General features: G+C 42.5%; 15 protein-coding genes, 1 long non-coding RNA gene, 4 other non-coding genes and 6 pseudogenes across 47 annotated transcripts; 12 read left to right on the forward strand and 14 right to left on the reverse strand.

Moving 5' to 3' along the window:
* Positions 1 to 42843: 42843 nt before the first annotated feature.
* Positions 42844 to 43713, forward strand: LOC101426459 (14-3-3 protein zeta/delta pseudogene; annotated as a pseudogene).
* A 10844-nt stretch (positions 43714 to 54557) lies between these two features.
* CIAO2A (cytosolic iron-sulfur assembly component 2A) lies at positions 54558 to 129292 on the reverse strand. 2 transcript variants are annotated; one of them, XM_004466659.5, is made up of 5 exons: positions 126678 to 129292; positions 94716 to 94880; positions 81299 to 81348; positions 72824 to 72869; positions 54558 to 55033 (listed from the first exon to the last, which is right to left on the reverse strand). In XM_004466659.5, exons 1-5 carry the CDS (start codon positions 126799 to 126801, stop codon positions 54936 to 54938), a joined length of 483 nt encoding a protein of 160 aa, XP_004466716.1. In that variant the 5' UTR covers positions 126802 to 129292; the 3' UTR covers positions 54558 to 54935. The 2 variants fall into 2 exon arrangements, with proteins under 2 accessions (XP_004466716.1, XP_058150308.1); XM_058294325.1 differs by lacking the exons at positions 72824 to 72869; positions 81299 to 81348 and having other exon boundaries at positions 126678 to 127002.
* Positions 129142 to 177521, forward strand: SNX1 (sorting nexin 1). Its single transcript, XM_004466657.5, has 15 exons — positions 129142 to 129388; positions 143538 to 143649; positions 150675 to 150802; positions 151311 to 151377; positions 156903 to 156946; positions 159712 to 159853; positions 160495 to 160573; positions 161342 to 161417; positions 165668 to 165781; positions 165981 to 166074; positions 167015 to 167220; positions 169520 to 169663; positions 170264 to 170344; positions 170794 to 170865; positions 171551 to 177521. Exons 1-15 carry the CDS (start codon positions 129230 to 129232, stop codon positions 171599 to 171601), a joined length of 1569 nt encoding a protein of 522 aa, XP_004466714.1. The 5' UTR covers positions 129142 to 129229; the 3' UTR covers positions 171602 to 177521.
* Positions 177522 to 182428: 4907 nt separating this feature from the next.
* On the forward strand, positions 182429 to 188257 carry SNX22 (sorting nexin 22). The gene is made up of 6 exons (XM_058294333.2): positions 182429 to 182592; positions 182932 to 183015; positions 183369 to 183473; positions 183969 to 184063; positions 185132 to 185199; positions 185620 to 188257. The coding sequence occupies exons 1-6, from the start codon at positions 182518 to 182520 to the stop codon at positions 185739 to 185741; spliced, it is 549 nt and encodes a 182-aa protein (XP_058150316.1). The 5' UTR covers positions 182429 to 182517; the 3' UTR covers positions 185742 to 188257.
* On the reverse strand, positions 185970 to 192156 carry PPIB (peptidylprolyl isomerase B). Its single transcript, XM_004466656.4, has 5 exons — positions 191977 to 192156; positions 191185 to 191298; positions 190383 to 190476; positions 187237 to 187421; positions 185970 to 186598 (listed from the first exon to the last, which is right to left on the reverse strand). Exons 1-5 carry the CDS (start codon positions 192109 to 192111, stop codon positions 186476 to 186478), a joined length of 651 nt encoding a protein of 216 aa, XP_004466713.1. The 5' UTR covers positions 192112 to 192156; the 3' UTR covers positions 185970 to 186475.
* Positions 192157 to 195375: 3219 nt separating this feature from the next.
* On the reverse strand, positions 195376 to 388736 carry CSNK1G1 (casein kinase 1 gamma 1). Of its 11 annotated transcripts, XM_058294326.2 has the most exons (16): positions 388528 to 388722; positions 341331 to 341379; positions 336396 to 336531; positions 325341 to 325738; positions 294688 to 294728; positions 287729 to 287798; positions 256222 to 256373; positions 254912 to 255146; positions 249392 to 249477; positions 247499 to 247583; positions 247091 to 247239; positions 246343 to 246450; positions 235613 to 235723; positions 214414 to 214520; positions 210664 to 210687; positions 195376 to 201325 (listed from the first exon to the last, which is right to left on the reverse strand). In XM_058294326.2, the coding sequence occupies exons 4-16, from the start codon at positions 325516 to 325518 to the stop codon at positions 201271 to 201273; spliced, it is 1401 nt and encodes a 466-aa protein (XP_058150309.1). In that variant the 5' UTR covers positions 325519 to 325738; positions 336396 to 336531; positions 341331 to 341379; positions 388528 to 388722; the 3' UTR covers positions 195376 to 201270. The 11 variants fall into 11 exon arrangements, 10 of the variants coding, with proteins under 10 accessions (XP_058150309.1, XP_012383761.1, XP_012383762.1 ...); XM_012528307.4 differs by lacking the exon at positions 336396 to 336531; XR_011648439.1 differs by lacking the exons at positions 210664 to 210687; positions 336396 to 336531; positions 341331 to 341379 and adding an exon at positions 236579 to 236718.
* On the reverse strand, positions 288299 to 288406 carry LOC111766107 (U6 spliceosomal RNA). Its single transcript, XR_002798245.1, has one exon. It is a non-coding gene; the product is annotated as a U6 spliceosomal RNA (small nuclear RNA).
* Positions 353947 to 377707, reverse strand: LOC101434789 (histone-lysine N-methyltransferase SUV39H2-like; annotated as a pseudogene).
* On the forward strand, positions 363709 to 363824 carry LOC111766109 (small nucleolar RNA SNORA44; annotated as a pseudogene).
* A 2727-nt stretch (positions 388737 to 391463) lies between the features above and the next one.
* On the reverse strand, positions 391464 to 401480 carry PCLAF (PCNA clamp associated factor). 2 transcript variants are annotated; one of them, XM_004466653.3, is made up of 4 exons: positions 401318 to 401480; positions 400920 to 401000; positions 397521 to 397683; positions 391464 to 392425 (listed from the first exon to the last, which is right to left on the reverse strand). In XM_004466653.3, exons 1-4 carry the CDS (start codon positions 401361 to 401363, stop codon positions 392380 to 392382), a joined length of 336 nt encoding a protein of 111 aa, XP_004466710.1. In that variant the 5' UTR covers positions 401364 to 401480; the 3' UTR covers positions 391464 to 392379. The 2 variants fall into 2 exon arrangements, with proteins under 2 accessions (XP_004466710.1, XP_004466708.1); XM_004466651.4 differs by having other exon boundaries at positions 391464 to 396133.
* A 3889-nt stretch (positions 401481 to 405369) lies between these two features.
* TRIP4 (thyroid hormone receptor interactor 4) lies at positions 405370 to 512061 on the forward strand. Of its 3 annotated transcripts, XR_011648440.1 has the most exons (14): positions 405382 to 405516; positions 411786 to 411955; positions 413023 to 413156; positions 416457 to 416669; positions 418258 to 418336; positions 420377 to 420506; positions 424212 to 424427; positions 437458 to 437584; positions 441713 to 441900; positions 456730 to 456854; positions 459077 to 459168; positions 467715 to 468062; positions 493595 to 493697; positions 508767 to 509070. XR_011648440.1 is itself a non-coding variant. In XM_004466649.4 (13 exons), exons 1-13 carry the CDS (start codon positions 405416 to 405418, stop codon positions 508832 to 508834), a joined length of 1746 nt encoding a protein of 581 aa, XP_004466706.1. In that variant the 5' UTR covers positions 405370 to 405415; the 3' UTR covers positions 508835 to 512061. The 3 variants fall into 3 exon arrangements, 2 of the variants coding, with proteins under 2 accessions (XP_004466706.1, XP_071070339.1); XM_004466649.4 differs by lacking the exon at positions 467715 to 468062 and having other exon boundaries at positions 405370 to 405516; positions 508767 to 512061; XM_071214238.1 differs by lacking the exons at positions 456730 to 456854; positions 459077 to 459168; positions 467715 to 468062 and having other exon boundaries at positions 508767 to 512061.
* Positions 464677 to 464783, reverse strand: LOC111766106 (U6 spliceosomal RNA). Its single transcript, XR_002798244.1, has one exon. It is a non-coding gene; the product is annotated as a U6 spliceosomal RNA (small nuclear RNA).
* A 2314-nt stretch (positions 512062 to 514375) lies between the features above and the next one.
* Positions 514376 to 788883, forward strand: ZNF609 (zinc finger protein 609). Of its 3 annotated transcripts, none has more exons than XM_004466646.4 (10): positions 514376 to 514495; positions 550293 to 551166; positions 697699 to 697924; positions 770997 to 771084; positions 777442 to 779779; positions 780903 to 781269; positions 783046 to 783221; positions 783460 to 783676; positions 784169 to 784247; positions 784560 to 788883. In XM_004466646.4, the coding sequence occupies exons 2-9, from the start codon at positions 550420 to 550422 to the stop codon at positions 784240 to 784242; spliced, it is 4233 nt and encodes a 1410-aa protein (XP_004466703.1). In that variant the 5' UTR covers positions 514376 to 514495; positions 550293 to 550419; the 3' UTR covers positions 784243 to 784247; positions 784560 to 788883. The 3 variants fall into 3 exon arrangements, with proteins under 3 accessions (XP_004466703.1, XP_004466705.1, XP_071070340.1); XM_004466648.5 differs by having other exon boundaries at positions 784184 to 784247; XM_071214239.1 differs by lacking the exon at positions 550293 to 551166 and having other exon boundaries at positions 514400 to 514495.
* Positions 666436 to 667248, reverse strand: LOC101418953 (protein C1orf43 pseudogene; annotated as a pseudogene).
* Positions 740605 to 740711, forward strand: LOC111766105 (U6 spliceosomal RNA). The gene has a single exon (XR_002798243.1). It is a non-coding gene; the product is annotated as a U6 spliceosomal RNA (small nuclear RNA).
* LOC131278021 (RAF proto-oncogene serine/threonine-protein kinase pseudogene) lies at positions 750246 to 752640 on the forward strand (annotated as a pseudogene).
* On the forward strand, positions 752416 to 753102 carry LOC139438211 (RAF proto-oncogene serine/threonine-protein kinase pseudogene; annotated as a pseudogene).
* Positions 788884 to 789894: 1011 nt separating the features above from the next.
* OAZ2 (ornithine decarboxylase antizyme 2) lies at positions 789895 to 803038 on the reverse strand. The gene is given in 5 exon segments (NM_001290034.1): positions 789895 to 791154; positions 791396 to 791481; positions 792348 to 792523; positions 793840 to 793997; positions 802838 to 803038. Coding segments are annotated over 5 exon segments (570 nt in total). The 5' UTR covers positions 802858 to 803038; the 3' UTR covers positions 789895 to 791023.
* Positions 803039 to 825647: 22609 nt separating this feature from the next.
* Positions 825648 to 851931, reverse strand: RBPMS2 (RNA binding protein, mRNA processing factor 2). Of its 2 annotated transcripts, none has more exons than XM_058294337.2 (8): positions 851561 to 851931; positions 836651 to 836728; positions 836073 to 836111; positions 834294 to 834356; positions 833833 to 833983; positions 833244 to 833395; positions 827032 to 827101; positions 825648 to 826172 (listed from the first exon to the last, which is right to left on the reverse strand). In XM_058294337.2, exons 1-7 carry the CDS (start codon positions 851639 to 851641, stop codon positions 827039 to 827041), a joined length of 627 nt encoding a protein of 208 aa, XP_058150320.1. In that variant the 5' UTR covers positions 851642 to 851931; the 3' UTR covers positions 825648 to 826172; positions 827032 to 827038. The 2 variants fall into 2 exon arrangements, with proteins under 2 accessions (XP_058150320.1, XP_058150319.1); XM_058294336.2 differs by having other exon boundaries at positions 825648 to 826756.
* On the forward strand, positions 851546 to 869227 carry LOC105746908 (uncharacterized). Of its 2 annotated transcripts, XR_009185121.1 has the most exons (4): positions 851546 to 851632; positions 852995 to 853165; positions 855143 to 855570; positions 866489 to 869227. It is a non-coding gene; the product is annotated as an uncharacterized lncRNA (long non-coding RNA). The 2 variants fall into 2 exon arrangements; XR_001119134.3 differs by lacking the exons at positions 851546 to 851632; positions 866489 to 869227 and adding an exon at positions 852078 to 852380 and having other exon boundaries at positions 855143 to 858470.
* A 269-nt stretch (positions 869228 to 869496) lies between these two features.
* LOC111766108 (U6 spliceosomal RNA) lies at positions 869497 to 869600 on the reverse strand. The gene has a single exon (XR_002798246.1). It is a non-coding gene; the product is annotated as a U6 spliceosomal RNA (small nuclear RNA).
* A 14977-nt stretch (positions 869601 to 884577) lies between these two features.
* Positions 884578 to 893443, reverse strand: PIF1 (PIF1 5'-to-3' DNA helicase). 2 transcript variants are annotated; one of them, XM_004466645.3, is made up of 13 exons: positions 893150 to 893443; positions 892014 to 892584; positions 891260 to 891392; positions 891049 to 891174; positions 890773 to 890926; positions 890567 to 890681; positions 890369 to 890475; positions 888973 to 889112; positions 888504 to 888610; positions 887649 to 887736; positions 886344 to 886489; positions 885536 to 885727; positions 884578 to 885328 (listed from the first exon to the last, which is right to left on the reverse strand). In XM_004466645.3, exons 2-13 carry the CDS (start codon positions 892563 to 892565, stop codon positions 885272 to 885274), a joined length of 1917 nt encoding a protein of 638 aa, XP_004466702.1. In that variant the 5' UTR covers positions 892566 to 892584; positions 893150 to 893443; the 3' UTR covers positions 884578 to 885271. The 2 variants fall into 2 exon arrangements, with proteins under 2 accessions (XP_004466702.1, XP_023446957.1); XM_023591189.2 differs by having other exon boundaries at positions 892014 to 893443.
* Positions 893444 to 905357: 11914 nt separating this feature from the next.
* PLEKHO2 (pleckstrin homology domain containing O2) lies at positions 905358 to 931902 on the forward strand. The gene is made up of 6 exons (XM_058294338.2): positions 905358 to 905496; positions 912859 to 913008; positions 917082 to 917198; positions 925247 to 925351; positions 926847 to 926945; positions 929038 to 931902. The coding sequence occupies exons 1-6, from the start codon at positions 905485 to 905487 to the stop codon at positions 930028 to 930030; spliced, it is 1476 nt and encodes a 491-aa protein (XP_058150321.1). The 5' UTR covers positions 905358 to 905484; the 3' UTR covers positions 930031 to 931902.
* Positions 931903 to 982561: 50659 nt separating this feature from the next.
* ANKDD1A (ankyrin repeat and death domain containing 1A) lies at positions 982562 to 1041563 on the forward strand. Of its 8 annotated transcripts, none has more exons than XM_058294343.2 (15): positions 982562 to 982620; positions 987602 to 987705; positions 991624 to 991722; positions 994906 to 995004; positions 1020977 to 1021081; positions 1021755 to 1021853; positions 1024356 to 1024454; positions 1024971 to 1025069; positions 1027761 to 1027859; positions 1032888 to 1032983; positions 1034051 to 1034149; positions 1034995 to 1035090; positions 1037027 to 1037228; positions 1037857 to 1037988; positions 1038990 to 1041563. In XM_058294343.2, the coding sequence occupies exons 1-15, from the start codon at positions 982587 to 982589 to the stop codon at positions 1039049 to 1039051; spliced, it is 1524 nt and encodes a 507-aa protein (XP_058150326.1). In that variant the 5' UTR covers positions 982562 to 982586; the 3' UTR covers positions 1039052 to 1041563. The 8 variants fall into 8 exon arrangements, with proteins under 8 accessions (XP_058150326.1, XP_071070343.1, XP_058150324.1 ...); XM_058294341.2 differs by having other exon boundaries at positions 982563 to 982620; positions 991624 to 991752; positions 1032885 to 1032983; positions 1038990 to 1040894; XM_071214241.1 differs by lacking the exon at positions 982562 to 982620 and adding an exon at positions 982876 to 983234.
* A 1796-nt stretch (positions 1041564 to 1043359) lies between these two features.
* On the reverse strand, positions 1043360 to 1069543 carry SPG21 (SPG21 abhydrolase domain containing, maspardin). 2 transcript variants are annotated; one of them, XM_004455492.5, is made up of 9 exons: positions 1069317 to 1069543; positions 1065516 to 1065602; positions 1062643 to 1062804; positions 1059380 to 1059460; positions 1049536 to 1049681; positions 1047633 to 1047741; positions 1046805 to 1046912; positions 1045777 to 1045917; positions 1043360 to 1044065 (listed from the first exon to the last, which is right to left on the reverse strand). In XM_004455492.5, exons 2-9 carry the CDS (start codon positions 1065576 to 1065578, stop codon positions 1043949 to 1043951), a joined length of 927 nt encoding a protein of 308 aa, XP_004455549.1. In that variant the 5' UTR covers positions 1065579 to 1065602; positions 1069317 to 1069543; the 3' UTR covers positions 1043360 to 1043948. The 2 variants fall into 2 exon arrangements, with proteins under 2 accessions (XP_004455549.1, XP_058150328.1); XM_058294345.1 differs by lacking the exon at positions 1069317 to 1069543 and adding an exon at positions 1067613 to 1067803.
* A 14708-nt stretch (positions 1069544 to 1084251) lies between these two features.
* Positions 1084252 to 1109847, reverse strand: MTFMT (mitochondrial methionyl-tRNA formyltransferase). The gene is made up of 8 exons (XM_058294346.2): positions 1109569 to 1109847; positions 1107210 to 1107419; positions 1105006 to 1105128; positions 1103625 to 1103727; positions 1102294 to 1102369; positions 1098403 to 1098494; positions 1089137 to 1089215; positions 1084252 to 1087107 (listed from the first exon to the last, which is right to left on the reverse strand). Exons 1-8 carry the CDS (start codon positions 1109787 to 1109789, stop codon positions 1087103 to 1087105), a joined length of 909 nt encoding a protein of 302 aa, XP_058150329.1. The 5' UTR covers positions 1109790 to 1109847; the 3' UTR covers positions 1084252 to 1087102.
* Between the last annotated feature and the right edge of the window lie 19226 nt (positions 1109848 to 1129073).

Below are 1129073 nucleotides of genomic sequence, written 5' to 3' on the forward strand. Positions count from 1 at the left end.
CCATTTCAGTTGTTCTGTCTTCTATATCACTTAATTCTTCCATCATTTTGAGCCTTTTCTTGTATGCCTCTAGTGAGTTTTTTTTTTAATTTTTATCTCACCTATTTTATCTTTCATTCCCATAAACTGTTATTTTTCTATTCAAGTTTTCATATTCTTTGTGCTTGCCCAGTGTCTTCTTTTTTAAAAAGTATCTTTTTATTAGAGAGGTTGTGAACAATCATGAACATGTGTGGAGTTCCCATATACCACCCCTCCACCAACACACTTCATTGTTGTGGAACATGTGTTACAGATTATGAGATAATATCATCAGATTATTGCCATTGACTCTGGTCTACAGTGTACATTTGGTATATTCTTCCCAGGCTCCCCATTATTAAAACAGTACATCTTTGGCATTGATACAAGAATATTACAGTATTGCTGTTAACTATAGTGTATAGGTTATATTGATTGCATTTTTCCCATGCTTCCCACATTCTTGCCACCTTGTAATAGTTATTTACTGTTGTTCTATCTAATGGTTCATAGAAAGACATTCTTGTATTTGTAGAATTAACCACAATTCTCATCCACTGCTGGGTTCGCTATGTTATTTGGTTCCCAGACTTTCTTTCAGTTGACATTTACATCCCTAGAATACCCTTTTCAGTCACAATCCCATTTATAAACCAGCTGAGTTAGTTTTCCTCACTCTGTTACCATCAACTCTATACATTTCTACACTTTCACAGTCATGTTAATTAAAACTTTCACATACATTAAGCATCAGTGCACCTTCTCAGCCTTCACCTTATCTCCTAATAACTTTTACTCTAGGTTTTAACTCCATGCATTCATTCTTCATATTTAGTTCATATTAGTGAGACCATGCAATATTTGTCCTTTTGTGTCTGGCTTATTTCACTTAACATAATGTCTTCAAGGTTCATTCATGTTTTTATATGTGTCCCAATTTCATTTCTTCTTACAGCCGCGTAGTATTCCATCATATGTATATACCACATGTTGTTTATCCAGCATTGGTTGATGGACATTTGGGTTGTTGTCATCTTTCGGCAATTGTGAATAATGCTCCTATGAACATTGGTATGCAAATATCTTTTCAAGTCCTTGTTTTCAGTTCTTCTGGATATATTCCTAGTAGAGGATTGCTGGATCATATGGCAGTTCTATATTTAGCTTCCTAAGGAACTGCCAAACTGTCTTCCAAGAGGTTGCACCATTTTACACAACCACCAACAGTGAAGGAGTGTTCTTCTTTCTCCACATCCTCTCCAGCAATTTATTGTTTTCTGTCATTTTAATAATGGCCATTCTACAAGATATGAGATGATATCTCATTGCCATTTTGATTTGCAATTGCCTAATAGCTAGTGATATTGAACATATTTTTCATGTGCTTTTTGGCCATTTGTATTTCTCCTTTGGAAAAACGTCCATTTAGGCCTTTTGCCCATTTTTTTAATTGGATTGCTTGCTCTTTTATTGTTGAATTGTATGAAGTCTTTACATAGAATGGAACTCAAACTCTTATCAGATATATGGTTTCCAAATATTTTTTCCCATTGAAGAGGCTGCCTTTTCACCTTCTTGGCAAAGCCCTTTGAATCACAAAAGTGTTTAAGTTTGAGGATGCCCCATTTATCCATGTTTTCTTTCATTGCTTGTGGCTTTAGTGTAAGGTTTAAAAATCCACCACCTACTACTAGGTCTTGAAGATGTTTCCCTACATTCTCCTTTAGGAGCTTTATGCTCATAGATTTTATAGTTAGATCTTTGTTTCATTTTGAGTTAATTTTTGTATAAGGTGTGAGATAGGGGTCCTCTTTCTTTTGTTTATGGATATCCAGTTTCTCAGTATCATTTGTTGAACATACTGTTATGCCCCAGCTGGGGGGATTTGTCAACCTTGTCAAAAAACACCTGACCTTAGCTGTGAGGGTCTGTTTCTGAACCATCAATTTAATCCATTTGTCTATGTGTCTATCTTCATGCCAGTACATGTTGTTTTTACCACTGTAGCTAGGTAATATGATTTAAAGTCTAAAGCGAGAGTCCTCCAACTTGGTTGCTCACAGTGTCTTCTTGATGTTCTTTATCTCTTTAGCCATATTGTTTTTTATTTCACTGGTTTGATTCAGGAATTTTGTATGAAAATTTTTGATTAGTTGTTTCAAATCCTGTGTCTCAATCTGGGGCTTAGACATATTCCTTTGCTTCGGCCATTTCTTTCATTTTCTTAGTCTGGCTTATAAATTTTTGCTGATGTCTAGCCATCTGATCATGGGGGTGAGTTTACTCTAGCACTCAATTTCTCTCCTGTGTAGGGATTTAGTGACAGGAGACTGTTTCGGCTGTTGTTTGATTCTTGGGGTTCAGCCTGTTCTAGGTCTTTTGGATTGTCCCTGTTAGTTGCTCAAATCTGGCCATGGACCCAGTAACGGGTTGCAGGCTCACTTCCAAGGGCCTTGTAGAAGGAGGCTGTAAAGGCTAGAAAAAGCCTTCTTACTGATTTACTTTTTAAATTTCCTCACATGCACTTCTTTGGTCTGCCAGCAGATGGCGGGCATAGGCAGCCTTCTCAGTTCAAAACCTGGTCAGAGTGTGTTCCCTGCAACACTGACTGCAACAATGTGACCAAGGATGTTGCCTGGAGGCTAAGAGCCTAGCAATTCAAACTTTCTCAGAGGCTGTTCTCCAACCTCTGCTGGGTAAGAAATAATTCCACTCCCTTCCACGTTCAACAAACAGTCCACATCAGTAGGGCAGGATGATTTAGTTCCATGCCAGTTCCCAGGAAAAACAATGCCATGGTCCCTCCTGGCCTGGAAGGGCTTATTGGACATAGGAGGCCAAATTTGTTGGCCAAAAGCTGCACCAGCTTTAGGCTGCATCCCTCTCTCTCCTGTTTTCTGGAGAACAGGGGAGGTGGATCCCTGTGACTTCTTTTGTCTGTAATTGCCTGCCAGAAGCCAGAGAATTCAAAAGGGTCATCTTGTAGGACTGGGGAAAAGTGCTAGTGGCCACAGCTGCAGCTTCTACTCAAGGTCTTTCCATCAAGATTTTTTCCGGTGTCCAGCCTTCCCTTGTGTGGAAGAGGGGACTAGGAGAAAGGATAACTAAAACAGTAAAAAAAAAAAAAAAAGAAGATGAAAATAAGATATGACATAATTGAATGGATTTAGCTGAATCAAAAGATATAGGCTGATAGAATGGACAAAAAAAAAAAAAAAAAAAAACAACAACGACAAGGCAAAACCATGAGCCCATCCATTAGGTGCCTACAAGAGACTCATCTTAGATCCAGGGATATAAAAAGGACTGAAAATAAAAGGTTGGAAAAAGATACTTCATGCAAACAGTAACCAAATAAGAGCAGGGGTAGCTATACTAATATCTAACAAAATAGACTTTAAATGCAAAAAAGTTATAAGAGATACAAGGCCATTTCATATTAACAAAAGGGACAACCCACCAGGAAGAAATAACAGTCATAAATATCTATACACCTAACTAAGGTGCCCCAAAATATGTGAGCAAACTCTGGCAAAACTGAAGGGAGAAATAGATATCTCTACAATGATTATTTAAGACTTCAGCACCCCACTCACATCATTAGATAGAACAACCAGACAGAAGATCAACAATGAAACAGAGAAATTGAGGTGAATGAAAATGAGAACATAATTTATCAAAACTTATACAATACAGTGATAACAGTGCTAAGAGGGAAATATATAGCCCTAACTCCTATATTAAAAAGAAGAAAGAGTTAAAATCAAAGATCTAACTGAACAACTGGAAGAAACTAGAATAACAACAGCAAAACAATCCCAAAGCAAACAGAAGGAATGAAACAATAGATATCAGAGCAGAAATAAATGAAATTGAGAACAAAAAAACAAGAGAAAATTAACAAAACCAAAATTGGGTTCTTTGAGAAGATCAATAAAATTGACAAACCAGGGAGGAGGCAAGATGGCGGCTGAGTGAACTTCCCGGTTACTAGCTCCTGGAGGGAATCGGCTGGGAGGCGTCGGAGACTCTTTGGGACCGGGCTGTTTTGGGATTTTTCCTGGTCCCAAGGTGTTTGGACATCGATTTGGAGGGAAGGTAACAGAGAGGATCCGTCTGTGAAATATACACGGAGATCCCAGCTACGTGTGGAGGATTCCCTCCTTGGGTAGGCAGAGCCGAGGCAGCTAGCACCGCGCCGAGCCCCGGCGGGCGGCGGCCAGGGTAGCCTAGCTGGGCCGCGGTGGGCAGCGGGCGGGGGATCCGAGGCACGCCGCGGTGGGCGGCGGGTGGGAGAGCCGAGCCGCGCTGTGCCGCGGCGGGCGGCGGGCGAGGGAGCCGAGCCCAGCCGAGCTGCGGCAGGCGGCGGGCGGCGGGCGGGAGAGCCGAGCCGCGCTGTGCCCCGGCGGGCGGCGGGCAAGGGAGACGAGCCCAGCCGAGCCTAGCCGCGCCGCGGCGGGCGGCAGGCGGGGAAGCCGAGCCCAGCCGAGCACAGCTGAGCCACGGAGGGCGAGGGGGCCGAGCCCAGCCGAGCTCAGTCGAGCCCAGCCGCGCCGCGGAGGGCGGCGAGCGGGAGAGCCGAGTCGCGCTGCGCCGTGGCAGGTGGCGGGCACGGAAGCCGAGCCCAGCCGGGCCCAGCCGAGCCCAGCCGAGCCGCGGCGGGCGAGGGAGCCGAGCCCAGACGAGCTTGGCCGAGCCCAGCCGCGCCGCGCCGGGCGGGAGAGCCGAGCCGCGCTGCGCCGCAGTGGGGGGCGGGCGGGAAAGCTGAGCCCAGCCGAGCCCAGCCGAGCCGCGACGGGCGGGGGACCCGAGCCCAGCCGAGCCTAGCCAAGCCCAGCCGAGCCGCGGAGGGCGGTGGACCGGAGCCCAGCCGAGCCCAACCGAGCCTGGCGGCGGGGTTTCTGTTCTTTGTTTTTTGTTTTGTTTTTTGTTTTTTTTAAATTTAATTTAATTTTATTTATTTTTTTGTTGTTGTTGTTTTTAATCCTCTCTTTCCTGTCCCCATTATTCTTCTTATACTATTTTATCTTAACAGTACAATAGGTCCTACAGGAAATACCTCACATTTACTGGGTTTCCTCACCCTCCACTGCCTCATTTCTCTGTGAATAGATTTAACCTATCTACAATATCCCCTTTCCCCTACAACTTGATATCCTCCACCATCTGCTATCTCTCCTATATTCCATCTCCCTTTCTTTGATCCACAAACTGTCTAACTCTTAATTTCTAATACCTTTGTTTAGTTTTCCATCTGGTATTCGTCCCTGAAACTATTACCTTTCTTTTCTCTTTCCCTCTCTCACGAAAACAATAGCCTCTTAGTACGTACCACATTCCTCCCATATTCAGTCATCTACCTCATTATAGGTACTTTCCTACTACTATAACTCTACACAATTTACATGATCTAACTTCCATCCTCCCAGAACTCACATTGTTGCTTTGTTAACATATATCACCAATACTACTTCACACTTTTTCCTCCCTTACACAATTGCCTTTCCCCAGCACTAATACTTTCCTTTAAAGTGAGCTTAACTAGCAATAAGAAATTGGAATAAGAAGAACAAAGTGACAAAGAGAAGATATAACACTTACGCAAAAACAACAGCTAATTAATCTCCAAGACTAGACAAAGAAGCTAAGGAACTGATTAAACCCGTCAAGAAAAAATGTTGACAAGACAGCAACAAAAATCTACAAACCAAACCAGTAATCAGGAAAACATGGCTGAATCCAATCAGGAAGGGGGGCAGGACTTCGCACAAGCAATGAAAGATCTCAGAACATTTATCACCGACAAATTTTGATGAAGTAATGAAAGAGGTTAACAGCATGAAGACAACACTTGGAGGGGAAATTGCAGACATGCGCAAAAAAATAACAGATATGATGGAAATGAACACCACAATTCAAGAAATCAAAAATACACTTGCAGCAAATATCAGCAGACTAGAAGAGGCAGAGCAGAGAATTAGTGATGTGGAAGACAGTGCATTGGAAATCAAACAGATAGTAGAAGTGGTCAATAAAAAGGTAGAAAAAATCCAGATAGGACTTAGGGACCTGAATGATAATGCAAAACGCTCAAACATACGTATTATAGGCATTCCAGAAGGAGAAGAGACGGGAAAGGGGTCAGAAGGAGTGTTGCAGGAAATAATGAATGAAAACTTCCCAAATCTACTGAAAGAGACAGATGTACATATCCAAGAAGCACAGCGCACTCCACTGGTCATAAACCCCAACAGGCCCACCCCAAGACATATACTTGTCAAATTATCCAATGCTCAAGACAAAGAAAAAATTCTAAAAGCAGCAAGAGAAAAGAAAACCATCACATACAAGGGAAACTCCATAAGATTAAGTGCTGATTTCTCATCTGAAACGATGGAGGCAAGAAGGCAGTGGTATGATATAGTCAAGGTACTAAAGGAAAAAAATTTCCAACCAAGAACACTCTATCCAGCTAAACTAGCATTCAAAAATGATGGAGAGTTCAAAATATTCACAGATAAACAGAAACTGAAAGAGTATATCAACAAGAAACCTCCCCTTCAAGAAATTCTTAAGGGAGTTCTGCAGGAAGAAAGGAAAAAACAGGACAGTCAGAGATGGAGAAGAGTGTAAAAGCAACAAGAAAGACAAAAATAGAAGGGGAAAATAAAATAATTAACAAAATATAACAAACACAAATCCAACCAAAATATGGCTACCATAAATAACTCTCTAAACGTAATAACACTGAATGTCAACGGACTAAACTCACCTATCAAAAGATTCAGACTGGGACACTGGATAAGGAAATACGACCCATCTATATGCTGCCTACAAGAGACACATCTTAGACCCAGAGACTCATGGAGGTTGAAAGTGAATGGCTGGAAAACAATCATACAAGCAAACAACAACCAAAAAAAGGCAGGAGTAGCTATATTAATATCAGACAAAATAGACTTTAAATGCGAAACAATTGTGAGAGACAAAGAAGGATACTATATTTTAGTGAAAGGGACAATCTGTCAAGAAGATTGAACAATCATAAATATTTATGCTCCTAACAAGGGCGCCTCTAAATATGTGAGGCAAACGCTGGAAAAACTAAGTGAAAGAATAGATGCATCTACAATTATAGTGGGGGATTTTAATACACCACTATCAACTCTGGACAGAACATCTCAAAAGAGAATCACTAAAGAAACAAAACATTTGAACAGTATATTAGAAGAGCTGGATCTAATAGACATATATAGATCATTACACCCAAACACAGCAGGATATACATTTTTCTCAAGCGCACATGGAACATTCTCCAAGATTGACCATATGCTAGGCCACAAAGAAAGATTTAATGAATTCAGAAAGATCGAAATCATACAAAACAATATCTCTGACCACAGTGGAGTGAAGCTGGAAATTTGCAAGGGACAGAGACCCAGACTCCACACGACAATTTGGAAATTAAACAGCACACTCTTAGAAAAACAGTGGGTCAAAGAGGAAATCTCAAAAGAAATCAATGACTACCTTGAAACAAATGATAATGATAACACAACATACCAAAATTCATGGGGTGCAGCAAAAGCGGTACTGAGAGGGAAATTTATAGCCATAAATTCATATATCAAAAAAGAAGAAAGAGCAAAAATTGGAGAACTAACTGCACTTTTGACGGAATTAGAAAAACAACAACAAAGTAACCCAACAGGAAGAAGAAGGAAGGAAATAACAAAGATAAGAGCAGAACTAAATGAAATAGAAAATAAGAAAGCACTTGAAAAAATAAACAAGACCAAGAGCTGGTTTTTTGAGAAGATCAACAAAATTGACAAACCTTTAGCGAGACTAACAAAGAAAAAAAGAGAAAAGATGCAAATACACAAAATAAGAAATGAGAAAGGTGATATCACCACTGACCCCACAGAAATAAAGACTATCATAAGAGGATACTTTGAAAAACTATATTCCAACAAAAATGACAATTTAGAGGAAATGGACAAATTCCTAGAAACTCATAAGCAGCCCATACTGACGAAAGAAGAAATTGATGATCTTAACAAACCAATCACAAGCAAAGAGATAGAATCAGTCATTAAAAATCTCCCAACTAAGAAGAGCCCAGGGCCAGATGGCTTCACAGGTGAATTCTACAAAACATTCCGGAAAGAACTAACACCAATCCTATTGAAACTATTCCAAAAAATTGAAACAGAAGGAACACTGCCTAATTCCTTCTATGATGCCAACATTACCCTAGTACCAAAGCCAAACAAAGACACCACAAGAAAGGAAAATTACAGACCAATTTCTCTAATGAACCTAGACGCAAAAATACTTAACAAAATACTTGCTAATCGTATTCAACAACACATTAAACAAATTATACACCATGACCAAGTGGGATTTATTCCAGGTATGCAAGGATGGTTCAACATAAGAAAATCAATCAATGTAATACACCATATAAACAGATTGAGAGAAAAAAACCACATGATTATATCTATAGATGCAGAAAAGGCATTTGACAAAATATAGCACCCCTTCCTGATAAAAACACTCCAAAAGATCGGAATACAAGGAAACTTTTTGAACATGATAAAGAGTATATATGAAAAACCGAAAGCCAACATTGTTTACAATGGCGAAATCCTGAAATCCTTCCCTCTAAACTCAGGAACAAGACAAGGATGCCCATTGTCTCTGCTCTTATTTAACATTTTCTTGGAAGTACTTGCTCGAGCATTGAGACAAGAACCAGATATAAAAGGCATTCAAATTGGAAGGGAAGAAGTCAAAATTTCATTATTTGCAGATGACATGATCCTATATATAGAAAACCCTGAGAGATCTACAACAAAGCTCCTAGAACTCATAAATGAGTTTAGCAAAGTCGCAGGTTATAAGATCAATGCGCAAAAATCAGTAGCATTTCTGTACACCAATAATGAGCAAGATCAGGAGGAAATCAAGAAACAAATACCATTCACAATAGTAAATAAAAAAATCAAATACTTAGGAATAAATTTAACTAAAGAGGTAAAAAACTTATACATAGAGAACTATACAAGATTGTTCAAGGAAATCAAAGAAGACCTAAATAAATGGAAGAATATTCCCTGTTCATGGATAGGAAGACTGAATATTATTAAGATGTCTATCCTACCAAAACTGACCTACACATTCAATGCAATCGCAATAAAAATCAACACAGCCTTCTTTAAGGAACTAGAAAAACTAACTATGAAATTTATTTGGAAAGGAAAGAGGCCCCAAATAGCCAAAGACATATTGAAAAAGAAAAACGAAATAGGAGGAATCACACTTCCTGACTTCAAAACATACTACAAAGCTACAGTAGTGAAAACAGCATGGTTCTGGCATAAGGAGAGACACACAGACCAATGGAATCGAATTGAAAGTTCTGATATAGAACCTCATGTATATAGCCATATAATATTCGATAAAGCCACCAAACCCTCTCAACTGGGAGAGAATGGCCTATTCAACAAATGGTGCCTGGAGAACTGGATAGCCATATGTAGAAGAATGAAAGAGGATTACCATCTCACACCTTATACAAAGATCAACTCAAGATGGATCAAAGACCTAAATATAAGAGCCAAGACCATAAAGACCTTGGAAAGCAGTGTAGGGAAACATCTACAGGACCTTGTAATAGGAAATGGCTTCATGAATATCACACCAAAAGCACGAGCAGCAAAAGAACAAATAGATAAATGGGACTACCTCAGAATTAAAGCCTTCTGCACCTCAAAGGAGTTTGTCAAGAAAGTAAAAAGGGAACCCACACAATGGGAGAAAATATTTGGCAACCATATATCTGATAAGAGACTTATAACTTGCATATATAAAGAACTCATATATCTTGAAAACAAAAAGATAAACAACCCATTTAAAAAATGGGAAAAAGATTTAAACAGACACTTCTCCAAAGAAGAAATACAAATGGCTAAAAAGCACATGAAAAAATGCTCCAAATCTCTAGCTATCAGGGAAATGCAAATCAAAACTACAATGAGATACCATCTTATTCCCATAAGATTGGCAGCCATGAAAAAAACAGTAGAATACAAATGCTGGAGAGGATGTGAAGAAAGGGGAACACTCATCCATTGCTGGTGGGAATGCAGAAGGATCCAACCATTCTGGAGGACAGTTTGGCGGTTTCTCAAAAAATTATCCATAGATTTGCCATATGACCCAGCAATACCACTGCTGGGTAGATACCCATCAGATCTGAAAACAAGGACACAAACCGATATATGTACACCAATGTTCATAGCAGCATTGTTCACTATCGCCAAAAGTTGGAATCAATCCAAATGTCCATCAACAGATGAGTGGATCAATAAAATGTGGTAAATACACACAATGGAATACTACTCAGCTGTAAGAACCAATACACTACAATCGCACGGGATAACATGGATGAACCTTGAGAATCTTATGTTGAGTGAAGCAACCCAGGCATTGAAGGACAAATACTATATGACCTCAATGATATGAAATAAGTTAACTGCCTCAGAGAGCTAGAGTCTGGAAAAGTGGCTTACAGGAAATCGGGGGGTGGAGGAAGGATGTGAGTTAATGTCTGCAGGGGTGGAATCTGTGATGAGCTGGCGGTAAGTATGAGCACAAAGAAGGGACAAAATGGGGGCAAGGGGTTACCTTCAGGTGGGGTTTTCTGGGTTTGAGGGGGGCTGGGGATGGGAAGAGGGGTAATATTGTCCAAGAAATAGGTGGGAGGGAGGGGCAACATACGAATATGGGAGAGTGTCAGAAGTTCGTTGAGAACTAAATGTTGAGCAAAACGTATCAAAGTATAAGTAGGAGGGTTACCTGGTTAGGACGCTCAGGGGGTATGGTCTGATGCATGACGGACTCCGGAGGGAATAGCTGAAGGCTCATTTTGCCAAGGTGGGTTCTACCATTGGGTGGGGTGGACCCATATCCTGGGGAAGACTAATGCCGTTGAATAGAGAGAACTGTATCTCTCGTGAGAAAGGACGGCTCCCAGGGTATTAGATTGCCAGGCGTTGTGGGCCCTAAGGGGAGGGGAAAATGGATGTGGAATGGATGGAACAAAGGTAAATAAGGGGGCAAAAGAGGAGTTATGTGAGAGTACACGAGGATGAATATAAAACAGCTAATATTACACCAAAAACATATAGGGGACGACAGACTAATAATGAAAACCATAAGACAAAACATAGGATAACTAAAAAATTTAGAAAACTGTACAGCCTAAAATATGGACCACATAGTAAGCACAAATGTCACCTTGTTTGAAAACTATAGTGTTGGAATCTGTACATCAGTTTCAGGAAATATGATATGAATAAGTTAAAAGATTATTGCTGTGCAAGGGAAAAGGTTTTATGGTGGATCTGGGGAAATACTGTATATTGTATATATGAATTTCAGTGATCTAAGACTCTTCTGAAGCTGACATTATGTTGGGATTCACTTTACGGGAAGTTTTGGATCACAGAGTGGTTCAACAATGGCAGCGGAGGAATACTGATATGGGATGTTATTGACAGGATATATATGGTTGACAGGGAGTTATACAGGGCATATGCCCAGGGTATATGGTAATGTCTATATATACTCATAGTGGAAACAAAAACAACAGCTGGGGGGGGTACTGGGCTCCTGGCCGGGGGGTCACTGTTGTGGGCCCTGGGAGAGCAGCGGCAATCCTCCAGGTGCAACGGCAAGAACCAGGAAGGAAGGAGGGCCCAACAGTGGGCTCGTGATACTAATGGTTACACTTTTGAGCCTATACACCTGCAATAAGAACAAGGCCTAGAGTAGCATTGTGCCTGGGGGTTTCCTCCTGACAGCCTGCATGTTACTCAAATGTGGCCACTCTCACAGCCAAACTCAGCGTGTAGACGCGATGCATTCCCCCCAGCGTGGGACATGACACCTGGGGATGAGCCTCCCTGGCACCGAGGGATCACTACCACATACCAGCTGAAGAAGCAACTATAAAATGACCTTGAATTAAAGATTCAATGCGGAACAGCAGAATATACCTGTCTACATATAATAACATGACTTCGGGAAGCTGTTTGACCTAATGTAAGGGGGAAATGGAAAGGAGAAATGAGATTATAAGGCTGTGAGTCTCTAAAAAAGAGTCTGGAGGTTGTCAGAAGGAATACCCCTATGTACAACTGAACAGAGTCTAAGAGACAGATAAGGTAGATACAACCCCAGGTATTGGTTCTTTTGAGGGATAAAGAGACCCACGGGTTCTATGGTCATGGCAGAAGGGGTTCACTGCCATGACAGAGAGCCCTTCTTTGGAGCTGGTGTTTCTGCGTGATGGAATTGGACTCAGAGGGGATCTCTTTTCACAAGACTTGCATGCTACTTTATTGGAATTGTAGTCGGTGCTGGGTTTAAGATATATGTAGGGGATCTGAATCTCTGGACTGATAATATGACACCCAGGCCCAGAGCCTCAACAGACTTCAGCTCCTACACTTTGATTTATTGGACTTACTCCACTCAGCTAACATGGAGTTGAAGAAGGTCAACCACCACAACATGGAGCCTAGAGTGTCTACAACTGGAAGCGGGAGGAGTGCATCCAGTACCCATATGGAATCTAAGCCCTCACTTGACATAGATGTGCAATGGACACAACCAATCCAATGTCCACAGAGAAAATGTGGAATGGGTGTGGGAACGGTAGCCATGGTGGCTGCTGGGTGTGGGGAACGGGAGGAAGAGATGAGATGTGGAGACGTTTTTGGGACGTGGAGTTGCCCTGGATAGTGCTTCATGGACAATTACGGGACATTATAGATCCCCCCAGGGCCCACTGGATGGAACGTGAGAGAGTCTGGGCTATGATGTGGACCATTGACTATGGGGTGCAGTGATGCTCAGAGATGAACTTACCAGGTGCAATGGATGTGTCATGATGATGGGAGAGAGTGTTGCTGTGGGGGGCGGGGGCGGTGGGGTTGAATGGGACCTCATATTTTTCATAATGTAATTTTAAAAAATAAATAAATAATTTAAAAAAAAAAAAAAGAAAACATAAATAGGTTACAATGGCTTGATGCTCAGTTGCCCTGTTAGTAAAGAAATGTCCTCCCCCCAATTTCAGTATGAATTAAATTGGGATAACGGGAAATTTGATTTAAAAATACAAAATAAAAATCATTTACATATTAAAGGATTTAAGAAATACAATCAAAAAAAAATTGACAAACCCTTAGCTAGACTAACAAAGAATAAAAGAGAGAAGATGCAAATAAAATCAGAAATGAAAAAGTGGAAGTTGTGACTGACCTCACAGAAATAAAAAGATCATAAGAAGATATGCTAACAAACTAGACAACCTAGATGAAATGGACAAATTACTAGAAATGTGCAAACCACCTACATTGACTCTATAAAAAATACAAGAAATTAACAAACCAATCACATATAAAGAGGTTGATTCAGTCATCAAAGATCTCCCAATAAAGAAAAGTTAGGGTCAGATGACTTCACAGGTGAATTCTACCAAGCATTTTGAGAATTAACACCAATCCTGTTTATACTTTTCAAAAATTTGAAAAGAAGGGAGAATTACCCCACACATTTTATGAAGCCAACATCATGCAAATACCAAGACTAGATAAAGTTACTATAAAAAAAAAAAAAAAAGAAAGAAAGAAAATTACACACCAACCTCTCTCATGAACATAGATGCAAAAATTCTCGAGGGCAGGGCAAGATGGTGGCTGAGTGAGCTTACCTGATAATCTCTCCTGCAAAGAAGCAGCTGGGCAGCGTTGGAGGTTCTTTGGGACCAGGCTGTTTTGGGATTTTTGCAGGGCAGGAGGTGTCTGGACATCGATTTGGTGGGAAGGCGCTGCAGGGAACACCTCACATTTGCTGGGTTTCCTCATCCTCTGCTGCCTCATTTCTGTGTTAATTGATTTTGGCTACCTACACTATCCCCTTTCCCCTACATCTAGATATCCCCCATCATCTACTGTCTCTCATATATCCCACCTCCCTTTCTTTGATCCCCAAAGTGTCTAACTCTTAATTTTTAATACCTTTGTTTTGTTTTCTGTCTTTTATCCACTCTTGAAACTATTGCCTTTCTTTTCTCTTTCCCTCTCTCACGAAAACAATAGCTTTTTAATTCATACCATATTCCTCCCATATTCAGTTGACTACCTCATTATAGGTACTCTACCTACTGCAATAACTCTACACAACTTACATGAATCTAATATCCATCCTCCCAGATCTCATATTGTTGCTCTATTAACATTTATCACCAATACTACTTTACACTTTTTCCTTGCTTACACAATTGCCTTTCCCTGGCCCTAATACTTTCCTTTAAAGTGAACTCAACCAGCAATAAATTAGAATAAGAAGAACAAAGTGACAAAGAGAAGATATAACACTTATGCAAAGACAACAGCTAATTAATCCCCAAGACTAGACAAAGAAGCTAAGGAACTGATTAAACCCATCAAGATAAAATGATGACCAGACAGCAACAAAAATCTACAAACCAAACCAGTAATCAGGAAAACATGACTGAATCCAATGAACAAACTAAAAACCAGGAAAGGGAGCAGAACTTTGCACAAGTAATTAAAGATTTCAGAACATTTATCACCAACAAATTTAATGAAGTAAAGGAAGAGGTTAACAACATGAAGACAACACTTGGAGGAGAAATTGCAGACATACGTAGAAAGATAACAGATATGATGGGAATGAACACCACAGTTCAAGAAATCAAAAATACACTTGCAGCAAATATCAGCAGACTAGAAGAGGCAGAGCAGAGAATTAGTGATGTGAAAGACAGTACATCGGAAATCAAACAGATGGTAGAATTGGTCGATAAAAAGATAGAAAAAATCCAGCTAGGACTTAGGGACCTGAATGACAATGCAAAACACTCAAACATATGTATTACAGGCATCCCAGAAGGAGAAGAGAAGGGAAAGGGGTCAGAAGGAGTGTTGCAGGAAATAATGGCTGAAAACTTCCCAAATCTACTGAAAGAGACCGATGTACATATCCAAGAAGCACAGCACACCCCAATCGTCATAAACCCCAACAGGCCCACCCCAAGACATATACTTGTCAAATTATCCAGTGCTCAAGTCAAAGAGAAAATTCTAAAAGCAGCAAGAGAAAAGAAAACCATCACATACAAGGGAGGCTCCATAAGATTAAGTGCTGATTTCTCATCTGAAACCATGGAGGCAAGAAGGCAGTGGTATGATATAGTTAAGGTACTAAAAGAAAAAAATTTCCAACCAAGAATACTCTATCCAGCTAAACTAGCATTCAAAAATGATGGAGAGTTCAAAATATTCACAGATAAACAGAAACTGAAAGAGTATGCCAACAAGAAACCTTCCCTTCAAGAAATTCTAAAGGGAGTTCTGCAGGAAGAAAGGAAAAAACAGGACAGGCAGAATTGGAGGAGAGTGTAAGAGCAACAAAAAGGACAAAAAGAGAAGGGGGAAAAAAAACAAACAAAATATGACAAACACAAGTCCAATCAAAATATGGCTAACACAAATAATTCCTTGAGAGTAATAACACTGAATGTCAATGGATTAAACTCACCTATCAAAAGATTCAGACTGGGACATTGGATAAGGAAATATGACCCATCTATATGCTGTCTACAAGAGACACATCTTAGACCCAGAGACTCATGGAGGCTGAAAATGAATGGTTGGAAAACAATCATACAAGCAAACAATAACAAAAAAAGGGCAGGAGTAGCTATATTAATATCAGACAAAATAGACTTTAAATGTGAAACAATTGTGACAGACAAAGAAGGATACTACATATTAGTGAAAGGGACAATCTGTCAAGAAGATCAAACAATCATAAATATTTATGCTCCTAACAAGGGCGCCTCTAAGCACATGAGGCAAACGCTGGAAAAACTAAGTGAAAGAATAGATGCATCTACAATTACAGTGGGGGATTTAAATACACCACTATCAACTCTGGACAGAACATCTCAAAAGAGAATCACTAAAGAAATGATATATTTGAACAGTATATTAGAGGAGCTGGATCTAATAGACATATATAGATCATTACACCCAAACACAGCAGGATATACATTCTTCTCAAGTGCACATGGAACATTCTCCAAGATTGACCATATGCTAGGCCACAAAGAAAGATTTAATGAATTCAGAAAGATCAAAATCATACAAAATAATATCTCTGACCACAGTGGAGTGAAGCTGGAAATTTGCAAGGGCCAGAGGCCCAGATTTCACACCATGATTTGGAAATTAAACAGCACACTCTTAGAAAAACAGTGGGTCAAAGAGGAAATCTCAAAAGAAATCAATGACTACCTTGAAACAAATGATAATGATAACACAACATACCAAAATGTATGGGATGCAGCAAAAGCAGTACTGAGAGGGAAATTTATAGCCATAAATTCATATATCAAAAAAGAAGAAAGATAAAAAATTGAAGAACTAACTGCACATTTGGAGGAATTAGAAAAAAACAACAACAAAGTAATCCAACAGGAAGAAGAAGGAAGGAAATAACAAAGATAAGAGCAGAACTAAATGAAATAGAAAATAAGAAAGCACTTGAAAAGATAAAGAAGACCAAGAGCTGGTTTTTTTGAGAAGATCAACAAAATTGACAAACCTTTAGCGAGACTAACAAAGAAAAAAAGAGAGAAGATGCAAATACACAAAATAAGAAATGAGAAAGGAGATATCACCACTGACCCCACAGAAATAAAGACTATCATAAGAGGATACTTTGAAAAACTATATTCCAACAAAAATGACAATTCAGAGGAAATGGACAAATTCCTAGAAACACATAAGCAGCCCATATTGACGAAAGAAGAAATTGATGATCTCAACAAACCAATCACAAGTAAAGAGATAGAATCAGTCATTAAAAACCTCCCAACTAAGAAGAGCCCAGGGCCAGATGGCTTCACAGGTGAATTCTACAAAACACTCCAGAAAGAACTAACACCAATCCTGCTGAAACTATTCCAAAAAATCTAAACAGAAGGAACATTGCCTAACTACTTCTATGATGCCAACATTACCCTAGTACCAAAGCCAAACAAAGACACCACAAGAAAGGAAAATTACAGACCAATTTCTCTAATGAACCTAGACGCAAAAATACTTAACAAAATACTTGCTAATCGTATTCAACAACACATTAAACGAATTATACATCATGACCAAGTGGGATTCATTCCAGGTATGCAAGAATGGTTCAACATAAGAAAACCAATCAATGTAATACACCATATAAACAGATTGAAGGGAAAAAATCACATGATTATATCTATAGATGCAGAAAAAGCATTTGACAAAATACAGCACACTTTCTTGATAAAAACACTCCAAAAGATCGGAATACAAGGGAATTTTTTGAACATGATAAAGAGTATATATGAAAAACCTACAGCCAACATTGTTTACAATGGAGAAATCCTAAAATCCTTCCTTTTAAAATCAGGAACAAGACAAGGATGCCCACTGTCTCCCCTTCTATTTAACATTGTCTTAGAAGTACTTGCTCAAGCACTGAGGCAAGAACCAGATATAAAAGGCATTCAAATTGGAAAGGAAGAAGTCAAAATTTCATTATTTGCAGATGACATGATCCTATACATAGAAAACCCTGAGAGATCTACAACAAAGCTTCTAGAACTCATAAAGGAGTTTAGTAAAGTCGCAGGTTATAAGATCAATGCACAAAAATCAGTAGCATTTCTGTACACCAATAATGAGCAAGATCAGGAGGAAATCAAGAAACAAATACCATTTACAATAGTAAATTAAAAAATCAAATATTTAGGAATAAATTTAACTAAAGATGTAAAAAAACTTATACACTGAGTACTATAAAAAGTCTGTTAAAGGAAATCAAAGAAGACCTAAATAAATGGAAGAATATTCCCTGTTCATGGATAGGAAGACTAAATATTATTAAGATGTCTATCCTACAAAAACTGATCTACACATTCAATGCAATCGCAATAAAAATCAACACAGCCTTCTTTAAGGAACTAGAAAAACTAACTATGAAATTTATTTGGAAAGGAAAGAGGCCCCAAATAGCCAAAGACATATTGAAAAAGAAAAACGAAATAGGAGGAATCACACTTCCTGACTTCAAAACATACTACAAAGCTACAGTAGTGAAAACAGCATGGTATTGGCATAAGGAGAGACACACAGACCAATGGAATCGAATTGAAAGTTCTGATATAGAACCTCATATATATAGCCATATAATATTCGATAAAGCCACCAAACCCTCTCAACTGGGAGAGAATGGCCTATTCAACAAATGGTGCCTGGAGAACTGGATAGCCATATGTAGAAGAATGAAAGAGGATTACCATCTCACACCTTATACAAAGATCAACTCAAGATGGATCAAAGACCTAAATATAAGAGCCAAGACCATAAAGACCTTGGAAAGCAGTGTAGGGAAACATCTACAGGACCTTGTAATAGGAAATGGCTTCATGAATATCACACCAAAAGCACGAGCAGCAAAAGAATAGATAAATGGGACTTCCTCAAAATTAAAGCCTTCTGCACCTCAAAGGAGTTTGTCAAGAAAGTAAAAAGGGAACCCACACAATGGGAGAAAATATTTGGCAACCATATATCTGATAAGAGACTTATAACTTGCATATATAAAGAACTCCTATATCTGGAAAATAAAAAGATAAACAACCCATTTAAAAAATGGGAAAAAGATTTAAACAGACAATTCTCCAAAGAAGAAATACAAATGGCTAAAAAGCACATGAAAAAATGCTCCAAATCTCTAGCTATCAGGGAAATGCAAATCAAAACTACAATGAGATACCATCTTACTCCCATAAGATTGGCAGCTATGAAAAAAACAGAAGAATACAAATGCTGGAGAGGATGTGAAGAAATGGGAACACTCATCCACTGCTGGTGGGAATGCAGAAGGATCCAACCATTCTGGAGGACAGTTTGGCGGTTTCTCAAAAAACTAACCATAGATTTGCCATATGACCCAGCAATACCACTGCTGGGTATATACCCAGCAGAACTGAAAACAAGGACACAAACCGATATATGTACACCAATGTTCATAGCAGTATTGTTCACTATTGCCAAAAGTTGGAATCAACCCAAATGCCCATCAACAGATGAGTGGATCAATAAAATGTGGTATATACATACAATGGAATACTACTCGGCTGTAGGAACAAATACACTACAAACACACGTGATAACATGGATGAATCTTGAGAACCTTATGTTGAGTGAAGCAACCCAGGCATTGAAGGACAAATACTACATGACCTCAATGATATGAAATAAGCAAGCTGCCTCAGAGAGCTAGAGACTGGAAGATAGGCTTACAGGAAATCGGGGGGTGGAGGAAGGATGTGAGCTGACGTCTGCAAGGGTGTAATCTATGATAAGCTGGTGGTAAGTATGAGCACAAAGAAGAGATAAAATGGGGGCAAGGGATTGCCTTTGGGTGGGGCTTTGCAGGTTTGAGGGGGGCTGGGAATGGGCGGAGGGGTAATATTGCCCAAAAAATTGGGGGGAGGGAGGGGCAACATAAGAACATAGGAGAGTGTCAGTTGTTGGTAAAATGCTGAGAAAACCGTATCAAAATATAATTAGGAGGGTCACCTGTTTAGGATGCTCGGAATGGATGGTCTGATGCGGGACGGACTCCTGGGGAATGTCTGAATGCTCATTTTGCCAGGGTGGGTTGTACCATTGGGTAGAGACCCAAGTAGTGAGAGTGGGGGTGGACCCACATCCTGGGGAGGACTAATGCCATCAGATAGAGGGAACTGTATCTCTCAAGAGAAAGGGTGGCTCCCAGGGCATTAGGGCAGTTGAGCAAGTCAGGCCCTGAACACTGTTGCAAGTATCTCTGGACGTGGCTCCTCGGGAAATGGAGATGGTCCCCAAGGGGAGGGGAAAATGGATGTTGAATGGATGGAACCAAGGTAAATGTGGGGGCAAGAGAGGAGTTTTGCGAGAGTACACAAGGATGAATATAAGACATGTAATATTACACCAAAAACATATAGGGGATGACAGACTAATAATGTAAACCATAATGTAAAACATAGGATAACTAAAAATTTAGAAAACTGTATATCCTCAAGTATGGACCACAATGTAAGCACAGATGTCACCTTATTTGAAAGCTATTGTCTCAGAGTCTGTACATCAATTTCAGTAAATATGATATGAATAAGTTAAAAGATTATCATGGTGGAAGGGAAAAGGTTTTATGGTGGGTGTGTGGGAGTACTGTATATTATATATATGAATTACTGTGATCTAGGGCTCCTGTGAAGAGAAGCTCAATAATTAGGAAAAAAGAAAAGAAAAAGATAGGATGTAGAATTTTTCCAAATCAATATGTATTCTATATCTAACCTTTAAACTCATCGCTATATTCCATTTTTCTAGTAAGGGAACCTGACATTATATTGGGCTTCACTTTTCAGGAAGTTTTGGATCACAGAGTGGTTCAACAATGGCAGCGGAGGAATACTGGTATGGGATGTTATGGACAGGCGATATATGGTTGACAGGGAGTTATACAGGGCATATGTCCAGGGGGCATGGAAATGTTTGGATATACTCATAGTGGAAACAATTAAAAACAACAGCTGGGGGGGGGTACTGGGTTACTGGCTGGGGGGGGGGGGGCTCTGTCATGGTCCCTAGGGGAGCAGCGGCAGTCCCCCAGATGCAATGGTAAGGATCAGGAAGGAATGAGGGTCCAACAGTGAGCCCCTGATACTAATGACTATACTTGTGAGCCTATGCACCTGAAATAAGAACAAGGCCTAGAGCAGTACTGTGCCTAGGAGTTCCCTCCTGACAGCCTCCGTGTTACTCAAATGTGGCCAGTCTCGAAGCCAAACTCAGCATGTAAATGCAATGCCTTCCCCCCAGCGTGGGACATGACACCTGGGGATGAGCCTCCCTGGCACTGAGGGATCACTACCAAGTACCAGCTGATGATGCAACTAGAAAATGACCTTGAATTAAAGGTTCATCACAGACCAGCAGAATATCCCTGTCTACATATAATAACAGGAGTTAAAAATGCTGTTTGACCTAAATTAAGGGGGAAATGGAAAGGACAAATGAGTTTATATGGCTATGAGTCTCTAAAAAAAAGTCTGGAGGTTGTCAGAAGGATTGCCCTTATGCACACCTGAGCAGAGTCTCAGAGACAGAAAGAGTAGATACAACTCCAGGTATTGGTCCTTTTGAGGGCTAAAGAGACCCACAGGTTCTATGGTCATGGCAGATGGGGTTCACTGCCATGTCAGTTGGCCCTTCTTTGGAGCTGGTGTTTCTGCATGATGGAGCTGGACTCAGATGGGATCTCTTTTCACAAGACTTTCATGCTACTTTACTGGAATTGTAGTTGGTGCTGGGGCTTAAGATATATCTAGGGGATTTGAGTCTCTGGACTGACAATATGATAGCCAGGCCCTGACCTCAACAGACTTCAGCTCCTACACTCTGATTTATTGGACTTACTCCACTCAGCTAACATGGAGTTGAAGAATGTCAACCACCACACCATGGAGCCTAGAGTGCCTACAACTGAAAGCAGGAGGATTGCATCCAATATCCATGTGGAATCTAAACCCCCTCTTGACATAGATGTGGAATGGACACAACCAAGCCAAGGTCCACAGGAAGGAGGAATACAGTAAGGATCAGAGTGGACTTAATGATATTCTATTCATGAACTATTGTGGTTAATAATCGAGAAAATGTGGCATTGATGTGGAAAAAGTGGCCATGGTGGCTGCTGGGTGTGGGGAATGGGAGGAAGAGAAGAGATGTGGAGGCATTCTCAGGACTTGGAGTTGTCCTGGATGGTGCCCCAGGGACAATTGCTGGATGTTGTATGTCCTTCCATGGCCCACTGGATGGAACATGGGAAAGTGTGGGCTATGGTGTGGAACACGGGACATGGGGTGCAGCAATGCCTGGAGATGTACTCACCAGACGCAATGGATGTGACATGATGATGGGGAGAGTGTTACTGGGGGGGGGGAGTGGTGGGGTAGGGGCGGTGGGAGCGAATGGGACCTCATATTTTTTTAATATAATATCTTTTTAAAAAATGAATAAATTGAGTAGCATTTGAAAAAAAAAAATCTCAACAAATACTTGCGGGAAGTAGACTTGGTCCAGTGGATAGGGCATCCATCTACCACATGGGAGATCCGCGGTTCAAACCCTGGGCCTCCTTGACCCGTGTGGAGCTGGCCCATATGCAATGCTAATGTGCGCAAGGAGTGCTGTGCCACATAGGGGTGCCCCTGCATAGGGGAGCCCCACGTGCAAGGAGTGTGCCCCATAAGGAGAGCCGCCCAGCACGAAAGAAAGTGCGGCCTTCCCAGGAATGGCACTGCACACACGGAGAACTGATGCAGCAAGATGACACAACAAAGAGAGATACAGATTCCCAAGGCACTGACAACAGAAGCGGACAAAAAGAACACGCAGCAAACGGACACAGAGAATAGACAACCGGGACGGGGGGAAAGGGGAGAGAAATAAATAAAATAAATCTTAAAAAAAAAAACACAAATACTTGCAAACAGAATCCACCAGCATATCAAAAGAATTATACACCACAACCAAGTGGTATTTATTCCTGGTATGCAAGGGTGGTTCAACACAAGAAAATCAGTTAACATAATACACCCTTGACAAATTGAAGGGAAAAAACACGATTATGTCAATCAATGCAGAAAAGGCATTTGACAAAATCTAGCATACTTTCTTTTTTCAACTCTAATCCATATTTTATTCCTCCATCCTGTGGATCCTGGGATGGCAATGTCCACTCCACCTCTAAATCAAGAGGGGGCTTAGATTCCACATGGATGCTGGATGCAATTCTCCTGCTTTCAGTTGTAGATTTTCTTGGTTCCCTGGTGTGTTGGTTGACCATCCTCACCTCCCTGTTAGCTGACCTGGATAAGTCCAGTGAACTGGAGAGTAAGTGTTGGCAATTCTGCTGAGGCTCAGAGTCCAGCTGGCATATAGACAGTCCAGAGGTTCAAGTCTCCTGAGCATACACCAACCCCAGTGCCAACCACAGGTTCAGTAAAAGTGACAAAAGAGGCATGTGCAGAGAGGTCATAGCTGAGTCCAACTCCATCACACTCAAGAGCACAAATTCCAAAGTAGGGTCCACTGGCAAGGCACTGAACTCCAGAGCCATCTGCATGACGATAGAACATTTATATCTCTGTAGCCCTCAGGAGCACCAGTACCTGGGATTGTATCTACTTTGTCTGTCTCTGGGATCCTGCTGTTGCATAAGCATGACCCCTCTGATGACCTCCTGACTCATTTTGAAGTCTCTTAGCTATATAAACTCATTTGTCTTTACCATTTCCCCCTCTTGTTCAAGGTCTTTTTCTAGTTCCACCACCAGCTGGTGATTGGCAGTAATCCCTTGGCACCAGGGAGGCTCATCCCTGGGGGTCATGTCCCACACTGGGGAGACCAGCATACTTTATTGATAAAAACATCTTGAAAGATAGAAATAGAAGGAAAATTTCTCAGTAGGATAAAGGGCATAGATGAAAAACCCATAGCCAACATTGTACTCAATGGAGAAAGGTTGAAAGCTTCCCCTTTAAAATCAGGAAAAAGGCAAGGATGCCCACTGTCAACATTGTTATTCAGCTTTGTACTAGAAGTCCCAGCTAGAGCAATTAGGCAAGAAAAAAAGAGGCAACCAAATAAGAAAAGAGGAAGTAAATCTCATTATTCGCAGATGACATGATCCTATATTTAGAAAATTCTGAAACTTCTGCAACAAAGCTAGTTGAGCTAATAAACAGGTTCAGCAAAGTGGCAGGATTCAAGATCAACAAGCAAAAATCAATTATATTTCTCTACAGTAGTATGAGCAATCTGAAGAGGAAATTGGGAAAAAATTCCATTTATAATAGCAAAAAAGAGACTCAAATACCTAGGAATTGATTTAACCAAAGAGGTATAGGACATATATTCAGAAAACTACAAAACAAAGCTAAAAGAAATCAAAGAAGACCTAAACAAATGGAAAGACATTCTGTGTTCATGGATTGGAAAGCTAAATATTGTGAAGATGTCAACCTACCCAAACGGATTTATAGAGTCAATGCAAAACCAATTAAAATTCTAATAGCCTATTTTCAGAAATAAAAAAGGCAGTTACCAATTTTATTTGGAAGAGAAGTGCACTCGAATAACTGAAAGCATCCTAAAAAAAAGAAGAGTGATGTGGGAGGAATCTCACTGCCTCACCTGAAAACATATCCCAAAGCTACAGTGGTCAAAACAGCAAGGTTTTGGCATAAAGATAGATACATTAATCATTGGAATAGAATTGAGAGTCCAGAAATAAACCTTCATCTCTACAGCCATCTCTATGGCCAACTGGCTTTTATTTTTTTTAGGTACCAAGGCCAGGGACTGAACTCAGGACCTCGAATGTGGGAAAGTGGCACTCAACCACTGAGCCTAAGTTAGTTTTAGCATTTATTTTTTGCTTGTTGTTTTCTTTAGGAGGCACCAAAAATCGAACCAGCAACTTCCCATGTGGGAGGCAGGTTCTCAACTGCTTGAACCACCTCCACTCCTGTTTGTTTTTTGTTGTTGTTTCCCCCTGAAATGGCTTCCTTGTCTGCTTGTTGTTTTTGCTCATTGTCTGCTTGCTTTTGCTCATTATCTATTCACTTTTTCTTTGGAGGCACTGGGAAGGGAACCTGGAACCTCCCGTATGGGAAATTGGCACTGAACTGATTGAGCCACATCTGCTCCCCACTCATTTGTTTTTGCTCATTGTTTTTTTGTTTGTACTCATTGTCTGCTCTTTATTTTTTGCCCAATGTCTGCTCATTGTTTGTCTTCTTTAGGAAGTACCAGGAACCTGAGACCTACCATGTGGGAAGCAGGTGCTAAACTGCTTGAGCCACATCTGTTCCCCCCAACTGTTTTTTTTAAAGATTTATTTTATTTATTTCTCTCCCCTTCCCTCCCATTGTCTTCCCTCTTGTGTCCATTCACTGTGTGCTCTTCTGCGTACCCTTGCATTCTTGTCATGTGACAAGAATGGACAAACAGGTACCATTGTGTCTTCTGGTATAACATATAATATCATCTATGTAGTATTTCTTCCAAAAATGTAGAACCTGAATCTAATCATGAGGAAATGATCACATAAATCCAGATAGAGGGCTATTCTACAAAACTACTTCTTCAAAAATATCGACATGAGAGAAAAACATGGCTGGTCTATATTAAAGGAGACTGAAGAAACATGGCAACTCAGTGTGTTGTATGATGAATGACTAGATCCTGGAATTTTAAAAAATAGAAGTAATATTATTGGACAAAATTGTCAATTCAAATATGGACTTTCAATTAGATAGGTATATAAATGTATTTTCTGAGTGTGAGAATTATATTGTGGTTATGTAGGGGAATGATTCTTGAGGCATGCCTGCTGAGATATTTGGGGGAGAAATGGCTATAGTCTACAACTGTTCCTCAAATGGTTCAGAAAAGAAGGATAGATAGCTAGATAGCTAGATAGATAGATAGATAGATAGATAGATAATGTAGAGTGAGAGAAAGTTAAATATGGCAAATGGGTATAAATCTAGGTGCATTCTTACAACTTCTCTGAAAATGTGAAGCTTTTCAGAATCAAAAGTTGGGAAAAATAAAATATATTATAGGAATTAGAAAAACTGAAACTAAAAATTGTCAAAAGAGGTTGTCTTCGAGGAGTAACAGTAGGGTGAGATAAAAGGGAGACTTTGTTTTCATTTTATACTTTCTTTGCTAGTTTCTATATTGCTTCTCTGATTAAAAAGAAAACTAGTTTAAAAAACAAAATGCCTACAACAGAAGCTGCTCTGAGGATAAGAAGCTTATATCCATGGAGGCCTCTTCACTCCAGAAAATAATTAATAAATATCATGGTTAGTGCCCATTAATGCTCTAATGAGCTTTTAGATCTGTTAACGAGTGTTGAAATTCTTAGTGCTTAGTCAGGCTTCCTCAGCCTCATTTCTGCTTAACAACAGCACTTAATAAAGGACATTGCATTCTTTTGCTAAATCTTGCTAATAGAAAAAAAAATGCTAAGAACCATAAACATCACTGATGTGAAGACACATTAAGATGTAATTATACTTCAAAAATTGATGAAAATTACAAAATGAGAGCTCTATCTTGATTTTTATGTCCTATTACATTCTATTTTTTTCACCAAGAGGTTTTCTGTCAATCTAGCTAGCCCCTATTTTCAGTCCACAAAACAATTGTTTCCAGTTCTCCCAGCACCACCTGTTGACTTGGAAAATGTCACATTTTATCCTATCTTTTAATTCACTTTAATCCGTGGAGGAGATTTGACTTGCCCAAATCACACAGCTGACTACTGTCAAGTACTCAACTAGAAACTAGGCCTTTGTCCATACAGCTTAACCTCATAGTCTTGACCCTGATTGTTCCATTTCTTGCCTCAGTTTTCTTATCTAAAAAAAAGTGTAGTAATAGTAAATTAAAATCAAATTAGCCCCGGATTATGTAAAGATGGCATCGGAGTAACAGGTAGAGCTCAATAATCTCACAAAAACAATGGAGAAAGAGCCAAAAGCTGTCCAAGGGACCTGCTTTGGGAGTCAGCAGATCAGGACAGTGCTACACAACTCCTAGGAGGGTGAGGGACAGAGAAACAAGGAACCCAAAATAACAAAAGTTGAGTTACCAAGTCCCCAAGGCGGCTGGGAATGACTTCCCTCCCTCACGCCCAAGATATTAAGCTGAGGTAAAACCTCTGGCTCACTGCAGCTGACTGAGAGGGGAACAGACATCTTCCTCCCCACCAGCTGTTTCAAGGGAAAAGGGAAAGGGAGTTGGGGGCTTTTCTTCAGTGAATTTGGCCAGCAGAGACTGCTTTGAATCTCTGCTCTGGAGAGTCAACACAGGAACACAGGAAAATCCAGATTGAAACACCTCCGTGGACAGGTGTGCTGACAAGTGCCATCTCCTGGCCAGTCTGGAAATTGCATGGACAAAAATTACTAAAGGTACTCTCTGTATCCTACCCTTGGGAGAAAATGTGTCCCATTAGTGAGTCCCTAGCCTGATTTTGATAACTTAAGCCAGGCAATTATAAAGACTTAGAATAAGTTGAACCAAATATTAAAGAAGAGCTGTGGGGGGAAAAAATATATGGGCAAGAGAGAGAAATTGGCCATCAGAGTAAATTCGCCAATTCAGACGTCTAGACATCAGCAAAAAATTACAAGTCATTCTAGGAAACAGGAAGAGATGGCCCAGTCAAATGAATTAACCAGATATCTGGAAAATACACAGAATTTAAGACAATTAATCAGTGATAATCACACAACTCTCCTCAATCACTTCAAAGAATTTAAAGAAAATATGACTAAAGAAATAAAGGATATTAAAAGACACTGGGAGAGCATAAAGAACAATTTGAATGCCTGCAAAGAAAAGTAATAGATGTTATTGGAAAGAAAGACAGGATGGATGAGATTAAAAATACATTAGGAGGGAAGTGGACTTGGCCCAGTAGTTAGGGCATCCGCCTACCACATGGGACGTCCGCAGTTCAAACTCTGGGCCTCCTTGACCCATGTGGAGCTCGCCCAAATGCAGTGCAGACCAGAATTATAAGAGATACTAAAGGGAGTGCTACAGCCTGAAAGGAAAAAACAGGGAGAGAGATTTTGGAGAAAAGTTTAGAAATGAAGATTATTGGAAAGGGTAAACTAAAGGGTAAGAAGACAGATAATAGAATGATGTGATAACAGAGAGCCAAAGGACAAAATGGATGAAGTAATGCCTTTACAGTTATGATATTGAATGTTCATGGATTGAACTTCCCAATCAAATGACATAGACTGATAGAATGGATTTTAAAAATATGAGCCCTCTATATGTTGTCTATAAGAGACCCAACACAGACATAAGGATACAATCATGTTAAAAGAAAAAGGTTGGAGAGCAGATGTGGCTCAGGCAGTTGAGCACCCACCTCCCACATGGGAGGTCCCAGGTTTGGTTCCTGGTGCCTCCTGAAAAAAACAAAAGGAAAAATAAACAACAAACAAAACAAACGAAAAAGTCACTTTAGGAAAGCTAATGTGACTCAGTGGTTGAGCACCAGCTTCCCACATATGAGGTCCCAGGTTCAATCCCTAGCCCCCAGTACCTCAAAAAAAAAAAGTGAAAATTTGGATAAAGGTATTCCATACAAATAGTTACCAAAAAAAGAACTGGAGTAGCGATACTAATATCAGACAAAATAGATTTCAAATACAAAACTGTTATAAGGAATTAAGAAGGTTATTACATATTAATAAAAGGGGCAATTCACCACAAAGAAATAACTTTACTAAATCTTTATGCACCTAACCTGAATGCCCGAAGATACATGAGGCACACACTGGCAAGATGGAAGGGAGAAATAGATATATCTACAATAATAGCTGGAGACTTCAATACACCACTTGAGTACTGGATAGAATATCTGGACAGAGGATAAATAAAGAAACATAGAACTCAAATATATGATAAATGAACAGACCTACCAGATATCTATAGAGCATTGCACCCCAAAACAGCCAGATATACTTTCTTTTCAAGTTCTCATGGATCCTTCTCCAAGATAGACCATATGTTGACTTACAAGACAAGTCTCAATAAATTTTAAAAGATTGAAATTATAGAAAACACTCTCTGATCATAATGGAATGAAGCTGGAGATCAATAATGGGGGGGAGTGGAGGGAAAATTAAATAGCACAGAGATTAAATAACACACTCTTAAACAATCCATGGGTCAAAGAAGCAATTGCAAGAGAATTCAGCAAATATCTTAAGACAAATGAAAATGAGAACACAACATATCAAAATCTATGGGACACTGCAAAGGCAGTGCTGAGAGGGAAATTTATAGCCCTCAATGCTTACATTAAAAAAGAAGAGAGAAGTGGATATGGCTCAAGCAATTGGGCTCCTGTCTACCATATGGGAGGTCCAGGGTTCTAGTCCCAGGGCCTCCTGGTAAAGGTGAGCTGGCCCATATGGTGAGCTGATGCAACAAAAAAGAGACACAGAGGAGGAGACAATTAGAGATAAAAACAAACAAGGGAACTGAGGTGGCTCAAGTGATTGAGTGCCCCTCTCCCATGTCGGAAGTTCCTGGAATTGGTTCCCGGTGTCTCCTATAGAGAAGATGAGAAGAGAAGACAAGCAGACACAGAAGAACATGCAGCAAATGGACACAGAGAGCAGACAGAGAGTGCAACTGGCAAGGGGGAGTAAATTTTTTTTAAAAAAGAAGAAGAAAGAGTCAAAATCAAAGCTCTAACTGCATGCCTAGAGGAACCAGAAAAAGAACAGCAAACCAAACCAAGCCAAAGGAAAGAAAAGTAAAGATCAGAGCAGAAATAAATAAATTGGAGAATGAAAAAGCAATGGAGAGAATCAACAAAACCCAAAGTCGGTTCTTTGAGAAGTTCGACAAAATCAATAAACCCTTAGCTAGACTGACAAAGAAAAAAGAGAGAAGACAGAAATAAATAAAATCAGGAATGAGAGTGGGGACATTACCACTGACTCCACAGAAATCAGAGAAACCATAAGAGGATACTATGAGTGGGGAGTGGGGAGTGGGTTATATGGGAACCTCTTGTGTGTTTTGTTTTTTTATGTTTTTTAATGTAAGATTCCTTGTGATCTATTAATTTAAAAAAATTTTTTTAAAAAGAGGATACTATGAAAACTGTATGCCAAAAAACTAGACAATATAAAGGAGATGGACAAATTCCTAGAAACACACAAACCACCTACACTGACCCTAAAAGAAATAGAAGACCTCGACAAACCAATCACAGGTGAAGATATTGAAATAATCAACAAAAACCTCCCAAAGATGAAAAGTCCAGGACCACATGGCCTCACAGGTGAATTTTACCAATCATTCAAAGATGATCTAATACCAATCTTGGGCAAGCACTTCCAAAGAATTTAACAGGAAAGAATGCTACAAACTCATTTTATGAAGCCAACATCATCCTACTACCAAAACCAGATAAAGATAAAAAAAAAGAAAAAAAAAGAAAATTACAGACCAATATCTCTAATGAATAAAGATGCAAAAATCCTCAACAAAATATTTGTAAACTGAATCCAAAAGAATTATACACCATGATCAAGTGGGTTTTATCCCAGGTATGCAAGGGTGGTTCAACACAAGAAAATCAATTAGTATAATAAACCATATTGATAAATTGGAGAAGAAAAATCACACAATTCTCTCAATGTAGAAAAGGCATTTGACAAAATACAGCATCTTTCTTGATAAAAACACTCCAAAATATAGGAATAGAAGGAAGCTTTCTCAATATGGAAAGTGCAGACATGAAAAACCTACAGCTAGCATTGTACTCAAGGATGGAAGACTGAAAGCTTTCCCACTGAGATCAGGAACAAGACAATGATGCCCACTGTCATCATTGTTATTCAATATTGTGCTAGAGGTTCTAGCTAGACCAATTAGGCAAAATAAAGAAATAAAAGGTACCCAAATAGGAGTGGAAGAAGTGAAACTTTCACTATTCACTGCGGATATGATCCTATATCTAGAAAATCCTGAAAAATCCACAACAAAGCTACTAGAACTAATAGACAAATTCAGCAAAGTGGCAGGATACAAGATTAATATGCAAAAATCAATCATGTTTCTATACACTACTGATGTGGAATCTGAAGAGAAAATCAGAAAAAAAAATCCATTTATAATAGAAACTAAAACAATCAAATATTTAGGAATAAACTTAACCAAGGACATAAAGGACTGTATTCAGAAAACTACAAAACATTGCTAAAAGAAACCAAAGAAGAATTAAATAAATGAAAGGACATTCTGTGTTCATAGATTGGTAGATTAAATATCGTTAAGATGTCAGTTCTACCCAAACTGATTTGCAGATTCAATGAAATCCCAATGAAAATCCCAACAGCTTTTTTGCAGAAAAGGAAAAATCAATTATCAAATTTATTTGGAAGGGTATGGGGCCCCAAATAGCCAAAAACATCTTTAAAAATAATGAACTTGGAGGACCCTCACTTCCAGACTTTAAAGCATATCACTTAGCTACAGAGGTAAAAACAGCATGGTACTGGCTTAAAGACAGACACATTGACCAATGGAACAGAAAAGAGAACTCAGAAATAGACCCTCACATCTACATTCAAGAACTTTTGACAAGGCTGTTAAGCCCTCCCAGCTGAGGGAGAACAGTCTGTTCAGCAAATGGTGCTATATCTATATCTATATCCAAAAGAAAGAAAGAAGTCCCATATCTCACACCTTATAAAAAAATTAACTCAAAATGGATCAAGGACCTAAATATAAAAGCAACAATCATAAAGCTCCTAGAAGAAAATGTAGGAAAACATATTCAAGATCTGTGGTAGGTGGTTATTTCTTAAACCTTACACCCAAAGCACAAGCAACAAAAGAAAAAAGATGTAAATGGGACCTCCTCAAAATTAAACTTTTGTACCTCAAAGGATTTGTCAAAAGGGTGAAAAGGGGGCCTACTCAATGGGAGAAAATATTTGGCAATCACATATCCAATAAGGGTTTAATATCCATGATAAACAAAAAGATCATATAACTCAAAAAAAAAAAAGACAAGCTACTCCATTAAAAAAATGGGCAAAAGACTCAAAAAAAAGACAAGCTACTCCATTAAAAAAATGGGCAAAAGACTTGAAAAGAGACAACTGTCCAAAGAAGAAATAGAAATGGCAAAGGAACACATGAAAAAATGTTCAACATCATTAGCAATTAAGGAAATGCAAATCAAAACTACAGTGAGATATAATTTCATACCTATTAGACTGGCCGCTATTAAAAAGTCAGAAAACTGTAAATGTTGGAGAGGATGTGGAGAGATAGGAACATTTAATCACTGTTGGTGGGAATGTAAAATGGTACAGTCACTGTGGAGGACTGTGGTAGTTCCTGAAGAAATTGAATATAGACTAGCCACGTGACCCAGCAATACCATTATTAGGAATATACCCAAAAGAACTGAGCAGTGACATGAACAGATATCTGCATATCGATGTTCAAAGCGATATTATGCACAATTGCCAAAAGTTGGAAACAACCCATGTGTCCATGGATAACAAATTGTGGTGTAGTCACACGATGGAATATGCGGCTGTAAGAAGAAATGAAGTCGTGAAGCATATGACAGCATGGATGAAATTGGAGGACATTATACTGAGTGAAGCAAGCCAGACACAAAAGGACAAATAGGGAAGCAGACTTGGCCCAGTGGTTAGAGCGTCCATCTACCACATGGGAGGTCCGCGGTTCAAACCCCAGGCCTCCTTGACCCGTGTGGAGCTGGCCCATGTGCAGTGCTGATGTGCGCAAGGAGTGCTGTGCCATGCAGGGGTATCCCCTGCATAAGGGAGCCCCACGCACAAGGAGTGCACCCCTTAAGAAGAGCCGTCCAGCACGAAAGAAAGTGCAGCCTGCCTAAGAATGGTGCTGCCCACATGAGGAGCTGACACAACAAAATGACGCAATAAAAAGAAACAGATTCCCATGCCGCTGACAACAACAGAAGCGGACAAAGAAGAAGATGCAGCAAATAGACACAGAGAACAGACAACCGGGGGAGGGGGGGGGCGGCGGGGAGGGAGGCGAAGAGGAGAGAAATAAATAAATAAATCTTAAAAAAAAAAAAAAAAGGACAAATACTGTATGATTGTGCAATTACGAACTAAATATACTGTGTAAACTCATGGGTTAATAATTAGAATATAGGTCACCAGAAAATAGAAGGAGTATAGAGAATGGAAAGCTAAGGGTTAATCTGTGCAGATTTGGTTAAAAGGTTGTAAGTCTTTGGAAATGAATAGAAATAGTTAAAGCATATTATGGTGTTTGTAACTAACAGTGCTATTGTATGAGTGTTGAAAGGGAAAATCTAAGGTCATGTATACTGCTAGAAGGAAAAATAAAAACTGCAAAATGGAACTGTATAAGATGGTAAAACCTCATGTAAAATTTGAATATGGGTGATATTGCCATATAAGACTTTTTACAAAATATAAATACAAATATTCTAGAGATAAGGAATAAGAATAGCAGCTATGTATGGCAGGGGAAGCATAGATTGAGATGATGAGTTTTGTCTGTGTTTTGTTTATTATTATTATTGGAATAATGAAAGTGCTCGAAGAATGAAGTGATGAATGCATAAATATGTGATTACACCAAATACCATTGATTGTACACTTTGGATGGATTTATTTTTCTTAACAAAATTGATTTGTTAAGGAAAAAAATCAAATTAGCCCCCAAATTCCCTGAAAATAGGTATGTGTTTCAGTTGGAAAACTAAATTTCAGCAAGGCCCTGCAACTGGATAAACTTCACTCTGCAAGGTGACCTTTCGCTTACACACATTCATTTTCTATTCTGACTCATCTGAGAAGACCTCACCTTAATGTAGCCAGAGAACACTGATATGACAGCCTCAGTTGATATGACCCAGTTTAGCTTTAATCAGAATAACAACAAAAACTAAGAACCATAACATTCCTTAAGCACAAACAAAATACTTAGTAAGCTAATAAGCCTTGGTAAAGAGTCATAATCATTTTTAATTCTGCACAAATCAATAGATTAGCAACTGTGGACCAAGCTCAATATTAATCACTCCTGCAGTTGGTAATGATGCTAATAAACTTAAAACCCCCCAAAAAGTAAAAATCTACTGTAGCTTCTAGAAGGTAGAAATTTAAAACCAGAAAGAACCTTCGAGATCATCTTCTACCACCTTCATTTTATAGAAGGAAGAGAAAGGAGCAAAGATGGGAAATGACTTACCCAAGTTACAGTCATCTCGGGCAGAGTCAGGATAGAGGTCAGGCCTCCTGACTCCTACCCCAGTGGACATTCTTAGATGAAATGACAACACCTGAAGCCCTGGTAAAGCCAAATGCACTCATTATGTCCAACGTAAACCTGAAACAATTCAACAAGCAATTTTGGAGAGCCAGTAATGTTGACTTCTTTAAATTTTGATATATTTCCTCCTGGTCACTTTTTTTTTTTTTTTATCTTTATTAGAAAAGTTGTGGATTTACAGAGCAATCATGATAAAATGCAGGATTTCCATAGACCACCCCACCATCGACACTGTGCATTGGTGTGGAGCTTGTTACAACCGATGATAGCACATTTTTATAACTGTACTACTAATTGAAGTCCATGGTTTAACCTAGAGTTCACTGTGTAGTGTATTCCATGAATGTTTAAAATTTTTTTATTCTGTTACCCTAAATACAATCTAACATTTCCCCTTTTTATTATATTCAGATACATATTTCAGTGCTCTCAATTGTGTTCACAATATTGTGCTACCATTATATATATTTTCTTTTGGTCATTTTCTATATGTAAATGCACTCTTGTTTAATTGGTATCACTTGGCACATATTGCTTTGCATTTTGCTTTTCTTGTTATTATATCATGATACATTTCACATAATTAAAGAGCCTTTGAAAACACTAAGATTCCACTAAATGCAGTAAAAATTAATTCTTTAAGTATTGTTAGACACTAAATTGTACATTTTTCATTATAAAAATAATTTTTGTGATCATATGCTTTATAAAGTAGGATGTAAAAATAATGGTTGTGGATAAGATAGACTATTCAACAAATGATGTTAAGACAATAATAAGCCATCTGGATAAAACCCATGTTGGATTCATTCCTCACACTGTACACCATTGTATTAGTCAGCCAAAGGGGTGCTGATGCAAAATACCAGAAACGTTGTTTTTTATAAAGAGTATTTATTTGGGGTAGAAGCTTACAGTTACCAGGCCATAAAGCATAAATGACTTCCCTCACCAAAGTCTATTGCCATGTGTTAGAGCAACATGGCTGCCGATGTCTGCCAGGGTTCAGGCTTCCTGGGTTCCTTTCTTCCTAGGGCTTATTTCTCTCCGGGCTCAGCTCCTCTGTTTTCTCCACAAGGTCAGCTGCAAACTATGAGATTCTCTAGGTTTTGCCTTTCTCTACAAGGCCAGTTTTAGACTATCAGGTGACCGGCTCTGTCTCTCTCCTCAGGGCTTGATTCTCTCAGCTTGATTCAGCTGCTCTGCTCCTCTGTGTGCTTACTTCTCAAGCTCCAGCTCAAAACTCCAGTATCAAAACCCCAACCTCCCTTCTCTGCAGTGTGGTTTCTCTCTGAGTCCCTGCCCACGAAGGGGGCGGGGACTCAATGTCCTACTGATGTGGTCCAATCAAAGCCTTAATCATTATTTAATCAAGTAAAAGTAAAACCTCTGAATCCAATACACTCTAATACACCCAGAGGAAAAGACCAGTTTACAAACATAATCCAATATTTTTTTTTGGAATTCATCAATAACATCAAACTGCTACTCTCTACACTCTGAATTCCAAAAAGACATTACAATATTCAAAAAACCTTATTCAGTAACAATACTAAGTACAAAATCATATCATAATCAGTTTAAAGAAATACAGTTTGTCTTTGGGCAAAATCTCGTCTGATATAGACTTTTGAAACCATTTATCTGCTTCCAATACAAAATGGTCAGACAAAGGAAGAACACTTCCATTATCATAAGGAGTAACTGAGAGAGAAACATGAGTCATGGGTCCTCTACAGTCCAGTAAACCTTTAGGACATACTTCATTAGATGCGAAAATCTGAGAATGATTCTTAAGATGATAGATTCTTCTTCTTGGGGTCTCATGAGGACCCACCCTTTCCACAGGCTTGCCCAACAGTCATTTTCTTAGTTCCACCTCATCAGGCTTCCTGGGTTTCTCTCTTCCTGGGGCCGATTTTTCTCCTGGCTCAGTTCCTCTGTTTTCTCCACAAGGCCAGCTGTAGACTATCAGGCAACCAATTTTGTCTCTTTCCCCAGGGTTGATTCTCTCCAAGCTCAACTGCTCTGCTGCTCTGTGTGTTTACTTCCTGGGCTCCAGCTCAAAATCCCAGCATCAAAACTCCAATCTCCCTTCTCTGTGGTGTGGGTTCTCTTTGAATCCCTGCCCACCAAGGATACTACTATTGATGTGGCCCAGTCAAAGCCTTAATCATTATTTAATCAAGTAAAAGTAAAACCTCTGAATCCAATACACTCTAATACACCCAGAGGAAAAGACCAGTTTACAAACATAATCCAATGTTTTTGGAATTCATCAATAATATCAAACTGCTACAACCATTATAAATTCCAAATGGCTGAAAGATTGAAATGCAAAAATTGGAAATGTAAAATTATTCAAACAAAACATGGAAAAATGTTTTATTACTTTAGAGTGGAGCAGATCATTCTGATAGACACTAAATCCAGGATACATAATATAAAAGATTGATCAACTTAACCAAATAAAAATTTTCAAAACCTTCATAGCAATAAAAAAGGAAAAGTAAAAAACAAATGATAAATTAGAAGAAAAAAAAAACACCTTGCAACACATATCATTGATAAAGGACTAATCTCCCTAATATAAAGACCTTTTACAAATCACTAATAAAAAGACAATGCAAGCTAATAGGAAAATGAACAAATGATATGAACAGTTCACAGAGCAGGAAATACAAATGTTTCTAACTCATAAAAAGATTCTCAGGAAATGGATGTGATTTATGTAGTTGGGCTCCCATTTACCATATAGGAAATAAATAAATCTTTTTTTAAAAAGTTAAAAGATTCTCAATCTCACTCACAATGAAAGAAATACTAAAACTTCTGAGGTATGATTTTTCACCTATGGTTTAATAATATCTGAATGTTTGATGCATTTCTGGAAAGGCCCAGGGAAATAGGCACTCTCACACTGATGATGGAAATGTAAATTAGCATGACTCTATGGAGGGTAATATACCTGGATTTATCTAAATTATAAATGCACAGACCCTTTACCCATTTCTAGGAATTTACTCTAGAGATCCACTTGTACATGTATGACAAAGTTGTTCATGATAGCTTTGTAATAGCAAAATATTGGAAATAACCTAAATGTCCATCAGTGGGAGGCGTGATAAATAATTGTGGTACATAAAATAGAACACTATAAAAAATAATGAGGAAGCTCTTTGTGGACTGATTCGGGAATATCTCAAAAGATAACTCATTAAGTAAAAAATAATAAAGATGCAGAACAGTGTGGATAATATGTTAAAATTTGTGCATATTGTTTTGGTTTTCATGGCATAAAAATTCTCCAGTGCAATCAGTAAGAAATTATTAACCTTTGAAGCCCATTGGGGAAGGGTGAGAACTGGGTAGATATGGCACAGGACTGGGAAGGAGTCTTTTCACCTTCTATACTTTTCAATGTTCGAACCACATGAAGGTATTACTCATTAAAAAATGAAACAATTGTTTAAGATGTCTATGCAAGCAAAACCTAGGAAAGATATTTGTAATATATATGACAGAAAATTTTAATGTCCATATTATATAAATAACTTCTTATGAAAGGGAACATCTCAATGAAAAATGGGAAAGAGAATAAACAGATTTTTTTAAAAGCCCAATAGAAATATTTTTAAATGTTTAAGCTTACCAGTAACCGAACAAATGCAAATAAAAGTTTTGTTTTTTTTAAATCCTTCCTCTTGGCAAAGATTTTTTAAAATAATAATACCTAATAATAGTACCAGAACAGGGACACATGCCCTCGCATACATTCTCGGTAGGGTACTAATTAGTGTAATTTCTCCAATGTGTATTTCAGCAATGTGTATCAAAAGCCTCAAAGTTATTAATAATTTTTGGCAAGTTCCACATCTAAGAAAATCTTCAGTACTAATCACCCCTTGAACGAAGGTGCAGACTGCGACGCTCCCGGGGTGGTAGGCACCAGATAGTGCAGGAGGGGTGGCCACTGTGCCCTCAGGGATCTCTAGGTAGGAGCTGGGAGTACCCAGGGCAGCTGACACTGAACAGCCCTTCCACCTGGTAAGTGGGGATGATCGACAGGAAACCTAAAAAACAGCACTAAGAAACCATGCTTTCCTGCCATCTAGTGTTATCCCAGGTAATGGCACCCAGCCTGGGAGAAAAATTGTTTGCTTCTTATCAAGCAACGTAGTACAAAGGGTTTGTTCCTTTCCTCTAATTTTTTTTCAGTTTTATTTATTTTATTAAATTTGTATCTTTATGATTTTTTGATAGTCTGGCTAAGTTGTCATTTGTGAGACAGACACATCTATAAAATCAAGTTAGTAATATCTATTTCTGTTTGGAGGTGGTTGTGATAAACATGAGGTAATATATTACAAGGCACCTTGAATCGGTTTAAGTGCTGTTCATAAAATAATGGTTTTTTTTGTGTTTTTTTTAAGATTTATTTTTTTAATTTATTTCTCTCCCCTTCCCTCCCCAACCCCCGCATTGTCTGCTCTCTGTGTCCATTCACTGTGTGTTCTTCTGTGACCAATTCCATCCTTATCAGTGGCACCAGGAATCTGTGTTTCTTTTTGTTGCATCATGTTGTGTCAGCTCTCCATGTGTGTGGCACCATTCCTGGGCAGGCTGCACTTTCTTTCACACTGGGTGGCTCTCCTTACAGGGCACACTCCTTGTACTTGGGGCTCTCCTACACAGGGGACACCCTTGTGTGGCAGGGCACTCCTTGCGCCCATCAGCACTGTGCGTGGGCCAGCTGCACAAGGGTCAAGGAGGCCCGGGGTTTGAACCGCGGACCTCCCATGTGGTAGGCGGACGCCCTATCCATTGGGCCAACTCCACTTCCCAAGATAATGTTTCTTAATCAGTGATCTATTTAATAGATATTTTTCAAAATGATTTTATGGCTTCTTTACCAAAATTGACTTAACTGATCTTGCTGATATGTATGTGTGTGGAGAGATACAAAGAGAGAAAGAGAAACAGAGAAAGAGGGAGAGAGAGAGAAAAGTTGAGATAAAAATATTAATATACAACTTTATAAAAAAGAGATCAGAAGTTTAGCATTTTTTATGAGACAAAATAACAAATATTTGATATACTTATTTCTCTTTCCAGAAGGCAAGGCAGTAATGGTGCTTTTCCAAGATATATAAAAATATAACAAAGTAGACTGAATTAACATTGTATGAAAAAAATATAAAACAAGTGTGTGTAACATGAAGTGGACTCTGATATGGAACTAAAATTACAGATTATTGGTGTTTAAAATTGGTGGGCCACAAACTGGAAGTTAAATTACTTTAGCCATTAATAAAAACAGGGAAAAAACAGAAATAAAATTTTTATGAATGAATATTTACACATATATGTTACATGCTTCTTCTAAGCACACCCAAATAAATATGGAGGGAAGCGGACTTGGCCCAATGGGCGTCCATCTACCACATGAGAGGTTCAAATCCCGGGCCTCCTTGACCCATGTGGAGCTGACCCATGCGCAGTGCTGATGCGCACAAGGAATGCTGTGCCACACAGGGGTGTCCCCTGCATAGGAGAGCCCCACGCACAAGGAGTGCGCCCCATAAGGAGAGCCACCCAGTGTGAAAGGAAGTGCAGCCTGCCCAGGAATGGTGCCACACACACGGAGAGCTGACACAACAAGATGACGCAACAAAAAGAAACACAGATTCCGGGTGCCGCTGATAAGGATAGAAGTGGTCACAGAAGAACACACAGGGAATGGACATGGAAAGCAGACAACTGTGGGAGGCGGGGGTTGGCGGGGGAGAAATAAATAAAAATAAATCTTTTTTAAAAATGCACATTTTCAGGAACTAAGATATTCTGCTTAATCTAGAAGCATTCACACTGAGAAAAAAATTGTACGGGTATTTTGTAATTTTAGAAGGGGAGATGATTATTCATTCAGTTCTGGGAGGTATAAAATCTTAATTTTTCTTATATTGCAATGTATATCTGACCTAGTCAACTAAAGAATGAATCTTACAATGACTTGCTGATCCAGCTCAATCTTTATTTTTTTAATTAGAGAAGTTGTGAGTTTACAGAGCAATCATGCATACCATACAGGATTCCCATATTTTGCCTCATAACCAACACTTTGCATTGTTGTGGAACATTTGTTTTAAATGATGAAAGAACATCATCAAAATATTACTGCTAGGCTAAACCAACCTGAGTGGTGTGGAAGTCAGAAAACAGGCTATCATCACAGGAGGAGGGTGAAGGTGGTGACCAAAGGTGCGAGGAGGCTTCTGGAATGTTCTGGAATATTCTGTATCATGACCTGACTATCTGTCTAAGCTCCCTTAGAGATCGTTCATCAAGCTGTACACTTATGATTTTTGAACTTTTGGGTACATTGATTAAATTTTTATTGTTTTAAAAAAAAAAATATTACTGCTAAATAGTCTGTATCTTACAATTTGGTGTATTTCCCCACAAACCACCCTATTAACACCACGTCTTAATAGAGTATGTTCGTTATAGTTCACGAGAGAATGTTCTCACATCTGTACTATTAATCACAGTCCAGCATCCTTCACATGGTTCACTGTGTTATACAGTCCCATGCCTTGTACAATCCATCCAAAATACACACTCAGTGGCTCTCAGTTTTATCACAGAGACGTGCTGTCATCACCTCAGTCAATTTTACATTTTCATTACTCCAAAAGGAAAAATCCCGTATCCCTTTATAGTCCCCTATTGTTGACCTTTAGAATTTATATAGTCTACTTTGCCATTACTGCAAAAATATTACAATATTACTGTTAACTAATAGCCCATAAGTTACATTACTTGTATTTTTCCCATGTATCACCATATTCTTTATAACAGATTATTGTAACAGAAGATTATTCTTGTACTATTAATCACAATCCTCATCCACTGAAATCACTATGTGACACAGTCCCTAAATTATCCTCTAGCTTCCTTTCAATTGATATTTATGTTGCTAGACTACTCTTTCAGCCACGGTCATTTATAAATCAGCAGTGTTAATCATACCCACTATAATGTGTTACCATCAACTCTATCCATTTTCACACATTTAAATAAATTTTATTAAAAATTCTACATTATCAGCTCCCCCTTTTCAATCCGCATTCTATCTCTTAGTAAGCTATACTCTAGAATTTACCTCCATGAGCTAACTCATCATATTTAGTTAATATTAATAGCAAGACCATACAGTATTTGTCCTTTCGTGTCTGGCTTATTTCACTCAGCATAATGTCCTTAAGGTTCATCCATGTTGTCATATGCACCCCAATTTCATTTCTTCTTACAGCTGAATAGTATTCCACTATATTTTATGTTAACCCCAAAATGCTCTTTTGTGAGTAAATGATAGATGTTCAAGAAATACTCACGGGAAACGGACTTTGGCCCAGTGGTTAGGGCGTCCGTCTACCATATGGGAGGTCCGCGGTTCAAACCCCGGACCTCCTCGACCCGTGTGGAGCTGGCCATGCGCAGTGCTGATCCGCGCAAGGAGTGCCGCGCCACGCAGGGTGTCCCCCGCGTAGGGGAGCCCCCACGCGCAAGGAGTGCGCCCGTGAGGAGAGCCGCCCAGCGTGAAAAGAAAGAGCAGCCTGCCCAGGAATGGCGCCGCCCACACTTCCTGTGCCGCTGACGACAACAGAAGCGGACAAAGAAACAAAAGCAGACAAAGAAACAAGACGCAACAAATAGACACCAAGAACAGACAACCAGGGGAGGGGGGGAAATTAAATAAATAATAAATAAATCTTTAAAAAAAAAAAAAAAAAAAAAAAGAAATACCATTAAAAAAAAGGGAAATATTTCCATTTTCAGATTTATTTTTAATTAGTGATAAATACAAATGCTTTCATTCATTGAAAACCTTATTGAATCCATAAGCGTGAGATCATTCATACATAGATGATCAGATGGAAATAAGTTGAAATGAAGCCTTTCACTAGAAGTGGATCCAGAAATAAATGCTTTAGGAAGCACATTTTATTCACCCATTCATCTATTGATGGACACTTGGTTTGCTTTCACCTTTTCGCAATTGTGAATAATGTTGCTATGAACATTGGTGTGCAAATGTCTGTTCATATCCCTGCTTTCAGTTCTTTTGAATATATTCCTAGCGGAGGAATATAATTCAAAAAGGGATTTCATGTGCTTTTTGGCCATTAATATTTCATCTTTGAAAAAATGTCTATTCAAGTCTTCTGCTCATTCGTAAATTGGTTTGCTTTTCTTTTTCTTTTTGAGTTGTATGATCTATTTATAAAGCACGGAAATAAAACTCTTACTGGATATGTGGTATTCAAACATTTACCCTCATTAAGTAGGCTGCTGTTTCACCTTCTTGACAACGTTCTTTGAAGCACAAAAGTATTTAATTTTGGGAAGCGGACTTGGCCCAGTTGTTAGGGCGTCCGTCTACCACATGGGAGGTCCGCGGTTCAAATCCGGGCCTCCTTCACCCGTGTGGAGCTGGCCCATGCGCAGTGCTGATGAGTGCAAGGAGTGCCGTGCCACACAGGTGTGTCCCCTGTGTAGGGGAGCCCCGCACGCAAGGAGTGCACCTGTAAGGAGAGCCGCCCAGCACGAAAGAAAGTGCAGCCTGCCTAAGAATGGTGCTGCACACACGGAGAGGTGACACAATAAGATGACGTGGGAGGGGCCGGGGGCCGCAGAGCAGCTCGGCGGGAGGAGGAAGGCCGGAGCCGAGGTTCCGAGCCCAGGCCCTGCCCGACGGTGCCAGCCAGAACATCCAGTCATGGATAAAAATGAGCTGGTACAGAAGGCCAAACTGGCCGAGCAGGCTGAGCAATATGATGACATGGCAGCCTGCATGAAGTCTGTAACTGAGCAAGGAGCTGAATTATCCAATGAGGAGAGGAATCTTCTCTCCATTGCTTATAAAAATGTTGTAGGAGCTCGTAGGTCATCTTGGAGGGTCGTCTCAAGTATTGAGCAAAAGACGGAAGGTGCTGAGAAAAAACAGCAGATGGCTTGAGAATACAGAGAGAAAATTGAGACCGAGCTAAGAGATATCTGCAATGATGTACTGTCTCTCTTGGAAAAGTTCCTGATCCCCAATGCCTCGCAAGCAGAGAGCAAAGTCTTCTATTTGAAAATGAAAGGAGACTACTATCGTTACTTGGCTGAGGTTGCTGCCGGTGATGACAAGAAAGGGATTGTGGATCAGTCACAACAAGCATACCAAGAAGCATTTGAAATCAGCAAAAAGGAAATGCAACCAACGCATCCTATCAGATTGGGTCTGGCCCTTAATTTTTCTGTGTTCTATTATGAGATTCTGAACTCCCCAGAGAAAGCCTGCTCTCTTGCAAAGACAGCTTTTGATGAAGCCATTGCTGAACTTGATACATTAAGTGATGAGTCATACAAAGACAGCACGCTAATAATGCAATTACTGAGAGACAACTTGACATTGTGGACATCAGATACCCAAGGAGATGAAGCTGAAGCAGGAGAAGGAGGGGAAAATTAACCGACCTTCCAACTTTGTCTGCCTCATTCTAAAATTTACACAGTAGACCATTTGTTATCCATGCTGTCCCACAAATAGTTTTTTGTTTACGATTTATGACAGGTTTATGTTACTTCTATTGGAATTTCTGTATTTCCCATGTGGTTTTTATGTTTAATATTAGGGGAGTAGGGCCAGTTAACATTTAGGGAATTATCTGTTTTCATCTTGAGGTGGCCAATATGGGGATGTGGAATTTTTATACAAGTTACCAATGTTTGGCTTAGTACTTTGGGTACATTGTGGCTTCACAAAGGCCAGTGTTAAAACTGCTTCCATGTCTAAGCAAAGAAAACTGCCTACATATTGGTTTGTCCTGGTGGGGGGTAAAAGGGATAATTCGTTCCAGTCACAATGTAGTTATTGTGGGTACTTTTAAGGTTTGTAGCACTTTCAGGGCTGTGGTAGAAATAGATATCCCATGGATATTACATGTCGAACCATGTGTATCTATGGACTACACAATCTCAGTGTGCACACCTTTGACTACAGCTGCAGAAGTGTTCCTTTTAGACAAAGTTACAACCCAGTTTACTCTGGAGAAGGGCAGGCGGTTCACATTCCATTATTTGTAAAGTTACCTGCTGTTGCTTTCATTATTTTTGCTACACTCATTTTATTTGTATTTAAATGTTTTAGGCAACCTAAGAACAAATGTACAAGTAATGATGCAGTAAAAAATGAGTTGCTTGATATCCATTACTTCATGTGTATCAAGCACAGCGGTAAAACAAAAAAACCCATGTATTTAAACATTTTTTAGGTTTTTTGCTTTTGTGATTTTTTTTTTTTATACTTGCCTAACATGCATGTGCTGTAAAAATAGTTAACAGGGAAATAACTTGATGATGGCTAGCTTTGTTTAATGTCTTATGAAATTTTCATGAACAATCCAAGCATAATTGTTAAGAATACGTGTATTAAGTTGATGTAAGTGGAACGAAAGTTTTATGAATGGACTTTTCAAAAAAAATAAGATGACGCAACAAAAAGAAACACAGATTCCCGGTGCCGCTGACAACAACAGAAGTGGAAAAAGAAGACGCAGCAAATAGACACACAAAATAGACAACCGGGGTGGGTGGGGAGGAGGGAAGATAAATAAATAAATAAATAAATCTTGGGCGGCGGACTTGGCCCAGTGGTTAGGGTGTCCGTCTACCACATGGGAGGTCCGCGGTTCAAACCCTGGGCCTCCTTGACCAGTGTGGAGCTGGCCCATGTGCAGTGTTCATGCGCAAAAGGAGTGCCCTGCCATGCAGGGGTGTCCCCACGTAGGGGAGCCCTATGCACAAGGAGTGTGCCCCGTAAGGAGAGTTGCCCAGTGCGAAAGAAAGTGCAGCCTGCCCAGGAATGGTGCCGCACACACGGAGAGCTGACACAACAAGATGACGCAACAAAAAGAAACAGATTCCCGTGCCACTGACAACAGAAGTGAACAAAGAAGATGCAGCAAATAGACAGAGAGCAGACAACTGAGGTGGGGGGGGGGGAAGGGGAGAGAAATAAATAAATAAATAAATCTTTTTTTAAAAAAAAATAATAAATAAATCTTTTTTTAAAAAAGTATTTAATTTTGAGGAGGTCCCATTGATCTATTTTAATTTTTCTTTTGTTGCTCATGCTTTGGGTGTAAGGCTTAAGAAACCACACCTACCACAAGATCTTGAAGATGTTTCTCCACATTTTCTTCTAGAAGTTCATGGTTCTAGCTTTTATGTTTAGGTCTTTGACCCATTTTTAGTTAATTTTTATATAAGGGGTGATATAGGGGACCTCTTTCATTCTTTTGGTTTTGGATTTCCAGTTTTCCCAGGACCATTTTTTAAATAGACTGTTCTGCCCCAGCTGGGAGAATTTGCCAGCCTTGTAAAAATTAGTTGACCGGGAAGCAGATGTGGCCCAAAGGATAGGGCATCCACCTACCACATGGGAGGTCCAAGGTTCCTCCTGACCCTTGTGATGAGCTGGCCCACCTGCAGTGCTGATGTGCGCAAGGAGTGCCCTACCACACAGGGGTATCCCTCGCGTAGGGGAGCCCCGTGAGCAAGTAGTGCGCCCCTGAAGGAGAGCCGCCCAGGGCAAAAAAAGTGCAGCCTGCCCAGGAATGGCACCGCACACATGGAGAGCTGATGCAGCAAGATGACGCAACAAAAAGAGACATAGATTCCCTGGTGCAGCTGACAAAAATACAAGCGGACACAGAAGAACACACAGTGAATGGACACAGAGAGCAGACAATTGGGGAGAGGGAAGGGGAGAGAAATAAAAATAAATAAATAAATAAGTCTTAAAAAATTAGTTGACCATAGATGCGAGGGTCTATTTCTGAACTCTCAATTTGATTCTATTAGTCAATATGTCTATTGTTGTGTCTGTACTGTGCTGTTTTTATCACTCCAGCTAAGTAATATGCTTTAAAGTCAGGAAGTGAAAATTCTCCAATTTTGTTTTTCCTTTTTATGATGTTTCTGGTTATTCAGGTCCCCTTACACTTTCAAATAAATTTGATAATTAACTTTTCCATTTCTCCAAAAAAGGCTGTTGGAAGTTTTAATTATAATTGCACTGAATCTGTAAATCAATTTGGGTAAAATTGACATCTTAATGATATTCAATCTTCCAATCCATGAACATGGAATGTCCTTCCATATATTCAGGACATCTTTGATTTCTTTTAGCAGTGTTTTGTAGTTTTCTGGATACAGGTCCCTTATGTCCTTGGTTAAGTTTATTACTAAATATTTCATTATTTTAGTTGTTGTTGAAAATGGAATTTTTTTCCTTCCTCCTCAGATTGCTCATTAGTAAAGAAACACTACTAATTTTGCATCTTCTTTCTCGCCACTTTGCTCAACTTGTTTATTAGATCTATTAGCTTTATTGTGGATTTTTCTAAGTATAGGACCATATCATCAGCAAATAGTGCAAGTTTTACTTCTTCCTTTCCTGTTTGGATGCCTTTTATTTATTTTTCTTGCCTAATCGTTCTAGCTAGAACTTCTAGCACAATACTGAATAACAGTGGTGACAATGGGGCATCCTTGTCTTATTCCCAGTGTAGCAGGAAAGCTTTCAGCCTTTCATTGTGAGTAAATGTTAACAGTGGGTTTTTCATATATGCACTTTATGATGTTGAGAAAGTTTCCTTCTATTCCTATCTCCCAGAGTGTTTTTTATCGAGAAAGGATGCTGTATTTTGCCATATGCCTTTTCTGCATCAATCAAGATGATCATATGATTCTTCTTCTATTTATTAATACAGTATATTACACTGATTGATTTTCTTTTGTTGACTACTCTTGCATACCTGGGATAAAATGTAATTGATTGTGATGTTTAATTCTTTTAATGTGCTTTTGGATTCAATTAGCAAGTATATTGTTAAGTATTTTTGCATCTATATTCATTACAGAAACTGTTCTACATTTTTGTGTGCGTGTGGAATTTTTATCTGGCTGCTTTGGTAGTAGGGTGATGATGGCATCACAAAATGAGCTTGGTAGCATTCCCTCTTGTTCAAATTTTTGGAAGAGTTTGAGCAAGACTAGTATTAAATCTTCTCACCTATGAAGACATTTGGTCCTGGGCTTTTCATTTTTGATAGATTCTTGATGACCATTTCAATCTCTTTACTTGTGATTGGTTTGTTGAGATCTGTTTCTTCTAAGGTCAGTGTAGGTTGTGTGTTTCTAGGAATTTGCCCAACTCATCTACATTGTCTAGTTTGGTGGCATACAATTGTTTATAGTATCCCTTTATTTTTTTTTAAGATTTATTTTTTATTTATTTCTCTCCCCTTCCCCACACCCCCCCTCCATCCCATTGTCTGCTCTCTGTGTCCATTTGCTGTTGTCAGCGGCATGGGAATCGGTGTTTCTTTTTGTTGCATCATCTTGTGTGTCAGCTCTCCGTGTGTGGCGCCATTCCTGGGCAGGCTGCTTTCTTTTGCACTGGGCAGCTCTCCTTCTGGGGTGCACTCCTTGCACGTGGGGCTCCCCTACGCAGGGACACCCCTGCGTGGCAGGGCACTCCTTGTGTGCATCAGCACTGCGCATGGGCCACCTCCACACAGGTCAAGGAGGCCCCGGGGGTTGAACTGCAGACCTCCCATGTGGTAGACGATGCCCTATCCACTGGGCCAAGTCTGCCCATAGTATCCTTTTATAATCTCCTTTGTCTTTATGGGGTCAGTAGTAATATACTCCTCTCATTTCTGATTTTATTTGCATTTTCTCTCTCATTTTGTCAGGCTAGCTAAAGGTTTGTCAATTTTGCTAATCTTGAAGAACCAAAGTTTGGTTTTGTTGACTCTATTTTGTTGTTGTTGTTCTCCCTTTCATTTATTTCTGCTCTAATCTTTGTTATTTCTTTCCTTCTGTTTGCTTTGGGATTAAGTTTGTTGTTCTTTTTCTAGTTCCTCCAGTTGTGAATTTAGGTCTTTGACTTTAGCTCTTTTTTCTTTTTTAATGTAAGCATTGGGGTCTGTAAATTTCCCTCTCAGCGCTGCCTTTACAGTATTCCATAGGTTTTAAAATGTTGTGTTCTTGTTTCACTCATCTCAAGATTTTTGCTGATTTCTCTTGCAATTTCTTCTTTTACTCACTTTTTAGAGTGTGGTGTTCAATCTCCATACATATATGAATTTTTCTTTTTTCCACCTGTTATTGCTTTCCATTATGATCAGAGAAAGTGTTTTGTATAATTTCAATCCTTTTAAATTTATTGAGACCTGTTTGTGAACCAATATATGGTCTATCCTGGAGAATGATCCAGAAGCACTTGAGAAGAATGTATATCCTGCCGTTTTGGGGTGTGATGTTCTATATATGTGTTAGGTTTAGTTCATGTATCATATTTTTAAGCTGTTTCCTTATTGATCCTCTTTCCAGATGTTCTATCCAATGATGAGAGTGCTGTGTTCAAGTCTCCAACTATTATTGTAGAGACATCTGTTTCTCCTTTCAGTTTTGCCAATGTGTGCCTCATGTATTTGGGGGCACCTACCTTTCAGGCTCTAGTTCTCCATTTAATTTTTTTTAAGGGTTTATTTTTACTTATTTCTAACCTCCTTGCTGTTTTTGCACTTGCTGTCTGCTCTCTGTGTCTGTTCATTGTGTGCTAGTCTTCTTTTTTTTTTAGGATGCACCAGGAGCCAAATCCAGGACCTCATGTGTGAGAGGGAGGCACCCAATGGCTTGAACCACCTCCACTCCCACTTGTGTCTCTCATTTTGTTTCCTCGATGTGTCTTTTCATTGCATCATCTTGTTGCATTGGCTTGCTGCACCAGTCCATCATGTCAGCTTCCTGTCTTGCTTGTCTTCTTTAGGAGGCACTGGAAACTGATCCTGGGACCTCCCATGTGGTAGGAAGGCACCCAACTGCTTAAGCCACATCTGCTTCCCCAGTTCTTCCTTTAGTATCTTTTGTAAATCCAGTCTCTTGGTGACACACTCAGTTTTTGTTTATCTGTGAAAACTTTAAACTCACCGTCATTTTTAAAGGACAGTTTTGCCCAATAAAGAATTCTTGGCTGGCAGATTTTCTCTTTCAGTACCTTTAATACATCATACTACTGCCTTCTCACCTTCATGGTTTCTTTTTTTCAGATTTATTTATTTCTCCCCACCCCCTCCTTGTTTGCACTTGCTGTGTTTGTTCATCTTCCTTGTTTCTTTAGGAAGCAGACCCGTGACCTCTGATATGAGAGGGAGGTGTCTAATTGCTTGAGACACCTCCTTTCCCTTCTTTGAGTCTCTCATAGTGTTTTTCTTCTTGTGTCTCCTGTTGCATCATCTTGTTGCCTCAGCTTGCCATGCCTGCCCTTCGTGTCAGTTCACTGTCTTGCTTGTCTTCTTTAGGAGGCATTGGGAATCTCTGCTCCCTGCTTTGTTGTGTCTCTCATTGTGTCATCTTGTTGTGTCAGCTTGCCGCACCAGCTGGTAGTGCCAGCTCACTGTTTTCTTTAGGAGGTACTGGAAACCAAACCAGGGACCTCCCATGTAGTAGACAGGAGCCCAATCACTTGAGCCACATCCACATCCTCCTTCATGGTTTCTGAAGAAAAATTGGCAGTCTTGAGTGTCCCTTGTACATGATGAGTTGCTTTTCTCTTGCTTTCAGAATTCTCTCTGTATGCTGTTACTTTCTGCAAGCTTTCAAATTCTTCATGTCACTCAGTGTCTTCTTAATATCCTTTATCTCTTTTGTCATATTTTCCTTCAACTCCTTAATTTGATTTGGGAGATCTGTATCATCAATTAGTTGTCTTAAATCCCATGTCTCATCAGGACATTTTATTTGTTCCTTTGGCTGGGTCCTATATTCCTGTTACTTAGTATGACCTGTAATATTATACTGATATCTAGGCATCTGATTATGTTAGTGAGTTTACTCTGACCAATTTCTCTCTTTTAACTAGTGGTTTTGTTTCACAGCTCTTCTTTGATTTTTGGTTCAACTTATTTTAAAACTTTAAAATTGACCTGTATCAAAACAGGGTCAGTGGGGAAGTGGACTTGGCCCAATGGATAGGGTGTCCGCCTACCACATGGGAGGTCTGCAGTTCAAACTGTGGGCCTCCTTGACCCATGTGGAGCTGGCCCGTGCGCAGTGCTGATGCACGCAAGGAGTGCCCTGCCACGCAGGGGTGTCCCCACGTAGGGGAGCCGCACATGCAAGGAGTGCGCCCTGTAAGGAGAGCCACCCAGCGCAAAGGAAAGTGCAGCCTGCCCAAGAATGGTACCGCACACACAGAGAGCTGACACAGCAAGATGATGCAACAAAAAGAAACAGAGACTCCTGGTGCCGCTGATAAGGATAGAAGCGGTCACAGAAAAACACACAGCAAATGGACAGAGGGAAGAAACTGGGTGAGGGGGGGGGAAGCGGAGAGAAATAAAAAATAAATCTTTAAAAAAACAAACAGGGCCAGGGGCCCTCTAATAGGGTGCAGACCAGATCCAAGTGGGGTCTGGGGATAGGAACAAGAGAGACTCCAAAGTTTTGTTTTCTTTCCCTTTCCAGGCCTGGCAGCATATGGCACTCTTTGGTGAACTGTTCCACGAGGTGATTCTTTAACCTCTCCTGGCATGTGTTTCTGAACCAGTTAGAGCTTTAATTCAAAGTCAGGTCCTGCTGCTTAAACTCGCTGCAGAAAAACCATACTCAGCCTTCTGCTACATCCTCTTCCTGGAAAGGAATATGTCCATTCCTCACTCAGTTGGCTGCTGTCAGTCACAGATTTTATGGAGACTGTTTACCTCAAGGGTATGGGAAGGACACCATTTCCAACCATAGGATCTAGTAATGCAGTTTTCTTTTCCACCTCATTTCTCTCTTCCCACTCCCTCCTGGATGATGTGTGTGGCACTCTCCTGGTCTACAGCTTCCTAAAGCCATTCCTTTTGACAGTTTCTGCCCCTCCTCTTCTGTTTTTGCAAGAGAGCTGAGCCCTGCCTACCTACTCTGATACCATCTTCCCAGGATCCTTCTCCTCTTTTTTTTTTTAATGTGCAGAATGGTTACAAGTTTTTTTTTTTTTAAAGATTTATTTATTTATTTCTCTCCGCTCCTCCCCCACCCCGGTTGTCTGTTCTCTGTGTTCACTTGCTGCGTCTTCTTTGTCCGCTTCTGTTGTTGTCAGCAGTACGGGAATCTGTTTCTTTTTGCTGCGTCATCTTTGTTGTGTCATTTCTCCGTGTGTGCGGTGCCATTCCTGGGCAGGCTGCACTTTTTCGTGCTGGGCAGCTCTCCTTACGGGGAGCACTCCTTGCGTGTGGGGCTCCCCTACGTGGGGGACACCCCTGCGTGGCACAGCATTCCTTGAACACATCAGCATTGCACATGGGCCAGTTCCACACGGGTCAAGGAGGCCTGGGTTTGAACCGCGGACCTCCCATGTGGTAGACAGACACCCTAACCACTGGGCCAAGTCTGCCTCCTCTATTTTTATTTAACAAACACTGATTACTCTGTTTCAGGCATTGTACCCAGCACTCTATAGCATTCCCTCCTTTAATCCTCACAATAGCCCTATGAAGTAGGTGCTTTTATTAACCCCATTTTACAGATGTAGGAACTAAGATAGAGAGTTAATTCCAGGATTTGAAGAAGGTGGCAGTTTGGCACCAGGGTTCATGCTCTAAATCATCTCCTCTCTGAGGATTAGGGGACTATGCAATACCTACAGTACTTGCAGAGACCCTCACAGCCTACACAGCAATGGCCCTCTCTCCCCCACATATGCCCCAAGTAAGTTCACATGGAGATCAAGTTCACCCCTGGCCCAAAGGCCTAACCAGAATCAGTGACAACCCTGGCTCAGACTACAATCAGGGCTTTTTTATTTTTTTAAAGATCTTTTATTTATTTCTCTCCCCTTCGCCGAACCCCATCCCACACACACCAGTTTTCTGCTGTCTGTTCATTCACTGTGTGTTCTCCTGTGTCTGCTGTATTCTTGTCAGCGGCACCCGGAATCTGTGTCTTGTTTTGTTGCATCATCTTGCTGCGTCAGCTCTCCATGTATGGCTCCATGTGGCGCCTTTCCTGGGCAGGCTGTATTTTTTTCATGCTGGATGGCTCTCCTTATGGGGCACACTCCTTGCGCGTGGGGCTCCCCTACACGGGAAGACACTGCTGCATGGCACAGCACTCCTTGCGCACATCAGCACTGCACGTGCACCAGCTCTTCACACAGGTCAGGAAGCCCTGGGTTTGAACCTTGGACCTCCCATGTGGTAGGTGGACGCCCTATCTGTTGGGCCAAATCCACTTCCCAGTCAGGGCTTTTTAAAGATCTTTACTTGTAAAATATTTCATATATACAAAAAGGTACAAGGAACAAACAAAAACTCAGTACCCAGGCTTAAAAAATAGAACATTTACAATTAAGTGATGATTCAGTGACAAATTTCAACCTTCACAGTTCACCAGCTTTTTCCCCACTACCATAACACAGGAGGACCCCAATTTGGCTATGAATGCAACTTTTATAGTAATCCTTCCCCTTCCTAACAAACAGTCCTTCCCTAATTATGATTAGAGATCTCTGCAGTTTTGTTAACAAAGTAGTTGCTTCATAGTGATGCTGAGGAAGTTTCTAGATTATTTGTTATGGTCTAAGAAGGTAGTGGCTCCTGACCAAGTCTGTGCACTTCTGGGATCCTGAGGAGTTATTTCAAGGAATAGGGAGTCCAAATGCTCAGCCAGCATTGTCTGTGGACCAGAGTTATTAATCTGGGTCTATGGACCTCTTGGAGAGTCTATGAATGTCCTGAAGTCATATGCAAAATTTTGTGTGTATGTGCCTTTTTCCCCCCTAGGGAAAAGGTCCACTTCATATCTTTTATCAGATTCTCAAAGGGATCTGAGATCTTCCAAAAAGGTTAAGAAGCATTCCTATATATCAGGGTTTAGCAAATGGCCACAAATCAAATTCAACCCAACACTTGCTTTTGTATGGCCCGTGGCTAAGAATAGATTTTATATTTTTAAATGGTGGAAAAAATCAAAATAATAATAATATTTTATGACATATGAAAATTATATGATGTTCAAATCCATGCCCATAAATGAAGTTTTATTGGAACACAGTCACTCTCAATCATTTACTTAGTCACGGCTGCTTTCGTGCTCCAAGGGCAGAGTTAAATAGTTACATAAAACCTAAACTATTTACTATGGCCCCTTTCCAAAAACGTTTACCCATACCTGCTAGAACTGGGTTAGATAATATATCTTGTAAATATATATACTGTTTTTCACTTGTATTTAGGTACTATCATGACTGATAAAATACAAATTCATTTAAAATATTATTAAATGTAGTAGGTATTAGTCATTTGGATTCTTTACCCCACAACACAGTGGCTATAAATCAACAAAAAACATTATTTCTCACAGTTTCTGTAGGTCAGGAATTTGGGAGTGACTTAACTGGGTAGTTCTGACTCAGGGTCTTACAAGGTTCCAGTCAAGATGTCAGCTAGGGCTGTAGTTATCTGAAGACTGAGGCTGAAGGATCACTTCCAAGGTGGCTCACTTACATGGCTGGCAAATTAATGGTTGTTGGTGGATGGCCTCTGTTCCACAGAGGATTCTCCACAGGGCTGCCTGAGTGTCCTCATGACATTACAGGTGGCTTTCTGCAGAATGTTAGCAATCCAAGAGACCAAGTTACAAGCAGCAAGACCTTTTATGATCTATCCTCAGAAGTCACACACTGCCACTTCTGTCAAACTTTTTTGGTAGCACCAACCAGCTCTGATTCAATATGGAAGAAAACTATACAAGGGAATGAATATCAGGAGGTTAAGGATCACTGGGGGCCATCTTGGAGACTGCCTATCACACCATTACACTTCAAATGATCACTGTCCCTTTAAAAAAACAAACGAAGTACAAATAAAGAACAGATCATATATTTATTTAGACTGCCTTTATCAAAACTTCTTTGGGAGACTTCTTGATCTTCAAATTGGGTATGCCATATGGCCCTCCTGCACCTGATGATTTTTTTTTGAGGCACTGGGGGTGAGTATTAGACCCAGGACCTTGCCTGTGGGAAGCCAACACTCAACCAATGAGCCACGTGGGCTTCCCTGGGATTTTATCATTTGTTTTTGCATATTGTTTGTTTCTATTTCTTCAGGAGGAAAACAAACCTGGGCCTCACATGTGGGAGGTGGGTGCTCAACCACTTGAGCCTGATGATCTCTTAAAGGTCCCTTTTGATTTTCAGATCTCTAATTCTATATATTAATAAGCAAAATTAAAGCTTTAGAAATATTTTTTAGGAATTTACATTCACAGTGAAATTTGTAGTTCAATAAAAATATTCTCAGGTGAATCAATACAAGAATCATCTCTTTTATTTATTTTTACAGAGTAATGATTTAAATTGAATACATTTGGGCACAGTAGATATTTGACATGAAAAGTAGTTGTATCAGAATGGGCTTCAGAAAAATAGCAACTCACCTTTCACATTATAACTAGAAAATATTCCTCTGTCTGAATACCTAAGTGTTACAAATCCTGAGAATGTTGTACATTGAACAAACTAGGTATTACATTATAATTAAATCTTGCTTGGAAATAATCCTTTAAAAAATGCTTTGAGGTACAAATCACCTAGTTATTAAACATGAGTCTTTTACATTTTACAAAGAGTTTAAACAAATATATCAAACAATTACAGTTCAGTATCTCTTAAAACAACTATTAATCAGGTTCAAGGACGCACTGTTCTACGATTTCCCGTAAGTTGGGGTTCTCCATTGCAGCTGCCACTCGCTCTTTGTCATTTATCTGCTTGTTGACTGCAAAACACACAGACAAAAGTTAGCAGCAGAACTATGTCAATATATAGTGATAGTCTTTTCAAGAATTTGAATGAAGCTGGCTTTGGTTAATTACTTATAATGCAATTTCCAACATCTGGAAGGCAGACTTAGAGAAAAAAAATCCCTTAAAATCCTACTACTCTACCACAAATATTTTCATTTCTTTCTTTCCAGTCTTTGTTCATATCTATTTTTTCATATAGTTACATTAGGAACAAATACAATTTTGAAAATTGATGCATTATACCCTTAAGTATATTTTCAAAACTATGGTTATTTAAAATAGGAAAAACTATAAATGTTCTAAATTAATTATGAAGACTATACAACAACAAGGCATATAACCATCTTTTTGGATAAATTCCTGAAAGCGGATGTATTAGTTCAAAGGGATGAGTACTTTTTTTCACAGCTGAATGATAGCTTAGCATCTTTTAAAATTATCAGAGTAGTTGAAGGTTTACAGAAAAATCATGCAGAAAATATACAGTTCTCATATACACCTCCAACAATCATTTTTGACTTTTTTTTTTTTTTAAGATTTATTTCTCTCCCCTTCCCCTGCCCCCAGCCCCAGTTGTCTGTTCCCTATGTCTATTTGCTGCGTGTTCTTTGTCCACTTCTGTTGTTGTCAGCGGCATGGGAATCTTTGTTTCTTTTTGTTGCGTCATCTTGTTGTGTCAGCTCTCCGTGTGTACGGCGCCATTCCTGGGCAGGCTGCGCTTTCTTTCGTGCTGGGCAGCTCTCCTTGCGTATGGGGCTCCCCTACGCGGGGGACACCCCTGCATGGCACGGCACTCCTTGCGTGCATCAGCACTGTGCATGGGCCAGCCCCACACGGGTCAAGGAGGCCTGGGGTTTGAACCGTGGACCTCCCATGTGGTAGACGGACGCCCTAACCACTGGGCCAAGTCTGCTTCCCTCATTTTGGCTATTATTAACGTTTTGCATTAGTGTGGTACCTTTGTTACTTGTAGAAAAAATATTACTATAATTACACTATTAACTATAACCCATTGTCCATGGTTTTACTCTTTGAGTTTTACAGGTTTATGGGTTTTTTAGATATTCTGATAACTTACATACGACCTAAAATTTTGCATTTTATCCACTTTCAAATATACAATTCAGCAGTGTTAATTACATTCAGCAAGTTGTGCCTCCATTACTGCAATCCATTGCCAAATTTTTCTATCACTCCAAAGAGAAACTCTGTACCACTGAAACATTGTGCCTCCTTCCTCACCCCAACCCAGCCGCCATAACCTATATTCTAGTTTCTGACTTTATGAATTTGCATATTCTACTTATTTTGTATAAATGAGATCATACAGTATTGGTCATAATGTCTGGCTTATTTTACTCAACTTGCTGTCTTCAAGGATGTGTGCTCTCAGCATGCATCAAAATTCATTCCTTTTTACAGACAAATAATATTCCACTGAACGTATATACCACTTTTTGTTTATCCATTCATTTGTTGATGTGACACCTGTGCTGCTTTCATCCTAGCAACTGTGAATGATATGGCTAACATCGGTATGCAACTATGTTCAAGTCCTTGCTTTCAATTCTTTTAGATATACACCTGGAGGCAAGAATGCCAGGTCATATGGTAATTCTACACTTAACTTCCCAAGGAACTATCAAACTGTTTTCCACATCAGTTGCACCATTTTACATTCCTACAGACAATGAATGAGAGTTTCTATTTCTCTTCACCCTCTCCAACACTTGTTATTTTCCATTTTTTAATAGCCATTCTAGTGGCTGTGAAATGGTATCACATTCAGATTTTGATTTGCTTTCCTTAATAGCTAATAATGTTGAACATGTGCTTAACTGGCCATGTGAATATCTTCTTTGGAGAAATGCCTATTCAAAACCTGGGTCCATTTTTAAATTGGATTGTCTTTCTGTTGTTGCATTATAGGATTCCACTAGACAGTATGGATTTAAACCCTTACCAGATATGTAATTTCAAAATATTTTCTCCCATTCTATAGATTTTTACATTCATTATGAGTTTTTGATGCACAAAAGTTTTAAATTTAATTAAGTCTCATTTTTCATTTTTTCTTTGTACCTAGTGCTTTCAGTATAAATTCTAAGAAACCACTGCCTAATGCAAAGTCTGGAAGATGTTTCCAAATTTTCTTAAAGCAGTTTTAAAGTTTTGTCCTTTTATTACGTCTTTAATCCATTATGAATTAATTTTTGTATGTGGTATACGGTAGGAGTTCACCTTCATTCTTTTGTATACAGACATCCAGTTCTACCAGCAACATTTTTGAAGAATATTCATTCTACATTGAGTGGGCTTGGCACTTTGGTCAAAAAACAGAAAATGGATGTGGTTCAGGCAGTTGAGCACCTGCTTCCCACATGTAAAGTCCACATGTTCAGTCCCCAGTACCTCCTAAAAACAAACAAGCAAACAGACAAAAAAACCAACTCAGGGGGACTGATGTGGCTCAGCGGTTGAGGGCCAGCTTCCCATATATGAGGTCATGGATTTATTTCCTGGCCCTTATACCTTAAAAAAAAAAAAAATCAACTGACCATAAGGGTGGGGGTTTACTTTTTTAAAAATTATATTTTTTATGGAGAGACTTTAGATATTGTGCTCTCTTTTGGGAAAACCTTTCTAAATATAAGACAGCATTTTTTACTTTTCTTCTTCCTTTTTTTTTAAGCAGAGGAAGGTGAAAATGGGTATAAATTCCTTGAAGGTACAAAATGAACCTCTCTGTTCAAATCATTAATTTTTTTTTTTTTTTGCTTTATGATTTTTTTTATTAGTACATTTTAAAATACTAAGCTGGATATTAATGATCATCACAAAGCATACAATTTCTATAATGGATAAAGTATGGCTACACTGTTTGATGTATGGGGAATACAGATTAGCAATAGTTACTAATCATGTTCCTTGCTATGAAATGAAGATTTCTCCTACAAATTTTGCATTTTAGGCTGTTGGTTCAAGATAAAGGATGAGGTCACAGTTCTGTTTCTGAACATAGTGCTTTTTGTTTTCCTTCCTGAGTGTTCTGCCTGATTCTCTTGTCATTTCTATTATTTTATTGAATTCCTGGTTCTGAATTTGTGAACTAATGCTTTGGTGTGTGAACTTTTCTTTCCCCCAGAGTGTACAATCAATGGCTTTTAGTATAATCACATTGTTGTGCAATCATCCCCCAAATTTTAGAACAATTTAATTACTTCAAAAAGAAAAACTCCACACCCCTTAGCAGTCACCTCTCCACCCCTCTATCCTTCCCTAGCGCGACATAACCACAAATCGAATTCCATCTTTATAAACTGACTTATATCTACATTTTATTTAAATGAAATCATACAATATATAGTCCTTTGTGTATGGTTTCTTTCATGTAGCATAATGGTTTTTCTTTTCTTTTTTGCCTGATATTAACTCTTGTAATATTAACATACATTTTTTCTGTTTCAAAGAAAAACAGGCTTATATGTGCAATATTACACATATTCATATTTCACATGAAGTTTTACTATGCAATAGAGTCCCATGTTACATTCTTTTATCTTTCCTTCTAGTAATATATAAGACCTTAGTCTTCCCTTTCAACCAGTCATACCCATAAAATAGCACTGCTAGTTACAAACACTATGATATGCTTTCACTGTATCATTCTCAAAGATTAAAAAAGAACCATTTTACCAGTTTCTGCACATATTAATCCATAGCTTTCCATTCGCTAACCTCATTCTATTTTCTGGTGACCCATATTCTACTTATTAACTCTATGAGTTTACACATATATTTAGTTCATAAAAGGGCAATCATACAGTATTTGTTCTTTTGTGTCTGACTTGCTTCACTCAACAAGTGAACTTGTCTTCCAGGTTCATCCATGTTCTCGTATGCTTTATGACTTCACTTCTTCTTATAGTTGCGTAACATTCCATTGTGTGAATACATCACAGTCTGTTTATCCATTAATAGGTTGATGGACACCTAGGTTGTTAACATATTTTGTCAACTGTGAATGACACTGCTATGAACATCATTGTTCAGATAGGTTTATGTAACTCGGTTTTTCTGGGTATATACTTAGTAGGGGCATTGCAGGGTCACGTGACAAATCTGTATTCAACTTCTTCAGTAACTTCCGAACAGTCCTCCACAGTGGCTTCACCATTCTACACTCCCACCAACAGTGAATAAGCACTCCTATCTCTCCACATCCTCTCCAACACTTGTAGGTTTTTTTGTCTTTTTTTGTATTAGCCAATCTGATAGGTGTGAAATGTAGCTTTCACATTGTAGCTTTGATTTGCCTTTCTCTAATCGCTAGTATGTTGAACATTTTCTCACGTTTTTTTCATCATTTGTATTTCTTCTTTGGACAAATGTCTATTCAAGCCCTTTGCCCAGTTTTTAACCAAGTCATTTGTCTTTTATTGCTGAGTTGTAGAATCTCTTTATAGTTCATGGATATTAAACCTTTATCGGATATGTGGTTTCCAAATATTTTCTCCCATTGAGTAGGCTGCCTTTTTACCCTATTCACAAATTTCTCTGAGGTATAGAAGTGTTTAATTCTGAGGAAATCCCATTTATCTAGTTTTTTCTTTTGTTGCTTGTGCTCTGAGTGTAAGATCCAAGAAACTACCATCTATCACAAGATGTTGACAATGTTTCCCTACATTTTTTTCTAATAGTTTTATAGTCATGACTTTTATATTTATCCTCTTTCATTCTTATGGTAATGAATATCATTCTCCCAGCACCATTTGTTGAAGAGACTGTTTTGTTTCAGTAATGTGCTCTTGTCAAAATCAGTTGGTTGAGGAGGTGAGGGTTTATTTCTAGACTCTCAATTCTAATCCACTGACCAAGGTGTCTATCTTTAGGCCAATACCATGCTTTTTGACCACTGTAGCTTTGGAATATGTCTCAAGGTCAGGCAGTGAGTCTGACCATATTGGTCTTCTTTTTAAAAATGCTTTTGGCTAGTCAAGTGTACCTTCCCTTCCAAATAAATTTGGTAACTGCCTTTTCTATTTCTGTAAAGTAGGCAGTTGGGATTTCGAACAGTATTGCAATGAATCTATAAATCATTCTGGGTAGGATGGACATCTTCAAAATATTCAGTCTTCCAATCCATGAACACAAAATGTCTTTCCATTTGTTTAGGTCTTCTTTGATATCTTTTAGCATTGTTTTGTAGTTTTCTGCTTATAGGTCCTGTAATTCTTTGGTTAAGTGGAATCCTAGGATTTGAGACTTTTTCTTGCTATTGTAAATGGAGTTTTTTCCAGATTTCCTCTCCAGATTGTTCAATACTAGTGTAAAGAAACATTGCTAATTTTCACGTTGATTTTATATCCTGCCACATTGCTGAACTTATTGATTATCCCAAGAAGTTTTGTTATAGACATTTCAGATTTTCAGAAATATAAGATCATATCATCCATGAATAATGAGAGTTATACTTCCTCTTTTCCTGTTTGGATGCCTCTTTTTTTTTCCTTGCCCCATTGCTCTACCCAGAACTTCTAGCAAGTCCACCAAGACTTGCTTTCATGTCTATATCCCTCCCCAAGATGGCTCCCTTGTCTGTTTATTTGTTGTTTTTGCTTGTTGTCTGTTTTGCTTCTTCTTTAGGAGGCACCAGGCACTGAATGCAAGACCTCCCATGTGGGAGATGGGCACCCAACTGCTTGAGCCACATCTGCTCCCTGCTCGTTTGCTTTTGCTTGCTGTCTGCTCATTGTTTGCTGGCAATCTTGCTTGTTGTTTTTGCTCATTAGTCTGTGTCTGCTCATTGTTTTTGCTCATTTTTTGTTTGTCTTCTTTAGGAGGCACCAGGAACTGAACCCAGATCTCCTATGTGGGAGATGGTCTCCCAACTGCCTAAGCCACATTTGCTTCCCTTTCGTGTGATTTTCTTTCAGGCTGTAAGCCTCCTTTTAATATTTTCATTTCTGTTTGTTTGTGAATGTTTTAAACTCTCCTTCATATGTGAAGGACAATTTTGCCAGACAAAGAAGTCTCAGCTGGCAATTTTTCTCTCTCAGGATCCTAACTGTACATACCACTGTCTTTTCATCTCCATGATTTCAGATGAGAAATCCACACTAACTCTTACTACACATCCATTGTATGTCATGATTTGCATCTCCTTTGCTGTTCTCAGAATTTTCTCTTTATCTTTGATGTCTGACATCTGAGTAGTACAGTATGTATCTTGGCATAGGACTATTCAGATTTATTCTTATCAGGATATGCTGCACTTTCTTGGATATTAAGTTCATTTCTTTCATGACAGTTGGGAAATTAATGACCATTATTTCCTCAAATCCTCTTTCTGCCCCTTTTCCCTTCTCTTCTTTGGAAACCCCATGAAACATATGTTGTTGCATTTTATGTTATCATTCAACTCCCTGACACCCTGCTCAATTTTTTCCAGTTCTCTCCTATCTTCAATTTCAGCTGTTCTGTCTTCTGTATCACTTCTTTCTTCTGTCATTTTGACTCTGCTGTTGTATGCCTCTAATGTGTTTTTTATCTCACCTATCGTTCCTTTCATTTTCCATGAGCTCCATAGCTTTGCTATTCAGGTTTTCAAATTCTTCTTTGTGCTCCTTCACTGTCTTCTTTTTTTTTTTTATTTTTATTTTTTTTTATTTTTATTTTTTAAATTTATTTAATTCCCCTCCCCTCCCCCGGTAGTCTGTTTTTGTGTCTTTTTGCTGTGTCTTGTTTCTTTGTCCGCTTCTGTTGTCGTCAGCGGCATGGGAAGTGTGGGCAGCACCGTTCCTCGGCAGGCTGCTCCCTCCTTCGCGCTGGGCGGCTCTCCTTATGGGTGCACTCCTTGCGCGTGGGGCTCCCCTACGCGGGGGACACCCCTGTGTGGCAGGGCACTCCTTGCGCGCATCAGCACTGCGCATGGGCCAGCTCCACACGGGTCAAGGAGGCCCGGGGCTTGAACCGCGGACCTCCCATGTGGTAGACGGACGCCCTAACCACTGGGCCAAAGTCCGTTTCCCTCACTGTCTTCTTGATGTCCTGTATCTTTGGCTATATTGTCTTTCAACTCATTAATTTGATTTTGGAAATTTGCATGTATCTCAGTGATTAGTTGTTTAAAATCCTGTGTCTCTTCTGGGGCTTTGATATATTTCTTTTCCTGGGCTATTTCTTTCATTTTCTTAGTAGGGTTTGTAATTTTTTGCTGATGTCTAGGCATCTGATTAGGGTGGTGAGCTTACTCAGATGCTCAATTTCTCTCTCTTTCGTAGAGATTTATTAGCAGGAGGCTTTGTGCTACTGTCATACTTTGTTTCTTGGTTCAATTTGTTCTGGCTCTTTAGGATTATCCCTGATAGTTGCTCAAATCTGGGCTTTGGACCTAGTAATGGGTTGCAGACCTGCTTCCTAGGGCCTTGGAGAGTGAGGTTATAAAGGCCAGAAAAAGCCTCTCTTGTTTATTTACTTTTAATTTCCTCACATGTAATTCTTTGGTCTTCCAGGGGACGGTGCTCTTCAGCAGTTCTCTCAGTTCAATGTCTGGTCAGAGTATGTTTGCTGCAACACGGACAAGATCAATGTGACAGAGGTTGCTGCCTGGAGGATGAGTCTTGTAATTTAACTTTCTCAGAGGTTGTTCTCCAATCACTGCTGGCAGTCCCCTCCCTTTTCTTGAGTAAGAAATAATTCCACTCCCCTCTGTGTCCTCAACAATCAGTCCCTGTCGGTAGGAAGGCTGAATGAGAGGGTCGGATCTCTTTAGTCCTGTGCTGGCTCCCAAGGCAAACAATGGTGTGGCCCCACCTGGCCTGGAAGTGATTGTGGGACACAGCAGACCAAACTTGGCTAAAAGCTGAATCAGCCTTAGGCTGCATCCCCCTCTCTACCATTTCCTGGGAAGGTGAATCCCTGTGTCCCCGTCTGTAGTCACCAGTCAGTCATCAGAGAATTCAAAGCTCTCTGCTTGGGGGGGGGGGGGGGGGGGGGATGCCAGTGGCTATAGCTGCAGCTTCTACTCACAGTCTTTCCATCAATATTTTTTTTCCTGTGGCCTTCTGTCTTTTGGGTGGTGTCCAGCCTTCCCCTGGTGTCCTAAACCCTGGAACATTTTTTCTAAGCCGTTTCTGCCTGTCTTCTGTTTTCTGGGGGGAAAAGTGAGTCCTGTGTCTCTCTTATCTGCCATCTTCTTTCAAATCACTCTTTTTCTGAACTCTCAAATTGATTCCATGGGTCTATAGTCTGTCCTTGTACTAGAGTCATGTTGCTTTGATTGCTGTGACTTTGTAATTTGTTTTTAAATCAGAAGGTACAAGTTCTCTTACTCTCCCGCCTCCCCGGTGTGTTTTTGGTTGTTGGCACCCTTTACCCTATGAATGTGATGGTTGGCTTCTCCACGTCTGTGAAAGCTGTTTGAATTTCAATGGGGATTGCACTGAATCTGTAAATCACTTTTGGTAGAACTGACTTCTTAACAATATTTAGTCTTCCAATCTATGAACACGGAATGTCCTTCCATATATTTATGTCTTCTTTATTTTCTCTCTGCAATGTTTTGTACTTTTCCATGTACAAGTCCTTTACATTCTTGGTTAACTTATTCCTAGATCTTGATTCTTTTCATTGCTTTTGTAAATGGAATTGCTTTCTTTTTTTTTTTTAAGATTTATTTATTTAATTAATCCCCCCCTCCCCCGGTTGTCTGTTCTCTGTGTCCATTTGCTGCATCTTGTTTCTTTGTCCACTTCTGTTGTCGTCAGCAGCACGAGAAGTGTGGGTGGCGCCATTCTTGGGCAGGCTGCACTTTTCTTTCGCGCCGGGCGGCTCTCCTTACGGGGCGCACTCCTTGCGCGTGGGGCTCCCCTACGCGGGGGACACCCCTGCGTGGCACAGCACTCCTTGCGCGCATCAGCACTGCGCATGGACCAGCTCCACACGGGTCAAGGAGGCGGGGGTTTGAACCACAGACCTCCCATGTGGTAGACGGACGCCCTAACCACTGGGCGAAGTCCGTTTCCCGGAATTGTTTTCTTGATTTCCTCTTTAGATTGTTCATTATTAGTGTACAGAAACAATATTGATTTTTGCTTGTTGATCTTGTACTCCACCACTCTGCTCAATTCATTTATTAGTTCTAAAAGCTCAGTCATGAATTTTTCAGGACTTTCTGTATATAGGATCGTGTCATCTGCAAACAGGGAAAGTTTTACTTCTTCCTTTCTTTCCAGTTTGGATTCCCTTTATTTTTCTTACCTAGTTGCTCTAGCTAGAACTTCCAGAACAATGTTGAATAACAATGACAACAGTGAGCATCCCTGTATTGTTCCTGATCTTCTGAGAAAAGTTTTTAGTCTTTCACTATTGAGTCTGATGCAAGCTATGGTTTTACATATATATATTCTTGATCATGTTAAGGATATTTCCTAGTTTTTTGAGTGTTTTTACCAAGAAGGGTTGCTGCGTTTTTTCAAGTGTATTTTCTGCCTTTTAGATGATCATGTGGGTTTTATGTCCTTCATTCTATTAATGTGGTGTATTCCATTAATTGATTTTCTATATTGAACCATTCTTACAGTTCTGGGATAAATCCCACCTGATCATAGGGTATAATTCTTTTAATGTGTTGTTGGATTCAGTGTGTTGTTATTTTGCTGATGAATTTTGCATCTATATCGCTCTGTACTTTTTTTCCCTGTGGTTTTTTTATCTGGCTTTGTTGTGAGGGTGATGTTGGCATCATAGAATGAGTTAGGACATGTTCCCTTCTCTTCAATTTTTTGGGAAGCATTTGAGCAGGATTCATGTTAATTCTTCTTAATATGTTTGGACCAGTGAAGCCATCTGGTTCTGGGCTTTTCCTTGGGGAGATTTTTTAAATTACTGATTCAATTTCTTTACAAATTATTGGGCCATTGTGGTATTCTGTTTCTTCTTCAGTCAGTATAGGCAGTTTGTCCATTTCTTTTAGGTATATAATTTGTTGATCTAGAATTGTTCACACTATCCTCTTATAGCCTTTTTTATTTTCTTAGGGTCAGTAGTGTACCTACCTCTTTTCATTACCTCTTTTCATTGTTTGTATCTTCTCTCTTTTTTTCTTTGTCAGTCTAGCTAAAAGTCTGTCAATTTCATTGAATTTTTTTTTAAAGAACCAAATTTTGGTTTTGTTGATTCTCTTGTTTTTTTGTTTTCTATTTCATTTACCTCTACCATATTACTTCCTTCCTTCTATTCACTTTGGGTTTAGTTTGCTCTTCATTTTCTAGTTCTTCCAGTTTTGAGGTTAGGCTTCTGATTTGAAGTCTTTTTTTAAAAATATAAGCATTTAGAGCTACAAATTTCCATCTGGGCATTGCTTTTGTGGCATCCCATAAGTTTTGGTATGCTGCGTTTTTATTTTCATTTGTCTCAAGAAATTTCCTTGTGATTTCTTCTCTAGCCCATTGTTTGTTTAAGATGGTGCTGCTTTATTCCTATAAATTTGTGGATTTTCCAGTTCTACCTCTGTTATTTATATCTAACTTCACTCCATTGTTGTTGGAGAAGATGCTTTGTATAATCTCAATCTTTTTAAACTTAAGGAGACTAGTTTTGTAACCTAATATATAGTCTACCCTGGAGAATAATCCATATGCACTTGAGAATGATGTGTAATCTGCTGTTTTGGGGTTCTAAGTTACGTATATGTCAGTTATATCAAGGTCATTTATAGTACTGTTCATATCTTCTGTTTCCTTATTGATCTTCTGTCTAGTTCTATCCACTGATGAAAGTGGTATAATGACGTCTCCAGTTTTTATTGTGGAGGAATGCACATCTCCCCTCAGCTAACTGTGATTAGGTGCATATATGTAGTTGTTACATCTTGGTAGACTGACACTTTTATTAAAAGATAGCAACCTTCTTTGTCTTTTTAACAGGTTTTGACTTAAAGTCTATTTTATCAAATATTAGTATAGCTACCCCAGCTCTCTTTTGGTTAACGTTTGCATGGAAGATTTTTTTCCATCCTTTCAACCTATTTGTGTCTTTGGGTCTAAAGTAAGTCTACTGTATAAACAAAATATAATTAGATCATGCTTTTTTATCCATTCTGCCTACCTGTATCTTTTTATTGGAGAGTTTAATCCATTTACATTCAGTGTAATTACTGATAAGACAGGACTTACTTCAACTATTGAAGCCTTTGTTTCTTCTATGTACTATATCCTTTTTGTCTCTCCTTTCTTTTATTGCAGCCTTCTCTTATGTATAGTTCATGTTTTGTGATTGATGCCTTTCTCATTTCCATATATATATTTTTTCTCTCCCCTTCCCCCCTGCCCCAGTTGTCTGTTCTCTGTGTCTATTTGCTGCGTGTTCTTCTTTGTCCGCTTCTGTTGTTGACAGCGGCACGGGAATCTGTGTTTCTTTTTGTTGTGTCATCTTGTTGTGTCAGCTCTCCGTGCGTGCGGTGCCATTCCCGGGCAGGCTGAACTTCCTTTCGCCCTGGGCAGTTCTCCTTACGGGGCGCACTCCTTGCACGTGGGGCTCCTCTACACGGGCACACCCCTGCGTGGCACGGGCTCCTCTACACGGGCACACCCCTGCGTGGCACGGCACTCCTTGCGCACATCAGCACTGCACATGGGCCAGCTCCACACGGGTCAAGGAGGCCTGGGGTTTGAACCGCGGACCTCCCATGTGGTAGACGGATGCTCTAACCACTGGGTCAAGTCTGCTTCCCTCCATATATATTTTAAATACTTTCTTTGTAGTTACCTTGGTTTGATTCAAACAATCTAAGCCTATAACCTATTATTTCAAAATGATAGGAACTTAAATTCATTAACATCCACAGCCTTTGCTCTGATACCACTCCCACTCTATTTCTCCTGTTTATGTAGTTTTTGTCACACATTACCTCTTTATATTTTGTGTGTCGATAACATAGAAATGTGATTGTTTCTTATTCAATTATATTCTAAATTTTATACGAAATAAAGAATAGAGTTACTATATTAGTCAGTCAAAGGGATGCTGATGCAAAATACCAGAAGTCTATTGGCTTTTATAAAAAGTATTTATTTGGGGTGGGAACTTACCGATAACAGGCAATAAAGTATAAGTTATTTCCCTCACTAATGTCTATTTTCACGTGTTGAAGCAAGATGGCTGCTGATATCTGCAAGGGTTGAGGCTTCTTGGGTTCCTCTCTTCCCGGTCTTGCTTCTGTCTGGGCTCAGGGTTCCTCTCTTCCCAGGGTTTGTTTCTCTCCAGGCTCAGGATTCCTCTCTTCCTGGGGCTTGCTTCTCTTTTCTCTGTGTGTTTACTTCCTGGGGCTCCAGTATAAGACTTCAGCATCAAACTCCAACATCAAAAACCTCCAACTCTTCCATTTGCCATGCCTTTTATCAAAACCCTACTGATGTTTTTGTGTGATCTACTGACTTTAGAAAAAGATAATTAAAATTAAAAAAAAAAAAAACCCTACTGATGTGACCCAATCAAAGCCCTAATCATAATTTAAATGTGCCAAGGTACAGACCAGTTTACAAACATAATCCAGTATCTATTTTTAGAATTCATAACTATATCAAACTGCTACACTCTACCTTCTGAATTCCAAAAAGACATTACAACATTCAAGAAAACCTTAAATCAGTAACAATGTAAGTACTAAATCATATCACAATAAATTTAAAGAAATACAGTTTGTCTTAAAGCAAAGTCCCACCTGGATGCAGACCTATGAAATCACAAAACAATTTATCTACTTCCAATACACAAATGGACAGAAAAAGGATAAACATTTTCATTACAATAGGAGAAACTGGGAAGGAAACATGAGTCACCGGGTCCTCTACACTTCAGTAAACCTGCAGGGCATCCTCCATTCGATTTCAAAGTCTGAGAGTCATTCTTAAGAAGATGGTTTCTTCTCCTTGGGGTCTTATGGGAACCCACCCTTTCCACGTTTGCCCAATGGTCATTTTCTTGGTTCCACCCTCATCAAGCATCTGGGTGTCAACCAAGCTCCAGATATCACCCTCAAAGAGTGCTGGGGTGATTGCCACTCCTTACCCAATCTTTGGGTTAGAGTCTTAACCCCCCTATTACAGTGACGTGAAGACAACATTCCCCCTAACCTCTGGCATACAGGCTCAACCCTCTGAGAGCAACGAGTTGACCACATGGCCTTTCCTAATCCACAGGGGACAGGCACACCCCTCTCAGACCTATGGGGTGCTGACCTTAACCACTGTAATCCTTGAGAAATGTGCTCTACTCCCTCTGTACCTTGGGTGGGAACATCCACCATCTTCAACTGTTGGTGCAAACTCACCCTCTCTGTACACATGGGTAGGGTTCCTCTCTTGGCCCAAAGCGATGTCTTAACTCTGGATCTCAACTTTCATGGTTTTCCTGTTAAAGCTTTTTCTCCTTCAATCTCTCCTTTTCATGTCCATTTTAGTCCAAGCGGACAGTGGTTTTATTCATACAGCTCTCTCAAAAACCTTGTTGGTTCAGCATGCAAGAAGCAGGGGTCCAAGCCATCAGACAGTAAGACTTTCCACAAGTCTTTCCTAGATAACTGCATCTTCAATCTTGATTTACAAATTCCAAGTTTAGTTAAGTCCTCCAATGGGGCACTATCATTTGGGAGCTTAATTTCCAGAGGCTTGGAATTTCCAGAATCAGTTTCTGTTTTCTTTGTGCCCAAAAGGTCTGTCCTCAGCTTATCTTTCTCATCTAGCATTTTGCTATATGCTGCAAGCAGAGCTAAGCCACTTTCTCCGGGCTTACTTTGGAAAATTTCTTCAGCTAAATGCCCATGCTCACCATTTTCAAATTCTGCCTTCCATACAGCACCAGGGGTTAATCTTGCTAAGTTTCTTTGCAACTTCAAAACACTGATTGCCTTTCCTCGAATTACCAATGATAGGTTCATCATTTACTTCTAAGGCATCATAAAAAGTCTCTTAGCATCCATATTGTTATCAACAGTCTCTTCAAAGCGATCTAGGCCTTTTCCATCAAGCATTTCACAATTTCTCTAAAAAAATACCCATTATTCATTTATAAAACTATTCCAGCATTTTGGTAATAGCAAAAGCACTTCCCCACTCCTCAGTACCAAATTCTATATTAGTTAGACAAAGAGGTGCTGATGCAAAGTACCAGAAATCTCTTGGCTTTTACAAAGGGTATTTATTTGAGGTAGGAGCTTATAATTACCAGACCATAAAGCCTAAGTTACTTCCTGGGCTCAGGGTTCCTGTCTTCCTGGGGCTTGCTTCTCTTTCCTCTGTGTGCTTACTTTCTGGGGCTCCAGCTTAAGACTTCAGCATCAAATTCCAACATCAAAAACCTCCAACTCTGTCCTTTTCCATGACTTTTATCGACACCCTACTGATGTGGCCCAATCATAGTCCTAATCATAATTTAATCACACCCAGGTACAGACCTGTTTACAAACAATCCAGTATCTATTTTTGGAATTCCTAACTATATCAAACTGCTACAGTTACATACCAAGGATATATCACACTGTTGGGTTTTATATTTACCCATGTAGGTATCTTTACTGGAAATCCTCAATTCTTTGTACTACTCCAAGATATTATCTCCTGTTCTTTCCATTCAACCTGAAGAATATCCTTTAGCAATTTTTCATAGGGCACCTCTATTAGTGACAAACTCAGTTTTTATCTGTGCATGTTCCAAACTCTCCCTCATATTTGAAGAACATTTTTGCTGGATATAGAATTCTTACCAGGCAGTTTTTCTCTTCCAATACCTCAAATATGTCATACTACTACCTTCTTGCCTCCAGACTTCCTAATAAGAAGTTGGTACTTAGTCTTATTGAAGATCCCTTCAGTGTGATAAATTCCTTTTTCTTGCTCCTTTTAGAATTCTCCCTTTATCTTTGGCATTTAACATTTTTGATTAGTATATGTCTTGGAGTTGGTAATTAGGGTTTATTCTGTTTCAGATAAATCTGTTGCACTTCTTGGACATATATATTCATGCCTTCCGTCAAATTTGGGAAGTTTTATGCCATTATTTCCTCATGTATTCTTTCTGCCTCTTTTTCCATTTTCTCTCCCTCTGGAACTCCTGTAATGCCTATGCTGGTATGCTTCATCTTGTCCCACAGGTTTCTTTGGTTCTGCTCACCTTTTTCATTTTTTTCTCTTATCTGTTCTTCAGACTGATTTCAATTGTCCCGTCTTCTAGCTCACTGAATCTTTTTTCTTCCTGTTCAAATCTGCTATGGAACATGTCCAGTGTATTTTGAGTGTGTGTGTGTGTGTGTGTGTGTGTGTGTCCAGTGTATTTTTAATCTTCATTTTTTGTTTTTCATCCCCATAAGTTCTGTTTAACTTTGAACTTCCTATTTCTTCTTTTGGTTTACTCATCTTCTTTTTATCCTTTAGTTCAATATCCATATTTTCCTATAGATCACTGAACTGATTTAGGAGATTTGACTGAATGTCTTTTTTTTTTCTTCCCCTCACCCTCCCCTGTCCCCACCCTGCTGTTTTTACTGTCTGTTTCCATTCACTGTGTGATCTTCTGTACCTAGTTCTCTTTTTGTCTTTTCTTCTTGTCTTTCTCCTCTAGGATTCACCAGAATTGGATCCTGGGGACCTCTGATGTGGAGAGAGGTTCCCTTTCAATTACTTCACCTCAGTTCCTGGTCTCGGTTGCACTTCACCTCAACTCTCCCCTTCGTCTCTCTCTATTGTTGCATCATTATCTTGCTGCATGACTCACTTGCGCAGGCACTGGCTCACCATGCAGGCACTCAGCTAACCACATGGGCACTTGGCTTGCCACATGGGCACTCAAGCTTGCTGCATAGGCACTCTGCTTGCCACATGGAAACCCATGCAGGCACTCGGCTTGCTGCATGGGCACTCGGCTCACCAAGAAGGCACTTGGCTCACCAAGTGGGCACTGGCTCTCCGCACTGGCATGCTTTCTCTTCTTTTTCACCAGGAGGCTCCAGGGATCAAACCTGGGTCCTCCCATATAGTAGGCAGAGGCCCTATCACTTGAGCCACATCTGCTTTCCTAAACATCTTTGATTAGGGGTCCCAATGCCTGTGCTATCCTCTGTTGTTTTAGCACAGTCCCTTAAGTGAAGCATCTCTTCCTCTTTCTTTGTATGACTTGTGATTTTCTGTTCATGTGTGGGCATTTGATTATTTTGGTGTGCGAACTCTGGAGGTCAGTTTCTCCCTCTTGCCTAGAGTTTTAGTGTAGATTAGCTATGTATTTATGCTCTTTTTCAATGCTTGGTCCATTTTATACTGAACATTTAGAGCAGCCTGTAGTTAACAATTTGTTTTTTTCTCATATCTTTCTGCGCCTGAGTCTTGCCTGGGGCAAGTCTTGTTCCCCCTCACTTTAGCATTTATAAAGTTGTTATCAAGGCTTGATTGTCCTCCTAGCTTCCAAGAGAGTTGAATCTGCCCTTTTATTTAGCCATCTCTGAGGGGAAACAGGCTCATGGGGATGCCTTGGAATGAGTATTTTTATGGTTTGATTCATATGATTGAATTATTTCCTGAAATTATTTATGGATTAATATCAACAGTAATATACAAGTATATCATTTTTGCAAGTAATATCCATTATTAATAAAAACAAATACATGAGCACATCTAAAACAGAAAGTGAAAAATAGTTCTATATTACTGTTGTAATTTACATTTCCTTGGTTAAAAGTGAGCTAGAACATTTTTCCACATTTATTTATTATTCTTGAGTGAATTTTCTGTTCATCCCTCATCCTATTAATCTACTAGGTCTCTCTCTTTCTTTTTTATCAGTTTGCATGGATTGTAATATAAAAGATACTGATTGACCCATTATCTGTTGTCCATAATTTGCTAACAGACTCTTGATAGGGAAACGGACTTTGGCCCAGTGGTTAGGGCGTCCGTCTACCACATGGGAGGTCCGCGGTTCAAACCCCGGGCCTCCTTGACCCGTGTGGAGCTGGCCCATGCGCAGCGCTGAAGCGCGCAAGGAGTGCCTTGCCACACAAGGGTGTCCCCTGCGTAGGGGAGCCCCACGCGCAAGGAGTGCACCCATAAGGAGAGCCGCCCAGCGCGAAGGAGGGAGCAGCCTGTCGAGGAATGGCGCCGCCCACACTTCCCGTGCCGCTGACGACAAAAGAAGCGGACAAAGAAACAAGATGCAGCAAAAAGACACAGAAAACAGACAACCGGGGGAGGGGAGGGGAATTGAATAAATAAAAATATATCTTTAAAAAAAAACAACAGACTCTTGATAGAAGAGACATATTCATTTTCTTAACATGAACTGACTTTTCTGGGAAGCTGCTAAAATATCTCCTTTAGAAACACATATATCCCTATCTAAACAATTCAATTCATTCAGTTTCTTCCTGCTACAATAGGTTCCACAAGAACCAAGATGTATCTCAAAGGCTAAGCTGTGCCTACACAGAGAAGGCACTCACTAAATACTTACTAAATGAAAACCCAGAATCCTAAGACTTATTACTGTTACTGTTACCAGATCCCATAAATAATTAAGAGAAGTTTCAAAAGGATAGCCTGAGTGGATTAATTCCTTGAAATGCCTAGGTATCTCCACTTGTGAAAGAAGAGCTAGTAACTGGTTTTGTACTTTTCTGAAGTGACCCAGGAGATAGTCGGCTGGCACAAAGACCCCATATCCAGCATCAAGTACTATCTGAGGTTGAATTTTTAATGTCTTAAGGCTTCACTTACTGTCCTCTTCTGTTGAGTGGGTTCCTTCAGAAATGTAGATTTCCAACTAGGAAAAAAAAACATCAAAAGCAAATCATGAAGAGAGCCGGCTCTGGCTTCCGCTTTGTGAAAATTAAATGTAACCCATTCCACACTCTCTGAGGTCCAATCTGAACCCCACTTCTCTCCAAAAGCCTGCCTGTACCTCCCCAGCCAAGGAACGTCCCTGTGCAGTCATCTCTTAACAGCATTTAGAATTTTTTTTTGGCCCCTTCAGGGGGAGAAGTTTTTCTTTTTTTAAAGACTGGAAGATGAGGTTCCCACAGGATAACCAGGCTACCTGGGGGTGGTGAGTTACAAGTGATTTGTGCTTTCATTTTCCATGGTGCGTGTGTGTATCCACCTTTCCTGCACGTTGCATTATTAAATTTAGCTAGAAAAGAATTCCAGATAAATGCTACTGTAAAGAGGACTTTGCTACAGCAAATGTGGCAAAATGCTAAAAGTGGGTGGAGGGTCTGGGTGGGAGTATGTTGGAGTTCTCTGTGTGTGGGGAGGGTTTGTATTGTTTTTGCCACAGTCTGGTAAGTTTCAAATTATTTTAAAACAACAACAACAAAAAAAAACAAATCATGAAAGCATTCTAAAATGGCAGAGTGAGGTGGAATGTACAATAGACCCAAAAGTCTAGGAATGTGAACCAAATCTTGCTTCTAACACCAAAGACTCAGGAACAAATCCCTCACATTCTTCTCTAGAACAAGGACTAAAATGCATAGGATTTTAGTCCCCCGAGAAAGGCCTGTAAGGGACCCCCATTCCCCATGCCATTAATTTTTATATACACACAAATATAATTTTATACAACTGAGATCTCACACACGTTGTTTCACAGATGGGTTCCCTTCCTCCTCCACTTTACCTCTTCTTCCTAAATCAATACCTAAAATCCTTTCTGCTTCAACCCATTCAAAAATTATGGAGACATGTCAAAAATGCCTAAGAGATAGCTTGAAAGGGCGGCTAATGGCCCAAGCTTGGAACAATGTGAGCATAAAAATGAATAACAAATTTGTATAAAACTTACTGAATGAAATAAGAATATTCATGTCTCTATACTGATAATAAACAATAAAATAAATGGGAAAGAAAGGAAAGCTCTTCTTCCCAGTGGAATGCCTACTAAGAAATGTAAAAGGAATAATAAAATTAGGGAAGTATCATTTTACAACCAACATAATAATAACTGATTCATTAATTGATGCTAAAACTAATGGGTAAAAGTGTGGTAAGTACCAGATATTTATATAACCTCAAAGTTTCTCTCCATACTTTGTTTATTAATTATATAGGAAACAATGGCAAATTTCAATGAAAAGTCTTGGTGGATACCACATTAATCAAAAGATTAGTATCACCAATACTGGGACAAACTGACATTACAAGCCTCTTGATGTGATACACTGAAAAGATGCCAAAAATGTATAACTGAAACATAACCTGGAAGTATCAGAAAACTCAATCTGAAGGAAAATCTACCAAATATATGCCTACACCCTTTAAAAATATCAAAATCCTGAAAGAAAAAGGCCAAGGAACAATTCCTGATTAAAGGAGACTAAAGAGATATGACAACAAATGCAGCATAAGATCCTGGGAAGGGGGAGAATCACTATAAAGGATATGTTTGGATAGTAAGAGAAAACTGAATATGCACTATGGACTAGATAACAGTATTGTATTAATATGAAGTTTCCTGGTTTTGATAACTGTACTGTGGTTATGAAAGACCTTGCTTTTAGGAAATACATGTGAAAGTATATAGGAATAAAGGGACATGATGACTGTAAGCAAATGGTTCAGAAAATAGATCTAGAGAGAAAAAGAGAAAAAGAAAGAAAAATAAAGACTGCTGATCACTGCTTTTCAGCAGCTACTTCAGATTTCTGGGAGCCGGCTTTGAGGGGAGCCATTGTTCCAATTGCCCTTGAGGAAAGGCAATGGAGGAGATTTAAAGACAGGAAACTTCAAAACTATAGAAAATGGTTAAAGGGCTACATTAACTGGGCAATCAAGAAAACAGCTTCAAAAGCCATAGAAGAAGCTCATGGCACCCTTGCTGCCCATTCCCTCCACAATGTGAGGTAGAGCCAGCTTGTGCTCACATTGTGGGTTCCTGCCCCTGTTCCAGAGGGAGCAGAGTGGCCCCTGTGTGCATCCTGGGGGCCTGCATTACAGTGCCAGTCTACACCATGGAAGTCAGAGGGACTAGGCCAAGAGTTTGTCCTGAGGGCAAAGAAATGGCTTGTAAACAGCTGGGACAGTGTGAGAAACAATGAAGTCAAAGAGACCTGGGATTGAGAACCACTTGCATTACATCACAGGAGAGAGCACCCAGGAGGGGGTGAAAGTGTTTTTCAAAGGGAGTATAAGGGGCTTTTACTACAATGCCTATAATTGTAACTGGGGAATTTCTGAGGTCATTCTCAAGCACAAGCTCAAGAAAAGAAGCAGGTTCCATCCATGATTTCACATGGAGCTCAGATAAGAAAGACCTTGCTCGCTGCATTTGCCTGAGGTTGATCTTCTTGATAGGAGGGCTAAACTCTGAAGACCACCAGCTAATGCAGAGCCAATTTACAAAAACAGTAGAAGGTGCTTTTTGCAATGGATTGTTGGTTTTGACTAGCTCCTGACATTAAAGAAAATCACTGGCATATCACTAGGTAGATACAAACATTAGGAACAGAAAGCCCAGGTACTAAATACCAAAGTTAACACTTTAAAATATTAAAATGTATAGTGTGCAACAATATATTGCAAGAAAAACAAAGAAACAGGATATGATTGTTTCAATCCATCCCAGACAAAGTCAACTGGGGAGACTTAAAGACTGTAGGCATCCTCAGGGCTGCGGGGGACAAGTTTAAAGGCAGTATTTGCTGGGCAGGGCAAGAAAGCTCATTTTGGGAAGCCATGGAAGAAGTTCCTGGTGCCCTTCCTAATACCCTCCAAAGGGCACTTTGGAGCTGGTCCACACCCCCTTAGTGGGTCCATGGTACTGTTTGGGATGGAAAAGACTGATTTTGGAAACTCCCCTCTGGCATGCCCCTTCCCTCCAATTTGTTCCCTAGGTGAAAACAGCTTGAGACAATGAGAGAAATTATAGATGCAGACAGCCTGGAGCAAAGGCTTGCCTGCTTTAAACACCCTGGAGAGGGAGGTCTGTTTCCTAGGAAGTGGGGGGGGGGGGTGAAGGGGAAAGGGGGATGTATTCAAACTCCTGTAACAGGGGAACTCCAAAACAACTAAGGAGCAGCAGCCCAGTGAGGAGGCGAGTAAGATAGGGAATCAACAGATGGATCTGGACCCTGGCAAGAAGTCCACGTGGACATCAATAATGCCCAAGATGCCTGCTGGAAGACCGTCCCCAAGATTCTGCCACCCAGAAGAAGACTTCCTCTGGAAGCCAGAAGAAGCCCCAGATATTCCCCAAGGACTTTATCATTGGGCCCTCCTGGGAGATTGATGGGAGAAATAAGCAATCAAAATGGTAAACAGCTGGACCTCCTCCCCTGCTGTTAGTAAAAAGAGGTGAGATAATCAACACTTCAAAAAGGCAGGCACAAGGCCTAAGCTCTCTCTTGTGTACCCTCTTGCCTCTGGACCTGGACTCTGGCTGCCTTCTCCCCAGCTTGGATGGCTATGCAAGTAAACCTGGGGATCTAGAACCTATAATGGGGAATTGTAGTCTGTAAATCAGCCCTCTTTACTTTTCAGCCCCTTCCTCTCTACCTGGGCCCCATGATCTGTTATTTTCTCCCATTTCTCATCCCTCCTGATCTGAATAAATGACTGGCTTAACTCACCCAATGCGCTCTTGAAATTCATTTCTGCAGCATAGTTAAGAACCTATTTAAAATCCAGTAACACCAAGACAAGACACAGGCCTTGAAAAGAGAGGAAGGACACAGCACACTGCTTTTGCCTTGGGTAGACCTTCCTATCTAGAGGGCTGAAGCTTAAGAAAATCAATGTCTTATCACCAGCTATTTACAAAATCAAGAAACAGACATAAGAAACAGACATATCAGGAAATAAATCCCAGAATTAACATTCTAAAATATTAGCAGCAAAAGAGTACAAGACAAAGAAACAGGAAATGATTACCCATTAAAAGGAAGAGGATAAAAATCCAGAAAACACCAACAAAGGAGACCAAAAAGCAGACATATCAAAGACTTTTAAAAAGTGATCTTAAAAATGCTCAGGCAAATGAAGGAAAATAAAGAAAAAGAACTAAAGGATATCAGGAAAACAATGAATAAGCAATATGAGAATCTCAGTAAAGAGAAAGAAATTTTATACAGGAATCAAACTGAATACTGGAGTTGAAGAACAGAGCAGCTGAAATGAAAAATTTCCAGGTTTCAAGAGCAAATTTGAATCCCGGTGAATCCTAGAGGAGAAAGACAAGAGAAGACAAAAAAAAAAGAAAAAAAAGAAATACATACAGAAGATCACACAGTGAATGGACACAGACAGCAAAAACAGCAGGGCGGGGGAGGGGAAGAAAAAAAAGGTACCACAAGAAAACTATAAGCCAATATCTCTTATTATTAATAATATAGACATAAAAATTCTTAACAAAATACTAGCAAACTGAATCCAATAGCATATTAAAAGAATTATACACCATGATCAAGTGGAATTTATCACTGGTATGCAAGGTTGGCTCATCATAAGAAAATCAATATTATATACCACATTAACAAAATGAAGGAAAAAAAACGACCATCTCAATTGATGCAGAAAAAGCATTGGACAAAATACAGCATCCTTTCTTGATTAAAAAAAAACACTTAAAACACTAGGAATAGAAGAAAACTTCCTCAGCATGATAAAGGGCATTTATGAAAAGCCCACAGCTAACATTCTTCTTAATAGTGAAAGACTGAAAGCTTTTCCTCTAAGTCAGGAACAAGACAAGGATGCCCACTGTCATCACAGTTATTCAACATTGTACTGGAAGTCTTGCCAGAACAATTATGAAAGAAAAGTAAATAAAAGGCATCCATATTGGAACAAAAAAAGTAAAACTTTCCCTATTTATAGATGACATAATCCTATACACACAAAATATGAAAAATCCACAACAAAGCTCCTAGAGCTAATAAATAAATTCAGCAAAGTGGTGGGGTATAAGATCAACACCCAGAAATCAGTAGTGTTTCTATACACAAGCAATGAACAACCAGAAAAAGATATCAAGAAAAAAAATTCCATTCATAGTAGTAACTAAAATAATCAAGTATCTAGGAGTAAATCGAACCAAGGATATAAAGGACCTGTTCACAAAAAACAACAAACACTGCTAGAACAAATCAAAGATGACCTAAATAAACGGATGAACATTCTGCGTTCATGTATTCAGAGACTATATATCATTAAGATATCAATCCTATCCAAAGCAATTTATATATTCAATATAATCCCAATCAAATTCCAACAGCCTTCTTTGTGGAAATGGAAAAACCAATCATCAGATTTACATGGAAGGGTAGGGGGCACTAATAGCTAAAGCCATCATGAAAAAGAAGAATAAAGTTGGAAGATTCATACTTACCAAACTAAAAATTATTACAAAGCCTAAGTAATCAAAACAGGATGGTCAGAAGCAGATGTGGCTCAACAGATAGAGCGTCTGCCTACCATATAGGAGGTCCAAGGGTTCGATACCCAGGGCTTCCTGGCTCTTCTGGTGAGCTGGCCCACGTGCAGTGCTGCTGTGTACAAGGAGTGCTAGCCCATGCAGGGATGTCCCCACATTAAGGGTGCCCATGCACAAGGAGTAGCACCTGCGCAAGGACAGCCACCCCACATGAAACCGCAGCCCGCCCAGGAGTGATACCACACAGAGAGCTGATGCAACAAAAAGAGACACAGATCCCCATTGCCACCTGATGACAATACAAGAAGAACACAAAGCGAATGGACACAGAGAGCAGACAACAGAGCAGGGGAGTGGGGATAAATAAATGAATCTTAAAAAACAGGATGGTAGCAGCACAAGGACACACATATAGACCAATGGAATCAAATTAAGAGCTCAGACATCAACCCTCACATTTACAGCCAACTGATATTTGAGAGGTGGCAAAAAGCACTCAACTGGGAAAGAAAAGTCTCTTCAATAAATGGTGCTGGGAAAACTGGATCTCCATTTGCAAAAAAAATAAGTTGGAGGACCCCTACCTTATACCAAATTTAAAAAATAACTCATAAAGGATGAAAGACTTAAAAATAAGAGATACAGGGAAACGGACTTTGGCCCAGTGGTTAGGGCGTCCGTCTACCATATGGGAGGTCCGCGGTTCAAACCCCGGGCCTCCTTGACCCGTGTGGAGCTGGCCATGCGCAGTGCTGATGCGCGCAAGGAGTGCCGTGCCACGCAAGGGTGTCCCCCGCGTGGGGGAGCCCCACGCGCAAGGAGTGCGCCCATGAGGAAAGCCGCCCAGCGTGAAAAGAAAGAGCAGCCTGCCCAGGAATGGCGCCGCCCACACTTCCCGTGCCGCTGACCACAACAGAAGCGGACAAAGAAACAAGACGCAGCAAATAGACACCAAGAACAGACAACCAGGGGAGGGGGGGAAATTAAATAAATAAATAAATCTTTAAAAAAAATAAATAAATAAATAAGAGATACAACTATCAAACCCTTAGGAAAAAAACAGGGAAGTATCTTCAGGTCTTGTGTTAAGCAATGGTTTCTTTGGTTTTTACACTCAAAGCATAAGCAACAAAACAAAAAATAGATAATTTGGATCTCAACAAGATTTAAAACTTTTGTTCCTCAAGGAACATTATTATGAAAACAAAAAGACAACCTACACTATGGGAAGAAATATTTGGAAACCAAGTATTGGATAAAGGATTAATATCTAGTATTTATAAAGAAATCCTTCAACTTAACAAGACAAAAACTCAATTAAAAAATGGGCAGAAGACTTGAACAGATATCTCTCCAAAGATATACAAATGGCCAGAAAGTACATGAAAAAATGTTCAACATGATTAGCCACCAGGGAATGGCAAATCAAAACCACAATGAGATGCCATTTCACACCCATAAGAATGACTGCTATTTAAAAAACAGAAAATGGGAAACGGACTTTGGCCCAGTGCTTAGGGCGTCCGTCGACCATATGGGAAGTCCGCGGTTCAAACCCTGGGCCTCCTTGACCCGTGTGGAGCTGGCCATGTGCAGCGCTGATGCGCGCAAGGAGTGCCGTGCCACGCAAGGGTGTCCCCCGCGTGGGGGAGCCCCACGCGCAAGGAGTGCGCCCGTAAGGAGAGCTGCCCAGCGTGAAAAGAAAGAGCAGCCTGCCCAGGAATGGCGCCGCCCACACTTTCCGTGCCGCTGACGACAACAGAAGCGGACAAAGAAACAAGATGCAGCAAATAGACACCAAGAACAGACAACCAGGGGAGGGGGGGAAATTAAATAAATAAATAAATCTTTAAAAATAAATAAATAAATAAAAAATAAAAAACAGAAAATAAGTGTTGGGGAGGATGAGAAAAAATAGGAACACTCATTCAGTGCTAGTGGCAACATAAAATGGTGCAGATGCTGTGGAAGATAGTTTGGCGGTTCCTCAGAAAGCTAAGTATAGAACTACCATATGACTTAGCAATGCCACTACCATGTATATACCCAAAACAATTGAAAGCAGGGATTCGAACAGATATTTGTATACTGATGTTCATAGTGGCATTATGCAAATTGCTGAAAGATGGAAGCAATCCAAGTGTTCATCAACTGATGAATGGTTAAATAAAATGTGGTGTATACATACAACATGATATTATTCAGCTGTAAAATAAATGAAATCCTGATACATGAGATGACTTGAATAAACTTTGAGGACATAATGTTGAGTGAAATAAGCCAGACACAAAAGGACAAATACTGTATGATCTCACTGGTTTGAAACAATTACAATAAGCAAACTCATACAGTCAAAATCTAGAATACAGGATACCAGGGGACAAGGTAGGGATAGTAAATGGGAAGTTAAAGTTTAAATTATACAGGATTTCTATTTGGAATGATGGAACTATTTTGGTAATGGCTAGTAGTGATAGTAGTACAACATTGTGAACGCATTAACAAGACTGAAATATATATGTGAATATGATTAAAAGGGGAAATGCTATATTTTATATGTGATAACAGAATAAAAAATTTTTTAAACATCCATGGAACTACACTACACAAAGAGTAAACCCTAAATTAAACCATGGACTTTAATTACCATTACAATTATAAAAATGTGCTATCAATTGTGAAAAATGTTCCACACAAACTCAAGGTGTTGGTGGTTGAATGGTATGGAAATCCTGTATTTTATACGATTGTTCTATAAATCAATATAACTTCTCTAACAAAGGGGAAACAAAAAAACTAAAAAAACCCTAAACCATCTTCCTTACCTTATGTTTAAATGGTAAACACCGCTGAAGTTTTACTCTTAAGCACAAACCTGTGGAGGGAGAAAAAACAAAACCAAAAAAAGAGCCCGTTATTTCTTCTGGTTGGTTCTTAAAAATCATACAGATATATCTAGGTATCCCCATACAGTAACATAGCTAAAAACAGCTTTGGCTCAATCCAGTGGTATAGGTTTATGTTCCATCTTTCACCGTCGGGTATAGAAGGAGAGTGAGGAGGTTTCCTTGTCGACATAAAGGATATGTCCTAGGCTGGTGACATTGCTATTGACTCCAAAGGAAGAGACAAGAATGAATATTTACTGATGGTCTCCTCTGAGCCTAGGACCATGCTAGGTACTTTAACATGTAGTCTTACTTATTCCTCATGATAATCCAGTGAGACAGTTTTACCAACCTCATAATACGCCCCCGCATTGTCTGCTCTCTGTATCCATTTGCTGTGTGTTCTTCTGTGTCCACTTGCATTTTTGTCAGCGGCCCCAGGAATCTGTGCCTCTCTTTTGTTGCATCATCTTGCTGCGTCAGCTCTCTGTGTGTGTGGTGCCACTCCTGGACATGCTGCAATTTTTTTCGCAGTGTGGCTCTCCTTGCAGGGTGCATTCCTTGCACGTAGGGGTCCCCTATGCAGGGGAAACCCGTGTGGCATGGCACTCCTTGCACGCGTCAGCACTGCATGTTGGCCAGCTCACCACATTGGTCAGGAGGCCCTGGATTTGAACCCTGGACCTCCCATTTGGTAGGCAGATGCTCTATCAGTTGACCCAAATCCACTTCCCTATATTGGTAAGTTGAATGGTGTCCCACAGGTTCCTCAGGCTCTGTTCACTTTTCTTCATTCTTTCCTTTCTGCGACTCAGATGATGATTTCAATTGTCTAATCTTCAAATTCAGTGATTCTTCTGCCAGCTGCACTCTGCTGGTGAACCCCTCTAGGGAATTTTTAATTTCTTACTATGGTTGGTTCCTTTACATAATTTCCATCTCTCTACTGATTTTTCTGTGTGTGTTCTTCTATTATTTTCCTGATTTCCTTTAGTTCTTTGTCCAATGTGACAGTTTGAAGCTGGGTGGACCCCAGAAGATCATGTCCTTAGAGCTAATCCATTCCTGTGCATGTAAAATCTACTGTAAATGGGACTTTTGATGAGATTTAGTTGAGACCTTTCTTTTGATTAGATCAATTCAGTAGAGGAAGGCCCAAGGTGGGTCTTAATCCTCCTACTGGAGTCCTTTATAAATGGAGGAATAAAAAAGACAGATACAGAAAAAAGCTGCAGTGACAGAGAAGAACCCTGAAGAAGGTGGAGACTGGTAAATGCCACCATTGTGCCCTGCCATGTGCCTGATCGCCCATAGCTACAGCTTGGTGAGACAGTATCTTTGATGATGCCTTGATTTGGACACTTTCAGGGCCTCAGGACTGCAAACTGTTAATCTAATAAATTCTTTTTTTTTTAATTTTTACTTTTTATTTATTCCTCTCCCCTTCCCCCCCCCCCCCCAGTTGTCTGCTCTCTGTGTCCATTCGCAATGCGTTCTTCTGTGACTGCTTCTATCTTTATCAGTGGCACTGGGAATCTGTGCTTTTTTTTGTTGTATCATCTTGTGTCAGCTCTCCGTGTGTGTGGCGCCATTCTTGGGCAGGCTGCACTTTCTTTCGCGCTGGGTGGCTCTTCTTACGGGGCGCACTCCTTGCGCATGGAGCTCCCCTGCATAGGGGACACCCCTGCATGACACGGCACTCCTTGCATGCATCAGCACTGTGCATGGGCCCTAATAAATTCTTATTATAAAAGCCAACGCATTTCTGGTATAGTGCTCCCAGCAGCAATTAGCAAATGAAAACACCCATGTTTCCATTTAGCTCTTTAAGCATATTTAGGACCCCGGGTTTTAAAGCCTTTGTTATGTCCAAGGTCTGGTCATCCTCACTGCTGGTTTCTAATGATTTAAAAAATCTTCTCCTTTGCCTGGGCCCTCACTTCCTGTTTCTTTGTATATTTTGTTGAAACCTGGATATCTTGATATTTTAGCATATTATTCCTATAATTTAAGCTCTGAGACATCTGTTTCTGAAGTCTGTATCTAGCTAGTGTTATGGTAGAACTTTCCTTGAACACCAGGAGCTACCAAAAAAAAGATAAGAGGAGTTGAAAGAGTTGAAGAATGAGGAGGAGTTGGAGGAGGAGGAGGAAGAGAAAAGGAGAAAACCTTTCTCAGTCTTTGAAGATCAACCTCTGCAACTGGTCTCCTTCAGGAGACCACACAATCAGTTTACAGAATAGCTCCAGGCCAAAAGATAGGGGTCTCCCTGATCCTTTCTGCACATGCCTCTTCTCGGGCATGCAAGTGTAGCCCTAGAACTCCGCCATTTACACAAATAAAAATGTTCCCTCATACTCCTGCAGCTAGCAATCCCTTACCCAGGCAGCACAACTTGACTGGTCTCCCACAGAGTTCTGTAGAAGGGTTAGGTGGGCTGCTTTCTACATTTACGGCAAGTTCTGTGACAGTGAGTCCCTCAGGCCAACAAACTGGGCCAGGCATACTTGCTCCCAGCATGTATACGAGGGTTACCCTGCTCTCTCTGCAACCAGGACCAGGGATCTGCACTGAGAGTATGGGCTGGCTCTATGTCAAGTCAGTGGGGGGAAAGGGGAGGTGCCAGATAGGGCACCATGAGAGCCTACAACATTTTTTTAGGAGGTACTGGGGACCGAATCCAGGACCTCATACATGGGAAGAAGGCACTCAATCTCTTGAGCTACATCTGCTCACCCTACCACTTTTTAAAAAAAGATTTATTTATTTAATTTTTTAATCCTCCTCCTCCCACCCGAGATGGCTTCCTTGTCTGTCTGCTTATCTTTTCTAGGAGACACCAGGAACCAAACCTGGGACCTACCACATGGGAGGCAGTGCCCAATTGCCTGAGCCACATCTGCTCCCTGCTGGCTAGGTCATCTGCTGGCTGTGCCGTCTGCTAGGTGCAGCATCTGATGGTTGCAGCATCTGCTTTTGTTGCCACATGTGCTGGTTGTGGCTTCTGCTGACTGAGGCATCTGCTTGTTGCAGTGTCTGCTTGTCTTCTTTTGGAGGTACCACAACCCAATCCCAGGACCTCCCATGTAGGAGGCAGTGTCCAACTGCTTGAGCCAAATCCATTGCCCCCCACACCACCACTTTTAAGTAGCCTCTTTCTTCATTTGGTGTGTAACCTGCTACTGCAATCCTTTAAATGTTCTGGAGTTTTTAGAAAGATGTCTCTGACCATTCTTGCTGGTAATTCATAAAGCTTCTAAAGGGGGATGGAGTACTGAAACATCTCACTCTGCCCTCTTAATTGGGATGGCTTCTATGGCTAATTTTTTTAGAAAAGTGTGCTAAGTACTCATAATGGGGAAAGAAGAGTCTCTTCAATTTATGAGGCTGGGAAAACTGGGTATCCACATGCAAAAGTATGAAGTTAGACTCCTACCTCACACCACATACACAAATCGACTCAGAATAGATCAAGGTCCTATATGTAAGAGCTAAAACTATGAAACTCTTAGAAGATAACATAGGAGCAAACATTCATGACCCAGGATTCAACAACGGATTCTTAGAATTGACACCAAAAGCACAAGCAACAAAAGAAACAAAAGATTTGACTTCATCAAAATTAAAAACTTTTGGACATCAAAGGATATTATCAAGAAAATGAAAGACAAGACTACAGAATGAGAAAATAGTTGCAAACCATATATTAGGTAAGGGTTTAATATCCATAATACATAAAGCAATTTTACAATACAAAAGCAAAAAGACAACCCAATTGAAAAATGGGCAAAGGACTTGAATAGACTTCTGCAAAGAAGACATACAAATGGCCAATAAGTATATGAAAAGATGTTCAATATCATTAGCCATTAGGGAAATGCAAATCAAAACCACACTGAGATACCACTTCAGACCACCAAGGATGGCTATTATTGAAAAATGAGAAAGCAACAAGTATTAGAGAGGATGCAAAGAAATTGTTAATCTAATGCAATGTTGGTGACAATACAAAATGGTGTAGTCACTGTGGAAAGCAATATGGAAGTTCCTAAAAAAGTTAAATATAGAATTACCATATGACCCAGCTATTCCACTTCTAGGTATGTACTCAAAGAGAGTAAAACAAGTCTCAACATGTTTGTACATCATTGTTTATAACAGCATTATTCACAATAGTGGAGAAGAAAAAACAACTCAAGTGTTCATTAACACCTGAATGGGTAAACAAGATGTGGTTACACACACACTGTACTATTATTCAGCTGTAGCAAAGAATGGCATATAAGACACCTTGCAATATGGAAAAACCTTGAAAATATTATGCTCAAGGAAACAAGCAAATCAAATGAAGATAAAAATTGTATGATATCATTTATGAGAAATGACTAGAAATAACAAATTTACAGAGATAGATGGTAGATTAGAGGTTACCAAGGAAAGGTGTATGGGGAAGGAGGGTTAGGAGACAGGCGAACTGTTTGTAAAAATCAAAAACAAAAACAACTGGGCTCTATTACACACACTAGTTATATGACACCAGACAAGTTCCTTAGCCTCTCTGAGCTTCAGATTCCATATCTGTAAAATTGGCATTATAATGATACCATCAAATACACAGTTGCTTTGAAGAAATTATTAAGTAACATTTTTAGAACAGTACCTGGCACATAAGTGTCCAATAGTAATAAGCTATTACTATTTTATCATTTTCATTTTACAGCCAGGGAACCAAGATAAGTGACTTGCTCAACTTCACATTACCAAAAAGTAGCAGTAGGGAAGTAGTCATGGCTCAACTGAAAAGCATCCACCTACCATATGGGAGGTCCAGGGTTCAAACCCAGAGCCTCCTGGACCACGCGTGGAGCTGCTGGGCACAAGTAGTGCTGTGCCACGCAGGGGTGTCCCCCACATAGGGGAGCCCCACATGCAAGGAATAAGTCCTGTATTGCTGCCTGGCATGAGAAAAGTGCAGCCAGCCCAAGAGTGGTGCCACACACATGGAGAGCTGATACAGCAAGATGATGCAACCAAAAAGAGACATGGATTCCTGGTGCCACCAAGAATATAAGTGGACACAGAAGAACACACAACAATGGGAGAAGGGGGGGCAGGCGGAAGGGGAGAGAAATAAATCTTTAAAAGAAAAAAGAAGTAGCAGTGCTGAGAGCTGATGCTAGACCTCCTGACTCCAATCTTCTGCCCCTTCCAAAATTTTGTCAACAGGAATGAATATCACTGGCATCCCTGCCTTAACCACTTGTCCCCTTTGAGTTTTCCTAATCTTTGGAATTACTCACCAGGGTACGTGAGTAGGTGACAACTTAAGCAATCAGGGTAGAACTCTTACGCAGGTACCTTTCACTGCCCGGTCTTAGAAGAAATGCTACCCCCCCCCCCCCAAAAAAAAAAGAAGAAGAAAAAAATGCCCCTCCGCACATAGCCAGAAAGAGGGGTCTCTTCATCAAGATTCCCAGTTGGGTCCACTGAACATGATTACTATGATAAATTACTATATTACCTTTTAAAATGTCAAGGATCTTCCTGAAATGCATATCAAAGGCGCCACAAAAGCAACAAAACTTTGTTCACAAGTATACAGGGAAGTGGATGTGGCTCAAGCAATTGAGCACCCACCTACCACATGGGAGGTCCTAGGTTCAGTTCCTGGTGCCTCCTAGAGAAGAAAAATAAGACAGCAAGCTAATGCAACAGGATGAGACAATGAAATCATGCAATGAAGAGACACAATGAAAGACACAACAAGCAGGAGGAGAGTTGGCTCAAGCCATTGGACGCCTCCCTCCCACATGGTAGGTCCCAGGTTCAGTTTCCAGTGCCTCCTAAAAAAAGAAGGCAAGCATACAATGAATGGACACCGAGAGTAGACAGCAAGTGCAAACAATGTGGGGTGGGGAATAAATAAAATAAATCTTAAAAAAAAAAAAAGGATAAATGGGGCTGGGATTATGACCATTAAAAAAAAGAAGAATATAAAACAGCTAATATTATACCAAAAACATATAGGGGACGACAGACTAATAATGAAAACCATAAGACAAAACATAGGATAACTAAAAAATTTAGAAAACTGTACAACCTAAAGTATGGACCACATAGTAAGCACAAATGTTACCTTGTTTGAAAACTATAGTTTCGGAATCTGTACATCAGTTTCAGGAAATATGATATGAATAAGTTAAAAGATTATTGCTGTGCAAGGGAAAAGGTTTTATGGTGGATCTGGGGAAATACTGTATATTGTATATATGAATTTCGGTGATCTAAGACTCTTCTGAAGCTGACATTATGTTGGGATTCACTTTACGGGAAGTTTTGGATCACAGAGTGGTTCAACAATGGCAGCGGAGGAATACTGATATGGGATGTTATTGACAGGATATATATGGTTGACAGGGAGTTATACAGGGCATATGCCCAGGGTATATGGTAATGTCTATATATACTCATAGTGGAAACAATCAAAAAACAACAGCTGAGGGGGTACTGGGCTCCTGGCCGGGGGGTCACTGTTGTGGGCCCTGGGAGAGCAGCGGCAATCCTCCAGGTGCAACGGCAAGAACCAGGAAGGAAGGAGGGCCCAACAGTGGGCTCTTGATACTAATGGCTACACTTTTGAGCCTATGCACCTGCAATAAGAACAAGGCCTAGAGTAGCATTGTGCCTGGGGGTTTCCTCCTGACAGCCTTCATGTTACTCAAATGTGGCCACTCTCACAGCCAAACTCAGCGTGTAGATGTGATGCATTCCCCCCAGCGTGGGACACGACACCCGGGGATGAGCCTCCCTGGCACCAAGGGCTCACTACCACATACCAGCTGAAGAAGCAACTAGAAAATGACCTTGAATTAAAGATTCAATGCAGAACAGCAGAATATACCTGTCTACATATAATAACATGACTTCAGGAAGCGGTTTGACCTAATGTAAGGGGGAAATGGAAAGAAGAAATGAGATTATAAGGCTGTGAGTCTCTAAAAAAGAGTCTGGAGGTTGTCAGAAGGAATACCCCTATGTACAACTGAACAGAGTCTAAGAGACAGATAAGGCAGATACAACCCCAGGTATTGGTTCTTTTGAGGGATAAAGAGACCCACGGGTTCTATGGTCATGGCAGAAGGGGTTCACTGCCATGACAGATGGCCCTTCTTTGGAGCTGGTGTTTCTGCGTGATGGAAATGGACTCAGAGGGGATCTCTTTTCACAAGACTTGCATGCTACTTTATTGAAATTGTAGTTGGTGCTGAGTTTAAGATATATGTAGGGGATTTGAATCTCTGGACTGATAATATGACACCCAGGCCCAGAGCCTCAACAGACTTCAGCTCCTACACTTTGACTTATTGGACTTACTCCACTCAGCTAACATGGAGTTGAAGAAGGTCAACCACCACAACATGGAGCCTAGAGTGTCTACAACTAGAAGCGGGAAGAGTGCATCCAGTACCCATGTGGAATCTAAGCCCTCACTTGACATAGGTGTGCAATGGACACAACCAATCCAATGTCCACAGAGAAAATGTGGAATGGGTGTGGGAACGGTAGCCATGGGGGCTGCTGGGTGTGGGGAACGGGAGGAAGAGATGAGATGTGGAGGCGTTTTCGGGACGTGGAGTTGTCCTGGATAGTGCTTCACGGACAATTACGGGACACTGTAGATCCCCCCAGGGCCCACTGGATGGAACCTGAGAGAGTCTGGGCTATGATGTGGACCATTGACTATGGAGTGCAGTGATGCTCAGAGATGAACTTACCAGGTGCAATGGATGTATCACGATGATGGGAGAGAGTGTTGCTGTGGGGGGAGTGGGGGGCGGGGGCGGTGGGGTTGAATGGGACCTCATATATTTTTTTTAATGTAATTAAAAAATAATAATAATAAATAAATATTTTTTTAAAAAAAAGAAGTGTACAGATCTGAAATAGCAACCATATCCTTACCTTATTATCCATATATCAATTAATTTCATGTTTTCTCTCAATCTTTGTCCACATAAACACAGTTTTTCTATAACTATAATCATTATGCAAATTCTACTTAAAATTCAAGCTTTTTCATATATTTCTCATACAGATACTTTGGTTCCTTAAATTTATAATTTTCAATAATAATATGAAATTCCATAGTATTGGTGCCATTTTCCAATTAATATATACTATAGTTTCTCCCAGGTTTATTATAAATTTACTAAAAACTTTTGTACATATTACTATTTTTTTCCCTGGAGTTATTTCCTTTAATTTCTGGATCACAGAATATCAACTTTTTAAAGATTCTTCACATGTATCAAGAGGATTTTCTAATATGTACACTTAAAAATATTTACAGCATCTGACCCAATAATTCCACTTCTTATCCTGAGGTAATAACTACTGTATAAAAAGATTTATGTTAAAGGTTACCAGCAGATAAGGAAAAGTGGGAGTATATGCTTGGCAGATATAGAGTGTTGGTAAAAAAAATGTATATATGAAGATGTTCATCATAAAATTATTTATAATATGAAAGACTAGAAAAAGTCTAAGTGGTTATATAAATTCTGATAAATCTATGATTAGCATGTAACCTATATGACTAAAAAATTGAAGAATAATATTTAAAGAGAAATAAGAAAACATTCTTCATATATTTAATGCATTCTATAGTACTTAATCCTTACTACTCTGTAACATAGATTATATGTTTTTATTACATTTATTATATTCATTTAAAGATAAGGAAACAGGTTCAAAAATGTTAAATAACTTGCATAAGGTCACAATGTGGCAGAGCTGAAAAGCTGGAATTTTAGCCCAGAGATTTTATTTTTTAATAGAATTTTATTTTTAAAGAGGTTTACAATTACAGAAAAGTTACATTGAAAGTGTAAAGGATTGTCCCCCCACACACACACATCCTCCCCTATTAATAACATCTTACAATTGTGTTGTACATTTGCTACAATTGATGAATAAATATAAAGCATTGCTACTAACAATTGTTTAAATTTAATTCCAAGGCCCTAAAAATTCCACTCTGTTCCATATATTATTCCCCCCAGAACCTCTGGTAAACACTATCTTTATATCAATGTTACATGTTCTTCCGTTACTACAATATTAATAAGTTTACTTTGTCCATGGTTGCATTTCCCCCTTTGTTTGTTCATTCCTTAACCTTGAGGATTTGGGGATGGTGATTCCCACTCTGCCTCAGACTGAGAGGGGGATTAGATCTTATGGGGCAGATGGAAGTAACGGTTTTGCTTGCAGTTGTAGATACTCTGTTTTTGGGGATGGGGATTATCTGTCAACATTTTGTTTATAAGACATTCTTTTATGACAGCTAATTTTTATTTTCTCCTTTTTGCTTTTGCATAAAATTAATCCCAATAAGCATGTTACTTTATAATTTAAAAAACATGGAATAAATAATACTTTCTGAAAAACGAATTTGCTACAGGATCATTAGAGAGTAGTGAATCCCACTTTTTAAAGGATTCTTTTTAATGTCAAGATATTTTAAGAAAATCCCCAGATTTGGAAACTACTGATATCAATTAAGAACTGAAACTGCCATTTAGTAGCAGCCTTGGTGGGGCCATATATAAATAAATAGAGTGGGTAGAAAGAGATCATACAGCTTCAGAAACCAAAACCCAACAAGCACACAAAACCTAACAACTTTCCAGTTCCCAGAGGCCCAGAAGAACTACTTTAGTTTAATTCTGCAATAGTCCCCTATCTTTCCAATAAAATCTCTAATATTTTCCTGTTTCAATATTTTCTATACTTATTTACATTTCAATAGGTAATGTTCCCATAGCTCAAAATTAGAAAATATAAAAAGATATACAGTAGTTTCCCTCCCAGCCTACTATCTGCCCAATTCCTACCACAATTACTCAATTTCAACCATGACAGCTGTTAGATTATTTATGTTTTCCTTATGTATATGCAATCAAATATAAACATATATTTTTGTCTTTCTTATATAAAGAACATCATTGAAATAATGTATTTGTTTTATCTCTTTATTTTACTAGAACAGTTGTAGGTCTGCAGAAAAATAAGGCAGACAGTTCAGAAAGTAGTACATTGAAGCCTATTAAAAATGTGAAAATATTTCTTCAAATATGTCAATATTTGCTTTATATATTTTGGGGTTCTGCTGTTAGGTGCATATATGATTGTTTTGTCTTTTTCTTGAATTGACCCCTTTATCTGTATATAATGACCATCTCTGTCCCTCAAAACACTTTTTGACCTAAAGTCTATTTTATCTGATATTAGTACAACTATGTCAGCTCACTTTTGGTCACTATTTGCATGGAATATTTTTTCCACCCTTTCACTTTAAACCTACTTGTGTCTTGGAATTTAAGGTGAATCTCTTATAAACAATATATACTTGGGTCATGCTTTTTTATCCATTCTGCCAATCTCTGCCTTTTGACTGGAAAATTTAATCCATTTACATTTAAAGTAATGCCTGATAATGCAGGACTTTCTTCTGCCAATTTGCTTTTTGGTGTTTCTAGATTTTGTACCTTGATTCCATTACTGCCTTTTTTCATATTTACTTGATCTTGTGTAGCAAGCCCTTTTGAGATCCTTCTTATAACCTTCTATGTATATTTTCCAGATATTTTCTTTATGGTTACCATGGGGGCTTAAATTTAACATTCTAAATCTATACCAAGCACAACTGATTTGATACAAAATTAACTTCAATAGCATATACAAACTATGTTACTATAACCCTAACTTTTTGTTGTACTTGTTACAAATTATAACTTTAGACATTATATATCCAAAATCATAGATTTGTCATTACCTTTTTAAATTTTTTTTTAGGTACTGTGCCTGGGCATTGAACCTGGGACCTTGTATGTGGGAAGCCAGTGCTCAACCATGGAGCCACATTGGCTCCCTATCATTACTTTTTATATATTTGCATTTTAAAACCTGTAGGAGGGAAGACGACGTGGCTCAACTGATAGAGCATCTGCCTACCGTATGGGAGGTCCAGGGTTCGAACCCAGGGCCTCCTGACTCGTGTGGTGAGCTGGCCCAAGCTCAGTGCTGATGTGCGCAAGGAATGCCGTGCCATGCGGGAGTGTCCCCCATGTAGGGGCGTCCCACACGCAAGAAGTGCACCCTGCATTGAGCCACCCCACACAAAAAAAGTGCAGCCCATCCAGGAGTGGCGCCGCACACACACAGAGAGCTGATGCAGCAAGATGATGCAACAAAAAGAGATACAGATTCCCGGTGCTGACAAGAATGCAAGTGGACAAAGAAGAACACACAGCAAATGGACACAGAGAGCAGACAACAACAGGGGAGGGGGTGAAAGGGAGAGAAATAAATAAAATAAATCTTTAAAAATAAAATAAAACCTGTAGGACGTAAAAGTGGAGTTAGATAGTAAAAATAGATCACAATAGTACTAACATTTATAATTACCCATATTGTTACGTTTATTGGAAAGATCTTTATTTCTTTATACTGCTTCAATCTACTATCTAGTGTCCCTTCCTTTCAATCTGAAGAACCCTCTTTAGCACTGTTTGCAGGGCAAGTGTACTGGTGGAAAACTCCCTCAGCTTTTGCTTATCTGGGAATGCTCTTGATCTCTCTTCCATTTTTGGAAAGTCAGTCTTCCTGGATATAAAATTCATGGTTGGCAATTATTTTCTTTCAGCACTTTAAATATGTCATCCCACTGCTTTCTTGCCTCCATGGTTTCTCATGAGAAATCTGTACTTAACCTTATAGGCACACTCTTGTACTTGACATGTTGTTGCTAATCTTCTAGCTTTCAAAACTCTCTCCTTGTCCTTGGCATGTGTCTGGGCATGATTCTCTTCAAGTTTATCTTGTTTGGGATTTATTGGGCTTCTTCAATGTATATATGCATATCTTTCATTAAAGTTTAGATTTGTTTTGCCATTATTTATTTGAATATTCCTTCTGTCCCTTTCTTCTCCTTCTGGCACTCTTATAATGCATTTATTGGTACACTTGATGGTGTTCTACAGGTTCTCTATCCCTGGCCACTTGATTTGATTGTTTTTTACACTGCTTTAGGTTTCTGTAAGTTGCTTTTGCCTGCAGAGCAAGTTCTGGAGTATCCTGGTTCAGTCCTTCAGGATGCCATCTGAGAAAATGGCACCAACTTACAGGCACTCCAGTATGTGCATAGGAGTTACTTTACTTCCTCTGGAAGAGGGCCAGAGACCCACAATGAAAACATGAGCCAGCTCCACTCTTTGTGAGGGAGGGGTCAGCAAGGGCAACATTAGCTTCTCCTATGGTTTTTATTTTTGGGTTTTTATTTTCAATCCAGGGATTGAACCCAGGACCTCATACATGGGAAGCAGGCACTCAACTACTTGAGATATAGCTGTTCCCTACTCTCCTTTGGCTTTTAAGCTGCCTTTTCTTGATTCAGCACTCACCCTGTTACTGCAACCCTCTATTTTCTGGAGCTCTGAGAAGATTTGCTAGTTGTTCAAAGATTCTGTCAGGGAATGGAACTGAGGAACAGCCTACACTGCCACCTTGGTCAACTGGAAGTCTCTACTTGCTTTTAATATTTAACAGTTTGTTGTAGAGATCTTTTCATGTCAATACATGAAGAACTTCTTTTTTTTATAGCTGTTTAGCATTCCATTGTTTACATATATACCCTTTTATTTAATCAATCACCTACTGAATGGACATTTGCTTTGAAATAAACTCCCTTTAGGTTTTTGTAAGAAAGTAATAAAATCAAAGACATCACTTGTATCGCTATTCCAAAACTGAGAATGTAGCCCCTCAAATGGAAAACTGTAAAAAAATACTTTCCCTCCAGGACTTGTATTCCATACAATGTAGAAACTAACAGAGCAGCTCAAAGGAGATGGTGATGGCAGCAGTACTAGTCTGATACTTGCACCCACTCCCATCTCCAGAACTAAAGAGAAGAGCTGATCTACATCCACTCTCCGTTAATTGTGGGCATGCATACCTAAGAGAAAGAGCATGGTATAACTAAAGGAGAAAGAGATTTGGAGTTAGGAGACCTGAGTGAGAGTTTCAGTTTCATGATTTCCCAGGTATATGATCCTGAGAAAGTCACTAAAACTCTCTGCTTCTCAGGTTCCTCATCTGTAAAATGAAGATAATATTTTAACTCCATCACAACCTAATTTGTGAGGACTACAGAAGATGAATACATGAAAATATTCTATAAACCATGAAGTACAATAAGCAATGCAAGTTATTATTTTGGATTAGTATTAACAAAACATATGTATTCTGCATATATATATATACACACACACACATATATATAAAATCTCACCAATAAGCGTCGCCAAAGAGCAATGAGGTACTGTTGGCGTGAACCTGATAATAACCAAATAGTCTTCTTCATTTATTTCCTGAACTTCTACACAACTTTCCGTCACCACTTCCAGTTCTTCTAAAGTATTGGGTTTCTCCGGGTCCCGGATAGTTCGAATCAAATCTAAGAAATCATTAGAGATAAGTTACCATGTTAAAATATCAATATTCTAAATTAAGATGATTTTGCCAATAGCATTCCAAATACTGATTCTTTGTTTAAGCAAACAGCATAGCAATACCCAAAGTTTCTGACAGGAATTTCTACTATCAATTTATTTTGGAGAAAACAATTTCCTTGGAATACTATTTGTGAAAACAATTTCCCTGGATTACTATTTGTGGTGGTTAGACTACATCCAGTGTCCTGGATTCAACATCGCAGGATTGTCTATTTCAAGACAGAGCGTATGAACAGACAACAAAGTAATGGGAGTACACATCAGGACAATTTCAGCTGGGTATGCTCACCTGGTTAAAATGCATTAAGGAGTCACAGATCAAAGAAGATTCTGGACTCACTCATTTAATAATATTTATTGAAATTATACTACGTATACAAGGTACAAAGGACTGTGAGGGATATCTAGATGAACAAGGCATAGAAATTAATGTTTAGGAAAAGTAAGTATAACACACTGGCCAGGAAGATGGATTCTGAAGACCTACAGAAAAAGGTTCAGATTCTGTTACTTTCAGGCACTATGACCATGGGCAAGGTAGTTTACCTTTCCTATACCTCCGTTTTCTCCTTTATAAAACAAGGACAAAAACTTCTGTTGTGGGGTTGTAAGAGTTAAATAAGATTACACATTTAAAATGCTCTGTATACTCAAACACCTGAAAATAAACATTATAAATTATGATTATTAAATAGCCAAAAATCAAGATAGAATATAATAAATGGAACAAATGCCATGAGCTCATTTATTTATTTATTTATTTATTCATTCATTCCATACAGGATAAATTCTTTATTTCAGCCAACTCTCAAAGAAGGGGCACTAGTACAACACCATTACCTTGGACAAAAAGCATTGGAATATTCTATTTCATTGATTTATATATCTCTTTATATGTTTCTTCATCAATTCCTATCATGGTCACAGTTTCTTCCACATTTCCCAATATCATATTTATTTATTTTTTAGACAATTATTTTATTTATTTACTTATTTTTATTTATTTCTCCCTCCACCCCCATTCCTTGTTGTCTGCTCTCTGTGTCCATTCATTGCGTGTTCTTCTGTGTCTGCTTGTATTCTCATTAGGCAGGTCTGGGAACCGATACTAGGACCTTCTGGAGTAGGAGAGAGGCGATTACTCTCTCGACCCACCTCAGCTCCCTGTTCTGCTATGTCTTATTTTCTGTCCTCTGTGTCTCTTGTGTCATCATGCTGTACCAGCTCTCAGCGTTGGCTGGCACTCCTCCGCAAGGTGGCTTTCCAGCTCAGGGTGCCATTCCCACGCAGGGTGGCACTCCTGCACAGGGCCACATTCCCGCATAGGCTGGCACTCCGTGTGGGCCAGCTCGCCACATGGGACTGCTTGCCCTCACCAGGAGACCCTGGGGATGGAACCCTGGACCTCCTATATGGTAGACAGGAGCCCAGTTGATTGAGCCACATCATTTCCCCCAACAACATATTTAAATGTTGATCGTAAGCATGTAATCTGCCTCAGAGATCTCAGTCGTTTCTCATTTTCATGTAAATTTGCTCTTACAGGCTGAGCCTGATAAGATTCAGGGGCTTTTCCTCTGTGATGGTTGTTTATTGCTGGTCCATGTCCTCTGTCCATCATGATTCAAACCCTGTGCCCCTTTCTCTCCTCTAGTGAGATCATATGTGCACCTTTGCGCCTCCAGAAACGTGAGAAAGCAAAAGGAATAACTTTTAGCTAGTGATAATGTGGAATCAGGTTTTATGGAAGTGGAATTTGAATCAAGACTTTAAAAATTAGGTAATATTTCAATATTTGGCATTTAAGGTAAAGGTAAATAAAGAATAAATAGTTTAGTGTGCCTGGAACCCAGCATAAATGAAGGGGAATAGAAAAAAAGGTTTGGGCCAGACCACCAAAGGCCTTTTACGCCAGGTCACAGGCAATAGGGGACCATAAGAGGTTCTTAACAAGAGAGTAACATGAACAGCATTGTGATGTCAGCCAATAACTCATCCACCAATGCAGTCTCAGAACTAAAGGGCCGGAGCCAGGGATATCAACTGAAAAGTTGAGTCAACAATAGGCACATGCCAGGGGTAATGGAGAAGAGAAGACAGATGATATAATTTTAGAGGCAAATTCAACAGAATTTGACATTGGGTATATAAGGCAAGGAAAGGGAATAAAGATCACTAACATTTTATGTTTCAACGTCTGGGAGAACAGTGACAGAATGAACAAAAACAGAGAACACAAGTAGAAATTTGAGTGAGGGCTGGGATAAATGATTCCAATTTCATATGTAATGATTTTGAGGTGCTTAAGGGATGGAATTTTCCAGGAGCCATTGAACTATTTATAGCACAGGGCTTAAGAGAACATTAAGGGAAGTTTAAGGGAAGTGGACTTGGCCCAGTGGATAGTGCGTCAGTCTACCACATGGGAGGTCCAAGGTCCAAACCCTGGGCCTTCTTGACCCCTGTGGAGCTGGCCCACATGCAGCACTGATGCGTGCAAAGAGTGCCGTGCCATGCAGGCGTGCCCCCCGCATAGGGGAGCCCCACACACAAGGAGTGCACCCCGTAAGGAGAGCCACCCAGCGCGAAAGAATTTCAGCCTGCCCAAGAATGGTGCCACATACACGGAGAGTTGATGCAGCAAGATGACACAAAGAAACACAGATTCCCATGCTGCTGACAACAACAGAAGCAGACAAAAAGAACATGCAGCAAATGGACACAGAGAACAGACAACTGCGGGGGGTGGGGGGAAGAGAAATAAATAAAAATAAATCTTAAAAAAAAAAAAAGAGAGCATTAAGTCTAGGATGATTGTTAATTGTTTGATATTTATAAGGAGGGAGTAGAACAGCTGTTTTCAACCTTGGCTGAATACTGGAATCACTGGGAATGCTTAAAAAAAGAAAAAAACTTATACCTGTGTCCTACCCCAGAGATTCTGATACAATTGATTTGTAGTGTAGACTGGACACTGGGAGCTTTTACAACCCCAAAAGTTATTCTTATGTGCTGCCTAGTATGAAAAACGATTGATGTAAAGAAAAAGAGACCCAAGGATACACATGTGAGACGCATATAATTTAGGACCAAAGGGGGGAAAAAAAGCAAGACGCAGAGACAGAGAAAAGTAGTTAACAACATCAAATGTATAGAAAAATTCAGGCTTATAAGAGCTTTGATTTGTCAACTAGGAGGTCACCAGTAAGAAAGTAGTTTTGATACTGAGGTGAGGGAGAAAACCAGTTAGCAAAAGAGGAAGAGAGAGTTAACTGAAAATGCAGTCCAAGGGCCTTGGAAGGGAAAGGAAGACCAGAGAAAGGACAATAGCTTATAGGAAGCCAGAATAATGATAAAGATAAGGGAAACTTGAGTATGTTTTGTAAATAAAGGAGAGCTTTCAAATAGAAGATGAGGGATTGAAAATATAAGGGGAACATGAGGGAAGACTGGTAAAATAAGCAGAAGGTAATGGGATAAAAAATGTGGGAGGCTAGGCTGGTTTTGGAAAGGATAAGTTTCATTCCTACTCTGAGGTTACAGGAAAAAATGAAGAGAAGGAGAATCATAAAGAGAAATGCTGAGGGAAACGGATGTGGCTCAACCAACTGGGCTTCCATCTCCCATATAGGAGGTCCAGGGTTCAATGCCCAGTGCTTCCTGGTGAGGTTAAGCTGGCATATGCAGCAAGCTGGCCCATGCGGAGTGCCAGCCCATGCTGGAATACTGCCCCACACAGGAGTGCCCCCTTGCGTGGGAACGCTGCCCAGCACAGGAAAGCAGCCCCGTGCAGGAGTGCCGGCTGACGTTGAGAGCTTGTGCAGCAAGATGACACAACAAGAGACACTGGAGAGAAAAGAAGACATAGCAGAACAGGGAGATGAGGTGGCACAAGAGAGTAATCGCCTCTCTCCCACTCCAGAAGGTCCCAGGATTGGTTCCCAGAGCCACCTAATGAGAATACAAGCAGACAAAGAAGATGACACAGTGAATGGACAGAGAGAGCAGACAATGGGGGGAATGGGGACGGGAGAAATAAATAAAATAAATCTTAAGAAAAAGAGAGAAATGTTGAGGTAGAGGGGAGAGAAGCAGAGGAAGTTCATCTAGGGTGGGCTTGATATTCTCAAGCCTGAGGTGTTATTCTATTATTTAAAGAATCCCTTACTCACAGATGCAAAAGGAAGGCCCCACCCTGATCAAGATGGCAAAGTGAGATACTTCAGGGGGACTTCACCACCCCACAGAAGTTTTGAAAAACCAGCAAGAACTGGCAGAAACATCTTTCTTAAAGCTCCAGAAAACAGTTCAAGATCTACAGTAATAGGGCAAAGGTCAAAACAAGAAAATGGCTACTTAAAGGAGGTAGAATCTCAAAGTGCCCTGACTGGCTCCCACCACTCCCCTGACTGGGCACGGAGCTGACCCATGATCCCAGCCCCTACTGCAAGTCATCAGTATGGCTTCCAGAGACAGTAATCTTTGTGCACACGTGACATATATGTGAACATATATCTGGCCCAGTATGTGTGGTAGTGGCCTGAGGGGCTGACTGTCCCAAAGCTTGCCCTGCATATAAAAGGCAGCTCAGTGAGCTCTACTACAGAATCCTATGAGAGAGCAGTCAAGTTGTGCCATTTGGTGCAAGGGATTATTGGCTGTAGGACATTCAGTGGAGTACTTGGGAGCATGGGGAAGCTGTTTCCCAGAGAAGAGGGTCATTTATATCTGTGTAAACAGGGGAATCCTAAAGTCACATGTGCATGCCCAAGATAAGACAGAGCCTGAGCAACCTGTGAGACATCATCAAGCATATTGATACAAGCATTGTGGAAGGCCCAGAAGTAAAAGAGAGAAAGAGGCTGAGGGAATATCAAAGAAATAACAGCAGAAAATTTCCCAAATTTAACAAAGACATGAATATATATACATGCAAGAATCACAATAAATCCCAAATAGGATAAACTCAAGGAGAATCATGCCCAGACACTATAATTGTCATGCCAAGGACAAGGAGAGAATTCTGAAAACTGCAAGAAAAAAGCAATGAGTTACGTACAAGAGAATCCCAATAAGATTAAGTGCTGATTTCTCATCAGAAACCATGGAGGAAGAAGAAAAAAACAAACAAAAATCAAACAAAAACCACACACACAAATAAAAAGAAACCATGGAGGTAAGAAGGGAGTGGTATAAAACTCCTAAAGTGCTGAAAGAAAACAACTGCCAACCAAGAATTTTATATCTAGCAACTTTCTTTCAAAAATGAGGCAGAGATCAACACATTCTCAGTTAAACATAAGCTGAGGGAGTTCATTATCACTAGACATGCTACAAGCAAGCTAAAGGAAGTTTTTCAGACTGAGAGGAAAGGACATAAGACAGTAGATCAAACTGAAATAAAGAAATAAGGACCTGTAGTAAAGTTAACAATGTGGATAATTACAAATGCCAGTACCATTGCATTATATTTTTTGTTCTGTAACTTCACTTCTTACTTCTTAAAGGTGCTAAAATGCAAATGCATAAAAAGTAATGATAGGGAAGCTGATGAGGCTCAATCGACTGGGCGCCCGTCTACCACATGGGATCCTTGTGAAGGCTGTCCGGTGCCCGCCAGTGGAGAGCTGACAGCCCATGCCCCCAGAGAGCTGATGGCCTGTGCCTGCAGAGAGTTGGCACAGCAAGATGATGCAACAAAGGGAGACAAGCAGACACAGAAGAACACACAGCAAATGGACAGAGAGCAGACAGCAAGCAAGCGGCAGAGCGGGGTGGGGATAAATAAAAGAAATCTTTGAAAAAAAAACAGTAATGATAAATCTATGGCTTTGGACACACAATGTACAACGATGTAATTTTTAATGAGTACAAAAAAGTGGGGGGCAGGGGGTAGAGGAATAATGTATGTGTATGCTATTAAACATAAGTTGGTATCAAAGTCAAATATGATTGTTAAAGATTTAGCATAACAAAAATAAATAAATAAATAAAAATATTTAGCATGTTAAATTTTAACTACATGGTAACCCCAAAGAAAGTATATGAAAAACATATTCAGAGAGAAGGGACTCAAAATAGTAAAGTACAAAAAAAATAAAATAAAAAGAACGTAAGCACTAATGGAAGAATTAAAAAATGCATACATAAGACTTACAAAGACTAAATAGCAAAATGGCAGAAGAAAGTCCCTACATTATCAATAGTTACTTTAACTGTAAATGAATTAAACTATCCAGTCAAAAGGTACATATTGGCAAAATGGATAGAACAGTTATGAACCAACTGTATGATGTTTATAAGAGACTCAAATTAAAAGACAAGTAGATTGAAAGTGAAAGGATGGGGAAAAAAACTAGCCTGTAAATAGTAACGATAAGAGAGCTGGGGTAGAAATACTACTATCAGGGAAGCAGATTTGGCTCAATGGACAGAGCACCTGCCTACCACAAGGGAGGTTCAAGGTTCAAACCCAGGGCCTTCTGATCAGTGTGGTGAAGCTGGCCTATATGCATTGCCGATGCCTGCAAAGAGTGCCGTGCCATACAGGGGTATCCCCTGTATAGAAGAACCCCACGCACAAGAAGTGTGCCCCATAAGAAGAGCCGCTCTGCACGAAAAAAAGTGCAGCCTGCCCAGGAGTGGGACCGCACACACGGAGAGCTGATGCAGCAAGATGACTCAACAAAAAGAAAAAGAGACACAGATTCCTGGTGCTGCTGACAAGAATACAAGCGGACATAGAAGAACACACAGGAAATGGACAGAGTGCAGACAACTGGGGGGTGGGGTGAAGGGGAGAGAAACAAATAAAAAATAAATCTTAGGAAAAAAAAAAGAAATACTCAATAGGCTTTAAGTAAAAAACTGTCAAAAGGGACAAAAAAAGGTCATTATATACCGACAAAGGGGACAATTCAACAAGACGACGTAACAATTACAAATATATATGTACCTAACATCAGAGACCCAAAATATACAAAGCAGATATTGACAGATTTCAATATATTACTTTCAGTAATGGATAAAACATGTAGACAGAAGACCAATAAGGAAATAGAAGATTTGAATGATTCTCTAAACCAACCAGACCTAAGAAACATAGATAAAACACTTTACTCAACGGCAGGAGAACATACATTCTTCTCTAGTGCACATGAATCATTATTCAGGATAGACCATATGTTAACTCAAAAAACAAGTCTCGGGAAGCGGACTAGGCCCAGTGGTTAGGGCGTCCGTGTACCACATGGGAGGTTCGCGGTTCAAACCCTAGGCCCCCTGACCTGTATGGAGCTAGACCATGTGCAGTGCTGATGCGCGCAAGGAGTGCCATGCCACACAGGGGAGCCCAGCACACAAGGAGTGCGCCCTGTAAGGAGAGCCGCCCAGTGCAAAAGAAAGTGCAGCCTGCCTAAGAATGGCGCTGCCCACACGGAGAGCTGACATACAAGATGATGCAACAAAAAGAAACATAGATTCCCGTGCACTGACAACAGAAGCGGACAAAGACGACGACGCAGCAAATAGACACAGAGAACAGACAACTGGGGCGGGGGGTGGGGGGGAAGGGGAGAGAAATAAATAAATAAATCTTTAAAAAAAAATTAAAAATTAAAAAAAATTAAAAAGATATAGAAACTTAAAAAAAAAGTCTCAATAAGAAAGTATTGAAATCATACAATGTATATTCTCCAACCACAATGGAAGAAACTAGATATCAATAATAGAGGAAAATTGAAAAATTCACAATATGTGGAAATTAAACAATGTATTCTTTTTTTTTTAAGATTTATATTTTATTTATTTCTCTCCCCTTCCCTCCCTCCCCTATTATCTGCTCTCTTTGTCCATTCGCTGTGTGTTCTGTGTTCACTTGCATTCTTGTCAGCAGCACAAGGAATCTCTGTCTCTTTTTGTTGCGTCATCTTGCTGCGTCAGCTCTCCATGTGTATGGCCCCACTCCTGGGCAGGATGCACTCTTTTCGTGCAGGGCAGCTCTCCTTATGGGGTGCACTCCCTGCGCATGGGGTTCCCATACATGGGGGACACCCCTGCATTGCACGGTACTCCTTGCACAAATCAGCACTGTGTGTGGGCCAGCTCACCACATGGGTCAGGAGGCCTTGGGTTTGAAACCTGGACCTCCCATATGGTAGGTGGATGCTCTATCAGTTGAGCGAAATTTGCTTCCCAACAATGTATTCTTAAAACAACCAATGGGTCAAAGGAGAAACCATAAGGGAAATTAGGAAATATCTTGAATTTGATATTTCCATATCAAAACTTCTGGGATGCAGTAAAGGCAGTGCTGAGGGGGAAATGTATAGCTCTAAATGCTTACATTAAAAAAAGAAGATCTCATTTCAGAGTCCTAACCTCAAAACTAGAGGAACTAGAAAAAGAGGAGCAAAATGAACCCAAAGAGAGCAAAAGGAAGGAAACAGCAAAGATTACAGCAGGGATAAATGAAATAAAGAATTTTAAAAAAACAAAAATCCCCCCAAAACCAGAGAGAACCAATAAAACTAGAAGTGGTTTTGGGAAAAGATAAATGAAATCGACGAACCCTTGGTTAGACTGATAAAAAGAGAGAGGATACAAATAACTAAAATTAGAAATGAAAGAGGACTATAGCAATTCCACAGATATAGAGAAGACTATAAGAGGATATACCTATTATGAACAACTGTATGCCATTAAACTAGATAATCTAGATGAAAAGGACAAATTCCTAGAAATACAGAAACTACATACAATGACTCAAAAAAATAAAATAAAAGATATCACCAAACCAATAACTAGCACAGAGATTGGATCAGTAATGAAAAACCTCCCAACAAAGAAAAGCCCAGGACCTTATGGTTTCTTAGGGGAATTTTACCAAAACTTCCAATAAGTATTAATATTAATCATTCTCAAACTCTTCCAAAAATTGAAATAGGAACACTCCTTAACTCATTCCAGTGGGCCAATATCACCCTCATACCAAAGCCAGATAAAGATACCACAAGAAAACTACAGAGCAATATTCCTTATGAATAAAGATGCAAAAATCCTCAACAAAATATTAGCAATCAGAATCCACTAAAGGAGTCACACAACATGATCAAGTGGAAGTTATTCCAGGTATGCAAGGGTGATTCAACCTAAGAACATCAACTTTTTATGGTTTTTCATTTGAGCTGTTTGTTTTTTTTAGTAGGTACTGAGGATTGAACCCAGAACCTTGTACATGGGGAGCAGGTACACAACCACCGAGCTCCATCTGCTCCCATAAGAAAATCAATTAATATAAAATACCACATTAACTGATAGAAGGAAAAAAGATACACGATCCTCTTAACTGATGCAGAAAAGGCTGTTGACAAAGTCCAATACCCCTTCTTAGTAAAAACACTTAGAAAAGTATGAATAAAAGGAAACTTCCTCAACATGATAAAGGGAATATATGAAAAACCCACAGCTAATATCATACTCAATGGTGAAAGACTGAAAGCTTTCCCTCTAAGATCAGAAACAAGACAAGGATGCCCAATGTCACCACTGTCATTCGATACTGCACTTGAAGTACTAGCTAGACAATTAGGGAAGGGAAAGAAATAAAGGGCATTCAAATTATTGGAAAGGAACAAGTGAAACTTTCCCTATTTGCAGTTAACACGATCCTACATACAGAAAATCCTGAAAAATACAAAGCTACTAGGACTAATAAATAATTTCAGCAAAGAGGTAGGGGATAAGATTAACATGTAAAACTCAGCAGTGTTTCTATACAGAATGAACAAAAGAATGAAGAAATCAAGAAAAAAAGTCCCGTTTACAATAGCAAATAAAAAGATCAAATATCTAGGAATGAATCTAACCAAAAATGTAAAGGATTTGTACAGAGAAAACTATAAAACATTGCTAAAACAAATCAAAGAAGACCTAAATAAATGGAAAGACATTCCATGTTCATGGAATGAAGACTTAATATTGTTAAAATGTCAATACTACCCAAGCAATTTACAGGTTCCAAATAGACAAAAACATCTTGAAAAATAAGAATGAAGTTGGAAGATTCATACTTCCTAATCTTAAAACTTATTACAAAGCCACAGTAATCAAAACACCATGGTATTGGCATAAGGAAAGACACAGGTAATTGGAATTGAATTTAGAGTTCCGAAATCAACTCTCACAATTGATTTTTGACAAGGGTGCCAATCCACTCAATTGGAAAAGAATAGTCTCTTCAACAAATGGTGCTGGCAAAACTGGATGCCCATATACAAAAGAATAGAAGGAAGGTGGCTCCCTATTTTACATCATATACAAATCTCGATTCAAAATGGATCAAAGACCTAAATATAAGAATCAGAAATATAAAATTCCTAGAAAGCATCTTCAGGACCTTGTGGTTAGGCTATGCTTTCCTAGACTTTACTTAGCACAAATAACAAAAGGAAAAAATTGATAAATGGGACCTCATTAAAATAAAAAAAAATTGTACATCAAAGGCTTTATCAGGAAAGTAAATGACAACCTACACAATTGGAAAAACTATTTGGAAATCACATATCTGATAAGAGTTTTTTTGTTTTTTTTAAAGATTTATTTATTTATTTATTTACACCACCATCCCCCACCCCACCCCCAATGTTTTTATATTTGCTGTCTGCTTTCTGTGTCCATTTGCTTTGTGTTCTTCTGTATCTGCTTGTCTTCTCTTTAGGCAGCACGGAGAACCAATCCTGGCACCTTTTGGAGCAGGAGAGGCGCTCAATCTCTTGTGCCACCTCAGCTCCCTGGTCTGCTGCATCTTTATTTTCTCTCCTGTCTCTTTTTGTTGTGGCATCTTCCTGTGCCAGCTCTCTGCACGGGCCAGCACTCCACGTTAGCCCACTCCTGTACAGGTCAGCACTCCACTCAGACCAGGTCTCCACTAGGGCCAGCTCCCCTTCACCAGGAGGTCCCAGGAATCAAACCCTGGACCTTTCATATGGTAGACAGGAGCGCAATACCTTCAGGCACATCCGCTTCCCGCGATGAGAGTTTAATATCAAGAATATACAAAGCAATTCTTCAATTAAAAAAAAAGGCAAATTATGCAATTAAAAAACGGACAAGAGATTTGACTAGACATCTCTCCAAAGAAGATAAACAAATGGCTAAAAAGCAGATGAAACAATGTCCAACATCATTAGTTATTAGAGAAATGCAAATAAAAACTACAATGAGATATTACTTTACACCCCCTAGAATGGCTACTAATAAAAAAATGGAAAATATTGGAGAGAATGTAAAGAAATAGGGATACTCAGTCATTACTGGTGGAATGTAATATGGTGTACCTGCTGTGGAAGACAATTTGGCAGTTCCTCAGAAATTAAGTATTGAATTACCTTATGACCTGGCAATCCCACTTTTAGATATATATCCAAAAGAACTGAAAGTGGGGACTCAAACAGATATTTTCACACTCATGTTCATAGTGGTATTACTCACAATTGTCAAAAGATGGAAGCAACCCAAGTGCCCATCAACCAACGAATGGAAAAACAAAATGGAGTATACAATATGCAATGGAATATTATGCAGCCACAAAAAGGAATCAAGTTCTGATACATGCTACATGGATTAACCTTGAAGATAATATACTGAATGAAATAAGCCAGACACAAAAGGACAAATATTGTATGATTTTATGGATATGATTTCATGGATATGAATAAGCAAATTCACAGTGTCAAAAATTAGAATATATAAGGAGCCAGGGCTTGGGTAGGGAATGGGGATTTAATGCTTAAATTAAAGTTTTATTTAGGTTGATATAAAAGTTGTGGTAATGGATGGCAGTGAAGGCAGAATAGTATTATGAAAGTAATTAACGGCATTGAATTACATATTTGCATGTGATTAAAAGGAGAAATGTAGGCGCTATATATACATATATATATATATATAACTAGAATAAAAATTTAAAGCAAACAGGAATATAGAATACTAACAGTAAACCCTAATATAAACTATGCACTATAGTTAATAGCACAATTACAAAATGTTCTTTCAAGACTTGTAACAAATGTACCACAGTAATGCAAGGTGTCAGTAATATGGTGGTAAATGGAAACTGTTACTTGATCCTTGATTTTACCATAAAACTACAACTTCTTTAATAATTAAAAAAAAATAAAAAATAAAAACATAAAGATAGTTCTGCAGGTTGAAAGGAAATGGCACTAGAGGAGTGACTGAAGCCACATAAAGAAATATATATTTCCAGTAAAGATAATGACACTGGTAAATAGAAATACCACCACTATCGTATTTTTAGTTTTTAACTCCACTTTTTACTTCCTATAGTATCTGTAATGATAAACCAATGGTTTAGGACTCATAGTGTATAAATACATAATTTGTGAGAAGAACTACATAAAGGTAGTGTGACCTTTATATAGGAACACAGGTTACATCTGTTATTGAAGTTGTTAAGTTGATATTAAAGCAAATGAGATTTTTATAGATATAGGATGTTAAATTTAAGCCCCTGATAACCACAAAGAAAATATCAGAGAATAATCAAAGTCACAGAGTATAGGTTAAGGGGTGGGGGGCCTGGGGCAACAGGTAGTTAAAACAAAATGACTATAACAAAGCAGGAGGCAGGGAGATGCTTTCTTAGCCTCTCCAGGCAACTGTAGGTGCTTTCAGCCTACATGGACAAGATTCTTGGGCATTATATCAGTGGCTCTATCCCTGCCCCTCACAGGGCAGGAGGAATGACTGTGCTCCCTCAAGGTCTCCAGAAAACTGCAGCTGATTTCTGCCCACAAGGACTAGACTGCTGGACAAAACTGTGGCTTTAGCTCCACCACTGACAAGGCAGGAGGACAAACAGTGCTTCCTCAGCCTCTCTGGGCAACTGCAGTCACTTTTGGCCTCAACGGACTAGACTGATGGGCATACCAGTAGCTCCATCCTCACCCCTGACTGGGCAGGAGGAGGGACAATGCTCCCTCAAACTCTCTGGGCAACTGTAGCTGTTTTTGGCCTGCATGGACTAGACTGTTGTACATACCTGTGGCTTCATCCTCACCACTAACAGGGCAGGAGGAGGGACAGTGTTCCCTCCGCCTCTCTAGGCAACCGCACTTGCTTTTGGCCTGCATGGACAAGGTTGTTGCATGCACCTGTGGCTCAATCCCTGTCTCTGGCAGGGGAAGAGAAGGGCCGGTAATTTGTCAGTCTATCTGGGCAACCGTGATCAGTTTTGGCCTGCACAACTCAGATTATTGTCCATACATGTGGCTCCATCCCTGCCCCAGGCAGGGGAGGAAGAGGCATGGAGCTTCATCAGTCTCAGTGGGCAACTACAGATGGTCTGAGCCTACACGACTTGGATTACTGCACACAGCTGTGGATCCATTCCTACCCTGGCAAGGGAGAAAGGTAGGTGAAGCTTCATTGGTTCCTGTAGCAATGTGGGACGCTTCAGCCTTGACGGATTACAGTACCAAGTGTGTCTTCCACTACTATTCTGCCACCAGCAAGGGAGAAAGGGTAAGAAACAGATAAACAATGAGATGACAAAATTTAGATTGGCTAAACATGAGCCACTATAAAGTTCCAAAATAAGTTGAACTGCATATCAAAGTGGCGCTGCAGCACAAACCCAATCAAATAGAATCCCTAGACTAAAGAGAGAAACTGAGCCAAGAATAAATACATCAAGTAAATCAGATGCTGAGAAACCAACAAAAAATTACAAGCCATACCAAGAAATAAGAAGATATGGCCAAAAGGAACAAACTAAACCTCCACATGACATACAGGAGTTAAGACAACTAATCACAAAACTGAAAGGAGAAATAGATGTCTCTACAATAATAGTTGGAAACTTCAATACAGCACTATCATCATTGGATAGAACTTCTGGGCAGAGGACCAATAACGAAACAGAGAGCTTGAAAAATATAATACATGAAATAAACCTAATAGACATATATAGAACACTGCACCTCAAATCAGTAAGATATACATTCTTTTCAAGGGTTCATGGATCTTCTCCACAATTGACCATATACTGGATCACAAATCAGATCTCAATAAATTTTAAAAGACTGAAATTAGAAAAAGCATTTTCTCTGATCATAATGGAACGAACCTAGAAATCAACAACAGGCAGAAAAAGGGAAAATCCACAAATACATGGAGATTAAACAACACACTCATAATCAGTTGAAGAAATTGCAAGAGAAATCAGGAAATATCTTGAGATGAATGAAAACAAGAACACAGCATATCAAAACCTATAGGATGGGGAAGCAGATGTGGCTGAAGTAATAGGGCCTCTGCCTACCATATGGGAGGACCCACGTTCAATCCCTGAGGCCTCCTGGTAAAAAACAAAGAGAGAGACGAAAGGGAGAGTCAAGGTGAAGTGCAGCAGAGACCAGGTAGTGCAACTGATAAGGAAACTCCCTCCACATCAGAGGTTCCCAGGATCTAATTCCAGTGAATCCTAGAGGAGAAAGACAAGAGAAGACAAAAATAGAAATAGATATAGAAGATCACACAGCAAATGGATACAGAGAGCAAAAACAGCAGGAAGGGGGGAAGGGGACGGGAAGAAAAAAATACCTATGGGATGGGGGAGTGGGTGTAGCTCAGTGGTTCAGTGCCTGCTTCCCATGTACAAGGTCCTGTGTTCAATCTCTGGTACCTCCTAAAAACAAAAACAAAAACCTATGGGATGCTGCAAAGGTAGTGCTGAGGGGGAAATTTATAGGCTTCAATGCTTACATTAAGAAAGAAGAACTAAAAATCAAAGACCTAAACTATACAGTTGGAGGAAGTAGAAAAAGAACAACAAAGTATTCCCAAATCAAACAAAAGGAATGAAATAACAAAGATCAGAACAGAAATAAGTGAAATTGAGAAAAAAAAAATAGAATTAATAAAACCAAAAGTTGGTTCTCCAAGATCAACAAAATGGACAAATCCTTAGCTAGACTGAAAAAGAAGAACGAGAGATGGAAGTAAAATCTGAAATGAAAATGGGGATATTACTACTGACCCCATAGAGATAAAAGAGATCACAAGACGATACTATGAACAAATGTACACCAAATACATTTATTCATGGTTTAGATAATGTAGACGAAATTTAAAATTCCTAGGAACATACAATCTACACTGCCCCTAGAAGAAATAGAAAACCGCAAAAAACAATCATAAGTAGACAGAAACAGTCATCAAGCAACTCCCCGAAATGAAAAGCCCTAGATCAGATGGCTTCATGGGCAAATTCTACCAAGCATTCAAAGAAGATTTAATGTCAATCTTACTCAAGCTATTCCAAAAAATTGAACAGGAAGGCAGGCTACCAAACTCATTCTATGAAACCAATATCATTCTCATAACAAAACCAGATAAAGATATTACGAAAAAAGAAAACTTACAGGCCCATAAACCTAAGGAACAGAGATCAAAAGTCCTCAAAAAAAGACTCACTAATCAAATCCAACAAGAGCTGAAAAGAACTGTTCACCATAATCAAGAGGGTTTTATCCCAGGAAGCAAGGGTAGTTCAACACAAGAAAATCAATTAGTGTACAAACCACATTAATAAATCAAAGAAAAATAGCATGATCATGTGGATTGACACAGAAAAGGCATTTGACAAAATCCAACATCCTTTCTTGATAAAAACACTCCAAAAGGCAGGAATTGAAAAAAACTTTCTCAACATGATGAAGGGGCTATATGAAAAACCTACAGCTAACATTGTACAAATGGTGAAAGACTAGAAGCTTTCCTATTGAGAATGGGAACAACACAAATGAAGCAGGCTAGTAAAACAGGGAATCAACAGATGGATCTGGAACCCAGCAAGAAGTTCACGTGTCATTCTCTACCCTCTTCCCCCACTGCAAGATGGCTGCTGGAAGACTCATGAAATTCTGCCATTCAGAAGATTTCCTCCGAAAGCCAGGAGAAGCCCCAGGTATTCTTCAGGGGCCTTATCATTGGGTCCTTCCGAGAGATTGATGGGAGGGGTAATCAATCAAAACAGCAAACTGCTAGAAGACCTCCCATTCCCTTTGCAAAGGGGCAGAATAATTAATGGTTTAAAAAGCAAGCACAAAGACATCTTGTTCTCTCACACTCTCTTGCCTTCAGGTGCTGGTCCATGTGCCTATTCCTGCCCTCTGCACCCTGCTCTCACCATTTTTGCTCTGCCATCATGGCCATGCAAATAAACCCTGGGCATTTATATCTATAACGGAAAATTGTAATCTATACATCAGCCCATTTTTATCATTTTTCAGCCCCTTCCTCTCTGCCTGGGACCTATGATCTGTTATTTTCTCCCATTTCTCTTCCCTTCCTACCTGAATAAATTACTGGCCTAAGTAACCTGAGTTGCTCTTGAAATTCTTATCTGTAGCATAGTCAAGAACCTAGACAAAATCTGGTTACACAAAGATGCCCACTGTCACCATGTTTGTTCAATACAGTGCTAGATGTTCTAGATAGAGGAATCAGGCAAAAAAAAAAAAAGAAACAAAAGGCATCCAAATTGGAAAGGAAGAAGAAAACTTTCACTATTTGCAAAGAATATGATCCTATACCTAGAGAATGCTTGAAAATCTACAACAAAGCCACTAGAGCTAAAAAACGAGTTCAGCAGAGTGGCAAGATGTAAGATTAATACATAAAAACCAGTTATGTTTCTAGACTTGCAGGAAGATGGCAGATTAGAAAGACACGGGACTCTCTTCTCTCCCAGAAAAATAACTAGAGGACAGGTAGAAACAGCTTGGAAAAACATCTTCTAGGGTTTATTAGGACAGCAGGGGAAGGCTAGACACCACAAAGAGGAGAGAAGGGCAAAGGAAAAGAATCGTGACAGCTAAACAGTGAGCTAAAAGTCACAGGTACAAATGATGCACCTTCCCCCACCCTACAGACACTTTTGAATCTGGAGGCCTGGCTACAAAGGAGGCCCCAGGGATCCACCTTCCCAGGAAAGGGGAGAGAGAGGGACATAGCCAAAGGGCTGACTCAGCTTTTGACCCACGGATTTGGACTGCTGTGTCCCATGAGCCCTTCCAGGCCGGGTGGCGTTATACCATTGTTTGCCTTGGGAGCCAGCAAGGGACTAAAGAGATCTGACCCTCTCAATCTCTCTCTCTGCTGACCAGGACTGGTTACTGAGGGTGCAGGGAAGTGGAATTATTCCCTACCCGGAATAAGGGAAGGGGCTGTAAGCACAAGTAGGAGAACTGCTTCTGAGAAGGTTTGAATTACAAGGCTCTTAGCCTCCAGGCAGAAACCTCGGTAACAATGATCTGGTCAGTGGGGCAGTGATTTCACTTTCACCAGGCATTGAATTGAGAGGCTGCAGAAGAGCACCATCTTCTGCCAGACCAAGGAAGTGCATATGCAGAAATTAAAAGTAAATAAGTAAGGGAGGCTTTTTCCAGTCTTTTTAGCCTCCCTTGCCATGGTCCCGGAAGTGGGTCTGCAACCCATTACTGGGTTCAGGGCCCAGATTTGAGCAATTAACAGGGACAATCCTAGATATCCAGAACAGCCTGAACCAAGAATCAAAGAACAGCAGTAACACACAACCTCCCGCCACTAAAACCCTACAAAAGAGAATTGAACATCTGAATAAATTCACCACCCTAATCCAATGCATAGACATCAGCAAAAAATTACAAGCCATACTAAGAAAATGGAAGAAATGGCTCAAGAAAAGGAATATATTAAAGCCCAGGAGAGACAAAGGATTTGAGACAACTAATCAACAAGATGCACACAAATTTCCAAAATCAAATTAATGAATTGAGGACAATATGGGAAAGAGATAAAGAACATCAAAGAGACACTGAATGAGCACAAAGAAGAATTTGAAAACCTGAATAAAAAAATAACAGTGCTTATAGGAATGAAAGACATGATAGTTGAGACCAAAAACACATTAGAGGGAGCAGAGGTGGCTCAAACCATTGGGTACCTCCCTCCCACATGGGAGGTCCTGGGTTCAGTTCCTGGTGCCTCCTGAAAAAGAAGATGAGTACACAATGAACAGACATAGAGAGCAGACAGTGAGTGAAAAACCATGGCGGGGGGGGGGGGGGGGAATAAATCTTAAAAAACAAAACAAAACAGATCATTAGAGGAGTGGACTGGCTCAAGCAGTTGAGTGCCTGCCTCCCACATGAGAGGCCCCAGGTTTGGTTCCCAGTGCCTCCTGAAGAAACAAGAACAACAAGCAAAACCAATGAAAAAACCAACTCAGGGAAGGTGATGCAGCTCAGTGGTTGTGCGATGGCTTCCCACATATGAGGTCCTGGGTTCATTCCCTGGCTGCCGGTACCTTAAAATAAAACAAACAAACAAAAAACTTATTAGAGGGGAGTGGCTGTAGCTCAAGTGGTAGAGAGCCTGCTTCCCACTTATGAGGGATCCAAGTTCGATCCCCAGTAACTCCTAAAAACAAAACAATACAAACAAAAAAAACAACTCTCGTAGGGGAGCAGATGTAGCTCAGTGGTTGAGTGCCTGCTTCCCATATACAAGGTCCTGGGTTCATTTCCTGGTACCTCAAAACAAAAACACCAAAAAAAAAAAAAAAACACACACAGAGACATTCAACAGAAGACTTGAAATGACAGGTGATACAGAAATTGAAGAGAGAAAAGAATGGAAAAAAATGAGCAGGGGCTCAAGGAGTTGAATGGTAACACAAAACATAAGAACACACATGTCATGGGAGTTCCAGAAGAGAAGGGAAAAGGGGCAGAAACAGTATTTGAGGAAATAATGGCTAGAAATTTCCCAAATCTCAAGAAAGAAATGAACTTACATGTCCAAGAAGAGCAGCATACCCTAATTAGAATACATGTGAACATACTCTAAAACATATACTACTCAGAATGTTAAACTTTAAAGATTAAAAGAAAATTCTGAAAACAGCAAGGGAGAAGCAAACCATCATATAAAAAGAATGTCTAGAGAGACTTAGTGTGGATTTCTCATCAGAAACCATGGTGATAAGAACAGGGTGATATGTACAATTAGGATATTGAAAGAAAAATTGCCAGCCAAGAATTCTTTATCCAGCAAAACTGTCCTTCAAACATGAAGGTGAGTTTAAAATAGTCACAAATAGGGAGTTGACGTGGCTCAGTGGCTAAGCGCTGGCTTTCCATGTACAAGGTCCCTGGTTCAAAGCCCAGCCCCAGTACCTAAAAAAAAAAAACTTTTTTTAAAATTTCACAGAAAAACAGAAGTTAGGAGAGTCTGTAATAAAGAATCTACCTTTGCAGGAATTATTAAAGGGAGTCTTAACACTCTGAAAGAATAAGACAAGAGGGAGAGACTTGGAGGAGAACACAGAAGACAAAAATGGCAAAAAGAATAACCAAAAGAGTAAACAGATGAAAAAAAGATATGACATATGAAAAACAAAAAACAAAATGGTTACAGTAAATAATGCATTTACAATAATATCATTGAATGTAAACTGATTAAACTCCCCAAAGATACCCCATGAAAATAGTAACAAAAAGAGCAGGGGTAGCTATACTAATATGGGACAAAACAGACTTTAAATGCAAAAAAGTTATGATACAGAAGGTCATTATATATTAATAAAAGGGATAATCCACCAGGAAGAAATGTCATAAATATCTATGCATCTACCTAGAGTATCCCAAAATACATGAGGCAAACTCTGCCGAAACTGAAGGTAGAAATAGACAACTCTACAATAATAGCTGGAGACTTGAACGTACCACTCATATCATTAGATAGAATAACCAGACAGAAGATCAACAAGGAAACAGATAACTTCAATATGATAAATGAACTAGACCTAACACACATACAGAACGTTGCACTCCAACTCAGTGAGTTATACATTCTTCTCAAGTACTCATGATCTTCCTCCAGGATAGACCATATGTTAGGGCACAATGCAGCTCTCAATAAACATAAAAAGACTGAAATGATACAAAGCACCTTCTCAGATCATAATGGAAATTAGAAATCAATAATAGATAGGAAAGACATAAACTAGCAAATATGTGGAGGCTGAACAACAAACTTCTAAATATAATCAGTGGGTCAAAGAATTACAAGTCAAATTGATAAATATATTGAGATGAATGAAAACGAGAATACAACTTACTAAAACTTAAGAATACAGCTAAGGTAGTATTAAGAGGGAGATTTATAGCCCTGAACGCTTACATCAAAAAAGAAGAGCTAAAATCAAAGATCTAACTGAACTGGAGAAAACTGGAATAATAATAGCAAACCAATCCCAAAGCAAGCAGAAGAAAGGAAATAATGATTAGAGCAGAAAGAAACGAAATTGAGAACAACAACAAAATAAAAAGAGAAAAATCAACAAAACCAAAAGCAGGTTGTTTGATATCAATGAAACTGACAACCCCTAGCTAGACAACAAAGAAGATGCAAATACATAAAATCAGAAATGAAAGAGGGAAAGTTCTGACTGACCCCACAGAAATAAAAAGGATCATAAGAGGATATTATGAGAAACTGTAATGCCACAAACTAGACAATCTAGATGAAACGGACAAATTCTTAGAAATAAACAAACAACCCTCACTGACATTACAGGAAATATAAGAACTTAAAAAGCAATCACATTTAAAGAGATTAAATCAGTCATCAAAGATCTCCCAATAAAGAAAAGTTCATAACCAGATGGCTTCACAGGTGAAGTCTAACAAGCATTTCAATAAGAATTAACACCAATCCTGTTTAAACTTTTCCAAATAACTAAAAAGGAGGGAAAACTACCCAAAAAAGTTTATGAAGCCAACATCACCCTAAGACCAAAGCCAGACAAAGAAACTAAAAAAAAAAAAGAAAAGAAAATTAAAGACCAATATCTCTAATGAACAGAGATGCAAAAATTCTCAACAAAATACTTGCAAACAGAATTCAACACTTCAAAAGATTTATACACCATGACCAAGTGGGATTTATTTCTGTTATGTAAGGATGGTTCAACATATGAAAATCAATTAATGTAATATACCACATTAACAAATTGAAGGGAAGACCCCACAAGATCATCTTGATTGATACAGAAAAGGCATTCGACAAGATCTTCTTAATAAAACCATTTAAAAGATAGGCATAGAAGGAAAATTCCTAAATATAATAAAAGGCACATATTGTACTCAATGGGGAAAGGTTGAAAGCTTTCACTCTAATACCAGGAACAAGAAAGAATGCCCACTGTCACCACTGTTATTCAACATTGTACTAGAAGTTCTAGTTAGAGCAATTATTTATTTCTCGTTGTTTGCACTTGCTTTGTCTGTTCGTCTTCCTTGTTTCTTCTTTAGGATGAACTGGGAAATGAGCCTGGGACCTCTGATGTGGAGGGAGGCACCTAATCACTTGAACCATCTCCGTTCCTTGCTTTGTTGTGCCTGTCATTGTGCTTTTTTGTGTGTCTCTTGGCCATGTCTGCCCATTGTGCCACCTCCTTGTCTTCCTCATCCTCTTTAGGAGGCACCAGGAACCTCCACTCCCTGCTTTGTTGGGTCCCTCGTTATGTTTTTCTTCTTGTGTCTTCTGTTGGTCAGCTTGCCACGCCTGCCTGTCATATAGCTCCCTGTCTTCTTTAGGAGGTGCTGGGAACCAAACCAGGAACCTCCCATGTGGTTGGTGGGAGCCCAATAGCTTGAGCCACATCTGCTTCCTTAGCTAGAACTAAACAGGGAGAAAAAAAAAGGGCATCCAAATAGGAAAAAAGGAAGTAAAACTCACTATTTGAAAAAAATGTTCAACATGAGTAGCTATTAGTTGAGATGTAATTCCACACCTATCAGATTGTCCACCATTAAAAAGTAAAAACTACAAGAGTTGGACAGAATGTGGAGAGATAGGAACACATATTCACTGTTGGTGGGAATGTAGAATGTTACAGCTACTGTGGAGGACTGTTTGGCAGTTCCTGAAGAAGCTGAATATCAATTGGCCACATGACCCAGCAATACCACTACCAGGTATATACCCAGAACATCTGAGAGCAGTGACATGACAGACACCTGCACATCAATGTTCATAGCAGTGTTATTCACATTTGCAAAAGTTGGAAACAACTCAGGTATCCATCAACTGATGAATAATACATAAGCTATGGTGTATTCACACATTGGAATATTATGCAGCTGTAAGAAGAAATGAAGCCATAAAGCATACGACAACATGAATGAACCGGAGGACATTATGTTAGAAAAATGAGACAGACACAAAGGACAAATACTGTAGGACTGCACTACTATGAACTAAATATATTGTGTTATCTAATGGAGTTAATAACATGAATATGGGTCACCAGAAAATATAATGAGCTTAGAGAATGAAAAGCTGAGGGCTAACTTGTGCAAAATTGGTAAAAAAGATGTGTGTTAATCTTTGGAAAAGAAAGGGTGAAAGTCCAATATGTTTGTAACTAGCAGTACAATGATGTGGGTTATGAAAGGGAAAGTCTAAGGTCTTGTATAGTACTAAAAGGAAAGCTAAAAAATATAACAGGGAACTGTACAGCACAGTAAAACCACATGTGAAATATGAATAGGGGTAAAACTGCCTATATAAGAAGCTGAACAAATGTATACCCCAAGATGTTAATATCAGACCAAAAAAACCCCATATCATTTAAGTGAAAAAAACCAGACACAAAGTACTACATATTGTATGATTCCATTTATATAAAAAGTAAATATAAATCAATTGATAAAGATGAAATTAGATTAGTGGTTATGTAGGGCTGGGGAAAGACTACTAAGGGGTGTGGAGATTTTCCTTTTGGACTAATGAAATTGTTCTAAAATTTTTTTATAATGAATGCATCACATTGGGATTATTCTAAAAGCCACTGATTATACACTTTGGATAGACTGTATGGTATGAGAATATATTTCAATAAAACTGCTTAATATACAAATATATAATTGTGTAAAAATAGCCAAAAATAACAAGGGAAGCATAGAGAGAATGACAGGTGAAGAACTTTGTCTTTTATGTATTATTATTGAAATAATGAAAATGATCAAAAAATTTAATTTAAATGATCTAATTTAAGTGATGAATGCACAACTATGTGATTATACCAAACACCATTGATTGTACACTTTGGATAAATTGTATGCTTTACTAATACGTATCAATAAAATCGATTTATTTAAAAAACCAGTAATGTTTCTATATACTTGTAATGAGCAAGTTGAGGAGGCAGTCAGGAAAAAAATCCATTTATAATAGTGACTAAAATAATCAAATATTTAGGAATACACTTAATCAAGGATGTAAAGTATCAGTATTCAGAAAGCTACAATGCATTGCTAAAAGAAATCAAAGACCTAAATAAGTGGAAGAACATTCTGGAAGACTAAATTTAATTAAGATATCATTTATACCCAAAATGATACACAGATTCAATACAATCCCAATAAAACTTTCAACAGCCTTTTTTTGCAGACTTGGAAAATCTAATTATCAAATTTATTTGGAAGGGTACGGGGCCCCGGAAAGCCAGAAACATCTTAAAAAGAATAAAGTTGGAGGTCTCTCACTTTCAGAGTTTACATCATATTACCTAGCTAAGTGGTAAAAACAGCATGGTACTGGCATAAAAATAGACATATAGACCAATGGAACCCAATTCATGGATCAGAAACAGACCCTCACATCTATGGTCAAGTGATTTTTGACACGGCAGTCCAGCACAACCAGCTGAGGCAAAACAGTGTGGTCAAGAAACAGTGCTGGGAGAACTGACTATCCATAGCTAAAAGAAAGAAAGAGAACCCATATCTCACATTTTATACAAAAATTAACTCAAAATGGATCAAAGCTCTAAATATAAAAGCTAGAACCATAAAACTTCTAGAAGAAAATGTGGGGAAACATCTTCAAGACCTGGTAGTAGGTGGTGGTTTTTAAACCTTACACCCAAAGCACAAGGAACAAAAGAAAAAAATGAATGAATCAGATCTCCTCAGAGTTAAACACTTTTGTACTTCAAAAGACTTTGTCAAGGTGAAAGGGCAGCCTACTCAAAGGGTAAAAATATTTGGAAACCAGAGATCTGATGAGGTTTGATGTCCACATTTTATAAAGCGATCACACAGTTCATCGATAAAAGGGCAAGCAATCCAATTAAAAAATGGGCAAAATATTTGAATAGACATTTTTCCAAAGGGGAAATACAAATAGCAAAAAAGCACATGAAAAGATATTCTGCATCACTAGTTATTAGGGAAATGGAAATCAAAACAATAATGAGATATCATTTCATACCTCACAGAATGGCCATTATTGAAAAAACAGAAAACTAAAAGTGCTGGAGAGGATGTGGAGAAATAGGTACACTCCTTCACTATTGGTGGGAATGTAGAATGGTGCAGTCTCTGTGAAACACATTTGGTGGTTCCACAGGAAGCTAAATATACATCAGCCATATAATCTGGCAATTCCTCCACTAGAAATATATCCAGAACCAAAAACAAGGACAAGAAGAGACATTTGCACACTGATGTTCATAGTGGCATTATTCACAATTGCCAAAAGATGGAAACAATCCAAACGTCCATCAACTGATGAATAGATAAACAAATATAGTATATACATACGATGGAATATTATGCTACTATAAGAAGAAATGAGGGAAGCGGACTTGGCCCAGTGGTTAGGGCATCCATCTACCACATGGGAGGTTCGTGGTTCAAACCCGGGCCTCCTTGACCCGTGTGGAGCTGGTCCATACACAATACTGATGCACACAAGGAGTGCCGTGCCACGCAGGAGTGCCCCCCTCGTAGGGGAGCCCCACGCGCAAGAAGTGCGCCCTGTAAGGATAGTCGCCCAGTGCAAAAAAAGTACAGCCTGCCCAGGAATGGCACCACACACACGGAAAACTGACACAAGATGATGCAACAAAAAGAAACACAGATTCCCATGCCGCTGACAACAACAGAAGCAGACAAAAAGAACACACAGCAAATGGACACAGAGAACAGACACCTGGGGCAGGGGGAGGGGAAGTGGAGAGAAATAAATCTTAAAAAAAAAAGAAGAAATGAAATAAATAAACCAAGCAGCCTCAGAGAGCTAGAGACTGGATGATAGGTTTAAAGGAATTTGGGGGGTAGAGGAAGATTGTGAGCTGACACCTATCTGGGTGAAATCTATGATAAGCTGGAGGTTAAGTATTTATACAGGGAAGGGATAAAATAGGGGCATAGGGATACCTCTGGGTGGGGCTTTGTGGGCCCCTTTGAGGGGGGCTAGGGATGGGAGGATGGGTAATATTGCCCAAGAAATTGGGGGGAGTGTGGAGGAACATTATGAACATAGGAGATTGTCAGGTATGTGGTTGAGAGTATAATGTTGAGAAAACTTTTTCAAAAATATAATAAGGAAGGTTACCTGTTTAAGATGCTTAAAGGGGAGAATCTGACACAGGACAGGCTTCTAGGGAGTGTGTGAATGCTCATTTTGTCATAGCGGGTTATATCACTGGATGGAGACCTAAACAATGAGAGTGAAGGTACACCCACATCCTGGGGAGGAATGATGTTCTCAAATAGAGGGAATTGTATCCCTCGAGAGAAATGGTGGCTCCCAATGTATTAGGGCAGTCAGCACATCAGCATTGTTCAGCATTGTTGCAAGTGTCTCTGAACATGGCCCTTCAAGCAATAAAGAGTGATTGTCACTGTGGGCCCTGAGGGGAGGGGAAAAGAGGTATTGAATAGGTGGAATGGGTGTAATTGTGGGGCAATGGAAGTGTTCCACAAGATTATGCAAGGATGGATACAGGACATGTTAAATTACACCAAAAATGTATAGGGGCTTATAGGCTAAAACGTAAATCATAATGTAAAATATAAGATAACTAAAAATTTAGAAAATTGTATAGTCTAAAATATAAACCACAATGTAAACCCAAGTGTAACCTTGTTTGAAAGCTATTGTCTCAATATCTGTACATCAGTCACAGTAAATATAGTACGAACATGTAAAAAGATTATTGCTAAAGAAGGGACAAAATGTCTGATGTTGAATATGTGGGAGTACTGTATATTGTATACATGAATTACTGTGGTGTAAAACTTTTGTGAAGACAAGCTTAATAATCAGAAAAAAAAAAGTAAAAGAAAGGACGTAGACACTGAGGAAGAGATAGAAGAAGTTGCCTTGCCAATGTGCATACAGGGCAACACTTACTGCAGTGAAGGAAGGCAAACATCAAAAACAAAGCTTTTTCATTTTTAAATTTTTTGATACCCCAATTTATTTTTACTTTAATTGTTCTAAATTAGTATGTATTCTATATCTAACCTATAAACACATCACTGTATTCCATTTTACTATTAATGGAACCTGGCAATATATTAGGCTTCATTTTCGGGAAGGTTTTGGCCCACAGAGGGGTTCGATGGTGGCAGGGGAGGAATACTGGTGTGGGGTGTTATTGGTGGGGGGCACATGGTTGGGAGGGAGTTCTCCAGGGCATATGTGCGGGGTGCATAAAAATGTTTGGATATTTTCATAGTGGTTAGAGTTGGGAACGACGGCTTGAGGAGTGTTGAGTTCCTGGCCAAGGGAGCTCTGTCACATTCCCTAATGGAAAATAAACAATCCCGAGTGCAATGGCTAAGACCAATAAGGAAGGATGGTCCAACAATGAGCCCTTGATACTAATGACTATGCTTGTGAGCCTATGTGCCTGAAATAAGAACTAGGTCTAGAGCTGCAGGGAGCCTAAGAGTTACCTCCTGGGGGCCTCCATGTTGCTCAAATGTGGCCAGTCTCGAAGCCAAACTCAGAAGGTAAATGCACTGCCTTCCCCCCAGTGTGGGACATGACTCCCAGGGATGAGCTTCCCTGGCACTGAGGGATTACTACTAAGTACCAGCTGATGACGTGGCTGGAGAACAACCTTGAATAAAAGGGTTAACTCAGACCAGCAGAATATCTCAGCCTACATGTAGTATCACGAGTTAAAAATGCTTTTTGACCTTGAATAAAAGGGGGAAATGGAAAGGACAAACGAGTTTATATGGCTATGAGTCTCCAAAAAAGAGCCGGGAGGTCATCACAGGGGTTGCCCTTATGCACACCTCAGCAGAGTCCCAGAGACAGCTAAAGTAGATACAACCCCAGAGACAGCTAAAGTAGATACAACTCTGAGGGCTACAGAGACCCACAGGTTCTATGGTCATGGCAGATGGAGTTCAGTGCCATGTCAGTTGGCCCTACTTTGGAGTTTGTGTTCCTGAATGTGATGGAGTTGGACTCAGATGTGATCTTTGTTCACAAGCCTCTCCTGCTACTTTTACCGGACCTGTGGTTGGTGCTGGGGTTTAATGTATACTCAGGGGACCTGAATCTCTGGACTGTCCATGTGATAGCCAGGCTCTGAGCCTCAACGGACTTGCAACTCCTACCCTCTGGTTTATTGGACTTACCCCAGCCAGCTAACAGGGAGGTGAAGAAGGTTAACCATAACACCAGGGAGCCAAAAGTGCCTACAACTGCAAACAGGAGAATTGCATCCATCATCCAAGTGGAATCTAAGCACTCTCTTGATATAGAGGTGGAGCGGACATAACCATCCCAGGGTCCACAAAATGGAGGAATAGAGTATGGATTAGAGTGGACTTACTGATACTCTGTTCTGGAACTATTATGATCAGTAATGGAAGTAAATGTAGCATTGAGATAGAGAAAATGGCCATGGTAGCTGCTGAGGGTGGGGAGTGGGAAGAAGAGATGTGATGTGGGGGCATTTTCAGGACGTGGAGTTGTCCTGGTTGGTACTGCAGGGACAGTTACTGGACACTGTATGTCCTCCCATGGCCCACTGGGTGGACTGGGGGAGAGTGTAAACTATAATGTGGACCATTGACCATGTGGTGCAGCAGTGCTCAGAGATGTATTCACCAAGTGCAGTGAATGTCCCATGATGATGGAGGAGGTTGCTGTTATGGGAGGAGTGGGGTGAGGGGGGTGGGGGTGGGTATACAGGGACCTCATATTTTTTTAATGTAACATTAAAAATAAATAAATAAATAAATAAAAAGGAAAAAAAGGAAGAAGAAATAAAATTGGGACACATGACAACATGGATGAACCTTGAGGACATTATGCTGGATGAAATAAGCCAGACACAAATGGACAAATATTGTATGGTCTCACTAATATGAAGTAAATACAAAGAATAAACACATGGAGTTAAAATCTAGAGTATTAGATTATTAGGACATAGGAAGAGGCCTGAGAAGCAGTAGTGATGCTTAATATTAATATATGTAGAATTTTTAATTAGCTTGACTGTAAAAGTGTAGAAATGGATAGAGCTGATGGTAACACATTATAGTGAGTATAACTAACACGGCTGGTTTATAAATGGGACTGTGGCTGAAAGATGTAGTTTAGGGACATAAATGTCAATTGAAAATAAGTTAGAAAATAATCGAGGGACTATATAAAATAGTGAACCCAGTGGTAGATAAGGATTGTGGTTAACGGTAAATAAACAAGAATGTTCTATGAACTAGAACAAATGTACCTCATGATTACAAGGTGATAAGAACATGGTGATATATGGGAAAAATACAATTAATGTAACTTATGACTATAATTAACAGCAATATTGTATATTCTTGTGTCAATGTCAAAAAAGTTACTATATCAACACTAAGGATCAAAAATAGGCGAGTATGGGATTATTTTTTGACTAAGGCAAACATCCCCAAATTTACTGAGGCAATGATTGCACAACTCTGTGATGAAAGTGAAAGCCACTGAGTGTACACTTCAGATAGATTGTACAAGGCACTGGACTTCATAACACAGTGAACCATAGGGTAGACGATGGACTATGGTTAATGTGGTAGATGATAGACTAATATGAGAGTGTTCTCTCATGAACTATAACAAATATACAATACATGGTGTTAATAATAGGGAGATGTATGGAAAAAATATACCAGGTGTAAGCTATGGACCATTTTGATGATGTTTTTTCATAATCTGTAACAAATGATCCACAACAATGCAAGATATTGGTGGAAGTGTAATGTATGGGAATTTTGCACTTTATGCATGACTGTTTTGAAGGTTCACAAATTCTCTAATAAAAAAATATATATAATTATGTAAAGGACATTATTAGAACCAAGAAAAAGAAATATAGAATGTAAGCTTTGTATCAATGTTAAATTTCTTGAACTTGGTAACTGCACATAAAGTGATTACTTAAGTGAATATTCTTGTTCATAAGAAATAAACATGGAAGGATTATGTGTTCAAGGAGTATGACAAGTACAACCTACTCTCAAATATTTGGAGAATAGTTAGATGGATAGACTGATATCGCAAAGGCGGCAAAATGTTAAAATTAGTAAATCTGAGTATCTGGGGGATCAAAGTATGTTAGAATTCTTCTGTTTAGGTTCTGTATTATTTTTCCAATTGTTCTGTAATTTTCAAATTAATTCAATGTAAAAATTTAAAAAGAAAAGAAACGCAACTAGGAAAAACAAATCAACAAAAAAAAATTTTTTAGGAGGTACCAGGGATCGAACCCAGGACCTCATATATGTGAAGCAGGAGCTGAACCACTGAGCTACAAGTGCTCTGCTTAACAAAACTTTTTACTTTCTACCCAGCTATCTCCTAGGCTTATCACTTCATTAGAAACAGAATTTGAAAATGTAGGAAGGAAAAAGGGGACATAGCTTCTCTTTCTCAAGACTTTGTTACCATGGGGCTCAGGGAAACAGGGTTTTTGAAAAGGAATTTTCTGTACCTTATCCATGTCTTCTTCCTGTAAGGTTCATTTATTTAAGCTGTATTAAATTTTATAGGTACTACTTAACTCTGAAATTAAATCTCACTCTTTATTAAACATCTATAGTTTTCTAGTGATTAGAGAGCTCTGGATTTATTTCTTTAGAAATAAAGCAATGTTTTTCTCCTTACATTATTCCCCTGACCGAATTTCTTCTATGGCTTTACAGTGATAAACAATTCTTCATTTATATTTGAAATCTTCCAATATCCAATTCCAACCTACTATCTAAAACAGGGGTTCTTAACAAGGGGTCCATGAGCTTATTCTTGCGGGGACGTGTTAGCGTGGCTGTGATATACTTACTAAATAGTACACAGTACAGTGTGGACTTAGTAAGCGGTCTGTGGTTTCCACCTGACTGACAAAGGGGTCTCTGGAACAAAAAAGGTAAAGAACTCCTGACTAAAACAATCTTCCACCACACTTGCTCCTTTAACCACAAACTCTAAACACGCTTTCTCCCCTCCATACTTTTGCTTAGTTTCACCAGCCTATTAAAAGGCCTTTGATCTTCTACTTATCCAGATCTTATGTATTCAAGGCCCAACTCATGTGACTCCTCCTTAAAACCTTTCCAGATCCCCCAGTCAGAGATTAGTACCTCTTCCTACTCTGAATCTCTACATCTCTTATTCAGGCATACTATATTTTTCCAAATATAGGTCTCCCTAATGTAAGGTTAAAGGCAAGAAACAGCTCTTCTCCAAAGTTTTATCCTCAGTGCTCTTCCATTCCTAGATGTTGTAGATAGAGGACTGGCAGGACAGGAATATGTCCAACTGCTTTGTGGAGATCAGGCCATTCATAATTACCATCTGGCTGGGGCTAATTAGGTAAGTCCTAACTCTAGCAAGAGAGAGGTAAACTAGATTAACGCCAAAGGTCTTTCCCATTCCTGGCTTCCTTCTACCGACCTATAATCCTTACCTTAATTATACTTACTTTTTTTTTTTAGATCTTTTACCTATGAACTGCAGGAATCCTTGAATGTCAGATGCAGATTTTCATAAGCCAATTTTCAAAAACAAAACTTATACTACTTCAAAAAAAGAGTTATGAGACAACTGTGAAGTCGTGGAAAGTGCGCTAAGTTTGGAATCACAGAACACGGCTTTATTTTGGCCCCGCTCCTTACTTGCAGTGTGACCCCCAGCTGGTTGTTGAACCATGCTAAATCTTAGTTTCCTCACCTGTACAATGAGGATGGTCACAAGGGTTAATAAAATATTTAATGTAGATGTCATTAAATATATTTACACACACATATTGTATTCAAAGTTCAACGTATGTACTCTATGTTAAGAAAAAGAAATTATAAATTCGAGGCTCTGGAAGAGCAGCCTATCTCGTTCTCCTTTTTTAAGGACCTCTGGCCCTCTGCCTATTGACTTTGCAGCAGAAGAAAGTAGGTGTGACCTTGGGCCACTCCCTAACGCAGTAGCTACCCACCAGTGCCTTCGGCGGTGGCGGGGAGCGGGAAGTTAGTGTCTAGGAGCTTGGAAGAAGGAAGGAAGGAGGTCAAGCTGCGCATTCAGGCATTGGGGAGCAGTTTTACTCCCTAACCAAGCACCGTGAAATCTACGGCTGGGGTGGTCAAGGAGAATGAAGAGTCAAGACCTCCCAGCTCGGCTTTCCCCACATTTGGGAAAAGCCCTGGCGCTGGCAGGACCCACATTCACGCGAGACTTAGAACCCCAGACAAAACGCTTCCCGCTCTCCCCACGAGATTCGGCAAAATTCAGTCTCCATTCCCAGCCCTCAGGCGCGGCCTTTAATCCCACTGCCTCCACAAATAACGCCAAACCCTGCCCGGAGTACAATTAATTACCATAAACCTCTAGCGCTTTCTCTTCCATGATCCGGGGCCGCGGGGCAGCTCTCAGCTCAAAAAAGCCGGAGAGCCACAGGACTCTGTTCAGAGTCCGGGAAAGCAGACCGGACAACCGCTCCATTCTCGCGCTCCGCCATCCCTGGCGACTGTCCCACCCGAGCCACCGTCTCTCAGCAGCCGGTCTCAAGAATTATCTACTTCCTGGTCTTTGGATGGGTTAACAGAAGCCTAAAGGTCCAGGAGAGAAAAAAGTAGGCGGGACGAGACCCAGAAGGGCGGAGGAGTTAGGGAAGGGAGTCGCGTAAACTACAAGCCCCAGAATGCTTTGCTGGGTTTAGGCGGAACAAAAAAAATTCTCTTGGCCTTTGAGGCGCATTGCGTGCTGGCCCGTATGGGACGTTTTACTTCGGAAAACGGAGAGCTGTGTTCTGGGACTTGTATTCTCCACCGGGGCCGGGTTTGTTGCCGTGTTACCAGCAATTGGTTGTCTCATTAAGCGTTCCCATAAGATGAATCCTGAAGAGGTAGGGGAAAGGAGTTCTTGATTTTTAGTGCTGGAAGAGTGTGCACGGACACTTTCCCCTGATATTCCTCCGAGAGAGCCACTTCTAGTCAAATCCTTTTTTACTTCCTGATCGGGCCGGAAGTGAGTTTCCGTTGTGGTGAAGAAGATTTCTTGGAAGCTAAATCAAAGACGGTTAGGTACGGCGAGGGCAGGCGGTTTTGGTTTTCTCTTCTTCTCACAGGACCCCAGTCCAGCACAACTCCTTAAGTGTTGATTTTTTTCTGCTAAGCGCCTTCAAAGACAATTTAGAACATAACTTTCCCTGAAAGGAATAGTAAGTAGCACATCGGAGATTGCCGTCTTAAAAAAGAAGTTCTTTAGCCTTCGGTGTTTTCGGCTGCGTTGGATGCCAATAACAAGTCTGATGGTGTCAGTTGTTTTATCTATATATCTCTCCATTCAAAAATTTGCCAGACGCGGTCTGTAGCGCCGTGGATACAAAGATAAATAAGACACAACCCCAGCTCTAAAGCAGCTTAAGGACCTTTGAAGAAGCCAACCGCTGGTGTAGAGGAATTTGCGGTTGGAAACCAACTAAACCATTTTGTCAAAATTGGTGACGCGCTTCATCTAATCCCTACTGAGAATTAAGCCAGGATTATTTTACAGAGTTATCACACGATGACATCCCATTTATAAACTCTAGTTTTGAACTATTTTTATCCTATTTAGACTTTAAACTCATTGGACAACCAGAGAATATTAAGTCCTAGGAAAATTTTGTTCAGAATTTAATAATTTCTCTGCCATCTCTTCTACTCCATCTATTCCACAACAATTAAGATGATAACCCTAATTTCCTTCTAACCAAATTTAGGACACTTAGGTCTCACCTCCTCTGTGAGGCCTCCTGATTTCCCCAAGCAGAATTAATTATCTCTTTCACAGTGCTCCCACAACACATTATAGCAATAAACATGTTGAATTGTTAGTTACATGCCTGTCTCCCTCATTAAATTTTAAGTGCCAAGTGGCCAAGGAGCCTTTTTCCCCCATTATCTCACGTGCAGAAAGGTGCCAAGCACATAGTAGATGTTTTTGGGCTTTTTTTTAAAGATTTATGTTTTTATTTCTTTCTTTCCTTCCCCCCCCCCCCCCATTGTCTGCTCTGTGTCCATTTGCCATGTGTCTGCTTTGATTCGTCACCAGCAAAGGGAATCTGTGTCTCTTTTTGTTGTGTTATCTTGCTGTGTCAGCTCTGTATGTGTGTGGGGGGCACCATTCCTGGGCAGGCTGCACTTTTTTTCACAAGGGGTGGCTCTCCTTATGGGGTGCACTCCTTGAGCGTGGGGCTCCGCTACACGGGGGACACCCGTGTGGCACAGCACTAATTGCACACATCAGCACTGCGTGAGGGCCAGCTCACCACATGGGTCGGGAGGCCCTGGGTTTGAACCCTGACCTCCCATATGGTAGGCGGATGCTCTATGAGTTGGGCCAACTCCGCTTCCCAGTAGATGTTTAATATATATTTCTTGAGTGAATTAACTCTTTGTTGTCCAAAGAATAAACGGCCAAACTTTGCTGCCATCTATTCAGAGGTCTCAATCGAAACTTATTTATTGAGCCTCTATGAGGGCACTGTGCTTGGCATGGGTAGGTGGCATAGAGTTTTTAAACCTTTTTTTTTTTTTGCCACAGACTCCTTTATTAAAACGAAATCTTAGGAAGCCTGTTAAATAGAGCTCCAGAGCACAAAGAGCCCTAGGAAACTGAGCAGCCCCTAGCTCCTCCTTTTCTTCCTTCTTAGCCCCCTCAAAACTTCACTTTCAGGTGCAGGGCTGAGACTTGCTGGGAAGAAACCGTTGACTCCAGCCTAGGATCCGTCCCCACAGCCTAGGATCCGTCCCCACAGCCTAGGCCCCGCCCCACGGGTCTCACAGGATGGGTCGAGGCGCTCCCACTCCCTCAGCTTGAACGGTTTGCTCGCGGCGCTATCTCTCTATAAAGTTTTTGTTGCGGCTTCCGCCGCGGGTGGAGGAAAATGGCGTCGGTTGGCGGCGGCTGTAGCGCTTCGGAGCGACTCCCTCCGCCCTTCCCGGGCGTAGAGCCGGAGTCCGAGGGGGCGGCCGAGGGGTCAGAACCCGAGGTTGGGGACAGCGACACCGAGGGGGAGGACATTTTCACCGGCACCGCGGCGGCCGTGAGTTCACACCCTTCAGAGCGGGCTGGAGGGCGCCCCAAAAGGGAAGAGAGGGTAGGCGAGGGTCGGGAGGCTGAGCACAGTGGGCCCAGCCAGAGCTCGCGTCAATGACAGCAGTAAGGGATCGGGAGATCCTGGCTGGGCACCGAGCTGCAGGTCCTGGCTTTCCCGGTCCCTGGGCTGACGGTGAGGAGTGAGAGATGTGGATTCTCCCCCGAGGTCCCTGACAGAAAAGAGGCCGCCGCGACCGTAATTTGGCCCTGCTGTGTAGTGACCTCAAACAAAACAAAACCAGCAGGGCTGTTTTGCTGATGGTTTCCGGACCAGGCTGGTTTAATAGGTCAGAATAAGGGGATCGGGTCCAGATCTTCCTTTCTCCTAGAATGAATAATGTTGTCTGGAGAGACCTGGGATATTGACCCGCCCACAAATCCTTAAGTTAGTTCGGCGCTTAGTGATAATTTTTCAAAGGCCCTTTCTGGATTTTAGTTTGTAAGAGTTAGGTTAACTCCTGAACTCTAGAAAAATTCGGCCTTCTCTGGTCGGCTGAGAGAAGGCCCCGGCAGAGAGAACATTATAGACCAGAAAGCTTTGTCTCTTTTAAAGGGATGTGTTAAAGTGCACAGGTACCTTAGTGGGAGCACATTTGTAAATGGGAGAAGGAAATGGTGTTTCCCATAATAATACCCAAATTTCTAATAAGAGTTAAGTATTAGAAAAAACTAATCTATGTGTGTGGAATGTGGCAGTCAGTAATCAGATCGTGGACCAGTGGAGATATTTGGCATTGTTTCGTGAGAATACTGACTCATACAACTTGGTACTGTTCTTTACAAGTTGTAAACTTCTCCAGTGCTGGGTCTGTAAATTCATTTTTCTTTCTATCATGAATAATGCTGCTCTTCTTAGTAGCTTCTCCGTATGTGAGTGATTAAATAAAACAGCTTTAAATTTTTTATGCAGCATGTGCCTGAAAAAATTTGACACTCCTCTCACTTATGTCAGAAGAAGGTTAAGTTTCTCAAAAATATCTTGCTAAAAGCCTTCACTAACTATCGTTAGAATTTTCCTGTTTTGTATTCAGGAACCGAGTCCATAATCCCAGCTCATAAAGTCCTTACTGATGCTAATATAATATCTCAAACTGTCTAATGAAGTCTGTATTATTCTGTAACTCTTAACTGCTAATTTAGATTTTATGTTAGGCTTTCTGTACTCCATTTAAAACAAATCTCTTGTCTATTCCTTTACTAATTCTCCCATGTGCCATGGAGAATAGCTACTGATGGTTAAGAGCTGGTATGGTCGGTATTCAGAGTGAATATCTGAAAATAGAAACCCTGGCATTGAAATAGGCAAATGTAAAAAGCGCCCCAAAGGGTGAGGACTAATTTTCTAGAGTTGTCTAAAGAAATTCATGAGACTGATTTGTTTAATCTTACCCCTCTATTGTAAGATTGTAAATACCCGTTGCCTATTTTCCAGCTAAGGGGACTGGGAGAGAATCAGAATGACACTGTTCTACCACGTAATGCATAAATAATTTTATTTAGATTTTGATCCAGGGTAATTGAGTTAGTGAGGAAAATAAAATGCCACCAGTAAGTCATTTTTCGAGTTGCCTGCCCCACTGTTAATCTTCAGGAAGCCAAAACCCCAAGATTACTCCCTAGTTTAAGCTGTGAATGTCTTCTTAAGCAGCCATTAAGTAAAATTATATTCTAGTAAATGCGTTAGTTGTGAACCAAAGACAATAAGGGATTGCAGTGGTTCTCTATCTTAAGAAACAACATTGAAAAATAAAGTAGGTATGAGTGTGGGCTTTGAAATCTGACTGCATGGTTCTGCTAGTTATGAGTTTAACCTTGGACATGGTACTTGATTATTCTGTACAGTTTCTTACATTATTATGAGGATTAAATTAGAATTCCTAGATAACACTTAGAATGGTGCCTTGCACATAATGACATTTAAAGAGTACTTACTCTTTCAAGGATTTGAGCTGTATTTGTTGATAAGCATTTTTGCAAACTGAAATTAATCTAAGAATAAAAAATCCTACAATACTGAATAATGGATTTTAAAAAGTTAAATTAATAAACCCAGAAAATGGTTAGTATAGCTTATCAAAATCAAAACTAATTAGAAATAAGATTTGATTTGATTAGTTAAAAGCCATTGAAGTAAGTACTTATTGTCTTAAGTAGCATCTTATTGACTTAAGTTTTGTTGCTTTTTGGAAACTGGTGTTGAAGGCAGCAAGGGGCTTTGAAGAATTGTGAAACTGAGGCAAGCAAAATTTAAAACTCATTTATGGTATATATATAATTTCCTGGATCCTGATAACAGCTGTTGCTTTTAATCATCCCACCTGCTCTCTTCTACAGCCCAAGAGCCTTTGTTAATATAGTATGAGAAATATGATTTAAAAAAAAAAATGAATAAAAAAATTTAAAAAAAGAATTAAAAATTTTTTTAAAAAATGGGACCTCATATTTTTTGAATGTAATATTTTTTTAAAAAATGAATTAAAAAATTTAAAAAAAAAGAAATATGATTTGACTTATAATCATGAGATCAGTTTATGATATACAACTCAGAAACTACAAACCAGTTACTTGAATGGGAGAGAATAATGTTAAAGGATTATTAAAACAAATCAAAACCAGCTTGTGAAAGATGTGATTCTTAATATCTAAGACCTTTATCATCTTCCTGTTTCTTTCTTTGTAGGCCTATAAATAACAGTCTAAAAATAAGTTATCTGATTTTTTGGTGTGGAGCTGAATTCAGATACATACTCTTTTTTTTTTTTTTTTTAAAGATTTATTTTTATTTATTTAATCCCCCCCCTCCCCTGGTTGTCTGTTCTCTGTGTCTATTTGCTGCGTCTTGTTTCTTTGCCTCTGTTGTTGTCAGCGGCATGGGAAGTGTGGGCGGGTGCCATTCCTGATCAGGCTGCACTTCCTTTCGCGCTGGGCAGCTCTCCATATGGGGCACACTCCTTGCTCGTGGGGCTCCCCTACGCGGGGGACACCCCTGCGTGGCAGGGCACTCCTTGCGCGCATCAGCACTGCGCATGGGCCAGCTCCACATGGGTCAAGGAGGCCCAGGGTTTGAACCGCGGACCTCCCATTGGTAGACGGATGCCCTAACCACAGGGCCAAGTCCGTTTCCTATATATTCTTTTTAGTTAAAACTTTCTTAGTTCTAAGATAGCATTAACTTTTCACTTTTCTTAATAAAACTGAGAAACTAAATTGGAACCATTCTTTTTTTTTTTTAAAGATCTCTTAATTATTTTTTTAAGATTTTTTTATTTATTTATTTCTCTCTCCTCTCCCCCCAGTTGTCTGTTCTTGTGTCCATTCACTGTGTGTTCTTCTTTGACCGCTTCTATCCTTATCAGCGGCACAGGGAATCTGTGTTTCTTTTTGTTGCATCATCTTGCTTTGTCAGCTCTCCATGTGTGCGGCGCCATTCTTGGACAGGCTGCACTTTCTTTCTCACTGGGCAGCTCTCCTTACGGGCACACTCTTTGTGCGTGGGGCTCCCCTACACAGGGGACACCCTGCACGGCAGGACACTCCTCGCGCATATCAGCACTGCACGTGGGCCAGCTCCACACAGGTCAAGGAGGCCTAGGGTTTGAACCACAGACCTCCCATGTGGTAGACAGACGCCCTATCCATTGGGCCAAGTCCACTTCCCGTTTCTTTCTTTTTTTTTTTTTTTTTAGGACTTATTTTTTTATTTTTCTCCCCTTCCCCCACCTCCCATTGTCTGCTCTCTATGTCCATTTGCTGTGTGTTCTTCTGTGTCCGCTTGCATTCTTGTTAGCACCAGGAATCTGTGTCTTTTTGTTGCGTCATCTTTCTGTGTCAGCTGTCTGTGTGCGGCGCCAGTCCGGGGCAGGCTGCACTTTTCTTGTGCGGGGCAGCTCTCCATATGGGGCACACTCCTTGTGTGTGGGGCTTCCCTACGCGGGGACACCCCTGTATGGCACAGCGCTCCTGCGCACATCAGCACTGTGCGTCGGCCAGCTCACCACACAGGTCAGGAGGCCCTGGGTTTGAACCCTGGACCTCCCATGTGGTAGGCAGACGCTCTATCCGTTGAGTCAAATCCGCTTCCCTGGAACCATTCTTTTCATTCAAATTATCTTGTTAAACGGTGGCATACATATTTTATAAGTGGCATACATATTAATATTTGTATACCTTATTTCACCTCATTGGTCTTATTTACATACTTTTAAATCCAAAAATAGAACTGAAGCAAGTTCTTTTATTTGTCTTCCTGGATGTTCCTATACGCCTATCTCTTTTTAACAGTATGCCCGGACCACAGTTATAGACCTGTCCTCTAAATAAGAGGAAATAACTGAAGACTTTTCTCATGCAGAGAGGAAGGAGGAAAGCCTAGGTAAATGATGATCTTAGTTCAGATTTTGGTCAACTCTGTTAATGTTTTGTTTTGATATTATATCTGACCAGTTAGAATTTTTTCCATTACTCTTATTCTTAAGAATTGGAACCTAGTGATTAAAGAAATGACCAGAAAAAATGAAACAGATAAAGAAGTAATTAGGAAGGGACTTGAAAAGCCTCTTATTGTCTTTGATTAATCAAGAATTATTTACAACGCTAAGTTAAATCATGGACTATAGTTAATAGTATAATTATAAAAATATCCTGTTAGCAATTGTAACATGTTCCACACTGATGCAAGGTGTTAATTATAGGGTGGTATCTGAGAATCCTGTATTTTATGCATGATTGTTCTGTAACCTACAACATCTCTAATAAAAAAAAAATTATTTAACCTATTGGTGTTTAACACTAATGAACAAATAACTTTTATTGGTATTCAGAAGTCTTGGATAGCAATTGGATCCTGACTGACAGTGTTTTAGACCACAGAGAGTTAAAGAAACAAGTTATGTATTAACATTTAGGCAGGATATGACATGGTCTTTTAGGATCCAACCCTAAATCTGTGATCAATATAATCAATATAGCATGTATCATGGGCCTCTTTTTGAGACCAGTTTATTTCCTTTTTAGTGCTTATAGAATAACTTCTTTAGATCTGGAAAGAACTTGGTAGTTTCTTTGAAAGCCATAAGGAGATTGCTAGTTTAACTGGCTCATATTTGAATTCTCTGTTGTGCAAAACATGCATAGTGGCTGTTCTTAAAGGTGTAACCCATCCTCAGTAAATGTCTTGGCACTAGCCCTTCTCTGATCTTAACTAGATATCTGAAAATGCATCTAGATAGCAGTATCTTTGAACAAAGTTTTACTTTTTTTGCTTATTTTTTTTAATTAGATGGTTTAGTTATCTATAACTGATTTAATAAATAGTCGTATGTAAATTTCCCAGTAGTGTGTAGAATTTTCACTCAAACACTTGTTTTTGGAGCTAACATCACATCAGGTGGTTATACTTGGTCAAAAGATTAGAAGTTGAAATTCCACATTTTTCACAGAGGTCTGTTGAAAATGTTTGTGTAAAAATCAGTGACCGGTATTATGTCCATAGATTCATTTTGATGCTAAACTTAAATCATAAACAGTTTATATTTGTAATAACTTTAGATTTTTTTGAAGTACATAGAATCACAGATTTCTTGACTATAGAACTATTCTAGCAATTAACCTAGCTATCAAGGCTATGGAGGAAAATCTAATAAAAGTAGTTCTAAGCAATTTATGGGGAAGGAGGATGAGAGGAGACTTTTAAAGATGACTAATAGGAATCCAACTTAAAATTTATTTAAAATTAGAGTTTGGGGCTTATGAAAGGAGCAACAAAAATTGCATTTGGACTTCTGGTTTCTGTAGGGTTTGCTGCCCCTTTGCTTACTTGTTTTAAGGCAGTTCTGATGTCTTGGCCATTTGTGGTTTGTTAGGTTGGGAGGGGAGAAAGGAAAAAGAGCACTGTAATTTGCCTTGGTTCTCAAAGCTTCTCAGCACTTTTGGCTAACTGTTGGCAAAAATAAAGCATGAGTAGTTGATTAGTTACTAGAGCATAAGTATCTCATCTCCAGGAAGAGCCTGTTGCTCAACTTTTTCTGGCTTATTCTTTTGCTTAGTCAAAGGACAGCTGGGGCTTTATTCTGCTTTCAGAGCAGATTTCATCTGAGTTTGCTTTTTCATTTTAGAAGATAATGCACCCATTAGTACTTTGTTAGGCCCTTCTTTTGTTTTATGGGCCTTCTAAATAATGTTAGTTGAGACCCAAAAATTTTAGTGGGAAATTTCACAGAGCATTCACTAGAATGTAGCTAAATTTTGAAGTCTCTAATGGGCTTGTTCATGTTTTTCCTTCAGTAGCTTAATGGTCAACTTCAAGGTCATTTTCCCAATATTCCAGCTCCCCTTTTCTATTTTTAGTCCCTTTGTATTCTAGCTTAGAGGTTCTTTATCTTTTCGTGCAGTGGACCCATTTGCAGTCCAGAGAAGCCTTATAAATCTGTTTTCAGAATAATTTTTTTAAACGTATAAAGTAAAATATATGATTACATTTGAAACCAGTTATATTGAAATATGGTTATCAATACATTAAAATAATTTTATATTAGTAATGTGCTTTTTAATGCATTAAATAACAAGATCTAGGATTAGACTCAATAACTTACTAATTTTTGTTTTTTTAAAGATTTATTTATTTCCCTCTCCTTCCACCCCCCAACCCCCTGCCCTGGTTGTCTGTTCTCTGTGTCAATTTGCTGCATGTTCTTCTTTGTCCGTTTCTGTTGTTGTCAGCGGCACGGGAGTCTGTGTTTCTTTTTGTTGCGTCATCTTGTGGTGTCAGCTCTCCGTGTGTGTGGCACCATTCCTGGGCAGGCTGCACTTTCTTTCGTGCTGGGTGGCTCTCCTTACGGGGTGCACTCCTTGCGCGTGGGGCTCCCTTACGCAGGGACACCCCAGCGTGGCACAGCACTCCTTGCACGCCTCAGCACTGCACGTGGGCCAGCTCCACACTGGTCAAGGAGGCCCCGGGTTTGAACCGCGGACCCTCCATGTGGTAGGTGGACGCCTTAACCACTGGGCCAAGTCCGCTTCCCATACTTCCTAATGTTTAAACATTAGGAACATAAATGATATTTTGAGCTCTGCAACAACTATAGTTTATAAAAATATCTAATTTCTATTATAGTCTTAGCTACTACATTTACCATTATGGTTTGTTGCCTACCTTAACAATTAAAGAAAATGCTGAATTTCATTTAGAGGTTAGTGAAAATGAAATTTTAATTTTATTCCTGAGTTCATAGATCCCCTGAATTCTATGACCCATGGACCTCAGGATAAGAACCTCTTGTTTCAGCTCCTTAAGCTGTGAAAGAGGGCAATATTATAAAATCATTTGGGTTAATCAAATATTTGATCAGTTTGTCAAGTAAGATGCACCCTTTTCCCAAATTCCGTGGACACTGAATGTCTCTTCTCCCAAGCACAGATGCTTTTAGTGCATCTGTGCCACTTTTGAAACGTGGTGGGAGAAGTTTCACTACCTGGTAGGCAAAACAGTGCCTCCCAAAGATGTCCACATTTTAACCCCTGGAATCTGAATGCTAGGTTACGTGGCAAAGGGGAATTAAGGTTGAAGATGGAGTTAAGGTTGTTGATCAGGTGACCTTAAAGAAGAAAAATTATCCTGCATTATTTCAGTGGGCTCAGTGTAATCCTTAAAAAGGATCCTTAAAAATGAAAGAGAATCAGAGGAAGATGTGACTATGGAAGAAAGGCACAGAGAGATGCAATATTTGAGGATGGAGCCATAAGCCAAGGATTTTATGTAAATTATAAAGGGCAAGGAAATTAATTCTCCCCTACATCCTCCAGAAAGGAACGCAGCTGTGCTGACACCTTGATTTTAGCCCAGAAGACAGAGCTATGTTAAACTTCCGTAACACTCTAAGATAATAAATTTGCCTTATTTAAACATTCACTTTGTGGTAATTTGTTACAGCAGCAATAGAAAACTAGTAAACTGCCCTACCATGCTCATTTCTCCCAAGAAGTAAAGCTGGAAAAAAGAGCTATATTACATGCGAAGGTCTTCCAGGTAATTTTTAAAGACTGTGTGGCTTGCAGGGGTGTCCCCCGCGTAGGGGAGCCTCACATGCAAGGAGTGCGCCCTGTAAGGAGAGCCACCCCATGCAAAGAAAGTGCAGCCTGCCCAGGAGTGGTGCCACACACATGGAGAGGTGATGCAGCAAGATGATGCAACAAAAAAAGACAGATTCCCGGTGCAGCTGACAGGAGTACAAGTGGACACAGAAGAGCACACAGCAGGGAAGCAGACTTGGCGCAATGGATAGGGCGTCCGCCTACCACATGGGAGGTCCAAGGTTCAAACCCCGGGCCTCCTTGACCCGTGTGGAGCTGGCCCATGCGCAGTGCTCATGCACGCAAGGAGTAGTATGGTGCTACAAGGGTGTCCCCCATGTAGGGGAGCCCCACGCACAAGGAGTGCGCTCGTAAGGAGAGCCGGCCAGCGCAAAAGAAAGCACAGCCTGCCCAAGAATGGTGCTGCACACACGGAGAGCTGACTCAACAAGATGACGCAACAAAAAGAAGCACAGATTCCCTGTGCTGCTGATAAGGATAGAGGCAGTCACAGAAGAACACACAGCGAATGGACACAGAGAGCAGACAACTGGGGGGGAGGTGGGGGGGCGGAGAAATAAATTTTTTAAATCTTTTTTTTTTAAAAAACACACAGCGAATAGACACAGAGAACAGACAACTGGGGGGAAGGGGAAAGAAATAGATAAAAAATAAATCTTAAAAAAAAGACTGTGCGACTATCCTGTTATCATCTGGACATAACTCCTGGAGTTGACATATTCCTAATTTTCCTTGCCTTGCTACATTAGTGTGATCACACCACTCCTTAGCTCCACCGTGCTTTTCTAAAGTATAATAATTTTCCCCTCAAAGAATAAGTAGTCTAGTCTTCCAGAAGCAGTATTCCCTTAACATTTAATTTGGAATGCAGTTAAGAGTTTTTAACAATACCTACCCTTTTGAGGCCCCTTGAAAGTAACAAAGAGTTCTGCAATGGAGCAAAGAACAGTTGAGCAACATAGGGAAAAAACACAATGGTTAACCTAAAGGGAAGTTTCCTGTATCACAGTAGGGCTTTCGGTGCTGAATGGCTAAGAAAGCCCATTTCTGTCTTTGTCTGAGCTAAGAAAATTGCCCTGGGCCTCCTGATTTGGGCCTGGCATTTGTACTCTTATTGCTGGCAGAACTTTAAACAGGCTTATCAGTGGAACCACCTGCTACAATTAACAGCCAAAAGGAGTCAGCAAGTATTGGATATCCTAACCTAGAATTCTGTTTTCTAAAAGAAAGAATACTTCCTTTATTTAAAAAAATAAATTTAAAAAGTGTGGTGGGGGGAGGCAAGGGGAAATAGGCAGCACGGTTCTTTGGCTTTATTTGCTATATAGTAAACCTATTTTCATCACAGAAAATAGTATTATCTGTTGCCTAGAAATTTAACCCCTTTTGTACATTGTAAAGCAAGGCCCGTTTTCAGTATTGATTTTGCCACTCGTAATCAGTATGTCTCCTCCCTTCCCCCATTAATAAATGTGTATCCCTAAAATGAGTTCTTCCTAAAACCTTAAGTGTTGATTCAAAATTAGCTCTTTAATATAAATATAAATTATATATCTTATATAAACTATACCTCAATAAAGCTGATTTAAAATTAGCCTTCAAACTTTATGCATAATTAATGTTATAATGTTATAATGTTATAATGTAGTAGCAGAGAGAAGTCGGGTGTACGCAGTATCAAAGGCCAGGACGCGAGAATTCTGAAAAGGAAGATGATTTATTTTGACTGGCCGGACCCGGCGGACTCCTGTCCTGATAAAAACCAAGCCCCAAATAAAATTTTTGGGTCCCTTTTATACAGAGGAAATAAGAGTGGGGAGTCAAACCGTGGGTGTATGCAAAAGGACTTTTTATTAGTTTCTTCAAGTGTTTTATCTGGGTATTAGATAGGTTATTTCCTCCAGGTAAGCTTTTTCCCCCACATTCCAGGTAGGCTTGAGTTGACATATATCCCCTACATTCCAGGTAAGCTTTTAGCACGAACCCCCCACATTCCAGGTAGGCTTGACACATTTGGCTTGCATCCTCCCTAAATATCCAAAGCGTATAGAGTTTATACTTCTCAATTGGCTTTCTAGGCATATTGGATATAAAATAAGTTAGAATTTATGCACAGGCTATATTAATGTTCAGGTGGTATGTATTTTGATGACAGTTGAACTATTATTATAGACTAGTCTCGTGGAAGACTTGCTTTCTATTAACAGTTCAATGTGAATATGGGTTACCATGAGTAGGGTTCCATTTCTTATCCTTAAAAGTGGCTCAGCTCAGAATGTAATTAACAGCACAAAATTGTATAATTGAAAGTGGTTAAGATGAGAAAGGTTATATATATTACTACAATAAAAAATTTTAAAAAGATAAATATCTCAAGCATCAGAACAAAACCCCTCAAGCATAAAAAAAAAAAGTGGTTCTGCTCAGTTTCTTTTGAATCTGATTTTAAGTAAAACTTGAGAATGTTGTTTTGCCTTGAAGAGCAACTATGTGCTGGGTACTCTTTAGCCTAAAGAAATAACTACAGTTTGTCCAATGCCAATCCAAATCAGTCGGCTGAAAGTTTAAGTTAAGATTAAAATTTAAATAAGTATGAAGAGATAAAGTTGGGGAGGGGTACTGTACAATATGCCAGAGAGAGCTTAATGTACTTTTTGTGTAAGTATGTACACCTAACTAATTCAAAGGACATCAAGACAAGTCACAGGTTCAGATAGCCAGGAAACATGTGGAAGACCACTTTTTAACAGTCAGCCTTGCAATTTTTTGAGAGAAAGAGGATACTAAATGTTGCCGGGGTGCAGCACACACTTATACACTGCTTAGGTGGGATGTAAATTGGTAGTCTTTCTGGAATGCAGCTTAGCAGAACCTTTGAAAATTTAAGGTCTAATAATTCTACTCAAGAATCTATCGTGGGAAGCGGACTTGGCCCAGTGGTTAGGGCATCCGTCTACCACATGGGAGGTCCGCGGTTCAAACCCTGGGCCTCCCTGACCCATGTGGAGCTGGCCCATGCTCAGTGCTGATGCCCGCAAGGTGTGCCCTGCCACACAGGGGTGTCCCCGCGTAGGGGAGCCCCATGCGCAAGGAGTGCTCCCTGTAAGGGGAGTCGCCCAGCGCGAAAGAAAGTGCAGCCTGCCCAGGAATGGCGCCACACACCCGGAGAGCTGACGCAGCAAGATGACACAACAAAAAGAAACACATAGTCCCATGCTGCTGACAAAGAAGAACACAGAGCAAATAGACACAGAGAACAGACAACTGGGGAGAGGGGGACAGGGAGAGAAATAAATAAATAATAAAATGCTTTTTAAAAAAAAAAAAAAGAATCTACCGTGAAAATAATCAGATATGGACTTACATGTAGAGATGGCCATCACGGCATTATTTGTTATGGTGAAAACCTGGAAACAGTCTAAATGTCCAACCTTGAATTATTATGTATATCCGTATGATGGAGATTTAAGTCACTGAAAGTGGTATATTTGTAAAACTTTCAATGACCTGAGAAAGTGCTCACAGATGTTGGGGGGGGGGCGGGAAACAGGATACAAAGTTTTGCATATACAAAAGATAAAATTTTGTAAAAGAACAGAGAAAAGATTAGGGTCATAAATATACTAATAATTAATCTAACTATCTTTAGTGCTTAATTTTTTTTCTAATTGTGGAAACAGCTTGGTTGTAACTAAGTGCTCATTAAACTTTATTAGCACAGAAAAGTTCCAGTAGAAGCATTGTTTGCAACTATAAATCTTAATATTGGTTACAGTTTCTTTCCCAGAGGGTGGCTTCAGTTTGGGGATAGGGCTGTTTGCATAGGAAAGGCCTGTCTCCAAGGAACAAACTCCTTCAAATTTACTAACAAAATACATCAGAAAAGGTCAGGTCTTTTAACTGATTTGGCCTTGGGGTCTAACTCCAAAACCCAGCAGAACTCCAGTCATGCCTTTGAAGCCGAATTCCTGGCTTTCTGTTCATGCCGTGCACAATTTGGCTTTGTTCTTTCTGGCACTGTCCTGGGGGGTCCACCCCACCCTTGTTTGCAACAGATCATGAGTTTCTAATAAAGGCCCTGGACTGTCTGTATTTTCACCATGTGCCCACTAGGCCAAGCATGATTGATTTTTATTTTCCTAGCCTGATGAGGAGGTTGGTTAGAGTGTGTTTGTGTGAGTTAAGGATGAAACAAGAAGCTATTCACAAACAGCATTAGATGTAATGTTAGACCTTATTTACCTGTCAGGGGGATCAGTAATAGCCCACAGTTGGGTTCAGTTCACGGTTTAGCCAGTGCCCTAAAGTAAGTAAGGATCAGGGCTTCAATTCTGGTCACTAGAAATATTAAAGGTCATCAACTAAGCAAGAGAAATATATTTGGACAGGTTCTCTTGAAACTTATCTGTATGTACACATATCCATATTGCTATCATGTGCTTTGGAGTAGGACATTCCAGCAAGGATATGGTGTTAGAAAATTAACCCTAAAATGTATGAATTAATTTTGGCTCTGTGTTCCCTTCAACAGCCCTTACATCACTAATAATGGTTTGCTGTGTATGCAGGGGACCAGAGAGTTGAACTGGCTGACCAATGATTCTGTCTTTCCCTAAATACCTATGGGAGTAACTGAAAGATATATTTAAAGTCACTTTCTGGGCACTGGGTTTGTTTTTTTTCTGTTTTTGTTTTTTTGTAAAGTCATGTTTATTGACATCGTACAGTAAAATTTACCCTTTTAAGTGTGTACTAATAGTCATGTAAACCCTTACCCCCCTTTCCCCTCCAATTCCCTTATACCTCTTCATACTCAACAGCTTTCCATCCCTGGGAAACATTGATCATATAAAACCCATAAAAAAAAACTAAGTCTTGAAAAAATATCAGGTACTTTTGACATACCACCAAAATGAAGGTAATGTCACATTTTACTATAGATGTGTGTATATTTTACTTAGTGCAGAGATAAATCCTAGCCAGAATTAAGTCTACCACGGTCATATATATATGCCTCATCAGTAACCTTAAGATACACTGTAAAAGCATAATCTTCAGAATAACCCAAAAAAGGGATTTTAAAAATGTTAACCTAGTTATAAACAAAAGTAATCTAATTAAAACAACTAATCTTAGCCATAGCTTTGTGAAGTATATGAACTAAGATTATGGATTTGACTCTCTTGTTCTTTTGGTATTAATACTGGCTGATGAAAAGAAGTACCGTAAATGGAAATTCTGTTCTCTTTTTTTTTTTTTTTTTTTTTAAAGATTTATTTATTTAATTCCCCCCCCTCCCCCTGGTTGTCTGTTCTTGGTGTCTATTTGCTGCGTCTTGTTTCTTTGTCCGCTTCTGTTGTCGTCAGCGGCACGGGAAGTGTGGGCGGCGCCATTCCTGGGCAGGCTGCTCTTTCTTTTCACGCTGGGCGGCTCTCCTCACGGGCGCACTCCTTGCACGTGGGGCTCCCCCACGCGGGGGACACCCTTGCGTGGCACGGCACTCCTTGCGCGCATCAGCACTGCGCATGGCCAGCTCCACACGGGTCAAGGGGGCCCGGGGCTTGAACCGCGGGCCTCCCATGTGGTAGACGGACGCCCTAACCACTGGGCCAAAGTCCGTTTCCCATCTGTTCTCTTAATATAACATTCTCAGATACAGGTTCCTATTGAGACTGGCTGATGAAAGAAGTACCGTAAATGGAAATTCTGTTCTCTTAATATAACATTCTCAGATACAGGTTCCTACAGATATTTAGGACTTTCAAAATTCACTCCTGCACCACAATGAGGGACAAAGAAAGCAAAACTATTCTGTATGTATCAATAATCTCACATTCAAATACACCTTATCCACTTGAAAAGGCTTCTCTTCATTCTGTCTTTCAAACAGCAGCCCTTAAGTGCCTCAGTAACTTGAACTTGACAGCCCAGTCGCGTGTGGCAGCCAAAAGGGGTACTTGGTTTGTTTTTAATGGTATGGTTTTATCAGAGTATCTCTTTATTTTCAGAGTAAGCCCCAGTCTCCAAAGAGAACTCCTTCCCTTCTTCTCATCAACAGTAGCTCCAAAGAAAATGGGGTCCATGAGGAGCAAGACCAAGAGCCACAGGATCTCTTTGCAGGCAAGTATGGGCTTAAGACTTATACAAGGAACCTTTTAAATAGCTTTGCTATGTTGCTGAATTAAAGTCAAAAAGAAAAGAAGAAAAAAAAGTATTGGGAATATAATTCTTTGTAAGATATTATTGTAGAGGGAGTGGATGTGACTCAAATGGTTAAGCTTGCATCTCCCACATGAGAGGTCCCGGGTTCAGTTCCCCATGCCTCCTGAAAAAACAAAAAGCAAATGAGAAGCAAAATAAATGAGAAAACCAACTCAGGTGAAGCAGATGTGGCTCAGTGGTTGAGCGCCAGCTTCCCACATATGAGGTTCTGGGTTCAATCCTGGCCCCTGGTACCTCAAGAAAAAAAAAGTGAAGGAGATATTATGGTTGAGAATTACAAAAATTGTAAAATACAGTCCCTACCATCTTACAAGTTTAGGAAGTAAGATATAAATATATAGTTGTTTAAGAACATGATTTAAACTATTAAGCAATAATATAAATGTAGCCAAAGGAATGGAAGAAATACTAGGTAATAGGAGCTTATTAGGAGTATGAGATACTGACTAAAGCAGGGGCTTTTAGACGTTTATGACTAAGACTCAGTAAGAAATATGTTTTGGGTCATAAACTAAAATATATATATACTTGTACAAAACTGAAATAAAAGTTTTATTAAATGACCTGCCTTTACTACTTCTGATCAAACTTAAAATTTCTGTTATTTCTCTCTCTCTTTTTTTTTAAGATTTGTTTATTTTGAGCACCCCCCCCCCGCCCCCGTTGTATGCTCTCTTTGTCCATTCGCAGTCTGTGTCCATATTGGATTCTTGTCAGCAACACCTGGAATCTGTGTCTCGCTTTGTTGCATCATCTTGCTGTGTCAGCTCTCGGTGTGTGTGGTGCCATTCCTAGGCAGGCTGCACTTTTTTTTGCACTGGGCGGCTCTCCTTACGGGGTGCAGTTCTTGCGCGTGGGGCTCCCCTACATGGGGGACACCCCTGCGTGGCACGGCACTCCTGATACACATCAGCACTGCGCGTGGGCCAGCTCATTACACAGGTCAGGAGTCCCTGGGTTTGAACCATGGACCTCCCATGTGGTAGGCGGATGCCCTATCCGTTGGGCCAAATCCGCTTCCCTATTTCCCTTTTTTTAATGTTCTTTGCAACCCATTGAATTGATTTCACAGTCCACCATGATCCATACGGGTAGTTTGAAAGATACTAGTCTAGAGCAGGGTTTCTCAACCTTGGCACTGTTACTATTTTTGGCTGTTGTAGGTGACTGCCCTATTCTAAACAGGGGGGCTTTTGTCCCCCAGAAGACATTTAGCAATATATGGGGACATTTTTGGTTGTCATAACTAGGAAGAAAGTGCTGCGAGCATCTAGTGAGTAGAGGCCACAGATACTGCTGAACATTCTGTTTTACTCAAGACAGCCTCTCGCAACAAAGAATTATTCAGCCCAAAACATGAGTAGTGCTGAGGTTGAAAAACCCTGGTATAGAGTGATCCAGAAAGACTACGAGAAAGAAACAGGATTTGTGTAGGAAAAAAGGAGAAAGTGTACAAGTGGTTGGGCTGGAAATACGGTTTGAGGACCAGTGAGTAAGCTTGATGGACCAAATCAGGACTTCTAGAGAAGCCATGGAAAATTTTTTATTGTTTTTGTTGTTTTTGTTTTTATTTCTTTTTCTTGTTTCTTTTCCTTTATTTTGTCTAGAGAAGACATAGAATTTAAGACTGGAAAAGTAGTTTGGAAACAGGTTTAGGTGAATTTTACACATCAATATTTAGAGTTTAAAGTTTCATCCTAGTACTAATTGAGAGCCATTGGCAGTTTTGAATAAGGAAAATGTGGGCAAAGTAATGTTTTGGGAAGAGTGATGTAGTGGAATTATATTAGGTGGATTGCAATGGTAAAGACTAGAGACTTTTCAGAAGGTAATCACAAATTAGTTCAAGAATGAAATGGCAAAGGCCAAAATTAAAGTGAAGAGAAAGATGGAGACTTTTCAAAAGAGAAATCAGCAATATTTGGTGTTAGTGATTGGGTATAGTTAGTGTCCAAAAAATGAGAACTGAAGACAAGATTTCGGTCCAAGGATTGAGAGAAAAATGGTGCTGTTAATAGAATAATATTCTAAAGAAGAAACCAGCTTTGGGGGAAAAGCAAGTTTGGGTTTTAGTTATTTGAAGTTTGAAAGACAGAAAATAGATGCAACTGTGGTATTCCTGTCTGGAGAGAAAGGAAAGAACTGGAGGGTTGGGAATTATCTTCCTAGAGGTGGTAATGGCAAGTGCCATGTGAATGAGATGCTGAAAGAAGAGAATGGTGGGGAAGGGAAGAGACTAGGGGCCGAAGGGTAAGATCTTGGGAGGACTCTTAAATCTGAACTCCGGAGGAAAATTTATGAAAGACATGAAACGGAAGAAGAGGTTAGGAGAAGAGATACAAAGATTTAGAAGATTTTCCAAACCCTTTAATCCCTGAAACTTAAAGTGTACACTATTTGGAAAGCAGATGTGACTCAAGTGATTGGGCTCCCGTCTACTATTTAGGAGGTCCAGGGTTCGATTCCTGGGGCCTCCTAGTGAAGGCAAGCTGGCCTGTGCAGCGGACTGGCCCGAGTGGAATGCTGGCCCACGCACGAGTGCTGGCCCACATTTTAGAGCTGGCCTGTGCAGGAGTACAGGCTTGCATGGAAAGTTGGCAGAGCAAGATGATTTAACAAAAAGAGACACAGAGGAGAGACAAAAAGAGATGCAGCGGACAGGGAGCTGAGGTGGCACAAGAGCTTGAGCACCTCTCTCCCATGCCAGAAAGTCCCAGAATCGGTTCCCGGTGCCACCCAAAAAGAAGACAAGCAGACACAGAAGAACACAAAGCAGATGGACACAGAGAGCAGACAGTGGGGCAGGGGGTGGGGGGAGAAATGAATAAATCTTAAAAATAAAAAAAAAATAAAGTGCACACGATTCATTCTGGTAGTGATTATTTTTTGGATAAAGTTTTTAGAGGAGAAATGCAAATAATGAATTAGTTTTAGGTATATAGCAGGTTGAAAAGAAGGTATGTGTTCTATCTTTGGAACCTTAATTTTTATATAATCTTTTCCTATAAGAAGATCTGAGTGAGAGCTTAGTGTCAGAGTTACACCTGTGATTGGGTTTTATATAGATGAACACATTGAAGATCTTTATTAGGAGCATATTTATTATTAATGAGGATTTTTATTTACTCTGCTACCCTATCAGTTTCATAAGCAGGTAATACATGCCTCACTACTAAGAAAGGAACTTAAGATAGTTTAGGACTTGAGTAGATTTTCAGATGATTTAATATTGATCGTGGAAATTTAATATTCTGATTTTGTTTTCCACATGTTTAGTTAAGCGGTGATCAGAGCATCTGTGATAAAGCCCAAAAGCTTTTCCTTTACTGTTATCAAGAGTTCAAAGATGAATGCACAGCTGTGTGATTATACCAAATACCATTGATTGTACACTTTGGATGAATTGTATGCTTTATTAATATGTATCAATAAAATTGATTTGTTAGGAAGTGGCTGTGGCTCAAGCAATTGAGTTCCCGTTTACCATATGGAGGACCCAGGTTTGTCCTCTGGACCTTCTTGTTAAAAAAAAAAAAAAAAAAAAAAAAGGTGTCTTAGACCTGCGCAGAGAGGTACAGGCCCCCGTGCCGCAAAGCAATATACCAAACTAAACTACAATGTAAAGTATAATCCATGTTGTGTAGCAGTTTTCCTAAGTGTATTCATCAAATGCAGTGAATGTGCCACACTGATGAAAGAGGTTGTTGATGTGGGGGGAGTGGGGGTATGTGGGAACCTCATATTTTTTTAATGTAACCTTTTGTGTGTATGATCTATGTATCTTAAAAAAAAAAAAAAAGATAAAAGGAAAAAAAAATGCAACCAGATTTTTTTTTTTAAGTTCAAAGAAAAAAGCTTTTTAAATGTAAAGTTTTGGCATTTTTGTCAACTGAATTTCAAGAGAAAAGGTACAGCTCTAAAAGGCTTTTAGGGAAGCCACTGTGGCTCAGTTGGGCACTGGCTTCCCACATACAAGGTCCTGGGTTCAATCTCCGGCCCTGGTACCTCTAAGAAAAAAATAAATAAATAAAAAGCTTCAAGTAGCACTCTATTAAGCCAGGATTTTAAATGAGCAGAGTACCTCCTGTTTCATTTCCTAATGCATTTATTAATCTAATTATTTATGTGAAAATTCTAAAGGTATTTCAGTTGTGTGCTTGTTTCAAAGACTCCTAATGTCCTAACTTGTCAATTATATATACTTTTTCTTTTATAGTCTTACACAAGGGATCAGATTATGTTCCTTTCTCTCTCCCTTTCAGATTCTTTTTCTAACAGTGATGCAGTCCTTTCTCAAGTATCACTGTGTTTGTGTCTTGGGTCCATTTTTTCTAGAAAACCATTTTCTAGTTTTCCTCGCTTTTTCTTTTTTTAAAAGACTTATTTTATTTATTTATTTCTTCCCACCCCCTCATTGTTTGCACTTGCTGTGTAAATATGGTTCACTTTTAATGGTCAGAACACTGTTAGGACCCAGTTATGCCTAATAGATTCCACTCTCTGATTTCATCTTACCTTCAAATGAAAATCTAAAAATGAAAAAGAAATAATCTTTCTTTGAATTTCCTAAGGCTAAAATTGAATACCTAAATGGATATTTGTGTTTTCCTTTATTAAAAAGAAAAAGTTTGAGTTGTTCAGATTTTGAAGTTGTAGCTCCATTGCTCCAAGTTCAGAGTGTATTCGTTTTCTTTGCCTTAAAAAAATATAATGCCTAAAAATGGCACATAATGCTATTTAAAAGTTCCCTCTCTGGAACACTTAGGTAATGAGTCACTCTGCTCAATGAGTTTTTCCCAGAGGGACAAATTGTGGCTCTCAAGTGCTATTTTTTCTTTTCGCTGTTTTGATTAGAAAAAAAATTCAGATATTACATGTTCCCTCCCTCCTTGGACAGCATGTATTAAACATAATTTAGTCTTTGCAAGAAGGTCTAAGATCATAACTGTGAACAGTGCTTAAACTGTGCTAAAATAACAGTGCTATCCTTAAGTGTGGGAAATTGTACCCTTTCTCAAGTATCACTGTGTTTGTGTCTTGGGTCCATTTTTTCTAGAAAATCGTTTTCTAGTTTCCCTTACTTTTTTTTTTTTAGGATTTTTAAAACTACTTATTTCTCCCAACCCCCTTGTTGTTTGCACTTGCTGTGTCTGTTCATCTTCCTTGTTTTTTTAGGAGGCACCGGGAACCAAACCCAGGGCCTCTGATGTGGGACAGAGGCACCTAATCTCTTGAGCCACCTCCATTCCCTGCTTTGTTGTGTGTCTCATTATGTTTTTTCTTCTTGTGTCTCTTGTTGCATCAGCTTGTTGTGTCAGCATGCTGCACCTGCCCATTGCTTCAGCTTGCTGTCTTGCTCGTCCTCTTTAGGAGGCACTGGAACCTCTGCTCCCTGTGTTGTTGTGTCTCTCATTATGTTTTTCTTCTTGTGTCTCATCTTGTTTGTCAGCTTGCCATGCCTGCCCATTGCGCCAGCTTGCTGTCTTCCTTAGGAGGCACCAGGAACCAAACCACGTACCTCCCATATAGCAGGTGGGAGCTTAGTCGCTTGAGCCACATCTGCATCCCCCTTTCTTTTCATTTGATTTCACATTTTACTGTCAGTGTCACCTGCCTATTCTATCATATTGGTCTGTAAAAGCGGGTAACCAAACTTTTAAAAAAATTCTAACAAGAATAAATAGTATTCATATACGGTTCTGAAAGACTACTTTTTTTTTTTTTAAGATAGCTTATTTTATTGTTATCTCTGCTGGTAAAATATCTTCTTACATTTAGAAGATTTCCCCACCCCCACCCTTGACACAAGCCTAGAAGGCCTGAGACAGAATTGGAAAGCACAAATCCAAACGTCCATCCATATATTTACATCTTTTCCACTGAGGGCTGTCAAGGCTTTCCTTCCTCTCCTGACCAAGATCCATCTGCACGTTGGGGAAGGCACCCAGGGCTTTCTCTGGCACACACTGGCTCTGGACAAGTCATAGCATCTTGAGGCCTTGGGCCTGGCATGGAGAATGCCGGCTCTCCAAATTCTGGACCATATGCATCAACCACTACCTTGCCTTAGGTGTTCTGACTAAGGTGACACGTGTCTGGCCAGTGGCCATAAACCACTCCTCAAGCTGAATGAAGGTGCAGCTGTGCACCTCAGTGCTGTAGAGGTCAGCATCAGAGTGTCTGAAGATGTGCTATTCCTATTCCTCTTCCATGTAAAATAACAATGGAGGGTTAAAATTTTCAAGCACTGGAAGTGGATGTGGCTTAAGCGATTGGGCTCCACATGGGAGGTCCCAGTTTCATTCCGAATGCCTCCTAGAGATGAGCAAGTTAGTGAGCTGATGCAACAGGCTGGCATGGTGAGCTGACACAGAAAGTTGATGCAACAACAGACAAAAGGAGGAAACATAGTGAGAGATGCAGCAAAGCAGAGAGCAGAGGTGTCTCAGTTGATTAGATGCCTTCCTCCTCATGGGAGGTCCCAGGTTAATTTCCCAGTATCTCCTAAAAGGAAGACAATCACACAATGAACAGACATAGGAAGGGCGAACAACAAGAGGGTAGGGAGAAATAAATAAATCTTTAAAAGAATAAAAAGTAAAAGCATAATTATTTTGACTGCTCAGTCTTTTTGCTTCATCCTAGGTTCTTGCCTGAATTCTAGGTAGGAAAGATAGCCAAGTAGTTGTATTTGGAAAGGCGAGGGCTTGTTATACTAAGTCTGTGCTAGAAGAACATTTCCCTTATTACCCTTCTCTTTTAACCAAGTAAAAGTTTCAATATACTTATTCTCAGAGTCTGAGAAAATCTAAGTATTGAAAGTGCTTACTACTATCATTCTTGTAAATATCTTGGCTTGTAGAACTGAAATTCAGCCAAAGACCCACTATTGACCTTGGTTTTAAAATATTAACTATTTTTAGATGCCACAGTGGAACTATCCCTGGACAGCACACAAAATAATCAGAAGAAGGTGTTGGACAAAACACTCATTTCTCTTCCTCCACAGGAAGGGACAAATTCTTCTAAATCCCAGCTAAGCTATGAGGAGGTAAGAATTTATACTATTACTTTAGTTTCTTTTGTGTTTTTAGGACTGCATGTTCTGAGGGTCAGTTGAATATGAGCCTTGAAAAATTATTTATGACTCTTGAAGAAGACTGTTATGGTTAATACACAGCCAGAATTCAATAAAAGACTCTTTCCTGAGCAGAGTTAACTATTTATGGTTACTAATGATATCTAGTGTCCAAAGCTCCCATATTCAGAGATATGGTTTCTCAGCATTCCCTCCTCAGCCTGAAAGAAACAAGTCTTCCAGAACTCAGTAACTATTCATTGTGATCAAAATAATATTTTAAGGGACTAGATATAACAAAGACCTTTGAGCTGGCACCCAGCTTAAAATCATGGAAGTTGGTTCATTGGGATTGTTCATTTTTGGATTGTTGGTACATAGAAAGGCTCTGTCTTGATTTAATCATATTGATATAAGGTTAATACAAGATAAAATAATCTTTTCTGTATCAACTCTTATGATTTGTCCTTTCTTTAAAAAGCTAGAGGAAGAAGAACAGGAAGACCAATTTGATTTGACAGTTGGTGTAACTGATCCTGAGAAGATAGGTAAGAGCTCTTGAGACTCCTCGTGATGTCATGCTGTGCCTGTGGAAAATGTACTTAGCTGATGTCTGGATTTTTGCCTCCAGATCTGAGCCGGTCAACAAGAAGTACCTCATTATTATCTTTCCTGTAAAGTTATACCCCATGCTGTGATCCTAAGGCCAGAAACAGCAGTTACCCAGTACTTTATTTAGACTTTTCTTGGCTTAAGAAGAAAAATCAGTGACATCAAGCAGGATTAGAATTCCTTTTTAAAAACCTAAACATTTCCTTCTCCTACAGAGTAAATGAGACCATTTTATTCCCTTTTGAGATCATAAATTCCCTTTCAGCAACCTAAAAAACACGTGTTATAAAATTTTGAGAAACTGAACTTACTTTTCCCTCAAGAAATTTGAAGCTCTTTTTTCTTTCTTAAAGATTTATTTTTATTTATTTCTTTCTCCTCCCCGCCCCCAGTTGTCTGCTCTCTGGGTCCATTTGCTGTGTGTATTCTTCTGTGACCACTTCCGTCCTTATCAGCGGCACCAGGAATCTGTGTTTCTTTTTGTTGCGTCATCTTGTGTCAGCTCTCCGTGTGTGCGGCGCCATTCCTGGACAGACTGCACTTTCTTTCATACTGGACGGCTCTCCTTCTGGGGCACACTCCTTGCATGTGGGGCTCCCCTATGCGGGGGATACCCCTGTGTGGCACAGCACTCCTCACACGCATTGGCGCTGCGCATGGGCCAGCTCCACACGGGTCATGGAGGCCTGGGTTTTGAACCGCGGATCTCCCATTTGGTAGGCGGACGCTGTATCCATTGCGCCAAGTCCGCTTCCCTGAAGCTCTTCTTAACTTATCATTTATCATGTACTCTTGCCGTCCCAATGAGGTGGGAAGGTCTGTGTCTCTCTTTTGTAGGTAACAGACTAGTTGACCCAGGTTGAATTTTTTTTTCCCAGATGTTTATTTATTTATTTATTCCCCCCACTTTGTGGTTTGCACCCACTGTCTGCTCTCTGTGTCTGTTTGTTTTGTGTGCTTTTTTGTGTCTGCTTGTCTTTTGGGAAACACTAGGAACCAAACCCAGGACCTCTCGTGTGGTAGGCGGGCACCCAACTGCTCAAGCCACATATGCTCCCCCAGGTTGAATTTTAGTCAAATTAGATTTTCAGAAAAGCACAATTCTTAACTTTGGCCACAACTTGGATTTTTTTTTTTTTTAATTTAAAAAATGTTATTGAAGTATATCATGAACATACATAAATAATAAGTATATAGTAAAAGTAGTAAACTTACAAAACAAACATACATAGCATACAGGACTCACTCATATCACACCACCAATACCTTGCTTGAATGTTGTGGAACATTTGTTATAGATGATGAGAAAGCATCATCAGAATATTACTGCTGGGAAGCAGATGTGCCTGAAGCATTTGGGCATCTGCCTTCCACATGGGGATCCTGGATGCAGTTCCCAGTGCCTCCTAAGGAAGACGAGCAAGACGGTGAGCTGACACAACAAGTTGAAGCAATGAGGAAACAGAAAGAGAGACACAACAAGTAGGAGCAGAGATGGCTCAAGCCATTGGGCACTTCCCTCCCATATGGGAGGTCCTGGCTTCTGTTCCCCGTGCCTCCTAAAAAAAAAAGATGATGAGCACACAATTAAACAGACACAGAGAGCAGATAGGGAATGCAGACAATGAAGGGGGGAGTGGAGAAAGAAAGAAATAAAAATAAATCTTAAAAAAAAAAATTACACAAACTGTAGTCCATATCTTAAATTTGGTGTATTTTCCCCCCTAACCATCCAATTATTAACATTTATATTATATGTTTTTGTATTATGTATTTGTATTTGTATTATATATATATATATTTTTTTTTTTTTTTTAAAGATTTATTTTTATTTATTTAATTCCCCTCCCCTCCCCCGGTTGTCTGTTTTCTGTGTCTTTTTGCTGCGTCTTGTTTCTTGTTTCTTTGTCCGCTTCTGTTGTCGTCAGCGGCACGGGAAGTGTGGGCGGCGCCATTCCTGGGCAGGCTGCTCCCTCCTTCGCGCTGGGCGGCTCTCCTTATGGGTGCACTCCTTGCGCGTGGGGCTCCCCTACGCGGGGGACACCCTGCGTGGCGCGGCACTCCTTGCGCGCATCAGCACTGCGCATGGGCCAGCTCCACACGGGTCAAGGAGGCCCGGGGCTTGAACCGTAGGCCTCCCATGTGGTAGACGGACGCCCTAACCACTGGGCCAAAGTCCGTTTCCCTGCGTCTTGTTTCTTTGTCCGCTTCTGCTGTCGTCAGCAGCACGGGAAGTGTGGGCGGCGCCATTCCTCTGCAGGCTGCTCCCTCCTTCGAGCTGGGTCTCTCCCTATGGGTGCACTCCTTGCGCGTGGGGCTCCCCTACGCGGGGGACACCCCTGCGTGGCAGGGCACTCCTTGCGCGCATCAGCACTGCGCATGGGCCAGCTCCACACAGGTCAAGGAGGCCCGGGGCTTGAACCGCGGACCTCCCATGTGGTAGACCGACGCCCTAACCACTGAGCCAAAGTCGGTTTTCCCTGTATTATATATTTTTATAGTTCATGTGAGAATGTTCTCATATTTGTTCTGTAAACCAGTCTATCACCCACCACAAAATGTGTTATATAGTCCCATGCCTTGTACAATCCATTCAAAGTGTATACTCCGTGGCTTTCATTTGTATCATAGAGTTGTGCTCTCATCACCTCAGTCAATTTTAATGTTTTTATTACTCCAAAAGGAAAAATCGCATACCCCCTCGTACCCTCTTATTGCTGACCCTTAGATTTGATAAACTATCTTCTTTGCCATTGTTGCAAAAATGTTACAATATTACTGCTAATTATCATCCATAAGTTACATTAGTTGTCATTTTCCCATGTATCACCATATTTTTAACACTTTGTAAAAGAACATTCTTATATATATACTGTTAACCACAATCTTCATCCACCACCAGAATCACTATGTTATACAGTTCCTAGATTATCCTCTAGTTTTCCCTATAGCAGAAGCTATGCAGAGCCTTATCGTCCTAAACAGGGATGTTATTTGTAACAAAAAAATATAATTCCCAAGCCTTTCTAGATTCTAAATTAGAAACTAGAAATTATGCAGTCTAATTAGACTGTATGCCAAATGGTTTGTTGTTAAACCATTGATTTTTCCTTACCTAGACTGAAGTAGCTTTCCTGTTCAGGCACAGCATGGTTCATGGTGGAGCCTGGACCAGAACTTTGGATCATTGCATATCTAGGAGTTTTTCTTGCCTTTCTAGTATTTATGAGTATTCTATAAACATTTTGATTTTGAGCAGTTATTAGCTGCTTTAGATCCTTGGTGGAATAAGACAGATAATAAATAATCCTAATTATTTTAATATTTAACAAATCACTATGTTTGAACCAGGAGAGGGAATAGTTAAAACATCCATGGATGTTTATTTAAAAACAAATCACTATTAGGTAATTTTTCTTTGTCTTTATTTGATTTTTTAATGTTACATTAAAAAAATATGAGGTCCCATATACCCCCCAGCCCCCTCCTCCCACTCTCTCCCCCATAACAACAACCTCCTCCATCATCATGAGACAGTCATTGCAACTATTAGGTAATAAGCTTTCATCACACCATAGTCTGGATTTCCAGCTGTGTTGATGCCAAGAAACCAACTACCTAAAGCACTTTCATATTTCAAGGCCTAATCTTGAAAAGAACATGTGCTTTTTTTATTCGGCAAATGCTTATTCTCTCACGCATCTAAATAGATTAGAATGCTACTTCTACCAAGATATCCATTGTAGAGCCTTGGTAATTTGCATATACTGTCTTCAGCTCTCTGGAATTGTTTGGGAAATTTCCATAAACTTCAAGACTGCTGTATTAGACTATTTACAGATGTTGTTTGCTTTGTATATACACGCTAGTGGGTAGTATGTCCCCTTTCACACACATTTGCCTTGATAAACTGACATGCAGACAAAATATCTGAAGATCCTGCTTCACTACTGTTTTATGTATCTTTACACTTAGACTTTTCCATAATTGTGGGCACTTAAATTATGGGATTAACCTTTTGGCCAGTTAATTATGATATTCTAATGCAGGGGTTCTTAACTTTTTTTGTTCCATAGACCCCTTTGCTGGTCAGGTGAAAACCACAGACCCCTTAATAAACCCACACTAGACTGTGTATTATTTAATAAATATATCACACCCACACCAACACGTCCCTACAAGAATAATGTTTTTTTTTGAATTTCAATTCAAGCTCACGGACCCCTTGTTAAGAACCCCTGTTATAATGTGAATGAAATTTTGAATATTAATTTAGGGTTTTTTTCTTTCATCAGTGGTAAACATCTTTAGTAGTATTAGGCAATGTAAGTGGTCTAGGCAATGTAAAGGTGGTAATCAGAAAAAGTAACTTCTAAAATTTAGCTTGTTATTTTCACTTCATACTCTTTTGGTAGGGGTTGGAGAGGTAGAAAAGGCAAGCTAATATATAATCTCTGACTTCTCTTTGTACTTTATATAGCAGTCATTTCCATCCATCTCGTTGAAATCAGGTTGCAATATTTGATCCTGCTGATCCAGTTACTTCCCCTTCTTCCCCTACCTTCTCACCCCAGGACAGTTGAGCTTAGGCATCTGTTATTGTTGACTGGGTTTTCCTGTTTGGTGTGGAGAGGAATATGGGATGGGGAGGTAGAGAACAAAACCAACCATGAAACACTATATCCCAGCACTGGAGGTGAGTCTGTCTAGGTTCCAATGTATGTCTTTTTAGTGTGCAGGGAGTCAATGGTGCCTTTATCTTCCTAAGTGGTCCAGTCAGGACACTACCATGAGAAAAACAATTGCTCAAATCCCAAAGTATTTAACAGTCAAAGCCTTTTTCAGAAAAATAATTCCTTCAGGAAAGGAAGATTTGTGTGACATCAGGCAGCCGAAATGTCTTCCGGCCAGGCCCTTTGGGTGAACATGTTAGATCAGAGAGGTCAGTGTCCCCTAGTACCAAGGGAGGGGACCTCAACTGTATTTCTGAAAGAGCACACTGAGCCCAGAGCTAGCCTAGGGTAGAACCGCTTGTTTCCTTTTACATCAGTTGCTTCCTTCTCCTCATTTTGCTTTATACAGCAAGAGAATTGTTTGGTTTTGGACAGATGTGTGTAACCAGCCCAAATATTGGCGTGGTAACAACTGATGGATTGTCTCTATCCAGTGCTGCTTTATTGAGGATATAAATGGAGCCTGGCTTTGGAACACGGGGCTGACTCTCTTGTCTAACTCAAACTGGGGCCCAGCCAGCATCCGTGGGGGCATGGTACGTGCCACAAAGGCCCTAAGGCAAAGTAGGAACTTAGATTTTAGGATAGCACATAAAATTCGGAAATGAAACAAGTATCCCTTCTTAAACAGGGCTCCTGTGGTTTATGGTTCCTGGTTAAATTTTAGCTAGATTAATACTGCTTTGATTTACAGAGTAATCCTCTCCTGCTTTCTTTTTCTCCCACAGGAGATGGTATGAATGCCTATGTAGCCTACAAAGTTACAACACAGGTGAGTCCAAGTGACCCTGCTGATGACCCATTAATAGACTTGGATGCTCACACCAAGGAGGTCATCATTCACATTACTTTGGGTATCTCTTTAGTTTCTTTGCCAGCATCTTTGTTCATGCTTATTCAAGGTGGAGCAAGCCTCCACCCCCTTGGTAACTTCATCTGGATGTTCTAGACTGAGCCTTTCTAATTTTCTTCAAGGGAGCTAAGACATCACTGTGAAACTATGCATTTTATTAAGACATGTAGTATATTTGATATAGCCCCATCCATTTTAGAACTATGTGACTTAGAGCTAGATTAGTGGATTGTACCAAACTCAGAGTAATCACCTATTTAAAAGTCCTCAATTCTTCTGAGATTTCATCTATAGAACTTCTTTTAATATTTTGTCTAAGATTTTGCCACTCAGACCTGGTCATCCTTTTTTATTTAATGTTAATGTATATGAAATTTATAAAATGTCATATGTAGATTATGAAGCCCCAAACTTACCAGCAGTCTTTTAAAACTTAAAATGGAGAACAAAATTTTAATTTTTTTTTAGAGAAATTGTGGGTTTACAAAACAATCATGCATAAAATATAGGATTCCCATCTATCATGCTATTATTAACACCTTGTATTGATGTGAACATTTGTTACAATTGATGACAGCACATTTTTTTAACAAATCATTTTCATTGATACATATTAATAAAACATGCAATTCATCCAAAGTATCAATCAGTGGTATTTGGTATCATCACATAGTTGTGCATTCATCATTTCAAAAATTGTTAAGAGGGGAAGCGGACTTGACCCAATGGATAGGGCGTCCGCCTACCACATGGGAGGTCTGCGGTTCAAACCCTGGGCCTCCTTGACCCATGTGGAGCTGGCCCATGTGCAGTGCTGATGCACACAAGGAGTGCCGTGCCACCCAGGGGTGTCCCCCGCATAGGAAAGCCCCACACAAAAGGAGTGCGCCCAGTGCGAAAGAAAGTGCAACCTGCCCAAGAATGGCGCCACACACACGGAGAGCTGACACAACAAGATGATGCAACAAAAAGAAACAGATTCCCGGTGCCACTAATAAGGATAGAATTGGTCACAGAAGAACACACAGCGAATGGACACAGAGAGGAGACAACGGAGGGGGGCGGCAGGAAATAAAAATAAATCTTTAAAAAAATTTATTAGAGCATCTTCATTATTTCAATAATACTAATAAAAAACCATTATTTCAATAATACTAATAAAAAACAAACAAGAAAATTCTTCACCTCTCAATCACTCTGTTTCCCCTTCCAGCACATTTTTATAATTGTACTGTTAACTATAGTCTATGGTTTAACTTAGGGTTCACTGTGTAATGCGGTTCTGTGGATTTTTTAAAATTTTCTATTACCATATACACAACTTAACATTTCCCTTTTTTACCACATTCAGATATATATTTCAGTGCTGTTAATTAGATTCACAATGTTGTGCTACCATCATCACCATCTGTTACCAGAACATTTCCATCATTCCGAATAGGAACCCTAATATCGCATCTACCTGTGTGATCCCTTTCGCATCCTCAGCCTCATACCTTAGAGGCAGCCACTTTTTTTGAGTTGTCTCTCATTTCTTTTATTAAAAATCTTCACATATGGATTCTTAAACAATATACTATTTTGCTTAGTTTTTGAGTTTCATAAAAATGGCATTATACTGGAAATAGTGCTTTCTTCACTTAGCATTGTTTCTCAGATCCACCCATGCTCTATATACTTGTAGTTAAGTCTCTTTTGTCAATATACCAATAATATACTCATTTTCCTGTTAGGAACATTTGGCTTATTTCCAGTTTTTGTAATAACATACTTGCACATGTCTCTTAATACACATAGAAGACTTTATCTAGGTTATATGACTAAGAGCAGTTTTCCTTGGGTCACTGATGGTGCAAATGTTGAAATTCCCAAGGAATGCAGACTGTTTTCTAAAGTCTTTGTACCAATTTATACTCCCTTTGGCAGTATGTAAAAGTTCCCATTGATTCACTTCCTTGCCAACACTTGGCAAGGCCAACCTTCTTACATTTTGTCTGTCTGGTGAGTATAAAATAATCTTGTTAAGATATAGGCTAGTCTTAAACTAGAAGTTTCCTTTGTATTGTCTCTCTACCATTTGTTAACCTGTTTCCTATGAGCTCTAGCTCCTGTGACACTTTAGAGCAGCTTAGACATTTCATTTGATCTCCCTATAGAAGCACTGTTTAGTCTGTCTTTGATTTGGCCCCTTTAATTCCAGCAGCTAATACCCTTAATAAGTCAGTACAGAATGAATGGGTTATAGGTAACCATAAAGCTAGAATTCAACATCTGTTTCCTTTAGAACAGGGGTGTGTTGTTTTTTGTGTGTGGAGTTTGTTTGTTTGTTTTTCGTGACTGTTGATGTTTTTTTTGTGTATATGAATTTTTTAGGGTAAAATTTTTAAACCTGGGATTGAAACTATTTGAATTTAATTGGTTGCTTTTGTAATTCCTTGTATTTTATTTAATGCATTTAAAATGATTATTCTGAGAAGGGCACCTTGGGCCTTCCTGGTCTGCCAAAAGGAGTTTTAGCTCAGAAAGGTTTGAGGAGCTCTGCCTTGAGGAAAGTTATTTGTCAAGTGGGTAAAGAGCAGGGATCTGGGAAATGAACTCCTTTGAAGTCAGCTAGATGACTTTCAGGATACTCATTTATCCTTTATTTGGAATGAAATAGCCTTGTGTTTTTTTCTATCCCCAAGACAAGCTTACCAATGTTCAGAAGTAAACAGTTTGCTGTGAAAAGAAGATTTAGTGATTTTCTGGGTCTTTATGAGAAGCTTTCAGAGAAACACTCTCAGAATGGCTTCATTGTCCCTCCTCCACCTGAGAAGAGTCTAATAGGTATGGCTGTGGTCTTTGATTGCACTTAGATTCTTTTCTTTGCATTTTTAAATTTTAATATAATTACTGCCTACTATTTGAGACAACTTCTCTTAACTGTATAGAATCTTGTGATTAGAAAAAAGAGATATCTCCAGTGTTTTCCTATAAATCACTTGATGTCTAGAGAAGTAGTTACCATGTTTTGTCATGTTGTCTCTCCTTAGGTATAGTAGGGAGCTCTGGTTTCAACCTTGAGAGTATTTGAGGTTTTTTAAAAAAATTGGTATCCAGAGTCTTAAATAATTGCTGTCTCCTCTATATTGAAATATACTAAATTAAATAGGATGGGGAGGGGGCTTTCCATCACACTCAATCTCTACTCAAGAGTCCCATGGCATCCATTTAGAATATGGATATTCTGCAAGTCCCAGATTTTATATAGAACCTTCAGCCTTAGAGGCTAGTTAAAAAATGATTCTCATATAAAGAACCTTTTGTTCATGCCTGCCCATGTCATAAAACTGGCCTTAAGCAGTGTTTTATAGTGCTGCCTTTTTTGCCTTTCCTCCTATGGGCTTTTATTTATATATTAATTTTTTTACAGATTTATCCTTCTTATGCTGATTTATGATATTTTTGTTCTTTAAATTTCATTTCAGGAATGACAAAAGTGAAAGTTGGGAAGGAAGATTCTTCTTCTGCAGAATTTCTTGAAAAACGGAGGGCCGCTCTAGAAAGGTAAATTTCATAAAGTACAACCATAAGTGAGAAGCTGAAGCACATTTATTTTATTTTTTATTTTTTATTTTTTTAGGAGGTACTGGGGGTTGAACCCAGGACCTCATACATAGGAAGCAGGTACTCAACCACTGAGCTATACCCACTCGCCAGATTTAATTTTTTTTTTTTTTTTTAATTTTTAATTTATTTTTTATTTTTGTGGTATTGGGGCTGGGGATTGAACCTGGGATCTCCTTTGTGGGAAGCTGGCACTCAACCACTGACCCACACTGGCTCCCAGATTTAATTTTGATATCTTCACTTGAATTAGTAGAGTTGAAACTTGATTCCCATTTGCACAACTATATGATTATACCAGATATCATTGTTTGTATACTTTGGATGGATTGTATGCTTTATTAATATGTATCAATAAAATTGATTTAAAAAATTAAAGATACCCATCTACATATTATCTCTAACCTTTTCCAGTGTTCCAAATTAGGAGCAGATCATCTTTTTTTTCTTTCCCCATTCTGAATGGGCAGTCACATTCCCCATGGTCAATCAAGTATGGGTAGCTCTGAATTCTTTCTCTGATAAGTTATTTTTCTGTCACTTTTTGGAAACATGAAGAATATGAACTCAAATGTGCTTACAAGCAGAGAACTACTTAAGTGCCTTATCTGAGGACATTTTCAAGTAATGAAAGAAACTATGTCCCTATGTATGATGCCCAAACCTTGTGAGACTGTATTAACTAAATAGATTACTGCTTACCTTTAGGTACCTTCAGAGGATTGTGAATCATCCTACCATGTTACAGGACCCTGACGTCAGGGAGTTCTTGGAAAAAGAAGAGGTTAGTATTCTACTAACTGAATTTCATAATTTGTATTTGCCCCTAGTGAAATGAAAATATTTGAGCACTTAACATGTATAGCCTAGTACTAGACTTGCCAAGAGTGACAAGTGTTTTTCAGCCTTGAAATGAAAGAAGTTCCTTGCCTGTAGTCAAAAGTGCCTGGTTGTAGAGGTCAACTTGCAACCTAGTTTTATCTGACTGGAACAACACAGTGATCCATTTGGCAAGTCCTTGGCATGTCTTTTATAGGTTACTGTTTGGCCCAAATGAATGCCTATTTTTGTGCCAGGAGCAAAGGGGCATTGGTTAAAGAACACTTACCACAGACCTCAGAACTGCCATGTAGCAAAAGTGTTATTTAAAGTATTCTTTTTTTACAGGCTATACATAGGTTATTCATTATTGTAAAAAATTAGAGACAAGTCAATTGCTAACAAGTGAGGAATTAAGTAAAATACACCAATACAACTAATAACTCTATTCTTATAAACAGAAAATATACAGAAATGATAGTACATCAAAGCATATATTAAAAGAATTACAAATAGCAAAACATGAAACAACTGTAAGGATATCAGCTATAGCAACATGTAAGTCACCTAGGGTCAAAGATTTAATGGAATAAAACAATGTTTTATCTCATGGGAAAGAAAAATAGAAATTAGTGACAGGATAGGACTATTTTAAAAAATTTTAAATCAGCTTTATTGAGGTATAATTTACATACAATAAAACATATCTGGGAAGTGGACTTGGCCCAGTGAATAGGGTGTCCATCTACCACATGGGAGGTCCGCGGTTCAAACCCCAGGCCTCCTTGACGTGTGTGCAGCTGGCCCACGCGCAGTGCTGATGTGCAAGGAGTGCAGTGCCACGCAGGGGTGTCCCTGCGTAGGGGAACCCCACGCTCAGGGAGTTCGCCCCGTAAGGAGAGCTGCCCAGCGTGAAGGAAAGTGCAGCCTGCCCAAGATGATGCAAAAAAAAGAAACACAGATTCCCGTGCCGCTGACAACAACAGAAGTGGACAAAGAAGAACACGCAGCAAATAGACACAGAGAACAGACAACTGGGGCAGGGGGAAAGGGGAGAGAAATAAAATAAATCTTTAAAAGAAAAGAGCATATCTAAGGCATTCAGCTTGATGCCTTCTGATGACTGTACATACCTGTATGCCCCATGAATTTTTTGTTTTTCCCAAGTATTCTTTTTTAATCAAGTTTATTAAGGTATAATTTACATATAGTAAAATTCCCACTTTTTAGTGAGTTCTATGAATTTCAACAAATACGTGCAGTCAGGTAATTTATAATTTAGGAGTTTCTGAAAGGCATGAAGGAAATAGTTATTTTCTCCCTTGCAGCCACAGAGAAAATCTTACTGCCCCAACACAACCAGTTTTTCTGTGCAGTGGAGATCTTCTCTGAAACAATAACCAAAAAAAAAAAATCTGTTCTTGTGTTACTTTTTAAATAATTTAATTTTAGTTGTGCAAAAATATATAGAACATAAAAATCATTTTAAGTGGAAAATTTTTTTATATTAAGTACAATGACAATAGTGTATACCTTTCACCACTGTTTTCACACTGTTTATTTCATCCTAAAGCAAACTTATACTCATTTAGGAAATAACTCCCCAACCTCTCTCCCCTCATCCCTGGTAACTTCTATTCTGCTTTCTGCCTGTATGAATTTGCTTATCTAAATATGTCATATAAAAGAAATCATAAAATAACTGTCCTTTTGTATCTGACTGATGTCACTCAACATGAAGTCTTCAGGGTTCATCCATATTGTAGCGTGTACCAGCAATTCACTTCTTTTTACAGCTGAATAATATCTGTTGTATGGAATACCATATTTTGTTTATCCATTCATCTGTCAATGGACACGTAGGTTGTGTCCACCTTTTGGCTATTATGAATAATGCTGTGATGGACACTGGTGTACAAATATCTGTCTGAGTCCCTGTTGTCAGTTCCTTCGGATATATTCCTAGGAGTGGAATTGCTGGGTCATATGGTAATTCTATAGTTAACTTTCTGAGGAACCACTAGACTGTTTTCCACAGTAGCTGCACTATTTTACATTCCCACCAACAATGTATTATTCTCTGCATCCTTATCAACACTTGGTATTTTCAGCTTTTTAAACAATAGCCATCCTAGTGGGTATAAAAGATGATACCTCCTTGTAGTTTTAATTTGGATTTTTCTAATGGCTAATGGTATTGAGCATTTTTTCATACATTTATTGGCCATTCATATACCTTCTTTGGAGAAACATCTATTCAAATCCTTGGCTCATTTTTTAATTGAGTTGTTTGTCTTTTTGTCATTGAATTGTAGGAGTTATATATATATTCTAGATATTAAACCTTATCAACTATATGGTTTCCAAATATTTTCTCCCATTCTCTAGGTAATCTTTTCACTTTCTTGAAAATGTCCATTGATGCACAAAAGTTTTTTAATTTTGATGAAGGCCATTTTATCTATTTTTTTCCTTGCTCATGCTTTAATGTAAAGTCTAAAATCCATTCCTACTCCAAGGTCCTGAAGATATTTCCCTTTGTTATAAGAGTGTTATATTAATAGTGCTTATGTTTTAAGTCTTTGATACACTTTAATTTATATATGTATAAGGTAAGAGGTAGGGGGTCCACATTCATTCTTTTGCATGTGGATTTCTAATTGTCCCAGCACCATTTGTTGAAGAGACTATTCTTTCCCCATTGAATGGACTTAGCACCCTTGTCTAAAATCAGCTGGCTTTAGATGTGTGGCTTTATCTCTGGACTCTCAATTCTATTCATTTGGACTGTGTATCTGTCCTTAATGCCAGTACCACACTATAGCTTTGTGGTAAGTTTTTTTAAATCAGGAAGTGTAAGTCCTCCAACTTTGCTCTTCTTTTGTAAGGTTGTTTTGGCTATTTGAGACCCTTCCCAAAGCCATATGAATTTGATGATCGGCTTTTCCATTTCTGCAAAACAGACAAACAAGAAAACTGCTGGAATTTTGATAGGGATTGCATTGAATCTGTACATTGCTTTAGGCAGTATCAATATCTTGACAATATTAAGTATTCCAGTCCATGAACATGGGATGTTTTTCCACTTATTTAGGATTACATTATCTTCTTTAAGCAATGTTTTGTAGTTTTCAGTGTACAAGGCTTTTACTTACTTGTATAAATATATTTCTAGGTATTTTATTATTGTGATACTATTGTAAATGTAATTATTTTCTTGATTGCTCTAATGGAGAAAATGGTACATGTGTGAGTTTTTTTTCTCCAAAATGAAGTTTTTTCATTAAAAATGCTTTGTCAAATGCTTTAAATCTTTTAATTTATCCTCTGCACATTTATAAAACCGTTCCTCTTTTCTATCCCTTTTCCCCTTCCTTGTACCCTGAAAACAGAATTTGTCCACAGAGGCACTATTGCCACTTTGGACTGGATAATTCTTTGTTATAGAAGGCTGGCCTGTGCATTATAGGATGTTCAGTCAAATCAGTGACCTCTACCCATTAGATGCCAGTAGGGTCCCCTCCCCCAAGAAGTTTCCAAACAGTGCTAAATATCTCTTAGCACAGTGTCCTCCATTTGAGAACCATAGCCTTAGAGTATTGAGCACTGAAATCCAGTTTTTCTGTATGGATACTATATAGACTCCTCAGCATTTCTTCCATGCCTTAGGAAAGTAGTGTTAAGGCTGAACCAGTCAATTTGTTTTCAAATATTTGGTGCATTTGGCATGCCTGGGTCATCCCCAAAAGTAGCCTTAATCTGAATAAATAATGCTCCTGTCCTTGGATCTTTGTTCACTGAGGAAAATCATAAAGAAATCACAACACAACTTCAAAGTCAAGCTTATGCAGAGTAGGCTAATTCAAAGAAACTTGGACTTTTAACAGAAGTATGCTTGGTATTTAAGTTCATGCCTGGTGGGCAGAAAATTCTCAACGTGAGGTCACCTGGCCACAAGACACTCACAGTTTACTTTCTTTAAGTGCACAATATCAAAAGCTGAAAATTTTGCTGATTCTGTTTAAGATGGTCCTTTGATCTTTCTTTCTCTACATACTTGTTTGGATTCATCTATCTGCCTTTGAAAACAATAATCTGCCGTTCAAATAATTTGTTTGCCAAATGTTGGGCATGCCATGTAATGGATCCTAATTCTTCTGTACCTAAAATAGAGGCAGCAGATAACTTGGCATCCCCACCTTCTTGGTCTTGTAGCTGCCACGTGCCGTGGGAACCCAGACATTGAGTGGTGCTGGTCTCCTCAAGATGTTCAACAAAGCTACTGATGCAGTTAGCAAAATGACCATCAAGATGAATGAATCAGACATTGTGAGTAGCCCTGTGCCTCTCAGGACTCCCTCACCCCTCAGGCTTATGGGTCACAAGTCCTAAGGTGTCCTGAAATTTCTGAGATTAGAGAATTTTTACCTAATTCAGTCCCCCTTTTTAAAAAAAAACTGCTAAGGAAAATTAAGCTCTTTACCTATAGGAGTAACCTCCATTAACGCTCTGGGCTTGTGTGTTTCAGTGGTTTGAGGAGAAGCTCCAGGAGGTAGAATGTGAGGAGCAGCGCTTACGGAAACTGCATGCTGTTGTAGAAACTCTAGTCAACCATAGGAAAGGTAACAACCTCTGAAATGCACTTGGAGCTGGGGGAAATTGTTGCACATCTCTGGTGAACTAGAGCCGGGAGGGCATGCTGTTCCCAAACATCTTAAGCCATTCAAGTTGAAATTCCCAGCCCACTGGTCCTTGGTGTTCTGACCAAAAGATATGCCTTATATTTCCTGGTAGGAGACATGACTTCAGCCACTAGGGCATTATACTTTCTAGGTGGGAGGGTTTTAGAGAAACCATCATATATACCTCCTAACCTTCTTCATCTTTCTTTGGTGAGATTTGCTTAAGAGCTAGTGAAATTTGCCAAGTTTTCCTGCTCTGCTTTAAATATGCTGATAATCTGAAATCTCTAAACAGGCAGAAGACCAATAGCATGAGGCCAGTACAAATCCGGGCCACATTTGGTCTTAGGGCCTGTTGCCATGACCTAAGAATGATTTTTACATTTTTAAAGAGTTTGCATGGGGATAAAGAAAAGAATAAGTGACAGAGCCCTTATGTGATCTACAAAGCCTAAAATATTTATTGTCTGACCCTTTACAGAAAAAGGTTTGCAAACTCCTGCCCCAGAACATACATTTACTGTTATGCTGACAGGCTCCAGATCATGAGCTTTAGCATATAAATAATAATAATTACTCATCCCCATTTGTATAACGGACCCTTGATTCTCTAAGAATGTTCTGCTGCTTCTTCCAGGTAGGCCTAACCTAGTGAAACTTAAGACACAGGTTCCTCTCCCTTCTGTTCCTTGTGACCACACTACATTCCTTTAGTTTCTGAGTATGGCTTAATGCGGTATGACTGGGTTGCTGAGCCCAGAATTGCCAGTCATACAGATAGGAACATTGTAGATACATGCCATGCGATGCCAGCTGACTTGTCCCATTTCCATTTCCTTGTGAGATCAGAGGAGCCTCTGCTGTCTTTTCCTCCTTCCAGAGCTGGCACTGAACACTGCCCAGTTTGCAAAGAGTCTAGCCATGCTCGGGAGCTCTGAGGATAACACGGCATTGTCGCGGGCACTCTCCCAGCTGGCTGAGGTGGAAGAAAAAATTGAACAGCTCCACCAGGAACAGGCCAACAATGACTTCTTCCTCCTTGCTGAGCTCCTGAGTGACTACATTCGCCTATTGGCCATAGTCCGGGTAAGCTTCTGTTTTCTTCCCTCTTTTTGCTCCTCCCAATTTGTCTTTTCTTTGCTTTCCCTCTTCCCAAGAAAGTTTCATCCGATTACAGCTTGTAAACACAAACGCAGGTCATTGAGAGAAAAGAGAAGGTATCCTGTGATTGAAAGAATACATTTAACTACTAGCTAGTAAACACTGAGCTATTTTGAGGTCCACAGGCATTTTCCTAGAGGCATTTGGAAAAAAGACCACTCTTGAATTTCCAAGTAGGCTCCCCTTATTGTTAAAGCTGAATGGTGCCCTCTGTGCTCCTTTCTTCAAGCAAGGCTTATTATAGAACTGCTGGCTTGGCCCCCTGGAGAAGTGACTTCCTCAGTCCTTTGTTCTTGGCCTCCTTAACAGTAAGCAGTGATTTTGCCCTGGTAAGAGCTCTTCCTGGCTTCCACTTGTCTCTCCAATGTGGTAGTCAGGTAACTACATGGAACTGGCTTGGCATTGCATGGAGGAGTGTCGCCAGGGGGTTGAGAGAGCTCGTTACCAGACCCTTTGTGTGCTGTGCAGACCACACTGGTAACCATATCACAGCCTGCCCCTCCGGTCAAACGCCTCACCTTTTCTTCTGATAGTCAAGGCAGTCTGGTTTTCCATGACTTTTCAGAGCAGCCAAGGAAACTTGACTGGGCAGGATATTAGCTCTCACGTGTCCTCCCTGAGACAGAGGAAAGAGCTAAGAAGAAGCTCGGTGCCTTCCTATAAGGGCCTGAGTTTGCCTCTGATTGGGCTTGGGACTGGGATGTGTGAGCCCCTGAGTTGGAGCAGATTCCATGCCCCGCTAACTCCTCCCCCCCCCCACCCCCTCCACCTCCTACCAGGGAGCTCCTGCATTGTGTCAAGAGCTAAGCGGCTTCCAGGGCTCTCATTTTTCTCCATGGTAGATTGCTCAGTTAACCTGTAAAGTTGTTTATTGTTCTCCCTTTGCTATTTGGTTTGCTGCTAACTCCAGAATGATAAGAGGCTTGAAAAATAACCTGCTCTGGAATTCTTAGAACTGGTCTGCCTACTTGGACTGGAGAGCCATTCCAGAGAGGGGCTTTCCTTGGGAAGCTTTCAGAAAGGAGCATTGTTTGGGGTCTTCTTTGGACAACACAGTTTTTGGATATGACCTCCAGGCAGGATAAGCCTATATGTGCAGGGTTAAGGAAGCCTAGCCTAGAACTGCAAGCTGATCTTTTCTTAGAAACCCTTTACCTTCCCTCCTCAAGATCATAAGCTGACAGTGGGATTGGAGAGATGAGCAGATTTTTTTTTTCTGCTCTTCACTGAAACTGGAGCTGAACCATGTTTAGCCCAGTGGGTTAGGCTTGAGTCTCACTTGGGTACGAGGTCACCTTTTACCTAATCCTTTGGCAGAGAACTTTAGCAAGCTAGAGAAGCATATGGAATAGGGCTGGGAAGCTCTGTAGGTCAGCTTTGAACCAGGCTGCCTCTTGAAACATACAGAGCAGATGGGGAGGAGAGCACCTGGTGGATGGTTTGGTTAGGCCTATAACTGTTCCTCCCTGGAAATGTTGATTGTGGTTGAGGAACAGGGAAAACCAACAGGTAGCTTCTTGGAGGTCTTGATAACATAGAGCAGTTGACTTACGGGTAGGATAAAAGCACTGTGAACCCGTGGTAGTTTTAAGTGTTTATTTAAAGATTTGTTATGTGAACCATGTATGCTATTTGGGTCTTGGTTTAAAGGTTGCTTCCTCAGATTGGCCTTCTCTGACATCTCCCAGGCTAACATTGGTCTCAATTTGAGGTTATATTGCCTGTTTTTTTTTTCTCAATACTCTACACACTTGTAGTTATTTATTTGTAATTGTTAATGTAATGTTGGCCGCCTCTATTAAATTATAAGCACCATGAAAGTGGGACCATGTATGTCTCATTCCCTCCTGTATACTTGCTCCTGGCTCATGGTGGACACTCAGAAAAAAGTGTTCAGTCTCATGGACTGCTTGATCTGAGGGAGGAGGCAGTTTGGAAGCCAGAGTTTTGGGCATTGGCATCAGGCCATTGACTGTGCTCTCAGCCATCCAGCCCTGGGAGTAGCATGAAGCAGCATGGTGCTGGCTAGATGGAAGCTTGGAGAGGAACATTACCCAGGCTTGTGCTTTTAGACATTAAACTTCCCAGCTGGGGACTAACTTGTGGCTGCAGAACCTGCCCTTGCTTTGTCCTTCCCTGGCACAGCTGCTGGGAGAGCCTACCCCTGGGGCAGAGCCAGCAGACCTCCTGAAAGGGCTGGTTGTGCTCTCCCCCAACCCCTCAGGCTGCCTTTGACCAACGCATGAAGACATGGCAGCGTTGGCAGGATGCTCAGACCACACTGCAAAAGAAGCGGGAGGCTGAGGCTCGGCTGCTATGGGCCAACAAGCCTGACAAGCTGCAGCAAGCCAAGGATGAGATCTCAGAGGTGAGTCCCCCAAAACTGTCCAGCATGGGTATTCTACTGGCTCCTGAATGAGCCCAGGTCTCATCCTACCCAGATGCTCCAGAACTCCATAGCAGGTAAGATAACTTATTTAGTCTAAAGAGCTGTGGCTGCTGGGGAGGCCTCTGAGAATGATTCCAGGTCTACTTTGAGGCCTGGCCCTCCTCTCCTTCCCTTACATCCCAGACTTGCCAAATGAGAGTCTCTGGAGGTAGGGTCCTGGCATGGATCTTTGAAAAGGTCTCTAGGGAATTCAGATAAACCCACTGGTGAGAACTAAACTAAGTTCCCTGTGGCTCCTAACCCTGCTGGCTAGTACCTAAACCAGAGGCTGCTTGAGAACCAGGACTTTCTTGGAGACCATGCTTGGCCTGGGGCACACAGCATCTCCATTTAGCCCCTAAAGTAGCTGTTGGGTAGACCCTGACTTAAGTGATGAATCCCACTATAATATTTGATCTCACCCAGATGGACAGACAAAGTTAAAAAATAACTGAGATCTCTTATGTAGAATTGCTGTGCAAATGTAAAGGCTTAATATGGTACCATAATATTAATCGATCCTTTCTTTCCTTTTCTCAGTGGGAGTCTCGAGTGACTCAGTATGAAAGGGATTTTGAAAGAATTTCAGCAATAGTCCGAAAAGAAGTGATACGGTTTGAGGTGAGATAGAAGATCCTACTTCTCTCTTAGTGTGCAGTGCCTTTTTAGTAGTATTGTTCATTTTGTCCAAGTCTATTGGATAGGGAGACAGGCAGAAGTGCCGGTGACTTCGCAGTTATGATCAGGTGAGTGTGTGTGTATGTGCCTGGGGCAGTGGCTCTCCTATACTTATTGTTGGACCAGAATAGTTAGACACAAAACAGAGCTTCTAGCTGCCATACACCCTCCAACCCCCTATTCTTTCCCCTCCCTTCTTCCACCTTGCCCTCCAAGAAAACCTTGTAAGCCTTGGCAGAGGCTATTTGGCTGGAAATTGTAGCCAGCCAGCCAGCTGCTAGTTCTACTTTCTGAGGCCGTATTCAGCCTTGGTCAACATAAACAACACCATCCCATCAAGAAGGGAAGGAGCTATTGTCTGGGTGGTCAGTGTAGAATCCTATCTCCTATAGAAAGAGAAATCCAAGGACTTCAAAAACCACGTGATCAAGTACCTTGAGACACTTCTGTATTCACAGCAGCAGGTATGTAAGTTTGCATGACCTATGTCCTCTAATGCCTGCTCTAAATGCCAGCTGCCTACTTGGGGCTTTGAGGACAGGAGGGCTGGATTTGCATCTGAGGGGCTGGGACCTGCTATAGTCAGTAATTGAAAGTTAGCCCTGTTGTCTAAAATCGAGCGTCCAAGAGGGTCTTTTCCTAAGCAAAGCTCTGCTGTGTGAATCCTATGATGACTTAGTTTTTTAAGACAAACCCTGTCTCTTCTCTCCTGTACTCTTTGCCCTTGATTGGCCTCCCTGTGGTACCACCTAACCCTCTTGAGGCTGAGGGCACAGTCAGTATGTGAAATAGTCATTCCCATTGTGCGGAGCTAAGTGAGCTGGGCAAAGCTGTGGTCTCTACAGGGACATGGTCTCCAGAGTGGAACCAAGACTGTCTTCAGGGACTGCCCTTGCATTTGGGGTTCAGGAACTGATGATTCCCCTCAGTCTGGGAGGGAGGTGAGGGCTGGCTAGCCATTCTGTCACAGGGTCTACTCTCAATTCAGTCATTTCCTCAGTTGCTCTAAGTTTCTGTGTCTACTCAGCAGGCCTTCCTTTGAGTAGCAGAGGTGTTTGGAAAGCACCAGGGCATTGTGCTTGCTCCTGTCCAGACTCAGGCTCTGCCACTAAATGGGGGTGCTTGCTTACTGTCCCCACTTCTTTGCAGCTGGCAAAGTACTGGGAAGCCTTCCTTCCTGAGGCAAAGGCCATCTCCTAACAGACCAAGGATACCAGAGCCCCCCTGCCTGACGCTGCCTTTTTATACATGCCCCTCTCCACCTCTGATGGACCCCAATGATGCATTCTGCCTAACCTGGACTTAATGCCTTCCCCCCTGCCCCCACAACCAACCTGTCCCCAGACTCTTTAACCATATTTGATTTAGCTTCCATATATATTTTCTTACCTAAGAGAATAGTTTCCTGCTTTAAGCAAAAGACCTACAATAGGTGGTGGAATTATGGGTTGGAGTGGGGTATCGATATAAATATATAAATACAAATGTATATTTTTCAGGATGTGGTTTAGGAACTGGGAATAACGTTTTCTGTTACTCCTGCTGTGCCATGAAAAGATTATGTAATAAAATATTTTAAAATCAGGTTACATGACTCAGAATGGTGGTGCTTTTTGCTTTAAGCCTGGGATCATTTGGAAAGCAAGTCTGGAATACTAGCCAAGTTATTGCCCAGGTATAGTAAATTTCTTTCCTCAGGAGTTCACAAGTGTTTGCTGCTGCTTCCCTATGGAACTGGGGCTTTGTTTTCTCTACTTACCTCAGCTACCTGTTGTGAAGGAGTTCTTAATCTGTTTAATTCTTATTCCTACTTCTTTAGGGAAGGAGTCTTAAAGATGCCTCATACAATAATATTATATATGATACATAATATTCTCCTGCAAAGGAGGTAGACTTTTTGTTGTATTCCTACTCTTTTTCCCTAGGCTGCCCAGGGCTCTCTAAGTCTTGCCTTCTGATAGCAAGGTCTGATGTTTTGAACCTCTCTTTGTCACTCATCAAAATGTGTCCTTAGTAGATTGGTTCATGTTAAGGTGTAAAGGACTGATAAGGACCTAATCCCCATAGACATAAGAACCAGACACTCTGCCTCTAGATAGGATAATCTAAGAGCTACTAAACCTCTTGAAGTTCAAAGAAGCTTCCTGTCTGTGCCCAAAGGGAACGTGCTAGCTCGAGTCCCTGAGTGTTGTAAGCACAGCCAAGGGGCCTCGAGCTGATCTCTGAGCGGCTTTGGCCAGGGGAGGCCTGGGTCTCAGATCAGTCATTGCTGAGCTTCCTGCCCCCGCCGTGTCCCACAGCTGCTTAAGCTGCACTGGTTAGAGCAGATTTTGAAGCCCGACCTTGCCGACTGCCTATTGTGGGAAATTTGCTACTCGCAGCGCCACTGCCAGGCTCAGCAACAACAGAACCCACCACCCCCAAAGCTGGCCCTGTCTGAGGTGCTTCTAGGACCTGCTTTATCAGTTCTCTTTGGTGAGTGGTTAAGGTTTGGGGAGAGGCAGCTTGAGGCAAGAGAATGCAGTAAACAGTACTGATTTCCAGTGCACTGACTGTCCTGACACCAGGGAAAGTGCCAGTGCTGACATATATTTTTCAAGTTAATTTTTTTTTGGAAAAAGTCACTTAATCTGTCTCTATGCTTTCCCCACCTCCCCCGGCCATTATCCTTATTATTGCCTTTGATTTATCCTTCCAGGCCTTTTTATATACTCGTTTTTACATCACTGTAACAATAGTTTTTACCCTGCTTTTATTATTCAAAATTGTATATGTTATGAGTATTTTTTTTCTGTATTGTTATATATTTTCACAAAATTTATTTGTAAGGCTATAATTTTAAGGCTCCCATAGAATGACTGTACCATAATTCTAACTTATCCCTTGTTGTTGGATTCTTGATTTTGGGTTTTTTTTTGGGGGGGGACTTTTAAAATTGTAACACAGCTTCAAACTTACAGAAAAGTTGTAGGAATATCACAAATAGCTCCCATAAATCTTTTACCCCACATTTACTAAGTGCCCCATTTATTTTATCATTTGCTTTCTCTCTGTTTTCTTTTTTCTGAATCATTTGAGTATTTACCTAAAAACTTAAGTATGTATTTCCCTCAAGAGCAAAATTATTCTCTTATAATTTATAAACTTACAACCATAAGTTTATAATTGTACCATAAGTACAGTTATCAAAAACAGGACTTTAGCATTCATATAATACTGTTATCTAACCCATGGTCCATATTTCTTTCAATTTGATTAGTTGTTCCTATAATGTCCTTTACAGCTCTTCTTTTTTTCCTGGTAAAGGATCATGTATTACATTTAGTTGACTCTTTGTCTTCATGACTATGGCATTTTTGAAAAATATAGGCCAGTTATTTTTTAGAATATTTATCAGTTCAGATTTGTTTTGATTGTTTCCACATGATTTGATTAGAGTTTTATATCTAGGGCAGGAATATCACAGAAGCGATATATCCTTAGTGCATTTTCATTTGACATATGATGTTGGTTGGTCCCATTAACTTTCACTGCTTGGTTAAGTTGGTGTCTGCCAGGTTTCTCCATTGTATATTTACGGTTTTCCCCTTTGCAATTAACCAGTAACTTGTGAGGAGGGGATACTATGAGAGCATGTAAATATTTTGTTCCTCATTAAACTTTCATCTACTAGTTATTATGTCAGTTGATGATGAGTCTTGCCTGTTATTACTATGAAGTTGACTAATGTGATTTTTCTAACTCTGTAATTCCTTCTATACTTAATGGTTGGCATTCAACTTCTAAAGAGAAGTATCCCTTCTTCCCATTATTAATATACCTGACTCTCAATATTGATGCATGGACTCCTGTTTTACTCAAAGTTACAATCAATTGCTTCACTTAATTTTTAAAATGTCATCTTTTTTGTATTACATCCAATGACGCAAATCTGTTTTTATTGTTTCTTTTGAATGAACTCTCCTCTGGCTTCAAAACTTTCTTCTTAACTTTGTGCATCCCAGAGCCGATAAGACCAGTTGTCTTCAGTGCCTCTACATTTCTGTGTAGAGCTTGTAGATATAGAAACCAAGAGGGCCAATAGGGAAGTAGGGATACTAAGCCAGAAGCTTATAGGGAATAATAGGAGCACAAAAGGAAGAAAGAGGGAAGCGGATGTGGCTCAACTGATAGAGCATCCTCCTATCAATAGGAGGTCCAGGGTTCAAACCCAGGGCCTCCTGGCCCATGTGGTGAGCTGGCCCACGTGCAGTGCTGCCTCATGCAAGGAAGTGCCATGCCACGCAGGGGTGTCCCCTGCATAGGGTACCCCACACGCAAGGAGTGCACCCTGCAAGAAGAGCTGCCCTGCGAAAAAAGTGCAGCATGCCCGTGAATGGCACCACACACACCGAGAGCTGACGCAGCAAGATGAATCAACAAAAAAGAGACACAGATTCCCAGTAATGCCGAGAATGCAAGCAGACACAGAACAGCGCACAGCAAATGAACACAAGACAGCAGACAACGGGGGCGGGGGGGGGGGGGGCAGGAGGGGAGAGAAATAAATAAAATCTTAAAAAAAAAAAGGAAGAAGGAATCCTTCTACCTAGGGACTCAGGAGGGAAAAATTTGTGGCGAATGTGATGCTTTTCCACTCAGTTTTAAGAACTGACTTTTAAAGTATGAATAGGTATTTGGCTCCTTCTTCTGGGACCATTCTGTCTCCCTTGTCTGCCAGACAGTGCAAAGTACACATCTGGGGGAGGTAAGTGGCTCAGTGTGGCCAGAATTAGGTCAGGGAGTTGGATCATGGCAAGTGGTGAGCAGATTGCAGATCACTCGGTGCCTGCTCTGACTTGTGAGGCATTTCGAAGGTTACCCTGTAAGTGTGGAGAGGCCATCAGAAGGACTTAAGAAGGAAATAACATGGTCACATTTGTGATTTAGAAATAGCAGAGGGTGTAAGAATGGAAGCAGGGAGAGCATCCAGGCTCATTGTGGCCATCCTGAGGAGGGCAGCAGTAAGGGGGGTAGAACTGAGGAGAGCTGTTTGGAGGTGAAGATGGAACCACTGTAATCTGGTCACTAATTTGAAGAGAGGGAGAGGAATGGAGCTACTATGGTTTCAGGCTTGGATGTTGGAGTAAACGGTGAAATAGGAAGCAAAATAAGTTTGGAGCAGATGGGAGAGGAAGCGGTAGGGACAGGGAGTATTGACCATGTTGTTCAAGAGCCTCCTCAGAATGGGAAGGAAGGGCAGTGGTTAGAAGTAGGGGAAACAGTATAAAGGTGGCATTGTTTTATTTAAAGGTGGGACGGACTTGAACATGTTAGTAAGATTCGGAAGAGGATAAGGGAATAACCATCAGAGCCATGTCTGGGAGAAAATGCAGTTCAGAGCACAGGAGGATAGAGTTACTGTGATCAGAGATAGCCTCACTGTTGAGGTTGCGGGTCGGTGGAGGGAAGGAAGAAGAGTGAAGAGTTGATAATTAAAATTTTCTGAGTCAAGTGGTTTTGAGAAGAGGTGTGGATATGAGTCTACACTTCTCTGCATCCCCTTGAGATCTTTCCCCAAGAATCTGTGGACTCCATAGCTGTGAAGAAGAGGACTTAGAGCCTGAAGGAACCCCAATATTCAGTGTAAGTATTCTATGAAAATATGAATGAGAGAAGTGAAAATAAGATAGGAAGTGTCACACATAAATACTATAACTTCTCAACTCTTTCCAGAAGATTTTCATTCTGAATTCACTGGTAGAATCCTGAAGAAAATAAAGAATGCCTTTGCAGAAACTCTTTAAAAGGGAGAGAAAATGACAGAAATCTGCAAAAGATGGGCCCAGGATGTTTGAGAGAGAGGATGGTGATTCTGAGCATGCTTAGGACCCACTGAGGTTGAAGACCAAGATTTGGAGTATCATCAAGCCCTAAGTTTGTGGGATTTTTCCTACTGGTACTCAGCAGCAGAGTGGGAAGGAGGGGTAAAAGGGGAAGATGATGGTGATGTATCCTAGAGCAGAGCAGGACTCACCTTTGCTGCAGCTGGCACGTGCCTGAACTGTATGTACACTTTGGAGACACTGGCTAAGATTCTTGGCTCCAGGTTTGCGCAAGGGCAGACCTGAGCTGAGAATAACTCAACCCTGTCTGTTGGGCCCTGGCAATGGTGCATACATCATATGCCAATGTCTTGTGATAGCCATTGTCATTTTATGTTGGTCCTCTCCACAAAACTATCAGCTCTCTGAGCTCTCTGAGGTCAAATGTCTTTCTTAACCCCTGGCAGAGGTTTGAGCTTAGAAAAGATATCTAATCAATAGCTGTTGAATACTTGTTCAGTGATTGTTCTCCAGTTGCAGACTCTGTCACTTGGCATTCACAGCTCTTTATAAGAGGACTGTACATAACCTTTTCTTCTCTATCTCCTAGTCTTTAATGAGAATGTCTGACACCTCACCTTGGAATCTAATTCCAAATATGCTCATTCCTTTCTCACTCCTCTGTGGCCTGAGGAAACTTTGTTAATGCTGGTCTTTGTAAGCACTGTTTCCAGCCCCCATCTCAAAATCTCAATCATCTTCAATCTCAAAATGATACCTTTTTGAAACTGGCATTCTTCCACATTGTGGACAGAAGCATAAGTATAAGGAGGTAGAGATGGAGGGCATTTGCCAGTGTGTCAGAACTTTTACTGAGGATCCCCTTCAGTGCTTCCAGAAACCAAGTCCATGAGGATTACTATCTGGAGATGCCCATCATAGCATTGTTTGCAGTTGCAAAAACTGGAATCAACCTAAATTTCCATCAGGAAGGGATTAAATGAATTATGGTACAACCATACAATCAGATATACAGCCATTGAAGATGGTGTATCGCTGTATTCATTAAGAAGGAGAGCTATTATATATTTTTGAGTGCAAAAAGCAGGTTATAGAATTGCATGTATAATATCCACATTTATATAAAATTATATATATAGGAAGGATGTTGATTGAATTGTTCATTATAGTTGCCTCTAAGGATGGAATTTTGCATTTTTAATTTTTATATCATTTGATATTGCTTGAAATTTCTTGTATTATCTTTACAATCAGAAAATGTAAATAAAGCTATTTTTTGTTATGGGAAAAAAAAATCCAGTGTATCCTTTGAGGCCTACATCATATGTAAATTTTCCAGGAAGCATTCTCTGGTCCACTCCCCACCAGCACCCCTGAATGGGAGCCTCCGGTCCCTCATTGAAATCTCTTGGCTTGTTACTATCTTTGGGTCAAGCAAAACCCCACAGGAAAAAAAAAATCTGAGATAGGATCTTTCCCTAAAGAAATGCGATGATTGTTTTTAAATGACTGCCCCTCTCTAAGCTGCAGCTCTGTCAGCTTCCTCTTTCATTATAAGTGGCAGCAGTGATGACCACAGGGGCCAGATCTCCAGTCAGGGGAACCTCTTAGGCCTCACCAGAAAAAGTGACAAGGTACCTGGCAGGCAGGAGCATGTGCAAGGCTTAGTGATTTATCAAAGTAAGCTGCCTTTTTTTAAATACCTATGCTGTGCCAGGCACTGTGCTCAGGGCTTTAGACATCTCTTATCCAGCACCATGCCCCTGACAGGTGGGTATTAAGCGACTCAGGCTCAGAGAGCTTAAGCAACTTGCTGAGAGCTAAGACTTGAGCCCAATCTGCTTGACTCAGCTTGTCTGGTACACATATCCCACACAGTCCAAACAGGGATGGACAAGAGGAACCTAGACCTGTTAAGGACTTTTGAGCTTTGGCCCCTGTAAGGTACTCTCTCCAGACATACACAGTGGGTTGCCCAGTTGGGCAGTAGAAGCTGAAGACTTCAGTGAAAAGCTGCAGAGCCTTAATGGCAGAGACTAAACCCTCTCCTTGCTGAGAAGCCACAGGTAGCATCCAAGGCTAGAGTGACTCTGGAATACTCCCATTCCTGACCTCAAGGCCTGGGGCTGAGACCCCCTCCTGGTTTCTGGCCTGGCTTTTCTGTTTTCCTCAGTTCTCTCTTGACTCTCATGACTTGTCACAATAAACTGTTACTAAAGTAAAACATACCTAAAGTGTGTCTTGGTTTCTTGAATCCCAGTGCTGGATACATAGGGACCAGTTGGTTGGTCGACTGACATCTCTCTCAGGAGTGTTAAGAGTTGTATCACCAGAAAAATCTCCCTGGAAAGCTGGGATGCTTTTGTGGCTGGGGTGGTCTCTGCCAGTTCCCCTCTGTCCGTCCCCGGGTTGTGTTGTCAAAAGAAGCTGAGCTGGGTGGCATACTTGGCCCAGTGGTTAGAGCGTCTGTCTACCACATGGGAGGTCTGCAGTTCAAACCCCGGGCCTCCTTGACCCGTGTGGAGCTGGCCCATGCGCAGTGCTGATGTGCACAAGGAGTGCCCTGCCACGCAGGGGTGTACCCCGCGTAGGGGAGCCCCACGCGCAAAGAGTGAGCCAGGTAAGGAGAACCGCCCAGTGCGAAAGAAAATGCAACCTGCCCAAGAATGGTGCTGCACACACGGAGAGCTGACACAACAAGATGACGCAACAAAAAGAAACACAGATTCCCGGTGCTGCTGATAAGGATAGAAGTGGTCACAGAAGAACACACGGTGAATGGACACAGCAGACAACTGGTGGGGGGGAGGGGAGAGAAATAAATCTTTAAAAAAGAAAAAAAACAGCAAACTGTTGCAATTCAATCAAACAACAGCTAACATACACCATGTGCCAGGCCCTGTGCTAAACCCTTCTCAAGGGTAACTCAGTTTGGTCCACATAGCATCTCCCCATTTTACAGATAATACACTGAGACTCGGGGGGTTGTCCAGAGCTGGGCCTGGGTGGAACAGTCAAGGCCCATCCTTGCTTAGGCAGACCCAGGAAACTGGCCCACTCCCATGGCAAATCCACCCCTGGCCCTGCCACTGCCAGCTGTGCTGGCCTGAAAAGAATCCAGCCTCTGTGCCAGCTGTCCCTGCTGAGCCATGGCCCAGGGGCTGTTTGTTTTCTTAGAGCATTAACCAAACCTGAGCAGCCTCCGTGGCCCTGCAGAACCTCTGCCAGGGAAAGGGGGCTTTGTGTGACTGCGGTGGAAGGTGAGAGCCAGAGCCAAGGAGGGAGCTGTGGAGGAGCCAGCCTGTGTGCTTGGCTTGGTAAAGGCTACCCAGCCTTTCCTGCCCTCTGTTCTGGGCTGCCCCATGGGCACTTTGTCCTCCTGTCCAGGCAGTGAGCCTCTTGTCTGTACTGTGGGGCGAGTTTGCTCCCAGGGCTTACGTGGGAGTCGAGCCAGTTATCTAACTCTGAAGGTCCAAGGTGGACTTCTGTTGCTTTTCTCCTGCTGTCCCTTCTCCAACCCTTCAGCAATCCCTGTTACCTACTTGCCTTCCTCCTAGGCCTTCCCTCCCCAACCTGGCCATTTCACTCATATGGTCTTCAATCAACAAATGTTTTTTTTTGAGTGCCTGCTACCTGCTAAGCATCATGGAGGCAACCCTAATGACATGGAAACCACCACTAACAAGACAGACCAGGGCCTTGGCCTGATGGAACTCAGAGTCTGGGGCAGAATGGGGGGAACCAAGGAGACACACAGTAAAAAGCTGATAATCACAGATTATAAGTGCATAGATAGGATAATAGGAAGGAGAGCCTCTTTAAGGAGATGAATTTTAGGCTGAGACTTGGAGGATGAGTCCAGTAGTTGAAAAGTCAGGGAAGAGTGTTTTAGGTAGAGGAAACGGCAAGTACAAAGGCCCTGAGGCAGGAAAGAGCCTGTTAGGTTCGAAAACCTGGACGAAGGTCATTATTGCTGGAGCCTGGTGTTGAAGGGGAGGAGATGAGGAGATGGAGGGTGGGCTCAGTCATTTAGACTATGGGAGAGTGGGTTTTAAGTGCAATGAGAAGCCACTGGAGATTTTTAAGCAGATGACTTGACAGTTTGTGCTGCTGTGTGGGGAGGGGAGGAAAGAAGGGAGACCCATTAGGGGACATCAGTTTTCTGGGTGGTAGGGGTGGACAGTCAATAGGATGTGATCAAGAAGTCTAGAAGCCTGGTCAGTAGAAAGTAGGAGATCTGTGGGACTGGTGAGAGCTGGGTCCCTGAATGATGGCATCCTAGCAGAAGGCTCTGGGTTCTGGGTTTCTAGGTTCTTGGTTTATGTCGCATAAAAGAATTTAAGGACATGCCATAAGGTAGGCAAGGTAAAGAATTTATTAAGAAAAAAAGAAAAGAAAAACAGTACACAATCTGAGACATAGATTACAGGCATGCTACAGGAGACGTCCATGTGGGGGCCCCAGATGAGGGCTTTAAAAACCTTTACTCTTCCCCCTTCATAATGCTGGAGAGGGGCCACAGCTGTTCGCTCTTCTGCTTGGTTGCCTTATGATCCCTACCTTTTAGCTCTCAGGCCCAGTGAGGCTTATTTGGGGTTATCCGGGGCTATTCCTTGACCAGGGAAAGAGTTTCAAATGGGATCTCGTCTTGCAGGATCCCTCAGGTTTCCTGGCAGGGTCTCAAGGCCATGTGGTCTGCCGGCCATGTTGTCTGTGTGACAGGACATCTTCCCTATACTAACCTGCTCAGTGCCAGGAAGGAAATGAAACCCCACCACTTCTCATCATGGTGGGTCATTTCCCTTCTAGGGGACCAAACCAGGAAATTTTGGCTTCCTGATTCTGGGGCCTGTGTGGGGTGGAGTTTGGAGGGAAAAAAATGTAGGGGATGATAGCAATGTCAAAAGACTGCCTTGCCCACTTTCGGTGTCATCCTCTCTGGCCCTCTCTGGGGGCAGAGGTGGGAACAGAGATCTGCTCCAACCCAAAAGCACCTCTGCACTATCAGGGGAGGGAGGGAATCAATTGTTCCTCTTCCCTACAACCCCCAAAACAGGCACTTTGCTTCCTCCTTTGGGCCACCCTTCCCACCCCCAGTAAGAATGGGAGGCCTGTCCCCTCCCCTTCCAGGGCCTCTGTAGGGGGAAGTCAGTGAAGAAGCCATCCTGCTGTGGTGCTGCTGAAAGGGTTAGCTCTCCTATGGCTAAAGGGTGGGAGCTAAGAAAGATGATGGGAGCAGAAGTGCTTTCCAGCACATGGGCAGAGAGTTCTGGATTAAAGTCCTGCCACATGTCCAGAAAGATCTTGCCCAGAGGGTGACCAGCCTAGTATCACCTCTTCACAGTCCTCCATCCACTCATCTACCCTCATCCCCAAAACAAGTCCATAATCAAGCTGCCAAGTAACACCCACTCTGCTAAACGTATAACATGGATAATTGCACTCAATTTTCAGTCTCCTGTGGGAGGTGCATTATCCTTATTTTGCAGGTGAGCACAGACAGTTTTCACAGTTCCAGAAATCCAGGCTGTCTGACCTCAAATCAGAGCCTGGGTCCCTAATTGCCTCTTCCCAGAATACTGGGCCTGGAGCAGGTTCAGGCTGAAAAATGAAAAGGGTGGGTGGATGGATGGATGGCAGGAAAGACATGAATGGATGGAAGGGCCTGACGGTATTGGAGAGGTGGGCATCAAGGGCCGGATTGGCGCCTACCTTTTCCCAGGTGTGTCCTTAGCTATGATTTCCCAGAAAGGACCTGGCCCCTGGGGCCAGGCTGGAGGCGGAAGGAAGGAGATGGGGACGGCCCAGCCCTGGGGAAGGGTCTGAGGAAGGCTGGGAACGCCCCTGGTGGGCTCCTAGGGCAGGCGCTGCGCTGCGGAGGACCCTTCCCAGCCGCCGCCCAAGCCTCGTGCCCTCAGGTCCTTAACAGGCGCTCACACGAGGAAATTTGGACTCGCCCGCGTTCCCGGCTGTCATCGGGCACTCGGTAAATATTTGACAAACCGACGACATCAGCCAAAGGATCCCCACCCGCGCTGCAAACTCACTAGGCTCCCGCCACCCAGCGAGCTGCTTAATCTTGTGGGCACAGGCCCGAGCGGCGCAGGGGGCGCCCGGGGAGGGGGGGGGGGGGCCTGCGGGGGCGGGGCCTGCGGGGCGGGGGCGGGGCCTGCCTGCGGGGGCGGGGCCTGTCTGCGGGGGCGGGGCCCGCCGCGCCGAGGTCCGCGCTCGGCGCCCGCGGAGTTGGGACTGGCCTCATCGCGGGTGGACCCGGCGAGGGCGCGGGAAGGGATGCTGGAAGTTCACATCCCGTCGGTGGGGCCTGAGGCCGAGGGGCCCAGGCAGAGTCTGGAGAAGAGCCACATGGTGAGTGGGGCCGGGCGCGGGGGGCGCTGGGACCCGCCCGGGGTCTCCCCGCGCCAGGCGCGATGGGGACCCGGCGTCCAAGCCCTGCGGGCCGGCACGTCCGGGGCAAATCCTGCCGAGGGCTTCGGGGCCCCTGGGGTTCCAGCCTCGCCGGCCGTGGTCTGGGCTCTTGAGGGACCTCGCCGAGCAGAGGGGCGGGGTGGCGAGCGCGGGGGGGGGGGGGTCCCCAGGACGAGGCGGCGCTTCAAGGCCGCTTTGTGCCTTTCGGGTGCGGGAGGGTGGCGCGTGGCCGAGCGCGGGTCGTGCGGGACCTCACGCGACCCCGCCGCCCGCCCCCAGGTGTTCCGCGTGGAGGTGCTGTGCCGCGGGCGCAGACACACGGTGCTGAGGCGCTACAGCGAGTTCCACGCGCTGCACAAGCGGGTGAGGCGGCGCCGACGACACCACCAACGCCCCGGCCCCTCCCCAGCCCCTGGGAGGCGGGTGGACTCCGGCCAGCCTTGGCCAGCCTCGCCCATCCCCAAGATCGCCCAAGTCCCTGGAGGCCGTCCGTCCTGGCCTCACAGGCCCCGCCGGCAAGTGGCAAGGAAGCAGGTCCCCTGCTGACGTGCCCCTGCACGGCCGACCTGCCCTCGAGTGTTCAGAGTGCCTGGGGCCTTCCTCGCCCCTGCCCCAACCGCCAGTCGCCCGGGTCCTTCCCAGGGTAAAGCCCAAAGGTAGGGTGCAGGGAGGGCTTAACCGTGCAGGTGTGACCGCACCACGACAACCTCCAGCAGATCAAGAAACTGTACAAAGTGCCCGATTTCCCTTCAAAACGGCTGCCCCACTGGAGGACTAGAGGCTTGGAACAGCGCCGGCAGAGCTTGGAGACCTACATCCAGGTATGGCTGGGGCCCAGTGGCTTGTCCCCAGCCTGCTGGACCAGCACAGAGTTTCGGGACAAGGGGACAAGGGGAGGCCCACATCGTGGACATGTTAATTATTACCCCATGTTTCAAATTTCTGAACAGTCACAGATCCAAACATCCCTCACTGCAGTATTGAGAGGCCTGAATGAGGTAACCAGGAGGGTGTGTCCTAGTTCAATAAAAGCTAGCTCGCTCCCCCTCTAGGGTGGGGTCCTGTGCTCCCCTCCTGATAGGTATGTAGGGTGGGCACCTTGCCAGCCACAGTGAGGTGGGGTTTCAGGCCCAGCTGGCTTCATGACGTACAACCTGTTCAGTGGCACAGGGCCCAGTGCTCAGAAAGGCCAAGAGCTCGGCTTAATGCTCTGCTCCATCTTGAAACTTTTTGAAAAAGGACCCTGCATTTCATGTTTTGGTGGGCCAAGCAAAGGACCTAGCTGGCTCTGATTACCTTTCTTCTGTTCTCTCCAGGGCATCCTGTACCTGAACCAGGATGTGCCCAAGGAGCTACTGGAATTCCTGAGACTTCGGCACTTCCCCATAGATTCCAAGGCCAGCAGCTGGGGGTGAGCACCTCCAGGGAATGTGACATGACACCGTGCAGGGTCCAGTGTTGGGGGGACAGATGTTCTCAGCAGCAAACAAGTGAAGAAAGGTTTTGAAGGCCCAGCCCCACTTTCTTCTCACATCTGCCAGGCTCTAGCTTAGTTCTTCCTCCTGAGCCATGACCTCTCATCAGCTTTTTTTTTTTAAAGATTTATTTTTATTTATTTATTTATCTCCCCTTCCCCCGCCCCACTCCAGTTGTCTGTTCTGTGTCCATTCGCTGTGCAGTCTTCTGTGTCTGCTTCTGTTCTTGTTAGTGGTACCGGGAATCTGTCTCTTTTTGTTGTGTCACCTTTGCTGTGTCAGCTCTCTGTGTGTGCAGCACTATTCCTGGGCAGGCTGCACTTTCTTCCATACTGGGCAGGTCTCCTTACAGGGCGCACTCCTTGCGCGTGGGGCTCCCCTACATCAGGGACACCCCTGGGTGGCACAGCACTCCTTGTGCGCATCAGCACTGTGCGTGGGCCAACTCCACACGGGTCAGGAGGCCTGGGGTTTGAACCTTGGACCTCCCATGTGGTAGACGGACACCCTATCCATTGAGCCAAGTCCACTTCCCTCATCAGCTTTCTTGACCCTTTGATGTAGGGATTGTTTTCTGGATGGCCTTAGACACCCCAGCTGCCTCTGGAACTGGGCTTGTTACAAAATAAAAGCAGTGGTCTCCTGGGAGAATCTCTGGGCTTCTGAATCTCCACCCCTTCCTTATACTCCCAGGGGCATCCCCAGGTGGCTCACCAGCTTCTCCTTTTCAGCACCCGGGAGGGGGGGGGTCCTGCCCAACAACAGCAAGGCAAGTCAAAGCCCTGCCAGTGCTGAGTGCCTGCTGCCCCCTGGTGGCCTATGCCAGAGGCAGGAAGGCCACCTCTGGCCCCTGTCCATGCCAAGTTTTCCTGTTGTGCCTCCTGAGCCCAGCTCTCCATTCACCTTCTCTTTTGTGGTTCATGGTGACCTCAACTGCTAGCATCCCCCCTACTAGGACACTGCTGTTTCCCTCCTCTCCAGTTCACGACCCTCTTTCCTCCTAGCTCACAGCTGCACCACCGGCCTGTCATCAGCTTCTGCGTGGATCCCTACATCTGCAGCCCCTCTCCAGGTGAGGAGGTGCTTCTGAAGCCATTCCTACCCACAACCCGTATTTAGGGCCCAGGTGTCAGGGTTGGGGAATACTTCCCTATCTCAACCCTCAGGGCTCCTGGGCGGCCTCTCCCTCCTACAGCCCTCCTCTGGGGCCACACCTGCTGTTCCTGGGCCCCTGTAGCCTGCTTTGTATTAGTGAAATAAGCTAAGCTCTAGCTCTCCTGGTCATCATTCCTTGGCAGCCTGGTTTTCACCAAGCTGATGTGAACAGAATGTGGGAATCTGGGAAAGCCAAAGCCTCACTTGGGGTGGTCAGCTGTTACCTGCTTTCTTGACAGAGGCTCCTGCTCCCAAGGGGGCTGAGCCTGTGGGCGGGAGCTCAGGAGCTGCAGGCCTGTCACACACTCCCTCCTCCTGTTTTACTTCCATACCACAGAGCCTCTGCCCAACGTGGTGGTGAATGGTGTGCTTCAGGGCTTCTATGGCTTTAGCATCGGCCCCACCAGGGCCCAGCCAACAGCGGCCTGTCACCCTGCTCCTCTGCCACTGATGCCCTGATCAGCCCAGAGGTTTTTGGGCCACCTGCGAGGACAGTCATGGCCTAAGTCCTGAGTCCCATAGAAGGAACCAAGGCTGGGTCCTCCCTTGGCCCTATCTCCACTTGAGACTCAGAACTCAGCCTGCAGTGGTTGCTGCCGATGGTAGGACTCATGTGCCCTTCGAGCCCAAGGACCAAGGCAGGGACAACAGAAGATAAGGGGAGAAGTCAACTTAAGAGATACCGACTATGAAAACGTACAGGTGTATTTCTTAGTATAGACAAGAAGAAAAATCTAGACCGAAGGGGGTGCAGAGGGGGAGCAATGGTTGAGGCACAGTAGTTCACAAAGTTTAGAAGGAGCCAAGACAAAGCTCCCATCTGACTCTCTGGATAAAAGGTTCAGGCAGGACCCCAGGGAAGGGTTTGGTCTCCACTGCACAGGAGACTCCTGGTCATGTTGGGTTATGTACTTGGGGGTGAGGGTGTGGGTGTGGGTGTGGGTACTGCAGGCCCAAGAACCCAGCCCACGTGCAGGTTATAAAAAACCCACTCCTTTCATTTATTGGTCAGCGTGATAGTTTGTTACAAAATTGGGCCCATGGGCTTGTGGAATGTGGGGGCTGGGTCCGCTCCGCCAGATGCAGCACTGTGGCCAGTGCAGCGTGGAGCCCTTGGCGGGCTATGTTCACCCCCACTGAGGGCAGCAGTGCCCGCAAAGATGGTCACTCACAGGGAAGAGTTCCCTGGGGCCCTACTCCTTGGCGATGGCAAATGGCTTCTCCACCTCGATCTTGCCACAGTCTACAATTGTCACATCCTTCAGGGGCTTGTCCCGACCGTCTGTCTTGGTGCTCTCCACCTTCCGCACTACCTCCTGGGAAGGAAAGCCAGAAATGTGGGGGTGAAGTGGGACAGGAGGCCCACCATTCAGGCGAGCTAGGCCCCAGCATATGGCTCGGGGGGGGGGGGGGGGGGCGGCTGACACCTACTTCTGATAAGTATGTAGACACCGAGACCAAAATTCTAATCAACTCAAAGCAGGGAGAACCCGGTTTGGACAGCAAGGGATGTAGCAGTTTTGTTCCTCAAAAGTAAGACCCGGGTTGGGCCAAGGGTAAGGAGGAGGGAGAAAGAGCTGGCTGAGGAATATGGGACCAGGTGGCTCTCAGGAGCAGCGTGTTCAGCTGTAGCCTTTCAGCGCAGGGGAGGGGCCAGCACCTCGCTGCTGGTGCTGACCACCCACAATGAACAATGAAGTTTCCTGCAGTTGTGCAGCCTCAACAGGGTCTCCAGGCTGGCTATGCCTGGGGTCCAGAAAGATTTAGACTTTTGGGGGCATTGGGATACAGGCTGTTTGTTCTTCACTCCCCCCAGATTCATAAACAGGAGTACAAGCGGTCTGAATCTAGGTTAGATTCTTTAGGGAAAGAAATTTTTTAAAAAATGGACCCTAGCCCCAGTCAGATTCCCAGTGAGGACTGCCCAGGTCTTGCCCCAACTTCCAGAACTTACCATGCCCTCTAGAACTTTGCCAAACACAACGTGCTTGCCGTCTAGCCAGGCTGTCTTGACGGTAGTGATAAAGAACTGAGAGCCGTTGGTGTCTTTGCCTGCATTGGCCATGCTCACCCAGCCAGGTCCATAATGTTTCAGCTTAAAGTTCTCATCAGCGAAGCGTTCCCCATAGATGCTCTTTCCTGGGAGGAGAGAGAGCCTGTAGGTCAGGAGAGCTCAGCCCAAACCAAGCAAACCTCTGGGGTGAGGATGCAAGGGACTCAACCTGTCCTCTTTGCCAGGCCAGGCTTGAGGGGAGTCCAAGGAGAAAATAAACTGTCCCCTTCCTATCCTCTGGCCTTAAGAGCCTAACCATACCTACTGAGGCCAAACAGGCATGAGGCCAGGCTGGTCTAGCGAGCAGCTCACAAGATGGGTTACTTTGAGAGTATAGTTTTATGGCTTTAAATGGGAACACACCAGCTCTACCCTTGGTTATGGTTGAGACCTGCCGTGGAAGAACGCTGGAGAGCAGTGCTGTGCAGGATGGGGTACAAGGGGGAACAAGTGGGAAAGGGGACACTCCAGAAAGCACAGAAGCTGTGCTTAATCAGCTTGTCTTCCTGAGAGCACAAAGATACTGAGGTGGCTGCTAAGTGGAAAGCAGACAGAGATGGGCATGAAGGGACAGGAAGAGGCAAAGAAGAGGGGCTGCCATTTAGGTGCTGCTGGGTTCAGAGCCTCTTGTCAATGATGAACATAAAAGGCAACTATGAATGTGTGCAACATGCCTGTCTACGCAGTGGCCATGGTACAGGACAAAGGGAGCCAACAGCAGATTTCTGTATAACTTCACCCGTTTCCAAAACTGATTTCAGGAGAAACTGAGTGTGACAGATTAAGAGCCTGTGGTCTACAAGTTTGGAAAAACATTACATGCTTCTTTTTCCCTGTCACCTCTTGGAGACTCACACACTGTGCATTGTGGATTAAAGGCCCTGAGATAGTAATAAAGACATTTGTACTTTGTTTTATACAACACCTTTCAAGCTTATTTGCATATGAAACTTTTTTTCTTCCTCAATACATCTGTTTTCATCCTGTGGTTCCCCAGAACATAACCAGGATGGGAGAGTGTCCTAGACTGATGCTCACTAAGGATATAAAAGAGATAGGAGAGTAGATGGGGAGACTGACAAGCAAGAAGTACTAATTAAAGGAGGCATGGGTCCAAGGGATTGTGGGAATGGAGCCCCCTACCCCACCCCAGTTCTTGCTGCCTCATCCTTCCAGGAGGAATTCCATCCAGCCTCGTCAACTTCAGGCCACTTCCCTGGCTGGTGGGATAGGGGTGTCTCAGTCTGTATTCTACCTCCCCCGTTGTGCCATGAATAAATCTTAGCTGGAGGCCTAAAAGCCTCCCCATTTGAGAATTCTCTCTATAAAAACCAACTGCAGGATTTCAATGATTGCTGCTGCTATCCATAAAATCCCAAAATCTATGGACTTAGCTCCAAACCATTTTCTCAAAATACAAGGCGTTCCAAACTTAAATGGACAGTTCTTTACTCAGTGTACTTGGTCATCTTTTGCTCCAGACTTCAGTCATTTGTCCTTTCGTCTTGCTACCCCCACCAACAACCTTTCTACTGCAATACTGCTCATACTTAGTGTTAACAGTGTGTGCCATAGACTGTTTTTACATAAAGAACAAACCACCCAATGAGGCAGAGGCCAATAACCATATTTCACAGATGAAACTGAGGCACAGAGGCACTTCCAGCTAGGAAGTGACAGAGCTGAGATTCAAACCCAGCTGGTCTGTGGCTCCAGGCCTACACCACCCTATCCAGGGGCAGCTGCCCCAATCCCCTCCTCTCCAGGCAGTGTACTCCTGCCTCTTGAATCCTGCTGTTATTTTTCATCAAAAACCTTTGCGAATGGGTCATCCTCCTGCTCAAGTCTTCAGTGGATCCTCTCTCCCTACAGGACAACGCCCAGGTTGCCTGGCCTGGCCACAACCCACCTCTCTGTACTCCTGTGTCTCTCCATTTCCACCCCTCCCCCACAAAGCCCAGCTTCCATCAAGGTGCTGCCACACAACAAAGCTGGGCTCACACCTCAACCCTGCCTCTTTGCCCATTGAAATTCTGCCCATCCAGGACCCAGCTCAAATCTTTCCTCATATTCTAAGGCCTTTTTCTGATCATCCCCTGGCCTGTAGGGATAGATTCTGGCACTTGTTAGCACTTCCACAATGGCCAGCTTTACGGAGAGCCCTTACCATGTGCCAGGCACTTAGCACTCAGAATTTCACTCCTGCCTTATAGGACCCAGACAATTCTCATCACTCTTACTTTACAGAAGAGGAAATTGAAGCTCTGAGAGTTGCAATCCAATCACTTGCTTGAGGTCACAAGGCAGGAAGGTGGCAGACACTGGTTAAAAGGTGTGTCTGACTCAAAGGATACAAGGCCTTGGAATTATAACTTTGTGTCTACTTTGTGCCTTCCCATCCTCACACTGCCTGTAACTGTTACTTAACTCTTGTACTGTTAAGTAGCTCTCATAGTTCTCTCTGCCTAGATGATAAAAGACTTGGAGACAGAGCCTGTCTTAAAAGCTGTATTCTGGTCTGAGTTTTTGGGTACTGGAAGTAAAAGAGAGCTACTGCCTCAATTATCTTGGCACCCACCACAAAGCCTGGCTCACTAAATACTCACTGATGGAGTGAGCTGGTCTGAGCTAAGAGGAGGCTTTATTCTGGAGGACTGAAATCTGTGGTTACCACAGGGTATCTACCTGTCCTATCTGTCCAATACTGCAGATGTGAGACTCAGCCCTTGAAGAGTGGTCTCTGGTGGGAGACTGCCAAGGAAAGCAATTTCTCTACCACCTTGGCCAGGGCTTCCAAAGTGGCCCGCACAGACTGCCTGCCTGGCCTGGAATCAAAAGTATGTCTTCATTTTGTTCCCTTCCCCTGCAAGAGGTTATCAGGAGAAAAGATCAGCAGGCGTGCCCCCGGGAAGATCTTACGTCCACCTCACCCCCCATTAATCCCTCTGCTTTGTACTGGGTTCCCTGTACTAAGAAGAGTCCCGCTGTTCTCCCCCACCCTGGAAACTGCACTGACAGACTCCTCTGCCCCGGGGAACTGAGGTTACCTCCAGTGCCATCTCCCCGGGTGAAGTCTCCGCCCTGGATCATGAAGTCCTTGATCACACGGTGGAATTTGCTGTCCTTGTAGCCAAACCCTTTCTAGAAAAAGGGATGGTAAGGTGAGGAGTAGGCACAAAGCACCAAACAGATATCCCTGCCTGCAGGAACCCAGCCCACAACAACTGCTCTGGGTAGACACAGGACTTAAGGCCAATCATCAGTCAACATGCCATTGAATGGGAAGTTACCACGAGCCAGGCATGCAGCACACAGATCCAGCAAGGCCATGACTCCACATTCCTCTGCCTGCTAACATCCCAGAGTCTGTACAAGTCTTTGGCATATAAGGCCTCGTTCTTCTCACTTCTTCTAATCATAAGAGATATAAGAAAACTGACTGGGAAAAAGGTCATCTGCTCCCCCAGTGAAAGGTTAATATACACACCTTCATAAATGAGGCATGCTTATTTCCTTGAAACCTGGAAAACTTTAGAACCCTTACTCTTAGGAGAAAGCTCTGGTACAAAGGCCACAAACTAGTGTCCACAGTTAGGGTTGATTATGGCAGTATTTAAGAATGTAGAAATATCTCAAGAAAATCCTAGTTTCTGGATTTAAAAAAAAACAAAACTCATTAGAGATGACAATATTGGGTTCCCAGTGCCGGAGGACAACAGTGAGTGAGTACGGGGTGGGGGGTGGGGGGGTGCACTACCACTACAGATGGGCCTACTCGTAAGTTGAGTTTGCTGCCATTGCTACTCGCCAACTTCATTTGAGTTGTCTACCTCCGTTCTAGTCACTTACCTCTCCTGTAGCTAAGGCCACAAAATTATCCACTGTTTTTGGAACAGTCTTTCCAAAGAGACCGATGACCACCTGACCTACATCTTCATCTCCAATTCGTAGTTTAAAGTACACCTGAGGAAAAAGACCATTTCAAACTTAGCCCCTTAAAAGGGACCTAGCTAGGCAAGGGGGTAGGGGGAGCCCAGGGAGCTAACCTGAGGATGGAAGAGAAAACACTGCTTTAGAGCAGTTTGTTTTTGGTGGAGGAAAAAAACCACAAGAATCCAATGAAAGCTACAGACATTCTTTTCTTGGAAAATGTTTGGGTAACAATCTTTGCTCTTAAGAGGGAAATGGCGGAGATTTTAGAGATTAATATAAATTGTAAGGGAGCCCAAGCTCACCAAGCAATTTGCCGTGCTTCGTAACTGAAGTGGCTAAAATTTAGCCTAAGGAAAGAAAGAATTCGGAAGTTGGCAGACATGATCTCTCATCATTTCCCCAGCGCTGAGGAGTAATCGCAATAAGGCCGCTCGGGGGATGAGTGCCGGCTCCTGGCACCCTGAGCGCCAACTCGCCGCGTCAGGGCAGCGCAGAAGGACGTCGGGGAGGGTCCCACGGGATGGCACTCCAAGGCGCCAGGAGGCAAAAGCCGCAGTCTAGGGAGGGGCAGAGCCAAAGCCAAGGACACGCAGGCTCGCGCTCCAGGTCCCTAAATGCCTGGGACACCAGTGACCAGCGGCGCTGAAGCCGGACCCCAGGTGGCGAAGGCGGGCCCCGGCCAGCGGGTCGGGAGAGGGGAGCCCGGACCTTGACGGTGACTTTGGGCCCCTTCTTCTTCTCATCGGCTGCGGAGGGCCCTGGCAGCAGCAGGAAGAAGACAGAGCCCACGATGAGGGCGGCGGCGAGGAGAACCTTCATATTCCGCTCCGAGAGGCGCAGCATCCACCGCGAGAAGGGAGAGCCGCCGGGACAGGCCGGAAGAGGCGGGGGACTCGGCGGCCGGGGCACCGGCGCCGCCACCGAGCGCGGGGCGGGGGGGAAGCCAGGCTCCTCCCGGCCTCCTAGCAGGAGGTTGGCTCCTTTCCCCCCTCTTGGTCGGCGCTGGATAGTAGGTTCCCCTGCGGGGCGGGGCCCGGCTCGGCGTCAGAACCCGCGGAGACGCGGGCTCGTGGGTGGCTGCCACGTTATTGCTGCCTCATTGGACTCCCAGCTCGCTCACTTGCACCAATAGGAAGGGGGTCAGGGGAAGGCGGTGTCCCCTCAAGGAGGACGGTGATTGGGGCTCTAAAGAGACTACAAACCCCAGTATGCAGCGCGGCGGATTCTGTGGCCCTTTCTGCTTTTGGGCACGTTGGTGGCCGGTCCTGTTTGTGGGAAATCATTGTGCCCGGATAGGGGCAAAAGACACTTTGCCATTATCTGTATTGGGCTAGTCAAGCTTTAGTAACCACCAAATTGGGTTTAAGAGTGGTAGCTTCCTTGGCAGTCGGTGTAGCTCAAGTGGTTGAGCGCCGATTTCTCAAATAGGAAGTCCGGGACTCAGTCCTCCAACCGGTACCTAAAAAAGTGGAACCTCCCAAAAACTCAGGGCAGTGTTATTTTTTGTTTGGAGGGTAAACCTTATGCAGTATCTTCTGTTTGTCTTGAAAATCTCGCTTCAAAACCCTTTTTTTTTTTCCTCCAAATTCTACTCAATTTATTCATTTTTTAAAAAGATATTATATTAAAAAATATATATGAGGTCCCCATTCGCCCCCACCACCCCCACCCCACCACTCCCCCCACAATAACACTCTCCCCCATCATCATGTCACATCCATTGCGTCTGGTGAGTACATCTCCGGGCATTGCTGCACCCCATGTCCCGTGTTCCACACCATAGCCCACTCTTTCCCACGTTCCATCCAGTGGGCCATGGGAGGACATACAACATCCGGCAATTGTCCCTGGGGCACCACCCAGGACAACTTCAAGTCCCAAGAATGCCTCCACATCTCTTCTCTACCTCCTATTCCCTGCACCCAGCAACCACCGTGGCCACTTTTTCCACATCAATGCCACATTTTCTCGATTATTAACCACAGTAGTTCATGAATAGAATATCATTAAGTCCACTCTGATCCTTACTGTATTCCTCCTTCCTGTGGACCTTGGCTTGGTTGTGTCCATTCCACATCTATGTCAAGAGGGGGTTTAGATTCCACATGGATATTGGATGCAATCCTCCTGCTTTCAGTTGTAGGCACTCTAGGCTCCATGGTGTGGTGGTTGACATTCTTCAACTCCATGTTAGCTGAGTGGAGTAAGTCCAATAAATCAGAGTGTAGGGGCTGAAGTCTGTTGAGGCTCAGGGCCTGGCTATCATATTGTCAGTCCAGAGATTCAAATCCCCTAGATATATCTTAAGCCGCAGCACCAACTACAATTCTAGTAAAGTAGCATGAAAGTCTTGTGAAAAGAGATCCCATCAGAGTCCAGCTCCATCATGCAGAAACACCAGCACCAAAGAAGGGCCAACTGGCATGGCAGTGAACCCCATCTGTCATAACCATAGAACCTGACCCACCTCCTTTTTAAACTTAGTTCCTGTCACTTTACTACCCACATTTCTCTTCCTTCTCTAATCCTACTCCCTTACTACTGTATGAGTCAGTGCACATTTTATTGCATATTCTGGTTCTTAAATTCCTTTTTTTTTTTTTTTTACCTATTTGTTCTCCTGAGTAGAATACACTTGGTGGTGGGGTGGGGAAGAGACTGTGTTGCACTTATTTTGTATACAGCTCCTTCGGTACTGCCGTACAACAAATGGTTTTGTTTTTAACCCAGCATCCTTTTTTAAAATTTCTCCCCACCCTTCCTTCGCCATTGTCTGCTCTGTGTCCTTTCACTGTGTTCTTTTGTGTTTGTATTCTCATTAGGCAGCTCTGGAAACTGATCCTGGACCTTTCAGAGTGCAAGAGAGGTGATCATTCTCTTGCGCCACCTCAGCAACCTGATCTGCTGCTTATTTCTCCTCTTTTTCCTGCATCATTTTGCTGCACCAGCTCTCTGCGTGAGCCAGCTTGCCTTCACCAGGAGACACTGGGCATTGAACCTTGGACCTCCTATATGGTAGATGGGAGCCCAATTGCTTGAGCCACATTAACTTCCCAGGACAGTTCTTTTATATAAACATGTTATTCCTTCCAATCCTTGCACCTTAATCCAGACAACCTAAATCAGGTGGAGGGTCTTCTAGGCAACATTACTCCATTGGCAAAGATTATCTTCCAAACTCACCCTTCCCCAACTTTTATTTTTGGCCTGCCATGCCTCTTTTCCCATTCCAGCATCTTCCACTACCCATAGCCACTGAGAAAACTGTTAACTAGACCATGTTTATAATATAGCTTCCTGCACAGGAGAAGCTAATGCTAAAATGGCATAAAAGCAGTCTATTTTTTCCCTTCCAATTTGAAGGAAAAATAAGTCAGGTTGATGGATATAATGATCTCATGTGAAGTTTTTCTCCCATGACACTAAAAATGTTTTGTGCTACTTGCTTACCACTGAAAAAATGAATAAAGAGGTAATTGAGATTAGAGGCTACGTAGGGCTGGGGAAGGATAGAGGGATTGAGAGGTGACTGCTAAGGGGTGTGGAGTTTTTTCCGAGTAATGAAATTGTTCTAAAAATTTTTTGTGCTGATGAATGCACAACACTGTGATTATACTAAAAACCACTGATTGTACACTTTGGATAGATTGTATGGTATGTGAATATAGCGCAATAAAACTGCTTTTAATAAAACGGTAATTGAGCGGCCAGAAAAACTTGTTTTGTGGCCATATATCCACTGGTGATTTTATATTGCACAATAAATCATAGCTTTATCTTCTACCCATTTAATGTGGAGCAGAATTAGAAAAGCAGAGCTTGACTTTCTGGTGTTCTACTACCTAAGAACCACAGGGATACAGGAACTAATATGTGAGTGACAATGTCCAAATTCTTTCAGGAGTAATTAAAGTGACCCACAAGAGAAAGCAATATTCAAGTCAAAAGAAATGAAGCAAGAATGCCAGTCTCAGGCATCATTTTTGTTCATGGGAGCCTGAACCACATGATAGTTCTGGCTGGATTTAGTTAAAAACGAGGCAGGGGAGATTAAAACTAACAGATGGACCAGCAGACCAACCAATCAAATAAGCAGAACCAGTCAAGAAAGGTAAGACATTTTATTTTACATACAAAAAGGGTGCAAACTGAGTCCTTTTCTCCCCAAATTGGGGAAGTATACTTAAAGATCACATTTTTATTTTTTAATGATGCCCGAGGAAATGGGCTATTCTGGGATAACATGAGGACCCATTTTCCATTTTTTCCAAAGGCTACTTCCTCTGCAGAGGGGTCTTTCCTAATGGTGCACAAACCTCTCTTCTGGAGGAACTATTTCAAATACAGTTGAAACTGATTCATGTTCAAAAATACTACACGTTTCATTTTCACAGCTGAGCTTTGTGACCAGTGCCAGGGTTTACAAAAACATTACATAGCTAAAAAAAAAAAAGATTAAAAAAACAAACAAACAAAAACAAACAAAAGGCATTTAACAATAATCAGACATAACCACACATCAATTAAAAATGATTTCCACAGCTGATTTATACATTATCTAGTTTTAAAAAAATTGCAATCAACATCCCAACAACTCTTTTTAAAAAGTACAGTGGGCAAAGACAAAATAATAATAACTTAGAGCAAGTAAAATATCCAATGGGAATTGCTGAATCATTATTTTCCCATTGGGAGGGATTTTATTTTTGGTTTCATCTATTTCTTTTCTGCCGTTACTCTTCTGCTCAAGCAAAATGGGGCTCCAACTCAGAGCCAGCTTGCTACTGCACTAATTTGAGAAGCTTGCTTGTCACCTGTTTACTTCCAAGAATACTCTGGAATCCATGGTTCCCAGCGGCCTGGGCTATCTTTATAGAAGTGAAATGCACAAAGATGAGCATATACACACACACACATGCAATCACATACACCCATTTGTAAATATATTTCCCCTCAAAGAAATGGCTCCTCTTTCCTGAGACATTCCTAACAGATTGATAAATCTCCTTAAAAAGGAATTTCGGTGCAAGAGCTGGCCTGGGATTTGAACTAGAACTCATGAAGAGGAACACTGAGAATGTCTCTCGCCTGACTGGGAAGAGGGGGTTGGGTGTCAGGAGAGTTGTCCTCTGTGCGTGTTACTGGGATGACTGCATCCCATTTATTACCACAGATAACCTTCTGTTCGGAGACCCTGAAGGTGGTGATGGCACTGGAAGGGTGATTGTGAGGAGTAAATGAAAAATAATAAAAGAAATTCTGTCCACAGAACTGAGGTTTCCTTATAGCATCAAGTTTGGTAAATCAAACTAGAAACATAGAGTACACGTTCACTTTTTCCTTTATAAGCTGATCTATAAACAAATACTGAAGTGGGTTTCCTGGTTGCTTTTTGAGGAAATATGTCAACTACTACTGCCTATATCCAGGGAACCTACTTACTATTTCAAATACAACAGAGAAACCTATTCTTTTGCAGAGTCACCTGCAAAAGGAAAAAAAAAAATTCTATTTTTAAGACTGCTTAGTTGATCAAAAACTTCCAAGTTTCCTTAATTGTGGCTAAAACACTGCTCAAAACTCTACAAAACCTCAGAAGGGCCATGTTTTTCTCTTCATTTATTAGAACCCACCCCCACCCCAAATAACTAAAACCAAAGTAATCTCATTTGATTCTGATTAACCCATGATGAGGAAGACTGGGAGTTACTGGCCATCAGCCTCTAGATGAACTGTCCTGAAAGCCCTGCAGTCTGCAAAAGCAAGAACCCCAGAGACAAGTGCCTGTCGTCCATATGGCCAGCTGAGATGCAGTACCCAGATATCCTGGCTCCCTGTGGGTCCCTGGAACTCATCTGCCCACCTTGGTGATGGCTGGTAGTGGCCTGGCAAAGACAATGTTGGCTGTATGGCACTGGAAGCTCCCAATCTCAGAAACTCTACTCCTAAGCTGTCTTTAGAGTGGGAGAACAAGTTGCCAGGACAACTCTTAGTAATGGAAAGCTGGTTTAAATATGAAAATGAAGAGGTGGCTGGGAGATTGGAAGCATGCAGGCTTGGGAAAGATACATCACGTCAGAAGAAAGATCAAGTTCCTCTGATAAAATGCCTACTAGGCTGCCATGGAAGTTTTTTTTGTTTTTTGTTTTTTGTTTGCAGGCATTGCTTGTTCACTGGGGTGGGGGGAAACATCTTTTACACTAAAGAGAAAAATTAAGGCTATGCTCTTTAGTAACCATTTTGACATAATATTACCAATGTATTTCTGGCATTAAAAGTGGCTACTAACATTGAGAATCTACACTGAATACACACTAACAGTTGTACATTTCCGCTGCACTAAGTTGGAAGTTACTTCAGAGGCCAGGAACACCTCTTCTGGCTAAGGGGCAATGGCTGTTTCTATGCATTTTGAGTTCATTGCGAATAAATAGGCAATCACCATTTCTAATGGAAACCTTAAGATCTGTCTCCTGTAACCTCTGCATTCCAAAGTAAAATGGACCTTTGAGAGCCGACCAAGTCACCTGGCTAGTACCTTCCTAGACCCTGTTTACTCTGAGACAGACTCAATCAGCAGGAGAATGTTAATTAAGGCAGTCATAAATGCACACTGGCTACTGGGACATTCTGCCCACTCTTGAGGAGCAGCCTGGGATGAGAACCCTGGAAGTGCTAAGGTGTACAGCAACTCATCAACCCTTCTGGGGTTAGACTGCACAGATACAAGCCATGCTATACCATGAGGAGAGGACCCTTAATGCCTCGGGATGGGGATGGAATCCCGGCTGCCTGCCCCAAGTGGCTCAGGATGCAATGCCTGAGGGTCTGCAGGGCTGGGAGGAACTCCTAACGGTATATTAAGATTTTGGTTTTTAAAAATTAACAGATGCTAAATTAGCTCTAAGGAGAAACAATTACATCAGTCCCAAAGAAAAATGATTCTGAAGCATCGTTGCTGCAAAATGTAGAAAGCTAAAAATCTACAGTGTTGACATTGGGAGTGGGGTGGAGTAGCAACCCAAGGATCTGGCTGAGGCATGTAGCTAAGCAACTGTAGGAACTGGGTTGAGGAGGGAGCCCTGATACGTGTGCTGGTGGAGATGGAGCTAATGGTCACATGCTTCTTCATTTCTGTTTATTTTCAAGAAAGATCACAACAGAATCTCCCAGAGGTCCGGGAGCCCTTTGGCGTCCCGATGGTCCTGGAAAAATGACCATTTCCAGCATGCTAAAGATATCTTGGCTCTTCAACTTTGTTATGAAAACCAAGTATCTTTTAAGAGATTTGCGGGGAGTGGAGGGTGAATATAGTACATTAGGAAGGACTCCCCACCCCAAGCCCTAACTATTTAGGTTCATCCCATCAAGAGCTAACTTGAAAAACTTTTAAGACAAAAACCAAAAGAAAAAGAAAAAACACACCAAGTCCAAGGGGGCTTGCCCCATAGCCAAGCTGGTCACTGCCTTTGCTTTTGTGGGGGCGGGAAGAGGCACTTAGTGGAATATGGAGTTATCAGGACACTCCAGGCTTTGCCACCATTTCCCCCTGCCTTCCCATGAGAGGCAAGGCTCTTTCTATACAGAGATGAGGAAGCTGAAGTTTCTGTAGAGTTAGATAAAGAGTTGCTCAGATGCCAATTGAGAAACTACATAAATTTCAGTTATGGGGCCTTAACCATTAGATAATGGCAAGGAAGCAAACCCCAATATTCAAAGTCCTTGTAGGGAAGGAGCGTGACATTGAGCTTTCCCGTCACTCTATTACGTATACAGGAACATTTCTTTCAAAGAAAAGAAAGATTACAATCACCACGTAAGTTAAGCAGGTATGAAGCCAGTGAAGCAATATTCTCTAGCCAAGGTCCAGTGGAACAGGTCAAGTCCAGTAGCTCTGACCCATGCTAATCCTACTTCATGTAAGGTAAATCAAAGGACCTGTCAAGAAATGCCATCTACCAGATAGTATTCCCAAACCCTCTAGTCCAACAGACAGCTTTGCACCTCAAGCCAGAGGGAAAGACTTCTGTGCTCCAAAACCCACCAACTAGGTCAACAGCCACTGTCCTCCATGGTTAGCTTTCACTAGTTCCACTGAAATGTGGGAATGGGAAGGGCAAAAGAGAAGTTTTGGTTTGCTCTTTCTTCTTCTCCCAGATCCAAGATCTCTTCTCCTGATGCAAATAAGCAAATAATCCTTTGTCTTCTATCCCGTCTGGAATAAGGAGTCACTGTTTGAACAATCCACTGAACTCAAATGAAAATCAAACCTGGTAAGAGTACCTCCACATGTTATTGATTTTTCAAGCAGTGAATGAGAAAACACAACCATTTCCAGTAGTATGTTCTGTGAATTCACCATGGGAGGAGCTTTAAAAAGTATATGGGGGAGAACTTATTTCAGATTCATGACCATCTTTCCTCGAAGAAGTCTCTGTCTGATTGAGAGAATAATTTCAGGCCTCTCATTTTAGTCTCCTTTTCCCTGGAATTGTCCAGAACCAACTAATCTTACCCTCTTGTTCACTGTAGCACCTATGCACTCAATCTTAATCCTGTCACCACAGACCCACTGGGAGATGATCTTCATGGGCTTGGTTTCTGATAAGGCAGGCCAACTTAAATACTCTAACTTGGCTACTAGGGCATACTCTGATGCCACACCCTGAGGTTCTTCTGGCAGTTGGAAGGCAGGCTCACTTTTCTACTCTTCTTTGTCCACTAGTGGCAACATGGTGGTGGCTGTTTTATCACTAATTTTGTCCCCCAAGTCATCAGGAAGTCTCATGGCCATCTAGTTGTAAGTCCCTGACAGGAGAGGACACAGATATTTCTGACGTTCCTAATTAAGTATCTGGTTCTCTGGGATGGGTTATCTTCTGGTCATAGTCTGGTTTGGCCTGGCTCATCCCATGTGCTTAAAACCTAGGCTTCTTCAACTGCAAGCTGATTAAGTCATGAGTAATCATTAGGAGGGACAATCTTCAGCAGTTGAGAAGATGATCATTCAAGTATGTTTCCTTGCCAACCTGAGTGCAATGAGCTCAGAATGACATAGGATTTGGCTGATTCCCTTCTGCAGATCAAACCCTTTCCGTTGAGAATGTCTTCTGGACCCACGTTCTCTCTAAATGGCCCTCTTGGCCTCATCTCCCTCAAAAAAGAAAAAGTAAAACCCCAGTATAGTCAGACACAATATGCATCTGCCATGTTTTTTTGTTAAAAAAAAAAAAAAAAAAAAACTCAAAGTGCAAAAAGTCAGATTTTTTTCCTTTGCTTAGAACAATTTGCATCGTCCTACTACTGTCTGAAAAACACAGTTCACTTGTCAAGAAAGCTAAGTACACCAATGCATGGGGACAGCAGACTGCAGATTTCTCACAGCTTGTGTCCAACAGTGTAACTTTCATAGGAGGGAGGGAGGAAGGAACCTGCACCCCGTGGCCAGCTGGGATGGAGGCTGCACAGGCACAGAGGAAGAGAAAGCCATACTACCAGACATGCCTGGTGAGTTGGAAAAATTCTTCTCCAGCCCAAGACTGCCATCTTCCTCCTAACTTCTTGGCCACACCCCAACCTCTTGAACCCCTTCAGCTGGCAAAGCCTTTGCTCACTAGCTTTTATGCTGGAGAGGGTTGAGGGTGGAGCAAGAACAAGGAGTAAACTAGGGGGAAGGAAGAGAATGATAGTCCTTGAGTTTTTGTGAATGACACTTTCACTGTAAACAATGGGAAGGAGAGTCAACCAGGGAGCCCAAAGGGCAAGCAGTGGAGGAGCCTAAGCTCTGGAACCTGCTCAGAGCCTTAGGCAGGAAGGAACAGCCAATGACCCACTGGGTTCAGGCTGGCCACACTGGCTCTTTCTGGGGAATCTGTTTTCTTCTTTTTGGTTTGGATCTCACCCTCCCCCAACAGAGGAGTCCCTTCCAATGAGAAATGGCAGGAGCTGCAGGTACAATCAAGTCAGAGTCCCCAGAGCCTGAGGACTCCAAAGAGGCACTGGTCACTTGTGGCGCTGAGCAGTCTTCTTTCTTTTTCTCTTAAAGAAACAGCAGCACCTGGAGCACAAGGAACATCACAAGTCAGTCTGGGGAGGCCTGCAGCTTCTAGCAGACCTCTGCCTGCTTCTGCTTACTGTAGGGGGTAGAATCCTCACCCCCCTTCCAGGGCCACCCACCATCTACAGTATGCACACCAGAGGCAGTTAACAGTATCTGCCAAGAAAGCCAAGGGAAAGAGCTGTTTCATTTCAATACGCAGCTACTCAACCTAATTACCAAAATTAATTACCAAAATGCTGCAAGCTAGGCAGGACCATGACAGGCATTTCTGGAAGGAAGATGAAGAAGGCTTATCTCCTCATCTAACACCCAACCAAGATAACTCATCTAGTCTAGAACCACAGCTGGAGGTCCTCAGAGATGTCTAAGAACAGCCTGCATTGTCTGCCCTTTGATAAGAGGGAAAAATTAATGCCCATGGCCAGTGAGCAGGGAGGCTAATTTAAGATGAGCAAATCCCATGGAAAGCATGATGTCTGGAACTCCAGGAGGATCTCACTATACTACTGATGAAGGATTAAGGAGCCCTTATTCTTCCACCCCCCACTACCAGGTATAGGCAGAAGCCTTGACTCCAATAGGAGCTGTGATCTCCTGACTGATATCAGCACAACCCAATCATCATTCTGAAGAGGTCATTAGCAAGGCCCAGGAGTGGACTGTCAGAATTCCAGTGGTTGTAAGGGATCCCTCAACTTAGCTTTCTGAGACTGCTGCTGCTGTACCAGACTGGGTTTAGGAATGAACGCTGCTTAGGGTTGAAGTTGGGGCCTTCTCCCTTCATGAGCCTTCCAGAGCTATCTCAGGGGAACAGGCACAGCTCTAGCATATCCCTTGGCCTGAGTGTCATCCCCTCCTCACTGCTGTCATTGGAATAGGGAACATCACTCTTTTTCAGGCAGTGATGACTCCAGAAGGGGTGATGAGGGCTTGGCATGGCTGGTACAAAAGATGTGTCCTTTCCTGGAGCTGACACAATGGAAATGAGAATGTGAGGGGCAAAAGATGGCAGATGAGTCAAAGATACCAGATGATGGATGGGGAGTAAAACTGGAAGTATAACTTCGGGTCCCTTAGGCTCACTGCCTTCAGGTTTAATTCATATGGAAAAAAAGACTTGTTGCTTACCTCCTATACCCCAAAATTCTACACTATAGCTAAGATTTCCTTTTTAGTCACGTGTTTGATATCCTATACCTAATGGATCAGTTAGTAAAAGCACAGTTTCTTAGAATGCAAAAATAAAAATTTGATAGATGATCGGTTTTTACCATATTTGAATGAATCAAACATGGAAATTGCAGATACAGGAGCTTAAAAGGGTTTTATAAAATATTTTTAAAAAATCAATGGCATTTATGATCTTTTTTAATTAGAGAAGTTCTGAGTTTATAGAAAAATCATGTATCAACAGGGTTCCCATATACTATCCTATTATTAACCTTTCATTGGTGTTAATGAAACACCAATTTTTGATAATTGTACTATTAACTACAGTCCATGGACTAATTTAGGGTGCAATGTTTGTGCAGTGCATTTCCATGGATTTTTTTTTTTTTTAAAGGAGGTACAAGAGATTGAATCTAGGACCTTGTACGTGGGAAGCCAGCACTCAACCACTGAGCTATATCCACTCCCCAATGAGAGTTGGTTTTTTTCGTTTGTTTTTTGGAGGTACCAGGGATCAAACCCGAGACCTCAGACATGGCAAGCAGGTGCTCAACCACTTGAGTTACATCTGCTCCCTTCCATGGATTTATTTTTTATTCTAGCAACTTATATTCAACCTAAAATTTCACCCATTTGACCACATTTATTACCCGCCCCCCCACTGCTTGGGCTTGCTCTCTGCTCTTCTGTGTCCATTCACTGTGTGTTCTTCCGTGTCTGCTCGTCTTTTCTTCTCTTTCTTTAAGAGGCACTGGGAACTGATCCTGAGACCTTTGTTGTGGGAGAGAGACACTCACCTGCTTGAGCCACCTCATCTCCCTGTCTCTCTTCTGTGTCTCCCTTTGTTGCATCATCTTGCTGTGCCAGCTCTCTGTAGTGTGGGCCAGCTCGCCCTCACCAGAAGGCCCCAGGGAATCAAACCTAGGACCTCCCATATGGTAGACGGGAGCCCAACTGCTTGAAACACATCCGCTTCCCCTTTTTAACCACATTTAAATATATAATTTGGTGCTGTTAATTACATTCACAATGTTGTACCACCACCAATTACCAAAACTTCTCCATCCCCAAAAGACTAAATTTTAAGCCTTATTTCCCTATTATTCCCTACCCCCACCCCACTCCATGGTAACCTTTATTTTAGATTCTGACTCTGTGAACTTGCTTATTCTAATTATTTCCTATTAGTGACATCAACCCATATTTGTTCTTTTGTGTCTGGATTATTTCACTCAACATGATGTCTCCAAGGTTCATCCATGTTGTCACATGTATCAGGACTTTGTTCCTTTTTATGGCTGAATAATATTCCATTGAGTGTGTATATCACATTTTGCTTATCCATTGGTTGATGGTTACTTGGGTTGCTTCCATCTTTTAGCAACTGTAAATAATGCTATGAACATCGGTGTGTAAATATCTGTTTGAGTCCCTATTTTCAATTCTTTTGAATATATACCTAGAAGTGGGATTGCCAGATCATATGGTAATTCTATACTTAACTTTCTGAGGAACTGCCAAACTGTCTTCCACAGTAGCTGTACCATTTTACATCTCACCAACAATGAATGAGCATTCCATTTCCTTTCCAACACTTGTAATTTTCCCTTTCTTTTGGGGGGGGGGGGTCATTTGTCTTTTTTTTTTTTAAGATTTATTTAACTTAATTTATCCCCCATTCCTCCCCCAGATGGTTCTCTTGTCTGTCTACTCAGACTTCTCACCTTCTCCAGGAGGCACTGCAAACTGAACATGGGACCTCCCACATGGGAGGGGAATGCCCAATAGCCTGAACCACGCCTGCTCCCTGCGGGCTGTGGCATCTGCTGGTTTTGTGGCATCTGTTCATTTAGGCATCTGCTCATTGTTGCAGAGTGCGGCATCTACCTCTTGTGGCAGGGTACAGGCTTCTAGCTCTCATTGCGGCAGATGCAAGTGTCTGCTTGTCTTCTGCTGGAGGCACCGGAACCCAAACCCCAGGACCTCCCATGTGGTAAGTGGGTGTCCAACTGATTGAGCCACATCTGCTTCCCTCATTTGTCTTTTTATTGTTGAGGTGTAGGACCTCTTGTTTTAAAATAAAATTTTATTGAAGTATATCACTGATACATGAACATACAATAAGCAATAAATGTAGAGTAAAATTTGTGAATTTATAAAACAAACATGTGCATCATAATACAAGCTTCCCATGAATCCCCCCACCACCACCTCCTTGAATTGTTGTGAAACATTTGTTACAAACTACGTTAAGAGCATCTTCAAAATATTACTACTGGGGGAACAGATGTGGCTCAAGTGGTTGAGTGCCTGCTTCCCACAAGGGACGTTCCCAGGTTCAGTCCCCAATGCCTCCTAAAAACAAAAACAAAAACAAAAACAAAAAAACGGAAAATAAAATAAATAAAACAACTCAGGGAAGCTAATGTGGCTCAGGGGCTGAGTGCCGGCTTCCCACACATGAAGTCCTGGGTTTAATCCCTGGCCCTGATACCGAAAAAAAAAAAAAAATTACTACAAACTATAGCCCATTATCTTACATTTGGTGTGTTTTTCCCCCAACCCACCGAATTATTAACATCCTATATTGTATTATATATTTCTTATCATTTAGGAGAAAACGTTCTCATATTTGTCCTGTTAACCACAGTCCATCTTCCACCACTGGATCCGCTGTGTTATACAGTCCCATGCTATGAACAATCCATTCAAAGTGGCTCTCATTTTCACCAGCATTTTAAGATTTTAGAATCTCCTCAGTCAATTTTAGAATGGTTTCATTATTCCAGAAGGGAAAATCCCATACTCCCTTATACCACCCTATTGTTGTCCCTTAGTACTGAAAAAATATCTTCTTGCCATTGCTATAAAATCTTACAAAATTACTGTTAAACTATCATCCATAAGTTATATTAACTGTAATAGTGGCCACTCTAGTGGTGTGAAACGGTCTCTCTTGGATTTGATTTGCATTTCCCTAATCCTAATTGTTAATGTTATGTTGATCATGCTCTCTGTGCTTTTTGGTCATTTGTATAACTTCTTTTTTTTTTTTTTTTATTTTCCCCTTCCCCCCCCTCCCCCACCTTGCTGTTTTTGCTGTCTGTGTCCATTCGCTCTGTGATCTTCTGTATTAATTTCTCTTTTTGTCTTCTTGTGTTTCTCCTCTAGGATTCACTGGGATTTGATCCTGGGGACTTCTGATGTAGAGAGAGGTTCCCTGTCAATTGCGCCACCTCAGTTCCTGGTCTCTGCTGTGCTTCACCTTGACTCTCCCCTTCATCTCTCTTTTGATGCGTCATCATCTTGCTGTGTGACTCATTTGTGTGGGCACTGGCTCGCCACACAGACACTTGCACAGGTGGCTCACCATGTGGGCACTTGGCTTGCCATGCAGGCACACTTTCTCTTCTTCTTTTTCACCAGGGGACCCAAGGATTGAACCTGGATCCTTCCATATGGTAGGTGGAGGCCTATCACCTGAGCCACATCTGCTTCCCCATTTGAATATCTTCTTTGGAGAAATGTCTATTCAAGTCTGTTGCCAATTTTTCAATTGGGTTGTCTTTTTGTTAATGAGTTAAAGGATTTCTTCACATATTCTGGATAGTAAACCCTTATCAGATATGTGGATTCCAAATATTTTCTGCCATCATGTAGGCTGTCATTTAACTTTCATGATAAAGTTGTTTCATAAACATTTTTGTTGAAAAGACTTTTCTTTCCCAATTGAGTAGGTTTGCCCCTTGTCAAAGTTCAATTTAGCCATAAATGTGAGGGTCAGTTTCTGAACTTTCCATTGGTCTACACGTCTTTGTGCCAGTAATATGTTGTTTTGATTACTGTGGCTTTGTAATAAGTTTTAGTATTGGGAATTATGTGTCCTCCAACCTCATTTTCTTTCTTTTTGGCTATTCAGGGTCCTTTACCTTTCTTTATGAATTTTATATTTCTGCAAAGAAAGTTGTTGGAATTCTGATTAGAATTGCTTCGAACCTGTAAATTGCTTTGGGGAAGAAAAATGTATTTAGTCTTCCAATCCATGAACATGGAATATCCTTACATTCATTCAGGTCTTCTTTGAGTTTTTAAAAGATTAATTTATTTTTCCCTTCTCCCTCCACTGTTTACTCTCTCTGTCCATTTGCTGTGTTGTTTTTTTAAAGAAAATTTTTAAATTTACTTTTCTCACCTTCCCCCTGCCCTGTTGTCAGCTCTTTGTGTCCATTCACTGTGTGTTCTTCTATGTCCACTTGCATTCTTGCCAATGGCACCGGGAATCTGTGTCTCTTTTTGTTGCATCATCTTGCTGTGTCAGCTCTGTGTGTGTGTGGCGCCACTCCCGGGCAGGCTGTACTTTTTTTCACACAGGGCAGCTCTCCTTGCAGGGTGCACTCCTTGCACGTGGGGATCCACCTACGTGGGGGCACTCCTTGTGCACATCAGCACTGTGCGTGGGCCAGCTCATCATGCAGGTCAGTAGGCCCTGGGTTTGAACCCTGGACCTCCCACGTGGTAGGTGGATGCTCTATCTGTTGAGCCAAATTTGCTTCCCTGATTATAGTTATTTGTGTCCTCTTCCCCTCCCCCGCCATAAGTCTAGCTAAACATTTGTCGATTTTATTGATCTTTTCAAAGAACAACTTTTGGTTTTGTTGATTTCTTCAGGGTTTGTTTTTTTTCATTTCTATTTCATTTGTCTCTCCTCTAAGCTTTTTTATTTCTTTCCTCCTGCTCACTCTGGGTTTAATTTGCTCTTCTTTTTCTAGTTCTTCCAGTTTTAAGTGTAGGTCACTGATTTGAAATCTTTTTTTTTTTAATGTAAGCATTTAGAGCTATAAATTTGCCTCTCAACATTGCCTTTGCTGAACCCCATATATTTTGTTATTTTATTTTCATTTGTCTTAAGATATTTCCTAATTTCCCTTTGTGATTTCCTCTTTGACCCACTGGTTGTTTAAGATTATATTGTTTAATTTTCACATATCTGTGAATTTCACATTTGTCCCTCTGTTATTGATTTCCAGCTTCATTCCTCTGTGTCTGGAGAAGATACGTTGCATGATTTCAGTATTTTTGAATTAATAGAGACTTGTTTTGTGACCAAAGATATGGTTTCTCCTGGGGAATGATTCATATGCACTCAAGAAAAATGTATTCTCCAGCTGTTGGGTGAAGTGTTCTTTATATATCTGTTAGGTCAAGTTGGTTTAGAGTATCGTTCAAGTCTTGTATTTCCTTACTGATCTTCTGTCCAGATGTTCTATATACTACTGAACATTGTTTGGTAAAGTCAAGTCTTCTAATACTAATTAGAATGTCTATTTCTCCCTTCAAATTTCAGTATTTTCTTTATATATTTTGGGGGTTCTGTTAGGTATATTTTGTTAAGTCTTCTTGTTGACCCCTTTTTTAGTACATTATAACCATCTTTGTCCCTCGTAACAGTTTTTAACTTAAAGTCTATTTTATCTGATATGAGTATAGCTACTCTAGCTCTCTTTTGTGGTTACTACTTAGATGGAAAATTTTTTTCTATCTTTTCACTTTCAATCTAATTTTGAATTTAAGGTGAGACTCTTTCAGAGAGTATATAGTTGGGCCATGCTTCTTTATCCTTACCGTTAGTTTCTGTGTTTGGAGAGTTTAATCCATTTACATTTTGCAATGTACTATTAATGAGTATGAATACATCATTAAACAAAGTGTCACATGTATTTGGAGACTAGATACATTCTTTTAAATAATGACCAACAGTTTTGATTATTTAAAACAGTCCTCACTGGAATACCTGTGCAATGATTCATGAAAGAATAGTCTTTTTCTGGACATATGCTTTAGAGAATGGACATTTTAAAGTGGAATATCCTTAAGTTAATATAAAGGAAGGCAAATTAAATCTCATTGGGTAACAATATTTTAGTAGACTTACCTGTTCCCAATCAGTCATGATTTTCAGAGGGATCATTAACATTTAAGTCAATTTCTATTCTTACTCTTTTTGTAGAATGCTAAGGTGATGATTTTGCTTTTCTAAATAAAAGCAATCAAAAAAGTCTGAAATACTGTTTAGGTTCATTTCAAAATATAAAATGACTTCTCTTTTACCTCCCCTGATGCAAGCCATTAATAAGGATTAATGTCTGCTTACAAGCATATCATAACCTGATATGTAAGGCTGAATTTACCTGCCTGGAAGAAAGTGTGAATTGTAGTTTAGAAAACCTGGAATATTTTACATTTAAAGCCCGAGATTAATTTTTTCTAGTGATTGAAGTTAAATCTTTAGCAGTAGCAGAAGCTTTTACCAATTCTCTCTGTAAGGAAGCAACCCTCTGCTCTTCAATTCTTTGGCTTTTGTGGTGACTCCCAGTAATGAGACCTATTAAACTTATTCCTAGACCAAACCTACTGACTCATTTCATACAGCTGGCATACTCTCAAAAAAGAATGACAGCAGATGATGAAGCCCTCTGTGTCTCAGGCTCCCGTCCAGTTGATTCTTTGATTATTTGGATGACCCAAAGTTCTGGACATGCTAGAGTCAGAATTAATCCAGTCTCCCTACTCACAGGCCACGAAGAATTCCTCCCCTGGGTCTCTGGGTCATTGCCATTTTTACAATGTCCTGATTGCTCCCTTACAATGTCCTGATTACTCCCTTTTTAGTGATTCCCTTGCTATATGTTCTCCTTCTTTGCTATACTTGGACATTTGTCCTTTGCTTTGATACCTGGGGTTCAAGTCCTGAAGTATCCATGAAGTCTTTCTTAACCCCTTGCTGTCTACAGTGATCTCTCACACCTTCATCCCCTTGAGGGACAATAACTGTCCAGGAGAATTACTTTTATTTTGTGTATATGTCTTACTTATCCAACTAGATGGTACCTAAACTCTTTGGGGTAGGGCCTGTTGTTGGAAACCCCTAAAGTTCCAAGCACACAGTTAGAGGCGTGCAGAGTAGACTCTTAAGTATTTGATGACTAATCCAGTCAGTCATGTGACTGACACCTCTCAGGAAAAAGCTAGACTGTGACAATGTCCTATTATAAAGACTGCTGAATGAATAGGCCAGAGGTACTCCTTGATGCCTCATGACTATAAAGTTCCATCTTCATAAAGCCCATTTGTTATCCTTACTTCATCCCTGTCCCTAAGGAAACCTCTCGAGGAGATTTGGCTTAGAAAGGTAAGGTTTAGAAAATGGTGTCCAACCCAGTCACTGAAAACAAGTAGAAACAAGGCAGTCATAGAGTCCAGCAGGCTGTTATCACTGTGTGGAATTTGACCCTATGCATTCAAACACTGTGGGAGAGGTACAATTCCAGACTGTACCAGGCCAACAAGCTCATGTGCATCTGCAAGGTCATAGGCTGTATCTAGGAGAAAAGCTGGGGAAGCAAGACTATTTTCTCACTACACATGGATTTTTTAGGGCTTCCTCTTTCACATCCCCCATGTTGTTCCCAAGAATGCATTCAAGGAATCTTTTCCAAAAGTGTAAAAGACAGTGCTCAGCATCTCATTAGGTGAGTTAGCCCTTGGCTCACTATACTCTCTTACAGGGAAAAAAAGACAATAGACAAAAAACAAACAAAAAAAACCCCACAACAACAAAAACAACAATAAAATGTCCATCTCTTCCCCCAAGAACAAGTTCTCTCTTTTTGAGAGACTCATACTTTACACATTGAGGAACCAGCTCAACTGAAAAGAAAAGTCTGTTTCCCAAGCAGCTGATTTCCAGGTTAGAGACCAAGCTGCAGAATGTGAGATTATCTGGCTATAGCACTATCCTTGGGTTGTTAGGAATAATAAAAACAAATGATATAGTAACCTTGTCCTCCTACATCTGTCCCTTTCCTTCTGATAATATGTGATCCTATTAATTTGGGAGAAAATTTACTCAGCTAAAAATAAATAATTTGGGGTGGGACACTCTTTTGGGAGGAGGAGGCAGCAATGAGGTGGGTTTGAAAGAAGGAAAAGATTAATTCCTGGGTATAACCCTGCACCATCCCCACCTTGTGGCTCCAATTCCCCAGTTTTGGGAATAAGGTGGCATATGGAAGCCATCCAATGTTCCTAAGGCATTGTTTGGCCTTGCCAATCCCAGCCTAGTCTGGTCCACAACCCTTGCATGTGGACTAGAGAGAGGGACTCACCACAGGTTGAGCATTTTCAGGCAGCTACAGAGTGTGTAAAGAGAAAAACACAGAAAGGAAGAAAGAGAGAAAGAGAGATATTAGTTCACAGAGGTGAGATGGAAGCGACTCCCTGTGAGCCATGCAAACATGCAGTTATATGTCTGTGTTTAGTTTCGTCGTTGGCCAAGGTGGAGTAAATAGGCCCAGGCTACTTGATCCCCACTCTCAAGTGGGGCAGGTGAAAGCAGAAGCCTAACAGAAGCATCAAGGTGGGAACTGGATATCAGTGAGGGGGAGAGATATCAGTTGGTGGAAGCCCATTCCTGAGCAATTGGCAGGGAGATAGTAGGAGAAAGAGCAAATGACCCTGCCTTTAAGAACCCAGCCAAGTACCAAGGCCAAACCATTTTGGTCCCTACCCAAAGTTTTACTGTATAATGTTAAGCTAACCTTTCAACTATTCTGATGGACAGAGAAGTTCCTAGACCTTCTACCTGGTCACCTTGCCTAACCAAAGCAGCTGGCTATTAGTTCTTCCTCTAAAGAGGGAGAAAAGGCTTATCTAATTAGGAAATGAATCAAAATAACGACGTTTGCTGCTCTGGATTACGTATAACTGCCAAAGAAAAGCCTAAACCCCATTCTTATTATTGCTCCAGAGAAATGAGGCTCTCATTTGCTAAGTTATAGTTAAAAGTTAGTTGATAACCAAAAATTCCTTGCTTTCTTACTACAAGAAAAATTGACCAAAAAATTCCTTGCCCTTCTCACCCTTCCAACAATACTTAATTAAAAGAGGATATGTGTCCAGCAGCTATAGGAAAAGGCAAGACAAAATGTTCATTTTGTACGAAGAATGAAAAAACAAAACCCCATTATTTCTCTCCTCCTTTACACAAAACAAACCAGGTGAAGAACCCAAAATCAAAAACTTGGAAGTGAAGCCCCCACGTTAAATTTCAATAAAGGAGATGGTTCCCTTTCACCCATATGGACAAATGGCATCACAGGTGCGTGCAATGAGGGTCGTTTGGGACATCTTATGCCTCTCTAGCTGTGACTTCTTCCTGTGAAGGTGACCAATGAGGTGCACATACGGCTATCCCCATCCATCCTACCATACACATAGAAGGCCAAAAAAGAGTAACACATGTGTCCTTTTTTTGGGGGGGGGGGGCGCTACAAATTGCATTTTATTCCAGCAATGATTTGTGTAAACAGAACTAAATTCTGTAGAAGCCCGCCAATCCCAACATTTTAAAGGGACGGCAACATTTGAAGAAAAACTTCACTGAGACAACGCTGGGTCCAGGTGCTTTTGATTACAAGATCACATCTTCAAGGACAGAGTATCTTGAAAGTAGAGCCGTGTGCAGGAAATTTTAGCTATTAAGCTGCTGTTGCAATTCTATTGTTTTTGTTCTCTACCAATAATTTTCCTAGCCCAATCTATTGTCGTGATAACCTCTCTTCTGGTGTTTAAAGTGTTAAATTTTAGCATGTCCAGACTATCCACATGATCAGCATCATGGTGTTTTGCTATCAGATGAGCTGTTCTTGCCTGGAAAAGCCAGGTTTTAGCTCCTTCCAGAAGCAGCACAAATTTAGAAGCCACATGTATCCTAATAGTTCCCTGGGCAAGACAGAGTGATAGCTCACAAAAGCATCAGGGGAGTCAGCACACAAAATGTCCCAAGCCATAAGTTTTTAGATAACATTTGGCCCCAACATGGAGCTGGGGACAAAAAGGTACAGTGACCTTTCTTGCTAAATGGGAAGAATTTAAACTCTCTTTACATCCTAGGGCTTATAGTATTCCAGAGCTGAATATATCATATTGAAATCTCTATGTGAATGAACCCCTATCTTACATACAGGACATAAACACCACACTCACATACACAATTAGAGTACACATTTACCAAAATGAAATGAGATGAATGGGTTCATATAAACCTGTGTAGGGCATATTATAAAACGAAAGCCTATTCAAATTTGTATTCAAAATATAAATTTAAATTTAGATTTAAATTCAGAGCTATACTTCTAGGTGAACTGAGATAGGGGTAGTGTGAAATGGGTACAGCTATTGTTCAGAATAAGCCCAGACAATGTTTGGGTGAGACTATCCAGTATAGTGGTTTCCAACCTTGGCTATGCATTAGAATCACCTGAACCTTAAAAAACCCCTGAGGCTTAGGCCACAACCCAGATAAATTAAATCAGAATCTCTAGGGCCAGAACTCAGACATTTGTATTTTCTAAGATGTCCCTGGCAATTCCAAAGTGCAGTCAGGGCTAAGAACCCTAGAAGGTGGGAGGTACCATATTGTTTATTTGGGTGAATGCAGTTTTATCATGGAAACCGAAACACTGAATACCATGAAGAACTCCAGAGTCCCTGAGAATAGGGAGCATGTTTTCTTATTAAAAATGGTCTCCTTCTGGCATAAAACCCCCCTGTTTTCTCTTTTTATATCATCTGTGCCTACATAAACCAGGAGAGGAGCATCTGAAGCTGCCTACAGTCAAAAGGGACATGGCAGAAAGAGTCCAAGTCATCCTTGGTTCCTTTCTATCTACTGTAGGAATCCTTAAGCTTCTGGCTTTACAATAAAAGGACCTTTTAATGGCAAAGTTAGCTCACCAGACAGATGGACAAGAGAGGAAAGGAGTGGGTGAGATAAGCATGGGAAGTACTTCTGGAAGGAAGAAGAATGCAGATCTTGGCTGGCCTCTTACCGTCTTACATCCAGAGACATAAACTTGTTCTGGCTTGTCTTTAGGCTATCTGGAGGCTCAAGAGATCACTTAAGACACAATATTACTATAAATGTTACTTACTTCAGAAAACATGATATTGGGATATCTTGAATATTCTCAAAGGGATTGCAAGGAAAGGTGACCCATATCAGAACTGGTAACGTTTATGGACTCGTTAGGAACCTATCTCCCTACCTGATGTCTCCTTGGAGTTTGAATTTGGCCCTGAATTTGGGACAGGGGGAAACAGGAAAGTAAGTGATAGAAATGCTGTTTTACAGCAGAACCGTCAATTATTTCACAGTCCACCCCAGATTCTAAGGGTTTAAACACAGACCATGCAGAGAGCACCAAGGGATGGGTGGCTGGTGGTATGGGCAGGGCAAGACATACACAAGCAAGAAAAGCAGAAAAGGGAATGAGGACTACTGCCTCATCTTCTTGGGATTAATGTGACTTCCCTTCCTTCCCAAAAACTCTTTCACTCAGAGGTGTAGAATCTTTTTCTTGAGTGACTTAAATAAGTCTCCCTGAGTCCAGAATCATTTGAGAGAAAGAAAAATGGCCCTGAAACCCATGATCCAGGAATATACACTCAGAGTTGTTAGCTAAAGACCAGAAATTGAATGCTGTTAAGCATGGCTTATCTGGTTTACATGAACAGATTTTAATCTGTATTCCATATAGAACAAGAAACTCTAGTGCAGCAAAAAGCTCATGGCTACTATCTGCTTATAACACAATTCTTTTAGTTGACTATGTTTTTTGCCTCAGGTGGACTAGAAAAATATGACCGTTCTCTCAGAATTCACAGCTAAAGAAGGGCAGCAGCAGCCTTAAGGTACCATGCAAAAAAAAAAACAAAACCCAAAAATGGTCAAAGGAAGAAAGCTGTGGACACAAGCACGAGAAATTCAGTCTGACATGGGCAGCACAGAGAGAGGAAGAGACAAAGGAAAGATTTTCAATCCATGACTCAAGAACCCCCTTGAAAGATGAACGTACTTAGCTTCTTCCACTACCTCCACCTCGGCCTGAGCTGTGATTGGTGCATTGGAATGGGCTCCAGTAGGGTCATCGGCATTCAGCTCTCCATTGGTTGAGCTAACCACCTGAAACAGAAAGACAGAGTGTGACAAGTACCATGGCAATAGGAGCCTCCTGCCAGCATCAGGGAGGATCATTATGGGAGCTCTGGCCTCTAACTTAGTACCTAACCATGCAGTATCTAGAATGTTTGTTTTCCTGAGGTGAGAGGCCCGCTATTCTAATTTAGGAAAAGTGTATTACATCGAGGTTTCCAGATCCATTACACAGGAGAACACTAAATTCATTGATGTAATAATATAACGATAATAACGTCCAGATTGAATGCCTGCCCTATGCCAGGAACTCTGCCTACATTGTGTGTGTGTGCGCGTGCGCACACGTGTAAGTTTCATCTTCACAAATCCCGTGAAATAGGTCCTATTATTCCCTTCTTACATGTAGATTCTTTCAGATTGCAAAATGCATATAGTTCTTTATTAAATAAAAAATAACTGCACAGCTGACTTCTAAAGGTTAAAATCACTTTGATACCTTGAACACGATAGGTAATTCTACTTTTCTTAGTTTATGATGCTATAACTCTATAGACACACAGCCTTGATATAAAAAAAAAAACATCTAAAGAGGAAATCAAGGTGTAGTGGATGTAGCTCAGTGGTTGAGTGCGTGTCTCCTGTGTATGAGGTCCAAGGTTCACTCCCTGGCACCTCCTAAAAAAATAAAAAGGAAAAGGAAATCAACAGTGGATACCAGAAACTACAAACAATCACACTTTCCTTTAGAAATCTCTTCATGGCTTTGACCATCGGTTTGAAGTTATTTGAAATAACAAGACTGCCATATCCTCTCTGGTGAGAGGGCAGACGGTAAGGAAACACTATCCCTTGAAAGACCAGTCTTATTTCAACAACCTTTATTTCAGGTTCAGTGTCATGATGGTCCCCGAACTGTAAATGAAGGCTCTCACTCCTGCCATCTGGTTAATGTGGACCCGATCAGGCTTCTCTTGCTTGTGCAGCTGCTTCTGTCACCTGGTTTCATTTCCAGCACATGATTCCTGTTTATGTGGGTGCTGGGGAGTGGGAAAAGGGACCCCGCTGGACAAACCACTCTGCTGTTAAAGACCTTGGCTGAAACATGGGAGAGAACCACAAAATAGGATAAACGGTTCGGATAGAATTGCCCTTGGGTAAGTAACAATCTATTTGAGATGGTTTCTTACAGGCTGATGTGAGAATTATATGAGAAAATGGATGAGATAGCATCTAGTACAATACCTGGTACACAATAATGGAGGAAGCATAGCAAAATAAGTAAGACCTGGGCTCTAGAGTTATATCACCCCTGGGTTTGAACCCCAGCTCCACCACTTACTTGCTGTGGGTCCTTGGGCAAAATCCTCAATCTTTCTGTGCCTGACCTTTCTAATCTGTAAAATGAGGGAGATAAAGGTATTTACCTAATTGGGTATTGTGTGGACAATCCACAGGAAGTGCTTTGCCCAGTGCCTGGCACACTGTAGGCTCAATAAGTGTGTCTATTAGTATTATTCTCCCTCCATAAATATTGTGTATATTCTTATCTTTTTCTAAATCTGAGTCCTCATCAGCAGTTATTTGCAAAAACTTCCAGAACAGTCATGAAAAGGAAAGTGGGAGGAAATATTTAACATGAGATTTTGGGGTACTTACTAAAAGAGACAAGGGCAGGCAGAGTGAACACTAGCTATTAGTAATCTACATCCACCATCATTTCTAGCCTGGAAATATTTATTATTCCTACTAAGTATTTTGTTTTGTTTTTAAACTACAACAATGCTGTACATTTAGGAAAAGTATCCTACAATGTTAAATTTTTATTTGCCCAAGGCAGACCCCAGTTTCTGCTGGTAATCAATTTTAGCATCATTCATTAGTGGAACAACCAGACTTACTGATCTCCTGATAGGATATAATAAGAAGTATTCAATACTATCCATATAGTATTCTTGGCAAAAAATTTTTCTCTGAATCTAATCATGAGGGGAAAAAATCAGATAAATCCAATATGTGGGAAATTCTATAGACAACTAGGTTGGACTCTTCAAAATAAAGACTAAGTCTTAAAAAAATTAAAAAGAGTCAGAGGTGACTATTACATATTTAAAAGAGATTAAAAGAGGCTAAGATTGAAAGAGACTGAAGAGACATAACCAAATGCAATGTATAAACCTTGATTAAATCCTGGATACCATAAAATTAATTTTGGGGATGTCTAGGAGCAATCTGATATGGATTATATGGAATTATGGAATTATTAATAATTTTCTTAGTTATGACAATGGTGGTGGTATTTAAATGAGAGAATGTTTTTGTTCTTAGGAGATGCAGGCTAAAGTGTTTAAAGATGGAAGTGTGATGATGTCTACAACTTATTTTCAAATAGTTTAGCAAAACCATACACACACATATACACATACAATCATACAAAGAGTTAAAGCACATGTGGCAAAATCTTAATTCATTAATCCAGGTTATGAGTATATTGGGGAACACTGCATTATATTTTCAACTTTCCTGGAGACTTGAAAATGTCAAAAGAAAAAGCTGGGGTAAAAAACCCAGCAAAAACAAAAAGTTGAGGAGAGAGGGTTCACAGACTGGAGAACCACGGCTCATTATTTGAATGCTGTCCTGTTAATTTTCTCAGGCCTACAATAGCTCCTTGTAGGCACATTCTGACTACACACTGGTAATAATGATGATAAGTTCATTCTGTGAGCACAGAGGTTAAAGGAGAAATCACAGTAAGTTTCTTCACGAAGAATTCAGGAATTTGTCAAGTGTTATAAAATGCCTTGTCCTCTACTGACATGAACGAGGCAGTACTAAACATCACCACTGAGAATTACCTGGTAACTCTGGGTCATGGTGCCTGCTCACAGCATTTCACATGTCTCAAAACCTCTAATTTCTCCTTGCTATGATTTGCCACTTGGCCCAGAAGCAATGTCCCTGGGCAATCTAAGGAAGAAGAGGTTATACCCATTTTACAGACTAGACAACTTTTCTACATGGATGAGCCTATGGTCTCAAATGAATCAGGCACAAATGGGAATCTTAATATCAGCTGAATATCCTTCACTTAACCATACCTAAAACAAGCCTGAGAATTACTGGCTACTAATCTGGGTATTGAGAGCATCCACTTAAGAACTATTTCAGGTTGTAGGCACAGTTAACTATAGCACTGAAATGCTGTCTGGATGTGCATGGAACAAACACTAGTGTAGGGGACAGAAGAGCTGGATTCCAGGCCTGGTTTGACCATCAACATCTTCTGTGAGCCTTGGTTTCTAATTCTGTAAGAGAAGAGTGAATAACCCTGGTCCTATCTACCTCATAATTATCATGCCAGTTAAGTCCAATGATGTGTAGGAGAGGGATTTGAAAAACTGGATGGTATCCTATGAATGTAATGAGTTAGTAGTATTTTAACAATATCATTTTTCTACTTTTTATATTGATTTTTAGTATAACTTCAATAAAAATAAGTCTTATCTGATTATCTGGAATATTGACGTCTATTTTGCTGTAATCATTATTAAAATTAATCCCACAGGAAAGTGGATGTGGCTCAACCAGTTGAGCACCTGCCTACCACATGGAAGGTCCCAGTGCATCCTAAAGAAGACAAGCAGACATCACACCTGCTGCAACAAGCTAGACGCTGCACCTGCGCAATGAGCAGATGACACAAGACAGCAGGCGCCGCAGCCTGCAAGAAACAGATGTGGCTCAGGCCATTGGGCACTTGCCTCCCATGGGGGAGGTCCCGGGTTCAGCCCGGTACCTCCTGGAGAAGGCCAGCAAACAATGAACAGACAGACGATGGTGGGCATCTGGGGAAGGGTGGGGGGAAAAAAGTAAATAAATCTTTTTAAAAAAAGTAATCCCATATTCCTTTCTCTATATCATATAAGACCACAGTAATTAATATAGTATAGGATTATCCATGAGAAAGACTATTTTGACCTTTAGTCATTTATATTGGTAACATCCCTTTTAGAAGTCTCAAAAATCTTTCAGATGTCACTATAAGGAAAATATAAGAGCTGTGTATCCAAAGAAGCAGTACTTTAGATGATATTCAACATTTCAATCTTACTTCTCACAATTAACATTTGATAATTCTCTGATAAAGCTTCCCTATCTATAAAATGGAAACAATACCGACCTAAGCAAGAGTTATAAATAATTGAAAGTTATAAAGATTTGAAACGAAGTAAATACCAGTTAAATGTTAAATGTTATCCTTAAGTCTTTATACCCTTGCTTTGTTCTGGAGATACCTAGCAATCTCCTATATATTTTTATTTAAATAACTTTAAAATAATCTTTTTGAAAGAGAAAAATATATTCTATTCTATTCTGTAGTTTTAGCTTTCCACAGATGGAAGCTCTATGGAAATACCAGGAGGATGGGAACCATGAGGATCTTTTCCCATTAAATAGGTTGGAATGGGAGTGTCCATGTACCTTATCAAAGCAAATTCTTTTTATCTTGGTTTCCACACTCCCTCCCATAGTCATGGTATTTGCATGGTCTGACTACACTGCCTCTGGGAAGTTAGACAACTCCCAAACATGTGGTTACTGTTGTGTTAGAAAGGTAGTGTTGATGTAGTTTGCAAAAAGCATAGCCTTTATAAATTTACAAAAACTGGGGGTAAAAACAGTAGAAGCTCAAAGAGACTTATACTAATGAGGAGCAGCAGAGTCTACCATAATATTAAGGAAATGGTACAACTGTCTATCCCCTATACAAGTGCCAGGAAAGCTCCTAGAACTTAGTTTATAGCAGGGTTTCTTAATAAGGAGTGTCCATGAGCTTGCCTTGAAACGAAAAAAAAAACCATTATTCTTCTCAGGACATGTTGGTATGGGTGTGATACATTTATTAAATAATATACTCTGTAGGGTAGACTTAGGAAGGGGGTCTGTGGAACAAAAAAGGTTAAGAACCCCTGGTTCATAGGGAGTAGAGGGAGGCTACATTTTTCAAAAGCACTCCTAGGGAAACTTTGATTGGCTCCAATTATAATCTAAAGGCAACCCTTCACACTGAACAGTAGGAAATACCATCTAGCTGAAAACCCCGGAGTTAGGGGAATATAAAGAATCTGTCTATATCTGCGTGACTAACTATGAGTTTTCCTTTTAAAAGTATATTATTTTTTCTAATTACAAATATTGAGAACATTAAAAAGAAAAAAAAAGAAAAAACAGACAACATAAAATGTGCACGTCTCCAGTGACATCATTACATAGAATTGGGTAGTAGAAAATTTCGTATGTGCTCCTCTAGAGCAAAGGTTGACAAAGTATTTCTGGAAAGGGACAGATAAAAATTCTTTTAGGCTTTATGGGGCCAAAGAGACTCTGCTGGGAAGCAAACTTGGCCCAGTGATTAGGGTATCCACCTACCACATGGGAGGTCCATGGTTCAAACCCTGGGCCTCCATGACCCATGTGGAGCTGGCCCATGCACAGTACTGATGCGCAAAAGGAGTGCCGTGCCACGCAGGGGTGTCCCCCGCATAGGGGAGCCCCATGTGCAAGGAGTGCGCCCCATAAGGAGAGCCACCCAGTGCGAAAGAAAGTGCAGCCTGCCCGAGAATGGCGCTGCACATAGGGAGAGCTGACACAGCAAGATGACACAACAACAATAGAAACACAGATTCCCAGTACTGCTGATAAGGACAGAAGTGGACACAGAAGAACACACAGCAAATGGACACAGAGAGAAGACAATTGGGGGGGGCAGGGAAGAGGAGGGAAATAAACAAAAAATAAATCTTTAAAAAAAACAAAAAACAAACACAAAAAAACCCAAAGAGACTCTGCTGAAACTATTCAACTTGCCATTATAGCATGAAATCAGCCATACATAAACAAATGAACATGTCTGTGTTTTAACAAAACTTTATAAGAAAATAGAGGGTGGGGTTTGGCCTACCAGCTATAACTGCTGATCCCTACTCTAGAATGTTTTTTTCCCTCTGTGTATAGGGCATACTAACACACACGCACAAAATATATTAAAACAGAGCTAAATTTTATGTACTATTTTACAACTTATTTTCATAACACAACTTGGACATTTCCCCATTACACCAATATCTCTCAACACTGGCTATATGGAATTATAATAATTGATTATTAATGCTGAATTGATAGAACATTTAGTTGCCTCGATTTTTGCTTTTACAAACAAGCTAGCAGAGAACATTCGAGAATTGCACTGATACAGTAAGCTACTAATTACATGTGGCTATCAAGCACTTGAAATGTGGCTAGTTCAAATAGAGATGTTCTGTAGGGTTCAATGCACACCAGATTTCAGACTTAGTTTACAGAAAATAGGAAAATATCTCATAATTAACTATTCTAGTGGCTCCAAGAAAATTAAAAATTACAAGTAAGGCTCACTTTATATTTCTATTGGACAGCACTGTTCTAGAACAAATATATCTAGGTATCTGTGCATTTCTGAAGGATATTTATCTGCAACTAGATTTGCTGGATAAAAAGATGTTATTTAAAATTTAAATAGAAAATGTCAAATTACCCTCAAAAATAGTTATGCTAACCCCCATTAAAAATGGGCAAAGATGTGAACAGAAATTTCTTAAAAGAAAATATACAAATGGTCAGTAAATATATGAAAAGATAGTCAACATCATTAGACATTAGAGAAATACAGATCAAAACCACATGATAGGGAAACGGACTTTGGCCCAGTGGTTAGGGCGTCCGTCTACCATATGGGAGGTCCGCGGTTCAAACCCCGGGCCTCCTTGACCCGTGTGGAGCTGGCCATGCGCAGTGCTGATGCACGCAAGGAGTGCCGTGCCACGCAAGGATGTCCCCCACGTGGGGGAGCCCCACGCGCAAGGAGTGCGCCCATGAGGAAAGCCGCCCAGCGTGAAAAGAAAGTGCAGCCTGCCCAGGAATGGCACCGCCCACACTTCCCATGCCGCTGACGACAACAGAAGCGGCCAAAGAAACAAGACGCAGCAAATAGACACAGAAAACAGACAACCAGGGAGGGGGGGGGGGGGAATAAATAAATAAATAAATCTTAAAAAAAAAAAAACAAAAAACCACATGATACCACTTCACACCCACATGGATGGTTCTCATTAAAAAAAAAGCAATATGGTACTCCCTCAAAAATTTAAATAAAGAACTACCATACGACCTGGTAATTCCACTTCTAGGTATATACTCAAAGAAAATTAAAATAGGGTTTCAACCAGATACTTGCACACCAATGCTTATAGCAGCATTATTTAAAACAGCCAAAAGCTGGAAGGAACCCAACTGTGCATCTACAAATGAATGGATAAACCCACTGTGGTAAATACACACAATGGAATACTGAATATTATGGCTATAAGAAAGAGTGGAGTTATGAGACATCCTGTAATATGGAAAAACCTTGAAAACATTATGCTCAGTGAAATAAGAATGGTACATTAGGGCAAATATTGTATATCACTTCAAAGAGATGACTAGAAACAGAAAATTTGTAGAGATGGGAGATTAGACGTTACAAGGAACAGGGAGGAGGGAGGGGAAGTATTTATTTGTTTTGAAAGGAAAAAAAAAGATTCTAATTCACATTTCACCAACAGCACATGGATGGGCCAGCCAACTCTGACATTACTAAAGTTTAAAATTTTTGCCAGAGACTTCCAGGAGGATAGCAGACCAGAAAGACACAGGACTCTCTTTCCTTCCAGAAAAATAGCTAGAGAACAGGCTGAAATGGCCTGGAAAAAGAACTTCTAGGATTTAGGACACCAGGTGAAGGCTGGATGCTGCCCAAAAGAGAGAGGGAAAAAGGAGAGGAACCGCGATGACAAAATTCAAACACTCTGACCAGGCATTGAGCTGAGAGGGCTGACAAAGAACACCATCAGCTAGCAAACCAAGGAAGTGCACTTGAGAAAATTAAAAATAAATAAGAGAGGCTTTTTCTGACCTTTATAACCTCCTTCCCCAAGGCCCTAGGAAGGCGGTCTGCAACCCATTACTGGGTCCAAAGCCCAGTATTGAGCAACTAACAGGAAAAATCCTAATGATCAAGGTCAAAATAAGAATCAAAGAACAGAGAAGTGGATGTGGGTCAAGTGATGGAGCTTCTGCCTACCACACGGGAGGACTTGAGTTTGATCCTTGGGGCCTCCTGGTGAAAAGGAAGAAGAGAAAGCATGCCCGTGAGGCAAGGCAGTGCCGGCGCAAGTGCCTGCGTGGTGAGCCAGTGCCCTGCGCAAGTGAGTCATGCAGCAAGATGACGACACATCAAAAGAGAGACAAGGGGAGAGTCAAGGTGAAGTGCAGCAGAAACCAGAAACTGAAGTGGCACAATTGACAGGGAACCTCTCTCCCCATCAGAGGTCTCCAGGATCAAATCCCAGTGAATCCTAGAGGAGAGAAAATGAGAAAAAAACCAACACAGACAGAAAAAACAGCAGGGTGGGAGGAGGGGAAGGGGATAGGGAAGGGGGGAAAATAAATAAATCTTAAAAAAAAAAGAAAAAGAATCGAAAAACAGTAGTAACACACAGCCTCCCTCCATTAAATCCCCAAAAAAGAGAAATTGAACATTGAGTAAACCACCATCTTAATCAGATGCCTAGCCATCAGCAAAATATTATGAGCCATTCTGAGAAAATGGAAGAGATGACTCAAGAAAAAGAGTATAACAAAGCCCCACAGGAGACACTGGATTTGAGAGAATTAATTAACAAGATGCACACAAATTTCCAAAAGCAAATTAATGAATTGAAAGACAATTTTTTTTTTTTGCTGGAACCAGCAAGATGGAGGTGGAGTAAGGAGCTCCTAGAGTCAGCTCCTGCTACAGGGCAGTTAGTAAACACCCAGAGCTCTCTGGACCTAGCTGAAGCACCTGTTTGGAGACTCCAGGAGACCAGAAGAGAAAGATCCCATCTGGAGAGAAGATTCGTAAGTATCTGCATCTGCAGAGAAGATTCGTAAGTAGAGGCTCCACGCCACGGAGGCCAGTACCCATCCTCCATTGGAGGCACAAGCCGCCTCGGGAGCTATTCTGTGGCTGGAATTGAAAGCTCCATTTCCCAAAAAAAGGGGAGGAAGAGAAGGTTGAGCACCAACTTTAGCAACTGATGAGTAAATTCAGCAGGCTAAAGAATAATCCTAAGAACAACTAAAGTTTGAGCCTGTAAAGTCACAAAGAGGCTAGGAGTCGCAATCTTAACTACGTGCCAGCCGCAAGGGGAGGTGGGGTGGACTGAAAATCACAGTGTGGGTAGGAACCGGCTTCCTTACATCCAGATCAGATTGCAGATCTAGCCTAAGCCCCAGTCCCACCTTGGTAAGGAGGAAGCTGGCAAGGAGGAAGCATCAGCCTCTCCAGGTAATTACCAGTCAAGACAAGAGGCCAGGGATTATCCTACTTTGGCAGTGCAAGCTACCCCAGGAGCTATTCTGTGGCTGGAATTTGAAGCTCCATTTCCCCAAATGAGGGAAGGAAGAGATGGTTGGCTACTGATTAATAAATTCGGCTGGCTGAAGTATAACTCTAGGAACAGCTAGGGTGTGAATCTGTTCAAGTTGGAAAAAGGCTGGTAGCTGCCATTTTGACTCCACTCCCAGCCTGAGGGGAAGCCAGGATCAAAAATCACAGTGACGTAGGAACCAGTTTCTTTTACCCAGATTGGTCTGGAACTATAGTCTAAGCTTCAGCCCCACCTCTGGAAGGGAGGAGGCTGGCGGGCCCCCCCGCCCCCCCCCACCCCCGCAATAGCCTATCCAGGTAACTTCAGGTACCTTTGGCTGGCACAAACTGAATAATCGGAAGTCTACTAGGGCAAATGCGGCCATATTGGACATGTACTGCATAGACTGCTGCCCACACCTGCAGCTCCATCCCTGCCCCAGGCAGGGCAGAAAGGGGCATGAAGCCTCATCAGTCTCTCTGGGCAACTACAGTCTAGGCATGCACGACTTGGTTTATTCCACACAGCTGTGACTCTGTCCCTACCCCTGGCAAAGGAGAAAGTTGGAAGAAGCTTCATCAGTCCCTGGGGCAATGAAGGCAGCTTGAGCCTCCACAACCTATAGCACCAACTACATCCTTGGCTCCTACTGCACAACCAGCAAGGGAGAAAGGGCAGGAAGCCCTAAACTAAAGAGAAAAACTACACCCAGAAAAAATAGTCTAGTAGGCCAGATGCTAAGACACGAACAAAAAATTACAATCCACGTCAAGACACAGGAAGCTATGGCCCAGTTAAAGGAACAAGAGAAGCCTTCAGATGACATAAAGGAGTTGAGACAACTAATCAAAGATGTTCAAACAAATCTCCTTAATAATTTCAGTGAGATGGCTAAAGGGATTCAGGATATTAAGAAGACACTGGATGAGCACAAAGAAGAACCTGAAAGTATACATAATTTCAGTGAGATGGCTAAAGAGATTCAGGATATTAAGAAGACATTGGATGAGCACAAAGAAGAATCTGAAAGTATACATAGAAAAAGACCCTCACATGTATGGTCAAGTGATTTTTGACTAGCTCGTCAAACTCACACAGCTAGGGAAGAACAGTCCATTCAACAAATGGTGCTGAAACAACTGGATATCTATAGCTGAAAGAAGGAATGAGGACCCCTATCTCACACCTCATATAAAAATTAACTCAAAATGGATCAAAAACCTAAGCAAGAACTATAAAGCTTCTAAAAGAAATTGTAGGAAAACAGCTTCAAGCCCTTGTGGTAGATGGTGGGTTCTTAAAGGAGATAAGAGGAGGACTGAGATGGACTACTGATGTTTAATGTATGCAGAAGTTTTAATTAGCTTTAATGCAAAAATGTGGAAATGTAAAGAGTGGATGTTAACAAACAGTGAGTAATACCTAGTGTATAAATGGGGATGTGGCTAAAAATGGTAGACTAGGTATGTAAATGCCAATTGACAGAATGCTAGAGAATATTCTAGGAACTGAACAGCACAGTAAACCAAGAGGTGGATGAGAACTGTGGTTGATGGTACAGATGCAAGAGTGTCCTTTGTGAGCTAGAGCAAATGTACATCACTCCTGCAGGGTGACTGTTGGGAATGTGGAGAAGCATGGGGAAAATACAGCTGGAGTGATCTATGGACTGTGGTTAGCAGTAATAATGTAATATGCTTGCATCTATTCCAAAGATGTAATGTGTTGATAATGGGGCAGTATGGAGAATGTGAGCCAAATGTACACTATGGATGTGGTAACAATCAGATGATATTATTTTATGCATAACAAATGTTCCAACACAGTGTGGTGTGTTGATGGAGGGGTGTTGTTTGGAAGTTCTGCACATGTGCATGATTGTTTTATAAATTTACAACTTCTGTCATAAGAAATACATTTGAAAAATAATACTAGGGTGGGTTGGGAGAAAAACACACCAAATATAAGATAAGAACCATAATTAGTAGTAATAATTTGACAATATTCTTTCATAATCTGGAACAAATGTCTCATGACAATGCAAGGTGTTGGTGGAGGGTTGATGTATGGGACGGCTGTATACTGTTACGCATCTTTGCTTTGTAAGTTCAGAACTTTTATAATACACTTATTGTTCATGTATGTGCATATATAAATGATATAAAGATAATAATAGGGTGGGTCGGGGGGAAATACTTTGGTTAATAGTAATATTTTGACAATGCTCTTTAAGCATGAGTTTAAAATGTTTAACAACAATGCAAGGTATTGATGGTAGGGTGAGTTATGAGAGTCCTGTATGATAGTATGTATGTTTGTGTTCACAACTATTACTATACACTTATTATTTATGTATGTTTATGTGTGAGTGATATACATCAATAATTTTTTTTAAATGAAAAAAAAAAAAGACAATATTGCTAAAGACATCAATTGACACCAAAAAGACATTGAGTGAGGGAACAGAGGTGGCTCAAGTGATTAGATGTCTCCCTCCAACATGGGAGGCCCCAGGTTTGGTTCCCCATGCCTCTTAAAAAGAGGAGTGGACAGTGAGCAGGAACAACTGGGGCAGTGGGGGTCAAAATTAATAAAAATAAATGAGTCCTTAAAAAAAAAAAAGACATTGGGTGAAAACACAAAAAAAAGAATTGGAAATCCTGAATAGAAAAGTAACAGAGCTCATAGGAATGAAAGACACAATACGTAAGATTAAAAAAACACATTAGAGGCATACAACAGCAGTCAAAATGATAGAAGAAAGAATAAGTGATACCGAAGACAGAACAGCTGAAATTGAAGAAAAAAAAGAACACAGAAAAGAATGGAAAAAATTGAGCACAGGCTCAGGGAGTTGAATGACAACCCAAAACGCAACAACATGCATGTCATGGGAGTTCCAGAAGGAGAAGAAAGGGGAAAAGGGGCAGAAATAGTACTTAAGGACCTATGAGGGAAACGGACTTGGCCCAGTGGTTAGGCATCCGTCTACCACATGGGAGGTCCGTGGTTCAAACCCCGGGCCTCCTTGACCCGTGTGGAGCTGGCCCATGCGCAGTGCTGATGCACGCAAGGAGTGCCGTGCCACGCAGGGGTGTCCCCCGCGTAGGGGAGTCCCACGCGCAAGGAGTACGCCCCATAAGGAGAGCTGCCCAGTGCGAAAGAAAAGTGCAGCCTGCCCAGGAATGGCGCTGCCCACACTTCCCGTGCTGCTGACAACAACAGAAGCGGACAAAGAAAGAAGACGCAGCAAACAGACACAGAGAACAGACAACCAGGGGAGGGTGGGAATTAAATAAATAAATAAATCTTAAAAAAAAAAAAAAAAAAGGACCTATGAGCTGAGAATTTCCCAACTCTCAAGAAAGAAATGAACTTACATGTCCAAGAAGCACAGTGTATCCCAATCAAAATAAATATGAATAGACCTATTTCAAGACACGTACTACTCAGAATGTCAAATGTCAAAGATAAGGAGAAAATTCAAAGGGCAGTAAGGGAGATATAAACCATCACATACAAGGAAAACTCAGTAAGACTCAGTGCAGATTTCTCATCTGAAACCATGAAGGTGAGAAGACAGTGATGTGTACAATTAGGATACAGAGAGAGAAAAATTCCCAGTTGAGAATTCTTTATCCAGTGAAATTGTTCTAAAATTATGAAGGTACATATCAAATATTCACAAACCAACAGAAACTAAGAGAGTTGTAAAAAAGAATCCATCTCTGCAGGAAAGCTGTTAAAGGAAACCTTACAGCCTAAAAGTAAAAGACAGGAGAGAGAGGCTTAGAGAGTATAGAAGAAAGAATAGCAGAAAGGATAACCAAAAGAGTAAAAAGACAGGTGAAAATACGATATGGCATATTAAAACCAAAGAAGAAAATGGTGGAAGCAAATAATGCACTTACAGTAATATCATTAAATGTGATTGGATTAAATTCCCCAATCAACAGATACAGGCTTATAGAATGGATTGAGAAAACATAAGCCATTCGTGTGTTGCTTACAAGAGACTCACCTTAAACCCATGGATATGAACCGGCTGAAAGTGAAAGGTTAGAGAAAAATACTTCATGCATATAGCAACCAAAAAAGAGCAGGGGTAGCTATACTAATATTGGACAAAATAGAGTTTAAATGCAAAAAAGTTATGAGATACAGAAGGCCATTATATATTAATAAAAAAGATAATTCATCAGGAAGATATAACAGTCATAAATACCTATGCACCTAACCAGGGTGCCCCAAAATAAATGAGACAAACCGGTAAAACTGAAGGGAGAAATAGCTCTATAATGATCACTGGAGACTTCAACACCCTACTCATATCATTAGATAGAACAACTAGACAGAAGATCAAGGAAACAGAGAACTTGAACAATGTCATAAAGGAGTTGGACCTACAAGACATATACAGAATGATGCATCCAAACTCAGTAGGTTAAAACTTCTTCTCAAGAGCCCATGGAAATTTCTCCAGGATGGACCACATGTTAGGGCACAATGCAGCTCTCAATAATTATAACAGAAGCACCTTCTCAGATCATAGTGGAATGAAACTGGAAATTAATAAAAGATGGGAAAGAGGTAAATTCAGAAATGTGTGGAGGCTAAACACACTCCTAGATAATCACTGGGTCAAGGAAAAAACTGCAAGTGAAATCAGTAAATACATTGAGACAAATGAAAACGAGAACACAACTTATTAAAACTTTTGGGAGTAGAATGAAGGTGGTCCTGAGAGGCAAAATTAGAGCCTTAAACGCTTATATTAAAATGAGAATACAAGCAGACACAGAAGAACACACAGCAAATGGAAAGAGAGTGCAAACAACTGGGGGGCTGGGGGGAAGCGGTAGGGAAAGGAAGAGAAATAAATCTTAAAAAAAAAAAAAGAAGGGGTAAGTTCCAACTGACCCCACAGAAATAAAAAGGATCATATGGGGATATTATGAGAAACTGTATGCCAACAAACTAGACAGCCTGGATGAAATGAACAAATTCCTAGAAACACACAAACAAGCTAAACTGACGCTACAAGAAATACAAGAACAAACCAATCCCATTCATTCATAAATGAATCCATCTGTTTATAAATAAACCCATCCATTTATTTATTTTTAAGATTTTTGTTTTTTATTTCTCTCCCCTTCCCAGCCCCTGCTCTCCAGTTGTCTACACTCTGTCCATTTGCTCAGTGTTTTGTGTCCATTTGCATTCTTGCCAGTGGCACTGGGAATCTGTGCCTCTTTTTCTTGAGTCATCTTGCTGTGTCAGCTCTCTGTGTATGTGGCACCACTCCAGGAAAGGCTGCGCTTTTCTCGTGTGGGGCGGGCTCTCCTTGCACGTGGGGTTTCCCAACATTGGGGACACCCCTGTGTGGCACGGCACTCCTTGGGCGCATCAGCACTGCACGTGGGCCAGCTCACCACATGGGTCAGGGGGCCCTGGGTTTGAACTCTGGACCTCCCATGTGGTAGGCAGACGTTCTATCAGTTGAGTCAAATCTGCTTCCCCCAATCCCATTTAAAACATTGGATCTGTCATCAAAATTCTCCAAACAAAGAAAAGTCCAGAACAGATGGTTTCACAGGTGAACTCTACAAAGCATGAGAAGAATAACAACAACCCTACTTATTTTTTATTTTTAGATTTATTTCTTTCTTTCCCCCTCATTGTTTGTGCTCACTGTGTCTGTTCATTGTGTGCTCATCTTGCTTTTTTTAGGAGGCACCAGGAACCAAACCTGGGACCTCCTATGTGGGAGGAAGGTGCCTAAATGCTTGAGCCACTTCTACTCCCTGCTTTGTTTTGTCTCTCATATTGTTTTCCTCCTGTGTCTCTTGTTGTGCCAGCTCATCGTGCCAGCCCGTTGCATCAGCTCTCTTTCTTGCTCGTCATTTTTAGGAAGTACTGGGAACCAAACCTAGGTAGGCAGGAGCTCAACTGCTTCCCAACAATCCTGTTTGAACTCTTCCAAAAACCTGAAGAGGTAGGAAAATTACCCAACACATTTTATGGAGCCAACATCACCCTAATATTGAAGCCAGGTAAAGATAGTACAAGAAGAGAAAATTACAGGGAAGCAGATTTGGCTCAACTGATAGAGCATCCGCCTACCACATAGGAGGTCCAGGGTTCAAACCCAGGGCTTCCTGACCTGTGTGGTAAGCTGGCCTATGCACAGTGCTGGTGCGCGTAAGGAGTGCCATGCCAGGGCTGTCCCTGGCATAGGGGAGCCCCATGCTCAAGGAATGCGCTCTGCAAGGAGAGTTGCCCTGCGTGACAGCAATGAAGCCTGCTTAGGAGTGGCACCGCACACAGAGAGAGCTGACGCAGCAAGATGATGCAACAAATAGAGACACAGATTCTCGGTGCCATTGACAAGAACACACAGCAAATGGACACAGAGAGCAGTCAATGGGGGGAATTAAGTAAAAGATCTTTTTTTAAAAAAAAAGAAAATTACAGACCAAGACACTACGAGAAAATACAGACCAATCTCTCTAAGCTCTAAGGAACATAGATCCAAAATACTCAGCAAAATACTTGGAAATTGAATCAAACAGCCTATCAGAAGATTTATACATCACAACCAAGTGGGATTTATTTCTGGTATTCAATGGTGATTCAATATAAGAAAACCAATTAACATAATACCCACATTAACAAATTAAGGTAAAAATCAAATGGTAATCTTGATCGACGCATAAAAGGCATTCGACAAAATCCAGCATCCTTTTTTAATAAAAACACTTCAAAAGATAGGCACAGGGAAGTGACTGTGTCTCAATCAGATGAGCTCCCGTCTATCATATGGGAGGCCCTCAATTCGCGTCCTGGGACGTCCTTGAAAAGGCAGGTTTGCCACATGCTGCGGAGCACCGCCCAGCCTGCAGACACCATGGAGAGCTGAATCAGCAAGGTGACACAACAAAAAGAAGGGAAGACATGCGAGAACACAGAAGAGCTCGCAGCGAATGGGCACAGAGTATACAGCAAGCAAGCCACAAAGGGGGGAGGGGAAATAAATAAATGCAGATACGGAAGAACGTATCTTTGGACAGAGAGAGCAGACAGCACACAAAAAGCCATGGGGGGGGGGGGATTAAAAAAAAAAAGATAGAAACAGAAGGAAAATTCCTCAATATGATACTTTTAAAGGCATATATGAAAAAAGCCCACAGCCAACATCATACTCAATGGGGAATGGTTGAAAGCTTTTACTCTAAGATTAGGAACAAGAAAAGGATGCCCACTGTCACCACTTTTATTCAACATTGTACCAGAAGTTGTAGCTAAAGCAATTATACAAGAAAAAAAAAAATTAAAGGCAACCAAATAGGATAAGAGGAAGTAAAAATCCTATTTGCAGATGACTTGATCCTTTATCTAGAAAATTCTGAAATGTCTATAACAAAGATACTTGAGCTAATGATTTCAGCAAAGTGGCAGGATACAAGATCAACATACAAAAATCTGTAATGTTTTGCACACTGGTATTGAACAATCTAAGGAGGAAATCAGGGGGAAGATTTCATTTACATTAGCAATAAAAAGACTCAAATACCTAGGAATCAATTTAACCAAAGTAGTACAGGACTTATATGCAGAAAACTACAAAACAATGCCAAATCAATGAATACCTAAACAAATGGAAAGACAATGTGTGTTCATGGAAATGAAGACTAAACATTGTGAAGATATCAATCCTACCCAAACTGATTTATAGAGTCAATGCAATACCAACAAAAATTCTGACAGCCTACTTTACAGAAATAGGCAATTGCCAAATTCATTAGAAATGGAAAGTGCACCCGAATAGCCAAAAGCATTCTAAAAAAGAAGAGCAACGTGGGAGGAATTTCACTGCCTGAACTTGAAACATAAGCTACAGTGGTTAAAACAATATGGTACTAGCATAAAGATACATTGATCAGTAGAATAGAACTAAGAGTCAGAAATAGACCCTCATCTATATGGGCAATTAGTTTTTTAAAAGATTTATTTATTTATTTCCCCCTCGCCCCCGCCATTGTCTGCTCTCTGTGTCCATTCACTGTGTGTTCTTCTGTGTCCGCTTGTATTTTCATCAGGCAGCACTGGAGATCTGTGTCTCTTCTTGTTGTCTCAACTTTTTTTTTTTTAAAATCCAGTTAACATTTATTGACATCAATTGAGGACCAGGCAATATGCAATAATTTTTAAATGGTTTCCACAGCTCCAAGGACTATCAAATTCTTATTATCCTAAACTGTTATCCTTTACATTGTGTCACCTTGCTCCGTTAGCTCTCCATGTGTGTGGAACCACTCCTGGGCCGGTTGCAGTTTTGCATGGGGCAGTTCTCCTTGCACAGGGGGACCCTTACACGGGGGCATCCCTGTGTGCTCTGGCACTCCTTGCGCACAGCAGCACTGCACATGGGCCTCCTCACCACACGACCCAGGAGGCCTGGGTATCAAATCCTTGGATCTCCTATATGGTAGGTGGACGCTCTATCTGTTGAGCCACATCTGCTTCCCGATGGGCAACCAGTTTTTGATAAACCTACCAAGTCCATGTTAATGGGACAAAACAATCTCTTCAACAAATGGTGCTGTGAGAAGTGGATATCTCTAACCAATAGAATGAAAGAGGACCCACCCTTATCCCACTCCCTATATAAGAATCAACTCAAACTGAATCAAAGACCTATCAAAATATAAAAGACCATAAAACTACTAAAAGAAAATGGAAGGAAACATCTTAAAAACCTTGTGGTAGGTGGTGGTTTCTTTCTTTTTTTTTTTAAATACGTATTTTTTATTAAATTCTTTTTTTTTAAGATACATAAATCACAAAAAAACGTTACTTTAAAAAATATAAGAGGTTCCCATATACCCCACACTCCAACTCCCCAAGTGGTGATTTCTTGAACCTTATACCCAAAGGACACGCAACAAAAGAAAAAATAGATAAATGGGACCTCCTCAAAATTAAACAGGTACCTCACAGGAATTTGAAAAAGAGTGAAAAGGCAGCCAACTCAGAGGTAAGAAATATTTGGAAATCACATGTCTGATAAGGGCAAAATATCCATGATAAATAAAGAGATGTTACAATTCAACAATAAAAAGACAAATGATCCAATTTAAAAATGGGCAAAGGACTTGAATAGACATTTGTCCAAAGAAGAAACACAAATGGCAAAAAAACACATGAAAAAAATGTTCATCATTGCTAATGATTAGGGAAATTCAAATCAAAACTACAATGAAACATTATTTCACACCTACCATAATGGCCACTATTGAAAAGACAGAGAACTACAAGCGTTGGAGAGGGTGTGGAGAGATAAGAACATTTATTTCACTATTGGTCGGAATGCAGAATGGTACAGCCACTGTGCAGGACTGTTTGGCAGCTCCTAAAGAAGTTGAATATAGATTTGCCACACATAATACCACTACTGGGTACATATCCAGAAGAAATGAGAGCAGTGATACAAGTAGACGTCTGCACACATATGTTCATAGTGGCATTACACACAATTGACAAAAGTTGGAAACAACCCAGGTGTCCATCAACTGATAAATGGATAAACTAACTGAGATGTGGTCACACAATGGAATATTATACAGCTGTAAGAAGAAATGAAGTTGTAAAGCATATGACAACTTGGATGAACATGGAGGACACTAGGTTGAATGAAGCAAGCCAGACACAACAGGACAAATATTGTATCACTGCATGACTACGAACGAAATATATTGTATAACATATTTTATGATTTCATTGGTATAAAATGTAAATATCAATTTATAAAGATGAAATTTGATTAGTGCTTATGTAGGGCTAGGGAAGGTATGCTAAGGAGTGTGAAGTTTTCCCTTTTGGAGTAATGAAATAACTGTAAAACTTTTTGTGATCATGAATGTACAGCATTTGTGAATGTAAAAGCCATTGACTGTATACTTTGGATATATCGTATGGTATATCCAATGTATCTCAATGAATGTATCTCAATGAAACTGCTTAATAGATAAAATAAGTAATTATGCAAGAATAGCCAGAAATAGCAGCTATGTACAGCAGGGGAAATAGATTGAGAGGTGAAAAATTTTTCTTGTTCATTTGTCTACTTTTCGTTTATTATTATTATTGAAATAATGAAAATGCTCTAATAATGACTGAAGTGATGAATGCACAACGATGTGATTATAACAAATACCACTGATAGTACACTTTGGATGAATGGTCTAATTTATTAATATGTATCAATAAAATTGATTTGTTAAAAATTTTTTTGTCAATATGATAGTCAAAAACTGTCATTTAAAACACTTTTTAGTGTTTATTTTTATTGACACTATATAAGCACATTGTATAAAGAGTCAAATAATTGTACAAAGATTTTTAGGAAAAACAGTAGTCTCTTTCTCCTATTCCTCCTATTTCCTCCTCCTTTATACTTGATTCTTTTGATTTTTTCCTCCATATCTATAAATAACATGCATTTTGATTTTTAAGTTTTAGGCATTATATTCAAAGGTATATCTTTCCACTCTTCACATCTATTTTAGTTTATACTGCAATTTTGGCTAGATCAATTCTTAATGTTTCTGTTTTTATGACTTAAAAGCTATTCATAGCTGAGCTAGGGAGTGTACCATGGTTACCTTTCGTTCCTCTGTATTGTTCTTTGAATTAATGTATCTTTTAAAGGTTATTTTTACTTAGCTTTTTATATATCAATTGTTAATCACTAATCCTACCTAAATTCTGTCATTTAATGAATAGCTTTTCTCAAGATTCTTCAACATGTCAGTATTCTGGCCATTTCATCACTTGGGTAAACTGCTCTCTAAGCCTCCTGACCACCTATGTCTGGGACAGGCTGCCCTCTTCTGGTGTATAGCTGTTGTCATCCTGGGATCTCCTAACTTAGTCATTATACTAGAGATTCGCCTTGCCTCTTTCCTGTGTTGGATATCCTGTTTTCTAGAACCTATATATTCCTCTTGGTTCAGCCACTCATTTTGATCAAAAAAACTTGAGACACAAGATATTCTTAGTACTAAAGAGAGAAAAGAGAAAAGAGATTCATGATAACTCAAGTGAAATCAGAAATCCATACAATTCCAGGGAGAAAGGAAATAAAATTCAACTGAGAAACAGCTGACATGTACCAATTAACATTTTCCTTATCATGCTCTCAGGCACATATCATCACAGAATGAGTACCTATGTAGGCCTATAGTCCTCTATCAAAAATACTGATTTTTGCCTTTTAATATCTTTACAGTTAATAGACTTGGCATAGAATAACATGCTTCGACCTTGATGTTTTTTTATGGCTTATCACTGGGTGGATCTAGACTGTAGAACTAGGTTAATCAGAACTCAGGATCAGAAATCATATGGATGTTTCTTAGTCAATGACACCAACCAGAAATCATCTCAATAAATGACTCTTATGCAAGTCCACCTAGGCAGAAAATTAGCATACAGATATTCAGTTGACTACAGAAGCAACTCACCCTTGCTATAGGTTTCCAATCTAAAGGAACTGGAGTTTCTGAAGCAAGCCAACATTCTACCAGCCAAGCTGGGAAGGCCAGGAAAAGGCAATAAAGGCAATACCTGCACTGATCCCCCATGGCGATCTGCAGCCAAGTGAGACGTCAGGTACGAGGTATTGGTCTGCCGGCTGGGCTGGATTTCCCACTCTCCTCGGCGCTCTGACGATGCAGTCTGCTCAGGCATTAGGAAGCATGAGAGCAAGATATGGAAGGAAAGGTGAAGCCACGGCAAGCAATAACATAATCAAGTATAATAATGTGCCTTAGGGCTTTGTTTTGTTTTGGATTTTGAACTAAGAACTGCTGCAAAGCACTGAGAAAAAGTTAGCGTGGCTACATTCATTTCAGCCTAATCAGCCAATTCATGGCAGCCTGCAGCACACAACCCTCATCCAGAAACAGCAGAACAATGATCACCAAAAGAGGGGGAAACACCAAAAGCCAGAATCCCTTTTAGTTTCCATATTAGTTAAGTTTCAGTAGCTACCAAGCAGATCAAATTCAGAATGTTAAGACTGTTTGACAGAGGAACAATCATACTTACAAATCATTTCGTTTATTTAAAAACCTATCTGAACTGATAGTAGTAAATACAGAAAATTCCTGGCAATAGGAATCAAGATAATTTGCTTTTTATTTAAATAGGGAGCCCTCTACTCTCAACATTAACCTCCATGAGACTTTCCACTGAGCTAAAATGATCAATAGCAGTGTTGAAATAAGCTTTCTTCCCTAATGGAATGAACAAAATATATCTCTTCAAAAGCCAGTTCACTTGTCAAGAATATGAAAAGATGGGAAGGCAAAAAATAAGTCTACAATGTTTTCCTGATTCCTTTAATTAACAGCCTCTAGTTGGGAATTAGAAAAAGATTATTAATTGACTGTTGACTACTATGAAGCATTTTCTTCTAGAAAGCAAAAGGCAGATCCTTTACCAGCAAAAGGAGGACTTTCAATTCAGTATCTCTTTGTGTTCTGCTTTCACCTCTGCTGTTATTCATGGCTCTCTTCATTCCTCCTTTACCTGTTTTTTAGATCTCACACTATTCTGATCTTGCTCATAAGTGATTTTTGTTCTGAAGAATCTGTTTAGGTGCCTCTTCCCCTGTGCCAGATGGCTGAGGTGTTAACATCATGATGCTCAGCTGTAACAGTCCTAAGGTGCTACAAAAATGAAAAATGAGTAATTGGAAAGGCAGCAATGAAAGATTAGTAAATCAAATTTTAATTGCTGCTGATATAAACAGCAGTAGGGGTTAGGATGGGATATTGCTGCTCTGCATGAAAACCAGTTATAGATGCTATAAATCTTAGAAATGTGTATACTTATAAATGTTGTATTCTACAAAAAAGAAAAGGAAGGGTGAGAAAGTAATGGTTTGAGGCTCTATATATTCACTCTTCCCCTTCTGTGTTTCATTGACAAAGGTTGTTTAAAGTCTACCCAGAAGTCACTATAACATGACAAGGCTTTTACCATAAAAAACAGAGCCTCATACACCAGTTACAACTTAACTCATTTTCTTTATTAATGGAATATGAAGTCACATGCATAATAGACTTGGCCATGTTTTCTCTGATATTCCTCAAGGAATGAGGATATTGTATAAGAAGGCAGCTGTATTAATTTCCTATGCAATCTTAGAAAAGAGTGGTTTGGTTTTATACTGCTAGTCACATCAGAGAGAATCAAAGCTTGCCAAAATAATCCCGCCTCTAATTACTTCTGCCAACAGAAGAGGTTTGGATGTTTCATCTTCCAAAATAAGATTGTGATAACATAATCATAACTATTTTATAAACTTATTGACAGTTTCTATATCTGTAGAGTACTCAACAACCAATCTACTTTATTCTCACTATTAGAGATCCAGAGAATAAATCTGGTCTAATTTCAGAAGTAACAACTATAACTAATATCTATTAGCCATAATTTCTTTAGCTCTTTTTTTGTAATATTTATGTAGAATAGGTTCCTAAACTACTATATAGAAACTATCAGTTCTCAAAAAATTCATAAGCTTAAAAAATACTAAGTTATGAGCCACTTAGTGTTCTTTTGAGTTTATGATTCATGTTCAATGCAATTATTTCTCTCATGAATGCTCTCTGTTTTACATTTGTTTTTAAGGCAGATAAAATTGAAAATAGTAGAAAACGCACATACAACACTCATATGCTTTGAAGGTTAAGAAAGCCCTGGACAAGCTGATCAACAATTAATACATTTTACTGAAATACACAGCAGACTCTGATTGATCTACTGCCTGATATATAGAATGGTTTACTTTTTTAATATTCATTCTAGCTAAATAATTTGTTGGTAGAATGAAGACTTCAGATTAAATGAAAATAAAACATTTTTCCAAGGCCCAAAGTCATATTCTATCTCCATACCTGAAACAGTATCTTTTAAAGAGAAAAAAGTTAACTTTCCAAGCTGCATCATAAATGCTTCCTCTGTTACAGAGGAAGAAAACACCACACCATACCACTGCCCTCCAGTGCCTTCTTTCTTTCCTATTTAAAAAAAAAATCATAAAATTTATTGATCCCTCCCCACCCTCTCATTGTTTGCACTTGCTGTGTCTGCTTGTCTTCTCTTTTTTTAAAAAAGATTTTATTTCTTTCCCCTCACCCCCCATTCCTCCATTGTCTGCTCTGCATCCATTCGCTGTGTGTTCTCCTGTGTCTGCTTGTATTCTCATTAGGCAGTCCCGGGAACCAATCCTGGGACATTCCAGAGTGAGAGAGAGGTGATTACTCTCTTGCGCCACCTCAGCTCCCCTGTTCTGCTACATTTTCTTATTTTCCCTCTTCTGTGTATCTTTTTGCGTCATCTTGCTGCACCAGCTCTCTGCGTCAGCTGGCACTCCTGCCCAGAGCCACATTCCTACATGGGCCAGCACTCTGTGTGGGCCAGCTCACCAAGTGGGCAAGCTTGTCCTCACCAGGAGGCCCTGGGCATCAAACCCTGGACCTCCTACATGGTAGACGGGAGCCCAATTGGTTGAGCCATATCTATTTCCTCATTCGTCTTCTTTGTTTCTTTAGGAGGCACCAGGAACCGAACCCAGGACCTCCAACGTGGGAAGGACGCACCTAATGGCTTAAGCCACCTCTGTTTCCCGCTTTGTTGTGTCTCTTGTTGAGTTATCTTACTGAATTAGCTCACTGCATCTGCCCGTCACGCCAGCTTGCCATCCTGCTTGTTTTCTTTAGGAGGCACTGGGAAGCTCTGTTCCCTGCTCTGTTGTATCTTTCATTACGTTTTTCTTCTTGTGTCTCTTGTTGTGTCATTTTGTTGTGTCAGCCTGCTGTGTCTGCCCATCATGCCAGATCACTGTCTTCTTTAGGAGGCACTGGGAACCGAATCATGGACCTCCCATGTGGTAGGCAGGAGCCCAATTGCTTGAGCCACATCGCTTCCCTCCAGTGCTTTCTATATCCACTAAAAGCAGTGGAAACAAGTGACAAAAGTGAACCTGAGGGTTGCTGCTCCACTACTCTGGAAATTACTTTTCATCACAATGGTAAACCCTAAGGCCACTCTTTTCTGGAATTTAAGGGCTTGGAGGTCCAGAGGTTGATGTAGTAGAAAGGCCATTTGCCAATTTTGGAAAGTAACTGTGTGCCTAGGAGCTAAATGACACCACTACTACAGTATTCTGCCCATGTAATTTCCCCTGAAAAGAATGCTAGGCAATGCTACATAAAAGGGGTTATGATTAGGCATGATCAGATGCTGATATTAAGAAGCACAGCAGAGAAGGTAGTTATACGAAGCAAACCAGTAGGGAGATCAGCATGTAAACTCTTCACTCATAAAGATCACTCATGCACACACGTCTATCTAAAAGGCAATCAGGAGCATTCATGGGTACAAGAATCAAACAATCAACAAAATCAATCTCTCTGCATTACTTGAAAGGCAAAGGTCCACATGGAGTGTGTAAGTCCCCAAAGGCAGAAGCAGGAATCTCAAGTAGTGGTAACTCCTTGGGGGAACGCTTTAAAATCTTCAGTTGTGATTGCATTACCTGCATGGAAATGCTTGGTTTACTAGGGAGAAGGTGAATGTGGAAACAAGAATGCAACAATCTAGCAGAGCATACATTAAGGCAAAGCTAACAAAAAACACATAAAAGAATTCATAGGTGACTGATGAAAAAAAGTGAAAACCACCACCTGTCCCTAGGACAGAGGGAACAAATTTCTCCAAGCAATCACTTGGCAGAGATTAATGGACAGTGGTGAGAGCTACACTAATAAGGGGTGAGGAAAATACTTTCTGAAAAAACCTCAGATATTATGGCTTGAAAGTTATTACAAATTCTTATTGGAGGGAAACGGACTTTGGCCCAGTGGTTAGGGCGTCCGTCTACCATATGGGAGGTCCGCGGTTCAAGCCCCGGGCCTCCTTGACCCGTGTGGAGCTGGCCATGCGCAGCGCTGATGCGCGCAAGGAGTGCCATGCCACGCAAGGGTGTCCCCCGCGTGGGGGAGCCCCACGCGCAAGGAGTGCGCCCGTGAGGAGAGCCGCCCAGCGTGAAAAGAAAGTGCAGCCTGCCCAGGAATGGCGCCGCCCACACTTCCCGTGCCGCTGACGACAACAGAAGCGGACAAAAAAACAAGACGCAGCAAATGGACACCAAGAACAGACAACCAGGGGAGGGGGGGAAATTAAATAAATAAATAAATCTTTTTTAAAAAAAAAATTCTTATTGGAGATAAAGCTACTGTTCTGAAGCAAAGAGAAGGCAAATATCTTTTTTTTTTTTTGTTCTAGCAAAAACAAACAAAATACCAAATTCTATTCTTATAGAAAGCTAATTTTGAAAAATTAATTCAACTACATTTACAAAGAACTCTATCACTTCCTTTTATGGCTTCTAAGATACTTTTTAAAAAAGCTAGCAAGATTATCAAAGTGTACTTTAACAAAATAAAAAAGTTCCTTCCATGAAGCTCATGAAATAGAATCAGGTTTTCTGTGCCAGACAGGGGTTATTCCATGCAATCAGTCACATTTGCAAACAATGACTTCCTGTATCCTATAAGCTTGGTCAAATACCAAGGATGCTTAATAATCACTGACAACAGCCTGGCTCAATACTGTGCAGGCCTACAGCACAGTAGTATCAACTCTGCAAAGCTCTCAGAAAGTCACAGGGCTATTCTAGAATGTTGCAATGCTCTGCTCAAATTCTGCTCTATCATCACTCAAAATGGTATAACATTCCCCTAGGGAATGATGATTTTTCTCAACAGAATCAACAAATCTCCTCCAACAAGGAGATATCTCAGAACACAGGGTGTGTTTTGAAATACAAAGAGGACTACAGTGCTCAACCATGTCACTAAGTACTCCTGAGGTCCATTTCATACTTCTCTATAGTTTTCTTCTACGCAAAGGTGAAACAATATCTGACTTTTCTGTAAAGTTAAGGATGTATATGGGAGGCAGAGAACCTTTACACCTGAGGATAAATTATTTCAGCTTAGTAGTAGATGGGAAACAGGGTCAGGAATTTGGGACATGGGAAAAATATTAATTATGTCTACATTTTGGCTAAAAAGGCCTTTAAAATGGGTATATAGGTATACCAGACAATTTCCTTTAAAAGTAAAAAACAAAACAAAACCCATATTATCCATCAACAGATGAATGAATAAAATGTGATATACACAGGCAATGAAATATTATTCAGCCACAAAAAGGAATGAAGTTCTGATATACATTACAACATGGATAAACACAGAACACATGCCGAGTGAAATAAGCCAGGCACAAAAGGACAAATACTATTTGATAGAATAAGCAAATTCAAAGAGACAGAAAGTAGATTATAGGAGAAAATTATCTCTGAGCAAACCTGCCTATCCCTTCAACTAGCATAACCTAAACCTTGCTCAGAACTAAGTGGTATTCTGTAAAGGGAAGGAGAATGGAAAATTCACCAGCTTTTGTTTTTTTAAGGCACATGCTACCAGACTTTATTTATTTTAATAAACACATTGATTATACAAAGCTCTTTGACTACCTTGTCTATTTAACAATCTCACCTAATCGCCCCCCTGTGGAAAAGCTATTGCTCATAAGCTTTATTTAGCAAACATAACAGCTCTAAACCACAACATACTTTTCTAAGGTATGTATACCTTAAATCCATTTCCTTGGAGTCTTGATGCAAATAAATAAATCCAGAACCACTCTTTTACAGGGGGCACATGTTAAGAATTCTTTAAAATATGACTTTTTAAAGTTTTGTTGTTTATCTGCTTACAAGGTACTGAGTTGGTTAAAATACGGTTCTTATAAAAGCCTGAGGTAATGATTAGCTTTAATTATATTTTCCTTCCTATTCAAATTGGAGAAAATGTGCAAGGGAATAAATAGTCCATCCAGGAGAAAGAATAAATTCTTTCCCTTAAACATAGGCTACACATACCAAAATTTAAAAAAAGAATAAGTAATATTTTGGGATTCACTATTATCAGGGTTAAGATACCATGTCTGGTATTATTTAATGGCTTAAGATGGCCAATATGACTCTTTCCATTTGCAAAACAGGATATGTCCTCCCTAAAATTCCAGGCCAAGTAGCCATTCTTCTTCATATGCCCACAGAAAACCTACCAAACAAAAGGGATCAGTGGGAGAAAAGCAAGCACTCTCTATCTAAATGGAACTCTGATAGTGCAGTATGCGTGGCATTTACCAGAATAAGGATTGTCACAAGCTTAGATCTAAAGTTCTGATACAACAGGAAGAGAGTTGCTGCATCCTAGTCAATATTCTGTATTTAGTGTATCCAACAAGCACACTGAATTTACTTGAACAGTAAATTATGCTGCACTCTAATATTAGATCTACGGATACCAACAGGACTTACTTTCTGATTGAATTTGATCAGAGAATGCTAGGGAAGCTCTGCCAGGTAGAAGTAGGTGGAACTATTAAAGTTTTCATCCACCCTTCCTTGTAGATGGTTATGCAGACTTTTTAGAGAGAAATCAGAGCCATGGCAAGACTGACCATCTTTGGAACTGGGAAAGGACAAAAATCAAGGGTAAAAGGATGAAAAAGACCAACCAAGTCAGAATCTTTCTGAATGGATTTAGCTTTCACAAATATTTATTCTACCCAAACTCATGATTTTTCTACCTGAACAAAATAAATGTTCAAAAAATTGTTCTTAAGCATTTGCTATTAGAATAGCTTTACATAGCAGACCAACTGAGATAAGTTTAAACGCACTTCTTTGGGAACCATATTTGGGATCTATTATTACATCTAGGACCAAACAGTATCCAACTGAATATACCTACAATTTAGACAAGCAAAGCAAAATTTGCCCTAAATATAAAATAAAGGAAAATCCAATATGACTGAGTGAACTTTCTTTGCACCAAGAGCCCACTGGGTATTTTTTTTACAGCCCTCGCCTTTAGCAGGCAATCCAACCCGACTCCGGCCACTAAACACAGGCAAAATGGCTCATTGGGGAAACAGAAAATGAGTAAGAAGAAAAGTTTGAGATTTATTTTTTCATGGAAGGTTACACAAAATCTACAATGAAAAAAAAATTCGATCCATCTACATGGCTCATTTAACGGAGTCATTCATTTATTCATTTACGCATTCAATTATTTATCAAGTGTCTACTATATGTTAAACATTGCTTTAGCTGTTAAGGATACAGCAGTGAACAAAGCAGGTAAAAACCTTTGCCCTTATAAGGTTTATATCTGAGAAAACTGAGGTCCAAAAGATTAAATGTCCTACAGCCAATTCTTGGGATAAGTTAAAACCATGTTCCAACCTCCTCTTCTTTCTCCTCCTCTAAAAGGGGACTAAATAGAGTTTATTAATCTCTATACTCATTCCTCTGTCACACAGATAGTTGGTGGGCAGATTTGCTTAGAATAAGAAGGCCATTTATTTACCATCAATGTGAGTTCCATGCCTTGAGGCCCAAATGTCTACTTTTCTTTTGAGAGCCATCCTCTGCCTGCTAGACATCTTCTGCTGGGATACACTGCTAATATTTCAAACTCAAGAAGCTTAAAGTCAAACTCCAAACAAGTGCCTCCCCTCAATGTTCCCATCTCTAGTAACAATACCACCTGCCTTCTAATTATCTAAGCTCAAAATCTCAGCAACAGCTTTGACTCATCCCTTCTCCTTCAACCCTGACATACATGTGGCATTGCCACCTCTGGTAGGTTATATCCCTATATCATTTTTTCAATTCTATTTCCCTTTTATTTCCATGAATACAGTCCCATCTACATCGCTTTTACCTCTCAGGGGAATTAACTTAGGCTTCTTAGTGGTCCCTCTGCGAGGGGTCTGGCTACTACCACCTTCTGTGCCAAGATTCCTAAGCAAAGTTTTCATTATATCACTCACCTCTTCAAAGATCTTTAGTCTCCATTCTTAATGAATATAAATACCAACTATCCAGCCTAGCTTTCCAGGAGTTCCACGAAATGACTCCAACCTACTTTCCTGACCTTGACTCCTAGGAATTCTTTATTCCCACCACATAGTCTAGCAAAATAGGATTAGATAAAACATTTTCTGTTGCTCATGCATCCTTTCTGCTTGGAATGCCTCTTCCATCTCCACTTAATTCTTCCAAGGACATTTCAAATGCAGCCTCTTTCATGAAATTCTATCATGTTCAGACTATATGAAATGCCTCCTTTTTCCAATCTCTGATGATAATAATTTGTAAATTAGGTTCTGCCTTGTGTTATTAGTTATCTGAATATTTGACTTATTTGCTTGTCAGTTCTTTGAGGACTATGACTCCCTTACTTATCTTGGTATCCCTAGCACATTCTTTCACACAGCAGTCCACTGAGTCAACGTGGATGAAAAGAGGTTAGTCAGCCCTAAAGTCAAGTCAATCCCTTTCCATTTCAAGGCAGGTAAGAGAAATTTTATTTTCTTCTTTTGCTGACTTCAAAACTTGAAAAGAATTAGTCATTAAAACTATACTGTTTTAAGTCCTAGAGCCATAAAATGGGCATACTTAGCTGCAACTGAGCTTGGGGGAAAAAAGGCATAAGAAAGCAACCCTGAAGAGAAAACAAAACACTGCGTGAAGGCTGAAATCCATTTATCCACAGTGCAAAAAGAATTCTACTCAGCAAGGACTCAGGATCCTGCTGGGAAAGAGGTACAAAATTTGCATTAATGTTTGCATTAATGTGGGGAATTTCAATCCCTTAGCGGCCATGGGATATTAAAATCCCTAAAAGAAAAAGAAAAAGAAAAAAAAAATCAGCGAGAGATTTTCAAGACTGAACTCTTCAAAAAGAAGCATAGTACCTTGCAGATGAGATATTTCTAAATCATTACATATACTGGTAAAATGACCTTTCATTTGAAAGTACAATGAAATTCACTGCAACTATACCTTTACTCAGATACTAGACATGATCTCCTTTTTACCCTGGCAATGTGGTTTTCAATCATCTCTTTAAGACAAAGGAAACAAATAATTCTTTTTTTTCCCTGAAGTAAATGCATTGTTCTAAAAATGTGACTACTTAAATTATCACTACTTATTTTTTTTCTGCCCATATATTTTCTTAGGCAACTATTATGCATAAAGCATTTAACTAGGAACCAATCAATATCTATGGTTTGTTAACCTCCCCTCCTTTTTTTTTTACCAACCTACTCTCTTTTATCCACTCTTTAATAAATCTTTCCTTCCTTTACACATTTTTTTAACTCATCAAGCCACACATTTTGCCAAGAGTATGTAATTGCAAGTGAATCAATCTATATTTGTATATGTACCTGATTGTACATATACATGTATGGATGTGTATATAAGAGTACTTCTCTATACTATTCTTAACCTATGCAGTTAGCATGTGCATCTGTGAGATGTTATGTATTTTTGTATTTTATTGTAAAAATATCTGTTAATATAAAAAATTAGGGTCAAGGGTAAGGAAGAGCAAGCTCATTTGATAGTGACAATGATATGAATTTTTAAAATCTGTTTATTCTTTGCTTATTTATCTGAGGTCCCAGCTTTTCTTAGCATATATGTGATATAAAAATAAAATCTTTTGCCATATTTACTTTCCAATCAGTTAGTTCTTTTTCTAATGCCAAAATTGTTGATTTTTTTTTTCACAATTGCCTCCTCTCTTTAGGCTAAGAGATGTCCTTCAACCAGACCACTAGTTTCCCAAACAATGAACAATATAAAGGATGACATCAACTTCTTTGGAGTGGCCTAACATGAAACCTTAATTTCAGGTCTATCTCAGATCTTAGCCAGTTCTAGAATTAACCTGGGCACAGGGTCAAGGGGTATGATTGGAGGTTCCAGTTCATGGCCAGGTCAGCTGGAAGTCCAAACTACCCACTCTTCTTAGCCAGCAAAGAAGAACCAGAATCGGCAATAGCTCCAGACTGGACTGCAGATAAGATCCAAAGAGGGCTACCTGGTTCCTTTACATCGGGCAAGTCCTAAGGGCCTATAGAGACTTCCTCGGGACCTAACTTAGAGTCAGTACACCCTTCAGCTAACAGACTCTAGATTCTCTAGAGTGAATGCTCCTTATAATCTGGCCACTTCTCAGTGCTATAATGCATGACTTGAGGGGATGCTAGAATGTGAAAGAACACCAGCAACAAATGGCACACCTTCTGTCTTTCATTTTAATATATATACTTAGGCAGAGAAGCTGAAGAATTTGGGTTTTAACACTAGTCAAGAAGAATGTTTGAAAGAATAGAGGGACAGTGCGTACCTGATTTCGAAGAGGCTGCTGTTGTGATGGTCGCTCCCTGTGTGTGTGGCTTTCTCGAGTTATTGCAGATGCACCAGAATCTACATGAACTGATCCTACTGGAGTAGGCTGGAATAACAAAGCAAAAATTCAAATGGAGAAAACTAGATCCAACTTATACCTCTGTTACAAAGGACAGTGTAATTCTAATTCTAATTCTGACGGAGTAGCAGTAATAATTATTTTCAGTTACCAAGGGCACTTTTTTGTCTTCTTGTCTCCTCAATTTACACATCTGCAAAAGGGAGGCAGCTTGGTGCTCAAGAGGTCATTGGAGAATAGCTTACCTTTAAAAATGAAAAAGCTATCCTAGAATGATATCTATTAGCATGCTCTCAGGGCCTGTGGACCACTGGCCAGAACAGGAATTCCAAAAGTTTCTTATGGTGTTGGGTTCTACTCCACAGGAGCCAAGAACCGTAACACCTTAAATAGCACCAACTTTTAAATCATACAAACAAGGCTTCTTTTAAAACACTAGCTTAAATTCTGGTATCTTAGGACATACAGGTCACAATCTGAAAAACATAAAGGAAGTTACTTCTACTTCCTAACCCTAGTGAGAACAACCTATGGTATCACTAAAGATTGGCAAATATAATGTACAAAGTCAAAGGAATGTTTTTCCAAAGATTTAAGCAGAAACACCATTTGGGTGGGGCAGTGCTGGCCTGAGAAAGGAGGTGACAAGGTAAAAGAGAGTACTTACAATAGGCCTCCCGACCCAATCGTAGGCGTAGTCAAAGGTATAGCCTTTCCTTTCAAAGAGGTCTGTGAAGAGAGTCCGTAAGTATTCGTAGTCAGGCTTTTCAAAGAAGTCTAATCGCCTGACATATCGAAGATAGGTTGCCATCTCCTCTGTTAGAAAAAAGGTGAAAGGCCACACTTATTAGCTGAAAGCTTCCAATGCCGGGAAGGTCTGGATCATACAAGGGATATTTGTACAGACTATTTGATACCAGTGTTTGCTTTGTGAGCCAAATGGAAGTGATAAAATCTACCTTAGTCTATATAGTAATGAAAGGAAATGTAAATTGGTCAGAGAACACCCTTATCTATCAAGAACCTACTTCAAAGCTTCAATCACAATGGCTGGAGTATATTTTTAGCATCCTACCTGGAAAGTTCTCACAGAGAGCTTCAATGGGAGTATTTCTTTTGGTGTCACCAATCTTCTGATATCTCTCCTTTAATGTATCAGCCTGTAGAGAGTAGAGAGAGAAAGTTATTTGGAAAGAGCTGCTAAGTATGGGAGGTTCACTATGTTTGGGAAGAAACATTGATTATTTCAAATCTGCAGGATACATTAGTCTTGACTTTTCTTCTCTCTAACAGTAACAAAAAAGAAATAAAGTGGAGATAATGTACTTAGATATGTGTAAAACATCTATGCTCTAGAAAGCTTTACTTACAAATACATTTCGTAGTCTCAGATAAACAGCACCAAATGTACTGAGATGACTGGTTAGGATAAGAAAATAAAAATATTACATAGCGTGTTCTCAAAACTGAAGAAGCTTGGTAATCCTTCCATTGACACTGGGGTTCAATAATGATTTGGCCTTCTCCCTCTTATCATGGATCAGCTCTATGATAAGAATAAAAGTATTGCAAATCCAAACAGAGGCAGGAATATGGAAAGCTATACTACCTATTCATTGAGAAGTTAAGTAGAAAAAAGAACAAGAAATGGAAAAACACCTTTTAATTATATGTTTCCAGAGGGCAAAAAATTCTCTATGATATAGGCATGGCTAAGAGACAAGTTCGATGTGTGTCAGAGGCTCGAAGCAGCACAAATCTGGGATGCTTGAAATGGTAGAAAGAACTCCTGGACCTTGGACAATCAGCGGGCTCTCAAGGAGTTCTCATAAGGCTCTATGTAGCATGCTGTGTTCAGCTTTAAGCTATGGTGTTCTGAAGTAAGTTGGAGAAATTTTAGAACCAGAACTATCACTAAAATAAATGATTCACGGTCATGAAAAGAGATATTTAGAAGAAAGTTTCTAGCAATTAATAAAGTACTAATGCATTATTTAGCTATATGATGAGTGAATAGTATGTAAAATTCTATTTGAAAGCTGTCAATATGAATGAGAAGCTATCCATATGACTAGGAGAAGACCATGAAGGAGATATTAGGAGAGGAATTCAAGGGGAAAGAAATAAAATCTTCCCAAAGGCAAAGACAGAAGATTTACTTTTCAGAACAATGTCCTATAAAGCACAGCAATATCAATCACTCTGCCTTTCTGAAAGGAGAGTGTGCAGAAATACCTCAAGTTACCGATTAAGTTTCTTTTCATACTTATGAGTTGAAATAAATTATAGCTCACAATTAAGTCCCACCTTCAACTACCTCTTGGGACTTGGGTTAGAAGCTCACTATTTTATAGTCTAATAGCAGAGGCATAGAGTAATTATAATACTTATAATTAATAATTAATTCTTACATGAAGGTGCTGTACTAACACATACCTAGGGAAGGCTATTTAATCCTACCTGTTTCACAAGGATAGCTATTGCCTGAATACGCATTTATTTAATAATGCACTTGAACAGTGATGTTAAGTCTGGGTTTTCATTTTGTTTCGGCTGGGCCCTTAGCCCACATATTTTCCAGTTCTCCTTAGTGGCATACCCATCTCTGCTGGTCTTGCTGGTAAAATGTGTAGCAGCTGCTGTCATCAATCTGTTCCAGAAATTCCCCGACACACTGGGAACATTCCTCCTGCTGCATAATGGCAGTGGAGGAGGAACACTGACAGAGAGAAGCAGCACTGCCAAGGTTGGGAGGGAATGTGAGAAAAGATTATTAAAAACCCCAAAACAAAGAAGGAAGGATAAGAAGGGGAAAAAATCAAATGTGAGCAAAAAGAGCTTTCAAAGCCCAGGGAGCACTGACAATGCGGACTTCCCCTGTGTGCTTGTTATAGAAACCAAGTCAGTAGCACCTTCATTAAAATTGAGCACTGAAACAAAGGCCTTCACTGAGCACTTTCAAGGATACCTTGAGTCCTTGCCAGGGTAGGCTGCCTCGAAGGAAATACATGAACATATGGCCTAGGGCTTCCAAATCATCCCGACGGCTTTGCTCTAAAAGGGAAGACAGATCACACATTATGTTTGCAGTTATTAAAGCAGAAAGGGGTTCAAAACCAATAAGCCCTTTAGGAACCTTTCTGCTTTAGAAAGGTTCCACTTATTAATTTGCTGTAGCTCTGCATGAAGTATTTTAAGATCAAAACCAAAAACACATGTGCTTCCTTTGTCTAGATATATAGCTGACAAGTAAATACCAAATGAAAAGAGTACGTTTTAAACTAAAACCAAGCCAACATCACTGAATGGTGAGCAACAACCCCTCTCACAATGCTGTGACCTTCTTGAAAGTCAGATAATTTAGATGAAGTATTATTTCTTGTAAATGAATTAAAGTTACTAATTACCTTTTGGTCACCATTCTAGCATCAGACTAAGCAGCTCAGCAGTTACAACAGCCCATTCTGACTAGGCCTGCAAAGACACAAGCTGCAGAATGTCTAGTTCACATGCTTAGTGCTTTTATTTATCATAAAAATCCAGCATCAGAGAAGTAAAAATCAATGTAGATGCCCTTGACTCTCATTCCATTTGAATCATGTCCCATAACCAACTTAAGAACCAATTTTAAAATGTATTACTAAGTGCCCTGTATGGACATTCTGGAGCATATTATAAAATATAAGTTGCTGGGGTTTTCTTTCTTTTTTTTTAAATTGGGAAGATGAAGATAAAAACTTCGAAACAATTAATAAAAAATTGCAACTTCACCTAAGAAAACATCCTACACAATCTTTGATTATTAGACTAAGTATACGTAGTGCACGGCTCAGCTACTGATTTGCCAATTATGGCTCATCTCAGATATTTTGTGTGTTTATTTCTTAGAGTCAATTTCAGGGCTTTATCATAGAAATTACAGAGGCAAGACTAAGAGGCTAGACTAAACCTGATTGTGCTTCCTTTGAGCTGAAAGTAAAGCCTAAGAGTCAGGTAGGAATGGAAGCCACTCAGCCACAATACCGAAGCACAACATGTTTGCTGATTCGAGTTATAGAAAATTTGCATGAAAAGAATGAATAGTACTCTGCATGGCAGATACAGAAAGAAAAGGTACTCTTCTAAAAAGCAGTTTGAAAGTAATCTTTGGAAAGGTGGTCATTGATTGGGGGGTGGATGGGCACATATAAATTGTGTAAAATTGAAATAGTCTTAAAAAGAATGAAATAAAACAGCGAGACCATCGAAGCTTTTGTCTACATGGCTTGCCTGAAGTTTGTAAAAATATTACAGATAACTGAGAGCAAAAAGCATTAGACAAAAACAGAATTTGTCAGTAGAAACTATGGATGAACAAAAGAAAAATACAAAGAACAAGCAAGGGTGAATTGAGACCTGCCACAAAACTGGGCAGATAGAGAAACAACACCCATCAGTTTTACCACACTGTATCACACCTACTCACTTCTCCATTTTTATATCCACTTCCGGTAACAAGAGGCCCTTAGTCATAAAAAATTCATGGTACAAATGATTGCAGTTTAGTTAGTTGATCACTAGAGGGCGAAACTCTACACATTATCAAACTGAGCTGGGCTTTAGAGAAAAAGAGCCTGACTACTCTTCACAGCAGAAATCAGTTATAAAATAAGAGAAAAATAAACAAAAAATTTTAAGTCCACTGGGATAACAATAATGTAACTTTCCAAATCTCAGGAACCATGAAAAATAGGTGTGGAATATGGAATAATAGGAAAAACAATGGTTCCTGTGTTAGGTTATGTAATTTTCATCCTATCTTTTCCATTAATTTAATCAATGTGAAATTAACCATGGCCAAGTCACCCATTTCGCCTCAGTTTCCCCATTTGAAAATAAAGTACCAATTTCGATAATCTGTGAAGTTATTTACCAGCTCTAAAATTCTAAAAATAGGGAAACGGACTTTGGCCCAGTGGTTAGGGCGTCCGTCTACCATATGGGAGGTCCGCGGTTCAAACCCCGGGCCTCCTTGACCCGTGTGGAGCTGGCCATGCACAGCGCTGATGCGCGCAAGGAGTGCTGTGCCACACAAGGGTGTCCCCCGCGTGGGGAAGCCCCACGCACAAGGAGTGCGCCCGTGAGGAGAGCCGCCCAGCGTGAAAAGAAAGAGCAGCCTGCCCAGGAATGGCGCCGCCCACACTTCCCGTGCCGCTGACGACAACAGAAGCGGACAAAGAAACAAGACGCAGCAAATAGACACCAAGAACAGACAACCAGGGGAGGGGGGGAAATTAAATAAATAAATAAATCTTAAAAAATAAATAAATAAATAAAAATAAAATTCTAAAAATAATCTGTTAATTTAAGCCTTTAGGGTCTCATAAAAGTGAGAAACAGTTATGCTTTATTTCCATACCTAACACTCCACATTTGTTCAATATTTCCACATGCAGGACATTTTCATTTTCAAAGGAGAAAGGTTTCAATACCAATGAGACCAGGAGGACACAAATTTCTTCAACTATGAAGTCTTGCTTTCAACCAATCAGAAAGGTGGCCTTGGTTTACATAATCACACCCCTGATTTTAGGTCAAATATGTTTTACTGAAGAGAAGGGGCAAGGTGACCCAGTGTCCTCACCCTAATTTCAACCATTAAAAAACTTAAGTTGGGCTGTTTTAATCAGGGCTTAATCAGTGGGAAGGTGGCTAATCTGATATGGTAATATCAGGTTTAGGAGGCTTCTTCCCTTGTCCCTCTGTCTCACAAAATCAATAGGAGATCCTCTCCAAGTCATTTGACGATAACACTTCCCAGATTTTTTTTTCTTCCTAACAATGCAAAGGATGTAACACATTAAAAAAGCAGTATGACTAGAGATCCTATAAAACCTCTCTGGGCAAGTGGACGTGGCTCAACTGAAAGAGTGTCCACATACCACATGGAGGGTCCAGGGTTCGATACCAGGGCCTCCTGACCTGTGTGGTAAGCTGGCGCACGCACACTGCTCCTGCGTACAAGGAGTGCCGTGCTGTGTAGGGGAGCCCCACACACAAGGAGTGCACCCTGCAAGGAGAGCTGCTTCACATGAAAAAAAGTGTAGCCCATCCAGGAGTGCCACTGCACACATGAAGAGGTGAAGCAACAAAAAAGAGATGCAGTTTCCCAGTTGTGCCTGATAATAAAGCGGATGCAGAAGAACACACAGTGAATGGACACAGAGAGCAGACAACAGGGGCGGGCGGGGGGGGGGGGGGGGGGGGGAAACGGACACCCTAAGTGGGGAGAGGGAGGGAGGAAGGAAGGAAGGAAAACAAACCTCTCTAGTTTGAGACCTGGGACAGAATTTAAAGGGCATGCTACAACCACCTATATGCAATCTGTAATGTAGAAAGAACAAATCATGGTGAAAAGATTGGACGTGACCTGAAAAACTCTGGACTTTGATCAGGAAGCCCAACTCTGGAGAAAAATTCAAAGTACCAGCAGGAATGGCAGAACACCAAGAGATGAAGGAAAACAGTCTGGCACACAGTAGATGCTTAACAACATATTCTGTTGAACAAATAATAATGATTTCTATCATATATAGAGTCTTTACTATTATCAGGCACTATGCTAAGCGCTGTATATGCATTATAGTACTATTCTCATACCCATTTCACTGATAAGATAATCGAGGTAAGTTACTGAACCCAAATCACAAAACTACGAAGGAGAGAGCTAGGATCTTCATTCCTTCATTACAATTCAACTTACAGAAACATAACAACCATACCTATCTATCTCTTGTCTGTTCTTGCCTTTTCTAACAAGAACAATAAAATAAGAACAAGAACTGCTAAGCCCACAAAATAGCACTGGAACTGAACTTCCAGAGTTTTTCAGATAAACCAGTTATGACTGTACTATTTAAGACGGTCTGTTTCCCTGTAAAAAGTAACATTACTGTCAGAATGAATGAAAGAGGGAATATCAAGCATTGTATACAAGACCTGTGCTAGGTGCTTTTTTACATATACTATCCAATTGATCCTTAAAAACATCCTTGTGAAGAAATATGCTCATTTTACAGAAGTTTTAGGGAAATTAAGTAGCTTGTCCAAAGTGAAACAGGTATTAAAAGTGGTAGATATTGTAGTCTAATCCTAAAGTATTACATTTAGTTAAGTGAGGATTTCTACATGGTAACAGAAAAACCCTTACAGCATTCATGATTTCAAATCAAGTTGTATACTAATTTAAGTTATTTTTGTTCTTCACCATCATTAGAATCCTCATCTGAATACCTGTGCATTTTACTCAATAAGACGATTTTGTAGATATTTACATTAGTCTTTAAAATATTACTATTTTACAACATTATATAATTAGCTCTAAGAGTCATAATATTCTGTTCACATGTCAACTTGGTATAATGTTTTCAAACATATATTTTTAATCATCTAGAAACTTTTCTTCAAACATAATCATCCATGAAAGCCCAATAATAAAAAAGATAAAAGGGGAGAATTTTTGGAAAAGCTGGTGAGGAGCCCAGAGCTCTGCTTGCTTGGCCTCTCCACTCTTCTTTAGACTTTTCTAACATATACTCTCCCTTGGGCTAGTTCCTCTAACAAGTAAGGTCTTCTGCCGTGATTAGAGCTTTTAACAGTATTTGTGCAAACTGTCTATATCCTGAATACAGGCATACATCGTTTTATTGTGCTTCACCTTATTCACTTTGCAGATTTTTTTTTTCCAAATTGAAGATTGTGGCAACACTGCATCTGAAATGTCTATTGGCACCATTTTTCCAACAGCATGAGCTCACTTTGTATTTGTCTATGTCAAATTTAAATAAGGTATATACATTTTTTAAAAAAGATATAATGTTCTCACACACTTGATAGACTAAAGTATAGTGCAAATGTAATTTTTATACGCATTGGGAAACTAAAATATTCATGTGACTTGCATTATTGCAGTGGTCTGGAACCAAACCTGCAATATCTCTGAGGAACACAAATAAAATGCAGGACTCATGAAAAAGCAAACACCTTTTCACTGAGTAAGTCATAGGTTCTTCCTTGAAGAATTATTTGGACAGAACTGTGAAAAGAAGCCTAGTCCATGTTTAAGTAGAGCATTCTTTCTCAAAGCAGATAAAAGTTTGATGTTCTTTTCAGGACAGTTATTTATGGGGTCATATGTATATAAATACCAAAGTCATTAGTAAACTCACTAAAATGCTATATCACCTTAATACAATAATTCAAGTACCCACACTGCTGAGAAACAAAGCACTTGAAAACATTGTAAAGAATTAAAAATCCTTAGGTAGCCGATAGCAGACGTTAGGAAAGTTACTAACTTACCATCTTAATTTCTCAAATATTAAAATCACTTACCTTGTGAAACTATAAGAACCACAAGTTGTAACACACAACGGGGATAAAAGTGTTACTGGAATAAAACGTTGTTTTAATGGCCTGCCCCCTCTAATGGAGCAGAAAACAAACACACCTTTGCCAAGATGCGTGTTGATAGACATATATCTTGCAGTTCCAGTTAAACTTTTGTGCTCTCTATAAGGTATGTGTTTTTTGGTTTCAGGGTCAATGTATTCCTTGGCCAGTCCAAAGTCTATAATGTGTATAACATGCTCTTTCTTATTGCCTTGTCGGCCAATCAGGAAGTTTTCTGGCTTGACATCTCGGTAAATGAGATTCTTTGAGTGCACATATTCCATTCGAGAAAGCTAAAACAGGACAAAAAAAAAAAACCTGATTGTTTTTATGCTATTTTAGAAAGGAAAGCATTTAGGAGGCAAGAAGTTATTCCCAGGTAGGATAAAAGACTATGTCAGTAGCCTTTGAGACAGGTGCCACTGATATATCTGCCTTCTGCCCTCAGTCAGACAGGACTCCCCAACCCAGCTCTCTTTGTTGTATAAATAAGAGAAGTGAGACCCAGAAGTCACATAGCTAGTTAGCTGCAGAGGCAGGATTGCAGTTTTCACGTTAAAGTAAATATAACCCAAAATAGTGATCATAAACTTATTTCATTTGTCATTAAGTATTTCTATTGACCAAGCTTTTCTACTTATTTAATATAGTAAGGGAAGCTTGGACATTTGAATTTTAGACCAAAAGCCAGGGTCAATTTCTAAGGTTTCAAATTTTTATTGGGCAATGGGTAAAACCATCACCATTTTAAACAAAGATGCATCTGCACCCTTCTCCTGAGGGGCTGGACAAACTCCTCAAAGGAACTGTCTCAAATGCTCCCTAAATTGGTAATTTGGTAGGAGGTAAAGAGAGCTACCTCTTTAGTTGTGTCAGTCTCTGTGAGACATGGAGGCCAGAGAACAAAAGGCAAGTACATGGTCACACAACTTTGGAATCTGAGCATTAGCACAAGGGATTACATCTCCAATCTTTTCTTGGATGCAACAGTGAGGGGAGAGGCAGCACAAAGACAAAACCTACAACTACCTGTTTAAACCCAAGAAATAAAATTTCAAAGAAATTATAGCATTTGGACAACTTCACATAATCATCCTCTTTTTCCTCAGTCTAAAATACATGCTGTATGTTTCAACTTCAATTAAGGCAAGGTATTGCTCCAAAGTACAAATTCTTAGTAGAACAAACTATAGATGCAGCTTGAATTTTCTGGGTTAACCCTTTTTGCCCCAGACAGCTTCCAGAATGCCATCAAGCCTAGGAATAGGCATTTTCTAAGTGTCATCATAGCTAGTGAATCACCAAAAAAGCCCCGGAGGATGTTCTGAGGAACCCGCTTGTTCTTTCAGAGTAGCAGTACCAACTTACCAACTGAATGGCGATCATTAACACCGTCTTCAAAGTAAAACTTCTGTCACAGAGGTCAAACAAATCCTCTAAGCTAGGGCCAAGAAGCTCCAGCACCATGGCATTGTATTTCCCACAAGGTCCAAAGTAATATACCTGTGGGAGACCTTCACCTGAAAGCAGAAGAGAAATGGGACACAGAAGGGGAGACACACACACAAAAATATGAGACAATGCATTAACACAGAATAAATATAAAGAAAATGTACCAAGATTTTAATTTACTTTCACAGTCTTTACTGGAAAACTTAAACTGAGCACAATAGCTTCACTGGAAACTAATAATGGGTAGGAAAGGTTAAGCATTGCACAATATGTTCAAATAAGCAGATATTTAACACCAGAATGCTGAAGGCATTTCTACTGCTATATAAGAAAGAGAATGGTCCCTCATCCATTATAGGATCTGAGTGTAAACTATTCTTCCCAAAGGATGCCCACAAGCTCAATATCATAAAAGGTGCAAAGGATCGTTCACTGAGCTCAAAGGTCAGGCTAACACATCTGCTGGCATTAGCTGGTTTCATTAGCACTCCCTGTGCTTGCTGGCAAAGCCACAAGGAGCTGTTTGCAACTGTTGCTTCATGAAGAACTTAGACTGAAGGGGCCAGGTCACCAAGGGTGTACATGGCCCCAGGCCAACTGGACCTTTTCTCATAGGGACTCTGAAGTTTCCTGTTTCTATAAGCTGGAGAAAAGTCAACAGACACTCAGGGTTTGGTTGTTGATAAGTAAGAAAGGGAAAAAAGGGGGCTGGGGAGGTAGGGGGGCTGGATTTTTCCCAGATTTTAAATTGTTATAACAAGGCAAAATTTTGACTTTCTCGCATAAGTGGCAACTTGTGAATGAATTTTCTCCTTAAAGTGCATTGCAAACATGAGACAGTCAATGTGTGCTAAATGGCACCACATGAACAATGGATACAAATGAATCTATAAAAAACATTGTTCTATTATCTGGTCTCATAGAGATGAAACACTTTCATGTTGCAAATTTGTGTAAACCTCAGTCTACAGGTACTTAGGCTGTAAATTACTGCTTGCTTCTTGCCTCCAAGGCTTTTCGACCACAAACTTCTCTCCATCTTACTGTTCCCTTTTTAACCCAATGTGCCAGTCCTTCTCTCTAGGGCAGGTCTTCTATATCTGGACTTAGTATCATTCATTGCTATGATATGTGTATATTTAACTATTTCACATACTGTTGGGGGAGATGAGAAAGTTTTAGTAATGGAAAGTGGTGAGGGTACTACAATATTGTAAATGTGATTAATCCCATCTAAACCGTGAAGTTTTGTGGTTTTTTTTTAAAGATTTATTTATTTATTTCTCTCCCCTTCCCCCTCCCACCCCGGTTGTCTGTTCTATTTGCAGCGTCTTCTCTGTCCTCTTCTGTTGTTGTCAGCAGCACAGGAATCTGTTTCTTTTTGTTGCGTCATCTTGTTGTGTCAGCTCTCTGTGTGTGCGGTGCCATTCTTGGGCAGGCTGCACTTTCTTTCACACTGGGCGGCTCTCCTTACGGGGCGCACTCCTTGTGCATGGGGCTCCCCTATGTGGGAGACACCCCTGTGTGGCCCGGCTCCCTGCATGCATCAGCACTGCGCATGGGCCAGCACCACACGGGTCAAGGAGGCCCAGGGTTTGAACTGTGGACCTCCCATGTGGTAGACGGACGCCCTAACCACTGGGCCAAGTCTGCCACCATGAAGTTTGTTTTTAAAAATATGTTTATTCCTAGTTCATATCATATAATATAGTAAAACTCCACTACTGCTTGCTCAGTAAATACCCACTGAATTGTCTTGTGGACTCCCCCCCCGCCCCCCTTCCCCGTCAAGCTGGCTGCTTTCTGTGTCCATTCACTGTGTGTTCTTCTGCCTCGGCTTGCATTATCCTGCAGCACTGGGAAACTGTGTCTCTTTTCTGTTGCATCATCTTGCTGCGTCAACTCTCCGTGTGCGCGACGCCATTCCTGGGCTGGCTGGGCTTTTTTCACGGGGGGCAGCTTTTCTTGCAGGGCACAATCCCTGTGCGTGGGGCAACCCTACGCAGGGGCACCCCTGTGTGGCACGGCACTCACTGCACACAGCAGCACTACGTGTGGGCCAGCTTTATCACACAGGTCAGGAAGACCTGGGGATTGAACCCTGGACCCTCCATGTGGTAGACCGACACTCTTACCAGTTGAGCCACATCTGCTTCCCCAGGATTAAATTTGAAGTGTCTTTTTCCCAGTTAATTTGAAGAATGTATTTTTTTAATATATATTTTTTAAATTAAAGTTAATAGATCACAAGGAATGTTACATTAAAAAACATATAAAAACAAAAAATATAAGAGGTTCCCATATATCCCACTCCCCACCCCTCCACCACATCATTTTTGTAAACTGTATTTTTTTGAAGATACATCACAAAAAAAATGTTACATTAAAAAATATAAGACATTCCTGTATACCTCCCATCCCCCCATCCCACTCCTCCCACACCAACAACCTCCCTCATTATTGTGGCACACTCATTGCACTCGGTGAACACATTTTGGGGCACTGCTGCACTACATAGATAATAGTTTATCCTGTAGTTTGCACTCTCCCCAGTATATTCAGTGGGTTATGGCAGGATATATAAAGTCCAGCATCTGACCCTACAATATCATTTAGGACAACTCAAAATCCCAAAAATGCCCCCACATCACATCTCTTCTTCCATCTCCCTGCCCTCAACAACTACTGTGGCCACTTTCTCCACCTCGATGCTAAAATTTCTTCTATTACTCATCACAATAGTTTTATAGTAGAATATCAGTAAGTCCACTCTAGTCCATATTTTATTCCTCCATTTTGTGGACCCTGGGATGGCGATGTCCCCTCCACCTCTAGATCAAGAGAGGGCTTAGATTCCACATGGACAATGGACATAATTCCTCTGTTTGCAGTTGTAGGCACTCTTGATTCCCTGGTGTGGTGGTTGACCATCTTCACCTTGCTGTTAGCTGACCTGGGTATTCTTTAGCTTATTTAAAATATACAAAACCTAACACCTGTTCTGAATGAATAGTTGAGAAATCCAAAGCAGAGTTATAAGGTTGATGCAGTTTGGTGGTCTATTTAATCTCTGTCCTATATAACAGTTTTTATGTTACTAAAATTTGTTTTTCCTAATATAAATATCATACTCCTCAAAGCAAGTAGTGGCAGACTGTTGGTTGCCTTCCCAATATCCATTCTCCCCTTCTTAATAACAGAACCCCTAATTGTAGAGAACAGCAACATGCCCAGTTATAACTTTCCAGTCTCATGTAACAATAGGAATGACAAATAAGATGAAAGCAGAAAATTACTGGGTGGGTTGGTTCTATCAAGGGTGTTGACTCAAGTGGGAAGTGTGCCCCTCTGATGATAGCTGAAGCACCCAAAGCCATAGAGAATCACCAGAAATCTTGAAGACATAAAATAGTGCCAAGAATGGATGCAGAAGGAAGAAAGAAAAATCTGAGATCCTGATGGCGATGAAACAACCATACCAATTTGGACTTCCTTTCCTCCAGAATTCTTTTACTCAAGAGAAAAGTCAATCCTTGTCTTGACTGTTATTTTATTTTTAACTTCTGACTTTTGAAATTGGTTCAAACTTACAGGACAGTTAAAAAAATAATATAAGCACCACACAGAGACCTTCAACATACCCATACTCCCTCCAGATACACCAATTTTAACTTTTTAATACATTTGTGGTGCCATTTATTTTATCTATATATACATTTTCTGAACACTTGCATGCAGGCTGTATAAATATCATGCTCTTTGAACACTTAATACTTCCATGTACATTTCCTAGGAACAAAGGATATACACTTATGTAAATATTTCAAGTACAGTTATCAAGTTAAAACAATTTAACATTGATATAAAGCTTACAATTTACATTCCAATTTTTTCCAATGTCCCAATAATGTCCCTTTGTATCTTTTCTCTTCCCTTGCTAGATCCTATCCAGAATCAAGTATTGCTATTGTCATTGTCTCTTTTTTTTCCTTTCTTTTTTACTTGTGGGAACATACAATATAAACTTTTCTCATGTCAACCATGCTTAATGCTACCATTCAGTGGGATTAATCACATTTACAGTATTGTAATACCCTCACCACCTCCCATTACTAAAACTTCCCCATCTCCCCAAACAAAAATGCTACACTAACCATAAATTAATCCCCCATTGCCCCTGCCTCTGGCAATTGGTACTCTAACTTCTGTCTCAATAAGCTTGCCTATTCTGAAATATTTTCTTTGTAGAAACCATGGGAATTAAATTTAATATTCTAAATCTATAACTATCTTTTATATACAAACTATGTTCTTACACCCCTCCATCTCCCCACCCTTATGTAGTTTAGTCACAAATTACATATTTATACATTATGAGTCCAAAATCACTGATTTATCATTACATTTATGCATTTTGCCTTTTAGATCCTGTAGGAATAAAAAGCAGAGTTACAAACCAAAACTACAAGGAATGGCATTTATATTGACCCATGTCATTACCCTCCTAGAGATCTTTATGTATTCCTGCAGGTTTGAACTACTGTCTAGTGTTCTTCCCTTTCAAACTGCAGAACTCTCTTCAGCATCTCTTATCAGGGCAGTCTAGTGGTGATGAAGTGCTTCAGCTTTTATATATCTGGGAATGTCTTAATCCTTCCCTCATTTTTGCTTTCAGCACTTTAAATGTCATCTCACTGCTTCTTGCTGCCATGGTTTCTGACGAGGAATCTGAACTTAATCTTATGGAGGCTCCCTTGTATGTGACAGGTTGCTTGTGGCTTTGAGAATTCTCTCTTGGTTCTTTCTTCTCCTTCTGGGATCCCACAATGGGTATATTGGTATGTTTAATGGACTCCCACAGATTCCTCAGGATAGGTTCATTTTTCCTCATTCTTTCTTTCTGCTCCTTGGACTGGATGATTTCAATTGTCCAATCTTCAAGTTCACTGATTCTTTCTTCTGCCAGCTCCACTCTGTTGCTGAATCCCTCTCAGGAATTTTTAATTTCTGTTACTTTAGTCTTCAGTCTGTTTGGTTCTTTTTCATAATTTCTATCTCTCATTTGATATTCTTTCTGTGTTGTTCATCTGTCATCTTTCTGATTTCCTTTAGTTCTTTGTCCACGTTTTTCTTTAACTTTTGCACCTTTTATATTTTTTAGTCTTTTTGTCTGGAATGTCCCAGGTCTGGTTTTCCTCACTGATGGTTTCTTTCCTTCTTTCTAATAGCTTTATTTTATTTATTTGTTTATTTTATTTAATTTCTTCCCACCCCATCATTGTTTGCACTTACTCTGTCTGTTCGCTTTCCTTATTTCTTTAGGGGCACTGGTAGCCGAACCCAGGACCTCCAATGTGGGAGGAAGGCATCTAATCACTTGTGCCATCTCCATTCCCTGCTTTGTTGTGTCTCTTATTATGTTTTTCTTCTTGTGCCTCTTGTTGTATCATCTTACTGTGTCAGCTTGCCACACCTACCCATCACATCAGCTTGCTGTCTTGCTTGTCTTCTTTAGGAAGTACCAGGAACCTCCACTCCCTGATTTGTTGGGTCTCTCATTATGTTTTCCTTCTTGTTTTTTGTTGTGTCACCTTGTTGCATCAGCTTGCCATGCCTACCTGTTGCACCACCTTGATATCTCCTGTTGCACCAGGAACTGAATGAGGGACCTCCCATGTGGTAGGTGGGAGCTCAATTGCTTGAGCCACATCACTTCCCACTGAGGGTTTCTAATGCTTTTATCTTCTCCTTTGCCTGGGCCATAGCTTCCTGTTTTTTCACACATTTTGTAGCCTTTTGTTGAAACCTGGACATTTTGATATGTTAATATGTTATTGCTGAAATTTGAACTCTGCAGCATTTGTTCCTTAAGCTTGTATCCAGCTAGTGTTACAACTGAGTTTTACTTGAATGCCAGGAGCTAACCACCCCCCGCCCCCCCCAAAAAAAAAAAAAAATAGAGAGACAGAAAGAAAAGAAGGAAAATAAAAACATACTTCTCCCAGTCCATGCAGATTGGCCTGTGTGCTGTGTGAATGCTCTCCTTCAGGGCTTATCCATAAAACTGGTTGTATTAGAAAAGTTCCAGGCCAAAGAGTAGAGATCTCCCTGATCATTTTTGCACATGTGTTTGGTTTTGTCTTGGGCATCGGCATGCAGCTCTAGGAATTTCCTCATTGACAAGGATGGGAATGCCTCTCTCTCTTCTACTTTTCCACAGGAAATAGTTTTCTCATGCTCCTGAGCACTGCACTGTACATCCTACAGCAAGCAATCCCTTACCCCAGGGAGTGTGACTTAACTACTCTCCCACAGCATTCTATTGGAGAGTTCTGTGAGCCACCTTCTACCCACAAAGCAAGTTCTGGGACAGTGAATCCCTCAGGCTACCACCAGACAGACTGGGCCTGACATACATACTTCTACCATGTACACAAGAGCCACTCCAGCAACCTCTGGAACAAGGACCAGGAATCCATACTGGAAGCATAGGTCAGCTCTGCACCAAGCTGGTAAGGAGATGGGGGCAGGACCATCCAAGGTGCCATAGATCCTATGGCTTTTAAGAAGTCTTAATCTTGATTTGGTGCTTGCCTTGTAACTACAGTCCTTTAATTGCTGTCTGGAGACCCAAGAAAGGTGTTTCTGACAGTTTCTGGCAGTTGTTCAAAGTTTCTGTTGGCAGAAGGAATCTTGAAGCTTCTCTCTCTACCATCTTGAGCTAATGGGCAAAATTCGTAATTTTTTTCCAAGTGAAATATAATCCTAATTAATAGACATATTATTCCCTTATTTGGTTAAATTACAAATGTAGGCTCAATATCCTCCTTTTAAAATACAAGCTTTTAGCCAGGATAACTTAGAAACAAAATATTGGCGTAATATCCTAGACTTGCTGCCAATACTTAAATATCAGTTTAAATGAGACAAATGATAATGTCCTTGACAATCTTTAGTACCAAATCTAGGTGTTTTTTGCCTCAAGTTTCCACATTTATAAAGAAGTTACATTTTGGGTGATGTCAATAATTTCTTACCATAGTGTCATTCATTCTTGCCTAGGAACTTCAAAGAAGCGAGGAGCTCCAGTTTGTTGCAGTATTTGTTTCTATATTAAGTGCCCTCAGACCTTACAATGCCCTGGAAGGCTTTGGGATATGCAAGACAACTTCTAGACCATTGTGTGACTTTGTACCATTTCTGGGAGAGAAGTTAGGTCCAAGATGCTAATGAAGAAAGAGCTCTAGTCAGAGTTTTAGATCTAGTGATTGGTTCTGCCACCAACTCTGGAAAATTCCTTTACTTCTCTGGATTAGCTTTTTGATCTGTAAAAAGGTGAGAGTTGGACTACATCCTTTTAAATCCAGAATTCTGACCATAGCTAGGATTTCCTTTTACTACCCTCTAGCATTCCTCTTTGTAAAGCCACAGAACCAGCAACTCGATTCCATGTAAGGTGGTACTGGTACTCACCTGGAAGCTGAGTCTATTAGAAGCATTTCTAAAAGGTTTTAAAGACAGATAAAGTGATTTCACCTCAGACCAAATGAATCAGAATTTCTGGGAGCGACTGCAAGCCTTGTTCCGAAGGTGATTCTTTATGCTATCTTAGCTGAGAAACACTGTATCTAAACGGTAGAAATAAAAGGTATTTTGCTGTTTTATGACTAATATAGTATGAGTCAGAAACAACCAAAAGGCCAGTCTCTTAGAAGTTATTTCAGACCAGAACAAGTATACTAATCTTTTTTTTTTTAAGATTTATTTTTTATTTATTTCTCTCCCCTTCTCCCCCCACTCCCTACCCCCCCCCAGTTATCTGCTCTTTGTCCATTTGCTGTGGTTCTTCTGTGTCCGCTTGCATTCTTGTCAATGGCACCTGGAATCTGTGTCTCATTTTGCCACGTGTGCGGTGCCATTCCTGGGCAGGTTGCACCTTTTTTGCACTGGGCGGCTCTCCTTACAGGGAGCACTCCTTGTGCGTGGGGCTCCCCTACTCAGGGGACACCCCTGCATGGCATGGTACTCCTTGCACACATCAGCACTATGCGTGGGCCAGCTCATCACAAGGCTCAAGGAGGCCGAGGACTCAAACCCTAGACCTCCCATGTGGTAGGCAGATGCCCTATCCGTTGGGCCAAATCTGCTTCCCTACTCTATATCTTTTTAAGGGAATTTTTTTTTTTAAGGAGATATCAGGGATTGAACCCAGGACTTTGTACCTGGGAAGCAGGTGCTCAACCACTAAGCTAAATCTATTCCCCAAGGGAATTCATTTAAAGGCTAAACACCTTGTCTGTTTAAGGTTTCATAGGTATTACAGAAAAATATACTGCTGGGCATGAAATCTCTTTGGTAGGCAAAGCTCAGAATTTATTAGAACTATCTGTAGAGAAAGATTCCCTTGCAAATTCCATTCTGTGCTTGTTTTTTCCCGTGACTGCCCATGAAGTGGTCAGTGATGCTAGTGAAAGACACAGACACTACCCACTGAGAAAGTCTGCCTCTTTGGTCAGAGATTACCACATAGTAGTGATTTTCTCCCCTGGATTGAATTTAAATGAGAAATCCTGTATACTTCAAGCACAGCCATCCTCAATTCCTTGCCGGAGAAATTTTTAATGAACAATGGGAACCCTTTAAAAGATTGTGGAAATGAGGACAGAGCCTGAATTGCAACACAAGCTACACATGTTGTAAACAAGGTACTTCCTGTACATAATTATGAAGTAATGGAAGTGGGGGAGGAGATTTGGGCAAAGTAGATATGCACTTGATTCTTTGATCCATGGTATATCAGAAAATAAGGGAGTTTTATAACCCCTCAACTGCTCTGGAAATAAAGCACCTTCCCATTAAATTGGTCAACTGCATGAATCCTGAATTTTCCTGTTCTGAAGGATTTCCACAACACATTTCATTATATTTCCTTTAGTCACAAGTTAAATCTCCATAAACCTAACCTGCAAAGTTATATATATACTCAACACATATTATCTTGTATATATTTTTCCTGGGTACTATGAAACAGCTTTTTCATTCAAGATTCATGTATTTTTATAAGCCCTGACAGACATACGGCTCACATATATATCAAGTTGCAAACAACAGGAAGTGGGGGGGTACAACACTACAGCTAATTTTCAGTCTGTTATAAATTCAACTTGTATTAAGCACACCAAATCAAGGATAACGGCTTCTTTACCATCCAAGCTGTTACCTAAAAAGATTCCATAATGAATTATGAACAGTAACTACTCTTAGAAAAGATATTTTTAAATGCATATCAGGTTGAGAACTGAAATAGAACTACCTTGAAGCTTTTAGTAATCTCATCATATTATTGCCTAATAATTAGCCTTTCATTTTCTTTTATAAAACTAAACTATCTGTGAAGCAAAATAAAATTAATATCTGTATTTAAAAATAGTATCTACATTAGTATTTCAACCACAAAAAAAGCATATATTTTGGTCATGACTGTGTTCTAAAGTCAGAGCTGAAGAAAATCTTTAAGGACATAATGCCCTTGACAATACTTTTCTGTTCTTTTATTTGTAGTTTTGTGCTTTTTAAAAAAATTTGTAAGAAAATGGATGGCTTTTCTTCCAAAATTAAACTCTGTTCTTGGTCCCATATATGGTAGTGGCTTTTAACACAACTACTGAATGTTCTGTAGTGTTTGTGAGAGATCAGGAATTAGCAATAAATGGGGTATTATCACCAGGAATACTACTACTACTACCAAACAAGTTCACTTAAGAAGAAAGCAGAAAAGAAACAGGCAGGTAAACTAGGTAATGTTCCATAGGTCGAAGTGAAAGGGAAAATGAAAGCATAGCCTTTAAAACTCAGGAAATAATGCTACAAAAACAGTGCATTATTACAAAGTTATGAAACAGTACATCAACATATAATTTTTAAGGAGCCAACAGAATCACTCCTTGACTCTGAAAAATGCCTCTTTATAATATGAACCAGTTCAACATATGAATTTACTAAAAGACTGGTTTAATAACAGCAACTAGACCTAGAATTAAGGAATCAGGATTATTTTGTCTGTCCTCCAATGGAAAAGGCCTGGTTCACAGGCCTTTTGAGAGCTGGAAAATTGCTAGACACATGCTAATAGGAGCTCAAATGTGAATGGTGAGGAAGAGAAGGTGAGAAGATGCAAGAGCAGAGGAATAAACTCACATTTCTGAGCCAAAGAAGTTAACTTTTATAGCTTGTCTATTAAATACACACAATTATCAAGGCCTTGAGCCTCAAAGCAGATTTAAAGTTTTATCTATCCAAAGGAATCAGAAAAGAAAGCCTAAGATAGGAGGACGAATTTCTTTTGTAGTGGACAGTGTCTAAGATAAAAAAACTTTTAAAAAGTTTGTTGTGCTTGGGGAAAGGAGGGAATCCTTTCTCTTTTTCCAAAAAAGACCTGAGTCTAGGACTGGTACATTTATGCAATTAAAAAACTCAGTCTCGGGAAACGGACTTTGGCCCAGTGGTTAGGGTGTCTGTCTACCCCATGGGAGATCCGCGGTTCATACCCCGGGCCTCCTTGACCCGTGTGGAGCTGGCCCATGCACAGTGCTGATGCGCGCAAGGAGTGCCCTGCCACACAGGGGTGTCCCCCGCGTAGGGCAGCCCCACGTGCAAGGAGTGCACCCGAAAGGAGAGCCACCCAGCGCGAAGGAAAGTGCAGCCTGCCCAGGAATGGCGCCGCCCACACTTCCCGTGGGGCTGACGACAACAGAAGCGGACAAAGAAACAAGACGCAGCAAAAAGACACAGAAAACAGACAACCGGGAGAGGGGAGGGGAATTAAATAAATAAAAATAATTCTTTAAAAAAAACAACAAAAAACTCAGTCTCTGAAATTTTTCCACTTTTCTTAAAGGTGCAATACTGAATTTCAAAGGATGCTCAAAAGCTAAGAGGGAAACAGGTGTTGCTCAGGCAACTGGGCTCCCACCTACTACACAAGAGGTCGCTGGTTCAGATTCTAGTGCCTCCTAAAGAAGACAGCGAGATGGCATGACAAGCAGGTGCAGCGAGCTGATGTGACAAGAGATGTGGGGAGGAAAAACAGAACGAGAGATACAACAAAGCAGGGAGCAGCGGTGGCAAGTGATTAGACATCTCCCTCCCACATCAGAGGTCCTGGGTTCGGCTCTCAGTGCCGCCTAAAGAAACAAGGAAGATGAACAGACTTAGCAAGTGAAAAACAACAACAACAAAAAAACTAAGAAGAGATGCCTGATTCTCAACACACACCTGAAGAGTAACAACTAAAAAGTCAAAGTTCTAGCAAGCAATTAGAAAGACTGAAAAGAAAAAATGGGTTAGCAAAGTACAGTAAGCTCTTCCCAACAATCCTGCCCCACTCCCATTACACTGTCTCTGTCCACATGTCTGTCTTCCCTACTAACTGGAGGTTATTTGAAGGCAGTGATTACCATGTGTTAATTATGTTTGTTATGTCCATTACCTTGCACTTGCCCAAGCACATGGAAGATAAGGGTATAATAAGAAATAGAATGGCACTTGAATTTTCTATTTGGAATGCACAGCGCTTACCTCAAAATGCTAAAATACACACACATTAGAGCAAAACAAATTCAGCAAGATTTTACATGTGTAGGGAATGCTACAGTTTCTCTACAAAATAAGTCTATCCAAGAAAAAGTACAGGGATGTTAATAATTTATTTTTTACTGAGTACTATTTGTTTGAATTTCATGGTAATATTTTTTAAAAATTCTGTTGGGCAAGCCAATAAAATAAAATTGCTTATTTTCTTCCATAATGATCGTATATGATATCTACTGTTTTATCTTGCTATTATTATATGGAGGTGGACAACTATGCAGAACTATTCATTTTAGTTAATAATACAAGGAAAGATACACACAAAAAACATATATAAATGTCTTTCCCTCTCCCAGAACAGCACATTCCCATTCAAATAAACTCTCTATTTTGGTTCTAACTTGGAATTAAGTGGTCTTTTTATTTTTTTAAACATAAGTAGCTCTTTCTCATCTCACTTGAATCTCACAATCATCCTGTGAAGAAAAAAGAGAAAGCAATGGTAACCTCATTTTAGAGATGAGATCAGGGACCCTGATATGTGACCTTCCAAAGGTAACAGAGTTCCCAAATGACAGAACCAGATCTCTCAACTTCAGATGCATTACTCTTTTCCCTAAGCTGCCTAAAGTTTCTGCTTCTGTTGTTCTTCCCTTCCATTTGTGCGGTTGTCAAAATAATTCTCCATGCTTTTGACCCTACCTCTTCTAAACCATGTGCCCTTCTGATTAACATTTTACTTTCCCAGCAAATCTTTTTCACCTTTCCAGGATGTAAGTCAATAGGCATCTTAATCTGTCCTATCCAACTCCTTGGATCCTATTATTTTTATATTAGCTTCATGAATACCTTTTCACATTTCCTAACAGATGTCCATCTCTCTGCAGTTCTCAGGTCTTGCTGATCCCAGTCTCTGGTCTGGAATAGGGGCCAACTGGGACACCACTTTTTTTTTACATTATAAAAGTGATCTATACTCATTTTAAGCAAACATAATAATAAACAAAAAGCCGTAAAGAAATACAAGAAGGAAAAGTAAGCACAAACATAAGGAATAACACACATACAAACGACCATATTACAAGTACTGTTCAGCAACTTCCTTTTTAAAATTTAATACTATACAGTAGATGTTTTTTCTTGTCAGCACATGGATTTACCTCATTCATTTTACTAACTACATAGTATTCCACAATATGATGTATATTTGTTTAACCTTTCTCCTCCATATATTTGCTATTAGAAATATATATATATATATATGGAGTAGCTCTTGCTTTAGCCAGGCCTGGGTCCTTAACCCCTCCTCCTGTTCTTTTTTTTTTTTAAGATTTATTTTTATTTATTTAATTCTCCTTCCCTCCCCCGGTTGTCTGTTCTCTGTGTCTATTTGCTGTATCTTGTTTCTTTGTCCGCTTCTGTTGTCGTCAGCGGCACGGGAAGTGTGGGCGGCGCCATTCCTCGGCAGGCTGCTTCCTCCTTCGCGCTGGGCGGCTCTCCTTATGGGTGCACTCCTTGCGCGTGGGGCTCCCCTACGCCGGGGACACCCCTGTGTGGCACGGCACTCCTTGCGCGCATCAGCACTGCGCATGGGCCAGCTCCACACGGGTCAAGGAGGCCCGGGGTTTGAACCGCGGACCTCCCATGTGGTAGACAGACGCCCTAACCACTGGGCCCTCCTCCTGTTCTTTTGATAACACCATACTCTTGCAGGCGGAAAGTGCCATTTCCTCAGCATTTCTTCATGTGGGTCAAGTAGGGCTGACTTGTTTCCCTCTGACACCCCAAGGATGTGACTCAGGTTAATCAGAGTATTCTATCCCCCTGCCCTGGGGAACTGCATTAGGAATGGGTTCTTGATCCACGTGGGTACAATCAGGGTCACACCGTGGACTTTTTTTTGGGGGGGGGGTAGACAAGGGAGTAAAGAGTTTATTAAGAAACAAGAAGGAAGTGGATTTGGCTCAATGGATAGAGCGTCTGCCTACCACGTGGGAGGCCCAGGGTTCTAAACCAGGGCCTCCTGACCTGTGTGGTGAGCTGGCCCATGCTGCAGCGCTGATGTGCACAAGGAATGCCGTGCCATGCAGGAGTGTTCCCCGCGTAGGGGAGCCCCATGTGCACGGAGTACGCCCCATAAGGAAAGCCGTTCAGCAGGAAGAAAGTGCAGCCTGCCCAGGAGTGGCGCCGCATACACGGAGAGCTGATGCAGCAAGATGACACAACAAAGAGACAGAGATTCCGGGTGCCACTGCAAGAATACAGGCAGACACAGAAGAACACACATGAATGGACACAGAGAACAGACAACTTGGGGGGGGGGTGCGGGAAAGGGGAGAGAAATAAATAAAAAATAAATCTTAAAAAAACAACAGCAAGAAAATGAGAAAAATACATGGTCCAAGGCATGGACCATAGGCAAGCTGCAGAGTGAGATGTCTCATCCCTTGGACCTTTGTGGAACTATAAAAGGGAGGAAGAACTCTTAACCCACTCCAACCCCTTATGGCTACACTGAGAGTAGTTTAACCTGGTGCTGCCAGGAGTGAGTCTACCTGAGAAAGAGGTTAACACAGAGAAAGCAGAACTGGGAAAAACAGACAGACAACTATAACAAATACCTAGAGACCAAACATTGTTGGTTCTGGAACCATCTGGCCTGAGGCAAGAATACTTCTGGACTTCTTAGTCCTATGAGGAAATTATTTTTTTCTTTTACTTAAGTGAGTTTGAACTGGGATTCTTTCATTTGCAAATTAGAGGTTCCAGAAAAATATTCATATAATACTGCAAAAAATTCTGTGCCTATACTTTCAGACATGTATGTATATGTATCTGGATGACAAATTCTATGAAAAAGAAATGCTGGGACATGGACATGCATATTAAACATTTTAGTAGATAGTACCAAATTGCCAGAACTCTAAATCTTTAGTCCCTAGTCTGTCTCCAGTGCTGGACCTATTCTCAACTTTTAGTACTACAGACCCATTACTTGAGTATCCAGTCCCATGGGGTATTTAAAAAAATGCTTTCAGAACCTGCCCTGACCCATTATTTCTAAAGCACAATACTGAAGTTATCTTCTCTCTCATACTTATCCACAATGTGTTTAGAGGCATCTCCTTTTATCCAAATTACCACTGATAAATTAAAGCCAGAAGAATCTTTCATCCCCTATCATTTACTCAATGTTACATATAATTGGAGGATTTCACTCAAAGTATTAACCTATTGCAAAAGTCAATTTGCCATAAATGCTTCTCAGTTTATGAATTTTTTTATATAGGTTCTCTCTTATAATTTAATACTAAGAAGTATGATTTGGTATTACTATTCCCACAAGTGATTTGCTTAAGTCTTAAAATAAACAAGTTGCATAGCAAGAACCTGAACCTCAATTTCCACCTCCAAGTCTCATGCTCTTTTGTTATGCACATGTACCTAAGTTCATGGACACCCAGAAGGGTAGTGTATACTACTGGGTCACATTACTTTGATAGGAACTTAACTGATTTCTTTAAAGGTTTAGAAAATATGGTTACTATATGAATATAATGGACATAAGATATTGATGAAAATCTTGATAGAGATTATCATCAATCAACAATGAACCTGAGCAACAAAGGAACAGTAATATTTTCCCTTATAAAAGCATAGGTAAGATTACATCAGGAGTACACTGGTGATATTTTGTAATACAACTAGCAAGGCGTCAATCTTCAAATGATGCCTAATAAATTAAACACATTATTTAGGAATTCAGAGGGCAACTTGGCATATGCTTAGATTAATTAAAAAAAAAAATTAAACAGCAGATAAGCCTATTTTCATTAACTTTGAGTCCATTTGACAAATAGTTCCCAGAAGTCTCCTGATTGGAAACCAAACAAACAAAACACAAAGGCACACAGTTTAATCGCAGAATGGAGGCAGAGTTGTCACCTATTATTGCACTCTATTAATAATATAACATCTTACCTTAAACATAAAAATAGCCCTGGGAAAACGATGTGCCAAGTGTCACCCTTATTTTCTGAATGGTAAAATAGAGGTTAAGTGGTTTGTTGAAGAACCAGTCAATGGAATAGATGCTACAGCCTGCCATCATTTTGTCATTTGAGCCTTCACCCAAATACTTCTCCAGTCAGAAGAGATGTGACCTCATGAAACAGTCAAGATGACCTCATAATTTTGGTCATGAGGAGGCAAGTGAACTCATTTATCTTGTTGATTTTCTGTTAGTCTGAGGAATAAGTGCTGCAAAGACCCTGCTTCCAGTTGTAAATTCAATTCAATTCAAAGTGTTCGCTAGTCATTAAGTCCATTCATCAAACATCACAAGTAAGAACAGGATGCTACTATGGGAACAATAAAGAGGGAGACCTAACCTTGACTGAAGGGCTAGGGAAGGTTTCACAGTGCAGGAGTCACTGGATAGGTCTTGAAGGATGGTTAAGAACTGAGTAGACTGGGATAGGAAAAGTGTTATCTTGCAGGCTGAGGAAGCAGCAAATATATAGGTCGCTAAAAGCACGGGGACAAAAGGTAATAGTTCTTTGAAATCAGGAAAACTAAGACTATTTTGTTCTCACCTGGAGTTTCTTTTAATTTTGAACCACAAGGTGGTTAAGCAAATATATAAAAATTATGGCAGAAGTCATTAATAAAGTTGAAAGGGCAGAGATATGTGAGTAAATAAGAAGAGGGCCAAAAGAATAAAGAACAAGAAAAATACAGATTTTATCTGAGTACTTTACATGCATATTAATAGCCTTAGCACATCTTTAATATTTTCATAGGAAGCATTTCCTTCTAAGTAAACACAAAGAGCGTACTCTTGCACTACAGCAGCACTGTCCAATAGAAATATAATGTGAGCCACAAATGGAAGCCATGTATTTAATTTTAAATATTCTAGAAGCCACCTTTAAAAAGTAAAAAGAAACAGGTAAGTTTAGCAATATATTTATTTAAAACTTTTCCAAAATATTATCATTTGAATATATAATCAATTTAAAAATTACTGAAATATTTTACATCTCTCTTTTTTTATTTAATCTTCAAAACTCTGTGTATTTTACACTCACAGCACATTTGGATTAGCCACATTTCAAGTGCTCAACAGGCACATGACTAGTGGATACTGTATTGAAAAGCACAACACTATAAGGAGTTATGAAAGATATGTGAGACTGGCTTACGAGCAAAAACAGAGCTGGGAAGAGATTCTATATTTAGAATTCTTCATAACCCAACCCAAGAGCCAACTCTTTCCTTCCTCTGAACTCTCCAGAACTGCTGATTCTGCTCATCTGGAGCCAATTACAGGTTGACACCTTTTTAGAGTATAAGTTAGGGGCTGTGTCTATCTTGTTCACCCTCTATCCCTAGGGCTTAGCTTAGAATAGCACCTAACTCAAGTAGGATGCTTAATGGATACTTCTTTAATAAATGCATGAACAGACAAATAACTGCCTCTGGGCCTTTGCTTACTTGGAAGGCTTTCCTCACTCTTCCATTTCAACATGTCGAAGTAAATCAGATCCTTAAAAAGAAAATTAAGCTCCATAGCTTAATTTCCCTACAGAACTTCTATATCATTTAATATGTACTTTAAAAAAAATTCTAGTTTTACCTTGTGCTATAGTTACTTACATACATTAGTGAGCTCCTTGAGGATAGTACTACAATACCATACCATGAACATACTTGGAAGCTCAGAAAATAATAAAATTTCTTTCACATGAGACTCTAGTCTCCTGAAGGACAGAGACTATCTTACTTATAACTCTGTGACTCTCAAATTACCTAGCACAATATTATGGACAAACATGATCCTCAGTATGTTTTTGTTAGTGAAAACTTCATTATGATTAATGAATTACTAGTAAGAGACTGCCCATAGGCTGATAAAGAATGATAAATTAAAACAGTAGGGAAGCAGATGTGGCTCAAGTGATTGGGTTCCTGCCTACCACGTGGGAGGTCCGTGGTTCAGTTCCCGGTGCCTGCTAAAGAAGACAGCAATCTGGCACGATGGGCAGGCATGACAAGCTGATGTAACTGATGATGCAACAAGAGACACAAGAGGAAAAATAATGAGAGACACGACAAAGCAGGGAGCAGAGGTTCTTAGTGCCTCCTAAAGGAGGACGAGCAGGGTGGCAAGCTGGTGTAACAGGCAGTTGTGGTGAGCTGACATGACAAGATGACACAACAAGAGACACAATAGGAAAAACATAATGAGAGACACAACAAAGCAGGAAATAGAGGTGGCTTAAGCGATTAGGTACCTCCCTCCCACATTGGAGATCCTAGGTTTGGTTCCCAGTGCCTCCTAAAGAAACAAAGATGACAACAGACATGGCAAGTGCAAACAACAAGGGGATAAGAAGAGATAAATAAATAAAATAAATCTTAAAAAAAGACTACTACAAAAAAGCTTTAAAAAAACCACAATATGAAATATAAAGAAAGTGGAAAATGCAGAGGGGAAGTGACACATTAGGCTGTTCAAAGCACAAGAAGAGTACAGAGGTGTATAGAGCTGACAAACTCTTCTTTTAAGTGGGTGGAATATAAATTACTTGCTTAGGAGTAGCAGAGAGGAGATGACAGTATAATTGGTCACAAATGTTAAAAATTGATCTTTCTGTTGGTTTTTGTCTTGAGTATTCTTACAGTTAAGTTATATTCTACACAAATGATAGGGCTTAGCAAAGAAACTGTATTACTATTGTTGATAGCAGTGGCTGGGAGTTATCTATATATAGTCTGTTACTGGAACTTAAGGAAAATATTCTCTCTAATCAATGACATCATTAATAGACACTGGAAAGGAAAGAGTTAAGTTTTTTTACAAGACAGATACATACTTCTACCATCTCATAACCCACAGGAAAAATTTACTTCAATGACTCATCTCTTTCATTCCAAAGTACTCCGTAGCTTTGCTGATGCTAAGTATTACCTCCCTTCTTCATGATTAATGATGACAAACTATGTGATATCAGGGAAGTGACTGAGGGCTGTGGTCAGTCCTATGATGGTAGTTAAGCTTAGTCTAACTCTTAGTTTGGACTGAAACTTCCACTGCCTTTGACCTCCTTAAAGCAATATTTACTAAATCATTCTCAATGTCTGGAGAATGGCTGGGAGGATTTGGAAGGAAAAGAAATATGCAGGGACATAGTAAGAGATGTGAGTAAAGATAGAATAGGAAAGTAAGATCTAGAATTAAGGGGAGAAAATGGCACCAGCATCTTTAAGATCTGTGTCTATTTATAAGTAAACTTCCACTGACAGGCTTCATGATTGACCTTTTCCAAACCTTAGCTTGCATGTTTGCAACTTATGGTAAAAAAGCACTGTACCAATTTCTGGAACTAATCGCAACTCTCCAGCCCTGTCTGCTTATGTATAAATTACTTGGGTCTATTTTTGGAGTCTTTTAAGTTCCTTAAAAGAAAACAAAATCCAAATAAATTCTGCCTTCGCACTGAGCAAATACCTCTAGCAGTTTTGTACTTCACAAAACAATGCACTGAAAAGGTGATAGCACTTTGTGTTACTGTGAGATGTAGAAAGGCCAAAGAATTTCTATAATAAGCCCACAACACTCTATTTGCAATTAAAAGAAATTATTAGCCCAACCTGTCTTCACCAGCAAAATGCTTAAGATAGAAGTGGTCAAGTCAACATTCTTTATCTAAGTTCTTTATCTAACTTTATCCAAGTTCTTTATCCATCCTTTAAACCCATCGCTATATACCATTCCCTAGTAAGGGACCATGACATTATATTGGGCTTCAAATTTCGGGGAGTTCTGGACCACAAAGTGTTTCAACAATGGCAATGGAGGGATACTGGTATGGGATACCAATGACAGGTGATATATGGCTGACAGGGAGCTGTACAGAACATATGTCCAGGGGGCATGGTAATGATTGGATATACTCATAATGGCAACAATTAAAAACCACAGCAGGGGGGGTACTGGGTTCCTGGCCAGTGGTGCTCTGCCGCGGTCCCTAGGGGAGCAGCGACAGTCTCCCAGGTACAGCGGCGGGGACCTGGAGGGAGTGAGGGTTCAACAGTGAGCCCCTGATGCTAATGACTATGCTTGTGAGCTGATAAACCTAAAATAAGAACAAGGCCTAGAGCAACATTGTGCCTGGGAATTTCCTCCTGTCAGCCTTCATGTTACTCAAATGTGGCCAGTCTCGAAGCCAAACTCAGCATGTAAATGCAATGCCTTCCCTCCAGCGTGGGACATGACACCCGGGGACGAGCCTCCCTGGCAACGAGGGACCACTATCAAATACCAACTGATGATGCAACTGGAAAAGGACCTTATACGGAAGGTTCAATGCGGATCAGCAGAATATCCATGTCTACATAAAATAACATGACTTTAAAATGCTGTTTGACCTAAAGTAAGGGGGAAATGGAAAGGAGAAATGAGTTTATATGGCTACGAGTTTCTAAAAAAGAGTCTGGAGGCTGGCAGAAGGTTTGCCCTCATGCACAACTGAGCAGAGTCAGAGAGACAGATAAAGCAGATACAACCCCCAGATATTGGTTCCTTTGAAGGCTAAAGAGACCCATGAGAGTTTTGGCCATGGCCGATGGGGTTAACTACCAGGGCAGATGGCCCCTCTTTGGAAATGGTGTTTATGTGTGATGAATCTGGACTCAGATGGGATCTCCCTTCATAAGACTTTCATGCTAATGTGCTGGAGGTGCAGTTAACGTTGGGATTTAAGATATATTTAGGGGATTTGAATCTCTGGACTGACAATGTGATAGCCAGGTCCTGAACCTCAACAGACTCCAGCACCTACAATCTGATTTATTGGACTTACCGCACTCAGCTAAGATGGAGTTGAAGAAGGACAATCACCACACCATGGAGCCTAGAGTGATTACAACTGAAAATGGGAGGATTGCATCCAGCATCCATGTGGAATTTGAGCCTCCTCTTGACATAGAGGTGCAATGGACACAACCAATCCAATGTCCACATAGAAGAGGTGGTATTGGATTGAGAAAAGTGGACATGGTGGACGATGGGTATGGGGAAAGGCAGGAAGAGATGAGAGGTGGAGGTGTCTTTGGGACATGGAGCTGCCCTGGATGGTGCTTCAGAGGCAATCACCGGACATTGTAAATCCTCACAGGGCCCACTGGATGGAATGGGGGAGAGTATGGGCCATGATGTGGACCATTGACTATGAGGTGCAGAGGTGCCCAAAGATGTACTTACCAAATCCAATGGATGTGTCATGATGATGGGAACGAGTGTTATTGGGGGGGGAGAGGGGGGGTGGGGGAGCAGGGTTGAATGGGACCTCACATATATATTTTTGATATAATATTATTACAAAGTCAATAAAAAAAAAAAACGACCTCAGAAGAAATAAAATAAAATAAAATAAAAAAATAAAAACAAAACCAAAACAAAACAAAAAAAAAAGAAGTGGTCTTCTTTTTACAGAAGGAAAAGGGACAAATTCCCTAAAATTTTATGTATTTAATTAATATGCCTGTTGTGGGTTGCACTGTGCTCCCTATAAGATATGTTGCAGTACTGCCTCCCAGAATACCTGTGATTGTGAGCTTGTTTGGAAACAGGACCTTTGCAGATATAATCAAGTTAAGATGAGATCATACTGGATTAGGGTAGGTTCTAAATCCAATTACTGGTAACCTCCAAAGAAGAGACCCGGAGAACCAGAAAAGACACAGGTAGAAGGTCATGTGAAGATGGAGACAGAGACTGGGGTTATGCTGCAACATGCCAAGGTACACCAAGGATTTCTGGCAACCACCAGAAGTTTGAAGAGTCAAAGGAGTCTCCCTTAGAGCCTTCAGAAGGAACATGGCCCTACTGATACCTTGATTAAGGACTTCTAGCCTCCAAAGCTGTGGAGAATAAATCTCTGTTGTTTTAAGCCATTCAGCTGATGGTAGCCCTAGGAAACTAATACAATGCCTCATGTGACTTGCAGCTCTCTGAGAGTTTTAAGGGGCAAAGAAGGGACATATGGAATTTGGCTCTAGAAGATAAACAAACCTCTTAAATTATACGTGACTTTTTTCCTTACAGAGTACATTATTAGTCAAAATATGAGAATTGCTGTCCAGCTCTAAACTATGGAAAATGTACACAAAGAACACATAACCATAGAATTTATTCTGCTCCAGAAATGTATCTGGACTTCAGAAACGTTAGTTCGCATTTTGACTATTTCTAGAAAAACAGACATTCATAGTACTGTCACTACTAAATTAGCTCCATTAAAGACTAGCAATTTTTAGTACTGAGTATGTGAATTATACCTTTCCAAGCCCAGTAAGTGAAACAACTTTTTCTATTTTTTTCTTCACAAAATTAAGCATTAACTATATTAATGGAAACCATTTACACATCCTTTAAAAGGTTTTCTGGACAATGTAGGCAAATGTGGAAACACACACAAAACCATACCACACTTTTCCTTGTCAGAAATTTGTTCCAAATATATAAGGCAGGGATGCTTTCCATATATTGAGCTCAGGTTCTTGCTAATGAACCGCCAACTCAGGCACATTTTTATATTTAGGTTCTGCTAACAAAGAGGAACAACAGTGATATTGGTGCTGCCCCTTATGAAAAATATGCTCAAAGACTTAGATATTTTCAAAAACTCCCTCACCCTTTACTCAGTGAACAAAATTATAACTTTTAAATTTATTTTTAATATAAGTCTTCTGCTGTTGCTGGAGTATTTATTTACTTACTTCCAACAGGCCACTCCTACTGAAAGGAATAGGTTCTCATAGGGTGAAGTTTGGAAGGCTTTGCTTTAAATCTCAATTCTTCATTTCAGAAACCGTCAAAGAATGAGAAAGGCTGCCTCTTGTAATAGAGGTCATAAACAGATATTTCTCCTAAGATTGTCCTAACAACAGTATGATGAGTGCAATATATACAGGAAAAATCAGTTGTTTTTAAAGGTGCAGTTCTCTCTTACATACATTTGAGAGACATATGCTTTATTCCTCTGTTGAAGTAGAACCATGTTCTTGTTCATTTAACAGTTACCTAGATTCAGAGGTCTTTTTCTGGTACCAACCAGCCCCTCCTGTCTTTTTGACAGCATACAAAACTATTTCCTCCCAGCAATTTCAAAGCTACAGAGCCCAATCAACTCTATTAACACTTTCTTTATTCACAGCATAAAGATTTGAGTGGGTGAAAATGGCTTGCATATAGTAGTTCTAAGCTTCTCAGTTGTATATGAGGTAAACATATTCAACATAAAATGATTCCTTTTCTTTGGGGGAAAAAAGTTTCGAAACCTAGAAAGTGCAAAGTCATCAAAGGTTTTAGAGACAACAAAAAACAGCCTTATAAGTCACGTTATTTGGGGGCACCTTGTGAAATAGTAGATAAAGGATAACGGGTAGAAGGCCCCAGCCATCTGCTGGGTATGTGTGTATACACAAGATTCAGATCTCTATAAAAATATGGGACAAACCTAGCCCAGGTTTGCCTACTGTGTGATTCTGGCAAAATTATTTAAACTTACCTGAACTCAAAAATGGAAAAAACATAAATAACCATATAAAGTGACTACTAGGTAGGTACATCACAGTTCACTTACTTTCTCTGCCCAATAAGAATTTACTAGGCTTTGGTTGCATGTGTAAAGTTTCAATAAGGATTTTGCTGCCTTTTCTTTATTTGGGTATTAGCAACTCCTTTACTAGACAGGCCAAAACAGAATGGTCACCAGAAGATTAGAATAGCTTATTGAAAAGTCAGGCCATGGCAGCCTAGGATTTGATCAGCCATGATACGGTATTTATTCCTACAGTCCTTGAGAGATTTTCCCAGGCAGGTTGCTGGCTGGAAATGGAATTAAGTGTTTAACAACAGCAAGATGAGTACATCCACAATCTTTAGATCTCTAAGTACAATTAAGAAGGCTCCAGAAGCAAAGAGATCATTGTAGCTTCTGTTTCTATTATAGTCAGACCTTCCCCGATGCCAATGAAGTAGTAGATATTTACTATAACCTACTCTAGTCCTTTTACTAAAAATTTCAAAGCTATTGTTTCAAAACAACTATTCCTAAGAAACAGACTGTTAACTCTAAGAACAGAAGGCAACTTTATAGCTCATTAAAAGTTAGAAATCCCACCATATTTTATCAACTTGCTTTCTCATATCTGTTTCTAGATGCCTATTTTCTTACCATTTGCCTCCTATTCTCAATCCTTTTTTCAGTTGTTCCTGCCCTCATTTAATCATATTCATTCCTTCCCTCCCATCAACTCCCCTTTGTCTCACTGTTTCAGCTGCATGCTTGGTCCTGGCTTATTCATCTTTGATAACAAAAATATACTGGGCTCTTACGTGGTCTGCCCATTTCTAGCTACAGATCTTCACCTCATACCATCCCGCCATATGGATATGTTTAGCCCACTGGTTCTTGTATAACTCTGTCCAAAGCCTGTCATATACCAAGTCCTTTTCCTCTGTGTTAGGACACAAGCAAAAGTGGGCGATGTAGTAGATAAAAGATTTGTGGAAAGGGAAATTTATTATTCGCAATACATACACCTCTGCAGGTAAAACGACCTGGGATACATAAAAATATTCCCGTAAAAAGAAAATAAATTTGGTACTTGTCCACAGTACCTATAATACAATTAATACAATATTGATGAAGAAAATGGTAAGAAAATAAGAAAGATGGTTACAACTCACAGGGTGCTTTTTTCTAGTGATTGCAAAGGTTACAGTCTTTAACTACCACAATTAAACAGGGCAGTTCTTTCTCATGAAGCATGCTGGCCCATTGAACCAAATAAATACTGAAGATACCAGGAGGGCAAGCAGGAATTCAAATCAATCTTGAAGTTCTTGACTCCTAATCTTATATACTTAGAACAATCTATAGAAACAACAACTGAAAAGAAAAGCATAACTGTAGTCAATTTCAAAGCTTTCTGAGTCTTAAAAATTCAGAACATGGTGATATAAGAAGGCGTGTGAAAAAACAATAAAAGTGAAGAACCTGTTAGGCTTAGTCACAGGAGAAAACTAAACTTTTTGATTTTCCTAATATGAGGAAAATAATATAATTTTTCATAGTCATTATATATAGTTGCAGAGCTTCACATTAAAAAATTCTTAGTTTTACTTGTAATAAGTTTGGAAATCCTCCAGCAATTTCAGGCTGAATAATATGAACAACATTTTTCAAGTAAAAATTCACCCTGACCCTTGTCATCCCATTATGTGAAAACAAAAGATAATGTTTCCATTTTGTTTCACTGACCATCAGCTGTCCCTGCCAGGGTTGTATTTATTCTGTAATTAATGTCTAAAAAATAAGGTTGTGTCTTCTGAAACTTGAGGAAGTCACCAGGTATAAATATCCGCATAGGAAACATAACCAGGATGTTTCTTGTATAGTAAAACGTGTTCTTAATGAGTTTATCATAGAATCTTAGAATTCAAATTGGCCTTAGAAAGCCAGCTATTCTTTTTTTTAACAAATCAATCTTATTGACACATATTGATAAAACATACAATTCATCCAAAGTATACAATCAGGGGTATTTGGTATAATCACATAGCTGTACATTCATCACTTTGTCACTATTAGAGCATTTTCATTATTTCAAGAACAATAATAAACAAAAAAACAGACAAACAGGAAAATTTTTCACCTCTCAACCACTCTTATTTCCCCTGCTATACATAGCTGCTACTTCTGGATCTTCATGCACAATTATTTATTTACTTATTAAGCAGTTTTATTGAGATGTATTCACACACCATACAATCTATGAAAGTGTATAATCAACAGCTTTTAGTATAATCTCAATGTTGTGCATTCATCATAACAAAGAATTTTAGAATTACTTCACTACTCTAAAAAGAAAAACTTCACACCATTGAGTATGCCTTCCTTAGCCCTACATAACCACTAATCAAATTTTGCCTTTATAAATTGATTTATATTTATATTTTTCGCTATTTTTAAACTCTGTCTTGTACATTTAATAATTGAAAATATAAACAATTGAAAAATGAAAAGAAAATACAGCTGAATAAATATACATTTCACAATTAAATGTACTGGACACATATAAGTTTTTTAAAATTTTGAATCATACAATATATTTAGTTCACAGTAACCCGATCATACAGTATTTGCCCTTTTGTGCCTGGCTTGCTTCACTCAACCAAATGTCCTCCAGGTTCATCCATGTTGTCATATGTTTACGACTTCATTTCTTCTCGCAGTTGCATAATATTCCATCGTGTGACTACATCACAGTTTGTTTATCCATTCATTAGTTAATGGACACTGGGTTGTTCCCAACTTTCGGTGATCGTGGAAAAAGCCACTATGAACACTGGTGTGCAGAAGTCTGTTTATGTCACTGCTCTCAATTCTTAGTGGTATTGCAGAGTCACGTGGCAAATATATATTCAACTTTAGGAACTGCCAAACAGTCCTGCACAGTAGTTGTACCATTCTGCATTCCCACAAACAGTGAATAAGTGTTTCTATCTCTCTATATTGTCTCCAAAACTTATAGTTCTGTCTTTTTAATAGCCATTTTGATAGGTGTGAAAGGATATCTCGTAGTTTTGATTTGCATTTCCCTATTCACGAGTGATGTTGAAAATTTTTTCATGTGCTGTTTTGTCATTTGTATTTCTTCTTTGGACAAATGTCTACTTGTTTGCCCATTTTTTAATTGGATCATTTGTCTTTTTATTGTTGAGTTGTAATACCTCTTTATATATCATGGATATTAAACCTTTATCAGGGAAGCAGACATGGCTCAACTGATAGAGCATCCACCTACCATAAGGGAGGGCCCAGGGTTCGAGACCCAGGGCCTCCTGAACCGTGTGGTGAGCTGGCCCATGCACAGAGTTGCCACACGCAAGGAGGGCTGTGCCACGCAGAGGCACCCCCATGTGGGGGTGCCCCATGTGCAAGGAGTGTGCTCTGCAAGGAGAGATACCCCGTGCAAAAAAAGCACAGCCTGCCCAGGAGTGGCTCCACACACACGGAGAGCTGACACAGCAAGATGACACAACAAAAAAGAGATGCAGTTTCCTAGTGCCGCCGAGGGTGCAAGTAGACACAGACGAACGCAGAGTGAATGGACACAGCAGACATGGGGTAGGGGGAAAGGGAGAGAAATAAATAAAAATAGATCTTTAAAAAAAAAAAAAAACCTCTTATCAGACATGTGATTTCCATATATTTTCTCCCATTGAGTCAGCTGCCTTTTCAAACCTTTTGATAAAGTCCTGTGAGATTCAAGTGTTTAATTTTGAGGAGGTCCCATTTATCTATTTTTTCTTCTGTTGCACATGCTTTGGGTGTAAGGTCCAAGAAATCACCATCTATGATAAGGTTTTTAAGATGTTTTTCTACTTTTTGTTCTAGTAGTTTTATGGTCCTGGCATTTATATTTAGGTCTTTGATCCATTTTGAGTTGATTCTTGTATATGGAGGAGGTAAGGGTCCTCAAAAAGCCATCTATTTAAAATTCTCTATCCAGTGCACAAATCGCCCTCACAACATCTCCCTCACAACATCCCCAATATATAACTGTTTAGGTACAATTCCTCACCTCCCATGAGACAGGAAACCCTAGTGCCTAAGGCAGCATATTCCATTTCCGTTTGCTTTTCTACTTCCGAAAAGGTGTATTGCAAGAAAGGAAATAAGGTATTGCACCACTTTATTATCAATTGTTGAACTTGTGTCTAAAACTATGAACACATGGCTCAGGAAAAACGGGGGGGTTGGGGATAGGAGCAAGTTGACTGGCCTTTTTTTACATTCAGGCTGTGGTAATGGAAGAGGTAGGAGAAGAAAAATAATCAATTTGGGCAGTCTATAAAAAAATTAGTTATCATAAAAAAATACATATTTCTGGGCAAAAATTTTAAGCAACACTGAAGGATATAAAGTGAAAACTTAGAATGCCTCTGCTTCCCATTCTCTTCAAAGTATTTTCTATACTTACGTGAGTATATCTATTAATATTATGTGTGTATTTCTTGTGGTATAAAAATAGGATCATACTATATTATTCTGTAAACCTTTCCACATAAAAAAAATACTGGGACATCTTTCCATATTAATACATACAGCTCTAACTTCTTTTTAATGACTATATAGTATTATATGGTATAAATATACCATCATTTATTTAAGTAGTTCCATAGTGAAGGATACTTAGGTTATTTTTACTCTGTCTAAATGTTATACCAAGACAAAATTTATCTTTCTGTAATTCCAGTTAATAATTCTTGTTCTGGAATCACATGGGATAAGCCTAATTTTTCATTTCACAGCTCGTTAAACATCTGAAAATCACCATCATATACTGTGGCAGTCTGAGATTATTTTATGAATCCCCAAAAGACAAAGATTATGTTTGTAAACTAATCTATTTCTCTGGATGTGAGACCTCTGATTTTATTAAATTCAGTTAAGCGGACCTTGATTAGATTACCTGTTAAGATAGCTTTTAGGGCTTTTTGATTTGACTATGTCAATAAGGTATGACTCAGGTTGAGTCCCTGCCCCCTTGCTGGGTATAATATAAATGGACACTCATATAGACAGACACACACAGGAAGAGAGAGCTCTGTCATTTTTGATCCTGCCATATGACAGAAAGGAGAAGGCTAGAAGAGCTGAGGCCCTGGGATGAGCCATTTTGCCTGATAGCTTACAGCTGACCTTGTGAAGAGAAGGGACAGGCAAGACTGACAAGGGAAGCCCTAAGAGACAAGCCCTGTCAGCCTGCAGCTGAAATCAGGAATAAGCAGAGCAGCTGAGCCTGAGAGAGGAAGCCAGAGGGGAACGCTGAAACCTCGCAGAGATGGCCTGCCATCTTGCTTCAACACATGGCAGCTGACTTTGGTGAGAAAGCACCTCTTACGGTACCTTGAGATGGACTTTCCACAGCCTTGGGACTATAAGCTTTTATTTTTTTTCCTTTATTTTTGGGATTATAAACTTTAACCCCCAATAAATAGTCTTTATGAAAGCCAACAATTTCCAGTACTTTGCACTGGCACCCCTTTGACAGACTAATACATACCCTTTTACACCTGATACTTGCAGAAACTTTCAGCCTTGCACTTATTTGCTCACCAGTAATACCTCATGAGGAAGGCAGGACAGCTAATATTATTTCTATCATGTAGACAAAATCTGAGGCCCAACAAGGTTACACACTATCAGGGTATCACAGTTTAAACTATCCTTATCCTACAATGAACAATGGTCCCTCTCGTTGGTGCTACTTCACTGATGCCCTGTTTAAAGCAAGATATGCCCAGCAAAAAAACACACAAAAATGTCATGGAGTGAGCTAAATTAATAGAAATATTGTTTCCAGTTCAAGGAAGATAATAATCACACTGTCTCATATCTAGAGTTTCTTGTGCTGTTTCAGGAGGCTTGCCTAAGAAGAACATTACAAAATCTAGAGATAATTCACATGTGCGCATATGTGTATGTGAGCGTGTTTATACATGTACATGTATGCCTGCAGGTGGGGAGTACGTTTGTGGAGCAATGATGGTGCAGTATCTGCAAACCATGTTATGCAAAAAGACTGAAAGAACTGAAGACACATAGCTTAAAAAAAAAAGGCCAGAAGGTGGGTGTAGAGGGGGCAGCATATAACAGCTATAGATGAAATCCTCTGAGCTGCCAGAGGGCCCAACTGTGCTCCATGGAAATAAAAGGAAAAAAAAGGCAAAACTATAGCACAAAATGAAGAACTGCTAATACCATGGGCTTTCCAACACTGAATTGCTTTGCAAAGTGGTGAACTCTATGGCTAGAAGTAGTCAAGCAGAGATAGATGACTTAATAAAATCCTAGAAGAATTCTTACACTGAAAGGAAAATTGAGACAGATCTCTAAAGCTCTTCCTTTCTTGGAAACACTTGTGGTTACCTTATTAATTGTAGGCAAGAGTATTAAGAAGATATTCACCAAAGCTATTTCAAGAGCAGGGGGTGATCTCAAGAAACAGAAACAATGAGGCCAGGAAGAACCAAATCACCACTGAACTTGATGTAAGGCCTAGAAGGTTTTGTGACTTTCAGATGATTGTCAGAAAAGTTCCTGGGAGGGAGATCAATGATGGCCAGCCTACCTACGAGCCAACAACTGACCTGGGCACTATAACAGAGCCCTCCTATTCCCACTGATTGCAATGAGGAACACAGTAGTTTCAAAGATTCCAGTTTTTCCTTGCTGCCTAAAGTGAAAGGAAATCCTTAAGTCTGTCTTCCTCCAATGTTCCCCATATTTACTCAGTGCATGGGGAATACCATAATTTCAAGAATCTACATATAATGTTCTCCAGTATTTAGGGAAATTACAAGCCCTTACTTCTACATAACAGGTTCATGAGATTTTTTTGCTCCATATTTAAAAGGGAAGGATTAACCTGATCTTGTGGGTCTATTTGTAAGTGCTTACAAAAGAAATCCTGCAAACTGGCATGGTCACTTCCCCAAGCCCATTCAAATTTCTATTCTAACTAAGGTGGGCTGGATTTAGTATGTGTTTATTTGTGCCTTAGGTTTTTAAGACATATAAAAATTTCATCATAAATGAGCTGTGCATAGTGATCACCCTGAAATGTACAAAACCAGGAGAAATATGATTGTCAACTTTACAGCTTAGTTCTGGGGCAACAGGGTGTTATACACTCAACCTGTTCACTCAGTTGGCAAACTTAAATCCTGTGCCAAAAACACTCCATGATTAAGGATACAGTCAATCAACCAATATATACTCAAACGACTGTGACAAGAATTTATGTTAAAAACAAAGAAAGACAAACCTACTTGGCCTCCTTAGGTTATGACTATGGCTAAATACTGCCATGGTTAGGATATAAGAAGCCCTGAGTAACACCCTAGCTCTTATATAATTCTATATATTCTAAAAACGGAAATTCAAATTCCTTCATTTGTACCATCACTAGTAGTAGTTGAAATAGAAAACATGTTTTAGTAATTCACATAAAACCGTCGCATTGAAGGAAGCATAAAGCAGAAGAATTTCTGCTACTCTCAAATGATAAAAATAGCTCCATAGGATTCTATCTTTGGAGAGAGGTGTCCCTCAAGAACAACCTCCTTTGGGTTGGTAACAATTGCTCAGGCAAGATACTTTTTGGAAACCAGTAAGATAGTTCAGAAATTAAAGCTTTTAGGTAAAAAGCAGGTACGTTTTTAAAAATTGTGAACTTAATTTTTAAAAACTCAAAGGTCACAGAGGTTATTACAATTATGGAAATAGTACTAGCAAATTAATGAGAACAATGGAAAAAATGACAGTATTATGGTATTTTAGCATGTGCATTTGAGAATGTCTTTAAAATAGCTATCTAGTCTCAATGTGGTAAAATACAGCTTGAAAGTTACCAACCTCTCCTTTCTTTTGGAATCCATAAATAAAATGAAGAGAATAAATGAACTACCTAAAGGCAAAACCCCATACCATGTTACATGTTTTCAAGCAGGTAAAAGTATTTCAGGGCTGCTCTGCAGGAAAGATCATGGCATGACTGATCCTAATCAACGTAACTGCCCTTCCACAGGACAGAGAACAAGCAGCTTTTTAGTTGACTATGTTCATTTACCTATTCAGAAAACAGGAAAGATAGACTGATAAATAGGTAAACTAGACAACACAATATGCATAATTTAGGGCTTCCAGCTAAGTTATATGCTAAGTAAATGGAGAGAAAAGATTTGACTTACCTGCACTGCCAAGCTGTTTATAAAACCTGTACTCTAAATGAAGTTGTGGAGCACGTGATTTTATTGGTTCCTGAAACCCAAGAAGAGAAACTGTGGTCAGATTTAGACAAATGGGATTTTTCTATTCCTAAATGTTCAGAGTAAACCAGGGCTAAGAATCCCTTAATGTTTTAGAGATGATATCCATATGCGATTGCATTTGCTTACTATAATTTCTCTTTGAAAGCAGAGCTGGGAAAAGATGAAGCTTGAGTACACACAATTCCTTTCCTGGAAAGTTAAATGAAAATAGGCTGCATGATCTACCATTCAAATAGCTCCCTCGCCATAAAATAATTTCCTAGAAGCCAGATACCAAACCCTTTTGCATACCAGCATGTATTAACTGCTTGTTTTATTATGAATTTTGAGTGGTAAACAGTTTCGTTACTTTTAGAAAAATGATACAAAGTCTGCATAAAAATAATAAAGTACATAAAAATTAAGAATAAAGTAAAAATATCTGAAATACTAACACTCATAGAGTACCACTATTAACAATTTGGTGATGTACTTCCAAATTTTAAATTTTTAAATATAAAATGCTTCATGAATTTGCGTGTCATCTTTGCGCAGGAGCTGTGCTAATTTTCTCTGTATCATTCCAATTTTTAATATATGTGCTGCCAAAGCGAACACTTCACATATTTTTTATACATGTATTTATATATAACACAGGTTCAATAATATTTTTATATAGATGAGATCATACTGTATTTGCTGGTCTGTAATGTGCATTTTTTAAAAAAGATTTATTTATTTTTCTCCCCTCCCCCCTTCCCTGGTTGTCTGTTCTCCGTGTCTATTTGCTGCACCTTCTTCTTTGTCCGCTTCTGTGGTTGTCAGTGGCACGGGAATCTGTTTCTTTTTGTTGCATCATCTTGTTGTGTCAGCTCTCCATGTGGGCGGCGCCATTCTTGAGCAGGCTGCACTTTCTTTCACACTGGGTGGCTCTCCTTACGGGGCGCACTCCTTGTGTGTGGGGCTCCCCTACACAGGAACACCCCTGCATGGCAGGGCACTCCTTGCGCACGTCAGCGCTGCAAGTGGGCCAGCTCCACACAGGTCAAGGAGGCCCGGGGTTTGAACCACGGACCTCCTATGTGGTAGACGGATGCCCTAACCACTGGGCCAAGTCTGCTTCCCTGTAATGTGCATTTTTAAACTTCAACAATGTGATGATGACATCTTTCCAGAGCAGTAACTAGCAATACATACTATTACTATTTTTTTTAAGATTTTTAATTTATTTCTCTCCCCTTCCCCCTGCCTCCCCCCTGCCAGATGTCTGCTTTCTGTGTCCATTTGCTGTGTGTTCTTCTGTGTCTGCTTGGATTCTTGTCAGCAGCACCGGGAATCTGTGTCTCTCTTCTGTTGCATCATCTTGCTGCGTCAGCTCTCCGTGTGTGCGGCACCATACCTGGGCAGGCTGCGCTTTCTTCGCCCAAGGCAGCTTTCCTTACGGGGAACACTCCTTGTATGTGGGGCTCCCCTACATGGGGAACACCCCTGCATGACAAAGCACTCCTTGCGTGCATCAGCACTGCGATGGGCCAGCTCACCACATGGGTCAGGAGGCCCTGGGTTTGAACCCTGGACTTCCTATATGGTAGGCGGACGCTCTGTCAGGTGAGGCAAAACCACTTCCCACATATTATTATTTTTAATGGCTGTAGTATCCCTATGAATACATGCATGTATGTATATACTTGTGTGCTTCACACACACACACCATAATTTTTAGATATGTAGACTGTTTTCAGTTTTAAATATTATGAACAAGTTTTTACAATTAAGAGAATTAAAGACTGCAAATGCAATTAAAATATGTCATTTTAATCAACGTGGTGTTCAAGTTTTCAAAATGGAGTTTTCTAAAGCCCTCAGGGATAAAGCAGACAAGCACATTTGTTGGTTAATTATTCTCAATTGACAGTGTTATCAAACAACTAGCTAACAAGACAACGTAACGTTACACTGTGGGGTCTCCTTAAAGAAACATACTTTTAATTTATAAGAAATAGGGCTAAATCATCACAACCTTATTCTGATTTCTCTTTAGAAATACAGCATCTGAAGTTATCTAAAATTAATTATTGTTACAGTAAAAATCTTTAGAGTAAGGAATCAAGAATGTTTTTCAATGGGTAGCTCATTTACTTTCTGGTTCTACTCTCAGTTCTGTTTTAAGACCTTCCTCTGTAAGGACCACACCAAAAATGGATATAAATAATAATTACAAGTACAAGAGTGACTACATGGTCATTTAATTTATTTCCCTAGTTTTAAGTAGATTAGATGACTATTTATCCTATTTTCAAGACCCCAAACAAAGGCGATCCCACAACCTCCCTCAATAATTCATGCTGGTGTTTTAACAAGTTTCAAAGTTTGGAAGGTCTTTATATTTATTTCAAATCTCCACTGCTAAAACTTAAGCCCATTTCTCTTATATCCTCAGTAGTAAGAAAAAAACAAAAAACAAAAAACACCCAGCTCCTCAATAACCTGTGAATGCTCTAACAGCTTTCTTCAAATAACAGACTATTCAATCATTTCTTAGAATTCCTTTCTTCAGACAATCTCAATTCCTTAACCTTTCCTCATTGGTTCTATTTTTTTACTTCTCTGATCATCTTTAAAGGCTGTCTCCTGAACCTACTTGAAATTTGCTATGCTTTCCTTAAGATATAAAATCCAAATACAGAATTCAGGTTTGCCTGAACTTAGCTACTCTATCACTCTGCTTCTAGGATGGTTTTATATAGCCAAATCAATTTGGGCATCCTGGGGTATTTCATATCACTAAGGAACTCTGTTAAAGAACTCACGTTCTTCTTGATTATAAAATCAGCAATCATTAGAGTTGTACTCCAAGTTTCCCAAGATTCTTGCAGTCAGAAGACATAAGACTATCCATTTGTTGCCTCAGATAGGTAGGGATCACTCAAGCGACTAAACTTGGTTGTAGGTCTTCTGGTAATCACTACCATAACAACCAGTTTAGAATTTATCCTTTAGCAATATCACTAAAAATTCATGAGGAATCAATTAGGAATAATGATGACAAATCAACGTGGAACCAGAGGTTGTTCCAAACACCAGATAGAGGAGTATTCTTTCTAGATAAAGTCTGGATTTTGAAGACCTGAGTAGCAATAAATTTTAAAAAACATAGAACTTTGTTGTGGCAGTTTGAGAATACTTAATGAATCCCAAAAAGAGAAAGATTATATTTGTGGGCTGGTCTACTCCTGTGGGTATGAGACCTTTCTTTCAATTGGACTACCTCAGTGAAAACCTTAATATGAAATACCCATTCTGAATGACTAAGTTAGCTGATTTCAAAAAGGCAAAAACTCTTTAGAGCAGATTCTAACCTTTTTTTATGTTCCACAGACTTCTTTGCCAGTCAGGTGAAAATCACAGACCCCTTACTAAATCTATACTATATTGTGTATTATTTAATAAATACAGCACACCTGCACCAACAAGAGCCCACAATAACAATGCTTTTTTAAATTTTATGGAAATTCAAAGCTCATGGATCCCTTGTTAAGAACACCTGCTTTACAGAATAACCTTCAGACAACCAACCTCTTTAGCACCTGTCAGTAGCTTACTTAGATAATTAAGGCTTCAAAGTGTTGTTGTTTTTTTTTAAGCATAATGAATAGAGGGTGTGGCAAACAGTCCATAGATCATGAGAGGTCAGCAAGATTAGAAACACGCAGAGAATTTTTAAACAATTCTTAGAAAACTTCTCTTAAAAAAAACCCTAGAAATCAGGGTGACCATTAAAGGAGGGGCTCATTGTACTATGTTGTTCACTACGTATACAGATTTGTAAAAAGGACCTTTGAAATCCAAGAAATTAGAATTTGCCATGAAGATTCAAGGAAAGTGGAACTCAAACAGCCATAGTAGGGTTTCCTTGCCTTTTTTGCTTGTTTGTTTTTTGTTTTAGGAGGTACTGGGGATTGAACCCTGGACCTCATACTTGGGAAGCAGACATTCAAACACTGAGCTATACCACCTGCTCCCCAGTGTCCTTGCATTTCTATGCTAATGCCATTCCCATAAAGGTAGCCATTTGCCAGGTTATTCTGGAACACACATGCCTGACTGAAATCCTAGATCTGTATTTTAGGATTGTAATGCTTAAGGCAAAATTTGCTGTTTCAATGAAAAGAGTTCAATCACTCCCCTGCAAGAGAGTAACTAACAGGTAAGACAGATTGTTTCTAATGTGCCTTTAAGACTTATTTGAGGGAAGCGGACTTGGCCCAATGGATAGGGCGTCCGCCTATCACATGGGAGGTCCAAGGTTCAAACCCCGGGCCTCCTTGACCTGTGTGGAGCTGGCCCATGTGCAATGCTGATGTGCGCAAGGAGTGCCCTGCCACACAGGGGTGTCCCCTGCAGAGGGGAGCCCCACGCGCAAGGAGTGCACTCCGGAAGGAAAGCCACCCATAGCGAAAGAAAGTGCAGCCTGCCCAAGAATGGCGCCACACAAATGGAGAGCTGATATAACAAGATGGTGCAACAAAAAGAAACACAGATTCCCAGTGCTGCTGCTGATGATGTAAGTGGTAACAGAAGAACACACAGCGAATGGACACAGAGAGCAGACAACGGAGGGGAGGGAAGGGGAGAAGGGGAAGGGAAGAGAAATAAATAAAAAATAATAATAATAAATTCTTTTTAAAAAAAACTTATTTGAAAGAGAAATGAGGTTGAGACACATCATACCTTTAGATGATGTGAAGTCTACTCTTAATTTTTTTTTTTAGGAGGTACCGGGGACTGAACCTGGTACCTCATACATGGGAAGCAGGCACTTAACCACTTGAGGTACATCTGCTCCCCTTTTAATTTTAGTAATTGGCCATAAAAGTCCAATCAAAGTTTAATAAAATGAAAGTTAAATGAAATGGTCAGTCATATCAACAGTATGTTATGTAATTTATCTATTATGGTTAACTAGTGTGACTCCGACAGAAGAAATGTAGATTGAAAGAACTTCCCATAATAGAAAGCCTCTAAAGAAGTCTTGATCAATAAAGGAAGAATAACAAATATAAAATTTTGAGGCTATTTATTAGAGCAGTTGCAGGTTTACAGAAAAATCATGCAGAAAGTATGAGTTCCCATATATCTCCCCTTTTCCCTATTAACATTTTGCATTAACGATACCTTTGTTAAAATGGATGAAACAATACAATTATACTACTAACAATAGTCCATAGTTTACATTAGGGTTCATTCTTTGTGTTATACAGTTTTATGGTCTGTTTTCCTTTAATTTGTAGCAATAGATTAAAGAGTTTTAGGGGCTGATTTTTCCTGTTATTATTATAGACTCAAATAATCAAAGACTATTTCAACTAACCAGAGTATTTAAAGAGAAAAAGTAAAAAGGCAGATGTACTAGAGAACACTTTTACAGAAAAACCAAATTCCTATAAATAAAAGCATATGGTTAATTCTTTGCTATTCAATCTGAGAAAATCTGCAGTTACATGCATGATTTTTCTTCCTGTTCCCATTTCTCCAACAAGAGTTCCAAGTCAACAAACAAAAGGAAATACACGGCTCCCAAGAAGCTACCTACTCTAAGCCCCACCACTTCATGTCCACCTCTTAAGCCAGTCTGTCAATTCTTCATAAGACAACCCTAACTCCTCCACAAACTGCCAAGCAAATGTAATTCATCAGAAAAAAAGATGATCAGCATTAAGTATGACAACATACTTATTTCAACCTGAACTCCTCTGGTTTCCAACTAACAATGCACAAACTAGCTACAAATCCTGGAAATTTACTAAGATTTGGAAGACAAGTATTTACTCAGTTTCACACAAGTTAGAACTAGAAATGATTTTGTGTCAACCTTAAATATGAAATAAAGATATGTTTCTTCTAAAATTATTACTAGTGATCTTCTAAAAAAATTGGATGCTATTTTCAATAACTAGTTTAGCTATGTGTTAGGTTAGTACTGACATAACCAATTTTTTTCCTCTACATCTTTTTTATTTTAATTTCTCTCCCCTTCCCCTCTCCTTCCCCAGTTGTCTGTTCTTCTGTGTCTATTTGCTGCATGTTCTTCTTTGTCCACTTCTGTTGTTGTCAGCGGCACAGGAATCTGTGTTTCTTTTTGTTGCGCCATCTTGCTGTGTCAGTTCTCCGTGGGTGCGGCGCCATTCCTGGGCAGGCTGTACTTTCTTTCCCGCTGGGTGGCTCTCCTTACGGGGCGCACTCCTTGCGCGTGGGGCTCCCCTATGTGGGGACACCCCTGCATGGCACGGCACTCCTTGCTCATATCAGCACTATGCATGGGCCAGCTCCACACGGGTCAAGGAGGCCTGGGGTTTGAAGCGCGGATCTCCCATGTGATAGACTGACGCCCTAACCACTGGGCCAAGTCCACTTCCCTGACATAACCAATTGAAGTCTCTGCTTCTAATGACCACATGCTGTGTTTTTCACACTTGACAGCTTTTAGATGATCAGATTTGATTCTCTACAACTAAATGTATTAATATCTTACATTTAAGAAATGGATCAGTCATGTTGGAGGAAATTTCATCTTTTAAGATAACACTGTGAAATGCATAGAGTTCACAGAATTACTAGTTCTTCCAGTGATTTTTTTCTCTTTTAGCTATTTTTATCAGCTAGTTTTTGATTCATCATTGTTAACACTAAAGTTAGCATCATCTAACTATACAGTAAACAGTATATAGTGATTCAGTACTGTAAAACTGTAGTTGAAGGAAAATAACTATGTGGGATCAGAGGCAAGGAATAAAACAGCGTTAGTATTTTTGTGAATGGTTAACAACTTTTCCCGTAAAAAGATATGTGAGGAAGGAGGGCACCAATACGTAATTACCACACATATAGATTCTACTCACCAGTTTGATTGCTACATATTCATTGGTGTAGAGATTTTTACCTAGGGGAAAAGCAGAATATATGTTTTAGTTACATTTATTTTGGGAAATGCAATGGAAAATACTAGGTTACGAGGTTATGAGAAAGGTCAGATTCCCAATGCTGCTCACATATATGAAACATGATTTACAAGTGAAAAATAAGACTAGAAGAAAAGCAGCTTGAGAATGTGGAAATTAAAGTTAGAAGATTTGTTTAAAAAGAGAGAAAATTTTTTCACTCCCCCCTCCCCTTTTTCAAAATCACAATTTTGTTATTGAACATTTCTCAACTATTAAACCATGAAGCAAACCAAGAAGGAGAAATGCCAAAACTTTAAAGATGCAGGGACTTGAACTCTTGGCACAGTAAACACAAACCCTTATTCTTCTAACTCACTTACAAAGGGGGATTTTATATATATTTTTTGACCTGGTATTTAGTGTCAACTTCAGGGGGCATAAAGGGCAATGTGAAATAAAACCAATTATTGCCCAATCATCCTTTTGGATACATGTTTACCTGTAAGAACATGATTCAGAAAGATGTTCTGACTGTTCATCAAAACTCTCATCTACTATATTTAGCTACATATAAGAAACAGATCTCCATCGAGACAAAACTTTATCATCTCAAAGTTCTTGAAATGATAACGATTCTCCCTCCCAATTTCCCTATTTCTATAAATCGAATCAACATTCTTGTAGACATCTAGACTAATAATATGGAGCGATTAAGATAATAAGGATAAAAGCAATAAGTATCACTTATTAACTCAAATTACATGCTGAGTTCTTTGCTCCCACAAACTCTCTGCCCCCATTAGTCTTTAAAAGGTTGGACTACCTTTTATATACGCTTGTCCTACCATATCCAGATAGACTACTTATATCCTGAGGGTAATCATTTTATCTAATAGTTTTCTCAATGCCCTATGGTTTTTTAAGACCATGTTCTGAACAGACAAGACACTCAAAACTGACTAAAAGTTTTAAATATGTATGGGCTACTTTTTAAATAATACACACAAGTAAATGTTATATACACACAGACAACTATATGTGCTTGGAAAAGGATATAGAAAGATGTACATTTAAGGTGCAAAGATGGCTTTCTTGGTAGCTTTTTTATGTTTATATAACATACCTTGTTTTTATAATTAAAAAAAGAAACTTCATTTTGGGAACAAAAAGCTGCTTGCAATACAAGTTCTCATTTTTACCAAGCTCTAAACAACAGATGGCCCTTTGCAAACGACATTGTTATACTTTTAATATTGCTATCATATTGCTGAATACCTTTATGAGTCAAAGTCAAATTAGGAATTTAGGAATAATTTTTGTCTATAAATACTATAATAGAGGATTCACATGTTGCCAGTAAAACACCTGAGAAACCATTATAAGATGAACAACTTTCTTGAAGGAGCAAAGCAGAAATGTTTTCAATTTATCTATTAATTGCACTAAGCTTCTAAAAGTTAAATTATGTTTCTAATTAATGTTCTGATAATGAGTAAATATTTATATGTTTGTAGGCAGGCACCCTATCCGTTGTGCCAAATCTGCTTCCCTAGAATGCCATCTTAAAGTTTAAAATGAAAGGTTTTTGAGTAGGATAATGATATGATGAGATCTGTGATTAGGAGTAACCACCTGTAAGGCAGTATAAAAGATTAACTAGAAAATGAAGACAGGAGAGGTAGGGAAAACATTTGAATATTTAATATCCATCGTATGCAGATACCTGCATCTAAGATAAATAACATGCTGTTCTCACCACCCACAGACTGTATTTTAGACATTCACATAGGGTCCTGTACATGGTGCTCAAAAATTTGTTAAATAAATCACATAATGTGATGAGTGTTAACATAGAAACATGAGCAAATCTGCTTGGAAGAGGGAGGGTAGAGAGAAGCATCTGAGCACAAGTAGCACATAAGGTGTGCCTTAAAGGATTATAGAGGAGAGATTAAAGGGCATTCCTGATAAAAATATCAATTTCAACAGTGATGTGAAGACACAACAGAAATATCAGCTTTGATTGGAGCACGGAGAGAAAGGGATATGGAGAGAAACAATAAGATGTAAAGCCAGAAAGATCCTCAAGGAAGTGACTGTGAATAATCTTGAATGCGAACTTTTTACCCTGGGGCATGTGCACCCCAAGGATAACGTGGAGGTGTACCAGAGCATTTGTGAACAAAGATACAGAGTAAATAAGACACATTTTTTTTCTGGTTCTTCATTTTTACTTGAAGATTTGGTGAAAATCTTTCTATATTAAAACAAACTATATGATAGAAATTGTAGATTTTTTTTCTTTGAAGAAAAAATGCAAGAGTTCAAAGAAATCCCAGTACTTATGAACTTGCTTCTTCCAGCCAAGTCTGGGCAGGGGGAGGGGCTGACACCTCACCATATTCAGTATGTAGGCTTTATCTTATTTTCCCATGTTCCACTGGGCCACCCATTTTTCACAGTACCTAGTGGCTTGGAGTTGAGAAACTCTCTAATTCAGATTCAACAGATTGTGACCCTCACATCTCCTATAAGAGTAGAAAAGGGTAAATAACCAGGCCATAGCCTGTTAGGGCGGGGATCTAGGGGTCTACCTGCTTCTTACAGAGATAAAGATTTTCAACAAAGCTTCCTATTTCAGCCCCATCTGCGCCCTAATTTCCTGAAGTTCCTGGTGTCTCCAATTCCTGAGCTTATTTCTTTTATAGTACAAAGGGGCCTACTCTTTAGGCACTCAGCTTTCTCCAGCTTGATAAATCAGTTACCTATTAACTATTTGCTTTCAGCTTCTAAAATTTTACTAACTGCATCTACTTTCATCTATTCTCCCATTTTTTGGTTCCTTGTGTGTTTATGCTTTTGTTTAAAAAAATCCCTTGGAAAATAGATGTGGCTCAAGTAGTTGGGCACCCACCTACTTCATGGGAAGTCTGGGTTCAGTCTGATGCCTACTAAAGAAGATAAGTCAGACGGCGAGCTGATGCAATGGGCTGGTGCAGTGAGGTGACACAAAAAAAGATGATGCAATGAAGAGGCACAATGAGGAAACACAATGACAGACACAACAAGCAGGGAGTCAAGATGGCTCGAGCAATTGGGCACCTACCTCCCACATGGGAGGTCCTGGGATCGGTTGCCAGAACCTCCTAAAAAAGGACCACAAGCATACAATAAACAGACACAGAGAGCAGACAATGAGCACAAACAACAAAAGGAGGGGGAGAAATAAAGTAAATCTTTAAAAAATAGCAGGAAAAAATGCTTGCTGAAGTGAACTAAATTGACTTGATAAGTATAGAAAGTTCTTGTGAGAAAGTTCTAGGGCAAGGAAAAAGGAAGGGTAGTTGGGAATGAGATTATGGATAATGCTTAATGCAAATATTGGAGTGTGGGCTTCATTTTTTAGCTTGCTGTGAAACCAACACAGTTCTTCTGCTAAGAGAAAATGCATAATGGGGAAAGTCATGTTTTTAATATTAATCTGGCTCCAGTGTATATGAAGAGAGGAGGGGAATGACTAGAAAGACGAATAGGAAGTATTAAACTGAATATTTAAAGTATAACATCTTTAGTTATACTAAAGGTAGTTATGAGGATTAAATTAGATAGAATATGTCAAAGTAATTTGTAAAACTACAAAGTGCTAGACAAATCTAATTTTTATTCCTTCTATTATTATTGCAGATATGAGGTCATCATTCCTGGAAGGACTAAAAAAAAAAGGATTTATATGTAAGACATTACATATGACTTATACATAAAAACCTTTGAGTTATATATGTAAATGTGGGGGATAAGGAAAAGGGAAGGGTCAAAAACAATGCTCCGAATTAGAGGTGAAAACTAAAAGAGGGTCAGGAACTCTACCATGATGCTTTCCCACAGTTATCATTAAACTTAAAAGTAATAGACAAATTATGAAATGCCTTCCAGCTTTAATTTTCCTATCTACATTAAAGAATAAAATTGCATAAGTATAAAGAATAAATGAGAAAGCCTACATATCACCAAAAAATGGTGGCTAATAGATCACAAAATGCTGGCTTCCTTGTATTTACTTATTTACTCTGGGGCCACGAAAAGAACATGTCACCCTTTAAGGAGCAAACATCCTTATTCCTGAAAGGCAATTGAGGTGACTGGATAATTTTCCTGAGTTATGTCCTGCTCAAATGAATTCCTTTGCCAGGGGAAAAGGCATCATTAAAAGTGAACAGGGCAATACAAAAGGCAGTCATGTGGAAATCTAGACAACGACTCAGCCACTATTCTCAGTGACATACAATGCTCAGAAATTTTGCTCTGGAAGGATTTAATTTAAAAATTAAGGATTAAAGTCTTTGCTTGTTCAAAATGAATGGCTGCTTCAGCTAAAAATAAATAAATTATAAATGTATATAAATAACTGTGAGAAAGGCAGGCAGCTTAATGGATAGAAAAATATCATTGATGAGATGGCACAATCCCAAGTGCTCAAAGCTCTTATTACCTGTTGCACAAAATCCACACTGCTTCACAATCTTTCCCTGGCCATGGACTCTTTTATTGCTAATGGAAAAGAAACTGCATTACAAAGTGGTTTTTGGAGGTTTACATCTATACTCAGCCCTTTCTAAGTGGAAGTCCTGGATATGATGGACCCATAAAACCCACTGCATGCAGACTTCCTGTTTCAGGAAGTCACCTACAGAAACAACATTTACTGTAAGCTTCATCAGACACAGCATTATTTCAAAAAACCTATAGGTCTCAGTTTTCAGAGTCACACTGATAAAGGACATTATACAGCCTTGGGTTCCCAGTTTAGTTAGATCTCCAGCTGTCACATTTTCTTGCCCTAAGGTGAAAGTACTACATTTATAAATTACTGCCTAGAACTTGTAAGAAAAATCCAGTCAAATAAACTTGAAGCAATTAGTAGTTAAACCAAGAAATCACTTCTATGTAAGTTGAGTTGGTTACCATGTCTACAGAGGGCAAAGAGGATAGGCTGGCCTATTGCCTCCATCATCTACACAGCATCTCTTTAAAGGGAAGATAATTAATGGCATTAGAACTTTAAAGAAAAAAGCCAGAGATCATTTTAATTTTTAATAACTTAAAATTATTAGTGTTTTAGCAAACTATGCTGAAGTACGTCCCAAATGGATAGCAATTAACAGGAAGGATAATTTCTGCTTTTGCCAAGTTTATTCAGGGAATTACTTATCAAATATCAGTAAGTAGTTTAGTATAAAAAACTTGTTAAAGTTTGCTTAACACCACTGGTGATGATACTCAGCATGTTTACTATTAACAAAACAATATTACAATATTTTCTAAACTGCAAGACATGACCCATTAGTGGGGTGTGAAATAAGTAAATAAATAAATTCAGTGGGTTCTAACCAACACTTTTTCTTTAAAGAAAAACAAATAGAGCACATCATACTTAGCAAAGGCAAATACTATTTCATGAAAGTTTTTACTGAATCACAATATAATATTTATTTTTGAGTGTATGCCATGGTCAAAAGAAGAGTAATAGCCATCAATAAAAACCTTCTGGAAAGCAGTTTCAATTATTATTATTATTTTTTATTTTAAAGATTTATTTATTTACTCCTCCCCATCCCCATTGTTTGCACTTACTGTCTGTTCTCTGTCTGTTCGCTGTGTGCTGTGTCTGCTCATCCTCTTTTAGAGGCACCAAGAACCTAACCCAGGACCTCCCATGTGAGAGAGAGGCGCCCAATCATTTGAGGAATATCCACTCCCTGCTTGTTGTCTGTTTCACCCTGTTGTGTCATCTCATTGCAAAATCTCGTTGCACAGCTCATTGCACCAGCCCTTCGTGTCAGCTCACTCTCTTGCTTTTATTCTTTAGGAGACACTGGGGACCGAATCTGAACCTCCTATGTGGGAGGCAGGTGCCCAACTGCTTGAGCCCATCTGCTCCCTCAATTATTATTTTTTGAGATGAAAAGCTTTGGTCAGTGGCAGGCCTATTATACCTTTCCTAAACTACTAAATATTATATTCTGATTAATCTCTTAGTAAGAAAAATGAGGGTGTTTCTAGCAACTGAAGATCTAAAGTAAAGCTATGTGGAATGAGGCAGAAGGTAGTAGAGACTAAGGGAAAGAGAGAAGTCATAAGTCATTTATAAATGTATTAAAGCAAAACCTACATCCCATTTGCAATATCTTTACAAAGCAAATGTGTAAAAGTTTCTATGTAATACTGGTAGGTCTAAAACACGGGCCAAATCAGAACAGAAAGCATGATACCTTCCCATACAAAATTGTTGAAGTACTTTTATTTCTGTAAATTTTATTATGCAAAATTTCAAATGAAGATTATGATTTATACAATCATACCCAATTTCAACAACTCAATTATTTTTAAGTGAATGCAAATATTATATAACTTCATCAGTAAATATTTCACTAAGGGTCTCTAATAGATTTGAGGTAATTTTTCAGAATAGATGACTTCCTTGCTATCTGAAGATCTAAGCAATATCACATGGAAAATTAAAAGATCAAATGGAGAGATACAGTGAAGGCAGTCTTGAGAGGGAAATTTATAGCCCTAAACAGCTATATTAAAAGAGAAGAGCAAAACTCAAAGATTTAATAGAACTAGAGAAACTAGAAAAAGAACAGCAAACCAATCCCAAGGCAAGAAAAAGGAAAGAAATAATAAAGATTAGAGCAGAAATGAATTGAATTGAGAGCAAAAAAACAACAGAGAAAATTAACAAAACCAAAAGCTGATTATTTGTGAAGATCTATAAAACTGACTAACTTCTAACTAGAATAACAACAATAACAACAAAAGATCCAAATAAATACGATCAGAAATGAAAGGGGGGAAGTACAAGTGACACCACAATAAAAAGAATCCTAAGAGGATATGAGGAACTGTATGCCAACAAACTAGACAATCTAGATGAAATGGACAAATTCCTAGAAATGCACAAACAGCTACAATGACCCTACAAGAAATACAAGAACTTAACAAACTAAACACATTTAAAGAGACTGAATCCGTCATCCAAAATCTCCCAGCAAAGAAAAGTCCAGGTCTAGATGGCTTCACAGATTAATTCTACCAAAAATTTAGAAAAGAATTAACAACAATCTTGTTTAAACTTTTCCAAAAAATTGAAGAGGGAAACTTACCCAACACGTTTTATGAGGCCAATATAACCCTAATACCATACCCAGATAAAGACACTACAAAAAAAGAAAACGATAGACCAATCTCTCTAATGAACATAGATGCAAAAATTCTCAGCAAAATACTTGCAAATCAAACCCAAAAGCATATCAAAACAACTATACATCACTACCAAGTGGGATTTATTCCTGGTATGTAAGGCTCTTTCAAGGTAAGAAAATCAATCAACATAATACAGCACATTAACAAATTCAAGGCAAAATATCATATGATTATTTCAATTGATGCGGAAAAGATATTCGACAAAATCCAGCATTCTTTTTCAATAAAAACACTTCAAAAATACAGGAACTGAAGGAAAATTTCTCAATATGATAACAGGCATATATGAAAAGCTCCCAGTCAACATTGTACTCAATGGGAAAAGGTTGAAAGCCTTCCCTCTAAGATCGGGAAAAAGACAAGGATGCCCAATTAGACAAGAAAAAAAAAAAAAATTAAAGCCATCCAAATAGGAAAAGAGGAAGTAAAACTCTATTTAGGGATGATATGACCCTTTATTTAAAAAATTCTGAAGTATCCATGACAAAGCTACTTGAGCAAGTAAAAAGAGTCCAGCAAAGTGGTAGGATAAAAGATCAACATATAAAAATTAGTAATGTTTTTATACAGTAGTACTGAATTATCTGAGGAGGAAATCAGAGGGAAAATCCCATTTACGACAGCAACCAAAAAATCTCAAATACCTAGGAATCAATGTAAACAAAGAAATACAGGACCAATATGCAGAAAAATATAAAACAATGCCAAAAGATATCAAAGAAGACCTAAATAAATGGAAAAACAGTCCGTGTTCATGGACTGGAAGGCAAAATATCATGAAGATGTCAATCCTACCCAAAGTGATTTATAGATTTAATGCAATACCAATCAAAATTCCAACAGCCTACTTTACAGAATTAGAAAAAGCAAATACCAAATTCATTTACAAGTGAAAATGCACCAGAATAGCCAAAAGCATTCTAAAAAAGAAAAGCGAGGTGGGAGGACTTTCACTATGACTTGTAAACATATTACAAAACTACAGTGATCAGAACAGCATGGTACTGGCGAAAAGATAGACACATGGATCAGTGGAATAGAACTGAGAGTCCAGAAATAAAACCTCATCTCTATGACCAAATGGTTTTCAACAAACCTACCAAGATCATGTGAATGGGAAAAAAGAGTCACTTCAACAAATGGTATTGGGAGAACTGGATACCTATAACCAAAAGAATGAAAGAGGACCCCTATCTCACTCCCTATACAAGAATCAACACAAAACGGGTCAAAGATGTAAATTAAAAGACAGGACCATAAACCTACCAGAAGGAAATGTAGGGAAATATCTTCAAGACCTTGTAGTAGGTGATCGTTTCTTGGATCTTACACCCATAGCATGCACAACAAAAGAAAACATAGATAAATGGGACCTCCTCAAAATTAAACACTTTTGCAACTCACAGGACTTTGTTTGTCAAAAGGGTGAAAAGGCAGCTTACTCAATGGGAGAATATATTTGGAAATCACAAGTCTGATAAGGGTTTTATATCCAGGATATATAAAAAGATGTTACAATTCAACAATAAAAAGACAAATGACCCAATTAAAAAATGGGGAAAAGATTTGAATAGACATTTGTCCAAAGAAGAACTACAAATGGCAAAAAAAAAAAAAAAAAAAAGACACACATGAAAAAATGCTCAACATCACTAATGATTAGGGAAATGCAAATCAAAACTACAATGAGATATTTCACACGCATAAGAATGGCCACTATTAAAAAGATGGAGAACTACAAGTGTTGGAGATGATGCAGAGAGATAGAACACTTAATTATTGTTGGTAAGAATGCAGAATGGTATAGTTACTGTGGAGGACTGTTTGGCAATTCCTAAAGAAGTTGAATATACACTTACATATGACCCTGCAATGCCACTACTGGGTATATACCCAGAAGAACTGAGAGTAGTGACACGAAGAGACATCTGCATACCTATGTTCATGGCAGCATTATTCACAATTGCCAAAACTTGGAAACAATCAGGTGTCCATCCACCAACAAAGAGAGAAACAAATTGTGGTATAGTCACACGATGGAATATTATGCAGTTGTAAGAAGAAATGAAGTCATAAAGCATATGACAACATGAATGAACCTGGAATACATTATGCTGAGCGAAGGAAGACAGACACAAAAGGAAAATTACTGTATGATTATGTTACTATGAACCAAATATAGTGTAACATATATTAGATTTTTTAAAATTTCATATGTATCTAGTACATTTAATTGAGAATTGTATGTTTTTATTTTAAAAAAAGATCAAATGGAGTCCCCACGGAAATGGAGAAGGTGACAGTACCAGTGAGACATTTAGGCCATCCAGAAAACTGGCTGTAATTCTGACACAGTAGCATTTGTGCTAATTTCTGGTTGGAAGGGTGACAACATGCTGGAGCAAAGTGCTCACATACTTTAGTTCAAGGAATGGAAGGGTATCCATAAGGATGACAAAGACAGTAGAACCATGCTGCTTAAAGCTCTAGTTTATATCTTCCTACCTATTCTTTCATCTGGCAAGCCCCTGCATCTGCCCTTCCAGGATGTCTACAACATCAGTGGTATTGGGACTGTCCCTATGGGCAGACTAGTGTACCCAAACCGGGCATGGTGGTCAAGTTTGCTCCACCCAACATTACAATGGAAGTGAAATCTGTTGAAATGCACCATGAAATACTGAGTAAAGGACTTCCTGAGGACAATGTGGGCTTCAATATCAAGTACATGTCTGTAAATGATGTTTGTTGTGGCACTGTGGCTGGTGACTGGAAAAATGCCTCACCAATGGAAGAAGACAGCTTTACTGCTCAGATGATTATCCTGGACCATCCAGGCTAAATCAGTACTAGCTATACACCTATGTTGGATTGTCACACAGCTTATATTGCTTGCAAGTTTAGTGAATTGAAGGAGAAGACCGATCACTATTTTGGGAAGAAAATGGAAGATGGCCTCAAATCCTTGAAATGTGGTGTTGCTCCATCATTGATATATTCTTGGGAAGCCCATATTAGCTGAGGGCTTTTCTATCCTCCTCTGAGTTATTTCACTGTTTCTGATATGAGACAAAGTTGCTGTGGGTGTCATTGGGGCAGTGAAGAAGAAAGCTGCTGAAGCTGGCAAGGTCATCAAGTCTGCCCAGACAGATTATTGTTCATACTCCCTGCCATTCCAATTAGTAGCAGAAGAATGGTCTCAGAACTGCTTTTCTTAATTGACCATAGCAAATGACTGGTTAATGATAACAAAAAAATAGTAAAACCTTCAAAGGAAAGAAATGTTTTGTGGACCATTTTTTTTCTTTTGTGTAGCAGGATTAGTTTTTTAAATACTTTAAAAACGGAAACAACTTGATCAAAATTCCATCACAGAATTTTGAGACCAATTAAAAAAAAGTTTAGTGAAGAAAAAAAAAGATAAAATAATTTAAAGTGGATTATAAAGCAGCAAGTTTTCTAAAGAAAATATTGAATCCGGTAGTATGAATAGTTGCACTACACCAACTAAGTGATGCTTTTTATGTAGGGTTATTCTGCCCAGGTGCTCTGGTCTGTGTAGTCTGTCTCTTCGTGCTATCAGTCCTATCAGTAATCACCTCTTGATATATGTAATGCCCTTCTCATTTTATGTTTCTAGAATAAGAAAAAACAAAAAATCATGTTAGAAATATGTATAAAGTAGAAATATACAGGCTTCTCAGAAACTTTTTATTTTTCTTATTTTGGTTTGTTTCCTGGTTCTCAGTTTTCTTCCAGAAATCTGGGACTTGTTAAGACAAATGAAACCATATGAAGTTTTATATGAGCATGGTTAAAAATTTCAGCAAACATATGTGAAATTCCAATTTATATTAATATTAATTCATCCATTATAAATTTCTTGTGGAAAAAAACACCATGTTTAGTGTAGACTATTCTATCTTTTTTATTTTTCAGTAACTAATATAGAACACAAAATTTCCAACTGTAACTACATTCAAGTGTACAGTAGAGTAGTATTAATTATATTTCGAGTGTTGTGTTGCACCATCATCAATATCTACTATTTCTCCCTTCTCATTTCCTCAAATAGAAACTACTCACTAACTAAGCTATTATTCCATCTCCCCTTACCTCCTCCCTAGCCGACTCTGCACCCATCCCTCCCTGCCTCTGGTAATCTACAAACCACTACCTGCCTCTGGAAGGTTTGGTTCTTCTAGGTGTTTCATATAACCAAGACCATATAATGGAAGAACTTCTAGGGAAGATGGTATAGTAGGGAGCTCCAGGACTTACTCCTCCTCCAAGAACAGCTACCGCACAGGCAGAAATTGTCAAGCCAGAGGCACATTGTTCAGCATTGTGGGAAGAGCAAGATGAAGAGACTGAGAAGATGTGGTTAAAAAAAAAAAAAGTAATGTTCTGTGGCAGCAATTGGTGCCTATTCTCCACTCTCAAGGAGAGTTGCCTTGAGTCCAGGCCCTGAGTGGCTGTTGCAGATGGATAGGTAGACACCCTCAACCCCAGCAAAAAGGGTGTGGGGCATGACAGAGAACTGATCATGGCTTTCAATCAGTGAATGAGATCATTGGGTCCCGGTGATGAGCAGTTGTTTTAATCCACCCTGGACAGGAAATGCTGTGGCCATTGTTTCAACCCTACCTCCAAAATGGGTGGAGCCAGTAGAGGTTTAAAGATACACTGCCTCCTTAGGGCTTCCCTTCAGTTTGCTGAAGAGTGCCATCAGCTAGGTAAGCCAGGAAAGCACAGTTCCAGAGAGCCAATGAAAAGACTTTTTGGCATCATTCCTGACCCTCTCTCTCCAGGGTCCTTTGGAAATGGCTGGTGGCCCCTTCATGGGCTTTTTTGACTGGGAAATACTGGCTTGGGAAAGTCTTCTCTGGTTAACTCTTCTCCCAGAATTTGCTCTTCAGCAAAAGCAACTACAGGCAACAAAAAGGGTAGGAGCAGAGATTAGAGACAAAACAAAAACAAAAAGAACAGATTAAGTTTCCCAGAAAAGGAATAGAGGAAAGGAAGCTTTCTACTGGAGATGAAGAAAGGATAAAAATAAGTAAAATCAGAAAGGAGAAGGCGTCATTACTTCTCCCCACAGAAATAAAAGGATCATAACAGGATACCATGAAAACCTGTATGCCAACAAATGAGAAGACTTAGATGAAATGGACAAATTTCTAGAAACCCACAAAAAACCCACATCAACTCTAGAAGAAATAAAAGACCTAAACAGAACAATTAAAAGAAAAGAGACTGATTCAGTCATCAAAAACCTTCCAACAGGGGAGTGGATGTGGCTCAAGCAGTTGAACATCCACCTCCCAAATGGGAGGCCCAGGTTTGTTTCCCAGTGCCTCCTAAAGAAAAAAACAAAAATAGACAACAAGCAAAAACAATGAGCAGGTAGCCACCTGGGGCAGAGGGGGGGTGGGGAACCTTCTGTATTAGTCAGCCAAAAGGATTAGAAACTTACAGTCAGAAGGCCCTAAATAGTCCAACTCAAGGTACCATAAGAGGCAATTTCTCACCCAAAGTCATTTGCCATGTGTTGAAGCAAGATGGCGGATGATGTCTGCAAGGGTTCAGCTTTCCTTCTTCCTCTTAAAGTTCCATAGTCCCAGCCTCTTCCAATCTCAGCTGCAGGCTGGCGAAAGGCTCTTCTCTCAGGGCTTCTCAGCTTCTCTGCTCTCTTCAGCTGCAAATTATCAGGCTCATGTCTCTTCCCGGGGCCTCTGTCCTGTCTGGGGAGCTGTCTCTCTTCCTCTGTTTTCTTCTTCATATATCTCCTTCCATGTTCTTGACTGACCATCTGTTTATACAGCCCAAGGGGGTGGGGACACAACCCTGCACACACTAATGATGCAGTCAAATCAAAACCCTAATCTTCATTTAATAAAGTAAAAATGAAAACTATGAATTTAATACAATCAAAAGGGTATCACGCCAGAGGAACAGACCAGTTTACATAATCAATATCTCCTTTCGGAATTCATAAATAATATCAAACTGTCATACCTTCCAACCAAGAAAAGCCTAGGAGTAGATGGCTCCACAGGTGTCCAATCATTAAAAGAACAATACAAATCTTGCTCAAACTCTTCCAAAAAAATTCAAGAGGATGGTACACTACCTCATTCTATAAAGCCAGTATTACTGTAATACCAAAGCAAGATAAAGATACCACAAGCAAAGAAAATTACATACTAATTTTTGGTGGTGATGAATGCACTGAACTATGATTATACTAGAAGCCACTGATTATACACTTTGAAAAGATAGTATGGTATGAAAATATATCTCAATAAAACTGTTTTTAAAAAGTAAACAGAACCTGGAAAAGAAAAAAATAAGAGGACATTCATATGTGATGTAAGGCAGGGATACAAGCCAAGGAAACCCATGAATCACCAGCAGCCAGGACCACAGAGTTAAAGGCTTTGAGGAGAAAGCATTATCTTGCTGATACTTCTATTTTGGGCTTCTTCTAGCCTCAAAATCATGAGCCAATAAATTCCTATTATTTAAGCAGAAAAGAAAAAAAAAATTACAGCCTCATTTCTCTGACATAGATGCAAAACTCAACAAAATACTTACAAATCGAAATCGAACAGCACATTACAGAATTATACACAAAGTACTTTAAAGTATAGAAGTGTCCAATTTATCTATTTTTTCTTTTGTGGTTCATGCTTTGGGTGTAAGGTTTAAGAAATGCCTATCTACTACAAGATCTTGTATAAGTTTCCGTAAATTATCTTTGAGGAGTTTTATGGTCCTGACTTTTATGTTTAGGTCTTTGATCTATTTTGAGTTGATTCTTGCATAAGGAAATGAGATAGAGGCTCTCTTTCATTCTTTTGGATATGGATATACAGTTCTTCCAGCACCATTTGTTAAAGAAACCATTCTGCAGGCATATAAAAAATCAGGGGAAGCGGATGTGGCTCAAGCAGTTGGGTACCTGCCTACCTCAAGGAGGTCCTGGGTTCGGTTTCCGGTGCCTTCTAAAGAAGATGAGCAGATAGCAAGCTGACACGACAGGCCAAAGTGGTGAACAGACACAACAAAATGATGCAACAAAGAGACACAACAAGGAAACACAATGAAAGACATAACAAGCAAGGAGTGGAGGTGGCTAAAGCCATTGGGCATATCTCTCCCACATAGGATGGCTAGGCTTCACTTCCTACTGCCTCCTAAAAAGAAAACGAGGGAAGCTCATGTGACTCAACCAACTGGGCTCCCATCTACCATATAGGAGGTCCAGGGTTGGGTGCCCAGGGCCTCCTGATGAAGGCAAGTTGGCCTGTGTGATGAGCTAGCCCATGTGGAGTGCTGGCCCATGTGGAGTACTGTCCCACACAGGAGTGCTGGCCCATGTGGAGAGCTGGCACAGCAAGATGACGCAACAAAAAGAGACACAGAGGAAAGAGAATAAGAGATGCAGAACAGGGAGCTGAGGTGGCCAAGAGAATGACTGCCTCTCCCCCACCCCAGAAGGTCCCAGAATTGGTTCCCGGAGCTGCTTAATGGGAATACAAACAGACACAGAAGAACACACAGTGAATGGACACAGGGAACAGACAATGGGGGGAGGGGGGAGATATAAATAAATAAATAGATAAATAAATTAATCAATTAAAAAAAAAAAAAGGCACACAACGAAAAGACACAGGTACCAAGTGCAAACAAGGGTGTTTCTGTGTATGGTACATAAAAAAAATGAAATCTTAAAAAAAAAATCTGTTGACTATAGAAAAGTAAGGGTCTATTTCTGAACTCTCAATCTGAGTCCACTGAACAATGCTGTCTATCTTTAAGACAATACCATGCTGTTTTGACCACTGTAGCTTTAGAATACACTTAAAGATGAGGAAGCATGAGTCCTCCAACTACACTCTTCTCTTTTTGGATGTTTTTGTCTACTCAGGACACCTTTCTCTTCCAAATAAATTGGGTAATTGACTTTTCAACTTCTGTAAAGTAGGCTGTTGGAATTTTGATTGGTATTGCGTTGTATCTATAAATCAGTTTCGGAAGAAGTGACATCTTCATGATGTTTAGTCTTCTAATCCATGAACATGGATGGCATCCTGTCCACTACTTGAAGATTTCTGTTTTTGTTTTTTATAATGGCCATTATGTAAGGCTTGAAATGATATCTCATTTCTGTATTTTCCTAATAGTTAATGATGTTGAGAGCATCTTTTCATGTGCTTTTTGGCCATGTGCATTTCCTCTTTGAAAAATGTCTAGTCAAATCTTTTGCTCATTTTTAAATTCCGTTGTCCTTTTTTTTTTTAAGATTGATTGATTGATTGATTTCCCCTCTCCCCGACACCCCGATTTGTCTGTTTTCTGTGTCTATTTGCTGCATCTTCTTTGTCTGCTTCTGTTGTTGTCAGCGGCACGGGAATCGGTGTTTCTTTTTGTTGCATAATCTTGTGTCAGCGCTCCTTGTGTGTGGCACCATTCCTGGGCAGGCTGCACTTTCTTTCGCGCTGGGCAGCTCTCCTTACGGGGCTCACTCCTTGCGCGTGGGGCTCCCCTACGCGCGGGACACCCCTGCGTGGCACGGCACTCCTTGCGTGCATCAGCACTGTGCATAGGCCAGCTGCACACAGGTCAAGGAGGCCCGGGATTTGAACCGCGGACCTCCCATGTGGTAGACGGATGCCCTAATCACTGAGCCAAGTCTGCCGTCCAATTGTGCTGTCTTTTTATCATTGAGTTGTATTATCTCTTTCTAAAACATGGATATTAAACCACTATCAGACATGTGGTTTCCAAATATTTTCTCCCATTGAGCATGCTACCTTTTTACTTCACAAAGCCTTTTGAAAAGCAAACGTTTTTAATTTTGAAGAGATCCCACATATCTATTTTTCTTCCAGGTGCTTACGATTTCGGTATAAGGTTTAAGAAACTACCATGGGAAGTGGATGTGGCTCAAGCAATTGGGCGTCTCCCTCCCATACAGGAGGGCCAGGCTTCGGTTCCCAGTGTCTCCTAAAAAGAAGATGAGGGAAGTGGATGTGGCTCAACCAATTGGGCTCCGTCTACCATGTGGGAGGTCCAGGGTTCAATTCCAGGGGTTTCCTGGTGGAGGCAAGCTGGTCCACACCGTGAGCTGTCCCATGTGGAGTGCTGGCCCGTGCAGGAGTACTGGCCTGCAAGGAGAGCTGTACAGCAAGATAACTCAATAAAAAGAGACACAGAATAGAGACAATGAGAGATGCAGCAGACCAGGGAACTGAGGTGGCACAGGAGAGTGAGTGCCTCTCTCCTACTCTAGAGGGTCCCAGGATCAGTTCCCGATGCCACCTAAAGAGAAGACAACCAGGTACAGAAGAACACACAGCAAATGGACAGAGAGCAGACAATGGGCAGGGGGGAGGGTGGTGAGGAATAAATATTTTTTTTAAAGAAACTACCATCTACCACAAGATCTTCAACATGTTTACCTACATTTTTTCCCTAGGCATTTTATGGTTCTAGCTTTTATATTTAGGTCCTTGATACATTTTGAGTTAATTTTTGTATAAGATGTGAGATATAGGTCCCCTTTCTTTTAGCTATAGATATCCAGTTCTCCCAGTATCATTTGTTGAATAGACTGTTCTAGCACAGCAGGGTAGACTGGACAGACTTGTAAAAATCACTTGGCTGTATATGCTAGGTTCTATTACTGAACTGATCATTCAGTTTGGTCAATATATCTACTTTTATGTCAGTACCATGCTGTTTTTACCACTGTAGCTAAGCAAAATGCTTTACTACTATTATTATTTTTAGGAGGTCCCTGGTATTGAACCTGGGGCCTCATACATGGGAAGCAGGTGCATAACTACTGAGCTACACCCACTCCCAGAACAATATGCTTTAAAATAAGTAAGTGTGAATTCTCCAACTCCATTCTTCATTTTAAAGATATTTTTGGCTTTTCGGGGCCATTGATCCTTCCAAATAAATTTGATAACGGTCTAGTCCATTTCTGTAAAAAAGGCTGTTAGAACTTTTATTAGGATTGTGTTGAATCTCTAAATCAGTTTACAAAGAACTGACAAATTAACAATATTTAATCTTTCAACCATGTACATGGGATTGTTTTATTTTTAACAATGATTTTTACTTTTCTGAATACAGGTGCTTTGTGTCCTGGGTTAAATTTATTCCTAAATATTTTATTCCCTACCAAAAATGGAACTTTTTCCCTGACTTCCTCCTCAGATTGCTCAATAGCAGTATAGAGCAACACTACTTATTTCTGTGTATTAATCTTGTACCCTACCACTTTGCTGAACTCATCTATTAGTTCTAGTAGCTTTGCTGTGGATTTTTTGAGATTTTTCTAGATACAGGATCATTTCACCAGCGAACAGCTAAAGTTTTACTTATTCCTTTCCTATCTGGGTACATTTTATTTCTGTTTCTTGCTTAATTGCTCCAGCTAGAACTTCTAGCACAATACTGAATAACAGTGGTAACAATGGGCATCCTTGTCTTGTTCCTGAACTCAGCAGGAAAGCTTTCAGTCTTTCACCATCGAAAACAATGTTAGCTGTGGGTTTTTCAAATATGCACTTTACCATGTTGAGAAAATTTCCTTCTATTCCTATCTTTTGGAGTGTTTTTTTTTTTTTAACAAGAAGGGATGCTGTATTTTGTCAAATGCCTTTTCTATGCTAATTGAGAGGATTATGTGAATTTTTCTTTTTCAATTAATTAATGTGGTATATTACACTGATTTTCTTGTGTTGAACCACCTTTGCATACCTAGGATAAAACCCACTTGATCATGGCGTATAATTCTTTTAATGTGCTTTTGGACTTAATTAGCAATTAGCTTGTTAAGGAGTGTTGCATCTATATACATTAGAGAAATTGGTCTGTAATATTCTCTTTTTGTGGTATCTTTATCTGACTTTGGTATTAGGGTAATGTTGGCTTCATAGAATGAGCTTGGTAGCATTCTCTCTTGTTCAATTTTTTGGAAGAGTTTGAGCATGACTAGTATTAAATCTACTTTGAAAAATAGTAGAATTCATATGTGAAGATATCTGGTCCTGGGCTTTTCATTTCTCATGGGCATTTTTTCTTCTGAAAAATACATTTTATTGATATATATTTAAAAAGCATACAATTCAACCAAAGTGTACAATAAATAGTATGTGGCATAATCACATTGTTGTGCCTTTATCACTTCAATCATTATTAGAGCATTTTCATTATTTCAATAATAACAACAATAAACAAAAAAGAAAATTCCTCACCTCTCAATCTCTCTATACTTTCCCTGCAATACACAGCAGTTGTTCACACCATCTTCTTATCATTTCTCTTTCATTTCTGTGGGGTCAGTGGTAATGTAACCTCTCTCACTTTTGATTTTATGTATTTGCATCTTCTCTCTTTTTACCTTTGTCAATCTACCTAAGAGTTTGTGAATTTTGTTTATCTTCTCCAAGAACCAATTTTTGGTTTTGTTAATTGCTGATTCTATTTTTTTTCTCTCAATTTCATTTATTTCTTCTCTCATCTTTGTTATTTTTTTCCTTCTACTTGGTTTAGGATTAGTTTGCTGTTCTTTTTCGAATTCTTCCAGGTGTGCAGTTTGGTCTTCAATTTTAGCTCTTTATATTAAAATGTATTTTTAATTTCATCCATTGTGTGTTTCATTTCCATTAGTTCTGTCCCTCTTCTTTGCAGGCTTTCAAACTGTTGTTTATGCTCACTCAGTGTCTTCTTAATATCCTTTATCTCTTTAGCTATATGTTCCTTCAACCTTGAACTGATGGGAGAATGTATATATATGTGCCTGGGGATGGGGCGTGTGAGAAAACCAATCATCAATATCTAATATGGGAAAGTGGACTTGGCCCAATGGATAGGGCGTCCGCCTACCACGTGGGAGGTCCAAGGTTCAAACCCCGGGCCTCCTTGACCCGTGTGGAGCTAGCCCATGCACAGTGCTGATGCGCGCAAGGAGTGCTGTGCCACACAGGGGTGTCCCCTGTGGAGGGGAGCCCCACGTGCAAGGAGTGCACCCCATAAGGAGAGCCGCCCAGCGCAAAAGAAAGTGCAGCCTGCCCAAGAATGGCACCACACACACGGAGAGCTGACACAAGATGACGCAACAAAAAGAAACACAGATTCCCGGTTCCGTTGATAAGGTCCATTCCACACAGCGAATGGACACAGAGAAGAGACAACTGGTGTGTGGGGGGGTGGGGATAAATAAATAATAAATCTTAAAAAAAAAAAAAAAAAAGGAGACAGATCTGGGTGCTGCTGACAAGAATACAAGTGGACACAGAAGAACACACAGCAAATGGACACAGAGAGGAGACAACTGTGGGGGAAGGGGAGAGAGAAATATATACATATATATATATCTACTATGGAGAGCATGTATGTATGTGATTGTGGATAGTGTGAGAAAATCAGTAAACATTATCTAATATTGAAAAAGAATCAAGAAGTAATGATATTTAGAAGTAAGGAGGGATCTAGAGAGCATGGATAAAAGAGCTGAAATAGGTTACTTGTAGGGATTAGAATCTAAGGGTAAAATAGGACACAAATGTGTTTCATTTTAATTATGTGTTACAGAAGCTTTGGCCTTTACAATCCATGTCATATGGGTTATCTTAATTAAACAAATTATGAAATACATACTTAACATATATCTACATCAACCTTTTGCTCTAGTAACCCTATCTCAGAAAATAATTGGATAATTTGGCTTGACATCATTTGCTTTATGAGAGCCCACTATAGCTAAGAGTAAGCTCCACTTCCTTTGATAAGAGTTTTGCTTTTTTCTAGAACATTATGACCATAAATTCAGATTGTTTTCTCCTTAGGATGTATGGTGATATCAAGGAAATATTGATTCTTAGCTCCTCCTCACAGCCAGATCTTCCTATATACTGCTGTTGCTTATAACCATTCTAGTTTTGTACTGCAGCTCAACAATACCAAACCAGTTCAGCAAGTATGGAAACTTTGTAGTTAAATTCTGATTAACTACCCAACATATCAATGAATAATTCTGCAAGTACCATATATGTGATGTTTCTAAAATTACCATATTAACATATGACACAGACTGTGGATCAGTGAATGTGGTATAAAAACTATTCCCTCATACAGTTTTTTAATGGATTATGCTATTGACAGAAATAAACAATTCCTCAAGATCTGGTAAAGTTGTTTAACCTCAACAAATTTTTCTTGAATTAGAACCAATAGGGTGTTGAAATTTCAGTGCAATTACAAAAATAATTCAAACTACAATACTACTAGGAAAAAGAATTTTACATGCATCTGTGATTGTTCCAAGAAATTTATAATGCGTTTTATCTGGGTTTATAATTTTAAATTTAATTCCTCCACAAAATGCTGTGGAGACAAATCAAAGGCTATGATCTGTCACACATCTGTAAAATGGGAATATAAACATCCTTTACTGAGGGAGAAAAATATATTCTCTCAGATTTGCAACTTACTTTTTTTTTCAAGATTTATTTATTTTTCTCCCTCCCCGCCCCCAACCCCCCTGTTGTCTGCTCTCTGTGTCCATTCGCTGTGTGTTCTTCTGTGACCACTTCTATCCTTACCAGCGGCACTGGGAATCTGTGTTTCTTTTTGCTGCGTCATCTTGTTGTGTCAGCTTTCCATGTGTGTGGTGCCATTCCTGGGCAGGCTGCATTTCCTTTCGTGCTGGGTGGTTCTCCTTACAGGATGCACTCTTTGCACATGGGGCTCCCCTATATGGGGGGACACCCCTGCATAGCAGGGCACTCCTCACACACATCAGTACTGTGCATGGGCCAGCTCCACACGGGTCAAGGAGGCCCGGGGCTTGAACCGCGGACCACCCATGTGGTAGGCAGACACCCTATCCTTGGGACCAAGTCTGCTTCCTGCAACTTACTTTTAAATAGTTCATACTTAAATACGTATCTCAAAAGAGATGATCCATACATGTCAAAATATTAACAACAGGTATATCCAGGAAACAGTATATTATGACTATTCACCACCATTCTATTCTTTTTACTTTTCTGTAACATGGAAAATTTTCCTTACAAAGTTGGGAAAATTAAAACAAAAATTTAAAAACTTATTTACACAAACCAAGAGGCTCACTAAGTATAAAGCACTGAATTAGGTAGTTGTATACATTATTGGAATTATATCTTCATAACAAATATATAAAAAAGGCATTATTATCCTCATCTCACAGAGAAAGAAAATAATGATACGACTTCTAAAATTTGTTATATTTTGTTCTAACCATAGAACTTAAAAGCTATAGTTTTTATTAGGAACTTTAACATTACAAAAGCTGGGTTTTATCTTGCTATTATAGACCCAGTTTCATTAAGTTAAAATGCTAAGTAACATTTGATTGTACAATGCCTTCACTTTTTAACCAGAGGAGAAACATTTCAAAATTTTACATTTCATCTTAAATCCGTAATTTTTTGGATGAATGATTTTCAACTTTTTTTTTTTAAAGCAGCAGAACCATGTCTTTCAACCAAAATCTTACATGAAAACTTGATATATAAAAGAGAGAACATGGAGAGTACTGCCTGACCATTTTTTGTTTCCCATTTCTGTGTAGTGGGAAATAGAGGCTCCAAGGCTTGGTGAGCTATAGTATGAAACCAACTGCTTTTCGTAATCTACGTCTGTAAATCAAGGATCACAGCTGTCAAAAACAGAATTGCCTGGTAGAAGTTAAAGTTACAAATTCCATTTTCAGTTCATGAGTGACAGTTCAGTAATTCAGATAAAGAAAAAATAATATAGGGACCATATGTGGCTCAAGTGGATGAGCTCCTACCTCCCACATGGGAGGTCCTGGGTTTAGTTCCTGATGCCTCCTGAAAAAAAACAAACAACAAGCAAAACAAATTAAAAAACCAGCTCAGGGAAGCAGATGAGGCTCCATGGTTAGGCACCAGCTTCTCACATATGAGGTCTGGGATTCAATCCCTGGTCCCTGGTCCCTAAAATAATAATAATAATAATAATAATAATAATAATAATAATAATAATAGAGAAGTTGTCTTGCACACCCAGCTTTAGTCATAGAAAGAAGTGTCTTATTTTAGAAGCCAGGAAGGAGTGTATCACAGGAGAGGCTGCTACTCTTAGCCAATTTATCATTGTCAGAAACTTCCTTCTGTGCTAATGTAGTTTTGCATATTCCATCAGATACCAAAGAAGGAAAAGTGCAAAGAGGTCAATTCTTGGGCTTCCATTTTCTCGTTTGCAAGTAAAAACATCTTTAACCCTATCCCACTTCATATGGATATTACAAAGATTAAAATTATATGCGGGAAACGGACTTGGCCCAGTGGTTAGGGCGTCCGTCTACCACATGGGAGGTCCGTGGTTCAAACCCCGGGCCTCCTTGACCCATGTGGAGCTGGCCCATGCGCAGTGCTGATGCGAGCAAGGAGTGCTGTGCCACACAAGGGTGTCCCCCGCGTAGCGGAGCCCCACGCGCAAGGAGTGCGCCCATAAGGAGAGCCGCCCAGCGTGAAAAGAAAGTGCAGCCCGCCCAGGAATAGTGCCGCCCACATTTCCCATGTCGCTGACGACAACAGAAGCGGACAAAGAAACAAGACGCAGCAAATAGACACCGAGAACAGACAAGCGGGGGGGGGGGGGGGGGGGGGGATGGGATTAAAATAAATAAAAAAATAAATGAATCTTTAAAAAAAAAAAAATTATATGCAAGCCTCTGTAGTGTAAAAGGTTACCCATAAACATAGGTACATCCCAAATGGATGTGAAAGAAATATCATCTATCCATCTATTCTTCCAACTAAGAAGATAAACACTAACAGTTTTGTAGATTAGGGATATAAATTTTCTTAATTCTGAAGGACTAGAATCATTCCTATTATAACGTTAAGATGATTCTTTCTAGGCCTGATTTCAGCAAAAGGCTTAGAACGCTTTAGAAAAAAAAATCCTCAAAATTTTCCCGTGTTTTTCAATGAATGAAAATCAAATCAAATCTGTTTCTACTCTTAATCATGTTCTCCCACCTTTTATCCATGATCATCCTCCATCAATTTTCCCTTCTCTCTTTGTGGTGGTATGAAGTTGCATGCACTCCAGAAAAACATGTTCTTAAATTTAATCCTTTCCTGAGGTGTGAATATATTAGCAAGTAGGACCTTCTTATGGAGTTACATCAGTTAAGGTGTGTCCCAACTCAATCAGGATGGGTATTAATCCTATTACTGGAGTCCTTTATAAGAGAAAGACATTCAGAAAGAGAAAGAGAGAAAGCCAAAAGAAGCAAGAAGCTGAAATGGAACCCAGAAGAGAAGAAAGAGACCAGGAGATGCTCTTATGTCTTTTGCCATGTGACAGAGGAACCAAGCATCAATGGCAGCAAGCCCCAAAATGCCAGCTTTTCGGGAGAAAGCATTGCCTTGATGATGCTTTGAATTGGACATTTTCCCAGCCTCAAAACAGTGAGCAAATAAATTTCCATCATTCAACCCAACTCAGTTGATGGTATTTGCTTAAGCAGTCTAGGAAACTAAAACACTCTTAAATCTTCAAAATTCCCCTTTCTATTGAAGCAATTATACATAGATAAACCTCCATAGAAATAATCTTTCCATAGAAAATTAGATAAAGGCCACAAAGAAGCAACTCTTAAAACAAAAAATATAAATATGTGAAAAGATCGTTTTCCCTCATCATACTGGCAAAGATGAAATATTCTCAATAATTTTCATGATTTTGTAAAGGTAAGGAAACACACGCATGCAGATTGAGAGCAAACCAAAACCATTCTTTGGAGGACAAGTTGGCAATGTATAACAAAACTGCAAATGTGCATATTCTTTGACTCAGAAAGTACATTTCCACGATTTATTGTAAGAAAATAGCCAAGTATGTAAAGAAGTACCTATAAGGATGTTAACTACCATATTATTTATAATATTAAAAAAACAAAAACTTACATGTGTATTAAGAGATTGGTTAAATTACTGTACAATATGCAGATAGTAAAAATGAAAGAGGGGAGCGGATGTGGCTCAAGCCGTTAAGCGCCTGCTTCCCACATGGGCGGTTCCGGGTTCAGTCCCCGGTGTCTCCTAAAAACAAAAAAACAAACAAACAACAAGCAAACAAACGAAAAAACCAACTCAGGGGAGCCTATGTGGCTCAGTGGCTGAGTAACGGCTTCCCACATATGAGGTCCCAGTACAATTCCTGGCCTCAGTACCTCAAAAAGAAAAAAAAAAAGAAATCTATAAATTAAAATAAGATATTCATGATACATTAAGTGATAAAAACAGGTTTACTGCACAGTTTGATTGCATTTCTAAAATACAATCTGTATAAATTTTAAAATTTTGGAAAATAAACACCTATTGGTTATCTCTGGTAACACAGTAAGTTTTGTTTTTTTAAATGTGCAACAAGAATTTTATTTTCAAAAATTTGTTTTAAGGGATTTTTTTGCTTTTGGCTTTGTTTTTTTCCTGACTGCAAATGCATGTGCTACTTTGCTTTTGGCTTATTGGTTTTTTCCTGATTGAAAACACACTTTTTTAGGAGGTACCAGGGATTGAACACAGGACTGCATACATGGGAAGCATACACTCAACCACTAAGATATAGCCGCTCCCCTGCAAATACATTTTTAAAAAAGGAAACATCTCAGAAATACATAATCAGAAGTGAAAGACCAAAAGCAATTAACTGTCTCCTTCTTATTCTCCTTAGCACCCCACCCCACCCCACTAAAAACTCTTCTCTTTTGGCTTCTTGAACTTTCTGCTCTTTAGACTCTTCTTGCAGCATCCTTTAACTGCATATTCCCTCTCCCACTTATACAAGCTCCACAAAGAATCATTTCATCATCCATGATTGTGGGTTAATTAACAACTATATGGTGATGACTTCTAAATCCATATCTTGAGTTTAAACTTCTAAATCTCAAATACACATTTCTGCATACATGCTGCAAACTCTTCAAAGTCAATATATTCATAAACTCTATCTATCTGCCCTCCCTAACACTCATCTCAGTCCCATATTTCCTGTCACCATTTAAAGACTTCTTCATTGAATTGGCCTCCCACAAGCTGACAAACTCAAGTAATTTCTGATCCTTCCTCTCAGATAACTGGTGACAACCATATCTTGCCTATATTCTACTTTCAAAATGTCACTCCAATTCATCTGTTCTTTTCAATCTCACTGCCATTTTCAGAGCTAAAAGCTGAAGCCATCTTCATTTCTGACCTGGACCATTCAGTCAAGCATTTTTTGAGTACCTTTTACAAGTCACACACAGTGAAACAAGTTAAGGATATGAAGATTAATAAAATAAAGTATTACCTCAAGCTATATCTTGAGGTAGAGAGATGGAGGAAGACAGTACAATGTGATGTGTACCACAGTCAGAGCAAATCCCATAAAACATCCACCTCTTTCTTATTTGATCTAATCTTAAAGCTACCTGAAGTATCTTTCTAGAATATAAACCAGATCATGTCACTCCTCTGTTTAAAACCCTTAATGATTCCACCCACTGCTTACAGGACAAAGTTCAAATACTTCAATACCAGGCAAATACCTCACAATCTGATCCCAACCACCTACAAGCCACTCTATTATTTTTCTTCCACTTCATGCCCTATAACCCATTCATGTGTAACTAATTGCTGCTCTGATTATATGCTGTGCAATTTCACAACACCTTGTGTTTGTACATGCAGCTGCCTCTATCTAGAGTGCCCATCCTGTTTGTGCCCAGTGCAAGTCCTGCCCTACTCTTAATCAAATGATAACCTCTTTCTGAAAGTTTCATTAAGTTTTCCCTTTAAAATAGTCTTTATACAATCTATTATAATACTTAACATGTTTTATTACAATTTTTCACTTTTTACCACTAGACTGTGGGATTCTTGACGACATAAAGTACATCTTGTTATTCTTTGTATCTTTCCCAAAATCTACCATAATAGAATATATCCAACAAATGTTTGTTAAATGGATGATGGGATAGAAACAGACTGGCAGAGAGCCAAACATACTAATCATTAAATTATTTGTTTGGTTCTCTGTCTAGACTGTAGGGATCTACCTAAAAACAAAGACTACTATCTACCAATCCCCTCCACATATACACCTGTAGGCCAAAGGAGTCCATGCTTCTATTTATATTTTCTTCCTATCAATCTAGCTACCTTTCCATTTATCTAACAAAGAACAACAGTAAACAAAACAGATAAAATTACACATCTCACTCCTAAGTTGCTTCCACTATATTTGTTAACAAGAACATGAAAACATCTATAAATATAAAGAGGCTTATATTTATGAAAAGACAATTAACGGGTAAACTAATACATAAGATCACTTCAGACACTGATAAATGCAATGAATTAAAATAAAGCCATTTGATGGGACAGAATGTGGCTAGGGGAGAAATGTACTAATTTAAATGGGGTTGGTGAGTCAGGTCTTTCTGAGAAGGTAACATAAAAGCTGGGGTCTGGAAGATGAGGAGCAAAAAGCTATGTAAAATTTAGGTAAAGAACTTTGCAGGCAGAAGTGTAAAAGCCCTGAAGTGGAAATGTACTTGAGTGTTTAAGGTACAAAAGAGATGTGTAGCTAGAGAAGGAAATGAGTTTGAAAAAAAGTAGGGACTTGTAGGGAAGCAGTTGTGGCTCAATCAGTTGGGCTCCCATCTACCATATGGGAGGCCCTGGATTCACATCCTGGGGTCTACCTGTGAAGGCAGGCTCACCTGCAGGTACCACGGAGAGCCAACTCAGCAAGGTGACACAACAACAACAAAAAAGGGAGACAAGAAAAAGAAAAACCACAGACAAGCACACAGCAAATGGACACAGAGAGCGGACAGCAAGCAAAAAGAAAAGTCGGGAGGGTGGGGGGGAGAAAGGACTTATAAATGGTGGCCATGGTGGAGGCCTACTTGCACCTGTCTTGAGTTTAAAATTTCCCCGTTAACATTAAGCAGTCTGCACAATGGTCTACTCAATAATACCAAAGCAAGAAAATGATGGAATAGGGTATACAGCCCACTCTATTGTTAGGAAGATGCCAAATGATTCTGAAAGTCCCTTTTCTGGTTTTTGCTGGGAAAAAGTCTTCCTTAATATAATGCCATAATGACATGTTTCCAGAGCTAAAAGAAACCTAGTAAGTACATAAGAATGAAACCACTTTAAAAAGGCAGGATGAGTTCTTTCAGCTGACTAAAAGGCAAGTCAAACTGAAAAGTATCCAAACTATCTTAGGTCCATGAGAGGAAATAAAACACAGTACTTTACAACTATGAAAATATTTATGAACTACCCTCCTTTTCAATGAATGGATTTTCCATTCCCACAAAAATTTAAAAGATCATATAAGGCAAGCAGACTTGGCCCAATGGATAGGGCGTCCGCCTACCACATGGGAGGTCCATGATTCAACCCCGGGCCTCCTTGACCTGTATGGAGCTGGCCCATGCACAGTGCTGATGCAGGCAAGGAGTGCTGTGCCATGCAGGGGTGTCCCCCATGTAGGGAAGCTCCACATGCAAGGAGTATGTTCCATAAGGAGAGCCACCCAGCGTGAAATAAAGTGCAGCCTGCCCAGGAATGGCGTCACACACACGGAGAAGTGAGATAACAAGACGATGCAACAAAAAGAGACAGATTTCCGTGCCGCTGATAAGGATAGACGTGGTCACAGAAGAACACACAGCGAATGGACACAGACAGCAGACAACTGCGGGGGGGGAGAAAGAAAGAAAGAAAGAAATCTTAAAAAAAAAAAAAGACCATATCATACAAATCAAGACTTAAGTGATTAAGTAAAAAAGATTTTCAGTTGTCATTGACCAAAGTTTTTTCTATCTATATAGAAATTAAACAAATTTTTGATGTTCTGAGAATGCATGTATTTATATGCATTAGAAGTTGTTTCTCAGCAGTAATTTTTTTTTTTTTTTTTTTTCCCTATTCATATCATATTTACTTAAAGTGATGTACAGAGTCTGAGACATTAGCTTTCTAACAAGGTGACATCTGTGTTTACATTATGGTGCATACTTTAGGATACACAGTTCTTTACATTTTTAGTTATCCTATGTTTTACATTATGGTTTACATTATCAGTCTGTCATCTCCTATATGTTATGGTGTAATATTACATGTTTTATATCCATCCTTGTGTACTCTCAAGAAACTCCTCTCTTACCCCCCATTTACTTTGGTTCCACACATTTAACGTCCATTTTCCCTTCCACCTTGGTGCCCTCAGTGATAGCCAACCTCCGTTTCCTGAGGAGCCACTTCCAGAGATAGATGGAATAGTGTTCAGGGCCTAACTTGCTCAACTGCCCCAATGCCCTGGGAGCCACCCTTTCTCTCGAGGGATACAGTTCCCTCTATTGGATGGCATTAGTCCTCCCCAGGATGTGGGTCCACCCCCACTCTCACTACTTGGGTTTCTACCCCATGGTGTCACCCACTCTGGCAGAATGAGCATTTAGACATTCCCCAGGAGCCCGTCCTGCATCAGACCCTCCCCTCCGAGCATTCTAAACAGGTAACCCTCTTTATTATATTTTGATATGATTTTCTCGGCATTTTACTCTCCACCAACACCTGACCCTCTCCTGGTTCGTATGCTACCCCTCCCTCCCCCCACTTTTGGGCAACGTTACCCACCCGTCCCTCCCCAGCCACCCTCAAACCCGCAAAGCCCCAAGCAAAGGCAACCCCTTGCCCCCCTTTTATCTCTTCTTTGTGTTCATACTTACCACCATCTCGTCTTAAATTCCACCCCTGCAGACATCGGCTCATATCCTTCCTCCACCCTCCGATTTCCTGCAAGCCTATCGTTCAGTCTCTTGCTTCTCAGCAGTAATTTTGTGGATGTTTTTGTCATAATCTACTTAATGCAAGTGCTTATGCGATGTTAGAATAAAGTTAATCCATTACATATATGAATATTCACAAAACTAGTTGCTAAAGCAACTCAGTAGTTGCTAGGAAGTAAAGCAGTGTGAAATTACACATCTCACTCCTATTCTCAGTTGCTTCCTCTAGTTTTGTTAACAAGAACATGAAAACATCTATAAATATAAAGAGCCTTTCATTATTCTAGTCAGGTCTTGAAATTCTAGGTCGCCAGCCTTCCACTGGTAAAAGTAAATTCATTCTAAGCATCCTAAATTCCATGCTGCACCTAATGATCTCAGGCTAATGTAACTCATGTTTTCCAGGGGTTCTCTATGGGAGATTACAGGTAAGACTTTTTCCATTTTCTTTTACAGGACTATTAGTAGTAGGCAGCGGAGGTAACAAACAATAAACATCTAATACCCCCACCTTCCCATTCCTCCAAAGGCCAAAGTCTCTTATAATGGGTCTTAATAAAAACCCAAAGTCTCAAGAGCTATGAAAAAACATACAATTTAAAAAACACTCTAGCCTAAAAAGGAACCCCTTCATATTCTCCAGGCTGATTTCCAACTTCATACATTTTAAAAGTCTTTTATTGTCTCTTCCACCTATACAAGTAGGGAAGGCCATAAGAAAGTATGTAAATGTACAATGTACCTCCTTCACAATCTGACACCTTCAAACTGGGTGATATTTCTCATGTCATCCATGAAGTAATATTTGAAATAGAAAATCCATTTCCTTATTTGTGAAATAAAATTTCACAATTTCTCCCTGGAGTTCAATTCTGATGTCGGGACTTCCAAGAAGAAATACAAACACATTATCTTTTGAATAACCTCTCTAAATAAGATGTATATTCTTATGGACTAATTCTGAGTATTATAAAAAATAATTACCCTCTTTCCTTTTCAGGAACAGAATTTGAATTAAAGCAGGATTTTATTCCTATATCAAAAAGTATGGTTCAAAAGAAAAAAGAGAAAGTATGGTTCAAGGACCAGCAGTATCAGCAACACCTGGGCATTTGTTAAAGATGCAGAATTTAGTGCTCCAGATGAAACCTACTAAAACAGAATCTGTCTTTTATGTCTATCTGTCTGTACATCTCCCTGCATCATAAAACCTCAGAGTTAGTGGAAAACTGAAACACCTATCTATCCAACACAAGGAGATGAAAATCCCCTAACAATTATAATTAATAATGACTGCAGTCCTCCACACAAATTCTTTAGTTCTCACAATAACATGTCTATGAGAAACTTTTCATAAAATTATAAACTGCTTGTCTTGAAACATACCAAAGCTCATCATAGCTATTATTATTGGTATTAGTGGAAGCCACTGACATAACCAAATCCTTACCTAATCTGAGCTCTCCGAAGTTCCCACATCCTATCTTCTTGCCAACCCTGAAGTTGGGTCCCACCATAAGAACCCCAGATGTTGAGGAGCCAGATGGTCGGGAGCAGTGTGCATTTCTTTGAGCCATGGGTTTAGTTGTCCGTTGTCTTTCATCCTTTTCCCTACTAGGATGGTCCATGATCCTACGTGATAGTCTCTGCACAATGAGTAGGTTCAATGTGTATACCTCTCTTCAGTAAAAAAGTATGTTCAAATGAACCATAGTCAGAGAAGGATAAAAAGTTCTTTTGGCACCATATTTATGTTTCTAATGTATCTCCAGAAGATGAAAAATCATTGATTAGTTCCTGTAGGGCATGTAGTCTGAAGGTCTCAAGCATAGGATGATATTTTGCAACCTAGGTGAAAATCAAGAAAACATACAGTTAAAAACTAAATTTTAAAACAAACAGAGAAAATCATCACTAATTAAAAGGGATCCTGGGAAGTGGACCTGGCCCAATGGATAGGGCATCCACCTACCACATGGGAGGTCCACGGTTTAAACCTGACCCATGGGGTGAGCTGGTCCACGTGCAGTGCTGACGTGCGCAATGAGTGCCGTGCCACACAGGGGTGTCCCCTGTGTAGGGGAGCCCCACGTGCAAGGAGTGTGCCCTGTAAGGAGAGCCGCCCAGTGTGAAAAAAAGTGCAGCCTGCCCAGGAATAGGGCTGCACACATGGAGAGCTGACGCAGCAAGATGACGCAAAAAAAAAAGAGACACAGATTTCCAGGTGCCACTGACAAGAATATAGACAGACACAGAAGAAGACACAGTGAATGGACACAGAAAGCAGAAAACTGCTGGGGGGGTGGGGGGCGGGAGGATAAGAATAAATCATTAAAAATTAAAAATTAAAAAAAACACAAGGTGGATACAATCTTAAGGACAGACACCTAAGGGTCGAAATTGCAGCAATAACACTTTAAATACCAAAATGTCCAGGTTTCAACAAAAGATAACAAAATATACAAAGAATCAGAAAGTGACAACCCAGGCAAAAGGGAAGATTAAACACTAGAAACGATCAATGAGGAAGATCAAAGTAAGGACTGATCTCAGTTTAAGATCTAGTTTAAGAACTAAAGAAAACGAAGAAAATGATAGAAAAACATGAAGAGAATATCAATACAGATATGGCAATTATGAAAAGGAATAAATTAGTAAAGACCACAATACTGGAAATTAAAAATTACCTAGACTCTGATCCCAGCTTGCTGCCCCCAGACTTGACCATCAGTGTCCTCCCGCAGCTTGCCCTGGTGTGAGATATGAAAGCCTGTGCTTAAATAACAAATCCGACTTCAATGGAGACATTCGAGCAAAGGTTGGACAACCACTATTCCAGAACAGAGAGGGAACTATGTATCATAGAGGTAACTAATAAACATACTAAAAGAATATGGCTGCACAAATACCAGAATCTGATCAGATAAAAGTTTAAAGAATGTCTTGAAACCTACAACGAACTTACAGAAACCTGCTTTTTGTATTGTGTTAAAGATTTCAGGACAAGAGAATTAAAATCTGAAGAGACTACCTGTTCAGAACATTGCTTACAGAAATACTTAAAAATGACAAAAAGAATATCCACAAGTGCTCGCTTTGGCAGCACATATACTAAGAATATCCACGAGATTTCAGGAATATCATATTCAGCAGAATGAAGCCCTGGCAGCCAAAGCAGGACTCCTTGGCCAACCACGATAGACAAGTCTTGATGGATGGACTGCAATGAAAGACTGCACTGGAAATGAGGATTCATTTAATATAACACCCTGAAAGCAGCAGCCACCACGTTAAACCACCTGTCATGGCATTTGAAAGCCACTGGAAAAACGAAATTACTGTTTTCCAAGAAAAACCAAATTAGAAGGTCTTATTGTTAAATGAAAATAATAAGATACAAAAATGTGTTTAACTTTTAAGATTCAGCAGGTTGGTCATTTGAGTAGAAAAATAAACCATTGTTCAAAATATAAAATAAAAATTACCTAGAGGGGTTCAACACCAGACTGGAGCTTACAGAAGAAGCAATCAGTGAACTTGAAGGTAAATCAATTAAAATTACCCAGTCTAAGGAGAAAAAAGAGGAAAGAACGAAAAAAAAATAAAAACAGCCTAAGGAACTGTGGGACACCATCAAACATATCAATAAATGCATTGTAGGTGTCCCAGAAGGAAAAGAGAGAAAGGAGCAGAAAGAATATTCAAAGAAATAATCACTGAAAACTCCCCAAACTTAACTAAAGACACGAAATTACTCATCTAAGAGCTCAAAGAACTCTATAAACAGGACAAATCCAAATAGACCCAAACTGTACCATGTTATAGCCATGGTGCTGGATGTGAGAGCCTGTGCTTAAGTAACAAATCCAACCTCACTGGAGACATCAAAGCAAGGTTGGACAACCACTTTTCCAGAACAGAAAATAAACTCTGCATCGTAAAGGTAACTAATAAACATAGTAAAAGAATATGGTTGCAGAAATACCAGAATCTGATCAGATAAAACAGTTTAAAGAATTTCTTGAAGCTGGCCCACACAGAGAGCTGGCTGGCCCACATGGAGAGCTGGCACACCAGGATGACGCAACAAAGGAGACACAGTGGAGGAACAATGGGAGATGCAGTAAACCAGGGAGCTGAGGTGGCTTGGGTGACTGAGTGCCTCTCTTCCACATCAAAAGGTCCCAAGATTGGTTCCCAATGCCTTCTAAAGAGAATATAAGAAGAGAAGACAAGCAGACGCACACAGCCACACGGACAATGGACACAGACTGCAGGCAGCAAGTGCAAAAATATAATGGGGGGGAGAGAGGAGGTGATAAATAAATTTTTTAAAAAATTAAATAACAATTTGTTATTGGAAACAATGGAGGAAAGAAAGGAGTGGGATGACATACTTAAAGTACTGAAAACAAAAACTGCCAACCAAGAATTCTCTATTTAGCAAGCAAAAGTTGAAGTATTTTAGTCATCACTAGACCAGTCCTACAAGAGATGCTAAAGAGAGTTCTGCAGATTGAAAGGAAAGGACGCTAGACAATTAACCAAAGACACACGAAGAAATAAAGATAAAAGAAGTCAAGCAGACACTGCCCCTGCCGCAAAACGAGCTATACACTGCCCTTACTGTAACGAGCAGATGCCACAAGCCAGCAGACACCATAGCCTGCAGGGTGCAGACATGGCTCAGGCCATGGGGCACTCGCCTGTCGTGGGAAGTCTCAGGTTCGTTTCCCAGTGCTTCCTGGAGAAAGCAAGCAAACGGAATAGACAAATGAGAGAACCATTGTGGGGAGGGGGATAAATAAAGAAAAATAAAATAAATCTTAAAAAAAAAAAAGACATCATATTAAGAAACAAACATTGCAGCAGCAGATGCTGGTAGATATCCTCCTATACTGAGCAAACAGCAGCCTGCAGAGTACAGCAGCTGTGGACTGCAGCAGTTGTAGACTGAGGGAGTTGAAGGAATCCTCTTTACCAAGAGAGAGGAGAGGAAGGGACACAACCTATAGCAAATTCAGATTTTGGCCAGTAAAAGTGGTCTGCTGCATTGGAAGGGTTCTGCGTTTCCAGGATGCTGGGTCTGGAAGACACCATAGCTACAAAAATAAAAGACATTAAGAGGGGAGGAAATGAGCCTCAAGTGGTTAAGTGCCTGCTGCCTACATACAAGTCAAAGGTTCAATCCCTGTTACCATCTAAACAAACAAACATACAAAAAACAACTGTCATTGGGGAGCAGATGTAGCTCAGTGGTTGATCCACTACTTCCCATGTAAGTCTTGGTACATAGCTAAGAAAAAAATTAAATAAAAATAATCTTTAAAAAAGATATTAAGAGGGAAGCAGCTGTGGCTCAGTCAGCTGGATTCCCATCTACCATATGGGAGGCCCTGGGTTCGCGTCCCGGGGCCTCCTTGCAGAGAGTCATCAGCCCAGGTGCCGCGGAATGCCGCCCAGCCCGCAAGTGCTGCAGAGTGCCACCCGGCCTGCAAGTGCTGCAGAGTGCCATCCGGCCAGCAAGTGCCGCGGAGAGCTGACTCAGCAAGGTGATGCAATAAAAAAGGGAGACAACCAAAAACACAGAAGAGTGCACAGTGAATGGACACAAAGAGCAAACAGCAAGCAAGCCCCAAGGGGGAGGGGAAATAAATGAAGATGAATACAGACACAGAGGAAATGCACAGCGAATGGACACAGAGAGCAGACAGCATGCAAAATGCCACAGAGGGATGAAAAAAAAGACATTAAGACACTGGGTGAGCACAAAGAAAAATTTGAAACTTGCACAGAAAATTAACAGAGCTTATGGGAATGAAATAATAAGTCAAATTAAAAATACAATAGAGGGAAGCAGATGTGGCTCAAGTGATAGGGCTTCTGCCTACCATTTGGGAAGACCCAGGTTCGATCCCTGGAGCCTCTTGGTGAAAAAGAAGAAGAGAAAGCATGCCTGTGTGGTAAACTAGTGCCCACCCAAGTGCCCACGTGGTGAGTCAGAGCCTGTGCGAGTGCCCGCGTGGTGAGCCAGTGCCCACGCAAGTGAGGCACACAAACAAGATGATGATGCATCAAAAGAGAGACAAGGGAGAGTCAAGGTGAAGCACAACAGAAACCAGTAATAGGTTGGCGCAATTGACAGGGAACCTCTCTCCATATCAGAGGTCCCTAGGATCGAATCCTGGTGAATCCTAGAGGAGAGAAAATGAGAAGAGAAGACAACACATACAGCAAAAACAGCAGAGCAGGAGGAGGGTAAGGGGGGGAAATAAATATATCTTTTTTAAAAAAAATTCAGGGAAGAGGATGTGGCTCAACTAATACAGCATCTGCCTACCATATAAGAGTTCCAGGGTTTGGTACCCAAGGCCTTTTGACCTGTGTGGTCAGCTGGTCCACACGCAGTGCTGCTGCACACAAGGAGAGCTGTGCCATGCAGGAGTGCTCCCTGTATAGCAGTGCCCCACACTCAAAGAGTGTGCCCCGAAGGAGAGCTGCCCCGTGCAAAAAAAGCGCAGCCTGTCCAGGAGTGGCACCACACACCAGAGAGAACTGATGCAGCAAGATGTTGCAACAAAAAGAGACACAGATTCCTGATGCCACCTGACAAAAATGCAAGCAGACACAGAAGAACACACAGTGAATGGACACAGAGAGCAGACAACAGTGGTGGGAGGGGAGAGAAATAAATAAAATAAATCTTAAAAAAAACAACAACAATAGAGGCATACAACAACATATTTGAAATCATGGAAGAAAGAACCAGGGACATAGAAGACAGAACAGCTGATACTAAAAAGAGAGGAAATAGAGTGAAAAAGAGAGATCAGAGGGAAAAAAGAATGGAAAAATTTTCCCTTAGAGGCAACAGGGAGCTGTAGATAATTTGCCTTCTTAAACACCTTCCCAATGGCCCTGGAATAGTGGTTGAGGTGGCAAAGGGAGGGTGTGTATGGCCAAGGGAGGAGAACTACTTCTGAGAAAGCTTGTTTGCTAGGCTTGACCCACCCTCAGGATATTGTTTCTGTACTGCCTGACAGGGTGGGGTTACAGTGAATTCATTCCCCACTAGCATCTGTCATCTAAGCTTAGAGGTCTTCAAAAGATCGCCATCTGCTGGCAGACCAGAAAAGTGCTCAAAAAGGGAAAAATAATAAATAAGAGGCAATCAGGTGCCTTTACTGTCCCCCTCTCCAAGGCCCTTGGAAACTGGACTGCACCACATTACTGAGTCCTTAGCCCTGGTTTGAGCAGTTAAAAAGAGGCAATCCTAACTATCTAGAACAAACTGAACCAAGAGTCAAGGAACAGTGGTAGCACACAGCTACATAACAGTAAATCTGTAGGAAAGAGAAACTGAACATCAGAGTAAACTCAGCATCAGAATCAGATTCCTAGACGTCACCAAAAAATTACAAGCCATACTAAAAAACAAGAAAAAGAAAAAGGAAGATATGACTCAGGTAAAGGAAAAAATCAAAGCTCCAGATGACACATAAAATTTGAAACAACTCATCAATAAGATTCATACAAATCTCCTAAATCAAATCATGGAGTTGAAGGACAACATTGCTAAAGGAAGAAAAGATATTAAGTACTAAGTAAGCACAAAGAAAAAGTTGAAAGCTTGGATAGAAAAATAACAGAGCTTAAAGGAATGAAAGAAATAATTGAGATTAAAAATACAACAGAGCCATACAAAAGCAGATTTGAAATCATGGAAGAAAATATCAGTAATGTAGAAGACAGAACAGATGAAACTGAAAAGAAAAGAGAGAAGAATGGGAAAAAAAAAAAAAGGGCAGGGGCACAGGGAGTTGAGAGTCATATCCCACCCTGGGGGGAAGGTAATGCATTTATATACTGAGTTTGGTTTAGACATAGGCCACATTTGAGCAACATGGAAGCTCTCAGGAGGTAACTCTTAGGCCCCCTACAAATCTAGGCTAAGATGCAAATTCAAGAGCAGAAGGCTGGTGGCGGACTTGGCCCAGTGGTTAGGGTGTCCGTCTAACACACGGGAGGTCCACGGTTCAAACCCCAGGCCTCCTTGACTAGGGGAGCCCCACGCGCAAGGAGTGAGCCCTGTAAGGAGAGCCGCCCAGTGTGAAACAAAGTGCAGCCATTCCAGGAATGGTGCTGCACACACGGAGAGCTGACACAAGATGACGCAACAACAACAAAAAAGAAACACAGATTCCCGTGCCACTGACAACAACAGAGGCGGACAAAGAAGACGCAACAAATAGACACAGAACAAACAACTGAGGTGGGGGGAAAGAGTAGAGAAATAAATAAATAAATCTTTAAAAAAAAAAGAATATGATGACACATGGGAAAATTACAACTAATATAACTTATGGACATAGTTAATAGTAATATTGCATATTTCTGCAGCAATGGCAAAAAGAATATTGTATCAACTCTAAAGAGTGGTAAAGATACCCCACATAAGGGGATATAAAGGTGTATGTGATTTTTCCTTTTGGAATATAAAAACATGCTAAAATTGCCTGAAGTGATGCCAGCACAACTTCGTGATGAAAATGAGTGTCCACACAGAATGGACTGTACAAGGCATGGGATTGTGTAACACAGGGAATCCAGTGGTGGAAGATGGACTGTGGTTGACAGCATAAATATGATAACATTTTCTCATGAATAATAACAACAAATAATAATAATATAAGCTGTTAATGATTGTCTGCGTCAGGGGAAAATATACCAAATGTAAGATATGGGCTATAGTTAGTAGTAGCATTTTGACAATACTCTCACAGTTTGGAACAAATGTTTCATAACAATGCGAGGTTTTAGTGTGGGGGGTGTTGCATGGGAGGCTTGCATGATGATATGCAAGCTGTTTGTAAAAGTTCGCAACTTTTACTATATACTTATTGTTTATGTATATTCGTGTATGAACGATATACTTCAATAAGATTTTGCTTAAAAAAGAGAACCCACAACTCAACAATAAAAAGACAAATGACCTGATCAAAAAAATGGGTGAGACACGAATAGATATTTTTGAAAAGAAATACAAATAGCAAAAAAAACACATGAAAAAATGTGAAACATCACTATTTGGGAAACGCAAACTGAAGCTACAATGAGATATCATTTCATACCTAAAACGGCCACTATTAAACAAACAGAAAACTACAAGTGTTGGAGAGGATTTGGAGAGACAGGAACACTTATTTACTGTTGGTGGGAATGTAGAATAGTATAGCCACTATAGAATTCTGTTTGGTGGTTCTTAAGGAAGTTAGATATAGATCTACCATGTAACCTGACAATATCACAACTAGATATATACCCAGAAGAACTGAGAGAGGTGAAATCAACAGACATTTGCAAAATGATGTTCATAATGACATTATTTAGAACTGCCCAAAGATAGAAACAACCCAGGTGTCCATCAGTAGAAGAATGGATAAACAAACTATGGTATGAACACATAATGGAATATAATTAAGCTGTAAGAAGGAAGTTGTGAAGTGTATGACAAAACAATGATGATGGGCATGTCCCATTCAAAAAAATACAAGGAATATCTACAACTGCAAGAAAAACAATTCCTTCAGTTTGCCACACAATATATAAGTCCTCTCTCAGTGGATATCATCCCAAATTCCTCAAGATTGAAGAACATGAACATAAGAGGGGAGTATAACCAAAGACCAAAGATTTGTTGTTGTTGTAGTTATTATAATATTGTGTTAACAGAAGAGCTTATAACATTCATATAAAGGTAGTGGTTTCCAGGGGTTCAGGAGGGAGGGGGAAGGGATCAATAAGTGGAGCACAGGGTATTTTTAGGGAAGTGAAATTTTTCTGTATGATAAGCCAGTGACAAAAACATGACATTTGTCAAAACCTATAAACTGTAAAGCACAAAGTGTAAACCATAATGTAAATTATAGACTTTGGTTAGTAACAATGCTTCCGTGTTGGTTTATCAAGTGTAACAAATGTACCACACTATTGTAATATGGTAATAATACGGGAAATTATGTGTGTGGATGTGTGGATGTGTGTGGCAGGGGAATTATACAGGAATTCCCTATACTTTCAGTGTGATTTTTCTGTAAATCTCCGACTGTGGCAGTTCGATATTATTTATGAATCCCCCAAAAAGGGAAAAATTATGTTTGTAAACTGTTCCTCTGGGTGTGATGCCTTTGTTGTATTAAATTCAAAGGTTTTAAAAAATACTTGATAAAAGATTAGGGCTTTCATTCAACCACATCAGTAGGGTGTGACTCAGGATTGAGTTCCAGCCCCCTTAGTGGGTTGATAAAAATGAACACTTACACAGGGAGAGAGAGCACTCCATAAACGCCAGAGGACAGAAGGCTCAAACAGCTAAAGTCCGGGAAGAGATGAGCCATTTGCATGATTTTCTGCAGCTGAAGAACAGAGCAGCTGAGCAGCTGATAAGGCCTGGAAAGAAACAAGCCCTATGCCCAACTGATACAGGAAGCCCGGAGGGACTAGCCCTATGCCAGCTTACAGCTGAGACAGGAAGAAGCTGGGCCCACAGAGCCTTAAAAGGAAGAAGTAAGGAGAGACCAGGCAGAGATCACCTGCCATCTTGCTTCAACTTGGGGCAAAAGACTTTGATGAGAAAGCAGCCTTGAGCTGGACTCTTTAGGGCCTTGAAACTGTAAGCTTTTACCCCAAATAAATACCCTTTATAAAAGCCAACAGATTCCTAGTACTTTGCATCAGCACTCCTTTGGCTGATTAATGTAACACTTCCCTAAAAATAAAGTTTTTTCATTAAAAAAAAAAAAAACACTACATATTGACATGTGGCTTCCACACTGATAATCATTAAAAAGATGTGTTTTTCTGAATTCAGGAAACCATATATCTTTATTTACAATATATATTCTATTAAGAAAGAAAAATCAGGGTGATGTAAGAGATCAGCAATTTCTGGATTTCCTAGATAAACATTACAAATTTATATTTCTCCTCATTCTTTGTTTCTCTTATTTCCAATGTATTGAATATCCTCTTATACTTGTCTTTTAAAACTTTGGAAAAAAAAGAAAATAAAACCTAAAATGTTTTATTTAGATAGTTCCATCTTAATTTATGGGAGTGTATCTTTATGTGAGAGACCGGCAAGTACACTTTCTTCCCTTTAGTATAAATTGTCTTATGCTTGTGTCTTACACCAAGACAATTTGTGACCATTCAACTAACTCCCAAATTTTCATAAATTAACACGAGTATAATAATCACATTTGTAAACTTTGAAAAATTATACTACCTTGACAACTTCATTTCCTATTTTTCATTTCTGTTCACTCTATCTAACAGATGGAGGCTCTTTTTATAATGCTTATTATTGGCTTTCTCCATTACACTTAAACTCCTGTAACATTAGGTGGAATAATCACACACAGCCCCCGTTACTCATATAAACCTGCACACATGTATGAGAACACTCAGTACCTGCCAGGTAAGAAACCTGGAGAAGAACAAAAATTTTGTTCAGCTAGGAAAAGCATGCCTGTAATACCTGCTTGTGGAACAGAATAATCACTTTTACACCGATTAATATGACAAAGAAACACGTGTCTAATCTATAACTATAAAAGATGAATAATATTCAATACTACTTTAGGTGGCATCTCGTCTAAAAAAATCAAACTAATTGAATAATCCAAACTTTTTAAAATACAAATTTAAAATTCATATTTATCACCAACCACTGTTCAAAACTATTTCCTGGTTCCTAGTTATAAACTCTTTAGCATGTCATTTGAGATCTTCAACACCAACTCCCTATTTAAACTCATGTATTGAAAAGCTACTACATGAACATAATGAATATCCATATCTTAACCCATATTCCTACAACAGCCTCCTAATTATTTTCTCAGCATTTAAGACCTAATTCAGGGAAGCAGATGTGGCTCAACTGATAAGGCCTCCGCCTACCATATGGGAGGACCCAGGTTCAATCCCTGGGACCTCCCGGTGAAAAAGAAGAAAAAGCGTGCCTGTGTGGTGAGCCAGTTCCCATGTGGTGAGTCGAGTGCCCACATGAGTACCCATGTGGTGAGCCAGTGCCTGCGCAAGTGAGTCATGCAGCAAGACTATGACGCAACAAAAGAGAGAAGAAGGGGAGAGTCAAAGTGAAGTGCAGCAGAGACCAGGAACTGAGGTGGCACAATTGACAGGGAACCTCTCTCCACATCAGAGGTTCCCAGGATCGAATCCCTCTGAATCCTAGAGGAGAAAGAAGAGAAGAGAAGACAGGAGAGAAATAGATACAGACGATCACACAGTGAATGGACACAGACAGCAAAAACAGTGGGGGGGTGGGGGGGAGGAGGGGGCGAGGGGGGAATAAATAAATCTTAAAAAAAAAAACAAAAACTAATTCATATCCTATATCTTTTATCTTTTGTGAAACCTTTTATACTCAATTCATCATTAATACTTGAAGCACCACTGTCTACAACACTCATTTGCCACCTACCATGTACCAGATTATATTGAGATGATATTCAATTTCATTATAAGCCTTTGAGGTTAGCGATGTTGTTACATCTCCTGTAGTTTCTTGCCATAGTTGGTATTTAATAAATATTGAGCAATAATTATGATGGTCTTACCTAATTGACAGAAAACAGATTCCCAGTTACCTAATTAAACATTTATAAAGTAATAAAAGTAAATAGAATCCTAATTAACACTAAAAACTCCTAGAATTGATCTAAAGGAAGAAAGTATTATAAATTTAAATTCATTAGTGTTAAGATCTAGGTTAGCTAGGATTTCTATTTGACAAGGATACTGAATGGTTTATTTATAGTCATAAAAGCAAAAGAACAAATATTTAAAGAATAGAGAATTAACAGCTGTGAATCCATCTGTGAAGAAAATAAAGCACTGATTTACTGTCTATTTCTGATTCAAATGACCAAAAAGCACATGAAAAGATGTTCAACATGGTAAGCCATTAAGAAATGCAAATCAAAACCACAATGAGGGAAACGGACTTGGCCCAGCGGATAGGGCGTCCGTCTACCACATGGGAGGTCTGCGGTTCAAACCCCGGGCCTCCTTGACCTGGGTGGAGCTGGCCCACGGGCAGTGCTGATGCGCGCAAGGAGTGCCGTGCCATGCAGGGGTGTCCCCCGTGTAGGGGAGCCCCACGCGCAAGGAGTGCGCCCCGTAAGGAGAGCCGCCCAGCGCAAAAGAAAGTGCAGCCTGCCCAGGAATGGCACCACACACACGGAGAGCTGACACACAAGATGATGCAACAAAAAGAAAACACAGATTCCTGGTGCCACTGATAAGGATAGAAGCGGTCACAGAAGAACACACAGAGAATGGACACAGAGAGCAGACAACTCAGGGTGGGGGGGAAGGGGAGAGAAATTAAAAACAAAAACAAAAAAAACTACAAAGAGATATCATTTCACATCCATCAGAATGGCAACTATTAAAAAGACAGAGGCAAGCAGATGTGGCTCAACTGATAGAGCATCCACCTACCATATAGGCAGTCCAGGATTCGAACCCAGGGTCTCCTGGCCCATGTGGTGAGCTGGCCCACGTGGGGTGCTGCCGCATGCGAGAAGTGCCATGCCATGCAGGGGCACCCCCCAGTATAGAGAAACCCCATGTGCAGGGAGTGCACCCCACAAGGAGAGTCACCCTATGTGAAAGGAGCACAGCCCGCCCAGGAGTGGCACTGCACACATGGAGAGCTGACGCAGCAAGATGACATAACAGAAGGAGACACAGATTCCCAGTGCCGCTGAGAATGCTAGCAGACACAGAGGAACACAAAGCAAATGGACACATGAGAACAGACAAGGGGGGGGAGGGGAGGAAGGAAGAGAAAGAAATTTTAAAATAAATAAATGAATACTTATTCACTGTTGGTGGGAATGCAGAATGGTACAGTCACTGCAGAGGACTGTTTGGCAGTTCCTAAGGAAGTTAAATATAGATTTGTCACGTAACACTGTAATACCACTACTGGGTGTATACCCAGAAGAACTGAGAACAGTGATACGAATATATATCTGAACACTGATGTTCACAGTAGTGTTATTTACGATTTCCAAAAGGTGGAAACAACCCAGGTGTTCATCAACCGATGAATGGATAAACAAACTAGTATAGTAACATAACCGAATATTATGCAGCTGTAAGAAGAAATGAAGTTGTAAAGCATATAACAACACGGATCAACCTGGAGGACATTACATTGAGTGAAGCAAGCCAGACACAAAAGGACAAATACAATATGATTGTGTTACTATGAACTAAATATATTGTGCAACATATTGTATGATTCCATTTATATAAAATGTAAATATAAATCAATTTATAAAGATGAAATTTGATTATTGGTTAGTTAGGACCAGGAAGGCATGCTAAGGGTTATGGAGTTTTTCTTTTTCGAGTAATGAAATAATTCTAAAATTCTTTGTGATGATGAATGGACACTGTAATTATATTAAAAGCCACTGATTGTACACTTTGGACAAACTGTACGGTATGTGACTATCTCAATAAAACTGCTTAATAATTAAATAAATAATTGTGTAATAATAGCCAGAAATAGCAGCTACGTACAGCAGGGGTAACAGAGACTGAGAAGTGAAGAATTTTCTTGTTTGTCTTGTTTTTTATTATTATTATTGAAGTAATGAAAATGCTCTAATAATGACTAAAGTGATGAATGCACAACTGTGATTATATCAAATACCACTGATTGTACATTACAGATGAAATGCATGCTTTAGAAATATATATCAATAAAAATGATTTGTATAAAAAAAAAAGAGAGACAATGACAATTAAAAAGGCCCTAAAGGGAATCATCAAGGCAGAAGAAAAATTTGGAATACAGAATGTTTTATATTGAGAAATGTTAAAATTTTAAAATTTTATAACTACTCAAAATGGATGCCTAAGTGAATAACTGATCAAGAAGCATGATGTGGGAAACAGACTTTGGCCCAGTGGTTAGGGCGTCCGTCTACCACATGGGAGGTCCGCAGTTCAAGCCCCGGGCCTCCTTGACCCGTGTGGAGCTGGCCCATGCGCAGTGCTGATGCGCGCAAGGAGTGCAGTGCCACACAGGGGCGTCCCCCGCGTAGGGGAGCCCCACGCGCAAGGAGTGCACCCATAAGGAGAGCTGCCCAGCGCAAAGGAGGGAGCAGCCTGCCGAGGAATGGTGCCGCCCACACTTCCCGTGCCGCTGACGACAACAGAAGCGGACAAAGAAACAAGACGCAGCAAAAAGACACAGAAAAACAAACAACCGGGGGGAGGGGAGGGGAATTAAATAAATAAAAATAAATCTTAAAAAAAAAAAAAGAGGGCATTAGGGGAAGTGGACTTGGCCCAATGGATAGGGCGTCCGCCTACCACATGGGAGGTCTGCGGGCCTCCTTGACCCATGTGGAGCTGGCCCGTGCATAGTGCTGATGCGTGCAAGGAGTGCCCTGCCACGCAAGGGTGTCCCCCACGTAGGGGAGCCCCATGCGCAAGGAGTGTGCCCCGTAAGGAGACCTGCCCAGAGCAAAAGAAAGCGCAGCCTGCCCAAGAATGGAGCCACACACACAGAGAGCTGACACAGCAAGATGATGCAACAAAAAGAAACACAGATTCCCAGTGCCACTGATAAGGATAGAAGTGGTCACAGAAGAACACACAGCAAATGGACAGAGAGAGCAGACAACTGGGGTGGGGGAAAGGGGAGAGAAATAATTAAATATACAAATCTTTAAAAAAAAAAGAAGAGGGTATTAGAAGGTGAAAACTAATGACCCACAGACTAGTATTCTTTTAAATCCAAATTTGAATGTTCTTAATTGGGAGCTTCTCCGGCATTATCAATATTTAGCCCCTATGCACTTTTAGAGGCTATGCAAAAACAACTTATTTAGCAAATGCACAAAGTTGGTGAGGTAGAAGACCGAGGCTAGACATCTGCTATTTTATTCTTAATATTGCCACCAATTTGCTTCTCTCCATTTGAGTCACCTTCTCCAATGGGAAAAGGGATATACTTGAAACTGTATCTTTTCACTGGAAGAGAAAAAGAGTTTAAAGAACTATTAAAAAAAAAAAAAGGTAGATATACACACACCTTTCATAAATATTATTTCTGCATAAATGAACCATAAGCATTTACTGAAGGATCTGGCATAATTTGCAAAAGATATCTAAAAGAAAATTTACAAGCACCTATATTTATTCAAAGTAGAGTTTCAATTCAATCAACATATATTTAGCAAGTGCCTCCTATGTGCCTAAAACTGAGCTAGTTACTGGGGATAGAACAGTGAACTCAACATATATAGTTCCTATGTTCACACAGCTCAGAGTCTAGACGGGGCATAACATACAAACAAATGTGAAGAAAAAAAAAGAACTACAACCTGTGACCATCCTAAAAGAAAACAAAGACCTGCTGAATAAAGATTATAGGGAAAGGCTGAAGGGAGAGTTTTAGATAAAGGGTGGTTAAGGTTTTTTTATTATAAGTCATATTATTTTTTTTTTAAAGAGTTATTTTATTTATTTCTCTCCCCTTCCCACCCACCGTTGTCTGCTCTCTGTGTTCACTTGCTGTGTGTTCTTTTGTGTCTGCTTGCACCCTTGGTGGCACCGGAAAACTGCGTTTCTTTTTTGTTGTGTCATCTTGCTGCATCAGCTCTCCATATGTTCGGCACCACTCCTGGGCGGGCTGCGCTTTTTTTCATGAGAGGCAGCTCTCCTTGCAGGGCATACTCCTTACGTGGGGGGTACCCCCACGCAGGGGCGCCCCTGCATGGCACGGCACCCCTTGCACGCGGCAGCTCTGTGAGTGGGCCAGCTCACCACATGGGTCAGGAGGCCCTGGGTATTGAACCCTGTACCATTCCATATGGTAGGCGGGAGCTCTATCAGTTGAGCCACATCCGTTTCCCTATAAGTCATATTAATAAATTGTCCTGAAGGGTGAGAAGGAGACAACTCTGTCAAGAGCTAGGGACATAGTCTCCAGACAAAGCGGTCAGCCTATAAAGAAAGGATCTTGGTGAAAGACTACTGAGACTGGGGATTATAATGCACAAGGAGAAGAGGCAGCAGGAATCCATCACTCAGGATTTTACAGGCCATTGATATTGCAAGAAGAAGCCATTTAAGCACTGAAAGCAGGGAGTGACATTTCTATATTTAAAGGCTTTAAGCATATAAAAAATATTTAATTTTTTAAAGATTGACTGACCTATTTAGTAGAGTTAACCTAGACTTATATACCTTAGAAGACAATTATTCCTTTCTAGAGAGGTTAAGATCATTGCCTAGATCACTCAGCCAATCTAGCCAGGAGTCCAAAGCCTGAGTTCTCTCCCATCTACCACCCTTACCAAGGACCCTGCTTGCCCACTCACTTACTCACCCATTCAGTCCCATTGAGTCAAAAGTGAACTGGCCTCACAACTGTCCTCCTGAAACAATAAAAACAAATGTGTGGTGATTTTTAAATGTCCACAAATCCTTTGCAAGGGAGCATAATTCTCCTTCCTTGAGGGAGAATTTCTAAGTGTATGGCCTTCATAACTTAAATGCTATCTACACTTATGACCAGTGTGTGGCAAAATTTCCCTCTGGGATCTCAATGTGCCTGAGTTTTTTTAAACAGCTTTAATGAGATATAGATATAATTTACTTATCATAAAATTCATTTATTTAGAGCACATCACACTGTTTTTGTTTTTTGTATGCCCCTCCCTTGTGGCTTTTTATGTGCTGTCTGCTCTCTGTGTCCATTCGCTGTGCGTTCCTCTGTGTCTGTATTTATTTTATATTGTTTCCCTCCCCCGCTTGCAGCTTGCTTGCTGTCTGCTCTCTATGTCCATTTGCTGTGCACTCTGTTTTTGCTTGTCTCCCCTTTTGGTTGCATCACCTTGCTGAGTCAGGTGGTGCTCCATGGCATGCGGGCGAGCCTGCCTTCACAAGGAGGCCACAGGACATGAACCCAGGGCCTCCCATATGGTAGGCAGAAGTCCAACTGATTGAGCCACAGTTGCTTCCCACATCACACTGTTTTAAAAAAATAATCTTTGAACCAGGAGATTTAAAAGGAGTTTATTAGTTAGCCAAAGGAGAGCTGATGCAAAGTACCAGAAATCTGTTGACTTTTAAAAGGGTATTTATTTGGGATAAAAGATTATAGTTACAAGGTCCTAAAGAGTCCAACTCAAGGTTACTTCCTCCCCAAACTCTGTTGCCACATGTTGAAGCAAGATGGCAGCGATCCTGCAGGAGTTCAGTTTTCCTTTTTCCTCTAAAGCCTCCGTGGACTCAGCTTCTTTTTATCTCAGTTGTAGGCTGGCACAGAGCTCAGCTGCTCTCTTCTCTTCAGCTGTGAACTATCAGGTGAATGGCTCTGCTCTCTCCCAGGCCCCAGGATCAAAGTTCTCTCCTGTTTCATGTCTATGGAGCTCTCTCTATTCCCGTGTATCTTCTTCTGTGTGTCTCTTTACATGGCCGACCGAGGGCGCGGGGACTCAAATTTGAGTTGCCCTAATAATGTGGTCAAATCAAAACCCTAGTCTTTATTTAATCAAGTATATTTTGGAATTTAGTACAGTCAAAGGGTATAATGCCCAGAGGAACAAACCAGTTTACAAACATAATACTTATCTTTTGGGGATTCATAAATAATCTCAAGCTGCCACACTTCACCCTCAGAATGCCAAAAAAGATATTATAATTTTCAAGAAACCTAAATCCTTTCAGTTAGCAAGGCTAAGTATAAAATCACATCACAACCAGTTTATCAAAATACAATTTTTCCTGGGGCAAAGTCCCCTCTGGCTGTAGACATGTGAAACTTACAAAACAATTTATCTGCAACCAAAATACAAAGGTACAGACATAGGATAAACATTTGCATTACCATAGGGAGAACTGGGGGAAGAAAACATGAGTCATGAGTCCCCAACAATTCCAAAGAACTGCAGGGCATACACCATTAGATTTCAAAGTCTGAGAGTCATTCTTAAGATGATGGTTTCTTCTCCCTAGGGCCTCATGGGGGCCTACCCTTTCCACAGGCTTGCCCGATGGCCATTTTTTGGTTCTGCTCTCATTAAGCATCTGAGGGGGCACTGGGGTAATGGCCACACCTTCCCCAATCTCCAGGGTACAGTCTCAACCCTCCTTAATACACTGAGGCAGCAGCAACATTCTCCTAATCTCTGGCATACAGGCTTAACCCTCTCAGAACAGTCAACTGGCGACCTGGCCTTCCCTAATCTATGGGGGACAAGCCCACCCCTCTCAGAGCAAGGGGTTATCAGACTCACTCTTCCCAACCTATGAGGAACAGGTCCACCCCTCTCAGAGCTCTGGGGGTCAATCTCACTCTCCCCAACATCCACCCTTTCAAATGCCAGGGCAAACTCACCCTCTCCATACACATAGGTAGGATTCCTCTCTTGGACCAAGGAGTTGCCTTAATTCTAGACCTCAGCTTCCATGGTTTTCCTCTTAAAGTTGTTTTCCCTTCCATCTCTTTCCTCCATGTCCCTTTTAGTCCAGGCTGACAGTGGTTCTGTTCACACAAGCTCTCTTAAAAAGCTTGTTGGTTTAGAATGCAGGAAGCAGGGGTCCAAGCTATCAAACAGTAAGACTGTCCACAAGTCTTTCCTGGATAACTGCATTTTCAATCCTGACCTACAAGTTACAAGTTGTGTTATTTTCTCAAATGGGAGCACTATCATCTGGGGGCTTGACTTCCAAAGGCTTGGATTTCCAGAATCAGTTTCTGGTTTCTTTGTGTCCAACAATTCACTCATCAGCTTATCTCTTTCCTCTAACATTTTGCTATAAGCTACAAGGAGAAGCCAGGCTGAATTTTCCATATTTAGTTTGGAAATCTCCTTAGTTAAATGTCCAAGTCATAATTTTCAAATTCTGCCTTCCAAATAACATTAGACGTCAATCTTGATAAGTTCTCTGCAACTGTTAAACATAGATTGCCTTTCCTCCAGTTTCCAATAATAGTTCCATCATTTTCCTTCTAAGGCCTTATCAGAATTAACTTTAGGCTCCATATTCTTACCAACAACATCTTCAAAGAAACTGAGGCCTTTTCTATCAAGCATCTCACAATTCCTAAAAAAAAAAAAAAAAAAAAAAAAAAAAAAGGTACTCCATACTCATTTATAAAACAATTCCAGCATTTTGGTAATTGCAAAAGCACCACCCCACTTCTCAGTACCAAAATTTGTATTAGTCAGTAAAGGTGTGCTTATGCAAAGTACCAGAAATCTGTTGACTTTTAAAAGGGTATTTATTTGGGATAAAAGTGTACAGTTACAGTTACTCAAGTTTATGGTCTCACTGAACTCTGTTGCCATGTGTTGAAGCAAGATGGCAAGCGACACCTGCAGGGGTTCAGCTTTCTTCTTTCCTCTTAGGCCTCCATGGACCCAGCTTCTTTTGATCTCAACTGTAGGCTGGCATAGGGCTCAGCTGCTCTGTTCTCTTCAGCTGCAAACCATCAGGCAAATGGCTCAGCTCTCTCCGGAGTGCCAGGATCAAAATTCTTTCCTCTCATTGTCTATGGAGTTCTCTCTATTCCCTTGTATCTTCTTCTGTGTGTCTGTTTACATAGGCCATCAAGGGGGTGGGCACTCAACCCTGAGTCACCCTAATGATGTGGTTGAATCAAAGCCCTAGTCTTGATTTAATCAAGTAAACATAAAACCTTTGAATTTACTACAATCAAAGGGTATCACACGGAAAGGAAAAGTCCAGTTTACAAAAATAATCCTTATCTTTTTGGGATTCATAAATAATCTCAAACTGCCACAAGGTCTATCTTTAGCCAACATTAGTTCAAATGACCTTTCTTAAGTCCATTTATCTGATACATACTTATCAGTTTCTCTTGACTAGTTCATGTCACCACCTGACAGGGAGGGCAGGGAGGGCAGGGAGCTAGGACCTCAAAACAATTGCCATCCAGCTGAAAAAAGGATTTTATGAGACTCAAGTCCTTCCTCCTGCCTTTGGAACTCACCTCTAAATTTTGCCCCTCTAAGTTTGGTGGGGTCTTCTTCCCTGTATAGGTGAGTGAACAAACTGTAATATTAAAAGATATTATCAGAGAGGAGGGAAATATATTTTATATAAATATTTTTACAAATATTATAAATCATATAGTTTCTTTATTGGCATATATAGTTTCTTTATTGCAGTTTCATATATAGTTTCTTTATTGCAGCCTCAACACACAATTAAACCATGTGTCCAACTAACTTTCCCCTTCCTGTGACATGTTAGAGGGGTTTTCAAACTTTTGTTTACATGGTTCTTACAATAGTATATGGTCTTCATGGAAAGGATAGTTGCAACTGATTTTCTTTCCATCTAGTCCAAATTATACTGTTTCTGGAAGACATTCCTTAAAATGTGTGGCATGAAATTGGGCTGTTTTCTGATTTCCTTCCCCTGCTATTTTCTGATTTCCTTTCCCTGATGAACTTTTTCATTTAAGATTTATTTTATTTTATTTCTCTCCCCTCCACCCCTCTCCTCTTGTCTGTGTCCATTCACTGTGTGTTCTTCTGCGTCTGTAAAAGCTCAAGGATGGGAACTAATAAAACATGAAAAAAGTATCCTGTTTACAATTTTTAAAAAGTACTTTGTTCAACCCAGCAATAAAACAGCACTTAATATCAAAAGTGAGAATCTTAATTATAATGCTTTCTCTACAGAGAAGTTCTGAGTATCATGATTAGTATTGTTAACTAAACCTAATTTTCTTAATGGTACCCCATGCTTCTGATTGAAGGGAAAATACCTATTTCTCAATTTCAAATACAAGTAAGAACAATTTACTGTATTATTCTATGGAACTGAGCAGGATTCAAAGTGAAAGTTTATTCCATAATGAGACAATACAAGCATTTATCTGATAAACATTTGGTTTTATAAAGGAAAAAAGCTATAATAAGTCATAACAAATTACCACAAGCCCATGGGATACTGCTTGATGATGAATGTAGCTACTTCTGATATTGAGCTAGGTTAAAGCCATGGGCACAGCAAATTTCATTTAAAAGTTTCTAGTCAAAACCTAACACTAATAATGTTAAAGTCTTCCAGTTATGAAATGACCATATCATTAAACTTTCCTTAAGCAAGCAAGGTAGCAAAATGGCATAGGGAAAGAGAAGCAGGAGCTGGGTTGTGATGATTTGGGACATAAAGCCTGAATTCGCTGCCTATATTTCCTACTAAGTTATTGATATAAGTCACACAAGACAGTAACAGATCTCACAAGAGTGCCTGATATGCCCTAATGAGATCTTATGGAATATTTTATTATATTTTTATTCCTTTTTCTCAACTACATTACCCTAAGTAGTAAATACGTTTCACCTTCTGAAATCTTTATTCTGTAATAAATATTTATTCATTAAACTAGTATTTAATTTAAATATTAAAATTAAATATTAAATATTTTTATTTATGCTCCTTTCTTGGAGCATAAATAATAATTCTCATAATAACATGAATATTACATATAAAGGTTTCTCTGTCCTGGTTTTATGTATGAACTAGACTCAAAGTAATTTGGCTCTCTCTGAAAGGTGCCCACAGCTAAGCCTTTTTCATCTTTAGGTACATACTATACCTTTGCTGGGAACATGCAAACCAAGATTTTGAACTTAGCTACTCCAAAGTTTAAGATAGGGCTCACTTTAATCATAGCAATATAAAATGCATTACAATTTTTATCTTCCTGTTGCTTTTGATATGAGTGAGTTATCACTATTCCACTCTGGGTATTTACTGATAACCTGCTATGGCACTGAATAAAGTACTACTACATTTTAAACTTTTGTCCAGTCTCAAATAATTTATTAATTGTTGATTACTTGTTAACTATTCAAGCAAATACACTTTTATGATTATAATGTTCAAAATTATATTTAGGGGCAGTGGACTTGGCCCAGTGGTTAGGACGTCCATCTACCACATGGGAGGTCCGCGGTTCAAACCCCGGGCCTCCTTGACCCGTGTGGAGCTGGCCCATGCGCAGTGCTGATGGGCGCAAGGAGTGCCCTGCCACGCAGGGGTGTCCCCCGCGTAGGGGAGTCCCACGCGCAAGGAGAGCCGCCCAGCGTGAAAGAAACTGCAGCCTGCCCCAGGAAATGGCGCTGCACACATGGAGAGCTGACACAATAAGATGATGCAACAAAAAGAGACATAGATTCCCATGCTGCTGACAACAACAGAAGCGGACAAAGAAGATGGAGCAAATAGACACAGAGAACAGACAACCGGGGTTGGGGGGAAGGGGAGAGAAATAAATAAATAAATAAATCTTTAAAAAAAAAAAACATTAAAAAAATAAAATATACTTAGGGAAGCGGACTTGGCCCAACGGATAGAGCATCCGCCTACCACATGGGAGGTCTGCAGTTCAAACCCCGGGTTTCCTTGACCCGTGTGGAGCTGGCCCATGCTCAATGCTGATGTGTGCAAGGAGTGCTGTGCCACGCAGGGGTGTCTCTCGCATAGGGGAGCCCCACACCCAAGGAGTGCACCCCATAAGGAGAGCTGCCCAGTGCGAAAGAAATTACAACCTGCCCAGGAGTGGCGCCGCACACATGGAAGGCTGACACAACAAGATGACACAACAAAAAGAAACAGATTCCCAGTGTCACAGAAGAGCGGTCACAGAAGAACACACAGAGAATGGACACAGGGAACAGCCAACCAGGAGGGGGGGGAGAAATAAATAAAAAATAAATCTTTTTAAAAAATAAAAATAAAGTTATATTTATTCCCTGCTTTCCTTAAAAGCATCATTATCTATTTATCATCCCACTTTACAGTTTGCATGGAATGGAAAAGCAAAAGTAATGGATTCCTTGCAGTATTCTTAAAGCTACTTTTTACCTAGCAGATTATATTTATTCTCTGCATATACTTAGAGGACATAATGAAAACTCAAAATAGTTCACCTATATAAAAAACAGTTCACTTTGATAAGGCATCTGTCATACTATAGAACAGTGACATCCACAACAGCCAAAATTTACTGGGCCCTTATATGCCAGGCACTCTTTTAAAGTGCTTTAAAAATGTTGATTCATTAAATTCTTGTACAACCTCATGAGATAGTAATATTTTTACTATTTTCCTCATCTCCCAAATAACCGAGTAAGCTGCCTAAGATCACAAAACTAGGAAACAGTGGAGTCAGGATATTCAGGCAGTCTGGCTCAAGAGCCTGTGATCTACCCACTTTGTTTTATAAACACTATACCTATTACCAAGACTGGAAAAGAACAAATCTGTTCATTATAAATGAACCCCAATAAATTTCTTCAGTGTTTCTCCTTTAAGATTTGTCACTGTGTGCAACAAATGCACTGGTTATTGCAAGAAAATGTATTATTTTTTAGAAATATGAGTACAGAGTACATTTTCAGGTATATGTGAATCCAAGCTTTGTCAATAGCATGCTACTGCATTACTATGTAAGGTAAAATTCATTATTATACACTCCAATGCTCTGTAATGTGTATCACATAGGGTAACTTTTAGAACACATAAGAGCTGTTGAACCAATGAGAACTTTCAGTGGTTTACTACAGGACTCTATGTTTTCAACTTTTGTGATAACAATGAATGCTGTTTTTTTCTGTAATCGTTCTCGACAGCTAGGTAATGATAAAATTAAAAAGTATTCATTTTAAGGAGAATGGAACATGAATTTAAAGAGGTCTTTAATGATATTTTACTTTTAGGAGGATAGGGCTGCAGTTACCTTAACCCACTCAGAAGCAGCACAGCAATTTTCTGTCTGAATTGTAAAAATGTATACAATCAACTGTAAGCTTCACCTTTCATTATTATCAGTAAAGACAGCCCTAAATTCCATTAATTGGAGAAGGTAGAGGAGGGGAGGCAAGCCTAAACAAACAATCCACATATCCTGACAGTGGTTTGAATTGTATTATTCTTACATTATAATTGGCTCTCTCAAACTAAGAAAAAAATCTGTAATCCTAGAATTAGAAAAGATTAACCATTTCTGTGACAAACAACTACAATTGAGGAGAACTAGATTCACAAGTAATTTAAATAAAGGTTTGAAAGCACCATAATTTTAACTACCTTTTTTTTTTTTCAAAGATTCATTTTTTATTTATTTCTCTCCCCTTCTTCCCCCCAGTCGTCTGTTCTCTGTGTCCATTTGCTGCGTGTTCTTGTTTTTGTCCCCTTCTGTTGTTGTCAGCGGCACGGGAATCTGTGTTTCTTTTTGTTGAGTCATCTTGCTGCGTCAACTCTCCATGTGTGCAGCACCATTCCTCAGCAGGCTGTACTTTCTTTCGCGCTGGGCGGTTCTCCTTATGGGGCGCACTCCTTGCATGGCAGGGCACTCCTTGCGCGCATCAGCACTGTGCATGGGCCAGCTCCACACGGGTCAAGGAGGCCCGGGGTTTGAATAGCAGACCTCCCATGTTGTAGATGGATGCCCTATCCACTGGGCCAAGTCCGCTTCCATAACTACCTTTTATCCTCCACAATTTTAGGTTTTAATTCACTGCTCTAAAGTTTTACATTAATAATAGCAAAAATCTTTTGAATGTCTATTGCATATAAGAACGTCACCTGGGTTATGAAGCAGATGCTCACAGCTTGAGTCATATCTACTCCCTGGGTTATCTTTTTTAACAACTGTCCTATTAAGATATAGATTATTATTCTCACTTTACTGATGGAAAAAATAAGGTCTAGAGAAGTTAAATAATCTGCATAAGATTTGCCTAATTCCAAAGCTCTTGCCCACATCCTGTCATGTCTCATATCACATAACATCTCACCTAGTTAAATGTGAATGAAAACATCTACACTTCAGTTTTCACAGTTTAAAGATACAGGTTGAAAAAGTATATGTTTAATATGTCCATGAAAAAAAATTTACTTTTACATTTTATGGTTTAAAGATATGGAAAAATTATCAACCTATAAGTATATTAAACTTCACACAATAAAACCAGTTTTTTTGGATAAACCAATTTATACTAATGTACAGAACTTTAAGAATTTAGTATAATAGCTATTATAGGGCTAGGAAATTCCTCTTTATTTTCAAAAATTATACTTCCAGCTTTAAACATGAGCTAAAATTATCTGGGAAGGGAAGAATAAAGAAATCCCAACATGTACCTCTCACTTGTAAAACAAAAGAGCACTATATTCTAAGAGCATCTCAGCCAAGGAGCTTGAAAGAGGTACTTTTAATTTAAAATAAAAGCAATAAAACCAGCAAAGCTTGAACACTGAAATCTTTTATATACTTTAACAAATGACAGCAGTTAAAACAATTACCAGAATTATCTGATTTTCTCTAACTTAGGATAAGCCTAAAGGCTACAATATTATTTCCATCTTTAATATCCCTAATGGTACTAGGGTGGTTTGAAACTGAATATCCCAGAAAAATATGTCTAAAGTTAATCCATTCATGTGGGTATAAAGCCATTGTAAGTGGACCTTTTGATGACGATTCTTCAGTTAAGGGGTGACCCATCTCATTCAGGATGGGTCACAATACTATTACTAGAGTCCTTTATACACAGAATGAATACAGAGAGAGAGAGAGACTACCATGTAAGCAAGAAGCTGAAATCAGCAAATGAAATCCAGCAGAAGACAGACCAGGAGACATTGCCATGTGCCTTGCCATGTGACAGAGAAGTCAAGGACTGCTAGTAGCCAGTCTTTGAAAAAAAGCCCGGCCTAGATAATGCTTGATTTGGACATCTTCCTGGCCTCAAACTGTAAGCTAATAAATTACCATTGTTTTAGCGAATCCACTGCATGGTATCTCTTTAAGCAGCCTAGGAAACTAAAAAAGGTACTTCCCTCACTTTATCACTACCATATTAAATCAAGATAATGCTACAGTTACCTTACCCCACTGAGAGGCAGCATAGCAGACTTCTATTTAATTCTAAAAGTGCATTGTTTGATTTCTTTTAGCAATATTTAGTAGTTTTCCCATTTTAATTCCTTTACATCCTTGGTTAAATTTATTCTTAGATATTAAATTATTTTAGTTGCAACTGTAAATGTATTTTTTCTTGATTTACTTTTCAGACTGTTAATTACAAGAGTATAAAACTACTCATGACTTCTACATTTTTATTTTGTACCGCACCACATTCTGAATTAGCTCTTGTAGCTTTGTTGTAGATTTTTAAGGACTTTATAAATAAAGGATGATATCGTCTACAAATAAGGAGTTTTACTTTTTCCTTTGCAATTGGATGTTTCCTATCTCCCTCCCTCCACTGCACCCTACCCACTTTTTCTCCTATTGCTTTGGCTAGAACTTCCAGAACAATGTTGAATTATATTAATAGTAGTGACAGTGGGCATATCCTGGTCTTGTTCCTGATCTTAAAGGAAAAGCTTTCAGTCTTTCACCAATAAATATGGTATTAACTGTGGGTTTTTCATATATGCCCTTTATTATGTTTATTCAGCCTCTGTATAATTATTAGCCTGCTGAGATTATATATTTCTTTTAGAATCAATGTAGATAATTTGCGTGCTTATAGGAATTTGCCCATTTCATCTAAGTTTTCTAATTTCTTCATATCATACTCATAATCGCTTTTTTTCCTATGGGGTCTGTAGTTACATCTACTTCAATTCTGATTTTAGCTATTTGTGTCTTTTTTAAAATCTTTGTCAGTCTAGCTAAAGGTTTTTTTAATTTCATTGATCTTTTCAAAGAACCAACTTTTGGTCTTGTAAATTCTCTCAACTGTTTTTTTCATACTCTATTTCATTTATTTCTGCTATAAACTTTATAATTTACTTCTGCTCACTTTGGGTTTAGTTTGCTTTTCTTCTTTCTCTTTCTTTTTATTTATTTCTTCCCCCTTCATTGTTTCCACTTGCTCTCTGCTTGTCTTCTTTTTTTAGGAGAAACCGGGAACCAAATCCAGGGCCTCCCATGTGGGAGGGAGGCACCTAATCACTTAAGCCACCTCCGCTCCCTGTTTGTTGTGTCTCTCATTGTGTGTCTCTTGGTTGTGTCATCTCACTGTGCTATCCTGTTGTGTCAGCTTGCTGTCTTGCTTGTCTTCTTTAGGAGGCACCAGTAACCAAATGCGAGACCTCCCATGTGGTCAAGGAGGAACCCAGCTGCTTGAGCCACATCCACTTCCCTAGTTCACTTTTCATTCACTAGATACTACAGTAGTGAAGTTAGGTGTTATGATGGTTTGAATCTGTATGTACCCCCAGAAAAGTATTGTAAAGTCAATCCATTCCTGTGAGTATACAACCATTGTAAAAAGAATCTTTTGGTCAGTAGGATCTTAAGTTAAGATGTGTCTTAATCTTAGATTAAGATGGATCTTTTTTTTAAAAAGATTTATTTCTCTCTCCTTCCCCACGCCCCCCCTAGTTGTCTGCTCTCTGTGTCCATTTGCTGTGTTCTTCTGTGACCACTTCTATCCTTATCAGCAGCACTGGGAATCTGTGTTTCTTTTTGCTGCGTCATCTTGCTGTGTCAGCTCTCCGTGTACACGACGCCATTCTTGGGCAGGCTGCACTTTCTTTCATGCTGGGTGGCTCCTTACGGGGGCACACTCCTTGTGCGTGGGGCTCCCCTACGCAGGGGACACCCCTGCACGGCAGGGCACTCCTTGGCACATCAGCACTGTGCGTGGGCCAGCTCCACACGGGTCAAGGAGGCCCGGGGTTTGAACCGCGGACCCCCCATGTGGTAGGTGGACGCCCTATCCATCGGGCAAAGTCCGCTTTCCTTAATTTTCTTTTAAAAAAAGTCTTAGCAAATATAAATTTTTTTGTTGGCAATTGTTTACTTTCAACACTTTAAATAACTCATCCCATTGCTGCCTTGCCTCATGGTTTCTGATGAGAAATCAAAACTTAATTTTATTAGGACTCCCTCATACATAACATGTTCTTTTCTCCTGCAGCATTTTGAACTCTACCTGTCCTTGGCAGTTTGATTCCTAGGTGCCTGGGCATGGCTCATTTTGAGTTTATCCTCTTTCAAGTTCCTTGGGCTTCTTGAAAGTAAACATTTTTATCTTTCATTAAATCTGGAAGGTTCAGAGATTAAAACGAAGCATTGGTGGATTGGCCCAGTGGTTAGGGCGTCCATCTACCACATGGGAGATCCGCGGTTCAAACCCCGGGCCTCCTTGACCCATGTGGAGCTGGCCCATGCGCAGTGCTGAAGCGTGCAAAGAGTGTCGTGCCACGCAGGGGTGTCCCCCGCGTAGGGGAGCCCTACGTGCAAGGAGTGCGCCCCGTAAGGAGAGCCGTCCAGCGCGAAACAAAGTTCAGCCTGCCCAGGAAATGGCGCCACACACTCAGAGAGTTGACGCAACAAGATGATGCAACAAAAAGAAACACAGATTCCCATGCTGCTGACAACAACAGAAGCGGCCAAAGAAGATGCAGCAAATAGAAACAGAGAACAGACAACCGGGGTGGGGGGGTGGGGAGGGAGAGAAATAAATAAATAAATAAATCTTAAAAAACAACAACGAAGCATTAATCAGAAATGCACTTGGAGAAAGACCTTAACCAAAAGGGGGAAATATTAAATAAAGAAAAGAAAGGTTTTTATCAAAGTGAGTCAGGAAGTCATACAGGAGGTTACACTTATGCAGGCCTCAGGCAGATTTCACAAACTGCCACAGTAAAGAAATCCTCAAGCAAAAGTGCTCCTGAGGATGTCTACAGCATTTAGACACAGGGAACATAATAAAACCAGTGAAGGAAGGAAGGGAGGGAGGGATGGCGCTCCTAAGGGATCTAGGGATGTCTGGACACCACAGCAAGCCACGCAGCCTCAAGAAATCAACACCCTCAGATGGGTCCTATCTGGGAATATATAAAAATCTATTTCCCCAATATAACATAGTTATACTCATTTATAATTCCCCTAATCATGATTCTTCTACTCCTCTTATTTGAGCCTATAATTTTCAGTGCACCTGCTTAAGTATATTTCTCAGAGACTTAAATCTGACTCTCTTTTTCACTGGGCTGTGGTCAGTAGAATCTGAAGATACATCTCTAGAACCTTTCATTTGGTAATCAAAAGTCAACTCTTCTCCAACATTTATGGTTCTTATGGAAAATAATACTAGTTGGGGAAGAAATATATCAAGATTATCAATGAAAACACTGAATATCAAGATTAGGGTCACAACTGTGATTCACAAAATGAAACATTTCCTTATCATACTGCATCCACTGGAAACTCATCTGATTCAAATACCTCCAGATCAGAGGTATACAATTCCTTTGCTGTCAAATAACTGTCATTATCTTTCAGCTTCTTCACTTGTGATTACCTCTCCAACATATTCCATGATGAGCTCATTCTTTTAATCTTCACAAGGTTTTTATACCCCAGCCACAGCCACTGTTTGAAAGATGAAAGGGAATACTGTGTGCCTTTTTTAACAATCCTACTGGGGAAGCCAAGCCCAGAACACCACCTTGAGTTGCAGTCATAGAAGGTAGTGTCAGGAGGGATTTTAATTTGTTGGTTTATATTATAAGCCAAAAGACGTTCAGCTTCAGCAGGACAATATTTCTCAAAGCAGCAGAGTGTGCAGGAACATCCAAAGGTGACTTCATTTACAAACCTGATTCTAAGAGCTGGCTTGTATTCATTAATGTAGTCTGAAGGCAGGTCCCTCTAAATCAATATTATTTTCAGCAAATATCATTCCTTTTTGACTCTTTCTTCTATTGAGCTCCTCTTGCCATCTCTGCAGAGTTATCCTTTATTTAGTCTTCTTTACAATGTATTCAGCAGTGGCACATTTAAGAGCTTTGTTATTATCTTTCAGTGTTACTCCTTTATCTTTTATTTTTTTACTTTTAAAAAAAAAATTTATCCCCCACATATCCCAGAGGGTTCACTTGCCTGTCTACTCATTGGTTGCTCATCTTCACCAGGAGGCACTGGGAACTGAACCCAGGACCTCCTACATGAGAGGTGAGTGCCCAAAGGACTGAGCCACATCCGCTCCCCATGGGCTACGGTGTCTGAGGACTTTTGGCCTCTGCTTGTTGTGGCAGGGGCAGCGTCTAGCTCTGTTGCAGGAGGTGGCATCTGCTCATCTTCTTTTAGGAGGCACCAGAACCCAAACCCAGGACCTCACATGTGGTAGGCAGGCACCCAAGTGGTTGAGCCACATCAGCTTCCCTTTCTTTACCTAAGATAAATAGTTACAGTTGTCAGAGAATTGCTGAAGTAGTTAACGGACACTTCAGATTTTGCAAAGGTTCCCAAGTATTTGTAGGTTCTTGCCATCCTTACCATTTTATGAGTTTATATGCCATATCCTTAGGATGCCTTGGGCCAGGCTACGACCATCTTGCAGACTCCCATTCAAAATGGTGCAGGTTGTGGATTCACCTGTTTTCACCCCACAGCAGGTTCAGTCAGGAAACTGCCCTACATTTTTTAAATTTTTTATTTTTTATTGATTTTGTAAAAATATTACATTTAAAAAAAAATTATATGAGGTCCCATTCAACCCCACCACCCTCACCCCATCACTCCCCCTCCCCATCAACACTCACTCCCTTCATCATGACACATCCATTGCATTTGATAAGTACATCTCTGGGCATCTCTGCACCTCATGGTCAATGGTCCACATCATGGCCCATACTCTCCCACATTCCATCCAGTGGGCCCTGGGAGGATTTACAATGTCCGGTGATTGCCCCTGAAGCACCATCCAGGGCAACTCCAAGTCCCAAAGGCGCCTCCACATCTCATCTCTTCCTGCCATTCCCCATATCCATCAGCCACCATGTCCACTTTTCCCATTCCAGTGCCACCTTTTCTCTGTGGGCCTTGGATTGGTTGTGTCTGTTGCATCTCCATGTCAGGAGGAGGCTCAGATTCCACATGGATACTGGATGCAATCCTCCTGCTTTCAGTTGTAGGCACTCTATGCCCTACATTTTTTAAGCTTTTTCTTGATTTGGTACATATAATTGGCTTCTGTTATTGCATACAGACTGATAATCCTTGTCTTTTAACTAGAGCATTTAACCCACTTACATTTATTATGATCACTGACATATTTGGTCTTATTTCTACTATATTATTTTGTTCTATCTCTTTGTTCTACCATTTGTTTCTTTCTCCTGTTTTTTGTTTTGTTCTGTTTTTCCCTACTCTATTTTAGGCCCCCTGCCTCCATTTTGCCTTCTGGGTTAAATTTCATTATTTTAAGGGATACTCTGGAAATTTTTAAATTCACATTTAACTTAAAGTACATTAATAAGTTTCTTACTGTCTTCTCAATCATCTACATCTTAAATTCTTATTAGAGGTTGCCTAAATTTCCAATAGCTGTTGCAACAATTATTACAAATTGTGTGGCTTCAAACAAAGCAAATTCATTGTCTTGACCTCCAGAACTGCAACTGGAAAATTATCTTTGGTAATTCTTTGTACTTTGAGGTGATGTTCCCCCAGCAAGGATTTGGACTCATTTCTATCTGATGTCCGGGCATAATACCAAGCTATAATCACTTAAAACAAGTTTCTGCTTGGAGATTTTTTTGAAATCACACAGGTAGTGAGTGGGGTCCCAAACTTCTGTGAAGCCATGTTTTTAATTATCAATGTTCAGCTCTAATTTCTTATTCACTCTATTTACAGCCAAGGCTGAGTGGGATAAGTTTAACTCTCTCTTTTTGCTAGGCTGATTTTGTTCTGGTTCTTCCCTTTGTAGAAGGTATATAAGCCTTTTGGAGGTTCTGATTTTAGGAAGGTATATCTCTGGTCTCACTCCCTGCGTTGCATGGATCCTCTCCTTTGTCTCTGGAGTCCCATGTGTACCTCTTTAAAATTAATTAATTAATTTATTTATTTATTACCCCACCCCACCTTCCCATCACTTACGCTTGCTATCTGCTCTCTGTGTCCATTCCCTGTGTGTTCTTCTGTGTCAGCTTGTCTTTTCTTCTCATCTTCTCTTTAAGAGGCACCAGGAACAAACCGTGGGACCTTCTAACATGGGAAAGAGGCACTCAATCACCTGAGCCACCTAGTTCCCGTGTTTGTTGTGTCTCTCACTGTCTCTCCTCTGTGTCTCTTTTTGTTGTGTCATCTTGTTGTGCCACCTCTCTGTAACATGGAAGCCAGCTTGCTTTTCACCAGGAGGCCCCAGGAATTAAACCCAGGACCCTCCATATGGTAGAGGGAAGCCCAATTGCTTGAGCCACATCGCTTTTGCATGTGTACCTCTTAAACTTGAAACTACAAGTCTTCTAGAATTGGCAGATGCTCTTAGGGCAGCAGTCATTCAGCACTTGCATACCTCTCTGAACTTGGCTCTCTCTCTTTTATTTAGCTTACTTTCTGGCCAGTTCAACTGTGAGTTTTTTTTTTCCCCTTCCATAAATCCATGAATTTTAGATGTTTAAAAGTAGGAAGATTTTGTTTTTCTTTTAAGGATTATCTTGTTTCCCATATCATAAGAAATAAAGTAAACGGCACCAATTCCTAACAGATTATACAAACAAGATTGTTACATGAGTGGTTCTGAAATTATAACTTCCCTATACATTTCATTTCTTTATTCTTCTCTTCATCCACTCCTTCAAAGTTCCTTTTAAAGGGGTATCCTTTACCAAATCTAAATAAAGGATGTCTTTATTTAGATTTGGTAAATAATACTTCCTCTAAATAAGTAGTATTTTCCAGTCTTTGCCACCCATCCTCAAGGTCCGTAAATTTCTCCAATATCTGTAACTTTTATGATGTGGCTTTATAGACTATAAAAATGGACTTACGATATTATTACCAAATAATAAAACTTATATATACTACAGACAAACACAAGTACAAGTAAGAATATATAATAGAAATGATTTATGTGTTAAGGTGGTGAAATTCTCATTCATTTTCTTTTCAATTTTAAATTGTTATTTTCATTATATTACATACACAATAAAATAAAAACTACCACCATTTTTAACTGGCTATCTTCCCTCTCCCATTCTTGTCTGAACAATTATTCAAATATGGCTCCTTAACTCAACCACGTCAACCACTCTCTCATGTTATTGCTTCAGGATGATGGTAAATATCTGTGAATAGCCATGGTATTGTTTCAGGATGTTGGTAAATATCTGTGAGTAGCCAAACAATCACTATAGAGTATGTCACCCTACAGTTTGTATTTCAATAGCTATAGAGGGGAACAGATGTAGCTCAAATGGTTGAGCACCTACTTCCCACATATAAGGTCTCAGGTTCAAACCCTGGTACCTCCTAAAAACAAACAAATGAACTAACAAAAAAAACCAACCCAGGAAAAGCCCAGGTAGCTCAATGACTGAGCATCCGTTTCCTACATATGAGGTTCCAGATTCAATTCAAAGTCCCAGTACCTAAAAAAAAAAAAAAACTACAGAAAGGCAACTCACTTTTTGTGGCTATCGGAAATAAGCCAGAGTATTTATTATGATAAAAACCAAAGTTTTTAATGTAATTAAAAAAATAATAATAAATAAATATTAAAAAAAAACAAAAACCAAAGGAGCTAGGAATTCTAGGTCCTAATATCACAATCTGTCTATGAAGGGAATCAGGCTGAAATCACTAACAGGTAAATGACTATTATTTCAATGCACTTCCTCTTATTAAAGAAGGAAGTCAGAATGGTTTCACAAGATAGAGGATGGAGAAAACACAATGATTCACAGAAGGCTTCAAATGGTAAAGCAATGTATAGAGAATCCAGGGAAATAGTAACCTTTTGACTGCAGTTCAATTTCTTTATTGGCAAAATAAAAATGACCACCACACAAAAACAACAAATCTGGTCTGATAGGATTGTGGGACAATCTTGTAGCTAATACTCTTTCCCTTCATCCTTTTTCTTCCTGTAAGCAGTTTCAAAGCAGTGTGTGGAAAGGAAGAGATAAGTAGGGAAGGAAAATGAATAGACAAGATACCAATAGCCTGGAAAGGCTGTGTCTCCTCATATCCACATGGAAAGCTTAGAAGTTTCTCCTTTACTTCTTGTGCTCAGGCTTGTTTGTCAGTTTAGCTTTATTTGTTACTATTGCAGATAGACTCAGACACCTTTTCTTTTTGTGACTCTTTACAAAATTCACAAGAATTCATTACGTTTTCTGGGTCTGCCCACAGTAATGAAAAAAGGTAAACTGGAAAACAATCCAAAGGAATAAAACAAAAATTATCTGCAAGCTGCTTTTTAGCTGCCAATCTAGATCGCCAAGTACATTAGTTAGAAAGTCTGACTGTGAAATAGCCCTTCAACTGAAAATCCAGTGAAAATATTACGTAGATAATATTTGAGAGAAGATGAGGAGGTTTCCAGCTAACTCTGTATTCAATACCATAACACTAAAATTGAGACTCGCTTATCACTTTCACTTTGAAATTTGAAAAGCACTGAGTAAGTAAAGGGAAGTGGATGTGGCTCAAGCAATTGGGCTCCTGTCTACCATACGGAGAGTCCAGTGTTCAGTTCCCGGGGCCTCCTGGTAAAGGCAAGCTGGCACGCACGACAAGCAGGCCCGAGTAGAGAGCTGGCCCATATGCAGGGCTGGCCCACAGGGAAAGTTGGCACAGCAAGATGATACAACAAAAAGAGACATCGGGGAGAGACAAGAAGAGACCAGGGAGCTGAGGTGGTACAAGAGATTGAGTGCCTTTCTCCCACTCTGGAAGGTCCCCGATCGTCTCCCACTGCCGTCTAAAGAGAAGACAGCAGAGAGAACAACACACAGCAAATGCACACCGAAAACAGACAGAAAGTTCAAAACAAAGATGTGTGTGTGTGTGTGTGTGTAAATAAATAAATACATGGAAAAAGAAGAAAAGAAAAGCACCGAGTAAGAAGGCTGTTTCTTTTTAAAGCCAAGAAAGGCACAATGGGGGTGAGGGGGTGGGAGGGACAACAAAAAACTAATGGGTCCACAATAAAGAAGGAAAAACATTAACTGTATTTTAAAACCACTTTGTAAAGCATTAATTAAAACAACCTTTCTCAAGTAGCTTGCTCAGAAGTCAAACATAAGGGAGGGAGAAAATCTAACATGCCCACAGGATTCCATTACCTGAGCCAAATTTAATTATCAAGACAGTGTAATGAAACTCAATGACTGCATAAAAGTCCATGTGAAAAACAAAGCTTTATAATTCTGAAACAGGAAAAATACTATAATTCAAAAGACAACTAGAGGGAAATGACAACTGTGTTTCACCTGCCCTTTTCCTTCTATAGAACCTTTGTAATCATAAATCATTTTAGTCATCAGCTATATTTTATAAGTTCCATTCTTAAGAACTAGAGGACAATGTCTGATATCGGATATTTTTAAAGAGCTTAGGAAAACGTGACATCATTAAATTTTAAAAAACACAAAACTTTTTTTTTTAAAGATTTATTTACTTATTTTTATTTCTCTGCCCTTCCGCTCCCCCCCCCCAGTTGTCTGTCTCTGTGTCCATTCGCTGTGTGTTCTTCTGTGTCCACTTGTATTCTTATCAGCGACACTGGAAGTCTGTGTCTCTTTTTCTTGTGTCATCTTGCTGCGTCAGCTCTCGGTGTGTGTAGTGCCACTCCAGGGCAGGTTGCACTTTTTTCACGTGGGACGGCTCTCCACACGGCATGCATTCCTTCTGCATGGGACTCCCTTACATGGGGGACACCCCTGTGTGGCATGGCACTCCTTGCACACATCAGTACTGTGCGTGGGCCAGCTCACCACATGGGTCAGGAGGCCCTGGCTTTGAACCCTGGACCTCCCATGTGGTAGGCAGATGCTCTATTCATTGAGCCAAATCTGTTTCCCGCAAAACTTTCTTTTAATGAATATTTCAAGAATAAAATTACTAGCATATCAATCTTCAGACTCATCTTATTTTTTCTTTACCAGTTATTATTCTTATCCACCTTACCTTTCTATAGTTTTCCAGTTAGCCTTTATCTTGTTCTACCTTCTAATCTATTCATGCTTCTAGCAAACACAATTCTAATCAAACAGTTTTTTAAAATACACATGCAGGGAAGCAGATTTGGCTCAGCGGATAAAAGCATCCACCTACCACAGCATTCAAACCCAGGGCCTCCTGACCCATGTGGTGAAGCTGGCCCACGCGCAGTTCTGATGCGCACAGGGAGTGCTGTGCCATGCAGGGGTGTACCCTGCATAGGGGAACTCTACACGCAAGGAGTGCACCCTGTAAGGAGAGCCACCCCATGCGAGAAAAGTGCAGCATGCCCAGGAGTGGGCTGCACTCGGAGAGCTGACGCAGCAAGATGACACAACAAAAAGAGACAAAGAGCCCCAGTGCTGCTGACAAGAATACGAATGGACACAGAAGAACACACAGCAAATGGACACAGAAAGCAGACAACGGGGTGGGGGGGGGGGGTGGGGGGCAGGGAAGGGGAATGAAACAAAAAAACAAAAACAAAAATCTTAAAGAAAAAAATTATGAGTATTCTCACAGAGGTATTTACATATGGTTTAACTATAACTTTTCTATAATGTAAAAAGTTTTTACAATGATCACATATGAAAGTCACCTAAATGTGAAAAAAGAAATAAAAACAAAAACCTTGTCCCTATCCTCAAAAACTGACAAAATACCAAGATATTGCTAAGAAAAAAGGTACTTTTAAACAAGAAAAAACAAATTGTACATAATACATTTTATTTTATAACAACAGAATAAAAAACTGTTAGCATATTTAAGAGAATTTAAAGGAATACACACTAAAATGTGTTAAATGTCTCAATGGAGGTAAAATTACAAACACCTCCACTTTGTTGCAAATTTCTACAATGTTGGTACTTTTTATAATGGATATATTTTACCTCTGTAAACAACTTACAATAATAGAAAGTCTTTTAGTCTGATACCTCAAAAAGTTACCAAATGACCCAGTGATCGTACATTCTATATAAAAACACCAAAAAGAAATGAGATCAGGGAATTAGCCATTTGTACAACAAAGTTCATAGCATTATCTTTTTTTTTAGATTTATTTATTTATTTCTCTCCCTTCCCCCCCCCACGCCGGTTGTCTGTTATCTGTGTCTGATTGCTGCGTCTTCTTTGTCCGCGTCTGTTGTTGTCAGCAGCACGGGAATCTGTGTTTCTTTTTGTTGCGTCATCTTGTCGTGTAAGCTCTCCATGTGTGCGGCGCCATTACTGGGCAGGCTGAACTTTCTTTCACGCTGGGCGGCTCTCCTTACAGGGTGCGCTCCTTGTGCATGAGGCTCCCCCGCGCAGGGACACCCCTGCATGGCAGGGCACTCCTTGCACGCATCAGCACTGCGCATGGGCCAGCTCCACATGGGTCAAGTAGGCCCGGGGTTTGAACTGCGGACCTCCCATGTGGTAGACAGACGCCCTAACCACTGGGCCAAGTCCGCCGCCCATAGCATTATTCACAATAGCCAAAAGGTGGAACTCAAGTGTCCATCAAGAATAAACAAAATGTGGTACCCAATAGAATATAATTCAGCCATAGAAAAAGGCATGAAGTTCTGACACGTGCTACAATGTGGATAAACCCTGAAAACAATTATGTAAAGTGAAATAAGCCAGACGTAGGACAAACATTGTATGATTCCACTTACAGAAAATATTTAGAATAGGCAAATCCATAGAGGCAAAGTAGATTAGAAGTTACCAGGGACTGGGAGGAGAAGAATTGGGTAATTATTGGATAATGGGGTCCCAGAGTTTTTCTTTGGCATGAAGAAAAGGGTTCTGATATGGATGGTAATGGTAGCACAACACTGTAAAAGCAATTAATGCACTGACATATACTTAAAAATAGGTAAAATGGCAAATTTTATGTAACATATGTTACCACAGTAAAAGAAAATAAAAAAAAAAAATATAGTAGTTACTTGTTAGAACACATTATGTCAAAGTTAATGCTATTTTAACTTTTATAGTTGGAGTTCTTAACCTTTTTTGTTTCACAGCTCCCTTTGCCAGTCAGGTGAAAACCACACACCCCTTACTAAGTCCACACTATATTGTGTATTATTTAATAAATATATCACACTCACACCAACACATCCCCACAAGAATAACGTTTTTTAGAATTTCAATTCAAGCTCATGTACCCCTTGTTAAGAACCCCTTAATGTGATATTGCAATTAAAATATACTGAATTCAGAATGCTATAAAACTAATAATCATGTACATGCAGTAGTTCTTAACAACATATTTGATGATTCTGTACATCCAATTCAACACCTTAATATACTTTAGTATCCAAAGAAAACCGCAAGAAAACCAAAGGCACACACAGTGGCAAAAAGGGAAGCATGTAGAGGAACTAAACATAAGAATGGAACTAAGGATTAAAAATTCTGAATTCATGTACAAACCAGCGATCCAAGTCAACATTTATCTCATCTGTCTCAACCACATATTGCTATGAATATTCAAATATAAATGATAAAAGTGAAAACAGAATTAAAACAAAAATTTTGAACCAAAGAAAAAGAATTCATTGTCCAAACCTGGTCTGCAAAGACAAATCCCAATGGCCCTGAAATCAGTACTGGTAAGAGTGACAACTTAAAAGATTTGAAAAGTATGTTTGTGGGAGGTGGTATTTTAATACCAAGGATGAAACCTCAGTTTAATCACAGATGAGTGCATAAAGAGGTTTATGCTGTCAGTACTGGCCTAACAAAAGGGAAGTCAAATTTCAAGCGTGGCCAAAGGATCTCAAACTGCATGCTAGAGCAACCTGGGGAGACTATGAGTCCAAGTCAACATAATACTTACAACTGACACCCAACTTCACTATAATGTGTCAGGACCTAGGCTACAAGCATCTAAGTCCAGGTGTTTCCATCAGCTTCCACAGGGTTAATATGTTCACACTATTATTTTTCTGGTTAGCTCTGAGTTTCCCAGCAGTGTTAACAAGTCTGAAATTACCGGCGTGTTGCTGGGCATATCTGTGTTATCAGTAAAGCTATTTACATCTGTGATTATGGGTCTAGAGCTGGGAGAAGCACTGTGGGAAGAGGCAGGCTAAAAGGCACCTAGCTCATTATCTGCTGGAAGTGAAAGCAGAGACCTTTGCTTTTTTTTTTTTTTAGGAGGTACTGGGGATTGAATCCAGGAACTCGTACATGGGAAGCAGGTGTTGAACCACTGAGCTACATCTGCTCCCTCCAGGGAGCACTGGTTTTTTTTTTTCATCTGATTGTTTTGTTTTTAGGCGGTTCTATGGATCAAACCTGGGATCTCATACATGGGAAGCAGGCACTCAATCACTTGAGCTACATCTGCTCCTTGACCTTTGCTTCTTATTTCCTGCTGAACCCCTAGTATCTTGCATGACAGCAATCAATAAAAGACTACTGGATGAAAAAAATGTTTCTTAAAGAGGATAAAGCACAGCCTTGCCTATGAAGTGATTAAAAATGTGAATTTCAGGATCAAAACATAATGGCTAGGGAAGCAGCTGTGGCTCAATCAATGGGACTCCCGTCTACCATATGGGAGGCCCTGGGTTCGTGTCCCAGGGCCTCCTTGTGAAGGCAAGATGGCCTACACCTGCGGAGAGCTGACAGGCCCCTACCTGTGGAGAGATGACAGCCCGCACCCACGCCCACAGAGAGCTAGTGCAGCAAGATTACGCAACAAAGGGAGTCAAGCAGACACAGAAGAACATGCAGCGAATGGACACAGAGGAGACTGCAAATAAGCCGTAAAAGGGGGGTGGGGCGCGGGAATAAATAAATAAACACATCTTAAAAAAAAAAACATAATGGCTAAAGATGACAGACTAGAAAGACCCATTAGTCAGGCAAAGGGATGCTAATTCAAAATACCAGAAATTGTTGGTTTTTATAAAGGGTATTTATTTGGGGTAGGAACTTACAGATACCAGGCCATGAAGCATAAATTACTTCTTTCACCAAAGTCTATTTGGAGCAAGATGGCTGCTGACGTCTGTGAGGGTTTAGGCTTCCTGGGTTCTTATGTTCCTGGGGTTTTCTTTTCTCTGGGTTCAAGGTTCCTTCCTTCCCGGTGCTGGCTTCTCTTTCCTCTGGGTGCTGACTTCCCGGGGTTCTAGCTTAAGCCCTCAGCATCAACTTCCAACATCAAAACTCCAACATCAGAAAACCCTCAACTCTGTTCTTTGTCATGCCTTTTATCTGTGAATCCCCACCCACCAAAGGGTGGGGACTCAACACCATAATCATAACTGAATCATGCCCAGGTACAGACTAGATTACAAACATAATCCAATATCTATTTTTGGAATTCATAACCATATCAACTGCTATAACCCGGGACTCTGTTTACTCAAAAAAAAAAAAAAACCACCTAGATAGGCAGAAATGGCCTGGAAAAAAATCTTCCAGGGTTTAAGACAAGAGGGGAAGAATGGACATTGCCCAGAAGAGAGAGGGGCATAGGAAAAGAACTGCAACAGCAAAACTGTGCGTTAAAAGCCACAGCTGCCAGCAACCTCCCCTGCCCTATAGGCACTTTTGAATTCTCAGGTCTCAGGGACAGTGGCTACAGACAATGGGGGCCCCAGGGACCCACCCACCTTCCCTGGGAAGGGGAGAGAGAAGAAAATGACCTAAGGCTGACTCAACTTTTGACTCACAAATTTGGTCTGCTGTGCCCCACAAGCCATTCTAGGTCAGGTGGGGCCATGCCATTGTTTGCCTGGAAGCCAGCAAGGGAATGAAGAAATTGGACCCTCTCAATCTTCCTCTTTACTGAGGGCAACTGCTTGTTGAGGACAAAGAAGGGAGTGGAATTATTTCCTACCTGGCAAAAGGAACAATACTGCCACCAAAGGTTGGTGAACTATCCCTGAGAAGTCTGAGTTACCAGGCTCTTAGACTCTAGGCAGGAACCTCTTTCATACTTATCTAGTCCATGTTGCAGCAAGCACACTCCCACCAGGCACTGAACTGACAGGGTTGCCAAAGAGCGCCATCTCCTGGCAGACAAAAGAAGTGCATGAGAGGAACTTAAAAGTAAATAAACATTAGGCTTTTTCTGGCCTTTACAACCTCACCCTCACAGCCCTAGAAAGCAGGTCTGGAACCCACTACTGGGCCCAGGTCCCAGATTGACAAACTAACAGAGACAATTCTAACGACCCAGAACAGGTTGAACCAAGAACCAAAGAACAGTAACATAGAGCCTCCTACCACAAAATTCCTAAGAAAGAGAAAGAAATTGAACATTGAGTGAACTGACCATTATAATCAGATGCATAGACATCAGCCAAAAATTACAACCCATACTAAGAAAATGGAAGAAATAGCTCAAGAAAAGCAATATATCAAAGTCCCAGAAGAAACACAGCATTTTGAGACAAATAATCAAAGAGATGTGCACAAATTCCCAAAATCAAATTGATGAGTTGAAAAACAATTATGGCTGAAGAGATAACAACGGACATCAAGAACACACTGAGGGGGAAGCAGACTTGGCCCGGATGGGAGGTCCGCAGTTCAAACCCTGGGCCTCCTGGACCTGTGTGGAGCTGGCCCATGCACAGTGCTGATGCACTCAAGGAGTGCCCTGCCACACAGGGGTGCCCCCCGTGTAGGGGAGCCCCATGCGCAAGGAGTGTGCCCCGTAAGGAGAGCTGCCCAGCATGAAAGAAAGCTCAGCCTGCCCAGGAATGGTGCCGCACACAAGGAGAACTGACACAGCAAGATGATGCAATAAAAAGAGACCAGATTCCTGTGCTGCTGACAACAACAGAAGTGGACAAAGAAGAACATACAGCAAATGGACACAGAGAACAGACAACTGGGGGGGGGGAAGGGGAGAGAAATAAATAAAAACAAATCTTTGGGGGAAAAAAAAGAACATACTGAGTGGGCACCAAGAATTTGAAAACCTGACTAGAAAGGTAACGGAGCAAGTGTACAGCAAGTGCTTGAGCACCTTCTTTCCATATACACATGGTCCTGGGTTCAATCCCAGGACCAAACCAAACAAATAAACAAAAAAACAATTCTTATTGGGGAGCAGATGTAGTTCAATGGCTGAGAGCCTGCTTCCCACGTGAAAGGTACTGGATTCATTCTTTGGTACCTCCTTAAAAAAAAAAAAAGTAGCAGTGTTCACAAGAATAAAAGACATGGTAGATGAGATGAAAATATCCTAAATGGAGCAGATGTGGCTCAAGCAGTTGAATGCTTGCTTCCTGCGTGGGAGGTTCAGTTCCCAGTGCCTCCTAAACAAAAACCAACAAGCAAAACAAATGAAAAAAACAACTTGGGGGAGCCAATGTGGCTCACTGGTTGAGCACAGGCTTCCCACATTCAAGAACAAACAAACAAACAAAAACCAACCAACCAACAAAAAACCCTAGAGGCATACAACAGCAAACTCAAAATAGGAGAAGTGATAAAGAAGATAGAAGAGCTGAAATTAAAGGTAGAAAAGAACAGAAAGAGAAAAGAATAGAAAAAGTTGACTGAAGGGTAAGGGAGGTGAAAGATAACATGAAGTCCAATAACATATGTCATAGAGAGTTCCAGAAGGAGAATGGAAGGGAAAAGAGGTACAGTATTTGAGGAAATAGACGAAAATTTCCCAACTCTCAAGAAAGAAATGAACTTACATGTCCAAGAAGTACAGCACACCCCAATTAGAATAAATGCAAACAGATCTACATCAAGACACTACTACTCAGAACATCAAATGTCAAAGATAAAGAGAAAATTCTGAGAGCACAAGAGAGAAGCAAACCATCACAAACAAGGGATACCCAGCAAGACTTAGTTCAGATTTCTCATCAGAAACCATGGAGGCAAGTAGACAGCAGTATGATACAATTAGCATACTAGAAGAGAAAAACTGCCAGCTGAGAATTCTTTAGCCAACAAAACTGTCCTTCAAATAGAAGGTGAGTTTAAAAAAACATTCACAAACAGAAACTAAGAGAGTTCATAAAAAAGAATACACCTTTGTAGGAAATATTAAAGGAAGCCTTACAACCAGAAAGAAAAAGACAAGAGAGGGGCTTGGAGGAGAGTACAGAAGAAAGACCACCAGAAAGGGTAACAAAAGAGTAATAAGAAAGATGAAAGTATGATAAGACATATGAAAACCAAAGAATGAATAGTGAAAGTAAATAATGCATTTAAAGTAATATAAATGAAAAAATAAGAATAAAAAATAATGTAAATGAATGTGAATGGATTAAACTCCCAATCAACAGATATAGGCTGACAGAACGGATTTAAAAACATGAGCCATTCATATGCTGGCTCATGAGCCATTCTTGGAAAGAGACTCACCTTAGACCCAGGAATACAAAACAAATGGAAGTGAAAGGATGGAAAAAGATACTCCACCCAAACAGTTACCAAAAAAAAAAACAGAGGTGGCTATACCAATATTGGACAAAACAGACTTTAAATGCAAATTATGTATTAATGTAAAGGACAAACTACCAGAAAGAAATAACAGTCATAAATATCTATGCACCTAACCAGGTTGCCCCAAAATACATAAGACAAACCAACAAAACTGAAAGGAGAAACAGACATCTCTAAATCATAGTTGGAGACTTCAACACACCACTCACATCGTTAGATAGAACAACTAGACAGAAGATCAACAAGGAAACAGAGAACTTGAACAATATGATAAAACTGTTAGGCCTAATAGACATATACAGAATGCTGCATCTAAATTTAGCGATTTCTACATTTTTATGAAGCACACATGGACCTTTCTCCAGGATAGACCTGTTAGGGCACAATGCAGGTCTCAATAAATATAAAAGAATTGAAATTGTACAAAGCACTTTCTCAGAACATAATGGAATGAAACTGGAAATGAACAATAGACAAGAAAGGGGGAAATTCACAAATAAACATCACACTCCTGAACAATCAGTGGGTCAAAGAAGAAACTGTAAATGAAATTAGTGTATATATTAAGACGAAGGTAAAAGAGAACATAACTTATCAAAACTTAGGGGATACAGTGAAGGCAGTCCTGAGAGGGAAATTTATAGCCCTAAATGCTATATTAAAAAAGAAAAAAGAGCTAAAACCAAAGATCAAACTGAACAACAGGAGAAACTAGAAAAAGACCAGAAAAACAATCCAAAACACAAGCAAAGAAATATTAATAATAAATATTAGAACAGAAATAAATTGAGAACAAAAAAACAAGAAAAATCAACAAAACCAAACCTGGTCTTTGAGAAGATCAATAAAATTGACAAGCCCCTAGATAGACTAACAAAGAAAAAAAGAGAGAAGATGCAAATAAATAAGAAATGAAAGGGGCCAAGTTATGACTGACCCAACAGAAATTTAAAAATAAGAGGATATCATGAAAACCTGTATGCCAACAAAACAATCTAGATGAAATGGACAAATTCCTAGAAATGCACAAACAACCTACACAAGAAATACAAGAACTTTACAAAGCAATCACATTGAAAGAGATTGACTCCATCATCAAAAATCTCCCAGCAAGTGGACATGGCTCAACTGATAGAGCATCTGTCTACCATATGGAGGGTCCAGGGTTCAATCCCCAGGGTCTCCTGACCTGTGTGGTAACCTGGCCCACGCAGAGTGCTGCCAAGCACAAGGAGCTCTGTGCCACGTAGGGGTGTCCCCATGTAGGGGTGCCCCACATGCAAGGAATGCGCCCTGCAAGAAGAGCTGCCCCACATGAAAAAAGTACAGCCCACCCAGGAGTGGCACCCCATAAACAGAGAGCTGACACAGAAAGATGATGCAACAAAAAAGAGACAGTTTCCTAGTGCCGCCAGATAATGCAAGTGGACACAGAATAACACACAGCAAATGGACAGAGAGAGCAGACAACAGGGGGGAAGGAGAGAGAAATAAAAAATATATCTTTAAAAAAAAAAAAAAAATCTCCCAGCAAAGAAAAGTCCAGGACTAGATGGCTTCACAGGTGAATTTTACCAAGCATTTTAAGAAGAATTAACACCAACCCTGTTTAAACTCTTAAATTGAAGAGAAGGGAAAATTACCCAACATATTTTATGAAGGCAAAATCACCCTAATACCAAAGCCAGACAAAGACACTACAAGAAGAGAAAATTACAGATCAATCTCTCTAATGAATATAGATGCAAAAAATTCTCAACAAAATACTTGCAATTCGAATCCAACAGCATATCAAAAGACATATATCACAACCAAGTGGAATTTATTCCTGGTTGCAATGGTGGTTCAACATAAGAAAATCAAGTAATGTAATACACCAACAATTTTAAGTAAAAATCACATGATCATTTTGATTGACGCAGAAAAGACATTTGACAAAATCCAGCATCCTTTCTTGATAAAAACACTTCAAGAGATAGGACTAGAAGGAGAATTCCTCAATATGATAAAAAGGCATATATGAAAAACCCAGTCAACATTGTACTCAATGGGGAAAGGTTGAAAGCTTTACCTCTAAGAATGGAAACAAGACAAAAATGCCCATGGTCATCACTTTTATTCAACATTGCCCTAGAAGTTCTAAGTAGAACAATTAAAGGAGAAAAAAATAAAAGGCATCCAAATACAAAAAGAGGAAGCAAAACTTTCACTATTTGTGGATGACATGATCCTATATTTAGAAAATTCTGAAACGTCTAAGACAAAGCTACTTGAGCTAAAAAGAGTTCAGCAAAGTGGCAGGACACAAGATCAACACATAAAAATCAGTAATGTTTCTCTAAACTAGTATTGGGCAATCTGAGGAGGAAATCAGGGGAAAATTCCATTTATAATAGCAACAAAAAGACTCAAATACCTAGGAATCTATTTAACTGAAGAAGTAACAGGCCTATATGTAGAAAACTACAAAACAATACTAAAAGAAATCAGTGAAGACCTAAACAAACGGAAAGACTTTCTGTGTTCATGGATGGGAAAACTAAATACTATGAAGATGTCAATCCTACCCAATCTGATTTATAGATTCAATGCAATACCAGTCAAAATTCCAACAGCCTACTTTATAGAAATATAAAGTTAATTACCAAATTCATTTGGAAGGGAAAGTACACCCGAATAGCCAAAAGCATTCTAAAAAAGAAGAGCAATGTGAGAGGTATTTTACTGCCTGACCTTGAAACATATTATAAAGCTACAATGGTCAGAACAGCATGGTACTGGCATAAAGACAGATACATCAAAGAGTGGGATAGAACTGAGACCAGAGATAAACCTTCACATTTATGGCCAACTGGTTTTCAACAATCCTACCAAAAACCATGTAATGGGACAAAACAGTCCCTTCAACAAATGGTGCTGGGAGAACTGGCTATCCATAACCAAAACATGAAAGAGGACCCCTATCTCACTCCCTATATAAGAATCAACTAAAACTAGATCAAAGACCTAAATTTAAAAAGCCAGGACCATAAAACTACTGGAAGAAAGTGCAGGGAAACATCTTAAAGATTGTTTGTGGTAAGTGGTGGTTTCTTGGACATTATACCCAAAGCATGTGCAAGAAAAGAAATAAACTGGACCTCCTCAAAATTAAACACTTGTGCACTTCACAGGAGTTTGTCAAAAGGGGAAAAAGGCAGCAGACTCAATGAGAGAAAATATTTGGAAATCCCATGTCCAATAAGGGTTTAATATTCAGGATATATAAAGAGATGCTACAAAGCAACAATAAAAAGACAAATGACCTGATTAAAAAATGGAAAAAGGGGCGGCAGACTTGGCCCAGTGGTTAGGGCATCCATCTACCACATGGGAGATCCATGGTTCAAACCCTGGGCCTCCTTGACCCGTGTGGAGCTGGCCCATGTGCAGTGCTGATGCGCACAATGAGTGCCGTGCCACGCAGGGGTGTCCCCGCATAGAGGAGCCCCAAGTGCAAGGCATGTGCCCCATAAGGAGAGCTGCCTAGCGCAAAAGAAAGTGCAGCCTGCCTAAGAATGGTGACGCCCACACAGAGAGCTGACACAAGATGATGCAACAAAAATATACAGATTCCCGTGCTGCTGACAACAACAGAAGCAGACAAAGAAGAAGACGCAGCAAATAGACACAGAGAACAGACAACCGGGGATGTGGGGGGGAAAAGGAAATAAATAAATAAACCTTTTTTTAAAAAAATGGACAAAGGACTTGACAGGCATTTATCCAAAGAAGGAATACAAATGGCAAAAAAACACATAAAAAATGTTCACAGGAAACGGACTTTGGCCCAGTGGTTAGGGCGTCCGTCTACCATATGGGAGGTCCGCGGTTCAAACCCCGGGCCTCCTTGACCCGTGTGGAGCTGGCCATGCGCAGCGCTGATGCGCGCAAGGAGTGCCGTGCCACGCAAGGGTGTCCCCCGCGTGGGGGAGCCCCACGTGCAAGGAGTGCGCCAGTGAGGAAAGCCGCCCAGCGTGAAAAGAAAGTGCAGCCTGCCCAGGAATGGCGCCGCCCACACTTCCCGTGCCGCTGACGACAACAGAAGCGGACAAAGAAACAAGACGCAGCAAATGGACACCAAGAACAGACAACCAGGGGAGGGGGGGAAATTAAATAAATAAATAAATCTTTAAAAAAAAAAAAATGTTCACATCACTAATGATTGGGGAAATTCAAATCAAAACTACAATGAGGTATCATTTCACACCTATTAGAATGGCCACTATTAAAAAGACAGAGAACTACAAGTGTTGGGGAGGATGTGGAGAGATAGAAACACTTATTCACTGTTGGTGGGAATGTAGAATAGTACAGCCACAGTGGAGGACTGTTTGGCAGTTCCTAAAGAAGTTAAATATAGACTTGCACGTGACCCTGCAATACTACTACTGAGTATATACCCAGAAGAACTGAGAGCAGTGACACAAACAGACATCTGCATACTTATGCTCATAGCGGCGTATTTCATGATTGCCAAAAGTTGGAAATAACTCAGATGTCCATCAACCAATGAATGGATAAACTGTGGTGTAGTCATACATTGGAATATTATACAGCTATAAGAAGAAATGAAGTCATAAGGCATATGACAACATGCATGAACCTGGAAGGCATCATGTTGAGCAAAGCAAGCTAGACACAAAAGGACAAATACTGTACGACTATGTTAGTATGAACCAAATATATTGTATAACATATTGTAAGATTTAAAAAAATTTCATATGTATCCAGTACATTTAATTGAGAAATGTATGTTTTTGTTGAAGTATATTTTCTTTTCACTTTTAAATTATTTAGACTTTCAACCATTAAATGAACCAATTAAGCTAAGGGAAAAAAAGAAAACACACCAGAGGAGAGAACTTTGTCATTCTGATCTTGCCATGTGACAGAAAGGAGAAGCTCAAAACAGCTAAAACCCAGGGAGAGATGAGCCATTTGCCTGACAGTTTACAGGTGACCTTGAACTGATATAGAAAGCTTAAAGAAATGAGGCCTATGCCAGGAGTGAGAGGCAGCCCTGAGAGACAAGCCCTATATGTCAGCCTGCAGTAGAGCAAGAAGCCCAGAGGGGAAGGCTGAATCCTCCCAAAAATCAGCAACCGTCTTGCTTCAACATGTACAAGACTTTGGTGAGAAAGCAACCTTGAGTGGGACTCTTTAGGACCTTATAACTGTAAGTTTTTAACCCAAATAAATACCCTTTATAAAAGTCAACAGACTTGTGGTACTTTGCATTGGCACTTTGGCAGACTAATACACCAAGTCACTTGGACCTAAATAAAAAAGCAAATCAGAAAAACTGCCATTGGTTATTCCTCACAATCACTTTTACAAGATAGTTTCAAATGCTCTAAAGACCTGGCCCTACTACCCACTGTAAGCAATATTTCCCTTCTGATAATGCCAGACCCTTGCTCTCTGTCACCTACGATTAAAACTTCTCTTAGTTTTCTCCTTCTCCCTTGTTCTCTAGATGTTACTGTTTCTTCAAAAAAGGCTTTACAGGGAAGTAGACCTGGCTCAACTGATAGAGCGTCCGTCTACCACAGGGAGAGTCCAGGGTTCTACACCCAGGGCCTCCTAACGCATGTACGAACGGGTCCATGCACAGTGCTGCTGAGCACAAGGAGTGCTGTGCCACGCAGGGGTGTCCCCCGCATAGGGGAGCCCCATACGCAAGGAGTGTGCCCTGCACGAAAAAAGCACAGCCTGCGCAGGAGTGGCACTGCACACATGGAGATCTGATGCAGTAAGATGACACAACAAAAAGAGACGCAGTTTCCCGGTGCCGCCTGATAATACAAGCAGACACAGAAGAACACACAGTGAATGGACTGAGAGCAGACAATGGGGGCGGGGGTGGGAAGGGAGAGAAATAAATAAAATAAATCTAAAAAAAAAAAGAGGCTTTACAAGCAGAGATACTTGAGGTTGACATCCTAGTTACACCACTAACCATGGGTGTGGATCTCAGGTAATCTTCCTTTCTGTGCATCATTGCCTTATCTGCAAAATGGGAACAACGACACCTCAGGGTCTCACAGGGGCTTCCTGTGAGAATGAGAGCCGGAGTCCAAAGCATTTAGCTTTTTTTTTAACATATTTTTTATTACATATATACTCAATAAATGTAGCTATTGTCATCACTATTAGTACTATTCTCTGTTCCCATTGCTCCTTCTGGAGAACAGGCCCATCCCAGTGCTAGAGTATGTCCAAACCTGCTCACCTGGCTGCTTTCATTCTTTTATTTTTCTTTACTTTTAAAGAAGCTTTAGATTAGATAAATGTCAAATCAAAAAGATAGGGGATTCCTATATGCCCTACCCCCTCCCCATCCCATACTTTCCCCCATTAACATTTTTCGTTAGTGTGGAACATTTGTTACAATTGATGAACACATATTGAAGCAGTGCTACTAAGCATGGCCTATAGTTTACATTATGTTTTATGCTTTGCACTGCACAATTTTACAGTTTTTGACAAAATGTATCATGGCTTGTATCCATCATTGCAATTACCACACAGAACAATTATGATATCTCAAAAATGCCCCATGTTACACTTATTCTTCCCTCTCCCAACCCTCAGAACCTCTCGTGACCACTGTCTTTATACCAATGTTATAAGGTCTTCCATTACTAGGATAATAGTAAGTCAACTTCAGTCCATAGTTGCATTGCCCCCTCACATTGTTCATTCCTCTATCTTAAGGATTTGGGGGCGGGGGGGTGATGCCCAGTCTGCTTCCGACTGAGAGGGGTTTTTGATGCCATGGGGCAGATGGAAGGAGCTGTCTTGCTTGCAGTTGTAGATACTCTCCATTTTGGGGGATAGGCATTGTCCATCATCATCCTTTAGTTAGTTGTCCTGGGTGAGTCCGATGAACTGGAGAGTAGGTGTTGGCTGCAACTCTGCCCTGACTATAGTGTCTAAATGTCTCTAGAGCCCTCAGGGGCACCCCCACTTGAGGAACTGTTTTAATGTGACAGTCAGTGAGATCCTCCTGAGACAAGCATAAGTGTAATGTCTGGAATGACCTCTGGACTTGCTTTGAAATCTTAGTCATAAAAATTCATTTAATATTTTCCCCTGATGGTCTAAGTCTTTTTCCAAACTCATTGTTAGATGGCACTTGGTATTAATCCCTCAATGCCAGGGAGGCTCATTCCCAGAAGTCATGTCTCATATTGGGGGGGAAGTTATGGATTTTATATGCTGAGTGCTGAGCCTGGCTTGGAGAGAGGCCACATTTAAGCAACAAGGAGGCTTTCTCCTGAAACTCTTAGGCAATATATATTACTAGGCTAAGTTTTGATTTCACAAGAACAAGGTTCAAAAGTACAAGCATCAATACCAAGGGCCTGGCATAATGGTCTGTCCTCCTTTGCTAGGCACTGCTCATGTACTCTAGAGATTCTTGCCACTCTATTAGAGAATGCAGCAGGACTCCCCTAGATGGGAATTCAATATTCCTTCAGTTATTACGTGGGTCTCCACCCACTGAGACAACACCCCATGACCACAGGAACACATTCTATACATAGAGGCGTGCCCCAGGTGCACTCCTCTCCACATATGCCCCTACCACAGATGCAAACCTTCTGCAATCCAAAACCATCCCATAAACAAAGCCAAAACCAAAAATATAATATTTTAAAATTATATATTTTTTTATTTAAAAATAAAAAATACTATTTTTTGCATTGTGCCTTTCATCACCATATTTCTTTTATGTATACTGACAATTTCTTCGGTATATTCCCCCAGTATCCCCTTTTTTCCCCCACTTTATATAAAAGAAGCTTAAGGTTACAAAAAAGTCACAGAGAAAATATAGGGAATTCCCATATACCCCACTCCCCCACTCCACATCCTCCCCTATCAGTAACATCCTACATGAGTATGGTACATTTGTTACAACTGATGAACATATATTGAAGCATTGCTACTAACGACAATAAATGGTTTACATTACAGTTTACCTTTTGTACCATATACTTTCATAAGTTCTGATAAAATGTATAATGACCTGCATCTGTCATTGCAAGATCACAGAGAACAATTTCAAAGCCCCAAAGAGGCCCTATTTCCACTCATTTTTCCCTTTCCTTCCCTTCTTGGAACCCATGGCAACCACTAAGTTCCCATTTTTAAAGAATAAGGTTTATAGTTACATGCGTTAATATTGAGGGCTTGACATAATAGTTTGTTTTCTTTTATTAGGCACTACCTATGTACTCAAAATGTTTTTGCCCCTCTATTTAAGAACGTAGCAGGACTCCCCAGGATGGGAATCTAATATTTTCTTGTTTATTTTGTGTATTAGTCAACCAAAGAGGTGCTGATGCAAAATACCAAAAATGGGTTGATTTTTATAAAGGGTATTTATTTGGGGAAGGAGTTTACAGATACCAAGTCATAAGCATAAGTTACTTCCCTCACCAAAGTCTATTCACGTGTTGTAGCAAGATGGCTGCTGACATCTGCGAGGGTTCAGGCTTCCTGTGTTCCTCCCTTCCAGGGTCTTGCTTCTCTCTGGGTTCAGGGTTCCAGAATCTCTTCCCAGGGCTTGCTTCTTCCTGGGCTCAGGGTTTCTCTCTTCCTGGGGCTTGCTTCTGTTTCCTCTGTGAGCTTACTTCTCAGGATTCCAGCTTAAGGCTTCAGCATCAAACTCAAACATCAAAACTCCAACATCAAAAACTCACAACTCTGTCCTTTGCCCTGCCTTTTACCTGCGAGTTCCCACCCACCAAGGGGTGGGGACTCAATGCCCTAATGCTGTGGCCTAATCAAAGCCCTAATCATACCTTAACCATGCCCAGGTACAGACCAGATTACAAACATAATCCAATATCTATTTTTGGAATTCATAACCATATCAAACTGCTACATTGTGTTATCTCAACCCACTGAGATAACACCCTAAGCCAAGATGAATACACTCATATTCCACAGAAGCATGCCCCAGGTGCACCTTTTTCAACATATCCTCCCACCATCATGCCCTGCACCAATGACCGTCCACTGCCACATTTGCCAAATAAAACCATTCCCACCATTGTATTTCAACCTCAAATCTACAAATACCCAGAGTTCACCAGTTCCTTCATCCAGGCCTCCCCTCAGTTCCATGGATAGTCCAACCCAGTCCTCCCACCCTGCTCACCCTTACATTACAGCACCATCAACTCCACTCACATCCCTGCACCACCATCACCCTCCTCCACTGCCAAACCATCCCCTTCCACCTTATCATGGATTCTGCCCATATTGAGCTTTGTCTCACCCCACTCTACTTACTTCCTGTTAATTGAAAACCTGCCTTCATTCTTATCTTTTAGTAGTCCAGAGGATTCTACACATCACCATCACATTTACCTTTCATAATCACATACTCAGTTTGCTTAAAACACAAACACAAATCTTCTCAAAGTTTAAAAACCATTCTTACTACCATAGGAAATCTAACTTCCTCTGCCTGACTTATATTATCTTCTTTTAAGAGCTGTATTCAAACTTTAGTGTACCTCAGAATTATCTGGAGTTCTTTTTAAAATACAGATGGTTGGGCTTCACCCCCAGTGTTTCAGGAACAGTAGGTCAGGAGCATGGCCTGAGAATCTGCATTTTCAATAAGTTTCCAGGTGATGCTGATGATGCTGGTCCATGAACCACACTGTACTCCTCTAAAATGTGACTCCATTTACCCTCCCTAAACTTATTTCTCCCTACTCCCTAACACACATTGCTTTGTTGGAATTAGTCTTTTCAAAGGCTATGCCTATTTCTCGTTCCCTATTTATCTGTTCTGCCCTAAAACACTATCTTCCCTTAAAACACTATCCAAAACCTACCCATCCTTTAAGTCTGTTATTCTCAACACAGCCTGTACATTAGTCACCTGCGGAAGCTGTTAAAAATATATGTAGATGCTCCACCCCAGAATTTCAGAGTCAACTGATCCTGAATAAGTTTCCGCAAGTGATTCAAATGAATAGCCAGAGTTGAGATCCACTACTTTAACTTCAATCTCCTTCCCAAAGAACCATTAACACCCATCGAAATTTCTTCCATCTAAATTTCTATAATATTCACAGATATCATCAAGTTTGCCCTTAGCTACATATCTGATTGTGTTGCTCTCTACTTTTCATTTTAAGTCTTGTTTCTATTACTGATGGGTAAAGTAGAGGCTGTATCTTCAATTTCTATATTCCTAAAGCACTAGTATGGTGATGAATACACAGTAGGAGCTCTAATTATTTCTTCATTGACTATGAATTAGAATTAGAATTTAGAGCCTTAAAATATTTCTAATTTTTGTGCTTTAATACAGTTCTGCAACAATCTCATTTTGTTATGGTGGGTGAGTCACTTAACTCCATCTTTCCCCAATAAATAAATTGGAAGATATATTAATACATCAAAATGCTGTGGAGAATAAAATGATTAATAACACCATAAACAACTTCACAGCTGCTTTCTTAAGCAAGTGGCCTTTGCTAAATCCATTAAGGAGTGTTTTGAAACAGTTAAAGAGAATCAAAACAGATGTATTTAAAGATGCTAAAGCTCTGAATAGTATGATGATTTGTTTTTCTCAACAGATGTGCATCCTTCAAGCCCTGAATTCACCAGACGCATATTAATCCGTACTTTCAGTTTTTACATAACATTCCACTCTAGTTTTATAAATACACCACCATATGAAAGCAATATTCCATTATTTGCTTTATGGCATTAAATATTGACAGATTATGACCACTGTGCAAAAAAAAAAAAATACATTAAGATTCTTAATAATGCAGCCAAATGTGCACTTGCTAAATATAGACTATAATATAGACTGTAATATCTTCACCATTATTTTTGAATTGGCCAAATTCTATCTACAATGTGGAACATAAAAAAACTTTCTTTAAACTAAAGATCAAGAGACACCTAGTATCTAAAAGAAATACACTAATTTAACACTTTACACATTAACTAGGAATTCAATAAATATTTGAATTCTAAGAAATACTACAGTAGCTTAATAGTCCACCTAAATTTCCTGGAAAATTTACTTCTTATAAAAATCATAATTTCCTTATTAACTAAAATGAAAGAATTAGTGTAGGCATATCAGAAATGGAACTGGACTGGGAGTCAGGAACTGGGTTCAGTGTGTCTCTTTAACTAGCTATACAATCTTGAGCAAGTCACATAGCCTCTTTGGGTTTAGGTATTCTCAGCTGTAAAACAAAAAGGTATAACTAGACTACCTCCGTGTTTTCTTCTAGCTTAACGATTTCATAACCTATGAAACTGAAGAAACATAGTATTAACCAGATGGATCTCACTAACGACAAAGTAAGTTTGTGTATTGATTGATTTGGAGAGCATCTATCTCTGGAGAATGTGAGTACTTTCATACAAACAGTTCCTTGAGGTCTATTATTGTTTAGCTAGGTGAAAAAAAGCAACCAAAACCCACCAAAAACAGTTATTAAACAATTGTTGCATCATACCCTAGGTGACTGGAAAATGGTTACAATGTTTTGGAAAATACAGGGTGTATTAGAAGTCCAGGACAGGATAGTTGTAAAGGCAACTGAAAAAGAGTTCTAGCTAACCATTACTACTGAGTCTATGTGAGAAATATTGTTTCAGGAAAGCATCCTATTATTCTTAGGATCAATATTCCCACCCTAGACAAAACTGGAAATAACCAGACAATTAGAGCAGTCCCAAAGTGTCTCCTCCTATTCAGTCTCTGCCAGTTTAAGCTTCTGGATTTTCTTCAACAAGTTAATGATAAAAATAAGGAGCAAACACTGAAGAGACCCACCAAGAAAACTGTATAGCTAAAACTCTACACAACAAAAAAATGCAAGTGGCAAAGACCTTTAACATTTAGAGACAATTCAAAAATTCTGTTTTTAGATCTATTATTAAACCCTGTTAGTACCTCCAGCTGTACTATGACTGGCACCACATTTAGCTAACACTTCCTAATGTCCTATTACATATCTCAGAATTAAGCAGTTGTCTATTAACATCTAATAACCTATTATCAGGTTTTTTTAATGGGAAACCCAGATTCTGAACAATGCATCTAATTATATCACAAGAATGTTATGAAAATCTCACCTAAATATCACTCCTACAAATTATTTTCATTTTAGTTTCTAAAAATGTCATATTAACACCATTAGAACAGAAAAAAAACCATAAAACTATTAGACATTCATATGGAGCAATATGAATACATAGTCCTTATACCTTTCACAAAAATAAACTCAAAAAAAGGTCTTAGACCTTAATGTAAAATGCAAAACTATAAATAACTTTAGGAAGATATCATAGGAGAAAATCTAAGTGATCCTGGGTTTGGCAATGAGTTTTCATTTTTTTCATTTTTTTAAACATCAAAGTAATCTTTTTTTTTTCCTCTCCCCCTCCCCACGCCCCCATCCCCCAGGTGTCTGTTCTGTGTGTCCATTTGCTGTGTGCTCTTCTGTGTCTGCCTGTATTCTTGTCAGCAGCACCTGGAATCTGTGTCTCATTTTTTTTGTTGTTGTGCCATTTTGCTGTGTCAGCTCTCCGTGTGTGCGGTGCCATTCCTGGGCAGGCTGCACTTTTTTCATGCTGGGCAGCTCTCCTTACAGGGTGCACTCCTTGTGCGTGGGGCTCCCCCATGCAGGGGACACCCCTGCGTAGCACGGCACTCCTTGCACGCATCAGCACTGTGCATGGGCCAAATCATCACACGGGTCAGGAGGCACTGTGTTTGAACCTTGGACCTCCCATGTGGTAGGCGGATGTCCTATCCATTGGGTCAAATCCGCTCCCCGCAATGAATATTTAGATACAACACCAAAAGCACAAACCATGAAAGAAAAAATTGGTAAGACAGTGTTAACAAAATTTAAAGCTTTTGCTATATGAAAGACTGTTAAGAAAATGAAGAGAAAAGTTACAGGCTAGGAGAAAATATTTCCAAAATGCCTATCAGATAAAGGATTTGTATACAAAAAATATAAAGAACTCTTAAAACTCAACCCAAATTAAAAAATAAGAAAACAATCCAATTTAAGAGGAAAAAAATATATAGGCAAAAGATCTGAACAGACATATCACCAAAGAAGATATACAGATGGCAAATAAGCATATGAAAAGATGTTCAACATCCTATATCAGTAGGGAATTGCAAATTAAAACAATGCCCAAGAAGTGGATGTGGCTCAGGCAACAGGGCTCGTGCTTCCACATGGGAGGTAACTGGTTCAGATCCTGGTGTTTTCTAAAGAAAACAGAGAGCTGACACAACAAGATGATGCAACAAGAGATGCAGAGAGGAAAAACATAATGAGAGACACAACAAAGCAGGGAGCAGAGGTGGCTCAAGCAATTAGGCACCTCCCTCCCACATCAGAGGTCCCAGGTTTGGTTTCTGGTGCCTCATAAAGAAATAAGACAAACGGATACAGCAGGTGAAAAACAACAAGGGGTTGGGGAGAAATAAACAAATAAATAAAATAAATCTTAAAACAACAATAACGCCTAACACCACACATCTATTAGTATGGCTAAAATACAAAAGACTGACAATACAAAATGCTGATGAGGATATGGAGGACCAGGAATGTTAATTCATTGCTGGTGGGAATGCAAAATGGTGCAACTACTTTGGAAGACAGTGTGGCAATTTCTTACAAAGCTAAGCGTAGTCCTGCCATACAATCCAGCAATAATGGTCCTAGGTATTTATCCAAAGGAGTTGAAATTTTGTGCCCCCACCACCTGCACACGAATGTTTGTAGCAGTTTTATTCATAATCACCCTAAACTGGAAGCAATCAAGATGTTCTTCAATAGATGAATGGATAAACAAACTAAGGTGCATTTGTACAATGGAATATTATTCAACAATATAAAGAAATGTGCTATTAAGCATGAAAAGACATGGAAACACCTTAAATGCATATTGCTAAGTAAAAGAAGCCAGTCTGAAAAAGCAGCATACTATATGATTCTAACTATACATACACATTTTAGAAAAGGTAAAACTATGAAGACAATAAAAAGATCAGGGGTTGTCCAGGGATTTTCAGAGATTTTACAATGGTAAAACTATTCTACATGAATTGTAATGGTAGATGTAAGTCATTATGCATTTGTCAAAACTTATAGAACTGTACAACACAAAGATTGTAATCTACGAACTATAGCTAACAATAATGTATTGGTATTGGTTTATGAACTGTAATAAACATACCACACTAAGATGTTAAGAATAGGAGAAACTGTGCATGGGGAGGGGTATATGGAACTCTTATGTACCATCTGCTCAATTATTCTGTAAATCTAAAACTATTCTAAAAATAGCCTTCCGACCATTTCGCTAATAAAGAATAAAAGTGAAAAAAAAAATCTTTATTAAAAAAATAAGGGAAGTGAATGTGGCTCAAGTGACTGGGTTCCCATCTACCATATAGGAGGTCCAGCATTTGATTCCCAGGGCCTCCTGGTGAAGCCATGTTGGCCCAAGTAGAGAGGTGGCCCATGCAGAGTGCTGACCGATGAGGTGTGCTGGCCCGCACAGAGAGCTGGCATAGCAAGATGATGCATCAAAAAGAGACACAGAGGAAAGACAATAAGAAATACAGCAGACCAGGTAGCCTAGGTGGCACAAGAGAATGAGTCCCTCTCTCCCACTCTGGAAGGGTTACAGGATCAGTTCCCAAGGCCACCTAAAGAGAAGACAAGCAGACACAGAAGAACACAGAGCGAATGGACAGAGAAAGCAGACAGCGAGCACAAAACAATAGTGGGGGGGGGATAAATAAATCTTTAAAAAATAATAATAGTAATAATATACTCAGGCAACCACAATCTCAGAGTGGATATTGCCACTGGACACAACAGAAATTCTACTAAAGTGAAAATAATTAAGAAACCCTAATACAAAACCATACCTCTTTGCTGGGAATTAACAAAATATGGATATTTTGCATCTATTAGATAACAGGGACAATCCTAAATGAAATACTCATATTTTAAAACTGACTTCCATTACTTGAGGAATGTTAGTTTCTGAATTTTCTATCGCCTTGCCTTTTGCCTAGCATTAGTCATGTCTCTGCTCACCTCCATAAGAGCGTGACCTTCAAGAAATAAAGAAGAAATTCAGCTGGGAATTTAACAATTTGGCCTAAGGAGACTATAATGAGATTTGGTGATTACCATGTACTCTCAAGCAAACATGCACACACACACACAACCATAAATAATTTCATATCATTCAGTAATGCTAAAAGACAAATTAAAGTGTATTTATTAACATATCAAGAAGGACATAACTATATGGTACTTTCATTCCGAGGCCCAAAAGTCCTCAATGTCCCTTTTTCTAGGCTAAGAAGTTAGACTGCAGAAGCAACAGATATCACTGTGGGTTCCAATGCTATTTTTCCCTGATGAATTTATATGGCATTTTTTCTTTTTTTTTAGATTTTATTTTTATTTAATTTACTTTTCTCCCCTTCCCCCTCCCCCCAGCTGTCTGCTCTCTGTGTCCATTCACTGTGTGTTCTTCTGTGACCACTTCTATCCTTATCAGCAGCACCGGGAATCTGTGTTTCTTTTTGTTGCGTCATCTTGCTGTGTCAGTTCTCCATGTGTGCGGTGCCATTCCTGGGCAGGCTGCAATTTCTTTCGCGCTGGGCAGTTAGTTCTCCTTACGGGGTGCACTCCTTGCACGTGGGGCTCCCTGACATGGGGGACACCCCTGCATAGCAGGGCACTCCTTGCACGCATCAGCACTGCGCATGGGCCAGCTCCACACAGGTCAAGGAGGCCCAAGGTTTGAACCACGGACCTCCCATGTGGTAGGCGGACTCCCTATCCACTGGGCCAAGTCCACTTTCCTATATGGCATTTTGATGGAGACATCAAGCTGTAGTGCTTTGACAGGCTTTATCCAGCACAATGCTGTATCAAGTCCTCCTTGGTGGCAACGGCAATAGCTACCTATCCACTCAGGTTCTCTGAGCAAGGCAGAACTCAAGCAAATATCCCTATACCCAGTATGTCCACATCTCCACTGTGATGAGTGAGAGATTACTAAAAAACAGTCTCTGTCCCTGGTACCCCGGATCCTGCCATATATGCACTGCCTACCTAGAGCTTCTGGGTGAGGGAGAGATTACAGCAGTGCAGGGACAGTCCATCTGTCTTCCTCCCTCACCAGAACATTTCTACCACAGGCACAGCATGGTTTTCTTCTACCCAGATGGCTCTACTTTAGGCCATTTCTGGAATACTATACTAAATCTACTTTATAATTTCTCGAAGATGTCTGGCTCTTTCTGATGCATGCGATGTGCCAACTATAATCTGAGCAAGTTATGGTCTTTTTTAGCTCAGAAAACCCAGGTGCCTGTCCTGAGAATTTATTAAGAATCCAAACTAAAAAGTGCCAACTATGTGTCCTATGAACTCTATGGTGCACACACAGATGAAAACTATAGCAACAGGCATATGGGTAAGGCAAAACCCACTGCTGAAAGAGTAAGTTTACACAGGCTTATTACCAAATAAAAAATCCTCAAAAGGTTCTCTTCTGGTTTAGTTTAAGACAGCAAGTGAACAAAATACGTGGATATTTCAAGGATCCATATCCTATTTTTTAAAGCAACTTCCACCAGCAAATGGACTACAGCAAGCACAAATGACAAAAATAGTTTTATTAAGTGAATAAAAACAAAGAAGCATGAAGCTACCTAATGTTCAGTTTCAAATAACAGTTACTTTTAACCAATGTCTTCAGGCATCCTGTGTAAATACAACATAAAAATACAAGTTCTTTAGTTACATGTTCACTGATATAGCTAAAATTATACAACCTAATCTATTGAGGATTTTCATATTTGAAAAATAATCTGATGAGCTCAAAACCACAGAACACGAAGGGGGTGGGGAGAAAAGGAATCTGAAACAGATGGCATCCCTCTAATTTTTTTCTGAGTCCATCTTGAACACAATCCCAATAATGTCAAAATCCAATTTAGCTCTCAAAATAAATAACCTAAAAACTTAAAATGATAATTCTGAAGTAAATGTGTTCCTTTTTTTCTCCTAGATTATCAAAGATTCTATATTATGTAGAAATAAATAGAAGCAAGTTAGATGTTAAAGAGAGAAAAACTATCATTCCAAAAATTCAAAAGTTCTTTTCAGAAAATCTACTTCCACTTACCTAAAACCATTAAAGCAGTTTTCCATAAAGACTGCCTATGATATAAGCATTTTTTTTCTGGACAAAATAATTACTCATCCTTATTAGACACCAAATCATATCTCCATAAAAGAAATACGGTTCAGAAGAGAAACAGACTCTAGAATACTTATTTGTTGTAAGAAAAAAGAAAGCACTGCTTGGATATTTTTTTAACATTTCCACAGTAACTCTTTCACTATCTTTGGCAGTAACCAATAAAATTAACTATTTTATTCATTACATTATTCTAGTATATGGTATATAAGTCTTTTCAATCTTTCCTAAAACTTCCTGACATCATACAAGAGACAGACATTAAAGGAAGGTTTGGCCATTTTTAGATTTCCTGACAAGCAAATTCCATAGCTGACAACAGCAAAGGATCCTTGGAATATGCAAATATTTTGTTTGAGTAGAAGAGGCCATCAAGGAAAAGTATCACCTCTAACAGTCTATATTGGTCAAATCCATTTTAGATAGGCATTTTACTCTAATAGTTAGTGTCCTCTTATACCAGAATAAAAGGTTTATTATAGTTTTGTGAAGATAGAAAGAAAATTATTGTTTCTGATAGCTTTACCAAAGCAAAATAATATGACCTCAATAGCAAAAAGTTTAAATACATATTAAAGATGTTATACTCTCAGAAGAACCATTTAGGAAAGCAGAATACCCTTACCAAAAATTCTACAGCTGTAGTGAAACATAATTTCAACCCTATTTAAAAGGGCCGTGGGGAAGAAATATATTTGAAATTTTCTCTCAAAAGTAGGTACATACCTACAAACTTTTCTAAAAAGTTATACTGAATTACAAACTTTGTATTTATATTTTAATATTGAATTACAAACTTTGCATCCACTTTTCACGCACAAAATTTTTTTTGTTGAAGTAAGTTATTTGATTTTTTGTCCTTTGGGCATAAAGTACATTAAAAAATTAAAATTACTAATAAGTTACATCAAAAAGCAAATGATATTTCCTCAAAAGCTGACAAATAGGTTACATATATATCTGTATCATTTTTTATTTTTATTTTTTTAGGAGGTACTCGGGATTAAATCCAGAACCTAGTACATGTGAAGCACGTGCTTAACCACTGAACTACAGACACTCCACGTAACAATATCATCTTAAACCCACAAAACGAACACAGATTTCACATTTCTTAGACTTATTTTTGTTTTCTCATCATGAAATTCTTCCAGTTTCATTTATTTTAGACTATTACACATATAAGACTTCTATAAGTTTTTCCAATAGTTTAGGTCTAATTAAGATGAGTCATGCTACTGATGTTGATTTTAATCTTAAAATTACAACCACTTTCTATTTTATGTCCAATTTTAATTCTCTTCAAAGAAACATGCTAAGTCTTACATACATACATTTTTCATATTTTTCTTGTTATCATTCCATACTATATACACCACAAATCTCAAAAAAAATCTTTACCATATCTTAGTCATTTCAATAAATGCACATATTCTGCTTTATTGCTAAGAGTTTTAAGAAACCACTAAATTTGAATTTCAGGCTATTTATGACTAATTTCTAGAAGCCATTGAAAGTCCTGTTGTACACCAATGCCTTGGAATATCACAATCCAGTCTCCTCCCTACCTCGAACCTTGTTTCACAAAACTGTGATACCACTGATGATGATAATGACTCATCTTGCAATTCGAAGGGGCTTATATTAAAAACGGCTGTTATTTAAATACATTACTCCCCTTATTAATACTGGTAAGAATTAGAATTCCTCATTTTTCTTATGAGGAAACTGAGGCGCTGGTGGGTTCCATGATTTGCCCAAGGTCAACAACCAGCAAATGGCACAGCCTGGATTCAATCCCAGATTTACCTACCTCAAAGCAAATACATCCACTTGACCACAATTATCTACTTAAAAGATTAAGAAGGAGGCTCAATAGTAGAGAATCTTGTCTCTATGAACATGCACGTATCTATTCTGAGACATCACCACATAGTACCTAGCAATTCAGTCACTGATTGAAATATAACTGAAGAGGATCTTTCTGCTTCATTTAAACTGGCAGGTAAGAAAGAGGTTGGAAAAGGCTTGCCTCAACATGTCTCGCCTAGACCTCTCAGTTCCCCTGGGTCTATTTTTTTTTTTTTAGTATATATAAACACATTTACCATACAATGCTATGACTGACTAGCCTATAGTTTGGTGCTTTTCAGAAATACACTTTTCTAAAATAATTTATACATAAAATCGGATTAGGAAACTGGGCTGAATATGCCATTCCGGGGCTTTCCAAACATTTGAAGAATAATTTAGGGGCAACAACTCCAGTTCCATTCTCTTTCTTTTACGCTGATGACTGCCTACTTGGGGGTCAGTTACTATAGATCGCTGGGGTGAGGGAGCAGTAAAGGAAGAAGCGCACGGAAGTTGGGTGAAAAAAAAAGTCTCCTAAACCACTCTTTTGCCCCAGCTCCGCCAAGGGCGGTTCCCCGCGGTGCCCAGCCGACTCGAACCCTCGCAACCCTTTCAGAGCGAGCCCTTCAGGTAGTAAACGCCCCGTTCGCACCGGCCGAAGTGTTCTGCCTCCGACAAGGACCCTCCTTCGCCAGTCTCAAACCCGTTTCCAAAACCGTTCGCCCGCGGTGTTCCCCAGCCCCTACATTCCGAAGTCGCAACCCTCTACAGACGCACACCGGCCTGCGATCCAGGCGGGATCCAGGCGGGATCCTGGCGTCCCTCCGTCCCTACCCGGCGAAGGGCCCCCTACCAGCTCCCACAGACACACGCGCTCAGACCCTAGCTTCTCGGACCCCGTCGAAGTTGGAGCGAGTACCTGATCCTGTCTTTCTCCAAGGCTCTGGTGCGGCGGGCGCAGCCCCCTCCCGAAGGCGCTGAGTGCTCCTCTAACCCAACCGCAGCGGTGACTTCTCTCTTTCCCAGGAGCGGGAGGCAGGAGAGGCGCCAGAGAGAAGGGGGAGGTGAGGAGTGAAGGGGCGGCAGGAGCCGAACCGGAACCGCTAGCGTTGGTCCCGCCCTCCGCCCGGCGCCCACAGAGCCCCCTAGCGTTCCCAATAGGACAAACCTTGAACAGGCGGGGAGAAATTGACACAAACATTTCCGGGTCATCCTCACTGCTGCCCCTCCTTAGCAACCGCGTGGAGTTGCTAGGCGGAAGTGCCTTCAAAGACGCCCACCTCCACATCTTCGGGAACTACCAGGTTATGTAGGAACGTTGAGCTCAGCATTGGCAATATCTCCTTACCCTCTGTTCCTGGTCTTAGACCACACGCTTCGCTGCTACTGTCATAAAGCCAATCCCATTTTTCCCTTCCGCTGTACCCTTCCCCAAGCTCTAGCAACTATATACACCTGCTCCCTCCCGCCCAGAGCCCAGGGCAGAACCAGTGACTCCCTCCTTAAGGACCTCCGAGTCCCTCGCGTAAGTTTCTTCTGGCGGTTTAGAAAGCATCTCCCTCTGGTGGATTTTCAGATGCGTCTCAACCAGGCTTTTAAAGTCTGTAATGTTGTAAAAGCTTTCTCAGGCACTTCGTTTTTCTTTGACAGCCCCAGAGCCGAATGGTGAGAAAAGCTCTCACCTATCTTTTCTTTTGTAAGAATTGCATATGTGTATGTTCTGGAAATAACCTAGTTAAAAGAAGGGACAAAAAGATTGAACGTAAATAGACAAGAGTGATTTTAATCTTTTTTTTTTTAAAAGCAATGAGAAAAGGTTGAAGGAGGCCCGTATCTAAACTGTGGGCAAACAATTTCGATGAGACGTTATTTATTCTTGGTAGGGTGATTTTGAGTTTGAAAATATTGGGAAAACAATTGTTTGGAGTTAAAAAAAAAAAAAAGACCACAGAAAAACTGCCCATATCATTATGGTAATTGAATATTCAGAGAAATGCAGATAGGAATTCAGAGAAAAATGAGTAAAAGTCTTTGCCTGACTTTCCTATCTTGGAATGGGTCAGCTAAAAACAGTAAAGTTTTTCTTAAGAGTAATTACCGAATTTGTTCTGTATTCCATGGAAGTGAATGTACTTGTAACTGCCCAGGCTTCAATTTTATTAGTCATGATAACCTGAGTCATTGATATTGGACTATTGTCCACCTTAGATGGGGCAGAAAGGAAATGAGCTTTGGTAACTTAATAGCAGGTCTATTGCTTTCCTGTATGCAAAACAGCATTAAGTTAATTCACCCTAGGCAAAAGTTAGTTCAACAAAAATTTTAGGAACTCAGGTGTGCCAGTAGTAGCATGTTTAATAAGTCTAAAACATTTCCACCCCCACCATCAACATGCATCCATGTAGAAGTATAGGCACACAATTCAGTTGGTATCTGAGCACATCCAGAAATTCACTGTTCTTTAAAAACACTGTCTGAAAGTGACAAATGATAAACTTATTATCAAGACAGAGTTCACTAACGCAATTGTCGACAGGCTTAAATATCAAAAGCTTTAAATTAGCAAAATAAATAAAAATATGAGCCCACTAAGCAATAACTTATCTAAAATAATGGTGGACTTAGATGTCCTTTAAAAAGTTAATATGATTATGATAAATCAGTTTGATATAAAGAAATGTTCGATTGAGTAAAGAACATCCATATCCTCTTTCCCTACAGCTTTTTTTTTTAAGATTTATTTATTTCTAACGACCCCCCAACTTCGTTGTTTTCACACTTGCTGTCTACTTTCTGTGTCCATTCGCTGTGTGTTCTTCTGTGTCTGCTTGTCTTCTCTTCAAGCAGCCCCAGGAACCTTCTAGAGTGGAAGAGGGGTGCTCAATCCCTTGTGCCACCTTAGCTCCCTGGTCTGCTGCATCTCTTATTGTCTCTCCTGTGTCTCTTTTTCTTGCATTGTCTTGCTGTGCTAGCTCTCCATGCGGGCCAGCATTCCTGCATTAGCCAGCACACTGTGCAGGTCAGCTTGCCTTTACCAGGAGGCCCCAGGAATCGAAACCTTGTAGAAGGGAGCTCAATTGCTTGAGCCACATCCACTTGCCAGTTTTTTGTTTTAATTCAGTCATTTTTGCATAGATATATGGATAATTACTTAACTCCTGGTCATATGACCTCTATAATTCTATCATTTTAAACATATTCATTCCTTGGAGATCTCTAAAGATGGATTGAACAACCACAACTAATTCTAAATATATGAACTTAACTATATTTTTAGGATTTTGTGAACAGTGTTGGAGGAAACCAAATTCTTAATAAGAACTGTAACTAAGATAGTACTCTCGGATCTAGGCTAAATCTCAAATGGTCTTTATAAATCTTCATCCTCTAGATTACGTGGTACCTCCAGCCTTTTTTTCCTAGGCTCTTATAAGCTACTCACCTAGAATACCTTGGAGTCTGAAAACCAAAAAACATGAACAAAAGAATGTTTAGCCTTAGGAAGGGAAGAATAAAGAGGTAAGAGCTATCTTTAAATATTTGAAGATTGTCATCATGTGGGAGGAATAATTTGTTTTGTTATTTCAAAGGTAAAATCAAGAATAGAAGTAGGGGAGTTACAAAAATATAAATTTTTAACTCATACATTTTCATAGAGTTGCCAAACCACCTATGGTGGTTTGAAGTGGTATGTACCCCAGAAAAAAATGTTCTTAAATCCATTCCTGTGGGTGTAAGGCCACTGTAAATAGGACCTTTTGATGAGGTTACTTCAGTTAAGAAGGTGTGGCCCACCTCAATATCCTATTACCGGTAGGACATCATCTTAGGAAGCAAACAAAAAGACACTGTATCTTGAAAATAAGTACTCATTTATTGCAAACAAATTTCAGTAAAAACATGCCTGTTAAAACATGTTTAATTTTTACAACAGGATGTCAGAGCAAAAAGTGTAATGAGGAAGCAAGTTACCAAGTTACCAAGTCATATTACCTCTTCAATTATACCCCTAGTTATCTTGAAAAGTTTATAAACCTTTGGATTTATGGTATGATTTGCCTTTCATGTTTTATTGACTTATTTCCATCTTTAAACATACAGGCCTAAAGGATAATATCCTATTATATTGAACCAAATGCATACCCTAAGAAAATTCCTTTCTTTAACTGTACTTTATGGAATCTTCCTGCTTCTATGCTAATATTTGATCTTTTTTTAATAAAAAGCTTTGATTAGCAACCAAATTCCCCTTAAATTATCTAAACAAGATACACATCCAGATTTTTTCAACATTGGATCTTTGGTACCCTTTCTTTTGAAAAAGGCTATATAGGTTCAGTTTAATTAATAAATCTTTTCAATGTGCAAAAATCTAACTCTGCTTTTTTAATCAAATAAAAGGGACAAAAATATGGTACCAATCCAATAATCAAATGCCAATAAAAATGGCAACAGTACAAAGATCTAAGCAGATCTAAAATACAGCAGATTTGTAATTAGAACACCTTGTAATGATTTGTTGTTAGCAAGAACGTGAAGCTTAATAACAAGTAAAAAGAGGAAATAAATTTCTGCATTATATTGAATACTAAAGTAGCATATATTAATCTTACAAACTCATAACTACTTGTTTTTGAATAACTAAATGAAAGCCTAATTTTTAAATTAAATGCCCATTCAACAGAACTAATAGGAACAAACATTTATGCAAATTTACTCCTAGAATACCAGAGTAAACAGGAGACATTAGTAAAAGATGAATAAGAAAGTTCTATTCTTTTTCGTCATCTGTGTGATCAGGTTGCAAAGGACAAGTTCTGTGGAAAGAACAAAGAACTTCAGTAGTCACCCAAGTATCAACTGTTTAAAAAACAAAACAAAAATAGTTACAAACCTATATAAATCAAGAGCATTGATTAACAGTACGGTGGGTCTGGTTAATTAAATGACTAGAAATGAGAAAACATTAGACTCCATTAATTGATAAATACAAATTTCAAGTACTAATAAATTTCAAGTACAAATTTCAACAAAATATTTAACAGTTATTTTGCCTGTTAATTTGCAGAATCCGTGTTTCTCCTTTAGGATATATTGCCATTTTTATTAAAAAGGGAATCTCTATTTATATAGCACCTTTCAACATGTTACAAAATAAATTGATAGGGAAGCGGATTTGGCTCAACTGATAAGAGCATCCACCTACCCTATAGGAGGTCCAGGATTCAAACCCAGGGCCTCCTGACCCGTGTGGTGAACTGACCCACGTGCAGTGCTGACACGAGCAAGGAGTGCCCTGCCACGCAGGGGTGTCCCCTGCATAGAGGAGCCCCATGTGCAAGGAGTGCGCCCATCAAGGAGAGGCCACCCTGCATGAAAAATGCGCAGCCTGCCCAGGAGGGGCGCCGCACACTCAGAGAGTTGACGCAACAACAAAAAAAGAGACAAGATTCCCGGTGCCGCTGACAAGAATGCAAGTGGACACAGAAGAATATGCAGTGAATGGACACAGTGCAGACAATGGGGGAGAAGAGGAGAGAAATAAATAAAAAAATAAATCTTTAAAAATAAATAGATAAATTGATAAACAGTATAATCCTTAAGCAAGAACTTTATAACAAAAAGAAAAAAAAATGCAGAGCAGGTATAGTGGTTGAGCACCTGCCTCACATGTATGAGGTCCCAGGTTCAATCCCTAGTACCTCAAAAAAAAAATTTAACCAATCCACCTGAGTAGAATAAACATAAGGTAAAATGTCATTTTTCACACCATACTCTTTTGAACCATAGTAAAACCCTCAAATTGTATTGGTATATGGTAATTATAGCATTTGAAAGATAATATGCATATCCCAAAGCCATTTTACATTCATTATGATTTTTCTAGAAAAGTTAATTAAAACTTTTTTTTTTTTTTAGTTAGGCCAGTAATTTATTCAAGTAGGGAGGGAAGATAAATGGGAGAAAATAACAGAAAATAACAGAGCAGGGGTCCCAGGTAGTGAGGAAGGGGATAAAAAGGGATGAAGAGGGCTAATTAACAAGCTACAATTCCCCAGTATAGATGATAAGTCCCCAGGGTTACTTGTATGGCCACATGGCAGTGGAAAAATGGTGACAGCAGCACACAGAGGACAGGACAGGTCCACCAGCAAAAGTAAGGCAAGAGGAGTTAATTAAAAATCAGATTTTCTTTTTAAAGAGCTATGTAAGTTCTATGAGATCTACTCTAAAATTCTCATGGTTTAAATTACATACTGTTAGCCTGATGATGTTTCTAGGTAGTGAATGAAGAAAACTAAAACATGGATAGTGGGATTTGGAATAAGACTATCATTGACTCACCTATCATTAGATTACAGAGAGGTCTTTATTTAATTTACTGGAAATTAAATAAAATTAACAAATGAATACTGTCAAGACCTAAAGTTCCTTTTTGCAAGGGTTCAATTTACTCTAACATCCTCTTTCTGTTCAATTTAAGGCAGATGGTCTTTCTTGATTCTGACTCTCCCTCATGCAACTGATAAGAGCTTACCCTGCCTTTGAGGGAAAAATAAGGACAAAGGAATAACCATATTACAGAATATGAATTAGGGAGTTTATAGTACACATCCTTCCAATAAACTCACTATTTCAAAAGAGGATAATTACAGCTCTTTAAAACAAAGACAAATCTAAGAAATGGTCCTAAAGAAATAACGTAAAACTCTATTACCTAGTTTTAGGAGAACAGCATTATGTCAAATTTTATTAAACCATAGATTAAAGTTCTTTATGCAAATATATATGTAATCTCCCTATATGATGGAAAGCCTGTAATATAGGTTTTATTCCTGTAATGATCAATGTTATGACCACATTTGGTTGTCTTGCCAAATATTACATATCCTTAATGGAAGCCAAAAATAATTCAAAAGTATTGAAATATATTCTACACTTGATCTTAGTCAAAAGGCCAAAGAGCAATTGAAATAAATTTTAGAACTAATATTGACTATTAGCTTACAACTATTAGGATGAGAAAGAAAAAGGAAAAAAATGGTGCCAGGTAATGAGAGGAAACAAGAAAAGACTGATAGGGTCATGAAAGCAACACTGCTAAATAGCTCTTTCCAAAAATGTCTCCCTTTCATTGTTGCTTATAGTTAAACTAGAAATCAGAATAGAGATGTAGCAACAAGACCTAAGATTTAGTTACTGCTCCAGAGTTTAACATAGCTTTCAAATATCCTTCAAAGATGGAGAAGTAGGTAGCTCAATAAACATTTACCAAGTGTATACTTTTTTAAATTTTACATGCATGAACATCATTACATCTGCCAAATACTTTGTTTTAATGGCTCTTTTAGCCATTTCTTTTTGTTTGTGTTCAATGTAAATCAATCCCATAAGTTTTACAAACAATGTACAATCCAAAACAGATGCACAGTGTTCAGATATGAAGCAAAACATGTCTACAGCTATCACATGTACCATAGTTTGATATCTGTTGAATCTGGTTGTTCCTATGTAGGTTTCTAACATGGCAAATAATTGGTTTATTAAAACTCCTATGGATACTGGAGCATTTAATATTGACTGATATAGAAAGTGTTCCCAATGTGGCTCTTCTGATTCATAAAGCTTATATTTATTAAAGCATTTCCAGAAAAAGCACAAAGGGTTTTTGTGAATTTAATGCAGGCCAGCTTCGTCTTCATTTACTAAAGACCTGACTTACGTTATTTTTGGCTCCTTTACATGCATGCCTTTTAATTGCAAAATATGTCAAATATCCCATCAAATTAGATAAATTTTAAAATAAATATTATTCAACATATTCAGAAATAAAAACCTGCATTTTAAGATGAGTTGAAGTCAGTACACTTCTAAACTTTGGAATCAGGTAGAGTAGTTAAATGAATTTCATACTGTTTTTGGCTGGGAAGGTATGATAGGATATTCCTGCCATTTGACTTTATTAATATATGCTCATTATGTTTGGATTTGGAATAGATTACAATCCATCATTGCCCTGGCGTATATCAGTTACTACATAGAAAGTCAAATGCAAGTCAAATGCAAAGCCCCCGAGGAATTAAATTCCCAAGACAACATTGAAAGCTAAACATTATAAAACTTTATCTAGAGCATATCAGCATTAAATTAGTATTGCTGAAACAAGAGAATACACAGAGGATTTACAGTAACACCTGGAGGTTCCTTCGAATATACATATAAATAGAATCATAGAAGCTTTTTATAATACCTAATTGTTTAATAGCCTTTAATGACCAAAATGAAAACTAAATCTCCATTCCATAGCGCAAGATCAAAGTGAAATCTATTCTTATTTTCAAGAGTTTTAAGTGTCCATATTTCTTAAGCCACATTTAATGAAAACATATCTTTAATTCTTGATGATGTCTCTCTCATCAGTCTTGTACATGAAACTCCAGCACATTTAATATTGGCATTCATCATCTAGTCAAATCCTTCAGATGCTCTTCAAACCAGTCAAATTTGGGGATTCTCAACATTTTCTGTGTTAATAAAATAAGGAGTGGAATTAGTAGATATGATGAACTTTTTCTTTTGCCACACTGGACTTGTAGACGCCATAGAGATTGGGTTTTAGAATATGAATTGAAGAGGTATATATGTTTCTGGGCCTGAGTTTCTTAGCACTGGAGATATAAAAGACAGAGCAAGACCATAAGGAGACTGGCTATAGACTGCAGGGCACTGCTGCCTCCCTTGGTGCTGGGCTTTGTAGTTATGGATCCATCTGCCGTGCTGGATAAAGGAGTGAATGAATAAATCTGTGTAGGTAGGAGCAACGCCAGAAGCAGCAGCCCCACCCGGAGCCTGGCCACATCTCCTTGCAGGTGTGGCATGGGTATCTGTCTCACTGTGTTGCAGGTTTGCGGGCTCCTGGATGTTGAAGGTGTGGTGGCAAGTGCTGCCGGGACTTAAATATAAATGATATCACAAAGACTTACATGAAACTGCCTTTCACCCACCCCACTCAGTCAAATACTTCTTTGTTTTTGAAACTCAATATTTAAAAGTTGTTTTAGGGTTTCGACCCCATTACTTACAAATCTACTTATAAAAAAATCTAATTGTCTTTTTCTCAACTGCCAATTTTTTCCTGATTCTAAGTGAAAGATGTTTGTTGTTTAAAGTTGGTTATTCAAAGTGAGTATGAGATGTTTTTACCCAAAAATAATCACTATTAATACTTGGTATATAATTTTATACAGCACTCATTCATATATTTTACACAATAAAGATTATAATTTCGTATCCAGAACTTTTCCTTAACATTTATCATGAGTGTTTTCCTGTCAATTAAAATTTTTAAAACATGATTTAAATATTTTATTTAAAGGTTGCACACTGTGTATAGCTTTATTCCTATCTTGTTTTAAATATTATGTATTTATAGAGGAATTGCAAAAAAAAAAAAGTATACCATCACCATGATGTTGGTCTTGGTTGTTTCTAGGTAATAAGATTTCTTTATTTTCCATCTTTTCTAGTTGGTTATATAGTCCTTGTGGTGGTTGAACTAGTAGTTTTATGACAGGTGGGGTTGATGGAATTCAAGCTAGAATAAGCCAACATGGAAATTGCTTTTTGAGAGAAAAAAAGTGAAGCAAAAAGACAGTGAAAAAAAAAAATAGAGGAAGATCATGGTTAACTAATATAGCGCTTATGATCTGAATGGGAATCAGTCTTGAATGGATAAAAATAACTTTCACTGATATTTGACATAGGGAGTGACTTATAATAATAAGATTTAATAAAAGTTTTAAAAACCTTTGCTTTATATTTACTAGTTGGCATGAAGAAAAAAATTTAAATTTAACCAATATTCAATATTCTGTTTGGCCTTTACTTCCCAGAATATAAATAAAAACTTACTTTCTCTTTGATTTTCCTATGCCACTGCTTCCTGCCTCTTCAGGAATCTGATTCTCTTTTTCAGAACCTTTAGGGGACAGCCTGAAGAATTCTCCGATTCCTTTTTGCCACTTGGGAGTTGGGCGCACACAAACTGGATTCCCTCCTGCATATTTATTTTCAGCTATAAAACATAAACAAATGAACTAAATAAGAACTAAGAATACAATTGCCATTCCTTGGAGGATAATTTAATTCTTCCTATAACACCAAATTCTGGGAGGGAGAGAGAAGAATAAATGTGACATGGGGTATTTTTAAAACATTGAAAATGTTCTGCATGATATTGCAATGACAGATACCAGCCATTATACATTTTGTCAAAACCTATAAAATTGTGTGATATAAAGTATAATTATAATATAAACTATAGGTCATGCTTAGCAGCAATGCTTCAATGGGTTCTTTAATTATAACAAATGTTCCACACTAATGAAAGATGTTAAAGGGGGAAAGTATGGGAATCCCCTATATTTTCCATGTAACATTTATGTAATCTAAGCCTTAAAAATAAAAGTAGAGGGGAATGGATGTGGCTCAGTGGTTGATTGTCATCTTCCTACATACTAGGTCCCAGGTTCAGTCCTTGGCCCCTGGTACTTAAAAAAATAAATAAATAAATAATAAAAGCAGAACAGGTATAATAAGAGGTCCCAGGTTCCATCCCTCAAACAAACAAACAACAACAATAAAACAATAAAAATTAAACATTTTTTCATTAAAAATATAAAATTCTCAAGGGTCATATGAAATGGTGTTATATCAGTCTTAAAAGAAGTAGAAGTGAAGTGGATGTGGCTCAAGCAATTGTACACCCTCATACCGCATGGGAGGTCCATGGTTCAGTTCCCAGTGCCTCCCTAAAGAAGAAAGAGAGCTGGTACAATGAGCAATTATGGCAACCTGACACAAGATGACTCAACAAGAGACACAAGAAGCAGGGAATGTAGGTGGCTTAATCGATTGTGCACCTCCATCCCACATTGGGGAATGGGTGGGGAGAGAGAAAATAAAATAAATCTTAAAAAAAAAAAGTAGAAAATGTGACAGGATATAGCTGTATTCAGTCAATAAAACTCAGACTGATATCCTTTAGTCTAGAAAAATAGTATTAACAGAATTTTTACAACAGGAAAATACTTTTCATATTTTGTCCACAAGCAAAACTATTTAAATACAACAAATAGGGAAGCGGACTTGGCCCAGTGGTTAGGGCGTCCGTCTACCACATGGGAGGTCTGCGATTCAAACCCCGGGCCTCCTTGACCCATGTGGAGCTGGTCCATGCGCAGTGCTGATGTGCACAAGAAGTGCTGTGCCACACAGGGGTGTCCCCGCGTAGGGGAGCCCCATGCGCAAGGAGTGAGCCCCGTAAGGAGAGCCACCCAGCACAAAAGAAAGTGCAGCCTGCCCAGGAATGGTGCCGCACACACGGAGAGCCGACACAACAAGATGACGCAACAAAAAGAGACACAGATTCCTGAGCCGCGGGCAAAGAAGACATAGCAAATAGACACAGAGAACGAGAACAGACAACTGGGGCAGGAGGTGGGGGGGAAGAGGAGAGAAAGAAATAAATAAATCTTAAAAAAAAAATACAACAAATAAAAAAGTGATCTCCTCAAGGAAACTAATAGGAATGCTCTTACCATTAGAAAGTATACAGCAGTGGCAGATACTTGAACACAGGGTTCAAACCCAGTTCAGCTGATTTTGTTGTGTAACTTTTATCAAGTTATGTAAACTGAACTTAAATTTTGTCATCTTTAAAATGAGGATATTACTAGTTTCATACAGTTGATTAGTGGGGTTAAAAACAGAGCTCTGTCATGGAGGGGATATGGCTCAAGCGGTTGGGTGCCTGCCTCCCACCTTGGAGGTCCTGGGTTAAGTTCCAGCCCCCGGTATCTCCAAAAAAAAAAAAAGGGCAAGAAGCAAACTTGGCCGAGTGGTTAGGGCGTCCGTCTACCACATGGGAGTGGGAGGTCCTCGGTTCAAACCCCGGGCCTCCTTGACCCGTGTGGAGCTGGCCCATGCAAAGTGCTGATGTGTGCAAAGAGTGCCGAGCCACGCAGGGGTGTCCCCCACGTAGGGGAGCCCCACGCCCAAGGAGTGTGCCCCATAAGGAGAGCAGCCCAGCAGGAAAGAAAGTGCAGCCTGCCCAGGAATGGTGCTGCACACACGGAGAACTGACACAGCAAGATGACACAACAAAAAGAATCACAGATTCCCGTGCCACTGACAACAACAAAAGCAGACAAAGAAGAACAGGCAGCAAATAGACACAGAGAACAGACAACTGGGACGGGTGGAGGGGAGAGAAATAAATATAAATAAATAAATCTTTTAAAAAAAACGGGTGGGATCTGTAAAATGCCTTAAATGCTGCCTGACATATATGTCTAACACATACACACTAAGGAGCTATGCAGTAGGCTCTTGTGATTCGACTGTGAATCAGACAGTGGGATGTGCTCCTAATGAAGTTTAATCTAGTGGTATAGGATATGATAGTCTCAATACATTAATCTACTTTTAAAATTTTTGACTATTATTTCCTTTTATCTGAAGAAACTGAATTAGGGGATATTTTCAAATGAAATGTTTAGATTAGGAGGAAATCTGAGGTAATTTAAAAGCTCAGGAAGTTTTAAATGGTGCTCCCATTTATGTTCTTGAATAGATTTTGTGGAATACTCTTCCTGCCTGCTCAACTTCAGAATGAGGCACCAGATGCTGCGGTATTTTCTCATTTCCGCATCCAGAAGCAGCAGCATGAAGCTATTTCCCTTGCCCAGGAAACCTCCTGTCCTGAAAGTAATATCAGGAGCAGCTATTTTGTAAAACACAAGGACTAATAGAAGGAAGGGAGGAAGGGAGGGAGGGAGGGAGGGAGGAAGAAAAACATGCAGAAACAAAAACAGAAACGGTAAGAAGACAATGTGATTAGTACTATGAATCATCATCCTAATTTCTTAATCTAGTGAGAGGGCGCTTAAACAGCTTCTCATAAGAAAAAGCTATCTGTCAATATTAAGGGGGAAAAAATTTTAAAGCTAACTTGAAAAAGAAATATTGGTTTGAAATTAAGCTGTGTTCGTTTCTAACCCCAAGGCTTGAGATTCTTTCAAGCGACTGCAACTTCTATCCCAGCCCTCGAAAAGGCCAAGACCCCCTCATTATGTCAGAGGAAGAAATTCGGGCCTGAGGATCTTTTCCAGGAAAATAAATTCCACGGCGGGTTGGCGGGTTCGCAGGTTAGAGGGGCTCGCAGGTCAGAAAGACTGTGGTGCCAGGCCTGATCTCCTTTGGGGAGGGTTCCTCTTTCTTACTCCAGGAGCTTCCAGGAGCGCATCTTACCTTTCCGCGATGAAGGGGACGTGGAGTTAGTGGCAGAGGTAGAGGAGCCAAGCACCTTCCTGGGGGCTCGAGAAGCCACCACTGCGAAGAGAGGCAAAGGAGGGCTTTCAGAGAGGAACGGGGCGGATCAGACACCGCGCTTGGGAGCCATGTTCTCACCACAGTGCCCGACCCAGTGCCTTGGACAGGAGAGCTCCAAGATCCCGAGCAGCCGCCTAACAACCACCAGCCCTCCCTCCCGCCCCAGCCGCTTCTTCCTTAAGGCAAAGGGGTCGGACTGCTGTTGGCGGGCCCGGCTGGACGAGTTCGGCCCCCAAGGCCCAAGGGAGCCCCTGCCCGTCCCCCGGAGGCCCGGCTGCCCCGAGCCTCGCCCCCTGCTCCGCGCGGCGCCGCCTCACCTTTTCGGTAGGTGCCTGGGACACTGTCTGCTTTAGTCCGCACCATGTTCAAGCCGGAGGGGATCCGAGCAACGAACTGACTTTCCAACCGGTATTTTCTCACAGCACAAGGACCAGAAAACGAATCTCCCGCCACCGTATATATTCGTCCGCTTCCCGCGCTCTCCGCTCGCTCCTCCGACCGCCGCTCCGGTTGGTTCCCCGCCGAACCCCCGAGCCAATCGCGAAGTCCCGCCGTGACAGCCGCGGCGCCCGACGCGGCGCCGCCCCGCCCACCACTTCGCACAAGCCTGTGGCTCCTGCTCGCGCCCAGTGGGTGGTGCCAAGACCCCTCGCAGGGCTCCCGATATGCGGGTGCAGAGGTTCTGTGCTAAAGGAACGGGTTTATTAGAAAAGAAAACCCAGCAGACCAAAACAGCAAATTCCAACATTTCTTCAAAAGTTACCTCAGGGTTAAACCCATACTCCTGGCTGGAAGTAAAACCTGAAATTAAGCGGACTTTTTGATACAAATAAAAATAAAGAGACCTTTCCTTTAATAGCTCAAGCTTGGAATCTCTGTACAGTGTCCATACTAAAAATTCTCTGGAATGGAAGAAAAGAAAGCTAATATAATTTATTGACAGGGATTTTCAGGGTTTTTTAGGATTTCGTGGGGCTGAAGGGGGAAGATGAATTATTTGTAATACACATAAAATGAAATTAATCCCCATGCCGAGATCTGTGTGGTCTCCTTAAATCCTGCCAAATGTGCTAAGGGTATGGACCCACAACCCTGGCACACGGTGAACATAGCTCTACAACAGGAGCTGGTAACTATTTTCTATCCCTACTCCTGTCTTCTGATTACTCACCCTACACCCTGGGAAGTCATTTTCACTTTCTGAACAACATCCATAAAGCAGGATAAGATGAGCTTGTCTTGAAATGTTAAATGCTCACTTGAAAGGCAACCCTGAACGTGTAAGCAGCGCATTGATTCTTTACAGTAAATTATGCTTGAACTTTTAGAAAATAGGCTACTCAGTACTTCACAGAATCAGCCACGTTGTGTCGTGGAATTAAAGGATCTAGACAACAGGTTAACATAATACTAGTAAATGAATTGGAAATTACCTGTAGTTTGTCTAAACCCTAGAGTCTAAGATTATAGCCAATTCTTATCAGAAAAATAATCTACAAACCCCAGGGTATTCCTCAGTTTTTGGCGGGCATGCCCAATCTCAGTGCACATTTGCTCTTTTTAAATTATTATTTCTCTCCCCTTTCCCCTCCTTCAGTGTCTGTTCTGTGTGTTTTTGTTTTTTTGTTTTTTTTTTGTCCGCTTCTTTTGTCAGCTGCACGGGAATCTGTGTCTTTTAGTTGCGTCATCTTGCTGGTTAGTTCTCCCTGTGTGCAGCGCTATTCCTGGGCAGGCTGAACTTTCATTTCGCCCTGGGGAGCTCTCCTTACGGGGAGCACTCCTTGCGCGTGGGGCTCCCCTACGCGGGGGACACCCGTGCGTGGCACGGCACTCCTTGCGCATCAGCACTGCGCATGGGCCAGCTGCACACGGGTCAAGGAGGCCCCGGGTTTGAACTGCGGACCTCCCATGTGGTAGACGGACGCCCTAACCACTGGGCCAAGTCGGCTTTCCACATTTGTTCTTTAAGATACATTTTTTCCTTTACAGTTAAAGGATGCCTACACAGGTCTGAATTACTTAGTTTGAATTTACATCCCAGATCCCTGCAAGTACTAGAACTACAGAGACATCTGCTTGTTTTTTTTTCCTAATTCACATGGGAAGTAAATCACTGGAAAGATTTAAATAAGCCTTTGCACACAGAGGCATTCTACATATTATAGCTGAGTTGGTTTGTTTTTGTTTGTATGTTTGTCTTTTTAATATCGATATGATGAAGGATGCATGATAAAGAAAAACATTAGGAAAATATCAGGGCCGCATTGTAAAAATCCATAATGTTTGCTCTGCAGAAGTGCTTCTCTTTCACAGTTAAATAAAACAGGCAGTTGTGTAGTGTAAGTCTAAAAATTGTGAATGCCTAGGGTATTAAAGAAAAGTTATAGTATGTATAAATGAATGCCTAAAATTGTACCAATATATCTTTAAATCATGCTAATGGATGTACTTGTATTGCTTAGACAGAAATGTGTTTTAATAAATAATGATTGTAAATGATATTTTTTTGTTTTATATGTAAATAATATTTTAACTAGAGATTGCAATCTTTAACATATGCCTCATGAAAAAAGAATGCTTATGTTACTTTTTTTTTTACATTTCAATTTTATTTATTCCTTGAAACTGCCCATATTGCAGATTTTTCATGGATGAAATATGGAACTGAGCAGATTCTTTTTTTTTTCCTACAAAATTATGGTATAAACTTGCTCAATGTTCTGTCTTATTGCTAATAAACCTTACAGGTGCACAGTTTGTAAAATAACCCCTTAAGGACTGAATGTGTAGAGCATGCTGCAAGGTACAAGAAATAAGCTAAAAATGAGCATATAAATCTACATCTGGACCAACACAGTTATGTTACTCTTAAGGACCTAGTCATTTCATCACAATATGCATGATATGCGAAGTCTTCTAGTTAATCTTTCAGTTATTGGGACTGAACAGATGTAGAAACAGGTGAACAATTTGGATACATTATAGTTGTATTAAATGTAGCAGATTTTTATTAAGATACCCACTATTAATGAACATCCACAGTGTGCCTTGTTTAAGTAAAAAAGCCAGAAGGGGATGTGGCTTAAGCAATTGAGTTCCCACCTACCACATGGAAGGTCCTGGGTTGGGCTCCCAGTGCCTCCTAAAGAAGACCAGCAGAACAGCCAACTGACCTGGCCAGCAGGCTCAGCGAGCTGACAGGCAAGCACAGCCAACAAGAGACATGAAGAAAACATAATGGAAGACACAACAAAGCAGGGAGCAGATGTGGCTCAAATGATTAGGCACCTCCCTCCCACATTGGAGGTCCTGGGTTCATTTTCCGGTGCCTCCTCAAAAGACCAGCACTCAACAAGCAGACACAGCAAATGCAGAACAAGAAAGGGATGGGAGAAATAAATAAAATAAATCTTTAAAAAGAAAAAAACCTGGAAAACCATACGTTTTCTTTTTTCAAATTAATGACAACAGACAATTTAAAGTCAATGTAAACATACATTTATATGATTTTGATTATTTATGCCAATGAAAACATGTAAAGGTGAAACAGCATTCAATTTAATATAATTACGTGGTCTAAATAGCCTAATGGGGCTGAGAATTTTTAACCTATAAAGGTAAAGCAAAGCCAGGAGGTTAAATTTATTAGTTAAATGAATCAGAAGACATGCTCTCCAGAAATCTGGCCACATTTTTCCTAGCACATAATACTAGCCTAGTAGAGAGTTGCAGAAGACTCCTAAATCTGGTCTTCGTGGGTTGAAATATCTTAAACTTCTTAAAAGCCACGCGAGAAAATTCATGTGGAAGTTCTTCAGAGCCGTATCTAGTAACTGTTTTATGAATCCCTCCCCCCCCCCCCCCCGCCCCCCCAGCTTGCTAGCCTGTCTTGGGCTCTCCTAAAATGACCTGGCTCAACAAATTAAATGAAAGAGATTTTATCAGACTACAGTGGGTAAGACCAACAACAACCAAAGCAAATATTTACACACTTAGTATAGCTTACAAGTGCTGTTTTAAATGTTTCACATTAAAAAAAAAACAGTTTAAAAGCTCTCCTCCCCTCTTCCCCCTCTCCCTTCCCCCTCCCCCCTCCTCGTTTTTCCTAAACTGTAGTTTTTACGGGTATTTGCACTGTCTTAGCAGAATTCGCAGTGGACTGCCTCGAGTCCTATATGTGACGCTGTAGAAGAATCACTCGTAAATCGAGCTCGGAGACAGGTGTAAACTGGAAAAGAACCCGTAAGGAGAACCGGGCACAGGTGTGAAGGACCGGTACCAGCGACTGCAGGACCACGCGGAATGGTGTAGGCTGACGGAACCCGCGCGAGCGAGATCCGAGTTGCATAGGGGACTAGTCCGGTGTAGGACGCGTGGCTCGTTTTTTGTAGCACAGCTGGTTCCGGCTAGGGAAAATGGCGGTGGCTCGGGCGGCGTCCGGCGAGCAGCTGGTACTCTGGTGCTCCCAGCAGTTACGGAAAACTTTCGGCCTGGATGTCAGCGAGGAGATCATGCAGTGAGACCGCTTTGGGACCTAGGCGGGAAGGAGCTATGGGTTGTGCACTGGCAATGAGAACAGGGGATCGGGAAAGACTGAAAAGTTGAGAGAAAAAACATAAAAAAAGGGACTGCTTTCTCTAGGCGTCGAATTTTGGCCCCCGGATTTATAGTTTAGCTTCTGAAATAGATTGTCGGGATCCAACATCTGTCAGTGGCCTCTTTTCCTAGGAAAACGCCAACTTTCTGTCAATTAGTCTTATGAGACCGCCCAGGAGCTAGTTTCCTTACAAATTGTGAATGTTCTAGTTTGCCTTGTCTGGGTTGCGTGAAATAGGACCTGGAATTTAAATGAGAGGCATGATGTAGCGCATGTCGTTTCTGACTCAGGAGTCCCAGGTTCTATTTTCTATTGTTACCAGCTTTGGAACCTTGGGCAACTTTATTTCCTTCTCTGTATCTTAGTTTCCTCATCTATAAAATGAATCATTAGCGGAGCTTATCTTTAATACTTAGTGGTTTTCGCAAAACAAAATGGAGATGGTGAATATGATTTTATTAATATCTGCTTTGAATTGATTTGTTTAACATTTTTTGAGCTATTACATGCCAAGTACAGGGGCAACAAAGACAGATGATCGAGAAAACTTGGTTCTGTTTTGTTGATGAATTTTCGGGGGGCGGAGAGGTTGTGGGAGTACAGAATAAAGGCCCTTTGCTGAGTTTTGTGCAGCGCGGAAGGTTTCCTGGAAGGATGACATTTCGCTTGAGAACCAAAGGATGGGTAGTTGGAGGTGAAAGGTATGCAGGTGGAGGGAAAGACTTCTTAAAAAATGGAACTTGATTAGGAACCTGAAAGTAGTTCTTTGACATAGCAAACTAAATGGCAATTTTGGGACATTTGTAGGAAGTAAAATGAGTTTCTGAGATTGGGTGAAAATAGATTTGAGAAGGAGAGAATTGAGAGCTTATTTTAAAGGATTTTAATAAATAGTGGAATAGCCTACCAAAAAACACAGCCAAGTCATATAGTTTGGCCTTTTTTTAAAAAAAAAGATTTATTTTATTTATTTCTCCCTCCCATCTTGTTGGTTTTCACTTGCTGAGTCTATTCCTCTTGTTTCTTTAGGAGGCACCGGGACAAACCTAGGACCTCCATGTGGGAGGGAGGTGTCTAATCTCGTGAGCCACCTCTGTCCGGGGCTTTGTTATGTCTCTCATTTTGTTTTTCCTCTCCACATCTCTTGTTGAGTATTTTTGCCAAGGCTGCCTGTCACATGGGCTCACCATCTTCTTTAGAAGGTACAGGGATCAAAATGCGCAAACTCCCATGTGGTAGGTGGGAGCCCAGTTGTCTGAGCCACATCTACTTCCCTAGTTTGGCTTTATTATTGTTTGAGGGTATGATTAAATAGGATAAGTAGTTTCATACATTTTTTTTGAAGAGGTAGAACACTACCAAATGAAAATGAGAATTTGTACTATATAAAGCGGAAAAAGTTTTTTATTAATGTATGTAAATTAAAATTTACCACATTTTTAACTAAACTTCACAGTTAAAAATATAAGGACAGGGGAGTGGAGGTAGCTTAGTGGTTGAGTACCTTCTTCCCATTTATGAGGTCCCAGGTTCAATCCCCAGTACTTCCTAAAAAGTAATAATAATAAAAACTAAGGCCAATTTTGATGATTCAACAATTTGAAAATGGCTGTGGATAGGAGATGCAGTTTTCTCAGTCTCAGAATCCAGTTGTATTTTGTCTCCTTTCCCAGTATCAAGAAAATTCTGATTCTCATGTTTTTTTATCCTGTTCATCAAATATTTTAATAAGCAACATTTAGAAGTGCTATAACAGAGAAGCTTATTAATATATTGCTATATTCTTTCAGGATCACAACAGCTCTAAATTTTTGCTTTGGTAATGTGCAAATGGATTTTTTTTCTTTTTGTTTATTTTTTATTATCTTTTTTTTAAGATAATCACCATATGTTTAAGATAAATCACAAAATGTTACATTAAAAAATGTAGGAGGTTCCCATATACTCCTCCCACATCAACAATTTCTTTCATTAGTGTGGTACATTCACTGCATTTGATGATTTTTTTTGAAAGTACCAGGTTTTTTTGAAGTACCAGGTTCAACCCAGGACCTCGGTCGTGGGAAGCCAGAGCTTAACCACTGAGCCACATCAGCTCCCGAGTTGGTTTTTATTCTTTTGTTTGCTTGTTGTTTGTCTTTGCTTTTAAGAGGCACCTGAACGAACTTGGACCTCCCATATGTGAAGAAGGCACTCAACAACTTGAACCCCTCTGCTTCCCCTCATAGATGCTTAAGTGCTCATTTTGAAGGCTCAGATTCTATTCTGTTACTTATCTACATCTTTGAAAGAGGAGTGATAAGAAATTTGTTTTAAAATTGAATTACTAAGTATGGCTAAACACCTGCTTGCATTTTTTTTTCACATTTTTTTTTGTCTTTATTTTTTTAATGTTACATTAAAAAAATATGAGGTCCCCATATACCCCCCACCCCCCTCACCCCACTCCTCCCCCCATAGCAACAACCTCCTCCATCATCATGAAACCTTCATTGCACTTGGTGAATATATCTCTGAGCACCGCTGCACCTCATGGTCAATGGTCCACACCATAGCCCACACTCTCCCACAGTCCACTCAGTGGGCCATGGGAGGACATACAATGTCCAGTAACTGTCCGTGCAGCACCACCCAGGACAACTCCAACCCCCCAAAATACCCCCACATCACATCTCTTCCACACCCTACCCCCAGCAGCCACCAGGCCACTTTCTCCACACTCATGCCACATTTTCTTCGATTACTAATCACAATAGTTCATGAATAGAATATCAGTAAGTCCACTCTATTCCTCCATCCTGTGGACCTTAGAATGGTTGTGTCCACTCCACATCTATATCAAGAGGGAGCTTAGATTGCACATGGATGCTGGATGCAATCCTCCTGCTTTCAGTTGTAGGCACTCTTAGCTCCCTGGTGTGGTGGTTGACCTTCTTCACCTCCATGTTAGCTGAGTGGAGTAAGTCCAATAAACCAGAGTGTAGGAGTTGCAAGTCTGTTGAGGCTCAGGGCCTGGCTATCACATGGTCAGTCCAGAGATTCAGGTCCCCTGGATATACGCTATTAACTTCCTTTCTTCCTTTCTTCCTTTCTTTCCTTTCTTTCCTTTCTTCCCTTCCTTCCCTTCCTTCCCTTCCTTCCCTTCCTTCCCTTCCTTCCCTTCCTTCCCTTCCTTCCCTTCCTTCCCTTCCTTCCCTTCCTTCCCTTCCTTCCCTTCCTTCCTTTCCTTTCTTTCCTTTCTTTCCTTTCTTTCCTTTCTTTTCTTTCTTTTCTTTCTCTTTCTTTTTCCCCTCCCCTCCCCTGGTTGTCTGTTTTCTGTGTCTTTTTGCTGCGTCTTGTTTCTTTGTCCACTTCTGTTGCCGTCAGCGGCATGGGAAGTGTGGGCGGCGCCATTCTTGGGCAGGCTGCACGTGTGGGCGGCGCCATTCCTGGGCAGGCTGCACTTTTTTTCGCGCTGGGCGGCTCTCCTTATGGGTGCACTCCTTGCGCGTGGGGCTCCCCTTCGCGGGGAACACCCCGATGTGGCACGGCACTCCTTGCGCGCATCAGCACTGAGCATGGGCCAGCTCCACACGGGTCAAGGAGGCCTGGGGTTTGAACCATCGGCCTCCCATGTGGTAGACGGCCGCCCTAACCACTGGGCCAAAGTCCGTTTCCCAACATTCTTTCTTAAGATTTATTTTATTTCTCTCCCCTTTCCTCCTGCTCTCCCCGCCCCCCCCCCCCCCATTGTTTGCTGTGTGTTCTCCTGTGTCCGCTTACATTATCCAGCAGCACTGGGACTCTGTGTCTCTTTTTTGTTCTGTCATCTTGCTGCGTCAGCTCTCTGTGTGTGCGGTGCCACTCCTTGGTGGGCTGTGCTTTTTTCATGTGGGGCAGCTCTCCTTGCGGAGCACTCTCCTTGCACGTGGGGCACCCCTACACAGAGGCACCCCTGCATGGTATGGCACTCCTTGCATGTGGCAGCACTGCATGTAGGCCAACTTACCACACAGGTCAGGAGGCCTGGGGATTGAACCCTTTACCCTCCATATGGTAGACAGACGCTCTTATCAGTTGAGCCACGTCCACTTCCCTGCTTGCATTTTTTAATCATAAATATGTTAGACAAGTGTCCAAGTTTAAAAGAAGCATTAAAGCTACCCGTGATATAATAATACTATTTGAAATAGGTGTTCACTATTTTATGTCTATTTTATGTCAAGATGAAAGTATTTCTGTGTAAATTTTCTGGGCCTTGACTGGCATTTAATTGAGAATTGCCCAGGCGTACTATAACGTTGTACTAACTTAAAAAGATTTTTTATGAGCGGCTTCACTAGGCCCAATTAAACAAAAACAAAAAACACAGACCTACTACCTGACTCATCAATGACACATTTATAAGACAATAAGAGCTGTACGCAGAGTTAATGTAACTTTATTATGTAGTCTGCATAAATTCATGTTTTGGTAGACTCCATTTTGATAAGACTGAGTGTATAACAAATTTGGATAAACATTATTTATTTTATTAAAAAGTTAAAATGAAATTTACTCAAATGTTCCAGGAACTCTAAGTACTTTTCTGTTAGTTTGAAAATTCCAGGATTAAATAATCCCTTGAAGGTTATGTATACCACTGTGAGTTTATGGTGATAATAGTAATCTCTTGGTGAGAGCTGCTAAATTTGGGGCTCAAGTTGATTATAAGGTAAAAGTCCTGAAAAACCACTATTTTTTTTTAATCTGTGGTGGGTTAGAATATACTCTTTTTTGTTTGTTTTTGTTTTTGTTTTTTTAATATATATATATTTAGAATATACTCTTAATGAGGTACAAAGGCAGAGGTTTATTCACCTATATACCTTTACTCTGCACATCTACCACTTAAGCAATGTGACATTCTCATGATTTTTTAAATTTAAAGGATAAAGCATTATTATTATTATTTTGCTTTCCATACCAATGTGTCTGAATTACAGTTTCTTCAGGTCTTATAATGCTTTCAGTATAATTTATAAATAATTTTTATCACTACTTCTCTACTGAAAAAACATGTTCACTTTGGGAAATGAAAAAAAAATCAGAAAAGGATAAAGGAGGAAACAAAATGAGTCCTGTGATAACCACTGTTTCTCTGTGCTTTTTTCTATGGATACTATAATGTAATATATTTTCAAAACTTTCATTGTAGGGGGAAAAAAGGAAACAAATGAATAAAAAATGCCTTTATTCCTACCATTCTGTGGTAACCATTTTGTTGTATAACCATGTAGCCTTTTTTTCTGCACATCAGTGTATATGTACATGTATAGAAATTGTGATCATGTATTATACAATCTATCCCATTAACATTATAATGGACACATTTTCCCAAGTCAATAATAATAATAGACAATTTTCACTTTTAGTGGTGACATAATCTTACATTCCATAAAAATCCAAAAAGCCATTCAGTTTATTTTCCTTTACCCCCATTAATGAATGTTTTCCATTAGTTATTCATTTTTTTGCTTATTCAAATGATGTAATTAACTTTTTTTCCCATGTTTTTCTGCATCTTTTACTTTGTTTAGAATCCTAGAAATGGAATTATTGGATCATTTTTAAGGCTTTTGAGATATATTAGCCATGTATTTCTAGGAAAGTTGTACTGATACCTCCCCACACCATTTCACTTTAAGGAAAAGGAACCCTTTATAACATTTCCTTAAGATCTGCTTGCTTATCATATGATGCTAGCTTGGTTTATAATTTTTAAGTATGTTGAATCAGTAATTGGTTAGATAGTAATATAATTCGTATCTTTAGAAAACTAGAGAAATTTTAGATTTTGCAATATAGAGTTAAATAATTCATATTGTTTCCAAGAGAATATAACGACTGCAGGTGTGTAATTATAGAAAATATTTATATGTAAAGGACAGCCCCATGAGCCTATCTTAACAACATTGATTTGATTCTAGAAATAAAGAGAAATAGTAAATAAATATGTGTAAAGGTTACATTGTGTAACTACTTGAGATCAGGGTACTTGTCCTAATCAAGTTTATGTCCTTCACATCTAGCATAGTATTTGGCTCAAAGTAAATACTTTAATGGGTTAATGAATTAATGGGTTGTACTATCTTGATTTCTGTTATGATTATGGAAAAACTTAGTGAAAGCTAGCTTTGTTTCAATAACTTATGTCTTTGCCTCCTGAGGTATATTTTGTCAATTGAGAGTGCTGAAGAGATACGAGAGTATGTTACTGACCTCCTCCAAGGAAATGAAGGCAAAAAAGGTCAATTCATAGAAGAGCTTATAATCAAATGGCAAAAGAATGACCAGGAATTGATTTCTGATCCTTTGCAACAGTGCTTCAGAAAAGATGGTAAGTTAAGTGGATGTGCTTAAGTATAGGTTGAAATATTATTGGTAAATAGGAAGGTTTATGGGCATGACATTTTGTTACCTTATGTATCTTTATAACTAACTTAAGTGGAATCATATGTGTACTCAATCTATAATTGAATATTGTTCTAGTTCATACTCTTTCAACTTAGAAAATACCATAAGAATATCTGTTTCCAAACATAAAATGTGGCTTCAGAATAATTTGGAAATGTGTACTTACATTAAGGGAACACTTTTCAATTATATATGTACCTGGATGAAAGTAAAATGTTGACAATTATAGCATGAATAGCATTTAGAGGTAACTATTTAGTTAAATAGTATAAAAGATGAATACCAAACTAAATAATTTAACTCATTATCATGCCAGATTTTCATTTAATTTCTTAATCCAAGCCAAGAGTATTTGTTTGAATTTTTTATAATTGAGTATAATCTTGAAAATGATGATTTAAATTTAATTCTGGCTTGAGAGGGAAAGATGATTAATTTTAAAATATGCCTGATTTGATATCTTAGCTCAAAATATTGTGTTGCGTTTTTTTTTAAGATTTATTTATTTATTTATTTCTCTCCTCTCCCCCCAACCCCGATTGTCTGTTCTCTGTGTCTATTCGCTGCATCTTGTTTCTTTGTCCGCTTATGTTGTTGTCAGTGGCACGGGAATTTGTGTCTCTCTTTGTTGAGTCATCTTGTTGTGTCAGTTCTCCATGTGGGTGGCGCCATTCTTAGACAGGCTGCACTTCCTTTCGTGCTAGGTGGCTCTCTTTACGGGGCGCACTCCTTGCATGTGGGGCTCCCCTGCATGGCAGGGCACTCCTTGCGCGCATCAGCAGCATGGGCCAGCTGCTCACGGGTCAAGGAGGCCCGGGGTTTGAACCACGGACCTCCCATGTGGTAGACGGACGCCCTAACCACTGGGCCAAGTCCGTTTTCCCATATTAAGTATTGCCTTCTCTTTATTAGCCATTAGAATTTCACCAATGGATCCTGCTATTATCAATCTATGTACATATGTTTGTATACTTTATTTTTTCTTTAAAGAAATTTTAGATGTGCAGAAATCAGTAGACCAACTAAAGCGGAATAGGCGGAAAGGGAGAAACAGACAGGAAGTTCCTGCATTTGCTGAATCTGACACAACCATAGAGGTTAAAACACCTTTTGATTTGGCCAAGGTGAGTGCTTGTAGAATGAAGTTTTTTTAATGGATGTGATTAATATATTTCAGAGAGCAAAGTGTACCAATTGCATGAATTTTGTGGAGAAAAAAATAACAACATACTGCTTTCAATTTTTTTGGCTGTCCGATTAAATAAATAATGTAAAGGTTTCTTTGTTTAGAGAAGAGTATATATGTTTATTGATATACGCATGTGATAGAAATATTTAAGGAAAGGCACAGGGGCTTCAGTTTCAGCATTTGTTGTATTTTTATACTAACAAAGTGCTCAATTCTAACTGTAATTAGGAGTGTTCCTATTTTGAGCTAGCTTCACACCACCATTATGATGATAATAATTCTTCTGGGAAACAAATGTGGCTCAGGCAACAGGGCTCCCACCTACCACATGGGAGGTTGCTTGTTCAGCTCCCAGTGCCTTGTAAAGAAGACAGCAAGCTGGTGCAACAGGCAGGCACAGCAAGCTGAGACCCAAAAGAAAAATATAAAATTAGAGACACAAACAAAGCAGAGAGCTGAGGTGGCTCAAGCAATTAGGCACCACCCTCCCACATCACAGGTTCCAGGTTTGGCTCCTGGTGCCTCCTAAAAGAAACAACGAAGATAAATAGACAAAGCAAGTGCAAAAAGGGGGTGGGGAGAAATAAAAATAAATCTTTAAAAAATAATAATTCAGCTTTTAGAACGTTTTCACATTCTCTCAGCTCTCACAACAGCCCTGTGGTGTGAACAGAAATATTTATAATCATGACAATTTGACAACTTATATTTCCCAAAAAAAGGAATAGTTAAGCTAAGAAGGAAGAGGAATCACCAAAAAGTTTTGAGTGTGATGACCATCCAAAAAATGTAAAGAATCTAGCACTCTTTTACTGCAGAAATGGAAAAGCCAATCATTAAACTTGGCCTAATGGATAGAGCATCCATCTACAACATGGGAGGTCCGCAGTTCAAACCCCGGACCTCCTTGACCTGTGTGGAGCTGGCCCACGTGCAGTGCTGATGCACACAAGGAGTGCCCTGCCACACAGGGGTGCCCCCCTCATAGGGGAGCCCCACGCACAAGGAGTGTGCCCTGTAAGGAGAGCCCCACAGCATGAAAGAAAGTTCAGCCTGCCCAGGAATGGTGCTGCACACAGAGAGAGCTGACGCAGCAAGATGACACAACAAAAAGAGACAGAGATTCCCGTGCCGCTGACAACAACAGAAGTGGACAAAGAAGAACATGCAGCAAATGGACAAACAGAACAGACAACTGGGGGGGAGGGAAAATAAATAAATAAATCTTAAAAAAAAAAATTCATATGGAATGGCAAGGGGCCCTGAATAGCCAAAACCGTATTAAAAAAGACCAAAGCTGGACGACTCAGACTTCCTGACTTCAAAACGTACTACAAAACAACAGAAATCAAAACAGTGTGATACTAGCAAAAGGACAGGCATATAAATATAAATAGAATTGATAGTCCAGAAATGAACCCATATATATTTATGGCCAGTTGATTATTTCTTTACCCCCTACCCCCACCCCACCCCCATTGTTTTGCACTTGCTGTTTTCTGTATCCATTTGCAGTGTGTTTTTCTGTGCCTTCTTGTCTTTAGGCAGCACCAGAAACTGATCCCAGGACCTTCCCAAGTGGGAGAGAAGTGGTCAATCTCTTATGCCACTTCAGCTCCCTGGTCTGCTGCGTCTCTATTGTCTCTCCTCTTTATCTCTTTTTGTTGGGTCATCTTGCTGCTCCAGCTCTCCATACAGGCCAGCACTCCATGTGATCCAGCTGTCCACACTGGCCAGCTTGCTGCATGGGCCAGCTTGCCTTCATTGGGATGCCCCAGGAATCAAACCCTAGACCTCCTGTGTGGTAGGCAGGAGCCCAATCACTTGAGCCACATCTGCCTCCCAGCCAGTTGACTTTTCACAAGGGTGTTGAGTACATTCAATGTGGAAAGAATAGCCTTTTCAACAAATGTTGATTGGAAAACTGGATGTCCACATGTAAAAGAATGAATGTTGAGCATTTAGGTAGTTTCTGATACCAGTGCTGCAGTAAACATTCTTATGCATGTCTTTTGGTGAATATATTTGCATGTTTCTGTTAGGTATTGTATTAGTCAGGGCTCTCGAGGGAAACAATCAACAAGAGATATCTGGCAATAGTAAGAGATTTTATCAGAGTCTCTCATGTGACCATGGAGATACACAAGTCAAGGTTCTGCAGGCAGGCTGCTACCAGGGGCTCTGATGAAAGTCCATTGAAAATCCTTGATGAGTCCTGGGAGACATTGGCTGTCCAAAGACAAGCTGTGAAATTCTCACTCAATGCTGGATTCAGTGCTTCTTTTCAGGCATTCAACTGGTTGGATAAAGTGTCACTCATTGCTGATGGCAATCTCCCTGACTGATGACATTGTAATCAGCTATCTATGATTTACCACTGCAGTAAAGTCTGTGATGACTAGAGTCCATAAACGCCCTTGTATTACAGTTAGCCCAGTGCTTGCTTGACCAAACAACTAGGCACAATTTCCTGGCTGAGTTGACATATTAGCCTAACTATCACAGGTATATATCTAAAAGTTGAATTGAAGGATCACAGGATATGCATTTATTTAGCTTTAGAAGATAACAGTTTACCTTCCCACCAGCAATAAATGAGTGTTCTATTTGCCCTGTATCCTCTCCAACACTCCATATGGTTTTCTGTCTTTTTCAGTTTAGCCCTTCTGGTTGATGCGTATTGGTATCATATTGTGGTTTTAGTTTGCATTATCTTGATGACTAATGAAGTTGAACACCTTTTCATGTGTATATTGATCATTTGGATATCTTCTTTTATGAAGTGCCTGTTAGGTCTTTTGCTCATTATTTTGTTGTTATCTGTATTTTTCTTAATGTTTTCTTACCAAGTCCATTTTTGTTGATTTTTCTTATTGATTGATCGTATTTACAAATCCATGAATATCATCTGTTTTTAGAGGCATTCTTCATGTCATCTCCAATTTAGCTGTACTTAAAGATATCATATGCACAACGGTTATTGTTATATTTATCTTACCAGCCATAATAGATAGGGAGCAAGAGATATATAAAAGGCACGTTAATTAGCTTTTTTTTTTTGAGCATAAATTTCCTCAGATCTTTAATAATAACTACCTTGTGTTTTCCTACTCCATTCTTACATGGTTCCTGGAGAGTATGTAAGGTATTATTGGACAGAGGTGGAGGTTTCCCCTTGTCTGTTTTCAATGTTTTTAATTATTTGATGTCATTTCTGGTGTCTTCGTACAATTAGGCACAAGAGAACAGCAGCTCCATAAAGAAGAAGACGAAGTTTGTCAATTTATATACAAAAGAGGGACAGGACAGGCTTGCAGTCCTGCTCCCTGGACGCCACCCTTGTGATTGCCTGGGCCAGAAGCACAAGCTCATCAATAACTGTCTTATCTGTGGGCGTATTGTTTGTGAACAAGAGGGCTCTGGCCCCTGCTTATTCTGTGGCTCTCTGGTAAATTGTTTTATTTTCTATTTTATTTTATTTTGCTTTTGTGTTACTATATAGAGCCATTCAGATCTCTAGTAATGTCTCTTTTCCTTAGTAAATTTCTTCCTTAAGATGTCCATTGAACTCTTGTAGCAAGGATTTGATTAGTCAGAAATTCAAGGTTGTATCCTAGTACCGAGAGGCCTGTCAGTGGGCATGTTTTGAGAATGTACATTATTGAGAGATCCAAGTCTTGCATCAAATTAACTTCAGTTCAAGAAAGGTTTAGGGCTTAAAATGTCAAAACATGTTTTAGTGAAGGTTTTCAGTTGTGGTTCATATCTCTTGGAGAACAGAGTCCATATGACATGATCTTCAACTCATTATAGTTTCTCTTTCCAGGACACTTCTTGTTATAGTTCTGCTTTGTCTTAGAGAACAACCTCAAGAATGTAGCACTAATGAGCTGTCTAGAAAGTTTATTCTGCCAGTTGACCCTCCTGGCAGAAGCAGTGGCCCTTGGTATTGGTGAAGGCATCTATTTTATATTGTTTTACTTTCCCTTCTTTGATGATCCTTAATTTTTTCCATATACTTAGAGGATACACTGATAGATAATGGATGACCTGCAAGATGTAGTGTCTACCAATAAAAGTGTTCATGAAATGATATTATATTTCCTCCCATATGGGGCTTTTTCTAGAGAAATTCTCTATAGCTGCTGGCAGAAACTCTATGCCATTGAGGCAGTTGCTAGGAAGTATACTGTCTTCCTTCAGTTCAAGAAGCTAGTTAATGTAGAACAGATTAGCTCAGTTTGATTTGTTTTTAAGTAGCCCTTCTCAGCTTCCTTCTTATAATTGCAGTGATTTTTGTATAATATATTAATTTTTTAATAAATAGGTAATATTCAAAGGCAAAGAAACAAAATGTATAGTATAAAAGCCATACTAGTTCTCAATGGTGGAATTTTAATTTCTTTTTCTGGTCCTTCTAATAAGGCAGCTGTTTGTAATTTCTCTTATTAAACTAGGGTTTCAAGATTAGAAACTGGAAGGCTTTTTTAAAAAAAAAGTTTTATATGTTTTTTCAGTATTTTCTCAGTGGTGACAAACCCTTGTCCTTTGAGAATAGGCTAGATTTTTTTAATATACAGCCAAGTTATTCCAGGGATACTTGCAGTGAGATCATTTTTGTACAGTTTATAAAAGAAAGGAAAAATGGAAAGAGACCTAGGGAAAAACTGATTTGGATATGTATTTTTTGGTGTGTTTTTCTGAATTGATGAAAACATATGTAATGTGTAATTTTAGATTAATTTTTTTTTTTGAGGGGATGAGAATTGAACCCAGGACCTTGTAAGTGGGAAGCCAGTGCTCAACCACTGAGCCACATCGGCTCCCCTAAGTTGGTTTTTCCATTTGTTTTCTTTTTTATTTTGTTGTATCTTGTTTATTTTTGTTGTTTCTAGTTTAGGAAGAACCAGAAACCAAACCCAGGACCTCCCATGTGAGAAGCAGGCACTCAACTGCTTGAACCACATCCACTCCAGGTTACTCTTTAGGTACATCAAGCAAACAATATAATTTAACTTTTTCTTATTACCTTACAGGTATGTACTCATGAGGAACAGGATATTTTGCAGCGTGACTCAAACAAGAGCCAGAAACTGCTGAAGAAACTCATGTTAGGTAAGCAGCAGTCTTACTGGATCGCTGTGATGATGGGTACATTTTATTTTGTCTGTGTTTCTTTTTGCTGTTACGCAAAATGTAGTTCATATATCTTTTGTTTCATTTCCTTAACACCTTGGATTAGTATGGTATATTTGTTACAATTTATGAAAGCACATTATTTTTGTAATTATGTTATTAACTATAGTCCATAGTTTAACTTATTCACTGTATTGTGCAGTTCCATGGCTTTTTTAAAATTTTTATTCTAGAACCATTTATACAACCTAACATTGCCACTTTTAATCACATTTAGATACATATTTCAGTGCTGCTAGTTATGTTCACACCATCACCGCCTTTCAGTACCAGAACTTTTCCGTCACCTCAAATAGAAACTATGTTTCAAAACTTAACTTCTTATTCTCTACCTCTACCGCATTCCTTGGTAACCTGTATTCTAGATTCTGACTCTATGAGTTTGCTTATTCTGATTATGTAATATCAATGAGATTATATAATAATATTTATCCTTTTGTTTCTGACATTTCACTCAGTGTGGTATCTTCAAGGTTCGTCCACATTGTTGCGTGTATCAGAACTTCATTCATTTTTACGGCTGAATAGTATTCCATTGTGTGTACATACCGTGCTTTCTTTATCCATTCATTAGTTGACAGACATTTAGTTTGCTTCCATTCTTTCAGGCTTGGAGTTTTAGATGAAGAGAAAGGTCAGCCTTCATTACAGCCAAGTTGTTTCTTTAACACAATTTGGATGTTGGTTTTACGTAACCTGTGACTCTTTCCTGTGATATATATTTATGATATGCTGTTATAAAGGAAGTAGCATGTGGGTGGTAGGAAGACTGTAGAGTTTAGAGTCACACAGATCTGAGTTCAGATTTCACTTCTATTTTCTAATTTCTGGGTGAATTCAGAAAATTATTACCATCTCCAAATTTGCTTATCTGTAAAACCAAGATAGTTAAGAACTTTCTTACCAGGTATATTAGTCAGCCAAAGGGGTGCTGATGCGAAATACCAGAAACTGGTGGTTTTTATAAAGGATATTTATTTGGGGGAGAAGCTTACAGATACCAGGCCATAAAGCATAAATTAATTCCCTCACCAAAGTCTATTTTCATGATTTGGAGCAAGATGGCTGCCAATGGCTGCAAGGGTTTAGGCTTCTAGGGTTCCTCCCTTACAGGGTCTTGCTTCTCTCTGGGTTCAAGGTTCCTTTCTTCCCAGGGTTTGCTTCTTCCTGGGCTCAGCGTTCCTCTCTTCTTGGGGCTGGCTTCTCTTTCCTCTGTGAGCTTACTTTTGAGGCCTCCAGTTTAAGGCTTTAGCATCAAACTCCAACAGCAAAATTCCAACAGCAAAACCCTTGCATCAAAACCTCCAACTCTGTCCTTTGCCATGCCTTTTATCTTGGTGGGTAGGGACTCAATGCACTAATGACGTGGCCCAATCAAATCCCTAATCATAACTCAGTCATGCCCAAAAATAGACCAGATTACAAACATAATCCAATATCTATTTTTGGAATTCATAACCATATCAAACCACTACACTATGTTATTGTTAGAACTAATATAACACATATTAAGTGCATAGTTTCTAATAGGTTCTCATTAATAAGTTCTGCCCCTTTCTTGAAATTTCTTCTTCCTTCTATTATTCAGTTTTTAGTTTTGATATATGAAAGTATATTTAAATGTGATAGCCAGTCCTGTACTCAGTAAATTTTTTTTATTTATAAGATACTTTTGTATTGTATTGTCAAACAGTTTGTTACCATTATTGATCCAAATTTCTAAAGTGGAAAAAAGGACATTAATGTTTATTGAGAATGCATTTATACATCAAACACTGCTTGATGCTTTACAGTAAAGCCTGGTCTGTATACTTGTTTGTTTTCCGTTGAAATGAAGGCTCTGGTCACTAGAGCAGAAGTAGATTTTCTGGTGCTTTATTCTTTGCTTCACAGTGATACAACTAAGTTTGTATTATAAACCATTTTATTTTCTTATTCAATTTCCTTATTGAATTTCAGGGACAGAGAATTCTGGAAAGGTGGACATTTCCACCAAGGATCTCCTTCCTCATCAGGAATCTCGAATTAAGTCTGGACTGGAAAAAGCTGTCAAGCATAAAGACAAACTGTTAGAGTTTGAAAGAACTAGGTATGATGTGGATAGAATAATAAATGCCAATAAATAGGCTAGTTCACAGATTTTGGTCACTAAAATATTATTTTGCAAAATTGATATCTTCTCAGGGTAGAGTATAAAAGAGTTTACAGCAAAAGAAGAAACCTATATCTTGTTTCAAATCAATTTTTTGATAAAATAAGCTCCCATGAAGAGGATCCTGCCCTGCAGCATTTTTTTATTCTTGTCAAATGGTAGTATATTAGTATATCCCCTAGAAAGTTGTCTTGGGTTGACAGAATTCCCTATTTTTTTCACTTGTAGCCATCCATTCATTCAGTCAACAAATATTACTGTGCCATTCATGTCATGTGCCAGGCTTTGTAGAATCTATAAGAAATTGCCTCTGGAAGAGCCTAGGTAATACCATTTAATAAGAAGGCATGATTTACCCTTTTCCTTCCCTTTGACACTGAATTTGTTTTCTGATTCAAATATTAATATATTAAAATGTGCATAAATTGGCTTTTACATCCTATACTGTTTAGCCCACTGACTTCTCTTTAGGAAACAGATTCATAGATTTTAGTGTAATTTTTAATTTCCTTCTCTTTTTTTTTTTTTTTTTGACCAAAAAAATAGGTGTTGAAAGATTGAAAGCCAGTTAGTTGTAAAGAATATTTAGATAGGACATATATACTTATTTCTCAAGTGGCGATGTGAGTATACGTGAGTGTCCTGAGAAAGTTCCTGAATCTCTTACTTATTGTAACTGACCTGGGAGTCTTTTCCTGGCATTATAATCCTTTAGTGAGTAGCACCTGCTAATTCCAAACCATTTGTTATGAATACATGAGATATTATTTACAAAATCATTCCTTAAGTAAGCTTATCACAAGCTGTATAGCATACGTTCATTCTTAATTCTTTAAATACCACATTTCTTCTCAGTAAAATTTACCATTAAAAATAGAAACGAATTGCATTTCTTGATAAGTAAAAACAGAACAGGTTCTCTCTCTACTGATGCTGCTTTTCTGGTGTGTTCATGGGCACCATTTTCATTACCTAGGTTCATATATGGGACCAATTTCTTTCTGAGTTCTCTTAAACTTCCCACTTTAGGGGAATTCTGCTTTAATATTTAAAATCCAAATGAGTCCTGAAAAATAGAGCTCAGTATACAAATCTGATTTCACTTTTTCCCTTATGCCTATGTATATCACTAATTTCGTAAATATATACAAATTCATCCTTAACAGAAGTACTTTGGAGTATTCATTTAACTTCTGTAGACCCTAGGTTCTTTATCTGTAGAATGAGTTGGATCATTAAGGATCCTCTAGTTCTCAATTTGTAGGTCCATGTAATTTTTAGAAATAGGCCTGATTGTCATGTCTTGGAATTTGGTCTAGGGTATTGGTAGAGGAACTGGAGGGTTAACTTAATTAGTTAAGTGCCAGCCACAGGACTGAGATTCAGGATAAAATAACAATTCCTGAAGGAGCAACAAATAGGTAAGGTAAAAATAGGCTGGTCCCCAATTATAAAGGGATTAGGATATTAAATAGGCTGCCAGGACATGCACTCAAGATGCGGCTAAACCAGGCTAGAGGAGCATGTGTAGCTCAGTGGTTGAGCTTCCCATGTACGAGGTCCTGAATTCAATCTCTGGTACCTCCTAAAAAAATATAAAAACAAGATAAAGAACAGTTATTAGAAGGTGAAGACTGGACTAGAAAGAAAGGTAAGACAATGGGTTATGGTGCTATGTCTTTTCCTGCCTGAGTTTGAGATTACTTCTAGGAGCTGGGCTGAGCTTGCAGTGGATACAATATCTATAGATGATGGCAACAGACTTGGCCCAGTGGTTGGGGCGTCTGTCTACCACATGGGAGGTCCACAGTTCAAACCCCGGGCCTCCTTAACCCTTGTGCAGCTGGCCCATGTGCAGTGCTGATGCGCGCAAGGAGTGCTGTGCCATGCAGGAGTGCGCCCCATAGGGAGAACCACCCAGTGCAAAAGAGGGTGCAGCCTGCCCAGGGTTGGTGCCGCACACATGGAGAGCTGACACAAGAAGATGATGCAACAAAAAGAAACACAGATTCCCGTGCCGCTGACAACAACAGAAGCGGACGAAGAAGACACAGCAAAATAGACACAGAGAACAGACAACCAGGGTGGGGGGGAAGGGGAGAGAAATAAATAAATAAATAAATAAATCTTAAAAAAAAAATCTACAGATGCTGAGAAACTAGGCAGGGCTTGAACTGATTTATGAATGTGGCCATCTATATTTTGAGGCAGTAATCTCCAGAACAGTTGAAGAGTGAGCTATCTTGGAACAGTTTCCTAGTAATCACATCCTTTTTATCAGCAGGTCATTTTATTGCCATTATCTTAGTTTGCCTCACAGCTGCCAATGCAAAGTACCAGAAATGGATTGGCTTTTTTTAAAAAAAGATTGATTTATATATTTCTTCCCACCAACTCTTGTTGCTGGCATTCACTGTCTGCTCTCTGTGTCTCTTTGTTGTGTGCTCATCTTCTTTTTGGGAGGCACCGAGAACCAAACCCAGGACCTCCCATGTGGAAGGGAGGCGCCCAATGGCTTGAGCCACCTCCACTCCTGCTTGTTATATCTCTCATTATGTTTCCTCTTTGTGTCTCTTTGTTGCGTCATCTCGTGGCTTCAGCTCACTACACCAGCCTGTCAAGTCAGCTTGCTGTCTTGCTCATTTTCTTTAGGAGGCACCGGAAACCAAACCCAGAACCTCCTGTGTAGTAGGCAGACACCCAACTGCTTGAGCCACATCTGTTTCCCAGGTTGGCTTCTTTTTTCTTTTTAAGTTTGATTTTTTATTTTTTCATTTATCTTTCCCCCACCCCATTGTCTGCTCTCTGTGTCCATTTGCTGTGTGTTCTTCTGTGGGAATCTGTGTCTCTTTTTGATGTGTCATCTTGCTGCGTCAGCAGCATCTTGAGTGCGCGGCACCATTCCTGGGCAGGCTGCACTTTTTTGTGTGCTTGGCTGCTTTACTTACAGGGCGCACTCCTTGCGCATGGGGCTCCCCTACGCGGGGGACATCCCTGTGTGGCACAGCACTCCTTGTGTGCATCAGCACTGCCTGTGGGCCAGCTCATCATGTGGACCTCCCATGTGGTAGACAGATGCCCTATCCGTTGGGCCAAATCCACTTCCCCAAGTTGGCTTTTATAATGGAAATTTTATTTAGGATAAAAGCTTACAGTTTTGAGGCTGTGAAATGCTCAAATCAAGGCACCATCAGACATACCTTCTCACCAAAGTCAGTTACTGGTAATCATGGCATCCTGCCATATGGCAATCATTCACATGGCAGGGCTTGTCTCCTTAGGCTTTAGCTGCTCCTTGATCCCAGCCCCTCAGCAGTCGTTTTCCATGCCTTTGTCCTCTGCTGATTCTGTACTCCAGGACCTTTCTGCCTTTCTGCAGCTGTAGGCAAACCTAGAGTCCTCTTTCTCACCTGGCCGGGTCAAAATGGCAGAGCTCCTTTTTCCTGTGTATCTCTTCCTCTGTGTCTCTGTTTATATGAGGCCCAGCAAGAGGGCTGAGACTCAATCTGTGTCATGCCTCACTGATGTAGTCCAATAAAAAAGGCCCCATACTCACAATGGATTAGATAAAAAATACAATCTTTTCTTGTGGGGATTCATAAAAGAACTTCAAACTTTCACATGTATTTTTCTTTTTCTTAGTGTTCGAAGGACTCAGGTCATTGATGATGAGTCAGATTACTTTGCCAGTGATTCTAACCAATGGTTGTCCAAAATTGAGAGGGAAACTCTGCAGAAGCGAGAGGAAGAGCTGAGAGAACTTCGACATGCCTCTCGCCTCTCTAAGAAGATCACCATTGACTTTGCAGGCAGGAAGATCCTGGAAGAAGAAAATCCACTAGCAGAATATCACAGCAAGTAAGTGGGCAGAATTAGAAAGGGTCTGAAGGGGGGTGGAGAGCAGTTTGATTAAAAAGGATTTTCCCTCTCTAATGTATCTCTTGTTAATACTAAAAGTAATACATTCATTGGAAATATAAAATATGTAAAACAACATGTAAGAATAGCTTAAAAAATTTTTGGAAAGAACAATGAGGAGAACTTGTCATATTAGATAAAAAGTGTTTTGTAAAGCTATAGTAATTAAAACAACAAGGTGTAGTTTGGGCACAGGAATAAATAATGAAACATAGAATCCAGAAAGATAACCTGTGTGTATGCATAGGTATGTGTAGTATGTGTATGTGTGTGTGAATTTAGTAATCAATAAGAGTAACATTTCTAAGCAGTAAAGAAAGATTTAAGTACATGATGTTGGGATAATTGGCTACCAGTATGGGAAAAAAGTTAGGTTATATCTTTATCTCAAACCATACTGATTAAATAGACAAAAGAGTTAAATATAAAAGAGAAATAAAAGGAACAGAAAGTAATATTGAATATAGAAGAATATTTTTGTATTCTTGGTTTGAAAAAAATTCTAAGCAAGATATAAAACCCTGAAATCATAAACACTTAAAATTTTGTAAATAAAATATAAAGATTGTACCAGATAGAGAAAAAGTATTTTAAACATTTTTCTACAGTCAAAAGGGCAATATACTATTTATAAAGACCTCCTACAAGGTTAATTAAGAGAAAAAGACAAAAAATATGAAGATACTTAACTAGTAATCAGGGAAATGCAAATTAAAAAACCCAGCATAGAGGGATTGGGGGAAGATAACAGAGTAGAAAGCTCCAGAAATCAATTCTGCCACCAAAACAACTATTGAACTGGCAGGAACTATCTGAATCAACTATTTTGAGATCCTGGAATCTGGTGGAACATTATGTAACACCCAGGGAAGAGGTTGGTAACTTGGGTAACTATCAGTGAATTTTACCCTCCATGCAGTGACTACCAACTCCCTATCCCCCAACTGCATGGCAGGCAACACTGGGGGACTAGTTCAGGCTCCTGGAGCAGCTTGTGGGTGCCAGTTAGGGCTCTAAGCATCTAGTCCTTCAAAATCTAGAGATGTATGGTCTAATTACTGATCCCTGCTTTTAATCTGCTACTTCAGATAGCTGAGGTCCCTGATTCTAGGATGGCCATTGTTCCAAATGCCCCTTCCTCCCAGGCATAAATGTCAGAGGAGCATTAAAGAGGCAGTACCTTTTCTTAAAATCTTTTTTCTTTTTCCATTCCCTGATGGTAGCAAAAATAGTTTGGAAAAGTCACAAATAAACAGCTCTATCCCTCAATAACAACAACAACAAAACATGTATTACTCCCAGAAGAGTGGGAGAACTAGATTTCCACGATTATAACAATATTCAGAATGTCCAGTTCTCAACAACAAAAACAAAAATTATCAAACACAAAGTTACATGAGAGTATGACCCATTAGAATTTGTCAGAAATCATCCCTGAGGAAGCTAATACATTGGAACTTTAAATAAACTGTCTTAAATATCTTTAATGATCTGAAGGAATATACATACAAAGAATTAAAGGAAATTAGGAAAGTACTGTCTAAATAAAGAGATGAAAATTTTTTAAATGACTAAATAGAAATGTTACAGCTGCAAAGTATAGTACTTGAATGCAAAACTCATTAGATGGATTCAACAAGAGATTTGAACAGGCAGAAGAAAGGATCATGAACTTGAAGATAAGACAATGGCAATTGTCAAATGTGGGGAACAGAGAAAATAATGAAGTGAAATCTATAGAGCCTAAAAGATCTGTGGGACACAATCAAGAATACCAACATATTATTGGAGTCCCAAGAGGACAAAATGGAACAATAAGGGGAAAAAAAGTATTTGAAGAAATAATGGCTGACAGTGTCCCCAGGATGCTCAATAAACTCCAAGCAGTATAGATTCTAAGAAATCTACACCAAGACACATTGTAGTGAAATTGTCAAAATCCAAAGACAAAGAGAAGATTGTGGAAGCAGCAAGAGAGATTTGTCGTATACAGATTTCTTACCAGAAACCATAGAAGCCAGAAGACAGTGGGATGGCATATTAAAGTTGTTAAAGAAAAAAAAAATCTGTCAAACAAAAATTCTGTATCTAGCAAAATTATCTTTTAGAATGAAGGAGAATTTAAGGCATTTACAGATAAACAAAAGAAGATCTGTTCTACAAGAAATGCTAAAGGGAGTCCCTTTCAGGCTGAAATAAAAGGACACTGGAGAGTAACTCAAAGCCATAAGAGAAATAAAGAGTATTGGTAAAGGTAACTACATAAGGAAATATAAAATCCAGTATTGTTGTATTCCTGGTTTAAAATTGCTTCCCCCCCATATGACTTTACACACAAATGAGTAAAATAACATTTTAAATCAATGTTAATGGGCATACAGTTAATGGGTATAAAGATGTAACCTTAATAACAACATAAAGGGTGAGGGATGGAGATATATAGGAGTAGAGAGTTTGTATATTATGGAAACTAGGTTTTGGTATAAGCCAAACTAGGTTATTATTAGTTTAAGATATTTATTATAATTATAAAGATCGCCATTAAGAAAATAGCTATAAAAATATAGAGAAAAGCAAAGAAGGAAAACAAACTGCTACACTACAAACAAGACAACTAAGTACAATAAAGGCAGTAATGGAGTAACAGGAATAAAAACATGTTCAATACATATAAAAACAATTTACTAAATGCCAGAAGTAAATTTGTCAGTGGACTAAACTACCTTAAAAGGCAGAGATTGGCAAGGTAGATGACAAAGCATGATCCATCTATATATGGTCTACAAGAGACTCACTTTAGGTAACAAAATACAAAGAGGTTGAAATTAAAAAAGTGAAAAAAGATATTCCATGCAAATATTAATTAAAAGAGAGTCAGAATGGGTATATTATTGTCAAACAAAAACTCTAAGTCAAAAAGTTTACAAGAGACAAGAAGGATGTTATATATTGATAAGTTCTGTTCATCAAGAATCTAACCAGATAATCGGATGTGACTCAAACAGTTGGGTACCCATATGGGAGGTCCCAGGTTTGGTTCCCGGTGACTCCTAAACAAGGCAAGCAAGACAGCAAGCTGGCATGATGGGCTTGCACAGCAAACCAATGTAACAAGATTATGCCACAAGATGACACAAGGAAACACAATGAAAGGCACAACAAGCAAGGAGCAGAGATGGCTCAAGCAATAAGGCACCTCCCCCACATATGGGGGGTCCTGGGTTCTGTTCCTGGTACCTAAAAAGACGAGCAGACACAGAGAACACACAGTGAACATACACAGAGAGCAGACAGCAAGTGCAAACAATGAGGAGGGGAAATAAGTAAATCTTAAAAATATATATATATAACCATTATAAATATATATATATGTACTTTACAATAGGGCACCCAAATATATGATACAAAAATTGACAATTGAAGCACACAGGAAAAGAAAAGAAAATTACAGATCATGCCTATGAATATAGATGCAAAATCCCTCAACAAAATACTGGCAAACCAAATCCAACAGTATTTTAAAAGAATTTTACACCATGACCAGGTGGGATTCATTCCAAAATACAGGGATGGTTGAATATATTAAAATCAGTCAATGTAATGTATTACATTAATTAAATGAAGGAAAACAAATACATGATCATCTTAATTGATGCAGAAAAGGCTTTTGACAAATTCCTTTCATTTAAAAAATACTCAGAATACCAGGAATGAAGGAAACTTTCTAAATATGATAAAGGCCATTTATGAAAAACCCACAACTAACATCATACTCAATGGTGAAAGACTGAAATCTTACCTGCTACAATCAAGAACAAGGCAAGGATCCCTGCTGTTACTACTGTTATTCAGTATTGTACTATAAGTTCTAACCAGAGCATTCAGACAATTGAAAGAAATAAAAGGCATCCAAATTGGAAAGGAAGAAGAAAAATTATCCCTATTTGAAGATAACATGATCCTATATAGAGTATATCCCAAAGAATCCACAGGGAAGCCACTAAAACTAATAAACAAATTGAGCTAAGTTGCAGGATACAAGATAAACACACAGAAGTAAGTTGGATTTCTATACACTAGAATGAATAATCCAGAAAGGAAATCAAGAAAACAGTTCCCTTTATAATTACATCTATAAGAATAAAATATAGTAGTAAATTTAATTAAGAAGGAAAGTGGATGTGGCTCAAATGATTGAGCCCCTGCCTACCACATCGGGGGGCCTGTGGTTTGGTTCCTAGTGCCTCCTGAAGAAGAAAGCGAGCTGGTGCAACAAGATGATGTAACAGGAGACACAGAAAGAAAAACATGATGAGAGACACAACAAAAGAAGGAAGTGGAGATTGGAGGTGGCTCAAGCAATCAGGTGCCTCTCTCCCACATTGGAGGTCCTGAGTTCAGTTCCCAGTGCCTTCAAAAGAAACAAGGAAGATGAACAGACATAGCAAAGTACAAACGAGGGGGTGGGGAGAAATAAATAAAATCTTAAAAGAAAAAGTGAAAGAATTACACTGAAAACTACAAAACATTGCTGAAATTAATTAAAGACCTAAATGAAAGGCATTTTGTTTCATAGATTGAAAACTTAGTATTGTTGGATGTCATGATGAAAAAAAAAATGACAATCCTACTAAGGTAATCTACGAGTTCAGTGAAATCCCTATCATTATTCCAGCAGTCCATTTTGCAAAAATGGAAAATCTGATCGACAAATTTATATGGACTGCAAGGGGCCCCAAATAACCAAAATAACCTTTGAAAAAAACACAGTTGGAAGACTCACACCTTCTGATTTAAAAACTTACTATAAAAAATAAAAGAACCAAAATATAAAATTAAGAAACTTACTATAGGGAAGCGGACTTGGCCCAGTGGTTAGGGCGTCCATCTACCACATGGGAGGTCTGCGGTTCAAACCCCGGGCCTCCTTGACCCGTGTGGAGTTGGCCCATGCGCAGTGCTGATGCGCGCAAGGAGTGCCCTGCCACGCAGGGGTGTCCCCCGCGTAGGGGAGCCCCACGTGCAAGGAGTGCGCCCCGTAAGAGCCGCCCAGCGGGAAAGAGAGTGCAGCCTGCCCAAGAATGGTGCCGCACACACGGAGAGCTGACACAGAAAGATGACGCAACAAAAAGAGACACAGATTTCCGTGCCACTGACAACAACAGAAGCAGACAAAGAAACAAGATGCAGCAAACAGACACAGAGAACAGACAGCCGGGGTGGGGGAGGAGGGGAGAGAAATAAATAAATAAATCTTTAAAAAAAAAAAAAAGAAACTTACTATAAAGCACAATAATTAAAACAGTGTGGGGAAACAGATTTGGCTCAACTGATAGGCATCTGGCTACCACATGGTAGGTCCAGGGTTCAAACCCTGGGTCTCCTGGCCCATGTGGTGAGCTGGCCCATACACAGTGCTGATGCACGCAAAGAGTGCTGTGCCTCACAGGGGTGTCCCCTGCGTAGGGGAGCCCAACGTGCAAGGAGTGCGCCCTATGCGGGAAAAGTGCAGCCTGCCCAGGAGTGGCGCTGCATACATAGAGAGCTGACGCAGCAAGATGACACAACAAAGAGACACAGATTGCTGGTGCTGCTGACAAGAATCCAAGCAGACACAGAAGAACAAACAGCAAGTGGACACAGAGAGCAGACAACTGGGGGAGGGTGGGGAAAGGGAGAGAAATAAATTAAAAATATATTTTTAAAAAATGTGTCATACTGAGACTTCTGGGAAGATGATGGGCTAGAAAGACATGGAGCTACTCCCAGAAAGAGTATAGGCAGAAGCAGCCTGGAAAAAAATGTTCTAGTGTTGAGGACACCAGGGCAAGGCTGGACACCACCCAGAAAAGAGGAGTAAAGTGAAAGAATCTTGATGGCACCACTATGAGTTGCAGCTGTGGCTGCCAGTGCCCTTCCCCATCCTATAGACAATTTTTAATTCTCAATCCTTGAACTGGTGGCTACAGACGAAGAGGGCCAGAGAAGTCCACCTCCCCAGGAATAAGGAGAGAGAGGGATGCAGCCTAATGCTGACTTAACATTTGACCCACAAATTTGGTCTGCTGTGTCCTGTGAGCCCTTCCAGGCTGGGAATGGCCACACCATTGTTTGCCTTGGGAGTCAGCACAGGACTAAAGAGATCAGTCCTCTCAATCACCCTCCCTACTGACTGGGACTGGTTGTTGAGGACACAGAAGAGAGTAGAATTATCTCCTACCTGGGAAAAGAGGGGTGCTGCCAACAGAGGTTGGAGAACAACCTCTGCAGAAAACTGCAAGATAGTGCTAAAAGAAATCAAAGAAGACCCAAACAGATGGAAAGACATTCCATCTTCATAGATTGGAAAACTGAATATCATGAAAATATCAATCCTACCCAAACTAATTCATAGTTTCAGTGGAATATCAATCAAAATACTAACAGCCCAATTTACAGAAATAGAAAAGGCATTCACCAAATTTATTTGTAAGGGAAGGTGTACCAAATAGCCAAAAGCATTCTAAAGGTCAATATGGGAGTACTTTCACTACCTGACCTTGAAACATATTACAAAGCTACAATAGTCAAAACAGCATGGTGTTGGCATAAAGATGGACACATCGATCAGTGGAATAGAATTGAGAGTCCAGAAATAAAACCTCATCTCTATGGCCAAATGGTTTCCACAAGCCTACCAACTTATTGTTAATGGGACAGAAGAGTCTCTTCAACAAATGGTGTTAGAAGAGCTGGATATCTATAACCAAAAGAATGAAAGAGGACCGTTATCTCACTCCATGTACAAGAATCAACTCAAAATGAGTCAAAGGCCTAAATATAAAAGTCAGGAACATAAAATTACTAGAAGAAACAGTTCTGTAAATTGGGCTGTTAGATCTCTTTAGTCCTGTGCTGACTCCCATGGCAAACAATGGTGCGGCCATTCCCAGCCTGGAAGGGCTCATAGGACACAGCAGACCAAACCCAGGTGTCTATCAACAGATGAATGCTAAACAGTGTTGTATTCACACGAGGGAATATTATACAACTGAAAGAAGAAATGAAGTCATAAAGCATATGACAACATGGATGAACCTGAAGGACATTATGTTGAGTGACGCAAGCCAAACACAAAAGGACAAATACAGTGTGATTGACGTATGATCTAAATATATTGTGTAATATCATGGAGTTAATAACTTGCACATGGTTCACCAGAAAATAGAATCAGGTTAAAGAATATAAATCTAAGGATTAATTTGTGCAGAACCTGGTGAAAAGGATGTGTATTAATCTTTGGAAAGGAATAGAAAAGGTGAAAATGTAGCATAAGATTTGTAACTAGCAGTTACATATGGGTATGACTGGTTGAAAGGGAAAGTCAAAGGTCATGTATATTAGTAAAAGAAAAGCTAAAAAATGCTAAAATGGGACTGTATAACAGTGAAACCTCAACTGAAATATGAATATGGGTAATATTTCATATGTATGACTGTTTTTTTTTGAAACTGAATAACTGTATGTTGATGTTACAAGATGTTATCAGACAGAAAAACCAAACATTATACTAAGTGAAAGAAAGCAGACACAAAGTGCTACATATTGCACATATTTATAAAATGTAAATATAAACCAATTTATAAAGGTGAAATTAGATTGATGGTTATGTGAGGCTGCAGAAGGATAGATTGACAGGTGCTGCTAAGGGGTGTGGCATTTTTCCTTTTGGAGTAGTGAAATTGCTTTAACATTTTCTGTGGTGATAAATGCACAACATCATGATTATACTAAAAGCCATTAATAATACATTTGGATAGATTGTATAGAATGTGAATATATCTCAATAAAACTACTTAATAAATAGTTGTGCAAGAATAGCCAGAGATAACAGCTATGTCCAGCAGGTGAGACAGAGATTGAGAGGTGAAGAATTTTCATTTGGTTTTTGACAAGGGTGTCACGTCCCTTCAATGGGGAAAGAATAGTCTCCTCAACATTCAGTGCTGGGGCAACTGGAAATCCACATGCAAAAGAATGAATGTGGACCCCTACCTCTAATCATATCCAAAATTTAATGCAAAATGGATTGACAGCCTGAATATGAGAGCTAATAATATAAAACTCTTATAAGAAAACATGGGGACATATTTTCTGAACCTTGTAGTGGGCAATGGATTTTTAGATATACCAAAAGAATAAGCAACAAAAGGAAAAATAGATAAAATTGAAAACTTCTGTGCATCAGAGGACATTATCAAAAAAGTGAAAAGATGGGACGTGGTTGTAACTCAACTGATAGAGCATCTGCCTACAATATAGAGGGTACAGGGTTTGATACCCTTGGCCTCCTGACCCATGTGATGAACTGGCCCACACATAGTGCTGCCATGCTGCCATGCACAAGGATTGTAATGCCATGCAGGAGTGCCCCTCAAGTAGGGGTGCCCCCCGCACAAGGAGTGTACCCTGCAAGGAGAGTCGCCCCATGCAGAAAAAATGCAGCCCACCCAGGAGTGGTGCCACATACACGGAGAGCTGACACAGCAAGATGACGCAACAAAAAAAAGTGACACATTTTCCCAGTGCCAGGTGACAAGAATGCAGGCAGACACAGAAGAACACACAGCAAGTGGACACAGAGAGGAGACAATGTGGGGGAAGGGGAGAGAAATAAATAAAAAATAAATCTTTAAAAAAAGAAAGTGAAAAGATAATTTTCAGAATGGGGGAAATATTTGGAAATATATATATGTTAAGGGTTTAACATTCAGAATATATATATTGTTTTTTTTTTTTTAAGTAAGTACTAGGGAATGAATCCGGACCCTCATACATGGGAAGCAAGCACTCAACCACTGAGCTACACCCACATGCTCCCCTCTTATAAGGTTGTTTTGGTTTTTTTTTTAGGTATGGGGCCAGGATTGAATCTGGCACCTGATATGTGGGAAGCTGGTGCTCAACCACTGAACCACATCAGCTTCCTTGAGTTGGTTTTCTCGTTTGTTTTGCTTGTTGTTTGTTTTTATTTTTTCAGGAGGCACCGTGAGCCAAACCCCAGGGCCTCCCAAGTGGAAGGCAAGTGCTCAACCACTTGAGCCACATGCTCTCCCTCCTATAACTTTTTTTTTTTAAATAAGCCTCCTCTGCACCCCACCCCGAGATGGCTGCCTTGTCTGTTTGCTCATTGTTTTTGCTTGTTGTTTGCTCCTTGTCTCTTTTTTTCTTTAGGAGGCACTGGGGACCAAACCCGGGACCTCCCATGTGGGAGTCAGGTGCTTGTTTGTTTTTGCTCTGTCTGCTCGTTGTTTGTTTCTTCTTTAGGAGAACGGGAACTGAACCCAGCACCTCCCTTGTGGGAGGCAGGCACTCAACAGTTCAAGCCACATCCACTCCCTGGTATAGCTTTTTTTTTTAATACTTTAAAAGATTTTTTAAAATTTACCCCCCACCCATTGTTTGCATGCACTGACTGCTCATTGTGTACTCTCTGTGTCTGCTCATCTTCTTTTAGGAGGAACTGGGAACTGAACCCAGGAGGTGCTCAGTCTCTTGAGCCAGACACATCCGCTCCCTGCTTATCGTGTCTCTCTCTGTGTCTTCTTGTTACATCATCTCATTGCATCATCTCTTTGTATCAGTTCTCTGTCTTGCTTGTCTTCTTTAGGAGGCACTGGGAACCAAACTTGGAACCTCCTGTGTGGGAGGCAGATGCCAAGCTCCTTGAGTCATATCTGCTCCCTGTGGTATAGCTTTTTAATAGGGAAATTTGGCAGTATCTCAAAATTTAAATTGTGAATATTTTTGACTTACTAGTTATACTACCAGATATCCAGATGTCAGTTTCCTCCTTCTCTAGCCACAATTTTTAAATTTTAAATTTTTAACTTTTTATTGAAGTACATCATTCATGCATGAACATGCTTAAACAATAAGTGTATAGTAAAGATTGTGAACTTACAAAATAAAAATACATAACATCACACAGGGTCTCATACTTCACCCCTCCACCAACTCTTTGTGTTGTTGTGAAACATTTGTTACAAACTATGCAAGAGCATCTCTTGCCAACAATTTTTAAACCATTTGTCATTCTTAATGTACTATGTAAATGAAAGATGTTGTTAATGGGGGAAAGCATGTGTGTGTTGAGGGGAAGTGTATGGGAATCCCCTATATTTTCAGTGTAACTTTTATGTAATCTAAAGATTCTTTAAAAATAAAGATGGCCCACTGGGTGGACTGTGGGAGAGTGTGAGCTCTGGTGTGGACCATTGACCATGAGGTGCAGTGGTGCTCAGAGATGTATTCACCAAGTGCAGTGAATGTCTCATGATGATGCAGGAGGTTGTTGTTATGGGGGGAGGAGTGGGGAAGGGGGGTGGGGGTATATGGGGACCTCATATTTTGAATGTAACATTAAAAAAATAATGACAAAGAAAATAAAAATGGGAAGCGTATATGGCTCAAGTGATAGAGCTTCTGCCTACCATATGGGAGGGCCTGGGTTCGCTCCCTGGGACCTCCTGGTGAAGAAGAAGAAGAGAAAATGTGCTCACTGGCCAAAGCCAGTGCCTGCGTGGTGTGCCATTACCCTGTACAGTGAGTCACGCAGCAAGATGATGACATCAAAAGAAAGACAAGGGAAGAGTCAAGGTGAAGCACAGCAGAAACCAGGAACTGACAAGGAATCTATTTCCCCATCAGAGGTTCCCAGGATCGAATCCTGGTGAATCCTAGAGGAGAGGAAATGGGAAGAGAAGACAACACAGACAGCAGAAACAGCAGGGCCGGTGGGGGTGGGGACAGGGGAGGGGGAGGATAAAGAAATAAACCTTTAAAAAAATAATAAAAATTAAAAAGTGGGAGTATAAAAAAAAGTTTGCCATACTGAAACATGAAAAATGATATTGTGTTATAATTTCAATTTACATTTCTTTGCTTTTGTTATAATTTAGTAACCTTAAGTATTCTAAAAACGTATGGATTAGCTATTTGTATTATTTCTTTCATAGATCCTAGAGTTCTTAATACTGTTGTATATTTCATCCCCTTTCCTCCTTTAGATCCTACTGTTTCCTCCCTCTTTTATTTTTATTTTATTTTTTAGTCCCTATTTTATATTTATTTCTTCCCTCAATTTCTTCTAATTTCTTAGCTTCATGCCTTTGTTTCTACTTTTCCCTTGGTTTGGAAATCCCTCCCCTCAATCTTTGCCTTTCATGTATCTACTTCTCTCTTGAACCTACTTAGTATAATATGTGGGATGATGTGATATTAACTACCAGATAGATTTTGCCTATGTCATAGAAATTATGAAACCCTCCCATTTATTGTCATTGTATAGCTGTCTTAAACCTGCCACCTGGATTGAAAACTTCTTGAAAGTAGGAACCATGTCCACCACAGCTTTTAAGTTGACTTGCATATAAGAGGTATCCAACAAGCATCTCATGAATTGAAGGTCAGGTTCAGCCTTTTCTATTTGTAGAAGCTTTTCATTATGTCATACCTTGAATTATCATTATCCACAAATATTTGTCAGGCATTCTCAGGGCCATGGAGTATAGTAGCAAGTAATGTAAAAGTATAGAATGATTATGGTTCCTGCAGGGCCTGTGATCTATTAATATACAACAGGAGGAAGTGGCTGTGGCTCAATCGATTGGACCCCCGTCTATCATATGGGAGGCCCTGGGTTCATGCCCCAGGGCCTCCTTGTGAAGGCAAGCTAGCCTGTACCCACGGAGAACTGGCACAGCAAGATGATGCAACAAAGGGAGACAAGCAGACACAGAAGAACGTGCAGTGAATTGACAGAGCAGACAGCAAACAAGCCGTGGGAGGGGGAATAAATAAATCTTAAAAAAAATATATATATATATACACACACACACACACATACACACACACAAACAATAGAATTAGTTCTACAATTCTAGTATGAAAATCATCATATTGTTTCATAGACTTAGAACCAAATACCTAGAGCAGACACCACAAGTTCCAGATAACCATGAGATGTATCAAATTACTTTACTTTTTAAAAATTTTTTAAAGATTTTTTTTTCTCCCCATCCCCCCCCGCATCCTGTTGTTTGCTCTCTGTGTCCATTCACTGTGTGTTCTTCCGTGTCTGCTTGCATTCTTGTCAGGTGGCACCAGGAATCAGTGTCTCTTTTTGTTGTGTCAGCTTGCTGCATCAGCTCTCCATGTGTGCAGCGCCACTCCTGGGCGGGCTGTGCTTTTTTTGTGTGGAGCAATTCTCCTTGCGGGGCGCACTCCTTGCGTGCGGGGCACCCCTATGCAGGGGGCGCCCCTGCACTTGCCTTGCACGCGACAGCACTGCATGTGGGCCAACTTACCACTTGGGCCAGGAGGCCCTGGGTACTGAACCCCGGACCTCCTATATGGTAGGCAGATGCTCTGTCAGTTGAGCCACATCCACTTCCCTCAAATGACTAGATAGTAGGTTCATGCTATAGGACTTCAGAGAAGGGAGTAATCCTTTTGTGCTGAGCCAGTGAGGGGCTTCCTTAGAACTTCTGGGCCTTGATGGAAGGTAGACTAGAAATAGATCAACCTGGAGGAGTGGGGAAGGACTCTTAAATGGGTAGAGGAATAACTGAATGTGAATGTGTAGGGTTTGCTGAGGAGACAGTAGGTAGAGTAAATAGGCTACCATAGAATACTATGGGTGAGGCTATTTCTGTGCATCTTTTCTAATCTTGACATCTTTAATGATCCTGTTTAACAAAAGAATGATTGTACTATGCCCTATAATATTCTTGGTGTTCTGGAACTTTTCTTAACTCCTATTCCTTAGAGTTCTTGGAGTAAAGAGAAGGAAGTTGGAGTAGGAAGATCGATATTCATGGATTACTCTTTGAATTCCAAATTTTATTACTGTTGAGGGATTTCATTTTGGTGGTATATAAGGACATTCTAAACATAAAACATTACCAATTTTTGCATCCTCATGTCACAGACTAGATGAGACAATACAGGCCATTGCCAATGGAACCTTGAACCAGCCATTCACCAAGTTGGATAAATCTTCTGAAGAGTCTTTGGGAGTTCTGGTGAATCCTAACTTGGATCTGCCCCCTCCTCAGGTTGGTGGACCTTTATTCTACCTGTTGTTAGAGAAAATTGAGCCCAATTTTCCTTTTTTTTTTTTCTTCTTTTTTTCGCCCCCCCGAGTTACCAGGGATTGAACCCTGGACCTTTTACATGGGAAGCAGATGCTCAGCCACTGACCTGCACCCATTGCTCCCAATTTTCTTTTATCTGTGTCTGTTTTATAACCTTTAGATACCAAGTCTGCTCTCTCTACTTATCTGCCATCTCTATTCCCTGGCCTAATTTTCTCTAGTTTTCCTTGCGACACTTCTGACAAGTTGACCTTTACTAACCTCTGAGTATTTCCCAAGAGAGGGTTTTGTTAAATACAGTGTTGATTTAGATAATTATCATATGGTCTTTTTATTAATATTCTTTTTCTTTTATAGAAAATGGCTATTCCTACAGAGTGGTGTTTTAAATAAATATATTAATTCACTTATTCATTGTCATAATTCATTTTATTATCAAGTATGTACATTGCGCATCTGCTATGTTCAGCTGCTACCAATCAAAGCAGGGGTTCTCTGCCCACTGCACTCAAATGACCAATTTCTGAGATACTGGGGTTTCAAAGGGTGAAAGAGTTTATTACTAAGCAAGAAGCAGAAGATCAGACTGTCTGTTGACCTGAAATCTTTCTTTAGGATTCAAAAAAGGAGAGGTGGAGTTATTACCATTATAATAACAAGTATCATGTCAAGGAATGGAACTAAGTTCTAATAACCATTAGCATAGTAAGTATAAACAACCATAGTACCATGTAAAGGGGAGGAATGAAGCTAGAACTAAGCTAAAATAGTCATTACAATACCAAGTATAAGCATTGAAGTCAGTGGTTACACAAGTACAGTAGTAAGTGATCAACCAAACACTCCTTCTATGCTCAAAGGAACTCACAAACAAGTAGTGGAAAATATCTGATACTAATAGAGATATAAATACAGTGTTGTGTAAACTCAGAGACAGGAGATGCTAGTTCTAAGTGAGGGGATTTAAAGATGATTTCATAGGAAAGCTGGCATTGGATGTTTGAGAATGGTGGGGAAAAACATTCCAGTAAGAATGAATTGTAGGAACAAAGGTATAGGTACAGGAAAGTTTAGCATATATACAGAAAATGGTGACTTCAGGCTACCTAGATAGGACTGATAAAAGGGATTATTCTGAGAAACAGAACAAAGTTAGGTGGTAGGACCAGATCAATAAGAGCTTAAATGTTTAGCTGAGAAGTTTTAACATTTTAATTTGTAAATAATATAAGAAATCAGAGGTTCTTATGCAGAGAAATTATACAGTCATATTATACAGTCATATATAGCTTTAGCGAGCTAAACTGGAGACATTCATTCTGCACTGAATATCTGTGAGGTTCTGTGCTAAGTGCTGGGAAATTAAAAGGTAAAGTTCCAGCCCCTATCCTTAAGGACTTCAAGTTTAATGGGAAGGCATATATGAATAAAAAAAAATTATAATTCTCTAAGAAAATTGGTATAATAGAGATATGTCATGGGTACATGAGAAATTGAGAGGGTCTTCATATATATGCTAGAGAAGTCACAAAAGAAATAGTGTGCAAGAGAGAGGAGACTTACAGGATGAATAGGAGTTTCCAGGCAGATCTGAGGAGAGAATTGCAGGAAGAAGGTACAACATGCACAAAGACTTAGCAGTCTGAGAACATTGTAGGTTTGGGGGACCTACCAGTAATTAAGTATTATTTGAAGTTAAAATGAACTGGTAGATATATTAGTTTCCTTGGGCTGCTATAAGAAAGTACCATAAAAAATATTTTTAAAAAATTTAAGTACCATAAATTTGGGTGGTTTAAGGCAATAGAAATTTATTCTCTTACATTCTGGAGGTGAAAGATCAATAGAGCCACACTCCTGAAGGCTCTAGGGGAGAATGCTTCCTTGTCTCTTCTGGTTTTTGGTACCCCTCCAGGCATTCCTCATTTTACAGCTATATCACTCCAATCTCTGCCTCTGAATTTTTGGGAGATAACTTTTTAACCCAATACAGTAGGCAGTACTTGATCATTAAGGCCCTTACATCTCATCTTTTAAGGAGTTTAGGGACAAAAGAGGGATTCTTGAAGAATTTTGGCAGAAGATTGTCACACTACCATTCTTATGTGGAGAAAGGATTAGAAGGAAAAGTGAGATAAAGGCAGGTAAATTGCCAAGGAGGCTATTGTAGTAGCACAGTGGGCAGATTATGGGGTCCCAGATTAAGGTTGTAGCACTAGTTGGGCAGTAGAGAATTGTTAAAAGGCTAAAATTGGAGAAGAGGAGACCAGTTAGCAGGTTCTGTAATAGTCTTATTAAGAGTTAAAAGATAATAAGGGGTTAAGTTAGGAGAGTAGCTATGGGAATGGAGAAACAGGTAATATATACAAGAACTGTAGTGGAGACAACAGAGAATTTGGGCTTCGGGATCATTCAAAGACCAACATTTTTATGAAACCACTTATTTCCCCTATAATATAACAATTCTCCCTCTGTTCCCACATAATAACATACATTCCTGTTTAGTCTTTCCTTCATTCTGCTTTATGTGTTAGTTATTTCTGTGCCTGTCTTCCAGGATTGTAAATTTTTTGAAAATAAGAAACAAATTTTGTTCATATTTATATGTTTCCCTACTTTTTTCACGTTATATGCCTTCTTCCCCGCCTCCCCCCACCGTTGTCTGCTCTCTCTGTCCATTCGCTGTGTGTTCTTCTGTGTCCTCTTGCATTCTTGTCAGCGGTGTCTGGAATCTGTGTCTCTTTTTGTTTCATCATCTTGCTGCGTCAGTTTTCTGTGTGTGCAGTGCCACTCCTGGTCAGGCTGTGCTTTTTTCACACAGGGCGGCTCCTTATGGGGTGTACTCCTTGCGCATGGGGCCCCCCTACGCAGGGGACACCCCTGCATGGCACAGCACTCCTTGTGTGCATGGGTCAGGACACCTGGGTTTGAACCCTGGACCTCCCATATGGTAGGCAGATGCTCTATCAGTTGAACCAAATCTGCTTCCCAAGAATTTTTTTGTTATGACACAATTGATTCAAATCATGAAATTTATTGTAGAAATATTCTTAAAGATTCATTTAGTTCAGCTTCTTTTTTTTTTTTTTTGAAGGATGCATTGACAATTAAACCCAGGACATCATCATGTGCTCAATCACTGAGCTACACCTGCTCCTACTGGCCTCATTTTAAAATTGAGAGAACTGAAACCTTTAAGGGTTAAATGATTGCTTAGGACCTCTAGACTACCTCTCTAGGTGCTTATTTTTTTCCTTCAAATTATTAAATAAAAATACAAAAAAATTAAGCTAACCCCTAACCCTCATTTTCCTAACAGAGCTTTTTTCTGTTTTGTTTGAATTTTGGACCATTGCTTTTCTTCCTCTGAAAGAAACATCAGCCTTCCTCATTATCTTAATGAATTACTGCCAGGATACTTCAGTCTCATGTAATTAATTATACCTTGTAATTTTCTCTTTTCTTTAGGATGGGAGTCTTGTTTCAATAGTGTTCCATCCTCTCTTTCAGGAGGCAAGTTGTTAATTTCAGAGTAAGAGGATACTTCATGTATCCAATAGTTAGAACTGCTGCTGCTTACACCATCTCTTTGAGTTGATTATGGTACCAGCCTGTGACTTTGCCCCTAAGCACATGAAAAGTATGTGGAGCAAAATGTTGAACCTTCATTTAGCTGATAGAATTAAGTTGGGAAATTGTTTGGGAAATAATGGATCATTATTAAGTATAGGTAGAAATAATTACAGCCCTTTTGGTCTCATAATTGTGCTGATGCTGGAATTGGAAACCTTTTTTGGAAATTTCACCATTCTACATTTTCCTTGAAGATGAGACATTGTTATCATAACTGGAACCCCCCTGATTTTTTGCCATCTCCACCTTTTCTGTCCTTCTTGCAGACAAAGATGGGATAGTTTTTTCTGAGAAAGTGCTCCTTGTATAATTTTCCCATTCATCTTATTTCATCCATCTACCCCATTCATCTTAATTTGCAAGTTCTTCCCTTGTTAGATTGAACTATATGAGTGTTTGTGTGTGTGCATACTATACATATATATATATATGTTGTTTTTTTCCCCCCCTTTATAGTGGGTAGACCAGACAGGAGTAGCCTCACAAAAGAAGACATTCTGTTCAGCAGGATTGAAACTAGAGCTCAACTCACATCGTCACCGATTGCGAATCCAGGACCAAGAATTTCAGGAAGGCTTTGATGGAGGCTGGTGCCTCTCTATGCATCAGCCTTGGGCTTCTCTACTTGTCAGAGGGATTAAAAGGTAAGAACAGAAATTAATCTTGTCAGTGGAAGAATGAAGAACAATATAAACTACTTGGTTTAGAATCATAGAGTGGAATTAGTTTTCCCCAATCTAGTAATGATTTATAATCTTTAGTATATAGGACTTTAAAGCAATGTTTTTAAGTTACTGATTTGGTAGTAGTTTTTCACTGAAAAGTTTAAAAAATAAACCAAGTTTAGAAAGGCTGAGGGTCTGAGTCTAAACAATAAGACATCATTCTTTTCATCTTTGAAAGGAAACCTATTGAAAAAACTTCTCTTGGCTTTACCTTTGTAATATACTGCTGAAGCGATCTTACTGATTTGATCCTGTTTGAAATTTATATTTTTAAACGTATTTATTCATTTACTAAGATACCAGTCTTTGGGTTTTTTTTTTTTCCCAGTCTATATTTCTATCTGTTAATATAAGTTACCATGTTAAAAAAACTTTTTACCACAAATTTCTTTTCCTTAAAATGTAGGGGAAGTAGTGAGGGATAAACAGGTGTTAAAGAATTGAGTAGTGGGAAGCAGATGTGGCTCAAGCAGTTGGGCTTTCATCTTACCATATGGGAGATCCAGGGTTTGATTCCTGGGGCCTCCTGGTGAAGGGAAGCTGGTCTGTATGGCAGACTGACCCAAGCGGAGAGCTGGACCATGTGGAATACTGGCCCATGTGGTGAGCTGACCTATGTATTGAGCTGGCCCAAGCAGAGGGCTAGCCCACACAGGAGTGCTGGCCCAAGTGGAGAGCTGGCATAGCAAGATGACACAGTAAAAAGAGACACAGAGGAGAAACAATAAGAGATGCAGCATACCAGAGAGTTCTCTCCCACTCCAGAAGGTCCCAGGATCAGTTCCCTGTGCTGCCTAGAGAGAAGACAAGCAGACACAGAAGAGCACACAGCGAATGGACACAGAGAGCAGACAACGAGGTGGGGGGGGAGCGAGAAATAAATAAAAATCTTAAAAAAAAAAAAAAAAAGTTGAGTAGTCATACCTGTTAGCAATACTAACAGCTTACCATTCCTTGGTTTCACGTTCTTTTCAATTCGATTTTTAAAAATTATTTTTTCCTTTTAATATAAATAGGAAATTGGAAAGTACAGAAAAGTAGCTAGAGAAAGATCACCCTAATCAAACCACCTAGAAACAGCTACTTTTAGCATTTTAGAGTATTTATTTATGCTCTTTTTCCTATGCATATTTTTATGTAGTGAGATCATAATATATATTTATACTTGTGTTTTATCTCTTTTACTTTTATTACCAGATATTCATTTTTTTTCTTTATCTGTTAGAATTTCATATGCCTCACAATATCTTACTTTAACGGTATTAATTCCTGGTGTTTAAATAGAATCTACAGTTTTCAAAGCAGTAGCTCTGGAGAGTGCAGGAACAGAATGGTAGAGTTGGAAGCACCAATTGCTCCCTCTACTAGAAAAATCAGAGTTAGAGAAAGTGACTGAAATTAACTAGGTGGTAACCCTGGAACCAGAATGGATATATAGGACAACTACAGGAATTCCAGAGGAAGTGAGAAGCTGCTGATAGTACAGCTTTTGTAATTGAAAGCACAGACCAGTGATTAGACCCCATTGCTCAGCTCCATGGCAACAGCTGCTCAGCTCCATGGCAGCAGCTGTAGAAACAGCTGTAGCAGTGTGGCCCCAATTCCAGGAGTGGCAACTTTGGCTCAGAACTTACAGGAAACCACCTCTAAAAGTTGACGTTGAGGGTCAAAATCAGTTTGGGGGATCCCTGAAGGACCAGTGTGGAAGCTGGCTTTGGTTTTGGCCCTCTGGGCAGCATTTCTTCAAGCCTTCCACCAGCATTCACCTAGCTGTTAAGAGCTTGTTGTTTTTAATCCCCCTTCTGTGTATGAATGTTTCCTGGTCTAGCAGATCTTTAAGGGTACAGCATAATCTCAGCCTTGGTTTCAGCCTTCTCTGCAGCAGTGGCTTTGGCCTCATGCTAGCAACTATCAGGACTTAAAGACCCAGTGTACTTTTTTGTTGATTGGGTTTGTTCATTCTCTTTCTTGGATTGTTAGTCTGGTGGGTCCCTGAGAGCCAAGCATAGATGCTAGCTTCAGTTTTTCTCAGAAGCAGTGTCTTCGGACCTCACATCAGCTTCTACAGCAGGGGTTCTTAACTTCGGGGGCCCATGGAAAGATTGAACTGAAAAAAAAATCAACTTATTATCTTTATTTTCTGACCTCTAACTGAAATGTAGCATTTCCTTCACTTATGAATGTATGCAGTAAATAAATTACAGTAGTATTCATTTTATCTGACTGGCAAAGGGGTCCATGGCATAAAAAAGGTTAAGAACCCCTGGTCTACAAGGACATAGAGAGCCAGTGTACTTTTTCTTTTTCTTAGTTTTTTTGTTGCTTAGTTAGTGTTGTTGTTTTTTTTCCTTCTTCTTTTTCTTTCTTTCTCTGTATTATATTTTTGGGTATAATGGATCCTTGAGGGATAACCAGGGATGCTGGTCTAGGCTTTTGGCCTTAAAAGCAACAATTTCTGGATTCCCACAGTCACATAACAAGATACTTGTTTGTTAGTACTTTTCTTCTCTTTATTCCTATCTATCCCCTCCCACTTTTCTTTCTCTTTATTTTCCTTCTTGTGGACTTCTAGTGGACTGAAGAGTGGTAGAATTAGATTTCCTGACTGACCACAGGATAATATTAAAAATGCTTCGTTCTCAACAAAAAAATCAGAAAACACCCTAGAAGATAGGAAAGTATGGTCGAATCACAGGAAAAAAGAAGTCCGGAAAATATTCTAGAGGAAGCAGTCTCTGGAATTGCCAATCAAAGGTCTTAGAATAACTTTAATAAGTAGCATCAGTAAACTAAAGGAAGACATGAATAAAGAACTAAAGTAGGGGAAACGGACTTTGGCCCAGTGGTTAGGGCGTCCGTCTACCATATGGGAGGTCCGCGGTTCAAACCCCGGGCCTCCCTGACCCGTGTGGAGCTGGCCATGCGCAGTGCTGATGCACGCAAGGAGTGCCGCGCCACACAAGGGTGTCCCCTGCGTGGGGGAGCCCCACGTGCAAGGAGTGCGCCTGTGAGGAAAGCCGCCCAGCGTGAAAAGAAAGAGCAGCCTGCCGAGGAATGGCACCACCCACACTTCCCGTGCCGCTGATGACAACAGAAGCGGACAAAGAAACAAGACGCAGCAAATAGACACCAAGAACAGACAACCAGGGGAGGGGGGGAAATTAAATAAATAAATAAATCTTTTTTTTAAAAAAAAAAAAAAAAAGAACTAAAGTAAATTAGGAAAACAATATATGAACAGAATGAGAATTTCACTAGAGAGATAGATATTATAAAGAAGAACTAAATGGGAATTCTGGAACTCAAAAGAAAAATAACTGAAGTGAAAAAATTCAGTAGTGTATGAGGACAAAACAACTGAAATTGTCTAGGTTCAGAAGCAGAGAGAAAAAAGAATGAAAAAAATGAAGAGCTTGAGGAACCTATGGGACATCATCAAGCATACCAATATATACATTATAATAGTCCCAAAAAGAGAAGAAAAAGAGAAAGGAAAAGAGAGAGAGAGAAAGAAAGAGAGAGGGCTAGGAAAAATATTTGAAGAAATAATGTCAGAAAACTTACCAAATCTGATGAAAGATATGAATATACATGTCTAAGATGCTCAACAAATGCCAAACGGGATGAACCCAAACATACTACACTGAGACACATTAGGATAAAAATGTCTAATGCCAAGGACAGAGACAGAACTTAAACAGCAAGAGAGAAGTAATATGTCCCATATAAGATGAACGTCTGATTTCTCATTAGAAACCATGAAAGCCAGAAGGCAGTAGTTGGATGTAAAGTGGCAAAAGAAAAAAAAAACGTAGCTGAATTTAATATACCCAGCAAAGTTGTCCTTCAAAAATGAGGGAGAAATTAAGATATTTCTGGAAAAACAAAATCAAGGGAGTTCATTATGACTAGACTTGCTATGTTAATCAGCCAAAGGGGTGCTGATGCAGAATACCAGAAATAGGTTGGTTTTTATAAAGGGTGTTTATTTGGGGTAGAATGGTTATAGTTACCAGGCTGTAAAGCGCAAGTTATTTCCCTCACCAAAGTCTCTTGCCACGTGTTGGAGCAAGATGGCTGCTAATATCTGTAAGGGCTCAGGTTTCGTTGGTTCTTCTCTTCCCAGGGTTTACCTCTCTCTGGGCTCAGCTGCTCTGTTACTTCTACATGGCCAGCTGTAGAGTATTAGGTGAACTGCTTGTTTATATTCCTAGGGCCTTCTCTCTTTCCTCACAACCAAGCTCCTCTGCGTGTTTACCTCCCAGCTCAAGACAGGGCTCCAGCTCAAGACTCCCACATCAAAACTCCAACATCATGGAAACAGATGTGGCTCAACCAGTTGGGCTCCCGTCTAACATATAGGAGGTCCAGGGTTGGATGCCAAGGGCCTCCTGGGGAGGGCAAGCTGGCCCATGTGGAGTGCTGCCCCATGCAGGAATGCTGTCCAGTATGTGAAAAGCCTCTCCATGCTGTTTAGCCAAGGGATGCTGATGCAAAGTATCAGAAATCTGTTTGCTTTTATAAAGGGTATTTATTTGGGATAGAAGCGTACAGTCACAAGTCCTTAAAGAGTCCAACTGAAGATTAATTAAGAGGTACTTTCTCACCCAAAGTCTGTTGCCACATGTTGATGCAAGATGGTGGGGCAATGTCTATGAGGGTTCAGCCTTTCTCTCTCTTAAGGCTCCATGGTCCCAGCTTTTCCCAATCTCAGCTCTAGGCTGGCATAAGGCTCATCTCTTTTCCCAGGGCTGCAGGATCCTTTCTCATAAGCTGTCGCTGCTTCTCTGTGTGAGTCTGTTTTATCAGCCCAAGGGGGTTGGGACTCATTTCTGAGTCGCACTCTAATGATACAGTTGAAACAAAGCCCTCATCTTAACATAATATAGTCAGATGTCTCAGCTGAATCTGAGACAGTCAAAGGATATCATGCCCAAAGGAACAAACCAGTGTACAAACATAATATTTTCAGAATTCATAAATAATATCAAACTACCACACTCTCAAATCAAAAGACAGAGATTGTCAGAATGGTTTAAGAAACATGACCCAGCTATACGCTGTTTACAAGAGAGCCATCTTAAATCCATAAACACAAATAGGTTGAAAGTGAAAGAATGGGGAAAAATATTTCATGCAAATAGTAATCAAAAGAGAGTGGGGTGACTATATTAATAACAGACACAATCTGAGGCATGACTGTATGGAATATAATGTGTTCTGTGATCATAGAGTATTATATCAGTGGATGAAGACCCACACAATAAACAACAAAATAATAAATTCCCATCCTGGGGAGTCCTGCTACATTCTCTCATAGAGTGGCAAGAATCTCTTGACTATATAAGCAGTGCCTAATTAAAGAGAAGAGACCAACACACCAAGCCTTTGATAGTAATGCTTGTACTTATGAGCCTAATTCTTATAAAATTGAAATTTAGCCTTTTTTTTTTTTAAGATTTTTAATTTATTTCTCTCCCCTTCCCTGCCCCAGTTGCCTGCTCTCTGTGTCCAGTCGCTGTGTGTTTTTCTGTGTCCATTTGTATTATTGTCAGTGGCACCCAGGTTCTGTGTCTCTTTGTTGTGTCATCTTGCTGCATCAGCTCTCCATGTGTGCGGTGCCATTCTTGGGCAGGCTGCACTTTCTTTCATGCTGGGCAGCTCTCCTTACAGGGCGCACTCCTTGTGCGTGGGGCTCCCCTACGCGGGGGACACCCTTGCATGGCATGGCACTCTTTGCACGCATCAGCGGTGCGCATGGGCCAGCTCCGCATGGGTCAAGAAGGCCCGGGGTTTGAACCGCGGACCCCCTGTGTGGTAGGCAGACACCCTATCCATGGGGCCAAGTCCGCTTCCCCCTAATAATATCTGTTACCTAAGAGTTACCTCCTGAAAACTCCTTGTTACTCAAATGTGGTCTCTCTGTAAGCCAAACTCAGTAAATAAACTCACTACCTTCCCGTCAGTGTGAGATATGACTCCTGAGGATGAGCCTCCTGGCACCAAGGGATTAATACCAATGTCAACCAGCAATGCATTTCGAAAAAAACCTTGGCTAAAAGGGGAAAAATTAGATACAAAAGAGTTTTAATGGCTAAGAGATGTCAAAGTGAGTCAGGAGGTCATTCTAGAGATCCAGATCTCAGGTGGATCTCACTAACCACCACAGTAAACAAAACCTCAAATGGGTATTCCTGAGGTCTTTAGAGACATCTGGACACTATAGGCAAGGCACAAAACCCCATGAAATCAGCAGCCCATCAGTGGGCCTTGTCTTGGATTACATGATAACCTATTTCCCCAAGAAAACAGAGTTAGACTCATTTATAATTTCCCTATGCATGATTCTTTTGCTCTTTTTATTTGAACCTATAATTAGCACTGTACCCATTAATTATGTCCCAGAGACATAAATCTTGGTCTGTCCATATGCCAGATGAGACTTGAATCTCAGAGTTGCAGCCAGCACCTACTCTCCAATTTATTGGACTCACCAAGGACAACTACGGAAATGATGATGATGAACAACCCCCATCCCAAGAAACAGAGTATGTACAACTGCAAACAAAACAGTCCCTTCTATTAAAAAGTAACTTATCTGACCATAGTGGAATGAAGCTAGTAATCAAAAACAGAAAGATAACTAGAAAATTTACAAGCATGTGGAAATTAAACAGTTCCCTTTTAACCAGTGGTTTGAAGAAGAAATTGCAAGGGAAATTAAAAATACTAAGCGACGAATGAAAACTAAGACATGGCATACCAAAACTATGGGATACAGAGAAGGCGGTGCTCAGAGGGAAATTTATTTCTATGAATGTCTATATTAAAAAAGAATAAAGTTTTCATATTAATAATCTCACTGTACATCTTGATGGAAGAGAAAAACGAGAGCAAAGTAAATCAAAGTTATCAGAAGAAATAAAATATGAACAGATAGACATGAAATAAGAGAGTAGAGAAACAAAAGAATAAACACAACAAAAAGTTGATTATTTGGAAAAAAATAATAAAATTGATAAGTCTTTAGCTAAACTGACAAAAGAAAAGATGCAAATAACAAGCAAGAAAGAAAACAATGAGAATATAAAAAATACCAAAAAGAAAAAAAAAAGGAACAATGTGACATCACTACTGATCTTATAGAAATAAAATGGATTATAAGAGAATGTCAGGAAGTGGACGTGGCTCAACTGATAGAGCGTCCGTCTACCATATCGAGGGTCCAGGGTTCAATCTCCAGGGCCTCCTGACCCATATGGTAAGCTGGCCCATGTGCAAGGTGTACGCCCCACAAGGAGAGCCACCCTGCCTGAAAAGAGTACAACCCACCTAGGAGTGGTGCTGCACACACGGAGAACTGACGCAGCAAGATGATGCAACAAAAAAGAGACACAGTTTTCCAGTGCTGCCTGATAATGCAAGCAGATGCAGAAGAACACAGCAAATGGACACAGAGCAGACAGTGGGGGGGAAAGGGAGAGAAATGAATTTTTTTTTAAAAAGAGTAAGGGAACACTTCATAAAAAATCATCTTATTAAAAATATATATATATATCACAAGCAATTGTATGCCAACACACTAGATAATCTAGAACAAATGGAAAAATTCCTAGAAGTACATCAACTACCCAAATTGATACAAGAAGAAATAGAAAACATCAACAAACATAAATATAGAGATCAAATCAATAATCAAAAACCTTCTGCCAAAGAAAAGTCCAGAGCCAGTTGGCTTCACTGATGAATTCTACTAAACTTTCATTTATTTATATATTTTTTTAAAGATTTATTTATTTATTTAATTTCCCCTCCTCTCCCCCGGTTGTCTGTTCTCTGTGTCTATTTGCTGCGTCTTGTTTCTTTGTCCGCTTCTGTTGTCGCTTCTGTTGTCGTCAGCGGCATGGGAAGTGTGGGCGGTGCCATTCCTGGGCAGGCTGCACTTTCTTTCCCCTCTGGGCGGCTCTCCTTACAGGCGCACTCCTTGCACGTGGGGCTCACCTACGCGGGGGACACCCCTGGGTGGCAGGGCACTCTTCGCGCCCATCAGCGCTGCACATGGGCCAGCTCCACATGGGTCAAGGAGGCCCAGGATTTGAACCGCGGACCTCCCATGTGGTAGATGGACGCCCTAACCACTGGGCCAAGTCCGTTTCCCTCTGCTAAACTTTTAAAGAAGAACTAATATCAATCCATCTCAAACTCTTTAAAAACTTCAAGAGGAAAAAACACTTCCTAATTCATTTCATGAGGCCAGCCTTACTCTGATTCCAAAGTCTGGTAAAGATATCACAAGAAAAAAAAATTACAAACCAATTTCCCTTATGAACATAGATGCAAAAGTCATTAACAAAATGCCAGCAAACTGAATCCAGAGAAAATGTTAAGAAGATCATATACCATGATGGAGTAAGATTTATCCAGGAATGCAAGGGTGAACGGTTCAATATATGAAAATTGATAAATATAACAAACTACATAAATAGAATGAAGGAAAAAACCCACATGATTATCTCAATAGATGCAGAAAGGAATTTAGAAAAAATCCAGCACCTTTTCTTGATTAAAAACAAAACAAAGCAGGAAGCGGACTTGACCCAATGAATAGGGCATCCACCTACCACATGGGAGGTCCGCGGTTCAAACCCTGGGCCTCCTTGACCTGTGTGGAACTGGCCCAAGCACAGCACTGATGCGCACAAGGAGTGCCGAGCCACACAGGTGTGTCCCCCATGTAGGGGAGCCCCACACGCAGGGAGTGTGCCCTGTAAGGAGAGCCGCCCAGTGTGAAATAAAGTGCAGCCTGCCCAAGAATGGCGCTGCACACTCGGAGAGCTGACACAAGATGACACAACAAAAACACAGATTCCCGGTGCCGCTGATAAGGATAGAAGTGATCACAGAAGAACATACATACATACATACATACATACATACATACATACAGAGAGCCGACAACTGGGAAAGGGGTGAGAAATAAATTTTAAAAATTAAAAATCTTGTAAAAAACACAAAAAACAAAGCAAAACAAGAACAATGAAAAGTAGGAATATAAGGGAACTTGCTCAACATAATAAAGATTATTTATGAAAAGCCCACAGCTAACATCGTACTCAATGGTGCAAGGCATAAAGCTTTCCCCTTAAGATCAGTAATGAGGCAAAGATGCCCACTCTCACCACTGCTATTCAATAATGTTACTAGCAATCAGGCCAGAAAAAGAAATAAATAAAAAACCATCCATGTTAGAAAGAAAGCAGTAAAACTGCCTATATTTGCATATGACATGATCTTAAATAGAGAAAACCCAAAGGAATTCACAAGAAAACTATTAAAGCTAATAAATTCAGCTAAGTGGCAAGATGCAAGTTCAACATGCAAAAGCAGTTGTGTTCCTGTATACTTGCAATGAATAATCCAAAGAGAAAACTAAGAAAACAATTCCATTTACAATATTGTTTTAAAAAACAAAGTTATCTAGGAAAAAATTCAACTAAAGATATAAAAGACTGTTATACTGAAAACTACAAAACACTGCCAAAAGAAATTAAAGAAGAGCTAAATAAATGGCAAGAAATCCCAGGTTCATGAATTGGAAGATTTGACATTGTTAATATTGTCAATATTACCCTAAGCCATATACAGATTTAGTGCAATCCCTATTTAAATTCCACCAACCTTTTCTTCAGAAATGGAAAAGCCAATCCCTAAATTTATATGAAACTGCAAGGGGCCCTGAGTAACCTAAATAATATTGAAAAAGAAGAATTGGGTTGGAGAACTCACACTTCCTCATTTCAAGTTGTATTACTAAGTGACAATAATCGAGACATGATGCTGGCATAAAAAATAGATATATCAGTGGAACAGTACTGAAAGCCCAGAAATAGATGCACACATATGTGGCCCATTGCTTTTTATCTTATTTATTTCCCCTTATCCCCCCCTGCCCCAGTTGTCTGTTCTCTGTGTCCATTTGCTGCATGTTCTTTTTGTCCGCTTCTGTTGTTGTCAGCAGCACGGGAATCTGTGTTTCTTTTTGTTGTGTCATCTTGCTGCATCAACTCTCCATGTGTGTGGTGCCATTCTTGGGCAGGCTGAACTTCTTTCACGCTGGGCGGCTCTCCTTACGGGCGCACTCCTTGCGCATGGGGCTCCCCTATGTGGGGGGCACCCCTGCGTGGCATGGCACTCCTTGCGCACATTAGCGCTGTGCGTGGGCCAGCTCCACACGGGTCAAGGAGGCCCGGGGTTTGAACCGTGGACCTCCCATGTGGTAGACGGACACCCTATCCACTGGGCCAAGTTCCCTTCCCTGGCCCATTTTTTTTTTGACAAGGGAGCTAAGTACCTGCAATGGAGAAAGAATAGTCTCTTCAATAAATGGTGTGGAGAAACTGGATATACATTTATAGAAGATTGAACTTAGACCCCTTCCTCACACCATTAACTCAGAATGGATCAAGGACTTAAATATAAGAGCTAAAACTCAAAATCTCTTAGAAAATAGCACGGTAAGAAATCTTCGTGACCTCGGATTCAGCAGTGAATTCTTAAATATGACATCAAAAGTACAAGCAACAAAAGAATAGTTAAATTTGATTCTCTCAAAAAACTTTTTTGCACCAAAGGAAATATCAAGAAAGTGACAGGACAATCTGCAGAATGGGAGAAAATAGTTTCAATCTTATGTTGGATAAGGGTTTAATATCTAGAATATATAAATTACTTTTACCATGCAAAAACAAGGAAAACAACCCAATTTAAGAGTCAGCAAAGAAATTAAATAGACACATTTCTCCAAAGAATATATGCAAAGGGACAATAAACACATGAAAATAAGCTCAACATTAGCCATTGGGAAAGTGCAAATTAAAACCACAGATATTTCTTCATACCTGCAAGGATGGATATTTTAAAAAAAGAAAAAAAAATAAGTTGGAGAGGTTGTGGAGAAATTGGGATTCTGGTGCATTATTGGTAGGAATGTAAAATGGTACATCCTCTGTGGAAAGCAGTTCATCAAAAAGTTAAACAGAATTACCATTTGACCTGGCAATCTCACTTCCAGGTTTATACCCTGACAGAGAGAAAATAGGGTTGCAAACAGTTACTTGTACATCAGTGTTCGTTTGTTTTTTTAAAAATTCATTTGTTTATTTATTTCTCCTTCTTCCCCTCCCCTCCATTGTCTGCTCTCTGTGTCTATTCGCTGTGTTCTTCTGTGTCCACTTGCATTCTTGTCAGCAGCACGGGGAATATGTGTCTCTTTTTGTTGCGTCGTCTTGCTGCGTCAGCTCTCCATGTGTGCGGCGTCACTCCCGGGCAGGCCGTGCTTTTTTTGCGCAGGACAGCTCTCCTTGCGGGAGTGCGCTCCTTGCACATGGGGCTCCCCTACACGGGGGACACCCCTGCATGGCATGGCACTCCTGGTGCACATCAGCACTGCGCGTGGGCCAGCTCATCATACAGGTCAGGAGGCCCTGGGTTTGAACCCTGGACCTCCCATATGGTAGGTGGATGCTTTATCAGTTGAGCCAAATCGGCTTTTCCATCAGTGTTTATAGTAGCATTATTCACAATAGCCAAAAGCTGGAAACAACCCAAGTATCCATCAACAAATGAATAGATAGACAAAATGTGTTATGTATATATAAATGGAATATTATTTGGCCATGAGAAAAAATGAAATTATGAAACATGCTCGAACTTGAAAGAACCTTAAAAACATTATGTTTAGTGAAATAAGCAAGACACATAAGAAATGATTAGAAAAAGCATATTAGAGATTATTGGGCGAGAGGAGGATGGAGAAAGGAGGGGGGGATGTTCGTTTAAAATACCTCCCAGGTTCGATTCCCAGTGTCTCCTAAAGAAGACAGACAAACTATGAGCCAAAAACAAAAAACAAGCAGACAATGAGCAAAAACAAGCTAACAATGAACAGAGAAGAGACAACAAGCGAAAACAAAAGAGAAAATCCGGGCCTCCTTGCCGGAGCTGGCCCATGCACAGTGCTGATGCGCGCAAGGAGTGCCATGCCAAGCAGGGGTGTCTCCCATGTAAGGGAGCCCCACATGCAAGGAATGTGCCCCATAAGGAGAGCCGCCCAGCGTGAAAAAAGTGCAGCCTGCCCAGGAATGGTGCTGCACACATGGAGAGCTGACACAACAAGATGATGCAACAAAAAGAAACAGATTCCCATGCTGCTGACAACAACAGAAGTGGACAAAGAAGAACACGCAGTGAATAGACACAGAGAACAGACAACTGGGGCAGGGGGAGAAGGGGAGAGAAATAAATAAATAAATAAAATTTTTTTTTTAAAGGAAAAAAAAGTGCTCAGGGAGCAGATGTGCTTGAGCAGTTGAGTGCCTACTTCCCACATGGGAGGTCCAGGGTTTGATTCCCAGTACCTCCTAAAGAAAGAAAAAATAGACAGCAAAAACAAGGAGCATACAGATAGCAGATGAGGAAGCCATGGGGGTGGGGAAGAGGGGAATACAAAGGAACCATGATCAAAGGGCTTTTTATTTTTTTATTTTTTTAAGGAGTTACCAGAGATTGAACCCAGGACCTCGTACATGGAAAGCAGGCACTTAACCACTGAGCTATATCCACTCTCCAGTGAGAGTTGGTTTTTTCGTTTGTTTTTAGGAATTACCAGGGATTGAACTCAGGGCCTTGTACACAGGAAGCAGGCACTCAGATCACTTGAGCTACATCCACTCCCCAAAGGGCTTTTTCTAAGCCCTTTACAATACATGGCCCTTTATATAGTTATAAGCAATGTGTGATGTCTCAATTATTTTTATTTCAAAATGCTACTCCCTGAAGCTATTACAGAGAGGAAATCAATTCTGCCAAAATACCAAACAATAACAACAACAAAAAGTTTCTCCATGAAATAGGTCAGGCCAGTAATACAACAGTTATTGACAAATAAGGACACTGAGGCATGAAGAGGTAAAGTGACTTGCTCCGAATCACCAAGCTAGTTAGTGGCAGAGATGGAACTAGAGCTCAGATTTTCAAAGTGCTTTTTCCACTCCTCTGTGCAGGTTCAGTCATTACTCTTCTCTCTTGCAGGTCAAGCCTTCTTGCTTTGGCTCTTAATTTTTCATAATCTACAATTACAGCACTGTAAGAACAAATGCATGTGAATCTACCTCTGCTCCAGGATAACTAGGCCCTCAGATGTCTTGTCTTCTCATTCTGTTCTCTGCAGTTTAGGTGTCTTCCTTTTCTAAAGTAGAAAACTAAACAGCTTGCCTTCTGCTGAATCACAATGTTTACATTTTTTTCCATCCTATTTTGGATCTCTGTTATTCATAATTTCTTACTGAAAAGAACAGGTTAAGCAGCATCCAGCCCATAATCACTAATCCCACAGAAATAAGATGGGTGGTTCTACTACATTTGTGTGATCATTTTCCCAGTAACCACCCCTTCAGTTTATTTGGTGTAGAGGACAGAAATATATTGATTCACTTCCCATTTATTGAGCACTTTCTTATATACCTGGCATTCTTCTAGTTCACGTATATTGGAAAACCAAGGATATGAGAAATCCACAACCCTATTTCCCATTGTAAGATTGGTATAACAGGAATACATTATCAAAGTACTTTATTTCAGGAAGTGGACTTGGCCCAGTGGTTAGGGCGTCCTTCTACCACATGGGAGGTCCGCGGTTCAAACCCTGGGCCTCCTTGACCTGTGTGGAGCTGGCCCACGTGCAGTGCTGATGCGCGCAAGGAGTGCCTTGCCACAAAGGGGTGTCCCCACGTAGGGGAGCCCCATGCAAGGGGTGCGCCCCGTAAGGAGAGCCACCCAGCGCGAAAGAAAGTGCAGCCTGCCCAAGAATGGCACCACACACACGGAGAGCTGACACAACAAGATGACGCAACAAAAAGAAACACAGATTCCTGTGCCACTGACAACAACAGAAGCGGACAGAGAAGAACATGCAGCAAATAGACACAGAGAACAGACAACTGGGGCAAGGGGGAGAAATAAAATAAAATTTAAAAATTTTTTAAAAAAGTACTTTATTTCATTTGGTGTGAGGTAAAAGAAAAACCCTTGGAAAATAATAAACTAAATTTTCTTGCTGGCATTTATTTTTCTACTTAATTATTATTTCAAATTAGTCAGCAAGTTTAATTATCCGTGGAGAACATAACTGTCAGTATACTTAGAAAATATAAACAGGTGTGGTTGGAATTTAAAGAGTAAAGATGGTATGCATTTTTATTTGCTTAAATTATATGAAATAAAAGTTCCATTCTTGGGGAGTTATGTGTGGGTGAAGATTTTTCTGTTAGAGTGGAGAACAGATAATCAACAAATATTCCAGGAAAAGTTAGTCTTTGACTCAGTGAAGGGCAATGGTTTTTCTTCTGTGGGACAACTTGGATGCCTTGAAAGTGTATGCTTTGGGTTGTAAAAGTCCCAAAGCTATTGAGGGTTCCAGTTCTCAGTAGAGCAGTCAGGTGAAAAGTAATCAAGAAAGAGACAAGTTGTTTTTGTTCTGATGACAAGCGGTATTAGAGAACTAGATTCACTTTCATTTCAAAAATATTGTGAGAGAAAGTGTTTTATACAAAAGATGCCCTCTCTTAGTTAGGTTTATTCTGTAGATCTCTTAGTCCAACTGGATATTTGACATAGGGCTTATTGTAAGTTATGGGATCCTCCAGGAAACTAGAACTTAGGCCCTTCCTACTAAATTTATATTTGTTTAAGGGTGGAGGGCAGAACCTGGTATACCCCTCACAGAGGACGACTTTGGATAGCAGCCACAGCCAAAAAACCCTCCACTCAAGAAGTCTCAGAACTCCAGGCTACATATCGCCTTCTTCGTGGGAAAGGTAACAGCCATATATCCTCCTTTCAGTCTTGCTAGATGGATAGAAGTCATTGATTTTCTTTTTTTTTTTTTTTCCTACTTCCTTCTACTTATGGCTTTTTCTTGGCTTAAAAGGAGTTTTAAACCTTTTATCTATTTGTCTGTTTATGGCAGATCGTAGGCAACTTTTCAGAGTATAATTCATCAAACAGTGTAAATTAAAATCAGTTTCCAACACCAGAAGTCAACCAAATACAATTAACTTTATGTGAGAAAATTTTCTCCTATCTATTTTGCTATGACGGTGAAATGACTTTAAACTCTGGGGTCTTTACATTAGGAAGAATAATCACAAATAAGAAATTTATATCTGGTATGATCCAAATAGATACCATCTGTTGGGTTTGGACTTAGAAAAGTTATATGACTTAAGCCAGGTATTTTGGGAATCATCTCAAGCACACTAAAACTTGGGTCCTAAAAAACACTTTTGATCCTTGGGCATCTTGTTTTCATTCCTCTTACTTACCTCGTACAGTTGTTTAAAAATAGAATGAAAATTACAGAACCACCTTTAAAGGTTTTTAAGAAACCAAGCATAAGGAATCAGAAGAAATCAAAAGTGTGTGCTTCCTTAAAAATATACATTTCTGGTTTGACTGATATAACTGATTTGTTTCTAAATTTATATTCCAACATTTTTATGGTTTTACCACCTGAGAAGAAATTTATTCTCTTGATATATGTAGCAACAGAAACCCATCATCACCAAACTCCAGTCTGATCCAGTTAGCACAGTAGAATTGATTGGAATGAAGTAGTAGGGTCCTTGTACTTTGATGCTGCAGGGGCAATAGGTTTCTAAAATAAGGTTTCTTAGCTTAGCTGTGGAGGGTAGAAAAAAGCCAGCCATTCACTGGATTTTTCTTTAATATTTAAACAGTTGTGTCAAATGAATACCTTATTGTTTTGTTTATTTCTACAAAAAGATAATGGAAAATGTGATTTGTTCAAAATTCAGGCTTGTACATTCCAGGATCATCTTTGTAAGAAGGAAAATTTTTTAAAAGCAGTTTTATTGAGATATAGTCATATACCATACAATCTATGCAAAAAGTACAGTCAGTGGCTTTTAGTATAATCACAGTGTTGTACATTCATCACCAGAAAGTTTTAGAACAATTTCATTACTTCAAAAAGAAAAATTCCACACCTCTTGGCAGTCACTTCTCAATCCCTCTATCGTTCCTCAGCCCTACATAACCACAAATCTAATTCCATCTTAATAAATTGGTTTATACTTATATTTTATTTAAAACGAAATCATACAATATGTAGTACTTTGTGTCTGGTTTCTTTCACTTAGCATAATTTTTTTTTACCTGATACTAACATGTTGTAACATTAACATGCATATAATATTTGCACAATTTCAAAAAAAAAGGTTTATATATGCGACCTGATACTAACATGTTGTAACATTAACATGCATAATATTTGTACAATTTCAAAAAAAAAGGTTTATATATGCGATATTACCCATACTAATATTTCCTATGAGATTTGACTCTGCAATACAGTCCCATATTAAAATTTTTAGCTTTCCTTTTTTTTTCTATTTTTTAAAAAATATTACATTAAAAAAATATGAGGTCCCCATATACCCTCCACCCCCCTCACACTCCTCCCACACCAACATCCGTTTTCATCATCGTGAGACATTCATTGCATTTGGTGAATACCTTTTGGAGCACTGCTGTACCACATGGATAATGGTTTACACTGTAGTTTACACTCTCCCCCAGTCCACCCAGTGGGCCATGGCAGAACATACAGTGTCCAGCATCTGTCTTTGCAGTACCACCCAGGACAACTCCAAGTCCTGAAGGTGCCCACACATCATATCTCTTCTTCCCTCTCCCTACCCTCAGCAGCTACTGTGGCCACTTTCTCCACATAGCTTTCCTTTTAGTAATATACTTGACCTTAGTCTTTCCCTTACAACCACTGTCATACCCATATATTAATAATAGTACTGCTAGTTACAAATATTATGCTATGCTTTCACTTTTTCTATTCATTTCCAAAGATTAACACACAACCTTTTTACAAATTCTGCACAAGTTAATCCCCAACTACAGGTAATGGAAAATGTGATTTGTTCAAAATTCTGACACTTGTGCATTCCAGGATCTTCTTTGTGAGAAGGAAATTTATCCAGTCCTTTTATTATTCTTGATTCAGATTTAGAATTTCCCAGTGACTATCCATCAGGCTGTCTTCTGGGTTGTGTGGACCTAACTGACTGCTTGTCCCAGAAGCAGTTTAAGGAACAGGTGAGTAAAGAATATTTCTCTTGGATATATGCTTGATTTGACAACATAAAAATGTGCCACAATAACTGACCTGTAGATCATTCTCCACAGAATATCCTGGCAGTAATAAGATGATAAGATAATAATTGAATTTAGATACAAGAAGAAAGTCTTTAAATAAAGATAGAGGAAAGACCAGGCAGAAACAGAAAAAACTTAGTAATGCTTTGGTTTCTGGCATATGGGGGACTAATGCATACCATTTTTACATAAAAAACTATTGCCAAAATCTAGCTAACAAATATAGGGTCCTCATCCATTATTGAACCTTTGCCTTTTTTTAGTGAATAAGCATTTGATCATCCCTTGAATCATCTTGATTGGGTGGTGGGAATAGTAGGATCTGGTACTTATTCTGGAACATTTGGTCCAGGCCAGAGAACTCATGGTAGGTAAGTGTGTTTAAACTCTGATTGCCTGGACTGTGCCAGGTATGGTTGTATGTATGTACTTTAGTTTATTTTGGATACTAATGATTGAACTGATACAACTAAATCCTTTTTATTTTTCTTTTCTAAGTGTTACCAGGGATTGAACCCAGGACCTCATACATGGGAAGCAAGTGCTCAACCACTGAGCTACATCTGCTCCCCAGTGACAGTTGTTTTTTTTCATTTGTTTTGTTTTTAGGAGGTACCAGGGCTCAAACCCAGGATCTTGTACATGGGAAGCGGGCACTCAGCCACTTGAGCTATGTCTGCGCCCCACTAAATACATTTTTGAACAGCAGAGGGAGCCAAAGGGTTTAAGCTTAATTGGAAAACTCTTGAAATGCTTTGCCTTTATGCTGAGGCTCAGAATAGCAGAAATTCAAAATGAGAAAGTCCATTCTTGAAGCATTCGGGCGGTTTTCTAACAGTATGATTTCTTCTTTTTTTTTGTTAAAAAAATGTTACTGAAGTATATCATTCATACGTTAACATACATAAACAATAAGTGAGTATTAAAAGTTGTGATTTTATAAAACAAACATGCATATCATCATACAAAGCTCCCATACATCACCCCACCACCAACACATTGCATTGTTGAGAAACATTTGTTACAAACTGAAAGAACATCATCAAAATATTACTAATAGGGAGCGGTTGTAGCTCAAGTAGTGATTGAATACCTGTTTCCGATGTACAAGGTCCCAGGTTCGATCTCTGGTACCTCCTAAAAACAAACAAATGAAAAAACCAGGGAAACGGACTTTGGCCCAGTGGTTGGGGCGTCCGTCTACCATATGGGAGGTCCGCGGTTCAAACCCCGGGCCTCCCTGACCCGTGTGGAGCTGGCCATGCGCAGTGCTGATGCGCGCAAGGAGTGCCGTGCCACGCAAGGGTGTCCCCCGCGTGGGGACAACAGAAGCGGACAAAGAAACAAGACGCAGCAAATAGACACCAAGAACAGACAACCAAGGGAGGGGGGGAATTAAATAAATAAATAAATCTTTAAAAAAAAAAAAAAAAAAAACAGCTGTCATTGAGGAGTGAATGTAGCTCAGTGGTTGACCCTGCTTCTCATGTACAAGGTCCTAGATTCAATCACTGGTACCCCCTAAAAAAAAATACTATTTAATACTAACTATGGCCCGTGTCTTACATTTGTTGTATTTCTACCAGTCCACCCAATTATTAATACTATATTGGTATTACATATTTGTTTTAGTTCATGAGAGAGTATTCTCATATTCTGTCAGTCACAGTCTATCTTACACCACAGGATTCCTTGTGTTATACAGTCTCATGCCTTATACAATCCAAAGTGTACACTCGGTGGCTCTCATTTCCATCACAAAGTTGTGCTGTCATCACTTCAGTCAATTTTAGAATATTTACATTACTCCAAAAGAAAAAATCCCTTACCGCCTTATACGCCCCTATTGTTTTCCCTTAGAATTGATATATCTTCTTTGCCATTGCTGCAAAATATTATGTTACTGTTAACTATCATCTTATAAGTTACATTAGTGGTAATTTTTATGTGTATCTCCATAGTCTTAACACTTTGTAAGAGGACATTCTTATATTCATAGAATTAACCCCAAACTTGATCCACCATTGAAATCACTATGTTATATAGTCCCTAGATTATCCTCTAGCTTCCTTTCAAATGACATTTACATCTCTAGACTACCCTTTAAAGCCACAATCACATTTATAAACCAGCAGTGTTGTATTCACTACCATCAAGTATTCATTTCTACACTTTTATAATAAACCTTTTTTTTTAAAGATTTGTTTCTTTACCCCCCTCTCCCCCCCGTTGTCTGCTCTCTGTGTCCATTTGCTGTGTGTTCTTCTGTATCTGCTTGTATTCTCATTAGGTAGCTCTAGGAACCAATCCTGGGACCTTCTGGAGTAGGAGAGAGGCGATCATTCTCTTGCACCACCTCAGCTCCCTGTTCTGCTACATCTCTTATTGCCTCTCTGTGTCTCTTTTTGTTGCATCATCTTGCTGCGCCAGCTCTCCGTGTCAGCTGGCACTCCTGCGTGGGCCAGCTTGCTGCACAGGCCAGCTTGCCTTCACCAGGAGGCCCTGGGCATCGAACCCTGGACCTTGTGTATGGTAGTCGGGAGCCCAACTGCTTGGGCCACATCCATTTCCCTTAACAATTCTAATTTTTTTTTTATTATTATTGAAATAATGAAAATGCTCTAATAATGATTGAAATGATGAAGGCACTTCTGTGTGATTATGCCTAATACCATTGAGTGTACATTTTGTATCAATTGTGTGCTTTATTAATATGTACCAATAAAATTCATTTGTTTAAAAAAAATCTAAATGCATTAAACATCAACTCCCATTCTCAACTCACATTCTGTCTCCTGGTAACCTATATTCTAGAGTTTACCTCCATGAGTTTACACATTGTATTTAGTTCATATTAGTGAGACAATATTTTTCCTTTTAGGTCTGGTTTATTTCAGTCAATGTAATGTCCTCAAGGTTCATCCATGGTGTCATATGCATCCTAATTTCATTTCTTCTTACAGCTGTATAGTATTCCATTATATGCATATACCATATTTTATCCACTCATCAGTTGATGGACACTTGGGCCATTTCCACATTTTAGCAATTGTGAATAATGCTGCTGTAACATCAGTGTGCAAATGTCAGTTAATGTCCTCGCGTTCAGTTCTTCTGAATTTATTCATAACAGGATTGCTGGATCATAGGGCAGTTTTATATTCAGCTTCTTGAGGTATTGCCAAACTATCTTCAACAGAGGCTACACTATTCTACATTCCCAACAATAGTGAGAGAATGTTCCTAGTTCTTCACATCCTCTCCAGACCTTGTAGTTTCCTGTTTTTTTAAATAGTGGCCATTCCATAAGGTGTGAAATCATATCTCATTGTAGTTTAGATCTGCATTTCCTTACTAGCTAGTGATGTTGAACATTTTTTCATATGATTGTTGGTCATTTGTATTTTCTCTTTGGATAAAATGTCTGTTCTAGTCAAGTCTTTTTTTTTTTTTTAAAGATTTTATTTATTTATTTATTTCTCTCCCCTTCCCCCCCGCCCCGGTTGTCTGTTCTCTGTGTCTATTTGCTTCATCATCTTCTTTGTCCGCTTCTGTTGTCAGTGGCACGGGAATCTGTGTTTCTTTTTGTTGCGTCATCTTGCTGTGTCCTCCGTATGTGCGGCACCATTCCTGGGCAGGCTGCACTTTCTTTCATGCTGGGCGGCTCTCCTTACAGGGCGCACTCCTTGCACGTGGGTCTCCCCTATGTGGGGGATACCCCTGCGTGGCAGGGCACTCTTTGCACGCATCAGCACTGCGCATGGGCCAGCTCCACACGGGTCAAGGAGGCCCGGCCCGGGTTTTGAACCGCGGACCTCCCGTGTGGTAGGACGCCCTAACCACTGGGCCAAGTCTGCTTCCCTAGTCAAGTCTTTTGCCCATTTTTAAATTAGGTTGCTATCTTTTTATTGTTGAGTTGTATGATCTCCTTCTATAAGATGGGTATCAAACCAATATCAGATATATAATTTCCAATTATTTTCTCCCATTGTATATGCTGCCTTTTTACTTTCGTGACAAAGTCTTTTGAAGAGAAAAAGTTTAATTTTGAGGAGGTCCCATTTATCTATCTTTTCTTTTGTTGCTCATTCTTTGGGTCTAAAGTTTAAGAAACTACTGCCTACCACAAGATCTTGAAGTTGTTTCCTTACATTTTCTTACAGGAGTTTATGTTCGTAGCTTTTATATTTAGGTCCTTGATACATTTTGAGTTAATTTTTGTATAAGTTGTGAAGTAGGGGTCCTTTTTTCTTTTTAGATGTGAATGTCCAGTTCTCCCAGCACCATTTGTTGACTAGACTGTTCTGGCCCAGTTAGGTGAGACTGACAGACTTGTCAGAAATCACTTGATCATAGATATGAGTGTCTCTGAGTTTTCCATTTGGTACCATTGGTTTATATATCTATCTTTCTGCCAGTTCCATGCTCTTTTTACCACTGTAGCTAAATAATATGCTTTAAAGTCTGGAAGGGAGAATCCTCAAACTTTGTTCTTTTTAAAGACATTTTTGACTATTCTGGGCCCTTACCCTTCCAAAAAAATTGATAATTCCTCATTTCTCTAAAAAACAAAACAAAAAAACTCTTGGAATTGTTATTGGGATTGTGTTGAATCTTTAAATCAGTTTAGGTAGAATTGACATCTTAGTATATTTAGTCTTCCAATTCATGAACATGGAATGTCCTTTTATTTATTTAGGTCTTCTTTGGTTTCTTTTTGCAATGTTTTGTAGTTTTCTGAATATAGGTTCTTTATGTCTTTATGTTTATTCCTAAATATTTTATTATTTTAGTTTCTATTGTAAATGGGATTTTCCCCCGACTTCCTGCTCAAATTGCTCATTAGTAGTGTATAGAAACACTACTGAATTTTGCATATTAATTTTGTATCCTGCCACTTTACTGAACTCATCTGTTCTAGTACCTTTGCTGTGGATTTTTTGCAGTTTTCTACATATACGTTTTTATCATCAGTGAATAGAGAAAGTTTTACTTTCTTTCTCATTTGGGTGCTTTTTCTTTCTCTTTTTTGCCTAATTGCTCTAACTAGAGCCTCTAGCTCTATACTGAACAACAGTGGTGACAGTAGGCAGCCCTGTCTTTTTCCCAATCTCAGTGAGAAAGCTTTCACCATATGCACTTAACTATGTTGAGAAAGTTTCCTTCTATTCCTATCTTTTGGAGTGTTTTTTTATCAAGAAAGGAGTTGTATTTTGTCAAATGTCTTTTCTGCATCAATTGAGGCAATCATGATTTTTCTTCCCATTTATTAATGTGTTGTATTATGCTAATTGATGTGTTGAACCACCCTTGCAAAAATGGGATAAAACCCACTTGATTATGGTGTATAATTCTTTTTTTCTTTTTAAATAATTTATATAGTCTACATAAATTAAAATGTATAGTACGTAAAATAGTATAACAGATAAGGAAGTATTCTCTTATTTTAAAAATATGGAACGCTTCACAAATTTGCATGTCATCCTTGTGCAGGGGCCATGCTAATCTTCTCTGTATTGTTCCAATTTTAGTATATGTGCTGCCGAAGTGAGCACAGAAGAAGGGCTAATTCTTTTAATTTGCTTTTGGATTCAGTTTGCAGGTCTTTTGAGGATTTTTGCTTTTATAATATATTCATTAGAGAAATTGGGGTGTGTCTCATGTATCTTGGAGCTCCCAGGTTAGGTGCATAAATATTTATTATAGTTATTTATCCTTGATGAATTGTGTCTTTTATTGATATGCAATGACTTTCTTCATCTTTTATCCAGTTTTGCATTTAAAATGTATTTTAGCCAATATTAGTATTGCTAATCCAGATCTTTTTTGGTTACTATTTGTGTACAATATCTTTTTCTAACCTTTCACTTTCAACCTAATTGTGTCCTTATGTCTAAGGTGAGTCTCCCACAGACAGTGCATAGATAACTCATATTAGTTTTTAGATTTATTTATTTATTTCTCCCCTTCTCCCCTCATTGTTTGTGCTTGTCCTCTGCTCTCTGTTCATCTTCTTTTTTTAGGAGGCACTGGGAACCGAACCTATATGGGAAGGCAGCACCCAATCACTTGAACTACCTATGTGGGAAGGAGGCACCCAATCACTTGAACTACCACCCCTCCCTGTTTGTTGTCTCTCTCATTGTGTTTCCTCACTATATCTCTTTGTTGTGCCATCTCACTGTGTCGTCTTTTTGCATCAGCTCATTGTGCCAGCCCATCGTATCAGCTCACTCTCTTGCTTGTCTTCTTTAGGAGGCACCAAGAACCGAACCTGGGACCTCCCATGTGGTAGGCAGGTGTCCAACTGCTTGAGCCACATCTGCTTCCCGGTCTGTCTTTTGATTAGGGAATTCAAACCATTAACATCCAATATTATTACTTTAAAGACATTATTTACTTTGTCCATTTTATCCTTTTCCTTTCCCTTGTCATATCTTACTTTTTTCTATTTATCCTTTAAGTTTCCCTTACTAATAATCTTTATTTCAACACTCTTATCCAAGTCTCTTGCCCTTGTTTTTTCTTTTCAGGCTGTACTACTCCCTTTAGTATCTCTTGCAAATCTAGTTTTTTGGTAACATACTCTCAGTTTTTGTTTGTCTGTGAAGACTTTAAACTCACCCTCATTTCGAAGGACCATTTTCTTGGATAAAGAATTCCTGACTGACAGTTTTTCTATTTTAGTAACTTCAATGCATTCATACCACTGCCTTCCCACCTCCATAGTTTCTGTTGAGAGATAAGCACGTAGTCATATTGAACTTCTGTTGTATGTGATGCATTGCTTTTCTCTTTTGCTTTTGGAATCTCCTCTCTATCTCTGTTATTTGTCATTGTCAATAGTAGGTATCTGAGAGTTTATCTGTTTGGACTTACTGTTTTGTGAGCTTTATCCTTCTTGGGTATTGATATTTTTGTCTTTCACAAGGGTTGGGAAATTTTCGGTCATTACTTCCTCAAATATTTTTTCTGCCCCCTTTCCATTCTCTTCTGGGACAGCTATAATGTGTATTTTTTGTGTGTTTCATGTTGTCATTCATTTCCCTGAGGCCCTGTTCCATTTTTTCTCATTCTTCTCTCTTTCTGTTCTCCTGTCTTTTCAGGTTCAGATGCTCTGTCCTCAATTTCCCCTATTTCTTCTGCCATACAAGTTCTTGTATTTCTTGTAGTGTCAGTGTAGGCTGTTTGTGCATTTCTAGGGGTTTGTCCACTTCATCTGGGTTGTCTACTTTGTTGGCATATAGTTTCTCATAATATCCTCTTACAATCCTTTTTATTTCTGTGGGGTCATTGGTAACTTGCACCTTTTGGTTTCTGATTGTATTTATTTGCATCTTTTCTCTTTTTTTGTCTAGCTAAGAATTTGTCAATTTTATTGATCTTAAAGAACCAGCTTTTGGTTTTATTGATTTTCTTTTTTGTTGTTGTTCTCAATTTATTTCTGCTCCTATCTTTATTATTTCTTTCCTTCTGCTTGCTTTGGGAATGGTTTGCTGTTCTTTTTTTAGTTCAGTTAGATCTTTGATTTTAGCTCTTTATTCCTTTTTAATATACGAGTTTAGGCCTTTAAATTTTCCTGTCATCACTGCCTTCGCTGTATCCCATAAGTTTTTTTTTTTTTTTTTTTTAGAAATATTCCAAGATTTATCCTGAAATTTATTAGGTGATTTGTAGGAGAGGAGACATTAGATTTGTCTTTCTGTCATTGTTTTGCCAGGATTTTTTGGTCTTTTTTTTTTTTTTAAAGATAAATAGATCATACAAAACATTACATTAAAAAACATAAGAGGTTCCCATATACCACACTCCCCCCATCCCATAAGTTTTAGTAAGTTGTGTTCTTTTTTACCTTTGTCTCAGTATGTTTACTAATTTCGCTTGTAATTTCTTCTTTGACCCGTTGTTTGTTTAGAAGTATATTTTCCTTTGTTCTATTGTTTTGAGTCTGCTGTTGTATATCTCTAATATGTGTGTGTGTTTTGTTTTGTTTTCTTTTGTTTTGAGGTACCAGGAGCCAGGGATTGAACCTGGGACCTCTAATTTTTTTTTTTTTAAAGCCAGCACTCAACCACTGAGCCATATCAGCTCCTGAGTTAGTTTTTTCATTTGTTTTGCTTTTTTGTTTGTTTGTTTGTTTTTAGTTAGACCAGAACAAGAATTTATTTGGGAAATAGGTGAAAGAAGAGAGCTTGCTGAGAAGTGAGAGAGAAAGGGAGAAAAAGATGGAAATACACACCTAGATTTGGTGTGGGCTCCTCCAGGTAGAGAGAACCACTTGCTTTTTTTGTTGTTGTTTTTTTTAGGAGGCATAGGAACCAAACCTGAGATCTCTGATGTGGGAAGCAGGCGCTCAACCACTTGAGCCACAACTGCTCCCCTCTAATATGTTTTTCCTTTTTTAATGTTTATTTAATTTATTTATTTCTCCCCAACCTCTCATTGTTTGCACTTGCTATGTCTGTTTGTCTTCTTTATTTTTTTAGGAGGAACCAGAAACCAAACCCAGGACCTCGGATGTGGGACGGAGTCGTCTATTCACTTGAGTCACCTCCATTCCCTGCTTTGTTGTGTCTCTCATTGTTTTTCCTCTTGTGTCTCTTGTTGCATCATCTTGTTGTGTCAGCTCACCATATCTGCCCATTGCATCAGCTTGCTGTCTTACCTGTCTTCTTTAGGAGGCACCAGGAACCTCCTCTTTCTGCTTTGTTGTGTCTCATTATGTTTTTTCTTCTTGTGTCTCTTGTTGCATCAGCTTGCCACACTTACCTGTCACACCGGCTCGCTGTCTTCTTTAGGAGGCACCGAAAACTGAACGAGGGACCTCTCATGTGGTAGGCAGGAGGAGCTCAATCATTTGAGCCACATCTGCTTATCTCTATTTTTTTTTTTAAGATTTCTTGATTTATTTCTCCCTCCACTCTCCACCCCATTATTGTGCATGCACTGTCTATTCTCTATATGTTCTTCTTGTGTCTGCTTGTCTTCTCTTTAGGAGGCACCAGAAAACAGTTCTGGGATAGTCCAGAGTGGGAGAGAGATGCTCAGTCTCTTGCACCACCTCAGCTCCCTGGTCTGTTGTATCTCTTATTGTCTCTGCTCTGTGTCTCTTTTTGTTGTGTTATCTTGCTATGTCAGCAAGCGTGCTGTGCAGGCGAGCTTGCCTTCACCGGGAGTCCCTGGGAACCAAACTCAGGACCTCCCATATGGTAGTCAAGAGCCCCATCACTTGAGCCCCAGCCTCTTCCCTATTTACTTTTTTTTTTTTTTAATTAATTTATCGAAGTATATCACTCATACATAAATATACATAAACAATAAGTATATAATAATAGTTATGAGCTTACTAAACAAACATACGTAACATACAGGATTCTCATAACTCACTTTATCACCAATAACTTACATTGCTGTTAATCTTTTTTTTTAGAGATCTTTTAAAATTTTTTATTTATTTTCTCTCCACTTCCCCCCCCCCAATTGTCTGCTCTCTGTGTCCATTCGTTGTGTGTTCTTCTGTGACCCCTTCTATCCTTATCAGCGAAACGGGAATTCTTTTTGTTGTGTCATCTTGTTGTGTCAACTCCCATGTGTGTGGCACCATTCTTGGGCAGGCTGCACTTTCTTTCGCGCTGGGCGGCTCTCTTTACGGGGTGCACTCCTTGTGCGTGGGGCTCCCCTATGCGGGGTGGACACCCCTGCATGGCAGGGCACTCCTTGCACGCATCAGCACTGAGCATGGGCCAGCTCCACATGTGTCAAGGAGGCCTGGGGTTTGACCCGCGGACCTCCCATGTGGTAGGCAGATGCCCTATCCACGGGGCCAAGCCCACTTCCCTGTTAAAACTTTTTTTTAACTAATGATTAAAGAGCATTGTCAAAATATTACTGCTAACCAAAGTATTTTTCCCCAACCAAACATATTATTATTATCTTTATATCATTTATATATGAACGTACATAAACAATTAAGTGTATAGTAAAAGTTGTGAACTTACAAAGCAAAGGTGTAACATCATATAGGGGTCCCATACATCAACTCTCCATCAACACCTTTGTTGTGAGACGTTTGTTACAAATTATGAAAGAATATTGTCAAAATCTTGCTACTAATCATAGTCCTTATATTACATTTGGTGTATTTTCCCCCAACCCACCCTTTTATTATTTTTTCAATATATTTTTTATGACAAAAGTTGTAAACTTTTAAAACAATCATGCACATGTGCAAAATTCCCAAACAACACCCCTCCATCAACACACCACACTGTGGTGGAACATTTGCTATGGATAAGATAATATCATCTGATCGTTACCATGTCCATAGTGTATATTTGACTCACATTTTCCATACTGCCTCATTATCAACACAGTACATCTTTCACATTAATGCAAGAATATTATATTATTACTGCTAACCACAGTCCATAGGTTACTCCACCTGTATTTTTCCCGTTCTCCACATTCCCAGCACCCTGCAGTAGTGATGTACATTTGCTCTAGCTCACAAGGTACATTCTTGCATCTGTGCCATCAACCACAATTCTCATCCACTTCTTGGTTTACTGTGCTATTCAGTTCCTAGATTATTCTCTAGCATTCTGTCAATTGGCATTTATATACCGACACTATCATCAGCCTCATCCCCATTTATAAACTAGCTATTACTTTGTGTTACCATCCACTCTGTACATTTCCACACTTTTACAGTAAAGCTAATTAAAACTTTTACATACATTAAACATCAGTAGTCCATTTCAGTCCTCCTCTTATCTCCTTTAAGTATCCACCACCTACCATCAGGTCTTGAAGCTGTTTTCGTACAATTTCTTCTAGAAGTTTTATAGTTCTTTTATTTTTTAGGTTTTTGATCCATTTTGAGTTAATTTTTGGATAAGGTATGAGATAAGGGTCCTTCTTCCTTCTTTCGGTTATGGATATCCAATTCTTTCAGCATGTTGAGTGGACTGTTCTGCCCGAGCTGTGTGGGTTTGACAGGCTAGTCAAAAACCACTTGACCATGCATGTGAGGGTTTGTTTCTGAATGATAAACTTGGTTCCATTGGTCTATGTGTGTGTCTTTATGCTAGTACCATGCTGTTTTTATGACTAAAGCTGGTAATATGATTTAAAGTCTGGAGATGAGTGTTCACTTTTCCTTTTTATGATGTTTCTGGGTATTCTATGCCCCTTACCCTTCCAAATAAATTTGATGATCATGTTTTCAATTTTTTTTTTAATGCTGGTGGAATTTTTATCAGGATTGCATTGAATCTGTATATCAATTTGAGTAGAATTGACATCTTAATGGTATTTAGTCTTTTGCTCCATAAGCATGGAATGTTCTTCCAGTTATTTAGGGCTTTTTTGATTTGTTTTAACACTGAGTTGGAGTTTTCTGAATACAAGTGCTTTACATCATTGGTTAAGTTTATTTCTATTTGAGTTTTATCTGTCATATTTTATTTTCACCATTCTTTTGACACTTGTAGTTACTTTTATTGATATAATCTTCATTTCTAGACTCTCTTCAAGGTCCCTCTCTCCTGTCTTTTCTTTTCAGGCTCTAGCACACCCTTTAGTATTTCCTGAAAATCTGGTCTCTTGCTTAGAAATTCTCTCAGTTTCTGTTTATCTGTGAATATTCTAATCTCACCTTCATTTTTGAAAGACAGTTTTGCTGGATATAAGATTCTTGTCTGGAATTTTTTATGTTGTAGTATCTTAAATATATCAGACCACTGTCTTGCCTTCTCTGGTGAGAAATCAGCACTTAATCTTTTTGGGTATCCCTTATATGTTAGGCATTGCTGTTCTCTTGCTGTTCTCAGAATTTTCTTTGTCTTTGGCATTTGACATTCTGATGTGTATGTGTCCTGGAGTTGGTCTATTTGGATTTTTTCGGATGAGAGGAAGTTGTGCTTCTTGGATATGGGTATCTATGTCCCGCAATAGGGTTGGGAAATTGTCTACCATTATTTCTTAAACTATTCCTTCTGCCCCTTTTCCTGTCTCTCCTCCTTCTGGGACACTGATGACACATATGTTTGCACACCTTTGCTGTCATTTAGTTCCCTGTGACCTTGTTCAGTTTTTTCCACTCTTCATCTGTCCTTTTGTACATTCACTTTCAGAGGCTGTTCTTCAAGCTCACCAATCCTTTCTTCTGCCTCCTCAAATCTGCTATTATATGATTCCAATGTTTTTTTAGGTTCATTTATTTCGCTTTTCATTCCCATATGATCTGCTAATTTTCTATGTATGCTTTCAAATTCTTTGTGCTCATCCATTGTCTTCTTAATCTCTTTAGCCATCTCATTGAATTTATTATGGAGAATTGTTATAACATCTGATTAGTTGTCTCAACTTCTTTATGTCATCTGGAGGCTTATCTTGTTCCTTTAACTGGGCCATAGCGTCCCGAGTCTTTGTGTGGGTTGTAATTTTTTTATTGGTATCTTGGCATCTGGATTACTAGAGTATTTATTTTGGGTGCAGTTTTTCTCTTTAGTTTAGGGCTTCCTGCCTTTTCTCCCTTGCTGGTTGTCCAGTAGGAGCCAAGGTTGTAATTGGTGCTATAAGCTGTGGAGGCTCAAGCTGCCCTCATTGCACCAGGGACCAATGAAGCTTTTCCCAACTTTCTCCTTTGCCAGGGGTGGGAACAGAGTCACAGCTGTGTGGAATAATCCAAGTCGTGCAGGCCTAGACTCTAGTTGCCCAGAGAGAGTGATGAAGCTTCACGCCCCTTTCTCCCCTGCCTGGGGTGGGGATGGAGCTGCAGGTATGGGCAGCAATGTATGCGGTGCGGGTCCAAGATAACTGCAGTTGCCTTGGTAGATGTACGATTTTCAGTCTTTGCCAGCCAAAGGTACCTGCAGTTATCTGGATAGGCTGGTACAGGACCCTCCAGCCTCCTTCCTTCCAGAGGTGGGGTAGAATCCTACTCTAGGGCTACAGGCCGATCTGGGTGAAAGAAACTGGTTCCTACTGTCACTGTGAATTTCGGTCAGCCAGGCTTCCCCTCAGGCTGGGGGTGGAGTCAAAATGGCAGCCACCAGCCTCTTTGTGACCTGGGCTGATTCACACCCCACCTGTTCCCAGGGTTATATCTTAGCCGAGTCTACTAATCAGTAGCCGAAATCGGCAGCCAACCGTCTCCTCTTCCCATTTTGGGAAATGGAGCTTCTAGTTCCAGTCACAGAATAGCTCCTGGGGCAGCTTGTACCACCAGAGTAGGACAATTCACCAGCCTCCATGGCTTGGCTGGTAATTTCCCAGAGAGGCTGGCGCAGGTCCCCGCAGTTTCCTCCCTGCTGGAGGTGGGGCTGGGGCCTAGGCTAGAGCTGCAGTCTGACCTGGATGGAAAGAATCCAGTCCCTACCAGCACTGTGATTTTCAGTCCGACCCCCTTCCTCTCATGCCAGGCATGGAGTTAACATGGCAGCTGTCGGTCTCTTTCTGACTTGGACAGGCTCAAACTTTAGCTGTTCTCAGGATTATACTTTAGCCTGTTGAATTTACTCATCAGTAGTTGAAGTTGGTGTCCAACCGTCACTTCCTCCCCCGTTTTTGGAAAGTGGCGCTTTCAATTCCAACGTGGACCAGCTCCCAAGGTGGTTTGTTCCTCCAGTGGAGCACAGGCACTGGCTTCGGTGGTGTGGAATGCTCTACTTACAGTCTTCTCTGCAAATGGGCAGTGTCCTCCTTCCACTCCTTCAAATATGTTCCAGGATACTCTTCTGACCTCCTGGAGCACTCAAACAGGTACTTCAGCTAGCTCCAGAGAGCTCTGGGTTTTTACTAACTGCCCTGTAGCAAGAGCTGACGCTAGGAGCTTCTTACTCCACTGCCATCTTGCTGGTTTTTGCCCCTATTTACTTTTAATTTTGTCACGCACACTTCCTTGGTTGAGCAGCAGATGGCACTCTTCGGCAGGCCTGTCAGTTCAAAGCCAGTTCAGAGTGTGTTCAGTGCAACAGGGACCAGATTAAGGTGACAGAGATTCCTGCCTGGAGGCAGTTCAAACTTTTTCAGAGGCTGTTCTATAACTTTTGCTGGCCATCCCTTCCCTTTTCCCAGGTAGGAAGTTATTCCACTCCCCTTAGCATCCTCAACAACCTGTCCCTGTCAGTAGAGAGGGTTAAGAGGGTTGGATCTCTTTAGTCCAGTGCTGGCTTCCAGGGCAAACAATGGTGAAGCCCCTTCTGGCCTGGAAGTACTTAATGGGACACATCAGACCAAATTTGTGGACCAAAAGCTGAGTCAGCTTTAGGCTGTTTCCCTCTCTCTCCCCTTTCCTGGGGTTGGGGGGTAGGAGGGTGGATCCCTGGTACACCTTTTTCTATAGCAGCTAATCCAAGGCTGGAGAATTCAAAATTTTCTGCTCATAGGGTGGGGCAAGGGCACCCCCAGCTGCAGTTGCAGCTTCCACTCACAGTTTTTCCGCTGAGATTGGTTTCCTATGCCCCTCCCTTTTCTGGGCAGTGTCCATCTTTCCCCTGGTGTCCTAAATACTAGAACTTTTTTTTTTTTTTTTCAGGCCATTTCTGCCTGTCCTCCAGCTATTTTTCTGGGAGAGCAGAGTCTGGTGTCTTTCTAATGCTCCATCTTCCCAGAACCACACCTATTTTTTATCTCTTTAGCCATATTTTCCTTCAACTCCTTGAATTGATTTAGATTTGTGTAATTAGCATTGATTAGTTTTATTAAATCCTATGTCTTATCAGGTTTTTTTTGTTCCTTTGGCTGGGTCATGTCTTCCTGTATTTTATTTTTTTTATTTATTTATTTTTTATTCATTCATTCATTCATTTATTTATTTTATTTCTTTCTCTCCCCTTCCCCCCCGCACCCCAGTTGTCTCTTCTCTGTGTCTATTTGCTGTGTCTTCTTTGTCCGCTTCTGTTGTTGTCAGCGGCATGGGAATCTGTGTTTCTTTTTGTTGCGTCATCTTGTTGTGTCAGTTCTCCATGTGTGTGGCACCATTCCTGAGCAGGCTTCACTTTCTTTCACGCTGGGCGGCTCTCCTTACGGGGCACACTCCTTGTGCGTGGGGCTCCCCTACGCGGGACACCCCTGCATGGCATGGCACTCCTTGCACGCATTAGTGCTGCTTGTGGGCCACCTCCACACAGGTCAAGGAGGCCCGGGGTTTGAACCGCGGACCTCCCATATGGTAGGCGGACGCCCTATCCACTGGGCCAAGTCCGCTTCCCTCACAGATTTTAGAAGATTTCTGTTTTTCCTTTTCTTGTGGGTTGCCTCTTCAGCTACTAGGTTAGGTATGTTTGGTTTTTTTTTTTATCCTCATAGGTCAGCTCACTGAGAGAAATCCATCCAGGAAACAATTTCCTGATCTGTGTCTTTTTTCTGCATTTCCACACCCATTAATCATCACCAAGTTCAAGTGCATTTTCTTTGAAATTCAGTGGATCTGATAAGTTTTATTTTAACTGAAATAACCTTCTAAGTGACATGGATCACTTTTTACTTTTCCATTCTCTTCTTCTTTTTTCTTCCCCAAAGAAATACTGTAATTTACTTCCTGACCTCACATTCTTAGTTTTTCTTTGGTAACTTAAAATATATTAAGCACTCACAATTCTTTTTGACATAAAGCAATCATTTAGTTCTGTTTTTTAAAGAAAGACACACAGGTTTCATTAGTGGTTGTTTAAAAATCAAGTGCAGACTGTTGGCCATGAGGACACACTGAAGAAACTGCATTTCCAGAGAGAGACACATCAAGCAGAATCAAAAATGAACACTTCAGAGGAATTCATGATAGACCTACTAATGGAGCTTGCTGGTGGCCAGATGGACAGAGTGGTCCCTGAGAATCCCCAGCCCCGATCTTTAATCCAAATGGGTGATCCAACATGAACATAACACAAGACCAAGTGGATCACAGCCTTCCATCCCAGATTTCAGGATTTCCAATGAACAGAATGGCCCCAGGGAATCCCCAGCCTCACCCTTTTGTCAGTATGGGTGATTCCAACATCAACTTGATACCACAGAATCCAGCTGATCCCACATCTGTGATGAACAGTATGTCCCTTGAGACTCCTCAGTCAGAACCTTTTATCAATGTGGGTTATTCAAGCACATGTTTGGTACCTCAGGATCAAGCCAATTCCTTAGGAAGAGTTGAAGGCTTTATTCAGGGAGACCATGTTTCCAGGTAAAAATATCCGGAAGGAACTGGCTTTGAAACTCAACATAGATGAATTGAGAGTGAAGGTTTGGTTCAAGAACCAGTGATCCAAGCTGAAGAAGCAGCAGCAACAATGACAGCAATCACTAATGAACCCGAGCCAGATCCTTCAAGCCAAGGAGAATGTACTCTCCTCACCCAGAGCAAGCACCAATCCTTATCCTTTTTTTCCCGTGGTGTCACATTCCTACAGTTCTCTTCCACCTCAGCCATTAGGCACTTCCAATTGGGCATGGGACTCTGTCTTCCCTGAGAATCCACATATAGTATCCACAGTTGGAAAATCTTGTGGCCACAGTTCCTGCTTTGTTCCCTGATGATTATGACATATCCCAAATCGTGAAATTGTACAATTTTCCTGATGATGAGACTTCCAGCTCTTCCTTCAGCTGTCTACATCAATATCTCTCACCCAAAAGACCTCAGCCAGAAGAACAGGGTAACACTCTCAGCAGCTTTGCTGGTCCAGCTGTAGGTCTGTTTCCAGAGCAAACCTGGTCCAGTGTGACAAGCCAGGGCTTTGATGCCTACCGTGTAAGATATACCATGGAATTCTAGTACTCCTCCAGTGTGGTGTACTATGGATACACATATATCAGAGTACTAATAAATACCAGGCCTTACAGAAGTAGGGTCTTCCCACCTCCTACACATACCTCTGTTCTTTCCTTTGACTACTTTTTTTTTTTTTAAAGATTTATTTATTTATTTAATTTCCCCCCCTCCCCTGGTTGTCCGTTCTTGGTGTCTATTTGCTGCGTCTTGTTTCTTTGTCCGCTTCTGTTGTGGTCAGCGGCACGGGAAGTGTGGGCGGCGCCATTCCTGGGCAGGCTGCTCTTTCTTTTCACGCTGGGCGGCTTTCCTCACGGGCGCACTCCTTGCGTGTGGGGCTCCCGCACGCGGGGGACACCCTTGCGTGGCACGGCACTCCTTGCGCGCATCAGCACTGCGCATGGCCAGCTCCATACGGGTCAAGGAGGCCCGGGGTTTGAACCGCGGACCTCCCATGTGGTAGACGGACGCCCTAACCACTGGGCCAAAGTCCGTTTCCCTGACTACTTTTTAAACTCAGATATCTGGGTAAGTGTCCCTGTGATTTCCGTGAAAATCTTGTAAAAACTAGAAATTTTCTAAGTATAGCTTAGCACCACACAATCAGCCCGCACAGCTCTCCCTGGGGAAGGCCTTCCTGGTCCCTCAAGTGGCCAGTGAGACTCTGAAATGTCCTCTTCCAAAATAATATCTTATACTTCCCTGAAAAAAAAAATAAAGTGCACTGTACTGTACTATGTAAGCAGCTTTTAAAATGTGGGCTTAAGATGCTCTCCCCTAAGCTAAGAACTTCTCCTTTTATCTTGTAAGACTAGCATAGCTGGCAAGGCTGATTTGTGCTAGTGAGAAATCTCACTAGACCCTCAGTCCTCCTGAGGAGATCAACCAAGACAAGGTAGAAGTGATACAGAAGTTAGATGAGAACCATCTAGTTAAAGCTTCTCTTGTATTCCCCTGGAAGGAGCCCATGCTGTTTGCCAACATTTTATCTGCCAGCAGCAGATGTAAGCACTCAGAAACAACAGGGAGGATGTTGACTGCAACAATGCATCAAGGCTGTGGTTTGTAACCTCAATAGTAAGGCAGTTAAAAGTCTTAAAAATATATATATATATATTTTTTGATTGCCAAATCCGTAACCATTTGCAGCTGTGGTTATAAAGTTCTCTAGCCCTAACAACTTTTCAAACAAAAAGTTGAGTTGGTGGCTTTTGTTTCTGCCTATTTGTGTTGTGTTTGTACTTGATATTTATATCCCTGCCTTCAATAGCAAATCTGATTTCTCTGAAATCTCCAAGGTCATTGATTATTCTATATCTTCTGAACTGAATGCATTCCTCTTCTGCCAGCCTACTGATCCTTTAGTCCATTTGATCTTATGGCTTTTATAACAGCCAAGAACTGTCTTCCAGGATTTATACTCAGGTGATTTTACTCTTGGGTGCCTATATCCAGTAATTGATATCAGCAATAGAATTGCAATCTTACAGAGGGTAAGAGAAAATTCCTTGTTTTTCCTGCTAGAAGAGATTCTAAGTAACACAGTTCTTCAGGAAGATTGCAGGTATCACATGTGAAAGTCATTGACTTCTGTCACCAGTGGATTGTTTGTGAATTTGAGAAGTGAGAAATTAGAGAATGAAGGAAGCAATATTCAGTATTCAAACCAGACATTGACCTTGAAGATACCAAGCCCCCAAATTCTCTTTTAAAATATTTGAAAATGTCCTATTTGTTGTACTGACAAAATCAGGTGATTCACAGACCTCAAAATGTATGTACCTAAGGGATTGTAACAACTCTAAGACCCAACAAAGAGAGAACTGTATGTCAGCAAAAACTAGCCTAACTCCAAGCAATTCTATAAAATCATAGCACTCTTGAGAGAGACGGGGGATATATCTTCAGAGTTCACATGAAGACTAGTACATTTATCAAAGTTTTTAGGTCAGAACAGACTGTCTTTAGAATTGTTTGTAGGGTGGATATCAATTACCCACGTGAAAGTGATTTGAAGAACAACCCTGTACTTTTTTTTTTTTAACCCTGATAACATTCTTTCTTTGGACCTATCCTGAAGAGAAGGGTATGAGGTGGGGGAATATTACCACTTTTACATATATTTATTTAAATTCTTTTTTTTTTTCAGATTTATTTTATTTATTTATTTCTCTCCCCTCCCCCCCCACCCCGGTTGTCTGTTCTCTGTGTCTATTTGCTGCATCGTCATCTTTGTCTGCTTCTGTTGTCAGCGGCACGGGAATCTTTGTTTCTTTTTGTTGCATCGTCTTGTTGTGTCAGCTCTCCGTGTGGGTAGTGCCATTCCTGGCAGGCTGCACTTTCTTTTGCCTTGGTCAGCTCTCCTTATGGGGCACACTCCTTGCGCGTGAGGCTCCCCTACGCGGGGACACCCCTGTGTGGCAGGGCACTCCTTGCGCGCATCAGCACTGCGCATGGGCCAGCTCCACACGGGTCAAGGAGGCCCGGGGTTTGAACCGCGGACCTCCCATGTGGTAGACAGATGCCCTAACCGCTGGGCCAAGTCCACTTGCCTACTTAAATTCTTTAATATTTAGTTTTTTATCTGAAAACAAACATATAGTTCTTAAGATTTTTTTATGTATTTATTCATCAGTAAATTTTGGGTGCCTACTGTAAGTCAGACACTGTTCTAGACACTAAGGGAAACAAAAAGGTGAATTAACTTCCATCCTCAGAATGTTTGAAAGACCATCAGGGAGATAAGATATGCATGTAAACAACCAAATACAAAATAAAAAATGAAGATAACTGTCTTAACAGAAGTAAAGACTCACTCTGAAGAATTTAAGGGAGGGAAAGGGATGCTTGCTGCTGGGAGGGATCACAAAAGACTTTATCAAGAAGGTTGCTTTTAAATTAACCTTGAAGTACAGTAATAGTAAAAGCTATCACTTTTTGATCAATTATTATGTGCCAGGCTTATATATATAATTTTTTAATCCTCACAACAATTCCAAGTAAGGTATCATTACCTCTCTTTTGGAGATGAGGGAATTTAAGGCTCAGAGAATTAAAAACAAGTTACTTAATGTCAGTAAATGGCAGAGTTGGGATCACTTTCAGGTCTTCCTGCTTAGGTGGAAGAAAAGCATATTCTAAGGAGAAGGAGCAACATGAGCAAAGGCACAGAGAGTGGGCAGTTATGGGCCTATATGAAGAATATGACAAACCACTTTGTTCAAAGAAGAGTGTAGGTAAAGAGGAACAAGTGACAAGAATGAAAATGGTGGGTTGTGGTCAAATGTGGATACCTTTGGTAGGCTACAGAGGAGGACATTTTTCTAGAGGCAGTCATGGAATAAGAGGAGGGGTTCACTGAAGATTTTTATGTATGGAATAACATGATCAGAGCCTTGCCTGAAAAAAGCTAATCTGGCGGCAGTTTGTTAGATGGATTGAAGGGAAGAGAGACTGAAATTGGGAAGACTAATGAGAAAGAGACATTATAAAACCTGTTCTAAAAAAAAAAAACCCTGTTCTAGAATAACAGCATTGGAACTGGAAAGGAAGGATGATGATAGATGCAAGAGGTTTTATGTATGCCAAATCAATCACTTGATGATAATATCTTATTTTATCTCAGTAAACCAAGGCTTAGAGAGAAAAAGTGATCTGCCTGTGTAGAATTACGAATCTGCTGTAGCCTTGTCATCATCTTACAATCTGTTCAAGGCTTCTTGGTTTGTCATCCAATCTCCTGTGTGAACCAGATGGCAAATTAACTCTCAATTTAAGATTTTATTGCTCAGATTATTATATAACAATATATCCAAAAAGTATTTATTGATCTTCTGTCATGTGTCAGGCACTGTACTGAAGACCGAGGACCCAGAGTTTTAACAAGACAGTCCATGCTCTCTAGATCTTTAAATCTTTTTGGAAAGACCAAGTTAAGGAAATCCAATTATATTATTTATCATATCAATAAAGGAATGCACGGATGAAGGGAACCTAACTCAGTTTGCCTGGAGGTAGGGTGGGAAGGGTTGGGGAAGCTTTTTTTAAAAAGTCAACCCTGAAGAAAATAGAACTCAACTATTTATATCTTCTACAATATACTATTCTATATTATGTCTCTGTGCCCTTGTCTATCAGGGGAGCTCCAAGTCATCCTTAAAACAACTTAGATGCCACTCTCTTTATAAAGTCTTCTCTGAACCTAGCTGATTAACTCCCTAACAGGATTAATAGCTTCCTTCTCTGGGCTGGCTAATGTGTTCAAACCTCTGTTTATTACATTTTTCACTTTTTTTTTTTTACTGGTAATTATACATTCACATGTAGTTCCTTTTGGTCACAATCTCTGCCTTATTCATCTTTGTCTTTCCAGTTTCCTAGCACAGCTGTGACAAATCTGAGAGACAGGCAATGGTAGGTACATGAAAAGCCCTCAGTGCCATGTGAATGAATTTAAATTGTATTCTGAAAGTAACCTGGTAAGTGATAGAACGAGATGAACATTTTAGAATGATTGTCCTGGCAACCATAGGCAGGGTAGATTGGTTGGGGGCAAGTCTTAAATTAGGGAGATGATTTAGCAAAGTATCATACCTGTCCAGGTGAGGCAATACTGGGGTTGAAGAGAAAGGAACAGATAATCAAATGTGTAGGAGCTAAAGTCTATCAGAGTTGTTGAATATGAAGGATGAGAATAAGAAATAGGATGAACTTGGGTTTCTGGTTATGGTGAGTAAGTGAATGGTAGTACCATTATATTGAGATGAGGTACACAAAAGAAGAAAATTTTGTTGTTAAGGTAAATGACTTAGTAAAATAAACGAGCTGTGGCAAAGGTAACCTATATTATAGGATTAAAGGAGAAATATTTTGTAGTATCTGATCACCATGAATCAGTTTTTCTGTGATTTTTCATTTGGACAATTTAAAAATTTTTATTTAATGTTTTGTTCTAAAGACAAATATTATTTGATCAATGGGTATTGTTGGTACTAGAAATGCCAGATTGCTTTATAGTAATCTTACTTTGACATGTTAAGGGAGATCAAGTAATTCCCTGAGCCCCCTGCCTCATAGTAGTTGCTTATTTGAGTCAACTGTCACAGCCCTCAACTCAAGAGGAATCTTCAGCATTTGAGGTATTAGTCCCAGGGTAGTAGACTTCAATGGTTGAGGACCTCACAATATAGTATCTTTACTAAAAGCAATTTTTATGTTGCTTTGTTGTTGTTTTCACTCAGTAGTTTATACTGGAGTGAAAGTTTGCTATTTTGAAGGTTAAGACCAAAATAATCATGGTGAAGGGGTGATTCCCAGGTAAAGAGAGTCAGGCTACAAAAACTATTTGGTTAATATTGGAGAAAATATACTTGTTTGGGTTCTTTTGGTACATGGAATATCTGACATAGGATTCCAAAGGGTGCAGAAAACCACAGTGAAAATTTTACTATGAGTAGGATAGGACCAAGGAAACCAATATTGTGTGGCTTCTACCAGATCTTCCACAAATGGCTATAGGACTCAAACTACATATCTTTCATCCCTCTTTTTACCTGGAGCAGATATGAATTGTCTCTATAGCATTCACCTGGAAGCCCCTTTCTTTGATTTTGATATTGGACCCATGACTTGATTTGGATACTACTAATAGATGGGAATTCAGCTTTGCCACTTAGGGCCAGCTGGCATGATTTTTATCCAGATTTAGTCAAACATTCAGTAGTCATCTGGTCAAAGTATCATCATTAGTATGTTACCCCAATATGAGAAAACTTACCTTCCAATATAGTGGGACCTGAGGTGCTAGTTACACTGTGAACACCTTGAATTGCTTTGAAGGAAAATGTAAATGAGAACTATTTATCAGAGAACACAGTCGCTTTCAGGATTTGCTTCTTTGGGTCTGTTGTGCCTGTGGCCTCTTTATCAGACTCATTTCCCTCTCTCTATCACTTCAATCTTTGTGTCATTTGTTTTCAGCTAACTAGATTTCAGAGCCTGATTTCATGTCTTCTCTAGTTCTTCAAAGTTCAAATCAAGAAAACCTACAGCAAATATGTCCTTTGTCTATAAGTTCTTTCTTGACTGTTTACTTTGACTGTTAGTCCTGTGGAGACAGGTATAATATTGTATAGGTCATCTGGGTATTAGATGTGAAGAGTAATATAATTTAGGAGTTAGTGATCATTTCATACAAGAACTAGGTGGAGGCTTACAGAATTGGTAAAAATACATACTTGGCTCTGAATCTGTAGCAGTTGCCAAAAACTAAATTTTTTTTTCTCATATGGAAATGGCAAAAGAAATGTTTTCTAGATGGATGACAAATTTTTCTCTGGAGAGAAAAAGAAAATGGCTGTTCAGTAGTTAATTACCTGTTACATTAGACAGCTACGGAACTTATAAGGCATGAAAGAAGAGTAGGCCCACTGCCTCCACTTGTCAGACTAGAAACCAGGTAATAGGAAACTCATCATAGGCAAGAACAGCAACAACTTCCTAGGGACTTTTACCAAATTTCAATGTTTGCTTTGAGTTGCCTAATCTTAGAACCTATATTGACTTACCTGTTTATTGTGTTATCTTAGTGACAGTGACCCTTAATCCAGCATCCTCTCTAATTTGGACATGATATCCAGTGTTTCAGTGTTTTTCCACATTCTTCACAAATGCAGACTTCAACTCTCTTCTGTTCTTTTATACTTTCTCTGGATCAGCTGCAGTTTAGTCTTTTAACTTTCAGACCAAAAATCTCTTTCTTGTAGGTCCCTCTTTGTTAGTGTGTAATGTGGTCTTTAGTATCCAGGTTCCAGTTGCATAGGTTATACTTTTAGGGTAGTGCTAAGCACTAAAGAAATGATTAAATATTGGCTATACCTTGAGGTAGAGCTGACAGGATTTGCCAGTGGGTTGACCATGGGATTTTTTTGGCCTAAACAACTGGAAGGATAGAATCGCCATTTATTGAAGGTGGGTATGAAAGAGAAAAGCAGGTTTAGAAAAGAAATTCAGGACCTTGGTATTTTTCCCCCTTCAGAGGTCTGAGGAAGACCTTGATTTTGTTTTGTGGTGTTTTTTTTTAATTCCTTTTTACCTTTTTTTCCTACTTCATTGTTCTTTTATTTATTTAAGCAAATCAGTTTTATTGATGCATATTAATAAAGCATATGATTCATCAAAAGTATCAATGGTATTTAGTATAATCACATAGTTGTACATTCATCACTTCAGTCATTATTAGATTATTTTCATTATTTCAATAATAATAAACAAGAAAGACAAGAAATTTCTCCATCTCTCAATCTCTCTGTATTCCCTGCTGTATACATAATTGCTATTTCTATTTTTGCACAATTTTTTAAGAAGATTATGTATTTATTTCTCCTCACCCCCCTCATTGTCTGCTCTCTGTGTCCATTCACTGTGTGTTCTTCTGTGTCTGCTTTGTCTTCTCTTTTGGCAGCACCGGGAACTGATACTGAGACTTCCAGCATGGGAGAGAGGTGCTCAATCTCTTGTGCCACCTCAGCTCCCTGGTCTGCTGCATCTCTTATTATCTCTTCTCTTTGTCTCTTCTTTGTGTTGCATCATCTTGCTGCACCAGCTATCCCCTCAGGCCAGCTTGCTGTGTGGGTCAGCACTCCTGCATGGGCCAGCACTCCTTTCAGACCAGCTTGCAGCATGGGCCAGCTCTCCACACGGGCCAGCTCTCTGCTCAGGCCAGAGCACCACACAGGCCAGCTTGCCTTTACCAGGAGGCCCCAGGAATCAAACCCTGGACCTCCCATTTGGTAGACAGGATCCCAGTCACTTGAGCCACATACACTTCCCCACAATTATTTGTTAAGCAGTTTTATTGAGATATATTCACATACTGTACAATCTATCCAAAGTGTATAATCAACGACTTATAGTATAATTACAGTATTCTGCATTCATCACCACAAAAAATTTTAGAATAATTTCATTACTCCGAAAAAGAAAAACTCCACACCCCTTAGGATTCCTTCCCCAGTCCTACATAACGATTGATCTAATTTCATCTTTATAAATTGATTTATATTTACATTTTATATAAATGGAGTCACACAATATGTAGTACTTTGGGTCTTGTTTCTTTCATTTAGCGTAATTGTTTTTAGTCTGATAGTAACATTTTATAGTATTAACATACATTTGGGGAAGTGGACTTGGACCAACGGATAGGGCATCCACCTACCACATGGGAGGTCTGCGGTTCAAACCCTGGGCCTCATTGACCTGTGTAGAGCTGGCCCACACGCAGTGCTGATGCGCGCAAGGAATGCCGTGCCACGCAGGGGTGTCCCCCGTGTAGGGGAGCCCCATGCGCAAGGAGTGCACCCCGTAAAGAGAGCCGCCCAGCGCAAAAGAAAGTGCAGCCAGCCCAGGAATGGTGCCACACACACGGAGAGCTGACACAGCAAGATGACGCAACAAAAGGAAACACAGCTTCCCGGTGTCAGTGATAAGGATAGAAGTGGTCACAGAAGAACACACAGCGAATAGACACAGAGAGCAGACAATGGGGAGTTGGGAGGGGGTGGGCAAAGGAAGAGAAATAAATAAAAATTTAAAAACAAAACAATACATTTGTTCAGCTTCAAAGAAAAACAGTAGTATATATGCAATTTTACTCATTCGTATTTCACATGTAGTTTTTTTTTTTTAAAGATTTATTTATTTTGTATTTATTTCTCTCCTTTTCCTGCCCTCACCCCAGTTGTCTGCTCTCTGTGTCCATTTGCTGTGTGTTCTTTTGTGTCTGCTTCTATTCTTGTCAGCGGCACAGGAATCTGTGTCTCTTTTTGTTTCGTCATCTTGCTGCGTCAGCTCTCCGTGTGTGCGGTGCCATGCCTGGGTAGGCTGCACTTTCTTTGTGCTGGGTGGCTCTCCTTACGGGGCGCATTCCCTGCATGTGGGGCTCCCCTACGCGGGGGACACCCCTGCGTGGCACGGCTCTCCCTGCGCACATCAGCACTGAACATGGGCCAGCTCCACACAGGTCAAGGAGGTCCTGGGTTTGAACCGTGGACCTCCCATGTGGTTTTACTATGCTATACAGTTCCATGTTAACATTTTTTAGCTTTCCTTTTAGTAATATACATGACCTTTTTTTTTTCCAAGATTTATTTTGTTTATTTCTCCCCATATCCTCATTGTTTGCACTTGGTGTGTCTGTTCATCTTCCTTGTTTCTTTAGGAGGCACTGGGAACTGAACCTGGGAACTCCAATGTGAGAGGGAGGTGCCTAATCACTTGAGCCAGTTCCATTTCCTTTTTTTTTTTTTTTCTTTTTTTTTTCCCCCCACCCCCCCTCGTCTGTTGTCTGTGTCCATTCGCTGGGTCTTCCTTGTCCACTTCTGTTGTTAGTGGCATGGGAATCTGTTTCCCTCTGCTGTGTCATCCTGTTGTGTCAGCTCTCCGTGTGTGCGGCACCACTCCTGGGCAAACTGCACCTTCCTTCACGCTGGGTGACTCTCCCCATGGGGCGCACTCCTTGCGCACATTAGCACCGCGCATGGGCCAGCTCCACACGGGTCAAGGAGGCCCGGGGCTTGAACCGCGGACCTCCCATGTGGCAGACGGACGCCCCAACCACTGGGCCAAGTCCGCCTCCCGTGTTCCATTTCCTGCTTTGTTGTTTCTCTCATGTGTTTTTCTTCTTGAGTCTCTTGTTACATCATCTTGTTGTGTCAACTTGCTGTGCCTGCCTGTGGCATCAGCTCACTGTTTTGCTTATCCTCTTTAGGAGGCACTGGGAACCTTCACTCCCTGCTTTGCTGTATCTCTCGTTACGCTTTTCTTCTTGTGTCTCTTGTTGCATCAGCTTGCCGTGCCTGCCTGTTGCACCAGCTTCCTATCTATAGGAGGCATTAGGAACCCAAACAGGGACCTCCCATGTGGTAGGCAGGAGCTCAGTTGCTTGAGCCACTTCTGCTTCCCTAGACTTTCTCTTTAAACTACTTTCATACCCACATAATAGTACCGGTAGTTACAAACATTATTTTGGGCTTCACCTTTTCTATTCATTTCCAAAGATTAACACAGATCCTTTTTACCAGTTCTGCACAAGTTAACACTCAGCTGTCCATTATCTAAACTTATTCTATTTTCTGGTGCCCTATAGTCAAGTTACTAACTCCATGAGATTACACAATATGTTTAGTTCATAGTTGGAAATCATACAGTATTTGTCCTTTTGTGTCTGACTTGTTTCACTCAACATAATGTCCTGCAGTTTCATCCATGTTGTCATATGCTTTACAACTTCATTTTTTCTTATAGCTACATAATATTCCATTGTGCGAATATACCATGGTTTTGTTTTTATGGTTTTTTTTTAATTTTTTGTTTTGTTTTTAGTGTGGAGATAGAACACTTTTATTTGGTGACTTATATATTTTTAAGCACCTTTCCATGATGATACATGTAGTTCATTTTGCATTATAACTTTTAATGCCTGAATTATATAAATTTAAAATAATCCCTTTTTATTTAACATTTAAAATGTTTATTTATTATATCCAAACTGGCAATGAATATCTTTATATACTCACTTATCTTTTTGCACTGATTGCCTTTTTTTCTTCCCAAATCGACTTTATTGATATCTATTAATAAATCATACAGTTCATCCGAAGAGTATAATCAATGATATTTGGTATAATCACATAGTTGTACACACCACAGTTTGTTTATCTGTTTATCAGTTGATGGACAACTGAGTCTTTTCCATCTTTTTTTTTTTCCTATCTGATGTGTCAGTGTCCTTTTGTTGTGCTGTTTTGCCACGCAGGGGCCTTTGCCGCACCTTGCAGGTCTGGGATGCCTTTTTTTTTTCTTTTTTTTTTACCAGAAGGTCCCAGGGATTGAACTTGGGTCCTCCATATGGTAAATGGGAGCTCAATTCCTTGAGCCATAGCTGCTTTCCTATTTCCATATTTTGGCATTTGTGAATAATGCTGCTATGAACATCAGTGTGCATCACTGTGTGTCTGTGTCACTGCTCTCAGTTCTTGTGGGTATATACCCAGTAGTGGTATGGCTTGGTCATGTGGCAAATCTACATTCAACTTCTTTAGGAACTGCCAAAGTCTTCCACAGTGGCTGTACCATTCTACGTTCTCATCAACAGTGAATAAGCGTTCCTGTCTACACATCCTCTCCAACACTTGTAGTTTTCTGTCTTTTAATAGTGGCCATTCTGAGGTGTGAAATGATATCTTATTGTAGTTTTGATTTGCATTTCCCTAATCACTAGTTACACTGAACACTTCTTCCTCTGTTGTTGTTTATTTTTGCCATTTGTATTTCTTTTTTTGGACAAATGTCTATTGAAGTCTCTTGCCCATTTTTTTATTTGGGTCATTTGTCTTTTTATTGTTGAGTTATAGCATCTCTTTATCAAAGATATTAAACCCTTATCGGACATGTGATTTGCAAATATTTAATTTTTTAAAAAATTTCTCGCCCCTTCCCCCCCCCCCAGTTGTCTGCTCTCTGTGTCCATTCACTGTACGTTCTTCTGTGACCGATTCTATCCTTATCAGCGGCACTGGGAATCTGTGTTTCTTTTTGTTGCGACATTTTGTTGTGTCAGCTCTCCGTGTATGCGGCACCATTCTTGGGCAGGCTGCACTATTTTTCACGCTGGGCGGCTCTCCTTATGGGGCGCACTCCTTGTGCGTGGGGCTCCCCTACACAGGGGACACCCCTGCATGGCACGGCACTCCTTGCATGCATCAGTACTGCACATGGGCCAGCTCCACATGGGTCAAGGAGGCCCAGGGTTTGAACCGCAGACTTCCATGTGGTAGGCGTTTGCCCTATCCATTGAGCCAGGTCCGGTTCCCTCTAATATGTTTTGAGCTCACCTAATGTGTCTTTCATTCCCATGAGCTCTGTTACTTTTTTATTCAGGTTTGTAAATTCTTCTTAGTACTTGCTCAGTGTCTTCTTCTTTTTTTTTTTTTTTTTTAGATTTATTTATTTATTTCTCTCCCCTGCCCCAATCCCGGTTGTCTGTTCTCTGTGTCTATTTGCTGTGTCTTGTTTCTTTGTCTGCTTCTGTCGTTGCCAGCGGCACGGGAATCTGTGTCTCTTTTTGTTGCGTCATCTTGTTGTGTCAGCTCTCTGTGTGGGCAGCGCCATTCCGGGGCAGGCTGCACTTTCTTTCGGGCTGGGCGGCTCTCCTTACGGGGCGCACTCCTTGCACGTGGGACACCCCTATGCGGGGACACCCCTGCGTGGCAGGGCATTCCTTGCGCACATTAGCACTGCGCATGGGCCAGCTCCACACAGGTCCAGGAGCCCGGGGTTTGTACTGCATACCTCCCATGTGGTAGACGGATGCCCTAACCACTGGGCCAAGTCTGTTTCCCCTTAGTGTCTTCTTGATGTCCTTTATTTCTTTAGCCATGTTGTCTTTCAACTTATTAATTTGATTTTGGAATATCTCATTGATTAGTTGTCTCAAATCCTGTGTCTCTTCTGGGGCTTTGATATATTCCTCTTCTTGGGCCATTTCTTCCATTTTCTTAGTATGGCTTGTAATTTTTTGCTGACATCTAATCTTCTGATTAGGATTGTGAGTTGGATGCTTGAATTCTTTCTCTTTTGTAGGGGTTAGTGGCAGGAGGCTGTGTATTACTGCTGTTCTTTGATTCTTGGTTCAACCTGTTCTGGATCTTTAGGATTGTCCCTGTTAGTTGCTCAAATCTTGGCCCTGGACCCAGTAATGGGTTGCAGACCTGCTTCCAAGAACCTTGGGGAGGGGGTCAATAAAGGTGGGGAGGGAAGCGGACTTGGCCCAACTGATAGGGCGTCCGCCTACCACATGGGAGATCTGCAGTTCAAACCCCAGGCTCCTTGACCTGTGTGGAGCTGGCCCATGCACAATGCTGATGCACACAAGGAGTGTGCCCTATAAGGAGAACCGCCCAGTACAAAAGAAAGTGCAACCTGCCCAGGAGTGGTGGCCACACACACGGAGAGCTGATGCGGCAAGATGACGCTACAGGAATAGACACAGATTCCTGGTGCTGCTGACAACAATACAACAATGGAAGCAGACACGGAAGAACACGCAGCAAATAGACACAAAGAGCAGACAACTGGGGCGGGGAGGGTGGGAGGGGGAGAGAATAATAAAAAATAAATCTTAAAAAAAAAATTAAGGGCGGCAGACTTGGCCCATTGGTTAGGGCGTCCGTCTACCACATGGGAGGTCCGCGGTTCAAACCCTGGGCCTCCTTGACTCGTGTGGAGCTGGCCCATGTGCAGTGCTGATGTGCGCAAGGAGTGCCGTGCCACACAGGGGTGTCTCCGCGTAGGGGACCCCCACGCGCAAGGAGTGCACCCCGTAAGGAGAGCCGCCTAGCGCCAAAGAAAGTGCAGCCTGCCTAAGAATGGCACCGCCCACATGGAGAAATGACACAACAAGATGATGACGCAGCAAAAAGAAACACAGATTCCCGTGCCGTTGTCAACAGAAGCGGACAAAGAAGATGAAGCAAATGGTCACAGAGAACAGACAACTGGGTTGGGGGGGGGGAGGGGAGAGAAATAAATAAATAAATCTTTAAAAAAAAATTAAGGTGGGGAAAAGCCTCTATTTACTTTTAATTTCCTCACATGCACTTCCTATGTCTGCCAGCAGGTGGCGAGCTTTGGCAGCCCTCTCAGTTTAATGTCTGGTGTGTGTGTGTGCAGCATCAGGGACTGGATCAGTATGACAGAGGTTTCTGCCTCCAAGCTAAGAGCCTTATAATTCAAACTTTCTCAGAGGCAGTTCTACCTTTGCTGGCATCCTGTTTTTAGTTCTGCCTTTGCTGGCAGTCCTGTTCCTTTTCCCTGGTAGGAAATAATTCTACTCCCCTCTGTGTCCTCAACAACCAGTCCCAGTCAATGGAGAGGGAGATTGAGAAGGCGGATCTCTTTAGTGCCTCGCTAAGGCAACAAATGAGTGGCCCCACCCTGCCTGGAAGGGCTTGTGGGACAGAGCAGATCAAATTTGTGGGTTAAAAGCGAGTCAGGCTTAGGCTGTATGTCTTTCTCCCCTTTCCTAGGGAGGTGGATCCCTGGGGTCCACTGTAGGCAATAGGCTCTGAGGCCTGAGAATTCAAAAGTGTCTATAGTGTAGGGGAGCGTGCCTGGCATTTGCAGCTGTGGCTTATAACCTAGAGTTTTGCCGTTGCCATTCTTTTCCTTTGCCCCTCTCTCCTCTGGGCTATGTCCAGCCTTTCCCTGGTATCTTAAACCCTAGAATTGATTTTTTACATATTATTTGAGATACCTATTAGATATCCAAGTGAATATACTGAGTGGGGAAATGCATTCCAAACCTGGAATTTAGGGAAGTAGTCCAGGTTGACGAAAGAATTTTGGAATTCCTTAGCATATAGATGGATTTTTAAATTCTGATACTGAAGGAGATGCCAAGATTGTGAATGTACAAAGAAGAGGTCTGAGACTTGACCCGTGCAGCATGTCAGCATTTAAAGGCTGGAGAGATAAGGAGCAGCCAGTAAAGTAGCAAAACCAGGAAGAAAATGGTACCCTAAAAGCCAGGTGAGGAATGTGTTAAAAAAGGAGGGAGAGATGAATTCTGACAGGTTTTTACAAATAGATCAATTAAGATGAGAACTGAGAACTGACCATTTTCTTTAACATCATGGAAGTCAGTGGATGACCTTAACATGAGTAGTTTTAGTAGAAAAATGGGAATGAAAGACTTTATAATGAACCCAAGAAAAAAATAGAGGAATTGGAGGCAAGGAGTATAAATAATCTTTTGATGAATTTTTGTTGTAAAAGATACCTGAGAAATGAGGCACTGGCTGGAGGAGGGACAGGAAGACATGGGATCAGGGAGGAGGGTTTTGTGAGTTTTTTTTTTAATTTTTATTTTTTTATGGGAGATGTTACTATAAGTTTGTCTGGTAATGGAATTGATCCAGTAGAGAAGGAAGAAATGCTGATGAAAAAGCAAGAGGAGAGAATGGTTGAAATGGCTTGTAGTTTTGGAAAGCAGAACTGTGAAGTCCTCCTGGCAGCCGTGTCCTTTGCCTCAGTGCTCTCTAGGCCACAGAGAAGAGAGGGCAGGAACATTGAAGAGCTGGTAATTGTGACTACTGCTGCGTTTGGCCTCTTTTGAATTAGGTTTAAAGATCTTGATGGCAGCCTCTGGTCTTATTCATGCCAAAGCACTCAGCATGGGTCTTGGGCAGAGCTTATTTCCTTCTGACATCTAGCAGACACAGCTGGACCCTGCTTTTCTTTGAGTTCTAAAGATCCAGGGGTAGGGAAAAGGTTTACCTTCCCATCTTTTGTCTTTCTTTTCCACTGTGAATGTTTTGACCCTGCCTGTGAACACGATTGTGCCTGATACTTGATATTAAGCTTCTGTTTTATCAAAGTACATGCCACACCTATTCTACACAGAAAGCCATGGAATGTAGGCAGGACCAAAAGCTGCTAAAAATCCCTTTTGTTTTCCCCACAGCATTACTTATTTGTAGAACAGAATGGCTAGTGAAGAAGTTTCACTATGTTTCCACTAGTTACAGTAAGAGAAATTTGAATTTTCCTGCTCATTTTACTGAAACCTCCACTTGTAATTTAGAGGCTTAACTCTTTAGAAGCTACATCCTTGCAGATAAATAAAATGGATAATAATTCCATACTATTTGATGGTAGTTCTAAGGAGAAAGGGTCTTTTCATAATGAAATCTGACCCAGATGCCCATGAACAAATTTATTGAAAATGCTAAACAAAAGACATCCCAAGGTAGCTAAAATAATGAAATATCAGATCAGTCAGACCTTGCTATAGGGCAATTTTTGCTACCCTTCCCCACCCTGCCTGCCCCATAGTTGTTCCTTAAATTGTAATTGTGCTGCTCCCATAGTCTTAGTAGGTTCTTTGCAGAAGGAATAACAGTTCCAAGTTTTCACACAGATTTGTTTTGTGATAAGGGATCCAAAGGAGGCATTTAAATAATTTTCAGAATTGCTCTACCAGTTACCTTTTTACCCTAAGTAAGCTTGGAATGCATCCAGCAAAACAGCTTTTGCATGCTCTTACCTTTTATTTATTTATTTTTCTTGCCACCCCCCCGCCCCCGCCCAGTTGTCTGCTCTCTGTGTCCATTTGCTGTGTGTTCTCCCGTGACTGCTTCTATCCTTATCAGCGGCACTAGGAATCTGTGTTTCTTTTCCGTGCATCATCTTGTTGTGTCAGCTTTCCGTGTGTGCAGTGCCATTCCTGGGCAGGCTGTACATTCTTTCGCGCTGGGCGGCTCGCCCCATGGGGCACACTCCTTGCACATGGGGCTCCCCTACGCGGGGGACACCCCTGCATGGCAGGGCACTCATTGCACGCATCAGCATTGCACATGGGCCAGCTCCACACGAGTCAAGGAGGCCCGGGGTTTGAACCGCGGACCTCTCATGTGGTAGGCAGATGCCCTATCCATTGGGCCAAGTCCACTTCCTGCTCATATCTTTTAAAACGAACATCTTCCTTCCCTTTAGTTAGTTTCTGGCAGAATTTCTACAAATGTTTTGTTTTTCTCTAGTCTTTCCAGTGTTTCACTTGAGTTGAACTTAGAGGGTACCCAATGTTCCTGAAGGAGACCTTTGAATCTCACTCACAGTCACTTTTGTTAAATAGCAGTCAATTCTGATTCTTCTTGTGGGAGGATGTCAGCCATCCTTTTATTTATTATTATTTTTTTATTTTTTTTATTATTTATTTATTTATTTTTAATTACATTATGAAAAATATGAGGTCCCATTCAACCCCACCGCCCCCGCCCCCCACTCCCCCCACAGCAACACTCTCTCCCATCATCATGACACATCCATTGCACCTGGTAAGTTCATCTCTGAGCATCACTGCACCCCATAGTCAATGGTCCACATCATAGCCCAGACTCTCTCACGTTCCATCCAGTGGGCCCTGGGGGGATCTATAATGTCCCGTAATTGTCCGTGAAGCACTATCCAGGACAACTCCACGTCCTGAAAACGCCTCCACATCTCATCTCTTCCTCCCGTTCCCCACACCCAGCAGCCACCATGGCTACCGTTCCCACACCCATTCCACATTTTCTCTGTGGACATTGGATTGGTTGTGTCCATTGCACATCTATGTCAAGTGAGGGCTTAGATTCCACATGGGTACTGGATGCACTCCTCCCGCTTCCAGTTGTAGACACTCTAGGCTCCATGTTGTGGTGGTTGACCTTCTTCAACTCCATGTTAGCTGAGTGGAGTAAGTCCAATAAATCAAAGTGTAGGAGCTGAAGTCTGTTGAGGCTCTGGGCCTGGGTGTCCTTTTATTTTTTTAATGAAATTTTTCCCGTGATGGGAAGTCAGATGTAGCAGCCAATAACTTCTATAGGAATACCGTGCTAAGACCTGGGGAAAGATGAGAGTTTTTTCTTCTTGTACCTAACTGTGCAATGGAGAGTACTATCATCAGAACATTGAGGTGAAATCTGGGACATCCTTTGTGTCTTTGAAATTCAAAATTTGTTCCAACTAACCTGAGAGTTTTATTTTTTTATTTTGCAGTATCCAGACATCAGTCAAGAATCTGATTCTCCATTTGTTTTTATTTGCACAAATCCCCAGGAAATGATTGTGAAGTTTCCTATTAAAGGACATCCAAAAATATGTAAGTTACTTTGATGGTCTAATTTTCTTTCTCTCTTGCAACTCACTTGTTTAGATTTTTTAAATTATCTCTTTTTACCCTGTTCTATCGCATCCCTAATGTAGGAGGATAAATATCATTATATTTATCAATAACTTCAATGTTAGGTTAACTACAGTATGGCATGTCCAAAAGTATACCTTGATGCATAATTGTTAGCATGCTAGTGAATCATTCTAAACATCCATTTAGGACCCCATCATGTTCAGTCAAAGGAATATGTTTTACCCCACCATACTGCTCATTAAAGGAAAAAGTAAGTCAATGCTAGTGGCAACATTGTCATTTACCCATCCAATCCAAGAATAAGGGTCCAATCCAAGCATGAGACTTAATTTTTTTTAACACTCTTTCATTGTCTGTTTTGGTTTCCCTTGATTATTGGTTCCTAGCACTCTACCCTAGCCCTCTTGCTTTTCATCCTTTTTTTAAAACTTCTGCATCATTCATTTCTCTAACTTTCACTATTATGTTTGTGATTACAGTACCCACTGAATATTGACTTCTCAGAAAGTGCTTCCTGACTACTATTTCAATTTCCAACCCTTCTTCAAGTCCCAACTTTTCTCCCTCTGCCTAGTCCTGCAGCAGACTCTTTTTTTTTTGTACCTGACACATATAAATTTTTTTTAATCATATATATATATATATATATTTTTTTAATTTTCCCCCTGGTAGACCAAAGTTTCTTTTTCTTTTTTTAATTTATTTTTTCTTTTTTTCTCTACCCTTCCCCTCCAACTCCAGTTGTCTGCTCTCTGTGTCCACTCGCTGCATGTTCTGTGACTACTTCTATCGTTATCAGCAGCACCGGAAACCTGTGTTTCTTTTTGCTGCGTCATCTTGTTGTGTCAGCTCTCTGTGTGTGTGGTGCCATTCCTGGGCAGGCTGCACTTTCTTTTGCGCTGGGCGGCTCTCCTTATGGGGCACACTCCTTGCGCTTGGGGCTCCCCTACGCAGGGGACACCCCAGCATGGCACGGCACTCCTTGCGTGCATCAGCACTGTGCATGGGCCAGCTCCCCACGGTTCAAGGAGGCCCGGGGTTTGAACAGCCAACCTCCTATGTTGTAGGCAGATGCCCTATCCATTGGGCCAAGTCCACTTCCCGACACAATATATTTGGTTCATAGTAATGGAGCCATACAGTATTTGTCCTTTTATGTCTGGCTTCCTTTGCGCAACCTAATGTCCTCCAGGTTCATCCATGTTGTTATATGCTTTACAATTTCATTTCTTCTTACAGATTCATAATATTCCATCATGTGACTACACCAGTTTGTTTATCCGTTCATCAGTTGATGGGCACCTGGATTGTTTCCATCTTTTGGAAATTGTGAATAATGCTGCTATGAATGTCAGTGTGCAGATGTCTGTTAGTATCTCTACTTTCAGTTCTTTTGGGAATATACCCAGTAGCAATATTACAGGGTCTCGTGGCAAGTCTATATTAAGCTTCTTTAGGAACTGCCAAATAGTCCTCCACAATGGCTGTACCATTCTGTATTCCCACCAACAGTGAAGGAGAGTTCCTATCTCTCCACACCCTCTCCAACACTTGTAGTTCTCTGTCTTTTTAATAGTGGCCATTCTAATAGGTGTGAAATGGTATCTCATTGTAGTTTTGATTCGAATTTCCTTAATTATTAGTGATGTTGAGCACATTTTCAGGTGTTTTTTTGCCATTTATATTTCTTCTTTGGACACATTTCTATTCAAGTCTTTCGCCCATTTTTTGATTGGGTTGTTTGTCTTTTTATTGTTGAGTTGTAACATCTCTTTATATATCCTGGATACTAAACCGTTATCGGACATGTGATTTCCCAATATTTTCTCCCATTAAGTCGGCTGCCTTCTCACACTTTGTCAAAGTCCTGGGAGGTGCAAAACTGCTTAATTTTGAGGTGTTCCCATTTATCTGTTTTTCCTTTTGTTGTGCATGCTTTGGGTATAAGGTTCAAGGAACCACCATCTACCACAAAGTCTTTAAGACATTTCCCTACATTTTCTAATAGTGGTTTATGATCCTGGCTTTTATATTTAGGTCTTTGATCCATTTTGAGTTGATTCTTGTATAGGGAGTGAGATAAGGGTTCTCCTTCATTCTTTTGGTTATAGATACCCAGTTCTTCCGGCTCCATTTGTTAAAGAAACTGTTTTGTCCCATTAACGTGGACTTGGTAGGTTTGTCAAAAAACAATTGACTATATAGGTGGGGGTTTATTCCTGGATTCTCAGTTCTATTCCACTGATCGATGTGTCTGTTTTTATGCCAGGACCATGTATTTGACCACAAAGCTACATTGACCACTGTAGCGTTATAATATGTTTCAGGATCAGGCAGTGAAATTCCTCCCATGTCAACTCTTCTTTTTAGAATGCTTTTGGTTATTTGACTGCACTTGCCCTTCCAAATGAATTTGGTAATTACCTTTTCTAATTCTGTAAAGTAGGCTGTTTGAATTTTGAATTTTGGTTGGTATTGCATTGAATCTGTAAATCAGTTTGGGAAAGATTGATATCTTCACAATATTTATTCTTCTAGTCCATGAACGTGGAATGTCTTTCTATTTGTTTAGGTCTTTTAAAATTTCTGTTAGCATTGTTTTGTAGTTTTCTGCATATAGGTCCTATACTATTTTGGTTAGATTAATTCCCAGGTATTTGAGTGCTTTTGTTGCTATTATAAATGGAATTTTTCCTCTAATTTCATCCTCAGATTTTTCAGTACTAGCTTACAAAGACATTACTGACTTTTGCCTGTTGATTTTATATTCTGCCACTTTGCTGAACTCATTTATTAGCTCAAGTAGCTTTGTCATGGATCCTTCAGAATTCTCTAAGTACAGGATCATGTCATCCACAAATACTGAGAGTTTTACTTCCCCTTTTCCTATTTGAATGCCTTTAAACATTTTTTCTTGTCTAATTGCCCTAGCTAGAACTTCTAGTACAATGTTGAGTAACAATGTCACAGTGGGCATCCTTGTCTCGTTCGGATCTTAGAGGGATAGCTTTCAACCTCTCCCCATTGAATATGATGTTGGCTGTGGTTATCTCATATATGCCTTTTATCAAATTGAAGAATTTCCTTTTATTCCTATCCTTTGAAGTGTTTTTTATCAAAAGTGTAAGACCATCAACATAATACTTGATTTTCTTATGTTGAACCAGCCTTGCATACTAGGAATAAATTCCACTTGGTAGTGACATATAAGTCTTTTGATACGCTGTTGAATTCTATTTGCAAGTTTTTGCATCTATGTTCATTAGAGAGATTGGTCTGTAATTTTCTTTTCTTATAGTATCTTTATCTGGCTTTGGAATTAGGGTGATGTTGGCTTCATTAAATGTGTTAAGTAATTTTCCCTCCTCTAATTTTTTGGAAGAGTTTAAACAGAATTGGTGTTAATTCTTTTCAAAATGCTTGGTAGAATTCACCTGTGAAGCCATCTGGTCCTGGACTTTTTTTTGCTGGGAGATTTTGGATGATGGATTCAATCTTTTTAAATGTGATTGGTTTGTTAAGTTCTTGTATTTCTTGTACCATCAGTGTAGGTTGTTTGTGCTTTTGTAGGAATTTGTCCATTTCATCTAGGTTGTCTAGTTTGTTGGCATTCAGTTTCTCATAATATCCTCTTGTGATCCTTTTTATTTCTGTTGGTTCAGTCAAAACCCCCCCCCTTTCATTTCTGATTGTATTTATTTGCATCTTCTCTCTTTTTTTCTTTGGTTGTCTAGCCTAGGGGGTTGTCAATTTATTCATCTTCTTAAAATAAAACAACTTTTGGTTTTGTTGATTTTTCTCTATTGTTTTTTGTTCTTTTTTACTTTATTTCTGTTCTAATTTTTTTTAAGATTTATTTTTTATTTATTTCTCTCCCCATCCCTGCCCCGCCCCAATTGTCTGCTCTCTGTGTGCATTCACTGTGTGTTCTTCAGTGTCCGCTTGTGTCAGCGGCACCCAGAATCTGTGTCTTGTTTTGTTGCGCCATATTGCTACATCAGCTCTCAGTGTGTGTGGCACCATTCCTGGGCAGGCTGCACATTTTTTGCGCTGGGCAGCTCTCCTTATGGGGCGCACTCCTTACACGTGGGGCTCCCCTACATGGGGGACACCCCTGCTTGGCACAGCACTCCTTGCACACATCAGCACTGTGTGTGGGCTAGCTCATCACACAGGTCAGGAGGCTCTGAGTATGAACCTTGGACCTCCCATGTGGTAGGCAGACGCCCTATCCATTGGGCCAAATCCGCTTCCCTGTTCTAATCTTTATTATTTCTTTCCTTCTGCTTGCTTTGGGATTGGTTTTCTGTTCTTTTACTAGTTTTTCTAATTGTTCAGTTAAATCTTTGAGTTTAGCACTTCTTTTTTAATATAGGTGTTCAGGGCTATAAATTTCCCTCTCAGGACTGCCTTCACGGTATCCCATAAGTTTTCATAAGTTGTGTTCTCATTTTCATTTGTCTCAATATATTTACTGATTTCACTTGCAATTTCTTCTTTGACCTGCTGATTATTTAGGAGTGTGTTGTTCACTCTCCACACATTTGTGAAATTACTTTTTTCCTGTGTGTTATTGATTTCCAGTTTCATTCCATTATGTTCTGAGAAGATGCTTTGTGTAATTTCAGTCTTTTTATGTTCGTTGAGAGCTGCATCATGCCCTAACACGTGGTCTATCCTGGAGAAAGATCCATGGGCACTTGAGAAGAATGTGTAACCCACTGAGTTTAGATGCAGTGTTCTGTAGAAGTCTGTTAGGGCTAACTCGTTTATCATATTTTTCAAGTTCTCTGTTTTCTTGTTGATCATCTGTCTAGTTGTTGTAATGTTGAAAGTAGGGTGTTGAAGTCTCCAACAATCATTATAGAAACTTCTATTTCTCCCTTGAGTTTCGCCATAGTTTGTCTCAGGTCTTTTGGGGCACCCTGTTTAGATACATAGACATTTATGAGTGTTAAATCTTCCTGGTGTCTTTTCCCTTTTACTAATATGTAATGGCTTTCTCTATCTCATAACTTTTTCACATTTAAAGTCTGTTTTGTCCAATATTACTTTAGCTGCCCCTGCTCTTTTTTTGGTTACTATTTGCATGGAGTATCTTCTTCTAACTTCTCACTTTCAGCTGGTTTATATCCCTGGGTTTAAGATGAGTTTCTTGTAAGCAGCATATGGAAGGCTCATGTCTTTTTATCCATTCTGTCAGCTTGTGTATATATATATATTTTTATCACCCCCCGCTTGCGGCTTTTTTGCGTGCTATCTGCTCTCTAAGTCCATTCTCTGTGCATTCTTCTGTGTCTGTATTTATTTTTATTTATTTCCCTTCCACCTGCTTGCGGCTTGCTTGCTGTCTGCTCTCTGTGTCAGTTTGCTGCGTTCTTCTGTGTTTTTTATTTTTTTCTTGTCTCCATTTTTGTTGCATCACCTTGTTGAGTCTGCTCTCTGTGGCGCTTGCGGGCCGGGCGGCTCTCCGCAGCATGCGGGCAAACCTGCCTTTAGAAGGAGGTCCCAGAATGTGAACCCAGGGCCTCTCATATGGTGGACAGGAGCCCGACTGATTGAGCCACAGCCGCTACCCTGTCAGCCTGTATATTTTGACTGGGGAGTTTAAACCATTCACATTCAGTGATATTACTGTAAATGCATTATTTACTTCCACCATTTTATTCTTTGGTTTTCTTACATCATATCATATTTTTTGTCTGTCCTTTTACTCTTTTGGTTGTCCTTTCTCTATTCTTTCTTCTAAACTCTCCTCCAGGCCTTTCTCTCCTGTCTTTTTATTTCAGGGTCTAAGGTTTCCTTTAATATTTCCTGCAAAGGTGGATTTTTTTTTTGCAAACTCTCTTAGTTTCTGTTTGTGAATATTTTATGCTCACCTTCATATTTGAAGGACAATTTTGCTGGATAAAGAATTTCGGCTGGCAGTTTTTCTTTCAGTGTCCTAATTGTATCGTACCACTGTTTTCTCACCTCCATGGTTTCTGATGAGAACTCTGCGCTACATCTTCCTGGACGTCCCTTGTATGTGATGGTTTTACTTCTCCCTTGCTGCTCTGAGAATTTTCTTGTTATTTTTGACATTTGACATTCTGAGTAGTATGTCTTGGAGTAGGTCTATTCGGATTTATTATGATTGGAGTAGAATGCATTTCTTGGACATTCTTTCATGAGAGTTGGGAAATTTTCAGCTGTTATTTTCTCAAATAACTCTTTCTGCCCCTTTTCCTTTCTCTTCTACTTCTGGAGCTCCCATAACACATATTTTGTTGCGTTTCATGTTGTCATTCAACTCTTGAGCCCCTGCTCAATTTTTTCCATTCTTTCCTCTGTTCTTTTCTGTCTTCAGTTTTAGCTATTCTGTCTTTGGTATTCATTGTTCTTTCCTCTATTGTCTCTAGTCTGGTAATATGTTTTTAAAGATTTATTTTTTATTTCTTTCTCTCTCCTCCCCCGCTCCTCCCCCGCTCCTCCCCCGCCTCCTCCCCCCACCCAGTTTTGTGCTCTCTGTGTCCATTCGCTGTGTGTTCTTTTTTTTTTTTTTTTTTTTAAGATTTATTTATTTATTTTCCCCCCTCCCCTGGTTGTCTGTTCTTGGTGTCTATTTGCTGCGTCTTGTTTCTTTGTCTGCTTCTGTTGTCGTCAGCGGCACGGGAAGTATGGGCGGCGCCATTCCTGGGCAGGCTGCTCTTTCTTTTCACGCTGGGCGGCTTTCCTCACGGGCGCACTCCTTGCACGTGGGGCTCCCCCACGCGGGGGACACCCTTGCGTGGCACGGCACTCCTTGCGCGCATCAGCGCTGCGCATGGCCAGCTCCACATGGGTCAAGGAGGCCCGGGGTTTGAACCGCGGACCTCCCATATGGTAGACGGACGCCCTAACCACTGGGCCAAAGTCCGTTTCCCCACTGTGTGTTCTTCTGTGTCTGCTTTTATTCTTGTCAGCGGCACGGGCATCTGTGTCTCTTTTTGTTGCGTCAGCTCTCCATGTGTGCAGCACCACTCCTGGGCAGGCTACACTTTTTTCACGTGGGGCAGCTCTCCTTACAGGGCGCACTCCTTGCACATGGGGCTCCCCTGTGCGGGGGACACCCCTGTATGGCATGGCACTCCTTGCACACATCAGCACTGCATGCGGGCCAGCTCACCACACGGGTCAGGAGTTTGAACCCTGGACCTCCCATGTGGCATTGAGCCAAATCTACTTCCCTGGTAATATGTTTTTGATCTCACCTATTGTGTCTTTCATTCCCATGAGCTCTGTTACTTTTCTGTTCAGGATTTCAAATTCTTATTTGCACTTACTCAGTGTCTTCTTGATGTCATTTATCTCTTTAGTCTTATTATCTTTCAGCTCATTAATTTGATTTTGGAAGTTTGTGCACATCTCACTATTTTCTCAAATCCTATGTCTCTTCTGGGGCTTTGATATATTCCTTTTCTTGGGCCATGTCTTCCATTTTCTTAATATGGCTCTTAATTTTTTTTGCTGATGTCTGGGCATCTGATTAGGATGTAGTTTATTCAAATGCTCAATTTCTTTCTCTTTTGTAGGGATTTTTTTTTAAAAAGATTTATTTATTTATTTAATCCCCACCCCCTTCCCCGGTTGTCTGTTCTCTGTGTCTATTTGCTGCGTCTTGTTTCTTTGTCCGCTTCTGTTGTCGTCAGCGGCACGGGAAGTGTGGGCAGCGCCATTCCTGGGCAGGCTGCACTTTCTTTCGCGCTGGGCGGCTCTCCTTACGGGGTGCACTCCTTGCGCGTGGGGCTCCCCTACGTGGGGGACACCCCTGTGTGGCAGGGCACTCCTGCGCGCATCAGCACTGCGCATGGGCCAGCTCCACACAGGTCAAGAAGGCCCGGGGTTTGAACCGCGGACCTCCCATATGGTAGATGGACGCCCTAACTACTGGGCCAAGTCCGTTTCCCTCTTTTGTAGGGATTTAGTGGCAGGAGGCGGTGTGTTACCACTGCTTTTTGATTCTTGGCTCGACTTGGATTGTTAGGATTGCCCCTGCTGGTTGCTCAGAACTTGGCTCTGGACCCAATAATTGGTTGCAAACCAGCTTCCTAGTGCCTTGGGGAGGGAAGCTTTAAAGGCTGGGAAAATCCTTTATTATTTTTAATTTGCTCACATGCACTTTCTTAATTTGTCAACAGATGGTGCTCTGCAGCAACTCTCAGTTTCAGTGCGTGGTTGGAGTGTATTTTTTAGTCTGGATCAACCTGATTTAGTTTCTTTCCTTGAGGCTAAGAGCCTTGTAATTCAAACTTTTGCAGTTCTTCAGCTTTCTCTGGGAACCCCCTCCCTTTTCGAGGGTTGGAAATATTTCCATTCCCCTCTGAGTTCTCAACAATAAGTCCCTGTTAGTAGAGTAGGCGATTGGGAGGGTTGTATATCTTTAGCCCCTTGCTGACTCCCAAGGTAAACAAAGGCATAGCCCTACCCTGCCTGGAAGGGCTCCTGGGATACAGCAGATCAAATATGTGAGTCCAAAGCTGAGTCAGCCTTAGGCTATGTCCCTCTCTCTCCCCTTTCCTGGGGTGGTGGATCCCTGGATCCCCCTTTGTCTATAGAGACAGGCCCAGAGGCCTGAGAATTCTAAAGTTTCTTTAGTGTGGTGGAAGGTGCGGGCAGTAGTAGCTGCTGGTTTCATCTCACAGTTGTGTCATCATGATTCCCCTCCTTTGTCCCTTTCTCCTCTGGGCGGTATCCAGCCTTCGCCTGGTGTCTAAAGGCTAGAAGATTTTTTTCCAGGCTGTTTCAGCCTATCCTCTAGCTATTTTTCTGAAGAAGAGAGACCCATGTCTTTGTAGTCTTCCATCTTCCCGGCAGTCAGCAGACTCTTAAAACATACATTGATGCCTCCCTATTTAACTTGTAAAAACATCAATGACTCTCCCATTCACTCATTTCAGTTACCATTCTGTGCCTGGGTGTCACAGGTTTCCCATTTGTTAATTGAGGTAATGGAGGGTAGGCATTGTTTTCAGCCATGCACTATGGGATCAACTCACCCTCAAAAACCTGTTCTCATAACCTGTGTTATGAGGAAGGAAAATCACCTAGAGAAGTGTTAAAATAAAGGTTTCTGGGTCCTGCTCACAGATGATACTGATTCTGCTGTTTAGCTGACTACACCTTAAGTAACACTGCTTTCATCACAAAATGAAATCCTTGGAGTATGAATTTATATTAATACCTGTTTAGTGCAAATTTAGGCAACCCTAATGATTTATAAGACACATCAAATCAGAAAATGTATAAATGTAGATTGCCCTTGACTTACATCAATTGCTTACTATTGATGTAAACAATACCCCAACTGGTGGCCAGATAGTCCTGGAAATTCTTTTCTTTTTCTTTACTATTTAAAATGTAAATCTCCCTTTTCTTCTTCTCCCTTGGTTATAGCATTCTACCCCTTTCTACTCTATTCCATCCTCACCTTATTCTAGGCACTGGTGGCAACACTGGTTTTAGAAAGAAAGTGTGGTAAGGTCTTCTCTCCCAAACCCACTGTTGCTTTATCTTTAGTCCCAGTTCCCTTTTCTTTGCTTCTTCCCCATCTTGATTTTCACCTGCTGCTTAAGCTCCTGTGAGAAAATGTTCCGTATAAACAAAGTTTAGGTATTTCTTTGAATTATTTTATTTCAGTACTTCTCTACCTAGAGACCCACCTTACATACATAGGTGGCTTTCATTTTCCTCTATAAGGTGTAAATTGAGGAGGAAGGAGTGGGTGGTATCTGGGGGAGTAATGCTCTTAGGAGAAAGCTTTAATAGCCTCCTATCTTTTCCCCATTGTTGCTAATAGCTAAAATCTTTAAAAAGAAAAATGGACTGTGGGCTTGTCTGAAAAACAACAGGGCTAGAGATAAATTGTGAAATTTCAGCTTCTTCCATGGTAGGTCACATAGGTGAAACATTTGGTCAGAAACAATAAGTAGCAAAAATAAAAAAAGAGAGAATAAATAGGCCAGTCCCTATGTATCTCAGAAAAAAAAATTCTATTGAGAGGGAGCCAGCCTACCTGAGAGTTTAGTCTGGTGTGAAATTCTATTTTATTCTTTTATCCTTGATTCCTCCTTACTGTCTCTAAAAGGTTTACCCTCTGCCAGAACTCCCTTCCCTTAGATTGTAGGAGCCATCTCCAGTGGCTCAGAGCTAGAGAAATCTTTAATTCAAGTGCCATAGGATTCCAGTCCCTAAATATGTTGTTATAGGAAGTGGTTAAGTTCCATAGTATTAATATTAATAATCAATTTCACTTATAACACTACCTCTTAAAGTGCTTTTGTGGAATGGCTTAGGAACCTAGCTACCTTTTATTGATTATTTCTTTGAGAAATGTATTCCAAGTACCAAACTTTTGACTTACAAATAAACTTTTGAGAATACAATCCATTTACATGCTATAGCACATGTATATATGTATATTATATACTTTATGTTAAAGGTATATATTTTGATTTGTTTGTTTTGGGACATGTAAACTTAAGCCTGCTTGATCTGAGGGTAATTGTGTTTACTGGAATTGAAATAACTCAGAAAGAAGTAAAGAGCCGTATGATAACACTTGGCTGTATGCTCAACTGGAGAAATGTAAAAAAGTTAAGTATAATAGAATATATAGGTTGAATGCTCAAATAAAGAGATAAAAGTAAATTTTGCATCTACAAACTCATGCAAATACTCTGCCTTATATCTTATGCAAAATATTTAATAATCCCTGAATGATCCATGATACATACTTTTTCTTCTTTTAACTCCTGGCCCATCTGCTGCACATGCATTTGATTTTCTTTTAGGCACTGTGATTGAGGATATGATAACACTGAAGTGCTGTGGTAGTAAATGTAAAATATGGGGGCACATATAGAAACTAAGCATTATCATTCTGCTACTAAGACTGTGTACCTTATTGTAGTTCACTGCCCAGATCCCAAATCTGGAAAGATCAGGCTGAACTATAACCTGAGCTCAGACTCCCTGCATCCCACAGATAGCCATGACTGCTGCTTCTTCAAGCAAGAATCCCAGTCCTGTTTCTTGTCCTTTCCTGCATTGTCCACAGCTGGCCCAAAAGTTGCCACTTTTGGTGGCCACTGTGGTAGAAGTTAGGAGTACAAAAGAGTCCTTTTGTGAGGAGCTCAAAGATTGTTAGCACATGTCTGGTTGTATTGAAACCTAGGTAGTGAAAGAATTTCTGAATCCCTGGGATGCCCTGGAAATCCCTGTTTCTCTCATATATTCTCCCTCCTTCCTCCTTTTGTTACTTTTCCAATTCATAATATCAACACTGAAGCCCACCATTAGTTTGCCTACCTTGGAGTGTTTTGCTCTGGTGGACCTGATCTTTCCTAGGCTTGAGGGTTCTTACAGTCAAACTGGAGTTTTCTGAAACATCAGAGAATGTTCTTATACAGTAGAGCCTTGAAAACGTGAAGAAAGTGAAGTCTGTATTTTTAATATGAGGATTCTGAAGTATAAAAACTTGCCTGGGGGTTAATGGTACATTAAAGACTATAAGGAACACCAACTTCTACACCCCAGTGTAAATAAATAAGACTACCCTTACTTTTTCAAGGGACTTGCTTTGTGTTTGTGAAGCACTTTAACCCTTTATTTCAATTAGTTATTTGATGAAATAACCTAATGTATGTAAAACTCTTAGCATAGTGACTGGTACATAGAGAGCAATTAATGGTATTGTAATCCTCTTAACAACTCACAGTTAACAGTGTTTTTTCCTCCTTTTATTTTCCAGTTGAGTAATCAGAATGATAAAAGTTGTTATTTTACTCAAATCTTCTGTATCTATCTAGGTTTTTTGCTCTTTTCTCTGTACCAGATTGCCTCAGAAACCCATTATTCCAATTTACATTTCATCAGGGTACAATATCATAGAACTGGAAGGGATCCAACTTCCTCTTAGAATTAAGAAAGTTGAGGACAGGAATGGTTAGGTGACTTTCTCAAGGTTTACAGCAAGGTAGTCTTGGATCTAAAACTGGGATCTGAGTTTTCCAACTTACTCACTAAAGAGCTAGAAGTTTGGAGTCCTGGGTAGAATTTTAAATTCTGTCTTAGCTTGTCCTTAAAAAAAAAGTTGAATGAGTTAATATACTTGAACCTCTAGGAGTCATCAGCTTTACAATGGGTATGTTTATGTGATCCTTAGGTTGTTTTGTTTTGTTTTTATTTTTGAAATAATTTCAAACTTACAAGAAAGTTATGAACATAATGCAAAAATAATACAGAAAACTCTAATAACTCCCCTGCCCATATACCCAGATTTATCAACTTTTAACACTTTCCCACTTTTATTTCTATTTTCTAAACATTTGAGAATAGATTGCATATATCATACTCCTTTACCATCTAATATTCACATATCTATTTCCTAGAATAAGAATATTCATTTATGTAGCCACATTAAGTATGATTATCAAATTCAATAAATTTAATGTTAATCTTTAAATCAGTTTAGTTCCTGTGTATCTCAGAAGAGATTTCCAATTTTTTCAACTGCCCCAATAATGTCGTTTAGAGCATTTTCTGTCTAATTTTTACATCCAATCCAGGATCATATATTGCATTAAATTGTCATAGTCTCTTCAGTGTCTCTTTTTTTAAAAAATGGTGATAACATTATGGTAACATATATATCACATAAAATTTCCTATCTCAACCCCTTCCAAGCATATAATTCAGTGGCATTAATCACATTCATAATGTTTTGCTGCCATTACCACCATCCATTACCAAAGGTTTTCCATCATCCCACAGAGACTCAGTACTCATTGTGCATTAACTCCCCATTGCTGCCCCCTCCCCAAACCTGTACTCTAATTTCTGTCTCTATGAATTTGCATAGTTATTTCCTATTAAGTGGAATCATACAATATCTTTCCTATTTTGTCTTGCTTATTTCACTCAACATGATGTCTTCACGTTTCATCCATGTCATAGCAAGTATCAGTAACTCAGTCCTTTTTATGGCTGAGTAATATTCCACTTCACACGTATATCATATTTTGTGTCGATGGACACTTGGATTGCCTCCACTTTTTGGCTATTATGAATAATGCTACTATGAACATTGGCATACAAATATCTGTCTGTTTCCTTGCTTTCGATTCTTTGGGGCTTATACCTAGAAATTGTATTGTTGGGTCATAAGGTAATTCTATGTTTAACTTTTGAGGAGCCACCAAATTATTTTCAGTAGTGGTTGCACCATTTTACATTCCTTCCAACAGTGTACCAGGGTGCCTGTTTCTCTGTCTCCTCACCAACACTTATTATTTCCTTTTTTTAATAGCTATTCCAGTGGGTAAGAGGTGATACCTGCTGTTTTTGGTTACTTAGGCCCTATAGTGTAAAAGGTTTTGAAATTTGTGGTGATTCTCTTTGTTTAATTCATTTGATGAAAATATTTATTAAGCACCTACTATTTGAAATTCACTGTGGTAGGTGTTAGAGATACAAAGGCAAACTTGCCTTATAATAGGGCCCTTTGCCCACTTATTGGCATATGTCCATGTTTTTAGCTAGGCAGGCTTGGTGATAAAAGAACTCTTGAATTCTTGGGAATACCCTATGTTCTGAAACCTAATTAAAATCAGCAGCATTATGACTGTTGTGGAAGACATTTAGGGCATCACTTAGTGGTTTTCTGAGGAAGCCCAAAAAGGGAAGTATGTAGTGTTATATCAGGAGCTGGTATAGCCCTAGACAGATGGAAAAAAAAAAACAGGGAAAGTTGTTAGGCTTAGGAGGTTAAATACCACATATAAATATTTTTCAGAGTACTTTCACAGTTATTTTTCTCAAAATATTTTTGGGCATTGGTCAGGGTATGTATTCTTACCTCAGTTGGACAAATGAATATTTAAATTCAGAGAGATTAGCCCCAGGTCATGCAGCTAGTTAAAACCAGAGAAGGGTGGATTGCCATCTGGGCTCTCCTGACTTCTAGGTCAGTGCTTTTTCTTTTACAGCTATTGCTGAAACATGAAAATGAGAATATATGAAGGAGAGTGGTTATGGGTAGGGACATGTAGTATAACTGGCTGCCTATGAAGGCAGGTGAAGCTCCTAATTTTACTTTCATTTTATTTTTTTATTTTTTATTTTATTTTATTTTATTTAGTGCTGAGCCTGAAGTGGACTATTTTCCTGTTTCCAGCATCAGCATCTCTATTGACTTAGATGAGACTTTGTAAGAGAACACAAACTGCAAGCTCTGAATTCTGGCCAGACAGACAGGAACTCAAATTCTCTTCATGAGATGGATGGCTCCTAAGGCTGCTAGCACTGAACCAAACTCTGTCCTGGTAGATTTAGAGGAGTCGGAGGTCAGAGACCACATAGTAAAATACCTCTCATTAGGGTCACCTGAGACAGGAACGTTGCTTGTTTTCTAAGTTTAGCACTTGGATGAGTCATATAGGCTATGTCCTTTGCCCTTTTTAGCTGTTGATAGGGGCCCTTTGTCAGTAGCACATTCATGTGGATTCTACTCTACCATTTGAGGTCATTTCCCTATTGAGTCTGAGGTTAGTAGTGGGGTGAGTTGAACTGCCTTTACTGTGAGGAAAAAGTTCATGCATTATGCTAGCCAGTTAACAGTTCAGAGGAATGGGTTTATAACAGTGTGAAAGGCCTTTCCTTTATTGCATGTGAGTATTCTTTAAAAATTTGCTGTTGTATCAGACACTTTGAAAATGTTTCTTTTCTAGTAACTACAAAATGAGAAATATAACATCTTAGATTTTGGGAGCAAATACTCATTGTGTATGTGTGTGGGTGTGTGTGGGTGTGTGTCTTCCAATACAGTGTTCCCACTGCCTCCTCATTCTTAGAGAATGAAACTTTCAAGTTTGGAAGTGTCTGAATCCTGAATCAAGATAATTGAATGTGACAGGAACACAGTAACCAGAAGTCCTGGGAGGCCAACTGAAGATTTGCATTGCAAATATAAAAGATAAATAATGAGACTTCTTTTTTCCCTTACAGGGAAACTGGATTCCAAGATACATCAAGGAGCAAAGAAGGGGTTAATGAAGCAGAATAAAGCTGTCTGAACCAGGAGAAAAAGAACTATACAACATAGCGGAGTTTTGTCTACAAAATTGTTAGCCATTGGTTCTTGGAATTGAAGCAGTAGAAATCTAAAGGCTTTGGTATCAGGCTTGAATCTCTCAAAATTTAAACTCTTACCAAAATATATATATTTTTCTTAAGGAATGGGATTCTTATTTTATGTAGTGGATCAAAATATTTGACTATATTATTTATAAAAATCTATTTAAAAATTCTAGGTCTTTGGTAGTTTTCTCTGAGTGGCATTAGAGAAGAGAAAGGAACAAATTGGAAATTACTTTCCTCTCTGAGGGTTAGATTGTAGTTAGGAAAATTCTTAACATAGGATAACAATTTTTGAAGAACCACTGGATTTTAGTTTGTATTTTACCCCCCAAAAAATACTGGTAAATTATTAGGATGTTTAGAACTCTGTGTTTAATACAAACCTGCGATGGGACAAAAGAAATTTTCTGCTCTGGTCCCCAACTTCTCTTAAATGAACAGTCCATTCATTGGTAGATACACACACACACACACACACATTTTATTTTTGAGGGGTAACCTGAAGAACTACTGCCACTTTTTTTTTCCAGTTTGAGAAGAAGCTAGGACACAAGATCAGAGTAGATGGAGCCACCTGCTGAAGCAGCTTGAAGCTGCCCTATTTATTTTGTTGCTATTGCAAAAGCATCACTTGGATGAGGCAATTAGAAACAAACTGAAAAATAATATCCCTTCAGTAAATGCATCCAAATACCCCCAAGCTCTGAAACCAGACCCTTTAAACCATCTCACCCCAGGAAGCTTTGAGCTTTGGAAAATAGGTTGGACTGAAATGAGATTTTTATTAGTTGATCTGGCTCCTCTTAGTGAAGCACTTTGTTTCTGAGGCTATCCTGAAGAGCTTGTCAGAATCTCAGTTGCTGGCATCTTGAGAAAATTCATGGCCTTGAATGTGTATGTTCTGCTTTTTTATAAAGCAGCCACTACACTGGGGAAGTTGGACTCTCTCCAGCAGTTGTATGCATGACTTAAAAAAGAGGGAGTGAGAGTGAGAAGAAAAAAAAGCTGCCCAGTGTTATGAAAAAGATTAATTTCCCCTTTCTTTAATCCTTCATATTCAGCATTTATTTCCATTGAAATACCTCTACTCATTATGTATTGATGTTCACTCAGCTGTGAACTTTGCTTGTTGCATAGCTCTAGGCATTGGTTCTTCCAGGCCTGATCTCTCTGGATTCCCAGGGAAAGCCCACCCTGTTCTAGTGATGCAAACATGCAATATTATTTTCTTTTCCTGTTGAACCTACAAGGAAAAAGTGGAAAGGACTGCTAATAACACTTCTTTAGGGGGAGAAAGAAAGGTTTCTTTCTGGCCTGCTGTAGACTTCAGTACTTACTAATGAAGCCACACTGGGTTCACTGTGCAGTTAATAGTTTACCAAGTAGTAGCATCCTGAATTCTCTGCTGGAATTGCCTGGTTCTTTACCAAAATAAATCCAAAAGGCAGGAGGTGAAGAGCCAGGGAGCAGGAAAACTACAAGTTTTTTTGTCTTTTTATTTGAATGACAGCCTGAGCACAGAGGAGTTTGGATTGATTTTTCCACTTGGATAGATTATGTGTGCATGCCTGAGAAAAACCTCAGAAGCTACACGAGATCAGTTATACAACCATTTCGTGTGCTGTGAAAAGAGCTATGTTTACAAGAAACCATCTCAGCATCCAAAATGTACAGCTAGAAAGCAGAGAAATGGGTAAATAGCAGAGAAACTTGGAAACTTCTTCTCATGGTTAGACTGTGAAAGCCTATCTTTAGTTCACGTGGCGGTGGCTGTGGTATAGGTCTCTCTTTTATTTGCTGAGACACCGGGGAGGAAGTGTGGGAGAAACTTGGGGGTAAATGGTTCTCAGTTGCTCAGTGATGAATTAGGTATAATTTAAAGCCTAATGGAAATTCTTAGTAGTCTCAGTGTAAACTGGCCCAAGAATAACCATTCAGTGCCTTACAGCTCTATGCTCTGACCCTGTAACTCTGGGACAGCTTGAGAGAAGTTTCACATTTCTGAGATAATTTCTTCTGCGGCCAAAAGATCTACAACCTCCTTTGGGATGGTTGGGTTCAATTGCTATCAATTTGTATGGTACCCAAAGTTTTGCTTTGTTTTGGGGGTTTTTTTTTTTTCTTTTTTCTTTTTACAGGTAGAACCCATTCTCCATTATATAAGCTCAGAGTAGGGCATATATGAAGATAGAGATTTTTAAGGGTTTAGAAGGTCTTGACCTTGGAGACAGAAGTTTAGAAACAGGCTTTTCTTGCTTGCTATAGCTAATCTGAAGAAAGAGAAATAAGTGTCCCCTCTTTTTAACCTGAAGTTTACAGAAACCCAGGTTTTCCTCGGGAAGAGGTGTGAAAATTTTTAACTTTAAAGATGACTTTTACAAACCATTACAAACTAATGAGTTATGATCCTTAATTACTTTCCATTTTAACTACTGTCTCCACTAAAGCCCATTTATGTAGATTTCATTTAGTTTAGTAATTTTTTTAAATCCCTTTGCTAGAGCTCCTAGCCAAGAACAAGACGGTATGGGGGTTGTTCTTATGCCCAGCTAAAAGAGACCAGTAAAAAGCTAGCATCTATTATGCTAGAGAAATCAGTGAACTTCGGTTTGTTAAGCCTGGGAACTGGGGAGGGTGGTGAGTCCAATGAAGAAGGAATTTTTTCCCTTAAGATTCAAATGTCAAGTGTACATCTGCTGTTCTCAACCTCTGTGAATATGTTTAGAGGGAGGTGATCCATATCACAGGCTCTGGCAGCAACAAGGAATCCAACTTGTGGAGGGCTTTTCCACTTCTCATGCAGGAAAAAAAGAACATAGCAATAGTACCATCCTCTGACACAAGAAACTTGTGTGTCAACTTTAAGTGTGGCTTAGTTTATGGGTAAATTGATCAGATTTCAGTTAATAGAAAACCCAGAAAGAAAATCTAGTAAATGTTGTGCCCTAGTTTGAAGTCAGAAAAATAGCGGGAGTTAGGGGGTCAGTGTCTGGAATCCATGAAGAAATGCATCATAGGAAGTGTTTGTGATTTTGCGTTACGGGTAAAAGATGTCAATACAGAACACTTGAGAAGAGTCTAGAGCTGTACTGTCTAATATGGTAGCCACTAACCACATGTGCATATTTAAATTTTAATTAAAAGTAATGAAATTAAAAATTCAGTTCTTTAGTCCCATTATCATATTTCAAATGCCTAAATAGCCACATTATTAGTGATATCTGAAGACAGCTCAGATATAGAGTATTTCCATCATTGCTTAAAGGTTGGATAGTTCTTGTCTGAAACAGCACTTGTCTGAAACAGCATTGACAAACTTTCTATAAAGGGTCAGATTAATAAGGATTTTGGGCTTTACAGGCCATACGGTTTCATTCGCTGTTATTCAGCTCTGTTGTCATTGTGCAAAAGCAGTCATTGACAGCATATAAATGAATGGGCATGGCTATGAGTCAATAAATTTGACACTGAAATCCTCTGCCCCCCCCAAGATGGCTCCCTTGTCTGTTTGCTCCTTGTTTGTCATTTGTGCTTCTTGTCTGCTCATTGTTGGGTTTTTTGGCTTGTTGTATTTTTTGCTCATTGTCTGCTTATTGTTTGCTTGTTGTCTTGCTCCTCTGCTTGTTGTTTTTGCTCAATATCTGCTAGTTGACTGCTCACTGTCTTTTTTATTAGGCACCAGGACCTCCTGTGTGGGAGACAGGTACTCAACTGCTTGATCCACATCCACTCCCCTGACCCTGAAATTTGAATTTCATATAATTTTCACATGTCATGAAATATTCTTTTTTAAAATTGTATTCAACCATTTAAAAATGTAAAAACCATTCTTACCTCTTTGGGACGTACCCAAATAGGCAGTGAGCCTAATTTGACCTGTGGGCCATAGGTTGCCAACTCCTTGTCTGGGCAACAGGAAGTCAAAGCCTAAGATCACTTCAAACTTTTTAGTGGTCCTTTCCAGACTTGAGAACTTTTCTCTGGCCAAAAATTGAGGTATACTGTAGGAATGTTTACTTTCCTTTGTTTCCTATTTCTGTAATATAGTCCTCTCCAACATGCCCCTTCAGAAGGAAATGACTACTGGAGGGTTTAACTCTTAATTAAGTCACACCTAAGTCTAAAAGCACAAAGGTCTACTCTTTTTTCCTACCCCCTAAGTGCTGAATCCTCACTGATAACATTGTCCTGCTATCACCTGTGATCAATTCTGTTCCTGCACTATGATGGGCCAAAGGAGGCATTTGTTTTCCTAGCCAAGACAGGCACAGTGTTCTCTTTAGCTGTCAACCAACACCAGACCTTTATTTCCATCCTTTCTTTCTGTCTCTTTTTTTTTTTTTTTTTTTTGAGATGGGGAGTAAAGGAATTTTATGACCTGGTCTCTGTCTCCAAGTCACATGGTATCTTGACTAGCACTTTTGAAGGATGCCTAAGGATAAGGAAAGAAAGGAAAGAAAAACTGTAGAGCAGAATAAACAATAAAATGGTCAAACTCACAGGAAAGACATAATAGGGGCTAAGAAGGTAAGAAGTGGGGAGGACTTGAGGACAATGGTAAATTTCCATTTGCTATGGGAGGAGGTCTTGAACAGTATATTTCACAAGTAGGAAGAGTGTGAGAGGTTTCACATAATGGTGTACTGAATGCCTCCTGTGTTCTAGATAGTGTGCTGGGCAATTGAAAGTTCAGAGATTAATTTCAGATACAGGTAACAGTTGAAATCATTTGGAATGATGAGAAGAAGGGCAGAAGAGGACTTTTAGATAATAAGACATGGTGATACAGGATGGTGAAGTGAAAAGGGATATAGAAGGATTAGAAGTAGATTCTTTGGAAAGGAAAACTAATGATAAATCCTAAAAAAAACTGGACTACAAAGGAGAGAAAATTAGGGGTTGGTACTTCACTGAACTAAGGGTAAAACATCATGAGCTGTGCTTGCATTTCTGTTCAGACCCCATATGGCCTTTTCCTTTTGCCCCACGGTTGTAGGACACCTGCAAAATTGGTGTCTTCTGTGTTCAAGGTATGATACTTCACCAGAGATGCTCTGCGAGGAAATATGGTCTAGCCAGAGTTCTTTCCACGACGAGAGCGCGTTAGGTTCGAGCTCCCCAACCCCGGTTTCTTTGAGTTCTTCTGTCTTAACCGGCTCGCCTGGTTTTCCGGCATTCCCCAAGCTACGACTCCTTAATCCGGCTGGTGACTGTGCGTTCGGAGACCCAGGATTTGGCTCTGCCATCCAGGTTCCGGGTTTCCAGTGCTCTCTCCCACTCCGGACTCCACACCAGCCGGGAATCCGGATCCGAGAACCCGGTGATCCAGTATCCGGGTGTTATGAGCTGCCCTGGTTGTCCCGGATCGCGGCGGCGGCGGTGGCGGCGGCTGAGGGACCCGCGGCCCCGGACACAGCGGCACCGGCCGGGCGGGGCGGAGCGGCGCGGGGAGGGGGCGGAGAGCCGTAGTCGAGGCGGGGTGGGGCGGGGGGAGGGGCCGCGGGAACGGATGGCGGCCTGGGGCCCGTAGCAGCGGCGGCTCTACGGCCCGGGGCCCCGGGCGGGCGGAGGTGGCGGCTCCCGGGACCGGCCGCGCGGTGAGTCCTGAGCTTTGTGTGGAGCCGGGGCTGGGGAGGAGAGGGGCGGCGGTGCTGAGGGGCCCGGGGCTGAGAGGAGCTGAGGGCCCTGAGGGCACCAGCGCTAGACGGAGGAAGTGGGGGTTGGGGGACCAGGGCGGAGCGAGGGGAAGGGGGGGTCTTTGCGTGGGTGGGGGAGGGGGCGTCGAGGGGCGCGGGTTGAAGTTCAAAGCGTGGCCGGGGCCGGTTCAGCCAGGGAGTAAGAGCTCCGGAGGGAGGATTAGGGTTTGGCCAGGTCATGGGGACAGGCAGAGAGTTTCAGAGGCCAGTGTGGGTTGTAGAGGGGGCCTGGGGCGACTGGGGCTAGTAAAGGAGTTAGGGGTTTTTAGGACCAAGGATTGGGAGCAGGACGTGTGCACGGCGCAGGAGGGGGGAGCGAGGTGGCTGGGAGTGTACAGTAAGTAGGTTGTGGGTGTGTGTTCCTTCCAGTTGTCAGGTCACATTTACTCCTGCCCTTTTCTTCAAGATGGAGGGATCACTAGGCCTGGCCCTTAACTGCTCTCCTTGTACCCCCGCGAGGGTTTGTGACCCTGTCCTGTTTGGAAAACCCGTGCTGCCCTCTTTTCCCTTTATGTGTAATTACGGTTGGATCATCTCTGCTTTGCTCAGATTCTCCTTCCTCCCTCTGGGGTTGAGGAGGAGGAGACACATCTGACCAATTAATGTGTGTTTGTGAAACAGGCAGCAGCAAACAGTCATTTCAGCTTCTAGGAATTAGGTTCACACAGGGTGGAGAGATCAGAGCCCTTCAGGGGGAATCTTTTTGTACAAATCACAGATGATTAAATTCTCTAAGAAATAGCTTTCCTACTCGAGAGGGAAAGATGGGGTAGAAAGCCAGTCGGTTTCCAGCCATGTGTCCGGAGCCCCAGGGGTTGTGGAGAGTCCCCAAACCCCCGCAGGCCTCTCTTTTTCTCTATTAGGCTATGCTCTGCAGCCTTGAGTTAATTTCACCCCTGCTGCTTTGTCTTGGGGGAGGGAGTGCTGGTTTAGGCTGTTGTGAGGAGATGACTGTTCTGCTGCCACACACAATAGTCGTGTCATTTTATCGGGAGTGCTACCCCAGGGCTGAGAACCGCTGCTGCAGAGATAAACCGGTCCCTCTCACCCGCCTATTGTGTACACATTGAAGGTCATAGGTTCAAGTCTTGTCTGAGAGCTTTGGATATGCTCCATCTCCCAGGCTCCTCAGTGCCATTTTCTTCCTTTACCAGACTGGGGCTTGCCATTGGAGGAGGCCAGACAGAAAGGCTCTTCTTTTTGAGTGAGGAACAATGCAGAGCTCATTGGCACACATTTTTCAGAAGAATAGGAGATGCCAGCCATGTTATGCCTGCTTCTTTGGCTAGCCTGTACTAAGTTGTAAAGAAATAATGTTTGGGAGTCTCGACTTTGATGCTTATGTCAGACGTCGACTCCAAGGGGAGGTTTCTATTCTTAAACATCAAATTTAATTCTTTTTATAGAGATGGGACACTCGTACAAGGATTTTTGTTTGTTTAGGGACATGACTAAAAACCTTTGCAGGGTTAAGATAGGGAGTCATGGACCAAATACCTTTTTAATGGTGACTTCCTGGTCTGTAAATTTGCAGCATAAAAAGCCACAGAATTTGCCTTTTTGGGCAATGGCTATGGGAACAACAAGCACGAAAAACACAGCTTTCTTTTTAATATTTGTTTTAACTTTGTTGAAAGGTTTCATTGTACAGAAAGTCTGTATCTGCATCTGTTAAGGAGAAATTTTCCAAAAAGATGAACATAAAAATCATTTGGGATTTTGGGGATTATTAATGAGAGAAGGATGAAGACAAGCCAGAAAAGAAACCCTAGAGTGGTGCCCAAAACATATTTATGTACTTTAGTTGTATAAAAAGTTATTTGGGACAAGAAAAGAGTTTTCCATTTAGGACATTAAAGAAAACTTTTCTCTAAAAAGAGATTAGAAATAAAACTCATTGTGAGGGGAACTGTACACAATACACAGTGTACAAAATAGCCAATTATTTCCCGTAAAGTATTGCTGAAGAGGAACTTCTAGCCTTTGGTCTTGGTGAAGGTCTTTCTAAGGCAGGGATTCCTAAAGTTTTTTGTTCCACGGACCCCTTTGCCAGTCAGGTGAAAACCATGGACCCCTTACAAAGTCCACACTATACTGTGTATTATTTAGTGACTATATCACACCCGCACCAACACATCCCCACAAGAATAATGTTTTGAATTTCAATTCAAGTTCACGGACCGCTGTTCAAAGGCAGCAAGTCTTCCTCATCCCTTTATTTCAGTGAGTTTGTTAAAATGATGATGTGCCACTTAGCTGTTAGGCTTTGATAGGCATTGACTTTATATTTCTTGATGACAGTACTGTCTTAATGCCTTACTGGAGGTGTTTTTTGTCTTTAGACTATTTCCAACCATATGTCCTAAGTCTCTGAGTGAAACCTCAGCTTAACTGAGTCCAAAGCTTTTTGCTCTTGGATTGTGGCATTCGTTTTTTTAGTGTGTATTTGTGGGGTTTTGTTTGTTTGCTTTTAGGTTCTAGGGATTGAACCTCGGACCTCTTACATTGGAAGCGGGGTCAACCACTGAGTTATATCCACTCCCCAAAGAGAGTTGGTTTTTTCATTCGTTCGTCTGTTTTTAGGAGGTACTGGGCATCGAACCCCGGGACCTCATACATGAGCAACCACTTGAGCTACATATTCTCCCTTGTGCTTTTGTTTTTGAATCCTGTTAGGTGACAGTAAAGGGAGAGATTAAATTTACCCTGATTAGATTTAGTGGTTTCAGAGTTGGGCCCTTTTCCCCAAGGAGTCTATGTGACTTCTGATTGTGACCATATTTTAGAGAATTCCTTAGATTTTTTTTCTCCCATCTTATTGGTGGTAAATGTTTCCTCCTGAGATAGTTGGACAGATTAGTGCTTGTTTTGTGTGAAGATATGGAAGCATAATTTTGGCTCCTGGTGGTAATTATGTTGCAATTAGCATATAGCAACTAAATGACTGGAAAAGGATAATTTGTTGAGGGGTTTACTGATTGCTCTATCAAATAGATGTGCCACTCTTTATTTATTTGTCTTGGAACACGACTGCCTGGGCTCAGCCATAGAGATTAAGAACTACAGGAATGACGTGTGTTCTCCAGAATTTCCCACTTTGCTGTTGCTCTTTAGTTACTCCTCTGCCAACTACCATAGCACCTTTTTCTCCTGTTTTCCTCCTACACCAAAAGTAGCTAAGTAATTGTCATTACCCTAGTGGAATATTGGTCATAGATGGAATATGACCAGGCAGATGGAGCCACTCAGAGATAGCCATCCTTATATTGTGTGGCAAATTGTCTTTTCAGCAGCTTAATTCTCACTTCTTGATTTTTTTTTAAACAAATCAATTTTATCAGTACATATTAATAAAGCATACACTTCATCCAAAGTGTACAATCAATGGTATTTGCTATAATCACATAGTTGTGCAGTCATCACTTCAATCATTAGAGCATTTTGATTATTTCAGTAATAATAATAACAAAAAACAGACAAGCAAGAAAATTCCTCACCTTTCAGTCTCTCTCTTCTTCCCCCACTCTACCTAGGTGCTGTTTCTGGCTGTTCTATCCAAAGTGTATAATTACTGGCTTTTAGCATAATTACAATATTGTACATTCATCTCAAAAATTTTAGAACAATTTCATTACTCCAAAAAGAAAGACTCCACATCCCTTAGCATTCCTTCCTCAGACGACCTACATAACCACTAATCTCCTTTCATCTTTACTAAATAGATTTACACTTATATTTTATGTAAATGGATTCATACAATATGTAGTACTCTGGTCTCTTTCACTTAGTATAATGTTTTTGTATTTTTTTTCATCTGATATTAGTATTAACATTTCTACTTGATTTTTAAAAACCTGTTTCCTTTTGTAAAACAAAGAACCAAAATATCAAAAACAAAAGCTCACAAAACACAAAATCACAGCCTACTAATGTGCTTTCACAATACTTTTTAGATAAAAGATGGCTGTGACAAAATGAAGGTAGGTGATGCTGATTGGCAAGTTCTGAGCCCACTAAGTGTCAGTGAAGGACCCTTTTCACTAGAGAACAGGTAATTCACCAAAGCACCTGCCTAGCTGGGCATGTGGAATTGGCAGCAGCTGTGCCGCTGAAGAGGGCTTATTGAGCAGGTGTTTAAAGAGTCACATGCCACAGTGACAAGAAAATACTTGGTCTTCCTTTTTTTAGGTCCAGTTCATATGTGTAAAATTGCACTTTGTTGCACATTTCTTAATGCTGATACTGGTTTTTTAGTGAGATGATAATGGAATAGAGAAAAGAGATCCTTCTGTGTTTCTTTTATATTTCAGAGTAGCATACCCTAGAGCTGGTTCTAAACAGTCCTATTGTATTTCTGGGAGTCCTGGCTTTATGCCCGATGAATAGGAAGGAAATAGTGGTAATTCAGCGTTTCTAGTACTTTTTATTAGAGGGAAATAGGAAGAAGAAAATTTTTTGTTTTCAGTGTAGTGAAAAAGATTTACCCCATTGGAAGGGTACCCAGCAGGTTTTATGTAAAGGATGTAATGGACTTTTTTTTGTTAGGTTTACCTAACATGCCTTACTCAAGAAATTTGCACATGTTTTTATCTTATGAGTGTGATTCTCCTCATGAAGTTTGCTTCTCTTCAGATGTTTGCTTTATTCCATTTTTACTTTTTCCCAATACCTTTATACCTCTTTTTTCCCTAGCATTGAGACTAACATCACTTGCGAAGCCCAAATCATCACTAGAGGGCCAAATGATATTAAGAAAATGTTTCTATTAACTTTTTTTTTTAAAGGAGGTACCGGGGATTGAGCCCATGACCTTGTACATGGGAAGCAGGCACTTAACCACTGAGCTTCACCTCCCCTCTACTGTTTACCTTAAAAATCAAGAATAACATTTCCTAACACTTGGAGGAGGACTTTCATATTTCGGGTTTTGTGCAAATTCCCAGATTTTTCTTTGAAATTACCATCATCTTCTGTTAATATGATTTTATTTTCCTTTCACAAGTTCATGCCACTATTGTAGGCTTTGCCATAGACATTAAAATTTGTAAGCAAGTAACTTGGAGTTTATTTTCTAATCTTTTTAATATCCTCAAGTCATTTTCTGTATTTTCTCCTCATGAAACACAGACATAATCTAATTGAATTCTCTGCATACTAATTAACAGTTGTTTGAAGAGAAATATTAATAAATGGAGTTCAGAAATGCCTTTTCCTCCAGCCCAAGTGGAGTGAAGACTCTGACCTGTTTGTCAGAGAGAGAGGTTAGGGGAAAGGAGGCAAACTGAAGTCAGGACCCATGGACCACTACATAGGCACTGGCAAGAATCTGCTTAAACCTGGATTTGTAACCTAGCTTTAAAGGGGTTCCTAGTAATAATAGTTATTACTGTAGCATTCACTTCTGGGAAAGAATGTACATTTCCTGATTTCCCCATATGAAGCCATCACTATTGTTATTGTTTTAATTCCCAAACTATCATGTCCATTCCTAGCAGTCTCAGTAGTTTGCTTCCTCATGCTTTTCTCCCCTACCTCATCTCCCATCTAGTTCTCTGTTCAGAAGACTTCCCTAGCAGCTTGGAAATACTCTAATTACTGTAGCTATTATAGTCACAACCCAGATCCTCCACCTCATTCCCTCACCCCTTTCTATCTTCCTTCCCCCTCCCCTTGCTTTCGCAGTAGGAGTTGAACTGCAGTCTCATGAGCACAGTCAGATCTATGAATGAGCTTTATATCTTGTCAAGGCAGAACTCCAGATCCAACAGGGCTGATTTTTCATGGTTCTCTAGCTGTTTGTTCTTGGATCAGAGTCCCAGAAATAAGAGATAGCGAATACCTATTAGGTCATATCTAGCCCATCACTCAGGGGCAAACCTAGGATCTTTCTCTTGTCTCTGTCAGAATTTTTCCCTTCTTTTCTTTTGTAGGTGAGACTGTCTGATGCCAGGCAAGCTCGAAACTGCCTTCTTTTTATTGTGCTCTGTGGTCATTAGTGTCTGGCCGACTTTGCTCTCTTGGATTTTTATTTTTATTCCATTTTCAGGCTTACTTGCTCCCAGCAATATCTCTACCCCTTCAACTTCAGTCTTTTCTTCTTGATTGTTAGCACTACGTATGTGGGTTCCTTTTGTACTGACAGTTATCTATGCCAGAAGTCATCAGTTTTTAGACCTTTGCCACAAGGGTCATTGTAGCATCCTCTTAAGAAGATGCATTTGAGGGAAGCTCAGGACACACATTCTAGCAGGTAGTAATTAATAAATTAAATGGCCTGGAAAATATGTACAGAGTTACACCCTTAAGAAACTCTTGTGCTATATGAACAAATGCTTTCTTTCTGTTTTGTGGTGCTTCCTGTTCTAATCCTTTGTTCTCTTTCTGTGGATGAATTTTATTTTTGCATGTTTTAGTTATAACACTTAAGATACTGCCTGATCTAATATGTTTTCTTTCTCAGTGTAGGTTTTCAAAGCATAGAGGAGAAAGCATAGAATTCAGAGTCATAAACCCCAGTTCTGATCAATACTGTGCCTTTAACTAGCTCTGTGATTTTATTCGAGTCACTGTACTATTCTTTCTTTCCTCATCTGTAAAATGAGCACATTAGACAAGATAATCTCTAAGATTCTATTTAGTCATAGAATTTCATGATATCACGATCGTGATGGAGAGGGAAGAATGGGACAAAAGTGATCGATGTAAATGAACAATTTTCTTTATTGCCATGCCCCAAAAATATATAATCAGTAATCAGAAGTGCTTAGTTCCCTAGGGCTTGACTTTCATTTTTCTTTAATATGTGTATAGAGCTTATGCTGTGGTTTTTACTATGCCATCGTTTGGAGTGTCTTGTACGCTTATTCTGCAAGTTCACCAGCTTGCCAAATATATCTTTTTCTAGTCTGCTTAAGTCATACGAGCAGGAATCAGAAAGCTGCAGAAAAGGAACCTCAGCTTGTGAGAAGGAAATCATACCAGGAAAGATTTGTCAGCTATCAGTAAGAAATAGCTTTGTGTATTCAGTCAGAGATCTAAGATCTTTTTAACCCCTATATCTGAACTCTTCGAACCATATGAAACTGTTTGTGGGATTCTTCTAGTGGGTTAGGCATTTTTCCATTTTTGGCCAGTCTGGAAACCCTGCTTTGAATTAACTTGGGACTGAACACAAGTTGCCCAAAGTGTTTTATTTGGGATATAAAATTATATTATTTTTAATATACTGAATTTAGCCGAAAATACTAAAGTGGTGACATTTGGTGAAGTTTGACTAATTGGGGGGGGTTGTCTCTGACATACCCCCTAAAAGAAACTGAAAGGTTGGAAACTAGTAGGTGACTTAGGAACTTTGAGGTTCAGAGTAATGTCGGGGGAGTGGATGTGGCAGTTTAACGCCAGCTTCTCACATATGAGGTCCCAGGGTAAGTCAATCCCCGGCCCCACTACCTCAAAACAAAACAAAACAAAAGAGTAATGTCAGGAAAGCTTTGCCTTCTAGCAGTTAAAGGGAATAAAATTATATAACCAAGCTGTTAATTCCCCAAGTTAGGATTTTTATATGCCTTTCCCAGTTAATTAGTGGATTTGGGATTTCCAATAGTAGCTATTTAGTGATTGTTAAGAAGGTAATGGTCTTTTAGTCTTTTGTTGTTGTTAATATAATAAAATCACATGCTTATTTTACTTTTGAACATTGGAAGTAGCATTCACATTCACTGTTTTTAAATTTGTACCTAAAATATCCATTGGTTTGTAATATGGGTAGAACTGTTGTCTGTTTTTGGACTCTCAAAAAGTTCTGGGAGTAGTGCTTTGCTTTATTCTCAGCTATCAGTGTCATGTTACTAATTTTCAGGTAATCTAAAGATTATTTGGGGAAGTGCTGTACTTGAATGTGAGATTTTAGAAAGATTTATATTAGAGATATGAGTAGTTTATATATTAGCAATATAAATTGTGTGGTTTTTTAAGTAGTTAGTTATTATTTTTCTTTTCTTTCTGCCCCCCTCCCAATGTCTCCCTCATCTGTCTGCTCATTGTTTCTGTTTGTTTGTGCTCATGGTCTGCTCCTTGTGTCCACCTGTGTGCTTGTTGTGTCCGCTTGTCTTCTTTAGGAGGCACTGGAAACCAAACCCAGGACCTCCCATGTAGAAGATGGGTACCCAACTGCTTGAGCCACATTTGCTCCCTAAATTCTTTTAGTAGATAGGTTCAAAACAAAACAAAAATAGTGTCAAGTGAGGCATGGGGAATTGAATTGGAAAGTGGCCAGAGTAGGGTGCTGTAAACCTTTGGAAATCAGGCCACTCTTTAAAGCCCAGATCCTGGCAGGCAGGCCACACTGAATGCTGATGCCATATTGCATGCCTGTAGTTTCTTAGGCTTTAGTTCAGTATTTGTAGAGAAAGGTAGCAGTGTCTACTCTATTCTGTGTACAAAGTACAGTCAGTAAACTTTTGGCACATTGCCAGTAACATTTCTATCAACATATCTAGATAGGGGCCTTTGGGTCTGGTTGATATGAACTTTCATTTATGTGTGTGAAAGTGGATGTCCAGGAATATACCTTAGAAATTTTGGTTACAAATTCTGAAGTTTGATGTGAACGCCACATTTACTTTTTTTTTTTTTTTAAGATTTTTTTTTCTAATTTATTCTCCCCACCCCACCCCCGTCCTTAGTGCTCCCTTTCTGCTCGTTGTGTGCTCTGTGTCTTGCTTGTCCTCTTTAGGAGGTCCAGGAACTGAAACCAGGACCTCCCATGTGGTAGATGGGTATCCAACTGCTTGAGCCATGTCTCCTTCCCTCCACATTTATCTTTGTTCTGGAACTGATGTTTCCAGAGCAGAGTCTTAAAGAATAGTCTCAGAAATAGAACTAGAGAAAGAGAAATGGAATTGTGAAGCGTATGGAGTATATGAATCTAATAGATATACAGGGAAGGAGGAAAATTTTACATGGCATTTCTTTTTTTTTTTAACATTGTATAGATGTGTATTTTCATTCACAGGATAACAAAACTATGAAGATAGATATTTTATTCAAATCACTCTTCCAACCAGTAAATAAACTATTTAAAAATATTATATGGGAACAAAAAATATATGTGTGTATATATATATTATATAGTCTATGGAAGCTCTGCTTTTTTATTTATTTCTCTCCTTATTCCCCCCCCCCCCCCCCCGCCCCCGCCCCAGTTGTCTGCTCTCTCTGTTCATTCACTGTGTTCTTCCTTGTCCGCTTCTCGGCACGGGAATCTGTGTTTCTTTTTGTTGGGTCATCTTGTTCTGTCAGCTATCCGTGTGTGCGGCGCCATTCCTGGGCAGGCTGCACTTTCCTTCACGCTGGGCAGCTCTCCTTAAGGGGCGCACTCCTTGTGCGTGGGGCTCCCCCACGTGGGGGGCACCCCTGTGTGACAGGGCACTCCTTGCGCACATCAGCACTGTGCATGGACCAGCTCCACACGGGTCAGGGAGGCCCGGGGTTTGAACCACGGACCTCGCATGTGGTAGGCAGACACCCTATCCATTGGGCCAGGTCTGCTTCCCTAGGCCTCCTTTTATACTAAGGTAGCTTCCATTCAACACATTTTTTACCAAATTGAATAAAGTAAAACAAGGCAGGCTAGGAAATCTTGAGAAATGTTCAGATTCAAGGATAAGCCTTTGCTAACTTTACTGCCAGTAGCAGTACTGTGGTTCATACTTCATAGCTGTTGGAAAACTTGGGTGGTAGGGGCAATGGTATGGTACATGGGGGGGTAGAAGTAGGTCAGTTACAGGAACTAGTCCCTGGTATTGTTCAATTTCTCGGAGGTTTTTGCAGTTTTTTAAAAAAATTTATTTCATTCCACAGATATTTATTGGATTACTACTATATATCAGACCCTGTTCTAGCTGCTTAAAATCTTATCAGTAAAGAAAACAGACAAAAAAAACTCTTACCTTTTAGCAGAAGGAAATAAAAATAAACATAATAAATATATAGTGGGAAACGGACTTGGCCCAGTGGTTAGGGCGTCCGTGTACCACATGGGAGGTCCGCGGTTCAAACCCTGGGCCTCCTTGACCCGTGTGGAGCTGGCCCATGCGCAGTGCTGATGCGCGCAAGGAGTGCCATGCCACGCAGGAGTGTCCCCGCATAGGGGAGCCCCATGGACAAGGAGTGCACCCTGTAAGGAGAGCCGCCCAGCGCGAAAGAAAGTGCAGCCTGCCCAGGAATGGCGCCACCCACACTTCCCTTGCCAGGGACAAAGAAACAAGATGCAGCAAACAGACACAGAGAACAGACAACCGGGGGAGGGGGGAAATTAATTAAATAAATAAATCTTTAAATAAAAAAAAAGAAACCTAATAAATATATAGTATTTATAGGGTAATAAATACTGTGGTGGAAAATAGAACAGAGTAAGGTTGGCTAGGAGTGTGAAGCAGGGGGGAGTTGCAGTTTTACGTAAGGTAGTTATAAGTAGGGATCTTTGGAAAATGTACTAGTACGTTACAGGGTTGTTAGGAGCTTCCTTTAGGTCACTGGATGTTCTTCCACCCAGCAGAGAGAGCGAGACATTGTTTACTCTTGTTCTAAGTCCAGCTGACAGTGAAGGGCAATAGCCACTTGTGTATGCTCTCTTCTGCTTGTTCCTCTGGCTGGCATTCCTGGAAGTTTATCAGGGTGAAAATTGCAGTCATGTCTGGAAGACATCAGGGATGGAACTGGAAATTTAAAAGCAGTTCTTATTGGGCCTTGGGTGTCTGGGGTAAGTTAGGCCTTTTGAGTTTTTTTCTGCCTTAAAGGAAAAAGCCTAATATCATGCCCTTCCCTCTTTCTAGTGAGGCCTCAGCAACTTTTTTGGAGTTGGCTATTTTAAAATAAGCTTTCAAGGTGTGTGCATTATGCTCGCAGTTTAAAAAGTGAATTTTCAGGTTTGTGGTTGTTTGATTTCCTCTCAATACAATAGCTGTGGTTTTAGAAGTCTTAGTGTCTAATTCAGCAGCCTGAAGATGAAGATATCTTATGATGTCTACTCTAGATGCTCTCCTGTTTTACTTTTGCATTATAAATTTTCTGTACTTTCAATGCTTGCCCTTTCCTAGTCATTCTACTTCATTATATTTCCTGTTGCCTTTCCCTTTTTTCCTTATATGAAGCTGAAAGCAGAAATCAGCTATCAGGTTTAGGCCAGGCTGTTGTTTTGCTAATTGGCTGAAAGATAAAATATCTACCTAATATTTAGGGACAAAAAAGCTTATATATTGCCCTTGGGTTATGTAGGGTATAGCTTGTAGACATCAAGATCCCCACCTGTTAATATTGTATGCCATTTGAAGTAGCTGGGCTACAGTGTATATTGGGACATGTATCCTCTATTTTTAGCTATTAATACCAATAGCTTGTATAATTGCAGTACATAGCAGATCCATCCACCATGTTGTAGAAATCTGGTCTTTCTGATGTATAATTTTAAAATAAAGGTTCTTAGTTGGACTCAGAGCCATGCTAGGAAAAATTTCCTAATGGTGAATCAGTTGGCAAATATCATATGTGAGGATTTGCCATATATAAAATTTTTTTTTTTTTTTTAAAGATTTATTTATTTATTTAATTTCCCCCCCTCCCCTGGTTGTCTGTTCTTGGTGTCTATTTGCTGCGTCTTGTTTCTTTGTCCGCTTCTGTTGTCGTCAGCGGCACGGGAAGTGTGGGCGGCGCCATTCCTGGGCAGGCTGCTCTTTCATTTCACGCTGGGCGGCTTTTCCTCACGGGCGCACTCTTTGCGCCGTGGGGCTCCCCCACGCGGGGGACACCCTTGCGTGGCACTGCACTCCTTGCGCGCATCAGCACTGCACGTGGGCCAGCTCCACACGGGTCAAGGAGGCCCGGGGTTTGAACCGCGGACCTCCCATATGGTAGACGGACGCCCTAACTACTGGGCCAAAGTCCGTTTCCCTCCATATATAAAATTTGAAGTCATATTTTCTCACTACATATGCTTAACTATTACAATAACATATTAGTGAAATTGTGAGTTTTAAAGCCAACTAATTGAAGTGTATGTTGTTTTTTCCTTTGGTGGTTGAAAGGATCTCAGTTCAACTGACCAAGTTGTATTACTTTTTTTTTTATCCCCCCCTCCGTTGTTTGTTGTTTGTGCTTGCTGTCTGCTCTCTGTGTCCATTTGTTGTGTGTTCTTCCCATGTCTGCTTGTCTTTTTCTTCTCATCTTTCTCTTTAGGAGGCAACAGGAACTGATCCCAGGACCTCCAGGTTGGGAGAGAGGCACTAAGTTGCTTCAGCCACTCCAGTTCTCTGGTCTGCTTCGTCTCTTACTATCTCTCCTCTGCGTCTCCCTTTGTTGCATCATCCTGCTGCATCAGCTCTCCAAGGGCACGGGCCAGCTTACCTTCACAAGGAGACCCCAGGAATCTAACCCAAGGCTTCCCATATGGTAGATGGGAGCCCAGTTGCTTGAGCCACATCTGCGTCCCTGTATTACTTTTATTAGTCAAAGTGCTTCAGTGTAGTTAAGTTTGCTAGTGAAAACTGTTTTTCTCAGTAGTGTTTCTGTGGTTTGTATTAGTAGATCTTTCCAATCCAGCAGCGCCAGAAATCCAGGCGATGTGGATTTTAGATGAGTTCCAATAACACTTTCTGACAGAGTCTGGCAATATTCTCTTTCATATGGAACCTTTCCCTAAGAAGTCTTGTTTTAACAAGGTCACATTTGGGTAGATGACAAGCATTGAAGTGATGTTTTCTTCCAACAACAACTTTACAATACATTATACCCGATTGTGTGATCTTAAGTATTAGACTAATGAGAACTGCTACTGGCATTATTAGTGCCATTTCTACCATCTGAGGTGCATTTCTCTCCTTTATTTCTCTTCCTTTCTTCATTTAATTCACATCTTAGATGTGATAGAAGGAGACTGACCCCTGAACTAGGCTGTCCACTTCATAGGAATGAAAGAGGCAGCAAGGAATAGTAGCAGCAACAGGAAATTTACATTTTTTATAAGGAATAAGAAGCAATAATAATATAAAAATTATTTTCTTATAACAAAGGAAGGAAGGGGTATGATATCATGAAGTGTTGAAATTACTGCTCAAATGAAAATGTCAAAGTCCTACTCAAAATAATGTGACTTACCTGGAAATGTTTGGAGAAGCTGCAAAATTAGGCCAGATAGTAATAACGAGGTGTTTATTTATATATCTAGATTGGTTAAATAAATACTTTATTAAGAGCAAATTTGAAGATGGTTTGATTAAGACAGATTGCCCCTTAAAACTGGCAGGTTTAGAACCTACAAAGTAAAGTTATTACCTGGATTTTACCTTGAGAAACAAAGAAGAGTGCAGGTTTCTGTAGGTCAACTATTATTAAACTATTATTCCATTTTTTGGGGAAAATAAAATTCTTTGTTTTCAGCATTCTTTGGGGAGAAGAAAAACAAAATTATGGTGATTCCATTTTGGAAATTGAGCTGTGACCAAGTATGTACATTAAGAAAGTGGAAAGAAAGATTTTAAAAATTAAATAGTCCACTGGAAGTTTAAAGATTTAAAAACCATTATATTAGAAGCCCACGTTAAAAGTGAGCAAGGGATCAACAGGACCACATAGAACAAATTATTATTTGTCATAGCCTTATATTAAAAGAAGTAAGGCATTTAAAAAAAAAATTGGAACATCTTCAGTCAAGATCAGAGAGGCCCACAAAGCGATAATTGGATATAACCTAGAAATTAGGTGGAAGAAAATAAACAATCTATCAATTTTAACATTTTGCCACATTTGCAGTATCATTTTACCTGTCCATCCATCTATCAATATATTATCTATTTTCTGAATATTTGAGAGCAGGTTGTACACGTTACTTTTTTTTTCCTCTCTCCTTCTCTGTCCCCCCCGCCCCCAGTTGTCTGCTCTCTATGTCCACTCACTGTATGTTCTTCTGTGTCTGCTTGTATTCTTGTCAGCAGCACCTGGAATCTGTGTCTCGTTTCATTGCATCATCTTACTGCATCATCTCTCCTTGTGAGCTGCGCCATTCCTGGACAGGCAGTACTTTTTTCACTCTGGGTGGCTCTCCTTATGGAGCGCATTCCTTGCACATGGGGCCCCCCTACGTGGGGGACACCCCTGCATGGCACAGCACTCCTTGTGTGCATCAGCATTGTGCATAGGCCAGCTCATCACATGGATCAGGAGGCCCTGGGTTTGAACCTTGGACCTCCCATGTGGTAGGCGGATGCCCTATCCATTGGGCCAAATCTGCTTCCCATCACATTGGTTTTTTTTTTTTTTTTAAGATTTGATTTTTATTTCTCTCCCCTTTCCCCCCCTCCCCAGTTGTCTGTTCTCTGTGTCCATTTGCTGTGTGTTCTTGTTTTTGTCCGCTTCTGTTGTTATCAGCGGCACGGGAATCTTTGTTTCTTTTTGTTGCATCATCTTGTTGTGTCAGCTCTCCGTGTGTGCGGCGCCATTCCTGGGCAGGCTGCACTTCTTTCGAGCTGGGCGGCTCTCCTTATGGGGCTCACTCCTTGCACCTGGGGCTCCCCTATGTGGGGACACCCCTGCGTGGCAGGACACTCCTTGCGTGCATCAGCACTGGCATGGGCCAGCTGCACACGGGTCAAGGAGGCCCGGGGTTTGAACCACGGACTTCCCATGTGGTAGACGGACGCCCTATCCACTGGGCCAAGTCTGCTTCTCCGCATTACTTCTTGAATGCATATTAAGTTGGTGTAAAAGGAATTAAGGTTTTGCACCATGAATTTTAAATCATTATAACTAGGCTCAAACACCTCTTTATTAATCAGAATAGGAACCATTACAATCAGCACAGTTTTGTCAATGAGAAATAAGTTTGTTTATTTCTGTAGTGTAAAAATCTGTACTTTGGGATTCAACAAACTCTTGGAAAGAATTTTCTGCATCATGCTGTTGTGGGAGCATTTTTCCTGCAAAAAGTTGTGGAGATACTTGAAGAAGTAGTAGTCGGTTGGCGAGAGGTCAGGTAAATATGGCAGATGAGGCAAAACTTCATAGAACAATTTGCTCAACTTTTAAAGCATTGGTTGTGCAACAATTGGTCGGGCATTGTGGAAAAGAATTGGGCCCTTTCTGTTGACCAATGGTGGCTGCTGACGTTGCAGTTTTTGATGCATCTCATTGATTTGCTGAGCATACTTCTCAGATGTAATGGTTTCGCCAGGATTCAGAAAGCTGTACCTCCTGTGACCATGACCTTTTTTCATGCAAGTTTGGCTTTGGGAAGTGCTTTGGAGTTTCTTCTCAGTCCAGCCACTGAGCTAGTCATCACCAGTTGTTGTATAAAATCCGCTTTTTGTTGCACATCACAATCCAATTGAGAAATGGTTCGTTGTGTAGAATAAGAGAAGATGACACTTCAAAACAATTTTTTTTCTAATTTTTGGTCAGTTCATGAGGCACCCACTTATCAAACTTTTTCACCTTTCCAATTTGCTTCAAATGCTGAATGACTGTAGAATGGTCATCATTGAATTCTTTGGTAACTTCTTAATATAGTTATAAGAGGATCAGCTTCAGTGATTGCTCTCGGTTGGTCGTTATCAACTTCTGATGGTCGGCCACTATGCTCCTGATCTTCAAGTCTCTCGTCTCCTTTGCAAAACTTCTTGAACCACCACTGTACATTCATTAGCAGTTCCTGGCCAAATCCATTGTTGATGTTGTGAAATGTCTCTGCTGCTTATGACCTATTTTGAACTCAAATAAGAAAATCGCTTGAATTTGCTTTTTGTCTAACATTATTTCCATAGTCTAAAATAAATATAAAATAAATAGCAAGTAATAAGTCATTAGCAAAAAAACATAAAGTGAGAAATGCATATTAAAATGATGTATAACATAACTACATTTATTTAAGAATGTATGTCAATATCAAATGGCAAATTTCAATAATGTAAAACTGTAATTACTTTTGCACCAACCTAATACTTCCACATACATTTCCTACAAACAAGGATGTTCACTTATATAATCACCTTAAGTGCAGTTTTTAAGTTCAAAACATTAAACCTTGATATGAAGCTTACAGTCTATATTCCAGTTTTTTCTTATAGCTCAATAATGTCATTTTTTGTTTCTTTTCTTTTGCTTTTAATAATGTCCCTGTAGCAGTTTGATATGGTTATGAATTCCAAAAATAAATATTGAATTATGTTTGTAATCTGGTCTGTACCTGGGTGTGGTTAAGGTATGATTAGGACTTTGATTGGGCCACATCATTAGGGCATAAAAGGCATGGCAAAGGACAGAGTTGAGGTTTTTTGATGTTGGAGTTTTGATGATGGAGTTTGATGCTGAAGCCTTAAGCTGGAATCCCGGGAAGTAAGCTCACAGAGGAGACAGAAGCAAGCCCCAGGAAGAAAGGAACTCTGAGCCAGGAAGAAGCAGACCCGGAAAGAGAGGACCCCTGAACCCAGAATGAAGCAAGACCCTGGAAGGGAGGAACCCAGGCAGCCTGAACCCTCGCAGACGTTGGCAGCCATCTTGCTCCAACACATGAAAATAGACTTTGGTAAGGGAAGTAACTTATGCTTTATGGCATGGTATCTATAAGCTCCTACCCCAAATAAATACCCTTTATAAAAACCAACCAATTTCTGGTATTTTGCATCAGCACCCCTTTGGCTGACTGATACAGTGCCTTTGAGCCTTTTCTTCTCTGTTCTTAGATTTCCTCTAGTGTCACATTATATTTGTCATTGTTTCTTTAATTGCCCTGCCCCTTCCTCCCTCCCTTCTTTCCTTCCATGAATGAACACGACTAAATCTCCTTTTAGTCACAGAGTAGGAGAAAATGTTATCTTGTGCATTAACAAATTGGCTTTCTAACAGTGAATAGTTCTGTAGATCTACGATCCCTTAACTGCAGCTAGCTCTGAAAACTGAGTTTTTTGAAAGATAGGCATCAATTTGACCTCAACTAATAAGAGGCTATTTATAGTCTCTTCTATTGTTGTTCTATTTCAACTAACTATTCATTTTTACTGTAGAAATGTTACAGGGTTTGATATCAAGGTGTTCTACCAGTTTCCGTAGAGTATTACATTATAGGTGGTATATTATCCCTAATTTTTACAGATAAAATAATTGAGCATCAAGTAGATACAATGACTTGCTCAAGATTTTTACACATTTAGGGAGAGTAAAGAGTAGATTGAATGTTTTTGTCTCAACTGTTTGTTTTTTCCTCTTGCACTCTATTGCTTCCTCATGACTTTACTTCCAAAGACCATTTTGATAAGTTTTTCTAGGTAGAAGATTTTAAGCGAAGGCACTGATCTTAGTTGACATTTTTTAAAAAGTTTTATGTAAGTTAACTATTAAGGTTTCCCCAAGACATTAAGTTCTTCCAGGTACTTAAGTTTCAAAATCATTGAGATTATACTTCAGGAATATCTTGGCTGTGAGAATGGGATGAAAAGTAGAAGATGAACTTCAGTATAGATAAGAATTGCATTTAAAAAGAAACAAAGTCCAAACCACTTTCAGAAGATGAGTAACCTCTAGCTAACAATTACAACCCCCAGAGGAAACTAGGAATCTTGGTAAGCTGTTCCTAGAAAAAGTGGTTCAATGTGCTGCTAGGAAAAGGCTGGGCTTTTTTTTTTTTTTTTTTTAAGTACTGGGGGCAGGAGATTGAACCTGGGACCTTGAACGTGGGAAGCCAGCACTCAACCACTGAGCCACATTGACTTCCCTGAGTTGGTTTTATCATGTTTTGCTTGTGTTTGGTTTTGTTTTCTCAGGAAGCACCAGTAACAGAACCCAGGACTTCCCCGTGTGGGAGGTGGGTGCTCAACTGCTTGAGCCATATCCACTCCCAATGCTGGGCATTTTTAGGAAAAGATTCAGAACTTAAACAAAGACAAAAATGAACTTCCCTCTAAGTAAAACCAAGGTTTGTCTGTACCTGTAATATTGTGTAATCTCTTGAACCCCAAGAAGTACATATCAAGCTGGTGACAAAAGGAAGTGACATGCAAACGTCAAAAAAAAAAAAAACTACGGCTTTAAAAGAATGAGGGAATATCAAGTGATGAGAAGAATACATCAACGTGTTCAGCAATTCTTAAAATCCCTGACTAGGTAGAAAGCATCTTTTCAAGTTAGAACTATAATTTAGCTTAATTATTGGGTAACTTATGAATAGTAAATAAATAAAATGTGCTAATCCTAGAAGTGGTGGAAATTAAAAATAAAAATTAAGGTCAAGAAGGTTTTTGTGTTTTTTTTTAACTTTGTATTTTGAGATGATTATAGAGTCTCATGCTGTTGTAAGAAAATACAGAGAGAGAGCTCTTGTACTCTTTACTCAGTTCCATCAGTGGTAACATTTTACAAAACTGTAGTACAGTATCACAGCCACATACTGACATTGATGCAATCCACCTGTCTTATTCATATTTCTCAGTTTGATTTATACTCATTTGTATGTGAGTGTATTTAGTTCTATGTAATCTTATTATATGTATAGGTTCTTTTTTGTTTCCTCCTCCACTGCCCTGCTGGTTTTGCTGTCTTTGTCCATTCACTGTGTGATCTTTTCTATTTCTCTTTTTGTCTTCTCATCTTTCTCCTCTAGGATTCACCAGGACTCGATCCTGGGGACTTCTGATGTAGAGAGAGTTTCTCTGTCAATTGCGCCACCTCAATTCCCAGTCTCTGCTGCACTTCACCTTGACTCTCCCCTTTGTCTCTCTTTTGTTGCGTCATCATCTTGCTGTGTGACTCACTTGCATGGGCACTGGCTCACTGCATGGATACTCGGTTTGTAGCACAGGGACTTGACTCACCATGCGGGCACTGGTTCACCACATGGGCACTTGGCTTGCCACGCGGGCACTCAGCTTGCTACATGGGCACTTGCTCACCGTTAAGGCATGCTTTCTCTTCTTGTTTTTTACCAGGAGACCCCAGGAATCAAACCTGGGTCCATCCATATGGTAGGTTGAGGCCTTATCACTTGAGCCACATCTGCTTCCCATAGAGATGCTCATATCTACCACCACAGTGAAGATGCAGATGAATTCCATCACCACAAGGGTCTCTTTGTCTACCCCCTGTTACCCCCTTTCCAAAAAAGTTTATGATAAATTATTGAATTGATGCATTTTGTAATCATCTATTAAGAGAATCTAAGAATGTTTTAGTATATTCTTAGCTTTTTATAACATTTTAAAATTTTGTTTTATCAAAATAGTGCATTAACTTTTGTATTTTGTTTCTCCGTGAAATTTGCGTTGGAAGTCAAATAGAACTATAGCCTTTTTTAAAAACAGCTTTATTGATCTGTGACTTACAACCATAAAGTCCACCCATTTTAAGTGTGTACTTCAGTAATCTTTAGTGTTTTACAGAATTTTCAAATCATCACCTCAGTCTAATTTTAGTACATTTTTCTTAGCCTAAAAAGTAACATCATGCCCATTTACAGTCCTTCTCACAACTTCATAAATAGGTTAGTAATAGTCCTACCTCTAATAGCCCCATTTCACAGCTCAGAAAACTAAGGCTCAGAAAGTTAAAGTCCCTTATCCATAGCCTATAGCAAAGAAGCAGCAAGGCTGGAGTTCAAATGCTGGCTCATCTGGCTCCTGACTTTTTAAAACTTTATTTTGAAATTATTTCATATTTACTGTAGTTGCAAAAATAATACATACCCCATATACAGAACTCCAATATACCCTTATTCCCCCAGATAACCAGATCCACCAATTCCAACATTTTGCAACCTTTGCCATTTCATTCCATCATTTATCTATCTACCCATGCACCTGTTTTCTGAATATTTGAGAACAGGTTGCAAACACTCCTTGAACACATAATTCCATGTACATTTCCTACAAACCAAGACATTCACCCATGCAGTCACCGTAAGTGCTGTTGCCAAGTTCAAGAAATTCAACTCATTCAATATTCTAATATTTCTATGTCCCAACAGTGTTCTTTTGAGCCTTTTCTCCTCCATTCTTAGATCCCATCCAGTGTCATGTGTTGTATTTAATTGTCATTATATCTTTAGTTTCTCTCTCTTTTTTAAATCGTGGAGACATATATACAATATAAATCTTCCCATCCCAACACTTTCCAAGCTTACCATTCAGTAGGATTAAGAAATTTCCCTTTACCCCAAACAGAAATCCTACAATCATTTTATATTGACACCCTATTGCCACTACACCCCACCCCTTTAAACCTATTCTACTTTCTGTATAAGTTTCCATATTCTCTGGTATTTTCTTTGTGGTTTCCATGGGGCTTACTATCCTAAATCTATCAGAATCTCATTTCTTTTTAAATTTTAAAAATTTTTTATTGTCTTTTTTAAAAAAAGTTAAATAGATCACAGAAAACATTACATTAAAAAACATGAGGTTTCCATATACTCCACTCCCCACTCCCCATTTGCTTTCATACCAGCTTAACTTAAGTAGCACACACAAAGTTTCTGTGCCCCTCCATCCTTCCACCTTTATGTAGTTCTTGTCAGAATTTACATGTTTATATGTTATGAGTCCAAATACATTGATTTATCATCACATTTTATGCATTTGCCTTTTAGATCCTATAGGAAGTAAAAAGAGGAGTTACAGGGAAGCAGATGTTGCTCAAGTGATAAGGCCTCCACCTACCATATGGGAGGACCCAAATTCAATCCTTGGGGCCTCCTGGTGAAAAAGAAGAAAAGAAAGCGTGCCTGCCTGGCAAGCCAAGTGCCTGCACAGTGAGCCAAGTGCCACATGGTGAGCCAGTGCCCATGCAAGTGAGTCATGTAGCAAGATGATGACACAGCAAAAGAGAGATGAGTCAAGGTGAAGCACAGCAGAGACCACGAAGTGAGGTGGTGCAATTGACAGGGAACCTCTTTCCACATCAGAGTTCCCCAGGGTCTAATCCTGGTGAATCCTAGAGGAGAAAAATGAGAAGAGAAGACACAAAGAGAAATAGATTCAGAAGATCACACAATGAGTGGACACAGACAGCAAAAATACAGCAGGTGGAGGATGGGGAGGCGGAAAAAAGTGGAGTTACAAACCAAAAATACAATAGCACTGGCATTTATATTTAACCATGTCATTATCTTAACTGGAGATCTTTATTTCTTCATGTGGCTTTAGTCAGTTGTCTAGTGTCCGTTCCTTTCAACCTGTAGAACTCCCATTAGCTTCTGTTGTAGAGCTGGGATAGTGGTGACAGACTACCTCTGCTTTTGTTTATCTGGGAATATCTTAATCCCATCCTCTTTTTTTTTCAGAGATGTATTTATTTATTTCTCTCTCCTCCCTCCCCCCATTGTCTGCTCTCTGTGTCCATTCACTGTGTGTTCTTTTGCATCTGCTTATATTCTCATCAGGTGGCACTGGGTATCTGTGTCTCTTTTTGTTGCATCATGTTGTTGCGTCACCTCTCCGTGTATGTGGCACCATTCCTGGGCAGGCTGCTGTTTTGCATGGGATGGCTCTCCTTGCACAGGGGCCACTCCTTGCACAGGGGGCACCCTTAAACATGAGGGCATCCCTGCGTGGGCCAGCACTCTTTGGGCGCAGCAGCATGGTGCATGGACCAGCTCATCACGCGAGCCAGGAGGCCCTGGGTATCAAACCCTTGGAACTCCTATATGGTATGCGCACATTCTATCTGTTGAGCCACATCTGCTTCCCCTACCCTCATTTTTGAAAGATAGTTTTGCGGGATACAGAATTCTTGTTGGCAGTTTTTGCTTTCAGCACTTTAAATTGATCTTCCCACAGCCTTCTTGTCTCATTGCTTCCAATAAGAAATAAACACTTTTTAAATGCTCCTTTGTATATGGCATGTTGCTTCTCTCACGGCTTTCAGAATTCTATCTTTGGCATTTGACCATTTGATTATAATGTGGTATAATGTGAGTCTTGGGGGTTTTCCTGTTTGGGGTTTGTTGAGCATCTTTACTGTGTATATTTATGTCTTTCATGAAATTTTGGAAGTTTCCAGCCATTATTTCTTTGAATATTCTCTCTGCCCCTTTGCTCCTTTCTCTCTCTTCTCCTGGTACTCTGTAATGCTTATATTAGTATGCTTATTATTAGAGCCTTATCCCACAGGTTCCTCAGGCTCTTTTTAGTTTTCTTCTTTCTAGACCTCAGATTGGGTGATTTCAGTTGTCTTATCTTCAGGTTCACTGATTCTTCTGCCAGCTCCAATCTCTATCTGACCCTTCCAGGAAATTTTAAATGTGATCCTCAATTCTAATTGGTTCCTTTTCCTAATATCTGCTTTACCGATAGTCTTTTTATGTCTGTCTTTCATTTTCCTGATTTCTTTTAGTTCTTTGTCCATGTTTTCCTTTACCTCTTTGAGCATATTGACCATTTAAAAAAAAAAAATCTTTGGAATGTCTTAGGTCTGATCCTTCTCATGGATGGTTTCTAATGCTTTAATCTTCTCCTTTGCCTGGGCCATTACTTCCTGTTTCTTTGTATGTTTTGCAATCTTGAAACCTTGACATTTTGTTATTTTTGGTGTGTTATCTATAGTATTTCAAGTCTAAGGGCTCTGTTTTTTAAACTTGTATCCAGCAAATGTTATGACAGAGCTTTCCTTTAATTCTGGCCCTAAAAAAAGAGAAGACCTTTCCCAGTCTTTGTAGATTGATCTGTGTAAATGCTCTCCTTCAGGGCTTAGCCATACAATGAATTTGGAGAATAGCTCCAGGCCAAAGCTTGGGGCTCCCCTGATCTTTTCTTCCCTTACCTCTTGTCTTGGACTTGCACTTGTGGCCCTGTGAATTCCTCTAATGTCCACACTTTATTGAGAAATGGTTTCCTCAATCCTGGGCTCTTAACTCAGTGTCCTACATCCAGCAGTTCCCTTTCCCCAGGCAGCACAACTTGATAGCTCTCCCACAGAGTTCTGCAGGAGAGCTTGGTGAGCTGCATCTATATTCAGGACTAGTTCTGGGAAAGCATGTCCCTCAGGCCATCACCAGACAGATTGGGCCAGACATGCATGCTCCCAGTATGTGCAGGAGGGTAACTCTGCCTTCTCTGGAACTGGAACCAGAAAGCCTACCTGCATGCCAGGTGATCCTACTGCATTTAAATGGCCTTTTTCTTGATTTGGTGCCCATCAGCACTTAACGCTGTTGCTACAAATCCTTTGTTTTCTGGAGCTTTTAGAAGGTGTTTTTCTGCCAGTTCATCATGGTTGTTCAGAACTTCTGTGAGGGCATAGAGCTGAAGAGACTCCATCCACCATCTTGATCAGGACAGGGTGCTGATTTTGCCTCAATATATTTTTTGTTATGTCCCTATCACAAATTCTTTCAGGTGCTTCAACAGATATGTAAATCTTAAAATATATAAATCTGTTTATCTGTTTATTCATAAGTTCCTCTTTTTTTTTTTGCCATTTCTCTAAGTATCATAATTTGTGAATGTTCTTGGTATAATCCCCTTTTACCATTATTGTATTAAATATAAAAATACAAAATGTTGCTTTAGGACCAGGACCAAACATGATCCAGTAATATATTCTCTTGTTCATCAGTATTTATACTTTAACTTTAAAAAAATGCACATTATACAGTAAAGTGCATTTTGTTGATTTCACGTTGTACAAAATCAATTTTTACATTTGTGTAGTCATATAACCATCATCCAAATCAAGATATAAAACATTTCTAGCATTCGCAAGATTCTTTCATGCTTCTTCCCTGTCATTACCCCCATCCCAGATGTAACCACTTTTCTAACTTCTGTCTCATTTCATTTATAGGTGTTTAAAATGTGGCAGCTGGGTGACTTGGGTCTGATCAAACTTAAATTAGACATTTAAGTATATACAGGAGTTGGTTATGTCCATAACGTCTGATTTGTGGACTAATCCTTTTTTGGGAAGTAACTATATATAGATGAAACCTTTTGAAGCTTAAGAGAATACTCAGGAATAGTAAGTCATTTGTTTTCTAGCTTTCCCCCTAGATTCTTAAAGAATCTACATTCTTTATCCCATAGAGAGGAATCTACATTCTGTGCTAGTAGGTTTGAAAACTGGCTGGTAATTGAGACATTTTATATCTAGTTTGGAATCAAGCTGAAGTAAGAATGGAGACGCAAAATGGCAGCAGGGCACTGTTATGACTGCTCTTTGGAAAAGGCGATTCATTCACTCATTTATAGAACAAAATATTTTTTGAGGACAAACTGCGAACCAAACACTGTTCTTTGGATATAATGGTGAGCAAAACTGACATGGCTCTTTCCCTAAGGATGTTTGCTGTCTAGTGGAGGAAACAGTCATACATATGGGAGTGGGGTGGTGCAGTACACAGGTAATGTCTTCTGGGTAAAGGACATGAATCAAAAGATTGGAGACCTGGGCCAGAGTTGGCATGTGACAAAGGTGGAGAAGTAGACAAGGGTTAGATATCCTTATGGTGTGCGTATAGATTCTACCATTTTTTACAGCTAGTCTAGTAGTAGTAGTAGTGTGGCTATAGATATATATATATATATATATATATTTTTTTTTTTTATCCCCCCCCCCCCCCCCAGTTATCTGCTCTCTGTGTCCATTCTCTGTGTGGTCTTCTGTGACAGCTTCTATCCTTATCAGTGGCACTGGGAATCTGTGTTTCTTTTTGTTGCATCATCTTGTGTCAGCTCTCTGTGTGTGCGGCTCCATTCTTGGGCAGGCTGCACTTTCTTTTGCGCTGGGCGGCCCTCCTTATGGGGCGCACTCCTTGCACATGGGGCTCCCCTAGGCGGGGGACACTCCTGCGTGGCAGGGCACTCCTTGCATGCATTAGCACTGCACATGGGCTAGCTCCACACGGGTCAAGGAGGCCCGGGGTTTGAACCGTGGATCTCCCATGTCATAGACAGACGCCCTATCCATTGGGCCAAGTCGGCTTCCCAGCATTATCTTTTAAGAGAAGTTTTCTTTGTCCTCCTGTGAATGATTTTCTGTAGGATAGTAATTATTCTTATGTAAGAGATTTGGGAAGAAGATGAGGTCTAGAATATAAAAGGTGAAGGTAATGCCTTGCATTTCCTGAAAAATGCTATGGGTTTTCCTTTTCCTCAGTCCTTTCAACTTGATCCATTTTAATCCCTATTTTAGAGATGAAGAGATTAAATTACAAAAAAGTCAAGTGCTGCTTTCACCCTACAGTTTAGTGTGCAGGGCCAGTTTCATAGATCTTGTGATTACTACTACCTTCACTACTCTTTTTTCCTTGAGAATCTGACATAATCCTTTCTCTTTAGCACAGATAGGTTACTTTAAATTATAAGGGCCTATGTAATTCTCCAATTATAAAATAGTGGTGGTAGAGCTTTGTTTACTCTAGGTTATTTTTTTAACACACCAATTTTATTGATACATATTAATAAGTATACAATTCATCCAGAGTGTACAGTCAGAAATATTTGGTATAATCACATAGTGTGCATTCATCACTTATTTTAAAAATAAGAAGACAAACAAAATTCTTCACCTCCTAATCTCTCTATATTATTTTTGCCTTCTACTTAGCTTATTTACCCACACACTTTGGTAGGGGTTTTCTCTGTGGACCAGTTACACCAAATGAATCCCAGTAGGGTTGGACTGAAGCATTTACATATTCAGTATTCTCTTTAGCATATTGTAGGATATATGCTGGCACAGAGCAGTACTGACAAAAAACAAGGTTCTAAACCGGAGCCCTGTTTTAATAGCTGTGTCCTAGTGGAAGTGTCATTTGCTTATGTGAACTGAAACAGGTCAAGGCTCATAATCTTTGCCTGACAATTGTAGCCTATGAGGACTATAAAATTATTCATGAGTTGTAGCATACACACTTGGGTACTGAGAGATGCTGCACTTTCACTCTTCTATCCTTAGGTGACACATGGTCAGATGAGCCCTGTTGAATTGGATCTGTCTTCTCAAATTGGCACTGTTAATCTGTTCTTTATCTGATCTCCATTGAAGATATATACTGAGAGCTATGGTACTTGAGGAGATGACACAGTTCCTTTGTTACAGTAATTAATGTAATAAATTAAGGGAGAGGCCCAAAGGGAAGTTGATTGTTTCTTGGTAGAGCCCTAGATGGAAATTCACTTGATTAGTGAGCTCCTATGAAGTGTGGCATGTGGAGAGAGAGATGCCTTTTCTTACAGCTGGGTAAGCTCAGAGTCACTAAGGATAGTTTACATGTTGTACTAGCCTTGCCTAAGGCTAGGTACATAGGTAGTGATTTGAGGGCACCATCTGGAATTTAGCAAAGATGTTATAATATGGTTCTCTTCGTGGTACTTCATTGTATCCCTTTGGTTTATTGACAGTTCCCTGGGGTATCAAACCCTATGAACCTAACAGAGTTTACATAAATGTTACATGGAATATATAGGGGATTCCCATATGCCCCACTCCCCACACCTCCTACATTTTTCCACATTGGTAACATCTTTCTTTAGTGTGGTACATTCATTGCAGTTGATAAATACGTTTTGGAGCATTGCCACTAAGCAAGGATTATAGTTTACATTGTAGTTTACACTCACTCCCACACAACTCTGTAGGTTATAGCAAGATATATAATGGCCTGAATGTGTTGTCGTAATATTATTCAGGACAGTTCCCAAGTCCTTAAAATGCCCCCATATTACACCTGTTTTTCCCTCTCCCTACCCCCAGAACCTCTAATGGACACTGTCTCCACATGAGTGGTCTTGCTTCTATTGCTAGAATCACGAAAGTCCATAGTAGAATACTGGTAAGCCTACTTTAGTCCATAATTTGTTCCCTAACCCTGAGGACTGTGATGGTGCTGCCCCTTCCACCTTTAATTGAGGGGGGCCTTTGATCCCATACAGCCGATGGATGGGCTCTCCTGCTTGCAGTTGAAGACACTCTCGGTTCCTTGGTATGTTGTTTGTCCATCGAGTTCTCCTTGTTAGTTGTCCTGGGTGAGTCCATTGAACTGGAAAGAAGGTGTTGCAGCTCTGTTGCAATTCAGGACCCAGCTGACACATAGACAGCCCCAAGATCTAAGTCTCTTGGAAACGTATACCTACCAACTCTGATAACTAATTATAGGTTCAAATAGAAGGACGGAAGAGCCACGTATAGGGAAACCACAGCCGAGTCCAACTCTGTCACACTGGGGCATAAATTTCAAAGTAGGGCCCACTGTCAAGGGACCAAACTCCTGAACTATCTGCCCTGACTCTAGTGTTTGGATGTTTCCATAGCCCTCAGGAGCCCCTCTGTTTGGGGTAGTATTTACTTTGGTTGTCAATGAGATCCTGCTGAGATGTGCATAAGCATTACCTCTGGAATGACCTCCCAACTCACTTTGAAGTCTCTTAGCCATATAAACTCATTTGTCTTTACCTTTCACCCCTTTTGGTCAAGGTCTTTTTTTCCCCCCAGTTGCATTGCTTGTTGTTACTTGGTAGCAATCCCTCTATGCCAGGGAGGCTTATCCCAGGAAGGCTTATCTCTGGGAATCATGTCCCACGTTGGGGGGAAATTATTGCATTTCTATGCTGAATTTAGCTTAAAGAGATGCCACATTTGAGCAACAGGGAGGTTCCCAGTAGGTAACTCTTAGGCACCCTACCACAGTATAGATTTGAAAGCCTGTCCTGTCAGTGTGGTCTGTCAGTTGAACAGTTGGTTGAGAACTAGCCCATATGTTAAAATGCAGGAATAGCCTAAAAGAAATACTTGGATCACTGAGTTAATGGAAGAAGAAAGAATTACCATTTTCTCTCTCAGAACTCAAGTTGGTATCAGTAATACCTGTGATTTAGTTTGTTAAAAAAAATTGTTTTAACATTTTTCCTTTATTTTCTTAAAACTTCATCTCTCTTAAAGAAAGTATCATTGTGCAACTTTTCTCCTTAAGTTCAGACATTAGAATCTTGTGACGATATTTGGGTCATCTTATATTTTGAGGTGTTTTATATTTTTCAGATTTGTATCCTCGTTTATAAGCTTAGAATCATAAAGGATTCTTTCTCCATTTTATAAGGAGAAGATTACTATTTAGTGAGGCAGCTTGGCTAGGGTTAGTGAAAATTTGAGTCCAGAAATCACATCTCCTGATTCTTAGTTCAGTGTTCTTTTTAAATACACCATAATACCTTCCTTCAATTGAGTATAGCAGTTTTTTCTTTGGGCATGTAACTTTGGGAGGGTAATACCTACCCAGACAGATCACCCTCATATCCACATTTCGTGTGTGTCTTGTGAGGTCCCAGGTAGATTATACATACTCATAAACAACTGCTATTCGCCCTGGTCAGAGCCTATAAGATGATTGATTCAAAACCAGTAAGAAGAGAGGAAGACAGATACATTTATAGTAGAGCAGCATTTGCTATTTAGACCAGATTGTCTGTTGGGTGGTTACCAATTAAAGGGATCCTCTCGTTGAAACCCTCTAGTATGGGTAAGAGAGTGCTATCTGGGTAGAGAGAGAAATACTGTGTTTCTTACTATGTTTGAAGACAAGTAAGGTCAGTTGCTGTTTATGCCCTCTGGGCAGGGGCAGAGAGCTCTCACTTTAAAACTTTTTCTCATTCTCAGCCTTCTTGAAGAGAGGCCTTGTTCGTTCCCATGGTAGGGGAGTGGTGCGACTTATGGCATGTGCCCTGGAAAAAGTAATTAATGAGCTGAAATGTGTGATTTACTCATTACTGGTTTGTGGGCTAGGAGTCTGAGATGGATTTGGGTTCCAGAAAGGAAACTGGGATTTGAACATCTCTTTCTATTATTTGCTACTTTTTAGAGTGACTGCTTTTGATGGGTACAGGGAATAGGAGAAATTGTCATGACCTATTGCAGTCCCTTAGCCATATCCATGCTAAGAGGGTTTCTTGGATCAGGTGCAGGGACACAGCACAAGTGGTACTGACAAATCATGGACAAATGATTCCACAGAGTCAGATGATTTGCGATCTTAAATTGGGAAATAGACTACAATTAGGCAGAAAGAGAGAAGAGAGGAAAATAGTCACAGAAGCTCTTGCAAGTTGAAAGTGCCTTGTGGTCTCTATAAAGTGTTGGTTCTCCTGATTCTGCACTTTCTCTACCACGAAAGCAAGAGGTCAGTACTTTTCATTTACAATTAGCATGTTAGTTACCTTGCCTCCTAGGGTTAAACATTCCTGCAGTGACCTGTCAGAGAGTTGATTATTAGCTGTATAAAGGCAGGGATGCTGTAGGGAGCAGATGGGAAGTGGTTCAGCTGCTACAGCCAGGCTGATTTAAAAATCTTGGCAGTTTTACAGTTTATCTTTGGAAATGTATCATCAAAGTTAGTATGAAGCCTGCTGGGTTTAGAAAGCTTGATTTTTTTAAAAAGTCACTCAGTTGAAAAGTGGCACCTTTCTAAAACCATTAGCCAAAATAATGACCTCTTACACCCTCAAAAATAGGAGGATATGGACTTTCCAAAAGAACACCAGGAACACTAAAGATTAGTCCTTAGGATGTGCTTTCTTTGTTTGCATCTTGGTCTTTTAGAAATTCTGGGTAGTCTTACAGTAGGGAAAGCACTTTTGGATAGGTACATTTATGGAATTAATAGATTTGGAAAAGGCCCTAGGGATGTCCAAACTCTCCCACACATGGAGTAATCCTTTCTATAATTTGGTTCATAGGTGATTACTCTTTTTCTGCTCAAATACTTTCAGTGATGAAGACACAGCCTCATTAAGTATTAAAGATTATTTTTGAAATTTCAGTTTTTTAATTTTTTCCCCTAAGCTAAATATCTCTCTTTCTGTAACTTCTACTACTGGTCCTATTTCTACTGTCAGCATCACAGTATAAGTTTCTCTCTTCCACATGGCAACCATCATGTATTTGAAACTAACCAGCCTGTCTCTCTTCAGTATTCTCCTTTCCAGACTAAAGAATCCCAGGTTCTAAGACAATTCCCATTATGAAATGGCTTCTAGGTCTTTTACCATATTTTTCTGGACATGTTTCCATTTAGTAAGTATCTCACTTATGATGTGGAACTTGGAAATAAGCACAGACCATTAGATGTTAGTTTTTTACCTCGAGGTCCCTTTTGAAAAGAAACGAAATTAAAAATATATATAATGGCAATATTTCTTGCTTACTAGAAAAATCAAAATTTTCTGTGGCATATGGAATTGAGACAAGGAATTTGAGGAAGTGTCAGCTTTATAATTTATGGTTTATCTTTCTTTATTGCTAATCAATCTAAATGATTGATTTTACCTCACATCTTTTTTCAGGAATGATTTCTTTTTTTTTATGTTCCCAAGGAACTTTATTTATTTATTTTTTAAATTTCTCTCCCCTTCTTCCTTCCCCTCCAGTTGCCTGTTCTCTGTGTCCATTTGCTGTGTGTTCTTCTGTGTCTGCTTCTATTCTTGTCAGGAGCACCAGGAATCTGTATCTTTTTGTTGCAATCATCTTGCAGTGTCAGCTCTGTGTGTGTGTGGCACCACTCTTGGGCAGGCTGAACTTTCATGCTCGGTGGCTCTTCTTATAGGGCGCATTTCTTGTGCGCAGGGCTTCCCTACATGGGGGACAGCCCTGCGTGACACAACACTCCTTGCACACATCAGCACTGTGTGTGGGCCAGCTCACGACACTGGTCAGGAGGCCCTGGGTTTGAACTGTGGACCTCCCATGTGGTAGGCAGATGCTCTATCTGTTGACCCAAGTCTGCTTCCCTTAGGAATGATTTTTAATATCTGCATTGAGTTTATTCTTTAAATTAAAAAATTTAGTTTACATTTGTATTTGCAATAATTATTCTGATTTATGCTAAATTTAATGGATTTTAGTGCTTTGGTAATTTTTAAAAATTTAATACATATGTATTTAATGGAACACAATGAAATATAAATAAGGCTTTCAGAAGAATCTGAGACATTTTACAAGCCATGCTTTGGGTAATTTTTAATGAGATGGATACATATGAACCCTTACACAACTGAAATAATCCTGCTTTTACACATGGAACTTTGCCTCAATATAAGAGTCATGGCTAACAGTCTTTTCTCTTCAGAATTTTGTAGATTTTTGCTTTTTTTTCCTCTCTCTCCCCCCCCTGCCCCCCCTGTTGTCTGTTCTCTGTGTCTATTTTGCTGCATGTTCTTCATTGTCTGCTTCTGTCATTGTCAATGGCACGGGAATGTTTGTTTCTTTTTGGTGCTTCATCTTGTGTCAACTCTCCGTGTGTGCAGCGCCATTCCTGGGCAGGCTGCACTTTCTTTCGCGCTGGGCAGCTCTCCTTACGGGGTGCACTTCTCGCACGTGGGGCTCCCGTATGCGGCACGGCACTCCTTGTGCGCATCAGCACTGCACATGGGCCAGCTCCACATGGGTCAAAGAGGCCCAGGGTTTGAACCACGGACCTCCCATGTGGTAGATGGATGCCCTAACCACTGGGCCAAGTCCACTTCCCACTATCTTTTTTTAGGAGATACTGGAGTTTGAACCCGAGACCTCCGATATGGGAAGCAGGTGCTCAACCACCGAGTACACCCCCTCCCCATTTTCATTATCTTTTAAAGGTCAATGTTGCAAAGGAGTCTGAGGTCATCCTAATTTTTGTACTTTGTAGTTTATGATTTTTGCCAGGATTTGTGCAAATTTGGCTTTTTTCATTGATTTTGCTGAAAATATAGTGAACCTCTTCAGTCTGCATGCAAGATCTTTCTCAGCTCAAATGTTTTTCACTTATGTCTTTGATGGTTTTCTTTTCCTCTATTCTAGTCACTTCTTTAGTTTGACTTTTACTGGTATTAAATGAGTTCTCTCTCTCAGCATCCCTCATTATTTTCTTTTCATTTCCTTTTCCTTTGCATTCTTGATGAGTATCTCTGGTTTTTCTTGCAAGTTACTGATTCATTTTCCAAGGTTTCAGTTCTGTGCTTTCTTGACTTCTATATGAATTTTAATTCATCTTGCATTTTTATTTTCTTGCATCTTCCTTTTTTTTAAAGTATCATGTCCTTTTGTCCTTTTATCTAAGTTCATTTCTTTTCAACCTGTTGTCTTTTTTTTTAAGATTTATTTATTTTTCTCTCCCCTTCCCCCCCACCTAGTCGTCAGCTCTCTGTGTCCACTCGCTGTGTGTTCTCTTTTTTTATTTAAAGATTTATTTATTTCTCTCCCCTTCTCCCCCCCAACCCCAGTTGTCTGTTCTCTGTGTTTATTTGCTGTGTGTTCTTTGCCCACTTCTGTTGTTGTCAGCAGCACGGGAATCTGTGTTTCTTTTTGTTGTGTCATCTTGTCGTGTCAGCTCTCCATGTGTGCGGCACCATTCTTGGGCAGGCTGCACTTTCTTCCGCGCTGGGTGGCTCTCCTTACGGGGTGCACTCCTTGTGCATGGGGCTCCCCTATGCGGGAACACCCTGCGTGGCAGGGCACTCCTTGCGCACATCAGCACTGTGCGTGGGCCAGCTTCACATGGGTCAAGGAGCCCCGGGGTTTGAACCGTAGACCTCCCATGTGGTAGACTGACGCCCTAACCACTGGGCCAAGTCCGCTTCCTTGTGTGTTCTTCTGTGTCCACTTGTGTTCTTATCAGTGGTACTGGGAATCTGTGTCTCTTTTTTGTTGCATTATCTTGCTGCATCTGCTCTCCGTGTTTGCGGCGCCACTCCTGGGCAGCTCTCCTTATGGGGTGCACTTCTTGCCCGTGGGGCACCCTGGGCCACCCACGTGGTAGGCAGACACTCTGTCCATTGAACCAAATCCACTTCCCCCTATTGTCCTCTTAATGCTTCTCTTCCTTACTGGCATACTTTGTTTATCTTGACCTGGGAGGTCAGCCCAGTGCAGCAGAGTAAGAACTATCAGAGCTCTCTGTCAGTGAGCCACTAACATTTTTATGTGCTTCATATGCTTTCTTTATATATTCCTGCAGAGTCTCTTCTAATACCTTCTTATTTTCTAGAGGAATATCTTTTGGACCTCAGGAAAATTTTATTGTTTTTCCAAGGATAAACAAACTGGGGTTGTTTTGGTGGTTAAATTATGTACTGATAATAGCACAGCTCTGGAGGATAATGGCTAAGCCTTAGATGAATGTGAGTTATGCTCTAGGCCTAGTCACAATTGCAGATTGCAGAGATGACAAATTATGATGTTAGAAGGAACCATTCTCTAAGAATCCTCTGTAGTGCAGATTCAGTTAGTATTCTTTTCTGGAAATGCCCTCTGCCCTTTATAATAAAATGAATTAAAATTTTTTGAAATCATGACCAAATATATACCATACTACCATTTCATGGAGGCTGTCTTTTTTCTTGTACAGTTAACTAAAAATCTCTTCAGAATTCTAGATCATTTTCAGAGGTATGATCTCTCTGACTCTTTAGGGAGTGTTTCCTTTACCCTGTGTGTGGCATTTTTCCCATAGTTCCTGCATCATTATCCCACCTCCTCATTTTGCTTATCTTTTTATGAAGTAAGATTTATGTAGACTTGATGTTAATTAATAAACAGTGGTTGATTCCTGTTGGCACTAAGATGTCTCCTTGGATAATGGATATATTCTGAGCTGAATGTTCATACCTTTCTCTCTTAAATCCCAGTTGCTAGCAGGCATTCACCTGGTATAGCTCCGCTCTCCTAGCATGACATCTTTTCGCCCTTGCACTCTGGTTCTATGACGCTCTGTTGTGAGGGAATAGGTGAAAAAATACTATTTGTCTTGTCTCTATCCTACCTGTAGGATTTACCTGTTAAATACCCACTTCGTAGATTCATTATGCCATCACTCATTTGCTCCTTCTTTTTTTATTATTATTATTTTAATTTCTTTCCCCTTCCCCCCAGTTGTCTGCTCTGTGTCCATTTGCTTTGTGTTCTTCTGTGTCTGCTTGTATTCTTGTCAGCAGCACCCAGAATCTGTATCTTGTTTTTTGTTGCATTGTCTTGCTACATCAGCTCTCCATGTGTGCGGTGCCATTCCTGGACAGGCTGCACTTTTATTCGTGCTGGGCGGCTCTCCTTACAGGGCGCATTCCTTGCATGTGTGGCTCCCCTACACGGGGGACACCCCTGCGTGGCACGGCAGTTCTTGCCCGCATCAGCACTGCACGTGGGCCAGCTCATCACACAGGTCAGGAGGCCTGGGGTTTGACCCTTGGACCTCCCATGTGGTAGGCAGACGCCCTATCCATTGGGCCAGATCCACTTCCCTCATTTGCTCTTTCTGTTTAGTTATCTTATAAGAGTTATTGTCCAGATGGATATAGAAAATAGAAAGATGGTAGATAGAGGAGTGAGCAAAATCAGAAGTCTGACTTTTCATAAAGTATTACGTGAATGTGACATATTGGCTGCTAAGTTTGCTAGATGGTACCCTCCACAAGTCTTATGAGTCAGGGGACAGTGGAGAGGTATATTGCCTTTTGACTCCTTTCTTATTGTTGTTTTTAAGTTGATCTTTGTTTTATGTGATGGGGCCTCAGTAGTTATCAATGTAGTGCCGCCAATTTTATATACATCTGGCATTAGGTTTTCTAGTAGTTGTCAATTTTTAATAAGGTATACATTTTTCTCTTTTTTTCTGTAAACAGATATTTTGAGTGGAAAGAGGGAAGGGTCTCATTGAATTCTATCTTTTTTTTTAAGTTTTATTTTTATTTGTCCCCCCCACCCCCCAAACACACACACATTATTTGCACTTGCTGTCTGCTTGTTTTCTCTTTAGGAGGCACCCGGTACTGAACCTGGGATCTCCCATGTGGGAGATAGGTGCTTGAGCCACCTCAGCTCCCTGGTTTGTTGTGTCTCTCATTGCCTTTCCTCTTTGTATCTCTTCATTGAATCATTTTCTTGTGTCAGCTCACCACACTCGCCCTTCATGCCAGCTTGCCTTCTCCAGGAGGCCCCAGGAACTGAATCTGTGACTTCCCATGTGGTAGAGGGGGACTAGTCGCTTGAATCATATCCACTTCCCAAGACATAATTTGAATATCTAGAGTTTAATAAGGCTGATTTAACTTTAGTGAATTTAAGAAGTTTGAGTCTTCTCTGAAGATAATCTTCTGTAGTCTCAGTCTTTGCCCTGTCATGAAGTTGTATTTTCCCAGTTCTGCTTGTTTTTCTCTTTTATTTATTTATATGACTTTTTTTTTAAATCCCAGTGGTAGAATGACAAGGAGTCTAGGCTGTTTGTAGTTGGGACAGGCCCTATTAGTAGAGGGCTTTTAAAGCCTTTTCTAGACCATGTTCCAAGTGTGTGATCATTCAAGAAGTAACAAGGAGAAGGGGGTGGTCTGAGTAGGGTTCTGCTGGAGCTTGAATCTGTGATGTGCTGGGGGTTATATCAATTAAGGAAGGATTGCCAACTGGCAAAGGTAGTAGAAATAAGTCTCTAAGGAATAGGAAACTAACTCTAGAGAACTCCTGGTTTAAGACTACCACAGAATTTCTGAGCAATTGAAATATTTTACTTTCCTCTGGGGAGATGGAGTGGGAATTTATTTTTCCCTAAGTCCAGTGTGACTTGGTTAGAGAAGCAAATGAACCTGTTTGTCTTGTCTCTTGTGGTGTGATAGCCCCATAGGAAATATTTGTTTTGTGTGGGAGTTTGTTTCAGGCTGTCTTCTTGCCTGTATTGTTTCCTTTAACAGCTTTTTAAATTTTCTTTTTCCAGCAATGATGTTGTCCGCTGGGCATGTACGGACCATTGTGGCAGGTCTGAGAACATAGCTGGAGCTGAAAATAGGAAAGCTGGGGGCAAGGAAGAGCCTTGAATCTTGAGGTGGGACGTTGACTCTAAGATGTCCTTGAGCAGTGGAGCCTCCGGAGGGAAAGGAGTGGATGCAAACCCGGTTGAGACATACGACAGTGGGGATGAATGGGACATTGGAGTAGGGAATCTCATCATTGACCTGGACGCCGATCTGGAAAAGGACCAGCAGAAACTGGAAATGTCAGGCTCAAAGGAGGTGGGGATGCCGGCTCCCAATGCTGTGGCCACACTACCAGACAACATCAAGTTTGTTACCCCAGTGCCAGGTCCTCAAGGGAAGGAAGGCAAATCAAAATCCAAAAGGAATAAAAGTGGCAAAGACACTAGCAAACCCACTCCAGGGACTTCCCTGTTCACTCCAAGTGAGGGGGCAGCTAGCAAAAAAGAGGTGCAGGGACGCTCAGGAGATGGTGCCAATGCAGGAGCCCTGGTTGCTGCTATTGCTCCCAAAGGCTCGGAGAAGGCGACTAAGGCATCCCGCAGTGTAGCCGGCTCCAAAAAGGAGAAGGAGAACAGTTCATCTAAAAGCAAGAAGGAGAGAAGCGAAGGAGTGGGGACTTGTTCAGAAAAGGATCCTGGGATCCTCCAGCCAGTTCCTTTGGGAGGAAGGGGTGGTCAGTATGATGGAAGTACAGGGGTGGATACAGGAGCTGTGGAGCCACTTGGGAGTATAGCTATTGAGCCTGGGGCAGCGCTCAATCCTTTGGGAGCTAAACCGGAGCCAGAGGAAGGGGAGAATGAGTGTCGCCCACTAAAGAAAGTCAAGTCTGAAAAGGTAAGAGGTGGCCAGATCTGGCTGCCCAGTGCCAGTCAGAACTGCCCAAGACTAACTGCCAAATACTATGTGCACTCTGTGGGAGGCTCGTTAGTTTGTGGATAATGACCAATTACAAGGTCAGAGCAGCTGGTACTGATAATGTGGTTTTCTTCCAAATTAGGGGATTCCCTATAGACTCATTAATAGTAGCCCTGGCCATTTTGGAGCAGGAGATCTGTTGTTGCGAACAGCTGCATGGTAGAATGAATTTTCTATAGGCTGAGTTGAGAACTCCCACCATGTTCTTATCCCACCTCAGACACTTGTTGCCAGAGGCTGGCATCATACATTTATGTGGTTCCCTGCTTGACTTGCTTTTCATCCTCAGTGTCATAATAGTTGATACACTTAGTAGGCTCTTTGTTGTATTGTATAGATTGAGTGTTGTTCTTATGAGATAAATGGTGCTGCTGGGTCTGTGGAAGAGCAAAGGGTTAAAGGAGTTTCATGGATAGTATCTACCAAATGTTCTATCAGTAGCTACCAAAGAGCAAAGCGGCACATTTTGGGGTTGCATAAACAAGGGGCAGGATGTTCTGACTATACTATGAAATAATTAAGCATTATAAAGTTAGTGTTGTGACTCTGATAGGGTGGCCCAGAAAGAGATTATTTGGCCATTAAAGATAAAGCTCTTAGCCAGGTATCTCCCTAATTATTGGAAGTCAGAGTCTCTTGGTGATTTAATAGCTGCAAAACAGTAGAATAATGATACCTTGCCTTCTGCTTGACTTGGAAGAACAAATGCGTGCAGCCCCAGGAGGAGTTAAGGCTAAGTCCCTCCCCTGGGAGGATCTTAGTTCATGCCTCAGGAAATGGAGCTAACTTACAGGTCTGGAGCAGAGTAGGTGTGAGTCTAGGGTCAGCTCAGGCTACCTTAAACTTAAGCAGCTTACAATTTCGGGCAGAATGGCTGGCCTGGTGATGAGCTGTTCAACAGCTCTTGATGTTTTGCTCTGTACTCTGTTCTCCCTGGGCTTTCTACTGATCCCAGCAGATGCAATATAAAATGATTTCTCTGTGATTATATCAGCTCCAGCAGGGAATACCTATTTCCTATGTACATGTTAAAAAATAGAGGCTAGGTGTGTATATTTAGGTGGTGGGGCTCTCTCAGTGCCTGGATTCCAGTAATAGCATCCCCTTTCCTTGATGTAGGTATTTTGGTTTTTGCTTTAGGCACAGCTGTAGCTCCTAGCAACATCTGGGTGTCTTTGGTAACAGGGCTGTGAGTTTCTTTCAATAACAACACAATGGTTTTTCACTTTTACCAGTGACAGCTGCCAAAAAGACTGCCTGTGTTTAAGTGGCAGATGCTGTAGTCCACCATAACAGAGTCAAGTGCCAGCTGGTCACTGGCATTACTCTTTCTATCCTGTCTGTGATTTGCCATTTTCTCTGGAGTGCAGATGGATTATATGGTTTTAAAGAGGCCTAAGAGTACCAGGATTTTTTGCTTCTCTTCCAGGCCCATTAAAACTGTTCCCTACATCTGGCTTCAGGAAACTCTTATCATATAACCATGTTCATAATCACTGTTGGTAAAATCTACAAAGACCAGTTCTTCTTGTGCTGAGAAAAAGTACTTCTTAAAAAAAAAACAAAAATCCAACAACCAAGAAGCACTTTTGAGAGTAACCTTCCTTTTCCTTTCTGTTTAGAATACTGACTCATGGTACAATCTTCTAAGCCCAATGGTAGTCTATGGGTGAAAGGATTAATGTTGCTTAGCTTCATGTTGGATTTAATCTAAATGTCAATGATGGTCTCCCACAGAGAAGCAGAGGGAACCCATTTTCTCTTATATAGGTACAGGGACTGGTTGAGAGGCTGTCCTTCAGATTTAAATTGAGCCAAAAAATACAGTAAATTTATCTAAGAATACACCTTGGTGCCAGGAAGTTTTCGCCCTTAGTAATGTAGCAATGCTGTGAGCCTTGTCTCCCAGGGAGACTGTGGGAATGGGACAGTGGATGAGAGAGAAAAGGAAGAGAGACTGTGCTTCACTTTTTGGATGAAAGATAAAATTGCTGGGAAATACTTTTAGAAGCAGAAAATTTGCTGTGCAGTGAATAGCACCATGAACAAGAAACTACTTTCTCAATTTCCTCCTCCGTTTCCTCAAGTCTTTTTGGACGGTTTGATTCTTGGGGTGCCCTTTTCATTAAGATTTGGCCTTGGAAAGAAATAATTATTTAAATGTTTGGATGTTGCTAGGAGATAAAAACACAATGTGCAGAGAGAAAGCGTTTCTGGAATGGGAGGAGGGGAGGAGAGGAGTTAAAGGAAATCAAGTAACCTTATGGTGAAGCAGCCTTTGAGAAACAGGGACCCCAGGGATTGGGCCTAATAGGTGTTCAATATTTGCAGATTACTACTATAGTTTGTAAACAAAATCTTAAACCTCTTTTAAGATTTTCTTTGAGATATGGGCTTGCCTATGGCCTAACTGGTTTGGAATGTTCCTTCTATAGGGGACAACCAAACAGAACCAAAAGAGCAAAACACATGTTTGATATAATCTAAGAACTGAGTACTTTGAGCTGGGAACTGTCCTGAAGAGCAAAAACTCATAAAACTTGGAAAGTGTCTCTTTTCCTTTGGAAATAGGAGAGAAGACAAAAGTCTGTGGTGTAGAGTAGAATTGTCACATTTCTCTCACTAGCTATTGAGGAAGATTTGAATATTCAAATTATCAACTGGGGCCTTCTCTTCTTCTTAAAAGTAATTACCTCAGGCTGTAGCTGAGGGAATTTTCTGTCAGCTCAAGGATGTGTGGCTTTGATTTCATGGGATCCCACTTTTGCTTTACCACACCTCTCTGGCAGAGGTCACTTCCTGCAAACTGAAGAAATGGGGACAGAATATTGAGGAATAAACAAGACAGAGGCTTCCTGCTCCTGCCTGTTCCCTTGCCTGTGGTGACTGATAGTTTGTTAAATTATGGGGGAGGGAGGACACCTGTCTCACGGTCCTGAGCTTAGTGCTTGTGTTGCTACTCTGACAGGCAAGAAAAAATGGAATTTACAAACCGCAGGATGGTAGTGATCTATCTATGCTGCATTTATGACTGGGAGTTTAAAGTGAGACTCCTTATTTTTCAAATTATATAAAATAACCAGTAGTCTCTAATGAGTTAAGGATCTAGAAATTTGCTAACAGACGCTCCCCTGACCCCTCTTTAGCTGCTGCTTTTGATCTTGCAGGATAGGAACACTCTGCTCTTTGCTTTCCCCACGATTGTACCTCAACTTCTGCAGCTCTTAGAATGCTGCTTATGTTTACACTTCCCCCATTAGTTGAGTATACAAACAAAATGATAGTGTGCTCTTTGCTCTTTTGAGTTCTGATCAGGATTGCCATCATATCCTGTGTTCTAAGAGCATCTTCCTTTGCCCTTGGTTTTGTTTCCTGCCATAGTTAATGCCTTCCAGCTCAGTTCTCTTGTGTTGCAATCCCTCATTGCCCAACCAAGGTCAGATCTCTTTTATTCCTTCTGATCCAAGGTTTTCTCTCAACACCTTCCTCCTTCCCTAGCCATTCTTTCTCAGCTGTTGATGGCACAGTAGTTAGCCTTCCTTCCTGAAGCCAAATGACCTTAAGCGTTTTCTTGCATGGAAAAAAATTTAAAAGTTGCTATTTGTATGGGACAGGCATGCATTCTCTAATCATGTAGAGCCTGAACTTAATTTATTATTTCATTCAACAGCTCTATTTTCCAGCTGTGTGTTGTAACTCAAGGAGAGCCTGAAGGAAGATTATTTTGTCCAGTTTCCTCATTTTATAGGAAAGGAAACCAAGACCAGGGAGGTCATGTGACTTGCCCAGGTCTCATAAGTAGTCAGTGGCAAATCTGGGCATAGAAGCTAGGTTTCTAGATACCACATTCTTATGGCATATTTATACTCAGGGATTCTTTTTTTTTTTTTAAGTTCAGCTCTTTTTTTTCTTTTTTTAGATTTTTTTTTCTCTACCCTTCCCTGCCCTCCCCCACCTCAGTTGTCTGCTCTCTGTGTTCATTCACTGTGTGTTCTTCTGTGTCCACTTATATTCTTGTCAGTGCCACTGGGAATCTGTGTCTCTTTTTGTTGCATCATCTTGCTGCGTCAGCTCTCAATGTATGTGGTGCCATTCCTGGGCAGGCTGTATTTTTTTTCGCACTGTGTGGCTCTCCTTATGGGGCACACTCCTTGTGCGTGGGGCTCCCCTACATGGGGAGACACTGCTGCATGGCACACACTCCTTGCGTGCATCAGTACTGCACATGGGCCAGCTCATCACATGGGTCAGGAAGCCCTGGGTTTGAACTCTAGACCTCCCATGTGGTAGGCGGATGCTCTATCCATTGAGCCAAATCCACTTTCCCTGAGTTCAACTCTTTATTGAACATTTTACAAAAGACCTGTCTAGTAAAAAAGACCAGAGCCCCATATCATCATCCAATACCTCAGGTTCTTCTTTCTTTGCTTCCACTTTCTTCTCCTTAGGTAGGGCATCGGTGGTGGTGGGGACAGGTCCTTCCACTGGTGCAGTACCTGGTGCTGGGGCAGGTCCTACATTGCAGACAAGGCTCCCAGTGTTGACATTGGCCCGGGCCTTTGCAAACAAACCAGGCCAGAAAGATTCAACATTTACACCCACTGCTTTAATGAGGGCATTGATCTTCATTCCATCACCTGTCATGGTGACTTCATTGAGTAAGAGGACCTGGTAGATGCAGGCAAGCTCGGAGACAGAGGCCATGGTGTGGGGAGGTGCCAGGCACAGTGCTAGTCACCTGATGTAGTAAGGGCCTCACCCCAATGCAGCCTTAGCTTCCTTCGAAGAACGCAACACTTTAACAACAGCTAAGGAAAGGGACTACTCAGGGATTCTTAACAAACATTTAACTGTCATGAGGGATTTTCTTTTTATCCATTTTAAAGATTATCTTAGAAACAACATTGAATGTAAATGTCCAGATACTCCCAGGACTGCTTTCATCTGTTTTCCATAGTGGCTTTGACATTACAGAAATTCAGTAAAAAAGGATCTTTGAATTTAAGGTTCTTAGGTATGGTTATGATGTTTCCAAAAACAATCATTTATAGCTGGCTCTGAACCTATCCTGTTATATATAAAGAGGAACGTTAACTTTTAAACTACTACTTGGAGCTTAACTCCATGAGTTATATGTGTGTATGTTCTAGAATATTCCATTCAGCCAAATTTCCATTGTAATCATTGAAGCATTGCCAGTCCCTTCTTTGTTTGGCAGTTGCAGGTAGGAAAAAAATCCTGTCCTGGTGCTTCTTGGACACATCATTGATAGGTAGACCTTTACATTTACTGTGGGTGTTATTAACAGTTTTTTGTGAAGTGAAGATATACTATTGAATGCCTTTATCACTTTTCATTTATTCAGTACATTAACTGCATTTAGATTCCAGGTACTGTACTTGGTGCTGAGTATACACTGCCAAATAAAACAGACAGGTTTCTGCTCCTTGAAGGGCTTACAGTTTACCATCTAGAGCAGAGTGCCTGAAAGTGTGGCCCATGAAACCACCTCCCTTACATAACATGAGTGTCAAAAATACAGATTCTTGGTCCCTGCCCCACATGTCCTAAATACATTTTAGGGGAAGGAATCCAGATATCTGTACTTCCAGAGGCTCTTCAGATAATTACTATAACATTAAAGTTTGAGAACCTTTTGAAATTTCTTTATAAGGTAAGCATTGGAAGCCACTTCTAACTTAAAATGCCAGGCTTTCCTATCTTAGATTTCATATTGACTTTTATGTGTAACTTGGTGGTTCTGAGTATAGTAGACTCTGGAGCCAAACTCCTAGGTTTATATCCTGTTCTGCCATTTATCAACTAAGTCATCTTAAGCAAGTCACCTAACTTCTCTGCCTTAGTTTTCTCATCTACAAAATGAGAAAAATAATAGTACCTACATAGGAGTGTGTGAGATTAAATGAGTTAATTCACGTGAAACACATAGAACAGCGTCTAGCATATAGGAAACATTCGGTAAATATTAGAAAAAAGAAAAATATGGTTTGAATTGAAATGTCCTAGTCTGCCCTGGACAATAATGGACTGAAATATAGCAATACTCTACTATACAGGAAGCCTGGTAGGAATAGGTAAACAAGTTAGCTAAGGCTTTCTGCACTAAGAAGAATTCCCAAATCTGGGTTGGGAAATTTGCTTGCTGGTAATGTGTTCTAAAGCCCCTCATGTTTATAGTTGGAAGGAAAAAAGATCAAAATTGGCTTAAAAAGATATCGAAGTGGTCTGAATTTCATATGAATTGATTTTCCTTTCTGGCCACATCCCTGGTGTGGGATTGGATTTTCCTGTGGATTTGCCAGCATGTGCAATCTGATGGACACTGAAAGAGCGCTAAAATGTTTTTGTTTCTACACGACAGTGCATGGAAAATCTAAGTCCTAGTTTTTAATCTTCCTCCCCCAGTGTGAACCTGTATTTTTGCCATTTGGGTATTAGACCTCTTACCAGCAGCGCTCATCCAGGGAGGCAGCAGGGCTCAGGCTTTCAGGCTGGAGATGGCAGTAACGCACACAGCTGAGATCCTGCTACTGCTGATTGTCTGAGCCCTCCTCTCTGTGGTTTTCACTTTTCAAGCCATGCTTGAGTAACCCGCCTCCAGAGCTGCTGACAGGGCTGTGTTCAGAGGCCTTGGAAATTACACTGTTCATTTCCTTATCATCCCCTGACCTGCAGTGCAGAGCCTTCTGGTGCAGGAACAAGGAAGAAAAAATCCAGACGGCTTCCAGCCAGCGTGTGTCAAGAGCTACAAAGAAGGAAATTGGACTTGCTCACTTAAAAACCATGGGGTCAGGCTTTGATTTTTGGTTCCTGCCGAGAATTATTTGTGTGTGTGCGCATGTTCTGTCTCCATGCAGATGTATGGAATGAGTCTGTGCACGGCCAAGCTGTGGAGGAGGAGCATCTGCAAGTACAGAGCAGAGCGAAGATTGCTTTTCTCTTCAGTTAATTTCCCAGTTGTACCATTGGGATAGGCCTGGAAGCATTAGCATCAGGAAGGTGCCAGACCATATTAATATTTGAAAATATATGTCTCTCAGTACAGTTTAGTTGTAGTTGAGAGCACCCACCCAAGTAAAAAGCCTCCATGGTTGGCTGAGGAGACATTTTTAACAAATCCTTTTCCTTGAAGTCTTTCATCCTGTGTAATGTTGACGTAATCAATCCAGACAGCTCTGTTTAAGCTACCTCGAAAAATCTAGACTTTGGATCAATCTTGGGTGAGAGGAATAGCCCTTTTGAGAGAGAGATGGTATGACAAAAGAGAGACAGATCAGAGAAAGCATTTTGAGATTTTCTGTCTATATGTCAGAATTCCTTTGTACTTTAAGAGCCTGTCCTTGTTTTGGGAGTTGATATTACAGAACAGTCAACTTCCTTTTCCTTTTGGCATCTCCCTTAGCCTAAGGAGACCCAAAGGAATGACTTTTTCAGGGTGAAAAAGTAAATTGTGGAGGTTCTTGAGTCAATTTTACCCTTCTGTCCTCACTTTGTTCTGGATTTCCACTGCCTTATGATCATTGGTGCCATTGGAGTCCTTTGTGAAGTAAGAAGGAAGTCTTTTGGCTTTAAGTCCCTGTGGAGGTGTTTTTAAGCCCTAAGTGACTCTCTTGTTGGATGTGCTTACTAGAGAAAGTGATAGCTAAGGTGAGTGGGGGTTATCCTTTTTTCTTTCTTATAAAGCAGTAGTCCCTGGACCTCAGCATCAGCATCATCTTGGGAACTTAAAAGAAATGTAAAATCTCAGGCCCCATCCCAGACCTCCGTATCAGAAACTTCAGGGTTGAGATCCAGCAATATCTTAACAAGTTATCCCTGCAGTTGTGTTACACACTAAAATCTGAGAACTACTGTTGTAGAGCACCTGTCCCTCTTAATAGTGATGGTGAAATTCACCAGAAACTTTAAGGGTGGAGAGTAACCCTGTATAGTAGTTACAATTTTTATTTTCTATGAGTGATGTCCAAATAAATCTTTTTCTCTATGTGGATAAACTGACAGGAACCTAAAATTTGAAGGAATACCTAAATTTTGGGACTTTGAGGACAGAAGAGCTACTCAAATTATTTAACCTTTCTAAGCCTCAGAATAATAGTACTAACATCAGAGAGTTATTGTGAGGATTAAATGACATATGGAGAGATAAGCCCTCAGCACAGTGCCTGGCAGATAGTAAGTACTCAATAAATGTTAGCTGTCTCTGATGTTATTCTTATTACCTTTGAGGTACAAGGTCATTATGAAGTTAATAGGAAAGGATGTCCTTAGAGACTTTGGGGATTTAAAGCCCCCAGAGGCTTTAGAAAATAATGAATTTATTTTATTTCAACTTTTTTTGAACAGGAGGGCTTGAGAGAGGGGTTGATTCAGAGCAGTATTGCGATTGAGATTGGGGGTTTATTGTTTGATTGGCATGGAAGAGTTTTTTGGGTTCCTTTTGTTAGAGGGCTGAATAGATCTCAGGTTCAAGAACCATGGCATTTGTTTAACCATTTTTCATTAAAATTGGTTTCTTTGGAATACACCCAGTTCCTGCTGAATTATCTTCCTAAAGGCTGAAATGAATATAACATGATGGTTTTAGTTTAGAAAGTTTTTTTCCCCCTCATTAATCCTTATAGAGTGCTGACTGTCCTTTGGAAGAGATTAGCATTCCTACAGGTAGCCTAAACAATGAGAAGAAGAATGAGGATCGAATTATTTCTTTTATGAATTTGTCACTAGCTGCAGGGAAGAACAAAACAATTCTTAAATTTTGAAGGTGGTCAGTTTTCAACTTGAAGTGCTGTCTATTGGAAAAGTACAATTTGATTGTGTGCCTGAAAAATACTCCAATTTGCTTTTTAAAATTTGAGACCCACTGGGTTCCAACCTTAGTGTCAAATACTAAAATATGTGTTGTTGAGACCTCATATGTGGGAAGCTGGTGCTCAACCATTGAGCCAAATCTGCTCCCCTACTATATATATTTTTTTGTTTTGTTTTGTTTTATTTTTATTTTTTAAAGATTTATTTATTTTATTTCTCTCCCCTTCCCCCCCACCCCAGTTGTCTGTTCTCTGTGTCTATTTGCTGTGTCTTCTTTGTCCGCTTCTGTTGTCAGCGGCAGGGGAATCTGTGTTTCTTTTTGTTGTGTCATCTTGTTGTGTCAGCTCTCCGTGTGTGTGGCACCATTCCTGGGCAGGCTGCTCTTTCGCGCTGGGCAGCTCTCCTTTCGGGGTGCACACCTTGCACGTGGGGCTCCCCTATGCGGGGACACCCCTGCGTGGCATGGCACTCCTTGCGCGCATCAGCACTGCGCATGGACCAGCTCCACATGGATTAAGGAGGCCTGGGGTTTGAACTGCGGACCTCCCATGTGGTAGATGGATGCCCTAACCACTGGGCCAAGTCTGCTTCCCTACAACATATTTTGGTAAACCAGACCTGGCCATTAAATTCTTTCTTGGACTCTGTTTTTTGTTAGTAATAGGTCTCTTCATTGCAAAAAATTGTTGTTGTTTTGTATAAACTGGCAGCCAACTCACCCATCCAGTAGTTGGTATTTCCTATTTGATGTGTTTCTTCAAAAGTCAGGTATTTAGCTCTGCACTGAATCAAACTTTAGTGAAAGGGACAGAGAGTTTTGTGGGAAGGAGGTCTGCTTGTTCATGCTCATAGGGACCAAAGCAGCTTGAAGTTAGAGAAATTAGCATTCAGGACACAGTTCTCTTGTTACTGGGGTGTCTCAACTCAGACTGCATACCAGAATCACTATTGTAGATTTTACCAAGCACCAGTGCTCATTGAAATAAAATCTTTGGCACTGGGGACCCCAAGCATATACCTAGTTTTCCATGCACCTTGGTGCTTTCCATGCACCTCTCAATTAAAAGTCACTTTTGTTGTGGAAAAGACTTTGACTTCAGTATACTGCCTCATTGAGCTATACATTTCACTTTAAATGTCATGTGATTATCACAGGTCTTCCAGCATGCTCAAGATACTCCTTCAACTCTCTGTTTTCATTACTCAGTCTACAGGATGCTTCTTTTGGGGACATTTAGGAGTGTAACTTTAATGAATCTGACTTCTCATTATTACCTTAATTAGGAGAATTAATTGCTGAATTTCTGACAGTAATAAGCCTTTAAAGTGGAGCATCCATATCAGTGTTACTAAATCAACTTTAAAGTATTGTTCCAGAATATTTTAGGCAGATGTGGGCAAAATTCTTATGGCTAGATACATTTGTCATGTATAGGCAACTTATGAATTTTTTGTATGTAAATTAGGAGTAAAAGGCAGGTTTGGGTTATCAAAAAATGTATTGCTAGTCCAAAAGCTGTTTCTTTTCTCATTGATTTATGAATGTATTCCTATGCTTATGTTGGGACAATAGTTGCCCCTAATTTTCTGGAATTCTGTGACACTTCAAAATAAAATAACACAGCTATCTTCCAGACACATTCAAACCTTGCAACCCCTTAAACATGCTGTTTTAGGAAGGGAGAACATCACCGAATTGAAATAGAAGTCTTTTGGGTCTTAAGTTTTCTGCCTCTTGAAAAAATAAGCACAGGGAAGTGGACTTGGCCCAGTGGTTAGGGCGTCCGTCTACCACATGGGAGGTCCGCGGTTCAAACCCCGGGCCTCCTTGACCCATGTGGAGCTGGCCCATGCGCAGTGCTGGAGTGCCATGCCACGCAGGGGTGTCCCCCGCATAGGGGAGCCCCACGCGCAAGGAGTGCACCCTGTAAGGAGAGCCGCCCAGCGCGAAAGAAAGTGCAGCCTGCCCAGGAATGGCACCGCACACACAGAGAGCTGACACACAAGATGACACAACAAAAAAGAAACACAGATTCCCGTGCTGCTGACAACAACAGAAGCAGACAAAGAAGATGCAGCAAAGAGACACAGAGAACAGACAACCGGGGAGGGTTGGGGGGGAAGGGGAGAGAAATAAATAAATAAATAAATCTTTAAAAGAAACAAAAGTACATCTTCTTTGAAGTCAAGAAAAGAATGAAATGTTTTTGGATATAAAGTATTTACCTGCTGAGACTTTAAGTCTCATACCTAAGGAAGAGTAATTAGAATTCTAATTCTTATCAGAGATGAACACATACTTGAATATACTTAAAACTAATAATTATAAATATTGAGGAATATCATATTTTGACAAAAATTATATTTACATAACCTTAAATTCTCATAATAAAATTGTAATTTTTTTTTCCCCCAAATAAAAGCAAGTATTTTGTATGAAGAAACTTTAGAATACTGATCACAGGAAGAATTTGCTAATTGCACTGAGTAATTATTGTTCATATACTATACTATTGTTATTTTACATTTATTTTGCTTACTCCAGTTCTTTTTGGGTTACTATTTGCGTGGAATACCTTTTTCCAACCTTTCGTTTTTAACCTGGTCGTGCTTATGTCTGAGGTGGGTCTCTTGTAGACAACACGGTTCATATTTTTTTATCCATTCTTTCAGCCTTTGTCTTTTGATTGGGGAGTTCAATCCATTAATATTCAGTGTTATTATTGTAAAAACATTACTTCATCCATTTTGTCCTTTGGTTCTCTGTTGTCATACCATTCTATTTTCTGTGTTTTTGTCTTCTTATCTTTTAGTTTACCTTTACTAAATCTTCATTTCTAAACTCTTCTCCAAATATCTCACCCTTGTTTTTTCCTTTCAGGCTGCAGCACCCCCTTTAATATCTCTTGTAAATCTGATCTTTTGGCAACATATTCTATCAGGTTTTGTCTGTCTGTAAAGACTGAACTCACCCACATTTTTGAAGGATATCTTTGCCAGATACAGAATTCTTGGCTGGCAGTTTTTGTCTTTCGTACCTTAAATACATCAGACCATTTCTCGTCCCTGATTTCTGGTGAGAGGTCTGCACTTAATCTTATTGAGTTTTCCTTGTATCTGACGCTTTACTTTTTTCTTGCTACTTTCAGAATCTTCTTTTTATCTCTGATATTTGCCCTTCTGAATAGTAAGTGTCTAGGGGAGGTCTGTTCGGATTTATTGTGTTTGGGGTATGTTGTTATTCTTGGTTATTGATGTTTATGTCTTTCATAAGGGTTGGGAAGTTTTCAGTCATTATTTCCTCAAATTTTCCTTCTGCCCCTTTTTCTCTTCTCCTGTCTTTTCCAGTTCAGGTGTTCTGTCTTCGAAGTCACTAATTCTGTCTTCGTTTAGTTAAAGTCTACTCCTATATGCCTCTAATGTACTTCCCCCCTCCCCCCACTCTGCTGTTTTTTTTGTTTGTTTGGTTTTGCTGTCTCTGTTCATTCACTGTATGATCTTCTGCGTCTGTTTCTTTTTCTCTTCTCTTCTCGTTTTCTCCCCTAGGCTTTACCGGGATTCAACCCCAGGGACCTCCGATGTGAGAGAGAGGTTACCTGAAGCTTGTGCAATCTCAGTTCCTGGTTTCTATTGCATCTTACCTTCACTTTCCCCTGCATCTCTCTTTCGTTGTTTCATCATATTGCTGTGTCGCTCGCCAAATGGGCACACCTTTACAGGAGGTCCTGGGGATCAAACCTGGGTCATCCCATATGGTAGATGGAAGCCCCGTCACTTGAGCCACATCCGCTTCCCTCTGATGTATTTTTAAACTTATCTATTGTCTTTCATTCCCATAAAGTCTGTTACTTTTCTTTGCAGACTTTCAAATTGTTCTTTATGCTCTCCCAGTGTCTTCTAAATATCCTCTACTTCTTTAGTCCTGTTTCCTACTGTAGCTTGTAATTTTTTTGCTGATGTCTAGGCATCTCAATATGTTGGTGAATTTACTCTGATGGCCAATTATTCTCCCTTGCCTATTGTTTGTTTTGTTTTGTTTTCCACAGCTTTTCTTTGATATTTGGTTCTACTTATTCTCAGTGTTTAGAGTTGCCCAACTTCCCTAGGTTCGGCTCCTGGTGCTCCTAAAAAAGAAAACGAGCAGAGAGCACAAACGAGAGGGCGGAGGGGATAAAAAAAATAAATCTTTAAAAGAAAATTGCCCAGCTTAAGGTTTTCAAAATCAGGCCAGGGATTCACTAGTGGGGTGCAAATTTTCTCCCTGGGATTGGATACAGAGAGCATGAAGTTTTTTGTCCATGCAATTTCCAGATTGGCCAGCAGATGGTGCTAGTTAATACACTGTTCCACTGAGGTGTCTCAGTCTCAGCTTTTTGTGTTCCTGTGTTGAATCTCCAGCTCAGAGATTCAGAGTAGGCTCTGGTGGCCGAACTCACTGAAAAAGAAAACACCCCGACCTCCCCTCCTTTTTCCCTTGAAACAGCTGACAGGAAGGAAGATGTCTGTTCCCTTCAGTTGGGAGCAGCGAGCCAGGGGTTTTACCCCAAATTAATATCTAGGGGGTGGGGAGGGGAGCCCTTATCAGCTACCACTGCGGCTTGGTAACTCATGTTTATCATTTCAGCTTCTTTGTGTCTCTGTCCCTCACCCTCCTGGGAGTTGAGTAGCACTGTCCTGGTCTGCTGACCCCCAAAGCAGGTCCTTTGGAAAGCTTTTGCCTCTTTCTCTGTTGTTTTTATGAGAGCATTAAGCTCTGCCTGTTAAGTCTGTCACCATCTTCCCACAATCCTCTGTAAATTTGTTTTTCAGTACTAGTACATGCATTACCTATGCTCTCAGAATTTATGGTAATCTATACTTTTAGTCGTCTTCATAGGTTTTAAAGTATCTCAGATGTATATTACTGAATAGAAGGAGAAAAAGAAGCAAGTGAAGTCATCATAAATTTATATGCACCGTATCAGGCTAAGTCTTAATTCTATCAGTATGCAGATTCCTAAACATCTGGTTGAATGTCTGTTTTAGATAAAATACACCATGAGGCATTTTTAAAATTTTGCTTGTACATATGTGCTTGGATTGACGGTATGAGGGCTTGAAATCAAACAAGGCTGATTGGGTGTTTCAATTTTAGAAAGAGACTGAGAAACATTTTTCAGTTTTGTTTGCCCTTGGTATCTGTCCTGTCCTTTCTCATCTTTTACAAGGATTACGTTCTAAAGGCAAGGTGTGAGAATTACCCTTGAAAATTACTTAGGATGACGCCATGTTGGAGATTGACATATTGGTTCCTTAAGTTCAACACAACCAGTTTTTTCCTCCAGCATTGAAAATGTTCAGTTGAAGTCTGAGCATTGTGCTGAAGGACTGTGTTGATGGAAAAAAAAATGTGTCTGTAAATACTAGAATTACCCTAAGCCTAATGAGATGTTTACACTATGTGAGGCACATAGGAATGGGTTCCAAATTAAGGGAACAGCCAGTACAAATCTTCAGCTCCAGCTCTACCCCCTTGCATAAACTCAATGAATGGAATAGCTGTAAGGCCCAAACATTCAGATTGTTCTTTTTTTTTTTTTTTTTTTAGGCCAGCCACATATAGTTGATTTGATTATGTTGCATTGGTTATTGAGGAAATAAGGTGTTTTCTGTATGGTTACCTCAGGTGTTATTCTTTTTTTTTCAAAGATTTATTTATTTATTTAAACCCCCCCGTTGTCTGTTCTCAGTGTCTCTTTGCTGCGTCTTGTTTCTTCGTCCGCTTCTGTTGTCGTCAGCGGCACGGGAAGTGTGGGCGGCGCCATTCCTGGGCAGGCTGCACTTTCTTTTCACGCTGGGCGGCTCTCCTCACGGGCGCACTCCTTGCGCATGGGGCTCCCCTACGCGGGGGACACCCCTGGGTGGCACGGCACTCCTTGCGCGCATCAGCACTGTGCATGGGCCAGCTCCACACGGGTCAAGGAGGCCCAGGGTTTGAACCACGGACCTCCCATGTGGTAGACGGACGCCCTAACCACTGGGCCAAATCCGTTTCCCTCAGGTCTTATTCTTGGGTTGAACAAGAACCATCTTATTAGCCTACTGAGCGACAAAGTTGGTGTCCTTTTACCTATGAAAATATCCCCTTGTCTAGTCTCTCTTAGGCCCAGTGTCTCTGATGGCTCCTTTTAGACACTCTTCACTTTTTAGCCTCTTCTGACTTTCAGCTGGACTCTAAACCATTTATTTTATCTTCTTGTTGTTTAATTATTTTTCATTATTTGTGAAACTCACTTTTACATTTGTTGTTGGTTCTGTCTTAACTATATGGGATTTTATTTAATCATACTGACTTAGAGAGGATACTTTCCTTCCTATTCCTCTCCAACTGAAAATAATTCACCAGGAAAAAGCAGTCGTTCTTTTATATTCTACCTTGGGCATGTCTTATAGTCTGAAAAACACAACAAAGCATTGGGTGTATCAGGAAAACCACTCTTCTACTTTTGACAATGAAGTTTTACCCATAGTTTGAAACTGTTCTTAATTGCTACTTAGAGATGACACAGCTGTGCATATACTTATTTGAAGTCTTGGTGCTAATGGGATACTATACTATACACACTTTTAGCTGTATACTAGTGGCGTCTCTTGGACAAGATGTTACAGTTGCCCTATAGGATTGGAGAGCTGGAGTCTTCATGTTGAAGAGCTGAGTAAAAATAGCCTTGGTTGTAGGTCAATACAACATCACTGAGTAGGGTAAAAAGTAAATTTTGCATCTCTCTGGAAAGTGTTTTGGCCAGGGCAGAACTCCCAGAAATAAAAATTCTAGGCTCACTGACTTGGGAAACTCTGGATATTTGCTTAAAGTATAACCTGCCCCTAGACTTTGGTGAAATGGAGCTTTTTTTCAAAAAGAATGGGGTGGATAGAATAGGGAAAAGTTAAAGCTTAAAATAATGTCATCTCCCACCCCTAAAATCATACTCTCAGAACTAAGCAGGTAGGTGTCCTCGTATTACAGAGAAAAAGATTGACTGTTGTTTACAAGCCAAGTTAGGTAGAGCTATGTTTAGCTTCTGCTAAATTAATGACCTGAAGTGGGATTCAGGGCAGAGAAAAGCCTGGGAAGATAGTGAGAAAATAATACCTCAATGACATTTTCATATCTGACTAAAATTTTCAGATTTCTCATTTGTTTTTATTCCATAGTCATGTTTCACCCTCCTTCCTGTTTCATGTATAATAATCAAAGGCAGGAGAAAAGGGCCAGGTAAATCCCACTTGAATCCCCTCCCTTTCCCTAGCCTCCATTGAGCTTTAGTACTGTTGAAATGAATTGGCTGAGATAGTGGTAAAGTAGAGGTACTAGGGTTGGACTTCATGGTGGTGGGGGAATGAATGCTTGAATATAAATTTTGATTTTTTTTTTAAGATTTATTTATTTCTCCCCACCCCTTCATTGTTGGCACTTGCTGTGTCTGTTCATCTTTCTTGTTTAGGAGGCACGGACAACCGAACATGAGACCTATGATGTAGGAGGAAGGTGCCTAATTGCATGAGCCACCTCTGTTCCTGCTTTGTTGTGTTTTTTCATTATGTTTTTCTTCTTGTGTCTCTTGTTGCATCATCTTGTTGCATCAGCTTGCCACACCAGCCCCTCGCGCCAGCTTGCTGTCTTCTTTAGGAGGCACCAGAAACCAAATCACGGACCTCCCATGTGGTAGGCAGGAACCCAATTGCTTGAACTACATCTGCTTCCCTATTTTTAACAATCAGCAATTCTTAGTGTTTTCCTTACTACCTATTTCCTTAGTATTGGCTAGAAAAATAACATTGACTAGTTAGTTACTCTTTATAGTTTGTTTTTGGCTAGGAATTTGAGATTTAGGATAGTGTAGGAATTGATAGGAAGAGATGATGTGTTTGGTTTAAATGATGCCTCCCAACAAACAAACAAAGTTTTAAAGAAACTTAGGGAAACGGACTTGGCCCAGTGGTTAGGGCGTCCGTCTACCACATGGGAGGTCCGTGGTTCAAACCCTGGCCTCCTTGACCCGTGTGGAGCTGGCCCATGCGCAGTGCTGATGCGCGCAAGGAGTGCCGTGCCACCCAGGGGTGTCCCCCGTGTAGGGGAGCCCCACGCGCAAGGAGTGCGCCCAGTAAGGAGAGCCACCCAGCGCGAAAGAAAGTGCAGCCTGCCCAGGAATGGCGCCGCCCACACTTGCCGTGCCGCTGATGACAACAGAAGCAGACAAAGAAACAATATGCAGCAAATAGACACAGAACAGACAACCGGGGGAGAGGGGGGATTTAAATAAATAAATCTTTTTTTAAAATAAAATAAAAAAATAAACTTAGATTTTAGTGTGGTGCCTAGTATATACTGTGCATTCAGTAAAAATAAATTATCTTTCTTAAATGTTCTTGTATTGATCTTATCTTAGGAATAGTTCTTATAATTGCATTTATCCTATTTATGTATTAATATATCTTTCAGAACTATTCCCAAAGTTCATCTTGCAGGCCACTGAATAAGTCAAATCTTAGCTCATCAACTGTCAGAAAGATCCTGATCAAAAATTCAAACTTGTACTATATTGATTTCTTCTTCCTATTTCCCTGCTCTGGAACATTTTGATGATGTTTTTTCTGACTCTACCTGTCTCAACATGGTTTAATTGGGAATTTTAAGTTTCTTGCTTAATAATAGCATTAACTGATTTTAAAATCCTTCCAATTCAACAAATTATACTTGGGACTTGATAACTAAATTATCCATTTTTTGTAGGCATATGGGGTGGGGGATTATCCTAACCAAACTCTTCAAGTTTGTGTATACTCATTTAGTTCTTCCAGGAAATATTGAGTACCTACCATATTCCAGGCTCTATGTTAGGATAAAGTGTTGAATAATGGTCCTGTTCTTATAGCTCTTACATTCTGGGGGTGACAAATACATGAATGTTGTTTTTTTAAATTTTTTATTTGTGTGTGTGTGTGTGTTTTTACTATCACATTGAAATTTTAATAGCAGACATTAAGAGTATATAAAAACATTACATAAAAAAACACAAATTGATATAGCCTAGAATCTTTATCATGTTATTTTTCTTTTCATTTTATAGAAGATTTATTGAAATATATCACTCCTATATGAACATAGATAAACAGTAAGTGTATAGTAAAAGTTGTGAACTTATGAAAACAAACATGCATAACATCATACAGGGCTCCCATATATCACCCCACCACCGATACCCTGCATTGTTTTGAAATATTCTGCAACAAATTATGAAAGAGCATTGTCAAAATATGACTACTAACTATAGTCCATATCTTATATTTGGTGTACTTTTCCCCCATCCCACCCTTTGTTTGGGGGGGGTGGTTGTAAACCATATTATTTATTTAAAAACATGAGTTACATAACAAAATTTGATGAGTTAAGATGGCGTAGAGGGAAGCAGATGTAGCTCAAGCGATTGGGCTCCTGTCTACCATATAGGAGGTCCAGGGTCAATTCCCAGGGCCTCCTGGTAAAGATGAGCTGGCTTATGTGTAGAGCATGGCCCACGCAGAATGCTGGCCTGTGTGGAGTGCTGACCCACACAGCATGCTGGCCCACACAGAAAGCTGATACAGCAAGATGACACAACAAAAAGACACAGCAGACCCAGGGGCTGAGGTGGGCGTAAGAGATTGAGCACCTCTCTCCTACTCTAGAAGATACCAGGATCGGTTCCCAGTGCTGCCTAAAGAGAAGACAGTCAGACACAGAAGAACACATAGCAAATGGACACAGAAAGCAGACAGCGAGCACAAAACAACAAGGGGGGAGGGGGAATAAATAAATCTTTAAAAAAAGAATGATATTATGGTACTGCAGGAGCCCATAGTTGAGCAAAGTACGAGTAGTGTAAGATCAGGGAAGCCTCTTCCTTTGAAAGTGGTGGTTAACCAGAGACCAAAAAGGGTAAGTTAGGAGATAGATAGGTAAAGGGAGAGATAGCGGAAGACTTAGACCATGCAGAGGGAATAGCATAATCACAGGCTTGGTGGTAAAATGGAGAACTGAAGAACTGAAAGGAGTCCCCGATAACTAGAGGATGAGGAATAGAATGTTAAACAATGAGACTGGAACACTAGATAAGGGATCAGATAGTAGAGAACCTTAGAAACTTTATTCAGGAATTTGGATTTCATCTTCAAGTTTGTGGAAAGTTTTTTATCTTTTTTTTATTTTATTTTTTATGTGGAAAGTTCTTTGTAGAATTTTTTTTTAGAGTCATTGGTTTTGAGTTTTTGTAGAATATCTTTTGATGCCGCTTGAAGAGTAGATTGGAGAGCAAGATCAGAGGCCATTTGGAGGCTGTTGGCATAGACCAGTTAAGGGTTGATGGAGGCCTGGAGTAAAGTGGTATTAATAGGAAAAGATCAGAGTAGGAGAACTTGACAGAATTTGAGTTCATTTGGCACCATCCTGTTAACCGATTCATGTTGGAATGAGATTGAAGGAGAAGTCGAGAGTCATGTCCATGTTTTTGCTTAAGTCCAGTTGATGGCTTTACTGATAAAGGGAACTTTTGAAGGAGAGGCAAGTTTGCAGAGGAGGAGTTGGAGAGGATAGTGAGGTCAGTTTTGGACATGTGTGAGGTGCCTGCACTGGGGGTACAATGGTAAGCAAATGGATTTGATCCCTTCTTTCTTGGGGCTTACATTCTAGTAGGCGACCCAGAACTGAATCATATGCACTTAAATAATTATACACTATTAAAAGTGATAAGAAGGAAAAGTTGCACAGTACAGAGAGTTTATAATTGACTCATTCTGGGAAGGTGAGGGTCAAGAAAATATCCATGAAGAAGCTTGTGTAAGTATCTAAAGGTAGTTAATTTGGAAGAAAGAGTGGAATAAATGAATAACCCTTGAGGTCTGGAGGTCCTGAAAGAAAACTGGAAATCTAAAGATTTAGGAGTTATCAATATGTGAAAAAATAAATGGTAATTTATGCCATAGAAGTGGGTGAGTTTGCCCAGAGAAAATGTGTCTGTGTTGAATGAGACAAAAAGAAGGGGTGCCCAGATTAGATCCCTGTGGAATACCAAAAAGGTAACTAACTTAGATGGCATATTTGGATATGCTTCCCTGTGTGATATAGAGCATATAAAACTACAGTGGTAACATATGTCTAGAAAAACATTTTAAATCCTCTGGAAGGTATTGTAGCTCTTGCTTGAAACTGGAGTTAGATTTTATTTGGTTTGTACTAAATAGAGGCATGCTTTAAGGAAAAGTTTTTTTCCCATGCTACTGTGAACAATGAAAGAAAGATCTTTGCTTTTTACTTCATTTGCCATATTTTTCCTCCTTTTACCTGCCTAGTTCCCAGATCACTCCCAACTTCCATAATGGTATTAAAATGAAAGCATAGACTTTGTAATGAGATTGTACTTGAATCCCAGCATTGCCATTTAATAGATGTGGGATCTTTTGGTCGTTCTCTCTCTGAAATTTCATTTTCCTTAAATTTTATATGGGTTAAAAGAGCTGAAGGTACACTGTAAGTGCACAGTATATGGTGGTCCTAGTAGCAGCAGGCCAGCAACAAATGCTAGTTCTATTTTCCTTTTTCCTCCTTGTCAGGGGTGACAACATCTTCTATTTTCCCAGGCAAATGAGTTATTATTTTATTTATAATCATTTAGACCCTGTCTTCCCTTCTCATGACAATACCCAGCAGCAGCTTTTCTGCCAGGACAGAGGAATTTTGCATTTTAGTGGTAAAATTTCTTTCTGGACAGAAAGTACGGGGAGGTTTCTGGGTTATTATAATACTGAGTTTTTCAGCAACGGCATTATTGACATTTGGGGCCAGATTGTATTAATACTTTACTGTGAGGGGGCTGTCCTATGTATTGAAGATGGTTAGCAGTATCCCTGTTTCTATGCACTAGAAGCCAGTAGTAGCACTCCCTCCCTAGTTTTGACAGCCAGAATATCTCCAGAAAATACCAAATGTCCTCTGAGGGGCAAAATTGCCATTTGAGAACTATTTGCTATTATGTTCTGTTTTTTGCTCTGGGTACTACTTACATGGCTGGGTTCAGTTTATGAAAAGGCAGTGAGTTGTACATATATAATATATGCAGCTGTACGTTGTTAATATTATATTCCCATAAAAGTTTTTTAAAATCCTTTTATTCAGTAGTGGTAGAGAATAAGGCTCTAAACCCATGTGTGTCTGTGTATGTCTGGGTTTTCGTTCTCCCTCAAACTGTAAAATGTCATTAGAGTTAAGGAATTAAGAGTTTGAGTAAAGGGTCCATGGTAGTATGGAAAGGCAGCAAAAAATAGCCCTAGAATCACTTTCAAATTTCTCTTTTAAATTCCTGGTCAATGGGGTATGGAATTCTACATAGGAAAATTCCTATTACAAGATATCGGAAAGAAGTTCTTGGTGGAGGACTGAGTTGAATTACCAGCAAAACAGGCCTCTTCCTTCCTACCTTCTTTGATATACTATCACAGCAAAGGAAAGGATCACCTCATTTTAGTCACTTCATCTCTTATGACCTTGTCTGTTGGCCACATTAAGTTGCTTCTCAGGGAAACGGACTTTGGCCCAGTGGTTAGGGCGTCTGTCTACCACATGGGAGGCCCGCGGTTCAAGCCCCGGGCCTCCTTGACCCGTGTGGAGCTGGCCCATGCGCAGTGCTGATGCGCACAAGGAGTGCCGTGCCACACAGGGGTGTCCCCCGCGTAGGGGAGCCCCAAGCGCAAGGAGTGCACCCATAAGGAGAGCCACCCAGCGCGAAGGAGGGAGCAGCCTGCCGAAGAATGGCGCCGCCCACACTTCCTGTGCGCTGACAACAACAGAAGCGGACAAAGAAACAAGACGCAGCAAAAAGATACAGAAAAACAGACAACCGGGGGAGGGGAGGGGAATTAAATAAAATAAAAATAAATCTTTAAAAAAAAAACAACAGTTGCTTCTCAAAGTGTTGATTGATAGGCAGGAAATTCTTGATTTTACTTTAAATATGAAATGTTTTGGTTTTTCTTTTCTTTATATGGGTGGGTAAAATAGTTGTTCCATATTGAATGATGTTGACTGCTCCCTGAGAATATAGTCACCAGAGATGTCCTTGGATTGGGCCTGAGCTGGAAACAATAGGTTAAATAACCCACATCAGTATCTTGAGTGGAGTCCAAGAAAAGATCCTGTTTGAAGCTTCATAGATTATATAAAGAGAGGACAGGTCTAGGGCCAACCAACTTTTGAGGTGGTAACCAGCTCATGAACAAGAACTGGCATATACCAACAAAGTCTCTCATCTTGGCCCCAGAGTTGGCCAAGGAGAGAATGTGTGAAAGGCTCTGTAAGTAGAAGGATGTTCTTGGCTTTGGTTATGGGTGGCTGGCGATGGAGTAGGGAGTTGGGACCTGATCTCCGGGTCTGGGCATTGCCCTGAGAGGAAGGTTGTTTTTTTTCCCTTCCTTTTCTTGTTTTATTTTTTTACCCCCCTTTTTGTATTAAGATTTCAACAAGAAATGGTTGGATATTGGATTTTACAACTCTTCCAAGGCACAGCCTATTAATATTCTCGTCTGCTAAAATGAGAGCCAGAAGAGATTTAACTAGGTAGAAATCAAGGCTTATAGCCTTTATAAAAATACCCTAAACAAGGAACCTCCTTAGTTTATTTGTAAGTGTTTACGTTTTGCCATCACAGTTTTTAAAGGAGGAAAAACAGCCATGGTGGCTAAACCAATAAGACCAGTAAGATTGTAGTTTGGAGTTGGCAGCAGGGTGGGCCATCTGAGGAAAAAAGAAAGGGGAGCATTGGTATGGGAAAGAGGTGCACCTATGCCTCTGGACTCCTTTACTGGCCCGGAAAGCTGCCAAATCTTGCTCAATAGAGTTGTGGGCTGAGATTGTTTCTTAATCCCTGCATAGGAGTACTAAGTGTGGCTGCATTTTCTAAAGCTCTGGGCCTCTGGCACTTAGCTAACTAATGCTGAGGTATCTGGTGACTCTGGACAAAAGCCTCTTTTGCAAGAGAGAAGATTGGGGCAAAGTATAAGCGTTATTATCTCTGATGCCCTCAGGGCAAACCGTCTACTTGGTATGTAGTGTGTCTTGACCTTGTACATTTACAGCAATGTGTCCACTTCGTTTTATTCTTGAGATTATTTTCTACTAGTAAGGTTTCAGCAGTCAGGCATTGAAACTGCCTATTAAAAGTTCTAAATATCATAAAAGTAATAAATGCTTATTTAAAGAATTTGGAAAATGCTGGAAGTAAAAGGAATTCTACCATATTCTTTTTCTTAACAAAAGAATTTCTTTTATGTCATAGAACTGCCTGAAATTATTGGTTCCAGATTGACTTGGTCATGTTCTAAACCTCATGAATCTCAACCCTGTTCCCCTAAGCATCTTTAATTTTCCCATTTGAGACCTTTTCTGATCTGGCCCCTATTGACTATATTTTATTGCATAATAAGGTAATATATGAAACTCCGTCTTCTATATTTAAGTTTTTATAACTTGTCTCAAACAAGTTTTTATCTTCTTCACCTGTGATTGTTTTTAGAAACTTATTGCAGAATAGAATGTGTTTAGAAAAGTGTATGTTGTTTTGTTTCATTTTTTTAACTGGTGGTGATAGGTGAGTGTGTGTGTTGGGGGGCGGCTGATCTTTTTTTAAAAGGTTAAATATTGACATGCTTTCCCCTTTTTGGAAAAAGGTGTCAGTTTACATAATAATTTGCTTTTGCCTGACAAACTAGGTCACGAAATACACTTATATTATGGGATTTCTTATATAAAAAGAAGAGAAGGGCAACCTTTCATGGAATCTTGAAAAAAACTGAGCCATAGGGACTTTTTTTTTTCAAGCCACAGGAACTTTTTCTTTTTCCCTGGATAACATTTTAGTTGAGGTAGGTGCATTGAAACAAATTCACTTCCTTTTTCTGGGCACCATCACATGGATTTTTAAGTTGACCGATTTGGAGGTTCTGCTTATTAGAAGTTTACATAGATTTTATGTTTTAACTCTTTATGGTAAAGAAAGTGGAAATCTTGGCCCTGTAGGGAAATGTATTTTGGATTTCTTTATTGTTCCTTTTTAAGATTAAAATGAGGTAGGAATACAAGAGACTTTGACCAGCTGTAGTAGCCATTCCCAAGAAAGTAAGTGCTTTGTTAACAATTAACATACCTTTATCTTTTCCTTTTTTTTTTTGGAGGCACTGGGGGTTGAACCCAGGACCTCTGTACATGGGAGGCAGGCACTTAACTACTAGCTACAGCCACTCCCCAAATTTACTGTCCAGTTCACTTTTTTTTTTCTTTTTTTGGAGACCTTTATCTTTTGACAGAACAGAAGTAGAAAAGATATGATAGCTGACTGTATTATATTAATATCTCTCCCAAGAGTATACATTCTATTCTGCAATGTTAATTATAGATTTTCTTTTCATTTAACTTGGACTCTCTCCTTATAATAGAGGGAGCTCCTAGTCAAAGTAATTATTCTAGCAGCTCTGAAATTAATCTTTAGCACTACTTCAGCACTGTGAAGAAATCAAATCAGGATTGGCAACCTAATGGTAGGTTTTGTCTAAAATTCTGACATAAGAATTTAAGGAAATGTAGGAAAAATCTTTGAAAATCTTCCATGTGACTAACTTAAATTTCATACGAATGAACAGTTGAGAAATTATGTTCTGGTGGCTGAAGCTGTGGGTGGAATTTCAGCTTTTGGCATGTTTATCAGATGGCTTTAATGTTCCTTCCTTTATTATAAAAAAGTAGAAAATAATCTGTGTCCATTAATCATTGATGACTAATAGATTGTTGGAAAATTTTTTTGGAAGAGATAAGCTAGACAGGTTATATGGAGTTCCTCCCCCCCCATACAAGTTTTTTTGTTTCTTTTTATTGAGATATTAATCACATACCATAAAATTCACCCTTTTTATAAAGTATACATTTCAGTGGATTATAGCATTATTTACAAAATTGTACAACCATCACCACTACTTAATTCCAGAATGCTTTTTTGTTTCCAGAAACAAGCTCCATACTTATTAGCAGCCACTCCCCATTCTCTTTCTCCCAGCCTCCGGCCATCACTAATCTCCTTTTTTTCCTCTCTGGATTTGCCTATTCTGTATATTTCATATAAATAAAAGTATACAGTATATGGCTTTTTGTATTTGGCTTCTTTCTTTCACCATAATATTTTCAAGGTTCATCTATATTGTAGCATACTTCTTATGGCTGAACAATCCTCTCTTGTAGTGATATACTATATTTACTTATCTATTCATCAGTTAATGGATATTTGGGTTATTTCCATTTTGGGGATGTTATAAATAATGCTTCTATAAACATTGTGGGTTTTTGTGTGGCTGTATGTATGTATTCAGTTCACTTAGGAGTAAAATTGCTGGGTCATATGTTAACTTTTTTTTTTTGGTTACTCTTAGGTTTAAATTCTTAAGGAACTGCCAAACTGTTTGCCACAGAGACAGTACTATTTTACATTCCCACTAGCAATATACAAGGGTTCCCCTGTCTCCATATCCTTGCCAACACTTGTTTTTGTCTGTTTATTTTATTATAACATGTAGTAGGTATGAAATGGTGTCTTATTGTAGTTTTGACTTGCATTTCCCTAATGACTAATGATGTTGAGCATCTTTTTATGTGCTTTGTGGCCATTTATATAGCTTCTCTGGAGAAATAAATGTCTATTCCGGTCCTTTGCCTAATTTTTAATTGAGTTGTTTGTCATTTTATTGTTGAGTTGTAAGTGTCTTTATATATTCTGGATATTAGTCCCTTATCAGATTTATGATTTGCAAATAATTTCTCCCATTCTCTGGGTTGTCTTTTCACTTTATTGATAGTGTTCTTTGAAGCACAGAAGATTTTAATTTTGGTTTTGTTTTTTGTTTTTTTTTTTCAAAGATTTATTTTATTTTATTCCCCTGTCCTGCCCCCGCCCCAGTTGTCTGTTCTCTGTGTCTGTTTGCTGCATGTTCTTTGTCCACTTCTGTTGTTGTCAGCAGCATGGGAATCTGTGTTTCTTTTTATTGTGTCATCTTGTTGTGTCAGTTCTCTATGTATGAGGTGCCATTCTTAGGCAGGCTGAACTTTCCTTCACGCTGGGCAGCTCTCCTTACGGGGCGCACTCCTTGCGCGTGGGGCTCCCCTATGCAGGGACACCCCTGAGTGGCAGGGCACTCCTTGCGTGCATCAGCACTGCGCGTGGGCCAGCTCCACACGGGTCAAGGAGGCCCAGGGTTTGAACCATGGACCTCCCATGTGGTAGACGGACACCCTAACCACTGGGCCAAGTCCGCTTCCAGAAGATTTTAATTTTGATGAATCCACTTTTTTTTTTCAGTTGCTTCTACTTTTGGTGTCATCTAAAAAACCATTGCTTATCAGAAAGTCATGAAAATTTACACCTGTGCTTTCTTTTAAGCGTTTTATAATTTTAGCTTTTACATTGAGGCTTTTGATGCATTTCGAGTTAATTTTTTTTATGTTATGTGTTTTAGTTTCTTAGGCTCTTCCAGCAAATATACCATGGAATGGCTTGGGCTTCAACAATGAGAATTTATTTGCTTACAGTTAGAGTCTGGGAAAATGTCCAAATCAAGGTATCAACAAAGCAATGCTTTCTTCCCAGACATTGGCTGCCCATCATCCTTTGGTTTCTCTGCCACATGGCAAGGCATCTGGTGGTATCTTCTCTCCCTTTTCTTCCCAGATTTCATTGCTTTCAGCTTCTCACTTTACTGGCATTCTCTCTTTCTCTCTTTCTTTCTCTCTCTCTCTCTCTCTCTCTCTCTCTCTCTCTCTCACACACACACACACATACAAATCAGTTGATGATAAATGTGTGGGTTTCTTTCTGGACTTTCTGTTTTGTCCCATTGGTTTACATGTCTGTCTTTATGCTGGTATTATAATTTTTTTTTTTTTTTAAGATTTATTTTATTTATTTCTCTCCCCTTCTCCCCCCTGTCCCCAGTTGTCTGCTCTCTGTGTTCATTTGGTGCCTGTTCTTCTGTGACCGCTTCTATCCTTATCCGTGGCACCGGTAATCTGTGTTTCTTTTTGTTGCATCATCTTGTTGTGTCAGCTATCCGTGTGTGTGGTGCCATTCCTGGGCAGGCTGAACTTTCTTTCACGCTGGGTGGCTTTCTTTACAGGGAGCACTCCTTCCGCGTGGGGCTCCCCTACGCAGGGGACACCCCTGCCGTGGCACAGCACTCTTTGCACACATGAGCACTGTGCATGGGCCAGTTCCACACGGGTCAAGGAGGCTCGGGCTTTGAACCACAGACCTCCCATGTGGTAGACAGATGCCATAACCACTGGGCCAAGTCCGCTTCCCGACAATCTTGATTACCTTAGCTTTGTGGTAAAGTTTTTGTTGAATCAAAGTGGCAAGAGCTGACATTCTTGACTTGTTTCTTATCTTGGGGAGAAAACTTTCCGTTTTTCACCATTAAGTATGATATTAGTTATGGATTTTTCTTAGATGCTCTTTATGTGGAGTTTCAAAGGGAACATTTATACTATTTGAGGTTTAAGAGTATATTGATTTTTCTTTTCTTTTTTTTTTAAGATTTATTTTATTTTTCTCCCCTTCCTCCCCATTGTCTGCTCTCTTTGTCCATTTGCTGTGTGTTCTTCAGCAACCGCTTGCATTATCAGGAGGCACTGGGAAACTCTTTCTTTTGTTGTGTCATCTTGCTGCGTCAGCTCTCTGTGTGCACAGCACCGCTGCTGAGTAGGCTGCTCTTTTTTCATGTGGGGCGGCTCCTTGTGGGGCACACACCTTGTGCTTGGGGTACCCCTATGCATGGTGCCTCTGTGTGACACAGCACTCCTTGTGTGTGGCAGCACTGCGCATGGGCCAACTTACCACAGAGGTCAGAAGGCCCTAGGGATTGGACCCTGGACACTCCATATGGTAGGCGAATACTCTTATCATTTGAGCCACGTCCGCTTCCCATGATTTCTATCATAACAAGAGAATGTTTGAGGGTCAAGGATGTATATGTATGTGTTTGTCTTTGGGTCTGTGGAGAGGAGAGGGGGGTTGGAGAAACCTGTGGAATGTAAAATGTACAAGATTGAGAACACTGCATTCTAGTGTTCATTTCACCCCTTAAAGTATAAAAGCTTGGGCATTCTGTTTGGTTCCCTATCCCTCATTCATTCATTCGTTCTGTTCATCATATATTTTTTGAACAACTACTTTGCCAGGGAACCTGAGGATTCAAAGGTGAAAGACTGAAGTCTTTGTCTTCAGATACCAGTTTATAATCTTTGCCAATAATTTCCATTTTTTCATATGTGAAGATGGAGATGTTGGGCATATGTTGATTTGTGGGCATGTTATGGCCCTGATTATTTTCAGAATTCACTCTGGTTTCAATGTGAATACTGGCCTTTTATGTAGATGGCATGAGGGCTATCTCTTACCCTCTCATTTTAAACTAAGATAGTTAGAGCAGTAGCTCTCAAATCTCTTTGCCTTGTCCTGACCTCTTTCCTAAGTCTGACCATTGTTTCCAGCAACATAACAGATTTCCTTGCTTGGTTGTCCTAAATATATATAAAATTCACAATGTCTCAAAGAAAGTTATTGTCACCAAAGCCTGCCTCTCTCCATGCCTTCTCAATTTTAGTAGCGAGAATACTTCTTCCCACTCACCCAAACTAGAAATTTCTGAGTGACACCTTTTCCTTACTGCGCTCATCTAAGGTATCTCAAAGGCCCTTAGAGAGATAGCTATCTCCTACATTTCTCTTGTTAATGCTCCTCTTTTTTATCCTTGTTGCCTCTTCCTTTGTTCAGACTCCCACCATTTTTAACCTGACCTATATACTCTAATTTCATCCTTTTCTTTCCCCCTTGGGTGAACTAATTGTCATCCAACTCAAATGTCATTTCCTTTTTATAGAATATTCTTGTTAGCCAACTCCTCAAGCTTCCAGGTGAAATTAGACACCTTTCTATCAATTATGGAAGTATTGAATGTTGAATATGGTTTAATAGCATAAATTTTAAAATCCCAGAGACTTGAGCTCACATCTTACCTCCTGGTAGCACTATGACCTTGGTCACATTAGGCATGTTATTTAGCCTCTCTGAGCCTCGCTTTCCTTATCTGTAAAGTAAAGCTATTAACTACTTCACAGAGCAAAAGTAAAGACTAAATGCAATTATGCAGGTAATAATTATAATAATCATGGCTCCATATGTTGAACATATATTATTTGCCAAGCAGTGGGCTATGATCGACATCTATTGCTCATGAAAAGCATCTACCTCAGTGCCTATTATATAGTAGGTATTCAGTAAACAAACTTGTAGTATTATCATTCAAGTCTTCTTCTACTAGGCTGAGCATATTAAGGGTATTATCTGGAAAGCGGACATGGCTCAACTGAAGAGCATCCGCCTACCATATAGGAGGTCCAGGGTTCGGTATCCAGAGCCTCCTGACCCGTGTGGTGAGCTGGCCCATGCACAGTGCTGCCGCATGCAAGGAGTGCCGTGCCACACAGGGGTGCCCCTCCATGTAGGGGTGCCCCACATGCAAAGAGCGTGCCCCGCAAGGAGAGCTGCCCCATGTGAAAAAAGCGCAACCCGCCCTGGAGTGGGTCTACACACATGGAGAGCTGATGCAGCAAGATGACACAATAAAAAGAGTCACAAGGGAAGCGGCTGTGGCTCAATCAGTTGGGCTCCCGTCTACCACATGGGAGGCCCTGGGTTCGTGTCCCGGGGCCTCCTTGAGAAGGCAGGCTCACCTGTACGCCGTGTAGTACCCCCCCCCGGCCTGCAGGCACCACAGAGCGCCGCCCAGCCCACAGATGCCACGGAGAGTCGACTCAGCAAGATGAGTCAACAAAAAAGGGAGACAAGCGAAAACACAGAAGAACGTGCAGCGAAGGGACACAGAGAGCAGACAGCAAGCAAGCCCCAAGGGGGGAGGGGAAATAAAAATAAATAAAAATATACAGACACAAAAGAACGCATAGCAGATAGACACAGAGAGCAGACAGCACACAAAAAACCACAAGGAGGGGAGGATAAAAAAAAAAAAGAGACACAGTTTCCCAGTTCTGCCTGATAATACAAGTGGACACAGAAGAATACATAGCAAATGGACATAGAGAGCAGACAACAGGGGAGAAGGGGAGAGAAATAAAAAAAGGGGGGGAGGTATTATATTTGTGACTGACATATAATAAATCATCAAGAAACAGTTGAATTTGCATTTATTTAGTGTTATTTGAGGAAATGTTAGGAAGTAGTCTTTAAACTAATATTCCCTGCTAATTTGACTGAAATTCCTTTCGGATTTAAAGGCTTTGAGTTTCCTGTTAAAGTATACATTCCCCTGGAGAGAGATAGTAATTGGAGCTATAATCAACAATAATCTTACAGGTATTGATTGTTTATCAGCTACTTTCTAATCTGATAAAGATTTTACTGGAAGAGATCAGGGTGGGAGAGAAAGGGGAGGGGAAGAGACCTGAGCACAGAGGGAAACTAAAATCTCTATTTCACATTTGCTTCAGAATTACGTACTTTTTCCTAATTTGTAGTGGACATCATGTGACATGACATACACACAGAGGCCACATTTGGTAGTTTAGGCTCCACTGTGGAACTATAGGATTAGATCATGCAGAAGTGAGTAATTTCTCATTTCTCATTTCTTGAAGGTCTGAATTAGATTATTTGGCACTTTGTGACATTGTGGGCATGATTGCACATTCATTCCCTGTAGAGACAGTTAATAGTTGTATATCAAGTATTGAGGGGGAAGTATTCTAGAGTGGTCCTTGATTTCGTCCAGCAGTCTTTTAAATGAATGGCAGCGATCATCTACCCTATACAGCACCAAAAAGGCTATGCAAATGGAATATGTGATTTCCAGAATTTAATACATGGCTTTGGAAAACTCAACTTCCTAAGCCTCAGTTTCCTTATCTTTAAAGCCTTGGAAAAAATTATTTCCCTGCCAGCTCTAAAAAAATTTTTTTTTTTTAATTTTTCTCCAAAGATTTGCTTTTTTGCTCTCTGTGTCCATTTTCTGTATGTTCTTCTGTGTCTGTTGTATTCTCATTAGGTGGTTCCAGGAACCCACCCTGGAACCTTCGGAATGGGAGAGAGGCGACCGTTCTCTTGCTCTACCTCAGCACCCTAGTTTGCTGCATCTCATATTGTCTCCTCTATGTCTCTCTTTCTTTGAGTCATCTTGCTCCGTCAGCTCTCCATGTAGGCTGTACCACTCCTGGGCCATCTGCCCTCCTGCACGGGGTTGCACTCCTTGCGCAGGGACACCCCTGTGCAGGCGACACTCCTTTCACACAGCAGCATTACACGTGGGCTAGCTCACCACATGGACCAGGAGGCTCTGGGTATAAAACCCTGGGCCAGCTCACCACATGGGCCAGGAGGCCCTGGATATCGAACCTGGACCTCCTATATGGTGAGCGGAAACTATCCATTGAGCCATCTCCACTTCCTTCTAAACTTTTAAGTACATTTTCACTCTCCTTTTAACTGGCGTCTCTTAGTTTCAGGCAGTCTATTAATACAGCGGCCATAGTGTTTCTTTTAAAACTCGTCTCGTCAGTGTCACTCCTCTGCTTAGAACCTCCACTGACTCATTTCATTTCATTCAGGGAGCCAATGACTTATAAAGCCCTATATGATCTGAACTTGTCCCTGCCGTACCTATTTGACCTTATATCCTATTTTTCCTTCTGTTACCTCCCTCTACCCATCTCAGTCTTTGTTATTCCTTGAATATTTCAGGCTTGCCCCTTTTGTCTTAGGGTTCTTACACCGAAGGTTCTGGATACTAGAATTCTCTTTTCACAGATAGCAGCATAGCCAATTCCCTAATCTCCTTCAGGTCTTTATTTAGAGGGCTCCCTATTTTAAATTTGCAACCATCTCTGTAATTCCCCTTGCATTTTTTTTTTTTTTATTATTCAGTTCACTAATCTTCTAATTTACTGTATATTGCATTTAAATATCATGTTTGTTATTGTCTAACTCTACCAGGTAGAATGTAAGTTCTGCCAGTGCAGAGATTTCATTTTGTTTTGTTCATCTTTGTTTCCCAAGCACCTACAATAAATAGTACCTGGCCCAATAAATATTTGTTAAATGTATGAATGAGGTGAAATGCAGTGAATACAATCTCATTTTTAGCTAATATGATCCTCAGTTGCTATTCATGAGTTGCTAGGTTTGGTCTCTTATCTTTTTTGGAGGTTGTCTGCTTGTGTTTTAAACGTCTTTAAAAGAGGCGCTGAAAGATTGAAGCTCTCAGTACATCAGATGAGTATATATAGAGTGAGCTTCACTTGGGATGGTCTCCTCTTGCTGTTAAGTTTGGGAACTTAATCTTTAGGTCTTTCCTCTTTGGTCTTCCTGGAGGATCTTGTCTGAATACCAGCTTTCTGGAGCGAAGTAAAGAAAGAGGACTGGACCCTCAGTTTTCAACATTCATTATGCTTAAATCCACAGTTAATCTCCCTACTCTCAGTATGATACTCATGTCCTCCACTGCCTGGCACCCCCTAGACCAGAGACCCACTGTCTGATCCTCTCCTGAGAATAAACCTTTAATCTCCTTTGGAGTAAGAAAGAAAAGGGATCTAAGGATGTAACTGCTTCTTATCCAACTTTTAATGTCTTATTTATTCAAAATCACCACCTCATCCCTACCCTTACTTCCACCCCTCCCCACCCCTGCACCCCCCTACCACCCTTGATTCATCTGTTGCTGCCCTTCTTGATTGTTCTAAGGGAGGATTCTGTGAGGGTGTTTGGTTAGTTGGAAGTTTTCCCTATTGCTTAGTGTTCAGCATTCTGATGTCTGTTTAATCAGTTACCATTTCTTCATTTGCTTTCTAGTTTCAAAATGTTTCTCTTGTCTTCTCTCTAGTTCTTCCCTTCCTTGTGGGTTTAAGTCTTTTTTTAAAAAAAACTTTTATTGTAGTTTTAATATGGTTTTGTATACTATAGTTATTGCAACTATTTTCTTGTCTGTTCTTTATCTTCTTGGGCTTTTTTTTTTAAATTAGAGAGGTTATAGGTTTACAGAAAAGTTATGCATAAAATACAAACTTCCCAGGGGAGCAGATGTAGCTCAGTGCTTTAAGTGCCTTCATCCCATATGCAAGGTCCCTGGTTCAATCTCCAGTACTATGTTAAAAAAAAAAAAACAACGAAAGTTCCCATATGCCACCCTATTATGAACACTTTGCATTAGGTGGTACATTTGATACAATTTATGAAAGAACAGTTTAATAATTGTTATATTAACTATAGTCCATTGTTTACTGTATGGTTCATTATGTTGTACAGTCCTTTGTTTGTTTTTTTTTTAAGTTTTTATTCTGATAACATATACAACCTAAAATTTCCCTTTAAGCTTGATTCAAATATATAATTCAGTGCTGTTCGTTATGTTCCCAATGTTGTACTAACACCACCACCATCCATTACAAAAACCTTTATAATCAACCCAAATAGAAATTCTACACAATTTTGAAGTAATTGTAGAGTGACATGCAGTTGCAAAAAGTAATACAGAGAAAAATAATAACAATACAGAGAAATCTATTTTTACACTTTACCTACTCTCCCCCCAGTTGTAGCATTTTGTAAAACTATAGTATTGCACCACCAGGATATTGACATTGATACAGTCCACCCAATCTTATTCAGATTTCCCCAGTTTTCAACTTGTTATCATGTGTGTGTATCTGTGCACACACATGTGTATGAATTTAGTTGTATACAGTTTATCATATGTATAGGTTTATCTATTGACCACCACTGGATACTGAACAGACCTCCCTCTTGTCACACACCCTACACCCAACACCCCATCCTTAGTCTCTGGCAGTCACTACTCTGTTTGCCATTTGTAAACATTTTTCATATCAAAAATGCTGTATAATTGGAATCATACAGTACATAAACTTTTTGGGATTGGCCTTTTTCAGTCAGAATAATTCTTTGGCGATATATCCAAATTGTTACGTGTATTAACATGTCATTCTTTTTTATTGCTGAGGTTCCGTGGTATGGGTGTGTTTGTTTAACCATTCACCTATTGAAGGGCACCTGGGATCTTTCCAGTTTGGGGCTATTATGAAAAATGTTACTATGAGCATTTGAGTGCAAGTTTCTGCAAGGATACACATGGCAAACAAGCACATGAAAAAATATTCAATATCATTAGTTATAGGGAAATACAAATTAAAACCACATTGAGATAGCATTATAAACCGATAAGTATGGCTAAAATTAAAAATTGTGATAGCAGCAAATATTGGCAAGTATATGAAGAAACTGGATCACTCATACATTGTGTACATACAGTACAGCCATTCTAGAAAACAATTTAGTAATTTCTTTAAACAAAACAAAAAGAGCAAAACATGCAATTACTATAGGACCCAGCAACTGTACTCTTGGACATTTATCCCAGAGAAATGAAAACTTACATCTATCCATGCAGAAACCCAGGGCAGAATGCAAGCCACTGTCCGCATACAAAAGGGCCTCCTGGGTCAGGGGTTGGGAGAAGAGACCATGGAAGAACTGGTGGCAAAAAGTGTATGCACTTAATCCATTCTCTATCCTCTGGCTCACCTAAACGCAAAATGGGCATTTCTGGATTGAACCACCTTTCTAAATTCATTCCATATGGGTCCCTGGGGTAGGATACCTTATTGGGGAAGAAACTGGAGGCTGAAAGGCCTACAAACATAAAAAAGGGCGCATGGTGGAAAGTGAGCTGCTGTAAGACAAGATGGGTCCCAAGACTTATAAGTGTAAGGAAAAGGAGGCACTAAGTGAGGGAGAGGATTTAAACAAATCATAGGAGCTGGGGAGAAAATTCTGCAGAAAATCAAACAGAATAGATCAAGATTTCCAGAGAGGGAACAGAGAGGAAAGGAAGCTTTCTCCTGGAGGTGAAACAATTGCACATAAAAAGGCAATCTTAGAAATTATCCAGAAACAGAACCAGAAGGCAAAATCTGAAGGGTTAACACAGGCTACTCTAAAGGTTCAGTATCAGTTGGACCAGGCGTTAAAGATGAGCCTTAACACATAGGCAATTTACAATAAAACCCTAGGCAACAGGGAGAAACTAACCCTTAGAGTTAATGCATGAAAATAATCAGATACCCAGACATCAGCAAGAAATACAAACTATACTAAAGGAAGTGCCAAGGAAGACATGTCACTGTCAAGTGAACAAATTAAAACTTCAAAGGAGAAGCAGACTCTGGAACAACTGAAGAAGTCCAAAGCAATCTCTTAATTCAGATCATTTCAAGGAAATGAAGGAAAATAATGGATAGAAATAAAGTAATCGTGTATATAGAGAAAAAGGATATGAAGAAGACAATATGTGAGCAAAAACAATTTAAAAGTTTAAAAAGAGGCATAACAAATTATGGGGGTGAACAGCACAGTAATGGAGATTAAAAATACACTAGAGGAGTGGATGTAGCTCAGATGAGGTCCTGGGTTTAATCCCTGGCCCCCAGTACCTCAAAAAAAAAAAAAAAAAAAAAAAGCACTAGAGTCAAACAACAAAAGATTTGAATGAGCAGAAGAAAGAATCAGTGAACTAGGAGGCAGGGCAATTGAAATCATAGTCAGAACAGGTAGAGAAAAGAACAGAAAAGATTGGGCAGTATCTAAGGGACTTTAGTGACAGTATGAATTGTACCAACATATAAATCATGGAAGTTCCAGAAGAAGAAAAGAGAAAAGGGGCAGAAAGTATATTTCAGGGAATAATGGCCAAAATTTTCCCTAACTCTTATGAAAAAGACTAATATACATGTCCAGGAAGTGCAATGTAGTCCAACCAGGATAAACTCTATTAGAACTCTGAGACACATACTAATAAGAATGTCAAATGCCAAAGATAAAGAGAGGATCCAGAAAGAAGGAAGAGAAAATTTTGTCACTTACATGGAGTCTTCAGTAAGACTAAATGCCAGTTTCTCATTAGAAGCCATGTGGGCAAGAAGACAGTGGTATGAAGTATTTAAGGTACTAAAGGGGAAAAAAAACTGCCAGTCAAAAGTTCTTTATCCAGCAAAACCATCCTTCAAAAATGTGAAAATTAAAACAATTACATATAGCAGAAACTGAGAGAGTTCATCACCAGAAGACCTGCCCTACAAGAATTGCTAAAGGGAGTTCTTGAGGTTGAAAGAGACAGAAGAGGGGCTTGGAGCACTGTGAGGCAAAGTAAAATGGTGAAGCTGCTGTGGAATACAATTTAGCAGTTGCTCAGAAATCTGAGTAGAGAATTACCTTATGATCTGGTAATCACTGCTGGGAATCAGCAGAAAAGAACTGAAAGAAGGGACTCCAATGTTCAAAGTAGCATTATTCACAATTAACAAAAGATTTCCAACTGTTCATCAACCAAAGAATGAATAAACAAAATATGGTATATACATACAATGGACTTTTGTTCAGCATTAAAAAGGAATGAAGTTCTGGCTCATGTGACGGCATGAAAGAACCTTGAAGACATTATGTTGAATTAAATAAGCCAGACACAAAAGGACAAATATTTTATCATCCCACTGATAGGAAATAATTAGAATAAACAAACTCACAGAGTTACACTCTAGAATATTGGTTACCAGGGTCTGAGTTGGGGGTGGAGGGTATGAGGAGTTAATGCTTAATTTGTACAGAATTTCTCTTTGGGTTGATTGTAAAATTCTGGAAGTGCATGGTGGTGATGGTAGCACAACCTTATGAATGCAATTAACTGTACTGAGCTATATATATATATATATATATATATATATATATATATATATATATATATATATGAATGTGGTTAAAAGGAGAAATTTTAGGTTATATATATTAGAATGAAAATTGAAAGATAAAGCATAGGTCTGTAGAACACAGTGAACCTTACTGTAAACGATGAACTATAGGTAACAATATAATTGTTAAAATTCTTTTATCAGTTGTAACAAATGTGCCACATTAATGCAAAGTCTTAATAATAGGAGAGGGTATATAAGAACACTGCATTTTTAACATGATTTTTTTCTGTAAAGCTACAGAAAATTAAAAGTAAAAAAGTTAAATTTTAAAAATGCTAACCATTATCTGAGCCTTCAATGACTCATAATCTTTTTGTTGGTAGAAGGTCTTCCCTCGATGTTGATGGCTGCTTACTGATCAGGATGGTAGTTGGTGAAGGTTGGGGTGTCTGTGACAATTTCTTAAAATAAGACGAGTGAAGTTTGCCTTATCAATTGACTCTTCCTTTCACAAAAGATTTTTCTGTAGCCTACAATGCTGTTTAATGGGATTTTACCCACAGTAGAACTTCTTTCAAAATTGCAGTCAGTCTTCTTAAACCGTGCTGCTGCATTATCGACAAATTTATATAGTATTCTAAATCATTTATTGTCATTTCAACAGTGTTCACAGCATCTTCACCAGGAGTAGATTCCATCTCAAGAAATCACTTCTTTGTTCATCCATTAGAAGCAACTCCACATCCATTAAAGTTTTATCATGAGATTGCAGCAATTCAGTCACATCTTCAGGCTCCACTTTTTTTTTTTAAGATTTATTTATTTATTTCTCTCCACTCCCCCCCCTACCCCAGTGGTCTGTTCTCTGTGTCTGTTTGCTGCGTCTTCTTTGTCTGGTTCTGTTGTTGTCAGCGGCACGGGCATCTGTGTTTCTTTTGGTTGCGTCATCTTGTTGTGTCAGCTTTCTGTGTGTGCAGTGCCACTCAAGGGGCGCACTCCTTGCGCGTGGGACTCCCCTATGTGGGGGACACCCCTGCGTGGCATGGCACTCCTTGCGCACATCAGCACTGCGCATGGGCCAGCTCCACATGGGTCAAGGAGGCCCAGGGTCTGAGCCATGGACCTCCCATGTGGTAGACGGACACCCTAACCACTGGGCCAAGTCCACCACCAGGCTCCACTTTTTAATTCTAGTACTTTTGCTCCTTTCACATTTGTGTCTACTTCCTCTACTGAAGTCTCGAACCCCTCAAAGTCATTCATGAAGGTTAGAATCAACTTCTTCCAAACTCCTATTCATGTTGCTATTTTGAATTGCTCCCATGAATCACAAATGTTCTTAATGGCATGTAGCATGGTGAATCCTTTCCAGAAAGTTTTCAGTTTACTCTGCCCATATCCATCACTGATCAGTGGCAGCTACAGTATTATGAAATGAATTTCTTAAATAATAAGACTTGAAAGTCAAAACTGCTCCTTGATTCATGGGCTGCACAATGGATATTGTGTTAGTAGGCATGGAAACAACATTAATCTCGTTGTACTTTTCCATCAGAGCTCTTGGGTGACCAGGTGCACTGTCAATGAACAGTAATATTTTGAAAGCCATCTTTTTTTTTTTTGAGGAGTAGGTCTCCACAGTGGGCTTAAAATATTCAGTAAACCATCCTGTAAACAGATATGCTGTCATCCAGGCTTTGTTGTTCCATTAATAGAGCACAGGGGGAGTAGATTTAGCATAATTCTTAAGGGCCTAGGATTTTCAGAATGGTAAATGAGCAGTGGCTTCAGTGTAAAGTCACCAGCTGCCTTACCCCTGACGAGAGTCAGCCTGTCCTCAGAAGCTTTGAAGCCAGGCACCGATTTCTCCTCTCTAGCTATAAAGGTCCTAGTAGGCATCTTCTTCCAATAGAAGGCTGTTTGGTCTACATTGAAAACCTGTTTTTTTGGTGTCGCTATCTTCATCAGTTATCTTAGCTAAGTCTTCTAGATAACTTGTAGCATCTGTATCAGCACTTGCTTCTTCACCTTCCTTTTTTTTTAAGAGTTATTTTATTTATTTATTTCTCCCCACCCTCTGGTTGTTTGCACTTGCTGTGTTTGTCATCTTCCTTGTTTCTTTAGGAGGCACTGGAACAGAACCAGGACCTCTGATGTGGGAGGGAAGTGCCTAAGCGCTTGAGCCACCTTCTTTCCCTTATTTGTTGTGTCTGTCATTATGTTTTTTCTTCTTTTTCTCTTGTTGCATCAGCTTGCTGTACCTGCCCATCATGTCAGCTGGCTGTCCTCCTTGTCTTCTTCAGGAGGCACCGGGAACCTCTGCTCACTGCTTTGTTTTGTCTCTCTTTATGTTTTTTGTTCTTCTTTCTCTTGTTGCATCATCTTCTTGTGTCAGCTTGCAATGTCTGCCTGGCAGGCTCCCTTCTTTAGGAGGCACCAGGAACCAAACCATGGACCTCACATGTGGTAGGTGGGAGCCTAATCGTTTGAGCCACGTCAGCTTCCCTCCTTGCATTTTTTATGTTATGGAAATGGTTTCTTTCCTTAAACCTCATGAACCAACCTCTGCTAGCCTCAGACTTTTCTTCTACAGCTTTCTCATCTCTCACGCTTCGTAGAACTGAAGAAAGTTAGAACCTTCCTCTGATTTAGGCTTTGTCTTAAGGAAATGTGGTTGTTTTGATCTATCCAGACCAATAAATCTTTCTCCATATCAGCAGTAAGGCTGTTTCACTTTCTTATGTGTTTACTGGAGTAGCACTTTTAATTTCCTTCAAGAAGTTTTCCTTTGCATTTACAGCATGGCTGTTTGGCTCAAGAGGCCAGTTTTTCAGCCTATCTTCTCGGCTTTGCTATGGGTTCCTCTAATCATTTTTAGCATTTTGCTTGAAAGTAAGAGATGTGTAAGTCTTCCTCTCATTTGAATGCATAGAGGCCATTGTAGGGTTATTAATTGGCCTAATTTCAATATTATTGTGTTTCAGAGAATAGGGAGGCCCAAGAAAAGGAGAGAGATGGGGTACTTTTGGTCAATAGAGGAGTCAGATCATACACAACGTTTATCTATTAGTTTGTCATCTTTATCGGCACCGTTCATGGCACTCCTCAAAATTACAATAGTAACATCAAAGATCACAGATCACCGTAACAGATACAATAGTAATATAAAAGTTTGAAATTTTGCAAGAATTATCAAAATGTGACACAGAGACATGGTTTAAGTACATGTTAGAAAAAAGGCTCCAATAGACTTACTCAAAGCAAAGTTGCTACAAACCTTCAATTTGTTAAAAAAAAAAAAAAGCATCTGGGATTGCTATACAGTGGAGCACAGCAAAACAAAGTCTTCCTGTCTTTTTCCTATTTTCTAATTGTTTTTCATTTACCATCAAGTTTTGAAAGTTCTTTTATATTCTAGATAATAGCACTTTGTTAGATACATGGCTTGCAAATATTTTCTCCATTTATGTAGCTTTTCATCCTTGAGACACGAGCTTTCACAGAGAAAAATTTTTAGTTTTGATGAGGTCCAATTATTAATTTTTCCATGTCAAGTGTAAGAATTTTTTTTTTTTTAAGATTTATTTATTTATTTAATTCCCCCCCCCCTCCCCTGGTTGTCTGTTCTTGGTGTCTATTTGCTGCATCTTGTTTCTTTGTCCGCTTCTGTTGTCGTCAGCGGCACGGGAAGTGTGGGCGGCGCCATTCCTGGGCAGGCTGCTCTTTCTTTTCACGCTGGGCGGCTTTCCTCACGGGCGCACTCCTTGCGCGTGGGGGATACCCCACACCGGGGACACCCTTGCATGGCACGGCACTTCTTGCGCGCATCAGCGCTGCGCATGGCCAGCTCCACACGGGTCAAGGAGGCCCGGGGTTTGAACCGCGGACCTCCCATATGGTAGACGGACGCCCTAACCACTGGGCCAAAGTCCGTTTCCCAAGTGTAAGAATTCTGATGGCCTATGTCCTAAAGATTTTCTCCTAAAAGCTTTATAGTTTTATGTTTTGCCATTAAGTCCATAATCCATTTTTAGTTTTATTTGAGGTGTAGGCTGAAGTTCTTTTTTTTTTCTTTTTGGCCTATGAATGTTAAGTTGTTCCAGCACCATTTGTTGAGGAGGCTGTCCTTCCTCCAGTGAATTGTTTATTACTCCTCTATAAAAAAAAGTTTTTGAACGTATTTGTATAGGTTTGTTGCTAGTTTCTTTCTTCTGTTTCACTGACCTATGTGTGCCTATTCCGCCACCAATGCCACAGTGTCGTGGTTATGATAGCTATATAATAATCTCAATATTGGATGGAGTGATTATTCCCACATTTTCTTTGTTAAGATGTTTTAACTATTCTAGGCATGTGCCTTTCAATATAAATTTTAGAATAAGCTTGTCCATGTCTGCAAAACACCTGACTGGGATTTTGATAGGAATTGCATTAAACTTATAAATAAATTTGGGGTAAATTGATCTGTTTTAAATTTATTTATGTCTTTGGTCTAATAAAAATATATATTCACTGAAATCTGTCAGTCTTTTTCCTTATTATTCCGGAATTTCGTCTAATTTAGAAAGGACTTCAACACCCCAAGATTATAAAAGTAGTAACTTTTATATTTTTCTTTAGTCTAAATATTTTGATTTTATATTTAGTTTTTAGAAATATCTGGTATTTATTTTGGCGTGCTATAGGAATTAATATTCTTTCCTTTTTTCAAACCCAGTTGGAAAACCAGTTGTCCCCACATCATTTACTGAATATTATTTATACTTTTTCATTGATTTGAGAAGCCATCTTCATCATATTCTAAATTGTTATATATATATATTTGGGCCTGTTTCTGGGCTTTCTTATCAATGCAATCATTTGTTACATCACCATATCACACTTCTGATTTGTTGTGACCCTATGAGTCATCATAATGTCAAGAAGGAGGCATAACACAATAGTTAAGAGATTATCTCTTGGGTCAGCCTGCCTAATTGAATGCTAGCTCCACCATTTACCAGCTAGATGGCTTGGTGCTAGTTATTTAAATTCTCTAGATCTCATTCTCATCTGTAAAATGAGGAATATAATATAATGTAAGATAGTATATAATATAGTATAATATATAATATATACAGTATGGTTATGAGGATTAACTGCATTAATATATGTGAATCTCTTATAATACTTACATAACATAGTAAGTGCCATGTAATTGTTAGACTCTTGTAATAGGATAAAGTTGCTCTTGTTTTCCTTCTTACTAGACTACCTTTGAAAGCCTTTGTTATATTTTTCCCAAAGTCCACTTGAGATATTGGTTGGAATTACATCACCTTTTTAGATATAATTTTAGAGAGAAATGATCTTTATAATTAAGTAATGAAATATCATATGATCTTTATGTAATATTGACTTAGCATCCAAGAACCTGGTGTATCTCTTCTTTTACTCAAGCCTAGGGTCCTGTGTTAGTTCTGGTCTTAATTAAGTAGATAATTTGTTTTCTGTTCCTATCCAGTCTCTAAATGCAAAAGGAGAAAAACAGTGGGACCCTATGTAGGCTTCACAAGTGTGACATTATTGACTTGATTTTTCCTCAGCAGAGGAACAGGAATAGAAAAACATGGTGCCATAAATGCTGTATAGGTGTTTGCACCTAATTCAGTAGTTTTCTGTTCCCATCCAATCTCTAAATGCAAAAGGAGAAAAACAGTGGGACCCTATGTAGGCTTCACAAGTGTGACATTATTGACTTGATTTTTCCTCAGCAGAGTAACAGGAATAGAAAAACATGGTGCCATAAATGCTGTATAGGTGTTTGCACCTAATTCAGTAGTTTAAGTATCTTGATGGTGTCCCACATTTCTTCACCCTAAAGTGCATGAATGTTTGAGAATAAATATTTTTTTTAGCTCATAGTTTTCATGAACATTAAGTCAAATATTGAGTAGCTGGCCTGATTGTTTACATTTTTAAAGATTTAAGGGAAGTGGATGTGACTCAAGTGATTGGGCTTCCATCTACTATATGGGAGGTCCAGAGTTCGAGGGCCTCCTGGAGAAGGCAAGCTGGCCTGTGTGGTGAGCTGACCTGAGTGGAGAGCTGGCCTACGCAGAGTGCTGGCCCATGCAGGAGTGCTGACCCACACAGGAATGCTGGCCTGAGAGTAGAGCTGGCATGGCAAGACAACTCACCCAAAAAAAAGAGACACAAAGAAAAGACAATAAGAGATGCAGCAGACCAGGAAGTTGAGGTGGTGCAAGAGACGGAGCACCTCTCCCCTACTCAGGAAGGTCCCAGGATCAGTTCCCAGTGCCGCCTAAAAAGAAGACAAGCAGACACAGAAGAACATATAGCAAATGGACACAGAGAGCAGACAACAGGGGGTAGGGGGATGGGGGAATAAATAAATAAAGTAATTTTTTTTTTAAAAAGATATAAGATGCCTTGGTTGGATATGATTTGTATTGGTGTATAGTGGTTTCTAACACTTCACTAGCTGTAGCCTGGAATTGTGCTGTTATATTGGTTTTTGTTGTTATTTTTAATGGACTTGATTTTTTAGAACAGTTTTAGATTTAAGAATAATTGAGATGATAGTACAAAGAATTTTCCTATATCCCACACCCAGATTCCCCTATTACTAACATCTTACATTAATATGGCACGTTCGTTACTATTAGGGAACCAATATTGATACATTATTATTAACTGAATCCATACTTTATTCAGATTTCCTTCATTTGAATCACATCTAGAATATCACATTATATTACATTTATTGGTCATGTCTTCTTAGGTTCCTCTTGGCTGTGGCAATTTCTCTGACTTGACTTTGTTTTGATGGCCTTAAACATTATGAGGAATACTGGTCATGTATTTTGTAAAATGCCCCATTATTGGAATTAGTCTGATATTTTCCTCTTGATTACAATAGGATTATGGATTTTGTGGAAAAAGATCACAGAGGTAAAGTGTCATTTTCATCCCATCATAGCAAGAGTATATACTGTTAACATGATTTATTCCTAATGCTATTGACTTTGATTATCTGAATAAAATATATTTGTCAGGTTTCTCCACTGTACCACTACTAATTGTTCCACCTTTCCATACTGTTCTCTTTGGAGAGAAGTTACTATGTGTAGCCCACACTTAAGGAGTGGGGAGTCATGCTCTCTCTCCTTGAGGATGCAGTATCTACATAAATTATTTGGAATTTTTCTCATGGGAGATGCTGTTATGCTTTTTAATAACTTGATTTATGGTGATTAGAGGAAGGTATAAAACTGCTGAGTAGTTAGGTAGAACACCTCAGCTTCAAGGGTCTAGTCCACACATTCTTAACCAGGGCTCCATGGACCCCTTGTCCGTGGAAAATTTCAGGGGGGTCCGTGAGCTTGAATTGAAAAAAATCAAGTTATTATCTTTGTTTTCTCTGACCTCTAACTGAAATTTAGTATTTTCCTTCCTTTATGAATGTATGCAATAAATAAATTACAGTAGAATTCATTTCAACTGATTGACAAAGGCGTCTGTGACAAAAAAATGTTAAGAAACTCCTTAGTCTAGTCCCTAGGTTCTTCGTGTAGATAAAGTCATGTCAGGTACTCTAAGTAAAAACTGTTAGGTTGTTTTTTTGTTTTTTGTTTTAAGATTTATTTATTTATTTTCCCCCCTTCCCCTTCTCCTGCTCTGCTGTTTTTGCTGTCTGTGTTGTCTTCTCATTTTTTCTCCTCTAGGATTCACCAGGATTTGATCCTGGAGACTTCTGATGAGGAGAGAGGTTCCCTGTCAGTTGCGCCACCTTAGTTCCTGGTGTCTGCCACACTTCACCTTGACTCTCCACTTGTCTCTCTTTTGATGCATCATCATGTTGCTGCGTGACTCACTTGTGCGGGGCAGTGGCTTACCACGTGGGCACTCGTGCGGGCACTGACTTGCCGTGTGGGCACACTTTCTCTCCTTATTTTTCACCAGGAGGCCCCAGGGATTAAACCCAGGTCCTGTCATATGGTTGACGGAAACTCTATCACTTGAGCCACATCTACTTCCCCAAACTGTTAGGTTTTGATTGATTGGCCTAGACTGTTTTCATTTCACCTTCTTTTGCTGCCTGGACTTTCTCTGAAAATTAGGTTCAGAAAACCTCTGGGAAACACTAAGAGCTTTGTCTGTATACATGTGATCAAAACATATACCTAGGGCTCTGAAGGATTCTGAAGAGTCAGCCCTGTGTTTTAAAGGAGGGAAAGAGGTTTTATGATTACATATACCAACATTGCAAACTGAAAGAAAATATTTATTATACTCATCCTGATTTAGAAGCCAAAGACTAACACCCCTGGAGAGTGAATAAGAGAAGATGTATCTTTTCTTTTCCTTAAAAGTTTATATCTGATGTATGACTCAAATATGACTATAGTAAATATTTCACTGGTGACAATCTATTAGGTTAGACAGTGATTTTCAAAGTTTGGTCCCCAGACCAGTATCATCATATGGTAACTTGTTAGAAATGCAGGGCCTGTCCCCATCAAAAACTTTAGGGGTGGGGCCCAGCAATCTGTGTCTTAACAAGCCCTCCAGATCATTCTGATACACTCTTTTTTTTTAGGAGGTACTGGGGATTGAACCTAGGACCTCGTACATGGGAAGCAGGCACTCAACCACTGAGCTTTATCTGCTCCCCAGTGAGAGTTGGTCATTTTTGTTTTTTGTTTTTTTGTTTGTTTTCTTTTAGGAGGTACATGGGAAGTAGTCGCTTAACCACTTGAGCTACATCCACTCCCTGATACACTTTTTTTTTAATTAAAAAAAAATTTTTTTTCTATTAAAGTTAATAGATCACAAAGAACTAATATACTCTTAATTTTAAAGTATCACTGTTTCAGTTTTAGGGTATATGCTAACCTAAAATAGTGGTTCTTATGACATATTGACTGTGAGTAACATTTGCTTTTCCCAAAAGACCTTGAAATATCTTTCTTAATTTTTTATTAGAATGTCTGACTCCTAAGATGCTAAGGTTGGCCTATCGCTTCCCTTAAGATTATGTTTGATGAACTATATGTGGAGCAGGCATTGGCAAAAAGGGCCCCACATCCTGTTTTTGTACAACCCTCAAGCCATTAATTTGGAAGGATAACAACTTTATTGAGATACAGTTTACAAACCATAAAATTCATCTATTTAAATTGTGCAATTTGGTGGTTTTTAGTATATTCACAGAGTTCTGCAACCATTACCACTATCTAATTTTAGAACAGTTTTATCGCCCTGAAAAAAAACCCTTTTTCATTGATCTTTAGATCAGTGTTTGTCAACCTTTTCCCTTTTCTTCATGGTTGTCCCCTAGGAACCTTTTTAGACATGTCCGTCCCTCCCCCCCCCCATGAAATTTTAAACCTACAGATATACTTTTGGTGGTGCAGGAACCAATTTTTGCCTCCTCAGGGGTGATACCACCCTCATTGAGAATGCATGCTCTAGAGTAGTGTTCTGGTTAGTGTCTGTTATCTCTCTCGTACAGCAAAGATGCACAAAACTATGCAGACTGTTTTTTTTCTTGTTTTTTTTCTTTTTTTTTCTTTATTTTTTAATTATTATTTTTTTAATTGATTTTGTAAAAATATTACATTAAAAAAACAATATGAGGTCCCATTCAACCCTACCACCCCCACCCCACCACTCCCCGCCCCAGCAACACTCACTCCCATCATCATGATACATCCATTGCATTTGGTAAGTACATCTCTGTATGCAGACTGTTAATGGGATAGTTTCCCCATTACCTCATCAGTAATATTCACCACATTTTGCTAGATATTTATTGATTAGAGTGTTTGAGTCAAATACTGCTCTAAAATGGTGTGTGGAGAGCAGATGTGACTCAAGCAATTGGATGCCTCCCTCCTACATGCGAGGTCCCAGGTTCAGTTCCCAGTGCCTCCTAAAAGAAAATGAGCAGACACACAGAGCATGCAAGGGACACAATACAGAGAGCAGACAGCAAGTGTAAACAATGAAGGGAGGGGGATTAAATAAATAAATCTTTAAAAAATAAAATGTATGTGAATATGTTGGAGAGGCTTTGTTTTTTTCACTGTGAAATGCAGTAGTACTTTGAATAAGGAGGTACCCTGTAAGCCAAATTAAAGTAATAATAATGGAAAAAATTATTTAAAAAATAAGAATTCGATTTCCCTCAGAAATATCTCTAATGGTTAGATGCTCAAACAGCATATTGGGGTCTACTGTTAGATTTCTAAGCCAGTTGCTGAGAGATTTTGACTGTCAGCAAATACACAAGCAGTTTAAGCTTTTAGGAAGTGAAAAATAACTCTTCTTCATCAAAATGTTTGAGGCGTTTACTTTAATTCAGACTGGTTTATCATAGAATTTATTAGTAAATTGGGCAATAGCAATAGGAAGAGACCAGAGTTTACTTTTTTAAAATCTTATCTGAAAAGTGAATTTGTTTGTTTTTAGGAGGTACCAGGGATTGAACCCAGGACCTCATACATGTGAAGCACATGCTCAACCATTGAGATAAACTGGCTCCACTGAAGAGTGAATTTTTATTACTAGCTGATTTTTGAGGCTAGCTTCCTGCAGCTTTCCTGTGCTTTATAAAAATGTTAGGAAAAATTTCCTTTTCTCCCATTCCCCACTCCTACTCCATCCCTCCATTCCTATCTTCTTTTCTTCTCCAGAGCGTTTTAAAAAAAATTCTAGTTACATACATATAACCTTAAATTTCTCTTTTAATCTCATTCCAAAGCATGTATTCTTGGAGAAGTAGGAGAGGGCAGGAGTTTGTGAGGATTTGAAAGGGAGCAGTAAGAAGGGGAGAGGCTGGTCAAAAGAGAAAACTCTTGTTTAAAGCAATGGAACATTAATACCAAACCTTTTTTCTTTTGTCAGATACTGATGGCTTTGTGTTTAGTAGTCTAGAGTAAGCCATTAATAATCTTTATGAAAATGAATAGGGTTTTTAAAATGTATATTAAAAACTCCTGTATCTAGCAGCAAAACGAAATCCATTTTAGTCCCTTCCTTTTCTCCACCAAATAGAATATATAGAAAAGCTGAGAAGGGTTGCATTTCCATGGAAGGAGAATAATTGGCAGAGTGGAACACTTGCAAATGAATTGCATTGGGACTGTAACTGACTTTATGGAAAGGTAATTGTTATCCAAGTTGAATCCCTTCTCTTGCCCTTGCCTTTAAGGTCCTGCCATTTACTGAGCCTTTTCTTCTTTTCAGTTTTAAGTGGGTTCTTCTGAGAAAGGTGAACCAAGAACCACTCCCCAGGATATATATTCTGTGCTGTGTGAGAGTTGGGAAGCTTAGAAAATGACCTAAAACCATCTTTCTCAAACTTTGAACTTTTAAAATAGTATTTTAAATATTTAATTTTTAAATAATATTTTAAATTTGCCTCAGGCAAAATTTAAAACATAATTAAATGTTAAAAAACTGAAAACATAGTTTTGCCTGAATTGATTTGGGTTTTCCAAGGAGTTAATTGAGAGAGGGAGGCAGAAATGATCACCTCTTCCAGATTCAACTAGGAGATTTAGTCTGCTTTTTCCGGAACTCCCTTCCTATCTCAAAGTTTCTCTTTATATTATTTTCTTCCATTATCAAATGGTGCTGCAGTCTTGTAATACTGAAATAGGATTTAAGTATTGTCACCTTCCAAGGTTCTGTGCACTACTGTACAATATTCATTACATATAATCTACATATCTAAAATAGCCCTTATCTTTATATCTAAACCTAATTGATATTCCCTATCTTGGTGGTGCTTACCACAACATTGAATTGCTGAAGCCAAAACAGAAAATTGTCCTAGATTTCCTCCTTTTGCACTTATTTGAAGTCACAAATCCTATGGATAATTCTTCTTAAAAATATCCCCTTTCCCCTCTCGATTCCACTTCCTCTGCCTTAGTTGGACCATATCCTGCATCATTACACTTGTTCGAAGTTGGTCTTCCTTCTTCTGGTCTAGCTTCTCTCCAGTCTATTTCTCTACTTTGCTGCCAGGTCATCTTTCTAAGTGATATCACACTTCTGCTTAAAATCTTTTAATTATTTCCTGTAATATTCTGGATTAAGTTCCAGTTCCTTAATTTTAGGACACATGGCTCTTCAGAATCCCATTCATCTACTTTTTTCTAGCGTCATCTTCTCCCACCAATCCTTCTTTATTTCATACTTCTTATTGTTTCATATCACTATGCCTTTATATACACTTGTTTGTTTGTCCAAAATACTTTTCCCTGCCTTTTTTCCCCCCAATCAAATAACTCCTAGTCTTCTTTAAGAAACTAGAAGTTTTACCTCTAGAAAGCCCTTGTTTCCCAAGACATTATGCCTATTTGCATCATAGCATTTTTCAAACCATACTTTCTGATTTCTCTCTTTTCTACCTAAACTGTAAGGTCTTTTTGAGGGCAAGGTCTATGTCATCTTTGTCTTATGTGCCATATTTTGTAATACTTAACACAGTGCCTGATATCGACTAGCTGTTCTATAAGTGCCTACTGACTGAATCTCATTCTTGTTAAAAAGAAAAAAAAAATTCCATAGAGCAGAAAGGTTTTCAAATTGATCACTAGGCCCATTTATTCCAAGTAATATTCATTAGAACCAAGGTCTAGCATAACTAAATAATTTGAAAGGACTTTGGAGCCTGTTTGAATATCATTTGATGTGCTTTCTATGTTCATTAGTTTTTAGTAACTAGATTTGTGGAATGTGATTAAGCTAATTTTTTTGGCTCTCAGCGCCAGCCAGAGAAGTCATGCTGAAGTTGGAAGTTCTCTTTTTTCAGGCTGGGTTTCCTTCGTTTTGAAACAGCAGGACCTAGTTTCTCCCTCAGCTTCATCTGAAACCCCTTTCCAAGTTCACAGGTTACCATCAGTCTTTTCCCAGAGTAAAGCAAGGACTAGTCCTTTCTCTTAATCCTCTAAACCAGGGGTTATTATTAACTAGGAGCCTGTGAGCTTGAATTGAAATTTTTAAAAAACATTGCTCTTGTGGGGATGTGTTGGTACAGGTGTGATATATTTATTAAATATTATACAGTACAGTGTGAACTTAGTAAAGGGCCTGTGGTTTTCACCTGATTGGCCAAGGAGTCCGTGGAACAAAAAAGGTTAAGAAGCCCCGCTCTGGGAAGCAGATTTGGCCCAATGGATAGGGCATCCGCCTACCACATGGGAGGTCCAAGGTTAAAAGCCAGGGCCTCCTGACCTATGTGATGAGCCGGCCCATGGCACAGTGCTGATGTGCACAAGGAGTGCTGTGCCACGCAGGGGCATCCCCCATGTAGGGGAGCTCCACGCACAAGGAGTGCACCCCATAAGGAGAACCGCCCAGCGTGAAAAAAGTGCAGCCTGCGCAGGAGTGGTGCCACACACATGGAGAGCTGACGCAGCAAGATGACGCAACAAAATGAGACACAGATTCCAGGTGCCGCTGACAAGAATACAAGTGGGCACATGAGTCTTTGAAAAAAAAAAAAGGGCGGCGGACATGGCCTAGTGGTTAGGGCATCTGTCTACCACGTGGGAGGTCTGCGGTTCAAACCCGGGGCCTCCTTGACCTGTGTGGAACTGGCCCATGCGCAGTGCTGATGCGCGCAAGGAGTGCCCTGCCGCGCAGGCATGTCCCCTGCATAGGGGAGCCCCACACATGAGGGGTGCGCCCTATAAGGAGAGCCGCCCAACGCGAAAGAAATTGCAGCCTGCCCAGGAATGGTGCCACACACACAGAGAGTTGACACAACAAGATGTCCCAACCAAAAGAAAAACACAGATTCCCATGCCACTGACAACAACAGAAGTGGATGAAGAGGATGCAGCAAATAGACACAGAGAACAGACAACTGGGGTCTGGGGGGGGAGGAGGAGGGGAGAGAGAGACAGAGAGAGAGAGATAAATGAATGAATGAATAAATGAAAGAAAGAAAGAAAGAACCCCTGCTCTAAGTTATCATCGAACAAACCCCTTCTTAATAGTATAGCTGGAAAGCCATGTAGAGGGGATACTGGGCCAGGTACATTGGTTGTTAAAGGGCATTGTTCTTTCTTCTCTGCTGTTTGGCCATCAAGTTGCAGGTTTGGTGTTGCAAGTTTTAAATTTAAGGTATCGCATAGATGTTTGATAATTGCAGAAAGCTGTGGTTTCCCTGTTAGGAGAGAACTAGCCTCCTCTGGTTTCTGCCATTCTGATTAGCAGGTAAAAGAGACTAAGACCTGGCTACTTAGCAGGATTAACTGAGACTAGAACATCCCTTGTTTCTTGAAGCTTCTTTGTCTCTTCTGGATATGCTTTTGGTCCTTTTGCAACCGAATTTCCATAATAAAAGAGGGGACAAAAGGGTTAGTATGGCAAAAAGAGGATCCAGATAATCAGGATTTTTGAAAAATATTATATTAATACATAATATCTATGCTATAAAATCACACATTTTAAGTGTACAGATTGATGACTTTTGACACACCATGATGTAGAACCTTTTAATTTCTCTGGAAAGTTCCTTTGAAATTAGTCTCTTACTCCTATCCCCATTGCAATCAGCCACTAATAAGATTTCTAATAGCAAAGTTTAGTTTTGCCTTTTCTAGAATTTTGTATACAGTATGTACTCTTTTGTTCCCAATTTCTTTCATTGAGTATAATAATGTCTGTGAAAATTGTCCATGATTTTGTATGTATTGGTAGTTTATTTTCTTTTATTGCTCAGGACTATTCTGCAGTGTGGGTATTGTACAGTTTATATAACTGTCCATCAGTTAGACATTTGGATTATTTTCTAGCTTGGAGCCTTTTATAAATAAAGCTATGAACATCCATGTACAATGGTTTTTATGGACGTAAGATTTCATTTTTCTTGAACGAATAGGAGTGGTATTGCTGAATCATATAGTAAGTTTTGTGTTTAAATTTTTTTTTAAAGATTTATTTATTTATTTAATTTCCCCCCCCCCCCTGGTTGTCTGTTCTTGGTGTCTATTTGCTGCGTCTTGTTTCTTGTCCGCTTCTGTTGTCGTCAGCGGCTCGGGAAGTGTGGGCGGCGCCATTCCTGGGCAGGCTGCTCTTTCTTTTCACGCTGGGCGGCTTTCCTCACAGGCGCACTCCTTGCGCGTGGGGCTCCCCCACGCGGGGGACACCCTTGCGTGGCAAGGCACTCCTTGCGCGCATCAGCACTGCGCATGGCCAGCTCCACATGGGTCAAGGAGGCCCGGGGTTTGAACCGCGGACCTCCCATATGGTAGACGGACGCCCTAACCACTGGGCCAAAGTCCGTTTCCCTGTGTTTAAATTTGTAGGAAAGTGACAAACTATTATCTAAAGTGATTGTACCATTTACACTCTCACCAGCAATGTGTATGAGAGTTCTTGTTACTGCATAGCCTTCATTTTGCCTCTCTCTTCCATGAAAACCATCTGTCTAGTGTATCTGAAATAGTATCTTATTTGTGATTATAACATTTTATGGTTCTTAATGCTATTGTAAATGGAATCCTTTAAAATTTCATTTTCCATTTGTTACTAGTATATGGAAATACAATTGAGTTTTGTGTATTGACCATGTATCAAAGTAGTTAGTTCTTATTTCTAGCAGGGTTTGTATGTGTAAGATTTTATATAATTTTCTACATAGACAATCATGGAGTTGGTTTTGCATTTATATTATTCAGCTTTTAGGCAGTGAGGATAGGATCCACATAATCTGGATTTTTTTTCCTTGTTTGGTTTTCTGGATATCTGAAAGCTTTTCCCAAAAGGCCTCTGCATGAATGATAGGATAACATAATTGAAGTGTGAACCATAAAGTAGTAGCGGCAGTAATCATGTAGAATTGGCATGACAGCTAGTAAACAAAGCTGCTTTTTGTCCTCTGGGGTTTTGAAAATTTAGAAAATAGGCCTTGTATCTAAAGAACAATAAAATTTGACTCAGGCCCAAAAGAATCACTTCCTAAAACCAGATTATTCAGAAAGATAACAGCATTATCTATGACTTTTTATAACGCCATCCCCAATTTATTTATTGGGCAAATACCTATTGAGTGCCTCTCAAGTACTAGGCACTGTTTTGGTGCTTGGGGTACACTAGTGAACAAAACAATAAATCCCTGATTCACTTATATACTTAAGTGGAGGAAATACATAATAAATACTAAACATGAAAATACTAATATTATTTAATAAGGGTGATAGGACCTTAGTGAAAAATGAGGCAGAAAAAGGGGACTAAGGGATAGAGAAAATGTGCTGTTTTTACACATTTACGGACTGTTGCTTTAAGGTGGGACATCATCAGATTTATGCCACAAACCAAGTATTGGAAAAAAGATTAATTCACAACTTATTATTAGTCAATGATGATCCTGTGGTGAGGATTATCCCAAATTTAGATATGTGTTCCCTAGCAATTCTCTTCCCCAGCCTAATTGTCTTATTTGCAAGGAAGAGTTTTCAGAAGAAATGGTTCCAAGCAAACTACCCTGAATCCTCACCATAAAACATACCATTTTCACAGAGAAAGATTTGATTTTTTTCAGCATCTGCAAACACAAACTAAAAAATATGTTTTAGAACTAGACAGTTATAGGATTGTTCTTTTTACCATCATACATAGAAATGGTCAAAATTATGTTTGAGATCAGTGAAACAAAGAAAAGGTGCCCCTATTTGGTAATTCTGCTTGTGGACAGGTTAACAAAATGTCAGATGCCATAGAAGTAGCACTAAACCGGATGGCTATTAAATCAGATGTTTTTCATTGCAGATTGATGAATTGATGGACATTAGTACATGTGCACAGTTAATAGTACTAGGTACAATTCTTGAAGAGAAATTTTTAGAACATTATTTGTTCTGCATAAAACTACCAAAACAAATTAGATGAAATATTCGAAGTTGTAAATGAAATCTTTAAAATAAAATATTCTGGAAACATTTGCTCAGTTTGTGTAGTGGCAGTGCACTGCAATGACAAGTGACAGCAAATATTGTATGACCTCACTTACATTAAATAACTAGAATATGTAAATTCATAGAGTCAGAAACTAGAGTATAGGTTACCAGGGTCTGGGGTGGGGGTAGGGAATGGAGAGGAAATGCTTAATTGGTACTAAGTTTCTGTTTAGATGGATAGAGAAGTTTTGTTGTTGTTGTTTTAACATTTTTTATTTATTTATTTCTCTCCCTTTCCCCCCACCCCAGTTGTCTGCTCTTTTTGTCCATTCGCTGTGTGTTCTTTGTGTCTGCTTGTGTTCTTGTCAGAGACACTGGGAATCTGTGTCTCTCTCTCTCTCTTTTTCTAAAGATTTATTTATTTATTTATTTATTTATTTATTTATTTATTTATTTATTTATTTATTTATTTATTTCTCTCCCTTTCCCCCACCCTGGTTGTCTGTTCTCTGTGTCTATTTGCTGCATCGTCTTCTTTGTCCGCTTCTGTTGTTGTCAGCGGCACGGGAATCTGTGTTTCATTATGTTGCGTCATCTTATTGTGTCAGCTCTCCGTGTGGGCAGTGCCATTCTTAGGCAGGCTGCACTTTCTTTCCCGCTGGGCAGCTCTCCTTCCGGGGTACACTCCTTGCTCATGGGGCTCCCCTACAAGGGGACACCCCTGCGTGGCACGGCACTCCTTGCGCGCATCAGCACTGTGCATCGGCCAGTTCCACACGGGTCAAGGAAACCCGGGGTTTGAACCTCAGACCTCCCATGTGGTAGACAGACGCCCTAACCACTGGGCCAAGTCCACTTCCCTGTGTCTCTTTTTATTGTGTCATCTTGTTGCATCAGCTCTCCGTGTGTGTGGTGCCACTCCTGGGCAAGATGCACTTTTTTCGCACAGGGCTCCTTACGGGATGCACTCCTTGCACGTGGGGCTCCCCTACATAGGAGACACCCCTGCATGGCATGGTACTCCTTGCACGCATCAGCACTGCGCGTGGGCCAGCTCACTGCTCTGGGTTTGAACCCTGGACCTCTCATTTGGTAGGCGGATGCTCTGTCCATTGAGCCAAACCCACTTCCCGGTGGAGAAATTTTGATAATGGTTAGTGGTGACAGTAGCATGATATTGTGAATGTAATTAACACCATTGAATGGGAAATTTTAGGTTGTATATATGTTAATTACTGTTACTGGATTTTGTCTAGTTTCTTGACTATGCTACAGAAATGGATTTCAAGAGCACGTCGGGTGAGTTAGGCCAGTAATTTATTCAGATAGGGAGGAAAGAGAAATGGGAGAAAATTACAGGTCATGGGTCCCAGGTAGAGAGGAAGGGACTGAAAAGTGATAAAGCAGACTGATTCACAGCCTATATTTCCCATTATAGATTATAAATGCCCAGGTTTTACTTGCATGGCAACCATGGCAGTGGAAGAACAGCGAGAACAGGGTACAGAAGGCAGGAACAGGCACACAGACTGGCACCGGGACAAGGCAAAGGCAAGAGTGGGGTCCAAAGGCAAGAGAGAGAGTTCAGGCCTTGCTCCTGCCTTTTGAACTATTAATTATTCCACCCCTTTGCTAATGGCAGGGGAGGAGTTCTAGCTGTTTACTGTTTATTTTTTTATTTTTAATTTCTTTTTAATTTTTTTTAAATTTTTTATTCATTTTTAAAAAATATTACATTAAAAAAATATGAGGTCCCATTCAACCCCACCGCCCCCACCCCACCACTCCCCCCACAGCAACACTCTCTCCTATCATCATAACACATCCATTGCATTTGGTAAGTATATCTCTGGGCATCTCTGCACCTCGTGGTCAATGGTCCACATCATAGCCCATACTCTCCCACGTTCCTTCCAGTGGGCCCCGGGAGGATCTATGATGTCCAGTAATTGTCCCTGATGCACCACCCAGGACAACTCCAAGTCCCGAAAACGCCTCCACATCTCATCTCTTCCTCGCATTCCCCGCACCCAGCAGCCACCATGTGTTTGCTGTTTAGATTGATAATCCCACCCATCAGTCCCCTGGGAGTGTCCAATGATAATGTCTTTGGGGAATATCCAGGCTTCTCCTGGCTTCCAGAGGAAATCTTGTTATGAATGGCAGAATCTTATGGGCCGTCTTCCAGCAGCTATCTTGGGGTTATTGATGTCCATGTGGACTTCTTGCCAGGTTTCAGGTCCATCTGTTGATTCCCTTTCTTACTAGCCAGCTTCATTACCAAAGTAAAAATTTTTTTAAAACTGTAGAACTCCATGCTGTATAGCAGTGCTCCAAAATGTACTCATCAAATGCAGTGAATGTACCACAGTAATGAAAGGAGTTGTCAACGTGGGAGGATTGGGGGTTGTGGAGAGTGGGGTATGTGGGAACCTCTTACATATTTTAATGTAACATTTTGTGTGACTTATGTATCTTTAAAAAAAGATTAAAAACATAACTGTACAACACAAACATTATGTAAGGTATAAACTATGGAGTACAGTTAATACTTAGTAGTATAATTAAAATAATATCATCAGTTATAACAAAAGTACCACACTAATACAATGTTAATAATAGAGAAAGCTTTGTATGTGAGGGAGGTATATGGAAACATGTACTTTCAACATGATTTTTCTGTAATCCTGTAACTTCTCCAATTTTATAAAAAGTTTACCTGAAAACCCTGGAATTTAAGCACATTTTCAGTTTGGCATAGGAGAAACTCAGTTTTGCTTGTAGATCTTAATTTCACATTAAAATATGTTTTCAAAATTGTGAGTCTAATAATAGTGACAAAGACTTAAATAGTATTCCTTATGTGCCAGCACTGTTATTAGACCTTTGCATATATTTACTTATTTAATCCTCACAACAAATTAGTGATGTGTAAGTACTGTTAATATCATCCCTGCCCTACAGCTGAGGAATTTGAGGCACAGAGCATTTAGATAATTCCCAAGGTTATATAACTAGAAAGTAGCAGATACCAGATTTAAAGTCAGGTGATCTGGCTCCAGAGTCTTATGTACTCTAAATCATACATGGCTTCCCAACTCTTTGATAAAATCTCAGCCACTAATAGCCTTGCCTATCTAAAGCTTTATATGAAGAAATGGATCAAAACACCCCTGTCTTTTATTGACTATCAAGAGTTTAGGAGCTAAAAGAGGATTTAAACTGTGGCTCTGTATGTGTGTGTATAAGATTCTAATATTGTAGGTTTGTTTAAAGATAATTAATTGGCTTAAACAGTGATTACTTTGATTTCTGAGCACCCAAGTAAGTTTAAAAATCACATAAAAGAACTTACAAATCACATAAAAGAACTTCAGAAATCACATAAAAATACATTAACTTATACTGATAAACTTACTAGAGTCAAAACAGAAATTCATCTTGGAAAAAATTAGGTTAAAATTGGTTTGCTAATGATGTTTAGTTAGTGATATAAATTGAATCCTAAAGATGCTATGTTAACAAAAATAGCAATTTCACTGTGTTTGTAAGGATAAAGGGCTGTTATTTTGTTGAAATACTTGATATAAAAATTTTCAACTAATTAGAAATTCATTTGTATTAACATAAATCCCAACTGTACTTTTGTCAATAAAAATAAAGGAAGAACAATTTGAATTTTTAAAATTATACTTTATAATGTTGGTAAATGAAACAATATGATACAATCTTAAGTCTGTAAAAATGGTTGATACAAGGGTATTTATGATTTTTATTCTTATCTGTTTGAAATGTTTTATAATTTTATCCTCCCCCCTCCCCCCCCGCCGTGCCATTGTCTGCTCTGTTTGTCCATTTGCCATGTGTTCTTCTGTGTCTGCTTGTATTCTCATTAGGTAGCTACGGGAACTGATCCTAGGACCTTCCGGAGGGGAATAGAGGCAATTACTCTCTTGTGCCACTTCAACTCCCTGTTCTGCTACTTCTTATTTTCTCTCCTTTGTGTCTCCTGTTGCATCATCTTGCTGTGCCAGCTTTCCACGTCAGCCAGCATTCCTGTGCTAGGCAGCATTCCCTTGCAGGGCGGCACTCCTTCATGGTGTGACATTCCCACATGGGGCTGGCATTCTGCATTGGCCAGCTCGCAATGTCGGCAAGCTTGCCGTCACCAGGAGGCCCGCCCTGGGCATCAAATCCTGGACCTCCTATATGGTAGATGCGAGCCCAATTGGTTGAACCACATCTATTTCCCTATAATACAAATAACATAAAATAATTCAAAGTTGGGAAGTGGACTTGGCCCAGTGGTTAGGGCGTCCGTCTACCACATGGGAGGTCCACGGTTCAAACCCCGGGCCTCCTTGACCTGTGTGGAGCTGGCCCACGTGCAGTGCTGATGCGCACAAGGAGTGCTGTGCCATGCAGGGGTGTCCCCACGTAGGGGAGCCTCATGCGCAAGAAGTGCACCCCGTAAGGAGAGCTGCCCAGCACGAAAGAAAGTGCAGCCTACCCAGGAATGGCGCTGCCCACACGGAGAGCTGACACAACAAGATGACGCAACAAAAAGAAATAGATTCCCGTGCCGCTGACAACAACAGAAGCGGACAAAGAAAAACACACAGCAAATAGACACTGAGAACAGACAACTGGGGCAGGGTGGGAGGGAAGGGGAGAGAAAATAAATGAATGAATGAATGAATGAATGAATGAATGAATGAATAAATCTTTTTAAAAAAAGAATTCAAAGTTACTAAAAGATTAGAAAGTTTAATCACATTAGGATCAGGATTAAATATTCTAGTAAAATAGTAGGGGCAAAAAAAAATAGGTGAAAAATTAAAACACAAAAAAACAAATTTTGAATTGGAAAACAGAAATTTAAGGGAGCCTGGGACTGATAAATCTTGGTCTCATTTTAATGGCAAAGTCATTTGCTGAGGGTGAGGTAGGAGTATTAGGGATAGGTTTGGGAGTTGAAAGTTTTGGTTTGAAAAGTTTGGCAGATTCAGGACAGTTTAGAAACAACAGAAACAAGTCTGTTGAGCATTGAAGAGCTACCTAAGAATGTTTAGAAAGAATTTGTTGTTAGACAAGACAGCACAGTTATACAATTATGTGGATTTACTAGCAGTGCTCCACAGCCCTGGAGAAAAATAAAAGAACAAATACAAAACAAAAGCAAGAAATTGAATGATAGAGATTGGATTAAGGCTGCATCAGACAAGGAAGAGAAAGACACTCTATCAAATTTCAGGGGTATGTATGGGAATTATTGTGAGGCTTGCAGGAGATAATCATAAGAGCAACCAGAGACAAAAGTACAGCTAGACCTTTTGAGTATACTCATTTCTGAATCTCTCCTACCTTTTCTTTCTTTCTTTCAACTTTTTATTTTGAAATATTTTCATACTTCCAAGAAAACTATAGAACTAACACAGAAACAATACATACCCATATCCCCCCCACAGATACCCAGATTTACCAGCTTATTGGCATTTTGCCACATTTGTTATATCATTCTAGCTAGCTTGCTCTTTTCTCAACATTTGATAGCAGATTACATACATCTTGTTCCTCTAATATTTAACATATCCATGTTTAATTCCTAAGACCAGGACCACTTACTTAGATAACTACCTTAAGTACAATTATCAAGTTTAAGAAATATAACGTTGATAAAAAACATACAGGCCATATTCCAATTTTTTCATTTGTCTGAATAGTGTCCTTTTGGACATTTTCTCATATTCTGAGAATCCAATCTAGGACTGTGTATTGCATTTAATTGTCTATGTCTCTTTAGTTGGTCTCTCTTTAAAATTGTGGTAACACATATACAATATAAATTTTCCCTTCTCATCCACACCCAAGCATTTAATTCATTGACATTGATCACATATACAATATTGTACTACCATCACCACCATCTGTTCCAAAACTTTTCTTTCCTCCCAAACAAAATACACACTGTATGTATTAATTCATTCCCCTTTCTCCCTGCCCCTGGTAACCTGTACTCTACTTTTTTTTCTCTGTGAATTTTCATGTTATGATCATTTCATAAATATAAGTGGAATCATTTAGTATCTGTCCTTTTGTTTGTCTTATTTCACTCAACATGATGTCTTCAAGGATCATTCATGTTATAACATTTGTAAGAACTTCATTCATTTTACAGCTGAATAATATTCTACTACATGTATCTGCCACATTTTTAAAATGCATTTGTCTATTGATGGAATTTTCCTAATGGCTCAGGATGTTGAGCATCTTTTCATGTGCTTTTGGCCATTGTATATTTCCTTTGGAGAAATATCTGTTCAAGTCCTTTGACCATTTTTTAAATTGGGTTGGTTGTCTTTTTTCTTTTCCTTATATATTCTGGATTTTAAACTTTTAGTAGATATATATGGTTTTCACATATTTTCTCCCATGCTGTAAGTTGTCTTTTCATGTTTTTATAATGTCCTTTGATGCACAGAATTATTTAATTTTGATGAAGTTCAATATATGTCTTTTTTTTTTAATCACTAGTGCTTTTGGTGTAAAGTCTAAGTATCCATTGCCTAGTACCAGATCCTGAATATATTTCCCTATGTTTCTTCTGTTTTATAATTTTACTTCTTGAAATTAGGTTGTTGATCCATTTTTTTAAATTTATGTCTAACTCTTTATTTGTGTATGTCTATTTGTTCAGCATATATTTTCATTAAAAGGGATGGTAATATCATGTTGATCCATTTTTAGTTAACTTGTTTAACATGTAAGGTAGGAATTCACTTTCATTCTTTTGCATGTGGATATCCAGTTTTCCCAGCACCATTTGTTGAAAAAGACTGTTCTTTCCCCATTGAACAGACTTGGTACCCTTGTCAAAAATCAATTGGGAGGAAGCAGCTGTGGCTCAATCAGTTGGCCTCCCGTCTACCATATGGGAGGCCCTGGGTTCACGTCCCAGGGCCTCCTTGTGAAGGCAGGCTCACCTGCACACTGCAGAGAGCCGCCGGCCTGCAAGTGCCATGGAGTGCTGCCTCGCCCGCGGGTGCTGGGAGCGCCAACTCAGCAAGGTAACGCAACAATAAGGGAACAAGTAAAAAAACACAGAAGAGTGTGTAGCGAATGGACACAGCAGACAACAAGCAAGCTGCAAGATGAGGGATAAATAAAAATACAGATAGACACAAGAATGCACAGCGAATGGACACAGAGCAGACAGCAGGCAAGCCGCAAGGGGGGGAGTTAAAAAAAAAAATCAATTGGCAGGAAGGGTTGGGCTTTCAAGAGGATCAAGATGCTGATGAATTGTTTACTTCGGGCATTGGTTGGCTAGAGATTGACTACATCCATGTGTGGAAGAGGAAAAGAAAATACAAAAAAGAAACATCTAGGTTAAAGTCCTAATTCTTATTTTATGAATGTAAAATGTCCAGGTTGCTACAGTATTGCCACAGTTTTCAGCCACGCTCAGGCATTTTCTTCTTTGTGTAAGTTGTTCAGCAATGTAGTGCCAGCCAACAAGAGGAAAGGCCAGACTAAGAAGGATATTCATTTAAAATGAACACTAATGATATATGGGACTTCCTGAATTTGTGTTATGTTGGAGAAAGCCTTATTAATTCAGTAATTCTAATAAGTCTACCAAGGTAGTGTAATTCTTTTTGATTTTGTAAGGTATGCAACAGGGATTTCCTCTTTTGGTGTAGTAGCAGTTTGATATAGTTATGAATTCCCAAAATAGCTATTGGATTATGTTTGTAAACTGGTCTGTACCTAGGCGTGATTAAATTATGATTAGGACTTTGACTGGGCCATGTCAGTAGGGTGTTGAGTCCCCTCTCCTTGGTGGGGCTGGGATTCACAGATACAAGGCATGGCAAAAGAGAGTTGGAGCTTTTTGATGCTGGAGGTTTTTGATGTTGGAGTTTGATGTAAAAGTCTCAAGCTGTAACCCTGGGGAGTAAGCACACAGAGGAAAGAGACGCAAGCCTCAGGAAGATAGGGTTCCTGAGCCCAGGAAGAAGCAAGCCCTGGAAAGAGAGGAACCTAGAAAGCCTGAACCTTCACAGATGCCAGCAGCCATCTTGCTCCAACACATGGAAATAGACTTTGGTGAGGGAAGTAACTTATACTTTATGATCTGGTATCTGTAAGCTCCTACCCCAAATAAATACCCTTTATAATGGCCAACAGATTTCTGGTGTTTTGCAGCAGCACCCCTTTGACTGACTAATGCAGGTGTCAAAATCAATTGGCCATAGATGTGTAGGTTTATTTCTGAATTCTCCATTCTTTTCCACCGGTCTATAGGTCTGCTCTTGTGCCAGTACCATGCTGTTTTGATTACTGTAGCTTTGTAATAAGTTTTGAATGTGGGAAGTGTGAGTCCTCCAACTTTGTTATTCTTTTTCAAGATATTTTAGCTATTTGGGGGCCCAGGCCAATTCATATGAATTTTTTGGTACCAGTGCTGGGGGTTAAATCCTGGACCTCGTATGTGGGAAGCTGGCACTCAACCATTGAGCCACATCGGCACCCCTAACTTGGTTTTTTCATTTGTTTGCTCATTGTTTGATTTTCTGTTTTCAGAAGGCATCAAGAACTGAACCCAGGACCTCTCATGTGGGATTCAGGTGCTCATCTGCTTGAGCTGCATCTGCTCTCCCATGTCAATTTAATCACTGACTTTTCCATTTCTATGAAAAAGGCTGAATTTTGATTGGGATAGTATTAAATCTTTTTTTTTTTTAAGGTATTTTATTCTTTCCCCTCCCCCATTTGCTCATTGTTTTTGCTTGTTGTTTGAGCTTGTTGTCTGCTCGTTATTTTTGCTCATCTGTCTATTTTTTCTTTAGGAGGTACGGGAATCGAACCTGGGCCCTCCCGTTTGGGAGGCAGGTACTCAACTGCTTTAGCCACATCTACTCCCAGCATTTAATCTTTAAATTGCTTTAGGTAGAATTGACAACTTAATAATATTTAGTCTTCCAGTTCCTGAACTTGAAATGTCATAAATTTGTCTTCTTTAATTTCTTTCAGCAGTGTTCTATAGTTTTCTGTGTACAAGTCCTTTACAATCCTTGGTTAAATGTATTCCTAGATATTTTATTCTTTAGTTGCTGTTATAAATAGAATATTTTTGTTTCCTTTTCAAATGTCATTATTAATATATAGAAACACCATTGATTTTTGTGTATTGATCTTTGCTGAATTCATTTATTAGCTCTAGTAGCTTTGTTTTTTGTTTTTTTAAATTGGGATTTTATACATATAGGATTATGTCATCTGTAAATAGGGAAAGGTTTACTTCTTCCTTTCCAATTTGGATGCCTTTTGTTTCTTTTACTTGCCTAATTGCTCTGGTTAGAACTTCCAGTACAATGCTGAATAACAGTCATGACAGTAGGTATTCTTGTCTTGTTCTTGACAGGCTTTCAATCTCTTACCTTTGAGTGTGATGTTAGCTGTGGATTTTTCATTTATGCTCTTTTTCGTATTGAGGAAGTTTCCTTATATTCTTAATTTTCTGGGTATTTTTATCAAGAAGTTGGTGCTGGATTTTGTCAAATGCCTTTTTGGCATCATATGATATGATACTGTGGTTTTTACCTGTCTTTCTATTAATATGGTATATGATGTTAATTTATTTTTATTTTTTTAAATGTTTAACCACCTTTGCATAACTGGGGTAAATCCTTCTTGATCATGGCGAATAATTCTTTCAATGTGCTGTTGAATTCAGTTCACTAGTATTTTGTTGCATGTGTATTCATAAGGAACATTGGTCTATAATTTCCTTTTCTTGTGATATTTTTATGGCTTTGGTATTGGAGTGGTGTTGGCCTCATAAAATGAGTTAGGATGGGTTCCCTCTTTTTCAGTTTTTTTTAAGAAGAGTTGGAGCAGGATTGGTGTTAATTCTTAACGTGTTTGTGGGAAGCGGATTTGGCCCAACAGATATGGCGTCCGCCTACCACATAGGAGGTCCAAGGTTCAAACCCAGGGCCTCCTGACCCGTGTGATGAGCTGATGCACACGCAAGTGCTGATGCGCACAAGGCGTGCCATGCCACTTGGGTATACCCCACGTAGGGGAGCCCCACGTGCAAAGAGTGTGCCCCATAAGGAGAGCCACGCAGTGCAAAAAAAGTGCAGCCTGCACACACGGAGAGCTGACACGGCAAGGTGACGCAACAAAAAAATGAGACACAGATTCCAGGTGCCGCTGACAAGAATACAAGCACACAGAAGAACACAGTGAATGGACACAGAGAGCAGGCAGCTGGGGTAGGGGTGGAGAAGGGGAGAGAAATAAATTTTTTAAAAAAATTCTTCTTGGCATGTTTGGTAAAATTCATCAGTGGAACCATCTGACCATGTGGTCTGGACTTTTCAATCTCTTGTTCCTTTTCTGTTGAGATCTGCTGTTTCTTCTTGAGTCATTGTAGGTAGTTTGGGTTTTAGGAATTTGTACATTTCATGTAGGTTATCTAATTTTTTGATATATAATTGTTCATAATATCTTCTTTTTTATTTTTTTAAAAATTTCTATGTATCTGTTGTAATGTCCTGCCTTTTGCTTCTTTTTGTTTTGTTTTGTTTTTGTTTATTTTAGATTTATTTTTTATTTATTTCTCCCCCCCCCCCCCCCCCCCAGTTGTCTGCTCTCTGTGTCCATTCGCTGTGTATTCTTCTGTGACCGCTTCTATCCTTATCAGCGGCACCGGGAATCTGTGTTTCTTTTTTTTTTGCATCATCTTGTGTCAGCTCTCCGTGTGTGTGGCGCCATTTTTAGGCAGGCTGCACTTTCTTTTCACGCTGGGCAGCTCTCCTTATGGGGCGCACTCCTTGCGCTTGGGACTCCCCTGCGTGGGGGACACCCCTGCATGGCAGGACAGTGCATCAACACTGCACACGGGCCAGCTCCACACGGGTCAAGGAGGCCTGGGATTTGAACCACAGACCTCCCATGTGGTAGGCAGATGCCCTATCCATTGGGCCAAGTCCACTTCCCCTGCCTTTCACTTCTGATTTATTTGTGTCCTCCCTTTTTTCTTTGTCCATCTGGCTAAAGGCTTGTTGATTTTATTGGTCTTTTCAAAGAACCAACTTCTGGTTTTATTAATTCTCTCATTTCTTTTTTTTTTTTTTTCTATATTTCGTTTATCTCCACTCTAATCTTTATTATTTCTTTTTGCTCTCTTAGTGCTTAGTTTGCTCTGATTTTTTAGATACTCTAGTGTGTGTTTACATCACTGACATAAGGTCTTCCTTTTTTTTTAAGCAGTATAAATTTCCTTCTCAGGTCTGTCTTTGCTGCATCCAGTAAGTTTTGGTATTGTCTTATATGTCCATTAACAGATTTTAGATAAACAAATTGTGGTATATCTATACAATGGGATACTATTCATGAATAAAAAGAAATGAACTGTAAATAAGTACACTTTCAAATTATGGTGAAAGAAGCTCGATCAAAAAAAAAGTAAATTCCATTTATATAAAACTCTGAAAATTAAACCAGTCTCTAGTAAAAGAATCAGATGTGTGATTCCCTAAAGATTGAAGTGTGTAGCAGGAATTGGTGGGAGGAAGAAATTACAAAGGGGCATAAGGAAGATTTTTGGGGTTATGGTCAGGGCTTTAATCACAATGGATTTCACTAGTATATATACATGTCAAAAGAGAAATATGTGTAGTTTATTATATGTTAATTGTACTGCAACAGTGCTTTTTAAATGTTTTAACATTTAATAAAAATAAGTGGCTACTCACTTCATAACAAGCCCAAGTCCTTACAGTTCACTCCATCCCAACCACTTCTTTGAATTTATCTCCTACTACTTATTCTCCCCTCAACTCATTGGGCTTTATGTTGCACTGATTCCTTTGTTGTTGCCTCGATATTTAGACACCTGCTCACTTCATTACCTTTGCACTTGCTCTTTTTTTCTTCCTCGGGCATTTTTCCTCTAGCTATCTTCTTGGCTTGCTTCCTTACCTCATAGTCATTTTTAAAATGTGATCCTCTCCCTAAAAAATAGCCCATACCTTCCTCTGTGCTTAATTTTTCTCCTTAACACTCATCACCATCCATCATGCTATGTATTTTTGCTGCTTATTATCTGTCTCTTTCCTCCAGACTGTTAAGTTCCTTAAGAGCAAGGATTTTTCCCTCAGATCCTTTAACATATTAATCATAGTTACTTAAAATCTCTATCTGATAGTTCCAATATCTGGAAAATCTTTAGCCTGGTTCTGCTTGCACTGCAATATCAAAGAACTTATGGCAATTACCGTAAGTGAAATATACAATAGGACTTTATTTTACTCCCCACCCCCCAAGCTTTATGCATTTCTTCAGCAAAACTTTATTCCAGTAGTTGTCAGATAGCCATGTCTGTATCAGCAAAGTACCAGAAATCGGTTGGCTTTTATAAAGGGTATTTATTTGGGATAGAAGCTTATAGTCACAAGGCCATATAGCATAAGTTAATTCCCTCACCAAAGTCTGTTGCCATGTATTAGAGCAAAATGGCTGCCGGTCTCTGCGAAGGCTCAGACTCCCTCATCCTTCTAAGACTTTATGGTCCCAGCTCTTTCATTTCTTTGCTGTAGGCTGGTATAAGTCTTGTTGCTTTCTCCAAGGCTTGTTTCTCTCCAGGCTCAGCTGCTCTGAGCTGACAAGGTCAGCTTTAGACTATCAGCCTCGATCTCTTCCTGGGACTTCTGTCATGTCTATAGAGCAATCTCTATTCCTCTTTATTTTTCTCCCATGTGTTTTATTTTCCTGGGCTCCAGCAAAAAACTCTCTAACCCACTCCTCTACCATGTCATTTCCTACTGATGTGGCCCAATCAAATCTCTAATCATAATTTAATCAAATAAAAGTGAAACCTCTGAATCCAGTACAATCTAATATGCCCAGAACAAACTAGTTTACAAAAAAATCAATACTTATTTTTGGAATTCACAAATAACGTCCAACTGCTACGATGTCCTAGACACCAGTTCTAGACTTTGTTAGTATAAAGATGATTTAAAATTATTGTTTTTATTGTGATGAACTATATATAATAAAATTTACCATTTGAACCATTTTATACAATTCAGTGGCAAAAGTACATTAACAGTGTTGTACAACCTTTACCACTGTCTATTTCTAGAACTTTTTCATCATCCCAGACACAAACTCTGTGCCCATTAAGCAATAATTCCCAGGAAGTGGGTGTGGCTCAAGTAATTGGGAGGCCCTAGGTTCAGTTCCTGGTACCTACTGAGAAGGTGAGCTGCCAGTGGTGGGCAGGTGTGGCAAGATGACACAACAAAAAGATACACAAAGAGGAAAGATAATGAGAGACACAACAAACAAGAAACTGAGGTGGCTCAGGTCATTGAGCGCCTCTCTTCCACACGAGAGGTCCTGGGTTTGGTCAGGCAGACACAGAGAGCACACAGCAAATATACACAGAGAACAGACAGCGACTGCAGATGAGGGGGGATAAATAAAATAAATCTTTAAAAAATAATAATAATTCCCTATTACCCTTCCCCCAGTCCTGGTAACTTCTCATCTACTTTTTTTTTTTAAAGATTTATTTTTTATTTATTTCTTTCCCCTTCTCCCCCCTGCCCCCAGTTGTCTGCTCTCTGTGTCCATTTGCTGCCCGTTCTTCTGTGACTGCTTCTATCCTTATCAGTGGCACCCGGAATCTGTGTTTCTTTTTATTGCGTCATCTTGTTGCATCAGCTCTCTGTGTGTGCGATGCCATTCCTGGGCAGGCTGCACTTTCTTTCGCGCTGGGCGGCTCTCCCCACAAGGCTTACTCCTTGCACGTGCGGCTCTCCTATGCGGGGGACACCCCTGCGTGGCAGGACACTCCTTGCATGCATCAGCACTGTGCATGGGCCAGTTCCACACGGGTCAAGGAGGCCCGGGGTTTGAACTGCAGACCTCCCCATGTGGTAGGCGGACGCCCTATCCATTGGGCAAAGTCCGCTTCCCCTCATCTACTTTCTATCTCTATGAATTTGCCTCTTTTAAATGTTTGTAAGTTGGTATGCTATTATGTGATAGAAATATTTATATCAAATTTTTATTCATGAATGAACATTTGTTCTAAAAACAAAATTTAATTTTATATAGACAGAAATATGAGGTTGAGATTGGTTGGAAGAGTAGGTTAAGAAGTGAGATGGAGGCTGTTTTTGAAAGTATATAAATCTCTGTCCTAGATCTAGAGTATCCATATACATTTCATTCACTTGTCTTCTTATCTCCCAAGTTGTTTGTTTTTGTTTTTTAACAAAATATCTTTTTGCTTTCCGTAACCCAGGAGATGACATTCCATCTAGGGAGAATTTATTACTTGTTCATACTCATCTCTTACCCAGGGAATTCTTTACTTTCTGTTCCTAAAAAATGAATATTCTGTTTCATGCTTATTATTTAGATTCTAACTTAGATAATTCACAGACCTCCCTTTTAAAAGGGTTGTCTCTAAAATATTCTGCCCATCTGTGTGCGTTAACCCTGGTACTGGGAGAAGGGGAAGAATAAAACAAGAGATGGGAAAGATATTTAAGTGGGTTGCTTAACAAAAAGAGTAAGTAGATAATTATGAATGAGGAATTACAGGACTTCTTAAGTGGGTTAGGAGAGCAAGGAATAGAAATTGGTCAAAGATGACTGAAAATCCATGGAATCGGGAATTGGATGTGGCTCAAGCATTTCAGCACCTACCCACCACATGGAAGGTCCTGTGTTCAGTTCCTGTTGCCCCCTGAGGCAAGCAGTTGAGGTCCCAGGTTCAGTTCCTGGTACTTCGTAAAGAGAAGATGAGCAGACACTACAGTGCACAATGAATGGACAGAGAGAGCAGGCAGAGAGCGCAAGTAATGAGGGGGTGTGGAGAAGTAAATAAAATCAGTTTTTTAAAAAATTAACAAAATCTGTTTTAAGTGCTAAACTTCTCCCACACATTTTGACTTTATATGAACTTGAGTGAGAAAAAGCATACTTAGATTTTGAGCAAAGCCACAATGTCCGTAATTCTTCTGCTTAAAAATCCTCTAATAAAAGGGACAGAAGTGACATGTGTAGAAAAGTCATATCTGAGTCTAACTCTGTCACACCAGGGAGCATAAACTCCAATGTAGTACCCACTTTTATCTGAATATTTAGTTGGTGGAGTTAGTAGGTGTACGTCCAAGAGACTTGAATGTCTGTGTAGTCCAAGTGCCAGCTGGGCCCTGTGCCTCAGCAGAGTTGCAGCACCTGCTCTCCAGTTTACTGGACTCACCCAGGACAACCTACAAGGAGGTGAGGATGGACAACCACCATACCAAGAACAGAGAGAGTTTACAACTGCAAGCAAGAGAGTCCCATCCGCTAACCGTATGGGACTGAATTCCACCCTCAATTGGAGGTGGAGTGTGCATCACTTCCCAGAATCCTCGGGATTGGGGAATAAGATACAGACTAGAATAGACTTACTGGTATTCTACTGTAGACTTATTGCGATTCTAGCAATGGAGGAAATTATATCCTTGATGTGGAGATAGTGGCCACACTGTCTAGTGGAGATGCTAAAGTCAGGGAGAGGAACAAAGAGGTATAATATGGGGGAAGCTTCAGGACTCAGAATTATCTTGAGTGACTTTGCAGTGGCAGATACAGGTCATTATATAAATGGCCATAACCTACAGATTTGAGTGGGAGAGAGTGTAAACTACAATGTAAACTATAATCCGTGATTGGTGGCAAAGTTCCAAAATGTGTTCCTCAATTGCAGTGAATGTACCACACTAATGAAAGAAGTTGTTGAAGTGGGGAAGGGTTGGAGGTGTGGGGAGTGGGGCATATAGGATTCCCTTATATTATTTTTATGTAACATTTTGTGTAATCTAAGTATCTTCTTAAAATAAAAAATATATTTTTTTAAATCCTCCAATGACTTAGCATATTAAGATAAAATCCAAATTCTTCTTTTTCTTTTAAAATCCAAAATTTTTTTACCAAAACCAAAAAGCCCAACATGTTTGACTGTGGTTGCTGATCTTACCACTGTTCTCCATTTAGTATGCATCAGCCACACAGTCCTTGTATTTGTTCTTACCTCAGATTTTTTTGCATTTGCTTGTCCCTCTACCAGGTTGTGCCTTCCTATAATACCTGACTTACTCATCATTCAGGTATGAGGTCTTCCTGACTAAATTATCTAAACTGGTGTCTTCCCTTATTCCTAGTATTAGCCCATTTCCTTTTTTTTTATTTTGTAAAATGGCACTTATTACCTTCTAAAACGGTTTTGTTTTCTTTCTCTTGTGGGGGTGAATCCTTCCTTGTCTGTTCGTCACTGCTGTAGTCCCATTATCCAGCCTTCTTATCTTACCAGTTTTAATATAGCTAATCAAAATAGGATAGACCTTAACTTTTTTTAAAAATGCCATTTATTAATATTTGATTAAGACCTGATTTTTCTGTACTCTAACTCCCTGTGATCTTTGCAAAATGGATTCTCACATAAAAGTTTTCATTCTTAATTCTTTTTTCAGAACCAGTCTCTAGAAACTTGTACCTAACAAGGTATTATGGCTAAAAACCATCGTAGGCCAAATGTCAACATGTTTCTTCTCTGCGAACCAGAAACTGAACATTGTTGTGTTTGGGTATTGTGAGTATAGAAGTCATTCAGTTTTTTCTGAGCAAGATTTAATAATGCTATTTTGTTAAACTACCTTGAGACCTATAGTTTGTGACCTGCGGCCTGTCAAAATTTTGATATTTTGTGCCATCTGACATCAGAATCATCTTTTTTGAGTTCTACAAATCACCAATTCAGAATTTGCAGATTCTCGAGAATATCTCTGATCCTAATATAAAACCTGATAGTTTCAGTTCAGTCTTTACATTCTCCAGGATCCACTGCTCATTCTCTTAAGTACAAGCATGTTTCTCGGTTTGGCATGGTACCAAGGATATTCGTAAATGTTTGTTCCCAAATGTAAAAACTCTGTTCTCTTAAAGTCATTGTAATTTGTAATAATAGCTATCATTTGTTTTGAGTGCTTTCAAAGTGGACTGTGAAGCAACAATTTATCTTAATAATCTCTCCACAGCCTTGACAAGTAGATAATTATTCTCATTTTAATTTGAAGAAACTCTGGCTTAGAACCATTAACTTCCCCAAGATCACACAACTAGAAGAGGGCAGAAGCTGATCTATCAATTAGGTCTGTGTGACTTTAAAGCTGGTCACTGTGCTTTGCTGTCTATGTCATTTAATATGGAGGTGTTATCAGATGGCTCTGGTTTCTGGACTTCTAGGTTCTTAGCTTATGTCTCATAAAAGAATTTAAGGACAACGGTAGGCAAGGGAGTAAAGAGTTTATTAAGAAACAAGAAAACAAGAAAAATGCTGAGGCATGGACCAGGGGCATACTTCAAAGTGAGTTGCGCTGGTGGGGCCCCAGGTAAGGGCTTTTTAAATTCTTTCCTCCTCCCTCAGCTTTTTGCTGTTCTGATTGGTTGCCCCACCTGTCATTTCTCAGGGGACAAATGGTGAGGCTTTTTGAGGATATTCAGGGCTTTCCCTCTAATCCAAATGAAATGCTCAGTGGCCAGGATATCAGCCTTTTTCTCAGGAGGTTTCTAGAGGGACTCTCACAGCTCTGTGGCCTCACACCATGTGGTCTGTCAGCCATGTTGTCTGCCAGCCTCAGCCGCCTTCCCCCTTTTCACTGTATTAACCTGCCTGAGAGGCACTGATATAACACTGGGCTCATATATTACTAATAATACCTCTGTATCACACCCATACACATTTTTGGAGTTCCTGGCTGAGAAAATTCTACATCATTCTATTAACTTCTCAAATTTAACTGATGGTGCTAGACAAATAGAAAGGAATTTTACAGTCTTTGTTTACAATAATCTCGTAATAGTCATAATTAAGCTAAAACCTGAAAATAAAATTCAGAAACAGAAGCCAGGAAAAAAATATCTTAATGTTAGCAATAACTTCATGTGTGTCTGTGTGTCATTGGGAGAGAGTGAGCACTTACTATATAAACTAAGAGGTGAGGTCACTTCTAAAGTATAATTGTCTAGCAGAGAGAATGACTAATAAGAAAAAGATTAAGAAGACAACTCTACAAAACAGTATAAGAGGCAGATGAGTAATACACACAATTATTGCCCTAGTGGCTTGGAACTGTTGTGGGCAAGGAAGCTGCTTAAAATGAAATCCACCATAGCACAAGATAATCACATTAAGAGACGCTCTGAGTATATTGGGTGCTGTATGACTACTTTTTTGTCTTCTTAATTAAGTTAGGGGGTAGTATAAGGGAGATGTTAACACTTAGAGGTTGAGAGTAAACAGTGAGTGTTTATTATGACTTTGTTTTTGCCTTATTTACAACACTTAGAGAAAAAAGCAATGTTTTGTTTTATGTTGTTTTCAGACATAATGATATTCATCCATTAGTTTTCACCATATTCATGAGGGAAGTCAGTCTGAATGTTTCTGCCAAATAATAGGTAGAGAGAAATATACCTTCAATATACCTTCATTCTTTATGATCTGGATTTAATTAAGATGGCTTTATGTAAGAGCTTGTCAAACTCAGCCACCTCCCTTCAGTCCACTTCAATTACAGTAAATGATAATTATATCACTGATCCACTGGTGTGTGTACCACTCATGAACATATCCTTTTTTCCACTAATAGACTTCATTTTCTTAATTTTGTTTTGCTTGTCTTCAAGAGATTGCCTCTATTTATTAGGATAAAGAAGTATTTTTTTGGTTAAACTTTCAAAACTGCCCCTTATTTACCCTTCATATCTGTTGAGGCTACTAAGAATGCTTATTAAGGTACATAACCATTTTAGTAAATGAATTTAATGTGTTTGATTTTAGAAGTACTCAGAGCAGAATCGAATGCCCACAAAATCAGGCTTGTCAAAGACATTTGAAATCATTCCTATGTTGATTCTGATCATCTCTTAAGAGAATCAAGCTAGGAAGGATACTGAAATAAGCATCCTTAATATTGATGCTTAAGTTTCTTTTTTGTGCCACTTAAAAGTCACCATGGGTTTTATTTAGTTCAAGTAAAATGATAGGGACCTATACATTCAAAATCATATTTTATTTATTTATAAGATTTGTGTATTTATCTCCTCCCCCGCCCCCCCATTATTTTGCGCTCATAGTCTGCTTTCTGTGTCCATTAGTTGTGTGTTCTTCTGTGTCTGCTTTTCTTCTCTGTAGGTGGCACCGAGAACCAATCCCAGGACCTTCTTGGAGTGGGAGAGAGGCAATCCTTCTCTTGCACCACCTCACCTCCCTGGTCTGCTGCGTCTCCTATTGTCTCTCCTCTGTGTCTCTTTTTGTTAAAGATATGTTTTTTATTTATCCCCCCACATACACACCAGTTGTCTGCTCTCTGTGTCCATTTGCAGTGTGTTCTTCTGTGAGTGCTTCTATCCTTATCAGCGGCACCGGGAATCTGTGTTTCTTTCTGTTGCATCATCTTGCTGTCAGCTCTCCGTGTGGGCGGCACCTTTCTTGGGCAGGCTGCACTTTCTTTCGCGCTGGGCAGCTCTCCTTACGGGGCGCACTCCTTGCACGTGGGGCTCCCCTACGCAGGGGACACCCCTGCATGGCACCGCACTCCTTGCACGCATCAGCACTGTGCATGGGCCAGCTCTACACGAGTCAAGGAGGCCCGGGGTTTGAACCACGGACCTTCCATTGGGTAGGCGGATGCTCTATACATTGGGCCAAGTCCACTTCCCTCTGTGTCTCTTTTTGTTGCATCATCTTGCTGCACTAGCTCTCCATGCAGGCCAGCATTCCTGCATGGGCTAGCACTCCATGTGGGCCAGCTTGCCTTCACCAAGAGTCCCCAGGAATCGAACCCTGGACCTCCCATCTGGTAGGTGGATGCTCTATCAATTAAGCCACATCTGCTTCCCTCTAACCTACTTCTGTCTCTGTGAGTTCGCTTTTTCCAGTCAAAGTCACTTTTTAATTGAAGTAATTTTAAATGAGCCTCCTGGAGTAGCAATGGAGAAAGAATTAAGTAAGACCAGTCAGTGGCTGACATTTGAATTGTGAGAAAAGTAGACTCAGTTTATAGAAATTTCGAACAAGGTATTACATGTGGCCACTTCCCTCTGTCAGAATAGGTGGCCATGGTGTGATTTAAAGAGAAGGCTAGAAACCTCTGAAATTCTAGCCATTTCTTGAAGGGCCAGTTAGGTAAGCATGTTTACAGTTAATTTATTTGGTTGACTCAGAGCTTAAAATTTAAGTGTAGGTAAAGGAAACAGAGAAGAGAGGGGAAGGTTTAGAAGTGTAGGGTCTTAAACTGCCAGTGGAGGGAATAGTAGAGACAGTGTTGCCTACTTTCCACTTTTACCTTGGTTGACCCTAATTACTGTTCATTAATTCTGAGCTAGTAGGAAAAGATTGTATTACAGCTTAAGCATTTATAACTTGGTTCTGCTGGAGGCCACCATCTTCTTCCAGGTCATGTGTGTTATTTTTTAGTGTCATTTATAGGTAAGAACTCTTTCATGGCAGGCAACCTCAAGCTGCTGACTGCACAGAGGCCTTTAAGTAATCAACTTTGGGAAATCTGACTCCCAGAAGGAGCGAAACATCAGAACACCTCTAGAGTGAGTTTTACTTATTATGTAGTCATAAGGAAATAAAAAGTTTGAAAAGTCTGGCCAAGTAGAGGTAGGAGACAATATTTATAAACATAAAAGCAGGCTTTTGGTTTTGTTTCATTCTGATTTAATGTGTATAGCTCAAACTGGAAGAAGCCGGGAATTCCATATTTAAAAAATCAGAAGAAGACAGCTTTCCAACTATATATATATTCTAGCAAGATATCCATCTCCCCATCCCACTTTTTATTTTGAATGATTTTAAATATACAGGTGAGTTAAGCAAATTAAAATGATCACCTACCACCTAGATTCAATAATTGTTTCTGTTTTGTCATATTTGCTTTGTCTAAATGTGTGTATTATTTGTTTGTTTTGCCGACCTGGTCGTAAGTTTGAGACATCATGGCGTTTCTCCCCTAAATACTTTTATCATGCATCTTCAAAATATGAGGACATTTGCTTATATGACCACAATACCTTAACCACAATACTATCATTATACTACTCAGTAATTCCTTAATATTATATGTAGGAAGCAGATGTGTCTCAAGCGATTGGGCTCCCATCTACTATACGGGAGGTCCAGGGTTTGGTTTCCAGGGCCTCCTGGTGAAGACAACGTGTCCCATTGGCGAGCTGGCCCGTGCAGAGAGCTGGTGCAGCAAGATGACACAACAAAAAGAGACACTGAGGAGAGACAATAAGAGATAAAGCAGACCAGGGAGCTGAGGTGGCGCAAGAGATTGAGTACCTCTCTTTCACTCAGGAAGGTTCCAGGATCAGTTCCCAGTGCTGCTTAAAGAGAAGACAAGCAGATACAGAAGAATGCACAGCAAACGGACACAGAGCAGCTGAGGGTGGGGGTGGGGGGGCGCGGACAATAAATAAATAAGTCTTTTAAAAAAATTGTATGTTATCTGCATGTAGAAAGATATTTTATTTAGCCATTTAATTATCTTATGTTTGTTTCTCTTACTTGTAATAACCTCCCTCCCTACCAGGGCCTTATTTTTCCTTGTCACTTTGCCAAGGACCTGATACCCAGTAGCAAGTAATAAGGTTTTTAAATACGGGAACCTCTGGAACAGTGATTTTCAACTTTGGGTGCACACTGGAATAACTAGGAAGCTTTTAAAACTCCCCATCCCCTACTTCATACCCACTGGAATGGATATTAGTATTATAAAAATGGTAAATAAGTGCTGGCAAGGATGTGGAAACCTAAGAACCCTTGTACATTATTGGTGGGAATGTATATTGTTATAACTGCTATAGAAAACAGTTTGGTAGTTCCTAAAAAAGTTAAACATAGAGGTACCATATGACATGGCAATCCCACTTCTAGGTATGTACCCAAAAGAATTGACAGCAGGAACTCAAAAAGGCATTTATAGGCCAATGTTCAAAGCAGCATTATTCACAATAGCCAAAAGGTCAAAGCAACAAATGTCTATCAGCAGCTGAATGGATTAAAAAATGTGGTATTTACATCCGAGTATTACTCAGCCTTAAAAGGGAATGAAATTTTGATTCAAGGATGAAATTTGAAGACATGGTAAGTGAAATAAATCAGACACAAAGAGATGGATATTGTATTATTGCAGTTATATGAAATATCTAGAATATGGATAGAAATAGCTAGTATATGGAAACAAAATAGAGTACAGGTTACAACGGACGGGGCAAGTAGAGGAGAATGGGGAGATAATGGGTATCAGGTTTCTGTTCAGGGTAATGGAAAAGTTCTGATAATGGATGGTAATGAGGGTAGTGCAACATTGTGAATATGATGTGAATGGTATGACTGGAAATAAATGAGATAGGAATGTTTATGCTTATGTTGTATGTGCATTTCCATTTTTTTTTAAAAAAAAGAGCAACTAAAGAGATAATGACAGTTAAATTCAGTACATAATCCTGGATTGACTCTAATAAAGGAAATGAAAAGGCCCAAAAGGACCATATTGGAACATGAAGAAAAAATTGGAATATCGACTAAGATTTATATCAGTGTTAAAGTTCTTGAACTTGGTAACTACACTTAAGGTGGTTACATAAGTGAATATCCTTGTTCTTAGGAAATGTACATGGGAGTATTATGTGTTCAAGGAGCATGATGTATACAATCTATTCTCAAATGTTTAGAAAACTGATAAATGGATAAATAGAATGATATAGCAAATGTGGCAAAATGTTAAAATTGGTGGATGTGAGTATCTGTGGGTGCAGAGTTATGTTGGAGTTTTCTGTGTGGAGTTTGTATTATTTTTGCAACTACCTGTAAGTTTGAAATTAAAAAAAAAATACTTATTTCTCTCTCCCCCCCTAGCATTGTCTGTTCTCTATGTCCATTCACTGTGTTCTCTTTCTGTGTCTGCTTGTATTCTTAATAGGCTGCTCTGGGAACTGATCCTGGAATCTTCCAGAGTGGGAGAGAGGCGATCATTCTCTTGTGCCACCTCAGCTCCCTGTTCTGCTATGTCTTATTATCTCTCCTCTGTATCTCTTGTTGCGTCATCTTGCTGCTCCAGCTCTCCACATTGGCTAGCATTCCCGCACAGGGCGGCACTCCCGTGCGGGGCCAGCACTCCACGTGGGCCAGCTTGGCATACGGGCCAGCTCGCCTTCACCAGGAGGCCCTGGGCATCAAACCCTGGATCTCCTGTATGGTAAACGAGAGCCCAACTGCTTGAGCCACATCCATTTCCCCTTGTAAGTTTGAAATTATTTCAAAATAAAAAAACAAAAAAGACAACTCCCCAGCTCTCTTATCCCACACCATTTAAATCAAAATCTCTGAGAGAGCATCCCAAGCATCAATGTATTTTTTTAAAACACCCCAGGTGATTGCATTGTGTAGCCAAGATGGAGAATCACAACTGTAACCCCTAGTAATCTCCAGTGAGTGTCCAAAAGGATTAGGTTGGCAGATGACTATTTTTCTGACCAGAACAGAGTTGAAGGGAAGCAGATGTGGCTCATGATTGGGCTTCCATTTACCATATGGGAGGCCCTGGGTTTGCTTTACAGGGCCACCTTGTGAAGACAAGCTGGTCCATGCCTGCGGAGAGCTGTCAGCCTGCGCCCACAGAGAGCTGGCACAGCAAGATGATGCAACAAAGGGAGACAAGTAGACACAGAAGAAGACGCAGTGAATGGACCCAGAGAGTAGACAGCAAGCAAGTGGCAAGAGGAGATAAATAAATTTTTAAAATCTTCAAATAAAAAGCACAGATGAAGAGTGATCTCCAAAAGTGTTAAGGGTTTTTCCTTTTTTTCAGTAAACATTTACTGAACATCTACAGTGTTTAAAGCCCTAAGTTGTGTTCCATTCATAATGATAAATAAGATGCATTAACTATGGTGTTCTAGAAAGACCATGGACTTAGGGGTCAGACTTCATTGGAGTTAAATTTTAGCTTTGCTGTGAACAAGTTGTGAGACTTTAACTAAGTACTAAATCTCTCTGAGGCTCTAATAATGACCTGGCCTATGTTTCAGATGTCATTTCTATTACTCTTAACACTTCCTTTAGTGCTCCAGCCACATTGACCTTCTTTCTGATCTTCAAATATATGAAGTTCCTAACTACTCTAAGACTTATTTACTAGATTCCCATCCCCCCCAAACTGGCTGACCTTTGCTTGTTTATCAGGTTTCAGCTTAAATGCTATCTACTCAGTGAGGCTTCCCCTGACCACCTAATCTAAAGTAACCTCCCCTTCCCACATAGTCCATATCATATTGTGTTTGATTTTCATTTTGGCACATATCCCTTCCTGATATTTTCTTGTTTGTTTGTGTCTGTCTCCCCCTTTTCTAAAACATAAGCTACGTGAAAGCTAGACCTTACCTGTTTTTGTTTCCTGTACTCCCAAAAACTATAGAAGAATGCCTGACATGTAGAGGATGCCTAATAAATATTTGTTGAATTAATAAGTAAAGTAATGACAGTAATCCTGCCTTATGTTTGAGATGTGAAAAGCTACTGGGAACAATTTCCTATCAACCCTCACATGTCCTTTCCCCAAGAAGCATCTTTTATCTTTTTTTTTTTTTTTTTAAAGATTTATTTATTTATTTAATTTCCCCCCCTCCCCTGGTTGTCTGTTCTCGGTGTCTATTTGCTGCGTCTTGTTTCTTTGTCCGCTTCTGTTGTCGTCAGCGGCAGGGGAAGTGTGGGCGGCGCCATTCCTGGGCAGGCTGCACTTTCTTTCACGCTGGGCGGCTCTCCTTATGGGACGCACTCCTTGCGCGTGGGGGCTCCCCCACGCGGGGGACACCCTTGCGTGGCACGGCACTCCTTGCGCGCATCAGCACTGCACGTGGGCCAGCTCCACACGGTCAAGGAGGCCTGGGGTTTGAACCGCGGACCTCCCATATGGTAGACGGACGCCCTAACCACTGGGCCAAAGTCCGTTTCCCGCATCTTTTATCTTAAATGCTAAAAGCCAAAGCCTTTGTTCTTGCTTATAAAATCTAAGCATGTAGAGGCTACTTCTGCTGAATATGTAACAGAGTGTTGATTCTGTCAGCTCAGTAGCCCCTTTGTCAGACCAGTGTTATAGGGTTCCTTTATGCTTGCCCAGTTAAGTCTCCCTGTGAAAAAGAATCCATTAGTGGAAGCAGATTTGGCTCAATGGATAGAGCATCCACCTACTACATGGGAGGTCCAAGGTTCAAACCCAGGACCTCCTGACCCGTGTGGTGAAGCTGGCCCATGCGTAGTGCTGATGCGCACAAGGAGTGCCATGCCATACAGGGGGTCCCTCGTGTAGGGGAGCCCCACGTGCAAGGATTGCGCCCCATAAGGAGAGCCACCCTGTGCAAAAAAAGTGCAGCCTGCCCAGGAGTGGGGCTGCACACATGGAGAGCTGACACAGCAAGATGACACAACAAAAAGAGACACAGATTCCTAGTGCCACTTAGAAGAATATAAGCGGACACAGAAGAACACACAGCGAATGGACACAGAGAGCAGACAACTGGGGCAGGGGGGAGGGAAGAGAAATAAGTAAAAAATAAATCTTTAAAAAAAAGAATCCATTAATGATGTCTGATTCTCCTTCAGATCAGGAATTTGTTTAAATAGAATGTGTTGATAAGCCATTCTTTCTTTGTGTATCACTGAGAGTCAAGAATGAGGCAATGCCAGACAGTTAATTCCTTTCTCGGTTGTCTTTACCCAGCTAAAAAGTAAATTTAACGTGGAATGTTCTTGACTTTGGTTTTTCTTTCTCGTGTCTTTCTTAAAGCTTCAATTTATTGATCTTGTACGTGTATAAAATCACCATATTTTGTTACTATGGTTGGTTTAAATATAACATGAGGAAAGCACCCTTGTGTGAGGTCCCTGAAGATGGCTGCTTTCCATGTCATCCTGCTACTTGTATGCGGTCTCCACTGTTACTAATTCGATTTCTTAAAATGTGATTGTATTCAAGGGAAAATACTCATTTATGGTTTTCAGTTGGCCCATCCAACTAAAAGATGCCTACTTGTTGGAAAAGGTGTAATTGAATAAGAAATGATTCTTGTGCTGACATTTGTTCACCTCCATGTCAAATTAAATTTCTTGATCCTGGGTTTTAAGGTCATTGGTCATTTGTATCTCCAAAAAACATGCTTTTAAACCAATCTAAGCCATTCATGTGGGTGTCAACCCATTATAATTAGGGTCTTTTGATAAGGCTACTTGAGTAAAGTGTGACCCACCTCATTCAGGATGGGTCTTAATATTATTACTTGAGTCCTTTATAAACCGAATGAGAGAGTGGAAGAGATTGAGAAGGAATATGGCAGAGAAACAAGTGTTAAAAACGTAAGATTTCCCAAATCTGTAATTTTGTTTTGGACTGTATCTTTCCTGGTTTCATCCCTATTAGAATTACAGTATTATAATTAATACATCCCTATTAGAAATACAGAACTGATTGGAGAGAGACCTCTATGATGAACAAATTCAGTTTCCTTATTTTGCAAATTACCTCCTGCAACTGTTGATAAGGAAAAGTGCTAGATTGGGAGATAGGAGATCTAGATTCTGATTTCAGGACTATAATGAATTAGCTATAAGTAACTAGGCAAGTGAGTAAATTAAAAATTTTTTTTTCTCTGAGCCTCATTTTCCTCATTTATGAAATGAGGGATTAACCTGCATAACTTCTAACATTGTATATCAATGAATTCAAGTATTTTGACTTCCATTTCCACATTGGAGCTACTTATGGTTTTAGTTTCTTAGGGCTCCCATAACAAAGTATCAAACATTTGGTGACTGGACAACAGAAATTTATTGATCACAGTTCTAGAGGCTAGAAGCCTGAAATCAAAGTTACTGCAGAACCTTGTTCCCACTGAAACTTGTAGGGGAGATTCCATTCCCTGCCTCTTAGCTTCTGGCTGTTTGCCAACAATGCTTGGCATTCCTTGGGTTACAATTGTGGCATTTGGGTCTCTGCTTCAGTTGTTAGATGGCGTTCTCCCCATCTGTCTGCTTCTGTGTCTAAATTTCCCCTTTCTTATAAGGATATCTTTCATATTACATTAAGACCCACCCTAATCCAGGTGGACCTCATTTTAACTAATCATAACTTTAAAAAGGTCACATTTATAGTATTGGGGGTGAAGACTTGAAACATTCCTTTTTGGGGGAAACAATTCAACCCATAATACTTGCCATCCAGTGACATTTAAAGCATATGCTCCAGAAAGACGGTTCTATGTCTTTTTCTGTTGTTGAAGTCCATGCCAATGCCAAGAATGAGATATCACTTTGCACAGAGTGAGTTCTAAGGTTTAAAAATAAATTTTTTCTGTAGACTTTTAATCTGGAGGAAAAAGTAAGGAAATTTTTTATTTCTCTCTCCCCCCCGCCCCCCCAGTTGTCTGCTCTCTGTGTCCATTCGCTGTGTGTTCTTCTGTGTCTGCTTGCATTATCCAGTGGCACTGGGAAACTGCATCTTTTTTGTTGTGTCATCTTGCTGTGTCAGCTCTCTGTGTGTGCAGCGCCATCCTGGGCAGGCTGCACTTTTTTTCACATGGGGCAGCTTTCCTTATGGGGCACACTCCTTGCACGTGGGGCTCCCCTGTGTGGCACAGCACTCCTTGCCCTGCGTGGCACAGCACTCCTTGAGTGCAGCAGCACTACGGGTGGGCCAGCTTACCACACAGGTCAGGAGGTCCTGGGGATCGAACCCTGGACCCTCCATATGGTAGACAGATGCACCTGCTTCCCTAAAGTAAGGAACTTTTGGGTATGAATCCCTCAGTGGAGCAGAAGTCAGGCAGAGTACTTAGAGACCTCAGAAAAATAGCTCATAATGCTGCCACTTAAAACAATGATGAGAAAAACAGCAAGCATTTATTGACTGCAGGGACCTTAACCTTTTTTGTTCCACAGACCCCTTTGCCAGTCAGGTGAAAACTATGACCCCTTATTAAGTCCATAGAATTACTTAGTAAATATGTCATACTCGACCAACATGTCCCCACAAGAATAATGTTTTTTTGAATTTCAATTCAAGCTCATGAACCCCTTGTTAAGAATCCCTGATTTACTGTGTGCTACATGCAATATTGAGCACTTTATATGCATTAATTGATGGATTAAATGAGGTGGTAAATTTATATAGTTAGAAACTGGTATTTGGTGATAGCTATAGCTACAGTTATCATCTTTAAAAATCAATTGGGGAAGCAGATTTGGCTTGACTGATAGAGCGTCTGCCTACCATACAGGAGGTCCAGGGTTCAAACCCAGGGCCTCCTGACCTGTGTGGTGAGCTGGCCTACACACAGTGCTGATGAGTGCAAGGAGTGCTATGCCACTCAGGGGTGTTGCCCACGTAGGGGAATCCCACACACAAGGAGTGCACCCTGCAAGGAGAGCTGCCCCACACAAAAAAAGCACAGCCTGCCCAGGAGTGGTGCTGCACACGTGGAGAGCTGACGCAGCAAGATGACTCAACAAAAAGAGACACAGATTCCTGGTGCCACTGACAAGAATGCAAGTGGACACAGAAGAACACACAGCTAATGGACACAGGAGCAGACAATGAGGGCGGGGGAGAATAAATTTAAAAAAATAAATCTTTAAGAAAAAAATCAGTTGGGGAGCCGGTATAGCTCAATGGTTGAGCATGTGCTTCGCATGTACGAGGTGCTGGGTTCAATCCCTGGTGCCTCCTTTTAAAAACACAAACAAGATAAAAACTATTTATAGAGCACTTGTATGTTTATAGAAAAATGGTGCATAAAATCGAGACTTTTCATATTACCACCATATTATTAACACCTTGCGTTAGTGTGACACCATTGTCATAATTCATGAATGAACATTTTACTATTATAAAATTAATTGTCCATTGTTTACACGAGGGTTCACTGTATTGTATATTCCGGTATTTTTGAAAATTTTTGTTCTAGTAACATATATACAACCTAAAATCCCCTTTTTAACCACATTCCAGTGTATAATAAAGTGCCGTTAATTACTTTCAAAATGTGCTACCATCACCGCATGGAGAGCTGACGCAGCAAGATGACTCAACAAAAAGAGACACAGATTCCTGGTGCCACTGACAAGAATGCAAGTGGACACAGAAGAACACACAGCGAATGGGCACAGGAGCATACAATGAGGGCAGGGGTTTATAGTCAAACCAAATAGAAACTGTACAAATTAAGCATTAAATCCCCATTCTCTACCCCCGACCCCAACCCCTGGTGACCTATATTCTAGATTCTGTCTCTATGAGTTTGCTTATTCTAGTTATTTCATATCAGTGAGATCATATAATATTTGCCCTTTTGAGTCTTTTTTTTTTTTTAGATTTATTTATTCACTCCCCTCCCCTCCTCCCCCGTTGTCTGCTCTCTGTGTCCATTCTCTGTGTGTTCTGTGACCACTTCTATCCTTATCAGCGGCACCGGGAATCTGTGTTTCATTTTGTTGCATCATCTTGTTGTGTCAGCTCTCCGTGTGTGTCGCGCCATTCTTGGGCAGGCTGCACTTTCTTTCGTGCTGGGCAGCTCTCCTTACAGGGCGCACTCCTTGTGCATGGGGCTCCCCTACATGGGGGACACCCCTGAGTGGCACAGCACTCATTGTGCACATCAGCACTGCACATGGACGGGTCAAGGAGGCCCAGGGTTTGAACCGCGGACCTCCCATGTGGTAGGCGGACGCCCTATCCATTGGGCCAAGTCCACAAGTCTGCTTCCCCCTTTTGTGTCTTATTTCACCTTATATGATGTTTTCAAGGTTTGTCCATGTTTTAGTATGTATTAGAACTTCATTCCTTTTTATGGCTAAATACTATTCCAGTGAATGTTTACACCACATTTTATTTAGCCATTCATTGATTGGTGGACATTTGGGTTTCTTCCACCTTTTGGCAGTTGTGAACAATGCCACTGTGAACATCGGTGTGCAAATATCTGTTCAAATCCCTGCTTTTCAAATATATTAGGTATATACCCAGAAAAGGGTTGTCGTACAGTAATTCTATACCTAACTTTCTGAGGAACCACCAAACTGTCTTCCACAGCATCTGCACCATTTTCACATTCCCACCAAAAATCAACGAGTGTTCCTATTTCTCCACATCCTCTCCAACAGTTATATTTTTTAATAGTAGCCATTCTAGTGAGTGTGAAATGATATCTCATTGTGGGTTTTGTTTTTTTGTTGTTTTTGTTTATTTTGTTTTTCTAATTAGAAGACGTTGTGAGCTTATAAAACAGGCACGTATAATATGCAGAATTCCCGTACATCACCCCTCCATCAACACCATACAATGTTGTGGAACATTTGTTATAGATTTTGAAAGAACATCACTAACTATGGTCCATAGCCTACACTTGGTAAGTTTTTCCATCTACTCCCTATTATTAACACTGTGTATTAGTATTGTACATTTGTTATAATTCGTGAGAGAACTCTCTCATATTTGTACTTTTTTTTTTTTTAAAGATTTATTTATTTGTTTAATTCCCCTCCCTCTCCCGGTTGTCTGTTCTCTGTGTCCATTTGCTGCGTCTTGTTTCTTTGTCCACTTTGTCATCAGCGGCACGGGAAGTGTGGGCGGCGCCATTCCTGGGCAGGCTGCACTTCCTTTCGCGCTGGGCGGCTCTCCTTACGGGTGCACTCCTTGCGCGTGGGGCTCCCCTATGCGGGGGACACCCCTGCGTGGCACGGCACTCCTTGCGCGCATCAGCACTGCGCATGGGCCAGCTCCACACAGGTGAAGGAGGCCCGGGGTTTGAACCGCAGACCTCCCATGTGGTAGACGGACGCCCTAACCACTGGGCCAAGTCCGTTTCCTTCATATTTGTACTCTTAACCACAGTCCATGCTCATTGTGGTTTTAATTTATGTTACCCTAATGAAGAATAAGGTTGAACATCTTTTCATGTGTTTTTTGGCCATTTGTATATCCTCTTTGGAGAAATGTCTTTTCAGGTCTTTTGCCCATTTTTATTTCTTATCTTTTTGTTTTTTTATTGTTGGGTTGAAGAAATTCTTTATATCCTGGATATTAAACTCTTAATTGGATGTGTGGTTTCCAAATATTTTCTCCCATTGAGTAGGTTGTCTTTCACTTTATGATAAAGTCCTTTGATGCACAAAAGTTTTTAAATTTGTGAAGCAAGTTTGGCTCAATGGTTGAGTGCCTGCTTTGCATTTACAAGATCCCAGGTTCATTTCCTGGTACCTCCTTGAAATAAAAAGTTAAGTTTTAAGTTTGGTGAGGTCCCATTTATCTATTTTTCTTTTGTTATTTGTGGTTTGTATGTGAAGTCTAAGAAATTATTGCCCAACACAAGGCCCTGAAGATGCTTCCCTGCATTTTCTTCTAGGAGTTTTATAGTCCTGGCTCTTATCTTCAGGACTTTGATCCGTTTTGAGTTAATTTATGTTGTTTTCACTCCACAACCTCTTTATATTTTGTGTGTCCATTATCAGGAAACATGACTATTTCTTATTCTATTGTATTCTTCTAACTCGTACAGGAATTAAAAGTAGAGTTACATATTGAGGATACCTTACCACTGGATTTTGCGTTTACCCATCTAGTTACCTTTACTGAAGGTCTGCACTTCCTCATACTTCTCCAAGCCCTTCTGTCCTGTCTTTTCCTTTCAACCTCAAGAACTCCTTTTAGCAATTATTATAGGGCAGATCTTTTGATAATGAGCTCTGTTTCTACTTATGTGTGAATGTTTAAAACTCGCCCATTTTTGAAGGGTAGTGTTTTGGTTGGCAGTATTTTTCTTTGATACCTTAAATGTATCATACCACTGCCTCCTTATCTACATTGTTTCTGATGAGAAATCAGCACTTAGTCTTATTGAGGACACCTTGTATGTGACAGATAGCTTTTCTCTTGCTGCTTTACACATTCTCTCTTTATCTTTGTCCTTTGGCATTGTGATTGGTATATATCTCAGAGTAGATCCATTAGGGTTTATCCTTGTTGAAGTATGTTGTGCTTCTTGGACATGTATATTTATGACTTTCATAAGAGTTGGGGAAACTTCTGGCCATTAGTCCCTGAAATAGTCTTTCTACCCTTTTTCTCTTCTTTTGAGATTATTAGTACAATTCATGCTCACACTCAAGTCCCTTAGACACTGCTCAGTTGTTTTTTTTTTTTAATTCTTTTCTCTTTCTGTTCTTCTGACTGTATGATTTCAATTGTCCAGTCTTCTAGTTTACTGATTCTTCTGCTTGTTTAGATTGTCTGTTGTTTTCCTCTAGTTTATATTTAATCTCCATTATTGTGCTCTTCACCCCCACAATTTCTTTTATGTCTCTTTTTAAACCTTTAAATTCTTATTTTTGCTCACACATTGTCGTCTTAATATCCTTTAGCTCTATACCACCATTAATTTATTTCTATCCATATTTTCCTTAATCTCCTTAAATTGATTTAGGAGATTTGTTTGGACTTCTTTGAATAGTTATTCCAAAGTCTGTGTGTCCTCTGAAGTTTTAATTTGTTCCCTTGACAGAGCCATATCTTCCTGTTTCCTGGTATGGCTTGTATTTTTTTGCTGGACATCTGATTATTTCATGTCTTAACTCCAAACGTCAGTTCCTCCCTCTTGCCTAGGATTTTATTGTAAATTGGCTGTGTGTTAAGGTTCATCTTTAATGCTTGGTCCAGCTTATACTGAACTTTTAGAGTATCCTGTGTTAACCCTTCAGATTTTGTCTTCTGTTTCTGTTTCCTGGCCTGGACATGTGGTACAATTTCTAAGATTGCCCTTTTATGTGCAGTTGTTTCACTTCCAGGAGAAAGCTTCCTTTCCTCTGTTCCTTCTCCTGGAATATTGATCAGTTCTGTTTTTGTGCAGAACCCTCTCCCTACATCCCATGATTTGTTATCCTTACGCTTTTCAGTCTTGGGACATGTCCTTTCTTAGAGCAACTCAGTTTTCCTTTTTGTTTTTCCATGAGGCTTTTCTCCTTCCAGTTACATCCTCTTTAGGGTATCCCACACCAGTGAGCCAGATTGGGTCAATGCTAAAAAGTGTCGTTCTTCATTTAGGTGCTCCAGCAATCAGAGACCAGATTGACTACGTGCATCTTTTGTCAGCAGTTCTGCCACTTTCTCCCTTTTTTCCTGGGGCCCTTTTGTATGCACGTCCTCACCAGCCACTTGTGTCCCGCCACGGGTCTCAGTGGACTTTGGTCCCTGTGCCTGCATATGCATGGGGTCTCAACTTGACTGCTCTGAGTGACTCTGTGGTCTTTATCCACAGCAGGAGGGACTCAGGCCCTACTGCCTCTGCATGACTTTTAAGCTGTGTGTGATGGAGTGTAGGGGAGGGGTCCGGGTTGTAGATTCCTACCTCATTTGGCATTTTTCCCCCTTTTTCTTCAATTCAGCATTTGTGGAGTCCTTCACCATTCTCCATTGTGCTCCAGAGTTGAAAACAAGTGGGATTTGTCCTTTTATTAATTGTTTCTGAGGTGAGACTTTTCCAAGGGATATCCTATGTTGCTATTTTGATGACATATACCATTATCAATTTTATTGTTATTTTTTAGTGATGGTGGTGGTGTTCTTATTAATCTCACAGCCCTATAAGGTAGGTACTACTATTATCCATTTTACAGATGAGAAAGCTGAATGCCAAAGATTGAGCTAGGAAATAGAACAATATTCAAATCTATAGTTGTGTGTACTTGAGTCTTCATTTAGTTAGAAATACTTAGGCATGTGGGTAGCTGTTTTACTTTGAGTACCCAAGGAAGGCCCTTTAGATGAGGTGGCATTTAGGATGAGAGTGAAAGATGAAAAGCTAGTCATGGAAATAACTGGGGCGGAAGAGTTCTAGTCAAAAGAGTACAGCAAGTACCAAGGCCAGAAGGGGGGAATGAGCTTGCTGTGGTTCTAAACTTAGAAATGTCACCACTTCAGTGAGTCCTTCTCTAAATACTCTGTATACAAGTACACACCGACACAGATTTTCTGTTCTCTCTTCCCTGTTTTATTTTCTCCCATAGCACTTCTCACTTTGTAACATACCATGTAATTTATTTTGGTTTTGTGTTTCTCCCACCATGCGATATAAGCTCCATGAGGACAGGGATTTTTATCTTAATCTGTTCTTTTTTTCCACAGGCCCTCTCTTAGGCCGTGGAATTCCTTTCAACAAATTAGAAAAACATCTCCCTTCCAGGGGATTGCAGCCCCATATCAGGACATGTAGCTTAGCTAGCAAAGCATCACCTGAATTTCAGCTTTTTTCTTCCTCAGCCAGTTGCCCTTGTTGAAGACATAGTTCAACAGCCATTAGCAGTCTTGTGTGCATCTGCAGTATCTAGAACAGTGCCAGCATGTAGCATGCAATAAATAAATATTCGTAGAATCATGACATAGTTTACAGTGAGCAGGGAAGAATGGTTATGAGATGAGAAGGCAGGCAGAGACCAGATTTTGTAGGGATTTCTAAAGAGTGTGATTTTTTTCTCTAATAGCAGACAGCTGGCAAATCATATGGAATACATTTCATTGAATCATTATTCTCTGTATTTTTAATAAGCAGTACAAGTGATTCTTATGCTCTGTTAAGTTTGAAAATCGCTGCAGTAGAGACAGTCATAGGCCAGGTTAGTTGAAGTCTGACTTTTAATACTTTTAGACCTTGGCCTCAGGGATCTATCCCCAGCCTGCTTCTCCCTTGTCTCTATGGCATTGCACTAGCATGCATATGTTTTTGTTTTTGTTTTTTTATGATTTTTTTTTCGTTCCCCTTCCCTGCCCTCCCCCCCCCCAGTTGTCAGCTCTCTGTGTCCATTCACTGTGGGTTCCTCTGTGACTGCCTCCATCCTTATCAGCGGCACAGGGAATCTGTGTTTTTTTTTGTTGCGTCATCTAGCTGTGTCAGCTCTCCGTGTGCGCAGCGCCATTCTTGGGCAGGCTGCACTTTGTTTCATGCTGGGCGGCTCTCCTTATGGGGCACACTCCTTGCGCACGGGGCTGCCCTATGCAGGGGACACCCCTGCGTGGCACGGCTCGCATGGGCAAGCTCCACACGGGTCAAGGAGGCCCAGGTTTGAACCACGGACCTCCCATGTGGTAGGTGGACGCCCTGTCCATTGGGCTAAGTCCGCTTCTCAATATGCATATGTTTATTTACCATGTCCTATCAAGCTCCATACTAGGGGTTTTGGCATGAACTATGTGTCAAATGACAGTTTTTTTCTTGCAACCCAAAATCCAGACACAGTAGCATAGAATTTTTATGTCAGGGTTGTTGCAGAAAACCTAGGACTTCTGGGCCTTGTGATTGAATGGTGAGCGTGGAGGGAAATGAGGGCACCTAAACACTATTTTATTTAGGAACTCCCTGTATCAGTTAGTCAAGACCATCTCTTTTTTCATCATTCTCCTCCCCAATCTCCCATAAAACACCAACCTTCACTGAGGAGGTGACAGCTGGAATCTTGGCAGCAAATGACTATTATAGCTTTTGTTTCTTTTCATACTGATTTTTTTTTTTTTCACCCAAGGCCACATTTGGGATATCATTTTCTCTCTAAGAGGCTTCTATTGGCAGTTTTTATCCTATTTCCTTTCTTTTCTATGATAGAGTAAGGATATGGTTTGAAAAAGAAGGAAACTGCAGAGGTTTATTGATGGAATTCCTGCCCCATCATGCCCTAAGCCTACTATACGAAAACTTCTGATGAATCAGTGTTGTTAGCATCTAGTATTTACTGATCCTCATATCCCAGTATTGCCCAAAGCCCAAGGGACTTAATAACTAAATCACCCACTTGATTTATTGGTTTTCACCCTCCTCACCTTTGTTGGTGACTACAGAGAGGAATATGGTAGATATAAAACTGTAAGCAAAAGGAAATCTAGGCTATGCAGCTTTATTGCTGCCTGGGAAGTGGCCTGGGAGTTCACATGCACAGATTTGATGCTCTCTGTACAGCTGCCATAAATAACCTGCTTTCATTGGGGGTGAGGATAAAGTATTTCCACACGGTTACTCTTTTTTTTTCCTTTGCACTGATGCTCCCTCTCTCCTCCTCTCTTTCTTTAATTGCTTAGCAGTTGCTGATGCAATTAAAACGAGATATGTCTGCAGACTCTGCTTTGATTTCAGGGCCCTCTCTCTAAGGTCTTTATCTTGCTGCTAGGCATGGGTGATCATCTGATTTTGAAGCAAGAGGAGGGAGGGACCCATGGTTGCAGTTAAATGCATTTTTCTAAAAGCAGCATCCCTTTCTGGATTTTTACTGTCACTAATCATTTCACCAAGATAAGCCCTAGTCCCTTGTGCTGTTCATTAATGGAACTTATATTTGGCAGCATAGTATATAGAAATGAATTCTGCTGAATTGCTTTTGTTGGTTACATGCAAAGTCCTTTCATTTTTAACTAAGGAGATAGCAAGAAGAAGACAGCAGTCTCAAGTGCAGAGGAGTCAGAAATTCAGGGGTTTCCATGGAAAACAAGAACCTGGAGATACTTAGTGGACTGGATTGCAACACTCAAATCTGTTTTGGAACACTGGGTAGAAGATACCCTGTACCTGCTCTTATGTGTGTCTCCTTCCTGGCCAGCATTTTCAGATTGCCTCAAAAAACTCAGAGGGTCTTACTTTTCTGTTTTTATTTAGTTTCTGGCAGAAGAGGTTTGACTGCTTGCTTTACCTGAGCTGCAGATGGGTTGCTACGTGACATGAATTCCCACATGCCAGCCTGTGTCCCAGACTGCTATTTGTGTTTGCCATGCTCACAGAAATATCACATTGCCTAGCACAGTTACACTCAAAGTTAAGCATGCGTTGGAATCACCTGGAGGTCATATTAAAACACAGATTTTGGGGCTGCACCCCCAGAGTTTATGCTTTAGTAAATTTGCAATGAGATCCATTAATTTGCCTTTTTTTTTCTTTTTAAAGATTTATTTTATTTATTTCTCTCCCCTCCCTCCGCACCCTTTGTCTGCTCTCTGTGTCAACTTGCTATGTATTCATCTGTGCCCACTTGCACCCTCGGTGGCACCGGAAACTGCGTCTCCTTTTTGTTACGTCATCTTGCCACGTCAGCTCTCATGTGTGCAGCGCTACTCCTGCGTGGGCTGCGCTTTTTTCACACCGGGCGGCTCTCCTTGCAGGGCGCAATCCTTGCATGTGGGGCACCCGCATGCAGGGGCGCCCCTGTGTGGCATGGCTCTCCTTGCGTGTGGCAGCTCTGTGTGTGGGCCAGCTCATTACACAGATCAGGAGGGCCTGGGGATAGAACCCTGGACTCTCCCATATGGTAGGCGGATACTCCATCAGCTGAGCCATGTCCACTTCCCTAATTTGCATTTTTAACAAACTGCCAGGAAGTGCTGATGCTGCCAGTCTGGGGACCATACTTCAAGTAGTACAGGCCTACGATAATGCCTTACATATAACTAAGACTCAGTGAATATTGTTGATTTATTTTTTCTGGTTAGTTGGTTCTCTCTTAGGATGACATTCATCCTGTTGACATTCAGACACCTTCTCCCTCAGTTCTCTTTTCAGATCACATTTGTTGCTAGCTGTGTATCTGTTAGGATGCTTGACTCTGATATACAAAGGTATACTTTTTCTGAAACTTAAGTGTCTTTATGTTTATTATTAGAACAACTGATCTGATGTTAGTTATATGCCTGGATGACAAGTTCCAAATCTCTTCTAAGGTAGGGCAAGTTTGTGATGTGTAGTTCTTTGTGAATTCTAATTTATTAAACTCTCGTCCACCCAGATTTGGTCAAATCCCATTCTGACCTGGGGACAGGGATCGTTTTTTTCTTTGAAATACTTTATTCCTTAGACTTGTTTTAGATTTACCAAGAAATTGAGATGGTAGTTCACAGAGTTCCCCTATATCCCACACCCAAATTCCCCTGTTATTAATTTACTTTGGTATGGTACATTTGTTATTATTCAAGAACCAATATTGACACATTGTGATTAACTAAAGACCATACTTTATTCATATTTCCTTAGTTTTTACCTAATTGCTTCTTCTCACCCAGAATACCACCCAAGATATACCACAGTACATTTAGATGTCATGCCACGTTAGGCCCTTCTTGGCTTTAGCAGTTTCTCAGACTTTCCTGTTTTTTTATCATCTTGACAGTTTTGAAGAGTACTGATCAGCTATTTTGTAGATGCCCCATTATGGGAATTCATTTGATGTTTTTCTCATAATTAGACTGGGGTGATGAATTACTGGAAAGAGGACCGCAGAGGTAAAGTGCCATTTTTATCACCTTATATAAAGGATACTGCTACCAATATGATTTATGACTGTTGGTGTTGACCTTGACCACCCACCTGAAATAGTGTTTGTCAGGTTTCTACACCGTAAAATTACCCTCTTCCACCCCACCCCCACCTCCATGCCCTGTTTCCATACTATATTCTTTGGAGAGAAGTCACTATGTGTAGCCCACTCCTAAGGAGTAGGGAGTTATGCTTCCCCTTTTTAAGGGTAGAGAATCTATGTAAATTGTTTTGAATTCTGGATGGTACATGTGTCTCTTTCCCCCCATTTATTAATTTATCCAGTCATGGATATTTGGGACTCATAGATATTTCGACTCATGGATATTTAGATATTTGGACTCCTGGATATTTGGATATTAATTTTTCTAGTCATAGATATTAGGGCTCATGGATATTTGGGTTATAATTCAGTATTACTTTATTTTGTTGTTGAAATTGTTCAGCTTTGACCCATGGGAGCTCTTTCATTTGGCTCCTGTGCTACTTTTTTTTTTTTTTTTTTGAGGCACTAGGGACTGGAATTGAATCTGGGACCTTGTATGTGGGAAGCCAGCACTCAACCACTGAGCCACATCTGCTTCCTGAGTTGTTTTTTGTTTGTTTGTTTGTTTTGCTTGTTTGTTTCGGGATTTTTCTTCAGGAGGCACTGGAAACTGAACCTAGGACCTCCCATGTGGGAGGCAGGAGCTTAACCTCTCAAGCCATATTGGCTCCCCTCCCCCCATGCTCCTTTGACCTCTGTGTCAGTGTGTATGTGTGTGTAGTTTCTTTCTTTCTCCCTCTCCTCTTTTTCTTTCACTTCCTTATTTTTTGGCACTACAAGATGCCCCTATTCATCTTGTATATTTTCTGCCCCAATCCTAGAATCAGCTACTTCTCCAAGAGACCTGAGTCCTTTTAGTGGAGAATAGTATCAGAAATCAAGATCGGGAAACGGACTTTGGCCCAGTGGTTAGGGCGTCCGTCTACCACATGGGAGGTCCGCGGTTCAAACCCCAGGCCTCCTTGACCCGTGTGGAGCTGGCCCATGTGCAGTGCTGATGCACGCAAGGAGTGCCCTGCCACACAGGGTGTCCCCCGCGTAGGGGAGCCCCACGCGCAAGGAGTGCACCCGTAAGGAGAGCCGCCCAGCGCAAAAGAAAGTGCAGCCTGCCCAGGAATGGCCCCGCCCACACTTCCCATGCCACTGATGACAACAGAAGTGGACAAAGAAACAAGACGCAGCAAAAAGACACAGAAAACAGACAACCGGGGGAGGGGAGGGGAATTAAATAAATAAAAATAAAATCTAAAAAAAAAAAAAAGAAATCAAGATCTAAGCACTAGGCATGTTTGTTGCTATTAGGGTGGGAAGATGATTATTTTTTAAATGTTATTATTCCCATTGTTTTATATTTTTAATAGTATCAGTAAATGAATGGATTTGTTGTTGCTATTAAATTTCAATAAGTATTGTTCTTACAGAGATTGAGGCTACATTGTACATATCCTATATGGATTCTTAATTGCTTATTAATATTTTAGATACCCTTATGTAGTTGTGTGAAGTTAATGTAAGTTTCTCCTAATCCTTAATATAAATCTCTTCTTTAGTCCCTTTGGCAAGTACTGAGCTCTTATCATTCTCCTTGAGAATGCTGGATGTATTATAGGCATTGATGAGGGTCAAGGTCTCAGAGAGCCAAAGAGAAGGCTAGAAGGACCACTACATACACACTTCTCATTAAGGAAGAAAAAGAGATTCCTTTGAATACGAGTGTTTTGAACTTTGACACCCAGAGATTGAGTTGGGCAAGAAGGGAAGTAAGAATGGGAGAGAAGAAAATAATAAAAAATTTGATTAGTAAGCTGAAAGATGTATAAGTTGTTTGCCTCTGGGATGGAGAAGTTGGACAGCAACACAGGAAAGGAGCAGCACTGGTTTTCTTTTTTTTTAAAGATTTATTTCTCCCTCCCCCTCTCCCCCCACCAGTTGTCTGCTCTCTGTGTCCATTCTGTGTCCACTTGTATTCTTGTCAGCGGCACCTGGAATCTGTGTCTCTTTTTGTTGCATCATCTTGCTTCATCAGCTCTCCACGTGTGCAGCGCCACTCCTGGGCAGGCTGCACTTTTTTTGTGTTGGGCGACTCTCCTTACGGGGCGCACTCCTTGCATGTGGGGCTCCCCTACTGGGGGACACCCCTGCATGGCAGGGCACTCCTTGAACGCATCACCATTGCACATGGGCCAGCTCACCACACAAGTCAGGAGGCCCTGGGTTTGAACCTTGGACCTCCCATGTGGTAGGTGGACGCCCTAATCATTGGGCCAAATCCGCTTCCCAGCACTGTTTTTCTTAACAAACTTTGTAAAACTCTTGACTCCCTAAACTATGTTTAGCTGTTTAAACATAGTTTTGAGGGGAGCTGATGTGGCTCTGTGGTTAAGCATCAGCTTCCCACATATGAGATCCAGGGTTCAATTCCTAGCCCCTGGTACCTTAAAAAAAAAAAAAAAAAAAAAAAAGTTAAACATAGTTTTGATCTTTAAAAAATGGATGTGGGCCTAAGGGAGAAATGTTAAAACAAAAAACAATTTAAGTACAATCAGGTGAGCAGATGTGGCTCAAGCAGTTGAACACCTTCTTTCCACATGGGAGGTCCAGGGTTTGGTTACCTATGCCTCCTAAAAAAAAACAACAACAAGCAAAGCAAACGAAGTGAAAAAACCAACTCAGGGGATCCCATGTGGCTCGGTAGGATCCTGGGTTCAATCCCCAGCCCCTGGTACCTTAAAAAAAAAGTTGATCCCTCTCTAGGTATTAATATGTAGTCACCAAAAGTAATATAAGAAGGAAAATTTTTTTCTTCAAAACACAGTTACTTTCAAAACAATAAATTATACTGGGATGAGAATCCTTGTTCAATATGTGTAGCTCTTTAGCCACATTTTTTATTTATCAGTTAATATGCTTTTGGTTGCAAGTTACAGAAACCCTGTTTTAAAGTGACTTAGTAAGGAAATTTGTTATCTCTCATAACAGGAAGTTCAGTGTTAGGTCAGGTATCTGGGTTGTTTGCTTTGGATATTGCGATGACTGCAACTTTGCAAGCAACTGGTCTCTAAATACCGTAACATAAAGTGAAGAAGGGAAATCTGCTTCTCTTTCTCAGGGGTAAGGAAAGTCTTTTCCAGGAGCTTCTTGCAGACTTTTATTCTCACATCTTATGGATCATAACTGAGTCATAAGCCCTTTTCTAGTCACTGACAAAAGAAATGGGATTTGAGTGTTTATCTTAGACTGATCTCTCAAATAGGATGGATGTTGGGAGTCAGCCACAATGTCTGCTACTGTCATTACTTACCAAATATTTATTGAGAACCTACCCTTGCTTGTAAAAAGCTTTACTGTTTAATTAGAGGAAAAAGAAAATTGGCATATGAAACAACTGATCATCAGTATGGCTTGAACCAGATACTTTGTAGGTACTCAGCAAATATTTATTGAATGAATTAGGTAGATGTAAGTAAACTTTTTGGCATAGATGTAAGTGCTTTAGGAGTTCTAAAATAGGGAAAGATATAAAAAGTTGAGGCTAGACTAGAAATCTCAAAGCAGTGAAGAAAGAGTTGAACTGCTTTAATACTCATCAGCTCATCACAGTGATGTCTTTCTGTAATACATATACTTCAGTCTATTCATGTGTTGAAGATGTTTTAACCAGCTTGGGGGAAGGAAGAGGAGTTATTTGTAGTGTTTAGTAATTTCCATGACATAAATAATCTCACCATGACCAATTTAAAGCTATCAGCATGGAGCCAACTATCTTGCACATCACTGTTTCTAATAGCCTTTTTTTTATTTCTAATTAACTACTGAGACCACACATTAAAAACAGCAACATTTAGTGTTTTTTTTGCCTTATAACTGATTGACATTAAAACTCAAATTACCAAAATAAGGTGTGTGTGTGTGTGTGTGTGTGTGTGTGAAAGACCAGAATTTCAATAAGGCCTCTCTCTCATTCTTTTGGGAAGATAATTATCTAATAGATAACTTCCAATAGAAGATTATTAAGGAATCTTTGAGATTTAAACTAGTGCTATGAGAACACAAAAGAGAGCATCTAAGTAGGAGGTTGTCATAGAAAAGAGTGTTTGAGTTATATCTTGAAATGGAGTTTGTGAGGAGGAGTTAAATAAAAAGGTGTCTTTCAAGCACTAATAACAGCATGTACCTAATTGCTGAGCCATGAATAATCTGGCGTGCTCCAGGTTTTTTGTGTGTGATGTGTAGGTAAAGTTCAGAGTAGATAGACTAGAGAGAGGGAAGACAAGAGCCTCCACAAAGAAATTCAGCCCTGCTGATGACTTGATTTTAGCAAGTGAGATCCATTTAAGACTTCTAACTTCCTTAACTTTAGGATAATAAATTAATGTTATTTTAAGCCACTAAGTTTGTGGTAATATGTTATAGCAGAAATAGGAAACCAGTACTACTATGGAGTTAGTTTCACCAGTGTTCTTTGTTTCTTCATTTCAATTTAGGTTACTGCTTTGTGTCCTTTCATTTCATCCTGAAGGATTCACTTCAGGATTTTTTGTATGGTAGGTTCTCCTAGCAATAAATTCTCTGTTTTTTGTTTATCTGGGAATCTCTTAGTTTCTCCTTGTTTCTGAAGGATAGTTTTGCTAGGTGTAGAAATCTTGGTTGATATTCTTCTTTCAGATTTTAATATGTCAATTCAGTTGTCTTCTGGCTTCCATGGTTTCTAATAAGAAATCAGCTGATCATCTATTGAGAATGCCTTGTACATGATGAGTAGCTTCTCTCTTGCTGCTTTCAACAATATTCTCTTTGTCTTAGGTGCACCATAGTTTATGATGTGTCTAAATATGAATTTCTGTGAGTTTATCCTATTTAGAGTTGGGTGAACGTCTTAGATTTGGAGATTAATGATTTTTATCAAATTTGAGATACTTTGTTATTTTTTTCAAATGTTCTTTCTGCTGCTTTCTTTCTCTCCTCTCTTCTTTTTTCTCTCTCCTCAGGGATGTCCCATACTTTAAATATATCTTGGTGTGTTTGATGGTATTCCACAGGTGTCTGAGGCTCTGTTAGTTTTTCTCTATTATGTTTTCTCTTCTTTATACTGGATAACTTCAATTAACCTAACTTGAAGTTTGCTGATTCTTTCTGTTACTGAACCCTTCTAGTGAAATTTTCTGTTCAAATCTGTTATTGAACCCTTCTAGTGAAATTTTCATTTCAACTACAATTACACTTTTCAACTCCAGATTTTCTGTTTGGATCTTTTTGTGAATAGTTTCCATCTCTTTATTGATATTTTATATTTGGTGAGACATGGTTCCTTTAATTTCCAGAGTTCTAAAAAGGTTGATTTTCTATTAGTATTTCTACTTTGGGCAAATGCCTATTCAAGTCTCTTGCCCATTTTTTTTTTTTTTTTTTAAAGATTTATTTATTTATTTAATTTCCCCCCTCCTCTGGTTGTCTGTTCTTGGTGTCTATTTGCTGCGTCTTGTTTCTTTGTCCGCTTCTGTTGTCGTCAGCGGCATGGGAAGTGTGGGCGGCGCCATTCCTGGGCAGGCTGCACTTTCTTTTCACGCTGGGCGGCTTTCCTCACGGGCGCACTCCTTGCGCGTGGGGCTCCCGCACGCGGGGGACACCCTTGCGTGGCACGGCACTCCTTGCGTGCATCAGCACTGCACATGGCCAGCTCCACACGGGTCAAGGAGGCCCGGGGTTTGAACCGCGGACCTCCCATATGGTAGACGGACGCCCTAACCACTGGGCCAAAGTCCGTTTCCCTCTTGCCCATTTTTAATTGGGTTGTTTGTCTTTATTGTTGAGTTGTAACATCTCTTTTATATATCATGGATATTAAACCCTTATCACATATGTGATTTCCAAGTATTTTCTTCCATTGGGTCAGCTGCCTTTTCACCCTTTTGACAAAGTTCTTTGAGGTGCAAAATTGTTCAGTTTTGAGGAGGTCACATTTATCTATTTTTTTATTTTGTTGCTTGTGCCTTGTGTGTAAGGTCCAAGAAGCCACCACCTACCATAAGATCTTGAAGATGTTCCCCTACATTTTCTTCTAGTAGTTTTATGATCCTGTCTTTTATATTAGGTCTTTGATCCATTTTGTGCTGATTCTTGTGTAGGAAATGAGATAGGGGTCCTCTTTCATTCTTTTGGTTATGGATATCCAGCACACCAACACCATTTGTTGAAGAGACTATTTTGTTCCAGTAACATGGTCTTGGTAGGTTTGTTAAAAACCAGTTGGTTGTAGAGGTGAGGGTCTATTTCTGTACTCTCAATTCTAGTCCACTGATAAATGTGTCTATCTTTATGCTGATACCATGCTGCTTTGACCATCGTAGCTTTGTGATATGTCTCAAGGGCAGTGAGAGTCCTCCCACATGGCTCTTCTTTTTTAGAATGCTTTTGGCTAGTCAGGTGCACTCTCCCTTCCAAATGAATTTGGTCATTGCCTTTTCTATTTCTATAAAGTAAGCTGTTGGAATTTTGATTGCCATTGTATAGAATCCAATGACATTACACTCCAATCCATGAACACAGAATATTTTTCCATTCGTTTAGGTCTTTGAATTCTTTTAGTAATGGTTTGTAGTTTTCTGAATACAGGTCCTTTATATCTTTGGTTAAATTGATTACTTTGTATTTGAAACTTTTTGTTGCTGTTGTAAATGGAACTTTTTTCCTGATTTCCTCCTCAGATTGTTCAGTACTGGTGTACAGGAATATTACTATTTTTGCATGTTGATCTTGTATCCTGACACTTTGCTGAACTCTTTTTTTTTTTTTAAGCTCAAGTGGCTTTGTATAGACATTTTCTAATTTTCTAATTGTAAGATCATGTCATCTGTGACTTGTGAGAAGTTTACCTCCTCTTTTCCTACCTGGAGGCCTTTATTTTTCTTGTCTAATTATTGAGATGATCATGTGTTTTTTTACCTTCAATTTATTAATGTGGTATAGTACGTTAATTGATTTTCTTTTGTTGAAGCACCCTTGCATACCAGGAATAAATCCCACTTGGTCATGGTGTATAATTCTTTTGATATGCTATAGTTTTCTATTTGCAAGTATTCATTAGAGAGATTGGTCTATATTTTTCTTTACTTGTATTAGTCAGTAAAGGGGTGCTGATGCAAATTACCAAAACTGTTTTTATAAAGGGCATTTATTTGGGGTAAAAGCTTACAGTTACAGGGCCCTGAAGAGTCCAACTCAAGGTTGATTTCTCACTTGAAGTCAGTTGCCATGTGTTGAAGCTAAATGGTGGGCTTGGTCTCTCCTTCCATAGCTGTTCAGCTGCTCTGTTTTCTTCAGCTGCAAAATATCAGACAAATTGCTCTTCTTTTATTGGGGCCACAGGATCAAAGTCCTCTTTCATGTCTATGGAGCTCTCTCTATTTTTTTGTATAACTGCTTCTGTCTCCTTGATTAAGGTCTGTTTATATAGTCCACCAAAGGGCTGGGACTCAACCCTGTGTTGCCCTAATGACATGGTTGAATCAAAGCCTTAATCTTGATTTAATCAAGTCAACGTAAAACTTTTTTATTTTTTTAGACATTTTCTTTATTCCCCCCTCCCCATCCCCTTCCCCTCCCTCTCCTCCTCCCTGCTGTTTTTGCTGTCTGTGTCCATTTGCTGTGTGATCTTCTGTATGTTTCTCTTTGTCTTCTCTTCTTGTTTTTCTCCTTTAGGATTCACCAGGATTCAATCCTGGGGACCTCTGATGTGGAAAGAGGTTCCCTGTCAATTGTGCCACCTCATTTCCTGGTCTTTGCTGCACTTCACCTTGACTCTCCCCTTCGTCTCTCTTCTGTTGCATCAATAATCTTGCTGCATGGCTCACTTGCACGGGCACTGGCTCACTGTATAGACACCTGGCTTGCTGTGTAGGCACTAAGCTCGCCACATGGGCCTTGGCTCACCACGCAGGCTCTCGGCTCACCTCACAGGCACTGGCTCGCCATGTGGGCACTCATGTAGGCACTTGGCTTTCCACATGGGTACTCGGCTCACCACATGGGCACTGGCTCACCACACGGGCACTCACATGGCCACTCGGCTCTTCACGTGGACACGTACATGGGCACTCAGCTTACCACACAGACACTCTCATGGGCACTAGGCTCTCCACGTGGATACTTGGCTCACTGCACAGGCAGTTAGCTGGCCACACGGGCACTGGTTTGCGGTGCAGGCATGCTTTTTCGTCTTCTTTTTCACCAGGAGACCCCAGGTATCGAACCCAGGTCCTCCCATATGGTAGACGAGAGGCCTTATCACTTAAGCCACATCCGCTTCCCAAAATCTTTGAATTTAATACAATCAAAGGGTATCACCTCAGAGGAACAGACCAGTTTACAAATATTATCAGTATCCTTTTTGGAGTTCATAAATATTCTCAAACTGCCACAATTTGTATCTTCATCTGGCTTTGGTATTAGGATGATGTTGGCTTCATAAAAATTGTTGGGTAATTTTCCCTCCTCTTCAATTTTTGGGAAGAGTTTAAACAGGTTTGGTGTTAATTCTTCTAGAAATGCTTGGTAGAATTCACCTGTGAATCTATCCAGTCCTGGACTTTTCTTCGTTGGCACACTTTTTAGATTTTCATTTTATTAATTTATTCAGGAGGTACCAGGGATTGAACCTAGGTCCTTGTACATGGAAAGCAGGCTCTCAACCACTGAGCTACCACTGAGGGTTGATTTTTTTCATTTGTTTTGTTTTTAGGAGGTACCAGGAATCAAACCCGGGACCTTATACATGGGAAGCTGGCACTCAACCACTGAGCTATATTCGCTCTCCAATGAGAGTTTTTTCATTTGTTTGTTTTGTTTTTAGGACATATCAGGTTTGAACCCAGGACCTTGTATATGGGAAGCAGGCATTCAACCACTTGAGCTATATCCACTCAAGCAGACTTTAAAATATATATATATATATATATATATATATATATATATATATATATATATAAAAAATAGTTATGACTATTAATTCTTCCTAGTGTATTGTCCCTTTTATTAATATATAGTGGCCTTCTGTATCTCTTATAACTTTAGTGCATTGAAAGTTTGGTTTGTCTAATATTATTAGTATAGCTACCTCTGCACTTTTTGGTTGCTGTTTGCATGGAATATCATTTTCCAACCTTTCAGTTTCAGCTGATTTGTTTCCCTGTATCGATCTTGTAGACCACATATAGATGGCTCATGTTTTTTATCCCTTCTATCACCCTGTATCTTCTCTTTTTTTTTATAAGAGATATCAGGAATTGAACCTAATACATTCAAGGCAGGCACCAACCATTGAGCTACCCCTGTTCTGCAGCCTATGTATTTTGATTGTGGAGGAAAATCCATTCACATTCAGTGATATTACTGTAAATGTATTATTTACTTCCACCATTTTATTCTTTGACTCTCTTATGTCATCTTATTTTGGTCTGTCTTTTTACTCTTTTAGTTACTCTTACTCATAGTCATCTCTTCTGCACTCTCCTCCAAGCCTCTCTCTCCTGTCTTTTCCTTTCAGGCTGTCAAGCTCCCCTTAGTTTTTCCTACAAAGCCAGATTTTTTTTTTTTTTTTTTTAAGATTTTATTTATTTATTTATTTCTGCCCACCTCTTCTTTTTTTTTCACTTTCTGAGTCTGTTCATCTTCCTTGTTTCTTTTGGAGGCACCTGGAGCTGAACTCGGGACCTCCATTGTGGGAGGGAGGTGTCTAATTCCTTGTGTCATCTCCACTCCCTGCTTTGTTGTATCTCTCATTCTGCTTTTCTTCCCTATGTCTCTTGTTGTGTCATCACACCATTGCCTCAGCTTGCTGTCTTCTTTAGGAGGCATTGGGAACCTCTGCTCCCTGCTTTGTTGCATCTCCCATTATGTTCTTTCTTCTTGTGTCTCTTCTTTCACGAGGTTGCTGTCTTCTTTTAGGAGGCACCAGAATCTGAACCAGCAGTCTCCCATGTGGTAGGCAGGAGCCCAGTCACCTAAGCCACATCCACTTCCCCAGATTCTTTTTCATGAACTCTCTTAGTTTTTGTTTATTATTTTAAACCCACCTTCATAATTGAAGGACAGTTTTTCTGGATAAAGAATTCTCACCGGGCAATTTTTCTCTTTCAGTATCCTAATTATGTCATACTACTTCTTCTTGTCTCTATGGTTTCTGATGAAAAATCTGAGCTGTCTTACTAGACATCCCTTGCATGTGATGGTTAGCCTCTCCCTTACTCCTTTCAGAATTTTCTCTTTTTATAACTGGTATTTTATATTCTGAGTAGTTTGTGTCCTTGAGTAGGTCTCTTTGGATTTATTCTGATTGGGATACATTGTGCTTCTTGGACATATAAATTATTTCCTTCATGAGAGTTGGGAAATTTTCAGCCATTATTTTCTGATATTCTGCCTATTTTCCCTTCTGTTCTTCTTCTATAACTCCCATACATGCATGTTCTTGCATTTCCTGTTATCATTCAACTCCTTGAGCCTCTGCTCAATTTTTTCTATTCTTTTCTTTGTTCTCTCTCTTCAGTCAGTTGTTCTGTCTTCTGCATCATTTATTCTTTCTTCTATCATTTCATGTCTGCTGTTGTATGCCTCTAATCTGTTTTTTTGATCTCATCTATTGTATCTTTCATTCCCTTAAGTTCTGTTATTTTCTGTTTAGATTTTCAAATTATTCTTATTGCTTGCCCAGTGTCTTCTAGATGTTCTTTATCTCTTTAGCCATATTGTCTTTCAACTCATTAATTTGATTTTGGAGGTTCGTGGCATCTCCTTGATGAGCTGTCTCAAATCACGCATGTCTTCTGAGACTTTGATATATCCCTTTTCTTGGGCCACTTCTTCCATTTTCTTAGTATGGTTCATAATTGTTTGCTGATGTCTAGACATCTGATTGTGATGGTGAGTTTATTCTGATGCTCAATTTCTCTCTCTTCTATATGGACTTAGTGGCAGGCTGCTGTGTGTACTGCCATTCTTTGATTCTTGTTTCAACCTATTCTAGCTCTTTAGGATAGTCTCTCTTTATTTGCTCAAATCCTGGCCATGCACCCATTAGTGGGTTGCAGACTCACTACGAAGGACCTTGAAGAGGGAGGCTGTAAAAGCCCGGAAAAGCCTCATTTATTTACTTTTAATTTCCTTACATGCACTTCCTTGGTCTACCAGCGGACGGCGTTCTCTTCGGCCACCCTCTCAGTTCAAACCCTGGTTGGAATGTGTTTGCTGTAACCCAGACCAGACCAGTGTGACAGAGGATACTGTCTCAGGGATATCAGAGCCTCAAAAAAACTTTCAGAGACTGTTTTCCAACCTTTGCTGGCAGTCTCTTCCCTTTTCTTGGGCATGAAATAGTCTCGTTCCCCTCTGAGTCCTCAACAGCCAGTCCCAGTCATTAGGGAGGATGTTTGATAGGGTTAGAGCTCTAGCCTCCTACTGTGCTGGCTCCCAGGGTAAACAGTGTTTGAGCTTCCTCCAACCTGGAAGGGCTCATGGGACACAGCAGACTAAAGTAGTTGGCTGTAAGCAGAATCAGCCTTAGGATTCATCTGTCTCTTCTTTTCATAGGGATGCTCCCTCTGTCTGTAACCATCCCGAGGCTGGAGAATTCAAAATTGTCTGCTCATAGGGTGCAGGAAGGGTGCCAGCAGCTGCAGCTGCCACCTTTACTCCCCAGTTTTTCCCATCGAGTTTTTTTTTTCCTTTGCCCCTCTCTCTTCTAAGTGGTGTTCAACCTTCCCCTTGTGTTCTAAGCCGTAGAACATTTTCCCCCCAAGCCGTTTATGCTTATCCTCTAGCTGTTTTCTTGGGAGAGAAGTGAGCCTTCTGTCTCTCTAATCCTCCATCTTCCCAGAAGTTCTTAGTATATTGTTTTTAAGGATCATCCAGATTGTAGCCATGTGTCAGTACTTTGCAACTTTTTATGGCTGAACAGCATTCTATTGTATGAATATACCACATTTATTTATCCATTCATCAGTTGATTATATTTGAGTTGCTTCCACTTTTTGGCTATTATGAGTCATGCTACAGTGAACGTTCCCATGCAGTTCTTTGTGTGGGCATATGTTCTTAATTGGGTATATGCCTAGGAGTGTAATTATTAGGTCATATGGTAACTATTTTTAAAATTAAAAATTTGGAGAACTGCCAAACTTTTTTCCCCAAAGTGGTTGTACCGTTTTGCACCAATCCTACCAACAATGTCTGAACGTTCCAACCTCCCCACATTTTCATCAATACTTATTATTGTCTCATTTATTTTAACCATCCTATTGAGTATGAAGTAGTATCTCATTTTCATATTAATTTTCATTTCCCTGATGACTAATGACGTTGATCATCTTTTCATGTGTTTTATGACAATTTGTATGTCTTCTCTGGAAAAACGTCTATTCAGAGCCTTTACCCATTTTTAATTGGGTTGTTTGGTTTTTCTTTATTGTTGAGGTATGAAAACTCTTTATATGATTTGCAAATACTTTCTCCCATTCTGAGAATTGTCTTTCACTCTCTTGATGTATCCCAGTTCTCAATCTTTATCTTACTTGATGTTTCGATAGGTGTAATTACCCTCTCCTTCATATATTTTCATCACTTAACTTCCAAAATACTCCTGGTTTTCCTTTCACCTCCCTGGATGCTTCTTTGCTGTATATTTTTATAACCTCTCCAACTTCTAAACATTGAAGTGCCCCAGAGCTCAATTCTCAGACTTAGTCTCTTTCTATATCCACTCTCTTGATTATCTCCTCTGCTCTCCTTTATATGCTGATAACCTTGAATTTATTACCAGTCTTATATATTTCTCTGCCTACCAGTCTTATATATTTCTTCCATGCCTAATCTTTCCAGAATCTTTCTCTTTTCAGTAAATTGCAGTTACATTTTTCTCTTAGTTAGGCCAAAGAATCAGTTTGACTTACTGTTCTCTCCCCCCCCCCATATCCAATCCACCAACTAATTGAAGGCTCTACCTTCAATATATCTAGTATCCAACCTCTTGTCACCACCTATTCTGTCACCAGCCTGGTCCACCCTGTTGAATTCTGGGTTAATGCAGTAGCCCATAATTAGTCTCCCTGTAGCCTATTCCCTACATGGCAACCAGAGTGCTCCTTTTAAAGCATGTCAGATTATTTTACTCCTTTACTTAAAACCAGCTGGTTTTTTGTGATCTATGTCTCTTCAAAAAAAAGACAATTAAAAAAAATGATGGGGGTGGGAGGTGGAGAGTGGGGTATATGGGAACTTCTTATGTTTTTTAATGTAACTCTTTGTGTGACCCATTAACTTTAAGAAAAGATAATTAAAAATAAAATAAATAGAATTTAAAAAACCAGCTCGTGGCTTCTCATATCATTTAGGAAAATCCAGAATCCTTACACTCACTTAAATATCAGGCTTCCATTTCCATTCTGACTTTATTTACTGTTTTTTCTGCCCTGGTCTCATTCTTCTTCAGCCCTCACTACCTTCTTTACTGTTCCGCATTGTTTTAGTCTGCCAAAAGGCTGCCAGTGCAAAGTACCAGAAACTATGTTGGCTTTTGTGAATGGGATTTATTTGGGGTAAAAGCTTACAGTTCCAAGGCCATGAAAAGTCCAAACTGGGGCAATCAGAGATTTTTTCTCACCAAAATTTGCTACTGTTGGTCCTGGCATATTGCCACATGGTAAGCAAGACGGCCACCGAGCTCTGTGCAGGTTTCAACCTTACCCTCCAGGCTTATCCTTTCCTCTTGAGTAAGTGGGCACAGCCTCTTGGGGCTTTGTGCTTAAATGATCCTGTAGTCCTCTTTCTCCTGGCATAGGGCTTATTCTTCCGAGACCTCCTTCCCAGCTAGTCTGCTATCTTTCCAATTTCAGCTGAAAGCTATAGGCAAACGACTCATCTCTCCCCCAGGTCTCAGCTGTTTGAACTTCGTCACATGGCATGATCAAAAATGGCGGGAAGCAAATGAGGCTCAAGAAATTGGGCTTCTGTGTGCCATATGGGAGGCCCCAGTTTCGGTCCCTGGGGCCTCCTGGTAAAGGCATGCCCACGTGGCAAGCCACACAGCAAGATGATGATGCGACAAAAGAGAGACGAAGGGGAAAAGGCGAGACACAATAGGAACCAGGAACTGAGGTGGTGCAAATGACAGGGAACCTCTCTCCACATCAGAGGTCCCCAGGATCGAATCCCAGTAAATCCTAGAGAAGAAAACAAGAAGAAAAGATAGAAAGAAAAATAGACACAGAAGATCACACAGTGAATGGACACAGGCAGCAAAAACAGCAGGGGCGGGGTGAGGGGGAGAAACAAAACAAAGCAACAAGCAGACAACAATCAAAGACAAAAAAATGATCAGGGAGCAAGTGTGGCTCAAGCAGTTGAGTACCCGCCTGCCACATTGGAGGTCCCTGGTTCGGTTCTCAGTGCCTCTGGAAAAAACAAGCAAGACAGGAAGATGATGCAACAGGCTGGCATGATGAGCTGACGAAACAAGATGGCTCAAAGAGATGATGCAACGAAGAGATACAATAAGGAAATACAATGAGAGACCCCACAAGCAGGGAGCAGAGGTGGCTTAAGCCATTGGGTACTTCCCTCCCACATGGGAGGTTCCTGGTGCCTCCTAAAAAAACAGACACACAACACAACAGACACAGAGAGCAGACGGTGAGTGCAAAGAACGAGGCAGGGGGTGTGGGAGAAATAAATCCTTTTTTTTTTTTTTTTTTAAATCCTTACAGGGCATACCCTATTAAATTTCAAAGTCTGAGAGTCATCCTAAGAATGATGGTTTCTTCTCCTTGGGGCCTCAAGGAGGTCCACCCTATCCACAGGCTTGCCCAATGGCCATTTTCTCAGTTCCACTCCCATCAAGCATCTGGGTGGTGACCAAGGACCAGTCCTCACCCTCCAAGAACATTGGAGTAATGTCCCCCCTTTCCTTTCACAATCTCTGGGGGACTCTCTTTTTTTTTTTTTTTTTTTAGAATTTTTAAAATTTCTCTCCCTCCCTTTCCCTGCACCACCCCCCCCCCCCAACCCAGTTGTCTGCTCTCTCTATCCATTCGGTGTGTGTTCTTCTGTGTCTGCTTCTATTCTTGTCAGCAGCACAGGAATCTGTGTATCTTTTTGTTGTGTCATCTTGCTGCACCAGCTCTCCGTGTGTGCTGTGCCACTTCTGGGCAGGCTGGACTTTCTTTCGCACTGGGTGGCTCTCCTTACAGGGTCCACTTCTTGAGCATGGGGCTCCCCTACACGGGGGACACCCCTGTGTGGCACGGCACTCCTTGCATGCATCAGCACTGTGTGTGGGCCAGCTCCACACGGGTCAAGGAGGTCCTGGGTTTGAACCACCAACTTCCCATGTGATAGGCGGACGCTATATCCATTGGGGCAAGTCCACTTCCCTCTGGGGACTTTCTTAACTCTCTTATTATTGTGGGGTGGTGGTAATATTCTCCCTAATCTCTGGCATACACGCCCAACCCCCTCAGAGCATTGGGGTGGCAACCTAACTTTCCCTACCCTATGGGGAACCAGCCAATCCAGTAGAGTAGGCACATTGTTACATTATGGACTTTGTATGTTTTTCCCTCTGTCTGCAATGCACGTGCTTCAGTTATCCTCATGGTTTCAGTAACAGTGCTGAGCAGAGCCATATTGGAGCCTGAAGCAAAAGGGAGATCAATAATATTGATCTAGTTGTTACATAAATGTTTATATTTTGTTTATCATGGATTTTTTACATTATTTTTAATTTTTTTTAATATTGCATTAAAATATTTACCTTGATTATTGAGTTTCTGGTGCCTCACTTGCCTCATTCACCTCACCCTAGTTCTGGTCCTTCTCAGGAAACTAGGTAAAGGGAAACGCCACTTGACAACTGCTGTCTACCATGATCTTTCAGGTAACATCATACTTAATGGTGAAAGACTGAATGATTTTGCCCTAAATTTAGGAGCCAAGGCACTTCTATTCAAAAGTTGCACTGGAGATTCTAGTAGAGCAAGCAGTAAGTCAAGAAAAAGAAATAAATGTATCCAAATTAGAGAAGAAAAGTATCATTTACAGTAGCATTTAAAATATGAAGTAAAAAGAAAAAAGAAAACAAAAAAATTTTTAAAAAGAAAAAACAATAAAATATGAAATACTTATGGGTCAGCCTGATAGAGGATGTATAAAACCTATAGATAAAAAACTAGAGTAGATCACTGAGAGAAATTTAAGAAGACCTAAATAAATTGATATACTGTTAAGTCTTTTGATACATGTTTATGATGTTAATTCTCCCCAAATCATTGATCAATTTAATGAATCCCAATTCCCAGCAGGCTTTTTAATAGAAATTGACAAGTTAATTTTAGAATTCAAATGTAAATAAACTTACAGTGACCTTGGATTAAAAGAAAATTTCTTAGATATGACTCTAAAAGTATAATACATGAAAGAAAAATTTGGTAAGTTGTACTTCCTCAAAATCAGAAAGTTTTGCTCTTTGAAAGCTACTACTAAGAGAATGAAAAGGCAAGCCACAGATTGGGAGAAAATATTTGCAAATCACATATCTGATAAAGGGCTTGTATCTGGAACATATTTTTTTAAAACTCTCAAAACTCATTAATTAAAAAAAAAATCCAAACAAAAGATATGCAAAAAAATTCTGGACTCTTCACCAAATATAAGTACATGAAAAGATGTCCAACATCAGTAGCCGATAGGAAATGTAAAATCTGTAATTGGCTACTGCTAGGCACTTGTCATAATAGCTGATATTTAAACATCTGCTTATACCCAGTGTTGGTAAAGAGCAACTGGAACTATCTTACATTGCTTATAGGAATGTAAACTAAAAAAGCACTTTGGAAAACAGTTTGATAATCTTTTAAGAAGGTAAGCATTGGGAAGCGGATTTGGCTCAACTGATAGTGTCCACCTACCACGTGGGAAGTCTAGGGTTCAAACCCAGGGCCTCCTGACCTGTGTGGTGAGCTGGCCCACACTCAGTGCTGATGTGCACAAAGAGTGCCTTGCCATACAGGGGTGTCCCCTAGTAGGGGAGCCCCATGCTCAAGGAGTGCATCCCTCAAGGAGAGCCGCCCCATGCAAAAAAAGCATAGCCTGCCCAGGAGTGGTGCCACACTCACGGAGAGCTGATGCAGCAAGATGACACAATAAAAAGAGGCACAGATTCGCAGTGCTGCTGACAAGAATGCAAGCAGATAAAAAAGAACACACAGTGAATGGACACAGAGAAGATGGGGACCAGGGGGGAATAAATAAAAAATAAATCTTTAAAAAAAAAAAAAAGCATTTACCTAATGTGACACAGCCATTCCATTCCAAGATATTTACCCAAAATTAAAAGCTTTTGTCTACACATTTTTTTTTACGTGAATACTTGTAGAAACTTTATTTGTCATAGCCAGAAACTGGAAAGCATCCCAAATGTCCATTAACGGGTAAATGGATAAACAAATTTAGGTGTATCTGTGCAATAAATTCTTATTATCAAAAAGAAATGACCTGTTGGCACATACAACATGGGTGAATCTCATAATAATCATCCTGAATGAAAGAAACCATACAAATAAAGAGTAACATAGTGTATGAGTTCATTTGTATAAAATTCTAAAAAATGCAAACTAATTATAATTACAGAAAGCAGATCAGTGGTTACCTGGGGAGGGCCAGAAAGGAGTATAAGAAGGCATGACAAAATTTTTGTGTATGATAGATATGTTCATTATCTTGATGTTACATGATGTTTTACATATGTCAGTAATTATGTATGGGAAAGCGGACTTGGCCCAATGGATAGGGCGTCCGCCTACCACATGGGAGGTCCAAGGTTCAAACCCCGAGCCTCCTTGACCCGTGTGGTGCTGGCCCGTGCACAGTGCTGATATGTGCGATGAGTGCCCTGCCATGCAGGGGTGTCCCCCACGTAGGGGAGCCCCATGCACAAGGAGTGCACCCCATAAGGAGAGCTGCCCAGTGCAAAAGAAAGTGCAGCCTGCCCAAGAATGGTGCCACACACATGGAGAGCTAACACAACAAGATGATGCAACAAAAAGAAACACAGATTCCCAGTGCCACTGATAAGGATAGACGTGTTCACAGAAGAACACACAGCAAATGGACACAGAGAGCAGATAACTGGGTGGGGGAGGGAGAGAGAAATAAATAAAAAATAAATCTTTAAAGAAAAAAATAATTATGTATGTACAGTTTGAATTTATGTGTTTATTATATGTCAGTTTAACCTCTAAAGCTGTTTTAAAAACTGGAACTAAATGGGGCTATCCATTGTAATCAGATTATGAGGCAGCTCATATCCTGTTGCTAGGAAAGTTAATTGATAAGACTTTACCAGATGCAATTTGAGAATATTCATAGAAAATGTTTATGCCCTTTTTCACAATAATTCCACTTGTAGGAATGTATCACAAGGGAAAATTAGAAGAGGTTCCAATATTTATGGACAAGGATGCTAAACAAATGGAAGTAACCTTAAATTTTTTCTATATGAAGCAATTTATTTAAATTCCAGTATAGCTGTATGAGGAACATTATGCAGTCATTAAAAAACTGTATTCTCAATCACAGAGGAAAATGTTCATGTGAAAGTGAAAAAACTGGTTAAAAATGAATACATTCAGTACGCCCAATATTTTTCTTTCAAGAAAACTTCAAAGTGTAACAATGATTTTCTTGGGAATATGCTTACCTATAGTACTTTTTACTTTCTGTATACTTTTTAAAAAATAGATTTCTACCTGAAACAATTGATTATGCAGATATAATTTTAAATAAAATTTTAAATGTAAATATTGGTTCTAATATGGTTTGGAAGAACCTAAAAGGTACCTTGTAAGAAAAGAGATTTTAAATTCTTGGATAAAGAGGAAATCTGCAACTTCATGAAATTGCTCTATGCTAAGAAATGAGGGTTGATTTTTAGGACGAATATTAAAGTCCCTGAATACCCCTATGAACTCACTGACTTATTTTTTAAATGTGAAATTCTTTCTAATTTGAATGAAGGTTAACATTAAAGTTGGTTATGTGGCTAAATAATTTAATATTCTGTGGTATTTAGGTTTTTTTTTCCTAAAATAATAGAAAATTGGGAATAGTACAGTTTCAGAAATCAGTTCAGCAACAGGCATTTTACTGTAGATTCATCAGCTAGTCGTAACAAATTCATTTAAGGAAAAACCCCATCAATCAAGTTTTAAACACCCAGTTAGTAAGAGTATTTATGTAGGTCACTCACATTAATTTGATTAGTGTTTGTACAGGATTTCTTTTTTTTTTCCTTCCCCTCCCCCTCTCCTATCCTGCTTGTTTTTTGTTTTGTTTTGTTTTTTTTTTTTTGCTGTCTGTGTCCATTTGTTGTGTGATCTTCTGTATCTATTCCTCTTTTTGTCTTCTCATCGTTCTCCTCTAGGATTCACCAGGGTTTGATCCTAAGGATCTCTGATGTGGAGAGAGGTTCCCTGTCAATTGTTCCACCTCAGTTCCTGGTCTCTGCTGCACTTCACCTTGACTCTCCCCTTTGTCTCTCTTTTGTTGTATCATCATCTTGCTGCATATCTCACTTGGAGGGCACTGGCTGACTGTGCGGGCACTCGGCTTGCCATGCGGGTCCTGGCTCACACATGGGCACTTGGTTCGTCACGTGGGCATTCATGCAGGCACTTGGCTCACCACATGGGCACTCAGCTTGCCGTGCTGGCACTCAGCTCACCGCATGGGCACTTGACTCACTGTGTGGGCACCTGGCTCACCACAGGGGCACTGGCTTGCTGTGCCTGAATGCTTTTTCTTCTTCTTTTTCACCCGGAGGACCCAGGGATCAAACCTGGGTCCCTCCATACGGTAGGTGGAGGCCTTATCACTTGAACCACATCCATTTCCCCATGTGGGATTTCTTGATTTATAAGTTTGAAGTCTTTAATTTAGATGTCTTTCCAAAAGAGTTATCTTATTGTGACTAATGGTTTTATGTGCAGGTTATTTAATGAGATGTAACTAATGTAGCATACTTCCTTAAACTTTTCATTATTAATAATAAATAATGTGTTTTTGTTATTATTAATAATAAATTATATTATTATTCTTAAAATAATATCTGTACATAGTTTTAAAAGTGCAACTTAGCTTTATAATAGAAGAGCCCCAGGGAAATGGACTTGGCCCAGTGGATAGGGTGTCTGTCTACCACATGGGAGGTCCGTGGTCCAAACCCTGGGCCTCCTTGACCTGTGTGGAGCTGGCCCACGTGCAGTGCTGATGTGCGCAAGGAGTGCCGTGCCATGCCACGCAGGGGTGTCCCCCCCCCCCGCGTAGGGGAGCCCTGCGTGCAAGGAGTGCAACCCATAAGGAGAGCCGCCCAGGGCGAAAGAAAGTACAGCCTGTCCAGGAGTGGCGCTGCACACAGAGTTGACACAGCAAGGTGACGCAACAAAAAGAAACACAGATTCCAGTGCCGCTGACAACAACAGAAGCGGACAAAAAGAAGAATACGCAGCAAATGGACAGAGAGAACAGACAACTAGGGTGGGGGTGGGGGGAAGGAGAGAGAAATCTTTAAAAAAAATAAATAAATAAAGAACAGCCCCATGCCCTATCCCTCCTTACTATAGATTCTTGCTCCCCAGAGGCAATCATGTTCAAGTCTTCTAGATATTTCTTATGGTATTTTCTTCCATAAAATGCTTCATTCTGCTACATATTTAATATTTCAAATTTATTTAATTACCTTACTATTATGAAAGATGAAATCTAGCTCTTACTCTTCCCTGTCACATGGACACTGTCTCTCCTGTTTCCTTTTTTGTACAGACTTCTGTTTTCCCTATATTTATTTTTTGTTTGTTTGCTTAGATTTTTTATGTATCCATTAGTAATTGATTTATAACTCTCCAATAACTGAAATTCTCTTCTTGATATGTTTGAACATATTGGATATACTTTCAGTTTTTTCCTCCCTTAAAAACATAACTCCTTGTACCCTCTTAAGTCTAAATGTGGACTAGTAGTTTTTTAGGCCAGCTGCACAGCTATTGTCCTAGAATTTGTCTTGTGAATTTCCTTCTATGTTGGATCTTCTCCTTTCTGGATCCCATGTCTTCCTCTTTCTTGGTTTGTTTCCTTATGATGCTGGAGCACATCCTCTAGTGGTAGCTTTCTGAGAAAGACAGCATGGAAAGTAAAAAATTTTTTAAAGGGAAAACCCCATCAGTCACTTTTGTTGTTCATAATATCATCTTAGGATCTCTTTTAATTCTGCAGGGTCAGTGGTAATGTATCCTCTCTCATTTCTGATTTTATTTATTTGCATCTTCTCTTTTATTTTCTTTGTCAGTCTAGGTAAGGTTTTGTCAATTTTGTTGATCTTCTCAAAGAACCAACTTTTTTTTTTTAAGATTTTATTTATTTCTACCCCCCCCCCCCCCCCCGTTCTCCACTTTCTGTGTCCATTTGATGTGTGTTCTTCTGTGTCTGTTTGTATTCTCATTAGGTGGCTCTGGAAACTGATCCTGGGACCTTCTGGAGTGGGAGAGAGGCAATTATTCTCTTGCACCACCTCAACTCCCTATTCTGCTATGTCTTGTGTTCTTTCCTCTGTGTCTCTTGTTGCATCAGCTTGCTGCACCAGCTCTTCGCTTCAGCCGGTGCTCCTGCACAGGGTGGCTTTCCCGTGCTAGGCGGCATTCCCATGCAGAGCAGCATTCTTGCATGGGGTGGCCTTCTCTCATGGGCTGGCAGTTTGCGTGGGCAAGCTTGCCCTCACCAGGAGGCCCTGGGCATCGAACCCTGGACCTCCTATATGGTAAACGGGAGCCCAGTTGGTTGAGCCATATCCGTTTCCCAGAACTAACTTTCAGTTTTGTTGATTCCCTCTAGTTTTTTGTTCTTAATTTTATTTATTTCTGCTAATCATTTTTCTTTCTTCCTTCTCCTTGCTTTAGGATTAGTCTTCTGTTCTTTTTTCTAGTTCCTCCAGGTAAGCAGTTAGATCTTCATTTTTAGCTATTTCTTTTTTAATGTGAAGGAATTAAGGGCTCTAAATTTCCCTCAGCACTGCCTTCACTGTATCCCATAGTTTTTTTTATGTTCTTGTTTTCATTTGCCTCAAGATATTTACTGATTTTTCTTGCAATTTCTTTTTTTTTTTTTTCATGTTTTAATAATTCATTTTATTAAATAACTACTCAATAAAGTTCAATAACCAGTGCATTGACTTGTTCAGGAACATCACTCCTTCACACTGTCCCATAGCATCCCCAATAAATGAGAGGGGGATGGAATTACACCAGGTGTCAGAAGAGTTCCCTTTTATTCAATTTATTCATAACACAACATGGAAGTGGAAGCATAGGTCCTTGTATATCAGGAAAGTTGTGTTAATGTTTCAACATATCCTGATTTTAAGTGGAGCACCAGGGCAAATTGTTCCACACACCACCCAATGTAGCATCTGACCTCCCCCTCTAGTTCCTGTCTACCTTTTCCATCAATCAATTCTGAGATGCCCCAAACCCAAACAACTCCCATGCAACCACTGGTAAAGGGACAGAAATGAAAGTCACCTAGCTCTTTAACCCCACCTCTAACCATTGGGATTAAATAGACTGGAACAGGGACCTGGAACAGGGCAAGTGAACTATGATTAAAACCTGATGAGGGGAGCAGGTGTAGCTTCCATGTACAAGGTCCTGGGTTCAATCCCAGGCCTGGTACCTTCAAACAAACAAACAAACCTGGTAAGGAATTTTAAGGATAGGTCGTTGGAAACATTAAGAAAAACACATAATACTCAAATTCAACTCCAAGGAAAGTGCTGTTGTGGGAAAATAAAGTCTTAGTTGATGTTCTGAAATTGCCCGTAAGAAGGAGTTGGGGAATAATCCTCCAGGCATGAGCTCTAACAGCTCTAGATACAATGGGCACTTCAGCTGCTATAGTCTCAGCCTGCTGAGCCAGCCCAGCATCTGCATGTGTCTGGCTCAGTCTGTAGCCAGAGTTCTTCATCTCCATCACAGAGTACTCTCCAATGTGTTATAGTTGTCCTTAAAGCTCTTCAACTCCAGGAAGTGCTTGGCACATTTACTCTTCTGACTGGAGGGGAGGTATGTCACCTGGATGGTTGTTGGGGAAACTTCAAGAGACTGAGTAAGGTGTTTGGCTGCTGACTGGTGATGTCGCTGAGAGCTCCCACTTTGTGCTTTGACTGCAGTGGCCAGCTCAGTCAGGGCCTCCTGATAGCGTAGGTACTCACTCTGGCCAAAGACCCCTGTCCCATAGCGGGCTGTCTCATAGCCATCCAGGAGGGTATCAAATAGGTCCTTGCGCACACCCTTGAAAGGAGTACTACTGTTCCGAAGATCTAGCAAGTAGGAGCGGAAATTCTTGCCCATTAATGAACGAGCATGCCTGCCTTCAGCATGAAATGGGATCTCAGAGGCACGGATGGCGTCCAGAGCTTTCATCCTGTACAGATAGTTATAGCAATTTTGATTTCCCTGGGTTTCCAACTGAAGCAGTCTGGTATCATCATCGGCAAGGAGCTAGGGTTCATACTTGATATCCTGAACCCTGGAGAGTCGCGTATCAATCTCTTCTTTCAAGTCCTTGGGGGCATTGTGTCCCACAGGGACATGAGGTCCCCTTCGAAATTTCATTGCAAACCGCATAATTTGCCTCTTCACAAAAATGAATAGTAGTACAAACACCAGGCTCTCGTAGGCCATCACCAACACGACATTCACCCCAGACAGCCAGTTACTGCCGGACGCCATGGCCTTCCCATCCTGCACAGAGCTGCTGTCGTTTACCCCGCTTCCCTGCTCCGTTAGCCTGGGCTCCGCTGAGGCAACAGTGCCTTGGTTCTCTGGGGCTCACCAGCCATTTCCTTATTGGGGCAAGACCTTACCAGATCCAGCCTGAAAACATGGCGGCTACAATTTCTTCTTGACCCTGTAGTTATTTAAAAGTGTGTTGAGGGAAGTGGATGTGGCTCAACTGATAGAGCATCCATTTACCATATGGAGGATCCAGGGCTCGTGGTAAGCTGGCCTACTCACAGTGCTGCCGCACGCAAGGAGATCCACCCTGTGTGAAAAAAGTGCAGCCTGCCTAGGAATGGTGCTGCACACACAGAGAGCTGACGCAGCAAGATGACACAACAAAAGAAACAGTTTCCCAATGCCACCAGATAATGCAAGCAGATGCAGAACACACAGCGAGTGGACACAGAGAGCAAACAATGGGGCGGAAGGGGAGAGGAATAAATAAAATATATCTTAAAAAAAGAAAAATGTGTTGAGTAGGTCTATCCAGATTTATTCTGTTTGAGGTGTCTTGTCCTTGGATACTGATATTTTTATCTTTCATAAGGGTTGGGAAATTTTCAATCATTATTTCTTCACTATTTTTTCTGCGACTTTTCCATTCTCTTCCTTTTCATTTCACGTTGCCATTCAATTTCTTGAAACCCTGTTCCATTTTTCCACCCTTTTCTCTTTCTTTTTTCCTGTACTTTCAAGTTCAGATGCTCCAATCCACTTATACTGTCCTCAATCAATTCAGATCCACTGTTATATGCCTCTAATGTTTGGTTTTGTTTTTTGTTTGTTTTGTTTTGTTTTAGTTACCAGGGCTGGGAATTGAACCCTGGACCCTGTATGTGTGAAGTCTGTGCTAAACCACTGAGCTACAGTCTGTTCCCACAGTGTCTTCTTAGTATCCGTTATCTTTTTTCCTTTATTTTCCTTCAACTCCTTGAATTGATTTAGGAGATTCGTATGAGTATCACTGATTAGTTAACTTAAATCCTGTGTCTCACCAGGATTTTTTACTTGATTCTTTACCTGGGCCATCTTTTCCTCTTTCTTGATTTGGCTTATAATTTTTTGCTGATATCTATGCATCTGATTATGTTGATGAATTCACTCTGATAATCAATTTCTCTCTCTTGCCTAGTAATTTTGTTTCTTGGCTCTTCTTTAATTTTGGGTTCAACTTACTCTAAATCTTTAAGATTGCCCAGCTTAAGTTATCAAAACAGGGCCACGGGCCCACTAATGGGGTACAGATAAGATTCAAGAGTGCCTAGACATAAGAGACTCCAAAAAGCTTTTTTAACTTCTTGCAGTTTCCTGGCCTGCCAGCAGAAAGGTGCTCTTCGGTGAACCTTTCCACAGAAGTGTCTCTTTCAGCCTCTCCTCACTGGTGATTCTGGTCTGTCCAGAGCGGAGATTTGGTTGTTTCCAGCATTTTTGCTGTTACAAAAACTGCTGCTTTGAACATTGTTTCTCTCATTTGATGATCCTGGCCAAACTCAGGAAAGAGAAACTACTCTTTGCCCTCCACTGTGTCCTCCCTCCTCCCAGAGAGGAAGATGTCCATTCCCCTTTCAGTGGGCCATAATGGGCCACAGGTTTTACCCAGGCTGTTTGCCTTGAGGGTGTGGACGGGTGCTGTATCCAGCTGCCAGAGCTTAGTACCTTACATTTTCACTTCAGCTTCTTTATCTGTGTTCCTTTCTCTCCTGGACAATGTATAGCACACTCCTCATCTGCACATTTCCAAAGCAGCTCCCTCAGGCAGCTTTTTGCCCTTCCTCTATTATTTTTGTAAGAGAGTTGAGCCCTGTTGTCCTTCTCTAATGCTGTCTTCCTGGAAGTCCCCCCTGAGATCAATATTTTTAACTGAAATAATGTACAAAAGAAAATATGCCATGTGAAGTCAAGTTACTGACTTGTTAAATTTTCAGAGAGAAGTTAGTTCCCTAAGAAAACAATAGAAACAGAGTTCATGTTGAGGGGTGCTAGTGGTCCTCTGCATGTCCTGCCTAATCCTACTGCCCACCATCTTTGATTTCTTAACTTTTAGATGGTTTAAGGAAAAGGAGGGAGATAGGAGAAGGGAGATAAAGAATAATTTGAGCTGATAAAAGCAACATTTTCTAGAGAACTGTTGCTTTTAAAGGAATATTGGGTAGAATGATGACTGTTACCATACTAGCACAGAACAAGAGGTAGTAAAAATCTTGAGTTTAGTGAAAGTAAATATTTCTCAAATTTATTAGACTTGCCATTTAATGCTTTTTCATTTTGTTTCTAATTTTAATCTTTCTCCAGAATAAAAATATTTGCTCCCCTCATTTCTTTACAGACTTTTTTCCCTATGAATTATTATTTCTGCCTGTTGCTTTCTAGAAGAGGTTCTAGAATGAGAATGCTTTACTGTTTACTGACTGTTTTAGGTGAGGCCACTCTTCGGAACAGAGAATGATATAATTTAACTTAATGAGGATGGCAAAGGCTAAAGGAATTATTTAATCTTTCGGAGCAATTGAAGGAAATAGCATCACATTGTTCTGTAAAGTGTATTTTGCCACACACTCGTAATTGAAATCTCAGCTTTATCATTGTACATTTCAGATGTCCTACGAGATCAAGGGAAAAATTCTATATTACCATCTTCCTTTATATATGGAGCAGTGACTATTAAATAGGTAAATGGGACTACATGTATCATGTCAGAGCCATATCTTCAGCACCTAAGACCCAAACAAATTTTATGGCATGAGTGTTGAAATGACTACTAAGCTCTGGGATGGTGGTAACAGAGATGAAACATCGTGTTTCTGGAGAATTGTGGCATATTCTGAAAACTATCGTGGTTAGTAGAATCTCTGTATTACCTGAAGAGCTTCGCATATTTCATTGCAAACATGTATAGGCACCAGATAATAAAGAATATTTTGCCTCCAATTTCCATTAGTTTCTTCTTAGTTTTAAACTGTGAAATGTATCCAGTATAGTTTAAATAATAATAGTAAAAACAACACTTCTCAGTCATCACCCCATCTTAAGAAGTCAAGCATTAGCAGCACTTCAGCTTTAGAACTTCCATATGATCTTTCACTCATTGTGTTCTGACTCTCCTCCTTTTTCCACTGTCTGACATTTATGTTATTTGCTTGTTTATATATTTTTTATTTGTCTGTATCTCTGAACAAAAGTTTTGTCTGATTTGGTTGTTTTTAAGTGGAATCACAGCACTATGTCTTTTTCTGTGACTTGCTTTTCCTTATTGCAGAGATTCATCTATATACAGTGTATGCAATATACATGTGCAGTATAGTATTTTCACAGCTTTTAGGTTCCACTGTATGAATATATGAAATTATGTAGAATTCCATCTACTGTTGATGGACATTTGGGTCGTTTCCAGCATTTTTACTGTTACAAAGATTACTACTTTGAACATTGTTTTTCTCACCTGATGCCCATTTGCAAGCTTGGGAGTGGAATTGCTAGATGGTAGGGTGTGTACGTGTTCTACTTTACTAAATAAGGCCAAATAGTTTTTCACACATTTGAACCAGTTTATACTTCGACCAGCAGTGGGTTCTCTTTCCTTCACCGGTACTTGCTGTTGTTAACTTTAAAAATTTTGCCAGTATGTTGAGTACACCCTACTATATCTTAAGTGTAACCAGGAATGTGATTAAGGACAATGTAAACACTTCACTATGTTGTGTGCATAAATTTGTCTTTTCTTTCTCTTTAAAAGAAGTAAACTCAAAAAAGAATTCTACAAAAAGGAATTCTTATCCCAAGGTTTATATGGTACAAAGTATGAAACAAGCACATATAGTAAGGTAATAGTCCTGTGAGCATATGTGAGTAATAGGCTTTCTCTGAATGGAAGGTCTAGTCTTGTTAGGGTGGTAATAAGAACTCCTTGGAATGTGCCTTCATTTTGTTTTTCTTTTTCTTTGGGAGATTAGAAGGAAAAAAATGTCAGATTACCCTTAGGCAAAACCTTAGTTTGAGAGAGAACAGATTTATCCGAATTGGGTATGTTTATGCTATTATAATTGATGTGGCACAAAGTGGTGCACACAGTAAACCTTTACTAATAGTTTCTGTTTAGACCAGTGGAATTAATTAGTTATTGATTGAGGACATGATGTAGACAGTGAAGTTTAAAGGTATGTGGTTTTCTCACATGTACTTGTCAGAAATTCAAAGGTAATAAATATTTCTCTTCTCTGCTGGTCTCTTCCTCTGGCATCATGACTTGGTTTATTTAGTTTCTTGCTCATTTTTGCATGCGTATGCTTGCTTACTCATGCTGTTCTTTTAATTAATCAGACCATTCCAGCTTTGTGACATGAAATCCTTAGACTCTCTTCTAGCAGCCTTAGCAACACCTACAAAGAAAAAGAATAAAGAGTATCTTTAGAAATAGGCTCTGCAACATTGGAGATGTGAAAATTATACCAAAATAGGCAGTTTTAATATTTCATAGATTGAAAGATACCTTTTTGCCTGAGAAATTATTCTGAACTATTTCACCATTAATTATATTTGAATTACACATATCTCTGTGGAGCTCAAAAATTGTGATTCTTCTAACACCTATTGTGCTTAGACCCTAAGCCTCATGTCAGTCCAGAGACATTGTGGTTTCGTTTAGGTGCTACCTTTCTTTCACTCGTATCATTTTGAAGAGTTTCCTGGTGATCCATGTTTTATTTTTGTACTGAAAATGCTGTAGAGGTTCATTTTGATGGATACTCTTGTCATAAAGCTCTAGTTAATAGCAGTGCTGTTAAGGATAGCTGTCCCCATCAGTCCTAACAGTTTGGATTTAGGCAAGATTAGAATTTAGAAGAGAGAATAAAATCCTAATATTTTATTGATCTTATAAGGAACCGAGACCAACAGAACTTAAGTGGCCACAGCTAATGTCTAGCTTGAGGGTGCTAGAAAACTTAATAATAAGAGCTAGAAAAGCTTCCTTTGCAGAAGAATTAAGGTCTGCTTATTATAGAAGGGAGGGGAGATTTGGATTGAGGGATGCTTCCCAGATCTTTTTTAAAACAGCTGAAATATTTGTACTATAGGCATTACCCTTATTAGAAACTGTCCCACCCATTTGTTTTTTCAAAGGTTCCTTCTTAGACAAGTGGTTAGCCAACTGCCTCATTAAAGAAGAAATTAAATGTTTTCCCTCCAACTCCTTAGAGAACTATAGGATTATTATCAATTTATCACCTACCAACCAATTTTATCTATCTTCGGAGACTATGTACTCATGGTTTATGCAGTCTGTTCTACAAGAAGCAGAGAAGGTTGAAGATAATACTGGAGATTATGGCATTCTCTTTTTCGGTCTTAATAGTCCAACAAGCGCAATATTTCAGCTATCCAAATAGGACAGGTAGTTTAACTACACTTAACAATGTCATTTTAGAAATTTCTCTCCTGGGTTTGTTCTTAGCTTGCTCAGATGAACACCAACAAGTTCCATTTAAGCTCTTCTGATGGAACCCAATCTACAAGAATTGTGCAAGTTGTACTAGCCTTATATGCACATGTTCCTTTGTGAAGTAAAGATGGACTTGCAAAGCCAAAAAAGAAGGAAAAACTCATTTGATTTTTTAAATTGATGATATAGTAGCCAACTCCTGACCTGCTATTAGCCTGAAAAGAGCTGTTAAAATCTGGTTTGTGAACCTTCAGATATTTGTTCTGAGATAAAAATAGTCTCTTGGGAGCATCCCTAGGACATATTTAATAACAACAGTAAGTGTAGCAGCAGCAACATTTAAAATTTACTAGACTGTATGCCAGGCAACAATGCTAAATGCTTTACATATGGTATTTCACTTAATTCTTATAATAGTTCTGTAATGTAGATACTAACATAATTTCTACCCTACTAATGAGAAAACTGAGGTTTTTAAAGAAGTTAAATTACTTGCCTGATATTGCACAACCAGTAGTTGAAGATCTGTTTGAACCCAAGTTGGCTACTGGTTATCTTCTTCAAAGTCCAGTTCTCTTAATCATTATCTCCTCCTACTTAAATTCATCGTTTACTTCTGTTTGAAGATGAATCTGTCTTTCCTTATTTTACCCATTTGTAAACCAAACCCATTTGTAAACCTAACTCTTCCTAAAATAGACCTCATCTGGGTAGCGGACTTGGCCCAGTGGTTAGGGCGTCCGTCTACCACATGGGAGGTCTGTGGTTCAAACCCTGGGCCTCCTTGACCCACGTGCAGCTGGCCCATGTGCAGTGCTGATGCGTGCAAGGAGTTGCCATGCCACGCACCGGTGTCTCCCGCGTAGGGGAGCCCCATGCGCAAGGAGTGTGCCCCGTAAGGAGAGCCACCAAGCGCGAAAGAAAGTGCAGCCTGCCCAGGAATGGTGTGGCACACACGGAGAGCTGACACAAGATCAAAAAGAAACACAGGTTCCCGTGCCGCTGACAACAACAGAAGCGGACAAAGAAGAAGACACAGCAAATAGACACACAGAACAGACAACTGGGGTGGGAATGGGGGAAGGGGAGAGAAAGAAAGAAAGAAATCTTTTTTAAAAAAATAGACCTCATCTATGGAACTTTTCAGTAACATTGTTTTATATGAGATACTGCTTTCCACTGGATTAGGAATATATAAATAAAATGGTTAAGAAATTTCACATCTTAGAAAAAGGCCTAGACACTTAGGAAGTTTGTTCGGTATAGAGCTGTCCTTTTTGAAAGTTCTTGATGGGTGTTCACAGATAAATGAAAACTGAGACCGATTGATGCTAGTAAATTTGGTTCTTTGTGCCATAATATATATTTATTTAATATAATAAACTTTACTGGGAAGTGGATATGGCTCAAGAGATTGAACTCCTACCTACCACACGGGAGGTCCCAGTTTTGGTTCCCAGTCCCTCCTGGTGAAGAGAGCAAGACAGCTAGCTGGCATGGGCTGGCATGGTGAGCTGACCCAACAAGATGACACAACAAGGAGACACAAAGTGGAGACACAGTGAGAAAGACAACAAAGCAGGAAGTGGAGTTGGGTCAAGCAGTTGAACTCCACTTCCCCACATGGGAGGTGCCAAGTTTGGTTTCCAGTCCCTCCTAAAGAGAATACGAGCAGACACAGAGAGCACACAGAGAATGGACACAGCAGGCAGCGAACTCAAACAATGAGGGGGGTAGAATAAACAAAATCTTTAAAAAAAACCAAACTTTACTTTTAAGGAGGTTTTAATATTACAGAAAAGATATATCCAAAAGTGTGTGGGATTCCCATGTACCCCCTCCCTCTCCCACATCATCCCCCCCCTTTTTTTTTAAGTTATTGTATATATTTCTCCCTGTCCCCTTGTTGTTTTTCACTTGCTATGTCTGTTTGTCTTTCTTGTTTCTTTAGAAGGCACCAGGAGCCAAACCCAGGACCTCTGATATGAAAGGGAGGTGCCTAATCACTTGAGCCACCTCCACTCCCTGCTTTGTTGTGTCTCTCATTATGTCTTTTTTTTTTTAAGATTTATTTATTTTTTTATGTATCTCCCCTTTCTCCCCAACCCCCCAGTTGTCTGTTCTCTGTGTCCATTTGCTGCGTGTTCTTCTCTGTCCACTTCTGTTGTCAGCGGCACAGGAATCTGTGTTTCTTTTTGTTGTGTCATCTTCTGCGTCAGCTCTCCGTGTGTGCAGCACCATTCTTGGGCAGGCTGCCCTTTCTTTCACGCTGGGTGGCTCTCGTTATGGGGCACACTCCTTGCACATGGGGCTCCCCTACGCGGGGGACACCCCTGCATAGCAGGGCACTCCTTGCTCACATCAGCCTTGCTCAAGGACAGCTCCACACAGGTCAAGGAGGCCCAGGGTTTGAACTGCGGACCTCCCATGTGGTAGGCAGACGCCCTATCCACTGGGCCAAGTCCGCTTCCCTCATTATGTCTTTTCTTTCCTGCATCTTTTGTTGTTACCCTGTTTCATCAGCTTGCCACACCTGCCCATTATGTCAGCTGTCTTCTTTAGGAGACACCAGGAACCTCTGCTCCCTGCTTTGTTGTGTCTCTCATTATGTTTTTTCTTATGTCTTCTTGTATTTGCTTGCCGCGCCTGCCTGTCACGCCAGCTCAGTCTTTTTTTTTATTAAGATTTATTTTATTTATTTCTCCCCGCCCTCGCCCCCGTTGTCTGCTCTCTCTGTCCATTTCCTGCGTGTTCTTCTGTGTCTGCTTGCATTCTCAGTGGCACTGGGAATCTGTGTCTCTCTTTGTTGCATCATCTTGCTGCATCAGCTCTTTGTGTATGCGACGCCACTCCTGGGTGGACTGTGTTTTCTTTTTTGCACAGGGCGGCTCAATGCGGGGTGCACTTCTTGCACGTGGGGCTCCCCTACTTGGGGGACACCCCTGTGTGGCATGGGCCAGCTCACCACAGGGGCCAGGAGGCCCTGGGTTTGAACCCTGGACCTCCCATAAGCTAGGTGGATGCTCTATCAGTTGAGCCACATCTGCTTCCCTCACTGTCTTCTTTAGGCGGCACGGGGATCCGAACCAGCGACCTCCCATGTGGTAGGCAGGAGCCCAGTTGCCTGAGCCATATCCGCTTCCCATACCCTGCCCTCCTTTTTTTAAACAGGTAGCAATTCAGTTTATTATAATGTATCTGTAAAAGTTGTGTCATAATATTTTATCCCAGCTTTTTCCCCTTGTATTGTGATTTCTGACAAATAATTTCTCAAATGTTGCATGGTTGATCATACTAGTGGTGGTAAAAGATGATACACTATTTTAATTTTCTAGAAAGTAGAAGAGCTGAATTTGAGCTGATCTGCCAGGAGAAGTTGGAGGAAGGAATCAAAAAACACATACTGTGTGCAGCCCTCCATTTAGCTTATAAATTTAAATATTTCCTGGCCACCAACAACTTGCTGATTAGAAATCTCAAGTCATTGCAATTTTTGTGCTCTACGAAACCTCTATGTCCTGTCTCAAGAGTCATTCAGACTCTACCAAGGCTCTTGAGCTTCAGGCCTTTATTTGAATATTATCTATGTGTCTTAGTTTCTAGACCGCTATGACAGATACCATACAGTGAGTTGGTTTAAACAACAGCAGTTTTCTGTGTCACAATTTTGGAGACTGGAAGGCTTGCTTTTTCCTGGGGTTGGTAGCATTCTGGCTGCCAGCTTAGGTCCTTAGCTTTCTTGTCACTTGGCAATGTCCTCTCCTTTTTCAGAGAGTTCCTGCTGACTTCCAGTTTCTGGCTCCTACCCATGGCTTTCTCCTTTTAAGGCCTCCAGGACTAAGACCCATCCTGATTCAGTTGGCCACACCTTAAGTAAAAATAACATCTTCAAAAGTTCCTATTTACAATGGGTTCATATCTACAGGGAACGGATTAAGATTTAACAACATTAGTGTCATTCCCTTCCCCCCGCCCCGGGAACATAATTCAACCTACTACACTATGTATAAATGTAAAATCATACATATGTAGGGGGGAGGGACAGGTAAACTGAACTATATATATATTCTGGGTTTTGAGGATCAGTTGTAACCCAAGAAAGGCATCCAAAAATCAGCATAGACCTCTTTAAGTGTAGACAAGCAGTGGCTGTAAATGTTAACAGTTTACAGGGTTGTAGGCAGGAAGATATTAAAAACAAATAAATGGTATCGTCCTTTGAGAGTTGAAACAAATAAGCTCTGCAATTTGGAAATAGTTAGAAAGGTCCTGAAAAGAATGAAAAATTAGTCCACATATGTGGGTATTATTTTATACCTTTTTTGAAACTCTAAAAAGCCTGGAAGTTGATTGAGTAGTATGCATCAAAAATCCTTCAAATGTACTTACCCTTTTGTTGACTCATCTCAGATGCAAGACTTTTCCTATGAAAATAGTGAAGCAATTGCAGGAGATTTAGCCTTTAAGACAATACTCTCATTGTACAAGTGAAAATTTGGACAACCTAAACATTCATATATTTAGGACAATCTAAATATTCATTATTTATTTGAGCAATGTCACATAAATTATGGCTTATTCTTTCAAAAGATTATTATTCAAACATTTAAGATTTGGGTTTTCTTGTTTGTTTTTCGGAAGTATCAGGGCTTGAACACAGGACCTTGTCCATGGGAAGGAGGCACTTGACTACTACATCCACTTGCCAAGATTATGTTTCTAATTAATAGCTCGTTGATACAGAAAAATGCTTGTGATAAAGTGAAATTCTAATAAGCTAGCCTTTTGTAATCTGAAAATTCCAATTGGTATTCAAGAAAGCTCCAATATTCAAGAATAATCCAGAAGGTTCTGATAATCCGAATATGTGGTTCTCTTACTAACCATAACTCATTCTTCCTGTAAGAGAATTGAGTGGATAAGAATTGGTATTTGTTCTCTGGCTGCATTAATACTTTTTGTGGTGCAACCATTCAAGTTTGAATGTTTGAAGAAGATGCAAGAGAGATTCAAAGGGTTTTATATGATGAACATGCAATATTAAGGATGAAGCATGCCCCCTCCCCCTCATTGTTTGCATTTGCTGAGTCCATCTTCCTTGTCTCTTTTAGGAGGCATGAAGAACTGAACCCAAACTTCCAAAGTGGGTGGGAGGTGCCTAATCTCTTGAGCCACCTCCATTCCCTGCTTTGTGGTGTCTCTCATTATGTTTGTCTTCTTGTATCTCTTGTTGTATCAGCTTGCCGCACCTACCCTTTGCATCAGCTCACTGTCTTGCTCATCTTCTTTGGGAGGTACCAGAAACCTCTGTTCTCTGCTTTGTTGTGTCTCTCATTATGTTTTTCTTCTTGTATCTCTTGTTATGTCATCTTATGGCATCAGCTTGCCACACCTGCCTGTCACACCAGCCTGCTGTCTTCTTTAGTAGGCACTGGGAACTGAACCAGGGACCTCCCCTGTGGTAGGTGGGAGCCCAATTGCTTGAGCCACATCTGCTTCCCAGAAACTACAGTTTTTTAAATTATTACTAAAAAAAAAAACAAAAAAAAACCTGAAAAGGCAAAGACTTGAAGGGAATATAGTCAAATATTAATATTTACATAATATTGAGTGAATAGGAAACAGCCCATTTCATTCCACTGGGTTTTGAGCTTATACAGCTTGAACTGCTGCAGCCACTTTGCCTCTCCAGAGGAGAACCTGTCTGAAAAGGGAGTTAGACCAGAAGAGCAGAGCCAAGAGCAGAACTGGGCTTCCATGACGTTGTTTGAGCCCCTCCATCAGGCCATACCTGCTTTTAACTTTTTCAGTTACATGAGCTACTAAATCCCCTTTTTGTTTAAGTTGCCTTTGATTGTGGTTTTTTATTACTTATAACTGAAAGACTGCTTAGGGATTCTTAAGTCCAATTATTTCATATCAGAGTTGAAGTTTGGAGAAATGAAATGACTTGCCCAAGATTATACAGCTAAACAGTGGAAAACTGGGACTAAAACCTGGTCCTGCTACTTTCTTTATAAGCTCTTATTACTCCAATATTAATCAATTAAGTAGGTTTGGGGTAAAGTCTGTGATGCATTTGGGGATGCCATTTAAGATGAACTAATGCAGGGGTTCTTAACGAGGCATCCGTGAGCTTGAATTGAAATTCCAAAAAGCATTATTCTTGTGGGGACGTGTTGGTGCAAGTGTGATATATTTATTAAATAGTAGTGTGGACTTAGTAAGGATCTGTGGTTTTCACCTGACTGGCAAAGGGGTCTCTGTAACAAAAAAAGGTTAAGAAACCCTTAAACTAGTGGAAGCCGTCCCTATTCTCACAGAGAGTGCCCTTTTGAATTACAGTGACTGCTGCTACTGGCAGAAAACTGACTGCCAGTTTTGTAGCTCTTGTTTTTCTAAGCTGTTAGATAAAAGAGCTATCTATAGACCATAGCATCTTTGTGATTGATACCTTAGTAACACATTCATTGGTGAACTCAAGGGGTAACATTCGACTAAACTTTAAAGAGGTTACCTGGCCTAATATTACCCATTCCCTGGACTTCCTAAACTTCTAAAGTTGGCAAACTCAGTTTTCCATAAGAGTGCCAAGTAATATGTAATGAAATATGGACCTCAAATATATGCTAAGCTCTTTCCTACCTTAGGGGTTTGCATATGCTCTTCCCTCTGCTTGCGCCCTAGGCTCTTCCTGTGGATGCCTTCTCTTCTTTCAGGTCTCATCTTAAATTTAATCTCTTCAGAAATACCATTCCTGACTGCCCTAAGTAGTTCCCTCCCTGTTCTCTTATCACATACCCTGTTTTTTCCTTAATAGAAGTTTCTAATTTATATTTATTTACTGATCTCTTTTCTTTGCATCTCTGTACCCAGTTCTTAGCACAGGATGTATAGGTAGGGGACACTTAATTTTTGGTTGAATAACTGAATTTCATTCACCCAGAGCTTGAAGAAAAATAATAAAAAGCACTAAGTGGGGATCTGATGTGGTTCAGTGGTTGAGTGCCAGCTTCCCACATACAAGCTATAAAGTCCTAGGTTCAACCTCTGGCCCCAGTACCTAAAAAAAAAAAAAAAAAGGCACTAAGTATTTGGATCCTTCACCCAGCCCTGTCTCAGGTACCTTGATTGCCCTCACACCTCCACTGATTGAACATATGGCACAAATCTGGAAGAGGGAAGAAACTAAAAACTGTACTTAACCAATATACTGATAGTTGTCTCATGCAGTTTTATTTTGTTTTGGGTTTTTTTCCAAGCAGTTTTTTTTTTTTTTAAGATTTATTTATTTATTTATTTAATTCCCCCCCCCCCCCCCCCCCCCCGGTTGTCTGTTTTTGGTGTCTATTTGCTGCGTCTTGTTTCTTTGTCCGCTTCTGTTGTCGTCAGCAGCATGGGAAGTGTGGGCGGCGCCATTCCTCGGCAGGCTGCTCTTTCTTTTCACGCTGGGCGGCTCTCCTTATGGGGCGCACTCCTTGCGCATGGGGCTCCCCCACGCGGGGGACACCCTTGCGTGGCACGGCACTCCTTGCGCGCATCAGCGCTGCGCATGGCCAGCTCCACACGGGTCAAGGAGGCCCGGGGTTTGAACCGTGGACCTCCCATATGGTAGACGGACGCCCTAACCACTGGGCCAAAGTCTGTTTCCCTCCAAGCAGTTTTGAGTTAATATTTTATTACCTCTTTTCTTCACTTAGCCATTGCTTGTTTTTTTCTTTTCTCTTTGACTTTTCACCTAACCACTTGACTCTGACTCAGATTCCTCACACTAAATGGGTATATCAGAGAAGTGAAGTGGCCTTGAGAGCAGGAGATGGAAGGACGGAATGAAAAGGGCCACCAGAAATCTCTTTAAAGACTAATCGTCCGAAGGTCACAGTTTCAAGTCTAGAATGAGAGGGTCTTTAAGTGCTTCTTTTTCTTGCTCAGAGCCCTCAGCTTGAGTACTTAGCTTGGCAGGCAGGCACCTTTTCCTCCTCAGTTACTGTCAGTGCAACATGAAGGTCAGGCAGAGAAAGACAAATGAGAGCAGCTCAGGGAACCAAGGTTACCACGGTAACAAGCAGGCGGGACTGCTATTTGGAAACAAGCCTAATCTTTTCCTTCTCCCTCCTTCTCAGCACTGGAAGATGGGTATTGTTTAGCTGACCTGTATCCTTGGGGTGGGAACCATAATCCCTTTCTGACAGTTCCCAGTGACATTAGAGTGAGCTGCTTTGCATTTTAATTTGAAAAGCAGCAGCCACAGTTTTCTCAGAAGTGCTGGAGGCACAGCTTTTCCTGGCCCTGTTCCAGGTAGGATTCTGGTTGCTTCAGGGGTTGGGGATTGTTGTTTATTCCTCACCAGATTCTGCATATATGTACATGTGTGGAAGATGCCATTGGTTCTAGAAAACTAGAATCAAAAGAATACAGTCTCCAGGTTATGTATATCTGCTTTATGAAGATTACAAAGATTTTGTGTAGTATTGTACCTATCCCCAGCTTTTAGGGACTACCCAGCTGTAATGGGCCAGTCCTGTCTCCCAGTGACCCATATAACGGATAGTCTTAACGCCCTTACCTTCTGCCTCTCCTTCTGCTAATATGCCCCACTGTTGCCGCTCTCTTCACCTACCTGCCCATTTCCTCATCAACCTAGGTCCCTTTCGTACATAAACCTTAAGGTGTAAACAGCCCCCCTCTTTTCCTTCAAAATAAAAACTAGCTTTTCTTTTACTAGAATAATAAATTCTCATTGTAATGAAAAATCAATGCCAAAAAATAAAAAGGTTAAAGTAAAAATCATTCAGAATCTCACTACCCAGTGGAGATAGGTGGAATACCATTCCAGATTTCAATCTGTTTCTATCTTTTGCTCTACATGTTATGTAAGAATCATATATAATTAGTATAGACAGATTTAACATTAATGGGCTGTTACTATACATGCTGTATTGTAACTTTTTTTCCTTTTTAAAATTTTTTGACCCAAAAAGGTATTGTGGATATCTGCCCTTGATTGTAGAAATCTATGAATGGACATTTAGTATGTTTCTGATTTCTTATTGTTGATTTTGTTTGACTATTAAAAACAACACTTAAGCAAACATCATGTACATCATACCTTTTTGCACACCTGCCCTGTTTTTTTTTTTTAAGATTTATTTTTTTATTTATTTCTCTCCCCTTCCCCCCATCCCCAGTTGGCTGCTTTCTGTGTCCATTCGCTGTGTGTTCTTCTGTGACTGCTTCTATCCTTATCAGTGGCACCGGGAATCTGTGTTTCTTTTTGTTGCATCATCTTGTTGTGTCAGCTCTCCGTGTGTGGCACCACTCCTGGGCAGGCTGCACTTTCTTTCATGCTGGGCAGCTCTCCTTACGGGGCTCACGCCTTGCACGGCACACTCCTTGCGTGTGGGGCTCCCCTACACAGGGATACCCCTACGCGAGGGACACTCCTGCATGGCATGGCACTCCTTGCGTGCATCAGCACTGTGCATGGGCCAGCTCCACACAGGTCAAGGAGGCCCGGGGTTTGAAACGCGGACCTCCCATGTGGTAGGCAGATGCCCTATCCATTGGGCCAAGCCCACTCCCTGCCCTGTTATCTTCTTAGAGTAAATTCTTAGTAATGGAATTTGGGGACAAAAGGGCATGTGCTTTAACAATTTTGGTACAAATTGCCAGCTGCCCTCCAGATAGTTTCTACTAATTTATATTCCCACCAACAAATATTGCATAAGAGTGATTGTTTTTTCCCATACCCTTGTCAACTTGGGTATTGTTCAACTCTTTCATCTTTACCAGTCAAAAGGTGAAAATTTATATTGTATTTTTATTTGTGCATATATATTATTCTGATGTGCTTCAAAATACTCAGAAGACCCTTTCAGATTGTGCTTCTCCAATACTACTTCTTCTCCAATACTATCTACTTCTCCAATACTAGAAAGTCTTCTTTTCCTAGAGTGCTGGCAGTGAGCAAAGTAAATATAAACCTAATCACGCTCATCTCTCCCAGTCTCCCTCAAAACCAAAACCTATTCTTTTTTTTTTTTTTAAGTTTCATTATACCATTCACCCAAATTTAAGTTCCAAAAACTGGAATTTTTGTCTGTTTCGTTCATAGCTGTATCTTCAGCATCTAGAACAGTGCCTCATATGTATTAGGTTTTCAGTAAATATTTGTGGAATGAATCATCCCCCAACCATATGAATCAGACATTCTAAACTGGTTACCTGCATGTCTCACAAAACCAAATTGCTTATACAGCCTGAATGTCTCTTGAGTGCTTTCCTCTTATCCCCCTACTTCTGACCTTTATTAATTAATAGATCTATTGCAACAGGCATCTTGCTACGGCCCTCACTTTTTTTTTCATCTCCCCCCCCCCCCACCGTTGTCTGCTCTCTGTGTCCATTCACTGTGTGTTTTTCTTTGTCCACTTGCATTCTTGTCAGCAGCACTGGGAATCTGTGTGTCTCTTTTTGTTGCATCATCTTGCTGTGTCAACTCTAGGTGTGTGGGGCGCTGCTCCTGGGTGGGCTGCACTTTTTTTTTTCATGCCGGACAGCTCTCCTTGAGGGGCACACTCCTTGTGCGTGGGGCTCCCCTATGCAGGGGACACCCCTGCATGGCAGGGCACTCCTTGTGTGCATCAGCACTGTGCATGGGCCAGGTCACCACACAGGTCAGGAGGCCCTGGATTGAACACTGGACCTCCTATGTGGTAGGCGGACGCTCTATTAGTTGAGCCAAATCCACTTGCCAGCCCTCACTTTTTAATCTCTTTTAGTCTAATACCTTCCATTAATTTTACCTTTAAATATACATACCTTTAAATATACATATCTTTCCTCAGTGATATCTTAATACCTATAAGGCTAAATCCAAACTTCATTGTCCCTATACTCCTTGCTCTAACCAAACCAAACAACCTGCACTTCTTTGAATATATTGTTTGTTCATGCCTGTGCACCTTTTTTTTTTTTTTTGCCTGTGCACATTTGAACAGGCTGTTCCTTCTGCTTAGAGTATGCTTTCTTCTTTTCTTTTTTTTTGACTTGGCAAACTCTTACTTATTATCCTTTCAGTCCACTGTTGTGTAAACTTTTCCCTATTTCCTTTGGCAGATACTCCCTGGACAGGGTATTTACAGCACTTTGTTCACCTCTGTTGTGATTTTTTATTTACCAATTTTATCTCCTACTCTAAAATGAAGTTTTGCAAGCAAGTAAATAAAATTTGTGTTGACTCTACAAATGTAGGATGTCCATTTTTCTGAGACTTAAGAGAGTTGCATGATTCACCATTTTATAGTCCTGTTGAATGGATAGCTTCATTTTGTATTGGAATAAGGACTATTTAGTATTAAAGACAATAAATAAAAGTCTCTTAACTAAAATATAGTGACTCTTACATTGTTGCATTTGTCTAATGCTCTACCCTGGTTAGAAAGATTTTTAAGAATAGAACATTTTCTAATATTGGAATGCTATAATGTCTTTCTAAGTTATGGTAACTTAACTTTTCTGTCCCTTGAAAGATTATTTGCCTCTTTCAATTTCTGTAGAATTTTTTGAGCCCCATATATATAAGTGAGTTGTATAAAATTCTAAAATTCTATTGTTATTTGGTATTTTGGTTTTTGTTGGTCTGAATGATTAGAAGAGGTGAGCTAAGGAGCAGTTGAAAAGTGAAATGCAGGTTAGTAAGACTGCTTTATGACAGGTGTTTCAGTTCTTTGGAGAATATTTATATTGAAAAATTAGAACCATGTTAAGATGTAACTTTAAGCAAAAATCAAAATATGAAGCTAAGGATTGAGTTCAAGTGTCTAAGTCCAAAGTAATCATACTGGAAGATATTGAAAGGATTTGCACATGTAGTCAGTCAGATAACCCTTTATCCAGGGAATCCGGTAAATGGAAGAGTATCAGAAGGCTTCAGATGGGCAAATGTCCAGATTTTCGAAATTGTTTAGACTGTTGAGCTTAACATTGATCTTTAATAAAATCAGAAAAAGAATGTTAAACAGATGGTTTGTGAGCTACTTGTGCTTTCCTGTGTGGTCACCAGTCTGTTTCTTGGGAGTAGTGTAATATAATGCAAAAGAACATGAGCTTCAGAGTCAGACAAACTTTGCTTCAAATCCTGGCTCTCAAACTTAATAACTGGGTAATTGTAGGCAAGTAACTTTCCTAAAGCTCTATTTATGTTCTATCAAACAAAGTTATCATCTACTTCATAGGAGTGTTATGAAATTTAATGAGATAACATGTAGAATTAGCATTCAGTAGGCACACAAATTCTAATTACCTTCTCTTCACCTCTGCATGTTTTCCTTTAAAACCAGTGCAGTTCAGCCTCTGTGCCCTCCTTGTCCCTGCTTGCTAAAGTATTTCACACTAGCTCATTTTCTTCTTGAAACTCCATTTTCCTTTGGCTTTTTGTGACCTCATTTGGTTTTGGTTCTCATTTCTCTGTTACTGCGTGGGTGCTTATATTAGTCAGCCAAAGGGGTGCTGATGCAAAATACCAGAAATCTATTGACTTTTATAAAGGGTATTTATTTTGGGTAGAAGCTTACAGTCACAAGGCCCTAAAGAGTCCAAGGTACCATGAGAGGTACTTTCTCACCGAGAGTCTGTTGCCATGTGTTTACACAAGATGGCTGGCGATGTCTGCAAGGGTTCAGTCTTCCTCCTCCTCCTAAGGCTCTGTGGTCCCAGCTTCTTAAAATCTCAGCCACAGGCTGGACAGGTCTTTACTCTCTCCCATGGCTCATTTCTCACTCGGCTCAGCTGCTCTGCCCTCTCCACAAGACTAGCTGTAAACTGGCGAATAGCTCATCTCTCTTTCCAGGGCCTCTGCTTTGTCTAATGGAGCCTTCTTTCTTTCCTCTCGTATCTGCTTCTCTGTGCACTTACTTTCTGGGCTCTAGGTTCCAAACTCTAACTTTCTCCTCTGCGATGTCATTTTCTCTGTGAGTTCCCGTCCCCTTGGTTCTACTGCCCAATCAAAGCCATAATCATAATTTAATCAAACAAAAGTGAAACCTCTGAATCCAATACAATCTAATATCACTAGCCCAGAAGAACAGACCAGTTTACAAACATAATCAGTATTTCTTTTTGGAATTCTTTAATAATATCAAACTGTCACAGTCCTAGAACCAGATTGCCTGAGTTTGAATTAGTCACTGTATGACCATGGGCAAGTTACCTAACCTCTCTGGCCCCTGTATATTCATCTTTAAAACAAAATACTAATAGTAATTTTCCGAGATGGTTGTTTGAGGAATAATGAAATTGAATTCTAGTCTTATATATCTACCTAGCAACTTAAACCTCATTGTATCCAAAGTTGAATTTGTTTTCCAATTCTGTCCCATCCACAATTTCTTATTGTTGCTGATGCTGTTGTTTTCTTCTATCTCCTGTCTGAGATAATGGCACCAAAAACCTTGAAGTAAGTTCAGATTTTTCTTACTTCCTTGACATCAATTCGGTTACCAAGTCCTATTGATTCTACCTCTTACCCATCCTTATCCTTCCATTACGACTATCCCAGCCTAAGTTCAGGCCGTCATCAAGCCATCGTATCTTACTTGGACTGTTATAGCAGTCTTCTAAGTGGTCTCTTTGCTTTCTGATTAATCTTCCTCAAGGCCAATATAAACATTTTAAAAGCTTACTGGGTCATGTCACTTTCCTGCCTAAAACTCCAGAGTAACTTCCTTTACCGTTAAAATATCTCCCACCACTCCCTCCAACCCTTCCATGGTAAACTATTTGTGATTCCCTCTCAGCCCATGCATTTGATATTGCCACTGACTAAAGTAACCCAATCTCTCTTTTCTTTCTCTTGAACTTTTCCCTTAAGACTCAGCTGAAATGTTACTTGCCTCTCTCCAAGGTGGGCACAAGTAATTCAGCTCCCTGTGTATGTACCTCTTTTGCATCCTTTTCATAATTGCTTTAATTACTTGCTCTTGGACAGATGTGATACCTAGAGGCAGGTATCATATTAGATTCATCACTTAACATAGTACAGTGCTTAGTGCATATTCGGTATTTTTACTGTTCAAAAGGAAGAAGGGAATCCAGAAAGAGATTATTAGGAACCAAATTAAGTTCTAAAGCAAGGCACACTGAACTACCCTGTTGTTTTGTTTTTGTTTTTGACAGAGTTGTTAGGTGGGTGGATTTTAGTGCCTTGGTTTCTTTAAGGTATTTGAAAAAAGCCATTTATGATATTCTTGATAACATGTCAATGAAATGTGGACTGGATGATAATATAGTTGGGTGATTTTTGTAGCTGACTGAAGAGTTATTGTTAAAGAGTATTGATTACTAGATGTTTGTCACCTGGGTTGGAGGTGGTGTACCAGAAGATTCTGCCTTTGATCTAGTCTTGTACACCATTTTTATTACAACTTCGGTGACTAAAAAGAAGGTATAAATCTAAATTTCTGGATGATATAGTGGTTTAATTAGTCCTCCTAGCTTAAAGTACCAAGAGAAGAAAGAATCTCTGTAGCCTGTAGAGCACCTACACCATGTAGTTTTGGTAGAGCTGGACCTGTTCTCTGTTGTATAGTGAGGTTGGAAGGATAGGTTTTCCACAGGAAGGAGAGATTACTTTACTAAAAGAAAAGTGAAGGGAAAAGATAATGAATAACTGAAACTGTGCTACCATGAACACACTACAGGTGGAGCTGAAGTACTGAGTGTCAAGATATTGTTTTTACTATCATCGTTATTGTCAGCTAATAATTACTGGACTTTTACTGTGTGCTGTGCACTATATATTAAGCACCTTACATTCCATTAATTGTTACAGTAATCTTATGAAACATGGATACCCTTGGTGGTTTTAACTGAGGCTCAGGAAGATCATATAATTTATCTGTGGTCACCCAGCTATTAAGATTTCAACAAGTTTGTCTTTTAGGAAGATTAGCATTTAAAGTTTAGTTACCTACATGTATTGTTACATGAACAATAAGATGTAAAACACTGTATATAATACAATGTTATTTCTGTAAAAAAAAAAAAGGGTAGAGTACATATAAACAAATACATATGCATCATATTGGTTGCTTCTGGGAAAGGAAACTAGGGGTCAAGGATGGGAGAGAATCTTTTCACTGTATATCCTTTGCCACTGTGTGTATTTTTAATTAAAATATTAACTATAAAAGTACAGAAATGGGAAGCCTGGCTAATTAAAATTTGACTGGAAAAAGCTTTAGGGGATTTTAATGGATTTGAAATTCATTATGAATTTTTGAATTTTAAGAATGACTTGGGGAAAGTGGATGTGGCTCAACTGCTAGAGCATCTGCCTACCATATAGGAGGCCAGGGTTCGGTACCCAGGGCCTCCTGGCCTGTGTGGTCAGCTGGCCCATGTGCAGTGCTGCCGTGTGCAAGGAGTGCCGTGCCACGCAGGGGTGCCCCATGTGCAAGGAGTGCCCCACAAGGAGAGCCGCCGCACACGAAGAAAGCGCAGCCCACTCAGGAGTGGCACCACACACACAGAGAGCTGACACAACAAGATGATGCAACAAAAAGAGACACAGATTTCCAGTGCCACCTGACAAAAATGCAAGCAGACACAGAAGACTACACAGTGAATGGACACAGAGAACAGAAAATGGGGGGCGGGTTAAAAAAAAAAAACTTTATTAAAAAAAAAAGAATGACTTGGGGAGTGAGTGTAGCTCAGTAGCTGAGCACCCGCTTCCCATATACAAGGTCCAGGTTCAATCCCCAGTACCGCCTTAAAAAATAAAGAGTGACTTGATTATTAGAATACTAATAATGTCCCTCTTTAAGATTGTCGGAATACTGTAGACACACTACTAGGTGTTCAATAAATGTTATAGAATTTAATCTTTTCAACCAGCCCCAATAAAATAGCAGTTATTTTTTTCCACCCAGCCAGGTAGGTGGGGGTAGAGTTCAAATAGAGAACTCTACCTGTCTTAAGAAAGACTCTACTCTTGTGTGGGTGGCTAGTTAGATGATCTTTTTTTCTTCCACACTTACGATACTATGATTTTGTTTGTACCTGTTTTTTTAGAAATCTTTTTATACATGATATAAAATTAGATGCTGTTGTATAAATATGCTCTCTAGGAACCCAAATCCACTTTGCAGCTGAAGGTGCTTTCTTTAGATAGAAAAGACCTCTCATTGGAACCACCATTATTTCATGTCAAATCCATGCTTTTTTTTTTTTCCTCAAAGATTTATTTATTTATTTAATTCCCCCCCTCCCCCAGTTGTCTGTTCTCTGTGTCTATTTGCTGCATCTTGTTTCTTTTTTTTTTTTTTTTTTTTTTTTTTTTTTTTTTTAAAGATTTATTTATTTATTTAATTTCCCCCCCTCCCCTGGTTGTCTGTTCTTGGTGTCTATTTGCTGCGTCTTGTTTCTTTGTCCGCTTCTGTTGTCGTCAGCGGCACGGGAAGTGTGGGCGGCGCCATTCCTGGGCAGGCTGCTCTTTCATTTCACGCTGGGCGGCTTTTCCTCACGGGCGCACTCCTTGCGCGTGGGGCTCCCCCACGCGGGGGACACCCTTGCGTGGCAAGGCACTCCTTGCGCGCATCAGCGCTGCACATGGCCAGTTCCACACGGGTCAAGGAGGCCCGGGGTTTGAACCGCGGACCTCCCATATGGTAGACGGACGCCCTAACCACTGGGCCAAAGTCCGTTTCCCAACATCTTGTTTCTTTGTCCGCTTCTGTTGTCGTCAGTGGCACGGAAAGTGTGTGTGGCTCCATTCCTAGGCAGGCTGCACTTTCTTTCACGCTGGGCAGCTCGCCTTATGGGGTGCACTCCTTGCGCGTGGGGCTCCCCTACGCGGGGGACACCCCTGCGTGGCACGGCACTCCTTGAGCGCATCAGCACTGCGCATGGGCCAGCTCCACACGGGTCAAGGAGGCCCGGGGTTTGAACTGCGGACCTCCCATGTGGTAGACGGACGCCCTAACCACTGGGCCAAGTCCGTTTCCCAATCCCTGCTTTTTCTGTGAAAGTTATACAAAATCCATGGGTATTCTGTGACCTTCTAGAACACAGAAATCCCCTCCAATCAAATTAGATAGCCATTTCCTGCTAGGTTCACCCGTGCTGACATGTCCATAATAAGGAGCCAACCTATACTGTACAACACCCTTCAGGCCACTTAGCAGTTTTATCTCTACACCTTTTAGTTTAAATGGCAAAGACAAGGAAGACTTCTGTAGGAATTGATGGCTCCTTGTTAAGGACACGTTTTAAATTTTCTTTTAGATACTGACATGTTTAATTTCTGAACTACTAAGTTATAATTTCAGAGAAGTCTTATTTATCCTTGGCATTGCAAAACTAACAGGCATTGGAGAGAATGACTCCCCTCCTCCTCTAAGCCTAAGGGTCAATTTTGTCAGTAATTTAGCCTGTGGCCATTCATCATTCATTTAGCCTTTTTTTTTTTTTTTAAGATTTATTTTGTTTATTTTCTCTCCCCTTCCCTCCTCCATTGTCTGCTCTCTTGTGTCCAATTCACTGTGTATTCTTCTGTGTCTGCTCACATTTTTGTCAGGCAGCATGAGGAATCTGTGTGTCTTTTTGTTGCGCCGTCTTGCTGCGTCAGCTCTCCGTGTGCAGCACCGCTCCTGGACAGGCTGTACTTTTCACATGGGGTGGGTCTCCTTGCACGTGGGACTCCTCTACACAGTGGGTGCCCCTTGTGGCTCGGCACTCCTTGTGCGCAGCAGCACTGTGTGTGGGCCTGCTCACCACACAGGCCGGGAGGCCCTGGGTTCAAACTCTGGTCCTCCTATATGGTAGGTGGACACTCTATCAGTTGAGCCACATCCGCTTCCCCATTTATCCATTTTATAAAAATTTAATTGAGCACCTCATTCCCCCCAATTTTTTGAATATCCACTTTTTACATAATTGCTGAAATTTATTAATGCTTAATTTGCAAATATCCCTTACATATAAAATCCATAGTCTGTGGCTCCCAGGAGTGTTCCTTCTACTCCACACTTGCTACTAATCTTCCCTGCCTTCCAATTTTTTTTTCTTTCACCCTTCCTTCCAAACTGGCCTGTTGTGACAGGCTGTCTCTCTCAATTTCATTGCTACCAGTATCCCAATTTTATTTAGGATTCAAGTACGCATATGCTTCTGGGAAAACCATCTCTTCCCCAGTCCTAGAACATGAAACTTGATTAGATTAGGCTTATTAAAGGCAATGCTAGTCCTCTTACCCAGTGCTTAGTTTAAGAAAGTGTGATTAGGGAAGAGAACTTGGCCCAATGGGTAGGGCATCTGCCTACCATATGGGAGGTCCGTGGTTCAAACCCAGGGCCTCCTTGGCCCGTGTGGAGCTGGCCCATGTGCAGTGCTGATGCACACAAGGAGTGCCGTGCCACCCAGGGATGTGCCCCCACGTAGGGGAGCCCCACGCGCCAGGAGTGTGCCCCATAAGGAGAGCCACCCAGCGCAAAAAAAAGTGCAGCCTGCCCAGGAATGGCGCCGCACATTCGGAGAGCTGACTCAACAAGATGACGCAACAAAAAGAAACACAGATTCCCAGTGCCACTGATAAGGATAGAAGCGGTCACAGAAGAGCACGCAGCGAATGGACACAGAGAGCAGACAACTGGGGATGGGGGGGAACGGGAGAGAAATAAATAAAAAATAAATCTTAAAAAAAAAAAAGAAACTGTGATTGGAATTCTGTCCATTGAAAAGTGAAGGAAAGTCAGCTGCAGGGATTCTACAACAATTTACTTTGTCCTTAAAAATGGACAAAAGGCAGCTTGAACCAGCTAAAGGAAGTGGAAAAACCCAGAGGGGGGAAAAATAGCCAAGGATAGTGCAAAATATTTAGTCAAGGATGTTCATCACAGTGTTGGCTGTAATAGTAAGAATGCCCAACAACTGGGAAAATGTTCTTAAAATTATAGTGTATAAGTTTCACTACTACATATTAAAATGATGATGTAGAAAAGTATGTGATGAAAATCCAAGGTGCTACATCATTATGTGAAGGGGAAAAAAAGTTTCTAAAAATATAAAGACAGTAAAATATTATTTTTGTAAAAGATGGTGGGGGCCTGGTAAAATTCTAGGTGATTTTTTAAATTCTTTTTCTTATCTGTAATAATTTTCCTTCAGATATTAATTTTGTAACCAAAGTTATTTTAAAAGGAAAAATTTAAATAGTGTAATGCAAAAGAGAAGGACAAAAGGAAGTGATAATGTTCAAGGATATTATACATAGAGCTGATAGAGCCACTTGTAACCATTAGAGAGAGCACGTTTAAGACCAAAAGCCTACAGGCAGTTTGGAAAAACAGAAACTTGCTATTATTGAGCCCTGAGAATTTCCCTATTTCTGGACTCATATAAGATAATAAATACTCTTATTTTTGAGGTTGAAATGGGTCATCAGTGTCTTGCCAGCTAAAAACATCCTAACATATATTAATACTTACCTTGCTACTAATGCTTACTAGACTACTTCTTATCTCCCATGTAGACCCAGATCCCAAATTTTTTTCAATATACCCTATTCCTCATCATTCATTCAACCAGTACTTGTATTGCACTAAAGCTCTCTGCATTTTCAAAATTTAGAACCTAGTGAAAGAGACAGATGAGAAGTAAAAGAATTACCTCTTTTTTCCGACTGTTGGAATCCCCTTATCCCTGTAGCTGATGCAACCATATTATTTCACTCCTATCTAGGTTGGATTCCTGTCCCTGGCCATAGAAATCAATGGCTTAGAGACGTGGTTCTCAATATATGACCTATGGACCCCTAAGTATCTCTGAGGCCCTTTCAAGGGTTCGGTAAAGTTGAAGTTTTTTTCATAATATTTTCATTTCTACTTGCTAAGCAAAATATCATTCAATGAGTTAACAGGGATTTATTGGCTCACAATTTCAAAGGCTAACTGGCTTTCTTCTTCCCAGGGTTTGTATCTTCTTGGTGTCCAACAATCTTTGAGGTTCCTTGGATTTTCCAGCACATGGCAATGTCTTCTCCTTTTTCTTCTGGGTTCCCTTGACTTCCTGCTTCCGACTGCTCCCTATAACATCTATCTCCATATGACTTTCTCTCCGTTTGTAAGGAACACCAATAATCTAAATTAAAGCCCAACCTGATTTAGTTGGGCCACACCTTAACTGAAATAACACCTTGAAGAGATCTTATTTGCAGTGGGTCCACACCTACCAGAAATGCTGCCGCTGCCCATGACCAAGAACATATCCATATTGGGGTACACAGTTCAGTTCATTACATAATAATACTAAGACATTATTTGACTTTTTCACTTTGTTGACATTTGCACTGCTGGTGCAAAAGCAATGGTAGGTAAAATGGCTGGCACCTAGATAGGAATCAAGGCAGTGGCACCAGATTGTACTAGTAGCCATAACATTCTTCACTGTTATACATACACTCATGGTAAAAAAAAAAAAAAAAATTTAATTTTTAAGCCAATTTCACTTTTAAAATACCCTTAATGAAACAATTAAAAGCATCAATTTTATTAAATCTAAACGTCAGCCATATTGAATAAGGCCCATCCTTATTCAGTTGGGGCACATCTTAGCCAATAATATCTTCAGAGGTCCTATTTACAAATGTGTTTACACCCCCAGGACTAGGGTTTGGGACCTGATCATGAACTTGCCTTTTGTGGGGACATGATTTAGTCCCCAACAAGGGCTGTCGTCAGGAGAGGAAGTTGTTGCAACAAGATGACGCAACTAAAAGAAACAACACAGATTCCCGGTGCTGCTGATAAGGATAGAAGCAGTCACAGAAGAACACACAGCGAATGGACACAGAGCAGACAACTGGAGGGGTGGGGAGATAAATAAATTTTAAAAAAAATTTTTTTTTAAATAAAAGAATTTAACTTCCACAAAGGAAGGAACTTTCTCATTTTTCTTCACAATTTTATCCCCAGCACCTAGACCCAATACCTGGAGTATAGATGATATTCCAAAAATATTCGTTGGGTTAAAATAAAATGAAGGGCACATACTGTTGGGAAACTTAGAAATTCACATCTTTGTATCTTTTTACGTCTCTTTTTGTTTTGTTTGACCCATTCAGGTATACCAGGAGCAAATATTGTCACTTCTTAGCATTTCAGAGACTGAGAATTGACCCAGCTTTTGTTGTTGTTGTAGCTGTTAAAACATTTCATGAACTTAATTTTCTTTTAATATTCCTATTCCTTTTTTCTCTAATGGCACCAGTCTCCTGACTTTCCCTGCCCTTATATCCTAGGTATATAAGAAAGATGACAACATGACTTATTTTCTGATTTTTTTATCCTTTCCTGAAGAGTGATAAATGAAACTTTATTTGTTCCAGTGAAGAGGAGAATATAAAATCTCATAAAGCCACCTAGTTTATTAGATGAATACCACAGAGCTGCTTACTATGCACTATAGCTTAATGAAGATTATAGATGTGACCAAATGGTAATTAGCAGAGCTGGAGCTGTAATTAAACATTATTGTGCTGCTCTGTGATTTCTCCCTAGATTTCTGCTGCAAAGTAGAAGGAAACTGAATATCTTCAAACCCATAGGTGGATTTCTTCACTTCTCCACACCTCCAAAATTCTTTTTTATTTTTTTAAAGATTTATGTATTTATTTCTCCCCAACCCCTCATTGTTTCCCTTTGCTATGTCTGTTTGTTGTGTGTTGGTCTTCTGTTCAGGAGGCACCAGAAACAGCAGCACCTAGGACCTCCAGTATGGGAGGGAGGCACCTAATCACCTGAGCCACCTCCACTCCCTGCTTTGTTGTGTCTCTCATTGTGTTTTCCTCATGTTTCTTGTTGTGTCATCTCACCACACCTGCCTGTCGCGCCAACTCGCTGTATTCCTTAGGAGGGACCAGGCACTGAACCTGGGACCTCCCATGTGGTAGGTGGGCAGCTCAATCACTTGAGCCACATCTTCTTCCCCCAGAAATCTTTTAACTAAATAATTAAATCTTCACACAAACAGAGATCCTGAATTCTATTTAGTAACTCCAATCAGTAACTGATTAACATACACATGTTAATCAGATTTTCATTTGTATTAGTTCTGTTGTTCAGCTAAGTAAGGTTCTTCAGATACTCTGTAGCATGTTTTAATTTGGCAAAATGCTCAAATGCAACAGTGGTGTTTCCGACTTCAATCTTAGATGTTTTCTGAATTTGTCAGTACAGAATTGGGACCTTGGCTATATCAAGAATGTAGTAGCATATCTTTACCCTGGCCTCCCAGCAGCATTGAATTAACCTAGCAGAAAATGAAACCACTTCCAGAAAAAAAGGTGTGATGGCTGAGAGAGAATGTATAGGTGTCTCCCTTGGGATTTACCTCCTTCTGTGCCTGGGATTACTGCCTCAGCGGTGGAACATGTTGGCAGCAGGACATACTCAAGTAAGGCAGCCAGAAACCTCATAGGAGAGACTAGAATGTTTAGGTCAAGATCTGTGTCTAAGAGGGAGACCCTGCAGGAATTTCTCCTGCTATTACAAGTATTATTAGAAAAAAGTCAGCAAACCCAAGCAAAGGAAATGTGCATACTGCCTGTGAAATTGCGTCTGTCTCAGTTCTTCCCCAAGAGAAAGAACAGAGAGGTAGAAGTGAGGCCAAGAATAAATATGATCTGTATATACTGTCTTAAATTTTCCCTTTCTGGAAACGGACTTGGCCCAGTGGTTAGGGCATCCATCTACCATGTGGGAGGTCCGCGGTTCAAACCCCGGGCCTCCTTGACATGTGTGGAGCTGGCCCATGCACAGTGCTGATGCGCGTAAGGAGTGCCGTGCCATGCAGGGGTGTCCCCCGCGTAGGGGAGCCCCACGCGCAAGGAATGTGCCCCGTAAGGAGAGCTGCCCAGCGCGAGAGAAAGTGCAGCCTGCCCAGGAATGGCGCCGCCCACACTTCCCGTGGGGCTGACGACAACAGAAGCGGACAAAGAAACAAGACGCAGCAAATAGACACAGAGAACAGACAACGGGGGGGGGGGGGGGGGGTTAAATAAATAAATAAATCGTAAAAAGAAAATAATTTTTTTTCCCTCTCTAGTAATGGTAAAATCTCCAGGAAGCATTTTTTCCGAAGAGTTATGAGCTTCCTTATAGCATTCCTAGGAGCTAAATGTTGAGAGCTAGTTTTTAGCACTGCACCGGGGGAGAGGCTTCAGTACTTTTTCTGTGTTGCTAGCCATGTCTTTCCAGCATTTCCATGTTTTTACCTTTTCTGTACATGGAAATTTTAAAGGATCTTTTAAGGATCCACCACACCCCATGAAAATTGCCAAATTATATTGTTAATGCCCAATTTTCAAGAGAACAAAAGAAAGCAAAAATGCCATTTGACATTTACCATAATGCTGAGCATTCATTCTTCCATTTCATTTTATGGAAAAGGCAGAATTAGGGGAGTACAGTGTTGGGGTGTGTGACAGCAAGCAGCTATGGATAATGTTTTAGCATTCAGCGACGGGAATTAATCTGAATCAGAGTTTGAGCATTCTATGGACTCTGACAGTGATAATCTGCAAGTAGCAGATAGCAATTCTGCTTTTAACTGCAGAGAAGGATACACAGTACCAGATCTCAGTTTCAGTTTTCAAGGACAGGATGGTGTGTGTGTGTGTGTGTGTGTGTGTGTGTGTGTGTGTGTGTGTTGAAGAAGGTAGAGTGGGGGGTAGATTATAGGTAGTGTGGTGGTCAGATAGTCAACTTCCTCAGTTCTATTGCAGGGCTGCTTTAGCTCAGATTGTGGATGCATGTGTGGCTCTCTCTGAACTTCAGTCTTTTAGAGGACTGCATTTTACCTGAGTTGAAAAGTCTTTCACAAGGGCAAGAGGATCCCAATCCTTGACTCTAGCTTTCTAGGTCTGCTATTTGATATAATACTTAGCCTTGAGGGAAAATCAGTCAACGTGTATTGAATGCCTTTCTAAATACAAGTCACTGTGGTCCATTTGGATTAAACATAGATTCAAAGTTGGCATTTTGTCATACTGATAAATGCTAGAATTTAGAGAGTTAGAGATCATCACTTTCTTTATTAGAATTTCTCTGCTGTCTCTCTATATATTGCATTCTTCTTGGACCCTAAGTAGATTCTTGTGTGAGGATCTAGTTTTAGAGGAAGTTTGCTACCCGTTGTTTGATTATTTCTCTCTATATGTGTGTAATCAACTACATTTGCTAGCTGTTATGAATTTGGTTCTGCAGAGTAATAGCACCTTCCCTTTATTACAGATAAATTTGATATTAGAGTCAAACTCAAATGCCATTCTCATTAACCAATCACTATTATAATCTCTGAGGGTTAGAAACTCTCATAAGGTCACTCCCTACCCTATCTACTTTTAAGTAGATTTTAAGGCTTTTAAGTAGATTTCCTTCTAGCTAAAGATGTATTCGAGCTCCCAGTCTTCTTGAAGTGGCATTCTTAGAACCTGAATATTTCTTCTCTCTTTATCCCCACCTGTATTCATGGATTTTATACCTGATTGATGTACTGTTTGTTGTAAGTTAGACTGCTAGGAAGAATAGTGGTAATAGTAGGACATGCCTCAGAAACTGGGCCTTTTTTTTCTCATCAACCTGTATACTCTGTTACTACTGAAATATGGCATCAGTTCTCTTTCATTTGAAGTTTTTTCATGAGAGGAGAAAAATTAGATTTTTAAAAAATACACTTTCATTCAAATGTAGTTTACAAGAATGATCATTAATAAGAAATAGAACTGCTCCTAGCATAGGGTACACTCACTATACCTAGATTTGTAGTGGTATTATGAGCAAAAAAGTAAAAGGAAAGACAAGTCTTATATTTAGATTTCTCTGCACCTTAGCAGGAAAAGATGTAGGACTAGGTTAAATACAAAGAACTTATTTCCTCTGAATGTTCTCCTTGCAACTCAGCTACTACTTTCTCTTCCCCCACAGATGGAGTCCCCTGTCTCCACACCAGCAGTGCTGCCACTGCACCTTTTGGTACCAGTGGTCAGTAATGACATCTCATCCCCCTGTGAGCAGATCATGGTTCGCACCCGATCTGTTGGGGTGAACACATGTGATGTGGCTCTAGCCACAGAACCTGAATGCCTGGGCCCCTGTGAACCTGGGACCAGTGTCAACCTCGAAGGCATCGTATGGCAGGAAACTGAAGATGGTAAGTACTATATGTGATGTTCCCATCCCTTCTCAACCTGCTTCTGCAGGGGAGCTTACAGGGGCTTATTGTTATAAATAATACCAAGTATTTATTAAGAGTCTTAGTCGCAGTACCCACACAGAGTATTACAGCAAAATCTCCCAGCTTCTAGAGATTGCCAAGGCCAGTTTCTTAGATTATCTCCCCTTCATAGTTGTTCATGTACTTAAGCAGTCATTTGGTAGGTGCTGGCCAAGTGTCTATATTCTCCATACTGTGTCTATATTCTCCATAACCCTCTCTATCATTTATTAGGGAATTAGAATATAAATGAACTTTTGGGTCAGGTTTGAAGAGAAAAAGAAATAAAAGGGCACCTGAGGGAATAAGGGGAATGGAGAACGGTCACTCTTAAATTCATGTGGTATTGGTTCATTGAATTTGCACCTCTTATTTTTTCAAAACCTAAAGGTGCAAGAGCTTCTTCCCATTGATTGCCTCATTGCCCAGCAACCCACCCCACTTAATGCATTTGTCACTTAGTACAGATTTTATAGGCCTAGGCCTATAAAATTGGGAAATTTTTACATGGTTTTATTTCCAAGCATCCACTAGGCGGTTGGCTTACAGTAGGGTACTGCTGCCCAAGGTTACCATCCAGACTTCATGTATGTTCCATTTGCTCCTGTTCTTCTGTTTTAAAAGTCTATAAACCTGAAAAATTGAATGGCAATTGAAAGGTACTTAACCAGGTTTTTCAGATCCCTTGGTAATATCTGATTGCAATTTGATTTCAGAACATTCTTTTTATAAAGAATCCAAGTCCTTATCAAAGTGTGTGTGGTTAGGGAGGGTGGTCCTCAGTCCCATCAGGTCACTGCATCAGTAAGCAGACTTTCAAAGCCTCTGTCTTCTGAGGAGTTAAGAGACTTAGAGGAACACAACTAATGATCTCTGATGATCACAAACAAGAGTTTGTTCCCCTAAATATTTTCTTGTGATTCATTTTTGTTTACTTTTTTAAACTTTCTTACTTTAAAATACTTTCAAATTTGGGGTACAGTGACAAAAATAATACAAACCTCTTACAGAAAATCTAATGTAACTCTATCCTGGCAAACACCCAGATCCACCAATTTTAATATTTTGCCATATTTGCCATATCATTATGTCTATCCATCAATCTTTCACTCCATCTATCTGTCTTTTTGTCTTTTTATCAATCCATTTGCTGAACAATTGGCTGTAGGTTATATACATCATGTTCCTTGAATACTTAATACTGCCATGTACATTTCCTATATTATTAGCAAGGGTATTCATTTATGTAATCAGTTTAAATACAGTTATTAAGTTCAAGAAATTTAACATCAATATAAAGCTTACAGTCTATATTTCAATTTTTTTTATCTGTTCTAAAAATATCCTAGTGGGCCTTTCCTCTTCCATTATTAGATACCATCCAGGATCACATATTGTATTTGACTGACATTGTGTCTTTAATTGCTCATTCCCTTTTTTTTAATTGTGGGAACATATATACAAAATAAATTTTCTCATCTAAACTATTCCCACACATACCATTCAGTGGAATTACTCATGTTCACACTGTTGTGGTACCCCCACCACCTTCTATTAATAAAACCTTCCTGAGAGTAGATGTGGCTCAAGCAATTGAGCATCGCCTCCCACATGAGAGATTCCAGGTTCCCAGTGCCTCCTGGGGGAGAAAAAAAACAACAACAACTCCCGGAAGCCAATGTGGCTCAGTGGTTGAGCTCTAGCTTTCCACATATGAGGTCCCAGGTTCAATCCCTGGCCCCTAGTACCTCAAAAAATAAAGGGAAATGAAACGAGAAAAATAAAATAAAAACTTTCCCTTCACCCCAAAAGAAATCCTATGCTCTAAATTTGCATTAACTCATCATTACCCTTTTCCCCCTCCATCACTAGTAACCTGTACTTTACTTTTTGTAGATCCAAACATCTTTATTTCTTCATGTGGCCTCAGTTAACAAAGAGCTCTTTCCTTCAGAATTTATCCATACAAAAATTTTAGAGAATAGCTCCAGGCCAAAGTATAAGAAACCTTCTGGACCTTTCTGCACATGTCTTATCTTTCTTGGATTGTGCATTTGGCTCTAGGGATTCCTCCCTTTACACAGATGTGAATGTCTTTCAGTCAGCAATCCTTTGCTCCAGGCAGTATGATTTGACTGCTGTCCCACAGCATTCTATAGGAGAGCTGTGTGTGCTGCCTTCCACATACACAGCTGGGTAACTTCTGGAATGGTGAGTTCCTCAGGCCACCGTCAGATAGATTGGGCCAGGCATTAAATACTCCCATTTTGTGCATGAGGGTTACTCAGCCCCCTCAGGAACTACAATGGGAATGTGGGCCAGCTCCATACCACACTCGTAGGGGTGGGATGGGGCCAGCAAGGGCCCCACAAGATTCTACTGTTTTTACATAGCCTTTTTCTTGATTGGGTATTCATCCTGTTACTGCAGTCCTTTAAATGTTTTCTAGAGCTTTTTGTTGTTCAAAGCTTCTGTGGGGGACAAGAATCCAGAAGCATCTCACTCTACCGTCTTGATCAGGGCCAAGCTTCCCTCCTTGTATTCATAATATGTGTTTTTCTTTTCCTGTCATTTCCTTTTTCTCTCCTTACTGAGAAAATTTGAGACTTTATACCATTAGTTTTATCTGTTCTTTCTCCTTCATATGTAATCTTTCCCTTTTTATTTAAACTTTTTCCTTCTGCAACACTTTTGTGACAATGAAAATATTTCCTGATCCCTGCTATCCCCTTGAACTACTGACCTCACCCGTTCTTTTCACTACTTGATATTGTTTTCAGTCTCTTCTTACATGTTCACTATCATAATTTGCTGCCATCAGATTTGTTTTATCACATGAAACATTTCTCATACTAATGATCATCTCACCTCAAAAGTCTTCTCTCAGTCTTCCAAGATTTTTAGAAACTCTACTCTTCATTCTTGAAACTCTCCTCTCTTGCCTTTGTCATAGTATACTTCCCGAAATTTCCTCATTTTCTCTTTCTAATTGGTTATTCTCTTTATTTTGTGTTGGTCCCTCTTCCTCCTTGTATTCACTGGGTCAGAGGTTCCAGGTAGATTTCATGGTGCTGAAATATTGATCATCCCTGTCTTATTGGCCTCTAGGTAAGGCCTCTAGCAGGGGGTACTCCACTCCTACATCCCTAAACAAGCAGCCTTATCCACAGTATATATATTTATTTACTATGCCATAATAAGGAAAGCTGAAGAAACACTGAGTTAGGAATGGCATTTGACTTCTAGAAACAGAAAATTTAGTAATAGTGATTTAATGTAACAATTTAATGTAAAAGAATTCTGGAGAGTTCTAGAGTTGGTATGATTGCTTCACAATGTAATCAATATTCCAGACTACTTAAAGTTATTCCTCTATTGCCAAATTGCTGCTGTGGCTTTAAGCCTCACGTTTGGTTTCCAGAGCTGAAGAAGGAAGAGAGAAGAGCAAAATAGCATCTGCCTTTCATCTTAATCTGTTCCCTTTAAGGAACTTTCCCAGAAGCCACACCCTAAGACTTCTGCCCACATCTCATTGGCAACCCCTGGCTTCAAGGGGGTGGGAGTGTGTGTAGCTTTTTAGGTGGATACATTGCTCCTCTGCACAAAATATAGCTCTTACTAAGGAAGAAGGGGAAGCAGTTAACAGCCTTTGCCCTCTTTTGCTCTCAGAACCTTCAAATATCATGACTCCCAAAAGTTGGTACGTCAGCAGCTTTCTTTTTAGGAAGTCCTTATCTACTCATGGCTTCAGCTGTCACCCTTGTATAAACAATCTTCAAAACTTTATCTCTAGACCTGATCTTGAATAGTCTTACTGCTGATAAGGAGAAAGGTTTGTTAGTCTGGATAGAAGATGAAACCAACCACAACATTCCCTTTAGCCAAAGCCTAAATCAGAGAAAGGCTTTCTTCACTTCTTTGGAGGCTGAGAGGGGTGAAGAAGCTGCAGAAGAAAAGTTTGAAGCTAGCAGAAGTTAGTTCATGAGGTTTAGAGAAAGAAGCCATCTCTAAACCATAAAAGTGCAAGGTGAAACAGCAAGTCCTGATGTAGAAGCTGCAGCAAGTTATACAGAAGATTTAACTAAGATAATTGATGAAAGTGGCTACACCAAGCAACTGATTTTCAGTGTAGATGAAGCAGCCTTCTCTTGGAAGAAGATGCCACCTAGGACTTTCATAGCTAGAGAGGAGAAGTCGGTGCCTGGCCTCAAAGCTTCTGAGGACAGGCTGACTCTCTTGTTAGGGGTAAGGGAGCTGGTGACTTTAAGCTGAAGCCACTGCCCGTTTACTAATCTGAGAATCCTAGGGCCCTTAAGAATTATGCTAAATCTACTCCGCCTGTGCTCTGTTAATGGAACAACAAAGCCTGGATGACAGCATATCTGTTTACAACATGGTTTATTGAATATCTTAAGCCCATTGTTGAGAACTACAGCTCAGAAAAAAAGATGCCTTTCAAAATATTACTGTTCATTGACAGTGCACCTGGTCACCCAAGAGCTCTGACGGAGAAGTACAAGATTAATGTTGTTTTCATGCCCTCTAACACATTATCCATTCTGCAGCCCATGAATCTAGGAGCAGTTTTGACTTTCAAGTCTTATTATTTAAGAAATTCATTTCATAATGCTGTAGCTGCCATTGATCAGTGATTCCTCTGATGGACCTGGACAAAGTAAATTGAAAATCTTCTGGAAAGGATTCACCATTCTACATGCCATTAAGAGCATTTGTGATTCGTGGGATCAGGTCAAAATAGCAACATGAACAGGAGTTTGGAAGAAATTAATTCTAACCCTCATGAATGACTTTGAGGGGTTTGGGACTTCAGTGGAGGTAGTAAATGCAGATGTGGTAGAACAGCAAGAATACTTTAAAAGTGGAACCTGAAGATGTGACTGAATTGCTGCAATCTCATGATAAAACTTTAATGGATGTGGAGTTACTTCTAATGGATGAAAAAAGAAAGTGATTTCTTGAGATGGAATCTACTCCTGGTAAAGATGCTGTGAACATTGTTGAAATGACAACGAAGGATTTAGAAAATTACATAAACTTAGTTGATAAAGCAGCAGCACAGTTTGAGAAGACTGACTCCAATTTTGAAAGAAGTTCTACTGTAAGTAAAATCCCATTAAACAGCATCGTAAGCTACAGAAAAATCTTTTGTGAAAGGAAGAGTCAATCAATGAGGCAAACTTCATTGTTGTCTTATTTTAAGAAATTGCCACAGCCATCCCAGCCTTCACCAGCGACCACCCTGATCATTAAGCAGCCATCAACATTGAGGGAAGACCCTCCACCAGCAAAGAGGTTACGACTTGCTGAAGGCTCAGATTATGGATAGCATTTTTTAGCAATAAAGTGTTTTTAAATTAAGGCCTCTTTCTTCCTGTAAGCTAGACCAGGCTATTTCACATGATAATGGAAACAGTTCAAAAAGTAAGAGCAAAGCTGCAAAGCTTCTTGGAGCTAAGGCTTGGAAGTCACATATAGTCACTTCTGTCACATTCTGTTAGAGAAAGTCACAAAATCATTCCACATGCAATGAGTGGGAAAATAGATTATGCCTATCAAGAGATAGGAAAAGCTGCAAGGAATATATGACCTTTTTTTTTCAGTTAGCATACAGTTAATTTGATCTTTTTTTTTTTTTCTGGATTGTATTTACTTTTTTTATATCTAAGTTCACAAAGATTTTCTCCTGTATTTTCTTCTAGAAAGTTTATAGTTTTAGTTCTTATATTTAGGACCATAATCCATTTTGAGCTGGTTTTTGTGCAGGGATTTAAATTTGTCTTCTAGCACATGGGTTTCCAATTTCTAGCACCATTTGTTGAAAAGACCATGCTTTCCCTCATTGAATTTCCTGGGCACCTATGAAAAATGTCAATTAAATGTAAATTGAAGGGTTTATTTCTGAACTCTCTCGATTATGTTCTATTGATCTTTATGTATATCATTATACCAGAACCATGCTCTTAATTATCATAGTTTACAATGTTTTAAAATTGTTGGGGTTTTTTTGTTTTCTTTTGAGTGTTTAGAATTTCTTATACATTCTGAATATAAGTCCTTTGTCACACATGTGATTTGCAAATATTTTATCCCAGTGTGTAGCTTGTGTTTCATTCTCTTAACAGTGTCTTTCACAGAGCAAAAGTTTTTACTTTTGATGGAGTCCAGTTTATCAAATTTTCCTCTCATGCATTGTACTTTTGATACCATGTCTAAGACCCCTTGCCTAACCCGATTATGAAGGTTTTCTCCTATGATTTCTTCTAAAAATTTTGTAGTTATACATTTTACATGTAGATCTCTGATCCATTTTGATTTAATTGTTGCATGCAGTAGAAGAGGTCAAGGTTCTTCCTCATATTCCTCCGCCTCTTCCTCCTCCTCCTTCTTCCTTCTCTTCTTATGAATGTCCCTTTGTTCCACTAACATTTGTTAAAAAGACTATCCTTTGTTCCATTGCCAGATATCCTTTGAGCATATTAATATGGGTCTATTTCTGGTCTCTGTTTTGATCCATTGATCTATGTGTCTATCCCTTCACCAATATCCCACTGTCTTTTTTTTTTTTTTAAAGCAGTTTGGTTTATTTCTAAGTCAGTACAAGACAATGGAAAATTATCAATAATAGGAACTCGTTCAGTCAACACGTATTTACTCAGCACTTAACTATGTGTATTATATGAAGTTATGCAAGTACAGGTCATGATTCCTGTTCTCAAGGATTTTTAATGATCTCTTAGGGGAGACAGAGTGTATCACACAGCCTTTTTTTTTTTTAAGATTTATTTTCTTGATTTCTCTCCCCTTCCCCCCTCACCCTTGTTGTCTGCTATGTCCACCCGCTGCGTATTCTTCTGTGTCTGCTTGCACCCTCGGTGGCACCAGGAAACTGCATCTCTTTTTTGTTATGTCATCTTGCTGTGTCAGCTCTCCATCACACAGTCTTATTATAGCTTTACAGTAAGTCTCAAAATCCAATTTTAGTCTTTTTCAAAATGTGTTTAGGCTTTTCTAGTTCCTTCCTCCTTTTTGTATAAATTTTATAATCACCTTGTCTTTGTACAATGTACTTTGTTTGGTTTTTTATTGGAATTGTTTTAAATCCATAGATTATTTAAGGAGAACTGATGTTTAATATATTGAGTTTTCTAATCCATAACTAGTATATTTAGGGGAAGCGGATGTGACTCAAGTAATAGAGCTTCCGCTTATATATGGGACGACCTGGGTTTGATCCTTGGGGCCTCCTGGTGAAAAAGAAAACAAGAAAGCATGCCTGCGTGGCAAGCCAGTGTCCACGCAAGTTCAGCATGGTGTACACAAGTGCCCGCACAAGTGAGTCATGCAGCAAGATGATGACGCATCAAAAGACAGACAAGGGGAGGGTCAAGGTGAAGCGCAGCAGAAGCCAGGAACTCAGGTGGCATAATTGACAAGAAACCTCTCTCCACATCAGGGGTCTCTAGGATCGAATCCCAGTGAATCCTAGAGGAGAGAAAATGAGAAGACAACACAGACAAGCAAAAAAATTAGGGAGGAGAAGGGGAAGGGGGGAAAATAAAGAAATCAGTCTTGGGAAACGGACTTGGCCCAGTGGTTAGGGCATCCGTCTACCACATGGGAGGTCTGCAGTTCAAACCCTGGGCCTCCTTGACCCGTGTGGAGCTGGCCCATGCCCAGTGCTGATGAGCGCAAGGAGTGCCCTGCCATGCAGGGGTGTCCCCCACGTAGGGGAGCCCCACGTGCAAGGAGTGTGCCCCGTAAGGAGAGCTGCCCAGTGCGAAAGAAAGTGCGGCCTGCCTAAGAATGGCACCGCCCACACACAGAGCTGACACAGCAAGATGACGCGACTAAAAGAAACACAGATTCCCGGTGCTGCTGATAAGGATAGAAGCGGTCACAGAAGAACATAGCAGCGAATGGACACAGAGAGCAGACAACAGGAGGGGAAGGGGAGAGAAATAAATTTAAAAATTTTTTAAATCTTAAAAAAAAAGACTTCATTTCTTCTTATAGCTGAATAATGTTCCATCATATGAGTGTGCACACACACACACACACACACCACAGTTTCTTGATCTATTCATTAGTTGATAGACACTTGTGTTGTTCTTACCTTTTGGCAGTTGCAAATAAGGCCACTATGAACATCAATGCAAGGTTGCTGTGAACATCAGTGCAAAAATGTCTGTTTGTGTCCTTGCTTTCAGTTCTTCTGATTTATACCTAGTAGCTTATATGACAGTTCTTTGTTGAGCTTCCTGAAGAACCACCAAACCATCTCCTATAGTTGGCTGTACCATTCTACATTCCCAGCAAAAGTGAATAAGTGTTTCTGTTTTTCCTACACTTGTAGTTTTGGTTTTTTAATAGTGACCATTCTAAGAGGTGTGAAATGATACCTCATTGTAGCATTGATTTGCATTTCAGGAGTAGCTAGTTAGTGATGTTGAACATCTTTTCATGTGTGTGGTAGTTTGAAGCTTTTATGGACCCCAGAAAAAGATCATGTCATTAGAGCTAATTCATTCCTGTGGGTTTGAACCTATTATGACTGGACCCTTTTGATTACTTCAGCTAAGTACTTTTGATTAGATTACTTGAATAAGGTGTGACCTGGGGTAGGTCTTAATCCTCTTACTGGAGTACTTTATAAATGGGATGAATAGAAAGAGACAGGTGCAGAGAAAAGGCACAGGAACTCAGAGAGAAACCCATAGTAGTGATAGAGAATGCCATAGATAGAACAGCCTAAAGCTGAAAGCATTGGAAGTCAGAGGAGAAGGCAGAGACTGGCAGACACACCCATGTGCCTTCCATTGTGACAGAGAAGTCCTTCACAGCTGGTCTTCCAGCAGAGTGAGTCACCTGATGCCTTGATTTGAACCTTTTTCTCAGACTTGCAACTGTAAATTTGTAAGTTATTAATAATAGATCCCTATTGTAAAAGCCAACCTGTTTCTGGAATATTGTTTTTAGCAGCTTTTAGCAAACTAAAACAATGTGCTTTTTAGTCTTTTTTTTTTTTTTTAAGATTTATTTTTATTATTATTTTTTATTTATTTAATTCCCCTCCCCTGCCCCGGTTGTCTGTTTTCTGTGTCTTTTTGCTGCGTCTTGTTTCTTTGTCCGCTTCTGTTGTCGTCAGCAGCACGGGAAGTGTGGGCGGCGCCATTCCTCGGCAGGCTGCTCCCTCCTTCGCGCTGGGCGGCTCTCCTTATGGGTGCACTCCTTGCGCGTGGGGCTCCCCTAACGCGGGGGACACCCCTGTGTGGCACAGCACTCCTTGCGCGCATCAGCACTGCGCATGGGCCAGCTCCACACAGATCAAGGAGGCCCGGGGCTTGAACCGCGGGCCTCCCATGTGGTAGACGGACGCCCTAACCACTGGGCCAAAGTCCGTTTCCCCTTTTGTATTGGGTTATCTTTTTACCATTGAGCTGTAGGATCTCTTTACATATCTTGGATATTAAACCCCTGTCGGGTGTGATTTCCAGATATTTTCTTCATTGAGCAGGCTGCCTTTTCACCTTCTTGACAAAGTTCTTTGAAGCACAAAAGTATTCCATTTTGAGGAGCCCCCATTTATCTATTTTGTCTTTTGTTCCTTGTGCTTTGGGCATAAGGCCTAAGAAACTACCTCCTACCCCAAGATCTTAAAGATGCTTCTCAACATTTTCTTCTTGGAGGAGTTTTATGGTCCTGACTCTTATATTTAGGTCTCTGGTTCATTTTGAGTTAATATTTGTATAAGGTATGAGATTGGGGTCCTGTTTTATTCTTTTGGATATGGATATCCAGTTCTCCCAGCACCATTTATTGAGCAGACCTGCTATGTCCAGTTCGGTGGACTTGGCAGCCTTGTCAAAAATTAATTGAGCAAGAACTTCCAGGATGACGGCAGTCTAGAAAAACATAGGACCCTTCTCTCCCAGAAATATAGCTAGAGGACAGGTAGAAATGGCCTGGAAAAAAATCTTCTAGGGCATGTGTTCTTAACCTTTTTTGTTCTGTGGACCCCTTTGCCAGTGAGGTAAAAAACACAGACCCCTTACTAAGTCCATACTATATATTATTTAATAAATATATCACACCCACACCAGTATGTCCCCACAAGAATAATGTTCTTTTGAATTTCAATTCAAGCCATGGACCCTTTTTTTTTTTCTCTCCTCTTCCCCCTCACCCCACCACCCTGGTTGTCTGTTCTCTGTGTCTATTCGCTGCGTCATCTTCTTTGTCCGCTTCTGTTGTTGTTAGCGGTATGGGAATCTGTGTTTCTTTTGTTGCCTCATCTTGTTGTGTCAGCTCTCCGTGTGTGCGGCACCATTCCTGGGCAGGCTGCACTTTCTTTCACGCTGGGCGGCTCTCCTTACGGGCGCACTCCTTACGCGTGGGGCTCCCCTATGCGAGGACACCACTGCATGGCACGGCGCTCCTTGTGCGCATCAGCACTGCACATGGGCCAGCTGCACACGGGTCAGGGAGGCCCAGGGTTTGAACCGCGGACCTCCCATTTGGTAGATGGACACCCTAACCACTGGGCCAAGTCTGCTTCCCCCATGGACCCCTTTTTAAGAGCCCTATTCTAGGGTTTAGGACACCAGAGGAGGCGGGACAGTGCACAGAAGAGAGAGGGGCAAAGGAAAAGAATTGTGATGACAAAACTGTGAATTAAAAATAGCAGCTTGGGAAACGGACTTTGGCCCAGTGGTTAGGGCGTCCGTCTACCATATGGGAGGTCCGCGGGTCAAACCCCGGGCCTCCTTGACCCGTGTGGAGCTGGCCCATGCGCAGTGCTGATGCGCGCAAGGAGTGCCGTGCCACGCAAGGGTGTCCCCCGCGTGGGGGAGCCCCACGCGCAAGGAGTGCGCCCGTGAGGAAAGCCGCCCAGCATGAAAAGAAAGAAGCAGCCTGCCCAGGAATGGCGCCGCCCACACTTCCCGTGCCGCTGACGACAACAGAAGCGGACAAAGAAACAAGACGCAGCAAATAGACACCAAGAACAGACAACCAGGGGAGGGGGGGGAAATTAAATAAATAAATAAATAAATCTTTAAAAAAAAAAAAAATAGCAGCTAGCTTTCTCTGCCTAAAGGAGCCCCCACCTACATCTGGAGGTGCATAATTCTGTTTTCTCCCATGTATCAGTAAACTCTGTTCCTTTCTCCCAGTTCTCAATAAATTATTTTTACTGGCCTATCTAGGAAAAAAAAAAAAAAGCAGCTGCTGCAACTACTGGCATCCTCCCTACTCTATAGACACTTTTGAATTCTCAGGCCTTGTGGCCAGTGGCTACAGATGAAGGGGCTTCCAGTGATCCACCTCCCCAAGAAAGGGGAATGAGAGGACACAGCTGAAGACTGACTCAGCTTTTGACCCACAATTCAGTCTGCTGCGTCCCACAAGCCCTTCCAGGCCAGGTGGGGCTGTACCATTGTTTGCTTTGGAGCTAGCAAGGTGCTAAAGAGATCCAGCCTTCTCACTTTCCCTCTCTCCTGACCAGGACTGGTTGTTGAAGATGCAGAAGGGAGTGAAATTATTCCCTACCTGGTTAAAGGGAGGGGGCTGCCAGCAAAGGTTGGAGAACTACCTCTGAGAAAGTTTGAATTATGAGGCTTTTAGCCTCCAGGCAGGATCTTCTATCACATTGATCCAGTTTATGTTGCAGCAAACACACCCCTACCAGACTTTGAACTGAGAGGGCTGCCAAAGATCACCATCTGCTGGCAGACCAAGGAAGTGCACATGAAGAAATTAAAAGTAAGAGGTTTTTTCTGGCCTTTACAGCCTCCTTCCCCAAGGCTCTTGGAAGTGGGTCTGCAACCCATTACTAGATCCAGGGCTCAGATTTGAGCAACTAACAGGAAAAATCCTAAAGACCCAGATCAGGTTAAACCAAGAACAGCAGTAACACAGTCTCCTGACACTAAATCCCTATGAAAGAGAGAGAAATTGAGCATTTGAGCAAACTCACCATCCTAATCAGATGCCTAGACATCAGCTAAAATTTACAAGCCATACTAAGAAAGTGGAAGAAATGGCCCAAGAAAAGGAATATATCGAAGTCCCAGAAGAGGCACAGGATTTGAGACAACTAATCACTGAGATACACACAAATTTCCAAAATCAGTGAGTTGAAAGATAATATGGCTAAACTGTAAATCAGTGTATGTAGAATTGATATCTTAATGATATTTAGTCTTCCAACACATGAATCTGGAATGTTCTTCCATTTGTTTAGGTCTTATTTGATATATTTTAGCAAATTTTTATACTTTTCTGATATGCATCCTTTACATACTTGGTTAAGTTTATTCCTAGATATTTGATTCTTCTGATTGCTATTGTAAATGAAATTGTTTTTTCCTGATCTCCTCCTCAGATAACTCATTACTGGTATATGGAAACATTATTGAATTTTGCATGTTGATCTCGTATCCTACCACTTTGCTAAACTCATTCTGTTAGTTTTATTGTAGATTTCTGGGACTTTTTAATATAGGATTTGCAAATAGTGAAAGTTTTACTTCTTTCTTTACAATTTGGATTCCTTTTCTTTTTCTTGCCTAATTGCTCCAGCTAGAACTTCTGGCAGTGTTTAATAACAGTGGTTACAGTGAGCATCCTTGTTTCCAGTCTTAGCAGGAAAACTTTCAATCTTTCACTATTGAGCAGGATGTTAGCTATGGGTTTTTTCATAAATGCTCTTTATCATGCTCTGGAACTTTGTTTCTATTCCTATTTTTTTAAGTGTTCTTACCAAGAAAGGATGATTGATTTTGTCAAATGTCTTTTCTGTGTCAATTAAGATGATCATGTGACTTCTCTCCTAGGATTTGTTAATGGTGGTGTATTAATTGATTTTTTTGTATTGAACCACCCTTGACTACTGGGATAAAACCCTCTTGATCATGTATAATTCTTTCAATGTGCTACTCGATTTAATTTACAAGTATTTTGCTGAAGATTTTTGCATTTATATTCATTAGAGAAATTGGTCTGTTTTCTTGTAGTATCTTTATCTGGTCTTGGTATTAGGTTTCTTAGAAGAAGTTGGGTAACTACATTTCCTTCTCTTCAGTTTTTTTTGTTTTTTGTTTTTTTTTTTCTTTTGAAGAGTTTCAGTAGGATTGGTATTAATTCTTCTTGGAATGATTGGTAGAATTCACCTGTGGAGCCATCTGGTCCTGAGCTTTTTGTTGGGAGGTTTTGGATAACTGATCCAATCTCTTTACATGTGATTGGTTTGTTGTGGTCTTCTGTTTCTTCTAGAGTCAGTGTAGGTTGTTTGTGTGTCTAGGATTTGGTCAATTCATCTAACTTGTCTAATTTGTTGGCATACAATTGTTCATAGTATCCTCTTATGATATTTTTTTATTTCTGTGGGGTCAGTAGTAATGTGTCCTCCCCTCCTCATTTCTAACTACTTATAGTAGGCTGTTTTTTCCTTTGTCATTCTAGTGAAGGGTTTGTCAATTTTGTTGTTTGCAAAGAACCAATTTTTGGTTTTGTTGATACTCTATTGTTTTTTGTTCTCAATTCCATTTACTTCTGCTATAATCATTTCTTTCCTTCTGCTTGCTTTGGGATTCGTTTTCTATTCTTTTTCTAGTTCCGCCAGGTATATAGTTAGGTCTGTGATTTTAATTCTTTTTTTTTTCCCATTTATTGAGGTATACCACTCTTACATAAATATACATAAACAATAACTCTACAGTAATAGTTGTGAACTTACAAAACAAACATAATACCATACAGGGTCTCATACATCACCCTACCACCATTGTTGTGAAACATTTTTAACTAATAATTAAAGAGCATACTCAAAATATTACTACTAGTCGAAATATTTTGAATTTGGTGTATTTTTCCCCCAACCCACCCTATTATTATTTTTTTATATTATATTATGTTTTTATATCATTTATATATGAACATACGTGAAGTTATAAAGCAAACATGCATAACATACAGGGGTCCCACCAACACCTTGCATTATTGTGAAACATTTGTTACAGATGATGAAAGATGATCATCAAAATATTAACTATAGTCCTTATCCTAAATTTGGTGTATTTTCCCCAAACCTACCCTATTATTATTTTTTAAATGTATTTTTTTATAAAAGTTGTAAACTTAACAATTGCACATATGTGCAGAATTCCCATACAACATCTTCCATCAACACCAAACCATGTGGAACATTTGTTGCAGATTATGAAATAATATCACCTGATTATTACCATATCCATAGCGTACATTTGGCACACATTTTCTGTACTCCCTCATTATCAACATAGTATATCTTTGGCATAGATGCATGAATATCACATTATTACTGTTAATCACAGTCCGTAGGTCACTCCACTTGTATTTTTCCCACGCTTCTCCACATTCCCACCACCCTGCAATAGTGATGTACATCTGCTCTAGCTCACAAAGGACACTCTTGCATCTGTGCCATGGGCTTTTCAAAAATCACTTGACCCTAGATAAGAGGGTCTGTTTCTGAACCATCAATTCATTTCCATTGGTCTATGTGTCTGTCTTTATGCTAGTACCATGCTGTTTTTACCACTGTAGTTAGGTAATATTTAAAGTCCAGAAGTGAGAGTCCTCCAACTTCACTTTTCCATTTTAAGATGTTTCTGGCTATTTAGGACCCCTTACCATTTCAAATAAATTTGATAATCATGATTTCCATTTATTTCAAAAATGCTGGTGGAATTTTCATTGAATCTGTATATCAATTTTAGTAGAATTAACATCTTAATGATATTTAGTCTTCCAATCCATGAGCATGGGATGTTCTTCCAATTATTTAGGTCTTTTTTTTTTTTAATTTTTTCTTTTAAGAATGAGTTGTGGGAAGCAGCTGTCGCTCAATTAGTTGGGCTCCCATCTACCATATTGGAGGCCCTGGGTTCACGTCCCAGGACCTCCTTGTGAAGGCAAGCTGGCCTGTGCCATGGAGAGCTGGCACAAACAAGGTGACACAACAAAAGGGAGACAAGCAGACAGAAAAAGAAAAAAACACACAGCAAATGGACACAGAGAACAGACAACAAAACAAGTTGCAAAGTGGGAAGGGAATAAATAAAATAAATCTTTAAAAAAAAAAAAGAATGAGTTGTAAGTTTTCATAATACAAGTGCTTTACACCATTGGTTAAGTTTCCTTAACCAATTCCTAAGTGTTTGGGTTTTATCTGTCATTTTATTTTCACCACTCTTTTGACACTTTAGTTACTAACATAATCTTCATTTCTAGACTCCCTTCTAAGCCTGTCTCCTGTCTTTGCTTTTCAGACTGTAGCACACCCTTTAGTATTTCCTGCAAAGCCAATCTATTGGTTACAAACTCTCTCAGTTTCTGTTATATCTATGAATATTCTAAACTCGCTTTCATTTTTGAAAGACAATCTTGCCGGATATAAGATTCTTGGCTGAAAGTTTTTTTGTTTGTTTGTTTGTTTGTTTTTAAAGATTTATTTATTTTTCTCCCCTTCCCCCCCCCCCCACCCTGGTTGTCTGTTCTCTGTGTCTATTTGCTGCATCTTCTTTGTCCACTTCTGTTGTCAGCGGCACGGGAATCTGCGTTTTTGGTTGCATCATCTTATTGTGTCAGCTCTCCCTGTGTGCGGCACCATTCCTGGGCAGGCTGCACTTCCTTTCACGCTGGGCGGCTTTCCTTACAGGGTTCACTCCTTGCGCGTGGGGCTCCCCTGCGCAGGGGAAACCTCTGCGTGGCAGGGCACTCCTTGCGCGCATCAGCACTGCGCATGAGCCAGCTCCACACGGGTCAAGGAGGCCCGGGGTTTGAACTGCAGACCTCCCATGTGGTAGACGGACGCCTTAACCACAGGGCCAAGTCCGCCACCCTTGGCTGAAAGTTTTTATCTTGCAATATCTTAAATATATCAGACTACTGTCTTCTTGCCTCTCTTGTTTCTGATGAGAAATCAGTACTTAATCTTATTGGGTATCCCTTATATGTTATGCATTGCTTTTCTTGCTGCTCTCAGAATTCTCTGTCTTTGGTATTTGACATTCTGATTAGTATGTGTCTATTCAGATTTATTCAGATGGGAGTATGTTGTGCTTCTTGGAAAAGGATATCTATGTCTTTCAATAGGGTTGGGAAATTTTCTACCATTATTTCTTCAAATATTCCTTCTGCCCCTTTTTCCTTCTCTTCTTCTGGGACATCCATGACACATATGTTTGCACATCTCTTGCTGTCATTTAGTTCCCTGAAACCTTGATCAATTTTTTCCGTTCTTTTTTTTTTTTTTAAGATTTTATTTATTTATTTAATTTCCCCCCCTTCCCCGGTTGTCTGTTCTCGGTGTCTATTTGTTGCGTCGTTTTTTTTTTTTTTTTCTGGTAGAAAAGGACTTTATTGGCTAGAAATGGCATAGCTCACAGCATCGTAGAGCAGATCGGGCAATCAGCTTTTGGAACCAGGCAGGATCCAGGGAAAGGCAGGTGTTGAAATCACAGGCAGTGACATCATAGAACTTAGACTGTGGCTGTTTGCTCTTGCTGGCACTAACAACATCTGGCATTTGTTATCTCTTGGTGGATTATTTTTCTTTGCTTTTGCCAAAATGAAATATAAATTGTTCTTGCTACTTTTGTCACGTGCCCCTGACTCAGAGTCCTCATGGGACTGTCTGTCTGAGCTCAGTTCTTCTGTTACTTCCTCATCCCAGGAGTTTTCTCACAGGGAGAGAGAGTCCTGGCTCTAACCAATATTTGTTGCGTCTTATTTCTTTGTCCGTTTCTGTTGTCGTCAGCGGCACGGGAAGTGTGGGTGGCGCCATTTCTGGGCAGGCTGCACTTTCTTTTCACGCTGGGCAGCTCTCCTCATGGGCGCACTCCTTGCGCGTGGGGCTCCCCTACGCGGGGGACACCCTTGCGTGGCACGGCACTCCTTGCGCACACCAGCACTGCGCATGGGCCAGCTCCACACGGGTCAAGGAGGCCCGGGGTTTGAACCGCGGAACTCCCATGTGGTAGACAGACGCCCTAACTACTGGGCCAAGTCCGTTTCCCAATTTTTTCCATTCTTTTCTCTTTTTCTTTTGTGTGTTTGCTTTCAGAGGCCATTTCTTCAAGCTCACCCGTCCTTTCTTCTGCCTCCTCAAATCCGCTATTATATGATTGTATTATGTTTTTAATTTCATTTATTGCACCTTTCATTTCCATAAGGTCTGCTGTTTTTCTATGTATGCTTTCAAATTCTTCTTTGTGCTCATCCATTGTTTTCTTTAACATCCTTAATCTCTCTAGCCATCTCACTGAATTTATTAAGGAAATTTGTTTGAACATCTATGATTAGTTGTCTCAACTCTCAACTCCTTTCTGTCATCTAGAGGCATATCTTGTTCCTTTAACTGGGTGGTATCTTCCTATTTCTTGGTGTGGAGTGTAATTTTTTGTTGGTGTCTTGGCATCTGGCTTACTATTAATAGATGTATTTATTTTGGGTGCAGTTTTCCTCTTTAGTTTAGGGCTTTCTTGCCCTTGCTGGTTGGGTAGTAGGAGTCAAGGCTGTAGTTGGTGCTGCCCTCAATTCCCCAGGGACCGATGAAGCTTTTCCCAACTTTCTCCTTTGCCAGGGGTAGGAGTATAGCCACAGCCATGTGTAATAATCCAAGTCGTGCAGGCCTAGATTGTAGTTGCTCAGAGATACTGTTGAAGCTTCAAGTCCCCTTTTTCCCTGCCTAGAGCAGGGATGGAGCTGCAGGTATGGGCCGCAATCTCTGCCATGCAGGTAAAAAAATGACCGCAGTTGCCCTGGTAGGCTTCTGACTATTCAGTCTGTGCCTGCCAAATGTACCTGCAGTTGCCCAGAAAGGCTGGTACGGGGCCTGCCAGTTTCCTCCCTTCTCCAGGTGGGGCTGAAGCCTAGTCTAGGGCTGCAGGCCAATCTAGGTGAAAGAAGCCAGTCACTACCGTCACTATGATTTTCAGTCAGCCCAGCTTCCCCTCTTGCTGCCAGGGTGGAATTCCTCCTGTTTTGGGAAAATGGAGCTTCTAATTCCAGCCACAGAATAGGTCCTGAGGTGGCTTGCACCATCAGAGTTGGATGATCACTGGCCTCTCTTGCATAGCCTGTATTTTCCCAGAGAGGCTGCTGCTGGTCCCCCAGCTTTATCCCTGCCAAAGGTGGCGCTGCAGTTATGCTAGAGCTGCAGTCTAATCTGAATGGAAAGAAGCTGGTGCCTATCAACACTGATTTTCAGTCTATCCCGCTTCCCCTTGAGCCGCCAGGGTGGAATTAAAATGGGCAGCTACTGCCCTCTTTCTGACTTGGACAGTTTCAAACTTTAGCTGCTCTTAGGATTATGCTTTAGCCTGCCGAATTTACTCATCAGTAGCAGAAGTTGGTGCCCAATCATGTCTTCCTCTCCTGTTTTTGGGAAGTGTAGCTTCCAATTCCAGACGATTTGTGCTGCCAGTGAAGGATGGGCACTGGCCTCCAGGGCATGGAGTGCTCTACTTATGAATCTTTTCTGCAGGTGGGCAGTCTCCTCCTTTCATTCTTTCAAGGATGTTGCAGGATGCTCTTCTAGTTTCCTGGAGCCCTCAAACAGGTGCTTTAGATAGGCCTGTTGAATACTACCTGCCTTGTAGCACAAGCTGACTGTAGGAGCTCCTTACTCTGCAGCCAACGTGCTGGTTTTCTCTTTCTTCCTTTTTAGTGAGGCATGTAGGGTTATAAATTTCCCTCTCAGTACTGCCTTTGCTGTATTCGATAGGTTTTGATTTGTTGATTTCTCATTTTCATTCATCTCAAGGTATTACTGATTTAGCTTGTAATTTCTTCTTTGATCCACTGATTGATTGTGTGTATGTGTGTGGTTTTTTTTTTTTAGAGATGTTGTGAATTTATAGAACAATCAAGTATAGCACACAGGATTCCCATATACCACTCCACAACCAACACCTTGCATTGATGTAGAGCATTTACTACAATTGATGGAAGAACAGCAAAATATTAGTGCTAACTGTAGTGCACAGTATTCATTAGGTGTATTTTCCCATAAACCACCCTGTTATTAACATCATGTAATAATATTGTACATTTGTTATAGCTCATGAAAAGAAAGACCTCATATTTGTACTGTTAACCACAGTCAATCATCCACCACAGTTCATTGTGTTATATAGTCCCATGCCTTGTACAGTCCATCCAAAGTTAATTCTCAGTGGCTCTCAGTATCATCACAGTTACATGTCATCACCAAAATCAATTTTAGAACAATTTCATTGTTCCAAAAAGAAAAGTCCCATACCTCCTTATCCCTTCTTATTGTTGATCTTTAGCATTGATAGAGTACATTTGTTGCCATTTATGCAAAAATATTACAATACTACTGTTAATTATTCATAAATTATATCAGTTGTGCTTTTCCTATATATCACCATATTCTTAACACCTTGTAGTAGTGACGTACATTTGTTTTATTTCATGGAAGAACATTCTTGTATTTTTACTGTTAACCACAATCCTTATCCACCACCTAGTTCACTATGCTTATACAGTCCGTTGATTATCCTCTAGCTTGCTTTCTATTGACATTAATGATCCTAGACTACCCTTTCAGCCACAATCACATTTATAAGTTAGTGGTGTTAGCTATACTCAGTATAATATGTTACCATCATCTCTATCCATTGCCAAACATTTACAATCAACCTTTTTAAAAATTCTACAGAAACTAAGCATCAGCTCCCAAGAGAAGTGAACCCTGCAACTCCCTTATCATTCATCTTCCTGAACGTCTGTTTTGTAGTTTTTAAGCATATCATCTTATTCATGTTTTATTAGATTGAAGTCTAAGTATGTTTTTTTGAAGCTATTGCATATTGTATTTATTTTTTAAATTTTGGTTCCCAATTGTTTGTGGCTAGCATATAGAAATGTTGAACTATATCCTGTAACCTTGCCAAATTCACTTGTTAGTTCTAGGAGTAAATTTGGAGATTCCTTGGGGTTTTCTACATAGGCAATCATATCATCTCTGAATGGATACAGTTTTTTGGTTTTATTTTCCCTTGTAGTCTGTATGTCTTTTATTTCTTTTTCTTGTTTTATTGCAGTTGCTGTAGCTCACAGTTCAGTATCAACTAGGAGTGATGAAAGTAGACATTCTTGCCTTCTTCCTTATCTTAGGAGGAAGTTACTCAGCCTTTCACTAGCAATTATGATGTTTACGTTTTCCATAGATGAGCTTTATCAGGTTGATGAATTTCCTTCTCTTCCTGTCTGCTGAGAGTTTTATGATGATTGGATGTTGAGTTTTATTGAATCCCTTTTCTGCCTCAGTTGCTATAATCATGCTGTCTTTCTTCTTTAGACTGTTAAATTGGTGGTTTTCATGGGATAAACCTAATTGATTATAGTTTATTAATATTTTTTATTGTTGGCTTTGATATTTCAGTTATTTTCTTGAGAATTTTTGCATCTATGTTTATGAGGAATATTGGTTGGAGTTTTCTTCCTCTCTTTGTATAGTTTTAGTATCAGGGTAATGCTGACCTCATTAAATGAGTTGGAAAGTGTTTCCTCTTCTATTTTCTAGAAGGGGTCTTGGAATTTTTATTTCTTATAAGTGTTTGATAGAATCCACCAGTGAACCCATCTGGACCTGGAGATTTCTTTTTCAGAAGCTTTTTAACAGTGAATTCAATTTCTTTAGTAATAAGGCTATTAAATTTATCCTTGGCATTTTGGGTGAATTTTGGTAGTTTGTGGTTTTCCCGGAATTGGGTCATTTCATCTGCATTGTCAAATTGAGGTGTCAGGGTTGTTCATAGTGTTCTTATTCTTTTAATATCTGTGGAATACTAAATAGTGATAATCCCCTCTTTCATTCCTGATATCAATAATTTGTCTTCTCAATTTTATTGATTTTCCCCCAAAGAAACAGGTTTTAGTTTTACTTATTTTTCTCTTTTGTTTATGTTTGGGTTTTTTTGTGTGTGTTTTTTCTATGTGAATTTCTGCTCTTTAATATTTCCTTTTTCTGCTTGCTTTGGGTTTATTGTGCTCTTCTTCTAATTCCGCCCCCCTCCCCTCCCCCGCCTTGCCTGCCCTGTTGTTTTTTCTGCCCGTGTCCACTTGCTGTGTGATCTTCTGTTTCTTTTTCTCTTTTTTTGTCTTCTCTTCTCATTTTATCCTCTAGGATTCACCTGGATTGATCCTGGGAACCTCTGATTTGGAAAGAGGTTCCCTGTCACTTGTACCGCCTCAGTTCCTGGTTTCTGTTGTGTCTCGCTTTGACTCTCCCCTGCATCTCTCTTTTGTCACATCATCATCTTGCTACATGGCTTGCCAAGCAGGCACTGGCTCACCACGTGGACACGCCTTTACCAGGAGTCCCCAGGAATCAAACCTGGGTCCTCCCATATGGTAGACAGAAGCCCAATCATTTGAGCCATATCCATTTCCCCTTCTAATTTCTTAATGTGAAGGCCTAGATTATTGAGTCTTTCTTTTCTTTTCCAATATAAGCATTTAATGATACAAATTTAACTCTAAGCATGGCTTTACTGCATCCCACAAATTCCAATGTTATATATCCATTTTTTGTTAAGTTCAAAGTATTTTCTAATTTCCTTCGGAACTTCTTCTTTTACCCATGTATTGATTTCCAAGGGTTTGGAGATATTCCTGTTATCTTCCTGTCATGGATTTCTAGTTTAATTCCACTGTGTTCAGAGACCATGCTTTGTATGATTTCAGTTGTTTAAATTTCTTAAGATGTGTTTTACAACCCTGGATATGCGGTCTGTCTTGGTGAATGTTCCACATGTACCTGAAAAGTATGTGTTTTCCATTGTTGGGTAGACTGTTCTATAAATGTCAGTGAAATTCAGTTGTTTGTTGGTGTTGTTAATTCTTCTATATCATCACTTTTTCTTTCTACTAGTTCTCTCATTTATTGGGAGAGAAGTATTGATGTCTCCAATTATAGTTGTGGATTTATTCCTCCTTTCAGTTTTTGCTTTACATAGTTTGAAGCTGTACTTAGGTGCATACACATTTAGGATTATTATGTCTTCTTAATGAAGTAACCCCTTTATCAAGATGTAATGCCCCTCTTTATCCCTGGTAATTTTTACTGCTCTAATTTGTCTGATAGTAACATAGCCACTTCAACTTTCTTTTAATTAGAGTTTGCATGATACATTTTTTCCCATCCTTCTGCTTTTATCCTACCTTTATCATTATATTTGAAGTGAGTTTGTTGGAAATAGCATATAGTTGGGTCTTGTTTTTTTATCCATTCTGACAATCTGTGTTTGGACCATTTACATTTATTGTAATTATTGATATGTTTGAATTTAGGTATTCCATTTTATTGTTTTTGGAGCACAAATTTCAAAGTAGGGGTTGCAACTCTGGTTAGGCTCAGGGCCCATCTGGTACATTGGCAGTCCAGAGATTCAAGTCCCCTGTGTATACACCATCCCTAACACTAACCACAGGTTCAGTAAAATTAACAGAAGAGGCATGTGTAGAAAGGTCACATCTGAGTCCAACTCCATAACTCTCAGGAACACAAATTCCAAAGTAGGGCCCACATGGCACAGAACTCAAAATCCATCTGCCATGATCATATACCCTCTGGGTCTCCGTAGCCTTCAGGAGAACCAGTACCTAGGGTTGTATCTACTTTAGTTGTTTTTGGAGTCCTGCTGTGGTCTGCATAAGTGCAACCCCTCTGATGACCTCCCGACTCTTTTGAAGACTCTTAGCCACATAAACGCGTTTCTCTTTGCCATTTCCCTTTTTTATTCAAGGTCAAAAAGTCATTTTTAACATATTATCATACACATAGGCTGAGATATTCTGCTGGTCTGAGTTGACGCTTTTATTCAAGGTCTCTTTCTAGCTTTATTTTTTTCCACCCAGGATTTTTGTGTGTTTTTTCTCATTTATTAGATTTTAAGAAGGCAGAGGCCAGGAATTGGATTTTATACATCATTATATTTCTCCAAGGACTAATTCAGTCTTTACAAAAAAAAAAAAAATCAATAAATAGTTTGATTAATAAAATTGACTGTACCTTGTACCCATGTGTTTCAGTCATATAGGTGAACATGGTAATTTTTTAGTAACCCCTCCTGGGTTTATTTGCTATGTATTGTCTATAAGTGAGAGATTTTATATTGTACTTGCCTTTTTTTTTTTTTAACAGTGGCCTCTACCACCAGTCTTCTGAAATTATAAAAGTCAGAGATAGAACCTTCAGAGATTTCCAGAGTAGTGGTTTCAATTTATACCCTGAGGAACCTGAGCATAGCGGAATCATGCCATAAAAAGTGGCAGCCATTAAGGAATGAGGAGTGCTGAGCAGACCAGCCCTAGCACCCACTTCTGCCCCTCCACCAGCTGCAACTAGAACAGTTCTACTTTTGGACAGCTTACATGTTGGGCTCCTTTATAAAACTTTATTTGAAAAAGATTCTGCTGCTTTAAAAAAACGTTTTGATGACTATCTAGGTTAAATCTCCCACAGCATGTAGAAATCCCTCTTAGAACATCTCTGAAATTAGCCTGGTCTTCTTTTCCCAGAATTCCAGAAAGAAATTATAGTGTTCTAAGGCCATGTTTCTTCTGAAGCAGAAGTGAGTGCAACCTCTTTGTATGTCGGGGGGGAGGGGGAGCGGGCTATAAAAAGGTATAAGATAATCTTGATCTATCTTCTAAAGCAAATTCTAACTTTGTTGGGGAGTAGAGAGTTTTCAGTTTTTGAACTTGTTAAATGTTTTGTCTTGTATACGTACAAGCAAATATAGGAAGGCTCTGCATCCTCATCTCCATGCCAGGGTATACGTTTTTATTCCGACAAACCAGAAGTGTCCAGAACTATTTGAGAAAAGGTGTTTCATGGAAAAAGAGTACCTAAAAGGCAAAATAGTATAATACAAATATCTCAGAACTAGAGTCAGGAGAGTTTGGTTCCTAAACAGGTTATGTGCAGCTAGCTGTGAGATCTTGGGTAAAGCTCTTAACTCTCCTGGTCTTAGTTTTTTAATTTATAAAAGAAAGGGCTTAGGTTAGCTCTGCACTGTTCAAAAGAACTTTTTGTGATGGTGGAAATGCGCTGCCCAAACTGATAGCCATTAGTCACATGTGACTATTGGGAATTTGAAATATGGCAAGTGGGACTAAGGAAGTGAATTTTTTATTAAATTTAAATTTAGCTACATTTAGCTAGTAGTTTATGGTATTGGACAACACAGGGACTAGATGATTTTTAAAGTTCCTTTCATCTCTAAAAGTGTGTATATACTCTGTAATGAAAAGAAGAGTAATTGTGTAGGAGGATGAAGTGAAGGGGCAGGTAACTAACATCTAAAGAGACCCAGGGTGACTTCTGTGTACTCCGGCTCCTATTCCTTGGAGAACATTGGTCCTGTATCAAACTCTGCAGTTGAGCCCCCATGCTTTGGTATGTGGGTTGCAGTTTTCTCATTATCATAGTAATAGGCAGTGGTTTAGCTTAGCAGGAAATTAGTTTGCCTGTATTAGCTCAGCTGAGAATCTGCCCCAGCAGTTCTTCATCCTTATCTGATTGCAGATCCCTTCTGTGGGTCTTTATCCCTCTCACTAAAGGTGAAGTACTGTCTATTAATCTTCATTCATGGAAATGATAATCTTACCCTTGGTTTATTCCATGTGATTCTGATGTAGGAAAGTATGTGTGTGAACTGTGAAATATCTAATTTTAGATATTTATCTAGAAAAGTAAGGTGGAACTTTTCTTTCTCCTTGGCTATAATTAATACCACATCACCTTAAGTCTTGCCCTAGGTATTGCTTACCTGGAAAGATGGTGCACTGTGACCAAACTTTCTCCACTGCTTATCCAGTTGCATACTAGCCAGGCTGTCTAAGAACTCTACCAATAGCATAGTTATAAAGCACCTAGCATCCATTGTCTGACACCACAGATCTTCATAGCAACAGACCGACCACCACATGGCAACAGCAGTCACACAAAAGAAACATTAGGGAAATCAATACCTACTTTCTCCCATCTCTCCCCCACCAAGAAAACAGCTAACATGTTCTTTCCACCAAGCAGTATATTTCCAGGAGATGCGTTAGGGCAGGGATGAGTTGCTATACCCTTGTATATTACGCTATCTGTCCACTGTTATATATTTAAATCCTAAATCTCTAAGGAAAATTTTCAGTCACAGGCTTTTTCTGAATTTCATTTTGCAAATTGCAAAATAAACTAATCTCCAAAGGAAAGAATTATCCTCGTTTTGTGTACTCTCACCCACCTCTTCCTTTCCTCCAATAAGGCATAGTCAAACAGGACCTGGGGCCAGATTGTAGGCTTGCAGGTAGGAAAGGTTGTTTCAGAACAAGATCCTTTTGATCTTTCAGTAACAAAACTCTCTCAGATGGACTCAGAGACAGACGTATTTTAATACTAATGTCATCATCCTTTAGCATTTAGCTCCTCTAAATAAGATGCTTATTTAGAACCCAGGTGAGTGATACCTAGGCAATTCTGAGATAAAATGGAGCTAAATCGCCAGCTAAGATTAAATTTAGCTTTAGGAAATGTGATTCTGAGGGAAAGGACATTGATTTGAGAGTCTTGGTGTTTTCTTGATCCATTGATAAGGTCTTTTAACTGGTCTGGACAGTAGTTTCCTCATTTGTCAAAAAGGATGTTAGACTACTTAATCTCTGTGATCTTTTCCAGCTTTCATATTTAAGATTCTGTGTGGGACAGAAGAGGGAGCTCTCTTTGTAATTCATTGGTTGTGGCAAAAGCTACTGGAAGATGTTGTTGAACCCTCTGGTCTCAGTGCTTACACTGCTAAAAACAGGTCTTGACCCTGCCTTGGTTGATAAAACTGCTGTAACAATGATGGGCAGAAGCTATTAACGAAGTAGGCAACTAGCCTTTTCTCCCACGGCAGTAGTTTCAGATGAGTTCAGGCAGAACTTTGCTCCTAGGTCGCTGCTACTGCTGTTGCTGTAGCCGCTGCCATCTCTGTGTGTGTGTTTCTGTCTTTGACTACTCTATGAAAGAAGGGACTGTTTGCCACCCCTTCTGATCCCTCATTATACCATTTCCCTCAAACCCTACAGAACAAAGAAATCACAGGACATCAACTTTATAATTTGGGCAGCTGGAGATAATTTCCCCATTATAGGGTGGTTAGGTAGCTGATTCCTCCTGGCATGAGGCAGCATGCTAAAATGGCCTTGTGTTTTCTCAAACAGACTTAGGTTTTGTTAGGCCATTCAAGTTTCTCTGAATTTGAGTTAAATGTATTTTCAGAGAGGTAGGGGTTAGGAAAAACATGAACATTGTGTCATTTTTAGATTCTGTTACTCACTAATTGCTCACAGAATTTTTCCTTAATCCACTATCCTTGTACCTGCTCCTGCCACATCCTTTGGTGGCCTTCATATCCTTTTCCATAGCAACAAGCTATATGACAAAAAGACTGTGGTGAGAAATTGAGTACCTCCTTCCCCCACACATACATACACCCATCAAATTGGTACTCTATATTCTCTTTAGGGTGTCTTTAAAAAAAAAAAAAAAAAAGCCTAAACAGCTATCTAATAATTTTTTACACCTGTAAAATTCATAATCAAGTGACACTTAATCCTGAACTAACTCAGTGAGCAATCTAACGTGCCTTCTCCTTATTGGACTCTGAGTATTCCCATCTTTTGAAAAATGTCCCATGTCATTCAATACACCTGAAATACTATGTATCTTTCCATTTACCAAGCTCCATTCTCCTTTTCAGCTTTTAGGTCATTCCTTAGAATTTTCTGACTGCATAAAAAATCACCTTGTGTCAGTCAGTATGGAGAGGAACAGATGAAAAAAGTAGGCCTCCACACCACAACCGCCCTCACCTCCCAACCCCTCTACCAAGCGTTGTTGCATTAGATCCTCCACTGGTGTGCTGCCTTAGAGGTTGGACAGGCTGCCTCAAGAGATGAATTAGCTTGGCATTTTACTCAGCGACTCAGCGAATCTTGGCGATGCCCACTTTCTTATCCTCCCTGCTACTGATCTACTCATCTACAAAAGTCACAAAACCAACGGTTTTTGTTTTTAGTGTCTTATTTTTAACATGTCTTATTGAACAATACTATAAATATAAATACGTGAACAAATCATAAGTATGCAGATTATTGAATTTCACGAAGTGAACACATTCATGGTACCAATAAAGATAAAGAAATATAGTATTGGGGAAGCAGACTTGGCCCAGTGGTTAGGGTGTCCGTCTACCACATGAGAGGTCCACGGTTCAAACCCCAGGCCTCCTTGACCCATGGTGGAGTTGGCCCGTGCGCAATGCTGATGCACGCAAGGAGTGCCGTGCCACACAGGGGTGTCCCCCGCGTAGGGGAACCCCACACACAAGGAGTGTGCCCTGTAAGGAGAGCCACCCAGCGTGAAAGAAAGTGCAGCCTGCCTAAGAATGGCGCTGCCCACGTGGAGAGTTGACACAAAAAGATGACACAACAAAAAAGAAACAGATTCCCGTGCTGCTGACAACAACAGAAGCGGACAAAGAAGAAGATGCAGCAAAAAGACACAGGACAGACAACTGGGACGGGCCGGGGCGGGGAGGCGAGGAGGGAGAAGAGGAGAGACATAAATAAATAAATAAATCTTTTTTTTTTTTTAAATATAGTATTACCAGAAACCCCTTCATGCCACCGTTCTTATGCTAATTTGCCCTCCCCTCAAAAGTAACCAGTTCTGACTGCTGTTATTGTAGATTAGTATTACCCATTTTAAACTATGTATGTAGAATCACTACAGGGTGTATTTTTTGTTTAGCATCTTTGTTCAACATTATTTCAGCTAGATACACCCATGTCATTGCATGTAGATATACTCTGTTCTCGTTATTTCCAAGTATTCCATTTTGCAACTGTACCACTACTTATTTAGTTGTTGATGGGCATTTGAGTTGTTTGCAGTTTGGGGCTGTTATGAATAGTGCTGCTGTGAAAATTCTTGTCTATGTCTTTTGGGGGAATATATATATATATTCCTATAATGTATACACTTAGAAAAGGAAGTCCTGGAACATAAGGTATACATATGATCAGCTTTAATAGATATTGCCAGTTTTCCAAAGTGTCGGAACTACCACTGCTAATGTATTGGATTCTTGGTTGTTCTGCATCCTTAATCAACCTGGACCATATTTGTCTTTTTCATTTTAGCCATTCTGGTTGGTATATATACAGTGGATCTCATTGTCATATTAATTTGTAGTTCCCTGATGAATAATGAAACTGAGCATCTTTTCATGTGTTTATTGGCCATTTGGAAATCATCTTTTATGAAGTGACTGTTCAAATCTTTTCCTATTTCTGTATTGGGTTGTCTGATATTTTCTTACTTTATTTTTTTTAGGAGGTATCAGGGATTGAACCCAGGACCTCATACATTGGAAGCAGGCATCCAACCACTGAACTACATCTGCTCCCCAATAAGAGTTTTTTTCTTTGTTTTAGGAGGTACCAGGGTTTGAACCTGGGATCCCTGGTACCTTCTAAAAGCAGGAGCTCAACCATTGAGCTACATTAGCTCCCTGACATTTTCTTATTGATTTGTAAGAGTTCTTTGTATATTCTGGTTATGAGTCCTTTGTCAGATGTATGTATTTTATTTTATTTTTTTTAAAGATTTATTTTTATTTATTTCTCTCCCCCCCCCCCCCCCCCCACAGTTATCTGTTCTCTGTTTCCATTTGCTGCATATTCTGTTTTTGTCCGCTTCTGTTGTTGTCAGTGGCATGGGAATGTGTGTTTCTTTTTGTTGCATCATCTTACTGCATCAACTCTCCATGCGTGCGGCACCATTCCAGGCTGAACTTTCACACTGTGAACTTTCACACTGGGTGGCTCTCCTTACGGGGCGCACTTCTTGCGCGTGGGGCTCCCCTACACAGGGAACACCCCTGCGTGGCACAGCACTCCTTGCGCGCATCAGCACTGCACGTGGGCCAGCTCCACACAGGTCAAGGAGGCCCGGTGTTTGAACCGCGGACCTCCCATGTCGTAGACGGACGCCCTAACCACTGGGCCAAGTCCACTTCCCACTATCTTTTTTTAGGAGTACTGGAGTTTGAACCCGAGACCCACTGCACGAGGGTCAGGTCCACACAGGTCAAGGAGGCCCCGGGTTTGAACCACAGACATCCCACGTGGTAGACGGACGCCCTATCCACTGGGCCAAGTCCACTTCCCTATATATTTTAAATATCTTCTATTCTGTGTCTTACCTTTTCATTCTCTTAATGGTATCTTTTCATGAATGGAATATTTAAAATCTATTTCTTTTATAGTTAGTGCTTTTTGTATCCTGTGTAAGAAATCTTTGCCTTCTCTCAAATAATAAAGATATTCTTGTATGTTGTCTCCTAAGAACTTTATTGTTTTACTTTTCATATTTAAATCTATATTCTACCTGGTATTAACTTTTGTTTAGGATATGAGTTGGTGTCAAAATTCTTTATTTTTCATATGAATATCTAATTGACCCACAACTTATTGGAAAGAGCATCCTTTTCCCACTGAACTGCAGTGTCACATCTGTCATGAATCAAATAACGTATGTGTGGGTCTATTTCTGGGCTCTCTCTTATGTTCCATTCGGCCATTTGTCTATCCTTGTGTCAATGTGAAAGTGTTTTAATAGCTATAGCTTTGTAAGTCTTGATATAAGCCCTCCAGCTTTGTTTTACTACTTCTCCAAGATTTTCTTTGCTATTCTAGGCTCTTTGTATTTCCATATCAATTTTAGGATCAGCTTATGAATTTCTACCAAAAAAAAAACAAAACTGCCAAGGCTTTTGATAGGGATTTCGTTGAATCTACAGATGAACTTGGGGAGGACCCAAAGTTTTATTCTTTTTCTTAAACCAGTGGTTAGGTTCTCAGTTACTGAGGGAGAGTTGGGGGCTGGGAGGAAGGTGTTGGTCAGAGCAGGTTAGTGATATCAGAGACACTAGCTGAACTTATTTAAAATATACATTAGCTATTCCATACTTCTCTGTTCTAAATCAGTAGGTTCGGGATGGAGAACCATTCACCTAGGCTATTCTCTTTGCCAACTATAATTCACTGGGGATACTTAAGGTAAAATCTGACTGATTTGATTGACACCAGGCTTGACTTTGGGATCAACAAAAATTGCAGCATATCTATTGTCACAGAGTTGGAGAGAGGAAAGAAATCTAAAACTGTGCATAATAAGAGGCATTACTTGCCAAAGCCAGCCTGGACAGTAGAGCATCCACCCTCTAACCCCAACTATTACTGACTTCCTTTCTCTACATTACTATTTTCCCTCCCTTGGCACTGAAAGCCACAGTGTGGTTCAGTTCTGCTCTGTTAATCCTGAAAATGCCAACTAGAGGTCACCAGAAAGAAAAAGAGGCTTCAGCAGTTAGTTAAATATCATGGTCTCTGGCTGAAGAAAACTGAAAAGTGCCTTATATAGGCCAGTCCCTAGCCATGTTCTATACTAGTTCTTCCTAGTAGGCCATAAAGCAGTAAAGATGAAGACAAGTATGATTCCATGTCAACCCCAGGCAGGTATTTGCTCAAAGTTAATCCCATTGAGATAATATCCTTTTTGTTCCCAGTGGTTTCTAGACAAGGATTCCAGCTATACAGCCAAAGGCATAATGACCTCTGCTGGTCCACCTCCTCATCACCTCAGCAAGAGGAAAGGGAGGATGTATGACCTGAAGGTGTGGTGAACCACCCTTACTTCTCTACCCTCTAACGGTTCTTTTCCTACTTACAGTTTTAGCATTAACAGATCTACTTAACTACTCCCAAAATTGTGCTCGCTTGATTGATAATGGTTTCAACTGACTTGTTTATACTTTAACCCGAAATTCTGTGGAGTGAAAATACCATGGTCATATGAAAATGGTTCCAGGATGATTGGTGTTAACTTTTGTTCTTTCTTTGGCACATTCAGTCCCAGAACATCCCAGAAATAGGAATTTAGGATTTTTATTTTCTGTCAATCCCAGGCTTGAAGGCAGAAAAATTGGAAGAAACTGTTTTCTATAGCTATGATTCCCAGATTTTGCTGCATTTTAGAATGTGAGGGTGGGGGCTTAAAAATTTGGATGCCCACAGCTCACCCAAATTAAATCAATGTCCATGGGTGGGAGCCAGTTTTCAGTTTGTTTTTTTTAATAGATCTGCAGGTGCTTCAAACATTTCTGCAAAAGACTATTCCAAATTGCTTTGTTGGATCACCTCAGAGAATTGTACTTAAAATGTTAATAAAGGGATCTTGGACAGTATAGATTCTCTTTGGAAGTATCCTCTTTAAAGAACTGATGGGGAAGTGGATGTGGCTGAACTGATAGAGCATCCATTTACCGTACAGAGGATCCAGGGTTTGATTCCCAGAGCCTCCTGACCCATGTGATGAGGTGGTCCATGCGCAGTGCTGCCGCATGCAAGGAGTGCCATGCCATGCAGGGGTGCCCCCGTGTAAGGGTGCCCCATGCGCAAGGAGTGCACCCCGCAAGGAGAGCTGCCCTGCGTGAAAAAAGTGCAGTCTGCCCAGGAGTGGTGCCGCACACAAGGAGAGCTGATGTAACAAGATGACACAACTAAAAAGAGGCACGGTTTCTCTATGCCGCCAGATAATGCACATGGATACAGAAGAACACACAGCAAATGGACACAGAAAGCAGACAATGGGAGGGAAGGGGAGAGAAATAAATAAAAAATAATTCTTTTAAAAAAAGAAAAAACTAATAGGGAAGCAGATGTGGCTCAAGCAATTGAGCTCCTGCTTACCACATGGGAGGTCCCAGATTTGGTTCGTGGTCTCTCCTAAAGAAGACAAGCAAGACAGTGAGCTGACACAACAGGCTGGCACAGTGAACTGATGCAACAAGATGACACAACAACAGACACAAGGAGGAAGACATAACAAGCGACACACAGCAAAGCAGGGAGTGGAGGTGGCTCCAGTGCTTAGGCCCCTCCCTCCCACATGGGAGGCCCTGGGTTCAATTTCTGGTGTCTCCAAAAAAGGAAGGTGAGCATGCAATGAACAGACAGCAAGCTCAAACAATAAGGGGGTGGGGAGAAAGAAATGATAGATAGATAGATAGATAGATAGATAGATAGATAGATAGATAGATAGATAGATAGACAGACAGACAGACAGACAGACAGACAGACAGACAGACAGACAGACAGATAGACAGACAGACAGACAAAAAGAGCTAATAGCCACGTTCCTGTCTTTGGGTTTTTAGTTTTGGGAAGACCCATACACGAGTTGATCCTTCCCTACAGTCAAATCCATGACTTGTGGATGAATGGATTGCCAGATTAAGTCGGATATATACCTGGAGATGTTGCTGTTAAACTGATCTGATGTTCAGCCTACATGAGGTTTGGTAGGACACTGGAATTAATCTCATGGCAAGAGCATTCTAATAATTTTCATTGCATTAGACAAATTTGGGAGTAGAGTTTTCCCTGAAGTATGGCAGAATTTTTAGCCAATTTCCTGATAGTATCCCATGGCAAAACCCGTAAGAAAAAACAAATATGAACCTAGGGGGGAAAAAAATCTCAGCTAGTAGATGAAACACATGTGGTACTAATTTTCCTTGTGTCTTCATTTCTAGAAGACTACTCATTCTTGTGAATTTCTGTTTATAGTCACCCTTTCCCTACATCTCTTGTTTGAACTTTTTTCCTGGAAGAACATAATCTCTAATTACATGGCAAAATTAAATACTAGACAATAACATAACCAGAGATCAAATTGTGGGAAGTAAACATTCCTTCATTCTCCCAGTTGGGGCTTCTACAGAAAAAGTACCCAGAGTCTCAAACCAACCTTTCTCATGAGCATCCCCTTGCTATTCTCCCTTCTCTCTCAATCCTAGCCAATTTCCTATAGTATACTGCTCCAGAATAAGAAGCTTATAACATTTACTTTCCTAATGATCTCAACTCCTAGGTAAAATCTCAATACTAGTTTCAACTGGTATTAACTGGGAGTTGAAATAATTAGTTTCATCCTCCTTCTTATACCTACTTCTAACATCAGTAGACAAACATGTTTATCATTCTCCTTTAGAAAGAAATTGGAACTAAACAGATGCATTAACAGGTTTTTTTTTATCACTTAGTGGTAGCTAGAAGGAACTTTGACAATGTTAAGAAACCTGGGAAGAAAAGAGAGGACTTCACTAGGAAAGCAAAGAGAAGAGCACAGCTGAAAGCAGATTGAACTTCTAGGGAACAGGACTAAATTGAGCAATTTGGCACTGTGTCAGCAACAACAATTAGTGTTTATGGTTAACCACTCACATTAGCAATGGAGGTTAGGCTTAGCACTTTATATTTCTCTGACCAAGCTAAGAAAATAGTGCTTTCAAGGGAAACTTTTTTAAGCAGAAGGAGAAGGAGGAAGAAGAGGAAGGGGCTAAGAGGCTGAAGCAGGAAAGAGGAGAAGGAGGAGTAAAAAAGAATAAAGAAAAAGAAACAGACTTCTTTCTAAAAAACCAGATAATGAAGCTGATATTTGCATATCCAGAAAATGAATAAATCCCTTCACGAGAACTTCTGCCTGGAGATGAGTCTCAGGTATCAATTGTAATAGTTTATATTCTTCTGTATAAAATGATTGGGTACCAAAAGACTGCTGCCGTCTGTAAGTTTTTTAAGTCCAAAGCAGTGTTCTGCAATTCTATCTGTAAATGGTGAGCAAAATTGATGCGCTCTTAATCCAGTCAGTAGCTTTGTTTTCATTATAAAACTTGATAAATAGAAAGTTTAAAGAAAGAAGCTTTTATATGTATGTTTAGACCTAGAGATCCTCTACTAGGTCACATTCTAGTAAGAGAAGTGTAGATGATTAAAACAGACTTTATTAGCTACTGTGTTAAGTCATGCTTTGAATTCAGATCAAGAGGCAGTGAACCCTTATCTACTCCTACATTCTTTATCCCATCACTAGTGACTATTTTTCCTCTGATTTTTTTAATTTCATTTTTTGTGATTAAAAAAAAATAATGCCTAGATGATGGTTAAGTTCATGTGTCAACTTGGCCAGGTTATAGTGTCCACTTGTTTCGTCAAGCAAGCACTGGCCTGATTGTTACTATGAAGATATTTTGTGGTTTTAAATCATCTGTAAATTGGTTGCATCTATGGCTGATTACAACTACAATCAACTGAGGAGATAGCCTTTAGCAATGAGAGAAGTCTCATCAAATCAGTTGAAAGCCTTAAAAGGAGAACTGATGATTTCAGCAGTCAGAAGAGAATTTCCGTCTCTTCTTCAGCCAACCTCTCCTGTGGAATTCATCAGAAATTTTTATTGGAGTTCCCAGCTTGCATCCTGCCCTATGGAATTTGGACTTGTCCATCCCCATAGTTACATGAGACAATTACTGTAAAAATCTCAAGATGTTTACGTTATATATAGATAGATTTCCCTAGAGAACCCTGATTAATACACCTTATTTATTGTTAAAAATTTGGGAAACAAAGAAAAAGAAATCATAAACCGCAAAGCAGAAAATCAATCACCCAGAGACAGCCACTGTTTCAATTTTGTTATATTATGCATATATTCTTGTTTTATTTTTAATAAATTGGGACCTTTCTCTTTTTGTTTTGTAATCTGCTTCTTTTATGGAGGAATATATTAGATTGATGTAAAAGGACTTCCAGTTTCAGACCGTGAATTTTAAATCATCAAACACGTTTATTAATCAAAGTAGGAACCATTACAGTCAACACATTTTTGCCAATGAGCAGTAAGTTTGTTTATTCCTGTGGCGTAAAAATCCAAGCTTCAGGATTCAACGAACTCTTGGAAAGCAATTTCTGCATCCTGCTGGTTGTGGAAGCATTTTCTCTGCAAAAAGTTGTCAAGATGCTTGAAGAAGTGGTAATCAGTAGGTGAGAGGTCACATGAATATGGCAGATGAGGCAAAACTTTGTAGCCCAATTCATTCAACTTTTGAAGCATTGGTTGTGTGATGTGCAGTCGGGCGTTTTTGTGGAGAAGAATTGGGCCCTTTCTGTTGACCAGTGCCAGCTACAGGCGTTGCAGTTTTCAGTACATCTCATTGTTTCACTGAGCATACTTCTCAGGTGTAATGGTTTTGCCGGGATTCAGAAAGCTGTAGTGGATCAGACTGGCAACAGACCACCAAAGAGTGACCATGACCCTTTTTTGGTGCAAGTTTTGCTTTTGGAAGTGCTTTGGAGCGTCTCAGTCCATCCAGTGAACTGGTCATCACCGGTTGTCATATAAAATCCACTTTTCATTGCACATCACAATCTGATTGAGCAATGGTTCATTGTTATTGCATAGAATAAGAGAAGCCAACAAACTATTTTTTTTTTGTTTTCAGCAGCTCATGAGACACCCACTTATTTCTTTTTTTCACCTTTCCAATTTGATTCAAATGCCAAACAACTGTAGAATGGTCAACGTAGTGTTCTTCGGTAACTTCTCATGTGGTAGTAAGAGGATCTGCTTCAATGATCGCACTCAATTGGTCATTGTCAACTTCCGATGGCCAGCTACTATGCTCCTCATCTTCAAGGCTCTCGTCTTCTTGAACCACCACTGCACTGTACATTCATTAGCAGTTCCTGGCCAAATGTGTTATTGATGTTGCAAGTTGTCCCCGCTGCTTTATGACCCATTTTCAACTCAATAGGAAAATTGCTCAAATTTGCTTTTGGTCTAACATCATTTCCATAGTCTAAAATAAATATAAAATAAACAGCATGTGATGTCATTAGTAAAAAAAACATAAAGCAAGAAATGCACATTAAAATGATGTATAACATAACCACATTTAAGAATGTATTCCAATAGCAAATAGCAAATTTCAACAAAGCAAAACCACAATTACTTTTGCACCAACCTAATATAGTGAATGTTTTCCCATTCATTTTATTGAATGGGATGGTCTTCTATTACATTTTGTAGCTTTTTTTTTTTAAGAGTTATTTATTATTTCTCTCCCCTACCCCCGCCCACCCCGGTTGTCTGTTCTCTGTGTCTATTTGCTGTGTCTTCCTTGTCCGCTTCTGTTGTTGTCAGCGGCATGGGAATCTATTTCTTTTTGTTGCATCATCTTGTTGTGTCAGCTCTCCGTGTGTGTGGCGCCATTCCTGGGCAGGCTGCACTTTCTCACGGGGGATACCCCTGCGTGGCACGGCACTCCTTGCGTGCATTAGCACTACACGTGGGCCAGCTTGACAACGGGTCAAGGAGGCCCGGGGTTTGAACCGCGAACCTCCCATGTGGTAGACAGATGCCCTAACCACTGGGCCAAATCCACCACCCAGATTTTATAACATTTTAAATGACCACATAGTATTCCTTAAGATGAATATCATGATTGATTTAATCAAGTTACATCCTATTTTTTATGGTTTGAAAAAATGCTTCTGAAATTTTCCAGCTTTCCAAGAACTGAGCTTTGTTTTTTTATCATCAGCATCTCACAGACAAAGAGAACACATTATGTGTTTCATAATATGTGTTTGCAGCTTTTGGACTTTGCCATTTTTGTCCCCTGCTTTTCCGCTTTCTAGCTCCTTCCTACCTTTTGCTTACTTTGACATTTCTTTTTTGCTTCTCGTCTCCTCTGCTGTGTATTCCTTTTCCTTTGCCACCAGTATGCAGCTTTATTTATGCTTCTGTTTCTTTTCTAGTAGAGAGAGGTCAAACATAAAATCAATACCCTGCTGCTCTACCAAAAATAACCCTACAGGTGTTGATGTTTTTCACTCTAGGTCACAATTTTATTCTCAAGTATAGTACATGGACTGTTCAGTATTTTACTCCTGGGAATGTGCGTTCCTGAACCAAGAAAGTATATCAGATCCTGGTTTTGTGTCTTATTTAGCTATGTAACATTGGAATAGGTTGCTTGAGCTTCTATCTCCTTATCTAAAAATGGAAATATTACTTTGGGAATTTGTTGAAAGCTTAAATATGAAATAATATGTGGAAGGTTTTTAAGCACAATAAATGATAGCTATTATCTTGAAAGCCAGCAAGGCTTCTTAGAAATAGGAATTCCTCCCACCACCACCACCAACAACAACAACAAAAAATCAGAGTATGCAACAAAGGATTTAACCCATTTGTTAGTCTGGGACTAAAGCATCTTTACTTTTTGTATCATTAGGACTTGGGAAAACTTTTCCATAATTTTAGTGGGAATATAATAAAGTCTAAATATTAACAGCAGCTAGATTTCATGTGTGACAACAGTTAATTTCTAGGATGTTTCTATGGTGTTTGGTCTTAACAGTCACTGTAAACATGTAGATATATTTTGAAAAAGTAGAATTGTTGTAACTTAAATGAAGCATCAGAAATCTAGGACTGAATTTAGCTGTATTTATGGTTTTTTAAATCTCTATACTTTATTTTAATACCATAAACTTATTAATGCTGTATAGGAATAGTCATTTAAGCTTATTAGACCCCTAGCTGTATTTATGGTTTTTTAAATCTTTATACTTTATTTTAATACCGTGAACTTATTATTGCTGTATAGGATATAATCATTTAGGCTTATTAGACCCCTTCCCTTCAACATACACACACACAAACCCATGCACCTGGAAATTTGATGAACCACACAGAGTTGAGAATCAGAAAGTAAATGAAATTCTTACCTTTAAAAGAAGGAAGAATAAATGGTTGAGAAGGTCCTGTTCTGTCAGTTCATTAGCTAGAGATGAGATCTGGTGCCTCTCCAAAACCTACCTGGTGGGTTAAACTAGTATTGGGTTACTTATTCTGCTTACTGGTTACTGAGTGCCTATTAGTACCAAATTCTTAGGTACAAGGAAGAAAAAATGAAAATGTTATCTTTGCTAAAACAGCGTAGTTGGGTTGCTTTTGTTTTTAAGGCAGATATTTATTGTGTACACTAAAACAAAGTGGTACAACATTCAAAAGGTACAGAAAGGGTAGACAGTAAAAAGTAAGTTTTCCTTCCCTGTTCCCTAGCCTACCTTTCCCTCCCTCCTTGAGGCAACTATAGTTAAAATTTCAAAGTAGAATTTTTATATCATTTTTTAAATTAGAACATTTATCCAGAAAAAGAAATAATAATATAACAAGAATAAGGATACAGTACAGGCACAGGATATCAAATAAGAAATCAGGTAAAGTAAATAATTAATTTCTAAATCAAAATAAGTTCAGTCATGATAAACAATATAAAATATCTATCTGGAGGTCTTTGGGCTTAAAGGATTGAGGCTCAATTAAGATCAGAGGAGATACGGAAAATCTATAGATAAAAAAATATCTATACTAGGGCAGGGCAACCAATGAATCAGAAATTTGTTTAAAAGGAAAGAGGTCCTTTCTAATCAACTCCAGTAACTATGTCTTTAGCATCTCAGATAAACTCTTGAAAAGCACGGTGCTGGGGATTTGGGCATAAGTAAAGGGAGAGATCATAAGGCAGGATATTGAAAAAGGAAGCTGTAGAACTTTGAGAAAAACCTTGCAGAGTTTGCATCTTTACCTAAGACTAAGAATAGCAAACATGACTATGAAATAGAATAATCATTTAATGTACAGTATATATGGCAAGGAAGGGGTCCTTTGTCAGATATTTAAAACTAATGTAAAATTGTAAAGATATTGTCTGGTACTGGCCCAGTCGAACCAACGTGGCAGTCTAGAAACAGGCCCTGATTTATAAGCAAACCAATGGAAATAGAAATAATTTTTCAGTAGAACGTGTTGGGGAAACCCTCTCTTGGGGGAAAAAAATTACTTAAAAGTCCACCTCAAGCTGTATATATGTATGTGTATATATGTAGGCATGTATATATAAAGACACATACATACACATATATAAATTTCAGATTGACTAAAAAGGTATACAATTTTAAACTCATTCAGTTAATATATAAGTGAATATCTCAATTTCTAGATGAGAAAAAAACTATCTGAGCAAAAAGATTGATAGTTTTTTGTTTTTTGTTTAGATTTATTTCTTCCCACCCCCTTGTTTTTTTGCACTTGCTGTGTCTGTTTGTCTTCCTTGTTTTTTTGGGAGGCACAGGGAACTGAACCTGGGACCTCTGATACGGGGGGGAAGCACCTAATCTGTTTCCTGCTTTGTTATGTCTTTCATTATGTTTCCCTCCATGTGTCTTTTGTTGCATCAGCTTGCCACGTCAGTTCACTCTCTTGCTCATCTTCTTTTAGGAGGCATCAGGAACCTCTGCTCCCTGCTTTTGTTGTGTCTCTTGTTATGTTTTCCTTCTTGTGTCTCTTGATGCTTCAGTTTGTTGCACCTGTTGTGCCAGCTTGCTGTCTTTAGGAGGCACCAGGAACCAAACCAGGGACCTCCCATGTGGTAAGCAGACACAATGAGCACAAACAGCAAGGGGGGAGGAGAAATAAATAAATAAAATAAATCTGAAAGTTTTTTTTTTTTAAGTGGAACTTTACCAAGTCAAAAACAGCTTTGTCTAAGGCTGCTCCTATTTCCTTTCAAAGGGAAAGGAATGAAAAGTAATTGTACCCTGCAACATTTTTGTCATGCTATATATCATATAACCAGTTTTGATTCCTAAAGTTTGTATAGTTTTTCATATTTGCTCTATATATCAATGTTTCATTTTCAGGAAATTTCATAACCGAGGTGTATTAGTCTGCCAAAGTGGTGCTGATGCAAAGTACCAGAAATCTGTTGGCTTTTATAAAAGGTGTTTATTTGGGATAAAAGCTTACAGTTACCAGGTCCTAAAGATTCCAACCCAAGGTACCATAAAGAGGTACTTTCTCACCCAAAGGTATTTGCCATGTTGTAGCAAGATGATGGGCAATGTCTGTGAGGGTTCAGTCTTCCTTCTTCCTATCTCAGCTGTAGGGTGGCATAAGACTCATCTCATAGGGCTTCTCAGCTGCTCTGTTCTCTTCAGCTGCAAACTACCAGGCTTATCTCTCTTCCTGGAGCCTCTGCCTTGTCTGTGGAGCTGTCTCTCTTCCTCTGTGTTCTACTCTGTGTATCTACTTCCATGTTCTTGATTAAGTGACTGTCCCTTTATATAGCCCACAAAGGGGACAGGGACTAAAACTGAGTCGCCCTAATGACATGGTTGAATCAAATCCCTAATTTTGATTTAATAAAGTAAAAGTGAAACCTCTGAATTTAATACAATCACAGGGGTATCATGCCCAGAGGAACTGACCAGTTTACAAACATAATATCTCTTTTTGCAAATCATGAATAATATCAAACTGCCCCACAGGGTATCTGTAAGTAAATATATGCAAATAACTACACCATCAAATAGGGTCTTGGAAGAGCCCTATTAATGATGCAGTCAGCAAATGCCATATAATTGATAACTGAAAAAGATTGCTTTTTGCTAAAAGTTGTAGTGCTTAGTTCATTTTCAGCTTTTCCTGAATGGGTGATTCCATATATAAGGCAGCAGACTACTGCAACTCTTTCCTTTGACCTCCTTATTTTTGACTAGAAGACCAAGTAACTACAATAGATACATGCTACTGTGAGGGATTGGATTGGGGCAGTAAGCCATCACTCAGCTCCTCTTTGATATGGGGAGTCCCCACCCACTTCATCACTCACATTGCAGGAAAGAGATTGTGACAGGGGCTGCCAGAAAGACTATGTGGGGAATTATTTTTGACATAGCAAGGATGTAATGTGACCTAAAGGTTTGGAAGCTGCTGTGGCATTGATAGAGAAGGCCTGGTTGGTTGGAAATTTCTCACAGATTTCTCCAGAATCCAGTACTTCCTCTTGGGGAAGAAGGAGAAGCTGACTGTTCTGTTTCTATTCATGTGTTACATTTTATTTAGCTCTCTCATTGTACTCTCTAATTAAGCACTGCCTGCACCACCACCACCCCAACTCTTCTGCATCCCATTTGTTTAGTTTTTCAGAAATTTAAATAAACTAGCCAAAAAACCTTTGTAACATGAACTCTCACAGCCTAGTTCACGTCTTTTACACCATATTATCTAAGATACTGCAAGTCTACAGAATGGGCTCTGTTCTCCACTTGGAAACCAAGGCTTCCTTCATCTGTCTCCAAATGCCTGATAAACTAAAGTCTTGGGTAACTCATTAAAATATATCCAGTAGTAATTTTATTTTAAACCAATCTTTAAAGATTTATTACTAGGAAGCAGACTTACCCCGATGGATAGGGTGTCCACTTACCACATGGGAGGTCCGCGGTTCAAACCCCAGGCCTCCTTGACCCGTGTGGAGCTGGCCCACGCGCAGTGCTGATGTGCGCAAGGAGTGCCCGACCACGCAGGGGTATCCCCCGCGTAGGGGACCCCCACGCCCAAGGAGTGCGCCCCATAAGGAGAGCCGCCCAGCATGAAAGAAATTGCAGCCTGCTCAAGAATGGCGCTGCACACACAGAGAGCTGACACCAGATGACACAACAAAAAGAAACACAGATTTCCGGTGCCACTGATAAGGATAGAAGTGGTCACAGAAGAACACACAGTGAATGGACACAGAGCAGACAACTGGGGGCAGGGGGGGGAATAAATTTTTTTTTTAAATCTTTAAAAAAAAAGATTACTAGTCTATTAAAAAAGAGACACTTTATTTCTTTGTGTTAAAATATCCATCACCTACCTTGTGCATCCCTTTGATCTTTTGGATTAGTAGTAGTAATTGCTGGTAATAGTATCTTCTGCTATATATTAGAGTTTGATGACCTTTACTTCATTGTAGATTATAAATTTCCTGAAGCAGAGACTAAAATATATTCATCTCTACTCCTCCACCCCCAAACACACATACAGATAGCTCATTGCTTTGAATTAGTAGCTGTAGGTAGATTAGATGGGAAGCTACTGGTATTTGCATTCTGTGTGTGTGATTTTAATATCTTAGCAATGTCCAGGATTCTACACTCTCTTAGACTGGGAGCCAGAAGGATATAAAATCAATAGAGGATCCATCAATTTGCTAATGAGTCATAAATTATCTCTTACTCTTTAAAAGGTTGAAGGAAGCCTGAGTTATGCCCACACAATATGTTTGCTCTGGCACCATCTAGAGGAAAGTCTAGAAATGTTTAAAATGCTATCCTTCCCATCTCTCTTTGTTACTAAATATGTCTGGGTATGGTAAGGTATAGTTCACTCAGCCTTTCTACCAAACTTTCCTCTACCCTTACCATCTTTTGCCTAATAGCATATCTTTTTGTGTGTTTGCATTACCTATTCCAGCTGGACTATAAAATTTATGAGAATAGGACCATTTCTTTCTACTTCTGCTTATCTCCACAGGCCCTAACTACTTTATAGGAATTCATTAAATATTGATTATTAAATGATAGATGTAGATATTACAAATAACTTTATGGTTAGATATATTGTGGTAACATGGATGTTTCTTAAAAGCCTAATGCCAAGTGGGAGAAAAAAAGCAGAGTGAGATCTGTAACACAATAGAATGTGTGTAAATTAAAACATGAGTTAAAAACAATATATATGAGTGCTCGCTTCGGCAGCACATATACTAAAATTGGAACGATACAGAGAAGATTAGCATGGCCCCTGCGCAAGGATGACACGCAAATTCGTGAAGCGTTCCATATTTTTATCTGATTTATTGGACTTACCACACTCAGCTAAGATGGAGGTGAAGAAGGACAACCACCACACCATGGAGCCTAGAGTGATTACAACTGAAAATGGGAGGATTGCATCCAGCATCCAGGTGGAATCTGAGCCTCCTCTTGACATAAAGGTGCAATGGACACAACCAATCCAGTGTCCACATAGAAGAGGTGGCATTGGATTGGGAAAAGTGGACATAATGGACAAAGGGTATGGGGAAAGGCAGGAAGAGATGAGAGGTGGAGGCATCTTCGGGACATGGAGCTGCCCTGGATGGTGCTTCAGAGGTAATCACCGGACATTGTAAATCCTCACAGGGCCTACATGATGGAATAGAGGAGAGTATGGGACATGATGTGAACCAATGTATATGAGGTGCAGAGGTGCCCAAAGATGTACTTACCAAATCCAATGGATGTGTCATGATGATGGGAACGAGTGTTGTTGGGGGGGGGGAGAGGGGGGGTGGGGGGGTGGGGTTGAATGGGACCTCACATATATATTTTTAATGTAATATTATTACAAAGTCAATAAAAAATAAAAAAATTAAAAAAAAAAAAAACAATATATATGATACACATTTCATAAGAATATATAAAACAATGTGTTTTTTTTTTTTTAAGATTTATTTATTTCTCTCTCCTTCCCCCACCCCCCCATTGTCTGCTCTCTGTGTCCATTCGCTGTGTGTTCTTCTGTGACTGCTTCTATCCTTATCAGCGGCACCGGGAATCTGTGTTTCTTTTTGTTGCATCATCTTGCTGTGTCAGCTCTCTGTGTGTGTGGCACCATTCTTGGGCAGGCTGCACTTTCTTTCGCACTGGGGGGCTCTTCTTACGGGGCGCACTCCTTGCGCACAGGCTCCCCTACGCGGGGGATACCCCTGCATGGCATTCCTTGCCAGCTCCACGCAGGTCAAGGAGGCCCGGGGTTTGAACTGCAGACCTCCCATGTGGTAGACAGATGCCCTAACCACTGGGCCAAGTCTGCTTCCCTATTAATTTTTTTTAACTTTATTTGTAAAGAAGTTTTAGACTACAGAAAAGCTGTATTGAAAATACAGGGGCAGAAGCGGCTGTGGCTCAGTCAGTTGGGCTCCCATCTACCATATGGAAGGCTCTGAGTTCGCGTCCCAGGGCCTCCTTGTGAAGGCAAAGCTGGCCCATGCGCCACGGAGAGCTGGTGCAGCAAGATGACACAACAAAGGGAGACGAGCAGACAGAAAAAACACACAGCAAATGGACAAAGAGAAGAGACAGCAAAAGAAAAGGAACAAGGCGCCCGGGGGGGGGGGGTATAAATAAATAAATAAATAAATCTTTTTTTTAAAAAAAAAGGAAAATATAGGGGGAAGTGGATGTGGCTCAAGCGATTGGGCTTCTGCCTACCACATGGGAGGTCCATGGCTCAGTTCCTGGTGCCTCCTAAAGAAGATAGTGAGCTGATGCAATGGGCAGGTGCAGCAAGCTAACACAACCAGATGACACAACAAGAGATGCAAGAAGAAAAAGATAATGAGAGACACAACAAAGCAGGAAGTAGAGGTCCCAATGCCTCCTAAAGAGGACAAGCAGGATAGCAAGCTGGAGCGATGGGCAGGTACAGCAAGCTGACAGAACAAGATGATACAACAAGGGACATAAGAGGGAAAACAAAACGAGACACAACAGGAAACAGAGGTGACTTAAGTGATTAGGTACCTCCGTCCCACATCAGAGGTCCCTGGACCACACTTTTGAGAACCACTGATTTGAGCAGTACTTTTTAGTTTCTCTGTCTAAGAAAACCTTAAAGATCTATGTTTCATCCTGGGTACCTGTACTGAGAATATTACCAAGAGATAGAAAAAATATGCTCAAAAGAGAAATGAAAACAAGTCTTTGATATTTTAAAAATTGTTTATTGGGCAATTGACTACACATACCCATACACTGGATTCAGAGCTCACTGATAAACTATAATTATGGGGAAATACCAAAATAGTTTGGTCTGATTTTTGGGCCATGAGCTGTAGCATTTTTCCCCAAGGACTTTGAGTTCCAAATAACAGAATCTTAAGAGAGTCATGGAATTAATAGATGTGAAATAACTATGACCATGAAGTCCGATAAGAGGACCTATAGGCCTGCATTAGTGTGGACTCCCTGATTTCCTTACCTAGAATGGATGAAAAGAAAGAAATTGGGTGTGATACAGAGATTTAGGATAAGAGAAGGACTACTACAAAATTATAAGAAAAAGTGGCTACTGACAGCAAGAGAGGAGCCTGAAAAACAAAATGCAAAAACTCAGTAGAGCAGTTTGGTCTCAATTAATAGAGGGCGCCATTAACTCTGAACACCTCAGTAACCTTTAACAGAACATCTCTTTACCAAAACAATGAAGGATAGTCATACCCAGATTTATGTCCCTGAGTCATCAAGAAATTATTGAAATATCCTCTGTATATGGGAATTCCCCAACTTATGAATAGCTTGTCTTCTTAAGTTAATTTTCAAATCAGTTGTTTGGGTCCCAGACAAGCTTGCTTTTTCATTTTATCAACCCAGCAAACAGCTTTTGAGTATCTAATATTAATAGAAGTATTTCAGTTTATACCTAGCTCTCGTTTATAGTTTTGTTTCAGGGCAAGAATGCGTTTTGAAGCCAAAGCCTGTAAATGTATAGTTCCCCTCTGGCCTCATCTGCCCTGCAAGGTTAGACAGCCTATATCAGGGGTTAACAAACTATGGCCCAGGTGCCAAATCCAGCTGACTGCCCCCCCCCTTTTATTTTCCATTTTATTTTCAAAGAAACTTTAGGTTACAGAAGTCACATAGAAAATATAGGGAATTCCCATATACCCCACACCCTCCCCCTCTACCACTCTCCCCCCCTCTTTTTTTAATTGGAACACAGTTAACACCCATTCATTTACAAATTGTCTATGGCTCTTTTCATGCTATGATAGAGTTGAGAAGTTGCAACAGAGACCATATGGTTCACAAAGCCTAAAGTATTTACTAACCATCCCTTATATTAAAAGCCTGCCTTCTTATATATATACATATATATATATATATATATATATATATATATATATATTTTTTTTTTTTATATATATATCTCCCTCCCTCCCCGTTCCCCACATTGTCTGCTCTCTGTGTCCATTCGCTGTGTGTTCTTCTGTGTCTGCTTGTATTCTCATTAGGCAGCTCCAGGAACCCATCCTGGGACCTTCCAGAGTAGGGAGAGAGGCAGTTACTCTCTTGCACCACCTCATCTCCCTGTTCTGCTACATCTTATTTTCTCTCCTCTGTATCTCTTGTTGCATCATCTTGCTGTGCCACCTCTCCACATCAGATGGCACTCCTGCACGGGACAGCTTTCCCAAATGGGGCCCCATTCCCATGCAGGGTAGCACTCCTGAACGGGGCTGCATTCCCGCGTGGACCAGCACTCTGTGTGGGCCAGCTTGCCCTCACCAGGAAGCCTTGGGCATCAAACCCTGGACCTCCTGTATGGTAAATGGGAGTGCAATTGGTTGAGCCATATCCATTTTCCATATATTTGTTAATGTAACATTTTGCATGACCTACGTATCTTTAAAAAAAAAAAAAAGACAATTTAGTTAATTAAGTCTGCCAAACCCAGATCTATATTATCTGATCCACCCTCCTTAAACTCTATCTGACCTCATTTCTTCCCCGTCTTCCCCTCATTCTACTATAAACACACTATCCTCTTTACTATTCCTCAGAACATGCCACACATATTCCCACCACAGGGCCTTTACACCTGCTTTTTCCTCTGCCTAAAATGTCCTGCCTTCTGATTTCTACCATGGCTCACTCTATCACTTCCTCAGGTTTCTGTGCTTGCATGTCACCTTTTCAATAAGGTTTTTCTCAGCCACCTTTTATAAAATAGCAACATCCCCATCCCTGGCATTCTCTATTCTCCTGCTAATTTTTCTCCATAGAGCTTATCTGACATATATTTACTTGTTCATTTATTTATTACCTGTCCCCCCTCATAAGAGCAGGGACTTTGTCAGTTTTGTGCATTGCTATAGCCCAGCAGTTAGAATAGTGTCTGGCTCAGAATAGGTATTAATTTCTTGAATGAAATGCAGAAGGACAGAGTGGCCTGCCTAAAGATATACAGCTAGTCACTGGCTTGTTTGGGTGAACTAGATTCTTCCTCAACCCACAAAATAAGCCATTATTCTCTTTAAAAATAGTAAGCCTACTTAGCCTCATTATGTGTGTGTTTGTAAAAATGGAAGGAACTACAAATAAGTTTTTCTTTCCTTGAATAGAGTCTCTGGAGAGGAATCAGGGGCATTTAGTCAGCGAATTTATTGAGCACTTACTATATTCCAAATATGTTTCTAGTAGCTATAGGTACAACAATGAACTAAAATGACAAAAATCCTTAGAGCTTATGTTCATAGAACTTATGTTCTAATAGGGCAGAACAGACAATAAAAAAGATAAATATATTTTATGTTGCGCACTGTCAAATGCTATGGAGAGGCGGCGGACGGACTTGGCCCAGTGGTTAGGGCGTCCGTCTACCACATGGGAGGTCCGTGGTTCAAACCCCGGGCCTCCTTGACCCGTGTGGAGCTGGCCCATGCGCAGTGCTGTTGTGTACAAGGAGTGCCATGCCACGCAGGGGTGTCCCATGCGCAAGGAGTACGCCCCGTAAGGAGACCTGCCCAGCACGAAAGAAAGTGCAGCCTGCCCAGGAATGGTGCGGCACACACAGAGCACTGACACAACAAGATGACGCAACGAAAAGGAACACAGATTCCCGTGCTGCTTGACAACAACAGAAGCGGACAATGAAGAAGATGCAGCAAACAGACACAGAGAACAGACAACTGGGGGGCAGGGAGAGAAACAAATAAATAAATAAATCTTTTTTAAAAATGCTTTGGAGAAAAACAAGGGAGAGGGGTCTAGGGAATATCTATTGGGGAGATGGGAATTAAAGATGGCCTCATTTTTATCACTTTTTTCCCCTTATCTGGTTGTGTCATCGTCTTTTTGGTGCATTGCTTTGCCGTGCAGGAACCTGCGCATTTCCACCCCACACCGGTCTTGGACAACTTTTTTCTTTTTTTTAACCAGAGGTTCCAGGGATTGAACCCAGGTCCTCCATATGGTAAATGGGAGCTCAATTGCTTCACCCTCAGCTGCTTCTGTGTTGTGATCACTTTTCAGACAAGATTTGAAAGAAGTGAGGGAATAAGTCTTGAGAACATGAGGCATGAAGGGAGAGGTGTTACAGGTAGATGGATTAGCAAGTACAAAGGCCCTGAGACTCCCGTGTTCAAGCAGCCAGAAGGAGGTCACTGTACTCGGGCAGAGTTAATGAGGAGCAGAATAGTAGAAGATGAGGTCAGTCCAAGAGGTGATGCAGGGCCAAATCGTGTGGGTCATTGAAGGTCGCAGTAATGATTTAGGCCTTTAATCTAGAGTGAAATGGAAATTCTTTAGAAGATTTTGAGCAGAGGAATGATAGGAAGTGACTTAGGTTTTAACAAGATCCCTTTGCTCCTGTCTCAAGAATAGATGAAAGAGGGATAAGATTCAAGTAGGTTAGGAGGTGATTGCAGTAATCCAAGAAAAAGAAGGTGGTAACTAAGAGCTGTAGAAGTGGAGTGGAGGTGGTAAGATATGGTCAAAATCTGTATATATTTTTAAGGTTGAGTCAACATGATTTGCTGACTGTCAGATATGGGGCATGAGAGTAAGAGAGGAGTCAAATAAAACCTTGATGTTTTTTACCTCAACAGTTGGAAGGATAGAGTATGCCATAACTTAAGAGAGAGACAACTCTGGGGGGGACTGGATGTGGCTCTGGTGACTGGGTTCTTGCCTACCACATCAGAGGTCGCTGGTTCAGGTCCCAGTGCCTTCTAAAGATGACAACGAGCTGGCACGACAGGCAGGCATGGCAAGCTGACACAAGACACAAGAAGAAAAAACATAATGAGAGTCACAACAAAGCAGGGAGCAGAGGTTCCCAGTGCCTTCTAAAAAAGACAGAGAGCTGATGCGACAGGCAGGGACAGTGAGCTGACACAACAAGATGATGCAACAAGAGACACAGGGAGGAAAAACATGATGAGAGACACAACAAAGCAGGGAGTGAAGGTGGCTCGAGCAATTAGGTACCTCCCTCCCACATCAGAAGTCCCAGGTTCAGCTCCCCATGCCTCCTAAAGAAACAAAAAAGCCAGATTCAGCAAATGAAAACAACAAGGGGGTGGAGAGAAATAAATCAATCATAAAGAAAAAAAAGAAAACTTAGGGGAGCAGATGTAGCTTAAGTGGTTGAGCACCTTCTTCCCATGTATGAGGTCCTGGGTTCATTACCCAGTACGTCCTTAAAAAAAAGAAAACTTGGAGCAAGTTATCGTTGTATGGTGGGATGGAAAGCAGAAGCTCATATTAGGTCATGCTGAGTTTGAGATATTTCTTTAGACATCAAATGGAAATGTTGAGTATGCAATTATATGTAAGAATCTGGAGTTCAAGAGAAAGGTTGGGATTGGAGATAGAAATTTGACAGTCATCAACTACACATGAAGAAGTGAAGAAACAGTAAAAGAGGTTGAAAGAATGAGCAGAAAAATAGGAAAACCAGGAGCATGTGATATCCTGGATATCAGGTGAAGGAAGTGTTTCAGGGAGGAGAGTGATCTGCTGAGCATGAAGGTACCAGATTCCTGAAAGTGTATGCTAGCAGAAAAAGTAACTATGGGAGTCCTGGAGGTAAATTTTACCCTTTCCTACTATTGTACTTCAGTCAGCCTTGCCTCTTTGGAGGTTGTTTGTTTGTTTGTTTGTTTGTTTTTAGGCAGTGCCGGGGGTTTTACCCAGGACCTTGTACATTGGAAGCAGGAGCTTAACCACCAAGCTACATCTGCTCCCCAATGAGAGTTGGGGTTTTTTTGTTTTGTTTTTAGGAGATACCAGGGATCAAACCCAGGACCTCATATGTGGGAAGCAGGCACTCAACCACTTGAGCTATATCTACTGATTGGAGGTTTTGAATTGTCCTCTGAAGCAAAGCAGTGCTGCTTTGGGACTGGGTTGTTTTTTATTTATTTATTTTTTATTTTTTCAGGAGGTACCAGGGATTGAACCTAAGACTTCATATGTGTGAAGCAAGCACTCAACCAGTGAGCTACACCCACTCTCCTGGGATTGGGTTTGACTCAGGATTGCACTCCTCCTGAGACCTAGGGGAACCTGACTGCTCCCTCATAAGTCCTTTCCCCTTTATCCTGCCCCAGTTTTGATAACCTTTAATAGTGAGGGTATTCAGTATTCTAAAACATAATAATGGTTAATGAGATTATGTCTCTAAGACTTTTAGTAAATATGAGAAAAACCACTTAGAGAAACACAAAGCACTATTTATAACTACTATTTATAGCAGTATCCCCTTCAAACCAGATAATTTGAAGACCATTTTTTGTTTCTCCTCAGCCTACTTGCTACCCTAAAGCTAGCCCCTAATAGAGAAACTAGGTCTGTCAAGCGTTATTTTCTGATTTTCCTTCCTGTCCTCTCATCCTCCCAGCTGTCTCAACTCAGAACCTTGTAGGAAGAGAGTTATACTTCAGAAAAATGTGTTTACTTTGACATTTAAACAGGCCTCGATTTTGTCTTTCCATATTAGAATTTTTTCTCCTCTCATTTCCCATTTCCAGCATTCTGTCTGACCTGTCTTCTCTTCACCTTTTCATTATTGCTAAAGTTTGCAGACCATACTAGAGGAATAAGCCAGATACATAAACACATGTTCCTGCGCCGCTGTTTCAAGAGTAGGAGTTAGGTTTATCTTCTAATTGTGTGCCTGCTCTCTATGTACAACTTTGTTCCTCTGCCCTTATAATTGAGGTGTCTATCTCTAAGTCTTATCATGTCTAGAAATAAATGGACTCAGTTCCTATTCAAATTAGTTATGCAGTATTCAGAGCAGTCCTTTACTGAAAGGGAGATATCCACTCAAATTCACTTTGCTAATGAGAGAATTCAGCCCAATTACTTTCATAGGAGGGTTACCATTTCCCTTAAGATGCCAGAGTCCTGGAAAAGGATAGGAATACTGTTCTTTTCTACTCTGGATGTCCCCTGCAATCCTGTATTTGTCTTAATTATCTAAGATGAAGATAAAGGGACATTCTAAAGAAATTATTTGAAAAGAATCAGAATCCATTAAAGTCAGCTGTAGCATGCCTTAGTGTCTAAAAAGATTTGATCCATAATAGTGAGAACCTCAGTTAATTGCTTAATCTCTCTGGGCTTTCATTTCTTCATTTGGAAAGTAGTTTTAATAATTCCTATATGGCAGGATTGTTGGGAGAATTGTGCTTTCTATCTCTTTATGGCCTACCTTGTTCAAAAAATTATATAAGGGAGTGACTATTTGACAAAGTGATGAATATGAAAATACCTGTCACATAATATATGTTCAATAAATGTTTGAGTCAGAATATAACTGATTAGGGAAGAGGACTTGGCCCAGTGGATAGGGCGACCGTCTACCACATGGGAGATCCGCGGTTCAAACCCCGGGCCTCCTTGACCCGTGTGGAGCTGGCCCACACGTAGTGCTGATGCGCGCAAGGAGTGCCCTGCCACACAGGGGTGTCCCCGCATAGGGGAGCCCCACGCGCAAGGAGTGCACCCCGTAAGTAGAGCCGCCCAGCGCGAAAGAAAGTTCAGCCTGCCCAGGAATGGTGCCACACACGCAGAGAGCTGACGCAGAAAGATGACATAACAAAAAGAGACACAGATTCCTGTGCCGCTGACAACAACAGAAGCAGACAAAAGAACACGCAGCAAATGGACACAGATAACAGATGACCGGGGCGGGGAGTGGGGAAGGGGAGAGAAATGAATAAATAAATAGAAATAAATCTTTTTAAAAAAAAGAATATAACTGATTAAGCTTAAGTTCTTTCCTAAGTTTCACCCATGGGGTGCTGAATCAAATAGTATTTTATTAGTCAGCCAAAGGGGTGCTGATGCAAAATACCAGAAATTTGTTGGCTTTTAAAAGGTATTTATGTGGGGTAGACACTTAAATTTACCAGACCATAAAGCATAAGTTACTTCCCTCACCAAAATCTATTGCCACATGCTGGGGCAAGATGCGCTGATGTCTGCCAAGAGTTTAGGCTTCTTGGTTTCCTTTCTTCCTGAGGCTCTGTTTCTCTCCAGGCTCAGCTGCTGTGCTCACTCCACAAGGCCAGCTGTAGACTATCAGGTGAACGGCTCTGACTCTGTCCCCATGGCTGCTGCCATGTCTAGGAGCTGTCTCTATTCCTGTGTTCTTCTCTTGTGTGTTCACTTCCCGGGCTCCAGCTCCAAAAACTCCCAACTCTGTCCTTTGCTGTGTCTTTTCTCTGTGGGGCAGGCTCAACATCCTACTGACAAGACTCAATCAAAGTCCTAATCATAATTTAATCAATTAAAAGTGATACCTTTGACAGACCAGTTTACAAACATAATCTAGTACTATTTTTGGAATTCATAAACAATTGCAAACTGTACATTAGTGTATGACCATAGACAAACAAAAGCGCAATTTTAGATTTTCCAGACTAATTCTCTAGATACATTTATAGAAATATGCCTTAAGACTCCAATCCAGATGATTTCCTGAGTTCAAACTTTTAGCACATATAAAAGAGAAAATCAGAGTACTCGGGTATTTCTATGAACCCAAAACAGAAATGACACAAATAACTGAGTGAGACTGAAACTTTAGGCCTCCTGGTCTCCAGATGTGGGAACAGAGAATGGTGATTTCCTCAGAGATAACCAGATACTAAAAATGCCCCTTAAAGAGACAGTGAACTTGAAGCCAGGGAACTAACATGGCAATTCCCCAGCTGGCGTCATGAAAGGAGGCTTGTAATGTTAATGGGGGAAGCAGATGTCGCTCAACTGATAGAGCTTCCGCCTACCATATGGGAGGACCAGGGTTCGATCCCTGGGGCCTCCTGGTGAAAAAGAAAGAAAGCATGCCCGCACAAGGGCCTGCGTGGTGAGCCAGTGCCAGCACGAGTGCCCACCAGTGCCCGCATGGTGAGCCAGTGCCCCACGCAAATGAGTCACGCAGTAAGATGATGACACATCAAAAGAAAGACAAGGGGAGAGTCAAAGTGAAGTGCCGAAGAAACCAGGACCTGCGGTAGTACAGCTAACAGGGAACCTCTCTTCCCATCAGAGAGGTCTCTAGGATTGAATCCTGGTGAATCCTAGAGGAGAGAAAATGAGAAGAGAAGACAAGAAAGACAGCAAAAACGGCAGGGTGGAAGGAAGGGAAGGGGACAAAGTAAATAACAATTAATAAACCTTTAAAAAAAAAGTTAATGAGCGGACTGCCATCTTAGATGACAGGAATAAGAGAGAATGAGTTTGAGGCAGGCAGGCTTACTGCCACTCTCCTCCAGCTCAGCCGTGCAGGCTTTTAGGCATGTGCCCTGAGGTGTGGAGCATGAGTGGGGCTGTGTGGGATCTGCCCAGGGCCCTGTCCCAGGGGCTAGGGATATGCTGAATGTGACTGCCTCCCATCCCTCACCCACCACGGGAGAAAGAATAGATGAGAGACCACCAACAGGTTACCAGGGCCACTCAGTTCCCTCAGATTTCATTTTTAATTTTCATCAATGAGACACATACAAGGGGCCTGGAAGATGATCAGCAGTTGCTTTGGAGTCCAAAATTTGGTGTTTGATTGCTCCAGCTGCATCTTCCCTAGAGTAGCTGAGCAACTTTGCTGTCAGCAGGGTGACAGATGATGGAAAACTTATGTATCTTCTAAGACAAGTAAAACTATCCAAGTTTTCTTGCTAAACAAGCATAGAACAGTGGTCAGTGTGTGACAAGGAATGAGCTTGCGTAACTGCCTTATGAAATCACTCAAGGTGAGAGGCCTGCAACCAGAGTGCTGAGTGGTGTTCAGACTCCTCCAGGAGCACAAAGGTAAAAAAGCAGTTAGATCGGAATACTGATGCTGCCTCTTTGATGGGAGAAAAACAAGTAGATTTCCTGGATCATTTTCCCCTCATATCACACAGCTTTGCCATGAAGCTTGCCTTCTGTGACATCTGTCAGAACTTCCTGCTAAATGGGTTTTGATGTCAGACTTGTGGCTACAAATTTCATGAGCACTGTAGCAACAAAGTACCTACTATGTGTATGGACTGGAGTAATATCAGAAATTCCTGGAAAGCAGATTTGGCTCAACTGATGGAGCATTCACCTACCACATAGAAGGTCTAGGGTTCAAACCCAGGGCCTCCTGACCCACGTGGTAAGCTGGCCCATGCACAGTGATGATGCACACAAGGAGTGCCGTGCCATGCAGGGGTGTTCCCTGCATAGGGAGGGCCCACACGAAAGGAGTACACCCCTCAAGGAGAGCTGCCCCATGCGAAAAAAGCTCAGCCTTCCCAGGAGTGGTGCCACACACATGGAGAGCTGACGCTGTAAGATGATGCAACAAAAAGAGACACAGATTACCAGTGCCGCCTGACAAGAATGCAAGTGGACACAAAAGAACACACAGCAAATAGAGCAGACAATGGGGGATGGGGGATGAGGGGGATGAGAGAGAATGAATAAAAAATAAATCTTAAAAAAAAAAACTACTGTTTCTAAATTCTGCTATGATGGAGCAGATGTAGCTAGCTCAGTGGTTGAGCACATTCTTCACACAAAGAAGATCTTGGGTTCAGCCCCCAGTGCTTCATTCGTACATGTGTATATACATACATAAATTCATTCATTCATTCATTCTACTGTTGGTAATAGTGGGGTCTCTTCTTTGACAATGCATCAGATGCAAGAGTCTGTATGCCAGATACCTGTTAGTTCCTAACACAGATACTCCACACTTTCACCTTCAACACCTCCAGCCCCTCCTGAGAATTCACTCTCCCAGAGGCAGAGGTCAGTGTCCATGCCTAATATCCACATGGTCAGCACCACCCTACCTGTGGAGAGCAGAATGATAGAGGATGTAATTCAAAGTCACAGCGAATCAACTTCACTTTCTACCCTGTCCAGCAGCCCCAACAATCTGAGCCCAATGGGCTGGTCACAGCCCAAAACCACTGTGTAAACAGAGAAAGCAGGTACCAGCATCTGGGTTCCAGGAGGAAAACAAAATCAAACCTTGTGGACAGAGAGATACAAGCTATTACTGGGAAACAGAAGCCAGTGAAGTGATGTTATACAACCAGATTGGGTCAGGCTCATTAGGGACTGTTTATAAGAGCAGGTGGCAGGGAGACATTGGAGTAAAGAGCCCTGAAATAGGAGGCCATGGAGACTTTAGCAGTACGGTCCAAGGCTGAGGTTGGGGCTATGGGTGCAGAGTAGAAGCAAGGCAGAGGACAAGGAGTGACTCCCTGACAAGGAGTGGCTCCCTGTCACCAAGCTAGGCCACCTGCTCAAGGACATGAAGATCAAAGATCAAGTTCTTGAAGGAAATCTCTTTTCTCTTCCCATCAAGAAATCTGAGATCAATGACTTTTTTCCTGGGGATGTTCCTCAAGGACAAGCTTTCAAAAGTTATGCCTATGCAAAAGAAAATCTACACGGGCCAACAGACAAGGTTCAAGGCCTTTGTCACCACTGGGGACTACAATGGCCGTGTGCATTTAGGTGTTACGTACTCCAAGGAGATAGTCACTGCAATCTGTAGAACAATCATCCTGGCTAAACTGTCATCGTCCTTGTGCAATGCAGCTACTGAGGACAAGATTGGCAAGCCCCACACATCCTTGCAAGGTGATGAGGTGCTGTGGGGAGAAGGAACTGGATGTGGCTATAAAAGAACAGCATGAGGGATCCTCGTGGTGATGGAAATGTTCTGATTCTTCACCATATCAATGTTATTATCCTGATGGAGATATACTTTAGTTTTGCATGATGTTAACCTTGGGGGGATACTGCCAAAGAGCTTATGGGATTTTTCTATTTCAAAATGTAAAAATTAAATTTTAAAAGTTAACCTATCAGGACTTGAATGCACACCTAATGTGTTTTAGTCTGCTAGGCTGCAAAAGCAATATACCAGAAAAGGTTTGGCTTTTACAAAGCAGATTTATTCACTTACAAGCTTACAATTTCTAGACTGAGAAAAATGTCTAAATGAAGGCATCATCAGGCAGTGCTTCCTCCCTGAAGACTGGCTGTCGGCTATCCTCGACTCTGTGACATGGCAAGACACATGGCAACTTCTGCTGTTCTCTCCCTTCTCTTCCAGATTTTGTTGTTCCTCCAGCTTCTACCATGGTTTTGTTTTACAACTTCTGCAGATTTCTGTCTGTCTGTCTGTATTCATCCCATTTATAAAGGACTCCAGTAAAAAGATTAAGACTCACCCTGGACCACACCTTAACTGAAGTAACCTAATCAAAAGGTCCCACCTACTATAGGTTCACACCCGTAGAAATGGATTAACTCTAAAAACATACTTTTCTGGGGTCCAGAAAGCCCCAAACCATCAATTAATCCTAATGAAATTAACTTTATGGTACAGAGACTGTAATAAGTACATATTTAAAAGATCAATGGAATAATATCTATTAAAAATAAAATAAAACTATGAACCAAACAGCCAGAAATTAAATAATGGCAGGAATATATGAAAAATTAACCAGTTTACATTTTTGGAAATGAGAAGTAGCTATTAAAATAAGTCTAGTATTCTGGTTAAATATGGTATATTAACAGTGCATCTTTACCTTCTCCCTCCCTCCTCATAGCCCCTCAAATGGGGTCAAGAGACTTTGTTTTTAAGGCATAATTTTACAAGTAGATTAAGAAAACAGGAGACACTACTGCAAACATATATAATCAGAATTTTGGAAAACAGAAAGTGCACAAGTGATACATGATTTAAGAAACATGAAAAAACAAAAGCTAAATTTTTTAGTTTGTTCTATTTTTTCCCCTAAGTTTGGGGGAGAGGAGAGCCAAGAAATGAGGTTTAGGGAAGCGAATGTGGCTCAAGATATTGGGCTCCCGTCTAACATTATTGGTCCAGGGTTCAATACCCAGGGCCTCCTGGTATTGCAAGCGGGCCCACCCGGAGTGCTGCCCCACACAGGAGTTCTGCCCCGTTCATGAATGCTGGCCAACATGGAGAGCTGATGCAGCAAGATGACAAAACAAAAAGAGACACAGAGGAGAGATAATAAGAGACTTAGGGGTGTGGGACTGCGGGAGCGCTCGGCCCCTTTCCCCGGGACCCCGCCTGTGGACCCACCCCACGGTAACGGGGATGGAAGCAGAATGATTCTCCAGACAAGGCCAGCAAGAATGCTCTGATTTTCTTATGCAGAATTTTCCTCAAAAGTTATTTATAAAATAGTACTTTAACTGGAACAAGAACCAAGTACTCACCAGAATCCTTGAGGACCATGAGAAGGACAAAGATTTTTTTGCGGGATGTTGGTATATGTTCCCGATGATAGATATAAAGCCATAAGGTGGTAATATTCTATTTTTTTTAAATTAATTATTTTTTTTTATTGACTTTGTAATAATATTACATTAAAAATATATATGTGAGGTCCCATTCAACCCCACCCCCCCACCCCCCCCTCCCCCCCCCAACAACACTCGTTCCCATCATCATGACACATCCATTGGATTTGGTAAGTACATCTTTGGGCATCTCCGCACCTCATAGACAATGGTTCACATCATGGCCCATACTCTCCTCCATTCCATCCAGTGGGCCCTGTGAGGATTTACAATGTCCGGTGATTACCTCTGAAGCACCATCCAGGGCAGCTCCATGTCCCAAAGACGCCTCCACCTCTCATCTCTTCCTGCCTTTCCCCATACCCATCGTCCACCATGTCCACTTTTCCCAATCCAATGCCACCTCTTCTATGTGGACATTGGATTGGTTGTGTCCATTGCACCTCTATGTCAAGAGGAGGCTCAGATTCCACATGGATGCTGGATGCAATCCTCCCATTTTCAGTTGTAATCACTCTAGGCTCCATGGTGTGGTGGTTGTCCTTCTTCAACTCCATCTTAGCTGAGTGTGGTAAGTCCAGTAGATCAGATTGTAGGTGCTGGAGTCTGTTGAGGCTCAGGACCTGGCTATCACATTGTCAGTCCAGAGATTCAAATCCCCTAAATATATCTTAAACCCCAACATTAACTGCACCTCCAGCACATTAGCATGAAAGTCTTATGAAGGGAGATCCCATCTGAGTCCAGATTCATCACACATAAACACCATTTCCAAAGAGGGGCCATCTGCCCTGGTAGTTAACCCCATCGGCCATGACCATAACTCCCATGGGTCTCTTTAGCCCTCAAAGGAACCAATATCTGGGGGTTGTATCTGCTTTATCTGTCTCTCTGACTCTGCTCAGTTGTGCATGAGGGCAATCCTTCTGCCAGCCTCCAGACTCTTTTTTAGAAACTCGTAGCCATATAAACTCATTTCTCCTTTTCATTTCCCCCTTACTTTAGGTCAAACAGCATTTTAAAGTCATGGTATTTTATGTAGACGTGGATATTCTGCTGATCCGCATTGAACCTTCCGTATAAGGTCATTTTCCAGTTGCATCATCAGTTGGTAGTTGATAGTGGTCCCTCGTTGCCAGGGAGGCTCATCCCCGGGTGTCATGTCCCACGCTGGGGGGAATATTATTCTAGATATTAATGACACTGAACCTATGTGATAGTGAATCTAAGGCAATGGAAATTTTTAAAAAATTAGTTGAATATGAACTGCCATTGCAAACACTAAGTATGTATGAAAAGATTGATATAAAATTAAATAGAAAATTAACTGTAGGCAAATGACTCAAAGTATAAAAACAAAAAATTTCATCATGAAATAAATATAAGAAACTAAAAAAAATAAAATAAAATAAGAGACTTAGCAGACCAGGGAACGGATGATGGAACAAGAGAATGATCACCTCTGTCCCACTCCAGAAGGTCCCAGGATCAGTTCCTGGAGCCACCTAATGAGAATACAAGCAGACATAGAAGAGAACATACAGTGAATGGACACAGAGAGCAGACAATGGAGGGAGGGGGGAGAAATAAATCTTTTTTTTTTTTAATGAGTTTTAAACCAGCGATTTCCAGAAAAATTCAGAAATTGGAAACATCAGGGTACCTCTGAGCCCAGGAAATACGTGTAAGGCTGAAAACAGGAGGACTGGTTAAAAGTCTATGTAAGAAGTAGTACGTATACATTATTTTCTCCATCGTACACAGCCATGTGATAGTTAGGCTAATGTGTCAACTCGGCCAGGTAGTGATGCCCCATTATCTGGTCAACCAGGCACCAGGCTAATTCATGGACTTTAATCATCAGTGAGTTGATTGTGTAGATAGCTGATTACATCTACAATCTAAGGAGATTGCCTTCAGCAGTGAGTGACAGCTCATCCATCCAATCATTTGAAGGCCTTAAAAGGGGAAGTGATTTCAGCATTCAGAGAGAAAATTCCCATCTCTACTTTATTTATTTATTTATTTTTAAAGATTTATTTTTATTTATTTAATTCCCCTCCCCTCCCCGGTTGTCTGTTTTCTGTGTCTTTTTGCTGCGTCTTGTTTCTTTGTCCGCTTCTGTTGTCATCAGCGGCACGGGAAGTGTGGGTGGCGCCATTCCTCGGCAGGCTGCTCCCTCCTTCGGGCTGGGCGGCTCTCCTTATGGGTGCACTCCTTGCGCTTGGGGCTCCCCTACGCGGGGGACACCCCTGTGTGGCACGGCACTCCTTACCGCGCATCAGCACTGCTCATGGGCCAGCTCCACACAGGTCAAGGAGGCCCAGGGCTTGAACCGCGGACCTCCCGTGTGGTAGACGGACGCCCTAACCACTGGGCCAAAGTCCGTTTCCCTCCCATCTCTACTTTAGACAACCAGTGTCTCCTGGGAACTCATCAAGGACCTTCATCAGAGCCCCTGGTTTTCATCCTACCCTGCAGAATTTGGACTTGTGCATCCCCATAGTCGTGTGAGAGAATTTCAGAAAACCTCATTATTTACAGATATGTCCTGTCAGTTCTGTTTCACTAGAGAGCCCTGACTAATAAAAGTCACTACAGGGAAGTGGACTTGGCCCAGTGATTAGGGCGTCCACCTATCACATGGGAGGTCCACGGTTCAAACCCCGGGCCTCCTTGACACATGTGGAGCTGGCCCATGTGCGCAAGGAGTGCCCTGCCTTGCAGGGGTATTCCCCACATAGGGGAACCCCACGCACAAGGAGTGCGCCCCATAAGGAGAGCCGCCCGGCACGAAAGAAAGTGCAGCCTGCCCAAGAATGGCACCACACACACAGAGAGCTGACACAACAAGATGACGCAACCAAAGAAACACAGATTCCCGGTGCCGCAGGTAACGATAGAGGCGGACACAGAAGAACACGCAGCAAGTGGACACAGAGAGCAGACAACTGGAAGGGGGGAAGGGAAGAGAAATAAATTTAAAAATAAAATAAAAATTAAAAAAAAAAAAAGTCACTACACCAGAAAACTGATGTTTACTCTGCGGAGAATATAAGCCAGAGCAGTTACAGGTTCAGGGACACTGGTTGGAGACACTGAGACACTGAGGGCTAAGTGAAAACTTATGAAACACAGAGAAACTGGCAGCCTAGTAAGAGAATAAGGAATTCACTCTGGGGGATTTGATAAGCACTGAGAGGAAGGGAAAAGCCTACAGATAGTCATCATTGTGTCTTAATGGAATAGTCTACCCAATAGGAAGCAATAGTGCTTCCAATCCAGGTTTTAGTACCTCACATTAATGTGTGAATAGATCCAAGAATCACCAAACTTTTGAGGAAACCCTGAAATGAGAATATTGACCAAAACAAACAGGAAAAGGGAGCTCAGAGGAAAAAGACTTCATAGGGCAGTAGATTTCAAAAAAATGTTAAATCATATCTTCAGAGAAATAAGATAATGTATCTATGAAACAAGAATAAGATTTTTTAAAATGAAAAATACAATAGTAAAAATGAAAATTTCAATATATAACTTAGAAGATTAAGTTGAAGGAAATTACTTAGAACAAAAATACATAGAAATGGAAAACAGAGGTAAAGAGATAAAGGTAGAGGATTTGTCTAGAAAGTGCTACTTTCAGATAAATAGGAGCCCTAGAAAGCAAGAACAGAGGACGAGTAATTGATAAGAACAAGTATACTGAAAATTAATTAGGGACAGGTATTAGTAAGGACTTGAATAACACTATCCATTAATTTGACCTGTCATTTATAGAACACCCAACAGCTGCAAAGTACACCTTCATTAATATTTTTTCGGGTAGATACACATGGTATGTTTTTCAAGATAGACCATATATTAAACCATAAAATAACTCAGTAAATTAAAAGGATTGCAATCATACAGTGCATGTTCTCTGACCATAATAGAATTATATTGGAAATCAGTAACAAAAAGATACCTGGATAATCTCCAGGAATTTGAAAATTCAACAACATAATTCTAAATGATAATGGAGGAGGTTGTTGTTATGGGTGGAGGAGTGGGGTGAGGGAGTGGGGGGTATATGGGGACCTCATTTTTTTAATGTAACATTAAAAAAGTAAAGACAAAAAAGAAAAGGAGAAAAAAAAACCTAGAAAATATTTTGACCTGAATGATAATGAAAATATATCAGAAACTTGTAGTATGCAGCAGCTAAAGTAGTGCTAGAGGGAAATTTATATCTTTATGTTATTATAATAGAAAAAAGATCTGAAGCAGAGATTGGCAAACTTTTCCTTTAAAGAGCCAGATAGTAAATATTTTAGGCTTTATGGTCCATACAGGCTTTTGCAACTACTCAACCTGCTTTGTAACATAGATAACAGGTATAGACAATATGTCAGTGAATAAGCGTGGTATGATCCAATCAAACTTTTATTCATGGAACTGATATTTGAATTTCATATAATGTCATGAAATACTATTCTCCTTTCAAATTTTCTACTATTAAGCCATTCTTAGTTTATATGTGAAAACAAGCAGCAGGCCAGATTTGGCCTAAGGGCTCTGGTTTCTCAACCCCTGACATAAAGTATCTAGTATTCTTAGAGATGAAACTTTAGAAACATTCCTGCTCAAACTAGAAAGAAGACAAGAATGCATGGCTTACCCCTTCTCTTTAACATTTTACTGGAGTTTCTAGCCAATCTAAGGAGATAAGAAAAAGAAATAGGAATTGTAAGAGTTAAAAAGGGTGAGGTGGGTTCTGGGAAACCCCATGGGCCGGTACCGCCATCTTCCTTTGCAATCTGCCATCTGTGGTGGAACCACCGCCAAGATGCAGATTTTTGTAAAAACCGTAACAGGGAAGACCGTCACTGTCAAGTTTGAACCCTCTAATACAGTAGAAAATGTGAAAGCCAAGATCCAGGATAAGGAAGGAATTTCTCCAGATCAGCAGAGATTGCTCTTGGCTAGCAAGCAACTGGAAGATGGGAATACCTTGTCTGACCAGCACATTCAAAAGAAGTCTACTTTTATCTCGTGTAAAGTCTTGGGTGGTAGTGCTAAGAAAAAGTAGTCTTACACTACCCCAAAAAGAATAAGCATAAGAGAAAGAAGGTAATGCTAGATGTTAGAAATACTAGAAGGTAGAAGAGAATGGCAAAATTAGTTTTCATCAGGAATGTCCCTCAGATGAATGTTGTGCTGGAATTTTTATGGCCAGTCACTTCGAAAAACATTACTGTGGCAACTGTTATCTGACTTCAAATGTGATGATAAATAACTGTTTATGGGTTAATGAAAGACATGAGCTACCATTAAAAAAAAAAAGGTGAGATAAAACTGGGCCTTATTTACCAAAAGTAAAAATACACACACTATTTCAACTAAAGAAATAGTTTATATTTTCCACATGGTTGTTTTGTATACCCACAACTTCTCCGGGGGAAGGGGTAGAATTCATCAAGGTTGTTTAAATGGAGGATGAACTTGTAAAAATCAGTGACTTTTCTATGCTTCAGTAACAACCAGTTAGAAAGTGTTCCAAAAATCTCATTGATAATAGGTAAAAAGAAAATAAGGAATCCAAGAATAACTTAAAATATACAAATCATGGCCAGTAGTTGAACATGCAGTTCACATGTACAAGGTCCTGGGCTCCCCAGTACCTCCTAAGAAAAGAAAAAATTGCAAGTTGTACACCAGTGTTCATAACAGCATTATTTACCATAGCCAAAAGGTGGAATCAACCTAGGTACCCATAAACAGATGAATGAATAAATAAAACATGGTATAAGCATAGAGTGGAATATTATTCAGCCATAAAATGGAATGAAATTCTGATACCTGCGACAACACAGATGAACTTTGAAGACAGCATGTTAAATGAAATAAGCCAGACAGAAAGGGACAAAAATTGTATAATTTTACTTACATGAAATACTTAGAATAAGTAAATTCATAGAGACCGAAAGACTGCAGGGGAACAGATGTGGCTCAAGTGGTTGAGTGCCAGCTTCCCACATGGTAGGTCCTGGGTTCGATCCCCAGTGCTTCCTAAAAACGAAAGAAGGAAACAAATGAAAAAAATCTAACTCAGGGGAGCCAATGTGGCTCACTGGTTGAGCGCAGGCTTCCCACATACAAAAGTTCCAGTTTCAATACCTGGCCCCTGTACGTCAAAAAGAAAGAAAGGAAAAAGAAAGTAGACTACGGGTGGTTACCAGTGGCCAAGGTGGGAGAGGGGGTTAGGATGGGAAGTTATTGTATTATGAGTACAAAGTTTCTGTTTCGGGTGATGAAAAAGTTTTGGTAATGCATGGTGGTGATGGTGACATAGTATTTTTTTTTTCAAGATTTTTTATTTATTTATTTCTCTCCCCTCCCCCCCCCAACCTGGGTTGTCTGTTCTCTGTGTCTATTTGCTGCATCTTCTTTGTCCACTTTTGTTGTTGTCAGCGGCATGGGAATCTGCGTTTTTTCTTTTTTGTTGCGTCATGTTGTTGTGTCAGTTCTCCGTGTGTGCGGCACCATTCCTGGGCAGGCTGTACTTTCTTTCGCACTGGGCGGCTCTCCTTACAGGGTGCACTCCTTGCACGTGGGGCTCCCCTACGCGGGGAACACTCCTTGCGCGCATCAGCACTGTGCATGGGCCAGCTCCACACGGGTCAAGGAGGCCCGGAGTTTGAACCGCGGACCTCTCATGTGGTAGACGGACGCCCTAACCACTGGGCTAAGTCCGCCGCCAGTGACATAGTATTGTGAATGTTAAATCGCTGAATTGTACACATGAAGATGGCTCACGTCACCAAGCTAGGCCACCTGCTCAAGGACGTGAAGATCAAGTTCTTGGAGGAAATTTATCTCTTTTCTCTTCCAATCAAGGAATCCGAAGTCAGTGACTTTTTTCTGGGGATGCTCCTCAGATTTTCTCTCCAGTTTCATATGTCCAGGCAATTCCCCCTAGTCAGCCCAAGCATAGGACTGGATTTATTCTTTAAAAGAGGAAAACAGGGTTCCTACACTAAGAGTCACTGGGCTTAATTGAAGATGGTGTTAACTTATTGAAAACAGTAGGGGACATGGATTTGGCTCAAGCAATTGAGCTCCCACCTACTACATGGGAGGTCCCAGGTTTGGTTCCTGGTTCCTCCTGGAGAAGATGAGCAAGACAGCAAGTTGGCACAATGGGCTGGCACAGTGAGCTGATCCAACAAGATGAGGCAACAAGGAGACACAAAGAGGGAACACGATGAGAGACACAATAAAGCAGGGAGTGGAGGCAGCTCAAGTGATTGAACACCTCTTTCCTACATGGGACGTTTCCCAGGTTCAGTTCCTGGTGCCTCCTAAAGAAAATACGAGCAGACAACAGCACACAGTGGATGGACACAGAGCAGACAGCAAGCCCAAACAATAAGGGGATGGGGAATAAATAAATAAAAATAAATCTTTAAAAAAGAAAGAAAGAAAACAGGAGAATTAAATGAATATGTATGTCCTCTGGCTCCCTATTCCTTAATACTTGCAGAATTCTAGAAACCTCAATGCAGAAGAATTGGGTTAAGCATCCCAAAAGGAAGGGCCTAAAGATCCTATCCCAGAGGGTTCCCTAATAAATAACCTAGCTACATCAGAACTATGATGGTCACAGTCATTGAGCCCATTCCTTCATTGGAAGCTTCTAATCAGCTTTTCAGGCCGGCGACAGACTTGGCCCAGTGGTTAGGGCGTCCGTCTACCACATGGGAGGTCCGTGGTTCAAACCCCGGGCCTTCTTGACCCGTGTGGAGCTGGCCCATGCGCAGTGCTGATGTGCGCAAGGAGTGCCCTGCCACGTAGGGGTGTCCCCCACGTAGGGGAGCCCCACGCGCAAGGAGTGCACCCCATAAGGAGAGCCGCCAGCGCAAAAGAAAGTACAGCCTGCCCAGGAATGGTGCTGCACACACGGAGAACTGACACAACAAAAGGAAACACAGATTGCCGTGCTGCTGACAACAATAGAAGCAAAGAAGACGCAGCAAAATAGACACAGAGAACAGACAACCGGGGTGGGGGGCAAGGGGAGAGAAATAAATAAATAAATCTTTAAAAAAAAAAGATTTATTTATTCTCTCCTCCCCTCCCCCCCCCCCCCATTCCACCACTTGTCTGCTCTCTGTGTCCATTTGCTGTGTGTTCTGTGTCTGCTCATATTCTCATTAGGCAGCTCTGGGAACCAATCCTGGGACTTTCCAGAGAGAGACAATTACTTTCTTGCGCCACCTCAGTTCCCCTGTTCTGTTACGTCTTCTTTCTTTCTGTCCTCTGTATCTCTTATTGCATCATCTTGCTGCGCTAGCTCTCCATGTCAGCCAGCACTCCTGAGCAGGGCAGCTTTCCTGCAAGAGGCAGCATTCCCACACAGGGTGGGACTCCTGCAGGGGGCCGCATTCCCTCATGGGCCAGCACTCCACATAGGCCAGCTTGCCACATGTGCCAACTTGCTCTCACCAGGAGGCCCTGGGCATCAAACCCTGGACTTCTTATATCATAGATGGAAGCCCAATTGGTTGATCCACAGCCATTTCTCCCTCCTTTTTTTAATGAGATACAAGAGATTGAACCCAGAACCTTGTACTTGGGAAGCAGGTGCTCAACCACTGAGCTACACCTGCTCCCCTGTTCTTAAATATAAGCAGATATCCAAAGATGATCATACAGCTGAGGAAAGCCTCTAACATGAAAGTAAGAGCCAAAATAATAACATGCAGTGCTTTTGTTTTCTGTTTCTATATAACAAATTACCCCAAAAGTTTATGGTTTAAAACAATTTTTTCAAACACCAAGGAATGAAAGGAAAGTTTCAGGGAGCACCAACAAAATATAGTAAAATTTAGAATGGAGAAAGTTGATGGCACTTTGACTCAATAGTAATTTCTACACAATGAGAGATACAAGTCAGGGAGCAGAGGTGGCCCAGGCGATCAGTCATCTCCCTCCTGCATGGGAGGTCTGGAGTTTGGTTCCTGATGCCTCCTAAAAGAAAAGAGATAAGGTCCTGGATTTGATTCCCAGTGCCTCCTAAAGAAGACAAGCAAGACAGCAGGCTGATGTGACAAGATAACACAACAAGAGACACAAGGAGGAAAATATAATAAGAGACAACAAAGCAGGGAGAAGAGGTAGCTCAAGCGATTAGGCACATCCCTCCCACATGGGAGGTCCCAGGTTCAGTTGTGGCTCAAGTGGCTCATGCAGCTTCCCATGTACAAGGTCCCAGGTTCAATCCCTGGTACCTCCTAAAAAAAATAAAAATTTTTTAAAAAGTGAACTAGAAAAGCTCTAAAGACAAACAAGAAGAAGTGGACATAAATTTTCTACTTAAGGTTTTGGGGATAAAGAAAAAAAAGCTGCAGTGAAAAATCAAAAGCCGTGAGGCCCAAACATGAATACATATAACTTCCCAATTTATATCAACTGCCTAAAAGCTGTCCATTACAACTGAAACCCATATAACCTGGTCAGAAATAAGGAAAATAAAAGAATGCAATCACAGAAAACAAATAATGTTAGATGAAAATAAGCTCACACAACTGGATTATAAAGGGTAAGAAGTAAGCCTCTATAAGAGTGTTAATAGAAGCAATAAACAGAAATTAACATTAAAAACTACAAATAATAGAATAATCAGAGGGGAAACTATTAAATAGATATGCTTAAAACTATTAAAGTGCTAACAAAGGAAGAAAATGGTAGATTTGAAAAAGGAAATAAAACTTGTAAATACTGTATATAATAATATTTGAACTGCAAACTCAATGGACAGACTAAGACAGAAACCAAATGGAGACTTGGTTACCTGGGAGATCTAAAGAAATCACTAGCATGTCACACAGAAAGTTAAGCAGATTGTGATAGTGATTGGTTGGGAGCATGAGGAGTATTCTGGGATGTTCATGATATTCTGTTTCTTCATCTGGGGACTAGTTACATGAGCGTGCTCAGTTTGTGAAAATTCATTAAACTATTCAACTAAGAGTGATCTAGAGAAGCAAATGTGGCTCAGGCAACTCAGCTCCTGCCTACCACATGGGAGGTTGCAGGTTCATATCCTGGTGCCTCCTACAGAAGACAGCAGGCTGGCACAATAGGTAGGCATGGCAAGCTGACACAAGAGACACGAGAAGAGGAAACATAATGAAGAGACTCAGGAAAGTGGGGAGCAGAGGTTCCTGGTATCTCCTAAAGAAGACAGCAAGCTGACACAACAAGATGACGCAACAAGAGACACGGAGGAAAAACAATGAGAGACATAACAAAGCAGGGAGCAGAGGTGATGGCTCAAACAATTAGACACCTTCTTCCCACAAAGAAGGTCCCAGGTTTGACTCCCGGTGCCTCCTAAAAAGAAACAGGAAAGATGAACAGACACAGCAAGTGCAAGTTACAAGGGGGTGGGGAGAAATAAATAAAAGAAAATCTTTTTAAAGAAAAGAGTGATCTACTTCATAAAGAGGTAGAAAGTGTTGAGCACTGGTACAAAAAGCATAGGATATGTAACATTCAAAATTGCAAAGGAGAAATGGTAATAGCCTAAGTTCTATCAATCTTAGAGAAGTCAAAAAAGGAGTAAAAACATAAAGAAAAACATAATGAATAGAAATATAAAACAAAATAAGATGGTTGAAATAAATCCAAATATGTCTACTTATTTAAATATATAGTTAAGGTTAGATTTGCTAAAATAACATAATTTTATTTTTTAAAAATCATACCTAAAACATGACTATATGAAGTTTAAAATTTTTGTAAAATGAAAAATGAGCAACCAAGTATTATTTATATGGTGATACTATATTAGTGAATAAATTGTAATATATATCTATTACAGATTCAGGACATTATTAATTAATAATTAAAAAACAATTCACCAAGTAGACACTATAATTTCAATAATGAATATCTGTAATTTAGGACCTGATAGAAAACTAAAGGTATTTTGAAACAAAAAAAGATGAGAGACTTTAACACTGCTGAATTCTAAGAAATGAATTTTAATAAGGAAGAAATAAAGCTCAGAAAAAAGAAATGGATTGTAAGATGCAAAACAAAAAATAAAATTGGAAACAAAACAAAAACAATTTTTTTACTGTGTTCTTTGTATTGATTAAGTATGTACATAGGGCTCTGCTGGGCTATTCTTTTTTTTTTTTTTTTTTTAAGATTTTTTTTTTCTCTCCTCTTCCCCCTGCCGCCAGGTATCTGCTCTCTGTGTCCATTCGTTGTGTGTTCTTGTGTGTCTGCTTGTATCCTTGTCAGCAGCACCCTGAATCTGTATCTCGTTTTGTTGCGTCATCTTGCTGTGTCAGCTCTCCATGTGTGCGGCGTCACTGCTGGGCAGGCTGGACTTTTTTTGCTCTGGGCAGCTCTCCTTACAGGGTGCACTCCTTACGCGTGGGGCTCCCCTATACAGGGGACACCCCTGCGTGGCACGGAACTCATTACATGCATCAACACTGCGCTTGGGCCAGCTCATCACACAGGTCAGGAGGCCCTGGGTTTGAACCTTGGACACATATAGCCTCTACCATTTGGTAGGTGGACACCCTATCCATTGGGCCAAATCCACTTCCCTGGACTATTCTTTTGTTCTACTTCGCATAACATGGAAATACTCAGTGGTATTCCTCTGACATTTGGCCTGGTCTGGTGAGTCCAAGAGACTTCACTCACATATCTGATGCCTTGTGAACATCTGAAAGGCTGGACTTCATTGGCCCACTCACTTTCTCCATACAGTCTCAAGACATCTCACAGTCTCTTCTGCTGAGAAGTTGTGCTTCTTGTATTGCAGCTCAGGTCTCCAAGAAACGGAAGTTGCTGGTCCTCCTAAAAGCTGGTCCTAGAACTAGCATTGTCTCATTTCTGCCACAATTTATTGGTCAAAGCAGCCAGCCTAGATTAACAAAAGGAGTAAAAAAATTCCGTCTCTCCAAGAGAGTAGTAATATAGAATTTGAGGCCATCTTCAATCTTCAGTGGTATCTGGGAGGAATTAGAAATCATCCAAGAAGGAAAAATTGGGGAGGGGGGAGAACTGTCATTAATATACTCAGAGATAAGAGGAGATATTTCATTCAAGAAAGAACAGAAGGTTATAAGATAAGGACATTTCACAGAATTAAAAATAACTTTTAGAAATTAAAAACACAACAGGAGAACTGAAAAAAATTAAGGGGAAACGGACTTGGCCCAGTGGTTAGGGCGTCCGTCTACCACATGGGAGGTCCGCGGTTCAAACCCCGGGCCTCCTTGACCCGTGTGGAGCTGGCCCATGCGCAGTGCTGATGCACGCGAGGAGTGCCGCGCCACGCAGGGGTGTCCCCCAAGTACGGGAGCCCTACGCACAAGGAGCGCGGAGCGCGCCCCGTAAGGAGAGCCGCCCAGCGGGAAAGAAAGTGCACTCTGCCCAGGAATGGCGCCGCCCACACTTCCCGTGCCGCTGATGACAACAGAAGCGGACAAAGAAACAAGATGCAGCAAATAGACACAGAGAACAGACAACCGGGGGAGGGGGGGAATTAAATAAATAAAAATTAAGAGTGAAAATAAAGATGAAAGTTTTCTCAGAAGGAGAATAAAAAGGCAAAGGAAAAAATTAAATTAAGCTGCCTTTTTTGTCATTTTATTTTTTGAAGTTGAAATAAAATTTGAAAAGAAAAGAAAAATACCCCCTTTTAGCTACAGGGGGAATAATGATAGTGAGAAAATAGACATTCCACAGGTGACTTTCTGTAGCTGCAACTAAACACAGACAGCTTCTTTGTAGAAGGAAATGATTGGATGGACATTTATTGTGCTTTCCACATTCCAAAGCATTTTCAGATAAATTATTTATGTTATTTGATGCCGTCAAAGTCAGAATCTATAATGGAGTATAGATTACCGGGGCATGGAGTAGAGGAGTAAGGCTTAAATAATACAGAGTTCCTAGTTGGGGTGATGGAAATGTTTTGGTAATGGGTAGTGGTGATAATAGCACACACAAAATTGTGAACATAATTAGCACTGAAATACATATCTGAATATGATTAAAGGAGAAATGTTAGAGGCTATGTATGGTAACCAAATAAGAAAAAAATATATTTTTTAAAGATACTTTTAAAAATACACTGTATTTTTACGGATGTGGCTCAACCAATTGGGCTCCCGTCTACCATATAGGAGGTCCAGGGTTTGATGCCCAAGGCCTCCTGTAATATTTTAGCATTTTCCTGTTGGTTGAAATTATTTCAAAATTAGAAGTTTAAAAATAAAAAGTTGTCACAAAAATTAAATGAAAAAGTTGCGTCCATGTCACACATTTTATACCAGGTTAAATTACAAATGGATAAAAGATTTAAATACAAAAAATGAAGTCATAAAAGTACTAGAGGGGAAACGGACTTGGCCCAGTGGTTAGGGCATCCGTCTAACACATGGGAGGTCCACGGTTCAAACCCTGGGCCTCCTTGACCCATGTGGAGCTAGCCCATGCGCAGTGCTGATGCACGCAAGGAGTGCCCTGCCATGCAGGGGTGTACCCCGCGTAGGGGAGCCCCACGTGCAAGGAGTACGCCCCGTAAGAAGAGCCGCCGCCCAGCGTGAAAAGAAAGTGCAGCCTGCCCAGGAATGGAGCCGCCCACACTTCCCTTGCCGCTGACAACAGAAGCGGACAAAGGAACAAGACACAGCAAATAGACACGGAGAACAAACAATCGGGGGGGGGGGGGATTAAATAAATAAATAAATCTTTAAAATAAAATATAAAAATCATAGAAAATCATTTAAAAAAAAAAAGTACTAGAGGAAACCATGAGGGGAAAATGAGAAAACTGTTATTTAATTAAGTCATGAAATGGGGAAAGCCTTTTTGAAATAAGACCAAAAACTCAGAAGCCATAAAATAATAATAAACTTACCATTGAAGTAAATAATTCTGCATAGCGTTAACCACCATTAGCAAAGTCAGCTAACAAATGACAAACTGAGGGAATTAGCCAATTCATATTATAAACAAAAGTCTTACTCCAGTATATTAAAAGCCACCAATAAGAAACAGACTAAATTCAGTAAAAAATGAGCAAAGGATATGAACAGCCATTTAGTGGCCACAAAATACAAATCTCTTTTAAACATGAAGTGATGTACAAATTCATAATAAGAAAAAAATAAAACTACCTAAAAACACTATTTTTCTCCTATCACATTGGCAAAGATCAAAGAGTTTTATAACACTATGTTGCCAGGGGCTCATAAGTACTACTGGTGGGTGTATAAATTTGAACATCCACTTTGAGGGCAATTAGGCAGTTATTTATTAAGACTCCAGATACAAGAGTTCTGTGTGATAACACTTTTACTTACCAGAATTTGCCTTACATACTCTTATAATTAAGATAAAATGTTTGCACAAGGTTATTCATTGCATCGTTACCTGTAATAGCAAAGGAGTGAAGCAACCTAAGTGTCCATCAACAGGGTACTGATTAAATGAGTCGTGGTACAATCATTCAAATGTAATCATTAAAAAAGAAAGAAGCAGGGAAGTGGATGTGGCTCAATCGATTGGGCTCCCGTCTACCATATGAAGGCCCTGGGTTTGCATCTCAGGACCTCCTTGTGAAGGCAAGTTGGCCCGCACCCGTGGAGAGCTGACAGCCCGTGCCATGCGCACAGAGAGCTGCCGCAGCAAGATGATCCAACAAAGGGAGACAAGCAGATACAGAAGAATGCATAGCAAATGAACACAGAGCAGACAGCAAGCAAGAGGCAAGGAGGGGGGCCCAGTCAAATAAAATAAATCTTTAAAAGAAAAGAAAGAAAGAAGCAGTTTTATGTGTATTGATATGGAATGACCTAAAATATATGGTTACATGAAAAAATACATATTGCTGCCATTTAAGGGAAGAATGTATAAAATATTTGCTTATATATGTGTAAAATATCACTGGAAGAATACATGTAACTGGAGGACTGGAGAGTAGTGACAGAAGGGACACTTCATTTTATATTGGGATTTGGGGAGATACCTTTCAAATTTTGTATATGACTATATTACCTATTCAAAAGCATTTTTAAATAAAATGAACAACATGACAGGAATATTCATTGTGGCATCATTTAAGAGCAAAATGTGCAAAAAACTTAAATGTCCACCAACAGGAGAATGTATGCATCATGGTCAAATCATACAATGTAATACTTCCTTGAGAGCAGTTAAAATTTCATGTTATTATGGATAAACCTCAAATTTGTAATGTTTAAGAAAGGTAAGTTGCAAAATTATATCCCTGCATGATCCCATTCTTGAAGAGTTTGAAAATAAGTCAGTAATGCTCTTCAACTGTGATGTTTTATTCTTTAGAAAAATCTTATGCAAGTATGACACAAAATCTTAAGAGTTTGTTTAGCTGGAGAGTAGGTATATCAGTTTTTAATAAGGTATTCTTTGTACTTTTTCAGTATGTTTGAAATATTGCATGATTGAAAAAAAATAAGAAAACATGCCTTGACCGTGCCATAAAATCTTTGCAACTATTGTCAGTTCTTAGGATTCCCAGAAGTGCTGTAAGCAGTTCCCATGGAACTATTCCAGCCCAGTCCTGTTGGTATCATGGGAACCCAGAACACCCCCTAGACCCTACTACAGAAGTCACAGTGTTGCTCAAGTGGAAAGCATTCTTCTCAGTAGCCAGCAAGATTTGTCTTATCTATATCTGAGTCTTCTTGTTTTCCAGGGATGTTGGTGGTAAATGTAACATGGAGGAACAAGACCTATGTAGGTACACTTCTTGACTGTACACGACATGATTGGGCACCCCCAAGGTAAGCAGTCTATAGCTTTTAGTTTATATTAGTCTGAACTATCCTAATCAGCAAATGTATAAACGTTTATCCTACTAGAGCTGTGGCATACCTGGCTTTTAAAGAGCATTATAGTATAGAGACAAGAGAAGGCACTGTATTTAATTGGCATTCAAGGAGAATAAATGAATTAGGTATTGAAGCATTGGCAGTATGTGTAAGATGGGGAGGAATGGGGGAGGAAACCCAGCCTTGTCTGGAATTATTGAATTCTGGCTACTACCTGTAGTCACCCTGAGAGCAAGGTCTTAAAGTTTAAGTATGGGTGAACATTCATTGATGAGACTTTTTGATAATACGTATGGTATTAGTCAGGGTTCTCTAGAGAAACATAATCAACAAGAGTTATCTGTCAATAGCAAGAGATTTTATCAGTCTCTCATGCAACCATGGGAATGTACAAGTCCAGGTTCCACCGGCAGGCTACAACCAGGGGCTCCAGTGAAAGTCCAGGGAAGGTCCTTGATGAGTTCAGGGAGACACTGGTTGTCCAGAGATGAGCTGGGAAATTCTCCCTCAATGCTGGAATCACTTCCCTTTTTAAGGCATTCAGCTAATTGGATAAAGCATCACTCATTGCTGATGGCAATCTCCCTGATTGATGTTATTGTAATCATCTATCTATGATTTACCAATGCAGTAAAGTCATTGGTGACTAAAGTCCATAAATAACCTTATATTACAGTTAGCCCAGTGCTTGCTTGACCAAACAGCTGGACACAATTACCTGGCCAAGTTGACACATTAGCCTAACCATCACAGTCCACCTCTTGTCAACTTGACAGCCATACTCATTACCTTAAACCATACTTAGTCTCTAAGCAAAAACAATAACAGACATGAATATATATATATTTCCACCTAACAATTTTCAACTCTCCTGTGTACAACTGGAAACGCATTAATTCCCTACAGAATAAGGTGCAAGTTCTTGGGTAGTATTCACTCTTAAACTTGATATTATAACAAATATTATAACATAAAACTGATAAAAACTTGTTATATGATAAGGGAAAAGGTTGGGGAGGAAGATAAATTCGGTTTGTGTATACAATCATAATCTTAATCAAACAGGGAAGAAAGATTCATGACCATTACAGTCCTCATTTCTGTTACTGGTCACATGGTCGAAGTTCATATTTGTCACTACCTTCTTCCACTACCCATTCCATGTTTCCGTTACCCTCAGCAAGCACTTCAGCTGGCCGTGGTTCTTTGCCTAGTAGGGTGACCCAAACTTTCATTCCTAAAGATTCTGGGCCATTGTTAGTCCTGCTTGGTTTGGGTTGTTGTAATTTTCCATTGACTTTAATCATAGGGCATAGCAGTGCTAGGAGATGCCCTGTAGGATCTCCTGTATTCCAGGCAAACTCTTCTTTACCCCTATTATGTAGATGCAGTCCTATTTCCCCTTGATAGTCAGGATCAATCGCCCCAGCCAATACAGTAATTCCCTTCTTTGCCTGTTGATATAGAGGTAAGAGGAGCCCAAGAGTGGCCAGGTGGCAGTCTTAACTTCCAGTTCAGTGAAATCATTGTTGTGTTCCCTCATGGTAAGACACCTCCTTTTGAGACTAAAACCTATAGACCAGCAGAATTTGAGGTTGCAGGGACAGGAAGCAAAAATTTTCCTAATGGGTCACTAGGGGTAATAGTGAGTGGTGCCACTCCCATTTCTACCCCTTGATCGCTGGACCCATGGATCCTGGTTATGAGAGAAACAACACCACAGAGTAGATGCTGATTTAGAGCATACACAACCTCTTGGAGAACATTGCCCCAGCCCTGCAAGGTATTGCCACATAGTTGGTGCCATAATTGAGTTTTCAAAAGGCCATTCCACCGTTCTGTCAATCCAGTTGTTTCAGGGTGATGGGGAACATGGTAAGACCAGTGAATTCCATGGGCATGTGCCCATTCCTGCACATCATTTGCTGTGAAATGGGTTCCTTGATCAGAAGCAATGCTGTGTAGAATGCCATGGCAGTAGATAAGACATTCAGTAAGCCTGCAGATGGTAGTTTTGGAAGAAGCATTACATGCAGGAAATACAAATCCATATCCAGGGTATGTGTCTATTCTAGTTAAAACAAATTGTGGCCCCTTCCATGGTAAAAGTGGTCCAATGTAGTCAGCCTGCCACCATGTAGCACATGACACCTTGAGGAATGTTGCCATCTTGGGGGCTGAGTATGGGTCTCTACTCCTGGCAGATTGGGCACTCAGCAGTGGCTGTAGCCAAGTCAGCCTTGGTGAGGGGAAGTCCATGTTGCTGAGCCTATGCATAACCTCCATCTCTACCTCCATGGCCACTTCGTTCATGAGCCCATTGGGCAATGACTGGAGTGGCTGGGAAAAGAGGTTGAGCATTAGCCACAGAGCGGGTCATCTTATCCACTTGATTATTAAAATCTTCCTCTGCTGAAGTCACCCTCTTGTGAGCATTCATGCAGGACACAAATATTTTCATGTTTTTTTGCCCACTCAAAAAGGTCTATCCACATACCTCTTCCCCAGACCTCTTTGTCACCAATTTTTCAATCATGTTCCTTCCAATTCCCTGAGCATCCAGCCAAACAATTGGCAACAATCCATGAATCAGTATACAAACGCACCTCTGGCCATTTCTTCTTCCAAGCAAAATGAACAACCAGCTGCACTTCTCTAAGTTCTGCCCACTGAAAGGATTTCCCCTCACCACAATCCTTCAGGGATGTCCCAAAAAGGGGCTGCAGTACTGCAGCTGTCCACTTTTGGGTGGTACCTGCATATCATGCAGAACCATCTGTAAACCAGGCCCAAGTTTTCTCATCCTCAGGTAACTGATTGTAAAGGACTCCCCAAAAAGCCAAAGCTGTAGGCTGGGAAAGAGAAGGTACATGGCAGGAGTTGGAAGGCACTTTGCTCAGGGCAGACTGGAGGCTCAGCAGTGCCGGCTTCAGTTTGGCTGGTACCCACCTCAGGACTGGGGGGAGGTCCAGACTCCTGGGACAGGTTGGAGGCTGCGTAATACAAGGTTGGCAAGGTATGGTCTCCACAGGGCAGGCCATCGCAGACTTATCTGGTAAAGTCTATGCAGAATTCAGGGTTCCAGTGTTTCCACCAATATCATCATCATCCCATATGTCTCCATTCCAATTCTCTGGATTCCAGTCTTTTCCAATCATTGCCTTCACTTTAACTGCAGAAACCCTGTGGGGTTGAGATTTAATTTCCTTTTTAAGTCTGCTACTTGTACTTTGAGAATCTGAGTTTGGTTCTCAGGTATTTCAAGCCTGTGGCTACAGGAGACAAGATTTTCTTTCAGAACACACATAGAAATTTCCCCATCATTCATGCAGTGCTTACATACATTTCAAATTTGAAACCTTTAACTCATCTCTTTTTTTTTTTTTTTAAGATTTATTATTTATTTATTTCTCTCCCCTTCCCCGCCCTCCCCCCGTTGTCTGTTCTCTTTGTCCATTGGCTGTGTGTTCTTCTGTGTCTGCTTGTATCTTGTCAGTGGCATCTGGAATCGTGTCTTTTTTTGTTGCGTCATCTTGCTGCATCAGCTCTCCATGTGTGCAGCATCATTCCTGTGCAGGCTGCACTTTTTTTGCACTGGGCAGCTCTCCTTATGGGGCGCATTCCTTGTGCATGGGGCTCCTCTCCTGGGGGACACCCCTGTGTGGCACAGCAGTCCTTGTGCACATCAGCACTGCACGTGGGCCAGCTCCACATGGGTCAAGGAGGCCTGGGGTTTGAACCGCGGACCTCCCATGTGGTAGGCAGACGCCCTAACCACTGGGCCAAGTGCGCTTCCCTCGCTTCCTTTTTTAAGGCATTCAATTGATTGGATAAAGCATCACTCATTGCTGATGGCAATCTCCCTGATTGATGTAATTGTTTGGGTTTTTTTTAAAGATTTATTTTTTTTTATTTCTTTCCCCTCCCCGCCCCCCCGAAGTTGTCTGGTCTCCGTGTCCATTTTGTTGTGTGTTCTTCTGTGACCACTTCTATCCTTATCAGCGGCACTGGGAATCTGTGTTTCTTTTTGTTGCGTCATCTTGTTGTGTCAGCTCTCCGTGTGTGCGGCACCATTCTTGGGCAGGCTGCACTTTCTTTTGCGCTGGGTGGCTCTCCTTACGGGGTGCACTCCTTGTGCGGGGGGCTCCCCTACGTGGGGGAGCACCCCTGCATGGCAGGGCACTCTTTGTGCACATCAGCACTGCGCATGAGCCAGCTCCACACGGGTCAAGGAGGCCCGGGTTTTGAACTATGGGCCTTCCATGTGGTAGGCGGACGCCCTATCCATTGGGCCAAGTCCACTTCCCTCGCTTCCCCTTTTAAGGCATTCAGTTGATTGGATAAAGCATCACTCATTGCTGATGGCAATCTGCCTGAATGATGTAATTGGTTTGTTTTTTTTTTAAGATTTATTTTATTTATTTCTCTCCCCTCCCCCCCCATTGTCTGCTCTCTGGGTCCATTCCCTGTGTGTTCTTCTGCATCTCTTTGCACTGTCAGGCAGCACTGGGCAACTCTCTCTTTTTCGTTGCGTCATCTTGCTGCATCAGCTCTCCATGTGTGCAGTGCCACTCCTGGGCAGGCTCCTGTTCTCTCACGTGGAATGGCTCTCCTTGCAGGGTACACACCTTGCACGTGGGGCTCCCCTTCGTGGGGGCGCCCCTGTTTGGCACAGCACGCCTTGCGCACGGCAGCATTGTATGTGGGCCAGCCCATGACACGGGTCAGGAGACCCTGGGGATCGAACTCTGGACCCTCCATATGGTAGACAGATGCTCTATCAGTTGAGCCACGTCCACTTCCCTGATTGATATAATTGTAATCAGCTATCTATAGTTTACCACTGCAGTAAAATCAATGGTGACTAAAGTCCATAAATGCCCTTGTATTACGATTAGCCCAGTGCTTGCTTGACCAAACAGCTGGGCACACTACCTGGCCAAGCTGACACATTAGCCTAACCATCACAGGTATTTTTCAGAAATTAAACTCAAAAACATTTTTAATTTTATGAATTCCACTAGACCATGTTTATTAGTTGTAATTTGACCTTAAGATTGACATTTCAGTCCACGGTACCTTAGAACTTGTTCCTAATATTAGTATAGTTTGCCAGGGTTTGGGTCTATGGAAAAATTATCATAAGCCTTCACCTGCCTACTGCCCCATAGAACAAAGATGGGCAAGAATGTTCCAAGGAAAAGTATTTTAAAGCTCTTGACTCCATGCCACTTTCTTTTTCTCAAGTGTGATTATGCTCTACCTAAGGATATTTGGTTATTTATTCCTTCCAGTTTTCAGAGATGCTGGACCAGGTTTTCTAGAGGCTTATTGTCTGACTATAGTCAAACTATCCAAAAGTTGCCCTGACAAGACTCAGAAGCAGATGCGCTAAGGCCAGTTTGTAAAGTTCTTTATATTTTCCCTTTGTATGTCTGGGAAACCTATTGAAAGGAAATATTTCTGCTTTGGATAGATACATTAGAATCCGGAGACACAGGAGCTGAGAGGATAAGTGATAACAGGGAAATAGTAAGTCACTTCATAGTAGGACTCCTCTGGGCACCCAAAGGAGATATTTGATGAAATTTGCCTTTTCTCTGCCATTAGCTGTGGCTCCCACTCTCTTAGAAACAGCCTGCTCCAGATGCTGCCAGAACAGGAGAGTCAGGACAGTCTTCTGGTCTACAAAATGAACCAACCTCAGCTGCGGGTTTAATTCTAGGCAGTATTTTGAGCTCCATGAGAAGCCATGAGGAATGACTTCTATGTGTGAATCTCCAAAAATTTGAAGAATTCAAGTATTTGGGGTTTAGGACTTGTTCAGGGGCCTCTTAATGCAAATGAGTACTTTGTTCTACCTGTCTAAACATTGTTGATGAGGTATGTAGGGGGAAAGCATTGGGCTGAAAATAGAGGCAGATTCTTGTCCAGACATTGCCATTAATCAACTATGCAAGTCACTTAACATGCCTGGCCTGTTTATTGGATGATTATCGAAGTCTTTCCTGAAACCATGACTGCAGCTGTATATGGGAAATGCAAACATGACTGCTCTTTGTCTTACAGGACAAACTCTGCATGGTTTAGAGGTAAATGTTAGGGAGTAATTTAAACTAGCATGCAGATAGATCCTGGAAGCTCATCACTTAGTACAATTCTCATGCATTCAAAAGATCCTTTAACAAATCATATTCATTGAAAGTGAAAATATTCACCTGGATATTTCTTCTATAGGTTGTAGCTAAACAGTTTGATGATATTTTCTATTCTTGTAATAATATCCTTTTGTGTTTGTCCTTTGCCAAGGTTCTGTGACTCCCCCACCAGTGACTTGGAAATGCGCAATGGTCGAGGTCGAGGGAAACGCATGCGTCCCAACAGTAACACACCTGTCAATGAAACAGCCACAGCCTCTGACAGCAAGGGGACCGGCAGCAGTAGCAAAACCCGGGCAGGAGCCAATAGCAAAGGCCGTCGGGGCAGCCAAAATTCTTCAGAGCATCGCCCACCTGCCAGCAGCACCTCTGAGGATGTCAAGGCTAGCCCTTCCTCCACTAATAAGCGGAAAAACAAACCCCTTTCAGACATGGAACTGAACTCTAGCTCAGAGGACTCCAAAGGGAGCAAGCGTGTCCGTACAAATTCCCTGGGTTCAGCCACTGGCCCCCTCCCTGGGACCAAGGTGGAACCCACTATTCTGGACAGAAATTGTCCCTCCCCAGTCTTGATTGACTGTCCCCACCCAAACTGCAACAAAAAGTACAAGCACATCAATGGACTTAAGTACCACCAAGCTCATGCCCATACAGATGATGACAGCAAGCCAGAAGCGGATGGAGACAGTGAGTACGGAGAGGAGCCCACCATCCATGCAGACCTCGGAAGCTGCAATGGTGCATCTGTCTCACAGAAAGGTTCCTTGTCCCCTGCCCGCTCAGCTACTCCCAAAGTTCGGCTCATAGAGCCCCATAGCCCCTCTCCTTCAAGCAAATTCAGCACAAAAGGCCTATGTAAGAAAAAGTTGAGTGGGGAAGGGGACACAGACCTCGGGGCCTTATCCAATGATGGATCTGATGATGGACCTTCAGTCATGGATGAAACAAGCAATGATGCCTTTGATTCTTTGGAAAGGAAGTGTATGGAAAAAGAAAAATGTAAAAAACCCTCTAGTTTGAAACCTGAAAAAATTCCTTCCAAGAGCTTAAAGTCAGCCCGGCCTATTGCCCCTGCCATCCCTCCTCAGCAAATCTATACCTTCCAGACAGCCACCTTCACAGCAACAAGCCCAGGCTCCTCCCCAGGCTTGACCACCACAGTGGTACAAGCCATGCCCAACAGCCCCCAACTCAAGCCCATTCAGCCCAAGCCCACTGTCATGGGAGAACCTTTCACAGTCAACCCTGCCTTGACCCCAGCCAAGGATAAGAAAAAGAAAGACAAAAAAAAGAAGGAATCTTCTAAAGAACTTGAAAATCCTCTGACCCCTGGGAAGGTGTGTCGAGCAGAAGAAGGCAAAAGCCCATTCAGGGAATCATCAGGAGATGGGATAAAAATGGAGGGGCTCCTAAATGGTTCATCAGACCCCCACCAGAGCCGACTTGCTAGCATCAAGGCTGAAGCTGACAAGATCTATAGTTTTACGGACAATGCCCCCAGCCCTTCAATTGGAAGTAGTAGCCGCCTAGATAGCACTACCCCTACCCAGCCCATGACTCCCTTACATGTAGTGACCCAGAATGGAGCTGAAGCCAGCTCTGTCAAAACCAACAGCCCTGCATATTCTGACATCTCCGATGCTGGGGAGGATGGGGAGGGCAAGGTGGACAGTGTCAAATCAAAGGACCCTGAGCAGTTGGTTAAGGAAGGGGCTAAGAAAACTCTTTTCCCCCCTCAGCCACAGAGCAAAGACTCACCATATTACCAAGGCTTTGAGAGTTACTACTCTCCAAGTTATGCACAGTCCAGCCCAGGGGCTCTGAATCCCAGCAGCCAGACAGTAGTAGACAGCCAGTCACTGAAGACAAAAAAAGATGAGGAGCCTGAGAGCATAGAAGGGAAAGTGAAGAACGATGTCTGTGAGGAGAAGAAACCAGAGCTGAGCAGTTCCAGTCAGCAGCCCTCTGTCATCCAGCAGCGTCCGAACATGTACATGCAGTCCCTGTACTACAATCAGTATGCCTATGTGCCTCCCTATGGCTACAGTGACCAGAGTTACCACAGCCACCTTCTGAGCACTAACACAGCTTACCGGCAGCAATATGAAGAACAACAGAAACGGCAGAGCTTGGAGCAGCAACGGGGACTGGACAAGAAGACAGAAATGGGCCTGAAGGAGCGGGAGGCAGCACTTAAGGAAGAGTGGAAGCAAAAGCCATCAATTCCACCAACTCTCACCAAGGCCCCCAGCCTGACAGACTTGGTGAAGTCAGGGCCCAGCAAAGCCAAGGAGCCAGGGGTTGACCCTACCAAATCTGTCATTATTCCCAAATTAGATGACTCTTCAAAACTCCCCAGCCAGGCCCCAGAAGGACTTAAAGTGAAGCTAAGTGAGGCTAGCCATCTAGGCAAGGAGACCTCTGAGGCTAAGGCAGGTGCTGAGTGTGGCCGCCAGGCAGAGGTGGATCCAATACTCTGGTACCGACAGGTAACTGTTGTCTTGGGAGGAAGTGTATTTGATAATCTCTCTTCGTCACAAATCAGGGCTGTCCTTAGGTAGGTATGCAACAGAATTGAGATTAGCAGGAAGAATCTATAGTTTTAGGGATTCTTTACCTTTGTAAATAATTTTAATGTTTTTTTTCTTAAAGCACTTTTATATCAGTAAAAGGAGATTTTCCTATTTGACAAAAAAGGCCCAGATAAGTTAGCTTGATTTGCCTGGGATTACTCAGGCCTTTACTAGCAGACCTAGGACTAGAATCCAGGTATCTTGATTCATAGTCCAGTTTTCTTCCACTGTTTGGTTCCTATGGAACAAATGAGTTAACGGTGGTCTCCCCATTTTAGAGTAGGCACAAAGTACACGACTCAGACTCACTTTTTTTTTTTTTTTAAATACCTGTACATTTATATTAAGAAAAAATGTAGGGAGCAAAGGTGGCTCAAATGATTGGGTGCCTCTCTCCCACATGTGAGGTCCCGGGTTCGGTTCCCAGTACCTCCTATAAAGATGACCAGAGAGTAGACAGCGAGCTTGAACAACGAGGAGTAAGGGATGGGGGAAGAATAAATAAAAAGAAAAAATGTAGTGCTTATGTTCAAACATGTATGTCTGACCTACTTTTAAAAGGATATTACAGGTAGAATTAGAACTAAGAACTTAGAGTCTCCTATCTTGCTCAGTTTATGAGATGCAGAATGTCTTCCCTGCCATCTTAATTCTCCCCCTTTGGACCTGGGCAGCATGTACAGCTTCCTACCTTCTAGGCCTGCCCTGAAGAAGTAAAATAAACAACTAAATATCCTCGGAAAAGGGGCACCCTCCTCCGTTCAAGTTGTTTCCCCAGAATGCTTTTTCTCTCCCAGAGGAACATCCACTGGTGGATTTTCCTTTTCTTTCTCCCCACCTTGTCTCTCTTCTTTTTTGGGGGGGTGGAGGTGCAGATGAGGGACCCAGGTTGGGTTATAAATGAAGATCAGTAGAGGCTGAGATAATACTCTGCCCAGGTGTCTCATTATTATCTGCTCTGGTGTTTCTTCTGGGACCTTGGGGCTGAAACATCTCTCTTATCTGTATAACACTCAACCCTCATTCTGTGATTGTGTAGGAAGCAGAGCCCCGGATGTGGACATATGTTTATCCTGCCAAATACTCAGACATCAAGTCAGAGGATGAGCGGTGGAAAGAGGAGCGGGACCGCAAATTGAAGGAGGAAAGGAGTCGGAATAAGGATTCTGTCCCCAAAGAGGATGGGAAGGAAAGCACAAGTAGTGACTGCAAGCTGCCCCCATCTGAGGAATCTCGCCTTGGGAGCAAGGAACCTCGACCAAGTGTCCATGTGCCTGTGTCCTCCCCGCTCACACAGCACCAGTCGTACATCCCCTACATGCATGGCTACTCCTACAGCCAGTCATATGATCCCAACCACCCCAGCTACCGGGGCATGCCTGCTGTGATGATGCAGAACTACCCAGGTACAGCACCCGAGTGCCATTGCTGTTCCATTAACTGGGAAGAGAAATGAAGCACCAATTTAAAATTGAGTTTTCTTGCTTAGCACTAAAAAAGCTTATTGAGGCTTGGTTAGGATGATAACCCTTTTTTGAGTGTTTTTCTGTGAAATGGCCATACTAATCACAGTCTGTGGGACAGCCTCTCGCTTCCATGCTCCAGCTAGAGGGTTTTCTCTACAGTCAGTTTTCACTGTAAATTGAAGATAAAACTTTCTACCAGTGCCGTCTTCCCTTAGCTGGTATTTTTTAAAGTGTAACTCTAAGTTCTACAATGCGTTAGACACTGTGGAGAATATAAAAAGTTGAAAGATTTAAGGACCTTAAAACTTAACTGTAAGGAAGCGAACTTTGCCCAGTGGTTCGGGTGTCCGTCTACCACATGGGAGGTCCGCGGTTCAAACCCTGGGCCTCCTTGACCCGTGTGGAGCAGGCCCACGCGCAGTGCTTATGTGTGCAAGGAGTGCCCTGCCACGCAGGGGTGTCCCCGCATAGGGGAGCCCCACGCGCAAGGAGTGCACCCTGTAAGGAGAGCCGCCCAGCGCGAAAAAAAGTTCAGCCTGCCCAGGGATGGTGCCGCACACATGGAGAGCTGACACAGCAAGATGACGCAACAGAAAGACAGATTCCCGTGCCTCTGACAACAACAGAAATGGACAAAGAAGAACACACAGCAAATAGACACAGAGAACAGACAACTGGGGCAGGGGGGAAGGGGAGAGAAATAAATAAATCTTTAAAAAAAAAACAAAAAACTTAATTGTAGCAGGAGACACATGGAACAATAAAAATTCAAACCAGGACAATATATATATTCAATTGCCAGATCATGTTCAGCAGTAATGTTGGGAGGCAATCAGAGATGGGAAGATTGGGGGAATTCCAGCTAGAAAAGTTCAGCTTAGGAAAAATAAGCTCTTTACACCGCTGTTGATGAGTTCTTGGACAGGGCAAAGGAAGTGCAGGTGTAGTACGGGTTTAAATGTTTAAGTTGTTAGAAGAAAATGTTCTTACTCAACCTTGGCTCACTGATTTATGTTGCTGGAGGAGCCATACAGGATACTTCTGGGATGGAAGGGCACTTCCTTAATTCACTCCTTAGAGCTCCTAAACTCCCTATAGGAAAGCAACCTAAATAGCCTTGATGCTCTGATGTAACATTATAAAGCAAACTCTAAATAGGACAGGTAAGCTTTTCAAACAAAGATAGGAAGTTGTCTCACCTCATAGTATTCCATCTATATAAAACTCAAAAACCTGCTCTGTGCCAAGCATAGTACTTGGTGATTTATTTCCATTATCCTATTTAATCTTCCTTGTCACGCCGTGGAATAGGTATTAGTATCTTCATTTTGATGGTGAGGAAACTGAAGCTCAAAAAGTTAATTTGCTAGTAAGTTTCAGAGATGGAATTTTAGCCCAGGGCCATTTGAGTCCAAATACTGTGATCTTTCCACTTTACTATTTCACCTCTCTCAGATGAGTTTCTGAGACTGGTTCAAAGAACATTAGTAGAGGTTGGCTGGAGGAAACCAAGAGTCATACGCTTAACATGCCTTAGAGCTCTGGGACTCTACCTAGGGAAGAAAGGACAAGCCAATAGTCTCAGCCAGAGGATACCATGGTATAAAATATCTCAGCCTGTGCCTTGAAAAGCTGATGCCCACCTAACCAAGCACACTGAAGCTGAGTTTCTTCCACCTCTCCCATCTCCTTCACTGGTTTTTATTTCTTCCCCAGGTTCATACCTGCCTTCCAGCTATTCTTTCTCCCCATATGGCAGCAAAGTGTCAGGGGGTGAAGATGTTGATAAGGCACGAGCCAGCCCCAGTGTCGGCTGTAAATCCAGCTCAGAGTCTAAAGCCCTGGACATCTTGCAGCAGCATGCCAGTCATTACAAGAGCAAGTCTCCCACGGTAAGAGAAGTGCAGCAATGCTAGCTGTTATCCAGAGACTGGTAAGACCAGATCCAGGGTCTGGAAGAAAGAGGGCAAGTTCAGGCTGTACCATCATGCAGCTTGGCTAGCTTGAATTGACCCTACCAGGGGAACCTCCTTGATTCAATTAGGTGTCCTGCATATTTAGGGAGTCACTGTGGGTCCTGGGCATGTGTGTGTCTCACTATAGTGCTTTTGTGTCTGCTTTCCTTTCCAGATAAGTGATAAAACTCCTCAGGAGAGAGATCGGGGAGGCTGTGGGGTGGTTGGGGGTGGTGGCAGCTGTAGCACCGTCGGGGGAGCAGGTGGAGGTGAAAGGAGTGTAGACCGGCCCCGCACCTCACCTTCCCAGCGCCTGATGTCCACACACCACCACCACCACCATTTGGGGTACTCGTTGCTCCCAGCACAGTACAACTTACCCTATGCAGCAGGTGAGCTTTTCTCCACCTCCTATCTTTTTGTCTCTATCCTAGTATCCTAGTAGCACTGCCCACAGCAAGGGGCCCCAGGCAAGACACTTTTTTAAAAATTTTAAATTTTTTGGAGCTCCAAGCCTGTCTAGAACCCTAGCCTCCTACAGACATTCACTAATGCATATGGCAGTTGTTTCCTTTCTTGGAGGTTTAGGAACTCTAAACGTCCTCCAGAATATTGGATTTGATATTCAAAAGAATAAAGAACAGGTATTCTCATGACCAAAAACAAAACATGCAACTGAAAAGTAGAACCTTACTATCTATCCCCAGCCACTGTATCAGGCCAAATATCAGAATTTTTTTTCTCAGTGTCCCAAAACTCAATGGAGCTAGGAATTTAAGGGGCATTTCCTCCCAATAACACCTTTCCAATACCCTGCTAAAGGAAGAGTGCATGGTAGGAGGGCCCTGGGAGCACTACACTAACATGTTCTCCTCCTCACATAGGGCTTTCTTCTACAGCCATTGTTGCCAGCCAGCAAGGCTCAACTCCCTCACTCTACCCACCCCCCCGGAGGTGAGAATGGTAAGTAACTATGGTTAATTTGGGGCAACACCTAGAGCAGGGATAGGCCATTCCTGGATTACAAATCCCCTTGGAACCCAGGTGGCGGGATGGCTCTGTGGGCTCAGCAGCATGGGAACGGGGACACCCAGCTAAGCCTAATACCAGAATCTCCCATGAAACCATGTGCATCTGAGAGAGAGCTGTGGAACACAAGTGTCCCTTAGGGACCATACTGGTCTCCCGCTGCAGTTTATTTTCTTGGAGCACCACCTTGTGGTTGTTTTGCCAGCAGGCTGAGTGCCTGGTTATCTGTCCATGTTTCCCTTGCAGAACACCAAGTGCCCGGATAAAGTCAGCTTCACCGGCCCGGACTGGCTCACCCAAGGAGGTGCTGGAGGTGCCATTTTAGACATCAGTTAAATGGTGTTGATCATCCTGTTTGCCATTTCCACCATGACTGAAGGCAGACCATTGGCTATTTCACCTCCACCAGACCCCTGGACTCCCCACCCGTCCCTCTTCCTCAGGAGCTGGAGAGTTGGTACATAGCAAAAATATTTATTCTCTTGGCCATAGTTATGACTGTTGTGGCCTCTCTGGAGATGAAGGCATGGGGAGCAACCAGGGGAACATGGCCTCAGCCCAGAGCAGTCACTGCTCTGTTCCCCAAGTCCCTGGGCAGCTGCTAGAGCAGTACCAACACCCCAGGGAGGATCCCCAAGCACTGGGTAAGGTCTGAAGACAGCACAGCAGCCATACCCCTCTCACTGTCATTACCACCATCACCAGATCCTGCATCTCCCCAGCAGTTTGGGCCTCGGGCACTGGCAGCACGTGGAGGAATTAGAATCTCAGGAAAGAAATGGGGGACCGTTTTCCATATAATTGTGAAAACATGGTCTTCAAATGTGAAGACTTCTCCCCTCTCACATGAGCACATATAATTGCTCAGAGCCGAGCCTGGAAAAGAAGCCCCAAGGCATTTGCCCCACCAGGGCCTTGAGCCATCTGTCAGGCAGAAGGCAGGGGTCCCAACCCCAGCACAGGACTCTCCAGGGAAAGGGGAGGGAGCTGGCGCTGGAGCTGGAGCATGAATGGAGTCTGTGAAGTAGAACCTGCATCCCCACCAAGTCCTGCTGCTTCTTATCCCTCAACTTCTTGCCCTGTTCTCTCCTTCCTCCTGACCCCTTGGTGCATTTCCCGGAGGGTAGGGGGGGTTCCCCACACTGAACTCTCTTCTTTTTCACTGCTTTTAAGACCTAGGCAGATAAAATAGTATTCTCATAGCATGGGGAGCTTTGGAGTCTACCAGATCACCTGAGGGCAAGGCCCAGGAAGCAGGTCCTGGGAGCACCCAGCAGTTCTTAGACCTTTCCATTCAGCCATCTGAGTATTCTCATTTAAGTCCACAAATGTAAAGAGCCCAAGCTCCTCTGTATACAAGTACATGATTTTTTATAGCTCAATCTATAACCTCCATTTGTGCCAATATAAGCCTTGTTCATATGTAACACACATGGTTTTGTTTTAGGGGCCGCTGGCCACTGGGAGGTTGTTCCTTTGATCCTGGGATGATACATCCAAGCCATTACTCCTTAGAGCCACACAGTATCCTAGTGGAACTGTGCTTTGAGGCAGTAGACACTTGCCTACTATCCTTAGAAATGCAGTCTCCCGGTCCAACCTTTATGCTCTTTGGACTCAGAAAGTGACCATGAATTGGTAGCTTTATATTAGAGTCACTTCTTCCCCAAGGTGTGGGGAGCTCTTGCTCTTACTTTACTTTTGGTATCATCCCTTTGTTCTCCTTCCTGCTTATCTTTCCTTGAGCCTAGAGAAAAACTGACGGTCACCAGCTTAAGCCAGAGAACAGTGTTTATTCTCTACACAAAAAGTTTAAGGGGAGGGACTTTGCTCTGACTCAATCTGGAGAATGGAGGGAGGGGGGTGGGAGACCATAAGCACAATTCCCAGCAGAGTTTGGTTTCCAGGAAGCCTGGAGCAGTATCTATGTCTAGGATGTAGATAGGCTGAGAGTGTGGGGACATAGGGTCATTTGCCCAAGAGGAGCCACCTCTGACCTGCACACCTTTCCTCTAGGTTTCCATGTTCTTGTTTTTGTTCGAGTTGGGTTGAGACACTCCCCAACCACTGCCAAAAAAACAAACACCCAGCTTTAGCTCTCCGCAGATCCTGAAACAGCATTTCACCCTTCATTCCCTCTTCCTCCTGCTGCCCCAGGGAGCAGTGCTCTGAGCAGTGACTTCCCTTTCATCCGTGGAAGTAATTGATGTGACCACCTTCACCCCACCTAACCTGAGTCACCACCACCAAGGAGATGACTCTGAATTTGACTCTGAATTTGAACCTGATTATGCCCTCCCAGGCTCCTGTGGGGTGGAGCCAAAGGCCCATCTCTGTTTCTATTTGTTTTTAAATATTGTTGTGTGTTTTGTATCTGTGGCACTGGCCTACAGTGTGCTCTGTACATATTGTAAAGAAACTGGAGTGATTTTCTTTCCCATTGGGCAGGCATGGCCCCACATTCCTGCCCTTTCCATTTTGTTCTATAACATAAAGAGGAGGAAGCTTCTGTATTAGCAGGACAGTCTTGGGTTCTACAGACAGGAGCAGCTTTTTCCTCCCCCCCACCCCCCAAAAAAAAACATTTGGCTCTTAGATTTTTATATCTAGTTCTCCCTTGAAGAATAGAAGGTGCTCAGAAAAATGAAAGCAAAAATGACAGAATGGCACTGCCTTTTCCTGGTCCCTAATCCTTGCCAGATCCAGTCTTCCCTCGCTGATATAAAACAGCAGCAGCAATAGAAGAAATGGAGATTCTTGACAAGTGCTGTCTACTTCCAGCCTTTCTACTTGGTAGGGAGGGACAGAAGTGAGAGGTACATGTAGCACTCATGACCTATTCAGGATGAGGCACTCAACAAGGATCCCCACCTCACACCAGACGCAAGGGCTGAAAAAAAATTTTTGCTGCTAAAGGTCCAGACCATCAGACCAAGGCTCTGAGGTACCCTTGCTCAGGCCTTCATAGTTAGTTCATTGGTTGGGCCTCCCCCTAGAGAAGGGAAAGGGAACCAGAGAGCCTTATCCCCAGATAAGCTAGTTAGGGATTTGAGGAAAGCTGCACTTTAGGATTCTCATCTATTTATTCCTCATTTAAGGTGTGCCAGCTCCCTTTATCCCACTTTCCCTGCCTTGGGCATTTAAAAAGTTTCCTTCTCTTACCCCTCCCTCTCCTCACATCCCAAGGTTAAAGGACCACATGCAGAAGGATAAAAGGACACCCCATAAAACAAAAGGGTGATTCTTTAATCTCTTCAGGCTCTAAGGTAGAGTGGGAGGACTTTGCTTAGAGAGTTGGGAGTTAAGAATGCATAAGGGCTAAAGAATTTTAATATACAGACTTTGAGGCCACTGATGTCCTTTATTACCCTGTCACCATCCCAGCATCTAATCTGATGCCCCCAAGATTCACCTGGGCAGCTAGTTGGCCCCATAATTCTGGTCCTTTGTTATTTGCTTTATTATGAGGGCATCCCAGAAAGCTTTCCAATGATCCCCTGCAATGGGCCCCTCCTAGGACTGAACCCTTCCCAGGCCCTGTCCCCAGCCCCTCCTGCCCCAGCCCACCCGCTTGCCTTGGTGCTCAGCCCCTCATTGGGAGCAGGTTGGGGCGAGCTGGAGGCCCGGGCTGGAGGGGCAGTGTTGCTGTTCATAGCTTTTGTTCCATTGGCGTTGCTGTTTTTAATTTGTCTTCCTGATTCTTCCCTTCTGTAAAGTGTACATTACCAAGTTCCTTGTTTTTTTATATATATATATAAATATATATATATACAAACTGTACTCTTTTTGCCTTTGTACATTCAGGCAAGAAGAGAAAATAAATCTTTTTAAGAGACAATCACAAATCTGTGAGGGCTGCTGGTTATTTCTCCTGGAGTTTGCTGAACTGCCTCCCCCTTCCTCCCAACTTTTTCGTTCTCCCTCAGCTTTCCTGATCTTCGTGGTCCTATTCCATACACATCCTCAGCTTCACCTTCCCTGATGGTAAGCTGTTGAATCCAGTGTCGACTTCCTGACCTTTATCCTGTGCCCTCGCCTCTCCTCTCTCCACCCATAGATCCTAATTCACCAAAGTGGCTTTGGGCCCGTGTACTCTTGAGAACTGCCTCCTGGAGACCCTGGCTTTGAACACTCACCTGTGAAACTATGCAGCTGAGAGCTCTCTGCCCAAGAGTTTGCATTATTGAAAACCTGGGAGTTAGGATGGAAGGTTTTTAGGCATGAGTGGGAAACTGTTCAACTCTCTCCAGACTCCAGACTCCAGATAACTCTGATCCCAGAATCCAGAAAGTCATTCATGGCTGGTAGACTTCTCTGGCTACCCCATCAGAACAAGGGCTAAGGATCAATAGCGTTTGATTGGAATTTCAAAGGGTGGCAACATTTTGAAACACAATCCAACCAAACTTACTGTTTTGCCTCTTTTTAACTTTCTTCTCTTCCTTTACTTTCCTCCTCTCTTCCTTTTGCCCCTTCTCTCCCTTTTCTTAATTGGCTTTGAAATTGAAGTATATTTTTAAATTATTTGTTGTATTTATTGAATAAAGTTTTTAATGTCCCCGTTCTTAAATTTAGACTTAGTTTGCTTTTCACATATTTCCCCTCTTCTACTCCACAACACCAAAAGACTTTCAAGTGACTTTTTAAAATCAGTGTGGTTTTTAGGTGCCATATTTCTTTCCTGCCAAGTCTTCAGTAGTTAAGTTTTCCTTTTTAAAAGAGAAATCTTGCCTCAGTGCCTTGCTTTCACCAATTCAGCTATTCCAACTGTCTGTATTGAAGAGGCGCCACCAGCAGATGGCAGCAGAATCTCAGGTGTGCTTTCCAGCTACTCTGGAGAAAAGTAAAGGATTGTTTTGCCATGTTCTTTTATCCCGTCTTATACCCGGGGTGTAACATTTAAATCCTAAATTGCCTGCACATCAGTTGGCCATTGTCAGCATTCATATGGGTCTCCACCGTAAAGATCTCACTGTAGTGACCACTTTTTAGTCACTAGATTGCGGCTCCTAAGGGACATCTATTCAGTAGCAGACATCTTCAAGCCCTTCTCATTTCAACTGTGAATGTCTTTAAGCCCAGACCTGATCTAACAATACCTGAGGTGAGAGGAGGTGCACTCACTTCTATGAATGACTGTCAGGTGGAGTCCAAGGTTGGTGACTTGGCCCAGCATAGGAACACAAGCTCCAAGAACATGAAAATAGGCCAAAAACCCTTAGAGAAACTAAGGACAGCTACAGCTCAAGAGACGACCATTCCAAAGCTGTAGGAGGTGAAGAACATGCTCAGCACTCCACTAAGAACAGCTTGGATCCTGGGTATAGCCTCTATTCTGGATGAAGCAGACATATGCAGACCCATCCTTCCAGGGGGCTCTGGCAATGTGTCCAGACTCCTCGCAACCCCATATTTCAGTGTAATGTGACTCCAGAGACTATGGCCAGTTTATCTGCCTTGCAGCATTGCAGCTTTTTTCCTGGGAAGTATGTACCACACCCCTACTAGGTTAGGCTCTGTACTCAGAAGACAAGTGGTAGGAAGGTGGTCCTGGTACAGGAATAAAGAACAAACCAACCACAACTTTAAATCAGTTTATTGACACAGTAACACAACACACTTGCCTCCCTGTCACCCCCCACCCCCTCACCCAATCTAGATCTCTTCCCCTTCCTCCCCACTTAAAATAAGCTGTTCAGTGAAAACAAAAAAAAGGGCAGGCCACTTCTATACCCTCCATTCCACCCCTAGGTCCATGGAACAGGGTTCTCAGGCACTACTCAGAACCAGTTAGGGAGGGAAGGGAGGCAGTCATCACTAAGCTCAGTCAGCCAGAGGCATCCAGTCCCTAAGAATAGATTCTCCTACAAACCCCAGGCCCTGAGTTGCTATTCCTCCACCTCTCTGCTCTGACCCTAGGTAAGAGACCTTGAGGCCTGGGCCTGCTGCCAGGAGCAAGAAATTCTGGCAATGATTTGAGAATTGGAATTTGGCTAGTACTTTTTAAGGCCCACGTACCCCCAAAAAAAGTCCTGGTGGTGGGAATGAATTTCAATGCCCCTATTTAAAATGCTTTGATAACATTAAACTGATTAAGCCAGCTTAACCAAATACCAGAATAACACTAACCTGTAAAGGAGGAGGGGTCAGACCTGCTTAACTCCAGGCCAAACACAAATGCACACAACAAAGCCCAAGTGGAGGTCAGAAAACTCAGACACTGCCCAGGGGTTGAAAAAAAGCCTATACCCAGGAGCTCCTGGGGTGCTAGGAAGCAAGGAAAGAAAAAGATTACACAAGTCTTAAAAACCAAAAAAGAAAGCCCAACAGCAGGGGAGCCTGAGCCTGACAGTGCTGCCCACCAGCTCTTCAGGCCTTGCCCCTGGACCCAGATGGCCCTTCCCTCTAGGCATGTCCTCCCCTAGGCTAGATAGAGCACATCACACAGCGCAGTTTAAAAAGCTTCTAATGCCAGTTCATAAACATCTTCATTTACTATTGGTGATTACATGTGAATAATATGTTTATAATGTTCTTTATGGAAAACAATTTCAACGCGTCAACTCCGAGAACACAATAGGCAGCCCTCACCCCGAGCCCCTCAGTGTCTTCCCCTAGACAGTGAGGAGCCCCCTCCTCCGTCCCAGGGCTGCCTGACCTTCCCCTCTTCCCCCACTGTGGCTCTTGGGCAAAAGCATCCTCCATGACCATTAGTCCTCATCGGACAAGTTCTGGTCCAGGGGGTAAACCATGAACATCACATCTGGCCGAGAAGGGACACAGGGATGGCCCGGATGCACAATCTCAAAGCCCAAAAAGCTGAAGGTCTTCAGGAGTGGAGCTGCAGAAGATACAGTGTAAAAAGGATTCTGATGAGGCTCAAGGGGGTAGGCTCAAATCAAGAGAACCCTTGGGGCAAGCACCCCCGCCCCACCCCACCCCACCCCACTTCTGTCAGGTTTATAAGGCAAACCTAGAGTCCCATCTTACTGTACAGAAGCCCCCCCTTTTTCCTTCCCAGTCGTCGTCGTCCCCCCCCCCCCCCGCCATTGTCTGGGCAGTAGGTTATTTTGACCCCTCACCTCTGTCTTCCCGGCCCTTCCTGAAGCAGATGAAGACATAGTTCACTTTCATCTTCTCTTCAGCAAACTCTAACAGTGCTAACAATCTGCAAAAGGTAAAGAAAACTACTCAGGCCCGCCCCCACCTTCCTGGACTTCCTTCCCTTCCACCCCCAGCACCATCACCCCCTACCCTCACCCCTCAAAAAACCAAGTTGGTTTTTTGTTGTTGTTTTTTAAGACTTACAGCCAGCATTATATAGAGGGAAGCTCGAGGGAGAAGGCTCCTATTTTAAGACCTCTAGAGCCCCAAGTTCAGAAAAAAAGCCAAAACTTCATGAGAAAAATGTTATTGAATATTCTCTTCCTGAAATAGGGTTCTTCATCTGAAATTAACACTAACCAACTTAACTAATGCAGTTCACAAGATAGAGTTAGGGGCCAAGGAAGAGAACCCAGTTCTTGAAGAGTCTTAAGGCAAGGTTTGAAATAACCTGCCACTCTGAGAGGGACTCTGGGCCCTAACACTGTCTAAAAGAATTTCTCAAGATGTTTGGGCCACACAAGGTAATTTCTTCTCAGTCTGTTCTTACCTGGCTGCTTGGCCTGGGCCTTGCCCAATCCAATTAAAACCCACTGTTATCTCTCTGTTTCCTGGCCCTTTGAACTTCACCATTGTATGGTGGCTCTCAGGGGAGTTTGTGTCGGCTTAGAAGAGTGAACTACAGGGCGATTAACTGGCAGGGATTTAGTTAATGGGATAATGATCTGCTTTAATTATAACCTAGGGCATGACTATTTTACCTACTAAAAATACTCCCTTACAAAATGGTCTTATACTTGAGAAGCCCAGAGCTAGGGAAAAAGCAGACTCCCCCATTCCTATCTGTTGTTATACCCAGGAAGCATGTGCCATCTCTGGAACAAGACCTGCCCCATTTGCTCTTACCCTTCCTCAGCACTTGCTCCTTACCCTTCTTTGCTCCCATCAGCTAATAATCCATCTGGGATTTCTACAAACAGGCTCTGGCTGGACAGGACTGCATCCCAGGAAGAGACCTTCACCTCGGTGACCTCATACTGAAAGTGGATGATGTGAGGTTTTCCATCATTCACAGGGAGGTCCTGGGTCACAGTGAGCTTCTCGTCCTGTAAAGGAAATCAGGGCAGAAGATTAGGTCACTAATGCTTCTGGCCACATCATACTTTCCCTAACTTAGGTGGCGCTGGGAGTCCCCTTGGCCCTATCTCAGGATGGCACAGGATACAGAAGACGCTGAAAATGTAAGGCTGCATGCCAGCTAAATGGAACCATCACCTATCGGGTGCTTAGACCAGATGATATCAGCTAAAAACCAGTGTGATGGGAAGGGAAATATTTATCAGGTACCAAGAACTATACAAGGTACTTTTCCGTGTATCACTTCAGTCATCACAACAAATATCTGAAGCAGGCATTAATATCTCCATTTTTTAAAATGAAGTACTAAAGCCCAGAACAAATAAATGACCCAAAGCTCCAGTGTTGAGATTCAAACCCAGCTTTTCCTGACTCCAAAACCCATACTTTTTCCACACCACCATGCTGTTCCCTTCCCTTTCTGAAAGGGAATCATTAAAAATAAATAAGATGTATGAGGGTTTGGCTGAGACCCAGATTAATCAAATCCTGATTCCAGGTGGACTGCAGGGTCCCTGTTACCTCAGCTGGGCACAGTCTCAAGAAACCAGAGCTCAGCTACCCTGCTACCCTTCAACCCATTTTAAGGGAGAAGCTAAACCAACTTCTGGGCTTCAATCACAGCAGAATAAAAGGTAGCAAATGGCTATCTGTCCCAGGCCAGATCATGGGTTTTTTTTAACTTTTTATTTTGAAATAATTTCAAACTTACATATAGGACCAGACCAGTCATGGGGAAAAAAAGGAAAGATACCGCAGTAGATTCCCAAGGTTTTCCAAAGCTACTGGGCCATGCCCTATGCTGCCAGGGAGGTAGGGAACTGACCGCCCCTTCTCCTTCCCTCCCACCTCCACACTACCCTCCCTCGCCACCCCCCACCTTGACCATCAGACTGGTAAGGGACAGATGTCAGAACACCCAAAAGTTGACAACTATGGGGAATCACTCCCCCTGACCCTTATTACTTCTCAAAAGACAATGAGGAATAGCATCAGAAAGAGCTCTCACACCACTCCCACTTAGGATCCTGAAATTGTACTACTCAAGTGCTGACCAGCAAGCGGAGAGGACAGCAGGGTGTCCTCTTGGTGCTGATATCCTCCTCCTGGTATTCCCCAAAAGCCATATAGCCTCAGTTCAAAGAGTTTGTCCCCAAAGCCCCTACCACCCCAACACTGGCCCAGCCAAAAGACTAAAGAAAGTAAAGAAAGTGATTCCTGCCCTTTAAGCAGCAGAAAAATGGTGCTTGTCCCAAGCCTTCCACCACTCCAGGGTCCCCCTTACCTTATAGATTAGAGCTGAGAGAGAAGGATCCCTGCCGCCCCCTCGCCCACCGGGGATCTTCGACAGTGGGTGAGGGGCATCAGGAGCACCACAGAGGCCCTGGAACAATGTGCCTGCAGCACTGGAGCTGGGGACAGTTACTCAAAGGCAAAATACTACTGCAAAAAACAGAGGAGGTAAGACAGTAAACACCAAGATGAAGATTTAACTCGACACCCAACCCCAACCCTTGCCCTGGCTGTCCCTAAACAAGTGCTCTAAGACTACACCACTGCGCTAATTCCTTTGGCTTCAGCTTCCAGAACTACTCCTGACCTCTAAAGGGTGGGAGCCCACCCATCCTACAGAGGCAAAGGAGTCCAGGGGGATATGTCTGACCAAAGGAGCAAATGAAACATCTTCAAACAAATCTCTGGTGCTGGGCAGACTTTGGGAGGAACCAGACCTTGGCCTGCCTAACTAGGCAGTCTGCTGGGACACACACACACCACTATCCCCTTACATATCCCAACAGTGCCTCAACAACTTATGTGGCAGAATCACAAAGTTTACACAATCACTTCAGGCTGGAGAAAGGCATGTAGGCCTTAGGAAGTCACAGTGCTGGGAACCATTTCCCTGAGGAATTCCAAAGGCCATCTTCCGTGATGGCCCACTCCCCTATCTAAGCAAAGAAATTAGACAATAAGTCACTTACCCTAATCCCTCTAGGGTCAAGAACTGAATGAAACCCAGGGATTTAGTTCCCAGAGCAGAGGTGCACTATAGTACATAACAGTATTATGTATTCTTGGCATGCCACCAAAGGCTGGGCCTCCTTCCCTATCTTTGTTAGAATCTGACCTGGACATGGGAATTTAGGTGGTACTGATTTGATTAGAACAGACAGCTCAAGTGTATGGGGTGGGGTGGAGGGTTGTTGGGAAGAGGCATACATGCTGTCACCTGAGTAAAGAAGCCAATAACCAGATGGACTACAGAGGGTGAATGCTCCTAGAAGAGCTCCCTGTCACGTATGTGTCCTTACTGGCTCCAAATCTGTTCCACTGCCTTCTCTGAACCCAATTTAGTGGCTCCTTAGGCTGAGATGTAGCTTACTCCCTAGTCAAAAGGGCAAGTAAAGCAGGGAGTCTGTGTGTACACCATGACTCAGCAACTGGCCTGTCCCATGGCTCCAACACAACAGCCTTGGGGCAGCTGGAATGCACTGGATAACAGATGAGGGTGCTGCAGGGATGTGCTGGAGCTGACTCACACAACTGTGCACATCTCTTCCCAACTTAGGTGTTTAATGTCATGTTGGTAGCTTGACTGGGGAGGGGGAGGATTTACACCACAGAAATCAGCAGAGCTATAAATCAGTGCTTTTTTTCTTGAGAGCCAGTTGTAAAATGGTGTGAGGCACCATTCTTCACACTGTCCTTTGCTTTATATGGCATAGCATACCAGATTTGGGCTCTTCATTTATGTTCAGGGCCACAGAACTGAATTCACACCTAACATGGCCATGGTAGAATAACCAAAAGGACAGCCCACTTAGACCCTCAGTACTAGCAAGCCAGGATTGACACTCCCAAGCTGAAACAGGATGCCCAAATCCCTTATAACTGTAGCTCAGCTCCCAGGATTTGTTCTTAGGTTCAAATGCGGACCTAAAACATATACCTAGAAATTTCTTTGGGAAATGGGGCTCCCAGAAAGTGTCTGGACTGCAAGCAGCAGCAACATTTGGGGGTGATAATTACATGCCCCTTCCCTTCTCTGGCAACCTCAGGGCATCCTCACTCTCCTCCAAGTTTCGCCTCACCACAGCTGCTAAGAGAGGACTATGCTACTAACCATTTTCAAAGACAGTTATTTTCTGCCGGGAACAATGAACTATTATGATTCCCCTTTCCAAATATGTCAAGGTGCAGAATAACAGCGTCCAGGCCGGAAAAAATAAGACAACAGGGGCTTTCCCCAAGCAAAGGCACACACAGACCCCACGTAAGATTCCTTCCCATTCCATAGTGACCACTCTGGCCTGTGCTGAGGTTCCTGTAGAAACACCAGGGAGGCTAGGCCACTGGAGAAAGGCAGCTGTCAGTGGAGCTACACAAAGACTGTACAAACCCCCCCTTTGGTATAGATATCTGAGGTGAGATAACTAGGATAACTGCTTGGGTTCACAAAACAATCAGATTATCAAGGACGGTGCAATTCTAGAATTATGGTGCCATTTTACTTCAGATTCCTACTTCCTTGGGAATTATTGCTCCAACAATCTTTAGATGCCGCACCCTCTGCCCTGCAACCCCAACTGAAAAATTAGTTGATTCGTAGCTAATTTTTATTGCTAATGGCAGAAGCCAAGGGGCCAACCCACTGAAAAGATCAGAATAAGGTGAGGTGTTTTTTTATTTTTTTTTTTTTTTTTTCAATCCAGAATTCCCTTTGCCTTCCTAGAAATAATCCTTAGGGCCTGTCCTGTGGTCTAGTGCTAGTGATATTTCTGGTTTCCCAATCTCTCTCCCTTTCAAATAAATGCAAGAAGTCTATGCAATGGTAACAAATCATTTAGTTCCCCTCTCAACACACACAATGATCCTGGAGAGACTATTCCTCATCACCCATAAAGTCGACACAAGAAAGCAAGTGTGTATGTGAGTGAAGGGAGGGATGGGTGTTTCAGACCCCCACCCTAGGATCCAATTCCAGTTTCCTAAGATAACAGCTGGGGTCTAGGATAAGCTTACTAGATAGATAGTAGATCACAATCAATAATTATCTTCATCATCCATCATAATGGATGTGTTTTTAATTACCTTATGTGAATGGCAAATTGCTTCTTTCAAAAAACCCGATTTTCACTTATCAAGAAAGAAGGGGAGAGGAGTGCCTATTTACATTTTGTGATGGCTAAAGAAATTAAAGGGGATAAATTGCACAGCAGTGGTCCTCTCTTTTCGTATTAGCTTTAGTATTCAAAATGATAATGGTACTGTGGCAAGAAATGCCACTAAACTTACTAGGAAAGTGAATCCTGGAGGAACTTAAGAGAGAGCAGCTTCAAAACACAGGTATTCCTGTCATAAGATCCAAACCAGCTTAGGCTTCATATTCAGGTTAGTCCTGTTTCTAACTCGCTCCAATGCCCAGATTTTTCTAGTCCTTCCTCATATCCTGCTCACTCCACTGTGGGGGATGGGGGTTGGGGCAGGCACAGTTTAATGACTACCACCAAAAGGATGATTTAAGTTCAGTCCTTGGGCTGAAAATACCAGGCTGATGGAGATACAAATGTATTAGACTGAATCCAAACACCCAGCTGGGCTGGTCCTGTTTTGGAGAAGAAAAAATATACAATGCTGGACATAAAGGGGTCAGGTATCTGGCATCCAAATGAGAGATGGGAGTTTACAGCCATCTGTTAGTTCCTTTTATTTTCTCAGTTACCCAACATGTCCTTAGGAATACTCTTTAGGATATATATGAATGTTACAGAGATACTACACACCAGTGCCTCTAATTTAAAACATTCTGTGAAACTTGTCTGAAATGTCCCTTAACAAGTTGTAACTTCACCACAGACGATGCCGGGTATCAGATGTATTCCTGGGAAATGATGATAAATCAAAATTTTATCATTCAAATCCTATTTTAAAACCTCTAGGGTGCTCACTATTTAAAAGAATTAGACTTAAATCTCTTGATAAAGGATCTCCTGTTAAAGGAAAAGTCACTTCCAGTTGACTTTGATTTTTATATTTGATTTGCTCAAAGCATGATACAGCCTGCTACACAGAAGAGATTTAATATAAAAGTAATTTTGAAACTATACTTCCATTCAGCCACAACTAACAAATACTTGAATTCAAATTCTCCTTGATATTCTTTTCATCATGTTTATTCAAATCAACGGCCTTCTTAGCTAATTAAAGTCTGTACCCTTTCTGGTTTCCATTACTGTCAGAGGAGGGACAATGGCTCTGGTATTACTGACTCTTTGGTATCCAGTGAAAAGACCAAAAACAAACAAACAAAAAACAAAACAAAAAAAAACAACAAACATTCCCAATATTCTACTTTCATTTCCTTTTCCACTTTTTCAATCTGTCCTGAACCATTCATGTCTCAGGCCCTGCTTCATAGACTCTTATCTAGGGTGCCCTCACTTCCCTCACACAGGTCGCTTTTACTCCGAGACTAGGAATGTCTCTGATGACTAATCTCCACAAAAAGAGGTACCAATCCAGGACCATCAAACTTAGCTAAAAAGAAAGAAGAAAGGAGGGAGGTGATGGCCATCTTTGGTCTAATATGACTGTGGAAGCTGATTTCTATTTATCAACTTCCCTTCCATGTTTAGAAAGTAGCCCTGGGCAGATGCCAGGCTTAAGCCATTTCACTAGGGTTGTTCTGCATTCTAAAGGGAGTCAACTTGCTAGGCACAATTAACAAAAAAATGGTATCACTACTCTGAATCACAGATTGAAAATAATACTGAATTTTGGTTGATTCTCCACAAGAAACACACTTAAGATTACAGCTAGAATATGTGTGCCTATGAGGTTTGCTTATCTTTTCCTTAAGATTCTCTTTATTACACAGCTGGTATCAGTACATCTTTCTACATATGCTATACCAGAAGTGGTTGGATAGCTTGGTAATCATGCTTTAAAATAAGACCTTAATTTTACATTGTAAACACCTAAATTTTGTTTGTATAGTAAGTTCATCACCCAGTTCCATCCTCTCTTCCCAGAATAATTACTTCATTATTTATATAGTATCAAAGGTCTAGGAAATTTTCTTAAGGCTTATTTTATACCAAGCTTTTTTTCTGCTCTTGCTTACAGGAAATGACCTGTTTTGTTCAGTTCAAGTAACAAAACTCTTGCTCACTACTCAGCCTTTTCTGGTCTACAGCTTTCAATTAGGCTTCATAGCCTTTCGAATCACGGTACCAACTTGTATCAACAATGCATACTGTTCTTAAAAAGGATGAATTACTTTTTTTTTTTTTTCTAGAAATGCACAATAGTAACATCCCTTTACCCCATTCTTCAGCCCCTTTTTTATATTTCTGAGTAGCTCTAAGGCTAAATTTGGATTTCTTGGCAGAGTAGGGATAGCTATTATTAGTCCACACTGCTTTTGAAGTATACCTCCAATTTGAGGGAATTCCTAACTATTAAGACTAACTCCATGGGGCGACCTTGAAGGTACATCCTGAGAAAACTGACTCTCCCTACAACCTCACTCAACAAGCCAAAGCTCCAATAAACAGTGAATAAACAAAACCAAATTCTTTGGGGAGAAACAGAAATGCCATTATCCAGGAAATCAAAAAAAGGGGAGAAATCATTCCTGGATAATGAAGATGATCAGGGTAGGTTTAACATGCTCTTGTGCCCTGCCCACTCCTCCCCCCCCCAAAAAAAAAAACCACCTGTAGAACCAGAAGATTCTCCTAAAGGTCCATCAGCACAAACACTGATTATAACATGGACATCAAGCCAGGACTAGCTCTGCTCCACAAGCTGTATTGTCACAAGGCACTAAGCAAGCCCTAGAAAGAGACTGTCTCCCTGCCCCTGCCAATCCTAGGAGACAAAGGCCATGCAACTTGATGCTGCAATCATTTCCTTGGGCTTTTTTTTTTTTTTTTTTTGCGTTTGTTTTTTCATTTCCTTGAATTTAAACCTCATGTTCAAAAATCATAATAAAGGTGCTTGTACTTGTGTCTTCTTCCCTCCCCTTCCATAAGGAAATTTGACATTTTGGATGTACCAATCAGAAAGACACTGGAAATGAAGAGCCTTGTTTTCAAAACACAATGCTGGTTCCCCTGCATCTATTTCTTCCAGAAAACCAAGCCTCTACCACTGGAGCCAGAGACACTGGAAATCCCATCCCCCATCGATGGGAGTTAAACTCCCAGCCAGCAACCCTCTCAATTGGTACAAAACACCAAAACAGTGACTGGGAAGAACATCCGGTTCTTATCAGAATCCCTAGTTAGGGCTCTACCAGGACTCCTTTTGGAAAGGAGCAAGCCAGAGGAGGCTGGGAAACCTGCTAGGGAAAAGGACTGCCATAACTCAAAGAAACCAGACACTCTGCACACACCACCCCACCCCCAGGCCAAAGTGGAGGAGCAAGATCCAAGGCCTAGCTCCTGCCCAGGCCCTGGCAGGCCAGCTGGCTCCTCCCTTAGCCTGCCTCTCACACAGCCAAGCCCCTCAAATTACCAACACACTAAGCAAAGGCTCTGGAGACAAGCAAGCCTGTTTTGCCACTTAGGAAGCTAATCCAAGTTAGGCTAACCCAATGCCTCTTTTTACATGCAAGCCCACTGGGTAAACCAGAACTAGAACTCAGGTCTCTCAACATCACAGTGAGTGAAGACCCTTATATGCTAGTCCCAAGTGCTCAACTTTTTCAGGGATCTGCCTGCAAAGGACTTGGCACCTAGACCCAGCTCAGTGTAGGGACTCCAGAGAATGCCTGCTGAGACAACCTCACTTTCCAGCCCCCACTGTGGAGTCACCCAAAAATAACAGAAAAGAAAAGCCATTTCACATACCCCTTTCAGTGGGTTTTCCTGTAGGTTCCTTGCTTTCCTCCACCCCTGCACTTCATCCTACCCTCTCTCATACCTGCCATCTATCCTCAGCACACACAGCCTTCTTTACCACAAGTAACTTCTTTTGCATCCAGCACCATCCAAGTATATATCCACCTCCACCTCCTCAGCTCCAGAGGGGCTGAGTTAGAGAAGATGGAATAAAAAAGAGAAAGGGATGGAAAGGAGATGGACATAAGAGAGTCTCAGGAAAGGAAAATGCAACAGCAGAATGAGATTGTGGATAAAGACAATTTGGGAGGTGAGGATCAAATAGGACCATAACAAACCAAGAATTGAGGAGTTTATTTTCTTTCTGCTTGTAGGGATGAAATGAGGATGGCAAAGCTAGACAAAGTCTGATAATTAAGGGGAGGAAAAGGCTAATGGCTGAGAATTGAGTAATTTAAGGTAGGTGAATTTAAGAGGTTGTGGCAGGTATCTTGGATATTTCCTGGAAAGTACCTGAAAGAGAAAGACTAAGAAATCCCTGAAGGAGATAAGGCCCTTTTAAATAGAAAAGGACAGTTACCAACAAAAGGAATATGATGCTAAGGGCTTAAGGCCTTCTAGGAGCTCCATTTTTCTCAACCCTGGTTGCATATCAGAAAGAATTACCTGAGGAGTTTTAAAAATATAAACAAATAAAGAGGCCCCACCCCAGGCCAATTAGACCAGACTCCATGAGGGTGGGGCCCAGGAGACTGATTTTCAAATGTGCAGTCAGGATTGAAAAAAAACTGAAATACAAGAAAAAGCTGAAACACCAGTTGAAATATTTAAAGATGGTGCTGCTGAAAGGGTGGGAAATGGAAAGTTAAGAGACCATTTTAGTGAGAAGGGAGCCCAAGTATGAGAGGAACCATGAGTGGCAGACAAGGGTCCTATGTGAAGAAAAGAAATAATGAAGGCCATATTTATAAGAATTGAAGTCTAGTTTGGGACTGACCATGGCACAATTTGGAGGAGCTGCAGGAAACTGACTGGCTTGTAAGACAATGAGGCCCAAGTGAGGCAGAGAGGCCATAAGGCCAAATCTAGGGACAAAGAGTCCAATGGGGGGCCGGGGGGAATGACGATGACTACTAACGTTCAGAGGGGACAGTAACAAGTCTAGGGGGAAAAAAAGGAGAAGGAATTGGGCCCAAATTGTAAATAGATGCCATTCTAATGTAGCAGGGACAACTGGAAATTTAAAATGTGTGGAATCAGGGAATTATGGAACAGTTTCCAAGAGATTGGGGCAAAAACAGGATATGTATAAGGGACAGATGGGTAAGAAGGGGCTGCGTTGGAGGAAATAGAGGAAAACTGATCAATGAATTCCACCTACTTTGGGCACAGGAAAGGCTATGGGATGCAAGTTTTGAAACACATTGGTGGCTCAATTTCAGAAAGGTGTGCAGCTTTTCTCTCCAATTAATGGAGGGAAGGCCGAAGCAGGGTTTTGAAGGAGGAAACTTTCAAAGGCATGGGAACTGACTTGAGGCACTGGAGGTACAGGGAAAGAAGGTAGTCCTTAAAGGCCTTCACTGGAAGTAGAATGGGCAAAGTTCTGTGGAGCCAATGATCTAAAGATGGGGTTTAGTTAAGATGGGAAAGGTGAGTTCAGTTAGGAGGCTAAGAGTTTAAAGGATTATTTGTGGGTGGAGGAAAAGGACTCCATTAGAAGAACAGGATGAAGGATAGGAATAAAGTCTGTTTGAGAAATAAAAGGAATGAGGCTGGGAGAGAGGGAAATGGGGGCTAACTGGACGAGAGGTGTGGAGAGAGGGAAAAGATGAAGCTTGAGTGAGGGACCTAGGAGAGGGCTGGGCATCGGCTGTAAAGATTACTAGGCCTGGCGAGGGTGGGGGAGGGTGAAGAGTAGGGGTAATGGGTCCAGCTGCGAAGCTGAAGGATGTAGCCAGACTTGGGGGGAGGGGGGAGCACGGCGATAATGATAAGAGTATGGTTGTGTGGCCAGGCGAGGGCTGTTTCAATTAGGGAGGGGATTTAAATGGGAGGGTTAAGTGACTTATAGGCAGAGAAAAGAAGATTTGGGGAATCTAGAATTGGGAGGAAGCCCAGTTTGGGGAATGGGACACCGTTCGGCAGCACTGAAGGGAAAAGGAGACCTAATTGGAGCTCTGGGTCCGGGTTTGTGAGGGCTTTAGGGAAGGAGGAGGCCCGGATGAGCGGAATGAGCCAGGCTGGAGGGAGGAGGCTAAAGGACGGAAGGAGGCCGAGGTGTGGGGCTCGGATTGGGGTGGCTAAAGTGGGAAAAGGACCCGGTGGGGACGGACAGGGCCCTGTTGTGGAGGCGGGGGACCGATTGTGTGGTGGGGTAGGAGGCCCTCGAGCAGACGAGGGGAAGACGGGGGCGGGGAGCCTGGGCCGGGCCGTTACCTGTCCTGGGTGTTTATCATCCTCGGCGGCTCTGCTCAGGGTGGGAGGAGGCGGCGCAGGGAGTGGGTAGGTGGATGAGTGGGTGGGTGTGGGGTCGCGCGCGCGGGGCCGATCGCTGCGGGCTAAGTCCCTGTCAGGCCGCGGGCCGAGAGGCCTCCTCCTGCCTCAGCGAGCGCCTGCCTCCAACTGACCCTCCCCGGCCGCCGCCGACGCCGCTCCAACCGCCCCGCCCCCGAGTGCCTCATCTGCATAGCCCCACCCCAGCGCCGCGTGGTGTCCTGGGAAACTGGGGCCCACAACAAAGGGCAAAGCACCGCCCCGCCTCCGCGCAGGCGCACTAAAGGCCGGTAGTGGGCGGGGAGGGGAAGGTGCTCAGAACGAAGGGCGGCGTTTAGGGATAGCCTGAAAGATGTTTTATATTTCAGCTACAATTTTTGCTTTGTTTTGCTTTGTTTTGTTTTTAGAGTTACCAGAGATTGAACCCGGATCTGGTACATGGGAAGCAGGTGCTCAACCACTGAGCTACATGTGCTCCCCTGAGCTATAGTTTTTGAAGTATTGACCGCGCCTAGTCCCGTCCCTCCTCCTTATTTGCGTAAGGCAGACCAGAACTATATTATTTGTAGGCCCTGGGAGGATGTTTTATTAAACAAAACAAACTGCGCGTACTAAGTACACGTATTACCACCACTCCCAGTCTGAGCCCAGGCCCAGAGAATGCAGTTACCTCAGCTTGTGATGTCGCTCAACAAGCAGTTCAGAGCATCCATCTCTTCACCCCAAAAACATATCTCAGGTCAATGGTCTACACCCCAAATAATGGCTGTTGGTCATCTCAAGCCAAATCTCTGTAGGTCAAGATCACAATCGCCTCACAGCAGTCCTGGAAGACACCATCACTAACTTGTTCAGTCACTTCAGACACAATAATGCAGGTCCCCTTAGATCAGTCATGCAGGGTTACTAGTTCAGTCACCTCCATTCATTCTCCCTGCTGATCCTTATCACAAGTTAGTGCCAAAAGGTCACAATCACTGGTGCACAGACCCCTCTGTTAATAGTCTTACCAGCACCTTAAAGCAGTCATCAAAGGTCCCAACCCTAAGTTCACAGGCCACCTAGATTGCAATCAAAAGAGGTCAGATTATCTCAGATCACAGTGGGTTGCTCTCACCTCAAATCATATTCATTCAATTAACAAAGAATTACTGGGCAGTTACTTACTATGTGCTTTGGGCAATGTGCTAGAGCCCAGGAATACTCAATGATAAATGGTCAAGGTTCCTGCCTTGGGTGTCACAATCTGGTGAGAGGGAGAGACATAGAGAGGCTGTCACAATACGAGGTAAGTAAACATTCAGTCTGAGGAGAGCCATAGAGAAAATAACTGCCAGGGAATTAGGAACAGCTTCGCAGAAAGATTGATCACAGTCACTCCAGATCAGAGGTCACCCCCAGTTCAAAATAGGCCCAAATCACAAATGTCCCACATCAGAGCCATCTCAGGACACAATTACTCTACTTCACACACAAAAAAAAGTGTTTTTGTTTTTTAGATGACAGGGATGTGGGGACAGAAGAAAGGTGGAGTTGATGTCTAAGGCTTGCCAGCAAAAATTAAAGTGGCAAATATACCTGAACTGACCAGATTATCACTAGATATTTAGGCAAAGTAGGTCCCAGACTCTGGCTCACTTTATGATCCTCCACCTTGTCCCCTTGGCCAGCCTCACCCACTCTTCCATGTTCAAGCCAGGTGTGCTCTTACATTAGACTATAGCAGATTTGGACAATTAAACCCAGCCCCAATCCATCACATCTCATAGTCCCAGAGACCTCCTGGTCCTCAAAGAGCACTGGGATGGCTCATTTCTACCAGTCCATACCTGGACAAGTAACTCTTTGGCCTGAAGGACAGGTTTTGTTCAATCGATCAGCAAATATTGAGAACTCACTTTGTCAATAATAATCATAATTTACTGAGCATCCTGCTAAAGCACTAATATTTGCAACAGCTCCCCATTCCCATTTTACAAATGAAAAGGACTAACCCTCAGGGAGATTTATTCTGTCCACTAATATTTATTGAGGACCCATATATACCAGGGAAGTTCATTTACTTGCTCTAATTCAAAGTTGGTAAGTGGAGGAATTAAAATGTGGACCCAGTGTTGCCTGACCCTGTGCTTTGTCTATATTCACATGGTGGAGTCAGAAGGCCTCTGCCACAGGTCTCTATATGAGAGAGCCAATGTCCTTTTGGCTGCCTGGCCAGCAAGTGAAACAATCACAAAAACCAGGAGCTGGGAAGCAGATGTGGCTCAAGCGATTGAGCTCCCACCTACCACACAGGAGGTCCCGGGTTTGGTCCCCAGAGCCTCCTGGAGAAGACAAGCAAGATAGTGAGCTGGCACAACAAGATGACACAACAAGGAGGCACAAGAAGCATGGGGATGAGGTGGCTCAAGCAATTGAACACCTCTCTCCCATGTGGGAGGACCCAGGTTCAGTTCCTGGTGCCTCCTAAAGAGAAGACAGGCAGACACAGTGTACACAACGAATGGACACAGAAAGCAGACAGCAAATGCAACAATGAGGGAGGGGGCAAGAAATAAATAAAATCTTTAAAAAAAAAACAACAAGGAGCTACCTTCTTTTAACCTGTGCTGTCCAATGATAGCCACTAGCTACAGGTGACTATTTCAATTTAATTAAAATGAAATAAAATTCAAAATTCAATTCCTTAGCCCTACTCGCTAATTCATGTGCTTAATAGCCACACCAGGCTAGTGGCTACATGTTGGGCAGTACAGATATAGAACTTTGCCATCATCACAGTAAGTTTTATTGGACAGTGCTCTATCCCATCAAGTCCCTATTCCTATTTACCTCGCTCACCAGCATAACTTCTAGCTCCTCCTTTATCACCTGCAACCCTGGACCCAGCCACACCCCCACTGTGACCTCTGCCCCTGTGACTAATGCACTCTTCCATATTCAAAGTCATTTCTCAGGATGTTCCCTCATTAACTTACTTGAATCCTGCCCATCCGCTAATGACACTGCTTCTTTGGCAGCCTTCTTAGAGGAATGATATTTTTTTCTCTTTCTAGTGTATCTCATGATCAGGAAGTGGGTAAGTATATTCCTCTCCTGCCCCCACTGCCATTTCCAAACCAATCCTTCCCCTCCCTCCTACAAAACTCCCGTTCCTGTGACGTTTGGTCACCTAGATATACCATCTGGGTTGATGCCATCAATCACCCTCCTGGCTGATGCCCATCATTTAGCTCTTGGCTCACTGTCTCTGCACACCAATCTTGTCATATTTGGTGAGCTCAACATCCACATGACAGCCTACCCAACCAACACCTTCCTCTCACTTCTTTGATCTCCTTATCTCAACACTCTATAGTAGCTACTCAACTTTGTTTTCAGGACTATACCACATCTAACATGTAGACTCTACAGCCACAACCTTTTGCTTAAGCCTCCCTCAGAGGAATACTCAATGATAAACTGGTCAGTGATAAACCTATCACAAGCTCCAATTCCCTGACCTCACTAACTTCTCACTATTCTTTAGCCCCAGGCTTTACATCCCTCCCTTTCTAGCTTCATTTCCATCATCCATCACTCTAAGTACTCTCTTTGTGTTTGCCAGACAAAATCCCTACTCCAGATAAAGTTCAAGCATCTGCCCTCTTGGGGCGGGTACTCAAGCAGCTCAACATTGCTAAAGCAAAATCACACTACTTGTGGAGCGGGTTTAGCTCAGTGGTAAAGTGCATGCTTCATATGTATGAGGTCCTGGGTTCAATCCCTGGTGCCTACACACACACACACACACACACACACACACAAACTACATATATACACACATACACTCAACAATGAAAAGCTATGAGTTAAGTTACATGGCAGAAATTCTAGTCCCAGTTAACTGCTTTTACAAAGATGAGAGTGACAAATTCAAGGGAACAAAACCAGTTAATTGTAAGGAGAATATGGTAAGAGTTAACAGAGGCTCGAGGGGTAATCAGTGGGCCCTATTTAGGGACTCAGTGTCTATAGGATCTCAACTGAAGAAGCTGCAGGGTTCATCGTGGGTCCGCATGACTTTGCACTAGTCAGTGGCTCCTGAGGGCCTCAATTTCCTTCTCTGTAAAAGCCCAGAGAGCACAGCTCCTGCCTTCCAAGACTGCTGTGGGGATTAAGTAAAACAGTGTATGTGAAAGCACCTAGCCCAGTGTCCAGAAGATGGTCCATAAAGGTAAATTCAGTCCCAGTTCTCTGTATAAAAATCTCTTCTCCAGAAAAGATCAAAGCAAATTTAAAATGATAAAAATTTCACATCGGAGTGCTTACTGATGCTCAAAGAGAGAGAGAGAGAAAAAGAAAAAGAAGCATCATTATAGAATTTGAAGAAATCAACTAATTTTTCTGAAAACTGGTAAAGAAAGAGAGAAGCCAAGTCAAGCACTTAACTCACCTTTCTTATATGGACTGTGCTTCATTCAGGATAACAAAATTGTTACTATGGAATCATTATTCTGAAAATTGCTTTTCTTTATAAATGTAACCAATTAGGTAATAAATGAGGAAGGAAAGGCAAAATACCACCATTTTTCAAACCTTCATGATACTGTGGAGCTAGGCAATGATCATCAGTAGCTGCTAATGTTACAAAGAAAAGAGACGTGCCCATCATGTGGCTCCTAAAGGAGGCACAACCTATGAAGGATTCTTGCCAGAAAAGTGAAACTGAATCAGATCAAGCCTTTACATCTAATTACTAATTCGCAGAAAGGAAAAAAAAAAAGAGACAAGCTCTTGCCAATGTCACTACAGGCACAGTCAGTAAAATTCCAAACACAGGAAATTTCTGTAAGATTTAAAAAAAAAAACATTTTTTTTCAACCATAAAAAAAGGGGGGGGGGGAATCTACATTAAAATAGATTTAAGAGATATATCCACCAATGGAATGCGGGTTCTTTTTGGAAACTGAGTCAAAGAAATCAACTGGGAAAGAAAGGGAGGAAGGGAGGAGGAAGGGAGGGAGGAAAGAAAAGAAATTATGAGACAATCAGGGATATTTGAACACTGACTTGATAATATTAAGAAATAATTTTTGGCTCTGAAAATAGTATTGTCATGTTTTTAAAAGATTCATTATTTTTTAATGATATACGCTGAAATAATTATGGAGGACATGATTGCTTGTGATTAGCTTCAAAAGAATGAAAATTAGACGGTGTAGATGAAACCAGTAACTACGAGTTGAAGATTGTTGAAGCTGGATGATGGAAACATGAAGAGTCGTTGTACTGTGATCTCTACTTTTCTGTATGTTTGACATTTTCCATTTAAAAGTGGACTTTAAAACAATAATTAAATAAGAAAAGCAGCAAATCTCAGACCATGCCAGTCTGACATTCATCCCCACCACCCCGCAGGGACTGTTCATGTCTGGGTCATCTCTAGTCTCTAAATGACCAAACCCAGAGTCTTTTTTGTCCTGTCCCTTGACGCAGTCAACCAGTCCCTCCCTCTTGAGACACTCCTCTCTCCTTTCCCATGACACTGCTGTCTTCTGGTTCTCTGGCCACACCTTCTCGGTGTCCTTCCCCAATTCTACCAACTCTACCTGACCTCTAAATAATGGAATCCCCCTGGCCCACCCCCATAGTCTCTTCTATCCTAGATGTTCTCATTTCCTCCCGTGGATTTAAATACCATTGGTAGCCTGCTGGCTCATAAAGTTGCGTCTCTAGCCTAGATTCCTATAGCTATAGACATATAAATGAAAGTCAGCCTCACATCTCTATTGAACAGCTCCAACCTCCATGCCCAAACCCTCGATCCTCCAGGCGTCACAAGGCAGGTCCTCTCCCAGGCTTTCCAGCTTCATCAAGGGCACTGCCACCATTCAGTTGCTCAGGCAGGAACCTGAGAGGCATTCTTGGTTTTTTGTTTTTGTTTTTAATTGTGGTAATATATATCTAATATAAAATTTGCCCTTTTAACCATTTTAAGTAATATTGATTTTTATGATTTTGTGCTATACCATTACCACCTTCCATTACTAAGACTTTTTCATTACCCCAAACAGAAACTCTTTACCCATTAAGCAGTAACTTCCCATCCCCCTTGCCCCTGCCCACTCCCCAGCCCCTGGTAACTTCTAATCTACTTTCTATCTCTGAATTTGCTTCTTCTAGATTCTTTATATAAAGGGAATCATATAATATGTGTCCTTTTGTGTGTGGCTTATTTCACTTAGCACAAATGTTTTCAAGGCTCACCGATGTTTTTTTTGGTTTGTTTGTTTGTTTGAAGTTTTATTTATTTATTTAATTCCCCCCCTCCCCCGGTTGTCTATTTGCTGCGTCTAATTTCTTTGTCCGCTTCTGTTGTCGTCAGCTGCATGGGAAGCGTGGGCGGCGCCATTCCTGGGCAGGCTGCTCTTTCTTTCGCGCTGGGCGGCTTTCCTTACGGGTGCACTTCTTGCGCGTGGGGCTCCCCTATGCGGGGGACACCCCTGCGTGGCAGGGCACTCCTTGCTCTCTTCAGCACTGCGCATGGGCCAGGTCCACACAGGTCAAGGAGGCCTGGGGTTTGAACTGCAGACCTCCCATGTGGTAGACGGACGCCCTAACCACTGGGCCAAGTCCGTTTCCCATCCAATGTTGTAGCATGTATCAGCACTTCATTCCTTTTTATGGCTGACTAATATTCCACTGTATGGATATACCACATTTTGTTTATACATTCATCTGTCTATGGATATTGGGGTTGTTTCCACCTTTTAGCTATTTTGAATAATGCCACAGTAAACATTGTTGTAAAAGCTGGGGGTCGTTTATAATTCCTCTTTTTCCCTCAACCCCCATTTCTCATCCAGCCCTTCATCACAAGTCTTAACATTTCTGTCTCCAAAATGGATATGTTTATTCTCCATCTCTACCACCCTGTTCCAATCCACCACCTCCTCTTGCTTAGATTGCTGCAGCCTCTTGATGGTCTCTGGCCTCCTTTCTTGTCCTCTTCTGATCAGTTGACCTCAAAACAGCCAGGGTAATATTTTAGGTGTTTCTAAAATGCAGGCTGTGTCATTACTGCACTTTGAACTTTCCAATGGCTTCCTATCTCACTTGTAATAGAACTCAAATGCCTCACCACGACCAAGACCTTGCTGGCTCTGCACATCTCACTCCCCACCCTCTGACTGCCCCACCCCCTCTCCTTCCTGGACTACTCTGGTTCCTTTTTAGGGTGTCACAGGTGACAAGTGGCTTTTTGCCTCGGAGCATTTATTCCTGCTCTTCACTTGGTCTGTATCAAGGTCCCTTCCCATCTCCACAAGGCTGGCTGCTTATCCTGGAGATCACACCGTAAACAAGGCTTCCTCATTTCAGGTGCAACAAGGTTTAATGCAGACAGCCTCCAAACCTGATGGCATGACAACCAGTAGAGAAGTAATCGTTCTCCTGTTCCCACAATGTGCCAAAAGCTCACTCCCAGCATTTTGTTTGTAGGAGAGCTGAGGCCATTCTCCAGAGCTGGGCTCCCTGTTTCTCTTCATCACAAGGAGGAGTCCAGACTTTAATCACGTTGCCGTATGTTCCCTAAGATAAATCATTTAAAAATTTGTAGCCATAGTTCTGGGAATGCTAGGTGGGCATAAAGATAAACTCTTGCTATTATGTAGCAAGACAATTGGACCTTTATAGAGAAATAGGTCTGAGTCTGGATTCTGAAAGACATCAATAAGAAGCCCTTTTCATAAATATAGAAATCCAGGAGACCACTGTGAGTTCAACACCAGTTCTCAGTATTTGGAGCATCTCAAAATTCCTTGGCCTTATTCTGATTTTCACATCTGCACTGAGCCATTCCTGATGATTCCATTTAGACTCTGAATCAGCAGAACAGAGCATAGGCCCCAACACAACTCTCCTGTAATAAAAAAAAAGGGGGGGGGGGTGCTTCCTCAGAGAGTCCTTCCATGGGTCCCGCAGGAGCATATCCACATCCTGTGAATTTCCTTCACAGCAACGAGCAGGATCACATCTGTAATTATTTAGTTAGTTGTTTCCTTGTGTCACCCACCCATTACATCAGGAGCTCCATGAGGGAGAAAAAGAAAGAGCCTGGCCCTGAGTAGGTACTCGGTGAATATCTTTCAAAGCCTGAAAGCTTACAGTATTGTTAGAGAGGCATGATTTTTGTGTACAAGCAACTAGGAAGCAAATGAAGAAGGCATAATGAACGCAAAAGTAGGTTGCCCGGCCTGCACATGCTGGAGGAGTTTAGAAGAGTTAACGTCAGCGTCTTTACCTCTCTGAGGACTAAGAGGTCAATTGGCACTTTTTTAGGGTGAAAATAGAGACTAAGGCATCAAAATAGAGGATAAAACAAAGGTTCTGAAAGGCTCAAGCAGGAGGATCAGGATACCAAGAGAGTGGAATTTTTCTTCTATTTCCTCCCAGGATTATACTAAAGCTGTCTTTGAAAACAGTAGAGTATTATAGAAAGACATTGCCCAAGAGGCAGAAAACCTAAGTGTCCCAATTCTCCCCTTTTACTGCGTGTTGATTTGGGGCTAGACACATGTACCCTTTCTCAGTTTCTCATCTAAAATTTAAAGTTGGCAGTGGACATTCTTTGTATATATACACTTTTCTTAAAATCACTTTTTATTTACAAATGCTCTATACCAAACAAAAACTCCCCCCTTCTTCCCTCCTCCCATTAGTAACCTCTCATCTACTTCCTGTCTGTGAATTTGCTCTTTCTAGATATTTCTTAAAGTGACATCATACAATATTTATACTTATGTGCCTTATTTATTCCAACTCAGCATATTTTCAAGGTTCTTCCAAGTTGCAGCGCATCTCAGAACTTCATTCTTCTTACGGCTGAATAATGTTCCATTGATTGTATGTACCCCATTCTGTTTATCCATTTATTTGTTGATGGACGCTTAGGTTGTTTCGACCTTTTGCCTATCTTGGATACTGCTGCTATAAACGCTGGTGAACAAATTACCTGCTTGAGATCCTGTTTTCACCTTCTTTGGGTATATACCTAACAGTGGAAGTGCTGGATCATATGGTATTTCTATAGTTAGCATTTTGAGGATCTGCCATGTTGCTTTCCACAGAGGCTGCACCATTTTACATTTCCACCGACAATGCACTAGAGTTTCTATTTCTCTGCATCCTTAACACTTGCCAGTTGTTTGTTGTTGTTTTTTTAATAAGAGCCATCTTTGTGTTGTGAAGTGGTTATCTCATTATGGCCTTGATTGGCATTTCCCTAATGGCTCATAGTGTAGAGCATCTTTTCACATGCTTATTGGCCATTCGTTTATCCTCTTTGGGAAAATGTTCAAATTCTTTGCTTAGGACTCTTTACAGCTCTAAAGACTTTTTAGGTTTCTAAGTGGCCACTTGAGCATGGTTGAGCAGCAAGTGGGCAGAAATCACTTAAGGGGTAAAACCAGATGTCAGGGGAAAGAGATTGAGATTCAGGACTCACGTCACCTGGGTCCTGGAGCCACACTGGGTGGGGCCAGAGAAGGGTTTGAGGTTCAAGGATCAGCCTGTTGTCATCTATCCGGGGAGTTTTGTCCCAAGAAGTTCAGTCCCAGGTTCAATCTTACTACCAATGACGGGAGGGCAGGCTGGCTCTTAGAGGTGGCAAAAGATTTGTGAGGAACCCGCCCCTTGGCACGCAGGGCAGGAAGTGCCTGGCGGAAGATGTGTGTGGGGAAGGGTGAGGAGGTCTGGCGGCACCAGAACTGGAAGTAAGTACAGGGTTTACTGCCCGGGGCGGGGGGTTCCGGTCCCGGGAGAACATTATTTTAGACCAACAGGAAAAACAAAACTAGTGGTTCCCACCAACTTCCCAGCCCCGGGAAGCTGGAAATAGCTAGAGATTCTTTTCCGTTCCTCTGAGAACAGCCCCCAGGTCTGTGAGTGCCTCCTTCCGCTCTCGCTGAGGTGGTTCGTGGGGAAGGAAGAAAACAACCTCTGGCTCCGGTGCCCTCGTCCCATCACTGTCTCCATTCTGAGGGCTTGTTTTCCCTCACCTCTGGGAAGAAACTTTAGAAGAAAACGATCCTTTCTCCCCGCCCTTCACCACTGGCCAAAATCCCCATCAAAACCTGGCTTCATCCCTTCAGACTGGGAAATACACCCGAGGGAAGTGTGAGGCTGTGGATGAGGCAGGAAAGAAGGAAACGGGGAGCTCACTGGCTACCACCAGGGAGGGGGGAGACCTAGGAAAGGGAGAGAGTTGTCGGCCACCTGAAGGTTCACAGGGACCGAGAGAAGGTACGGAGGAAGGTCTGAGGAAGGCCAACATTTGGGGAAGCCAGAGGCTGGGGTCCGCCGCCTGAGAGGGCGGAGTAGGGCGGCCAGGGGTCAGAGCCCACGGCCTGCCAGGGGCCAGCCCTGGGCCCCGGGCTCTGTGCCCATTCTCTGATCCGCCGCATTGTTCAGCCATTTCCTTCTCTGGAAGTAGTAAGGAGGTGGAGGGAGTAGCACGGCGGCCAGGAGTAAAGGGAGCAGGATGGAGCTTCCACTGGGGGAGGGCAGTGCTCGCGTCCATTCCCATGACCAGTTGCCCTTCCGGCCGCCCCGGAGCTGCGTGGGAAAAAGTCTCAGAGGTGCTGGGGACAGTGTGTGTGCATGTGTGTGTTTCCATTTGTGTCTGACTGCCTCGCTTGGCTTTAGTCACAGGACAAAGCCCTTTGAGGAACAGTCACCAGGCTATGTTCCCACTGGGCTCTGCCCTGGGAGAGGCAGAAGAGCCCGCCTCGGTGCCTGCTGAGGACGCTGGAGGCTGGAGGACCAACTCCCTGGAGGGGTCTTGGCTTCTAGTGAATCCAGATTGGTTGACTTCCCTGGATTTATGGGGATGCTTCTGGAACCTTCTGCTAAGCTCTCAGCTTCCTGGAAGAGCTCTATTTTTACTTTTTTAATAGCTGGACGCTGGAAAGTAGGTAGGAACTGACTATGGGTAGTGAAGTCAACTGTTCCCACAGCATCTCCCCAAGAAGGCCAGGATCCTTTGCATTTACGTAGGTCTTACAACTCAACAGAGATTTTATGAAGGTCCATGTGCTGCTTTCAGGTAAGGAGCTCTAAAGCAGAGATCGCATACTAGAATCCCACAGGCCAAATCCAGCCTGCAGGCATGCCCTGTTTAGTCAGTACAGAATTTAAGAACTTTTTTGAACCAATATTTAGAATTGAGAGATTTCATAAAAATATCCCAATTTCTACATTCTCTTGAAAAATCAGAAGATCTGACTAACACTGACCTTATATTGGCCTGTGACAACAGTTCCGTGGGCTGAGTAATGGCTGACAGAGCTTGTGCTATCTATTTTGTCACAGTCCCCACCCTTGGGAAGTGGACTTGGCCCAGTGGTTAGGGCGTCCGTCTACCACATGGGAGGTCCATGGTTCAAACCCCGGGCCTCCTTGACCCGTGTGGAGCTGGCCCACGCGCAGTGCTGATGCGCGCAAGGAGTGCCCTGCCACGCAGGGGTGCCCCCGCGTAGGGGAGCCCCACACGAAAGGAGTGCGCCCCGTAAGGAGAGCCGCCCAGCACGAAAGAAAGTGCAGCGTGTCTAGGAATGGCGCCGCCCACACGGAGAGCTGACACAACAAGATGACACTACAAAAAAGACATGGATTCCCGTGCTGCTGACAACAACAGAAGCAGATAAAGAACGCACAGCAAATGGACACAGAGAACAGACAACTGGGGGGGGAGGGGAGAGAAATAAATAAATCTATTAAAAAAAAAAGAAAAAATGGACATTTAAAAAGAAAACTCATGAATCTAAACACCACAGCGATTTGATACCCATCATCAACTATTTGCAAAATATATGGGCAAGGTTGTCTTTAACACAGGAAATTCTGCATTGCTGCTTTTTCTCCTGGAACTCATGTTTTTTCCTTACCTTCCCCACATAATTCTATCCTTATATAGTATGTAGTTTATGCCTGAAAATATTTTACTGATCATTAAACCATAGTTGCTATAATATATATACATATATATCATATATATTTTTTTTTAAGTTTTTTTTTTTCTCTCCCTCCCCCCCAGTTGTCTGCTCTTTGTGTCCACTCCCTGTGTGTTCTTCTGTGACCACTTCTATCCTTATCAGAGGCACTGGGAAGCTGTGTTTCTTTCTGTTGTGTCATCTTGCTGTGTCAGCTCTCCGTGTGTGCGGCGCCATTCCTAGACAGGCTGCACTTTCTTTCACGCTGGGCGGCTCTCCTTACGGGGCACACTCCTTGTGCGTGGGGCTCCCCTACATGTGGGACACCTGTGTGGCACGGCACTCCTTGCGCGCATCAGCACTGTGCGTGGGTCAGCTCCACACGGGTCAAGGAGGCCTGGGGTTTGAACTGCGGACCTCCCATGTGGTAGTTGGATGCCCTATCCATTGGGCTAAGTCTGCTTCCCATATATTATATTTTTATCCTTTTCTGATTTTCATGACCATAAGCCCCTACAATTTAAAATTTCTCCTGGATTGACTTATCATTACAATCATTATTAGCTCACTGCTTATCAAGGCAACATAAATATATTAAAAATGTCGATAGATAATTATTAAACATAAAAAGTAAAATTCTACAGGAAATACAACTCATATTGAGAGGGACGCATCCATGGTAGAATGAGACAAGCTAACATGAGTGATCAGCATCAAGTCTATTTGCAAGTTCCATTTTTTAGATGTTACTATTGAGCACATGGGAACGGAAGAAGTTCTAGCAGAGTTACTTGATATCCCAGAGTGATCAAGCAGGTGACAACTGAAGTGGGTCCTCTTTTAACTTGCTGGAAACAAAATGTTGGGCAATCTTTGATTTGCAGTCATTTCTCAGTATTAAAATCGCTATTTTAATTGTTTGTTTGGTGCCCCAGAGATTTTTACACACCAGAGCAATTGGCCAAATTAAGATTCAGAATGGGTGAGACATCCTAAATCTTGGTAGAGTACACAACGCCTAGACTTTGTATAGCATAGGCTACGTTATGATGTAACAAACATCAAAATCTCAGTTGCTTCAACCAACAATGGTTCTCGTCCCCTCTCACTCACACTGCACTTCCATGGCAGGTCAGCCGGGGGCTCTGCTCCATGCCATCCTCCCTCGGGGACTGAGGCTCCACCATCTGAAATGTCATCGGTCACCACCGCAGAGAGAAGGTAGTGAGGAGAATCATACACTAGCTCTTAAATGTTTCTACCTGGAAGAAACACACTTCTGTTCATATTTCCTCCGCCAAGGAAGGCACACATGGCCACACCTAACTCCTAAGAGGTGGGAAAGTACCTGGAGGCAAGAGAACCAGGGAAGTGGGAGAGCAGGACAATGCTCACCACACATTTTCTTTTGTAAAGTGGGAGGCAAAGGATTGTGAAAACAAAGGGAGAGGCATGCTCGGGCCATAGAACTAGCACCTTTTGAAGACAGGATTCTGGAAATGGATTCCCTTCAATATAGCCACACCCACCTGCCCCTAGAAGTCTTGTTCCTCTAGGGCAGGGGTTCTTAACGAGCAGTCCAGGAGCTTGAATTGAAATTCAAAACAGCACTATTCTTGTGGGGATGTGTTGGTTCAGGTGTGATATATTTATTAAATAATACACAGTATAACGTGGACTTAGTCTGAGGTTTTCACCTGACTGGCAGAGGGGTCCACGGAACAATAAAGGTTAAGAGCCCCTGCTCTAGGGGTACACATGCCTCTCTGATGACCAGGGTTTCCTTTGTGAAGGCTTCTCTGATCCTTTGACTTCCAGGGAATCTCTACAGCTCCTGCCATCATTTTTGCCCGTACAATCTATTTGGAAGCCATTGGGAGTTACTATCTTTTTATTATGTGTATATTGTGTTTTCCTAACAAGCTGTAGGCTCTTTGAGGAGAGGAACCATATCATCAAGTTTTCATTTTTTTTCAGAATCCCCACAATATCTAGCAAGGACATTCAGAAAATATTAGAGTTCTCATTTGCTGGCTGAATTGGTCACTTTTCTCTGGGTGCTTCAATCTCCTCATCTATAAAACAAGGCATGCTTTACAATTACATTTAATGTGGTGAGGATCATCATTTGAGATAACAGAAGTGAAAGCTTCCCCTACCCCAATCCCCTCCACAAAACAGGGATCAGTGTTTTGACACTCTACTTCTAGAAATTGGAAGGCCCAGCTCTATGCAACGAGCCTTCCAAGGTTGTTGAAAAGATCTGCACAAGGTGGAGTTTTAGGCTGATCCATCTGCCATCAGTGACAGCTGGTGGCTGGGGGGCACAGGAGACAGTGCAGGAAAAAGCAAAGGGCAGTAAATCCAGATGGAAAGTTGCTCCTATGAGCCAAAGGTGAGGTGATGGAGACCTACTGGGAAGTGTTGCAGGGAATGGCAGCCCCGATGCACCCTCAGGGAGCAGCCCCAGCTGCCTTTTTGAGCCCCCAAATCTGGATTGAAGACTGAACTTTGGAACCCTGGTCGGGGTGTGATGACAACTCCCAATTCTCCACTGGACAAAACCTGTTTCTATGCCCCAATCCTGCCTCCTGGTGGCCGACATAGACATTGCAGATACTGCCTTACAGGGAAGCATAATTCTGGTTCTTCATCAGGGGAGATCTAGGATTGAGGAGGGTGAAGGGAAGGTGCGCACACGACCCAGCCTTTTATGCCTGGCTCTTTGTTAGCCAAAGGAGCTTCTATAGAAAAAGAAGGGACCGAAAGAGGGACAGAATGGCGTCATACCCATGGGCTGGTGGTAACTGCATGGGGGCAGCTTTTGCTCCCAGACTGACTGCACAAAGTGAAACTAAAAGGAACTTTTTGACTTGAAGTTGCAATTGAACCCACGGACCATGGCTTAACCCATGCAATGGTTTTACATTTTGGTTAGTTGCCAACATTCAAAATCAGGAATTTTCACATTAAAATTTGAATGTCTGGTTTCTCTGGAAAAATCAAAACGTCACGCCACATGGAGCCTCCATCCTGCTGGGCAACAGCTGGCTGGGGCTGAGGAGCACGAGCCTCTCGCCACCCAGCCACCCTGGCTGCCTCCCTCAGTCTTATCAGTCCTCTCTGGTCCCCGAAGGCTGCAAGTTTGCAACTCTTGACTGAGCCCAGCATTTCATGACGGAGAACAGGGTCAAAAACTACGCTTCCAGTCCAGCCACTGTGGAAAAGTTACGACGGTTCCTCAAAAAGTTACCTAAAACTACCATATGACCCGGGAATCCCACTTCTAGGTATATACCCCCCAAAATTGAAAGCAGGGACTCAGACACTTGTTCACCAAAGTTCACAGTAGCATTATACACAACACTCAAAAGGTGGAAACCACCCAAGTGTCCATCAATAGAAAAATGGATAAACAAAATGTGGCATATGCAATGGATTGTTCAGTCATAAAACAGAATGAGGTTCTAATACATGCCACAATATGAATGAACCTTGAAAACACCAATAAGCCAATCACAAAAGGACAGATATTGTTTGGTTTCACTTATAAGATATAACTAGAATATGCAAATTCATGGAGCCAGAAAGTGGATTACAAGTTGCTGGGCAGGGGGATGGGGGAGTCAATGCTTGATGAGCATAGAGTTTCTGTTTGTGGCAATGAAAAAGTTTTAGTAATGGACAATGATGGCAGAACAACCTTGTGAATGTAACTAATGCCACTGAACTGTATGGTTTGAGAGTGGTTAAAATGGAAATTGTGTTGAATATATGTTACCATATTAATGAAATAATAACAAGTTTTATTACTATGCAACTATTTGAGAAAAAAAAACAAACTACCTTTCTGGTACTTGAGTCTCCTCCAGAATATCTCCACTAAGCATTGTCCAGCATATGCTTTGAAGACTTTTGGGGACAAGAAAATCAGTGCCTACTGAGGCAGCCCATTGCATCTTTGGGCAGCTCCAGCTGTTTGCACAGGGCAGGCCCCTCCATCAAGGTTGCCTCCCTGAGAGAACACATGTCCAGAAAGGTGAAAGGACTTGTCTGCAATGCCTGCAAAAGTGAAATCGCCAATCAGGTTCCACCAAATGCCCCGGACTATGGCTGGGGCTGGAGCAGGGAAGCGGTGAGGAATGATGTGACCTGTGCCCGAAGGAATTTCCAGATGGGTGGGCCTTACTAGGTTTACACAAATGAGACCAACGCTGCTGCCAGGCAGTGCAAACAGATATGGAGACATCTGGGAAGAGTGCACAGAAGGGGAAGAGTTCAAATTTTGAGCTGCCAGGCAGGTCTATCCCTGCCATTCTCATGGGTGAAATGCCTCAGATATGAGAAATTAGAAATGTAATCCCTGAAAATATCAGCTGGGCTTATTAAACTCAGTGCATTCCTGGCACTTACTATGGACATCTGGGAGTTTGATCAGCAGGGTGGGGGCATAGCTTGATTTTCTGTGAAACTGGGAGTCAGGACTCCTGAGCTGCAAGTCAATTCTACATCAGCACGGCTCTGCCTCTTGGGGCCGAGGCAGCTCCATCTGTGAACTGAGGGACTGGCTCAGATCCCTTGGGGCCTGATATTCACGTTCACACCCCCAAGGTGGGCACAGGGACTGGCTCTCTTGAATGTAACTATGTACAGATCCAATAGAAGCTCCATACATGGTTGTGATTGACTGCTGGACTCTGCCTCTGAGAACACGGGTCAGAACAGCAGTGCCCAGACAGTCCAGAACGAAAGGATCCTGGAGAACCCCGGGTGGATTTTATCCTGGAAGATCCAAAGGGAAAAGTATCTGTGTGCGCTTGTGAGCATGTTTGGCCACCAGAGGGCGCCCAAGCCTCACTCCACACAGTCGGCCTTAGGGAGGAGGGCGGCCTCACCAGGGCCACCTTCCCAGAGCTGAGTCTTCGTAAGCAGAGACCGTCCCTTAGCAAATGCTGGGCCAAGACAAGGGCTGAGACATTAACACAGGTGGGCAAAGGACAGGGAAGCCCTTGCTTCTTCAAGGGGTGGTGATAGGGGTGGGGGCGGAAACAAAGCAAGCGTAGAGAAAACATGAGATGAGACCTGGGTAGAGTCCCACTGTGACGCCGAGGATGAAGGCAACGCTGAGTTTACTAGAGCAAAGCCTCCCTCTGTGAGCGTATCACATCCTGAGCAGTGGTCGGCAAAGGTCTCTTGACTTGAATGCGAAGGGAAGGGGTGGCCGGAAGCCAGATTGGGGTGCCTGCCTTTGGCCATCAGCCCATAGGCTCTGAGAACCATGAAGAAAGCTCTTAGAACTTGTGAAAACGGTATTCGGGGGCGATTCGTCTGGAAGCTGTAGACAGGAGAGATCTGAATCCATAGGTCATGGAAGGCATATGCAAATAAGTAATTGGGAGGAAGTCTTTGGGAAAGTCCTGGTGGAGACCACTGATCAGGGGCTTTTGGTCCCCTCCTCGTTTCCCTTTGGATGTGCTTCTCCCTGACATCAGCGCTAGTTTCCAGGCACCTCGGAGAAGTTGTTGTCCCGAGCAAGTGCCTCCAGCAGCGGCCAGAACCTGAGAGCACCATCCTGCCCTGGAGGCTGAGGCATCACCCCGGGGTGGGGAAGGGGGGCATCTCCCACCAAACCACCCTCCTCAGCCACCCGTGTAGATGTTCTGAGAACCACAACACAGGGTCCAGGGCAGGGCTCTGGGCTCCTGGGGCAGGGTGGAGAGACAGGACGGACACCCAGGAAAGAGGCAAACCCGGAACCACTAACTCCTAGCTCTCCCTTCCCCCATACTACGCCCTTGAGTAGCTCTGCAATCCCGATTCCCAGGCCCCGGGCTGCGCTCTCTGAGAACAGGGACTGTGTCTTGGTCTCCACCTCAGTGCCAAGCACAGGCCCAGTAAAGAGCAGACACTCAACAAGCGTTTGCTGAAAGGGAGAGTGGCTAAAAGAGGGAGAGCGAGTGGGTAAACAGGTGTGGTCCTTCCTTGGGTGACAAGAGCCCAGAGCTCAGCACTCCGCCTTGGCTTCCCGCCACCGAACATGACCTTGGCACCTCGCCAAGCCTCAGTTTCCTGTCCATGAAATAGAGATGACCATTCCCCACGCCGCTTTACCAGGGCAGCAGGGAAACAGGACACAGGAGTGTTTTGCGACTGCGGCTCATGGGTTTGGTTCCTTCCTCCTGCGCCTCCTCCGTAACTTTAAGTTATTGAAAAAAACAAACTCAAGTAATTCATCTTGATTAGTAGCAATGACTGATTCAGGCAGCATCGTGAAGATATAATTGCTCACAAATTCGAACGAGATTAAACAAATTTGGATATAGGTAGGTGATACCGGCACATGGACAATCCAGCCTTAGCCAAATTAGGAAGCAAGTCTACTTGAAGGGATTTCTGAGCTCTGCTCACCCTGCCCAGGTAAAGATTTTCCCTCTCACGTTCTCTAATGTTTGTAGCTTTTCTTAAAGCCTATGGCTTACCCAGGTTATTAGTGGAGTCTGAGTGTGGTGGCTCATCTTCCCGTCCCAGCTGGGTTTCTCTGGTGCCCGTGAGGTCCTCCCAGAGTTTAAGGAGCTCTGGCTTTTGTGGGACCCTGCGGCCCAGTTACAGAACCATTTAACTCTGGGCAAAGAACCAGAAAACCTCGGTCTTGAGTCTTCTGCTTGCTGTGGGACCTTTTGTGCATGCGTGTGTGCATGTGGGTGTGTGTGTGTTGCTCTGGGATCTTTTAAACTTCAGTTTCCATAGCTACAAAATGTGGGTAATGCCTTGCTTACCTCATAGGGTCTTATTTTTAAGTTTTTTCTCTTTTTCTCATAGGGTTTTAATGGTACCTGAGATAAGTGTGTGTGAAAGGGTTTTAAAATGTAAAGTAGTACATGAATGAATTATTGCTACTATTGTCAGAACCCTAAAATCCTAAGTGGCTTGAGAAAAAAGCTAGAATTAGATCCAGAGGTACCAAAGCACCAAAAGGCAGCTCCGGGGGCTTGTGGATGTTCTCCACAATTTCTGGGCCTCCTGTCCTCTCCTTCTACTTCTCCAAGCTAAACATGGGATTAAAAGCCTTTTGAAGACTACTCATCTCTTAGGAAAAATAATCGAGGAGTACATGAATTAGAATCAACCCAATTTCATTTCTGACCGATGAGAGAAATAGTAAAATGTATTCCTCATTACAAGGCAGCCATAGCAGACTTTTATTAAGCACCTACTCTGTTAGCCAAGTTCTTATTACTAACCCTGTGAGAGAAGGGCACAGACTTGCAAATATATACCCACTGAGATGGGAAAAGATAAGCTTTCTTTGGAATAATATAGCTATTACCATGTCGTGGACACCTTTTCTCTACTACAGGCAGAAATGGAGATACGTTGCCTTGGTTCTCACATGAGCTAAGGCCAGATGGGTCACACAGGTCAAAGGACCCTAACCGCAGGGCAGAAGGCCAGAGAGACAGTGTAGGTCTGGACTGAAGCTACATGTGGTCAGTGAGGCCTTTTCTTTGTCTCTTAATCAGAGCAGGAACCAGTGCCCTGGCTAGAGACCAGACCATGCTTCAACCAAGATTCCCAGGGCAGAGGCCGTCAGAGTGGCCTGATAGGAAGGGGGCCGAGTCTAGTCCTGGCCTCTGAAGCGCAGGAACAGGGCTCCGGCCCTGGGCCCATCTGTTTCTACCGCCTCCTGGCCTGTGCCCCACAGGGTACGCGTGCGGTTCTGGAACGACCGTGTGGGGTGGTGGAAAGAGCACTGGGCCGGGAGTCAAGAGGCAAGAGTCAGAGCGTGCCTAGGCCACTGTCTTCATGACCTTAGGGCAAACCACTTCACCTCTCGCTGTGCGTGGTGCTTCACCTTCCTCCTGTGCAAAACGCAGGAATGGCCTGCTCCCAGCACTAACGTTCTGATTCGGTTTTCTGGTGTTGTCTAAACGGCCCTTCAGGGTTGCCATCAGGGCCACTAGACCTCACTCTGACCTTTCTCCAAACCCAGGCAGAAGCCAGAGGGCAAGGCAGCCTATGATTGTTGTCCACGTTGACCAGAGGGTGTAGGTAGGTCCCGGCATGGCCAGGGAGGCCCGGGGAAATGTGTCAGTGTGCTCACGCCCCCGCCAGCCCGGAACAGCGCCAGGGCCCTCATCTGCGCTGCCTCGCTCCCCTCGGCCCGCTGGCCCCCAGCTCCACGTTGGGGAGCCCCCCCTCTCCTGGAGGCCCCCTGGGGCGGACGCCTTGCGGAGGGCCCTGAGGCCGCGGCTGTGGGGGTAGGTTCCTGCTCCCTCCTCCCTGTACCCTGAAAGGTAAGTTTTCCTTCCCCCATTTTCGCCTTTCTCTTTCAAGGTCCTTAATCCACTGAGGGAACTTGCCCTATTCCCCACAGGTTCAAAAAGGCTTTATTCAAGACCTCAGGAGATGGAGCTGTCCGGGGCAGGACCGGCGGGGCAGGGGAACGGGTCGGGGAGAGCCAGTCCGGTCCCTCCTGGGTCTCTGGGCCCCACAGAGCCTGAGCGCTCACCCTGCACTGATTCCCAGGGAAGCTCAACAGGGTCCGGCCGCAGGTTGGAAGGCCCGAAAACAGGTCCCTGGGGCACGTGATTTCCTGTGAAGGCCCTCGGACAACAAGTCTTGGGTCCCTAACAGTGCTGACCAGGCATCGGCACCGAGAAATGGGCGGTGACGTCACCATCTGACTCAGGAAGTAAGAAAGCTGGCTGCTGGCCAGAGCGCAGGGCGCCGGGCTCCCAGTACCTTGAGCATCTATTTAGCGCCAGCCTCATTTGTGCGTGCGGGAGGGAGAGGCGGCGCTGGTACAGGTGGCTTCCTCTGTCGGGGACATTTTCTTGCTGCTGGGAGGAGAACCCTGACCAAAAACACACCAGTTAGTCCGAGATGTCTAAATCCCTTCCAGAAAAAGAAAGAAACCTTTGACTTACTATCGGAGATCAGAACACAACACCCCTGAAAGGCACGAGTCCTGGGTTAGGAACCGGGGATGGGAGTCACAGCTAGAGCTGCCCCGTTCCAGCTTCCTAGTGCCCGCACCTACTCCAGGCTCGTCTCCTCACAAGAGTCCAGTCCAGGGGGCACCGTCCAAGGCCCTTCCGTGAAGATCCGCCCGGAGCAAAGCCCCCACGGCTCTGGGAAGGCCGGGGGCCTCCCTCCCCTTCCCTGGCTCCTCTCAGAGGCTGCCGGGCCCGCTCAATAAAGCGCGAAGGAGGCCCCCAGGGAAGCCAGAGGTGTGGGGGCCTCTAAATTATGGAGCAGCTTTCTGAGCCCCTCTCTGAATGGCCCAGGCGCCCCAGCTAAATAATTCACCACCTCAGAAGACCAGTGGTTCCTGACACAGCTGAAGTAGGTCAGGCATCAGCTCCGCCCCGGAGTGGGGGCCGCGGGCTCAGAGTGGTCTCTGCACCCGCCCGGGAGGGGCTGCAGGCCGGGAAGGCCGTGCTGGTTTGGGCAGCGTCTAGCAGGTCCAAATACCGCAGGAGGTGAGGGGGGCCAGGTGGGAAAAGCGCCACCACCCCCTCTACATCCTGGCACAAGCACGGTCCAAAACTCCCCCCTCCCAGAGGCTGGGCTGCAGGTAACCCACCCACCCGACACCCAGTTACCTGCAGCGCCCCCCACCAGGTGCTCGTCCTCTCCTAATGTGCAGATCCCAGCTGCAGCTGTGCACGTCACCCCTGAAGCTTTCACGGCCAGGACCCTCATCAGCAGTGAACACCGCGTGCAGGACCTGGGGTGCAGGGGAGGGGTGGGCAGGGACACCAGGGCCGCTCAGGGTGCAGGTGAGGAAGTGACAGGGCCGGCCACAGCCATCTGCTCAGAGCGATGGAATGAACCCCAGCAGGAGAGAGGCTCTGGGGTCTCCTGTCCCCTCTCCTGCCCACTCTAGACACAGCTGTTGAGTCAAGTTGTGAAGGACATGGGGGGGGGAGGGGCAGGGCAGCTCTCCTGGGCGTGGATGGAAAAGACAAACAACAAAACAGTGCTCCAGGATTCCAGGAGCTGGAAAAGGTTTCAAACCATTTCACACACGAGGAAACTGAGGCCCCAAATCTCAGACAGGAAGCAGGGCCCACAGCAAGCATCTAATGGGCCCAGAGTCTTGGCAGCCCCGACCTCCCAGCTCCTACCAGTTTCTTCCAGCTCCCATCAAACCCCTCTGAGCAATCAGAGGTGCAGCCCCAGCCTGGAGGTGGACGACCCTAACCCCTTCTGGGCCCGAGGACTCCCTCTGCAGCAGCCTCCCAGCTACACCGGAGCAGCCCAACGTCCCAAACCGCAGTCCTTTTCCACTGGATGGCTTGAAAAGACCACAGGCCACGAAGGGTTAAGTCACCTAGACAACAGCCCCCCCCCTCCCCGAGGAAACTAAGGTCCATTTGGCTGCTTGCTCTGGGCAAGGCCCTTTACCAGACACGGGGTGCAGGGAGTGTGAACTGGACCCAGATGAGCTCGGCTGCTGCCCTAGAACTGCGCCGGACACTCCCATGCGGGTGACCAAGAGGAAGTGAATGGACGCAACAAGCACCTCGAGCAAGTCACTGCCCCTCCAGGGCTTTGCTTAATACAAAAGGGGGAAGGAAAACGGAGGCCCATGCACCCAAAGGTCCTCCCCGTCCCCGAGAGTCAACAGACAGGCAGGGAGGTACACGCTGCCCGGGCCGACGTCGGCCCGCTCGACTTGTTACCCCTCGAATCTCAACTTCTCACTTCCAGGCATGCCCTCCCAAGGGCGGTCTACATCCTACGGGAGGGGGAAGCAAAGGCCAGAGAGCAGCCACTTTGGATGACTTTTTTTTATTTTGCATTTCATATATTATCCAGTTTCACATTCTCACAGGACCAGCATTTACAGCGGCCACCCAGTCTCCCCAGTCCCAAAGCAGCAACAGTCACAGCTGCAGCTAAAGGTAAAGCACTGATAACGCTCACAAAACAAAATTAAATTGTACAGTTTTTCCTTCATTTCATTTTCCTTCAACTAATGCCTGACAAAAAGGCTCACTGCTGAAGAACAGAAACTCTTTTCTTCTTCATGCCTCAAACTAAACATTAAACTTATCTGACAGCAAACAAGGTCTCTTTAATAATTAATTGCACACACACATGAAAAATCCTTTATGATGCATAAATATTTTGTTACACAGGGTACAAAAATACTTTCAGTTTTTGGTTGGTTTTGGAAGTTTGGGAAGAATGAGGACCAATGGGGGGGGCGTGCTGTGAGAGGTAAGCAGAGCAGGCAGAGAGGGAATTACTTTCCTTAGAGTTGTTGGCCCGTCCGAGGAGAAGGAAGCAGGAGGACCCTGATTTGAAATGGAAAAGATAATACGCTACATTTGTTGTTGTTGTCCAGCCTGAAAGTGGGGGCTGGGGGTACGGGGCCACAGGGACAGAGCAGCTGCGGCGTCCTCGCTGGGGCTGGGGGGGGGGGGGGCGAGGGACCAGGAATGACGAACCGTTTGTGGCCAGGACCTGTTGCTATAGTGACACCAATGTGAGAACAAACTGTACGCTCACATATATTTAAGTTTGCGTCTTAATTCATGCCAGAAAACATGCAAAAGTAAATGCCTAATTTCCTTGAGGTGGAGCTACAGAGCAAGTCTGGACGGAAGGCCTCCGTGCTGGGTCTCGGCACCCCAGCAAGAAGGCCCCGGGGTCCTCCCATGAGGCCTTAGGGAATGGCTGTGGGGCAGGGCAGGGCTGAGGAAGGAGAGAAAGGAAACAGGAAGCAGTCCACTGAGTCAGGCTTAAAATTCACAGTCTTTGGAGGGAAGCAGCAGCTCTCCATAGGCCACCTGGGGGGCAGTGGGGGCTCCAGATCCCCAGAACTGACTCCCGGGAGCCCCCCCAGGGGGGCAGGGGCTTCAGGCTGTGGTGACGAGACCTGGAGAGAGGGGAGAGGGGGCCCTGAGAGGTGTGGAGCGGGAGCCGAGCCCAGGCTTCCTTTGCTCCTTAGGAACCCTGAGGAGCTGGCACAGACAATGGCAGGGGTGAGAGAGTAGGGGGTAGACGGGGAAAGAGCCGGTGCCCTGGTGACCAAGCTCAGGTGCAGGCCCAGCGCTGGCGGGCTCCGGGGACACAGCGGGCAGGGGGACCACGGCCCCACGGGAAGCCAGGGTCTAGGACCTTTTGTCCTGGGCCTCTGGGACTGGCACTTACTGAAGAGCTAACAGAACTGCCGGTATTTCCATCCTTGCTGGGAGGTGTCCGAGGAAGGGTACCAGCGCACCTGCAAGAAAAGCCAGCGTCAGGAGCTCGCGGTGCAGCCCCTTCCCTCCACGGGGAGCCCAGGGAGTGTGGTCGCTAATGTCCCCGCCGGCGAGCTTCTGTCCCTGACGAGCTGGCAGATGTCAGGCAGTTACTCACCTCGAAGCGTTAGTTTCTTCATCCTGAAAATGGACTAGCCTACTCCACAGGGTAGCGGTCCAAGTGAGGGAACAGGAAGGGGTTTACAAGTCGCTAAACCTGACTCCAACGTGCCAGGCTGCACCCTGGCAGCCGGGAGCACAGTGCCCAGAATCTGCCTCTCCCCACTTTGCTCGAAGAGTGTGGAATTCCTAACATTAGGAGAATGGACTCTGGCTTCTTTGGGTCTCAGCGTCCTCACACAGCTATGGATGGAGATGTTAAGTCACAGGAGAGTCACATGGCACAGGTAAGCTGGGATGTAAAAAACACATTAAAAGCCAAATTGGAAGAGGAGGAGATGTAGCTCAGTGGTTAGAGTGCCTGCTTCCCACGTACAAGGGTCCTGGGTTCAACCCCCTGTACCTCCTTAAAAAAAAACAAAAATAAAAACAACAACCAGCAACTGCTCTGCTCATTACGGAGCCAATATAGCTCAGTGGTTGAGCACTGGCTTCCAACATATGAGGTTCCAGGTTCAATCCCTGGCCCTGGTACCTCAAAACATAGATTGCATTCCCCCAAAAAAGCAAAAAGTGGAACAAGCACGTGCAGTTCAGTGGTTGAGTGCCTGCTTCCCATGTATGAGGTCCCAGGCTCAACCCCCAGTACCTCCTAAAGATAAAACAAAATAAAAATAAATAAATAAAGCAAACAACCAGCACCGGTGGTTCCATCAGCAGATGAGTGGATAACATACACAATGATGTTAATTCAGCTGCAAAAAGGAATGAAGTTCTGATAGATGCTACAACAGGAAGACCCATGAAGCCATCGTGCTGAGTGAAACAAGCCGAACACAAAAGGGCAAATACTGCATGATTCCACCTAGAAGAAAGATCTAGAATAGGCAAATTCAGAGACAGAAAGAGGATAAGAGGTTACCAGGGCTGGGGAAAGAGAGAACAGGCAGTTATTTTTAGTAGGTACAGAGTTTCTATTTGTGGTGATGTAAAAATGGTTAAGGGAGGCAGCTGTGGCTCAGGGGACTGGGCTCCCATCTACCATCAGAGGCCCAGGTTCGATTCCCGGGGCCTCCTGGTGAAGGCGAGCTGGCCCGCGCTGCCGCGGAGCACTGACGGTAGACAGCGAGCACAAACAAAGGTGGGAATAAATAAAATGAAGTAAAAATGAATTAATGAATTAAAACGGTTAAAGTAGATCATGTTAGGCTATGTACGTGTTACCACAATAAAATTTTAAAGATCAGTAAAAAGCCAAAGCTGGAATGGCCCCCTCTCCCCAGCCTTGCATGGTCCTCCCAGGAAGCCACGAGACTCAGCGGACGCTTCGTCCCTCTTGACCTCTGCACCCTCCCGCTTCCTCGACAAGCTGCAGGCGCCTACCAGTGCCCTGGGCTGGGATCATCCCTACCAGAGCCTGGCTGGCGCTAAACGCTGGCATTTGCCAGAAGGCCCCCTCAGAGCAGCAGCTATTTCTTCCCACCCAGCCCCAAGGCAGGATTGCCAGAGACTGGTCAAGGACGCGATGTGCACCCCTCTTCCCCGGGGGCGAGTCACGGAGTGCAGAGAAGGCGGCCTGCCCCGGTTGGTTACACGCAGGGGCGCGCTTGCCCCAGCCTGACCCGAGGCTGCCTGGCTGGAGGGGGCGCAGGTATTACGGGACCCTGAGCAAGTGGGAGCGGGGGAGGACCTGGAGGAGGGAGCCCAGGGCCCCTGAGGGAAGGAAGGGTGGGCACAGCAGGAGAGCAAGAAGTGCAGGCTGGGCAGAGGACGCCCAGGCCCGGGCTCAGCCACCAGCCAACAGCAGGGTCCTCCCTGGGCTCCGAGGAGGAGGTTCTGCCGGCATCAAGCACAGCGACGCGGGGCTGCGAGGCCCATGCCGCACGGGCATAGCCGGCCAGCCTCAGAGGCCACGTTTTCTATCCTGCCTCCTGAACATCTGGAACCGGTTCCTTCCCTTCCCGGCTGACAGCTGAGTGGGAGGAAGCTTCCCTTCCCCTCTGCAGAGCTACGGATGGTCACCAACCCCAGAGCGCCCTTTTAGCCGGAAGCCTGGCTGGACACTAGTGCTCATTTCACAAGAGGGGGACACACCAGGAAGCCAGCAATGCCGCTACCGGAGAAGCCGGGGGCTTGTTCCAGCTCAGGGGATCCCCTGCTGGCCCTGACCGCACCCTTCACCCGGACTTGAGCCGTGCACAAGAGCTCCACAGCAAGGAGTGTGACTGGCCAGCGCCCTGCAGGGCAGGGCAGAGCGGAGGGACCAGCAGGGGAGGGGCGCGGGACGCCTCCACTCACCCTCCTCACCACCGGGGACGCCGAGGCCCTGGGGCACTGCTGTCGGCCTCCCCCAGGCCTGGTCAGGCCCGCTCTTTCCACAGGATGCTGCCACTCACCACAGAAGCAGCAACTTTCCCTGCAGCCTGAGAGGAGTGAGCCAGCTCCTCGGGGAGGAAGTAGAGGAAAGGTCCGTGTACAGGCTCAGGACAGCCGTGCCAGCGAAGCCGACAGGATGCCCGCACAGGGGCCACTCTTCCACCAGTCCCAGGAATCTGCCGTGGGCTGGGGTCCTGGCCGTGAGCGGGCCCTTCCTGCCGCAGTCAGAAGGCAGGCAGGACCCAGCCCGATGCCAGGGAGTGGCGGCCTCCTCTGAGCCGCTGGGTGTCCACAGGGTACGACGGGGACTCCCCAAGAGGTCACCCCACAAGGCTGGGCCCACAGGCTCCAAGAGGGGCAGCGACGAAGGAAAAAAAAGGACATGAACTGGGCTCTCTTCTCAAATCTTAGAAATGACTGAGAGGATTCACCAACAGAAGCGGGCAAAGGAATGGCTCCACGAGAAAAAGAAACAGAACAGGCAAGAGTGAGGGGAGCGCCACTTGTTAGAAAGTCAACTGAACACCACCTAGTCTTACTTAAGGCAGACTGGCAAGTCTACACTTTGACCTTGTAACAGTTCTAGGAATTTATCATAAGGAAAGTAAGTTGGACGAGTGCCCAGTGAAATGTGAACAAGGTCGTTCGTTGGAGTATAGTCTATCAGTAGCAAAAGAGTATGTAAACAACCTAACTTACCATCTACGGGGAGCCAGACATTTTTATACAGAGGTATACTAGCCAGCCATTCAAAGTGTAGATCTACACTACTGACGTGGAAAAATGTCCTAATATTTAAGTTAAAAAAAAAAAGAATATGTAATATTTGTAAAAGAGTCACATCTATGGATTTACTAACACACTGGCACCCAAATACCCACCAAATCTAAGAACTATTAGTAGTGGTTTTCTGGGGAAACAGGAAAAAGAAACTCTGCCTGTGTTTATCAATAAATGCAGACCTATAACAGTAATAACTATTAATGCTTATGAAGCACATACCCTACACCAGACACAGTTCTAAGTATTCTTCATACCTAAGTTCACTTAACTCTTTAATCATTTAATCACAAAAACCCTATGAAGTCAATGCCATTATCACCCCCATTAAACAGATTAAAAAAGAGCAGCAGGGGAGTTTATAAACTTCAAGGTCATCAGTAAGAGGCCGCGCCGGGTTAAGAGGGGGAAAGAGGCAGGGTGAAGTACCCCCATCCTCAGGTTAACATGGAAAGTGGAAGGCAACCTGAGAGGACCCTGGGGCCAAGAGGTTTACAGAGAATCCCTACTTTTAGGCTACGCTCTCCATGAGCCAGACCTAGTGCGCCTGCTGCCCACACCGGCCGGGTGCCTCTTGCCCTTAAGGGGGCAGATTCCACGGAGACGTTCAGACGCCCGCAGAGGGGGCTCCTGCCAGGCCGGCGTGGCCTAAAGGACGCCATGCCCCCCTGCCTGCAGGCCTGGCCCTGGTGGGCACACAGCCAGGGATGTGCCCGCTTGGGCCGGGCAAAGGGCGTGCCAACGTGGATGCTAGGGTAGAGAAAGGAGGCGACGGTTTTTACCCCCCTGGATCAGACACTTCCAGCTCCACCTCGGGGCAGGACTGTCAAGGACATGGTGGGGGCTCCGAACAAAACAAGAAAAATGCTGCTACTTGGAAAATGCCCTCCTGCCTGTTTCTGTACTTGGTCCTAACAGCCCATTTTACAGATGAGTAAACGGATGTCCAGAGAGCTTGTGTCACAAGACAGAACTAATGACCACCTACGCTGATCTCCTCAGCCCACCTCCAAAAAAATGCCACTACCCTTTGCAGTGGCCTCCAGTCTCAGAGGGGACCTCAGGGAAAACTAGACAATTTTATTATTAATAATCATCATCATGATAACCAGTACTTCTGGAGCATGTCCTCTATGCTAACCATCCTACAAAGTAGATACTATTAATATTATCATCATTTTGCAAAGAACTGAGACTCAGAGACGGTAACTTGCCCAAGATCACACAGCTGTTGAAAGGCAGAGCCAGGACTGGGTCAGAGGCAGCCAACTGGAGCTGGGCGGCCGCAGGGCCCAAGTGGGGGGGTGGGGAGAAGCTGGGAAAGACAAGAGGAGGGCATGCAGCCCGCAGCTCGAGCCCAGGGACGTGCAGCGCACGCCTCTCCCGGCCAGCCGGGGGGCCACCTTGATGAGGGCAGCGGCCCTGTGCCTGACTCGCTTGACATCGGCGAGGTCACCGGCTCCCAACCTCGGCCGCACCACTGTCACAGCCTAGCATCTCAGAGCGGAAGGCACAGAACCTCCCCATCTGATCCGGTCTAACCCTCTCAGTTTTCAGACGAGGACGTGGAGGCCAGCGGTGAAGTCACGTACCTGAGATCACATAGCTAATCGGGCAAAGCTGGGGTCAGAGGCCAGGAGCGCTCGGGAGGCAGCCTGTGGTTTCTGTCCAGCGCTCCTCGGCTGGGGTCCTGCAGAACTGCCCGCCGCTGGCACTATGCCAGGGCAGCCACCATAGAACCTGGTCTGCAGTATTGACCTCCAGGGGATATCTTCCTACCCTCCGATCGATTTTCCAGGAGTCTGAGTGGCTCTGCCAGGGAATGCAAACGTTGCCGAGAATGCCCCTGCTGGGCAAACAGTTGCCATGGTAGCTCCTGGATCCAAACTTCCTACCTGGGCACTGCATGGACCTGGTGTCACCACACCCTTCTAAGGGCCTGAAGCTGGGCCTGTACTTAGCATCTCAGTCACCACACCCAGCTCCTCCCAGCTCTTCCCTCTTTCAGTTTCTGTGTCCTGTGAACTCTTCCTTCCTGGCTTCTCATATCCTTTTCCTCCTCTTCCCCTGTAGTCCTACCGGCCCAGCCAGGCTCCAGCCAACTTTATTCTTTCTCTTAACAGCACAGCACACCCGGGATGGGTCGCTCTTCACTCTTCCCAAGGCTCGACTCTTACAGTCACTTGGCTGACCAGAGGCCAAGCCAGGCTCACGACTGCTCCTCGGCTCCCCTCCACCAGTTCCCCTTGCAGTGTCCAGTCCCTCTTTGCCACCCCAGGCCAGTTTTACAACGCAGGGGGTCCAGGCAAGCAAGAGCAAACACTTACTGAGCACTCAGGACGTGCCTGGGAAGGGTCTAGCACTCCACCCGTGTTAACACTGAACTCTCACAACAATCCAACGCTATAGACTGTATTATTATTTTCAGTTTTCAGAGGACTGAAAATGGGCACAGAAACGTTTGACTGTTGGCTTAAGTTCACGAAAACAGGAAGAGGCCAAGGTGGGCTCTCTGGCTCAAGTCCACACGCAGGCTGAGGTTCGAATCAGCTGGGCGTTCTGTACGACGCCCAGCCCGTGGGTGCTCAGTGGGGTGAAACCAGGCCTCCTGGCCCTCACAGCACCTGCCTCATTCTGCACAAGGCCACCCAGCCTGGCTGCTCCCATGCCCCCATCAGATCCCAAGCCTACGGGCAGGAGCGTGGAGATCCCTGGGGGCTGGGCTGTAAGACAACAGTTCAGCGGCTGCATGGGGGGCAGAGGGGGCCCGACGGCCAGGCAGGCACCAAGTCTGGCCAGCCTACAGCCGTCCTTCCTTGCCTCCACACTCCTCCTCGGGGCGCTTACCTGAGCGTGCAGGGCAGCGGCGGCGGCGGCAGTGGCAGCTGGGTAGGTGAACGCAGCATGTGAGATGGCCGGGGTCAGCTCTGTGGTGTACAGAGGGTAGGAGGCCCAGGTCTCTGGGGATGCGGGGATCAGGGCGGCCCCCATCAGGTCATCTACAATAGGAGATAAGAGTCCCCATCAAGAGAACCCTGGTCTCCCTTCCAAGCAGAGAAGGGACCCAGCGCTGTGGTTGAGCCATACACCCCCCCCTCAGGCCAGACTCCCCCTGAAGACAAGACCAGGGCAAGAAGCCAGGTTCAGTGGGCCTGGCATGGAGAACAGCCCATTTCAACCGCGAGAGACTTAAGGCTTCAAAGAAGTTGGGCAACCCCAAGAGCTCAGGAGCTCTTAGGTCCAGGAGAGACTGCTGGGGAGAAAGGAAGCCTGGCAGCTCAGGGATGGGTGGCTGTGGAATCAAGACGCCTCTTGGATACAGGGCAGGCAGGCAAGACTGGTTCCCGCAATACGAATCTGAACATCTGCCTTCTGTATGCAACTCCACCCAGGCCCCCCAACTCAGGCCCAGAAAGCAGCTCTGAGTGCCACTCACAGGGGTCCCGTGCGATGAAGTGTGCTCCCAGCGCAGGGTGAACATTGGTGGGATTAGGTGTTGCCATTAGCTTGCTCTTAGCCATCTTGGTGTTGGCTTTGGCAAATTCCAGCCTCAGAGTCTGTGGGTTCTCAGGATCAAAACGAATACCCTACAGGGAAAGAAAGGAAGAGAAAGACTTACTCTGCAGGACCTGGACTGTCAAATGCAGTGGGCAAGAAGGACCCCAGGAGAGAGCTTGCCAGAAAGATTTCCCCACGAGGGGTCCGAGGCAGAGGAAATGTTGTCCGGGCCCTGGTGAGTGATGGCGCTTGGCTCCCCCCGTGATGGCTGGGAAATGCACGGTACGTGGTGGGCCCCCTCTTAGGCATGGAGTTGGGAAGGTTCATGAAAGAGGAACAGGGGCACCCACTGCCCGAGAGGTCTGTGGGTCAGGAAAGACATGTTCTCTGCCTACTCACGTTCAGCGCATTCTTGGCTGCTTCTGCTCCTGCCCGGCTGTCAAAGATCACAAAACCAACAGGCTAGTAGGAAAAAGAGAAAACACCCTTACATCTTCCCCAACATCTATCCCCACTCAGAAAAATAAAAAATAAAAAAAAGGTCGTAGATCATATACCTGGAAACAGTATTTTTCTGGCTCATGAAAAAGAGAATAAAGAACAAGAAAAAGAAGAAGAAATACTCTTGACCATTTCCTCCGTATGCTGAGCTGGAGAAGTTCCAGTGTACCAAAAGGGAAAAGCCCCCACCCAGGTACCTCTGTGGGAAATACCAACAGAATTTTACTCTTTGCATTAAACATTATCCTTCCAGTAAATTCTTAAAAAAAAAAAAACAGTGTGATTCCTCAGAATGTTAAGTATAAGAATTACCAATTGACCCAGCAATCCCACTTCTAGATGTATAGCCAAAAGAACTGGAAAACAGGAACAGTTATTTGTACACCAGTATCCATAGCAGCACTATTCACAATTGCCAAGAGATGGAAGCAACCCAAGCGTCCATCACCAATGAATGGATAAGAATTTGGCATATACATACAATGCAATACTACTTAGCCATAACAAGGAATGAAGTTCTGATACATGTGACAACATAGACAAACCTTGAAGACATCATGTTAAGTGAAATAAAACCAGACACAAAGACAAATATCAGATGATTTCTTTTATATGTCATATTTAGAATATGCAAATTCTGAAACAGAAAGCAGAATAATGATTACCAGGGCTGGAGGAAAAGAGAGAGTGGGGAATTATTACTTAATGGGTATGAGTTTCTCTTTGGGATGATGAAAATGTTTTGGAAATAGATAATGGTCAAAGTTACGCAATACTGTCAGTGTACTTAATGTCATAATTTTCACTTCAAAGTGGTAAAAATGATTTATGTATATTTTACCACAATAAAAAAAAAAAAGTCCAAGAAAGGGAACATCAGTGTACCCAGCTTATGGGAAAACTCCAGGTTCAACGAAGGGGCAGCAGGGTGAACATTGTAACTTTGTTTTGACAATGATCAGTCCAGACTGTAAATGGCCCCTGAAGGCACTAGGCACTGTTACCTTGCCTCAGAACCAGAGCTCTGCTACTTTCTCCAATGTCAGACATGGGGGCTAGGCTATGGAACCCCGATTCTCAACAGAGGAAGATCAAGACCCAGTGGGGTGGGAAGCAGACTTGGCCCAGTGGTTAGGGCGTCCGCCTACAACATGGGAGGTCCGCGGTTCAAACCCCGGGCATCCTTGACCCATGTGGAGCTGGCCTACGTGCAGTGCTGATGCGCACGAGGGGTACCCTGCCACGCAGGGGTACCCCCTGGGTAGGGGAGCCCCACGCGCAAGGAGTGCACCCCATAAGGAGAGCCGCCCAGCACGAAAAAAGTGCAGCCTGCCCAGGAGTGGCGCCACACACACAGAGAGCTGATGCAGCAAGATGATGCAACAAAAATGAGACACAGATTCCGGGTGCTGCTGACACAAGCGGACGCAGAGAGCAGACAGCTGGCAGAGGCGGGGGGAAAGGGAGAGAAATAATAAATAAATAAATAAATCTTAAAAAAAAAAAAAAAGACCTGATGGGGCCCAGGTGGCCAGCCAAGAGGGGCGGGGGTGAGGGGGGACCTTTGGAGGCCACCCTTTTACCAGCTGAAACAGAGACCAGCAGGGAGTGGGACCCCACTGCCAGATGCCTCAAGCAATAGGCCTCAGTTCCAGAAAAACCTAAGTGAGAAGTTACCTGTCTGGAGGTGAGCTTGATCAGGGATCCTTCATACCCCTGTGGAGAGAGGTGGCTGTTAAGGGGGAAGGTAAGGTCAGAAGCCTTTGTTGTGCTACCCCAGCTCCCCCAAGACCAGCCCCCTACCCTGGGGCTCGCCTGGATCACTCACTCCCTTCTCCCCGCAGTCAGCACCCGCACCTCCACCACTGGTGAGCTCCTGCAGCCCTCCTGGTCTAGATCACATGGTCTGGCAACTGCAGTTGTGTTTGTCATTTCATATGTAAATCCCCATTCACTCTACCGCCTTACCTTTTAAGTTTTCTCATCTGCAAACTGGAAAGGTTAGACAGAGTGACTCAAAGATTCCTTATACAGCAAAGTCTATTAACATTCGCTAGGGTCTCCACTTCACAGAGGAGGAAACAGGAGCTTAGAAAGGCTTAGGCTTCTTGACAGAGGCAACATGTAAAGCATGAGTAGAACCACTTCCGGATATGCTTTCCTACATCTCCTGAAGTAGGAAAGACGAGAGATTCATTCCTGTTGCTTTCCCCCTTTCTAGGCTCTGCCCTGTGGACAGCTGGGTCCAGACTCACCTTGAATGGCCGGAAGAGCAGGTAGAGTTCCCTGGGTTTAATGTCCACGGGGAGGCCGCTGACGAACAGCGTCCGGACCTGGGGACAGAGGCCACAGTGGTCACGGCTGGGCTGGACAGGAAGGGGTGACAGCCCTTCTTTCAGGTAGGGAACTGGGGTCCTTCTGGAGCTTAGGTAGGAATTCAGCATCACCTGGGCCCCCTCTGGATGCTGAGATATAGTAACACTCGCAGTTTCCCCGTACGCCTTCCTTTCTCTAGGTTTGCCTTGGAGGTGACAGTCAACAAACAGCTGCTGAGGCCTCTGAGCATAGACTCAGCCGCTGCTGTGCAGAGGCAAGAAGAGCCCCCGTTGAAGTGAACTGCGCAGCTCAAGGAGCCTTTTTGGGAACAAGGACCCTGCACCCCCTTATGAGAATCTGAAAAAAATTATGCCACCAAGCCCTCAAAAACTGCACCAGAAAAAATGTATATATATTTTCAGAAGATACCCACGGAGCCCTGGCTGAGAGCTCTGTCCAGTCTTGAGTCCCCAGGCCCTGGGCCCCAGCGGGCCCTGCAGAGGCTCTGACAGGGGCCCGGCGCCTTCACGTCCATCTCCGTCTGCTTCCCTACCCTAGACCGAGGCTCCTGAGGAGCAGGGAATGTGCAGTATTCTTGCAGCTATGCCAGCCCCTAGCATGGTCCTGGCACTAAACAAAGAGGAACCGGCTAAGGATTCAGAGATGGAATAATTATGCTGGGTTTTGAAGAATAAGTAGGTTCTTGCCAGCTTCAAGCAAGGCAGAGGATGCCCTGAGGTATGGTCTTTGCCCTCAACAGTTACAAGCCGGTGGTGAAGCCAAGACGACACCAGGGGTCCACCCTGTGACTCCAGCCAAACCTGCCCCCCTGACCCAGGGGCGAGGCCTACAAGAGGGTTGGCAGAAATGCTGCCCTAACTCGCTGCTGCCATTTAAATGCAGCTGGCACAGGATGCTAAAGGAGGGAGCCCAGATCAGCTGCTAATTGCATGTGGTCGAGATGGGGACAGTGTGGTGGTGGTGGTAGGGGCTTTAGATAGTTTGACACCATTAAAAACACATCTCGAAACTGTGTCACCATGAAGGCGTGCTGAATAATGGAAAATCGGAAGCAATAGAGCTTCCCCACATACTTGACTCACATTTGGCTGCACTTAGTACGAATAAGCCAAGCACAGGTCTTCTCGACTGACCACGGTTGATTTAAGAAAAAGCTCACATGCCTCACTCACCCCAGCCTCACCACGTGGCCATGATCAAAAGCATTTAGATGCCCTAAAGCAGCCACACCACCTTTTCCAAAGGTGCCAAAGAAATTCCCCTAGTGATGGCCTGTTGAACCAGGCAGCGGCCTTTTCACAAACAGTGGCTTATATCGGGGACCTGCGGCAGCGCCAGGCAGTTATACCCAACTCTACCCCCCCACACTTCACCAGAGCCAGGAATGTCAAAGGAAACCAGCAATGCTCGCTGCTGGCCCCAGGGTCACACCCCCCACCCACACAATGCCTACCGGCCTTGGCTAATAGAGAATGGTAAGGACAAGTTTCCCTCCCATGAATTTTTGCCATGAAGCATTTGCATAAGAGATACAGGAATCTCTTGCCACTTAAGATACCTCTTCCCCCTTTGCTAATGCCATTCCCTAGCCAGACATGCCCCCTTCTACCCGCCTCTGCTCCCCAGCCTGGAGTGAAGGTTCTCTACACGTCACAGCCCTTGGTAGCTTCTGTATTTGTTCTCAAGTCCAGCCCTGTTCGCAGCAATATCTGGGGGAAATGGCACAGCTGAGCATCCAGCAAACAGAGACCCTAGACTCCAGAGCACAACGATCTGAACCCTTGCAGGTCCATCTGCCCTTTGAGAATCTACACATAAATCTCCAAACAGAAGTGACTTGCTCGGGAAACAGACTTGGCCCAATGGATAGGGCGTCCGCCTACCACATGGGAAGTCCGCGGTTCAAACCCCGGGCCTCCTTGACTCGTGTGGAGCTGGCCCATGTGCAGTGCTGATGTGTGCAAGGAGTGCCCTGCCAAGCAGGGGTGTCCCCGCATAGGGCAGCCCCACGCGTAAAGAGTGCGCCCCATAAGGAGAGCTGCCCAGCGCAGAAGAAAATCAGCCTGCCCAAGAATGGCGCCACACACATGGAGAACTGACACAAGAAGATGATGCAACAAAAAAAAAGAAACACAGATTCCTGGTGCCACTTCTCCACTTCTAAGGATAGAAGCGGTCACAGAAGAATACACAGCTAATGGACACAGAGAGCAGACAACTGGGGGCGGGGGGAGAGAAATAAATAAATAAAAAAAAAAAGTGACTTGCTCAAGGTCACAGAGCTCCTTCTTTAAAGGCAGCAGACTTGGTACTCAATCCCAGGTCTCCCTACTACGCATTTGGGTCAGCAATTCGAGACCTGCTCCTGTGTGCCAGGATCTGGGCACCCAAATCCACGCACAGCTCCGGGTCTGCACCCACCCCAACCCTAGAGGCAAGTTCTCTTGGTCAGTTACTACTGGACCTAGATTGGCTACCACTGCTTTCTTTCTCTCTCCTTCCCAGGATGGTGGGGCATGGTTTGGGCCCACAAGGAGACAAAGACCTGGTCCCATAGAAACTTCTGCCTCAGCTGCTCCCCAAGTTATTTTATTCTATTTTATTTTTTTAGATTTTTAAAAATTATTTATTTCTCTCCCCTTACCGCCCCCCCCCCAGTTGTCTATTCTGTGTCCATTCACTGTGTGTTCTTCTGTGTCCACTTGTATTCTTGTCAGCGGCCTGGGAATCTGTGTCTCTTTTTGTTGCGTCATTTGCTGCGCCAGCTCTCCGTGTGTGCGGCGCCACTCCTGGGCAGGCTGCACTTTCTTACATGCGGGGCAGCTCTCCTTGAGGGGCGCACTCCTTGCACGTGGGGCTCCCCTACACAGGGGACACCCCTGCATGGCAGGGCACTCCTTGCGTGCATCAGCACTGCATGTGGGCCAGCTCATCACATGGGTCAGGAGGCCGCGGGTTTGAACCCTGGACCTCCCATGTGGTAGGCGGATGCTCTATTCATTGAGCCAAGTCCACTCCCCTCCAGGCTAATTTAAACTCACCCTCCAACGGCTCCTTTCAGGCCAGCCCTCCTCAGAGGCACCCTGAAACAGCAGATTCTCAGCACAGGTTCCTGCTCGGAGTGGGGGTGAGGTGTGAGTACAGAGGATCCTTTCCTCATTCCCAGCTAGTTTCCATCTTTTTATGTGCTATAGCATCTAAAAGGCTACAATATAGCTTCCACCCTGCCTCCAGCCACTTCTTAGGAAACAAGCTGAGGCAAAGGCAGTTATGCATTAGGGGTAGGTCCCTGCCCACTTCGTCACAGGAAGTCTGACCTGAATACTCACTCTCCTTGTTTCTTACTTGATCCTGGCCACCCTGGCAGAGGATATATCCCTCCTGCTTATTCCCTGGTACAGGCAGGAACTTAAAATGGCAAGCAGCTTAGTTCAAGTAGCAGACCTAGGAGTCCTGACTCTGCCGTCTGTGCCACCAGTAATCCACCCGGCCCCACTGGTGGGTAGAACACTGCCATATTTCCACTCAGCGGCCCACTCCCTTCCCTAGGCACTTGCTTAGATACAGGGCAGATGAAGTAATGGGGCAGATCAAGAAGAAAACGGAAACCAGAGCTGAGGGGAGAAGCATAAGCTTGCTTAGCAGGATGGCCAGCTACACATTGGGAGGGCAGGAGGTTCCAGAGCTCACCCCACCTACCCTCCTGCTTCCTACACCATCAGGTTGCACCCCAGCCCCCTCTACTCCAGGTCGCAGGTAAGTGTCCATAGTCTTGTCTCACGGCAGCTGCTTACACTACCCCCTTGGCCCACCCCTACCATGTTCCCCAGTTAAAGGGTGCCATCTCTTCAGACCCCTCCCTCCTCTGAAATCCTTCAGTGGCCCTTAGGGACACTCTGCCTTATATATATTGTTCCCACCAGCCTGAGCACCTCTCTTCCACCTTGACTATAGAGAGTTCTAGAGACAGGAGCCAAGTCTCAAAACTTCTGGATCTTCCAAGGTGCCTAGAATCAGGTTCAATATTTGAGACCTCCCCCATCTCTACACACCTCAGTCCCTCCAAAGGGATTCAAACAGAAGATCAGATGTGGCCCAACAACACAGAGTGACACCATAAACGGGAACCAGAACAAGCTTTAGTTACATCTGAGTTTGCATACCAGCTTTCCCCTTCTCTGGGATAAGCAACCTCAGCTGAGCCTCAGTATGACGTGGATCCCATTACCTCCAAGATGGACAGCACACCCACCCTCTGCCTGGCACAGAGGAGAGGCTCAACAGAATGCTTGTTTCATTTAGGGCTTGGTGACACATCATTTGCCTGCACAAGGACCTCACCTACAGAAGGTACCATGAACCACAGGGTTATACTAAGGTTGCCTAGTGAGGCCAGACAGGGTCTAGATCAAACTGGACCTGAGAACGGGGATGAGAGGACCTGAGGTCTTTAGTTTTTCTCTCCCCCAGGGGAGGCTTACAAATGCCTGTAAGGTCACAGGAGGAAGGTGCATGGGCGTGAGCTAGTGCAACAGTCTCATTTTACAGATGAGGAAACTGAGCCCCTGAATAGGAAGGAGACAAAGCAAGTTGATGACACCGTCAGGATCCTTTAGAGAGATGGCAGCGACAGACATGCAGCCAGCCCCTGGCTGGCACTGGGGATGACTCCTCTCATTCCACTCTCTGGAACCAGCCCCATAGCAATAGGGCCCAACCCAGGAAAGAAGTGAGGTGAAGAGAAGGGTTCGGACATCAACGGCTAGTTGATGCCAAGATGGAAAAGCCAACCAAAGAACCCTTGTCCTGCCTGTTCCACAAGTTTATTACAAAAATCAACATCATGTCAAGAGCAACCACAGTCCTTTTAAAATGGTCATTTCATGGTAAATAAACAGGCACTGCTAGAAACATACATAACCATGTTCTAATCACAGCTGGAAAGTGAGTATGGAATGGGGCTGGCATCGGGGAAGAATGGTACCCTGTTCACTGGATGAAGAATCCTTAGAGAAAGGATTCTTGAATGAAACGAAAGAAAGAATGACTCTTCTGATAGATCTTCCTGCGAGCACTAAGTTCAACAAGGACAAGTTAGCCAGGGTTGTGTCCCCAGACACAACATCATGGACACGCTGAGTGGCCCTCCTGAGGGTCAGGAGCAGACCCCAGCCTTGCTGACGTCCCAGCCTGCACCAAGCCTGCCTGGGAGAACCAGCTGGCCTTGGCACAACCATGTCCCTGTCCTGCAGGACTCTGGGGGCTCCTGAGGCAAGTCCAGCTGCTTGTCTTTCCCCTAGAGTTCCTGGGGGAAAGGGGTCTAGCCACCTTCAGCTAAGTTCACACAACCGGCAATCACTTGTCAGCAGACTTCCTGGGGCTGTCTAAGTCTCTATTCTCGATAATTTGCAAGTCTGCCTCTTCCTGGAGAAGGGCCTGGGTGTTCTCAGATTCTTTTTCCCAGCCAGTGCTGGACCAAGTGCTTGGGGACTCCCGACAACTTCTCACCTCCTCCATGGGGTCCCATCTCAGCACTGGGTCCCCAAGGGGCGGGTTAGAAGGGAGTACCTGAGCGGCACAGGAAGAGGTGGCCTCCCCTCCTCGGCCTCGAGGCCCCCCTCCTGGCAGCCATGCAGGAAGGAGAAACCAGGCTTGGGCCGAAAAGGAAGACTACTGCAAGAAGAGGGGGAATGATAAAGAAAATGAGGGGAAAAAAGAAAAAAGAAAAAAACAGACAAAGAAATAGAAAAAACAAAACAAAACAAGAAAAGGACAATAAAAAAGAAGAGGGGGCAGAGGGGCGACTGGCTCCTTCAGGAAAGGTGTCAGCTTCAGGTCAGCACCCAGGGTTCTTCTTCCTTTGCAGCCCTCCCCAGCCCAGGGGAAAATATTCACTTTTTAGAGAAAAAGGAAGTAGGAAGAAAGGACTCTGATTCACATCAATGGGTCAGTGATCTTTTTCCTTCAAGCAAATTTACATTTATTTAAAGACTCAGAAAAAATAAATTAAACAAAAGCCCACAGGAACAATGTGGTAATTATACCCAAGACACCAGCCTATTGGCACTAATGCAGGCTTGTGTGCAGAAGGCTTCCAGGCAGGACTCAACCTCTTTCCCTCAGCCAGGTGGAGCCCCCTGAGGCTGGACACCCCTGGCAGGTCTGTCACTCTGCTGCCCCCAACCAAGGCCAGTTCCCTAGGCCAGCTGCTCAGGTCTCCCTCCCCCTGGGCCCCTGCGGTCCCTCCCGAGCCTGCCTCACTGCAGTGGCAGAGCGGGTGGGCAGTGGGGAGAGGGTAACCCTGGAGTCAGCCACTGGTTTGGGCCCTCTGCTGAGTGCTGGGGAGAAACCCGGGACAGCCCCTTCCTCTGCCAACCTGCAGCCTGCCCAGGGGTGAGAGCAGACAGGGAAGCGCCGGGATGGCACCAAGATCAATGGGTCAGCGTGGTGCCGTGATGGCCCAGGGCGGGTGCGGCCACCAGGAGGCTTCTAGAGACCTGAGGACCAGGGTGAAGGAGCAGCAGGAGTTGGGGGCAGGGGGCTGGGGAGGGGTGCTCTGCAGAGAGGAAAGCAGCTGAGCAAGGACTCCGTGTGGAACAGGACCGGGCAGCAGCGCCTGCCCTCCCCAGGGAAGAGGGCCCCATTTGCTCAGGGACACGGGGTGTGTCCCCCTCCGTAAAGAGAGGGGGCAGGCCGGATGCTGAGGCTCCACAGCTTCAACTCACCCCGCTTTCTGATACAGAAGACCTTCATACTGAGCAGTACACTCTCAAAGTCTCAGTTGAGGGGGAGCAGGGACTGCGTCTAAAAGGACAGGCTCCATAAGCAGGAGCTTTTATTAGACGAGGAAAAGGCAAATACTGCTTTCAAGGACAGTGACCTGAGAAGTGTTATGATGTATATATGTTCAAAGGAAAAAAAAGGAATTTAAAAACAAACAACAGTGATACTGAACACTCTAACCCTTTATCTCTGAAGGACTAACGCCTTCTTCAAACCCTAAGCTTTGCAATCACCAAGGCAGGAGCCCTGGACTTCAGAGACCAGCCCACCTAGAGGACACACTCCCCCCCACAAAGGATGCTGAGGCAGGAAAAGGTCAGGCCCACCACCCCTGTCCACCCCCATCCCGCACACCAAATAAACCCCATCAACACAAGGGGCGACAGGCTTCCCGGGGCACTCTTCTTGCCTTCCGTGTAAATCCCTCTCCCACAAGGGCTGGGACTTGAAGAGAAAACACAACCTTCTCAAGAGAGAAGAATGAGTTTTGAGAATTGATTATTCGCAGCAGTCTTTTAGCACCTTTAACTTAGAATCAATCTGGAAAGGAAAAACTGTTTCAGCTATCCACTCCATCCAAATGTCCAGGGACACAACACGAGGCACCGAGCTGCCTGGCTGCTCAGCTGAGCCGTCCTGGTGTCAACTGGATGGAAAACACCACTTGGAAAGGAAAGAGGGTGGAGAAAGAGGGAAACCCAAAAAGGGAAAAACAAGCCTCTTGTAAGCTCCTCCCACATCCTTTCCCAACTCCCAGGCCTCAGCAGCAACCCAAATACAGAATATCTGAGCTGGAAGAGACCTTACTTTTAGAGGAGGACACCAAGGGTCAGAGGTCTAGTGACTCGCTCACGGCCACCAAGCACAACAGCAGCAGCCCTGGCACCCCAGGCACGCGTCAGTGCTGGTCCCCAAGTCACAGGCCTTGAGCTCACACCAACCCACGCAGACCCCAGGGCGGTCAGCCCTACGTGCCCAGGAACAAGCCCCTTCAGCTTTTGAGGGAAGAGGGTGGAAACAGGCTCCAATTTGGGAGAAAGCATGAGCCAGAGGGAAGACTTCCACGACTTGATGGCAAAGTACTTGCTGTATGATTGGAGGGGAAAGTGGGGATCCCCTACTAGAGGATCTCATAGTTTGTCCTAAAACAGTTACAAGAGAGCATATGGGAAAGAGAGAACCAGGCTGCCAACTCCCAGCCACTGCACGCCAGCAGCCTTGTATCCCCCATTGTCTGTGCCCGGGGGGGGGGGGGGGGGGGCTGGAGAGGAGTCTGCAGTGCATCTTGGACAGGAGAGGTGATCCCCAAATCAGCCCCAGGAAGCCCGTTGCCCAAAGCCACACCAGGAGAGTTGGGTCCACCGAGAAACCCAGGCTGTCCCCATCTTAGCGTCTAAATACCCACTGCCAGCCCAGACCACGAGGTGTTATGAGTTGCAGCCTGCATTACAAAGTTTACGACTTTCTGGATGTAAAGATACTGAATGACCCTGCTTAATGTGGACCAGCCATCACCATGCCCAGATCTGATGTGGCTTCCTCAAGAGGCAGAAGACCCCACTGAGAACCAAGATACTGGACTTGGTGACCAGATTAGAAAATAAAAGAAAAAGAGCCTCAAACCACTTGTCAGGAAGCCTGGGTTGAGGTTCCAGCCCTGCCACCAGACAGGCAGGTGGTAATCGAGTCTCAGGATAAGGCGGGGCACTGTCCTCCATCTGCTAAGATCTTTATGCCCTCCTTCCCAAAAGGAAGCAAAGGAAGTGCTGAAGAAGGGAACAGAGAACAAGAGAAGTCAGAGAGCAGGGAGTCAGAAGCCAGGTCCCAGAGCCCTGGGCCAGGGTGGGACTCGGGGCTGGAGAGGGGCCTCGCTGGGCCAGTTCTGGGGTGGCCAAGCAGAAACCTCAAGGCAATCACACTGCCCCCTGGCAAAGATCTCGGGGGCCAGGTTTTTTTTTCCTTTTGTGTATGTATGTATAGAATGGGGTGGTTTGGGTTCCGCCTGGGAGCTTGGCACCAGCAGGTTGCTCTCACCCCTCCCGGGAGAAAGAAGTCCCTCTGAGTGGGGCCACTTGACGCGAGGTGGATGGAATGTGGCGACATGGGCTGCAGACCCAGGACTTATAAGGCACTGAACGAGGACACAGGGAAAAGAGCAAGATCCAGCCAGGCAGTGCTGGGAACCTAGACACACACAGTCCAGGACCTCAGCACATGCTTCCAAGGAGCCCTGGGCCTGCTCAGCTCCCCAGGCAGCCCTAGCTCACCCCAGAACTCAGCAACATCGCCACAGCCTGACCCGGTGAGAAGTCCCGGGCTGAGAGTCTGTTTGTTCTACAGTCCCAAACCACACAGGAGCAGGGGCTGGCTGGCTCTAAAACCCCGTCCTGCACAGCACTTTGTAGCTTCCTGCTTTCACACATGCTGTCATCATGGGATCCTAACCGTCCTTTGATGAAACAGGCAGAGCAGGTATGGGCCCTGTTTCACCGAGGAGGAAACCAGCTCAGGGACCAGGTGCCTGGGAGTACATACATCTCCCAGAGCCTGCGAAGTGTCCTCGGGTCCCAAGTGTGTGTGAGTGGAAGTGGGGGGAGGAGGGGTACAGGGGAACCAAGTTGGGGTGATAGGTTCTCTAAAGGCAGAGACAGGGCTGGGCATGTAGAAAGTGCTACAGGAGAAGGCGTCAGACCTCCAACTCCAAGCTACTTCTAAACCCTAGGAACAGAAGGCTCAGCCTCTTGGGAATACACCTGGGCGAAAGTCTGTTATGCGCAATGAGACCTATGTTCAGGAACCAGACCAAACAGCATGATCTGTGCCGTGCGGCAGGCGGGATGCTTGCTTTCCATTTGGCTCCAGAGGCAGGTGTCAAGGCCTGGCCTCCAGAGGCAACTCCAAGGAGCAAGCTCTCGGGGGACCTCCAGCGTGGATGCCTCCGAGGTGAGGCTCCATCTCTTCTGTGTCGTCCACCTCCCCCATGCTTCTAGTGATGGGTGATGAGCTAGTGCTGATCTATTGCCTGCCCTATGTGCCTGGCAAGGGGTGCAGCTGTCACTATAGCCACATGCCACCTTTATAGAAAGGACCAGACTCCAGGCATTGGGCTAGGGGCATCCTATATCCCTTCCCACCCCACAGCTCCAAAATCACACCGCCAACCCTTAAGCCACACGCTGCTTTTCTAGTTTGAGTACACTGCCCGAGCCCACCACACCTGGCTGTCACTTGTCTGAGGCAGATGAAGTCTGATGGTGGAGACACTTCTAATGCTTCTGTTGGGAGATGGTCTCTGTTCAGGGATGGAGCCGGGATGGTCGCTGGCTCCAGGATTCTGCTTTGGAGCTCCCTTGCCGCAAACAAGTTAGCATCCTTCCATCCAAGCTGTGCCTCCATGCAGCCACAGCTATACCTAACGGGCAGGACCAGGCTGGGCAGAATTTGGGGTAGGGGGTAGGCAATGGAGCTTCCACAGCCACAAAGTTCTCAAAAACGGTCTTGGGTCCAATCCCAGTAACATCTCCCCAATTTTTAGTAAAAGCCCAAGACACATTTGGGGAAGGGGAGGTTAGCTAACCACACAAAGGGGCTAAGGGGCTAAGTATTCCAGACTCTTCTACCACTGTCTGGTCCAGGACAGGCCCCAGTCCTGCTCCCTGGGAGTCAGAAGGCTGTCTAACTACATGGGTGGCCTTGATGGCTTGTGACAACAAAAAGCCCCTGCTCAGTTGGCCGTGACTGACAGAATGCCATGGCAGATGGGCCAAGCAGACACTCCCCACCACACGGGGCCCTGCTGCCCTCGGGAGATCTTCAGCATAGACAGACCCACCAGGGGCTCTTCCCACCTGGGCCCATCAGGAAGGGGAGACCCAATGATCCTGGCACCTTGACACATCCCAGAGGTCACCTTGCTCTTTCTATCCAAGGAGGGGATGTGGGAGGAAGCAGAAAGCCAGGTGGCCATGCTGGTCCCTGGGCAGGCGGTAGAAGGGCTTCTGGCATAGAAAGCCTGGTGGGCTACTGGGTTATCCTCACCTCATGGCAGCGTGGTTTCTGAAGTGTAGGCGACACGCTTGGCTCCACCGCCTCACAACCTTGCCAGTGGCATGAGGACCGTGGGAGGCCACGGTCAGGAGATGGCAGAGGAACCACTAAGGCCCCAGGTGTTTCTGCTAACCATGACCAATGGCCAAACCGAGGGTGGGGATCGCCGGGCAGTGCCAGAACCCAGCAGCCTAGTTCAGCTGTGTCATCAAAGGTAGGTGGCCTTGGGCCTGGCATCTGGCCCTCAGCGCAGGCAGGCCTGACTCCTCCTCTACCTCTCAGGAGTCTGATGAGATAAAAGGGTTGAGAGCATGAGAGCAAAGCAAAGGCTCAGCATGGCAGTCCATGTCTTGCCTCGCCTCACAGCACTCATCAGCCCCACCAAGGATGTGCAGAGGAGAAGCACCAGCATGTCCACCCGTTGACTGGGACAAGTTGGCTCTCACTGGGGCAAACTGGTCAGGCTGCCCACCCACCATATGTGGGGAAAGAGGGACAAGAAGGTCCAATCGAATGACCCCCCAAAATGACAGGCAGTCACTTTAGAGCAAGTCCCATTTCTTTAGTAAGATGCGCAAATAGTGGGGTACCAAAGGTGGGGGGGGAGGGGTGTGTGTGAAAGCAGCCAGAGCCAGATACAGCAAAAAGGGGGTATACTGTCTATAGAGAATCTGAAAAATAATGATAAAACTTAGTCTGTTTTTTATTATCACCACACAACGGCAATTCTAAACAATATCCATGATAAAATGCAGGCGCTGGCAGCTCCCGCCACCCCGACTCCCCTCAAGGAAACTAGCTTTGGGCCAGTCTCTGGGCTTCTGCTTGGGACTGTGGCACACCCAAGCTCTACCCTCGAAAAAGTCTCCTCCGAAACCCTAAATTTAATTTAAAACAGGGCAGCAGCTATAGTGTGTGAAGAGCACAAACTCAGTTCACATCCAGACTCTACTACCTAATAGCTACATGAAAGTCTCTTAACTTCTCTGTGCCTCAGTTTCCTCATTTATGAAATGGCGATAATAATGTACCTACTTCTCAGTTCTGCTGAGAAGGTTAAACGAGTTAGAATGGTAAAGGGCTTAGAACAACATTGGGCACACACTACATACAAGTTTACTACTTTTAGTGCATACTCTGTTTATGCAGGTGAGAAACGACCACAGCTACACCCAGGGATGGGGGGAATCTGACCTCCTACTGGAATCTACCTGGGTCTTGCCTCTTGGTAAGAACCCAAAGGCATGGAAGTCTCCTCCCATCCTTTACACCCTGAAAGCCTGCAGGTGTCCGAGATTCTTTGAAATGCTTTTGACGGCAGAGAAAGGAAAAGGACAGGTGCCCAAGTCACACACTAGACCCCAGGATTCCTTTACTCATCCAGAGTGCTAACCCAGGCCATTTTCTCAGAAAATCCCTTGAGGATTTCATGATGGGCCCTGGGGTACCAGGCCTGCAAGGAACCATCTTGGCCCAGCTTCAAAGCATGCAATGGACAAGAGATGGGGGGGCAGGCATTGAGACCCACTGGTTAGCTGCCCTTCTAGCTACTATTAAGCCCTACTTCTCTATAGCTCATCACTAGGCTGGCATAAAACATCCTTCCCAGAGACACTCTTATCTTTGCATGTCACATACTGCTTCCTAGCAAATCCTTCTCACCTCTCAGTCTATGACCTTTTCACCTGTATCCCTAACCCTTAGTCCAGAAAAGGAATCTAATGCTGATGATACGGATGAAGCGCCATGGGTAGGCCAGGCAAGCAGATACAAAGCAGGTTAAGAAAACAAGCAACTCTACTGGTACTCTACTCCAATGAAAATAACCCCCTTTCTCCTTTAGGAGTTGAGATCTCATGGCAGACAGTAGAGTGGGGTCCCTTGGTTTTCTACAGACTTGTTCTAGGTAACTTTCAATCACCAACTGGGAAGAGTCAATGTGGGTCAGCCAGGAGAGCAAATCACCACTGTAATTAAGATTCCCCAGATGATGGTTCTTGTAGAACTAACTGCCTAGGGCATCTAAGTAAGTGGGCAGGAAGGAGTCCAGCTTCAGCCCAACCCACCAATTCAAGATGAAGGACCCAGCAGAGGTCTTGGCCCACTGTTCAGAAGGCTGGCAAGGGGAGAGAGGGCCCACCTTGCTCTTACCTGACCAGAGCAGATCTAGGCACCCTGAGAGACCGAGCTACAGGGCCCTTAGTTTTACTCCTCTGCTGAGCACAAGCCCATGCCCCGCGGCAGCCACCAGGCACATCGATGCTCTGAACCACTAGTGTTGTAGCCCACTCCAGCCTCCAAAAGAAGAGCAACGCTTCCTCTTTGAAGATCCTGCTCACTCTCCCAGAAAAGGCACTTAGAAAAGTCTGCTAAGTGGGCTCTCTGGCAGGAAGGTGTGTTCTGGTTCCTTCTCCAGCTCCAAAGGAGACTGCTTCCCTCCCTGCTTTAGCCCACACAACCAAGCAGAGATATCCCTCCAACACACACAGGCTACCCTGCCACCCTCCCTCAACTCTCAGGGGAGTTTCTGAACAACCAAGTAGAGTCAGGATGGGGTTCAGCTTCCCAAAGGCAAGGGCCTGTTAGCACCTAGGTCCAAGGAAGACAAGGCCTTCAGGAGCCAAAACAACCCCACCTCACTGCGGCCACCACCGCCAGGTCAGGCTCTCCCTTGCCACACCCTTGAAGGTGAAGAGTTGTATAACTGTCCATTCTCCCAAAGCAGGGGGTCCAGACCTAGATGCTCAAGACATCGTGCTATTTGTGGGCTGTGGTGGGGGTGCCTGGCTGCAGGCTTCTGAGGAGCTAAGCATGGGAGCTGCCAGCTGAGCCCCGCACCCCCCAATCCCTCCTCCAGCACAGCAGCATCCAGGCCAGCCAGGGTCATCCCCGCCACTCTGCACCAAACCCGCAGCTCGGCTGGGCCACGGGGCTGGAAGGAGAGAACAATACCAGCCCCACCAAGAGGCTGTGCGGTTTCTCCCCATACCAAGGGGGAAAGAAGTTTGGGGTGGATAATCGGCCCCGGGTTTCCTGGGCAGGGGCATGTAAGGGCAGGGCAGGAAGGGTTTCTCTGCCGGGAGTGACACAGCAGAGGCCAGAGGCCTTTCGAGGGGAACTGGGAAGTCTGTCCCCCTCCCACACCAGTTCCCTGCTGGCCTAGTTCCTGGTCCCCAATTCGCTTATAGTTGTAAGGCTTGTATCTGCCCATCCCTACATCCTCCCCAATTTCACCATCCCATTAACCTCCCAGCTGCTGGTGGTTGTGTAAAGACGCCTCACGCTCCCCACCTTTTAGGACACGGCCGAAGACAAGATGATGTCGCCTCTCCCTACAGAATCCTGACCAGGCCGGCTATGGGGTACTGGCTTGGCGGCCAAGACAAAACCAGCAGGAGAACAACGGGGAGGAGACAGTCTTGACTCATCTCCTTCCCAATCCTAAATCCCGGCGGACTCTTCTGCCCAGGTTCTGGGACGGTGAAGAAAGTCCGTCCACCCCCAAGACCACAGCTCTAGTGAACCAAGGAGCCTGGCGGCCCGCCCAGGACTCCAAGGTCACGGGAGGGGTCAGGGTGGAAAAGGCAGGGAGAGTGGCTCAGCCCGCCGCGTTAATCTCCCAGTTCCCTCCAGCCGCGGCGGGAGTCTCGCCCGTGAGGGAGAAGCGCCTCAAGGAGGGCCGCGAGCCGGGCCGGGGGTGGGGGGCAGCTAGGGGCGCGCAGGCGGCAGGCGCTGCTCGCCCACCCCTGGGCGCCCGGACCGCGGCCCGCCCCGAGCCCGGGAGGACGGAGAAACAATGCCCGCCCGGCGGGGCAGTCCAGGCCGCGCGCCCCCGTCCGCCGGACACGGGCGCTCCTCCCGGGGCGAAGGGCAGCGGCGGGAAGGCGCCCGGAGCGACGGCCAGACCGACCCCGCGCGGTGCGGGAGGCCCCAGCGCCCTCTCCCCCGCCCACCTCCGCGTGCACGAAGTCGGACACGTCCCGGGGCCGCAGACCCACCTCCTCCTCCAGGGCGCCGCCGGAGCCGGTGCCGGTGCCGGTGCCCGTGCCGTGCTCGCCGTCCGGCTTCAGGTTGCTCATGGTGCGGGGGCGGGAGGGCGAGGGGAAGGGAACGCCGAGGGCGCGCGCGGCCCCCGGCCCCGGCGGGGAGGTGGGAAGGGGCGCGGTGAGCGGTGCGCTCCGGGGGTGCGGGGTGGGGTGGCGGTGGGGGGCGCGCGGGGCGGTGAGAGGGGCAGCCGCCGCGTCGGGTGGGGGGGGTCACATCAAGTTTGGCGGGTGCAGGAGGCAGGGAGGGGGGTGCGGCGGGGGAGGCGCTGGGAACCGGAGCCGAGCCGGGGCGGCCGCCGCCTCCGCCTTTTCACTGCGGCCGGCGAGTGCGCCCGCGGCGGCGGCGGCGGCGGCGGCGGGGGGCGGGCGCCGGGCGGCGGCGGGGGGCGGGGGCCGGAACCGGTCTCAGCTGGGGCAGGGCCAGCCCCCTCCCCCGCCTCCTCGCCGTCTCCGGGGGAACGCGCAGCCAATCCCCGCCGCCCACCGCGGGCTCGCCCCGGCCCCGCCGCGGCGTGCCGGCCTCCGGCGGGGCTCTTCGCTCTTTCCTTCGTCCTCTCGCTCCCTCTCGCTCGCGCTCTCCCCGTTTCCCTTTTCCGTGACAACTTTTAACACTTCGACCAACTCTCCCAAAGAACTTTCTTAAAGGGGCCGCGCGCGCCGCGCTCTCCCAGCCCGCGGAACGTGGAGTCGGATGCCGGGCGCCTCGCTCCTCGGGTGCCTCGGCGGCCCCGCCCGGGGGGCCTCACGCGAGTGGCGCCCGCAGTGGGGCTCGGTGGGCATCGGCTTCTGGAGGGAGGTTTCCTTGAGCCCCGCACCCCTTTCACCCCCAAATCCAATCGCCCAGGTCGGGTCCACATTCTCCTCTCTCCCCCTAGCACAGGGTCGCGGGGGGCCAGATTTGGGGGATGATGGCCCCAGGACAGAACATTTGGGGGCCGGACTTGGCTCCGAGTGGTTTGGCTGCGTGACCTTGAGGAGATCACTTCCCCTCTGGCCTCAGGCTCCAGGCCCGGAGGGTGGGACTCTGGAATCTCAAACTCCCTTCCCGCTCCCAGTCAGGGAAGAGGACTTGGGTAGGGGAGTCGAGTTTTCTGGTTTTTAGCCCCGGAAGCAGATAACTCAAGTCGCCGAGGACGTCCCGTCGGAGGCCCCCCCGAGCCCACCCCCCGGCTTCTGGATCTCCTCCTCCCTCGGCCTCGGCCCCTCACCCCTCTCCCCTACTCCTATTCAGAGCCGGAGGGGGGGAGGGGAGAGCAGCCTGGCGTCTGGGGCGGGGCGCTCGCGGCTCCCACCCTCCGGGTGTCGAGGGCTAAGCCGCCCCATCGGGTGTGCTCATGCGCTGGAAAACCCGCACCCACTGGGACCCACCCTTGCGTCACCCTGTAGAAACCCGTGCCCACCTGCAGTTGTGCTTGAAGCGCAGCAGCCGCGATCCCTGCGGAGCTACGGAGGACCCGACCCTTCCTGCGCCTGCACCTCGGATTCCAGCTTAGACCCGAGCGGCTCCGGGGATCCTGGCCAGAGGCATCTTTGGGCTTTGGGAAGCCACTGCCAAAGGTGAGGGGAGTTCTATGGGACCTCAGCGCCTGCTTTCTGTCCTGACTTTACCCGCCAAGTTAAGGTCACAGAACCTGGGTTTTAGGCTGAAAGTGACTGCCAGGAACGATGGAGTGGGAAGAGTTGGTTTTGCAGTTAGAAACCATTTAGGATCCCACACCTTGGACAAGTAACTCAGCTCCCCTGTGCATCAGCGTGCCAACTGCTAAAAACGGCTAGTAGCACCGTATAGGCGTTGCTAGTCTCCCCAGTAAATTACAATCGGACGTGAGGAAACAGGCCTAAAGATGGGTGATATCTTTACCAATTCATTCAGTAAATCTTTAGTGAGCGCCTACTGAGTGCTGGGGACCCAGTGTTCCCACCCTCCACTCCCCTGTTGCTAACACTGCCAATCCATGTGTGCTTCACTTTACCCCCAGCTTTCAAGGGACTTCCAGCCTCTGGCACCCCAGATGGAGCCCTCAGGTATCGGGGACAGCCTTCAATGACTCCATCTCCACAGGCCTAACACACAAATTTGGCTTCATCCTCCCCACCCCCCACCTCATCTACTCCCTTCCCCAGAATAGATCGTCCAGTCAGGCATTTCTCCAGTCTGGCCAACTTTGGACCTAGAATATTCTGCCTCCTCTCCCTCTCCATCCCCTTCTTCCTTCTCCTTATCCACCATCAATTCAAATTATTCCCTTCTTTCAAGAGCCTGTTTCAGCCCCACTTTTTCCAGGAGGAGAAGCCCACTTGTCTGGCCAGTTTTCCAAACTCAGATACCCCTGTAAGTTAATTTCCTTTTTTCCCCCTAAGATTTATTTATTTATCCCCCCCCCCTTCCCCTCCTCTCACCCTGCTGTTTTTGCTCCCTGTGTGTCTCCTCATTTTCTCTCCTCTAGGGCTCACCGGCATTCGATCTTGGAGACTCTGATGGGGAGGGAGGTTCCCTGTCAGTTGCCCACCTCCGTTCCTGCTTTCTGCTGCCCTTCCCCTTGACTCTCGCCCCTTGTTTCTCTTGATGTGCCATCATCTTGCTGTGTGACTCACATGTGCAGGGCACTGACTCTCCATGCGAGCACTCACACAGGCACTGGCTCACCACGCAGCACTTGCTTGGGGCACTGGCTCGCCGCGCAGGCACTTGTGTGGGTACTCAGTTCACCACGTGAGCTCTTGACTTGCCGTGTGGGCACCCACATGGGTACTCAGCTTGCCACATGGGCAGTTGGCTCACTGCACGGGCACTCAGCTCTCCATGTGGGCACTGGCTCACCACGCAGGCATGCTTTCTCTTCTTTTTCACCAGGAGGCCCCAGGGATCGAACCCAGGTCCTCCCATATGGTAGGTGGAGGCCTTATCACTTGAGCCATAGCTGCTTCCCATAAGTTAACTTAAAGAGGAAGCGACTCAGATCTTAGAGTTCAGCCACCTCTCCATTTTATAGATGAAGAAGCTGAGGTCCAAAGAAGTAGCAAAGGACACAGCATCCATGATTGCCCCCAATAGCTGTGTTGTTCCCATGACATGAAGCTGGTGATTCTTGGAAAATTAATATTTATTACTTTTCTTTTTTTTTTTGTCTTTTTTTTAATGTTACATTAAAAAATATGAGGTCCCCATATAACCCCCACCCCCTCACCCCACTCCTCCCCCCATAACAACAACCTCCTCCATCATCATGAGACAGTCATTGCATTTGGTGAATACATCTCTGAGCACCCCTGCACTAGTTTCTGATGATAATAGCAACACATGTTCATGGTTGAGTATTTGGAAGCTATACAATGGTTTTTATTTTACCTATTTTCCTGCCATCTAGAGAGGAAGATTATTCACATGTCTTCTAGTGTTTTTTTCTGTGCGTATTTTTTTAGAAATTGTGATCTGTGCTCAGCAACAGTTGAAATATATTTTTTATTTTTTGGTTTAAATGTAGAAGTGTTTCTTTTTAAATTCTGTCTTTTTCCTTCCTGTGTCCCCCACAGCCCTTGGAATGGAAGAATCTCTGAACCCAAAGGGATATGGAGATCATATAAACACAAAGCTCCCACCCAGTCCAAATACTTGTGAGGACCCCTCAGTGTTGATTGGGACACTTGGGCATGAATAGTGCTAGAGAAAAGTTCCTGGTGTGCAACTCTGGGAGACTGCCTGGAGGTGGGAACCCTTATATCTCTCTCCTCCAACTGTGACCTCATGGTAAGGCCTCTAGCAACATCTTCAGCATCCTCCCTCCCCTCAGTGCTAGGCTCCGCGTTATATATGAGCTTCCCACATTTCTGTTTTCTTTGCCTGGAACCTCCTTTTCCATTTTTCCCCTCCTTGTCCTAGGACTGGGATTACCTTGCCTTGCAATCTCATTTACCAGACAGAAAGCTCTCTGGCTCCACGGAGTACCTGTAAATCCTGCTGAGTGAGTAGAGCCTTGCTTCTGAATCTCTGCAGCCCCCTTACGCACAACAGAAAGCCTAGTGAGTGGTGGGCATTTGCAATAGTAAATGTCCAATAAATCTTTATTGAAGTGAAACTGCGCTGTTCCCAGGACCTCTGCGCTATCTGGCACTTATGGTCTTTTCCCTTTGATTTAGTGTACACACATCATCCTTTGAGATTTCATTCTTAGAGTAAGGAAAAGAATCAGGTGGCCTCACTCCTGAGAAATGCGGGAGCCCAGCTCAGCCACCATCAAGAAAGCCTGGGCAATAAGAAAGGCAGATAGGGGGAGCAGACTTGGCCCAGTGGTTAGGACGTCCGCCTACCACATGGGAGGTCCACGGTTCAAACCCCAGGCCTCCTTGACCTGTGTGGAGCTGGCCCATGCACAGTGCTGATGTGCGCAAGGAGTGCCCTGCCACACACGGTGTCCCCTGCGTAGGGGAGCCCCACGTGCAAGGAGTGCACCTGTAAGGAGAGCCACCCAGCACAAAAGAGTGCAGCCTGCCCAAGAATGGCGCCACACAAACGGAGAGCTGACAACAACAAAAAGAAATACAGATTCCCATGCCACTGGTAAGGATAGAAGCAGTCACAGAAGAACACACAGCAAATGGACACAGAGAGCAGACAACTGGGGGAAAGGGGAGAGAAATAAATAAAAAATAAATCTAAAAAAAAAGAAAGAAAGGCAGATAGAGTGTCTTGAGGTTCAAAGGCTGAAGTGTGTCTACCTATTGGTATCTTTTATTGGCACCTATAGGTATAAGCTCCAGTTCAGTGTGAATGGTGTCAGGAGAGGAAGAGGGCAGAATTTATTGAGTACCTACAGCTGCCCCAGCCAATTGATATGCCATTTCATGTCATCTTCCCATTATTCCTGCTCTTCCTACTTCTTGATTAGAAAACTAAAGCTCAGAAGTATTAGGGGAACTCAGTCAGCCCCTGGTGGATGACATGAATGGCAGGAAAAGTATAAGACCTCCCTAGGATAGGATTGTGATTCTCTGACCTTGGGCAAATTACTAGCTGGGTATTGGTCAGTTCATCTGTAAAATGGGGATAATTGTGCATAGCTGCAGGGATGTGCTATTTAAGTAAGATAATGGCTTATGGTAAGCTCTAGGTGGTTGTAATCATTGCCCTTGGTCCCACTGCTAGTTAAATGGTGCAGGTCAAGGTCAGAGCCCATCCTTTGGGCCCATAGTCCCTGAGCTCTCCTTTTCTCCTCTTGCCTCCCTTACTCTGAGCCACACTGTGAACCTGGATCCCAGGTTCAAGCCCATGGCAGATAGTATTTGCAAAGTACCTGCACCAGAAGACCTGGGTTTGCATCCGGGTGACTGTGGCAACCTGTAAGACCAAGAACAGTTTGTTAACTCTCTCTGAGGTTTGTTCTCTCATAGTAAAACCAGAGACACCTCCCAAGCTGAGAGAGTACCACAGCAGGATCCTGAATGCGAAGGGTGCAAAGGATTAAAAACAACAAACAGAAACCCAAAAGGGGTGTCAGGGCAGGCCTGAGGTTTTTGGCTGGGTCTCTGGGCTCCCTCCTTATACCTTCCTCTTAGCAGCCAGAGCCCCTGCTCTACTACCAGTTCCTACAAACCATTGAAACAGTGACCTTTGCTAGTGGGAAAACTTGTGAGAGAGGCTGAAATCAACTCATCCAAGGTCATGTAGCAAAGTACTGGCAGAATTCACTAAGTTCATGTTATACTTCCTGTTTAATTTCAGAAGCAGGTAGATTAGAAATTTTCTTTTTGAGGAAAAACTAATCAAAGATATTTTCAAATGGAGCCTTCAAATGATCTTTTATTCTCCAGAAAATCTGTGTGGTAGAGGAAAAAAAATGGGTTTTAAGTTCTGGCAACAAATAAATGACACTTGCTAAACTTTTACTCGTTTTGAATCCTTCCCATCGAATCAAAGGTCACCAAGAGTGCCTCTCTGGCCTACTTCCATGCTTGAGTCCTTGATCTCCTAGAGCCTGGGAGAGGGCCCTGCAGGCCAGACAAACTGCAGAAGTGTCCACACGCCCCTGCAAGCTGGCCCCACGGGGCAGAATTTCCAAGAAAGACCAAGAGGCTAAGAGTAGAAATGGTTGCACTTGATGAATCTCTGGAGGGGCAAGTGACAATCTTTTTTTTTTTTTTTAAGACTTATTTTTTATTTATTTCTCTCCCCTCGCCCCCCTCCCCCACCCCAGTTGTCTGCCTCTCTGTGTCCATTTGCTGTGTGTTCTCTGTCCGCTTATATTCTTGTCAGCGGCACCGGGAATCTGTGTCTCCTTTTGTTGCGTCATCTTGCTGTGTCAGCTCTCCGTGTGTGCGGCTCCACTCCTGGGCAGTCTGCACCTTTTTCATGCTGGGCAGTTGTCCTTGAGGGGCACACTCCTTCCGTATGGGGCACCCCTACACAAGGGACGCCTCTATGTGGCACAACACTCTTTGCATGCATCAGCACTGTACTTGGGCCAGCTCATCTCATGGAAGTGACAATCTTTTAAAGCCTGTGGCTCTGCCTGGAGCAGGTGGGGTGAGGTAAAGAAGGAAGAAGAGCTGGTTTTACCCTCACCTCCTGTGCCCCCTATCTCCTTGTGCCTTTTTGCCATCTCCCAGAGCCCCTGGCCCAGTTAGGGGAAGGGAGCAGGTGCTCTCATCTCTAAGACCTTATGAATTTAAGGAAACACAAGGGGGAAAAGGCAATGTTTAAACTAAAGGAATGCTCTCCCAGTGGTGGGTGTTAGGGTGCATAGAACCTGTGTTCGAAGGGGTCCTTGAGGTGCTCCAAGCCAGTGAACCCCATAGGTGGCTGTAGACCAGAAATGCCTTTTTTTTTTTTTTAAGATTTATTTATTTATTTATTTCTCTCCCCTTCCCCCCCACCCCAGTTGTCTGTTCTCTGTGTCTATTTGCTGTGTCTTTCTTTGTCCGCTTCTGTTGCTGTCAGCGGCACAGGAATCTGTGTTTCTTTTTGTTGTGTCATCTTGTTGTGTCAGCTCTCAGTGTGTGCGGCGCCATTCCTGGGCAGGCTGCACTTTCTTTCATGCTGGATGGTTCTCATTACGGGGCGCACTCCTTGCACGGGGGGCTCCCCTATGCGGGCGACACCCCTGCATGGCAGGGCACTCCTTGCGCGCATCAGCACTGTGCATGGGCCAGCTCCACACGGGTCAAGGAGGCCCAGAGTTTGAACCGCAGACCTCCCATGTGGTAGGCGGACGCCATATCCATTTGGGCCAAGTCCACTTCCCCAGAATTGGCCTTTTGAAAAAGATTCCTGGGGCCCACTTAAGATCACCAAACCCAAGTTCCTGGCATCAGACTTTGAGTATCTCCTTATCCCCCAGCCACGAGAACCCCCAGACCAGAATCCTACCATTTGTACCAAATGCTTGACTCTCCACCCAAAGCTTATCCCTGAACTCCCCATCATCCCCCAAGCCACTCATTCTTCTGCCCACCCCACCCCCAGCTCTGGCTACACCAGTATTATTGCCAGATGGTGATTACTGATCACTAACTTTTGTCAAATATTGGCTATTGACCTCTTAAGCTGCCAGATTCTTGATTGAGACAGGCCTGGATTCAACTCCCTGCTGCACTTTATGTTTGTTGTGTGACTTTGGGCAAGTGATTAAGGATTCTGCACTTCCGTTTCCTCATTTGTAAAATGGGCCTGGTACCTGTCTCTTAGGATTTGTGTGGAATCAAATGAGATGCTGTATAGGAAGTGCTTGGGACTATGTCCTCTCAATGAGATGTCCAATTGCTCCCTCAGTCGAGCCCACACGTGTCTCCCCGTGCCCCCCACCTCCCTTGTACGTCCTGGCCCCTATCCTGGAGCAGCCTTTCACAGAGGGCAGGTCTCCTTCTCAGCCCTGACCCTGGTCCCTGGCCCCTCTTTTGGGCCATTTGGCATTAGGGGTGGTGAGATAGTGGGAGGAGGGCCTGCTGCCTCCAGGAACTCCTTGAGCAGGTGGGAACCAGAGCAGTCTATTTGGAAAAGCCTGTGGAGAGCAGGGAGTCCAGGCTAGAGGAAGGTGGCACCCACGCCCTGCTCCACAGTAAGGCTGCCGTGCGCCAGGCACAGGGACAGGCTCACACTTCCCTGAGCTCAGTCAACTGTCACAGCTGCCCCTTATTTTACATATGAGGCACAGAGAGGTTGAATAACTTGTCCAGTGTCATACAGCTGTAACTAACAGGACAGGGATTTGAACCCAGGTCTCCTTGTACCCGACTTTGGGGACTAGACTGAACAAAGGAGTTGAATCTGAATTAAGTCCTAAATGAAATTCTCTTTTAGCACACATCTAGATAAATATTTGCTGATTTCCTTTCTTATAACAATTATCCCGTGTATTTAAAGTATTCTCCTCCCCCCCCCCCCAGGAATATACACTGTCTTTTTTTTTTCCTTTTGGAAAATTTGATATTTGCTCATGGGATAAAATTCACACACAAAATAGTAATGAATAGTAAGTCTTCCTCCCACCCCATGCCCTAGCAGTTGAAACAAACTCCAGAGGTATCTGAGCATTTATAACCATTAAACGCATTTGTGTGTGTAGGTTTTCATATAAACAGTAGCATCCTGTACACATTCTTCTGCCCTTGGTTCTTTCACTTAAGAGCACTTACAGACCTGCTATCTTCTTTTTAACCTCCCCATACTCTTCTTTTTTGTAAATGTGCCCTGGTTTATTAATGGACACTCAGATTGTTTTCCTATTGGTTGCTATTTCAAACAAGGCTCCCATGAATAGCTTTGCACATGGATCCTTTCACACATGCCTCTTTCTGTAGGGAATTTCCTAGAAGTGGAGTTGCTGGGTCAAAGTACACGTACATTTAAAAATTTTTTCTAATTGCAAAAATAATGCAAAATTTCCAGACCACTCTGAAGCCCGTAGGCCAAAAAATGAAAGAAGCCCTCCTTACTGCCCCAATCCCACTCCCCAGAGGTGGGGGTGCTCCCTCTTCCTCTCTGCCCCCCACCCCCACCCCGGCCTGTAGTTCTCACATCTCCCAGAGCCTTTCCTTGCCTACCCAGCTCTGCCCACCCCCGCAGCCTGACCCTGGGTCCCTCTCACCCCTCCCTTCCCTCATCCTTCACGACGTTCCCAGCGGTCCCCAGGGCCGGGCTGGGACAGAGGCCACGGTCAAATATAACCCATTAGCAGCAGACTGGCCGTGGCAGGCACCCTGCAAGTGCCTTCAAATCATAAAGGTTTAAACCAAAGAGTGAGGGGTTTCTCATCCCACTTCACAGTCCAGTTTACAGAGAAGGCAGATGTGGCTCAGTAAGTGAGTTAATAGAGCCAGAAAGAGGACCCATATCCCCTCACACTGCCCGTGGGTCATTGCATTCTTTTAATACACAGTTGTTGAGTGCCAGGAACACCCATTGTGCCTGGCACTCTTCTAGGCACTGGGTCCCAGCAGGGAATGACACAAAAACCCCTGGCCTCATGGAGCTCACGTTATATCCAGAAAGGCAGACAAAAAAACACCCAGTGAACAAATAAAATCTTTCACATGGTGTAAGTACCGTGTAAAGGATAAGAAGTGGCTTGGGCCTAGGGAGCTCAGATTGGATGTTGGTACCTGAACTGGAAACTGAATGGCAGGAAAGAGCAGCTAAGCCAAGAGCAGAGATGAGCGTTGCAGACAGAAGGACCAGCACATGCAAAGGTGCTGAGGAGGGAATGAAAAAATTGTGTTTTTGACATTTGAAACGGCCCATGTGGCAAGGACGAGCAGGGGAGATGAGGTGGCTGAAATCATTCCCCAAACCCTTAGGGTCAGCACCACCCCCATCCCTAGTGCCTCCGCCTGGAGGGCACAGCAGGGGTTCCCTGTGCCCTTGTGGAACAAAAGCCTCAAGCAGACAGATTCAAGCCCCAGATTACTAGCTGTGTGGCTTGTGGCCTGTTTCTCATCTGTATAATCATCATAATAATGGCAGCCAATCCTTCGAGTACTTGTGAGCCATACAGTTGCATCTCTGTTGAAACTACTCAACTCTGCCTTTACAGCTGGGTGGGGGCCAGAGCAGGAGGCGGGCTAAGGGCCTTGGGGGTAGAAGGGGGGTGCATTTTAGACCTCCTGGGTGTCCAGATTTGGTAGGAATCTTTCAGGCCGTTGGAAATTGGAGGCTGAAGGTAGAGACATTAGGGCAAAAAAAACCAGGCCTTCCCAGGGTGAATGGCGGGCAGTGGCTGCCCTCTCTGAGGGGAGATGTTGACAGGTGCTGCAAGAAGTAAGTTTGGGAAGCTACATTCCACCCCTCTGCTTACTCTAGGAGCTTCGGTACGCACATTAGCGTGTGAAAGGCCTAGAAAGGACCTGGGGGAAAGATACCTGCTGAGCTCTACTCAACACTGTTGTCCATCTTACTTAGGCCACTTTTGCTCCAGGTTAGCCCTGTTGAGTCCCTCTGGGCCTCGGGTACTCACACAGACTTCCCAGAAGAACATTCGAGACAAATAATAAACTTAAGCAGGCACCAAAAAGATGCAACCACTTGACAGAGTTGAATATATCCATTTTTACGTGTTTGGAAGTAAACTGTCTTCAGTTAAAACAGATGAATTGCTATGGTGAGGAAACCTGGTGGGCAGGTGTGGGGGCATTGAAAGTATGTGTATGAACTCTTACCCTCAAAACATTTTAGCACATTAGGTTGGGGTTATTTCTCTGTTTTCCGGATGAGTAAGCTGCAGTTCAGAGAGGTTTAGAAGCTGTCCCAAGGTCACACTGTAAGGAAGTGGTGAAGCCAGAACTAGAACCTCAGTGTGTGTGACCCCAGAGTCCTTGCTCTTAACCTTCATGGCGTATGACCTGGAGTTAGAATTAGTTAACCCTAATAAAAAGTGAGGCTTACAAGATTAAATCCATGGTTGGCAGATGAAGCTGACCAGTTCCCGTTCTCCCACTACCTCCATGTGGACTGCCCTGCCGGTGCCCCTTCCTGAGCCTCCAGCTCACCCGGGCTTGCTGGTTGTCTTGAGACACTGAAAGGGGCAAAATGTGAGGGTCTTAGGTCTGGGGGCTTGGTGGTGCCACCAGTAGGAATGAAGAGGTCAAGGGAAGCAACCTGTTCTCCGAGCCTCAGTTTCTCAGTTATAAAATCGGGATAGTAATAGTTCCCACCTCATAGTGTTGGGTGAAGATGAAATGAAGTGCTGTGCATAAGGCACTCAGCTCAGGACTTCCATATCTGATAGTGGAGATACACGTGGTTTTATTTTGTTATTGGTGTTATTAGTAGGTGGTTGGATGGGTCCTGGGGTTTCTTTGACTCTAAATCTGCAGAACTAAGTTCACCTTTTGAGTTTGAGATCCTGCAAGCTGCTGGAGCTACAGGACTGGGGTTCAGGAGACAGAGTGGAAATACTGGTCTGGGAGTTGGCAGCAGAGCCCAGAGGCCTCTGGGTATCTGGAGGTGGGATGGGGTGGGACATCTTCTGGAGGACACCATGTGCAGAGGAGCTGGGAGATGATCCTTCTCCCTTTCCAATCCCTTTGGAGCACTCACCATCAACCCTCCCCGCCTTGGAGTCAGCCTTACTGTTTTAGTTTGCCAAAAGGGGAGCTGATGCAAAGTACCAGAAATTGGTTGGCTTTTATAATGGGGATTTATTTGGGGTAAAAGCTTACAATTCCAAAGCCATGAAATGTCCAAATAGAGGCATCAGTAGAGATGCTGTCACACCTAAGTCAGCTACTGTTGATCCTGGTGTGTTGCCACGTGGTGAAGCAAGATGGCTGCAGATCTGTGAGGCTTCAGTCTTGCCCTTCCAGCTCACTGTCTTCTCTTGAGCTGCTCTGTGGGCCCAGCCTCTTGGGGCTTCGTGCTTAAGTGATCCTGTAGTTCTCTCTCACCTGGTGTAGGGTTTATCTCTTAGGGCGTCTGTCCTTGCAACTCAGCTATATTCAAAACTGGACTCTCTTTCTCTCACTTGCCAGAATCAAACATGGCAGTTTCCTTTTTCCCTGACAGTCTGTGTCCATTTATATAAGCAAGGAGGGTGGAGATTCAACCTGAGTCACGCCAAACAAAAGCCCTAAAGCGATAAAGGCCCCTCAACTGAATTTAATGCAATCAAAGTATATCACACCTAGAAGAATAGATTTGTTTGTAAACATACTATCTCTCTTTTGGGGATTCATAAAATAATTTCAAACTGACACACTTAACTAGGAACAAGTCAGGGCTCTGGAGTCAAAGGACTGGAGTTCAGATCTGGACCTGCCACACTCTGTGAACCTGGGCAAGTCACTCAGTGCCTCTAAGTCTTTCCCTGCCTATGTAGGGGAGGGTATAATGATGCTAACCCCAGAGGGGAAGATGAGAGGACTGGTCTAGACTAAAGAAGAGATGTGTAAGAATTTCGTAAACTATAAGGGCCACACAAATGCAGGGCTAACTCTTCTCACAGACCTAACACCAATGGTGACTCTTCCATTGTAGTCTTCTTTCCCAGAGTATCCCCCTGGAGGTGATTTCTCCTTCCAGTGATCTCCCTCTGCCGCTCACCTGAACCTTACACCCATCTGCTGCTCCCATTGAGAGGCACGTCCAGTTCTCCTGAATTTCCAGCAGCATCTTTGTGGTATCTGCTGACACCTCCCTTTGTGGTGATTGTCTTGTGGTATGTCCACCCAACACCCTTCTCTAGCACTTGTCCCCTCCTCTGTCTGTAGGATGCAAGACAAGGCAGGTTAATACTGCAGGGCTCCGATCCCTAACCACAGTGCCTTGGTGCAGGTCAAGGTGTTTCCCTGAGAATTAACACTTGGAGCTGAGATTGAAAGGGAGTCAATTCAGCTTCTCTGAGTAACTGAATCTATAACATGCAAAACTCAGATGCTAGTAGCTTTTCTTTTCTACCAAGTAGAAAAGTAGAAAACCTGTGATCAGAGAAGCAGAAGTGATAGAAAGAGGACTTCCTGGGACCCTGCAGGACTCTGCCAGTTCCCGAGGCATCGCACCATACCCCCAGCAAGCTTTCTGGCCTTGGGTTCCCTGGGCCATTCCTGCTTCCTTCTAACAAATTGCCATTTTAGCTTAAACCAACTCTTGTGGGAGAAGCTTACCAGCATACCTGGGTTCACATAGCAAGTTAGCAGAGAAATAGCATCATGTATTCCTCTTTCTGATCATGTCCTAAACAAATTTATTCAGGTATAATGGGAATACGATAAAAAGAACATTTGTAAAGTATGCAGTTTGATAAGTTTTCACTTTGGCATACATTTTTGAAACAAACATCACAATCAGGAAGCGGATTGGCCCAATGGATAGGGCTTCTGCCTACCATCTGGGAGGTCCACGGTTCAAACCCCGGGCCTCCTTCACCCGTGTGGAGCTAGCCCATGCACAGTGCTGATGCACACAAGGAGTGCCATGCCACTCGGGTGTCACCCGCCTAGGGGAGTCCCACGCACAAGGAGTGTGCCCCATAAGGAAAGCCGCCCCACACAAAAAAAGTGCAGCCTGCCCAAGAATGGCGCCACACACACGGAGAACTGACGCAGCAAGATGATGCAACAAAAAGAAACATAGATTCCCAGTGCCGCTGATAAGGATAGAAGCGGTCACAGAAGAACATGCAGCAAATGGACAGAGAGCAGACAACTGGGGCAGGGGGGAGGGAAGGAGAGAGAAATAAATTTAAAATATAAATCTTTAAAAAAAAACAAAAAAAACCACATGACAATCAAGATGAACACATCCATCGCCCACCCAAGTTCTCTTCCTCCCAGGCCCTTGCGCAGGCAACCACTGCTCTACTCTTGGTCGTTATAGATTGGTTTGCATTTCCTAGAATATTATATAACTACAATATGTTACTCTTTTTGTCTCACTTCTTTCGCACAGCATAGTTATTTTGAGATTCATCCAGGTTGTGTTTATCAATTGATTGTTCCTTTCTGTTGTTGAGTAGTAAACCATTACATGAATATAAAAGTGTTTACCATTCACCTGTTGATGGACATTTGACAGGTTTCCAGTTCTTGGCTATTGCAAATAAAATTGCTGTGAACACTCATATGTAAGTCTTTGTATGGACATGTGCTTTTTTTTTTTTTTTGATAAACACCTAGGAGTGGAATGGTTGGGTCACCGCCAAACTATTTTCCAACATAGTTGTGCTGTTTACATTCGCATCAGCAGCGTTTGAAAGTTCTAGTTGTCCCACATCCTTGCCAAACCCTTGGTGTTAGTCTTTTTAATTTTAGAAATTCTAATAAATATCTATGGTTTTATATTTTCAGGCTTTACATTTAGATCTGTCCCTTTTTTTTTTCTTTTTTTTTTTTTTTTTTGGAGGTCCTGGGGATTGAACCCGGGACCTCATATGTGGGAAGCAGGTGCTCAAACCACTGAGCTACACCTGCTTCTATTATCTGTTTTAGAGTTAATTTCTGTATATGGGACAAGGTATGGATTGAACTTAATTTTTATTTTTTTGCATATGACTATCCAGTTGTGCCAAAATCATTCATCAAAGAGCACTTGGCCATACGTGTGCAGATCTGTTCCCAGACTCTTTTTTTCTATTTTACTAATCTGTATGTCTGTCTTTATGTCAGTGCCTCAGAGTTTTCACTACTATAGCTTTATAATAAGTCTGGAAGTCAGGGAGTGTAGGTCCTCCAACTTCATACTTATATATCTAAGTTGTTTGGGCTCTTCTAAGACCTTTGCATTTCCACATAAATTTTAAAACTAGCTTGTCAGTTTCTTCTGGGTTTTTTTTTTTTTTAAGATTTATTTATTTATCTTCCCCCTCCCCCTCCCCCCACCTTGCTGTTTTTGCTGCCTGTGTGATCTTCTGTATCTGTTTATCTTTTTGTCCTCTCTTCTCATTTTTTCTCCTCTAGGATTCAGCAGGATTTGATCCTAGGTACCTCTGATGTGGAGAGAAGATCCCTGTCAGCTACGCCACCTCAGTTCCTGGTTTCTGCTACGCTTCACATTGACTCTCCCCTTCATCTGTCTTTTGTTATGTCATCATCTTGCTGTGTGACTCACTTGCACGGGCACTAGCTCTTGCCACATGGGCACTGGCTCACCACGCAGGCACTGGCTCACCACATGGGCACTTGTGCAGGCACTTGGCTCACCACGCAGGCACTTGGCTCACCACACAGGCGCTCGGCTCGCCATGCGGACACTTACGTGGACACTCATGTGGGCACTGGGCTCACCACGTGGGCACTTGTGCAGGCACTCGGCTCACTATGCAGGCACTCACCTCGCCACACAGGCACTGGCTCACCATGTGGGCACTTGCGCAGGCACTCGGCTCACCGCACAGGCACTCGGCTCACTACAAAGGCACTTGCACAGGCACTCGGCTCACCATGTGGGCAGTTGGCTTACCATGTGGTCACTGGCTCACTGTGCAGACATGCTTTCTCTTTTTCACCAGAGGCCCCCGGGATTGAACCTGGGTCCTTCATATGATAGGCGGGCGCCCTATCACTTGAACCACATCCACTTCCCTCTTCTGGGATTTTAATTAGAATTGTGTTGAATCTATAAATCAGTTTGGGTGAATGGACATCTTAATATTGAATTTTTTGATACATGAACATGTATATCTCTCCATTTATTGAGGTATTCTTTAATTTCTGTCAGCAGTGTTTTGTAGTTTTCAGTGTACGGCAGGGGTTCTTAACCTTTTTTGTTCCCCGGGCCCCTTTGCCAGTCAGGTGAAAACCACAGACCCCTTACTAAGTCCACACTATACTATGTATTATTTAATAAATATATCACACCTGCACCAACACGTCCCCACAAGAATAATGGGTTTTGTTTTTTTTCGTTTTTTTCTTATCAAGTTTCAAATATTTATTAATCAGTGTAAACCCCAACATGAAACACAAACATGATTTCATGTATTTAGAGGGGAACTATTTCCAGGTTAAGTGGAAAATTGTGCAGCTGGCTTCTGGAAGACCTTCATATCAAGCAGCTTTAATAGGAAACATTTCATTTAGAATTCTGGGTCTTCTTTCTTCAGTTTGCTGTAATCCACAGTCACTGAGTAGAACTTGTATTGTTCATTGGGACCCGGTTTGTTCCAGGGTTCTGGGTTATTCTTTCTATCCCAACTGGCATCTGGATTGAACATTGCCAGACACAAGACATACAGTGCTGCTCCACAGCTCCAGTTCCAATAAATACAAAGAGGGGGATCAAGCTTGGGTGCTTCTTGGCCTGCCTGACAGTGGAGCATATTTGCAACAGAGGCCTCGAGTACGGAAAGAACGAAGACTTAAGTTATAAGGCGCAGGACTCAGAAGTCTCTGCACCAAGACTCTGCGGGCGTCCATAGCCACCAGGACCTCCTGCCTGAAGGACCCCGTGGGTGGTTTTTTAAAAATTTCAATTCAAGCTCATAGGCCCCTTGTGAAGAACCCTTGGCGTACAAGCTTTGCACATATTTTGTCAGATATGTTCATAAGTTCTTCATGTTTTTTGATGCTTTGACAAATAATATTGATTTTTTTTTTTACATTTCAGTTTCCAATCATTCATTGCTATAACTTAGAAATACAGTTGTTTTTTTGAATATTGATTTTGTATCCTTTGATCTTCCTCAACTCATTTATTCTGGTAGCTCTTTTGTACGTTACACAGGATTTCCTACATACACAATCATGTTACCTATGAATAAAGACAGTTTTACTTCTTCCTTTCTAATCTGGATAACTTTTTTTTTTTTTAAGTTAAACCAACCTTACATTCCTGGGATGAATCCCTCTTGGTTAAGATAATTTTTTTTTCCCAAGGTACTTTTAATATATTGTAGGATTTTATTTACTAAAAATTTTTTAAGAATTTTTGTATCACTATTCATGAGAGATGTTGGTCTGTAGGTATCTTTTTTTGAAACATTGTTGCCTGGTTTGGGTATCAGAATAATTATTGGGCTCATAAAATAAATTAGAAGTATTCCCTCTTCTTCCAGTCTTTCACCATGAAGTGTGATGTTATCTATAGCTTTTCATAGATGTCTTTCATCAAGTTGAGGAGGTTCACTGCTGTTTCTAGTTTGTTGAATGTTTTTATCATGCAAAGATGATTGTGATAAGTTGAATTATGTACTCCAGAAAAAAGGGCACATTTAAAAAATCTTAATTTTAGTTATCAATTCCATTCTTGGAAGCTTTATAAAGAGAAAATAAGAGGGTGAAGCAAGAGTTGGAAGTCAACAGAACCTGGAAGAGAGAGGAGAAAACACCGCCATGTGCTTTGCCATGTGACGGAACAGCCGAGGACCGCAGGACTGCTGGAGCCAGCCCCAGAACACCACAGTCTTGGGGAAGAAAGCGTTACCTTGCTGAAACCTTGATTTTGAACTCGTAGCCTCAAAACCATGAGCCAATAAATTCTTTTTAAGAAAAAACAATTTTGTGGTATTTGTCTAAGCAGCCAGGAAACTAAGACAGTGATCAATTTACTCAAATGCTATTTTTTAAAGTTGCATCTATTGAAATGATCATGTGGCTCTTGTTTTTTGTCTGTTAGTATGGTGTGCTACATTCATCGATTTTTGGATATTAAACCAACTTTGTATATTAGGAATAAATTCCACTTGTCGTGGTGTATAATTCTTTCTTTAAGTTGCTGGATTTGGTTCAGTAGTATTTTGAGGAGTTTTGCATCTATATTCATAAGGATATTGGTCTGTAGTTTTCTTTTCTTCTGACGTCTTTGTCTGGTTTTGATATCAGGGTAATACTGGCCTCACAGAATGAGTGGGAAGTAGTCCCAGCTCTTTATTTTTTGAGAGTGATTATAAAGAATTGGTATTAATTCTTAAAATGTTTCGTAGAATTCAGCAGTAAAGCAACCTGGGTCTAGGCTTTTAAGTAAATGGAACACTTCACGAAACTTCACAAATTTGCATGTTGTACTTGCACAGGGACCATGCTGATCTCTGTATCATTCCAATTTTAGTATATGTGCTGCCAAAGTGAGCACTTTGTGGGTAGTTTTAAATTAGTATTACTATCTATTATAAGTCTATTCAGATTGTTTCTTCTTATGTCAGTTTTGGGGGTTTATATCTTTCTAGGAGTTTGTCCATTTTATCTGAGTTACCTAATTTATTGTCATCCAATTGTTCATAATATATTTTTTAAATAAAGTTTATTGAAGTATATCATTCATATTTGAAAATAAGTATAGGGAAGTGGACTTGGCCCAGCAGTTAGGGCGTCCGTCTACCACATGGGAGGTCCGTGGTTCAAACCCCAAGCCTCCTTGACCAATGTGGAGCTGGCCCATGTGCAGTGCTGATATGTGCAAGGTGTGCCGTGCCACTCGGGTGCCCCCTGCGTAGGGGAGCCCCACGCACAAGGAGTGCACCCCTTAAGAAGAGCCGCCCAGCGCCAAAGAAAGTGCAGCCTGTCTAAGAATGGTGCCACCCACACGGAGAGCTGACACAAGATGATGCAGCAAAAAGAAACACATATTCCCTGCTGCTGACAACAACAGAAGCAGACAAAGAAGAAGATGCAGCAGATAGACACAGAGAACAGAGGGGTGGGGAGGAGAAATAAATAAATAAATCTTTAAAAAAAAGAGAAAAAATAAGTATACAGTAAAATTTGTGAATTTACAAAACAAACATGCATATCATCATACAAGGTTCCCACACATCTCCCCACTATCAACACCTTGCATTGTTGCAAAACATTTGCTACAAACCTTGAAAGAGCATCATCAAAACACCACTACTAACCACACCCGTATCATACATTTGGTGGCATAATCATCTTGATCCACCTTTTTGAAGAACTTAAGATTTATAAAATATTTAATTAGGATAAAAGAATATAAGCAGGATTATTAAAACCAGGGCTCTGTAAGGGTTAATTGGCTCAGCAGGGTGTATATTTTTATATTCCTTTTTCTGTAAGGTCAGTAGTAATGTCCCCTTTTTCATTTCTGATTCTAGTAATTTGAATCTTCTATTTCTCTTTTTCAATTTTTTACTCCTTTTTTATTATCTTTTCAAGAAATCTTTTAGTTTCATTTATTTTCTCTACTTTTTAAAAAAATTTTCTATTTCATTAATTTTCACTTTCATCTTTATTGGTTTCTCCTTCAGCTTGCTTTAGGTTTGGTTTATTCTTCTCTTTCCAGTATCTTAATGTGGAAGATTAGGTTATTGATTTGAGATCTTTCTTATCTTTTTTTTTAATAAATCAATTTTATTGATACATATTAATAAAGCATGCCATTCATCCGGAGTGTACAGACAATGGTATTTAGTATAATTGCATAGTTATGCATTCATCACTTTAATCATTATTAGAGTATTTTAATTATTTCAGTAATAATAATTAAAAAAAAACAAAATTCTTTACTTCTCAATCTCTCTTTGCTTCCCCTGGTGTACATAGTTGCTATTTCTGGCCATTATTGCACAACCAATAATCTGTTTTCAGTCTCTGGATTTGTCGATTTTGGATATGTTATATAAATGGAATCATGTAATATGTGGCCTTTTTTTCTGACTTCTTTACTTAGCATATTTTCAAGGGTCATCCGTGTTGTAGCATGTATCAGTACTTCATTCCTTCTTCATTCCTTTTTATTTTTTTATTTTTTTAAAGATTTATTTATTTATTTAATTCCCCCCCCTCCCCCCGTTGTCTGTTCTCTGTGTCTATTTGCTGTGTCTTGTTTCTTTGCCGCTTCTGTTGTCGTCAGCGGCACGGGAAGTGTGGGCGGCGCCATTCCTGGGCAGGCTGCACTTTCTTTCACGCTGGGCGGCTCTCCTTACGGGGTGCACTCCTTGCTCATGGGGCTCCCCTACGCGGGGGACACCCCTGCGTGGCAGGGCACTCCTTGCGCGCATCAGCACTGCGCATGGACCAGCTCCACACGGGTCAAGGAGGCCCGGGGTTTGAACCGCAGACCTCCCATGTGGTAGACGGACACCCTAACCACTGGGCCAAGTCCGTTTCCCCATTCCTTTTTATAGTTGAATAATATTCCATTGTATGGTTATATCATCTTTTGTTTATCCATTCATCCATTGATGGACATTGGGTTGTTTCCACCTTTTAGCTAATGTGTATAGTGTTGCTATAAACATTTGTGTAGTAAGTTAAATAGTGTGTATCCTCCAGAAATTCGTGTCCTCTGGAACTTCAGAATATGACCTTATTTGGAAAGAGAGTCTTTGCAAATAGAGTTAAGTTTCAAGGTGAGAGCATACAGGATTAGGGTGGGTCCTAAATCCAATGAGAATGTCCTTATAAGCAGTTGAAAGGGACACACAGAGACACCAAGAGGAAGGCAATTTAATGAGGGGAGAGAGAGATTAGAGTGATGTATTTACAAGCCAAGGAGTACCAGGAATTGCTTGCAGCCACCAGGAACTAAAAGAGAAAAGGGTTTATCCCTTAGTCTCCAGAAGATATGAACTCTGTTTGACACCTTGCTTTCAGAGTTATGTTTTCCTGAACGGTGAGAGAATAAATTTCTGTTGTTTTATGCAGCTGGTTTGTGGTAATTTTCTACACAGACCTAGGAGACTAATATAATTCATGGATACATCTTTGTTTGAACACCCATTTTCAATTCTTTTGGGAATATACTGAGGAGTGGAATTGATGGAAATATGGTAATTTTATGCTTAACTTATTGAGGATCTCCAGAGCTTTTCTACAGTGGCCGTACCATTTCACCTTCCCACCAACAATACACGACGGACCTAATTTCTCTGCATCCTCACTAACACTTGTTATTTATTTTCTAATGTTGTTGCTATTGTTGTTTTTAATCTTAGTGGGTGTGAAGTGGTGTCTCATTGTGGTTTTGGTTTGCATTTCCCTAACGACTAATGATGCTGAGCATCTTTTCACGTATTTAAAAAAAAAAGATTTATTTTTACTTTACTCCCCCACCTCCCTGTTGTGTTTTTGTGCTCACTGCCTGCCCTCTGTGTCCATTCACTGTGCACTACGTCTGCTCTTCTCATCTTCTCTTTTAGGAGGCACCGGGAACTGATCCTGGGACCTTTGATATGGAAGAGAGGCGCTCAAGCTCTTTCACCATCTCAGCTCCCTGGTCCACTAGGTCTTCCATTGTCCTTCTTCTGTGTCTCCTTTGTTGTGTCATCTCGTTGCACCAGCTTTCTGTGCAGGTCAGCTTGCTTTTACCAAGAGGCCCTGGGAATCAAACTCAGGACCTCCTATATGGTAGACAGGAGCCCAATCACTTGAGCCATGTCCTCTTCCCATTTCACAAACTTTTTTTTTTTAAGATTTACTTATTTATTTCTCTCCCCTTCCCCCCCACCCCGGTTGTCTGTTCTCTGTGTCTATTTTCTGCATGTTCTTTGTCCGCTTCTGTTGTTGTCAGTGGCATGGGAATATGTGTTTCTTTTTGTTGTGTCATCTTGTTGTGTCAGCTCTGTGTGTGTGTGTGTGTGTCATCATTCCTGGGCAGGCTGCACTTTCTTTTGCGCTGGGCGGCTCTCCTTACGGGGCGCACTCCTTGTGCATGGGGCTCCCCTATGCGGGGACAACCCTGCGTGGCAGGGCACTCCTTGCGCGCATCAGCACTGTGCATGGACCAGCTCCACACGGGTCAAGGAGGCCCAGGGTTTGAACCATGGACCTCCTATGTGGTAGACAGACACCCTAACCACTGGGCCAAGTCCGCCTCCAACTTTTTTTTTTTTAAGATTTATTTTTATTTATTTCTCTCCCTTCCTCCCCCCCAGTTGTCTGCTCTCTGTGTCCATTCGCTGTGTGTTCTTCTGTGTCTGCTTCTACTCTTGTCAGTGGCACTGAGAATCTGTGTCTCTTTTTGTTGTGTCATCTTGCTGCATCAGCTCTTTGTATGTGCCACACCACTCCTGGGCAGGCTGCTCTTTCTTTTGCACAGGGCAGCTCTCCTTAATGGGGTGCACTCCTTGCACATGGGGTTCCCCTACGCAGGGGACACCCCTGCATGGCATGGCACTCTTCATGTGCATCAGCTCTGTGTGTGGGCCCGCTCCACAAGGGTCAAGGAGGATTTGAACCTTGGACCTCCCATGTGGTAGGTGGATGCTCTATCCATTGAGCCACGTCCGCTTCCCATTTCACATACTTTTTGATCTCTTACATAACTTCTTTGAAGAAACATCTTTTGAAATCCTTGGCTCACATTTTTTTTAAAATATATTTTTTATTGACATATATCATTCAAACATGAACATATATAAACAATAAGTGTTTAGTAAAAGTTGTGAACTTACAAAACAAACATCATAACATCATATAGGGATCCCATACATAACCCCTCCACCAATACCTTCATTACTGTGAAACATTTGTTATAAACTATGCAAAAGCATCATCAAAATATTACTACTAACCATAGACCCTATCTTACATTTGGTGTATTTTTCCCCAAACCCACCCTATTTTTAAAAATTTATTTATTATTACAGAGGTTGTGAACTTATAAAACAATCATGCACATACATACATAAGTTCACCAACATACCACACCATGGTGGAATATTTGTTACAGATTATGAGATAATATCATCACACTGTTACCATGAACCATGGTCCATAGTGTACAGTTGGCACACTTTTTCCATACACTCCATTAGCAATAGTACATCTTTGCTTGGCCCACTTCTTAATTGGGTTGTTTGTCTCCATCCCACCCCCATCCCTCCTTGTTGTTTGCAGTCACTGTCTGCTCTCTGTGTCTGCTTGTGTTTAGGAGGCACCGGGAACCAAACCTGGGACCTCCCATGTGGAAGAGAGGTGCTCAATCACCTGAGCCACCTCAGCTCCCTGGTTTGTGTCCCTTGTTTTTCTCCCCTCTGTGTCTCTTTTGCTGTGTCATCTTGTTGCTTGCTACGCCTGCGGCACCAGCTTGCCTTCCCCAGGAAGCACTGGAAACAAACCCAGGATCTTCCATGTGGTAGGTGGAAGCCCAATCACCTGAGCCACATCCACTTCCCACGTTTGTCTTTTTATTGCTGAGTTGTAAGCATTCCTTTGTATATTTTATATACTAGACCCACATAAGACATATGATTTGCAAATATTTGTCCATTTTTTGGGTCATCTATTTACTTTATAGTGTCATTTGATGCACAAAGGTTTTTGATTTTTATAAAGTCCAGTTTGTCTCTTTTTTGTTCCTTGTGTATTTGGGTCATATCTAAGAAACCATTACCAAATCCAAGGTAACTAATATTTATAACTATGTTTTCTCCTAAGAGTTTTTAATGATTTTATTTTTTTACAGATCATGTCTCCCCCTTTCCCAAGATGGCTCTGTCAACTGCTTGTTGTTTGCTCATTGTATCCACTCATTGTATCTGCTCATCTTCTTGAGGAGGCACTGGGAACTGAACCCAGTATCCTTCCATGTAGGAGGCAGGTGCTTCAAGATGTGCTTGAGCCACACCTGCTCCCTCTCCTAAGAGTTTTATAGTTTTAGATTTTACAGTTAGGTCTTTGATCCGTTTTGAGGTCATTGTTGTATATGTTGTGCCAAATTCCTATATTCGACATAGGAAGAGACTGAGGTTTGATGAAATAATGCATGTAGATTCCTTAGCACCAAGCCTGGGACTTTGTATTTTTATTCTACCTATTAACCCCTGCCTCCCTCTGGCTAAGAAATCTTTATGCATCTGTCTTCAATGAGGTCTATCTCTACCTCCTTTTTTTTTTTTTTGAGTGTGTATGAGATTTATGAGGTATCAGCCAGGAACTAAGTACTTGGCATGCATCATCTCTTTTAATTCTTACCTAATAAGATAAGACAGTTAATACCATTTCCATTTTACTATGTGGATGCTCAGTTTCAAGTAACCTCTCCAGGATCCTACACCAGTGTTCAGATCCCAGTTTAGGAAGACACCAAGCTTCTAGGTTCTGGTTTCTCTTTCCTTAGTAGTCTCTACCAATAAGTTGTATTTCCTGCCACTTCTCCTTCATGGGCCCTTAGGGAAGGTTTCTAAGACTCCATTTGGCTAATCATTGGAACAGGTCAAGGCAGGGTCTAAAACCTTCGGTTGAACATCTGCCCTGAAGTTTTTTAGAGTTTGCAGTGAGGTCTTAAGATCAAAAATAATCCCTTTGAAGCCCTGGGGAGAAGGAAAGGGGAGTGGGAAGAGCGCACAGACCCAGCCACTCCCTCAGCACGCCCCTGCCAACTAGTTCTCTAGGAGCTCCCGGTTGTGTTTCCCACAGGATGTAGGAGCTGTAGATGGTGGCAGGGGAGTGGGAGTCCAGCTCTATGGGAGCCCCGAGCGGGAGCAGATGTGGCTCAAGCAGTCGGGCACCCACCTCCCAGGTTTGGTTCCTGGTGCCTCCTAAAGAAGATGAGCAGACAATGGTCTGGAGCCCTGAGGCAGAAGAGGTGGCTGCCTGTGGGCTCATGCAGGGCGGCTGGCTTCTCTGGGAGGAGCTGGACTTGAAACAAGCCTTGGAGGACCTAACCAATTTGGATGAAGGCGACAGGGTTGGGATAGGTGGCCTTTGCAGAGCTGGTCAAGCCATCTAGCATTTCCAAAGCTCCTGGCAAGGGCCCCACTGTGAGTCCACACCACAACCCTCTGAACGAAGGGTTGTTAGCGCCATTTGGCAGATGAAGAAGCTGTGTTAAGGGACTTGCCCGGGGCCCACAACTGCAGGCAGGATGTGCCAAATGCCACGTGATGAGGTGGATCATTCTGAAGGAGGCAGTGCAGAGCCATGGAAGGTTCCCAAGCCTCGGGGTTACCTGGGCAGTGTAAGGCAGTTCACCGGAAGGGCAGGGAGTGGAGGCCAGAGACAATGCAGAGGCTGCAGGAGCAATGCATAGGCTCTGAATCAGGCTGGGAGCCGGGAAGCAGAGGCCTGGGGTCAGGGCTGTGCTGTTGGGGATGGGGGAGGTCTGGTCTGGAAGGGACCTCTGAGATCATTCAACCACCCACCATTTTACTAGAGGAACCTGAGGCCCAAAGGTTAACGGAGAGCCAGGCTAGAAAGGCCCTGAGAAGCTCCGGGACACACAACCCGAGCTCACTCCCCACCCCCCATCCCCACTAACACTAACGGAGGGGCAGTGAAACGGGCTGCATTTCCTCCTGCACTCCCCCAAATCCCACCCCCTGGGTACAGGCCCTCACTTGAGGTCTCAGGGTTCCAGTCAGAGGTACAGGGCTCTGAACCCAGCTCAGCTTTTGTCTTGGGTGGGGGAGGGCGGGGGCCCTAGGGCCATCCCTCCCATTCCCTGGGCATAGTTTGCTGATCTGTGAAATGAGGCCAGTGGACCAGCTCTGGCCCTTTTCAGCTCTAAGCTGCCCCTGGGACCTCAGCCTCTGATTTGGGATGGGGGTGTGGGGGGGTATCTCAAGATGCCCCTAAGAGATGAGCGCCGGTTCTGATGGGGGGCTGGGCAGTGAGGCAAGTGGGTGGGATGGCCCCACGGGTTCTCCCGGACCCTCGGGCAGTCTGGGGAGTGGGGGGACTGTGGCAGGAGGGGCCAGCCTGGCAGCCCTCAGGCCTAGAGAAAGCGAGGCCGAGCAGGACTGCTTCCGCACTCTGGCCCCCCACCTCCCAGTCCAGCCTGGCTCGGGGGTGGGGCCGGCCGGGGCCCACATGCCTGAGCAGTGAGCGCCTGGTCCCGAGGAGGCAACATGATCCGGAAAGGATCTCTGACGTCTCCTTTTGAACCCTGGAGAGGTCTCAGTCATGTGAGGACCACAGGAGGATTAGCAAAGCTGAGATGGAGGCTAGGAAGAGGGCCACTTGGAAGGGGGCCCCACCTGGGGAAGGACGGAGGGGAAGGGGCCAGGAAAGGGCCCCAGGCCTTGAGGTTGCAAACCAAGCCGCTGAGAAGGACCCCCCCTTGTAGATCCTGTCGTGGGATGGTGCGCCAGGGCCCGGCTCCTTTGGGGGGATGTGGGACAAGTTTCTGGGTGCATGAACCAAGTCAAGGGACCCAGGAGATAGGGAAGGGCTGGTCTGGTGGGCCTGGAGAAAAGAGGAGGGAGGTCAGGGACAGCCTGCCTGGGAGCTGTGCAGAGGGAGGCAGGGTATGTGCAGGGACTGATGCCTGGTCCCTGATGAGAGTCACAGTGGTGGGTCACATACAACCTCAGGCACAAGGAGACCTGGCAGGGAAGGGGAGAATGCATTCACTTTGGAGGTAGCCAGGCCTAGATTTCAGACCTTTCCACTCACCAGCTATGTAGCCCTGGGCAGGTCCCTTGGCCTCTCTGAACCTCGGGTTCCAGAACCAAATATCCGTCGTGTTTTATCCTTTGCAGTGGGCTGGTTCTGAAGCGAGGCTACCCCAGACCCTCCCATTCCCCTTGCTAGTCACACTAGCATACTGCCCCCATGTCCCCAGTCTGGTATTACCCCACATCCTCCCACCTCCTCTGGCAAGGGGCTGCACAGCCTTCTGGGACTGCCCCAGCCCCTCTCTGGGTGTGAGCCAATCCAGGACCTGGGCAGTGAGGGGACTGAATGGGAGGCTGGGTGGTGATGCCAGGACCCTCTCAAGGCTCAAGTTGGGGTGGGAGGAGTGCCTCCTGCCCTACGCCCACCCCACCCTTCTCCACCACCCTCTGCCGGGATGCTTGGGGCTCCCCTGCCCTTCCCCTAAGCTCGGGCCTGTTTGCCTTCTCCACAACAGGGAGCGAATGTGATTTAAAAGGAGATGAGGAGATTTGCCTTAAAAGGCCTGGAGTGCTGTGCCAGGGCCCTACGGGGTGAGGGGTGGGGGGGAGGCTGCCCTGCGAGGCAAGGAGAAAGGAGAGGAGCTGGAAGCCAGATCCGCCTCCCCAGGGGCCTCACGGCCCTCCGCAGCTGACCAGCACAGCCCCCGGGGCCGCCGTGGATCCTGACACCCACCCGGGAGGCCAGCCCGGCAGGGGCTATGCCCACCCTACCCCCATTCCGAAGATGAGGCAATGGAGGCCAGCTGCGATGGTCTTTCTTCTACAGCCCTCAGGAACCGGGCAGGGCGGTAGTGGTTTCGGGGTGCCCCAAGGAAGCAAAGAGTCCAGAAGACAGGACCCCCTGCTGGGGGCGGGGCTCTTGGGGCCTCCCCTTGACGCCTGCCCCCACAATCAGCTGCCGGGCCTTTGGCTCCTGCCCCCGGGTTGCCCCCTGCCGGCCCGCCCAGCCCCGGCCTGTAACTGGACGCCCTCCTCACTCGGCACCTTCCCAGGCGGCCTGGGGCTCTGCTTACTGAACCCAACACCGGCGGCCAGGGCGGGACGGGAAGGGGCACCCCTGGGGCGCGCATCTGCCTGGAGGCCCGCACACCGGGAGGGCTGCGCGGCCGGGGGAGGGCGCCGGAACCGAGGGGCGGGAGGTGGCCTGGCGGTCGCCCCCTCCTCGCAGGGCCTACCTCACACCTGGGGCTCCCCTTCCCTATTAGGGGCCCCTTCGCAGCCCCTCCCCGGCCTCCTGGGCAGGCCCCGCTCAGCGGGTGACGTCTCAGCGGGTGACGCGCTCGGAATCTGAAAGGAGCGTGGGGCTTCCCGGCAAGGCGAGGCGCTGGGAAGCTCCGCGTGCTGGTCCCTTTTCCTGAAGGCCCTGAGGTGAGGCCTCAGACCCGGGTGCCACCCGCAGCCGTGCGACCTGGGCCCCCGCCCCTCTGAGCCTCTTGTCTCCTCTACCACCAGGCCCAGGATCCCACTCGGAACGTTTTCAGAGGCGCAGTGATGAGGCGGGCAGCAGGCGCGGCGGTGACAGACGCACGGCCTGACCCGGGCTGGGAGCTCGGGCTGCAGGGCCCCCGTGGTGGGTGGGCACGGCTGGGTCCCCCAGAAGGGAAGACGCGGAGGGAGGCTTTAGGAAGGACGGCATTCTTTACCCCAGGCTTCTGGAAATTCTCTTTTGTTATTCGCCTGAGGCCACTCCACAGGCTGAGGGGGGAGGGGGCAGGAGGGAGGGCTGCTTCCAGCGACGGCGTAAGGGAAAGTAAGCCTAACCTTGAGAGTTCACCCGCCGCTGGCCCCGCCCCAGCGCTTTACTCACCCTAACTCCATTAATCAGCTATTATCTCCATTTCCCTAATGATGAATTCAGAGAATTTAGGCAAGACGTCCAAGGTCACAGAGTTGGAAGGCAGGGGGGCCACTATAAACTCAGGAATCCAGCTTCAGGGCCCTCTCCTGAATTTGCAAAAGCCCCAGGACCGTGCATCTGGGACTAGCGTTCCAGGCCCAGCTTGCAGTGTGGCCTTGACCAAGACACCTAACCTCTCAGATGTCGTTTCTCCCTGCATAAAATGGGGGCAACTGTCCCACCTTCCTGGCAGGGTTACTGTGAAAAACCAGTGGGCTAATTATTGCCCACAACAAATCAACAGACAAATAAAAGCAAACAAACAAAAACAAATCAACGAACACCCCGTGGAAACTTCTTAACAAAGAGCTTCCCCCACCGTTTACAAAGGCAGCCTCCAGCTCCGGAAGGGTCTGAGACTGGGAGCAAAGGGCCAGCCAGGGCTCTGGCACCCTCTCGTGGTGCGCGGCGTGTGGCGCTAGGGGCGTCGGCCCAGTAGGGGAGAGCAAATTGTGCCTGGGCATCGGGAAGGCCGGGTCCTGCCTAGCCTAAGCCCTCCTCTGGCCACCCCACTGTCCCACCATCCCAGCCTCCCAGTTCCCTCTGGACAGCTCGGCGAAGGCCATCCAAGGGTAGAGGGTTCTAGCCTCAGCTCTGCCCTGACGAGCTCTCCAGGCCTCAACCGCCTCCTCTGTAAAATGGGAACAATCATTCCCTCCCTGTCAGAGGACCTGCCACTGACTGTGTGCTGTTTCAGTTATCACACATTTGATGAGGTGTCTGTTCTGTGAGACCATCATGCTCGGGGCTGTGGAGATACACAAGCAGCTAAACCAGGTCTCTTTCCAGCAAGGGCCCCACCTCCTTCTAGGGGAGATAGGCTTGTAAATTACTAATCACCCTCATCTGCAGGTCACAGCTGGCGCTGAGGAGGGCGCACTGAGGCACAGGAGGCAAATGGGGATCAGCTGACAGTGAGGCTTAGAGGGGATCCCCTCACCCCCCCCCAGGTGAATGCTTTTAAAAAAATAGATGTGGGAAGTGAACTTGGCCCAGTGGTTAGGGCGTCCGTCTACCACATGGGAAGTCCACGGTTCAAACCCCAGGCCTCCTTGACCCGTGTGGAGCTGGCCCATGCGCAGTGCTGATGCAGGCAAGGAGTGCTGTGCCACGCTGGGGTGTCCCCCGCGTAGGGGAGCCCCACGCACAAGGAGTGCACCCCATAAGGAGAGCCGCCCAGGGCAAAGGAAGTGCAGCCTGCCCAGGAATGGCGCCACACACACACGGAGAGCTGACACAAGATGACGCAACAAAAAGAAACACAGATTCCCGTACCGCTGACAACAACAGAAGCAGACAAAGAAGAACATGCAGCAAATAGACACAGAACAGACAACTGGGGGGTGGCAGGGGACAGAAATAAATAAATCTTAAAAAAAAAAAAAAGATTTATGTATTTATGTATGTATGTATGTATGTATTTCCCCCCCTTCCCCTCCTCCCACCCTGCTCTTTTTGCTGTCTGTGTTGTCTTCTCTTCTCTTTTTCTGTCCTCTAGGATTCACCAGGATTTGATCCTGGAGATGCTTGTGCGGGCACTGGCTCACCATGTGGGTACTGACTTGCCACACATGTACACTTTCTCTTCTTTTTCACCACAAGGCCCCAGGGATCGAACCCAGGTCCTCCCATATGGTAGGTGGAAGCTCTATCACTTGAGCCACATCTGCTTCCCGGTGAATGCTTTTTGAGGAATGGGAGGGACTGTAGCTGGTCAGGTCACAGGTTAGCTTTCTTTCTTTTTTTTTAAATTAAAAACATTTTTAAAAATTGTATTTTGTCATCCTTGGTCTTGGCTTTACTTTTCAGATCTTTTGTACTTTTCTGGCCACACTACTGCTTTTTAAAAATATTTTATTTATTATTTGTTTATTTGTTTACTTCTCTCTCTCGTTATTGCACTCTCTGCTCAGTGGCCCAATTGCTTGAGCCATCTCCACTCCCCACTTGTTCTGTCTCTCATTGTGTTTCCTTGTGTCTCTTCATTGTGTCATCTTGTTGCGTCAGCTCGCCATCTTGCTCGTCTTCTTCAGGAGGCATGGGAAACCAAACCCAGGACCTCCCATGTGGTAGGCAGGCACCCAACTGCTTGAGCTACATCTGCTTCCCACAGGTTATCTTTCTAAGCTCCTCACCCAGCCTACTTGCTCCTAGCCTGGGACTGGCTCACCTGTGCTGAGCCTCCTATCAAGGGGCCAGCCCCTCAAAGGTAGGCTGCCTCCCTGGTGCCCACCTCTGCTTTAAAGCCTCCAGTGGCAGGATCATTGTGCTTCACACCTCCCTGCTTTGGACTTACAGGGAAAAGGACTTGGCCCAGTGGTTAGGGCGTCCATCTACCACATGGGAGGTCCGTTGTTCAAACCCCGGGCCTCCTTGACCCGTGTGGAGCTGGCCCATGCGCAGTGCTGATGCGCTCAAGGAGTGCCGCGCCACGCAGGGGTGTCCCCCACATAGGGGAGCCCCACGTGCAAGGAGTGCACCCGTGAGGAGAGCTGCCCAGCGCGAAGGAGGGAGCAGCCTGCCCAGGAATGGCGCCGCCCACACTTCCCGTGCCGCAGACGACAACAGAAGCGGACAAAGAAACAAGACGCAGCAAACAGACACAGAGAACAGACAACCGGGGGAGGGGGGGAATTAAATAAATAACTAAATAAATCTTTTTTTTTTTTAAAGATTTATTTATTTATTTAATTTCCCCCCCTCTCCCGGTTGTCTGTTCTCGGTGTCTATTTGCTGCGTCTTGTTTCTTTGTCCGCTTCTGTTGTCGTCAGCGGCACGGGAAGTGTGGGCGGCGCCATTCCTGGGCAGGCTGCTCTTTCTTTTCACGCTGGGCGGCTCTCCTCACGGGCGCACTCCTTGCGCGTGGGGCTCCCCTACACGGGGGACACCCCTGCGTGGCAGGGCACTCCTTGCGCGCATCAGCGCTGCGCATGGCCAGCTCCACACGGGTCAAGGAGGCCCGGGGTTTGAACCGCGGACCCTCCATGTGGTAGACGGACGCCCTAACCACTGGGTCAAAGTCCGTTTCCCCTAAATAAATCTTTAAAAAAAAAAAGTCCCTCTTCCTCAGTGCCTTTCTCCAACTTGCCCACCTGACAAACTCATCTCCAGCCTTCCTGTGGGAGGCTGGAGGGGAGTGTGAAATTTCCATCACTAGAGAGGAAAAGAGAAGTCAAGCAGTGCCCCAAACCTCAGCCCAGGGCTCCCCTCACCCCACCCCTCAGGGAAGCACTTTCAGGGAGGTGTCAGTCTCTTATGGGCCCCCAAAGACAGGCTGTCTGCACTCCCTCTTTCCTTCATTTAATCTTTCCCTGGCCTCTGCCTTGTTCGCTTGGAGGGCTGGGGCTGGAGTCAGGGACTCCATCCTGTTCTGAGGGGCTTCCTGGTGAAGGCACAGATCTCCAGCCAAGGACAACACAATGCATGGGGTTCATTGGCAGGGACACTGCCTCCTGCCCTGAACGGAGTGGAGCTAGATCCTGGGAAAGAAAGAGGCGGTCATGCCTGAGCCGAGGCCTGAAGGGTCAGTCGAGGCACTTGAGGTTGGAGAGGCGTGAGCAGTCAAGGAGGCGTGAGGGAGGCAGGCAGCCACATCTTCTGTTCCTCTGGCTCATCCTTCCGGTCCTGGAATGTTCTCTCCTCAGAGTCCCTTTCTCCCACCCCGGACCCTGCAGGCATTCTCTACTGTTTCTTCTGATCATTTAGTGCTGGTCACAGTAGGAGGTTATTTTGTTGTTTCTTTGTTCTCTGCCTTCCTTCTGCTCACTATAAGCTCCCAGAGGCAGCGCCTCAGCCTGGTTTACTGTGGGGCTCCACTGTGGAGCCCAGCTCCTGGCAGAGTAGAGGCACTCAGTAAATATTTGTGGCATGAACAAATGAACATACAGGATGGACCCTTCTCCCAGAAAGACAGGATGATCATGGGAGTTGTTTTCTCTATTGTTCTACCTATACTTATCCCTCTACTCAGGCTCCCATATTCTAAGCAGGTCACCAGGTCTTTAAGCATCTTTGTTTCAGACCCAGGCTACCTGAGGACACACTCTTTCCCCCCATTTGCTCTCCAAGCCCAGTTCCTTGAGAGGTTTATGCTGGAGGAAAGGGGAGGCAAAAAGGAGGTCCCCAAGACTGGGGAAAGGCGAGTGGTCAGAGAGCCTCCCAGCCCCCCACCAGGGAGCAGGGGTTGGCAGCTTCTCAGAGGCCATGGTGTCACCCAGATTTCATGTCCCCAGCAACCCACATGGACTGCTTTTTATTTCCTATTCCTCCCACCGCTGGCAATTTTGCATTCAGGTAGCTATTGCTCTTTCATTCATCTGAGACACCTGTAGCTTCCACTTTAGCACTCATTTACCACCCAGAACTGGTATCCTTCTACTCATAAGCAGAGAACAGTAACCGTTTTTGCCAGCCTATAAGGGCCCCTGAACAATTTCCACCAGGCTTTTTGATAAGCTGAAATTAGTTTGTTGATGATCCTTTCTCCGTCGGATCTTCCAAGCTGGAGCCTCAGCAGGGCCCAAACTGATCAAGTTTCAATTGGAGCCACCAGCATGCTTCCAACATTGAGGGACATTTCCCCGTTTCCCACCACTATTGGGTGATGGTGATTCGCCTTGTCATTTCATTGTTAGTCACCAACCTCAGGTGGCTCAGCTTTCCCACAACCCATGATACCCACAATATAGACAATACCTCACCTAAGGATGCTGTGTTCTCAGCCCCCCACAGCATAAACAACTCTGCATATGCACGTGCGTGGGGGGGGGGGGCGCGGGGGCAGGCCTTCCTGCGTGGGTACAGCACCAGAGGGCCAGGGCCCTTTCTTTCTTTTAAAGAAAGCAGGAGACTCACAGTTCAGTTCACACACAATTCACAAGTTTATTTACCCTAATAAATACAACCTGAGAACATCCGTTTCAATGCCCCCAAACACTATTTCTTCCCTCCTAAAAGTAGCTTAAAATGTGGATGCACATTTGGTCTTGTAAGTTCTCAGGTTAGTCCCAAGAGGGTCAAGAGGGTCTCTGGGCTGCTCGGCTGGGCCTGCGGGCCCTGGCTCGGGAGGCCCCTCAGCTGCACCGGGGCGTGCTGTGGATGTGCCTGGGTCGGTCCTCAGCTCTGGGCCTGTGCCACCCTGCCAGAGTCCTCCCTGGCCCCGGCAGAGAGAGGCCCGTTGCTGCTCCTGGAACCTGTCTTGGGTGCCTCTTCTTTCTGCAGCCCCAAAGGGGTGGCTTCAGGACCCTGCAGCTAGCCCCCATACACAGCTTTGTCCTCTGACACCACATACCCCCATGGGCCCATTCTCATCTGGCACGGAAAGGGTTACTCCTGACCCTGGAAGCAGCTCACCCAGGGCAAAGGGGAGAAACTGAGGCACAGCTGGCACGTGGGTGAGAAGCACTTTCCCTTCAACCTGCTGAAGCTGAGAGCCCTTAAGAAGGGAGAAACGGGCACTGATCACCCTCCCCCCTTATCCCCTGGGGACTGGCCCCATCTGGAACAGGAAGATGGGGAGACCACCCTTTGCCTTCTCTTTGGGGCTGGGGCTCAGAGATTTGGGTCCACGTTCTCTTGGTCTGAGGCCTCATCATCATCTGGGGAATCCTGGATCAGTCAGAGAAGGCCAGTTATGGACTTGTGCTGGCCCCCAGGGCAGCAGCCTGGAAGCCAGTGTCTCCTTCCCCCTGCCCCCAACTGAGCCAGCAGGGAGCTTGCTACCCCCCAACCCCCAGTCCCACTGGGCCTTTCCTACGTCCTGGCTCCCAGCCCCCCCACAGCCACATGGCCCACCACCAGGTGACTCCCTCTCACCAGACTGAGCCCCCTGCCCCGCTGCAGGCTGGCGTAGAAGTGCAGCACGCGGGGGTCGCAGCGTACCACCATGGGGTCGAAGTCCAGCACACGCAGGCCCTGCAGGCTGCGGGCCCGGGAGAGGGCCACGTAGGCCTGGCCGCTGGCAAACACGCGGCCCAGAGAGATCTCCACGCAATCCAGGGACATGCCCTGGGGGACGAAGGGACAGAAAGAGAGGCAGCTCAGCCTGAAGCCCCTTGTACCCAAGAGCCTGACCCCTCTCTGACTTCACCTTCACCAGCCCAGCAGCTGCCCCTGGGTGTCCTCACCCAGTCCAGAGATGCTTGGGTCGGGGTTTGGACTGACAGGAGATGGGTGTCTGAGTAGAAGGGGGTTCAGGAGTTGAGGGATGGCTGAGGGTGGGGCGCAAGAGGAACAGTTCAAGCTCTGGGTCAGACAGGCTCTGCCACTCACTATGCTCCATGAACTTGGACAAGTTCCTTAACCTCTCTGAGCCTTGGTTTCCTCCTCTGTCAAATGGGATTGATAATTACAGCCACATCTCAACGAGTGGTCGGGATTAAATTTCATGTATCTGGGAGAAGCTCAGAAAGTGGTGGGCAGGGAATGACAGAGGGGAGGTGTATGGGTCCAGAAGAGGCAGAGAAGAGGGCAGGATGGGAAACACACTAAAGGAAGGCTGTGCTACTCTTGGTCTGGAACTTTCCATTCAGGGGAGGCTCAACCCCATAAAGACTTCAAGACCTCATACACACATGCCCACCCTCTGCCCTCCCTGTCCCTGTGCTCCACACCGGGTGCTCACCTGGCTCTTGTGGATGGATATCGCCCAGGCCAGCTGGAGGGGCAGCTGCCGCCGGCTGAGGAGCTGGCCCCCGGCGGCCTGTACTGTCCACCGGTCAGCGCGGATAATCTCAGTGACTCCACACAGGAACCGCACCTGGGGCAGCCCTGGAGGAGGCACAAGGAAGGATTTAAAAAATTTTTTTTGTTCTCAATTTCATTTATTTCTGCTCTAATCTTTATTATTTCATTCCTTCTGCTTGCTTTGGGAATGGTTTGGTTTTCTTTTTCTAGTTTCTCCAATTGTTCAGCTAGATCTTTGATTTTGGCTCTTTCTTCTTTTTTAATGTAGGCATTTAGGGCTATAAATTTCCCTTTCAAGACTGTCTTTGCTGTATCCCTTGAGGTTTTTTTTTTAGGAGGTACAAGGGATTGAACCTAGGACCTCATACATGGGAGGCAGTGTTCAACCACTGAGCTATATCTGCTCCCCTGCCAAAAGTGTTTTATAAGTTGTGTTCTCTTTTTCATTCATCTCAATATATTTACTAATTTCACTTGCAGTTTCTTCTTTGACCCACTGATTATTTAGGAGTGTGTTGTTCAGCCTCCACACATTTGCAAATTTACCTCTTTCCTGCCTATTATTGATTTCCGGTTCCATTCTATTATGTTCTGAGAAGGTACTTTGTATAATTTGAATCTTTTTATTTATCTTGAGACTTGCATTGTGACCTAATGTGGTCTATTCTAGAGAAAGATCTATGGGCACTTGAGAAGAATGTATATCCCACTGAGTTTGGGTGCAACATTCTGTATATGTCTGTTAGGTCTAGATCGTTTATCATTGTTCAAGTTCTCTGTTTCCTTGTCTATCTTCTGTCTAGTTGTTCTAGCTAATGATGTGAGTGGTATGTTGAAGTCTCCAACTATTATTGTAGATATGTCTACTTCTCCCTTTAGTCTTGCCAGAATTCTGCCTCATTTATTTTGGGGCACCCTGGTTAGATGCACAGGTATTTATGACTTATTTCTTCCAGGTGGATTATCTCTTTATTGATATATAATGGTGTTCTGTATCTCTTATAACTTTTTTGCATCTAAAGTCTGTTTGTCTAATATTAGTATCGCTAACTCTGCTCTTTTTTGATTACTTACTATTTGCATGGTGTATCTTTTAGGAAGGCCAATCTTTCAGCCCTGCTTCAGGGCTAAGAGGTGGGGAGGAGGGGCCTTTGGGCCTTTCTATCCTAGGTTTTTTCTCCTAGTATGTGTCCACGAACCTGCAAAGCCAGGGATTGGGACTGCCGCCTCCCCCATCACTTACCTCTCCCCTCTGCCTCAAACCCGACCACCACACCTCGGGCCCCATTCACCAGGCCCCGAGACACTGCTAAGTTCTTCACCAGCATCACCTGCAGGGAAAGAGAATCGAGGAGTGGAGATGGCCCGTCCCCATGCCTGGCCTCACCTCCAGCACTGCCCTTTCAGAGGCTGGGGGTGGGAGGCTGTCATGCAGGGGCAGGGGTCCTAGTCCTTAGTTCTGCTACTGAGACTGCGACCTCTAGGGCAGGCTGCCTTAGATTCCTGGGTTTCAGGTTCCCCGTGTGTCACAGGTGGGTGACATTTGCTTGGTTTGCCTTAGGAGATGATAGGGATCAAGGAGGGACAGGCATCAGAGTGCTTTGACAGTCGTTAAATCTGTTATGGGGTGTGTGGGAGGGGGACAATTTTGAAGGATAGCCCCCAGGTCCTGCCACCCACTCTCCCAACCACACTGTACCTGGCACCTGCTTTTTTTCCCTTTGCCCTCTGGGACCTGAAGACTCCCATTCTGCCCACTCCCAACGTCCAGGGAGGAAGCAGGAACCCCTGGCATCTGAGTGTGTGTTACAGAAGAAGAGCCACGTGGGGTCCATGTTCACTCCCCATTTTACAGATGAGGAAACTGAGCTTCAGCAAGGGAAAGGGACTTGTCCAAAGCAATACTACCTGGGGCATCCGGGGGTTGGGGGAGCAAGGCAGAAGAAAGCTGAAGGCAGAAAGCTGGTTGGGAACAGGAGAGGCAGGTTTGGTGAGGTCACACCTGGGACCGCTGGCGGTGGAGCTGCCTGAGCAGAGGACAGGGAGCAGGCAGCCTTCTCGAGAAGGTCAAAGGTCCCAGGCACTGTTTCCCACTCACCTGGGCCCCCAGCTTTAGCTGAAGGAGCCGGCTGGCAGGGCACTGGGCGTCCAGGGTCTGGGCCTGATCAGGATCACTGTCCATAGCCTCAAAGCTGTGCATCTCACCTGGGAGAAGAGAGTCAGGCAAAGAGAAACTGACCTGTGGCTCAGAGTCCAAAACCACCTGTTAAGCCCAGGCAGGAGAGGAGGGAAGGGGGTCTTCCTGGCCACCAGCGGTCAGGAAAAGGCTCCGTGGGGGCAGCTCGGGCCTAACTGGGGCCTTGGAATCTGGTCTTAGTTCCAGCACTCACTGGCTGAGAGACCTTGGCTAGTTCTCCACACCTCTCTAAGTCACAGTTATATCTGCAAACTTGAGGGCCTTTATTGCCACAGAGATTAGGGACCTAGATATCAAATGACCCCATGGGCTGGGGCTGCCTGGGGCCACACCTGCCTGGGGGCCCTGCCCACCTCGGCTCCCTGCTCACCTGGCAGCTCCTGCAGCCGCCTCTGGTTGGTGAGGGCCACGTCATCCTGGTGGGTGCAGAGCCTTGTGGCCACAATGCCGTCCCGCCCTACTTTGTGGGCGGCCGTGGCCCGGAGCTGGCGGGTCACCTCTTTTGAGCACCTGTGGGGCCTGAGCTGTCAGGGCAGAGCCCTCCTGAACACCAGGAAGGGTGGGGAGTGTGGGCACTAAGGCCCAAGCAGCAGGCCAGGGGCCAGGCCTTGGGGCTGGAAAGAGGCACCAGGGCAGAAGCTGACCCCCAGGCTGTATCCCCTGTATCCCAGCTGGGATTTCAGACTGGGGGATAAGCATGGGAGGGAGGGTGCCGGGCTGTGACCACGGTGGGCAGCTTTTCCTCTGCCTGCCCCCAGGTAGCAGTTAGCTGCCTCCCACCCCACAATGTTCCCGAGGAAGGTGGATATGGTACATGAGCACAAGTCAGAGGTTTGGAGGGCCTAAAAAGGGGGCCAATGTTGACACTCTGTAATCCTGCGTGCCGGGTAATCTTCCAGGCCCTGTCTGCTGCCTTGGGGGAAAAATCTGTCTGTGTTTCTGTTTTCCTCAATCTCAAATCCTCCTCCACCATGGAAGCCTGTGCACAGCAACAGTTCAAGTGCGACAAGGAGGCACAGTTTGGGACCATCTCAACCTGCTTTGCCATGAATGCCTGTGTGTGCTGTGCACCTTCCTACCAATCTCCTATGTCCATACGAGGGGTCCCTGGGCATAGAGAGCCTCACTGTCATCCCAATCTGACCTTTCAAGGCCCGGCTCTGGCCTGTTCCACCCTCCTGGCCTCCTTTCTATTTCCACCTGAAAGGAGCCATGGCATCTCAACCTTTTGTTTTAGCCGTATCTGCAACCTCCCTTCCCCCACCAAGTGGCCCCTCAGGCACTAAGAGTGGAAGGAACTTGGGTTGTGCAATCAAGCAGACCTGGGTTCAAAATCCTACCTTAGCCCCTTTGGGCAAGTCACTTCATCTAAGAACCTCAGTTTCTGCATCTGTAAAATGGGGTGTTAAGGCCTCTGAATTTGTTTTGTGTCCATCTGTCCTTCCTTCCTTGATACTTGCTCTGTGCCAGGCCCTGTGCTGGGTGACAGGGACCCAACCCTGAGGAAGTCTGGGTCCCAGTGCTCACAGTAACCATCTCCTATGAGGCTCCTGACTGCAGTCTGTCCTGGGCTGCCCATGTCCCGCCTGGCTCCTCTCACCCTACAGACTGCGTGCTCCTCAGACAAGCATTTCTCCTTATTCTCTGGGTCCCTGTGCTCTACTCTGGTCTATCATGTGGGGCCTTGTGTCCAGAACAGCCTTTTCCAGGTGCTCCCCAGGCAGGGGTCTTCATCCCGTGGCCCCTTCTCATCCCCCAGAGCCTACCTGCCCAGCCTCACAGCCTGCAGCAGAGAGACGAAGGTCTGGTCCGCCTGCCTCCACACCTCAGTCAGCTCCAGGGTCACTGGCACGCACCTCCTCCAGCTCTTGGCCTGGTGGAGGTGGGGTGGGGGTGGGTCAGGGAGCAGAGCAGACCCCCAGGTGGAGAGGTAGGGGGGGAGGGAGGCCCAGAGGGTGAGATACCTGGAAGCAGAACTGAGGCGGCTGGGAGCCCTTGGTCACGGGCGGCAGCTGCAGAAAGTCCCCGCAGATGATGAGCTGGATCCCTCCAAAGGGCTTGTTCTGCTGTCGGACAGCTCTGGGGAGGGGCCCGGGGCGAGTCAGCGGTGGGGTAGACCAGTTCCACACACCAAGACCCCCGGAGCTCTGCCCTCACTGCACTTACTGACCTGGCCACGGCCTCCAGCTTGTCAAACAGGTCCGCCTCCACCATGGAGATCTCGTCAATGACCAGCCGCTGGCAGTTCAACCAGCTCTGCCGAACTCCCGGCCGCTGGGCCAGGGCTACACACTGGGCCAGGGGAGCCTGGCCGGAGCCAATGCCTGGGAGCGACACGGTTCAGCCTGGGCCAAGACCTCAGCCCCCTCTCAACTCTGACCTCTCCTCCTCCCTCCCCACAGGCCAGGCTTGCTCCCAGCCTCTAGTCTCAGGGGCTCCCCCTTACCTGCGAAGGCATGGAGGGTGGTACCCCCGATGTGGCACGCTGCCACCCCAGTGCTGGCAGTGGCCACAGTGCCCGTTGGGGGCAGTGAGCCCAGGATATGCTTCAGCAGGTATGACTTCCCGGTCCCTGGGCAGGGGGCAAGGTCAGGGCCTCCTGCTCGCCTGTTCCACCCCTCTGGTTCCCCCTACCCCAGCTTTGCCCCTCCCCCTACCTGCACTCCCAGTGAAGAAAACGCTCTGGCCTTTCAGGACGACCCTCAGCACAGCAGCCTGCTCCTCGGAAAGCTGTGGCTTGGTTGGGGGCAAGCTCAGCTTCTTCACAGGCAGGGGCCACCTTGGGGCTTCCTGCAGGGGTGAGGGGACAAGGCTGTCCCAAGGGTCTCGGCCCACTCCCTAGGCATTGTCCTCTCCCTTCCTGGTCCAGGTACAAGACTAAGCCTGGTAGCCCTCTGCCTCTCTGTTCGTTTTGCTCCATCCTAGCAAGGCCCCTTCTTGCCCCATCTCCATCTTCTCACCCACTTAGCTTCAGATCCCCATGGTCTACCTGCCTCAGGTCACAAACACTGTCAAAGGCACCAGACTCTTTGTCCCCCTCATCCTATGGGAACTCTTGGCTGCCCCCTGACACTGCTGACCACTTCATTCTTTCCAGAAGCTCCTCTACTTCTCCAGGTCGGCTACACACTCCTTTTCCTTCTGAAGCCTCCTTTCCTGGCCTCCTTCTCTGCCTTCTCTCTGAATGGGGGTACTCGCCAAGGCTCTAACCTGGACCCCCTTTTCCTGCTCTCATTCGCCCAGTCTCAGGGATAGCACGATGAGAAGCACGTAAACAATTGCTACATCCCTGTTAGACTCAGCGCTCGATGGAATAACCAAATACCGCCACCATCTTCCCCTCCAAACGCCGGTCTCCTTGATCTTTTCCATCTTCGGAGATGGCATTCCCACTCCCAAAGCCATCCTCACCTTGCTGGGCTCGGCCCTCGCCGGTGTTTCCGCAGGCCGCTTCCCCGCCGTGGCGCCCGGGCCCCGTGGGGCCGCTTCGCGCCGCACCTCCTCGGGCTGCACCGGGCTGATGGTGATGAAGTCGCGGGGCCGCGAGTCGAGCAGCTGCGCGCGGGCGGAGGCCGGTCCTGGGCCCGGGGCCGCGGCCAGCTTGAGGCGCAGAGTGCGAAGGAAGCGGCGCAAGCGGTCGGGGGGACAGTCGGAGAGCAGCAGCTGCACGGCGCCGGGCCGGGGAGCGCCGTCCGCGGGGAGACGCAGCGCGCTGCGTCCGGCCGCGGCGAAGCGCGTGAAGAGTCGCGCGGCGCGCAAGGGGAAGCAGCGTGGCCGCCCTGCGGGCCCCGGCGCCCGCAGCCGTAGCATCAGCTCGCGGCGCTCGTTGCGGCCAAGACTCAGCTCGGCCGTGCGCAGAGCCTGGCGCCTTCGCGGCTGCCCGCCGGGGCTCAGCTCCTCCACCGCCACGCGGCACCGCAGCTCCGCGTCCTCACACTCCGCCACCGCGGTGCCCGACAGCATCGTCGCTGCGGCTGTAAGTCTGAGAGGGAACCGGAGCACAGGGATAACGAGGGGCTCAGGAGACACAGTGGGTCTTGTAGACGCAACGACAGGGTACCCGGGCGAAGGCACACAGGGTCACGGAGGATTGTCATCAGTGACACAAGGAGGTCACAAGGACGGTGAAAAATTGACTCTCAGAAATGCACAACGCACCTCCCTGCACAACTTCCGGAGAGGCGGGTGGGCAGTCAAATGCATCCAGGAGAGCCCGGAGGAAACGCAAGGGGCCCCCTGCGCAGAGAAGCCTCCTTCCCAGACACCCAGGATGGACACGGGAATCCTCGGGGTTCTCTTCCCGGAAAGCGGGGAATTTGCATGTGGGGAGATGAGAAGGGGAGCTGACATGTAATGAGTGCCTTTCTGTCTTCCAGGTAGGTGCTTTGGTTTATATGCTGCCAGACAGGCCTCACCATTCCCTATATGCTTAGGTGCAAGAGACTGCGACTCCAATGCGCGGGCGCTTCTCACCCGTACGGTGGGGACAGAATGGAAAATGTTCAGCCAGGGAGATCACAGGGGTTCCTGGGCCCGGGAATCCGTACCTTCTCCCTCTGACTCCCTCGTCTGCACCGTCTTGGCAGGTATCCTAACTGCTTGAAGAAGCCAGGTTCTCCGCCTCTCACCTGGGAGCTCGAGCGGACACCCACTCTCTTGTGCGCCGGGCACTTGGATGGACAGCTGACCAGAGTCGGCGTGTAGCGGAATGCTAAGCTTGGGACCAGGAACTTTCAAATACCCGGTGTAGAGAATCACCCTATCCCCGACCGGATCTTTAAATTCTCCAGCCAATCACAGATAGGGGCGTGGCAATGGGCGTGTCTTTCTTGGTTTTCTACCGCCAGCACTTGGGCTGTACCAATCCCGCGCCAGGAAGGTGGTTTAACTTTCTGGCCGGAGCAAACCAAGTGGGGTGGACGAGTGGGCGTGGTGGGCGGAAGCAGGGGCTAGGCCTGGGAAGCGCGTCATCTAGTGGCTGAAGATTTATTTTCAGAACTATTTCTCTGACGGTTTCGCCGCCCTGCGCACTTCTTTTTAGCCGGCATTTTGCGGGACTTGGTCTTGGGAAAGCCTTGTCTCTGGTCCCTGGTGCCTGGTCCCCCAACTCCTGTTTCCGCTTGGAGGACCATTACCCTCTTCTGGTAATGCTCCCACCGGCAGCTCCCGCCCCTGCCGGCCAACTCTTTCCACACTGTTCTGCCTTGTAAGGGGTCATCTTACCTGCTTGTCTTTCAGAGAGTACGAGGGAAGAGTTTGGGCCCCTGTTCTTTGGGGGGATTTATTTTTTCATTTTTTTAAGACTTTTTTTTTTTCCTCTCCCCTTCCCCACTCCCCTAGTTGTCTACTCTCTGTGTCCATTTGCTGTGTGTTCTTCTGTGACCACTTCTATCCTTATTAGCAGCACCAGGAATCTGTGTTTCTTTTTGTTGCGTCATCTTGTTGTGTCAGCTCTGTGTGTGTGTGGCGCCCTTCTTGGGCAGGCTGCACTTTCTTTCGCGCTAGGCGGCTCTCCTTAAGTGGCGCACTCCTTGTGCGTGGGGCTCCCCTATGCAGGGGGCACCACTGTGTGGCAGGGCACTCCTTGCGCGCATCAGCACTGCGCGTGGGCCAGCGCCACACAGGTCAAGAAGGCCCGGGGTTTGAACCGCAGACCTACCATGTGGTAAGTGGACACCCTATCCATTGGACCAAGTCCGTTTCCCGGATTTATTTTTTAATTATCTTCTTTATCTCATTGAAGCTTGGAATTACAAAGCTGAAAGGGAACTTAGTGGTTAGTCCAGCTGCTCATTTTACAGATGATAGCTACCATGGATTGACTTGCCCTAACTTTTCACAGAAGGAAACGAGGCTACAAGACGCTTTACCCAAGGTTATCTAACTTGTATATAGTAAAACCATGTCTTGAACCCAGGTCTGAACTGACGTAAGAACCTTCTGGCTTAACTACTACACCATGCTGCTCCCAGGTGACTAGCCTAACTTCAAGAAGGAAATTGGGACTGGAATGCCAGCTCCTGACACCCACTTCTGTGCCCTTGCTCTGCCAGTTAGATGTTACCCTAAGCATATTTCCTTAATGTCTCAAGCCTTTGTTCCTTTGCATGTAAAAATGGGAGAAAGATGGAAATATTCTAAAATTCATTGTGGTAGTGGTGGCACAACTCAGTGACTATACTAAAAACCATGCACTTGTACACTTTAAATGGGTGAATGGTATGGTATGTGAATTATATCTCAATAGAGCTGTTACCCCCCCAAAAAAAGTGTGAAAAATACTGTTCCTATTGAGTGTTGTCTTGACATGTATTGAATACCAGTGGTCCTCACTGATGAATAAATGAGTAGGTTAAGGAAAACTCTTAAGGTCATTGTTGTAGGCAGCAAAATGGTGCCCCAAAGATGTCCACATCCGAAACCCCAGAATTTGTGAATATTACCTTACATGGCAAAAGATATTTTGCAGCTGTGAGATGGCAAGCTTATCCTGGTTTATCTGGATAGGTCCAATGAAACCACAAGTGTCCTTATAGGGAAAAGAGAGAGGCAGGAGAGTCAGAGAAGATGATATGAGGAAGGAAGTGAGATCAGAGAGAGAGAAAGAGAGATTTGAAGATGCTAAGCTGCTGGCTTTGATGTTGGAAGGAAGGGCCAGGAGCAAGGGAATGCAGGAAGCCTCTAGAAGGTGGAAAAAGCAAAGAAACAGATTCTTTCCTAGGTCCTCCGGAAGGAATGTAGCCCTATTGAAACATTGATTTTAGCCTATCAAGACCCATGTTTGGACTTCTGACCTCCAGAACTGTGAAATAATAAATTTGTATTGCTTAAACCACTAAGCTTATGGCAAGTTGTTACAGCAGCAGTAAGAAACTAAAACAGTCCCACAGCTAAACAGTGAAAGAGCTGGGATTATGAACTCATGTCTGTTTCCAAAGTCTGTGTTCCCTCTTCCCACTACCCTTTACTCAAAAATGGGTCCTGCACTCTCACTGCCTGCCCCCTTTTCCCTTCCCCTCTATGCAGTACCCCAGACTGCCTCTAGGGAGCGCACGACTTCCACATGGGGTTTTACCCTCCTGGTGTTTTATTATGAAAACATACATTGAAAGATTGAAAGAATTTGACAGTGAACACCCATATATCCACCACCATCCAGAGTCTACAATTTTTGCTGTAATTGCTTTATCACATACCTATCCATCTACCACTCTATCCATCAGTCCAGTTTTTTGTTATGCATTTCAAAGTTGCAGATTTTACGTTTCACTTCTAAACACTTCACCTTATATAATATTAACTGGAGTTCAGTATTTGTTTACCTTTTTAATGTAAAGTTTACAATGAAATACACAAATCTTAGGCTTATCATAAAAGGAGTTTTGACAAATGCATACACCTGTGTAACCCAAATCCTTCCCAAGATAGAGAAATGTCCTATCCAATACGGTAGCCACTAGCCATGGATGGCTATTTAATTTTAAATTTACATTTGTCAAAAGTGAATGAAATTAGGAAACGGACTTGGCCCAGTGGTTAGGGCGTCCGTCTACCACATGGGAGGTCCGCGGTTCAAACCCCGGGCCTCCTTGACCCGTGTGGAGCTGGCCCATGCGCAGTGCTGATGCGTGCAAGGAGTGCTGCGCCACGCAGGGGTGTCCCCCGCATAGGGGAGCCCCACGCGCAAGGAGCGCACACCTAAGGAGAGCCACCCAGCGCGAAAGAGAGTGCAGCCTGCCTAAGAATGGTGCCGCCCACACTTTCCGTGCAGCGGACAACAACAGAAGCAGACAAAGAAACAAGATGCAGCAAATAGACACAGAGAACAGACAACCGGGGGAGGGGGGAATTAAATAAATAAATAAATCTTTAAAAAAAAAAAAGTAAATGAAATTATGGGACGCGAACTTGGCCCAATGGATAGGGCGTCCGCCTACCACATGGAAGGCCTGCATTTCAAACCCTGGGGCGTCCTTGACCCATGTGGAGCTGGCCCATGCGCAGTGCTGATGCGCGCAAGGAGTGCCCTGCCACGCAGAGGTGTCCCCCCGGTGGGGAGCCCTACAGGCAAAGAGTGCACCCTGTAAGGAGAGCTGCCCAGCGCGAAAGAAAGTGCAGCCTGCCCAAGAATGGCACCACGCACACGGAGAGCTGACACAAGATGATGCAACCAAAAGAAACACAGATTTCCAGTGCCGCTGATAAGGATAGAAGCGGTCACAGAAGAACACACAGCAAATGGACACAGAGAGCAGACAACTGGGGGGACAGGTAAGGGGAGAAAAATAAATAAAAAAATAAATCTTAAGAAAAAAAAAGGTAAATGAAATTAAAAGTCCTTCACCTGTACTGACCACACTTGAAGTGCTTAATAGCCACACGTTGGACAGCACAGACATGACATTTCCATCACGGCAGACATTTCTGTCCAACAGCACCAAGAATATTACCATCACCTGGAAAGTTGCCTCCTGCTCCTTCTTGGTCATTCCCTAGGAAACCCCTGTTCTGATTTTGTTTTCACCATAGATTAACCTGTTCTGGAAGTCTCTTATAAATGAAATCATAGACGTGTAAGGTTCTTTCACTCAGCAAGTTGATTTTTATTTTTATCCATGTTGTGGCGGGAATCAGTAGTTGGCTCCTTTCCATTGCTGAGTAATAGTCTATTATATCCATTTTCCTTCCGCTGGATATCTGGGCTTTCTGTAGATTCATGCTTTAATTTCTTGTAAATTCTTAGGTGAGAAATTGCTGATTCACACGGTAGGTGTATGTTTAGTTTTTTATAAAACTAGCAGACTTTTTCCCAAAATGGTCTTACGCCCGTCCAGGTTTTTCGGAATAAGAGCTACAGTGAGCCCACGTAGGGATAAAAATCGAAAAAAATAACTAAACGCCATCTCCGCGTGGATTAAGAGCGCCGGGGCCCCGCACTCCGCCCTGTCCCGGCACCGCCCATCCTGCCGCTCGAATCCTGATTGGCCAGTGGGAAGGGGAGGCGGAGCCACAGAGTCCGCACACCGCCCCGCCCACTTCCTTCTTTTTCGGCTTCGGGCCGTTCGCCGCCGCCTGCGCGTTCCGCGTTCGCTGGTTCCTCGGCGGGGTCAGTTCACAGCGAAGGGCAACACTGCTCCTCCACGTCTTTGCCTAAAACCGAGGCCTGGTTTTGACCGAGGCTTTCTGGAGGAACGGGTTTTCTTTGTTATGAAATTTCTTCCCTGGAAACTCCTTCCAGATGTCGTATCTGCTCCCTTCCTCTCACTGGGCGGTCTCAGTCCACTTTCTGGCTTGGCTCATGAACAATAACAATAATGACTTGAGCTCTGGGCTGGGAAGTTTACAAAGTGCATTTGCGGCTTCGTCTCATTTTATACTCAAAAGAGCCCCTCCGCCTTCACCTTGAGGGATCCTTTCTCCAATTTTCGCCCTCCCCCTTGCCCCCGACGCCTACGTGGGCAGCCTGGTAGAAGCGCTAGGAAGGAAGAGGACGTTGCGCGGTGCTCAGCGTCCAGGGCGCGACCTCGCTCCGCCGTGCTTCATCACCACCAGGCAGCGGGCACTGATTTTATTGGACCGCTCAGCATTACATGCGCCACACAGCTGATCCCTCCCTGAAACTCTCTCTTAACGCCCAGTACGTCATCTTGTCCTAGTTTCTTCCTAGCTACCGGCTGTCCTTGTGGGTCTCCTTTTCTAATCCCTCCTCCTCAATCAGCCTCTCAATCTGGAAGGGTCCCAGGGCTGGAGTCCCCACCACCCATCTCCTCCAAACCCATGACTTTAATTGTCAACAACGTGCTAACTCCCCATATTATATATCTCCAGCCTGCCCTTATTCCCAGAATTTATAACTCTATTTGGCCACCTGATAGCTGCACATGGAAGCCTAATAAGCATGTCAGACGCACTTTATCCAAAATGGAGTTCTCAATTTCCTTCCCCAATACTATTTACAGTGGTTTTCTCCTGTCTTTCATCCCCACTTTCAAAAAACTCTTTCAGTTTTTTCGTTTTGTCCTTTTTCTTTCTTCTGTCTTCTTCATCTCAGTAAATGGCACCACCATTTTTTTCATTAAGCAACTAGAATAATTTTATTAGTAACAGCTTTGCTAAATTTTTCTTTTTCCTCAGTTAATTCCACTTGTGATTTTTTTCTTTCTTTTACACTTGTGATTTCTTTATACATAAACATTTTTACTACAAGATCGTATTGACTTAAAAAAAAAAGATTATTTATTTCTCTCCCCTTCCCCCCCAACCCCGGTTGTCTGTTCTTTGTGTCTATTTGCTACGTGTTTTTCTTTGTCCACTTCTCTTGTTGACAGTAGCATGGGAATCTGTGTTTCTTTTTGTTGCATCATCTTGTTGTGTCAGCTCTCCGTGTGTGCGGCACCATTCCTGGGCAGGCTGCACTTTCTTTGTGCTGGGCAGTTCTCCTTCTGGGGTGCACTCCTTGCGCGTGGGGCTCCCCTACGCGGGGGATACCCCTGCGTGGCACAGTACTCCTTGCACGCATCAGCACTGTGCGTAGGCCAGCTTCACACGGGTCAAGGAGACCCCGGGTTTGAACTGCAGACCTCCCATGTAGTAGACGGACTCCCTAACCACTGGGCCAAGTCCGCTTCCTCTGTATTGACATTTAAAGACTTTTTTTTAGTTTACCTTTCACCATTATAAAATTTGTAACAGGTGAACCCCAAATCTGCTTTATGAGTTCTTAGGCACAAGCAGACTAACAAAGTTAAAGCAAGCACAGAACAGAAGAGAGAATTTTATGCACTTAGTTTAGGGAAAAGATTTGACTTTAGAATCACCTGGATGCAAAGCTCCCAGTCTCTGTCCATGGCAGGAATTTTGTGCAGGGCCCTCCAGCTTTGTTCCTCCAGGAAAATCCCTGGGCAGCTGCTAGATATGGAGCTAAGGGGTTGAGGCACCATCATTTTTGACTCAAAGACACCATGTCCCTGATTCCTTCTTTACCTAGGACATCCAGTCCACCACGGAAGCTTGTTGTACCTGCCTCTAAAATGTATTTTGAGTCCATTCACTTTCCTCTCTCCCCACCTATACCCTAGAGCTAGCAGACCATCATCTCCCCTGTAGTAATCTCCCAATCTTCCCTGATTTCCATCTTCCACTTGGCCCCTCTGCAATCCATCCTCCAAACAGCAGCAGATGGAATCTTTTCAAAAATATAAATCAGATTTTGCCACCGCTCTAGCTAAAAGCCCTCAAAGACTTCCAGCGCTATTCCTCTTAGAATAAAATCCACAGTCCTTACTGTGGTGTGAGGCCAACTTCTCCCTCTTTCCATTGTGACCTGCAGTCTACCACTCTCTCCCTGGCTCACTATGCTCCTGTCACACGGGCCTCCTTGGTGTTCCTTGAGCACCCCAAGTCCTTTCCTGTGCCTGGGTCTTTGTACCTCCTCTTTCCTCTACATGAAATGCCCTCCCTCCTTCACCCCACCTCTTTCTCATCTTGCAGGTCTCAGCTGAAATAGCCCCTCTTCAGAAAGGCTTCCCTTTGCTACACACAATTATTGAAAATGCACTCCCTCCATTAGTATTTAATTACCCTGTTTATTTCCTTTATAAAAGTTATCACATTCTGTTGCTATCGTGCTCATTTGTTTTACTTGTCTATCCTCTCTCTTCTAACTTCACAAGGGCAAGGCCATCCTGTCATGTTCAAGGCTTTGTCCTTCGTCCTTCGGTTAGAACAGTGCCTGATACATTGTAGACTCCCAACAGATACTTATTGAATGAATTAATTAATGAGTAATAAAACCATTCTCTCCAAGTCCTGATGCTTCTATCTCTTCAATGTCTTTTTTTTTTAAGATTTATTTTTTATTTATTTCTCTCCCCCCACCCCCGTTGTCTGTTTTCTGTGTCCATTTGCTGTGTGCTCTTGTTTTTGTCTGCTTCTGTTGTTGTCAGCATCACGGGAATCTATGTCTCTTTTTGTTGCATCATCTTGTTGTGTCAGCTCTCTGTGTGTGCGGCGCCATTCCTGGGCAGGCTGCACTTTCTTTCACGCTGGGCGGCTCTCCTTAAGGGGGCACTCCTTGCGTGTGGGGCTCCCCTACGCGGGGGACACCCCTGTGTGGCTGGCACTCTCTGCACGCACCAGCACTGCACATGGGCCAGCTCCACACGGGTCAAGGAGGCCTGGGGTTTGAACCGCGGACCTCCCATGTGGTAGATGGACGCCCTATCCACTGGATCAAGTCCGCTTCCCTTTAAGATTTTTTATTTCTCTCCCCTTTCTGCCCCTCCCCCGTTGTCTGCTATCTGTGTCCATTTGCTGTGTGTTCTTCTGTGTCTGCTTGCATTGTTGTCAGCAGCACCAGGAATCTGTGTCTCTTTTTGTTGCATCATCTTGCCGCGTCAGCTCTCCGTCTTCACTGTCTCTTAAATCTGTCCTTCCTATCCTCACAACTACTGTTCTGGTTCAGTTTCCATCACCTTCTACTGGATTTCTGTAACCATTTCTTCCTACCCAGTGGGCCTCCCTGTCTCACTTGTCACTCCATTCTCCACACAGCAGCCATGAAAGTGAGCCATTACAATGAACATCAGATCATGTCACACACTACTTTAACCCTTCAGTGGTCCCCTGCTCCTTGCAGGAAGAATGTCAAAATTCTTTAGGTCAGCACTCAAAGCCCTTTGTGCTCTGGCTCCTGCTGCTTCCTTATCCACATCTCTCCTGACTCTCCCCAATGCATTCTGACCACACAGAACCTTCCTACAGTTCCCACTAGCAAGTCAGGATGTCTACAAGTTGTCACTTTTGAGCATGATGTTCCATCTTCTTTAACTCCCTTTCCCCCACTCCAGCTAACCATGCTAGAATATAGCTGGATTACTCCAGCCCCTCCTCTGGGAACCAGCTCTTACTACCTACTGTGTACTCTTTCATCATAGCTCTGCTCAGGACTTGTTTACTTTCCTACTGGTTGATTAGCTCTCTAAAGCAGGGCTGGATCTTGAATGGCCTGGTCCCAAATACTGCCCAAGTGGCCTTACACAGGTTATTTAACCTCTCGGAGCCGGGGATTCTTGATCTGTAAAATAAGGACAACAGTTCTATTTCATAGATGGGTACCTACTTTTGTGAGAATTAAATGAGATACAGGGAAGCGGACTTGGCCCAGTGGTTAGGGTTCAAAGCCCCGGACCTCCTTGACCCGTGTGGAGCTGGCCCATGCGCAGTGCTGATGTGCGCAAGGAGTGCCGTGCCACACAGGGGTGTCCCCAGGTAGGGGAGCCCCACGCGCAAGGAGTGCGCCCCGTAAGGAGAGCCGCCCAGCGCGATAGAAAGTTCACCCTGCCCAGGAGTGGTGCCGCACACATGGAGAGCTGACTCAACAAGATGATGCAACAAAAAGAAACACAGATTCCCATGCTGCTGACAACAACAGAAGCAGACAAAGAAGACGCAGCAAATAGACACAGAGAACAGACAACTGGGGCAGGGAGGGAGGATGGGAGAGAAATAAAAAAATAAAGATACAAGTGAAGAGTTTAGTACCATAAGCAGAGAATAGCAGCTCTCTAAATTCTTTTGAGTGAATAGAGAAGTTCTTGGATGAAGTATCAGAAGTACCCCACTTTAGTATGCAAGCAATAAACTTTGTTGATTGATTAAATGGTGTACAGGCAAACAGACCCCATCGCTTCCATGCAAAAAACCTTCAAAGGCTTCCCACTGCCCTGAGGATAAAAGTGTCCTCAAGACAGCCTACAAGGCCCTCACTTGCTGAGCCCTGGCCTAGCCTCACTACACACACACACACACACACACACACTATGCTGTTCATGCCACCATGTCATTGCTCACACTGTCCTCTCTACCTACAATGCCTGTCCTGCCCCTTTCTCCTGGTTTTGGCTCCCTTCCTCTGGACATTTACCCTCTCACATAACACATAGTTGTCTCCTCTGTTTACATGCCCCTCTCTCCCAATATAGGACAGGGACCGGGGCCTTGCCACATATCCCAGCCATTAGTATAGGGCCTGGCAGACAGACAGAGAACATATTTGTGTTCAATGAATGCCTGTAGCATGGAGGCAACAACTAGATGGTAAGCATGGGCTAGATGGGGAAACAGAGGCCAGAGTAGTTATGAGAGGCTTCCAAAGGTGACAGAACCGGCTGGATTTCAAAAATGACCTCTCCAGGTCCCAGGTTTGGTTCCTGGTGCCTTCTGAAGAAGAAGACACGCACACAACGAACAGACACAGAGTGCAAAACAACAAGGTGGCGGGGGGTGGGGTGGGGGTGGGTCAGAAATAAATAAAATAAATCTTAAAAAAAAACTATTAAAAAAATTACCTCACCAACCCCCTCCACCACCATGGTCTGCTCCTGTGAGGCAGGATGAATTCCCCATGGTCCTTGGTCTTTTGCAGGTGACACCTGAGTTTCCAGATACAGGACCCTCTGGGTCCTCAGGCATGAGGGCAACGACTGCACGGCTCTGCAGATTGAGAGAATAAAACCATATGGTGGTTGTGGAGCAGGTGTATCTCAGTGGTTAAGCACTTGCTTTGTATGTATGAGATCCTGGGTTCAATCCTCGGTACCTCTTAAAAAACAAACAAACAAAAAACCATGTGGTGGCTACCAGATATTGCCACATATACTTTCTGAGCTCCCAGATTGGGGTTTCTTCACCTCTGTAGACAAGGGAAGACAGGCCCAGGCCTGAGGAAAAAGTGTGCCCCTACCTCCTTAGCCCTTCTCCATGCAGGGTAGGAATGCCCTGGGACCCTGAAGGCTGGCTAAAGCACACTAAAGTGCTGAAAGGGGTCCTCCATCACCTGGTGCAGTTGCTGCTACCAGTCAGAGCCAAAGCAAAAATCACCATTGATCCCCACATGCCCTTAATTCTCCCTGCTGAGGCATGGACAAGTTGAAGCCAGAGAGGCAGAGCTGTGTGTGTGTGTGTGCGTGCAAGGGGCAGAATGGGATATGCCAGACACTTTCTCTCTCTGGGCCTCTGTTTCCCAAGTGTAAAATGAGGGCTTGGTGTATCTAAAGTCATTCTCTATGCTGATCAATCTCTGGAGAAAAAGTGCCTCACCCCACACTTTACTTCCCAGCAGGGTTATGGAGCTTGCAAGAGCACCACTGGGGGAAGCAGATTTGGCTCAATGGATAGGGCACCTGCCTACCACATGAGAGGTCCAAGGTTCAAATCCAAGGCCTCCTTGACCCGTGTGGAGCTGGCCCACGTGCAGTGCTGATGCATGCAAGGGGTGTCCCTGTGTAGGGGAGCCCCATGCACAAGGAGTATGCCCTGTAAGGAGAGCTGCCCAGCGTGAAAAAAGTGCACCCTGCCCAGGAATGGCACTGCACACACGGAGAGATGACAACAAAAAACGAGAGACACGGATTCCGGTGCCACTGACAAGAACTGCAGGTGGACACAGAAGAACACACAGTGAATGGACACAGAGAGCAGACAACTGGTGGGCAGGGGGAGGAAGAGGAGAGAAATAAATAAAAAAATAAATATTAAAAAAAAAAAAGAGCACCACTGGATGGGTGGTGGCCTCCAGATTTGGGAACCAAGAGAGGGGGGAGAGCTCTGAGCCATGCCCAGATGAGGCAGGTTAGCATAGGGAATGAGGGAAGACTGAGTCACACTGGCAGAGAACTTGGCCCTGAGACCCTGCCCAGAACCCCCCTAAAGGAAGGCCAGAACTAATAGCAAAGCCCCAAATAACTCCAAACAGGCCTCCCTGTTGGTCTTAGATAACTCCAAACAAAAGGCCTCCTCACTAGCCCCCTGAGAGCTAACAGGTGAGGATCCTAAGGGGCCCAATCAGAACAGCAAATAGTTGGGGCCCCTTCCCAATATTAGGAAAGGGGAGGAGGAAAGGTCTTGAAAAGGCCTACCCCACCCCACCTGTTTGTATCGCCCTGTAGCAAGGTGCACCCGAGTCTGGGGTTGTGTACAATCTCTTTCCCTGTTTCTTAGTAAGCTCTTTATTCCCTTGCCTACCCTATAGCATGTCCTTAAACTCCTTTATGCGAGGTAGCCAAGAACCTAGAACATTCCGCTAACACAACAAGGGAAGGAAAAATCGAGTCTGGGGACGTCTGAGGGCCAGGACTCGGTACCCCCAAAAGGAACCCAGCGTCTAGATTTCCAGCCTCAAGTCTTCCCGTTACATGACCCTCCCGACCGGTACCCGAGCTGCAGCCCCGGTCCTCCCCGGAGGTTCCAGGGGAAAAAACAGCAGGGTAAAGTGCGCCAGGCCGTTGGGGAGGAAAGAGGAGGAGCCAACGCGTGTTCTCATCCCTGGGCCACCCCGGCAACTCGGCCGGGTCCCGCCACCCCAGCCCACCGCCGTCAGAAGGCCTCCCGGGGACCAGACTCCAGCGCCGCGGCGCTCCCCCCGCCGCGCCCCGCCCCGGCCTCGCCCTCGGGCCACGCCCGCCCCCCTCGCCTCCGCCCCGGGCCGGAAGACCCTCCCCCCGCCCCGGCCACCTCACCCTTTCCCCACTCCCCGTCCCTCTTCCTCCGTGGGCCCCGGACGCCTCGCCCCAGCCCGGCCCGGGCCCTCGGGCGGCTGAGGGGTCGCGCCCCCCGCCCCGCGCCCGCCCCCGGGCTCCGCCCCCGGCGCCCGCCCCGCCCCCGGCTTCCCGCCCCGGCCCCGGGCCTCCCAGCCCGCGCCCCCGGCCCCGCCCCCGGCCCCCGGAAGCCTCTCCCCGCCCCTGGCCCCGGCCCCCTGAAGTTTCTTGGGCCGCGGGCGGCGGGCGGGACGGGACGCGGAGAGGCGCCGCCGGCCGGCTGCGGATGGAGCGGGCGGAGCGCGCGCGGCGCCCGGAGTGAGCGGCGGGACCTCGGCCGACTCGCCATGGAGGAGGAGGTGAGCGCGGCGGCCGGCGGGCTGGGGTCTGCGAGCCCCTCGCGGCGGCCGGGGTTCCGGCCTCAGGCCCTCGGCCCTACCCGCTGCGCTCCCGCGGGTCTCGGGACTCCCCCCCCCCCGCCCCAGGCAGAGCCCTGGCAGGTGGGGCGGGCGCGGCGGTGGGGATCCGCGCGGACAGTGCCGAGACGTCCTCCTTCATTATCTCTGACTTTTCTCATTTACCGTTGGGGATCGTGGTGGTTATTGTCCCCATTGGACTAACGGGGAGAGTGAGGCTCCGGCGGGTTTGGTACTAGCTGAAAGGGGTCTGGGAACTGGACTCGAACCCACGTTATCGTTGACTCGATGCGGGCCAGGTCGGATCCCCAGGGGGCAGGCTGTGTGTGTGGTGAGGTCCCTGGGTTCTTGGATTCTTGACTCAAGGAATCTGAGGCTGTGGCAGGAAGCTGGAGAAGTTGCATTTTTTCTCCCCTGTCTAAGTCCTTGTGGTCTGTGTGAGTTCCCTTTCCTTGTACCTTCGCCCCCTGCCCCGCATCGTCTGAGGCGCTCTAGAGCGGGGCTTCTTAACAGGGGGTCCGGGAGCTTGAATTGAAATTCGGAAAAGCATTATTCTTGTGGGGACGTACTTGTGCGGGTGTGATATATTTATTAAATAATACACAGTAGAGTGTGTCCTTAGTAAAGGGTCCATAGTTTTCACCTGACTGGCAGAGGGGTCCGTGGAACAAAAAAGGTTAAGAAGTCCTGCTCTTGAGGCACAGCCAGGCCTGTGCAGTGGCTGATCCTGGTCCCTGTCTTCCCACATCCTGGGGTGGTAGAACTCCCCGGAGGAGCTGGGCAGCTGGACCAGCAATGCCCCTTGAGTCTCCCTCTTCCCTCAGGGCACTCTAGGTCTGGGATGGGATCTGGTGCTTTTTGACCCCTGCCCTCTATTTGCAAACTCAGTTCTCCCCCCAGCCCCATCATCCAAGGGTCTGGCACCAAGGAAACCTTTAGAATATCCTTATGGAATTAATCACTTAGAAGAAGGGGCCTGCTGGGTCCAGAGACTAGTGCTGATTTTACTTCTTATACCTGGTGGGGGTTCTAGCTCCTGCCCCTCCCAACCCAAGAGAAGGGGATATGTGGGAGGGGAAGAAAGGTGAAGCCATCACTCATGGGGCAACCCTGGCCAGCTGGGGGACCCTGAGTGGTTGAGGGAGGCTGCCAGTGAGCCCACGGTGCCCACCTTCCTACTTCTGAGGGCCACTGCCCAGGGACAGCGGGACTGGATGTCCGGGTTACCGCCAGGCCAGGCTTTGCATTTCTGTGGATGATAGATAAGTCACTTCCCCTCTCTGCCTGCATTTCCTCTTCTATAAAACATAGGGCCTGGCCTCTTCCCCTGGCCCTGACAATATGATTGTGGCCCCTTCTCTCCCTAGGTGGAAGTAGGGGACAAAGTCAGGCCACTGATTTGCTGTGGTTTCTAGCGGACAGGGGTGAAGCTGCCCTCCCCCCACCGGGCCTCCCTGGGCCCCTGCTGCTGGGGCTGGGCTCTGGCTGAGGCGCCTCCCCTGCTCCCAGAGGATGCTGGTCAGGATTACTCCATCTTCTGTTCTAGGTCTGCTCTGGCCCCCAATTAAGGGACGATCCTCTGGGGCTTCATGGGTCGATGGTTTTCTCATTGCCAGCCCAGCCCTGCTCACTCCCTCTGGTCCTGAGCCTCTAATATTGTCTCTGATTGACTCCCAGATGCCAAAAGCTCCCAGCATTGCTGGGCCGTAGGCGGTGTTGCCCATCTCCGACCATCCCAACCTCACCCACAGAGCCAGGGCCCCTTTTCTCTTTCTCCCCTTTGGCATCCGTAACTCCTCCTTTCTTGCCACTTCTTCCAAAAGCTTCCCCTTGTTTCTCTGGGTCTAGATCTTAGTGCCCATCTTTGTTTTTCCGAAACCCTTCATAGATCATAGTCACCAGCTTTGCCCCGTGACCCCAGCCCCAAGACAGCATCCTTACCTCACTCACATATAGCTGTTTGCAACCCTCTCCCTGGCTTTGCGCTTCTTTTCCGTGCTTCAGCCACCCTAGCACCCAAGCTCCGTCAGCCTCAGTTCAGTGGACTGGTGGTCCCTGTCAGGCTGAAGCTTGGTGAAGAAGAGCTGCTCTGGGTATCTGCCCACCTGTATTCCCAGGGCCTTGGTTTCCCCATCTATAAAATGAAGTGGGATAAGTGATTCAGAAATGTGACGAGGTATGTGCAAAAGCTTTGAAAACGGCAAATATCAATGTGGGGTATTGTTGCTGCCCCTGGAATAATGTTGAAAATCCTGGCTCTGGGCTTACCTGTCTCTGCCCTGGGGTTCTGCTGCCCTGCCCTCCCACAGTCCTGCCTTTCTCTGACTCTGCCTCAGCAGGTACAGGCTGCCCACTTGCCCTTGCCCACCTAGAGAGTCAGGGAGTTTCCTGTCCCAGCACTGGTTTTGTGACCTCAGGCCAATCCCATGCCCTCCGTGGGCCTGGCTTTCTCATTCTGTAGTGAAAGGGTTGAGAGAGTAGGCTCTTGGACACCCTTTGTACCTTTCCCTTTCTTCTCCCCAGGGCCAAGGCAGGTGTCTTCTACTCACAGCCCTACCCACACCCTACCATGCCAAGCCCTTACCCCACCAGAGAGCTAAGACTGGGGGATCCCTCAGGGTAGGTGCTACGTCCTTCTCAACGGCCTGGGGCCCTCTCAAACAGGGAACGTCCACCCCACCCTTCCAGACTAGGGACTTCCCTTGGACAATGTCTATGTTGCCCCCAACAGATTGTAAGTTTCCCTAGGGTGGGAACTGTCTCCTTCATCTGACTGGAGCCTGCCTCTGGGCAGAGCTTGTCTACTCCCTCTGGCCCCACATAGGGGCTCTGGCATGGTGGATTCTTAGTGGAGTTTGGTCAGAACATCACTGGATTTAAACCAAGGGCAAAATCTTCAGAAGCTTCCTGTCATTTAGATGCCCACTGGCCAACAGAGTTTCTTCTGCTGGCCTGTCTCTTGTTTTGTGGCTTTTTACCCACTCCCTTCTGTACACAGGGTCAGGGTGGCCTAACTTCTTTTTTTTTTTTTTCCCAAGAGAATGACCCAGAGACCCTCCCACCTCGGTAAAGGGAGCTAAGCTCTTGCCCCAGAGGTGCCTCAGGAGCTGCTTGCAGTGGGCAGGGGAGGGCCTGGGTGAGGATGGAGGAGATGACAGAGAGTGAAACAGGAAGAACAGTGGTCAGCTGGTCAATGAGAGGAGCGGAGGCTGAGAAACTGGGGTGAGCAGGACAAAACCTCCCCTGTGAACCCTGCCAAGGGGAGGGGCTATTATTAAAACCTACTGGGGCATAGCCAGGCTCCCTGGTGGGAGGAGGTCTGAGGGGCAGGGAGAGGGGCTGAGTGGAGAATGGCAGACAAGCAGGACCCTGGCCTCCAGCCAGGCATCCCACAGGATGGCTGCTGCCGTGGGTGACTCCTGACAGGGAAACCCATACCCGGGCTTTGGTCGTGGCATCTCCAGCTCCTCACCTGCCCCGCTTCCCATCCTTACATGCCTTGCCACCTCAGTCCCACTGTGGCTCCCTATTGCCCTGCAGGCCCGAGAGCGAGGTGTTTGAGGCACTAGGTTCCAGGCTTGCCGTCTGAGAGGTGCCCACTGACAGGAAGTTTTCACTTAGCACATAGGAGGCAGTGGGTGAGGTCACAAGTGGAGGAGTTTGAAAAGGGGGTGTGAGACCCCATGGGGTGGTGGGTGGGCCCCCTGAAATGGAGGAGGTGAGTCTGGAGCTCAGGGGTGGGAGATCCTGGCAGCAGGTTCATACCGCCTGCCTTGTTACGGGAAACCAAGAGTCTGCCCATCCAGGCCAGGCAGGCATAGGAGGTGGCCCACAGTGCAATAGCCAGTTTTGCTGATAGGAGGAGTGCGAGTGTGTGCAGTGTGGGGGTGGGGCTTCCCACTTCCCAGTCACTCCCTTCCAGCCCTGGGCATGTGAGTTTCCAGGGCCCCTGACAGCCTGCGGAGGGTCCCAGAAGGGGTTGGTTCCCAGAGGGTCACTTAGCCCATGGGGGTAGTGATGTAAGGAGGGTGCCCCCGGGTGTCAGGCTAGGATGTGAGACCTCTCCCCTTCTTGTCAAAGGTCTTTGGAGGCCCTCCTCTCTTCCCCTTGGACAGGGTGGCTCATAACTGGCCTGTAGGCCAGCCTCGTCACTTCCTCATTCCTCCATACGGGAAGGCCATTTGGGACCATCCCACTTCCCCATTTCTCTTGCCATCTACAAGTTAGGGAGAAGCTCTGAGAGGGCTCTACACATCCTGGAGCTCCTGGAGCTCTGGGACCCAGCAGCTATAGCCCAGCAGGGCCTCGTCTTGAATTCTGAACCAAGCCCGGGAGAAAGACCCCTGTGGGCCAGAGGGATGGCAGTGACAGCAGCAGTAATGATGGCTACCATTGACTAGGTTTAGGGTGTTCTACTAGGCCCTGCTTTTTTTTTTTTTATTTCTCCCCCCCCCCCACCCCGGCCCATTGTCTGTTCTCTCTGTGTCCATTTGCTGCGTGTTCTTTTTTGTCCACTTCTGTTGTTGTCAGAGGCACGGGAATCTGTGTTTTCTTTTTGTTGCGTCATCTTGTTGTGTCAGTTCTCCGTGTGTGCGGCACCATTCCTGGGCAGGCTACACTTTCTTTCGTGCTGGGCGGCTCTCCTTACGGGTCACACTCCTTGCTCATAGGGCTCCTCTACACGGGGGACACCCCTTGTGCGCATCAAGGAGTGCGCATCAAGGAGTGCGTGGCACGGCACTCCTTGTGCGCATCAGCACTGCACATGGTCCAGCTCCACACGGGTCAAGGAGGCCCGGGGTTTGAACTGCGGACCTCCCATGTGGTAGACGGACGCCCTAACCACTGGGCCAAATCTGCTTCTCATATATCCTTATCTTTATTCCATGACAAACATTTATTGAGCACCACCTGAGTGCCAGGTACTGTTCTAGGCTCTGGGGATACAGCAATAAACAAAACAAAACAAAGATAAAAACCTTTGCCCTCATGGAGTAAATCCTTGCAATGTCTACTGTGAATGTCTCCAGTTCACAGATGAAGATCCTGAGGCTTAGAGACGTTAGGTAACTTGCCTGTGGTCTGAGTGACTTGACCTTCAAAGCCCAGACTCCCAACCATTGGAACCTGCAGTTCAGAAGACAGGGGAGGGGCCACAGTGAGAACCAAGCTGGGTGCCCCTGCCATGACAGAGAGCAGAAGCCACGCCGTGCCCAGCTGCTCTCAGCTCACCACACGTGTGCACCTGGGCTTGTCCAACAGCAGCTGTGGCCACAGGCTGTCCTTGAGAAGAAGTGTGCTTCTTTCAACTGGGATACCTTTTTTGAGTTTTATGTAAATTATGAAGTATTCAGAATTAGTCAGTGCTAATTTCCTTCTAGCATCCTCTAGATTCTGACATCCTCTTGAGCCCCTCTCCTCTGCCGTCCCTTCCACCCTCACCACTCTGGAGACCAGTGAAGCAAAGTGGTTAGCAAATTGGGTATATTTTTATTTTCATTTCACAGATATTGTCTTTTTTTTTTTTTTTCTTTTTAAAGATTTTATTTATTTCTCTCCCCTTCCCCCTCCACCCCAGTTGTCTGTTCTCTGCATCTATTTGCTGTGTGTTTTTTTTTTCTTTGTCTGCTTCTGTTGTTGTCAGCGGCGGGGGAATCTGTGTTTCTTTTTGTTGCATCATCTTGTGTCAGCTCTCCGTGTGTGCGGCATCATTCCTGGGCAGGCTGCACTTTCTTTCGTGCTGGGCAGCTCTCCTTACGGGGCGCACTCCTTGTGCATGGGGCTCCCCTATGCGGGGGCACCCCTGCGTGGCACGGCACTCCTTACATGCATTAGTGTTCTGTGTGGGCCGGCTCCACACGGGTCAAGGAGGCTCGGGGTTTGAACCGTGGACCTCCCATGTGGTAGATGGACGCTCTAACCACTGGGCCAAGTCCACTTCCCTACAGATACTTTCTTGAGCACCCATTATGTGTTAAAGGACAGTGCTGGGTGCTGGGGACTGGGAAGTGAATGTGACTTCATCTGGTGGGCAAGCATGTACCTGGTACCCAGCCACCCAGGCAGGTCACCGAGGAGGCACAGGACGTCAGTGGCCAGCCTCAAGGCTCCTGGGTGGCTGCCTGTGTCTGGAAGAAGGGCCTGAGCTTAACTCCTGTACCAGCCTGTGCTCAAAGGCTCAGAGTCCTTGGGGCCCTCACCAGATGGGGTGGCCACTTGATGTCCCAAGCTAGGGTGGGGATAAGGGCAGAGGAACCTCCTGCTTTTGGGAAAGGAAGCAGGGGCTGCAGAGAGGGTTCTCTAAAAGAGCTGGAGGGGAATGGATGTAGCTCAGTGGCTGAGCTCCTGCTTCCCATGTACGAGGTTCTTCCCATGTACTGGTTCAATCCCCAGTACCACCTAAATAAATAAAAATTTAAAAAAATTAAAATTTGGGTAGCTGATGTGACTCAGTGGTTGAGTACTGGCTTCCCACATACAAGGTCTCAGGTTCAATCCCTGGCCCCAGTACCTCAAAAAAAAAAAAGTAAATAAAAATAAAAGGCCTGGGTAGAGGGGCAAGTTACCTTTCTGCCTGCCAGATTCCTCCCATCCTTCTGATCCCTGTTTAAGTCACCTCCTCTGGGAGGCCTCCCTGGACTACCCAATCTGAGCCAAGTCACCCACTGCCCTCTCTCATTGCCCCCATTTTTTTCCTCCATAGCATTTCTCACTTGTTAATGTGTTTAGGTCTGCTTAGCTTCCCGCACTTACCCACCCACTGTGAGCTCTGTGAGGGCAGAGACTGTGTTATTTTTATTCACCTCTGCCTAGCCCAATACCCATGACGTTGTAGGTGTTCAGTACGATGTTTGTTGACTGGTTGAATGAACACATGATGATGTGACATCAAGAGAGGCAAAACAGGAGTGGGAAGAATGTGGGGTCACAGAGGCATGGTTTGAATTCTGCCTCTGCCCCACCAGCTGTCTGACTATGGGTCACTCATCCATCCCCTCTGAGCCTAACTTTGCTGTGACATATGTGGATGGGATAGCGCTGCCTTGGAGGCAGTTGTGTAGGTTAAATGATACATTGTGTATAAAACAGCATGGTGACTGCTGCTGTTATTGCTGCTGCTGCTATTACTGTTACTTATTACTGATATTAGATTAGGAATTTCTGCCTTTCGGTTGTCGGACAGCTCAAATGGGAACCTGTAAGTGGGTACCCCACACAGGAAACACATCCCTTGCTTGCATGGCCTGTGGATCTTGTGGCCTTGTGGCTGCAGCCCTCATGGCATGTCCTGGTGCTGTCTTGCAGGGCGTGAAGGAAGGGGGCGAGAAACCCCGGGCCACACGGGTGGCAGACAAGGCTGGCTGGATCAAGAAGAGCAGCGGAGGCCTCCTGGGTTTCTGGAAAGACCGCTACCTCCTCCTTTGCCAGGCCCAGCTACTAGTCTACGAGAATGAGGTAAGGACCTGTCTGGACCTGAGGTTGGAGGTTCTGGGACAGGGGGCAAAGTGGGGGCAGCCCAGGCCGGCAGGAGGAGCCCAGTACTGAGGCTGGAAGATCTGCTCCACCTTGACATGTTATGGAAGCTTGGGTAAGTGCCTACCTTCTCTGGGACTCTGTTTGCAATATGGAGTCGATAACTTTGGGGGCAAGTCTAGAACTCCTGGATGAGTGGTCTCCTCACCTGCACACCCACATATCATAACTCCTTTCACTGGGCAAGGATCCATACAGATGAACGTTCCAGAAAACTGACGCTTGGTAGTAGTAATAATCATTCGCACTCATATTTACTTGGAGATCTTACATACCTCTTGTGTGATGCTACAACAGTGCCATGAGAGTGAGTATAAGGGTACGTATTCCAAAAGAGGACACTGAGACTCAGAGTGATGAAATGATCCTTCACAATGAATGGAAGGGCCAGGTCTAGAACCAAATCCAATGTTGTTTCCACTGAGAGACATCAGCAGATCAAGTCCAAAACTTACTTTTGATAGAAATCCTCTAAAAAATGTCAAATATTCTCTGGCTTCTGCAACAAAAGATACTGGCCTAAGTTGGACCTTTCCTTGGTGTCTCAGGGTCACTCATCAGACTGTTCTGCACTGCCTGCCTATACTTTTCAGCTTGACTTTCTCTTTTTATGTCAAGCTGCCAGTTGCCACCTCTGCTGTCCTTGTGCCTCTAACAGTCCTCACATCTTCTCCCTTTCATACTCTTGCGCTCCTTCTAGTTTTCAGTGGGCTTGGCACTTGGACAACCCAAGGACATTAAATAAAGCTCTGTGTGAGGATCTGAGGAGGGAAGTACATGATTCACTATGGGAATTCGTGACCGTTCTGGTAGCTCTTGCTTGTAGATGCCGTTTGTGTTCTGGGGTTGAGGCTGTCTGAGGGCCCATCTACTGAAAATGGGGTATCACTATGTGCCTTTGGCAGATGAAATGTTGGAAAAGAACTGGCAGAAGAAAAAGGAACCTGTCTCTCTTTCCCATCAACCTCTCTCAGGGTGCTTCATTATACCCTGGCAAGTTCATAACTGTCCCAGGCCAAGAAAGGTTGGGCAACCCAGTAAGTGTATACAGGAGCGACCTTTGAGAAGGCTTATGGAGTGGGGTGTCAGAGAACCAGCTAGCAGAGAGGGCAAGGGGATGAGGGTGTGCAAGCACGGTTCTCAGATTCTCTGTACTGCTCCTGTCACTAAATTAGGATGTGCCACAATTGGGAACGTGGCAGCAGGGGGATATTTTTATAAATGAAGGGGGTTGTAGCAGCTTCCTCCAGTCCCAGCTGCTGCAAGAGTGAGTGGCATGCCACCAGCTGTTGGCCCATTAGATTCTGCCAGACTTGTCCTGGGCCACCTTTCCACATCTGGCCATGGCTGAGAAGCAAAAAGGATCTCACATCCTCTAAACACAAAAAATCTAAATCATCCTGTTCAATAAAGGATCACTATTAAAAACCTAAATGCAATATCAAGAGCTTAGCACTTGGGACTGGGGGAGCTTGGCCCAAGTTTGGGAACTGAGAAATGTTTATTAGCTCAATTCCTCTTTCTGAAGTAAGGAACTAGGCGAGTGCGAATGGCTCTTGGCTTTTCCTTTGCTGTCAGAGAGGCTGACATTCCAAAGATGCTGCCTCCGCCCAGTGCCTGCTGGTTTATCTGTCTTTCTGAGCTGCAGAAGGGCCAGGATGATTCAGCGTTTCGGGTAGAGAGGAGACCTGGGATAGACAGCTGCAGTGAGCTGGCGGCTGCTTGTGGGGACAGACTGACTTTTTGGTCCCAGGCAGAGAAGGACTGTTTGTGGGCCAGTGGTTGTCCAGTTGGGAGAGCCTGTGGTCATGGGGCAAGTGAGCTGCTCTCTCTCAACAGGGGATCCCTCCCCAGGGAGCTTCCTTCCTTTGGGCGCCTGAGTAGGGAGGACTTCCTGGGGTCTCACTCTGGGCAGGCGTTCCTTCCAGTAAACTGGTGCAAAGTATGCCCCTCTTCAGTGCTGCCCTATGTAGGGCACTGTGGGGAAAACAGGAAGGAGAGCAGACACATGGCAGCGGAGCACGAAAGAAGGCCGAGCAGGGAGTTAGGACTGTGCTTCCCCAGGGCAGGGCTCTGTGTCCTTGACACCTAGAATGGTGCCTTCCCCTGGCCGGTGCCTTGTGGATGTTTGTGTGCTCTCAGCAGTAAGTGACAGGGGACTTCACAGAGTATCAAGGCTCATGGGCCCATGAACTGGGGGAGCACAGGGGCTTCCTGGGGCAAGTAGATTTCACTGACCCTTGTGTTCAGTGGAGGAGCCTGGAAGAGGTTGGAAACAGGTGTGGAGACAAAAATGGGAAAAGATACCTGATTGAGTCTGGATGGGAGTGATCAGGCCCACCTGGCCATCTGTGCCCCTTTTTTTGTGAGAGGCTGAAAAGGGAGTAAATCAGTGGTTATCTGCCTTTTACAATCATCTGGGCACCTTTTACAAAATACTGATATCTGGGCTCTACCCCCAGAGACCCTGAAGTAATTGGTCTTGGATATTGCCTGGGCATTTGGGTTTTTAAAACCACTGATATAGAGCAGTGACTTTTAAACTTTAGCACGCATCAGAATCACCTAGAAGGCTTGTTACAGCTCAGGCTGCCAGGCGCATTGCTGCCAGGCGCATTCCCCCAAGTTTACGATTCAGGAGGGATGAGGCTTAAGAGTTTCCATTGTTAACCGGTTCTCAGAGATGCAGATGCTGCTGGCGGAGGCTCCACATGGGGAGGATGCTTGGAGGATCGCTGCTGTCCAGCAGCCAGGTGATAAGGCACCTGTCCTGCCTGCTGACTCTGGCTCGGGGGAGTGTGGTGTGGAGAGAGCCTAGGAGTCCGAGGTGTGAGTTTGAGTCTGGCCCTGCCCTCTCTATTTGGTCTATAGCCCTAGGACATATCACTTTTCCAAGCCTCCTCCTCTTCATCTATGAACTGAGGTAGATATGGGGGCTCTAGGCTGTCAGGGTGGTTGTCAGTCTCCAGAGAATGAGGGATTCTGCCAAAAACTGCAGAGCACCTCAGTAGGCCCTGGGTGGACACTCTTGCTGGCTCTCGGCATGATGTCCAACAGCAGGAGCTTCCTTATCCTGTCTGCCTGTTTTCCGGGTGGGGTACCCCTGGGGAGGGCCCTCTTCTGCTTCCCTGGACTCTCCAGGTATTGTGCTGCACTCTGGAAGTTGTTCAACTCGGTCTCCCCTGGAAGGGGAACTAGCTTATTGACATGGAGATACCTTATCTGAAAGGCTCCTGGTAGATCGAGCCCATAGAGAAAACCCTCTAGTGTGGGGCTGCAGGGCAGGAAGGCAGCTGGTCAGTGTTCAGGATGGCCTGGAAGAGGCGGGCACTGACCACTGGGCCCCCTTTAATGATGAGGCTCCAGGATGCCAGGCCACAGTGCTCCTGCCCTTTCCATTGTACTAAACCTGCAGGCTGGATTGAGGGGCCATTCTCTCATGCCAGGGGTCAGAAGAGGAAGATGCCAAGACAGGGAGCCAACTCAGGACCACCTGTGAAGGCAGGGCATGTAGCCCCAAATATGCCTTGTTCGTGCTTCCCTCTGTGGCTCTGCCAGGAAAACCTTTTCCTTTTTCCCCTCTTCATCCTGCTCCCCATTCCAGGCTACCTTTTCCAAATCTCTGCCTGGCCTTGGTCTGTGTGGACCCCCAATCCCTTTTTTCTGAGCCTCTCCAGCATTCCCCTCTTTCTTCCTTTGGCCTTGGGCACATTTGACTCAGCCCTGTTACCCAAATCCAGAGTGTGTGCCCTATTTCTCAGCTGGATGGTGAGCCTTGAGAGAATCCCTCCAGCCAACGGGTTCTGAGCACCGACTGTACACCAAGGTCTGAGCACTGCATTTTGGTGATTGCTTGGCAGCCTGAGGTCCTCCCTCCTCTGACTTGGTGATGTCCTTGGCTGAGTGGGATCTGGGCTTCAGGCATGGCCTGGGTGGCTGATGGTCTGGGTGTGTCTAACTCTTCACTGCTCGTGTCCCTCTGCTTCCCTCCCCAGGATGAGCAGAAGTGTGTGGAGACAGTAGAACTTGGCAGCTATGAGAAGTGCCAAGACCTTCGTGCCCTTCTGAAGCGGAAACACCGCTTTATCCTGCTGCGATCCCCAGGGAACAAGGTAGGGAGATGCTCACTGCTGCCTCACCTCCCTCCAGGTCAGGGTCTGCTGGGCCACATCACCTCTAGAAAGCTCTCTAAGGCCAGGTCCCAGGCCCCTGCATGCAGCCAAAGGTTCCTTGTACAGTGTGTCTGAGGCTCAAACCCAGGAGTTGCCACCAGTTGGACCTTTTATTCACCTTGTGTTGGTCCCTCCCAATCCCTGCTTGACAAGATTCGCAGTTAGGGCTCTGCTGAGAGAGCACTGCTCCCTTCTCCCCCTTCCAGTCCCTGGGGCCTCCTTCCCAGGCTACAGTTGGAAAATAGTCTTTGGGGAGCAGGGCCCTTGTCGCTCCCCCTTCCCACCGGGCTAAGGGCAGAGGTCTGTGGATGAGGCCTGCATCCCTGGCAAGGGCGTGGTCTCCCCTCCAGCCCCGGCCTTCCTGGGTGTGCCATCCCTTGTGTCCCCCATCCTGGATTCAATGCTAGGAGGCCTGCAGCCCACACCCCAGCTCTCCTCCCCGAGTACTTTCCTTTTTTGACCATAGCTGGGGAAGGTCTATTGCCTGCAAGGTTCCTTCCTGTGACATTGACATGCCATGTGTACAGATGAAAAGTTTGCTGTTTGCACCACGTATCTCTGGCTGGGAGTCCCGGATGGGTGTTGACACACAGCATAGTTTCGCAGATGTCAGTAAGGAGTTGAGATTCTGAGGCTAGTGTGGACAGCACCTCTGGCCAGCTGGGCCACACCAGGCACCACCCAACCTCTGCACGTCATGTGGAGCCTTGCAGAGAGGGGCTGAGTCACAGAGGCGGGGAGGGGTGGGGAGGAAGGATCTGTGTCAGGGCCTGCTGGAGGCAGTTCTCTTTCACTCAGTTTTAGGGACTGGAGCCTAGTCCAGAGGAGACTGTGATGCTTTACTCACTAATCCTTTGTCTTTGTCTGCAGGGGGTGGGGGAAAGAAGCAACCAAGACAGTAGAGGAGGAGGCTGTGGAGTTCTGATAGTTCCTATAACCTCTTACCACTTCCAGCCCTTAGTGGGGGAGATAGGAGCATGTGCTCCCAGGAAAGGGCAGATTTATAGTATCATGAGGAGTCATGGGAGTGGGCCCTGGTTTTGCTCGACTTCTGTGTAGGGCTCTTTGAGGTGGAGGAGAGCCGCATTTTGTTTTTTCAGGCCCAGGCCTCTACACTGTCCTGGAGATCCGCTTCCTCTGAGTGGGCACTGTACATGTGCATGTGTGTTTGCGAGACTCAGCATGTGTTCTCCGTGAAGGTCTGCTGCCTGTGTGTCAGGCACGTGTTGTGCGTGTGCCTCTTTACATGCAGCGTGTGTCCACCTGGCTGTGGGTCTGGCGGGTCTTTGGGTGTCTCTTTGAGTGGATGTGGGCCGGAGGGGGCCTTGCCTCTCTGGTCCTCTGCCCTGCTGTTCTGTGGGCCACTCCCCTCCCCAGCTCTGAGAGTCAGCTGGTGGTGGGCTAAGTAGGCTGCGGCAGGCTCAGGGCGGGCCGTCACCTGCAGGGAGGCCTGTTTGTGCAGCTGCATTCTCGCTGCCTCGGCCCACGCCCTTGACCTGCTCCCCAGCCCTGCCTAGAGTTCAGGGTGGCTCTGGGTGATTCTGGGAACAGGACGATCAATTGATCAATTGGGGAAATAAGGCTGAGGAGCCAGCTGGGGGTCAGCAGGGCAGGGAGGACCACAGCTCCAGGGCCCTGCCCCTCACCATCTCCAGGAACTCACACAGAGGGCGGACTCGCCAGAGGTCCGATGGTGGCTCTGGCCCAGGGCACCACATCCCTGCATCCTCTCACCCTCTCACCCTCCTTTCCCATTGTCCTAGGTTTCCCCCATCCTCAGTGAGGCCTCCAGCCGGCTGGCCGCAAGGTCACATGACCCCGCTGTCTGGTCCTGAAGCCGCCTTTTTTCCCCTTTAATCAAATAAACAAAGACTCCAGTGTGTTGCATGCCCCTTCTCCCCCTGCCTCGCCATCCCCACGCCCCTGCCCATGAGGTCACAGGCAGACGTGCCAGGAAGCAGGGTGGCCGCTACTGGGCCTTGCTGCCCCACTGGTCTCAGCCAGCTTGGCCTTTTCCTCTGCCCTGCCTCCTCGCTCCCCCTCCCACTTTTTACCTCTCTGCTATTTTGCCTTCCCTCTTCCCCTCCTTAGTCCAAGGATATTCACTTAGTAACCACTTTAAGTTCAAGAAATTAGCATTTATATAAAGCTTACAGTGTATATTCCAATTTTTTCATGTCTCAGTAAAGTCCCTTTGAACCTTTTCTCCTCCCTTGCTAGATCCTATCCAGGATCATATATTGTGTTTATCATTGTCCTTTTATTTGCTCTTCTTTTTATTTTTAGTTGTGGAAACATTTATACATGATAAACTTTCCCATCTCAACCACTCCCAAGCATACCGTTCAATGGGATTAATCATATTCATGATCTTGTGGTACCCTCGCCACCTTCCATTACTAAATCTTTTCCATCTCCCCAGCTAGAAACCCTACATCCATTATGCATGAACTCTCCAACCCTCCCCCCCCCCCCCGCAGCAACCTGTACTCTAATTTCTGTCTTTGTGAGCTTGCCTATTCTCCAATATTTTCTTTGTATTTACCACGGGGCTTAAACTTAACATCCTATATCTGTAACACTCATTTACTTACATACTAACTTAACTTCGATGGTATACTCAGACTATGTTCCTGTACCCTTCTGTCTCCCTACCTTCATGTATTATGAGTCTAAAACCACTGATTTTATAGTTACGTTTTATGCATTTGCCTTTTAGATCCTGTAGGAAGCAAAAAGTGGAGTTACAAACCAAAAATACAACAGCACTGGCATTATATTTACCCATGTTGTTACCCTTAACCGAAGATCCTTCTTACTTCATGTGGCTTTGACTATTGTCTAGTGTCCTTTCCTTTTAACCTTCGGAATGTTCTTTAGCCGGTCAGGTGGTGATGAATTAGAATTCTCTCAGCTTTTGTTTGTCTTGAAATGTCTTAACCTCTCCCTCTTTTTTTTTTGAGGTACCAGGGGGTCAGGGATTGAACCTGGGAACTCGTATGTGGGAAGCCAGTGCTCAACCACTGAGCCACATCAGCTCCCCTGAGTTAGCTTTAGCATTTGTTTTCCTTGTGTGTTTGTTTTTTTGTTTGTTTCTTCAGGAGGCACTGGAAACCGAACCTGGGACCTCCCAGGTGGGAGGTGGGTGCTCAACTGCTTGAGTCACATCTGCTCTCTGCTCCCTCATTTAAAAAAAAAAAGATTTATTTATTTTATTTATTTCTCTCCCCTCCCCGCCCCAACCCCGGTTGTCTGTTCTCTGTGTCTATTTGCTGTGTCTTCTTTGTCCGCTTCTGTTGTTGCCAGCGGCACGGGAAACTGTGTTTCTTTTAGTTGCGTCATCTCGTTGTGTCAGCTCTCCGTGTGTGCGGCGCCATTCCTGGGCAGGCTGCACTTTCTTTCATGCTGGGCAGCTCTCCTTATGGGGCTCACTCCTTGCGCGTGGGGCTCCCCTACGCGGGGGACACCCCTGCGTGGCAGGGCACTCCTTGTGCGCATCAGCACTGCGCATAGGCCAGCTCCACATGGGTCAAGGAGGCCCAGGGTTTGAACCGTGGACCTCCCATGTGGTAGGCAGACACCCTATTCATTGGGCCAAGTCTGCTTCCCTCTCTCATTTTTGAAAGACAGTTTTACCAGCTATGGAATTCTTGGTTGACAATTTGTGTTGCTGTCCTCGCTTTAAATATGTTATCCTGCTGCCATCTTGCCTCCATGGTTTCTGATGAGAAATTGGCATTTATTCTTATTGAGGATCTTTTGTATGTGGCACATTGCTTCTCTCTTGCAGCTTTTATTTTATTTTATTTTTTTAAAGATTTATTTATTTTATTTCTCTCCCCTTCCCCCACCCCCAATCCGGTTGTCTGTTCTCTGTGTCTATTTGCTGTGTCTTCTTTATCCACTTCTGTTGTCAGCGGCACGGGAATCTGTGTTTCTTTCAGTTGCGTCATCTTGTTGTGTCAGCTCTCGGGTGGGCGGCGCCATTCCTGGGCAGGCTGCACTTTCTTTCACGCTGGGCGGCTCTTCTTACAGGGTGCACTCCTTGCATGTGGGGCTCCCCTACGTGGGGGACACCCCTGCGTGGCACGGCACTCCTTGTGGGCATCAACGCTGTGCGTGGGCCAGCTCCACACGGGTCAGGAGGCCCGGGGTTTGAACCTCAGACCTCCCATGTAGTAGGCCGACGCCCTACCCATTGGGCCAAATCTGCTTCCCTCCTTTAGTTCTTTATCCATGTTTTCCTTTAGCTCTTTGAGCATATTTAAGACCCTTTTTTCTGTTATGCCCCAGGTCTGATCCACCTCATTAATGGTTTCTAATGCTTTAATTTTCTACTTTGCCTGGGCTAACACTTGTTTCTTTGTATATTTTATAATCTTTTGTTGAAACCTGGACATTTTGATATTTTAGTATGTTATCACTGGACTTAAAGGCAACTCTTCCTTAAACTTGTATCTTGTCTCCAGCTAGTGCTATGGCAGAGCTTTCCTCAAATGCCAGGAGGTAAGAAAAAAAAAAAAGGAAAAAAGAAATACCTCTCTCAATCTTTGCTGATTGACCTGTGGGAGAGATCTCCTTCAGAGTTTATCCATACAGTGATTTTAGAGAACAGCTCCAAGCAAAGCTTAGGGACCTCCCTGGGGCTTTTTGTGCAAGCCTCTCTTCTTGGGCATGCATATTTGACCCTAGGAATTTCCGCATTTACACTCACACAAATGTCTCCTCTTCCCTAGGAAAGTTTCCTCACAGTCCAGGCACTGTACTGTATGTCCTATAGCCAGCAATACCTTACCCCAGGTAGCTGCTTGACTGCTCTCCCACAGTGTTCTGTAGGAGAGCTCTGTGAACTGCCTTCTACACTCAGGGTGAGTCCATGAGCTAGTTGCAACCCTGGTGGCTGGACTAAGAAACAGTTGCTAGGGTGCCCTGGCATTTCTGATTTAACTGCTTGGCTGCTGCCAGGATCAAATTTACTCCGGTCATGCAAATGTGCATTTGGCTGTGCCTGTCCTAGGGTGGGGAGGGAGGCGTCCCAGAGACCCAGAGCCCTGTTTGAGGAGGAGATGACAGCTAGGAGAACGTTACATAAGGAGGATACTGATGGGGCCAGGCAGACTGCTGTGTTACATAACTAAGAGAGTGGCAGGAGGGGAGGCACTGTGGAGCACCAGTGCAGGTGATGGGCCGGCGGTGGCCCTCTAGACAAACAATTAGGCCATCTTGGGTTCAGAGAGTGGGCAGTGGCTCAAAATGGGACAAGAAAGGAACATTGGACCAGTTCATTTAGTGCCTATTTAATAAGTCCCTACTATGTGCCAGGCCCTGGCTTTAATCATTTTTTTTTTTTTTAATATTTATTTATTATTATTTTTTTAAATTACATTAAAAAAAATATATGAGGTCCCATTCAACCCCACCGCCCCCACCCCCCACTCCCCCCACAGCAACACTCTCTCCCATCATCGTGATACATCCATTGCACCTGGTAAGTTCATCTCTGAGCATCACTGCACCCCATAGTCAATGGTCCACATCATAGCCCAGACTCTCTCACGTTCCATCCAGTGGGCCCTGGGGGGATCTACAGTGTCCCGTAATTGTCCGTGAAGCACTATCCAGGACAACTCCACGTCCCGAAAACGCCTCCACATCTCATCTCTTCCTCCCGTTCCCCACACCCAGCAGCCCCCATGGCTACCGTTCCCACACCCATTCCACATTTTCTCTGTGGACATTGGATTGGTTGTGTCCATTGCACACCTATGTCAAGTGAGGGCTTAGATTCCACATGGGTACTGGATGCACTCTTCCCGCTTCTAGTTGTAGACACTCTAGGCTCCATGTTGTGGTGTTTGACCTTCTTCAACTCCATGTTAGCTGAGTGGAGTAAGTCCATTAAGTCAAAGTGTAGGAGCTGAAGTCTGTTGAGGCTCTGGGCCTGGGTGTCATATTATCAGTCCAGAGATTCAAATCCCCTACATATATCTTAAACCCAGCACCAACTACAATTCCAATAAAGTAGCATGCAAGTCTTGTGAAAAGAGATCCCCTCTGAGTCCATTTCCATCACGCAGAAACACCAGCTCCAAAGAAGGGCCATCTGTCATGGCAGTGAACCCCTTCTGCCATGACCATAGAACCCGTGGGTCTCTTTATCCCTCAAAAGAACCAATACCTGGGGTTGTATCTACCTTATCTGTCTCTTAGACTCTGTTCAGTTGTACATAGGGGTATTCCTTCTGACAACCTCCAGACTCTTTTTTAGAGACTCACAGCCTTATAATCTCATTTCTCCTTTCCATTTCCCCCTTACATTAGGTCAAACCGCTTCCCGAAGTCATGTTATTATATGTAGACAGGTATATTCTGCTGTTCCACATTGAATCTTTGATTCAAGGTCATTTTCTAGTTGCTTCTTCAGCTGGTATGTGGTAGTGATCCCTCGGTGCCAGGGAGGCTCATCCCCGGGTGTCGTGTCCCACGCTGGGGGGAATGCATCACATCTACACGCTGAGTTTGGCTGTGAGAGTGGCCACATTTGAGTAACATGAAGGCTGTCAGGAGGAAACCCCCAGGCACAATGCTACTCTAGGCCTTGTTCTTATTGCAGGTGCATAGGCTCAAAAGTGTAGCCATTAGTATCAAGAGCCCACTGTTGGGCCCTCCTTCCTTCCTGGTTCTTGCCGTTGCACCTGGAGGATTGCCGCTGCTCTCCCAGGGCCCACAACAGTGACCCCCCGGCCAGGAGCCCAGTATCCCCCCAGCTGTTGTTTTTAATTGTTTCCACTATGAGTATATATAGACATTACCATATACCCTGGGCATATGCCCTGTATAACTCCCTGTCAACCATATATATCCTGTCAATAACATCCCATATCAGTATTGCTTTAATCATTTTTAATTCCCTCAGCCTGTTATCCCTTTTTACAGGTGAGGAAACTGGGACTGTTCTGTACAGAAAGACGCAACGCTTAAGATTTCTATTACTGAGCACTCTGCGCTCAGATCCTGTTTTAGCACTTGAGATGCATCATTTTTTAAATGATCCTCAGAGCTCCATGAGGCAGCTTGTGATGGTATTCTCTTTTTGCAGATGAGGAAGCTCAAGGTTAGACAACTGTAAGAGATGACTGGCACTGAGGCCCTGCTTCTCTGTCCTCCACACAGGCCGCCCCTCGGCTCACATGGCCTCACTCCTTCCCACTCATTTCTTGTCTGACAGTGGACCTGGCAGGAGGGGGGTCTCTCAGCTTCCCTTTGATTCTAGTTGAGGAGTTTGGAGTTCTTGCTGGGGATGGGAAGGGACTGGTAGGAACGGGGTGGGGTGGAGTTAGGAATCATGGATCTACTTTAACCATGTTGGACCTTGGCTGAGTCCCATCCTACCTGCTGATTCTCAGTATCCTCACCTGTATGATGAGGGGATGGAGTTGACCCCAGTGCCCTTTCTCCCTTACAGTCTATTATTCAAGGCCAGAATGAAGACACCACTCCCCCCTCCACCTCCAACCCGGGACTTTAGGAGGAGTCTGGGCACACTTTCCAGTTGGGGCTGGGGTGGGGTGTGAGGCCCACTGCGGAGCGGAGGAGTAGCCCTGTGGACACCCCTCTTGCCTGTCACCTCTGTCATTTTACTTAGCCTCGTGTGGCTGTAGACTGGGATCATTCCTGCTTTACAGAGCAGAAACTGAAGCCCAGAGGTCAGGCAGCTGGCCTGGGGGCATCCCATGGAGTTGGGACCAGATCTGGGCTCTTTCACTGGGCAAGGCTTATTTCAAACCCCTGGCAGCTGCATGCTGGGCAGGGCCCCTTCTCTCCTGGATCTGTGACCCACCCCCAAACACCCCTCCTCGGAAGCCCTGTGTCTGACATGTGGTAGGAGTCATTTTGGTTTGCTACCAGCTGTGCCCGGGGCAGACACTGAGATCTGGGTGGAAGCTTCCATGAGCCCTTGTAAATGTCTGCCATCCTTCCCGCTACAGGTCAGTGACATCAAATTCCAGGCACCCAGTGGGGAGGAGAAGGACTCCTGGATCAAAGCCCTCAACGAAGGGATCAACCGAGGGAAGAACAAGGCTTTTGATGAGGTGTGATGCAGCCCTGTGGACGGCTCTGCGTCCCCTTTCCCACCCTTTCCTGCCCAGGTGTGATCTGAGAGAGGACCCTGCCCTCACCTCACCCCAGACAACCCCTCTCTTATGTCACTGCCACAAACACTGGGATACCTGTTGTTGTTACCTCTAATCCTTATATCAGCCCCCCCAAAGTAGGTAGTGGTATCCCCTGCTTTACAGAGAAGAAAACCGAGTCATAACGAAAATTAAGTAACTTGTTTTAAATTAAAAAGTGGGTAAGTGGTGGGATAGAATTTATCTGGTTGCACTTATATGAGTTGCATCCTTCCCAACCCAGCCTCAGCTAGGAACAACAGGTGGGCCCAGGGCAGAGAGAACTGGGGGGGTGAGTGAGAGCCTGAAAGTTCACATTTCAGCTTGGCCACACAGTCAGGCTTGGCCCTGGGCCTTCCTGTCTGTCTGCAGTGACCACCCAGCCCTGTAGACCTCAGCCCCCCTTGCAGGGAGTAGTAACGGCCACAGTGGTAACAATGGTTAGCCTTGGGGAGGGCTGCGTGTCTTGTGAGTGAGACCAGACTCTCCTGGAGGGGATTTGTCTTTGATATAATGGGTTCTTAGCTATTTGGGCTGAAAGAGACTCTGGGGGCCTCCTGGATTCCTCAGATTATAGTAAACTGAGGCCCAAGGGGAATGAATCTTCCCAAGCAAGCCCCCTGTAAACACCCAGGTTCCCTGGCTCCAAGCTTGTGGCTCTTATGTCATGTCCTAAGTTACTATGTCATGCTCAGCCCTTTACTACCTGGGAAAGTATCCCCATCTCATGGGCAGCTGGTTCTAGGCCCTGAGCCAGACCTGGACGTTGAGCAGCCTTAGCCTTGCTCCCCATCACAGGGACAGACTGCTCTGGGGTTCTGAGCCCAGATTTCCCATTGAACCTTATTCTCAGTCTTCTCAGCTACTCCTGACTCTTTTCTTATCAAGAGAAGAGCTGCCTACTAGATACCCAGGCTCAAGGGGGTAGAGGCCTTGCTGTTTCTTAGGCTACCTTCAGGGATCCTGGGAGAGTGGCTGGGGGCCCGGGCAGGCCTTTTCTGGAAACCAGGTATCAGGCAATCATGAGCTAGGCAAATGGTTACTGCTTCTCCCTTCCCCCTCTATTTTGCTAGGCTCAAAAGTAGTCTCAGAGCTGCTGATGTCTTTATAAATGACAGAGGGGCAAGAGCTTATGGGCCCATATTTGGGCAGGAAGGCTGAGGCAGAGAGAGCAGTTGCAGAGAGAAGGATAACCTCAGGCTCTGCAGAGAGATAGGCATGGCAGTGTAGAGACTCGAGAAGCTAAGGTCCAGAAACAGGAAGCCACCGCAAGGAAGTGGGCATCAGGCGGGACTCTGACTCTCTCAAGCAGGGATGTGGGTTGCAGACCCTGCCTCTGGTCAAGGTAATGACTAGACATTTCCCACTATGCCTAAGACCTGGTGGGAGCTGACCTGCTTCTCTCTTTTTCCAGGTAAAAGTGGACAAGAGCTGTGCTCTGGAGCATGTGACACGGGACCGGGTACGGGGTGGCCAACGGCGCCGGCCACCTACAAGAGTCCACCTGAAGGAGGTGAGGTCTTGCCCCTAGCTTGGGTAGGTGGGAGGCCCCTTTGGCTGGTAACCAGGCTGCTGCCTGCAGAGCTGTGCCTGATTTGTGCAGAAGCGGGTCCTGGGAGGTCAGGGCAGGGAGGGACCATGGTCTCATGGGGGGCCCACTGTGCTTCCACAGGGAGGAGCCATTGTGGCACTGGTGCTGTCCCTTGAAGGACAGGAAGGGTTTCGGTTAGCAAGCTCGAAGTGAGAGGGGATTCCCGATGGAAGGGATCGAGTGAGCTGAGGCTCGAGGTGGCAGAGTTTCGGGTGTCTATGTGGTACTGTTGGGGAGATTGGCCTGGAAAGACAGGGCTGGGGGAAGGAAATGGTGAAGGTCTTGAATGCAGGACCTGGGTCCAGGATGGGAGGGTGCTTTCCAGAGGTCATTTAGAGGCCCTGAGTGGATGGGTTGGATTGAGGGAGGGAAAGGAAGGAGAGTGGGGGGAAGCAGGCCCTCCAGCCTCCAGGGGTGTGAATAGGGAGCAGCCAATGGGAGAGACTTTGAGAAGTGAAAGGCACCTCAGCTTGTGATTGACCACGGGCCTGGGGGAGGCGATTGGATACAAGGAAGGAAGGCTGGGAGAATGGAAGCTCAGGTGTAGGGAATTTGGGAGAAGTTGTGGGCAAGAGAGGAGCCTCTTTCAGACTTGTGGAGCTTACAGCGTTGGGCAGATGGCGGGGGAGAAATTTTGGAAGCCAGGAGAGAACCTCGGGAAATGCTACATTTGAGGGGTGGGGGAGATGCAGCCAGGAAGGAGCCAAAGAAACCAGAGAGGCAAACAGGTCATCTGGAGAGTGACTGGCGCAGAACCAGGGGGTCATCAGCCAGGTGGGCTGCCCCAGTTACAAGGGCAGGGCTGAGGAAAGGGCAGGTGGGGACATTGGCAGGATGTCATGGGGTGCAGAGCTGGGAGTGCCAGAGGAAAGAGGACTCTGGGAAGGCGTCAGGACCACACTTAGAAGGGAAGGGGCCCAAGGTCATCGGAAAATTTGTTTTTGAGCTGAGGTGGCCTGTTCCTATCTGTCAGCTGAGGGAAAAGAGTCTGTAGAGGAAGGGACTGAAATGTCCAGAGTACAGGAAGGGCTTGGGGTAGGTGGAGAGGACATCAAGGAATGGAGGGGGAGGGGCAGCTGTGGAGGAGGGACCCCTCTGAGGAGACTCCAGGGAGGGAGCAGTGGGGGGGTGTCTCTGGTGGTCCCCAGCAACTGGGTGCGCGTGTCGCCAGATCACTGGTGTGTGTGTGTAAAAGCAGCCTGCTTTTGAGCGACCTCGGGAGAGGCCTCATGCTCAGCCCTGCTCCAGGGCCCCTGAGGCTCCCCTGGAGAGAGCCCATGACCCTGTGACTGCTGGACGTAGGTCCCTGGAGCCTGGTGGGAGGCAGCCGTCCTCTGGGTGCAGCTGTTCTCTGGCAGTCAGCTGGGTGTGGGGCTGCCGTGTCTGGGACCACATCTATCGACACTAGGAGCATGGGCGCAGGCTGCTGAGCAGCTGGACAGGCAAGGGCTGGAGAGATCCGGGCTGGAGGGCCGGCTAAGGGGTTGGCAGCCCGGACAGAAGTCTCTGGGTAGAGGAAGCAGAAGTTAGTAAGCTTGAGGTGCCTTGAGAGACCTGTACTTGAACCCTGGCCCTGTCACCAGTTGACTGTGGGGACCCTGAGCATGGTGGCAGGAGGGTGGGTTGCAGAGAAGGGATTCTCCTAAGGCCGTCCAGCCAGGTAGGGGGCAGAAACAGGGCTGGAATCATGTCCCCTACTGCTCAGGCCAGCCCAGTTGTCTCTAAAAAAGAGCAGCCTCTTTGAGCAGCTGGAAGAAGTCAGGTTGGGGCCCTGAGTGGGCATCCTGCCTCACTTCTGGGCCGAGATTCCAAAATAGGGAATTAACTGGGGAGGAGGGAAAGGAGAGGACTCATCAGGGAGTCACTTCTCCTTCCCGTCAAGAGGCCTTGGGAGCCAGAGGGTGGGGGGCTGGAGCCTGGGCAGCGTGGATGGGAGGGTTTAACCCTGACAGGTGGGCACACCTGACCCAGGGCTGCTCATCCAAGATGATGCCCACTGGTGCCCCCCCAACAGGTGGCCAGTGCAGCGTCTGACGGGATTTTGCGCCTGGACCTCGATGCTCCGGACAGCGGGCCGCCAGTGTTTGCCCCCAGCAGCGATGTCAGTGCAGCCGAACCCAAGGAGACACCCCGCCCCCTCATGCCTCCCACCAAGCCTTCCCCAGCCCCCAAGACAACCAGCCTTGGTGACAGGGAGGAGACACCAGCAGGGGAGAGAGCCCCAACCCCTGTCTCAGCAAACACCGAGGTCCATCCCGAGAGCTTGGAGGACTCAGAGACCCTTTTGGGGGAGGACAGTGGCCCCGATAAGCTCCCCAAGGTCCTGCCTGACAGACTGAAGGTAAGCTGGGAGAGCCCCAGCCCTGAGGAGGCCCCTGCTGCTGAGAGTGTAGAAGCACCCCAGTTGCCCTGTTTTGAGACTTCTGAGGCTGCCCCCAAGGAGGGTGGGAAGCCCCCTACACCCCCACCCAAAATCTTATCAGAGAAACTGAAAGCCTCCATGGGTGGGATGGAGGCTTCTGGGACAGCCCAGAGTCCAGGGGCTCCCGAGGCTTCTGCCCCAGGCCCAGCCCAGGTGTCAGTGAACGGCGTGGATGACAGCCCTGAGCCTGCCCAGCCGTCCCAGGCCGCGGCCACTCCAGAAACTCCCCAGAAGGACGCAACATCCACAGCAAAGCCTCAGTTTCACCTTCGCTCCTCCTCTTTTGGGGACCTGCTTGGGGAGGGCCTCAGACACCCCCGACAGCCCGGGGAACGTCTGTATCGGGCCCAGCTGGAAGTGAAGGTGGCCTCGGAACAGACAGAGCAACTATTGAACAAGGTGCTGGACAGTGAGGCGGCCCCTGTGAGCGCCGAGACATTGCTCAGCCAGGCTGTGGAGCAGCTGAGGCAGGCCACCCAGGTCCTGCAGGAAATCAGAGATTTCGGGGAACTGAGCCAGGAAGCACCCGGGTTAAAGGAGAAGCGGAAGGACCTGGCGACTCTCTACAGGAGAAGTGTACCCTAGGGCCTGCCAGGGCAGAGGCACAGTCCCTCCTGACCCAGCTCATCAAAGTCCAGTCCTGCCGAGACGTGCACTTCTGCTCAGATTGTAGAAGAGACATAGGGCATGTCGGGATTTGGCCAGGAACTGCAGAGGCTCTGGATGTCCTTCCTGCCCTGGCCTGGCCAGTGGTGCTGGATGCCACCCAAGGTCACTGCTCAGCTGTTGGCCTAGCCTCCGGGCATTGGCTGGGAGCACACACCCAGGACCTATGTGCTTGCGTGGTTCCTCACTGCCGCAGGGCTTTGGTGCAGCATTTGGGGTTTCTGGGGGTGGCATCATCTCTGCCCTTCACCCCCAGTAGTTTACATTCCTGACTTCTGAATAGAGCACAGCTGAGCCCCCCTGCAGGCCCCATCTCCAGATATTCCTAGGCAGGATGACTTCATGGCAGAGGCAGCCTCAGAACCAGTCCCCTACCCCTTCTACCCAGGAGCTGCTGGGTCCAGGTCCAGGTTACAGGTGAGACCTAGAACCCAGCTGGGGCCCCTAAAGGCAGGTGGGAGGCTTCTATGTGCTGAACTCGGAGGATCTTCTGGTCTAGTCCCTGTGCCTGGACCATCTTGTGTTCAGCCTTCTACATTCCTTAAGAGGTGAACCCCAGAGTGGCCCTGACATCAGCCTCCAAGAAACCTAAATGCAAGTATCATAAACCCAACTTCAGAAGAGAAGCCCCCAACTTCTGTGCCTCCCAGATGGGGTTTATGTCTGGGTCTCTCTGGTTCCTCCTCAACCCAAAGAGGTCCAGTGTCCCAATCGTGTCTCCAGATGCTAATGAGGGTATATTGGGGCCTGAAGCCACTTTTCACCCCCTCTGGCTCAGGCTCTAGATGGGCTGCGCCTCCTTAACCCCCTAGTGAAAGGAGCACTCTCCCCTCTCCCTTCCCAGGCCCAACACTGTACCCTGGGCCTCTCCTGAGCCCACCCAGGATTGTCCTGGCGTGGGGAGCACATCTGGTCTCCATCCTGCTGCAGCTGCTAGACCCAGGGCAGGACCTGGAAGTGCAGAGGCCCTGCGGATTGGAGGTTTGGGCCTGGCTCCTCAGGCCCAGCCACTCCTTGGGATCTGTGGAGTGGGAGCACGTCCTGAGGGGCCTACAGGGGGTTTCTGCACGTACACTTGTACACTTTCATTTCCTGAGAGAGGGAAGAAGGGTCACAGCAGCATGTCTTGACCTTTGCCCACTGCCCCACCCCTTTCACCAGTCATGCCCACTGAAGGCCTGCTGGTGCAGGTCAGTGCCTTTTTGCTGTACTTTGACTCATTCTTGAAGGGAGAGGGCAGGGATCAAGAGGTCAGATGTCTACTCTCTGACCAGCACTGGCTGGGCAGAAGTGAGCATCAGTGCCATGGTTTGCAGGCCCCCCATCAGCCTCCCCAAATCACATTCCTAGGGCAAACTGGGTTCCTGTTCCACCTTCTGCGCCTCTCCCTCTTTCTCCAATAATGAGACCAAGAATGTCGTGAGGTGCCCACAGTACCCCTCCTGCTGGCTTCCTTGGGACACAGCCCGTCCACCAGCAGCCAGAGCTGGCTGGGGCGTAGCCAGGTCACCTGCTTCCAGGAATTGGAAGAGCCTTAGTTTCTTCCTCTGTCTGGTGACCAGGCTGGACAGGCAGCTCTGATGACTGCTGTGGCCTAATGCCATTGGTCCTCATGGGCCTCCAATGCCTTGGCAGCCTGGACTCCAAGGAGGAACTGGCCTCGGGGTGCTTGGGCAAGGGACAGGAATACACAGCAGCTCGCCTGCCTCCCCAAGGGGATGGCATACCACGTCTTCTGCTTATGAAGCGCCTTTCTTGAAGTTTGGCAATAAATACCTTTTTACAAAACTACTCCGAGCTTTTGTCTTTATGGGAACCAATGCCAGGACTGGCCTCAAGGAAGCAGAGGATAGACGGGTTGATTGTCACCTCCCCAGTCCCTAAATTCAGTTTTAGGGACCCTTTTCTATAGGCTGGCTGGGGACATCACCCACCCCCACTGCTCCATCTTTGCTAAACTTAGCCAAGCCCTTCCTCTTTCTCTCACACACACACACCCACACCTTTCCACAGCCTGGAAGCTAAATGTCATAAGGAACAATGCTTTGCAAAATTTATTTTGGCTTTTTATTTAGAAATTATTTCAAACTTAGAAAAAGTTGCAAGAATAAGAATAGTACAGAAAGCACCATAAACCTTTACCCAGTGTTCACACATTATTGTATCATTTGCACTTTCTCACATAAACATAATATTTTTCTCAACTTAGTTATATACATCATGGCTCTTCACTCCTAAATCCTTCCATACATAGCGTATTTCCTAAAAATAAGGAGATTCTTTCATAACCTCAGCAAAATTACCAACTTCAGTAAGTTGCATGTTGGCAATACTGTTCATATTCCAGTTTTGTCATTTGACACAATACCCTTTATCACCTTTATCCTCCACTGCAGGATCCAGTATAGGATTAGGTGTTGTATTTGTCAGCCCCTTTAGTCCTCTTTACTCTGAAACATTTCCACAGATTTTCTTCAACATGAATAAAAGAATGCAGGGAATCCCTCTGTCTTTTAAAATATATTTTTATTACAGAAATTGTGAACTTATAAAACAATTATGCACATGTGTAGAATTCCCATACAACACCCCTTCACCAACACACCACACCGTTGTGGAACATTTGTTACAGATAGATAATACCTCTAGACTATTACCACTAACTAGGATCCATCGGGTACATTTGGCATATTTTTTCACAACCTCCGACTATTAACACAGTACAGCTTATCATTGATGCAAGAAAATTACAGTATTGCTGCTAGCTGTGGTCCATAGGTTACATTAATTGTATTTTCCCCATGCTTCTACACATTTCCACCACCCTCTCTCCCCCTTTTAATAGAACATGCCTCATTTGGGGTTTGTCTGAGGTTTCCTTATGATTAGATTGAGGTTATGGATTTTCAGAAATCTGCATCACCTGGAGGCACACAGTGGTCATCTGCCTCTGGTGATGTGAATTTTGATCACCTGGTCAAAGTGTTTTTTCCACTGTATTGTCAATGGTTTTTTTCTTTTGCAACTAATAAGCAATCTGTTTAAGGGCATTTTAAAACGACACACATATGTTGCACCTCATTGAAATTGCCCCATAGATTTAGTATCCTTTGATGATTCTTGACTAAACAGGTCTGTTGTCCGATGATTCGGAAATGGGCCCAACGACTATTTTAATCTCAGGTCCTGGTCCTGGTTCAGGGTGAGCCTGGGCCCTGCCTCGTGCTTGTGGCAGCCAAGACATCACAGTGGAACCCTAGGGCCTCACCAAGCACTCTCTGGAAGTCCCTGGGGCAGTGAAAGAGCTCCAGGTCAGGCTGCCAAATCCCACTCAGGGACCTCCCATGAGTCTAAGCTGGGGGCGGGGGATGGCGGCTCAGTTTCCTCACTCATGAAAGAGGGATTGCAGTGTCTCCCACTCGCCTATGTGGGAAACCACCTCCATGCTCACCAGAGGCTGGCTCGTCTTCCTTTGTGAGGGCTGCTGGAAAGGCAGTGGCCAAATAACAGGAAGCACCTGACCCGGGGCCTCTCGGCCATGGCTGTGACCCCCAGTATCCCTCCCGAAATCCCCTGCCACTGGCCTGGCCTGTAAAGCTGGGGGAGAGCGAGTCATTCCACCCTCACCGCCTGTTAATCTGTGAGGAAGACCAAGATAAGGCAGAGAAGCCCCTTTAGGACAGACGCATTCCCCCACAGCCCAGGAGCTCTGTCCCCTCTGGAAGGCTGTCCTGAAGGGAGCAGTCACTGGGAAGGTGTCGGTGTAGCCACGGGGCTGAGGAAGGATGAGGGACAACTTTCCTTCTGGTGCTAGGGGCCAGGGGCCTGTGCAGAGAAGAGGCAGCCTTGCTTTTGAATACAGCTCAGAGGCCCGAGGCCTGTGGGTAGTTACAGTTCAGGGTTTTGCAAACCGCAAGGTGGCTGCCTTCAGCCAGGACCCACAGCGGAGGAGGAGGGGCCGGTGGGGGAGGGGAGCTTCCGGGTTGCCCCTCGGCTCCCACCTGAGCCTTGGCCCTGGAAGCTCCTTGTGTCTTTCTGGAGCCGTGTTTCGTGCCATCCCAAGTCCTATCTCCGGTCGCCCCCACCGCCACACTCATCTCCCAGATAAATGGGGCTGTGGGAAAAGACCACGTAAACTCACTGAAGCGGAGCTTTCTGTGACTGAGGAGGCTCTGTGAGGGTGGTGACGGAAATTCTTCCCTGTTGTCATAATTTTGTTAAAAAGCAAACCAAAATTCCTGGAGGAAGCAGTAGGGTGTGAGTAGAAAAAAGATGATTTTAGATTCTGAGGCAGACACACCTAGATTCAAACCTCGGCCGTAGATGACTACCTAGGGTAAACCGTGCCTCGGTTTTCCCTGTCTTTAACATGGGCTAATTCTCCCTCCATCACAGGGTTGCAGTGGCACACTTAGCCTCTGGCCTACCTAGAGAAAATGAGGCACACAGAGCACCTACTATGTGCCATTAATGGTCTCCCATTATGGCCACAGTGGCCATTACAGGAGGGAAGATGAAGGAACAATCAATCGCTTCACTTGCCTCATGAGGAAACTGAAGCTTAACTTGTCCAGGGGACCACAAATGAGTGTTACAACCTGACCCCTCACGTCCCCGCCTGGGGTCACTGACTGCTTCCTGCTATTTCTCTGGGGGGTCTGTGACTTCGGGTGGAGGCCCGGCCCAGGGCATTTCTGGCTGTCCTGGGGGCTTGGGACTCCTCGCTCTTCCCGGGCACCTGAGGGATGTGCCCAGGTCCAGGCTGCCTCTTGAGAGCCGGCCACAGCCCAAGGGCGGCTCTGGAGGCCCTTGCCTTATAAGGACAACAGCTCAGCTGTGATGAGACGCCTCAGCCTCCCGGGGCCGGGCTGGCAGGGAAGGGGAAATGACTGAGGCGCCAAGAGCTGCCACTGAGCGCGGCTGCAGCAGCAGGAACTTGCCCACGGGCCGCCCCCCCTTCCTGTGCTGATGCTGAGCGGGGCTTTCTAGGGGTGCACAGGCAAAAGGGGAGAGGAGGGGCCAGAGGGGGTGGCCTCTGAGAGGGAATACGTGTAAACTGAGGCCCAGAGAAGGGACAGGACCTTGAGAGCCCAGCAGGAAGCCCGCAGGCTGCAGGCCTGTGGGGCCTCGGCCCCATCCTCAGCCCGGGCAGGGCCGCCCCGGGGCCCGGGAGAGGAGGCTCTGACAAGTCTTCCCTTGCTCCCCATAGACCTTGAGGTCAGTCACGGGGTGGGGCTGAGGGGCTGTTCCCTCTCCTCTGCCAGCCCGCCCCAGCGGACTGCCCACCCAAAGCCACCACGGTCTGAGAAACGCATCGTGGGCTCAGAGGACATCAGGACTGATAAGGATCTGGGAGACAGTGCAGTCTCACCTGCTGGTTTTAGAGGAGGAAATAAAAACTCAGAGGGAGGACCTGAACTTGCCCATCTGTTTTGCAAAAAAGAAAAAAAAAATCGTTTAGCTTTTCTTTGGCTTCCTATTAAAAGTTCCCTTTTAAGAAATCCCAACTTGTTAGCTGAATAAAAGGACAAAGGGCTTTTTCACAGGCGGGTTCGGTTAGCTCTGGGGACTGCTGCCTCCCTAGAGACCCTCTGAGGTTGACAGTGGGGCAAAGCCAGATCCCAAGGGAAAACCAGGTACAGCAGATGGAAAAATCGGTCTCTGGCACTGCTTGGCACAAGCTGTGTGACCGAGGCAGCTGTGCAGCCTCTCTGAATCTCTCCTCCTTTTTCCAGGAGATTTTGAGGATAAATGAGAATTTAGATAAAGCATCTAACCCAAGTCCAGGCACATAGTAGGTGCTTGGTAAATGGACAATACTGTTGTATTTTGGGCACCTACTCTATGCCAATATTACATGAAGTGCTGTGCATTCCAAGTATAATAAAATGGGATCCTTCCCCAAGGAGCTTACTGCTAGTCAGGGGAGACAGTCCACTCGGCGAACATGGGATCGGTAGTGTGTTAGAGATGGGCGAGTTCCGCGGCAGCACAGAGCAGAGATCTGCCGGCGGCTTTTGTCGGGAGACTGAGACACAGCCACAGTCTCCTGGAAGCTGCACTTCTGCCTCCATCTCATGCACCAGAGCTCATTCAAGTGGCCACACCTAACTGCAAGCGTGGTCTTGCAACTTTTTTCAGGTGCCTATGCGCTAGGTGAAAATAGAAAATCAAGAGTTTTATTATTGGGAAGCGGACTTGGCCCAGTGGTTAGGGCATCACCGGTGTGGAGCTGGCCCATGCGCAGTGCTGATGTGCGCAAGGAGTGCCGTGCCACGCAGGGGTGTCCCCCGCGTACAGGAGCCCCACGCGCAAGGAGTGCGCCCCATAAGGAGAGCCGCCCGGTGCGAAAGAAAGTGCAGCTTGCCCAGAAATGGCGCCGCGCACACGGAGAGCTGATGCAGCAAGATGATGCAACAAAAAGAAACACAGATTCCTTTGCCGCTGACAACAAAAGAAGCAGACAAAGAAGAACATGCACGCAGCAAATGGACACGGAGAGCAGACAACGGGGGGCTTGGGGGGTGAAAGGGAGAGAAATAAACAATAAATAAATCTTTTTTTAAAAAGTTTTATTATTAAGGAAGAAGGAAGAATGGGTCTAGAGCAGTGGGTCTCAATGGGGGCTGATATTGCTCCCCCCCCCGGGGACATTTGTCAGTGTCTGGATACAGTTTTGGTTGTCACACTAAGGTGGGGGGCGGCTACTGATGTCCAGTGCCTGGAGGCCAGGCATGCTGCTGAACAACCTGCAGTGCACAGGACAACCACCACCGGAGGGAATGATCCTTCCCCAAGTGTCGAGAGTGCTGGGGTTGAGAAACCCTTCTAGATGGACAATTTATAGTCCCTTTGCCATGATTGGAAGAGGGCATAGGGTGAGTGGACGTGTCACTTGTGGGCATGCAAGATATCTTCCCCTGGCAGGCCACAGTGCCAGGAAGTTTCAGCGGCGGCTCAGACCTAGGCTTTGGGGCTTTATCAGATTTGCCCTAGTATGGAAGGACGCCTGACCTGGGCCGAAAGGGAGGGGCTTTGCTTGTTTTGCTGGTTTCATTCATTTCTTGATGTTGGGCTCAGAAACAGAGTAGCAAGCTGGAATCTCCGGGAAGGGGATTGTTTTAAGATAGGAGCACTACCTTGCCGCCCGCCATCCACCCCCTTGGCCGTAGGTGAGGGAAAAGAGCCTTACGTCTGGGCAGCCAGGGCCTCGATCTGGATTAGCTCCTCGCTCACAGGGTGTCCCAGTCAGACCATCCCCGGGCGTGCGGGCCCCAAGTGGGGCTGGGAGGCCAAGGCGGGCCCTTTGTAGCCCGGAACCCACTGAGAGGCCAGGGCGGCTTTGCGGCCCTGCCGGCGCTGCTGGGCCTGCTCTTTCTCAGCTTCCTCTCGCCCTGGCAGCCTTCCAGGCAAGTCAGCGTTTCTGGACCCCTCCCGTCTTCATTTCCTTCCTGGCCCGTGGCCTTGGGTCTAAGGGGAAGCAGGCCTGCCTCTGCTGTGGGCAGCGCCAGGCCGTGCACCAGGGTCCCCAGGGAGTGGTGTGGCCGAGTGCCGGCGGGTCAGTGGAACAACAGGGAACGTAAGAACAGCTCTGCCCCTGGGGAAGGGAGCAGAGCAGCCCCCAAGCCGCTCTGAGCTGTCTGGGGTCTCCCCAAGCCAAACAGCCCCCTCCCTGCTTGCTCTGCTTTGGTTCTGAGCAAGCCCCTGCGAGGAAACTTTCTCCTGACCGCTCACCCGGTGTGGGCCAGGGGTGGTCCCTGCAATGGATCTGGGAGGCAGGGACTCCTCAAGCTTTTTTTTTTAAAGATGTATTTATTTATTTATCCCCCTCCACCCCCGTTGTTTTTGCACTCGCTGTCTGCTCTCTGTGTCCATTCGCTGAGTATTCTTCTGTGTCTGCCATCTTCTCTTTAGCACGGGGAACACTTCCTGGGACCTTCCGGAGTGGGAGAGGCCTTTGACAAGTTGCCTGACCTCTACCTCTCTGAGGCGCCGTTTTCTCATAAATTAATGGGGGTGGGGGATTAAATAGGATTGTGGGTGTGGAGCCCCCGGCCCAGCCCTGGCCCACGGGGAGGGCAGCAGCAGCTGCTATTATTCTCATCTTAGCCCACCATCCCTCAGAGGGGACTTTTCTACTCTTTATCAAAAGTCCTCCACAGAGCTGCCTCTCTTATCACAAGAAGTCTAAGTTGGGAGGGACCTCAGCCTCCTGCAGAGACCGGGAAGAGACTTGCCCCCCAGGGAGCCGGAGGGTGCGTGCGGGGCATCAGCAAACCGGGATCCACTGCCCGCGTTCTTCCTCCATGCCTCCCAGGGCTTCCCGCCCTGTTCGGGCAACGGGTGGCCGGTCCTCTCATCTGCACCATTGTCGGGACTAACCCTATCCTGGTGCCTGGAATCATGAATCGGGTGACGGGATGGGACAGGACGTGGCCTGTGTGACCATCTTCCTGCTGGGTGGGGGCCACCTCACAGGTGCTGTGGTGGCAGCTTCAGGATCAGCATGACATGTAGCATTGTTTTTCAAAATCAGATATTGGGAATGGAATGAGAAGGGAGGAGAGATGGAGCAGATGTAAGGAAATGGGCTTTCCCAGCAGAGAATAACTAGCATTATTCTAGAGTTGCTAGTCAAGAAATAGAGACAGTAGCATATTATTTGTGGTCAGGAAGATAATTCCTAAGAGCTGAAAATCATTTACTTTCAAACTGGTTACCTCTGGGAAGTGGTTTTGGAGTCGGGAGAATTTAGCTTTTCACTTGATTCTTTTCTGTATTATTTAAATTATTTGCCATATCCATATGTCACATCTATTAATAAAATAGCTGATGCTGAGCTCAAAGGCAGGCAGGATTATTTGAGCAGAGCAGCAGTGTGACTCCGTGGTTATGAAGTCCTTGGGAAGTCCTTTTGGTCACGTTTTGGGGGAATTCTGGGTCAGACAAACTTCAGCTGGACCCTCCTTCCCTGCTCATTTAAGATCCAGTTAAGATTGGCTATGGGACCGTTCAACAGATGGAGCTAGGAAATGTGGTTATCCAAATGGAAAGGGAAAAATTAGTTAGACACCTACTTCCCATCATACACACAAAAATCAACTCTAGATTAAGAACTTAAATGCTAAAAGCTAAAATCTTTAAGTAAAGAATATAGGTGAATATCTTTCTGATGTTCTACTTCATTAAAAATAAGAATTTCTGTTCATTGAAAGATAACTGAGGGAAGTGGACTTGGCCCAGTGGTTAGGGCATTCGTCTACCACATGGGAGGTCCGTGGTTCAAACCCTGGGCCTCCTTGACCCGTGTGGAGCTGGCCCACGCGCAGTGCTGATGTGCTCAAGGAGTGCTATGCCATGCAGGGTTGTCCCCTGCGTAGGGGAGCCCCACACACAAGGAGTGTGCCCCATAAGGAGAGCCGCCCAGCGCGAAAGGAAGTGCAGCCCGCCTGAGAATGGCGCCGCACACACAGAGAGCTGACACAACAAGATGATGCAACAAAAAGAGACACAGATTCCCGTGCTGCTGACAACAACAGAAGCGGACAAAGAAGAACACGCAGCAAATAGACACAGAGAGCAGACAATGGGGGTGGGGGTGGGGAGGAAAGGGGAGAGAAATAAATAAAAATAAATCTTTAAAAAAAAAAAGAATATATATGAGAGAAGCGAATGTGGCTCAAGGGATAGGGCTTCTGCCTACCATATGGGAAGACCCAGGTCTGATCCCTGGGGCCTCCTGGTGAAAAAGAAGAAGAGAAAGCATGCCTGCATGGTGAGCCAGTGCCCACATGGTGAGCCAGTGCCCGCGTGGCAAGCTGAGCACCCATGCGGCGAGAGTGCCCATGCAGTGAGGCAGTGTCTGTGCAAGTGAGCCATGCAGCAAGATGATGATGCAACAAAAGAGAGATGAAGGGGAGAGTCAAGGAGAAGTGCAGCAGAAACCAGGAACCGAGGTGGCACAGCTAACAGGGAACCTCTCTCCACATCAGAAGTCCCCAGTATGGAGTCCCAGTGAATTCTAGAGGAGAAAAAATGAGAAGAGAAGACCAAAAAGAGAAATAGATAGAGAAGATCACGCAGTGAATGGATACAGACCAAAAAAACAGCAAGGTGGAGGAAGGGGGAGGGAAAGGGGGTAATAAAATAAATAAGTAAATAAATCTTTAAGAAAAAGAATATGTTTGAAACTCCTATAAATCAAAAATATAAATAACACAATAGAAAATGAATAAAAGACATAAATAGGTATTTCACAAAATGGAACCATATATGGCTAATAAATATAGGCAGATATGCACAACTTTTTTAGAAATCAGAGAAATGCAGACACACCCCATAATGAATACCATTTTACATCCATTTGGTTGGCAAAAATTAAAAAGTCTAATAATACAAAAGTGGAAGAGGATATAGAGCCACAAACTCTCTTATACACAGCTGTTGGGAGTACAAATTGACACAACTACTTTAGAAAAGAGTTTGGGGAAGCGGACTTGGCCCAATGGATAGGGCGTCCGCCTACCACATGGGAGGTCCGTGGTCCAAACCCTGGGCCTCCTTGACCCATGTGCAGCTGGCCCACGCGCAGTGCTGATGCACGCAAGGAGTGCTGTGCCACACAGGGGTGCCCCCGCATAGGGGAGCCCCACGCACAAGGAGTGCACCCCGCAAGGAGAGGCGCCCAGCGTGAAAGAAAAGTGCAGCCTGCCCAGGAATGGCGCCGCCCACACGGAGAGCTGACACAGCAAGATGATGCAACAAAAAGAAACACAGATTCCCAGTGCCGCTGATAAGGATCAAAGCGGTCACAGAAGAACACAGCAAATGGACACAGAGAGCAGACAACTAGGCGGGGGGAGGCGGGGAGGCGGGGAAGGGAGAGAAATAAATCTTAAAAAAAAAAAAGAAAACAGTTGGCATTTTCTTGTCAAGCTGAACATACATCCACCCAATGGTAAATTCAACTATTATTCCCATTTTACAGATATGAAACTGAGGCACAGAGTAAAGTGACTTGCCCAAGGTTATAGGTAGTAAGTATCAGAGCTGGGATTTGAACCAACTCTCTGCTCCAAAGAAGGAGAGAGGGCCCAGATGAAATGTGCCCAGATGTTGGGGCAGCTGCTGCTGGCTGGGGTTTTTGTGTTCCTGGAGAGGAAAGCCAAGTGAAATGTCGGAAAACATGAATCTAGACCTGCAATTGCAGCCTCACGGGGAGGAAGGGGCCTTCCAGTGCCTCTAGGCGGGCTGCAGTGTGAACTCCAGAATAATGACAGGTGCTCGGCCCTCCCTCCCTCCACTCAGCCAGTGTGCACACTGAATGCCCGACAGGCGCCCAGCGCTGTGAGTGTAAGATGAGAAGGCACTGTTCTCCCATGCTGGAGCCAGTCCAAGCAGGAGACAGGTAAGAGCCCTCTCCCACACAGTTTGACAAGTTCTGTGCCGGGGTCTAGTACGGGCGATGGGTACATTGGGGGGTGAGCCGGGTGGGCACCTCACCCCCAAGCCACCTGCAGCCACTTCTGCTGCTCCTGGTTCAGGAGAGCAGCAGCCTACCCAGGGCCACGTGGCTTGGGCGCGGCAGGCTGAGGAACCCGGGCCTTGTGCTGCTAAGCCCTGCATGATTTCCAGCAGGCCACACTCCAGGCCCCCAAGCCTCCTGCAAGCCACCGACTCTGCCCTTGGAGCAGAGTGCCCACCCCTCCTGGCTTTCTGCCCCAGAAATGAACTTAGAGATTTCATCCTCCTGTCGCCCTTTTGCCTCAATGCTGTTGCTAAGACAAGCTGGGTGAATCGTATCTAAAGAAGCACAGCTGCACCAACCCCTCCCCTCCCAGTCGACTTCCTGACCAAGGGGGGCATTCCTTGGGAGTTCTCAACTCCCACCCAGATTTTTAAAAAAGATTTTTATTTATTTATTTCTCTCCCCCCCGCCCCAGTTGTCTGCTCTCTGTGTCTACTTGCTGTGTCTTTGTCCGCTTCTGTTGTCAGCAGCACAGGACTCTGTGTTTCTTTTTGTTGCGTCATCTTGTTGTGTCAGCTCTCTGTGCGTGTGGCGCCATTCCTGGGCAGACTGCACTTTCTTTGGCGCTGGCGGCTCTCCTTATGGGGTGCACTCCTTGCGCGTGGGGCACCCCTATGCAGGGGACACCCCTGTGTGGCACAGCACTCCTTGCGCGCATCAGCACTGCGCATGGGCCAGCTCCACATGGGTCAAGGAGCCCGGGGTTTGAACCGCGGACCTCCCATGTGGTAGATGGACACCCTAACCACTGGGCCAAGTCCACTCCCCTCCCACCCAGATTGAAGACCAGACTCTGCCTACAAGGGTGTGATTTAGGGGTATGGTTTAGGGGAGCAGGCAGGAATATGAGCCCCTGGTTATATGAATTTCCCCACTTGCCTAAAGTCATTCATTTGAATCACTTCTCCAGAAGGACCCTGATAATTGAAACATCTAGGAACTTGTCAGGCATGAGACCCATATCATGCTTATTAACAGTACTTTAGGCAGCAGACTTGGCCCAGTAGTTAGGGCAGCCGTCTACCACATGGGAGGTCCGCAGTTCAAACCCTGGGCCTCCTTGACCCGTGTGGAGCTGGCCCATGCGCAGTGCTGATGCGCGCAAGGAGTGCCCTGCAACGCAGGGGTGTCCCCCGCATAGGGGAGCCCCACATGCAAGGAGTGTGCCCCATAAGGAAGTGCAGCCTGCCCAGGAGTGGCGCCGCACACACCGAGAGCTGACACAACAAGATCACGCAACAGAAAGAAACACAGATTCCCATGCCGCTGACAACAGCAGAAGTGGACAAAGAAGACACAGCAAATAGAACACAGAGAACAGACAACTGGGGTGGGGGGGAGAATGGGAGAGGAATAAATAAATAAATCTTTAAAAAACAAACAAACAAACAAACAAAAACAGTACTTTACAGCTTGTGGAGTGATTTCGCATCTAAGAATGTGTTTGATCCTCATAACAGATATGAAAGGGAGGGCCGTCATTTAAACCCGTCCATTTAATAGATGAGGTCACTGAGCAGGCTCAGAGAGGCAGAGGACTTCCACAACTTATCAGAGCCAACGCTGGAATGCAGGTCTTTCTATTCCAAGTTTCAAGCTCCTACGGTAACTGGGAATTGCCTTAGAGAGCAAAGGCTGGGGCGTTGAGCTGCTGGGACACAGAGCAGGCAGGTTTTGATAGCAGAAGGGATGAAGGGAGGAGGCTTTGCACGGGGGGAAGCTGGGTGGCAGACCACCGCTGGACGGGCGAGCGTGAGTCCTCAGGGCACTGAGAGTCCGGGCAGGGGGAAGGTGACCTCCAGCGGGGGCTGGAGGAGCGGGGCTGAGCGCCGGGGTTCAGAGCCTGCCTTCTGGCTCCGGCTGGGCCCCGTCCTGAAGCTCTGGGAGGGGCCGGGCAGGCTGCCTGGGCTCGGAAGGCCTCCCAGGCCTGCTGCCTGTTGCTGCCTGTCTCCCAGCCAAGCGCTCTCGGCGTCTTGTGAGCCTGTCAGCTCTGACCTAGTCACAGCTGGCTCGTGACCGTGCTCCTCATGCAACCCTGTGTGAGTCAAGGGGGAAGCGGGCGCCCCAGGGCTTCTGGGGGATTCCCTGGATGCTGGCTGGCTGGCTGCTGGAGGTCCTGGGGGAGGGAGGCCTGGGAGGGCCTCCGAGACCAAGGGCTTGTTGTGAGGAGGGTCACTAAGGTCACAGATGGCGGGGAAGGCTCAGAGCCCAGCTGTCTGCAGGGCCTGGGACACGACATCTCACTGAACCCTGGGCTCACCAGCTGGCCCCAGGAGCTCCATTTCCCCTAGAAGACAAGCAGGGTCATCAGGCAGGACCCTGGGCACAGAGAGCCCACGTGCTGAGACCTATGACCTGCTAGAAACTTCATTATTCATTTGTAAATTTTTAAAAAAAGATTTATTTTATTTATTTCTCTCCCCTTCCCCCCATTGTCTGCTCTCTGTGTCCATTTGCTGTGCGTTCTTCTGTGTCTGCTGCATTATCCAGCGGCACTGGGAAACTGTCTCTTTCTTGTTGCGTCATCTTGCTGCGTCAGCTCGCCGTGTGTGGGGCGCCATTCCTGGACGGGTTGACTTTTTTCACGTGGGGCGGCTCTCCTTGCGGGGCGCACACCCTGTGTGTGGGGTACCCTTACATGGGGCTCCCCAGTGTGGCACGGCACTCCTTGCAAATGGCAGCACTGTGAGTGGGCCACTTACCACATGGGTCAGGAGGCCCTGGGGATTGAACCCTGGACCCTCCACATGGTAGGCAGACGTTCTATCAGTTGAGCCACATCTGCTTTCCCATTTGTAAATTTAATCAGAGTTTTTAAAGTACGTCTGAATCAAGTCCAAATACATGCTATAGAAAAAGAGACAGAACTAAGCCAGGAATTTTAAATTTGGGGTTCATGGAAGCCTCCCCCACCTTTGTCCAAGAGTAGAATTCAGGTAGTATAAAAATATGGAAGAGAAAAAAATGATTTTCACTAACCTTTAACTGAATTTTAGTGTCCCCTTCAATGATGACTATAGCAATAAACTACAGCAGTATTAGCAGAAGACCTGTGATGGTGTTACTAACAGAATTAAAGGTACTTTCAAATCACATTGTAATTTTTGCAGCTATTTCAAAGTACATGGTTTAGGTGCATCACTACTTCAAACTTAGGATAATAATCAAACCTACTGCCTTAGTATTCCATGCATTAATTAGGAAGCAATTACCGTACCAAAAATTTTTTTCAAAAAATTATTAGAAATTTAAAAAAAATTAAAGATGTTTTTATTCAACTGTATTTTCTTTTTCTTTTTAAATTATTGTTTATATTTTCAATTATTAAATGTACAAAATAAAGTAAAAACTTTGTTTGAGGGGAGTAGATGTAGCTCAAGTGGTTGAGGGCCTGCTTCCCAAGTATGAGACCCCAGGTTTGATGCCTGGTACCTCCTAAAAACAAAACAAACCAACAAACAAAAAAACACCTCTCATTGTGTAGCAGATGTAGCTCAGTGGCTGAGCAACTGCTTCCCATGTATGGTGTCCTTGGTTCAATCCCTGGTACCTCCTAAAAAAATTATTTGATAACTACATTTTAATATAATCAGTTTTCTTTGTAAGCCTATGTTATTTTATTTTGTACATTTATGAACAGTATTCTGAGAAGGGACTATAGGTTTTGTTAGATGCCATGACACAAAAGAAGGTTAAGCAGCCTCTAGGTCTTCCAAGCAGTACTTTGTGAGATACCCACATTTTAAAAATTGAGTCTAAATTAATTAAAAAAAAATTTTTTTTAAAGAAGCTTTAGATTACATAAATGTTATATAAAAAATATAGGGGATTCCCATATACCCCATCCCTTCCCCCATTAACATCATCTTTCCTTAGTGTGGTACATTTGTTACAACTGATGAATACATATTGAAGCATTGATACTAACCATGGTCTATAGTTTACATTATAGTTTACACTTTGCACTGCAAATTTTATAGGTTTTGAAAAAATGTATAATGGCCTGTATTCATCATTACAATGTCATGCAGAACAATTCCAATGGCCCCAAAATGCCCCATATTCTACCTATTCTTCCCTCTCCCTCCTCTCAGAACCTCTGGTGGGCACTGCCTTTATATCAATGATACAAGTCATTCCATTGCTAGAATAATAGGCCTACTTTAGTCTATACTTGCATCCCCCCTTGTGTTTGTTCATTCTTCAATCTTGAGGATTTTGGTATGGTGATGCCCACTCTGTTTCTGATTGAGAGGGGGCTTAGATCCCATGGGGGCAGACGGATAGAACTGTCGTGCTTGCAGTTGTAGATACTCTCTGTTTTTAAGGATGGGTATTGTCCATCATCCTTTTGTTAGTTGTCCTGGGAGAGTCCAATGAACTGGAGAGTAGGTGTTGCAACTCTGCTGAGATTCAGGGCTCAATCAGCACATGAACATACAAAATATTTAAGTCTCTGGAACATACATTTAATGAGTATAGTGCTAATTATAGGTTCAAATAAGAGGGGAGGAAGAGCCATGTGTAGGGAAATTATAAATATGTCTAATTATATTGGGGCACATATATTCCAAAATAAGGCCAACTGACAGGTACCAAGTTCCTGAAATTGTTTGCCCTGCCTACAGTGACTAGATGTCTCTAGAGCCCTCAGAAGCCCCACTATTTGAGGCACTGTTTACTGTGGCAATGAGATTCTCCTGAGATGTGCATAAGCATAACCTCTGGAATGTGCTCCTGACTCACTTTGTAATCTTTTAGCCATAAAAACTCATTTGTATTTAATACTTCCCCCTTTTGATCAAGGTCTTTTTCTAAATACTAGTCGGCATTTTAAGATTGTGCTTGGTAATAATACCTTGGTGCCAGAGAGGCTCATCCCCGGGAGTCATGTCCCACATGGCAGGGGGAGGGTAGTGCATTTATATGCTGTGCTTGGCTTAGAGGCCACATTTAAGCAACACAGAGGCTTTCAGGAGGTAACTCTTAGGCAATATATAATACTAGGCTGAGTTTCAATTTCACAAGAACAAGGTTCATAAGTATAATCATCAATATCAAGGGCCTGGTATAATGGCTTGTCCTCCTTCGCTAGGCACTGCCCATGTACTTGGGAGATTCTTGCTGCTCAATTAGAGAATGTAGCAGGATGGGAATTCAATATTCTTTTGGTTGCTGTGTGGGTCTCCAACCACCAAGACAATGTCCTATGACCACTTGAAGATATTATTATGTCTTGGAGGCATGCCCCAGGTGGCACTCCTCTCCACACATCCCCCGTCACCAACATTCCACACCAGTGATCCTTCCCTGCCACTGCTGTGATCCTTCAGTGATCCAAAACCTTCCCCAAAACAAAGCCAAAAAAAAAAAAAAAAACCACCACCAAATAATAATAAGCATATATAATAATAACAAATAACAAATAAAATACAAAAATAAAAACACACAAAATTTTTTATCTCTGTTAGATCTGTTATCTTTTATGTACAGTGACAATTTCTTCCATATGTTTCTCCAGTGCCTTTTTTTTTTTTTTCTTTATCTTCAAAGAAGCTTTAGGTTACAGAAAAGTCACATAGAAAATGTAGGGGATCACCATATATCCAACCCTCTCCCCTATTAAGGACATTTTACCTATGTGTGGTACATTCGTTACAATTGATGTACAAATATTGAAGCATTGCTACTAACCATAGTCAATGGTTTACATCATGGTTTACATTTTGCACCGTACACTTTTATAGGTTTTGACAAAATTTAAAATGCCTATATCTGTCATTTTAAGATCGTGCAGAACAATTCCAATGCCCTAAAAATGTCCTATGTTCCATCTATTCTGTTCTTCCCTCTCCCTTCTCTCAGAACCTATGGTAGCCACTAAGTTTCAATTTTTGAAGAATAAGGTTCTTAGTTACAAGCAATAATACTGAGGACTTGACCTATTGGTCTGTTTTCTTCTATTAGGCACTGCCTATGTTCTTGAGAGATTCTTACCCCTCTGATTGAGAACATAGCAGGACTCTAGAGGATGGGAGTTCAATATTTTCTTGTTTCTTGTTTCTTGTTTATATTATCTCAGTGGGTTCCCACCCACTGAGATAACACACTATGACAAGATGAGCACTTACATAGTCCAGAGAAGCTTGCCCTAGGCTCTCCCTATCCTGTATATACCCGCATCCCTGATGCCCTGTTCCAGCAACCCTCCCCTGCTATATTTGCCAAAAGAACATTCCCACCATTGTAGTTTTAACCACAGACCTACAAATCCCCAGAGTTCATCTGTTCCTTCCTCCAGCCCTGCCCCCAGTTCCACGGATAGTCCAACCCAACCCCCCACCCTACTTACCCATGCATTCCAGAACCATCGACCCCAATCACATCCCTGCACCACTATCACCCCCATCCACTGCCCAACAACCCCCTCCCACCTTATCATAGATTTTGCCCATATCGAGCATCAGCTCACCACCCTTTACTCCCTTCCTGTTTCCTGATAACCTATCTTCCAGGCTCTAGTTCTGTGAGTCTGCTCAATTTGCTCAAGTCATATCAATGAGGTCATGAAATATTTGTCCTTCAGTGCCTGGCTTACTTTACTCAACATAAGGTCTTCAAGATTCATCCATGTTGTCCTGTGTGTTAATACTGCATTCCTTCTTACAGCTGAGTAATATTTTATTGTAGGTATATACCACAATTTGCTTATCCATTAATCTGTTGATGAACACTTGGGTTGCTTTCAACTTTGGCAATAATGAATAATGCCTCTATGAGCATTGTTGTGCATTTTTTTGTTAGTGTCCCTGCTTTCAATTCTTCTGAGTATGTACCCAGAAGTGGGATTGCTAGTTCATATGGCAATTCTATAGTTAGCTTCCTGAGGAATCACCAAACTGTCTTCCACAATGAGCCTGAATTTTCAAAGGACCATTCTGCAGTTATATCAGCAAGCTGAATGCTGCTCTGGTTATTTCTCTTAAATAAGTTCAAATCTCTAATACAACCGTTCAACGAGCAATCCTCTGCTCTACAGTTGAACAACACATCTAACAGTCTATAAGCAGAAAAATCTTTCCCCCAATCAGGCATTTACCTTGGTTTTTTTTTTTTTTTTTTTGGATACATATAAAAAATTTTTAATCATACAATATGTTACACAATATATTTGGTTCATTTAGTTCATAATAATGCAATCATACAGTATTTGTCTTTTTTTTGCCCACTCTGTTTTGTGTGTGTGTGTGTGTGTGTCACATTCATTGCATTTGGTGAATACATTTTGGAGCCCTGCTGCACCACATGGATAATAGTTTACATTGTAGTTTACACTCTCCCCCAGTACCTTAATTGGGTTATGGCAGGATATATAATGTCCAGCATCTGTCCCTGCAACATCATTTAGGGCAACTCCAAGTCCCGAAAATGCCCCCACATCACACCTCTTCTTCCCTCTTCTATTTGTCCTTTTATGTCTGGCTTGCTTCAGCATCTTTTAATTTAAAAACAACCTTGAGTCCTCTGAATGTTTTTCTTCATACACATGAATAATCACCATAATTAGACAATGTTCTAAGAGGAACGGTTAAAGGAACCAGAGGTACTTTGGCTAAAAGGAGGCTGGCGGTGGAGGCTGTGGGGGATCAGACACAGGACAGCTGTCTTGCTTTCACTAAGAGCGGCCCTCACATTCCAGCCTGCAGCTCTAGAAGCCCAACAGGGACACAAGCTTGGAAATAAGAACAGCCTGGCCAGCCAGCAGAAATCCAGCTGGTCCCTGTTCTTTCCTTGCAGCCGCTTCCTCTCTTCATCTCCCTCCCTTGACTCTCCATCCTGTAATCACAATGCACTCCTGGGGAAGGAGCGGGGTGCGTGGGGCGCACAGAGGCCAGACTCACGGAGGAGTGCGTCATAGAGCCGGCCAGGGCTTTGCCTGCCCACAGAGTGGCCAGGGCGCATCCCCTACCTTCCTGAGTCTCAGTTTCCTCAACTGTTTATATGGAAATAGGATCTGCCCTCGGTGGCGTGACTAAATGGCATGGCAAATGAGAAAGCATGTATGCTACAAAGGCACAAGGTTCATAGAGTCTCTCGCACTGAGGTACAGGTGCACTAAGGCGAGAAAGCTCCTCAAGGGTGCCTTTCCCGGTGGGCTTTGTATGTAAACTGGGGGTCAAGCCTGGGCTGAAGGACCAACCTTCTCTTCCAATGATGAGCTCCCCCTTCGTGGAGGGTGGGGGAGCGGGGAGGTGGAGGAGGAATAGCTCGGGTCCAGAATCAGACAGCCCTGGGATGGAATCCTGGCCCCCCAGGCCCTGTTATCTGGCCCTGGGTAGGGCGGTTCACTTCTCTGAGACTTAGATGATCATTTGTTGAGTGGGGTAATATCAGGACCTACCTCCAGCATAGTGGTGAAGGTGAAATAAAATCCTGTGTGAAGAGCACTCGGCCCAGAACTTTGGGTGGAAACACTGCAAAATTGTTTATTGATGACCCAGCTAAACAATGGGCTAAGGACTTGAATGGCCATTTCTCCAAAGAAGACACACAGAAGACCAATAAGCACACGAAAAGATGCTCAACATCATTAGACATTAGGGAAACGCCAATCAAAACTACGAGTCGCCATTTCTCACCCACAAGGATGGCTATTATTTTAAAACAAATGAAACAGAAAATAACAAGTGCTCATGAGGATGTGGAGAAAGGGGAACCCTTACGTGCTACTGATCGGAATGGAAAACGGTGCAGCCACTGTGGAAAACAGTTAAAGAAATTACCATATGACCCAGCAATTCCATACCTAAAAGAAAGCAGGGACTCAAACAGATATTTATACACCAATGTTCAAAGCAGCATTAGTCACAATAGCCAAAAGTGTCCATCAACAGATAAATGGGCAAACAAGATGTGGTGTCTACATGCAATGGAATATTGCTCAGCTATAAAAAGGAATGATGTTCTGATACACATTACAACATGAACGAACTTTGAAAGCATTATGTTAAGTGAAATAAGCCAGATACAAAAGGACAACTATTGTAGGGTTTCACTTTTATGAAATATCTAGAAAAAGCAAATTCATGGAGACAAAAACTGGATTACAGGTTACCGGGAGCTGAGGGGAGGGGAAAGGAGGTGTTATTGCCCACTGAGTATGGCGTTTCTGTTTGAGAAAATGAAAATGTTTTGGTCACAGATAGTGGTGATGGTAGTACACACTGTGAATAATAATTAATGCCACTGAATTAGACACTTAAAAATGGTTGAAATGGCCAATTTTATGTTATATATATGTTACCACAATTAAGAACACCATTTTAAAAAAGGTTATTGATGAATGTTATCATTATTGTTTAGACTCGAATCTGAGTGAGTGAGCGACTAGGCCATGAGTAACAGGGCAGAGCTGGCAGGCCCAGGGGCTGCTACGGGAAGGGGGCTGCAGGAAGGAGGAGCCCACCACCCCACGGCACTTCCTGCTGCTGCTGGGGAAGCTGCCACCGGAGGCTCTTCTTGTGTCATAACTTGGAGTGGGCTCCATGGACCTCCCTGATGGCCTGCCCCTCTGGGGATGACCCCAGACTGTTGGGTCGACTGGTCAGGCCCTTCCTGGGCTCTGCATCCTCCCTCGGTCCCCTGGGCCTGCTAAGGGAGCTGCCTGCCAAGCCTGATACTCCGCTGCATGGAACCGGCCTCCAGGACGGGAGGCCCAAGAGGGGAGACCCAGGATTGGAGCTGCCTCTGCAGAAAGGCCCAGAGTCTCCATCCTGCCAAGACAGCTCTTCAGACAATGAGCAAGGCTGAAACTGAGCCTGACAGAAGAGAGAAGAAACCGGGACCCAAAATGGGGAGCTAAAACTGAGAGAGGAAGAGGCTCTCCCACAGTGTAGGCTGAGGGGAGAGCCGAGGCAGGGTGTGTCTGTGCCCTCCTCAGCGCTGACTCCAGGGGCCCAGGGGCTGCGGCTCGTGCTTCTGAGCCCCCGCTGGCCTGCCCTTCCACTTTCTGCCCCCTCCCCACCCAGAAGCTAGCAGCTATGCCCCCACTCTCCTCTATACCCATCTCCTTGGGGGCAGGAGTTTCTAAGGATGGACCGACCCCCCTGCCCCCCACCCCCCACCAGAGACCAGAGCTGCACCTCAGGGAGGGCTAGACAGGAGGGGCCCACACTCAGGAGTCACCCCAGTGTTTGCTAACCACAGTCACCAGGCAGAGAGGTCGAGATTTACTGCCTCTGACCAGTGGGTTCCAAGCAGTGTTTCTAAGGTTTCAGCCATTCAACGATCTCCTTTGAGATTTTTGCTACCTGAACTACAAAAATTCATTTAATATTTTCTTTAAATAAACTTACTTCTTTTTAAGTTAGTCCCAAGCAATAATCTGTGTGAAATCAGGAGTTTTATGAGCTGAATTATCTTTTCCTGCTTTACATTTGGATTAATATATTGTTAAATTAAAAAAAACCCAGAACTCCCCCACATATCACCTAAACTCATGTCATGGACCCTGTTTTAAAATTCATCTTGTGGTTTATATTTTTGGAAACTATTTAGGGGAAAGAACTTTTTGGGGTCAGACCACATATGTGCTAACACTTTCTAGCTGTGTGGCCTTGTGGAAATCACTTGACCTCTCTGGCTTTCATTTCCTCATGGGTAAAATGGGGATCCTCTCTCCGATAGCCACGTGGGGATGGGTGTGAATGTTGCCCACGGGGCCTGGCCACGGCTACTTTCTTCCTTCTCCCTGCGTCCTCTTCCCGCTCCTTGCAGCATCACTGAGGCAGGAAGCCTGGCCTCTCCTGCCCTCTCCCTAATCACAGGGAGCTACTGCGTTCAGGGAATCCTCTTCTAAAGACATGACTGGGAGGAGTGAGTGCTCCCTGACCACCTGTCCTGGGGTCTATGAATTCCAAGTGTAAGTGCTTCCAGATGTCCAACCCAATTCCCTTTGCTTCAATGTCAGCTATTGTTCTCATGTTTTATCCTTAGTAGAGATGGGAATTGGTTAGAGACCCTCCTCTATGGTGGTGCAGCCTGAAGATGTGGAAAGGCTACTAGGAAGCTGGGTTCAAATCCTGGCACGGCCACTGTCTTGCTGTGTGCCCTTGGGCAAATCACCACCCCTCTCTGGGTGTGGGTTTTGAATGTGAACCCAGTCCTCTCCCCCGACACTCTCTCCCCTGCTGCAGATGGCGTGGGTGGAGGAAGGGGAAGGGAGGGCTCCTGCCTTCTCCTATTGAGGAGCTCCTTTCTGTTTCTCCAGTGTCTTCTGGTTAAGGATGTGGGAAGTGGGAGCGAGCAGAGCGGGAGTGAGCATGGGAGTGGAGAGGAAGTCGCTGAAGAGAGTGGGCACCAAGCCCTTCTCCTTTGGAAAACCCCCTCCCTGTCCCGTGCCCCAGATAATCACAGGAAGGGTCCAGCGGTTTCCCAGGATGGGCTGGGGGTGGCTTGGCCAACGTGGGGGACTGCTGGAGAGCCTGGTCTGCACCTGGTGTCTCCCTCCGGAGAGTGGACCCTGGCTGCTAAGTCGGGTCTCCAAAGAGGGCGTGGACTTCAGAGAGCAGCTGGTATTTGTTTGTTTATTTAATTTTTACGGCAGCAGGCCTGCAGTGGGGACAGGACAGTGGCCATGACCCACGCCCCCGGGGTGCCTGCACGGGGATGGAGGGCAGGGACTAATCTAGTCAATCCCCCTCCTGCTGTTACAGAAAGGGCAACTGAGGTCCAGAGAGGTGCAGTGACGTGTCTCGGGTCGTGCTGTGACCGGGCAGCGGAGCGGGACGGAGGCCCGGCTGTGCGGCCTCTGCTTCCAGCCCTGTGCCTCTGCAGACGGTCCTCAGGGGATGGCCTTGTCGCCCCGCCTTGCCACCTCTCCTCCCGCTCGTCATGCTCAGGGCGATTTGGGGCTTCTATAAAAAAACGCTCTAATTGAGTCTTCACAGGAAGTGCGGGCTTTTTCACTCAAGTTGACAACCACAGAGCTGCCCACACATACACACGCGTGTGCACACACACACAGAGACACACATGCGCCAGCTCACAGACACACACTCACAAGTGCCCAAATCATACACAGGTGCGTGTGCACACACACAGCCAGCTGCTCACACTCAGGGGTCCAGGCACACACGTGGGAACACACCTGTGCACGTCTCCCAGCCGTCAGGGGAGGCCCAGCTGGAGGCTCCCCCCTTGAGCCCCTTGACCTGCCTTATGTTTTGATGGACGGCGGGTTTCAAGGACAGGAGCTGAGACCCGGAGACCAGGCACAGGTTTCCTGGATGGCTGCACTCCGGGGGTCCAGTGGGTGGCAAAGGCCCCAGGCCCAGGCTCAAGGCTGGGGCCTACGGCCAATGCCCATCACTCCTGGAGGGGCTGCTCACTGCCCTGCAGGGTAGACTGATGGGGAAACCCTGTTGCCGTATTAGTCAGCCAAAGGGGTGCTGATGCAAGGACAAGAAATTTGTTGGTTTTTATAAAGGGCACTTATTTGGGGTAGGAGCTTACAGATACCAGGCCATAAAGCATAAGTTACTTCCCTCACCAAAGTCTATTTTCACGTATTGGAACAAGATGGCTACCGATGTCTGTGAGGGTTCAGGCTTCCTGGGTTCCTCCCTTCCAGGGTCTTGCTTCTTTCTGGATTCAGGGTTCCTCTCTTCCCAGGGCTTGCTTCTTCTTGTGCTCAGGGTTCCTCTCTTCCTGGGGCTTGCTTCTCTTTCCTCTGTGAGCTTACTTCCCAGGGCTCCAGCTTAAGGCTTCAGCATCAAACTCCAACATCAAAAACCCAAAATCAAAAACCCAAAACTCTGTCCTTTGCCATGTCTTTTATCGTCCTAATGTCTTTTTAACGTCCTAATGACATGGTCCAGTCAAAGCCCTAATCATAACTTAATCATGCCCAGGTACAGACCAGATTACAAACATAATCCAATATCTATTTTTGGAATTCATAACCATATCAACCTGCTACACTCCACCCTCTGAATTTCAAAAAGACATTACGATATTCGAAAAAACCTTAAATCAGTAACAGTGCAAGCACTAAATCATATCACAATCAATTTAAAGAAATACAGTTTGTCTTGGGGCAAAGTCCTGTCTCCTATAGACCTCTGAAACTTACAAAACAATTTATCTGTTTCCAATACACAAATGCACAGACAAGGGATAAATATTTTCATTACAAAAGGGGAAACTGGGAAGGAAACATGAGTCAGGGTTCCTCTACAGTTCAGTAAACCTGCAGGGCATTTTCCATTCAATTTCAGTCTGAGAGTCATTCTTAAGATGATAGTTTCTTCTCCTTGGTGCCTTATGGGAGCCTACCCTTTCCACAGGCTTGCCCAACGCCCAACGGCCATTTTCTTGGTTCCACACTCATCAAGCATCTGGGTGTTGACCAAGCTCCAGACCTCACCCTCCAAGAGTGTTGGGGTGATTGCCACACATTACCCAATCTTCGGGTTAGAGTATTAAGCCCCCTAGTACGGTGACGTGAAGATAACATTCCCTCTGACCTTTGGCAAACAGGCTCAACTCACTCAGAGCAACGAGTTGACCACCTGGTCTTCCCTAATCCATGGGGGACAGGTCTACCCCTCTCAGACCTGTGGGGTGCTGACCTTAACTGCCATAATCCTTGGGGAATGTGCTCCACCCTCTCTGTACCCCGGGGCAGCAAAACTCTCCCAGAACATCAGGCAGGAACATCCACCCTCCTCAACTGCTGGGGCAAACTCACCCTCTCTGTACACATGGGTGGGGTTCCTCTCTTTGCTCAAGGTGATGTCCTAATTCCAGATCTCAGCTTCCATGGTTTTCCTCTTAAAGCTGTTTTTCCTTCAATCTCTGCTTTCTACATCCCTTTTAATCCAAGCTGACAATGGTTTTCTTCATACAGTTCTCTCAAAAACCTTGTTGGTTTAGCATGCAAGAAACGGATCCAAGCCATCAGACATTAAGGCTTTCCACAAGTCTTTCCAAGATAACTGCATCTTCCATCCTGATTTACAAGTTCGAAGTTTAGTTAAGTCCTCCAATGGGGTACTTTCTCCTGAGAGCTTGATTTCCAGAGGCTTGGAATTTCCAGAATTACTTTCTATTTTCTTTGTCCTGACAGTTCAGTCCTCAGTATATCTCTCTCATCTAGCATTTTGCTATAAGCTGCAAGTAGAAGCCAAGCCACATCCTCTGGGTTTACTTTGGAAATTTCTTCAGCTAAACACTTGGGCTCGCAATTTTCAAATTCTGCCTTACATAAAACACCAGGAGTAGATCTTGCTAAGTTCTCTGCAACTTTAAAACACGGATCGCCTTTCCTTCAGTTTCCAATAATAGTTTCATCATTTACTTTTTTAAAAAAAAGATTTATTTTTATTATTTATTTCTCTCCCCTCCTCCCTCGCCCCAGTTGTCTGTTCTCTGTGTCTATTTGCTGTGTATTCTGTGTCCACTTCTATTCTTGTCAGTGGCACCGGGAATCTGTGTCTCTCTTTGTTGCGTCATCTTGCTGTGTCAGCTCTCCGTGTATGCGGCCACCACTCCTGGGCAGGCTGAACTTTCTTTTGCACTGGGTGGCTCTCCTTATGGGGCACACTTCTTGCACGTGGGGCTCCCCTATGCAGGGGATACCCCTGTGTGTCACAGCACTCCTTGCGTGCATCAGCACTATGCGTGGGCCAGCACCGCACAGATCATAAAAAGTCTCTTTAGCATCCATATTGCTATCAACAGTCTCTTCCAAACGATCTAGGCCTTTTCCATCAAGGATCTCACAATTCCTCCAAAAAATACCCCTTACTCATTTATAAAACCGTTCCAGCATTTTGGTCATTGCAGTAGCACTTCCCCACTCCTTAGTACCAAATTCTGTATTAGTCAGCCAAAGAGGTGCTGATGCAAAATACCAGAAATTGGTTGATTTTTATAATGGGTATTTATTTGGGGTAGGAGCGTACAGATACCAGGCCATAAAGCATAAATTATTTCCCTCACCAAAGTCTATTTCCACGCGTTGGCTCAAGATGGCTGCCGACGTCTGTGAGGGGTCAGGCTTCCTGGGTTCCTCCCTTCCAGGGTCTTGCTTCTCTCTGGGTTCAGGGTTCCTCTCTTCTTAGGGCTGGCTTCTCTTTCCTCTGTGAGCTTACTTCCCAGGGCTCCAGCTTAAGGCTTCAGCATCAAACTCTAACATCAAAAACCTTCAACTCTGTACCGTGCCACGCCCTAATGATGGGACCCAAAGTCCTAATCATAACTTAATTACACCCAGGTACAGACCAGATTACAAAGATAATCCAATATCTATTTTTGGAATACATAACCATATCAAACTGCTATACCCGCTGAGGCCTGGTGCGGCCCCAGCGGGTGGGGGGATGCAGAAGGAAAACTGACGCTTGTTGTACACCCGCTCTGTGGCAGGCCCTGGCTGGGTTCCTTCCCATATTTACCTCATTGGCTCCTCAAAACACTCTGGCAAGAGAAGCCAATACCCCCTTTGCAGAAGAAAAGCTGGGACCGCAGGGAGATTAACTGATTGCCCACAATGGCCTGTGGCCCTGTCTGCCCCTAGAGCCCAGGTTCCTGGTCCCAAAGTCACTCCTTCCTTCACACCAAAGCAGCCACCCAGGCGGCAGCACCTCACATACCCACAAAACGCTGGAGAACCCCCAAGGGCTAAATAGAGGAACAGCAATATCATTGGTTGCCTAGGTGAGTGAGGGATGAGTTGCGTTTGAAGCTGCTTTAAGAGTGAATGAGGGAAATGGACTTGGCCCAGTGGTTAGGGAGTCCGTCGACCACATGGGAGGTCCGCGGTTCAAACCCCGGGCCGCCTCGACCCGTGTGGAGCTGGCCATGCGCAGTGCTGATGCGCGCAAGGAGTGCCATGCCACATAGGGGTGTCCCCCACGTAGGGGAGCCCCACGCGCAAGGAGTGCGCCCCATAAGGAGAGCCACCCAGCGTGAAAGAAAGTGCAGCCTGCCCAGGAATGGCGCCGCCCACACTTCCTGTGCCGCTGACGACAACAGAAGCGGACAAAGAAACAAGATGCAGCAAACAGACACAGAGAACAGACAACCGGGGGAGGGGGGGGAATTAAATAAATAAATAAACCTTTAAAAAAAAAAAAGAGTGAATGAGATTCTAAGAGACAGGAAACAGTGGACAGGGAAGGACATTCCTGGCAGAGGGAACAGCACTAGCCCAGGCAGTGCAAGACGGTGCAGGGCAGAGTGGGGCAGGGCGAGCTGGCAGTGCAGTAGGGGTGACTGGCCAGAGGGGCAGTGTGGTCAGAGCTCTGGGCTGGGGCTGGGGCTGGCGAGCAGGTAGGAGGGGTTGGAAGGGCCTTGGGCACCAGGTGAAGGCATTCAGGTGTCAGGATCCCCTGGACGGTGTTTAAGGAGAGGTGTGACACCGTTGGTTCTGCTTTGCAGAAGCTCATTCCCACTCCAGGATGAAGGATGGTAGTGAATGGATTCAGAGAGGAGACGTTGAGGCAGAGGAGCCCAGGAGGAGCTGCCACGGTCATCCAGACGGCAGGCAGAGGCCGTGGGGCTGGAAGCAGTGGAGTGCAGAGGGCTGCCGAGGAGCGACTGCCTGAGAGGAGGGATTCAGGCAGGGATGGCTAACGCAGCCACCAGTCAGGGGTCTCTGATACCACCCAGCGCCCACTTCCACCACAGCCCAAGCCACTGGGCTCAGGCTGGAAGGCCTCAGAGAAAGTCTCTCCCCCAGCCTGAGCGCCCTGCCATTTCCAGGTTCTGCCTACCCCACCCACTTCCTCTGGGGAAAAGCAGCTGGGTCCTCCCATCTGTAGGCAGGGAAGAATTTCTGCTTTCTCCACCAGCTAAGGAACAATTGTCAAATATCTCTCCAGAGGTGGAGGACAACACTGACTGCCACTCTGGGCATAGACAACGGCTCCATCAGCAGGGAGTGATGGGCCCTGCTCCTGCGAATGGCTGCCGGTGCTCCTGGAAGCCGGGTGTAGCTGCTGCTGTTACTGCCTTTACTGAAGCCAGAGTGCACCTGCAGTCACTGCTTCAGCACAGAGTCTGGGGCAATCGTGCTGACTGGCAAAGTCCAGGCTACATGCCCAGTCTTAGCTGCAAGGGAGGCTAGAAAGGGAGTATCTGGCATATTTAGCCTCCATGGTGGAAGCCGGGCTCTTTCTCCCAAGTGGAGAACTCTGCCCAGAGAGGAAGGGATTTGCTCCTCTGAGGTGTGTGAGGTGTCTCATTTATCTCCGTGACCCAGGGTTAGACAGGGTGGGTTCTCAATTAAGCCTGTTGAATGAAGGAAGGAACAAAGGGTCCAAGGTGAGTCCCTGCATCCCAGCCGCACATTGTCTAGCCTTTCTCTCCTCCCTTTTTTCTCTTTGCCCTGCAAAGAGCATTTTGCATGGAGGGGGCATATGCTGGAGCAGAAAGAGCACTGTAGAGGCATCAGGACCCACAATTCAGCTGCACCACAAGCTCACTGTGTGGTCTCGGGCAAGTCACTTCCCCTCTTGGTCTTGGTTTTTGCACCTGCAAAATGGGTACAAAAACCTCAGCCGCTCTACCTCACCCTCTGATGTGAGGGGTAAGGGAGAAAATGTGTGACGCTGACTGCTAAGCAGCAAGGAGTCTTCTGCAGGAAAGTCAGGGAGGGAGCAGCTGGTAAAGCCAGTTGCTGCCAAGGGTTAAGAGCCCACCCCAGAGGATCTGCTTCTCATGAAGGACCGATGGGAAGGTGTGTGAGCGGATCGCCTGCTCTTCCTGCAGTGGGAAGGGCTGGTGTTCATATATCTGTGAACTGAAGCTATTTTTATGTAGCACAACTGCGATGATGACAGGGCCTCTTCCTGAAGGGGAAGGGTGGGGAGTAGACCTGAGTCACAGTGGGGCGGTCAGGCCTCAGAGGCTGACACACGGCTGCATGTGGAAACCAAGCCTATCCCGAAAAACAACTCCCGGCCTCTGCTCTTCTCAGGTAGTGGCCCCAAGGCCGGAATGCTGGGGACAAGTCCCAGGAAGGGCTAGGTCAGTCATTGGACTCAGGGCCTGTCAGTCATTGTTGATCTTCCAATGAGCTGGGAGCTGGCCGAGTCTCTGGGCGGGAACCTGAGGACCCACTGAAAAGAGCTGGAATAGATGGAGAGAAACAAAGGGGGCGGGACACAGCCTGCGGGGCAGGGCCGGCTGGAATTTAAGTGTCACCCAGCGTTCATTGGGCACGTACTCTGCTGTGCCCCACACTGTATTCAGGGACTTTGCATGTCACATTTTATTTAATTCTTCCAACACGCCCCCCCCCCCCCCCCCGAGGTAGACATTTATCTCCATTTCATAGGTAAGGGCATGGGGGCTCCAGACAGGATGTGACTTCCGCAAACTCCCCCAGGACTCCTGACGGGACTGAAAGGCCGGTGCTAAGGGAAGCAACAGGAAGGGTGATTTTTATTTTTACTTGAAGGACAGGCAAAGCCTTCCCAGAGAAAGTGACATTTGAGCTGGATCCTAAACAATGAGGGGGATTTAGCTCTCTTGAAGGGTCAGGAGGAGGGAGAGGGAAGGGCATGGGACACAAAATAGAGACAGCAGGGTAAAAGCCTGGAGGTGAGACAGCCCACGGCTCGTTTGGGAGTGTCAAGCAGAAAGAGGCTGGGGTGGGGCTGGAGAGGTGGCCGGCAGACGACGGGGAGGGGCTCCTCGGGGTTCCCTCTGAGCTGGGCAGGCCCCAGGCATCCTTCCGGAAGTGCAAGTGCAGTTGTGCAAGGGGGGAGGGAAGGGGAGCCCTCAGGGAGAGGAAGGACCTGGGGAGGAGCTGGGGAGGCGAGGAGCCCGAAGGAAACCAGGTAGGTTTCCTGCCCCGGAGGCAGAGCTCAGGCAGGGGCCGGCGGTGAGACCCGGGGTGGGCTGGGGCTTCTGGGAGGCGGGAGCCTGAATGCACTTAGCCCCTTCCTCTCGCCAGGAGTGCTTCACGTCAGCCAATTCAGGGAAAGATAGCATATCCCTCCTCAGGACACTGCACTGCCATTTGCCCCCCAAGTGCTCTATATGCCAATCTGGGGTGACTTGAGGTGAGCCCCCTAGAGTTAGGCAATGCACCATTTTTACATCTGTGAGTTCCCTCCCACCCCTAAGAAATGGGCGAGGCTTCCAGCAACTCTCCCCCCTTCTCCACTTCTCTATCCCTCCCTTCTTCTTCCTCCTTCCCCCAGATTAGAGGACCAGGGGGCCGGTCCTCACCAGGGTAGGAGGGAAGGAAAGGAGGCGGCAGGGGAAGAGTGGGGCGAGCGGGCAGGCGGCAGAGGGAACCGGTAGTACTCTTTCTGCTTTCGGAAACTGAAACCAAACACCCTGGCAGGACCTGATGTGAAAAGGCAGGTCTGCAGCCCGACACAGCTTCTTAGCGAGCAAAGCCCTGTGCTTGAGCGCAGAAGCTGTGGTCAGAGACACCCCGGCTGCCATCCTGGCCATCCAGGGGGACAAAAGTCTGTGTTCTCTGAGAATTCAAAAGCCGCTCCAGGCCTGGTTCAGCACTGGCAGTGAGGAGCTTTGCTGGGTGGGGCCTGGGGAGAGAGGACACTCACTCAGGCCACTGAGTCACCTCCTTGCCAGAGAGTGGGTGACCCTTTGTTTTGACTGGCCTTTGTTTCTGTGCTCATGGGCACACACCCACAGGCAGCTGGGCTCCTGAGGGCCTTATTTCCCAAATCAAGCCTGGAATATGTGAAGTAACATGGATTTTTGTGACCTGTCTGGCTGTGATAGGTCATTTAGGGGCCACAATATTAGATTCTTGGGGGCACTTGATGCAATGAGACAGAATGTTGGAAACCAGGACTATGTTAAAAAGCAAACAGATTGCGTGGTTATCCTTTCTTGCGATCTTTTTGATTCAATGAGCCCAGCTGTGTACTGGGAACCCAGTGTCACGCTCCCTGGGGACTTCCTGGATCCTTTGTGGGGGGAGGGACGCGTCTCTGGAGCGCTGCAGCTCCCAGCTGCAGACAGTGCCGTAGGCCTGGGACTGTGTTTACTGGTCTTTGTATCTCTCTGTGATGATAGGGGCCTCCTCACACGTTGAGTGTAAGGTCTCCCGCCTTCTCCACTCACACCTCCATCCACACAGCTGGATGGCAAAGCCGAGGCCTACCCTGTGCTGGCCTCACTGGGGGAAGGTAGACTAAAATTTCAGGGTCCTGGGGAATCTGGCTCCACCATTTCCCAACCACGTGGCTTGGAAAGCACATGCCTCTCTGAACCTCAGTTTCTTCATCTGTCAGGATGAGTTAAATAGTTGCCTTTTATTCAGGCCATGCTATGGGTCAGGCACTGTGCTAAGGGAATTATGTGCAGTAACTTTATTCAGAAAGAATTTATAAGGACCCACTGTGTGCTCAGGACACCATGAGGTTGGATGAGGAAATGGAGGCGTCCAGGGGGTGGGGGACTGCTCAAGGTCACGTGCAGTGAGTGGCAGAGCTCTCACCCCGGGACCCACAGGATAGGAGGGCCAGGCTGGGTGGACACAGGGAAGACGGCCCAACTTAGAAGCCCTGCTAAATCCCACAGGCCAGGAACCTTGACTCTCCCCTGGCCTCCTCCCCCTCACCCCACATTATGTCTGGCAGCAGAGCCCCTCTGCCCCAGCTCCTGCTTCTCACCCCTCCCCACTGCCGTCTCATCGCCCCCCACGGCCTCGCTGCTTCCACCCTTGCCCCGTAGTCGGCACAGCGGCCAGGTCAGTGGAGTGAAGATCGAGTCGCCCCCCCCCCCCCCCCCCCCGTTCAGAGCCCTCCAGCGCCCCCCCACGTCACTCCCGAGCAAAAGCGAGCCCTTCCAGTAGCCTGCAGGCCCTCCCCGCCCTCCCCGAGACACCGCCTCTCCCATGCTGTTTCCTGTTCCTGCCCCTGCGCTCCCTCGGTCAGGCCGGGCCAGGCCGGGCGGGCCTCGCCTTCCGGCCTCCAGGCCTGGCCCTGGCTGTCCTGCCTGGCACACTCTCCCTTCAGTCACCCGCGCGGCACACTCCCTTCCTGCCTTCAGGTCTGCGCATCGTCCCAGCAGGCAACAGCGGTCCGTTCAGGATCTTGGGGGACTGTTTACAAGGGTGCGGGTGGGCTGTGAGGAAGCTGTGAGGAAGCCGCAGGGCCCCGCAGCGTGGGGTGCCTCTGCCACCCCGGCCTGGCCCCCACAGGGAAAGAAGTGGCTGCTGGGACCAGGAAGGAGAGACTTGTGTGAGGGGCCACCTGGAAGGAGCTTGACGCCGCAGGGAGGGAGCCAGGGAACAGACGTGCCCCTCGTCCCCACTGACCCCAGCCGTCCCCACTGCTGACCCCAGCCCGAAGCCAGGAGGTGGCCCTCGGCCTGCTGGAGGGGACGCAGTGATCTGGAGGACGACGGGAGCCTGGCTCAGCCGCTTCTGGGGGGCGAGCCCGTCACCTTCCCATCTGAGTCGTAACCACTCCCACCCCCCAACTCCCGGAACTCTTACTTTGTCCTACTTTTTTTTTAAAAAACCATGGCACCTATGTCCTAGCATATTAATAATCACACATTTATCGTGATTATTTTTATTGTCTCTAAACTCCGTAAGGGAGGAATTGTGGTCTATTTTATTCTCTGCTGCATCCCAAGTACCTAGAACACTGACCGGCACCTCGTAGAATAATTGCTCAATAAATAATTGCTAAATGAACGAATGCCCACTCAGTCTCCTGGGGTACCTCTGGGAAGCCTTTGGGGAAGGGATGGGTCGAGGGACAGTCTGCTCCTGGATCAGAGAGAAGCCAGCAGAGGCCCGAGCTGGCCAAGGAAGACCCCTGGGGGGGGGGGGCGGCAGATCCCGCCTCTCCCCAAGGCTGTGACTCTGAGACTGGTAGGGATTTTCCTTGGCAAAGGTCTTCCCATACCTGGTCTCTCCAACAAGGCTCCGCTTGTGAACTCTCCTACCTCATGAATCAGCTCTTTGAGGGCACTTCTGGCCTCGCTCCTGGACCTGCAAGGAATGTTCCCTTCAAGGAGTCCTGAACTCACACAAAGGAAGGCCCAGGAGCTCTAGGTTTGGGGGTTGTGAGGCCCGGAGGTCAGGACAGGGCAGGGCGGGGCCTGCCTGACCCCAGGGCTGCTCATGTGGGCTCTCGGGTCCCCGCCCCTGCAGGTGCCTGGGGCGCTGGGGTCTCCCTGAGGTGGCCCTGTTACCCCCTCAATAAGGCTCAGTGTCCTGCAGGAGGGACAGCTCAAAGGAATGACCAGTCCAGCCTTGTCCTCCAGCAGGAGGTCTCACAGTTGTAACGTCGTGCAGTTTCTCTAATGGATCTGTCAGCTGAAAGCTATTTCAATCAAAACACCAGTGAAATTTGGGGAGGGAGACTTGAAAAATGATATTAATTCTCATCTGGAAAAATAAACATTTGAGACTAGCAGGCAAATTCTGAAGAAAAAAAAGAAAGAAAGAAAAAAGAAAGGAACGCAGTACACAAAAACCCAGAAGTCTTAAAGGAAAAGACTGGTAATTTGAACGTAAAATTTAAAAACCTGAATGGAGAAAATTAGCATAAATACAGTCAAAAGGCATCCATGTGGTGGAAACAGTGGAGAAATATTTCTACATAATATTCTTTCTATACAAATTTTGCAGCCAAATTTTAAATTTGCAGACAAATTTAAAAATGGGCAAAGTACATAATTCACAAAAAAAGAAATAAAGAAATGAGCAGTAAATATATGAAAGGATGCTTACCTGAGCTTATAATTAAAGAAATGTGTAAGAAAATAACAACAAAGTATCATTTTCAATGGTCAGATAGGCACCAATGAAAGTGTTTTACAGTGTGTTCTGTTGGTGAGGGTGTGGGGGAAAGACAGTCTCACACAGTGTTGGTGGGGACGTAAATTGAAGAACATTTCAGAAATAAAACTACTTGGAAATAGCTATTATGGCCGAATAAAGCTGGCCACAAATTCTCTGACGCTTCTCCTATGGACAGATGGGGTCCACGTCCACTTCCCTTGAAATTGGGCTGGCCTATGTAAATTCCCTGACCAATAAAATACAGCAGAAGTCACAATATCCCAGTTCCAAGTGTATCCCTTAACTTGCCTGGTAGGTTCCACTTGCAGCCTCTTAGAAGCCAACTGCCAGAAAAGGATTTTGATTATCTGACACCACCATGGTGTGAGAAGCCCAAACTAGTTTTTTGGATGGGGATCCCTAGAGGATATGACATCACATGGAGAGAAAAAGCAAGGAACACTGAGGACCTGGGCATGTAAGTGACAAAGCCATCTGGACGAGAATCAGAGATGAACCACCCAGCTGAGCCCTTCCTGAATTCCTGACCCACAAAACCATGAACATAAGCACTAAGTTTTAGGGCAGTTTGTTATACAGCAGTATGTAACTAGGAACAGCTATCCAAATTTAAATTTATTCTTTGACCCAGTGATTCCACTTCTATGAATCCAACCTATTGAAATACTCGCACAAGTGCACAAAACACCCAAAGAGATTCATGGCAGCATTATAAGTAATAGTACAAGACTGGAAACAATCTGTATGTCCCTTGTTAGGGGAATGACTAAATGAATTTTAGTGTATATAGTCAATGGTAAACACTATGCCTGAGGCAAGAAAAGTCCCATCCAGGGTCCCGTGAGTCTAACGTGACATTACAGAGCGGTTAAGAGCATAGATTCTGGAGACAGATTCCCTGATTCACTTATGATCTGTGTGACTTTGGGTAAATTGTTTTACCTCTTTTTTTTTTTAAAGATTTATTTATTTATTTACTTCCCCCCCTCCCCCAGTTGTCTGTTCTCTGTGTCTATTTGCTGTGTCTTGTTTCTTTGTCTGCTTCTGTTGTCGTCAGTGGCACCGGAAGTGTGGGCCGTGCCATTCCTGGGCAGGCTGCACTTTCTTTCGCGCTGGGCGGCTCTCCTTATGGGCGCGCTCCTTGCACGTGGGGCTCCTCTACGCGGGGGACACCCCTGTGTGGCATGGCACTCCTTGCGTGCATCAGCACTGCGCATGGGCCAGCTCCACACGGGTCAAGGAGGCCCGGGGTTTGAACCACGGACCTCCCATGTGGTAGACGGACGCCCTAACCACTGGGCCAAGTCCGTTTCCTGTTTTACCTCTTGATACCACAGTTTCATCATCTGTAAAATGGGGATGAAAATCATAGTACCTACTTCACAGGGCTGTGGTAAGAAATAAGTTAATAGGGCAAACTTGGTATGTACCTATGGCATATGTATTTTTAGAATGAAAAGGCCTTGGGTTTTAGATTGGGTTGGACCAGACTTAGTATCCTAAAGTGATTCCAAAGCAAAGGGCCTGCCAGATTGTCATCTGGGACAGGGAAGGTCAGGTCAGTTTGACAAAGGCTTGAAGCCAGCAGTTAGAGAATATGTTTAATGAAATGGATTCATTCTGTACTTTCTGTTCTGCATCTTCATATCTCTGAGAGATTCTTCCTTCCTCAGCACATACAGACCCACTTCTTTTTTTTTATTTTTTATTTTTATGGCTACTCAGTATTGCCTTGTATGGCACAATTTTTCACCATCTTCTATTGATGGACTCTTGGGTTGTTTCCAGTTCTTTGCTACAGTAACAAACAATACTGCAGCAAACATCTTTGCACATTTATCTTTGCTTAATCACTGCTATTATTTCTGTGGTGTAGATTCTTAGAAGTGGAATTGTTGAGCAAAAGGATATGCACATTAAAAAAAATTGATAGCTATTGTCAAATTGTTTCAATATCTGGTCTCATGTTCCCTCCACTGCTCTTTCTTTTCATAACTTTGTTGTCTGTTTTTACATGCTTTCTTTTTTTTCAGTCAACTTTAGAATCATTTTGCCAAGTCTCACCAGGCCCATTTTTAAATGAATACAAAGATAAATCAGCCACCATCTCTGCCTTGAAAAGATGATAGTTTGGTAGGAGTTGGGGTTGGGATGGCAATGTAGTGGGGATAGGGAGCTGTGATAGCTGCAAAAAAACAGCTGTCCTCAGTGAGGCCAAGGCTGGCCCCGAAGGCTGGACCATGGACTCTGGGAGCCCCAGCAGGAAAGAGTGGCATTCTGGGCATGGGACAATCATGGAGGCCTCCCCAGAGGAGGTTTCCTGCCCACCCTTTGCGCTGGTTGTGGAGCACTTTCTAGAACACCAAATCATTACATTCTCACAACAGCCCTTTGCATTAGGCACTATTGTTATCTCCACCTTCCAGAAGAGGAAACTGAGGCCTAGAGAATGGAGGTCTTGCCCATTCTCCAGACTCCGAGGTCTTAACTCCCCTTTCCTTCCTCTCTTTGCTGGGCTTCTCTTATTCCCAGCCACCACCGCCCCGTTTCCCCAGGGCAGCGCAGGCCACACAGGCTCTGGGATCCGACTCCACCGGTCTGGGTGAGGTTGCTTGCTGGCCTTGCCAGGACGGGCCTTTCAGAACAGGCTGGACCCTGCCCCTGCTCGGGGGCCCAGACCACACGAAGCTGCCTGACCCCTCAAGCCAAGACTGCCCTGTCATGCCGTCCCTTCACAGGCCAGCACCTCTGCCCACCTGCCCGTCAGTCTCAGAAATCAGGCCTTCAGCATTTATTTGGGTTAAGCACTGCCCCCTTCTGGCAGTTTCTTAAAATGCACACTCCTCTGACAGGAGCCCATAGTAATTCCCAAACTTTCTATGGGCCTCTTCGAAGGGATTCTATATTTTTCTTCATGGTTAGAAAGGCCTGAGGATCTCTGGGACGTCATTAGCGAAGAGGGAAAGAAGGGGGTGGGGTGGGAATTAGGCAATTAGCCCTACATCTACCTACAGCCCCAACACGCCTCTTCCTCCCTCACCCGGCCTTAGCCCGGCATTTGAGGACCTTCAGCCGCAGTTTGCGGGGCAGCCAGCACGGGCAATTTGAAGGAAAACAGTGAAGCAGGAAGCCGGGGCTGGAGGACCTCGGTGGGAGAAGTTCAGGGTAGGTGGGCACCACTTCTCTGCGCAGAGCTTCCTCCTTCAGCGGCGGATCCAGTTAGCCCAGGCCCAGCTCCTCCTCAGATCCTCGGGTCTCGCCACATTAGAACCCTCCATCCCTCAGCCCCTCTCTCCTCGCACCCTTCTCTTCTCCATCACTGTCACACGGGTCGTGGGGACGTATCAGTGGGCGCACGCTTGTGGGAATTACGGTAATCACTGCACAGCGGCTCTGGCGCCGCACCGCGGTGACAACAGGAACTGCAGCCCGATCTAGAGGGGTCAGACAACTGGGGGGGAGGGGAGAGAAATTTTTTAATTTAAATGAGCGAAGCGGATTTGGCTCAACTGGTAGAGCAACCGCCTACCACATGGAGGGTCCAGGGTTCAAACCCAGGGCCCCCTGACCCGTGTGGAGCTGGCCCATGCACAGTGCTGATGCGTGCAAGGAGTGCTGTGCCACACAAAAGTGTCCCTCGCGTAGGGTAGCCCCACGCGAAAGAAGTGGGCCCCATAGAGAGCCGCCCAGTGCAAAAAAAGTGCAGCCTGCCTGGGAATGGCGACACACACACAGAGCGCTGACACAAGATGACACAACAAAAAGCAACACAGATTCCTGGTGCCACTGACAAGAATATAAGTGGACAAAGAAGAACACACAGCGAATGAACACAGAGAGCTGACAAGGGCAGGGATGGGGGGGGGGGAGAGAAGTAAATAAAAAATAAATCCTAGAGAAAAAAAACCCTCTGAAAAAGGGTTATCCACAGACGAGGAAATAGAGGGTCAGAGAGAGGTAGCGATTTGCCTGGGGTCACCCAGCTAGTGAGTGGCAGAGTGGGGACTGCATTCAGGAAGGTGTGGGTGTGTGGGTGCCCAAGTGCTGGGAGATGTGGGTGGGCGTCTGAGGACTGTGGCTTTATGAGGTGCCCAGGGGTCTGAAAAGTAATCTGACCCTGCCTCCCTTTGTGTTGTTAATTAATGATTTCTTCTCTATTGGATGCTCTGTCACATTTTAATAAGACATTTGCGTGGGTAGGGATGTAACAGGCTATCCAGGCCTATCTCCTTATGAAGAGGGGGAGAACTTGTCCACGCCACACTGATGGGCAGTGCAGAACTGACTGGAGCCCAGGTTTCCCAGCCCTGTAGTCCTGCTGCTCCTTCCCCGACTTTGGGTAAGTCTGCAAGGGGATGCCCCTTCCTCTCACAAACTGCCCTCTCAGTCTGTGCATCCTTCCAGGAGCTGCCCACTCTCCATTCCCCATCCCACTTGGCCAGGACGTTATGCTACCCCCTCTCCTTCGCCCTGCCCTCAGATGCTTCAGGCCTCCTTCACTCAAGGGCTCTAAGCAGAGAGGAGGCCAGTGCTTTTTTTAAAAAAAAATTTTAAGATTTATTTTATTTGTTTATTCCCCATCCCCCCATCGTTTTGTTTTTTTTTAATTTCTCTCCCCTTCCCCGCCCGTCCCCCCCACAGTTGTCTGCTCTCTGTGTCCATTCGCTTTGTGTTCTTCTGTGTCTGCTTATATTCTTGTCAGCGGCACCGGGAATCCGTGTCTCTTTTTTGTTGTGTCATCTTGCCGCATCAGCTCTCCATGTGTGCGGCGCCACTCCTGGGCAGGCTGTGTTTTTTTTGTGCTGGGCGGTTCTCCTTACGGGGCACACTCCTTGTGTGTGGGGCTCCCCTATGCAGGGGACACCCTTGTGTGGCACAGCACTCCTCGCGTGCATCAGCATTGCGTGTAGGCCAGCTCATCACATGGGTCAGGAGGCCCTGGGTTTGAACCCTGGACCCATGTGGTAGGCAGACGCTCTATCCATTGAGCCAAATCTGCTCCCCCCCTCCCCCATCATTTTTTGAGCTCACTGTCTGCTCTCTGTTTGTCTTCTTTTCAGGAGGCACTTGAAACTGAACTCAGGACCTCCCATGTGGGAGGGAGGCAACCAAACACTTGAACCACCTCTGCTCCCTGCTTGTTGTATCTCTCGTTGTGGTCTCTTTGTTGCATCATCTATCTGCATTATCTTGCTGTGTCATCTTGTTGTGTCAGCGTGCCATGACAGCCTGTTGTGTCAGCTCACTGTCTTCTATCTCTTCTTCTTTAGGAGGTACCACGAACTGAATCAGGGATCTCCCATGCAGTAGGTGGGCCCCCAACTGCTTGAGCCACATGTGCTTCCCAAGGCCAGTGCTTTTCCACTGTGTGTGTGCATGCACGAGCGTGTGTGCACAGATCTTGATTAGATGGGACTGGGGGTATTTTTCCTTGTCTTTATTTTTAAGTTTCTTTGGTAATGAACAAATATTACTTTAATAATAAGACAAAAAATAAAAGTTGCATTAAAATCCTTTTAAGAAAAAGACCAACAATTGCAAAGAAAAATGAGCTAAAGAGCAGATTGTTTTCAGAAAAAAAAAAAAAAGGGATCTTAAACACAAAAAGATAACCAACTTTGCCTGTAACGATAGAAATGCAAATTAAAATTACACTCAGTTACCATTTCTCACCTCTCAGATTCGGGAAAGTTCCAATTTGACAGCCTGTTCTGTTGGGAAGCCTGCAGGGAAATGAGCAGTCTCATACATGGCCAGTGGGAATGTAAAATAGTACAGACCCTCTGAGAAGAATTTGAAGATAGCTAGCAAAACTACACATGCATTTACTCTTTAACCCAGTAATCTCATTTCTAAGAACAGATTCCTTAGATGTGCTGATAAATATACCAAATGAGGTAGGTAGAAGGCTATTCATTGCAACCCTATTTATAATAGGGAATGACTGGAAATGGAGAAGATGTCCACTCTTAGGCACTGCTGAATAATTCAGGGTTCATCCACACAATGGAGAACTCTACAGCTGTTAAACAAACAAACAAAAACAGCGAGGAAGAGCTGGCATACTGCTGTGCGGGCTCACTGAGGTGGATTATTCCGTGATCAGGGCAAAGTCAATTTCCAGAATAGGCAAACACACAGAGACCGGAAGAGGATGGCAGTTACCTAGAGCTGGGGACAGGGGAGAGAATGAGAATTTGGGGGGATGGTAGCTATCCTCTGTCAATATGCTAGAATCCTTTGAATTGTGTACTTAAATAGGTAAATTATGAGGAGTATAAAGCTGTTATTTTTTTAAAAAGTTAAGAAAATTGTGTATAGTATGCTACAGTGGGAAAGGGAGAATACATGTATTATGTATACAATACACACGTGATTGAATTGAAACATATAAGGATGAGCAACAACAAAAGAGATTATCCTGTCAGTTAATACTTGGTCAGGAGGGCAGAATCCATCTAGTTTATGGGATAGGGGGTTTGTTACAGGGATCAGCCTTGCACGGTTGTGGAAGGGGCTGGGGAAGAGGGACTGGAGGGGAGTTGGGGCAGTAGAGGAGTCACTGGCCGGTCAGTCTGAGAGATGGAGCACATCCAGCTGTCAAGACAGAACCACAAGGGGAAGCTGGGAGAGGTCTGCAGGGCGCAGCTTCCCCTGTGCCTTGCCTCTGGGCCTGTGGCTGCGCATCTGTGATGGTCTGCGGCCACCGCTGGCTTGCAGGGTCATCGTTCAGGGAATAAGCGCAAGAACAAGCTGGAACCAGCTGGTCACCTCTTTGTCCATCACTACAGCTGATTATGACAACCTTCAGAGACTTGACTTTCATTTATTTAATTATTTATTTATTTATTTATTTTTAAATTACATTAAAAAAATATATGAGGTCCCATTCAACCCCACCGCCCCCGCCCCCCACTCCCCCCACAGCAACACTCTCTCCCATCATCATGACACATCCATTGCACCTGGTAAGTTCATCTCTGAGCATCACTGCACCCCATAGTCAATGGTCCACATCATAGCCCAGACTCTCTCACGTTCCATCCAGTGGGCCCTGGGGGGATCTACAGTGTCCCGTAGTTGTCCGTGAAGCACTATCCAGGACAACTCCACGTCCCGAAAACGCCTCCACATCTCATCTCTTCCTCCCGTTCCCCACACCCAGCAGCCCCCATGGCTACCGTGAGACTTGACTTTTAAGCCTGTGTTTTACATAAGTATAAAACAAAATTAAAATAAAAAAATCTGTAAAAATCAAAAGCAAAGGGAAATAATCCTAAGCATGTCGAGTGGCGGCAGAACCACAGTGAGAGGAACTATTCCAAGTGACCTTAAACCACAGCAATGTAGGGAAGTGGATGTGGCTCAACTGATTGGGCTCCCGTCTACCATGTGGGAAGCCCTGGGTTCGCTTGCTGGGCCTCCTCGTGAAGGCAAGCTGGCTGCGCCCGCGGAGAGCTGACAGCCTGCGCCCGTGGACAGCAGGAGCAGCAAGATGTCCCAACAAAGGGAGACAAGCAGACACAGAAGAATGTCCAGTGAATGGACACAGAGAGCAGACAACAAGCAAGCAGCAAGGGGATAGGGGATAAATAAAAAAACAAGAACAACACACACACAAAAGCACAGTAATGTGACTGTGCGCCCTTAGTGGGATATATACAAAAGACAGTAAGAAGTTAACCAAAAAAACTTAAACTGCTTTTTCAGGAATCATGTTGCTGATGATGGTGTTGGAATTACTATTCGGTGACTGCTGAGTGTAGTGTAGGATGGAATAGAATGGGTGATTATGTTAGAGTCGCTGAAAAGAGGGATTTTCAGCATGGGAGAAAGAAGATACAGATGTAATTTGATGACACGAGATAAAACTCTTGTCTTGAATTTGATTTGGAACTCAATTACACATGTGAACTCATGATACATTTTATCAGAAAATAAACCACAAAATGGTCTTAGAAATAAGACTGACTGGTAGCAATGATCACCCCTGGCATCCATTTCCCACTAACAGCTCCAGGACTCCTTGGAGGAATCGCTGATTCTAGGTCTGGTGCTGGGAATGTGCAAGATGAATCTGGAGTATCTTGTCACACCAGAAGCAGGGAAACTGTGATTGAGGCAAAACAATTTAGGAGCCGACTTTGGCAAAGAAGACCCAGCTGGAACATTAACAAGGAAAATAATGACAATGAATAAATACAATGAATATTATTAAATTCCTTTATAACGTTACTAAAACAAAATACCACACTGGTCTCTTTGCAGGAAGCTAGGAAATCAACTTGTTATTTAGAAAACTGGTAAATAAAATGAAAACTTTAAAAGGAAAGACTGCCTTTTCAATATGAACTGTACCTCAAAAATCAAATAGTTGATAAGGGAGAGTTTTCCTTTTTATAAGTATTACAGCTAATAAGTGAAGAAGGAATGACAGAAATATCACCATCTTGCAACTCTTGGTTAACGTCACCAATGGCTGCTAACATCACACAAAGAGAGACAATGGAAAATATATGGCTCCTGATGGAAGTACATACTGCTGCTTTGAAAGGAGCCTGGCCAAAATACTCTGGCCAAGACTTTTGACCCATCTACTGATATAGGAAGTACAGGAATAGAGGAACATGTTAAATGACCCCATGGGGAAGTGATCAACAAAATGTAGGCTGCAGGAAACTCTACAGGACAAATGAACCAATATCTCCAACAAATAAATTGAGAGAGAGAGAGAGAGAGATGGAAGTGAAAACTGTAGATTACAAGAGACATAAGAGATAAACCATCAGTTTCAACATATGGAGCTTATTGGGATTCTGATTCAAATAAACTCTAATACACATACATACATGGATGCACATATACGTGCTCACACACATAGAAGACAATTGGGGCAAGATGAAACCTGGATGTTTGCTGACATTAAGGAATTGTTAATTTTTAGGTATGAAAATGGTATGTGGGTATGTTTTTTAAAGTTTTTATTTTTAAAAATACATACTGACATTTGTGGATGAAATGATAGGAAGACCTGGATTTGCTTTAAAATAATTTAGGAAGGGGGAGAAGTTAGCCATGGATTGTTAACTGCTGAAGCTGGTCATGGGTATGTGGGGCTCATTCTACCTTTGTATATATTTGAAATATTCCACAACAAAAATTAAAAAAAAAAATACGGAAGTGGATGTAGCTCAAGTGGTTGAGCGCCTGCTTCCCATGTACGAGGTCCCGGGTTGGATCTCCGGCACCTCCTAAAACAAAACAAACAAACAAACAAATGAAAAAACCAACTCTCACTGGGGAGCAGGTGTAGCTCAGTAGTTGAGCGCCTGCTTCCCATGTATGAGGTCCTGGGTTCAATCCCTGGTACCTCCTGAAAAAACCAAACCATATCTCTTAGATAAAGAAAATGTGGCAAAATAGTAAAATGTACTATTCTTTCAACTTTTGTGTAGCTGTAGCGGTTTGATATCATTTACGAATTCCAAAAAAGATGTATGAGTATGTTTGTAAACTGGTCTGTTTCTCTGGGTGTGAGAGCCTTTGATTGTATTAGATTTAGCTGAGATGCTTTTGATTAAATTATTTTAAGATTAGGGCTTTGATTTGACCATATCATTAGTGTGACTCAGTTTGAGTCCCTGCCCCCTCTGCAGGCTATATAAACAGACACTCAATCAAGGAGACACACAGAAGTAGATAAACGGGAGAACACAAGAGAAGTTGATATACGGAAAAACACAAGAGAAGCAGATACGGGAGAAAAGAGAGACAGCTCCACAGACATGGCAGAGGCCCTGGGAAGAGAGATGAGCCACTCGACTGAGAGTTTACAGCTGACCTTGTGAAGAGACCAGAGCGGCTGAGCCCAGAGAGAAACAAGCCCCAGGAAGAGAGATGAGCCTTATCGTAGCCCACAGCTGAGATTGGAAGAAGCTGGACCCATGGACCTTAAAGGGAAGAGGGAGGCTGGACCCTCATAGACACTGCCTGCCATCTTGCTTCAACATGTGGCAATGGTTTGGTAAGGAAGTAACCCTGAGCTGGACTCTTTACGGCCTTGTATCTATAAACATTTACCCCAAAGAAATACCTTTTATGAAAGCCAACAGCTTTCTGGTACTTTGCATCAGCGTCGCTTTGGCTGACTAATACAATAGTTTAAATGTTTTTCTAAATAAAACAGAAAAAAAAAATCTCTTTGTTCTGTCTGTCTGCCCCAGCCAAAAGCCTTCATGACCCAAACCTTGGGCCCCAGAGTCAATTCGGAGCAGGGGGGTCCCTTTGGGATTGGGAGAAGCTTCATGGTAAGAAGCTGTCAGAAGGAGCAGCCCCCAAATCCAGCAAGAGCAGAGCTAGCGACTAAACCCAAGTCTCTTGGTACCCAGGCCAGGGTCCAGTAACCTGACGCCTTCCAGAGGTTGCCTTGGACACCTGGAACTGCAACTCTACAGTTTCCAGGCTCCTGACAACTTGGAGAGCCATGTGTCATGGGGATTTGCCTGGCACTCTCCCTTTCATTCTCCTTCCCTCTCACCCTGTGATTTAAGGGTGAACATAAAGGGAAGTGGGGAGGTAGACTATAAGCAAGTAAGTAAACAAATAAATATCCGTGTGCCATATTCAAAAATCTTATTATTATCCTGGGAAGCAGATGCGGCTCGACCAGTTGGGCACCCACCTACCACATGGGAGGTCCTGGGTTCAGAACCTGGTGTCTCCTAAAGAAGATGAGCAGATACCGCACTGTCCATAAGGAGAAGATGCCATAAACTAGCAGACACCGCAGCCCGCAGGGATCAGATGTGGCTCAGGCCATTGGGCACTCACCTCCCAAGTGGAAGGTCCTGGGTTCAGTTCCTGGTGCCTCCTGGAGAGGGTGAGCAAACAATGAGCAGACAAATGGGTGAACCATCTGGGGGAAGGGAGGGGGGATAAATTAAATACATAAATAAAGTAAATAAAATAAGTCTTTCCTTATAAAAGTATTACACTACGACTCTTCACAGCCCCTGGAGGAGGTGACTGTCTGCTGGTGGGACTCTGTTGGGCTGCCAGGGTGATGGGGGAGATTCCAAAGGCGGGAAAGGCTAGCAGACAGAATTACCATGTATGAGAAACGAGGCTGGATGGAGCGTGGAGGGCATTTGGATGTTACAAAGAGAGTCTGGTTAGAGGATGAAGAGAGGCAGAGAAGGGAGATTTGGAAGGTGAGGTATGGGCCCTGCTGAGAGGAGTGGACCTTTGGAAAAAGAGACGATGAAACTGGATTTTTAGGTAGTTTCGCTTTGTCTGAACCAATTCCTTGTGCCTCTAAAAAAATGGCTTATATTATTTTTCAAGGCTTTTGGAAAGAGTCTTGTGTTTGACTATGAAAATGACGGGGCGGTGGGCTCTGGGTGGGAGCAGGAAGACTCAGTGTTACTCATGTGTCATAGGTTTATAAGTCGTGACCATGCTGTGGAGGAAAAGACAGGCTGCTGTGAGAGAGTGAGGATGGGCCAGCACAGTTCATACTGGGAAATTGACACTTAGGCTGGTTTCAAAGAATGGCAAGGCTCCAGCCATGGGAAAAGCCTGTGGGAGCTGTTCCAAGCAGAGGGAAGAGCAAAAGCATGTGCAAAGGCCCTGAGGCGGGACAGGGGGCCATTTTAATCTGCTGGAGGAACTTTCACAAGTTAAATTTTGTTTAATTTATTTTTTACTCCCCTTCAGGACTAACAACATGATATTTGAAGTGACATATTATTACTGAGTTACAGAGTTAGTAGGCTAAAATGATATGCCAAACTCATAAATGACTATAACTGGCATTACTTTTCCCCAGTCAAACCAAATTTTCTGCTTTTCCTCACTTTGGTACTTCCTCATTATTTCTAATCAGCATTAAGGGCAACCGCTTCCTGTGCCACACATACTCATACCAACACTTACTCCTTATACACACAGCATCTAGAGACACCCCGCCCGCCCCTTCCCAAGCCCCAGCACTGGGCGCTGATTGTGTCTCCGTCTGTGTCAGCCCTGCTGTTTTCTGAATTACAGGTGTTTCTTTTCCCTCCACTCCCGGTACATGGGACAACAAAGGGGTGGCGGCAGCCTGCGTGTGAAATCAGGGACTGTCTGCTTTGGAAATGACATGGGGTTGCAGTAGTGTGTGTGCACGCGCGTGTCTGTGTGCTTGGGCGTGCGTGTCAGGCGAGAGCCGGGGAACCAGCACTGTGAAAGTGGGCCCTGCGTCCTGGCAGGGACAGGAGAAGGGCAGGGGCAGGGCTTGGCTTCCCAAAATGTTTGTCCCCAACACCCCCAAAGGTAGAGCAGTGGGAACACCCAGGACTCTGGGACCTTGTCGCAAGAGGCCCACTGTGGGTTTGGCATCTTACTCCCTGGTCTAACCACAGCTGTTTTGATAAAAATGCAAAGTTTCCACCCCTCCCCCAGAGTCAGGGAAGCGGGATGTTCTAACTGGTTTGTGCTGCCAGGGCCCGGGCATCCGGGTGGGGAAGCAGGCAGAGTGCAGCACGGGCCTGGGCTTCCCTGGGGGCTGAATGCCGGCAGAGCCCTCCCCGCCGGGGACTTGGAGGGAAGGGTGCCCAGCGCTGTGAGGTGCCAAGGCCCCATCATGGACTGGGTCCTGAGACTGGCTGTGCGCCCACTGCCCCCGGGGCTGCAGAGGAGCGGGCAGCAGAGCCCTGCTGTTGCCGGGAGCAGCTGCGGAGGTTAGGAGCGGAGCTGGCCCGCACCGTGGTCCCCAAGATGTCCCGTCCTGCTCCCTAGAGCCTGCAAACACTTACCTCATGTGGCAAAAGGGATGTTACACATGTGATGAAGTTAAGGCTCTTAGATGATCTGGGTGGGTCCAAATGTCACGAGGGTCCTAATAAGGGGGCAGAGGAGTCAGAGAGGAGAAAGTGAGGTGATGATGGAAGCAGAGACTGGAGGGATGTGTTTTGAGGACGGAGGAAGGGGCCACTAGCCAAGGGATACAGGTGGCCACGAGAGGCTGAAAAAGGCAGGAAGATGAATTCTTCCCTTAGAGCCCCAGAAGGAAGCAGTCCTGTCGACCCCTTGACTTTAGCCCAGGGAAACTGACTTCAGACTCTTGACCTCCAAAACTGAAGAGAATGCATTTGTGTTGGGTTAAGCCGCTGTGTTTCTGGTAATTTGTTACAGCCACAAGAGGCAACTCACACAGCCAGGACACTGGCTGCAGGACCTCCCACCCGTGACTCACCCTCTGCCGGCCTAGGTTTTCTCCCTGGTAGAGTGGGTGATAACAGCATCCGCCCCACAGGCCTGCTGGGAGGAGTGAAGGAGATAATGCTGATAAGCGACTGCACCAGTGGCTCGTACCCAGCTGGTGTTCAGTAAATGACAGCTTGAAGAGATCACACCTGCTCGGGGAAAACAGGCACACAAACGCCTGAAAAAACAACAGGAATCAAGTGGCTTGAGCGGAATAGAATAGAGTGGTGCTGCTCACATTTTAATGTGTGCAGGAATTCCCAGAGATCTAGTAAAAACGCAGGTTCTGATTCAGGAAGGCCAGAGGGGTGGGCCCTGGGGTTTTGTCTTTCTAACAGAATGGCACCAAAGGGCAAGGAACATGAAATCAGCTACGTAGACTGGGAAACACAAGTCCCAGAACAATTTTGTAAAACATCAATTTCTATCAAGATATGAAATAAGAACAACAAAAAAAGCCACAAGGGCCACCTTCTGGAGAAACTTGTCACCGGCACCGGGCGTCGGCCCCTGGCTACCTGCGCGGGAGAGCCCTGTGCTGTGCCAGCCCTCACAGACCCTGCTGTCCCAACCACCGCTTTTACAGCCGAGGACACTGAGGCCCACAGAGGGGAAGGCACTGACCTCAGTCACCAGCTGGTTCAAGTGTATATGGGCAAAGGCTTCCCGGGAGCTGGGGGCTGGAATAGGGGGTCCTATGGGAGTTGAACTTGAAGGAATGGGAAGGGGTTGGACAGAATGGGCCCAGTGAGTGCTGACTGAACTGGGGTACAGCAAGTTATTGACCCTCCCTAGGCCTTGGTCTCCCCGTCCACTAAATGGGGACGACATGTCTGTCTTGCAGGATAATGGTGGGGATTAAATGAGATAATGAATAAAGAATCCGTGTCAGCAAGCGGGAGCACTGAGGGCTGCGGAGGCCTCCTAGAAGACGTCCAGTTCATGCCGGGCTCTCCTGGCAGCACTAGAAGTGTGTCCTGCCTGGGCCGGGGGCAGCTGGTCTGGTGGGGATGGCCAGGCTTCCGTCAGAGTCATTCGATCACTTCCAGGTTCCCCAGAGGAAAGCAGGAGGAGCGGACGGTCCCGAGGCAGTGGCTGCGAGACCTTCTGTCTGCTGACCCATGGACGCCAAGGATGGCAGAGAGGCAGCTGTGCCTGCCCACTGCTCGTTGGCACCTCCATCCAGCCCTTGCTGCCCATCTGCTTGGACTCCTGCAGGGAGCAGTCCACCCTGTCTAACTGTTGAAGCTGAGGTCCTTTAATCCGACCGCCTGGGTTAGGATCCACCACCTGCTGCTGTGAGGTTGGGAGAGTTACCCTCTCTGTGCTTCTACAAAACCGTGATGATAGAGCCCATTTCAGAGGGTCGTTCTAGAGACAAAAATGAAATAATCCACACGAAGTACTTAGCCCAGAGCTCAGTAAACGTTAGCTGTTAGCATTATGTTGTTTTTCTCGGTCCAACCCAAATCCCTCCTCCTCCATGGAGCCTTTCTGAACTGTACCCCATGGACTAATGACTAAAACATGCTCTTCCTCCTCTGATCCCCTAAGAACTAGTAACCGCACATCTCAGGGCTCTGCTAGCATCCCAACATTTCTGAATCCGAAGAGACTGTAAAGGCTTTGAGGCCTCTCAAAGACAATGAGCACCCCCCAAGGATCTGAAGTATACTTCATTCTGACGTGTTTAATGTGTGTATCTTTTTGTTTGTAGCTGTCTTTGCAAATCTGTGCTGTTTTGTGTGTATGCATTTTTAAGATTTTTAAGTCATGTGTTAATTTTACTTTCGCCACCAGCACTAGCTGTTTTTTTTTAAATTATTTATTTGTTTTTTTAAAATTACATTATGAAAAATATGAGGTCCCATTCAACCCCACCGCCCCCGCCCCCCACTCCCCCCACAGCAACACTCTCTCCCATCATCATGACACATCCATTGCACCTGGTAAGTTCATCTCTGAGCATCACTGCACCCCATAGTTAATGGTCCACATCATAGCCCAGACTCTCTCACGTTCCATCCAGTGGGCCCTGGGGGGATCTACAGTGGCCCGTAATTGTCCGTGAAGCACTATCCAGGACAACTCCACGTCCCGAAAACGCCTCCACATCTCATCTCTTCCTCCCGTTCCCCACACCCAGCAGCCACCATGGCTACCGTTCCCACACCCATTCCACATTTTCTCTGTGGACATTGGATTGGTTGTGTCCATTGCACATCTATGTCAAGTGAGGGCTTAGATTCCATATGGGTACTGGATGCACTCCTCCCGCTTCCAGTTGTAGACACTCTAGGCTCCATGTTGTGGTGGTTGACCTTCTTCAACTCCATGTTAGCTGAGTGGAGTAAGTCCAATAAATCAAAGTGTAGGAGCTGAAGTCTGTTGAGGCTCTGGGCCTGGGTGTCATATTATCAGTCCAGAGATTCAAATCCCCTACATATATCTTAAACCCAGCACCGACTACAATTCCAATAAAGTAGCATGCAAGTCTTGTTAAAAGAGATCCCCTCTGAGTCCAATTCCATCACGCAGAAACACCAGCTCCAAAGAAGGGCTATCTGTCATGGCAGAGAACCCCTTCTGCCATGACCATAGAACCCGTGGGTCTCTTTATCCCTCAAAAGAACCAATACCTGGGATTGTATCTACCTTATCTGTCTCTTAGACTCTGTTCAGTTGTACATAGGGGTATTCCTTCTGACAACCTCCAGACTCTTTTTTAGAGACTCACAGCCTTATAATCTCATTTCTCCTTTCCATTTCCCCCTTACATTAGGTCAAACAGCTTCCCGAAGTCATGTTATTATATGTAGACAGGTATATTCTGCTCTTCCGCATTGAATCTTTAATTCAAGGTCATTTTCTAGTTGCTTCTTCAGCTGGTATGTGGTAGTGATCCCTCGGTGCCAGGGAGGCTCATCCCCGGGTGTCATGTCCCACGCTGGGGGGAGTGCATCGCATCTACACGCTGAGTTTGGCTGTGAGAGTGGCCACATTTGAGTAACATGCAGGCTGTCAGGAGGAAACCCCCAGGCACAATGCTACTCTAGGCCTTGTTCTTATTGCAGGTGTATAGACTCAAAAGTGTAACCATTGGTATCACGAACCCACTGTTGGGCCCTCCTTCCTTCCTGGTTCTTGCCGTTGCACCTGGAGGATTGCCGCTGCTCTCCCAGGGCCCACAACAGTGACCCTCCGGCCAGGAGCCCAGTACCCCCCCAGCTGTTATTTTTGTTTCCACTATGAGTATATATAGACATTACCATATACCCTGGGCATATGCCCTGTATAACTCCCTGTCAACCATATATATCCTGTCAATAACATCCCATATCAGTATTCCTCCGCTGCCATTGTTGAACCACTCTGTGATCCAAAACTTCCCGTAAAGTGAATCCCAACATAATGTCAGCTTCAGAAGAGTCTTAGATCACCGAAATTCATATATACAATATACAGTATTTCCCCAGACCCACCATAAAACCTTTTCCCTTGCACAGCAATAATCTTTTAACTTATTCATATCATATTTCCTGAAACTGATGTACAGATTCCAACACTATAGTTTTCAAACAAGGTGACATTTGTGCTTACTATGTGGTCCATATTTTAGGCTGTACAGTTTTCTAAATTTTTTAGTTATCCTATGTTTTGTCTTATGGTTTTCATTATTAGTCTGTCGTCCCCTATATGTTTTTGGTGTAATATTAGCTGTTTTATATTCATCCTCATGTACTCTCACATAACTCCTCTTTTGCCCCCTTATTTACCTTTGTTCCATCCATTCCACATCCATTTTCCCCTCCCCTTAGGGCCCACAACGCCTGCCAATCTAATACCCTGGGAGCCGTCCTTTCTCACGAGAGATACAGTTCTCTCTATTCGACGGCATTAGTCTTCCCCAGGATATGGGTCCACCAGCACTAGCTGTTTAAATCCACACCCTCATGACTCCACGGGGTCCCTTGCTTCTCATGCTGCACAATGCTGCATTTTACCCTTCTTCTCCCCCAGTGATGGACACTCGGTTGCCTCCACAAAACAACACAGACAGGAACCTCCTCCCACATGTGCTCTTATGGACCCATGAGAGAATTTTTGGGATCTATATCCAGGAGCAGGATTTTAGGGTCATAGTTCAGCTGTGCTTAATTTCCTTCATTACTGCCAGACTCTTCCAGAACGGGGCTAGGCTACTCCCACTTGACTGCCTTTAACTCCACATTACCCACCAAAACTTAGCATCATCCAGCTTTCTCATTTTTGCCAGTCTAAATTGGAATGATATCTCACTGTCTTTTTTTTTTTTTCAGAGAAGTTGTAGGATTACAGAACAATCACGCATAAAATACAGGATTCCCATCCAACGCTTGCCATTTTAGCTTGTATTTTTCTGATCACGAATACATCTATCTGATCATCTCTATACGCTTGCCGGGCGTTCTGCTCCTTAAGCTGCCTGCCCCCCTCCTTGGAGTCTGACTTTCTGGGTGTGGGGGCAGCCGGACTAGGGCTCCGGAGTCCCACGGGTGGGGCCTGCCGATGCCCTGTGCTGGCGGCGGGGAGCGCTCCCGGAGACGCAGCCAGGGGCACCTGCGGAGCCCAGCGCGGCCCCTCCTTCTGGACTGACGGCTCTGAGCCCCGGGCGGGCCGCGGGGGCAGCCGCGGGCACCTGCAGCCTGACCCGCAGCCGCGGAGGCCGCCGCAGCCGCGCTCGGGTGAGACCGGGGGGCCGCGGCGGTGGTGGCGAGGGGTCTCGAGGAGCCGCCTGCGCCCGCCTCAGACCCGCCTCGTGCCGCGCGCCGCGCCCCGCGCCAGCCGCGCGCCCCCGCCCTCGGCCCCCGCGCCGCGCCGGCAGGAGCGCGCCGAGGACCGCGCGGCGGCGCGATGGAGGAGGAGCGGGTGTGGGAGGCCCACGGCGGTGAGTCCCCCGGGCGGGGGGCCGCGGGACGGCAGAGCCACCGGGACACGCTCCGAGAGCGGCGCCGCGGCCTGGGCGCACGAGCGGCGCGCGCTGGGCGGGGCGGCCGAGGCTGCGGTCGGCGCGGTCTGCGCGGCTGCCCCCGCTTGGGACTCTTCTGGGGTGCCGAGCGGAACACGGACGGGTCGAGGGGACCTTGCCCGTCAGTCGGGAGCTCAGGGGAACCACCCGCCCAGACGGCGGGGAGCTGCGGCCGCGGAGGCGTTAGCTAGAAATGCTAATGGTAATGGCGATCCTTTATTGAGTACTTATTTTGTGTCAGGCTCTGAGCTAAGACAGGCGCATTATTTTTTATATTCACAGCGGCTGGATGGGTAAGACCTATTATAATCTGCATTTTGCATATGAGAAAGCTGAGGCACAGAGTGCCTAAGTAAAACTGGTAGAAATGCTGAAGGCCTCAGCTCAGGGAGAATCTTGGGTCTGGATGGAGAGTGGCGTCCATGTGGGATGGGAACCTGGGACCCAGTGGAGAGCTGCTGGCGTGTGCGACAGGTGGGCTGAGGGGACTTCAGAGCCTTCTTCACGGAGTGTGCCCAGCGCCCGGCCTCTAGGTGGGTAGTAGTGTCTGGTGTGGGGATTTGGCTGCACTGCAGGGAGAGGGGAGAGAAGGATGTCAGTGTCATCTTTTTAAAAAAATCTCATTTATTTATTTATTTCTCCCCACCCACTTATTGTTTGCACTTGCTGTGTCTGTTCCTCTTCCTTGTTTCTTTAGGAGGCGCGGGAACCCAACCTGGGACCTCTGATGTGGGAGGGAGGCACTTAATCACTTGAGCCACCTCCACTCCCTGCTTTGCTGTGTCTCTCATTATGTTTTTCCTCATGTCTCTTGGTGCATCATCTTGTTGTGGCAGCTTGCTGCACCTGCCCATCGTGCCTGCTCACTGTCTTCTTTAGGAGGTACTGGGAACCGAACCAGGGATGTCCCATGTGGTAGGCAGGAGCCCAGTTGCTTGAGCCACATCTGCCTCCCAGTGTTATCTTGCAAGTCCTCAGTTCCACAGCTCTGGCGAGTGCTGCCCGTTGAACACAGTGGCTTGCCCCTTTAATACCTATACTGTACAAAATACTGAGGCAGAGTGTATCTACTTAGGTGAGGGATGGGGTTAGAGGTGGGGGGCTCCATCAAAGTGCTATTTCAAAGGGGGTACAAGGTTCTGCCTGGGGCAGATGATCGCTTCAACAGGGTCTTTAAAGAATGTGCAGCAGTGGAGCACTGAGGTGTGTGGACGGGAATTCTGGGCAGTGCCCTCCAGCACGGGGGAAGGCTTGGAGGTCAGGAGTGCACTGTGAACTTTATTTGGCCAAAGAGGGTGCCTGGGTGTGAGGGAGAAGGGAAGAGATAAGCCTGGATTAATTTCATCTCCTGAACTTCTCAGGCCTGGCTCTGTGCAGGGCTCCTTGCTGCCCATTTGACCCTTGAATGTTTGCCCTCACAGACCAGGCCACTCCCCTCAGGCTTCACCTGAGACAGAGGCTATCAGAGCTGGAAAGGACTTGTACAGCCCCTGTTCTTCATCTTCTCCCAATTTTACAGCCCAGTAGATTGAGGTCCCCAAGGGGAAGGTGACTAGCTCAGGGTCTCGCTGCTGGAAATTAGCAGAGCAGATACTCTAGTATACCCCAGCCTCTCTAAGCTCACACCTAAAATGCCAGTTCCTTTCCCAAACTTGGCAAGTGTTGGCTTTACAGCCAAGAGGTTAAGGAAAGGAAAGTGGATACAATGTTCATCAGAGATACTTGGGACCTGAGTGGGGTCCTTCCAGAGCTTGTCTGTTTCTTTGAGAAGGGCCGCTCCTCACCTGCAAGGGAAGGCAGGCCCCTTTGGGGGTGTGGAAGGGTGGAACTATCGCTGGGAACCACATTTGGAAGGTGTCCCTCCGAAATATTCTGCTCCTGCCCCCGAAGTGGAGTGAAGCTTCCTCTCCCTCAAAGACTCTTTCTTGTCTTTTATCTGAGCTTGTATTTTGGGTTCCCAGGAGGCGCATGAGTCTTTTTTTTTTTTTTAAGATTTATTTATTTATTTATTTCTCTCCCCTTCCCGCCCCACCCCGGTTGTCTGTACTCTATGTCTATTTGCTGTGTCTTCTTTGTCCACTTCTGTTGTTGTCAGCCGCACGGGAATCTGTGTCTTTTTGTTGCGTCATCTTGTTGTGTCAGCTCTCTGTGTGTGTGGCACCATTCCTGGGCAGGCTGCACTTTGTCTCACGCTGGGCGGCTCTCCTTACGGGGTGCACTCCTTGCACATGGGGCTCCCTTACGTGGGGGAAACCTCTGCGTTGCAGGGCACTCCTTGCATGCATCAGCACTGTGCATGGGCCAGCTCCACACGGGTCAAGGAGGCCCAGGGTTTGAACCGTGGACCTCACATGTGGTAGGCAGATGCCCTATCCATTGGGCCAAGTCTGCTTCCCCCCATGTGAATCTTAATTGGAGCATCATCTTATAGTTCAAAGGCCCCTGAAGGGATTTAATGATTCTTTTATCACTCATTCATTTAACAATTATATGCCAGTGCCTGGATTTAGGGGATACAACAGCAAACAAATCAGACGAAAATTCCTCCCTTTGTGGGGTGTATACCATAATCAAAGAAACCTAATAAATGTGTAAATATAGCATGTATTGATGGTGATGGGGACAATGGAGAAAACAGTGCAGGGAAAGGGGTAGGGGCTTCACTGGCTCAGGAGCCCCTGAATGAAGGAGGCACCATCACCTCAAGGTCTTTGGACACCAAAATTTATTCTCTGACACTTTGCCTTGGAGCAATAATAGTGATGATGATGATGTTGATGATGTATGCACCATGTCCCAGATACGATGTTCGTAGCTTATTTCTAATCCTTCTAATATTCCTGTGGGGCAGTTCCCACCCCCATTTTGCAGATGAGGAAACTGAGGCGTGGGCTAATTAAGTCATACAGCCAGGAAGTGTCCCAGAGTTGAACCCAGGGCCCTGGCAGCAGCTCTGAGGTCCACAGGTTGTACCAGTGAGGCCCCAGAAAGCTCAAGACCTTCTCCTACATCTGGAAATATGGAATTTATTGGGAAAATCTACCTGCATGGCAGGCCTGTCTGTCATCTCAATGCACCCTCGCCTTCCCTGCCAAGACACTGGCCTCCGTTTCTGGATACACAGAGGAGCTGGGGCCAGTCACGTTGGCCCAAACATGCAGGATGTAGGTTTGGCAGCAATGCAACTGCAAGATTCCTTGCCCTGCAGTTACTGTGCAGAGGGCCAGCAAATACTTGTCTTCTGTGCTAATGAGTCTGAACTCTTCTGGAGAAAGGACAGGCATCTTTTAGTGCCAGGGACTGTGGGTGTCGCTTCTGGGAGTAGGGTTTCGTGGCTGCTGCCCTGTGCCCGGCTCTGGGGCTGCTGCGCGCTGTGGGCGGGTCAGGAAGGGTCAGGTGTGCCAGGAGCTTGCCGTCTAGCCAAGCCGACCAGCTGTAGTCACAAGCCAGGGGCAGGCGGGGTGATGGGAAGACGAAGGCCCGGTGGGGTGGGCCGTAGACCAGGGCACCGGGGCTGGGTCCTTGAGGCTCGGCCACTAACCAGCTGTGTGATTGTCTTGGTTTCCTAGGGCTGCATAACAAAGTACCACAAATTAGGTGACTTAACACAACAGAAATGTATCCTGTGTGTTAGGGCTCTCCCGGGAAATAGAACTGACAGGATCTAGAGAGAGGAATTGGCTCATGCGATCCTGGGGATCGGCAGGTCTGAACTCCATAGGGCAGGCCGCAAGTTGGGAACTCTGTGGAAGGTCTGGATGAACTCCCCAGGAGAAACTGGCTGGCTGAAATAAAGAGAGAAACCCCTGGGACTGCTGAACGCGTCAGTTCTCCCGCTCGGGCCTTCGGCTGTCTGGATGGGCTCCTGTCGTTGCTGAAGGCAGAATCCTGTGGTGATTGTAGCTGGAGTCGCCACGCGTGCAGTCAACTGACCAATGACTTAGGTCCACAAAACGTCCTCAGACTGAGGCAGCCAGGCCGCTGCTGGCTTGACCAAATGACTGGACGCCGTAACCCAGCCAGGCTGGCACATGAACTTCACCGCCACCCTCTGGAGGCTAGAGGTCTGCACTCGAGGTGTCAGCGAGGCCACACTCCCACTAAAGGTTCTGGGGGCGGGGTGGGGGTCCTCCCTGGCCTCGCCCAGCCTCCGGTGGCTCGTGGCGGCACAGTCTCTGCCTCTGTCTGCACGGGGGCTTTCCCCCTGCATACCCCTCTTCTTACAGGACCTCAGTCATTGGGTTTAGGGCCCACCCGGGTCCTGCAGGACCTCATCTCGATTACGTCCGCTAAGACCCTCTTTACAGACGAGGCCGCGCGCTGCGTTTCCGGGTGGATGTGGGTTTAGGAGGTGCACTGCTCAACCCACTACGCTGAGCCGGGGCCCACCACTGCCTGCAGAGGGGGCTGCAGGGGGAGCTCTGAGGGTCCCTCTAGTCTGAGACTCTGGGATAAAGGTGCAGCCGGGAGGGTGAGAGGAAGGCGGAGAAGAGAGCCCAGCGAAGGTGAGTCAGGGTGGGCCTCAGGGGGCTGGGGAGACCCCGAGGTGCAGGAGCAGCGCGAGTGAAGGCGTGGAGGGGGCAGCACGCTGTGGGGAGCTCAGTCAACTTGGACAGACCCGTGGAAAACAGTTACTGTCTCGGGGGGAGAATGAACTCCCCCACCCGGAGGGCAGTTCTGGGGAAGGGGCCATGGAAACCCCCGGATGAAGGTGACGGGGCCTCGCCGCTCCCTCATTTCTGTAGTTTTGAGCCCTGGTCGTGCGGACGTGGCCTGTCTGGGGAGTCCTGAAGGAGAGCCCCCGGCGCCCCCCACCCAATTCCTGGCTGGAAGACCCTCCCCCTGGAAATGTTCCGGGCAGGGGCCTGCTGTTCACTGCAGCCCCTTTTTCTCTCCCCAGTGCTTCCTCTGGAGAGGCAGCTGCACGACGCCGCCCGGCGGAACCACGTCTGGAGGATGGAGGAGCTCATCGGGAGGAGAGTGAACGTCAGGGCCAGAAACCACGTGCGTCAGCGGCTCCCCCGCGGGGAGAGCTCCAGGGCGACAGCTCCATGGGGGCAGTTCACTGAGCCGGGGCCTGCTGCCCACCAGGCCTGGGCCAGGGGGCAGGAGGGCAGGGGAAGGGGCAGAGGGAGAAGCCGGTCCTTCTGGTGGGGGCCGTGGGGACAGCCCAGGCTTCACGTCGGGCAGCCCCTTCCCGCCCTGGGCCTTTTGGCTGTCAGGAGCGTCTTAGAGGAGATGCCAGGGGAGGTTAGCGGAGGCTGAAGGTGGCGGGGGCGGGATTCCTGACCCGCAGCAGGGGCTGCACTGTGGGGGGTGGGCAGTATGTGCTTTGGGGCACTTGTCCATTTATTTCCCGATGGTCCTTGCTCCCCCCTTGAGAGGTGGGGAGGGCAGGAAGCATTAGTCCTATTAATAGTTCAAGGCTGGCACAGAGAGGGGCAGTAAGCCACCTTAGGTCACACGGCATGCTATTGGTGACTGGAGCCTTGGTTTCAACTCCGGGACAAGCACTTGTAAGGGAACACATAAAATGATAAGATGCTAAAGCGAGAAGGACCCTTTTACTCATAGACTCATTCATTCATTCATTCATTCTTCATTCATTCAGTATTTATTAAGGGCTACTGTGCCCAGTGCTGTGCTAGGTGCTGGGGACAGAGCACCACGTGTGACAGTCGTGGTCTCTGCCCTCAGGGAGCCATTGGTGGGGGAGGTCAGGCCTTAAACAGTGTCTCACAAACAATTCCTTTCCTTTGGGCTAAGTTGCTGGGAAAGCAGGTGGGGGATGGCAGGGCACCCAGTCTGGAAGGGCCAGGGAAGGCTTCCTGAGGAAGTGACACTTCTGCAGGAAGGTGGAGCATGAGCCAGGTGGGGAAGGCGAGGCTCCAGGGGGAGGGAAGGAGCCAGGTGAGGAAGGCGAGGCTCCAGGGGGAGGGAAGGAGGCAGGTGAGGAAGGCGAGGCTCCAGGTGGAGGGAAGGAGGCAGGTGAGGAAGGCGAGGCTCCAGGGGGAGGGAAGGAGGCAGGTGAGGAAGGCGAGGCTCCAGGCGGAGGGAAGGAGGCCGGTGAGGAAGGCGAGGCTCCAGGGGGAGGGAAGGAGGCAGGTGGGGAAGGCGAGGCTCCAGGGGGAGGGAAGGAGCTGCAGAAGCAGCCCCAGAGAGGGGATGTGACTTGCCCGAGGCCACCCAGTAAGTCAGGGTTCCCTTTTGTTGTGCTTCATAGGCTGCAAACTCCAGAGGGCAGTGGGCCTGTGGGTCAGAGGCTCAGGTGTCCCGAGGGTGGTGTGGGAGCGAGCGGGGCCTGTCAGGCCCGGCAGCCCATTTTGAGGGAAGGAGGGCCCAGGCCCTCAGGTGTCCTCCAGGGGCCTGGGATTCCTTTGAGATCCTGGGCTTGTAAAGCAGTCCTAGGTGGTCGGTTGTTGTGGGTTGGAGGGAGCGTGCAGTGGCTCAGCAGCTAAGGGGGCTGTGCAGGAAGCCGGCCGGAGCGGCTGGCGCTGCGTGGAGAAGGGATTCTGCCTGGCGCTTAGGAAACACCCCTGGAGGTAGTAAGCGTTTCAGGAGCTTGATACCCTCAGGCTGCTCTGGATCGTTTAGAAGATAGAGCCATATACGTAGTGTGGTAAAATGTTAAAAGTTGGTAAATCTGGGTGTCTGGGTAGGGAGTCTTCTGGAGTTCTCTGTATTGGTTTTGTATTATTTTTACAACTGTACTGTAAACTTGAAATTATTTCAAAATAAAAAAAGGGGATTCTGCTTGCAGGAGGCATAGGCATCTTCTGCCCACTTCCTGTCACGTGCCCAGGAAATAACCACACTCCCTCAGACGGAGGAAGGAGCAGGGTGTCCGGGGCCGGTGGGGACAGGGACTGCAGCGTGGCATGAGGGGCGGGCAGGCCCTTCGAGGGGCCTTCGTTCCTAGCTCATTTTCTCATTGAGGGCCCACTGGGCACCTGGGCACAGAGGAACGAGGCACAGCTGAGCCCTGAGCCGCTCGCGGTGGGAGGCAGTTCCCACAACCCAGAGAGGTCAAGTTGGGGCAGGGGTATGTGAAAGGAAGGAGTCAGCCCTGGGGCAGGGGTGGGGGGAGGGAGACCTGCAGAAGACCTCACAAGGAGGAGATGCTAAGCTGGGCTTTACCACTGAATGAGCCCTTGCTAGGTGAGTGACAGAGGGAAGAGCATTTGGGCCCCTGGAACAGCAGGTGCAAAGGCTCAGAGGTATGAAATCACGTGGCTGTCTCAGGAAACCAGGTCATTCAGTGTGATGGTGGTGGACAGGGAAAAGGCAGAAGAGGTGGACAGGGGCTCTAGCCTTGAGAGTCTTAGAGGTTGTGGGTTGCTTAGGTCATGGAGTCAGGTCTCCTGTCCAGGCCTCCTGACCTGTGGTTTGTCCATCCTTGCTGTGCGCGGATTACTGCTCACAGGGTTCTTGTCCTCGTGGGGCTCCCGTTCTAGTGGGGCAGACGGGCCCTCCACAAGTAAACGAACGAGCCCCGTCGTCTCCGGTCATGGTACGAGCTGTGAGGACAATAAGCAGAGGACTGGAACAGGGTGGGGCTGCTTCAGATGGGGCGCCCAGGAAGGGCCTCTCCGAGGAGGGGACCTTGGAGCTGGGAGCTGGGAGCTGGGTGTTGAGAAGGAATCAGCCACCGGCTCCCCCCGCAGAGGGAACAGCAAGGAGAAGGCTTCGAGGTGGAAGTTGGCATTTCTGAGCAGCAGAAAGCAAAATGGTTTGGCTGGCATGGGGTGGGCACCACGAGAGAAGCGCATGGAGGCGGGCAGTGCCAGGTGGGCAGGGCCTCGTGGGCCCGGGGCTTGGAGTCTGTCCCAGGAGCAGTGGAATGCTTGAAGGGTTTCAGGCGGGGACTGCTGGGCCCTGTGATTTTTTTTTTTAATTAATTAATTTTTTAAAATGTTACATTAAAAAAATATGAGGTCCCCATATATCCCCCACCCCCCTCACCCCACTCCTCCCACCTCAACAACCTCTTTCATCATCGTGGCACATTCATTGCATTTGGTGAATGCGTTTTGGAGCACTGCTGCACCACATGGACAGTGGTGTACATTGTAGTTTACACTCTCCCCCAGTCCTCCCAGTGGGCCACGGCAGGACATACAATGTCCAGCATCTGTCCCTGCAGTACCACCCAGGACAACTCCAAGTCCCAAAAATGCCCCACATCATAGTTCTTCTTCCCTCTCCCTGCCCTCAGCAGCTACCATGGCTACTTTCTCCACATTAATGCTACATTTTCTTCGATTACTAATCACAATAGTTCCAGAATAGACTATCAGTAAGTCCACTCTAATCCATACTCTCTTCCTCCATCCCCTGATGGTCATGTCCACTCCACCTCTATATCAAGACAGGGCTTAGACTCCACATGGTCGATGGATGCGATTCTCCTGCTTGCAGTTGGAGGCACTCTTGGCTCCCTGGTGTGGTGGTTGACCCTCTTCACCTCCCTGTCAGCTGGCTGGAGTAAATTCATTAAACCAGAGTGTAGGAGTTGCAGGTCTGTTGAGGCTCAGGGCCTGGCCATCCCATGCACAGTCCAGAGATTGAGGTCCCCTGAGCATACCCCAAACCCCAGCGCCAACCACAGGTCCAGTAAAAGTGACAGGAGAGGCTTGTGAACAAAGATCACATCTGAGTCCAGCTGCATCACACTCAGGAACACAAACTCCAAAGTAGGGCCCACTGACATGGCACTGAACTCCATCTGCCATGATTGGGTTTTATTACCTTCACTGGGGCTACTGTCGTGTGAGGAGGAGGAGGGGGCCGGTGTGGCGCCCGGTCCCCAGCCAGCTGCGAGCCAGGCCTGTCCCGCCTGCAGAGCGGCTGTCAGGGTGGGGAGGGGGCAGGTGGGGGCGGCCAACTGTGGGCGCCTGACTTCTCTCCTCTCCCTCCCGGCAGGTGGGCAGGGTGGCCCTGCACTGGGCCGCGGGCGCGGGGCACGAGCAGGCTGTGCGGCTGCTCCTGGAGCACGAGGCTGCCGTGGACGATGAGGATGCGGTAGGCGGCCTGCACGGCGGGCGTCTGTGTGTGCGTGCATCTACCTGCATGTGGGGGGGGCAGCTGAGCTATCACAAGTCCACGAGCCAACAGTCCTTGCTGAGGTTGCCATGGATACGCAGCTGCACGGGTGCAGGGTGGGCGGGGAGTCGGTCTTCAGGCCAGTGACATCCCCGCCCAGTGATAAAGATCTCTCGGTTGTCAAGGGCCTGTCAGTTCTCAGAAAGGCTTTTCAGTGACACCTGGTGAACAAGAGGGAGAGACACGGGCCATCGGGCCATCGAGCAGATAACTGGGTGGGTTGACGGAGGCCTGATTAATAGTCACCAGGAGGAGGGTTTCTCATGATGTGCCACAGGGCTCTGCCCTGGCTAGCGTGTTAATCAAGGATTTGGATAAAGGCTAATAGTCTTCAGTGCTCCCTCTCAGCAGTGGGCTGCCTGCCAATTTGTTGGCAAGACAAAAGGTTGAACCTGACAATGATATCTGGCAGGGATTCATTTAAGGGCCTAAATTTATATATTCGAAAAGTTATAGTCTTTGCTGTACAGATGTAGCTGTCTAGGAAATACTTTTCTTTGTTCCGACTTCTCTTCCAGGTTCCACCAAGAGGGGGGCTTGATGACAAGTTGCAGTCAAGGTAGTTCTAGGAGGAGAATGTCTAGGCGCCTTAGTCTGAGTTTTCCAGTGAAACAAGAGCTTCTTGCATCGGCCCTTTACTTTCAAAAACCCCCATTATCACCATCTCACTCTGTTACTTCTTTCAGGGACTGAGTGAGAAAAGTAGACATGAGGGGGAACCTGAAGAGGGAGTCCTTGAATAAATCCTCTTTAATTTTTTTTTTTAATTTTATATTTCAATTAAAAAAATTTTTTTGAGGAGGTATCAGGGATTGAACCTGGGAACTCATATGTGGGAAGCAGGTGCTCAGCCACTGAGCTACACCCCTCCCCCTTTCTGGTTCTTTTGCTAGCAGCAGTAAATGCATTTTGAAAAACAAGGAGGCTGGTGGGCATGCCTGCTTTCCTAACAGGATGGTGGAGGAGACGCAGTGAAGAAGGCAGGTCCTGCTGTTAGGGCAAGGTCCCTAGTGACGTGCCACAGGGCTCTGTCCCGGACGGTTCCTGGAAACTATGCAGGAGGGATGCTGACCCAGGACCGTGGAGCATCCCTGGGGCTCCCATTGGCAGGAGGCTCGGGCTCCCATGACTCGCCTCCCCAGCCTGAGCCTCCCCAAGCTCCTGTGGCTCCTCCCTCTGGACTGTGCTGTGTGCTTCTTCGTTCCCTCCTCCTCCAGGCAGTCCACCGTTACTGATATTCTAGCAGGAGCTGAGCTCTGGGCCAGCCTCTTTGGCTCCAGTCCCTGTTTAAGGATCTGGCAGGTCCGAGACCCTCCCCCTGGTTAGAGAAGGAAGGGCTTAGATTCTCGTGGTCCCTGCTGGCTCTTACTTCCAGCTTCTGCTCAATTTTTGCCATCTTCTTGGTATTTTAGAAATAGTCCTTTGTCTCCACCCTGGTGGTACCCCAGACGTGGAAATCAGTTTTTCTCCCCAGTTTCCACAGAGACCCCATTAACACAAGGCCTTTGGTGTGGGATGGACTTCCAAAATAAGAGGTGGAGGCGAATGACATCGCGGGAAAACGACATGAAAACCATCGAGTCCTGTTTTCAAAGCTCCATGGCCCTGGCCCTGTCTTGGGCCCACCTTTTGCTCTCCCGCCTCTTCACGGCTGTCCTTGCCTCTCCCCACCCTTCCCCTGCAAATTCCTGTCCGTTTCCAAGGCCAAGCAGTGAAACTCTCTTAGGAGGCTCAGGTGCCTGCTGGATTTCACCTTTCACCCCAACCGCTTGTCAAGGCTTTTACCCACAGACAGTCCCTCCTTGGAGGAATTCTGTCCCAGCCACCAGGACCCCTTGTTCCTGGCACTCCTCACGAAGTCTCCCCATGCAGCCAGGAGGGAGACCACCGTGGGCCAGAGTGCAGCGGGCTAGGGTGGGCGCCCTCCCCACCAGGGGTCCAGGCTGTGGCACGGGCTGATGCAGACGGCCGGGCGGCCGGCCTCCCCTGCCCCCTGGCTCCACACCCCGGGGCGGCTTGGAGTGGGCTGGGGGTGGGGGCAGCTCAGGAGGCCTCAGGCCCCTTGGCGCTCCTTGGGATGGGCTCTGCATTTCTGCTCCCGGCTGGACTTTGGGCGCGTTTGCCATGCTAGACCTGCTCCTCACGCTGTGGCCCATCACGAGGCCACGCTGTGGGCTGATCCTGTGCAAGACGGGCCTTTCACCTCACCCGGGGGCCTAGGGCCACACGTGGCCCTTTCTCTGAGGGATGATATGTGCTGGTTAACGAACCCCTGACTCAGGGACTTTGAGGGTGCCATCGTGAACTGGAGGTGGGCAGCACAGCCTCTAGGCCAAAGCTGATGATAGTTCCTCAGTTCTGCTCAGGTGCACCGCCCCTAAGGAGAAACAGTGAAAAAGCAGCCCAAGGCGGGTGGCCGCCCCCCGATGCCTCCTGGGGGGTGCCCTTCTCGGGGAAGGGAAGACTCGGGTGGTGGGGGCAAGGCTGTCCTCGAATGCAGAACCCCACGAGGCCTGAGGTGGAGGAAGCGCGCCCTGCGGACAGGAGCGGGGCGACCTGGGGGACAGACCAGGCGCATTTTAGTTCCTCCAAAGGGCCGGTGGAGTAGAAACTACAGGGACGCACATTTCAGTACAGCCCGAGAAGGGACTTGTACCGGGGAGCGGTGTGACAGGACAGTGGGCACCGTGGGAGGGGCTGGGGGCCATCCTGGACCCCCTCACCTTGAGGCGATTTCAACAGTCGGGTCTCCAGTGCCAGCCCAGGGTGGAGTCTTCACCCGTCATGGCAAACCCGAAAATAAAGACGATGTGTTTTTGTGTAGCTATATTTGGAGAGAATATATTCTGAACATTTCACAGAAATTCTGCAAAACTTTTGGCGTTGAAATGGCCTTTCTTTACGAAACGATGGTGTGAGTAGATGGCAGCGGTTTTAATATTTTATTTTTTAACCTGTAAAGGAAAGAAAGTTGGCATTAGCGTACAGCCCCTACGAGAAGAGAAATTGCTGGTCACAAGATGTCGCGACGTGGATGGGGGGCCGGCAGCACGGCCGCGCCGCCCCCGCACCCACCCCTTCGCCTCCCCGTGTCCCCCCCAGTTTGGGATGAACGCCCTTCTCCTGTCTGCCTGGTTCGGCCACTTGCGGGTTCTTCAGCTCCTGGTCAACTCCGGGGCCAAGACCCGCTGTGAGAACAAGGTAAGGCGTCAGCTGCAGCCTCCCTGCCGCCACCTGCCCCTCGGAGGCCTCTCTGCCCTGGTGTTGTTTTTCTCGTGTCCCCACCCGCCTTCCTCCCGCCCCCCCGTGCAGCGGCCTGCTCCCACCTGCGGCCTCTGTCCCCACTTGCCGCCTTCGCCCCGCCTGTCCCCCAGCCCTCCTCCCCCCTCTGCCTCTGCCGGCCCCAACTTGCCCGGCCTCTGAGGCCTCCGCTGGGCCTGAGCTCAGGCCCGGGGAGCCGGGACCTTCAGCTGCCCCCTGTGGGGTCGGGAGACGGGCCTGGGGGTGCCTCCTCCTCCGGCATGGAAAGCCTGGGATCCTCCTTCTTTTGATCCCCCCCCAACCTCTACTACTCTGGGATGTGGGGACAGTCCTGAGCCCTCGGGCCAGAGTCCTCATTTACAAAAGAGGAATCCCAGCTCCAGGCTGATAGGGCGGTGGGGAAGGCGAGATGGGAGCGAGCGGGGCCCTGCTCCACCCCCCGCCGGCCCTGTCTCCCTGCGGGCCGTGTGCGGAAGGAGCACAGGCACCACGTACCAAATTTGGGGACTTTGGGCGAGTTACTGTAATCTTGAGCCTCAGTTTCACAATGGAAAGTGGGGCTGCTTGTGCCCACCTCCCAGGTCAGGGAGAGGCAAGAGCAGCGCTGAGTGCAGAGTCCTCGGCGCAGTGCCTGGCACCCCAGGAGCCCCTTAGCCCGGCCGTCTCCTCGCAGCGCACCGGTGTGTGCTGTGGTGTGTGTGGGGGGCCCTGCGGGGGATCTCTGTCCCCGCAAGCCAGGGTGCTGGAAGCCCCCCACTGGTGCCTCTCCTCTTAGGGTCTGGTGGCCTGTCAAGAGGCAAACATTTCTGGCCATTGTGCCTTCAGCTAGGGGCTCTCACCTTGGGTCCTTGGAGAGAATCCAGGGGATCCATGAACTTGGGTGGGAAACAATTACATACTTATTTTCACCAACGTCTACTTGAAAATGTAGCATTTCTTACAACGATGAGTGTAGGCAACAAACCACCATAGCGTTGGTATTACTTTGGACTTGGTCACCGATAGAAGAGGCAGCTATTTTCATATCACACTACAGCTTTTGCAGTTATCTTGAAATCCTATTTATCTTCATCACTTATTAGAAATTATGGTAGTTATTAGACCTCCTCTAGATTTCATTGTTTGATGGATTAATAAAGAAGCACATATAGGGAAGCGGATTTGGCTCAACTAATAGAGCATCCGCCTACCATATAGGAGGTCCAGGGTTCAAACCCAGAGCCTCCTGGCCCGTATGGTGATCTGGACCATACACAGTGCTGCCATGCATAAGGAGTGCCATGCAGGGGAGCCCCACGCGCAAGGAAAGCTGCCCTGCACAGAAAAAGCACAGCCTGCCCAGGAGTGGCACTGCACACATGGAGAGCTGACACAGCAAGATGATGCAACAAAAAAAATAGACACAGATTCCCCGTACCGCTGACAAGAATGCAAACGGACAAAGAAGAACACACAGCAAATGGACACAGAGAGCAGACAGTGGGGTGGGGTGGGAGAAGGGGAGAGGAAAAAAAAACACATATATTACTAGATCAGAAATTTTTTTTAATACTTTGATTACTTTGTTTTAATAGAATTGGTTTCCTTTTGTAGTATGTAGAATAATGGCTCCCCAGAGATGTCAACATGCTAATCCCCAGAACCTGTGGATGGCAAAAGGGGCTTTGCCATGTGATTAAGTTAAGGACCTTGAGATGGAGAGAGAATCCTGGATTATCCATGTGTGTCCAGTGTAATCACAAAAGTCCTTATAAAGCAGGAGTTCTTTTTTTTTTTTTAAGTTTTATTTAATTAATTTATTTCTCCCCATCCCCTTGTTCTTTGCACTTGCTGTGTCTTTTCATCTTCCTTGTTTTTGTAAGAGGCACTGGGGATTGAATTCGGGACCTCTGATGTGGGAGGGAGGCATTGCTTGAGCCATCTCTGCTCTCTGCTTTGTTATGTCTCTCATTATGTTTTCCTCCTTGTGTCTCACGTCACGTCATCTTGTTGTGCCAGCTGGCTCCGCCTGCCTGCCACGTCAGCTTGCCGTCTTGCTTGTCTTCTTCAGGAGGCCCTGCAAACCTAACCATAGGCCTCCCTTGTGGTAGGCGGGAGCTCAATTGCGTGAACCACATCCACTTCCCAAGGCAGGGGTTCTTAACAAGGGGACTGTGAGCTTGAGTTGAAATTCAAAAAAACATTATTCCTTTGGGGACGTGTTGACACGGGTATGATATATTTATTAAATAATATACAGTATGGTGTGGACTTAGTAAGGGGTCCGTGGTTTTTACTGGCAAAAGGGTCTGTGGAACAAAAAAGGTTAAGAAGCCCTGCATAAAGGGAACGAGGGAGGCAGGAGGGTCAGAGAAGGCGACGTGATGCTGGAGCAGAGGTGGCACTGATGTGGGCCGTGAGCCGGGGGCAGCCTCTAGAAGCTGGAAAAGGCAAAGAGCCGGCTCCTTCCCTAGAGCCTCCTGAGGGAGCACAGCCCTGCCCGCCCCTCTTAGCCCGGGGCCTCCAGAGCTGGAAGATACTGATTTGCTTTGTAGTCGTGGTCATCTGTTACAGCAACATTTTATGCCTTTAAGAACATTATTCTGAGAAGGGGTCCAGAGGCTTCACCAGAGGCCACAGGGGGCCGTGGCACCCCAGAGGCCTGCCTTCTGCCCCGCCAGGATTTTGGCAGTGGTGGGAATGTCTCACAGGTCCCTGGGGAGGATGCCCCTCAGTCCCAGGACCTGAGCCTGGAGTGTGGGAGTGAGGCCCCTCCAGCAGGAGGCCCTGCGAAGACGCCCTGTTCTAAAAGAGCGCTCCTCCTGTCTGGCCTGGCTCGGGCCTGGAGGGGCTGGGTGGCCCTGGGGAGCCCAGAGCTCTCTTCATGGAATTTGCTGTAGAAACAGAGCTCAGAGTTCTGGAATGAGGGAGGACGTGGAGGGGGGGCTCTGAGGAATGGAATCTTCTGGTTAAGCTCATCTCCTCTATATTAGTGTCCTGTTGTTGGTAACAAACGCCCCTAAAACCCAGTGGCTTAAAATGACGATTTAGTCTTTTTCACGGTTCTTTGGGTCTGCTGGGCCGTTCCTCTGGCCTTGCCTGGGCTCACTTACAAGGCCGCGGTCAGCAGGCCGGTGGGTGGGGGCCTGGCTGGTCCTGGGTGGCCTCACACATCTGGGGCTTCTGCAGGGAGGACTGGGGTGTCAGGAGCGACAGGGGCTGTTTCTCCGGGTGGCTGCTGGTCATCAGGGAGAGTAGCCTGGGCGTCTTTACGGGGCTGCCTCCGGGCAGCGAAAGAGCCAGAGTGGGAGCTGCAAAGTTTCTTGAGGCCAGAGCTGGAAGATCAGGTGATGCCGCTTCGGCCACATTCAGTCAGTCAAAGCCCATCACTGGGCCAGCCTTGATTCAGGGGGTGGGGAATGGTGGACCCCCCCTCTTTTATTTATTTTTGTTTGTTTATAATTTTTTGCTGTACATAAAATTTCCCAACTCCACCACTCCCAGGCATACAATTCAGTGGCATTAATCACATTCGCAGTGCTGTGCTGTCATCACCACCATCCACTACCAAACCTTTTCCATCACCCCGAACAGAAACTCTTACCAATTAAGCATTAACTCCCTGCTCCCAGGACACTGTATTATAATTTCTGATCATGAATCTGCATATTCAGTTATTTCATATAAGCAAGGTCATACAATATTTGTCCTTTTGTATCTAGCTTATTTGACTCAAATGTTTTCAAGTTCATCCATGTTGTAACACGTATCAGATCTTCATTCCTTTTTAGGGCTGAATAATAATTTCATTGCACATATATACCCTATTTTGTTTACCCATTCTTCCACTGATGGACATTTGGGTTGCTTCCACCCTTGTGGCAATTGTGACTAATGCTGCTATGACAACTGTATACCTAGAAGTGGGATTTCCTGGTTATACGGTAATTTTATGCTTAACTTTCTGAAGAACCACCAGACTGTTTTCCACAGTGGCTGTACCATTTTACATCCCCACCAACAATGTAGGGGCTTCCTATTTCTCCCCTCTTCTCTAGCACTTGTTATTTTTCATTTTTAAAATAGTAGCCATTCTGGTGGGTGTGAAATGGTATCGCACTTGTTTTTTTTAAAGATTTGTTTATTTTTAAGTTTTTAATTTTTAAAAACTTGCGGCTTGCTTGCTGTCTGCTCTCTGTGTCCATTCGCTGCACGGTCTTCTATATCTCCTTGCCTCCCTTTGTTGTGTCATCTTGCTGCACCAGCTCTCCGTGGGTGCAGGCCGTCAGCTCTCCGTGGGTGCAGGCCGTCAGCTCTCTGTGGGCGCGGGCCAACACCTCTCCGTGGGTGCAGGCCGTCAGCTCTCTGCAGGCGCAGGCCAGCCTGCCTTCCCAAGGAGGCCCTGGGACGTGAATCCAGGATCTCCCATATGGTAGACAGGAGCCCAGTGGACTGAGCCACAGCCGCTTCTCCTCACTGTGGTTTTGATTTGCATGTCTCTGATGGCTAATGATGTTAAGCATCTTTTTTTCTAATTAACTCATTTTTTTATTTTTTAATGTTACATTGAAAAAATATGAGGTCCCCATATACCCCCTACCTCTCTCACCCCACTCCCCCCATAACAACCACCTTCTCCATCATCATGGGACATTCATTGCATTTGGTGAATACATCTCTGAGCACCACTGCACCTCATGGTCAATGATCCACATTATAGTTTACACTCTCCCACAGTCCACCCAGTGGGCCATGGGAGGACATACAATGTCCAGTAACTGTCCCTGCAGCACCACCCGGGACAACTCCAAGTCCTGAAAATGCCTCCACATCACATCTTGAGCATCTTTTAATGTGCTTATATCTTCTTTGGTGAAATGTCTATTCAAGTCCTTTGCACATTTTTAAATGGGTTTCTTTGCTTTGTTATTGAGTTGTAAGAGTTCTTTATATATTCTTGATATTAAACCCTTAACAGATGTGTGGTTTCCAAATATTTTCTCCTATTCTATAGGTTGTCATTTTACTTTCTTGATAATGTCCTTTGATACACAGAAGTTTTAAATTTTGATAAGGTCACAATTTTCCTATTTTTTTCTCTTGTTGTTTACGCTTATAGTGTAAAGGCTAAGAATCCATTGCTTAATACAAGGTCCTAAAGATACTTCCCTATGTTTCCTTCACAGAGTTCTATAATTTTAGCTCTCATAGTTAGGTCAGTCCATTGTGAGTTAATTTTTGTATACGGTGTGAGGTAGGGTTCCACTTTCACTCTTTCACATGTGGATATCCAGTTTCCCCAGCACCATTTGCTGAAGAGACTCTTCTTTCCTCATTGAGTGGACTTGGCACCTTTGGCAATAATCAATTGGCCATAGATGTGTGGATTTATTTCTGCACTCTCAGTTCCATCCCATTGGTCTATACTAGACTCTCCCTCTTGATGGGAAGGGTGGCACCATCCTGTTGCTTAGGTGTGAGCTTTCAGGGTGAGAGGAATATTGTGGACATCTTTGCAAGCAGTCAATCCCTCTACCTTTCAATCTTTTGTTCATGGTTTCCCCCAAAGGCAGAATCTTTGCAGAATATTACTAAATAAATCTCATCATAAAAGAGCCCCTGTATGTTGGGAGCTCTGTACATATTTCTTTTTTTAAAAAAAAGATTTATTTTTATTTATTTCTCTCCCCTTCCCACCCCCTACCCCCATTGTCTGTTCTTTATGTCTATTTGCTGTTCTTCTGTGTCTGCTTGTATCCTTGTCAGTGGCACCTGGAATCTGTCTCTCTTGTTTGTGTCATCTTGCTGCATCAGTTCTCCGTGTGTGCAGTGCCACCCTGGCAGGCTGTACTTTTTTTTGTGCAGGGCAGCTCTCCTTGTGGGGCTCCTTGTGTATGGGACTCCCCAACTTGGGGGACACCCCTGTGTGGCATGGCACTCCTTATACGCATCAGCACTGTGTGTGGGCCAGCTCATCACACGGGGCAGGAGGCCCTGGGTTTGAACCCTGGACCTCCCATGTGTAGGCGGATGCTCTATCAGTTGAGCCAAATCCACTTCCTCGGTATATATTTCTATTTCATCTCACAATATCCCCAGGAGGAAGTTTGGAATGGTCATTGTTATCCCATTGCATAGAAGGAAAAAAACTGAGGCCAGAAAGGGCAGAAACTTGTCCACGGTCACACAGCCAGTGACTGGCCGAAGCTTCCTGCCATAAAATTGCACCAACCCTCTCAGGGTTATCACACAGATTCACTTGTGTGGCCTGGAATTAGGCCGTGATGGGGGTGAGAGGTTGGACTGGACGGAGGCCTGAGCTCAGGCTGTGTCAAGGGTGGAGAGGAGTGTGAGGATGCTTCATCAGTTCTCTCTCAAGACATTCACCACATCGGTGAATTTGGGAGATCCAGGCCTGGCCGTCGGTCCTGCCAATCAGAGCTGCAGCCCTGAGCAGTGCTCAGCACCTACCTATTGCGCTTTCGCCCCAGCCCAGTTAAGGGAGCAGCAAGCAGTTATCCCTTCACTGTGAGAAGGACTGTCCTGCAGATCCCACCCTGACCCTACCAGCTCTTCCACTGAGGTCAGGAAAAGGCAGGCAGATTCAGTTGTTTGGCGGCATCACACTCAGGCGGCCCAAGCGGCCCAGCACACACTGGGAACAGATGTCCCTCAGGGACAGAATAGAAGGTTTCTTTCTCCCTTCCGATATGGCCCACCTTTAGATGAGCCAGGGACGCAGGCTGGGCCACGACCACATTTATCTCTTCCTGCTTCTGCACAGAAGCTTGCTCTTTTCCCTGCTGGTTACTGGGCTTGACCTTACCAGGCCTGGGTAATACTTGAAGTTTAACCTTCAGAGTTTGGAAGCAACTTGCTGCCTCATCTGTACCTCCTTCAGGCACCTTCATTATGACTTGCCTTTTCCCCTCAAACGGGGCTGTCTAGGCTGGAGGGGAGGGGCCGGAGTGGGGTGGGGGGCCTGTGTAGATGAGATTTCAGTGTGGTGCGAAAGAGGTTTGCTTAAGATGGAGCTCTAAGAGTTTCTAACTTCTAAGGACTTTCAGATGGGCTGAGTTTGCCAACAGTTTTCACAAGTATTTATTGAGAACCTACTGTGTACCTGGCCACTGTTTGACAACAAAACCCCGGACACCCATTCATGTGTGTGTGTATGTGTAAACGAAGGTTCTCACAATAACTCAGATGACCTACAATGCTCTCAGATATCTTTTATTTTATTTTGTTGTTTTATTGAGCTACAACACAGAAAAGTGCACGTTTCATAGGTGTACAGATCACAGTGTACACCGCTGTGTAACTGCAACCCAGATCAAGAAACAGAACATGAACCAGGGCCCAGGAGCCCCTCTCCTGCCTCTTCCAACCACCACCCTCTCCCCAGATATAACAACTGTTTCCACTTCTAGCACATTAGGTTCACTTTGTGTGCTTTTGAACACAATGAAAATAGACTCATACATTGTATAGTCTCCTGTGTCTGGCTTCTCTTGTTCACCATTGTTTGTGACATTCAACCATGTTGTGGATAGTTGTGGCTTATTTATCATGATTGCTGTGTAACAGCCTGTAGGGAAACAGCACAATTTATGTCCCCATTCTACTGTTGGTGTACATTTGAGTTATTTCCAGTTTGGGGCCATTACAGATGATGTAGCTGCTATGAACATTTGTGTACATGTCTTTTAGTTTTAAAAAATTAAAAAAAATATTTATTTATTTATTTATTTATTTAATCTCCCCTTCCCGCCTCCCCCTCCCTCCCCCCCCGCCCCAGTTGTCTGTTCTCTGTGTCCATTTGCTGCATGTTTTTCTTTTCTTTTTTAAAAGATTTATTTATTTATTTAATCCCCCCCCCCCCCCCCGGTTGTCTGTTCTCTGTGTCTATTTGCTGCGTCTTGTTTCTTTGTCTGCTTCTGTTGTCGTCAGTGGCACGGGAAGTGTGGGCGGCGCCATTCCTGGGCAGGCTGCACTTTCTTTCGCGCTGGGCGGCTCTCCTTACAGGGCGCACTCCTTGCGCGTGGGGCTCCCCCACGCGGGGGACACCCCTGCGTGGCACAGCACTCCTTTCGCGCATCAGCACTGCACATGGACCAGCTCCAACACGGGTCAAGGAGGCCCGGGGTTTGAACCGCGGACCTTCCATGTGGTAGACGGATGCCCTAACCACTGGGCCAAGTCCGTTTCCCCTGCATGTTTTTCTTTGTCCACTTTTGTTGTTGTCAGCAGCATGGGAATCTGTGTTTCTTTTGGTTGTGTCATGTTGTTGTGTCAGCTCTCCGTGTGTGCGGCGCCATTCCTGGGCAGGTTATACTTTCTTTCATGCTGGGCAGCTCTCCTTACGGGGCGCACTCCTTGTGCGTGGGGCTCACCTACATGGGGACACCCCTGCGTGGCAGGGCACTCCTTGCGCGCATCAGCACTGCACGTGGGCCAGCTCCACACGGGTCAAGGAGGCCTGGGGTTTGAACTGCGGACCTCCCATGTGGTAGACGGACGCCCTAACCACTGGGCCAAGTCCGCTTCCCAGTTTTTAAAAAATTAACATATAGAAAAATTCACTTTTTTGGTGCAGTTTTATGAATTTTGACAAATGCACGGAGTCATTTAACTACCACCAGAGTCAAGGGACAGAACAGTTTCCCTAACCTTAAGTCCTGGTGGCCATTGCTGTGCTTGATGTCCCTATAGTTTTACCTTTTCCGGCATGTCACATGAATGGACTCATACAGTACATACTCTTTTTTGTCTGACTTTTTTCATTTAGTGTAATACACTTGTGATTCATCCACGTTGTTGAATGTGTCAATAGTTTGCCTCTCTTTGTTGCTGAGTAGTAGTGTGTGAGCATTCACAATATGTTTATCCATTCCTCAGTTGAGGGACATTTGGGTTGTTTTCAGGTTTTGGTGATTATAAATAAAGCTACCATAAACATTTCTGTTGAGGTTTTTTTGTGAACATAGGTTTTCATGTCACTTGGAGAAACACCTGGGAGTGGGATTGCTGGGTCATAAAGTAAGTGTTTATTTATAAAGCTTTTTTTTTTATTATTTCTCTCCCCTTCCTCCTCCACTGTTGTCTGCTCTCTGTGTCCATATACTGTGTGCTTTTCTGTGTCTGCTTGCATTCTTGTCAGCGGCACCAGGAATCTGTGTCCTTTTTTTGTTGCGTCATCTTACTGCATCAGCTCTCTTGTGTGTGTGGCACCATTCCTGGGTGGGCTGCACTTTTCTTGTGTGGGGCATCTCTCCTTGCGGGGCACACTCCTTGTGCATGGGGCTCCCCAACTTGGGGGACTCCCCCGCGTGGCATGGAACTCCTTGTGCGCATCAGCACTGCGCATGGGCCAGCTCACCACATGGTCAGGAGGCCCTGGGTACCAAACCCTGGACCTCCTATATGGTAGGTGGACTCTCTATCAGTTGGGTCACATCCACTTCCCGTAACTGTATATTTAACTTTAAAGGAACTGCCAGTGATATTTGAGAGGTCCAGTTACTCTGCTTCTTGGTCAACACTGTCAGGTTTTTTTGCTTAGGTGTTTGTGTTCCATTCTAATAAGTGTGTAGTAGTAACTCACTGTGAGTTTTTTAACTTTTAATTTTGAAATAATTTTATATTTTCAGAAGAATTGTGAAGATAGTAGAGACTTCCCATTTACCCTTCATCCAGCTTCTTTAATGTTAGCATCTTACATAAACATGATATGTTTTTCAAAACGAAGAAGTGAACATTGGTACAACACTATTGGTTATAGACTATATTAGAATTTCACCACTTTTTGCACTAATGGCCCATGATGCATTTCGGCATCATGTCTCATTAATCTTCTCCAATTTTGTGACAATTTCTCAGTTTTTCCTCATTTTTCATGACCTTGACACTTTTGAATACTGGTCACTTTGGATTTGTCTGTTATTTCCTCATGATTAGTCTGCATTTATGGATTGTGGGGGGCACACCACGGTGGTGAGGTGCCCTTCTCATCCCATCATGGCAGGGCCACATGACATGGGTGTGACTTCTCCCTGGCGAGGTTACTTGATCGCTTGCTTAAGGTAGTATCTGCCAGGTTTCTCCAGTGTAAAGTTAACATTTCCCCCTTTCCTTACTTTGTTGTATTGTTTTAATTTGCATTTCATTAATGACTAATGATGCCAAGCATCTTTCCAGGGGCTTAATGACCATCTGTATATCTTCTTTTTTTTTTTTTTCTTTTTGTCTTTATTTTTTTAACATTACATTAAAAAAATATGAGGTCCCCATACACCCCCCACCGCCTCACCCCACTCCTTCCCCCATAACAACAATCTCCTCCATCTTCATGAGACATTCATTGCATTTGATGAATACATCTCAGAGCACCGCTGCACCTCATGGTCAATGGTCCACATCATAGTCCACACTCTACCACGTTCCACCCAGTGGGCCATGGGAGGACATACAATGTCCAGTAACTGTCCCTACAGCATCACCCAGGACAACTCCAAGTCCCGAAAACACCTCCACATCTCATCTCTTCCTCCCATTCCCTACCCCCAGCAGCCACCATAGCCACTTTCTCCACACCAATGCCACATTTTCTTCGATTACTAATCACAATTGTTCATGAATAGATTATCAGTAAGTCCACTCTAATTCATACTCTATTCCTCCATCCTGTGGACCTTGGAATAGTTGTGTCCACTCCACATCTGTAACAAGAGGGGGCTTAGATTCCACATGGATGCTGGATGCAATCCTCCTGCTTTCAGTTGTAGGCACTCTTGGCTCCACGGTATGGTGGTTGACCTTCTTCAACTCCATGTTAGCTGAGTGGGGTAAGTCCAATAAACCAGAGTGTAGGAACTGAAGTCTGTTGAGGCTCAGGGCCTGGCTATCACATGGTCAGTCCAGAGATTCAGGTCCCCTGGGTATATATTAAACCCCAGCACCAACTACAGTTCTGGTAAAAGTAACAGGAGAGGCTTGTGAACAAAGATCACATCTGAGTCCAACTCCATCACACAGAAACACAAACTCCAAAGTAGGGCCAACTGACATGGCACTGAATTCCATCTGCCATGACCATAGAACCTGTGGGTCTCTGTAGCCCTCAGAAGAACCGATACCCAGGGTTGTATCTACTTTATCTCTCTGGGACTCTGCTGAGGTGTGCATAAGGACAACCCCTCTGATAACCTCCTGGCTCTTTTTGGAGACTCATAGCCATATAAACTCATTTTTCCTTTCCATTTCCCCCTTGATTCAGGTCAAAAAGCATTTTTAACTCCTGGTATTATATGTAGATTGAGATATTCTGCTGGTCCGAGTTGATCCTTTTATTGAAGGCCATTTTCTAGTTACATCATCAGCTGGTACTTGGTAGTAATCCCTTGGTGCCAGGGAGGCTCATCCCCAGGAGTCATGTCCCACACTGGGGGGAAGGCAACGCATTTACATGCTGAGTTTGGCTTTGAGACTGGCCACATTTGAGCAACACGGAAGCTCTCAGGAGGGAACTCTTAGGCATCCTACAGCTCTAGGCCTTGTTCTTATTTCAGGTACACAGGCTCACAAGCAAGTCATTAGTATCAAGGGCTCATTGTTGGACCTTCATTCTTTTTTGGTCTTTGCCATTGCACTTGGGGGATTATTGCTGTTCCTTTAGGGACTCTGATAGAGCTCCCCTGGCTAGGAACTCAGCACTCCCTCAGTTGTTGTTTTTAATTGTATCCACTATGAAAATATCCAAACATTTTTATGTACCCTGGATATATGCCCTGTAGAACTCCCTGCCAACAATGTGTCCCCTGTCAACATTCCACACCAGTATTCCTCCCCTGCCACTGTTGAACCTCTCTGTGATCCAAAACTTCCTGGAAAGTGAAGCCCAATATATTGCCAGGTTCCATTAATAGTAAAATGGAATATAGCGATGAGTTTAAAGGTTAGATATAGAGTACATATTAATTTGGAAAAATAAAGGTAAAAATAAATTGGGGTATCAAAAATTTAAAAATGCAAAAGCTTTGTTTTTGATGTTTTGCCTTCCATCACTGCAATAAGTGTTGCCCTGTATGCAAATTGGCAAGGCAACTACTTCCATCTTTTCCTCAGTGTCTACGTCCTATCTTTTTCTTTTCTTTTTTCTAATTATTAAGCTTATCTTCGCAAGAGTTTTAGATCACAGTAGTTCATATATACAATATACAGTACTCCCACATATCCAATATAAAACCTTTTCCCTTCCACAGCAATAATCTTTTTACATATTCATACTATATTTACTGAAACTGATGTACAGATATTGAGACAATAGCTTTCAAACAAGGTAACATTTGTGTTTACATTGTGGTTTATATTTTAGACTATATGATTTTCTAAATTTTTAGTTATCTTATGTTTTACATTATGATTTACATTTTAGCCTATCAGCCTCTATATATTTTTGGTGTGATTTTACATGTTTTATATCCATCCTTGCGTACTCTTGTGGAACACTTCTGTTGCCCACACAATTACATTGGTTCCATCTATTCAATACCTCTTTCCCCCTCCCCTTAGGGCCCATAGTGACAGTCAATCTTCATTGCTTGAAGGGCCATGTTCAGAGATACTTGCAACAGTGTTGAGAACTTGACATGCTCAACTGCCCTAATGCACTGGGAGCCACCATTTCTCTTGAGAGATACAATTCCCTCTATTTGAGGGCATCAGTCTTCCTCAGGATGTGGGTATACCTTCACTCTCATTATATGGGTCTCTATCCAATGATATAACCCACTTTGGCAAAATGAGCATTCACATGCTCCCTAGGAGCCTGTCCTGCATCAGATTATCCTCTTTAAGCATCTTAAACAGGTAACCTTCCTTATTATATTTTTGAAAAGTTTTCTCAGCATTATACTCTCAACCAAATACCTGACACTCTCCTATGTTCGTATGCTGCCCCACCCTCCCCCCAATTTCTTGGGCAATATTACCCATCCTCCCATCCCTAGCCCCCCTCAAGCCCACAAAGCCCCATCCAAAGGTAATCCTATGCCCCCATTTTATCCCTTCCTTGTACAAATACTTACCTCCAGCTTATCATAGATTTCACCCATGTAGGTGTCAGCTTACATCCTTCCTCTACCTCCCAATTTCCTGTAAGCCTATCATCCAGTCTCTAGCTCTCTGAGGCAGCTTGGTTTACTTATTTCATATCATTGAGGTCATGTAGTATTTGTCCTTCAATGCCTGGGTTGCTTCATTCAACATAAGGTTCTCAAGATTCATCCATGTTATCACGTGTGTTTGTAGTATATTTGTTCTTAAAGCTGAGTAGTATTCCATTGTATGTATATACCACATTTTATTTATTCATTCATCTGTTTATGGGCATTTGGGTTGATTCCAACTTTTGGCAATAGTGAACAATACTGCTATGAACATTGGTGTGCATATATTGGTTTGTGTCCTTGTTTTCAGTTCTACTGGGTATATACCCAGCAGTGGAATGGCTGGGTCATATGGCAAGTCTATGGCTAGTTTTTTGAGAAACCGCCAAACTGTCCTCCAGAATGGTTGGATCCTTCTGCATTCCCACCGGCAGTGGATGAGTGTTCCCATTCCTCCACATCCTCTCCCGCATTTCTAGTCTTCTGTTTTTTTCATAGCTGCCAATCTAATGGGAGTAAGATGGTATCTCATTGTAGTTTTGATTAGCATTTCCCTGATAGCTAGAGATTTGGAGCATTTTTTCATGTGTTTTTTAGCCATTTGTATTTCTTCTTTGGAGAAGTGTCTGTTTAAATCTTTTTCCCATTTTTAAAATGGGTTGTTTATCTTTTTATTTTCAAGATATAGGAGTTCTTTATATAGCAAGTTATAAGTCTCCTATCAGATATATGGTTACCAAATATTTTCTCCCATTGTGTAGGCTATCTTTTCACTTTCTTGACATACTCCTTTGAGGTGCAGAAGGCTTTAATTTTGAGGAGGTCCCATTTATCTATTCTTTTGCTGCTCGTGCTTTTGGTGTGAAGTTCATGAAGCCATTTCCTATTACAAGGTCTTGTATATGCTTCCCTACACTGCTTTCCAAAGTCTTTTTGGTCTTGGCTCTTATATTTAGGTCTTTGATCCATCTTGAGTTGATTTTTGTATAAGGTGTGAGATGGTAATCCTCTTTCATTCTTTTACATATGGATATCCAGTTCTCCAGGCACCATTTGTTGAATAGGCCATTCTCTCCCAGTTGAGAGGGTTTGGTGGCTTTATCGAATATTATATGACTATATAGATGAGGATCTATATCAGAACTCTCGATTCGGTTCCATTGGTCTGTGTGTCTGTCCTTGTGCCAATACCATGCTGTTTTCACTACTGTAGCTTGTAGTATGTTTTGAAGTCAGGTAGTGTGATTCCTCCAATTTCGTTTTTCTTTTTCAATATGTCTTTGGCTATTCAGGGCCTCTTTTCTTTCCAAATAAATTTCATAGCTAGTTTTTCTAGTTCCTTAAAGAATGCTGTGTTGATTTTTATTGGGATTGCATTGAATGTGTAGATCAGTTTTGGAAGGATAGACATCTTAATAATATTTAGTCTTCCTATCCATGAACAGGGAATATTCTTCCATTTATTTAGGTCTTCTTTGATTTCCTTGAACAGTGTTGTGTAGTTCTCTGTGTATAAGTTTTTTACATCTTTAGTTAAATTTATTCCTAGGTATTTGATTGTTTTATTGACTATTGTAAATGGTATTTGTTTCTTGATTTCCTCCTGAACTTGCTCATTATTGGTGTACAGAAATGCTACTGATTTTTGTGCATTGATCTTATAACCTGCGACTTTACTAAACTCATTTATGAGTTCTAGAAGCTTTGTTGTAGACCTCTCAGGGTTTTCTATGTATAGGATCATGTCATCTGCAAATAATGAAATTCTGACTTCCTCCTTTCCAGACTGAATGCCTTTTGTATCTGGTTCTTGCCTCAGTGCTCGAGCAAGTACTTCTAAGACAATGTTAAATAGAAGGGGAGAGAGTGGGCATCCTTGTCTTGTTCCTGATCTCACAGGGAAGGATTTTAGGATTTCACCATTGTAAACGATGTTGGCTGTGGGTTTTTCATATATACTCTTTATCATGTTCAGAAAATTTCCTTGTATTCCGATCTTTTGCAGTGTTTTTATCAAGAAAGGGTGCTGTATTTTGTCAAATGCTTTTTCTGCATCTATAGATATAATCATGTGATTTTTTTCCTTCAGTCTGTTTATATGGTGTATTACATTGATTGATTTTCTTATGTTGAACCATCCTTGCATACCCAGAATGAATCCCACTTGGTCATGGTGTATAATTCACTTAATGTGTTGTTGAATATGGTTAGCAAGTATTTTGTTGAGGATTTTTGTGTCTAGGTTCATTAGAGAAATTGGTCTGTAATTTTCCTTTCTTGTGGTGTCTTTGGCTTTGGTACTAGGGTAATGTTGGCATCATAGAATGAGTTAGGTAATGTTCCCTCTGTTTCTATTTTTTGGAAGAGTTTCAGCAGGATTGGTGTTAGTTCTTTCCAGAATGTTTTGTAGAATTCACCTGTGAAACCGTCTGGCCCTGGGTTCTTCTTAGTTGGGAGGTTTTTAATGACTGATTCTATCTTTTTACTTGTGATTGGTTTGTTGGGATCATCAATTTCTTCTTTCAGCAATACAGGCTGCTTATGTGTTTCTAGGAATTTGTCCATTTCCTCTGAATTGTCATTTTTGTTGGAATATAGTTTTTCAAAGTATCCTCTTATGATAGTCTTTATTTCTGTGGGGTCAGTGTTGATATCTCCTTTCTCCTTTCTTATTTTGTGTATTTGCATCTTCTCTCTTTTTTTCTTTGTTAGTCTCGCTAAGGGTTTGTCAATTTTATTGATCTTCTCAAAGAACCAGCTTTTGGTTTTGTTTATCTTTTCAAGTGATTTCTTATTTTCTATTTCATTTAGTTCTTCTCTTCTCTTTGTTCTTTCTTTCTTCTTCCTGTGGGGTTACTTTGTTGTTGTTTTTTTACTAATTCCTCCAAATGTGCAGTTAGTTCTTCAATTTTGGCTCTTTCTTTTTTGATGTATGAATTTATGGTGATAAATTTCCCTCTCAGTACTGCTTTTGCTGCATCCCATAAGTTTTGGTATGTTGTGTTATCATTTTCATTAGTTTCAAGGTAGTTATTAATTTCTTTTGAGATTTCCTCTTTGACCCACTATTTTTTTTTGTTTTTTTTGTTTTTTTTTTAAAGATTTATTTATTTTTTATTTATTTCCCCTCCCCTCCCCCGGTTGTCTGTTTTCTGTGTCTTTTTGCTGCATCTTGTTTCTTGTTTCTTTGTCCGCTTCTGTTGTCGGCAGCGGCACGGGAAGTGTGGGCGGCGCCATTCCTGGGCAGGCTGCTCCCTCCTTCGTGCTGGGCGGCTCTCCTTATGGGTGTACTCCTTGCGCGTGGGGCTCCCCTACGCGGGGGACACCCTGCGTGGCGCGGCACTCCTTGCGCGCATCAGCACTGCATGCCAGCTCCACACGGGTCAAGGAGGCCCGGGGCTTGAACCGCGGGCCTCCCATGTGGTAGACGGACGCCCTAACCACTGGGCCAAAGTCCGTTTCCCGACCCACTGTTTTTCTAAGAGTGTGCTGTTTAATTTCCATATCTTGGTGTGAAATCTGGGCCTCTGGCCCTTGCAGATTTCCAGCTTCACTCTGCTATGGTCAGAGATATTATTTTGTATGATTTTGATCTTTCTAAATTCATTGAGCCTTTCTTTGTTACCTAACATATGGTCTATCTTGGAGAATGATCCATGTGCACTTGAGGAAAATGTATATCCTGCTGTATTCAGGTGTAATGATCTGTATATGTCTATTAGATCCAGCTCCTCTAATACACTGTTCAAAGTTTTTATTTCTTTATTATTCTCTTTTGAGATGTTCTGTCCAAAGTTGATAGTGGTGTATTAAAATCTCCCACTATAATTGTAGAGGCATCTATTCTTTCACTTAGTTTTTCCAGTGTTTGCCTCACATATTTGGAGGTGCCCTTGTTAGGAGCATAAATATTTATGATTGTTTGTTCTCCTTGAAAGATTGTCCCTTTCACTAATAGGTAGTATCCTTCTTTGTCTCTCACAATTGTTTCACATTTAAAGTTTATTTTGTCTGATATTAATATAGCTACTCCTGCCTTTTTTTAGTTATTGTTTGCTTGTAAGATTGTTTTCCAACCATTCACTTTCAACCTCCATGCATCCCTGGGTCTAAGATGTGTTTCTTGTAGACAGCATATAGATGTATCTTATTTCCTTATCCAGTCTCCCAGTCTGAATCTTTTGACAGGCGAGTTTAATCTAATGACATTCAGTGTTATTACTTTCAAGGAATTATTTATGTTAGCCATATTTTTTTGGACTTGTGTTTGTCATATTTTGTTTGTTTTTTTTCCTTCTCTTTTTGTCTTTTTTTGTTGCTCTTACACTCTCCTCCAACTCTGCCTCTCCTGTTTTTTTCTTTCTTCCTGCAGAACTCCCTTTAGTATTTCTTGAAGGGCAGGGTTCTTGTTGGCATCCTCTCTTAGATTGTGTTTATTTGTGAATATTTTGTACTCTCCATCATTTTTGAATGCTAATTTAGCTGGCTAGAGTATTCTTGGTTGGAAATTTTTTTCTTTTAGTTCCTTGACTATATCATACCACTGCCTTCTTGCCTCCATGGTTTCAGATGAGAAATCAGCACTTAATCTTATGGAGCCTCCCTTGTATGTGATGGTTTTCTTTTCTCTTGCTGCTTTTAGAATTTTCTCTTTGTCTTGAGCATTGGATAATTTGACAAGTATATGTCTTGGGGTGGGCCTGTTGGGATTTATGGTGTTTGGGGTGCGTTGTGCTTCCTGGACATGTGCATCCATTTCTCTCAGTAGATTTGGGAAGTTTTCAGCCATTATTTCCTCCAACATCCCTTCTGTCCCCTTTCCCTTCTCTTCTCCTTCTGGGATGCCTATAATACGTATGTTTGTGCGTTTTGCATCATCATTCAGGTCCCTAAGTCCTAGCTGGATTTTTTCTATCTTTTTATCTATCAGTTCTATCTGTTTGATTTCAGATGTACTATCTTCCATGTCACTAATTCTCTCCTCTGCCTCTTCTAATCTGCTGCTATTTGCTGCGAGTGTATTTTTGATTTCTTGAACTGTGGTGTTCATCCCCATCATATCTGTTATCTTTTTGCGTATGTCTGCAATTTCCTCTCCAAGTGTTTTCTTCATATTGTTAATCTCTTCCTTTACTTCATTAAGTTGGTCTCTAATATATGATTTGAGATCTTTAATTACTTGTCCGATGTTCTGCTCCCCTTCCTGGTTTTTATTTTGTTGATTGGATTCAGCCATGTTTTCCTGATTATTGGTTTGGTTTGTAGTTTTTTGTTGCTGTCTGGTCATCATTTTATCTTGACGGGTTTAATCAGTTCCTTAGCTTCTTTGTCTAGTCTTGGGGATTAATTAGTTGTTGTTCGTTCATAAGTGTTATGTCTTCTCTTTGTCATTTTGTTCTTCTTACTCTATTTTCTTGTTGCTGGGTGAGTTCACTCTTGCAAGAATCTCCTCTGTCACCGTCCCATTAAATTGATGTCCAGACACCTCCTGCCCTGCAAGCACCCGAAACAGCCTGGCCCAGCAGGACTCCAACCCTACTCAGCTGCTTCTTTGCAGGAGAGATTATGAGGTGCACTCAGATGCCATCTTGCCCCGCCTCTCTATATTTTCCTGTATATCTTCTTTGGTATCTGTGCAAATAACTTTTTTTTTTGGGGGGGGAAAATCCCTTATATATATATTTTTAATTAATTTATTGAAATATATCACCCATACACAAACATGCATAAACAATAAGTGTATGGTAATAGTTGTGAACTTACAAAACACATATATAACATCATACAGGACTCTTTTTTTTTTATTATTTATTTATTTATTTTTTTAAATTACATTATGAAAAATATGAGGTCCCATTCAACCCCACCGCCCCCGCCCCCCACTCCCCCCACAGCAACACTCTCTCCCATCATCATGACACATCCATTGCACCTGGTAAGTTCATCTCTGAGCATCACTGCACCCCATAGTCAATGGTCCACATCATAGCCCAGACTCTCTCACGTTCCATCCAGTGGGCCCTGGGGGGATCTATAATGTCCCGTAATTGTCCGTGAAGCACTATCCAGGACAACTCCACGTCCCGAAAACGCCTCCACATCTCATCTCTTCCTCCCGTTCCCCACACGCAGCAGCCACCATGGCTACCGTTCCCACACCCATTCCACATTTTCTCTGTGGACATTGGATTGGTTGTGTCCATTGCACATCTATGTCAAGTGAGGGCTTAGATTCCATATGGGTACTGGATGCACTCCTCCCGCTTCCAGTCATACAGGACTCTTATAACTCACCCTACCACCAACACCTTACATTGTTGTTAAACTTTTTAAACTAGTGATTAAAGAGCATTGTCAAAATATTATTACTAACCAAAGTATTTTCCCTCCAACCAACCCTATTATTATCTTTATACCATTTATATATGAACATACATAAACAATTAAGTGTATAGTAAAAGTTGTGAATTTATAAAGCAACATGCATCAGATCATGCAGGGGTCCCATACATCAACCCTCCATCAACACCTTGCATTGCCATGAGACATTTGTTACAAATTATGAAAGAATATTGTCAAAATCTTACTACTAATTATAGTCCTTATCTTACATTTGGGGTATTTTCTCCCCAACCCACCCTATTATTATTTTTTAAATATATTTTTTATGACAGAAGTTGTAAACTTATAAAACAATCATGCACATGTGCAGAATTCCCCAATAATACCTCTCTACCAACACACCACGTTGTGGTGGTACATTGGTTACAGATAAGATAATATCATCTGATTGTTACCATGTCCATAGTATACATTTGGCTCACATTTTCCATACTGCCCCATTATCAACACAGTACATCTTTGGTGTAGAAGCAAGAATATTATTACTACTAACCAGAGTCCATAGGTCACTCCAGTTGTATTTTTTTCACGTGTTCCCAACACCCTGCAGTAGTGATGTACATTTGCTCTAGCTCACAAAGGACACTCTTGAATCCATACCACAGTTCTCATCCACCTCTTGGTTTTCTGTGATTTTCAGTTCCTAGATTCTGTCAATTGGCATTTATATACCTAGACTACCATTTTCAGCCACATCCCCATTTATAAACTATCTATTACTCACTATTTGTTATTATCCATGCTATACATTTCCACACTTTTACAGAAAAGCTAGTTAAAACTTCTACACACATTAAACATCAGTAGTCCATTTCCTTTAAGAATCAACCACCTATCACCAGGTCTTGAAGGTATTTTCCTAAAATTTCTTCTAGAAGTTTTATGGTTCTTGCTTTCATTTTTAGATTTTTTATCCATTTTGAGTTAATTTTTGGATAAGATGTGAGATAGGGGTCCTCTTTATTTCTTACAGCTATGATATCCGATTCTTTCAGCACCATTTTGCTGAATGGACTGTTCTGCCTGAGCTGTGTGGGTTTGCCAGGCTAGTGAAAAATCACTTGACCATACATGTGAGGGTCTGTTTCTGAACCATCAGTTAGGTTCCATTGGTCTATGTGTCTGTCTTTATGCCAGTACCATGCTGTTTTTACCACTATAGCTATGTAATATGATTTAAAGTCCGGAGATAAGGGTTCACTTTTCCTTTTTATGATGTTTCTGGTTATTCAGGACCCCTTACCCTTCCAAATAAATTTGATAATCATGTTTTCTTTTTTTTCTTAAATGCTGGTAGAATTTTTATCAGGGTTGCATTGAATCTGTATATCAATCTGAGTAGAACTGACATCTTAATGATATTTAGTCTTTCAATCCATGAGCACGAAATGTTCTTCCAGTTATTTAGACCTTTTTTGATTTCTTTTAACATTTGGTTGCAGTTTTCTGAATACAAATGCTTTACATTGTTGTTTAAGTTTATTCCTGACTATTTGAGTTTTATCAGTCATATTTTATTTTCATCACTCTTTTGACACTTTTAGTTACTTTTTTTTTTTTAAAGACTTATTTATTTATTTAATTCCCCCCCCCCCCCCCCCCCGGTTGTCTGTTCTTGGTGTCTATTTGCTGCGTCTTGTTTCTTTGTCTGCTTCTGTTGTCGTCAGCGGCACGGAAGTGTGGGCGGCGCCATTCCTGGGCAGGCTGCTCTTTCTTTTCACGCTGGGCGGCTCTCCTTATGGGGTGTACTCCTTGTGCGTGGGGCTCCCCCACACGGGGGACACCCTTGCGTGGCACGGCACTCCTTGCGCGCATCAGCGCTGCGCATGGCCAGATCCACACGGGTCAAGGAGGCCCGGGGTTTGAACCGCGGACCTCCCATATGGTAGACGGATGCCCTAACCACTGGGCTAAAGTCCAGTTCCCCACTTTTAGTTACTTTTATTGATATAATCTTCATTTCTAGACTCTCTTCCAGGCTTTTCTCTCTTGTCCTTTCTTTTCAGGCTCTAGCAGTGAAAATTTCAGTATTTCCTGAAAATCTGGTCTCTTGCTTACAAATTTTCTCAGTTTCTGTTTATCTGTGAATATTCTAATCTTGCCCTCAGTTTTGAAAGACAGTCTTGCTGGATATAAAATTCTTGGCTGGAAGTTTTTCACTTGTAGTATCTTAAATATATCATACCACTGTCTTCTTGCCTCCATGGTTTCTGGTGATAAATCAGCACTTAATCTTATTGGGTATCCCTTATATGTTATGCATTGCTTTTCTCTTGCTGTTCTCAGAATTCTCTTTATCTTTGGCAGTTGATGTTCTGATTAGTATGTGTCTTGGACTTGGTCTATTCAGATTTTATTGATGGAAGTACACTGTGCTTCTTGGACATGGATATCTATGTTCTTCAAGAGGGTTGGGAAATTTTCTAGCATTATTTCTTCAAATATTCCTTCTGCCCCTTTTCCCTTTTCTTCTCCTTATGGGACACCCATAACACGTATGTTTGCATGCCTTTTGCTGTCATTTAGTTCCCTGAGACCTTGTTCAATTTTTTCCATTCTTTTCTTCATCTGTTCTTTTGTATGTTCACTTTCAGAGGCCATTTCTTCAAACTTGCCAATCTTTTCTTCTGCCTCCTCAAATCTGCTATTATGATTCCAATGTTTTTTTTAATTTCATTGATTGTACCTTTCATTCCCATAAGATCTGCTATTTTTCTATGTATGCTTTTAAATTCTTCTTTGTGCTCATCCAGTGTCTTCTTAATATCCTTAATCTTTTTAGCCATCTCATTGAATTTATTTTTATTTATTTATTTTTTTCTTTAAACATTTATTTTACTTATTTACTTCCCTCCCCCTTCATTGTTTGTGCTTGCTGTCTGGTTTCTGTGCCCATTTGCTACAAGCTCTCTGAGTCTGCTCTTCTCTTTAGGAGGCACCAGAAACTGATCCTGGGACCTCCCATATGGGAGAGAGACACTCAATCTCTTGAGCCACCTCAGTTCCATGCTTTGTTGTGTCTCTCGTTGTCTTTCCTCTTTGTGTCTCTTTGTTGTGTCATCTTGGTGCATCAGCTTGCTATGCCTGCCTGTCATGCCAGCTCACTGTCTTGCTCATCCTCTCTAGGAGGCACTGGAAACCGAAACTGTGACCTCCCATGTGATAAGTGGGACCTTAATTGCTTGAACCACATCCGTTTCCCCCAAGTTATTCTTGTTTTTTGTTTTTTCTTTCATATTAAAACTTCTCCAAGTAATTTTTGAACACAGTACTTTGTACATCCTTAAGTGGGCATATATATATTTTTAAAACATCTTTATTGAAATATAATTTATATGTCATAAAATTCACCCTTTTAAAATATACATATTCAATGGTTTTTAGCATATTCATTGAGTTGTACAACTATCACCACTACATAATTTTAGAATATATTAATCATCCTGGAAAAAAGTCCTGTCACTCCACATTCCATTCCCCACTTCCAGACCCTGTCAACAATGAACTCTACTTCCTATCTCTATGGATTTGCCTATTCTGGCATTTCATATAATTGGAATCATAAAATATATGGACTTTTTGTTTGGCTTCCTTCACTTAGCATAATGCTTTCAAGGTTCAACCATGTGGTAGCATGTATTAGTACTTAACTTCCTTTTTATAGCTGAATAATTTTCCCAACATATGAATATACCACACTTTATCCATTCATCAGTTGATGGAATTTGGGTTGCTTCCCCTTTGTATTTAGAATGAATAATGCTTCTATGAACATTTGTGTACAAGTTTTTATGTGGACATGTTTTCATTTTCTTAGAGTAGAATTGTCATATAAAAAGTCTATTTAACCTTTTGGGAACTACCAAACTGTTTCCTGCCAGCTCATTGAATTTATTAAGGAGATTTGTTTGAACATCTATGATTAGTTGTCTCAACTCCTTTACATCATCTGGAGGCTTATCTTGTTCCTTTAACTGAGCCATGTATTCCTGTTTCTTGACGTGGATTATAATTTTTTGTAGATGTCTTGGGCATCTGACTTACTAGAGTATTTATTCTGGGTGCAATTTTTCTCTTTAGTTTAGGGTTTCCTGCCCTTTCTCCCTTGCTGGTTGTGCAGTAGGAGCCAAGGATGTAATTGGTGCTATAAGCTGTGGAGGCTCAAGCTGCCCTCGTTGTCCAGTGAAGCTTCTCCCAACATTCTCTTTTGCCAGAGGTAGGGATAGAGTCACAGCTGTGTGGAATAATCCACGTCATGCAGGCCTAGACTGTGGTTTCCCAGAGAGACTGATGAAGCTTCATGCCCCTTTCTTTCCTGCCTGGGGCAGGGATGGAACTGCAGGTGTGGGCAGCAATCTGTGCAGTGTGGGTCCAAGATGACCGCGGTTGCCCTGGTAGACTTCCAATTATTCAGTTTCTGCCAGCCAAAGGTACCCGCAGTTACCTGGTTAGACTGTTGTAGGGCCCACCAGCCTCCTCCCTGCCAGAGGTGGGGCTGAAGGCTGGTGTAGGGCTGCAGGCCAATCTGGGTGAAAGAAACAGGTTCCTACCATCACTGTGATTTTTGGTTCCGGCTTCCCCTCAGCCTGGGGCAGAGTCAAAATGGCAGCCACCAGCCTTTTTCCGAATCAGACAGATTCACTCCCCAGCTGTTCCTAAGGTTATTCCGTAGCCATCCGAGTCTACCAATCAGTAGCTGAAATCAGCAGCCAACCGTCTCTTCTTCCCCTGTTTTTGGGAAATGGAACTTCCAATTCCAGCCACAGAACAGCTCCTGGGGTGCCTTCGCTGCCAGAGTAGGATGATCACTGGCCTCCGCAGCTTGGCTGTCAATTGCCCAGAGAGGCTGGCGCAGGTCCCACAGCTTCCTTCCTGCTGGAGGTAGCGCTGGGCTAGAGCTGCAATCTGACCTGGATGGAAAGAAGCCAGTCCCTACCAGCACTGGGATCTTCAGTCCATCCCGGTTCCCCCCATGCCAGGCATGGAGTTAAGATGGCAGCTACCGGCCTCCTTCTGACTTCAGCTGTTCTCAGGATTTTACTTTAGCCTGCTGAATTTACTCATCAGTAGCTGAAGTTGGTGCCCCACCGTCTCTTCTTTCCCCATTTTGGGGAAATGGAGCTTTCAATTCCAACCGCAGTAACAGCTCCAGAGGCAGCTTTGCCCCCAGTGGAGGATGGGCATCAGCCTCTGGGGCATGGAGTGCTCTACTTATGACTCTTCTCTGCAGATGGGCAGCCCCCTCCTTCCATTCCTCCAAGGATGTTGCAGGATGCCTTTCTGGCCTCCTGGAGCCCCCAAACAGGTGCTTCAGCGAGCTCCAGAGAGTTCTGGGTGTTTACTAACTGCCCTGTAGCAGGAGCTGACTCTAAGCGCTCCTTACTCCACCGCCATCTTGCTGGTTGTCTGTGCAAATAATTTTTAAATTGGATTGTTTGTTTTCTTAATTAGATTTTAGAGTTCTTTATATATTTTGGATACATTTCACAGTAGATTGTAGACATCAGTGTACCTTCCTCTAAATACTTCAGCATGCATATTCTTAGCTAGAGTTCAGTTTGTTTACCTACAATGAAATGCACAAATCTTAAGTTTGCATTCACCAAGATTTATGACAAATGCATACTACTGTGTAACCCAAATCACTATCAAGATAGGGAACATTATTCTATTGGTTTTACCACCCCTTGATAGTTGCAATCTACTGTTTGCAAAACAGTGCTCCAAACAATTGAAAGTCGCACAAGGCGAAGGGCAGAAACTCCTGTCATAAACAGGCTTTGTAAACCTCCTTCCCCGAAATACTGCCTCTGGGGCCAAGAGACAAAGTCCGTGCCTCACTTTCACCACCCCCAGACCCTGCAGCACCTCTGCGCTCAGTCCTCCCTCCCCTGCTGGGCGGTCGAGAGTTCAGCCCCTAGGGACACACACTAGGCCCTTAGTCACCTCCTCCCTTGCGGCTGCGGCAGGGCAGGCAGATACCGGCATGCACTGCTCGGTGGATGTGCTGGCACTGCTAGTGCATATGACCTTGTCTTACATATTCGAACCACTTTTCAGTTCCTAAATTAGGAACCGTTCCAACCTCTCAACCACCCCCGGAGGTAGAGGGGGATTATTATCCTAATTTGACCTTTGAGAAAATGGAAGCTCAGAGATGTGGCAGTTACTCGCCCAAGACCACACTTTGTGGCAGAGCTGGGGTTTGAACCCTGCTGTCCCGACTCCCACCAGCCCTCGTGAGGCTAAGTGGGCTCCTGTGGTTATTCCAGGGACCCCCTCACCATGGATAGTGTTTCCTGGGGAAGCTGCGTTCTCGGGCCCAGCCTGCCCGGACGCAGGGGCCACTCTGGGCTTGTTTCCAGGACGGCCTGACCCTGCTGCACTGCGCAGCCCAAAAAGGCCATGTACCGGTGCTGGCGTTCATCATGGAGGACCTGGAGGACGTGGCCCTGGACCACGCCGACAAGGTGAGAGCCCTGCCTGTTTGTCCTCCCCCCTGGGCTGACTGCACCCTTGACTGCGTCCTTTGAGCTATGGGCCCTGCCCCGGGGAGCTCCTGGTTGGGAAGTGGCGGTGGGTACGTGTGAGTAGGACATAGGTGGAGCACGGTCAGGTCCCTCCAAGAGGTCCTGACCCAGAACCAGACAGCTTCAGAGAAGGGGCCGCTGCTGCTCCTTCCTGGAGGAGGGGGCTTTTGGTGACTGACTGGGCTTTGGTAAGGTTGGGAAGCTGGGGCGGGGGGCAGGGGGACAGGGTGGCAATCCAAGTGGAGAGGAGAGCATCGCCAGAGCTTTAGAGGTGGAAAGGGCCCTTCGCGAGTGATATAGATCAGTGGGCATCTTGGGACCCCTCATGAAGTTCTTGGCCGCAGCCTCCAGGCCTCAGATTTTTCAGCAGGCAGCAGGCAGTCACTGAAGGATTTGACCGGTTAACGGCAGAGGGGCCCCAGCAAGTGGCTTTTCCAAAGGTTGAATCTGGGCTTTCCAGGTGGAGTGTGTGGAGAGGGGAGAGTGGCTGGGGCTGGAGAGGCCATTGCAGCATGGCCCAGGGTGGCTGGAGAAGCAGGTGCCAGGCGGGCAGGGCGGGGCGGGCACACTGCCGGGGCGTGGAAGATTCTCTCTCCTTCTTCTGCTCTGCCAGCTAGGAAGGACGGCGTTTCACCTGGCCGCCGAGCATGGGCAGCTGGATGCTCTGGACCTCCTTGTGGGCTCGGGCTGCGACCGCAGTGTCAAAGACAAGGTACCGGCGGTGACCGTGGGGCCCTGCCAACTTCCGGTCCTGGTACCTCACCTGTGCCTGCCCCTGAGTCCAGCTGTCTGGAGGGGGCAGGTGGCCCAAAGGCCAGAGTACGTCTTGTGCTCCTCCAGCAAGCATTTTACGGGCACCCGCCACGGGCCAGCCCTGTGCTCTTGGTGCCCAAGACATAGTTTCTTACTCAAGGAACTCGGCGCCAGGATCTTAGTAAAAGAGCTGTGGTCCAGGGAGGGGAGCAGGCATGGCCAGTCTGATTGGGGGGTGGTAGGGGCCTGGAGTGGGGTGAGCAGGGTTGCTATTCTATTGGGGATGTCTGTTGCTGGGGGCAGGGTTAGGGGGACGGTAGCCACACATCTAGTGGTATTTGCTTTCTTTGTATTTTAGCATTTTACTGTGGATAGGGCAAAAATAGGATGGGGCACCAAGGAGGAAGCAGTTCATTTAGAGTGGAGAGTTTTTGAGCAGGATTTCACCAATCTGAGAATGACCCATGTCAATGGGCCATTGCAAATCAGTGGGCAAAATATGTTGCAGCAAATTCTAAACAATGCTTCTGATAAAAGGATGAACTCCATCATTCATCATCTGATGATGCGCTTGGCCAGGATAGAGGGGGTTTTGTTGATCAGAGAGCTCACAAACCAGTGTTTTATGTGGAGCACCATAGGCTCTTAGAACCGGAAGCCATCTTCATCAGGAGCTAGTTCTACCTCCTCATTTGACAGATGGGGAAACTGAGGTCTACGGAGGGGGCTGCTTTAGCCAAGGTCGTGCAGCAAGACGAAGGTAGAACTGGGTTTGCGATCGGTATCCTGATGCCTAGCCCTGTGCACCTCCCCTCCCCAGGCTGACCCCTCCTTGGGCACTGACCCCTTGGGGTCTGTGCTGAATCCATCCACACTCATCTTCTTGGGGACAGAAAGGCTGAGTCAGGGTCTTGAGGATCAAGGAGGCAAAAAAATGTACGTAAGGCCCCAGCAGAGCAGGGACACCGAAAGTAGAAAGTGAGGAAAAGTCCAGCTCTCATAAACTTATCCAGAATCTTGCAATCAGAAATTTTTAAAAGCAGCCTTTGAAGTTGCAGACACATGCTGATTTTCAGATTAGTAATGTTCAGGGGGTCTGAATCCCACCACAGGGGCTGTAATGGTTGGAAGAATTCGAGAACCCTGAGAGAGTGAACGATTCCACTTGGAACAGCGAGAAGATGTGACAAGGCCTCAGAAAGGTGGAGATGCTGGGCATCCCCCCAGCTGGAGGGGCACCGGGCCCAAGGCCAAGGCCGCCTTCCGCCCAGCTCTCAGCCTCTAAGCATCCTGCTCAGTGCCCTGCTGGGGTCCGTGCCCCCTGCAGCTTCAAAGGGCAGGGCGTGGATATTGATAGCCCAGAAGGAAGGAGAAAACCCTGCTCTGTCCCGGTACGCTGCAGGCTGGGGCACGGGTCAGCCCCTGCTGTTCACCTGCCTCCTTCTTGTCTCTTTGAACACCGACTTCAGACCATGGCCACGTTTTCCCCAGCTGTGTCCTTGCTCACCACAGCGAGCTGACTAGGCCTGCCCTGTACGAGGAGAGGCGGGAGGAGAGGAGCAAACAAAGCTGCGAGGGGCGGGTTTAACTTCATTTTAATTTATTAATATAATATGATGATCATAAAGGGAAGTTAAATGCTTCATCTTTGCTCTCACAAGGTGGTACAGCTATTTTATTTCTCTATGTGTGGATATAAATTTTGACAGTCATCTTTTTCAGTATTTTAAGCACTGCTTTGGCTTTGGTGTATGTTCAGATCTTCCTTAGACTCTTCAGAGATTCGTACCTGAATGTGAATGTTTTGACTCCCTCCTCAGGAAGGTGATGAGACAGGCCAGGGTGGAGGAAAGAAGTTAGATGGATATGGGTTCGAATCCTGGGTCCGCCACTTTCTAGCTGAGATGCCGTGGGCAAGTTACTTTTCTGTGATGTTTTCGTCAGGTTTTGCTTATCTGGGTTATGTCAGCTTCATAAAATGAGTTGGAAAGTTTTTCCCTCCTACTTTGTTTTCTGAAAAATGTTTATGTAGTATTGCTATTTCTTCCTTAAGTGTGTGGTAGAATTCACCAGAGCCCTGGGGAGTTACTGGAAGCAGTGAGTTGAGGTAGATCTGGGGTCCCCAGGAGGGACTGGCTTTAGGCAAGAATGTGGAAAACAGTTTTTTTGTTTGTTTGTTTAAGAAGATTCTCCAGGAATGTGAGACCAAAACAGGACCCTCGAAAGTGCCCCTGGCTGTGGCTTTGGGGCACAGTTCTCAGGGCAGGGTGGCCCAGAGTCAGTTGTGGCAGTTTGACAGGGACTTGCTCTGTGACCCCAGGCACGTCACTTCCCCTCTCTGGGCTTCCGTTTCCGAGTCCGTAAAAGAAGGGGGCAGCTTCCGCGGTCCTCAGGGCCTGCTCGGGCCTGGGATTCTGGGGCTCTGCGGTCCGCGGCCCCCCAGGAGCCCTTCTGCCTGCAGGAGGGGAACACGGCGCTTCACCTGGCTGCCGCCCGGGGCCACGGGGCCGTGCTGCAGCGGCTGGTGGACATGGGGCTGGACCTGGAGGAGCAGAACGCGGTGAGTCCCCACCCTGCCCCGGGGCGGCCTGGGGATGCAGCGGCATGCACCCCCCCCCCCCCCCCCCCCCCCCCCGCGGAGCCAGTCGGCCACCCCCCTGCCGCAGGGCCCCAGCCAGGACGTGGAGGATGTGTCCTCAGGCCAGCAGCCCCCCAGGAAAGCCAAGCAGGCTGGTGGGGGCATTAGGCAGGAGGCGTTACGGAGAAGAGACACGCACAGCGTGCGGTCAAAGAAGGGAGAAGTCGCCGTGGCCGGGGTGGCCAGGGAGGCATCCCGGCGTCCCAGGGAAGCGATGGAGAGCAGGTGTGAGACGCTTGGGGGGCGAGCCGGAGGGGTGCAGCGCATGCTCCACAAAGAGGGACACTAGGTGCGGGGCTCAGGGGACCGCAGACACCAAGGCCATCGTCCTCCGCAGCTGGGCCGTGGGGGCTCAAAGACCTTGGGGCCGGGGCGTCCTCCCCTCTCGGGTGCGCCCTCAGCCTCCCCAGCGTCCTCGTCCCTCCCCGTGTGTTTCAGGGGGGTCTGACTGCCCTGCACGCGGCCGCTGAAGGGGTGCACCCCGACTGCGTGCAGCTCCTCCTCGGCGCCGGGAGCAGCGTGAACGCCCTCACCCAGGTAGCCGGGCCTCCCCACCACCGACCGCTGGCTGCCCGCGGCCGCCAAGCCGTGACTGTATCAGCAGTGACAGGCACAGTGGTTCCCGAGCGCTGCGTGCATAGAGGCTGGGAGGCAGCAGGCCCGGTTGGGCCCATGCTTCTCCACGGCTGAGCTCCGTGACCTCCGGCAAGTTACTTAACCTCTCTGAGCCTTGTTTCCCAGGTATACAATGGGGTTCGTATAGACTTATTTTTTCACATTGCTGTGAGGAATAACTATCTCATACAGTGCCCTGAATATACTAGGGGCCCAACCCCTCTTAGTGTCTTCTTATTGGACACTTGGTCATTCGCAAAGCCCCTTCATACCTTTTCTTCAGAAAAATTTACCCCAATTTACAGATGAGGAAACTGAAGCTTAAAGAGGTTCAGTGACTTTCCCAGGTTCACGCAGTGGGTAAGAAGCAAAGTGGAGTCTCAATAGTCTATTTTCCTGACCTGACTCAGAACTCACAGCCCATTAGGCTTGCCCTGACCAGTGGTGGGAGGTCCCTGACAAGGGGGCCCACCTGTGCTGTGGCCACGACAAGCCCTCAGAGGTGGGGCCTGGGCCGTGGCCCTGGATGGGTCTCTTCTCTGCCTCGCCCTGCGTTCCTCAGGTCTGCCCTGAATCTCCCCTCTGACCTGGAGAGGCAGGTTGTGGCCTTTCCGTAAGGTAGGGAGTTGGGGTTTTTTTTTTTGGTTGGTAGTTTTGTTTTTAATTTTTAGAGTAATGACAGATAATCTTTCTTGACTGGATGAGTGGCATCAGGACTGGAATTCCCTATTTGTTCTAAATTTCAACGTTATAGCAAAAATACTATTATTAATAACAATAATTAAATATAGTGAAAATCTAGTTTAAAAAACCAACAGGGCGAAGCGGCCATGGCTCAACCGATTGGGCTCCCGTCTACCATATGGGAGGCCCTGGGTTCATGTCCCAGGACCTCCTTGTGAAGGCAGCCTCACCCGCGCGTGCGGAGAGCTGACGCAGCAAGATGATGCAACAAAAGGAGATAAGCAGACACAGAAAAATGCACAGTGAATTGACACAGAGAACAGACAGCAAAACCAGCCTTGGGGTGGGGGGGATAAATAAATAAATAAATCTTTAAAAGAAATAACAACAGGAATTAAATGGTTAAAAATATTTAACACAAAAGAAGAAAAAGAAAGGAGACAGACAGAAAATACATTGCAACATAACAAACGTAAATTCAATATCAATATGAAACTCCTCTAAATGTGAATAATACTTTAAAGTCACAAAATACTTACTTGTAAAACTCACCTGGAGGGTTGAGGAACTACTCCTGCCGGCAGGCCTCTGCTCTGGTGTCTTCTACACCAGTTTCTCACCCAGCCCCTGAGGTGGCCCACCTGCCTGAGCCGTTCACACTTGCCTCAGCCAACCACAGACCTTGTCTCAGTCAGAGCCCGAGGGGACGGAGGCCCATGCAGAGGAGGGGAAAGGGAGAAGCTAAAGGGACCTGGGTGTATGGGGGAGAGGGTGTGTACCAGGCCTAGGGGATCCAAAAGAAGCGTGGCTTTGTGCTGAGGAAAGACACGATGCTCTAGCCACACAGGGGCTACAGGCTGGAGTTCCTCTCTCTAGTATGCATCGTTCTCCTTAAGTACAGAGCTATCTCCTGAGGGACTAGCTGGAGCCCGAGCATGGTCCAGTCAGGGCTAAGCGTGCACGGCGCTGCTCCCTTACACACGCAGACCTGTGCTGCCAGTCACAGGCAGGCCTGCACCGGCCCGGCAGCTCCAGCCGAGCCTGCTTGTGGAGAGGGATGTTTTCAAGCTCTTTGTTGGGCCGTGGAAGAGTGCTAAGAAGGTTCTGTGGGGCAAGTCCTCTGCTCTGGCCCGGCTAGGCTCCTCCTGGGACATGCTGAGATCAGCTCCAGCAGACAGTGTGTGCCCGAGTGGGTTTTTTTTTTTTTTTTAAGATTTATTTATTTCTCTTCCCCCGCCGCCTGTTCCTTGTGTCTATTTGTTGTGTATTCTTCTGTGTCTGCTTGCATTCTTGGCAGCACCAGGAATCTGTCTCTTTTTGTTGCATCATCTTGCTGCGTCAGCTCTCCTTGTGTGCAGTGCCACTCCTGGGCAGGCTACTTTTTTTTTGTGTGGGGCGGCTCTCCTTGCAGGGCGCACTCATTGCACGTGGGGCTCCCCTACGGGGACACCCCTGTGTGGCATGGCATTCCTTGCGTGTGGCAGCACTGTGCGTGGGCCAGCTCACCACAGGGGCCAGGAGGCCCGGGGTTTGAACCCTGGACCTCCTATGTGGTAGGCGGAGGCTCTATCAGTTGAGCCACATCTGCTTCCCCCAAGTGGGGTTTGTTTGCCCTGTACTGACAGACTTTTTATTTGTGGCTCATTGAAAACCATCTCCTCAGGGTCTGTGACCAGCCAAGGAATTTTGCAGGCTTTGCTCTGTATTCCAGAGTTTGTGGTGTGAGGGAAAGGAAAGGCTGAGATCCTGTGAGCTCATTTTCCTAGCCACGGGGCCTGGGCAGGTCATTGATTTCTCCAGCCTCAGGCTTTATGGGAATACTAGTCCCAGGTGGTGGTGAGACTTCGTGGAAGAACGAATTCCACAGGGCTTTGTATACCCCACTATGAGGCGTCCTTATGACTTTGCTTGTTACTTCTTCCCCTCTAGAAAAAGCTGAGCTGCCTTCACTATGCTGCCCTTCGTGGTTCCGAGGACGTGGCCCGGATCCTCATCCGCGCGGGAGGCTGCACCAACGTGGCTGATAACGTAGGTGTGGGGCCTGGACTGCAGGGCATCCCCTTCAGAAAGTGTGCCGGTGACTGCGCTGAAATAGCGCAGCAGGGAGAGACGGGCACTTCCAGGCCACTCATTCATCCGTGGGGTCTTACTGATGGTCTTTTATTTTTTATTTATTTCTCTCCCCTGCAACCCCCCCAGCTGTCTGCTCTCTGTGTGTGCTTCTGTGTCCGCTTGTGTCAGCAGCCCCGAATCTGTGTTTCTTTCTGTTGTGTCATCTTGCTGTGTCAGCTCTCCGTGTGGGTGGCGCCATTCCTCGGCAGGCTGCTCCCTCCTTCGCGCTGGGCGGCTCTCCTTACGGGGCGCACTCCTTGCTCGTGGGCCTCCCCTACGCGGGGGACACCCCTGCGTGGCGCAGCACTCCCTGCGCGCATCAGCACTGCGCATGGCCAGCTCCCCTCGGGTCAGGAGGCCCCGGGTTTGAACTTTGGACCCCCCATGTGGTAGGCAGATGCCTATCCATTGGGCCAAATCCACTTCCCTAATGATCTTTTAAATTACCGATTGTATTGGCCTCTTGTTAAATTTTGCCCTGTTTTTACAATGTAAACTATTATCCACGCAGTGCAGCAGCGCTCCAAAATGTGTTCGCTGGATGCAATGAATGGGGGAGGTTGTTGATGTGGGAGGAGTGGGGAGCGTGGGGTGTGGGGTGTATGGGAGCCTCATATTTTTTTCATGTAACGTTTTTTGTGATCTATGTATCTTGAAAGAAATACAATTAAAAAAATAATTTAAAAAAAGATTAAATGTCAAATAAATGCAAATTGTCCCTCAAAAAAATTTTTTTTTGTCCTATTTTGATACATTTAGAACCCAGGAGACAGTACGACCTTCATGCTTAAGGCACAGACTTTGATGTCAGACAACCTTGAACACTTAACACTGCCATGTGCAGTTCCTAAGAGCAAGGATATTCACTTACGTAACCATCTTAAGTTTAAGAAATTAACACTGATATAAAGCTTACAGTCTATATTCCAATTTTTTTTTTTTTTTTTTAAAGATTTATTTATTTATTTAATTTCCCCCCCTCCCCTGGTTGTCTGTTCTTGGTGTCTATTTGCTGCGTCTTGTCTCTTTTGTCCGCTTCTGTTGTCGTCAGCGGCACGGGAAGTGTGGGCGGCGCATTCCTGGGCAGGCTGCTCTCTCTTTTCACGCTGGGCGGCTTTCCTCACGGGCGCACTCCTTGCGCGTGGGGCTGCCCCACGCGGGGGACACCCTTGCGTGGCACGGCACTCCTTGCGTGCATCAGCGCTGCGCATGGCCAGCTCCACACGGGTCAAGGAGGCCCAGGGTTTGAACCGCGGACCTCCCATATGGTAGACGGATGCCCTAACCACTGGGCCAAAGTCCGTTTCCCTCCAATTTTTTCATAAGTCCTAGTAATGTCCCTTTCAGTCTTTTCTCCTCCTTTGCTAGAGCTCATTCAGGATCATCTATTGCAAGTAACTGTCATTGTCTCTTGACAATCCTTTTTTTCTTCTTTTATAATTGTGGGAACATATGTACATCATAAACTTTCCCATCTCAACCACACCTAAGTGTACCATTCAGTGGGATTAATTATATCCCCCATATTGTGGTACCCTTACCACCTTTCTTTACTAAAACTTTCCCATTTCCTCAAACAGAAGCCCTAATTCCCATTCTCCCCACTCTCTGCCCCTGGCAACTCTAATTTCTGTCTCTGTGAGCTTGCATTTTCTCCAATATTTTCTTTGTAGTTACCATGGGGCTTAAATGGAATATTTTAAATCTATAAGGATCTCATTTGCTTTGATGCCAACTTAAATAGTATACATAGTCTATGTTCCTATTCCCCACCATTCCACCACCTTTATGCAGTTCTTGTCATGAATTACATGTATATATATTATGAGTCTAAAACCACTGATTTATCATTACATTTTATGCATTTGCCTTTTAGATCCTATAGGAAATAAAAAGTGGAGTTACAAACCAAAAATACAGTAGTCCTGGCATTTATATATATATATTTAAAGATTTTTGTTTGTGCTTGCCGTCTGTTCTCTGTGTCTGTTCGTTGTATGCTGTGTCTGCTCATCTTCTTTTTAGGAGGCACTGAGAACCGAATCCAGAACCTCCCATGTGGGAAGGAGGCGCCCAATTGCTTGAGCCTGTCTGCCCCCTGCTCATTGTGTCTCCTCCTTGTGTCTCTTTCTTGCATCGGCTCACCATGCCAGCCCCTCACATCAGATCCCTGTCTTTCTCATCTTCTTTAGGAGGCACTGGGAACTGAACCCTGGACCTCCTATGTGGTAGGCAGCGTCCAACTGCTTGAGCCACATACTTCCCTGGCATTTATATTTACCCATATCATTACTCTTACCAAAGATCTTTTTTTCTTCCTGTGGCTTTGACCTATTGTCTAGTGTCCTTTCCTTTCAACCTGCAGTACTCTCTTTAGCATCTCTTGTAGGGCCAGCCTAGCGGTGACAAAGTCCCTCAGCTTTTGTTTATCTAGGAATGTCTTGATCTCTCCCTCATTTTTTGAAAGACAGTTTTGCTGGGTATAGAATTCTTGGTTGGCAGTTTTTTTGCTTTCAGCACTTTAAATATGTTGTCCCGTTGCCATCTTGCCTTCATGGTTTCTGATAAGAAATTGGCACAATCTTATTGAGGCTCACTTGTATGTGACACATAACTTCTCTCTTGAAGCTTTCAGAATTCTTTCTTTATCTTAGGCATTAAGACTGTTGATTCTAATAGGCCATGGCATGAGTCTATTTGGGTTTATCTTGTTTGTTGTTTGTTGAACATCTTGGATGTGTGTATTCATGTCTTTTGTTAAATTTGGGAAGTTTTCAGGCATTATTTCCTTGAATCTTCTCTCTGCCTCTTTCTTTCTTCTCCTTCTGGGACTCCCACAATGTGTATACTGATATGCTTGATAGTGTCCCACAAGTTCCTCAGGCTCTATTCACTTTTCTTTCCTCTTTCTGCTCCTTAGGCTGAATGATTTCAATCTGAAAGTTCTCTGATTCTTCCTTCTGCCAGCTCCAATCTGCTGCTGCATCCCTTTAGGGAATTTAAAATTTCTATTACTGTGGTCTTCAACTCTGCTTGGTTCCTTTTCATAATTTCCATCTTTCTATATTTTCTTTGTTCTCATCTATCATTTTCCTTATTTCCTTTAGCTCTTTGAGCAAAATTAGAGTTATTTTTAAAAACTTTGTTTCATGTGCTCCTCATTGATGGTTTCTAATTCTTTAATCATATCCTTTGCCTGGGCTATAGTTTCCTGTTTCTTTCTATATTTTGTAATCTTTTGTTGAGGTCTGGACATTTTGATATTTTAATGTGTTACTGCTGGAATTTAGACTCTGATGCATCTTCCCTTAAGCTTATATCCAGCTAGTGTTGTAAAAGAGCTTTCCTCAAGTGCCAGGAGCTAAGGAAAAAAAAAAAAAGAAAACACCTTTCCCAGTCTTTGCAGATTAACCTGTGGGGGGGGATCTCTTTCAGAGCTTATCCTTACAGCGATTTTAGAGAACAGCTTAGGGCCTTCCCTGATCCTTTCTGTCCATGCACCTTTTCCTGGACATGCTCAAGTAGCTCTAGGACTTCCCTGTTTTCCTGGTTCCAAATGTCCCCTCTTGCCTAGGAAGCCGCTTCCTTGCCATCCCAGGCACTGCACTGCATGTCCTGCAGCCAGCAGCAACCCCTTGCTGAGCAGCACGACATGCCTGCCCCTCTGCAGCCATGTGTGGGAGAGCTCCGTGAGCCGCCTACATGCAGAGCGCGTCCCTCAGGCCACCGCTAGGCTGATCAGGCCGGACACACACGCTTCCAGCACAAGCACCAGGGTTCCTCTACTCCCTCCAGAAACGAGGCCAGGGGTCCACACTGGGAGCACAGGTTGGCGCCAGGCCGAGCCAGTGAGGGCGGGGGGGAGAGGCAGCCAGGATGCCGCAGGTCCTGCCACGTGAAAAAGCCTGCTGCTCGTAAGGAGCCTTTTTCTTGATTTGGCACTTGCCCCGTTACTGCAATCCTTTAACTGTTTTCTGGAGCTTTGAGAAAGATGTTTCTGCCAGCTTTTGGTTCTTGAAAGTTTCTGTGGGGGGATGGAACCCTGAACACGTCTTTTTCTCTGACCTAAACTGGTGATGGCAATGGAGAGCATTCTTGGTGTGTGTGTGTGTGAGTGTGTGTGTGTGATTATAACAATTTTTCTGTAAACTTTTTACACTCAATATGTGAGCATGCTTTTCATAATAAATATAGCGCTATGCCGTTGACTTTATTGGCTGTTACTCTTCCACGGTGTGTGTGTCACCATATTGCCTAGGGGTGGGGTGGGTGCTGTGGCAGTATCTCCACTTTGTCATCTATAGACAGGGGACCCCTAGGGGACCAGTAAGGTGGCATCCTACAGCTTTGAGAGGGACCATGAAAGAGCTCTGGACTTGGAGTGAGATCTCTAATCTGCTCCTGGCTGGCTCTTTCATTCACTCATTTCATACACAATTAGTTATAAGGCACCTAGAAAGCCCGAAAGGGCACGGTCCTATTAATCATGTGTACTTGGGCAAGTCACTTAAGTTTTTTGATCCTCAGTGTTACCATTTGTAAGAGGAGAACACTAATAAGAATACCATCCCTGTAGACTTCCTAGGTTGCTGTGTGGATTAAATGAGGTATCAGGGAATCATAAGGGGTTATTGCTAGAAGGGACCTTCTCAAACATCACTTGCCAGACGAAGAGTACCAGTGAAGGGAATTGACTTGCCCAAGATCATACAAGTCCCTGGTGTAGCAAGGTCTTGGGTCTTTAGACCCCTTGAGGTCAGCTTTGGGTTCCAAGGTTTCAGGCTTTGGGCTGTAAATGCCTCAGGCCACTCATGTCGACTAATAAGTGAGAAGGGCAAACACAGAAGCACCAGACCCCTGCCTGCTCCCACCACCCAGCACCGGCCCACGGCCGGACCATGGGGAGGGGACCCAGTGTTTGATCTCTGTTCCCCCCCACAGCAGGGAGCCTCTCCCTTGCACCTCGCTGTGAAGCTCAACTTCCCCACCCTGGTTCGGCTCCTCATCGATGCCCACAGTGACCTGGATGCCACCGACAATGTAAGTGGCTGCAGAAACCCTCCTGGGCCCCCCGGAGCTTCCGGGCACCCTCCCAGCCTGTTGGGGCTGCCACTGTCTCCTGGCTTGACACAGACTTGGGAAATTTGATTGTTTTTTAGAACTTAGATTTTTTTAGATTAAAAAAAAACCTGTTTGAACATTTGTTAAAGGCAGCATCATTTAAGTAACCATTCCTTACTTTGAATCTTTTAGTTGTTTCCAAGTGTTTGCCATAATATAGATATAAATCATTGCAGTAACCATCTTCCTAAACTCAGTTTTTTCCTTAGGGAAAATCCCAAGGGCAGGGGTGACTGGGGCAGTCTTATCTAACAAGTGACTTCCGAGTCCTGACGTTGTGGTCCATCAGGAGCCCTGTGAAATCCTCATCCCCGCAATCCACTCTCCACCAGGTCACGTAATTCTCAGACGTGGCAAGGCCACGACACCTACTGGGAGTGGAGAGCATTTTGGCAGAATATATCCCATACTTGAAACATGGTCAGTATTTGCACTTCTGGGAATTGAGCCTCAAGTAATATGTTAAATATATTAAAGCTTCCAGCACAGAGATGTCCCTTGCAGTATTGTTTATCTGATCTCAATTTGAAAATTACCCAAATATTTATCAATAAAGAAGTGGTTAGGTAGATTACAGTATCTGCATAGAAAGGATATTCTGGAGATATTAAAAATGGTGTTTATCAGAGTTTATATCACATGGAAAGTATTAGGAAGAAAAATAAAATGCAAAAGGTGATATACAGGATATCTCAAACATGTAAAACCAAGAAACTAAAAGTGTTCAGCATTAGAGAAAAAAATAGAAGAAATACAGTAGGATGACTGCAGGGAATGACTTAGGGTGGTAGGTTAGTCTTTTTTCTTCTTTCTGCTTTTGTTTTTTTCCATTTTCTCTGGTGAGAAAGGTTTATGATTAACACACACCCCACACACCACCTGACTTCTTAGAACCTCTGTTAGGCCGGGTTGGCAGTGCACCCACCAGGCCCTGGCCTGACTCTGAGCTGTGGGCCACCTTACCTGTCCCCCGGCTTCTTCCCCAGAGGCAGCAGACGCCGCTCCACCTGGCCGCCGAGCACGCCCGGCAGGACATAGCGGAGATGCTCCTCGTCGCCGGGGTTAACTTAAACCTGAGAGATAAGGTGCCTGGTCTCACCCCCCAATCCCCCTTCTACGCTCCCGTGGCGCCTTCTTTGCCGAAGTCTGTAGTACAAATGCCTCCTTCCCTCTCATCCTTTATAGACCAGCTCAAAGGCAGCCTCCTCCAGGAAGCCTGCCTTCCCTCCGCACCTCTGCTCTCTCCTCTGCGAGCCCTCAGCACTTGGCCTGCCCATCTCCTGGCTGGGCCTGGTTATTTTCCGTTTCATGATTGTGAGCGCCTCAGTCGCCCCTGTGGGGCAGGGCTAGAGGAAGCTCCCTGGTGCTTCATACGGGTGGGGTGGCTACCTCCGCAGGTAGGCGGAGGTGCCAGAGGAAGTGAGCACTCGGTGTGAGGCTAGTGAGGGAGGGCCAGCCGGGGATGGTGCGCGGCAGAGCCGGGCAGTCCCTGCGCCGCACCTGGGAAAGGGCTCCCTGGCGGGAGCTGAGCTGGGTTTGAGAGCAGAAACAAGCGTCCCTTCTCACTACAGGCCCCTGAGGCGGCCAAGGCCGGCTGGCTTGGCTCAGGCCTGGGGGCCCGAGGCGAGGCTGCAAAAGGGGCACGGGGAGCCCAAGGCCCCGCCTCTCAGCTCTGGTTTCTTCACCTCCAAAATGGGGATGGTAACACTTGCCTGACAGGCGATGTTGAAGAGTTAGCGTGGGCTGAGGTTCTAAGCTTCCTAAGTGGTAAAGGAACACAAGGGATGGTTGTTGGAAAAATCATCTCGTTCACCTGGGACTTTCTGGTCTCCAGTGTAGCTGCTGGAAAGAGGGTCCGAAGTCAGTGCTGGAAGCCACCCCTCCTATAGAAATGCCTGGTGACCTGCAACCTTTTTTTGCTTATTTGCAGCAAGGAAAAACTGCCCTGGCAGTAGCCGCCCGCAGCAACCACATCAGCGTGGTGGACATGATCATAAAAGCCGATCGCTTCTACAGATGGGAGAAGGTCCGGAGGCCCCACGCCTGGCCTCTTCTGGCCGGGCAGGGGCTGGAAAGAGCAGTCTCTGCTCCAGGAGGAGCTGGCTGAGCACCCAGGCCCTGACCAGCCCTGGGGCCCCTCAGTTTCCGCATGGGTGGTCATCCCTGCCTTAGCTACCACCAGAGTTGAACTGAGGTCCGGGCCGGGCAGGCCCAGAACCAGGCGCTGCTCTTGTTGAATCCCAGCAAGTAGTGAAGCCGCTGCTGCTGCAGCTCCTCCTTGACGAGGGAATGAAGACATGCACAGGGGAAACGAGATGGTTCCATCTCACTGCCTGCTCCAGGTGACAGGAACTGCAGCTGTCCACGTTCAGGCAACTCTCAGAGCCCTGAAGGACACTGTGCTGGGAGCGATTAGTGATGTCTACATGGGATTGGAATGGAGAGCCCCGCGTGCAAGAGCCCGCATTGCTGATGCAGTTGTCAGCAAATGGGCATGCGGGTTTTTTTTGGTGTCCTTGAGGGTTGTTTTTATACACAGAAAATGCTTTTTGCATTTTCTTGCTTTTTAAAATATATTAAATTTATTAAGACACAAACTTAAAAACTTAGTTTCCTTTAACGTTTAAATTCATTTTATAAATATCCTGTTTATACAGCCGGGAAATTTTAACAATCACTTTCAAGGAAGCCTCTGATTAACATTTGGTCCCACGTTTGGACTTAGGTAACTGAACTACCTGAAACATTTTAAACTAAATGAATATATTTAACATAGAGTTTATTTTTAAGCATTTCAAATGCTTTCTAAATTCTTATTCTAGTAAATCCAATGAATTAAACTTCTAAAAAGGTGAATCTCAACTATCTTTAACATTCCAGTATTGATTACAAACTTAGTAAACTTCTCTTATACTTCACAAATAAAACTTAATTCCAAAATCAATTGCTTGATAACAAATTTCAGTAAGAAATTTCACAGTCTCTTTCGTTGACATGCTAGATTCTCAACACCACAACCCCTTTACGTGGCCGATTCCTCCTAAATGTAATCCCGAGCTCTTAATACCAAGGGTTTGATTCCTGACTCGTCTCTTCTCAATTTTGAGCAGCGTCAGTGGCTGCATATTTGAATCACCAATCCCCACCCTCCTTGCCAGTCTAATTCAGTCAGAATCTCTGGGGCATCGGTAGTTCTTAAGGCTCCCTGGATGATGCCAATGTACAGACGCAGATGAGAACACTGCTCCATGGGAACAGCTTTCCTGCTCCAGGCACGAGCCCAGCTTGCCAGGTTGGCCAGAGACTGTGGGCCAGGATGCAGGATTGGAGCTGCAGTCACCTGGGTGATTTTCTCATCCTGAGCCTTGTAGCAGAACCTCCACAGTCATGTCCTTTTGTGGGATTAAGGCTTTCCTGGGCTTAGTTGATGCCATTACGTGGTTCTCTTATTACCTCTAATTTTGTCACCTGCTGTGGGTAGGCAGAATTCTGTAAGCGCAGCCAGGTGGCTTCCCTGCTTGCTGGGATTCAGCAAGGGTAGTGCCTGGCTCTTGGCCTGCCTGCCTTATGAGGTCATTCTGCTGCCAGAAAAGAGGGGCCTCTGACCAGGGGAACCGGGAAGGCTTGCCGGAAGAAGACGGGGCAGGTGGGGGGGTCTGTTGAAAGGCGTGGGGTCGAGGGGTCGATGGTGAGAAAAGGTATGCTGGGTGGAGGATCGGTGTGAGCAGCTGGGGCTCCAGAGGTCAAGGCAAGGCCGGGGTCAGAAACCAGAGCAGTGGACTAGCGTCCTGGTGCAAGGACAAGGGTCCCCACACCCACGATGGCTGTGGTCCAGGCTCCCCAGTGGAGGTGGAAGTAGCCTCGGGGATCTTACTCTGCGTGGCCCTGGCCCAGGGCCACGAGGGAGGGCTGGGAGGGCATTCCTAAGAACGGCTCCCGCACTTCTGGGCTCTGCCCCACAGGACCGCCTCTCACGCAGGGGCCCCAGGGACCCTGGGAAGAGCTTGACCTTGAAGCAGGACCACCGGCAGGAAACGCAGCAGCTGCGCTCCGTGCTGTGGCGACTGGCCTCCCGGTACCTGCGGCCCCACGAGTGGAAGCAGCTGGCGTATTCCTGGGAGTTCACCGAGGCCCATGTGCAGGCCATTGAACAGCAGTGGACAGGTACCACCCTGCCCCTCCCCACCGCAGAGCACCCCGCTGGGTGGAGGTGTGGGTGCAGCTTTCTCCACTCCCGTGGCGAGAGGCCGGGCAGCCCGCTGCGAGCGCACCCCAGGCTCCTTCACTCCTCCAGGCCCTCGGCCTCTCCCTTCCCGCTGACCTGTGACCTTCTACACACTCTTCACCAAGGAGCCCAAACTAACCCCGCCATTCACACACCACACACTGACCTGAAGGCATTTCAGGTAAAAACGAGAGGGCCAGCTACTGTCACTATGCGACGTTTACTTGAAAACGTTGGCCCTCGTTCCCAGGCGTGAAGCAGAAATAGAAATACTAGAAAGGAAGAGAAAGAATCCGTTAATTTCAGACGCTGTAATTGTTGACGTAGGAGAAAACAACGATCCAACTCTTCACCCTCCTGGCTCCGCGCTGGGCTCAGCTGGTGTGAGGAGAAGGGTCCAGGAGAAGGGCCTTCCCCTGGGGCGGTCATTCCCCTGGGGCGGTCATTCCCCTGGGGCGGTCATTCCCCTGGGGCGGTCAGGAGGCCGTGGGGCGGGACACGCGCGGCTCGCCTGGCTGAGGCGAGGGGACAGCTTGCTCCTCTGCCTTCTCCCCACATCATCCTCAGGCACCAGGAGCTACCGGGAGCACGGCCACCGCATGCTGCTCATCTGGCTGCACGGCGCGGCCGTGGCCAACGAGAACCCCAGCAGGCTGCTGTTTGCCGGCCTCGAGGCCGTGGGCAGGAGGGACCTGGCTGGTAAGTGGGTGGGGTGCAGCCAGGCCATGGCTTCTCAGGTCAGAATGCAGGGAGGCCGGCTCCGACTTTCCACAGTGCTGGGCCCCATCCTGCCTCCTTCTGGAAGGCGGTGGAATCCCGGTGCTGGCTGGCCTTGGTTTCCCCACTTTGGAATGAGGGGGTAGGCCCAGTCCATGCCTGTGGCCTTCGTAGCGATGCCCTAACCCCTTCCTCTCCAGCCCTTTAGACTTTGATTTTTTTTTCTCCTTCCCAGTTTCAAATAAGGCTGTAACAGCCGTCAGACTTCCCTTCCACAAGCACCCAGGCATTGAGCCCTGTGGGCCGGAACTGGTTTAACGTGACTAGTCAGGACTGGTCAAATCAAATGAGATTCCCAAGGCTAGCACAACCCACGTGAGTCTGTTAATGAGAAAAGCCGGACTCGTGCCTCAGGGCGTCCTGTGGAGCTGGCAGGGAGGCGGGCGGAAGGTTCCAGGACTGAGTCCTCGTGAGATCAGAACCAGCCCTCGATGAGGAGCCTTCAAGGTGGTGGTGCTGACACGAAAACCGGGGGCAGGGGGTGCCAGGCGGTCGCGGACAGTGATGAAGGCTGCACGAGCTAGGAGGCAGCAGGGAAAAGCATTTCTAGCATATTCTTGAGCAGGAAGAGGAAGCCCCCAGCGTGGCGGCGACTCCTCCGATGCCACAGGCACGAGGACCAGAGCAGACGTGTGGGACGCAGAGTCATTTCAGGGTGGAGGGATTTGGGATGGTTCTTTGTCTTTCTCTGAAGTGCTGTTTAATATTGTTGCATCCTCTTTTTAACACAAACTCTGGCAGACCATTAAAATATAAAACCAGCCCTGGGGAGCGGAGGTAGCTCGAGTGGTCGAGCGCCTGCTTCCCATGCACGAGGTCCTGGGCTCATTCCCCAGTACCTCCTAAAAAACAAACTAAAAAAGCACAGCCCTGTGAGGCCACGCTTAGGCAACATGAGGCAAGAGGGCTCTTGTCTTTTGCAGAAAGCTTCAGGAAGCAGGCCAGTGCAGACCCACGTGCCCCCAGGAGCTGCACGGCCATGTAACTGGGAGGTCGGGACCTCAGAGGTGGGGCCACCCCCCGACCAGGCGATGACCATCGTCTAAGGGCTTTAAAATATCACTAACAACCTCCAGCTACTTCTATTGAAACATACAGCCATGCAGCGGCCAGCAGGTAAATGTTTGTAATCTTTTTCACAAGATTGGGTCCAGGGTCCTGTTTCAGGTTCCCAGGTAATCCCTTCCCATGGGTCTGGTTCTTTGCGGCTTGAAGCTCCTGTCCACCTCCATGGACACCGCAGGGCCTCGCAGCAGTCCCCTGAGGTGCACGGGGCATTTTTACAGAGAGGAGCTGGAGCTCAGAGAGGAGAACCTGCTAATCAGGCGGGCCCCATCCTGGTGAAAGGACTGCCCATGAACTGTTCACTGGCTCCTAAAAGAATGCCGGGTTCACCCCACAGCTGTTTCTATCACAGACTTTTTTGTATACTTGGACAGTTCCAGGAGGCATGCACTCTCTTTTTTTTCCCCTCTTGTCTTATAATTTTTTAAAGTTTTTAAACTTTCAATTTTGAGTAATTTCAAACTTACAAAAAGTTGCAGAAACAACAAACAATTTCCAAACACCCTTCAGCACTCAGCTTCCCCAAAGATTACTCAACCACAAATCTTGCTCAACCACAGTGTAATTTTCAGAACCAGGAAATGAACATTGATACATTCTGGAAAAAGCAAAACTATAGAGTCAGAGAAAAGATGAGTGACAGCCATGGGTTCAGGGATGGGAAGGGAGGGATGTGTATAGGTGGAGTAGAGGGGGATTTTAGAGCAGTGCAGCTGTTCTGCATGGTACTGTAATGGCGGATATAAACCATTATGCCTAGGGAAGCGGACTTGGCCCAGTGGTTAGGGCGTCCGTCTACCACATGGGAGGTCCACGGTTCAAGCCCCGGGCCTCCTTGACCCGTGTGGAGCTGGCCATGTGCAGTGCTGATGCGCGCAAGGAGTGCCGTGCCACGCAGGGGTGTCCCCCGCGTAGGGGAGCCCCACGCGCAAGGAGTGTGCCCCGTAAGGAGAGCTGCCCAGCGCGAAGGAAAGCGCAGCCTGCCCAGGAATGTTGCCCCACACACGGAGAGCTGAAACAGCAAGATGATGCAACAAACAGAGACACAGATTCCTGTGCTGCTGACAACAACAGAAGTGGACAAAGAAGAACACACAGCAAATGGACACAGAGAACAGACAACTGGGGGGGGGGGGGGGGGGAGGGAACGGGAAGTGGAGAGAAAAAAAAAATACCTGCTTTTAAAAAAAACAACATTATGCCTTTGTCAAAACCCAAAGAATTGTACAACATGAAAGTAAACCCTAATGGAAACTATTTGCTTTAGTTAATAATAGTATATCAATATTGGTTCATTAGTGTAACAAATTACCACACTAATGCAAGATATTAATAGGGGAAACTTATGGGGGAAGGCTGTTTCAGGAGGTATATAGGAACTCTGTACCATCTGCTCAATTTTTTCTATAAACCTGAAATTTTTCTAAAGACTAAGTTCATTAATTAAACAACAATTAAAAGTAAATTTACAAAAAAGGCTTTGAAATCAATCCACTGTACAGGCAGTAACCCGATAACCTGAGCAGGTGTGTGTTTTGCCAGGGGCCTCACCGTTCCCAGCGGGGTTCGGATCCCCAGGACAGCCCAGGGCCTGGGTCCCCCACCTCTGTGTGTTGAGTCGAAACCCCTCCTCTTCCAACTGTTTTGTCTGGGAAAGGTATTTTGTATCCCATGGGACTTAGATCATTTATCTGAATGAATTTTGCAAATTGAATTTTGTATATGTATTTTTTACATTAAAAAAATTCTTTAAAAAATTGAAATGTTGAAATCTCTCACATTCAACACTGGCTTCTCTTGTTTGGGAAATCTATGGCAAGACTTCCCGTGAGAGCAGCTGTTAGGAAATGGTTCGAAGCACTACAGCTCAACTCTCCACCACCAACCACCACCGATAAGTATTTATTGAGGGTAACGACGGCTGGGCGCCGGGGTTCAGAGACAACCCCCAGTTCCTGTGTACGGCCTGGTCGGGGAGAGGGACTCAGACACCAGTAACTAACAGAACGCGGGTAGTGCTGCAACGGCGGAGTGTGCCAAGAGCGCAGCCCTTATTCCTCTTCAGGGGAGGAAGGGTCTGAGAGTTTGACAGACAAGAAGTGGGGAGAGGGCATGCTGGGCGAGCGGAGGCGTGGCTGGACTGCGGGAAGCGCGGGAGGAGGGGGAGTCAGGGCCGGGCCTGGCGCAGCCCCCAGCCCACCTTAGAGAGGTTCAGGCCTCATTGTGAGAGGGAGATTCTGAGCATTCCGAATGGACTCCCCTTCTTTGGTAATGCACATCTGTTTTTCCTTTCAGAGTGTACTTTACTTTTCTAATTGTGACTCTCCTGGTTTTTAAAGTGTATATTAAAATTTCTTTTTCCAATGTGTATTTTGTTTACTGTTACTCCTCCCTTTTCAAAATAAATAGTATCTATTTGAATACATTTAAAATACGTTTGTTTATTTATGATACGAGGGCTCACTCGCACACTCTTCTGTGGATCCCAAAATGATTTCTGGAAGGGGGAGATATAGTTATATCACATGTCAAAACCAACCCCTCAAATCCCTGTTATCTGAGGCCACTCCCATCACTTCTTCTGTGCGTGCTTCTTCAGTAACCGGAAAAAGCCCTATTTCAAAATTTCTGAAACTATAGTCTAATTTCCAAAACTGCGGTCTTCACAGGTCAGTTCAGATCAGAGCTGGTGAGGGCACCACGGTGGGTGGCGGTGGGGAGGGGCGGCCGGCGGAGCTGCGGGGAGCCACCCGCACAGTCTGGGCAGGAGGTGCCAAGGCAGGGTTGACAGCGGAGGAGGGGTCACAGCTTGGAAGAGAGGTGACAGATCTCGGAGAGGCAGGGGATGTGGGGTGTGGCACACGTGGAAACGCACTGCCCAGACGCCCCTTGGAGGAAGGCCTTACTGCCCGGCTGCGGGGCTGCAGTCAGCAGGCAACTCCAGACCTCGGCCCCTTCCCATCTGCCTCAGCTGCAGAGCCGCCCCACCCGGCGTCGTGCCTTCCTGGGGCAGCTGGCATCTGGGGCTGGGCAAGGTAGGCTATGAGGCCTGGCCCCTGCAGCCCCCGTGAGACTGTTCCATTGGGCAACACTCACTCAGGGATCCCTGCCTGGTGGCCGGTTCTTAATCTACATCCTGGTTCAGCATCTTTCTCTGCCCAGTCCGGCTTCCTTTCACAGGTGTTGGTTCTTAATAAACCTCATTGCACCCAAAGTTTCATCTCAGCATCTGCTTCCAGCCTGAGGCATGGGGGTTGAAGGAAGGGGCTGGTGGTCTGGGAGGGCTGTTGCTGGCTGGGGAATCTGAGTGATGCCAGGAACTGAGATGACAGGGCATGGAAGAGAAGGGGCAGGTTAGGGCACTGGGGAGGCGGGAGTGGATTCTGGCAGGTGGAGCCTCCAGGGGCTGGCCTACAAGGTAGCAGGCCCTTCAAAGCTGGCAGACACGGTCAGGGCTGGCAAGGGCGACTTGCAGCCACCAGGGCGTGGTGCCAGGGGTGTGGGCAGAGCCTTTGGAGGTGTGGGCTCACGTGGGGGGGAATGTGGAAAGACGGGGAGGGCAGTGCCAGCAGTTCACTGCTGCACCAGGTGATGCAGGGGTTGCTGCAGGGTGGGGCAATGCCCTGCCCAGAGGCTGCAATCGGCCAAATGCAGATCATAGGGAATTCTATAAGGCAAAAGAGGCTTTCTTCAATACATAAAGGAAAGAAAAACAAAGAGGGAAGAAGAACTTATAGTATAAAAAAGAGTTAAGAGACATTTTGACCAAATACCAAGGGCAGGCTTTTCATGGAACCTGATTAGACCAAGTCAACTGTAAAAAAGACATCTATAGGTCAAGTAACAAATGGGAACCCTGACAGGATTATTGGTAAATTTCTAAGTCTAATAATGGTATTATGGTTATTTTCTCTCTTAAAGGTACACATAAATACATGTAAATCTGAAATAATATTGTAAATTGCCTTAAAATACTCCAGTGATATGGGTATGTGTGGAGGTAGTGAGTGTGGGATAAGAAGAAATGATTGACCATGAGTTGATAATATCTGAAGCCAGGTGATGAGGCCATTACACTATTTTCTCTACTTTAAATGTGTTTAAAATTTTTCACTGAGGAGAACCAAGGGTACGAAAAGCACCTGGCGCACAGTAAGCAGCACATTAAATGATAGCTACTGTTATTGTACCTCAGTCGGGCAGCTACAGTAATCACAAAACCATTCACTGAAATTGAATTTTTATTCCAAGTGATTGTACTGGCTAGAAAGACAACAGCTAAAACTCAAAACAATTTTGCTTAATTAGAAATTAAAAGTAGTTGATTTACAGGAGAGCCAACAGTGAGGAGACAGCCTTGGCACTCTGATAATGGCTATAACCGAGGAAGTAAAAAACCAATCAATGTCCTCCTAATACACAATTGGTTATGCAGCATTTACAGCAAAAAAAAAAAGAAACATAAAAGAAAGAAAAGTAAACAAGAGAAGGGAAACAAAAACCCACAAAAATTCCAAACCTCAGAAATGAACATTCACTTAAGAACACAGTGGTGTAGGCTTTTGGTAGCAAAATTTTCACAATTCTTAAAATGGGAGTCTTTAAAAGTATTTTTTTCAAATTCAAAAGCTGAAAAAAAAAATGCAGAAGAGGGAAGTTACACTGGCTTAGGAGACCTGCCCGCCGGTGGTGAGGCCAGTCCTGCTTCCAAAGCGCGAGGCGGGCGGTGACCCCGGCGAGCAGAGCAGACAGCGCGACCCCGCTGCCTGGACGGGGACACACCGCCGACTCCTCGACTCCGGAAACCGGAAGCCGGGCTATTGTTCCTCCTGACCGATGCTCAGGTTGCCTTTCTGCACCTCCAGTTCCTCGGCGCTGACCATTGACGGGTCAATGGCTGCGTATTTGGTTCCATGAAATTGCAGCAAATGTATCTGTAGAAATGCAGAGTCATTATCTTAAATGGCCGCATTACAGAGCATGATGTATACTGCCATATGTAAAAAGCTCGGTAAGAAAACGTCCCCATGATACATAGATGTTGTATACTTCTGAAATTATAGAGTAATACTACTAGGGAAAAAATCGCAAAACAGAAAAGACAAAGAATTTCTGAAAACCAACCATAGTTCCATCATCTAAAGAAACCACTTTAGCCACAGTTACTTTGTGTGTGTGTGTTTCCTTTTGCAAACACAGCTCTGCTCAGACTACACATGTGATTTGGGATCTTTTTCCCAGTTAACATGTAACTCTTCACAAGCATCTGAAATGGCTACATGCTGTGCCATGGAATAGACGTGTCCCACTCTTCTGCTGCAACTCAGGTCCTTTCAACCTTCTGCCACTATGACTAACATTTAAATATCTCTGGGTATTAAGATTTTCCATGTTTAGGATCCTTTCCTTAGGATATATTTCCACAAGCAGATGTGTGTTTTTAAAGGCTCTTGGTAACTCCTTGCCAAATTGCCAAGGCAGTCACTTCTTACTGCTACTTCTAATATCCATCTAGATAGGGAATAAAGAAGTATTGGTTTGTTATAGCTTTGTTGTTGTATTTTATTTTTTTTAATACTAAGGTTTTGTTTATTTTTTTAAAAGATTTTTATTTTTTTCTCTCCCCTTCCCCCCCATATCCCACCCCAGTTGTCTGTTCTTTGTGTCTATTTGCTGCGTCGTCGTCTTTGTCCGCTTCTGTTGTCAGCAGCATGGGAATCTGTATTTCTTTTTGTTGCGTCATCTTGTTGTGTCAGCTCTCCATGTGTGTGGCGCCATTCCTGGGCAGACTGAACTCTTTCATGCTGGGCGGCTCTCCTTACAGGGCACACTCCTTGCACATGGGGCTCCCCTACGTGGGGGACACCTCTGCGTGGCAGGGCACTCCTTGAGTGCATCAGCACTGCGCATGGGCCAGCTGCACACGGGTCAAGGAGGCCCAGGGTTTGAACCGCGGACCTCCCATGTGGTAGACGGACGCCCTAACCACTGGGCCAAGTCTGCTTCTCATGTTGTTGTATTTTAATCCATTAAAAGTAAATCAAGAGAGCGGATGTGGCTAGAGCAGTTAAGCACCTGCTTCTCACATGGGAGGTCCCAGGTTCAGTTCCTGGTGCCTCCTAGAAACAACAAAACAAGCAACAAGCAAACAAACAACAAGCAAATAAAAGAAGGGACCAACTCAGGGGAGCCAATGTAGCTCAGTGGTTGAGCACTGGCTTCCCACATAAGAGGTCCTGGGTTCAATCTCTGGCCCTGGTACCTCAAAAAAAAAAAAAAAGTAGATCAAAAAGCTTCACGGGACTCATACTGTCCCTTTCTGGGTCTGGTGCCCTGTTATGATTGAATTCACTGTGTCCAGGAGGTCCCAGCACACCAACGGCTTCCTCAGTGGTGGAAGTGGGCCTGCCAGTCTCAGAGAAGGGGATGGTGGACAGACTGTTCCTTGGGTAGCTTTCACATACCTGTTTGAATCCCTCTGTAAGTTATAAAAGTAACTACCCCTATAAGTCAAAATCTTATTCCTATAGAGAATGAAACTTTCTTTTATACCACCATCCAAAAATACCCCCAAAACTTTATGTTTCAAACCATACATTTTGGGTTCAAAAGTGCTAAGAGCTCCGGGTTCGAGCTGGAACCTACCTGTACATAAAGATTCACCTCTGCGCTTCGGCACAGGTATGGGAAATTGCCCCCTGTTTTAAGATGTGCTCTCCGAGCATTTGGATATAGTTTGTACATTTCTTCTTTAGCTTCGGTTGAAAGTGCACTCTGGTCAAACACCTTAAAAAACCAACCAAACAAACAAACAAAAAAAAGCATAAGGTTGAGACCAACTGGTATTTTAACATATTTTTTTCACTTATGGAGAGTGTCATCCCAAGCATTCTTTTCTCATGAAGAGAACGATGAACCCCCATGTGTCCCAAGCCGCCTCCTGGTGACAATCATGAGTTATTAGCTACAGATTTTGCTGCCAAATGTCTCTTACATTCTTTGGGGAAAAAATTACACTGTGAAAAATTTCTACTGTAGGTTTCTCTTTTCCTCACATGTAGCTGACTAAATTAACAGAATATTCATAGCAAACCACTTTTACTGAAAATGCCAATTAATTTCAAAGAAACCATGAAACCCCAAAAGAACTTACTTATTATTATTTAAAAACAATTACATAAGTAATAGATGCTCAGTGAATGACATTCAGGAACATTTAAAGAGTGTAAGATAAAAAGTCCAAGTCCTTTCCTGAAGTTACCAATTATTAGCAGTTTGGAGCATATGATTCTAGGCAAGCTTTTATGGTAATTAGTAGACTTTATGGAATTCTTAATTCTCTGCCTACGTGAGATACCTGCTGTTTATTTCCCAGATGTATAATAACTAAAGTGCAATATCTGTTGATAAAAATAGCAAAAGTATACCAAAAAAGGGTAAGGAATACCACCTCTGTTTAAATTTTTATTTCGATGGTGTTATTCCTGCCAGGCAAAATACAGGATAAGCCATAAAGAGATTATTTTGGAACTGAGAAAGCTGAGGGGACGACGAGGGAAGCAGAGGCAGCATTTGAAGAGGCACACTGAAAATTTTAAAGTAATTATAAGGAGAATCTTGACATATACATTTAAAAAGGTAAAGCATCTATTTTAATTAAAAAGGAAGCTTACATCCATGATGGTTACAGGGATGTCCCGAATTTTATGAGGCTCCACATAAGAATTTTGACAATTCAGGGTAAGTCTGGAGGCCAGTTCACTCTGACCCAAACTTTCCAGCTGCAGTAAAAAACAGAGGTAAAGTTTTTCAATTAATTTTGTTTTTCACATTTACATTAAATCCATAGACAGTACTTGTGTTTACAGGTGGCTTGATGTGTGTGGTTGGTCACCAAGGAGGAAACACAGCATTTGAGAGACCAGCAATTGGGCCTCTTGGCTGGTGGCATTTCTCCCTTCTTGGAACTGGGGTAAGGCCCCACAAATTGAACTTGGCCGCCGATGGCTTAGCCAGAATGCCTGCCTCAGCCGGGTGTCTGTGGGCAGCAAGCCAATTCTTGAAGCACAAAGGTGACAGATAAACATTTACAAGACCTCAGGGCCGGAAGAGACCTTACTACCCAGCCCAGTTGTTCCTAAATGCAGGTTTATGTCCCCGTATATCCGAATTATCTGAGGGGTAGGGGTCGGGCAAGAGGTAAAAACACAGATTCCCAACCTCATGCCCAGGGATTCCAGCCGCGATGGTCTGGTGAGACCTTGGAATCTGTATGATTAAAACCTCTCCCAGGTGACTATGATGAACGGCTCGTCTGGGGAGCACTCATTCAGCCAAGCCCTAATCGGCAGCAGCATCTGCTCTTCCACATTAAAGCTGATATGAAGACTGTTTAACATACACCTCTCATGCATACTCAGAGAAAGAGACATGGCCTCGGGACCAAGCAAACGCGAGCCTTCCCAGCACAGGGTGTCCCTGCCCAGGGCCGTGATCCTTACCCTGTCCACCATGAAATCGATGGCATCAGCCATTATAGGGTCCACTGGCCCAGAAGAAAAATTTCCAAGGACTATTTTTTTTAGCATAAATGCTGGCATCAGCCAAAAGCTGTAAAACAAAGGCAAACACCTAATAATTTAAACTTTGAAGACTACACATAAATAGCAAATATTCATTTGACCATGAAACCTTGTTTTAGGCAGGTACTAGGGATCTGCAGGTAAGATCGAGTCTCCTTCAAAGAGCTCAGCTGAAGTATGCGTAAAAGTCTAGCTTTTATACACACTTTCACAAGCTCCCAAAGAATTACGGTTTAATATGATTAAACTTTCATTTGAGGATGTGGATTATTATAAGTGATATTTCAAAATACCTTTATGGAAGTAGACATTCTGATGATTCCAGTGGTTAAATTATTTCCTTTGGAAACAGAGCACTTAGAAATTCAGGCTCTTACCCTTTGGTTGACTGATATTTCAAAATAATAAAACGAGAATTACTGCACCTCCCACAGTTTGCTACTATTAGATTCAACTGGGATAATACAAGGCAATTCAATCTTTATGGATTTCTATATGTGCTCTTTAGTTGGTATTTACTCCATTAATTCCAAATTTTGAGGGCCGTTACACAAGATAAGCACAAATTTCTCAAACATATGCTGAAAATTACTTATAAAAGGTACAGACTACTTTCTGATGCATATTCTCAATGGAACAACTCTGTTGGAAATTGAGGTGCCCTTGCGAGGATGAGAGGGCTATCTTCCAATCAACTTTTTAACTTCCCTCTCTCTCTTTCTCTCTCTCTCTCTCACACACACACACACACTGCTTTCTTTTCTTCTAAGATAAGTACGCTCTGTGAGGGGAGGCCCAGGCTGACTGTGCTTGCCACTGTATCCTCAATGTGAGGCCCACAGTAAAAACTCAGATATTTAATAAACAGTGGCTGATACACGAGAGCACAAACAAGATGCGGGCACCCTTAGCATTCTGACAGTTAAAACAACAGTAAATATCACTGAAGTAATCAGTGAGCTTAGTGCATCATCTGTTGTGAAGGATTTGTAGTTAATGTGTTCAAGAAATTGCCAGTGAATGCCGAGAAATAAACTACTGAGATAACACCAGGAAGAGTTCTACAGATTGTCAAAATCATGAAAACAACGTTTATCAGATGATTTGAAAACCAAACCAATCACAAAGATGTTTAGTCATGGGGCTTGTTTTTAGGATAGAGTTTAGCCTTATAGCAATGAAAAAAAAAAGCACATTAAGCCAGCTTTAAGGGACCATTGGATCCTCATCAAACTAATTAAAAATGGTAAAATCAACAAAGGGATGGTTCTAAGGAAACAGGCACCCTTCTGGTTGCACCACAAAGCACTGCCTCCCTTTCCATCTTCCTGAAGAGTAGACTAACATAAGCGTCCTGACTTAGAGAACATCTGATGGACTGAAAGGTCCAGTCTTTCAGTTTCGGAAATGCTCCAGGATGAAAAGGAAAAAAAATTTTGTAAAAGATGTGTACAACAGAACAAATGCAGGACTTGAGACAAGCCAAAGGCCTAACGAAACTGTATCAGTCAATATATAGAAGAGTTGACGACAAACAAAAGTGGAGCAAATAGAACACAATATTAGTTATATAATAATATTATATATGCACTGAAGAAAAACTATAAAAGCATATGAATGTATATTAAACAAGATTAAAAATAATTTAGAGTAATGGAAATAGTTTAATTTGGAGTTTATTCAATCTTTTTTTTTTCCCAAAGGTGACTGTTCCCAGAAAGATTCCCTTCCTAACAGCACCAAAAAAACCCCCAAAGCCAACATTTTCAAATTTCCATTGAACAAAAATAATAAACATGTGGCCTACCCTTTCATTTCTTACCTGTTTGCAGTCCAAGTTTGGTTAAAGATAGAAGTGTCACTGAAGGAGTTACAGAGGATGAGGGAATGGACTCTGGGAGACTTGTGAGTGTATTCAGCAAATTTCTGGGCCAAAAAGCCTCCCAGGGAAGCCCCAAAAAGATGAACCTAATTATAAACAAACACAAGGTGGGTCCTAAATCACTGATCAATCTCAACATGGGTACAAATTTTTTTTTAAATTATTACCAATCACAGACTATAATACCAACTCTAGCCAAAAGACTGAAAAATATATCTACAGCAGTTAGGAATTTAGAAAATGTTATACATCCTGTCAAATATATATATATATATATAACTGTGCATCCAAATTATACAAGTTAAAAAAATTCACAGATTGCATTATGGAAAATGAAACCACTGAGCATTTATGTTTTAAGAAAACTATGACCCAGTAATTCTACTCCTGGGTAAGTATAAACCCAAGAGAAATGAAAATACATATCCACACAAAAACTTGCATACCAATGTTTATAGCACCATTATTCATAATAGCCCCAAAGTGGAAACAACTACTATGCTCCTCATGGATGAACAGATAAGCAAATGTGTGTGATGATTAAGTTCATGTGTCCTCTGGGCTAGGTTATGGTATCCAGTTGTTTGGTCAAGCTGTCATTGGCCTGACAGCCACTCTGAGGATATTCTGTGGATTTAAATCATCAGTCAGTTGGCTGCATCTATGGCTGATTACATCTATAATCAACAAAGGAGACTGCCTTCAGCAATGAGAGAAGTCTCATTCGATCAGTTGAAGGCCTAGGGAGAACTGATGATTTCAGCAATAAGAAAGAAGAATTTCCATCCCGACTTCACCCCAGCCACCTTCTCCTGGGGAATTCATCGAAACCTTCGTTGGAGCTCCCAACTTGTGGCCTGCCTTATGGAATTCAGACTTGCCAATCTCCATGTCACATGAGCTAATTCCTATAATAAATCTCATAATACATAATATAAATGCATATCCTGTCAGTTCTGTTTCCCTGGAGAATCCTGAATAATACAATATGGTATATCCATCCAACGGAATATTATTCAACCATAAAAAGGAATGACATACTGATATGTCTACAACATGGATAAAACTTGAAAGCAATATGCTAAGTGAAATAAGCCAATCACAGAAGACCAAATATTGTACGATTCCCTTTAATATGAAGTCTCCAGAATAGGCAAATTTGATAGAGACAGAAAGTAGATTATGTTTGTTTTGGGCTAGGAGGGGGGGGTGGGAGGAAATGAGGAGTGATTGCTAATGAAAACAGGATGTCTTTTTGGGATGATGAAAATGTTCTTAAACTGATTGTGGTGATGGTTTTACAAGTCTGTGAAAATATGAAAAATCTTTTAATTGCATACTGTGGTGGCTGGAAGCTGGTTTTACAAGTCTGTGAAAATATGAAAAATCTTTTAATTGCATACTGTGGTGGCTGGAAGCTGTAAGTACCCTAGAAAAACATGTTCTTAAACTTAATCCATTCCTGTGGGTATAAACCCATTGTAAGAAGGACCTTTTAATGAGGTTCCTTTGGTTAAGGTGGGTCCTACCTTAATCAGGACGGGTATTATCCTATTACTAGAGTCCTTTATAAGAGAATGAAATTCAGACACACAGAGCTTTCTCTGTGTGAAGTAAGCTGAAATTGAGGAAACCAGGAAGAGAAGGAAGAAACCAGGAGATGCCACCATGTGCCTTGTCATGTGACACAGGAACCAAGGATTGCCAGCAGCCATGGTCATCGCCTTGATGATGCCTTGATTTGGACGTTTTCCCAGCCCCCAAACTGTAAGCGAATAAATTCCCATTGTTTAAGCCAAACGATTTCATTTTATTTAAGCAATCCAGGAAACTAAAACATACACACTCAAAGGATAAACAAAGCTGGAATGAAACGAAAACACTAGCCTTCTCAATACAAATGTTCATTAAAATCACATGTAGGGAGTCCGGGAAAATGGCGGACTAGAAAGACACAGAAAAATAGCTAGAAGACAGGCAGAAATGGCCTGGAAAAAAACCTTCTAGGGTTTAGAACACCAGGGGAAGGCTGGACGCCACCTAGAGAAGACAGAGGCAAAGGAAAAGAACTGCTACGGCCAAACTGTGAATTAAAAGTCACAGCTGCAAATGCCAGCACCCTCGCCCACACCACAGGTGCTTTTGAATTCTCGGGTTGGTGGCTACAAAGGGGGGCCCAGACCCACCTCCCCAGGAAAGGGGAGAGAGAAGGCCACTGTCTAAGGCTGACTCAGCTTCTGTCCCACAGATTTGGTCTGCTGTGTCCCACCAGCACTTCCGGGTGGGGTGGGGCTGGTCACTGTTTGCCTGGGGAGCAGGCAAGGGACCCGACCCTCGCAATCTCCCTCCCTACTGACCAGGACTGGTTGTTGAGGACAGAGGGGAGTGGAACTACTTCCTACCCAGGGAAAGGGAGAACTGCCTCTGAGAAAGTTTGAATTACAAGGCTCTTAGTTTCCAGGAAGGAACCTCTGTCACACGGATCATAAAACACACTCCTACAAGGCATTGAACTGAGAGGGCTGCCAAAGAGCACCATCTGCTGGTGGACCAAAGAACTGCATGTGAGGAAATTAAAAGTAAATATGTAAGGGAGGTTTTTTCCAGCCTTTACAACCTCCCTCTCCAATGTCTTTGGAAGGAGGTCTGCAACCCATTACTGGGCCCAGGGCCCAGATTTGAGCAACTAACAGGGACAATCCTAAAGACCCAGAACAGGCTGAACCAAGAATCAAAGAACAGCAGTAACACACAGTCTTCTGACACCAAATCCCTGTGAAAGAGAAATTGCATATTTGAATAAACTCATCATCCTAATTAGATGCCTAGACATCAGCAAAAAATTATGAGCCATACTAAGAAAATAGAGGACAGGGCCCAATAAAAGGAATATATCAAAGCCCCAGAAGAGACGCAGGATTTGAGACACAAATCAACATGATGCACACAAATTTCCAAAATCAAATTAATGAGGTGAAAGACAATATGGCTAAAAAGATAAAGGACATCAAGAAGACACTGAAAGAGTACAAAGAAGAATCTGAAAACCTGAAAAGAAAAGTATCAGAGCTCATGGGAATGAAAGACATGATATGTGAGAAGAAAAAGCTCATTAGAGGGAGAATGGATGTGGCTCAAGCAGTTGAACTCCCACCTCCCACATGGGAGGTCCCAGGTTCAGTTCCCAGAGCCTCCTGAAAAACAAAAACAAACAACAAGCAAAACAAACCAAAAAAACCAACTCTGGGAAGCCAAAATGGAGTGCTGGCTTCCTTCATATAAGGTCCTGGGTTCAATCTCTGGCTCCTGGTACCAACCAACCCCAAAACATTAGAGGGGAGAGGATGTGGTGCAAGTAGTTGAGTCCCGGCATCCTACCTGGGAGGTCCTGGGTTCGGGTCCCAGGGCCTTCTTAAAAGCAAAACAAACAAAAAAATGAGGAAACCAACTCAGAAGAGTCAATGTAGCTCAGTGTTTGAGCACCGGCTTCCCACATATGAGGTTCCAGGTTCAACTGCTGGCCCCAGTACATTAACTGTAACTGTATTACAATATATGTAACTGATTTCCTTAGTAATTTTATTTTATGCATTTAAAAACATTATTCTTGTGAGGATATGTGGGTGAGGGTGTGATATATTTATTAAATAATATACAGTATAGTGTGGACTTAGTATGGTTTTAATTTTGATGTAATGTGTTGAGTGCAGTGGATAACTGTCTGCCAAAAGGTTGGTAAGGATGGCAGAGATGGTTTTATGACACTGTGGGAAAACTTGAATTTCTAAACATTTGCCAAAAACGACCATATGACTAGATGCTGAACCATGTTAGGTTAATAGGTTTTGAAATTAATGGAAAGTTGTAAAACATAATTTTGAATAATCCTAAAATTTAATTTAAAGATATGCCATTTTAAGTGTCATAAAACTATCTGTTGTTACATTCTAAGAAGGGATCTGTGGCTTTCAACTGACTGGCAAAGGGGTCTGTGGAGCAAAAAAGTTTAAGAACTCCTGCATTAGAGGCATACAACCATAGACTTGAAATGATAGAAGAAAGAATAAGTGACACAGAAGACAGAACAGTTGAAATTGAAGAGAGAAAAGAATGGAAAAAATACAGCAGGGGCTCAGGGAGTTGAATGGTAACATTAAATGCAACAACATACATGTCAAGGGAGTTCCAGAAGGAGAAAAGAAGGGAAAAGGGGCAGAAAGAGTATTTGAGGAAATAATAGTTGAAAATTTCCCAACTTTCATGAAAGAAATGAACTTACATGTCCAATAAATGCAAACAGATCTACTCCAACAAACATACTACTCAGAATGTCAAATGTCAAAGATAAAGAGAAAATTCTCAGAGCGGCAAGGGAGAAGCAAACCATCACATACAAGGGATGCCCAGACTTAGTGTGGATTTCTTATCAGAAACCATGGAGGCAAGAAGACAGAGATATGATACAATTAGGATATTGGAAGAGAAAAACTGCCAGCCAAGAATTCTTTAGCAAAATTGTCCTTCAAATATGAAGATGAGTTTAAAACACTCACAAACGAACAGAAACTAAGAAAGTTCATAAAAAAGAATCCACCTTTGTGGGAAACATTAAAGGAAACTTTACAGCCTGAAAGAAAAAGACAGGAGAGAAAGGCCTGGAGAAGAGTATAGAAGAAAAACGAAAGAGTAAAAAGACAGATGAAAATATGATATGGCATATGAAAACCAAAGAATAAAATGGTGGAAGTAAATAATGCACTTACAGTAATATCACTGAATGCGGATAGATTAAACTCCCCAGTCAAAAGATATAGGTTGACAGAATGGATAAAAAAACATGAGCCATCTATATGCTGCCTACAAGAGACTCACCTTAGACTCAGGGATACAAACTGGCTGAAAGTGAAAGGCTAGAAAAAGATACTCCACACAAGTAGTAACAAAAGAAGAGCAGGGGCAGCTGTATTAATATTGGACAAATCAGACTTTAAATGCAAAAAAGTTAAAAGAGATACAGAAAGCTATTATATATTTATGAAAGGTACAATCCACCAGGAAGATATAAAGTTATAAATATCTATGCACCTAACCAGGGTGCCCCAAAATACATGAGGCAAACTCTGGCAAAACTGAAGGGAGAAACAGACATCTCTACAATAATCATTAGAAACTTCACACCACTCCCATCTTTAGATAGAACTAGGCAGAAGATCAATAAGGAAACAGAGAACTTGAATGATGTGATAAACGAGCAAGACCTAACAGATATATAAAAGAACATTGCAAATAAATAAAAAATGAAGACCACCACCACCAAGATAGAATATTGCACCCCAACTCAGCAGATATACATTCTTCTCAAATGCCCATGATCTTTCTCCAGGATAGACCACATGTTAGGTCATAATGCAGCTCTCAATAAATATAAAAAGAATGAAATTATACAAAGTACCTTCTTAGATCATAATGGAATGAAACTGGAAATTAATAATAGATGGGAAAGAAGTAAATTCACAAATGTATGGCAGCTAAACAACACACTCCTAGATAATCATTGGGTCAAAGAAGAAATTGCAAGTGAAATCAGTAAATATATTGAGATGAATGAAAACGAGAACATAACTTATTAAAACTTATGGGAGTATAGGGAAGGTGGTCCTGAGAGGACAAATTAGAGCCCTAAACGCCTATATTAAAATGAAGGAAGAGCTAAAATCAAAGATCTAACTGAACAACTAGAGAAACCAGGAAGAAAAAAAAGAAAAACAAACAAAAACAGCAAACCATTCCCAAAGCAAACAGAAGCAAAGAAATAATAAAGATTAGAGTAGAAATAAATTAAAATTGAGAAGAAAAAACAACAGAGAAAATCAACGAAACCAAAAGCTGGTTCTTTGAAAAGATCAATAAAATTGACAAACCACTAGCTAGACTAATACAGAAAAAAGAGAGAAGATGCAAATAAATGAGAAATGAAAGGGGCAAAGTTACGAATGACCCCACAGAAATAAGAAGGATCATAAAAGGATATTATGAGGGAAGTGGTTGTGGCTCAAGCAACTGAGCTCCCTTTTATCATATGGAGGACCCGGATTTGATCCCAGGGACCTCCTGGTAAAAAAAGAAAAAAGGCATCCCAGACCTGAGCGGAGAGGCACAGGGCCCTCTGCAGCAAAGCAATACACCAAAAAGACAATGATGCAACCAGATAGGAAAAAAAAAAAAAAAGAATATTTTGAGAAAGTGTATGCCAACAAAATAGACAACCTAGATGAAATGGACAAAGTCCTAGAAATGCACAACCTACATTGATGCTACAAGAAATACAAGAACTCAACAAACCAATCACATTTAAAGAAATTGAATCTGTCATCAAAAATCTTTCAACAAAGGAAAGTCCAGGACCAGATGACTTCACAGGTGAATTCTACCAAGCATTTCAAGAAGAATTAACACCAATCCTATTTAAACTCTCCCATAAAATTGAAGAGGAAGGAAAATAGCCCAACACATTTTATGAAGCCATTATCACCCTACTGCCAAAGCCAGATAAAGACACTACAAGAAAAGAAAATTATAGACCAAATGCTTTAATGAACACAGATGCAAAAATTCTGAACAAAATACTTGCAAATAGAATTCAACAGCATATCAAAAGACTGATACATCATTATGAAGTGGGATTTATTTCTGGCATGCAAGGATGGTTCAACATAAGAAAATTAATCAATGTAATACACCACATTAACAAAATGAAGAAAAAGAACCACATGACAATTTCAATCAATACAGAAAAGGCATTTCGACAAAATCCAGCACCACTTTTTGATAAAAACACTTTGAAAGATAGGAATAGAAGGAAAATTCCTCAATAGGATAAAAAGCATATATGAAAAACCACAGCCAACATTATACTCAATGGGGAAAGGTTGAAAGCTTTCTCTCTAAGATTGGGAATAAGACAAGGATGCCCACTGTCACCACTGCTAGAATTAAACAAGAATTAAACAACATTGTGCTAGAGCAATTAAACAACAAAAAAGAAAGAAATAAAAGGCATCCAAATAGGAAAAGAGGAAATAAAACTCTATTTGTGAATGGCATGACCCTATATTTAGAAAGTTCTGAAATATCCACAACAAAGCTACTTGAGCTAATAAATAAGTTCAGCAAAGTGGCAGGACACAAGATCAACACGTAAAAATCAATAATGTTTCTGTACACTAGTACTGAATAATCTGAGGAGAAAATCCGGGAAAAATTCCATACCAATAGCAACAAAAAGACTCAAATACCTAGGAATCCATTTAACCAAAGACGTACAGGACCTATATGCAGAAAACTACAAAACAATGCTGAAAGAAATCAATGAAGACCTAAACAAAGGGAAAGACATTCCATGTTCACGGACTGGAAGTCTAAATATTGCAAAGATGTCACTCCTACCCAAAGTGATTTGCAGACTCAATGCAGTATCAATCAAAATTCGAACAGCCCACTTTACAGAAATAGAAAAGTCAATTACCAAATTGATTTGGAAGGGAAAGTGAACCCAAATAGCCAAAAACATTCTAAAAAAGGAAAAGTGATGTGGAAGGACTTTCACTGCCTGACCTTGAAACATATTACAAAGCTACAGTGGTCAAAACAGCATGGTACTCATACAGACACATAAAGTAGAAGAGAATTGAGAGTTCAGAAATAAACACTCACCTTTATGGCCAACTGGTTTTTGACAAACCTACCAAGTCCATGTTGACAGAACAAACAGCCTCTTCAATACACAGTGTTGGGAGAACTGGATATCCACAAACAAAAGAATGAAAGAGGACCCCTATCTCATTTCCTATACAAGAATCAACTCAAAATGGATCAAAGACTAAGTATAAAAGCCAGGACCATAAAACTACTAGAGAGGAGGGAAACATCTTAAAGACCTTGTGACAGGTGGTTTCTTGAACCTTACACCCAAAGCATGAAAAATAAAAGAAAAAATAGATAAATGGGATCTCCTCAAAATTAAACACTCTTGCACCTCACAGGACTTTGTCAAAAGAGTGAAAACACAGCAGTCTCAATGGGAGAAAATATTGGGAAATCACATGTATGATAAGGGTTTAATCTCCATGATATATAAAGACATGCTACAACTCAACAATAAAAAGACAAAGGATCCTATTTAAAAATGGGCAAAAGAGTTTAATAGACATTTGTCCAAAGAAGAAATCCCAAAGGTGGAAAAAAAAACCACGAAAAATGTTCAACATCGCTAGCGATTAGGAAAACGCAAATCAAAACTACAGTGAGATATCATTTCTCACCTAACAGAATGACTATGAAAAAGACAGAGAACAACAAGTGTTGGAGAGGATGTGGAGAGATAGGAACACTTATTCACTGATGGTGGGAAAGTAGAGTGGTACAGCCACCGTGGAAGACTCTTAGGCTGTTCCTAAAGAACTTGAATACAGATTTGCCATGGGCCTGGAAATACCATGACTGGATATAAACCCAGAAGACCTGAAAGTAGTGACATGAACAGACATTTGCACACCGATGTTCACAGCTGTGTTATTCACAATTACCTAAAGATGGAAACAACCCAGGTGCCCAACAACAGATGAATGGATAAACAAACTGCGGTATATTCACGTGATGGAATATTGTGCAGCTGCAAGAAGAAATGAAGTTGTACAGCATATGACAACATGGATGAACCTGGAGAACATTATGTTGAGTGAAGCAAGCCGGACACAAAAAGGACAAATACTGTATGAGTCTTTAGACATTCCTTTAGAATGTCCATAGTTCATGATTCTATGAACTAAATATATTGTGCAATCTAATGGAGTTAAAAACTTGAATGTGGAAAATAGAATGAGGGTAGAGAATTGAAAGCTGAGGGTTAACCTGTGCAGAATTGGTTAAAAGGATATGTTAATCTTTGGAAATGAATAGAAAAGCTGAAAGCCCAACGTAATGCTTGTAACTAGCAGTACTATTATGTGGGTATGAAAGTGGTTTAAAGGGAAAGTCTAAGGTCGTGTATATTATGAAAAGGAAAGCTGAAAAATGTATCATGGAATTGTATAGCATAGTAAAACTGCACGTGAAACATGAATATGGGTAAAACTGCATATATAAGACCATTTGTCTTTGAAGTTGAACCAATGTTAATAATACAAAATGTTAATATCAGACAAAAAAAATCCACATTATGCAAATGAAAGAAACCAGACACAAAGTACTACATATTATATGATTCCACTTATATAAAATGTAAATATAAATCGATTTATAAAAATGAAATTGGATTAGTGGTTATGTAGGAGTAGGGAAGGAATGCTAAGGGGTGTGGAGATTTTCTTTTTGGAGTAATGAAATTGTTCTAAAATTTTTTGTGGTGATGAATGCACAACACTGTCATTATACCTAAAAGTCACCGATTATACACTTAAGAAAGATCATATGGTATATGAATATATCTCAATAAAACTGCTTAGTAAATAAATAATTGTGCAAGAATAGCTGCTGGACATAGCAGCTATTTATAGCAGGGGAAACAGATTGAGAAGTGAAGAATTTTCTTGTTTGTTTTTTGTTATTATTGAAATAATGAAATTGCTCTAATAATGAGTGAAGTGATGAATGTATATCTATGTGATTATACCAAATACCATTGATTGTACACTTTGGATGAATTGTATGCTTTATTAATATGTATCAATAAAATTGATTTGTTTTAAAAAAATCACATGTAAGTAGTAAGTTTCACAGTACTCACTTTATCTAATTGTAGATGGTCTAAAAGTTTTCTGAATCCATCACAGAATTCAAGATGGTCCCAATAAACTGGATACTGCAACTGAAATAATAACAATTTTTGTCTATTTTTAAAAGTGTAAAGGTAAAATGCAGTTCTTATATAGCTGAAAAATTTAGGACTCACACAATAGCATTTCTCATTTGCTGAAGCTGTTCCTTATTCAAAGGATGTGAAAAGAAGCCCTCACCTTCTCCCAAACATCACAGTTTACACTTTACCTAAAAGATCAACTAACAAAAAAGAATAACTAAGGAAGCTCTTTCTAGTGATATTACATGATAACAATTTCAATTCACATCAATTTCCTTTCCAAATACCTGAGAAATTCTGAGGTTCAAGGGTATAGAATAGAAGCTACCTGAAGAAGAAAATACTCTTGTCCCTTAAATCCAATTTCATTCTAAATTATGGCTCAGAAGAACTGGAAATGACAGCTGTTCTAAGGAGAGCCCTCTCTCCCTTTGGTGGCAGTTTTTTGAGGTACCGGGACCAGGAATTAAATCCGGGACCTCATATCTGGGAGACCCAGTGCTCAATCCCTGAGCCCATCGGCTCCCTTGAGTTGGTTTTTCTGTTTGTTTGCTTCTTGTTGTTTTTTCAGGAGGCACCAGTAACTGAACCCATCTGGGAGGCAAGCACTCAACCGCTTGAGCAACATCCGCTCCCATCCCTCTTCTTTTAACTGACTTAGTCATCATATCTGCTTATCTGTGACCAAAAAAACTGTGGTGCTTGATCCCACGTAGACTGTTTATTAATGCTAGTGATGAGGAGGAAAAAGAAATATAAGTCACTAACTCATTTCTAGGAGACTTGGGCTTGGCACTTAAGAATTCCCCTCTTTTTAAATATAAATATATCAGAATGACTTGTTGTTTTAGGCACTTAGATTCCTTGTGTCTTTGACAAGCACTAGAATAGATAACTACCATTTAAATTTTGCCATCAGATAATTTTGCATTTTGATTTACTATGTTACTTTTACTATTAAAATTCCTTTTGTGGATAAGACTTCCACTGTTCTGAGACAGACTCTCTCTAGCAGTAAATTTGAGAATTTAAGGCAAATAATAGCTTAAAAGAAAGGGGATGATAGTTTTATGAAGGCTTTAATTTAAAAAATACCCTCCAGGGTGGGGGGTATATGGGGACCTCATATTTTTTTAATGTAACGTTAAAAAAATAAAGACAAAAAAAATTTTAAAAATAGAATAAAATAAAATGAAATAAAAAAATATATAAAGCAAAAAAACCCACAAAAAAACCCTCCAAAGAGTGATAAAATTATATTGACACCTACGTACAAACTGGGGAAACGTGAATGAGATCAATGGATTTTATCAATATTAGTATCCTGGTTGTGATATTAGACCATAGTTTTGCAAAAATGTTACCACTGGGATCAACTGAATAAAGTATACAAGGGATCTCTGTATTATTTCTTAAAACTGCATGTGAATGTGCAATTTATCTCAATAAAATGTTAAATAAGAAAAGACCCATGCATTTTAACTGCTAGATACTAATAACTATATAATAAAGTTTCCTCATAAGGTTGAGCATTCTGATAGAATCTTTTTTTTTTTTTTAGATTTATTTATTTCTTCCCATAACCCTTGTTTTACACTTGCTATGTCTGTTCACTGAGTCCTTGTCTTTTTTTTTTTTTAGGAGGCACCGGGAACTGAACCCCGGACCTCCCATGTGGGAGGGAGGTGCCTAATCACTTGAGCCCTCTCTGCTCCCTGCTTCATTGTGTCTCTCATTATGTTTTCCTCTTGTATCTCGTCTTGTCGCTTTAGCTCACCACACCAACCCATCATGTCAGCTCATTATCTTGCTCGTCTTCTTTAGGAGGCACCTGGAACCAAACCAAGGACCTCACATGTGATAGGTGGGAGCTCAATTGCTTGAGCCAAATCTGCTTCCCCTGATGGAATCTTGATGACAAAGTAATTCCAAAGACACTGTAGGCCTTTTCTTGACTATCTAGCTGATGAAAAAGGGAAAGCCTACATCAAGGAGCTTGATGGCAAATACCTTCCAGAAGGCAAGGCTCTGGTGACCCGGCAGTTTGGAGTGAGAAACAAGCTGTCAGCTTTATCGGTCAGCATAGCGCTCTCAAGTGAGATAGCTGCCCAGGGCAGTCACTGGTCTTAGGCTGCTGAAGGCTTGGATGTGGGCAGCTACCACCCTGCTCTCTGAGGTCCTGTGCCTGAAGAGGGACTGGGGGCCACCTAGAACATGGGAGGATCATGTCACAGAGATAGGAACACACTATCGGAGGAGTGATGGTTAAAAAAAACTAGAGGTATTTAGCCAGGAAAGACAAGACTTGGGGAGAAGGCAGCAGGTGGTGCTGGTGACAGCTGTTGCGTGTGGCCCCAGCAGGATTTTCAGTTACCTTCCTAGAGCACAGAGAACTGACACACATTTTCTCTCCTTTAGAGAATGTCAGCAATATTCCTAGCAGGGAGAACCATTTACAGTTTAATATTTTAGGCCCCAGAAACAACAGCCAACTCCAAAGCACTAAAGAAGAATCTCCTTCCTCGGTGTCAGATCAGCCTCGACTGTCATCAAGGTGCACAAAAAATCAGTCACAGGTAACAGTGTCTTCCCTGCCTACACTTTTCTCCCAGAGAAAGAGAGTCAAAGATTGAAACCAAACTCAGCTATAAAACAAAATACCAGAAACAAAAACTTCTTAACCAAGTGCTAAGGATATGAGCTTATTAGTAAACTTCACCTCAAATATCAAAGATTTATATTCAAGCAATTGTTTTTGGCCACCTGAATGTTACAAGGTCCCTTTGTTGCCTAGTAATCCATAATTGGCTCCCCAGGAAGCACTGACACAATATAACAGAGAGAGTAAACAGTCAGAAGAACAAGTGGGGCTCCTCCCTCCACCCCTCGGTTTCCCAATCTGTAAATAGGGACCACGCTTCCTGCCCTTCAATTCTGAGAAGAGCTACAGGTAATACACACGTAAAAGCTGGGGGTAGAGAAGGCTGCCAACAAAGGTGTGTTCTCTCTGAATCTCTGTTCGTCTGTGTATGCACACTGTCTTCTCTCAAAGAGCTTCATTTTACATTTTAAAAAAGGATAACATTTTACCTCGATAAAAACTGTACCCGTTACTTTAGGTGATCAGAAACAGAGGCACAAAAAACACCAAATGTGAACCTGAAGTTTAATGTTGAATCAGTAATACTTACAGCTATAACTCGGTAACCCCATCCAGTCAGAGCCAAAATCTGCTGGAAAAACACATCTGCAGTTCCACTCACTGGGGGGAGAAATATGAGTGGACATCTGATACTTCTGGGGCCTGCATCGTAGAGCGACCATATCTTACTGTCGTCATCATCTACGATAATCTAGGGGGAAAGTCACAAGAAAAAGAATGAAAAGCTTATGAATTTGGTTTTTAAATTATTTTACAATACAATTGCATTGACTTTAATACCACTGTCTTGTTACAAGGTAACCTGGGGATCAAGACCTCAACCAGATCCAAGATTAGCAGCATGTGTAATAAACTGCTCTGATCCCTTTTTTCCTTCAGTGCAAAGACATTCCACAGAACTGCTTTTTCATCTTCCAAAGAACAGCTTTTTCAACCAGTCTTTAATTTCCTGTCCTGTTTACCATTTAAACGGTACATGCAACTATTTTCTCCCCCATACTCCTGGCTGTGGGCGTGTGTGTTTGTGTGTGGCAAGGGGGTCAATCTGCACAGTCACTCTCCAGGGCTGGCCCAGAGGACAGGCTGGGATCATCAGGGTCAAAGTATGAGCAGAGGGCTGCGGGGGGAGGCACAGCTCCAGGCTCCAGGGAGAAACCAGGCAGAGATGGCCCCAGCTCAGGAGATGCTTCAGGAACCTGATCTGCCCAAGCCTCAGAGGAAGCGACTTTTGCTCCAGAGGGATGCAGCAAGAGGAGCTACAGCTGTTCCAGAAGAATGCTTCAAACCATTCAGAGGGGGATGGGGGTGAGCGCAAGGAGAAATTGGCTTTTGAGGGAAAGGTGGTGGTGGTGGGGTAGACAGGGGAGGAAGGTTGACAGGAAACTTCCCAGTTTAGTGGTTCTTGACCCAACAGGGGATAAAGATGAACATTAAATGAGCTGATGCAAGGCAAGTGCTCAGCACAGAGCCTGGCAGATATTAAGTGTATGGAAAGTGTTAGCTATTATTATTCACTGTGTGATAGTTTAATTTTTGTTTTCTTTGGCTGCTTTTGCTGGTATTTGGAAAAGTGAATTAACAGCCTGAACATTTGCCAATGCAAATCAATGTTTCTCCTCCTTGTATGTTAAGCAACCCCTGGCCTCCAGGTCTTTTTGTGGAGCACTCCTGGCTGGCAGTTGCTGCAGAGATTCCGTGGTGTCGCTGTGGGTGGAGGAACCCTAACCAAGGCCACATGGTGTCGCTGTGGGTGGAGGAACCCTAACCAAGGCCCCGGGCATCAGACTAATGGGGCCAGGCAAAGTCCAGAGGGCCCTAACAATTCCCTTTTGAACTTCTCCAGGTCACAACAGTGATAATAATATCTCACAATCATGTTTTGGCCCTTTGTATTTTGCCACTCACATTTTTGCTTTACATGTTTTATTTTGCTATGGGTTGTGGTAAAAATGTTGTAATGCCTTTGACACAGTACACAATAAATTCCAATTTTGTAGTAATAAAATTGTGATGCGCTAAGATGTTCAGATATTTACCATTTTCTCGGAAATTATTTCAATCATCCAGTTTGGAAGAAAAGTAACAAAAAGAGTATGTTCTGAATATAAGTCGTAACTAAAACGCTGCTTTCCACTTCAACTTTCTCAGAGTTCCTTGAATGGTAATTTTGTCAGAACTCCTTTAGAACACAATGGCAATATTGGTTTGATATTTTAAAATCTAGCCCCACAAATTTTCAAGCAAACGTATCATGACTTGTGGATCAAACTGATGTGACAACTGGAGAAAATTACACGAATGAAACGACTAGAAATACTTCTAAGAATATTCGGATAAATGTGGGTTGTTTTGGGTCATGAGTTACTTGTGGAGATGGGATGGGATAGAGGGACTCCATTTAGCTGAGCCAGAGGAAGGCGGGGGCCGGGGGGTTCCCTTTGGTAAGCACCCAAGTGCTCTGGGTTTGAAACCAGATTAATCTGATTTCAAATCCAGACTCTTGCAGGCTGTGGACCTTTAACATGTTAATTAACCTCTCTGAACCTTGGTTTTATCTGTAAAAGAGGCACACCATTACATGCCTTGTTAAGCTGCTACAAGAATTAAATAAATGAAATGGCTGGAGAGTATGCTAAGCATACAGCAGGAATATTCTGTCTACATTTGAAGAACTGTGTCCCATTTCTAAATGTGTCTCATTTCTATATGAGGGTAATTGTGTTATTAATGCAAACTTGTATGTTACTTCCACAGCTGTGACATCCTGACAAAAAGATCATGACAGAGGCTCTGAGGTTCTTAAGGCCACAATATTTTAACATTTCTGTGAAAGAATCCACCAAGACTTTATTTACTCTGTAGCTTGAAAGGCCTTTGTCTAATGTGATGCCAAAACATTTGGGATTTGGGACTCACAGTCAATAGTCAGATTTCTAGACAAATGTTTAGGGTTTCAGACAGCTCGGGCGAATAAGGCCTCCAGAAGATGACTATGGCAGAGTGCACAAGCGCATCACTGCAGAGGATGTGACCCACTGTCCATCTTAAATCCGAAGTACAGAAACATGCTTTATAACAGCATCTGACTGCACTTTCTATATAGTTGCTGTTGCCAAAAGCGTTCCACTAAACTATATAGAGTAATGCACATATACCTGCTTGCTGGAATATGTAAAAGCAATTATAAAGTAATGAGTATGGTTATACCTGCTTTTCATCTTGAATGGATCTCAGAAGTTGACTGCACTTAATAGGGAGATGAACTTTAAGCTCTGCAACCCAGAGTCATGACACACGGCAACAACTTTCACTTTCAAACACTACTAAGGCATTAATATCTACATCACACACAAAAACAATACAAGGTTTTGCAAAGAAGAGGTGTAGTAAAGCCATACATACCTTTTTAAGGGGAACTGTACTTCTAAACCAGTTATAATCAGGAGAGACTTTAATCTCTCCCATGATTAGCTGAAATGGAGGTTAACCCTGAAATAAAAGCATTCGATGTTTCATGTCAAGAATTCACGTTTACATCAGAATTAAATATCTGGTCTAGCTATACCAACAATACTTTTAAAAGAAAAACAGAAGGAATGGGCTATTTATCATGTTGGTATACACTTAAACTACAGAAAAAGATTAGGTGAGATCCTAGAATCTTGGAGCCAGAAGGGCCATTAGAGGTAAGTATTCCAACCCCCTTAACGCCTCCAGAACAGGAAATTGCTCTAGAAAACTTAAACGACTTAGGCAGGGCTAGGACCTGACATTGCACACACCTGTCCTAGGTAAGTGATTCCAAACTACAACACCATCACCTATCTTTTGACAATATTTTAAAAATCCATTTTAATAAAGAGATTCCTGTCTGACAGAATTATGGAACAGTCCATTCTAGAGAAAGGAGTTCAAGTAAGCTGCTTCGTGATAAATTCACAAAATGCTGTAAATCTAACTCTAGTGGAACATGACTTCAGAACCTCACATGTAGCTCAAAATGCAAAAGAAAGGAAATCTTGTTCATGTTGATGTGATCAAAAGTTACATAATGTTCTTTGAAAGATCTATGATAAGATACCAGAATAGACTTGAAGGCACTAAAACTAGGAACAAAACATTTGCCTTCAGAAAAAAATGTGTGATCATGTGTTGCCGGTTTAGAAATTTCTGGTTTTTACAGCTCTATGACCTTGGATAAGTCAGTGACCCTCTTTGGTTTGTTTTCTCATCTGTGACTTGTTCACCACTGTCTGCCCAAAGCCTAGAGCAGTACTTGGCACACAGTAGATGTTACTTGTTGACTAAAGGAATGAACATGTCCTAAGGAGACTGAACTAGGCAATCCCAGAACCCCTTCCAACCCCGGCATCTAAGAGCTTTGGACTGGCTGAGCACCTTCAGCTTAAAGGCTGCCCCTCGGTTACTAGGTGTTTTGTCACAACAGGAACCTGAAATTATAGTTCCCTGTTGCAGATTCTTATTGACAAATGAGGAACCTCCACTCTAGGATTGGAAGGGCTCAAATACTGGCTTTGCGTCCTGCTCCCTACCCCCAGGGCAAGCCTGGATTCCCCAGCAGGGCTAAGGTGAAGTCCAGCCTCTAAAACTTAAACTCCTGGGCTGACACTGAACTGTAATTTTCACAGGAGTTCTCAGGACTGGCAAAGAGCAGGGGGTTCTAGACAAAATGAAACTCTTCCTTCCTGGTCCTCCAGATCTGCTCCCCAAGGAATGGAGGACTCTCGGGAGTCTCTAATGTTATTTCTAACCTTCAGGAGTTCTAAACAAACCCTCGGGAGATAGTAAGTCTAGACATTCCCATATTACACTTGATTTACAACTTGGACATGGAATAATGATCCTGCCTCTCAAGGCTAACACAGTACTTTTAGAAAAGCTTGTTAAAATTATAAATTGCTTTGAAGTACCGAGAAAATCATCAGCCAGTCTTATACTAAAAATCAGGGAGCACAGATGTGGTTATTATTCATAATGAAATAAAGGAAATCATTCTTTGCATATCCATTGAAAAGTCTTGCCGAATATAAACATGTTAAAAAATTTAAGCCATCTAAACTATGGCCTCTCTCTAAGCTATAATTTTTAAATTGAAAGTAACTAGCACATATATAGTTAATTCTGTAATATTTTTTACCTGGACAGACAGGAAATAGTCCCATACTTTAAAATGAAGGCATTTTTAAATATTGCATTACTAGAAACAATTACTCTATTCTATAGAAGGGAATATAAAAAACATGTTAGGCTAATAAAATCTACCCAAAAGATTTAAAAAACATCCTAGCTAAACAAAGCTAGAAAGTTTGCTTCTAAATTCTCCCAACTGGAGATAAAATAAATTATCCGCAGCTTGGGAATCATTTGCAATGTACAACCAGAGAATTAAACGAATATGCACGTACACATCGCCATACACAGTCACATGAACTCAGTCACGCATTTCCTCCCCACAGCCATAAGAAACGTGCTCCTTACCGACAGTCCCCAGTGTTATCCAAACTACTTCAGTATTTTAACGTTTTATAACTAATCATGCAGGATGGAGAGATTCCACCCAACTGTGACTGAATTTTTGTAGAGACAAGTGATTTTAACACTTGTACTAGTTTGGCAGTACATGAAAGGCAAAATAGATACCAAATGTTGCATCTGACCAACTGACGTCTAAATTAAAAAAAAAAAAAAAAAAGCTCACTGCTGCAGAAGAAAGCAGCTGACTGGTATGAAAAGGAAAGTTTGTTCTCCTAGCTCTCTTTCACCCACTCTAAAGGGGTATATTTTTCCAAGCCACAAGAGGAACATTCTGTAGATGGCAAAGAATGTTAACTGAGATTGTGACCAAACTGGTCAGTATTAAACAAGAAAGAATGAGGATCATTGAGTTCAACTCTGAGCTGATCTCTCAGGATTCACCTCTTCAGAAAAACAAAAGCACCTGTTCATGCTGGTGGGAAAAGGGCCACATAGATTAGCCTCATTCTGGTGAAAGGAAATCATTTCTCTGGGTGTGCTGTGGAAACCCAGTCCTCTCTGGTCCTTGGGCTGCTCCCTAACAAAACTGCCAGTTGTGAGTGTGACCCAAGGATTACATGCACCTGTCCCTCACGATCGCAATAGAACCTGCCAGTCTTTAAGCAAAGAAATCACCCTCACAAATGTTTAAAAAGTCACATAACCAGCTTATCTAGTCAAAGGATCCAAACCTTTATCTTAATCTATAATTGATCTACATATGGACAACCTGTGACTGTTATTAACACCAGCAAGAGTAAAAGAAAAGAACCTGAGAGTCTCTAGGCTTGGCTAGATGCATTGGCTTTTTAATGCAAGTCACCAGCTATCCTTGTTTTAGGTCTCTTCCGGGAAGATGAATCCCTCTTTTCTTCAGGAATCTATTCCATTATCTTCTAAACCTGGGGAGGGGGGAGTGGGGGCGGGAGGTAGGGAAGCTGCCCACTCAACTTCTCTTCTGACACCTCATCTTGTGCTCCCTTGGGACAAAAGCTTTGGAAATTTGGACACAGCTCAAGCTCTTGAATTTCTGTGCCAATAGGAGCTGGACCATTGTAGGTGGAGACAAAGAAGCAGCATAAACAAAGAACTTAAAACAACTCCCAAGAAAACGAGAAGAGGAAAAGTGAGACACTTTAGCCCCGCTACTTCCCTCATCCCCATTCACAAGCCTCACACCTGGCCAGTACTCAGCAATGACAAAGACGTTTGTACTTTCAGGCTGAGATGCCATCTCCAAGATAACTGGCCTTTGTTCAGAGTTCTTAAAAGTTTACTGGGGGAAAAAAAAGTTCCCGGGCTGCGGATGTGTATCCCCAAGGATGAGTTTGCAAGACGATGTCCAGGGCAAACCCCTCCAGGTGACCCACACACAGTCAGCCAGCCTCGCCCAGATCCACCGGTGACAGCCACACAAAGGGTGGGTCACCGGCACATCTACGACGCCCAAGAGCCACGGGTCGGCCTCAGACACACACACACACACACACACACACACACACACACACACGGAAGTGCAATCACATGCACGGTCACATGGACCGGCCCACTCGGGACCACATTCACAAAGTCACACCGACCGAGGCGGCCGAGCACACGACACACGCACAACCTCTTACTCAACACACACCCACACTCCCGCCTCCCAGGGCCTTGCCCACCCCTCACCTGCCGTGGTCGCCCCCAGGGCCTTTTCCTCCCCAAGGCGGCTTTTCCCCCCAGTACAGGCGCGAGGTGGGGAGGAGGCTGGGCCGGGAGTCCCGGGCGGCGGCGGGGGCGCTCAGGACCCCGCAGGCGCGGCGGGCCGCAGGGGCGCGCAGGCGGGCCGGCCTCCGAGGGGCGGGGCGCAGCTCCCTCCCGACCGTCCGCGCAGCGGGGGCGCGCCTCGCGCTTCCGGGTTCAGCGGAGGGGCGGGGCCACGTCACGGGGGAAGGGCGGGGCTCTGGGGTCTCCATGACGACCGGGCCAGGGGAGGCTGGGCTTAGAGACAAGGGTCTGAGACTCCCGGGCGTTCTCGGTTTCGCCGGTGAGGAAGGGAATGTGCGCTGGCACTGGCGATGGCTTTGGGTCTGCTCTCGGTCGCCTGTCTGACGCGAGCACCAAGGAGGAAGTTGTGAGGGGGGAAGAAAGGGATGCTCGCCCGTCCCCCTGGTACCTGCTTCAGTTTGCGCGCTTTCGAAGGAAGCAGATGCCAGCCGTTCCCTCTCCGCAGTGTAAAGCTTTGAGGGTACCCTCTTAAGTCCAGGTGTTGGTGACCAGGGCTTTGTATACTCTTTTCTTGACAATGCCCCCTCCTCTGGCACAACCAGACGCCTCCGTAGTCCTCTACATCTAGCACCCTCACCTTCCTTTCCAGCCTTTGCTGGCAGTCTGGGGGATTTCCGGGAATTTAATCCCATGGAGTCTCCCACTCCTTCACTGTCCCTTTAAAGAGATAGAGAATATGATCATTGTTCTTAAGCAAGATGTTGCAGAGGCCACTACAACCTTTCTCAGTAAAATAATTGCAGGTTTGCACTGAAATAGTGTGTACAATTGAATAAAAGGTAAATCTTGTCTGAAGTTATTTAGGGATCCTGTAAAAAGGTCCTGTTGAAAGTGCTTCTCCCTAATCTGTTTAGGGAAAGCATATCTATACCCTGTTTAAATGGGCCTTTGGACCTTGATCTTACTCAGACATGTGTCCCTGGGACTAAAGTTGTAAGAAACAAAGATTAGTTTTCACATGAAGGAAGAAAATATTAATCAATGTAACCTGGCAGCCTACTGCCTCAGCCTCCTACTCCCAGGTTAAACAGAAACAAAGGAAACTAGCTTAAGTCAGTCCTATAGGCAGTAAAAGAAAAATGCCCAAAAAAGAGCTAAGTCAATACCAATTCAGCACTAATTTCCATTCCTTATTTGGCAAAAGGGAGCAGGTAAAAACTAAAATGGTTGGAATGCAATGGGGAAAGCAGTTAATCAAAAACTTTTGTGCAGGAAAGTTAGATCTTCTCGGATAGGTTGCAACCTCTGAAGTATCCAATCTATGGAGAAACAGAGAAAGGGCTTGCATGCTAGGCTTAGGGGTATAAATTCTGTCCTTTTTCTTTGTTTGGCATGCCAGCCATGTTTTCTGGTTGTGTGCCCCTTCTTGCAAGATTGAAAATAAATTCTTTTCTTCTCCACAATTGGGTGAACCTTATTATCTTCTAGAAGAAGATTTATTTCTTACAGCTTTGGGGGCTCATCCAGGATTCTGTAGCTTCAGAAAGCAGACCCCTGGGGTGGACTATGGGGAGGCACGCCCTGCTCTTGAAGCGGTCTTGGACTCCACTGGCAGGAGCCTCACCTCTGGCAGCCAAGAGGCCTAAGAACAGACGCTTAGATCTGCTGATTGTGAATGAGAAAAAGGGAATGGAAAATCTGCCTCTTGTTGACTGCGTAACTCCATACATGGACCAAGGTAAGAACAAAGGCTATTTAATATTACCTTGGTGGTAAGGAATTCTGATGAGTCTGTGCATGCATGAGATGTGTGACATATGGCATGAAGTGAGTGCGGAGTCCCAATTCGCATTTCCCTTCTCCCGTGAGGGAAAGGGCCAGAGACGGACAAAGCGAAAGATTCAAGAGAAAGAGACCCAGACAAGATTCAGAATGGAAATAGAGGCAGTCAGTTGACTGGGAAAAAGGGGAAGGGGTTATCTGTAGGATCCCCCGGAGACATTCCTCCAGATAGTCCTTTAGGGAGGATGTTAAGGCATTGGACCCATAGTGATTGGACCAAGGGAAAAGGCAAGAAGAAAATAATTAAATACTGCTGTTGTATCTAGACTAAGGAAAGTATTATACTGCCTGATGTATTCTGGCCAAAATACAGAACAGATGAGAATTGGCTTTGTGCTGACCTTGTACTGTATGTTAATGAAAAAACACCCTTCTCCAAAGAGTCTGACCATGCTGTGCGCTGGTTAAAAGGAAAGGGGGCCACTTTCTATTCTGTGAAAGCTGAAAATCTAGACCCCGAGACTAAGCTTGCAGAAACTGAGGCTGCAGAAACAAAAGCTGTAGACACTAAACCTTGGAACCCCTTGTCTAATCTCCCTCCTCCCTTATGTTCCCCCTCCCATCCCAGGAGAAGGGCCATTGAGTTGGAGGGCCCAATAGAACCCATTGTAAACCCTGGGGAACTGGGGAATCAAGCAGGGCCAACAGCCCCCCCAGTTACAACCCATCAACAGCAGAGGAAAGAATTGGAACAGTGTAAGAAAGATATACAAAATTTTCCATTCCCCAGAGCACCTGAAGAGAAGACAGTGAAACAACAAAACTCCATTGAGCCTTTGTATCTGCTGAGAAAAGTACCAATGGGGCCAGGGGAGATTGGCTATGTAAATGCTCCATTGACAAATACTGAAGTAAGGAACTTCAAAAAGGAGATGAAATCACTAATGGAAGATCCAGTGGGGCTGGCTGAACAAGTAGATCAATTCCTAGGTCCTAGTTTATACACCTGACCTGGACTTACATCCATACTGAATATCCTCTTTATGGGAGAAGAAAGAGGAATGGTGTGGAGGGCAACTGTGAAGGAGTGGAAATGACAGCATTGGCCTGAACAGGGGGTAATGGCAGCAGAACAGACCCTAACTGGGATAATAATGACCTGGGGGACAGAGCACAAATGAAAGATCTTAGAGACCTCATTATACAGGGGATCAAATTGGCGGTACCCAAATCTCAAAACTTGAATAAGACCTTTGAAGTAGCCCAGAAGAAGAATGAAACTCCCTCTGCTTACCTGCAACAATTGAGAGACCAAGTGAGGAAATATTCAGGGATGGACCCTGATGATCCTGTAGCTCAGGGAATGTTAAGTCAACTCTGTGAAAGGTTCTTGGCCTGACATTCAGAAGAAGATTCAGAAAATAGAAGGATGGATGGATAAGCCATTCAAAGAGTTATTGAGAGAGTCCCAGAAAGTGTTTCTAAGGAGAAAGGAGGAAAAGCAGAAACAGAAAGCAAAGGTTATAATAAGTGCAAATGATCAAATAGTTAGGAAAAGATTGGAGACAGTCAGGGAGGGAACTGGCAGGGGTGAGATAAAGATGCAAAATGGGCTTATTTAGATAGGGGGGCAAGGAGAATGCAAGGCTCTGCAGGGTGCTATCACTGTGGGAGGCCTGGTCATTTCAAAAGGGAATGCCCAAGTTTAAAGAAAGAGAGTGGGATAATCCTCTTCATGAATTTTGAGGATTGGGGGGTGGGTCTGAGGCTCCTCACTTCTAAAGCCCACTGGGAGCCTTTAGTAAGTCTAAGGGTGGGCCCATATTAGGAAGAAATTACATTTCTAGTGGACACTGGCACAGCCCGATCCTCTGTCACTTCTCTTCCCAGAGGGTCCAAACTCTCTGGCAGTTCCCTTACAGTCTCAGGGGTAAAAGGAGAAGGATTTGAGGTCCCCATTCTTTCTTCCACTAATATTTGTTGGGAAGACAATCATATTGTAAGCCCTTTGTTGTACATCCCAGAAGCCAGGAGTAATTTGTTGGGAAGGAACTTAATAGTATTCATGGGTTTGGATTTGGAAGGAAGGGATGGGCAGATAGAAGTAGTCTTAGTCATGCTCACTGAAGAAGATGAAAAAGATATCAGAGAGGAAGTGTGGGTGAGAGAAGGGAAGAGAGGGGGTTTGCAGGTACCCCCTATTAAAATCAAATTGAAAAAGGAAGGAAAAATTATTTGTTGAAGACAACATCCTTTTCCCCCTAAGGGGAGGCAGGGACTTCAACCCGTCATCGAAAGGCCTTCAGGATGGACTCTTGGAGCCCTCATTTCCCCCTTCAATTCTTCTATCTTGCCCATTCAGAAATCAGATAGTAGTTGGTGGATGGTACAGGATCTAAGGGCCATTAATCAAATCATTCAGGTTCAACACCCAGTAGTCCCAAACCCACACACTCTCCTTAGTAAGATCCCCTGCCATCATAACTTGTTTAGTGTAATAGATCTAAAGGATGCCTTTTGGGCCTGTCCCCTTGATCCAGAGAGTAGAGACTTGTTTACCTTTGAGTGGGAGGATCCCTGTACAGGAAGAAAACAGCAATATAGGTGGACAGTTTTACCCCAAGGCTTCACAGAATCCCCCAACCTCTTTGGGCAGGAACTGAAAAAGTATTGGAGAAATTTGCAGTCCCATCTGAAATTTCCCTTTTACAATATGTAGATGATATGCTATCATCAGGTGAAGAAAGACAGATAGTGGTCCAAACTACAAAGAGCTTATTGAATTTCCTGGGAGATCAAGGGCTAAGAGTGTCAAAAAGTAAGCTACAATTTGTAAAAAAGGAAGTAAAACACCTGGGTCATCTCATTAGTGAGGGAAGGAAGTAGATAAATCCGGAAAGAATCCAGGTCATTACTGAATTACCTCTTCCCCGGACAAAAAGAGAACTTAAAAGATTTTTGGGATTGGTGGGATATTGTAGATTATGGATAGATTCTTATGCATCCCAAACCAAGGGGTTATACCAAAAACTGTTGGAGGAGGAGCCTGACAAGTTAGAATAGAAAGAGGAGGAAGTAAAGGCCTTAGAGGGGCTCAAACGGGCATTGGTACAAGCCCCTGTTCTAACCCTCCCCTCCCTGGAAAAACTTTTACATCTGTTTGTTACAGTGGATAAGGGGACAGCCTTGGGAGTCCTAACCCAGATCTGGGGGGACCAAAGAAAGCCTGTGGCCTTTCTTTCTAAAATCCTGGACCCTGTCTCCGGGGGATGGCCAGAGTGTTTTCGGCTGTGGCAGCAACTGCTCTTTTAGTAGAAGAAAGCAGGAAACTGACCTTTGGAGGGGCCTTAGTTGTTAGCACCCCTCATCAGGTCAGGACTATTTTTCTCAAAAAGCAGGAAGGTGGTTAATGGATTCCCAAAATCTGAAATGTGAGGCGATTCTAATGGAAAAAGATGATTTAATACTGACATTTGATCATAGTCTGAACCCAGCTTCTTTCCTTTGGAAAGGTCCCAACAACATAGAAACTACTGAACATCATGATTGTTTAGGCTTAATTGAATACCAAACCTGAGTCCAGCCTGACCACAGGAAGCTTCCCTTACATTCAGGGGAAAAGTTGTTTATAGATGGGTCTTCTAGGGTCCTGGAAGGAAAAAGGCACAATGGCTCTGCTGTTGTTGATGGACTAACTTGTGAGGTGAAAGAAGCTGGCCGACTGCCCAATGATTGGTCAGCTCAAACTTGTGAGCTGTATGCATTAAATCAAGTCCTTAAATTATTAGAGAAAAAAGATGGTACAGTCTACACAGATTCTAAATATGCCTTTGGTATGGTCCACATCTTTGGAAAAATTTGGGAAGAAAGGGGATTAATCAATAGCAGAGGGAAGGAATTAGTCCATGTGGAACTGATAAAACAAGTGTTAGCCAGTCTGCTCTTACTAAGGAAATTATCTGTGGTACATATAAATGGGCATCAGAAATGCATACTTTTGAAGCAAAAGGCAACAGATTGGCTGATGAGAAGGCCAAAGAGGCTTCCCTCTGTTTCTCTCTGGAACTGATGGTCCTGACCCTCCATCCCCAAAGAAATTGAAATCTCTGTATTCTCTGAGAAGGAAATTAAAAAAACTAGAACAATTGGGAGCAACCTTAGATAGCCAAGGGAAGAGGCTCCTCCCAGACGGCCGGCAGATGTTGAACAAGCAAATAATGAGGGAAGTACTAGCGGTTTTGCACCAAGGGAGTCACTGGGGAGTACAGGCCATGTGTGACCTGGTCCTCAAGCATTTTGGGTGTATGGGCTTTTATACTATAGCCAAACAAGTAAGTGAATGGTACATAATCTGTCAGAAAGTTAATAAGAAAGTTTTAAGAAAACAAGTGCCAGTGGGGAGGGAGCCCGTCCCCAGACTGTTCCAGAGCATTCAGGTTGATTATACTGAAATGCCCCCTGTAGGTCAACTAAAGTATGTTCTGGTTATTGTGGATCACCTGACAGGGTGGGTAAAAGCATACCCTCTTGCTTCAGCTACAGCATCAGGGACTTCAAAAATTATCCTTGAACAAATCATTCCCCGATATGGGTTAGTAGAAAATATAGATTCAGACAATGGTAGTCACTGCCATCCTCAGGGAAAGTGGGAAGAATGAACCAAATCTTAAAAAAAAAAAAAAAAAAATCTCTCTAAGTTGGTCTTAGAAACCAAATTACCATGGGTTAAATGTTTATCAAGGGAAACGGACTTGGCCCAATGGATAGGGCGTCTGCCTACCACATGGGAAGTCCGCGGTTCAAACCCCAGGCCTCCTTGACCTGTGTGGAGCTGGCCCATGCGCAGTGCTGATGTGAGCAAGGAGTGCCCTGCCACGCAGGGGTGTCCCCTGTGTAGGGGAGCCCCATGTGCAAGGAGTGCACCCCGTAAGGAGAGGCGCCCAGCGCGAAAGGAAGTGCAGCCTGCCCAGGAATGGCGCCGCCCACACGGAGCACTGACACAGCAAGATGATGCAACAAAAAGAGACACATTCCCGGTGCCGCTGAGAGGTGCCGCGGAGATAGAAACGGTCACAGAGGAACACACAATGAATGGACAGAGAGAGCAGACACCTAGGGAGGGGGAGGGATGGGGGAAAGGGAGAGACATAAATAAATAAATCTTTAAAAAAATAATAATTTAAATAAATAAATAAATAAATGTTTATCGATAGCTCTGTTAAGAATCCAAACTGCCCCTAGGAGGGAACTGGGAATTTCTCCTTATAAAATGCTTTTTGGTCTGCCCTTCCCTGGGAAGTCTGGAGAACTCCCCTCCTTTGAGTCAAAGGATCTCTTTCTTCAAAATTGTATACTGGCCTTGTCTTCTACTTTGTCATCCCTCAGACATCAAGGTTTGCTGGCTCAGACTCCGCCTCTTGAATTTGCAGTCCACCAACACCAACCTGGCAGCTGGGTCCTAGTCAAGTGGTGGAAAGAGTCCAAACTCCAACCAACCTGGGAAAGACCTTATCAAGTCTTGTTGACAACTGAAACAGCAGAAAAAGGTTGAACTCATTACACTCAAGTAAAGACCAGTACCTGAACCAGACGATAAGTACCCGAAAACTTCATCTGAGTCTCGGAAAATAATTTCAGCCCCAGATCCCTTAAAGATCACACTGAAAAAAACAATAACTGGGGGCGAGGTGGGGGGAGGGGGAGCTGAAACGTACCTGAAGGTCTGGAGTCCCAGACGGTGCAGTTTGACTACCAAGTAATAGACTGTGGGAATTGAGAGTACCAGTGATGGCTGAGTGGGGAAAATAAATACCTATGCCCAGAGTCAGTGGGGAGTGGTTATAGTTGAACCCCCCCTGCCCCTCCTGGGATGAGGTATGGTGGACTACCCAGTATAAGCGATGGGTGGTGAATATGGAATGGGTCTCACCAAGTTCAAGGCCATTAAAGGGTAAGATAACTTTTTTAAAAGGTAATACCCTGCCAGACTGCAAAAGTCATCAGTGCAATCCAGTAGTAATAACTAGTAACTGGGAGCAGCACCAGGGACCAAGTAGTCAATAGGGTATATGAAATGGGAGCAGACATTACAGGTAAAGATCCTCTGGGAAAGTTCCATATCTGAGTCCTTCCTCCCCCTGTAGATTTAACATCGACCATGCCCTCTCCAGCTAACTCTTAGGAAAACCAACCAAAAGCCAGTTCCCCAATTCAAAATGATCCCAAAGCAGTCAGGATACTTAAGGCAAAAATTTAAAGCAAATCATAGAAATAGAGACAGGATATAGGGACACAAATGCCTGGGTAGAATGGATCAAATATACAGTCCAGATTCTAAACGAAAGCAACTGTTACACTTGTGCAACAGGCTGACCCACAGCTCATATTGTACCCTTTCTACTAGGTATGGAAAAGCATGTAAAGGAGTTTAAGGGCACGATACTACTCTTCCAAAATGCTACTCCTGGTAAAAACTGTAGTACGTTGTCCTCGCTCTTCCCACCAGTCAGAAATGGAAACATCAAGGCCATACCTGCCTCCTGTCTGGGCCCAGGGAAACGCTTTGCTTATCACTCTGCTTGTCTCTCTAAACAGGGGGGATTCTGGGACCTTGGAACTGTGGCCTCATGTACACAAGTGTGAAATGTAAGCAGTGATTGTACTGACAATTTCTCCAGTTTGGTCAAACCTCGAGCAGACCTGTGGTGGTACTGTGGAAAGGGTGTTCTCCAACCAATACTGCCTGAGAGGTGGGGTGGAACCTGTGCTCTGGTCCAATTGGCTATCCCATTCACCTTGGCATTAAAAAAAAAGAAGCGAAAATAACATCCCAGGGAGGGAGAGAGAAAAGAAGTTTACTTGGTTCTTGATGCACGGATCTATCTAAACAATAGAGGAGTTCCCCAAGGAGTCCCAGATGAATTTAATACTAGAAATCAGGTAGCAGCTGGGTTTGAGTCATTCTTGTTCTGGTGGGTCACCATTAATAAAAATGGAGATTTGATTAATTATAGTTATTATAATCAACAGATTTATTAATTACACCAGGAATGCAGTTAAGGGAATTGCAGAACAATTAGATGCTACTAGCAGAATGGCATGGGAAGATAGAATGGCCTTAAATACGATGCCAGCTGAGAAAGGGGGAGTCTGTGTTATGATTGGAGGTAGTTGCTGTACGTTCATCCCTAATAACACTGCCCCTGACAGAACTATCACTAAAGCTTTACAAGGCCTAACAGCCCTATCTGGGGAATTAGCAGAGAATTCTGGCATTAGCAATTCACTCACAGGGTGGCTTGAAAATTGGTTTGGAAAATGGAAAGGGGTTGCACTGTCCATCTTAACTTCCCTCATTATCTCAGCTGCGGTGCTTACCACAGTCGGATGCTGTATCATTCCATGGGCCCAAGGGCTAGTTCAAAGACTCATTGAAACCACCCTAGCCAAACAAATGCCCATACAGTATAGGCAAAACAATCTGTACCCCCTTAAAGAAGATCCCCATGATGAAGAGTGTGAGATAGTGCTTAGAAAATTTAAAGAATGAAAATGTGAAAACTGAAAAGAGTTAAAAAAAAAAGAGAGGCAATTGTAAGAAACAAAGATTAGTTTAGTTTTCATATGAAGGAAGAAAATATTAATTAATATAACCTGGCAGCCTACTTCCTCAGTCTCCCACTCCTGGGTTAAGCAGGAACAAAGGAAACCAGATTAAGCCAGTCCTATAGGCAGTAAAAAAAAAGATGTCCAAAAAAGAGCTAAGTCAATACCAATTCAGCACTAAATTCCATTCCTTATTTGGCAAAAGGGAGCAGGTAAAAACTAAAATGGTTGGAATGCAGTGGGGGGAAGCGGTTAATCACAGCTTTTACGCAGGAAAGTTAGATCTTCTCGGATAGGTTGTAACCTCTGAAGTATCCAGTTTATGGAGAAACAGAGAAAGCACTTGCGTGCTAGGTTTAGGGGTATAAATTCTGTCATCTTTCTTTTTTTTTTTTTTTAAAGATTTATTTATTTATTTAATTTCCCCCCTCCCCTGGTTGTCTGTTCTTGGTGTCTATTTGCTGCGTCTTGTTTCTTTGTCCGCTTCTGTTGTCGTCAGCGGCACGGAAGTGTGGGCGGCGCCATTCCTGGGCAGGCTGCTCTTTCTTTTCACGCTGGGCGGCTCTCCTCATGGGCGCACTCCTTGCGCGTGGGGCTCCCCCACGCGGGGGACACCCTTGCGTGGCACGGCACTCCTTGCGCGCATCAGCGCTGCGCATGGCCAGCTCCACACGGGTCAAGGAGGCCCGGGGTTTGAACCGCGGACCTCCCATATGGTAGACGGACGCCCTAACCACTGGGCCAAAGTCCGTTTCCCCTGTCATTTTTCTTTGTTCGGTGCACCAGCCGTGTTTTCTGGTTGTGCGCCCCTTCTTGCAAGATTGAGAATAAATTCTTTTCTTCTTCACAATCAGGTGAACCTTATTATCTTCTAGAAGAAGATTTATTTCTTACAAGGTCAGGAGATATTTTGAATAAATTGCATGCTTAGTCATGACCTCTGCCCTCCCACTCACAAGAGTCTTGGGTCCCAGTCTAGAACTTGGACAAATCCCAATCATTTTCCCAAGAGCACGGGGACTCCGTTGCCTGATTTTCTCCAAATCACCTCTTTTGGAATTTCAAGTCAGTCACAGGAAGTAATCTTTTATTATAAACACCATATAGGTGTATGGGGCATATTTCATAGAAAGATTTTAATCTTGGAGGCTTTAATGAATGGACTAACTGGCAAATCAGTGGATGTCTGTAAAGCCCATTATGGATACTCATCACATTAGTTATTGGTATATCTCCCCAGATGGGCTGGGAGCTTAGTACACAATCTGGCCCATAAAAGGTACTACATGTATATTCAATGAATGAATAAATAAATTTATCCACATGTATTCCTAAAACTATTCCTTAGACCCCACATCCCTAGACCTTACTTACAATAATTGCCCTAATGAGACCTTAGCTATGCATATTCCTGTATACGTTAGGATATACAGTAACTTGGTAGTAAATTTAGGCTTGATTGTTGATTTTTAAAAAATCTATATAGATAGATATGTTTTATTACATATCTACTTTTATTGCAACATAAAAGAACAAACTAAAAATAATGTTTCCTATAGAAAAAGACCCTATGGTCATGTTCGGGTCCTCAGTTATTCTAGAACACTTGGCAAGCACATTGTCTATTTCCTAATCTGAACAAGGAACACTTAATATCTGTGAATTTCAGCTGTCCTGTAATGCACAACTGCAGACAACAAACCTTTGACCCAGGGCACAGGGAAGGCAGACTTTGTGGGCACGGCTGTGAGGGTTTGCAGCTGTTGTGTCTGGGGCCTGCCATATGATTCCCACAGCACTAATCCCTGTGTGAGAATCACACTAAACAATTGGAATGTTTATAAAATATACTGTGAACACCAAGCAAAGTGAAGAGATGGTCACCTGGCTCTCAGAATTGTCCAAACCCAAGTACTATCCCTCTTAACTGATCTTTTGACAGGATATTAGTTTTAAATTACACCTACAAAATAACCCTAGGTATATTGCTATGTATACACATACATAAGTGAATGCATTTTTTTAAAGGTTTGGAAGAATACACATTGAACAGAAGAGTGGTTACCTCTGAGGAGGAATTGGGGATGGAAGGGGTGGTGAAGGAGAGTTTTGGTTCCATATTTAGTGTTTGAATTTATGTAAGAATGTATTCATGTATTTGTGTGATTAAAAAAATAATTACAAGTACCTATATTTGTGTGACTCCCCTGCTTTAAATCCTTCAGTAGCACCCTACTGCCGTCAATCTTGAATTGTGTTCCACAGACTGGGCTCCGTGGAATCAGTGTGTTCTCACCACACCAACTCTTTGAAGGTCCCCAAACATCCTGTTTTGTCTCAGGCCTCTGGGCTTTTGTATATGCCTCCCTTCACCCACCCACTAGAGTGAATGCCCCTATTTACCCCCAGGAACTGTGGATGTGTGAAAAAGTGAAAGAGAAATAAAATCCTTGTTTTTCAGATTAATCCAATTCTTAAAATACCATCTTTTTAAAGCTTCTTAGGGTACAATTAACTGCATGTTACACACCAATTATGCTGGGACCCAAGACTGAGGATACGTGTTTGGTTTCTTCATTGCCAGACCAACTGTGTCAAATGCATACTGCATTGTACTAAAGGGATCCCACACCACGTGGGATTCTGAAACTACCCAAGAAAGATGCTGGCATGGATATTCTACAGTGTGCGACCTAAAGACTCTATCAAACAGAAGTTATATACAGTTATTTCTAGTTAATAATTTATTTATGGTCCAAGAGTTAAGAAACCTGAGATCTATTCTTGGTCTGGTTTCCTTATCTGTAAAATGAGTCCAAGACTGGACAATATGATCTCCAAGTCTTTCCAACTCTAAGATTTGAGAGTCTATAAATCTAGAAGAGAGCTATTAAAGAATCTCTACTTTCCTCAGAGCTTCCCTTCTCTGATGATATTCTCTCTCTGGCTTCTAAAGAACTTTAAAAAATTAACCTGCATACAAAATGCCTATGTAATGGAAACAGCATTTGTATTTCTTGGAAATGTTATAATGTTTGCTCATTATTAACCACTTAAAATAAAAGTTCTTAAGCAGCTTCTAAAAATGAAAGTTCCTAAGCAAAGATATCGCATTTTTTAGTAGCATCTCCAGACCCAGCATCTCATTAAAGTTCATTCCCTAAACACTAATGTCATGGTTTACCTTCTGGAGGAAGAGTGTCAATAAAGTATCCTGGAAAAATGGGAGCTGATATGGCTCAGTGGTGAGTACTGACTGGCTTCCCACATATGAGGTCCCGAGTTCAATCCCCAACCCTAGTACCTCAAATTGAAAAAAAAAAAAAAAAAAGAATCCTGGAAAACAAGAGCTGCACTATTTTACTACAAAATAAAGCAGCTTCTTATCTGCAGCATTCTAGAATATACTATGAATTCTGAAAGGTGAAAAAGACAGTGATTAAATACTGACTAAAATGAGAAAACTCTTATTGAAACTGCCTAGCATTGTGCCTGCATATAATGGACACTCAACATTTGTTCTCATTTCTTAGTTTCTGAATATCAAAGCCTGACATAACAAATTAAATTCCCTGGTCAAGTATGAAAACATTCCAAATGGTTAGACTACCAGGGGGTGAATTCCAGTTCCATCACTTACTAGCTATTTAACATTTTTGTAGCTTGGTTACCTCTTCTGGAAAAATGAGGTAATTGTACAGTCACAGGGTAATTGTAGAGATGAGATCGTTCATGTCACGTCTTAGAAATGTGGCCAGTACTCATTAATGTTAGCTAATAATGTTATTGAGAATCTGCTGTGTTCCAAGCACTGTGCTTGATGTGTTGCATATATTTTTTCTGTTCCTCATGACAACCCTTCCAAAACAGGTACGCTTTTCATTTGGTGGGTAAGGAAACAGGTCTAGAGAAGTTAAGTAGCCAATTTAGGCTTCTGGTCAGTGGCAGAGTCAGTGTTCACACTAGATCTGTCTGACTCAAAGGTAGTATATTTTCACCTTAATTGAGGAATATAAAGAAAAATAATGAAAATAAGTTGCACTGCCTTCAATACAAAGTATAAAAGCAATAAACATTCTTCCAGCAGCCTTCTCAAAAGCTAAATTTTACACTCAGAAACCTCTCTTTTGTCCTATAAACCAAAGCAAGAGTTAAAAAAAAATTTTTTTTTTAAAACAATCTACTGTAGTCTTTAGGTTCTAAAGCTGGTGTTGTCACTAGCTAGCTGATAGTGGACCCCATTTCATCTTGCTATAATGAAATTTTGGGCTACAAAATCATAGATCCTTTATTGCTCTAAAACCCTTTTTCCTTCTGTCGTCAAACCAAGGCAACTCCACAGGCTTTTTAAAATTTAGCTATTTTTAAAAATACTTATCTCCCCCTCCCCCCCCCAACACACAGCTTGCTTGTCTGTTTTGCTCATTGTTTGTGATTGTTGTCTGCTCATTGTCTGGTTTTTTTTAGGGGGCACAGAGACCCAAACTCAGTACCTCCAATGTGGGAGGCAGGTGCTCAATTGCTTGAGCCATATCTGCTCTCACAGGCTTCTGCTGCCATCCAGAAGAGAAAATATTGTTGCAGGTCCAGAGAAGGAAATACAGCAGTATTAGTTAGACTGGCGACAATAATAGTTACCATTTATTGTCTGTGTATAGGCATTGCCCTGGGCATTTTCCATGTGATTGTGATTTCTATTCTACAAGGCAGGTAGTATTCGTTGTTTTTTTTTTTTTTTTTTTTTGTCTTGTTTTGTTTTGTTTTTGGCGGTCCCAAGGCCAGGAATGAACCCGGACCTTGTATGTAGGAAGATGGCACTCAACCACTAAGCTACACCAGCTCCCCAGGATGTGTATTTTTAAACTAAATTTTATGTTTTTTTTTCAAGCAGGTACAAGGGATTGAACCCAGGACCTCGTACATGGAAGCAGGTGCTCAACCACTTGAGCTATATCCACTACTAACCTGAGTTTTAAAGTTTAAGTAACTTGTCCTGGGCCAAATAGTAAATAAAATTGGTTTGAATCTGATACAAAGCATGTGTTTTTTGCAGCTACGTCAACAACCAAAACAGAAGCATCTTGCATAAGGAGGCAATGTGTTAGCAAATCTATCCTTTCAGTCAGAGCACAGAGTAGATTGTCCTGCCTGTGTTTCACCTTCCCTTAGGGGCCTCTGGACCTAGGGACCAGCATGTGGCACAGATCACATGCACCTCTTAAGCTAGTTAAACCTATTACTGCTCTAGCATAAAAAGTATTTGATGAGTTTGGTAAAAATGCAGATATCCAGATAGCTTGATTCAAGGTCTGGAGTGGGGCCCAGGAATCTACATTTTAAACAACTACTCCAAGTGATTCTGGTTCAAATGAGAAACTCTGCTCAATTGCACTGGATTGTGGTTTTTACAGGGGCCTGAAAGAAGGGTGGGCATGTGCTTTCCTGAGGCCTGTATGGGCTGAGCACCAAGTAATTTCTGAAAGAATGGGCTACCAACTTGAAGATGCCATTTCTTTCTTTATATATACAGATATATAATTTTATTTTTTTATTTGTTTGAAGATAGATTATACAAATGTCACACACAAAATATAGGGGATTCCCGTATGCCCCACCCCACACTTACCACATTTTCCCACATTAACAACATCCTTCATTAGTGAGGTATTCATTGCAATTGATGAACACATTTTGGAGAATTGCCACTAAGCATGGATTAAAGTTTACACTGTAGTTTACAATACAATGTAAGTCCCAAAAATGCCCCTGTATTACACCTGTTTTTCCTTCCCCCTGCCCTCACATCCTCCAGTGGCCACTGCCTCCACATCAATGATATAATTTCTTCCATTGCTAGAATCACAAAAAGTCTATAGCAGAATACCAGTAAGTCTACTTTAGTCCATAGTTCATTCCCCAATCCAGAGGATTCTGGGTTGGTGATGTCCACTCCACCTGTAATTGAGAGAGGGCTGTAATCCTGTCAGGCTGATAGGTGGGACTCTCTTGCTTGCAGTTGTACTCTCTTGGTTCCTTGGTATGATAGTTGTCCATCATCACCTCCATGTTAGTTGTCCTGGGTGAGACCAATGAACTGGAGAGTAGGTGTTACAACACTGTTGAGATTTGGGGCCCAGATGACACATGGAGAGCCCAAAGATTTAAGTCTCTTGGATGTACCCCTACCAACTCTAGTACTAATTATAGGTTCAAATAAAAGGACAGAAGAGCCATGTGTAGGGAAACCACAATTGAGTCCAACTTTGTCACTCTGGGGAGCATAAATTACAAAGTAGGGCCCACTAGGAAGGCACCAAACTCCTGAGCTATCTGCCCTGACTGTAGTGTCTAGATACCTCCAGAGCCCTCAGGAGCCCTGCTATTTGGGTAGTATCTACTTTGGCAGTCTGAAGATGCCATTTCTATACCTGGTGTTTATCTAGGATGGGTTTGAGGCTCCCTGGATGGGAAACTCTTGCCTCGAGGTTTCATATGTATGTATGTGCATGTATGTATGTATAAAACTAGCTCATACATTCAAGAGAATGTTTAACACGTTTACGGTTTAAACAATGGTGAAAAAAGCGTAATCACGCTTCTACCACCCAGTGTTAAGAAAAACATTACCAAAAATTCTCTGTAAAATAGTGTTCTTTTTATGCCTCTGTGCCTCTGCATATGCTGGAATGCCCTTCTAGGTCTCTGCATAGTGAACTCATCATTTGGAGCCTCAGGTTAAGTTTCACCTCCCCTGGGAAGCCTGCATTGACTGAGAAGAATTTAATACTTCCATTATACCTCTATCATGGCATTTAAAAATGTCTTATATTTGTTTACATGTCTACCTGCTCACCAGTTTGAAGATGTCAAATAATATCTAATCTCTGTCATCTCCAGAAGGTAGCATAATTGTGCTCAATAAATAGGATGGCCATATAACCTGGTTTGCCTGAGAGTCCTGGTTTATGCCTGTCCTGGAGTATTATAAGTGTCTCCTTTCACTCATGAGTCTCCTAATTTAGATGACCAATTATATAATCATTCTATCAATAAATTCAGCTGTTGACTAAATAGATAAATACATTTTTTAACTGGTGGAATCTGAGCAGAAAAAGCTGACATGTAAAGATTCTCATATTAAAAAATCAACAGCTGGCCATTGTACTTGCATCCACCGCCAGAACTACTTGAGAGATGGTTTGTATAGACCAGATGCTTAATAACTTGACTACACAATTGAGTTGAAAAAATGTTGGCATATTCCTATTTCAAGAAAATCTAGATTTCTACTTCAAGAAAACCAGGAAAACCTAAAATGTGAATTTACAGCAGATCAATATAGCAGAGATCATTAAATATATATATGCTTACTACTTGATGAGAACTAGATGGTAGAGAAAATTTAAAAGTGGGCTTTACTATGTTGAAAATCAGAAATGCAGATTAAATGCTCCTAAAATAAGTCAACAGAGAAATATGATTTTAAAAATTCAATGTATGCCCTGTTTTTAAAAGAAACTCTTTTCAGCATATATAAACATAAGTGAGTTGTCTCTCTTTTATTTTTTTTAAAGATTTTATTTATTTATTCCCCCACCCCTCGTTGTTTGTGCTTGCTGTCTTCTCTCTGTGTCCATTCCTCTTCTTTTTAGTAGGCACCAGGAGTTGAACCTGGGACCTCCCATATGGAAGAGAGGTGCTCAATTAGTTAAGCCACTTCAGCTTCTTGCTTTGTTGTGTCTCTCATTGTCTTTCCTCTGTGTCTCTGTTGGGCCAGTTCGCCATGCCTGCCCATTGTGCCAGCTCACTGTCTTGCTTGTCTTCTCCAGGAGGTATGGGGAACCGAACCCTGGACGTCCCATGTGGTAGGCAGGAACTCAATCGCTTGAGCCACATCCGCTTCCCTGCCTTTGAGCTTAAGGAAAGATACAACCTCCTTGAGTTTGATATTATTAAAAAATACTTAAAGCTTCTTTTGTTACTCAAGTAGAAAAAGTTGTTTTTACCTATTTTTAAGCAAAAAGTGGAAAATGACATTATCCATCATTTTGAGAATAATAACCTCTTCTTCCAACAGTCATCTTCTTTGAAAGTCATAGTAATTCCTTGTAAATAAGGTTTTCAATAAATTACAAATACATAGAAAGTTCTTGTCCATCTCTTCTTAACTACTTAATGCATTGTTGCATAGCAACAATTTTTTTTCTTTCTGCTTCTTTGTTGGAAGTCTGAGAGTCTGAAACTGGCATTGGCTTGGTTGAGTTTGGGGATTTTTTTTGTGCCAGGGGTGCAAGTATCCATTGTAGAAATCAGTTGCTGTTAGCGTTTTCTTGAGCATGACTGATCGAATACCAATCCAGCTATCCTAAAGGGCAAAAGACAAATAGTGAATAGGCAGTGGTGACAAAACTGAAGAACCAAATAAATTTTATAAAACTTGTGTCATGAAAACAAAGAAACCAATAAGCTTTTACTAAATTCCTAGCTGCAAAGAGCACTGTACTAAGTGAAACACATACAATTTCTTAACTCTAAAAAGTTTATTACTGAGAAGAGATGAATGTAGAGATGTATAAACCTATTTAAACATAGAGAGTGGAATAAGGGATGATGTTACATTTGTACAGTGCTTTACAGTTTCCAGAGTATGTCTACATATCTTATTGTAACTGGACATCAAAACCTAACTCTAAAAGGTAGGGAGATCCATTATCATCCCCTTTTTAGAAAAGGAATCTGAAGCCCAGAGGGTGAGTGATTTGCCGAGGTGACACCCTGGTGGGACTCAAAGTCACGTGTTTGGACAAACCAGCTTCTTCTATTAGAGGAAACTGCCAGACATACAGGACATATACACAGGTCCAGACAAGGAGAGCGGTACATGTCCACTCAGCACCATCCCAGAATAAGCTGAGGAGAGTTGAAGGAGGTTAATGCAGGAGTTGTCTCTACAGTCTGTGCAGGTGTCATAGATTAATCTATCCCAAGTTCCAAATGCTCGTTCTTGAGCATAAACAGTCTCACATAAACACCACGTATAGGACAATACCCAGGAAACAGAAGGAATGTGGAAAAGTAATGGTCCCAAAGTGATTTAAATAGTTAAGAACTCTAACCACAGTTGGGCAGTGAAGCAAGTAGGCAGCTAGATACCTTAATGTGACTGGCTTTTGTGTTACCAAGCATAAGTGCTTGTTAATTAAATTGGATTCCTAAGCATAGATAAGTTTTCTTTCTAAAAAACACTAAAGTTACCAAATCTTCTTTCAATGAGTAACACAAAATGTCACCACTTTCAAAAAAATTATGCTAGAGATTCCACTATTTCTTAAGAAAATTCAAATGTTCATTGCCCAATCTGATGGACAGGTAGTAGGTTGAAGTCCCACTCAAAAATGATAAAGACACAATCTATAAATTCAGTAAAACAACTTTGGTAATTAGAAACTAAAGGAAAATGAACCTTGCAATAAGCCAGCAGTAGTTGTGACTGTTTGTGGTATATTACTGATCCTGGAACAAGAGTCTGTCCTGTTATTCTGGGGTCTAAAGAATGGAAAAATAATAATAATTAGAGAAATAAATAACTATGCAACTCCCTGATGCTTCTTTTTAAAAAATGAAAACAAACAAACCAACAAAAACCCATCTTAAGAGGCAGTACCAATACTGGACACATCTGCTGATCTTGACTTTGTAATCCAAAATTTAAGACTGAGCTCTATACATCATGCAGCCAAAGGGAAGCTTCCACACACATAAGAACCTGAAATGTTGAATCTAGAAGTTTTCACTATTTGGGGGAAGTAAATACCCACAGTTGGAGAGATACATAGGAAAACTAGGGTCTAAGCTGGCTCTTCAATCCCTGACCAAACAAATCCAAATTCCTAGCTTCCCAGGAATTCCAGAACTATCCCTGAACTGTAACAGTTTCCTCTATGGCTCACACTTTTTCAGACTACCACTTTGGGTGGTTCTGATAGGCCTCAGAAAAACCGGTGACTGGCACAGTCTGAAATGCTCCACACTGGCCTAAGATTCTCACTGGCTGACTGGAGATTTTCATTATGACGTTCACCAGAATGAAATTCACCAAGTCACTTTGCACTCCCTGAAACCCTTCATGTAGGAAATCAAAGAACTTGAAATGGGATGGTAACACTGTTCTGCCTATTTCCCAGGTTCTTGTGATGATTAAAAGAGAAAATACATACAAATGGACACTATAAAGGGTAAGGCAAAAAATGGATGTAAGGTATTATCATTACAGAACTGAAACAAGCTAAAATAATCCTTATTTTTTAGTAAACATGACCTTGAGTAAAACACAGTCATTTTCAAATAGAATATAGTGTAAACATTTTCCATGTCAGCTATTCAAAAGTTAGTACCAGCAAGGATGGAGCAGTTGACTTCTACCAAATCCAGAAGTTTAACAGTATAACCCATCCAAAGTGTCTGCAATGGAATCTGCAAATAAAATTAAAAAAAGGTATGAGAAGGGAATATATACTTAACCCAGAAAATCCTTTCAACTACTATTTTGTGTTAATCTGGTCTGTCTTCTCTCGCAATTACAGAGGAATTGAAAACTCAATCTATAAATCTTATGGAATAGACATAAATGTGACCCTCTGCATCAGTCTCAAAGATGTAGATCTTAAACATTATTGTAAAATCAATGTTAATGTCTTTGTTAACATTTCTAAGTATTTTATGCTCATTATAAAAATGCAAACACTGTAGCACTTTGGCTAAAATTTTTTTTTGAGTAAATGGAAGTATATCATACTCCCATCTCCAAAGGTAACCACTGTTAACAGTTTGATATATATTTCCCTGTATATGTTTTCTGCAAATATAATTACAAGATCAGAACATACTGTTTTACAAGGAGTCACTTTTACTTGACCATAAATCATGGACAACTTTTCTTACCAGTACACACTTATCTATTTCACTCTTTTATCTGCTGTATAGTATTCCATTTTATGAATGTACCATAACTTATGCAACTGTGCCTTTACTGTGGCTATTTCAGTTATTTTCAATTTCTTGCTATTGTAAACAATGTAGTAATAAACAGTCTTGTAGAGATATCTTTGAATACTTTTATATTTCTGGGGAAGAGATTTTTTTGAAGAGGAATGCCCAGGTTAAAGAGCATCAACATTTTGTCATTAGGCTGCTTTGATAAGGAAAAAAAAAAAGATTGTTACTGTTTATTATTAGTGACGCTGTGGAACTTTCCATATATTTACTTGCAATTTTTATTTGTTTCTCAGTAAACTGCTTATTTATGCCCTTTGCCCTTAAAAACAAACAAACAACCCCCCCCCCCACAAACAAAACTGGCTTGTTCATCTCTTTCTTATTAATTTGCAGAAGACTTTTATATATTTAGGAAATTAGCCCTTTAATTCTCATATGTGTTACAAATATTTTTCCCAGTTTGTTGACTTTTAATCTTGGATATAGTCATTTTTTTATCATGTGTTAGTTTTTCAATTTTAAGGAGTTATATTGATCAGTTTTTTTCTCTCATGACATCAGTGGTTCATGTCATGCTTAAAAAGGCTCTTCCCACACTTTAAGATTATTAAAAATGTGAAATATTACTCAACTGTGCTTTTTTTCTCCCTTTATGTTTCCATTTTTCACATTTAAGTTCTGGATTCATCTCTATTTTATTTAGATTTTAAAAGGTGGGATTTGAGTTTTCCCCCCACCCTCCAATGGTTGGTCAGTTGTCCCAGTGCTATACTGGATAATCCATCTCATCCTCCCCACTAGAGTGGAATGCCACCTTTATCATACAACAAATTTCCAATATATCTGAGATCCCAGAACTTAATTTAAACATGTTAATAAAACTAACACACATCAGTAAATAAGTTCTTTCAAATTTCTGAATTAAATAAATTAATTTTTAGGCTGTAGTTCAATCCTCTATTTCATAGATAAGGAAACTGAGGCCTTTTCCCAAGGTTAGACACAGAAGACTAGTGGCAGGGCCAGAATGAACATCTATTTTCTGATTTCCAACTCAGTGTTCTTTTTATAATGAGGACATTAAACTTTCAAAAGAGTTGTGTTGCAAAAATTTGGACACTGAATCAAAGAACTATATACATTTGTTCATAGGTATTCACAGTCTTCTATGTAATATTTTAATACAACATCCTCTCTTTTACAACTTCCTAACTCACTTTTCTTTGACCTGCTCCTAATGAAAGTTATGAAACGATATCCATTTCACATTCTCATGTGTGTATAATATCTCTCTTTCACAGAACTCAAAATATTTTGAAACATGCTTACTGACTAAAAAAGGCAAATACTGAGAGCTATCAGTATGCTAGATGTATACTCAGAATATACAGTCCTTGTTCTTGAGGAGGTAAAGTTTGTCTTCACCCTACCATTACAGCATTTTAATGACAGCAGGAAAGAAAGGAATCATAAGAATATAGTTATTTCAATGTTCACCATCAGTGTCCAAATCATGTTTGCATGGATTTAAATTTAAACTGTTTATCTCCTTTGATCCTGTCAGTTGTGGACACTGAAAAAGCTGAGCTGGGTTCAGAAACCTGCACCTGTGACTGGAACCCTGATAACCTCATTTTAGAGGTGAAAAAAGCAGAATCTCAGAAAGGATAAGGGTCTTGCTTATGGTTGGTAAATGGCAGCTCCAGGAGTCAAACCTCACCGTCTGGCTCCAAAATAAGTGCTCATTCTGTTATAGCACAAAGTTTTTCTGAGTGGAGGGGAAAGGTGAATTGCAAAAGGTCATTTTGTAGTAAGTTAGAGATGCTAACATATTAAAAAGACACTGAGTGAGCACAAAGAAGAATATGAAAGCATACATAGAAAAACAGCAGATCTTATAGGAATGAAAGGCACACTAAATGAAATTAAAAACACACTGGAGGCATATAACAGTAGATCTGAAGAGGCAGAAGAAAGGATTAGTGAGGTTGAAGACATGACCTCTGAAAATGAACATACAAAAGAACAGATAAAGAAAAGAATGGAAAAAAATTGAATGGTCACAGGGAAAGAAATGATGGCAAGAGACATGTAAACATACATGTCATGGGTGTCCCAGAAGGAAAAGAGAAGGGAAAAGGGGCAGAATGAATATTTGAGGAAATAATGGTAAAAAATTTAGCAATCTTATTGAAGGACCTAGATACCCGTGTCTAAGAAGCAAAATGTACTTCCATCTGAATAAACTCAAATAGACCTACTCTGAGAAACATACTAATCAGAATGTCAAATGCCAAAGACAAAGAGAGAATGCTGACAGCAGCAAGAGAAAAGCAATGCATCACATAAAGGTATGCCCAGTAAGATTAAATGTTGATTTCTCATCAGAAACTATGGAGGCAAGAAGGCAGTGGTATGATACATTTAAGATACTCCAAGAGAAAAACTGCCAGCCAAGATTCTTATATCTAGCAAGACTGTCTTTCAAAAATGAGGGTGAGTTTAGAATATTCACATATAAACAGAAACTGAGAGAGTGTATAACTAAGAGACTGGCTTTACAAGAAATACTAAAGGGACAGCTACAGCCTGAAAAGAAAAGACAGGAGAGAGAGGCTTGGAAGAGTCTAGAAATGAAGATTATACCAGTAAAAGTGTAAAGTAAGAGTAAAAAAAGAGTAAAAAAAGTAAGCGTAAAAAGTGAGGTGAAAATAAAATATGACAGGTAAAACTCAAAGATCAAAATGTCTGAATTAAGAACTGCTTTTATAGGGAAACGGACTTGGCCCAGTGGTTAGGGTATCTGTCTACCACATGGGAGGTCCGCGGTTCATACCCTGGGCCTCCTTGACCCGTGTGGAGCTGGCCCATGCGCAGTGCTGATGCGCGCAAGGAGTGCCCTGTCACACAGGGGTGTCCCCGCGTAAGGGAGCCCCACGCGCAAGGAGTGCGCCCCATAAGGAGAGCCACCCAGCGCGAAAGAAAGTGCAGCCTGCCCAGGAATGGCGCCGCCCACACTTCCCGTGCCACTGACGACAACAGAAGCGGACAAAGAAACAAGACACAGCAAATAGACACAGAGAACAGACAACTGGGGGGAGTGGGGAATTAAATAAATAAATAAATCTTAAAAAAAAAAAAAGAACTGCTTTTATAGTAATAACATTCAATGTTAATGGATTAAATGCCCCTATCAAAAGATAGAGACTGGTGGAATGGATAAGGAAATATAAGCCATGTACACAATAATAGTAGGATACTTTAATATATACTCTCATCACTGGACAGAACATCTGGGCAGAGGATCAGTAAAGAAACAGAGATCTTGAACAATATGATAAACAAACTAAACCTAATAGATACATAGATATATATATAGATATATAGGATATATAATCTTCTCAAGTGCTTATGGATCATTCTTCAGGATAGACCACATATTGGGTCAAAAAGTGATCTCAATAAATTTAAAAGGATTGAAATTATAAAAAACATCTTCTCTGATCATAATGGAATAAAGCTGGAAATCAACAACATGCAGAAAAAGGGAAAATTCACAAATATATGGAGATTAAACAGCATAATATTAAATAATCAGTAGGTAAAAGAAGAAATTACAATAGAAACCAATAAATATCTCAAGATGAATGAAAATAACAACACAACATATCAAAACCTATGGAACACTTGCAAAGGCAGCACTGAGAGGGAAATTTATAGCCCTCAATTCTTATGTTAAAAAAGAAGAAAGAGCTCAAATCAACAACCTAACTACACAGATGAAGGAACTAGAAAAAGAAGAGCATTCTTTTTCCAAAGCAAGCAGATGAAATAACAGACATCAGAGCAGATATAAATGAAATTGAGAACAACAACAACAAAAACAATAGAGAGAATGAACAAAATCCAGAGTTGTTTCTTTGAGAAGATCAACAAAGTTGGCAAACACTTAGCTAGACTGACAAAGAAAAAAAAGAGAATATGCAAATAAATAAAATAATGAAAATGGGGACATTACTATTGACCCCACAGAAATAAGAGCTCAAAAGAGGACACTATGAACAACCACACACCAAAAAACTAGGCAATGTAGACGAAATAGAAAAATTCCCAAGAACATACGAACAACCTACGTTGACCTAGTAGAAAAAGAAGACCTCCACAAACCAATCACAACCAAAGAGATTGAAACAATCATCAAACAACTCCCCAAAAGGAAAAGCCCAGGACCAGATGGCTTCACAGGTGAATCCTACCAAGCATTCAAAGAAGATTTAATACCAGTGTTACTCAAACTCTTCCAAAAAATTGAACAAGAAAGAATGCTACCAAACTCATTCTATGAAGCCAATATCACCCTAATACCAAAGCCAGATAAAGATATTATGAAAAAAGAAAATTACAGACCCTCTTCCCTAATGAATACAGATGCAAAAATCCTCAATAAAATACTTGCTAATCGAATCCAGCAACACATTAAAAGAATTACTCATCATGATCAAGTGGGTTTTCTACCAGGCAGGCAAGAGGGGTTCAACAGAAGAAAATAATCAGAGTGATTCACCACATTAATAAATCAAAGAAGAAAAATCACATGACCATCCCAATTGATGCAGAAAAGGTATTTGACAAAATCCAGCATCCTTTATTATAAAAACACTCCAAGATACAGAAATCGAAGGAAACTTTCTCAACATGATAAAGGGCATATATGAAAAACACACAGCTAATAATGTATTCAATGGTGAAAGAGAGATCAGGAACAAAACAAGGATGCCCACTGTCACCACTGTTGTTTTATATAGTGTTAGAGATTCCAGCTAGAGCATTCAGACAAGAAAAATAAATAAAAGGCATCTAAATTGGAAAGGAAGAAGTAAAATTTTTACTATTCACAGATGATATGATCCCAGAAAAATCTATAAAAAAACAGCTACTAGAGTTAATAAATGAGTTCAGCAGAGTGGCAAGATACAAGATTAACACAAACAAAATCAGTAGTGTTTCTATACATTAGTAATGAGCAATCTGAGGAAAATAATTACATTTATAATAGCAACTAAAAGAATCAAATATTTAGAAATAAACTAAACCAAGGATGTAAAGTAGTTATATTCAGAAAACTACAATGCATTGCTAAAAGAGATCAAAGAAGACCTAAATAAATGGAAAAACATTTCATGTTCATGGATGGGAAGACTAAATATCGTTAAGATGTTAATTCTACTCAAATTGATATACAGATTCAAAGCACTCCCGATAAAAATTTCAATAGCCTTTTTTAAAGACATGGAAAACACAATTATCAAATTTATTTGGAAGGGTGAGGGGCCCCCAATAACCAGAAACATCTTAAAAAGGAAGAACAAAGTTAGAGGACTCTCACTTCTGAACTTCAAATCATATTACCTATCTAAAGTGGTAAAAACAGCATAATTCTGGCATAAAGATAGACATATAGACCAATGGAACTGAACTGATGGTTCAGAAACAGACCCTCACATCTTTGGTTAAGTGATTTTTGATAAGGTGGGTGATTTTTCACCCAGCTGGGGCAGAATGGGCTATTCAACAAATGGTGCTAGAGAATTGCATATCCATATCCAAAAGAAAGAAAGAGGATCCCTACCTCACCTATTATATAAAAATTACTCAAAATTAATCAAAAACCTAAATATAAAAGCTAGAACCATAAAGCTCCTAGAAGAAAATGTAGGCAAACATCTTCAAGACCTGGTAGTCGGTGGTGGATTTTTAAACCTTACATAAAAAGCATGAGCAATGAAAAGAAAAAATGGATAAATGGAACGTTTTCAAACTTAAACACTTTGCCAAGAAGGTGAAAAGGCAGCTGACTCAATGGGAGAAAATATTTGGAAACCACGTATCTGATAAGGGTTTGGTCTCCATGCTATATAAAGAGATCATACAACTCAACAATGAAAGAGCAAGCAATCCAATTTAAAAATGGACAAGACTTAAATAAGACATTTCTCCAAAGAGGAAATTCAAAGGGTGAAAAAGCACATGAAAAAATGTTCAATACCACTAGCTATTAGGTAAATTCAAATCAAAACCTTCACTGTTGGTGGGAATATAGAATGGTACAGCCTCTACGAAGACAGTTTGGTGGTTCCTCAGGAAGCTAAACATAGAACTGCTGTATGATCTGGCAATCCCTCTACGGAACATACCCAGAAGTACTGAAAACAGGGACGTGAACAGACAGTTGCACACCAATGTTCATAGCAGTGTTATTCACAATTGCCAAAAGGTGGAAACAACCCAAGTGACCATCAACTGATGAATAATGGATAAACAAAATGTGGTATATACATATGATGGAATACTTACGCTGCTGTAAGAAGAAATTAAATTGGGACACATAGGATAACATGGATGAACCTTGAAGACATTATGCTGAATGAAATAAGCCAGACACAAAAGGACAAATATTGTATGGTCTCACTAATATGAACTAAATATAAAGCATAAACACATAGAGTTAAAAGCTAGAGTAGAGGTTACTAGGAGATAGGATGAGGGCTGCTGAGGAGGGGTACTGATGTTTAATGTATGTAGAATTTTTTATTACCTTGACTGTAAAAGTGTGGAAATGGATAGAGTTGATGGTAACACATTATAGAGAATATAACTAACATGGTTGGTTTATAAATGGGATTGTGGCTGAAATGGGTAGTCTAGAGATATAAATATAACTGAAAGAAAGCTTGAGAATAGTTTAGAGAATGAATAATATAGTCAACCTAGAGGTGGATGTGGATTGTGGTTAACAGCACAAATACCAGAATGTTCTTCTATGAACTAGAACAAATGAACATCACTATTGCAAGATGGTAAGAATATGGAGATGCATGGGAAAAATGCAATTAATGTAACTTACAGACTATAGTTAAAAACAATATTGTAAATATTCTAGCATCAAATGTCAAAGAAGGTACTATATTAAAAAATAAGAGGGTATGGAAAAAATACACCAAACGTATGTTACAGACCATAGTTAGTGGTAATAGTCTGATGATATTCTCTCATAATCTGTAAGAAGTGTTCCACAACAATGTAAGGTGTTGGAGGAGGGGTGTTGTATGGGAATTCTGCACATTATGCATGACTGTTCTGTAAGTTCACAACTTCTCTAATAATGTATATATGCAAATATATATATGTATAGATCTGTATAAGAATGTATTCCTAATCCCACTGCTCCCCTGCTTTAGGCCCTCCAATGACTCCCCACCGGGTATCAACCTTGTCTCTGACCTCATTTTCCACCACTCTCCATCTTGCCTGTGATATTCCCTCTACATCAGCCTTCATTCCTTCCCTGAAAAGAGCCTGGCTCTTTCCCATTCTGGGTTTTGTAATAGCTGTTCCCTCTGCCTGCAACGCCATTTTCCTGATCTCAGCATGTCGGCTCTCATTGTCTTTCAGATTTCAGCTTAAATGTCAGTTCAGACAGGCCTTCCCAATCTACCCACAGTAAAATAATCTCTGATTTCTCTATCACATTATCCTATTTTAATTCTCATAAAGAAACTTACAGCACTAATGTTTTTCTTATATGCTTATTTTTGTTTTCTCCTACCACCTGTATCTCTGACCTAGACTAGTGCCTGACATATAATGGGCTTTCAATCAATATTTTGTTTAATGAATTAATGAATAATAGTAGCTTTCATTTAATGAGTATCTACTCTGTGCCAGATAATGTATTAGATGCTTTATCTACATTATCTCACTCCTAATTTACTGATGAACAAACAAAAACTCAGAGGTTAAATAACTTTCCCAAAGATATAAAGTTATGAGGTAGTCGAGACAAGCTGGGACTCAGGTGTGTCTGGCTCTAAAGTCCATGTTCCTTTCTCTATGCCACTTTTTGTAGTGGGAAAAGATAGGGTTTGAAGTCAGACAGAGCAGGTTCAAAACCTGACTCTCACTAACGACCTATGTGACCTTGAGCAACATTCAATAAATATTCATTGATTATCTACTTTAAGCTTTGATTTCTTCAACTCTAAAATGGGATCACAATATGACCCTCACTAACAAGCTTAGCATGCCATAGATATTCCTCACTTTACCCGACATTAATAACACAGGAGCTCCATTAAAAACCCGATAGAGGGTTGTTCCAGAGTTCAAACAACACAAGAAGTTATCAAAAAGAAGGTTAAAAAGGACACAAATTTGCCAAAGAACTAAGAATTGAACTCAGATATTTTAACCATATGTGGAATCCAAGGATTTAAGAGTCTGTATTCAAAAATTGTCCAAAGATAGAAAGACATACTGGAAAAAAGCTTTGGATAAAGAGTTAGAAGAGTTGGGTTTGTTATTTAGTCACTTAGGCATCCCTAAATTGATCACCTTAATTTTATTTCTCTCATCTATGAAATGGAGATAAAAAAAATTGCCCCAACTTCTTCTCGTGGTTGTGAGAAATAGCAACATATATGTTTGAAAAATGATTTGTGAATTCTAAGGCCTGTAAAAAATTTAAGATTTAAAGACTATTTTAAAAATGAATTTCAGGTTTTCTAGGTTTAGTTTATGAGAGTCCATCTAAAACAAAATAATCAGAAAATAAATTAGACACACACACAAACAATTAGGTAAAACTGCAATATGACTTCCAACTTACTGTGTTTCCAATGGCAAGGTAAAGTCTGAATATTTGGTCTGAAGTTTGTTCCTCCCATTTTATACAGCTGGTACCAGCAGATATCTTAGGGGCTACAAGATAAAGCCAATGTTAAGAATGAATATCAGGTTCATGAATTGCTCATTGTTGAGGTAGAATGGTAGGTATAAGAGAATTCATTATATTATTCTCTCCATTATTGTATATTTAGTTGGAATTTTCCATATATAAAGTAAAAAATAAATAAACCATGCAAGTACTAGAAGAAAATGGGTAAATTTCTTTATAACCTTGGAGAAGAAAAAATATTTCTAACTATTACTCAAAATCCAGAAAGGAGTTAAAGAAAAGATTGATAAATACAACCATATAAAAATAAACTTTTTCAGGGCTAAAAGAAATGATATAAATCAAGTCGAAAGACAAATAGCAAACTGAAACAAAATAAATGCAGGTTATATTACACAGGGCTACTTTCCCTATCATATAAAAAGCTCCTAAAAAATTAAAAGAAAAAGACCAAAAACGTGATAGGAAATGGGCAAAAACATATGAAGTGGTTTTCAAACATATGAAAAGATTTTCAACTTTATTCACAGGAGTAATATATAGTTAAGATTACTCATTGTAGCATTATTTGAAATAACAAAAGACTGGAAATTACCCAAATGCCCATCAATAATAGGGAATCTGTTGCATAAGCTGTGATATATCCACACAACAGAGATCTAGCCCATCATAAAAACAGAATGAGGAAAATCTCTTCCCTAAAAGGATGTGTTCTCCAGAATATACAGAAAGTAAAAAGAGAAAAGTGCAAAATATTTTATGCTACCTTTTCTGTAAGAAAAAAGGAAAAATAAGAATATATAGTTTGTTTTTATTAAATTTTTTTTTTTTTGCTTATTTTGGCAAAAGGAAACATTGAAATGCTAAATCAGAAACAAAAATAACTACTGTTCAAGGGAGGGAAACAGGAGTGGAGGAAGTAAGGACAGAAGTGACACTGATCTGAATATACCTTTTAAAATAGTTTTAAATTGTGAACCATGTAAATATTTAACATATTCAAAAAATAAAACTCAATCATAAAGAAAAAAAGGGTAATCCCTAAAATTGAAAACTGAAACAAATTAACCTAATTATGTATCAAATTGAGTAACAAACCCACAGACAAAAAATTATTATTGCCAGTAAGTTTGAATATAGTACTCTGACTATATATCCTTAGTATGATAGTAGAACAACAACAACAACAACAAAACTGCAGAGAAATCTTGAATTTAGTAATTTTACTGTCAGTAATAATATTGGTATTATAATTTTGAAAATATAATTGGTATTATAATTATAATGTATAATTTTGAAACAATTTTATGCATAGTAAATAAATAAATGGATAAATATTAACAAATGATAGTATAAGAGAAAAAAACTGTAACATTAAATTTGAATTAGAAACAATCTGAACTCATGACTTTTTAAAATATAATTCCTTGCTTTGCCCACTGATGCCCCATCTCAGAACACATTGTTGTATCAGATGGTCTCCAAATACCACCTTCCACTAAAATGAACAAGGGTTCCCTAGAGGAATGGCTGATGACAAGGTGGGGAAAGAAAATTGATAAGGTGAGCCTGGGACATCTTGTGGCAGAACGCAAGGAAGCATTAAAAGACTAATTATAATTAAGGTGCTCTTATTGGCCAAATTTAGGACAATCTGAGCAGCACAAAGAATTATGACTGCAATTTAAGTATAAAACACAGTAGGGAAACGGACTTTGGCCCAGTGGTTAGGGCGTCCGTCTACCATATGGGAGGTCCGCGGTTCAAACCCCGGACCTCCTTGACCCGCGTGGAGCTGGCCATGCGCAGCGCTGATGCGCGCAAGGAGTGCTGTGCCACGCAAGGGTGTCCCCCGCGTGGGGGAGCCCCACGCGCAAGGAGTGCGCCTGTGAGGAGAGCCGCCCAGCGTGAAAAGAAAGAGCAGCCTGCCCAGGAATGGCATCGCCCACACTTCCCGTGCCGCTGACGACAACAGAAGCGGACAAAGAAACAAGACGCAGCAAATAGACACCAAGAACAGACAACCAGGGGAGGGGGGGGAATTAAATAAATAAATAAATCTTTAAAAAAAAAAAAAAACACAGTAAATGAAAAACCATGATTCAAATAATATCTCCCCTAAAAGAGACATTTGCCACCATAATTGAAGGTAAGACTAAAGTACCAAGTCCTTATTCTAAAAATGGATAAGGGAAAGAGAAAAATTAAGCCTTTACACCTTGCCATTTTAAGATGAACAAAAGTTCATTCCCAACTAATGAGGAAAAGTTCTTCTTTCCAGAATAATGCAACTATTAAATGTTACAGGAACTGGAAAATCATCATTTTGTAATTCCTAATGAAATAATCCATTCAGGCAAGGAGCATCAATCCATGCTAAAAGCACCAGGTGAAAGATTGTTAGGGAACAGGATTATCTGCACATGCCATAGAATCACCTTACAGATTACCTTCTAATTATAAAAGAAAAACCATGCCTGGAAATATCTGGCAGTCACCACCTCAACCAAATGAACAAATTTAGATTCACTAGCCTTGGTGCAACCTAAGCTTATGGCTTACTGATGTGATACCACAGGATTGATGAGACTTCTCTGAGTAGATCCTTTTAAATATTTAACATATTAAAAAAATAAAACTAAATCATAAAATAAAAAATCAACCCCTAAAATTAAAGACAAACACCACTGAAGCATAGTATTATATACGAAATAATCTCTTCAAAAAGTTAAGCCTGGTTTCATCAAAAAGTCAATGTTGGAGGCGGACTTGGCCCAGTGGTTAGGGCATCCACCTACTACATGGGAGGTCCACGGTTCAAACCCGGGCCTCCTTGACCCATGCGGAGCTGGTCCATGCGTAGTGCTGATGTGTGCAAGGAGTGCCCTGCCACGCAGGGGTGGCCCCCATGTAGGGGAGCCCCACGCGCAAGGAGTGTGCCCCGTAAGGAGAGCTGCCTCGTGTGAAAGAAAGTGCAGCCTGCCCAGGAATGGTGCGGCACACACGGAGAGCTGACACAGCAAGATGACGCAACAAAAAGAGACACAGATTCCTGTGCCACTGACAACAGAAGCGGACAAAGAAGAGCACGCAGCAGGTGGACACAGAGAGCAGACAACTTGGCGGTGGGGGGTGGGGGGAAGGGGAGAGAAATAAATAAAATAAATCTTTAAAAAAAAACAAAAAAACTACCAATTAAAAAATTATTAAAAAAAAAAGTCAATGTCATGGAGGGAAAAAAATACGGAGGAATTATTCTAGATGAAAGAGACATAACTATTTATAACTGGACCTTAGCTTGGAAAAAAAACAAACAGCTAGAAAACACGTTTTTAGACAATGAGGAAAATTTAAATAGATGCTATTAGGAACTGTTCATTTCTCTTAGGAGATGTATGCTCAAGTATTTATGAGTAACCATAAAGATTATAATGCTTACCTTTAAATGGTTTAGCAAAAATTAAAACATACATACCGAATACAAATGTACATAGAAAAAAATAAAAGAAAATATGGCCAAACATTAATTGTTAACTCTGGGGTAAACAGATGTTCACTGCATTAAGTCTTTCAACTTATCTCTGTTTCATAATTTTCATGATAAAAAGCTGGAAGAAATTTTCCCATCTTTCATGAGGCTACATGCTAAGAGGGAAAGGGAGACCTTACCAACCACTCCCTGGAAAAGGACATATCCATGGGCACCCAATCTTTAGTCAAAATTAAGGGAGCCGTGTAAGTGAAGAAGTTAGAGTATTCAGATATCACAAAGGGAAACAAAACCTTACGAAAGATGCAAGAGTCTCTGCAGTCTTCACTCACCATATGTTGCACCCTCAGTTGGTTGCTGCCTTCCATTGTTCAAACTCTCAGGCAAATTTTTCAAAACCGAAATAAGCTACAAAAAAAGGAGAGCAATATATATTCAAGATGAACAGAAGAACAAAAGCAAAAATACATTACAATTCAGCACCCTGAAATAAACTATAACTTTAAAATAGCTGTTTGGTAGGGGAAAAAGTAAATTGGCTTCAGCTGTGAGTTAAGCAGCTACTTGGTGGAGTTTTAGTAGAGATTGTTCTCTGGGAAGCATTGGCTTTTGTTATCAGGACAGCCTGTGCTCAGCTGTCCACACTCTACTCCCACAGGGAAGAAGGTAATGGAGTCTCACAGAAGGAGAACGTACTTTCAAGTCCCACAGCTCTGGGTTCAAATCCCAGTTCCACCACCTACTACCTGTGCTATCATGGACAGGTTATTTTACTTCTCTGTGGCCTCCAATTTCATCATCTATAAAATAACTTACAGCACTCAAAGGTTGTTGTGAGGGTTAAAAAAAAAGTCCATTGAGGATCTAGAACAATCTTGGCATTCAAGCCAGTACTCAATAGTGGCAGCCACTATTATAATAACATTTTTGAGTAAGTGCCTAGAATAGGAATTACTATCTATCTAGTTAGGAAAAAAAGTTTTCCTCTGAATAAAATTAACTAGTTCATAAGAAAACCTTACTTTAGTCATTAAGCATTTACACAGACTCTACTGTGTGCAGATTCAATGAGTTAAATAAAGCCACCACAGGAAGAGAAATCATTTATAGCTACAGTGTGCAGCAGAATTCCAGTAGATGAAGATAAGATGGGAAAAGGAATTCCTTAGTACAACCAATGACTGGAATGCAGGCACAGAAGTGGAAGGAGAGCTAAGAGTCACTAGGAAAATGGTTATTAGTTCAGTCTGACAGGGATGCAAGGAGCATATACGAAAGTAAAACTGGGAAGAGTCAAAATTGAAGTGTGGTAGACCATATATGATCACCTGATTCAACTGAAAGCTTTTATTAAGAACCTTTTCTAGAGAGTGGATGTAGCTCAGTAGTTGAGCACCTGCTTCCCATGATGAAGTCCTGGGTTCAATCCCCAGTACCTCCTAATAATAATTTTTAAAAAAACAAACCCTATTCTGTGTAAATTCTCGAAGCCTTAGATGAAGTCACAAATACTAGGTTAATTTTAGGAAACCAAGGATAGAAACCATACTTTTTTTTTTTAAAGTAGCTTAAAATTAGACATTATGAAATTGTTTCTTTCATCATAACCATTTAAGAAACCTATTAAATAAATAGAATATAGTGGAATATTGGAGAACTGTACCATGGTGGCACCCAGTCTTGACAGCACTGCTTCCAATTCCTTTGCGGTGCTCTTGGGTGGCACAGGAAGAGTTTCCTGTTTAAGAATTGGGCCTACATCAAACCTAGAAAAACAATAAAAAGCAAGTAACATGATTACTGACTAAGATCAATTACATTTGTCTACATCAATATTTACATGCCACAAAGGTGGTTATCTAGAAACAATTTGATTCTTAGCCATTAGCAAGGGGCGAAATGCATTCTGAAAGAAGGGAGAGCAAAAACTGGCAGGTATTTAGATTTTAAATTTGCTTTTCCTAAAAAGAAAAAGGATACAGTTGTATATCAGGGTTTTAATTGCAATTACAAATAATTCTACTGTTAGTAATAAGTACGAAAGGTCTCTATTTATACAATGAGAGCATATAGCAAAGCATTTGTTTTCCAAGCAAGTACAACTAAGAAATTCATAATTATTTATTTCTGTATTTCCTTCCTCAAAGGACAAAAGAGTTATGCTTAGGTTATAATCACTGGTTATTATAAGTAGGTGTAAATATATTTGCATCCTCACAAGTCTTACAATTCACATTAAGCTCTGTAAACACTGGCCATGGGTTTTCATTAGACACATGCTTTACTTTAAATATCTAATTTTACAGTTTTATTTTTTAACCTGTGAGCTTTACTAAAAAGTTTATTATGGAAAAGTACAAACATTTATGAAAATGGTGTTTGTTATAATGAATCACCACATACATATCACCTAGATTTTAGAATTATCAACATTTTGCCATTCTTTCTTCATCTACTCTTCCCTTTTTTTCCTAAAATATGTTAAAGCAAATTCCAGATATTGTGTTGTTCCTGTGAACTTGTAAATTGTTCTTTTCTTTAGGACATTAGCTGATCACAGGCAGCAACTTAAACTCAAGCAATTTTAAGCAAGTTTCTTAGGTTGTAGATATGATAGAAAAAATTGAATTTTTAAGACAATCACATTACACATCGGTATGCAATGTACTCTTACTTCAGATTCCCAAAAATATTTTGACCAGTTTAGAAACCAAGGCCAGCAGAACCAAGACTCATGACAACTAATGCACAAAAATCCATCTCTCATTTACACAGTATGTTTTCTAGAAATTCAATTGTTAATAATACAATTTATTTCTATTAAAAATAAAAAATTTCACAAGGCCTTTAAAGAGACATTGAATAAATAAGAAAAGACAAATGGCCTGTGTTAAAAATCAAGAAAAAAACCAGAAAGGATATAAAAGCAAAGTACGTACTCTGGAGTTACAGAAATTAGTGAATACCACCCATTACACCCACCCCCGTAACTGACATTAGCATTTAAAATCACAAAAATCTCAAGAAAATAAAATGTGCTGTACCTTTTAGGTCTAATCTGCATAATTGTTACTCCAGTAACCCTGTCTCCATGGAGCACTGTATGGATGATAGGGGCCGGACCACGCCACCTCGGGAGGCAACTGGGATGGACATTCACTATGCCACTGAGTTAGAAAACGCAGACATTAGTATGCAAGTGGACTTCACCCTTTAGTTACTCCTACCTAAACTACTATGCTACTTTTTATCATTAAACTTTTCCAGAAATTAAAAAAAAGATAAAAAAGATAGTTAAATCTAGTGTTGTATGACGTAAAATGAAAGAATCAATGACAAGTTCATTCTTTTATTATAAGCAACTAATGAAACCTAATTTAAAACAGAGCAACAACTACTCCTTGTTCCAAAGATGTCCACAATAGCTCATGATATCTGGCAATTTTTCACAAAACCAGAAATTGCATTTATTACTATATGAGAAGAATCACTCAAACTCTATTATGCATTTGATGGACAATGTGAACTCTATAATTTAGTCACAACCATAATTATTCTCATTTCACTTAGTTTGCATATAGAATGCCTAAAACAAGCTTCTTGAATCCCCATTAAATGAATGATCTAGTCACCTTTGCTGGTTATCCTAATGTATCTATCATTCATTTGCTGAGCAATTTACTTTACTAACCTGTCATTAGTTTAATGATCAGCATGAGTATGCCCTTGAGGATGTGTGTGTGTGAGAAATGTCTTACATATTCTAATCATCACCGTTCAGATTAGTCTCACTCATCCAACACTTATTTCCTGAGCACAAGCCACGTGGAGGCACTGTTTTAGATATTAAGGATACATATGGCAGTGAACCAAAAAGAAAAAAATTTCTGCCCTCAGTGAGCTTATATACAAAAATTGGTGGATAAGCAATAAATTAAAAAAATACGTAAAAGTTTTGTTAGATGGTGCAAACTGCTATGGACAGAAATAAAGCAGAAAAGGGATACGGAATACTGGGTGGGAGATTGCAATTTAAACAGCAGTCAAAGAAGGTCTCACTGATAAGGTGACACTTGAGCAAAGATTAGAAGAAGGTAAGGGAATATGCCATGCAGCTACATGGGAGAAAGGCTTTCCAGGCAGAGAGAATGATAATTATAAAAATCTTGAGGAAGGGGAGCTGATGTAGCTCAAGTGGTTGACCGCCTGCTTCCCATGTACAAGGCATCGGGTTCAATCTCTGGTACCTCCAAAAAACAAAACAAACAAGTGAAAAAACCAACTCTCATTGGGGAGCAGATGTAGCTCAGTGGTTGAACACCTGCTTCCCATGTACAAGGTTGCACGTTCAATGCTCAGTATCTCCTAAAAAAGAAGTCTTGAGGAAGATAAATGCTTGGCAAGTTCAAGGCCAGGCAGTGAAGTCAGTATGGCTGGAGTGGAGTGAACCTGGGCAACAGTAGTAGGAGGTGAAGCCAGAGAGTCAGCAGGGGCCCAAACCACAGAGGTCCTCGGAGGCCAACATAAAGACTTTGATTTTTATTCTGAATGAGAGGGTAAACTATCAGAAGATTTTGAGCAGTGACATGATCTGATTGTGCTTTAAAAAGATAATTTTGGCTGCTGGGTTGGTAAAAGACTCAAGAGAGGGAAGGGCAGTAGAGACCACGTGGGCTACTTGTGATAATACAGGTGAGAGTGACAGCAGTGGAAGTGAGGAGATCAGACGCTTCACACATGTTGAAGGCAGAGCGATAGGATTTCCTGATGGTTTGGATGTGGGGTATGAGCTAAGAAATCAAGGAAGACTCCAAGGTTTTGGGCCTGAACAACTAGGAGGATGGAGTTGCCATTTATGAAGATGAAGATTTAGGGAGGAAATGGTTTTGGGGAAAAGTTTGGGAATTTGTTTTCAGACATCTTCAATGTGGGGTGCCTAGTAGACACCCAAACAGGGTGTGAAGAAGGAAGCTGGGTATTAGGAGCCTGGAGTTCAGGGAGAGGTCAGCACAGGAGGCATAAATTTGGGTGTTGTCAACATATATATGGAATTTGAATGAGACTGGTAGTGGTAAGGAGCTTAATTTATTTTGATAACAATTCACATAAAGCCTTTTAAGAGAAAATACTAAAATAGACAAAATACTAAAGAACGCAGAATTAGAGTTGAAGTTATCACACTTTAAATACCAGATTCATTACAAAAACCAAGGTTTCTATACTGTATTTCCTTACTAAAAAGACTTACTAGGGGAATTTAAGAATAAGGGCCTCACTCAAAAGCCGGCCAAATGAAGCCACTACTCCAACGTCATATTCTCCAGATCCCACATCTGGCCACTCATACACTGGAAGCTGAGACTGCAAAGCATAATGCTTCACCGGCAGTCCTTTTGGTGATGGGGAAGGCACTGTGACCACCTCCAATTTTTCTATCAATGCTTCCTCTTTGTTCTCCCTAAGTTGGAAAGATTGGGAAAAAAAGGTGCAAATTAGTATTACAGACAATGACCCAAAATTAAACTATTTTGCATACTCCTAAGGTATATGTATGATTAAACTCATGAAGCATTTGGGACTAAATGATTAAAACCAGTGTGACTGAAGAACTGAATTACTTTTTATTTAGTTTCAATTATTTTAAATTTAAAGACCCACATATGACCAATGGTTACTGTTCAGACAGCATGGGTCTAGAGATTTCCTGTGCCTAAAGAAACTTATACAGCACCTATAGTCTTCATAACTGGGATCATATTATACATACTATTCTGCATTTCATTTTTTCCCCCTTAACAATGCTATATATATATTATTAAGTGAGTTTTTAAAAAATGTGTTAAGTATATATATGTTTGTATTTGCACAGAACATTTCTAAAAGAAAAGGAAACTGTAAACAGTGGCAGTCCCTGGAGGAGGAACTGGGATATAGAGGAAAGGAAATGACTTTTCATGTATATTCCTTTGAATTTTGTACTACAGCCATGTATTTTTCAAATAATGTGTAATTTTTCACAAACAAAAATATATACCATGGGCAACATTCCATGGCAATACAAGTAGCACTTCCTCATTCTATTTACCTACTGCATAGTATTCCAGCAACCTAGGGCTGTACATTTATTTATTAAACATGCATTGGATGTACATGTCAAGGAGTTATAAGAAAAGGAATATGCAAGAAGGCACTTAAGAGAAAGCTGCCAAGTAAAGGGTTAGGATATATGCAGTGAGAGACGCACATGGCAAGATGGGGAAATAAGAGCATAGAGGGTGCATAAAGGGCATGTGGTATGAAGAGGGTGTTTCAGGGTGAATGGACAGAGGGGAGTGTGTGGAGGGAGGAATATGATACAGGAGAACAGAGGAGGGATTAAAAATATGAGGGCTGGCGGTGGACTTGGTCCAGTGAATAGGGCGTCCACCTACCACATGGGAGGTCCGAGGTTCAAACCCCAGGCCTCCTTGACCCATGTGGAGCTGGCCCATGCACAGTGCTGATGCACGCAAGGAGTGCCCTGCCACGCTGGGGTGTCCCCTGTGCAAGGAGCGCGCCCCGTAAGGAGAGCCACCCAGCACGAAAGTACAGCCTGCCCAGGAATGGCGCCGCACACATGGAGAGCTGACACAACAAGATGACGCAACCAAAAGAAACACAGATTCCCGTGCCGCTGACAACAGAAGCGGACAAAGAAGAACACACAGCAAATAAACACAGACAACAGACAACTGGGGTGAGAGGGAAAGGGAGAGAAATGGACAAATAAATAATAATTAAAAAAATATGTGGGCTACTGTGAAGCATTTAGGGAAAACTTGGTGGAGATGACAGAAGTATGAGGGGACCTCTGGAAAAACTGAGTGAAGAAATAAAACAAGTAGATTGAGGGGAAGGAGACAGAACAGTATATACAGGTATAGCTGCCACATACCATGAATTTTCTGGACAGGCAGCATATAAAATAATTTTTTTCTTTCTCGTAACAAGATTTGTTAAATTTTATAAATACCAAATGTATACCTAAGGCTTCTGATTTATAAATGTATTCATTTGGGGGGGGGAAAAGTTCACTTTTGGACTATGTCCTCAATTCAGCTTCAGAAAATTGAATCCTGTTGTATACACGGAGACCAAGTGGAGCGAAGGTGTGAGGCATGGGTGTGCAAAAGGATGCATGTGCCTTGTAACTACAAGCCCACAGGACTGTAGGGTACAAATCAGACGTGCCTAAGGCTGTAGCGGGAAGTGGAAAGGGGGGAGCCAGCGATGGGTGCACAAATCGCCGGGTTTCCTCACCGGCAAAAACGGCAGGCGGTAGTGGGCTGGACAGAGGTTACCGGGTGGGGGCTGGGTGGGGGGAGGTGTACACTCGGTCCGCACGTGGATCTGCGACCGAAGGTGCCCGGCGTGGGGCGCGCAGACCCGTCGCGGCACGGTGCCCAGGGTCAGCCCCGGCGGGGGCAGCACATCTTCCGGGTATCCGGAGACGCCGAGATCCGGTCCCACCCCGCCGCGGGGCCGCTGCTTTCCCCTGGGATTCGGCCACAAAGCTCGGCTTCGGCGCCCCCAGCAGCTCCCCCTCCCCTAAGCCCCCACCCGGGTACCTGGCGGCGTGCAGCGCCCGCAGCGCCTCGAGGGCGAACAGGTCTGTGCCGAAGAAGAGCACCCGCCAAGGCGGCTTCTCTCGGGCTCTGGCGCCCTGGCCCTCCTCCCCGCCGGGGGTTCTGCCGAGCCCGGCCGACGCTCGCCACTGGGAGCCTGGCCTAAGGCTCGCGGGGCACCAGGCCGGCAGAGGCCCCCAGCAAGCCCGCAATAGCACCCTCATAGCCCCAGCCGCCGGCCCCCCACATTGCGCAGGCGCGTCGGGGTGGGCGGGTCCGCCCTGAGGGCGGGGCCGGGCGGAGCCTGCCCGGAGACCGCGGGGGCGGGGCCTGCTTGGTTGGAGGCGCGGCGTAGCTGATCAGGAGCTTGCGGGTTCAGGGTCGCCCGGATTTTTATTGCATTTGTTTGCACTCTTTAGCCAATCTCCGAAAAGAACTCTGTGGGGAACAAATCATATGTGTTTTTAGACAATGAAACCTAATTGTGAGCTGTGTCATTTTCTCAGCCATTATAACTAGTATTTACTGAAATTATGTGCCATGAATTTGGCTCAGGGGTTGTTTTTAACTGAACGTATTTTTACTTTTTAAAAATTGTGGATACATGTATACAACATAAAATTTCCCATTTCAACCACTTTCAAGTATAATATTCAGTGGTATAACTCTCACAATGATTTTATAAGCATTATTTTAGTTGATCTTCATATGAGGCAGATATTATGACAACCATTTTACTGAAGAGAACCCTAGGGTCAATGAAATAAAGGAACTTAACAGTATCTAAGATGCCCATAGATGGTAAATGCCAGGGCAGGTGTGGGATACTTGGCCATGTAGCCCCAAAGCCCACTTTGTTAACCATTTGTTCTTCACAGCAATCCTATATATTGGGCAAGTCAATGTTCCATTTTACAGCTGAAGAAACTGAGTCTCGGTGACTTGCCCATAGTCACCCTAGTGCATAGAATGCCTCTCTCTTGCCCTTACTCGTAGGTACCCTCACACACTGAAGGGTTAAAGTTTAGCTACTGTAGTGGAGATTGTCTCCAGAAGACCTTTGATGATCTTCAGTGCTAAGAGTCTGTATTCCCAAGGCTGGTGAAGTGGCCTTCTCCTTGAGTGAGATGACATGTACATGAAATGGCTTTGACTGTAGAGCAGAGACCAGATTCCTTTCCAGTCCTACTTTCACCACCTTCTCCCCATCACACAAAATCCTAGTTCTGGTGACCTTGGACCAGTCCTCTTTCCTAAATTACGAGCTCACACATTCCTGCTCCAATGTCTTTGCTCATGTTAGCTTTCTAGCCTGCCCCTTTTCAACGCCAGGTTTGGAAGTCTTCCCTGAAGCCTCGAGCTTTCACCTCCAAGTTTTCTCCATGCATGGTATTATTGAGGGGAGTTGTCTAGTGCGTGCCATAAATGTAGAAAATTTACCTGTGTTGAATAGAAAAGAGCAAGACAAAGAAGAAGGGAGAGGGAAGTGGATGTGGCCCAATTGACTGGGCTCCCGTCTACCATATGGGAGGCCCTAGGTTTGCTTCCTGGGGCCTCCTTGTGAAGGCAAGCTGGCCCGCACCCGTGGAGAGTTGGCAGAGCAAGATGACGCATCAAAAAGGGAGACAAGCAGACACAGAGGAACGTGCTGGGAATGGACACAGAGCACAGACAGCAAGCAAGCTGCAAGGCCGGGATAAATAAATTATTCCCTCAATCAAGTTCTCTTTCATATTCTCTCTTATGGTAAGCAGAATATGGTTCTAATATTTAAAGATTGGTCCTTTCCCATACAACATAACCTATAAATACAACCCAAATAGGCATTTGGGTAATTTTGATTGATTTTCATCTTGGAGCCTAGCTGCTGTCTAAAGTGTGACCCTTTGTATTTGTGCTCATGTCCTTTATCCCCTCAGCTCCTTGAGTGGGGAAGCCGGCCTTATGCTGTGTTTAATTTTCAGTGGTCCAAATTCTCCACAGGTAGCCCTGCCCTCTGCCCACACACAGCGACTGCTCAGTCTGAGGGTTCCTCCCAGACTGCTCCCAATCTGTTTTCTTTCCTTCACAGAGTTGCCTTCTACCGTTGACCTCTAATTCTTTGGTGGACAGTCTTTCAATTAGCAGCAAACTTCTTCCCAAAAAAAAAAGAACACAAGGTAATTGTAATGGTTGAAGTTTTCCCAGAATGCTAAAAGGAAGTATTTCTGAACATCTTTGTGATGAGTTTGAGATTATGGGGGTTCCACTTTCATGGCCAGACAAATCTACCACTGGAACTATTATTAAAGATCACAGAGAGGATGAGGATGAGCCCAAATGGCAAGGAGTTTTAGGTGATTAAGTCCAGAAAGTGCATCCAAAGAGACTGAGCTACAATAGATCCCAGATACTACTGATTTAACTGGTGCTCCAGTTTCCAGAAATTTCTCTTCTCTCTTGATTGGAGCTTATCCGCATGTTGAATCAATGAAATTACTCCATTGAGTTTGATGACAAGACAATAGCAGTGTTGTTGAGAAAGAGAAAGAATCTGCTTTGGGGCAAATATGACAGTGCTTGGGCTTTGAATGCTTTGAAACTGAAGTGATGAGATGAGTAAGTGGAGATGTTTGTAGAGAACTAGAAAGTGGCACTGGCCTCCGTGGCTGGGGTAGGAGAGCTGATCTGGGAGTGGGAGGAAGCAGGAAACCTTTCCTCCTCTCCCTATTTCCAGTACCTCTCCTACCCCTGTGGTACATAAATTCTGTGGGGTGAGGAGGCTTGCCACAGATTAAATTCGTGTGTGCTTTCTTCTTTATTAGAAGGGTATCAGAACGTTGCCTTGATATCCTCAAGAAGGTAAATTACCTTTGGGTGAGACTGAGGTATCTTCCCTCCGCTCCACATGAGGGTGCCCAGAAGACCCCCTTGTGTTCTCCACAGGACCGTGGGTGGATGGGTCTACCATATGCAGAGTGTGTATGTATTTAATCAACAATTTTTGCTGATTGCATTGAGGGTCAAAAGGGGGAGCAGCCAGAGCACTGGGAGAAATGGAGAGGGGAGGGAACACGAAGAAGATGGTAAGGACATCTGAGTCCATCAGAACTCCTGCCCGTGGCCTGGGAGGCAAAGCCACCTGTGACCAGGGGAAAGTCAGCCGCACACAGGCATCGGGCAGTGCCAGGGCAGCAACTAACTCTAAGGGCACAGCCCCATGAAGCCTTGGGGAATGCAGTCCACAGTCAGCAGTTTAATGTGCTGCCATCTCCTGCCTGCGGCTGCATCGTAAGTCAGCTAAGCAGAGGTGCTGCTCACCGACCTTTGTAGTTACTGAGCACAGTGTGCTCGTGGCTTGCTCCAGGCCCTGTGACTCCAACTCTGTTGGCTGTGCTTACTGTGCTGTGTGCGGTCTGTAGGAGACATGGCGCCCTAACCCATACAACAGCTCTGTAAACCCGGGCTGGGGCTGCAAAGTCACATGCTGGGACGGACTGGGACACCAGCCCCGAACCCCAAGCTCTTACAGATGATACACAAATGCTGAGGTGACCATCCTATGTGCTAGAAACCCGGGTGTCTGTCCAGTTCAGGGGAGAACTTGGAGAGGCAGTGTGGGCCCACAGGCCTGGAGTTGCCCATGGGAGAGGCTGGAGAAATACCATGACAGGGGGACATCAGGAGTCCCAGGATGGGGAGCCAAACGTGGAGAAGCAGCCAAGGTTCCTGCTGATGGTAAGCCTAGTAAGCCAAGGGAATACTGTATCTCAAATAGACATAAATAGATGGGATCTTAAAATGTTTAGCTTGTGCCTGATCCCCTGTTGCCTGGCAAAGGAATTTTGACAGTTCACAAAAGGAAGAAGTTTTTCTTTTTGAAAAGTAACTTTTCTTCACCCTACAAGGAAATTAACAAGTTGTTAATGCCTCTCCCATTTAATGGAACTCATCACTTGACCTAGAGACTGAAAAGCACTTAAAAAACTTTAGGATGAGGGTCTCAAGAACTATAAAGAAGAAAAAAGAAGTGTGTTCAAAAGATGTTGTCGGGTTACTAAGAAAATAAAAAGAATGAAAAATATGCAAATAGATATTAGACCACCCCTAAGAGATCTCTGTGTAAGACTTTCTTTGTTGTTTGTTTGCTGATTTTTAGGAGGCACCAGGAACTGAACCCAGGACCTCCCATGTGGGAAGCAGGCACACAACTGCTTGAGACACATCCGCTCCGAGTGTAAGACTTTTTAACCAAGATATAAAGAGTTTTATTAATACTTGGTAAACAAGTACAAGATAATTATATAAAATTTAAAATTCACTTAATCCTTTTTTTTAGAAGATATGGGTATTGAATCCAGGACCTTGTACCTGCAAAGCAGGCACTCAACTGCTGAGCTACACCCACTCTGCTAATATTCTTTTTCTTTTTTTTTTTCAAAATTTACCACCACCCACCACTCCATCCTTTTTTTTTTTTTTTAAAAAAAAGGTTTACTTATTTATTTTCCCCCTTCCCTACTCCCACCCTTTGGTTTTTGTTGTCTGTGTTGTCTTCTCTTCTCATTTTCTCTCCTCTAGGATTCACTGGGATTCGATCCTGGAGACCTCTGATGAGGAGAGAGGTTCCCTGTCAATTGCACCACTTCAATTCCTGGTTTCTGCTGCGCTTCACCCTTGACTCTCCCTTTGTCTCTCTTTTGATGTGTTGTCATCTTACTGCCTGTCTCACTTGCACAGGGCACTGGCTCACCACGCGGGCACTCACACGGGCACTTGTGTGGGCACTAACTTGCCATGCAGGCATGCTTTCTCTTCTTTTTCACCAGGAGGCCCCAGGGATCAAACCCAGGTCCTCCCATGTGGTAGGCGGAAGCTCTATCACTTGAGCCACTTCTGTTTCCCTCTCCTAATATTCTTCTTTTTTTTTTTTTTTTAAGAAAAATGTTTTCCTCTCCCCTTCCCCCCGGCCCCCCAGTTGTCTGCTCTCTGTGTCCATTCGCTGCGTGTTTTTCTGTGACCACTTCTATCCTTAATCAGCGGCACCGGGAATCTGTGTTTCTTTTTGTTGCATCATCTTGCTGTGTCAGCTCTCCGTGTGGGCAGCGCCATTCCTGGACAGGCTGCACTTTCTTTCGCGCTGGGCGGCTCTCCTTATGGGGTGTATTCCTTGTGTGGGGGGCTCCTCTATACCCCTGCGTGGCAGGGCACTCCTTGCGTACATCAGCACTGCACGTGGGCCAGCTCCACACAGGTCAAGGAGGCCCGGGGTTTGAACCATGGACCTCCCATGTGGTAGGCGGACTCCCTATCCATTGGGCCAAGTCCGCTTCCCATCTCCTAATATTCCTGATCGTGAAAAATACTTGTACAAATTAATTTTTGTCTGTGTTAAATATGATTTCAAAGGAAGTTATTGCATATATCTGAAAAGGACTTGTTTCCAGAAAATATAAAGAATTCCCACAATATATATACTTTTAAAGGCAGATAATAGAATGGACAAAAGACTTGGATACTCTGCAAAAGAAGATAACCAAAGAGCTGATAAGTGTATTAGTCATCAGGGAAATGCAAATTAAAACTACAAGGAGGTAAAAAAAAAAAGACTAAAACCAAAGGGAAAAAACAGATAATATCAAATGCTGACATTGATGAGGAGCAACTGGAATTTTCATACACTACCAGCAGGAGAGTTACTCTGGAAAACCATTTGGCAGTATCTATGAAGGCAGAACATATGCATACTCTATGACTTAACAGTTCCACTCCTAGTGTGCACATGTTTGACAAAAGATAAGTTCACAAATGTTCATAGCTGCACCCTTGATAATACCCAAATGCCTATCAAAAATAGAGTGGATAATCATACAATATTCCACATCTGTGGAATACCATACAGCACTGAGAATGAACAAATTATAACTACATGAAACACATGAATATCACAAACAATATTGTGTTAAAGAAGCCAGACATAAGAGAATATACTATATGATTCTACTTATATAAAGTTCCAAACAGGCAAAAATAATCCATGGTGTAAGAAGTCAAGATAACAGTTACACTTGCAGGTGGTTTGGTGGTGGTGATTGGAAGGTGATATAAGAGGAGCTTCCAATGTCTGATCATGTTCTGTTTCTTGATCTGATTTACACAGATGTGATCAGTTTGTGAAAATGCATTAAGTTGTACATTTACGATTTATGGATTCTGAGTATATGTTATATTTTAATATAAAGCAAAAAATATATAGCTCTGTCTGATTTTATCACAATGTGGGAAAATACAAACATAACAATTTTGCTAATGCAAACTTGGATTTATACTCTGAGTCTAATTAATTAGAATTTTCTAAATTCCTTATACTTTTCTTATAGGTCATACAAGTAATCATTATTGAGACTAAAAATATAAGTTTTAGTTTCCTGGGCTGCCCAAACAAATACCACAAAATGGACCGAGTTAGACAATGGGAATTTATTTGCTCATGGTTTCAGGCTGGGAAAAAAGCCCAAATCAAGATGTTATCAAGATGATGCTTTCTTCCTGAAACTTAGTTCTGGGGCTGGCTGCTAGCCATCCTTGGTCCTTAACTTGTCACATGGCATTTCATTCCACTTATGAAGGACTCCAGTAATAGGATTGAGACCCATTCTGATTAAACTGAACCAGAATGGTTCAGGAATGGATTAAATTTAAAAACATGTTTTTCTGGGGTACATACAGCTTCAAACTACTACAGCCATATAGATATAACCATGAGGGTGTCAACTTAATTTAATCATAATAATTAGTGTATAAACTTCAGACAATGTTGCTAATTATGTGGAATTGAAGCGGGCTAGTAAAATAGGGAATCAATAGATGAATCTGGAACCCGGCAGAGAGTCCATGTGGTCATCAATAGCCCCAAGATAGCTGCTGGAAGACCCTCCCCAAGATTCTGCCATTCACAACAAGATTTCGTCTGGAAGCCAGGAGAAGCCCCAGATACTCCCCAAGGACTTTATCATTGCGCCCTCATGGGGGATTGACAGGTGGGGTAATCAATCAAAACAGCAAACAGCTGGGACTCCTCCCCTACCATTAGCAAAAGGGTGGATTAATGAATGGTTCAAAAAGCAGGCGCAAGGCCCCAACGCTCTCTTGCCTTTGGACTCTGATTCTAGCCGCCTTCTCCCCCAACTTGGATCACCACTCAAGTGAACCTAGGAATTTATAATCTATAATGGGAAATGGTAGTCTGTAAATCAGCCCTCTTTAACACTTTTCAGCCCCTTCCTCTTCACCTGGGACCTATGATCTATTATTTTCTCCCATTTCTCTTCCATTCCTACCTGAGTAAATCACTGGCCTAACTCATCTGATGTGCTCTTGAAATTCATTTCTGCGTCATAGTCAAAAACCTAGACAAAATCCGGTAACAGACCACAGAATTACTTTTGTATCACCTGAGTAAAATGTAGGGTGATCTTTAATCTCAACAGTGATGAACTTACTATTTAATGTTGATTTAAATTGTAATTCCAAAATCACTCTTTAAGAACTTAGATTAATATTAATTTGAAGTAATTAATAAGTGAATTTTGGTATCTGAAAAATTTCTAAGAAATTAAAAGGAATAGAAACTGAAAGAATAAAAGTACTTGGGAAGTGGATGTAACTCAAGTGACTGGGCTCCCATCTATCATACGGGAGGTCCAGGATTCGATTCCTGGGGACTTCTGGTGAAGGCGAGCTGGCCCAAGCAGAGTGCTGGCCCCCGCAGCAAGCTGGCCCAAGTGAAGAGCTGGTGCAGCAAGATGGTATAATAAAAAGAGAAGAGACAATATGAGACACAGCAGACTAGGGAGCTGAGGTAGTGAAAGAGATTGAGCGCGTCTCTCCCAGGGTCTCCCAGAAGTTTCCAGGGTCAGTTCCTGGTACCGCCTGAGGAGAAGACAAGCAGACACAGAAGAACATACAGTGAATGAACACAGAGAGCAGACATAGGGAAGGGGAAATAAATAAATTTGAGAAAAAAAAAAGTACTTGGTTACCACACAGTATGTTTTTATGGCCAGTCACAAAACACCACATATTTTATGATTCCATTTATTTGAAGTGTCCAGGGTAGATGAACCTATAGAGATGTAAAGTGTATCGGTGCTGTCTAGGATGGGGCAGAAGGGTTTAGGAGGAAATGGGTGGTGACTGCTAACTGGAATGGGATTTTCTTTGGGGATGAAAAAATGTTCTAAAATTGATTGTGGTAATGGTTGCACAACTCTGTGAACATACTAAAACCCATTGAATCATACATGTTAAATGAATGAATTGTATTGTTTTCAAATTATATCTCAATAAAGCTGTTTAAAAAGTATGTCTTTAGGTACTCTGGTCTGTCATTACAAGAATTATCAGGGAAATGGACTTTGGCCCAGTGGTTAGGGCGTCCGTCTACCACATGGGAGGTCCGCGGTTCAAACCCCGGGCCTCCTTGACCTGTGTGGAGCTGGCCATGCGCAGTGCTGATGCGCGCAAGGAGTGCCGTGCCACGCAGGGGTGTCCCCCGCGTGGGGGAGCCCCACGCGCAAGGAGTGCACCCGTGAGGAGAGCCGCCCAGCGTGAAAAGAAAGAGCAGCCTGCCCAGGAATGGCGCTGCCCACACTTCCCGTGCCGCTGACGACAACAGAAGCGGACAAAGAAACAAGACGCAGCAAATAGACACCAAGAACAGACAACCAGGGGAGGGGGAGTAAATTAAATAAATAAATAAATCTTTAAAAAAAAAAAAAAAGAATTATCAATGCAGTAAAAAGTGTCTAAAATATGCTTTCTAAGACTTTTTATTTCTTACACTAAAGTATAAAGCTTTAAATAATGTACCTCATCATTTAGTATGTATATTTAAAATAAGTATGTATTGTGGTATAATAAAATTAAATTAATAATTTATGTATAATCAAGTACTAATAACTCAACTTAATACTCTGACCATGTGCATATAGTCAGTCCTCAATGTTAGGTAGCAGAAGAAAATTTTATTTATTTATTAATTTTTTGCATAGACAACAGAGGGCTTTTGCTGTACCTTTCCAAGGTGTACTTTTTACAAAGAGTCTATTAACTTTCATGAAACTTTTGGAACTATAAAAACTGCCAGCAACTATAAGCTAGCAAATAGAACAATAGGGGTTTTTCACTTCTAGAGAAGCTAGAATTCCTAAGGTTTATCGTGTTACCTTCCTTCTGTTATGGTTGTTATGAAACATTGTACCTCTGGTTCATAAAATAGCTAAAGCTCTGTGGTCATTTCTTGGCCTTGGACACCTATGTTCTTATTTGAAAATTCTCTTTGATGTTGCTCTTCTCTGAAATCAGGCCCCATATTTGGATTAATAAAACAAAGCTCTGTTCTTCATATTCAAATCATCTATTTTACTTCTTAGACAGCCACTGGATAGCAAAAACTTTGCTCCCAGCTCCCTCACTTCTTACTTGCACGTGGCACACACAAGGAAGAGGGATACTAGAAATAAAACTGTGGTGGGCTCCACATTTTCACATTAACTCAATAATAAGCTTTCCTACTTATTAAGCACAGAATATGGAGAAAACAGTCCAATTAAAAAGAGAAACACAACTTACCCAAGGTTAGTTTTGTATAGGTAAAGAGTTACTGTGAATATATTATCATATGTTTTGCATTGGGTAGTAGCATATTTTTGTTCATGTGTAAGGGATGTTAATAAATTTACTTCTAGGAAGATCTTTCCTAAATTTGAATTAACTGTCAGTTGGAAGCAGTTGAAAGCAGGGACTCCTCTAGTGTTCAGGAAGATACACAGATGGGAAGTGGAGTTGGCTCAATGGATAGAGCGTCTGCCTACCACGTGGGAGGCCCAAGATTCAAACCGAGGGCCTCCTGACCTGTGTGGTGAGCTGGCCCATGCGCAGTGCTGATGTGTGCAAGGAGTGCCGTGTCACGCAGGGGTGTCCCCCGCATAGGGAAGCCCCACGCGCAAGGAGTGCGCCCCCTAAGGAGAGCCGCCCTGCTCGAAAAAAGTGCAGCCTGCCCAGGAGTGGCGCCGCACACAGGGAGAGCTGACACAGCAAGATGATGCAACAAAAAGAGACACAGATTCCTGGTGCTGCTGACAAGAATATAAGCGGACACAGAAGAACACACAGTGAATGGACATAGAGAACAGACAACGGGGGGGGGGGCGGTTAGGAGGGGAGAGAAATAAATGAAAAAAAAAAAAGAAACACAGATGAACACAGATTAGTTAATAACATAGTCAAAGTCTCCTTATTAATTAAAAAAATGAAGAAGAGAAAAAATGCTTAATCATATGCATATCTCACAAAACCAAACCTAGGTACTCTTTTTTAAAATGGTTTTATTGAGGTAAAATTCACATACCACCTGATTCACTCACTTAATGTATACAATTCAATGACTGTTTAGTATGTTCACAGATTTGTGCATTCATCACCATGATCAATTTTAGAACGCTTGCTTTAACCCAAAAAGAAATACCACTCACTTTAGCCGTCACTCCTAACCTTCCCATGCTGACCTAGCCCGAGCCAACCTCTAATCTACTTTCAAAGCAGCTGCACCATTTTATATTCCCACTAGCAATGTAAAAGCATACCATGTACCTTGTTTTTTAAGGAGGCACAGGGGACTTTTTTTTTTTTAAGCTGGTGCTCAACCACCAAGCCACACTGGCTCCCCTGAATTGGTTTTCTCGTTGTTTGCTTTTTTGTTTTTAGGAGATACTGGGGACAGAACTCAGGCCCTCCCATGTGGGAAGCAGGCACTCAACTGCAGAGCCACATCTGCTCCCCCCAGGTACTCTCAACTATTGCTACTGCTGGGAATAAGCTCATGAGTTCTGGCCCCTTAGTATGAGCTGACTACTCCACTACATGTGGACACCTAGAAGACTACCAGAGCTCTTAAGTCTCAGAATTTCCAGAGCTCCTTTATCTAGAGGTAGGTAATTCTATGAATGTGGACAGCTGACCCAAAATTTGCCTACAGAGAATTCATTATGTGGGACTGAGAAACCAATGTTAGAATTCGGGTTTTGTTGTGGAATGTTGTCTATATATTTTTTTAACAAATCAATTTTATTGATAAATATTAATAAAGCATAAATCTATGCAAAATGTACAAACAATGGTATTTGGTATAATCATATAGTTGTGAATTCATCACTTTAATCATTATTAGAGTATTTTCATTATTCCAATAATAATAATTAAAAAAACAAGAAACTGACAAAAACTCAACTCTCAATTTCTCTAAGCTTTGCCTGCCATACATAGCTGCTATTCTGTTTGTCTCCCTAGTTTATTAGTATTTTGTTGAAACACTCATATATGCAATACTACTTATATTCTTATTTCACAGGAGGTTTCACTATGTTGTACAGTGTCACGTTACATTTTTTAGCTTCCCTTCTAGTCATATACACAATCTTAGGCTTTCCCCTTTTAACCACTGTCATACCTATATAATAGCTCGGCTAGTTACAAACACTATGGTGTGCTTTCACTATTTCTATTAATTTCCAAAGATTTACAAGCAATCTTTTTACCAATTCTGCACAGATTAAACCTCAGCTTTACATTCTCTACCACACTGTAAAAGTGTGGAAGAGCTGATGGTAAAACATTACAGTGAGTAACAGCTTGTTTATAAATGGGATGTGGCTGAAAATGCTGGTCTAGAGAGGTAAATGCCAATTGACAGAAAGCTAGAAAATAATCTAGGGACTGAATAGCACAGTAAACCCAGAGGTGGACGAGAATTGTGGTTGATGTGGTAGATGAGAATTGTGGTTGATGCAAGACTATCCTTCATGAGCTAGAACAGATGTACAGCAGATGTACATCACTTTTACAGTAAAGCTAATTAAAACTTCTACATACATGAAATATCAGTAGTCCATCTCAGTCTTCCTCTTATCCCCTTTAAGAATCTACCACCTAGCAACAGGTCTTGAAGATATTTTCCTACATTTTATTCTAGGAGCTTTGTGGTTCTTGCTTTTATATTTAGGTTTTTTATTAATTTTGAGTTAATTTTTGTATAGGTGTGAGATAGCGGTCCTCTTTCCTTCTTTTAGCTATGGATATCCAGTTTTCTCAGCACCATTTGTTGAATGGACTGTTCTGCTCAAGCTGGGTGGGTTTGGTAGACTAGTCAAAAATCGCTTGACCATACATGTGAAGGTCTGTTTCTGAACCTTCATTTGATTCCATTGGTCTGTGTGTGTCTTTATGCCAGTACTATGCTGTTTTTACCACTGTAACTACGTAATATGATTTAAAGTCCAGAAATGAGAGTCCTCCAACTTTGGTTTTCCTTTTTAAGATATTTCTGGCTATTCAGGACCCCTTACCCTTCCAAATAAACTTGATAATCATGTTTTCCATTTATTTAAAAAAGGCTGGTGGAATTTTTATTGGGATTGCATTGAATCTGTATATTAACTTGAGTAGAATTGACAACTAAATGACATTTAGTCTTCCAATCTGTGAACATAAAATGTTCTTCCAATTATTTAGGCCTTTTAAAAAATTTTAACAGTGACTTGTAGTTTTATGAATACAAGTGCTTTATATTGTTGGTTAAGTTTATTCCTGAACATTTGGGTTTTATCTGTCATATTTTATTTTCACCACTCTTTTGACAATTTTATTTACTTTTACTGATATAATCTTCATTTCTAGACTCTCTTCCAGGCCTCTCTCACCTGTTTTTTCTTTTCAGACTGCAGCACACCCTTTATTATTTCCTGCAAAGTGGGTCTCTTGGTTATAAACTCTCTCAGTTTCTGCTTATCTATGAATATTCTAAACTTGCCCTCATTTTTGAGAGACAAACTTGCCTGATATAAGATTACTGGGGTGGCGGACTTGGCCTAGGGGTTAGGGAATCCATCTACCACATGGGAGGTCCGCAGTTCAAACCCCGGGCCTCCTTGACCCGGTGGAGATGGCCCATGCGCAGTGCTGATGCGCGTAAGGAGTGCCGTGCCACGCAGGGGTGTCCCCCACGTAGGGGAGCCCCACATGCAAGGAGTGCACCCCGTAAGGAGAGCCACCCAGCACGAAAGAAAGTGCAGCCTGCCCAGGAATGATGCCGCACACATGGAGAGCTGACACAACAAGGTGACGCAACAAAGAGAAACACAGAGTCCCATGCCGCTGACAAAAACAGAAGCGGACAAAGAAGATGCAGCAAATAGATACAGAGAACAGACAACCAGGGTGGGGTGGGAAGGGGAGAGAAATAAATAAATAAACAAATCTTTAAAAAAAAAGATTATTGGCTGGAAGCTTTTCTCTTGGAGTATCTTAAATCTATCATACCACTGCCTTCTTGTCTCCATGGTTTCTGTTGAGAAATTGGCATTTAATCTGATTGGATGTGGGCAGCAATCTATGCTGTGCATGTCCAAAATGACTGCAGTTGCCCTGGCAGACTTCTGATTATTCAGTCTGTGCCAGCCAAAATACCTGCAGTCACCCAGAGAGGTAGGTACAGGGCCTGCCAACTTCCTCCCTACTAGAGGTGGGGCTGAAACCTAGGTTAGGGTTGCAGGCCAATCTGGGTGAAAGAAACTGGTCTCTACCATCACTGTGATTTTCAGTCAGCCCAGCTTCCCCTCATGCTGGGGGTGGAGTCAAAATGGCAGCTACCAGCCTCTTTCTGACTCAGACAGGTTCCAACTTTAGCTGTTCTAATTTAGGATTATACTTTACCCAGACAAATCCACCAATCAGTAGCTGAAATCGATGACCAACCATCTCTTCCTCCCCTATTTTTGGGATACGGAGCTTCCAATTCCTGCCACAGAATAGTTCCTGGGGCAGCTTGTGCTGTCAAAGTAGGATGATCACCGGCCTCCATGATGTAGCCTGTAATTTTCTGGAGAGGCTGGAGCGGTTCCCCCTAGCTTCCTCTCTGCTGGAGGTGGGGCTGAAGCTTATGCTAGAGCTGCAATCTGATCTAGATGGAAAGAAGTTGGTCTCTACCAGCACTGGGATTTTCAGTCCACCCCCCTTCCCTTGTGCCAAGGGCAAGGCTAAGATAGTGGCTACCAGCCTCTTTCTGACTTGGACAGGTTCAGACTTTAGCTGTTTCCAGAATTATACTTTAGCCTGCCAAATTTACTATTCAGTAGCCGAAGTTGGTCCTCAACATCTCTTCCTCCCCTGATTTTGGGAAGTGGAGCTTCCAATTCCAGCCATGGAATAGCTCCCGAGGCGGCTTGTGCCTCCAGTGGAGGATGGACACTGGCCTCCTTGGCATGGAGTGCTCTACTTACAAATCTTCTCTGCAGATGGTCAGTCTCTTCCTTTCATTCGTTCAAGGATGTTGCAGGATGTACTTCTGGTCTCCTGGAGCCCCCAGACAAGTTCTTTAGAGAGCTCTGGGTGATTACTAAATGCCCTGTGGCAGGAGCTGATTCTAGGACCTCCTTATTCTGCTGCCATCTTGCTAGTTGTTTCTGGTTTCCAAGTATTTTGCTGAGGATTTCTGCATCTATATTCATTAGAGATATTGGTCTGTAATTTTCTTTTTTTTCATACTATCTTTATCTAGTTTTGGTATTAGGGTGATGTTAACTTCATAGAATGAGTTTGGTAGTATTCTTTCCTGTTCAATTTTTTGGAAGAGCTTGAACAAGATTGGTATTAGATCATCTTTGAATAACTGGTAGAATTCACCTTTGAAGCCATCTGGTCCTGGGCTTTTCATCTTTGGGAGGTTTTTATTTTTTAATTTATTTCCCTCCCCCCCACACCACCACCCAATTGTCTGCTCTCTGCACCCATTTGCTATGTGTTCTTCTGTGTCTGCTTGTATTCTTGTCAGCAGCACTGGGAATCTGTGTTTCTTTTTGTTGTGTGATCTTGTTGCATCAGCTCTCCCTGTGTGCGGCACCACTCCTGGGCAGGCTGCACTTTTTTTGAGCAGGGCAGCTCTCCTTATGGAGCACACTCCTTGTGCATGGGACTCCCTTACACAGGAGACACCCCTGCATAGCACGGCACTTCTTGTGCACATCAGCACTGAGCACAGGTCAGCTCACCACATGGGTCAGGAGACCCTGGGTTTGAACCCTGGACCTCCCATGTGGTAGGCAGATGCTCTATCTCTTGAGCCAAATCTGCTTCCCTTTGGGAGATTTTTGATGACTGTTTCTATCTCTTTACTTGTGATTGGTTTGTTGAGGTCTTCTATTTCTTCTAGGGTCAGTGTAGGTTGTTCGTGTGTTTCTAGAAATTTGTCCATTTCATTTACATTGTCTAGTTTTTTGACATACAGTTGTTCATAGTATTCTTTTTTTTTTTTTAAAGATTTATTTTTTTATTTATTTAATTCCCCTCCCCTCCCCCGGTTGTCTATTTTCTGTGTCTTTTTGCTGCGTCTTGTTTCTTTGTCCGCTTCTGTTGTCGTCAGCGGCACAGGAAGTGTGGGCGGCGCCATTCCTCAGCAGGCTGCTCCCTCCTTCGCGCTGGGCGGCTGTCCTTATGGGTGCACTCCTTGCACATGGGGCTCCCCTACGCGGGGGACACCCCTGTGTAGCACGGCACTCCTTGCGCGCATCAGCACTGCGCACGGGCCAGCTCCACACGGGTCAAGGGGGCCCGGGGCTTGAACCGCGGGCCTCCCATGTGGTAGACGGACGCCCTAACCACTGGGTCAAAGTCCGTTTCCCCATAGTATTCTTTTATGATCTCTCTTATTTCTGTGGGGTCAGTGTAATGTTCCCCCTCTCATTTCTGATTTTGTTTATTTGCATCCTCTTTTTTTTTCTTTGTCAGTCTAGCTAAGAGTTGTAGATTTTGCTGATCTTCTCAAGAACCACTTTTTGGTTTTGTTAATTCTCTTTATGTTTTCTTTTTTTGTCCTTTATATTCTTTATTTCTGCTCTGATCTTTACTTTTTCCTTCCTTAAGCTTGGTTTGGGATTAATTTGCTCTTCTTTTTTTGTTCCTTCAGGTGTGCAGTTAGATCTTCAATTTTAACTCTTTCTTATTTTTAAATGTAATCCTTGAGGGCGATAAATTTCCTTCTCAGCACTGCCTTTGTGGTGTCCCATAAGTTTTAATATGTTGTGTTCTTATTTTCATTCATCTCAAGATATTTACTGAATTCTCTTGCAATTTCTTCTTTGACCCACTGATTATTTAAGAGTGTGTTGTTTAATCTGCATATATTTATGAATTTCCCTTTATCTGTCCATTATTGATTTCCAGCTTCATTCCTTTATGATCAGAGAAAGTGTTTTGTATAATTTCAATCTTTTTAAATTTATTGAGGTACACTTTTTGACCCAACATATGGTCTAAACTGGAGAAAGATCCATGAGTGCTTGAAAAGAATGTATATCCTGTTTTTGGGGGGAATGCAATGCTCTATGAATGTCTGTTGGATACAGTTCATTTATCATATTATTCAAGCTCTTTGTTTCTTTATCCATCTGTTCAGATGTTCTAATCAGTACTGAGAGTGGTGTATTGAAGTCTCCAACTATTAGTGTAGAGACATCTATTTCTCCCTTAAGTTTTGCCAGTGTGTGCCTCATGTATTTTGGGCACCCAGGTTAGGAGCCTAAATATTTATTATAGTAATTTCTTCTTTGCAAATTACCCCTTTCATTAATATATAATGGCCATCTTCATCCCATATAACAATTTTGCTTTAAAGTCTATTTTGTCCAATATTAATATTGCTAGTCCAGCTCTTTTTTGGTTACTATTTGCATGGAATATCTTTTTCCAGCCTTTCACTTTCAACCTGGTTGTGTCCTTACATCTGAGGTGCATCTCTTGTGGACAGCATATAGAAGGCTCATTTTTTTTTTAATCCATTCTATCAGTCTATGGCTTTTGATTGGGGAGTTCAAGCTATCAACAATGTTATTACAGTAAAGGTATTACTTACTTCATCCATTTTGTCCTTTGGCTTTCTGTTGTCATATCTTACTATTATCTGTCTTTTTTACCCTTTAATTTACCCTTCCTAATAATCTTCATTTCTACACTCTTCTCCAAGTCTCTTGACCTTGTTTTTCCTTTCAGGCTGCAGCACTCTCTTTAGTATCTCTTGTAATTCTGGCCTTTTGGTAATATATTCTCTTAGTTTTTGTTTGTCTGTGAAGACTTTAAACTCACCCTATTTTTGAAGGACAGCTTTGACAGATACAGAATTTTTTGCTGGAAGTTTTTCTCTTTCAGTACCTCAAATACACCACACCACTTTCTTCTCACCTCCTTGGTTTCTGACAAGAGGTCAGCACTTAATTTCATGGAGTTTGCCTTTTATGTGATGCTTTGCTTTTCTCTTGCTGCTTTCAGAATCCTCTCTTTATCTCTGATATTTGTTATTCTGAATAGTAGGTGTCTTGGAGTAGGTCTATTCAGATTTATTCTGCTTGGGTTGTGTTGCCCTTCTTGGATATTGTTATTTATGTCTTTCATATGGGTTGGGAAGTTTTTGATCATTATTTCCTCAAATATTCTTTCTGCCTTTTTCCATTCCTTCCCCTTCTGTGACACCAATAACGTTTATCTCTGTGTGTTTTGCATTGTCATTCAATTCCCTGAGAACCTATGCCATTTTTTCCCGTTCTTTTCTCCTGTCTTTTCTAGTTTGGGTATTCTGTCCTTGAAATCACTAATTCTGTCTTCAAGCAATTCAAATCTGCTGTTATGTGCCTCTAATGTATTTTTTTAAACAAGGCCTGAATCTTTACTTTTCATAACCTACATTTATTTTCATATTAGACAGTTTTACACTGAATGACACAAAAGGAAACTTAAATTACCAATAGTTTACATGTGCACTTGATTCCAGTCTTAACGAAAAGAAGTAAAACAAAAACAAAAACCTTCAAACTCCCATTTTGTGAATAGGCAGCTGATAAATCTTAAATTTATTTTCGATTGCCTGCTGCTTTCTTTATAATAGGTTACAAAGCACGTAAAATCATAACTATAGCTAGCTGAAGGGAAATACAGAGATAGGTATTACCATTAGTCGCCTGTTGCCCTTGTGATAAAGTGAACCAGTTTTTAAACGTAAACTGCAGAAATTGTGACAGATAATATAGTAATATAAAAAGTTTTTTGCCACCTGCTAGTGACAAACAGTGATGCAATTATGTGAAAGACTGATCAGAAACATCATGACATTAACTCTAGGGAAAAAAAGCAACTATTCTACTTTAAATTTATTTCTGGTGAAACAGGGCCAGATTCTTATATTTCTGAATGATAAGTATCATCACACAATTTTACAAGTTAAAACATTATTTGTGATTGCTGTATCTCTGATTCTACAACTTGAGATACTGCTGGTGGAAAAGAAAGAAATTTTTAAAAAATTTATGAAAGTCATGTATTAACTGACTGCTAGCATAGCAACAGTCTGCATGTACCATCACAGTTTTCTATTGTGATTCCTCCCATTTTTGGCTGAAAGATAAAATCTCAAAGGAATATTGGGAAGTATTTTGCTGTTGTTTTGTTTTGGACATTATATATCTACTATTTGGCTTATCACCTTTGCTAAATTAAAAAAAGAATGCTATAAAAATCACATTGGAGCAAGCTCTCAACTCAATGCAACAGACTGGTGCTGGGTAAGCAGTAATTACAGTGTACTGACCTAGTACAAATGGCAGCAGAATACACTCTAATGGGGAAGTGGATGTGGCTCAAAAGATTGCACTCCTGCCTACCACATGGGAGGTCCATGGTTCGGTTCCCAGTGACTCTTAAAGAAGACAGCAAGCTGATGTGACGGGCAGGCGCAGCAAGCTGACACAACAAGAGACACAAGAAGAAAACATGATGAGAGACACAACAAAGCAGGGAGCAGAGGTTCCTGGTGCCTCCTAGAGAAGATGGGCAAGACAGCAAGCTGATATGATGGGCAGGCAGGGCAAGTTGACACAACAAGATGATGCAACAAGAGACACAGGAGGAAGAACATAATAAGAGACACAACCAAGCAGGGAACGGATGTGGCTTAAGTGATCAGGTCCCTCGCTCTCACATTGGAGGTCCCGGGTTCAGTTCCCAGCACCTCCTAAAGAAACAAAGAAGACAAACAAACATACAGCAAGTGCAAGCAATGAGGGGGTAGAGAGAAATAAATAAAATATACCTCTGGGGGAAAAAATACACTCTAATGTACTTTTCTCTTTTTAAGGTTTATTTATTTCTCTCCCCTTCCCCTCCTCCGTCTGCTCTCTGTGTCCATTCGCTGTCTTCTGGGTCTGCTTGCATTCTCGTCAGGTGGCACTGGGAATCTGTGTCTCTTCTGTTATGTCATCTTGCTGAGTCAGCTCTCCATGTGTGCTGCACCACTCCTGGGCAGGCTGTGCTTTTTTTGCATGGGGCGGCTCTCCTTATGGGGGGCACTCCTTGTGCATGGGGCTCCCCTATGCAGGGGACACCTCTGCGTGGCACAGGCACTTCTTGTGCACATCAGCACTGCATGTGGG

This window comes from Dasypus novemcinctus, chromosome 3 (genome assembly GCF_030445035.2).
Source record: "Dasypus novemcinctus isolate mDasNov1 chromosome 3, mDasNov1.1.hap2, whole genome shotgun sequence".
Taxonomy (NCBI): Eukaryota; Metazoa; Chordata; class Mammalia; order Cingulata; family Dasypodidae; genus Dasypus; species Dasypus novemcinctus.

Bases quoted from the DNA above. Each gene is read 5' to 3' on its own strand.
- SNX1 (XM_004466657.5), top strand. From the start codon at position 129,230: ATGGCGTCGGTTGGCGGCGGCTGTAGCGCTTCGGAGCGACTCCCTCCG. The intron at 150,803-151,310 runs GTAAGAATTTAT...TTCTTTAAAAAG, and splicing joins CCCAGCTAAGCTATGAGGAG to CTAGAGGAAGAAGAACAGGA. The intron at 170,345-170,793 runs GTGAGATAGAAG...TATCTCCTATAG, and splicing joins AAGAAGTGATACGGTTTGAG to AAAGAGAAATCCAAGGACTT.
- TRIP4 (XM_004466649.4), top strand. From the start codon at position 405,416: ATGGCGGTGGCTCGGGCGGCGTCCGGCGAGCAGCTGGTACTCTGGTGC. The intron at 416,670-418,257 runs GTAAATTGTTTT...ATTACCTTACAG, and splicing joins GCTTATTCTGTGGCTCTCTG to GTATGTACTCATGAGGAACA. The intron at 437,585-441,712 runs GTTGGTGGACCT...CCCCCTTTATAG, and splicing joins TGGATCTGCCCCCTCCTCAG to TGGGTAGACCAGACAGGAGT.
- ZNF609 (XM_004466646.4), top strand. From the start codon at position 550,420: ATGTCCTTGAGCAGTGGAGCCTCCGGAGGGAAAGGAGTGGATGCAAAC. The intron at 697,925-770,996 runs GTAAGTACTATA...CTTGTTTTCCAG, and splicing joins ATGGCAGGAAACTGAAGATG to GGATGTTGGTGGTAAATGTA. The intron at 779,780-780,902 runs GTAACTGTTGTC...GTGATTGTGTAG, and splicing joins CAATACTCTGGTACCGACAG to GAAGCAGAGCCCCGGATGTG.
- PIF1 (XM_004466645.3), bottom strand. From the start codon at position 892,565: ATGCTGTCGGGCACCGCGGTGGCGGAGTGTGAGGACGCGGAGCTGCGG. The intron at 890,476-890,566 runs GTATCTCACCCT...CACCTCCACCAG, and splicing joins CGCCTCAGTTCTGCTTCCAG to GCCAAGAGCTGGAGGAGGTG. The intron at 888,611-888,972 runs GTGAGCAGGGAG...CTCTTCTCCCAG, and splicing joins GCGGCTGCAGGAGCTGCCAG to GTGAGATGCACAGCTTTGAG.
- CIAO2A (XM_004466659.5), bottom strand. From the start codon at position 126,801: ATGGAGCGGTTGTCCGGTCTGCTTTCCCGGACTCTGAACAGAGTCCTG. The intron at 94,881-126,677 runs GTAATTAATTGT...ATGATTTCTTAG, and splicing joins GAAAGCGCTAGAGGTTTATG to ATTTGATTCGAACTATCCGG. The intron at 81,349-94,715 runs GTGAGATTTTAT...CTCCCTCCACAG, and splicing joins CTCTTTGGCGACGCTTATTG to GTTTGTGCTTAAGAGTAAAA.
- SNX22 (XM_058294333.2), top strand. From the start codon at position 182,518: ATGCTGGAAGTTCACATCCCGTCGGTGGGGCCTGAGGCCGAGGGGCCC. The intron at 182,593-182,931 runs GTGAGTGGGGCC...GCCCGCCCCCAG, and splicing joins GTCTGGAGAAGAGCCACATG to GTGTTCCGCGTGGAGGTGCT. The intron at 183,016-183,368 runs GTGAGGCGGCGC...AACCTCCAGCAG, and splicing joins TCCACGCGCTGCACAAGCGG to ATCAAGAAACTGTACAAAGT.
- SPG21 (XM_004455492.5), bottom strand. From the start codon at position 1,065,578: ATGGGAGAGATTAAAGTCTCTCCTGATTATAACTGGTTTAGAAGTACA. The intron at 1,062,805-1,065,515 runs GTATGTATGGCT...CTTTCCCCCTAG, and splicing joins GTACAGTTCCCCTTAAAAAG to ATTATCGTAGATGATGACGA. The intron at 1,045,918-1,046,804 runs GTAAGCTTCCTT...TGGTTTTTTAAG, and splicing joins TCCCTGTAACCATCATGGAT to GTGTTTGACCAGAGTGCACT.
- CSNK1G1 (XM_012528308.4), bottom strand. From the start codon at position 325,518: ATGGACCATCCTAGTAGGGAAAAGGATGAAAGACAACGGACAACTAAA. The intron at 249,478-254,911 runs GTGTGTTTGTTT...CTTCCCTTTTAG, and splicing joins CAACACGCATCTTGGCAAAG to AGCAAAGCCGTCGGGATGAT. The intron at 246,451-247,090 runs GTAAGTACTCTC...TTGTTATTCCAG, and splicing joins ATTGGGTCGGGAGGCCTATT to CCTACTCCAGTAGGATCAGT.
- MTFMT (XM_058294346.2), bottom strand. From the start codon at position 1,109,789: ATGAGGGTGCTATTGCGGGCTTGCTGGGGGCCTCTGCCGGCCTGGTGC. The intron at 1,105,129-1,107,209 runs GTAAGTCTTTTT...TTTCTAACTCAG, and splicing joins CTTATTCTTAAATTCCCCTA to TGGCATAGTGAATGTCCATC. The intron at 1,098,495-1,102,293 runs GTGAGTGAAGAC...TTTATCTTGTAG, and splicing joins AACTGAGGGTGCAACATATG to CCCCTAAGATATCTGCTGGT.
- ANKDD1A (XM_023587941.3), top strand. From the start codon at position 983,069: ATGCTGAAGGCCTCAGCTCAGGGAGAATCTTGGGTCTGGATGGAGAGT. The intron at 1,021,854-1,024,355 runs GTACCGGCGGTG...TTCTGCCTGCAG, and splicing joins ACCGCAGTGTCAAAGACAAG to GAGGGGAACACGGCGCTTCA. The intron at 1,037,229-1,037,856 runs GTACCACCCTGC...CATCATCCTCAG, and splicing joins CATTGAACAGCAGTGGACAG to GCACCAGGAGCTACCGGGAG.
- PCLAF (XM_004466653.3), bottom strand. From the start codon at position 401,363: ATGGTGCGGACTAAAGCAGACAGTGTCCCAGGCACCTACCGAAAAG. The intron at 397,684-400,919 runs GTAAGATGCGCT...TATGTTTTATAG, and splicing joins GTCCCCTTCATCGCGGAAAG to CTGAAAATAAATATGCAGGA. The intron at 392,426-397,520 runs GTAAGTTTTTAT...TTCTTTCCACAG, and splicing joins ATAGGAAAATCAAAGAGAAA to AACTTGTCCTTTGCAACCTG.
- RBPMS2 (XM_058294337.2), bottom strand. From the start codon at position 851,641: ATGAGCAACCTGAAGCCGGACGGCGAGCACGGCACGGGCACCGGCACC. The intron at 836,112-836,650 runs GTGAGTCTGGAC...CTCTCTCCACAG, and splicing joins TGCTCTTCCGGCCATTCAAG to GGGTATGAAGGATCCCTGAT. The intron at 834,357-836,072 runs GTAACTTCTCAC...TTTTCCTACTAG, and splicing joins TCAAGCTCACCTCCAGACAG to CCTGTTGGTTTTGTGATCTT.
- PLEKHO2 (XM_058294338.2), top strand. The intron at 913,009-917,081 runs GTAAGGACCTGT...TTCCCTCCCCAG, and splicing joins TACTAGTCTACGAGAATGAG to GATGAGCAGAAGTGTGTGGA. The intron at 917,199-925,246 runs GTAGGGAGATGC...TTCCCGCTACAG, and splicing joins TGCGATCCCCAGGGAACAAG to GTCAGTGACATCAAATTCCA.
- PPIB (XM_004466656.4), bottom strand. From the start codon at position 192,111: ATGCTGCGCCTCTCGGAGCGGAATATGAAGGTTCTCCTCGCCGCCGCC. The intron at 190,477-191,184 runs GTAAGTGACTAG...CCCTTTTTCTAG, and splicing joins TGGCCTTAGCTACAGGAGAG to AAAGGGTTTGGCTACAAGGA. The intron at 187,422-190,382 runs GTAACCTCAGTT...CTCTCCTCCCAG, and splicing joins CCGGGGAGATGGCACTGGAG to GAAAGAGCATCTATGGGGAA.